The sequence below is a fragment of the Anomaloglossus baeobatrachus genome, chromosome 1 (assembly GCF_048569485.1).
Source record: "Anomaloglossus baeobatrachus isolate aAnoBae1 chromosome 1, aAnoBae1.hap1, whole genome shotgun sequence".
In the NCBI taxonomy this organism is placed as follows: Eukaryota; Metazoa; Chordata; class Amphibia; order Anura; family Aromobatidae; genus Anomaloglossus; species Anomaloglossus baeobatrachus.
In genome coordinates this window covers 507,012,639-508,005,964 of record NC_134353.1, presented here as the reverse complement: position 1 = coordinate 508,005,964, position 993,326 = coordinate 507,012,639, and the positions used below count along the sequence as shown (strand labels likewise).

Below are 993,326 nucleotides of genomic sequence, written 5' to 3'. Positions count from 1 at the left end.
CAGGCAACCCCTTTAAAGATAGATAGGACATTATAGGTATCGGACAACTCCGTTAAGTAATTACATGGTGATACCAGTACAAATTTCCTCTAACAATGCAGTCTTTATAATGTGACACTTATGAGGATATTTATTTATTATTTCAGAGCATTAATGTTTTATAACTCTACATGAAAAAAACATTTCATATTAATTAAAAAAAAAAATAACAGACAGCTATGAACTAGTGATGAGCAAGTGTGAAGCCCACCTGTAGCAGCCACCTCAGGGACAGCACAGGGTCTTCACTTGGTTATTTCTGGCAACAGGTATGGCGGTTTTATATATATATATATATATATATATATAGGAGTCGTGACGCCACTCACGGTTTGCGGTCAGGGTTATGGGTGACGCCACTGCAGGTTTAACGAGCATCTGGGGCTGATGGGGTCTGATGCAGTCGGATGGCCTCCCGAGAGTGAGGCTGGCCCCAGGGGCTCGGTTGTGTAGAACAACAGGTCCCAGAATAACTCAGTCTCAGTCCGGAAAGTCTTTCAACTTGTTTTTACTCACTTTTAGATGTTTTGTGAGGTACCCGGGCGATGCTGAGATAAACCAGGTGGAACCAGGAACTCCTTCAGGCCGTTCTGAGGGTAACCATTAACTTGCCTTCCTAGCACTTCTTGTTTTGGATAACCCTGACTTGAAATACCGTGGGGTCTATCCAGGGAAGTCGCTACTGCCATTTCTTCCCTTTTTGGCCTGTTTGCCGGCAGCGTGGACCAGGTGAGATGGCTTTTGGCTCTGTCTCCTTATGGGTCCCCCTGTTGCTGCTGAGGCTCGGACTCTAGATCGTTGGTGGGGTACCTCCAGTCCCCTCACCGACAGGTTTAGCAGATCAATAAATGAACGTCCACTCTAGGGACCTGTTACCCGTGTGTGCCTAGTCACCAGCAGTCCCTTACTCGACTGCCTCTCTTCAGGCGTCTTTCTGACTGACTTGCTGGTAACCGTTCTCCCCCGCTAATGGCTACTCCACGTGCAGGGTCTGACTAGCGTGTGCGCGCGCCTGCGTCTCCTAGCAACCACGCTCACTGTTCTCAGACTGGCTCGCTCCACCTCTTTCCTGACAGCCTATGCAGCTTAGCTTCCAGCCCCTCCACTACACCCCTTGACAAGAATTGAAGATTAGTCTCTTCCAGAGGCTACCCAAGGGTCCCATCTAATGGTGTGGGAGACCTAGTTGCTATGGGTTTGTGCGTACACACCTCATTCTGGCCTTTGGAATTACCTGGAAGCACTGTCCCAGCATGGGTGCAGTACTCAGTTGTGCCTGACCAGGTCAGGGGCGCCACATTCCCCCTTGGTTATCAACAGCACGTCCTCGGGCTGCAAAGACCAGAAAAATTAAATACAACTTTTCCCACACTGGGGAGTTATTTACATTTAAACATATGAGGTACCATTCCACCACCACCCATCACCCACAAGTCCTGGTCCCACCCAGAAGCTTCCAGGAGGCAGGTCACCGGACCCTTTGGTGACCAGGTCTGGGCCATCTGTATCCCGACCTTTCCTCCAATCTTCCTCTCTTGAGGAGGGTGGTGTAGGGTAGGCCCCATAAACAGGCGTACCAGCTTCCGTGTGTGGGAGAGCAGGCCCCATAAACAGGCGTGCGCCCTAGTGTTGGAGAGCAGGCCCCATAAACAGGCGTGCTCCCTGGTGTTGGAGAGCAGGCCCAATAAACAGGCGTGCTCCCTGGTGGTATAGAGCCATGCCCCATAAACAGGCACACTCTGGGATTGGTACCACTGAGGTAACTCTTTACAATGCAAGAGTTTGTGGCTATAGCCAGTTCATAGCCTGTGGTCCATTTTTAAAGTGCATGTAACCTGGTGCTAAATTAAAATAAATATTCAAAGAGTTCGCGCAAAAGTCTTTGCGGACACAATCTCTTGAACGTTACTTAACTTTCAGAAAAACATTTTTAAACATTTTAAACAAATACATTTACACCTAAACTAAACTTTCTCTATACCGTATTGGGAGCTGACCAAAGTTGCTGCAGGTTGACCTACGCGGTACTATGCTGTCACCTGTCTGAGGTCGTGCCCTCCCACCCGGTGTATGTGTCTCAATTTGAGTGATGGGTGTACTGGGTGCTAATACTTGTGTATGTTCTTCTGATTCAGCCACACCCGGCTCTGTAAGGCTCTGAACAGGTTCTTCTTGTCCTCTAATGTCTTCTCTGGGTTGAGGGAAGGTGATCACTGGAAATACAATGGCTCCATTTTATTGAGGCCAACTTGCAGGGAAATCTCCAAGCACAGTATGGATCATCTTCTCTCTTGGTTCTTCGACTGGCGAAGATTTGGGGACTTCCTAAAGGATTCTTAGCTGTTCAGGGCACCTCTTGAGGTGGTCTCTGGAAACCACAGCTGTCATCTTTCCTCCATCTTTGCTGATGAGGCATGTCTTCTCACGGCTAGGTGTTGATGGTAACACGGTGTAGGGTTCTGCTTCCCAGTGGTTGTCGAGTTTGTGATTTCTTCTCTTTCTCTTGAGGACCACTTCCCCAGGTATCAAAGGAGCAGCAGGTGCATTTTGATTGTAGCCTTTTTCTTGTCTCTCCTGCTGCTGAGTGAAGCTTCGCTCCACACACTATTGTACTCTCCTGTACTGGGCCTGGCGGGTGGAATCCCAGTCGACACCTTGTAGGTCTTCGTGGGTCTCAATTCCCATTTCCATATCCACTGGCAATCTTCCAGGTCTGGCCCTCATCAGAGATGCCGGTGTGCAGTTTGTGGAGCTCACAGGGATATTGTTATACATGTCCACCAGGTCAGGCAGCTTCTCTGGCCACCGGCATCTTTCTCCTAGTGGTAGAGTTTTCCGGAGGTCGAGAACAATGTGATTCATCTTCTCGCACATGCCATTGGTCTAAGGATGGTAAGGTGTGGTACGGATCTTCTTGCAGCCATAAAGGTTACAAAACTCTTTGAACACCTCAGCTTCAAAGGCTAAGTCTTGGTCAGTGAGCACTTGGTCTGGGTAGCCATGCGGTCTACAGAAGTGGGCTTGGAAAGCTCTGGCTGCAGTCTGACCTGTCATGTCCTTGACTGGTACTACCACCAGGAACCTGGAGTAATGATCAACCATGGTGAGAGCATAGGTGTAGCCTTGTCTGCTAGGCGCCAACTTTACATGGTCCAGGGCCACTAATTCCAAGGGTTGTTTGGTTTGGATCGGCTGGAGCGGTGCTCTCTGACTGTGATGGTCTTTTCTTCTGAGATTGCAGGGACCGCATTCTCTACACCACTTCTCCAGGGCAGCTCTCATGCCCACCCAATAGTATCTTTCTTTAAGTAGTGCCTCCAGTTTCTTCCAACCAAAGTGGCCTGCGCCATTGTGATAGGCTTCCAGCACCATCTGAGCATCCTTCTGTGGCACAATCACCTGCCACATCTTCTCATGCGTCTTTGGGTCAATGATGCTCCTGTAGAATTTGTCTTGGTGGATGATTAATCGACCCCTCTCTCTCCACAAGTGCTGTGCCTCAGGCGGGGCTTCTGAATCAAGGCTGGCGCCAGGTTGAGTGATCAACTTCTTCACCAAGCCAACCACTGGATCATTCTCCTGAGTCTCCTTTCTGTTTTGGTGAGGTAGCGGATTTAGGATCGCTTCTTGGTGGCTGGTGGGTGACTGCTGGCACTGGTTGGCTTCATGGCGATGGAACGCTGGCAGCTCAATCTCTTCAAGGTCATCTACGTCTTCACCCTCATCGGCTAAGTGAGGCATCCTTGACAGAGCATCTGCGTTGTCATTCTTGCGACCGGCTCGATACTTGACAGTAAAATCATAATTTGCTAGTCGGGCTACCCAACGTTGCTCCATGGCACTCAATTTAGCAGTATACAAGTGGGTTAGGGAGTTGTTGTCCATGAAGACAGTGAATTTGGTGGCTGCCAGGTAGTGTTTGAATCGCTCTGTGATAGCCCAGACCATGGCCAGGAACTCCAACTTAAATGAGCTATAATTTTCTGTGTTTCTTTCGGTAGGTCAGAGCTTCCTGCTGGCGTAAGCGATCACACGTTCCTTGCCTTTCTGTACCTGTGAAAGCACTGCTCCCAGCCCCTCATTACTGGCATCGGTATACAGTACAAATGGTAGACTGTAATCAGGGTAGGCCAGAATCTCTTCACCTGTCAGGGCCCCTTTCATTTGTCTGAAGGAGTGTTCTCCTGCTTCTCTCCAGTTAAACGGTTCCCTTCTTTGCTTGACCTACCAGGAGCTCTTGCAAAGGCACTGCCATATTCGTATAGCCCTTGATGAACCTTCGGTAGTAGCCCACCAGGCCAAGGAACTGACGTACCTCCCGGACGTTGGTGGGTGTGGGCCATTTCTGGATGACTGTGACCTTCTCTGGGTCCGGTGCTACTCCTTCCACACTGACCACATGATCTAGGTATTGGACCTTCGGCTTAAGTAAATGGCACTTGGATGGCTTTAGCTTCATCCCATATCAGGATAGGGCTTCAAAGACTTCAGCCAGGTGTTTCAGGTTGTCCTCATAGGTCTTGGAGTACACAATGACGTCATCCAGGTAGAGTAAGACGGTCTCAAAATTGAGGTATCCCAGGCAGCACTCCATCAACCTCTGGAAGGTCCTGGGGGCGTTGCAAAGTCCAGATGGCATGCTGTTGAACTCACAGAGGCCCATGGGGGTGGTGAAGGCTGTCTTCTCCCGATCTTCTTCTGCTACAGATACTTGCCAGTAGCCACTAGTGAGATCTAGGGTAGAAAAATAGTTAGAGGCCTTTAGGGCAGTGAGGGATTCCTCTATCCGTGGCAAGGGGTAGGCATCCTTGTGTGTTATCTGATTTATCCGTCTATAGTCTACACACATCCTCATTGTGCCATTCTTCTTTTTTACCAGGACCAGGGGAGCTGCCCAAGGGCTGCAACTGTCCCTAATGACTCCTGCCTCTTTCATGTTTTTCAGCATGTCTTTAGCGCACTGGTAATGGGCTGGTGGTATGGGCCTATGTCTTTCCTTAATGGGAGGATGACTGCCTGTAGGTATGTGATGTTGCACCCCTTTGATCCTACCAAAGTCTAGTGGGTTCTTACTAAAAACCTGCTCATATTCCTGCACGACCCAGTGAACCCCTTGTTTCTGGTAGGTGGGGGTGGAGTCAGTTCCCACATTCAGTTTTTGGCACCAGTCCTCTAACTGTTTTTGGCAGGTCTCGCTCTCTTTTGAGTCAGCTTGCGTCAGGGGACCTATAGGTTGTATAGCGTTGTTTGGTCAAGTAAACAGTTTGGCAATGGTAGCGTATCTTGGTAGTCTAGCTTCCTCCTCCCCACAGTTCAGCACTCGTACAGGTACCATCCCCTTGTGTACGTCAACTACCCCCCTGGCTGTCAAGACTGTGGGCCAGTGTTCTGAATGAGTGGGTTCTACTACAGCCTGGTAATCTCGTCCTCTGAGACCTACCGCTGCTCTACACCACATCATCATCTCACTCCGTGGGGGTATCACAATGGGGTTAGCATCTATTGCCCGTACATTACCAATTTCACCGCCAATCTGGTTTACCTGTTGCTTCCTCAGGATAACTCGGATCTCTTTTTGCAGGGCTCTCCGTTGCCCACCCTCAACACCTTCAGCAATCTGGTGAAGCAACAACAACACTTCCCATAGGCAATTCTCAATGACATTAGTGCCTAAAATCATTTGTGGATTCCTTTCCCTTGCATCATTATCTACAACAATCAGTCCTTGTCCCTTCATTTCCTGCCTTCCCACCTTTACGGTTACCTCTTTGACCCCAATCTGGTCTATAGGTTGTCCATTAGCGGCATAGATGGTAAGGTCAGGGTCCGGTCGTCGGAGATCTTCGTCCGACAAAAACCTGCGATAAAGGACATACGGGATTGTCGTTACCTGGGAGCCGGTGTCCAATAACGCTAAGGTTGGGATCCCGTCCAGGGTGATGGACAGGACCGGTCGTCCACCCACATACTGATCACAGCAGTCAGCTGGGCCAGGTGTTCCTATTCCTGGGGACTGGCCCTTGGCCCCAGGTTTGGCCCGTTTAAAGGACAGACCCTCGCATAGTGGCCTGCTTCCTAGAAATGGTGGTAGATGGGTTGTCCAGACGAGTCACAGTGATCACTGCTCCTCCCTCGGGATGAGGGACCTCTTCTCCCTCGCATCCAGGGGATGTCCTCTGGGCTGTCAGCTAGCAGGATTCTATGAGGGGTTTTGAGTTTTGGTGGAAATTGCATCGCTTTCAAGATCCGGGCGACGTCCTTGCTGAGCTGTTGTACCTGGGAGGATAAGGTATCTGTGATTTTGGCTGAGGTGATGAGTCCTTTTGTTGCTACCAGGGCCTACGAGGAGGATTCTGCTCCGACAACCATGCTGGTTGGATGGGAGCCGTTTCAATGGGGGGTTGAAGTGCTTTCACGGCCCTGTCTTTCAGAATGGCAAAGTCCACATCACTGTGTTCCAGGGACCACAGCCACATCTGTTTTCTATCCTCAGAGGAGTGCAGGCCCTGCAAGAACTGTTCTGTCATCATCCTGTTTCCCTCCTGATCAATGACAGGGTCCACAAGCTTGAGAGCCCGCAGTGCAGCTTGCAGCCTGAGGGCATAGTCTCTTATGCTATCTTGGGGCTTCTGGCGACAGTTATAGAAACCCATTCTCAGCTCTGCCTCTGTGCGGTTTTCAAAGGCAGGTTTCAATTGGGCAAAAATGGTTTCTACAGAGCCACGGTCATCACTGGTCCAGGCCTCAGCCTCTAATTCCGCTGCTCCAGTCAGTTGCCCCAGCACCATTGCGGCCCTCTGCTTGCCGGTCATTGCGTACATGTCCAGCAGGGTGCCGATCTTTTTTTTAAATGCAGTCAAGGTGTCTGCTTTGCCAGCGTATTGGGGCAGCCAGGTCGCCCCTGGGACGTACGGTAAGGAGATCGGCATAATCGGGGAGATTTCGGCCAGCGCAGTTGCGACCGCCACACCGGAACTAGGCGCCGCCGCGTCCACCATGCTGGGGCCAGGCATCGCTTGATCTGCGTCGCCCTGGCTGGGAGCATTAGTACTCATGGCGTCCATCTTCCCTCCGAGTTCCTTTTCAGGTCAGCGCCTCCTCTCGCGGGGTCAGAGCGCTCCGGGGAATCTGAGATGGCCACTCCTCTTCGTGGGCGGTTACCTTTTCTTCTGCACTGGCTGCAGCTGTCAAAATCGCGCGCCTTTAACAGCAACAAAACGGCGACTGTTCAAATTTTTCTATCGGACCGCTGAGGCGCACTGTCACCTGTCCAAACAGGTCTAGTCGTCGATCCTGTTCGTGACGCCAGATGCGAAGCCCACCTGTAGCAGCCACCTCAGGGACATCCCAGGGTCTTGACTTGGTTATTTCTGGCAACAGGTATGGCGGTTTTATATATATATATATATATATATATATATATATATAGGAGTCGTGACGCCACTCAGGGTTATGGGTGACCACCAGTGCAGGTTTAACGAGCGTCTGGGGCTGATGGAGTCTGTAGTCGGATGGTGTGGCCTCCCGTGAGTGAGGCTGGCCCCAGGGGCTCGGGTGTGTAGAACAACAGGTCCCAGAATAACTCAGTCTCAGTCCGGAAAGTCTTTCAACTTGTTTTTACTCACTTTTAGATGTTTTGTGAGGTAACCGGGCGATGCTGAGATAAACCAGGTGGAACCAGGAACTCCTTCAGGCCATTCTGAGGGTAACCATTAACTCGCCTTCATAGCACTTCTTTGTTTCGGATAACCCCTGACTTGAAGTACCGTGGGGTCTATCCAGGGAAGTCGCTACTGCCTTTTCTCCCCCTTTTGGCCCGTTTGCCGGCAGCGTGGACCAACTGAGATGGCTTTTGGCTCTGTCTCCTTATGGGTCCCCCTGTTGCTGCTGAGGCTCGGACTCTAGATCATTGGTGAGGTACCTCCAGTCCCCTCACCGACAGGTTTAGCAGATCAATAAATGGACGTCCACTCTAGGGACCTGTTCCTCGTGCGTGCCTAGTCACCAGCAGTCCCCGTACTCAACTGCCTCTCTTCAGGTGTCTTTCTGACTGACTTGCTGGTAACCGTTCTCCCCCGCTAATGGCTACTCCACCCCTTGACAAGAATTGAAGGTTAGTCTCTTCCAGAGGCTACCCAAGGGTCCCATCTAATGGTGTGGGAGACCTGGTTGCTATGTGTCTGTGCATATACACCTCATTCTGGCCTTTGGAATTACTTGGAAGCACTGTCCCAGCATGGGTGCAGTACTCAGTGATGCCTGACCAGGTCAGGGGCGCCACACAAGCACTACCATGCTTGGTTGTTTGGTACACGTTAAGACCAGTTGGATACTCAGCATCCAAGTATATTGGAAGTCAATGGGAGACTTGAGCATTTTTCCAGAAGATTTCACAGAAAAATGATCAAGTCTGCCATTGATTTTCATTATACTCAAGTGCTCGGGTCACACCCATCCGAGCATCCAACTGCTCTTAACGAGTACCGAACACCCAAGTGTGGTAGTGCTCGCTCATTACTACTATGATCTGCTGCCTCATTATGTCAACTACATTATCAAATGCAAAGCACCGAAAACTTGCATGTTTAAGATTTTCACAGCTGAGTTGCTTTTCCTAATTGAGTGAGATGAATATTTTGAATGAAGAATAATTTGTTCTATAATGTAATATTTTCACTTGAGATTATTCCTTGAAGTGTAGACTGCTTCAGTGAGAGTTGATTTCATGAGAAAGTCCACATTATTTGCTGTATATAGTTAACAAGATCTCAAAAAACGATATTCTCAGGTAATGAATAGTTTCTACTACTTATCATCAAAATATTTCATAAAATAATTTTATAGAGCACAAATGACAATTTCTTCTTTAGGCAAAAATATAGTAGCCCACTGACTGTCAGGCAAAATATTATTTTTTTCTGTGAAAACTTTTATGCACACAGAATCAGCTTTTATTAAACGGAACCTGTTATTATTTACTTACAGCCACAATGCTAATCTACAGGTACTATCATTCCTAAGAGATTTGGGTATTTAGCTGCAGCGAGAAAATGAAGTTATATCCTCCCTGCACTCACTGGGTTTGAGTCATTTGGGTGGTGCCAGAGAACAGTCATTGGTCTACATGGCAGCACAAAAGCTGTCATCATGCACAGTAATGTTATTCAAGGGTCAGTGGGTGTTTTTACACCACTTCCACTATGTGGAGTGGTGACACATGGCAGCACAAAAGCTGTCATCATGCACAGTAATGTTATTCAAGGGTCAGTGGGTGTTTTTACACCACTTCCACTATGTGGGATGGTGACTCTTGCTTTAACGCCAGATGACTGAAACTGAGTGACTGTAGAGGGAATATAAGCTCATTTTCTCCTGGAGGCTAAAAATCCCATCCCACACTTGATTATGTTACGATTGGCATTATTAAAATACTGTTTTTTTTTTCTTGATGGGTTCCCTTTAAGGGGAGAGGAATAGGTATACTTTAATGATCAAATAGGCAGGGCTGGACTGGGGCTGAAAAGCAGCGCTGGTACACAACCAAAGTACCACTAAAGTACATACAATGTTGCCTTTCCCCCTAAACAGTTTAAAAATAGAGGCATGAAATGCATGATTCTCCTGTTTTAGCTTTGCTTGCTGATACTTAATTTCCTGAAATACTATAAGTAAATCATCCCATCAACCCAAGAAGGAAAATAAAGTACAGGATAGAAATACCTAGTAAAAAAATCTGGAAAAAAGTCACACTTTTCACGTGAAGAAAAAGTGTATACTACCACTATACAAGCAGCAACATAGCCAATAATACCACCACAAAGTGGTCATACGGCTATCAATCTGCTGCAGACTATACAAGACATGTAATAGACCACCAGAGTTGTCACTCAAGAGCAGCGGGAAAAAGCTGCAGAGGTTCAGTCCTCATCTGCCAATTCTGTGATTGGATGCCAGGACTTTGTCTTAGGCCTCCTTCACACATCCATGTCTTTGGTACGTGTGACGTCCATTTTCAGACATACCGGAGACACGGACACACGCAGACCCATTAAAATCAAAGGGGTTGGTCACACATTCTTGTTTTCACATGGACCATGTGTCCATGTAGAGCACACAAGTGTCCATGACATGTCCATTTTCTGCCGGCAGCACGGGTATCACACGGACCGCACACATCTGTGTGACACACACCGTAGAGAACACAGATCACATGAAAATAAATAATTATTATACTTACCTGTCTCTGGCATTGCTGTCCCTGGAGCTGCTGTCGCTTCCAGGCGTGCTCATTAAGCTCATGTATATTCACTGCACTCACCGCGGACCCGGAAGTAACAGCAGCACCAAAGACAGCAGCATCAGGGACAGGTAAGTATACAAGTTCATGCTGTCCGTTTGCTATCCGGATGTCACACAGATAGCACAGGGACAGCATATGGAACACACACACGCATCTTCATCATGGATGGTGTAAAACGTCCCTGTTTTACACGGATGTGTGCAGGAGGCCTTATTCCGGAATCACGCTCAGTAAACCTTCTGTAATAAGTCTCACCATCATGCCTCCTAGATGTAGGTGGGCTCTATGTTGAGCCTGGCACAATGTGTAGCCACCATTGGAGAAAATCCCTGCACGATTAGTGATTAGGAAAAGATTGAATTACAAAATCACACTGCTTAACTCCTTCCAGTCAGCCAGACAATGCTGCAGCTAGAACAAGTCACAGATTCCTGTTAGCACACCCACTCAGCTGTGATTGACGTCTCTTCTGGCATGTGAAGCTATAAACATTCACTTATTAGAAACATACCAAACATGTCATTCACACAATGATCACCCACACATTAGATACTGTACATGTTGCACATTAGCCATATTATGCACACATCACTCACACAATAAACACATGACGTACACATCACTCACAATAGACACATAATGCACACATCACCTTTACATTAAATACATGGTTTGCAGATGTCTCATATTGGACATGTGGTGCACACACCACTCACGTATTAGACACATGAAACAAGCATGCTTATTTTAACACCATCACCACCTTGCGATTTTCTGCTTTTGCATTTTCGTTTTCTCCTCCCCTTCTTCCAAGAGCCATAACTTTTATTTTTCTGTCAATGTAGCCGTATGAGTGTTTACGTTTTGTGGGACGAGTTGTACTTTTGAATTATACCATTCACTTTACCATATAGTGAACTAAAAAGGTGTAAAACTGCAAAAAACTCCACATTTTTTTTTTTAATTTACCATGTTCATTACATGGTAAAACTGACCTGGCAATATGATTCTCCAGATCAGTACCAGGATGTAGACACCAAGCATGTATAGTTTTTTTTATTTAAATGGGGAAATAAAATTCTGAACTTTGTAAAAAAAAAAAAAAAAAAAAATCGCTTTTGGATCCATTTTCCGAGAACCACAACATTTTTATCTTTAGGAATCTGGTGCTAATTGATGGCTTATTTTTTTGGGCCCTGACCTGAGCTGACATTTTTACTGGTATCATTTTTGGGTAGATATGTTTTGATAGCCTCTTATTGTATTTTATTGCAGTGTTGCAGTGGCCCACAAAAAACATAATTCTGGCGGTTTTAATTTTTTTGCCATTATGCTGTTTGCTGATAAGATTAATTTATTTTATCTTTAGATAGTTCAGACATTTCTGAACCCAGCAATACCAAATATGTGTATTCTTTTTAATTGTTTTATTTTCAATGAGTCAAAAGGTGAGTGATTTGAAATTGTGGGGTTTTATTTAAAAAAAAATGAATCTTAATTTTTAAAACGTTTTTAAACTTTTTATTGCATTTACTAAGTCTTTTTATGGAACCTGAAAGTGCGATCGTCTGTACACTTCTGCTATACAGGGCATGCTGATGCACTGTTCAGTACAACAGAAATCGTGATCTCCAAGAATCCTGGCTCACAGTCTTCATTCACAGGAATGTACTTTTATTTTAATTTAGTTTTGCTTTTACACAAATACACTGCTCACAAGAAGTTAGGGATATTTGGTTATATGATCCTAAATCTTTTCAAGTGAACATATAATGACTTTCTCTAAACTTAGATGGCAAAATTCACAAAAAATGTTTGAACCATAAATCATCAAATACATTTCGGTTTGTGATAATGTGAATACAATTTAATACAAAATAAATACATAATTACACGTCAGTAGTACTCAGTTCTTAGGATGCAGATGAATATTCAATATATTAAAAGGTCAAGTACCAGATTATGTTCACAGTCATATCTTTGTTGTATAAACAATTGGATTTCTACAAAATAAAATCTCTTTTTCTGCACACTTATCGATTTGAGTGCCAAGTTGGTTTATGCATCATTAAGGAACGGCTGCTGGAGATTGGGGTACCTCCCATGGAGTGGCCTGCACTTTCTCCAGACCTGAATCCCATAGAAAACCTTTGGGATCAGCTGAGTCACCGTATTGAGGCTCATAACTCTGCACCTCAGAACCTTAATGACTTTAGTGCCGCCCCTCAAGAAGAGTGAGATGCCATGCCTCAATTTGTGAGCAGCATGAGATGTTGGTGTCAAGCTGTCATTGATGTTCAAGGCCACATGACAAGTTTTTGAGACTTTGAAATTTTTTGGGGGGTATACCCAACTCATGTAGAATGTGATTATACCTGTACGGGGAGGGGACCATAGGAGAAAACTGCTAAACGTGGAGGTGTTGTGGATATTTTCTCTGCACACCAATACTCCATATGGTCTAAACATCAAACAGGACTTCATACTGTATATCCCTACAATGAATATATTTATATTGACTGTAGTTTTTTATAAGCTACAGTTAGGTCCAGAAATATTTGGACAGTGACACAATTTTCGCGAGTTGGGCTCTGCATGCCACCACATTGGATTTGAAATGAAACCTCTACAACAGAATTCAAGTGCAGATTGTAACGTTTAATTTGAAGGTTTGAGCAAAAATATCTGATAGAAATTGTAGGAATTGTACACATTTCTTTACAAACACTCCACATTTTAGGAGGTCAAAAGTAATTGAACAAATAAACCAAACCCAAACAAAATATGTTTATTTTCAATATTTTGTTGCGAATCCTTTGGAGGCAATCACTGCCTTAAGTCTGGAATCCATGGACAAACCAAACATGGGTTTCCTTCTTCTTAATGCTTTGCCAGGCCTTTACAGCCGCAGCCTTCAGGTCTTGCTTGTTTGTGGGTCTTTCCATCTTAAGTCTGGATTTGAGCAAGTGAAATGCATGCTCAATTGGGTTAAGATCTGGTGGTTGACTTGGCCATTGCAGAATGTTCCACTTTTTTGCACTCATGAACTCCTGGGTAGCTTTGGCTGTATGCTTGGGGTCATTGTCCATCTGTACTATGAAGCGCCGTCCGATCACCTTTGTGGCATTTGGCTGAATCTGGGCTGAAAGTATATCCCGGTACACTTCAGAATTCATCCGGCTACTCTTGTCTGCTGTTATGTCATCAATAAACACAAGTGACCCAGTGCCATTGAAAGCCATGCATGCCCATGCCATCACGTTGCCTCCACCATGTTTTACAGAGGATGTGGTGTGCCTTGGATCATGTGCCGTTCCCTTTCTTCTCCAAACTTTTTTCTTCCCATCATTTTGGTACAGGTTGATCTTTGTCTCATCTGTCCATAGAATACTTTTCCAGAACTGAGCTGGCTTCATGAGGTGTTTTTCAGCAAATTTAACTCTGGCCTGTCTATTTTTGGAATTGATGAATGGTTTGCATCTAGATGTGAACCCTTTGTATTTACTTTCATGGAGTCTTCTCTTTACTGTTGACTTAGAGACAGATACACCTACTTCACTGAGAGTGTTCTGGACTTCAGTTGATGTTGTGAACGGGTTCTTCTTCACCAAAGAAAGTATGCGGCGATCATCCACCACTGTTGTCATCCGTGGACGCCCAGGCCTTTTTGAGTTCCCAAGCTCACCAGTCAATTCCTTTTTTCTCAGAATGTACCAGACTGTTGATTTTGCTACTCCAAGCATGTCTGCTATCTCTCTAATGGATTTTTCCTTTTTTTTCAGCCTCAGGATGTTCTGCTTCACCTCAATTGAGAGTTCCTTAGACCGCATGTTGTCTGGTCACAGCAACAGCTTCCAAATGCAAAACCACACACCTGTAATCAACCCCAGACCTTTTAACTACTTCATTGATTACAGGTTAACGAGGGATACGCCTTCAGAGTTAATGGCAGCCCTTAGAGTCCCTTGTCCAATTACTTTTGGTCCCTTGAAAAAGAGGAGGCTATGCATTACAGAGCTATGATTCCTAAACCCTTTCTCCGATTTGGATGTGAAAACTCTCATATTGCAGCTGGGAGTGTGCACTTTCAGCCCATATTATATATATAATTGTATTTCTGAACATGTTTTTGTAAACAGCTAAAATAACAAAACTTGTGTCACTGTCCAAATATTTCTGGCCCTGACTGTATTCATTAATAAATGAAGTTACTTTCTGTATTGTAACATTAAACCTTTAAGGTTCTGTCTCTCATTTTTGGAATTGGTGGATAAGATACACATGACATATGGTAAATGACATGAAACGCCACATACAGTACATGTGTTTTAGGCAGATACAGTTATTAAGGACTGTTGTCCGAAATGCGTTTTTAGCTTCAGAGCACTAGGTGATCAATGTATTCCATATATTTTTATATCATTTTTTACATTAATTTTTTAATTTTTAGAAGTTTGAACAAAAAACTTGGGATTTTTATGAAGAAACGGATGCCGGAATTTAGTTTGGTATTCCCATCACTGTTGTTGGCTTTTGTTTCAATAAATTGTTTGAGATGAGGAAATCCCCATTGCATGTTTCTAATACCCTACTTTCATGATAAAATATTACTGTAGCGAGAACTTTTTATGTTTTACATAAGTTTCACCTGAAGCCAAATATCCCTATCTTTTTGTGACACTACTGCCACTATTTGGCCCAGAGTCACCATGTAGTCTATTGGCACAATGCAATTGTGTTGTGCCAATCAGAGGAAAGAGATCGCTCCCTCTCTTTGTAAGTAGATCGATGCCGCTGTCCCTAGTTACAGTGGTATCAGAGGGGTTAAATGCTTATGATCGGAGCTAGCACAATGATTTCACCAGCTTTACTTTTGAGCCAGCATGATTGTAGCGCTCTACACGTATGGAGGTTTGCTGGATTGCACTTCCCACAGCACTATACATATTCAGCGGATGTCATGAAGGGAAGGGAATCTGTCAGCAGGTTTATGCTATTTAATCCCAGAGTAGCATAATATAGAGCACATGAGCCTGATTACAGATATTTGTCACTTATTAGGCTTTGTGGTGTAGTTTCAATATAATCGGTGTTTTCTTAGCAGGAGACTATCACTGCTTGACTACATCTTACACGCACAGCAGTCAGACTAATTTGTATAACCTCACCCCTACCACTGATTGGCAGCTTGCTGATAATTCACAGTGTACACAGGAAGCTGCCAGTCAGGGGTGTGGGTGGATTTATACACAGCCCATAAGTCTCAGCTCTGCTACATCTACATCAAACAAAACAGGTATTCCATGAAAACTGCACCAAGCAGCCCAGTAAGTTACACACTAATGGAATCAGACTTTCTTGACCAATGTTATTTTTCAAATACAGTAGATTAAATAGCAAAAAACTTGCTAACAGACCCTTTTAATGCATTCTGAAGTGCAAATAGGCCTCAACAGAGGTGCTACCATGCTACTATGCACACTGAAGTCTTGGTCCTGTACATTTTCCTTGTCTCTGTGTATATGGTTAATAAAGATATGATTCTTCTAATTTTGTGTTATCTTTTAGCTATTAAAAGCTTGCTTGTAACAAATGTGAAGGTGGAATATGGTGGGTTGTGTATCATTTTGTGTAGGTTCGTATAGGAGTAAGATTCCTCTGGGGTAGAAGTTGCAGCTACAGGCAGCACCCCAGAGAGCCGTTGATAAACCCCATTTTCTTTGAAAAGGACTGCTGGAGGATTGTGACTGATCCCCAGGACATTTATCCCATTACTGGACTATTTTACCCTCCATGTGGTGGATTATTTGTTGGACCTTCTGATTTGCTTGAAATAATTGTTCTTTGGATTGTTCAATCATCTCTCGCTCTGTTGATTGTGTGATATTGGAGAAGGACCCCATGACAACTGGTGGCAGCGGTGGGATCACAGCCCAATGGAGATCCACCCACAGAGTGAGAACAGAAACTAGACAGTATCCAGGCTATAGGAGAGAGACAGAGATCTGGGCCTGAGCTACCAGGAACTGACTAAAGAGGCCTTAATTGATCTACTGGACGGTGCGAGCCAGACCACCTCCTCCCAGATGTCTAACGGACAAGCACTGGAGACTGGCATCCCTGCCCCAAAAAGCCAATGGTTGGTATAGTTCGAAGATGAGATGGCAGTTCTGGGCCTAGGGGTATCTCAGGAGTATAATCAGAAGGCTACTCGCCAAGCACAGAAAAGACAAGAAGCAATGGGGTCCGACAGAGGGAGTAATATAAGTTGGAGTGTAAACCCAGCAATCTGGGAGCCTGTACGGATCACCCATGCGGACTTCAAGTCATTTGATGAGGCTTCTGGAGATGTGGAAGGGTTCTTCAAGAACTTTGAGCAGCAGTGTGCCGTGATGGCGGTGAGGTGAGTGAGTGAGGTGCCCCACTCTGGCTGAATGTGTTTGTTATTGGGACTCCTGAACGGAAGCCTGGCAGAGGGTTATCGCACCATTGACTCACAGCAGAACCGGGATTTCAACATTATAAAGTGGACTATCCTGGATTACCATGCTATCACCCCAGACTCACATAGGGCACAGTTCCAAGACCTCCTATGCAGCACAGGGAGATAGTTTAAGATGTATGCACATAAGATGTCCAAGGCATGTCGGAGATGGCTGGAAGCAGAAAATGCCTTCACTGTGGAAGATATTATATAGGTATTTCTTATAGAACATTTTCTTTGCAAGTGTCCCTCAGAAATACAGGAATGGGTCAGAGAGCGCACGCCGTGCACCTTGGATTGAGCTACAGCCCTGGCTGATGAGGCCCTTACTATTCGACCGCAATAGAGGGGGCTTCTGGATAATAAGCCACAGCCTGCTTCTGCACCCCGGCCCTCTCCAGTTATACTGTATCTGCCCCTCCACACAGCTGCAGGCCGATGACAACCACAGCTCACAATCCTGGGCCCCAACAATTCCGACCACGCCTGGTGGGAATGACAGAGAGGAGATGTTATGGGTGCGGGCAACCTGGGCACCTGCAATCCAGTTGTCGCGCAAGTATGACGCAGAGGAGATGTTATCGATGTGGGCAGCCTGGGCATTTGCAAAACACTTGCCCTGCTGGTCAACTGAGGAATGACCTTGCACCAAATCGACCTGTTCATTCTCTACAGCCAAATATAATGAGGGAAGAGTTCTCACCCCTTCAAGTTGACTTCCCTAATTGCTCAGACACTCATGGTCAACCACTAGGAGTTTATGGGGTGCGAGCCACAGCCCCAAGTTACTCTTACCATCAAAGTAAGCACTTACAGGAGGTTGTGCTGGATGGACAGATAGTCATTGGATTTTGTGACTCCGGAGCATTTCTCACAATAGCTGATCCCCGGATGGTTCGGCCAGAGGCGATACATACTGGACCAGAGATTGTTATTGAATTGGCTGGAGGACAAAAGAGGAATATCCCAAATGCGATTGTAGATCTGGACTTTTGACCTCGAGTCAAGCAATGTGTGGTTGGGGTGATGAGCGGCCTGCCTGCAGATATTCTCCTAGGAAATGATGTGGGAGATCTACAATGACGATTTGTGGATGCAGGAAACACAGTTTGAGTGAAGAAGGACACAAAGGGAAGATTGTCCTTCCAACCTTACCGCTGTACAAGGAACTATCCACAGCTGAGCCACATGGACTTAAGTGATGAGGCCAGAGGTCTGTGTAGACCTCATGGCGCACTCATTTATTAAGAAAGAGGGAGAGGTTGTGATGGTGGAATATGGTGGGTTGTGTATCATTTTGTGTAGGTTCGTATTTTAGGTGTGGTGCTCTGTCCATTCTGTGTATTATTTGTCCTTCTCTGCAGGGTTAAAATTCCCTGCAGTGCTTCTGTCTCTAGGTCTGGGGGAGAGGGCCTGGAATCCTCCCAAACTCTCTGTTTGTTTACCTGGGAGATTATTCTGGGGGTGAATCTGCGGCTACAGGCAGCACCCAAGAGAGCCGTTGATAAACCCCGATTTCCCTGGAAAAGGACTGCTGGAGCATTGTGACTGATCCCTGGGACATTTATCCCAGTACTGAACTATTATACCCTCCGTGTGGTGGATTATTTGTTGGACCTTCTGATTTGCTTGGAATAAATGTTCTTTGGATTGTTCAATCCAGTGGCGTAAGTACAGTCTGATGGGCCCCGATGCAGAGTTTGAGCCTGAACCCCCCATCCTGGGCCACTTCCTGATAAATACAGTTAGGTCCAGAAATATTTGGACAGTGACACAATTTTCGCGAGTTGGGCTCTGCATGCCACCACATTGGATTTGAAATGAAACCTCTACAACAGAATTCAAGTGCAGATTGTAACGTTTAATTTGAAGGTTTGAACAAAAATATCTGATAGAAATTGTAGGAATTGTACACATTTCTTTACAAACACTCCACATTTTAGGAGGTCAAAAGTAATTGGACAAATAAACCAAACCCAAACAAAATATTTTTATTTTCAATATTTTGTTGCGAATCCTTTGGAGGCAATCACTGCCTTAAGTCTGGAACCCATGGACATCACCAAACGCTGGGTTTCCTCCTTCTTAATGCTTTGCCAGGCCTTTACAGCCGCAGCCTTCAGGTCTTGCTTGTTTGTGGGTCTTTCCGTCTTAAGTCTGTATTTGAGCAAGTGAAATGCATGCTCAATTGGGTTAAGATCTGGTGATTGACTTGGCCATTGCAGAATGTTCCACTTTTTTGCACTCATGAACTCCTGGGTAGCTTTGGCTGTATGCTTGGGGTCATTGTCCATCTGTACTATGAAGCGCTGTCCGATCAACTTTGCGGCATTTGGCTGAATCTGGGCTGAAAGTATATCCCGGTACACTTCAGAATTCATCCGGCTACTCTTGTCTGCTGTTATGTCATCAATAAACACAAGTGACCCAGTGCCATTGAAAGCCATGCATGCCCATGCCATCACGTTGCCTCCACCATGTTTTACAGAGGATGTGGTGTGCCTTGGATCATGTGCCGTTCCCTTTCTTCTCCAAACTTTTTTCTTCCCATCATTCTGGTACAGGTTGATCTTTGTCTCATCTGTCCATAGAATACTTTTCCAGAACTGAGCTGGCTTCATGAGGTGTTTTTCAGCAAATGTAACTCTGGCCTGTCTATTTTTGGAATTGATGAATGGTTTGCATCTAGATGTGAACCCTTTGTATTTACTTTCATGGAGTCTTCTCTTTACAGTTGACTTAGAGACAGATACACCTACTTCACTGAGAGTGTTCTGGACTTCAGTTGATGTTGTGAACGGGTTCTTCTTCACCAAAGAAAGTATGCGGCGATCATCCACCACTGTTGTCATCCGTGGACGCCCAGGCCTTTTTGAGTTCCCAAGCTCACCAGTCAATTCCTTTTTTCTCAGAATGTACCCGACTGTTGATTTTGCTACTCCAAGCATGTCTGCTATCTCTCTGATGGATTTTTTCTTTTTCTTCAGCCTCAGGATGTTCTGCTTCACCTCAATTGAGAGTTCCTTAGACCGCATGTTGTCTGGTCACAGCAACAGCTTCCAAATGCAAAACCACACACCTGTAATCAACCCCAGACCTTTTAACTACTTCATTGATTACAGGTTAACGAGGGAGACGCCTTCAGAGTTAATTGCCGCCCTTAGAGTCCCTTGTCCAATTACTTTTGGTCACTTGAAAAAGAGGAGGCTATGCATTACAGAGCTATGATTCCTAAACCCTTTCTCCGATTTGGATGTGAAAACTCTCATATTGCAGCTGGGAGTGTGCACTTTCAGCCCATATTATATATATAATTGTATTTCTGAACATGTTTTTGTAAACAGCTAAAATAACAAAACTTGTGTCACTGTCCAAATATTTCTGGCCCTGACTGTATGTCCCTATCCTGGTAAATATGCCCACATCATGGCCCCATCCTGGTGTATAACCCCATTATGGTATATCTCCCCATCATGGACCCATCCTGGTGTATGACCCCCCATCATGCCTATATCCTGGTATATTTGGTCCCATCATGCCTACATCCTGTTTATATATGGTCCCATCCTGGTATATGACCCAGATCATGGATATAGCCTGGTATATATGGACCCACCCTGGTATATGTCCCTATCATTGCCCATCTTGGTATATATGGCCCCATCATGGCCCCATCCTGGTATATAGCACTCTATCCTGGTATATAGCCACTCATGCTAGTATATAGCCCTCCATTGTGGTATATAGCCCCCATCCTGGTATATAGCAACCTATCCTGGTATATAGCCCCCTCATCTTGGTATATAGTCCCCATCATGCTATATAGTCCACTAATCCTGGCATATAGCCTCCCACCGCGCCACACACAGTAGAAAAAGATAAAGAATTGTACTATGTGTTCACTTTCATAATCAGGTATATGGAATTTTGTATAGATAGATAGAATGAATGTATAGATAGATAGATGTACAGACAGACCATATACACAGACAGACCATATACACAGACAGACAGACCATATACACAGACAGACAGACAGTATTTACAGACAGATTGTGTATACACAGACAGACAGTATACAGACAGATAGATAGTATACACAGACAGCTAGTATACACAGACATCCAGTATACACAGACAGACAGTATTGACAGACAGACAGTATAGTCAGACATATAGTATAGACAAACAGACAGTATTGACAGACAGATTGTATAGACAGATAGTATAGACAGACAGACAGACAGTATTGACAGACAGATAGTATACACAGACAGATAGTATACACAGACAGTATACGCAGTATACACAAACAGACAGTATTGACAGACATAGCCAGTTAGTATAGACAGATAGTATACACACACAGTATACACAGACAGATAGTATACACAGACAGACAATATACACAGACAGACAGTATACACAGACAGACAAACAGTATACACAGACAGCTAGTATACACAGACAGCTAGTATACACAGACAGTATACACAGACAGACAGTATTGACAGACAGACAGTATTGACAGACAGATTGTATAGACAGATAGTACAGACAGACAGATAGTATACACAGACAGACAGTATACAGACAGACAGCTAGTATACACAGACAGCTAGTATACACAGACAGACAGTATTGACAGACAGACAGTATAGTCAGACATATAGTATAGACAAACAGACAGTATTGACAGACAGATTGTATAGACAGATAGTATAGACAGACAGACAGACAGTATTGACAGACAGACAGTATAGACAGACATATAGTATAGACAGACAGTATTGACAGACAGACAGTATTGACAGAAAGATTGTATAGACAGATAGTACAGACAGACAGACAGTATTGACAGACAGACAGTATTGACAGATAGTATACACAGAAAGATAGTACACAGACAGACAGTATACGCAGTATGCACAGTATACACAGACAGTATTGACAGACATAGTCAGTTAGTATAGACAGACAGTATACACAGACAGACCTACAGACAGTATACACACACAGTATACAAAGACAGACAGTATACACAGACAGACAGTATACACAGACATACAGAATACACAGACAAATAGTATACACAGATAGACACAAGTGAAGAAAACTCCAGCATCCAGTCCAGATAGTAAAATTTAGTTCTTTTCTTTATTAAATTTTCATTAAAAAAGCCATCAATATGGCGTGGTGCCAACCATACAGGAAAAGACGCGTTTCAGACGTCGCAGCGTCCTTGATCACATAACAATAGTTGGTGAACACACAGTTTAAAAAGGTATAAACTGGAACTGACATCATGGCAAAAAAAACCCTCCAAAAAAACATGTGGACTAATTAGCACAATGAAATCAACATGATAATACACCTGGAAAAACAGAAGGGGTTAATAAATGTTATTCAATTCATTCCTAAGGTTCAATCCAAATGGAACTCTAGTATTAAGAATAAAAATCCATTTGGCTTCTTTGATGTGAAGTATTTTATTCATATCCCCACCTCTTTTAGGAACAGAAATGTTCTCAATGCCATTTTTTTGGTTTTCCTGTATACATGGACAGACAAATAGACAGTATAAACAGACAGACAGATAGTACTACACAGACAGACAGCTACATATTGCACACTATACAGGACAAACATATCTTATACATAACACATACAGACAGCACATAACACATGATTCACATTATACTCACCTCCTTTCTCAGCCTCCTGGAGTTCAGGGGGTCTTTAGAAGCAGGTTCTACGGCCACAGCAGTGCAGGCGCTCCTCCACCCTCACTCTGTGGTGAAGACGGGAGCAGACAGAACACACAGGAGGGGAGGGCGCCCTGTGCTGGAGCCTGTGCACCGCAGGAGCAGCAAATAGCAGTGATCTGCTGCTCACCGTGGCGCCCCATCTGCTGTCTGCCGGAAGAGGCCCTGTGCAACTGGTGGCCATGGTACTCACCTACCCTGCGCTCCCCCGGCGTCCTCCTGCGACACTGGGAACTGACAAGCGTATAAGTGGCGCAGCGCATGACATCAGTGTCATGCACGGCCACTTACAGCATCGGCAGCTGTCAGCTTATTCTCTGCTCTGAATCAGGGGCTGGGGCCACCTGGCCCCCTGCACCCCTGGGCCCAGTCGCAGTGGCAACCTCTTCAACCGTAGTAGTTATGCCCCTGATTCAATCATCTCTAGCTCTGTTGATTGTGTGATATCGGAGAAGGACCCCGTGACAACAACCAAGGACTTGCAATTTGTAAAATGAAAAAACTATTTTTTCCTTTTTTTTTGCTGACCATACAAACGAACAAAACTACAATAAAAAAAGACTCAAGGAACATGTTTTTCTTACACAATTCAATACAAATCAGGTGTATATTATTCAAGTTGTAATTTAATAATATATAATAGCCTAAACTTTAATGACCCAAATTAACTAATTAATGTAACACGTACCTCAGAAATGAGAACAGAAAGCCATGACCTGTCTAACCACTTGTAGGGGTCACTCTTCCATGACATAAGGGTGTAGTCTAGAATCTGATGAATCAATGATCCTGTCTCATCTACTCCAGAAGAAATTAAAACCTAAGCAGAAAAACAGCTACAATATAATTATATTTATTTAATCCATTTAGTTTTAATGTTTTATTACATTGTATTGCATAAACATGAAGAACAAAAGTGAAATATGTGATATTTACCACTGAAATGAGCCTGCATATATTTTGTCTTTTGTAACCTGTTAAATTGTCCCTTAGACTAAAAATTTGGAGGTTGCACTGTCAATGTGTATTCTAAACAGCAGAAATTAAAATAATATGCATGTATTAAGGAAGCTATGTAGTCAGAAATACAGACCAAGATAAGAGGGAACATTTTTCATGGAAATTGTCATAAATATTTTCCACAATTTACTAAAATGTTCTTGTTACTTTGATTATGGATTTTTTTTTTTTTTTTTAAAAAGTCCAATGCAGTGAAGGAAATAAGTATTTGATCCCTTGCTAATTTTGTAAGTTTACCCACTGACAAAGACATGAACAGTCTATAATTTTAAGGGTAGGTTAATGTTAACAGTGAGAGATAGAATATCCAAAATAAAGTCCAGAAAGTCACATTGTAAAAATTGTATAAATTTATTTGCATTTTGCAGAGAGAAATAAGTATTTGATCCCTCTGGCAAACAAGATTTAATACTTTGTGGCAAAACCCTTGTTGGCATGCACAGCAGTCAGACGTTTTCTGTAGTTGATAATGAGGTTTGCACACATGTCAGGAGCAATTTTGGTCCACTCCTCTTTGCAGATCATCTCAAAAGCATTAGGATTTTGAGGCTGTCGCTTGGCAACTCAGAGCTAAATGCTAAAAGCTTCAGTTTAAGGTAAGAAGCTTATTTTTACAATCTTGCCTTACTTTTTCTATGAGCTTGGTCTATCTAAATTCAGGGTGAGTTATTTTGCATTAAATAGTCTTGTCCAAGAACTGGGAAAAGATACCTATGCCTTTGTGAACTCTGTGTACATGATGAGAAGTTCAGTTTGTAAGAGTGGATTTGGCATTTTACTGGTCATTAGTCCTTGGGATTGAATTGTAACATTAGTGGATTGTATTGATGTTGATGATTAACAGCAGCAGCATAAATATAGATGTTTCAAAAATAGTATAAAAAATAGCAGAAGACATAGCTGCGTAGTAAATACAGACACTCCCAACATCCACCCAGCTTAGGCTAGTTTCACACATCCGGCATTTCGCCAGATTGCAGAATCCGTCACACTCCAGTACAGTGCTAATACTGTACAATGGCATCGCGGCAAGCTCCGGTCACATGCTGTCATGTGACTGGAGCATGTGACCGGAGGTGCCGCGATGCCATTGTACAATATTACACTGTACAGGAGTGTGCCGGATCCAGCAATCCGGCGAAATGCCGGATGTGCGAAACCGGCCTTAGCCAAACCCCCTCAACAGCTCTTTGTTTCAAGGATGGAATCTCACCCCTTAAAACATTTTTGAGCAGGCTTGAAGATATTAACTCCTTCTTTACTTTAACAACTAAAACGATAAAAAATATGTTCCATTATTCAGACATCCAACAGATGCAAGTCAGATATAACTGTGCAAGTTGCAGACCTTGAGGAACTGGTAAACACAAAAGAGAAAGATTTGACTGCATATATTGATTGATAGATATGGGACTGATTATTTATAGACTTGAGAATCAGAGATCAGTAATTCAAAGTTCTGCAGCATTAGATTAGGCATAATAGTGGGAACAATCCAAAAATCTTAAATGACATACCTCAGAGAAAGATGAAATGATAGAAGATATTTTGCCATTTGTAAAAGAATTGAATAAATTTGAGAGTTATAAGTTGTGAACAGCCTTTGTGAAAGAAAACAAAGGAGCCCACTAGGGAGGGGTTGGATAACATGTGTTTTGAAGAGAGAAGATTAAAAAATAACTTTTGTAATTGACTGTTCAACTGCATGATCATAAGATATTGGCAAAACTGAATAGCAATTGTTTTTTCTATTATTTTTACTTATCCTAGCCCACTGATTCAATAAAATTTGGATAGAAGTTTAGATTTCTTATTAGATACTGGAGTAGGGAAGTCTGTTGTGAATGTGAATAATGATTTTCTTTGGGAAATCATCATAGCATTTTATGGTATTTACTTGGGAAATCAATTTTTATTCCATTACTCGGCTCCCAGATTACCAGTATTTATTTGTTTTGTTTTTTCCTTTCATGGACAATTTACAGCATACAGTGACAAGTAAAAGGGTAACAATGTGTTGAACTTTGACTTACAGACTCCATGTCTCACTATTCACTACATCTTTAAGTGTGAGACTACCTTCATTTTATAAACTATCATCTTGACAATCTCAAATATAAATTTGACTTGCAACTATTTAGCATATGATTAGTTATTCAGATTCTTGTCATGTCACTCCATTGTTACGGTTTTGCTCCTGGAATTTGAAAAATATTTTAATTTCTGTCTGTATACTAAAACTTACACTCAGTAGTCACATTCTGTAATAGCTCAGTGATTTATTAGGTTGATTCCCAAGTGAAAGTCATTGGTTCGAATCGAGGCGCAATCATGAAGAAGATTTCCCAAGAAAAGAGCATCATCCTGCTCGTTGATAGTAGTCTCTGGGCCAAAAAAATTACCAAATTGAATCATGTGAGTGCTGTGACAGTTGGAAGAATAAGAAAAGAAGTATGTCCATCCATTCAAAATCCAAGAGGTGGACATCCAAGCAAAATATCGGAGACTAAAAGTCAGCTCATCACAAGTTCTATCAGTTCTGGCGTGACAAAGACGGCAGTAGCTTGTATACTTCGGAATAGTGATATTACAGACATCCGTGCAATCACTGTATGATACATTACACAAGTCTGGAATGGTGGCTCGAAAAAAAGTTTGCAAAAAAGTACAAAAAGAGGAAAGTAAAAGATTGGAAACACATGAATTGGAGCGATGAGATAAAAGTCAGTAGACTATGATGGTCTGATGGGTCTAGAAGAAACAAGGGAAAAAATAGGCTATCAGATTGAGAATTTGAAGGAACTGTCAAGTTCAGTAGCGGAAACTTGACGATATGGGGTTGTTTCACAGCCAAAGGTGTTGGATACTTGACCAGGATCGATGGTAGTCTTACTGCAGAGCTATATGTGAGTATCTTACAAGACAAGTTACTTTGTACACTTGGTATGAAAAGGACAACGTAGTGTTCCAGCAGGACAACGACCATGCATATGTCAAGATTGGTGAAGATATGGTTCAAGGACAATGAAGTAGAGTTGCTGGATGGGCCCTCACAGTCCCCAGACCTCAAACAAATCAAACACTTGTGAGTAGAGTTGAAGAATAAGCTGTATACATACCCAAGTGAGTTGACCAGTATACACCAATATTGGGAACGTGTAGAAGAGACCTGAAATCAGATTTTGGTCAACACATGCTTGATTCTGATCCAGAGAATGCCCAGAAGGATTCAGGCAGAGTTGAAAGTGAAAGGTAGATTTACAAAATACTAACAAAATAATTAAAATTAAAATGTAGATTTTAAGAAGCAAAACAGTAACAATGCAGTGACATGACAAAAATCTGCATAGTTAATCATATGCTAAATATGCTTAATAGTTGCAAATCAAACTTATGTATGAGATAGTCAAGATTATGGTCTATAAAATGAAGGTAATAAAGAATATGGCGTGCACACGGTAAGGGTAATGGAGGTGCATACAAATCGGGGTCCTAAATCCCTTCAAATCCAGATCAATGTAAAATGTTGCACACTATCAGTTGAACATGCAATATCTTTATTACACACACAAATGCTAAGGACAGCAACACAAATAAGCGACTTAAGAGTTAAGTCACTGTTTTGTGTTGCTGTCCTTAGCATTTGTGGGTGTAATAAACAGATTGCATTTTCAGCTGAGAGTGTGCAGAATTTTACATTGATCTATAAAATGAAGGTAGTTCCCTCATGCTCAAAGCTGTAGTGGATGGTGGAATATGGAGCCTGAAAGTAAAATGTTGAAAACATTGTTACCCTTTTGCTTGTCATTGTACATGGACAGTGCTATCACAAGGTGCCCAAAATTCACCGACAATGTATATTGTTGCAATCACATCAATTCTCAAAAAAAGAAAAAATATATAAATTGACTCCTCCATATTCGGAGGTTGTGTTTCTTTAGTTTATATTATGTGGATAATTCATTGTTTGCTGTCCTGATCACAGCTTACACCAGGAATCATCTATTTTACTTTTGTATTTCCCAGCAGAGAAACTACAGTTCTGTCAGTAGAGGATAGTCTCATAGAGGAAAGGAAGATTACAGTACAGCAGCCTAAATTTCCTGAAAACATGGTTTACAACAGAGACCTGTGGCTTATTATTCAGCTAGACTGGACAAGGTCACCAGGGGTGTTGCGCTTGTATCAGAGACACTTCTGTAGTTCAAGCTATGGTTGAAATAGTTTTTGATTACATAATTACAATTAACACGATATATATGTTGCTCTACAATCTAGACACAATATGACTTCCTCATGCGACAAATGTGGAACTCAAGTGGTAGACAATTATGAATTCAGCTTTGCTTTGGATACTTGATGAAATAGGCGGAAAGATGTTAGCTCTTTTATTCTAGACCAGTGGAGGGCACAGGAGACATACTGTGATGCAGTCACTACTTACTGGCAGAATGGACAGAAGAGTAGTCAGGAAAGCCAGGGTCTGGTAATGGGAGGACACGTATGAACACAAGGAGTAAACGGAGGCGTAGTCAGGTGAATATCCAAGGGTCAGAAATCCAGGAGAGCACGTAATAGGTTCAGGGAGAAAACAGAGACATGGTCAGGTAATGGTTCAAGGTCAATAGTCAGGAGGTCCGACTGGAACAGGAACAGGCAGAGAAAAGTCAAATGACAATCCGGGGTCAGAACACAAAGATCAGAACACTAGCAGAAGCAACAGCACAACAGCAAAACCAAAAAATACAACTGGCAAAGTTCTAGGTGAGCATGCTCAGTTAGAAGCCTGAGCAATTACCAGTAATGAGGAACACCTGAATAATCAGCACCAACATGGAATCCTGTGCTGTCAAACAAGCTGCTAGCTCAGTAACTCAGGAAGGCACAGCAGAGTATCTCCAAAGGCAAGATGATCTGGAACAGTAATGGTCCTGAATGTAATTCAGGAAAATGCAGCAGAGCATCTTCTAGTCTGTAAGATACTCTGCACAGAGGAATCGTGACACATACATACTAGAGAGACCCTGAAACAAGCCTTTCCCCTGTAACAGTCATATTAACTGAATCAGTAAGAAACATGTCCGCTAAATGAGAAAGTGAAAAATAGGAAAATCTATGTTATTTATTTAGTTCAGCCATATCAAGTACACACGACCACTTACTGTATCATAGTCAGAGCTAAAATCATAGATTAATCTAACGCAGATTTTTATTATTATTTTTTTATAGCGGGAATAATATACTAAGATGCTGGTCGATTCTATACTGTATATGCTGCAGTTACACAACTTGAGTTAATAAAAGCCAAACCACTCCTATTCGTACAGGAGGTAGAGATAAAGACATTACACTGGCGCGTGTGGCATGGCAAAGGGTCAGATGGCCAAATGTGTATCTAGGCATCAGATCTTTCCTAATAATGTATATAAGCAGGAGGTCTTTCCTAATGTCACATGAAAAACCTATAAAGACCGCAAAGATCATACGATCCTGGTTGGAGGCTCGCTTGTTATCAAATAAGCCAAAGGAAATGCGCAGATGCAGCCGACAAGGAAGCAGCGAAGAGGCCCTTTAGTTGAGAGTGTTTTACCAATACAGACCTGCAGACCAGGACCTCAGTAGCACCTGTCACTCAAGATGTTATTAAATCCCTACAGAAACAGGTGGTACAACAAAAAAAAAAGAGTGCAAAACACAGGGAGCTCAAGTGACTGTGGAAGGTCTGTGGATAAAGGGCAGTAAGCTTTTTCTGCCACAAGCTCAATGATGGCCCAGGTAACCAATGGACTAACGTATGCATCAAAGACAGGTATATGTATGTGCTTTGGTGGACAAGGTATGGGTGGCACCAGGGTTCTTCGGGTAATGATCTGGATCTGGCCACCCCGGTAATAAAGAAAAAAATCAAAGAAAAAAGAAAGAAAATAAGAATAAACCAAGCGCTTTATACCTAATGGTCTCCGCGCGGCTGCACACTGCTTCCAGGGCTGCTCACTCTACTTCCGGGGAAATCCAATCAAAGAACCCCTGGTTGTAGAATACGGTCCCGAGACAAGAAGAGATCCATTAGTGTGATATAATTAAGGGAATCCAGCTAGGAAACTGAAAAAGCAGCTAGGAAAGTGCCGAGGACATGGATAGGGCGCTTCTGTATACCTCCTGATATACCCATAATTTTTCACAAAAGGGGGAATTGTCAGAGAACAGAATCCATTTTATTTTTATAGTATCCATATTGTCTTATAACTTTATGATGTCATGGGGTTCAGCTATTACTGATGAGTGATGAAGTTTCACATTTTTATCACACCCCTACTGTTCCTATTGGTGGATAGTTCAGAGGGACCTTGTTCTTTGTCTGTGACCCTATTTAAACTGGTCACGTCTCCAGTACACCATGGACCTTGTTTCTTTGTTATTAAGGATCCATTACATGTGATAAAAATAGTAAGTTAGTGATTTTACAAGTTAAAAACGGTTGTTTTTTTTCACTGATTCACATCAACCAACTTATTGTCAGTAGGATATAGTTTATAATTAAAAGGGATAAAATGTCAATATTCTTTCTTGAGCAGTTGTCCATAAAATTGTAATTTTAATAATAATAATAATAATAAAAAAATACGAATAAGAATTATATTTTCAGATATCTGTATTATTGTATTTTAATGACATTTATACCTTTATGTCCACATCTTGTGATTTTGAAGTAAAGGGGATTATAGCAGCATAAATTAAAGAAATATTATGAAGTATATCACCGGAAAGGCTGTACCTGAAATGATAAAATCATTACATAAGATGCTATCCAGTGATTTAGGAAAAGAGGAAAGTACGGTAAATGAATTCAAATTTTTGAGTGATGTACAATAAAAATTATATTGCGTAATCATGTTAATGAGGAAAATCGATTTAAATACTTTTATGCCCAAAAAAACACAAAAATATTCTAGGAGTGATACCTTTATTGGTAAAACTAAACAAAAACTACAAACGAGAACTAATCTAAACAGGCACACTAGGCAGGAATGACCTGGATACGCCCGTGGAAAACATTTCTCTGGACCTGGATGCAATATGACAGATTTAAATGTCCTAATACTGAAAGGTCATTTAAAGGGTGATAGAGAAAAATCTGAGAAGTTAATGTGTATGTTCCATTCTTTGACAATAGGACTCAATCTAACACCTGGGTTTAAGACTCACTACATGGGACACTTCACATCTCCTTGAGACGGACTGCAGATTGTATTTATTTTGCTCACTTACATTGAGATATTAATTCCACAGAGCTTTACAGATGTCATCATCACTGTACCCGTTGGGGCTTACAATCTAAATTCTCTATCATTATGTCTTTAGAGATCACCGAACTTCTATGCCATCACTAGTACCATCTCTCCATTTGTATGAAAAACCTTAATTTTGTAACCTTGGCTTATCTTTATAAGGCATCACTCCATCTTTCCCAAATGTCCTGTTGTAACATCGTCTAAATGTTATGGTCCTGTCTAGAGTTGAGCGCGGTTCGCAGTTCGCGGTTCGCCAGTTCGCGGTTTGAGTGATTTTGGGGGGTGTTCTAGATCGAACTAGAACTCGAGCTTTTTGCTAAAAGCTCAACAGTTCGAGTTACGTTCGAGAACGGTTCTATAAGCAAAAAGCAGGGCTTTTTACAGCTACAGTGTGCAGGAGCCATCGCTGGCAGCCTGCGGTAAGCTGGTAACCAAGATAAACATCGGGTATCCAAGGAAAGCGCTTTCCTTGGTTACCTGATATTTATCCTAGTTACGTGTGCAGGGAGCCGACACTTCCCCGCTCGGCTCTGCCCCCTCCTGCACTCGGCATGTACACACACACTCACACTCACCTGTCCTCAGCCACGCAGTCCCCGACACTGAAGTCCTCAGCGCCACATGGCCCTGCTAGGCTCCGCCCACCTGGCACTCTGCACACATGGCCCTGCTAGGCTCTGCCCACCTGGCACTTTGCACACATGGCCCCGCTAGGCTTCGCCCACCTGGCACTCTGCACACATTACTCCGCTAGGCTCCGCCCACCTGACACTCTGCACACATGGCCCTGCTAGGCTCCGCCCACCTGGCACTCTGCACACATGGCCCCGCTAGGCTCCGCCCACCTGGCACTCTGCGCATATTACCCCGCTAGGCTCCACCCACCTGGCACTCTGCACACATGGCCCCGCTAGGCTCCGCCCACCTGGCACTCTGCACACATGGCCCCGCTAGGCTCCGCCCACCTGGCACTCTGCACACATTACCCCGCTAGACTCCGCCCACCTGGAACTCTGCACACATGGCCCCGCTAGGCTCCGCCCACCTGGCACTCTGCACACATTACCCCGCTAGGCTCAGGTTGCTGGTGGGATCGCTGGAGCGTTGCTTAGTGTGACGGTACCTTAAGGGAACGGGGAAGCAGAGTGGGGAGTCGACCGTGTGCTAGAGCATGTCGCTGGCACACGGCGATACACAAACGTGCACCGTGTAACAGAGAGATGCAATGACAGGTCCTAGCATGACGCGTTATATATCATGTGACCAGTCTGTAGCCAATGAGATAATAGACACGTGACTGGTCACATGGCTATTTTGACGTCAGGATAGGTCCTGCATCACTGCTGGTGTTCCCGGAGGACGCAGCGATTACCAATGGAAAAGCTGTGGGAGACAGAGTGCAGGACGCATCCCGGGGACAGGTAAGTGTTATAGCAAAGTTTATTAACTGTATGTGTACATTTATAATGCGTTTTTATGTGTTTGTGATTGCCTCCCATTGCTTCCTATGTGGTTCGAGTGGTTCGCCGAACCGGTTCGCCGAACCGAACTCGAACCAGACCTCCGTTCGGTGAACCGAACTCGAGCCAAACCACGGCCGGTTTGCTCATCTCTAGTCCTGTCTCAGTAACTCATTTGTAAACCAACCTGAAGAAGGTGCCTCAAGTTTGGGTTTGAGTCCAGTTCGGATCCAGACTTGAACTTGAGCCTGGTTACCAAAGCCCATATAAGTCAATAGGGACCTAAACTTTAGTGCTATAAAATGGTGTTAGTGCTGGGGGCTGCAAAAGGAAGCAAAGCAGGATATTTATACTTACCAAGTTTCTGCGCGGCTGTCACACTGTTTCCGGGTCTGCTCATTAGCCCTCATGAACATTCCTTGCTTCCATTGCCCATCCTCTGTGACAGCGTTTGTGATTGGTTGAAGTCAGACTGCTGGCGTGCCAGCTTTTGTGATTGGTTGTGGAGTAGAGTAAAATAAATAAATAATTGGAAAATAATGGAGTAGGGTGCCCCATATTTTGATACCCAGTACAAACAAAGCAGATGGCTGCAGGGTTCAGCCCGCAGCTGTCCGTGTTATCCTTGCTGTACATTAAAATACTGGGGACCCCATGCGGCTTTTTAAAAATTATTTAAAAAATTTTAAAAAAAAAAACAGTGTGCAATCCCTCCCAATTTTGATACCCAGCCAAGATAAAGCAGACAGCTGGATGCTGGTATTTTCAGGCTGGGGAGGCTCATGGTTATTGGCCTCCCAGCCTAAAAATAACAGCCTCCAACCGCCCCAGAATTGTCACATCCATTAGATGTGCCAATTCCAGGCGCTTTACCCCGGCTCATTCCTATTGCCCTAGTGTGGTAGTAATTAAGCTAATATAAGAGGTTAATGACAGCTGTGATTTGTAAAAAAATAAATCACAGCTGCCAACAAGCCCGTGGTTAGTAATGGGTGAGAAAGGATTCATGGCCCATTACAAAATCTGAGGAGTCATTCCAGAGACTCACCAGACCTCTGATCCTACATGGATATTGGGACAATAAAACTCTCACACCACTAATCAAAGCTAATTTAGGATTCACTTTCTAAGCTCAGTGTTTGTTTATATAAATGTCTTTTATTATGCCATCCCTCTGCTCTGTTTGTGTATATATTTGTGTTTCTTCAGATATTTTGTCATACCATGCCTGATGAAGGGACCTGAGATGTCTCGAAAGCTTGCTTTGTAACGTCACTTTATTTTATTTTAGTTAGCCATTAAAAGGTATCACAAGATTATAATTTTGTTCCTCTCACTGAGAACATTCAATAATTCAAAAGAAATCAACACAGAGAAAAAGCCTTTATTTATAAAAAAAAACAAACCAAAAACAATAAACACCCTCTTTCTCCAATTTATTAACCCCCCAAACACCCTTGCAGGTCCAACGTAATCCACACCATGAAGTCCCACAACCATCTCGGTTCTGCTACATCTGAGGTCTGAGTACGCAGTCACATTAGAAAACGTGTCTAATCATTGCGATGTCAGGGACACACTGATGGAGTAGCAGCTGTGAGCTATCACATCAGTGAGTTCACCTGAGGTCATAGCCTGCGGTTCTCACGGTACCCCAGCTGTGATGTAAGGTGAACTGACCTGAGGTGAACTCATTGAACACAATAACTTCATCTTAGGGCTCCAACACACATCCGTGAAAACCACGTCCGTGTAAAACGGGTTGTTTTTCGGGTCCATTTTCCGTTTTTTAGGTCCGTTTTTATGGTATGTGTGGCCTGCGTGTGTATCCCGTATGCTAGCCGTATGTGCGTGTGGAATGTCCGTGTGTGCGTGAGTGAAATAACTGACATGTGTGTGTGTTGTCCGTGTGAAATGTACGTGTGTGATGCAAAATGTCGTTACTACATGTCGGAAGACAGAGTAGCGGGATTAGAATGAACTCGGGTGAACTTCACCCGACTTCATTGTCATGCCGCGGCTCTGTCTTTGTGAAGGATTCACCAGTGACCGCTAATCCCCCGAGTGACTGAAGTGTCCCCCCCTCTCTTATACTCACCGATCCCCGATCACCGGCGCTGCACGGCATTCACACTGCTCCGGCAGCTTTTTCTAATTTGAAAAAGCCGGCCGCTCATTAAACAATCTCGTATTCCCTGCTTTCTCCCCCCACCGGCGCCTGTGATTGGTTGCAGTGAGACACGCCCACCACGCTGAGTGACAGCTGTATCACTGCACCCAATCACAGCAGCCAGTGGGCGTGTCTATACTGTGCAGTAAAATAAATAAATAAATAATTAAAAAAACCGGCGTGCGGTCCCCCCCATTTTAATACCAGCCAGATAAAGCCGTACAGCTGAAGGCTGGTATTCTCAGGATGGGGAGCTCCACGTAAATTACAGTAAATAAACACACACACACACCTGAAAAAATAATTTATTAGAAATAAAAAACACAAACAAATTCCCTCATTACCAATTTATTAACCCCGACAAAGCCCTCCATGTCCGGCATAATTCACGGACCTCCAGCGTCGCTTCCAGCTCTGCTGCATGCAGGTGACAGGAGCAGCAGAATACACCGCCGCTCCTGTCAGCTCCACGCAGCTAATGAGATGAGTAGCGCGATCAGCTGCTGTCACTGAGGTTACCCGCGGCCACCGCTGGATCCAGCGGTGGCCGTGAGTTACCTGACTGACAGCAGCTGATCGCGCTACTAATCTCATTAGCTGCGTGGAGCTGACAGGAGCGGCGGTGTATTCTGCTGCTCCTGACAGCGCGCACAGGTGAGTTGTTTTCTAAGTGCAATCACGGGCCACGGAGAACGGAGCCCGGATTGCACTTAGACAACCCACGTGTGCCGTGAATCACGGCACACGCAGGGACATGTGCGTGTTTTACACGTCACTGTTTTTCACTGACGTGTGAAACGGGCCTTAGGTGAAGTCCTTGAACTCAATAAAGTGAAAAAGCAAAAAGCAAAGTCAGATCACCTGTATGCAGTGCATGATCAATAGACTCCAAGTTATGCCATTTTTCACCCTTTATTCAGTTATGTACTTTGTCCAGGAGTGCCTTATGTTTTTAAACTGGATTAAATAAAAAATATTTTTTTAACTATTTTATGGATTGTGCTAGTCTTAACCTTTTCCTTGAACTCAATGCTGGATTACCGGTTTAGGCAATATGTGCACTTTGAGTATTTGGTTGCATACATTTTTGCATCAAATCTGCATCTCCTGGCAGAAAAATGCACCAATACTGCATCAAAAACACATGCGGTTTTGGTGCATTTGTTTTTGCTAGAAGATGCAGATTTGGTGCAGAAATGTCTGCACACAAATACTCAACTAATCCGATAATCCAGCATTCATCTTTCAGATACAACAATCCCAGAATTTTACCAGATTCATCCTGATTGCCCTTGTGTGGTGGCAATCTGAGTAATAATGGGTTAATGACAGCCCACAGCTGACACTAAGCTCTAGATCAGTAATGGGAGACATCTGAGAATTCGTATTACTAAAGTGTAAGTAAAACGAAATAAACACAAATACTGAAAAAATCCTTTATTGGAGATAAAATACAAAAAAGCCCATCCTCTTTCACACCTTTATTAACCCCCAAAAACCCAGGTCAGATGTAATCCACACGAGATCCCATGATGATTCCAGTTCTGCTATATATGAAGTGAAAGGTGTTAGCAGACAAAGACTAGAAGCTTAAAACATAACATTTAATAGTGTGCTCATTAAAAAGTGACGACTCACTGCATAAAAACGTGAACTAAAAACTAACAAATGAACCACTAGGCCTCCAAGCTCAAATTGGGCCTATTTGGCACATAAGGCACATTAGACAAAAACATCCCATATTGAACACACTCAGAATAAAGTGGTTTAAAAGAACCCCAAAAATACCCACAAAGAAGGAACCGCCCTCATATATGTAGTATTTGGGTTTTAATGTAATGGGACTGTATACAAGGACAAACCAGACCTTTTCAATAACCAGAATACCACCCTTAACCGTCAAAGATGGATCCCGTTCAAAGAAAGGAATGGTCTTACCGTAAACCAAGATCATTCCTTTCTTTGAACGGAATCCATCTTTGACGGGTAAGGGTGGTATTCTGGTTATTTAAAAGGTCTGGTTTGTACTTGTATACAGTCCTATTACACCCATATACCACATATATGAGGGCGGTTCCTTCTTTGTGGGTATTTTTGGGGTTCTTTTAAACCACTTTATTCTGAGTGTGTTCAATATGGGATGTTTTGTCTAATGTGCCTTATGTGCCAAATAGGCCCAATTTGAGCTTGGAGGCCTAGTGGCTCATTTGTTAGTTTTTAGTTCACGTTTTTATGCAGTAAGCCATCACTTATTAAGCAGGCTTTACACACTGCGATCTCGCTAGCGAGATCGCAAGCGATTGTACCTGCCCCCGTCGGTTGTGCGACACGGGCAAATCGCTGCCCGTCGCGCATAACCTTGCTTATCCCCGTCACACGGACTTACCTGTCCTACGACGTTGCTATGGCCGGCGACCCGCCTCCTTTCTAAGGGGGCGGGTCGTGCGGCGTCACAGCGATGTCACACGGCAACCGTCCAATAGAAGCGGAGATCGTTTTAGGTCGCACATAACTGTTACACGCTACGATATCGTTAATGACGACTGATGTGCGTCACAAACAACGTGGCCCCGACGATAAATCATTAACGATATCGATATCGTAGTGTGTAAAGCCCGCTTTAATGAGCACACTATTAAAAATTATGTTTTAAGCTTCTGGTCTTTGTCTGCAAACACCCGTTTGCTATTTTGGATATTTACTCCTGTTTTGGGGTCGTATTAGGTATTATTTATTGCTAATTTTCATTTATATATGAAGTGACATTGCACGGGCATAGAATGTGACCATCCGCTGTGAGCTTCAGGCAGAGACTGAGCTGCAGCGATAAGCCGTGATGTCAGTCATGTTATTTGCAGTCACAGCTAGAGGTTCCCATGATCCTCCACCTTTGATCGCAGGTAACCTGACCTCAGGTGATCTCATGCAACTGAGTGACCTCATCTGAGGAATCATCATGTGACCGCATGTGGATTATGCTGGACCTGGGTGTTTTTGGGGTTAATTGTCTTATGGTGTTCTGCTACTCACTCACTAGTTGTCATGGTGATTTCAGACTCTGTTCACATTGCAGAGTCTGGCAGGCAACCTGATGCTTCTTAGTTGCTGAGCCAGAATTGGGCATTGACTGTTTTAATGCTCACTGGTCATTGGTATAGCAGGAATTAATTCCTGCTGACTGGTGATTTGCTGCTGGGGTCACAGACTGCTGATGTCCTATCACAGCCACCTCCACCGTATAAAAGATGGTGGAACTTAGCCTCACATGCTGATTATCGCTGTAGCTTTTGCTCCAGCAATTCTGGTCTTTCTATGTGGTGATCCAGTTTGGTGAACAGTTGTATGCTATAAGTTATGCATTGGAAATATCCTTATCGTTTGTTTATTTCCTCTCTGTATTTTGTTTCTTCCTGAATATTTATTGTCTTGTGCATGCAGCATGCAGTGAGTTTGAGCTTTGGTTTTCCCCTGTCTGTTGTTTTTTGTGGAGGTTAAGTTCTCCTGTCCCGATCCTCCCCTGGGGAGGGGAGAAGGAGTATTAGACCAGGGCTACACAGGAGTCAGGACTATGTTGATCCAGACCTTGAAACCATCAGGCGTTCTACTGGGAGGAGAGACAGTGTAGTATCTCTAGTCTGACGGCCAGTCTAGGCACCCCAACTTCTGTTTTTTGTCATACCCTGGACATTAATAAAGGGGTGAAAGAGGGTGGGTTTTTGTATTTTATTCCAAATAAAGGATTTTTTTGGTGTTTGTGTTTATTTCTTTTCACTTACAGATTAGTAGAGGGAGTCTTAGAGGTGCCTCCCCTTTCTAATCTAGGGTTTAGTGGCAGCTGTGAGCTGTCATTAAGCCCTTATTACCATGATTGCTATCGTACCAGGGCAATCTGGTAAAGTTCCGGGTAAAATAACCATGGGCCTCCCCAGTGTGAGAAAACCAGCTCCCAGCTGTCAGCTTTATAATGGCTGGAAATGAAAAAACAAGAGGACTTGAGTCTCAAGTGCATAAAGAATATATTGGATGCGACACACCAGTGATATTAATTAAAAAGTGGACAAAAAACAAAATGAACAAAACATGGATAGCAGCACATATCATATTGGCATGATGGAAATCATCAAATCATGGGTCATATTAAATATGGGGGTAGAGGTTAAGAAAAAATAATAGTGTGGGATTAGATCAATATATATATATGCCTAAAACAAGAGAAAGTGGCTAGTGCAATAAATAGTTTTAAATAACCAGGCAACCCACACAAATCCCCATATACTCCTATCGTATAGAAATCAGACCACATGAAAGTAAAGTGCCAGGTGCTAAATAAAGTGGCTAATGCATCAGTTCTGTTCACACATAGAGGGGAACTCCCCCATCACCCACCGATGTACGTTTCGCACTTTGGGGTACAGTACACCCAAACCAGCTTGTTCATGGAGGGAGAGGAATGACCACTCTGATGTGGTCTGATTTCTATACAATAGGGGTATATAGGGATTTGTGTGGGTTGTCTGGTTATTTAAAACTATTTATTGCACTAGGCACTTTCTCTTGTTTCAGGCATATATATATATATATATATATATATATATATATATATATATATATATATATATATATATATATATAGTGCCTACAAGTAGTCTTCAACCCCCTGCAGATTTAGGAGGTTTGATAAGATGCAAATAAGTTAGAGCCTGCAAACTTCAAACAAGAGCAGGATTTATTAACAGATGCATAAATCTTACAAACCAACAAGTTATGTTGCTCAGTTAAATTTTAATAAATTTTCAACATAAAAGTGTGGGTCAATTATTATTCAACCCCTAGGTTTAATATTTTGTGGAATAACCCTTGTTTGCAATTACAGCTAATAATAGTCTTTTATAAGACCTGATCAGGCCGGCACAGGTCTCTGGTGTTATCTTGGCCCACTCCTCCATGCAGATCTTCTCCAAGTTATCTAGGTTCTTTGGGTGTCTCATGTGGACTTTAATCTTGAGCTCCTTCCACAAGTTTTCAATTGGGTTAAGGTCAGGAGACTGACTAGGCCACTGCAACACCTTGATTTTTTCCCTCTTGAACCAGGCCTTGGTTTTCTTGGCTGTGTGCTTTGGGTTGTTGTCTTGTTGGAAGATGAAATGACGACCCATCTTAAGATCCTTGATGGAGGAGCGGAGGTTCTTGGCAAAAATCTCCAGGTAGGCTGTGCTATCCATCTTCCCATGGATGCGGACCAGATGGCCAGGCCCCTTGGCTGAGAAACAGCCCCACAGCATGATGCTGCCACCACCATGCTTGACTGTAGGGATGGTATTCTTGGGGTCGTATGCAGTGCCATCCAGTCTCCAAACGTCACGTGTGTGGTTGGCACCAAAGATCTCGATCTTGGTCTCATCAGACCAGAGAACCTTGAACCAGTCTGTCTCAGAGTCCTCCAAGTGATCATGAGCAAACTGTAGACGAGCCTTGACATGACGCTTTGAAAGTAAAGGTACCTTATGGGCTCGTCTGGAACGGAGACCATTGCGGTGGAGTACGTTACTTATGGTATTGACTGAAACCAATGTCCCCACTGCCATGAGATCTTCCCGGAGCTCCTTCCTTGTTGTCCTTGGGTTAGCCTTGACTCTTCGGACAAGCCTGGCCTCGGCACGGGTGGAAACGTTCAAAGGCTGTCCAGGCCATGGAAGGCTAACAGTAGTTCCATAAGCCTTCCACTTCTGGATGATGCTCCCAACAGTGGAGACAGGTAGGCCCAACTCCTTGGAAAGGGTTTTGTACCCCTTGCCAGCCTTGTGACCCACCACGATCTTGTCTCTGATGGCCTTGGAATGCTCCTTTGTCTTTCCCATGTTGACCAAGTATGAGTGCTGTTCACTCATACTTGGGGAGGGTCTTAATTAGTCAGAAAAGGCTGGAAAAAGAGATAATTAATCCAAACATGTGAAGCTCATTGTTCTTTGTGCCTGAAATACTTCTTAATACTTTAGGGGAACCAAACAGACTTCTGGTGGTTTGAGGGGTTGAATAATAAATGACCCTCTGAATAAACTTTTCACAATTTAAAAAAAAAAAAGAAATAACATTCTTTTTTGTTGCAGTGCATTTCACACTTCCAGGCTGATCTACAGTCCAAATGTCACAATGCCAAGTTAATTCCGAATGTGTAAACCTGCTAAATCTGTAGGGGGTTGAATACTACTTGTAGGCACTGTATATTGATCTAATCCCACACTATTATTTTTTCTTATCCTCTGCCCCCATATTTAATATGACCCATGATTTGATGATTTCCATCATGCCAATATGATATGAGCTACTATCCATGTTTTGTTCATTTGTTTTTTGTCCGCTTTTTAATTAATATCACTGGTGTGTCACATCCAATAAATTCTTTATGCCCTTGAGACTCTAGTCCTCTTGTTTTTTCATATTTATCCATGAGTCTGTGCTGCTGGTCAAGTGACCAATTCAGGTGAAGTTGCCTGTTATAATGCCACATACTGCTGTTTGGCGATTTTCTGTACTTAATTTATAATGGCTGGGTATCACAATTTGGGGGGACCGCACGCCTTTATTTTATCTATTTAAATATATTTTTTTTAAAAAAAGCCGCATTCATTTCCTCTGACTGTTACAGAGCCAAAATAAGCATACAGCTGGGGGCTGCAATTTTTAGCCGTATGCTTTATCTGTGCTGGGAATCATAATATGGGGGGACCCTACGCCAATTTTTTTATTTATCTTTACACTAATTTAGACGCAGACAGCGTGTGTGATTGAAAGCAGTCAGGCACACAGGGTGGGGATGCTGTGTGACAGCAACCAATCAAAGGCGCGGTGACTGCCAGTGGGTGAGGGAAGCATTGCACATGCATAAAGATAATGAGTGGCCACGGAAGTAGAGTAAGCAGCCCCGAAAGCATTGTACAGCCACTCGGAGACTGGTAAGTATGAAGCGCTTGCTTCAATCCCCCTATCCCTTCTACCATCATATTTAAGCACCTGATTCGGGTCCCAATAGACTTATATGAGGACCTGCGTCTGGCTAGATATCTGGGATCAATACTGGGCCTGAACCAGTTGTTTGTTGTTTTTTAAACCTGGTTGGACCCGCCGATCCAGGTTATCTGCGGGTCGGCCCATCACTACTAGAGAATACTACTGATGATGGGAAATGTACTTTAATGTTTTTCTACCCTTAAGAAATAGCTTAAAAAATAGGGATAATTTTTGAAAAGGCTTGGTGATAACAAGCCATAATTTCTTCACATTCACATTTTCTGTCTCCAGAAAAAAGGAAAAGTTTTTGGAATGGCTTGAAAAAAAGCCTTTGTAATTGCCTAATCATTTGGTGATTAGCAAACCAGTTGCAGACACCGCAAATTATTTTTTTTTACTTTTAGTTGATAGGTCATTACTTCTTTACATTCATAACAGTACAGTATACCTGTTTTATTTCCCTAATTGAAGGGATCATTTTTTGGACAGGTTAAGGAAAACTTTCGTTACTTCATTTCGCAAAGTGCAAACCTCTTTATTCTTCCCAATGTAGGGTAATTGCAGTTCCCAACCATGTGAAAATGCCACGGCTTCTTCTGTTTGCACCATCTGTCTAAACAACACCAGTGCATGCATCTGCTCCCTCAAAAGGAAGACTTTTTAGACACTTTATACCAGGGGTGAGATCCCTTTTTGCAGTCCTCAGAAAAATTACCGGGTACTGCAGTGCTCAGGACTGTGGCCCCATTTTGTTGGCTGATGGCCCTTTAATCCCCCGTTACACTTTAAGCACAAAATACTCACTACTGAATGCTACAGCGCATGTAATGAAGAATTACGTCCTGATTCTGTCCATTGTCAGTGTCAGGGTGTACTTTCTTGGTGCTTTGTGCTCCCGTCCCACCGATGAAGACACCAGCCTCAGCGTCTTTTATATATGTAATGTATATGCTGTAGCCCTAGCATCTCCTGTGTGATGTGTATACATCAGCCACAGTGTCTCCTATGTGATGTGATATATTGGCATTGAGGTCCTAAGAACAAAGAGGTCCTCTCTGAGATCTATTGCCTCGAGAACAGAGGAAGAAATTCTCCCCTGCTGTCTGAGGTAGTATTTCCCATAAATTGGTTATAACACTGCATGGAGGTTTGTTTTGTTCCATATGGGGATAGTAGATGTATATTTAATCAGGGTTTTCCCGTTTTAACAATGTATATTAACAAAGGTGTTTTTTAATAATTGGTCTGTGATATAGGAGATAATACACCTAGAACCAATACTCTATGAATTCTGTTTCCCAGTGCCCCACACTGCCTACTGACTTTCCCAATGCCCCCACACTGCCTACTGACAGTTTCCCAACGCCCCCACACTGCCTGCTGACTGTTTCCCAATGCCCTCACACTGCCTATTGACTGTTTCCCAATGCCCCCACACTGCTTTTAGATTGTTTCCCAATGCACCCACACTGCCTTCAAATTATTTCCCAATGCCCCCACACTACCTACTGACTGTTTCCCAATGCCCCATATGCCTATTGACTGTTTCCCAATGCACCCCACACTGCCTGCTGACTGTTTCCCAATACCCCCCACATTGCCGCCTGATGACTGTTTCCCAATGTTACCACACTGCCTGCTGACTGTTTCCCAATGCACCCACACTGCCTACTGACTGTTTCCCAATACCCCCACTCTGCCTACTGACTGTTTCCCAATACCCCCACACTGCCTGCTAACTGTTTCCCAATGCCCCACACAATGCCTGCTGACTGTTTCCCAATGCCCCCCACACTGCCTGCTGACTGTTTCCCATTGTTACCACACTGCCTGCTGACTGTTTCCCAATGCCCCCACACTGCCTACTGACTGTTTCCCAATGCCCCACACTACCTACTGACTGTTTCCCAATACCCCCACACTGCCTGCTAACCGTTTCCCAATGCCCCACACACTACCTGCTGACTGTTTCCCAATGCCCCCCACACTGCCTGCTGACTGTTTCCCATTGTTACCACACTGCCTGCTGACTGTTTCCCAATGCCCCCACACTGACTACTGACTGTTTCCCAATGCCCCCACACTGCCTACTGACTGTTTCCCAATGCCCCACACTGCCTATTGACTGTTTCCCAAAGACCCCCACACTGCCTGCTAACTGTTTTCCAATGCCCCCCACACTGCCTGCTGACTGATTCCCAATGCTCCCCACACTGCCTGCAGACTATTTCCCAATACCCACACACTGCCTACTGACTGTTTCCCAATGCCTCAAATTGCCTACTGACTGTTTCCCAATGCCTCGACACTGCCTACTGACTGTTTCCCAATGCCCCGCTGAACTTGCTGACTGTATCCCAATGCCGCATGCACTCACATCAGGTACGAGCAGCAGAGGCCCGAGGTGAGCACACGTGGGGAGGGGGGTCCGTAGCATAGTGCGGGTGAGGGGCGGTCGCGGCATAGTGCGGCAGAGGGGGGGGGTCACTGCATAGTGCAGGGGAGGGGGTGTCGCGGCATAGTGCGGGGGAGAGGGTGGTCGCGGCATAGTGCAGGTGAGGGAGGGTTGCGGCATAGTGCGGCGTGGGGGTGTCGCAGCATAGTGCGGGGGAGGGGGGTCACGGCATAGTGTGGGGGAGGGGGGTCGCAGCATAGTGCGGGGGAGAGGGTGGTCGCGGCATAGTGCAGGTGAGGGGGGTCACGGCATAGTGCGGTGGGGGGTGTCGCAGAATAGTGCGGGGGAGGGGGGTCACGGCATAGTGTGGGGGAGGGATGGTCGCGGCATAGTGCGGGGTGGTTGTTGTGAACACATTTGGACTGGGTTCCAGTTTTGGGCACCCTCTGGTGGCCAATGCTGGTAGTGGAGTTGGCTTGCTTGATAGAGGCCAGACTGCTGATGAGGATTGGAAGTCAGGCGGTTCTGACTGGCCTATATAACTGTGTAGTGTTCTCTTGTTCCTGGCCAGTGCTCAATGTTTCCTCCTGTGTTCTAGGACATCCTGAAGCCAGCCTAACCTTCTGTTTTTACTTGGACTAATTTCAGATAAGTTTGGTCTTTGTACCATGCTGGTTGCTTCCATTTACTTGTTGTTTGCTGTTTAGGTACTAAGGCTTATTTTCTGATTTTTTTTGTGTGGAGTCTGGGTGGAGTTGGATCATTCCCTGCTAGGAATGTCTGTGTACCTTGCTTCATTTTCTGCAGTATATTTTGTTTTGTCATGCTTGGTACTGATTTCAGTCCCTCCTCTATATTAGTGTTTTGCTTGGATCTCAGTAACACCAGAGTACTAATATAGTGGGAGCAGAGTCTGTTTTTCCAGGCGTGTTTGTATTTTCTAGGGTTTTTCACGGTTGCAGACAGTGCTCATTCCTATCCTTTCCTATAATGTTAGCTATAATGTTAGTTTGGGCCTCATCTTTGCTGAATCTGTTTTCTTCCTGTGTATTGTGTTTTCCTACATCACCGTAATCTTTATATGTGGGGGGGCTATCTATATCTTTGGGGGACTGCTCCGAGGCAGATTAGCTTTTCTTGTATTTCTCTCTGTAGGAATAATTAGTTCTCCGGCTGTGTCGAGGCGACCAGGTCATCGTAGGCATGTCCCACGGCTACTTCTAGTTGTGTGTCAGTGTGAGGTCTGCAGTCCGCTAAGATTCCAACCACTCTGGTGACACTCTAGGATTCCCAGTTTTTGTCCATTTTTCTGATCCTCCTCAGTCACTGAATCACAACAGGGGGGGTCGCGGCAGAGTGCGGAGGAGGGGGGGCGCGGCAGAGTGGGGAGAGCAGTGCGCCAGGATCAGTAATGGTGCAATCACCGTTGCTCGGTGCCAGTACTCACCCCATCCATCCCGGTGGGTGACAGGGGTAATGTGTAGCACACAGCATAGCTGTGAGCTCCACAAAGATGGCGCTGATCTCCTCCCTCTGCTGTGATCTGGACAGCTAACGGGGAGCATCCATTTCACAGCAGACGCCTTCTGTATGTAACTAGATGGGGTCGTATTCCCTAGGGGCTGCCATAAAGGAGGTGAGTAACTGTCATTACAAACACCAAATCCAAGATGGCAGCCCCCATTGCTTCAGTAAAACTAGAATTAAATAAAAACTAAATAAACAGTGAGTTTAATTTTGTATTAAAAATACTTCATTTCATAATCACTATTATTAATACAAAAATAAAAAACCATGACATCCTTCCTTTAAACTGGTCCCATTAAATGCTATCAGCATCACAATAAGCACCCTGGTATGAAAGTAAGGCTGGGTTGACATACTGTATATCTGTGACATCGGGATCCGTTTTTTTTAGTTTGCTGCAACTTAACGGATCACTACTGATGTCATGACTGATGCAAAACTAATGGAAAAATGCATCAGCTACCTTTTTCAAAGAAAGTACTTACTCAAATTGATTACTCTTCTTATCATATAAGAGGAGCCAGCAGCAGCTGTATTGCAGAGACAAGGCTACAAGTTTCAAGATCAGAGCCTCTGCTGACTTATCCGGCATTAGGTTTTCCAGATCCTTCAAACAAAAAAACAATAACCTGTCATATAAGTGATCTTTATCAGACTATCATATGAATACATTTTACTAAAAAAGTCATAATACACATGTAATTATAATGCTGAATTCATAGCAGACTAAAAGCTGCCACTCACACAAAAAAGGTGGCATCGCATATGGTTGGAAGAAAATATCATGAGAAGTATTTGTGTAGCAAGAGCATATGGCAATGTTTACATAATAACACTTGGTGCAATTTAAACAGTTTAAAAACTGAAGTTAGTATTGTGATTGCTTTATTTTTTCTAAAATAATAAACATATATATAGTACGATCAGGTTTCACAACGTTACACAGCATCCAAAACGCTGCGTTGTACAGTACAAGCACAGTGGATGGGATTTATAAAAATATCATGCCCACTGTGCTTTTTTTCCCGCAGCGTAAACTGACATGCGGTGTGGCTTCCTGTGCTACAGCCTCTCAATTTATTGCTGCGGAGCCAAGAGTGTTCTCCGCAGGGAGAACAGAAAGAAAGTCCGCAGTGGCTCAAACCCTGATCGTGGGCATGGGCAGCTGCGGTCTCCTGCAGAAGACACTCGTGGCCCTACAGAAGAGGACATGCTGCAACCAAGACGCAGCATGTCCAGATTGTGGGCACGTAGCCCAAGAGTGTAAGAAGTAGATTTGCTGCAGAAGTTTATGTCACTATCTTATTGATCTAAATGAAGGAAATTATGCTAGTGGAATTAATCCTTAATATCAAACAACTCTATATAGATGATATGTATTCACAGAAATGTTCACAACAAATCTACCATGTCAAAATTCCCTAAAAGCTATCAAGAATCATCTAGAAAAATGGCATGCTATAATACTAAGGCTATGTGCCCACAGGACAATATACCTGCGGATATATAAGCAGGTTTGTCCGCAGATTTCTCGTAGCAGCTCCCCAGAATCCGCAGCTATCCATAGCTGCGGGATTCCAGCGAAATATCTGCGGAAAACCTGTGGACATTCATGTGACTTACCTGTGGAAGTCCCGGCCTCAATCTCCATAGTATAGAGGTGGGAATTCCGCAGATATTTCCGCAGGAATAATTGACATGCAGTTATGTGCGGCTGCGGGACATTCGCAGCATGTTCCGCAGCCGCACATACCGCAGCATGGATACAGCACTCCTCATGTCCCATAGGAGAACATGGGGAGTGTCTGTACTTGCTAAGACCTGCGGATTTATCTAAAAAGTCCTGATAAATCTGCAGGTTTTCCGCGGCAAAATCTATGGGTACATAGTCCCGTGGGCACATCTAAAGGCCCCGTTACACGCAATGACATATCTAACAATATATCGCCGAGGTCACGGATTCCGTGACTCACATCCGGCATCGTTAGCGACGTCGTTGCGTGTGACACCAACGAACGGCCGTTAACGATCAAAAATACTCACCTTATCGTTGATCGCTGACACGTCGTTCAATTTCAAAAAATTGTTGATTGTTGCAGGACGGAGGTTGTTCGTCATTCCAGAGGCAGCACACATCGCTACGTGTGACACCTCAGGAGCGACGAACTACAGCTTACCTGCGGCCGCCGGCAATGCAGAAGGAAGGAGGTGGGCGGGATGTTACAGCCGCTTATCTCCGCCCCTCCACTTCTATTGGGCGGCTGCTTAGTGACGCCACTGTGACGCCGCAAGAACTGCCCCCCCTTAGAAAGGAGGCGGTTCACCGGCAACAGCGACGTCGCTAGCAGGTAAGTCTGTGTGACGGCTCTTAACGGTTTTGTGCGCCACGGGCAGTGATTTGCCCGTGACGCACAAACGACAGGGGCGGGTGCTTTCACCAGCGATATTGCTAGCGATATCACTGCGTGTAAAGCCCCCTTAAGGGTCTGATTCATTAATACTAGAGTTGTGCACCCCAGCCTTAATGGACGGCTTGCTGGAAAACAATGCTGCAAATTCATTAAGAGTCATACACCACTTAATGAATTTGGCGCGTCTTCTCTGTGGCATGCACCTAGCCAGGAATGTTACTCCATTCAGAGATTGGTGTAGCATTTGTGATGTAATAAACACTGGTATTTTTAATGAATTTGGAGAGCGAGGCCATATCCTGTCCCACACCAGATCCTCCCCAGATCTGCCTATTTTGGTGGAGCTACTTCAAATTGGTATGAAAAAGCCAAGAGAAGCAATATTTTTGCAGAACTCTGTATTGTACAAAGAAAATTGTGTTTTTTTTCTAAGCTTTTTCATTAGTTTTCTGGCATATAAGCTTTGATGAATTGCCCCTGATACATTTTTTAGGTTTTGGAAACCGATTTGAAATTCGCTATTCACAGACATTTCCAGGCACTATTCTGGTCCATAAATCATAGAATCATAGAATATTAGAGTTGGAATGGATCTCCTGGGTCATCTAGTCCAACCCCCTGCTCAAAGCAGGATTCACTAAATCATCCCAGACAGATGTCCGTCCAACCTCTTTTTAAAGACTTACATTGAAGGAGAACTCACAACCTCTCGTGGCAGCCTGTTCCACTCATTGATCACCCTCACTGTCAAAAAGTTTTTTCTAATATCTAATCTGTGTCTCTTCCCCATCAGTTTCATCCCATTGCTTCTAGTCTTTCCTTGTGAAAATGAGAATAAAACTGATCCCTTTACATTGTGACAGCCTTTAAGATATTTGTAGACAGCTATTAAGTCTCCTCTCAGTCTTCTCTTTTGCAAGCTAAACAATCCTAAATCCTGTAACCGTTCCTCATAGGACATGGTTTGCAGATCAGTCACCATTCTGGTCCCTCTTCTCTGAACTTGCTCCAGTTTGTTGATGTCTTTTTTAAAATGTGCTGCCCAGAACTGGACACAATATTCCAGATGAGGTCTGACCAAAGAGGAGTAAAGGGGGATAATGACTTCACGTGATCTAGACTGTATGCTTCTGTTAATACATGCTAGAATGGTGTTTGCCTTTTTTGCTGCTGCGTTACACTGTTGACTCATGTTAAGTCTGTGATCTATTAGTATACCTAAGTCTTTTTCACACATGCTTTTGGATAGCTCTATTCCTCCCATGCTGTATATGCTCTTTTCATAAAGGCCCAGTCACACACAACGATTTACCAGCGATCCCGAAAACGATGAGACCTGATAGGGATCGCAGGTAAGTTGCTGGGAGGTCGCAGGTGAGATGTCACACAGTCAGATCTTACCAGCGATCCAGGAACAATACAGGTCGCAGTAGCGACCTGTATAACGATCTCAGCAGTCACTGTGACCCTGTCACAGAGTGTCAAACACAGCGATGCGTCCTGCCCAGCAGGACATCGCCTTTGAAGAAAATGGCCTGAACCATTCTGCAATGACTAGAGATCTCACAGCAGGGGCCTGATCGCTGGTAGGTGTCACACATAACAAGATCGCTAATGGGATCGCTACTGCCTCACAGAAACCGTGACTTAGCTGCGATCTCGCTAGCAATCTCGTTATGTGTGAAGGTACCTTTACTCTTGCCAAGATGTATGACTTTGCATTTCTCCCTGTTATAAACCATTCTATTAGTTGCTGCCCATTGTTCCAGCTTGTTTAGATCTTGTTGAATCCTCTCTGTCTCTTCTCTAGTATTAGCTATTCCTCCTAGCTTTGTGTCATCAGCAAATTTAATCAGTTTACCCTTAATACCTTCATCTAAATCATTGATCAGGTAGTTCATGCTGCAATATTTTTTTCTCATGGGTGGTCAGACCAAGAGATCTGAATAGCCCTATTGAATAATACGGATAAATGCGCTGTTCTTCTTATTATCCAATCAAAAATTCAATAGCACACGTCCGATTTACACACTCGTCTGCATGAGCCCTTGAGCAAGTTCAGTCCCAATTATCTAAATACTCATATATATTTAATTGGATATCAGTCATCATTGTTTAATCCAATTAAGGTGTCACTTTCCTAGATAAAACCAACAAAGTAAAGGCAATGTTTACTAGGACAGATCACTTTACAGCCAGTTGACTGAAGCCATGTGCTTCGTTGCTTGCGGATTGATAATGGTTAAAGCCTCATTCGAATTCCATTTTAAAAGTAAAAATCTCAGACGTGGCTGATATTTGCTATAAATATTATAGTTGTGACACATACATTATCATTGTTAAATATACACTGAGAAAAAGATTGTTCATTATTTACATGCACACAATTCACTACATTCAATACTAAAGCATTATTAGAAACATTAGAATACATTCCCACAGCGATTTTAGCATTAATATTTGCCTCTGTAAAGGAGCTTTGCAGCTTGTGCATGAGATTTCTTTAAATCTCATGCACAATGCTGGTACTATAAAATACTATCTGCAAACTGGATAAAGAAAAAAAAATCACGTATTATGTTTCTAAAAAACAGACATGAAAATAACATTTACAGGTATGCTAGAGTGTTGGCACCCTTGAAATTGTTCCAGAAAATGAAGTATTTCTCCCTGAAAATGATTGCAATTATACATGTTTTGTTATACATGTTTATTTTGTTTGTGTGTATTGGAACAACACAAAAAAACCTGACAAAATAAGGACAATTGGACATAATTTCACACAGAATCCCAAAAATAGTCCAACAAAAATAGTTGACACCTTTCCAAAATTGTGGGTAAACAACTTTGTTTCAACTATGTGATACTCTTTCAAGCTCACCTGTGACAAGTAACGTGTGGGCAATATGAAATTCACACCGGAAACCAAACAAAAAGAAAGAAGTTGACTCAATCTGTGCATTGTATGTCTGTGCCACACTAAGCATGGAAAATATAAAAAGGATAAATAAGTTGTTTGAGGCCTTGAGAACCAAAATTATTGAAAAATATCAACAAAGTCAAGGTTACAAGTCCATTTCTAGAGATCTTGTTGTTCTTTTGTCCACAGTGTGCAACATAATCAAGATGTTTACAAGCCATGACACTGTAGCTATTCTCCTTGGACGTGGATGTCAGAGAAAAATTGATGAAACTTTGCAACACAGGATAGCCGGATGATGGACAGGCAGCCCCAATCAAGTTCCAAAGAAATTCCAGTTGTCTTGCAGGCTCAGGGTGCATCAGTGTCAGCACAAACTATCTATCCACATTTGAATTGAATAATTAATTGAATAATCAATCAGTATAAATAGGTATTAATCAATATCTACTTTTTTTACGTAGAAAAGACAAAACAAAATATATAATGCACTATAGTGTATTTATATATATATATATATATATATATATATATATATATATATATATATATATATATATATATATATATATATATATATATATATATATATATACAGTTAGGTCCAGAAATATTTGGACAGTGACACAAGTTTTGTTATTTTAGCTGTTTACAAAAACATGTTCAGAAATACAATTATATATATAATATGGGCTGAAAGTGCACACTCCCAGCTGCAATATGAGAGTTTTCACATCCAAATCGGAGAAAGGGTTTAGGAATCATAGTTCTGTAATGCATAGCCTCCTCTTTTTCAAGGGACCAAAAGTAATTGGACAAGGGACTCTAAGGGCTGCAATTAACTCTGAAGGCGTCTCCCTCGTTAACCTGTAATCAATGAAGTAGTTAAAAGGTCTGGGGTTGATTACAGGTGTGTGGTTTTGCATTTGGAAGCAGTTGCTGTGACCAGACAACATGCGGTCTAAGGAACTCTCAATTGAGGTGAAGCAGAACATCCTGAGGCTGAAAAAAAAAAATCCATCAGAGAGATAGCAGACATGCCTGGAGTAGCAAAATCAATAGTCGGGTACATTCTGAGAAAAAAGGAATTGACTGGTGAGCTTGGGAACTCAAAAAGGCCTGGGCGTACACGGATGACAACAGTGGTGGATGATCGCCGCATACTTTCTTTGGTGAAGAAGAACCCGTTCACAACATCAACTGAAGTCCAGAACACTCTCAGTGAAGTAGGTGTATCTGTCTCTAAGTCAACTGTAAAGAGAAGACTCCATGAAAGTAAATACAAAGGGTTCACATCTAGATGCAAACCATTCATCAATTCCAAAAATAGACAGGCCAGAGTTAAAATTGCTGAAAAACACCTCATGAAGCCAGCTCAGTTCTGGAAAAGTATTCTATGGACAGATGAGACAAAGATCAACCTGTACCAGAATGATGGGAAGAAAAAAGTTTGGAGAAGAAAGGGAACGGCACATGATCCAAGGCACACCACATCCTCTGTAAAACATGGTGGAGGCAACGTGATGGCATGGGCATGCATGGCTTTCAATGGCACTGGGTCACTTGTGTTTATTGATGACATAACAGCAGACAAGAGTAGCCGGATGAATTCTGAAGTGTACCGGGATATACTTTCAGCCCAGATTCAGCCAAATGCCGCAAAGTTGATCGGACGGCGCTTCATAGTACAGATGGACAATGACCTCAAGCATACAGCCAAAGCTACCCAGGAGTTCATGAGTGCAAAAAAGTGGAACATTCTGCAATGGCCAAGTCAATCACCAGATCTTAACCCAATTGAGCATGCATTTCACTTGCTCAAATCCAGACTTAAGACGGAAAGACCCACAAACAAGCAAGACCTGAAGGCTGTGGCTGTAAAGGCCTGGCAAAGCATTAAGAAGGAGGAAACCCAGCGTTTGGTGATGTTCATGGGTTCCAGACTTAAGGCAGTGATTGCCTCCAAAGGATTCGCAACAAAATATTGAAAATAAAAATATTTTGTTTGGGTTTGGTTTATTTGTTCAATTACTTTTGACCTCCTAAAATGTGGAGTGTTTGTAAAGAAATGTGTACAATTCCTACAATTTCTATCATATTTTTTTTCAAACCTTCAAATTAAACGTTACAATCTGCACTTGAATTCTGTTGTAGAGATTTCATTTCAAATCCAATGTGGTGGCATGCAGAGCCCAACTCGCGAGAATTGTGTCACTGTCCAAATATTTCTGGACCTAACTGTATATACATACATACACATATATATATATATATATATAAATATATATATATATATATATATATATATATATAGCACTATGGATGAAGGTATGAAAAAAATCACATTCCCGGATAAGCAATAAGATGCATAAACATACATGATATTTGTCATATGTATATGGCACTACAGTGATATTGGATATTGCACCGCACTGAAGACAGGAAGTTGTCTATTTATTACAAGCTGAAGTATAGATCCAACCTAAGTAAATAGTCCCATATACACATTACCTGAAGGGCAATCAACTAGTTTAAACAAAGTCTTCTAACTTAAAATATCCGCAACAGGACCATTTTGTTGTAATTAATAGTGGAACATTATTCATTAACTGACAAAATTATATACACAGAAATGATTTGCCCTTGCACTTGATATAAATTAACAATCATACGGTAATGGTAGAAATCAATCCAAGGAGCTCCTGCACAAGGCGTACCTTCACCCCGACGGCCATTTCACACCTAGCTTCTTCCAGGGGTCGTGTCAGGGAGGGGAAAGTGCTAATCTTATATAGTATGCTGTACCCTATCAATATATATCAATGTCACAGAAAAGCACTAAAAACCCAAGTTTTCATTTAACCCTTGTGGAGCAAGGGATCCTAAACAATAGATCCACTTGCTCCAAACCGGCAGATGCTTATTACACCAACGATGTACACTGATAGGGTACGGCATATTATATAAGGTTAGCACTTTCCCCTCCTTGACATGACCCCCTGGAAGAAGCTAGGTGCGAAACAGCCATCAGAGTAGAGGGACGCCTTGTGCAGGAGCTCCTTGCATTGATTACTACCATTACCATATGATTGTTACTTTATATTAATTGCAAGGGCAAATCATTTATGTGTATAGAATTTTGTCAGTTAATGAATAATGTTTCACTATTAATTACAACAAAATAGTCCTGCTGTGGATTATTTAATCTTAGAGGACTTTGTTTAAACTAGGTGATTGCCCTTCAGGTAATGTGTATAAGGGACTATTTACTTAGTTTGGATCTAGCCCTCAACTTGTAATAAATAGACAAAAACTTCCTGTCTTCAGTGCAGTGCAATATCCAATATCACTGTAGTGTCATATACATATGACAAATATCATGTAGATTTCTGCACCTTATTGCTTATCCAGGAATGTGAATGTTATATATATATATATATATATATATATATATACACACAGTGTGTATATATATATATATATATATATATATATATATACATATACATATATATATATATATATATATATATATATATATATATATATATATATATATATATATATATACAGTGCCTACAAGTAGTATTCAACCCCCTGCAGATTTAGCAGGTTTACACATTCGGAATTAACTTGGCATTGTGACATTTGGACTGTAGATCAGCCTGGAAGTGTGAAATGCACTGCAGCAAAAAAGAATGTTATTTCTTTTTTTATTTTTTTTTTAAAATTGTGAAAAGTTTATTCAGAGGGTAATTTATTATTCAACCCCTCAAACCACCAGAATTCTGTTTGGTTCCCCTAAAGTATTAAGAAGTATTTCAGGCACAAAGAGCAATGAGCTTCACATGTTTGGATTAATTATCTCTTTTTCCAGCCTTGTCTGACTAATTAAGACCCTCCCCAAACTTGTGAACAGCACTCATACTTGGTCAACATGGGAAAGACAAAGGAACATTCCAAGGCCATCAGAGACAAGATCGTGGCGGGTCACAAGGCTGGCAAGGGGTACAAAACCCTTTCCAAGGAGTTGGGCCTACCTGTCTCCACTGTTGGGAGCATCATCCGGAAGTGGAAGGCTTATGGAACTACTGTTAGCCTTCCACGGCCTGGACAGCCTTTGAACGTTTCCACCCGTGCCGAGGCCAGGCTTGTCCGAAGAGTCAAGGCTAACCCAAGGACAACAAGGAAGGAGCTCCGGGAAGATCTCATGGCAGTAGAGACATTGGTTTCAGTCAATACCATAAGTAACGTACTCCACCGCAATGGTCTCCGTTCCAGACGAGCCCGTAAGGTACCTTTACTTTCAAAGCATCATGTCAAGGCTCGTCTACAGTTTGCTCATGATCACTTGGAGGACTCTGAGACAGACTGGTTCAAGGTTCTCTGGTCTGATGAGACCAAGATCGAGATCTTTGGTGCCAACCACACACGTGACGTTTGGAGACTGGATGGCACTGCATACGACCCCAAGAATACCATCCCTACAGTCAAGCGTGGTGGTGGCAGCATCATGCTGTGGGGCTGTTTCTCAGCCAAGGGGCCTGGCCATCTGGTCCGCATCCATGGGAAGATGGATAGCACGGCCTACCTGGAGATTTTGGCCAAGAACCTCTGCTCCTCCATCAAGGATCTTAAGATGGGTCGTCATTTCATCTTCCAACAAGACAACGACCCAAAGCACACAGCCAAGAAAACCAAGGCCTGGTTCAAGAGGGAAAAAATCAAGGTGTTGCAGTGGCCTAGTCAGTCTCCTGACCTTAACCCAATTGAAAACTTGTGGAAGGAGCTCAAGATTAAAGTCCACATGAGACACCCAAAGAACCTAGATAACTTGGAGAAGATCTGCATGGAGGAGTGGGCCAAGATAACTCCAGAGACTTGTGCCGGCCTGATCAGGTCTTATAAAAGACGATTATTAGCTGTAATTGCAAACAAGGGTTATTCCACAAAATATTAAACCTAGGGGTTGAATAATAATTGACCCACACTTTTATGTTGAAAATTTATTAAAATTTAACTGAGCAACATAACTTGTTGGTTTGTAAGATTTATGCATCTTTTAATAAATCCTGCTCTTGTTTGAAGTTTGCAAGCTCTAACTTATTTGCATCTTATCAAACCTGCTAAATCTGCAGGGGGTTGAATACTACTTATAGGCACTGTATATATATATATATATATATATATATATATATAATATATATATATATATATATATATATTGTGACACTGTGACCGGGGTTATCTATGACGGCCGGTATGTCTCGCCCCGGTTGTGCTCACTCCATGATAATCCACTATAGGGTTAATGCTGTTTCCCTACAGGCTGAAGGGAGGGTTAAATAGATTCAGGAACAAGGGCAGATGTGCCGGGTGTGAGGGAGTGATCACATCTCCCTGAGTTCTCTGCCGGAAAGGCACATATGTACTATTGTGGACTTTTTCTTTGGAATAAACCGTGTGCTGTGAACCTTGGTGCCTGGATCCCGTGTCTTCTGCAGCGCAGCCGACGACGCTACCTCACATATGGTGGAGAATCGGCGGGCATGACAGCCGGTGAGGTGTAGCATCCATCCCTGGTGACCCAGCTGCGCATGTCCTGGATTCGAGCGGCTGTACTACAGCCCAAACCCGGCGACGCCATGGAGGACATAATAAAGCATTTGGCTCAGGCTAATGCACAGCAGCAACAGGCTAATGCACAGCAGCAACAAACCAATGCACACCTGCTCCAATCCTTGCAAGTGCAGGAAAAAAAATTCCAAGAACAGATGGATCAGGCCAATGCACGTCAGCAGCAAGCCTTGCAATTGCAGGAAAAAAGGCACCACGAACAGATGGTTCTCCTGGCCAAGTCGATCCGTGCCGGACCGGCAGCAACAACCCAGGGACCGGGTGACGACGGCAGCGTCCGGAAAGCGGTGAGACAAGCGTTGCAAAAGATGACCCCGGGTGATGATATGGAAGCGTTCCTGGCGGTGTTTGAACGGGTGGCCGAGCGGGAAAAGCTGCCGACCCCGCAGTGGGCTGAGGTATTGTCACCCTATCTGACGGGGGAACCCCAAAAAGCATACCTGGACCTCTGTACCGAGGACGCCATTGACTATGTGACCCTGAAAGCCGAAATTGTCAGGTTTCCAGGTTTTCCAGTTCTCTTTTGAATGAGCTTGCCCTCAGTTAACATGGAGTTTAAGGTTCTGTTGCCCTACTTCCTGTCCAGCTGCTTAAAAGGCCGCCTCTCAGCCCAGTCCAGTGCCTGAGTATACTGCTTGCTGTGTGCTCCTGCTTTGCTGTTTCTACTTCCTGATTGCCTTGGATTCTCCTGAAAATCTACCGACCGACTCTGGACCATACCCGGTTTGCGTCAAGCTGTGCCCGGACTCCGTCTGCCGTCTTGATCAGCACTCTGCCCGGTTCGTAACCACTCTGGACAATCCTCCCGTACGGACACTCCTGGACTATACCACTTGCCCCTTGTGTACCGGCTGCTGCGCATTTAGGCCTTCCGGGGTTGATTGCCGGACAGTCCCTGTCCAGGGGTTCGCTCTGGTGGTCTCCCTGGGGGAGTCCGGTGCGTGGCCCCGGGAATCCCCTTCGCTCCGTTGCGTAAAAGTGTTTTGTGTGTTTGTTTTACTGTGTTTATTCCCGTTGTGTATCTACCGTGTGTACATATTATATAACATCTTGTACCAAGAACTCGTCTGTTGTCATTGCCCTACGCTATCGAAATCCTCAGAACATACAGTAGTATTACATTATACTCAGGCCCTAAGAGGATTTCGCTGGGGCAATGACTGAGACACGAGTAGATCAGCTCTTTTCCATGATCAACTCCTTGCAGCAGGAGATGGAGGCGGTGCAAACTAAACTCAGAGATGTGGAGGCACAGCTGGGCCATGATCACCAGGTACTGGGTCCGGCTATTCAGGATTTGCAAGTCAGAGTGGAGGCTCAGGAAGCCGTCCCCACTACGTCCGTATCAGCTGCCGGTATGCCTAGGTTACCCCCATTCCGTTTCAATGGTGATCGTAGCCAGTTTCGTGGATTTGTGAACCAATGTATACTGTTTTTTGATGTACATGCTGATTATTACCGTTCTGACCGGTCCAAAGTGTTATGTATAATCATGTTATTAACCTCACGAGCACTGGCTTGGGCTAATCCTATGATAGAGAATCGGGACATCCGTTTAAATCACCTGGATGACTTTCTGAACGCAATGGCGCAAATGTTTGATGATCCGAATCGCCGTGCTACCGCTGAATCGGCTCTCCTTTCCTTACGTCAGGGAAAGCGTTCTGTCGTTGAATACGCCACTGAGTTCCAGAGGTTAGTGGTAGACACCGATTGGGGAAACAATGCATTATTGTCTGTTTTCAGAAAAGGTTTGTCCGGTACCATCAAGGACGAGTTAGCTCGTTCCGAATCTCCAGGGGATTTTGAACTGTTTCTCCAGCACTGTGTGCGTATTGATACCCGCTTGACGGAGCGTAGACAGGAAAAATGGGCAGCTGTAAACCGTGTAAACAACTTTGCGTTTCCTTCTAGAGAACCCGCTCTCAGGACACCACGGGAGGCCGAGGACGTTCCTATGCAAGTGGACTCTCTGCAAAAGCGAGAGACCAACGAACGTCGCGAACACCGGCTCCGTGAGCGTTTGTGTTTCTATTGCGGTCAATCGGATCATTTCTTGATCGACTGCCCGAAACGTCCAAATCGCCCAAATAAGGTATTGGCAGCCATGGCAGAGTGTGACAACACGGACGCAGAGTCCGATATCTCTGAGGCAAGTGGGCACTTGGATGCGGTATTTCCCTTGACTGTAATGTCAACCTCACCGAAGGACTCAGAAGGGAAATATACCCATTGCTCGCTCCCCATTCAGATCCAGTGGGAGGGGCATCTAATACCTACCTCTGCAATGATAGATTCTGGGGCAGGGGGAAATTTCATGGACTCCTCTTTTGCCAGGAAACACGGTATCCGGACTCAGCAAAGATCCTCACCGGTTACCATGGAGACGGTAGACGGATCTCCGTTAAGCTCTGGACCAGTGGATCGGGAAACAGTACCACTAGAATGCGTGATGAAGCCAGGTCAGCAGGAGACCCTTGTTTTCATGATAATTTCCTCTCCTCATTTTCCGATTATTTTAGGTATTCCGTGGCTACGGTCTACGAATCCGGTCATCGATTGGGAAACTAAGGAAATCTCATTCCCACCGCAGAGTGGTCCGACCATTAGTCCAACTATTCCGGTTCCAGTAACACCGAATGCGGAGGGCACTGTACAGGTACCTGTTCTACCCCCGGTTTATGATGACTTTGCTGACATATGCGACAAAAGAAAAGCCGATCGGCTTCCCCCGCATAGACCGTATGATTGCCCCATAGACTTACTCCCAGGGGCGGAGATTCCGTTCGGCCATGTCTACCCGTTGGCGGCACCTGAGCTAGAAGCACTAAAAGAATACATTGATGAGAGCCTAGCCAAGGGATTTATTCGCCCGTCTACCTCACCAGCAGGGGCACCCATCTTTTTCGTGAAAAAGAAAGAGGGGACTCTGAGACCCTGTATTGACTACCGGGAACTGAATAAAATAACCATCCGGAACCGGTATCCGTTACCGTTGATTCCTGAGCTATTGGAGAGGGTCCAACAGGCAAAAATATTCACTAAATTGGATCTCCGTGGGGCATATAATCTACTTCGCATACGTCCCGGAGACGAGTGGAAGACCGCGTTCCGATGTCGGTATGGACATTTTGAGTACCTAGTGATGCCTTTTGGACTTTGTAACGCTCCCGCGACTTTCCAACATCTAGTTAACGATATTTTTAGGGATATCATGGACCAATTCATGGTGATTTATCTGGACGATATCCTAATCTTTTCTGATTCCCTACAGGAACACCAGGAACACGTCAAGACCGTACTTACCCGGCTGAGGGAAAACCACCTGTACATCAAACTGGAGAAATGCGAGTTCCACTGCTCACAAATACAATTCTTAGGTTATGTCATCTCTCCTCAGGGACTGAACATGGAGTCTGGCAAGATACAAGCAATTCTAGACTGGCCGGAACCGGGGAACATCAAGGAGGTACAACGCTTTGTCGGTTTTGCCAACTTTTACCGACGTTTTATCCGTAATTTTTCAGAGATCGTTCGTCCCATCACTCTGTTAACCAAGAAAGGACAGAAGTTTGTGTGGTCCGCCCAGGCCCAGGAGGCTTTCCATCGTCTCAAGGTTTGTTTTACCTCAGCGCCTATATTGGTACATCCGAATCCCGCACTTCCCTTTATCGTGGAAGTCGACGCTTCCGACTACGCATTAGGGGCCATCCTTTCACAAAGGACTGGGGACAAGAGTCTCTTACATCCATGTGCTTTCTTTTCCCGCCGGTTGTCCCCTGCAGAAAGGAACTATGACATTGCGGACAAGGAATTGTTAGCGATTATTTCCGCTTTCAAGGAATGGAGACACCACTTACAGGGAGCCGCGCAGCAAGTGATAGTACTCACAGATCATCGTAATCTGGAATTTCTTAAGTCTGCCAGGTGCCTGTCTCCACGGCAAGCCCGTTGGAGCCTATTCCTTAACCAGTTCAATTTTGTCGTTACATACCGTCCAGGTTCACGTAATGGGAAAGCCGATGCCTTGTCCCGAATCCACGCCGTGGACTCCGTGCCTGGAACCCCGTCTCAGACCGTGTTATCGGATGCCAATTTCGTTGGAGTAATCCAGGACCAGGACTTGTGGAAGGACATCAAGCTGGCCTATGATGGTGACGTATTTCTTGCTGCCCCCCCGAATGATGTAACTCTTGTTCTTCGGAATGGTGTGTGGTTGAGAGAGCGACGCATTTATGTCCCGGAGGCCGTAAGACTTCGGGTTCTCAAGTTGGTCCATGACTCCGTGTTGGCTGGTCATAGGGGGGTACAGAAGACGCAGGAATTTCTGAACCGTTTTTTCTGGTGGCCTACCTGTTTAAAGGACGTAAAGGACTATGTCCACTCATGTGTGGTTTGTGCCCGGTGCAAGGTCCCTCGTGTGGCTCCCACAGGACTCCTCCAACCGTTACCCGTGCCATCTCGCCCTTGGGGGTCTATCTCAATGGATTTTATTGTGGAGTTGCCCGTCTCAGACGGTCACAATACCATTTTAGTGGTGGTGGATCGGTTGACTAAAGCTGCTCACTTTATTCCGTGTGCCGGTCTTCCCTCAGCCGCAGAGACAGTGGATTTGGTTATCCAGAACGTATTCCGATTGCATGGGGTACCAGACGAGATCATCTCTGACCGGGGTGTGCAGTTCACGTCTAGGTTCTGGAAGGGGTTTTGTACGGCACTCCAGATTGATGTCTGTTTGTCTTCTGCATACCATCCTCAGACAAATGGGCAAACCGAACGGACCAATCAAACACTGGAACAATACCTTCGCTGTTATGTCAGCCATCTGCAGGACGATTGGTTGAAGATGCTTCCGTTGGCGGAGTTCTCGTATAACAACACTCAGAGCAGCTCCACTAAGGTAACGCCCTTCTTTGCTAACTTGGGTTACCATCCGACTATTTTGCCTAGGTCACCGGTTGCGGTCTCAGTGCCTGCGGTGGAGGACAGATTAACAGAGCTACGACAAAATCTGGAGGTTCTGAAGGACACTGTGGCTACAGCTCAGGAGCGTTACAAGAGGTCGGCAGACGCTCACCGGAGACCGGCACCCATGTATAAGGTAGGGGACTCTGTATGGTTGTCCACCAAGAACCTGAGATTGGGTGTTCCTTCGCAGAAACTGGGACAAAAATTCATCGGTCCGTTCAAGATCACCGGGATCGTGAGCCCTGTGGCCTGTCGGCTGCGGTTACCGCACCATCTAAAGGTACACCCAGTCTTTCATGTTTCTCTCCTCAAATCCGTCTCTCCCAATACGTTTCATGGTCGTGTCGTGCCTCCTCCTCCGCCTGTGATGGTCGACGGCGAGGAGCAGTTCGTGGTTGAGGACATTATTGACTCCCGGCTTCATCGTCGTCGGCTTCAGTATCTGGTACGTTGGCAGGGGTACGCCCCCGAGGACGATTCCTGGGAACCGGTGGGTAACATTCGAGCACCACGGAAGATCGCTCAGTTTCATCGACGGTACCCGGACAAGCCGGGCCCTGACCCGTCCTGAGGCCGTTTCTGGGGGGGGGAGTAATGTCAGGTTTCCAGGTTTTCCAGTTCTCTTTTGAATGAGCTTGCCCTCAGTTAACATGGAGTTTAAGGTTCTGTTGCCCTACTTCCTGTCCAGCTGCTTAAAAGGCCGCCTCTCAGCCCAGTCCAGTGCCTGAGTATACTGCTTGCTGTGTGCTCCTGCTTTGCTGTTTCTACTTCCTGATTGCCTTGGATTCTCCTGAAAATCTACCGACCGACTCTGGACCATACCCGGTTTGCGTCAAGCTGTGCCCGGACTCCGTCTGCCGTCTTGATCAGCACTCTGCCCGGTTCGTAACCACTCTGGACAATCCTCCCGTACGGACACTCCTGGACTATACCACTTGCCCCTTGTGTACCGGCTGCTGCGCATTTAGGCCTTCCGGGGTTGATTGCCGGACAGTCCCTGTCCAGGGGTTCGCTCTGGTGGTCTCCCTGGGGGAGTCCGGTGCGTGGCCCCGGGAATCCCCTTCGCTCCGTTGCGTAAAAGTGTTTTGTGTGTTTGTTTTTACTGTGTTTATTCCCGTTGTGTATCTACCGTGTGTACATATTATATAACATCTTGTACCAAGAACTCGTCTGTTGTCATTGCCCTACGCTATCGAAATCCTCAGAACATACAGTAGTATTACAGAAATACTGGCTCGGTTGGGGGTGAATACCTATGTACGGGCTCAGCGGGTAAATCAGTGGTTCTTTGAGGAAGCCAAACCCGTACGCTCCCAGGCCTATGACTTGTTACATCTTGTAAAAAAGTGGTTGCAGCCTGACACTCTGAGCCCGGCGCAAATAGTGGAAAGGGTAGTAGTGGATCGTTTTGTGCGCACTTTACCCGTCACCGTTCAACGGTGGGTCGGACAGGGTGACCCGAGTACCCTGGACCAATTAGTGTCCCTGGTAGAGCGGCATGTGGCTACGCAGGACTTGATACGGGACACTGAGACTTTGCGTACCGCCCGTTGGTCCGGCCCCTCCAAGCCTAGGGCCAAGGACCCACCGCTGACACCGGTGCGGGAGTCCGCTACCGTCCCGTCTGAAGCCACACCCTCCGTCCCTGAGGTCCGGAAAACTATGTACCCTAAACGACAACTCGTCAAGGGGGTGTCCTTCCCTATTAGATGTTGGCGGTGCCAGCGGGTGGGACATATGGAAGCCCAGTGTCCACTCACCACGGAGCCCATGGATTGTGGGGTTACCCGGCGGGGTTCAATGTATGCTCAGGTGGTGTGTACCGCTGACCTGGTCTACCCAGAGACTGAGCCCCACTTGTGCCAAATTCAGGTGAATGGATGTCCGGTTACAGGCTTGTTGGATTCCGGAAGCTTAGTGACCCTTGTGCGATCAACCCTAAGGGCTAAAGTAAAGGCCACCGGACGTACCGTGGGGGTGGTTTGCATACATGGGGACCGCCGAGACTATCCCACGGGGATAGTCACCATCACAGCACCTTGCGGTCAGGTGCAACATGAGGTGGGACTTATTAATACTCTTCCCTGTGATGTGATCCTAGGAAGGGATCTGCCCTATTTTTGGACTTTATGGAAGGGACCTCCTAAGTCCCCTCAGATATTGGTCAGTCCGGGACCTGAGCCCTACAATCCTGAATCCGGGACGCCTGCCGTAGGGGTCCCCATGATAGGGACAGGATGTGAACCTGATAGGTCGCCCCTAGAGGTATTGGCAGGAGAGGCTGAGACGGTCGAGCCCATCCCGGAGTTGGAGGCGTCCCCGGATACGTTTGGGACAGCCCAACTCCAGGATCCTACATTAATACATGCCCGGAGTCGGGTGACAGTAGTTGACGGGGTGGCACAGCTGCCTGGTGCCCAGGTAAGATACCCCCATTTCGCTCTTAAGCAGGATTTACTCTACCGGGTAGATGAAATACGGGGCGTAGGGGTAGAGCAGTTGGTGGTGCCCCAGCCGTATCGCCGGCGGGTCCTCGACTTGGCTCATAAACACCTGATGAGTGGTCACCTAGGGGTCAAGAAAACGCAGGAGCGAATATTGCAAAGGTTCTATTGGCCCGGGGTCTTTGGGGAGGTAAAACGGTTCTGCGAAACCTGCTCGGAGTGTCAGCTTACCGCACCCCTGACCCACTTTCGCAGTCCGTTGGTACCGTTACCCATTATAGAAGTCCCCTTTGAACGGATAGGGATGGATCTGGTGGGGCCCCTCGTAAAGTCTGCTCGAGGGCACCAGCATATCCTAGTGATCGTTGACTATGCCACCCGGTATCCAGAGGCGATACCTCTCAGACATACTGCAGCCAAGCTTATAGCTCGGGAGTTGTTTGCTGTGTTCTGCCAGGTGGGGTTGCCCAAGGAGATCCTTACGGATCAGGGGACCCCATTCATGTCTAAAGTGACCAAAGAGCTATGCCGGCTACTCCAGATCAAGCAGTTGCGTACGTCTGTGTATCATCCTCAGACGGATGGTTTAGTGGAACGATTCAATAAAACCCTGAAAACCATGCTCAAAAGGGTGATTTCCAAAAACGGGAAAGACTGGGATATGATGCTTCCCTATTTGATGTTTGCCATACGAGAGGTGCCACAGGCATCCACGGGGTTTTCGCCTTTTGAATTGTTATACGGGCGACATCCCCGTGGATTGTTGGACCTGGCAAAAGAAACCTGGGAGCAGGAGCCCACCCCCCATAAAAGTGTGATTGAACACATTTTGGGTATGCAGAACCGCATAAGCGCGGTCATGCCAATTGTGAAGGAGCATTTACAGGAGGCTCAGGCCGCGCAAAGCGGCCGCTACAATAGACAAGCCACCGTGCGGACCTTTAATCCCGGGGATCGGGTGTTGGTATTGATTCCCACGGCAGAGAGTAAATTCCTGGCTCAGTGGCAAGGCCCCTACGAGATAAAGGAAAGAGTCGGGGTGGTTAACTTAAAGTATTGCAGCCCAGTAGGCGGAAACCTGAACAAATATACCATGTCAACCTATTAAAACCTTGGCAGGAACGGGAAAGCCTGATGGCTGTTTTTTCCCCACCTCCCTGCTCTTCTGGTCGTTCACATCCGGCTCCAGCGACCTCCGGAGAGGACGAACCGGAAGTAAGGATTGGAGAAGCCCTCACCAAGACACAGAGGCGAGAGGCCAGACGGTTGGTTCAGCAGAACCCCGATGTCTTCTCCGAGCTGCCCGGTAGGACCAGTCTGATACGACATGATATTGTCACCGAGCCCCACCTGAAGGTACGCCTGAAGTCATACCGAGTACCGGAGGCTCGACGACAAGCCATATCGGAGGAAGTAAAGACAATGTTACGCCTGGGGGTCATCGAAAAATCCCGGAGTGAATGGGCTAGTCCGATTGTCCTAATACCAAAACCCGATGGCTCCTTAAGGTTCTGCAATGACTTTAGGAGATTGAATGAAATATCCAAGTTTGATCTCTACCCCATGCCCCGGGTGGATGAGCTGATTGATAGGCTGGGACAGGCGCGATATTTTACCACGCTCGACCTGACCAAGGGGTACTGGCAGGTGCCACTAACGGAGTCCGCCAAGGAGAAAACCGCTTTTGTTACGCCGGAGGGTCTCTTCCACTATGTTGTCTTGCCTTTTGGGTTACATGGCGCTCCGGCCACGTTCCAGAGGTTAATGGACTTAGTGCTGGAACCCCACCAGGCGTATGCATCAGCGTACCTTGATGACATCATTATTTACAGCTCCGATTGGCAGACCCACTTGGAACAGGTACAAGCGGTGGTGGACGCGCTTCGAACAGCCGGATTGACAGCCAATCCCAAGAAATGTGCGTTGGGACTCACGGAAGCCCGCTACTTGGGCTACGTAATAGGCCAAGGAGTGATTAAGCCCCAAATTAACAAAGTTGAGGCGATCCAGAAGTGGCCTAGACCCCTGACCACGAAGCAGGTTAGGGCCTTCCTGGGTATCGTGGGGTACTACAGGAGGTTTGTAAAAGATTTTGCGGGACTATCAGCCCCCTTGACGGACCTTTTCAAAGGCAAGAAGTCCGTCATGGTGCACTGGACTCCGCAGGCCGAGGACTCCTTCCGGGCCCTGAAGGGGGTCCTGTGCGGACAGCCCGTTCTTGTAAACCCTGATTTCCGGAAAGAGTTCATAGTACAGACTGAGGCCTCGGAGGTCGGCCTGGGGGCAGTGCTGTCTCAGGTGGTTCAGGGGGTGGAACACCCCGTCACCTTCTTAAGTAGGAAGCTCACCCCTCCCGAGCGGAATTATAGCGTAGTGGAGAAGGAGTGCCTGGCGATCAAGTGGGCCTTGGAGTCCCTACGCTATTACCTGCTGGGACGTCAGTTTCGCTTGGTGACGGATCACTCTCCACTGGTCTGGATGAGGTCCGCCAAGGAACGGAATGCCCGGGTTACCCGGTGGTTCCTTTCTCTGCAGAACTTCCGGTTTACGGTTGAACACCGGGCCGGTAGGTTGCAGGGCAACGCCGATGCCTTGTCCCGCGGCCCGTGTTTGATGGCAGGAGTTCAACCCCGCACGCTTGAACTGAGGGGGGGGTATGTGAGACTGTGACCGGGGTTATCTATGACGGCCGGTATGTCTCGCCCCGGTTGTGCTCACTCCATGATAATCCACTATAGGGTTAATGCTGTTTCCCTACAGGCTGAAGGGAGGGTTAAATAGATTCAGGAACAAGGGCAGGTGTGCCGGGTGTGAGGGAGTGATCACATCTCCCTGAGTTCTCTGCTGGAAAGGCACATATGTACTATTGTGGACTTTTTCTTTGGAATAAACCGTGTGCTGTGAACCTTGGTGCCTGGATCCCGTGTCTTCTGCAGCGCAGCCGACGACGCTACCTCACAATATATACATATATATATATATATATATGTATATATATATATATACACACACTAACTTCATAGTGTGATATATATTTTGTTTTGTCTTTTTTACCTAAAATAAAGTATACATTGATTAATACCTATTTATACTGTTGTTATAGTTATTTATATATATTTTTATGGTGTTTCTGATATTATATCATCAATTTTGGGTCACTAGCATAATGCACTTTATGCATCAATAATAATTGGAATATTGTATATCAATTGTTTATACACCTTTTACCTGTTAATTAGGGTCTCTCACAGGAATTTCTGTGCTTTTTAATGTTTTTTTTTTTAAAAGAAGTACTCAAATTTTTTTTATAAATTTTAATCTTGCATGAATCTCTTTGTCCATTGCCTTAAGGGTGCTTTACACGCTACAATATATCTTACGATGTGTCGGCGGGGTCACGTCGTAAGTGACGCACATCCGGCATCGTAAGTATGATTGTAGCGTGTAAAACCTCCGTGCAATTGCGATTGAACGAAAATCCGTTCATCGCATGCACGTCGTTCATTTCTCAAAAATTGAACGTGCGGTTGTGCAATGTTCCCGAGGCAGCACACATCTCAGTGTGTGACACCCTGGGAACGATGAACTGCAGCTTACCTCCGTCCGCAGCTCCCGCCGACAATGCGGAAGGAAGGAGGTGGGTGGGATGTTTATGTCCCGCTCATCTCCGCCCCTCCGCTTCTATTGGCTGGCTGCCGCGTGACGTCGATGTGACGCCGAACGTCCTTCCCACTCCAGGAAGTGGACGTTTGCCGCCCACATCGAGGTCGTATGGACGGGTAAGTACGTGTGACGGGGGTTAATCGTTTGTGCGGCACATTCAACAAATTGAACGTGCCACACATACGATGGGGGCGGTTACGATCGCATACGATATCGTATGCAGAATCGTAACGTGTAAAGCAGGCTTTACTGGCCTGAATGGAGAAGTTGTTATGTCTATTTGGTGAAGTCAAGTGACATGCACCTTAAAAAAAAATAATAATTTTTGGTCTTGTTTGTAAAAAAGGAAATAAACATGTGTAATTGTACTCATTTTCTGGTAGAAATACTTCACTTTCTGGAACAATTTCAAGGGTGGCAACATTTTCAAGCATGGCTGTATTTGAATAGCCCTATTGGTTTACACTAGAACAATATTTGTATTCATATAAATCTGGTGAAATACTGATGACAAATATGCTCATGTAAAAAAGAAGCAGGAGCCTAAGTTCCCATGGTATTTGGTGCATTTATTGACATATTTATGCCGCAGTTTTCAAAACTAAAACTTGTCAATTTCACTTAGGAAATTTAAATATACGTTTAATTTGTGTATGTTATCCATAGACTTTAAATGAAATCCACAGGTTGAAAAATGCACAAATTTTGGGTGTGTTTTAGCAGCGAAAATGGACTAAAAATATGTCTAACTTGCACATAACCAAAATATGACAAAAACCAAAGCAAAATAAAGACGATAAATAGTCATATAAAAAAGTTTATGGGAAAATGCAAGTGTACCGCCCCCGTGTCAGCAGCCGAGCTGCTCGGATCCGGATCCATGGTGGCTCCAGTGGCGTCTGGATCCGGGGGATCTCGCGGCCACGCGAATGAAGGAGGGTATTTACAGAGGGTATGGTGTAATGAAAGTTCGTGACGCCACCCGTGGTGTGTGGTAAGATGGAGTACCACCGCTGCGGCTGGGAGTACCTGGTGGCGATTGAGTGGGCAACCAGGTGTTTAACCCCTCCACTGGTAGGGGGGATGCCCTGGGACTCGGTGGTGGTGACAGGGAGGTGCTGTTGGGGAGGTAAGGGTCACTTGCGTACTCACTCAGTCCAATAACGCTGACACCGACAACTGTAGTAAACCAAAGTTCTGGACACTGCTGCCGCTTAGGGGGAGCACGTTTGGGTCCCGTTTCTGTTGGTGTTGCCTGTTGATCTGTGACCTATTCTCGTGGCACCTTGTTACTTTCTGGTTGGTCCCTGTAGCCTGAAACTAGTCGGGTCCCGCTCCCCAGTATGGCCAATTGAGGGAGCTTGGGCTCATAGTTCACGCTTGGGATTTCTTGGACCGTATTTGTGGAAAGTCCTATCCCTCTCGTTGCGCTAGTACACCGATTTTGGAGCGGGTGGAGAGCGGATCTTGAAGGCTCCGTTCTCGTCGGGTGAATTGTCAGGTTGCCTGAAGCTACTCCCTGATCTAGGGTCCACGTACCCCGTCATGCCCTGGTCCCAGCCCGGTGATAGTACAAGGCCACCGGCTGTCCTCCACGACAAGGCCGTGCCCCTTGTCACGATCCCCTGCAACCGGGGGTCCAGCTCCTACCAGGCCCAGACCAATGTCTGCTACCTAGTAGTTCCAAGGAGCCCAGCTCCTGACCTCCTCTCACTTTCACTTCCAACACTACTCTGGCCTACTCCTGACACTCCTGACCTCCCCTTAACCAACCATGTGGGCGACCCTATTCCACTCAGGCTGTCCACTGGTGTGTCTGGTGGGTGTGGTGCAGAGTGTTTCTAGGATTTTGATTAGCTGGTTTTGGCAACACCAATTGTTAGGGACCCGTAATCAAGGAGGAGGTGGCTATTGCACAGAAGGGCAGATTGCACAATACCTTGTGACGACCTGATAGGCCAGGGCGTCACACAAGTAATCTAACTAATTGGTGCAAAAAATCTGCAGCATCAAAATCACTCTGGCCACATACACACATTGAGTATTTGGTGAGTTTTTACCTCAGTATTTGTAAGGTCACATGCACACATTGAGTATTTGGTGAGTTTTTACTGTGCACACGTGGCTCTGGCAAAGTGGATGGAATTAATAGAAATGCCATTTCTATAAATTCCATCCTCTTTGCTGGAACTGTAAGATGCTGCGCTTTTGATGCAGAGAAAACATGCAGTGTCAAATCCTCACCAAAAGTCCATGGTGCTAATGTAGTGTTACAGTTCCAGCAAAGTGAATGGGATTTAAAGAAATCACCTACCCACTCTGCTTTTTCTGTTCTCTGCGTAAAATGCCATGCAGTATTTCAAATCTGCAACATGTCAATTTCGCTTATGGATACATTGAGTTTTTTGCGCTGTTTTTTTCCCATAAACTTGCATTTAGATGCGGAAAAACAGCAGGTAAAAACGCATGTGCTTTAATTGCATTTCTGCAGCCGAACATCAAAAACTCACCAAAAGTTCATAGTGGAAATGTAGCCTTAGATGCTGTATTTTTTTGCATACCAAAAATACAGAGTCAAAAACTCACCAAAACCTGATTGCGGGAACTTAACAAAAAAAGCTGCCTTGCTGCCTTCGGCCTCTCTCCTACGTGTGTATAGAACATGTATGTAAAAAAAGAGGTACACTAGAGTTCAAAAGTTTGGGGTCACTTAGATATTTCTTTATTTTTTAAAGAAAAGCACATTTTTTTTTCAATGAAGCTAACATTAAATTAAACAGAAATACACTATACTGTTAATGTGGTAAATGACTATTCAAGCTTCAAACATCTGTTTTTTAATGCAATATCTACATAGGTGTATATAGGCCAATTTCCAACAATCACCACTCTAGTGTTCTAATGGTACATTGTGTTTGCCAGCTGTGGTAGAAGGCTAATGGATGTTTAGTAATCCCTTGAAAATTCTTTTGCAAGTATGTTAGCACAGCTGAAAACAGTTTTGCTGATTAGAGAATCTATAAAACTGACATTCCTTTAAGCTAGTTGAGAATCTGGAGCATTACATTTGTTGGTTCCATTAAACTCTCAAAATGGCCAGAAAAAGAGAACTTTCATGTGAAACTCGACAGTCTATTCTTGTTTTTAGAAATAAAGGACATTCCATGCGAGAAATTGCCAAGAAACTGAAGATTTCCTACAACGGTGTGTACTACTCCCTTCAGAGGAGAGCACAAACAGGCTCTAACCAGAGTAGAAAGAGAAGTAGGAGGCCCCTCTGCACAACAAGACAAGTACATTAGAGTCTCTAGTTTGAGAAATCGACGCCTCACAGGTCCTCAACTGGCAGCTTCATTAAATAGTACCCGAAAAATGGCAGTGTTAACGTCTACAGTGAAGAGGCGACTCCGGCATGTTGGCCTTCAGGGCAGAGTGGCAAAGAAAAAGCCATATCTGAGACTGGCTAATAAAAGGAAAAGATTAATATGGGCAAAAGAACACAGACATTGAACAGAGGAAGATTGGAAAAAAGTATTATGGACAGACGAATCGAAGTTTGAGGTGTTTGGATCACACAGAAGAACATTTGTGAGATGCAGAACAACTGAAAAGATGCTGGAAGAGTACCTGACGCCATCTGTCAAGCATGGTGGAGGTAATGTGATGGTCTGGGGTTGCTTTGGTGCTGGTAAAGTGTGAGATTTGTACAAAGCAAAAGGGATTTTGAATAAGGAAGGCTATCACTTCATTTTGCAATGCCATGCCATACCCTATGGACAGCGCTTGATTGGAGCCAATTTCATCCTGCAACAGGGCAGTGACCCAAAGCACACCTCCAAATTATGCATGAATTATTAGGGAAGAAGCAGGCAGCTGGTATTCTATCTATAATGGAGTGGCCAGACCAGTCACCAGATCTCAACAATATTGAGCTGTTGTGGGAGAAGCTTGACTATATGGTACGCAAAAGTGCCCATCAAGCCAATCCAACTTGTGGGAGGGTCTTCTGGAAGCATGGGGTGAAATATCTTCAGATTACCTCCTCAAATTAACAGCTAGAATGCCAAAGGTCTGCAAAGCTGGAATTGCTGCAAAGGGAGCATTCTGTGATGAAAGCACAGTTTGAAGGAGAAAATTATTATTTCAAGTAAAAATCATTATTTCTAACGTAGTCAATGTCTGGACTATATTTCATATTCATTATGCAACTCATTTGATAAATAAAAGTATAATTTTTCTTCGAAAAGACAAAATTGTCTGGGTGACCCCAAACTTTTGAACTGTAGTGTATGTGTGAAGAAAAAAGGGAAGGGAACAGAATTTCAGAAAAAGAATATCCCACCAACCATTAAGCATGAGGGTGAATCAATCATGTTTTGGGATTGTATTGCAGCCAATGGCACAGGGAATATTTCATGGAGAGAGGGAAGAATGGATTCAATTAAAATTTCAACAAATTCTTGATGCAAACATAACACCATCTCTAAAAAAGCTGAAGCTGAAAAGAGGATGGCTTGAACAAATGGATCATAAATGGACGTCAAAATCCACAATAGACTACCTCATAAGGTGCAAGCTGAAGGTTTTACAATGGCTCTCACAGTCCCCTGATCTGAACTTAAATGAAAATCTGTGGCTAGACCTCAAAAGAGCAGTGCATGCAAGATGAGCCAGGAATCTCACAGAACTGGAAGACTTTTCCAAGGAAGAATGGATGAAATCCCTCAAACAAGAATTGACAGACTTGGCTAGCTACAAAAAACATTTACAAGCTGTAATACTTGCCAAAGGGGGAGCTACTAGGTACTAACCATGAAGAGTGCCTACATTTTTGCATCTGCCCATTTTCCTTTTTTGTTAATTTTCAAATGCAAAAAAAAAAAATCTATGTTTTTTCTTTTTTTCCTACAATAGAAACAAAATATGTCATCTTTAACTTTATGACAGGCAGGGGGTACAGCATGTGTTTACAATAAATAATGCCAGCAGCGAAAACAAGTTTTCAAAGAAATGCTTGTTTTGGATTATACATCGACATAAACATTGTAGAAATAAAATTTCTTCTTAAGGGTCCATTTCATATACTGTATATGGAATTACACTCAAAATAAACATTCAACAACACAAGTTTGGGTAGTTAAACTCAAATAAGAATGAGGAAAAATTCCAATAATTAGAACAGTTTTCAATTTATTCAATCAATTAAAAACATAGAAAAATTTGCAAGATTTCTCCTTAAAATAGGACATGCAGTTTATCCAGGTTATATTATATTGGTTGCTGCAATTGTGGCGCCCCTGGGCTTCAGACACCATAGGGTATTACACCACTTTTAAGGGTAATATCCATCCCGGGTAAGGAGGTGGTTAACTGCTGGTGCCTTCACAATACACACACATTCAATAGCAAGGTGCTTTCCTACAGGGGTTTGGACTAGGGCAGACAGGATAGTTTGCCATCACGAAGCATGGGACTTCCCCAGTCACTAGGACAGCCACTGGGGGTGGGCACCACATGGGGTAAGAAGTAGGCGCAACCATCACACTAGAGCAGACTCTCCCAGGCACAGCTTGGGATAACATCTCGCACAGACAACAGTAGTCGAGTGTTTCTCTTTCTTCGTGCGGCCCGTGGCTTGGAGCTGGAGGTTCAGCCCGGGTTCCAGATAGTAAACAGGGGACACTTCACGAGAAAGACTTCCATGGGCACTGGCGGTGACCGCTGACTATCCGGGATCGGCTGGAGCCCATCGTGGCAGAGACCGGTACTCTGGGGCAACGCCTGAACTACCAGTGAGTAAAAGACCTGGAACCACAGCTCGTGTCTCTGCTTCTCCTTTACCGGCGCCATCGCCCTGCGCTGCGGCACCAATGGGGACTACAATCACCCCCGGCCATACTCCGTCATCCTCCCCGGCGTAACCCCACTCCGCCTGTGGGGAGGGACACCATCCTGGCTGTGACCTTCACCAACAGCCCTGGAGAGCAGCACCCGCAGCGGTGGCCCATCCTTGGCCGCGTACCACAAGTGGCGTTACAATCTAAAAAGACTTTGCTAACCGTCTCTACCACCCCCATCCTCCATCCTTCCTCCCTTTCACTGCCTTCCTTACTGTACGTCTCGGGGTCATGAAACCAGGCCAGGCCAGCCCGTGACGATGCAGAGGATCTGCACCCCAGGCCCAGCAATGTGTCGGGTGAATACCCCTCGACCCCGGGGTGTTACATTTGGCGTCACGAACAGGATATTCGTGCCTGCAATAACTGGGTACTGTGCGCCTATTGAACTTTCCATTTATGGACTGTGTGTGGCATATTAGCAAAATCATTAGACGCCATTGTTCACAAAGAGTGGGAAAAGAGGAGGCGTGTCTTCGTGGGCGGAGTCCAGACAAGTGCGCGAAAGTGTGCCCGCTGCCAGGAAAATTACCAGGAAACCCCGTGTCTCCATCCAAGAGTGGGAACTGTTTTCCAGGATGGACTGTGCAGCTTATTAGAACTGCCACTCCAGATTTTGGAACCAAGTAAAGGCATGGCTATTCTGATCAAGGTAATGCAGACCGAACAAGGGACCCAGCAACCAGTGACCATGAAACTGGCTTCCAGTGATGATGACCTTCTCTGGCGACGATGCGGCAAGGACCCATTGTCCCCATTCCTGATTGTCACCGTTGTGGTAAAGCGGGACATTTTGCAGGGAGCTGTCCCATGAGTGTCCAGAAACAAGGGGCCGGGACCGTTTCCCTGGTACAGCCATCTCCAGAAGCAGCAGTAAAGAAACAGTGATAGTAAATGTTTCCCATATATCAGTTAAAGTTAATGTTGATTTACAATGCTGCACTTTGAAAAATTGATATGACCTGTTGACTTGTTTGAAAAAGTTGAAATGTTTGAAATGCTTTATTTGCTGTGTCTCCCAAAAAGGGAAGAAATGTTGTTTGGCTAATTGCATAACAAAATGCGGTGATCCCTGTAAATTGTTGGAGCCCCGGAGTGCTGCCATTTGCAACCGGGGAATGTGGCGCCCCTGGGCTTCAGGTGCCACAGGGTATTACACCACTTTTACTCTGTCCATACTCCATTATCCTCCCCGGGGTAACCCCGCTCTGCCTGTGGGGAGCGACACCATCTCAGCTGCGACCTTCACCATCAGTCATGGAGAGCAGCACCCGCAGCGGCGGCCAATCTCTGGCCGCGGACCACAGGTGGCGTCACGATCTAAAAAGACTTTCCTCACTGTCACTACTACCCCTGTCCTCCATCCTTCCTTCCATCCACCGCCTACCCTCCCTCCTGTACACCTCGGGGTCATGAAACCCCTGGCCTGGCGATGAGTCGGGTGAAATCCCATCAACCCCAGAGTGTTACACAATAGTAATACCTATACTGTAGGAGTGAAAAATAAAATGGTTAATAAAATAATAATGCCTATGCTATAAACATGACCGTGTCAAAGTTTAGTACTTAAAATAGGATAACAATAGATAACAATAGAGTATATTACACTAGGAAAGCAACTGTAGTTGAATCCCACAGTCAGGTTCAAATGCAAATACTATTGATATATGCAGAGGTGCATAGTGCCATTAACAGGTTGCTGGTTCTACAATAACATAGTCAGGTGTGGTAGTATTCACATTAGCCATATATGGCCAAGCTGATTCTATGGTGATAAATTATTGCTACCCTCTGATGATGTTATTGTTAGAACCAGCTACTTGTTGATGGCACTATGTACCTTACAGGCTTTAGCAACTGGATTTAACACCATCACGACCTTGGATGTACCAGTATGTCCAAGGTCGTGTCTGACCCTTTAATGTGGCCTCACGTGGTGTTTCCTGCACATGTCGGCTGATATGATCAGCTGACATGTGCAGCTACAGGCGATCCACCTTGTAACACCCATATCAGCATCCATGTGCTGTCCTACCCTCCTACACCGGCAAGGATGCCACCACTCTCAACTTCCCAGCCATCCAGCGGTGGCTGCCCTGTCCCTTGTTCATGCTGCTGCCCCCCACGGCCTGTGCATGATGCACAGGTCTCCTGGGAATGCCCATAGGAAGCGCGTGCAGCCAAGCCCCTTTTCTTAAAGGGCCATTACACTCAGACCCTGAAGTGCCTCTCAGCTCAGCTGAGAGGCTTCAGATATTTATGTCACCTTCCCTTTAAGGGAGGTGCCTTGGCAATGAGTTACTAATGTTGCTAGTTTTCAGGTCCATTGTGCTGCTGCTGTCATTGTGCTGTATTCTGTTGCTGAATTGCATCTGTGTTTCAGTGCATTACAAGTCTGCTGCTGCTGCAACTATCCACACCAGCCGGCTTCCACAATATCCATTGCTGCTAATGCGAGCATCCACGCTACCTCACCTACCAAGATACCCGCTGCCGCACGTATCCACATCGGCAGCTGCTACCATATCCACCCATCCACCCTGGCCGAATCCACGACACCTGCCGCTGCTGTTGCTACAACCGTAGACTGTATTGTATCGGTTGTGCCAGCTGCCACTAATCCTGTAAGGCTGCCCTCTGCCGGCTGCTTACCAGCGTGTGATTGATTTAGCACTTGAATCACGTATACAGTTTAATATTATGTGTCGGTGTTTATTTTAGAGTTTAATATTAAAGGTTACGTTTTAATATTACATTTATTTATTTAGTGGAATACATTTGATTAAATGAGGAATTTGTTCAAAACCTTAATTGCCTATTTTGCTGTAAATGTGATTGCGGGGTGCCGTTCGGTTATCATGACAGCTGGGGGTCAGATGATGACCCCTGTCATGACATACTTCTTGTGAATGCCGACTGAGCACCAGCATTCACAGGAGATCAGTATTTTTGCTGTATAGAGTGGTGCTGAAGCATTGCTCTGTACAGTGGAAGCAATCGTACTATATCAGCTTCAAATCCCCCTAAGGCGACTAGTAAAAACAATAAAAAGTGCAAAAACTTTTTTTAAAAAAATGAAAAAATGAAAACAACCCCCACAAGTTCAAATCACCTCCCTTTTGCCCTATTGAAAATAAAACAATTAGAAAAACGAAAAAAAAAAACCCCATACTTGGTATTGTCGAGTTCAGAAATCACAATCTATCAAAATATAAAATAAATTAATCTGATTTGTAAGGGTGTATAGAGAAAAAAAAAATCAAAAATCAAAAGTTTAGTGGGCTTTACACGCTTGTGCGACACGGGCAAATTGCTGCCGGTCGCGCACAAAATTGTGCACCCCCGTCACACGGACTTACCTGTCCTGCGATGTCGCTCTGGCCAGCGATCCACCTCCTTTCTAAGGGGGCGGGTTGTGCGGCGTCACAGCGACATCACACGGCAGGCGTCCAATAGAAGCGTAGCTGCGGAGATGAGCGGGACGTAAACATCCCACCCACCTCCTTCCTTCCACATTGCCGGTGGAGGCAGGTAAGGAAATGTTCGTCGCTCCTGCGGTGTCACACACAGCGATGTGTGCTGCCGCAGGAACGAGGAACAACATCGCTAATGAGAGGTAAACAATTTTTTGTTTTAGGACGACCTCTCCGTGGCAAATGATTTTTGCCGCTTTTGCGATCATTTTAGGTCGCACATAACTGTTACACGCTACGATATCGTTAATCACGCCGGATGTGCGTCACATACAACGTGACCCCAACGATAAATCATTAACGATATCGTAGCGTGTAAAGCCCCCTTTACAGTTTTTTGGTCAACGCAATATTGCAGTAAAATGCATTGAGAGGAGATTGAAACATCACATCTACCCAAGAATGATATACAGTGGGTGCGGAAAGTATTCAGACCTGTTTAAATTTTTCACTCTTTGTTTCATTGCACCCATTTGGTAAATTCAAAAAAGTTCATTTTTTTCTCATTAATGTACACTCTGCACCCCATCTTGACAGAAAATAAAGAGAAATGTAGAAATTTTTGCAAATTTATTAAACAAGAAAAAATGAAATATCACATGGTCATAAGTATTCAGACCCTTTGCTCAGACACTCATATTTAAGTCACATGTTGCACATTTCCTTGTGATCCTCCTTGAGATGGTTCTTCTTCTTCATTGGAATCCAGATGTTTAATTAAACTGTTAGGACTTGATTTGGAAAGGCACACACCTGTCTATGTAAGACCTCAAAGTGCATGTCAGGCCAAATGGAAATCATGAGGTAAAATTAACTGCCCAGGTAGCTCAAAGACAGAATTGTAGCAAGGCACAGATCTGTCCAAGGTTACAAAAGAATTTCTGTACTACTCAAAATTCCTAAGAGCACAGTGGCCTCTATAATCCTTAAATGGAAGAAGTTTGGGACCACCAGAAATCTTCCTAGACCTGACCATCCAGCCAAACTGAGCAATCGTGGCAGAAGAACCTTGGTGAGAGAGGTAAAGAAGAACCCCAAGATCACTGTGGCTGAGCTCCAGAGATGCAGTAGGGAGATGGGAGAAAGTTCCACAAAGTCAACTATCTGTTAGGGCCAGGTGGACGGGCAGACCCAGAAGGTGGATCCACTGGGCTGAACACCTCACCGAAGGCAAGGTGCCCGGTAGCCGGAGCACTACGGGTAGCAGGACAGTCCGTTCAGAGGAGTGGAATGTAGAAGTCCCTGGGACCACGGAGTCACTGAAGGTAGTCCGGGTGATGGAGCTCAGGTTCGGAGGCCGAGATGACGTCAGGCAGAGTCCGGAACCGATGGAGCGAGAAGACGGGTCACCACAGGGATCGGAGATGGTATGAACTGACGGGATGGCAGACCGTCACCGTTCGGGTAATGTCAGGACCGGTTGGCGAGGCAGGAGCGGCTCTAGGAGAGAGATATGTAAGTATACCAGAAGACACAAGGAGACCTGACTCCTAGCTTAGCAAAACACGAAAAACAGGCCCTGCCCACTTGTTAAGGATCTCCCTATATACCCTGTACCTGATTCTTCAATATCCTGTTGGAGGACACTGGCCCTTTAAGAGAGGGTCAATGACCGCGTGCGCGCCCTAATGCGCATGCGCGAGGCCCGGGTGCCAGAAGCCAGAGCAGGGAGCGGTGAACAGGAGGCAGGAGAGCCGGGCTGGAGCAGAGTTGCCGACGGGCGCCGGGAGCGGGGACCGGGCTGCCTGGGGACCGCAGGTGATGGGGCATGGAGGCTGTGGAGCGGGGGACGCCTGGCAGAGGAGCCGGGGAGAGAGGCAGGGGAGCCGGGGAGCGTGGCAGGGGAGCCGGGGAGCGTGGCAGGGGAGCCGGAGAGCATGACAGTACCCCCTCCCCGCAACTGGGACAGGAAGGCACGTATCAGGGGAGTACCCACATTCTCCCGGGGTTCCCAGGACCTATCCTCAGAACCATACCCTGCCCAGTCCACCAGGAAGAACTGTCGGCCCCGTACGGTTTTCATGGCCACGATATCCCTTACCGCATAGATGTCATCATCAGCAATAGGAGGAGGAGCAGAACTGGCAGCAGCGGAGAAGGGACCAAGGACAACCGGCTTGAGCAGGGAGACGTGGAAGGAGTTGGGTATTCTCATCGTGGCCGGGAGCTGTAGCTTGTAGGAGACCTCATTTATTTTGCTGAGGACTTTAAACGGCCCGATGTAGCGAGGACCCAGCTTGTATGATGATAGCTTCAATCGGACGTACTTGGAAGCAAGCCAGACCAGATCTCCTGGAGAGAAACACGGAGGATCCAGACGCCTCTTGTCTGCGTGTCTCTTCATCCGCAGGGAAGCACGTCCAAGGGACGTCTTGACAGAGACCCAAATTGTTGTAAAGTCACGGACTACAGCATCAGCAGCAGGGACATCCGAGGAAGAGGATACAGGTAAAGGGACGGAAGGCTGAAGTCCGTAAATGACATGGAAGGGAGAGCTGGAGGAGGACTCACTGACGTGGTGGTTATGGGAGAATTCAGCCGAAGGAAGAAGCGTGGACCAGTCGTCGTGATGGGCGTTAACGTAGTGACGTAAGAAGGAGGTCAAGATCTGATTGACTCTTTCCACTTGGCCATTTGACTGAGGATGGTAGGCTGAAGAAAAGTCCAGAGTCACTCCCAGATGTTTGCAGAGAGCCCTCCAGAAGCGGGAGGTAAACTGAGTTCCTCTGTCGGACACAATGTGTGATGGAAAGCCATGCAACCGGAAGATGTGCTGTATGTAGGCGTCAGCGAGTTCCTGGGCAGAGGGCAGTCCAGCCATAGGGACGAAATGAGCCATTTTGGAGAACCGATCCACCACGACCCATATGACTGTGTGTCCGGAGGACAGGGGCAAGTCTGTAATAAAGTCCATTGCAATGTGTTGCCACGGAACGGAGGGTATAGGCAGAGGCAGAAGACGACCATATGGCAGGTGTTTGGGCGTCTTGTTCCTGGCACAAGAGGAGCAGGCTGAGACAAAAGAAGCGACGTCCGTGCGAAGGGATGGCCACCAGTAGTGACGTACAATTGTACTCCATGTTTTCTTCTGACCAGCATGGCCGGCTATTTTCGAGGCATGGCCCCAGTGCAACACTTTTTGCCTGTCAGTCTCAGAGACATAGGTCTTCCCGGGCGGTATCTGGGCCAGGGTGACAGGGGCCACCGGAATGATTTTACTTGGGCAGATGATGGGCTGGGATGTCTCCTCCTCCTGGTTCATGGGCATGAATGACCTGGACAAGGCATCTGCTCGCACATTCTTGTCCGCGGGTCGAAAATGGAGCTGAAAATCGAACCTGGCAAAGAACAAGGACCACCTGGCTTGCCGTGGGTTCAGTCGCTGAGCGGACCGCAGGTATTCCAGGTTCTTGTGGTCCGTGCAAATGATCACGGGGTACACTGCTCCCTCCAGAAGGTAGCGCCATTCCTCCAGAGCCAGTTTGACTGCTAATAGCTCTCGGTCACCGATGGTGTAGTTGCGTTCAGGCGCTGAGAAGCCCTTGGAGTAGAAACCGCAAGTAACTATCTTCCCGGAGGAGGACTTCTGCATGAGCACTGCTCCGGCTCCCGAGGAGGAGGCATCCACCTCCAAGGTGAACTGTCGGTTTAACTCAGGACGGTGGAGCACAGGGGAGGAAGCAAATGCCTGTTTCAGGGAGCCAAACGCGGCTTCGGCCGCAGGTGACCAGTCCTTTGGATTAGCCCCCTTCTTGGTCAAGGCGGAGAGAGGTGCAGTCAGGGCAGAGAAGTGAGGGATGAACTGACGGTAATAGTTTGCGAATCCAAGAAAGCGTTGGATTGCCTTCAGTCCGGAAGGAGGGGGCCAGTTGAGAATGGAAGAGACCTTCTCCGGGTCCATCTGCAGGCCGGTATCGGAGATTACGTAACCCAGGAAGGGAAGAGAAGACTGCTCGAAGACACACTTCTCGTACTTGGCGTACAGCCGATTCTCTGTCAGTCTTTGTAGTACCAGCTGCACGTTCTCTCTGTGGGTCTGGAGGTCCGGAGAGAAGACCAGGATATCATCAAGATACACCACCACACAGACGTAGAGTAGGTCCCGGAACACGTCGTTCACCAATTCCTGAAAGACTGCTGGTGCGTTACACAGGCCGAAGGGCATCACACAGTATTCATAGTGCCCATCGCGAGTATTGAATGCGGTCTTTCATTCGTCCCCAGAGCGGATGCGGACCAGGTTGTAGGCACCCCGAAGATCCAACTTGGTAAACACACGAGCTCCTCTAAGCCGATCAAACAATTCGGGGATGAGCGGCAGGGGGTATTTATTTTTCACGGTGATTTGATTCAATCCCCGGTAGTCAATGCATGGGCGTAGGTCGCCCTCTTTCTTCTTAACGAAGAAGAAGCCTGCTCCAGCAGGAGAGGAGGATCTCCGAATGAATCCCCTTGCCAGGTTCTCCGTGATGTAGGCAGACATGGCCCTTGTTTCAGCAGGAGACAGAGGATATATCCGTCCTCAAGGTAGTGTAGTTCCCGGGAGTAGGTCGATGGCACAGTCATAAGGACGATGTGGCGGCAGTACCTCTGATTCCTTTTTATCAAAGACGTCCGTGAAGGACCAATAGGCCGAGGGCAGTCCCGGTAGGGACTCCGGAACCGGAGGTCGTCGGATGGGCTGTATAGTCTTCAGACAGTTCTCATGGCAAGAGGAGCCCCATCGGGTGATTTCACCAGTACACCAGCTGACTGACGGTTCGTGTGTCCGTAACCAGGGGAGTCCCAGCAGGATTTGATGAGACATGTGTGGGAGGACGTAGAGAGCGATGTTCTCGGTGTGCAGGGCACCGATACGTAGTTCCACTGGTTTGGTGATCCACGAGATGGTGTCAGAGAGGGGTCTCCCATCCACAGAGGCAATCACGAGGGGTTTGTCGAGTGGAGTAACAGGCACCTGGTACTTGTCCACCGTGGCCTGCTGGATCAAATTGCCTGCTGCCCCGGAATCGAGGTACGCCTCGGCCGTGAACCGCGTCTCTCCCGTTGTTACTTGAACAGTCCACGTAACCGGGTCTGAGAGAGTCCCAGCACCTAGGGTGGCTTCTCCTACCAACCCTAGGCTTTGGAGTTTCCCGGCCTCTCTGGACAGGAACGTAGCAGGTGTGTGCCCTCTCCGCAGTAGAAGCAGAGGCCCTTGGCGAGCCGTTCTGCTCGGCGTTGTTCGGACTGCCGCAAACGGTCAATCTGCATGGGCTCGTGGACAGAGACACCAGACAACGCTGACTGAAGTACGGCGGGCTTCTGCGGAGGAGAGGAATGCCGTATCGGACGTCTCTCACGGGACACCTCTTTGGATCGTTTCTGGAATCTGAGGTCCACGCGGGTGGCTAGTGCGATCAGGGCATCTAGGGTGGAAGGAACATCGCGGCCTGCCAGCTCGTCCTTAATACGACTGGAGAGTCCTTCCCAGAAGGCGGCGGTGAGGGCTTCATTGTTCCACCCCAATTCTGAGGCCAAAGTGCGGAAGCGGATGGCATACTGCCCCACCGTCATGGTTCCCTGACGTAGCCTGAGGAGAGATGAGGCGGATGCGGCGGCACGTCCGGGTTCGTCAAAGGTGGTTCTAAACGCCTGCAGGAAGTCCTGGATGTTAGTGGTCACAGGGTCCTCCTTCTCCCACAAGGGGTTCATCCAGGCCAGTGCCTCACCCTCTAGATGGGACATCACAAACGCCACCTTGGCTTGGTCGGAGGCAAACAGGTGCGGAAGCAGCATGAAATGGAGGGAGCACTGGTTTAAGAATCCTCTGCAGGTCTTGGGATCTCCAGCATATTGGGGTGGAGAGGCCAAGCGGAGTTTAGAAGCTTCCGAGGTAGCCGCCACGGGAACCGTGGCCGTGGACTGTGCAGTAGTAGCCTGAGATGCCAGGGGCATGGCAGTCGCTTGCAGCGTGTTCAGGCGGGTATCCACCGAGGACATGAAGGCCAGCATGCGGGACTGGGTCTCGCGCTGTCGTACGAGTTCCTGCTGCAAGGTGCCCAGCTGGGTCGCTAGTGCTTCGGCGGGATCCATGGCCTGTTCTTACTATTAGGGCCAGGTGGACGGGCAGACCCAGAAGGTGGATCCACTGGGCTTAACACCTCACCGAAGGCAAGGTGCCCGGTAGCCGGAGCACTACGGGTAGCAGGACAGTCCGTTCAGAGGAGTGGAATGTAGAAGTCCCTGGGACCACGGAGTCACTGAAGGTAGTCCGGGTGACGGAGCTCAGGTTCGGAGGCCGAGATGACGTCAGGCAGAGTCCGGAACCGATGGAGTGAGAAGACGGGTCACCACAGGGATCGGAGATGGTATGAACTGACGGGATGGCAGACCGTCACCGTTCGGGTAACGTCAGGACCGGATGGCGAGGCAGGAGCGGCTCTAGGAGAGAGATAGGTAAGTATACCAGAAGACACAAGGAGACCTGACTCCTAGCTTAGCAAAACACGAAGAACAGGCCCCGCCCACTTGGAAAGGATCTCCCTATATACCCTGTACCTGATTCTTCAATATCCTGTTGGAGGACACTGGCCCTTTAAGAGAGGGTCAATGACCGCGCGCGCGCCCTAATGCGCATGCGCGAGGCCCGGGTGCCAGAAGCCAGAGCAGGGAGCGGTGAACAGGAGGCAGGAGAGCCGGGCTGGAGCAGAGTTGCCGACGGGCGCCGGGAGCGGGGACCGGGCTGCCTGGGGACCGCAGGTGATGGGGCATGGAGGCTGTGGAGCGGGGGACGCCTAGCAGAGGAGCCGGGGAGCGAGGCAGGGGAGCCGGGGAGCGTGGCAGGGGAGCCGGGGAGCGTGGCAGGGGAGCCGGGGAACGTGACACTATCACTGCAGCCCTAAACCAGTCAGCCTTTTATGGCAGAGTGGCCCGACGGAAGCCTCTTTTCAGTGCAAGACATATGAAAGCCTGCATAGAGTTTGCAAAAAAACACATGAAGGACTCCCAAACTATGTGAAAGAAATAGGATTCTCTGGTCTGATGAGACAAAGATAGAACTTGTTGGTGACAATTCTAAGCGGTGCAATCCCAACAGTGAAACATGGTGGTGGTAGCATCATGCCATGTGGGTGTTTTTCAGAAGCAGGGACAGGACATTTGATTACAACTGAAGGAAAGATGAATGTGGCCAAGTACAGAGATATCCTGGAAGAAAATATCTTCCAGAGTTCTATGGACCTCAGACTTGGCCAAAGGTTCCCCTTCCAACAAGACAATGACCCTAAGCACACAGCTAAAATAACAAAGGAGTGGCTTCAGAACAACTGTGTGACCATTCTTGACTGGCCCAGTCAGAGTCCTAACCTAAACCCAATTGAGCATCTCTGGAGAGACCTGAAAATGGCTGTCCACCAATGTTCACCATCCAACCTGATGGAACTGGAGAGTTTCTGCAAGGAAGAATGGCAGAGGATCCCCAAATCCAGGTTAGAAAAACTTGTTGCATCATTCCTAAGAAGATTCATGGCTGTACTAGCTCAAAAGGGCACTTCTACTCAATACTGAGCAAAGGGTCTGAATACTTATGACCATGTGATATTTCAGTTCTTCTTGTTTAATAAATTTGCAAAAAATTCTACATTTCAGTTTTTTTCTGTCAAGATGGGGTGCACAGTGTACATTAATGAGAAAAAAAATGATGTTTTTTATATTTACCAAATAGCTACAATGAAACAAAGAGGGAAAAGTTTAAATGGGTCTGAATACTTTCCGTACAAACTGTAATTAAAAACATCAGTTCAGACTGCAAAAAATAAGCCATCACTCAGCCCCAGATCCTGATAATTGAGAACGTTACGTGTCTTGGGGAAAAAAAGCTACAATTCTATTTTTATTTATTTATTTTTACAAATTTCTGATATTTCTTTTTACCACTTAAATGTAAAAAAAACTATACATGTTTGGTGACTACCAACTCGTATTGACATAATGAATCATATTGCCAGGTCAGTTTTGCAATAGAGTGAACATGGTAAAAAAAAACCCACTATGGAATTACATATTTTTTTTTTTGCAAATCCACAGCACAGAATTTTTTCCCGTTTTACAGTTCAATATGGGGCACAATAAATGGTGTCTAAAGTACAACTCATCATTAGTGATGAGCGAGCATGCTTGTAACTACTCGGTACTCGCACGAGTATCGCTGTACTCGGGCTGCTCGGCGGGGACCGAGTAATCTCGCGATACTCGTGCTGTACTCGTGGTCTTCATTTCTGCATGTTGGCGCTCTTTTGAGAGCCAGCCCTCATGCAGGGATTGGCTGGCAGACCACTGCAATGCCACAGCCCTGTTAGTTGTGGAATTGCAGTGATTGGCCGGCCTGCACAGCGTGACCGAGCCTTTATACCGGCCGGCGCGCTGTGCTCTGCTCACAGCTATCCAGACAGTGAGTGCAGGGAGAGTGTCGCTGATTCAGGGAAAGCTTTGCGGCCCTTTATAGCTTTTTCAGTTGCAGGGCTGCAAACAGTGTGACCAAAAGTCCTTCTCAGGACTATTCTAGTTGTATACAGGCAGGCAGGGTATAGCCAGGTCGGAGTACAGTAGCAGAGTCCTTCTCAGGACTATTGTTGCTATATACAGGCAGGGTATAGCCAGGTCTGAATACAGGCTAGTGACCAGAAGAGTCCTTGTCAGGACTATTGTACCAGTATACAGGCAGGCAGGCAGGCAGGGTATATATAGCCATTCCTAGTGGTGACCGTATACCAGCCTTCATCATATCTGGGGCTGGTGTACACAGTGTAAAACAGTCCAGATAGTGTCTGACTTGTCTGTAATTGTCGCTCCCCAAAAAAACCTGTTAGGTTCTTATTGCGTCCGTGCTTGGTTTTTAAAACCGCACGTGTGTGCCTGTCGGTGGCAGCGTACAGGTGCACTTGTGTGCAATTTCCACAAACTTTGATATAACGCACAAGTAGTGAATATACACGTCAGCAGTGCACAGCATTGCAAAATGCGCAAGGGCATTGGCAAGGAACAAGCAAGTGGACGTGATGGTGGTGCAGGCAGAGGCCGAGGTCGTGGGCAAGCTCTAATTTCGCCACAACAAAGGGCCACATCTAGTCGCTCGCACGTCCTGTCCCAAATTCTTGGGGACCGCAGCAGTACACCGCTCTTGAACCAAGACCAGTGTCAACAGGTTGTTAGTTGGATAGCAGATAATGCTTCCAGTCAGATTGGCACCACCACAAACACTCTGTCTTCCACACGGTCAAGTGTCAGTAGCCGTGATACTGCACCGCACATTTCTGAACCTGATCCTCCTTCCTACCACCAGGCTGAGTACACGTCCTCCTCGGACATTAATGATCCCACACTTGGACACTCGGAAGAGCTGTTCACGTTTCCATTCACACATTCTGGCCTCTCGCCAGCTCATATTGAAGTGGGTCATGAGGAGATCGTCTGTACAGATGGCCAAATATTTGAGCAGCCACGTTCTCACGAAGTTGGCAACGTGTCTCAACAAGGGGTGGACGATGATGAGACACAATTGTCAGGAAGTCAGGAGGAGGAGCAGGGTGCGGAAGAGGAAGACGACGTGGTGGATGATCCAGTAACTGACCCAACCTGGCAGGAGGATATGCAGAGCGAGGACAGCAGTGCACAGGGGGAGGGAGGCGTAGCATCACAACAGGCAGTAAGAAGCAGGGTGGTGGCCCCAGGGAGAAGTCAGGCAACCGTTCCCCGGAACAACACGACGACACAAGGTGCCTGTACAAATGTTAGGTCTTCCCGAGTCTGGCAGTTTTTTAAGTTGGATCCAGATGATTCAAAAAAGGCCATTTGCAACACCTGCCGTGCCAGCATCAGCAGGGGTACCAAAACTAGCAGCCTGACCACCACCAGCATGATCAGGCACATGTCAGCCAAGCACCCGACTTTGTGGGAAGTACAACAGAGTCGAGGAGCAGTGCTTGCTGATGTCACTGCTACGTCTTCGCTGGTTGTGCATGCGAGCCAATCCCCTGTCCATGCTGCCTGCGAACAAGCCTCCTCCACTCCTGCACCTACAGTTGCCTACGCAGAAAGAACACCATCATCAAGCACGTCCTTGTCCCAGCGCAGCGTTCAGTTATCCATTCAGCAAACCTTTGAACGCAGGCGCAAATACACTGCCAACACCCCACATGCCACAGTTCTAAATGCTAACATTTCGCGACTGCTTGCGCTGGAAATGTTGCCTTTTAGGCTGGTGGAGACAGAAGCATTCCGTGACCTGATGGCGGCAGCTGTCCCACGTTACTCGGTCCCCAGCCGCCACTATTTCTCCCGGTGTGCCGTCCCCGCGTTGCATAACCACGTGTAACAAAACATCACACGTGCCCTGAACAACGCTGTTTCACCCAAGGTCCACCTAACCACAGACACGTGGACAAGTGCTTGTGGGCAAGGCCGCTACATCTCGTTGACGGCACACTGGGTTAATATTGTGGAAGCTGGGACCCAGTCTGAGCGAGGGACGGAACACGTCCTTCCCACACCAAGGTTTGCAGGCCCTACCTCAGTCAGTGTTTCACCCACACTCTACAGCTCCGGAATGTCATTCTCTTCAGCCTTCTCCTCCTCCTGCGCATCCTCATCCACTGTACCCTCCACACCAGTCACAAGCTGGAAGCACTGCAGCACTGCCTCGGCGAAGCGGCAACAGGCTGTGCTGAAGCTAATCTGCATAGGTGACAAACCCCACAATGCAGAAGAGCTGTGGACAGCTCTGAAACAGCAGGCAGATCACTGGCCTCTGAACCTAAAGCCAGGAAAGGTCGTGTGTGACAATGGCCGGAACCTGGTGGCGGCTTTGAGGCGAGGCCAGCTGACACATGTTCCATGCGTGGCCCATGTGCTCAACCTCGTGGTTCAGCGGTTTCTAAAGTCATACCCAGAGCTGTCTGATCTGCTGGTAAAAGTTCGCCGCCTGTCTGCACATTTTCAAAAGTCACCTACTGCTTCAGCCGGCCTTGCCGGCTTTCAGCGCAGTTTGCATCTTCCGGCTCACAGACTGGTGTGTGATGTCCCCACGCGTTGGAATTCAACTCTGCACATGTTGGTCAGGACATGTGAGCAGAAGAGGGCAGTTGTTGAGTACCTGCATCACCTAAGCCGTCGGGAAATGGGTCAAACTCCACACATAACACATGAGGAGTGGAGATGGATGTCCGACCTATGTACCATCCTCCAAAACTTTGAGGACTCCACCAAGATGGTGAGTGGTGATGACGCCATTATTAGCGTCACCATACCGCTACTCTGCCTTCTAAAACGGTCTCTGCTGAAAAACAAACATGATGCATTGCAGGCGGAGCGCGATGAGTTGCAGCAAGAAACAGTAGTGGGTGTGGGTGATGATAACACACAGCCCAGCCTCATCTCATCACAACGTGCAGTGGAGGACTATGACGAGGAGGAGGATGAAGACATGGAGCAACTCTCCGGCCAAATTGAGGATATGACATGCACACCAGTCATATCCTCGGTTCAGCGTGGCTGGCCAGAGGACAGGGTAGATGAGGAGGAGGAGGAGGAGGAGGAGGAGGACAGCATGTTCAGTCATCTTGTTGGTCAGGCTACTGAAGTCCTGGCTGTTAAGAGTCTGGCGCACATGGCTGACTTTATGGTAAGCTGCCTGTCTCGTGACCCTCGCGTTAAGAACATCTTGGCCGACAATCATTACTGGTTGGTAACACTGTTAGACCCATGCTACAAGGAGAACTTTTTGTCTCTTATTCCCGTGGAGGAGAGGTCAACCAAAATGCAGCAGTTCCGGAAGGCCATAGTCACGGAAGTAGGCAAAGCATTCCCCTCACAAAACGCTAGCGGCATAGGTCAGGAATCAGTGGACAACCGAGGCGTACAGCCGAGAGAGGCACAAGTCCAATCCGCCAGAGGTAGGGGAACAGTCTTTAAGATGTGGGACAGTTTTCTCAGCCCCTCACGTACCACAGCCCCTGAGGTGCGGGGTAGTGCCACAAGAAATCCTAAGTTTGCCCAGATGCTGAAGGAGTACCTTGCAGATCGAACAACTGTACTCCGACATTCCTCTGTGCCTTACAATTATTGGGTATCCAAGCTGGACACGTGGCATGAATTGGCTCTCTACGCCTTGGAAGTCCTGGCCTGCCCTGCTGCTAGCGTTTTGTCAGAGCGTGTTTTTAGTGCCGCAGGTGGAATCATTACAGATAAACGCACCCGCCTGTCAACTGAAAATGCTGACAGGCTGACTCTGATCAAGATGAACAAGGGTTGGATTGGGCCAGACTTCACCACACCACCAGCAAATGAGAGCGGAATTTAAAGTTTGCCATGTACCTCCACTCACCCATGGGTACACACTTCTGGACTTTGGATAATCGCTGGACTGCTCCTCCTTCTCCTCATGCGCCACCATGATGATGACCGTTACAAATTGCAATACTTAGGCCTTTGTTTCAGGTATACCCCCAGTGGTAAATTTTTTCGCCCATTCTTTGCAGAATGGACATTACAACGACAGGAGACCCGCTCCTTTGCAATGGGAACAATGTTTTGAGGCCCTCATGCACGTCTCTATCCAGGGACAACGTGGAGCCTCCCAATTTTTGGCTGCCCTGCCTAAGGGCTATACTATAATACACCCACTTCCTGACAATGGACACTTAATGTTTTGAGGCCCTCATGCACGTCTCTACCCAGGGACAACGTGGAGCCTCCCAATTTTTGGCTGCCCTGCCTAAGGGCTATACTATAATACACCCACTTCCTGACAATGGACACTTCAGGTTTACAGGCCCTCATGCACGTCTCTACCCAGGGACAACGTGGAGCCTCCCAATTTTTGGCTGCCCTGCCAAAGGGCTATACTATAATACACCCACTTCCTTCCAATGGGCACTTCAGGTTTACAGGCCCTCATGCACGTCTCTACCCAGGGACAACGTGGAGCCTCCCAATTTTTGGCTGCCCTGCCAAAGGGCTATACTATAATACACCCACTTCCTTCCAATGGGCACTTCAGGTTTACAGGCCTCATGCACGTCTCTATGCAGGGGCATTGGTGAACCTCACAATTTTGGACTGCCCTGGCAAAGGAAAATACTACAAAGACTCACTTCCTCAAAATGGGCACATTAGACTCAAGAGGCCTTCATGTACGTCTCTTCTCAGGGACATCGGAGTGCCACACAATGTTTTCACGTAAAATCTTTCATGTATTAATCTCAAAAAGTAACATACACCAGCTCTATCTCACTATTGGGTATGTGCCCTTAACATTTCTGCCATGAAAAATCATTTTGGGGTCATTTTGGAAGGTTTTCTGGTGAGTCCGTAAAAATGGCGTGAAACGCGGACAAAATTGTTCACAGCTGTGACTTTTGAGTGATAAATGCTTCAAGGGGTCTTCCCCATGCTGTTGCCATGTCATTTGAGCACTCTTCTGAGACTTTTGTGACATTTTTAGGGTTTCTACATGCTGCCGGTGGTCATTTCACAAAAATACTCGGGTTTCCCATAGGATAACATTGGGCTCGTTGCTCGGGCCGAGTACACGAGTATCTTGGGAGGCTCGGCCCGAGCTTCGAGCACCCGAGCTTTTTAGTACTCGCTCATCACTACTCATCATAGCAAAAAAATGAAAATTGCCTGGTGGTGAAGGGGTTATTAAATTATACCCAGGAAGTAAGCACCTCTGCATATATCAATAGTATTTGTATTTGCTAAACTATGCGATTCAACCACAGTTGCTTTCCTAGCGTAATATACTCAATTGTTATCTATTGTTATCCTATTATAAGTACTACAATTTGACACGGTTGCGTTTGTAGCATAGGCATTATTATTTTAGAAACCAATTTATTTGTAACTTCTTCTGTATAGGTATTACTATTGCAGTAAGCAATATACTATAACCTGGATGAACTGCATGTCCTATTTTAAGGCGGAATCTTGCACATTTTTCTGTTTTTTATCAACTGAATGAAAATTTAATTGACATTTTTTTAAACTGGAATTTGGGTTTAACTACCAGAATTGTGTTATCTATGTAAACATGTCAGAAATTGCCTGACAAACAAACAAAAACGATAGTTTATTGGGTTTCATGAATTGTTTCTCTAATATATAAAGCTGTGTGTATGTGTATATGTATGTATGTGTGTATGTTTATATTTATATATAAAATATAAACATACACATATATATATATATAAATTTCTGAAGGTGATTCCATGTAAGAAAATGATGTACCTCTTGAACAATATGATTGCAAATCGAACTTTTCATCTTATTATGGGCGATTCAACCAGTTGTAAGAAATCTTTAAACAACGGACTGGCCCAGGGATCAGTGCTGGCACCTCTCCTGTTTGCCCTGTACCTAGCTGATATTCCTAAAACAGTGTCACGGAAATTTGGATATGCCGATGACTGGGCACTTGCTATGGTAAGCAAAACAATGGAGGAAGCAGAGGACGTTCTTACAAAAGATCTTAGTGTAATGGGAAAGTACTTCCGACAATGGAGATTAAAACCTAACCCATCAAAAACGGAAGTTTGTTGCTTTCATTTACACAATGCAAGTGCCAAGACTGAACTTAAAGTACAATTTGAAGGCCAATCTGTTAAACACAATTTCAATCCTAAGTACTTAGGTGTAACCCTTGATAGAAGTCTAACTTTTAAATCCCATCTGGATAAATTGGCACAGAAACTGAAAGCATGTAATAATATTATTCAGAAACTTTGTGGATCCTCATGGGGCTCGGCAACATCTGTTTTGAGAACATCTACTCTTGCCCTGGTGTACTCTGCTGCAGAATACTGTGCTCCAGCATGGTTAAATAGCTGTCATGTAAACTTAATTGACACTCAGCTGAACAACTCTTTGCGTATAATATCTGGTGCTATTAGACCTACACCTGTTCACTGGTTACCTGTGCTGAGTCATATCGCACCCGCAAATCTAAGAAGACAAAAGCTCCTACTTAAAGAGTACACTAAAGTAGTGAATAATGAAAAACTTCCAATACACCAAAATATCAGAGATGTTACAATACAACGATTGAAATCAAGACATCCACCCATCCGAACTGCAATCACCTTGCATGAACAAAACTTCAATTTAGAGGAGAAATGGCGAGAACTTTGGGTCAATGTAGTAGAAGGTGATCCCCAAATGTTCCCTAATTTACAAAACCCTCCACCAGGCTTCAATCTACCAAGGAAAACATGGGTTACTCTAAATCGTATCAGAACAAACTTTGGCATCTGTGCAGATTTTATGTATAAGTGGGGAAAATATGACTCTCCGACCTGTGACTGTGGAGCAGATCATCAAACTATCCAGCACATTGTTGAGGAGTGCCCCCTGAGATCCTACCATGGTGACAAGAAGGATTTCTATATTGTAAATGATAACGCTATTGCATATATAGAAAATCTTGATATTCAAATTTGATTTTTATCCTGTTGATATTTTTCAATCACTGTCTATTGTCTGGTGTTTATTTTTATATGATGGTAAGATATACGTTCATATGATTAAATGTGTGTATGTTTGCTAAAGGAATCCGCACTTACAATCACATAATTTTGCACAGACACCTCACTTGACTCAGGGAACGTCATAAACTATGTTTTGAGGGGAAAATTTAACCTAGTGCTTTACAATTATTCATCAAAAAAGCTGCTTACATTAAAGTCAATGGAGCTGGGAGCTACAGGTCATTAATGGGAGCTCTGATTGTTTGCTACAGGCAGCAAAGGACATTCTTAGTATCAGAAGCTTATGTGTGAGGTAATATGATATCGGTAAAGATAGACAGACACACACAGAGACAGACAAAAAGAGAGACAGACACACACACAGAGACACACAGACACACACAGAGACACACAGACTGATACAGAGAAACACAGAGACAGACACACACAGACAGACACAAAGACAGATAGAGACAGAGACACAGACACACACACACAGACACAGACACAGACAGACAAGCAGAGACACAGACAGACACGCCGCAGAGACAAAGACACACAGAGACACAAACATGCAGAGACAGAGACACAGAGACATAGAGACACAGAGACACACAGACACAAAAAGAGGGAGAACAGACACAGAGAGAGGGAGAGAGAGAGACAGACAGAGAGGGAGACAGACAGACCGAGAGGGAACGAGACAAACAGAGAGAGAGGGAGACAGACAGAGAGGGAGGGAGACAGACAGAGAGGGAGGGAAACAGACAGAGAACGAGAGAGGGCAAGTGAGAGTGGAAGACAGATAGAGAGAGAAGGAGAGTGAGAGTGGGAGAGACACTTAGTTACTATCGTGGGCAACGCCAGGTACTACAGCTAGGGCAGTATAAAAATCACTGTCAATGTCTGTGCATGGCCCTGTGTAAACAGGTGAAAAAATACAGTATATTGTTTATGGGGACAGAGTGATTGTATTAGTAATTGTTTGTCGGCTTAAGTGAACAGTTTAACAATTCACCAATGATCATCTTCAATGTTGTCAATCTGAGCTAATTTAATTGCCTTACATCGACTCATGTAAATGCACTCTGAATGCTTCCATGTGATGATACAGTACCTTAGCATTTGGGGCCCCACTTTAAAATTTACCCAGGACCACACTGTCGAAAACCAGTTTTGTCTTTAAGAAAGTATCCTCTATAATGTTTAACTTCTTTGTTATTTCCATAAAGTGTCTAGATAGTGCTTTCTTTAAAGAATTTATCTTGTACAGCATTTCTCTTTTTAATGTTTTATAGCTAATTGTTCTTAAAGTACTTGCCATTGAATTCCTAGTTGTATTCTCAGAGTCAATTTCCTTGTAATGCAAGGTAATTTTCTACAGGCAAATCTAAACAACTTCAACCTCTATTTATAAATGCTTTAAATGGACATTTTGAAATCATGGCACATTTTTCTACATTCATAGAAGCACGCTCAAAGCTCAGCAGCGTTTACAAAGAGCTATTGTACCTCCAGAAACAAATGAGAGAAGGGCTGGAGGGTCCATTCTCTTTCTTTCTTTGTGTGTTATGCATACATTTCTACGTTTTTACTTGTTTTAAGTAAATATTTGTTACTTCACATAATATTTTTTTCTTAACTTTTACAGATAATCTTCATAAAATTAAATGTAAAGACATGGAAATGCAAGAAATCAGCCATACAATGTCCTTTAATCAACTTATAAAATAGACAATTTCCCATTAACATCTAGGCACATTTATGATGATGACATAGTGATGGCTGACTAAAGGCCCCGTCACACTAAGCAACATCGCTAGCAACATCGCTGCTAACGAACAACTTTTGTGACGTTGCTAGCGATGTTGCTGTGTGTGACATCCAGCAACAACCTGGCCCCTGCTGTGAGGTCGTTGGTTGTTGCTGAATGTCCTGGGCCATTTTTTAGTTGTTGCTGTCCTGCTGTGAAGCACACATCGCTGTGTGTGACAGCGAGACAGCAACAACTAAATGTGCAGGCAGCAGGAGCCGGCTTCTGCAGAGGCTGGTAACCAATGTAAACATCGGGTAACCAAGAAGCCCTGTCCTTGGTTACCCGATATTTACCTTCGATACCAGCCTCCGCCGCTCTCACTGCCTGTGCTGCCAGCTCCTGCTCTGTGCACATGTAGCTAGCTGCAGGACACATCGGGTTAATTAACCTGATGTGTGCTGTAAGTAGGAGAGCAGGGAGCCAGCGCTCAGTGTGCGCTGCTCCCTGCTCTGTGCACATTTAGCTGCAGCATACATTGGGTAATTAACCCGATGTGTGCTGTAGCTAGGAGAGCAAGGAGCCAGCGCTCAGTGTGCGCTGCTCCCTGCTCTCTGCACGTGTAGCTCCGTGCGGTGGTAACCAAGGTAAATATCGGGTTGGTTAACGATATTTACCTTAGTTACCAAGCGCAGCATCTTCCACGCGGCGCTGGGGGCTGGTCACTGGTTGCTGGTGAGCTCACCAGCAACTCGTGTAGCCACGCTCCAGCGATCCCTGCCAGGTCAGGTTGCTGGTGGGATCGCTGGAGCGTCGCAGTGTGACAGCTCACCAGCAACCTCCTAGCAACTTACCAGCGATCCCTATCGTTGTTGGGATCGCTGGTAAGTTGCTTAGTGTGACGGTACCTTAACAGCTGCCAAATTCCTCATACAACCCTTTTTATAGTATTAAACAACCTTCCACCTTTTATTTTTCTTGCAAACATAATTCAGGAAAGGAGAGATGAATCCCAAAATCCATTAGCATGTTGGAAAATACCACCAAAAACGGGAATCTGGCAACAAATATTTAACTGTAACTAAAATTTCAGGTGACTTTTCAGAAAAAGCTTTCATGTGTGTAAATGATGAATACTGTATTTTTTGGACTATAAGGCTATGTGTCCACGGTAGAATGTACCTGCGGATTTTTCTGCATGAAAATCCGCGACTTTCGCAGCAAATCCGCACCTTATTTTTGCCGCGGATTTGCCGCGGATTTACCGCGGATTACCGCGAATTTGCCGCGGATTTTGATGCGGATTTTTTTTTTTTTCCCCATTCTATACCCAAAATCCGCACCAAAATCCGCAACAATAATTGACATGCTGCAGATTTTTCCGGATCAAAATCCGCGGCAAATCCGCCGCGGAAAAATCCGCAGCATGGACACAGCATTTCCAAAATGCCATTGAAATGGCTTGGAAGTGCCGCTGCTGCAGATTTCCGGAAAATCCGCGGTAAATCCGCGGTAAATCCGCGGCAAAATCCGCAGTAAATCCGCAGCGTGGGCACATAGCATTTTGGAAATGCTGTGTCCATGCTGCGGATTTTTCCGCGGCGGATTTGCCGCGGATTTTGATCCGGAAAAATCTGCAGCATGTCAATTATTGTTGCGGATTTTGGTGCGGATTTTGGGTATAGAATGGGGAAAAAAAAAAATCCGCATCAAAATCCGCAGCAAATTCGAGGTAAATCTGCAGCAAATCCGCGGCAAAAATAAGGTGCGGATTTGCCGCGAAAGTCGCGGATTTTCATGCAGAAAAATCCGCAGGTACATTCTACCGTGGACACATAGCCTAAATCCGCGGCAAATCCGCGGCAAAATCCGCGGTAAATCCGCAGCGTGGGCACACGCTACATTTTTGTGTTCACCACAAAACTGCACCATGTGGTCAGAAAAAAAGCAGCCTGTGATCACAAAAACGCATCCAAAAACACATGTATTTACCATGCGTTTTCCATGTGTTTTTGATGCGTTTTTGACAATGCATTTTTTATTTTATGGGTGAAAAATAGTGATAGGCAGACCTGGACATACCCCCGTAAGTTCAAAGGTACCCGATTGCTGGGCACTTGAGTAATAAAAAACCCAAAGTAAAAATAAAGAATAAAATGAGTGCACTATACTTGCAGAGTCACCAGCACAGCTGTAACTGCTTACCTTCATTGCATATGCACTGCTTCGCCTATAAACCGGCGTCTGTGATTCGTTGCAGTCAAACGTGCCCCCACGCTAAGTGACAGCGTGTCTGACGCTTCCAATCACAGACCTTGTCTGCGGGTCTATCGTACATTAAAAATATATAAAATTGACATAGGGTCAGCTCATACACCGTGTGCAGAATTATTAGGCAAGTTGTATTTTAGAGGATTTTTTTTATTATTGATCAACAACTATGTTTTCAATCAACCCAAAAGACTCATAAATATCAGAGCTTAATATTTTTGGAAGTTGGAGTGGGTTTTTTTTAGATTTGGCTATCTTAGGAGGATATCTGTTTGTGCAGATAACTATTACTGGGCAGAATTATTAGACAACTTAATAAGAAACAAATATATTCCCATCTCACTTGTTTATTTTCACCAGGTAAACCAATATAACTGCACAAAATTTAGAAATAAACATTTCTGACATGCAAAAACAAAACCCCCAAAAATTAGTGACCAATATAGCCACCTTTCTTTATGATGACACTCAACAGCCTACCATCCATAGATTCTGTCAGTTGCTTGATCTGTTTACGATCAACATTGCGTGCAGCAGCCACCACTGCCTCCCAGACACTGTTCCGAGAGGTGTACTGTTTTCCCTCCCTGTAGATCTGAGGGCCCACAGGTTCTCTATGAGGTTCAGATCAGGTGAACAAGGGGGCCATGTCATTATTTTTTCATCTTTTAGACCTTTACTGGTCAGCCACGCTGTGGAGTAGTTGGATGCATGTGATGGAGCAATGTCCTGCATGAAAATCATGTTTTTCTTGAACGATACCGACTTCTTCCTGTACCACTGCTTGAAGAAGTTGTCTTACATAAACTGGCAGTAGGTCTGGGAGTTATGCTTCACTCCATCCTCAACCCGAAAAGGTTCCACAAGTTCATCTTTGATGATACCAGCCCATAGCAGTACCCCACCTCCACCTTGCTGGCGTCTGAGTCAGAGTGGAGCTCTCTGCCCTTTACTGATCCAGCCTGTGGCGCATCCATCTGGCCCATCAAGAGTCACTCTCATTTCATCAGTTCATAAAACCTTTTAAAAATCAGTCTTAAGATATTTCTTGGTCCAGTCTTGACGTTTTATCTTATGTTTCTTGTTCAAAGGTGGTCGTTTTTCAGCATTCCTTACCTTGGCCATGTCTCTGAGTATGGTCCACCTTGTGCTTTTTGATACTCCAGTAACGTTGCAGCTCTGAAATATGGCCAAACTGGTGGCAAATGGCATCTTGGCAGCTTCACGCTTGATTTTCCTCAATTCTTGGGCAGTTATTTTGCACCTTTTTTGCCCAACATGCTCCTTGCGACCCTGTTGGCTATTTGCCATGAAATGCTTGATTGTTCGGTGATCACGCTTCAAAGGTTTAGCAATTTCAAGACTGCTGCATCCCTCTGCAAGACATCTCACAATTTTGGACTTTTCAGAGCCTGTCAAATCTCTCTTCTGACCCATTTTGCCAAAGGAAAGGAAGTTGCCTAATAATTAAGCACACCTTATATAGGGTGATGATGCATTACACCACACCCCTCCTCGTTACAGAGATGCACATCACCTGATTTACTTAACTAGTAGTTGGCTCTCAAGCCTATACAGCTTGGAGTAGGACAACATGTCTAAAAATTATCATGTGATCAAAATACTCATTTGCCTAATAATTCTGCACACAGTGTATTATGCTACACAGCACAGATAAAGCATACGGCTATAGGCAGCAGCCCCCAGTTGTGTGCTTACCTTATCTAGCTGTGTATCAAAATAAGAGGAACCGCATGCGGCAAAAAAGCAGGGTACGATCCCTCCCAATTTTGATACAGAGCCAAGCTGAAGCCTGACAGCTGGGGGTTGGTATTCTCAGGCTAAGGAGACCCGTGCTTGTTGGGCCATCCCAGCCTAAAAATAGCAGCCTGCAGCCACCCAGGATTGCCGCATCCATTACATGCGACAATCCCAGCATTGCCCTGGTGTGGTGGCAATCGAGGAAATAAGGGGTTAATGGTAGCCCACAGTTGCAACTAAGCCCTAGATTAGTATTGGGAGGCATATATGAGACACACCCCATTACTAATCTGTAAGTGTAAGTAAATAAACACAAACACCAAAAAAATCCTTTTTTTGAAATAAAAGACAAAAAGCACTTTCATTCACCACTTTATTAACCCTCTTTATTAATCCACACCAGGTCCCACGATGATTCTAGCTCTGCTACATCTAAAGTCACAATGAGCACCGTAGAACATGACTGCGTGCTGTGAGTTTCAGGCAGAGACTGAATAAGCCACGCGATTAGCGGTGATGTCACCCATGTTAGCCGCAGCCACAGATGGAGGTTCTCACGGTCTCAGGTTAAGGCCCCATGTACAGGCTGTGTTTTTTGCGGCATTTTTTGGCGCAGTTTGGATCATCAAACTGCATCCATTTCCTTCCCCAGCAAAGTCTATGAGATTTCAACTTTTTTTGGCTGCATCTTTGTGGTCACCACAAAGCCTGCAGCCACCCAGAATTGTTGAATCAATTTGATGTGAGAATCCTAGCACTTTACATGGCTTTTCCTGATTGCCCTGGTGCCATGGCAGTTGGAGTTGGGTGTTCATTGAGGTCCCCTGAGGTGAGATTAACTGCGGTCACAGGTAGAGGGCCGTGGAAACTTCCAGCTGTGACCCGCAATGTTTTTTTTTAAATATTTATTTAAATGATTAAAAAAAAAAGCCACATTTGGTTCCTTTTATTTTGATATACAGCCAAGATAAGCACATGGATGGGTGCCTCAGCTTCTAGCCATATGCTTTATCTGTGCTGGTGTCACGCTCCCCGGGTCCTCTGCTCCGCTCCCCGGCTCACCTGCCACGCTCCCCGCTCTCCAGCCTCCATTGCCCGCGCTTCCCAGGCCTCCTGGTCCCCGCTCCCGGCGCCCGTCGGCTTCCCAGCCCCAGCCCGGCTCTGCTGCTTCCTCCTCTCAGCTTCCTGTCCTGGCTTCTGGCACCCGGGCCGCGTGCATGCGCATTAGGGCGCGCGCGCGGTCACTGACCCTTTCTTAAAGGTCCAGTGTCCACTGACAGGAAATGAGGCACACAGGTACAGGGTATAAAGGGGTTTAATGTACAAGGGGGCGGGGCCTGTTCTTCGTGTTTCCCAAGCTAGGAGTCAGGTCTCCTTGTGTTCCTGTGAGATACTTACCTCTCTCTCTTCTAGAGCCGATCCTGCATTGCCATCCGGTCCTGCCGAATCCCGAACCCCGAACGCTGCCTATCTGCCATCCTGACAGTCCGTACCATCTCTGTTCCCTGCGGTGACCCGTCCTCTCGCTCCAACGGTTCCGGACCCCGCCTGACATTATCCCGGCTTCCGAACCTGAGCTCCGTCACCAGGACTACCATCAGTGACCCCGTGGTCCCAGGGACTTCTCCATGGTGCTCTTGTGCGCGGACTGTCCTGCTACCTATAGTGCTCCGGCTACCGGACTCCTTTCCCTCATCGGGGAGTTCGGCCCAGTGGATCCACCTCCCGGGTCTGCCCATCCACCTGGCCCTAACAGTAAGAACAGGCCATGGATCCCGCCGAAGCACTAGCGGCCTTGCATGAGGAACTCCAACGCCAGCGTGAAGTCCAGAACCGCATGCTGAACTTTATGACTTCCGTGGACGCCCGCTTGAACACGCTACAAGCATCGGTCACATCTTCAGCGCCTCGGGCCTCCACTAGTCAATCCACGGCTCCAGCTCCCGTGGCAGCCTCCTCGGATGCTTCCAGACTTCGTTTGGCCTCACCACCCCGGTACGCCGGAGATCCCAAGACCTGCAGGGGGTTTATAAACCAATGCTCCCTCCATTTCACGCAGCTGCCGCATTTGTTTGCCTCCGACCAAGCCAAGGTCGCCTTCATAATGTCTCACCTAGAGGGCGAGGCACTGGCGTGGATGAACCCCTTGTGGGAGAAGGAGGACCCTATGACCAAGAACCTCCAGGAGTTCCTGCAGGCCTTTCGCGGCACCTTTGACGAGCCCGGACGCGCCTCCGCGTCTGCTTCATCTCTTCTCCGGTTACGTCAGGGAACTCTGACGGTGGGTCAATACGCCATCCATTTCCGCACCTTGGCTTCGGAACTCGGGTGGAATAACGAGGCCCTAACCGCCGCCTTCTGGGAAGGACTCTCGGGTCGAATCAAAGATGAGCTGGCTGGTCGTGACGTACCATCCACCCTGGACGCCCTGATTACCCTAGCGACTCGAGTGGACATCCGCTTTCAGGAGCGGTCCAAAGAGGTATCCCGTGAGAGACGTCCGGTACGGCATTCCTCTCCTCCGCAGAAGCCCGCCGTACTCCAGTCAACGGCATCTGGTGTCTCCGTCCATGAGCCCATGCAGATCGACCGTGTGCGACAGTCTGAACAACGTCAAGCAGAGCGGCTCGCCAAGGGTCTCTGCTTCTACTGCGGAGAGGGCACACACCTGCTACGCTCCTGTCCAGAGAGGCTGGGAAACTCCAAAGCCTAGGGTTGGTAGGAGAGGCCACCCTAGGTGCTGGGACTCTCTCAGACCCGGTTACATGGACTGTGCAAGTGACAACGGGAGAGACGCGGTTCACGGCTGAGGCGTACCTCGATTCTGGGGCAGCAGGCAATTTCATCCAGCAGGCCACGGTGGACAAGTACCAGGTGCCTGTTACTCCACTCGCCAAACCCCTAGTGATTGCCTCTGTGGATGGGAGACCCCTCTTTGACACCATCTCCTGGATCACCAGGCCGGTTGAACTGCGTATCGGTGCTCTGCACACCGAGAACATCGCTCTCTACGTCCTCCCACACATGTCACATCAAATCCTGCTGGGTCTTCCTTGGTTACGGACACACGAACCTTCAGTCAGCTGGGGCACTGGTGAAATCACTCGATGGGGCTCTTCTTGCCATGAGAACTGTCTGAAGACCATACAACCCATCCGGCGACCTCCGGTTCCAGAGTCCCCACCGGGACTGCCCTCAGCCTATTGGTCCTTCGCGGACGTCTTTGATAAGAAGGAGTCAGAGGTGCTTCCGCCACATTGTCCTTACGACTGTGCCATTGACCTGCTCCCGGGAACTACACCACCTCGAGGACGGATATATCCACTGTCTCCAGCCGAAACAAGGGCCATGTCTACATACATCACAGAGAGCCTGGCTAAGGGATTCATTCGGAGATCCTCCTCTCCTGCTGGAGCAGGCTTCTTCTTCGTGAAGAAGAAAGAGGGCGACTTACGCCCATGCATAGACTACCGGGGATTGAACCAAATCACCGTAAAAAACAAGTACCCCCTGCCGCTCATCCCCGAATTGTTTGATCGGCTCAGAGGAGCTCGTGTGTTCACCAAGTTGGATCTTCGGGGTGCCTACAACCTGGTCTGTATCCGCTCGGGGGACGAATGGAAGACCGCGTTCAACACTCGCGATGGGCACTATGAATACTGCGTGATGCCCTTCGGCCTGTGTAACGCACCAGCAGTCTTCCAAGAATTAGTGAACGACGTGTTCCGGGACCTTCTCTACGTCTGTGTGGTGGTATATCTGGATGACATCCTTGTCTTCTCTCCGGACCTCCAGACCCACCGAGAGAACGTGCAACTGGTTCTACAAAGACTGAGAGAGAATCGTCTGTACGCCAAGTACGAGAAGTGTGTCTCCGAACAGTCTTCTCTCCCCTTCCTGGGTTACCTCATCACCGATACCGGACTGCAGATGGATCCAAAGAAGGTCTCTTCCATTCTCAACTGGCCTCCTCCTTCTGGACTGAAGGCAATCCAACGCTTTCTGGGATTCGCCAACTATTACCGCCAGTTCATCCCTCACTTCTCTGCTCTGACTGCTCCTCTCTCCGCCTTGACCAAGAAGGGGGCTAATCCAAAGGACTGGTCACCCGCGGCCGACGCCGCGTTTGGCTCTCTAAAGCGGGCCTTTGCCTCCTCTCCTGTACTCCACCGTCCGGAGTTAAACCGCCAGTTCACCTTGGAGGTGGATGCCTCCTCCTCGGGAGCCGGAGCAGTGCTCATGCAGAAGTCCTCCTCCGGGAAGATGGTGACTTGCGGTTTCTTCTCCAAGAGCTTCTCAGCGCCTGAACGCAATTACACCATCGGTGACCGAGAGCTATTGGCAGTTAAACTGGCTCTGGAGGAATGGCGCTATCTTCTGGAAGGAGCAGTGTACCCCGTGATCATTTACACGGACCACAAGAACCTGGAATACCTGCGGTCTGCTCAGCGACTGAACCCACGGCAAGCCAGGTGGTCCTTGTTCTTTGCCCGGTTCGATTTCCAGCTCCATTTCCGACCCGCGGACAAGAATGTACGCGCTGATGCCTTGTCTAGGTCTTTCATGCCATTGGAGCAGGAGGAGGAGACATCCCAACCCATCATCTGTCCAAGTAAGATTATTCCGGTGGCTCCTGTCACCCTGGCCCAGATACCGCCCGGGAAGACCTATGTCTCTGAGACTGACAGGCAAAAAGTGTTACACTGGGGCCATGCCTCGAAAACAGCCGGTCATGCTGGTCAGAAGAGAACTTGGAGTGCGATTGTACGTCATTACTGGTGGCCATCCCTTCGCACGGACGTCGCCTCTTTTGTCTCTGCCTGCTCCTCTTGTGCCAGGAACAAGACGCCCAAACACCTGCCATATGGCCGTCTTCTGCCTCTGCCTATACCCTCAGTTCCCTGGCAACACATTGCGATGGACTTTATTATGGACTTGCCATTGTCTTCCGGACACACAGTCATATGGGTCGTGGTGGATCGGTTCTCTAAAATGGCCCATTTCGTCCCTATGGCTGGACTGCCCTCTGCCCAGGAACTCGCGGACGCCTATATACATCACATCTTCCGCTTGCATGGCTTTCCATCACACATTGTGTCCGACAGAGGAACTCAGTTCACCTCCCGCTTCTGGAGGGCTCTCTGTAAACATCTGGGAGTAACTCTGGACTTTTCTTCTGCCTACCATCCTCAGTCGAACGGCCAAGTGGAACGGGTCAATCAGATATTGACCTCTTTCTTACGTCACTACGTCAACGCCCATCATGACGATTGGTCCACGCTTCTTCCTTGGGCTGAATTCTCCCATAATCACCACGTCAGTGAGTCCTCCTCCAGTTCTCCCTTCCATGTCGTCTACGGACTTCAGCCTTCTGTCCCATTGCCTGTATCCTCTTCCTCGGATATCCCTGCTGCTGATGCGGTAGTCCGTGACTTTACAACCATTTGGGACTCAGTTAAGGCATCCCTTGCACGTGCATCCCTGCGGATGAAGAGACACGCAGACAAGAGACGTCTGGATCCTCCGTGTTTCTCCCCCGGAGATCTCGTCTGGCTTGCTTCCAAGTACGTCCGATTGAAGTTACCATCCTGCAAGCTGGGACCTCGCTACATCGGACCGTTTAAAGTCCTCGGCAAGATCAATGAGGTCTCCTACAAACTGCAGCTCCCGGCCACGATGAGGATACCCAACTCCTTCCACGTCTCTCTGCTCAAGCCGGTTGTCCTTGGTCCCTTCTCCGCTGCTGCCAGTCCGGCTCCTCCTCCTATTGCTGATGACGACATCTATGCGGTAAGGGATATCGTGGCCATGAAGACCGTACGGGGTCGACAGTTCTTTCTGGTGGACTGGGCAGGCTATGGTCCTGAGGATAGGTCCTGGGAGCCCAGGGAGAATGTGGGTACTCCTCTGATCCGTGCCTTCCTGTCCCGGTTGCGGGGAGAGGGGCGTGGGGGGGGGGGTACTGTCACGCTCCCCGGGTCCTCTGCTCCGCTCCCCGGCTCACCTGCCACGCTCCCCGCTCTCAAGCCTCCATTGCCCGCGCTTCCCAGGCCTCCTGGTCCCCGCTCCCGGCGCCCGTCGGCTTCCCAGCCCCAGCCCGGCTCTGCTGCTTCCTCCTCTCAGCTTCCTGCCCTGGCTTCTGGCACCCGGGCCGCGCGCATGCGCATTAGGGCGAACGCGCGGTCACTGACCCTTTCTTAAAGGGCCAGTGTCCACTGACAGGAAATGAGGCACACAGGTACAGGGTATAAAGGGGTTTAATGTCCAAGGGGGCGGGGCCTGTTCTTCATGTTTCCCAAGCTAGGAGTCAGGTCTCCTTGTGTTCCTGTGAGATACTTACCTCTCTCTCTTCTAGAGCCGATCCTGCATTGCCATCCGGTTCTGCCGAATCCCGAACCCCGAACGCTGCCTATCTGCCATCCTGACAGTCCGTACCATCTCTGTTCCCTGCGGTGACCCGTCCTCTCGCTCCAACGGTTCCGGACCCCGCCTGACATCATCCCGGCTTCCGAACCTGAGCTCCGTCACCCGGACTACCATCAGTGACCCCGTGGTCCCAGGGACTTCTCCATGGTGCTCTTGTGCGCGGACTGTCCTGCTACCTATAGTGCTCCGGCTACCGGACTCCTTTCCCTCATCGGGGAGTTCGGCCCAGTGGATCCACCTCCCGGGTCTGCCCATCCACCTGGCCCTAACAGCTGGCTATCATAATATGGGGGGACACTAAGCCGATTTTTTTCAATTTTTTTATTTATTTCTATACCACTATAGATGCACTTAGCATTTGTGATTGGAAACAGTCAGACATGCTGGATGGGGGTGCGTCTGACTGCAACCAATCACAGATGCCGGTGGGTGGGGAAAGTAGAGCATATGCAATGAAGGCAATGATCGGCCCCAGAAGTGAATGAGCAGCCTGGAAACCGTGTACAGATTGCTCTGGAGCCTGGATAAGTATAGCCCGCTTGCTCCTATTCCCCTATTCCTTCTACCACCATTTTTAGTCACCAGATTCTGGTCCCAATAGACTTATATGGGGACTGGCGTTCGGCCAGATATCGAGGCCGGAATCATAATTTTTATTAACCCGATTTGACCCGCCGGTCTCGGTTATCTGTGACTCAGCCCATCACTGGTTGTTGAGTTATTTAGAGGGGATACGAAATTTACACTGTTCGGCCATATTTCTATAAAGCTGCTCGCAACTGTCCAGAAAGCGGCAGGCCCTGCTGATTTTCCTACTCAATTCTCATGCGAGTCACATGCAAGTTTATCTCTGGCCTTACTACTTTACATTATATGAAAGTGTCATATCTTCAGACATTTTTTTTTTTTTAAAGTGAGGGGTGTACTCATTTTCGTGATATACTGTACTTTTAATTTCTCAGTTTTGAAAAACTAGGAAGACATCAAATTGATTTTCATCGCTAAGCATGAATTTTACCTAGAAATGTATAGTATTTCTGCTTTTGAGAAAATGACAGTAATACCTGTATAATAATGACAGTGGACACATCAACCGTTATTATTGCACAATGGCTTTTCTTTCCAAATAGATTCAGAGATGAGTTGTTGCTCCTCTCAATAAACATAATATTATATCTGTAAGAGAGAAAATGTTATATAAACATACATTTTAATATTTAACATTGGCAGCATGATGATAAAAAAAAATAAATGGTAAAAAAAGTGGTTGTAACTGTAATATTGATTAAAGGGAATCTTTCATCAGGTTTTCACTACCACTTCTGAAAACAGCATAAAGGAACGGTAAGAGCCTTATTCCAGCGATGTATCACTTACTGGGCTGCTTGGTTCAATTTTAATAAAATCACTGTTTTGTCAGCTGCAGATCTACCAATTCTCAAAATGCTGATCTCTGTATAACCCTGCCCACACCACTGAATTACAGCTTGCTGTGTACACCGTGCATAGGCTGAAAGCTGGCAATCATTGGTGTGGGTATGGTTGGACAATATGGCAGCAGATTTGTTAGTCTTCTAGTGATAAACTCCTGCTGGTAAAGCAGTGATTTTACCAAGTAGACTTGTAAGTGACAGATGACTTTACGAGGGTCTTTGTCTTCATACAATGTTGCTCTCAGATTTGGTAGCAAAAACCTGGTGATTAAGGATGAGCGAACCCGAATTGTAAAGTTTGGGTTTTACACTGGACAGCTAATATTTGATACTCAAATCCAAACACAGACTGTGCATGGTGAAGTTCAGTGTATGATGCTGAATAACATTTGTTGAAAGGCTGCGGCACAGCAACTTAACAAGCTTTTCGGCTGTGGGCACTTCCACAGCCATCACAATCATGCTAAGTATTGACATGGCTGTGATTGGCCAGTGCACCACACCACAGATCATAGGTGGTGTGTGTCGCCATTGTGCTTTGAGTAGTGTAGGGACAGAGCACTGTTCGAGTGAGGGACAGTGTTAGGTTACTCCTCTTTGCATACTTATAAAACAGGCTCTGTGTGGGCACTCTGCCACAGGTTCTGTGGGGTACTCTTAAAAAGGCTCTGGCAACTGTTGGTATAGGGAGCGATCCTCCGAGAGATGTGTGGATGACTGGCATGATAATACTGTGAATGGTCCCTGTTTCTTCTCCTCTTCCTTCTGTGCCACTACCTCATCCATCATCACTCAAAGCGTTTTTTCAAGAAGACAGAAATGGGAACGTAATGCTGATGACGATGTCATCAGCGCTGGCCATGTTCGTAGAGTACATGAAGTAGTGCAACACAGCACACACGTCCTGCATGGAGGCCCACTTGTTGGTTGTGAAGTGGTGTTCTGCAGGGCAACTCACCTGTATGTGCTACAGCTGAAACTCCACTATTGCCTGCTGCTGGTCGCACAGTCTCTCCATACATCCAGATGGGGTAGTGATTAGGAAGGCAGAAGTGTCACTGCAGCACTGACAGGCAAGCAACAGGGTGTGAACACTGAAAACGCGCACAGCGGCCCGAACTTTCTGCAGCAGCTCGGACATCTCGTGGTAATTTTTTTAGAGTAGCCCCACAGAGCTTGTTTTCAAAGTACCCCCTCAGAGCTTTATCTAGAGTACCCTTACAGAGCCGTTTTCAGAGTACCCCCACATAGCCTGTTTTCAGAGTACCGCCACAGAACCTGTTTTCAGAGTACTCCCACAGAGCTTTTTTCAGAGTACTCCCACAGAGCCTGTTTGCAGAGTACCTCCACAGAGCCTTTTTGCAGAGTACCTTCATGTGCCATCTTTACTTCCATCACTGGAGTGTGATCGAAAAATGTGGGAATACAAATGCATGCTGGTAGACACACTACTGACAGTGGGGGTTCAGTGGAAGCACAAGGCAGAGGAGGAGGTAGTCACCAACGCAGCTGGGGCACTGGCACCACCTCAGAGGAAAAGGTAGCCTGGTTGAAATGTGGAAAAACTTCCTCAGCATGCCACAAAATCCAGCCCCATCATAGGATACGGTGCATATTAGCAGGAGGCAGTGTTTCAACAACATAGTTGAAGAGTACCTTTCCACACGTCTCCACTTACTGAGTGGAAGATCTGCTCCATTTGACTTCTGAATCTCGAAATTAAGCACAAGGCCTTAGCTTGCCCTTTACGCCTTGGAGGTGCTTGACGCCCTTGCGGCAAGTGTACTTGTGGTGCCCCTGAGGCTTCAGGCGCCACAGGGTACTGCGCCTGAGTAAAGGTGCAGTATTCATCCCGGGTTCGGAGGAGGTCAGTGCTGGTTCCACACCACTCATCCACACATACACACCATTGCCCTTTTCCAACTGGGGACCAGACTAGGGTTGGGTTACATGGATGGCCACCTAATGGTAAGGACCTTCCTAGCCACTAGTTGTGGGACACGGGAGGGGGAGGGGTGATGTCCGGGGGAACAGAGAGAATAGAGGAGTCAGTGATTAGTGAGCTGGAGAGGAGAGAGGAGCCAGCCTCTCCAGACAGGCTGGAGAGAGTGCAGTTCCACACAGAAGAACAGCAACACCGGTGGATCTGGTGGGACACAGGAGAACACGATCGCTGAGGGGATACAGAGTCAGTTCCCCCAGGACCAATGCAGACAGGGTGCAGAGCCCTAGATGAAGGGGAACTTCAAGTCCTTTTAATAATTCTGCTGGGTAAGGAGAATTCAAGTTTCCTTTGACCATCTGTGGCGCCCCTGAGGCTTCTGTCGCCACAGGTCATTGCACCCCATCCAGCGGTGTGATGCCCCATTCTGGGAGAGGAAGAGAGTGAACTCCGGTCCCCTGGTAAATCCACACTACACCCACAGGGCAATTGGGGAGGTGGGAGGAGCCATCTGAAAGCAGACACAGAGAGGAAGGTCAAGTTTAAGTAGTCTACCTCAGGGAGTGAGATAGTGAGGAGCCAGCATGTAGTGGAAGAAGGAGTCGAAGAGAGGGAGGGGAAGGAGAAGGAGGCCTGCTGGAGGCAGGCAAAGAGGAGAAGAGAAAGGAAAGAAAGCTCCAAGTCAGTCAGGAGCTGAAAAGGAAGAAAGAGACGCTTCCTGGTGAAGATCCTGGGACTCTGAGGGTCCAGGTGACACCACGCAGAGAACAGAAAGGGTCCCAGGGCCACGGGTAGTCTGTAGAGCTGTCCAGGGCAGTTTAGAGCTGCGGTGGCCTGTTCCACAAGAACATCGGTGGAGGGATCAAGCTGCAACAGGGGACGGTCCCTAGAGACTGGATGAGTGCAAAGATCATCTCCAAACAGTAAAAACCGAGGCCCAGGGAATGTTGTAAACTCCCCGGGCCAGAACCCATAGCACACCTTTCAGAAAAGGGGTAATCAGCCGACAGGTGACCCCCCAGCCTGGAGGCTGTAGTGGAGGCCAAGCCAGGTTTATCCTATCAAAGGCAAGGCTAAGGAAGACAGCAGAAGATAGAGACACTAAAGAGAAGGGTACCGGCTTTTACTCTCAGAATCACCCAGAAACGGCGGAGGTCCCTGACAGTGGTCCCAGCAGTCCAAGGCCCCTGGGCCCCGACAAGAATGGTGAGTAAAGAACTTGAACTGCACCCTTGAAGTTGCCTCTGTTATTTCATCTGCATAGACACTCCCAAGCACCAACAGTGCCCCGGGCATTGCTCCACCTGTGGGGAGCAGTACCACCATTGATGCTATAACATCCCCCGGAGGCCTCACACAGCAGCGGCGGCTTCATAGCCGCAGACCACAGGTGGCGTCACGAACACAAACTTTAACTCAAGCCACATATTCTACTGACACCCACCAGGGCCACGGAGCCGGGCCCAGCCACCACTGACTACCACCGGACTAGTCCGGCCCGGCACCGGGTGTCCCACAGCCCTGGGGTGGGCGAGTCATATGTCAAGTGCCCGGGGCACAGCAGCACATAGAGCCAGAGTTGAGACCACGATCCAGCCCCATTAAAGGACTCGCGCTGCCTGCTAGATGGGATGGGACTTAAAAACTACAGAGAAGGGACCCAGTGTAGCTACAGGCCATGGGGACCCATAACAAACCGCGCAAGGAGGAAGGGCTCACCATCCACAATACCGGCACTGGCTTCCGAATTATTCAGGATCGGCTGGAGCCCATCTTGGTGAAAACTGGTACTCCAAGGGCTATAATCTGACAGTGAGTAAAGAACTTGAACCGCAGACCTTGTGTAGTCCCTTCCATTGCCGGCTTTGTCGCCCCTGTGCTCTGGCGCTATAGACTACGACCCTCATCTTCATCCTTGGGGCGAGCTCTACCTGTAGAGAGCTGAAACACCTGAGCTGCATCACACCATCAGCCCCTGAGGTGAGCGACATCCCGCAGTGGCGGCTCTTCTCATATCCGCATATCACAGGTGGCGTCACGAAAGACAACTACTCCCAACATTCCCATCCCTAGCCATCATTTTATTGACACCTTTGGACCACGAAGCCTGGCGAGGCCGCTATGACATCCCAAACCACCACCGCCAGTCCGGTGACGAGTACAACCCCTGGCCCAGTGTGCGCGTGCACTTTGGCGTCATGAACAGGATTTTGTGCCCACAACAACGGGTACTGTTCGCCTTCAAGAACTGTGTAAATAACGTTAATTGAAAAATTACAGCTGTCATTAACTGTGCAGCGCGGGAAAAGAAGGGACATGCCATCGTGGGTGGAGCCCAGGAGGAGCGTGAAAAGAGAGCCCCGCTGCCAGGGACTGGCAAGAAAACCCTGTGCCTCCAAGCAAGGGCAGAAAAGCATGAATAAATGTGACTCCCCTGGACTATCAGTTCGTCACAGGGTACTGCACACTCTTTCTCTTTAGTGCAGTATTCAAATTACTCATGGTTCTGGGTCCCCATCTTACAGTGCTGCTTCCAACAGCAAATCAAATCCTAGAGACACCCTGCACCACACCCACCAGGCACACCAGTGGGTGGCTTGAGCGGAATAGGGTTGCCCACCTAGGAGTCAGAAAAAGGGGAGGTGAGGAGTGTAGAAGGGTAGCACTGAAGAGGAGTAGTGAAGTGGAGGAGGCTGGGAGTAGTGGTTCCCAGAAGAAGCTATCTAGGTTGCAGACGGTGGTCTGGACCTTTAGGAGTCGGACCCTCGGTCGCAGGGGATTGACACCTGGACCAGTTAAATAGAACGGTCAAGCAGCCTGGTCCTATCACCGGACCGGGAACGAAGGCATGGCGGGGTACACAGACCCTAGGTCGGGGAGAAGCTTCAGGCAACCCGGCAATTAATCTGCGGAGAACAGAGCCTTTATGGACTGTTCCCACTCACTCCAGAATCGGGGCACTAGCGCAATGAGGGGGATAGGGCCTTCCATACAAGCAGCCCACTAAAATCCCAAGCGTGAGCCCTGAGAGCAGGCTCCCACACTTAGCCACAGTGGGGAGCGGGGCCCGGCAAGTTTCAGACTACTGGGCCACTACGGTGAATTTAAACTTAGTGCCAGGAGGCAGGTCACGGATCACCAGGCAGCACTGCAGGGGACCCGGACGAGCTCCCCTTTGAGAGGCAGCGGAAATCAGAGACTTGGTTTACCCGGTTGTCAGCGTCTGCTTATTGGCTGAGTGAGTACCTGAGTGATTTCCCCTTCACGGCAGCCAGTAGCATCATCCAGAGTCTCAGGGCCTACCCCTACCCATGGAGGGCAATGACACCTTGCTGCCCCACTCCATCACCCTGTATACATCACAGATGACACTGGGGGCACATACATTGCACAAGGGGATGGGAACATGTAACTGCCCCCAGCCCCTCCTGTGATGTATATGTCCCAGCCCCTTCTGTGATGTATATTCCCCCAACATCTCCAATGTGATGTGTAAGTCACAGGAGACGTTGGGAGCATACACATCACAAGAGACACTGGTGGCATACACATCACAGGAGACGCAGGGGGCATACACATCACAGGAGACTTGTTGAGACAATTTTCATGGAAAATGGGAATATACATTTGTGTCCAATCATATTGATAAAAGTATTTTAACATATGATATCCCCATAATATTAGATTCACATCACAGGAGACGCAGGGGGCATACACATCACAAGGGGGGCTGGGGCATGGACACCACAAGAGGGGCTGGTGCACAAACACCACAAGAGGGGCTGGGGCACAGACACCACAAGAGGGGCTGGGGTACAGACACCACAAGAGGGGCTGGGGTACAGACACCACAAGAGGGGCTGGGGCACAGACACCACAAGAGGGGCTGGTGGGGCACAGACACCACAAGAGGGGCTGGGGCACAGACACCAAAAGATGAGCTTGGACTCAGACACCACAAGAGGAGCTGGGACACAGACACCACAAGAGGAACTGGGGCACAGACACCACAAGAGGAACTGGGGCACAGACACCACAAGAGGAACTGGAGGCAAACACATTGCAATAGGAGCTGGGGCACATACACATTGCAAGAGGGGCTGGGGCACATACACATTACAAGAGGGGCTGCGGCACATACACATTACAAGAGGGGCTGGGGCACAGACATCACTGGGGGGAGCATAGACATCACTGGGGGGAGCGCAGACATCACTGGGGGGAGCGCAGACATCACTGGGGGGAGCGCAGACATCACTGGGGGGAGCGCAGACATCACTGGGGAGTGCACAGACATCACTGGGGGAGCGCAGACATCACTGAGGGGAGCGCAGACATCACTGGGGGGAGCGCAGACATCACTGAGGGGAGCGCAGACATCAATAGACATCACTGGAGGGAGCACAGACATCACACTGGGGGGAGGCACAGGCATCTCGGGGGGGGGCTGCACACAGGAGTGGGGGGCTGCACACTGGACTGGGGAGGCTGCACACAGGACTGGGGGATGGGCTGCACACAGGACTGGGGGATGGGCTGCACACAGGATTGGGGGATGGGCTGCACACAGGACTGGGGGGATGGGCTGCACACAGGACTGGGGGATGGGCTGCACACAGGACTGGGGGATGGGCTGCACACAGCACTGGGGGATGGGCTGCACACAGCACTGGGGGATGGGCTGCACACAGCACTGGGGGATGGGCTGCACACACAACTGGGGGATGGGCTGTACACAGGACAGGGGAATGGGCTGCACACAGGACTGGGGGGGCCTTGATATCACTGACGGGGGGATGATGACGCAAACCTGGGGTGATACACAGCATGGGGGGGGGGCACACAGCACTGAGGGTTTCACACAACTCTGGGGGAGAGGGTATACAGAACTGGGGTGGAGGGGCACAAAGCACTGGTCTGGGCACACAGCAGCAGAGAGCGGGCGCTAGGCACACAGCAGCATCGGACTCACAGGACCGGATAGCAAGCGCCGGACACACAGCATCGGAGGGAGAAGGCGGGCACAGAGCTCCAGAGGGAAGAGGGGCGGGCACACAATGCTGGAAGCTGTGAGGCTTCCGTGGTACGGAAGCGTAGAGCGCTAAATTCGCCCACAAAGTAAGTCCTGATCATGTTGGCACTGGCCGGCAGGAGAACACATTGGTGAGCACAAGCGACGATATGTGGATTTAAAGGGCCGGCGGCCTGCAAGACCGTGGTGACGGCACAAGCACTGCCGCCCCCGGGAATCTGCCCGGGGGCCGCATAAAAGGTCATGGCGGGCTGCATGCCGTCCGCGGGCCGGAGGTTCCCCACCCCTGCCATAGGGTTTTAAAACCCCCTGGAGTTACGGTCCATGCAAAGGCTGTGGGCCATCATTTTAATTTGAAAAAGTGATCACATACTGACTGTGTCGTCTGCAGCAGTGCATCGAGCACATAATCCTGTTCTAAACATTGCTGTTCAACCATATGTGATGTTGTCCAGACGTAGTGCCAAAACTAGTTTTTTAGCCTGATTGCACTTGGCCTTCCCTAGCTACAGGTTTAATAGAGCCAGTCATTTATCCAACTCGCTCACCAAAGTACTGAGAGAGGAGCAGAGAGGATTTTCCTGATGACCTATTCATTCTATAGTAGATGTGGAAAGGGAGAAGAAGGCTATAGAAAAAGAACACCGGCAGTAACCTATCCACAACATTAATAGACCCATTTTCTAGTCTCTGCCTTTACAAACAACAGTCTAGTACCAGGAATTCCTTCCTCCCCATAGGGACTTGCTCCCTTCCCAAAGGACTTTCAAACAGCAAGGAGTTATGGTCCACCAAACACATAGGCTTTGGGACTTTTTTTGTATTTCATGGTTAAAAATCAAGATATGTATTAGAGGGCCTGTGGCAGGCCTGAACGCTGGCAGTAACCTCTCCACAACATTAGGAAACCCATTTTCTAGTCTCTGCCTTTAAAAACAACAGTCCAGTACCATCAATTGCCTCCTCCCCATAGGGAATTGCCCCCTCCCAAAGGACTTTCAAACAGCAGGGAGTTATGGTCCACCAAACACACAGGCTGTAGACCATTTTTTTTTATTAAAAAGCCAAGACATGTATTAGTGGTCCAGTGGCAGGTAATTTCTGTACTACACATTTTGGCTGTCCCATTATGGCAGCTAACAGAATCCCACCTGTTAAAGAATGTTGTGTCAAGCCTGTGAATATTAACTGGAAATATTGTTTAAGATGAATATGCAGTAAAGCCATTGAAGTTTTAACTGATTGTGGACTCATGTCTGATAAGGTCGTGTGTGTGTTGTGTGAACGGGCTCCCAAGAAGTCGACTTTAATCCGGAGTGTCCAGCTGAAATCAGGTACCACACACCTGCCCCTCGTGTCTGTAGCGTATTGGGGCAGGCTGAGGACTACAACCCTCGCTCATGACTTCTGCTCCTGGCTACATTACAGATATACTCAAGCGCTGCTTTAAAATTTTTCTAAAGGTAATTTAAATTGGCAAGATAGACCACAGGAGAATGCGGAGTTTTTAAAGGTGCAAATATATAAAAACAATTTTATTTATATAGAAAAGTTAAAAAACAAAGAATATCGTGTGCTGAAAAATATCTATTATTGAATGTTCTCAGTGAGAGGAACAAAATTATAATCTTGTGATACATAAATATATAAATAATCAATATACACATTACATGATTATATACTTACACAGCAACACCTGAGATGAGAACAATTACATAAATGACAACTTTCAAAGGTGCATCACACCTAGACCATTTAGACAGCATCATAGTAGTGACGCTAGGTCCCTGAGAGTACGTGGCATTGACTTAATACATGGGGGCTTCAGAGGGGGAAACATAAAGAAAGTGTTTGCCCAAAAGGGAAGCTAGCTGGATTATGGCACCGGATACCCTGAGTCCCAAGGGGTCTAAATGAAAATTTAAGTCTTTCTTCCTTTCTGTGATTTTTTGCCATCATCATTTTATATATATATATATATATATATATATATATATGGTTTTTCCTGTGTTTTTCTATATAAATAAAATTGTTTTTATATTTGCACCTTTATAAACTCTGCATTCTCCTGTGTTCTCTGTTGTAGATGGAGTTGGTTGCGGGCCCTAAGCTTTCACTTGATTGCATGGCTGTACCTACAATACATAAATTATGTGCCATAATTTTCTGTTTGTTTAAATTGGGAAGATGCATTACCAATTTTTTGAAGACCGCTAATAATACGTGGCTATAGGCAGCCGGTGCTTTTCAATTTTTCTAAAGGCAATAACAATTGGCAACATGCGGCACAGACTACACTAACAATTTTTTAAACACCACGTAAAATCGGTGGTTAGAACTAGGATGGTGTTTTAAAATTTTTCTAATGGCAATAACAATTGCCAACATTATCATTATTATTATAAGAGGTTGAGTGGAGCCAGCCAGTTACGAAACTCGCTTACCAAAGTACCGAGAGAGGAGCAACTGGATATTCCTGATGACATATTAATTCTATAATAGATGTGGAAAGGGAGGAGAAGACTATGGAAAAAGAACACTGGCAGTGACCTCTCCACAATATTTGGCGATACATGTTTTAGTCTCTGGCTTCCAAAACAGCAGTTTAATACCATCAATTGCTCCTCCCCATAGGGATTTAAATCACCAGCTAATTACAGTGCACACAACACAGGCTGTGGCCTAGCATTTAAATTTCAAAAATCAAGAAATGCCTGAGTGCCAGGTGTAGTCCTCCTCTTGCCCCTAGAAGACTGGCACTACAGACGAAAGCAAACTTGGAGACCCTACTTGGGGTCTCCACATTACCAAACATTAAGGTGAGGCTGCAGAAAAAGTGGCCACAATTGGCACACAATACCGATAGGCCAACAAAGCAACATGGCAGTGTGGGCCCGGCACTGGAACAAGGCTTGAAACAGTATTTTTTTGGGTCACCAGAGCAAGCAAGATAACAGACAGATGTAGGCCTTTTGCTCAAAGAAGCCTGGCACTACACCATCGCCTCATCTGCATAGTCTGGGTCTGGGGTGGCAAATCACTGGACATTCATGACTTGTTCATCGTTATGATCATTAGGCAATCTATGCTTTTAGGGGACAGGTGGCTGCACTTAGCCATCAATACACCGTCATCAGCGCTGAAAACACATTCTAAGAGAACGCTGGCTACTGGGCAGGCCAAAACGTCCAAGGCGTGAGTGGCAAGCTCAAGCCACACTTACATTTATGAAGACCAAAAGGAAAAAGGGTCCAACAGTTATTGCATCCATATTGAGCTCTAGATACAGCATCATCCAGCATCATCCATTCTAGTCCTTGACTATGTGTCAGACTTCTAGCCTGTTCTGCTGGTGCATAAAATGCTGTAAACAATGTGTTCCAACAAGCATACAAATTGGTTCTGGCACTTGAACTGCTGCTGCTGCTAACGTTTCTGCATTGAGGACGCGACGTTCCAGTGGTTGGAATACTAGAACTGCCATGCATGCTGTATGCCTCCCTGCTGGCTTGTGGAAAAGTACTGTTAAGATGGTCTACAAGCTAGTTTCAATACTCCAGCATCTGCGCGTCCCTTTCCAGAAGTGGAAGCATCTTGCTAAATTGACTCTTGTAACGTGGATCCAACAGAGTGGCAACCCAGTAGTCAGCACTATTTCTAATACTAATGATACGGACATCATGTTGCAAAAATCGCAGCAAGAAAATGCTCATGTGTCGGATGCTTCCATGAGGTCCAAGTCTATGCTGACTTGTTAGCGGATTAATGCTCAAGCTTGCTGCCTCCTCCTGTGTCTCCTCACACCAACCACAGTCAAAAGAGATGGGTCCAATATCTTCATCTCCAGAGTTTTGTGCCCCCATCACCTCTGCCTCCTCCATTTGATTCTCGGCTCCTGTACCTTCACTACCAGTTTCTCTGTTAACATGAGGCCGCCTCCATCTATTGCCTAAACGCTCTTGTGACACCTGCCAGTGCGACGACTGTCTGGACCTTCCAGGAAATGTTATCCCTTCCTCATCCTCCACTGCTTTCTCCTCTTCCTCTGGCAAAAAATCTTTAAGCCAGCAATTTTTCTATTTAATGAGCAAAATGTATACTGTCTGAAGAGTAGCTTATCACAAAAGCTTGCAAAGGAGTGGTATTTAAGTTAATAGTTTTCCGTAACACAGTTATTATTTATGTTTATTGTGACGTTAGTTGTTTTGCTTACTTTTATATTGGTTTATTAATCTTTTGAGCAATTCTAATATTTACAGATTATGTATTTATGTAAGATCTTTGATTGATATGTTGAAATGTGTACACAAACTTTTATGTTTTGTTTATTAAATGTATGTGCTTTTCTTTCCGTTATTTACTTATATCAAGAGGGTTAATGAAAAATTCTCAGCATTTACTAGTAATATAAAATATGTCCTGTGGAAACTGAGCATATAAAATTAAATAGCAATTGTAATAGAAATTGTTATTAGATGATTTGCAGGATATAACAAAAAAACAAATAGAACAAATATGAGCAGACACATTTGTTTGAAGTGTGGAAGGTTTCAGACAAATAGTTATTTGTAAATAGATGCTTTACCTTGACTCAAGGATGTAAAGTAATTCCGAGTTATTGATCAGCTCTACTGATGACAGCAAGACATATGGAACAAGCATGTAACATAGGTGCTTGTTATGCATTGGGGTATCTTTAAAACAAACAAACAAAATAGAGACAAAAAAATCAGTTTTGATGTGAACATCATATATTTCTTTATTTTATTCCAATGTTTGCTATGCAGCTGGATCTGTCTAGTTTCCGTACCTTTGGGCTCCTTTGGAGCTGCACAGGCAAAACTGCCTTTGCTAGCAGCATTACTGTTTGCTCAATTTGGGACAGCCCAAACTGCCAAATGTCATATGTTCTGCCCCTGGAAATGTAGGAAGCCAGGAGGCAGGGAAGTTTCTGAAGATTGAAAGGGAAACAACCCCTTTAAACTATTATATAAACTATTTTGGATATTCTATCTCTCACTGTTAACATTAATCTACCCTTAAAATTATAGATTGTTCATGTCTTTGTCAGTGGGCAAACTTACAAAATTAGCAAGGGATAAAATAATTATTTCCTTCACTGTATTGGACTTTGCAACAATGGCACAAAAGGAACTTACATGAAAAGAATGCTGAATTTGAAACCTTTAAAAAATGTATTAAGATTTTGAACAATCACTTTAAGGAGTATTCCAGTTAGAAGACATCATCACCTACTGTATCTACAGGATAGGTGAGAACTTTTAGATCAGTGAGAGTATTACCACAACACCAATGATAGCCAGAAAAGGGCACTTTTACACGTTGCGACATCGCTAGCAATTGCTAGCGATGTCCAGCGCGATAGCACCAGCCCCGTCGCACATGCGATATGTGGTGATTGCTGCCGTAGCGAACATTATCGCTACGGCAGCGTCACACGCACATACCTGTTTGGTGACGTCGCTGTGACTGGCGAACAATCCCTCCTTCAAGGGGGAGGTGCGTTCGGCGTCACAGCGACGTCACCGTGACGTCACTGATCGGCCAGCCAATAGAAGCGGAGGGGCGGAGATGAGCGGGACATAACATCCCGCCCACCTTCTCCCTTCCGCATAGCCGTTGGGACGCAGGTAAGGAGATGTTTGTCGCTTCTGCGGGTTTAGACACAGCGATGTGTGGTGCTACAGGAACGACAAACAACATCGTACCTGCGGTGGAACCGACATTATGGAAATGAACGACTTTACACAGATCAGTGATATTGTACGCTTCTGTGCTCGTTCATTTTCACACCTAGGATTTACACGTTGCGATGTCGTTACCGACGCCGGATGTGCGTCACTAACGACGTGACCCCGACGATATATCGGTAGCAATGTCGCAACGTGTAAAGCCCCCCTAAGACTGGGTTTATGTGCTTTGGCTGTGACGTGGCCAAGGTCACATCTCAGACAATTTGTATGACAGTATGATTTTGTCTGCACGACACTTGCAATGTACCAAATTTAATTGAAACTTGATTGATTTAACATCTGTTAGTTGGAAATCATGAGCCCAATTCATAAAGTTTCATATGCCAATCTCAACAATGGGTGTGCAACAGCTATTTATTGCGTCACACATTCCGTATTGAATTTGGTGTAATTTACGGCACTAAAGTGGCGTAACTTTTAAAGAAATTGTCAGATGGATTTCACCACGCCTCAACCAGCCTTGCTACACTCCCGTTGTAGGCTCTGGCCTGGATTAGTGTGAATACACTGTGATGTGGTTATGCACTCTGCTTGCCAGTGGGCAAACTCAAGGTAGCATCAGCAACACTTCTCATTTAAAAGTTTAATTGGTTTATTAAACAGCACATAAACCACACTCTTGGTACTATAGCACCAGCCTTCCCTCAACGTCACAGGACACATGCAGTCTGTTTAACATGTGGTACACCTGCACAGGTTCGGATACACCTTAGCAAGTATTCCAGTGGAGCAATCTCAGCCTCCACTTACTGACCCCGGCCAGTATACCCACCACTCTCCAGAGGTACCTTACGGAGGTTTCTCAAACCTGCATACACTGACCCCAGTCAGGTAAAGCGAATCCCCTATTCCTTCAGAGGATCCCTTTGAGAGACGTCACAACCTCTTCCATGGTCCCGGTCAGGATGAGTGAATTATCCCTTTTCTTAGAGAATTCCTTCCTGGAGACATCACAGTCTCCCCACACTGATCATGTGGCACACAAATAGTCTCCATCTTAATAGACGAGACACATCCATGGGCGGAGGTATGTGGTTAGCCAGACTCACCAGTCTCTCCAGCTATCCATAAAACCTGGCCCTGGTACTTCCTAACAAGTAAGTACCAGAACGAACATCCAGGTTTAAATCACTTCTATGAGACAGCTGTAAGGCTTGGCACCTTTCTTTACGACACCAGAGAGTCTTCTCTGGTGACTTTGAGCTTCCGCTCCTGAGACACAGTCTGTCACTGTTATTAAACCCTTTCTGGTAAGCGATTCACTCTGACTGAGTCATCACACCTATTGGGCAAGCACCTTTGTCAGCCCACCCTTACCATGACCATCTCTTAGGCCTGAAACACACTTCGGTTAAAAAACACGCACGTGCCGCGAGACATGTATTTACCCTGCGTGTTGCATGTGGCAAGTACGTGTCTCGGGTACGTGCGGTCCATGTGTGTTCTACGTGTGCTATCCGTGATAGCACACGTAGAACCGGTAATTTGCATACTCACGTGGTCTGCGCTGCTGTCCGTGGTGCTGATCTTCGGTCTCCAGCCCTGCCGTCTCCCCGCAGAGACAGGAGGGCTGGAGAAGGTGAGTAAATGTTTTTTTTTTTTTCACTGACACGTGTGTTTTCTCCAGCACGTGTCACACGGGACCGCACCCACGCTACATCTGTGTGGTATGGGTGCGGGCCGTGTGACACCCGTGCTGCCGGAGAAAACGTGGACATATCAGCATGTAGAAAAACGCACACACATACAAACGCACACGGACACACGTTCCGTACGGTTTTACGTGTGTGTGCCTGCTACCATAGGGTAGCATTGATGTACGTGTATCCGTGCCACCGGGACGTGCAAAAATGGACCAAACACGTACTGGCGGCACGGATGTGTGTCGGAGGCCTTATGGATAGTGTGGCAGTGAGATTTCCATACAGTTGAATTTACTGTTGGGTCTGATTCTTAGTTATCCTGTACCCTATAGGAGCTACTGTCTGGGCCCTTCAGCATCACGCTCAAAGGAGACGTGCCATTTCTAGATTCTCTGCATCCTTGCTGTGAAGATCTACATTGCTTCTTATTCAAGGGTATTTTCAGCTGTCTCTCTGTTAGCAAATTTTCCTATCACCATCCTTAGCTAGAGACTAGTCACTCAATCCATCCTTTCTGTGAAGATGTGCAAGGAGAAAAGGGTTAATCCGTGCTGCCAGAACGAAGAGTGATCACTGAAGATCAGTTAGAATAAAACATGCGATTTTTTATTGTTCTACGCGTTTCGGAGTCATTCAAAGACTCCTATCTCAGGAACAAAATCATTAATGTACATCAAAAACACATTTTTGAAGTACACTAATGATTTTTGTTCCTGACGAAGGAGTCTTTGAATGACTCAGAAATGCATAGAACAATTAAAATTGCGTGTTTTATTCTAACAGCTCTCCAGTGATGACTCCTTGTACTGGCAGCACGGATTAACCCTTTTCTTCTTGCACATCTTCATCGTTTATTCTGGGACCTGCAGCAGCCAGCCTCAATCACATGTTCTACAGTGGTTGTGTCTCACACAACCACATCAGTTAAGTGGATCTGTGAATTTCTTAACCTGTGATTATCAGGTAAGACACCATCTGCACCAGGGGTGGGCAATTAATTTTCCCATGGGGCCGCATGAGAAATTGGGATGGTTTTAGAGGGCCGGACTAATGTAATTAGCTCAGTTCTACCCAATACTGTATATAGTGTATATACTATCCCTTCATAAACAAACAGTAAGTTAAACAACAATAAGATTCAATGAAAATGTGGGGGGCATACACATTACTGGGATCAGTGGAGGGCATAGACATTACTTGGGTCAGTGGAGGGCATACACATTACTGGGGTCAGTGGGGGGGCATACACATTACTGAGGTCAATAGGGGGCATAGACATTACTGGAGTCAGTGGGGGGCATACACATTACTGAGGTCAGTAAGTGGCAGACATTACTGGGGTCAGTGGGGGGCATACACATTACTGGGGTCAGTAAGTGGCAGACATTACTGGGGTCAGTAAGTGGCAGACATTACTGGGGTCAGTAAGTGGCAGACATTACTGGGGTCAGTAAGTGGCATAAACATTACTGTCGACTGTGAAGCAGACATATTGACAGTGGTGGCCAGTGGGGCATGCATACTGACAGTGGTGGCCAGTGGGGCATGCATACTGACAGTGGTGGCCAGTGGGGCATGCATACTGACAGTGGTGGCCTGTGAGGCATGCATACTGACAGTGGTGGCCTGTGAGGCATGCATACCGACAGTGGTGGCCTGTGAGGCATGCATACCGACAGTGGTGGCTAGTGGGGCATGCATACTGACAGTGGTGGCTAGTGGGGCATGCATACTGACAGTGGTGGCTAGTGGGGCATGCATACTGACAGTGGTGGCTAGTGGGGCATGCATACTGACAGTGGTGGCCAGTGGGGCATGCATACTGGCCTTGGAGACGCTGAGGGCACAGGAAGGCAGCACAGAAGCAGCAGAGCCTGAGGCCTGTGGGGCATGCATACTGACAGTGGTGGCCTGTGGGGCATGCATACTGACAGTGGTGGCCTGTGGGGCATGCATACTGACAGTGGTGGCCTGTGGGGCATGCATACTGACAGTGGTGGCCTGTGGGGCATGCATACTGACAGTGGTGGCCTGTGGGGCATGCATATTGACAGTGGTGGCCTGTGGGGCATGCATACTGACAGTGGTGGCTAGTGGGGCATGCATACTGACAGTGGTGGCCAGTGGGGCATGCATACTGACAGTGGTGGCCAGTGGGGCATGCATACTGACAGTGGTGGCCAGTGGGGCATGCATACTGACAGTGGTGGCCAGTGGGGCATGCATACTGACAGTGGTGGCTAGTGGGGCATGCATACTGACAGTGGTGGCTAGTGGGGCATGCATACTGACAGTGGTGGCTAGTGGGGCATGCATATTGACAGTGGTGGCTAGTGGAGCATGCATACTGACAGTGGTGGCTAGTGGGGCATGCATACTGGCCTTGGACACGCTGAGGGCAGAGGCAGGCAGCACAGAAGCAGCAGAGCCTGAGGCCTGTGGTGCATGCATACTGACAGTGGTGGCCTGTGGGGCATGCATACTGACAGTGGTGGCCTGTGGGGTATGCATACTGACCGTGGTGGCCTGTGGGGCATGCATACTGACAGTGGTGGCCTGTGGGGCATGCATACTGACAGTGGTGGCCTGTGGGGCATGCATACTGACAGTGGTGGCCTGTGGGGCATGCATACTGACAGTGGTGGCTACTGGGGCATGCATACTGACAGTGGTGGCTACTGGGGCATGCATACTGACAGTGGTGGCCTGTGGGGCATGCATACTGACAGTGGTGGCTAGTGGGGCATGCACTCTCACAGTGGTGGCTAGTGGGGTATGCACACTGACAGTGGTGGCCAGTGGGGCATGCATACTCACAGTGGTGGCTAGTGGGGCATGCATACTCACAGTGGTGGCTAGTGGGGCATGCATACTGACAGTGGTGGCCAGTGGGGCATGCATACTGGCAGTGGTGGCTAGTGGGGCATGCATACTCACAGTGGTGGCTAGTGGGTCATGCATACTCACAGTGGTGGCTAGTGGGGCATGCATACTCACAGTGGTGGCTAGTGGGGCATGCATACTGACAGTGGTGGCCAGTGGGGCATGCATACTGGCAGTGGTGGCTAGTGGGGAATGCATACTCACAGTGGTGGCTAGTGGGGCATGCATACTCACAGTGGTGGCCAGTGGGGCATGCATACTCACAGTGGTGGCCAGTGGGGCATGCATACTCACAGTGGTGGCTAGTGGGGCATGCATACTCACAGTGGTGGCTAGTGGGGCATGCATACTCACAGTGGTGGCTAGTGGGGCATGCATACTCACAGTGGTGGCTAGTGGGGCATGCATACTCACAGTGGTGGCTAGTGGGGCATGCATACTGGCCTTGGGGACGCTGAGGGCACAGGCAGGCAGCACAGCAGCAGAGCCTGAGGGCTCCTCTGGCTGCTTTCTCTGAGTCCCCTGTGTGTCTGCTTCCTCTATTGCAGGCACAGGGGGACCTGAGAAGGCACAAGTGCAGCTCCCCTGCTCCCCCCTCCTGCAGCCACTTTGCCCTCTCACCGGTGCTACTTCTGCACAAGTGCACATTACCTCAGTTTGTAGACCAAACGTTTCTGAAGTGGCCGCTGTGGATATAAGTCGGTCATGTGAAGATCCCAGGGTAGAAGGGGCAGGCAAAGGGGGCGCGGCCAGCATCGACAGAGCAGGAGGAGGGGACAAGGGAGGCATCCGAGGAGTGTGATCAGCAACCAGAGGGGGCATGACAGGCAGAGTGGGGGCGTGGCAGCTGCTGCTTATCACTGCACTGCGGGAATCATAGCTCCCGGCAGTGAGAGCAAGGCTGAGGCATAGATCAGGCCACGCCTCCAACTCTTAGCAAGACGGGCGGGCCGGTCACAGACAGTAGGCGGGCCGCATCCGGCCCGCGGGCCGCCCCTTGCCCAGGTCTGATCTGCACTCTTGTCATTTCAGTTTTTATAGTGTACAATCCATCCTGTCAGATTCTGTTTCTGAGGGCTTGGACCATCTGTGACCTTGGCACCTTTCACTGTAAGACTTGCTTCCCCTGACATGAAGCAACATGTTTATCAGGTGGACCACACTTCTTCTCTGGGCCTAGGCCTGAAAGCGGTCGCCACGTCCTACCAACTTGATGAAGCTGTTCCTTGATTTGAAGACTTTCAAGCCTTGAGGCCCCGTTACACGCAACGATGTATCTAACGAAATATCGCCGGGGTCATGGATTCCGTGACGAACATCCGGCATCGGCGACGTTGTTACATGTGACACCAATGAACGGCCATTAATGAAGGAAAATACTCACCAAATCGTCCATCGTTGACACGTCGTTCATTTTCAAAAAATCGTTGATTGTTGAGGACGCAGGTTGTTCGTCGTTCCCGAGGCAGCACACATCGCTATGTATGACACCTCGGGGACGACGAACTACAGCTTACCTGCGGCCGCCGGCAATGAGGAAGGAAGAAGGTGGGCGGGATGTTACGGCCGCTCATCTCCGCCCCTCCGCTTCTCTTGGGCGGCCGCTTAGTGACGCCGCTGTGACGCTGCATAAACCGCCCCCCTCTTAGAAAGGAGGCAGTTCGCTGGCCAAAGCGACGTCGCTAGGCAGGTAAGTCCGTGTGACGGCTCCTAACAATATTGTGCTCCACGGGCAGCGATTTGCCCGTGACGCACAAACGACGGGGGCGGGTATGCTCACTAGTGATATCGCTAGCGATATGGCTGCATGTAAAACCCCGTTTTACTATTTTACTTCTTCTAGGTATGCAAGGCAATATTCTAGAAGAGCCCTTTCAATACTCTTCTTCGTTCCCATAACAACAAATGGAACGATACCAACTTCACTAGGTATTTTGACTTCATTATGGTCATCAACTCTCATTCTCATCACTTCAGACAATTTCCCGAATGGCCTTTCCATTTCTTCCAATAACTTTTACCACAAGATTTCTGGGCACCTCGATGAAAACTTCCACAAACGCCATCAAATTTTGAGCTCTCTTCTCTGTTTATGCAGTCTCTCTCTTCTCATTTTCGAATTTGATTGATGTGATATCCTGGATTTTTCTAGCTTGCTGAACGTTACTGCCAACTGTATGTACTGCGAACCTTATGAAATCTCTTCTCACCACCATCTTTTCCTGAAACACTGCGGTCGGCTGCTTTACACGCTTTAAGGGTTTAACAGTTTCTTCATTCTGTAGAGTGATCATCCGCTTCACAGGAACACATCATAGGTGAATGTCACTCAGGATAGCCACCCTTGCAGGATAGCTTCGCTTGCAGACAATACCACCAATTGATTAGCCCCTGGGGAAAAATACAGTTTACATGCTGCTGTAGCTTTCCTACATTTTTAATGCACTGTCTCACTGACACAGGTTTCTCTCAAGTCTTTAGGCACATCCATCATGCACTTAAAGACTGGATGCATTCCTTTACCTTCATTCATGGCCATTGGACCGTTCATTTGGTTTTTCAAACCTATGTTCGTATTCTTTTCTTACCAACTCCTCTTCTCAGGTTTAGCCACAGTAACAGAGCCTTTGGGTTGCTTGTCAACATTGACCTCTGGTTTCTCACAGTTCTGAGCTCAACCTCTATGTCTTCAGTCTTGTCCTTATCAGCATGTTCAGTTGAGCACTCAGCTCCTGATGAGACCTCTGGTCCAGACTTCACTTCTTCTGTGGTTCTTTCCAGTTCTGCAGCTTCAGCTTTCTCTTGGGTCAATGCCAAATTACCTTCAACTTCCTCTTGGGTCTCTGCATTGTCACCTTCAGTTTTCTCTTGGGTGTATGAAACACCACCTTCAACATTCACAGACATTTTATGCTTTTCTGCCAAGGTATCACCCTCCTCAACTCAGCTCTCTTTTCTTTCAAAGTTTCTACTTTCAACCACCCCAGAAGTGGGTGTATCACCGGTCTGCTTGTTTTGATCTTTGTGGATTTTCTCTCCACCAGTGCTCTCCAGGATTGCATCTCCTACAGCTCTCCTCAGGATTTCATCTCTTGCAACGCTATCAAGGATTTCATCTCCTACAGTGCCCTACAGGATTTCATCTTCTACAGCGCTGTCCAGGATTTTCTTGTGCTGTCCCTGCAGCAGTTGAACGGCTCGGATCCGGGGTTGCTGTGGCTCGGGGGTCTACCGACCCGGGGGCTTGCGGCCACTCGAATGTAAGGGGGTATTTACAGGGGATAAGTGTTCGTGACGCCACCTGTGGGTTGCGGTAAGGGGAGTAACGCCGCTGCCGAAGGGAGTACTGAGGCTGATGGTGTCAATCCCTCCGCAGGTAGGGAAGGCCCCGGACAGTGGGGGAGATTTAGTGAGTGGATTGCTTGGCCTTGTGAAAGCAGGGTGCAGGGGTCAAGTTACTCATTGCGCTAGTCTTGGTGCCAGATTAGGTGGAATAATCAGACACTCACACAGATGGTAAACCAAAGTCTCAAGGTACCGCAGTTTCGGCGGGGGGGAGCCCGTCCAGGTCCCGCTCCCACCAGTATCACTTGGTAAGTCCGGAGCCCTGCCTCCGTGCACAAATTGATTGACAATTGTGGCCCCTTGGCCTGAAGCTTTCGGGGCCCCGCTCAGTATGTGTAATGTAGCTGTGCTCTTGATGGCTGGCACTTGAAATTTTAGTGGGTTGTGTACTTTGGAGAACCCTATGCCCCGCATTGTGCTGATGCCTTCAATCTCTGAGCTCTTGGGGAAAGTTCATAAAGAGATTATCCTCCACAGGTTAATTATCAATGCGCCCGAAGCTCTTCCCTGATCTAGGGTCCTTGACCCGCCGTGCTCGTTACCGGTCAGTTCTCTTGGGGTCTTGATGCTGACAGTTCTCCTAGACTATGTCCGTCGCACCCTCTGCAATGTCACTGCCACCGGTCCCAGACTCCTGCGGTCCCGGACCACCGTCTGCGACCCAACCTTTCACCTCCCTGAGAGCTACAACAACCCAGCTCCTCACTCTTTGAGGGCTAACTCTCAACAACCCTGCCTCTTCTCCCACCAGTCTGCCTAACCCCTAGGTGGGTGGCCCTGCTCCAACTTGACCAACCCACTGGTGTGTCTGTACAGGTCATGGTGTGAGGTGTGGTTGGGATTTGTAGTGCGGATGTTAGTGACACCGTTGTTGGGAACTTGGAACCATGGGAGGTAGGCCCTGCACCCTGGAGGACAGGATGCAGTTCCCTGTAGCACCCTGATGCATTCAGGGGAGCTACATTCTCTCCTATAGTGCTTTTCAGGATTTCATTTTCTAGAGCTTTATGCTTAGAAATAGTAGAGGACACCACCATTGCTTCCTCAGTCAGCTCCTTTTTCGTGATTTCATTCAGCTGATTTCCGTTGTCACAATGTGTGAGTTCCAGCTCCGATTACTCTTGTAACACATCGTTGTCTACTAGAGATGAGCGAACCGGTCGCGGTTCGGCTCGAGGTCGGTTCGCCGAACGGAGGTCCCGTTCGAGTTCGGTTCGTCGAACGTTCGACGAACCGAACTCGAACTGCATAGGAAACAATGGCAGGCATTCACAAACACATAAAAACACCTAGAAAACACCCTCAAAGGTGTCCAAAAGGTGACAAACAACTCACAACACAACACAAACACATGGGAAAGTGACAAGGACAAATTCTCATGTGAAAACAAAACAGTGTTACGAGGAAAAAGAGGACGAGACACAGATATAGGCATGGCATGCCCTTCTAAAATCATGTAAAACACCGCAAGGTGACTCCAAGTGGAGTCTCCCTTTTTTCCAAAAATTGGGCCACACAGACACCTTATCAGTGGCAGCACTTGTGCCCTAGTTGCAAACAGGATGTTTTGATTTGCATCAAGCACATTCAAAAATACGCTATTCTTAACCGTCCCCAGGATGACACCTGGGTAGGTAGCAAAGTCTTTCCTGATCCCAGCTCTGTTCATCTTGGATCATTTTTAAAAAACACAGCAAGCAAGGGTTACTCCAAGCGGAGTCTCCCTTTTTTTTCCAAAAATTGTGCCCCACACACACCCACCCATTCAGTGGCAGCACTTGTGCCCTAGTTGTACACTTCACAGCTAGATTTGCATCAAGCACATTCAAAAATAAGCTATTCTTAACCGTCCCCAGGATGACACCGGGGTAGGTAGCAAAGTCTTTCCTGATCCCAGCTCTGTTCATCTTGGATCATTTTTAAAAAACACAGCAAGCAAGGGTTACTCCAAGCGGAGTCTCCCTTTTTTTTCCAAAAATTGTGCCCCACACACACCCACCCATTCAGTGGCAGCACTTGTGCCCTAGTTGTAAACTTCACAGCTAGATTTGCATCAAGCACATTCAAAAATACGCCATACTTAACCGTCCCCAGGATGACACCGGGGTAGGTAGCAAAGTCTTTCCTTATCCCAGCTCTGTTCATCTTGGATCATTTTTAAAAAACACAGCAAGCAAGGGTTACTCCAAGCGGAGTCTCCCTTTTTTCAAAAAATTGGGCCACACAGACACCTTATCAGTGGCAGCACTTGTGCCATAGTTGCAAACAGGATGTTTTGATTTGCATCAAGCACATTCCAAATCCACAAGCATTTACTCTCCCCAGGATGACACAGGGGTAGTAAATTCCTGGTGGATCCATGACTTGTTCATTTTGATGAACGTTAGTCTGTCCACATTGTCACTGGACAGACGCGTGCGTTTATCTGTCAGCACACACCCAGCAGCACTGAAGACACGTTCAGAGACAACGCTGGCAGCTGGACACGACAAAATCTCCAAGGCGTAACTGGAGAGCTCTGGCCATTTTTCTAGATTTGAAGCCCAAAAGGAGCAAGGCTCCATTTGCAAAGTCATGGCATCGATGTTCATTTGGAGATACTCCTGTATCATCCTCTCCAGCCGTTAACTATGTGTCAGACTTGTTGTCTCTGGTGGCCTTGCAAAGGAGGGTCTAAAAAAATTATGAAACGATTCCATAAAATTGCTGTTACCAGCACCAGATACAGTCCTACTGGTACGGGTAGACTGTTGAAGATGACGAGACCGTCCCATGTTTGTCAAGTTACAACTGGGAGAATCACTCCCTGCACCTGCACGGTTGTTTGGTGGAAAAGCCGAGCTAAGATCGAGTAACAGCTTCTGCTGATACTCCTGCATACGTGCGTCCCTTTCTATGGCTGGAATTATGTCACAAAATTTGGACTTGTACCGGGGATCTAATAGTGTGGCAATCCAGTAGTCATCATCACTCCTAATTTTGACAACACGAGGGTCATGTTGGAGGTAGTGCAACAAGAAGGCACTCATGTGTCTTGCGCAGCCATGCGGACCAAGTCCACGCTGTGTTTGTGGCATAGAGGTGCTACCCGTTCTTTCTTCCTCTGACATCTCCCCCCAACCTCTTTCAACTGAAATTTGACCAAGGTCTCCCTCATCTGCTGAGTCTTCCATGTCCATGGACAGTTCGTCCTCCATTTCTTCATGTTCTCCTGCACCTTCCTCAACATTTCGCCTGCTACTATGCGCCCTTGTTGATCCCTGTCCCCCATGGTCCCATGCCTGCTGCGTTGGTGATGATGAACGTCTGGACCTTGGTGATGTTGTTGTCCCTTGCGCATATGAATCCTCCTGTAGTTCCTCCCCTTCCTGTTGTCCCACCCCCTGACTCCGAATAGTGTTTAGCGTGTGCTCCAGCATGTAAATGACTGGAATTGTCATGCTGATAATGGCATTGTCAGCGCTAAACATATTCGTCGCCATGTCGAAACTGTGCAGAAGGGTGCATAGGTCCTTGATCTGAGACCACTCCATCAGGGTGATCTGCCCCACCTCTGCATCTCATTGGCCCAGGCTATACGTCATGACGTATTGCACCAGGGCTCGGCGGTGCTGCCACAGTCGCTGTAACATGTGGAGAGTCGAATTCCAGCGTGTCGCCACATCGCATTTCAGGCGATGAACCGGCAGGCCGAAAGACTTCTGGAGAGATGCAAGTCGCTCAGCTGCGGCGGTTGAACGGCGGAAGTGAGCAGACAGTTTTCGTTCCCTGGTCAGAAGGCCATCTAGGCCGGGATAGTGTGTTAAGAATTGCTGGACGACAAGGTTCAACACGTGAGCCATACAAGGCACGTGTGTCACCTTGCCCAGGCGAAGGGCCGCACCCAGGTTTGCAGCATTGTCGCACACGGCCTTACCAGGCTGCAGGTTGATTGGAGACAACCATTTATTAAACTCTGACCGCAGAGCTGACCACAACTCCTCAGCTGTGTGACTCCTATTCCCAAGACATGTCAAGCTAAAGACCGCCTGATGCCGTTGCGCTCTGCTGCCAGCATAGTAATGAGGGGTGCGTGATTCCTTCTGCGCAGTGAGAATGCTGGTGGCCTGACCAGGCAGACTTGGGGCGGAGGTGGAGGACCCAGATCAGGTGGAGGAGGCAGAAGCAGTGGCGGAACTTGGACAGACAGAGGATTGACACACAAGTCATGGGGACGGCAAGACTTGTGCAGCAGACCCTTCACCATCTATCACCATAGTTACCCAGTGCCCAGTCAGCGACATGTAACGTCCCTGTCCATGCTTACTGGTCCAAGTATCGGTGGTGAGATGCACCCGTTCACACACAGAGTTTCTCAAGGAAGCGGTGATGTTGTGTGCGACATGCTGGTGTAGCGCGGGCACACCTTTATTAGAGAAGTAGTGGCGACTAGGCATCTGGTACTGGGGCACAGCGACAGACATAAGGTCTCTAAAATCATGTGTGTCCACTAGGCGGAAAGGCAGCATTTCGGTAGCCAAGAGCTTACAGAGGGATAGAGTCAACCTCTTAGCTTTGTCATGGGTCACAGGAAATGGCCTTTTATTTGACCACATCTTAGGGACAGAGATCTGGCTGCTGTGTGTAGACGGTGTTGAGTAGGGTGTCCCTGTAAAAATGCAGGTTTGTGAGGAAAGTGCAGGCGGAGACATGATGTTGCCTTCATCCAACATTGGTGCTATCGATGTCTGAGAGAGCTGTACACACTCACTTGTTTCCCCTTCCAAACCAACTGACGACCTACCAAGCAAACTGCCTGTTGCGGTTACAGTGGTGGAAGTTGTGCGTGGAAAACCAGGTGTGACAGCTGTCCCCACAGTCCTAGAAGATGAAGAGCGCGCGGATGCACTGGAAGAGGCAGGCCGTGGATGGTTCGCTCCGCTAGGCCGCATTGCAGCACGGTGAGCTTCCCACCGGGACCTATGATATTTATTCATGTGACGATTCATGGAAGAAGTTGTCAAACTGCTGAGGTTTTGACCTCTACTAACAGAATCATGACAAATTTTACACATGACATAATTTGGGCGATCTTTTTCTATGTCAAAAAAGGACCAGGCTAGGCAAGGCTTAGAGGGCATGCGACCTGCTGAGCCCCCCGACTAGTGCTCAGAGGCAGAGTGGTGGCTGATGATGCAGTTGTAGACGTGCTACCAGTGCTCCGACTCTGTCCAGGAAGGCGCAAGGTAACTTCGTCGTCGGTTGCATCCTCCTCCACCGCCTCTGTTGACCTCCTCGAGTGCCTGACTGGGGGTTGAGAGTAGGTGGGATCTAGAACTTTATCATCAATAGTTGTGTTTGCACTCCCCTCCCCCTCAGACCGAGCCTCTTCTTGCCCTGACCGAATATTTAAGTTGTCATCCCAATCTGGTACCTGCGTCTCATCGTCATCAGTATGTTCCTCATTGTCTATAACCACAGGTGTTACAGTTTGTGACAAAGGGTCAACATTATGCTCAGAAACTTGGTCCTCACGGCCTGAATCAGAGTCACAAAGGTTCTGGGCATCACTGCAGACCATTTCCTGGTCTGTACTCACTGTAGCTTGGGAGCAGACCTCTGATTACCAGGCTATAGTGTGACTGAACAGCTCTGCAGACTCAGCCATCTCAGTTCCACCATACTGTGCAGGGCTGATGGAGACTTCAGAGCTGGAAGAAAGCAAGTTTGATTGGGATGACAACTCAGAGGACTGGTGTATTTTGGATGCGGTACTTGAAGTGGCTGAGAGGGCACTTGTTGGACCACTTGAGATCCATTCAAGCATTTTCCTTTTTTGGCCATCATCTACCTTTGTTCCTGTTGTTCGTGTCCGTAAAAAAGGGAGCACATCGGATTGTCCACGGTAAGTAGTAGACATCTTACTTTTGCTGGTAGATGGTCTATCTTCAGCAGATGATAATGGAGCTTTGCCACCTTCCCCACGGACAAACCCTTTTTTTTCCTTTTCCAGCACGCCTCTTCCCCTTTCCACCAGCATCTGTCATTTTGCCACTCATGTTGATTGCGACAAGATTGTGCACTGAAAATGTGGTAGTAAAAATTGAGAGGTGGTGTAGATTGCAGCGGTGGTCTAGCTTTATTAACAGCAGAATAATAAAGAATAAATATCCCTCACAATGCAACTACGGCCCTTAAACTGGCAGCATAAATTGCTAGTATAATGGCTTAGTTATAATGAGTTGGAGTGTGCAATGCAGGCAGACGTGCTGCAAATATCTTTGCACTAGTGGGACTATACAGAAGTCCAATAGCCACGATTAGGATGACATTAGGTATACTCAGTGTTTGCTAGTATAATGGCTTAGTTATAATGAGTTGGAGTGTGCAATGCAGGCAGACGTGCTGCAAATATCTTTGCACTAGTGGGACTATACAGAAGTCCAATAGCCACGTTTAGGATGACACTAGGTACACTCAGTGTTTGCTAGTATAATGGCTTAGTTATAATGAGTTGGAGTGTGCAATGCAGGCAGACGTGCTGCAAATATCTTTGCACTAGTGGGACTATACAGAAGTCCAATAGCCACGTTTAGGATGCCACTAGGTACACTCAGTGTTTGCTAGTATAATGGCTTAGTTATAATGAGTTGGAGTGTGCAATGCAGGCAGACGTGCTGCAAATATCTGTGCACTACTGGGACTATACAGAAATCCAACAGCCACGTTTAGGATGCCACTAGGTACACTCAGTGTTTGCTAGTATAATGGCTTAGTAACTATCAGTTTGAGTGTGCAATGCAGGCAGACGTGCTGCAAATATCTGTGCACTACTGGTACTATACAGAAGTCCAACAGCCATGTTTAGGATGCCACTAGGTACACTCAGTGTTTGCTAGTATAATGGCTTAGTAACTATCAGTTTGAGTGTGCAATGCAGGCAGACGTGCTGCAAATATCTGTGCACTACTGGGACTATACAGAAGTCCAATAGCCACGTTTAGGATGCCACTAGGTACACTCAGTGTTTGCTAGTATAATGGCTTAGTAACTATCAGTTTGAGTGTGCAATGCAGGCAGACGTGCTGCAAATATCTGTGCACTACTGGGACTATACAGAAGTCCAATAGCCACGTTTAGGATGCCACTAGGTACACTCAGTGTTTGCTAGTATAATGGCTTAGTTATAATGAGTTGGAGTGTGCAGAGGACAGGAGGGTACAGTGCCAGGATTGTGGGGCTCTGGGTAGAGGAATGGAAGCCTGCCTTTCTATTCCCTCCTAATGGGGAAATGCAGCGAGGAAATCCCTGACCTTAGCTACACAGACGCTGTCTCTGTTTTCAGGACCTGTCACCTATGGCTCTGACCCTGCCGGTATGAGCCCTTAAAAGGACTGATAGAAAGTGCTCTCCCTAAGCTGTCCAGCGCTGTGTATGGAGCGCATACAGCAGTATCGGCGATAGGACTCAGGACGGAGCTGCGCCAGTGATGTCTGACACCAAGGACGCAGAAGAGATAATGGCGTCCGGACGGGCTGATACTCGTTTTTATAATGCAGGGACTTGTGACATGGACATCCTATCACACATGCCGTTGCTTCTCTGGCTAAAAGTCCACTTAGCTGTGTGTGTGTCTGGGATTGGCTGACATAATGGCCCTCCCCACTACACGCGCGCGCTTAGGGAAGGAAGACAAGGAAAAAAAAAAAATGGCGATCGCCATTATCCATACAGCAGTGATCTGAAGGCGCTGTTCCCGCACACTATACACTGAAATTTCATAATAGTGTGAGTCACAGAGTGACTTACACTATTACAGCAGAAAGCCAGCTAGGAATTAGCTGTTTTTTTGCTGCTAGAACCGTTCTCGAATGTATCTAGAACTATCGAGCTTTTGCAAAAAAGCTCGAGTTCTAGTTCGATCTAGAACAGGCCCCAAAATCACTCGAGCCGCGAACTGGAGAACCACGAACCTAGAACCACGCTCAACTCTATTGTCTACCTCTAAACCAGCGGCTGTGACTGGTAATGTGGCTTCCTCAATAAGGTAATCAACCTTCTCTGTACACTCAGATGATGCACCTTGTTCCACATCTTGGCGCCTGTTCCGCCTCCTTTGTTGGGAGGAGGCTTTATCCTTCTTACTCGGCTCTCTTTCACTGCACTATCTTTAAGTTTATAAGAGTCACAGACTACATTGGAGTCATCGGCACTCCCCCTGATATCCTGGACCAACACGTCCTCACTAAACCAGGTGTCGGCCCCCTTTTCTGGAGCCACCCTGTTTTCAATGGTCACACTACTGTTTTTTGTTTTATATTATTGTCTGGTCCCTAAGTTGGGCAGACCCATAATTTCTTTTGGTCACCCCTAACTGTCAACCTTAGGAGGTACTAGCTACTCACCATTAGACAACACCATACCGAAAGGAAGCCCTTCAGAATCCCACTGTGATAGGGCTTCCTTAAGGGTGCTTTACACGAGACGATCTATCGTGCGATAGATCGTCGGGGTCACGGTTTTTGTGACGCATATCCGGCATCACTTGCGACGTCGGGCTGTGTGACACCTCCGAGAGACGAAGTATCGCTCACAAATCCTGAGTCGTGTACTCGTCGCTCGGTTTCCTAATCTTGTTTAATTAAAATGGCGCCGGTTCCTCATCGTTCCCGGGATAGCACACGCCGCTCCGTGTGACACCTAGGAACGATGAACAGCAGCTTCCCTCTGTCCCGCGGCACCCGCCGGCTATGCGGAAGGAAGGAGGTGGGCGGGATGTTTACGTCCCGCTCATCTCCGCCCCTCCGCTTCTATTGGCCGGCCGCTGTGTGACGTCACTGTGACGCCGAACGTACCTCCCCCTTCAGGAAGAGGATGTTTGCCGCCCACAGCGACGTCGCACAGCAGGTAAGTGCATGTGACGGGGGTTAACGACTTTGTGTGCCACGGGCATTTAATTGACCGTGACGCACAAACGACGGGGGCGGGTACGATCGATCATGAAATTGCACGATAGATCGTACCGTGTAAAGCAGGCTTTAGGGACATTCCAGCTCTTATCTGAGCAACTGGACACTTCCAACTGCAATGATGCAGGAACTCTGGGACTTTACCCATATCATGGTATATCATGCCCTTTGCTGTCTTAATGAACACTCCTGCCATCCGATATTCTTTAACATCCTATTACTGCAGCTGACTTTAATCTTCAGGTAGACATCGAGCATGGCCCTTACTAGGCTCGCCAAGCTCCCTGAGTCTAACAGTCCAGTCCCGTTCTCCATTCACTTCCATGGAACACACTTGTGTTTCCTCGTCGGAATGGTAGTCTATACATCAGGCTGGACTTGCATAGAACGAACATCGTCGTTACTGGCTACAATCCATCTGCTCACTAATCAAGGGACATTGGTCTTTTAAATGTTATTAACTCTCAAATTTCGTACAGATTATGTCCCGAAATGAGCCCATTGGCGCCACCGCCTCCGCTTCTTTGGACTTGGGACACTTCGCACCCATTTGGGCAACCATCCCTTATTGGGCATCCACCCCCTTTTGAGCCACCACCCCCTTTTTAGGCAGTCACCCCCTTTTTGGCAGCCCAGCATTGGAGGGTACGTTACGAGATGTCTTGTCTGCACTGAACCCACAAGGGACTGCATAAACTGGACCCTTGCTACCTCATCGAGACTAATTAACAGCTCCCGCTGTTGCTGCTGCAGCTCTGCGCAGCTGTTGCCATACCTCCTGTCACCTTTGGCTGCTGGATCGCTGCTGCTGCTGCTCCTGGTGCTCCAGGTGCTGTCGATGGACCTATTTGCACCTCTGGCCGACAGTATTCTGCTGCTGCTTCACACCAAACTGAACCAGGTACTTTAATAGCTCCTCCATGTCCTCCAAATGCTCTGGTCCACTCTAAAATTCTTCATGGACCTGCAGATTTACCGACAATAGCTACTTGTAGCTTGTGGAAAATGTTCATGGACCCAATGATCCATCGGCAACAGCTCCGTGTAGCATGTAGCAAATTTTTATTGAGCCACCGATCCACAGCAAACAGTACCTTACAGCTGCTATACATGCTTCCTGAAATGCTGCCAGCACTGTAGCACAATATCTGATGGATTTACTCACTCTGCTTGCTTTCCCAAGGTAACAAGAGGTACACTTTTCATTTAAAAGCCAATTGGTTTATTAAACAGCACAAAAACCACACTGTTGGTAATATAACACCAGCCTTCCTTCGCCTTCACAGGACACAAAACACAGTATACAGTCCATTTAACATGCGGTATGATCACACAGGTTTGGATACAAATTAACAAGTATCTCAGTGGAGCTTTGGCAGCCTCCACTCACTGACTGCGGTCACTAAACACACCCCTCTCCAGAGGTACCGTTCAGAGGTTTCACAAACCTCCATAAACTGACCATGGTCAGACAATGTGAATTTCCACTTCCTCCAGAGGATCCCTTTGAGAGGCCTCAGTCAGGACAATCCTCCCTTCTCTAGAGGATTCCTTCCTGGAGACATCACAGTTTCCACACCCTGACAATGTGGCAAACTAACAGCATCCATCTTAACAGATGAGACACACCCATGGGCGGAAGCATGTGGATAGCCAGACCTACCCATCTCTCCAGCTATCCATAAAACCTGGCCCTGGTATGCCCTAACAAGACTCATGACACTACAAGTACTAGAATGGCTATCCAGGCCTACATCGCTTCTGTGAAACATAGCAGCCACCATGTTACAACGCCTAAAGTCACAGCATTTTTGAACAGCTTTGAGTTATGCAAAAATGTTGCATTTTTCAAGGTATTTTATACCAGAAATCGGATGAAAACACTTTGATGAATTGGGGTCTATGTCTCTGTATTGCTGACAAGTCGGTTAATATTATATTATTCATCTACTTTTGACCTCACATATGTACAGACAAGGTACTCCAGCCTGCCTTCTATCGATCGATGCCGAGAAGGCATTCGATCGTCTCAACTGGACCTTTCTACGCTCCTCCCTGAGGCAGCTGGGAATCGGCCAAACTATGTTAGAGAGAATTTTTGCCCTGTATCATAAGCCCTCAGCACGAGTTCGAGCCAACAATACTCTATCTTCTCCCCTGCAAATATCTAATGGCGCTAGACAGGGGTGCCCCCTTTCACCCCTTCTATATGTAATAGCCATGGAGCATTTGGCTATATCCCTTCGAAACTCCCCCGATATAAAGGGCTTTGATGTAGGGCAGAAAGATTATAAACTTGCCTTATACGCTGATGACCTCCTTCTATATCTAACAAATCCGGAAATCGCCTTCCCAACTCTCATCCAGGAATTCCAACGTTTTGGCATAGTTTCTAACTTCAAAGTAAACTACTCAAAGACAGAGGCCCTTAATATTACTCTCCCTACCACACAAGTCAATAGACTGAAATCCGCCTTCCCATTTAAGTGGGAGATCCAATCTATCAAGTATCTTGGGATATCTGTTTCGGCTAATCCAGATGAGTTGTTTATGGCTAATTACTCCCCATTGCTTACTAGAACTCTTGCTGATCTAAATAGATATAATCGGGGACCACTTTCCTGGTTTGGCCGGATCAATGCCCTCAAGATGGACATACTCCTGAGGTTCCTTTACTTATTCCAAACAGTCCCGATCAAAGTTACTAAACAATATTTCAGACAACTCCAGAGGGCATGTAGCAGATTCGTCTGGGGGACGGGGAGACCTCGGATTCCATATGCCACACTGGTGAGACCCAAATCCAGGGGAGGCACTGGTTTACCTGATTTTGAAAAGTATTACCAGAGTGTCCTCCTCACGAGGGTCTTGGATTGGAGATTTAACGATCTCAATAAACAGTGGGTGGGCATTGAGTCCCATCTCTCCCCGTTTCCTCTGGCACGGCTTCTATGGGCCCCCCTTCAACAGAGACCGGCGGTTTCGGGATTTCAACCTCTGACTCAGGCGCTCATGCTTTTTTGGGACAGGCATCTGGAGACGTTAAACTTATCCCATAGACCAGGGAGAGATCTACCTTTTTATCTTGGGACTCAGCAGACGGAGTTACCCTGGGACAGGTTGTTAGGAAGCTATCTGGAATGGCGTCTTTTGAAGCTTTGCAGGAGTCATGCCCGGGGAGGAGACTATCCTGGCTGGAATATACTCAACTGACCACATTTATAAAAAGGAAATTCCCGGGAAATGCACTATTATCCAAATCTACACACTTTGAGACCCTAATTTCATTAAATGCCGCGCCGCAACATGCCATCGCATTGATCTACAATCTCTTGTGTACAGCCCAATATAAAGGTGCCCCAACGTATTTGGAGGCCTGGCAAAGAGAGCTCCAGATCACGTTGTCGGAAAAAGATCATCTCAAAATCTTTACACTCTCTCATAAAATGTCCATTTCCTGTAGTGCACAGGAGAAAAATTTTAAAATTCTTACACGCTGGTACAGATGCCCTGACGTATTGCATAAGATCTACCCCACAGTACCAGATACCTGCTGGAGATGCGGAGACGAAATTGGTACTATGAAACATATATGGTGGGATTGCTCCTTGATAAGGTCATTCTGGGATTCCATTTTTGAAATATACTTTCAACTGTCGGGTATTCGGGTAATTCCTACTCCTCAAATAGCTTTACTGTCCCTAATCCCTGGATCTGTCTCTGTGACCAAAAGAGGTGTCCTACGCTTTCTTCTCATTGCTGCTCGTATGATTATTCCAAGACATTGGAAGACAACTTCAACTCCCTCTGTAAGGGAATTTTTGGAGGAGAAGAATAGATTGGAGCGTATGGAGTCCCTGATGGCAGATGATGGGGACAAATGAGATAAACATGCTGGCACGTCGTCTTCCTGGCTCCTTTTCCGGGAGACTCTGAGATTTACGTCTTGGCTCAGATAATGGGCTTTACACGGGTCTTTCCTTCCTTGGGTTCCTTTAGTTGATATTTGCAAGCTCTAAGAGGATTCGTTTACCTGACGCCGGAATTCTTTGGACACCCAACCTTCTACCTATCTATCCATATATCCCCCCCTCCTCCTCTCATACCCTCCTCTCTTTCCTATACCTATCTTTTTCCTACTTCGTCTCTCTTTCTAACCTTCACTCAGTCTTTATAGTTAAAATAGTTTCCGTAATACTGCTTTGAGTTGACATACTATGATACGGTATAACCTGAATTGTCTTGTTTTAACTGCATTATCTGTTATGGTCTCTTATGTGACCATTCTTATCCTGATAAAAGTTCTCTTACAATACAGTGCTACATGCTTGATCCACATGTTTGGATCAACCTTGACTTTTGTTTGATTACATCTTATTCGTGTTATAAGCAATGCTTTGTTCACTGTTTCTTAAACCCAATAAAATTATTTACAGAAAAAAAAAAAAAATTATATTATTCATTATAACAGATCTGATTTTTGAGGAGATCAAATAAAGAAAACATGCTTACTCAATATAGGATTATTTGGCACACTTGTTTTCAGGGTCATGTGTGAGACTTTTATCATCTTACACAATTGTAGCCAATAATCGGTGCAATCATACTCTACAATAAGAGAGAAATGAGTCCATGGAAAGTTACTTCCTATGTATTGGTTTTTGGATATCACACACGAGTAACTTCTTAGGCTGTAAGGAAACAAAATAAATATTATGTTAGCATGTGCTATATATATATATATATATATATATAAAATGACATTGCAGCTTGTTTTTTACCTCTTGTTAATAAACACTAGAGTTGAACAAAAAGTTATGCATGATCCTGGTCCGGTAGCCAAATTGATAGTCCCCGAAACTAGAGCACTGTTTGGCCTTCATGGTGTCTCTTTTGATTATTAGGACTGGCCTGATGTCATTGTTGTAAAATGACTGACGCATGTGTAGGTGGGTGGTACGCCTTTGATATAACTGTGCTATGTCTCACGTATTTACCATCTACTGTTGAATATTATAAATGTATTTGTTGATGATTTTCTTCTAGAGAAGTATAGATTCCAGATGTAGCAGAGTTATGAGAGTCTAAGGGGTACTTTGCACGCTGCGACATCGCTACTGCGATATTGTCGGGGTCAAATCGAAAGTGACGCACATCCGGCACCAGTAACGACATCGCAACGTGTAAAGCCTAGATGCTCCGATAAACGATCGCAAAAACTATCGGTGATCTGTGTAGCGTCATTCATTTTCATAATGTCGCACCAATAGGAGATACGATGTTGTTCCTCGTTCCTGCGGCAGCACACATCGCTGTGTGTGAAGCCGCAGGAGCGAGGAACATCTCCTTACCTGCCTCCACTGGCTATGCGGAAGGAAGGGGGTGGGCGGGATGTTTACGTCCTGCTCATCTCCGCCCCTCCGCTTCTATTGGCCGCCTGCCGTGTGACGTCGCTGTGATGCCGCACGACCCGCCCCCCTTAGGAAGGAGGCGGGTCGCCGGCCAGAGCGACGTCGCAAGGCAGGTAAGTGCGTGTGAAGCTGCCGTAGCGATAATGTTCACTACGGCAGCTATCACAAGATATCGCATGTGCGCCGGGGCGGGTACTATCGCGCTCGGCATCGCTAGCCAATGCTAGCGATGTCGCAACGTACAAAGTACCCCTAACAGGTTACCAAATGCTGCCATATAGTGTTTTGATTAGCCGGCAGTGAAGCGAGTTTTAGAAAAGATGTTAGATAAGATAGGGTTAAAGCAGTAAAATGGAGGAGTGAGAGATGGCAGGGGGGGTCTGATTAGGAGAGGGAGCTCCAGAGGAGGGCAGTCGAAGAAGTGGGTTCAAACTGAAGAGGTGGCCTCAGTGCTAGCGCCAGTCAGGGAACCCCAAGGTAACCTCTGGAGGTCTGGAGCCTATGGCTCACCTAGGCGAGCTTAGAGAATTGTCCATCTAATGAATCTGTCGGGGCCCATAAGCAGAAGAATGTTTGCGGTATGAGGGGGAAGTAAGTGCAGACTCCAGAGTATTGAAAACTAGATCCGAAATAGTGGGGGACAGAACGAAGAGTAGTACACCATAGAAAAAGAGAGAAAGGTTATGTCTGCCATAACAGTGGGATTAATAAAAGTAAACAAGACAGGCTGGCGAAGTGAACTCTGGTGTTGCGTGTCCTACTACCCAACGGCATCGACGACTGACAGCACGGGTGATGAGGGCTGCCCCGAAGCTGCAAGTGAGTGTCATGCAGTCTGACCAAAGTCATGTCCGCACATGAAGGCTCCTTGGGGATGAAGGGTGGCTCTTTTGTTCACATGAATGACCTCATGCTGCGCCAACTAGTCAGAAGAGGCACCAGGCATGCTGCAGGTAGTAGCAGGTATGCAGTGATCGGGTCTAGAAAAAACTTTTTGGTCTAGTAAATGCAATAAAATTTCTAGAGGCTTTATTCATTAAATGATGCAAAGCCTCTGAAGTAGTTTTACAAGGCATCAAGTGAAATAATTGCATTTATATTGACAAAAATGACAACTTGAATCTGATTTGTTGTTATGATAACTGCACTAGATTTTACATACAAAGCAATATTATTATCATTAATCTCTCAATCCTGAGCTGCAGTCAATGTGGTTCTATGGCATTCTATGGAATTCTATGGTTCTGTGGCATTTCTATTCTCATGCGAATGCAGTGTTGAGTAAAGGGGGCTTTACACGCTACGACATCGCTAATGCAAACTCGTTGGGGTCACGGAATTGGTGATGCTCATCCGGCCGCATTAGCGATGCCATTGTGTGTGACACCTATGGCGATTTTGCATCATTGCAAAAACGTGCAAAATCGCTCATCGGTGACATGGGGGTCCATTCTCAAAAATCCTTACTGCAGCAGTAACGAGGTTGTTCCTTGTTCCTGCGGCAGCACACATCGCTCCGTGTGACGCCGCAGGAACGAGGAACCTCTCCTTACCTGCCTCCCGGCCGCTATGCGGAGGGAATGAGGTGGGCGGGATGTTCGTCCCGCTCATCTCCGCCCCTCTTTTCTATTGGGCGGCGGTTCAGTGACGCAGCTGTGACGTCGCTGTGACGCTGAACGAACCGCCCCCTTAGAAAGGAGGCGGTTCGCCGGTCACAGCGACGTCGCCGGGCAGGTAAGTATGTGTGACGAGTCTGGGCGATGTTGTGCGCCACGGGCAGCGATTTGCCCGTGTCGCACAACAGATGGGGCGGGTACCCACGCTAGCGATATCGGTACCGATATCGCAGCATGTAAAGTAGCCTTTATGTATCATTACAATCCGTTCTAGATCTCATCTCACAGCAGTCAGTGTGTGGGGGGAAGGCTGAGAGCTGACAGTACAGAGAGATGCGGTCTGGAGGTGTTTGTACTAATGCATAACTCAGCTCAGGTGTGTCGCACACTAGCTGCTTAGTTATGCGTCATTACAAACACTTTTAAATATTCTCTCGGTGCAGTCAGCCCTCACCCACCATCAAACATACAGAAATCAGAGATCAAGATGTATTTGTAATAATACATATCTCAGCTCTACCATTACACAGTAGCTGCATACAGGGCCGGGACGAGGGGTAGGTGGGGTAGGCATCAGCCTAGGGCAGTCATGGCGAACCTTTTACAGGCCAAGTGCCCAAACTGTAGCCCTAAACCCAATTTTTTTTCCGAAGTGCCAACCAATCCTATTATGTAAATAATTGATTGTAACCTTACCTTTGCAGTCTTCTCTTCAGCAGGGGGCATCATGCTCATGCCTGCTTACCACACAGGGAAGCTGAGCCCTTTCCAGCCCTTTCCAGACACAGCAGTTGGATTGATCTTTCTGGAAAAAATTGCAGCATATTAGACAGATTTTAGCCTGGAATGCAATCAGATTTCACCCTGTAATCCACATCTACATTTCAACGTCTGAACATCTAGAAATCCCATAAAGACGTACGAGTTGCTCCCCTCCCCTTTCATTGTGTATTTATGTCCCCTTCCTGGGCCACTTCTTGGTAAACATGACCCCCATCCTGATATATATATTTCCTGCATTCTAGTATATTTGTCTCCATCATGGCCACTTCCTGGTAAATATACCTCCTCCTGGTAAATGTCCTCCATCCTGGTAAATGTACCCTATTCTGGCATGTTCCCCCATGCTGGTAAACGTACCCCATCCTAACATATTGCCCATCCTTGTAAATGTTCCCCCTTCCCGGCATGTACCCCATTCCTGGTAAATGTCCTCCATCCTGGTAAATGTTCCCAATCCTGGTTAATGTACCCCCATCCAGCTAAATGTCCCCCTTCCTAGCATGTACCCCCATCCTGTTAAAAATGTCCACCTTCATGGCATGTTCCCCTTCCTGGTAAATGTTCCCCCATCTTAACATGTTCCCCATCCTGGTAAATGTTCCCCTTCCTGGTAAATGTACCCTATCATGGCATGTTTCCTCCATCCTGGCATGCATGTTTCCTCCATCCTGGCATGTGTGTTTTCCCCATCCTGGCATGCATGTTTTCCTCATCCTGGCATGCATGTTTTCCCCATCCTGGCATGTATGTTTCATCCATCTTGACATGTATGTTTTCCCCATCCTGGCATGTATATTTTCTCCATCCTGCAATGCATGTTTCCCCATCCTGCCATGCATGTTTCCCCATCCTGGCATGCATTGTTCCCCATCCTGGCATGTTTGTTTACCCATGCTGGCATGTATGCTTCCTCCATCCTGGCATGTACAGTTAGGTCCAGAAATATTTGGACAGTGACACAATTTTCGCGAGTTGGGCTCTGCATGCCACCACATTGGATTTGAAATGAAACCTCTACAACAGAATTCAAGTGCAGATTGTAACGTTTAATTTGAAGGTTTGAACAAAAATATCTGATAGAAATTGTAGGAATTGTACACATTTCTTTACAAACACTCCACATTTTAGGAGGTCAAAAGTAATTGGACAAATAAACCAAACCCAAACAAAATATTTTTATTTTCAATATTTTGTTGCGAATCCTTTGGATGCAATCACTGCCTTAAGTCTGGAACCCATGGACATCACCAAACGCTGGGTTTCCTCCTTCTTAATGCTTTGCCAGGCCTTTACAGCCGCAGCCTTCAGGTCTTGCTTGTTTGTGGGTCTTTCCGTCTTAAGTCTGGATTTGAGCAAGTGAAATGCATGCTCAATTGGGTTAAGATCTGGTGATTGACTTGGCCATTGCAGAATGTTCCACTTTTTTGCACTCATGAACTCCTGGGTAGCTTTGGCTGTATGCTTGGGGTCATTGTCCATCTGTACTATGAAGCGCCGTCCGATCAACTTGGCGGCATTTGGCTGAATCTGGGCTGAAAGTATATCCCGGTACACTTCAGAATTCATCCGGCTACTCTTGTCTGCTGTTATGTCATCAATAAACACAAGTGACCCAGTGCCATTGAAAGCCATGCATGCCCATGCCATCACGTTGCCTCCACCATGTTTTACAGAGGATGTGGTGTGCCTTGGATCATGTGCCGTTCCCTTTCTTCTCCAAACTTTTTTCTTCCCATCATTCTGGTACAGGTTGATCTTTGTCTCATCTGTCCATAGAATACTTCTCCAGAACTGAGCTGGCTTCATGAGGTGTTTTTCAGCAAATTTAACTCTGGCCTGTCTATTTTTGGAATTGATGAATGGTTTGCATCTAGATGTGAACCCTTTGTATTTACTTTCATGGAGTCTTCTCTTTACTGTTGACTTAGAGACAGATACACCTACTTCACTGAGAGTGTTCTGGACTTCAGTTGATGTTGTGAACGGGTTCTTCTTCACCAAAGAAAGTATGCGGCGATCATCCACCACTGTTGTCATCCGTGGACGCCCAGGCCTTTTTGAGTTCCCAAGCTCACCAGTCAATTCCTTTTTTCTCAGAATGTACCCGACTGTTGATTTTGCTACTCCAAGCACGTCTGCTATCTCTCTGATGGATTTTTTCTTTTTTTTCAGCCTCAGGATGTTCTGCTTCACCTCAATTGAGAGTTCCTTAGACCGCATGTTGTCTGGTCACAGCAACAGCTTCCAAATGCAAAACCACACACCTGTAATCAACCCCAGACCTTTTAACTACTTCATTGATTACAGGTTAACGAGGGAGACGCCTTCAGAGTTAATTGCAGCCCTTAGAGTCCCTTGTCCAATTACTTTTGGTCCCTTGAAAAAGAGGAGGCTATGCATTACAGAGCTATGATTCCTAAACGCTTTCTCCGATTTGGATGTGAAAACTCTCATATTGCAGCTGGGAGTGTGCACTTTCAGCCCATATTATATATATAATTGTATTTCTGAACATGTTTTTGTAAACAGCTAAAATAACAAAACTTGTGTCACTGTCCAAATATTTCTGGCCCTGACTGTATTTTTTCCCCATCCTGGCACGCATGTTTCCTCCATCCTGGCATCTATGTTTCCCCCATCCTGGCATGCATGTTTCCCCCCATCCTGGCATGCATGTTTTCCCCATCCTGGCATGTATGTTTTCCCCTCCCTGGCATGCATGTTTTCCCCATCCTGGCATGTATGTTTCCTCCATCCTGGCATGCATGTTTTCCCAATCCTGGCATGCATGTTCTCCCAATCCTGGCATGCATGTTCCCCCCCCTGCTGGCATGTATGTTTCCCCCCATGCTGGCATGTATGTTCTCCCCCCCATGCTGGCATGTATGTTCTCCCCCCCATGCTGGCATGTGTGTTCTCCACCCATACTGGCATGTGTGTTCTCCCCCCATTCTGGCATGTGTGTTCACCCCCCCATGCTGGCATGTGTGTTCTCCCCCCCATGCTGGCATGTGTGTTCTCCCCCCCATGCTGGCATGTGTGTGCTCCCCCCATGCTGGCATGTATGTTCTCCCCCCCATGCTGGCATGTATGCCCCCCCATGCTGGCATGTATGCGCCCCCATGCTGGCATGTATGTTCTCCCCCACATACTGGCATGTATGTTCTCCCCCCCATGCTGGCATGTATGTTCTCCCCCCATGCTGGCATATACTGTATGTTCTCCCCCCCATGCTGGCATGTATGATCTCCGCCCATGCTGGCATGTATGTTCTCCCCCACATGCTGGCATGTATGTTCTCCCCCCATGCTGGCATGTATGTTCTCCCCCACATGCTGGCATGTATGTTCTCCCCCCCATGCTGGCATGTATGTTCTCCCCCCATGCTGACATGTGTGTTCTCCCCCCATGCTGGCATGTGTGTTCTCCCCCCCATGCTGGCATGTGTGTTCTCCCCCCCATGCTAGCATGTATGTTCTCCCCCCATGCTGGCATATACTGTATGTTCCCCCCCCCCATGCTGGCATGCATGCCCCCCCCATGCTGGCAGGTATGTTCTCCCCCCATGCCTGCATGTATGTTCTCCAACCCATGCTGGCATGTATGTTCTCCCCCACATGCTGGCATGTATGTTCTCCCCCCCATGCTGGCATGTATGTTCTCCCCCCATGCTGGCATGTATGTTCTCCCCCACATGCTGGCATGTATGTTCTCCCCCCATGCTGGCATGTATGTTCTCCCCCCCATGCTGGCATGTATGTTCTCCCCCCATGCTGGCATGTACTGTATGTTCTCCCCCCCATGCTGGCATGTATGTTCTCCCCCCCATGCTGGCATGTATGTTCTCCCCCCCATGCTGGCATGTACTGTATGTTCTCCCCCCCCATGCTGGCATGTATGTTCTCCCCCCCATGCTGGCATGTATGTTCTCCCCCCCATGCTGGCATGTATGTCCCCCCCATGCTGGCATATATGTCCCCCCATGCTGGCATGTATGTTCTCCCCCATGCTGGCATGTATGTTCTCCCCCACATGCTGGCATGTATGTTCTCCCCCCATGCTGGCATGTATGTTTCCCCCCATGCTGGCATGTATGTTCTCCCCCCATGCTGGCATGTACTGTATGTTCTCCCCCCCATGCTGGCATGTATGTTCTCACCCCCATGCTGGCATGTATGTTTCCCCCCCATGCTGGCATGTATGTTCTCCCCCCATGCTGGTATGTATGTTCTCCCCCCATGCTGGCATGTATGTTTCCCCCATGCTGGCATGTATGTTCTCCCCCCATGCTGGCATGTACTGTATGTTCTCCCCCCATGCTGGCATGTATGTTCTCCCCCCCATGCTGGCATGTATGTTCTCCCCCCCATGCTGGCATGTATGTTGTCCCCCACATGTTGGCATGTATGTTCTCCCCCCCATGCTGGCATATACTGTATGTTCTCTCCCCATGCTGGCATGTATGTTCTCCACCCATGCTGGCATGTATGTTCTCCCCCCATGCTGGCATGTATGTTTCCCCCATGCTGGCATGTATGTTCTCCCCCCATGCTGGCATGTACTGTATGTTCTCCCCCCATGCTGGCATGTATGTTCTCCCCCCCATGCTGGCATGTATGTTCTCCCCCCCATGCTGGCATGTATGTTGTCTCCCACATGTTGGCATGTATGTTCTCCCCCCCCATACTGGCATGTATGTTCTCCCCCCCCATGCTGGCATATACTGTATGTTCTCCCCCCATGCTGGCATGTATGTTCTCCAACCATGCAGGCATGTATGTTCTCCCCCACATGCTGGCATGTATGTTCTACCCCACATGCTGGCATGTATGTTCTCCCCCCATGCTGGCATGTATGTTCTCCCCCCATGCTGGCATGTATGTTCTCCCCCACATGCTGGCATGTATGTTCTCCCCCCATGCTGGCATGTATGTTCTCCCCCCATGCTGGCATGTGTGTTCTCCCCCCATGCTGGCATGTGTGTTCTCCCCCCCATGCTGGCATGTGTGTTCTCCCCCCCATGCTGGCATGTGTGTTCTCCCCCCATTCTGGCATGTGTGTTCTCCCCCCATGCTGGCATGTATGTTCTACCCGCCCATGCTGGCATGTATGTTCTCCCCCCATGCTGGCATGTATGTTCTCCCCCCCATGCTGGCATGTATGTTCTCCCCCCCCATGCTGGCATGTATGTTCTCCCCCCATGCTGGCATGTATGTTCTCCCCCACATGTTGGCATGTATGTTCTCCCCCCATGCTGGCATGTATGTTCTCCCCCCCATGCTGGCATGTATGTTCTCCCCCCATGCTGGCATGTACTGTATGTTCTCCCCCCCATGCTGGCATGTATGTTCTCACCCCCATGCTGGCATGTATGTTCTCCCCCCCATGCTGGCATGTATGTCCCCCCCATGCTGGCATATATGTCCCCCCATGCTGGCATGTATGTTCTCCCCCCATGCTGGCATGAATGTTCTCACCCCCATGCTGGCATGTATGTTCTCCCCCACATACTGGCATGTATGTTCTCCCCCCATGCTGGCATGTATGTTCTCCCCCCATGCTGGCATGTACTGTATGTTTCCCCCCCATGCTGGCATGTATGTTCTCCCCCCCAATCTGGCTTGTATGTTCTCCCCCCCATGCTGGCATGTATGTTCTCTCCCACATGCTGGCATGTATGTTTCCCCCCATGCTGACACTGGCCCCCCATGCTGGCATGCATGTTTCCCCCCCATGCTGGCATGTATGTTCTCCCCCCATGCTGGCATGTGTGTTCTCCCCCCCCCCATGCTGGCACTGCCCCCCCATCCTGGCATGTATGTTCCCCCCATGCTGGCACTGGCCCCCCCCATCCCCACCTTGGCACAGCCGCACACAAGGTATAAAAAAAACCCCCACACAACTCACCTTCCAGCACCTGCTCCCCCGCTGCGCGCCATTGGGTCCTCAGTTCTCACGCGGCCAGAAGACTTCATTACGTTGGTGCCGCTTACTGAGGCTCCTCCGTTTGCTAGGCAACAGACCTGCAGCCTGGGAGAGGAGGAGTGTCTCAGAGCGAGGAGAAATGTCTCCAGCGCTCCAACACAGATTTGAACTGCCGGCGCCACCGCGCCAGCAGTTCAAAGTGGCAGGATGAGGACACAGCGCGCGTGCCAGCAGAATGGGCTCTGCATGCCATAGGTTCGCCATCACTGGCCTAGGGTGTTACCTCCAACCTCCCTGAAATAAAACCCCTTACTTTGCTGAATGTCTGCGACTGCCCATCACCCTCCTTCGGCCGAAGGCATTCAGCACACTGACAGTTGGGATGCAGGCACACAGATGAACAAAATGTCATTGAGTCACTAACAGTGCTTAACGGCTACACCCTGATTGGCATCACCTTCCCACACTCAATTGTATATGTGTCTTTAAGGCGTGAATAGAATTGATGGGAGTGCTGCCCAGGATGTCGTACGTGCGACATTTGGTGATCGCTGCCGTAGCGAACATTATCGCTACGGCAGCGTCACATGCACATACCTGTGCAGCGACGTCGCTGTGACCGCCGAACAATCCCTCCATCAAGGGATTCAGCGTCACAGCGACGTCACCACGACGTCACTAAGCGGCCGTCCAATAGAAGTGGAGGGGCGGAGATGAGCAGGACATAACATCCCGCCCACCTCTTTCCTTCCGCATTGCCGGTGGACGCAGGTAAGGAGATGTTTGTCATTCCTGCGGTGTCACACACAGCGATGTGTGCTGCCGCGGGAACGACAAACAACATCCTACCTGCAGCAGTAACGATATTAAGGAAAGGAGCGACGTGTCAATGATCATCGTTTTTGGACGATTTTGCGATCATTGATCGTCGCTCCTTGGTGTCACACGTTGCGATGTCACTACCGGCGCTGGATGTGCGTCACTAACAACGTGACCCTGACGATATATCAGTAGCGATGTAGCAGCGTGTAAAGCACCCTTTAGTTTTAAGGGCATTGTGTTGAGATGTGCTTTAGAAGACCAGAGAAGATGGAAGACTGCTGGGATGAGCTGTGGATGTAAAAAGTCATTATGGCATCTAGACAAGATGGAGATGAAAATAAAGAGACGGCTCATATCAGATCTAGTCTATAAGGTACCTGGATATACAGTAAATGATCATTTGTGATACTGACTACATCTCATCAGTGCTCTGGCTCCTGTATGGTTCACAGTCTAATAAATGGTTACAACATTACCATTGTTAAGGAGATACTGGGAGTTGTAGGTTCATGTCTTACAACTGCATATGGTAGGGGTGGGAACCTAATTTTCTGTCAAGGGCAATTTGGATATTTATACCATCAGTCAGGGGCCATACAAAATTATCACCTTGAAAGTTATCCTGCTCTATTTGGTCAAACATTTAATTAACTCACCCCTAATTTAATGGCTGAAGTTGCTTATTTTTAGTGAACTGTGATGTTAATGGATTGATGATGCAGCTACTTATAACTGTTTTTACAAGTTTGCATTGGTCTGGAGCTCAAGCAGCTCTTTGAGATGATAAGTTTTGTAAAGAACTTGCAGCAGTAAGTTCTAAACACAGACACTGCATGTCTCCTCACAGTGGGAAATGAATCACTGCTCACATTATATTCATAGAACTCAAGGAATGGGAGGTTTGCAGTATACATTACAATGGAGACACAGACTACTGTATATACAGTATCCCATAGCAGACATTGAGACTGCTGTATACATTATATAGGAAATTCTGAGACTGCTGTATACATCACATAGGAAACACAGAGACTACTGTATACACATCACATAGAAGACACAGAGACGGCCCTATATACGTCACATAATAGATGCCAGGACGGCTGTATGTACATCAAATAGGAGACGCCAAGACTCTGTTGTATACACACCACATTGTAGACACCAAGTCTACTGTATACATCACATAGGAGACACAAACTGCTGCATAAACATCACATAGGACACACTGAGACTGCTGCATATACTGTATATATCACATAGGAGACACCAAGACTGCTATATAGATCACATAGCAGATAGCAAGATTGTTGTATATACACATATGTATTTGGGGATGCAATATATACATCACAAGAGACATTGTGGCTGCAGTATATACATCACAGGAGATGCTGGGACTGCTGCAGTTTTTGCCTGATAGATGGGAGAACATTGCGTGTTAATTCCCCCTGAGTACACACCAGCGTCAGGACATAATCATTCATTGCATGTGCCTAAGTATTCAGTAGTGAACGCTGTGTGCGTGTGCTTGCAGAGCTAAATAAATTAAAGGTCCAATGACAGGCAAAACGCATCTGCTAGCCTTAGCACTGCAGTTCCCAGGAATCTGCCCATAAGCTGAAGAAAAGGTAATTAAGGGTCGTAAATGGCATGCAGGCAAGAGGTTCCCCACCCCTCGTATATGCCCCTGGTATATGAGACTTGGTATTGTATTTTTGTACTGATGGTGACTCTGGTAATGTAGTCATGTACTGATAGTGGCTTTGGTGACATTCATGTATTAATGGAGGTTTTGGTGATTGATGTATTCATGTACTGATTGTGACCTATTCATGGTAGCTGCAAAGATCAGTAAGAAAAGTAGGTTGTGTTCTTTTCTCACAAATGTGTGACTGGACATCCTCATGCAGAAGAAGAAGTATATACCCAGAGACAAAAAATGTTAAAACTCGGTTGAACCATAACCTTAATTTACAACATAAACTTTACAAGCTAATATCTCGACGATGCAGGCGAGAAATTAAAAAATAAAATGTATGTTGCAACCAGCTTTGTAGCCAATGATGTGGCCAGCTTACCATGCTCAACTTGGAGAAAGGTCTTCTTTACTTGAATTGTCTCAGTTAGAATATAAGTATTAACATGCTAGTAATCCCTGGGTAGTGGAGGGCATATGAATAGAATTAGAGAATTCAAGGTCTAAAGTAGGTGGAAGGCATGTGGGGTATGTGCCCCAAGTGCAGCCAACAGGGAAGCGACATTGGGCCACCTCATGGGTCTTTCAAATGCCTCCAAAGCAGTGGGATTTGGCCATTCTCTGAACCAAAGCCAACTGACAGATGGCTTTGGGAACATGTAAAAGGCTGGCTCCTGGCATTCAATTGTGCTCTTGTCTTTCAGCAACAGTATAGAGAGTGGGCAGTATGAGGAGACAATGTAAGTATGGAGAGAACAGTATGCATAAGGATGAAAGTATAAAAAGGGGACACAATGGAGAGACTGTACAGTATAAGGGAGACACAGTGTGAGGCAACAGTGTAAAGAGTGGGCCCAGTATGGAAAGGGGGCAGCGTGTGTGTGTGTGGGAGGGGAACACTTCAAGTTAGGACAGTGTAGCAGTTATAGCAATCAAGGCAGAGAGTGTTGCAGTTATAGCTAATCAGGGTGAACAGTGTGGGAGTAATAGCTAAAAAATGCACACAGCATGGTGGGTATAGCTAATAATGGTGGACAAGGGTGTTTGTTAAGGAAATAGGGGCGGACAGTGTGGCAATTATACAGTGGGAAAAAAAGTATTTAGTCAGCCACTAATTGTGCAAGTTCTCCCACTTAAAAAGATGAGAGAGGCCTGTAGTTGACATCATAGGTAGACCACAACTATGAGTGACAAAATGAGAAAACAAATCCAGAAAAAAATCACCTAGTCTGATTTTGCAAGATTTTATTTGCAAATTATGGTAGAAAATAAGTATTTACTCACCTAAAACCATGCAAAATTTCTGGCTCTCACAGAGATGTAACGTCTTCTTTAGGAGGCTCCTCTGTCCTCCACTCATTACCCGTAGTAATGGCACCTGTTTGAACTTGTTATCAGTATAAAAGACACTTGTCCACAACATTAAACAGTCAAACTCCAAACTTCACTATCATAAAGACCAAAGAGCTGTCGAAGGACACCAGAAACAAAATTGTGGCCCTGCACAGGCTGGGAAGACTGAATCTGCAATAGGCAAGCAGCTTGGTGTGATGAAATCAACTATGGGAACAATAATAAGAAAATGGAAGACATACAAGACCACTGATAATCTCCTATCTGGGGCTCCACGCGAGATCTCATCCTGTGAGGTCAAAATGATTACAAGAATGGTGAGTTAAAATCCCAGAACCACACAGGGGGACCTAATGAATGACCTGAATAGAGCTGGGACCACCGTAACAAAGGCTACAATCAGTAACACACTATGCCTCCAGGGACTCAGATCCTGCAGTGTCAGAGTATTGGGAGAATGTCATATGGTCTGATGAAACCAAAGTAGAACTGTTTGGTACAAACACAACTCGTTGTGTTTGGAGGAGGCAGAATGCTGAGTTGCATCCAAAGAACACCATATCTACTGTACAGCATGGGGGTGGAAACATCATGCTTTGGTGCTTTCTGCAAAGGGACTAGGACAACTGATCCGTGTACATGAAAGAATGAATGGGGCCATGTATCATGAGATTTTGAGTGCAAATCTTCCATCAGCAAGGGCATTGAAGATGAAACGTGGCTGGGTCTTTCAGCATGATAATGATCCCAAGCACACCTCCAGAGCAATGAGGGAGTGGCTTTGTAAGAAGCATATGAAGGTCCTGGAGTGGCTTAGCCAATCTCCAGATCTCAACTCCATAGAAAATCTTTGGAGGAAGTTTAAAGTCTGTGTTGCCCAGTGACAGGCCCAAAACATCATTGCTCTAGAGACGATCTGCATGGAGGAATTGCCCAACATACCACCAACAGTGTGTGCCAGCAGAAAAGGTTTGACCTCTGTCAATGCTAACAAAAGATATATAACAAAATAGTGAGTTGAACATTTGTTATTGACCAAATACTTATTTCTACCATAATTTGCTCGAAAGCTTACAATCTATGGGGAAAGAGGGGGACACAAAAGGTGAAGCACACTTGTAGTATCTGGTCCGGCCATCGTTATGCTAGTTTATTGGTTACATATAAAAATTAATGATATGGTCATTGGACAATAACCTTTTGGGTGCCCTTACATGCTATTTGTTGTATGTAGGATGTGAAGACAGAAATAGGAGAGAGAAGGTTATGAATAGCATTTAGAAGGTGGAACAGGGGAGAGTTAGGTTAGTAAAGGGGGCTTTACACACAGCGATATCGTTAGCGATATCGCTGGTGAAAGCACCCGCCCCCGTCGTTTGTGCGTCACAGGCAAATCGCTGCCCGTGGCACACAAAATCATTAGGAGCCGTCACACAGACTTATGTCGTTGTGGCCGGCGAACCGCCTCCTTTCTAAGGGGGCGGTTCTTGCGGCGTCACAGCGGCTGCCCCATAGAAGTGGAGGGGCGGAGATGAGCGGCCAAAACATCCCACCAACCTCCTTCCTTCCTCATTGCCGGCGGCGCCGGTAAGCTGTAGTTCATCGTTCCTGGGGTGTCACACGTAGCGATGTGTGCTGCCTCGGGAATGACGAACAACCTGCGTTCTCAACAATCAACGATTTTTTGAAAATGAACGACGTGTCAACGATCAATGGTAAGGTGAGCATTTTTGATCGTTAACGGCCGTTCGTTGCTGTCACACGCAACGACGTCGCTAACAAGGCCAGATGTGCGTCATGGAATCCGTGACCTCGAAGATATATCATTAGATACGTCGTTGCGTGTAACGGTGCCTTAAGTTATGATGATAAGCTTGTCTGAAGAGATGTGTTTTTAATGCACACTTAAAACCTTGGGGGCTGGATATTAGTCACATTCTTTGGGGTAGTCTATTCCAGAAAACTGCCGCGGCACGAGAAAAGTCTTGGAGACGGAGGTGTGAGGTTCGTATTATGGAGGATGTTAGTCTAAAATAATTTGCGGAAAGGAGGGGGCAGGTAGTATGATAGACAGAGATGAGGGATGAGATATATGGTGGTGCAGAGTTTTGGAGAGCTTTGTGGGTGAGGGATATGAGTTTGTATTGTAATCTGTAGCTGATAGGTAGCCGGTGTAGTGACTGGCACAAGGTGGAGGCATCAGTGAAGCGGCTGGACAGGAATATGACCCTGGCTGCTGCATTCAAGATGGATTGGAGAGGAGAAAGTTTGGTCCGAGGGAGACAAATCAGTAAAGAGTTGCAGTAATCCAGGTGGGAATGAATAAGAGCAACAGTAAGGGTTTTTGCAGTTTCGAAAGTGAGAAATGGTCAGATTCTGGAGATGTTTTTAAGATACAGGTGACATGTGCAAGTGAGTGATTGTATATGGGGAATGAAGGAGAGTTCTGAGTCAAATATGACCCCAATACAGCAAGCGTGCCACTTGGGTGTAATGATTAAATCATCAAAGGTAATTGAGATGTCGGGTGTAGGTTGGTTAGTAGAGGGAGGAAACACAAGACACTCAGTTTTGGAGAGATTCAGTGTCAGATAGAGGGAGGACATGCTATGAGAGACAGCAGACAGACAATCCCTGGTGTTTTGTAACAAACCAGGGGTGATGTCAGTAGAAGATGTGTACAGTTGGGTGTCATCAGCATAGAAATGGTATTGGAAACCGAATCTGCTGATGGTTTGTCCAATAGGGGCGGTGTATAGAGAGAAGAGGAGAGGGCCCAAGACTAAGCCTTGAGCAACCCCGAAGGTGAGGGGAGAGGGGTGCAGTAAGAGCCGGCAAAGGAAACAGTGAAGGAGCGGTCGGAGAGATAGGAGGAGAACCAGGCGACAGCGGTGTCCTTGAGGCCAATAGAGCAGAGAATGGTGAGGAGAAGTTGGTGATTCACAGTGTCAAAAGCAGCTGAGAGATCCAAGAGAAACAATAGGGAATAGTGGCCGTTAGATTTTGCTGTTAATAGATCATTGGAGAATTTGGTGAGGGCCATTTCGGTGGAGTGTAAAGAGCGGAAACCAGATTGAGAGGGATCAAGAAGTGAGTTTTCAGATAAATAGCGGATTAGCCAAGAGTGGACCAAGCGTTCCAGGAGCTTAGAGATAAAGGGTAGATTAGAGACTGGTCTGTAGTTAGCAGCACAGTTCCGATTGAGAGAAGGTTTTTTCAGTAGAGGCGTTATGATGGCATGTTTAAATGATGAAGGAAAGATACCTGTTGAAAGAGAGAGGTTAAACATTTTGGTTAGATAGGCAGTGACAGCTGGGGAGAGAGCCTGAAGGAGATGTGAGGGAATAGGGTCACTGGTGCAGGTTGTTGGGCTGGAAGAGGCGAGGAGACGGGTCACTTCTTCTTCTGTGACAGGCTCAAATATTGAAAGTGAGCTTGAGGTGCGGGAGAGGAGGGGATCCAGGCTCTGAGGGGATTTTTCAAAAATTTCTTGGCGGATGTCGTTGATCTTTTGTAAGAAGAAAGTGGTCAGATCATCAAAGCTGAGGTTGGGGACGGGGGTTTGTGCTTTATGGTTCAGGAGGGAGTGGAAGGTTTCAAAGAATCGTTTAGGATTGTTGGCTAGTGAAGTGATACTTTTTTCCCCACTGTAGCTAATAAGGGTGAACAGTATGGCAGTTACAGAAAATAAGAAACTACAATGTGGCAGTTATAGCTAACATTGTGTAAGTTAGAGTTCAGAAAGATGAACTATAGTGGTTGTAGTTCATAAGGGGATCAGTGTGCCAGGTATACTTCATAAAGGGAGATAGCATATAAGTAATATTTTATAGGGAAGGACAGTTTGTAGGCCTTGTACAGTAAGAGGGACAATATGAGAGTATAGCTATTTAAGGCACAGCATAGGTAAAATATATTTATTCGAGGAAAATTCAATGACAAGTCTTCTGCAGCTCATTCCAACAAGGTGATCTTAAAAATCTAATATATAAAGCTGAGTGTATGTGTATATGTGAGTGTGTGTGTATTGTAACGTTGCACTCCGCAGCCTGGGGGTTCCACTCGCTTGCAGCGGTGTGAGGTAGCTTCAGCAACATATGTACACAGTCTCTTTATAAAAATTCCGGCAGTTTATTTAAAAACACTCTCAGCATAAACTGCTCTTAACATAAACGATCCACGTACCGTGGGCATCCAGTCCATTATAAGTCCATAGTGGAAGTTTTAGCAACTTCCCCACTCTCTGGCTCCTGCCAGCGTACAGTTCTAGCCAAGGTTCCTTCCAGCACCCAGGGCCCTCTGCAGACCCCTGTCTGTCTCTCCTCCAGGAGAGATTCGGCCCTACAGCCCTGGCCTGGCTGCACTCACCTCAGTCTCAACTCAGACTCAATTTCAGAGCCCTGTGTTCAGCCTCCACACAGGCTGATACACCCAGAGCTCCCTGCTCTGCTCTCACTCGTCTCCAGCACACACACTGGAAGTCTAGAGCCAGTCTCTCTCTAGACTGCCCTAGACACATTCCACCCAGGTTCAGAGACAGGATTGCTTTAACCCCTGGAGTCACACCCACAGGTGGTAAGGAGTGTGTAATCAGCATCACACACCCTTCCATGGCTCTGCATGTAATGCAATCCTGTGGAACCACAGGTCCCAGCCAACTTCACATTGCAGAGCACCCACGCTTCTGCAAAACATACCGGCCCTTTGTAATACAGCCAGTTGATACCTCACAGTATGTATGTCCGCTAAAGGAACCGCACCGTCGCATTTAAAATTTTGCACAGACACCCCTTGTGACTCAGGGAACGTCATAGACTATGTTTTGACGGGAAAATTTAACCCTGCGCTTTACAGTTACTCTGCAAAAATCCTGCCTCCATTAAAGTCAATGGAGCTGGGAGCAACAGGTTACTAATAGCAGCTGTGATTGGTTGCCATAGGAACAAAATGAATTGTTAGTATAAGAAGCTTATGTGTGAGGTAATAAGATGTCAGTGGGGAGATGGATAGAGAGAGACAGAAAGAGACAGAGAGAAAGAGAGACAGTCAAAGAGACAGACAGAGGCAGAAAGAGAAAGAGGCAGACAGACAGACAGAAAGACAGACAGAGACAGACAGGGAAAGAGCCAGGTAGAGAGGGAAAGAGACAGGGAAAGAGACAGGGAAAGAGACAGAGACAAGTAAAGAGACAGGGAAAGAGACAGAGACAGACGGGGAAAGAGACAGACGGGGAAAGAGACAGACGGGGAAAGAGACAGATGGGGAAAGAGACAGATGGGGAAAGAGACAGATGGGGAAAGAGACAGATGGGGAAAGAGACAGATGGGGAAAGAGACAGATGGGGAACGTGACAGATGGGGAATGTGACAGATGAGGAATGTGACAGATGGGGAAAGTGACAGATGGGGAAAGAAACAGAGACAAGGAAAGAGACAAGTAAAGACAGGTAGAGAGACAGAGACAAAGAGACAGGAAAAGAGACAGAGACAAGTAAAGAGACAGGGAAAGAGAAACAGACAAATAAAGAGACAGGGAAGGAGACAGAGACAAGTAAAGAGACAGGGAAAGAGACAGACAAGTAAAGAGACAGGGAAAGAGACAGAGACAAGTAAAGAGATAGGGAAAGAGACAGACAAATAAAGAGACAGGAAAAGAGACAGACAGACAGGGAAAGATACAGACGGAGAAAGTGACAGAGAGGGAACGAGACAGATGGGGGAAAATGTGCGTAGATGGGTAGGTAGCTGGCTTAGTGGTAGAAAACAAAGAGTGGTTATTAATGGCGCATACTCAGATTGGGCCAGGGTTACTAGTGGGTTGCCACAGGGGTCTGTATTGGGCCCCTTACTATTTAATATATTTATTAATGATCTGGTAGATGGTTTAGAGAGTAAAATATCAGTATTTGCAGATGATACAAAACTATGTAAGGTAGTTAACACAAAGGAGGACAGTTTGCAACTACAGATCGATTTCAGTAAATTGGAGAATTGAGCTGAAAAATGGCAAATGAGGTTTAACACAGATAAGTGTAAGGTTATGCACATGGGAAGGAGAAACAGATGCTACGATTACTTACTAAATGGGAAACTGCTGGGGAAATCAGACATGGAAAAAGACTTAGGCATCTTAGTCAATAAGAAGCTAAATTGGAGTGCCCAGTGTCAGGCAGCAGCCACAAAAGCAAATAGGGTGATGGGATGCATTAGAAGAGGTCTGGGGGCACGAGATGAAAACATCATTCTCCCTCTGTACAAATCACTCGTCAGACCACACTTGGAGTATTGTGTGCAATTTTGGGCGCCGGTGCTCAAGAAAGACATTACTGAACTTGAAAAGGTTCAGAGGCGGGCTACTAAAATAATAAATGGAGTGGGTGCATTACATAACACGGAAAGGTTATCAAAATTAGGTCTATTTACTCTAGAAAAGAGAAGACTTAGGGGAGACCTAATAAACATGTACAAATATATCAGGGGGCCATATAGAGATCTCTCCCATGATCTGTTTGTACCAAGGACTATGACAAGAACAAGGGGGCATTCGCTTCGATTGGAGGAAAGAAAATTCCTACATCAGCATAGAAGAGTGTTCTTCACGGTAAGAGCAGTGAGGCTCTGGAACTCTCTTCCTGAGGAAGTGGTGATGGCCAAGTCACTGAATGAATTTAAGAGAGGAATGGATGCTTTTCTTGATAGCAAAAGTATAGAAGGTTATAAATAGCATAATCTTGCAGGTAGATAGAAGAGCGACCAAGATTATTAGAGGAATGGGTGGGCTGCAACACCAAGACAGGTTATTAAACTTGGGGTTATTTAGTTTGGAAAAACAAAGGCTTAGGGGGATCTAATCACAATGTATAAACATATGAGGGGACAGTACAGAGACCTTTCCAAAGATTTCTTTACACCTAGGCCTGCGACTGGAACACGGGGGCATCCGCTACGTCTTGAGGAAAGAAGGTTTAATCATAATCACAGACGAGGATTCTTTACTGTACGAGCAGTGAGACTATGGAACTCTCTGCCGCATGATGTTGTAATGAGTGATTCACTACTAACATTTAAGCAGAGCCTGGACGCCTTTCTTGAAAAATATAATATTACCAGTTATGTATATTAGATTTTATGGTGTTGATCCAGGGAACTAGTCTGATTGCCGTATGTGGAGTCAGGAAGGAATTTTTTTCCCATTGGAGCTTATTTGACACATTAGTTTTTTTTTGCCTTCCTCTGGATCAACATGTTAGGCTACGGGTTGAACTAGATGGACTTAGGCGGGCTTTGCACACTACGACATCGCAGGTGCGATGTCGGTGGGGTCAAATTGAAAGTGACGCACATCCGGCATCGCATGCGACATCGTACTGTGTAAAGCTTAGATGATACGATTAACGAGCGCAAAATCGTCGTAATCGTATCATCGGTGCAGCGTCAGCGTAATCCATAATTACGCTGACGCGACGGCCCGATGTTGTTCCTCGCTCCTGCGGCAGCACACATCGCTGTGTGTGAAGCCGCAGGAGCGAGTAACATCTCCTACCGGCCTCACTGCGGCTTCCGTAGGATATGCGGAAGGAAGGAGGTGGGCGGGATGTTTACATCTTGCCTATCTCCGCCCCTTCGCCGCTATTGGCCGCCTGCCGTGTGACGGCGCTATGACGCCGCACGACCCGCCCCCTTAGGAAGGAGGCGGGTCGCCGGCCACAGAGACGGTCGCAGGGCAGGTGAGTGCGTGTGAAGCTGGCGTAGCGATAATTTTCGCTACGCCAGCTATCACATGATATCGTACCTGCGACGGGGGCGGGGACTATCGCGTGTGACATCGCAGCATCGGCTTGCGATGTCGCAACGTGCAAAGCCCGCCTTAGAGTCTCCCTTCAACCTTAAAAACTATGAAACTATGAAAACTATGGGGAAAGAGTCAGACGGGGAACGAGACAGATGAAGAACGAGACAGATGGGGAAAGAGACAGACAGGGAAAGAGACAGACAGGGAAAGAGACAGAAAGGGAAAGAGACAGCCGGGGAAAGAGACAGCCGGGGAAAGAGACAGACGGGGAAAGAGACAGACGGGGAAAGAGACAGACGGGGAAAGATATAGACCTGGAATGAGACATAGACCTGGAATGAGACAGACCTGAAACGAGACAGACCTGGAACGAGACAGACCTGGAACGAGACAGACCTGGAACAAGACAGATGGGGAAAGAGACTGACAGACAGAGAGAGACAGACAGACACAGACAGACACAGAGATAAAGACAGACACAGAGATAGAGAGAGTCAGACACAGAGATAGAGAGAGACAAACAGAGAGACTGATACAGAGACAGACAGAGACACTGATATTGAGACAGAGAGACTGATACAGAGACAGACAGAGAGACTGATACAGACAAACAGAGACAGACAGAGACTGGGAGAGAGACAGAGAGACAGTTACTATCCCAGGCAATGCCCGGGTACTACAGCTAGTAAAAATAAAATAGAAGTCTGCAGTGAGGACTTGTGGAAGTGAAAGTCATCATGGCTTCTCTACAAGATAGAGAAGAAAAAAAAGAACAACTCATATCAGAGATGTCAACTATGAGCTAACTGGATGTAAATATCTATTTGTGTAATTGCTTGTGTTTCATTGGTACAATGTTTCCTTTATGGCCCTCAGTCTAATGATACCTGCTAACAACACCCAATACCTCCTTACCAGTGTTAAGGACACAGTGGGACTGTGATACCATTCTATATGGGCCTCACCTAACAATGAAATTGATTGCTGTAGTACACTTAGCAAAGTATTTATGTACTGATGAAGGTTAAAGTGCAGTATTCATGAACTTATGGTGGTTATGGTGCTGCATTTATGTACTGATGGTAGTTCTGGTAATTTATTCATGTACCAAGTTGCTTCTGATAATGTATTCATGATATGATGATGCTGCTGGCGACGTATTCATCTTCTTACGTTGGTTATCGTTTTGTATTCACATACGGTTACTGGTTCTGATCCTGTATATATGTAGCAATCAACAGGATACATGACAATTTTATTAAAGTACTGTATCATTTGACAAGTTAGGGATTACTGCAGCTGTATTTATGTTAGTAGCATTAATTATAAAATTAAGGTTGTAGCATGCGAAATCCTGATATTGTGTAATATACTCACTTTCAGGATTTGGCTCTGCTTGCTGATTCCAGCTGCCAACCCATGACGATTCATATGCGAGTTTCATACTTTTGGTCACATGCCAACAAACTTCTCTCCCTGCTTCTCTTAATGAAGTAGGGGCTGAAGTTTTTCTTAACCTAACATTAAGAGAAATAGGAAGAGTAGCTAGTCAGCACATGACTGTGAGTATGTAAATCATATATGAGTGTTCACATGACAACTACTCAAACTGCTTATACTGTGTATAGGAGGGGGCATTAAATAAAATTTTTGCCCCGGGTGCAGGATGGCCTCGATTCGCCTCTGAGGGATGTAACATACAGATGCACCTAGCTTAGCATCCGATCTATATCACTTTTCAAAGTCATTATATAGTATTCTTACTGACCTGTTTAGCACATCTTTGGTCTCCAGGAATGTATTTCTATCAGCTGGTGATAAGCCAACTGCCATTAAACCTGTCACAATTCAAGCAACAGTTTAGAGAAGAAACAACTCAATTAATTGAAACGTTTCAGCTATGACCTCAAAGTAACAAAGGGACTATTTTATACAACCTTTTGTTTCTATCTATCTATCTATCTATCTATCTATCTATCTATCTATCTATCTATCGATAGACTAGATCTCTAGCCTGTCTGTCTGTCTATCTACACTCAACAAAAATATAAAGGTAACACTTTTGTTTTTGCTCCCATTTTGAACCCAAAGATTTAAGACTTTTTCTATGTACACAAAAGGCATTTTTATCTCATATATTGTTCAGTGATTTGGCTAAATCTTTATTAGGCTGAGTGCACACAGTGGGTTTTTATCGTGTTTTTTTATGCGTTTTTGAGCGCAGTTTTGTCACAAAACTGCAAGCAAATTCTTATGGCAGCAAAGTCAATGAGAATTATGAAGTTTTGTGCACTTATTGCTCTTTTACCCTTGCAGATTTGCAGCAGAAAATAAACTGCAGCATGTTAATTCTTTCAGTGTTTTAGCGAGTGGTTTTCAACCCCAAATACATGTAAAAACACATGCATAAAAACGACTGAAAACGTGCCAAAAAAAATGATAAGCAAAACATGCTTTATTTCTGTCAGGAGATGCAGATTCAGTGCAGAAATTTATGCAACGAAATACTCAACGTGCACACATGCCTTAGTGAGCATTTCTACTTTACTGAAATAATCCATCCACCTCACAGGTGTGGCATATCAAGATGCTGAATAGACAGCATGATTATTGTACAGGTGTGCCTTAGGCTGGCAACAATAAAAGGCCACTCTAAAATGTGTGTGTGTGTGCAGTTTTACATTATTGGGTTTCCAGGATGGGGGAGGCGGAATACGGTAATAAAACAAGTCAGTGTATGTGACCACCATCATTGTAACATCAGTTCTTCACATTGAGTTGTTCAGGTTGTTATTTGCGGCCACTGGAATGTTAGTCCACTCCTCTTCAATGGCTGTATGAAGTTCAATGGCTGACTATTGGCAAGAACTTTTACACGCTGTCGTATACGCTGATCCAGAACATCCCAAACATGCTCAATGAGTGACATGTCTGGTGAGTATGCTGCCATGCAAGAACTGAGATGTTTTCAGCTTCCAGGAATTGTGTACATACCCTTGCAGCATGAGGCAGTACATTATCATACTGCAACATGATTGTGGATGAATGGCCCCACAATGGCCCATGCCAAAACCCCACTGCCACCATGGACCATTCAATTTTCAATATTGACATTAGCAAACCCCTCACCCGTACAATGCCATACACACAGTCTGCCATCTGCCCTGTACAGTGAAAACCGGGATTCATCTGTGAAGAGAACACTTCTCCTATGTTCCAGACGCTATTGAAGGTAACAATTTGCCCACTCAAGTTGGTTACGATGAACTGCAGTCAGGTGGAGACCCTGATGAGGACGAAAAGCATCAGATGAGCTTCACCGAGATGGTTTCTGACAGTTTGTGCAGAAATTCTTTGGCTATGGAAATCGATTGTTGCAGCAGCTGTCTGAGTGGCTGGTCTCAGATGATTTTGGAGGTAAAGATGCTGGATATTGAGGTCCTGGGCTGTTGTGGTTACACGTGTGGTTGTGAGGCCAGTTGGATTTACTGAAAAGAATCCTTTGACATGCCTTTGGAGACTGCTTAAGGTAGAGAAATGAATTCAATTCACAGGCAACAGCTCTGGTGGACATTCCTGCAGTCAGTATGCCAATTACATGCTCCCTCAATATTTGCAACATCTGTGGCATTGTGCTGTGTGATAAAACTGCACATTTTAGAGTGGCCTTTTTTTGTGGCCAGCCTAAGACACACCTGTGCAATATTCAAGCGGTCTAATCAGCATTTTGATATGCCACACCTGTGAGGTGGATGGATTATCTCCAAAAAAGCGAAGTGATCACTAACACAGATTTAGTCAAAATTTGTGAACAATATTTGAGAGAAAAAAAGTCACAAATTATCTAATTATATATATTTCCAAAGGCGCTATTGACATGAATATCTCACCAGATGTTGGTAACAACCCATCCAATCCACACAGGCAAAGAAATCAAACTTTAGATGTTAATACATTTAGTGATGTGTAATAATGAGAAATGACAAAGGGAAAAAGTGTTGAAGACACTTACTGAAATTTATTTAATACTTTGTGAAAAGCCTTTGTTTGTGATGACAGCTTCACAACACCTCCTGTATAGAGAAACTAGTAGTATGGAATACTCCGATGTGATTCTGACCCATTCTTCCACACACTGTTCAAATCATGGAGGTTGCATGGGCTCCTACTATGAACGCTGAGCTTTAGTTCCTTCAATAAATTTTGTATTGGATTCAGGTCAGGTGATTGGCTGGTCTATTCTGGCAGCTTTATTTTCTTTTTCTTATACCAATTGAGAGTTTTCTTTGGCTATGTGATTGAGATCATTTTCTTCCTGAAATGTCCACCCTCATTTCATCTTCATAATCCTGGTAGATGGCAGCAAATTTTTATCAAGCATGTCAGTATCATATGCTGAAAAACAGCCCCGCCACATGATATTCTCCCTCCAAACTTCACTAGTAGTGTTTTGGTATGATATGCAGTGCCTTTTGGCCGCCAAACATGATGCCTATTATGGCATCCAAAGAGTTCAATTTTGGTCCCATCTGACCAGATCGTATTGTCCCAGTATTTCACAGGATTGTCTAAATGTTTTGAGCAAACTTTAAATGCCCATGAACATGCTTTTTGTTCAGCAATAGAGTGTTACGTGCTGACCATGCATACAGTCCATTACTTATTGTGTTCTTTGAAACAACTGTAGCCGCTGTTTCCAGGTCTTTCTGTAGCTCTCCACAGGTGTTATTATATGTTTTCCACTTACAGATTATGACCTGAACAGTGCAAACTTAAAGCTTCGGTAGTTTAGAAATTCCTCTGTAAACAATGCAATGAGTATGTTTTGCAATGATAAGGTTCAGAAGGTCTTGAGACAGCTCACTGGTTTTACCAATCATGAGATCTTTTTTGTAATGCACCTTGGTAATTAGGAACATTTTTATAGGCCATAAGTTGAACCAGCTAATATTATTTTTCACTAAGTGGCAAGATTGCTATCTAATTACTGATAGATTTCAGCGGGTGTCATGACTTTCCAAAGCTTTGTGCACCTATCTTACTGCATTTGTTGAAAACTTTTTCCCTTTGTCATTTCTCATTATTAAACCTCACTAAATTTATTGACAACTATGGTTAGATTTGTTTTGCCTTTGTGGATTGGATGGGTTTTGACCGACATCTGGTGCGAAATTCATGTTAATAGCACTTTTAGAAATATGTTTACTTAGAAATACTTATTTCACCCAATTTAGGTAGACTATCTCTATATAATATAATACAAACTAATTAGTATTATTAGTAGAAGCTCTTTGCATATACGTTCAAGTGTGTTTTTAAAACATTCACAATTACAAACACAAGTGTGCAACTACATACACATGCTGTAGAGTTGCACACTTGTGTTTGTAAATGGGACTATATATATACATATATATATATATATATATATATATATATTATATATATATACATATATACATACATATATACACACATATATATATATATATATATATAAACAGATAAATTAGGAAGAGTGCAGTATATCACAAAAGTGAGTACACCCTCTCTGTAAATATTTTATTATTTTCTTGGGACACTACTGAAGAGTGACGCTTTCATACAATGTTAAGTAGTCAGTGTACAGGTTGTATAACAGTGCAAATTTGGTCATCTGTTTAAATAACGCATCACACAGCCATTAATGTCTAATCCGCCGGCAACAAAAGTCAGTACACCTCTAAGTGAAAATGGAGAAATTATGACAAATTAGCCATTTTTACTCCCTGGTGTAGGTGATTAAAGTTAAAAGGGCTCAGGTGTGAATGGGGAGCATGTATGTTAAATTTAGTGTTATTGCTCACACATTCTCTCAGACTGGTCACTGGAAGTTCAGCACGGCACCTCAAGGCAACAACGTCTCTGAGAGTCTGAAAAAAAAGAATTGTTGCTCTACATAAAGTTGGTCTAGGCTAGAAGAAAATTTCCAATATGTTGAAACTGAGCTGCAGCATGGTGGCCAATATCATACAGCAGTTTAATAAGATAGTTTCAGCTCAGAACAGAGCTCACCATGCTTGACCAAACAATTTGAGTGCACGTTCTCAGCATCATATCGAGATGTCTAACATAGATGTATGAGTGCTGCAGGCATTGCTGCAGAGGTTAAAGGGGTGTGGAGTTAGCCTGTCAGACCATACAACACACATTGCATCAAATTGGTCAACATGGTTGTCATCTGAGAAGAAAGCCTATTCTAAAGATGTTGCACAAGAAAGCCTGCAAACGGTTTGCTGAAGACAAACAGACTAAAGATATGGATTACTAAAACCATGTCCTGTGGTCTGATGAGACTAAGATAAATTTATTTGGTTCATATGGTGTCAAGTGTGTGTGGGGGCAACCAGGTGAGGAGTAAGTACAAAGACAAGTGTGTCTTGCCTACAGTCAAGTATGGTGATGGGAGTGTCATGGTTGGGGCTGCATGAGTGCTGCCGACTGTGGGAAGCTACAGTTCATTGAGGGACCATGAATGCCAACATGTACTGTGATATACTGAAACAGAGCATGATACTCTCCCTTAGGAAACTAAGCTGCAGGACAGTATTTCAACATGATAATGATCCCAAACATGCCTCCAAGATGACCACTGCCTTGCTAAAGAAGCTAAGGGTAAAGGAGCTGGACTGACCAAGAATGTCTCCAGAGCTTTAGCCTATTGAGCATCTCTGGAGCCTCCTCAAATGGAAGGTGGAGGAGTGCAAGGTCTCTAACATCCATCAGTTGCATGATGTCATCATAGAGGAGTGGAAAAGGATTCCAGTGTCTACTGTGATGATCTAGTGAACTCCATGCCCAAGAGAGTTAAGTCAGTGTTTGACATTAATGATGTCCACACAAAATATTCACATTTTGAAACTATTTGGCTATTTTCATTTAGAGGTGTACTCACTTTTGTTGCTAGTGGTTTCGACATTAACCCCTTCACGACCAAGGACGTACCGGTATGTCCTAAATCATGAAGGGGGAATCACCGCCAGCTGCTGCAGTGAGCCAATGGCGATCCCTGCACGTCAGCTGATATCAACAGCTGACGTGTGCCTCATGCCTGTTAACCCCTCAGATCGCTGTCAAAATGTGACCGCGAGATTTAAATGCCTGCATAGGGGAATGTGCCTTTCCCCGCTGCTATTGGAGCAGTTGACTCGTGTGCTATTATGACTCACTTCTTGTAACAGCCAGCAGAAAGCTGGTTATTAAAGAAGACAAACATTTCTGATGATCTGAGCTCTGCAGCTCTGATCTACAGAAATGAGTCAGCAATCAGATGACTTAGATTTACTAGTCTACTAGGGGGACTAGTAAAATAAAAAAGTAAGCAAAAAAAAGTTGTAACATTTTTTAAAAACATAAAGAAGCCTAATAGTTCAAATCACCCTCCATTTGCCCCATTGAAAATGAAAGGGTTAAAAAAAATAAAATATATACACATATTTGGTATTGCCACATTCAGAAATGCCAATCTATGAAAATATAAAATCAATTAACCTGATCGGTAAATGTCAAAAAATTGAAAACTACAAAATTTAATTTTTTGGTTGTCGCAAATTTTGCACAAAATGAAATAACAGGCGATCAAAATGTAGCATCTGTGCAAAAATGGTACCATTAAATATGCCGGCTTGAGACGCAAAAAATAAGCTGTCACTGAGCTCCATATCCTGAAAAATGTGAACACTACAGATCGCGGAAAATGTCGCAAAAAGTGCACCTTTTTTTGGACAAACTTCTGAATTTTTTAAAACCCCTTAGATAAAAGTAAACCTATACATGTTTGGTGTCGACGAACTCGTACCAACCTCAGACATCACACTGACAACTCAGTTTTACCATATAGTTAATACGGTGAATAAAATATCCCAAAAACCATCACGCCATCGTACTTTTTTTTGCAATTTTTCCACACTTGGAATTTTTGTTGTAGTTTTCCAGTACACTATATGGTAAAACTTATGTATTCCTTTAAAAGTATAAAACATTCTGCAAAAAGTAAGCCTTCATATGGCAAGATTACCGGAAAAATAAAAAAGTTACGGCTCTTGGAAGAAGGGGAGCAAAAAAAATAAATAAATGGAAAATCGCCCGTGGGTTAAGGGGCTAATGGATGTGTGCTGAGTTATTTAGAGGGCACACCAAATCTACATTGTTATACAAGCTGTACACTGACTACTTTACAATGTATCAAAGTGTCATATGTTCAGTGTTGTCCCATGAAAGATATAATAAAATATTTACACAAATACGAGGAGTGTACTCACTTTTAAGATATTATCTATCTATCTATCTATCCATATTAGTTTAGTAGGCTCTATCTACGGATTGATTACCAAACATGTTTTCTCCAAGACATCTGATTTATTTGCTTCAAACAATACAAACGTGATCTTTTTTGCAGTCTTGGGTTAAAAGCACAAATGTACAGTTTTTCTTTGGGCGTATGTATCAGATCATATAGGAGTATTACTGGGCAAACAAAACACTGAAGCACTTTGGGCTTTAGGTCAAGATATATTGTAATTTGTTTTCTGTATCACAGGTAAGTAACAGATCTCTGCAATCAGGAAGGAATTTAGATGGCCCCTCATGCTAAATATTTTTAGAATGTAAGCCTGCAAGGTCAGGGCCCTCTTCCCTCTGTACTAGTCTGTCTATTGTAACTTGTATATGTATTTTGTATGTAACCCCTTCTCATGTACAGCACAATGGAATCAATGGAGCTCTATAAATAAATAATAATAATAAATATAAAAATGTTTCGGAATGATACTATTGAATGTTTACGTACCTCCAGTTTTAACACTGATGTTATTTAGAGCTTCCGCTATGGTGTTTTCATCCATTTGTGTTAGCATGAGGACCTGTTAAGACAAAAAGGAAAAATGTATGCAGAATTATATTACAAAAACTTATGTTAGACAGTTGAAGGAAATATAAATAATCTAAATAGCTACATAGAGAATGAAAAACAATTGCTCTCCCTTAATATTACAATTTCACTAATTATTACATTGAAATACTCAAAATTTACGTGTACGCTCAATGAATACAAATGATAAAACAATATTTTTTAGAATATTTTCATCACAAAGCACTAGACTGCCCTCTACCTTCACAAAGCTGAGCTGCAGAGATTTGCCTCTGGTTACCGTAATGTATGTACACCCTTGGGTTTAGAAATTGTTTTGGATTCTTTATGTGTTTTATAAAATTAAAAATCTAGTATCTGAAATCACTGTACTGTGCACAATTCTGCTTTTATCACTGAGAAAAATACAGATTTTCACTATTGTTCTCTGATGCCGGCAAAATACTTCACACACTTCATGTTAAATTCTTGCATGACATTTGCCTATATCTGTCTTTTTTAAAACTACGTAAGTGTTAAACATTTTGCGTTAACTTTAAGTCATTGGCCAGGTCAATGATAACACATGCTGTGAAATATATAGGTTTTGTGCAAGTCTAAAGAAAGCTGAAAAAAATATCACTGTGTATAGTGTGATAATACAGCTACGTATTACTTGCTTGCTTTTTTTTCCTCTGGCTTATTGTTAACTTATTGTAAAGAGAACTGTGGAAAAATCAGGTTAGAAGATATTATTTTAGTATTAATATTTTCTTACTAATATACAGAAGGGAAATTGTGTATATTCATTTTATTTTTTTTTTAATTAATACAAGTGGATAGATAGACGAAGCCTAGCTGAAGGGAGAAGCAATGGGATATACAACAGTGTAAATATATCCTGAGTCAGGGAAAGACTCGCTTGTGAAAAGTTTTCTCTTCATTGTCTGTTGTTTAGGCACAAGTACAGTTAGGGTATATGCACACGCTGCATTTTGGGATTTGCAACAAAACAGCACCCTCTGGCAGACTTTGACAACTGTAAACACTGTGTTTGACAGGAAAAAAAAACAAACGAGGTAAAAACGCATACATTTTTGCTGCGTTTTTGGTAATGCGTTTTTTAAAGGAGAAACAAAAAATGATAGGATAGGATATTTGATATATAGCTAGAATAGATGGATAGAAAAAATAGATAGAAAGAAAGAACATATACAGTGCTGACCAAAAGTATTGGCACCCCTGCAATTCGGTCAGATAATACTCAGTTTCTTCTTGAAAATGATTGCAATCACAAATTCTTTGGTATTATTAACTTAATTTATTTTGCTTGCAATAAAATAACACAAAAGAGAATGAAACAAAAATCAAATTATTGATCATTTAACACAAAACTCCAAAAATGGGCCAGACAAAAGTATTGGCACCCTTAGCCTAATACTTGGTTGCACAACCTTTAGCCAAAATAACTGTGAACAACCGCTTCCGGTAACCATCAATGAGTTTCTTACAATGCTCTGCTGGAATTTTAGACCATTCTTCTTTGGCAAACTGCTCCAGGTCCCTGAGATTTGAAGGGTGCCTTCTCCAAACTGCCTTTTGAGATCTCTCCACAGGTGTTCTATGGGATTCAGGTCTGGACTCATTGCTGGCCACTTTAGTAGTCTCCAGTGCTTTCTCACAAACCATTTTCTAGTGCATTTTGAAGTGTGTTTTGGGTCATTGTCCTGCTGGAAGACCCATGACCTCTGAGGGAGACCCAGCTTTCTCACACTGGGCACTACCTTATGCTGCAAAATTTATTGGTAATCTTCAGAGTTCATAATGCCATGCACACGGTTAAGCAGTCCAGTTCCAGAGGCAGCAAAGCAACCCCAAAACATCAGGGAACCTCCGCCATGTTTGACTGTAGGGACCGTGTTCTTTTCTTGAATACCTCTTTTTTTTCCTGTAAACTCTATGTTGATGGCTTTTCCCAAAAAACTCTACTTTTGTCTCATCTGACCAGAGAACATTCTTCCAAAACGTTTTAGGCTTTCTCAGGTAAGTTTTGCCAAACTCCAGCCTGTCTTTTTTATGTCTCGGGGTAAGAAGTGGGGTCTTCCTGGGTATCCTACCATACAGTCCCTTTTCATTCAGACGCTGATGGATAGTACGGGTTGACACTGTTGTACTCTCGGACTGCAGGGCAGCTTGAACTTGTTTGGATGTTAGTCGAGGTTCTTTATCCACTATCCGCACAATCTTGCGCTGAAATCTCTCGTCAATTTTTCTTTTCCTTCCACATCTAGGGAGGTTAGCCACAGTGCCATGGGCTTTAAACTTCTTGATGACACTGCGCACCGTAGACACAGGAACTTTCAGGTCTTTGGAGATGGACTTGTAGCCTTGAGATTGCTCATGCTTCCTCACAATTTGGATTCTCAAGTCCTCAGACATTTCTTTGGTCTTCTTTCTTTCCTCCATGCTCAATGTGGTACACACAAGGACACAGGACAGAGGTTGAGTCAACTTTAATCCATATCAACTGGCTGCAAGTGTGATTTAGTTATTGCCAACACCTGTTAGGTGCCACAGGTAAGTTACAGGTGCTGTTAATTACACAAATTAGAGAAGCATCATATGATTTTTCAAACAGTGCCAATACTTTTGTCCACCCCCTTTTTTATGTTTGTTGTGGAATTATATCCAATTTGGCTTTATGACAATTAGTTTTATTTTTTTCATTGAAGACAAATTAAATGAAGATAATACCAAAGAATTTGTGACTGCAATCATTTTCAAGAAGAAACTGAGTATTATCTGACAGCATTGCAGGGGTGCCAATACTTTTGGCCAGCACTGTAGAATAGATAATAAGAAAGAACAGATAGGATAGAAAGAAATGACAGAATAGCTTGATAGAGGGATAGCTAGCTTGGCCAGCTGTTTTTTTTATTTTTTTTGTAAAAAAAAATGAAGTGAGGTCCTCCCTGTTTTTTATATCTAGCACAGTAATAGCAGCAGCTGCAATCTTTTTTTAAAATTATTTGATATTTATTTATTTATTTTTTTTAAAATGACGTCAGGTCCCCCCCATTTTTCTAAAACCAGCCAAGGTACAACAGACAACTGGGGGCTGATATTATTAGAGTGGGAAGGCCCATAGTTATTTGGCCCTTTGCAGCCTAACAATAGCAGCTCACAGTTGCCCCAGAAGTGGCGCATCCATAAGATGTGCCAATTCTGGCGCTGGGCTCGGCTCTTTCCGTTGCCCTGGTGTGGTGGCAATTGGGGTAATAAGGAGTTAATAACAGCCCACAGCTGCTACTAAGCCCTAGCTTAGTGATGGCAGGCATCTATGAGACACCCCCCATCACTAATCTGTAAGTGAAAGTAAATAAACACAAACCCCCAAAAAATCCTTTATTTCAAATGAAAGACAAAACAGCATCCTCTTTCACCACTTTATTAACCCTCAAACACTCCTCTAGGTTAGACGAAATCCCCATGAGGTCCCACTATGCTTTCAGCACTGCTACATCTGACGCTCACAGCGAGCGCCATAGAACATGACTTCCCGCTGTTTGCTCCCCGCAGCAACTGAAGTGAGTTGTGCTATCAGCGGTGACGGCACTCAGGTTGCCGCATCCACAGCTGGAGTTCTCTACCTGTGACAACAAATCGCCAGAGTGACTGAAGTGAACCGCGCGATCAGCGGTGCTTTCACTCAGTTGATTTCTGGTCAGCAGCTGGATTCCTCCACCTGTGACTGCAAATCAGGCCGCGACTGAAGTAAGCCGTGTGATCAGTGGTGACATCACTCAGGTGAGTCCACCTACGGCTCACTTCAGTGACAGAAGCCCTGACAGAAGCATTAGAGGCCTCCGGAGCAGTGTGGCAGCCACGCCGATAAGCGGGGAGTATGAAGTGGAGAGAGAGACAGAGATTTTCAGGGTGACCTGTGTTTTTAGTGACAAAACCGCAAGTACAACGCATGCAAAACACAAAAATTTGGTACCATTCGTTTTTCCATGCGTAAAAAGAAGTGACATGCTGCTTTTTTTGTCAAAGATTTTGACAAATATTTGACAAATAAAACGCAGACAAAAAACTGCAATGTGCACATGAAAATTCAGATAGACTTTGCTGGGGAAGCAAAAGTATGCAGTTTGTCCTTGACACAGTGCAGATTAAAAAGCGACAAAAACGCGAAAAAAAAGTTGCATGCCCAAGCAGCCTTAAAGCAATAGGCAGCAAAGATCTTAGCTATCTGGACTCACCCCATGTATGATAGGAATAAAGTTTTAGAGCTATTGTATTTGGGTGTACATAGAAACCATAGCAACATTCTGAATGCCCACCCCCCAAAAAAAAACCCAAAACTTAAATAATCAACAGGTGTTCTTAAATCCCGGCATGCATGTAGTAGTTGGAGGACAAACGTTGTCCAAGAAAGAGATTGCCCTGAAATATACTGGAGATCAAAATTAGAGAACAATACATAATTTCCTAAATATTAAGGTCATTGTGTAGTCCTATGTGATTATATCCTGACATAAGTAAACTAGCAGTATTTTAAGCTTATTTCATAAATAAATTGAATTTATTGTAAAGCACATAATAAAAATGTAAATGAGGTAAATGTAAAAGAACACTGATCAAAATTAGAGAACACTTTCAGAAACCTGCAAGTTATTGTTGTTAATCTGGCACCAGGTGCTAATTTCCCTAAGGGGTGATTCTATCAGCCATAGCAAGAGAAGTTGGTCGTTCCAAGTTTGTGATTTCAAGACTATTGCATCTTTACAGCATCACAAACTCTTTCAAGTCCCCCAAGAAGGCTGGTTTCCCTCGAAAAACAAATGCAAGAGAGGACAGGATAATGCAGAAAATCTCCAAGGGTAATCATTTCAACTCTGCAGCTGGAATTACTCACCAGTTCAGCATTGAACAGAGCAAGGATCTGTCTCGTCATAGAGTGTCACGACATTTAAGAGCATTTAGACTGAAAGCCCACTCTGCAGTGACCAAACCTGTCATTAGCAGAATGAATCAAAAGGAGCATGTTGTGTGGATAGAGGAGAAGTAGTCCACAGTTCATATTAGTGATGAAAGCTAGTTTAGTTTATTTGGGTCATATACTGTAGGAAACATTATGTTCGTTGACAAACTGGGAAAACCCTGAATCCAAAGTGTGTTAAGAAGTGATTGAAAGGTGTTGGAGAAAGTGTCATAGTTTGGGGAATGTTTTCTGCAGCAGTAGTTGGACCTCTCATACAGCTACATGGCAGAGTGAATACAAGTGTGTATGAAGACCTTCTTCAACAACATGTGGTTCCTTACTTGCCACTTGTCATTATACACCAAGCCATGATACATCCTGCCATGTGCCATAATACATTTTACCATGTGCCATAATACAAGGTTCAATGTGCCATAATAGATTGTGCCATAGCATATCGTGTCATGTGCCACTATACATCAAGCCATAATACACTGTGCCATACAATACACGGTGCCATGTGCAATAATTCATAGTGCCATGTGCCATAATACATTATGCCATGTGCCATAAAACATTTTGCCATGTAACATAATAAATCATGCCCCAATTCATGATGTCATAACAGATCATGCCATGTGCCATTACACATCAAGCCACAATACATTGTGCTGTTATACATCGTTCCATAATACATTTTGCCATGTGCTATAATACATGGTGCCATGTGCCATATTACACGGTGCTATATGCCATAATACATTGTACCATTTGTCATATACATAATGCCATAACACCTACATTGTGCTATAAAACAATGTTTCATGTGCTATAATACATGGTGCAGCTTGCCATGCCCCTCAGACAAAGTAGATAACTGGCTGTCCATCATTATTACTATGATTTATTTATAAAGGGCACTTGTTACCCAGTGGCATAACTAGAGTTCTATCGGCCCTGGTAGAAAGTTTGGTCCTGGCACCCCAGCATGTTGGTCAGATGTATGGACCATTGTAGCATTCTAAATCCTATTAAGACATACGAGTTGCCCTTCCTCCCCCTTGATTATGTAGAAATGTCCCCTATCATGTACTAATGTCCCCCATCCTGAGTTATTTCCTGGTAAATATGTCCCCCATCCTGATATATATGTACCCCATCCTGATATATATGAAGCCAACCCTGGTATATTTGTCCTTATCCTGGTATATGTCCACATCTTAGTGTTTGTCCATTTCATGGTATATGTCCACATCATGGCCCCATCCCGATATACAGTTAGGTCCAGAAATATTTGGACAGTGACACAATTTTCGCGAGTTGGGCTCTGCATGCCACCACATTGGATTTGAAATGAAACCTCTACAACATAATTCAAGTGCAGATTGTAACGTTTAATTTGAAGGTTTGAACAAAAATATCTGATAGAAATTGTAGGAATTGTACACATTTCTTTACAAACACTCCACATTTTAGGAGGTCAAAAGTAATTGGACAAATAAACCAAACCCAAACAAAATATTTTTATTTTCAATATTTTGTTGCAAATCCTTTGGAGGCAATCACTGCCTTAAGTCTGGAACCCATGGACATCACCAAACGCTGGGTTTCCTCCTTCTTAATGCTTTGTCAGGCCTTTACAGCCGCAGCCTTCAGGTCTTGCTTGTTTGTGGGTCTTTCTGTCTTAAGTCTGGATTTGAGCAAGTGAAATGCATGCTCAATTGGGTTAAGATCTGGTGATTGACTTGGCCATTGCAGAATGTTCCACTTTTTTGCACTCATGAACTCCTGGGTAGCTTTGGCTGTATGCTTGGGGTCATTGTCCATCTGTACTATGAAGCGCCGTCTGATCAACTTTGCGGCATTTGGCTGAATCTGGGCAGAAAGTATATCCCGGTACACTTCAGAATTCATCCGGCTACTCTTGTCTGCTGTTATGTCATCAATAAACACAAGTGACCCAGTGCCATTGAAAGCCATGCATGCCCATGCCATCACGTTGCCTCCACCATGTTTTACAGAGGATGTGGTGTGCCTTGGATCATGTGCCGTTCCCTTTCTTCTCCAAACTTTTTTCTTCCCATCATTCTGGTACAGGTTGATCTTTGTCTCATCTGTCCATAGAATACTTTTCCAGAACTGAGCTGGCTTCATGAGGTGTTTTTCAGCAAATTTAACTCTGGCCTGTCTATTTTTGGAATTGATGAATGGTTTGCATCTAGATGTGAACCCTTTGTATTTACTTTCATGGAGTCTTCTCTTTACTGTTGACTTAGAGACAGATACACCTACTTCACTGAGAGTGTTCTGGACTTCAGTTGATGTTGTGAACAGGTTCTTCTTCACCAAAGAAAGTATGCGGCGATCATCCACCACTGTTGTCATCCGTGGACACCCAGGCCTTTTTGAGTTCCCAAGCTCACCAGTCAATTCCTTTTTTCTCAGAATGTACCCGACTGTTGATTTTGCTACTCCAAGCATGTCTGCTATCTCTCTGATGGATTTTTTTTTTTTTTTAGCCTCAGGATGTTCTGCTTCACCTCAATTGAGAATTCCTTAGACCACATGTTGTCTGGTCACAGCAACAGCTTCCAAATGCAAAACCACACACCTGTAATCAACCACAGACCTTTTAACTACTTCATTGATTACAGGTTAACAAGGGAGACGCCTTCAGAGTTAATTGCAGCCCTTAGAGTCCCTTGTCCAATTACTTTTGGTCCCTTTAAAAAGAGGAGGCTATGCATTACAGAGCTATGATTCCTAAACCCTTTCTCCGATTTGGATGTGAAAACTCTCATATTGCAGCTGGGAGTGTGCACTTTCAGCCCATATTATATATATAATTGTATTTCTGAACATGTTTTTGTAAACAGCTAAAATAACAAAACTTGTGTCACTGTCCAAATATTTCTGGACCTAACTGTATGTCCCAATCATGGCCCCATCCTGGTATATGTCTCATTGTAAACACATTTGCAGTGACATCAGCTCTATTGTGCTGCCCCTCCTGCCCACAGCTGCCTTTAAGTGGTTTCCTTCTTAATCAATTTGCACCAATATTACTCCTTCAAGTCCTTCAATAAGGCTGTCATTTAAAACGTTTGTCTTAGGCTAGTTTCACACTTGCGTTGTGCGGCATCCGTCGCATTGCGTTGTGTGACGGATGTAACAGATGCGTTGCATATTGTGGCAAAACTGATGTGATGGATACTGCAAAACAACGGAATCCGTTGTAGCTTTTTTTTCAACAATTACTCAACTGAGCATGCGCAGTTGTGTAAAAATGGATGCGTCACAGGAATCCGTCAAATGCCGGATTCCGCCACCATAGGCTTACATTATAAAAATGACGGATGCCAACGGAATCCAGCACATTGCGTTTTTTTGATGCTCAGGGAAGCGCAGAAAAACGCTACATGCTGCGTTCATTCCACCCGGCGGATGCAACGCAGCGTCGGCCGGCGGATGCAGTGCAGGACCATCAGTCGCAATGCGTCGTCCATACAAGTCTATGGGAAGCAGTGGAATCCGTTGACGGATTCCGCTGTTTTCCAGAATGGCGGATTGCGACTGAAGGAAAAAAACGCAAGTGTAAAACTAGCCTTAAAGGCTTTGTTCAGTCTTCTTCTAAAAGTCTGCAATCACTCTGAGTGTAGATTTTTTAATCCTTGTAGTTTACGCACTTCTCTTATCGGTAATGCTGGAGACTTGGGACAATCGGTGATACATACTCTATAATGATTCAGAAATGTGAAGTCACAGAGTGACTGCAGACTTATCAGAAGACCTGAAACCCCTTTAATGAATCAGTAACCACATGTGAGCTGGAAGTCTCTTTACAATTTAAGCCTATGGAGCCTTGGTCCAATGCTTTCTAGCCTCACATTTTAAAAGCAACTTGCAAGTCAGACAAAAGATTATTAGGTAATAATTGATACACTTGCGCAGAATGTTATACGAAAAACAACAGTCGACAACCAACAATCAATTAACAAGGATTTTTAACAACCGGTTTTCAAACTATGTCATCTTGACTGCTTTTGTGGCCATGTCCCAGCCATCCAACTTTTGCTCCTTGAAACTGTAACCTGAACAGTGGGAATCCACACTCTCTAATAAATAATATAGAAGTACATCTCAATAAATTAGAATATCATCAAAAAGTTAAATTATTTCAGTAATTCAATACAAAAAGGAAACACATATATAATACTAGAAGGTGGCCCGATTCTACGCATCGGGTATTCTAGAATTTACGTATTGTGTAGTTCATGTATGATTTTTGTTATATATATATAATGTTGTTGTGTGTAGTTACCAAGTGTTTGTGTAGGGGCTGTACATGTTCTGGGTGTTGTCTGGATGTGACGGGGGGTGAGAGCGGTGTTGTATGTGTGTTGCGTGTGTTGCGTTGTTTGTGGAGCGCTGTGTGTCTGTAGCGTTGTGTGTGTGTTGCACGGTTTGTGTGTGTGTGGTGTGTTTTGGGGGGAGGTATGTTTAGTGCAATGTGTGTGTTGTGCGGTATGTGCATATATTTGTGTGTGCCGCGGTGTTTGTGTGTTGGGTGTTGTGTGTGTGCAGCGTTGTCTGTGTGTGTGGGTGTCTGTGTAGGGCAGTTGTTTGTGGTTCCCAGTGTGTGTGTGTGTGTGTGTGTGGTGTGTGGTGTGTTGTGCAGTGAGCGCGCGTGCGTGCGTGCGTGCGTTTGTGTGTGTGTGTGTTGGGGGGAGGTGCGCACTCTCAAACGTGCTCCATCCCCCATGCAGCGCACTCCCCATCGTGCTCCATCCCCCATGCAGCGCACTCCCCATCGTGCTCCATCCCCTATGCTGCGCACCCCCCATCGTGCTCCATCTCCCATGCTGCGCACTCCCAAACGTGCTCCATCCGCCATGCTGCGCACTCCCAAACGTGCTCCATCCGCCATGCTGCGCACTCCCAAACGTGCTCCATCCGCCATACTCCGCACTCCCCATCGTGCTCCATCCCCCATGCAGCGCACTCCCTATCGTGCTCCATCCCCTATGCTGCGCACCCCCCATCGTGCTCCATCTCCCATGCTGCGCACTCCCAAACGTGCTCCACCCGCCATGCTGCGCACTCCCAAACGTGCTCCATCCCCCATGCTGTGAACTCCCCATCGTGCACCATCCCCGATGCTGCGCACCCCCCCATCATGCTCCATCCCCGATGCTGCGCACCCCCCCATCGTGCTCCATCCCCCATGCTGCACCAGCATCAGCCTCTCTGCCCCCAGCATCAGCTTCTCTGCCCCCAGCATCAGCCTCTCTCCTCCCAGCATCAGCCTCTCTCCTCCCAGCATCAGCCTCTCTCATCCTAGCTTCAGCCTCTCTCATCCTAGCTTCAGCCTCTCTCCTCCCAGCATCAGCCTCTCTCTTCCCAGCCTTCCCCAGCATCAGCATCTCTCCTCCCAGCCTCCCTCCTCCCACCCTCCCCCAGCATCAGCCTCCCTCTACCAGCCTCCCCCAGCATCAGCCTCCCCCAGCATCAGCCTCTCTTCTCTCACCCTACCTCTCCCAGCCTCCCTCCTCCCAGCCTCCCTCAGCATCAGCCTCCCTCTCCCAGCCTCCCCAAGCATCAGCCTCCACCAGCATCAGACTCTCTCCTTCCAGCCTCCCCCAGCATCAGCCTCCGCCAGCATCAGCCTCTCTCCTTCCAGCCTCCTCCAGCATCAGCCTCCCTCTCCCAGCCTTCCCCAGGATCAGCCTCTCTCCTCCCAGCCTCCGTCCTCCCAGCCTTCCCCAGCATCAGCTTTCCCCTCCCAGCCTCCCTCAGCATCAGCCTTCCCCAGCATCAGCCTCTCTCCTCCCAGCCTCAGCCTCTCTCCTTCCAGCCTCCCCCAGCATCAGCCTCTCTCCTTCCAGCCTCCCTCAGCATCAGCCTCCCTTTCCCAGCCTTCCCCAGGATCAGCCTCTCTCCTCCCAGCCTCCTTCCTCCCAGCCTCCCCCTCCCAGCCTCCCTCAGCATCAGCCTTCCGCTCCCAGTCTGCCCCAGCATCAGCCTCCCCAAGCATCAGCCTCCACCAGCATCAGCCTCTCTCCTTCCAGCCTCCCCCATGATCAGCCTCTCTGCTCCCAGCCTTCTCCAGCACGCCGTGCTTCTCTGCCGACACTCACACACCCGATCGCATCTACTCACACACACTCAATCGCATACACTCACACACACCCGATCGCATACACTCACACACACAGACACTGACGATATCGCACATACGCGCTGACAGTCACAACATCCGGGAGATACCACATGCTTCTGGCCATGTGATCCTCCGGCAGGTCCTGGAAGCTCACAGCACAGTATCGAGGCCGAGAAGCAAGCGATATCGCCGGATGCTGTGAGTGTGTGGATGCGATGTGTGTGTGAGGTGTGTGTGAGGTGTTTGTGAGAGTGAGTGCGATCTGATGTGAGTGATGATCTGATGATGCGTGTGTGTGTGCTGTTATGTTTGTGCGTGTGGAAGTCCCGCGCTGCAGGACCTTGATTTACTGGTAACTATGCAAGCATGGTTACCAGCGCAACATGTCCCCCGCTCGCACGGGAGCCCACACCAGCATACGGCGGCGGCGTACGCTGATGTGGGCTCCCGTTGGTGAGGGGGGAAAGGGGGGGGGGGGAGTACAGTACTCACCTGGGATTCGTGGCTCCGTGACCGTGTCAGTTTGGGCAATGCGGGGGGGGGGGCGAGCGCTAACGTCTATTGCGTGAGGGGGGCGGGGCGTGGCGTGGCACCAGCATACGGCGGCGGCGTACGCTGATGTGGGCTCCCGTTGGTGAGGGGGGAAAGGGGGGGGAGTACAGTACTCACCTGGGATTCGCGGCTCCGTGACCGTGTCAGTTCGGGCAATGCGGGGGGGGGGGTTCCAGAGCTAACGTCTATTGCGTGAGGGGGCGGGGCGTGGCGTGGGCGAGTTGCCAATGCCTGCAGGGTGCCGGGGCGAGAGGCCAATCTGTGGGGGGGGCAGAGCCTGGGCGAGCGGCTGGCCAATCCGTGTGGGGGGGCGGGGCCATGGCGAACCCAGCGGCCAATCAGCTTTGTGTCACCGTAAGGACATGTCACGGTGACACAATGTCACCGTGACACAATTTTGGAGCATGACAGACAGACAGACAGAATAAGGCAATTATATATATAGATAGCGTCATTACAAACAGAGTGATCTATTTCAAGTGTTTATTTCTGTTAATGTTGATGATTATGGCTTACAGCCAATGAAAAACCAAAAGTCATTATCTCAGAAAATTAGAATAATTACCACAAAACACCTGCAAAGGATTTCTAAGCATTTAAAATGGTCCCTTAGTCTGGTTCTGTAGACTACACAATCATGGGGAAGACTGCTGACTTGACAGATGCCCAGAAAGCAGTCATTAACACACTACACAAGGAGGGTAAACCACAAAAGCTCATTGCTAAAGAAGCTGGCTGTTCATAGAGTGCTATATCCAAGCATATTAATGGAAAGTTGAGTAGAAGGAAAAAGTGTGGTAAAGAAAGGTGCACAAGCAACCGGGATAACCGCAGCCTTGATAGGATTGTTAAGAAAAGGCAATTCGAAAATTGGGGGAGATTCACAAGGAGTGGACTGCTGCTGGAGTCAGTGCTTCAGGAGCCACCATACACAGACTTATCCAGGACATGGGCTATAACTGTCGCATTCCTTGTGTCAAGCCATTCATGACCAATAGACAACGCCAGAAGTGTCTTACTTGGTCCAAGGAGAAAAATAACTGAACTATTGCTCAGTGGTCCAATGTGTTTTTTTTTTCAGATAAAAGTAAATTTTTCATTTCATTTGTAAATCAAGGTCCCATAGTATGGAGGAAGAGTAGAGAGGCCACAATCCAAGCTTCTTGAGGTCTAGTGTGAAGTTTCAACAATCAATGATGGTTTGGGAAGCCATGTCATCTGTTTTTGTAGGTCCACTGTGTTTTATCAAGACGAAAGTCAACGCAGCCATCTACCAGAAAAATTTTAGAGCGCTTCATGCTTCCCTCTGCTGACAAGCTTTTTGGAGATGGAAATGTCATTTTCCAGCAGAACTTGGCACCTGTTCACACTGCCAAAAGTACCAATACCTGGTTTAATAACCACAGTATCGCTGTGCTTGATTGGCCAGAAAACTCGCCTGACCTAAACCCCATAGAGAATCTATGGGGTATTGTCAAGAAGAAGATAAGAAACCCCACACCCAACAATGCAGACAAGCTGAAGGCTGCTATCAAAGCAACCTGGGCTTTCAAAACAACTCAGCAGTGCCACAGGCTGATCACCTCCATGCTACGCCACATTGATGCAGTAATGTATGCAAAAGGAGCCACAACCAAATATTTAGTGCATTTAATGTACATATTTTTCAGTAAGCTAATATTTCTGAGTTTTAAAATGTACAGCCCCGGGCTCGGCTGCAACCGAGCCGCTCGGATCCGGGCTCACTGGTGCGTGGCTCGAGCGTCAATGGACCCGGGGGCCCTGTGGTCACTCCGATCTGAAAGGGTCTGGCGTTTTGGGGGATGTAGGTTTACGGCCGGAGCCGTGGTTAAGTTCGTGACGCCATTCACGGGTTGTGGTGAAGGTGGACACCACCGCTGCGGTTACGGGGCACCCGGGGGAGATGTTGCGCAGCAAGATGTTAACCCCTCCGTGGGTAGGGATGGTGGCCCCGGGACCCGTTGGGGGGGTAGTTGTGCGGTGCAGGAAGTTGCGCGGCCGGAGGGCACTGGTGTACTCACGATTAGAAACACACACAAGTCTCTGGTAAACCAAGATGATAGTGGTCGGTGCCCGCAGCCGGCTGCAGTCTGGTCACCCACCCGGCTGGTGGTCTCTGCCTTTCTCCTGTACCATTTTAAGTGTTGATGGACTACCTGAACTTGCAATACAGGAGTCCGCTCCCCGGCTTGTGTATGTCGAAGGAGCCCTTTGCCCGCAGACGCTGGCCCGTGGGATCTTTCTGCCTGAGCGGTGGCTTTCTATCCCCCTCGTTGGGCTGTTGACTTCAGTCGGGACTTTGGGTGGGAAAGGACCTATAGACCTGGCCGCAATCAGTTAATTAACTCAGTCCAGTAGCTTCTGGACCTCGTTTCAGGGTCTGAGTACCCCCCTCGGTGCTCCGGTTTCCGAGTCGGTTCCCTGGGTCGGTACCAGCAGGCCACTACCCTGTCCCGGTACACCACGGTTCCACCGAGCCGTCTTCCCGGCTCCTGAAGGCAGAGGCCTCCGTATGCCTCCTAGCCAAAGGTGCCCGGGCTCCAACCCTGGCACCTGTCAGACTGCTGTAGACCAGACCTGGGCACAGGCCTGCTTCCACTTTCCTTCACCTCCTGAACTCACTCTCTAACAACTAACTGCCTGTTTTCCTCCTCGTGTGTGGGGCCAACCACCTGGCTCCGCCCCCTGGTGTGCCCATCAAGCCCTGAGGGGTTGACTAGGGTTTAAAGTGTTTGGCTGCTGACACCTTGTTGGGGACAGGTGTTGTGCTGGGCTCTAACTGTGACTACCTGGCTAGTCCAGGGTGTCACAAAAACATTTTATCAGTTGGTCTTATAAAATATTCTAATTTTCTGAGACAATGACTTTTGGGTATTTTTTGGCTGTAAGCCATAATCATCAACATTAACAAAAATAAACACTTGAAATAGATCAAGATACACTTGAACCTGCAAGATATTGCAACACACAAGCTGCAAAAATTTAGAGCCAGTTGGATTATTTTGTAACTTGATTGTTGCGGTATCTTGCATGTTGCACCCCAGTTATCTGCATTACATCGCAATGAAGTAGCAACATACGGCAATATTTGGTCACATGATTGTGTAACAGTCAGTGTTGCTGTGTAGCCCTAGTCTAGCTGGATAAAGAACAGCTGCATATGTGATGCCCCAGGGCTGTGGGGTAGTTGGTCTCTGGCGCGCGGTGCGCAGGGGGGATCAGTCGTGATTGCGGCCGATGCCCAGTCCCGTGACCCTGGGGGTCAGTCCGAATAAAAAGGGGTAAAATAAAAGGGAAAGGGAGAAATAAAAATAAAAAGTTTTTCGACTATGCCACTTGCAGTGTGCGGCCAGGTTATTGGGGCCACCGCTACAGGGTCCTGCTGGGGCTGATGGAGTAGTGCAGCTTAGGTGTTTTGGGCCCTCTGCAAGCAGGGACAGGCCCCAGCAGTGGATGGTGAAGGGGCAATGATAGGGGACAGTCAGTATATGTGCAGAGGCACAAAGGAAACAGTCCACACCGGCATTGCAGTTTCAACTTGCCTTTACTGACCTGGTACCTGGACCCACTAGTACCGGTTAGAGATGTTCCCGCTCCCCTTGTTCTCCGTGCCAGCTGTAACCTGGGTTGGCTGTCCTCCATGCACACTTGTTGTTGATGGGCTCCCGTGGCCTAGAGCTTTTTGGGAGTCCCCTCTTTTCAGTCTTGGTCCTATTGCAGGCAGCCTGGACAATTTAAGGGGTTCAGTCCCCGGTCCCCTCTTTGCTGCTGATGCTTCAAACTCTTTGAGTTGGTGAGGGATCCTGGAAATCCTGTCATCTGGCAGAATTAACAGTTGACCATAAAGTGTCCCACTGTCCTAGGGTCTGCACCCCACCTTGTGCTGACTCCTGTGAGCCTTGGTTCCTGACTTCCACAGGCGCCTCCCGCGGTTCCTGGAGTATTCCACTTCCACAAGTAACCCACAGTCCCTGGAGTCCTGGTCCGTATTCCACAGTCCCTCACTCCTATTACAGTACTCTGTTGTTACTTCAGGTCTTTCTGTACTTTCACTCTCAACTCCTCTCTCCTTCCTTTACTGTGCTCTTCTGCTCCTTCTCTGTTCCTTCTCTGCTCCTTCTCTGCGCCTACTTCCTCTCGCCAACTTCCCAACCGACCACTGGCTCCTCCCCTTTGCTGGGTCTCTCCTTAGAGATTGGGTGGCAACAGTGTCCATCCCTTTTACCTGTTGCTAGGCAGTCTCCCAGTCTGGTGTTGGGGTTGTGTATGTGGCCTGAGGGTGCTGGTGTGTTGACTGGCACGGATATTCCGGGGTTTGGGTTTCCACGTTCACATTTTGTGGCACCTGTTACCTCAGGGGTGCTACACATGCAATAGATTTCTCTCATGGTTGTGTTTCCAAATATTTACCTTTGAAAACAAAGGGATCTACTGTATTTTAATCAAAAACAATAGGTTCTATAGGTTCTTTTTAATTAGAAAACAATGGCATACATTCAGACAAAAGATTCCCTCAACTTTTATACAGCCAAAGACTTGAGGCCACGTCTCACTAAGCAACATCGCTAGCGACATCGCTGCTGAGTCATGGTTTTTGTGACGCAACAGCGATCTTGCTAGCGATGTCGCTGTGTGTGACATCCAGCAACGACCTGGCCCCTGCTGTGAGGTCACCGGTCGTTGCTGAATGTCCTGGACCATTTTTGGTCATTGCTCTCCCGCTGTGAAGCACACATCGCTGTGTTTGACAATGAGAGAGCAATGATCTGAATGTGCAGGGAGCAGGGAGCCGGCTTCTGCGGACGCTGGTAACCAAGGTACACATCGGGTAACCAAGCAAAGGCTTTGCTTGGTTACCCGATATTTACCTTGGTTACCAGCGTCTGCAGCTTCTAGAAGCCACCTCCCTGCTCCCTGCACATGTAGCCAAGGTCCAAGGTACACATCGGGTAACTATAAGCAAAGCACTTTGCTTAGTAACCCGATGTGTACTATGGTTACTAAGCACAGCGTCGTTACACAGGTCGCTGATGGCTGGTGGCTGATCTCTGATCGCTGTGGAGATCTGCCTGTTTGACCGCTCACCAGCGACCATGTAGCGACGCTCCAGTGAACCCTGCCAGGTCAGATCGCTAGTTGGATCGCTGGAGCGTCACTAAGTGTGACGGTACCTTAAGGTTTAAAAGGGATAATTTTTTTGTTATACCTCAATTTTGAAATACTTGAAAATGAGTCTAAACGTCTAGTTCACTTTCATAATCAGAATACCATCCTGTTATCCCTATTTTATTCCATTTTATTTAAAGGGCTTTAAAACAGAGGAGTAAAGCGGGCTTTACACGCTACAATATCGTTAATTAATTATCGTCGGGGTCATGTTGTTTGTGATGCACATCCAGCGTCATTAACGATATCGCAGTGTGTAAAACTTAAGAGCGATATGAAACGATCGCAAAAGAGAGCAAAATCGTTTGCCGCGGAGAGGTCTTCCTGAAATAAAAAATCGTTTTCTGCTTTTTAGCGATGTTATTTGTCGTTCCTGCAGCAGCACACATCGCTATGTGTGACACCGCAGGAGCGACAAACATCTCCTTACCTGCCTCCACCGGCAATGCTGAAGGAAAGAGGTGGGCGGGATGTTTACTTCCCGCTCATCTCCGCCTCTCCGCTTCTATTGGACGGCTGCCGTGTGACGTTGCTGTGACGCCGCACGACCCGCCCTCTTAGAAAGGAGGCGGTTCGCCGGCCAGAGCGACGTCGCAGAGCAGGTATGTGCGTGTGACGCTCCCGTAGCGATAATGTTCACTACGTCAGCGATCACCACATATCGGCCGTACGACGGGGGCAGGTGTTATCGCGCTCGACATCGATAGCAATTGCTAGTGATGTCGCAGCGTGTAAAGCACCCTTTAGAGTTAGTCAGAATCGATTTGCAGGACCTTGACCATTGGTTCTGTCAGTAATCTGTAGTAGAGATGAGTGATCCTGTTCTGATCGGATCGGTTCAGGATCGCCGAGCCTGCCTGAGATCGCTGCTTAGATCATTGATCCTAGCCGATTCGATCATCAATCCTAGCTGATCTGATCGTCGATCCTAGCCGAACCCATTAAATACAAAGGGAGGCAAAAGTGATGTGTCGATGTGTTGCAAAATAGTGTAAGGGGGTTGTAAAAGAAAGAAAATAAATAAGGGTTAAAGATGTACATACTTATGGAGTCCCTATGTCTGCAACCCTACTTCTGGGTCTGACAATTATTTCTAATGTATATTCACTGCTTTCCCCTTTCACCAGTGTCTCTGATTGGCTGCTGTTAGACCCCGCCCCCACTCTCTGAGACAGCGTCTGTGATTGTTCAGAATCACAAACGCTGTCTGTGTCTTTATAATGGTGATAAATAAATAAAACAATTGGGGTAGGGTTCCCCCCTGTATTGATACCAGCACATATAAAGCCATGGATACTGGCTGCAGCGCCTGTTGTGTGCTTATCTTGGCTGTGTATCAAAATAAAAGGAACCACATTCGGCTTTTTTTTAGAAAAAAAAAAAATAAGTAAATAATTTTAAAAAACAGCATGCGGTCCCCCCAATTTAGACACCCAGCCAAGATAAAGCCCTACAGCTGGGGGCTGGTTTTCCCAGGCTGGGGAGATCCATGGATATTGACCCCACCAGCCTAAAATAGCAGCCTGCAGCCACCCATGATTGCCACATTCATTAGATGTGACAATCCCAGCTCTTTACCTGGCTCTTCCTGATTGCCCTGACGCGATGGCAATCGAGGTAATAGGGGGTTAATCGCAGCTCACAGCTGCCACTAAGCCCTAGATTAGTAATGGGAGGCATCTATGAGAATCCACATTACTAATCTGTAACTAAAAAGAAATAAACACAAACACCCAAAAATCCTTTATTTAAAATAAAGGACAAAAACACACCTTCTTTCACCACTTTATTAACCCCCAAAACACCCCTGTAGGTCCGACGTAATCCACACGAGGTCCCACAACGATCCCTGCTCTGCTACATTACTGAAGGCACAGTGCGCGATCATGGAACATTACTGAATGCTGTAACTTCAGACAGAGCATGAGCCGCAGCGATGAGCGGTGATATCACTCAGCTTAGTTGCAGTCACACTGGAGGTTCCTAAATTCCTCCACCTGTGACTGCAGGTATCCTGACTTGCGATTAATCCCTTATTACCCCATTTACCATCACATCAGGGCAATCCGGAAGAGCTAGGTAAAGTGATGGGATTGTCACATCTAACAGATGCGGCAATCCTGGGTGGCTGCTATTTTTAGGCTGGGGGGCTCAATAACCATGGGTCTCTTCAGGTTGAGAATACCAGTCCCAAGCTGTCGGGCTTTACCATGGCTAGGTATCAAAATTAGGGGGACCGCATTCTGTTTTTTTCAAATTATTTATTTAAATATTTTTTTTTTTTAGAAAAGCCGCATGCAGCTCCTCTTCTTTTGATATACAGTCAAGATAAGTGCATGACTGGTGGCTGCAGCCTGAAGCCGTATGCTTTATCTGTGCTGGTATCAAAAGATGGGGAACCCTATGCCAATTGTTTTATTTATTTATTTTATACTACGATAGAGACCTGCTCACAGCGTCTGTGATTCCAACCAATCACAGACACTGTCTGGGGGTGGGGGTCTGACAGCAGCTAATCAGAGACACCAACTAATGGGGAAAGCAGTGAATATGCATTACGGAAAATTATCGGTCCCAGAAGTAGCGGTGCACCCGTGGCAGACTCAGTAACTATGTAGTGCTTTAACCATTTTGCTTCCTTTTTTTTTTACAGTGGCCAATCACAACCATGCCAATAGTTGACATGGCTGTAATGGGCAGGAAGAGGATGGTTTCTGCCATCAGGACATTTGCTGATCCTTGGCAAGATCGACGACTTTTGCGGTAAGTGATCGGATGTACGATCCAAAACTAATCCGGCCAAAGATTGTACCATTTTAACATTTTCTGATCTTTGCCAATGAGGATTACATAGTTACATAGTTACTTAGGTTGAAAAAAGACCTAGGTCCATCTAGTTCAACCTTCCTCCACCAGTTCTACATTTAGTCAACTTGCTCATATCTAATCTGTATTTGCTTGACAAGTGGACAAGACCTGTGAGCAACGCTTTTACCTTTTTGCATCTACAGCTCTTTTTTTGATTAGCCTGACAGAACGTCATTGTTGGGGCCTGATGCAAATGTGACATAGCGCCAAGCCAGCTAAGCAAAAGAAGACGTGGATATTATTAGGTAGAAGGATGGACCAAGTCCTGCAAATCAATCTGCACCATGTCTAGATAGAGTATTGCTAAGATATGACATGTCTTTATGGTAAGTGTTTTTTGCACCTCTGAAACACTTGTTGATCCTAGGAAAGAAGAGTGTGCATTTGTGTTCCTCTTGCACAGATGATGTGTCGCCCTGGGTAAGCCAGGGGACACAGGTCACACACCACCACACCCTACATCCCAGGTAGGCACATCTAAGCTGAACCAAAAATCCTTGTTGCCTTCCTCCAGAGGCTGATGATTCACACCAGGGGGTGGGCCAGGCGGTTGGCTCCGCCCACCAAGGAGATCACAGCTCTGGAGGCGGGAGAAACCAGGCAGAGGAGTGGAGAGTGGAGCCCAGGCAGGGCAAGAGTGAAGTCTAGCTGAGGGCTAGAAAAGAGAAAACAACTAAGTGAAAGTGAAGGAAAGAGAAGTAGTAAAGGAGGAAAGCAAGAGTGGTGACAGAGAGAGAGAGAAAAGCCTGAAGTGGTCCAGCCGTGTGCAGGACAGGTCAGCAAGGTCAGCAACGGCGGTGACTGTCTGGAGGGGGACCGTTTGGAAGTTCCTGGAAGGACCCCGTAGGCTGTGTGCCCGGTGGTCTGGAGCAGTGTTCCGAAGGACAGTCAGCACCAGGGCAGGGGCCTCTCGGACCCCGGCAAGGCTTGGAGTCGCCGTAAATTGCCGAATCCGTCAGTGAAGGGGACGTAGATCCCCCAACAACCAAGACCCGAGTGAAGGCAACAGCCCAACCTGTACAACAGAGACACCGCCACCGCCAGGGCACCAGTTTCTGAGGGCCAGCGCCTGCGGGCAAAGAGTAGAGCTCCTCCGGCCCAGCTTGAAGCCGGGGAGCGGGTTACCGGTGGGGACCCATCGCAACCAACAACTACACAAGGTGCAAGGAAGAGGGACATCACCGTCACCTACTGGGAGAGCAATTGCAGCCGTCCGTGGGACCGTCTTACCAGCCGTTTGGTTTACCGTACAAACTGTGTCAATGTCTCAGGCTGAGTGAGTACCACAGTGCCGCAAGGCACAGCGCTGCCCCCGCGTCCCTGCACCCACCAGGCCCTGCATCTCTCACCTCATCACCGGGCCCCGGGATCACCAACCCCTACTCACGGAGGGGCAACACAACACCTGGCTGCTCCGCATCACCATCCCCGGGAGCCCCATATTGAGCAGCGGTGGTGAAATCACCACAACCGTGGGTGGCGTCACGGACAAACAATCCCCGCACCCAACAACCCCCTTTCACTCCCGGGCGAGGAGCGCCGCTCGAGAACCCCCGGGATCCGGCCCACAGCTCGAGCCACCACTGAGCAGCAGTCGCCGGACCCGAGCAGAAGGGGTGAGCGTAGTGTGCTGACACCCTCCTCCCCGCCCGCGACAACTTGGCATCACGAACAGGATCTTACCGCTCTGCCGTCAGGTAGAGGTGCGCCTTGTTACCGCCGGAGGTATCCGGCAGGAAAATTTCAGAAGCTGCCATCTTTGGCGCGAAAAGTTCCCGCTCGAGCGTCTTCTCGAGCAGTAGAGGCGCGAAGGCCAAAACCCTGCCCCGAGAGAGGAGGGGCCGAAAAGAGCTAAGGGGGACGCGATGGCGGCTGGCCGCATGTAGCTGCGGCTATAAAAGCAGGGACGCCAGGACTCTGCAGACTGATTGGGTTCCTGGAAAAACCTCGTTACCAAGATGCAAGATCCAACTCGCAACGAGGAAGCCCCCGCGCCCGGCACGGCGACGTGGTTGAGGGACCGGACCGTCCCGCTGAGTAACCGTCTGCAGGCCCATATGCAACTCCTCCTGGAGGAGTGGGAGACTGACATGGCGGACGTGGTGGCTGCTATGTGGAGACGCGAGGCAGAAGAGGATTTGGAGGAGCGGGTAAGCAACCCACGCCCCTGTATTCCTGAAGGATCGGCCGTTGGGGCTGAGGGGCCCGGCCGGCTTCCGCTCACCCTGCCTCTCTCCCCGCTACCCGCGATAGTTGCTGCCGCCTCGCCATTAGGCCCGCTACCTGCCCAACCGGTAGCGATACCCTGCCCGGCTGCTCCGGCGGACCAGCTGGCTGCAGACGTCCAGGACGGCCCTGAAATGCACCAAGGGGAACCGCTAGAACCGCGGCCCCTTAATAGCGTGGTGCCAGAAGTCCCAGTAGAGACTGTGCCAGACCCTGAGCCCGGGACCGTGGCTTGGATGAAGGCCCGGGTGATACAATTCCACCAACGTCAGCAGGATCAGATCTTCCGGATGCTGGAGCAGTGGACCAACGAGGTGGAGGAGCTGATTACAACTGCCCCGATGTGCGAAAGGGGAATAGATGTAGCGGAACCGACTGGTGACCCACGTCCCTATGTCCTATCTGGACCGGCCGCTGCGGCTGAGGGGCCCGGCCTAGTTTCGGCCTATGCATCGCCCTTGCCGTCACTTATGGGGCGCCTCAGTATAAGCTCGCCTACTCTGCTGCTCCATGCTACCGCAGAAGGGGCTGAAGTGTTGGATGCTGGAGGCCGGGAGGCTGCGGCAGCTGGCGGCAACCCGCCTGACGCAGAAATAAGAGAGGATGACTCCTGCCCCAGCTCCGAGTCCACTGTTGCAGCTGAAGGAGCAAGTGAGCGTTCCCGCTATGTGGGGGACCCTGTGGTTTACCATACCCCGCGTACCGGTGGAAATGGGTACCGGGTAACCCTGTCACAGCAGGCATGTCAGTGCATGTTTGATGTGCTGGTGGCAGAGGATGGGTCCGCCTTAGCAGAGGAACCGGAGTAGGGCGGCGGATGCCCGCAATACCGTCCCCGTTGGGACCACCACTTTGTTTGTTTGTTTGAAAGAATGATAAGAAAGATGATTAACCGAAGTTTCACCTGATTTGCTTGTGATTGAACCGGCCGGAGCCGGCACCGCTGTCCCCGTGGGGACCGTTTAAAGTTATGTTGCATGGGAACTATCCATGGACAAGCCCGTGAACTTGCAGGGCAACCACAGACGTTAGTGGCTTGTAAATATGTTGTTTGCCGTTACCGTTTTCCGCATGCCGCCTCCGGAGAGGCAGGTTGGAGGGAGGGCCCTCAGCAGAGCAGGCTGGGGCCCAGCCACCAAAGGAACCGGTGGCTACCCTCTGGAGGGAAAGGACAGATCCCGCTCGGGTACCGTGTGCTGGACTGTGGGTCAAGGGGTGCTGCCTGGGCTTTAGGGGCAGCATCAGGGCCAGGTTGCTTGGGTGGGAGAGAGCGGAAACCGTAACCGTAAACCGTTATGCAACGTTAAAGTAAATGTGCCTCCCGTTTTGGGAAGAGTTATTGAAAATGTATTTTTGTTGATTTACCTTGTTATCCCTTTTTGCAGAAAAATAAAACCGGTGTAGGATGGCAGCCCGCGGACGGTCTGCATTTTGCTAAGGGGGAATGTGTCGCCCTGGGCAAGCCAGGGGACACAGGTCACACACCACCACACCCTACATCCCAGGTAGGCACATCTAAGCTGAACCAAAAATCCTTGTTGCCTTCCTCCAGAGGCTGATGATTCACACCAGGGGGTGGGCCAGGCGGTTGGCTCCGCCCACCAAGGAGATCACAGCTCTGGAGGCGGGAGAAACCAGGCAGAGGAGTGGAGAGTGGAGCCCAGGCAGGGCAAGAGTGAAGTCTAGCTGAGGGCTAGAAAAGAGAAAACAACTAAGTGAAAGTGAAGGAAAGAGAAGTAGTAAAGGAGGAAAGCAAGAGTGGTGACAGAGAGAGAGAGAAAAGCCTGAAGTGGTCCAGCCGTGTGCAGGACAGGTCAGCAAGGTCAGCAACGGCGGTGACTGTCTGGAGGGGGACCGTTTGGAAGTTCCTGGAAGGACCCCGTAGGCTGTGTGCCCGGTGGTCTGGAGCAGTGTTCCGAAGGACAGTCAGCACCAGGGCAGGGGCCTCTCGGACCCCGGCAAGGCTTGGAGTCGCCGTAAATTGCCGAATCCGTCAGTGAAGGGGACGTAGATCCCCCAACAACCAAGACCCGAGTGAAGGCAACAGCCCAACCTGTACAACAGAGACACCGCCACCGCCAGGGCACCAGTTTCTGAGGGCCAGCGCCTGCGGGCAAAGAGTAGAGCTCCTCCGGCCCAGCTTGAAGCCGGGGAGCGGGTTACCGGTGGGGACCCATCGCAACCAACAACTACACAAGGTGCAAGGAAGAGGGACATCACCGTCACCTACTGGGAGAGCAATTGCAGCCGTCCGTGGGACCGTCTTACCAGCCGTTTGGTTTACCGTACAAACTGTGTCAACGTCTCAGGCTGAGTGAGTACCACAGTGCCGCAAGGCACAGCGCTGCCCCCGCGTCTCTGTGCCCACCAGGCCCTGCACCTCCCAAACCGTCACCGGGCCCCGGGATCACCGACTCCTACCCACGGAGGGGCAACACAACACCTGGCTGCTCCGCATCACCATCCCCGGGACCCCCGTATTGAGCAGCGGTGGTGAAATCACCATAACCGTGGGTGGCGTCACGGACTATAAACAATCCCCACACCCAACCAACCCCTTTCACTCACGGGCGAGGAGTGCCGCTCGAGAAACCCCCGGGATCCGGCCTACAGCTCGAGCCACCACTGAGCCGCGGCCGCCGGACCCGAGCAGAAGGGGTGAGCGTAGTGTGCTGACACCCTCCTCCCCGCCCGCGACAATGACCTCCAGCCATCTGGTTGTGTAGAAAACTTGAATAAGATTCCTTGCATCCTGCACTGCTGGATCGACAGAAGTTCTGCTATACAGGGAAAATGATAAGGGAGCACAGTGCCACACTAGTGCTGTACCTCCTTATTCTAAGAATTAAAGGGAATCTGTCAGGTTTTTACTAGCTCATCTGAAAACACTTTAGGCCCGTTTCACACGTCAGTGAAAAACACAGACTTTTTCACTGGCGTGTAAAACACGCACATGTCCCTGCGTGTGCCGAAAATCACGGCACACGTGGGTTGTCTAAGTGCAATCCGGGCTCCGTTCTCCGTGGCCCGTGATTGCACTTAGAGATTCACTCACCTGCGCCCGCTCCCGCTGTCCGTGGTGCTGAATCCTCCCGCGACGCAGCATCCGGCCGGCGGTGACCCCTGCAGGAGCTGCTTCCGGGTCGGCTGTGTCGCGCATAATGAATATGTGCGACAGTAATCAGCCGGCACAGAAGGAGCAGGGAGAACGGGCGGCAGAGGACATCGCTGGACGCCGGGTGAGTTAAAATGTTTATTATTTTAAAAGCACGTTTTTTTCTGGCACGTGTTTCACGGACCACACCACTGCGTGGTCCGTGGAACATCAGTGATGCCATAAAAAAATGGACATGTCTCCGTGCAGCAATCACGGCCACACGTGTACGCCGCACGGAGACACGTGCAGTGAAAAATCACTGACGTGTGAGCAGACCCATTCATTATAATGGGTCTGCGTATGTCAGTGATTCTGGTACATTTAAAAAAAAAGCACAAACGTACCAGAATCACTGACGTGTGAAAGGGGCCTTATGTAGGGGCAGAGACGATGCTTCCAGCGATTTATCACTTACTTTACTGAGTATTGCAGTATTGGTTAAAAACTGTTTTTCTGCTGCAGATATACCAGTTCTCTGAATGCTGAGCTCTATATAACCCTCATTAGCAACTTTTTCTGTACACTGTGCATAGGCAGAAAGCTGCTAATCAGTGGTGTGGGAGTGGTTGGACTACCTGGCAGCAGGTTTACTAGTTCTCTAGTGATAATAAAACTGTGATTTTATCAAGAACTACATGAAGCAGCCCAGTAAGTGACACAATGGGGTATATGTCTCTACATCATGCTGCTCTCAACTTAGGTATCAAAAACCTGGTGAAAAACTTAATTAAAAATTTAAGTAGACGGCTCAGAGGTTGTACACATAGGGATCATAGATTGATGCTATATCCTAGCTTTATGTCATCACATTATGACGTATATAGAGTAAGGCCCCTTTCACATTGCGTTTCAGTGGCTCCGTCTGGGCTTACGTCCGAAATCCCGCCTCTTCCCCCACAAAACGTGTTTTGGACGTATGCGCCGACAGGGCCATTGAGTATAATGGAGCAGACAGAGCAAGCGTATACTCTACCTTGCACCATTTTAGGGTGTATACGCTTTCTACAGGCGGATGCCCAAACGTAGCAGACTACGTTCGGTTATCTGCCTTTAAAAAGCGTATACACCCGAAGATGGTGCAAGACAGAGCATATGCTTGCTCTGTCTGCTCCATTATACTCAATGGCCCTGTCGGCGCATACATCCGAAACACGTTTTGTGGGGGGAGGGGCGGGATTTTGGATGTATGCCCAGACGGAGCCACTGAAACGCAATGTGAAAGGAGCCTAATATTACTGTAGCTTAGGTGCATTGTTTTATATCAACAAAAAATGTATTCTAAGACAGGTTTATTTGCCAACGCTGAAAATTTATCATGGTTTTTCTGCAATGTTTTCTAAAGTATCCAAATGTAATAATGTGCTGATAATTTACTTTATAGTGTTCATATTCCAAATTAGTTTCCTCCATCCACTTTAAAAATGCTGAGATTTTTGGATTTGGCTCTCTTGATTCATCTCTGCCAAACTGAATGATCCTTAGCTTTCTCCACACGTCATGTAAATAGGGTCCAAGAACACTTTTATATTGCTGCTTTGCTTTACACATGAATTCTAGAAAGAAACAGAATTGTAATGGAATCTGTCCTTAAAAAGGTGAGATGATAGCCATACAGTGCTTAGGATGTTATAAACAGCAGTATATTGTGAAGAGGCCTATGGCGCCTGCTACGAATGTGTAATCAGCTCCATGAAGTCTTGTCGGATGGGTGACTTAAAAATAGAAACAGGCCTGAGGCTAGAGTGTAACTATCACAGTATAATCGCATTGCCATGTTACTAAACACCATAGATTTATTAGAGCTGTGTGTTCGTTCTCAGGATCTATCTTTAATGTAAATACAGAACACCAAAACATAGGCTAGCCTGAATACAGTCTCATGCTACAACAGAGAGCCTGACAGACGGCAGACATGGTGGGCTAGTGTTTATGGCCTACATTCTCTAAACATACCGCACATGACGTATGGTGCCGTGTGCTTTACATGACCATGCTATAGTGTTACCTTCAACTGACCTCATCAAAATGTCACTGCTGTTGCACTTACAGTATAATCTAAAAAACATGCAAATGTAAATTGTGTGCCTTTTATGCTATTTTCACTCTATAATGCTTACTACAACAAACCTGAGTGAAAAAAGCAGTAAAGAGTAAAAGAGTAAGGCAATAATACCACTAGATGGTGCATTTCTCTAACACACAATTCTTCAGCCAGTAGTTTAAAAACTTACATCAGCAAACATTTCATATATTGTTTCCCCAAATACATGCACTGAAAGGGAACCTGTCAGGTGCAATATGCACCCAGACCCAGGAGCAGTTCTGGGTGCATATTGCTAATCCCTGCATCTAGTAGAATAGATAAAGGGATCTTTAGAAAAAGTATTTCTAAAGATCTCTTATCTTATGCTAATGAGCACGAGGACTAATCCCAAGGGCGTTATTTCCCCAAACTAGTCCAACCTCTTAGCATGTTATTTCCCCCCCAGGGGCGTCACCAGCAGTGATGCGCATACCTCTGTCTGTGGTGACCGCTGTTCTGAATCCCCGGCACTTCCAGTCATGTGCAGTAGACCTGTCTGAAGACAGGACGCATACACCCGGCTTCATACTGCGCTTGACCGGAAATGCCGGGCATTCAGAAGCGTGGTCACAGCGAACACAAGTACGCGCATCACCGTTGGTGATGCTGAAATGAATAGCATATTAGTATTCCCTTGTGAGCGTACTTCCATGCTAAGAGGGGGGACTAGTCGGGGATATAACACCCTTGGGACTAGTCCCCGCATTCATTAGCATAAGATAAAAAATCTTTCGAAATACTTTTTCTGAAGATCCCTTTATCTAGGATACTGTATACAGGGACGGTTAGGCAGGAATTACTAATATGCACCATGGTTCTAGGTGCATATTGTACCTGACAGGTTCCCTTTAAATATATATAAAGTTCAAGTCAAATGTTCTGAAATTTGCAGTTTAAAGTGAATTTTAACATTTGAGATTTGTTTTTTGTTTTTTTTCCAGGAAAAAAAAATGTGTGGCATATTTTTCCACACTGTAGAAATATTAGAGAGCAGGTTACTATTGTTTTGCGTTGCTATGTGAGCCTACCCATAATTCCTTGCAGTTATAACATCTTGTGGCAAATCATACCTTGAGTAGTAGAGTTATAGATTTATAGAGTCAATACCTGGGCCATCAGAGTGTAAGCTCCTATGATCAGCAATATCTTCTCTTCTCTCTCTCCTGTAAAACGTAGGCTCTTATAATCAGCAAGATCCTCTCTTCATTCTCTCTTGTAGATCATAAGCTCCTATGATCAGCAGGATCCTCTCTTCTCTCTCTCTCTCTTGTAGATCATAAGCCCTTATGATCAACAGGATCCTCTCTTCTCTCTCTCTTGTAGATCATAAGCTCTTATGATCAGCAGGATCCTCTCTTCTCTCTCTCCTGTAGAGTGTAAGCTCTTATGATCAGAAGAATCCTCTCTTCTCTCTCTCCTGTAGAGTGTAAGATCCTATGGTTAGCAGGATCCTCTCTTCTCTATTTCCTATAGAGTGTAAGCTTTTATGATCAGAAGGATCCTCTCGTACCTCTCTCCTGTAGAGTTTAAGCTCTTATGATCAGTAGGATCCTCTCTTCTCTCTCTCCTGTAGACTGTAAGCTCTTATGATCAGAAGGATCCTCTCGTACCTCTCTCCTGTAGAATTTAAGTTCTTATGATCAGCAGAATCCTCTCTTCTCTCTCTCCTGTAGAGTGTAAGATCTTATGATCAGAAGGATCCTCTTTTCTCTCTCTCCTGTAGAGTATAAGCTCTTATGATCAGCAGGATCCTCTCTTCTCTCTCTCCTGGAGAGCGTAGGTTCTTATAATCAGCAAGATCCTCTCTTCTCTCTCTCTTGTAGATCATACACACTTATGATCAGCAGGATCCTCTCTTCTCTCTCTCTTGAATATCATAAGCTCTTATGATCAGCAGGATCCTCTCTTCTCTCTCTCCTATAGAGTGTAAGTTCTTATGATCAACAGTATCCTCTCTTCTTTCTCCTGTAGAGTGTAAGCTCTTATGATCAGCAGGATCCTCTCTTCTCTATTTCCTGTAGAGTGTAAACTCTTATGATCAGAAGGATCCTCTCGTACCTCTCTCCTGTAAAGTTTAAGTTCTTATGATCAGCAGGATCCTTTCTTCTCTCTCTCCTGTAGAGTGTAAGCTCTTATGATCATAAGAATCCTCTCTTCTCTCTCTCCTGTAGAATGTAAGCTCTTATGATTAGCAGGATCCTCTCTTCTCTATTTCCTGTAGAGTGTATGCTCTTATGATCAGAAAGATCCTCTCTTCTCTCTCTCCTGTAGAGTTTAAGTTCTCATGATCAGCAGGATCCTTTCTTCTCTCTCTCCTGTAGTGTGTAAGCTCTTATGATTAGCAGGATCCTCTCTTCTCTATTTCCTGTAGAGTGTAAGCTCTTATGATCAGCAGGATCCTCTCTTCTCTCTCTCTCCTGGAGAGCGTAGGCTCTTATAATCAGCAAGATCCTCTCTTCTCTCTCTCCTACAGAGTGTAAGTTCTTATGATCAACAGAATCCTCTCTTCTCTCTCCTGTAGAGTGTAAGCTCTTATGAAAAGCAGGATCCTCTCTTCTCTTTCTCCTGTAGAGTGTAAGTTCTTATGATCAGCAGGATCCTTTCTTCTCTCTCTCCTGTAGTGTGTAAGCTCTTATGATTAGCAGGATCCTCTCTTCTCTATTTCCTGTAGAGTGTAAGCTCTTATGATCAGAAGGATCCTCTCGTACCTCTCTCCTGTAGAGTTTAAGTTCTTATGATCAGCAGGATCCTCTCTTCTCTCTCTACTGTAGAGTGTAAGCTTTTATGATCAGAAGAATCCTCTCTTCTCTCTCTTGTAGAGTGTAAGATCTTATAATCAGAAGGATCCTCTCTTCTCTCTCTCCTGTAGAGTGTAAGATCTTATGATTAGCAGGATCCTCTCTTCTCTATATCCTTTAGAGTGTAAGCTCTTTTGATCAGAGGATCCTCTCGTACCTCTCTCCTGTAGAGTTTAAGTTCTTATGATCAGCATGATCCTCTCTTCTCTCTCTCCTGTAAAGTGTAAGATCTTATGATCAGAAGGATCCTCTCTTCTCTCTCTCCTGTAGCGTGTAAGCTCTTATGATCAGCAAGATCCTCTCTTCTCTCTCTCCTACAGAGTGTAAGTTCTTATGATCAACAGAATCCTCTCTTCTCTCTCCTGTAGAGTGTAAGCTCTTATGATCAGCAGGATCCCCTCTTCTCTTTCTCCTGTAGAGTGTAAGTTGTTATGATCAGCAGTATCCTTTCTTCTCTCTCCTGTAGAGTGTAAGCTCTTATGATTAGCAGGATCCTCTCTTCTCTATTTCCTGTAGAGTGTATGCTCTTATGATCAGAAGAATCCTCTCTTCTCTCTCTCCTGTAGAGTGTAAGTTCTTATGATCATTAGGATCCTCTCTTCTCTCTCTCTTGTAGATCATACGCACTTATGATCAGCAGGATCCTCTCTTCTCTCTCTCTCTTGTAGATCATAAGCTCTTATGATCAGCAGGATCCTCTCTTCTCTCTCTCCTACAGAGTGTAAGTTCTTATGATCAACAGAATCCTCTCTTCTCTCTCCTGTAGAGTGTAAGCTCTTATGATCAGCAGGATCCTTTCTTTTCTTTCTCCTGTAAAGTGTAAGTTGTTATGATCAGCAGGATCCTTTCTTCTCTCTCTCCTGTAGAGTTTAAGTTTTTATGATCATCAGGATCCTCTCTTCTCTCTCTCCTGTAGAGTGTAAGCTCTTATGATCAGAAGGATCCTCTCTTCTCTCTCTCCTGTAGAGTGTAAGAACTTATGATCAGAAGGATCCTTTCTTCTCTCTCTCCTGTAGTGTGTAAGCTCTTATGATTATCAGGATCCTCTCTTCTCTATATCCTGTAGAGTGTAAGCTCTTTTGATCAGAGGATCCTCTCGTACCTCTCTCCTGTAGAGTGTAAGCTTTTATGATCAGAAGAATCCTCTCTTCTCTCTCTCCTGTAGAGTGTAAGATCCTATGGTTAGCAGGATCCTCTCTTCTCTATTTCCTATAGAGTGTAAGCTCTTATGATCAGAAGGATCCTCTCTTCTCTCTCTCCTATAGAGTGTAAGTTCTTATGATCAACAGGATCCTCTCTTCTTTCTCCTGTAGAGTGTAAGCTCTTATGATCAGCAGGATCCTCTCTTCTCTATTTCCTGTAGAGTGTATACTCTTATGATTAGAAGAATCCTCTCGTACCTCTCTCCTGTAGAGTGTAAGCTCTTATGATCAGCAGGATCCTTTCTTCTCTCTCTCCTGTAGTGTGTAAGCTCTTATGATTAGCAGGATCCTCTCTTCTCTATTTCCTGTAGAGTGTAAGCTCTTATGATCAGCAGGATCCTCTCTTCTCTATTTCCTGTAGAGTGTAAGCTCTTATGATCAGCAGGATCCTCTCGTACCTCTCTCCTGTAGAGTGTAAGCTTTTATGATCAGAAGAATCTTCTCTTCTCTCTCTCTTGTAGAGTGTAAGATCTTATAATCAGAAGGATCCTCTCTTCTCTCTCTCCTGTAGAGTGTAAGATCTTATGATTAGCAGGATCCTCTCTTCTCTATATCCTTTAGAGTGTAAGCTCTTTTGATCAGAGGATCCTTTCGTACCTCTCTCCTGTAGAGTTTAAGTTCTTATGATCAGCATGATCCTCTATTCTCTCTCTCCTGTAGAGTGTAAGATCTTATGATCAGAAGGATCCTCTCTTCTTTCTCTCCTGTAGCGTGTAAGCTCTTATGATCAGCAGGATCCTCTCTTCTCTCTCTCTCCTGGAGAGCGTAGGCTCTTATAATCAGCAAGATCCTCTCTTCTCTCTCTCCTACAGAGTGTAAGTTCTTATGATCAACAGAATCCTCTCTTCTCTCTTCTGTAGAGTGTAAGCTCTTATGATAAGCAGGATCCTCTCTTCTCTTTCTCCTGTAGAGTGTAAGTTCTTATGATCAGCAGGATCCTTTCTTCTCTCTCTCCTGTAGAGTGTAAGCTCTTATGATCAGAAGGATCCTCTCGTACCTCTCTCCTGTAGAGTTTAAGTTCTTATGATCAGCAGGATCCTCTCTTCTCTCTCTCCTGTAGAGTGTAAGCTTTTATGATCAGAAGAATCCTCTCTTCTCTCTCTCTTGTAGATCATACGCACTTATGATCAGCAGGATCCTCTCTTCTCTCTCTCTCTTGTAGATCATAAGCTCTTATGATCAGCAGGATCCTCTCTTCTCTCTCTCCTACAGAGTGTAAGTTCTTATGATCAACAGAATCCTCTCTTCTCTCTCCTGTAGAGTGTAAGCTCTTATGATCAGCAGGATCCTTTCTTTTCTTTCTCCTGTAAAGTGTAAGTTGTTATGATCAGCAGGATCCTTTCTTCTCTCTCTCCTGTAGAGTTTAAGTTCTTATGATCATCAGGATCCTCTCTTCTCTCTCTCCTGTAGAGTGTAAGATCTTATGATCAGAAGGATCCTCTCTTCTCTCTCTCCTGTAGAGTGTAAGCTCTTATGATTATCAGGATCCTCTCTTCTCTATATCCTGTAGAGTGTAAGCTCTTTTGATCAGAGGATCCTCTCGTACCTCTCTCCTGTAGAGTTTAAGTTCTTATGATCAGCAGGATCCTCTCTTCTCTCTCTCCTGTAGAGTGTAAGATCTTATGATCAGAAGGATCCTCTCTTCTCTCTCTCCTGTAGAGTGAAAGCTCTTATGATCAGCAGGATCCTCTCTTCTCTCTCTCCTGGAGAGCGTAGGCTCTTATAATCAGCAAGATCCTCTCTTCTCTCTCTCTTGTAGATCATACGCACTTATGATCAGCAGGATCCTCTCTTCTCTCTCTCTTGTATTTCATAAGCTCTTATGATCAGCAGGATCCTCTCTTCTTTCTCTCCTATAGAGTGTAAGTTCTTATGATCAACAGGATCCTCTCTTCTCACTCCTGTAGAGTATAAGCTCTTATGATCGGCAGGATCCTTTCTTCTCTCTCCTGTAGAGTGTAAGCTCTTATGATTAGCAGGATCCTCTCTTCTCTATTTCCTGTAGAGTGTAAGCTCTTATGATCACAAGGATCCTCTCGTACCTCTCTCCTGTAGAGTTTAAATTCTTATGATCAGCAATATCCTCTCTTCTCTCTCTCCTGTAGAGTGTAAGTTCTTATGATCAACAGGATCCTCTCTTCTCACTCCTGTAGAGTATAAGCTCTTATGATCAGCAGGATCCTCTCTTGTCTCTCTCCTGTAGAGTGTAAATTCTTATGATCAGCAGGATCCTTTCTTCTCTCTCCTGTAGAGTGTAAGCTCTTATGATTAGCAGGATCCTCTCTTCTCTATTTCCTGTAGAGTGTAAGCTCTTATGATCACAAGGATCCTCTCGTACCTCTCTCCTGTAGAGTTTAAATTCTTATGATCAGCAATATCCTCTCTTCTCTCTCTCCTGTAGAGTGTAATTTCTTATCATCAGCAGGATCCTCTATTCTCTCTCTCCTGTAGAGTGTAAGCTCTTATGATCAGAAGGATCCTTTCTTCTCTCTCTCCTGTAGAGTGTAAGCTCTTATGATTAGCAGGATCCTCTCTTCTCTATTTCCTGTAGAGTGTAAGCTCTTATGATCAGAAGAATCCTCTCGTACCTCTCTCCTGTAGAGTTTAAGTTCTTATGGTCAGCAGGATCCTCTCTTCTCTCTCTCCTGTAGAGTGTAAGCTCTTATGATCAGAAGAATCCTCTCTTCTCTCTCTCCTGTAGAGTGTAAGATCTTATGATTAGCAGGATCCTCTCTTCTCTATATCCTGTAGAGAGTAAGCTCTTTTGATCAGAGGATCCTCTCGTACCTCTCTCCTGTAGAATTTAAGTTCTTATGATCAGAAGGATCCTCTCTTCTCTCTCTCCCGTAGATTGTAAGCTGTGTAAGTCCTTACTCATAGCTTAACAGTTAACATCATACAAATAAACATGTACCTATATATACTTGAAGGCTCTCACTTCACCTGAGCCTCTAAGTGTATATAGGTACATGTTTATTTGTATGATGTGACGCTATAAGTAAGGACTCTCTGGTCTGAAACGCGTAAGCATTCTTCACATTGCTGAACCATATGTATTTTATATATGTTACCTGATTTTAATGTTTTGGAATAAAAGTCTTTGATTTTATAATCCTCTGGTCGAGTTGCTGGAATATAAAAAAAAAAATTTGTGTCTCCAAGATTATCCGGAATCAAGTTCCCTGCACCTCCCAGGATTGATTGAATTCCTTCAGACGCTACATGTGCTATGTTTCGGTAAGCTGACATATTTTGTTTTTTCTGTAAGCTGTGTAAGCTCTTATGATCAGAAGGATCCTCTCTTCTCTCTCTCCTGTAGTGTGTAAGATCTCATGATCAGAAGGATCCTCTCTTCTCTCTCTCCTGTAGAGTGTAAGCTCTTATGATCAGAAGAATCCTCTCTTCTCTCTCTCCTGTAGAGTGTAAGATCTTATGGTCATAAGGATCCTCTCTTCTCTCTCTCCTGTAGAGTGTAAGCTTTTATGATCAGAAGAATCCTCTCTTCTCTCTCTCTTGTAGATCATACGCACTTATGATCAGCAGGATCCTCTCTTCTCTCTCTCTCTTGTAGATCATAAGCTCTTATGATCAGCAGGATCCTCTCTTCTCTCTCTCCTACAGAGTGTAAGTTCTTATGATCAACAGAATCCTCTCTTCTCTCTCCTGTAGAGTGTAAGCTCTTATGATCAGCAGGATCCTTTCTTTTCTTTCTCCTGTAAAGTGTAAGTTGTTATGATCAGCAGGATCCTTTCTTCTCTCTCTCCTGTAGAGTTTAAGTTCTTATGATCATCAGGATCCTCTCTTCTCTCTCTCCTGTAGAGTGTAAGATCTTATGATCAGAAGGATCCTCTCTTCTCTCTCTCCTGTAGAGTGTAAGCTCTTATGATTATCAGGATCCTCTCTTCTCTATATCCTGTAGAGTGTAAGCTCTTTTGATCAGAGGATCCTCTCGTACCTCTCTCCTGTAGAGTTTAAGTTCTTATGATCAGCAGGATCCTCTCTTCTCTCTCTCCTGTAGAGTGTAAGATCTTATGATCAGAAGGATCCTCTCTTCTCTCTCTCCTGTAGAGTGAAAGCTCTTATGATCAGCAGGATCCTCTCTTCTCTCTCTCCTGGAGAGCGTAGGCTCTTATAATCAGCAAGATCCTCTCTTCTCTCTCTCTTGTAGATCATACGCACTTATGATCAGCAGGATCCTCTCTTCTCTCTCTCTTGTATTTCATAAGCTCTTATGATCAGCAGGATCCTCTCTTCTTTCTCTCCTATAGAGTGTAAGTTCTTATGATCAACAGGATCCTCTCTTCTCACTCCTGTAGAGTATAAGCTCTTATGATCGGCAGGATCCTTTCTTCTCTCTCCTGTAGAGTGTAAGCTCTTATGATTAGCAGGATCCTCTCTTCTCTATTTCCTGTAGAGTGTAAGCTCTTATGATCACAAGGATCCTCTCGTACCTCTCTCCTGTAGAGTTTAAATTCTTATGATCAGCAATATCCTCTCTTCTCTCTCTCCTGTAGAGTGTAAGTTCTTATGATCAACAGGATCCTCTCTTCTCACTCCTGTAGAGTATAAGCTCTTATGATCAGCAGGATCCTCTCTTGTCTCTCTCCTGTAGAGTGTAAATTCTTATGATCAGCAGGATCCTTTCTTCTCTCTCCTGTAGAGTGTAAGCTCTTATGATTAGCAGGATCCTCTCTTCTCTATTTCCTGTAGAGTGTAAGCTCTTATGATCACAAGGATCCTCTCGTACCTCTCTCCTGTAGAGTTTAAATTCTTATGATCAGCAATATCCTCTCTTCTCTCTCTCCTGTAGAGTGTAATTTCTTATCATCAGCAGGATCCTCTATTCTCTCTCTCCTGTAGAGTGTAAGCTCTTATGATCAGAAGGATCCTTTCTTCTCTCTCTCCTGTAGAGTGTAAGCTCTTATGATTAGCAGGATCCTCTCTTCTCTATTTCCTGTAGAGTGTAAGCTCTTATGATCAGAAGAATCCTCTCGTACCTCTCTCCTGTAGAGTTTAAGTTCTTATGGTCAGCAGGATCCTCTCTTCTCTCTCTCCTGTAGAGTGTAAGCTCTTATGATCAGAAGAATCCTCTCTTCTCTCTCTCCTGTAGAGTGTAAGATCTTATGATTAGCAGGATCCTCTCTTCTCTATATCCTGTAGAGAGTAAGCTCTTTTGATCAGAGGATCCTCTCGTACCTCTCTCCTGTAGAATTTAAGTTCTTATGATCAGAAGGATCCTCTCTTCTCTCTCTCCCGTAGATTGTAAGCTGTGTAAGTCCTTACTCATAGCTTAACAGTTAACATCATACAAATAAACATGTACCTATATATACTTGAAGGCTCTCACTTCACCTGAGCCTCTAAGTGTATATAGGTACATGTTTATTTGTATGATGTGACGCTATAAGTAAGGACTCTCTGGTCTGAAACGCGTAAGCATTCTTCACATTGCTGAACCATATGTATTTTATATATGTTACCTGATTTTAATGTTTTGGAATAAAAGTCTTTGATTTTATAATCCTCTGGTCGAGTTGCTGGAATATAAAAAAAAAAATTTGTGTCTCCAAGATTATCCGGAATCAAGTTCCCTGCACCTCCCAGGATTGATTGAATTCCTTCAGACGCTACATGTGCTATGTTTCGGTAAGCTGACATATTTTGTTTTTTCTGTAAGCTGTGTAAGCTCTTATGATCAGAAGGATCCTCTCTTCTCTCTCTCCTGTAGTGTGTAAGATCTCATGATCAGAAGGATCCTCTCTTCTCTCTCTCCTGTAGAGTGTAAGCTCTTATGATCAGAAGAATCCTCTCTTCTCTCTCTCCTGTAGAGTGTAAGATCTTATGGTCATAAGGATCCTCTCTTCTCTCTCTCCTGTAGAGTGTATGCTTTTATGATTAGCAGGATCCTCTCTTCTCTATATCCTGTAGAGAGTAAAATCTTTTGATCAGAGGATCCTCTCGTATCTCTCTCCTGTAGAATTTAAGTTATGATCAGAAGGATCCTCTCTTCTCTCTCTCCCGTAGATTGTAAGCTGTGTAAGTCCTTACTCATAGCTTAACATCATACAAATAAACATGTTCCTATATACACTTGAAGGCTCTCACTTCACCTGAGCCTCTAAGTGTATATAGGTACATGTTTATTTGTATGATGTGAAGCTATAAGTAAGGACTCTCTGGTCTGAAATGCGTAAGCATTCTTCACATTGCTGAACCATATGTATTTTATACATGTTACCTGATTTTAATGTTTTGGAATAAAAGTCTTTGATTTTATAATCCTCTGGTCGAGTTGCTGGAATATAAAAAAAAAAAATTTGTGTCTCCAAGATTATCCGGAATCAAGTTCCCTGCACCTCCCAGGATTGATTGAATTCCTTCAGACGCTACATGTGCTATGCTTCGGTAAGCTGACATATTTTGTTTTTTCTGTAAGCTGTGTAAGCTCTTATGATCTGAAGGATCCTCTCTTCTCTCTCTCCTGTAGTGTGTAAGATCTCATGATCAGAAGGATCCTCTCTTCTCTCTCTCCTGTAGAGTGTAAGCTCTTATGATTAGCAGGATCCTCTCTTCTCTATTTCCTGTAGAGTTTAAGTTCTTATGATCAGAAGGATCCTCTCTTCTCTCTCTCCTGTAGAGTGTAAGCTCTTATGATTAGCAGGATCCTCTCTTCTCTCTCTCCTGTAGAGTGTAAGCTCTTATGATCAGCAGGATTCTCTCTTCTCTCTTTCCTGTAGAGTGTAAGCTCTTATAATCAGCAGGTCTTCTCTCTTTTTCCTGTAGAGTGTAAGCTCTTATGATCAGAAGAATCCTCTCTCTTCTCTCCTGTAGAGTGTAAGCTCTTATGATCAGCAGGATCCTGTCTCTCCTGTGTAGTGTAAGTTCTTATGATCAGCAGGATCCTCTCTTCTCTCTCTCCTGTAGAGTGTAAGCTCTTATGATCAGCAGGATCTTCTCTTCTCTCTCTCCTGTGTAGTGTAAGTTCTTATGGTCAGCAGGATCCTCTCTTCTCTCTCTCCTGTAGAGTATAAGCTCTTATGATCTGCAAGATCCTCTCTTATCTCCTGTAGAGTGTAAACTCTTATAATCAGCAGGTCTTCTCTTTTCTCTCTTTTCTGTAGAGTGTAAGCGCCTTCTTTTCTCTTTTGTTGTGTTTTTCCAATACACACAAAGTAAATAAATATGAATATAACAAAACATGTTTAATAGCAATAATTTTCTGAGAGAAATACTACATTTTCTGAAACACAATGTCAAGGTTGCCAACACTTTGAACATGACTGTGTACAATAAACCAGAATGGCTAAACCCAACTGCTCAGATATTTATGTAGGCGCTAGCCTATTTCTTTAAATTGAATATAAAGTCCTTTACATGGGGGACACATTACTGCATGTTTCATCAGATACTGCTAAATGCTACAAGCTGTAGGTGATAAGCAACAATACTGCATGAGGCAGTTCCAATGGCACCCATATTGGTTGCCCCCTAGCTTTCCAGAACCAGATAAAAATGACAAACAGATGCATTTAACAACTTGACAGAAGACAGAAACTCTAGTACTCAAGATATTTTTCACTGTAGCAGTGGGTGTTACTGTAGTTGAATAGTTCATGCTAATTGAATGTTAATATACTGTAAGAAGGTGACTGGCTACGTTGTTAATGGACAGTATGTACCACACAAGTGGTGTGAACCTAGACGTTTGTGCTGGAACTTGTAGCGTCACACGTTTGCTGTAGTTTTCTTAGGGCTAGGTTCCCGGGTTGCTGGAGAGATGGGTGGGACTTGCTATCCACATACCCCTGCCTATGGGTGTGTCTGACATGTGTCTTAATTAGATTGTTTGGCACATGGCACATCTGCAAGTGTGAGGAAGTGTATGTGAGAAGCACTGTATGAGAAGCAGCCTCTGAGACAGTGGAGAGGCTGCTAAACTCATAGAGGTTGTAGCCAAGCTGAGGTAAATGTGGGTTGGCTTCAACCGGCTGAAGGTGAGTGAGTAAAGGCCGTAGGGGCTAAACATCCAAAACTGAGCGAGAGTACTGCGACGAATACGGACCAGGAATCTGAGTATCTGAAGACCAGCCTCAGAGAGGAAAAAGTCTGCTGAACAACAGAACAACTCTGCTGTGCCAACAGAGGCACAGAAACCTCTTTGAGTATAATAGCCTGGTATCCATGTGTGTTATGTCTTTGGAGGAACGGTTTATGTGGTTTTCATAAACCATTTTGGACTTTTAATGTACTGTGTTTTCCTGTGCTTCCTCACATTGCAGCAAAGTGAATACCAACATTATACAGTGTGAACTGTGTGCAACATTACAATACTTATATCTCACAGACCTAGAGCAGCATCCAAGGAACACATCAAAATGAGGTCTCTTAGTGTCACCAGAATGTGCAGAAGAGCTGCATTCTTGAATATCATCATGTCCTTGTCATTTTTATTTCCTATTGAATAGAAGAAAAAAAAAATGTTATTCACAACAAGTTTCTACAAAACTGAAGAAGAGCCGTGCCTACAGTCTGCCACCTATCAGCCCTGTATAGTTAGTCTCATATATACTTCATTGTCTACTTTAGTACTTTCTGCTCCTTGCCTGTGTTCTGTCTCTCCTATACATCTTTAACACTGCTGCTTTGTGACTAGAGGACATTGCTTTTCTTTATCAAACTTTATGTGCAATGAAAGCCTCTGTTGTACATTTTCTCACCATCTCTATTATTCTAAATTTTTACATACCATCCAGTTACAGTATACTGGTGAATAATTACACCAAAAACACCATTATAAATTATACCGGCGGTCCCTTACTTGAGTGAACCAGCGGATATACAACAACTACACAAAATATAATACAGATGCATCTCAATATATTAGAATATCATCAAAAAGTTAATTTATTTCAGTAATTCAATACAAAAAGTATTATTATAAGTAAAATTATATAGAGTCTTGACAAACAGAGTGATCTATTTCAAGTGTTTATTTCTGTTAATGTTGATGAATATAGCTTACAGCCAATGAAAACCCAAAAGTCATTATCTCAGAAAATTAGAATAACCACAAAACACCTGCAAAGGCTTCCTAAGCAATTAACATGGTCCCTTAGTCTGGTTCAGTAGGCTATACAATTATGGGGAAGACTGCTGACCTGACAGATGTCCAGTAGGCAGTCATTGACACAGTCCACAAGGTGGGTAAGCCATGAAAGGTGATTGCTAAAGAAGCTGAATGTTCACAGAGTGCTGTATCCAAGCATATTAATGGCAAGTTGAGTGGAAGGAAAAACTGTGGTAAAAAAAGGTGCACAACCAACCGGCATTACCACAGCTTTGATAGGGTTGTCAAGAAAAGGCCATTCCAAAATTTGAGGGAGATTCACAAGGAGTGGACTGCTGCTGGAGTAAGTGCTTCAAGAGCCACCACAAATAGATGTATCCAGGACATGGGCTACAACTGTTGCATTCCTTGTGTCAAGCCTCTCATGACCAATAGACAATGCCAGATGCATCTTTCTTGGGCTAAGGAGAAAAAGAACTGGGCTGGTCCAAGGTGTTTTCAGATGAAAGTAAATTTTGCATTTCATTTGGAAATCAAGGTCCCAGAGTCAGGAGGAAGAATGGAGCAACCACAATCCAAACTGCAGAGGTCTAGTGTGCAGTTTCCACAATCACTGATGGTTTGGAGAGCCATGTCATCTGCTGGTGTAGGTCCACTGTGTTTTATTAAGAACAAAGTCAGCGCTGCCATCTACTAGGAAATTTTGGAGCACTTCATGCGTCCCTCTGCCGACAAGCTTTTTGGAGATAGAAATTTCATTTTTCAGCAGTACTTGGCTCCTGTCCATACTACCAAAAGTACCAATACCTGGTTTAATAACCACAGTATCACTGTGCTTACTTGGCCAGCAAACTCGCCTAACCTAAACCCCATAAAGAAATTATGGGGTGTTGTCAAAAGGAAAATGAGAGACACCAGACCCAACAATGCAGATGAGCTGAAGGTTAATATCAAAGCAACCTGGGCTTCCATAACACCTCAGCAGTGCCACAGGCTGATCGCCTCCATGCCACGCCACATTGATGCAGTAATTCATGCAACAGGAGCCCCGACCAAGTATTGAATGCATTTACTGCACATACTTTTCAGTAGGCCAACATTTCGGAGTTTAACATCATTTTTTCATTTGGTCTTATATAATATCTTAGTTTTCTGAGACAATGACTTTTGGGTTTTCATTGGCTGTAAGCCATAATCATCAACATTAACAGAAATAAACACATGAAATAGATCACTCTGTGTGTAATGACTCTACAGTGTGTCCACCCATATCCTGTCCACCGCCATTAACTTGAGAACGGCGGCAGCCATAGGAATAGAAGTGGTGTCTAGGTATAGTAAAATAGTCATGCCCTACGCAATGAAACCACCTTTAGTGCCACCTGGTGGAAAACAACGAAGTTAGCATTTTTATCTCGAAAATGGAACGAGATAGAGAAAAAAGTGAATTACAAAGTTGTAGAGCATCATCAATTCAATATGAATCGACACCTTGCATACAGAAATGCTATGATAAGAATGTGTAAAACTCACAAGGCTGCGGACGTGAAGCGATATCTCATGGAGACCTTCCTACAAGTCATTGGGTATGGTGACTGCATGGAGTGGCCTCCACGCTCACCTGACCTGACCCCATTGGACTTCTTTATGTGAGGTCGCATCAAACAGCAGGTGTATGCGATCCCTTTACCAACATTGCAGGATCTACGACGACATATCACAAATGCTTGTGAAAACGTGTAACCTACCATATTGCACAACGTGCAGCAAGATACAGTATGCTGTCTAGAGTCCACATGTGCATTGCAGCTGACGGTGGCCACTTTGAGCATCAAAGTTAAATGAGCGCCATATGCGTGACCAGCACTCAATATTTTGGGGGGGGTCATGGGTTTCATATCATAGCATTTCTGTATGCAAGATGTCGATTCGTATTGAATTGATGATGCCCTACAATTTTTTTATTCACTTTTATTCTCTAACTCGTTCCGTTTTCGAGATAAAAATGCTAACTCCGTTGTTATCCACCAGGTGGTGCCATAGGTGGTTTCATTGCATAGCGCATGGCTACTTTACTATACCTAGACACCACTTCTATTCCTATAGCTGCTGCTGTTCTCAAGTTAATGGCGGTGGACAGGATATGGGTGGACACACTGTATATAATATATGCGTTTCCCTTTTTGGATTGAATTACTGAAATAAATTACCTTTTTGATGATATTCTAATGTATTGCGATGCACCTGTAAATGCAAGAGGGTAAAGAGTATTATGCAAAAAGTGTACACATTATATTAAAAAATTGACAAAGTGTCTAGGCAAGATTTATTGTAGAAACAAGAAAAAGTACTCGTTCCAGATATATAATGTATCAGTGCTTACAATTGGTCAGTGGGATCATGAGGGATTAATATCAAACTAAGGAATTAAATATACTGAAGTGCATAAGTGCAGAAGATTTTTATAAATTAAATATACCCATAAAATGGCCCAATATTGAAGCATAGTAGTAGTAAGTTATCCCAGTATTAAAGGTTGGCTCTACATAATTTGTAAGGGTCTCAGAGTATGGCTGCAGTCCATGCAGATGAGAAGTTCATATGCATAATAGTAGATAAGGAACTAGCTCAAGACAGGTCACGCGTGCCCCAAGGTAGAAGTCATGCTCCAATGTACGTTTCACAAAGGATTTCTTGTTGCTTCATCAGGGAAAAGGAATTCTTAGTGCACCTCACGGTGTTGGGGGATTATATATGGGCTGGACACATCATATGATGTATCTGGCCTCATTAAGCTAGTGACCAAGATCAATGGGGCATATCAGAGGAGGCAATCTAATGAAATTGTTAGCACAGTGAGAAATTAAGAGGACTGCTACATCAGATACAGTGGTGCCCAGAGGGCTTAACAAAACACTAAAGGCCACTTTACACGCAGCAACATCGCTAACAAGATATCGCTGGGGTCACGGAATTCGTGACGTACATCCGGCCTCGTTAGCGACGTCGTTGCGTGTGACACCGTCGTGCGACCGCTAACGATCAAAAACACTCACCTAATCGTTGATTGTTGGACACGTCGTTCATTTTCAAAATATCGTTGCTGGTGCTGGTCGTAGGTTGTTTGTCGTTCCTGAGACAGCACACGCCGCTACGTGTGACAACCCGGGGACGACGAACAACAACGTACCTCCATCCTCCGGCAACGAGGTGAGTGTGTCGTTAATGCGTCTATTCTCCGCCCATCCGCTTCTATTGGCAGGACGCTGTGTGACGTCGCTGTGATGACGCACGAACCTCCCCCTTAAAAAAGAGGTTGTTCGCCGCCCACAGTGACGTCGCTAGGAAGGTAAGTCAGTTTTACGCGTCCTCGCGATATTGTTCGCCACGGTCAACGATTTGCCCGTGACACACAAACGACATGGGAGGGTGCTTTCGCTAGTGACATAGCTAGCGATGTTGCTGCGTGTAAAGCAGCCTTTAGTTTCGTTCCTTTTCTATAGTTGTCTTCATAGCTAGACTCTTTATTGTAATTTGTTAATTGTTTTCACTGCATTCTCTTTCTATGGATTGTGTGATGCTGGGCTTTATTTCACCCATGTGAGTAGGCCCAGAATTTACAAGGTCACCATTTATGGACCCAGCTGCTCCCTGTAAAAGTTAAAAAATGTGCAGAAAAATAAATATGAAGTATTGGTTTATATTTTGGCCAAAATACGCAAGCGCGCAACCCAGCGTCAAAGGTCCCCATGTCTTGTGAGTCCCTACACTACAGTAAAATAAAAAAAAATATAGCCAAGATAATTCAATTATAAACATAGCAAAAAGTCAATGGTAGTAACCAGCCAAAATCATAGGAACAAATGCACAAACAGGATGCAGCATAATGGAGCCACGTTCTGAGAACCTTCTCAGCACTAGGCTCCATAGGTCAGCGGCAGGTGCGGAATTTGTCATGCTCTTGAGAAATTCCGTACTTGCAATTGACCTTGTACTCAGAACAAAGCTCCATAGGAATAAATGGGCGTCGAGGGACATTACACCATTGGATTATGTCAGAATTTGCAGATTTCTTTTTAATTAGTAAATTGGTGAAGAAGGGAGTACGGTAGAGTCTTTATTCAAATAAACTATTTTTTTCCTGTATGTGTGTGTTTTTTAACTGTACACTTCCCAGGTTAGTAATGGGGGTGTCTGATAGACGCCTGTACATTACTAACCTCTGGGCTTAATACCCACTGTCATTTCACAGCTGACATCAACCCCAAAAGTATTACCACAATTGGCACAGCACCAGGGAAATTGTGAAGAGCCGGTCAAAGCACCAGAATTGGAGCATCTAATGGATGCGCCACTTCTGGGGCAGCTGCTGGCTGCTATTTTCAGCCTGGAAAGGGCCAAATAACCATGGGACTTTCCAGCACGATAATAAAAGCCCCCAGCTATCTTCTTTATTTTGCCTGGTCATCAAAAATAGGGCAGACCCCACACTTTTTATTTAGTTATTGAATTAATTTTAAAAAAAATGGCGAGGGATCCCCTCTATTTTTGATTATCAGCCAAGGTACAGCAGACAGCTGAGGGTCTCAGCCTGCAGTTGTCTGCTTTACCTGTGCTGGTTATCAAAAATAGGCTGTACCCCATATCATTTTTTTTATTTGTTCCCAATCCACAATTGTTTGCAAGGCAATTCTTCCATGTTGCGTTCTTTTGCAGTTCCCTAACCCTTACTATGACCATTTCACAACCATTTTAAAAGCACAGACATTCGGGTCCCCATTGACTTATATGGGGATTGGGATCGGGGAGTCAAGTTTGGATCAAGTTCAGGTCCCAAACCTGACCTTTTAACTAAAGTCCAGCTGAACCCGGCGAACCCGAACTTCCACGGGTCCACTCATCCCTATCGATTAGTAAACGTCACACTTTAAGAAACATCATTTCAGCACAATTAAACTACCTGCAATTCATGACATTGATTTTTTAAAAAATAAAAAAAAATAAGTCAATTTGAATTTCAAAATGCTGGATCATCTGTATTAGTCTCTCAAATATTGATTTGATTTAGATTTCTCCTTATGTTCAGTCACTTTGCATCTTGTTAATAATTTTAAGAAAAATAGACAATTAACAACACTTCTATTTCTTAAAGCATTGTTATTTTGCAACATATTTTCCACACCTGCCTAAAACATTTGCACAGTAGTATATTCTAGTAATAAACTGAATGGAGGCATTAAAAGGTTATGCTTTACCTACTCTACAATACACCAATAACAGGGTACTGCAGTGTGGCCAAAGACCATGCCCAAAGGTGTGGACAAATGAGCATACGATTTTCAAGGTATTTTCAAGGTGGGCATGGTTTGCGGCCACATGTGTGAGCTGTAACTCTGGTTTACATTAAAGTGAATGATCAGTCCAGGAGAAGAAAGAAGCAGATTACTCACATAATATATATTAGAAAGTTTCTTATCTTCATTTTTACTATTGATTTATGAGGAAGAAAAAATGAAAATGATGGTTACTCTTTAAATTTTCGGAGGTTCATATCTAGGAGACATACAAATCTGAAATCTGAAGTCTATCAATACCTTTATTACGGCTTGTTAAAAACATACCTAATTTGCAGCCATCATTGATTATTTTCTCTTGTTTCCGTAGTAAAAAACGAGTATGATCAAAGGGGACTGATCTGAAGTTCCACTCCATGCATGCGGACACTTCAAGGTGGACAAGTTTGCTCAGGACCAATTTAGCATCAGCTTGGAAGACCTCGTAAGCTTGACACTGGCTAGCTGTTGACAGAAAAAACACATAAGTAAACATTAAACACATAATTTACATACACTTAAAACAAGGATCCCCAGCTGAAAGCCTAATTATAGGCCTGTCACTTACACTGTGCAATAAAGACCAATATAATATGTATGAAGGTGCAGTTACATACATTAAGTATACTGTATCTTAAAGAGGTTTTCCGGTTTCTGAAAAGCTCTGTTCCCTGGCTGCAGTTTGTTTTAGAAAACAAACTGTCCTGTAATTACTCTCTCTGGGTCCACTACTGAGTCTCCACTGCTGCTCCTGGTGTCTTTTGTCATCTGCAGTGCTATAAACACATTGACAAAGGTGCAGCCAATTACTGAACTGAATGGCTCTGACAGAGTTGATGGCTTGATCTGTTCAGAGCCAGTGAACTCAATTATTGACTGTGTGACGCCCTGGCCTATCAGGTCGTCACAGGGTATTGTGCAACCTGCCCTTCTGCACAGTATCCACATCCTCCTTGGTTACGGATCCCTGTCCTTTGGTGTTGCTAAGATCAGAGACAGTCAAAACTCTAGGAACACTTTGCACCACACCCACCAGACACACCATTGGGGGGGCCTGAAGGGACTAGGGCCACCCACTTGGGAGGTTGGTAGGGGAAGTGAGAAGTGAGAAGAGAAAGTGAAAGAGGAGGAGTGTGAAGTGGTGGCTCTCGAAGTGAGAGGTCACCGTTGTGGAGCATGGCTCCTTGAGACTACTAGGTGGCAGACGTTGGTCTGGGCCTGGTAGGAGCTGGAACCATGGCCGCAGGGGATCGTGTGAAGGGGCATGGATCTGCCGAGGAGGGCAGCCGGCGGCCTTGAGCCATCTTCGGGCAGGGGCCAGGGCATTACGGGGTACGTGGACCCTAGGCCAGGAAGTAGCTTCAAGCATCCTGGTAATTTACCAGACGGGGTGAAGTCTTCAAGATTCATCCCTCACCCGCTCCAAAATCGGGGTACTGGCGCAACGAGGGGATAGGACTTTCCCAAAACACAGTCCAGAAAATTCCAAGCGTGAATCCAGAGAGCAAGCTCACTCCGTTAGCCATACGGGTGAGTGGAACCCGACTAGTTCCACACTACAGGGTCCAAATAGTGAAGAAGGTGCCACGGAAAAGGTCACAAGCTAACAAGCAACACCAAGGACACGGATCCAAGCGTGCTCCCTCCTTGCTGCAGTGGTGCTCAGAATTCTGGTTTACAAGCTGTCGGTCAGTATTCTTGGACTGAGTGAGTACGCATAAACCCTTTCCTCTCCCAACGGCACCCCTTCGCTACCATCACCGGGACCCGGGGCAAACCCCCTACCCACGGAGAGGTCAAACACCTTGCTGCCATACCACCGCTACCGGGCGCTCCAACAGCAGCAGTGGTACTCCATCTTACCGCGCACCGTGGGTGGCATCACAAACTCCTAAGCCCCCTGTACATATCCCCCCTTTTACATTCGGGTGTCCGCGTGACCAGCCGATCCCGGAGACCCCTCGAGCTGCCGCAGTCCCGGATCCGAGCGGCTCGGCCGCTGACACAGGGGCGGTACAACTGCAGCACTATCGACATGACATCAGCGCTGTAATGATAGACACTGGGAGCAGCAGGGGAGATGCTGCATTGGACCTGAGGAGGGTGAGCAGTGTACATTAAAAAAACCCCAAACAAACTGCAACCAAAGGGCGGTGGATTTCTAAAACTGGAAAACCCCTTTAAATGCAAATATCGTAGTTACCTGGAACTATTGGAACCTCACTGGTGTTTAGCACACAAATTTGTGTGGGATACAGGTGAAATGATTTATTTCTATATAATAATATATTTTTTCAAAATGTAGTGAGAGTTTATGTTAATTGTAGTTAATTCCACTCTTGAAGGGTGCAGAAGAATATGAATACTGCTGTATGGAAGGATTTAGAATAAGGACATAAAGTCCAAAACGCGTCCTCTGTTATTGCAATATGGATCGTTATTTTAAATTGGAGTGTTTTTAATAGGTTAAATAAAATTGGATTTTTTACTAAATCTCTGGACTTAGATGCTGGATACCTTTTCCTAGTGGATGTTTGTGGACTATTGGTCGAATTTTCTGTGTCCTTGCATCGTCTGGACTGGGTGAGCTGAACAGTTTATACTTTTTTGCAGTATGGACGTAGTAGTCCTAACTAGAGTTGAGCGCGGTTCGTGGTTCGTGGTTCTCCAGTTCTAGGCTCGAGTGATTTTGGGGCATGTTCTAGATCGAACTAGAACTCGAGCTTTTTGCAAAAGCTCGATAGTTCTAGAAACGTTCGAGAACGGTTCTAGCAGCCAAAAAACAGCTAAATCTTAGCTTGGTTTCTGCTGTAATAGTGTAAGTCACTCTGTGAATCAAACTATTATCACATTTCAGTGTATAGTGTGCGTGAACAGCGCCTTCAGATCACTGCTGTTTCTATAATGGCGATCGCCATTTTTTTTTTTTTTTTTCTTGTCTTCCTTCCCTAAGCGCGCGCGTCTTGTGGGGCTGGCCAGCATGTCAGCCATTCACAGACACACACACACCTAAGTGGACTTTGAGGCAGAGAAGCAACGGCATGTGTGATAGGATCTGCATGTCACATGTCCCTGCATTATAAAACCGGACATTTTCTTCACGATCGCCATTATCTGCCTTCTGCGTCTTTGGTGTCAGACATCACTGTCGCAGTTCCGTCCTTTGTCCTATCGCCGATACAGCTGTATGCGCTGCATACACAGCGTTAGACAGCTTAGGGAGAGCACATTCTAGCAGTCCTTTTAAGGGCTCGTACCGGCAGGGTCAGAGAGCCATAGGTGACAGGTCCTGCAAACAGCAACAGCGTCTGTGTAGCCCAGGTCAGGGATTTCCTCCCTGCATTTCACCATTAGGAGGGAATAGAAAGGCAGGCTTCCATTCCTCTACCCAGAGCACCACAATCCTGCCACTGTACCCTCTTGTCCTCTGCACACTCCAACTCATTCTAAGTAAGCCATTATACTAGCAAACACTCAGTGTACCTAGTGGCATCCTATCTGTGGCTATTGGACTTTGCTATAGTCCCACTAGTGCAAAGACATTTGCAGAGCACATCTGCCTGCATTGCACACTCCAAGTTTTTTAAACTAAGCAATTTTACTAGCAAACACTCAGTGTACCTAGTGGCATCCTATACGTGGCTATTGGACTTTGCTATAGTCCCACTAGTGCAAAGACATTAGCAGAGCACATCTGCCTGCATTGCACACTCCAACAAATTATAACGAAGCCATTATACTAGCAAACACTCAGTGTACCTAGTGGCATCCTATACGTGGCTATTGGACTTTGCTATAGTCCCACTAGTGCCAAGACATTTGCAGCACGTCTGCCTGCGTTGCACACTCCAACGAATTATAACTAAGCCATTATACTAGCACACACTCAGTGTACCTAGTGGCATCCTATACGTGGCTATTGGACTTTGCTATAGTCCCACTAGTGCAAAGACATTAGCAGAGCACATCTGCCTGCATTGCACACTCCAAGTTTTTTAAACTCAGCCATTATACTAGCAAACACTCAGTGTACCTAGTGGCATCCTATACGTGGCTATTGGACTTTGCTATAGTCCCACTAGTGCAAAGACATTAGCAGAGCACATCTGCCTGCATTGCACACTCCAAGTTTTTTAAACTCAGCCATTATACTAGCAAACACTCAGTGTACCTAGTGGCATCCTATACGTGGCTATTGGACTTTGCTATAGTCCCACTAGTGCCAAGACATTTGCAGAGCGCATCTGCCTGCGTTGCACACTCCAACTAATTATAACGAAGCCATTATACTAGCAAACACTCAGTGTACCTAGTGGCATCCTATACGTGGCTATTGGACTTTGCTATAGTCCCACTAGTGCAAAGACATTAGCAGAGCACATCTGCCTGCATTGCACACTCCAAGTTTTTTAAACTCAGCCATTATACTAGCAAACACTCAGTGTACCTAGTGGCATCCTATACGTGGCTATTGGACTTTGCTATAGTCCCACTAGTGCCAAGACATTTGCAGAGCGCATCTGCCTGCGTTGCACACTCCAACAAATTATAACGAAGCCATTATACTAGCAAACACTCAGTGTACCTAGTGGCATCCTATACGTGGCTATTGGACTTTGCTATAGTCCCACTAGTGCCAAGACATTTGCAGAGCGCATCTGCCTGCGTTGCACACTCCAACTAATTATAACGAAGCCATTATACTAGCAAACACTCAGTGTACCTAGTGGCATCCTATACGTGGCTATTGGACTTTGCTATAGTCCCACTAGTGCCAAGACATTTGCAGAGCGCATCTGCCTGCGTTGCACACTCCAACAAATTATAACGAAGCCATTATACTAGCAAACACTCAGTGTACCTAGTGGCATCCTATACGTGGCTATTGGACTTTGCTATAGTCCCACTAGTGCCAAGACATTTGCAGAGCGCATCTGCCTGCGTTGCACACTCCAACTCATTATAACTAAGCCATTATACTAGCAAACACTCAGTGTACCTAGTGGCATCCTATACGTGGCTATTGGACTTTGCTATAGTCCCACTAGTGCCAAGACATTTGCAGAGCGCATCTGCCTGCGTTGCACACTACGACTCATTATAACTAAGCCATTATACTAGCAAACACTCAGTGTACCTAGTGGCATCCTATACGTGGCTATTGGACTTTGCTATAGTCCCACTAGGGCCAAGACATTTGCAGAGCGCATCTGCCTGCGTTGCACACTCCAACTAATTATAACGAAGCCATTATACTAGCAAACACTCAGTGTACCTAGTGGCATCCTATACGTGGCTATTGGACTTTGCTATAGTCCCACTAGTGCCAAGATATTTGCAGAGCGCATCTGCCTGCGTTGCACACTCCAACTAATTATAACGAAGCCATTATACTAGCAAACACTCAGTGTACCTAGTGGCATCCTATACGTGGCTATTGGACTTTGCTATAGTCCCACTAGTGCCAAGACATTTGCAGAGCGCATCTGCCTGCGTTGCACACTCCAACAAATTATAACGAAGCCATTATACTAGCAAACACTCAGTGTACCTAGTGGCATCCTATACGTGGCTATTGGACTTTGCTATAGTCCCACTAGTGCCAAGACATTTGCAGAGCGCATCTGCCTGCGTTGCACACTCCAACTCATTATAACTAAGCCATTATACTAGCAAACACTCAGTGTACCTAGTGGCATCCTATACGTGGCTATTGGACTTTGCTATAGTCCCACTAGTGCCAAGACATTTGCAGAGCGCATCTGCCTGCGTTGCACACTCCAACTCATTATAACTAAGCCATTATACTAGCAAACACTCAGTGTACCTAGTGGCATCCTATACGTGGCTATTGGACTTTGCTATAGTCCCACTAGGGCCAAGACATTTGCAGAGCGCATCTGCCTGCGTTGCACACTCCAACAAATTATAACGAAGCCATTATACTAGCACACACTCAGTGTACCTAGTGGCATCCTATACGTGGCTATTGGACTTTGCTATAGTCCCACTAGTGCCAAGACATTTGCAGAGCACATCTGCCTGCATTGCACACTCCAAGTTTTTTAAACTCAGCCATTATACTAGCAAACAGTCAGTGTACCTAGTGGCATCCTAAACGTGGCTATTGTACTTTTGTCAATTCACAGTATTGGAACGTTATTTGCAGCACGTCTGCCTGCATTGCACACTCTAACTTTTTTAAACTCAGCCATTATACTAGCAAACAGTCAGTGTACCTAGTGGCATCCTAAACGTGGCTATTGTACTTTTGTCAATTCACAGTATTGGAACGTTATTTGCAGCACGTCTGCCTGCATTGCAGACTCTAACTTTTTTAAACTCAGCCATTATACTAGCAAACAGTCAGTGTACCTAGTGGCATCCTATACGTGGCTATTGTACTTTTGTCAATTCACAGTATTGGAACGTTATTTGCAGCACGTCTGCCTGCATTGCACACTCTAACTTTTTTAAACTCAGCCATTATACTACCAAACAGTCAGTGTACCTAGTGGCATCCTATACGTGGCTATTGGACTTTGCTATAGTCCCACTAGTGCCAAGACATTTGCAGAGCGCATCTGCCTGCGTTGCACACTCCAACTAATTATAACGAAGCCATTATACTAGCAAACACTCACTGTACCTAGTTGTATCCTAAACGTGGCTATTGTACTTTTGTCAATTCACAGTATTGGAACGTTATTTGCAGCACGTCTGCCTGCATTGCACACTCTATCTTTTTTAAACTCATCCATTATACTAGCAAACACACAGTGTACCTAGTGGCATCCTATACGTGGCTATTGGACTTTGCTATAGTCCCACTAGTGCCAAGACATTTGCAGAGCGCATCTGCCTGCGTTGCACACTCCAACAAATTATAACGAAGCCATTATACTAGCACACACTCAGTGTACCTAGTGGCATCCTATACGTGGCTATTGGACTTTGCTATAGTCCCACTAGTGCAAAGACATTTGTATAGCACGTCTGCCTGCATTGCACACTACAACTTTTTTAAACTAAGCAATTTTACTAGCAAACACTCACTGTACCTAGTTGTATCCTAAACGTGGCTATTGTACTTTTGTCAATTCACACTACTGCAAATCTATGTGCAGCACCTCTGCATGACAACCTCGTGCTCTGTTTTTAATAAGCTATAATGATAGCACAAAATACTGCCATTTTGTGGCATCATAGAACTGGCTGTTGTATTCCATTAGTGCCCCACTGGTGACAAGCTATTTCTAGCACCTCTACATCACACCCTCATGCACATTTTGCTACGCTAATGTTATAGCAAACTCATGGAATTCATTGCTGCATTTCATAATTCGGAGGGATAGAAAGTCAGGCTTCCTTTAGCTTTTCCTTCTGTTCATAGACAGCATCTCCAAGACAAATTTCCCCTCCACGTCTAAGTGTGGAGAGGCAGCTAGTGCGCATGCGTGTGCCGATGTACCCCAGCTGCAGCATATTACAGTGTTTCGCCTAGTGAGTATGCTCAGCCTGACTGTGCCATTCCTGACGCTAAGTTTTCATTTCGGGATACAGCGCATGCTCCCACACTAAGTGTGAAAAGCCTCTTTGCACAGGTGCTTGCATTCCGTGCCGGGTCTAAGTCCTGTTTTGGGCATAGACACCATGCTAAAGCTGATAGTCTTTTTTCAGAGACTGTATTTCATGCTACTGAGCATGCTCAGGCACTTCCTGCATCAGAGACTAGGTCCGGTAATGAACTCTTTGGCCCTGGCCCTGATGTGGGGGTCCCATATAGACCACAGGGCATCAGGTGTCCTCCCAAATGGCTTGCAGAGGCCCACACCTATGACTTGTCACCGCATTATTGATGCTCAGACGATGACTGGTGAGGTGTTTGGGTCATGGCAGCCATGAGGTCATCATTGAAGTTGCGTTTCCAAATAGGACGCTAGTTATGCCACTCATGACGTGTCACTCTACTTTTGTCTCCAGGAGGTGCATTGTGGTTCACCCTGGTTTGGGGCGGACCCAGGTTATAAAAGGGGCTGGAGCCAACAAGGAGGTGCGCAGTCTTCTATTATGCTCCGAAAGAGCACACCTCCATGTGTTGAACCCATTGCGGCTTTAGGCCAGAGGTAGGCAGGGATCGGGTGGTGGATGCAGGCCACCACCACAGTTGGTAACGCAGAACGGTTAAGACCAGCTCCTGTCCTAACAGTCCTGCTTGTGCAGCCCAGTGGCATTAACAGGCCTGCTGCTGCTGATGCGCCTGCTGTCCACAGGTGTGGCCCCTACGCACACGGTCAGCGTACTCAATGGCCCCTGTGTTGTTAACAGGGAGTTCCTGGGCTGGGTGGGCATGTGGACCCTGTGACGCTAACAGGGCTCACAGTCTCCAGATCCGAATGGCGTCTAACTCGGTTCAGGCTACTATTAGTTTCATAGCCACACAGCTCTGTATCCTCCACCAAACCTTCAAGTTGCCAACCTCTCCTTTTCCAACTGGGAGCACGGTGGACACTGACTGCTGATGGGGATATATACCTTTCTCTTTCTTTTCTTATTAATTTTCGTTATATAGCGGTCACAGATTATATACTGTCAGGGCCAGGTGTACGGGCAGGCCCAAGAGGTGGATCCACTGGACCGAACTCCTAGATGGTAGCAAAGAGTCCGGCAGCTGGAGCACTAGAAACAGCAGAGCAGTCCTTGCACACAGGTATAGCGGAGAAGTCCCTGGTACTACGGAGTTACGGGTGGTAGTCCGGGTGACGCAGCTCAGGTTCGGAAGCCGAGATGATGTCAGGCGGGGTCCGGAACCTTGGGAGCAAGAAGACGGGTCACCGCAGGGATCCGAGGTGGTGCGGACTGTCAGGATGGCAGATGGACAGCGTTCGGGTTTCAGGATACGGCAGACTGGATGGCGAAGCAGGCACGGCTCTACAAAGAGAGATAGGTGAGTACGAGCACAGTAACACCAGGAGACCTGACTCCTAGCTCAGGGAACACGAAGATCAGGCCCCGCCCCCTTGGACAAGAACCCCCTTTATACCCCGTACCTGTCTAACCTCATTTCCTGTTAATGGGCGCTGGCCCTTTAAGAAGGGTCAGTGACCGCGCGCGCGCCCTAATGCGCGTGCGCGCGGCCCGGGTGCCAGAAGCCAGGGAAGGAGGCTGAGAGGAGGACGCAGGGGAGCCGAGCAGGGCCTGGGAGGCCGTCGGGCGCCGGGATCGGCGGCCAGGAAGGCCAGGAAGGACGGGCACAAGGGACTGGGACGCGGGGAGCGTGGCAGGTGAGCCGGGGAGCGGGGCAGGGGACCCGGGAAGGGGAGCCGAGGACCCGGGGAGCGTGACAGTACCCCCCCCCCCCCCACGCCCCCCTCCCCACAACCGAGACATGAAGGCACGGATCAGAGGAGTGCCCACATTCTCCCTGGGTTCCCAGGATCTATCCTCAGGACCATACCCCTCCCAGTCCACCAGGAAGAACTGCCGGCCACGAACAGTCTTCATGGCCACGATATCTCTTACCGCGTAGATGTCGTCCTCAGCAATAGGAGGAGGAGCCGGGCTGGCAGCAGCGGAGAAGGGACCAAGGAACACCGGCTTGAGGAGAGAGACGTGGAAGGAGTTGGGAATTCTCATCGTGGCCGGAAGCTTCAGTTTGTAGGAGACCTCATTGATCTTGCTGAGGACCTTAAACGGCCCGATGTAGCGAGGACCCAGCTTGTAGGAAGGAATCTTCAGTCGGATGTACTGGGAAGCAAGCCAGACCAGGTCACCAGGAGAGAAACACGGAGGGTCTAGACGCCTTTTGTCAGCGTGTTTCTTCATCCGCTGGGAAGCGCGCCCAAGGGACGCCTTGACAGAGTCCCAAATGGTAGCGAAGTCACGGGCTACAGTATCAGCAGCAGGGACATCCGAAGAAGGGGATATAGGCAACGGGACGGAAGGCTGTAGTCCGTAAACGACATGGAAGGGAGATTTGGAGGACGACTCACTGACGTGGTGGTTATGGGAGAACTCAGCCCAAGGCAGAAGCGTGGACCAGTCGTCGTGATGGGCGTTGACATAGTGACGTAAGAAGGATGTCAAGATTTGATTGACCCTCTCCACTTGGCCATTAGACTGAGGATGGTAAGCGGAAGAAAAGTCCAGAGTCACTCCCAGATGTTTGCAGAGAGCCCTCCAGAAGCGGGAGGTGAACTGAGTTCCTCTGTCGGACACGATGTGGGAAGGAAAGCCATGTAAGCGAAAGATGTGTTGTATATAGGCTTCCGCGAGTTCCTGAGCAGAGGGCAGTCCGGGCATAGGGACGAAGTGAGCCATTTTGGAGAACCGATCCACCACGACCCATATGACTGTGTGTCCGGAGGATACTGGCAAGTCCGTAATAAAGTCCATCGCTATGTGTTGCCATGGAACTGAGGGTATCGGCAGAGGCAGAAGACGGCCATAGGGCAGGTGTTTGGGCGTCTTGTTCCTGGCACAAGAGGGGCAGGCAGAGACAAAGGCGGCAATGTCCGTGCGAAGGGATGGCCACCAGTAATGGCGTACAATCGCACCCCATGTTCTCTTCTGGCCTGCATGGCCGGCTGTTTTCGAGGCATGACCCCAGTGTAACACTTTTTCCCTGTCGGTCTCAGAGACATAGGTCTTCCCGGGTGGTATCTGGGCCAGAGTGACAGGAGCCACCGGAACAATCTTGTTAGGAGAGATGATAGGTTGGATAGTCTCTTCCTCCTGCTCCAGGGGCATGAGAGACCTAGACAAGGCATCAGCGCGTATATTCTTGTCCGCGGGTCGGAAATGAAGCTGGAAGTCAAACCTGGCAAAGAATAAGGACCACCTGGCTTGCCGTGGGTTCAGTCGCTGAGCGGACCGCAGGTATTCCAGGTTCTTGTGGTCCGTGTAGATAATCACGGGGTACACTGCTCCTTCCAGGAGGTAGCGCCATTCCTCCAGAGCCAGTTTGACCGCTAATAGCTCTCGGTCACCGATGGTGTAATTACGTTCAGGTGCTGAAAAGCTTTTAGAGAAGAAACCGCAAGTCACCATCTTCCCGGAGGAGGATTTTTGCATGAGCACTGCTCCGGCTCCTGAGGAGGAAGCATCCACCTCTAAGGTGAACTGGCGGTTTAACTCTGGTCGGTGGAGTACAGGAGAGGAGGCGAATGCTCGCTTCAGGGAGCAAAATGCGGCGTCGGCCGCAGGTGACCAGTCCTTTGGATTAGCCTCCTTTTTGGTCAGAGCGGAGAGAGGAGCAGTCAGGGCGGAGAAGTGAGGAATAAACTGGCGGTAGTAGTTGGCAAATCCCAGGAACCGTTGGATTGCCTTCAGTCCAGAAGGGGGAGGCCAGTTGAGAATGGCGGAGACCTTCTTGGGATCCATCTGCAGCCCAGTCCCCGAGATGATGTATCCCAGGAAAGGAAGAGAAGACTGCTCAAAGACGCACTTCTCATATTTGGCGTAGAGACGATTCTCTCTCAGTCTTTGTAGAACCAGCTTTACGTTCTCTCTGTGGGTCTGGAGGTCCGGAGAGAAAACAAGAATGTCATCCAGATAAACTACTACACATACGTAGAGGAGGTCCCGGAAAATGTCGTTCACCAGTTCTTGGAATACGGCAGGAGCGTTACACAGACCGAAGGGCATCACACAGTATTCATAGTGCCCATCGCGAGTATTAAACGCGGTCTTCCATTCGTCCCCAGAGCGGATACGAACTAGGTTGTAGGCACCCCGAAGATCCAGTTTGGTGAACACACGGGCTCCTCTGAGCCGATCGAACAGTTCGGGGATGAGCGGTAGGGGGTACTTGTTTTTTATAGTAATCTGATTCAAGCCCCGGTAGTCAATGCATGGGCGAAGGTCACCCTCTTTCTTCTTAACGAAGAAGAAGCCTGCTCCCGCAGGAGAGGAGGATCTCCGGATGAATCCCTTTGCCAGGCTTTCCATGATGTAGGTGGACATGGCCCTGGTTTCGGCTGGAGACAACGGATATATCCGTCCTCGAGGTGGTGTTGTTCCTGGGAGCAGGTCGATGGCGCAATCGTAGGGACGGTGTGGCGGAAGTACCTCAGACTCCTTCTTGTCAAAAACGTCCGTGAAGGACCAATAGGCCGAGGGCAGACCCGGTAGGTTCTCAGGAACCGGAGGTCGTCGGACTGGTTGTATAGACTTTAGACATCTCTCATGACAGGCAGAGCCCCAACGGGTGATTTCGCCAGTACCCCAGTTGACTGAGGGTTCGTGTGTTCGCAACCAAGGAAGTCCCAGCAGGACTTGGTGGGACATGTGTGGAAGGACGTAGAGAGCGATGTTCTCGGTGTGCAGAGCACCGATACGCAGTTCCACCGGCTTCGTGATCCAGGAGATGGTATCAGAGAGGGGTCTCCCATCCACCGAGGCAATCAGTAGGGGCTTCTCGAGTAGAGTAACAGGCAGCTGGTATTTGTCCACCGTGGCCTGCTGGATAAAATTGCCTGCTGCTCCGGAGTCGAGGTATGCCTCAGCCGTGAAGCGCGTCTCTCCTGTTGATACTTGTACCGTCCACATAACTGGGTCGGAGAGAGTCCCAGCACCTAGGGTGGCCTCTCCTACCAACCCTAGGCTTTGGAGTTTCCCGGCCTTTCCGGACAGGAGCGTAGGAGATGTGTGTCCCCTCCGCAGTAAAAGCAGAGGCCCTTGGCGAGCCGCTCTGCTCGACGTTGGTCAGACTGTCGTACTCGATCAACCTGCATGGGTTCGTGGACAGGAATCCCAGCTGTAGATGACTGTGGCACAGAGGACTTCTGTGGCGGAGAGGAGTGCCGTACCGCACGTCGCTCACGAACCAGCTCTTTGGAGCGCTCCTGAAAACGAATGTCCACTCGCGTGGCTAGGGCAATCAGGGCATCTAGGGTGGAGGGCATGTCACGACCCGCCAACTCATCTTTGATGCGACTTGACAGTCCTTCCCAGAAGGCGGCTGTCAGGGCCTCATTATTCCACCCGAGTTCAGAAGCCAAAGTGCGGAAACGGATGGCGTATTGGCCCACCGTCAGTGTTCCTTGACGTAGGCGGAGAAGTGATGAAGCAGACGCAGAGGCGCGTCCCGGCTCGTCAAAGGTACTGCGAAAGGCCTGCAGGAACTCTTGAAGATCCTTGGTCATGGGGTCCTCCTTCTCCCACAAGGGGTTCATCCACGCCAGTGCCTCGCCCTCCAGGTGAGACATTATAAAGGCGACCTTGGCTTGGTCGGAGGCGAACAGATGGGGCAGCTGCGTGAAGTGAAGGGAGCATTGGTTTATGAAGCCCCTGCAGGTCTTGGGATCTCCAGCATAACGAGGAGGTGACGCCAAACGGAGTCGGGAAGCATCCGACGCGGCTGCCACTGGTGCGGGAGCCGTGGATTGCCTAGTGGGAGACCTGGGTGCTGCAGGCGTCATTGATGCTTGTAATGTGTACAGGCGAGTGTCCACGGAGGTCATAAATTGCAGCATGCGGGTCTGGACTTCACGCTGGCGTTGGAGTTCCTCTTGCAGGGCCAATAGTGCTGCAGCGGGATCCATGGCCTGATCTTACTGTCAGGGCCAGGTGTACGGGCAAGGCCCAAGAGGTGGATCCACTGGACCGAACTCCTAGATGGTAGCAAAGAGTCCGGCAGCTGGAGCACTAGAAACAGCAGAGCAGTCCTTGCACACAGGTATAGCGGAGAAGTCCCTGGGACTACGGAGTTACGGGTGGTAGTCCGGGTGACGCAGCTCAGGTTCGGAAGCCGAGATGATGTCAGGCGGGGTCCGGAACCTTGGGAGCAAGAAGACGGGTCACCGCAGGGATCCGAGGTGGTGCGGACTGTCAGGATGGCAGATGGACAGCGTTCGGGTTTCAGGATACGGCAGACTGGATGGCGAAGCAGGCACGGCTCTACAAAGAGAGATAGGTGAGTACGAGCACAGTAACACCAGGAGACCTGACTCCTAGCTCAGGGAACACGAAGATCAGGCCCCGCCCCCTTGGACAAGAACCCCCTTTATACCCCGTACCTGTCTAACCTCATTTCCTGTTAATGGGCGCTGGCCCTTTAAGAAGGGTCAGTGACCGCGCGCGCGCCCTAATGCGCGTGCGCGCGGCCCGGGTGCCAGAAGCCAGGGAAGGAGGCTGAGAGGAGGACGCAGGGGAGCCGAGCAGGGCCTGGGAGGCCGTCGGGCGCCGGGATCGGCGGCCAGGAAGGCCAGGAAGGACGGGCACAAGGGACTGGGACGCGGGGAGCGTGGCAGGTGAGCCGGGGAGCGGGGCAGGGGACCCGGGAAGGGGAGCCGAGGACCCGGGGAGCGTGACATATACCACTTTATCCAAATCTGCCAGTCCCACTGTAACAGATGTTGTTTCTTCAGCAAATGTTACAGTTGCTTAACCACCAAATCCACGGACCAAAACTTTTTTCCCCTTTCCAACACACCTGTTCCCCTTTCCAACAGCATCTGTCCTTTTTCAACTCATTTTGGGATATGACCAAAAGTGCAACTGTGCAGGGACACCGTACTCAACGCCATCTCAGCACAGCAGCCATCCCTCGGTCCCTCCGATGTGGACAAGTAAAAGACCATTTCCTCCTATCCATGACAAAGCGTTGAGATTCACTCTGTGCAGCACTGGTGTTTAGTGGACAAGTAGATCTAAGATTGCGTACCACATTCTGCAGATACTCCTGTATACGTGCGTCTATTTCTATGGCAGGAATTAGTTCGCCAAATTTTGTCTTGTACCGGGGATCTAACAGTGTGGCAACCCAGTATTCAGGATTAGTTCAAATTCATACAATCCGAGGGTCATGTAGGTAGTGCAGCAAGAAGGCGCTCATGTGTCTTGTGCATCCAGGAGGACCAAGTCCTTGGTGTGTTGGTGGCAGAGAGGTGAGAATCGTGCATCCTTCCTCTGCCCTCTACCCACAACCTCGCACAACCGAAATGTGAGCAAGCTCTCACTCATCTGCTGAGTCTTCCATGCCCATCGCCAGTTCGTCCTCCATTTCTTCATGGGCTCCTGCACTTTCATCAACACTTTTTGCTGATACTATGCGCCCTTGTTAATCCCTCTCCCTCACCATGAATGCCGCATAGGTGCCGCTGACCATCTGGACCTCGTAGATCTTGTTATCCCTTCCGCATATGACTCCTCCTGTACTTCCTCCCCTTCCTCTTGTCCCAACACCTGACTCAGAATAATAATTACAGTGTGCTCCATCATGTAGATGACCAGAATTGTCACGCTGAGAATGACATTGCCAGTGCTAAACATCTTCGTCGACATTTCAAAACTGTGTAGCAGGGTGCATAGGTCCTTGATCTGACACCACTCCAGCAGCGTGATCTGCACCACCTCTGGATCAAGTTATCCCAGGCTATATGTCTTACCGTATTTCAGCAGGGCTCTGCGGTGCTGCCACACACGCTGCAACATGTGCAGATTCCAATTCCTGCGTGTCGAAACATCGCATTTACGGCGTTTAACTGCCAGACCCTAAGACTTCCGGAGTGATGAAAGTTGTTGAGCTGCTGTGTGCGCACGATGGAAGTGAGCACATAGCGAGCGTGCCCACTGCACAAGGCCATGTAGGCCGTGATGGTGTTTTAAAAATTGCTGGCGAATTCGGTTCAACACGTGAGCCCTAAAAGGCACGTGTGTCACATTGCCCTGAGGATGGCCCGCAGCCAGGTTTGCATCATTGCCGCACACGGCTGTTAAGTCACCAACGTAGTCCGCTCCGTCAATTTGTACTCCGGTTGCCAGGTGACAACGTGTTCCTTTCATGAATAGTGCTGATGATGTGAGAGTAGTCGATGCCAGCGGCGCAGGTGGACGCAGGTTATGCTCACCCACTGGGCTGCATTACCTTGACAGATGCAGAATCTCTGGCTGAATGTAGCTGGTGGGTATCTCACAGATGAAATACCATCATTCAGCTACAACCAATGGGAAGACACCACACCCTTTTTTATGCCCATCCTGTCTGCAGACCACTGCCAGACATAGCTATGAACCTCTGGTTAATTTTACCCCCAGTTCAGTTTTATGATTTTGTGTGCTTGTTACCTGACTACTTTTCCTGCTTGCTGTTTATGTACCTTGTTGGCCGATACGCATTTCAACTCTGCTTGTTTTCTGATTCTTTCCTGGCCGTCCCATTCTGTTCCTGTTCCTCAATTAATGTTTTGACCCTGCCTGACTACTATTCTCTGTAATAGCGGTGTGACTCACATTTCCCATACATTTCAAAGTAAAGCTTTGACCGCCTGATGGCATTGAGCTCTGCTGCCAGCATAGTAAGGAGGTGTGTGGTAGTCCTTGTGCGCAGTTGCAAGGAAGGGTGGCCTGACCACACAGGGTTTGCGCCAAGGTAGAGGACCCACACGAGGTTGAAGAGGCAGAAGCAGTGTATTAACTTCTTCATACAGAACAAGGATTGAAACAACTCGTGGGGACGGCAAGACTTGTACAGCAGACCCTTCTCCATCTCTCACCATAGTTTGCCAGTGCCCAGTCAGTGACATGTAATGACCCTGTCTATGCTTACTGGTCCAAGTATCTGTGTTGAAATGCACCCTGTCGCACACAGATTTTCTCAAGGAAGTGGTGATGTTGTGTGCGACATGCTGGTGTAGCGCGGGCATGCTTTTCTTGGAGAAGCAGTGGTGATTGGGCATGTGGTACTGGGGCACAGCGACAGACATAAGGTCTGTAAAATCCTGTGTGTCCACTACGCGTAAAGGCAGCATTTCGGTAGCCAACAGCTTACAGAGGGATAGAGTCAACCACTTAGCTTTGTCATGGGTCGCAGTAAGTGGCCTTTTATTTGACCACATCTGAGGGAAAGAGATCTGGCTGCTGTCTGTAGACGGTGTTGAGTAGGGTGTCCCTGGAAAAATGCAGGTTTGTGAGAAAAGTGCAGGCGGAGACATGATGTTGCCTTCATGTTGCCTTCAGATCTGTTCATCTTGTATCATTTTTAAAAAACACATCAAGCAAGGGTTACTCCAAGCGGAGTCTACCTTTTTTCCCAACATTGGGCACACAGACACCCCATCAGTGGCAGCACTTGTGCCCTAGTTGCAAACAGGATGTTTTGATTTGCATCAAGCACATTCCAAATCCACAAGCATTTACTCTCCCCAGGATGACACAGGGGTAGTAAATTCCTTCTGGATCCATGACTTGTTCATTTTGATGAACGTCAGTGTGTCCACATTGTCACTGGACAGACGCGTGCGCTTATCTGTCAGCACACACCCAGCAGCACTGAAGAAGACACGTTCAGAGACAACGCTGGCAGCTGCACACGACAAAATCTCCAAGGCGTAACTGGAGAGCTCTGTCAATTTTTCTAGATTTGAAGCCCAAAAGGAGCAAGGCTCCATTTGCAAAGTCATTGCATCGATGTTCATTTGGAGATACTCCTGTATCATCCTCTCCATCCGTTGACTATGTGTCAGACTTGTTGTCTCTGGTGGCCTTGCAAAGGAGGGTCTAAAAAAATTATGAAAATATTCCATAAAATTGCTGTTACCAGCACCAGATACGGTCCTACTGGTACGGGTAGACTGTTGAAGATGACGATGCCGTCCCATGTTTGTCAAGTTACAACTGGGAGAATCACTCCCTTCACCTGCACGGTTGTTTGGTGTAAAAGCCGAGCTAAGATCGAGTAACAGCTTATGCTGATACTCCAGCATACTGTCACGGCCGGGCGGTCGGGCCGACCCAGGAGGTGGATCCACTGGACCGAACTCTTAAGATGGTGGTAGGGAGTCCGGCAGCTGAAGCACTGATGGGCAGCAGAACAGTCCGTGCAAGTGAAGGCAGCGGAGGAGTCCCTGGGACCACGGTGTCACAGATGGTAGTCCTGGTGACGTAGCTCAGGTTCGGAAGCCGAGATGATATCAGGCGGGGTCCGGAACCTCAGGAGCGAGATGACGGGTCACCGCAGGGATCCGAGATGGTACGGACTGTCAGATGGCAGACGGACAGTGTGCGGGGTTCAGGATACGGCAGACGGGATGGCGAGGCAGGTACGGCTCTACAAAGAGAGATAGGTGAGTACAGGCACATAAACACCAGGAGACCTGACTCCTAGCTCAGGGAACACGAAGATCAGGCCCCGCCCCCTTGGACACTAACCCCCTTTATACCCAGTACCTGTTCAACCTCATTTCCTGTTAATGGACGCTGGCCCTTTAAGAAAGGGTCAGTGACCGCGCGCGCGCCCTAACGCGCATGCGCGCCGCCCGGGTGCCAGAAGCCAGGGAAGGAGGCTGAGGGGAGGACGCAGGGGAGCCGGCCAGGTCCTGGGAAGCCGTCGGGCGCCGGGATCGGGGACCAGGGGGCCTGGGACGGACGGAATCCGGGGGCTGAGGAGCGGGCAGCGTGGCAGGTGAGCCGGGGAGCGGGGGTGAGGACCCGGGGAGCGTGACAGTACCCCCCCCCCACGCCCCCCACCCCGCAACCGGGACATGAAGGCACGGATAAGAGGAGTGCCCACGTTCTCCCTGGGCTCCCAAGACCTATCCTCAGGACCATACCCCTCCCAGTCCACCAGGAAGAACTGCCGACCTCGTACGGTCTTCATGGCCACGATATCCCTTACCGCATAGATGTCGTCATCGGCAATAGGTGGAGGGGCCGGACTGGCAGCATTGGAGAAGGGACCAAGGACCACCGGCTTGAGCAGGGAGACGTGGAATGAGTTGGGTATCCTCATCGTGGCCGGGAGCTGTAGCTTGTAGGAAACCTCATTGATCTTGCTGAGGACTTTAAACGGCCCAATGTAGCGAGGACCCAGCTTGTATGACGGTATCTTCAGGCGGACGTACTGGGAAGCAAGCCAGACGAGGTCTCCAGGAGAGAAACACGGAGGGTCTAGACGCCTTTTGTCAGCGTGTTTCTTCATCCGCTGGGAAGCGCGTCCAAGGGACGCCTTGACAGAGTCCCAAATGGTAGCGAAGTCACGGGCTACAGTATCAGCCGCAGGGACATCCGAAGAAGGGGATATAGGCAATGGAACGGAGGGCTGAAGTCCGTAAACGACATGGAAGGGAGATTTGGAGGACGACTCACTGATGTGGTGGTTATGTGAGAACTCAGCCCAAGGCAGAAGCGTGGACCAGTCGTCGTGATGGGTGTTGACATAGTGACGTAAGAAGGATGTCAAGATTTGATTGACCCTCTCCACTTGGCCATTAGACTGAGGATGGTATGCGGAAGAAAAGTCCAGAGTTACTCCCAGGTGTTTGCAGAGCGCCCTCCAGAAGCGGGAGGTGAACTGAGTTCCTCTGTCGGACACGATGTGGGATGGAAAGCCATGCAAGCGGAAGATGTGATGGATATAGGCTTCCGCGAGTTCCTGAGCAGAGGGCAGTCCAGCCATGGGGATGAAGTGGGCCATTTTGGAGAACCGGTCCACCACGACCCATATGACTGTGTGTCCAGAGGATAATGGCAAGTCCGTAATAAAGTCCATCGCAATGTGTTGCCAGGGAACTGAGGGTATCGGTAGAGGCAGCAGACGGCCATAGGGCAGGTGTTTGGGCGTCTTGTTCCTGGCACAAGAGGAGCAGGCAGAGACAAAGGCGGCGACGTCAGTGCGAAGGGATGGCCACCAGTAATGGCGTACAATCGCACCCCATGTTCTCTTCTGGCCTGCATGGCCGGCTGTTTTTGAGGCATGACCCCAGTGTAACACTTTTTGCCTGTCGGTCTCCGAGACATAGGTCTTCCCGGGTGGTATCTGGGCCAGAGTGACGGGAGCCACCGGAACAATCTTGCTAGGAGGGATGATAGGTTGGGTAGTCTCTTCCTCCTGCTCCATGGACATGAGGGACCTAGACAAGGCATCGGCGCGTATATTCTTGTCCGCGGGTCGGAAGTGGAGCTGGAAGTCAAACCTGGCAAAGAATAAGGACCACCTGGCTTGCCGCGGGTTCAGTCGCTGAGCGGACCGCAGGTATTCCAGGTTCTTGTGGTCCGTGTAGATGGTCACGGGGTACACTGCTCCTTCCAGGAGGTAGCGCCACTCCTCCAGAGCTAGTTTGACCGCCAATAATTCTCGGTCACCGATGGTGTAATTCCGTTCTGGTGCTGAGAAGCTCTTAGAAAAGAAACCGCAAGTCACCATCTTCCCGGAGGAGGATTTTTGCATGAGCACTGCTCCGGCTCCTGAGGAGGAGGCATCCACCTCCAAGGTGAACTGGCGGTTTAACTCCGGTCGGTGGAGTACAGGAGAGGAGGCGAAAGCTCGCTTCAAAGAGCAAAACGCGGCGTCGGCCGCAGGTGACCAGTCCTTTGGTTTAGCCTCCTTTTTGGTCAAAGCGGAGAGAGGGGCAGTCAGGGCGGAGAAGTGCGGGATAAACTGGCGGTAGTAGTTGGCGAATCCCAGGAACCGTTGGATTGCCTTCAGTCCAGAAGGAGGAGGCCAGTTGAGTATGGAGGAGACCTTCTTTGGATCCATCTGCAACCCAGTACCCGAGATGATGTATCCCAGGAAAGGGAGAGAAGACTGCTCAAAGACGCACTTCTCATATTTGGCGTAGAGACGATTCTCTCTCAGTCTTTGTAGAACCAGCTTTACGTTCTCTCTGTGGGTCTGGAGGTCCGGAGAGAAGACAAGGATGTCATCCAGATAAACTACTACACAGAGGTAGAGGAGGTCCCGGAATATGTCGTTCACCAGTTCTTGGAATACGGCAGGAGCGTTACACAGACCGAAGGGCATCACGCAGTATTCGTAGTGCCCGTCGCGAGTATTAAATGCGGTCTTCCATTCGTCCCCAGAGCGGATACGAACTAGGTTGTAGGCACCCCGAAGATCCAATTTGGTGAACACACGGGCTCCTCTGAGCCGGTCGAACAATTCGGGGATGAGCGGTAGGGGGTACTTGTTTTTTATGGTGATCTGATTCAAGCCCCGGTAGTCAATGCATGGGCGTAGGTCACCCTCTTTCTTCTTAACGAAGAAGAAACCTGCTCCCGCAGGAGAGGAGGATCTCCGGATGAATCCCTTTGCCAGGCTTTCCGTGATGTATGTGGACATGGCCCTGGTTTCCGCTGGAGACAACGGATATATCCGTCCTCGAGGTGGTGTTGTTCCTGGGAGCAGGTCGATGGCGCAATCGTAGGGACGGTGTGGCGGAAGTACCTCAGACTCCTTCTTGTCAAAAACGTCCGCGAAGGACCAATAGGCCGAGGGCAGTTCCGGTAGGTTCTCTGGAGCCGGGGGACGTCGGATTGGTTGTAGGGACTTTAGACATCTCTCATGACAGGCAGAGCCCCAACGAGTGATTTCGCCAGTACCCCAGCTGACTGATGGTTCGTGTGTCCGCAACCAAGGAAGTCCCAGCAGGATTTGATGGGACATGTGTGGAAGGACGTAGAGAGCGATGTTCTCGGTGTGCAGAGCACCTATACGCAATTCCACCGGCTTGGTGATCCAGGAGATGGTATCAGAGAGGGGTCTCCCATCCACCGAGGCAATCATTAGGGGCTTATCGAGTGGAGTAACAGGCAGCTGGTACTTGTCCACCGTGGCCTGCTGGATAAAATTGCCTGCTGCTCCGGAGTCGAGGTATGCCTCAGCCGTGAAGCGCGTCTCTCCTGTTGACACTTGTACTGTCCACATAACTGGGTCTGAGAGAGTCCCAGCACCTAGGGTGGCCTCTCCTACCAACCCTAGGCTTTGGAGTTTCCCGGCCTTTCCGGACAGGAGCGTAAGAGATGTGTGCCCTCTCCGCAGTAAAAGCAGAGGCCTTTGGCGAGCCGCTCTGCTCTACGTTGGTCAGACTGTCGTACTCGGTCAACCTGCATGGGCTCGTGGACAGGAATCCCAGCTGTTGAAGAGTGAGGCACAGAGGACTTCTGTGGAGGAGGGGAGTGCCGTACTGCACGTCTCTCACGATACAGCTCTTTGGAGCGTTCCTGGAAACGAATGTCCACTCGAGTGGCTAGGGCAATCAGGGCATCTAGGGTGGAGGGCACGTCACGACCCGCCAACTCATCCTTGATGCGACTCGAGAGTCCTTCCCAGAAGGCGGCTGTCAGGGCCTCATTATTCCACCCGAGTTCAGAAGCCAAAGTACGGAAACGGATGGCATATTGACCCACCGTCAGTGTTCCTTGACGTAGGCGGAGGAGGGATGAAGCAGACGCAGAGGCGCGTCCCGGCTCGTCGAAGGTGCTGCGAAAGGCCTGCAGGAACTCTTGAAGGTTCTTGGTCATGGGGTCCTCCTTCTCCCACAAGGGGTTCATCCACGCCAGCGCCTCGCCCTCCAGATGAGACATTATAAAGGCGACCTTGGCTTGGTCAGAGGCGAACAGATGTGGCAGCTGCGTGAAATGAAGGGAACACTGGTTTATGAAGCCCCTGCAGGTCTTGGGATCTCCAGCATAACGAGGTGGTGACGCCAAACGGAGACGGGAAGCATCTGAAGAGGCTGCCACTGGTGCGGGAGCCATGGCTTGCATAGCTGGGGACCTGGGTGCCGCAGGCGTCATTGATGCTTGTAACGTGTACAGGCGGGTGTCCACGGAGGTCATAAATTGCAACATGCGGGTCTGGACTTCATGCTGACGTCGGAGTTCCTCTTGCAAGGCCGCTAGTGCTGCAGCGGGATCCATGGCCTGATCTTACTGTCACGGCCGGGCGGTCGGGCCGACCCAGGAGGTGGATCCACTGGACCGAACTCTTAAGATGGTGGTAGGGAGTCCGGCAGCTGAAGCACTGATGGGCAGCAGAACAGTCCGTGCAAGTGAAGGCAGCGGAGGAGTCCCTGGGACCACGGTGTCACAGATGGTAGTCCTGGTGACGTAGCTCAGGTTCGGAAGCCGAGATGATATCAGGCGGGGTCCGGAACCTCAGGAGCGAGATGACGGGTCACCGCAGGGATCCGAGATGGTACGGACTGTCAGATGGCAGACGGACAGTGTGCGGGGTTCAGGATACGGCAGACGGGATGGCGAGGCAGGTACGGCTCTACAAAGAGAGATAGGTGAGTACAGGCACATAAACACCAGGAGACCTGACTCCTAGCTCAGGGAACACGAAGATCAGGCCCCGCCCCCTTGGACACTAACCCCCTTTATACCCAGTACCTGTTCAACCTCATTTCCTGTTAATGGACGCTGGCCCTTTAAGAAAGGGTCAGTGACCGCGCGCGCGCCCTAACGCGCATGCGCGCCGCCCGGGTGCCAGAAGCCAGGGAAGGAGGCTGAGGGGAGGACGCAGGGGAGCCGGCCAGGTCCTGGGAAGCCGTCGGGCGCCGGGATCGGGGACCAGGGGGCCTGGGACGGACGGAATCCGGGGGCTGAGGAGCGGGCAGCGTGGCAGGTGAGCCGGGGAGCGGGGGTGAGGACCCGGGGAGCGTGACACATACGTGCGTCCCTTTCTATGGGTGGAATTATGTCACAAAATTTGGACTTGTCCCGGGGATCTAATAGTGTGGCAAGCCAGTAGTCATCATCACTTCTAATTTTGACAATCCGAGGGTCATGTTGGAGGTAGTGCAACAAGAAGGCACTCATGTGTCTTGCGCAGCCATGCGGACCAAGTCCACGCTGTGTTTGTGGCATAGAGGTGCTAACCGTTCTTTCTTCCTCTGACATCTCCCCCCAACCTCTTTCAACTGAATTTTGACCAAGGTCTCCCTCATCCGCTGAGTCTTCCATGTCCATGGACAGTTCGTCCTCCATATCTTCATGTCCTCCTGCACCTTCCTCAACATCTCGCCTGCTACCATGCGCCCTTGTTGATCCCTGTCCCCCATGGTCCCATGCCTGCCGCGTTGGTGATGATGAACGTCTGGACCTTGGTGATGTTGTTGTGTCTTGCGCATATGAATCCTCCTGTAGTTCCTCCCCTTCCTGTTGTCCCACCCCCTGACTCCGAATAGTGTTTAGCGTGTGCTCCAGCATGTAAATGACTGTAATCGTCATGCTGATAATGGCATTGTCAGCGCTAAACATATTCGTCGCCATGTCGAAACTGTGCAGAACGGTGCATAGGTGCTTGATCTGAGATCACTCCATCAGGGTGATCTGCCCCACTTCTGCATCTCGTTGGCCCAGGCTATACATCATGACGTATTGCACCAGGGCTCGCCGGTGCTGCCACAGTCGCTGTAACATGTGGAGAGTTGAATTCCAGCGTGTCGCCACATTGCATTTCAGGCGATGAACCGGCAGGCCGAAAGACTTCTGGAGCGATGCAAGTCGCTCAGCTGCGGCGGTTGAACGGCGGAAGTGAGCACTGCAGACAGTTTACGTGCCCTGGTCAGAAGGCCATCTAGGCCGGGATAGTGTGTTAAAAATTGCTGGACAACAAGGTTCAACACGTGAGCCATACAAGGCACGTGTGTCACCTTGCCCAGGCGAAGGGCCGCACCCAGGTTTGCAGCATTGTCGCACACGGCCTTACCAGGCTGCAGGTTGAGTGGAGACAACCATTTATTAAACTCGGACCGCAGAGCTGACCACAACTCCTCAGCTGTGTGACTCTTATTCCCAAGACATGTCAAGCTAAAGACCGCCTGATGCCGTTGCGCTCTGCTGCCAGCATAGTAATGAGGGGTGCGTGATTCCTTCTGCGCAGTGAGAACGCTGGTGGCCTGACCAGGCAGGCTTGGGGCGGAGGTGGAGGACCCAGATGAGGTGGAGGATGCAGAAGCAGTGGCGGAACTTGGACAGACAGAGGATTGACACACAAGTCGTGGGGACGGCAAGACTTGTGCAGCAGACCCTTCACCATCTATCAACATAGTTACCCAGTGCCCAGTCAGCGACATGTAACGTCCCTGTCCATGCTTACTGGTCCAAGTATCGGTGGTGAAATGCACCCGTTCACACACAGAGTTTCTCAAGGAAGCGGTGATGTTGTGTGCGACATGCTGGTGTAGCGCGGGCACACCTTTCTTAGAGAAGTAGTGGCGACTAGGCATCTGGTACTGGGGCACAGCGACAGACATAAGGTCTCTAAAATCCTGTGTGTCCACTAGGCGGAAAGGCAGCATTTCGGTAGCCAACAGCTTACAGAGGGATAGAGTCAACCTCTTAGCTTTGTCATGGGTCGGAGGAAGTGGCCTTTTATTTGACCACATCTGAGGGACAGAGATCTGGCTGCTGTGTGTAGACGGTGTTGAGTAGGGTGTCCCTGGAAAAATGCAGGTTTGTGAGGAAAGTGCAGGCGGAGACATGATGTTGCCTTCATCCAACGTAGGTGCTATCGATGTCTGAGAGAGCTGTACACACTCACTTGTTTCCCCTTCCAAACCAACTGACGACCTACCAAGCAAACTGCCTGTTGCGGTTACAGTGGTGGAAGTTTTGCGTGGAAAAACAGGTGTGACAGCTGTCCCCACAGTCCTAGAAGATGAAGAGCGCGCGGATGCACTGGAAGGGGCGGGCGGTGGATGGTTCGCTCCGCTAGGCCGCATTGCAGCACAGTGAGCTTCCCACCGGGACCTATGATATTTATTCATGTGACGATTCATGGAAGAAGTTGTCAAACTGCTGAGGTTTTGACCTCTACTAAGAGAATCATGACAAATTTTACATATCACATGATTTGGGCGATCTTTTTCTATGTCAAAAAAGGAACAGGCTAGGCAAGGCTTAGAGGCCATGCGACCTGTTGATGCACCCCGAATAATGCTCATAGGCAGAGTGGTGGCTGAGGATGCAGTTGTAGACGTGCTACCAGTGCTCCGACTCTGTCCAGGAAGGCGCAAGGTAATTTCGTCGTCGGTTGCATCCTCCTCCACCGCCTCTGTTGACCTCCTCGAGTGCCTGACTGGGGGTTGACAGTAGGTGGGATCTAGAACTTCATCATCAATTGTTGTGTTTGCACTCCCCTCCCCCTCAGACCGAGCCTCTTCTTGCCCTGACCGAATATTTAAGTTGTCATCCCAATCGGGTATCTGCGTCTCATCTTCATCAGTATGTTCCTCATTGCCTATAACCACAGTTGTTGGAAAGGCAGCATTTTGGTAGCCAACAGTTTGCATTTTATGAAAGTCAACCTCCAAGCCATGTCATGCCCTTCTAAAAGCATGTATAACACAGCGTGGGGACTCCAACCACAGTCTCCCTCGTTTCCACTCACTGGGCCACACACATCCCACTTGACTGGCATCGGTTGAGCTCCCTTTTGAAAAAGAAAAAGATGCTTTGCATGAAGCACTCTCAAAAATACGCGTGCCTTTCCCGTCCCCTGGCTGACCCAGGGGAAGAAAAGTCCTCTGAGAGCCATGACTTGTTCATCTTGGTTCTTTTAGAGACACAGCGAGGGGACTCCAACCACAGTCTCCCTCGTTGCCACTCACTGGGCCACACACACCCCACTTGACTGGCATCGGTTGAGCTCCCTTTTGAAAAAGAAAAAGATGCTTTGCATGAAGCACTCTCAAAAATACGCGTGCCTTTCCCGTCCCCTGGCTGACCCAGGGGAAGAAAAGTCCTCTGAGAGCCATGACCTGTTCATCTTGGTTCTTTTAGAGACACAGCGAGGGGACTCCAACCACAGTCTCCCTGGTTGCCACTCACTGGGCCACACACACCCCACTTGACTGGCATCGGTTGAGCTCCCTTTTGAAAAAGAAAAAGATGCTTTGCATGAAGCACTCTCAAAAATACGCGTGCCTTTCCCGTCCCCTGGCTGACCCAGGGGAAGAAAAGTCCTCTGAGAGCCATGACTTGTTCATCTTGGTTCTTTTAGAGACACAGCGAGGGGACTCCAACCACAGTCTCCCTCGTTTCCACTAACTGGGCCACACACACCCCACTTGACTGGCATCGGTTGAGCCCCCTTTTGAAAAAGAAAAAGATGCTTTGCATGAAGCACTCTCAAAAATACGCGTGCCTTTCCCGTCCCCTGGCTGACCCAGGGGAAGAAAAGTCCTCTGAGAGCCATGACTTGTTCATCTTGGTTCTTTTAGAGACACAGCGAGGGGACTCCAACCACAGTCTCCCTCGTTTCCACTAACTGGGCCACACACACCCCACTTGACTGGCATCGGTTGAGCCCCCTTTTGAAAAAGAAAAAGATGCTTTGCATGAAGCACTCTCAAAAATACGCGTGCCTTTCCCGTCCCCTGGCTGACCCAGGGGAAGAAAAGTCCTCTGAGAGCCATGATTTGTTCATTTTGGGTCTTTTAGAAACACAGCGAGGGGACTCCAACCACAGTCTCCTTCGTTGCCACTCACTGGGCCACACACACCCCACTTGACTGGCATCGGTTGAGCTCCCTTTTGAAAAAGAAAAAGATGCTTTGCATGAAGCACTCTCAAAAATACGCGTGCCTTTCCCGTCCCCTGGCTGACCCAGGGGAAGAAAAGTCCTCTGAGAGCCATGACTTGTTCATCTTGGTTCTTTTAGAGACACAGCGAGGGGACTCCAACCACAGTCTCCCTGGTTGCCACTCACTGGGCCACACACACCCCACTTGACTGGCATCGGTTGAGCTCCCTTTTGAAAAAGAAAAAGATGCTTTGCATGAAGCACTCTCAAAAATACGCGTGCCTTTCCCGTCCCCTGGCTGACCCAGGGGAAGAAAAGTCCTCTGAGAGCCATGACTTGTTCATCTTGGTTCTTTTAGAGACACAGCGAGGGGACTCCAACCACAGTCTCCCTCGTTGCCACTCACTGGGCCACACACACCCCACTTGACTGGCATCGGTTGAGCTCCCTTTTGAAAAAGAAAAAGATGCTTTGCATGAAGCACTCTCAAAAATACGCGTGCCTTTCCCGTCCCCTGGCTGACCCAGGGGAAGAAAAGTCCTCTGAGAGCCATGACCTGTTCATCTTGGTTCTTTTAGAGACACAGCGAGGGGACTCCAACCACAGTCTCCCTGGTTGCCACTCACTGGGCCACACACACCCCACTTGACTGGCATCGGTTGAGCTCCCTTTTGAAAAAGAAAAAGATGCTTTGCATGAAGCACTCTCAAAAATACGCGTGCCTTTCCCGTCCCCTGGCTGACCCAGGGGAAGAAAAGTCCTCTGAGAGCCATGACTTGTTCATCTTGGTTCTTTTAGAGACACAGCGAGGGGACTCCAACCACAGTCTCCCTCGTTTCCACTAACTGGGCCACACACACCCCACTTGACTGGCATCGGTTGAGCCCCCTTTTGAAAAAGAAAAAGATGCTTTGCATGAAGCACTCTCAAAAATACGCGTGCCTTTCCCGTCCCCTGGCTGACCCAGGGGAAGAAAAGTCCTCTGAGAGCCATGACTTGTTCATCTTGGTTCTTTTAGAGACACAGCGAGGGGACTCCAACCACAGTCTCCCTCGTTTCCACTAACTGGGCCACACACACCCCACTTGACTGGCATCGGTTGAGCCCCCTTTTGAAAAAGAAAAAGATGCTTTGCATGAAGCACTCTCAAAAATACGCGTGCCTTTCCCGTCCCCTGGCTGACCCAGGGGAAGAAAAGTCCTCTGAGAGCCATGATTTGTTCATTTTGGGTCTTTTAGAAACACAGCGAGGGGACTCCAACCACAGTCTCCTTCGTTGCCACTCACTGGGCCACACACACCCCACTTGACTGGCATCGGTTGAGCTCCCTTTTGAAAAAGAAAAAGATGCTTTGCATGAAGCACTCTCAAAAATACGCGTGCCTTTCCCGTCCCCTGGCTGACCCAGGGGAAGAAAAGTCCTCTGAGAGCCATGACTTGTTCATCTTGGTTCTTTTAGAGACACAGCGAGGGGACTCCAACCACAGTCTCCCTGGTTGCCACTCACTGGGCCACACACACCCCACTTGACTGGCATCGGTTGAGCTCCCTTTTGAAAAAGAAAAAGATGCTTTGCATGAAGCACTCTCAAAAATACGCGTGCCTTTCCCGTCCCCTGGCTGACCCAGGGGAAGAAAAGTCCTCTGAGAGCCATGACTTGTTCATCTTGGTTCTTTTAGAGACACAGCGAGGGGACTCCAACCACAGTCTCCCTCGTTGCCACTCACTGGGCCACACACACCCCACTTGACTGGCATCGGTTGAGCTCCCTTTTGAAAAAGAAAAAGATGCTTTGCATGAAGCACTCTCAAAAATACGCGTGCCTTTCCTGTCCCCTGGCTGACCCAGGGGAAGAAAAGTCCTCTGAGAGCCATGACTTGTTCATCTTGGTTCTTTTAGAGACACAGCGAGGGGACTCCAACCACAGTCTCCCTCGTTTCCACTCACTGGGCCACACACACCCCACTTGACTGGCATCGGTTGAGCTCCCTTTTGAAAAAGAAAAAGATGCTTTGCATGAAGCACTCTCAAAAATACGCGTGCCTTTCCCGTCCCCTGGCTGACCCAGGGGAAGAAAAGTCCTCTGAGAGCCATGACTTGTTCATCTTGGTTCTTTTAGAGACACAGCGAGGGGACTCCAACCACAGTCTCCCTCGTTTCCACTCACTGGGCCACACACACCCCACTTGACTGGCATCGGTTGAGCTCCCTTTTGAAAAAGAAAAAGATGCTTTGCATGAAGCACTCTCAAAAATACGCGTGCCTTTCCCGTCCCCTGGCTGACCCAGGGGAAGAAAAGTCCTCTGAGAGCCATGACTTGTTCATCTTGGTTCTTTTAGAGACACAGCGAGGGGACTCCAACCACAGTCTCCCTCGTTTCCACTAACTGGGCCACACACACCCCACTTGACTGGCATCGGTTGAGCCCCCTTTTGAAAAAGAAAAAGATGCTTTGCATGAAGCACTCTCAAAAATACGCGTGCCTTTCCCGTCCCCTGGCTGACCCAGGGGAAGAAAAGTCCTCTGAGAGCCATGATTTGTTCATTTTGGGTCTTTTAGAAACACAGCGAGGGGACTCCAACCACAGTCTCCTTCGTTGCCACTCACTGGGCCACACACACCCCACTTGACTGGCATCGGTTGAGCTCCCTTTTGAAAAAGAAAAAGATGCTTTGCATGAAGCACTCTCAAAAATACGCGTGCCTTTCCCGTCCCCTGGCTGACCCAGGGGAAGAAAAGTCCTCTGAGAGCCATGACTTGTTCATCTTGGTTCTTTTAGAGACACAGCGAGGGGACTCCAACCACAGTCTCCCTCGTTGCCACTCACTGGGCCACACACACCCCACTTGACTGGCATCGGTTGAGCTCCCTTTTGAAAAAGAAAAAGATGCTTTGCATGAAGCACTCTCAAAAATACGCGTGCCTTTCCCGTCCCCTGGCTGACCCAGGGGAAGAAAAGTCCTCTGAGAGCCATGACTTGTTCATCTTGGTTCTTTTAGAGACACAGCGAGGGGACTCCAACCACAGTCTCCCTCGTTTCCACTCACTGGGCCACACACACCCCACTTGACTGGCATCGGTTGAGCTCCCTTTTGAAAAAGAAAAAGATGCTTTGCATGAAGCACTCTCAAAAATACGCGTGCCTTTCCCGTCCCCTGGCTGACCCAGGGGAAGAAAAGTCCTCTGAGAGCCATGACTTGTTCATCTTGGTTCTTTTAGAGACACAGCGAGGGGACTCCAACCACAGTCTCCCTCGTTTCCACTCACTGGGCCACACACACCCCACTTGACTGGCATCGGTTGAGCTCCCTTTTGAAAAAGAAAAAGATGCTTTGCATGAAGCACTCTCAAAAATACGCGTGCCTTTCCCGTCCCCTGGCTGACCCAGGGGAAGAAAAGTCCTCTGAGAGCCATGACTTGTTCATCTTGGTTCTTTTAGAGACACAGCGAGGGGACTCCAACCACAGTCTCCCTGGTTGCCACTCACTGGGCCACACACACCCCACTTGACTGGCATCGGTTGAGCTCCCTTTTGAAAAAGAAAAAGATGCTTTGCATGAAGCACTCTCAAAAATACGCGTGCCTTTCCCGTCCCCTGGCTGACCCAGGGGAAGAAAAGTCCTCTGAGAGCCATGTCCACATTGTCAGTGGACAGACACGTGTGCTTATCTGCCAGCAGACCCACAGCAGCACTGAAGACAGGTTCCGAGAGAACGCTGGCTGCAGGACACGACAAGATCCCCAAGACGTACGTGGCGAGCTCAGGCAATTTATCAAGATTGGAAGCCAAGAATGAGCAGGGCTCAAGTTGCACATTAATGGAATCGATGTTTCCTTGCATATACTCATATATCTGTGTGTCCTCCTCTTTTTCCTTGTCCAGCTCTTTTGTTTTCGCATGAGTATATGTCCTTGTCACTTTCCCATGTGTTGTGAGTTGTTTGTGACCTTTTGGACACCTTTGAGGGTGTTTTCTAGGTGTTTTTCTGTGTTTGTGATTGCCTGCCATTGTTTCCTATGCAGTTCGAGTTCGGTTCGTCGAACGTTCGACGAACCGAACTCGAACGGGAGGTCCGTTCGGCGAACCAACCTCGAGCCGAACCGCGACCGGTTCGCTCATCTCTAGTCCTAACGTAACCCTTTCTTGTATTAGGATGTGAATTAACATCCTGGGAAGAGGTGATACTTGTGTATGTGGGGGCGCTCAGGAACTAAGCTCCCTCCATATGTGATAGATGCTATTTTACATAGCCGTGGCTGTTAACCATTTATATGCTGATGTCGATCTCTGACAGTGACATTTAAATGGAGCAGATGCCAGTGACCACACACATTGGCTCCCCCATGCTTCCCATTACTCGATTGCAGAGAATCAAAATACACTATAAGGCTATGTGTCCACGTTGCTTTTTACCTGCTTTTTACCTGCTTTTTTGCTGCTTTTTCAACTGCAGCGTTTAATGGCAAAATAGATGTGCTCTGCTTTTCAAGCAAAGTCTATGGGAATTTGGGTTTCTTGTGCCCACTATGCAGTTCAAACTGCAGCCTTTTTCTAGCAGAAATTTGGTCAAAAACTCTGCTTTGCAGTTCAAAACGCAAATGGCAAAAACAATTGACATGTCAATTGTTTTTGCCATTTGGGTTTTGCACTGCAAAGCTGAGTTTTTGTCCAAAGTTCTGCCACAAAAAGGCTGCAGTTTGAACTGCATAGTGGGCACAAGAAACCCAAATTCCCATAGACTTTGCTTGAAAAGCAGAGCACATCTATTTTGCCATTAAACGCTGCAGTTGAAAAAGCAGCAAAAAAGCAGGTAAAAAGCAGGTAAAAAGCAACGTGGACACATAGCCTGAAACATCCAGTCCCCTGTGTGAAATAGTTTCTTGACCAGGACTGTTGAAAAGACTGATTTTACTTAGTTGACTGACGCAGAAAAAACAAGCTGTTTTGTAATTGAACTTGGGTCCCAATTCATTTGTATTTTTTTGTCACTTTTCTTTTTGTTGTTTTTTTGCACCAAAGTTTTTGGCACACGTGAATCATGATATTTATGCAAGATAAAATACAAGCATTTTTATCTGTCTTTGACCCATTTTTCAACTTTTTAGTGTGAAAAGCCACACCTTTTACAAAATAGTAAAATTGTTTTGAGAAATATTAATTTCGCATTTAAGACATTTAGAAAAACCACATTGAGGTAAAAATTAGAAAACGAAACAACAAAAGACAACTTCTAAAAATGGCACAAATCTTTGAGTAATTTGTCGCAGATCAAATGATCACTATTTGAGAGCTATTCATGACCAAAAATTGGTAAAAATGCAATCATGAATATGGTCCTTAGACTCTAACTGGTCTGTCCCAATCATGAGAGTCGATAAAAAAGTAAATATACATTTATTGTTCTACACAATACACTGTATGCAGAATTATTAGGAAAATGAGTATTTTGATCACATGATACTTTTTATACATGTTGTCCTACTCCAAGCTGTATAGGCTTGAGAGCCAACTACCAGTTAAGTAAATCAGGTGATGTGCATCTCTGTAATGAGGAGGGGTGTGGTGTAATGACATCAACACCCTATATAAGGTGTGCTTAATTATTAGGAAACTTCCTTTCCTTTGGCAAAATGGGTCAGAAGAGAGATTTGACGGGCTCTGAAAAGTCCAAAATTGTGAGATGTCTTGCAGAGGGTTGCAGCAGTCTTGAAATTGCCAAAGTTTTGAAGCATGATCACTGAACAATCAAGCGTTTCATGGCAAATAGCCAACAGGGTCGCAAGAAGCATGTTGGGTAAAAAAGGTGCAAAATAACTGCCCATGAATTGAGGAAAATCAGGCGTGAAGCTGCCAAGATGCCATTTGCCACCAGTTTGGCCATATTTCAGAGCTGCAATGTTACTGGAATATTAAAAAGCATGAGGTGTGCCATACTCAAGGACTTGGCCAAGGTAAGGAAGGCTGAAAACTGACCACCTTTGAACAAGAAACATAAAATAAAACGTCAAGACTGGGCCAAGAAATATCTTAAGACTGATTTTTCAAAGGTTTTATGCACTGATGAAATGAGAGTGACTCTTGATGGGCCAGATGGATGGGCCAGAGGCTGGATCAGTAAAGGGCAGAGAGCTCCACTCCGACTCAGACGCCAGCAAGGTGGAGATGAGGTACTGGTATGGGCTGTTATCATCAAAGATGAACTTGTGAGACCTCTTCGGGTTGAGGATGGAGTGAAACTCAACTCCCAGACCTTCTGCCAGTTTCTGGAAGACAACTTCTTCAAGCAGTGGTACAGGAAGAAGTCGGTATCGTTCAAGAAAAACATGATTTTCATGCAGGACAATGCTCCATCACATGCATCCAACTACTCCACAGTGTGGCTTGCCAGTAAAGGTCTAAAAGATGAAAAAATAATGACATGGCTCCCTTGTTCACCTGATCTGAATCTCATAGAGAACCTGTGATCCCTCATAAAATGTGAGAGCTACAGGGAGGAAAAACAGTACACCTCTCGGAACAGTGTCTGGGAGGCTATGGTGGCTGCTGCACGCAATGTTGATCGTAAACAGATCAAACAACTGACAGAATCTATGGATGGTAGGCTGTTGAGTGTCATCAGAAAGAAAGGTGGCGATATTGGTCACTAATTTTTTTAAGTTTTGTTATTGCATCTCAGAAATGTTTATTTCTAAATTTTGTGCAGTTATATTAGTTTACCTGGTGAAAATAAACAAGTGAGATGGGAATATATTTTGTTTTTATTAAGTTACGTACAAACTAATAGTTACCTGCAAAAACAGATATCCTCCTAAGATAGCCAAATCTAAAAAAACCCCACTCCAACTTCCTAAAATATTAAGCTTTGATATTTATGAGTCTTTTGGGTTGATTGAGAACATAGTTGTTGATCAATAATAAAAAAAATCCTCTAAAATACAACTTGCCTAATAATTCTGCACACGGTGTATATGTATACATCTAGCAGAGTTGAATTTGTTATGTATCTTTCATGCAATTAACTGAACTAAAATAATACAAATGTGTCACCTGGAGCCATAGGCAAAAGCATAGGTATCAGACAAATGATCCATTAAAGGGAAACTGTCACTATGAAAATACCATCCAATCTGCAGGCATCATGTTATAGATCAGGGTGAGCTGAGCAGATTGCTATCTAGTTTTGTGAGAAAAGACTCAGTATAATCTGTATTTTAATCATTGCTCTTCCTGGAATTTTATTACTGTATAAGTGTGCATACACAGATAGCTGACAATCACTGATAGGACTGCCCACTGGACTATTCCATTGAGAATTCCTATCAGTGATTGATAGCCATTACTGTATGAGTGCATACAAACATGACTGTTAAGCACTGATAGGACAACCCACAAAGGAACAGGGGTTTAAATTAATTACAACAAAGATTACTACCAAATATTTCTCATAAAATATACAGTATATAAAACTTTTTCTGGCATATTGTCACGCTCCCCGGGTCCCGACGTCGTTTCTCACTCACCGCTCCTATCCCCGGGTCTCCTGCCTCCAGCCACACGTCCTCCTCGGCACCGCTCCCTGCTCTGGCCTCCGGCACCCGGGCGTCACGCATGTGCATTAGGGTGCGCGCGCGGTCACTGACTTCCTCTTAAAGGCCCTGCACTCCCTAAACAGGATATTACATCGGTCAGGTATATCAGGAGCTCCCTGCCTGGAGGGCGTCGCCTGTTCGTCAAGTTCTGCAAGCTAGGAGTCCAGGTCCCCATGTGCCTTGCCTGTGCTAACTCTGTCTCTTTCGTAGAGTCTGCTCTGCCCCCGTAACCGGCTCCTGAATCCGGGTTTGCCAAGAGGTCCTCCGGTGTCCGTCAGCGGGGAATCCCACCACCGTTACATCTGCCTGTGCCTGTCTGTGATCCCCGGCTTCACCCGGCTGCCTCCCCGTCACATCCAGCTAACCCGGATCCCGTCTGAGCTTCCTAACCAGCACCCGTACTGGACTCCCTTAATTGTCTCCAAGAACTCTGTGGCTCTAAAGACTCCGTTCTACCCGTTCCCTGAGGGACGCTATCCCGGTCCCGCTAGTACTCCGGCTACCGTGTACCTAGGCCCTCTGGTGGGGTGACCGGACAGTCCCTGTATAGGGGTTAGCTCCAGGTTGCCTCACTGGGGGAGTCTGGTGCACGGCCCAGAGGATCCACCATCACCCGGACCTAACAGAACGAACAGGCCATGGATCCCGCCGAAGCACTAGCATCCAAACTGGCCGGATTGCAGCAGGAGCTGGTACGTCATGAAGGTCAACATACGGGATTGGGTCTCTCGCTGACGTACCGCGTTCGATGAACCCGGACGTGCTTCTTCATCCGCCTCATCCCTCCTCAGGCTACGGCAAGGAACTTTGACAGTAGGTCAGTATGCCATCCGGTTACGCACGCTGGCATCTGAGTTGGGGTGGAACAATGAAGCCTTGACTGCCGCCTTCTGGGAGGGGCTTACCGGTCGTATCAAGGACGAGCTGGCCGGTCGAGACGTCCCCTCCACCTTGGACTCCCTGATCGCCCTCGCAACCCGGATAGACCTCCGCTTTCAAGAAAGTTCTAAGGAAATGTCCCGCGAGCGGCGCCCTGTAAGGCACTCCGCTTCTCCACAGAAGCCTATCCTCTCCTCATCCGGGCTCTCTGGCTCCTCCATCCATGAGCCCATGGAGTCCATGCAAGTGGACCGGCTACGGTCCTCCGAGCAGCGTCGAGCGGAACGAGCCGCCAAGGGTCTCTGCTTCTATTGTGGAGACGGCGCACACCAGGTGCGTGCCTGCCCAGCGAAACCGGGAAACTCCAAAGCCTAGGGTTGGTAGGAGAGGCCACCCTAGGTACTGGGAAGCTCTCTGACCCAGTGACATGGACTGTATAGGTGACAACAGGAGAAACCCGCTTCACGGCAGAGGCATATCTCGACTCCGGGGCAGCGGGTAACTTCATCCACCAGGCCACAGTTGACAAGTACCAGTTACCTGTCACCCCGCTGCAGACACCGCTTGTGATAGCCTCTGTGGATGGGAAACCCCTCTCTGATTCCGTCCTGTTCGTCACTAAACCTGTGAAACTGCGTATCGGTGCGCTACACACCGAAGAAATCGCCTTCTATGTTCTACCACGCATGTCTCATCCGCTTCTGCTGGGTTTACCCTGGTTACGGGTACATGAACCTACGGTCAGCTGGCGTACTGGAGAAATCATCCGCTGGGGCCCGTCTTGTCATTAGAACTGCCTCCAGTCAGTCCAGCCCGTCCGTCGTCCTCTGGCCCTGGACTCCTTACCTGGACTTCCTCCAGCCTATTGGTCCTTCGCAGATGTGTTCGATAAAAAGGAGTCGGAGGTATTGCCTCCACATCGACCCTACGACTGTGCCATTGACCTTCTGCCGGGAACCACACCCCCTCGGGGACGGATATACCCTTTGTCCCCTGCTGAGACCTGGGCCATGTCTGAATACATCACCGAGAACCTGGCACGGGGTTCATTCGCAGGTCCTCGTCCCCGGCTGGTGCGGGCTTCTTCTTCGTCAAGAAACAAGAAGGCGACCTACGGCCCTGTATCGATTACCGGGGACTAAACCAGATCACAGTGAAAAACAAATACCCCCTGTCTCTCATCCCTGAACTCTTCGATCGGCTCCGGGGAGCCCGTATATTCACCAAATTGGATCTCCGTGGGGCTTACAACCTGGTTCGCATACGCTCCGGGGACGAGTGGAAGACCGCCTTCAACACCCGGGACAGGCACTATGAATATTGCGTGATGCCCTTCGGCCTTTGCAATGCTCCGGCAGTCTTCCAGGAGCTGGTGAACGACGTGTTCAGGGACCTCCTCTATGTCTGTGTAGTCGTATACCTGGACGACATCTTAATCTACTCCCCAGACCTACGTACCCACAGAGAGCACGTGCAAATCGTGCTACAGAGGCTGAGGAAGAATCGCTTATATGCCAAACACGAGAAGTGTGTGTTCGAACAATCATCCCTCCCCTCTTTGGGCTATGTAATATCGGACACCGGACTGCAGATGGATCCCGGGAAGGTCTCTGCTATCCTCGACTGGCCTCCTCCTTCGGGACTAAAAGCCATCCAACGTTTCCTCGGTTTTGCTAACTACTATCGCCAGTTCGTCCCTCACTTCTCGACCCTAACTGCTCCGCTCTCCGCCCTGACCAAGAAGGGGGTCAATCCGAAGGCTTGGACACCCGAGGCCGAAGCCGCCTTCTGCTCTCTGAAACGGTCCTTTGCTTCTTCTCCCGTCCTTCACCGTCCTGAGTTGAACCGCCAATTCACCCTGGAGGTTGACGCCTCCTCCGCAGGGGCAGGAGCCGTACTTATGCAGAAATCCGCCAACGGGAAGATGGTCACCTGCGGCTTCTTTTCCAAGGTCTTCTCAGCCCCAGAACGCAATTATACCATTGGTGATCGAGAGCTCCTGGCCGTTAAGATGGCGTTGGAGGAATGGCGATATCTCCTGGAGGGAGCGGTTTACCCGGTGATCATCTATACTGACCACAAAAACCTGGAGTATATACGCTCCGCTCAAAGGCTGAATCCGCGCCAAGCACGTTGGTCTCTCTTCTTCGCCAGGTTTGATTTTCAGCTACACTATCGGCCTGCGGACAAGAACGTGCAGGCAGATGCCCTGTCTCGGTCCTTTGTTTCGGTAGACCAAGAGGAGGAGCCAAGCCAGCCCATCATCTGTCCTAGCAAGGTCATCCCGGTGGCTTCCGTCTCCCTGGCACAGATCCCTCCTGGGAAGACGTACGTCACGGAGACCGACCGACTCAAGGTCCTCCAATGGGGACACTCCTCGAAAATGGCCGGACACGCCGGCCAGAAGAAAACCTGGGGCGTCATCGCCCGTCACTATTGGTGGCCGTCTCTTCGTACGGATGTCACCGCCTTCGTCTCTGCATGTTCCTCCTGTGCCCGGAACAAGACGCCTAAGCACCTGCCCTTTGGTCCTCTTCTCTCTCTGCCGACTCCTTCCATTCCATGGCAACACATAGCCATGGACTTTGTCACGGACTTGCCCTTGTCCTCCGGTCATACGGTCATCTGGGTCGTGGTGGACCGATTCTCGAAAATGGCTCATTTTGTTCCTATGGCCGGATTGCCCTCTGCTCAAGAGCTTGCGGATGCCTTCATACAGCACATCTTCTGGCTGCATGGCTTTCCTGCCCATATCGTGTCCGACAGAGGAACCCAATTCACCTCACGCTTCTGGAGGGCTCTCTGTGAACACCTGGGGGTATCTCTGGACTTTTCCTCTGCCTACCACCCTCAGTCAAACGGACAAGTGGAACGAGTCAACCAGATCATGACCACCTTCCTTCGTCACTACGTCAATGTCCACCAGGACAACTGGTCCACGCTCCTTCCTTGGGCTGAATTCTCTCATAACCACCAGGTCAGCGAATCCTCCTCCAGTTCTCCCTTCCATGTTGTCTATGGTCTTCAGCCTTCTGTGCCGTTACCAGTCTCTCCAGCTTCCGATGTACCTGCAGCAGATGCCCTGGCCAGAGACTTCTCCGCTATATGGGCCTCAGTCAAGACCTCCCTGGGACATGCTGCTGCACGAATGAAGAAACATGCGGACAAGAGACGTCTTGATCATCCTTGCTTCTCTCCTGGGGACTTGGTCTGGCTTGCCTCCAAGTACGTCCGACTCAAGATTCCTTCGTACAAGCTGGGTCCGCGGTACATCGGTCCCTTCAAGGTCCTCAGGAAGATCAACGAGGTGTCCTACAAGTTGCAGCTACCGCCCTCCATGCGGATACCCAACTCCTTCCATGTGTCCTTGCTGAAACCTGTTGTCCTCGGTTCCTTCTCCTCTGATGCCTGTCCTCCTCCTCCCATAGCCGATGATGACATCTATGCGGTAAGAGATATCGTGGCCATGAAGACCGTCAGGGGACGGCAGTACTTCCTGGTCGATTGGGCAGGTTATGGTCCCGAGGATAGGTCCTGGGAACCCCGGAAGAATGTGGGTACTCCTCTGATTTGTGCCTTTCTGTCCCGGTTGCGGGGAGGGGGGCCTGGGGGGGGTACTGTCACGCTCCCCGGGTCCCGACGTCGTTTCTCACTCACCGCTCCTGTCCCCGGGTCTCCTGCCTCCAGCCACACGTCCTCCTCGGCACCGCTCCCTGCTCTGGCCTCCGGCACCCGGGCGTCACGCATGTGCATTAGGGCGCGCGCGCGGTCACTGACTTCCTCTTAAAGGCCCTGCACTCCCTAAACAGGATATTACATCAGTCAGGGTCAGGTATATCAGGAGCTCCCTGCCTGGAGGGCGTCGCCTGTTCGTCAAGTTCTGCAAGCTAGGAGTCCAGGTCCCCATGTGCCTTGCCTGTGCTAACTCTGTCTCTTTCGTAGAGTCTGCTCTGCCCCCGTAACCGGCTCCTGAATCCGGGTTTGCCAAGAGGTCCTCCGGTGTCCGTCAGCGGGGAATCCCACCACCGTTACATCTGCCTGTGCCTGTCTGTGATCCCCGGCTTCACCCGGCTGCCTCCCAGTCACATCCAGCTAACCCGGATCCCGTCTGAGCTTCCTAACCAGCACCCGTACCGGACTCCCTTAATTGTCTCCAAGAACTCTGTGGCTCTAAAGACTCCGTTCTACCCGTTCCCTGAGGGACGCTATCCCGGTCCCGCTAGTGCTCCGGCTACCGTGTACCTAGGCCCTCTGGTGGGGTGACCGGACAGTCCCTGTATAGGGGTTAGCTCCAGGTTGCCTCACTGGGGGAGTCTGGTGCACGGCCCAGAGGATCCACCATCACCCGGACCTAACACATATTATTCATCCCTATTGATAGTAATTGTGTACAGTGTCTTATATTATTGTGTGTGATCTGTTATATCAGTTGTTCCCCTTTTTCCATGTCTCTTTAATTGAGGGATATTCCCAAAAATATGTTTATTGTCCCCCTCTATCAATGTTAAGAGCTTCCTTTGTTCTATAAGATGATGCCGGTGTAACATCCATGCTGACAGACTCACTCGCTCTTGCTCCCCTCCCCCGGCAAGGACGTCGGTTTCCTCACCTGACCAGGCGTCCTACAGCTGTGGTCCAGTCCCCCTTCCATGCTGCTGCCTCCCAGAGCATCTGTATACCTTGCAGAATTCCACCCTCTGCCCGTAGGGCACATCCATGGTTACGCCCCCTTTCTTAAAGGGTCAGCGCCCTCCTAACCTGGAAGTACCTCCCAGGTAAGCTGGGAGGTCGCAGGTACTTAAGGTACCTCTGCCCTATCAGTGGTGCTGGGGCAACGAGTCTAATACGTTACTAGTTCTCAGGTCCCCTAGCACTGTGCTGCTGCTGTTAAATTGTGCTAGTTCTGTTGCTGATACCTGTTTGCATTCCAGTGTGCTATTGCCGTCACCCCTAACCTGCCACTGCTGCGAGCAGCTACACTGGCCACCTACCACGATATCCACTGCCACAAAGTATCGTCTCCTGCAGCCGATAAGTATCCACGTCGGACACTACTGCTCTATCATCCATCCATCTATCTATCTATCCCCGACGGAATCTCGACACCTGCTGCTGCCGCAACCTGTTGCCAGAGACTGTCGCTCCCGTACCCCTGGGGCCAGCCAATACAGCACCCGTCACCATTAGAGGCTCTAAAGAAGACCTGGTGTAGGTTCGTAGTCAAGCCCCTTTGGGTTTTCTGGTGGGCCAGTGGGTTCACTAACATCTCTGCTGGCCCCGCGAGCATAACAGCAGATTAGACTGTAATTTCATGGTGACAGTTTCCCTTTAAGCACTGCTGTATTTCTATATACTATATAAAGATGCAATTTCATACTTGAAGGTGTAACATGGAGGATCTGGAACTTGGCACACTCTCCAGGAATGGCTTTGGAAATGACTTTGTAAAACGCAACATTTTCCTTGCTTGCAGATTTGCTCTTTCTTTTATCACTGGCTTCAATTAAAGGAAAAAACAATAAGCATATGATGCAGTTATGCAATAAAAAAATAAATATTAATAATGCAAAAATCATGCTGTCTGATCAGCATCTTGACATGCCACACCTGTGAGGTGGATGGATTATCTTGGAAAGGAGAAGTGATCACTAACACAGATTCAGGCCCCTTTCACACGTCAGTGATTCTGGTACGTTTGTGCTTTTTTTTTAAACGTACCAGAATCAGGAGACACGGAGACAAGTCAGTTTTTTTCGGGCATCACTGATGACCCACGGACCACACTATGGTGTGATCCGTGTGTGATCAGTGAAACACGTACCATAAAATCACAGACATATAAATATTTTCAACTTACCTTGCCTGCGATTCGCTCTGGAGCCTCCGCTCTCGGCAGCTTCTGCCTGGCTCATGTATATTCATGTGGAGCAGGAAAACCCGACCAGGAAGTAGCTGCTGAGATCGGTGGGTGGACGCTGCAGAGCCAGAGACTTCAGCATCATGGACAGCACGAACGAAGGCAGGTGAGTAATGTCCATATGCAATCATGGATCACGGATTGCACATGGACAACCCACGTGTGCCGTGAATCACGGAACACGGAGGGACATGTGTGTGTTTTACACGTCAGTGAAGAACGTCTGTGTTTTTCACTGACGTGTGAAACGGGCCTTAGACAAATTTGTGAACAATATTTGAGGACAAAAGGCCTTTTGTGTACATAGAAAAAGTCTCAGATCTTTAAGTTCAGCTCATGGAAAATGGAACCAAAAAGAAAAGTATTGTGTTTATAGTTTATTGTGATACAGTATATCACAAAAGTAAGTACACCCCATCACATTTTTGTAAATATGTTATTATATCTTTTCTTTGGACAACACTGAAGATATGACACTTTGATACAATGTAAAGTAGTCAGTATACAGCTTGTATAAAGCCCGCTTTACACATTGCAATTTCGCATACGATTTCGTATGCGATTTGCAACGCCCCCATCATATGTGTAGCACGTTCAATTTGTTGAACGTGCCGCACATACGAGTAACCCCCGTCACACGTACTTACCCGTCCATACGACCTCGCTGTGGGCGGCGAACGTCCACTTCCTGGAGTGGGAGGGACGTTCGGCGTCACAGCGACGTCACACGGCAGCCGGCCAATAGAAGCGGAGGGGCGGAGATAAGTGGGACGTAAACATCCCGCCCACCTCCTTCCTTCCGCATTGTGGGCCGGGAGCCACAGGACGCTGGTAAGATCTGTTCATCGTTCCCGGGGTGTCACACACTGCAATGTGTGCTACCCCGGGTACGATGAACAATCTAACGTGCAATTCTAGAGACAGGTACGATGTGTATGCGATGAACGTTTTAACGTTCAATCGCAATCGCACGTACCTGTCACACACTGCAATGTACTTACAATGCCGGATGTGCGTCACTTACGACGTGACCCCGCCGACACATTGTAAGATACATTACAGCGTGTAAAGTGGGCTTAACAGTGTAAATATGGTGTGTTCTCTAAATAACTCAACCCACAGCCATTAATGTCCAAACCGCTAGCAACAAAAGTGAGTACACCCCTAAGGGAAAATGGCCAAAAGTGTCAATATGTTATGTGGCCACTAGTGATGAGCTGAATCTTTTGGAAAAATGCTTGAGTCCCCTATTAACTTCCATTATACTCGGGTGTTCGAGCATCCAGCTGCTCTTAACGAGGACCGAGCACCCAAGTATGGTAGTACTCGTTTATCACTTGTGACGACCATTATTTTTAACCACTGTCTTAACTCTCTTGGGCATGGCGTTCATTAGAGCTTCACAGGAGCCACTGGAATTCTCTTCCACTCCTCCATGACGACACCACAGAGCTGGTGAATGTTTTAGACCTTGCACTCCTCCACCTTCCATTTGAGGATGTCCCACAGATACTCAATAGGGTTTAAGTCTGGAGACATGCTTGGTCAGTCCAGCACCTTTACGCTCATTTTCTTTAGCAAGGCAGTGGTAGTTTTGGAAGTGTGTTTGGGGTCATTATCATGTTGGAATACTTTCCTGCAGCACAGTTTCCAAAGGGCAAAGGAAGGGAATGTTACAGTATATGTTAGCATTCATGGTTTCCTCAACGAACTGTAGCTCTCCACAGCTGGCAGCACTCATGCAACCACAAACCATGACAATCCCATCACTATGCTTGACTGTAGACAAGACATACTTGTCTTTGTACTCCTCACCTGGTTGCCTACATACACGCTTGACACCATCTGAATCATAGAAGTTTACGTTGTTTTAATCAGACTACAGTACATGGTTGCTGTAATCCATGTCCTTAGTCTGCTTTTCTTCAGCAAACTGTTTATGGGGTTCTTTGCGTAGTATCTTTAGTAGATACTTTCTTCTGGGACAGCAGCCATGCAGACCAATTTGATGCAGTGTGCGGCATATGGTCTGAGCACTGACAGGCTAATCCCTCACTCCTCTAACCTCTGCTGCAATGCTGGCAGCACTCATACGTCTATTTTGAAAAGACAACCGTTGGATATGACCCTGAACAGATACACTAAACGTCTTTGATCAACCATGGCAAGGTCTGTTCTGAGTGGAACCTGTCTTGTTAAACCACTAAATGGTCTTGGCCACTGTACTGCAGCTCAATATCAGGGTGTTTGCAATCTTCTTATAGCCTAGACCATCTTTATGGAGAGTGTGACGCCCTGGACTAGCCAGGTAGTCACAGACATAACACCATACACAACCCCCCCACCCTAGGCAGTTACAACAGTCAGACAAAAAACCCTTGTTGCCTCCCTCCAGGGTCTGATGTCCCCACCAGGTGGGGTGGAGCCAGGCGGTTGGCCCCACCCACCGAGGAGTTCACAGGCCTGGAGGCGGGAAAAGCAGTAGATCAGTTTAGGAGGTGAAAGTGAGAGGTCACAAACTGCAAGTGTCTGGGTTGGAGCCCAGCCACTGATAGCAAGGTTGGCAGACGATGGTGGCCATCTGCAGGAGTGACGGATCTCTGCGGAACCGTAGGACCGGGGTTGGGCGGTGGCCCACCAGTACCGAATCGGGGACTGGTGTGAAGTTAAGCACACAGGCAGGGCCATCGGACCCCAACCAGGCTTGGAGCCGCCGACAATAGTCAAATCCGAGTGTGACAGGAACCCCAGGGGTTTCCTAACAACCAAGTCCCGACAGAAGGCAACAGTCCACACCGTGAGGATATACAGCCACCGCCACAGGCTAGAGATCCAAGGGCCAGCGCCTGCGGGCAAAAGGGCTCCTACGGCACCTATATGCCGGGGAGCGGACTACCGTTGGGAAACCATTGGAGTCAACACAGTTTACACAGGTGCAGGGAAAGACAGCCACTATCAGCCATCCGGGGAGAGCACAACAACAGTGCAGCCGGCTGCGGGACCCGTCCATCCAGCCGTTTAGTTTACCAGAGACTCTGTCATTGACTGTCTGAGTAAGTACACTAGTGCCGCCTGGCACCGCGCCGCGCTGTCCCTGCAACCCTGCACCCCGGCCATCCAGCCTCCCCGTTACATCACCAGGCCCCGGGAGCACCGACCCCTACCCACGGAGGGGACAACATCCTAGCTGCTCCCTACCATCTCTCCCGGGATCCCCGTCACCAGCAGCGGTGGTGCCATCATCACCACGTCCCGTGGGTGGCGTCACGAACTCTCTCCCCAAACAAACCATCCCTTTTCACTCTCGGGTGAGGAGCGCTGCTAGAGTCCCCGGGTCCGGCCCACCACTCGAGCCACCGAGCAGCAGCAGCAGAATCCTCGGACCCGAGCGTGGCGAGCGCGTCCCCTCCGCCCGCGACAACTTGGCGTCTGCGAACAGGATAGAACCAGTCTACCTACTGGTAGAAGTGCGCCTTGCAGTCCCCGCCGGCGGCGTCCGGCTGAAAAATTTGAAGCGCCGCCATCTTTGGCGTGAAGATTTCCCGCTCGAGCGTCTTCCCCGAGCAGGGAAAGCGCGAAAGTGAAGCCCCGTCCCCAAAGAGGAAGTGCTAGAAAGAACCAAGGGGGGGCGGGTGAAGGCCTGCCTAATGTAGCCGACGGCATAAAAAGCAGGGACGCCAGGACTCTGCAACATGTCCGGTTCCTGGAAGCCTGCAAGCAGCATGTCCGTCCCGTTCGGTGATACCAAAATACCCGACCCCACGCCCGGAACAGCGGCGTGGGTGGAAGCCCGGACCGCACAAATGTGCTGCCGCCTGCAGAACCAGGTCCGGTTCTTAATGGAGCGCTGGGTGGCCGAGATGGAGGAAGTGGTGGCGGCCGTGCGGAAACGCGAGATGGAGGCAGTGTTGGAGGAGCGGGTAGGTGACCCATGCCCCTGTGTCCCTGAGGGACCGGCCGCTGCGGCTGCAGGGCCCGTTCTGCGTCCGCTCACCCTCCTGTCTCCCCCGCCATCCGAACCGGTTGCTGTTGCCCCTCCACTCGGTCCGCTACCCCCAACATCGGTAGTGGAATCTAACCCGTCCGTCCTAGAGGACCGGCCTGGGGGCATTGTCCGTGAACGGCCCGCATCCCTCCCGCTGCCATGGAAGTTCCGGCGGGAGGTGCCCGTCCGTGACAAGAAGCCGTCAGCCCCGGAAGTGGCTGCACTGACAGAGGACCTGGCCCCGGCAGTCTGCCCGGCCGCGGAAGAACCGGCCGCTGCGAGCCCGAAGGCCCAACCGGTGAGGCCATCTGTCCCTGAACTCCCTGCCTCGGCTGAGGCTGCGCCGGGTCGTTGCTGCAGGGCAGCACCTCAGGCCACGTCACCGCTGGACCCCCCAAAGAGCGTGCTGGTTGTAGCCGGCGTGGGGGCAATCCAGCGGGGCCCGACTCAAGCGCAGGGGTATGCCAATGCCCCGTACTGGGACAAACAGTCGAACCCGTTGGGCCAGGAGATAGCCGCCAGGGAGCGGGAGAGAGCCGACGTGGTGGCCCGTACCATACGGGAGAAAGACCACCTCCGGCACGCCACCTTCCGGGTGCGGGGCCCACTCTATGAAGGCCAAGTCAGGAAGTTTGACCCGCAAAGGGGGTTCGGCTTTATCTATTAACCGGGCCTGGAGGCCGAAGTGTTTGTGGCCCGCCGCGACGTGAACTCACATCTCCCAACGGGCCACCCAGGTCGCGATCTGTTGCCGGGCGACCTGGTGACCTACACCCGACATTGCGGGGAGAGGGGCTGGTATGCCCTGGACGTGAAAGAGGGAAAGCCGCGGTGTGCAGATGCGGCCCCAACACCCTCCCCCACCGTGCCATCCGGATGTCGAGTTGGAGGAGGTCCATGATGAGTGTGACCTCAAGTAAAGGCAGCGGTTTACCGTTGTCACCAAAGTTATCCCCGTTGGGACCCTGTGCAGCTTGTTGATTGTTCCAGTTGTGAATGAATGACCACTAATCAAACCGAAGTTTCACCTGATTGCCGTCCGTTTTAAGACAAGTTGTCCCCGGAGGGACACTATGTGTTTTTACCGTCCGCATGAGGAACTGCTCATGGACATGGCCCAGAACTAGCAGGCCATCCACGAACTTGTGGGTTTGGAAATAGTTTTGTGGGCCGTTTTCCGTGCCGTGCCGTCTCCGGAGAGGCAGATTGGAGGAAGGGCCCGCAGCAGAGTAGGCTGGGGCCCGGCCACCACCAGGACCGGTGGCCATCCTCCGGGGGTCAGGGGTCCCCCTGGACGTGGGGTCCCCTGAAGTGACAGCCGGGTGCGAGACACCGTACCCGTTCCCGCTCGGGTAACCTGGACCAGGACTGGGGAAGAGGGGTGCTGCCCGTTTCTTAGGGGCAGCACCAAGGTTTAGGTTGCTTGGGTGGGGGAGCGGATGACCATGAACCCGTCTGTTTTGAAATAAAAATGTTTACCATTTGCAACGTTAAAGTGCCATGCCTCCCGAAAGGGAAGAACTAAAGAATGCTTATGTTATATGTTGACATGTTAATTTATCTTTTACAAAAACAAAAATAAAACCGGTGATGGACAGGCAGCCCGCGGACGGTCTGTATTTCACCAAGGGGGAATGTGACGCCCTGGACTAGCCAGGTAGTCACAGACATAACTGTTATGATCCGAAACCATGGAAGACCACCACAAATCATTGGCAAAAGGTGACAAGAGCATTGGCAACTAATCTGGCCGCCATCCCCTTACTAACCATCACAACTAGAAGTAGCCGAGGGGTGAACTAACATCCTGTGCACCGCGAACCCAGCCGGAGAACTAACTATCCTAAAGGTAGGAAAGATGAATAACTCTCTGCCTCAGAAAATAGACAAGAATAGCTAGCCCCCCACATTCAAAGACTGCTGTGATATAGGAAAAACACAATACACAGGTAGATGACAGGATTAGTAAAAGGTGAGGCCCCCGCTGACTAAAATAGGAAAGGACAGGAAAGGGACTGATGGTGGCCAGAGAAAAACCCTGCAAAATTCCAACTTCCTGATAGTACAAAAAGGCCCTCAGATCGCATCTGAACTCCGTCCTATACCAGGTGCCCTTGTCATACCAATGAACAGAAAACAAGAATCATAACAAATTCAACAAGCCACAAACACATGGACCCAAAAGAGCAATACTCCACACAGAACTGCAGGGAGTTCCCCAACAAACCACTGAGGGGGAAAATCCCTGCAAGCAAATAAACTGAAAACAACCACAGCAAATGACAAACCCAGATAAGCAAAAGAACCAGACAATAAATAAAGAGCAAGCACTTATCTGGAGTAGATGTGGTGTAGAGCAAGATGAAGCAGGGTGGAGATACAAAGAACAACTGACATCCGGCAACAGCCTGCAATCAGACCAGGATTTAAATAAGCAGAGAGTTAGCAAAGGAAATGCCCATTGCACAACACACCTGGTCCAAGTCCAAACCATTCCTGGCCACCAGAGGGAGCCTCCCAGCAGCCAAAACATAACTAACATTCACAACAGTATCCCCCCCTTGAGGAGGGGTCACCGAACCCTCACCCACGCCACCGGGTCGCTCGGGATGAGCATGATGGAAGGCGTGAACCAACCTGTCCGCATGAATGTCAGAAGCCACAACCCAAGAGTTATCCTCCTGCCCATAACCCTTCCATTTCACAAGATACTGAAGCTGACGCCTACTGTGACGGGAATCCAGAATTTTTTCAACCTCATACTCCAGATCCCCTTGTATCAAAACAGGGTCAGGAGGCGCTGCTGCAGGAACTGCTGGCTCCACATGTTTCTTCAACAAGGACTTATGGAAGACATTGTGAATCTTAAATGACGTAGGCAGAGTCAAACGGAAAGATACAGGGTTAATAATCTCCGAAATCTTATAAGCTCCAATAAATCTGGGCTTAAATTTAGGAGATGGAACTATCATAGGAATATTTTTAGAGGACAACCACACCATGTCCCCTACTTTAAACCGGGGACCAACAGTCCGACTCCGGTTGGCAAACTTTTGGGCAGTTTCTTGGGACTGAAACAATTTATCCACTACCTGCCCCCAAATCTGCTGCATTCTGTTGACCACCGAATCCACCCCCGGACAGTCAGACGCCTCAAGCTGCCCTGAGAGGAACCTAGGGTGATACCCAAAATTGCAGAAAAAGGGGGACACCAATGTGGTACAGCTAGCTCTATTGTTCAGGGCAAATTCAGCCAAAGGCAAAAACGAAACCCAGTCATCCTGATCCGTAGAAACAAAACACCGTAAATAGGTCTCCAGGGTCTGGTTAGCCCTTTCAGTCTGACCGTTGGTCTGAGGATGAAACGCCGAGGAGAAAGACAGCTTAACACCCAATTTGGAGCAAAAAATCCTCCAAAACCTGGATACAAACTGCACCCCTCTGTCAGAAACAATGTTTTCGGGAATAACATGCAAACGAACAACATGTTGGAAAAACAAAGGCACCAACTCTGATGAAGACGGCAACTTAGATAGGGGAACCAAGTGGACAATCTTGGAGAATCGGTCACAGATCACCCAAATCACAGTCATTTTCTGAGAGATGGGAAGCTCTGAAATAAAATCCATAGAGATGTGCGTCCAAGGTTTCTTAGGTACAGGCAAAGGCAATAATAGCCCACTAGAACGTGAACAACAGGGCTTGGACCTAGAACAAACTCCACACGACTGCACAAAACGACAGACATCCCGGGACAGGGAAGGCCACCAAAAAGAGCATCTCACAAGATCCCGAGCACCAAAAATGCCAGGATGACCCGCCAAAACAGAGCAATGAACCTCAGAGACAACTCGGTCTCTCCATTGGTCTGGGACAAACAGTTTCCAAGTAGGACATCTCTCAGGTTTATCCCCCTGAAATTCCGCCAGTGCCAACTGCAGATCAGGTGAAATAGCCGAGAAAACTACACAACTATTCAGGATAGTAGACGGTTCGACAACCTCCAAAGAGTCAGCGCAGAAACTCCTGGAAAGGGCATCGGCCCTAACATTCTTGGTGCCCGGCAAAAAAGAGACTACAAAATTAAACCGGGTAAAAAACAAAGCCCACCTGGCCTGCCGAGGATTCAACCTCTTGGCCGATTCCAGATAGATGAGATTCTTGTGGTCCGTAAGCACCACAACTTGATGCCTAGCCCCCTCCAACCAATGCCTCCACTCTTCAAATGCCCACTTCATAGCCAATAATTCCCGGTTCCCCACATCATAATTCCGTTCAGAAGGAGCAAACTTCCGAGAGAAAAAGGCACAGGGCTTAAGTTTACCCGAAGTAGCGTCTCGTTGAGACAGAACAGCACCTGCTCCGATCTCTGAGGCATCGATCTCAACTTGAAATGGGCGAGACACATCAGGTTGCTGCAGAACTGGGGCAGAAGTGAATCGCCTTTTAAGCTCCTGGAAGGCCACAATTGCCTCAGGGGTCCAATGCTCAGCATCAGCTCCCTTCTTTGTCAAATCTGTCAGAGGTTTGACAATGGCAGAAAAATTGGCTATAAATTTACGGTAAAAATTAGCAAACCCCAAAAACCGCTGCAGGGATTTTAGAGAAGTCGGTTGCACCCAGTCGTAAATAGCCTGAACCTTAACTGGGTCCATTTCGATAGCGGAGGGAGACAGGATGAAGCCCAAAAAGGAAATCCTTTGCACCCCAAAGAGGCACTTTGACCCCTTAACGTACAGTGCATTATCCTTAAGTATCTGAAAAACATCCCGTACTTGCCCAACATGAGAGTCCCAATCATCAGAAAAAATCAAGATGTCATCCAAATACACAATCAAAAATTTACCAATAAGGTCCCGAAAAATATCATTCATGAAGGCCTGGAAGACGGAGGGTGCATTAGTGAGCCCAAAAGGCATCACTAGGTACTCAAAATGCCCCTCAGGAAAATTAAAAGCCGTCTTCCATTCATCACCCTCCTTAATACAGATGAGATTCTATGCACCCTTGAGATCCAGTTTCGTAAATCATTTGGCACTCTGCACTCTAGAGAACAGATCAGACATCAGAGGCAAAGGGTACTGATATTTGACCGTAATTTTATTAAGAAGACGGTAATCAATACAAGGCCTCAACGAACCATCTTTCTTAGCAACAAAGAAGAAGCCGGCACCCAAAGGAGAAGATGAGGGCCGAATGTGCCCCTTCTCCAATGATTCCCTGATGTATGACCGCATGGCACAACACACCTGGTCCAAATCCAAACCATTCCTGGCCACCAGAGGGAGCCTCCAGCAGCCAAAACATAACTAACATTCACAACAGTACCCCCCCCTTGAGGAGTGGTCACCGAACCCTCACCCACGCCACTGGGTCGCTCGGGATGAGCATGATGGAAGGCGTGAACCAACCTGTCCGCATGAATGTCAGAAGCCACAACCCAAGAGTTATCCTCCTGCCCATAACCCTTCCATTTCACAAGGTACTAACATTCACAACACATAACACCATACACAACCCCCCACCCTAGGCAGATACAACAGTCAGACAAAAAACCCTTGTTGCCTCCCTCCAGGGTCTGATGTCCCCACCAGGTGGGGCGGAGCCAGGCGGTTGGCCCCACCCACCGAGGAGTTCACAGGCCTGGAGACGGGAAAAGCAGTAGATCAGTTTAGGAGGTGAAAGTGAGAGGTCACAAACTGCAAGTATCTGGGTTGGAGCCCAGGCACTGACAGCAAGGTTGGCAGATGGTGGTGGCCGTCTGCAGGAGTGACGGATCTCTGCGGAACTGTAAGACCGGGGTTGGGCGGTGGCCCACTGGTACCGAATCGGGGACCGGAGTGAAGTTAAGCACACAGGCAGGGCCATTGGTCCCCGACCAGGCTTGGAGCCGCCAACAATAGTCAAATCCGAGTGTGACAGGAACCCAGGGGTTTCCTAACAACCAAGTCCCGACAGAAGGCAACAGTCCACACCGTGAGGATATACAGCCACCGCCACAGGCTAGAGATCCAAGGGCCAGCGCCTGCGGGCAAAAGGGCTCCTACGGCACCTATACGCTGGGGAGCGGACTATCATTGGGAAACCATTGGAGTCAACACAGTTTACACAGGTGCAGGGAAAGACAGCCACCATCAGCCATCCGGGGAGAGCACAACAACACTGCAGCCGGCTGCGGGACCCGTCCATCCGGCCATTTGGTTTACCAGAGACTCTGTCATTGACTGTCTGAGTGAGTACACTAGTGCCGCCTGGCACCGCGCCACGCTGTCCCTGCAACCCTGCACCCCGGCCATCCAGCCTCCCCGTTACATCACCGGGCCCCGGGAGCACCGACCCCTACCCACGGAGGGGACAACATCCTAGCTGCTCCCTACCATCTCTCCCGGGATCCCCGTCACCAGCAGTGGTAGTGCCATCATCACCACGTCCCGTGGGTGGCGTCACGAACTCTCTCCCCAAACAAACCATCCTTTTCACTCACGGGTGAGGAGCGCTGCTCGAGTCCCCGGGTCCGGCCCACCGCTCGAGCCACCGAGCAGCAGCAGCAGAAGCCCCGGACCCGAGCGTGGCGAGCGCGTCCCCTCCGCCCGCGACAAGAGCAACAATTCTTTTTTTTATAGATCCTCAGAAAATTCTTTGCCATGAGGTGCCATCTAGGTGTACTTCTAGTGACCAGTATGAGATTGTTTGAATGTTAACACCAAATTTAACACACCTGCTCCCCATTCACACCTGAGACCTTGTAACATGAATGAGCCACATGACATCAGGAAGAGAAAATGGCTAATTGGGCACAATTTGTCCATTTTCACTTAGGGGTGTGCTCACTTTTGTTGTCAGTGGTCTAGACATTAATGGCTGTGTGTTGAGTAATTTAGATGGCACACCAAATTTACACTGTTATACAAGCTGCACACTGTCATATCTTCATTGTTGTTCTATGGATAGATATAACAAAATATTTACAAAATTGTTATGGGTGTACTCACTTTTGGGATATAATGTAATATATATAAAATAACAAACAAAACGTGCAATTTTTTTTGTAGTAATACTTCCTTTTCTATAATAATTTCAAGGGTACCAACACTTTCGGCCATGCCTGTATATATATGCCCATTAAACCAGTAAAGGTAATCTGTCACCAGCGTATTTCGAGACAGAGACCCTGATTCTGTCACTGTCATTGGCTGCTTTCTGTATGTTTGATAAAATCACTATTTTATCAGCAGGAGATTAACATTAAGGGCTCCGTCACACCATTTTATAACACGAATGAGTGCTATCCTAGGTTTTATTGGATCACACGCTTTCCAATATTATACTATGTGGCAGTACTGATCAGTGCGGGAGGCAAAGTGCTGTGCTATAATCCACTGTATTGATAAAGCATTATGACTCGCCCACCCCAGGGCTATGGGACACCCGGTGCCGGGCCGGACTAGTCCGGTGGTAGTCAGTGGTGGCTGGGCCCGGCTCCGTGGCCCTGGTGGGTGTCAGTAGAATAAGTGGCTTAAGTTAAAGTTTGTGTTCCTGACGCCACCTGTGGTATGCGGCTATTAAGCCGCCGCTGCTGTGTAAGGCCTCCGGGGTGATGAAGTGGCAGCAATGGTGGTACTGCTCCCCACAGGTGGAGCGGTGCCCCGGGACACAGTTGGTGCTTGTGGAAGTCTATGGTGTTGTGTGACTAGCACGGTGCAGGGCCGACAAGCAATGAAAGAAACAGGCACAAACAGTAGTCTCTTTACCTTCTCCTCTTTTACTCGGCAGAAGTTTAGTCCAGGGAGACCGTCACAGATGGTAAAGATGGTCCGGCCGGCCTGGAAGTGCCTGGGGTGATCTTTGGCCAGTTGAGTATGAGGCCTACTCCTTAATCTTTCTTTGCTGTTTTAGGACTCTACACTTTGGGTTAGCAATTGCCCTCTTGCTGCTGGGACTGGTGGTTCGTCCCTTTTTCTGTGGGGTAGACTGCGCAGGCCCTCTCTGGTGCTTCTCTGCTGGAGTCCACACCAGGCCCTTGGGATGCAGCTGTACCTTCAGATTGCTTCTGGGCCAGGGGGCTTGCAGCTCTCCTGCCCTCTGGATTCAGCTACCAGGGATGGATTTTATGCCCTGGCAACTACAGACTCCGATGTCCGAGTCTCTGCTGTGCCTCTCTGCTCCCCTTGCTTCATTGGGCCAAGCTATCCCAGCTCTAGGCCCCAGTTTCACAAGGCAGCACTACTCTGCGTCTGAACTCTTTCACTCCTGTCTCCAGACTAACCACTACTTCCTCCCTTCAGCCAGACTTAAGGAATGCTCCCTCAAGTTCCAGGTTCAGAGCTCCCTCTGCTGGCCGGAGGGAGAACTGTGTTGGGTGTTAACTTACTGGCCAATAGATCTCCCAATTACCTCCAGGCTCAGCATTAACCCTTTGGGAGGGCAATGCTGTTGTGGCGACCAGGTCCTGGGGCGCCACACTCCCCCTTAGTTAAATTCAGTACTCCCGGACTGTAGAAACAAACAGGACATGTTAGAACATTTCATCCCATTATGGGAGGCGCATTACTTGAACGTTACAAACTTAAACATTACTATTAGAGTCCAGTGTGGCTCCCTGCCGGGTGTCCATTACACTGCTCCATGGGGGACCCGCCGCGATCAAACCCCCAACGTAGGCTCTGGGCGTGCGTCAGAGCATTGTTGACCCCACTCTATGCACGCCGGACGGGTTTTTCTTCAGGGGTGTTGAGCACACTGGTGCTAACTATGAACAATTTAGGTGTTGGCCACCCATAGTCCAGTGGCCCAATTGTCCATCTTCGCAATCAAAGAAAAAGAAAAACATTTTGTACACAACATTACAGACATTTCGCATAACTATTTACATTCTAATAAATACTCCTTCTTTTACCCTTATACAGTTGACTCTCTATACCTTGGAGGGGGTTGTCCCCGAGTGCTTCGTTGGGACCTGCGTAGCTCTGGTGTTTGCCCCTGACTACGTGGTGTGTCTTCTACCTCAGCACTACAGGTGGGCCTAACCCCGATAGGTAAGCGTGATGGTTGCCTATGTGGTCTAAGAGTCGCCAAGGGTATGACAGGTTCACCACTGACAGGGGGTTGATCCTCCTGTTCCACTGCTGGCGTGTCATCTCGTGTTGGAGCGGACGGTTCTTTAGGTGGATCCGGAACCTTTTCTGTTTCTGGCTCGACCAACTGCGGAAACGTCAAAACTGGTACCACTATGGCATTGTTTATTCGGGTCCAAGTTTTGGGGAATTTTCCAAGGATGGTTTGAAGCATCTCCCCTTCTTTCTCTTGACTTTGGGGACTTCCTTGTACTTCTTCCATTTCTCTTTGGATTCTGCACCGTTCAGGGCACGCTTTCAGGCGGTCTCGAGAAATTGCTTGATAGGTCTTGCCTTCATCCTTGCTTATGAGGCATACCTTACTATTGTCAAAGTTGGAGGGGATAATGGTGTAGGGCTCGTTTGCCCACTGATCATCCAATTTATGCGTCCTCCGCTTCTTCTTGAGGACTTGTTCTCCAGGTGCTAAGGGAGTTGCTGGGGCTGTTTGATTGTAATGCTGCTCTTGTCTCGTTCTTGCTTGAGACAGGCTCCTCCCTACGCACTCCTGGACCTTACGGTACCGCTGCTGCCGTTCTGTATCCCAATCCTCTATTTCTTGAACCGCCTCAGGCGACACAGTCCCCATCTCAAAGTCTACAGGCAACTTGCCAGGTCTGGCTCGCATCAGGTAAGCGGGGCTGCAGTTGGTCGAATTTACTGGGATATGGTTGTACAGGTCTACCAGATCTGGCAACTTCTCTGGCCATTGGTTCCTTTCTTCCAGCGGTAGGGTCTTCAGCATATCAATAACCACATGGTTCATTTTCTCGCACAGTCCATTGGTTTGGGGGTGGTACAGTGTGGTTCGGATTTTCTTACAGCCGTACATGTTACAGAACTCTTGGAACACTTCGGCCTCGAATGCAGGACCTTGATCAGTCAGTACCCTTTCCGGATAACCGTGAGGTCGACAAAAGGATGCCTGGAACGCTCTAGCTGCTGTTCTGGCTGTCTGGTCCTTCACAGGCACTACTACCAGGAAACGAGAGTAATGGTCCACAATGGTGAGGGCGTACACATAGCCTGACCGGCTTGGTGTTAACTTCACGTGGTCCAGGGCCACCAACTCCAGGGGCTGCTTCGTGACAATTGGCTGTAGGGGAGACCTTTGGCTGGCATCATCCTTCCGCCTCAGGTTACACGGGCCACAGTCTCGGCACCACTTCTCGATCATCTTTCTCATGTGCACCCAATAGAACCGATCACGGAGTAGGGCCTCCAACTTCTTCCACCCGAAGTGTCCTGCGTTATCATGATAAGCTGCTAGGACCATTGGAGCATCCCTCTGCGGAACCACTATCTGCCAGACGAGTTCATTTGTTCGCCAGTTGACATATCTCTTGCAGAGCTTGCCTTGGTAGGTGAACAGTCGTCCCCTCTCTTTCCACAACTGCTGGGCTTCTTCTGGAGCATCTGGGCCAAGATGAGTCTCAGCTTGTGCTAGCTTTTCTTTGACCAATCGCACAGCCGGGTCACCGTTCTGTGTCTCTTCCCAATTATGGTGGAGAAATGGGTTAACCGAGACCTCGTGTTGGCTCGAGCGCTTCACTCCCACAGCATGCTCACACTGGGAAACACCCTGATGATGGAAAGCCGGTAACTCTATCTCTTCGAGTTCATCCAGGTCTTCTCCAGATTCGGGTAAGTGAGGCATTCTGGACAGCGCATCAGCATTGTTATTCTTCTTGCCAGCCCGATACTTGATGGTAAAGTCAAAGTTAGACAGCCGGGCCATCCATCGCTGTTCCAACGCACCTAACTTGGCTGTTGCCAGGTGTGTCAACGGATTGTTGTCCGTGAAGATGGTGAACTTGGCCGACGCCAGATAGTGCTTGAAGCGTTCAGTCACTGCCCAAACAATAGCGAGGAACTCCAGCTTGAAGGAACTGTAGTTTTCTGGATTCCTTTCTGTGGGCCGAAGCTTCCTACTGGCGTACGCTATCACCCTCTCTCTGCCTCCCTGCACCTGGGACAGAACTGCTCCCAGTCCCACGTTGCTGGCATCTGTGTACAGTACAAACGGCTGGCTGTAGTCAGGGTAGGCCAGAATCTCTTCTCCCGTGAGAGCCCCTTTCAGCCGGACAAAGGATGTTTCTAGTTGGCTGCTCCATTCAAATGGAGGGCTCTGCTTCTTAGCCTGCTTTGGCTGGCCCACCAGGAGATCTTGAAGGGGCGCTGCTACCTTGGTGAAACCATCAATGAACCTTCGGTAGTAGCCCACCAGCCCAAGGAACTGCCGCACCTCCTTTACCGTGGTGGGTCTTGGCCAGTCCTTGATTACGGTGACTTTCTCCGGATCAGGTGCCACACCTTCTGCGCTGACCACATAACCCAGGTACTGTACCTTTGGCTTCAAGAGGTGACACTTGGACGGCTTTATCTTCAGGCCATATTTCGACAAGGACTCAAACACTTCTGCTAAGTGCCTCAGGTGGTCTTCATAAGTCTTGGAGTAGACTATGACGTCATCCAGGTACAATAGCACAGTTTCAAAGTTGTGGTGGCCCAAGCAGCACTCCATCAACCTTTGGAATGTCCCTGGGGCGTTGCAGAGCCCGAATGGCATACAGTTGAACTCACAGAGGCCCATTGGTGTCGTGAATGCAGTCTTCTCCTTGTCCGCCTCTGCCACGGGAACCTGCCAATACCCGCTGGTGAGATCCAAGGTGGAGAAACAGTTAGCTGACTTTAAGGCTGTTAGTGACTCCTCTATTCTGGGCAGTGAATAAGCATCTTTATGTGTAATGCGGTTAATTTGCCTGTAATCTACGCACATTCTCATTGTACCATCTTTTTTCTTTACGAGCACTAGGGGAGCTGCCCAGGGGCTACAACTATCTCTGATAACCCCAGCCTCCTTCATTTCCCGCAACATTTCTTTGGCACGCTGATACTGTGCGGGGGGCACAGGGCGGTATCTCTCTTTAATGGGATGATGATCACCCGTGGGGATTTGATGTTTAACCCCTTTCACTTGCCCAAAATCTAGGGGGTGTTTGCTGAAGACCCGCTCGTACTCCTGTACCACCCGGTAAACCCCATGCTTTTGGTGTGAGGGGGTGGAGTCGGTGCCCACATGTAATTTTTGGCACCAGTCTTCCAGCTGCCCCTTGGAGCCATTGTCTTCCGCCTGGTCGGACGGGATCAAGGGTTCCACTGCTTTGATGGTATTGTTACTGACAGTGTACAGTTTTGCTACAGTGGCGTACCGGGGCAATTTGGCTTCCTCCTCCCCACAATTCAGGACACGGACGGGCACTCTCCCCTTGCGGACGTCTGCTACCCCTCTGGCTACCAGGACTCCCGGCCTACTGTCTGAATACACCGGTTCTACCAAGGCATGGTAATCCTGACCCTTGAGGCCTATTGCTGCCCGACACCATATCAACATTTCACTTCTTGGGGGTATTGCAATGGGGAGGGGGTCACTTACCCTCACACTGCCAATTTCGCCTCCGGCCAGCTCTACCTGCTGCCTCCTCATCAGGGCTCTGATCTCCCTCTGTAAGGCACGCTGCTGCCCGGAGCTGGCGGTTTCAGACGCCTGTTGCAACAAAATTATCACTTCGGCAATACAATTTTCTATCACATTTGTACCAATGGTTAGCAGTGGGTCAGATTCTTTGCGATCAATATCTACAATTATCATCCCCTGACATGGCAATTCTACCCGCCCCACTTTAATGGTTACTTCTTTGTACCCAATTTGGGGTAAGGGCTGACCATTACTGGCCACAATTGTTAAATCATCATCTGGGCCATGGTCAATGTCTGAATCAGCCCAATATCTTTTGTACAGTTTGTAGGGGATGGTTGTTACCTGGGACCCCGTATCCAGGAGGGCATTCAAAGGGATCCCATCCAGCACAATAGGAAGGACCGGGCGTCCTCCCACATACTTGCTGCGGCTGGGGGTTGAGCCGGGATTCCTTACACCTGGGGGTCGGCTCCTGGCCCCAGGCTCGGCCCATTTAAAGGACAGCGTCGTGCAATGTGGCCCGCCTGGCTGCAGCGGCGGCAGATCGGTTGTCCCGTTGAATCATACCGGTCTGTATCTCTGCCTCGGGTCGGCGGAATCCTTCTCTGTCGCATCCAGGGGACGTCATCTGGGCTGGAGGCCAACTCGAGTCTTGCAGGCGATGGGGTCACTTGTAGAGACTGCACGGTCTTGGCCAGGGCAGCTACAGTCTTGGTCAGCTCCTGGACCTGCTGTCTGAGCTCTGCAGTGGGGTCCTTATCCAGGGACTGCGCCTCAGCCCCTGCAGCGGCTCGTGTTGCAGGCACCACCCCGGGGTACGTGATAGCAAGAGGCCGGAGGGATACTGGGTCATTCGGTGTAGATTCTCTCAGTACCCGGATGGCCTGGTCCTTAAACTTTGCAAAGTCCAGAGCAGGGTTCTGCAGGACCATGATACGCAGCTGGGTCCTGTGGGCATCTGACAGGAGCCCCTCTATGAACTGCTCAGTTAGGAGTTTGTGTTCCTCACGTACACTCTCTGGGTCCACCTGTTTAACTGCTTTCAGGGCCTCCTGCAAGTTTAAGGCATAGTCCCTTATGCTGTCTGTGGCCCGTTGCTTGCACCCAAAGAATCTCATCTTTATCTCTGCTGCGGTGCGGGTGTCAAAAGTACTCTTTAGCTTGGCCAATATCTGGGTTACTGTCCCTTTATCTGTATCAGGCCAGGACTTCACTTCACGCTGGGCCGCGCCGGCTAGCTGCCCCATTAATATGCCCACCTTCTGGCTCTCAGTCAGAGGATACACCCGGAACAAGCTGTGCAGGCTTTCCCTGAAGTCACTCAAGGTATGCGACTCCCCGGAGTACTGCGGCAGCCATTCTGCTCTCGGGATGTACGGCATTGTGATCGGCATTACCGGCGCTGCAGCGGGGGCTGGGGCGACGGCGACTGGGATTGCTTCTGCTGGTGCTGCGGCGTCTCGGGCTATGGCAGCCACCTGCTCTCCCTCTGAGTCGGACATCTTCTTCCCCCTTAGTGAACCTTACCAGGCTCCGTTCACTTTTCAAATTTCCTTCTGGGTCGCACGGGGTTAACAGCGCTCTGCTCTGATGGCGCGCTCCCTTCGCGCTCTTTGTCAGGCACGCCCCCCTTCTTCCTGCGCTCGGCGAGGCTAATGGCGGCGGCAGTTTGCAGACAGTACACAGTCTTTTAAGCACAATTCCTGCAGGCGCACAGTACCCGGTGGGACCGGGCACGAAATCCTGTTCGTGACGCCAAAAGTTGACTCGCCCACCCCAGGGCTATGGGACACCCGGTGCCGGGCCGGACTAGTCCGGTGGTAGTCAGTGGTGGCTGGGCCCGGCTCCGTGGCCCTGGTGGGTGTCAGTAGAATAAGTGGCTTAAGTTAAAGTTTGTGTTCCTGACGCCACCTGTGGTATGCGGCTATTAAGCCGCCGCTGCTGTGTAAGGCCTCCGGGGTGATGAAGTGGCAGCAATGGTGGTACTGCTCCCCACAGGTAGAGCGGTGCCCCGGGACACAGTTGGTGCTTGTGGAAGTCTATGGTGTTGTGTGACTAGCACAGTGCAGGGCCGACAAGCAATGAAAGAAACAGGCACAAACAGTAGTCTCTTTACCTTCTCCTCTTTTACTCGGCAGAAGTTTAGTCCAGGGAGACCGTCACAGATGGTAAAGATGGTCCGGCCGGCCTGGAAGTGCCTGGGGTGATCTTTGGCCAGTTGAGTATGAGGCCTACTCCTTAATCTTTCTTTGCTGTTTTAGGACTCTGCACTTTGGGTTAGCAATTGCCCTCTTGCTGCTGGGACTGGTGGTTCGTCCCTTTTTCTGTGGGGTAGACTGCGCAGGCCCTCTCTGGTGCTTCTCTGCTGGAGTCCACACCAGGCCCTTGGGATGCAGCTGTACCTTCAGATTGCTTCTGGGCCAGGGGGCTTGCAGCTCTCCTGCCCTCCGGATTCAGCTACCAGGGATGGATTTTATGCCCTGGCAACTACAGACTCCGATGTCCGAGTCTCTGCTGTGCCTCTCTGCTCCCCTTGCTTCACTGGGCCAAGCTATCCCAGCTCTAGGCCCCAGTTTCACAAGGCAGCACTGCTCTGCGTCTGCACCCTTTCACTCCTGTCTCCAGACTAACCACTACTTCCTCCCTTCAGCCAGACTTAAGGAATGCTCCCTCAAGTTCCAGGTTCAGAGCTCCCTCTGCTGGCCGGAGGGAGAACTGTGTTGGGTGTTAACTTACTGGCCAATAGATCTCCCAATTACCTCCAGGCTCAGCATTAACCCTTTGGGAGGGCAATGCTGTTGTGGCGACCAGGTCCTGGGGCGCCACAATTACAAGGGATTATAAAAACGCAGGAAATAAACACAGAAATAATTGACATGCTGATTCTTTTTTCAGTAACAAAACCAACAAGGAAAAAAGCAGCAGCGTGTGCACAGCAAGTCACGATTCACATAGACTTTGCTGGGATACTTTTTCCTTGCTTTTATTGATTAAAAGAAGCAAGGATAAATGCATGAAAAATTGCAAAAAACGCCACGTGGGTCTAAATAGTATAAGTATATTGTAGCTAAATGTTAGTCTTAGTGACAAGATCTGTCCACTAGATAGTGTTTAAGCACTTTGTATGTTGGTATTCAGGGCAATATTCTATGAAAAGTGCTCGAATCACAGCCATGACAATTAATTTTTTATAGAACTGTGGCTGCAGAGTTATTTTCCCCAAAATGTCTGTCATTCAATTCTTTTAAAAAAATATGGGCATAGATTCTGGATATAAACGTCAAGGTGAGAATGTAGGATCAGGTTAGACAGACTTAAAAGGAAAGGAGGAAGTCATTAAAATTTTTATATATATTCTTTTTGTAATTTTTTTTTAGAAAACTAATCATTTTTTTACACTTTTGACTGTACTGTATGTCTAAGTCCCCTCAGGGGGCATGAACTTGAAATCATCCTGCTTGTACTATATACTACAATTCCGCTGTACTGTAGTATATAGCCCAAATCACGGCTGGCCAAAGGCAGGCATTCACAGAAGTACTGTGATGAAAGACAAGGATTTTCAGCAGACCTCTGATCATCATGGCAACCCAAAGGCACCCCGCAATTGCATCATGGGACCGCCAAATAGTTAGAGCAACACGCGCACAAGGACAAAGGAAGCTTTGATGAATTTGTTGGCCCCTATGAGAATGTGAAAGGGTTTTCTTTTCAGCCCACTGTTTGCCACATGAGGTGGCTGTTTTTTGGTCACTACATTTGTTCCCAGCAGCTCGAATAAAGTAAAATTTCTTAATTTAACAGTACTTTATTAGAAAAGCTATGACTATTGAAAATATAATAATATTTTAGCCAACCATAGTGAACAACATGAAATAGAGTGGTAACACTACTGTTATGCACTTGTCCTGGTCGGCTAGATGGTGTTATGTTCCATGTCGGGCTTTTCAAATGGCCCAGCATGATCCAATGTGAACATCTGCCCTGGCCTTTATAAGACTCACCCAGACAGACCCTTGTGTCTTGGTATTAAAGGAACCTATCAGCAGATTTGGTGGCTATAAGCTGCGGCCACCACCACCGGGCTCTTATATACAGCATTCTAACATGCTGTGTATAAGAGCCCAGGCCGCTGTGAGAATATAAAAAACACTTTATAATACTTACCTAACGGTCGCGCGGTTAGCCATATGGGCGTCTCCGTTCGCCGGTGCCGGCGCCGCCTCTTTCGGTCATCTTCGTCCTCTTTCTGAAGCCTGTGTGCATGACTCGTCTACGCCATACGCCACACTCACCGGTCCTGCGCAGGTGCACTACAATACTCTGATCTGCCCTTATCAGGGCAGATCAAAATGTGCCTGTTCAGGACCTGAATGTCGACAAGTGTGTATGACGTCGGACGCATCATGCACCGCAGCTAGAGAAGGAGAACAAAGATGGCCAAAAGAGGCGGCGCCGGCACCGGACAACAGAGACGCCCATAAGGCCGACCGCGCGACCGTTAGGTAAGTATTATAAAGTGTTTTTTATGTTCTCACAGTGGCCTGGGCTCTTATATACAGCATGTTAGAATCCCTTTATGACTTCAGTATTAGGGTTCACTTACATCTGTGTATAAATGAAAATCGCTCTGAGTGTAATGCATATGTCCTGTGTATGTCATATGAGTGATTTGTGATGCCCAGGGTTATGGGGTACTCGGTCCTGGGCAGTGAATATCTAGGGAATGTCACTATTGTGGCCGTTGCCCGGTTCCGTGTCCTGCGCCCTTTTTGTAAAGGGGAATATTTACAGGGGATTAAAATAGTGTTCACACGTGATGCCACTTGCGGTGTTGCAGCTATGTAGATGGAGCCACTGCTGCACAATGCCCACTACTGGGGCTGGTGTTAATGGCAGCCTGGATGTTAGACCCTCCGCAAGCAGGGCCGGGCCCCAGAGGATAGGTGTAATGATGGGTGTCGGAAGAACGTAGTCCACACAAGGGGTTCAGTGCAACTAGTTCTTTACTCACTTTCTGGTGGTAACTGATCACCCAAGGCCAGCTAGTTTCATCTTCAGGTCCCCTTTGTCCCAGTGCCAGTGTAGCAATCTTGTGCCTTCTTCCCCTGCACCTGTCTCTGGTTAATGGGTCCCCGTGGCGTATGACGTAGAGCAACTGGGGGTCCCCGTCCGTTTTTTCACTGCTGTCCATACGACGGTAGCGTGAACCCTGTGGGGTTGGAATCTCTGGTCCTGTCCCCGGTTCTCCCTTAGCTACTGAGTCTCAGGTTTTTAAAGTCAGCGAGGTCCTTGATGGTCCCCTCGCTGTGCAGGTGTTATTAGGCCTGCTTGGAGCTTCTGCCTGACCTAGGGTCCTGTACCACGTTGGTGCGTAGTTCCGGGAGTACTCCACCGTACTCCACCAGCAACTACCCTCCTGGGCACCAGGTTACTGTTTACTCCAAGTCAGTGCATCTTCTCACGTCCACCTTCACTCTCTCACTCCTCTGACTACTCTGACTGTATGTCCACTGTCTCCCCACCTGGTCAACTAGTGGACTGGACTGGCTCCACCTCTAGGCAGCCATCCATTGGTCCGACCTTAGCCTTGTACCATTCTATGGGGGATTGTTGGGGGAAAACTGGGATTTTGTGAAGTGTTTGTGTGTGACCGGCACTGGTCTTCCTGGGCCCTAGGGGGTAGGCCCTTCATCCTGGTGAGGATGCAGAACCTTGTAGCTCCCTGATGGCTTCAGGGGCGCTACAGATATGCAAGTGTGTGTGTTTTTTTTCTCACCTAGCATTCTTATGCCATCCATATGCGATGTGTTTTTAACTTCATCTTTTATATCTTAGAATACTGTATATAAATTCTTGTTTGTTGTCAGAAATAATAAAGGAATCAAACATAAACAGATAGCTAGATAGATAGATTGATAGAAATACATAGATATCCTGTAGATAAAAAATGTCCGAAACCCCCTTACATATTATATACTTGCACCCTTTACTGCCTTTTATGTGGCACTGCAAGGTGTTTAGCCTGGATTAACCTAATAAATAATTTAAAAAACCGACTTGGGGTCCCCCCTATTTTTGATAACCAGAAAAGGTGAAGCAGACAACTGGGGGCCAGGTATATCAGGCTGGGAAGGTCCATGGTTATTTGGCCCTTCCCAGCCTAACAATACCAGCCATCAGCCGCCCCAAAAGTGGCGCATCACATAAGATGCGCCAATTCTGGCTTTTAGCCTTGGCTCTTCATGATCGCCTTGGTGCATTGGCAATCAGGGTTAAGGTAGTTTGGGTTGATGTCAGATAAGAATTGTTCAAAAACACTAGACTAAATTGGACCTGCAAACTTTGTCTACTATCTCAGATTCACTGGACTATGTCAGAATCCCCGGACTACGTTGGACCTGCATGGGTTGTTCTTTTTTCTAAGAATTGGTGAACCAGGGAAAGAGCTGGGGAGTGTTTTTTTTTAAATACATTTTTGTATGTGTTTTTACTTTTTACCTAATGGGTTAGTAATGGGGTGTCTGATAGATACTTCTCCATTATAAAAACCAAGGTTTGATGCCAGCTGGCACTATGCAGCTGACATCAACCCCAAAATCCATTACCCCAATTGCCACATGCACCAGGGCAATCAGGAAGTGCTGAGGTAAAGCACCAAAATAACTGCTTCTTATGTGATTCACCATTTCTGTGCAGCTGATGGGTCGTATTTTTATGCTGGGAAGGACCCGATATCCATGGACCTTCCCAGCCTGATAATATCAGCCTGCTGCTATTTACTTGACATTTGCTGGCAATCAAAAATAGGGAGGAACTCACACCGTTTTTTAAAATTCTTTATTTAGTAGGTTAAACCAGTGTAAACATCCTTAGTGCCACATCAAAGGCACTAAAGGGTGCAAGTGTAACGCTCATACAGGGGTGCTCACTCGCTCATGTTTCCCTCCCCCAGTGAGGACGAAGTTTCCCTCACCTTTTCAGGCGTCCTGCGGCGATGGTCCCATCCTTGTCCCATGCTGCAGCCTCACAGAGTGTCTGTACTCCTGACAGGCTCCAGTCCTCTTCCCGTAGGTCTCCCACAGCAATGCCCCCTTTCTTAAAAGGCCAGCATCCTCCTAACCTGGATGTGCCTCCCAGGTCAGCTGGAAGGCTGAAGATATTTAAGGCAACTCTACCCTTTGAGAGTTGCCTGGGCAATGAGGTAGACTTAAGGGGGCTTTACACGCAACGATATCTCTAACGATATGTCTTCGGGGTCAGGGAATTCGTGACGCACATCAGGCGTTGTTAGCGAAGTCGTTGCGTGTGACACCTATGAGCGAGTGTTAACGATCAAAAATACTCACCTAATCGTTGATCGTTGACACGTCGTTTATTTTCAAAAAATCGTTGCTGGTGCTGGAAGCAGGTTGTTCGCCATTCCTGAGGCAGCACAAATTGCTATGTGTGACACCCCGGGAATGACGAACAGCAGCGTTCCTGCATCCTCCAGCAACGAGGTGGGCGTGTCATTAATGTGGCTTCTATTGGCGGGCCGCTGTGTGACGTCGCTGTGATGGCGCACGAACCTCCCCCTTGAAAAAGAGGTTGTTCACCGCATACAGGGACGTCGCTAGGAAGGCAAGTACGTGTTACGCGTCCTAGCGATATTGTGCGCCACGAACAGCGATTTGCCTGTGACGCACAAACGACGGGGGCAGGTGCTTTCACGAGCAACATCGCTAGCGATGTCGCTACGTGTAAAGCAGCCTTAGACTCATTGCTGTAGTCAGGTTCACTAGCACAGTACTCCTGCCACTTATACATAGTGCTAGTTCAGATGCTGATATCTGTTAGCATCACAGTGTGCTGCTGCCGTATCCCTTCCTGCTGCTGCTACAAGCCGCCACACCGGCCACCTATCACGATAACTGCTACCTTGAAGTATCGTCACCAGTTGCTGACGTCCATCCAGCCATTTGTCCATTCATCTCGGACGGAATCTCTACACCAGTTGCTGCTGCAACCCAATACCAGAGACTGTCGCTCCGTACCCCTGGGGCCAACCAATGCAACACCAGTCTTCCCTAGTGGCACCCGGACCAATACCTGCAGCACAACACCTCCACCATCAGGAGCTCTGGAGAAGACCAGGCTCAGGTTCGTAGTCAAGCCCTCTGGGTTTTCTGTGTGTTGCGGCCCAGTGGGTTTACTAACATCTCAGCTCGCTCGGTGAGCATAACAGCAAGTTTATATAATGTAGCAGTGTTGTTACATTATATAGCTGCAGGATATCTATCTATTCTATCTATATAGAGTATATCACAAAAGTGAGTACACCCCTCACATTTTTGTAAATATTGTATTATCTTTTCAGATTATCAATTTGCAGATCTGCTCTTCCTCATTGACTAACATTGGTCAGTGTGCAATGTGAGATTTTGTCGCATTGCACTCACCTGTTTTAGATGCTAGTGTAAGCGTACCCTTACTAAGACTCTGACTTGCTCCAGACACCAGTCTCCCACCTGCCAGTGGGTCCAGCATCCCACCTGTTTATCTGTGATCTGCTGGAGATATCCCTCCTGCTTGCTGTGGTCTCCTGGATGTATCCTGCCTATTTGCCTTTGGTCTCCTGGGCAACACTCCTTTGCCAGTGCTTTCTAGTATCCCACCTGCTTGACTGAGATTTCCTGCATCCCGCCTACCTGAGGACTCCTGGATGTCTTCTGCCTATCTACAGTTTCCTGTCCCACAGCTATCTGTGTCCCACGTGTCTCCTATCTGTTGCACTGACGCCCGTGATGCATGTGCCCACCCGCACCTTAGGCTTGGGGGATCCACCTCACCCTGTGATTCTAAAACCACCTCACCTGGTGAGACTAATAGAGTACCAAGACCATGGGTCCCAAAGTTGTGCTTGTCCTTATGTCAGTTTTCTTCGGTTCCTCTGCATTCACTGGATAAGCATTTTTTGACTCTGAAGCAGCCACACGTTTCATAGACTTTTCTTTAGCAAAAAGATTGAAGATTCCTTTTATTCCTCTACAGATGCATCTAGAGCTAGTCTTTGCACATGTATCAGTGATTCCTGGTACAGTAGTTACATCCAATTCTGATGAAGAAGCTTACTATCCAGATTGGTGCACTACTCGTTGAAGACATTTCTTATTTAATTTTGCCATTCTCGGATGTACTGGTGCTTTTGGGACTTCTGCGGCTATGGCTTCATGCTTCGGTCATTGGTAGATTTTTCATTTTACTTAGTGTGGCCATGTTCTTTTAAAATTTCCTCAAAACATTGACTCAGCCCTTTCCTGTGAAACTCTGCTTAACATCTTTTGCATATAATTTGCTTGTTCACTATCAGGACTTCACTGATGTCTTCTCCAAACAGAGAGACGAGAAACTACTCTATGACTGCACCATTCCCCTTCTTCCAGGCATTGACCCTCCCAGGCTGAAGTAATGTAGGTATATATTAAAGAGAACCTGGAGAAGGGATTTATCTGAAAATCTTCATCCCCAGCCTTCTTCATTAAAAAGAAAGATGGCTCTCTGCACTATGTAAAGAATATCGTGTTCTGAAAAAAATCACTCCTAAAGAATGCTATCCGTTTTTAACGGGGCTAGGGGGGCGCCTCAGGGGGTGTAGTTGTGGTCTTCCTGCCCGAGGGCAGCAGGCTGACCCCCTGTCCGGCCGTCACTATTAAAACAGGGGTGTTGCTTGTGGGGCAGAGTGTGGGTGGCAGGCACACATGCATGTCGGTACCTTGGTACCCGGTTGCGCCTTTTTCTCTCAGCTCGCAGGCCTCTTCATCACTCCCACTAAAGAGCCACAGACAGGCAGTTGGTGAACTAAGGAACATTTTATTGAACACGGCTTCCATTCTTTATTACACCTTTCAGCAGACAGTCACTTCAGTTTACATGTTATGCTTCTTGCTGACGGCTTCCTCTTTCCCCGGTAACTTTCCCTCGCCTACAGGGGACATGCGTTAACCCCCTAGTAGCTGCACTCTGAACCCGGATTTACTGTAGGGCAGATCTAGCACAGACTACCGGCTCCAGATAAGTTCTCACCTCTCCACTTCTTTGCCGGGGAACTACTTCTCTTCCTTTCTACGGGCGTTCCCGTTTACCTCCACTTCTTTGTCTGGGAACTCACTCTGGCTACCTGCCACGTTTCACTCCCACACTCTGCCCCGTCACCTCAGACTTCTCTCTCCAGTCACATCTGACTGCACACTGCCCTGCATTCAGAGCCCTCCCTTCCTTCCCCACCTAGGCTGCCCTGCCCCTCCTTCCCTGTCACTGTTACCAGGGGAACCACTACTCTACACTGGCACCTAGTGGGGAAACCGTTTATTAGCTAAAACGACAAGTAACATTTTACCAGTAACATTTGCCACCACACCATGTGGCGTCTTCAAGGGGGGAAAACGTTCCTTCACTACCAGGGGTCCGACTACCCCTTACACATTGCCCCTCATCTCGGAGTTATTCTCAAGGATTAAAGATTTTACTATCTTCACTAAATTATACCTGGGTGGCTCTTATAACTTGATCCCCATCAAGGAGGCCATAAGTGGAGACAAGTTCAGCACCCATGATGGTCACTATGAATATCTAATGATGCCTTTCGGATTATGCCTTTCATATTATGCCATGCACCGGCTGTGTTCCAGCATTTTGTATAGGGGATCCTTTCTGATGTCTTGTATCAAATATGCCTTCATTTATATCTGATCTTCTCCAGACACTTGAACACTTATCACCTTCATGTCTATTCTGTTCTAAAGAGACTTAATCCCCTGCATGCCAAATTGGAGAAAGGTTTGTTTGAATGAACATAATTGCCATTCCTTGACTACCATAATCACTTCTGGTGGTTTTCATAGGGACACAGAAAAGGCGTCCGCTGTTTTCGATTAGCTACAGCCAGTCGGTCTAAAGGCTCTTCAAAGATTCCTTGGCTTTGCTAAATATTATCACCAGTTCATTAAAAACGACTCAAGTGGTTGCCACTGATAGTACTAACCTGTAAGGGTGCTAATTTCAGCGAATGGATGGAATCTCCTACTCAAGCCTTTCAGGAACTCGTTTTGTTCCTCTACTGCTCTTGTTTTGCACCATCCTGATGTGAATAGTCTGTTCTTCACTGAGGGGAATGTTCTGCTATTGTAGGAGCACTTCTCTCCCAAAATTTTGCTAAGGCAGCAAATAATACTTGTAGGATTCTTCTATCGGTACATGCTCCTCTGCGCTGCTGCTCTCGCAATCCATGCCACCCGTCCATGTTGGATCAGTCACCTCATCATCGACCAGGTCGTCTTCACATTCCTGAAGGTCAACATCTTTGGTAATGGAGGTTTCAGGCTGAGCTGAGGGCAACTGTGTCTCATCATCCTCAAACACTTCCACCTGTTTGCCCAGCATGTCACGGCCAACAACATGGCTTTCTTCTGGCCTTGGGTGCTCAAAGATCTGTGCATCACTGTACACCACGGCCTCACGTGCGTTGGTGGTGTTGCGTGGTGAGAGGCAAGAAAGGTCAAAGGGTCCCGTAAACAGTTCCTCAGAGTAACCTGCTTTGGGGTCATATGTTTCTTTAGAATACTGATGTTGTGAGGAAGGAGGACCAGGCTGAGGATTCGATGGCCCAGTGTCTGGGCTACTCATGTCTGTCTGTGTGGACCCTTGGGATTTGCTACTCAACAAGTAACTGGAGGCATTCTCTGCTAGCCAACTCGTTACCTGTTCGCACTGTTAACCCCTTCAGCCCCGGGGCACTTTCCGTTTTTGCGTTTTTGTTTTTTGCTCCCCTTCTTCCGAGAGCCATAACTTTTTTATTTTTCCGTCAATCTTGCCATAAGAGGGCTTGTTTTTTGCGGGACAAGTTGTACTTTTAAATGAAACCATAAGTTTTACCATATGGTGTACTGGAAAACAGCAAAAAAATTCCAAATGCGGAAAAATTGCAAAAAAAGTGTGATGGCACAATAGTTTTTGGGATGTTTTAGTCACGGTGTTCACTACATGGTAAAACTGATGTGTGAGTATGATGCCTGAGGTCGGTGCGAGTTTGTAGACACCAAACATGTATAGTTTACTTGTATCTAAGGGGTTAAAAAAATTCACAAGTTTGTCCAATAAAAGTGGTGCACGTTTTGTGCCATATTCCGAAACAGGTAGTGTTCTTATTTTTTGGGATCTATGGCTCAGTGATAGCTTATTTTTTGCACCTCGAGCTGACGTTTCTAATAGTACCATTTTTGCGCAGATGCTACGTTTTGATCGCCTGTTATTGCATTTTGCGTAAAACTTGCGGCGACCAAAAAACGTAATTTTGGCGTTTGGAATTTTTTTGCCACTACACCGTTTACCAATCAGATTAATTGATTTTATATTTTGATAGATCGGACATTTCTGAACGTGGCGATACCAAATATGTGTATATTTATTTATTTTTTAACCCTTTAATTTTCAATGGGGGGAAAGGGGGGTGATTTGAACTTTTAGGTTTTTGTTTTTTTTTAAAACTTTTTTTTTTTACTTTTTTTTTTTATTTTACTAGTCCCCCTAGGGGGCTATAGCGATCAGCAATCCGATCGCTGATCGCTATCTGCTGATCACAGCTATACAGCTGTAAACAGCAGAAATAGTCACTTTCTTTTTCCCTCTGCTCCCGGCCGAGGAAAAACGAAAGTGAAACTTCGTAGCTGCAGGCGTCATCACATGACCCTGTGCTATGATGGCAACCACTGATAGTCACGTGATAACGCACGTGACTTCCGGTGGGGGCGGCGGTAAGTAAAAAACATGGCCGTGCGCATTTAGATCTTGCTGCCAGACTTTGGCAGCAAGATTTAAGGGGTTAATGGCTGCGGGTGGAAGCGATTCCACCCGCGGCTAGCAGGCACACATGTCAGCTGTTGAAAACAGCTGATATGTGTGCTGACCGCCGCCTGCCCGCGGCAGGGGGCGGGGCTTAACGGGACACGCTCCATGACGGATATATCCGTCCATGGTCGTGAAGGGGTTAAGGGCGCAAGAGTGGTTTCCCACATTGAACAGAAAATTGGGATAGGAAGGCAGAAGTGGATAAAGCAGGAACCTTTTCCTTTGGTTTGGTCACACTGCTTGTGTGACCACCACTGTCACTACCACCTCGTCCATGGCCCTTACCGCCTGTTTTTCCCATTTTTTGGGTTTGATTATTTGAAGGTGAACTGTTGTGAATGTCGTCTGTGTGGATGCTGTTCTGAAGCTCCCTCTGGTAGCCAGGAATGGTAGTGTGAATCTGAGCCTGTGACTCAGACAGGTGTCGGCGTTAATTGGGATTGGGGAAGCCCTATTGCAGACAAGTCTGGTCCATATAGGAGAGCACTTTGTGCCCTGCGGGTGCCGGTTATAATTGTATTTTTATCTGTCTCTGTTCCTGACCTGGAGCTTTGTCCTTCCCTGTATCCCTGAGCAAGACATCTGCAGATAAGTTTTCAGTTTTTGCCTTGCTTCCTGGTTTACACCTTAGGGTGTTGTTTTTCCTTGTTTTGCTTTGCATCTGTTTTCTTGCAGGTGAGGTTCTGTTTCTCTTGTATTGTGAGCATGGGGGTTCCCCATGTGCTAGCTTTCCTGCAGGAAAAGGGATTTTATCCCTGTCTAATTAGATTTTTTGCTCTTCTGTATTCTTTTTTGGTATTTTGTTCTCCCATTATTTACAGGAGTACCGGATATAGGGGGAGTGAGGTCGTATGACCTCAAGGGCCATTTTTACTATCAGGAGTTTGGTATTTTTCTACAGGGATTTTGTACTGACCACAATCAGTTCCTTTCCTTTGCTTTTTTTTTGCTATTTTTCCTATCTGAGTATTGTGTTTTCCTATAGCACCGTAATCTTTGTATGTGGGGGGCTTTCTACTCCTTTGGGGACTACTCTAAGGTAAGGTAGATTTCCTCATTTCATTGTGTGAGCCGTAGCTAGTTTCTCAGGCTGTGACGTGGCGTCTAGGTTTTTAGGAACGCTCCACGGCTACTTCTAGTGTGGTCTGATAGTTAGGGGATTGCGGTCAGCCCAGGTTCCAACTACTCCTGTTTCTTGGTGTTTTTTCACCAATGGGAGTTTTTTGTAATATTCCACAGTTACCGTATCATAACTGAACACTGTAATTTGACCTTTTGTACAGGTAGTGGAACAACACTGATGCCGGGTTGGTAAACTTGTGTTAATAGTTTCCCACGATAGCTGTTTCTGTAAGTCTAAAAAACACAAGGTACATTTATTGGACAAAGTACCACTTGGAGGAGTCAACAAAGATGTTGTGAATGTCTTTCAGCCCTAAAAAAAACAGGGTTTGACACTACTTTTATTTTAGTATTGTTTTTTGGCACTCAGACTGTGTTTTAGTAGCAGCAGGCCACTATCTAGGTTCTGTAAGATATGAATGAAACACCAGGACGCTAGGTTGGTGGTATGACAGTATTTGGCTTTAGGCATAAGTAGAGCCACTGACACCGACTATAAATATAAATTCTGTGACACTGACACTGTGTTTTAGTAGCAGTAGGGCACTATCTAGGTTCTGTACGATATGAATGAAGCACCAAGATGCTAATTTGGTGCTATAACGGTATTTGGCTTCCGGCAGAACTACAGGTTGTGACAGCAATTTGTTTTTTACATTTACACTAGGTTTTTTTAGCAGTAGGGTACTATGGAGTTTATGTATGCTATGAAGCCAACACAAGGACGCAACTGTGCCGGTATGAATTGAAATGGTGGCTGACAGGCACTACACTACACCTAAACCCGTTGTTTTGGAAATTTTGGGACTTTTTTTTAGGAATTTGCAATACCTATCCCTAGTAGAAGAGACACAAGGGATGTAGCAGTGCTGGGATTGTTGATTAATTAGAAGCAGAAGTCAGGACAGCTTTAAATCTCTCCCTGCCTCTGAAAAAGCTCTCCCTATATCAGACACTGCACTAATATACCGTATGCAGCACTAATAAGAGGATTTTTTTTAAAAATTTTTTAAAGATTTTTTAAATAATAATAATAATAATAATAATAAAAAGATGAATCGCTCTCACCTAACAAAGCACGGCACTAACACTGGCCCTATAGCTGGGTCCGCATTCACTGTTTTGTTGCCTGGCGATTTATGGCGCTGCTAGCAGCTACTGACTACTGGCTTCAGCCCTTAGAAGGACTTTTTAGGAGTTTGCAGCACTAATGTTATCACTTACAAGGCACTGCACTGTCACTGGCCCTATAGCTGGGTCTGCATTCACAGATTTGTGGTCTGGTGATTTATGGAGCAGCTAGCTGCTACTGGACACTGTCTTCAGCCCTTAGGGGTACTTTGCACGCTGCGACATCTCTAGCCGATTGTAGCGATGCCGAGCGCGATAGTCCCCGCCCCCGTCGCAGATGCGATATCTTGTGATAGCTGCCGTAGCGAACATTATCGCTACGGCAGCTTCACACACACTTACCTGCCTGCGACGTCACTCTGGCCGGCGACCCGCCTCCTTCCTAAGGGAGCGGGTCGTGCAGCGTCACAGCGACATCACACGGCAGGCTGCCAATAGAAGCAGAGGGGCGGAGATGAGCGGGACGTCAACATCCCGCCCACCTCCTTCCTTCCTCATTGCAGGCGGGATGCAGGTAAGGAGATGTTCCTCACTCCTGCGGCTTCACACACGATGCGATGTGTGCTGCCGCAGGAACAAGGAACAACATCGTACCTGTCGCTGCAGCGAAATTATGGAAATGACCGACACTACACAGATCACCGATTTTCGACGCTTTTGCAATCGTTTATCGGTGCTTCTAGGCTTTACACGTTGCGACATCGTTATCGGCGCCGGATGTGCATCACTTTCGATTTGCCCCGACGAGATCGCAGTAGCGATGTCGCAACGTGCAAAGTACCCCTTAGAAGGACTATTTAGTAGTTGGATCTACGAACGCTCTCCCGCACACAATACAGTTTATCTACACCGCCAGCTCCCCAATGACTGCATGTTCACAAATGGCTACTGGCTTATATAGCCCTATGACGCTGTGCGGCCAAGCCAATCACAGTAACACCACAACAAAGATGGCTGCGGCGTTACTGTGAGGGCAAGCAACGTCAGATGTGTTCATTGGCTGGAAAACAGGTGCCAGGAAGTCAAAAATGAAACTGAAAGTATCGGAGCGGATGCTGTTTTATTCGTCGGCTATCGAATGGTGCGAATAGCCTGTTATCCGTCGGAAACCGAATAGTGGCGAATACATTCGCTCATCTCTAATAATAACCAATGTCAAGGCAGATGAACAATTACATCATCTAGACACATTAAAGGAACAGATGAAGTTGTGTACACATGACCACAAGAATTGTATTCACATGTGGCACAGACGTCTAGGACACAGACAACTTGAAAGTATAATGGAGCTACAAAAGAAAGAATTGATAAAGGATCTATTGATATCTGATTGCTCAATTACCGTAAGATGTGAATGTTGTATAAAATCTAAAGCTACAAGAATATCTATTATACCTAAAAAAAGTTAAATGAAAAGCACAAGACCACTTGATTTGGTGCATACTAACGTATGTGGACCCATGAAAGTGACTACATCAGGAGGCAAGAGATATATACTGACTTTTATAGATGACTACTCAAGATACACAGTCACATACTTGATCAAGAACAATAGTGAAGTTTTCAATAAATTAGTATCCTATGTGACAAAGTCGAATAACAAATTTCAGAGGATGCCAATTGTCATTAGAAGTGATAATGGAGGTGAATTTACAGGACACAAAATAGAAAACTACTTAAGACAAAATGGTAAAGAGCAGAGGTCTCAAACATGCGGCCTGCGGGCCGAATGCTGCTCCTAAGGCTTATTGTTGCAGCCCGCAGACCACCTGACGATCGCGGCCCTATGCTGGGGGTCAGCGTCGGCAGGACTCATTTGCGGTAATGCGCAGAGGAGTTGTCTGCACTATACCAATGGCTGCCGCCCGCCAATCAGATGCAAGGATGTGACGTCACTCTATGACGTCACCTCCTTGCATCTGATTGGTGGGCGGCAGCCCTTGGGACAGCGCAGACAGCTCCTCTGTGTGTTACCGCAAATGAGTCAACTGAGTCAACTGTAGTAAAGTCCTGCTGGCGTTGACCCCCAGCACAGGGCTATGATCGTCACGGGCCACAACAAGCAGGTAAGGTACGTGCCCACGATCAGGACCCACTGTGTCCTCACCTGCGGGGCTGCAAGTCTCCTCCGCAGGAGGCCGCAGCGGCCTGTGCCCGCAATCAGGGTTTGGGGCACTGCGGTCGTCTCGATTTGTTCTCCCTAGGGAGGATGCATGCGGCTCTGCAGCAAAGAACTGACATGCTGCGGCCTCTGGGCCGCACACGCACAGTGGGCATGGGACTTCTAGAAATACCATCCACTGTGCATGTACTGTACATCAGTCTTTGTCACAGCTGAAACACGCTTCGTCCAAAACGGAGGAAAGATGAGGATAATTTTTTTTTACGTAAAGGATGGGCAGAATACTACTGGGCACAAGGATGTGTACAATACTACAGGGCACAAGAATGGGCACAATACTACAGGGCACAGGATGGGCAGAATACCACTGAGCACAATACTACAAGGATGGGCACCATACTACAGGGCTCAAGGATGGGCACAATACTACAGGGCACAAGGATGGGCACAATATTACAGGGCACAAAGATGGGCACAATTCTACAGGGCACAAAGATGTGCACAATACTACAGAGCACAAGCACAAGGATGGGCACAATACTACTGAGCACAATACTACAAGGATGGGCACAATACTACAGTGCACAAGGATGGGCACAATACTACTGGGCACAAGCATGGGCACAATACTACTTGGCATAATACAAGGATGGACACAATACTACTAAGCACAATACTACAAGGATGGGCACAATACTACTGGGCATAAAGATGGGCACAATACTACTAGGCACAATACTACAAGGATGGGCACAATACTACTGGGCACAAAGATGGGCACAATACTACTAGGCACAATATTACAAGGATGATCACAATACTACAGGGCACAAGGATGGGCAAGATACTACAGGGCACAATAGTAACAGGATAAGCACGATATTACAGGGCACAATACTACTGGATTGGGCACAATACTACAAGGATGAGCATAATACTACAGCGCACAATACTATAAGGATGGGCACAATACTACAGGGCACAAGGATGGGCACAAAGCTACAAGGATGGGCACAATAATACAGGGCACAAGGATGGGCAGAATACTACAGGGCACAATGTAATGGCGGCAAATTTAAATGGGTTTTTAAAGTAAAATACCAAACAGATGGGACAGCTGGACGATACCGAGCAAGATTCGTAGCTAAAGGTTATTCTCAAAAATATGGAGAAGACTATGTTGAAATATTTGCTCCAGTTGTCAAATATACTACAATAAGAACTTTGTTTGCAGTAATGAAACAAATGGAGTTGAAGCACCTGGACGTAAAGACAGCATTTTTTAATGGAAATTTAACAGAAGATATTTACAATTGGACAACCTCCAGGATTCAAAGATAAAAGTAATCCTAACATGGTTTGTAAACTACAGAAAAGTATATGATCTAAAACAAGCTGCTAAAGCATGGAATGATAAAATCACAGAAGTGCTCACAAATGAAAAATTTCAAAGAAGCAAAGCTGATCCTTGCCTATACACAAAAAGACTGATGGACAGATGGATCTACAGTTAGGTCCAGAAATATTTGGACAGTGACACAATTTTCGCGAGTTGGGCTCTGCATGCCACCACATTGGATTTGAAATGAAACCTCTACAACAGAATTCAAGTGCAGATTGTAATGTTTAATTTGAAGGTTTGAACAAAAATATCTGATAGAAATTGTAGGAATTGTACACATTTCTTTACAAACACTCCACATTTTAGGAGGTCAAAAGTAATTGGACAAATAAACCAAACCCAAACAAAATATTTTTATTTTCAATATTTTGTTGCGAATCCTTTGGAGGCAATCACTGCCTTAAGTCTGGAACCCATGGACATCACCAAACGCTGGGTTTCCTCCTTCTTAATGCTTTGCCAGGCCTTTACAGCCGCAGCCTTCAGGTCTTGCTTGTTTGTGGGTCTTTCCGTCTTAAGTCTGGATTTGAGCAAGTGAAATGCATGCTCAATTGGGTTAAGATCTGGTGATTGACTTGGCCATTGCAGAATGTTCCACTTTTTTGCACTCATGAACTCCTGGGTAGCTTTGGCTGTATGCTTGGGGTCATTGTCCATCTGTACTATGAAGCGCCGTCCGATCAACTTTGCGGCATTTGGCTGAATCTGGGCTGAAAGTATATCCCGGTACACTTCAGAATTCATCCGGCTACTCTTGTCTGCTGTTATGTCATCAATAAACACAAGTGACCCAGTGCCATTGAAAGCCATGCATGCCCATGCCATCACGTTGCCTCCACCATGTTTTACAGAGGATGTGGTGTGCCTTGGATCATGTTCCGTTCCCATTCTTCTCCAAACTTTTTTCTTCCCATCATTCTGGTACAGGTTGATCTTTGTCTCATCTGTCCATAGAATACTTTTCCAGAACTGAGCTGGCTTCATGAGGTGTTTTTCAGCAAATTTAACTCTGGCCTGTCTATTTTTGGAATTGATGAATGGTTTGCATCTAGATGTGAACCCTTTGTATTTACTTTCATGGAGTCTTTTCTTTACTGTTGACTTAGAGACAGATACACCTACTTCACTGAGAGTGTTCTGGACTTCAGTTGATGTTGTGAACGGGTTCTTCTTCACCAAAGAAAGTATGCGGCGATCATCCACCACTGTTGTCATCCGTGGACACCCAGGCCTTTTTGAGTTCCCAAGCTCACCAGTCAATTCCTTTTTTCTCAGAATGTACCCGACTGTTGATTTTGCTACTCCAAGCATGTCTGCTATCTCTCTGATGGATTTTTTCTTTTATTTCAGCCTCAGGATGTTCTGCTTCACCTCAATTGAGAGTTCCTTAGACCGCATGTTGTCTGGTCACAGAAACAGCTTCCAAATGCAAAACCACACACCTGTAATCAACCCCAGACCTTTTAACTACTTCATTGATTACAGGTTAACGGGGGAGACGCCTTCAGAGTTAATTGCAGCCCTTAGAGTCCCTTGTCCAATTACTTTTGGTCCCTTGAAAAAGAGGAGGCTATGCATTACAGAGCTATGATTCCTAAACCCTTTCTCCGATTTGGATGTGAAAACTCTCATATTGCAGCTGGGAGTGTGCACTTTCAGCCCATATTATATATATAATTGTATTTCTGAACATGTTTTTGTAAACAGCTAAAATAACAAAACTTGTGTCACTGTCCAAATATTTCTGGACCTAACTGTATGTACTCATATACAGTATGTTGATATTTGAGTTTGTTTTGAAAAAGAAAGGGATAAAAGAGGACATACTAACTAAAAATTCTGAATCAACATTTTGAGATCAAAGACTTGGGAAATGTGAAATAGTACTTAGGAATACAAATAAAACAATCACTGATCTCGGGGAGACCAGCCAGAGAAAACACTGCCGGCAGCCAACGAGGGCGCTCAATACAGTGAAATCCTAGGTACATTGCCCCCTGGGAAATATTCAAATCAAAAAAGTCAGTGGAGCCTCTGTTAGGAGTCTCAACACAGAAAACTAGCCAGATATCCCTCCAGGAAAGACCTAGCCAAGGAGTGGCTCTTTTTAGGAGACCACCATAACCACCATATTAAGTGGCCCTTTTAGTCAATATCCAACTCTTTGACAAGTTTAAAGATATGACAAGGGAAATACCAAGGCCAGGTATCCATCCACAGACAGCTGTTTTGGGGTATTGCTCCTCATCAGTGTGGAGTAGGATTCTGGCCAGGTGGGAGCAATGCCTAGTAGACCAACAAGACAAAATAATCACTGATCTCGGGGAGATATCTGGCTAGTTTTCTGTGTTGAGACTCCTAACAGAGGCTCCATGGATGTTTTTTGATTAGGAATACAGATAGAAAGAGAAGAAGATGGAAGTTTCCTACTTAATCAAAATGAGATGATTGAAGACATAATAGAAACATTTGGATTGAAGAATGCAAACACAGTAAAGTCTCCAATGGAAACCAATTATCTTAAAGAGATGAATAGCGAGCAAAATGTGTTACCAAATAATGTAGAGTACAGAACGGCAATGGGAAAATTACTGTATCTTGCAACTGTTACAAGGCCAGCCATCGCAACAGCAGTAGGAATTTTGAGTACAAAACTGTCAAAGCCAAATAAAAGGGATTGGAATGCCGTGAAGAGAGTAATACATTATTTGAAAGGAAATAGCAACGTTATACTGAAACTACCTACAAATGATAAATGCACTTTAAGTGGATACATTGATGCAGATTCGGCTGGAGATCCAACTGACAGGAAATCTACCAGTGGCTATCTTTTCTTTCTCTCAGGCGGACCAATTAGTTGGACTACTAAAAAGCAATCTATACTAACGCTGTCGTCAACAGAAGCAGAATATGTTGCAGCAGGACATGCGAGTCAAGACGTGCTATGGTTAAGACAAGTGCTAACAGACCTAGGACAATCACAGTTGGAACCAACAAAAATAAATGAGGACAATCAAGGATGTCTTGTCCTTGCTCAGATGGAAAGAGTTAACCCAAGATCCAAGCATGTTGATGTGAAGTATCATTTCTTGAGGGATCACAAGGAACAAGGAATCCTGAAATTAGAATATTGTCCAACTGAAGATATGACAGTAGATATTTTCACAAAGGCATTGAATGCTGAAAGACATCAGAGACTAATGAAGAAATCAGGCTTAACTGAATAAGTCCTTACTGTTGAGAATGGGTGTTGGTATATGCAACAGTTGAGGAATTCTTTGTTTGTGTGAAGGAGGACTTTATTCTGATCTAACAGTAGATGGTGATGTTGTGTAAAGTTTCCTTACTCACTGTATTGTAAAAAAGTCTTTTGTACTTCCTGTTTATTTCTTTTCCTGGTACAGTGCTGAATGACTGTATATTTTCCTCATGTTCTGAGAAGTAAAAGCTTGTTATCCCATGTAATCTGCTCTGTGAAGTTTCTTCTACAACTGGGAAACTAGAAGCTGTGCAACACAAAGAACTTGCCATTCCCAACTGTATTGGTGTGTACAGCACCCCGACACAGTAAAACTCTATGGTAGAGCAGGGAGACATAGTTTCCCTGAACGACCACTTATTATTCAATAGCATCCTGCTACAGAACAGCAGGGTGATGCACTAGATGACTCCCAGGCAGCATGGAGCAATGGCACACTGACGTTCCGTGAGTGCCCCAGCATGATGTCATCACCAGGCTGTCAGTTCATGTTGCCGCTTGCCGCTGGGTTAGATAAGCATATGATGTTTATTTCTTATTTTCATAGTCAGTCTGGGGGTGCATTATACTGTGCATAGGAAGCTCTGATGAATCATACTGAGTATAGGTGAGATGTGGGACCATCATTCTGTCTATAGGGAAGCTGTGGGGGCCTTACACTGTGTACAGGAGAGCTATGGGGGTATTATACTGTGTATAGGGGAGGTCTACATGGGGGGAAATTATGAAGCATTATTACTTTATGTGGGGGGATTCACAGGATATTATTACTATACATGATGGGACTCATAAGACAATATTACTGTACGTGAGAGTAACTCAGGGGATATTACTGTAATTGAGGACTAAAGGGACATTATTAAATACTAATGTCGCGGGCGGGGAGGAGGGTGTCAGCACACCGCGCTCGCCCCCTTCTGCTCGGGTCCGGCGGCCGCTGCTCAGTGGTGGCTCGAGCCGTAGGCCGGATCCCAGGGGTTTCTCGAGCGACACTCCTCGCCCGTGAGTGAAAGGGGTTTGTTGGGTGTGGGGATTGTTATAGTTCGTGACGCCACCCACGGTTGTGGTGATTGCACCACCGCTGCTGTGGATGGGGATCCCGGGGATGGTGATGGGGAGCAGCCAGGTGTTGTGTTGCCCCTCCGTGGGTAGGGGTTGGTGATCCCGGGGCCCGGTGATGGTTTGTGAGGTGCAGGGCCTGGTGGGCGCAGGGACGCGGGGGCAGCGCTGTGCCTTGCGGCACTGTGGTACTCACTCAGCCTGAGACACGGACACAGTTTGTACGGTAAACCAAACGGCTGGTAGGACAGTCCCACAGACGGCTGCACCTGCACTCCCGGTAGTTGACGGTGATGTCCCTCTTCCTTGCACCTATGGTTGACTTGTGGTTGCGGTGGATTCCCTCCGGTTACCCGCTCCCCGACTACAATCTGGGCCGGAGGAGCTCTACACTTTGCCCGCAGGCGCTGGCCCTGAGAAACTGGTGCCTTGGCGGTGGCGGTGTCTCTCTGCTTCAGGTCGAGCTGTTGCCTTCAATCGGGACTTGGTTGCTGGGGGATCTACGTCCCCTTCACTGACGGATTCGGCAAATTTGGCGACTCCTAGCCTTGCCGGGGTCCGAGAGGCCCCTGCCCTGGTGCTGACTGTCCTTCGGAACACTGCTCCAGACCACCGGGCACACAGCCAATGGGGTCCTTCCAGGAACTTCCAAACGGTCCCCCTCCAGACAGTCACCGCCGTCGCTGACCTTGCTGATCTGGCCCTACACAAAGCTGGACCCTTCAGGCTTTCCTCCCTTCTTGTCACCTCACTTGCTTTCCTCCTTTTCCACTTTTACTTTCCTTACTTTCACTTGCTGTTTACTCTTGCCCTCCCCGGGCTACTCCTGTTCACTCGTTCATGTCCCTCACTGGACTGCCTGGTACTTCCTGCCTCCAGAGCTGTGATCTCCTTGGTGGGCGGAGCCAACCGCCTGGCCCACCCCCTGGTGTGAATCATCAGCCTCTGGAGGAAGGCAACAAGGATTTGTAGTTTAGCTGTGATGTGCCTACCTGGAGTGTGGGGTGTGGTGGTGTTGTGACCTGTGACCCCTGGCTTGCCCAGGGCGTCACATTCCCCCTTAGCAAAATGCAGACCGTCCGCGGGCTGCCGTCCTACACCGGTTTTATTTTTCTGAAAAAGATAACATTTGGAAAATCAACATATACATTTTTAATAACTCTTCCCAAGACGGGAGGCACATTTCTTAAACGTTGCAACGGTTTACGGTTACGGTTTCCGCTCTCTCCCACCCAAGTAACCTGGCCCTGATGCTGCCCCTAAAACCCAGGCAGCACCCCTTGACCCACAGTCCAGCACACGGTACCCGAGCGGGATCTGTCCTTCCCTCCAGAGGGTAGCCACCGGTTCCTTTGGTGGCTGGGCCCTAGCCTGCTCTGCTCAGGGCCCTCCCTCCAACCTGCCTCTCCGGAGGCAGCATTGCGGAAAACGGTAACCAACATATTTACAAGCCACTAACGTCTGTGGTTGCCCTGCAAGTTCACGGGCTTGTCCATGGATAGTTCCCATGCATTTTTAAACGGTCCCCACGGGGACAACGGTGCCGGCTCCAGCCGGTTCAATCACAAAGGCAAATCTGGTAACTGTTCGGTAATTATCATTTTTCTTATCATTTTCAAACTTTTAAACTTTTTCAAACAAACACTCAACTCATCTGCACATTCCCTGACCCCTTTTTATCATAGAACGGTCTCCCTGTACCTAAGTGGGGGTCTACCTAGGTTGGAACGGGTGGACCTTCGGGGCCCGGTGTCAGTGGTGCTGGGCAGTGGGGCAGGGGGAACAACTGGTTCCACCTCCCGGCTTTCGTGTGGGGCAGGTGGAGGCATAGGGGAGCTGGGCATAGGTTCATCCCTGGGCACTGGCATCGGTTCTGGCTCACGGTTGACCGCTTCCACTACTTCTTCATCCACAGGTTGTGGGAACAGTATCACTGGAAGAATCACCGCGCCGTTCTGCATAGGCCAGTTTGCGGGGAAGTCACCCATCACCGTGTGGATCACCTCTTTTTCCTTTTCCGCTGGGGGAGGAGCTGGCACCTCCGGCATTGTCCTCAAGGCTGGTGGGCACCTTTTCAAATGGTCCCGAGAAACCGTGGCCAAAGTGCCCCCTTGGTCGCGACTGATCTGGTAAGTCTTCCCATTTTCCCATCCGGTGGGCTGAATGACGTAGGGGGTTGGTTCCCACTGATCATCCAGCATGTGGGTTCTTCTCTTCCGCTTCAACACCACATCTCCAGGCTGGAAAGGCTCGGCAGCCGCTCTCTGATTGAAGTACCGCTCCTGTTTTCGACTCTGATCCAGGTTCTGCTCCACATACTCCTGAATCTGTCGGTACTGCACCCTCCGCCGGGCATCCCATTCAGCTGTTGCGGGGAGCGTGTCTGGGGCTTCCAATCCCATTTCCAAATCCACTGGCAGCCGGCCAGGCCGAGCTCTCATCAGATACGCTGGGGTGCACTTCGTTGAGCTGGACGGGATATTATTGTACATATCGACCAAATCAGGCAGCTTCTCCGGCCACAGGTTCCGTTCCTCTAGTGGCAACGTCTTGAGGAGACCCAGGACTAGATGGTTCATCTTCTCACACATACCGTTGGTCTGGGCATGGTAAGGAGTGGTCCGGATCTTCTTGCAACCATACAGCTGACAAAATTCATGGAATACCTCCGCTTCAAAGGCGGGACCTTGGTCGGTGAGCACCCTCTCAGGGTATCCATGGGGCCGACAGAAGTACGCCTGGAACGCTCTCGCAGCGGTACGGCCGGTTAAGTCCTTGACCGGGACAACCACCATGAACCGAGAATAATGGTCCACTATGGTCAGAGCGTAGGTATACCCACTTCGGCTGGGGGTGAGCTTCACATGATCCAAGGCGACCAGCTCCAACGGTTGGTGTGTAACGATGGGATGCAGGGGGGCCTTCTGGCTAGCTTCATCCTTCCTCCTCAACGTACAAGGACCACATTCTCGACACCAGGCTTCTACCGATTCCCGCATCCCACTCCAATAGAACCGCTCTCTTAACAGCATCTCCAGCTTCTTCCATCCGAAGTGGCCGGCTCCATCATGGTACGCCTGCAGAACGGTGGGCACATCAGCCTGGGGAATAACCAGCTGGCGGGTCTTCTCGTGGGTCTTCGGGTTAATCAGCTCCCGGTACAGCCTCCCCTGATGCAGGCACAGTCGGGCCCGTTCTTTCCACAAGCGTTGGGCCTCCGCTGGGGCGGCAGGATCCATCCCGGCGGCGCCTTGCTCTACCAGGTTCTTGACCAAGAGGACCGCAGGCGCCTGATTTTGAGCTTCTTGCCACTTCTGACTAGGTAGCGGATCCAGATTCACCCGTTGTTGATGGACATGGATCTTCTCACCTGATGGCCGGTGGAATGCAGGCAACTCGATCTCCTCGAGGTCATCATCTTTGCACTCACCCTCTGACAAGTGGGGCATTCGAGAGAGGGCATCAGCGTTGATGTTGACACAACCGGCCCTATATTTGATGGTGAAGTCGTAGTTGGCTAGTCTGGCTACCCACCGCTGTTCTAATGCACCCAGTTTGGCCGTGTCCAGGTGAGTCAACGGATTGTTATCCGTAAAAGCGGTGAACTTTGCGGCGGCCAGGTAGTGGCGGAACCGCTCGGTGATAGCCCACACCAGTGCCAGGAGCTCAAGCTTGAAAGAGCTATAGTTCTCAGGGTTCCTTTCGGTCGGCCGGAGTTTTCGACTAGCATAGGCAATCACTTTCTCTTTGCCTTCCTGGACCTGGGATAGGACTGCCCCTAAACCCACATTGCTGGCATCAGTGTGGAGAATGAATGGGCAGCCGTAGTCCGGATACGCCAGGACCTCTTCTCCGGTCAAAGCCTCCTTTAGCTGACGGAAGGACTCCTCATGCCTGTCCTCCCACACCAGTGGGGCTGGTCTTCCCCCTTTGGTCTGTCCCACGAGGAGGTCTTGCATGGAGGCAGCCATCTTCGTGTACCCCTTGATGAAGCGCCGGTAGTACCCCACCAGACCCAGGAACTGCCTTACTTCTCTTACTGTAGTTGGTCTCGGCCAGCTCTGGATGGCAGTGATCTTCTCAGGGTCGGGGGCGACACCATCCGCACTCACCACATGTCCGAGATACTGCACCCTGGGCTTCAGCAGGTGGCATTTAGAGGGCTTCAATTTCATCCCGTACTTGGCAAGGGACGCGAACACCTCGGCCAGGTGCTCCAGATGGGCTTCATACGTCTGGGAATAAACAATCACATCATCCAAGTACAACAGGACGGTCTCGAAGTTTAAATGTCCCAAACAGCACTCCATCAGCCGCTGGAAGGTCCCAGGGGCATTGCACAGCCCAAACGGCATGCTATTGAATTCGCAAAGCCCCATCGGGGTGGTGAAGGCGGTCTTCTCCCGGTCTTCTGGGGCCACGGCCACTTGCCAGTACCCACTGGTGAGATCCAGGGTAGAAAAATAATTTGCCGTCCGCAGCGCGGCCAACGATTCTTCAATACAGGGCAGCGGGTAGGCATCTTTGTGGGTTATCTGATTAATCTTCCGGTAGTCCACACACATCCGCATGGTACCATCCTTCTTCTTGACCAGTACCAACGGAGCGGCCCAGGGACTACAGCTATCCCGAATGACCCCTGCCTCCTTCAGATTCCTCAACATATCTTTGGCGCACTGGTAATGTGCAGGGGGAATAGGCCGGTACCTCTCTTTGATAGGGGGGTGTTCACCAGTGGGGATGTGATGTTGTACCCCTTTGATCTGTCCGAAGTCTAGTGGGTGCTTACTGAATACCTGTTCATACTCCTGCACCACCCTGTACACCCCCGCTTTGTGATGTGTAGGGGTATCGTCAGTGCCCACATGTAGCTGTTGGTGCCACTCTTTCACCTCCCCCTGCGGTGGGGAAGTGCTGGTAGCGGGTGGGGAGACTGAGGGACTGGTTTCATGGATGATGTGAGGATCTAGGGTGAGCAGTTTGGCGATGGTAGCATACCGGGGGAGCCTGACCTCTTCTTCCCCACAATTCAACACCCTCACGGGCACCCTCCCCTTTTTCACGTCCACCACCCCTCGGGCGGCTATTACGGTGGGCCAGTGCTCGGAGGGTATGGGCTCCATCATGGCAGGGTAGTCACGCCCCTGAGGTCCTACGGCTGCCCTACACCAAATCATCATCTCACTTCTGGGGGGCACAAGCAACGGGGCCGCATCCATCACTCTCACGCCACCAATCTCTCCTCCTGTTGAATTTACATGCTGGCGGTACATCAAGGCACGAATCTCACGCTGCACAGCTCTCTGTCGGCTCCCTGCCGCCGTGGCGGCCAGCTGTTGCAATAGGGCCAACACATCACTCATACAGTGCTCCATCACATTGGTTCCCAGCACTATCTTCGGGTTATGATCACTGGGCTCATTCATGATCACAATCATACCCTGGTGTTGCAGTTCAGCTTGCCCTACTGTCATGGCCACCTGCTTATACCCCACTTGGGTCAAAGGGAGTCCATTGGCGGCAATCAGCGTTATACTAGTATCTGGGGGTGCCAGCCCGTCCGTCCCCCAATACCGCTGGTACAATGTGTATGGTATAGTGGTTACCTGGGATCCAGTGTCCAAGAGAGCCATCACCGGTATACCGTCCACAACCACGGGAATGATGGGTCGAGCTCCGATATACCGATCCCGCCAGTCCGAGGGGCCACGGGGTTCTACTCCTGAGGATTGGCCCGGGGCCCCAGGGGTTGCTCGTTTAACGGGCACTCTCGATAGTAATGCCCCGGCTTACGGCACTTGTAGCAGATTGGCGGCCTACTTCGCGGGGGATTGGCACCTCTCCGCTGCATCCAGGGTACATCTTCAGGGCTGTCAGCAAGCTGTATCTGTGCTGAAGGCTGAGATCTGGTCAGAGGTTGTAGTGCAGCAAGGATTTTAGCAAGGTCTCCGTCCATACGACGGACCTGGGCTGCCAGTTCTTCCACCGTGCTGCTCGGGGCTGCAGGTATTGGAGAGGTTGGTTTGGCTGAGGCCGCCACAACGGGAGCCGTCTCAACGGGCCACGGGGCGGGTTCCAGAACTTCGGCAGCTGGGGGCTGTAGTGCTTTAATGGCCCGCTCCTTTAACACAGCAAAGTCCACATCAGGGTGTTCCAGGGCCCACAGCCGGAGTTGTTTACGATCCTCAGGGGACCTCATCCCCTGCGCAAATTGCTCCACTAACATCTTGTTGCTATCCGCCTCATTAATGGGGTTCACCCGCTTCAACGTGCGGAGGGCGGTCTGCAGACGTAGAGCATAGTCCCGAATGCTATCCCCAGCTCGTTGCCGGCACTGGTAAAACTGCATCCTCAGCTCAGCTTCAGTCCGGGTTTCGAAGGCAGTCTGTAGCTTCTCAAAGATGGTGGCTACAGAGAGCCGGTCCCCCTCGGCCCAGGTCTCCGCTTCCTGCTCCGCCGCACCGGTTAGCTGGCCTAGCACTATCGCTGCCCGTTGCTTATCAGTCAGGGGGTACAGCTCCAGCAATGGGTTAAGCTTTTTCCGGAAGGCCTGTAGGGCACCCGGTTTCCCGTCATACTGCGGTAGCCAGGCAGCTCCGGGCGCATAGGGCAAGGAGAACGGCATGACCTGAGCGAGCGCGGGGGCCGCGGCACCTCCCGCCGGTACGGCCGGGACCTGGGCAGGCCCATTCCCATCTGCGGGTGCCGCTGCGGCTGCGACCACCGCTCCTCCAGCGGCTCCGTCGGGCGCAGACATCTTGTTTCCGTCCCCCTTAGCTCTTTCCGGCCCCTCCTCTCTCGGGGCGGGGTCTTGGCCTTCGCGCCTCTACTGCTCGAGAAGACGCTCGAGCGGGAACTTTTCGCGCCAAAGATGGCGGCTTCTGGAATTTTTCTGCCGGATACCTCCGGCGGTAACAAGGCGCACCTCTACCAGACGGCAGAGCGGTAAGATCCTGTTCGTGACGCCAAGTTGTCGCGGGCGGGGAGGAGGGTGTCAGCACAGCGCGCTCGCCCCTTCTGCTCGGGTCCGGCGGCCGCTGCTCAGTGGTGGCTCGAGCCGTAGGCTGGATCCCGGGGGTTTCTCGAGCGACACTCCTCGCCCGTGAGTGAAAGGGGTTTGTTATAGTTCGTGACGCCACCCACGGTTGTGGTGATTGCACCACCGCTGCTCTGGATGGGGATCCCGGGGATGGTGATGGGGAGCAGCCAAGTGTTGTGTTGCCCCTCCGTGGGTAGGGGTTGGTGATCCCGGGGCCCGGTGATGGTTTGTGAGGTGCGGGGCCTGGTGGGCGCAGGGACGCGGGGGCAGCGCTGTGCCTTGCGGCACTGTGGTACTCACTCAGCCTGAGACACGGACACAGTTTGTATGGTAAACCAAACGGCTGGTAGGACGGTCCCACAGACGGCTGCACCTGCACTCCCGGTAGTTGACGGTGATGTCCCTCTTCCTTGCACCTATGGTTGACTTGTGGTAGCGGTGGATTCCCTCCGGTTACCCGCTCCCCGACTACAATCTGGGCCGGAGGAGCTCTACACTTTGCCCGCAGGCGCTGGCCCTGAGAAACTGGTGCCTTGGCGGTGGCGGTGTCTCTCTGCTTCAGGTCGAGCTGTTGCCTTCAATTGGGACTTTGTTGCTGGGGGATCTACGTCCCCTTCACTGACGGATTCGGCAAATTTGGCGACTCCTAGCCTTGCCGGGGTCCGAGAGGCCCCTGCCCTGGTGCTGACTGTCCTTCGGAACACTGCTCCAGACCACCGGGCACACAGCCAACGGGGTCCTTCCAGGAACTTCCAAACGGTCCCCCTCCAGACAGTCACCGCCGTCGCTGACCTTGCTGATCTGGCCCTACACAAAGCTGGACCCTTCAGGCTTTCCTCCCTTCTTGTCACCTCACTTGCTTTCCTCCTTTTCCACTTTTACTTTCCTTACTTTCACTTGCTGTTTACTCTTGCCCTCCCCGGGCTACTCCTGTTCACTCGTTCATGTCCCTCACTGGACTGCCTGGTACTTCCTGCCTCCAGAGCTGTGATCTCCTTGGTGGGCGGAGCCAACCGCCTGGCCCACCCCCTGGTGTGAATCATCAGCCTCTGGAGGAAGGCAACAAGGATTTGTAGTTTAGCTGTGATGTGCCTACCTGGAGTGTGGGGTGTGGTGGTGTTGTAACCTGTGACCCCTGGCTTGCCCAGGGCGTCACACTAAGAGGGCACTTAAAAAGCCTTATTGTTAGAGTGTCTATCAGGGTATTTTTATGATCGAAAAGGTTTGCAGGGGGAAGGCTTTATTACTTTCTATGAGCAAACTGTGGGGACTGTTTTCTAGGGCCCTTGCACATTGCATTCATATTTTTCTAGAAAGCAATATTACCATCTGGAGGGTACAAAGGAGGAATTTCGCTTTGTAAGGGGCAAAATGGTGATTATTATTATGTGGACCACTAAGAGAAGCACTGTTTTTATGCCACACAGATGGTCCAGTAACAGGAACAAATGCAGCATCAGAGGCTCAGCTTTAGGCCGGAGTTCCACTTGCATATGACACGTACAAGTCTCGAATCATATCACCCAGCACGGCCGCAAATTCTCCTGACGGGAGCGGGTCGGCTGTATGTATTTCTATGCAGCTGAGATACGTGTTCGGAGAGCAGCAGGCCGTGCCGGGTGATGCCGATGCGAGACTCATGCCAGTCATACGCAAGTGGAACTCTGACCTTAAGGTAATAGTAGGATGAGGACTTTGTGCAGGTTGGGAATAGATGGGAACAGGGATGGATATGTTAGAAGTCAAATGTGTTTTTGTAAATTTTGCAGACAAGAAAGAACATCAGCTGTAAGTTACTAACTGTAATTGTAATGTAATCTCTTCATATGTTCTGCAGGACTAGTATTTACGACTATATGATCATCATAATGAGGTAATATCAGTGTTGATCTTTGTATAGAGATTTATTGTCGGTAACAGCATGGTTATTTGCAAAGGTTCACCAATTAGGGTGCACCACTGTAGTTGTGAACATGGTTACGGGCCAATGATAATTCAAATGCCCCCCATGCTAAACCTCTAGCAATGCCTTTGATCTGTCATGATAAAAGGTTCGCTTTAACACTGAATATTTTTATATAGTTACTGAATATTGGTTGAAAAAAAAGACTTGGGTTCATTAAGTTCAACCTTTCTCCAACAGTTGTACATTCTTTATTGCTAAATTATTTATAATCCACAAAAGCATCTAGCCCTTTTTAAAAAGCTGCTCTAGTATCTGTCATTACTACCTAAACCCCAGTGTGTTCAGGCGAGTCAGAATTGAAGTCATATGAGTGAAAAGAGCCCAGGAATTATGCTGGAAACTGGGAAAGATGGTGATTGGTAAGTATGTTTTGCTACTACTACTACTACTGTTTTACACACTAAAAACAATTTTACCATGTTCCGAGAGCCTTAACTTTTCACTTTTCAGTCGATAGTGCTGTATAAGGGCATCTTTTATTTTATGTAATTAGGTATTTTTGCTATTTATTTTACCATTTTTTCCTTTTTAACTATTGTTTTACCATTTGTTGCAAATACCTTGTTTTTCAAAAAATAAGACACTATCTTATACTTTTTTTTGCTCCCAAAAAATCGCTAGGGCTTGTTTTTGGGTAGGTCTTACTTTTGGGGAAACATGGTTGAGAGTAAATTTACCCCACCAAAAAAGCAGACCCCCCCTTCCCAGGAGACTCGTACTTACCAGACCCCGGACGTCTGCGTGGCTCCCAGGTCCTCCTGTGATCTTCGGCGGACACTCACAGCAGGTATGCTCCCCATGGTCCTCCCCTCACATACAACAGATCAAACACACATACTCATACACACACACACAATCACACATAAGATCGCTTACACACACTCACTCACCACATCCGGCGATATGCATTGCTTCTGGCCAGCAGGGGAAGATGGGAAGCAGTGCAGTGGAACACATGGAGGACTCGGCGGTGGAACGCATCGATGTGTTCCACCACAGGTCATCTATGCGTTCTACCACACTGCATCCCAGGTTTGTCTGCTGGCCAGAAGCAATTAGTATTGCTGAATGTGGTGTGTGTGTGTGTGTGTGTGTGTGTGTGTGCGTGTGCGATCTAATGTGTGATTGTGTGAGCAATCTGATTGTAATTGTGTGTGATCTGACATGTGTGTGTGTGCGATCTGATGTTTGTGGGTGTGCAATCTGATGTGTTTGGGTGCATGATCTGATGTATGTGGGTGTGCATTCTACTGCAGGTCCCCCCGTTCAGCGTCTGGTCAGTATGATTGCAGAGTCTTCTGTCTTCTTTCTTCTCTCTTTTAGAGGTGTCTGCTTTCTATAAACAAGTGTCCTGAGGTGTTCTTTAACTTCATTAACTGCATGGACACTTCATTGTTGAACCGCGACTACGGCTTATGTTCGGGGTAGGGCATATATTTAAGCCTTGCTCCAAAAAGGACGAAAATTCCTGCTAGGGCTCATTTTTGGGGGAGGGCTTATTTTTGGAAAACACAGTATGTGCAAAAAACATTTGTTATCAGTCACTACAAAATCATATCCCATTTGTAGTTTTATTAATTGCTTCTATTATATATTTAATTACATGTGCATGCTGTAATTTACAGAATGTTGATTGAACCATTGAAAATTCACATAAGACATCAGATGCTGCCAAAAAATTAACATTTAAATGTTCGTCAGCTTCCAAGTATTTTTCAGAAACACACCACACATACAGTATATAGGCAGGTTTTATTAATAAATAGATTCTTGGGACTGCTACTTTAAACTATATGGCATATGTCACAGGCATGAATCTGTTATATATAGTTATTTTTACAGGCTATGGTTGATGAAAGTAATGGATACATTCATTACCCATGGGCTGTAATGATGACATCCATTTAATAGATGAAAATCTCATGAAGTATTTGTCCAAAGGATGTTATACATGAAAAAATGCCTACATTTCCCATACACATTTTTTACTACTATTCAATACCCTTTAAAATTGTTTTAACGTATACCAGATAGAGGCAATAAGGACATTATTTTGGCTTCTGTCTGATTATGGAGTACCATGACCATTTTTAGCGTGTAACGTGAGCTTTTTCAGGTGTACATACTGAGGCCTCATGCAGAAGTTCTTGAGTCATGCATGTGTTCTTCCTATGTTTTTGATGGATAGCACATGTGCCCACCATAATCTATATCGCTCATTCCTGCTTGGTTTTGTAGACCGAGAGGTCCACAAAAGATCACAAAAACATTTTTTATCTGAAACATAGATCAAAATTACCCATACAAGTCTGTGGGTTCTTGGAAATCATAGACAGCATATTGATGGCTTTAGTGTACAATCTGTGTGCTCCCTATGATTGAAAATGCCATGGATTGGCGAAGCTTTGTAATATATTTTTTCATCACTGTATGTCACTGATTAAAGGCTGATGGTAAAAACTGACAGAAGGACCAAACACTGATGAAACTCAGATAAAAAAAGACAAACAACATAACGTGGTTTTACATATGATAAAATCACAAACATCTGATGAGAGCTAAATGTAAACAAATATATACTATTGGCATGGAAGAAAATTGTGATTACTCTTTAAAGGGAACCTGTCACCAGATTTGGGGCCTAAAAGCTGCGGCCACCACCAGTGGGCTCTTATATACAGCATTCTAACATGCTGTATATAAGAGCCCAGGCCACTGTGTAGAACATAAAAATCACTTTATAATACTCACCTAAACGGTGCGGTGCGGTGCAGACTGGTCAGATGGGCGTCTTCGTTCTCTGGTGCCTCCTCTTTCGGCCATCTTTGTCGTCCTTCTTCTGATGCTGGGGTGCATGATGTGTCCTACATCATCCACACTCGCCGGCATTGAGGTCCTGCGCAGGCGCACTTTGTTCTGTCCTGAGCAGGGCAGATCAAAGTATTGTAGTGCGCCTGCGCGGGACCGGCAAGTGTGTATGACATAGAACGCGTCATATAGACAGGCTTCAGAAGCAGAACGAAGATGGCCGAAAGAGGAGGCACCAGAGAATGGAGACGCCCATATGGCCCAATTCCACCGCAGCGACCGTTTTAGGTAAGTATTATAAAGTGCATTTTACGTTCTACACAGCGACCTTTGCTCTTATATACAGCATGTTAGAATGCTGTATATAAGAGCCCACTGGTGGTGGTCGCAGCTTATAGGCCCCAAATTTGTTGACAGGTTCCCTTTAACTCCTTTACGTGACATGTAATCTATAAAAAAAAATAATAGAAATACTTACTACCTTGGGATAAAACATTCCCTTCACATTTTTGTTCACTGTGGCCTAATGGTCCTTTGGTTCTAAGAGCAATAAAACTGGAAAGCAGATCACAATCATCCTCTGCTTGGACATCATGTACGCTCAAACCTTTTTTTAGACTCTGGTCTAATTGGTAGGATTGCTCTTGACTTTTGCTAGCTTGGCTCACATAGTTAACTGATACTCCTTCTTTGGTTGGTGATAGATGTCGTTTTACATTCTTGAATGGAGGAAGAAGTATTTTGGGTTGATCAGTTTTCTCTTGATGTCTAAATACTTTTATATTTTCAGGATTCATATCTGTATTGTTAGGAGTATTTGAATCCTTAGAGATCACATTGCTCTGTGAAGCCACAGGTGCTACCATAGACAGAGAGGAATCATTACTAGAGGTCTGTGGTTTGCATTCATGAACGTTAGTCTTTGGATTTATTAGTGAGACCTTCTCTTCAACATTCCCTGAAACAAATGTAAGAGAATACATTAATGGTGATTTCTGAGTTAATTGTTAATGCACAGTGAGATTAATGAGCACATGAACTATATTATTGCTGTAAACGTTAAAAATATAAGGTACCTAGTAAGGTACTTTGATGACCTGCTCCTGAGATGGGGTGGACCTATGGAATTGGTACCTGCTTTTTTGTCATGCATTAACAATAATGATTTAAATCTAAACTTTACCCAAAATGTGAAGGAAAAACAGATTACGTTTTTTAGATATCACCCTTACACATGACAGTGATATTGGTGTTATCATTTCCCCTTTCAGAAAAGAAACAGCTACTAATTCGACACTGTATGCCACATCTTGCTATCCTGGGAAAGTTGTCAATAATATCCTTGTAGGACAGTTTTTTTAGATACAAACATAACTGTGCTGTACTGAAGATGCTCAGTACAAAATAGAACTTCAAATAGTAAAAAATAGACTACGAGCATGACGTTATCATCTTCAGTATAGCAGAAACTATAATTGGGAAAAATCGGGATGACCTGTTAAAAGAAAAAAAGTTGTTTTACATTAATGAGAACTCTATTAATAATTAGGTCACTTTTGTAGCCCATAATTTGGAGCCAATAGTAAAATTAACCCCTTCACCCCCGGGGCAATTTTCCGTTTTTTGCTCCCCTTCTTTCGAGAGCTGTAACTTTCTTATCTTTCCTTCAATATTGACATATGGGGGCTTATTTTGAGTTGGACTTTTGAATGAAACCATTAGTTTTACCAAATAACATATTGGAAAACGGGAATAAAATTCCAAATGTGGTGAAATTGCACAATTGTTTTTGGGATATATTATTCATCGTGTTCAATATATGGTAAAATTGATGAGTCGGTATGATGCTTTACGTCGGTACGAGTTCGTACATACCACACATGTATACTTTTACTTTTACCTAAGGGGTTAAAAAAAATCTGACATTTGTCCCAAAAAAGAATTACGCTTTTGGCGCCATTTTCTGAGACCCGTAGTATTCTCATTTTTCAAGACCTGGGGCTCATTGATGGCTTATTTTTTGCATCTTGAGCTGACATTTTTAATTATAACATTTTTGTACAGATGCTATATCTTGATTGCTTGTTATTGCATTTATAAAAAACTTTGCGGCAACCAAAATACGTAATTTTGTAGTTTAGAATTTTTTTTCTCGCCATGCCGTATTCCAATCAGCTAAATTGATTTTATATTTTGATAGATCAGGAATTTGTGAATGCGGCGATACCAAATATGTGTATAATTTTTTTAACTTTTATTTTCAATGGGGCGAATGGGGGTTAATTTAAACTTTTAGTTTTTTTATTTTTTTCATATTTTTAAAAACTTTTTTTTCTTACTGTAAATTTTTTTATTTATTTTACTAGTCCCCTAGGGAATTTTATGGCTCAGCAGTCTGATCGCTTGTTCATTTCTGTTGATCAGAACTCCACAGCTCTGATCAGCAGAAATGCACTGTTCCTGTGAGAGCTGGTGATCTATCATGACCCGTAACTACCATGGCAATGAAAGGCTCACCGTGATCATGTCATAGGGCTACCGATGGTGGCGGGGAATGGCACAATGATGCCATTTAAATCACGCGGTCATATTTTGACAGCGCAATCTAAGTGGCAAGCAGGCATAGGTGGATTGCAGATCCACCCGCGCCTGTTAGCCCCACATGTTTGTTGTTCAAATCAGCAAACATGTGCAGGGATCACCGCCGGCTCACCGCAGCAGCCGGCGGTGATTACCACGATATGACCAAGGACATACAATTACGTCCTTGGTCGTAAAGGAGTTAAAGAATATTTGCCCATGTTCTTTCAGGTAAAAATCTTAAATCTATTTTGTCTAAATGTTTGTGGCTAGGAAAGCACCTACTATTTGCAATATCCTTTCAGCTAGTTTATAAACCTTTAATTTCTGAAAAAATGTCTATTTAATAAGGGATCGTTTAAATGTGGACACAGTGTGCACTTTTAAGTATAAAAAAAACAACAAAACTGACCAGCACCTCCAAACAGAATAAAGCAAGTGTGAACAGGTGCAAGCTGCTATACTGCATAATATACAAATAAAAGAATATAGCAGCACTCTATAAGTGCAAGATATATATAAACATCGAATATTTCAATTTGAATTGCATTACTACTATAAGAGGTATAACTATATGAATTAAGGGCATAAATGATAATGGTTTGAAAATTGCAAATTTTTCAAAAAAGTTTGTCCCTTTCTATTTCATACGAACACTAACAAAGAAAAATGTGCCACAAAAAATAAATCAATGTCAGAATTACTTGGATATGTAGAAACATTCCAGAGGTATTTAACACATAAAATTACAGATTTGAAAAACTTAGCCTGGTCATACAGGCAAAAACTGGTTTTGGCAGAAAGGGGTTAAATGACACTTCTCTTCCCTATTGAACAATAGATTGAAAAAAACAAACATACATGATTTGGTATTGTCATGTCTGTAAAAGTCCCATCTATCAAACTATAAACTTATTTAAATTGTACATTTAAGAGGTTGTCAACTACTTGAACAACCCCTTCTCAATTTGTATGTTTCCGACTTGTAAAATAACACTTACTGTATACTCTCCTACGGTGCCAGTGCCGTTCCAGCAGTGTCAGCACTGTCTTTTCACTGTTATACCACACGATCCCTGTGGCCACTGAGTACTGGCTTGACTTCCCTTGCCTTTGGACATATCACATACACCTGGAGGAAGTGAGAGAACAGCTGCGCTCCCCTGGATGTACATGATTTGGCCGAAGGCCGGAAGAGGGAAGCGGCTCCTGATTGCCCACAGGGATCACAAGACATAACACTATTACATGATCCCAAGAGAGACTGTGCCGACACCTCTGGAACCAGAGGTAAGTATAAGTGATATTTTAAAAGGGGAAAATGTCGCGGGCAGGGAGCGCAAACCACGTCAGGGGGGGGCTACTCGAGGCGCTCGGATCTGGGATCGTGGCTGGGGCTTGAGTGGTGACAGGATCCGGGGCTCGTGCAGCGGCCCGTTGCCCACAATAATAATAAAAAGGAAAATATTTACAGGGTAGAGAGTTTGTCAGTGACGCCATCCGTGGGTTGTGGTGATGGTCAGTGACACCGCCGCTGCTGTGGTATGGGACGCCTGGGGCTGATGGAGCCGGGCAGCAGGATGCTGTTACGTTCAGTCCAGGAGTGGACCCATTGGGCCGTGCACCGGACTCCCCCAGGGAGGCCACCAGGAGCGAACCCCTATACAGGGACTGTCTGGCGACCACCCCAGAGGGCATAGATGCACAGTGGCCAGAACACAGGCGGGATACCGGGAGCGCCCTTGGAAAGTCTGGAGGGAATACTGAGGCCAGTCCCGTGATGACTTCGGACCGGAGGGAATCGGAACGGATGACCGGAGCCGGGTGAAGACAGCAGGTGGAGACCAGGACCAGTGACGAGTGCAGGCTGGAGACTTCAGATGTAATCCAGAGCCAGTGGCGATGTGAAGCAGAGGGACGATGGAGAGGTCCACTGTAAACGGACACCGGGGACCAGCTGTGGCACACACCGGGTGTCAGGTTCTGAGAACAGAGACAGGGTTAATCCAGGAACAAAACACAGAGGGCTTGAACACTATCACGAGATACTAAGCTGTGAGAACTTGTTGAACAATCACTGCCCGTATGTAACAGGAAGTCTTTTATACCCTGCACCTGCAATCAGCCATATCCTTTTCCAGGGATGCTGGCCCTTTAAGAAAAAGTGAATGAGTGTGCCCGCGCCCTAATGTGCATGCGCGAAGCCCGGGAGCCACAGGCAAGCACAGAAGGCCGGGGACAGGATGCAGAGGAGCCGGAGGCAGAGTCCAGAGTCGCTGCAAGCCGGGGAGACCGCACAGCCGGAAGCACGGGGGGCGCAGGGGCGCAGGGGAGCAGGAGCAGGAGCAGCGGCTGCGGTCGGTGAGCACGTGGACCGGATCAGTGGGTACGGAGCAGCACCGGGACCCCAGGACCGGATCAGTGGGTAAGGAGAGGCGCCGGGACACCAGGACCGGATCAGTGGGTAAGGAGCGGTGCCGGGACACCGGGAGCGTGACAGATGCTATGCCCTTCATGGGTAGGGAAGGTGTTGTCCCGGGACCCAGGTGTATGGGGAAGGATGCTGCAGAGCATATTCTGCAGGGCTGGACCGGGTGGTATTTGTGTTCTCACAGTTCTAGAGGAATTCACACAGAGTCCGAATGGTAAACCAAATTGCCAGTGACCGGTGACCTCCGGCGGGTGCATTCAGGACCCACACCCTGGTACAGAAAACAGGGGTCCTTTCCTCCTGCAGTTTATGTTTGTGTCCTTAGTTTGATTACTCCGCTTGGAACGGGGAAGTCCACTCCCAGTGATTCTGTGTGTTGGGAGTTGTGGCCTGTGAGAACTGACCCGTGGGATCTTAGCAGGCAATTGCGGAGCCCCAACCCCCTCGTTGGGCTTCCGTCTCGCTCTCTGGGCTTACTGGTGGGACAAGACATGGAATCTTGTCCCCTGCTGGCTAATTGACAAGGGACTTGAAGCTGTCCTCGTCCTAGGGTCCAGGCACCCCGACTGTGCACGGCCTCCGGACCGGATTTCTGCTGTCGGCACCGGCAGGCTACAACCCTGCCCCGGTCCACTTAAGGTTTCCCGTGACCGGATCTCCGTCGCCTGTGGCCCTGTCTGCCGACTGCCACCTTGTCAGTCCTCTGGTAGTCCAGGGGCTCTGACCCCTGACCACCCTGTCACTTCACTCCTCTCACTTCCTCCGTCAGCACTGAACTCCTGTGTTCCCTCCCCTGACACCTCAGAACCCCTAGGTGGGCGTCACCATCCACTTGGCCCCACCCACTGATGTGTCCCTATTGTCATGGGGGGTGACTAGGCTTTGCTGGCTGGTGTTGTGTACCTGGGTGTGGGTTTGTGTTGGTATGCCAAGGAGGATGGAGTCCTGCACCTGGAAGATTTGTGCAGTCTCTGTAACAACCTGGTTTTGCCAGGGCGTCACAAAAACATATGGAGTGAGAAGTGATTGTCTGCATTGTGAAGAAACCCTTTAAAATACAAAAAAAAATAATTTTGAAATGCCAAAACTGCTGTTTTTTGGTCACCCGATCTCCCTTAAAAACTGCAATAAAAATCCAATTAAAATGTATGTATCCCAAAATGATGTCACATAAAACTACAATTTAGCAACTTCACTAGATTACATGATAAAATGAAAGGTCTCATTCCAAGTTGTAACTTGTCCACAAAACACAAACCCTCATATGACTGTTGATGGAAAAAGAAAAAAGTTATGCCTCTTGAAAGACTGGGCAGAAAAAACAAAAGCATAAAAACAAAAAACTTTCTTGGTCCAGAAAATGCTAAAAGTATTTTTTTTATTGTACAGGGACTAAACTTAAACTAAACAAACCACTTTAAATGTAGGGTTATGTTGTACCATAGAACAATGGTATATTGTACATTACTGTACCATTTCTCAGTAACAGACATATGAACACAATGCACAAACAATCCCTAGTGTCCTCTGTTGTAAAAGATTTAGATTCAATGAATGCTTTACACATAATACTTGATTTTGCAAGTAATGGATTCCGCCTAAAACCTCCCTGGAAAATTGTTTAAAAAGAACAAAGAACAAATTAACATATACACTATGTCAATACAGTTTGCACGGGCATATACAGTCATATGAAAAAGTTTGGGCACCCCTATTAATGTTAACCTTTTTTCTTTATAACAATTTGGGTTTTTGCAACAGCTATTTCAGTTTCATATATCTAATAACTGATGGACTGAGTAATATTTCTGGATTGAAATGAGGTTTATTGTACTAACAGAAAATGTGCAATCTGCATTTAAACAAAATTTGACCAGTGCAAAAGTATGGGCACCCTTATCAATTTCTTGATTTGAACGCTCCTAACTACGTTTTACTGACTTACTAAAGCACTAAATTGGTTTTGTAACCTCATTGAGCTTTGAAGTTCATAGGCAGGTGTATCCAATCATGAGAAAAGGTATTTAAGGTGGCCACTTGCAAGTTGTTCACCTATTTGAATCTCCTATGAAGAGTGGCATCATGGGCTCCTCAAAACAACTCTCAAATGATCTGAAAACAAAGATTATTCAACATAGTTGTTCAGGGGAAAGATGCAAAAAGTTGTCTCAGAGATTTAAACTGTCAGTTTCCACTGTGAGGAACATAGTAAGGAAATGGAAGAACACAGGTACAGTTCTTGTTAAGCCTAGAAGTGGCAGGCCAAGAAAAATATCAGAAAGGCAGAGAAGAATGGTGAGAACAGTCAAGGACAATCCACAGACCACCTCCAAAGACCTGCAGCATCATCTTGCTGCAGATGGTGTTAATGTGCATCGGTCAACAATACAGCGCACTTTGTACAAGGAGAAGCTGTATGGGAGAGTGATGCAAAGGAAGCCGTTTCTGCAAGCATGCCAGAAACAGAGTCACCTGAGGTATGCAAAAGCACATTTGGACAAGCCAGTTCCACTTTGGAAGAAGGTCCTGTGGACTGATGAAACAAAGATTGAGTTGTTTGGTCATACAAAAAGGTATTATGCATGGAGGCAAAAAAACACGGCATTCCAAGAAAAGCACTTGCTACCCACAGTAAAATTTAGTGGAGGTTCCATCATGCTTTGGGGCTGTGTGGCCAATGCCGGCACCGGGAATCTTGTTAAAGTTGAGGGTCGCATGGATTCAACGCAGTATCAGCAGATTCTTGACAATAATGTGCAAGAATCAGTAACGAAATTGAAGTTACGCAGGGGATGGATATTTCAGCAAGACAATGATCCAAAACACCGCTCCAAATCTACTCAGGCATTCATGCAGAGGAACAATTACAATGTTCTGGTGTTCTGGAATGGCCATCCCAGTCCCCAGACCTGAATATCATTGGACATCTGTGGGATGATTTGAAGCGTGCGGTCCATGCTCAGCGACCATCAAACTTCCAGGATCCAGGAACTCATTAAAAGCTACAGCTAGCGACTAGAGGCTGTTATTTTTGCAAAAGGAGGATCTACAAAATATTAATGTCACTGTTATGTTAAGGTGCCCATACTTTTGCACCGGTCAAATTTTGCTTAACCCCTTCAGCCCCGGGGCACTTTCCGTTTTTGCGTTTTTGTTTTTTGCTCCCCTTCTTCCGAGAGCCGTAACTTTTTTATTTTTCCATCAATCTTGCCATATAAGGGCTTGTTTTTTGCGGGACAAGTTGTACTTTTAAATGAAACCATAAGTTTTACCACATGGTGTACTGGAAAATAGCAAAAAAATTCCAATTGTGGAAAAACTGCAAAAAAAGTGTGACAGCACAATAGTTTTTGGGATGTTTTATTCACGGTGTTCAATATATGGTAAAACCGATGTGTGGGTATGATGCCTGAGGTCGGTGCGAGTTTGTAGACACCAAACATGTATAGGTTTACTTGTATCTAAGGGGTTAAAAAAAATTCACAAGCTTGTCCAATAAACATGGCGTACGTTTTGCGCCATTTTCCGAAACCCGTAGAGTTCTCATTTTTTGGGATCTATGGCTCAGTGATGGCTTATTTTTTGCGTCTCGAGCTGACATTTTTAATGGTACCATTTTTGCGCAGATGGTACGTTTTGATCGCCTGTTATTGCATTTTGCGTAAAACTTGCGGCGACCAAAAAACGTAATTTTGGCGTTTGGAATTTTTTTGCCACTTTGCCGTTTACCAATCAGATTAATTGATTTTATATTTTGATATATCGGGCATTTCTGAATGCGGCGATACCAAATATGTGTATATTTATTTATTTTTTTAACCCTTTAATTTTCAATGGGGTGAAAGGGGGGTGATTTGAACTTTTAGTTTTTTTTTTTTTTAAGTTTTTAAAACTTTTTCTTTACTTTTTTTTTTTATTTTACTAGTCCCTCTAGGGGGCTATAGCGATCAGCAATCCGATCGCTCTGATCTACCTGCTGATCACAGCTATACAGCTGTAAACAGCAGATACGGTCACTTCCTGCTTCACTGGCCTCCGGGCCGGGTGAAAATGAAATTGACTCGTCATAGCTGCAGGCGTCATCACATGACCCTGAGCTACCATGGCAACCACCAGAATTTACATGATCACTCACGTGACTTCCGGTGGGGGCGGCGGTAAGTGAAAATCTTCACCACGCGTATGTACATCTCGCTGCCAGACTTTGGCAGCGAGATGTAAGGGGTTAATGTTACGGGTGGAATGCGATTCCAGTCGTAACATGAAGTCACACATGTCAGCTGTTTAAAACAGCTGATATGTGTGCCGATCAATGCCGCCTGCCTACGGCAGGGGGTGGGGCATAACGGGACACGCTCCATGACGGATATATCCGTCCATGGTCGTGAAGGGGTTAAATGCGGATTGCACATTTTCTGTTAGTACAATAAACCTCATTTCCATCCAGAAATATTACTGAGTCCATCAGTTATTAGATATATGAAACTGAAATAGCTGTTGCAAATACCCAAATTGTTATAAAGAAAAAAGGTTAACATTAATAGGGGTGCCCAAACTTTTCCATATGACTGTATTCAGTTTTTGTAACTTTTTTTAACCAGCCCAGACATCAAAAGCAGGTGAAGTGCCTAAAAGAAGTGACATGACAACCATTCTTCAGGCTGCCACTATTATATATTAAGAGTAAAAAGGAATTTAAAAAATATATATCTATCTATTAGTAATGAGAGTATGTATTTGTTATTATTCGCTATTTGCAGAATAGTATGGTATTCGGGCTATTCGTTATATAGCGAGTAATGGTGTATTCGCCTCGCTATATTTGGATGTCCTGCCAGCATGTTTAGCAGCTGATTTTTAGCCACTAGACATGCTGGGCTTCTTAACCAATCACTGTAAAGGCCCCGTCACACTAAGCAACATCGCTAGCAACATCGCTGCTAACGAACAACTTTTGTGACGTTGCTAGCGATGTTGCTGTGTGTGACATCCAGCAACAACCTGGCCCCTGCTGTGAGGTCGATGGTTGTTGCTGAATGTCCTGGGCCATTTTTTAGTTGTTGCTGTCCCGCTGTGCAGCACAGATCGCTGTGTGTGACAGCGAGACAGCAAAAACTAAATGTGCAGGCAGCAGGAGCCGGCTTCTGCGGAGGCTGGTAACCAATGTAAACATCGGGTAACCAAGAAGCCCTGTCCTTGGTTACCCGATATTTACCTTTGTTATCAGCCTCCTCCGCTCTCACTGTCAGTGCCGGCTCCTGCTCTGTGCACATGTAGCTGCAGCACACATCGGGTTAATTAACCCGATGTGTGCTGTAACTAGGAGAGCAAGGAGCCAGCGCTAAGCATTGTGCGCTGCTCCCTGCTCTGTGCACATTTAGCTGCAGCACACATCGGGTTAATTAACCCGATGTGTGCTGTAACTAGGAGAGCAAGGAGCCAGCGCTAAGCATTGTGCGCTGCTCCCTGCTCTGTGCACATTTAGCTGCAGCACACATCGGGTTAATTAACCCGATGTGTGCTGTAACTAGGAGAGCAAGGAGCCAGCGCTAAGCATTGTGCGCTGCTCCCTGCTCTGTGCACATTTAGCTGCAGCACACATCGGGTTAATTAACCCGATGTGTGCTGTAACTAGGAGAGCAAGGAGCCAGCGCTAAGCATTGTGCGCTGCTCCCTGCTCTGTGCACATTTAGCTGCAGCACACATCGGGTAATTAACCCGATGTGTGCTGTAACTAGGAGAGCAAGGAGCCAGCGCTCAGTGTGCGCTGCTCCCTGCTCTCTACACGTGTAGCTGCGTGCGGTGGTAACCAAGGTAAATATCGGGTTGGTTACCCGTTATTTACCTTAGTTACCAAGCGCAGCATCTTCCACGCGGCGCTGGGGGCTTGTCACTGGTTGCTGGTGAGCTCACCAGCAACTTGTGTAGCGACGCTCCAGCGATCCCTGCCAGGTCAGGTTGCTGGTGGGATCGCTGGAGCGTCGCAGTGTGACATCTCACCAGCAACCTCCTAGCAACTTACCAGCGATCCCTATCGTTGTTGGGATCGCTGGTAAGTTGCTTAGTGTGACTGGACCTTAATGCTGCAGCCATCTTGGCTGTGTGATTACTGTGATTGGCTGGCCGCTCAGCGCCATAGGGTTTATAAAAGATCTTCCTCCGCCATTTTGCACACATTGCGTCCAGAGCCAGAATTGTGTCAGCGTAGAGTGAGCAGCTGCTAGGGAGAGTGTAGGCCTCTTAACACAAAAAGCTCTTTTCAGTGCTAAAAAAAAGAATTTTAAATTTCAGCCTACCGTCATATCCATAGTACTCCTGAGTTCCTGATGCACGGAAACAACCAGGGCTTGGACTCCCGGAGGTAAGTAGCTTCAGACACCGTAAGACAATAATCCAGCTCCAGGGTAAAAAGGCTACATCATAAATTAAAATTATATTATTGGATCCCATATTAAAATCCATAGACAGATATATTAAAATTCTAGGAAACCTGAAATGTTTCAGATCTAACAAATTTGATCCTTACTTATAGGACCTATGAGTAAGGATCAAATTTGTTAGATCCGAAACATCTCAGGTTTCCTAGAATTTTAATATATCTGTTTATGGATTTTAATATGGGATCCAGTAAAAGTTAAATTTTAATTTATGATGAAGCCTTTTTTTCCTGGTGCTGGATTATTGTCTTTTCAGTGCTGCCTGCAGTGTAGGTCAGTGTAGCGTTCGGAGGGACAGATTTCCAAGCAGGGACAGTGTTTAAAGCAGTGTGTGTCACTACCTCCATAGTACTGTCCAGAAACCAGAATACAATAGCTCTTTTAAGAGCTGATAGCACTGAACAAAGTCACAGCAGGGAGGGAGAGATTGTGGATTAGGTAGGGAATCGGGACCTGTTTCCACAATATTTAGGGGTTCACAGCCTGCCTTGTGGCATCCAGACCACCCATATTAATATGTTGCTAGTGGCTTTTGCAAATACAAAGCAGTACTCTAGCAATCAGTGCTGCCTAATACAGTAAAGCACCATTTCTGTTTCCACAATATTTAGGGTTTCACAGCCCGACTTGTACCGTCGGTCCACATTAGCCACATCCATACATTCCGAGTGACTTTTGCAAATAGTTACACAGCGGGACTCTAGCTGGTGTCAGTGGTGGGTGACAAGGCACTGAGTCTGTGTCAGGTCAGAAGAAGCTTGATGCATCCACTATGTTCCTTGCCAAATTTCCCGTTCTGGAACGTAAACGTGTGTGGAAGCCAGAAGAGCGAGAGCAGATTCTGACTTGGATGGCAGACAAGGCCTCTTCGCATTTGTCAAACAGCAACCAATCTTCCACAACCACACAGTCTACTGTGGATACATAGAAGACTGGTCCATCCAAATTTCAACCTGGTCCTCCTTCCTTTCCCCTTCATCAGTGACAGGAGACATATGACCCCAAGCTTGGCCACTCTGAGGATCTGTTTTGTACGTATCCTTTGGTTGGCTCTGGCCTATCGTCGTGCAGCATTGAAGAGGGATGTGAGGAAGTGGCATACGTTGATATGCAAGAATTTCAGGACATACGGCCAGAAGAAAGCCAGTTTGAGGAACCTGATTTACTGTCTCCAGAGGTGGAGGCTGATGATGATGACACACAGTTGCCATCAGGTCAGCCTACAATCTGAAGTGGGAAGGACGATGAGATCGAAGACGAGGGGGTCGATGATGAGTCCACTTATCCGACATGGACCATTGACATGCATAGCCAGCACAGCAACACAGAGGAAGATGGATATGTAGCACCAACACAGGCACAAAGGGGTAGTGGTTTGCCCAGAGTGAGAACTGGGTCAACTGATCTGAAGAGCGCCCCCACTGTGGCCCACATCAAGACAAGGGTGCGTTCAGCCGCTATCTGGATTTTTTTTTCTGAAAGTCCTTCAGAGAAAAACATTGGAATCTGTAGCATCTGCCATACCAAGTTGAGCAAAGACCAGGGCAAAAGCAACCTGAGCACCGCCAGTATGCGGAGCCACATGGCAGCCAAGCACCTCAGTAGGTGAGCAGAACACCAGGGTACCAAATTTGTGTCTGTGGGTCAAACCACTGCCATGTTGCCTGTGCTATGTCCTTCATAATCTGCTGTCCAGGAAGCAGGCACTAATACATCCTGCCCAAAAGGTGCAATTGCACAGACACAGCAAACATCAACCAGATCCACTTTCTTGTCCCTGCAAAGCGTCCAGTCGTCCGTGCCTGAAATCTTGGAAAGGAAGCGTAAATACCCAGCCATGCACCCACAGGCACAAAACCTAAACTTGCTAGCCTTGGATACGTTGCTGTTTAGGCTTGTGGGAACACAGGTTTTCTGTGATCTTCTGGCTGTGGCTGCCCCACGATACAGTGTTACCAGCCGCCTCTATTTAGTGGATTGTGCCGTCCCCACGTTACACAAGCACGTGTTAAACAATCTAAACCGTGCTCTGATCAACGCCATAACAGGTACACCTAACAACAGACATGTGGACAATTTGTTGTGGACAGGGACGATATATATCTGTCATGGCACACTGGGTTAAACTGGTGGAGGCTGGGACAAACTCGTAAACTGTAACATCACACATCCTACCAACACCAAGAACAGCGGGCCCAACTTCAATCAGTGTTTCCGCCTCATCATATGCTACTTCCTATCTCCCCTCTTCCTGCTCCTCATCCCCTGCTGAATTACCCTCCCTATAACTGCCAAGCACAGAGCTGTGCAGCAGCACATCGGCAAAGCAGCAACACGCTCTGCTGAAGCTGATCTGTTTAGATCACAAACACACACACACTGCAGCAGAGCTGTGGCAAGGTTTTAAAGAGCAGATCGATCAGTGGCTCTCCACGCTGCACCTCCCACCCGGCCTGGTCGTTTGCGACAATGGGAGTAACCTGGTGGCAGCTTTAAAGGTCTGCAAGCTGGTACATGTGCCATGCATGGCTCACATACTGAACATGTTGGCGAGGATTACTGAGCAGCAGAGAGCAGTAGCTGAACCCCAGCTTCAACATGCACGTCAGACTGAGAGTCAGCCACCACACATAAGTGGGTGTGGATCGCTGACATTTGTGAGGTTCTTGAGAACTTTGAGTACTGCACCAAGCTCGTGAGCGGTGATCAGCTTAACCATGCTGCAGTGTCTGTTGAAACAATCACTTCATAATCTCAAAGAGGAAGCTTTGAGTGCCCAGCATGTGACTATGGAGCCAGATTTCCCAATGGGTGATACTACCCAGCCCAGCCAATATTCTGAGGCAACATTGATGATGAGGAGAATGAGGAGGAATAAGACTTGTTTTTCTGTGCTACCCAGGGGACTTCCAATGCTACACAGGGGACTCTCAACCCCAACTTCATGTCTGTCCACTATGGATGGCCTGGAGAGGAGGAGGTGGAAGATGAGGAGGCGAGTCAGCGTGAAGAGAGGTTAGGTATTGTTCCTCCTGGTGGGGATACAGGTCTTTTGCCTGTTTGCAGCTTGGCCCACATGGCACAGTTAATGTGTAAGTGTCTGTGGCAAGACCTTTGTGTGATACACATTTTATCCAACAACCTTAACTGGTTTGCCACCTTTCTGGATCCATGGTACAAGGAGAAATTTCCTTCTCTCCTTTTAAGGTCACCAAACGGTTGCACAATGGAATCCTTCAAGAGGGTCATTGTAGATCAGTTGATGAAAATATCACCCTCAGACAACGCTGGCGGCAGAGTTACCAGCTGTTTTCAACACCAAGGATTAATAGGGAGAGACACCAACACCAGGTCCAACAGAGATGGGGAGAAAATGTGTGAAAACTGTGCCATTTTCAATAAACCAGGACATCAGCAAGGGCTATCTGTGCCTGTAACAATGCAAAAGAGGGAGAAGTTGTGTCGCGGGCGGAGGAGGGGACGCTGCGCTCTCCCACTGCTCGGGTCCGGCTGCCGCTGCTGCTGCGGCCGCTGCTGCTCGGTGGCTCGAGCGATGGGCCGGATCCCGGGGACTCAAGCGGCGCTCCTCGCCCGTGAGTGAAAAGGGGAAGGGTTTTGGATTTGGGGATAGTGTCCGTGACGCCACCCACGGTTGTGGTGATTGTGTGGACACCACCGCTGCTCTGGACGGGGATCCCGGGAGCGGTGACAGGGATCAGCTTTGTTGTTATTTCTCCCCTCCGTGGGTAGGGGGTTGGTTGTCCCGGTGATGGGGTAGGGGTGGATGGCAGGCCGGGTGCGGGGCCTGGTGAGGTGCAGGGTCGCGGGGGCAGCGCTGTGCCGCACGGCACGGTGGTACTCACTCAGCCTGAGACGATGACACAATTCTCGGTAAAACACACGGCTGGAAAGACGGTTCCCACGGACGACTGCTGTTGCTTTTCCCCGGTAGTTAACGGTGACTGTCTCTTTCCCTGCACCTAGTACGTCTGTTGGTTCCAATGGGTTCCCACCGGTAACCCGCTCCCCGACTTGGATATAGGCCGGAGGAGCCCCTCTTTGCCCGCAGGCGCTGGCCCTGAGAAACTGGTACCTTGGCGGTGGCGGTGTCTCTCTCATACGGTTGGACTGTTGTCTTCAATCGGAACTTAGTTGTTTGGAAACCCGGAGGTCCCCTTCACTGACGGATTTGGCAAATTCACGGCGACTCCAAGCCTTGCCGGGATCCGAAAGGCCCCTGCCAATGGTGCTGGCTTCTCCTTGTGTACCGGTCCTGTACCGCCGGGCCACCGCCCATCCACGGTCCTTACGGCAACTCCGATAGGCCACTCCTGCAGACGGTCACCGCCGTCTGCTAACCTTGCTGTCTCTGTCCGGGGCACACACCCGGACGCTCTCAGATAGTTGCTCTTCTACCACTTTACTCCTCACACTCTCCCGTCCAAAACTAATCTGCTCTCTTTTCCCGCCTCCAGGACTGTGATCTCCTCGGTGGGTGGGGCCAACCGCCTGGCCCACCCCCTGGTGTGAACATCAGCCCCTGGAGGAAGGCAACAAGGATTTTTGGGTCTAGCTTTGATGTGCCTAACCGGGGTGTAGGGTGTGGTGATGTTGTTACCTGTGGCCCCTGGCTTGTCCAGGGTGACACATTCCCCCTTAGCAAAATGCACACTGTCCTCGGGCTGCCCGTCCATCACCAGTTTTAATTTTCTGCAAAAAGATAAGAAAAACACAATACAATTATACTAACTTGATCCCACAACGGGAGGCACTTTTCTTAAATGTTGCAAACGGTTAATGGTTACGGCTTCCGCTCTCACCCACCCAAGTAACCTGGCCCCGATGCTGCCCCTAAGAAAACAGGCAGCACCCCTTGACCCCAGTCCTGCACCAAGTTACCGGAGCGGGATCTGTCCTTTCCAGGGGACCCACGTCCATGGGGAGCTCCTGAAACCCCCAGAGGATTGCCACCGGTTCCTGTGGTGGCTGGGCCCCAGCCTGCTCCACTGCGGGCCCTTCCTCCAATCTGCCTCTCCGGAGGCGGCAATGGTGGAAGCTGCAACAACAACATTATTTACATCCCACAAGTTTGTGGTTGCCCTGCAAGTTCACGGGCTTGTCCATAAAGAGTTCTTTATGCAAACTTCAGACGGTCCCCATGGGGACAACGGTGCCGGCAACGGCCGGTTCAATCAGCAGTAGTAGACAATCAGGTTACTCTTCGGTAATCATTTGCTTATTATTCATTTTCAAAACTTTCAAAACTTTTAAACACACACAGGTGGTTCCCAACGGGGACGGTGCAACGGCATCCCGCTGCCCTTACTGTGCACTTTCGTCCTCCCCACCCGGCTCAGGGTGGAAGAACACGGGCACCAGCCCCTCCAGCGCATAGCAAGCGCGGCGAGGAAGGGCCGCCCGATACCCGTTGTTCCCACTCCGGGGAATGTAAGTGGCCTCCATGTCATGCAGAGCGACGACTCCTTCATCTTCTTCCGAAACGGGCTCGGTGTCAGGCCCGGAATCACTATCGTCCGTCCCTGCGCCAGGCGGGTTGCCGCCAGCTGCCGCAACTTCCAGGCTTGCCACTCTCTCAGCCACTGTTACAAAGGGGTGTACGCCCGACGGGCCAGGTGCAGCGCGGTGCACGGGCAAGGAGGTCGGAGGCGGCATGGGGGCCAGGGGTAGACCGGGTCCCTCAGCCGCAACAGCCGGTCCCTCGGGGACAAAGGGGCGTGGGTCACTCACCAGCTCCTCCATCATGGCCTCCATTCCATACACCTGTGCAACTGCAGCTACTTCCTCCACCTCCGCGGTCCACTGCTCCATCAGCCTACAGATCTGGCTCCGGTAGTGTCGGCAGATCCCTGCCGTTCGGGCCCTCAGCCATGCCGCTGTCCCGGGCACCGGCTCTGTAGCCTCCGCATAGCTTGGTGGAGCGGACATTCTTTGCAGGGGTCGGCGGATCATGGGGTCTCGGCGTCCCTATCTATAGCCGCGAGCTACACGCGACCAGTCGCCATTTCGTCCCCCTTAGCCTCTTTCCGGCTCCTCCTCTATCGGGGCAGGATTTTGGCCTTCGCGCCTCCACTACTCGAGGAGACGCTTGAGCGGGAACTTTTCGCGCCAAAGATGGCGGCTTCTGAAATTTTCCGGACGGACACCTCCGGCGGTAACAAGGCGCACCTCTACCCAACGACAGAGCGGTAAGATCCTGTTCGTGATGCCAAGTTGTCGCAGGCGGAGGAGTGGACGCTGCGCTCTCCCACTGCTCGGGTCTGGCTGCCACTGCTGCTGTGGCCGCTGCTGCTCGGTGGCTCGAGCGATGGGCCGGATCCCGGGGACTCGAGCGGCGCTCCTCGCCCGTGAGTGAAAAGGGGAAGGGTTTTGGTTTTGGGGATATTGTCCGTGACGCCACCCACGGTTGTGGTGATTGTGTGGACACCACCGCTGCTCTGGACGGGGATCCCGGGAGCGGTGACAGGGAGCAGCTTTGTTGTTATTTCTCCCCTCCGTGGGTAGGGGGTTGGTTGTCCCGGGGCCCGGTGATGGGGTAGGAGTGGATGGCAGGCCGGGTGCGGGGCCTGGTGAGGTGCAGGGTCGCGGGGGCAGCGCTGTGCCGCACGGCACGGTGGTACTCACTCAGCCTGAGACGATGACACAGTTCTCGGTAAAACACACGGCTGGAAAGACGGTTCCCACAGACGGCTGCTGTTGCTTTTCCCCGGTAGTTAACGGTGACTGTCTCTTTCCCTGCACCTAGTACTTCTGTTGGTTCCAATGGGTTCCCACCGGTAACCCACTCCCCGACTTGGATATAGGCCGGAGGAGCCCCTCTTTGCCCGCAGGCGCTAGCCCTGAGAAACTGGTGCCTTGGCGGTGGCGGTGTCTCTCTCATACGGTTGGACTGTTGCCTTCAATCGGGACTTAGTTGTTTGGAAACCCGGAGGTCCCCTTCACTGACGGATTTGGCAAATTCACGGTGACTCCAAGCCTTGCTGGGATCCGAAAGGCCCCTGCCAATGGTGCTGGCTTCTCCTTGTGTACCGGTCCGGTACCGCCGGGCCACCGCCCATCCACGGTCCTTACAGCAACTCCGATAGGCCACTCCTGCAGACGGTCACCGCCGTCTGCTAACCTTGCTGTCTCTGTCCGGGGCACACACCCGGACGCTCTCAGATAGTTGCTCTTCTACCACTTTACTCCTCACACTCTCCCGTCCAAAACTAATCTGCTCTCTTTTCCCGCCTCCAGGACTGTGATCTCCTCGGTGGGCGGGGCCAACCGCCTGGCCCACCCCCTGGTGTGAACATCAGCCCCTGGAGGAAGGCAACAAGGATTTTTGGGTCTAGCTTTGATGTGCCTAACCGGGGTGTAGGGTGTGGTGATGTTGTTACCTGTGGCCCCTGGCTTGTCCAGGGCGACACAGTTGCACAACATGGTCAAGGGGTACTTAAGTGACCAAACCTGCGTCCTTTCTGACGCTTCAGTTCCCTTTAATTATTGGGTATCCAAGCTGAACACTTGGCCCAACCTCTCCTTATACCCCTTGGAGGTGCTGGCCTGCCCGGCTGCTAGTGTGATGTCAAAGAGTGTTTTCTAGGCTGCTGGGGCAATCATCATTTATAGGCGCTCACGCCTCTCCACGGATAATTCAGACAGACTTACTCTGATTAAATTCAACAAGGACTGGATTTCTCCACAGTTTGCAATCCCTGCAGATGAGAGCAAGCCAAACTATATTCCCCAAAATGTTCACTTTGACTACTGCTGTTTCGTCCACCCCTTGCCATATCAAGCCGTTTCTTTCCTGCGTCAACCATGACTCAGGCCATAGGGTTAGTTTTTGTAAACACTATGCACATTGTGCAGTGGCGGACAAACCAGGACAGTACTCCTACTCCAGCCTAACTACTATTTGTCATTGGAGGCTCTTATAATGGGGACTTCCTGCGTCAATCATGACTCGGCCCATAGGGCTAATTTTTGTAAACACTATGCACACTGTGCAGTGGCTGACAAAACTAGGACAGTACTCTAGCCTAACTACTATTTGTCATTGGAGGACCTTGTGATGGTGACTACCTGCGTCAACCTTGACTCAGGCCATAGGGCTAATTTCTTTAAGCAATGCACATCTGTCTGAGAACCACATCCTTTCCGTTCTGTATAAGGTCCGTTTTTCATCAGTGTGCCTTCTGGGGTTTTTTTGCGGACCGCAAAAAAAACTGAAGAAGAGTTACATGCAGTCAAAAGCTAGAAAGATAGCTAGATAGAAAAACATATACTGTATAATGTCCCACTCCCCTGCATTTTGTAATCTTGTACCCTTTAGTGCCTTTTATGTCGCACTAAAGGGTGCTTAGCCCTATATTTAGCCAAAAAATAAATAATTAAAAAAACTGACGTGGGGCCCTCCTATTTTTTGTAGCCAGTTAGGCTAAAGTAGACGGCTGCAGCCTGCAGTCCACAGCTGGCAGATTCACCTTGGCTGGTAATCCAAAACAGAGGGCACCCTATCCTGTTATTTTAAATTAAATAAATAATTTAAAACAAAAAATGTGGGGTACCCCCCAAATTGGATCACTAGCCAAGGTAAAGCGGACAGGTATTGTATTGGTATTGTAAGACTAGGGAGGTCCATGGGTATTTGACCCTACCCAGCATAAAAATAGCAGGCCGCAGCCGCCCCAGCAGTGGCGCATCCATTAGATACACCAATCCTGGCACTTTACCCCAGCTCATCCTGTTGCCCTGGTGCGGTGGCAAATGGGGTAATACAGTCAGGGCCAGAAATATTTGGACAGTGACACAAGTTTTGTTATTTTAGCTGTTTACAAAAACATGTTCAGAAATACAATTATATATATAATATGGGCTGAAAGTGCACACTCCCAGCTGCAATATGAGAGTTTTCACATCCAAATCGGAGAAAGGGTTTAGGAATCATAGCTCTGTAATGCATAGCCTCCTCTTTTTCAAGGGACCAAAAGTAATTGGACAAGGGACTCTAAGGGCTGCAATTAACTCTGAAGGCATCTCCCTCGTTAACCTGTAATCAATGAAGTAGTTAAAAGGTCTGGGGTTGATTACAGGTGTGTGGTTTTGCATTTGGAAGCTGTTGCTGTGACCAGACAACATGCGGTCTAAGGAACTCTCAATTGAGGTGAAGCAGAACATCCTGAGGCTGAAAAAAAAAGAAAAAATCTATCAGAGAGATAGCAGACATGCTTGGAGTAGCAAAATCAACAGTTGGGTACATTCTGAGAAAAAAGGAATTGACTGGTGAGCTTGGTAACTCAAAAAGGCCTGGGCGTCCACGGATGACAACAGTGGTGGATGATCGCCGCATACTTTCTTTGGTGAAGAAGAACCCGTTCACAACATCAACTGAAGTCCAGAACACTCTCAGTGAAGTAGGTGTATCTGTCTCTAAAGGCCCCGTCACACACAGAGATAAATCTTTGGCAGATCTGTGGTTGCAGTGAAATTATGGACATATTGTTCCATTTGTACACAGCCACAAACCTGACACTGATTGTCCACAATTTCACTGCAACCACAGATCTGCTGCAGATTTATCTCTGTGTGTGACAGGGCCTTAAGTCAACAGTAAAGAGAAGACTCCATGAAAGTAAATACAAAGGGTTCACATCTAGATGCAAACCATTCATCAATTCCAAAAATAGACAGGCCAGAGTTAAATTTGCTGAAAAACACCTCATGAAGCCAGCTCAGTTCTGGAAAAGTATTCTATGGACAGATGAGACAAAAGATCAACCTGTACCAGAATGATGGGAAGAAAAAAGTTTGGAGAAGAAAGGGAATGGCACATGATCCAAGGCACACCACATCCTCTGTAAAACATGATGGAGGCAACGTGATGGCATGGGCATGCATGGCTTTCAATGGCACTGGGTCACTTGTGTTTATTGATGACATAACAGCAGACAAGAGTAGCCGGATGAATTCTGAAGTGTACCGGGATATACTTTCAGCCCAGATTCAGCCAAATGCCGCAAAGTTGATCGGACGGCGCTTCATAGTACAGATGGACAATGACCCCAAGCATACAGCCAAAGCTACCCAGGAGTTCATGAGTGCAAAAAAGTGGAACATTCTGCAATGGCCAAGTCAATCACCAGATCTTAACCCAATTGAGCATGCATTTCACTTGCTCAAATCCAGACTTAAGACGAAAAGACCCACAAACAAGCAAGACCTGAAGGCTGCGGCTGTAAAGGCCTGGCAAAGCATTAAGAAGGAGGAAACCCAGCGTTTGGTGATGTCCATGGGTTCCAGACTTAAGGCAGTGATTGCCTCCAAAGGATTCGCAACAAAATATTGAAAATAAAAATATTTTGTTTGGATTTGGTTTATTTGTCCAATTACTTTTGACCTCCTAAAATGTGGAGTGTTTGTAAAGAAATGTGTACAATTCCTACAATTTCTATCAGATATTTTTGTTCAAACCTTCAAATTAAACGTTACAATCTGCACTTGAATTCTATTGTAGAGGTTTCATTTCAAATCCAATGTGGTAGCATGCAGAGCCCAACTCGCGAAAATTGTGTCACTGTCCAAATATTTCTGGACCTAACTGTATATGGGGTTGATACCAGCTGTGTAATGTCACCTGGCATTAGTGATGTTGCGGCATCTATCAGATACCCGACATCACAAACCCAGTCAGTAATAAAAAAATAGGCAAAAAAAAAAGATTTTATTTGAAAAAATACTCCCCAAAACATTCCCCCTTTCACCAATTTATTGAAAAGAAAAAACAAATCCGGGTCCGGTGTAATCCAATAAGGGCGTCCCATGACGATCCATACCATACTCACTGTTTCAGTCAATGAAGAACAGAATGTTCCCCATTGGCTAGGAGAGCAGTGCAGTGACCTGAGCGAACATCATTAGGTCAGATCAGGTCACTGCAGGGCATAACGAACGCCGACATCATGAGGTTAGCTGAGTTCATTACCTGCAGTGATGAACTCCACTGAACTCGTGACGTCAGCTCTCATCACTGAGTTCCATGGCCTCCGCATTCTCATGCGAACTGTCCCATGAGCCCGTTGCGTCACCACTAGACAGTCTCGGACCACCTATGAGACTTGATGTGAGAACGCGGCATCATGGAAGTCAGTGACGAGCGCTGATGTCACAAATTCAGCGGAGATCATCACAGCAGGTAAAGATCTGAGCTAACCTCTTGATATCGGCACTCGTCATCCCGCAGCTGCACGAACACTGCTGTGTGAGTCACTGCAGGGCTGGCCGGGGCAGTGCGATATACACTACAGGGGCACCGATAGACTGAAGCCACATGGACGTTCTTCCGTGTGGCTTCAGGGGATCTCAGAAACCATATAAGACTCAGAAATGCATGCAGGCATATTGTAACCATTCACTTTCATCACTTTCCCATCCATTTCAGCCTTTTCCTCAGGGCCTCAGGCCCCCAGATCTCTTTGTCGAGTCCAGCAGAAAATGACTCGCATTTCCCATTGACTTGCATTGTACTCGCTATTCGGAATGAATATGTATTACAAAGTACTCGTTACGAGTATAGCGATTACGAATATTATGGTACTCTCTCATCTCTACTATGTATTTATCTATCTACACTATCTATCTACAGTACTGCATATTGTAGGGATTCATTCACTGTGGCAGCGTTTAACATAGGCACAGCACAAAGTTGCTAGGTGCAAAAGAGGAATATTTATTATGGTGCATAAAGCTTCAGCAAATAAAAAGAAAACAACGACCTTCTCTTAGCACAAAGGTAGAAAATAAACTATAGTCAATATAGCAGGCTCACCCTTGCAGTTAAATATCCAGTTCTCACTTCACGCTCACCAGTGTCAGGGTTCCTCTCAACTGTAGTTCAGGCTCCACACCAAGAGCCAGTAAACTGCACATCTTATGGTTTCTTCCCACCTTTAAGACTGCACAGACTTTGAACCAACTGTTCAACAATAAACTGACTTTTTCCTTTGGTCAACATCACACTGTTTATGCACCGAAGCTGACTCTTGCAGTCTCCATTCATATAGACTGTCTCAGCTGCCACATGCAGCTCCCTCAGAGACTAACGCTCCCTGAGACTTCAATCAGACAGACCCTCTGTCATCAGCTGCTACCTGCAGCTCCCAGCCAGGGAGAAATTGCTCTCTCTGAGCACACCCCTTACAAGTGAACACACGCTTGGCTCTATACAAAACATTTAAGACCCCCTTCACATATCTGTGTGCCTTGTACGTCTGAGGTCCGTTTTCACATGAACTGGAGACACAGACACACATAGACCCATTAAACTCAATGGTTCTGCACAGAAGTGCGTGTTTTCACATGGACCGTGTGGAGCATACGTGTGTCTGTGTGCTCCACGCGTAGACATGTCCCGTTTTTGTTCGCCAACACGGGTGTCACATGGACCGCATGGAGAGCACACTGATGTGATCCATGTGACATCAGTATGACACATACTGGAGAAAACCACTTGTTTGTGAAATAAAATTATTTTCTATACTCACCTGTCTCCAGTGCTGCTGTCTTCAGCCCTGCTCTCACTTGCTTCTGAACCCCGCTCATTATGCTCATCGCATATGCACTGCACAAAGGACTGGAAGCAGCAGCGCCGGACACAGCAGCAACATGGACAGGTAAATATAGAACTTAATGCTGTCTGTGTGCTATGTCACATGTATAGCACACTGACAGCACATGCTGAACACACACACGGACACATGCACACACATACGCACTTACACCACGGACCGTGCAAAACGTGTGTGTTTTGCACGGATGTGTGTAAGAGGCCTAAGGTGTATTTCCAATCAATACACGTAGAACAAGAATTTAACCCTCACCTTCCCAGGTATGCTACATAGCAGCAATGTTAGGTTTTATATCTTTCCACGCTGCCTTCACTACGTATCTACATAACAGTAAAGTTAGGATTTAATCCTTACCATTCCGGCTTCACTACAATATATATACAAAAAATGAGGCAACACAAGCTAAAACAAAAAAGTAGAAAATATGTGCCATATTGTAGGTTACAGCCCAGTAACCTAATGATATAAGTACAGAAAAACAGGCATCACACTATTGTAATAAGTAAACAAACTTTTAATTTGCCATGTGTGCAAGAAAAAGGCAACGTTTCAGCTCCAAAGAGGCTTTGTCAAGCAAAGGCTCCTTGAAGCTCTAATGTTGCTTTTTTTGCACAAATGGCAAATTAAAATTTGATCACCTTTGTTTAAATTTTCCTCTAGTGTGCAACCTGCTTTTATGTACACACACAACGTGATCGCGGACGAATAACCTCATAAAAGTCAAAGGAGATCCGAACTTCTTTGCTTTAAAATGGTCATAGCAAGTGTTAGGGGGCTACAAAAGAAAGCAAAATGGGGTAAGAGCAAGACAAATATACATACCGTGTTTCCAAGAAGATAACACAGCAGTCAGATTCTTTTACGGGCCCGCTCATTAAACTATATGAATATTCACTGCTTCCCCCAACCACCTTCTGAGCCAGTGTCTGTGACTGGTTGCAGGCAGACTGCTATACACGTGAATTTACCCTCTGTCGGTGTATGTGACTGATTGCAGACAATTTTGCTGTATAGTAGTGTAAAAATAAATAAATAATTTTTAAAAATTATGTGGGCTCCCGCCCTATTTTTGAGAACCAGCTCGGGTAAAACAGACAACTACAGGTTGCAACGCTCAGCTATCTGCTTTACATTGGCTGGGTATCAAAAATAGAGGGGATCTCAAGCCGATTTTTTAAGTATTTAAATAAATAATTTAAATAAACGGCTTGGACCAGCTAAGATAAAGTGGACAGCTGAGAGCTAGTATTATCAGAGTGTGTAGAGCCATGAATATTTGGCCCTTCTAAGCCTAAAAATAGCAGCCCACAGCTGCCGCAGAAATAGCACATCACATTAGATGTCCCAATTGTGATAATTTATTCAGCTCATCCCGACTGCCCTGGTGCGGTGGTAATCGGGTAATATACAGTGCCTACAAGTAGTATTCAACCCCCTGCAGATTTAGCAGGTTTGATAAGATGCAAATAAGTTAGAGCCTGCAAACTTCAAACAAGAGCAGGATTTATTAACAGATGCATAAATCTTACAAACCAACAAGTTATGTTGCTCAGTTAAATTTTAGTAAATTTTCAACATAAAAGTGTGAGTCAATTATTATTCAACCCCTAGGTTTAATATTTTGTGGAATAACCCTTGTTTGCAATTACAGCTAATAATCGTCTTTTATAAGACCTGATCAGGCCGGCACAGGTCTCTGGAGTTATCTTGGCCCACTCCTCCATGCAGATCTTCTCCAAGTTATCTAGGTTCTTTGGGTGTCTCATGTGGACTTTAATCTTGAGCTCCTTCCACAAGTTTTCAATTGGGTTAAGGTCAGGAGACTGACTAGGCCACTGCAACACCTTGATTTTTTCCCTCTTGAACCAGGTCTTGGTTTTCTTGGCTGTGTGCTTTGGGTCGTTGTCTTGTTGGAAGATGAAATGATGACCCATCTTAAGATCCTTGATGGAGGAGCGGAGGTTCTTGGCCAAAATCTCCAGGTAGGCCGTGCTATCCATCTTCCCATGGATGCGGACCAGATGGCCAGGCCCCTTGGCTGAGAAACAGCCCCACAGCATGATGCTGCCACCACCATGCTTGACTGTAGGGATGGTATTCTTGGGGTCGTATGCAGTGCCATCCAGTCTCCAAACGTCACGTGTGTGGTTGGCACCAAAGATCTCGATCTTGGTCTCATCAGACCAGAGAACCTTGAACCAGTCTGTCTCAGAGTCCTCCAAGTGATCATGAGCAAGCTGTAGACGAGCCTTGACATGACGCTTTGAAAGTAAAGGTATCTTACGGGCTTGTCTGGAACGGAGACCATTGCGGTGGAGTACGTTACTTATGGTATTGACTGAAACCAATGTCCCCACTGCCATGAGATCTTCCCGGAGCTCCTTCTTGTTGTCCTTGGGTTAGCCTTGAGTCTTCGGACAAGCCTGGCCTCGGCACGGGTGGAAACTTTCAAAGGCTGTCCAGGCCGTGGAAGGCTAACAGTAGTTCCATAAGCCTTCTGTGTCGCCCTGGGCAAGCCAGGGGACACGGGTAACAACACCACCACACCCCACACTCCAGGTAGGCACACCTGCTAACCCAAAAATCCTTGTTGCCTTTCTCCAAGAGTCTGTTGATGCACACCAGGGGGTGGGCCAGGCGGTTGGCTCCGCCCACCAAGGAGCTCACAACTCTGGAGGCAGGAAGTTACCAGGCAGATTAGCCCAGGCAGGGCTTGAGTAAACATCGAGATAGCCCCAGGCAGGGCAAGTGTGAGGAGCGAAGTAGAGTAAAAGTAAACAGCAGAGTGAAAGTAGAAAGGAGAAAGTAGAAAGTGACAGAAAAGCCTGAAGGTCCGTGACTGTGTGTCCGGACGGAACCAGCAAGGTTGGCAACGACGGTGAAGGTCTGGAGTGGGACGGTTCGGAAGTTCCTGGAAGGACCCCGTTGGCTGTGTGCCCGGTGGTCTGGAGCAGTGTTCCGAAGGACAGTCAGCACCAGGGCAGGGGCCTCTCGGACCCCGGCAAGGCTAGGAGTCGCCCAATTTGCCGAATCCGTCAGTGAAGGGGACGTAGATCCCCCAGCAACAAAGTCCCGATTGACGGCAACAGCCCGACCATTACCGGGGAGACACCGCCACCGCCAAGGCACCAGTTTCCCCAGGGCCAGCGCTTGCGGGCAAAGTGTAGAGCTCCCCCGGCCCAGATTGCAGCCGGGGAGCGGGTAACCGGAGGGAATCCACCGCTACCACCATCAGAACACAAGGTGCAGGGAAGCGTGACATCACCGTTAACTACCGGGGAAGCAAGTGCAGCCGTCTGTGGGACCGTCCTACCAGCCGTTGGTTTACCGTACAAACTGTGTCCGTGTCTCAGGCTGAGTGAGTACCACAGTGCCGCAAGGCACAGCACTGCCCCCGCGTCCCTGCGCCCTCCAGGCCCTACACTTTACATCTCTTCACCGGGCCCAGGGATCACCAACCCCTACCCACGGAGGGGCAACACAACACCTGGCTGCTCCCATCACCATCCCCGGGACCCCCACACTGAGCAGCGGTGGTGCCATCACCACAACCGTGGGTGGCGTCACGAACTATAACCCCAACAAACACCCCCCTTTCACTCACGGGCGAGGAGTGTCGCTCGAGACACCCCGGGATCCGGCCCGCAGCTCGAGCCACCAGGAGCAACTGCCGGACCCGAGCAGAAGGGGTGAGCGCGGTGTGCTGACACCCTCCTCCCCGCCCGCGACAACTTGGCGTCACGAACAGGATCTTACCGCTCTGCCGTCTGGTAGAGGTGCGCCTTGTTACCGCCGGAGGTATCCGGCAGAAAAATTTCAGAAGCCGCCATCTTTGGCGCGAAAAGTTCCCGCTCGAGCGTCTTCTCGAGCAGTAGAGGCGCGAAGGCCAAAACTCCGCCCCGAGAGAGGAGGGGCCGGAAAGAGCTAAGGGGGACGCGATGGCGGCTGGACGCATGTAGCCGCGGCTACAGAAGCAGGGATGCCAGGACTCTGCGGCCATTTACTGGTTCCTGGAAGAAGCCGCTGCTAAGGATGCTGAGTCCGACCAACAACACCGTGGTCCCCGCGCCTTGCATCTCGGCGCGGGTGGAAGTCCGGACCGTCCAGCTAAGCAGCCGTCTGCAGGTCCGCATGCAGCTCCTCCTGGAGGAGTGGGAGGCCGACATGGTGGAAGTGGTGGCGGCCATACGGAGACGCGAGGTGGAGGGAGTCTTGGAAGGGAGGGTAAGTGACCCACGCCCCTGTGCCCCTAGTGGGTCGGTCATCGCGGCTGAGGGACCCGGTCCATACCCGCTCGCCCTGCTACCTCCCCCGCCACCCGTGTTTGCTGCTGCTGCCCCGCCACTAGGCCCGCTACCACCACCACCGGTAGCGGTACCCTGCCAATCCGCCCCGGCGGACCGACCTGCAGCAGAAGCTCGTGACCATTCTGATACACTCCCCTGGGAGAAGCCGAAGGCTGAGGCCGTCAGCAAAGATGCACCGGAGGCACGGCGGGGATGCAGCTGCCAGGAGGCAGAGGAGGCCATGTCACAGCGGGGTCCCTCGTTACTGAAGGTGCCGGTCGTAGCCGACACGGAGGGACTCTGGCTGGGTCCGTCCCCCGCACACGCTGAACCGGAGCAAACAGAAAGTGCTCCCGGCTGGGAGCGGCGGCAACAGCAGCTGCGCAGGAAGATCGATGCCCGAGAGGGGTGTAGAGCGGATGTGCATGCCCGCATGTATATGAAAGAAGATCGCCTGCAGCGAGCTACCATTGGGGTCCAGAGCGGTGCACCATGTGAAGGTGGCACTAGAGCCCCACGAGTGAGAATGGACTGTTGAGCCGCAAAAGACAGCGGATGCCCGCTGCAGCAGTCACCGTTGGGACCACCTGTTGTTTGTTTGAGAAAAGTTGAAAGTTTTGAAAAATGGAAAAACACTGATTGAACCGAGTTTTCACCTGATTGTCTGCTGTGATTAGCAACCGGCTGGAGCCGGCACCGTTGTCCCCGTGGGGACCGTTTAAAGTTTATGCATGGGAACTAGCCATGGACAAGCCCGTGAACGCTGCAGGGCAACCACAAACGTTAGTGGCTTGTAAATATGTTGGGTACCGTTACCGTTTCCGCAATGCCGCCTCCGGAGAGGCAGGTTGGAGGGAGGGCCCTGAGCAGAGCAGGCCAGGGCCCAGCCACCAAAGGAACCGGTGGCTACCCTCTGGAGGGAAGGACAGATCCCGCTCGGGTGACTTGTGCTGGACTGTGGGTCAAGGGGTGCTGCCTGGGTTTTAGGGGCAGCATCAGGGCCAGGTTGCTTGGGTGGGAGAGAGCGGAAACCGTGACCGTACACCGTTGTAACGTTAAAAGAAAATGTGCCTCCCGTCTTGGGAAGAGTTTATTAAAAATGTTATGCATGTTTGTTTAACCCTGTTATCCCCTTTTTGCAGAAAAATAAAACCGGTGTAGGACGGCAGCCCGCGGACGGTCTGCATTTTGCTAAGGGGGAATGTGTCGCCCTGGGCAAGCCAGGGGACACGGGTAACAACACCACCACACCCCACACTCCAGGTAGGCACACCTGCTAACCCAAAAATCCTTGTTGCCTTTCTCCAAGAGTCTGTTGATGCACACCAGGGGGTGGGCCAGGCGGTTGGCTCCGCCCACCAAGGAGCTCACAACTCTGGAGGCAGGAAGTTACCAGGCAGATTAGCCCAGGCAGGGCTTGAGTAAACATCGAGATAGCCCCAGGCAGGGCAAGTGTGAGGAGCGAAGTAGAGTAAAAGTAAACAGCAGAGTGAAAGTAGAAAGGAGAAAGTAGAAAGTGACAGAAAAGCCTGAAGGTCCGTGACTGTGTGTCCGGACGGAACCAGCAAGGTTGGCAACGACGGTGAAGGTCTGGAGTGGGACGGTTCGGAAGTTCCTGGAAGGACCCCGTTGGCTGTGTGCCCGGTGGTCTGGAGCAGTGTTCCGAAGGACAGTCAGCACCAGGGCAGGGGCCTCTCGGACCCCGGCAAGGCTAGGAGTCGCCCAATTTGCCGAATCCGTCAGTGAAGGGGACGTAGATCCCCCAGCAACAAAGTCCCGATTGACGGCAACAGCCCGACCATTACCGGGGAGACACCGCCACCGCCAAGGCACCAGTTTCCCCAGGGCCAGCGCTTGCGGGCAAAGTGTAGAGCTCCCCCGGCCCAGATTGCAGCCGGGGAGCGGGTAACCGGAGGGAATCCACCGCTACCACCATCAGAACACAAGGTGCAGGGAAGAGTGACATCACCGTTAACTACCGGGGAAGCAAGTGCAGCCGTCTGTGGGACCGTCCTACCAGCCGTTGGTTTACCGTACAAACTGTGTCCGTGTCTCAGGCTGAGTGAGTACCACAGTGCCGCAAGGCACAGCACTGCCCCCGCGTCCCTGCGCCCTCCAGGCCCTACACTTTACATCTCTTCACCGGGCCCCGGGATCACCAACCCCTACCCACGGAGGGGCAACACAACACCTGGCTGCTCCCATCACCATCCCCGGGACCCCCACACTGAGCAGCGGTGGTGCCATCACCACAACCGTGAGTGGCGTCACGAACTATAACCCCAACAAACACCCCCCTTTCACTCACGGGCGAGGAGTGTCGCTCGAGACACCCCGGGATCCGGCCCGCAGCTCGAGCCACCAGGAGCAACTGCCGGACCCGAGCAGAAGGGGTGAGCGCGGTGTGCTGACACCCTCCTCCCCGCCCGCGACACTTCCACTTCCAGATGATGCTCCCAACAGTGGAGACAGGTAGGCCCAACTCCTTGGAAAGGGTTTTGTACCCCTTGCCAGCCTTGTGACCCTCCACGATCTTGTCTCTGATGGCCTTGGAATGCTCCTTTGTCTTTCCCATGTTGACCAAGTATGAGTGCTGTTCACAAGTTTGGGGAGGGTCTTAATTAGTCAGAAAAGGCTCGAAAAAGAGATAATTAATCCAAACCTGTGAAGCTCATTGTTCTTTGTGCCTGAAATACTTCTTAATACTTTAGGGGAACCAAACAGAATTCTGGTGGTTTGAGGGGTTGAATAATAAATGACCCTCTGAATAAACTTTTCACAATTTAAAAAAAAAAAAAAAAAAAAAAAAAGAAATAACATTCTTTTTTGCTGCAGTGCATTTCACACTTCCAGGCTGATCTACAGTCCAAATGTCACAATGCCAAGTTAATTCCGAATGTGTAAACCTGCTAAATCTGCAGGGGGTTGAATACTACTTGTAGGCACTGTATAAGGTTGATGATAGATATGATGTAAAAAAATCACAGCTGGCATCAAGTCCGGGTTAGTAATGGAGATGTGTCTATGAGACACCCCCAGTACTAACCCTGTAAGTGAAAAGAAATAAACACAAACAAAGAAATATCCTTTATTTTAAATAAAAAAACACCCATTTATTAGCCCCTAAAACTCCCCTGCAGGTGTGACATAATCCACAATGACGTCCCACGATGATCCTTAACTCTGCTACATCCAGAGGATGCAGTGACAGAAAACGTGAACCGTGACTGCAATCTCCGGAACACACTGAAGCCAGTGGGGGAGCCTCCGACTATGAGAAGAAGTGACGTCAGTAAGTTCACCAGAGTTCACAGCCAGGGCAAACCATGATATCCTCTATAACCGCAGGTAAACTCACTGCTGAACTGTCTGAATGTGTGACACAGCAGCAGAGCAGTCTGACAGGGAGTTCACCTGAGCTCACAGCTGGTGGTTACCATAGTACCTTCTGTGACCACAGGGAAATTCAATGCTGGATTTCCAGACTTCTTTGCCGCCATGCCATACAGTCCATCAGTCTGGCTGCAAGTTTACCTGAGGTCAGAACTGATGATTCTCACGGTATCCTCTGTGACTGTTAGTGAACTAGTTGCTGGACTGCTCTGCTGCCATGTTACGCAATCCAACACCTACATTCACAGTGAGGCTTCCATGGGAACCACCAATTATGACCTCAGGTGAACTTGCTGCAGAACTGCTGGACTGTTGGATTGCGTGACACTGTGGCAGACCAGTCTGGCAGTCCAGCATCGAGTTCACCTGAGGTGACTCCCACAAAATACTAGTTTGGTGTAATATATGCAGTTTAGAAGAATATCTAAACACTTCAATTTACCTACAGGGCCTATGGAGCAAAATTTTCCCCTTTTGGGAAGTAATTCCCTCTTTTAGATCCACATGTCAGCCTGGATTGGCACAATATTTTAATATCCTCATCAATTTGCTTCTAAAACATGATAAAGAACTTTTTTTGACTCTTAAATCCTATATTAAATCTTTGGAGAAACAGTTGTCCAAATTTGACTATGATAAACACGTCTTACCTTTTCAAGGAAAACTTAATGACCTTATCACCAAACTTGATAAAGAAATTAAGTATAAAAAAGGACCAAATTTTATAGAGAGAAGTAACTCTGTCTGGGGCATGACTTTTAAATGGAGACAGGAAAATAGATGCATACTATCTTTAGCAGCTATCATTGTTTTGTACCTCCTCCTAAGGCTGGTTTCACATTAGCGTTTTCCTGCCGCACTGCCGGTTCCAGCACAAGTGCAGTACAGTTCAATACAGTTCACTGGCAAGCTCCGGTCACATGCGGTCATGTGACCGGAGCATGTGACAGCATGTGACCAGGGCTTGCCGCAATGCCTGTGAACTGTATTGAACTGTACTGTATTTGTACTGGATCCGGCAGTGCGGCAGAAAAAAGCTGATGTGAAACCAGCGTAAGGCTACGTGCACATTGCAGGTTTGGTTGCATACAATTTGCAACCAAATGTGCATGTTCTGGCAAGAAAAATGCTGTGTCAAAAACGCATTTTTTTTTGCCTCGTTTTGCTTGCTTTTTTATGCGTTTTTAAAATTGCTTTGCATGGTACAAATGCAGGAGAAAAACATACAAAGAATTTACATGCTTCAGGTTTTTTTCTGCAACAAAGCCTGCAAGGAAAAAATCCTGAACGTGTGCACAGCACTTTAGAATTCTCACAGACTTTGCTGGCATAAGGATATCCTTGCAGATATGTGAAAATCTGCTAGAAAAAACAGCAAAAATGCACCGTGTGCACACAGCCTGACACTATCGCTATGGTGCTACATCATTCCCAATATGTTATTCTTTGGAGAGGAATGCACGGCTCTGCTAATGCCTCACCTTCTTCATTTTGCAGTCGTTATTGCCGTGTACCTGCCTTTGGCATAGTCACTTTGGTACTATACTACTTCAATGATCCACTATCTGAAGTGCAGTAAAACGCATGTGGAGCGCTATGTGAGTTACTTATCCCCCACACACATGTATATGTACCGCCCCACTCTCGGCAGCCGAGCTGCTCGGATCCGGTCCTTCTGTGGGTAGCTCGAGGGTCTCGCGGTCACTTCAAGTAAAATAGGTGATGGGATGGTGGATGTAAGACGTATATGTACGTGCTGGGCCGTACGGAGTTCGTGACGCCACCCACGGTATCTAGTGATATTGGACACCACCGCTGCAGTTACGGGGCACCCGGGGGAGATGTTGAGCAGCAAGTTGTTAACCCCTCCGTGGGCAGGGATGGTGGCCCCGGGACCCGTTGGGGTTTGGCGGTGCAGGGAGATGGGCGACTGCAGGGTGCTGGTGTACTCACTATTAGAAAACACACAAGTCTCTGGTAAACCAAGGTGATGGTGGTCGGTGCCCGCAGCCAGCTGCGTTCGGGTTCCCCCACGCAGCTGGTGGTCTCTGTCTTTCTCCTGCACCTGTTTTAGAATGGTGGACTGCCTGTGCTTGCAACTTCAGGAGTCTGCTCCCGGCTAAGTGTCGCCTAAGGAGCCCTTTGCCCACAGACGCTGGCCCGTGGGATCTCTGAGCCATGGCGGTGGCCTGTTATCCCTCTCGGTGGGCTGTTGCCTTCAATCAGGACTTTGGGTGGGACAGGACCTCTAGTCCTGGCCGCAGTCAGTTAATTAACCAGTTCCAGTTGCTTCTGGAGCTAGCTTCAGGGTCTGAGTACCCCCCTGTGTGCTTCGGGTTCCGAGTCGGTTCCCCGGGTCGATACCGGCGGGCTACAACCCTGTCCCGGTCCACCATGGTTCCACCGAGTGGTCTTCCCGGCTCCTGCAGACGGAGACTGCCGTCTGCCTCCTAGCCAAAGGCACCAGGGCTCCTACCCTGGTACTTGTCAGTTTGTCTCAGGCCCAGACACAGGCCTGACCTCCACTCTCCTTGAACTCTACCACTGATCTGACTTTTTCCCCGCCCCGGGCTGTCTAAAACTCCTTGGTGGGCATCTTCCAACCGCCTGGTTCCGCCCCCTGGTGTGTCTATCAAGCCCATAGGGGGGTGACTAGGGTTTTAAGGTTGGCTGTGTGTTACCTGTGAGGGAAGGGTGTAATGCGGACCCTATTTGTGACTACCTAGCCCGACCAGGGCGTCACATATATATTTAGGCTATGTGCTCACACTGAGTATTTGATGCAGAAATGTTCAGCACCAAATCTGCATCTTCTGATACAAAAGCGCATAAAAAATGTGGTACGCTTTTGCTGCCCTTTTGCCTTGTGTTTTTGACATGTTTTTCGTGAAGTCAATGGGTGTAAGGGCAGAAAAATGCTTGCAAAAACACACCAAGAATTGGCATGTTGAAGATTACTTTCTGCACCAAATCTGCAAGGAAAAATAAACAACATGAGCACAACACTTCAGAATTCTCATTGACTTTGCTGGTATAAGAAAAGGTATGCAGATTTGTGAGAAATCTGTATCCAAAAGCGCGCAAAAAAGCTCATAAAAAACGCAGTGTGTACATGGCCTTAATCTGTAGCTGTTGCCATTGCTGTTGCTGTTGTTTCTGGGCTAGTTAAGATTTTGTACTAGCACAGGTTAGTTTACCCCTGATGAAGCGGCATAAGTGGTGACACTAGTGGGAATTTGGGATTACTGGCATCAGGCACTGCTCAGTACCTTGGTAGAGTATTATACCTATACATTGTTGCTGTTTTTGCACATACTGTATATCTTCCTTTCTCAACTATATTTAGTAACCTATGGCTGTATTCATTCTCCTGTATGGAATTTACTTATAAAATCCCAGGGAATTTGTGCAATCACTTATTTATTGATGTACACATGTATTTGGTGTAGTAACGTCTGGTACATCATTATTGGTGTCTGATAGAGGGGTGAATATATTTAATGGATTATTTATTCCAGCCCTATTGCCTTACTCCTAAGTGTGTTAATCCTGTTTTTAATGATTTTATTCATATGCTTACCTGTGTTATTTTGTTTTATTTAAATGCTAATAAAATAATGTGTTAACTTCATTGGGTATGCATCATGTCATGTGTTTTCCTTGCATCTTACCACTTCTTTTCACCTGAGATCACAGCTGGGGGTTCTCACAGTACTCTCTGTGACTGCAAATGAACTCGCTGCCAGATTGATCTGCCACCATATCTCGCAATCCCACAGAACACATAGAGGGCAGCGGCTGTGAGAAGTGGTGATGTCAACGAGTTCACTAGAATTCACAGTCGGGGGCTCCCAAGGTACCAACTGTGATCGCTGGTAAACTTGCTACTGGACTGCTCTGTCCCCGGATTACGCCGTGCCAGATTGCGTGACAAGGTGGCAGAGCAGTCTGGCAATTCAGCAGCTAGTTCACCGGTGGTCACAGAGGGTACTGTGGGAGCCCCGGCTGTTAACGCTAGTGCACTTGCTGACTTCAGAACTTCTCACAGCCGCTGCCCTCTGGCTGCAGTGACTGGTCATGTTTTCTGTCACTGCCACCTCTGGATGAAGCAGATCTGAGAATCATCGTGTTTTCGGGTCTCATAAATGGGTGAAAAAGGGTGTCTGTTTTTATTTCAAATAAAGGATTTTTCTGTATATTTCTTTTCACTTACAGGGTGTAGCACCAGCGTTCCTGTCTCTGTACATGACGGCGTTCCGATGCATCCTAGCACCGATGTCCAAGCACTCTCCTCTCCCCCTAACCCAGCAGGGATACCACTGCTATTATCTCCCTGGCCGTCTGCTTATCCTTGTGGATGTGCATGTGTTGCGTGGTCCTGTGCTCTCCTGCATGGCCAACCATGTGCTGCTTTGTCCTCTGATCGACTGCATAGCCTAATGGGGTTTCCTGACCTCCAGCCCAGTGGGTGATAACTGTCCTTTTAAGGCCTCTTTCATACGTACGCGCCTCCGGTACGTGTTTGTCAATTTTCTCACGTACCGGAGACACGTACACACATAGACCTAGGTATTCCTATGGTTTTGGACACACGTAAGTATTTGTGCACGGAACGTGTGTCCGTTCCGTACTTACATGTGTCCGTGTGTTTCTCACGCCGACATGTCCTTTTTCTCTCCGGCATCACGGGTGTCACACGGAACGCAAACGTGTCACACATAATGCAAACGGACCACACGGATGTGTTCCGTGTGACATGCACCGGAGAGAAGACATGGGTCTGTGAGAAAAAAACCAAACCTTTACTCACCTTCTCCAGCCCTGCAGGCTCTGCCGCTGCTGTCACTTGCTTACGACCGCTGCTCATTATGCTCATTGAATATTCACTTCACTGCGGGCCGAAAGCAGCAGCAGCGGGGAGTCGGCAGGACCGGAGACCGAAGATCAGCACCACGAACAGCGACGCCAGGGACAGGTGAGCAGAAAGTTCCCGTTCTCCGTGTGTTATCACGGATAACACATGGAGAACACACGTGTGCCATACACACGGCACACAAAGGGCAATACGCACCTTTGACACGTCCGTGAAAAACGTGCTTGATTTTCACGGACGTGTAACAGAGGCCTAAGGGGAAGTCCATGCACCTTACAAAGGTATCACAAACTAAGGATGCTGCGATGTCTAAAAAGTGTAGAGGAATAATCTAATATTTTGGGCAATGCCGTATACCAGAGAATTTATCTAATAATGAGGTTCATAAGTCTCTGGAGCTGGACTCTCTAGTTTATACTTTTTATTTTTTACCTCTTTTGTGTCACCCCTACATCCTCATAGATTGTAAGCTTGTGAGAAGGGCCCTCACTCCTCTTGCTATGTATTGAATAATGTACTACTCTGCAATGTCTTGCTTTGTCTTGTCTTGCTTGTCTTGTTTTATTTGTACCTTTCCTCTGCATTGTAAAGTGCCGTAGAATATGCTGGTGCTATAGACACAAAAATGATTATTATTTCTCATACATGTAGCAATACATGAATTAGACACATGTCTAACTCCACAAGTTATACTCCAACAAAGTGCATGTACCCTTTTTGAAAACAGTAAGTTAGGATTCTTAGTAATTTCTTACATATGAAATGATAGTTTTTCAGAAAACAGGAGCGTTAAATATCAGAATAACTACTAAAGATTGTGAAACTCAGATAGATTTGACTCTTCTTCTAAATTATAGAGGGAGGCCTGAATCGAAAATCCTCTCTATGTTACTTACAGTATATGGACTACATGGATATCTTCAGGAGCTTTTATGATATTTCAATCTAAAACTCGAAGCATCAATATGGAATTGGCCAAGGTCCCCACAGTACAGATAAAACAGATTGAACTCTTCTGGGAAGACTTTGTAAAAGATTTTAGCGAGTATCTGAGAATTTTTGCCCATTCATCCAGAAGAGAATTTGGCAGCTCAGTTGATGTTTGAAGAGAGAGTTTGGCTCTAATCTCTATTCTAATTAATTTCAAAATATTTGATGGGTTTGAGGTCACACCAGATAAATGCTTCCACACCAAACTCCCTCAACCATGACTTTATTGATATTCTTTTGTGCACTGGAGCACAGTCATGGTGAAACAGAAATGAGGTTTCCCCAAATTGCTCCCTGATAAGTTGGAAGTATACAGTAGTCTAAACTGTTGTAGTATAATGAATCATTGAAGGATTTTTACCAAAATGATATAAAATGATATGCAATTTTATTCAATTGTTCCATATAAATAATGTTCAAATCTGTCTAGTTCTTGATATATTAACCTCCAAATGGTAACCCCCTTGTTCTATTTACCTTCCATTGTCATTGGAACCAAATATGCCAATTTCCCATTTATGTGGTCAAAAACTGCTGTTTCAGTCAATGGCAGAGCTTGAAAGGGAAGAAGTACTATTTGAGTTTTGGAGCATAATTTTGACTGAAATAGATTTGAGTCCATCTGGCCTTTGTTCTGGAGCGGTTTCATCATTTTAGGATTACACACAACTGTAGTTGGCCAGACTGTGTGCTAAAAAAAAATATAAAAAGTCAGAAACTGCTGCAATAGAACGCTGACGGAGACTAATGTGAACCAATCTGTTTTATTAGAGCGAATTGTTTTGCCTGTGGTTTCGTCTTAATCATGTGCTTTGGGGAAATACACTGAAACTGCCACATAAGTGCTCAGCAGAGAGCTCAGTATAAATGTGAACATAGCCTCAGGGTATGGGCACATAATGTCTTTAGGATGCAGGTGAAACCTGCAGAAATTTTCTATAGAAAGACTCTTCAGGAAATTGCTGGTTGTATTTTTCCTGAAACATCTTCTTGGGTGTCTTTTTGATTGTTTGTGTGGTGGCTTAATTGTTTTTAAAGTTATACAGTATATACAAACTAGGAAGCCGCCTCAACAATGAACTGGTCAGATCTTTTAACCACATCACTTCTTTGAGAACCTAAAGAAGATCCCTCCACAGAACAAAAGCATTCTATGATGACTCCAGGTCACAATCTGACTGTTAAATAACAAGGGATAGGGACCCTAAGGCTAGGGCCCCACTTTGCTTTTTACCTGCTTTTTCAACTGCAGCGTTTAATGCCAAAATGGATGTGTTCTGCTTTTCAAGCTTAGTCTATGGGAATTCGGGTTTCTAAACCCCAGTATGCAGTTCAAACTGCAGCCTTTTTGTGGCAGAAATTTGGGCAAAAACTCAGCTTTGCAGTGCAAAACCCAAATGGCAAAAACAATTGACATGTCCCTATCTCTCATGCTAGGGAGCCCTATGCTACCCCTTACTTCAGGGATACTCATACTCCTAATAGTGGGGATGCCTGAGTCCCGTTCTTGGCCATGCTCCTGACAAGACCTAAACTGATATCCCCCCCTCCCACCAGGGAAGGATGGAGGAGTGTTATGTTAACCACAGATAAAGACAGACAAGGGAAAACCAAAACTCTTACACACTGCACACACACACACACAATCACACACACACACACACACACACACACACACACACGATTAGACAGTAAGAGATCCAGGAGATCCACCAGATAGTCTAGAAAACCACACCTCACCAGACCAACTAAGATAAACTATAGCTGCCATAGGTGGAAGGATTCAGCTAACAAATAGGAGGAGAGCAGATCTGATTGGCTACCCTACAACATGTGATCAAAGGAGACTAAAGCGGGCTTTACACGTAGCGACATCGCTAACGAGATGTCGTTGGGGTCACGGAATTTGTGATGCACATCCAGCCTCGTTAGCGGCGTTGTTGTGTGTGAAACGCAGGTACGACCATTAAGGATCAAAATTACTCAGCTAATCGTTGATCGTTGACACGTCGTTCTAATGCCTGCTTTACACGCTTCAATAAATCTTTCAATCCGTCGTCGGGGTCAAGTTGTAAGTGACGCACATCCGGCATCGTTCGTGACGTATTTGCGTGTGACACCTACGTGCGATCAAGATTGAACGCAAATACGGTGATCGCATGCACGTCGTTTATTCCTCATACATTGGACGTTTTGTTGTACGAACCTAGTCAATTGAAACGTGTGACATCCCTCATATGATTTTGATGTCTGAGGCTATGTGCGCAGGTATGCGCTCTGCACCGCAGCTTAAAAAAGGTCCGCTTCAGAGCGCAGCTGAAAAGCTGTGTTCTCAGGCGCCTCACAATGTCTGTCATTCACTAATAGAAAAAATAAGCCTGGCTCACTATCTAGTTGGGTGCTCTGGAGAAAAATAGACCTCAGATAAATAGATATAGCTCCGGCACTCCTTAGAGAATAAAATGCACCACCCAAGACTTTTTTGCATGTCATTCACTAATGTCATGTCAGTCTATCCCTCTTACCCCCTCTCTCATACTCACCGATCACCGGCGCGGCGCTGCACGGCATTCACACTGCTCCGGCGGCTTTTACTATTTTGAAAAAGCCGGCCGCCCATTAAACAATCTCGTATTCCCTGCTTTCCCCGCCCATCGGCGCCTATGATTGGTTGCAGGGAGACACGCCCCCATGCTGAATGACAGGTGTCTCACTGCACCCAATCACAGCAGCCGGAGGGCGTGTCTATACTGTGCAGTGAAATAAATAATTAAATAATTAAAAAAAAACGGCATGCAGTCCCCCCCAATTTTAATACCAGCCAGATAAAGCCATATGGCTGAAGGCTGGTATTCTCAGGATGGGGAGCTCCACGTTATGGGGAGCCCCCCAGCCTAACAATATCAGCCAGCAGCCGCCCAGAATTGCCGCATACATTAGATGCGACAGTTCTGGGACTGTACCCGGCTCTTCCCGATTTGCCCTGGTGCGTTGGCAAATCAGGGTAATAAGGAGTTAATGGCAGCCCATAGCTGCCACTAAATCCTAGATTAATCATTGCAGGCGTCTCCCCGAGATTCCTTCCATGATTAATCTGTAAGTGACAGTAAATAAACACACACACTCGAAAAAATCCTTTATTAGAAATAAAAAACACAAACATATACCCTGGTTCACCACTTTAATAAGCCCGAAAAAGCCCTCCATGTCTGGCGTAATCCACGGACCTCCAGCGTCGCATCCAGCTCTGCTGCATGAAGGTGACAGGAGCTGCTGAAGACACCGCCGCTCCTGTCAGCTCCACGCAGCTAATGAAGGGAATAGCGCGATCAGCTGAGCTGTCACTGAGGTTACCCGCTGTCACTGGATACAGCGGTGGCCACGGGTAACCTCAGTGACAGCTTAGCTGATCGCGTGGCTGTCTTCAGTTGCTGCGTGGAGCTGACAGGAGCGGCTGTGTCTTCTGCAGCTCCGGTCACCTCCATGCAGCAGAGCTGGAAGCGACACTGGACCACCCTGGATTACGCCGGACATGGAGGGTTTTTTCGGGTGTGTGTGTTTATTTACTGTCACTTACAGATTAATCATGGAAGGTATCTCGGGGAGACGCCTGACATGATTAATCTAGGATTTAGTGGCAGCTATGGGCTGCCATTAACTCCTTATTACCCCGATTTGCCAACGCACCAGGGCAAATCGGGAAGAGCCAGGTACAGTCCCAGAACTGTCGCGTCTAATGTATGCGGCAATTCTGGGCGGCTGCTGGCTGATATTGTTAGGCTGGGGGGCTCCCCATAACGTGGAGCTCCCCATCCTGAGAATACCAGCCTTCAGCCGTATGGTTTTATCTGGCTGGTATTAAAATTGGGGGGGACCGCATGCCGTTTTTTAAAATTATTTAATTATTTATTTCACTGCACAGTATAGACACGCCCACCGGCTGCTGTGATTGGGTGCAGTGAGACACCTGTCACTCAGCGTGGGGGCGTGTCTCACTGCAACCAATCATAGGCGCCAGTGGGCGGGGAAAGCAGGGAATACGAGATTGTTTAATGAGCGGCCGGCTTTTTCAAAATAGTAAAAGCCGCCGGAGCAGTGTGAATGCCGTGCAGCGCCGCGCCGGTGATCGGGGATCGGTAAGCATATGAGAGAGGGCTGCTCAATTCAGTTACTCAGGAGTTTAGCAGTCACCAGTGAGTCCTTCACTGGTGACCGCTAATCAGGACCCGACACAGACAGAGCCGCAGCATGACAATGAAGTCGGGTGAAGTTAATCCGAGTTCATTCTGATCGTGCGGCTGTTTCTGTGTCTGCTGTCATCTGCCATTCAGCTCTGCTACATGGCTGTCTGTGTCTGCTGTTAGCGGCCATGTAGCAGAGCTGAATGGCAGATGACATAGTAGAAACGCATCCCTACACATTACACACGCTTGACAAGTCAATAAATAAAAAAAAAAAGGGTGCCCAATGCATACGTCACAGAACACATGATCTAAAGGATCGCACACAAAATTGATCAATTTAACATAGACTACTAACGCACGTGTGACAGCAAATGAACGACCTACGTACAATCTCATTAAATCGCATATGCGACCTGGGCGTGTCACATCGCATACGAGATCGTACACCTAATTGTAAGGTGTAAAGCTGGCTTTATCCCGATTATCATTGTTGTTGCAGGACGCAGGTTGTTTGTCATTCCTGAGGCAGCACACATCACTATGTGTGAAACCGCAGGAACGAGGAACATCACCATCCCTGCGGCCGCCCGCAATGAGGAAGGAACTAGGTGGGCGGGATGTTTGGCCAGCTTATCTCCGCCCCTCCGCTTATATTGGGCAGCCGCTTAGTGACACCGCTGTGACGCCGAATGAACCGCCCCCTTAGTAAGGAGGCGGTTCGCCAGCCACAGCGACGTCGCTAGGCAGGTAAGTCCGTGTGACAGGTATTAGCAATGTTGTGCGCCTCGGGCAGCTATTTGCCCATGATGCACAACCGACGGGGGCGGGTGCTTTCACCAGCGACATCGCTAGCAATGTCGCTGTGTGTAAAGCCCGCTTAACAAGAAATTCTTTACTGCTAACCTGCCTATGAATCAGCATACAGTAGGCTGACACCCGAGTCTGCCTGTGTTGATCCCAGACACCAGAAAATTACTCAGGTGGAGTGTCAGAACCTGTCATTTGAACAAAACCTGATGCAACCATAACAGTTGGCGAGGCTTGTGAAAATCTCTGTCACACTGCCACAGTGCCTTTCCACAAGTAATGACATAAAGAGAAAAAACACCTTGCCCCATTCCCCAATATGCGCTGCTCCAGTATGGACTAAAGGCCGCTTTACACGCTGCGATATCGATACCACTAGCGTGCGTACCCGCCCCCATCGGTTGTGCAACACGGGCAAATCGCTGCCCGTGGTGCACAACATCGCTCAGACTCGTCACACTACTTACTTGTCTAGCGACGTCGCTGTGACCGGCGAACCGCCTCCTTTCTAAGGGGGCGGCTCATTCGGCGTCATAGCGACGTCACTAAGCGGGCGCCCAATAGAAGCGAAGGGGCGGAGATGAGCGGGACGTAACATCCCGCCCACCTCCTTCCTTCTGAATTGCCAGCGGCTGCAGGTAAGGTGAGGTTCCTTGTTCCTGCGGTGTCACACATAGTGATGTGTGCTGCCGCAAGAACGACGAACTACATCTTACACGCAGCAGCAACGATAATTGGGAATAGGGGGGCAGGTCACCGATTAGCGATTTTGCACGTTTTTGCGACGATGCAAAATCGCTCATAGGTGTCACACGCAACGACATCGTTAAAGTGGCAGGATGTGGGTCACAAATTCCGTGACCCCAACGAGATCACTTGAGCGATGTCGTAGAGTGTAAAGCAGCCTTAAGGTTCCACAAAGCAATCACAATGTAGTGAAATCATCAGACCTGCTGCCCTGATATTCAGAGGAACAGCCTTAAGCCTCCGACACACTCACGTGAAAATCACGCACGTGCCGCGAGACACATTTTCCCTGTGTGTTGCGTGTAGGTAAGTACGTATCTCTGGTACGTGCGGGCCACGTGTGTTCTCCGTGTGCTATCCGTGATAACATACGGAGAACAGGTAATTTGCATACTCACGTGGTTCTTTCTGCTGTCTGTGGTGCTGATCTTCGGTCTCCAGCCCTGCCGACTCCCCGCTGCTGCTGCTTCTGGCTGTAGTGAAGTGAATATTAAATGAGAATAATGAGCGGCGGTTGGCAGAAAGTGACAGCAGCGGCAGAGACAGGAAGGCAGGAGAAGGTGAGTTAAGCTTTTTTGTTTTTCTCCGACGTGTTTTTACTCCGGCGCGTGTCACACGGGACCACATCCACACTACATCCGTGTGGTACGTGTGCGGCCCGTATGACACCCGTGATGCCGGAGAAAAACTGACATGTCAGCGTGTAGAAAAACGCACACACGTACAAACGGACACACGTTCCGTGTGGTTTTACGTGTGTGTGCCTGCTACAATAGGGTAGCATTGCTGTATGTATCTCCGTGCCGCTGGTACATGTAAAAAATGGCAAACACGTAGCGGCGGCACGTGAGTGTGACAGAGGACTTAATGGTTAAAGAGGAAGCCAACTGCTCTCTCCTCCACTATTATATTCATTGGTATCTGCATTCTTGGGATGCCAATACAGTTCAAATTCAGAAACCAGGGTGGGGAATCATGGTACCATTCAGGGTACTTTCACACTTGCGTTTATTTCCATCCGTTACAATCCGCCCTTTTGGAAAACAGCGGAATCAGTTAACGGATTCCGCTGTTTCCCATAGACTTGTATGGGTGATGGATTGTACCAAAAGGACCTGCGTTGCTTCCGCTGGGCGACGCTCTGTTGCTTCTGCCCAGCGGGAGGAACGTAGCATGTAATGTTATTTTGAGTAGCGGAATCCTCTGGATTCCACTGCGCATGCTCTTTTTTTTTTTTTTTTTTTTAAATCAAACTTTATTTTGGCTCGCGGTGGCCGAACGTTCAGCTGAGCGCCCGGCCGTCGGCAAGCGACAGCGCTCAGCTGAGCGACCGGCCACCGGCATGCCCGGCCGCCGGCAAGTCACAGCGCTCAGCTGAGCGCCCGCCCGCCGGCATGCCCGGGCGCCGGCAAGTGACAGCGCTCAGCTGAGCGCCCGCCCGCTGGCATGCCCGGCCGCCGGCATGCCCGGCCGCCGGCAAGTGACAGCGCTCAGCTGAGCGCCCGCCCGCCGGCATGCCCGGGCGCCGGCAAGTGACAGCGCTCAGCTGATCACCAGGCAGCCGGCTGCAGGGAGCGATCAGCTGATCACCCGGCGGCCGGCTGCAGGGAGCGATCAGCTGATCACCCGGCGGCCGGCTACTGGGAGCGATCAGCTGATCACCCGGCGGCCGGCTGCAGGGAGCGATCAGCTGATCACCCGGCGGCCGGCTACTTAGAGCGATCAGCTGATCACCCGGCGGCCGGCTACTGGGAGCGATCAGCTGATCGTTCACAATAGTCTGCCGCTGGTAAAACTGTAAAAAAAAAAAAAATCAAAACGAATTGCGTTGTTTTGCAGCATCCGTTGCATCCGTTGTGCCACTATATGCAACACATCCGTTGCATCCGTTACACATCGCAATGCAACGGATACCGTTCAACGCAAGTGTGAAAGTACCCTCAGCAACGGGCTCCCCCCACTCATAGGCACTACAATATTGTTTCCAACCCTTTGGCTTTCCTGCCCAGGTTTGATGTAGTTTATATGATAATTCTGCACATTTCTATTTGTCAGAGTATTACTTGTAGGTGATTATACTGTTCATAAATCATGTGTTGGAGCATACCACAATTTTTTTTCATATGAAAATAAGTAGAGGAACTCCCTGTGTGAACGTTGGAGGTGCCCAAATGCATACCAGCGTCTCATAGAGTATGGACAATGTTTTTGGGAACTGATAAACATGGACACCAAATACGTTTGTGTGCGTGAATTCTATATTTTATAAATTCATAACTGAAATATCAGTAGTGAGTAATATTATTTATATACAAAAAAGGTTACACATTTTAACATTATTATTAATAACATCATTATGTTATTTTTCTAGTGGTCTTTATCCATCTCTTTCAGGATTACCTTTTAATGTTAAACTGAGGATATTACTGGCAAAATATATATAATTGAATATGGTTTGGTTATCTGCCCAGTATGAACTTACTTTCCAGCTTGTCAGAAATAATTGTCTTGAATGACTCAATTTCAGTCGTATTAAGGTTTTCTGTAATGGGAATATCTATTTTCAATTGCTCTATGATGTTTTGGTCTTTTGCATTCAATCTCATTTTGCTCCATTCTTCTTCCAAAGTAAGACCAACAGAATTGTCTGGATTGACGGATATTCTTCTTTTCAGTTCCTTAATAGTAAGGTGCTCTGATTTATTGTTACTTAGTGGAACTACAAGATACAACACATACCAGTAGTTACTCCAATTGACAGTAAATTACAGCTGTCATACAATAAAACATAGCTATAATTGAGTGTATAAAGGGAATGTTTGTATCACATGCAGCATAATCCTACTTATCTACTAAAATCAGAGTGCAATGAGAGAGAAAAAGCAACATGTGCATGAAAATTTAGAAATTTCATGACTTTGGTATAGTCGAACTACGGTAACCCCCCCTCCAATACCTTTTACCTTAACACCTTAATAATTTAAGAAATAGACACCTACAACAAAGTTGGATGAAATGGCCACAACAGCCTTTATTAAACATATACACATAGGAAATGAACTTAAATATGGTGTGGTCTCGAATCTCACAAATCTGATGATTAACTGGTACCTTATTAACATTACCTTCCCCCTGAACCACACTTGCTCCCAGCCGTAACCACCAACTCAAGACCACCAATAGAAGGGGTGGAAGTGATAACTACCAATCCCGGGACCAAATCACCAGACTACCATCCAAACCGGCCAATGAAAGGGATCCATATTTCCATGAACCCCCTCAGTAATAATTTACACCAACTTCGATGACCCACCCTAACCGCCAACAGCCGCAATGACCCTGCAATAACTAAAATTAAGGAGGGAGGGCAGGACAATCCTAAAAGAAATTACTTGCTCCTGAAATTCAAAAATGCTGCAGTGCTCCAGGAGAAAAAAGCTGCGTATGTATGACATTTCTGAAATCTCATACCTTATGCTGAAACTGTAAGGCTATGTTCACACAGGGTTTTTTGGTAAGTTTTTGCTGTGTTTTTTAGCTGTGGATTTGCCTTGGTTTTATGCAAATCCATGCTAATAAAAAGCTGCTTTTTACAGTCCCAGCAAAGGTCTATGAGATTTCTGAAATCTCATACACACACACACACACACACACACACACACACACACACGCATCAGCTTATTTCCCTAACTGTTTTGTCAAATACCTGCGTTTTTGGTCAGGTTTTTAAAGAATGAGCATGTCAATTCTTTGCTGCAGATTTGCTGCGTTTTTTCATTGATACAACCCATTTATAGAAAAAAAAAGTAGCAAATCCGCACCAAATTTGCAGCAAAAACGCAGATGACTCAAAGAAGATTTCCTACCACAAGATCCGGTTTTGGTCGGGAAAAAAACTTACCAAAAAATCCCTGTGTGAACATAGCCTAAAGCAGCTTCTTTTGTTCAGAAATAACTGCATCAAAAAAATGCTAAATAAAACTGTAAGGCACAGTTTTTTGGCACAGCGAAAAAACGCAGAATCAAAAGCTCACCAAAAAACTCATTGTTGGAACTTAACCTTATAGTGCAGTACCATTAGTCTACTTTAAAACCTAATCTGATTAACTTATGATAACAATTAAATTACCCCATGCAGCCCCTACGTGTTTTTTTTTTATTACTTCTTGTGGGCTTTTACTTTCAGAATGAATTATGTTCTGAGCATTTAAAGGATTTATTATGGTGACTCTCAAGTCAATATGAGAGTGCTACTCCCTATTTATGGCAGCTAAATGTCCATTTACATGGGCATAAGCCAGTTGCAATTTGACTACACACAAATCATTCGGCACTCATGGTGGATAGGGGATACTACGTATGTTAGTACACTGTATGATCTGCTGGCAACAATAATGAGTTTCATATATGTGCCCAAAATTTACATTTTCAGCATTTGCTTGGAGTTTACCTACGGACATTCACATAGTTCATCAAATATGTTGCATTTTCCTCAAACTGCAATATCACATTGTTTGCTCATATCCACATTATTATAGACATAGTAAGTTTAACACAGGTAAGCTATTACACACTCGACTGCTTTAAATTTCCTATAGTAATATTACCTTTAAGTAACAGTGGTTCCCCAGCCATATCGCTCACCATACTTTCTAAAATATCTGTATCACCATCTGTAATGCGAAAACTTGAGCACAAAACATCATTAGCAAAAAGTTAAACTTTTTATTTTTTGTGAACAAAATCTGAGCAACAATGGCGGAAATGTGTTTTTTTTTCATTCGATCCCACAGTCATTTTTTTAAAGTTTTTTTAATACTTTTATATAGTAAATACATGGACAGCCCCTTGTCAATCACCATAACTGACATCTGAAGGAAGTCAGAGTGGCGGCAGCTCTCACTTTACAGTTACAGTGCCATCCTAAAAACTGAGAGCGAAACTTGAGAGTGAACAACAATGGCTCAGAAGACCCAGTGTCGGCACTGCTGGAATGGCACTGATAGTGAAGGTGAATCCAAGATGTTATTTTATGTAGCTATATGGTCTATAGGGAACCTCTCATGCAAAAGAACACTATTAACTTACAGATATGGGGTTAAAATGCAGGCTTATAGTGTTATGATGCCGGCCAGGCGCTGCACTGAGAACCCCGCTGCCGGATGGAAATTAACTTTATTCCTCCCTGCAGCCTCTATCTCTCAGTCATGCAAGAGCAACATCAGTCACTTTTCAGTACGTAACTGTAACCCCGCCCCAACACGGACTGACAGTTGGCTCAGCAGTGCATCAGTGGAAAACTGTCTGTCAGTCAGTGCCAGGATGTGGATTTTTACATGACAGATTTGCAGGACAGAAGAATGAAGACTATGGCAAGAATTTATCAAAACTAGTTTAGCTTCAGCCAATGTCTCAGTTAATGCCAGGCCATCCTATTGGTTTCTACATGCACAGTGGCTAAAATGAAGGAACATTTTGAGATTTTTCAAAACATTCATACTTTATAAATATGTGTAAATCCCGGCCAAGCAGGAAGCTTTGCTTTATTTTAACTCACTTTATAAAAGAAAGGTAAGCATATTTTGTCCCGAACAATATATTAGATAGGAGTCAATGAAACTCACGTTGTAGAAGCAGGTGATAATTCTTCTGGTGCAAGATTAACACAGTTCTTGGTTACTTTATCTTTAGGATTCAAACAAGGTGCAATGATGGGAACCTCTAACTCATAGTCACAGTATGCCTTGAGACAGACTTGGGGAAAAAACATAATAAAGGTTTCACCATCACACTAATAGCTGTAGAATTTATAATATTTTAAATCCCTATTATAAAAGTATAGTTGAGTACAAATGTCATTAGCCCCTTTATCGTGCAGCCATCTTTTGTTTTTGCAGTTTAATTTCCCTTCTCCTCTTCTTTCTTTCCATAATAATTTTATTTTTCCGTTCACATGTTGTAAGTTTGAATGGCATAATTCATTGTAAAATATAATATACTATAACAAGGAAAAGAAGAATCCAAGTGCAATAAAATGGTGAAGAAAAACGCAATTACGCTATTGTTTTTTGGGGTTTGTTTCACGACAATCATTGGGAGTTAAAATGACCTGGAGACAGAATTCTTTGGGTCAGTATTATTTCGGTGCTAGCAAACTTTTATATTTTATTATTTAAGTGGTGAATAAAAATCTAAAGTTTGAAAAGAACATTGGTAGTTGTCATGATTTTCTGAGATCTATAATCTATTTCTTTTTTTGTCAAAGGAGTTGAGTGAGAACTAGTGATGGGTGAATCTGGAATGTAAAAATCTGCGTGGGATACTCATTACACTGATACTGGGTCCGGAGTTTTCAGGGAACTCCGGGTAAGTAGCCAGATCCAGCAATCTGGGTAACTAAAAAAAATTAAAAGAAAAAGAAAGTATAGCAATATAAAAATAAAAATAGCAAAATAGCAATAAAGCAAGCAAGCGTGTTATACTTACAGAGTCTCCCGCTGGCTATAACACTACTTCAGGACCGCTCATTACCCTCATGCATATGTGGTGCTTCCTCCGCCCACTGTGAGTCCTGGCATCTCTGTTTAGAATCGTACAGGCTGTGTGCATTTCTACAGCCTAAAGATGTATATTGTGATATCTAGTACAGCACAGATAAAGCATATGGCTACAGACTGCAGCTCCCAGCCATGTGCCTATCTAGGCTGTGTATCAGAATAAGAGGGACCCCATGCAGCATTTTCTAATTATTTAAATAAATAATTTAAAAAACTGTCGTGTGGTCCCCCCAAGTTTGATACCCAGCCATGATAAAGCCGACAGCTGGAGGCTGGTATTAGCAGGCTGGAGAGGTCCATGGCTATTGAGCCCCCGCAGCCTAAAAATAGCAGTCATCCAAAATTGTCGCATCCATTAGGTGTGACAATCCTGGAACTTTATCCAGTTCATCATGGTATGGCGTTGTGCAGAGGCAATCGGTGTAATATAAGGGGTTAATGACAGCTCACAGCTGTCACTAAGCCCTAGATTAGTAATGGGAGGCATCTATGTAACCCACACATTGCTAATTTGTAAGTGAAAAAAAATAAACAAAATAGTGAAAAAAATCCTTTATTTGAAATAAAATACAAAACCCTCCCACTCTCTTTCACCCGTTTATTATCACCAAACACTTAGGTCCCACGACAATTCTGGCTCTTCTACATACATACTGAAATCACAGTGCACGGCCCAAGAACATGTCCACACGCTGTGGGCTTCAGGACAAAAGTGAATGAGCCGCAGTAATGAGTGGTGAAGTCACTTAATTTATCAGCGGTCATAGCTGGGGGTTCCCATGGTACCCCACCTGTGACTGCAAGTACACTGATCTCAAATGACCTCATTAAACTCAGGAACCTCACCTCAGGTGAGGTCACTAAATTCACAAACCTGCATCTCCTGGCAGAAAATCATATTTTTTTTTGCCAAGAGATGCAAATTTGGTGCTGAAATTCTTACACCGTATTCCTGCACCAAAGCTGCATCTTCTGGCAAAAAACCACATCAAATCAAGATGCGGTTTTGATGTTGTAGTTATATGATTTTTAACCAAGAAATGCAGATTTGGTGCAGAAAAACGGATTTTTGTGTACTCACCGTAAAATCGTTTTCTCTTAGCCATCATTGGGGGACACAGGACCATGGGTGTTATGCTGCCTATCCATAGGAGGACACTAAGTAGATGCAAAATCATAGCTCCTCCTCTGCAGTATACACCCCCTGGCCGGGCCAGGCAGTCTCAGTTTTAGTACACAAGCAGTAGGAGAAAAAAGCAGTAAAAAAACTTCTCAACAGAGGAACATGAGAAAAGAGTCAAAACCAAATAAGGTACTGAGAGAACCAAGGCCTCGCAGGGCAACGGGGTGGGTGCTGTGTGCCCCAATGATGGCTAAGAGAAAACGATTTTACGGTGAGTACACAAAAATCAGTTTTTCTCTGACGCCTCATTGGGGGACACAGGACCATGGGACGTCCTAAAAGCAGTCCATGGGTGGGAAACCTAAAAGAAGACAACACAACCCAAGGACTAGGAACCAGTCCCAGACAGCCTGGAGCGCCTACTGAGAGAGGTGCTCTACTGCCGTTTGCAGAATTTTCCTACTCAGATTTGCCTCTGTTGAAACCTGGGTATGGACTCTGTAATGCTTTGAAAAAGTATGTAGGCTAGACCAGGTCGCAGCCTTACACACCTGTTCCACTGCCTAATGCTGAATGGCCCACGAAGCGCCAACTGCTTGCGTGGAATGAGCCCACAGCCCACTAGGAATGGGCTTGAGTTGCAGGCGGTAGACTTCCTGGATCGCAGAGCGAATCAAGCGAGCCAGAGTCGCCTTTGAAGCTGCCTGTCCCTTCTTAGGCCCCTCAGGAATGACGAACAAAGAGTCAGTTTTCCTAAAGGGGGCTGTCCTGGATATGTAATATCTGAGAGCTCTGACGAGGTCTAACGAATGCAGAGACCTTTCCACCCTATGAACTGGGTGTGGACAAAATGAAGGCAGAACAATGTCCTCGTTCAAATGAAATGGGGTAAGAACCTTTGGAAGGAAATCCGGAAGGGGGCGCAGAACCACCTTGTCCTGGTGAAAGATCAGGAAAGGCTCGCGGCAAGAGAGTGCTGCTACCTCTGAAACCCATCTGATGGACGTAATTGCCACCAGGAATGTTACCTTCCAGGACAGAAGAGCAAGGGAGGATTCCTTAAGGGGTTCAAAGGGAGACCTCTGGAGACCGTCCAGAATGAGGTTGAGGTCCCATGGGTCCAGCGGCCGTTTATACGGGGGAACTAGATGGGAAACGCCCTGGAGGAAGGTCTTGACTTGCGGTTTTTGAGCCAGGCGGCATTGATAGAAGATTGAGAGCGCTGAGACCTACCCTTTAAGGGAACTGAGAGCCAACCCCGCTTGCAAGCCAGACTGTAGAAAGTCGAGAATTCTGGGGATGGCCAGAGGCATAGGCTGGACGTTAGTTTCTCTGCACCATGAAAGGAAGATTTTCCACGTACGGTGGTAAATGCGGGATGAAGCAGGCTTTCGGGCACTGATCATGGTGGAAATAACCGCGGGGGAGAACCCTGCTCTTGTTAATACCCAGGTCTCAATGGCCATGCCGTCAGGTTCAGGGCTCTGGAGTTCTGATGGGAAATGGGCCCTTGGGTCAGCAAGTCTGGGATGTCTGGAAGGCGCCTGTGAGCATTTGTACTAATTCGGCGTACCAGGCGAGCCTGGGCCAGTCCGGTGCTATCAGTATCACCGGGACTCCCTCTGCCTTGATCTTCCTGATCACCCGCGGCAACAGGGGTAGAGGTGGAAATATGTAAGGCAGGCGGAAGTGGTGCCAGGAACAGACTAGAGCATCCGCGCCGATGTACTGCGGGTCGCGTGACCTGGCTATGAACGCGGGTACCTTTGCATTCAACCTTGAGGCCATTAGGTCCCCGTCTGGTGTGCCCCAGCGAGTGCAGATGTGTAGAAACACATCTGGGTGGAGAGACCATTCTCCGGCGGTCAGGCCTTGGCGACTTAGAAAGTCTGCTGCCCAGTTCTCTACCCCCGGTATGTGTACTGCTGATATCACTGATCCCGTCGATTCGGCCTAGCTGAGGATCTTGTGGGCCTCAAGATAAGCCGCTTTGCTGCGGGTGCCCCCCTGCCGATTGATATAGGCTACAGCTGTCGCATTGTCCGATTGGACTCGAATCTGACGACCCGCTAGCAGAGGGCAGAACGCTCTGAGCGCGAGGAAGATCGTGCGGACTTCCAGGGTGTTTATGGGTAGGGAAGACTCCTGGGGCGTCCAACGTCCTTGAGCAGTGTGGTGCCGGTACACTGCTCCCCAACCTAGGAGGCTGGCGTCCGTGGTCAGGACCAGCCAGTTCACTGGGAGAAAGGATCTCCCCTTCGATAGGGATGAGGACCGAAGCCATCAGCGGAGTGCGTACCTGTCACGCTGTACTCTAAGATGTACAATAGCAGTACAGCGCAGTAATGTGGGACTGAGAGGATTCCTGAAACTATCTGAGAAGGTAGTTAGCTGGTAAACCACTAGGGGGCGTAAAAGTGGAGGAAACGTATGAGCAGGGAATTCCCTAGCAGAGGTAATACTAGTAAAGCCCACCAGATGGCAGTAGAATCGTCAGAAAGCCGTGTCACAACATGAGGTCTTGTAAGTACACAAGGGAAAAGTCTAAATGTAGTCAGAGGGAAGCAAATAGTCAGTAGCTGGGAAATCAGAGCCTAGAAGCGAGGGGGAGTGGGAAGACAAGACAGAATAAAGGAAACAGATAAGGAACGAACAGGGAGACAGCGGTAGAGACACTGATGGAAACAGACAACAGAGGAGGTTAACAGGTCAGGTGAACACGGAGGTCAGGAGGGGGCAGGGCAGACAACAGGTCACTCAAGAGCAGAACACAGCAGAGCCAGAAGTATCACTGGCGAAGTCCAAGAGAAACAGTGCCCTAATAAAGCAGCCTGACCTCCAGAACGAGGCAGAAAGGATTAACTCCTAACGTGACTTGAATCAGAAGTGAAACTAAAAAAAAGACTCAGCTCCAGCTGAGCCAGGAGTCAATCATGACAGTACCTGACTGAAGGCGTCAGGTGACGATTAGTGATGAGCGAGCATGCTTGTTACTACTCGGTACTCGCACGAGTATCAGTGTACTCGGTCTACTCGGCGGGGACCGAGTAATCTCGCGATACTCGTGCTGTACTCGTGGTCTTCATCCCTGCATGTTGGCGCTCTTTTGAGAGCCAGCCCTCATGCAGGGATTGGCTGGCAGACCACTGCAATGCCACAGCCCTGTTAGTTGTGGAATTGCAGTGATTGGCCGGCCTGCACAGCGTGACCGAGCCTTTATACCGGCGGGCGCGCTGTGCTCTGCTCACAGCTATCCAGACAGTCAGTGCAGGGAGAGTGTCGCTGCTTCAGGGAAAGTTTTGCGGCCCTTTATAGCTATTTCCGTATCAGGGCTGCAAACAGTGTGACCAAAAGTCCTTCTCAGGACTATTCTAGTTGTATACAGGCAGGCAGGGTATAGCCAGGTCGGAGTACAGTAGCAGAGTCCTTCTCAGGACTATTGTTGCTGTATACAGGCAGGGTATAGCCAGGTTGGAATACAGGCTAGTGACCAAAAGAGTCCTTGTCAGGACTATTGTAGCAGTATACAGGCAGGCAGGCAGGCAGGCAGGGTATATAGCCATTCCTAGTGGTGACCGTATACCAGCCTTCATCATATCTGGGGCTGGTGTACACAGTCTAAAACAGTCCTGATAGTGTCAGACTTCTCAGCAATTGTCGCTCCTAAAACCTGTTAGGTTCTTAGTGCGTCCGTGCTTGCATTTAAAAACCGCACGTGTGTGCCTGTCGGTGGCAGCGTACAGGTGCACTTGTGTGCGTTTTTACAAAAATATTATATAACGCACAAGTGTAGTGTATAATACACGTCAGTCAGCAGTGGCTGATAGTGTCAGAGTTCTTAATTTTTGCTCCTAAAACCTGTGTTAGGTTCTTAGTGCGTCCGTGCTTGCATTTAAAAACCGCACGTGTGTGCCTGTCGGTGGCAGCGTACAGGTGCACTTGTGTGCGTTTTTACAAAAATATTATATAACGCACAAGTGTAGTGTATAATACACGTCAGTCAGCAGTGGCTGATAGTGTCAGAGTTCTTAATTTTTGCTCCTAAAACCTGTGTTAGGTTCTTAGTGCGTCCGTGCTTGCATTTAAAAACCGCACGTGTGTGCCTGTCGGTGGCAGCGTACAGGTGCACTTGTGTGCGTTTTTACAAAAATATTATATAACGCACAAGTGTAGTGTATAATACACGTCAGTCAGCAGTGGCTGATAGTGTCAGAGTTCTTAATTTTTGCTCCTAAAACCTGTGTTAGGTTCTTAGTGCGTCCGTGCTTGCATTTAAAAACCGCACGTGTGTGCCTGTCGGTGGCAGCGTACAGGTGCACGATTTGCACAAACTTTGATATAACGCCCAAGTCTAGTGAATACACGTCAGCACAGCATTGCAAAATGCGCAAGGGCATTGGCAAGGAACAAGGAAGTGGACGTGATGGTGGTGCAGGCAGAGGCCGAGGTCGTGGGCAAGCTCTAATTTTGCCACAACAAAGGGCCACATCTAGTCGCTCGCACGTCCTGTCCCAAATTCTTGGGGACCGCAGCAGTACACCGCTCTTGAACCAAGACCAGTGTCAACAGGTTGTTAGTTGGATAGCGGATAATGCTTCCAGTCAGATTGGCACCACCACAAACACTCTGTCTTCCACACGGTCAAGTGTCAGTAGCCGTGATACTGCACCGCACATTTCAGAACCTGATCCTCCTTCCTACCACAAGGCTGAGTACACGTCCTCGGACATTAATGATCCCACACTTGGAAACTCGGAAGAGCTGTTCACGTTTCCATTCGCACATTCTGGCCTCTCGCCAGCTCATGTTGAAGTGGGTCATGAGGAGATCGTATGTACAGATGGCCAAATATTTGAGCAGCCACGTTCTCACGAAGTTGGCAACGTGTCTCAACAAGGGGTGGACGATGATGAGACACAATTGTCAGGAAGTCAGGAGGAGGAGCAGGGTGCGGAAGAGGAAGACGACGTGGTGGATGATCCAGTAACTGACCCAACCTGGCAGGAGGATATGCAGAGCGAGGACAGCAGTGCACAGGGGGAGGGAGGCGTAGCATCCCAACAGGCAGTAAGAAGCAGGGTGGTGGCTCCAGGCAGAAGTCAGGCAACCGTTCCCCGGAACAACAACACGACACAAGGTGCCTGTACAAATGTTAGGTCTTCCCGAGTCTGGCAGTTTTTTAAGTTGGATCCAGATGATTCTAAAAAGGCCATTTGCAACACCTGCCGTGCCAGCATCAGCAGGGGTACCAAAACTAGCAGCCTGACCACCACCAGCATGATCAGGCACATGTCAGCCAAGCACCCGACTTTGTGGGAAGTACAACAGAGTCGAGGAGCAGTGCTTGCTAATGTCACTGCTACGTCTTCGCTGGTTGTGCATGCGAGCCAATCCCCTGTCCATGCTGCCTGCGAACAAGCCTCCTCCGGTCCTGCACCTGCAGTTGCCTACGCAGAAATAACACCATCATCAAGCACGTCCTTGTCCCAGCGCAGCGTTCAGTTATCCATTCAGGAAACCTTTGAACGCAGGCGCAAATACACTGCCAACACCCCACATGCCACAGTTCTAAATGCTAACATTTTGCGACTGCTTGCGCTGGAAATGTTGCCTTTTAGGCTGGTGGAGACAGAAGCATTCCGCGACCTGATGGCGGCAGCTGTCCCACGTTACTCGGTCCCCAGCCGCCACTATTTCTCCCGGTGTGCCGTCCCCGCGTTGCATAACCACGTGTCACAAAACATCACACGTGCCCTGAACAACGCTGTTTCACCCAAAGTCCACCTAACCACAGACACGTGGACAAGTGCTTGTGGGCAAGGCCGCTACATCTCGTTGACGGCACACTGGGTTAATATTATGGAAGCTGGGACCCAGTCTGAGCGAGGGACGGAACACGTCCTTCCCACACCAAGGTTTGCAGGCCCTACCTCAGTCAGTGTTTCACCCACACTCTACAGCTCCGGAATGTCATGCTCTTCAGCCTCCTCCTCCTTCTGCGCATCCTCATCCACTGTACCCTCCACACCAGTCCCAAGCTGGAAGCACTGCAGCACTGCCTCGGCGAAGCGGCAACAGGCTGTGCTGAAGCTAATCTGCATAGGTGACAAACCCCACAATGCAGAAGAGCTGTGGACAGCTCTGAAACAGCAGGCAGATCACTGGCTCACACCTCTGAACCTAAAGCCAGGAAAGGTCGTGTGTGACAATGGCCGGAAGCTGGTGGCGGCTTTGAGGCGAGGCCAGCTGACACATGTTCTATGCGTGGCCCATGTGCTCAACCTCGTGGTTCAGCGGTTTCTAAAGTCATACCCAGAGCTGTCTGATCTGCTGGTAAAAGTTCGCCGCCTGTCTGCACATTTTAGAAAGTCACCTACTGCTTCAGCCGGCCTTGCCGGCTTTCAGCGCAGTTTGCATCTTCCGGCTCACAGACTGGTGTGTGATGTCCCCACGCGTTGGAATTCAACTCTGCACATGTTGGTCAGGACATGTGAGCAGAAGAGGGCAGTTGTTGAGTACCTGCATCACCTAAGCCGTCGGGAAATGGGTCAAACTCCACACATAACACATGAGGAGTGGAGATGGATGTCCGACCTATGTACCATCCTCCAAAACTTTGAGGACTCCACCAAGATGGTGAGTGGTGATGATGCCATTATTAGCGTCACCATACCGCTACTCTGCCTTCTAAAACGGTCTCTGCTCAAAACCAAACATGATGCATTGCAGGCGGAGCGCGATGAGTTGCAGCAAGAAACAGTAGTGGGTGTGGGTGATAACACACAGCCCAGCCTCGTCTCATCACAACGTGCAGTGGAGGACTATGACGAGGAGGAGGATGAAGACATGGAGCAAATCTCCGGCCAAATTGAGGATATGACATGCACACCAGTCATATCCTCGGTTCAGCATGGCTGGCCAGAGGACAGGGTAGATGAGGAGGAGGAGGAGGAGGAGGAGGACAGCATGTTCAGTCAACGTGTTGGTCAGGCTACTGAAGTCCTGGCTGTTAAGAGTCTGGCGCACATGGCTGACTTTATGGTAAGCTGCCTGTCTCATGACCCTCGCGTTAAGAACATCTTGGCCGACAATCATTACTGGTTGGTAACACTGTTAGACCCACGCTACAAGGAGAACTTTATGTCTCTTATTCCCGAGGCGGAGAGGTCAACCAAAATGCAGCAGTTCCGGAAGGCCATAGTCACGGAAGTAGGCAAAGCATTCCCCTCACAAAACGCTAGCGGCATAGGTCAGGAATCAGTGGACAACCAAGGCGTACAGCCGAGAGAGGCACAAGTCCAATCCGCCAGAGGTAGGGGAACAGTCTTTAAGATGTGGGACAGTTTTCTCAGCCCCTCACGTACCACAGCCCCTGAGGTGCGGGGTAGTGCCACAAGAAATCCTAAGTTTGCCCAGATGCTCAAGGAGTACCTTGCAGATCGAACAACTGTACTCCGACATTCCTCTGTGCCTTACAATTATTGGGTATCCAAGGTGGACACGTGGCATGAATTGGCTCTCTACGCCTTGGAAGTCCTGGCCTGCCCTGCCGCTAGCGTTTTGTCAGAGCGTGTTTTTAGTGCCGGAGGTGGAATCATTACAGATAAACGCACCCGCCTGTCAACTGAAAATGCTGACAGGCTGACTCTGATCAAGATGAACAAGGGTTGGATTGGGCCAGACTTCACCACACCACCAGCAAATGAGAGCGGAATTTAAAGTTTGTAACGGGAATTTGCCATGTACCTCCAGTCACCCATGGGTACACACTTCTGGACTTTGGATAATCGCTGGACTGCTCCTCCTTCTCCTCATGCGCCACCATGATGACCGTTACAAGAGTTAGGCCTTTGTTTCAGGTATACCCCCAGTGGTAAATTTTTTCGCCCATTCTTTGCAGAATGGACATTACAACGGCAGGAGACCCGCTCCTTTGCAATGGGAACAATGTTTTGAGGCCCTCATGCACGTCTCTATGCAGGGACAACGTGGAGCCTCCCAATTTTTGGCTGCCCTGCCAAAGGGCTATACTACAAAAGACCCACTTCCTTCCAATGGGCACTTCAGGTTTACAGGCCCTCATGCACGTCTCTATCCAGGGACAACGTGGAGCCTCCGAATTTTTGGCTGCCCTGCCAAAGGGCTATACTACAAAAGACCCACTTCCTTCCAATGGGCACTTCAGGTTTACAGGCCCTCATGCACGTCTCTATCCAGGGACAACGTGGAGCCTCCCAATTTTTGGCTGCCCTGCCTAAGGGCTATACTACAAAAGACCCACTTCCTTCCAATGGGCACTTCAGGTTTACAGGCCCTCATGCACGTCTCTATCCAGGGACAACGTGGAGCCTCCCAATTTTTGGCTGCCCTGCCTAAGGGCTATACTACAAAAGACCCACTTCCTTCCAATGGGCACTTCAGGTTTACAGGCCCTCATGCACGTCTCTATCCAGGGACAACGTGGAGCCTCCCAATTTTTGGCTGCCCTGCCTAAGGGCTATACTACAAAAGACCCACTTCCTTCCAATGGGCACTTCAGGTTTACAGGCCCTCATGCACGTCTCTATCCAGGGACAACGTGGAGCCTCCCAATTTTTGGCTGCCCTGCCAAAGGGCTATACTACAAAAGACCCACTTCCTTCCAATGGGCACTTCAGGTTTACAGGCCCTCATGCACGTCTCTATCCAGGGACAACGTGGAGCCTCCCAATTTTTGGCTGCCCTGCCTAAGGGCTATACTACAAAAGACCCACTTCCTTCCAATGGGCACTTCAGGTTTACAGGCCCTCATGCACGTCTGTATGCAGGGTCATTGGTAAACCTCAAAATTTTGGACTGCCCTGGCAAAGGAAAATACTACAAAGACTCAGTTCCTCAAAATGGGCACATTAGACTCAGAGGCCTTTATGTACGTCTCTTCTCAGGGACATCGGAGTGCCACACAATGTTTTACGTAAAATCTTTCATGTATTAATCTCAAAAAGTAACATACATTAGCTCTATCTCACTATTGGGTATGTGCCCTTAACATTTCCGCCATGAAAATTCATTTTGGTGTCATTTTGGAAGGTTTTCTGGTGAGTCCGTAAAAATGGCGTAAAACGCGGACAAAATTGTTCACAGCTGTGACTTTTGAGTGATAAATGCTTCAAGGGGTCTTCCCCATGCTGTTGCCATGTCATTTGAGCACTCTTCGGAGACTTTTGTGCCATTTTTAGGGTTTCTACATGCTGCCGGTGGTCATTTCACAAAAATACTCGGGTCTCCCATAGGATAACATTGGGCTCGTTGCTCGGGCCGAGTACACGAGTATCTTGGGAGGCTCGGCCCGAGCTTCGAGCACCCGAGCTTTTTAGTACTCGCTCATCACTAGTGACGATGTCTGTCCAGGGAGAAGGGGCTCTTGTCCCAGGCCGCTAGAAGGGCTAGCTGCAGTGGGCAGAGGTACAGTTGAGAAAAGGGTACTGCTTCCATAGCCGCCACCATCCTGCTGAGCACTTTCATGCTGAATCGAATGGAGCGAGGCGGAGGACGTAGAAGGAAACGTACCACTCGTTGAAGAGCGATCGCCTTGTCCTGAGGGAGAAGGATCAAGCCCCGACGGGTGTCCAGAGACATGCCCAGGAATGTGATGGATCGTGATGGGACCGGGGATGATTTGTCCAGATTCACTAGCCACCCTAAGCGGGATAGGGTGTCCACAGTGATCTGTACGCTGGTTGAGCAGTCGCGGAAGGAGGGGGCCTTGATGAGGAGGTCGTCCAAGTAAGGGAGAACGACCACTCCCCTGGCGTGAAGGACGCTCATGGCGGCCGCCATGACTTTGGTGAAGACCCTTGGTGCGGTGGCAAGGCCGAAGGGTAGAGCTACGAATTGAAAGTGGGAGTCCTGGATTGCAAAGCGGAGGAACTTTTGGTGATCTGGGGCGATGGGTATGTGCAGGTACGCGTCCTTGATGTCTATGGATGCGAGGAATTCCCCTTCGACCATGGATGCAATAATGGACCTTAGGGACTCCATTCTGAATCTCCGTACGTGCACATGCTTGTTTAGGTGTTTGAGGTCCAGGATGGGTCGAACTGACCCATCCTTTTTGTGGACCACAAAGAGGTTGGAATAAAAACCCCCGAACTTCTCGTCGTCTGAGACAGGTATTATCACTCCTGCCGTTAGAACCGACTCAGGGGTCGGGTCCGAAATTCTATGTGGTAACCGGAAAACACAAGGTCTCGCACCCATTTGTCATCTGAGGCGGCATCCCAGATGTGTTGAAAGAGCCGCAGTCGACCTCCTACAATGAGTGTGTCTTCCGGGGCGCTGAAGGAGTCATGACGGGGGAAAACGTCGTGGCCGAGTCTCCCTAGTCCTGGACTGTTTTGGTCTAGGCTGCCATGACGAAGTAGGTTTCGGGGAGAGCTGAGAAGGTCGGTCCCTGCGTAATCCTTTGCTTGTGGCGTGGACAGCACGGGGTGTCGACCAACCAAATGAGTTCCGAAAGGAGCGGAACGAGGACTGTGGACGTCTGGTGAAGGACGTCCTGGACTTCAGCTGGGGGAGGGAGGTACTCTTTCCTCCCGTTGCGTCAGAAATGAGCCTGTCCAGACGTTCAACAAACAATCGGTCTGGAAAAAAGGGGAGGCCCATGAGAGACTTCTTGGAGGCAGAGTCCGCTCGCCATTGTCGGAGCCAGAGAGCTCTACGGATGGCTATGGTATTTGAGGCGGCAAACGCTGCGCAGGTAGCAGCGTCCATGGAGGCCTTCATGAGGTACTCCGCCACAGCGGCAATTTGAGCTGTTACCTCTGTGAAGGTATGAGTGAACTGGGATTCCTCAAGCGAAGTGTTAAGGGATTCTGCCCAGACCGAGATCACCTTTGCGACCCACACAGAGGCAAAGGAGGGCGAGAGGGAGGAACCCGCAGCCTCAAAAGCAGAGCGGGTGAGGTGCTCCATCTGTCTGTCTGTCTGTCGGGTCCTTGATGGAGGAACCATCGGGTAAAGACAGGAGCGTCTTTGTGGTAAGGCGGGAGACCGGGGGGTCAACCGAGGGCAGATCGGCCCAGCCCCTAAGGTGAGGCAAAAGGGTACCGGGACTCCATGAGTCTCCCTTTGCTTTGTGAGTATATCCTGAAACTCAGGGTAATCAGCGAAAACCTTTTGGGGTTTCCTTGCCCTCTTAAAGGAGACCGCATGGTCAGTGGTAGTGGATGGGGGATCCTCCACATGCAGAGTTTGGTTGATTGCTGCTATAAGGGAGTCTATTGCAGTTTGATCATCTAAGGAGGCTGAAACCAAGGAATCCTCCTGGTACAAAGAGCATTCTCCCTCCTCCAGCTCTTCAGAAGCCGTGGAGCGTGTGGGAGAGCCTGCCCTGTGTGCTCCCGAGGGAGAGCCCGCTGGAGACACCCGGCCGTGTGCTCTTTTCTTGATCCCTGCAACCGGTGAAGCATGTGCCCGGATTACCTCAGAAGGATCCTCCATAGGGGTATCCTCAGGCTGCGTTCCGTCCAGGGACCCAGAAGGGTGTGGAGGACGACATTGCATAGCCAGTACCAGGTTCTGTGACAGTTTTTCCATGAATTGGGACAGAAACTGTGCCCATTCCAGTGGGCTGGGAGCCCTAGGCTCTGGGCTGACGGTTGCGGCGGTGGTGGCAGGGGGGTCTTGGAGGGCTATAGGGGCACAGGACTCACAGAGAGAAGAGGTCTGTTTACGTGGTAGCTCAACGTGGCAGGCAGTGCAGGCTGAATAATAGACTATGTGAGCTTTAGCCCTTTTAGTGCCTTTTGAATTCTGCATGTTCCTGATAGGAGTATGCCAAGAGGGGGAGCAATGCTCAGCAGAGCTACAGTGAGCAGCACCTTACCAGAATCAGCCGATGGCTGGAGATCTTCCTACGCTTTCCTGGGGGGCGGGGCTTATCGCGGCCGTGGGGGGCAGGGCTTAGCTCTAAAAGAGCGCGAAGAAGTAGTCAGTGTGCCCCCCCCCCGCTGTGGGTAGTAAAAAACGGCGGGAAAGGAGCTTCTGATAGTTTTCCTCCCTCTCCCTCTAGTCAGCACACAGCATGTCACTGGTGGTTATCAGCCAGCTTTTCTGCTAGATCAAATAAACAGAGCAGATAATAAACAGCGTGAGTCCCTGATCAATGTGATTCTCTAGCCACCCCCTCCCCCTGCCACCGGGAAATTATCTGTGCAGGGGTTTGCAAACAGGAGGGACTTCCCCCCTCCTCCAGCCAGCAAGCTAGGGAAAAGTTAACACTGTGTGTTCAGGATTCCTGGGGCTCTCTTCCTTGCATTAGCCAGGGACTTTCTCATAATAAATACTGTATATTAAGCCCTGGGAGCCTTTCCTCCCTTTGTCTGGGAAACCAGTCAGGGGGGATCTCACCTTAAACACTGCTTCAATCCAGGCAGTGACAATAGCAGAGTCAGCTTGCTGTATCCGGTCACAACGGTGCCATATTAAACTCAGAGCCTGCAAAGAGGGGCTGAGGAATTGATGCCATATTCAACTCAGAGCCTGCAAAGAGGGGCTGAGGAATTGTGCCTCTGCCCTGGGCTTTGGAAAATCGGTGTCTATGGAACCCGTCGTCCAGCCCAGGATCCAGCGTCGCGGGAGGGGGTACGTGTAGGCAACACTTCACGTTCCCGCCCGTTGATGGTAGTGGGAGATCGGTCCCAAAAGGAAACCGTTGCCCTCAAAAAATAACAAACCTTGAAAGGAAGTGCCTCCTATAGACACTAAGCTAAAACTGGGACTGCCTGGCCCGGCCAGGGGATGTGTCACGAACAGCCGGGGAAGTCACTCAGAAATCCGCAGCTGTTCACTGATTTGTTACACACGACTACTCTCTAGCGCCCCCCTTGTCTGCAGGCCACTTTTGGTACTGCAGGACAATGCATAAGATGAGGCTGCTGAGCTGATAATGCCAAATATTGGAGGTCTCACAGCAAGGGTAAATGTATATATCCCCGATTCCTGCTAATGGAATATTTATATACCTCGGTACCCTTAATGATAGCACTCCAATAATTCAATGCAATACAATTACGCTGCCACCACCCAGACTTTCTACAGGTAGCTGGGGACCCGTTTCAGATAGCATAAGGCCCTACGGGGTTTTGGATTCGTATATAAAGCATAAGGAAAGAAACTCTTAAATTTTTATGTATTTAATCCGAAAATAGGCAGTGTTTAAAGAATATACAAGAATTTACAAAAGGGAACAATACACATTACGGCATAACAGTTACATTAAAATAAAAGGTATAAAAGTGAGACTTACTAAGCTTGTGCCATAGAAGTGACATCTGCTTAGGGAGTAGGAGGGAACTCCAAGAGAAGAAGATGTTATAATCGGCCAGCATCACCCTTCATGATGCCCTCCAGTACTGACTGCCCCCCAGAACGAAGCTGTTCCTATTATACATTAGGTAGCCCCCCTTACTCTGTGACATCATTTTATGGTCTCTGGTGGGCTGTGCTCTGATGTTCACAAAGTTCCATAATTCTACGGTTTTTCATATCTTTGCTCCTGGGTCACACAGGTGAAAGATATTAGCGTCATATTTTATATCTCGATTTTACAGTTACATTGATACCAAACACAATGCCTCTAGTATAATTTTACTGGCCAATACTAATTTGTCGTGATTCCGTCGATCTCCTCGTCAGGTGAGACGGTGCGCTGGGTTCCGCACGACACAGGGATTCTGGCAATATGTTTTTCATTTTTCTAGCATTAAAGCAGCACTTAAAAACCTGTTTTGGAAGTTTTCCCGCCAATATAACAAATAATTGTCTTTCTCTGAATCTTTTGGCTTTAGTTCTACCATCACCCAAAGTCATAAATACCTTAAGCTTCCAGGCCGATGAGATAATCGTCATGATGCTCTCTGGCTGATGGTGGACAGGAGGGGGATGGAGACCCTTCAACAGTTTTACATGACACCTCCCCCTTTTTCAGGTAGCATGGGAGATTGATTTGCCAATCGTCTCCTAAGCCTACCTCGCTGGCGTCCCCCTGCCGGGACAGCCCATCAGCGTTGCCATGCTCAACACCCTTCCTGTGTTGAATGGTAAAGTCATACTGCTGTAGTGCCAAGCTCCACCGCAGTAGCTTACCATTGTCGCCGGCCACCCGATGTAGCCAGCTGAGAGGGTTGTGGTCTGTCACTATGGTGAAGTTGCGTCCATATAGGTAGGGCTGCAGTTTCCGCAGCGCCCACACTATAGAGAGGCACTCCTTCTCCACAGTGGCGTAAGCCACTTCCCGGGATAAGAGCTTGCGGCTGAGAAACATCACCGGATGCTCTTCTCCCTTCCCATTTACCTGGCTGAGTACTGCACCAAGGCCAAACGCACTGGCATCTGTCTGAACTATGAACCGTCGGGTGAAGTCCGGGGCTTGTAGGATTTGGGAACTGGCGAGGGCAGCTTTCAGTGCCCTGAAGGACCGTTCACAGTCATCTGTCCAGGTGACTACTTGCGGTAGCTTCTTTTTGGTGAGGTCCGTCAACGGCTTAGCAAGAGCACTATAGTTAGGAACGAACTTCCTATAGTACCCTGCCGTACCCAAGAAGGACATCACCTGCTTCTTTGACTTGGGGGTAGGCCAGGAGGTCATGGCATCAACCTTCCCTGGCTCTGGTTTCAGGGTCCCGCCACCCACTCTGTGTCCGAGGTACTGTACCTCCGTCATGCCGATCTGACACTTCCCTGGCTTTATAGTCAGACCAGCGCTTTGGATCCGCCTGAGCACCTGCTCCAGGTGCCCCAGGTGCTCCTCCCAAGTGGGACTAAAGATGGCAATGTCATCCAGGTAAGCTACTGCAAACCCTCCTAGTCCCTCGAGCAGCTGGTCGACCAATCGCTGGAAAGTGGCAGGAGCATTTCTCATGCCAAAGGGCATGACAAGGGATTCATACAGCCCGAATGGGGTGATGAAGGCGGACCTTTCCTGTGCTTCCTTGGACATAGGAATCTGCCAGTACCCTCGACTCAGGTCCATGATGGTCAGGTACCGTGCCCTGGCTAAGCAATCCAGTGACTCATCGATGCGTGGCATTGGGTACGCATCGGGTGCTGTGATTGCATTTAGCCTCCTGTAGTCCACACAAAACCGGGTTGTCCGGTCCTTTTTTGGAACCAAGACTACAGGCGAGGCCCATGCACTTTTGGACCTCTGGATCACTCCCAGGACTAGCATTTCATCGATCTCCCTTTTTATGTCCTTTTGTACCTCTAGGGAGACAAGGTATGGGGGTTGACGAACTGGGGAATGACTCCCTGTGTCCACCTGGTGGGTGGCTAGGGATGTCTTCCCTGGGACATTCGTGAAGGTCATCAGGTAGGGCCGGAATACCTCCCGCAGCTGGGACCTTTGGTCCAGGGATAGCAGTGGGTTGAATGCCGCCTCCTCGATAGACCCTCCATCCCGGGCCGAGGTGAGCAAGTCCACCAAGACTTCACTTTCGCCTTCCTCGGGAAGACTACACACAGGAAGGGCAAAGGCTTCCCTGTCATGATGAGCTTTCATCATGTTGACATGGAAGACCTTTTGCCTCTTCCTGGCATGGTCGATGGTGACCACGTAGTTTACGTCATTGAGGCGCTGATGCACCAGGTATGGACCCTCCCAGGCCGCCTGAAGCTTGTTCTGGGTCATTGGGACTAGGACCCACACCTTCTGACCCACTTCGTACACCCGCTCTCGAGCGTGTTGGTCGTACCATCGCTTCTGGCTGGCCTGGGCTTGCGCCATATTCTCATGAACCATCTGCGTCATTGACTGAATTTTGTCACGGAGCCGAATGACATACTCCACAATGGACACTTCTGGGGAGTTCAGTTCCTCTTCCCAGGATTCCCTTACCAGACCAAGAGTCCCCCGGACTCGTCTGCCATACAGGAGCTCGAAGGGGGAAAACCCCGTTGAGGCCTGTGGTACCTCTCTGTAGGCAAACAGCAGGTGTGAGAGATACCGCTCCCAGTCGCGTCCATGTAACTCAACCAGCATCTTAAGCATCTGCTTAAGGGTACCATTAAATCGCTCACACAAACCATTGGTCTGTGGGTGATAAGCGCTTGATATCAGATGCCGCACCTGCATTTTCTTACAGAGAGCCTCCATTAGACGAAACATGAACTGAGTCCCCTGGTCGGTAAGCATCTCCCTGGGAAATCCTACTCGGGAGAATATAGTCAAGAGGACATCTTCCACCTTATCGGCCCTAACTGAGGACAGAGCCACTGCCTCCGGATACCGGGTAGCATAATCTACCACAGTAAGGACGAACCGTTTTCCAGAACTGCTGGGGACGGCCAGAGGCCCGACGATGTCCACAGCGACCCTCTGGAAAGGCTCTTCTATCACTGGCAAAGAGATCAGGGGAGCTTTGGGAGCAGGCCCTGACTTTCCCACTCTTTGACATGTGATACAGGAGCGGCAGTAGTTGGCAACATCTGTCCCCATTTTGGGCCAATAGAAGTGGAGAGACAGCCGGGCCTTGGTTTTGCTGACCCCCAAGTGTCCAGCGAGTGGGATCTCATGGGCAATCCGCAGCAACTCACTCCTAAAGCGGTGAGGCACCACCAGCTGTCTTTCCTTCAGCCACTCTTGTTGGGGGTTACAGGGAACAGTCTCCCGGTACAACTTTCCATGGTCCCAGAATACCCTCTCCTTATCGGTCTCGGAGGAGGGCTTCTCTGCGAGGTCCCTTAATGTCTCTAGACTGGCATCAGTTCGTAGAGCCACCTGGAACTCTTGGCTAGAGGCAGCAAAAAGTGACGTTAAGGTTCCAACCTCACCGGGACCCTCTGGGACCTGCTCTGGGTCCGTACCCTGTTCCGTTATCCCTCTGGGTGAAGAGGTGTCAGAAGGCAAGGTTTCATTTGCGTTCTGGGCACTCTGACTGCGGGTGACAGCACCGATGAAGGCTGTCTCCCCGGGGAATAACCACTCTTCCCCATCAGCCTGACAGGTACTACTGGCTGTGTCACTGTCCGCTGTGACACTGCTCAGCTGCATTTGACCACTGTCCTCGTGGTTCTCATTTCTGCCTCCATCTCTGTCAGCACAGACACTTGCTACCTTGGGGTCGTCCTCAGCCACGTCACCCTGCCGCGTGGCATGGCTGAGTTCCCCTGTACAAACCTCCACTTTATTACCATGCACAACATTTGTAATTACGTTCTGGGTATCCGCATTCGTATCGTATGACTTATCAACAACATTTGCATCACATGATTTAACAACATTTGCATCACATGACTTAACAACATTTGTATCACATGACTTTTTGGATTCGGGAGGATCATCAGGGAGAAATTGTGCAACTAATCGCCCCAGATCAGTCCCCAATAAAACATTGGTTGGTAGATGTTCATCCACCCCCACTTCCCTCCACCCTCTCCCAGCACCCCAGTCGAGGGGAATCAGGGCCATTGGGAAGGATTGGTGGACACCCCCCGCCAAGGCGACAGTCAGGAGTTTTCCCGGGATAAAGTTTTCAGGGGGTACCAGTTCGGGGTGGACCAGTGTTCTGTCGGACCCAGTGTCCTTGAGCCCCACAGTGGGGGTTCCGCCTACGGTGATGGGGTGTAGGTTTTCGCAGGCCCTACCATCCGCCTTCCTTGCCAAAAGAACAGTTCCAGTAGGCCCTTGGGACTTGGATGTGGGGTTCCTCTTCTGCCTCTCTGGGCAAACGGAGCTGAGGTGTCCAGGCTGGTTGCAGGAAAAACACCTGCGAGTGTCAGAGGTGGGCCGGACACTGGTGGATGACACAGGACCTACGGGAGGTCAGCTGGTAGGGGCAGGGGTGGTTGTAGTTGTGGTGGACGGCATCCGCACCCCCGATGCACGGTTGGCCACATAGGCGTCGGCAATCTGGGCTGCTTTTGAGGCCTCCTTGGGCTCTCGGTCCATAACAAACTGTCGAACCTCCACAGGACAGACATGTAGGAGTTGGTCCTTCACCATGAGGTCCTTTAACTCCTCAAAGGTTGTAACGGACAGTCCTTGGATCCACTGGTCAAAGGTGGTCTGGAGCCCATCCTCCAAATCGCTGTAGGTGTCATGAGGTCCGAGCTGGAGGGTCCGGAATTTTTTTCGGTACACCTCTGGAGTCAGCTGATACTTCCGTACTAGGGCCTGCTTTATGGCCCCATAGTTTCCACTCTGCTCTTGAGGGAGACTGGCAAACACGTCCAGGGCCTTGCCTCGCAGCCCTGGGGTTAAGTATCGTGCCCATTGTGCATTGTGCTGAGGGCAACTGGTACTGCAAGCAAGTCTTTTCAAATCCCCTCAGAAAGGTGTCCAAATCCCTGTCCTTTTCCATCACAGGAAAGTGCTCCGGTCAGGGCTTAAAGCTGCTGGCATTATTGGACTCACCGTTTAGTGAGGAAGATGTCTGCTGCCGGGCTTTGAGGATATTCAATTCATGGTCTCTCTGGGCTTGGCGCTCTCGCTCGGCTCTCTCAGCCTCTCGCTCGGCTCTCTCAGCCTGAGCCTGGCGCTCAGCTCTCTCAGCCTCTCGATATTGCTGAATGAGGTCCAGCCGTCCCTGCCGGTCCTCAGCAGCGAACTGTTGTAGGGCCATCTGCAGGAAGGAGTCCATCTTGCCCTGTTTACTGCTCTGGCTCGCAGTTGATGGTGGGGTTCTGCAGCAGTCCCGTCCTGGGCTTGCCTTGCCTCCCCTTCTTCAGCACTGGGGGAACGGACATGCTCTGCGTCCCATTGTAAAAGTTCTTTAATGAGGTCCTGCCTCATTTTGCCATGGCCATCAATCAACTTGGATCTGCAGAGTGCAGCAAGAACCTCCTTCTTCTGCTGATTGTACCAGGCTTCTGACACAGCATCCATAATTGCCAAATAAAAGATAGGATAGAAAACAAGAGAGAAGGGAGGGGGTAACTGCTACATGTACAGTATTGTTCAGGTATATTTAAACACTGAGTTTAGTGCAAGTTTTTAGTGAAAGGGATGATTGCTCAAACCAGATCACTAATGCTTTATATATCCCACCGCTTGCCACCAATTTGTCACGAACAGCCGGGGAAGTCACTCAGAAATCCGCAGCTGTTCACTGATTTGTTACACACGACTACTCTCTAGCGCCCCCCTTGTCTGCAGGCCACTTTTGGTACTGCAGGACAATGCATAAGATGAGGCTGCTGAGCTGATAATGCCAAATATTGGAGGTCTCACAGCAAGGGTAAATGTATATATCCCCGATTCCTGCTAATGGAATATTTATATACCTCGGTACCCTTAATGATAGCACTCCAATAATTCAATGCAATACAATTACGCTGCCACCACCCAGACTTTCTACAGGTAGCTGGGGACCCGTTTCAGATAGCATAAGGCCCTACGGGGTTTTGGATTCGTATATAAAGCATAAGGAAAGAAACTCTTAAATTTTTATGTATTTAATCCGAAAATAGGCAGTGTTTAAAGAATATACAAGAATTTACAAAAGGGAACAATACACATTACGGCATAACAGTTACATTAAAATAAAAGGTATAAAAGTGAGACTTACTAAGCTTGTGCCATAGAAGTGACGTCTGCTTAGGGAGTAGGAGGGAACTCCAAGAGAAGAAGATGTTATAATCGGCCAGCATCACCCTTCATGATGCCCTCCAATACTGACTGCCCCCCAGAACGAAGCTGTTCCTATTATACATTAGGTAGCCCCCCTTTCTCTGTGACATCATTTTATGGTCTCTGGGGGGCTGTGCTCTGATGTTCACAAAGTTCCATAATTCTAGGGTTTTTCATATCTTTGCTCCTGGGTCACACAGGTGAAAGATATTAGCGTCATATTTTATATCTCGATTTTACAGTTACATTGATACCAAACACAACGCCTCTAGTACAATTTTACTGGCCAATACTAATTTGTCGTGATTCCGTCGATCTCCTCGTCAGGTGAGACTGTGCGCTGGGTTCCGCACGACACCAGGGATTCTGGCAATATGTTTTTCATTTTTCTAGCATTAAAGCAGCACTTAAAAACCTGTTTTGGAAGTTTTCCCGCCAATATAACAAATAATTGTCTTTCTCTGAATCTTTTGGCTTTAGTTCTACCATCACCCAAAGTCATAAATACCTTAAGCTTCCAGGCTGATCAGATAATCATCATGACGATCTCTGGCTGATGGTGGACAGGAGGGGGATGGAGACCCTTCAACAGTTTTACATGACAGGGTGTATACTGCAGAGGAGGAGCTATGCTTTTGCATCTACTTAGTGTCCTCCTATGGATAGGCAGCATAACACCCATGGTGCTGTGTACCCCAATGAGGCGTCAGAGAAATATGGTGTATTAATTTCAGCACCAAATCTGCATCTCTTGGCAAAAACACCCACACAAAAACGGTTTTGACACCTTTTCGGTGTAATTGTCTGTCAGAACATACACATTTTGTGCTGAAATGTCTGCACCAGATTTCTGCACCAAATTTACATCTCCTGGCAGAAAACCGCACCAAAATGATTTTAAATAATTAAAAAATCCGCATAGGGTTCCTCTTATTTTTGTACACAACCTAGATACGCTCACGGCAGGTGGCTACAGCCTGTAGCTGTATGCTTTATTTGTGCTGCATATCATAATATGGGCTAATTCTATGCCAATTTATGTATTTATTTTTTACGCCATAGAGATGCACACAACCTGTGCGATTCCAAGAGGTCAGACATCCTGTCACACAGAGTGGTAGCGCTGTCTGACTGCAACCAATCACATGCCGGGACTGATGGTGGGTGGGGAAGCAGTGCATATGCATGAGGGTAATAAATGGCCCTGGAAGTAGTGTTATCGCAGCTCAGGAGACTTGTAAGTATAACGCTCCTGCTCTAATCCCCCTAGCCATTTTAAAGCACATGATCCGGGTCGCCATAGACTTATATGGGGATCGGCATCTGGCCAGATATCCTTAATTAATTCCGGGTCCGAACCAGGTTTTTAAAAAAACTGGTTGGACCTGCCGATTCTGGATATCTGCAGATTCGATAACGTCTCTGTGCATTGTCTGTATTGCACTGAATAAATAACCGTGAGCACTCAGCTGGATTACTTTCTTCATTTATATCTGCGGATTCGTCCATCACTAGAGAGGACTTGTTTTTGCATTCCCATCTGACACTTCTAATGGTAACATATTTGAGTAAATAAGGCAATTTGATTGTTTTACTTTCATTTTTGAGGGAACTGTGGCAATCAAAATACAGCAATTTTGTCATTTCAACGTCTTTATTTATAGTATACTGTATGAGGTTAATAATATTAATAATATTTTTAATAGACTGATGGACTTTTATGGATGGGGTACTACTAAACATGCATAATTTTTATGACTTCCTTTTTAAATGAGCAAAATTCAAAAAAAAAAAAAATGTACATGCTTTAATTTCTTAGTGTTTAAAAAAAAAATAAAAAAAATTGTTGGATTTATTAGTTCTCAAGGGGGATAATTTGATTGCTTGTTCCATATACTGCAACACCAAAGTATTGCAGTATATTATGAAAACCAAGAATTTTGCGCTTTATAAGACGCACCTGTATAAGACGAATAAAAAATCTTTTTCTTTATTTCAAATGTATATTAAAAAATATTTTCAATAGCAGCATAATACATATACAGGCAGAGATGAAAAAATTACTGCTGTAGAGCGCACGGCAAGACGTGTTTCGGCTAAACCTTTATCATTGCCATGATACACATTGCTCTTTTACTGGGATATATGAAGGAAAAACTCCTAAGGTAGGTGGTGCTATCATTAATGAATCCGTAATTGATCATACTTGTGAGCTTCCACCTATAACATTGACTATTTAAAATCAAGTATTAACCCTAAAAAAGGCTGGTACGCTAGCAGTAATTCTTCTAACTAATTTACAATACATGATATAACAGATTATGTATACAGAAATTACTTTCATCATATTAACATATGCAAAGAGAAGAAAAAAACAAAAAAAACAAACAAAAAAAAACCAAACAATGGACCCTCAATATAATTTTAGCACAGGATTATATTTATGAACTTAGAACAGAGCGGGCTATAGTTATTAACATTAGGATCATTATATTTAGATTATTAATAAATTCTGATTAGATCTTGTCTATTATTTAAGCCTATTGGCATCCTGGTTTCCATAGTAAATATCCAAGCGGACTCTCTATTAAGTAGTTTATGTTTTCTATCGCCCCCTCTGGTAGATCGTGTTACTAATTCAATTGCTTTAAACCTGAAGCTGTCAAAATTGCCAGAATGGTATTGTGAGAAATGCCTGGAGACCGCTGATGGGTTGAAAGTGGAAGGGTCAATAGCATCAGAAATGTGCCTTCATATTCTTTTTCTCAATTTTCCCGTTGTACAACCTATGTACTGTTTGCAGCATGATGTACAGTCAATTAAATAAACAACGTAAGTGGAATTAATGTGAAAGTATTTTCTGTATACATAATCTGTTATATCATGTATTGTAAATTATTTAGAAAAATTACTGCTAGCGTATCAGCCTTTTTTAGGGTTAATACTTGATTTTAAATAGTCAATGTTATAGGTGGAAGCTCACAAGTGTGATCAATTACGAATTAATTAATTATAGCACCAGCTACCTTAGGAGTTTTTCCTTCTTATATCCCAGTAAAATAGCAATATGTATAATGGCAATGATAAAGGTTTAGCCGAAACACGTCTTGCCGTGCGCTCTACAGCAGTAATTTTTCATCTCTGCCTGTATTTGTATTATGCTGCTATTGAAAAGATTTTTTAATCTACATTTGAAATAAAGAAAAAGATTTTTTATTCATCACAAATTTGGCTCGCTGGATCTATCCTTCTTCTATATCAATTGTTGGCAAGAGCTCCTGCCATTTATCCGTTGCTGAGCATCTATATGGAATAGCAGGCTATTCATTGAATCTTTTTGGTAAGCTGGCATTTTTTCTTCTTTTTTCATTGAGTATAAGACGCACCCCCAAGTTTGGTGAAGGAAAAGAGAATTTTTTTTTAAATGTTAAATGGGGTCCGTCTTATAATGCCAGTGTCCATCTAACAAATCATATAGGGTATATGTCCCGCATAGCCCCCCATCCTAAAATTAGCCCCCTTAATCTGGATATGGCTCCCTTATATTGAATATAGCCCCCTTGTGCTGGCACACGTCCCCCAGTGATGCCACATGTCCCCCATTTATGGCACACATGCCCTATTGCTGGCACATGTTCCCTACAGCTGGCACATGTCTCCTATGGATGGCACAGGTCCCCCAGTGCTGCCCATGGTGCCCTATGGATGGCACACATCCCCCTGTGCTGCCCATGGCCCCCTATGGATGGTACACGTCCCCCTGTGTTGCCCATAGCCCCCTGTGGATGGCACACGCCCCCCTGTGCTGCCCATGGTTCCCTATGGATGGCACACATCCCCTGTGCTGCCCATGCTTCCCTATGGATGGCACACGTCCCCCTGTGCTGCCCATGGTCCCCTATAGATGGCACACGTCCCCCTGTGTTAGATAGGGCCCCCATGCTGCTGCCCATAGTAAAATAAAAAACTCTTTACTTACCTTCTCCAGAGCTGTCCTTCCTCATGTCTCCCTCCGTGCTGCTGAGCTCCTGCACTGCCTGGTTCTCGGTGCTGGTCATGTGATCGGCACAGCAGAGTGACATCATCTCTGCGTGCCTGATCACAGCGGCAGCAGGGAGACCGGGGAGACACACTGGAGGTGGTAAGTAAAGCTTTTTTATTTTACTCTGGGCAGCAGCATGGGGGCCATATCTAACACGGGGTTGGCATGTGCCATCAAAGGGGCGCTCCCCCAGTCCATCACCGCGGTGTGGTTTCAGCACCACGGTGATGGACAGCGGCAGTGCATATTATATGAGTGAGAGCAGGAGATCTCCCGTTGCCACCTGCAGCCTTCACCAGCCTCCACCAGCCTGCCTTAGCCTCCAGCACCACTCCAGAGCTGCCCCCACCTCCCCTGGGCCCTGCAGTATATAATCCATATATTCCGATTATAAGACGCACCCCCTACTTTCCCACAAAATTTGGGGGAACAAAAATGCATCTTATAAAGCGAAAAATATAGAATATTATGAGATTACAGCCATGGGGTTCTTTAGCAGGCCATGGGCTACCAAGGTACCCCATTGGCAATATTAAAGTGATTGCAGGGTGGCCGATAGGTGTCCGAATGTATGCCCCACCATGCTTGCATCATTTGCCACTGTGAGTTCATGAACTTGCAGCATATAATGACACCTGTTCTATAACCTAATAGTTTATGATAGGATGAGAAGGGGTTATATACTATAAGTATTCCAAATTATACAGTTAAAATGCATTACAAAATATTGGTGTAGTGACATGTAGTCTACATGTTGTCAAGGGAGTTAGCACTTACATGCGGTTTATGTCTGCCCACTGCACACAACACAATCACTTGGTATAATTTGCTATCAGTCACTTCTGAGACTATAATACAGGGGTCCCCAACTCCAGTCCTCAAGGGCCGCCAACAGTGCATGTTTTCAGGATTTCCTTAGAATTGCATGGGTGTTGGAATTGTCATCTGTGCAGGTGATTAAATTATCACCTGTACAATACTAAGGAGATCCTGAAAACATGCACTGTTGGTGGCCCTTGAGGACTGCAGTTCAGGACCCCTGCTATAATATATAGTTATAGTGCATGCTGTCTACATCAGCAAAGCTACATAGCCCAATGATTGGCTGCAGCAGTGACGTGTTGTATTCGCGACATCACCACTGCAGCTCGCCAACAAAGACAGCAGAAATGGAGAGGCAGCATTGCATCCAGGAAAGTTGAGTAAGATATCTACTTGTTATTTTATCAGTCTATTACCCTATGCAACTCAAACAAACGGCTTTAATATGTAGCTTGGTGCCAAGACTTGCTTAGAACTATACATGATGCATTTTGTTATTTAATGTACCATGCTTCTCCACATTTTCTTCTTTATGTGGATCTAAGTTTCTCTCAAATGTACTGTGTTCAATAAAATCATCTTCCTGACAGATTTTGGTAGACAAGCCTGAAAATAAATACAAGCAGTATCAAAACAAGCGTACGACATATGAATTGGATTGGGGATTAAAATGAGCATTTTATTGTTTTTTCAGTTGATATATGTGCAGCTGCTTTTAGGTATTTACTCTCATTCAACCCTGATGATTATTCTCCTAGTAAACATAGCGGCGAGGCAGACATCACTTTCCATCAAACTAAACACTCCTGTCAATCCTGAATGGTAACACATACGCTCTGCATTGCTGAGATAACAGTCGTGAAGATCCCAGAACAGCAGGAACATTGTAATGTGCATTGACAAATACAAAATCAAAGTTTAGAAGACATTTACAAGACAATGAAGAATAACTATAATGATATAAAACCTGCCAGATTGAATAGAACAAATATAGCCGTATTCTTCCACCCCAGATCTAGGTACAATTAGTAAAGCAAATTTTACACAATGCATCACATTTATTTCATTGCCACTGCTGAGCCAGCTTTTTCTTTTAACTATAGCCAACAGTGTATCTTAAAGGTGTATTTTCAACAACGTAAGAGGATAAATTTGCAAAGTTCTTGTGAAAACAAGCAATTTATCTCTTATTAAAAAGCCAGGATATATTATTTTATAGTTTATTGCTCATTACCTAGATTACTGGCCATTGCTGCAATCTATCTGAGTTGGACAGTCTCCTAGGCAAGAGAGAAGTGCTAACAAGCGCTCTACTATCAAGCTCATAAGCGCTGCTCTGAAGCTAGTCAGATTACTAGATGATCCAGACTTCAGGTTTCCTATGCTTCTCCGATGCCGCAGGGGCAAAGCTGTATTTACTTGCAGCATCAGATTAGTCTGTTCTCTGGCTGTGGTCCCTGGTGGGATCTCTAAAGTTTTAAAATGTACCTGGGTGCAATTGTTTAGCCAGGATCTGATTCAGCGCTGCCCACATATTGGCTGTTATAGAGCTTTAAGTTGGCTCTAGGTTCTAGAAGTGTGATGAAACACACTTTGCCCAGAAACCTTACACTGGCATTGTCAGTTTTGGGAAAAGTACCTTAAAGCACCACTACAGCGGGTGTGGGGGGTTGGGGGGAAGGGTATCATCACTGTAGTGGTGCTTTAAATGTGAGCCCTGCTGGCTCCTGTCTCATACTCAACTTCCGGAGTTTTCATATTCTGCTGACGATGCACCATCCTTGTAGCGCCTTTTTTGCCCGTAGCTTTTGACTTGCTTGAAGTCAGAAGCTACGTCATAGACACTATCTCTATGAGAACCAGAACAAGGCCAGAAGAAGGTTCCCATGGAGATACCTTGAAGAGTGACCTCTGACATGCTCCATGAAACACTGGAGCTGCTGGCTAGTCAAATTTCAGTGCAGATAAACCGGAGCACCACTGGAAAAGGATCAAGGTGGCGGAAGGTGACTATATGATAGAAGGCAGGGGAGCTTACATTTAAAGCACAACTACAGCGATGATAATGATGAGTCAGGGCTCCAGTGACTTCAATTGAAAGCACCACTATAGTGGTGCAATAAAAAAAATGCTCTAGTGGTGCCAGGGGCAGTAAACGTGGATTACCACACAAAAATGCAGCTAATACAAATCTTACTTTTGCTTTCATACATAGAAATGTATTTTTTTGTCTTTTGATTGATCTGAACAAAGTAGATATTATTTCTTACAACTGTAGCTTAATTGCAAAAGTTAGTATGCAGCTTCATTACCTGTTATGTCCGTCTTTCCAGGCTCCTCTGACATTTCTTCAGGAGCCAGCTGCAGAATGGTCATGAGTTCAGAAACTTGAGGTCTGCTTTGTGAACAATTCTTGTTCAGTTCCAGAGTACATGGTAGAGAGAGGCAATCCTAATTTCAAATGAAAAAGTGCAATGTACTTGAAGGATAAGTCCAACTGGAATAACCTTTGGGTAGGCCAGAGAGATTTTTGAATGGCCTATTGAACAATTCTTTGCTTTTACAGGGGAATAGCTGTTTTCTCAGCAAAACTACTCGGTCATGTAGTGATCACCACTTCTGGCCTCAACTTTAGTTATTGTAAGGATGGGGTCCACAAGAGTGTATAGCATCCGATGCAATAGATTCGGATGTGATATGCTAATGACCCTCGGCTTAGGTTCTACTGTGAGAGTGAGCTGAGTGACATTATACTGGGCTCCAATTGTTTCGCATGTGAGGATCTGAGCACGTGAGGAGACGGTGAGATTAATCTCTCCATCTTCTCCATTACCTGTCTCTGTGTATATGAGACTTTCCTTGAATGACATCATACAGTCCCATACACTTGTATGCAGGGTTGGTCTGGTCTACTGGGCTGCCGGGGGATCCACTGGTGTGCCTCAGGTCTGTGTGTGGCACAACGATAAGTCCTAGGCCGCAAGCCCGCTGTCTGGGGGTTATACTTGACACTGATCTCTCCTTCACCTCCCACATACAATCTCTTGCCCGCACCTGCCGCTTGCACCTCAAGAACATCTCTAGAATCCGCCCCTTTCTCACAATGGAAACGACAAAAACCCTCACCGTGGCCCTGATCCACTCTCGCTTGGACTACTGTAACTCTCTATTAATTGGTCTCCCCCTAACTAGACTCTCTCCTCTACAATCAATCCTTAATGCAGCAGCCAGGGTCACCTATCTGGCTAACCGCTACTCGGATGCCTCTGCTCTGTGCCAGTCATTGCACTGGCTGCCCATATATCATAGGATCCAATTCAAACTGCTTGTTCTCGCCCACAAAGCTCTCCACAGTGCAGCACCCCCCTACATCTCCACCCTCCTCTCTGTCTATCAGTCCACCCGTTCTCTACGCTCTGCAAGCGACTTTCGACTAACATCCACACTAATTCGAACCTCCCACTCCCGGATCCAAGACTTCTTCCGAGCTGCACCAACCCTCTGGAACGCTCTACCCCAAGAAGTTAGGACAAATCACAACTTACTCAGCTTCAGACGCACCCTAAAGACGCATCTTTTTAGGGCGGCCTATCACACTCCCTAATCAGATTCGATTCACATAGTCCCTCTACAACCTCTCACAACATAGCTCCACATCAAACTCCATGGCACCCAAAGGCATCTCAAGGCTCGGGCCCACTGGTCCAGGAAACCATTATCCAGCCCCATTTCCGTGAGATGGTTGGATTGTCATTGTAAATAAGCACTTGAACCTTGCCTCTCCCCCCATCTCATTGTAGATTGTAAGCTCTCACGAGCAGGGTTGTATTTTTTTCCCCTCTAAATATTGTATTTCTATAACTGTTACTTGTTTGTATATGATCCTCCTGAATTGTAAAGCGCTACGGAATATGTTGGCGCTATAGAAATAAAGATTATTATTATTATTATTATTATTAGTCGGTCCCCCCATGCTTCACATAGGGCCTCAGGCTGGTGACCGCGGGCTGGGTTAGGGCAGGGAGCTCTAGGCAGCCCCACCAGCGGCAGAGCCGTCGCCGCGGGCCTGCCTGTTTCTATGTCGACCGGGGCTGCACTGTGCCTTCAATTGCTTGAGTGCTGCTACGGCCGTGTCACAGTTAACAGACATGGCGGCCATGTCTACTAACTGTGACATCAGACAGCGCGCCCTGCACTGCTGCTTCACGTCAGAGAGAATCTTCAATGGAGCCTGCGGAACGGACGGTAGATAAGCCAGGGGAAGGTGAGAACTCCTCTAATGTGTGTATGCTTGTGTATATGAATACGACTGTTTATATGACTTTTTTTGTATAAATGAGTATAATCTGTGTACACGTGTGTGTACATGTATATATGTATGTACAATAGTGCATGTGCCTGTCTGTGTTCTTCTGCATGTCTATGCATGCATGTGTTTATGTACCTGTGCTTGTCTATGTATGCCTGAGTGTGTTCTGTATGCATGTATGGCAAAAAAACAAAATGGGATGCACAGCTGAAAATACTTAAGCCATAATAAAAGGGGTGCTTCATGCTTGTTAATGACCAAGTGGAGGGAAAGAAAAAAGCACTAGCATATGTATAGAGCACACCACTAATAAATGACAATGAAAAAACTTTATTAAACACCACACATGTTACAAGAATACAAATAAAAATTTAAAACCATGGGGTATGAAACGACAATTAGACCATCAGTCTCCCAGCCACAATACAAACAATGTGAAAAACTGGAACCACGGAAAAGTCAATATTGCTGCACAATAAACAATTGATAGGCAAATATAAAGGTGTACCGCCCCCGTGCCAGCGGCAGAGCCGCTCGGATATGGAGCCGCGGTGGCTCAAGGGGTCTCCGGAGATGGGGTGTCCGCGCGGACACTCGAATTAAAAGAAGGGGAGGGGGGAGTATGTACAAGGGGATTAGGAAGTTTGTGACGCCACCCAAAGTGCGTGGTAATGTGAGGGACCACCGCTGCTGTTGGGGAGCCCAGTGACGATGGTGTAGCAGGAGGATGTTTAACCCCTCCGTGGGTAGGGGGTTTATGTCCCAGGGCCCGTTGGATGGTTGGTGCTTGGGGTGTCGTTGGGGATAGGAAAAGGGTTTTTCAGTGTACTCACTCAGTCCAGGAATAACAACACCGACAGCTTGTAAACCAGAGTTCTCAGCACCACTGCAGCTTGTAGGGAGCACGCTTGGGCCCGTGCCCTTGGTGTTGCTGTTAGCTAGCCCTTTCCTTGGCACCTTTTTCTCCATTTGGTCCCTCAAGTATAAAACTCTTCGGATCCCGCTCACCCGTATGGCTAACGGAGTGAGCTTGCTCTCAGGGTTCACGCGTAGGATTTCTTTGGACTGTATTGGGAAAGTCCTATTTCATCGGTGCGCTAGTACCTCGATTTTGGAGCGGGTTGGGGATGAATCTTGAAATCTTCACCCCCGTCAGGTAAATTACTGGAATGCGTAAAGCTACTTCCGGCCTAGGGTCCACGTACCCAGTCGTGCCCTGGCCACTGCCCAGTGATAGCTCAAGGCCGCCAGCTGCCCTCCTTGGCAGTTCGTGCCCCTTGACACAATCCTCTGCGACCGGGGTTCCAGCTCCTATCAGGCCCAGACCAACGTCTGCTACCTAGTAAATATAGGAGCCCTGCTCCAGGCCGGTGACCTCTCCCTCTCAGAGAGTCACCTCTGCCGCCTTCTCCTTCCTCAGCTCCACTCTCACTTTCCCCTTCAAACCCTCCCAAGTGGGCAGCCCTATTCCTTTCAGGCCCCCCAATGGTGTGTCTGGTGGGTACAGTGTAAAGTGTTCCTAGGAGTTTGATTGGCTAAGCTGTTAGCAACACCAAAGGACCAGGACCCGTAACCAAGGAGGAGTGGATACTGTGCAGAAGGGCAGATTGCACAATACCCTGTGACGATCTGATAGGCCAGGGCATCACAAAGGCATCAATAGTGTGCAACGGACATACAATGAAATAAGCAGCCTTCATGCCTGTGTTTACGTATGTGAGAGTGTGTGTGCTTGTCTGCATTGTTATGCATATGTCTGTGTGTCTGTCTGAGTGTCTACATTTGTGTGTTTGTGTGCCTGTATGTGTGTTTACATGTGGGCATGTCAGTGCATCTGCATATATGTGCATGTGCTCATCTGTGTGTCACTGTGTGCCTGCCTGTGTGTGCCTGCCTGTGTGCCTACATCACATCTTTTAACATCACTGCTATACACCATGCTCTGACATCTGGGTATAGTATTAGATGGGTGGGGTGGACATTTGACCGCGCCGGATATGAAGCCACAAGAGGATTCCGGGTGAACACAGAAAGGTGAGAAGAAGCTTTTTGTTCCTCACTCTGTGAATGGACAGGATAGTGGATATTCGAGCCCAGTATGGGGCGGTTTAGGGGCCTGGAAAGGAGGAACATAGGGGCCTAAGATGGGAGACATTAATAAATATAAGGGTCCAGGAAGAGAGACATTATTAAATAAAGGGGGTCAGGATGGGAGACATAATTAAATAAAGGGGGCTAGGGAACATAATTACTATATGGGGCCAGAATGAGGAACATACATTATTGGTTTATGGTGGCAAATGGTGGACATACTTACTGTAGGGGCAAATTAGTAAACATTATTACTGCTGTAATATAATTTAATTTTGAGGATACTGTCTTCCATGGGCGGATCAAAAGTCTGATGTAATGTAGAAATTGAGGAAAAAGTGTGGAATGTGCTCTGGAAGTGATCAGCTATAGGTGACTTTGTATTTTCTGCAGAGTTGAGTCATTGCAGGAAGAAGTGATAGTGGTCACTGCCAGATAAAGAGGAAAATTAAGATTAATGACTTCGACTATAGAGGTCAATGGTAAGTCAGTGTATTACATGTACACACACTATACACTATATACAGAGCTCCTGTGTATAATGTCACAGGTGATCACTGTAGTACCTGTACACTGACAGCATATACAGAGCTCCTGTGTATAATGTCACAGATGATCACTGTATTACCTGTTCACTGACACTATATACAGAGCATCTGTGTATAATGGTACTGATGGTAATATTAGTGTTATTAGTATTGAGGTTTTTATTCATGATCATTATTGTAGTATTATTCAGTCACTATGTGGTCTGGTCATGGGGTATTGGTATTTGACCCTTGTATGTGGTTGTATTCAGTCACTATGTGGTGGTAATATATAGTTTGGTCATGGTGTGGTGGAATTTCTCTCTTGTACGTGGTATTATTTCGTCACTATGTGGTCTGGTCATAGTGTTGCAGTTTTTCTACCTTCTATGTGGTTGTATTCGGTCTTTATGTGGTCTGGTCACAATGTGACGGTATTTCTCGGTTGTGTGTGGTATTACTAGTCTTGGTATAGTGGATTCTGTTGTGTATGTGTAGTGCCCCATGGGGCAGGTGCTTTAACCTACTTGTCGCCGGGTCGGGGGGGGCATATCCTCTGCATCGTCACGGGGTGGCCTGTCCCGGTTCCGTTGCCCCGAAGCGTACAGGTAGAAGGATTGGAGGGTGGATGGGAGGCAGGAATGGAGGATGGGGGTGGTAGTGACGGCTAAGACTTTTAAGGTGATCGTCACACCACCTGTGGTACGCGGCCAGGTATCGGGCTGCGCTGCAGGGTCTCTCACCGGAGCAGATGTTAAATGCAGCTGGGATGGTGTCACTCTCCAAAGGTGGAGCGGGATCACCCCGGGGAGGATGATGGCGGGGGTGGTTGTAGTCCCCGTTGGCGCCGCAGTGCTGGGCGTCGGTACCGGTTAAAGGAAAGGCAAGTCTTTTTACTCACAGGTTGTTCAAGCACTGCCCCAGAGTGCCGTTCTCTGCCACGATGGGCTCTAGCCGATCCCGGATCCATCGGCGGTCACCGCCGGTGCCCGCGAAAGTCTCTTAGTGAAGTGTCCCTCGGTTGCTATCCGTAACCCAGGCCAAGACTCCTGCTCAAAGCCACGGGCCTATGAAGTGAGAGGAACACTAACTCCAGTTGTCAGTGCTAGGTGTTATCCCAAGCTGTGCCTAGGAAAGTTCTGCTGTAAGTGTGTTGGTTGCTCCTACTTCTACCCCATGTGGTGCCCACCCCCGGGTGGTTGTCCTAGCAACTGGGGAAGTCAAATGCTTTGTGATGGCTGGCTCCCCTGTCTGCTCTAGTTCAACTCCCTGTGAGTAAGGACCTGTGGCTGTTTGTGTGTGTTTTGTGAAGGCACCGGCAAATTAACCCCTCTTGACCCGGGATAGATATTACCTCTGAAAAGTGGTGTAATACCCTGTGGCGCCTGAAGCCCAAGGGTGCCACATATGGGGGGGGGGGAGTCACTTTTTATCTCTGATATCAATATGGGGAAGATTTTTTATTTCCAGTAGAGATGAAATACTTGAACATTTAACCCCTCCCTGTCCTGTGACTATTACACTGCAGCAAATATGTACTTGCAGAGGTTCTCTGCTAAAAACAAGTAATCACCTTTTCTAAGGCCACGTGCACAGGTTGAGTATTTGGTCAGTATCTTACATCAGTATTTGTAGCCAAATCCAGGAGTGGTAAAATCAGAGGAAATGTATAATAGAAAAACGGGCACCACTTCTGCATTTTTCACCCACCTCTGATTTTGGCTACAAATACTGATGTAATATACTGGACCAAATACCGAAAGTGTGAACATGACCTAAGGATGTGATAAGTTATTCATCAGTGGGGGTCTGACTGCTGGTTCCCTCACTAATTGCCAAAATGTGCAACTTTTATCCCCATTACACTGGAGCTCTTGTCCGACTCGACCCCTGATCCATTCATTCCCTCAGTTGCTGCTGCATGTTTTTCTTGGCTTTTTCTGACCGCCCCAAAAAGGATGAATAAAACTGCGGTCACACATCCCACCTGCTGCCTCTGTATTTTATAATGGGGATATAAATGCCCTGTCAGGGATAAAGGTCCCACATTCCTCTGATCGGTGCGGTTTCCGTAGGTCGGATTCCACCGATCAATAAATTATCACCTACCTAAACTGTGCATCGGTGATAACTTGTTTTCACCAAAGGTCCCCTTTACTGCAAACTACTGTAAGGGCTCGTGTGCACGTTGCGTAATTTCATGCGTTTACGCAGCGTTTAGAATTGCAGCGTAAGCGTATGCGTCCTGCGTCCTCAGCACAATCTATGAAGATTGTGCATAATCCGTGCGCACAATGTTTTTATGAAGGCAGCGATTTGAGTGTAAAAAATTTGATAAAATCACAGTGTTTAAAAATGCAGCATGTCAATTATTCAGTGCGCTTTGGATGCAGCTCCCACTCTGTCTATGGCTGGTTTCAGACGTCCGTGTTTTAGGTACGTGTGACGTCCGTTTTTAACACGGATGTCACACGTACCCATGTTACCCTATTGTGCACTCTCACACGGCCGTGTTTTCACACGGACCGTGTGGCCCCGCTATTTCACACGGAGACGTGCCCGGTTTTTCTCCAGCAGCACGGATGTCACACGGACCGCATACTGATGTGATCCGTGTGACATCAGTGTGACACGTACCAGAGAAAACACTGGTTTTTAAATAAAAAGATTTTCTATATTTACCTGTATCCAGCGATTCTGTCTCCGGCTCTGCTGCGTCCCGCTCCTGACCCCCTCTCATTATTTTCATTGATTATTCACCGCGTTGAGCAGCTGACAGCAGGGGCATCGCGGTGACAGCGCTGGAGACAGCATCGCCGAGGACAGCACCGCCGAGCACAGCATGGCTGGGGACATCGCTAGTGACAGGCGAGTATCCTGCCAGCAGTGTGTGTGTTCAGGGATGTCCAGGAGGTAATCGGATTTCCCAATGAACTCTGATGACCTCCTGATGACACCCCTGCGACAACTGCGCTACAGCGAGTGTCACGATGGTGACTTCCAGGGGTTCATGAGAGTTCATTGGGAACCCTGATGAGTCCCTGGATGTCACTGCACAAACTGCTCTATACTCACCTGTCACCGGCGATGGCCCCGGTGATGTCCCTGGCGGTGCTGTCCTCGGCTGTGCTGTACCAAGCCTGTCCCCGCGATGTTCCGGCTTCCAGATCCTCAGGCAGTGAATAATCAATGAAAATAATGAGCGGGGATCAGGAGCGGGACACAACAGAGCCGGAGACAACATCGCTGGATACAGGTAAATATAAAACATCTTTTCATTACAGAGACACGTGTTTTACCCAGTACGTGTCACATGTATACAAACACGGATGTCACACGGATGTCACACGCGTGACACACGTGTGACACACGTATGACCATAACCATGCGTGTGACTGGTACCTGATTAAACACGGACGTCTGAAACCAGCCTATGGGAGAGGCAGCAACTCGAGCGCATGAAATCAGCATTTTTTCTGCAGAAACACTGCAATCATTATGCAGTGTTTCTGCAGCGATTGGAATTGCACATGAGCTGTCAAATCACTGCAGAATTTTCAACAGTGACACGATGCAACGTGTGCACGAGCCCTTACTTTACGTCAGTTATGGTGCGCACATGACAGGAGATGTGCAGGAGCCGCCTGTATTTTTCAGTCAACACTCCACTATAGCAGGGTGGGGGATAATGGCTAACAGGTATTTGCATATATCTGTATGGTGGGCCCCTATTCCCCCTGTGGGCCCCAGACATCCGACAATGCTTGTATGGGTGCACGTAAATTTGCGGAGGCACACACAGCATGCTGCAATTGTTTTCTTATAACAAATCAGGCTGTGTTCAAATGATTTTTTTTTTGCTGTTTTTTTGTAATGCAAATTAAACGCTGCTTTTTATAATAGAAGCAAAAGCTATGACATTTCAAAAATCTCATGCCTAGTACTTTTTAACTCCTTCACCCCCTGGCGATTTTACGATTTCTTTTTTGTTTATTCCTCCCCTTCTTCCAAGAACAATAACCTTTTTTTTTCAAGTGCGGTGAAATTGCAAAAAAAAAGTGCAATTGCACGATTGTTTTTTTTTTTATTTACCATGTTCATTATATGGTAAAACTGACCTAGCATTATGATTCCCCAAGTCAGTACAGGTTTGTACATACCAAACATGTATAGTTTTACTTTTATCTAAGTGGTGAAAATAAATTCAGAACTTCGTAAAAAAAAGAATTGCTCTTTCTTTGCCATTTTCCGAGATCCATACTGTTCTCATTTTTTTGGATCTGGGGCTCCATGATGGCCTATTTTTCACATTTTGATTTGGTATTTTGAATCATACCATTTTTAGGTAGTTGCGATATCTTGATTGCCTGTTATTGTATTTTAATTTAATGTTTCAGTGACCAAAAAACATAATTCTGACATTTGGAATTTTTTTCTCACCATGCTGTTTATTGATCAGATTCATTGATTTTATATTTTGATAGATCTGGCATTTCTAAACGCGGCGATAACAAATGTGTTTTTTTTATTGTTTTATCCACAATGGGAAAAAAGGGGAGATGACTTAAATTTTCAGTTTTTTTTATTTTTTTTTACATTTTTTAAACTCTTTTTAACTCTGTGTTCCTGTGAGTGGTAGCGCTCTGCCGGCATTCACAGGAAACACGTCATGGCAGCGACAGGAGTCATCATCTGACCCTGCACTGCCATGCCAACCCATTGGTAACCCGTGATCATGCCACGGGGCCACCGATGGCGGTGGGGAACAGCGCTTTCCCCAAGGAAGCATGTTAGATCATATTGCCAGAGTTTGACAGCACAATTTAAGGGGTTAACAACAGACATGTAAGGGGGTGACAGCAGTAACTGAAGGGAGGCGACCTATCACGTATATATACGTTGTAGGTCATGAAGGGGTTAAACATAAATTAATCTGATATTTCTATATTGTAATTTTATGCACCTCTACTTGATGTAAGAGGCGTCATTCTATTTAAGACATCTTGCTTATTTTATACTTTACTAATTTTAATACATTTTGTGTTGTTTGTGCATCTGTATATCCATCATGGGTATTCAGTAGAATTATTAGAGTAATGGTGCTTCCTATCTATTTAGCACAATAGTCATCTAACAAAGACTATTAGCATACATTTTAGAACTGCAGCGTTTTAGAAATCTGAAGCATGCCAATTATTTCACCCCTAGAAAGCAGTAAAAAGGAAAAATGCTGCAAAAAAAAAAAAAACCCCAAACAAACCCCAGCAAAGTTTTCCCACTGTATTCTTGGTGAATGAAACTAACTTTATTAAACATTTAAACAATGTACTAATGTAATCCTCAGCAAAAAAAACCCCAAAACACTGCAAAAATGCAACATAAATGTGGTGAAAATGCCACAGAAACTCCCCAAAAGGGTTGTTTTGAACGCTAAGCTTTTACTACCCAGAGAAAAGGTCTGTCACCAGGATTTTGCTCCCCTGTCTGAGAGCAGTATAATGTAGAGACCGAGACCCTGATTCCAGCTACTTCTCACTTACTGAGGTCTATGCTGTCATTTTGATAAAATAAGTTTACTCGGCTGCAGATCTATCAGTTCTTTGAATGCTGAGTTCTGTATATTCCCACCCACACCATTGATTGGCAGCTTTCTGTGTACACTGTACATAGGCTAAAAGGTACCAATCAGTGGTGGGGGTAAGGTTCTACATATCTCATAAATTTAGAGGATTACATGGTGGCAGTGATTTTATCAAAACAGCAAGCAGTTCAGTAAGTGACACATTCCTGGAATCATTGCTTCTGTCTATATCTTGCTGCTCTCAGATTAGGTGGAAAAAACCTGGTGACAGATTTCCTTTAAGGATGTAAAATATAACAAATAATTTTTCAAAATCAACATGTTAAGTCTTTTATCTTTCATTGCTATCACAAGGCATGGAATAACGTTATTACTAATGTGGCCTATATTACTATGAGAAGGCACAGAGAGCATTATTACTACAAGTGGCTATATTAATATGAGTCTGAACAGGGAGCATGATTACTATAGGGGGCATTATTACTTGAAAAGACACAAGGGTCATTATTACTACTGTGAGAATACAAAATATTTTTCTTTATGCTTTTCTACTGTGAGAATATAATTTTTATCTATATTTCTATATGTTTTTTATATAACCACTATATATACCTTTCTATAACCAAGTTTTCTTTTGTATATGAGTTGCAAGATGGAGTTTTAAAGTCTGCAGCTGATGTCGGATATATATTTCAGTCTGTTTTCTGGTTACTGCAATTTATCAGGAAAGCAAGTATGTGTACTGTATACCAAGGTCATCAGCTGAAGACTGATACAAAGCAACGGAATGCAGATGTGATAAGAAAGACTGGCTATCTGCGCAAGTCCAAATTCAAGGCTGAGACATTACGTGCCAGAGACATTGCCAGAGAGGGAGTCGGAAAATAGGAGGCGCTGAGAGGAATTTCCAAAATAGATAAACATCACAGACTTTTTGCATATTTCTTAATATAGCCAATGGCATACATAGGAATTTTACTAAAAGATTAACCCATTCCTGTTCTCTATAAAAGGATTGTAAAAAAAATAAACCACTGCTGTTGTGCACCTACCCTCACTGAGAGAGGGTTTAAACTAGATATTTGTTTGGTCTAAATTCCTTTGCCGCCACTCAGTAACTATTAGGCTAGGTTCACACACTGCGTTTTTTTGACGCTGCGTTTTTGTGCGTTTTTTGCGGCAAAAACCGCACAAAAACGCACCAGCGTCAAAAAAACGCGGCAAAAACGCACGCGTCTTGCCGCGATTTGGTGCGGTTTTTTGCTGCGTTTTTGCTCACTGCGTCTTTATGCGTTTTTTATCAGTGAACAAAAAAAAAGGTCTGATGTCATTTCCTTCTTCAATGTATTCTTCATTCTCCACTAGTGTATGCAGAAGAGCAGACAGCTGCAGAACTACAAGGCTCAGCATACTCCATCCAATAGTCTATGCAGGAGAGCAGACAGCTGCAGAACTACAAGGCTCAGCATGCTCCATCCAGGACTGTATGCTTGAGGAAGAGTCAGGGGAGCAGACCTACAAGGCTCAGCATCCTCCATCCAATAGTGTATGCAGGAGAGCAGACAGCAGCTGTCGAACTACAAGGCTCAGCATCCTCCTTCCAGGACTGTATGCAAGATTTCTTTGCCCCCCCCCAAACAAAAAAAATGACGTGGGCTTCGCCATATTTTTGTATGCTAGCCGGGTACAGAAGGCAGGTACGGGCTGCCCCCAACCCCCAGCTGCCTATTTGTACCCGGCTGGGAACCAAAAATATAGGGAAGCCCTTTTTTTTAATTATTTCATGAATTTCATGAAATAATTTAAAAAAAAAAAATGACGAGAGCTTCGCCTAATTATTGAGTCCAGCCGGGTACAACTAGGCAGCTGGGGATTGGAATCCACAGTGCAGGGTGCCCATGCTTTCTGGGCACCCCTGCTGTGAATTGCAGTCCCGCAGCCACCCCAGAAAATGGCGCTTTCATAGAAGCGCCATCTTCTGGCGCTGTATCCAACTCTTCCAGCTGCCCTGATGCCGGGTGGCTCGCTGGGTAATAATGGGGTTAGGGCTAGCTGTATAGCTGGCCCTAAGCCCGAAATTCATGGTGTCACGCCAATATTAGACATGGCCACCATGAATTTCTAGTAAAGATAAAAAAAAACACAACACACAGAAAAATATTTTTATTAGAAATAAAACAACACAATTAGTGACTCCATCTTTATTGAAATAAAGAACCCCCCTCCGCAGTAATCCTGGGTCAGGGTCCCGCGCCGTCCAATCCGGATCCAATATAATCTGATGGATTTGCTGGAAGGCAAAGCGATCAGATGATGTGTCAGGTTCTAGGGGCTGAATCACATCACACATCAGCTGATTGTATAAAAGCCGATTATACAATCAGCTGATTAATCGGTGCAAAAAAAAAAATCTCACTTATGTGCTGATTACCGGCAGCTCCTGGAGCAATTGGAGGAGTCTGATCCTGTCCGATCGCTGCAGCAGCTGCCGGTAATCAGAGATGAAGTCTCCTGACGCATCCGCTGATAACCGGCTGGGCGCCGGCGTCAGCCCAAGACTTACGATCACCTGATGCGTCAGGTGACTGCATCAGGTGATCCATCGCCAGGTCCTGCATCCTGCAGGCATACGTACCCGGGAAGACTGCACACACCCGGAGCGGCGATACCGGTAGGAGGATCTGGGAGCGGGCATGGCACCGGGAGGCTGCAGACAGGTGAGTATAACTTTTTTTTTTTTTTTACTGTTCACTTTTGATTTTGTAGCCGCTTCCACCTCCCGCCCGTACATGGCGCCGCACGGCAGCATACATGCCCAGGACGGGAGGTGGAAGCAGCGGTGACGGTACTGGGAGGATTCACGCTTCTGTGTTTACTGACAGAAGGAATCCTCTTCCTGTACACGTCACTTTACTACCCACCTCCTGCGTTTATAGCTGCGTTTTTGGTCTTAGAAACGCACCAAAACGCAGCTATTTGCGTTTCTCATTGCGTCTTTCAACATCCCATTGCACTCAATGGATGAAAAGCGCAGTGAAAAACGCGGGAATAATTGACATGCTGCGTTTTTGTGGCACCACAAAAACGCAGCTGAAAAAAACCGCTGTGTGCAGACAGCAAAAATGAAAACTCATAGACTTTGCTGGGGAAGCAAAGTCATGCAGTTTTCTGAGCAAAAACGCACCCGAAAACTGCGCAAAAACGCCGCGAAAAACGCACTGTGTGAACTTACCCTTAATCAGAGATTTTAGTAGACATTCACTGTTAAGAAGGTGATTTCCGAAACCATGGAATTTCTTCTTGACAGTTGGTGCCAGTGACTCGGATCGCTCCAGGAAGGAATGGAGATTTATGATCAACTCCAACCAGACTGCGGTAAGAGTTTTGATTTATAATCATTCTCTTATTTGTGTCCTATGGCAGCTTTCATTAGCCTGGCGAAGTCTAATTGGTGCCATGAGTCTATCTCTACAACCGGATTCCCTTCCTCCTGAGCGACCTTAAAGAACCCGAAAAGGTTGTGTCTGTCTGCTGAAATAGTTCTCGGGGATAAGTCTAGCTAGTTGTGTTTTCTGACACGGGTTTTTTGTTTTTTGTTTTTTTTTTTTCTTTGTGTGAATTTTATTGTGTAGATCAGGTACGCTTGATTAGTAGTAGTGGCAGATTTAAATGTCATAAGGCCCATTCAAGGTATACGCCCCTGCTATAGACTTCAGGCTAGCTGGTGTCTTGGTAGTGGGAAAATGTCAATCAAGGTCATGGTTGGGTGTTGCCCTGAGTGGACATGGGTGCCCCCCTGAGTGGGCATGGGGTTAGGTTTATGGGTGTCCCCCTAAGTGGACACGGGTGCACCCCTGATTGGGCACACGGTTAGGTTTTTGTCTCAGAATTCACAGCTAGTCGGAAAATTCCCCCAAAAATGGACGCCTTTAAGTCCATTTTTATGTCCGATGGTGGCTTAACCCCCGGACACATGAAAGCAAACGTGACAAAAAGAAAAGTTGATGCTAATTTGCAGTATGTCAGAATGTGGTAGATTATAATATGAATAATGGAATAAGGCATTGAAAGAACAGAAGGGAACTTTGGAAAATGCAGGATTACTTGAGACAGCCCAAGCTTGGTATAGAGTAGACTGTGCAATTGTAAAAGAATGTAATATGTGAAGGAGGAAGTACATGATAAGAAAGACAATGTATTGTATTATGCTTACTACAAGTGTTTGTCACAACTACTGCCCTATAATGGCATCGATAGTCCACATTCTTGGACCTGCACACACTGTGCCCAGCAAAACCCTCCCATTTGTTTTGTTCTGTTTCTTCTGGGACAACCTGCCTCTCGTCCACACCACTTTGTATTCCACACCCTCCGCCACCTCTGATGTCAAGCTGCCTTCACTTACTGACCTAGTTACTCATGTGGAAACTCCTCCCCAAACGGCCATCTTGGTACACCCAATGTGCAGAGTACACCCAGTCCCAGCCATGTTTCCTTATATCCATTACTTGCAGCTGATGGAAGTTACTACATTCCTCCGGAACATGTAGCAGCCATGTGCCCACACTTACCCTCCCCCGGAAAGTTGTTTTTTTTATACTCATGCTTTTAAAAATATTTTCTGCAAAAGACCTAATGTTATTGAACTCAGTGAGACTGTCCCTGATCCTGGCCCATCAGCTGCCCCTCCCGAGGAAACAGGTCCCGATCCCCAGACCCTCAGTCGGCTGATACCTGTCGTAGTAACCTTCTCCACTCCTAACCGTTACTCATTAACTATAGATGAGGACATTCCTGATCAGAGGGACACCCTCTCAGTTTCAGAGGTGCCTGACATCTGGGATCTAATCATACATTCTGAAATATGGACCAATACCATCCTTACAGTAGACATAGGGCCCATAGAGACCTAAAGACTCTCTGCTATTATCAATTCAATCAACTCGTCCCTCCGTCATAGTGGGGGAATAGCCATAGCTATAGTACAAGCATGGGGCCAGAAATACAATCTAACTATCGCTCTATCATAAGGAAAGAGGGCAAAATCCAGCTCATGGACCTGGAAATCTCCCTTGTAATATGATCATACATGCAGTCGGACCAGTGTTTGACTCTGACAAACATCAGCGCTGTGTGGAGGATCTACAGTTGACCATATCCCATGTACTTGAACTGACCAGGAAGAAACTCATCTAACCCATTACCATTTCTGTAATCAGCTCCCAGTCAAACAATGCACACAGGCTATTGTGGATAGAATCATTAGTTACTGTCCCATATCCTCACTAGAAGAAATCCGTTTGGTCACTACAAGTCGTGACACCACACAGTACTTCAAAGAAGCAATTCGTCTTTCGGCTATGACCCCTAACTACCCCAGTCATTTACTACAGCCAGAATGTATTTCCACATCACCACCCCCAGGAGTATCGAATGAATTACTGCCCGGCCTACCAGCACCCACTGTTGTTATGCTCCCAGTAGCCCCAACGGGTGAAACCATTCCGGACCCTAAACCAGAAGAACCCAATTATGTCCTCTTTACCCCAGTCTAAGTGAATAACCTACTCACTCAGCTACCAGACCCAGAGAAGCAGCCTATGAATTTCTACAGAAGACTTGAAGAAATCTGTACAAACTATTCTGCAGTTTGGAAGGATCTATCCAACTTAGCCAGCATCAAACTCGGTACTGTTTTTTACCCAGTCATTCAATCTGCTCTTGACTAGAGCGCTCTGGATTCAACGGAGGATTTCAGATCTGGAGTCGAGTTCTGCCGCTAAGTCCAAGCATGAGGCAAAGATCACCTAGTGGACTCCTCCACCAATATTGTCACGCTCTCCGGGTCCCCTGCTCTGCTCCCCGGCTCACCTGCCACGCTCCCCGGCTTCCCTGCTTCTCTCCCCGGTCTCCAGCCTCCATTGCCTGCGGTCTCCAGGCGGCCCGGTCCCCGCTCCCGGCGCCCGTCGGCTACTCAGCCCCAGCCCGGCTCTCCTGCTTCCTGCTCACCGCTCCCTGCCCTGGCTTCTGGCACCCGGGCCTCGCGCATGCGCATTAGGGCGCGCGGTCATTGACCCTTTCTTAAAGGGCCAGCGTCCACTGACAGGAAATTGAACACACAGGTACAGGGTATAAAGGGGTTTAGTGTCCAAGTGGGCGGGGCCTGTTCTTCGTGTTTCCTAAGCTAGGAGTCAGGTCTCCTTGTGTCTCTGTGCCATACTTACCTATCTCTCTTCTAGAGCCGCTCCTGCCTCGCCATCCGGTCCTGCCGATTCCTGAACGCTGACTATCTGCCATCCCGTCAGTCCGTTCCATCTCTGATCCCTGTGGTGACCCGTCCTCTCGCTCCATCGGTTCCGGACTCTGCCTGACAACATCTCGGCCTCCGAACCTGAGCTCCGTCACCCGGACTACCATCAGTGACTCCGTGGTCCCAGGGACTTCTCCATTCCACTCTTGTGCACGGACTGTCCTGCTACCCGTAGTGCTCCGGCTACCGGACCCCTTGCCTTCATCAAGGAGTTCGGCCCAGTGGATCCACCTCCTGGGTCTGCCCGTCCACCTGGCCCTAACAAATATCACCAACGCATCCCAAGAAGACAATGAGTCAGCTTACAAATTCTATATGAGGGTATTCACTTCCTTGATCAAGGCTATCACATGTCTGTCCCGTTCCAACGTGTTCACTTCATAACTTCCTTTGTCAAAAGGACTTAAGGACGCTATCAGATCGAAAATTGAAGATACCATACCCGAAAACCCGGAGCCCCCCACTAAACAGGTTCTCCTCATTGCTAAGTCCATTCAGAAGAAATCTGCCTCCACCAATTCTACGTCTAATACTACGCCGCTTATGTATAATGCTCCAGTTAACCAAGACCAACAGACCCAACTCCAGATGTACCCTCCTCTTCAAGTATACTCACCTCAACAACCATATCCAGGCAGGCCCCAGCAACGCCACCCACCCAGGAATCTTAAAGATACTATGTGTTTCAGATGCGGCAACTATGGACAGGTCAGAAGAAACTGCAGGACTCGTATGCAGGAAGCACTCCCCACCGGAAACAGTGGTCACCCGCAGAACAACTACAGCAACCATTCACAACAAATATCCCGTCCATAGGAAATTGGCAAGCCTGTGTCAAATGCTTTTACAAATATTACTGTCACCAATACTCCCTCTAAATCAGGCCCCATATCGACAGTATCTCCTGATGTTAATGGGCAAACCTTGCCTTTCCTGGTCAACACAGGTGCAGCCAGATCAGTTACACGCCTCCAGAACTTAGACCTATCTTGCTCCTACAGAAACTTAGAGCTTCAATTGTAATGATATGATCCTAAGTCACCCTGTCACTATGCTTGTCCCACATGATCTCAAAGGTATTCTCGAACAAAGTCATCAGAAGAACATCTCCTCACAAATGCATACAAGACTCCAGTGAGCCTTGCTCAAGCCCTCCAACGTTACGCTGCAGCACTAAACTACTCTCAATCCACCGACTCTGCTTCCTCTTTCAAGGGGGGATTACTTTGGACATTGACTATGAAGACCAAGACACCCAGGAACATAATTGCTTTGAACTTATGCGATATGAGTGCTCCCATCTGCCCACAGCTACAGACACTATTGACAGATGCTGATCTGACTTTCTTTACGGACGACTCAGGCTACGCGGATGAGACAGGATGGTTTCACACAAGTTACTCTGTTGTGGCGCCTCCAGATATCATTATTGCGGAACCGTTGCCTCCACACAAGTCAGCACAAGAGGCCAAACTGACGGCTCTCTCTAAGGCCTGCAAACTGGCGGAAGGAAAAACGCCCAATATCTACACGGACTCCAGATATCTATGCAGACTCCAGATACCCGTCTCTGTGGGCACTACGAGGCTACAAAACAGCCAGTGGAGCACCCATAAAGAACGCTGAAGCTGTTGAAGCATTGATTACAGCTCTCAAACTACCAACGGCCACTGCAGTCATAAAAACTAAAGCACACTGGAAACTAAACTCAGAAGAAGCTAAAGGGAATCAACTAGCAGAACAAACAGCCAAACAAGCAGCCATTTGTGACATTCAAGAGGAAGCAGGAGTCTATGTCATGACAAGACAGCAAAAGAAAGATGAACAGAACAAAGAAGATGTCTGAGAAATACACCAATTCAAGATATTCCAAGACAAGGCTTTACCTGAAGAAAAAACTCAATGGAAAGAGAAAGGTGCTGAGCAAGACACAGACGAGATTTGGAGAAAAGGGAAAAAAGTCTGTTTACCAGGGAGCCTGTAACATGCAATATCACAGTGGGCTCATGGGATCACCCACAAGGAAGAAACCAAATATATCCAGGGATCTCTTTAATGATTAACCAACTTGTACAGGACTGTCAGATCTGTCAGACGTGTAATGCGGGAGGATCAGTGAAGACACTAGCTAAATATCTGGGCAAACCACTACACCCATTCCAAAGGATCCAAATTGATCATATACAGTTATTCAAGGCCGGGAAAAATTAGTATGTACTGGTGATAACAGATATGTTCTCAGCAGGGCCTGAGGCCTACCCCGTCTCCAACATGACAGCCAAAACGATTATCAAGAGATTGGTTACAGAAGTAGTCTGCCGCTTTGGAATCCCAGAGGTTATGGAGAGCGATCAAGGCCCTGCCTTTACAGAAGATGTGACCAGAGAGCTCTGGCCCCTAGTGGAAACAGACTTAGGTCTTCACACACCCTACCAACCCCAGAGGAGTGGCAAAGTTAAAAGACTCAATGGGACCCTGAAGAATAAAATCCGAAAAGCCAGTCAGGTACTGTCCCTTCCCTGGCCTGGGACATTGCCCATAGCCCTGCACCCTGTACTAGTCACCCCACACCAACCTACAGGGCTAACTCCCTATGAGATTCTGTTTGGGGGCCTCCAGGGCTAGGACTGTCTACTCTGGCCACGGTTATTATGCCAGTTCATATAGTCTCTGAGAGAGGAGGAACCTCACAATCTACGGATATATATATATATATATATATATATATATATATATATATATATATAAATATGTGTGTATATATGTATGTGTGTATATATACACACACATACATATATACACACATATATATATACATACATATAAACACATTATATATATATATATACACATACATATATACACATTATATATATATATATATACACATACATATATACACATTATATATATGTATGTGTGTATATATATATATATATATATATATATATATATATATATATATACACACATATACATATATACACATACATATATACACACATATTTATATATAAAAAAATATTATATATATATATATATATATTTTTTTTTTTATATATAAATATGTGTATATATGTATATATATACACACATACATATATACACACATATATATATATATATACATATAAACACATTATATATATATATATATATACACATACATATATACACATTATATATACATATATACACATTATATATATGTATGTGTATATATGTATGTGTATATATGTATGTGTATATATGTATATGTATATATATATGTATATATATATATATATATATATATATATATATATATGCATGTATATATATATATATATATATATATAATGTGTATATATGTGTATATATATATATAATGTGTATATATGTATGTATATATATATGTATATATATATATGTGTGTATATATGTATGTGTATATATATATATATAATATATATATATATATATATATATATATATATATATATATATATATATATATATATATATATATATACATACATATATACACATATATATATATACACACTGTGAGGTAGCGACCACCAATGTTGTGGATGGTCGCAGTGGAGAAGGATCCCCCTGTGATATTGAACTGAAGGTGTGACTGTGGGACTTGTAGTTCCACAGAACTTGGGTTGTAATTAAGGGTTAGGTTCCCTTTAAACTGTGACCAGTGTGATGGACAGAGCTGGAGAATCACATACCTCCACCTGTGGGTGTATCCGGTTGGGTTTTAAGAGACTGTTAGTTTTAGAAACAGGGGGAAGCCTGAGAGTGCTGCACATGGAGGATGTGTGCTGGAAATCTCAGTCTGTGTGAAGACTGAAGAGAGACTCCTGGAAATCAGTCCCGGTGATGACTGGGGAAAAATACTGCAGCCTGGCTGGAGAGGGCTGGAGGCTGCAGAAGCAACCACAGTGACTTGTGTTCGCTGGCTGGAGCCAGAGTGTGGAGAATCCACTGTGGACACTTAATTGGACTGGAAGCCCACGGTATGTGGATGTTATATTTTCCTTTAAGCCAGGAGAGGCTTCATTGTGTTTTGGAAGGGCAGTTTATGTTGGTTATTAATAAACTGCTGCATTTTTGAGAGAGACTGTGTTGCCTGTGTATGCCTAAGCTACCCTGCACCGCTGCAAGCGAGTAAAACCCCAGGGTTGCGGTAAGCAACGTTCACATATGGTGGAGAATGCGGGCAGCAATCCAGGCAGCACGTCTAGCAACTGCAGAGGTGTTGTTCCTGTGGATCAGCTGGGTCCACGAAGGATGTTTTTTTTTTTTTCCTGGTGTCTACACACTGCAAGGAAGTGTTGCCTGTGGATTGGCGGGTCCACGAAAACAATTTTCGAAGCTGTCTGCAGTGGATCGGCGGGTCCACGAAAATCGTGTTGGCGCACTCAAGCAGCTGGCGGTGGATCGGTGGGTCCACGAACAGGGACAGCGTACTCCAGCTGCTGGCGGTGAATCTGCGGGTCTGCGGGGTTCCGTGCTGCAGTGGCGAGAGACCAGTGACTGGAGGTTCCAGGCCAACCCAGAATTGCGGGGCCCTGTTTGGTGAGCAGTGATACACCACAGGCTGGAGATCCTGGTTGTACGGGCGGTACAACCTGGAAAGGTTAGTGGTTCTCTAACCCCCCCCTCTTTAGACCACCGGGTATTACCCATTGGAGCGCCCCTCCTGTTTGTTTTTTCTTGTTTCAGCATGGAGGGTGTGAAAATGGATGCTATGGAGGAGCTGTACCAGTTCCTTGTGCGTGGACAGCAGGAGCCGTCAGTGCGCACTGATGTGGCAGCAGTGGACCAGTTGATGAACTCCCTTCTGGGGCCAATACGAACACAGGGTGCCCAGCGAGATAAAGGGGAACTGTGTGAATTCGGGTCTAAAGACACTGCAAGGAAGCCACAGAAACCCCAAAAGGGGGCGGCGTCCCGGAAAGGGGCGGTTACCCAAACGGGGACAGAGGCCCGGAAAGGGGTGGTTACCCAAAAGGGGGCGGGGTCCCAGAAAACGGTGGTGACACAAAAAGGGGCGGAGCATCCCAAATCCGAAGGTGTAGTGGCACCAATGGACAGTAGGCAAGGACAATGGTGTTCATGCTATTCGTGTCCGGTCTGCGGTACAGACTGCCTGGCTGACGAGAAGTCACGTCTGTGTTCTGTGGAAGTTGATGGCAAATGTGTGACTGGGCTGGTAGACTCGGTGAGCTTAGTGTCCCTGGTGAGGGCCACGCTCGATACCTACCCGATTCTTGGAAGGATGGAAGCCCGCTGCAGACATGGGAACATTGGAGAGTATCCACGGTCCCAAGTGGTCGTTGAGACGGATGGGGTGTTTGGATCCGTTAATGTTGGGGTAGTGCCTGACTTACCGCATCCCATTATAATAGGCCGGGACTTTAATTTTTTTGAGGACTTGTGGTCGATGGCAGAAATGGCCAGCTGCTTGTGTAAAAGCCGGAAAGGCTCAAAGGAAGCCCTATCACAGCGGGAGGCTGAAAGTGTTCCTAGTAGTATGATATTGTGTAATAAGGGGAAGACCGTTAAAAATGGGAGAGCGCCAGACAGGGGGTTCAACACTTGGTTAAGTGGGGGCTTGTTAGTCCAGGACACCAGGGGGAGTGACACTGACTCTAGTAACCTGACGACTGAGTACAGTGAGGTACAGACAGTTGAGAAAGATAAAATCTCCTCTCGACGCCGAAGACGTAATAAGCGCCGAGGGGTAGTGCAATGTATATCGTCTGAGTGGGGAGAGAAGGTTGAGGAAGGCACGTTGACAGTAGCAACCGCTAATGTAGAGTCAGACAGTGAAATCCTGAAAAAGAAAGAGTCAGAAACTGAACAGACACACTGTAACGACAGAAATCAGCAGGGTGAAAGTGCAAAAAAGGAGCCGACCAAAACAGTATTGGTGATGTCCCCTATGATTTCCTGGTGTAAAGCTGATGGTCTGTTGAGTGAAAACACTATAGGAGAAGAAATCCTGGAGGCTGTTGGTGGAGGAAAAATCCACAAAGGTCATGGTGAGCAGACCAGTGATCCACCCAGTGCTGGGGTGAATAATAGTGCAAACGGCACAAAAGCTGTTGTAGACCCTAGAGAATCTGAGGTTGAAGGTATGGAGTGCAAGAAAGCCTCTGAAGTTGCAGAGAATCAAGAGGAAATTGAGGGAGATGCTGCAGAGTCCCAAGAGATGGCTGAAGCTGCAGAAATTGAGAGAACCCTTAAAGTAGGGAAATCTAGCCCAGAAGTCCCATCAGCAGCTGAGAGCTTAACTGAACTTACTGGTAAGACCAAGATGGAGGCCATAAAGATGGACATGGTACAGAAGATTGAGAATCTTGAGGCCAAAGATGAGGAAAAATTCAAAGGCTCTGAGGCTATGGAAAAACCTGAGGAGAATGCAACGCCAAAGGTGGAGCCTGTGATAAGAAAAGAGGATGGATATGGAAGACCCAAGGAACGGTCCGATGGCCTTACAGGTAAAGAAATTCGGCCAGTCTTTACGTGCATGGTAGAAGTGGTATATGTATGTGTGTATATATATATATATATATATATATATATATATAGTGTGTATATATGTATGTGTATATATATCTATGTGTGTATATATGTATGTGTGTGTGTATATATATATATATATATATATATATATATATATGTGTATATATGTATGTGTATATATATCTATATATATAATTGCCTTATTCTGTCTGTCTGTCTGTCTACCTATCTGTCTGTCTGTCTGTCTTTCTGTCTTGCTCCAAAATTGTGTCCTTACGGTGACACAAAGCAGATTGGCCGCTGGCCTCGCCATGACCCCGCCCCCCCGCACGGATTGGTCGCTCGCCCTGGCTCCCCCCCCACACGGATTGGCCGGCCGCTCGCACAGGCTCCGCCCCCCACACGGATTGGCCTCTCGCCCCGGCACCCTGCACGTATTGGCAACTCGGCCACGCCCCGCCCCCCTCACGCAATGCACGCTCGCTCTGACCCCGCCCCCCGCACGCATCCCCCGAACTGACAAGGAGACACGACTCCCAGGTGAGTACTGTACCCCCGGGAGCCCACACCAGCATACGCCGCCGACCCAGCCGACACAAACCCTCGCATTGCTGGGGTTTGCCGCCGTATGCTGGTGTGGGCTCCCGTGCGAGTGGGGGACGTGATGCGCTGGTAACCATGGTAGCATAGTTACCAGCGCATCAAGGTCCTGCAGCGGCGGAAAATACACACACGCACACACATAACAACAGACACACACACACACACACACATATACACACACACACATCAGATCACACTCACTCTCACACACACCTCACACACACACATCAGATCTCATCCACATACTCACAGCATCCGGAGATATCGCTTGCTTCTCGGCCGCGATACTGTGCTGTGAGCTTCCAGAACCTGCCGGAGGATCACATGGCCAGAAGCATGTGGTATCTCCGGATGTTGTGAGTGTGAGCGCGTATGTGCAATATTGTCAATGTGTGTGTGAGTGTATGCGATCGGGTGTGTGTGAGTGTATGCGATCGGGTGTGTGTGAGTGTATGCGATCGGGTGTGTGTGAGTGTATGCGATCGGGTGTGTGTAAGTGTATGCGATCGGGTGTGTGTGAGTGTATGCGATCGGGTGGGTGTGAGTGTATGCGATCGGGTGGGTGTGAGTGTATGCGATCGGGTGGGTGTGTGTGTGTGTGTGTGAGTGTATGCGATCGGATCTGTGAGTGTCGGCAGAGGAGCACGGCGTGCTGGAGGAGGCTGGGAGGAGAGAGGCTGATCCTGGGGAAGGCTGGAAGGGGGAGGCTGATGCTGGGGGAGGCTGATGTTGGGGGAGGCTGGGAGGGTGTAGGCTGATGCTGGGGGAAGCTGATGCTGGGGGAGGCTGGGAGGAGAGAGGCTGATGCTGGGGGAGGCTGATGCTGGGGGTGGCTGGGATGAGAGAGGCTGATGCTGGGGGAGGCTGATGTTGGGGGAGGCTGGGAGGGTGTAGGCTGATGCTGGGTGAGGCTGATGCTGGGGGAGGCTGGGAGGAGAGAGGCTGATGCTGGGGGAGGCTGATGCTGGGGGTGGCTGGGATGAGAGAGGCTGATGCTGGGGGAGGCTGATGCTGGGGGAGGCTGGAAGGAGAGAGGCTGATGCTGGGGGAGGCTGATGCTGGGGGAGGCTGGGAGGGGGAGGCTGATGCTGGGGGAGGCTGGGAGGAGAGAGGCTGATGCTGGGGGAGGCTGATGCTGGGGGAGGCTGGAAGGAGAGAGGCTGATGCTGGGGGAGGCTGGGAGGGGGAGGCTGATGCTGGAGGAGGCTGGGAGGAGAGAGGCTGATGCTGGGGGAGGCTGGGAGGAGAGAGGCTGATGCTGTGGGAGGCTTTTGAGGCAGAGGCTGATGCTGGGGGAGGCTGGGAGGCAGAGGCTGATGCTGGGGGAGGCTGGGAGGCGGAGGCTGATGCTGAGGGAGGCTGATGCTGGGGGAGGCTGGAAGGAGAGAGGCTGATGCTGGGGGAGGCTGATGCTGGGGGAGGCTGGGAGGGGGAGGCTGATGCTGGGGGAGGTTGGGAGGAGGGAGGCTGGGAGGAGAGAGGCTGATGCTGGGGGAGGCTGATGCTGGGGTAGGCTGGAAGGAGAGAGGCTGATGCTGGGGGAGGCTGATGCTGGGGGAGGCTGGAAGGAGAGAGGCTGATGCTGGGGGAGGCTGATGCTGAGGGAGGCTGGGAGGTGGAGGCTGATGCTGGGGAAGGCTGGGAAGAGGGAGGCTGGGAGGAGAGAGGCTGATCCTGGGGAAGGCTGGGAGGAGGGAGGCTGGGAGGAGAGAGGCTGATGCTGGGGGAGGCTGGAAGGAGAGAGGCTGATGCTGGGGGAGGCTGATGCTGGGGAGGCTGATGCTGGGGGAGGCTGGGAGGAGAGAGGCTGATGCTGGGGGAGGCTGGGAGGAGGGAGGCTGGGAGGGGGGAGGCTGAGAGAAGAGAGGCTGATGCTGGGGGAGGCTGAGGCTGGGAGGAAAGAGGCTGATGCTGGGGATAGAGAGGCTGATGCTGGGAGGAGAGAGGCTGATGCTGGGAGGAGAGAGGCTGATGCTGGGAGGAGAGAGGCTGATGCTGGGAGGAGAGAGGCTGATGCTTCGGGCAGAGAGGCTGATGCTGGGGGCAGAGAGGCTGATGCTGGTGCAGCATGGGGGATGGAGCACGATGGGGAGTGCGCAGCATGGGGGATGGAGCACGTTTGGGAGTGCGCAGCATGGCGGATGGACCACGTTTGGGAGTGCGCAGCAAGGCGGATGGAGCATGTTTGGGAGTGCGCAGCATGGCGGATGGAGCACGTTTGGGAGTGCGCAGCATGGCGGATGGAGCACGTTTGGGAGTGCGCAGCATGGCGGATGGAGCACGATGGGGGGTGCGCAGCATGGGGGATGGAGCACGATGGGAGGTGCATACCTCCCCCCAACACACACACACAACACACCACACACACACTGGGAACCACAAACACCGCCGTACACAGACACCCACACACACAGACAACGCTGCACAAACACACAACACCCAACACACAAACACCGCGGCATACATAAATATACGCACATACCACGCAACACACACACATTGCACAAAACATACCTCCCCCAAAACACACCACACCCACACAAACCGTGCAACACACACACACACAACGCTACAGACACACAGCGCTCCACAAACAACGCAACACACGCAACACACATACAACACCGCTCTCACCCCCCGCCACACCCAGACAACACCCAGAACATGTACAGCGCCCTACACAAACACTTGGTAACTACACACAACAACATCTATATATATAACAAAAATCATACATTAACCACACAATACGTAAATTCTAGAATACCCGATGCGTAGAGGCCACCTTCTAGTATATATATATATATATGTGTATATATGTATGTGTATATATATATATATATATATATATATATATATAATTGCCTTATTCTGTCTGTCTGTCTGTCATGCTCCGAAATTGTGTCCTTACGGTGACACAAAGCTGATTGGCCGCTGGGCTCGCCATGGCCCCGCCCCCCCACACGGATTGGCCTCTCGCCCCGGCTCTCTGCAGGCCCCGCCCCCTCACGCAATGCACGCTCGCTCTGGCCCAACTGACACGGAGCTCCGATTCCCAGGTGAGTACACACACACACATCAGATCACACTCACTCTCACACACACCTCACACATCACAACATCCTGGGATATCGCTTGCTTCTACACTGGCTCCGTCAGGATCCCAGCAGCGCCAGACATAACCTTGCGATGCTGGGATCTTGACGGAGGCCGTGAAAGCTGGTAACCATTATACACATCGGGTAACTAAGGTCCCTTAGTTACCCGATGTGTATCATAGTTACCAGTGTACACCGGCTCCCACTCACTCTCATACACACCTCACACACACATCACATCGCATCCACACATCAAGGTCCTGCAGCGGCGGAAAATACACACACGCACACACATAACAGCAAACACATACACACACACAAATCAGATCACACTCACTCTCACACACACATCACATCGCATCCACATACTCACAACATCCTGGGATATCGCTTGCTTCTCGGCGGCGATACTGTGCTGTGAGCTTCCAGGACCTGCCGGAGGATCACATGGCCAGAAGCATGTGGTATCTCCGGATGTTGTGAGTATGAGCGCGTATGTGCAATATCGTCAGTGTGTGTGTGTGAGTGTATGCGATCGGGTGTGTGTGAGTGTATGCGATCGGGTGTGTGTGAGTGTATGCGATCGGGTGTGTGTGGGTGTGTGTGAGTGTATGCGATCGGATCTGTGAGTGTCGGCAGAGGAGCATGGCGTGCTGGAGGAGGCTGGGAGGAGAGAGGCTGATGCTGGGGGAGGCTGATGCTGGGGAGGCTGATGCTGGGGGAGGCTGGGAGGAGAGAGGCTGATGCTGGGGGAGGCTGGGAGGAGGGAGGCTGGGAGGGGGGAGGCTGAGAGAAGAGAGGCTGATGCTGGGGGAGGCTGAGGCTGGGAGGAGAGAGGCTGATGCTGGGGACAGAGAGGCTGATGCTGGGAGGAGAGAGGCTGATGCTGGGAGGAGAGAGGCTGATGCTGGGAGGAGAGAGGCTGATGCTGGGAGGAGAGAGGCTGATGCTGCGGGCAGAGAGGCTGATGCTGGGGGCAGAGAGGCTGATGCTGGTGCAGCATGGGGGATGGAGCACGATGGGGGGTGCGCAGCATGGGGGATGGAGCACGATGGGGAGTGCGCAGCATGGGGGATGGAGCACGTTTGGGAGTGCGCAGCATGGCGGATGGAGCACGTTTGGGAGTGCGCAGCAAGGCGGATGGAGCATGTTTGGGAGTGCGCAGCATGGCGGATGGAGCACGTTTGGGAGTGCGCAGCATGGCGGATGGAGCACGTTTGGGAGTGCGCAGCATGGCGGATGGAGCACGATGGGGGGTGCGCAGCATGGGGGATGGAGCACGATGGGAGGTGCACACCTCCCCCCAACACACACACACAACACACCACACACACACTGGGAACCACAAACACCGCCGTACACAGACACCCATACACACAGACAACGCTGCACACACACACAACACCCAACACACAAACACCGCGGCATACATAAATATACGCACATACCACGCAACACACACACATTGCACAAAACATACCTCCCCCAAAACACACCACACCCACACAAACCGTGCAAGACACACACACACAACGCTACAGACACACAGCGCTCCACAAACAATGCAACACACGCAACACACATACAACACCGCTCTCACCCCCCGCCACACCCAGACAACACCCAGAACATGTACAGCGCCCTACACAAACACTTGGTAACTACACACAACAACATCTATATATATAACAAAAATCATACATTAACCACACAATACGTAAATTCTAGAATACCCGATGCGTAGAGGCCACCTTCTAGTATATATATATATATATATATATATGTGTATATATGTATGTATATATATATATATATATATATATATATATATATATATATATAATATTGCCTTATTCTGTCTGTCTGTCATGCTCCGAAATTGTGTCCTTACGGTGACACAAAGCTGATTGGCCGCTGGGCTCGCCATGGCCCCGCCCCCCCACACGGATTGGCCTCTCGCCCCGGCTCTCTGCAGGCCCCGCCCCCCTCGCGCAATGCACGCTCGCTCTGGCCCAACTGACACGGAGCTCCGATTCCCAGGTGAGTACACACACACACATCAGATCACACTCACTCTCACACACACCTCACACATCACAACATCCTGGGATATCGCTTGCTTCTACACCGGCTCCGTCAGGATCCCAGCAGCGCCAGACATAACCTTGCGATGCTGGGATCTTGACGGAGGCCGTGAAAGCTGGTAACCATTATACACATCGGGTAACTAAGGTCCCTTAGTTACCCGATGTGTATCATAGTTACCAGTGTACACCGGCTCCCACTCACTCTCATACACACCTCACACACACATCACATCGCATCCACACATCAAGGTCCTGCAGCGGCGGAAAATACACACACGCACACACATAACAGCAAACACATACACACACACAAATCAGATCACACTCACTCTCACACACACATCACATCGCATCCACATACTCACAACATCCTGGGATATCGCTTGCTTCTCGGCGGCGATACTGTGCTGTGAGCTTCCAGGACCTGCCGGAGGATCACATGGCCAGAAGCATGTGGTATCTCCGGATGTTGTGAGTATGAGCGCGTATGTGCAATATCGTCAGTGTGTGTGTGTGTGTGAGTGTATGCGATCGGGTGTGTGTGAGTGTATGCGATCGGGTGTGTGTGAGTGTATGCGATCGGGTGTGTGTGGGTGTGTGTGAGTGTATGCGATCGGATCTGTGAGTGTCGGCAGAGGAGCATGGCGTGCTGGAGGAGGCTGGGAGGAGAGAGGCTGATCCTGGGGAAGGCTGGGATGGGGAGGCTGATGCTGGAGACGGAGAGGCTGATGCTGGAGACAGAGAGGCTGATGCTGGAGACAGAGAGGCTGATGCTGGAGACAGAGAGGCTGATGCTGGGGACAGAGAGGCTGATGCTGGGGACAGAGAGGCTGATGCTGGGGACAGAGAGGCTGATGCTGCGGGTAGAGAGGCTGATGCTGGCGCAGCATGGCAGATGGAGCACGTTTGGGAGTGCGCAGCATGGCGGATGGAGCACATTTGGGAGTGCGCAGCATGGCGGATGGAGCACGTTTGGGAGTGCGCAGCATGGCGGATGGAGCACGTTTGGGACTGCGCAGCATGGCGGATGGAGCACGTTTGGGAGTGCGCAGCATGGCGGATGGAGCACGTTTGGGAATGCGCAGCATGGCGGATGGAGCACGTTTGGGAGGGCGCAGCATGGGGGATGCAGCACGATGGGGAGTGCGGAGTATGGCGGATGGAGCACGTTTGGGAGTGCGCAGCATGGCGGATGGACCACGTTTGGGAGTGTGCAGCATGGCGGATGGAGCACGTTTGGGAGTGCGCAGCATGGGAGATGGAGCACGATGGGGAGTGCGCAGGATGGGAGATGGAGCACGATGGGGAGTGCGCAGCATGGGGGATGGAGCACGATGGGGAGTGCGCAGCATGGCGGATGTAGCACGTTTGGGAGTGCGCAGCATGGCGAATGGGGCACGTTTGGGAGTGCGCAGCATGGCGAATGGAGCACGTTTGGGACTGCGCAGGATGGGAGATGGAGCACGATGGGGGGTGCGCAGCATAGGGGATGGAGCACGTTTGGGAGTGCGCAGCATGGCGGATGGAGCACGTTTGCAAATCCTTTGGAGGCAATCACTGCCTTAAGTCTGGAACCCATGGACATCACCAAACGCTGGGTTTCCTCCTTCTTAATGCTTTGCCAGGCCTTTACAGCCGCAGCCTTCAGGTCTTGCTTGTTTGTGGGTCTTTCCGTCTTAAGTCTGGATTTGAGCAAGTGAAATGCATGCTCAATTGGGTTAAGATCTGGTGATTGACTTGGCCATTGCAGAATGTTCCACTTTTTTGCACTCATGAACTCCTGGGTAGCTTTGGCTGTTTGCTTGGGGTCATTGTCCATCTGTACTATGAAGCGCCGTCCGATCAACTTTGCGGCATTTAGCTGAATCTGGGCTGAAAGTATATCCCGGTACACTTCAGAATTCATCCGGCTACTCTTGTCTGCTGTTATGTCATCAATAAACACAAGTGACCCAGTGCCATTGAAAGCCATGCATGCCTATGCCATCACGTTGCCTCCACCATGTTTTACAGAGGATGTGGTGTGCCTTGGATTATGTGCCGTTCCCTTTCTTCTCCAAACTTTTTTCTTCCCATCATTCTGGTACAGGTTGATCTTTGTCTCATCTGTCCATAGAATACTTTTCCAGAACTCAGCTGGCTTCATGAGGTGTTTTTCAGCAAATTTAACTCTGGCCTGTCTATTTTTGGAATTGATGAATGGTTTGCATCTAGATGTGAACCCTTTGTATTTACTTTCATGCAGTCTTCTCTTTACTGTTGACTTAGAGACAGATACACCTACTTCACTGAGAGTGTTCTGGACTTCAGTTGATGTTGTGAACGGGTTCTTCTTCACCAAAGAAAGTATGCGGCGATCATCCACCACTGTTGTCATCCGTGGACGCCCAGGCCTTTTTGAGTTCCCAAGCTCACCAGTCAATTCCTTTTTTCTCAGAATGTACCCGACTGTTGATTTTGCTACTCCAAGCATGTCTGCTATCTCTCTGATGGATTTTTTCTTTTTTTTTCAGCCTCAGGATGTTCTGCTTCACCTCAATTGAGAGTTCCTTAGACCGCATGTTGTCTGGTCACAGCAACAGCTTCCAAATGCAAAACCACACACCTGTAATCAACCCCAGACCTTTTAACTACTTCATTGATTACAGGTTAACGAGGGAGACACCTTCAGAGTTAATTGCAGCCCTTAGAGTCCCTTGTCAAATTACTTTTGGTCCCTTGAAAAAGAGGAGGCTATGCATTACAGAGCTATGATTCTATATATATATATATATATATATATATATATATATATATAAATAATGTGTATGTAAGCAGAAGGGAAGTTTAGACCCCATGTTAATATTGATTCTATAGGAAAATAATGACAGTACAGGGAATTAACAAGGATAGATTTAGGGAGTCACATAGAAAGGTATTTTAGGGGGGGACTATGAGAATACAAAATATTTCTCTATATGTTTTTCTACTGTGAGAGTAGAATATATATCTATATTTCTATATGTTTTTTTATCTAACCACTATATACCTTTCTTTAACCAAGTTTTCTTTTCTATATTAGGAGCAAGATGGAGTTTTAAAGTCTGTAGCTGATGTCGGATATATATTTCAGTCTGTTTTCTGGTTACTGCAATTTATCAGGAAAGCAAGTATGTGTACTGTATACCAAGGTCATCAGCTGAAGACTGATACAAAGCAACAGAATGCAGATGTGATAAGAAAGACTGGCTATCTGCGCAAGTCTAAATTCAAGGCTGAGACATGCGTGCCAAACACATTGCCAGAGAGGGAGTCAAAAAATAGGAGGCGCTGAGAGGAATTTCCAAAATAGATAAACGTCACAGACTTTTTGGATTTTTAATATAGCCAATGGCATACATAGGAATTTTACTAAAAGATTAACCCATTCCTGTTCTCTATAAAAAGATTGTAAAAAAAAAAAAAAAAAACCACTGCTGCTGTGCACCTACCCTCACTGAGAAAGGGTTAAACCAGATATTTGTTTGGTCTAAATTCCTTTGCCGGAACTCAGTAACTATTAATCACAGATTTTATCAAACATTCACTATTAATAAGAAGGTGATTTCCGAAACTATTGAATTTCTCCTTGACACTACAAGAGTCTATATTACTGTAAGGGGGCATGGGAATATTATTACTAAACACAGCGTAAATACTAGAGGGCTGTATTATTCTGAAAACGCATAGAGTATTACTGTAAGAAGGCAATGGGGGTATCATTACTATACCTTGGCACTAAAAGGGGAACTCACTATACAAATGCACATACAAGAGAACTATTAGTACAGAGTCACACTGGCGTATGACTCGCACGAGTGCAATGCGAGAAAATCTCGCATTGCACTCAGCCCCTTGTAAGACAATACATCAGCTCAGATCTTCAATTTTTTCCTCAGCCCTAATTGAACTAAGAAAAAATTGCAGCATGCTGCAATTGTCTTCGATTCTCTCATCATTCGCACCCATATAAGTCTATGAGTGCGAATGAAACATTGGACTGCACTTGGATGTCAAGCAAGTGCAGTGCGATATGCGCACAGGCTGACAATGGAGGAGATGGAGAGATGAATCCCTCCTGCTCTGCAGCTGTGATTCAATCTCTGGATCGGATCATAGTTGCATGACACTCGGCTCACGCTTGCAGCAGAGTGGGAGCCGAGGGTCATTAGGATATTGCATCTGATGCTCTCTTTTGGCATATGTTTAGTGCAAGAACTCCATTCCTATATATGAGTGTTAAGTTGCTAGGTTTGTGAGCTGTTAATAAAGATAGAAAAAAAAAAGGACAGGTCACAGGAAGAGCATGTGACTGTAATCTGTATTATAGTGATGGGCAGTTCGGCTCTTTTTGGTGATCCGATTCCCATGACTCCGCTCACCAAAAAGAGCCGGCTCATTCGGATCGTTCTCGGCTTCTTATTAAATATGTGTTCACTCCAGGTAAACACATATTTAAGATTATAGTGACGCTGCTGAAACCACGCCCACCCTCGGCTAAACCCCGCCCACTTACAAAGGGCCAATTAGATTGCGGAGTGGGCGGGGTTTAAGCAGCGAAAAGAGCCGTTTAGTGATTTTAGTGGCTCACTTTGGTGATCCGGCTCCTGTCAGTCACTGCAGGGAGCCGGATCTTTGTGTTGGATCGTTCACGACCGACACATCACTACTGTATTCTTCCTTCCTGTGTCCTATATGAGAGGATACTTGCTGCAGGAGATCCAGACAGAGACACATTGAAATTATTATTTGCTGATTTATTAAGCTTACTATATTTGTTCCTGAATGTTCCTGAACAAAACAATTGTTACCGTGTTGCAAGCTTGGAGAGTATCGTTGATAATCCGCTGCGAACACTCTCGAATCAGATACCATATGCTAGTGTGTCTGTGCCCGTACTATGTAAAGGCAAACAGGAGCACACTCTGTGGAGGTACAGAAGGGACTTAATTACTACATGTGGCACAAAAAAGGCCCATTTTTGAATAAAGACAAAGAGGGGTGCTATTACTGCATGGAGCACAAAAGATGGTACTATTACTGTGCAAGGCATAGTGAGGACATTATTACTGTCTAGGACACTATCGATTGTATTATGTGGATTTTGTAGAGATGGGGAAGTAAGGCTATGTGAGCATGTGTGCGATCTGCACTGCACACAAAAGGTCCGCTTCAGAGCGCAGCTGAAAAGCTCCGTTCTGAAGCGCCTGGTGCCTGCAGAATTTGTGCGCTCTGCATGTTGCCTCTCCCAATAGACAGCATGCAAAGCGCACGAAAGAAGTGACATGTCACTTCTTAGAATGCACGCTTCGGGTAGCAGCCGAATCGCTGCGTTCTAATACGCCACGTGCGCACGTCTCATGCACAATCTTCATAGATTGTGCTGGGGGCGCAGGACGCATGCAGTTACGCTGCGGTGCAGAACACAGCGTAACTGCATGCAATACGCACACGTGCGCACATAGCCTAAGGAAGGCACTGGAAAAGCAATGTACCAAATATGTCTGTGTATTACATTCTTCAGAGACGAGTCATAGATGGAAGAAGTGGTAATGGTAGTATGGATCAAATGGAAAAGGTAAAGTGAGCAACTATACCTAGAGAGATGTCACTGGTGAGTATATTATGCGCATATAATGTCTGGACAGTACTGGTGTTTATAACGTTTACCAGTCCTTGTATAGTGGTAGAATTAATTTTATTAAGCAGTGTGTGTTAAAGGGTTGTTTTAACCCTTTAGTGATGGAGCCAATTTCAACCTTAATGACCAGGCTAAATTTTAGAAATCTGACCACTGTCACTTTATGATGTAATAACTCTGGAGCGTTTCATGGTAGTGGTAAATTTAGGATGATATTTTTTGGCGCTTATTTGTGAAAAAAAATCAAATGTGGCAAAAATTTAGGAAATTTCGCAATTTTCAAACTTTGAATTTTTAAACAAGGGTTATGCCACACATGTCTACTTTACATCACCATCATTTTTTAAATATTTTTTTTTATAGAAAATAAGAAGATTAAACGTTTAATCAGCAAATTCTCAATTTTCCAAAACATTTAGAAAACCATTTTTTAGGAACCATATCACATTTGAAGAGCCTTTGAGAGGCCTAGGTGACAGAAAATACGCAAAAGTGACACCATTCTAAAAACTGCACCCCTCACCCTACTCAAAACCACATCCAAGAAGTTTATTAACACTTCAGGTGTTTCACAGGAACTAATGCAAAGAAGAGTGAAATTATTTACATTTTAGCTGAAAATGTTGCATTAGCCCCAATTTATTCACTTTTACAAGAACAGCAGAAACCCCCCATAAGTGACCCCATATTGGAAACTAGACCCCTGAAGGATTTGACCTAGGGGTATAGTGAGCATTTTGATTCCACAGGTAGGTCACATAATTTGATAACATTATTGGTATGTATCTGCTATTCCAGCAGGGAACACTTGTGTGAGTAAATCGTAATTTTTTAAGTCGCTTCCTCATGTTTTGACTAACAACGTTTATTAGGTAGCCCACAGATAGACTGTTCTGGTCATCACATAATCACACTTTGTAACATGAAGTTACCATCTTTTGAGCACTGGATGTTGCCAGTTAAGTATGTCTCCAACATTGTTATTTCATGGAAAATTCTTAAAACAAACATGTCAAGAAAACTGACAGATTTCTTGAATTTATTACTTTTTAACTGTTCTAATGGAGCCTTTAACTAAGAGTACACTCAGATGAGTGTATAACACAGCCAAGTGCAATCCGATGCTTTATCGGATAACACTTGCTCCAGTGTTATACTATGAGGCAGTGCATATCTGCAATTTTTTTCTCATACCGATTCAGTTTTCTGTCTTGGATGGTGTGCACCCATTCAAATCAATGGGTGTGTGCAAAACATAGGACTGCACTCGGACATCATCTAAGTGCAGTCTGATATATGCCGAGACCGAGTAGGGAGAAGATAGAGAGATTCATTTTTCTATCTTCTTCGCACCTGTGCTCCGATTTTCACATGCAAGGGAATCAGATCCCAGTAAACTGGCTTGCGTTCACAGCGGAGTTTGAGCCGAATCTCATTAGCAGATTGCATCTAATACTCTCACATGACAGAATCATCATATGCTAAATGCCAGTGTGGCGTTAGAATCGGGCCACCTTCTAGTTTTATTTATATATATATAGATAGATAGATAGATAGATAGATATAGTATGTTCAGTACTTTTGTGATAACCAGGAGTCAAGAACTGTCAAAGCATGTTCAAAGTAGGAATGGATAAGAAAGTGGCTGTACTGATGTTTATCTTGCATAAAACAGTTCATCTAATCATTTGTCATATCAGCTACAGTACATTACTCAAATTCAGTAGTTTTTACCTGTCACTGCTAAACTGTGATGCAATGTACGTACCTCTTTTATACTTGGAGGAATAACGTGGAATTCTTCCAGGAACATATTTGGCTTCAGGTTTTCCTTTATTGATGAGTCCATTCTGCAAAACAAATTGCAATGGCATGATAATACATACAAGTATAATGTTTCTTGTATACTAAATAGCTCTCATTCCCACTATATAATAAAGATATTGTGATTTTTAGGTGATTCTATTCCTCACAAGGGCTGCTATTATTATAGAAGATAAAAGGCATGTTTCCACTATTACCCAAAACCAGATAAACCAGTTCAATGACTTTAATCTTTTAGAGTGTTTAACATGTCACAGTTATACTCTAAAAACCCCTTTATACACTGCAACATCGCTAGCGATATCGCTGTAACGTCACCAGTTTTGTGACATAATAACGACCTCCACAGCGACATTGCAGTGTGTGACATGCATCACGACTTGGCCCCCACTGGGAGGTCACTGATCGCTACAAGTCGTTCCGGACCATTCTTTGGTCCTTTGTTTCATGCTGCGCAGCATGTATTGGTGTGTTTGACACCGTTACAATGACATCGTTAGCGACCCAGCCCATAGGCGTGCTAGCGTTCCCTTTCCAGCGAGGTCGTTCTGCAGGTCCAAATCGCTGCTGCATCGTTGGCCAGATCTGCCTGTTTGACAGCTCACCACCGACTGTTAGAGACTTTCCAGCAATCCAGGTCAGGTCGAGATCGCTGGTGGGATCGCTAGAAAGTCTCAGTGTGCAAAGGGGCCTTAAGTTTCACCACGGTGGCTCAGTTGTTAGAACTATAGCCTTACAGTGTTGGGGTTCTTGGTTCATATCTCACCAAGTACAACATCTACAAGGAGTGTGTATTTTTCCCCATGTCTGTGTGGGTTTCTTCTGGGTACTCCGGTTTCCTATAACACTCTAAAGACATACTGGTAGGGAATTTATATTGTGAGCCCCAATGGGAACAGTGATGATGATGTCTGTGTAATGAATGACGATATACAAAGAAGTAAAAGAAGTCAAATTTATACTTTAGGCCCCCTTCACACGTCAGTGATTCTGGTACGTATGTGCTTTTTTTTGTACGTACCAGAATCACTGACATACGCAGACCCATTATAATCAATGGGTCTGCTCACACATCAGTGATTTTTCACTGAACGTGTTTCCGTGCAGCGTACACCCGTGGCCATGTTTCTGCATGGAGACAAGTCAGTTTTTTCCTGGCATCACTGATGACCCACGGACAACACTATGGTGTGATCTGTGTGTGATCCGTGAAACACGTACCAGAAAATCACGGACATATTAAATATTAAATATTTTCAACTTACCTTGCCTGCGATTCACTCTGCAGCCTCCGCTCTAGGCAGCTCCTGCCTGACTCATGAATATTCATGAGAGCAGGAATAGCCGACCAGGAAGTAGCTGCTGAGAGCGGTGGGCGGACGCTGCAAAGCCGAGGAGTTCAGCACCTTGGACAGCAGTAGTGAAGGCAGGTGAGTAATGTCCATATGCAATCACGGATCACGGATTACACATGGACAACCCACGTGTGCCATGAATCACGGAACACGGAGGGACATGTGAGTGTTTTACACGTCAGTGAAGAACGTCAGTGTTTTTTACTGACATGTGAAACGGGCCTAAGGCTGTTCTCAATAATCTGTGAAACATGCACTGTACTTATGATACCTGGAGGAATTTGAACCGAGGGACCCGTAACTGCAAGGCTACAGTGCTAATCAACCATGCTGACCATGTTCGATTATAGGCTGAACTCATTGGACTGCTTTTATTAACCTCAAGAAGAAACTTTCACCAGTTATAGCTAATCACATCATGAAATAGCAACTGCAAAGAGTGGATAAAATGGTTTTATTTATTTAAATTTTTCACCTTCATTGTGCAGATATGAGCTAGTAAAGTTTATGGGTCCGATTCATCATTTGAAGTTTAAGTCACTTTTCCTTTCTTTAACTTGTGGTCTTTTTGTGTCAAATTCATCAAAATGGCATACAGTTCATAAACTTTGTGCAAAGTCAAAAATTATCTTTTTTTCAATCTTAAATCATGTTAGAGCAAAAAGTCGCAGGTTTTGAAATGTCACACAAATTGCACTAAAAATTCCTGGTCTACATAAGCTTGCCTGAGGGTGGAACTAGAGTACATTTGCAACAAATTTTGCTACGTATTGAAAAGTCGCAAATAATCGCATTTACTTTTTCCCTTGTGTGACATAGTCTAATCAAAAGCAGGAGGCATCATGCAAGGAAAAAAAAAGAAAGAAAAGTCCCCTAAAGAATGTGAGAACTGTGTTTTTCTGTGTGATAAGGAAAACACATGCAAATCCTTAAAGCTCTGCTCTACTCACTGATTTTACTGAAGAGTCGTACTATGATTACAAGCAGGAAAGGGGATAAGAACAGAGTTGTTTGTTATTACAAACATCTCTGCATTTGCAGCACTCATCTCACATCACTGAATTTATGGGAAGGGGAAGTAGAGAAGAACTGACAATGCTGTGAGATGAGAGCTGCAGATGAAGAGGAGTTGTAATGAGAAGTTAGATCTATGAGATGTGGGTAGGAGAACAGTGTTGCGTGTTGTTAGATGTTTTTCCATATCACACAAAGAAAGCCAGTTCTGAAATTTTCTGAGGAGCATTCCCCCCCCTCCTCAATAACGCCTCCTTCTTTAGATTGGTCAATGTCCCACATAATAATCTCTGCTAAACCCCCTTGGCTCAAGAGTAAAATACCATATACATTAAACTAATAAAATTAACTAACAGATATTTAAAAAAATTAAAAAAAATGTTTTATTGAGCTCTGCAGCCAGTATTCCAAGATGTGACTAGATAAGCATGATAAAACTGGTAAAGGGTCCTCTTGAAAATTACATAAGGGCAGAAAACTCTGCAGAGGCAAGTTGTATATGAAAGGGATCATTGTAAAGGTCAAGAGTAAATGGAAAATAAAAGAAAGAGAGCGAGTTCTGAGCAGACATCACCTCTAAGTTACTGATTGTAAATGTTAATTCTGCCTTTAGTCACTGTGGTGTCTTCATGGTTGTCCAGTCCACTGTTTTTTTATTTTTCTGGATAGCTTATAAAATGAATCACAGACAGCTAACGTTTTTTACGGCCACATTGTAAACTTATAATAAATCATTAAGATTTTTACTGCCCATAGCTCTGATATAGAGACGTTAGCTTCATTTACCATGAACTGTGAAATGAGAACAATTACAATCTTAATAATAATCGGTACAAGTTTCTCCAGTTTCGCAAAGATCATGGACACATCACATTTGTTTTGTAAGGAAAGGATAAAAAAGTGAGGCAGTTTCACGGACTGCTTGTGAAACAACAACTCTCACCATATTCTTAGCATTTTGGGGGTTAAACCGAGACTAGTATTTTCACATGGTCAAATATTATATGGCAGGTCTCTTATGTCACACACACACACACACACACACACACACACACTTTATCCATTGTCTCTTGTTGCATAGATTGTCCTCCCTTTATCTTTTATACAGTGCTGTCCCTTATAATAAATAATATTCTCCATTTGCTATATATGTTCTATATATTAATTTTGTGGTATAAAAAATAACTCCATATTCACTGTGAGTCAAATAAGGTAGGTTGGATGCTGCATAAGTGGAAAACATACAACCAAAGAACAGCACGTCATGAGCACCGTTTTTTCTTTGAGCTGGAAGCAGAGACCGATTTCCCTCATTTGCCTACAAAAATAATTTGTCCCCGATCTACTGATAAGATATATTACAAAGTTTATCATTTTCCCATGTACTATTGATTTATGACTAAAAATAAAAACAATAGCTACTGTTTAATTTTTCAAGTAAATAATATGAGGCCATAAAGCATAACTACTTAGTTGAAGGAGAAAAAGATATACCAATGTACAGCACAGTAGAATCAGATGGAGATATAATTCTAATATAGAAATATTAATTTAAAGTATACATCTGACTAAAATCCATAAACTATTTTGTTTTGTCTCCATTTTTGTCCATCAGCGATAAACATACCTAAAAAGCATTTCGTCTGGAGGAGGAATTCTTTGCCAGTCCACAAGTGGATCTTGTACGGGAAAAGTTTTTAGTCTGCTCAGTAGTGATCTTAGCCTAGGCACATGCTGTCCAAATTGTGCGAGATAGTCCAAGAATACAGTTTCATTGGGGAGAAGATAGTCTGAAAATGACAAATATTTCAAAGTGATAATAAATGGTGACTTATTTTGCCAGTAAACTGTATTGTTTCAGTTATATGCAATGTATCTGTCACAAGGGTAACTGTATTTTCAAGTAACTTTTCAGAACAAGTTGTCCTGTGTGTGTACATGTGGTATAACACTATATTTGGCCATGTATAACTTGATAATCCTACATTATCACTAGTTTTCCCAAATGCATGATCTACCTCTTAATTAGCTATCCACTGGAACTATGGAGGGAAGAGACTAGCTACTATGAGCTCTACCACACACAGCACATCAAACAAAACAGGGATTTTTGTTTTTTATTCATTTTTAACAGAGGCAATCAACAGTAACATAGAATAAATTATTCAGCATTACTGAGCTGTCTGGATGTGAATTAACTCTGGGGTGACATAAAAGACTTGTTAGAAAGCTCAGCAAAATTTGTCTGTCTTCTTTTGCCTGTTTTCTCTTTTTGAAATCTTAGCAGTAACTTGTCATTTGAAGACCGAAGGCAAGCAGAGGGGCTGGGGAATTACAGACAGGGAGGAGAAGACCCAATGTACAGTTTGGCCCCTATGCACCAAAATTTAATTAGCAGAAAACTTCAAATGGGGAATAAAGAAGAACAACAAGCAGATTTCTTCACCAAAGGTATCATTACAGCACCATTACAACTTTACTAATACAGTGGAACCTTGGATTAAGAGTAACTTGGTTTGAGAGCGTTTTGCAAGACAAGCAAAAGCTTTTTACAAATTTGTAACTTGGTTTAAGAGCAATGCTTTGCAAGAAGAGCAAATACTCACTGTGCACACTTCCGGTTCTGTCCTTTCACCATGGTCTGACTCGCTCTGGAGGTATCTTTCTGTACATATGTACAGTATACTGTAAACAATGTGCCATTGCACAGTACTGTATATACTATATAGCATGTCTATCAATTTGCATTTGTGGATACAGTATTGTACTCTGCTAACCAGTACAGCACATTGCTTATACTGTACCTCTCGCACACCAACAATTCCATTGTAAACTAAAGTGCAGTTTAATTTGCTTCATATGTTTTTTTACTGTACTGCACAGCATTCTGTATTATTGTACTGTAATAATTTTATATGAATACAGGACATTATTTTGTATTACTGTAATAAGTTTATATAAATACAGGGTTGTGGAACAAATTGTCTGCGTTTCAATTATTTCCTTAGGAAAAATTCGCTTGGTTTAAGAGCACACTCCCGGAACCAATTATGCTCGTAATCCAAAGTTCCACTGTACTTTATACTCCAACTGAGATGTCATTGGTCTGCATTTACAAAGAGTGCTGTCAACAGCAAATCTTTATGATTTGTGTGCCCAAGTGCATTCAGCATGACAGTACATTCCTCAGACAACCATTAACAACCTCATTAATAGCATACCAAGGCATGTAAGTATGTGTGTTTTTACATATGGCACTCATACTCAATACTAACTAAATTGAGATGTTTTAAAAACATTAACATTTTTCATAATTTGCATATCATTAACATGTTTACGAATCATTTGATCTCCATAATTATACAACTTTTCCTTTTGTGGTTGCAATGTTGAGGAGTGTGTATTGCAAGTTGTTTTGAAGAATTATTATTATTATTATTATTGTTGTTGTTATATATGAATCAACACAATTTAAAGGGAACCTGTCATCAGAAATTTAGCTATAAACCTAAAAGTTCCCCCTCTGCAGCTCCTGGGCTGCATTCTAGCAAGGTTCCTCTAGTTTTTCTGGCCCCTTTTATACTAAAATAAACACTTTATAAAGTTGTACCTTTTCGTATGTAAATTTCGTAAATCACCCATGGGGGCGGGCTGCCTGGTGTCCGTTACTGTCCTCCTGCCGATTTACGCCGCCCCTGAACGCTGAATTTCAAACCTCAGGACGCCGCGTCTGGGTGCCCGGGGTCCCGCGCATGCGCTGTGCGACTGTAGCGGGACTGTGCACTGCGTGCACATGTGACCGCTGGTGATATTTTGCGCAGGCACGAGGTTATGGGCGGTGCTGTGAGTGTCATCAGCAAGTGCCGCCCATAAACTCGTGACCACACTTTCTCCTCTTCCTCTCAGATGCTCGCCACGTCTCCCCGTTAGCTATGGTGTCCTGCTCCGTCCGCTCCTCCCATCTAGTTCCTGCTGCAGGGCAAGATGGGAAGGAGGTGACGTCGGTCATCTGGCCAGCGAGCGCTTGCGCAGAACGCTGGAGGAAGAAGGGAAAGTGCGGTCACGAGGTTATGGGCGGGACTTGCTGATGACACTCACAGCACCGCCCATAACCTCATGCCTGCGCAAAACGTCACCAGCGGTCACATGTGCATGCAGTGCACAGTCCCGCTACAGTCGCACAGCGCATGCGCGGGACCCCGGGTGCCCAGGGGCGGCGTCCTGGGGTTTGAAATTCAGCGTTCGGGGGCGGCGTAAATCGGCAGGAGGACAGTAACTGACACCAGTCAGCCCGCCCCCATGGACGATTTACGAAATTTACATACGAAAAGGTACAACTTTATAAAGTGTTTATTTTTGTATGAAAGGGGCCAGAAAAACTAGAGGAACCTTGCTAGATTGCAGCCCAGGAGCTGCAGAAGGGGGAACTTTTAGGTTTATAGCTAAATTTCTGATGACAGGTTCCCTTTTAAAACAACTTGCAATATTGACCTATAATAATGCCATGTTTGCAGCTACTAAGCTCTTCAATACACCCCATAATAGTACCATTGCTAGTTTATCGAGCTGTTTGCTTGACTGTATGTACTAAGTGTGCAATGAGTGATACTGACACTTGGATTGTGATAAAATTAAAGTGGTCCACAAACAGTATTTTTTCTCTATTAATTCTCAATGGTTCAGAATATTTCTACTTGCAGTCAATCAATGCAGTGATTCAATGGAGTCATTCATTGTTTTCTTACAGAAAAAGCATATCTGCTAACTCTACTGTACTTGTAATGAACTGAGAGCCTCTGTGCATTGAACATGATGACCATTGCAAATTTTTATTGAAAGGGTTATCGAAAATGACAGCATTATAAATCGGGTTGTTTGAGACACTGTGATATCAAATATGTGAACTTTTTTTATTTTTCTTTTACATAAATATGTGTTTATTAGTATAATTATTTTTATTTGTTGTTATTTTGAAAATCTTTTTAATATTTTTACAATGTTTAACTTTTTTAAAAAACTTTTTTACTGTATGGAACATTAACTTTTCTTAGTCTTATGGCTGGTGTAATGCATGAAAGGGCATGACTTAAGGCCGCTTTACACGCTGCGATATCGTTACCGATATCGCTAGCGTGCGTACCCGCCCCCATCGGTTGTGCGACATGGGCAAATCGCTGCCCGTGACGCACAACATCGCTCAGAACCGTCACACTACTTACCTGCCTAGCGACGTCGCTGTGACCGGCGAACCGCCTCCTTTCTAAGGCGACGTCACTATGCGGCGGCCCAATAGAAGCGGAGGGGCGGAGATGATCAGGACAAACATCCAGCCCACCTCCTTCCTTCCTCATTGCGGGCGGGACGCAGGTAAGGAGAGGTTCCTGCGGTGTCACACGTAGCGATGTGTGCTGCCGCAGGAACGACAAACTACATCGTTACTGCAGCAGCAACGATAATCGAGATTAGGGGGGCATGTCACCGATTAGCGATTTTGAACGTTTTTGCAACGATTCAAAATCGCTAATAGGTGTCACACGCAACGACATCGCTAATGCGGCCGGATGTGCGTCACAAATTCCGTGACCCCAACGAGATCGCTTTAGCGATGTTGTAGCGTGTAAAGCCACCTTAAGGCTATGTTCACACACTGCGTTTTTTACCTGCGTTTTGGGTCCGTTTTTGCTGCAGAAATTTCTTGAGAAATTCTTGTAACCTTTCTGCAGACATTCCCCAGCAAAACCTATGGCAAAAAAAATTAGCTGTGCACACACTGCGTTTTTTTCTTAAGAAAATTCTTTCAGTAGATTTTCTTAAGAAAAAGAATGAGCATGTCACTTCTTTTCTGCAGCTAACTGCGTTTTTTGCCATAGATAATTGGCACAATAACGCAGGGAGCAACCAGCGGTAAAAACGCACCAAAAACGGACCGAAAACGCACCAAAAACGCACCGAAAACGCGGCAAAAACGCAGGTGCGTTTTTGGTGCGTTTTTTAACACAGGTGCACTCTTAAGAAATTTCTTAAGAAATTTCTTAAGAAAAATCATTTTTCTAGTGTGAACATAGCCTAAGTCCTTGTCAGGTTTTCACTAGAGCCTCTGATGGTGAGGATCTGCTGGGCTGCCGGTAGACAACAGGAGCCACTCCAGAGCCAGGGCTGTGGAGTGTATGTGTTCTGTCCCGACTTAGAGGCGATTGAAGGCAGGTAGTTGGGTAGAGGTGTGAGGAGTCTTACCTCCATTTCCACTAGGTGAGGCAGACATGACCAGAGCGCTCCAGGGTGGATGGATTCAAATTTACACATGCTGAGGTGCAACAACTGTGGTTTATTTTTCCTCCATGAATTAAAACGTGCAGCAATACAGTGGTTCAAGTGGCTGTAACTGTGGTAGTCTTGTGATGGCTGTCCTAGAGCTGCTACTATGGTCAAAAACTTTTCCTTTCTGAAGCCCAAAGGACAGAGATGTGCTCCTCAAGATGCACTGACTAAAAGTGAAAGTAACTTGGAGTCAGGCTGTGAGGTCACATGTAGGGCTGAAAACACTCCCACAGGCTGGACTAAAAAGAACCAGGGGAACAGAATGGTCTGACCAGTAGATGGCAGCAAAGGACAAGCATGAATGTATTGAATAACATTAATTAAATAACAGTAGATATGTCATTAAAGGTTTTAAAGAAAACAGGTAGGAACAGCACACTCCCCGTCTGAAATTCACTTTTTGGAATTTCACTGTTGAGTCCATAATATAACCTGAAAGGAAAGGCATGTTAAATACTAAAACAAACATCAATTGAGTCCAAAACAAGAAGGATAACCCAAAGTTCAGGTCCGGTAGTGTTTATACATAGGAACACTCTCAACGGGCGACAGCCCAATGCTCTCTGTTTGCATGGTAGCAAGTTTTGCATGCAGACACCATCCATGTCCCAAAGATGTCTAGGCTAACGTAGGTGAAAGGTGGCTCTGTAGAAAGTCTGTCTGTAGGCAAGTCAGCCATTTGTTGATGTAGTTGTTTTCCCCTCAGTTTACGGCAGTGCACACAATCGTGCAGTATTTGTGCTACACATCTCTTCATTCCAATAATCCAGAAGCCTGCAGACCGTAAAGTGCTCTCAGTGATTTGCCTGCCTTGGTGTTCAGTCTTTTCATGGTGGTGTCGGATCAGCAACACTGTAACATGGTGTTTGTTGGGAATGATGAGAGGATTTTGTTCTGCAATTCTGACATGAGCTTGGTTTAAACGACCACCAACTCTCAGTAAGCCGGAAGTGTCCATAACTGGGTTTAAATTAGCGAGAGGGCTTTTTAATGGAATCTGCTGTTTGTTGTATAAACACTTCAATTCCGTGGCGAATTCACTCTGTTGGAAGTGGCATATTATGAGGAACTCACTATGAGAGATGTCCTCAGCAGAAAGGGGTTTGTGCCAGTGATGACAGTCTTTATTTCAAGGTCCTTACGATAGCATCTGGCAATATGCACTAACCTTGCGACAGTCCTGATGAGTCTCATCCAGCAGGAGAAATGTTCAAAACGTTGGCAACCGAGGTTGGAAGTTTTTTCTGCACTAGTGGCCAGGGTATTGACTTCAGCTCGGGCTTCTGGATCGTTGTCTGGATCTAGGATGCGGAAGGCTTCCTGGACACTTTCTTCTGACTGTCTCAGCAGGAACTCTGGACCTGTAAGGCAAGAAGAGTTAGCAAAAGAACTAATAGACATAGGTCTAGTGGCGTGATCCCCTGGATTCAGTTCAGATGGTACAGGTTCTGCGAGGTTGTTGCAGACTTCCTTGTCCATAAAGGTGACACTGTGTTCTCTCATTTCAGGCTTGCTGTTCATGGAACGCTGAAGAGAGTTGCACCTAGTCTGAGCTTGTTCTTGGTTGTTTGGGAGCCTTACCCAGATAGATTGGAAGGGTAATGGAGAGACCCAGTGGTTGGTTTCGTCCTTTGAAAACTCAGAGTCCATTAGTTTGACAAATTCTCTGTCCTCTACTGACAAGGCTACTTTATCGTTGTCCTTGGTTGTGTGAAAGACTGATCTTCCCAAGTTGTCGATATGCAGAGAAGAAGTGATGTCAGGTAGCTGTATGGAGTCTGGAGACTTCTCTTTCAATCCATAGTGATGAGGACATGGCTTTAAGTAGGTTGTGCGCCCATCTCCACGTATACAAGTTTTGAAGGAGTCGATTCCTGATCGATCAACGCACACATTTCCAATGACTACCCATTCCAAGTAATCAGAAACATCCAATGCATCATAAAGACTCATATAGGAAAAATCCCAACAGGCAAATAATCAAGAAGAATGGAGTCATATTCCAAATAGTAGTTTTAAAAGTACAGCTTCATTAGATACAATATATAATAAAAACCACACACAGTGTAAAAAAGGGGGGAGAGATAAAGTGAAAACAAGTAGGGCAGCAAAATTGCCGTGGATAGAGTGACTTGGGAGCACTAATAGTGTAATAGCATACTGTGGAGACACGGGGCTCAGTGGGTGCTCTCGTCCACTAAAACCCACCGCCTTTAGAAAGACAGCGTGGCTCAGGGCTCATCCCAACTGAATGCCGGCCTCCTTAACCGTGGGCGTAACACTACTCAGACAACACAGGGTGAGGGAACCACAATAATTAGACTTTATTGGATCCCCAAACAATTAACGGCACATAACACATAACCAGCAAAACACACAAATGTAACAGGCAACAGAGTCTCACCCTTCCGCTGGCTCACCAGGGATTTAGAATGTCCATGCCTCAGAGCTTCCAGGGCCGCTTACTCCAGTCCAGCAGCACCCCGCTTTTGGCGGGCACCCACCGAGAAAGGAATAATGCCAGATTCAGGTAGCTGTGTGAGGTCTGCAAAGTCTGTAACAGGTGACTGAACTGTCCCAAACTGAGTGTCCTCCTTAGGTAGTCCTGGTATGATGTTACAATCCTGGCAGCCGGAGTCGAACTCCCTAGGCTGTGGATATGGTCTCCAAAAGGAAACCGGAGCCCCTAGATTGAAGCCATAAGATATCCTGATCCTCTAGTCAGCTCCATAGAGCTTAGACTGGATCCATCAGCATCCATCAACCTTCATCAACCCTGGTGGCTTAAAGAAGTCCCTTTTATAGCCATAACCTTCCCTTAGGATACACTGCGTCCTCATCGATTGGTTGGACAAGATTGCTTCTCCCATTGGATGAATTTCAAGCTGCATGGATAATGTTCATTTAAATGATGTGCATAGAAAGACTCAGTATATCTACATGGAGTCGGCAAGTCACAGACTCAACAATGGCAATACACAACTACAATACAATGGTTACTGGAAAAGTCTGGAGAACAATACGTCTAGCTTTCAGTGGCCAACACAATTACATTGAGTCAACAAGAGTCTTGTAAAAACAATGAGGGACTTCTCCCCCATCTATAGACAATCTATCATGCTGTCTGGCTGGATTTTAAGAAACTTTAACCCATGAGAGCCCATGTCGTCACACATAAAATGCAGCGTGTGCCAGAGTTGCAGCTGACAAGCACACTGTGCTCCTTGAGTAAATTGTAAAGATCTTTGGTACTACCAATGCCTAGAATCAGCCACTAAGTCAATAGGGTAAATTAACCCCTAACAGGTGTGGGAATCCCCATCCGCGCACAGGACACCGATGACGTGCATGTAGTGCGTATCGAGATGCAATATGCATCCCCCATGTAACTGAAACTGCCTGTCAAGCTGTCCAATAACGCGGATAATGGGGGGGACCCACAACCACAATTACGTGAAATAAGTGTGGAGAGACTCAGGCATGGAGAGACCAGAATATGCAAGTAAAGGTGATTAGCCCCCGAGGAAGCCCAACGCGAAACGCAGCGTCGGGGCCCCCTTGACAGCATTGCCGTGGGTTGTTTAATATGGGTGAGCACTTTTGACTTTACATATTGATGTGACTTTTTGGCCACAGCTTGGCCCTGACTTGCAGCTGGCTAATCACCTTATCCGCGTTATTGGACAGCTTGACAGGCAGTTTCAGTTACATGGGGGATGCATATTGCATCTCGATACGCACTACATGCACGTCATCGGTGTCCTGTGTGCGGATGGGGATTCCCACACCTGTTAGGGGTTAATTTACCCTATTGACTTAGTGGCTGATTCTAGGCATTGGTAGTACCAAAGATCTTTACAATTTACTCAAGGAGCACAGTGTGCTTGTCAGCTGCAATTCTGGTACACGCTGCATTGTATGCCATTACACTATTAGTGCTCCCAAGTCACTCTATCCACGGCAATTTTGCTGCCCTACTTGTTTGCACTTTATCTCTCCCCCCTTTTTTACACTGTGTGTGTTTTTTATTATACAGTGCCTACAAGTAGTATTCAACCCCCTGCAGATTTAGCAGGTTTGATAAGATGCAAATAACTTAGAGCCTGCAAACTTCAAACAAGAGCAGGATTTATTAACAGATGCATAAATCTTACAAACCAACAAGTTATGTTGCTCAGTTAAATTTTAATAAATTTTCAACATAAAAGTGTCGGTCAATTATTATTCAACCCCTAGGTTTAATATTTTGTGGAATAACCCTTGTTTGCAATTACAGCTAATAATCGTCTTTTATAAGACCTGATCAGGCCGGCACAGGTCTCTGGAGTTATCTTGGCCCACTCCTCCATGCAGATCTTCTCCAAGTTATCTAGGTTCTTTGGGTGTCTCATGTGGACTTTAATCTTGAGCTCCTTCCACAAGTTTTCAATTGGGTTAAGGTCAGGAGACTGACTAGGCCACTGCAACACCTTGATTTTTTCTCTCTTGAACCAGGCCTTGGTTTTCTTGGCTGTGTGCTTTGGGTCGTTGTCTTGTTGGAAGATGAAATGACGACCCATCTTAAGATCCTTGATGGAGGAGTGGAGGTTCTTGGCCAAAATCTCCAGGTAGGCCATGCTATCCATCTTCCCATGGATGCGGACCAGATGGCCAGGCCCCTTGGCTGAGAAACAGCCCCACAGCATGATGCTGCCACCACCATGCTTGACTGTAGGGATGGTATTCTTGGGGTCGTATGCAGTGCCATCCAGTCTCCAAACGTCACGTGTGTGGTTGGCACCAAAGATCTCGATCTTGGTCTCATCAGACCAGAGAACCTTGAACCAGTCTGTCTCAGAGTCCTCCAAGTGATCATGAGCAAACTGTAGATGAGCCTTGACATGACGCTTTGAAAGTAAAGGTACCTTACGGGCTCGTCTGGAACGGAGACCATTGCGGTGGAGTACGTTACTTATGGTATTGACTGAAACCAATGTCCCCACTGCCATGAGATCTTCCCGGAGCTCCTTCCTTGTTGTCCTTGGGTTAGCCTTGACTCTTCGGACAAGCCTGGCCTCGGCACGGGTGGAAACTTTCAAAGGCTGTCCAGGCCGTGGAAGGCTAACAGTAGTTCCATAAGCCTTCCACTTCCGGATGATGGTCCCAACAGTGGAGAAAGGTAGGCCCAACTCCTTGGAAAGGGTTTTGTACCCCTTGCCAGCCTTGTGACCCTCCACGATCTTGTCTCTGATTGCCTTGGAATGCTCCTTTGTCTTTCCCATGTTGACCAAGTATGAGTGCTGTTCACAAGTTTGGGGAGGGTCTTAATTAGTCAGAAAAGGCTGGAAAAAGAGATAATTAATCCAAACATGTGAAGCTCATTGTTCTTTGTGCCTGAAATATTTCTTAATACTTTAGGGGAACCAAACAGAATTCTGGTGGTTTGAGGGGTTGAATAATAAATGACCCTCTGAATAAACTTTTCACAATTTAAAGAAAAAAATAAAAAAATAAATAACATTCTTTTTTGCTGCAGTGAATTTCACACTTCCAGGCTGATCTACAGTCCAAATGTCACAATGCCAAGTTAATTCCGGATGTGTAAACTTGCTAAATCTGCAGGGGGTTGAATACTACTTGTAGGCACTGTATATTGTATCTAATAAAGCTGTACTTTTAAAACTACTATTTGGAATATGACTCCATTCTTCTTGATTATTTGACTACCCATTCCAAGTTCAGTCTTTGGGCGTATGGTGCATAATCAGGTCCATTATATTGTTGTCGCACCTTGTGAACCCTTAGATTATCTCTGCAGAGCAGGAGTAGAATCTCAGCATTGTTGTCCATAGGTGGGATAACACTAGCCAAGTGCCTTAGGTGTGGTTGATGAAGTGCAGCTTCGGGGGTAGGAATCTTATCCCTGTGGTTAGGTATTTGGTCACATTCAACGACTGTTGGTAGAGGTATTTCGATCTTCCCATTGATAGGAAAAGCGATGAATCCCTGGGCTCTTCTGCTGCTAGTTTCTATGCGACCCGAGCAGGTGTTCAAGGTGTAGGGTTCTGACGGTCATTTAATTCCAAAGGCTTCAAACAATTTTGATCCTGCTAGGGACCGGTTGCTTTGGTCGTCACTGATGGCATACACCTTCATTGCTTTTTCTGGATGTCCCTCTGAATAACCCTTGATTAGGCATATTCAGGCACAACACTTCCATTTGGCCCTCTGCATGTACCTCTGAGCATGAGCAGGAGATGGCTGTGGTGGTATCAGTCGGATTCTCGGGCTCCCCGCCATGACTTGGAGTGGGAGCGGTGGTGACTGCAGCTGGTGTGTCTCTAGCTAGCTGGGTTGGGTGCATGGCTGAGGCGTGTTTTTCGCTGTGACACTCCTCACACTTTATGATGGATTTACAGTCATTGGCCATGTGCTCGAGTGATGGGCAGCATTTGAAACATACCCCAAGCTTGGTGAGGACTTTTTTGCGCTCCTGTAAGATTTTGGATCTAAACCCTCTACACTTGTTCATTGAGTGTGTTTTTTATGGATGGGACATTCTCGATTGAAAGACTTGTCTCCTGATGAGGTGGTGTACTGTTAATCGGAGGGTGTTGTAAGTGATGGTAACTCAGTCTTCCTAACACTCACAGTGTTCTTAATGTCTCTGCGTTCATGTACAGTATGACGCCTTCATACCTTGATGATAATGTAGTTGCATGTGGTCATTCCTCATCTGGGACTGCTCGTTGATAAACCTGCAGAAATAAACAAATGGGGGAAAGGTAACGTCATGCACTCTTTTATACCTTGAGACTGAGGTTGCCCACTTTTCTTGCAGACTGTATGGCAGCTTTACGACGAGTGGGTTCACTTCATGAGCTGTATCCAGATAGCATAGCCCGGACAGACGTTGATCTCTTTTGGCAAGCTCCAGCTCCATCAGCAGATCACTTAGGTCTTGAAGTTTGTGGATTTCTTTAAGGTTGATCTTTGGGACATTCTGCAGTCTCTTGAATAGGGCTTTCTCTATCGCTTCTGCGCTGCCAAAGGTACGTTCCAGTCTTTGTCAGGCAGCAGCGAGACCTGCTTCTGCTTGTCCTACATAGACGGTTCTGAGGCTCTTGATACGGCTTGTAGAGCCTGGGCCCAACCACTTGATCATGAGGTCGAGCTCTTATTCTGCAGTTAGGTTGAGATTGGCGATGGCTGCCTTGAAAGTTGCTTTCCAGGCCCTATAGCTCTCTGCACGATTATCAAATTTTGTGAGACTAGTGTTGATTAGCTCTCTGCTCACCATGTACCTGGCAAACTCAGACATATCTGATTTCTCACCGCTTGTTTCCACAATTACTCGTGGTGCCCCTGAGGCATATGTGCTGCCTGGCGTGAAAGGGTAAGATGCTCCCGGGTAGAATGATGTTGCTGCAGGATTGAGCTGTGATTTAGCCTCTGTATATTCTGATGACTGCTGCTTGAGCTGTGGAGGTGGGTCAGCAAACACTTGATTGCCATCTTGCTGTCGTGACTGTGTGCTTGAGAAGGCACTACTTGGTGACTGTTATTAACTGCTGTGCTGCGGACGGCACTGGCGCTTGTAGGGCTGATTTGGAGGTTTCAGTGTTGTCAGCTTGGACGGTACTAGAAACCAGGGTTGGTGTAGGTAACTGATTCAGCACATAGTCTCTGGTGCGATCAACTGGGTTGTCTGTTTCCAGTGGTGGCGAGTGAATTGGATCAGGACCTTGGCTCAATGCTTGCTCAAGTAGTCTTACTTTAGCTAGCGCAACATCTTCTTCCGTCTGTGACCGAAGAATCTTTATCTGAATCTCCGCTTCTGCCCTTTTGGCTTCTGCCTTCATTGCTTCTGCTCTAGCGAAGGCTTCTGCTTCTGCCATCTTGGCTTCTGCCCTCTTGGCTTCTGCTTCTGCCCTCTTGGCTTCTGCTTCTGCCTTCTTGGCCTCTGCTTCTACCTTCTTGGCCTCTGCTTCTCTTTCTGTGAAGGAACGTCTCACCTTGGATTCTTCTGCTCTTATGCGGGCCTCTAGTATTCTGTCACTCAAGGCTGAGCTTCTTGAGGATGATGACCCAGATGATCGAGAGGAACGTCTAGATGAGTCTGTGTGATCTGGTTTCTTGCTGGTGAGAGATGATGTGTTCCGCTTTATCTATGGCGTCTTGCACCTTGTTGTCTCTTTCCCTGTCCACTTCTTCTGCCTTGCTCAGGTCTGAAAGAGCTTCATAAATTTTGGAGTCTTTTAGAAAGGTAGTGTACCTTGTGGACAGTCTCTTGTATCTTTCTTGAGCTGTGTTCAGCGACTTGTAAGCATGTGGCATCACCTGATGAGGATTCAAGTCTTGACATGTAATAGGTAACTCGTTCCCACTGTTCTTCCAGGTGCTCACATAGCTCATCTTTCATAGTGTGATAGTTTTCAATGGCCTTTATCGTTGGTTTGGAAGAGCGTTTTGGTCGGACAACTTGGTCTGCTAGAAGCGTGGGATCTGCCTCCTGGGCTTCATAAAGGACAGTATCAGGTTGTATTTGCTCTGTTTCAGCAGTGGGGAACTGTCCGAGATCTTTTTCGGCCATTTTGATTTAAGGTGTACTGTCTCTTTAAGAAACTCGACTTTTGAATAGGGGTCCAAAAATTGCTGTGCAGCTCCGTAAGGACTCCCTGATGAGATTCCCAAGGTGTTTTTAGCGACTCTTGGGGTTTTGCAGTCCGGCAATCTGCAACGATGAGGTAAAATATACTGCAAGTCTATAGAAGGGGTATGGCTAGAGGGAAACAGCAGGTACATAAACTGTTCCTTTACAATGCAGGCAGAGGAGAGTCAGGACGTGGCAGATGGGAGAGCTTCCCCTTAGGCTTGTCCAAGCATGCACTGTTGCACCCAGATTACTGCACGAGGCCTGTTGCTAGGCAGATTACAGAGAGGGATGCAAGGTCCTTAGGGATCTGTAGCCAAGGTAGTGGGCTCATAATAAGTCTTCTGACTGATTTGACATCTAAGGAAGTTTTTGACTTTGGGCTATAAAGGAGTTTTTGATTTTGAGATGTAAAGAAGTTTTTGACTTTGGGCCCTTATGGAAGTTTTTTACTGTTCTGTCCCCACTTAGAGGCGATTGAATAATTAAAGCAAATTCAGCAAGGAACAAAAACTTCACCCAGATATCCTGATTAGATAAAACAAAACACCTCAAATATTGCTGTATCGTTTCATCCTCAAAGCGTGTCCATTAGTCTTGGGATGTTATCCTGAGGAAAATGACACCTTGATAAAAAATCTGGAGCAAAAAGTACACCAAAAGCTAGCCAAAAACTGAACCCCTCTATCGTAAATAATAAGCCTTTGGGTTACCAGTAACATGGAAGGAAACCCCCTATATTTCCATTGACAAATGATGGACCTGAGCGGAAATTGTTTTTTTTGTTTTTTTTTTAAATGAGTTGAAGCTGTTATTAGGAACATTTTACATGACAGTTTGGATCACATTTATCCTGCGCACTATGCTGAGCACTTACTTAGGGATTTACATCTAAATCTCAGAACAACGTCATTCAGAGGAAACCCCTGAGGGATTCATGCACTATATTGAGGCAGAAGAATTACTCTGGACTCTGACTGGCCTCTGTTGAGTGGTGTCTGTCTTTTCAGAAGTGCAAAAACCTTGTGGTCGACCACGCTTTTATGAACAATTAAAAAGCCGGACACTGCTGGATTATAGGCCAGAGACAGTCCACAGTGTCTCCCTCTGCCTCGTTATAGTGAATATTCGTCAGGGGTTCCAGTATGTCCAATGTCAGGAAGGGGTTAATGCCAAGTTAGAGAAAATTCACAACTAGTGTTTGGTTACTGCATTTAAATTACATGAATGTTCATAGTGAAAAACCCATACCATTTACCAGATGTCTCAGTGAAGCACAATGTTACATGATTTCCGTATTACCTTCCAAGGTAGTTGACAGATTAGTCTTCCAACATTCCTCATGAGTGTCCTTATCCTCAAGTACATAGAGTTCAGGCATGGAATACACTTCATCTAGGTCCATCTGAGAACAAGGATTTGAACTTGGAACAATATCAGTAGATATTTTCTTTCTTAGCAAAGGCTGCCTAATCATAAATAAGAAAATGACAAAATTTAAGTTGACTGTACGCAGTATTTAAGAGGATGACACATAATGACATGAGTTTTTCTAGACCATTTAGATAAGCTCATTTTTTTGTATGATCATAATTATGTACAGTATATGGCAATAATCTTTGCTCTTTCTTTTACATGGACAATTTTGGCCCTCCAATGCAGATAAAACTGAATGCCAGTAGAAATATACTCTGTGGTATTCAAATTACTATTTATCCTAATTAAACTAAAGCTTAAATGAGGGTTAATAAACTATATATAGACGCAGAGTAAATTAAAGATTTCTCTGCCAACAGTAACCTGTCAGTTCACAAATGTAGCAACCAAGAGTTGCCATGAATGTGAAACTCTCCGGCACACATACACACATCTCTAAAACAGAATGTATGAAATAATTTTTTACAAGAATTGAAGCCAGATTGTGAAACATATTCTTAATTGTAATCTGGTTTTACTTCTGATCCAAGTAGCCTGTTTTATATAACACTGAATGGCCACTTTATTATAAGCACCCATTTAGTAGAGTGTTGGACTTCCTATGGCCTTTCTTCAGAAAGCAGCAATTCGTCATGGCATTCCAGTAGTTGTTAAAATGTTTCTGCAGAAATAATGCAGACAAGATAGCTTCTTTGTCCCAAATTGGATAGAAACACTAATGCGTTCTTAGCAGCCCTTCTACTTAGTCTACTGTACACCAGCGATAAAAGGGGGTTTCCAATACTCAGACAGCCCTATATTAAATACTATGTTCCGCATTGTAAAACAATAACATTTATACACATATGCCATACCAGCACTGCTCAAGTGTTGTCAAAGCGAAGTCTTCCAAGGTTTGCGTGACATTGTTGTGCCACTTGAGACCTGCAGCCAATCAGCTGCCGATAATGGGCTGCAGCATTCACACTTACCCTGGACTACTGGGGATTGTCCGAAGAAAGGGAGAGGGGGTAGCTGCTCAATGGTGACCACTGATTGGCTGCACAGCTAATATGACATTACAATGTCATGTGAGCCTCAAATGACCTGGTGCCAACATCCCGCCGGTACTATTTTACTGTATTCCCCTTATTTTACAAGGGGGATATGGTACTTAAGAAGGAATTGTGGACAACCTCTTTAAGGCCTCCTTCACACGCATGTGAAAAAACGAACCATTTTTTCACGGACGTATTAAAGGAGTGGTTTGCTCCCCATGTGCCATGTTTGTGGCACATGCGTGTTCTCCGTGTGTTATACGTAATAACAAACAGAGAACGGAAAGTCCTGCCTTACCTGATTCTTCCGAAGCTGTCTGTTGTGCTGAATGAAAGTGTCCGGCACAGGCCACGCCCCGCTAACGCTGCTTCCGTCCCCCAGTGAAAAAGATGCGTTGTTCAAATCCACTGGGGGTCGGATGCAGGTGTCAGCCGCGGCAGAGACTGCAGGGCTCGTGGAGGTACAATTCCTACAATTTCTATCAAATATTTTTGTTCAAACCTTCAAATTAAACGTTACAATCTGCACTTGAATTCTGTTGTAGAGGTTTCATTTCAAATCCAATGTGGTGGCATGCAGAGCCCAACTCGCAAAAATTGTGTCACTGTCCAAATATTTCTGGACCTAACTGTATATGCTAGATTGGGAAAAAGATTTGGTAAGAGCTTTACGGATGAGGAATGGCAGAAAGCCATTTCACTAACCTATTCTTCAAATGCATGTGCCTCTCTCCATCAATCTCACTTCAAAATTCTCTCGCGTTGGTATCTCACTCCATGTAAACTTGCTAAATTTAATAGAGAGACGTCCCCTTTATGTTGGAGAGATTGTGACGAGAGAGGTACTCTACTTCACATTTTCTGGAGTTGTCCCAGATTGAAGAGTGTCTGGGAAAATATTTCTAGTCTGATTAATCAGATTACTAACTCCACAATTCAGGTAACTCCCCAAATGGCCCTTTCACTTAATTTGACAAAAATTTGACCCTATATATAAACCTATCCTAACTCATTTATTTCTAGTTACTAGAAATCTTATAGCTTCTAATTGGAAGAAACCTATGGTGCCCACTATCTCTGAGGTCGTAGAGACTACTTCTCTTCACAACAACTTCGAGAACTACTTTGCTACCATTAACAATGCCTTTGCCTCCTATTACAGAAGATGGGATCACTGGAATAGTTATATACAAGGTATTACATAAATAAATATTTATAACTATTTAAAAACCTTTTTTTATAACACGAATCCTTTTATTCAAACCTTCAGTCATGCTTTCTTGACAATATGCCTATATTCCTGGAATGGAAGCCTGTTAACATGGTTGAGATTTGTTTACGTTCATTGTTCTTCCTTTTACCCACTCCCTCTTCACCTTGTTTTTCCTTGCCTCCACCCTCCTCCCCTTTTTCATCCCCAATAAAGTAATTGTTTTACCTCCCCCTCCCCTCTCCTTTCTCTTTTCCTATACCTCCCCCCCCCAGATGAAAAGTTTTATTCATACAATAGATCCCCACATGTATTCAACTAATGGTATGCTACGCATGATAATATCTTGATTGTGTGGATTTGATATGTTATTTTGTTAACCTTATTTTAATAAAAATATATGAAAACAGACAGCAATCATGCTGACAGATATGGAGCAGCATGTACATCACTAATAAAATGGCCATAAAGTGTATATGGTGACATGTTTTGATGATAATAGAATGAGATTGGAAACAGCAAGTATGAACCTAGTGTGTTTGTTTTTTTCAAAGAACAATAATATGGAAAATTACATCAAAAAAATATTTAGAAATCAGTTTAACATAAAAGCTTGATTGGAACCAAAGGTCATTTTCTGATAACTCAATCTCTATCTGATATCAAGACAGCTGCTTTATGGAGCTAATGGTTCTTTCTTTGAACATATTAACTTATTGGCTTTACGTTTATACTTTCATCCTGAACAAAATATATTGCTTTAATTTTCATTTGTCTTTGTGTTCTATACCCTACTGGAAGCACAGTAAATAATAACACATAGTGAAATTCAGTGATTTATAGAAAAGACATTGCAAATGTAATATTGTTTAGTAGAACTTGCTTTAGACACAGTAGCTAACATACGCTACAATTAGATGCTTATGATATTTATGGATACTATGATCACAACAGATAGATTCGTGCCCATGGCGGTGTTGAATGTTTTGTTACAGTACTGTGCAAGAGTTTTATTTCTCAGCATTGCGGACACCATTAATCTTGACTAAATCCAATTCTTTTTGCTGAATTGCAACCCAAAACCTGCAAGGAACATTCCACCAGGCTTTATTGTTGTCTTCAGACGATCATTATTGTACGGCTCTACAGCCCTTGTGATACAGACTGACTTTTGATAAAGCCAAAATTTCACATTTTTTTTCATCAGTTAAGAGCACTTGTTGCTATTTTCTGCACTTCAATTCCTATGTTTTCATGGATAGTTGAGTAGTTTGGCCTTGTTTCCATGTCAAAAGTATGGTTTTGGATGTAATTTATCAATGACCACTTCTGCTGAGATTACTCCAAACAGTACAGTCATGGCCAAAAGTTTTGAGAATGCTACAAATATTAATTTTTACAAAGTCTACTGCTTAAGTTTTTCTAATGGCAATTTGCATATGTAAGGGGTAGTGAAGGAGCGGTTTTTCCCCCCTGAAAACGCCACAGTAGTATGGTGGCAAATTGTAAATGTTGATGGTAAAATGTTACCTGTCATAAACTGTTTCCCCACTAGGTGCCAGTGTAGAGCAGTGGTTCCCCTGGTAACAGTGGCAGGGAAGGAAGGGGCAGGGCAGCCTAGGTGGGGAAGGAAGGGTTCTGAATGCAGAGTCCAGTGTGCAGTGAGATGTGAGAGGCGAGCAAGCTCGGTCTGAGGTGACGGGGCAGAGTGTAGGAGTGAGATGAGGCAGTCAGCCTGAGTGAGTACTCTTGGCTAGAAAGCAGAGGAAACCCATGAGAAACGGTGGAAGAGTTGGGACTAGTCCGGAGCCGGTGGTGTGTACTAGAGTGGAGTGCAGCTATCAGGGGGATAACAAGTGGCCCCTGCAGGCGAAGGTTAGTGCCCTGACAAAGAAGTGGAGAGGTGAGAACTTATCCAGAGCCGGTAGTGTGTGCTGGATCTGCCCTACAGTAAATCCAGGTTAGAGCGCAGCTACTAGGGGGTTAACGTATGTCCCCTGCAGGCAAAGGAAAGTGCCCGTAGAGAAAAAGGAAACCGTTTTTGTAGAAAAGGACCTGTAACTTGTAACGTACTAAAGTAAACCTGCTGCAAACAAAAAGATGGAAGCTTTGTTTAATAAATCGGTGTTTGGTTTATCTGCTGCCTGCAATTGTCTCTTTCCTGAAAGTGAAGAAGGAGCTGGAGAGCACAGAAAGAACGCTGTCATGAATGGGCCCCATGCATCCACACTCTGCCCCAACAACACACCTGTTTTGCAAGTAACGGCCGGGCCGGGGTTCAGCCTGCGGCCCACAAGGCGAGGGGACCCGACTACACCCCCTGAGGCGCCCCCTGCCCTCGTTACACATATACTCCAGAATGTCATGAAGAGTGATCAGCTTAACAGCAATTACTTGCAAAGTCAATATTGGCTAAGAAAATGAACTTTAACCCCCAAAACACATTTCAACATCATTGCATTCCTGCCTTAAAAGGAGCAGCTAACATTGTTTTAGTGATTGTTCCATTAACACAGGTGTGGGTGTTGATGAGGACAGGGCTGGCGATCAATCAGTCATGATTAAGTAAGAATGACACCACTGGACACTTTAAAAGGAGGCTGGTGCTTGGTATCATTGTTTCTCTTCAGTTAACCATGGTTATCTCTAAAGAAACACATGCAGCCATCATTGCTCTGCACAAAAATGGCCTAACAGGGAAGAGTATTGCAGCTACAAAGATTGCACCTCAGTCAACAATCTATCGCATCATCAAGAACTTCAAGGAGAGAGCTTCCATTGTTGCCAAAAAGGCTCCTGGGCGCCCAAGAAAGACCAGCAACGCCAGGACCGAATCTTAAAACTCAGCTGCGGGATCGAACTACCAGCAGTGCCGAGCTAGCTCAGCAATGGCAGCAGGCTGGTGTGAGTGCTTCTGCACGCACTGTGAGGCGGAGACTCTTTGAGCAAGGCCTGGTTTCTCTCCAGAAAAAACATCAGGGACTGACTGATATTCTGCAAAAGGTACAGGGAGAGGTCTGCTGAGGACTGGGGTAAAGTCATTTTCTCAGATGAATCCCCTTTTCGATTGTTTGGGACATCTGGAAAACAGCTTATTAAGAGAAGAAGAGGTGAGCGCTACCACCAGTCTTGTCTCATGCCAACTGTTAAGCATCCTGAAACGATTCATTTGTGGGGTTGCTTCTCAGCCAAGGGAATTGGCTCACTCACAGTCTTGCCTAAAAACACAGCCATGAATAAGGAACGGTACCAGAATGTTCTGCAAGAGCAACTTCTCCCAACTGTCCAAGAGCAGTTTGGCGCCCAACAATGCCTTTTCCAGCATGATGGAGCACCTTGCCATAAAGCAAAGGTGATCACTAAATGGCTCATGGAACAAAACATAGAGATTTTGGGTCCATGGCCTGGAAACTCCCCAGATCTTAATCCCATTGAGAACTGGTGGGCAATCATCAAGAGACGGGTGGACAAACAAAAAACAACAAATTCTGGCAAAATTCAAGCATTGCTTATGCAAGAATGGACAGCTATCAGTTAGGATTTGGTCCAGAAGTTGATTGAGAGCATGCCAGGGAGAATTGCAGAGGTCCTGAAGAAGAAGGGTCAACACTGCAAATATTGACTTGCTGCATTAACTCATTCTAACTGTCAAATATAACCTTTTGGTACTCATAATATGATTGCAAATATATTTCTGTATGTGATGTAAACATCAGACAAACAATTAAAAACCAGAGGGCAACAGATCATGTGAAAATATAATTTTGGTGTCATTCTCAAACCTTTTGTCCATGACTGTAAATGGGTGTAGCTGGGTCAAATTTTTTGCTGCCAGTTCTAATGGGCTGGACAACTTCTAAATTTTGAAAGAATATAAGAATGATGTGACTATGTGACTATCATCTGCTGCACTAAAAATCCTTAGCCAATCACTAACTCTGTGAGCCAAATCATTGCTTGTTTCTTGGTGCTTCTTCAAAAAAACTTGAACCGCATATTTTGAAACTCCAGTCTGCTTTGAAATCTTTGCCTGGGAGGGATTTGCTGATGCCTTGTTACCTTTTGGGTTGTTACTGTGGTCAGTCTTGCCATAGTGTGTGACCTGTGACATGAAATTGTCTTCAACAACAGGGTCGGACTGGGACTAAAATTCAGCCTAGCATTTGGGGGTACACAGGTGTGACACCCTGGCCTATCAGGTTGTCACAGGGTATTGTGCAGTCTGCCCTTATGCACGGTATCCACCTCCTTGGTTACGGGTCCCTGACCTTTTGGTGTTACTATTAGCAAAGCCAATCAAAAATCCTAGAAACACCCTGCACCACACCCACTAGACACACCAATGGGTAGCCTGAAGGGAATAGGGCTGCCCAATTGGGAGGTTGGCTTGGGAGAGTCAGGAATGTAGGAGACAGTCAGTTGTGGAGTGACTCATGAGAGGAGAGGTCACAGGTTGGGAGCTGGGCTCTTCAGTACTAGGTGGCAGACGTTGGTTTGGGCCTGGTAGGAGCTGGAACTCCGGTCGCAGGGGATCGTGTCAAGGGGCACGGAACTGCCGAGGAGGGAAGCCGGTGGCCTTGAGCCATTTCCAGGCAGGGGCCAGGGCACGACGGGGTACATGGACCCTAGGCCGGTAAGTAGCTTCACGCGTCCTGGTAATTCACCCGACGAGGGCAAAGACTTCATGATTCATTCTCCACCCGCTCCAAAATCGGGGTACTAGCGCAACGAGGGGGATAGGACTTTCCCAATACACAGTCCAGAAAATCCCAAGCGTGAACCGTGAGAGCAAGCTCACTCCGTTAGCCATACGGGTGAGCGGGACCCGACTAGTTTCAAACTACAGGGCCAACAAGCAGAGACAGTGCCAAGAAAAAGGTCACTGGCTAACAAGCAACACCATCGGGTACGGACCCCAGCGTACTCCCTCCCTGCTACAGTGGTGCTAAGAATTCCTGTTTACAAGTTGTCGGTGTCAGCGTTATTGGACTGAGTGAGTATGCAACGGAACTCCCCTCTCTCCATCACCAAGCCCCTGGACTGAGAGAGTACGCAGTGACCCTTTCCTCCCCAACGGTACTCCCCTCTCCCCATCACCAAGCCCCGGGGCACTTCCCCCTACCCACGGAGGGGTTAAACACCTGGCTGCCATACCATCACCACCGGGAGCTTCCAACAGCAGCGGTGGTATCCCACATTACCACGCACCATGGGTGGTGTCATGAACTCTAACCACATAATCCCCTGTAAATACCCCCCTTTTTATTCCGGGTGTCCGCGCGACCCCTCTCGGATCCGGAGACCCCTCGAGCCACCGTGGATCCGGGTCCGAGCAGCAGCCTGGCTGCTGGCGCTGGTGCAGTACACCTCGGAAATTCTGGCGTCACGAACAGGATTTCGAGTAGGACCCACTTACCTGGGTGACCTTGAAGCCGAAAACCGTGAGTGAAGATTCTTCTCCCGCTGATTCCGCCATTTTCCGCTATCTTTTCGCGCTAAAATGCTGCCTTCCCCGAGAAAGTGCGCGAAGTCTAAGCCCCGCCCTTCGTCTTGCGTTTGAGGCCAGAACCGGAAGTTATCAGAGGGCCACAGCATGCGAAAGAGTGCGCAACAAAAACCGAGGGGGCATGCCGGAATGTAACCACAGCGGAAGTGAAGCATGGACACTAGGGCTCTGTGATAACGTTCCTGGACAGCAAAGAGGCAAGATGGCGGAACGGAGCTGGTCACCGGGACATGCTGTTCTCGGAACCGAGACATGGATTGAGAAGGAGACAGAACAGCTGTGCAGAAGAATGCGGACACAGTTCTTGTACATCCTAAGCCACTTGAGGGAAGAGATGAGGAGCCTGGCGGTGCAAGCCCGTGAGACAGAAGTCCCACGTGAAGAGAGGGTAAGCGGTTACCCAGTCCCTATAGATTGCCAAATCCGGCCACAGAGGCTGAGGGATCTGGACCGCCCCCGCTCTCGGTGAGCCCCATATCATCACCTACCCTGTCCTCGGCGGATCCCGAGCTGCCCACATCAATCCCGGCAGCGGAACCTTCAGTATCTACAGGAGAAGCTCCAGCTGCAGAAACCCTGGTGCTCTCCCTCGTTCCAGGCATGACAGCGGTCACCCGGACCCCGGCCAGACCAGACCCGGCCGCATCACCGGGCCCGTCCTTAGAGGCGGAGCACCTGGACTCTGCAACCTCGGCTGCGGAGCAGTCGGTCCTTCTGTCTGCAGATGCGGAAGCCGAACCTACAGGTCCACCAGTTCCGTTGCCACGCGGTATCGCGACGGCTGTTGGGGCCAAAGGAGGTTACTTACAACCAGTGTCGGAAGATGAAATGCAGCCTGATGCTGACCCCCACGATTGGGAGATGCAGGGGCGACGGCTGATGCGATTCCATACAAAAGTGCTAGCCAGAGAGTGACACCGGAGAAGAATCGCCGCTCGGGCGCTTATGAGTGAAAGTGCCGTCTGGGTCCGGGACCCACAGAACTGTGGCCCGATCCAGCGTTGTACCCTGGAAGGCCCGCTGGCGCAAGTAGACCCTGACTACCTGCTGCAGTGATGGCAGCGGTGCTGGGCCATTTCAAACCGTAAAAGTTAGAGTGAGGATCTGTGTTTTTGTTTGTTATTTTCCACAGTTTGTTGTTTTTCATGTAGAAATGTTAGCAAATGAATGCTTGAGTAACCAATTACAAATGAACGAGGAAGTTACCTGATTAACAACCAGATTCTTTTGCAGTGTACACCCGGTACATTGACTCCGTTAATTTTCACAGTCAGTAAAAATGGACCACGGTCACAGGACTGGCATGACCAACACATACTTGTGTATTATGTATAGTTGCACCTCATGTGCCAACCAGAGTCGTCTAATACCACACCCGGGACCTTAACCCGGTCACGGACCCACCATAGGTTTCCAGGGGGTCAGGTTGTTTGGGTAGCGGGTTACTGGGATCCAGGACATTGGGACTGGACTGTCGCAGGAAGGGGCTGCAACGGAGTAGGTTGAGCCTCCGTTACCAATAAAATTGGTAGCGTCCCACTGTTAGGAGATTAACTCCTTAAAGTTAAATAACGTTTAAGTGAAGTGCCTCCCCTGTGAGGGATGAGAATTGTCAATAAAAATTGCTGTTAACTTCTACAGTTTAAAAAAAAAATAATAACCCTCTGGTGTCCTGTAGCTCGGGGACGAGCTACGTTTAACCAAGGGGGAATGTGACATCCTGGCCTATCAGGTCGTCACAGGGTATTGTGCAGTCTGCCCTTATGGACGGTATCCACCTCCTTGGTTACGGGTTCCTGACCTTTTGGTGTTGCTAAGAGCCAAGCCAATCAAAAATCCTAGAAACACTCTGCACCACACCCACCAGACACACCAATGGGTAGCCTGAAGGGAATAGGGTTAACCACTTGGGGGGTTGGTTTGTGAGGGTCAGGAATGTAGGAGTTGTGGAGTGACTCTTGAGAGGAGAGGTCACAGGTTGGGAGCTGGGTTCCTCAGTACTAGGTGGCAGACGTTGGTCTGGGACTGGTAGGAGCTGGAACCCCGGTCGCAGGGATCGTGTCCAGGGGCACGGAACTGCTGAGGAGGGAAGCCGGCAGCCCTGAGCCATCTCCGGCCAGGGGCCAGGGCACGACAGAGTACATGGACCCTAGGCCGGGAAGTAGCTTCACGCGTCCTGGTAATTTACCCGCCGAGGGCGAAGACTTCATGATTCGTTCTCCACCCACTCCAAAATCGGGGTACTAGGTACCAATACACAGTCCAGGAAAATCCCAAGCGTGAACCCTGAGAGCAAGCTCACTCCGTTATCCATACGGATGAGCGGGACCTGACTAGTTTCAAACTACAGGGGCCAACAAGTAGAGACAGTGCCAAGGAAAAGGTCACAGGCTAAGAAGCAACACCATCGGGTACGGACCACAGCGTACTCCCTCCCTGCTACAGTGGTGCTAAGAATTTCGGTTTACAAGTTGTCGGTGTCACCGTTATTGGACTGAGAGAGTACGCAGTGACCCTTTCCTCCCCAACGGTACTCCCCTCTCCCCATCACCAAGCCCCGGGGCACTTCCCCCTACTATCACCTGGCTGCCATACTATCGCCAACAGGCGCTTCCAACAGCAGCAGTGGTATCCCACATTACCACGCACCGTGGGTGGCGTCACGAATTCTAATCACAAAATCCCCTGTAAATACCCCCCCTTTTATTCCGGGTGTCCACTCAACCCCTCTCGGATCCGGAGACCCCTCGAGCCACCGCGGATCCGGGTCAGAGCAGCAGCCCGGCTGCTGGCGCTGGGGCGGTACACAGGCCCACTTTTCACGTGTTGAATGTGTAATATCTTTGTGCACTTGGAGATTGTGTAACACGACCATATAACATGTAGTCATGGCTGCATCCAGTATTACAGCTCAGGCCTATTTATTGCTCTTATTAGCAGGACCTGGTGAAGCCGCTATTTTCCCTGCAGAGCTGGGTCTCATAGATAATGAAGAGGATGCTGCTCTCCATATAATGCTGCGGTCATATAGCTGATGGGCAGGGATACAAAATCAGATCCTCCTGAACTAATTTTGATGACCTATTCTACAGAGAGGTGATCAGGGAAGCTGTTGTTATCACTGGTGATAATTTTGGACACATACCACTTAGGGAATGTGTAATGACATTTTTGGGGGCAGATCACACCATGGAAACTACTATGAAAAATACTCGAATGACCATATGCATCTATTGCTGTGCCGAGGTTCAGGCTTTTCAGCATTTTTTACCCACTTTGGGTTTCTAAAACCTCCCAGTGGTGAAAAGACGTGACCGCTCCATTCTTTTGGTGCTTTCCACTTAGGAGACTGTCTGTGCTTTACAATGCAGATCAATGGGAAGGCTCGGAAGATGCCCAGACGTTTTTTGTTGTGTTTAACATCGATTTTTCTTAAAAGTGCAGTAAAAAATATGTGACAAAAACAATGAGAAAACACTAAAAGAAAAACCAAAGATGGTGAAAACCATAGATGCTAGGAAATGACTGTAAATCTACACAGAAGATGGGTCAGGGGAAAAAACGCAACAGTTTTCAACATCTTCTGCTTGAGAAACATGGCGGTCTTGCTTGAGTTTAAAATCCCTTGTGTGCACATAACCTTAAGTTTTCCGGTTTTGGAAACCCATTACCTGCATTGTTTGTTTATTTTATTCACTCTCCCCAGGTCTGCTATTGTCTGCAGCGCTGATGTCACATCACAATGACAGCGCTGCAACCAATCAAGGAGCTCAGCAGCTAACTGATTGGCTACAGCGCTAATGATGTGATGTCAGAGATGCAGACAATTATAGACCCCAGATGCAACAGCAGTTTTTACTTTTTATAACAAAAAGGATGCATCAGACATCAAGAGGATGTGAACAGTCAGCCTCATGTAAGGGGTACTTACATGAATATATCACTAGAACCAAAGATTTAAGAAGGATTTGGAGACATTCTGCTTAAAAAAATATATGCAAACATACACTAATTTACACTGTTTTTGGAGCAGAAACTGAGCAGAATCTTGCCAAATTCTCATAATCTCAAAACAAAGATTTTTTTTATTTTTAAGTTTTAACATAGCTATGAAACTTGTTTTGGATTGTCAAATGCAGAACCCCCATCACCACATGAATGTAGCTTCAGAACCACCATTAGCCCATGAATGTAGCATCAGAACCACCATCAGCACATGAATGTAGCATCAGACCCACCATCAGTACATCAATGAAGCTTCAGAACCACAATCAGTACATGAATGCTGCACCAGAACCACCATCAGCACATGAATGCAGCACCAGAATCACCATCAGCACATGAATGCAGCACCAAAACCATCATCAGCACATGAATGCAGCACCAGAACCACCATCAGCACATGAATGTAGCTTCAGAACCACCATCAGCACATGAATGCAGTGCCAGGGCAACAATCAGTATATGAATGTTGCACCAGAACCATCATCAGCACATGAATACAACACCGGAACCACCACCAGAACATGAATACAGCGCCAGAACCACAATCAACACATGATTGCAGCATCAGGACCATCATCAGCACATGAATGCAGCACCAAAGCCACAGTCAGCACATGACTGCAGCGTCAAAACTAACGTCAGTACATGAATCATGCTTTGCCCCATGTACAATTGGATCGTATGAACCTACAACTCTCAATTTGTCCTTAACAATGGTAAGGAGATGCTGAGAGTTGTTGTTATCAATTATCAGACTGAGGGGCATACAAGAACCACAGTACTGATAAGATGCAGGCAGCATCACAAATAAACATTTACATCCAGGTACCTTATAAGTGACATCATCTCTGATCAGAGTCGTTCCCATCCCTTATGTTTCCACGTAATACAGACACCATCATGAGATTTCATGCCCTCAACTCGTCTCTCCCTCCCTCTTTGTTTTTCAGCAACACTTCCTGTCACATTGCCTTTAAATATAAAAGTATCATTATTCTGATCCATTAATATGAATATTTCCCATGCTGCAACCTTTAATAAATAATTGCTGTACTTTCTTCACAAAATATCTCCACCCATATACACACTGCCCTTATCCAAAATATCCCCTCACACTACCCCTCTTCATAATATACCCACACACTGCCACTCTCCTTAATATACCCCCCACGCTGCCACCCTCCTTAATATACCCCCACATTGCCACTCTCCTTAATATACCCCCACACTGACACTCTCCCTAATATAACCCCACAGTGCCACTCTCCTTAATATACCACCACAGTGCTACTCTCCTTAATATACCCCACGCTGCCACTCTCATTAATATACCCCCCACGCCGCTCTCCTTAATATCCACCTAAGCTGCCACTCTCATTAATATACCCCCATGCTGCCAGTCTCATTAATATACCCCTCCCACACTGCCTCTGCAAAATATTTCCCCCCCACAGTGCCCTTTTGTAAAATATCCTCCCCTCACACACACAGACACACACACAAACACACTCACACACACACACACACACACACACATACACACTGCCCACTCTGAATAAAGTACTCACCCCACTACCTCTCAGAAAGCTGTGTCCCTTTCACGATTGTTCTCCCCTTCTCTAGTACAGTTCATCTTCCGCTCCTCCATGGAGCGCTCACCACTGCCCGACTCTGTGTCTCTGTGGCACCCGCAGCAGTGTGATGACATCAGCAAGGTGCTGATCTCATCACGCTGATGCCTGTTGGAGCCCAGATCCGAGCACCTCGCTACACTGTTCAAATGTATTCACGGCTGAGAGACGGAAATACATTTGATCAGGAAGGGGAGAGCTGCAGTCACCATAACTCTCCTCAGCAGTGTGTATGCCGGGCGCAGAATCGCACAGCAGGGCCAACACAGCACAGCGCACACTGCGGAGGGGAGCGGCGGTGACTGAAGATAGAGCGGCCACTACAGGCACCAGCCCACTACAGGCACCGGCCCTTCTGGCATTTGCCAGAATTGCCCTATGGCCAGTCTGGCCCTGCATGTGAGATAGCACACATGCTGATGTCAGCTGTTGGCCACTGCACACCTACTACAGAGTATACTGGGCGGTGAGGGAGGTGAGTAGAATGGGGATTTTTTGCTGGGTTTTTTTTATGAGCTAGAGACAGAACGGGGACTGTATATACCAGAAAATGGCTCAGGATAAGGACATATATACCAAGGTGGGCCTAAGAAAGGGTCCTTATACACCAGGATGTGGATCATTTATATCAGGATGGGCCCAGGATAAGAACATACAGTATATACCAAGATAGCCCCAAGAGAAGGCATAAATACCAGGATGGGCCCAGCATGAGGACATATATACCAGGATGAGTACATATGTGACGCCATGGCTATACCAGGTTGTTGCAGGGTTCTGCACTGCCTTTATCTTAAGTGCAGGGCACACCTTCCTTGGTTCTGGGAGCCTTGACCCGGAGCACTGAACACCAGCACACAAAATCCTAAGCCACCTAACACCACACCCTGCCAGTGTGCCGCCCCCAAGCCAGCAGTCAGGCTGTTCGGATCCGGATCCGGATCCGCGGTGGCTCGAGGGGTCTCTGGCCCAGGGGGTCATGCGGCCACTCAAATGAAGGGGGTATTTACAGGGGATTGTGTTAAAGCTCGTGACGCCACCCATAGTATGTGGTAATTTGGAGTACCACCGCTGCAGTTGGGAGTACCCGGGGTGATGGCATGGGGCAGCCAGGTGTTGTGACCCTCCACAGATAGGGGGGATGGGGAGTGCTGTTATGTGCGAAGGGGTCACTTGCATACTCACTCAGTCCTTAAAGCTGACACCAACAACAGGATAAACCAAAGTTCTGGATACAGCTGCCGCTTAGGGGAGCTCGTTTGGGTCCCGTCCCCAATGGTGCTGCCTGGTGATCCGAGACCTGCCTCCTGGCACTAAGTTTACTTCTCTGTTGGGCCCGGTGGTATAGAACTTGCCAAGTCCCACTCCCCACTATGGCGTGGGAGCTTGCTCTCAGGGTTCACGCTTGGGATTTCTAGGACCGTTTATGTGGAAAGTCCTATCCCCCTCGTTCCTCTAGTACCCCGATTTTGGAGCAGGTGGAGGGTGGATCTTGAAGGCTCTGTTCTCGTCGGGTCAATTGTCAGGTTGCCTGAAGCTGCTCCCTGACCTAGGGTCCATGTACCCAGTCATGCCCTGGTCCCAGCTCGGTGATGGTGCAAGGCCACCGGCTGTCCTCCTTGACAGTTCCGTGCCCCTTGCCACGATCCCCTGTGACCGGGGGTCCAGCTCCTCTAGGCCCAGACCACCGTCTGCCACCTATATCTACTTAGGAGCCCTGCTCCTGCCCTCCTCTCTCTTTCACTTCCAAACTACAACTTCCTTGTTCCTGACACTCCTGACCTCCCCTAACGAACCCCCCTAGTGGGCGACCCTATTCCACTCAGGCATTCCACTGGTGTGTCTGGTGGGTGTGGGGCAGAGTGTACCTAGGATTTTGATTAGCTGATGTTGGCAACACCATACAGTTGGGGACCCATAACCAAGAAGGAGGTGGATATTGCACGGGAGGGCAGATTGTGCAATACCCTGTGACGACCTGATAGGCCAGGGGCATCACACCAGCACACCAGTGGGTAGGACCAGTTGGGAATGGGCCTGCCCACCTATGGGGCTAGACAGGATGGTGGGAGGGATGTAGTAAACCGTTCAGGAAGTAGCAGGGAGTTAAGTGGTGACTCAAGAGGAGAGGTCACAGGGAGTTGGAGCTCCCAGGGAGGGGTTGTAGCCCCTAGAAGACAGCTAGGTTGCAGACAGGTGGTCCGGGCCCACAGGAGTCAGAGACCTGGTCGCGGTGGACTGCATTGGTGGTCCAGTAACTGGTCCAGGACTGAGCACGGCAGGGTACCTGGACCCTAGGTCGGGGTGAAGCTATATGCAACCCGGCAATTAGCCTGTAGCGAGTAGAGTCTTCATGTTCTACTCCCATGCGCCCAGAGATTGGCAGCGTCAGCACACCGAGGGGGATAGGCTTCCCAAATAACGGCCAGAAAATCCCACGTGCCTGCAGCCAAGGGCATTGCTCCACATAACTGGGGAGCGGGACCTGGATGGTTTCAAGCCTAAGGATCAACAATTAACAATTTGTGCACAGAGGAGGGCCTTCGGATCACCCAACAGGGCTATAGGAAAAGGCATACCCGGACGGGTTCTCCCAGGAGGCAGCGGCACCCAGGGACTTGGTTTAACATCTGTGCCTGTGAATTCTTCTCGCCTGCTTGCTACTACTATGGTGATCCGAGTGAGTACCCTGCAGCGCCGACCCTCCTGCCTGTCCTGTGACCCACACAGCGCTCCCAGCATCATCCTCCCAAGTCTCGGGACCTCCCTACCTGCGGAGGGAATCACCACCAGGCTGCCCCAACACCATCAGCCCCGGGTACTCCCAATGGCAGCGGCGGTACTCCCCGTTACCACGACCCGCAGGTGGCGTCACAAACTTTCCTCCTGAATATACCCCCTTTTTATTCTGGAGTGTCTACTAGCCCCCGGGTCCGGGTCCCTCAGGCCACGATCATCCCCGGATTCGAGCAGGCTGAGCACTCAGGGGCGGTACACATATATACTAGAATGGGCCCAGAGTGAGTACATATATACCAGGACGGGCCTAGGATAATGCATAAATATCAGAATATGCCCAGGATTAGGACATATATACCAGGATGGGTACATACACTACAGTTCAAAAGTTTGGGGTCACCCAGACAATTTTGTATTTTCCATGAAAAATCATACTTTTTTATCAAATGAGTTGCATAATGAATAGAAAATATAGTCCAGACATTGACAAAGTTACAAATAATGATTTTTACCTGAAATAATTTTCTCCTTCAAACTTTGCTTTCGTCAAAGAATGCTCCCTTTGCAGCAATTACAGCTTTGCAGCCCTTTGGCATTCTTTGGCATTCTAGCTGTTAATTTGCAGAGGTGATCTGGAGATATTTCACCCCATGATCCCTCCTCCCACAAGTTGAATTGGCTTGATGGACACTTTTTGCACACCATATGGTCAATCTGCTCCCACAACAGCTGAATAGGTTTGAGATCTGGTGACTGGGCTGGCCACTCCATTACAGATAGAATACCAGCTGCCTGCTTCTTCCCTATGTACCATAGTTCATGCATAATTTGGAGGTGTGCTTTGGGTCATTGTCCTGTTGTAGAATGAGATTGGCTCCAATCATCCGCTTTCCACAGGGTATGGTGTTGCAAAATAGAGTGAGAGCCTTCCTTATTCAAAATCCCTTTTACCTTGTACAAATCTCCTACTTTACCAGCACCAAAACAACCCCAGACCATCACATTACCTAGATCATGCTTAACAGTTGGCACTCTTCCAGCATCTTGTCAGTTGCTCTGCATCTCATAAATGTTCTTCTGTGTGATCCAAACACTTCAAACTTCGATTCGTCTGTCCATAACACTTTTTTCCAATCTTCCTCTAACCAATGTCTGTGTTCTTTTGCCCATATTAATCTTTTCCTTTTATTAGCCAGTTTCAGATATGGATTTTTCTTTGCCACTCTGCCCTGAAGGCCAGCATCCCGGAGTCGCCTCTTCACTGGCGTTTTGTGGGTACTATTTTATGAAGCTGCCAGTTAAGAATCTGTGAGGTATTGTGCTGCCCCTGTGACGCCCTGGACCCCAGGGGTCACAGAATAACATCACATACACACACATCCCCCTCCCCTGGTAAGGAACACCCATCAAACAAAACCCTTGTTACCTCCCACCAGAGTCTGATGTCCACACCAGGTGGGGCGGAGCCAGGCAGTTGGCCCCACCCACCGAGGAGTTCACAGGCCTGGAGGCGGGAAAAGTCAGTTAGTTGAGTTGAGGAGTTGAGTTGAGGAGTTGAGGAGAGGAGTTGAGGAGTGAAGTTGAGGAGTTGAAGTGGAGAGGTGGTAGAGAGAGAAGGAGAGACTGTGTGTGTCTGGGTTGGAGCCCAGGCGCCATCAGCTGTTGATGTTCATCAGACTATGTTCTCTGCCCTGTTTTACAATTTATAGATTTTCTATTATATATAGCAGTAATTGTACTCTACAATAGGTGCTCATTGTATGATCGTCAAATGTATTTATAATAATAACTATAACAGAAAAAGGAAAAAATTCTCTCTCTTTTTCCTATTTAATATACTGCATTCAGATTGGGGTCGAACTTGCTGATGCAGTTAATATCGAATATTAACATAGTATACAAGGTATCCACAAGGATGTGATTTTTTTTGTATGATGTTTGATTTATTTAATTATGCATCAGTCAGTTCTATAATCATATAACTATATATGTTATATTTTAATGACAACCGTGTTTTAAACCCACCATTTCCTTATCTAAATTTCCATTTCTCTCACTTTTTTCTTTTCTTTTTTCTATTCATATCCTCTCCATCTTTTGTTCTTCCATTTTTCTTTTTTCCCTCTCTATTTTATTTCTATTTCTTTCTCTTCCTTTTTTCTTTGGAAAACCGCAGTGCATGCACTTACTGAATGTGGTACTTCTTTGGGAAGGCTTCTTTAATAATAACACGTGCATGTAATCAAGGAGGGTGTGTGTTACACCTTATAGGATATCGACATCTTTTCCTCCCCAGAACATGATTAAGACTGAACGTCGAAACGCGTAGTTCTGTGGGGTCTGTACAATATCCCTGTAACATCCTGCTGACCGCTTGGTATTTTTCTATTTTTATGGATTTACTAAATAAATGTGATTTTTAACTGGATACATTGGACTGCGCTGGACTTTCCTCTTTCCTGCATAATTTGGAGGTGTGCTTTGGGTCATTGTCCTGTTGTAGAATGAAATTGGCTCCAATCATCCGCTTTCCACAGGGTATGGTGTTGCAAAATAGAGTGAGAGCCTTCCTTATTCAAAATCCCTTTTACCTTGTACAAATCTCCCACTTTACCAGCACCAAAACAACCCCAGACCATCACATTACCTACATCATGCTTAACAGTTGGCACTCTTCCAGCATCTTTTCAGTTGCTCTGCATCTCATAAATGTTCTTCTGTGTGATCCAAACACTTCAAACTTCGATTCGTCAGTCCATAACACTTTTTTCCAATCTTCCTCTAACCAATGTCTGTGTTCTTTTACCCATATTAATCTTTTCCTTTTATTAGCCAGTTTCAGATATGGATTTTTCTTTGCCACTCTGCCCTGAAGGCCAGCATCCCGGAGTCGCCTCTTCACTGGCGTTTTGTGGGTACTATTTTATGAAGCTGCCAGTTAAGGATCTGTGAGGTATTGTGCTGCCCCTGTGACGCCCTGGACCCCAGGGGTCACAGAATAACATCACATACACACACATCCCCCTCCCCTGGTAAGGAACACCCGTCAAACAAAACCCTTGTTACCTCCCACCAGAGTCTGATGGCCACACCAGGTGGGGCGGAGCCAGGCAGTTGGCCCCACCCACCGAGGAGTTCACAGGCCTGGAGGTGGGAAAAGTCAGTTAGTTGAGTTGAGGGGTTGAGTTGAGGAGTTGAGGAGAGGAGTTGAGGAGTGAAGTTGAGGAGTTGAAGTGGAGAGGTGGTAGAGAGAAGGAGAGACTGTGTGTGTTTGCGTTGGAGCCCAGGCGCCATCAGCAAGGTCGGCAGACGGTGGTGGCAGTCTGCAGGAGCTAGCGGAAGTCTGCGGATCCATAGGACCGGGGTTGGGCGGTGGCCCGCCAGTACCGAACCGGGGAGCGGACTAAAGCCAAGCACCAAAGCAGGGTACTCAGACCTCGACTAGGCTCGGAAGCCGCCGTAAAGGTCAAATTACCTGATTGAGGTCTGGACCTCAGGAGTTCATTCCCAACCAAGTCCCGTCAGAAGGCAACAGCCCAACCCGTCCGAATAAGTGCCACTGCCAACGGCCAGAGATCCAAGGGCCAGCGCCTGTGGGCAAAACGGGCTCTCCTGACACGTACAAGCCGGGGAGCGGACCACCCGTGGGAATCCATAGGGGTCAAACACTTACACACAGGTGCAGGGAAAGACAGCCACCATCAACCCGTCCAGGGAAAGTGAAGAAACCGCAGCCGACTACAGGCCCCGTCCATCCAGCCGTTTGGTTTACCAGAGACTCTGTCATTGACCACCTGAGTGAGTACACCAGTGCCATCTGGCACAGCGTTGCCCTGCATCCGCGCTGCTTCCCCGCACCGGCACCTGCACCTATCCCCTACTCGCTAACCCCCAACTGGGGCCCTGGGACCAACAGCCCCTACCCACGGAGGGGCCAACACCTCAGCTGCTCCCCGCCATCGCTCCCGGGAACCCCCATCACCAGCAGCGCTGGTGCCCACCATCACCACAACCCCGTGGGTAGCGTCACAACCGACATCCCACCACCAAACCTCCCCTTTTCACTCGTGGGCGAGGAGGCGCTGCTCGAGCCCCCAGGGTCCGGCCCCGTGCTCGAGCCACCGAGGAGCAGAAGCACCGGACCCGAGCACCAGTTCCCAGGCGAGCGGCGTTCCCAACCCACGACACCCCCTGCAGCGGTCGAACTGCTCGTATCCAGGGTCTACTGTGGCTCGAGGGTCTCCGGACCCAGGGGATTGCGGCCACTCAAATGTAAAGGGGGTATTTACAGGGGGTAAATGTTTGTGACGCCACCCGTGGTTCACGGTAATGGGAGTACTGCCGCTGTTGATTGGAGTACTCGGGGGAGATGGAGTGGGGGCAGCCAGATGACGTTTCCCTCCATGGGTAGGGGAGACCCCAGGATTCTGTATGGTGGTGTTGGGGAGCGGGGTGCGGATTGGAAGCAGGGGAGGACCATGTACTCACTCAGGCAGTGTTAGTGATGATGCGGCCGCAAAGCAGACTCTGACAACAAGGTGAACCAAGTCTCTGGGTGCCGCTGCCCTCTTGGGAGAGTCCGTCCGGGTATCCATCCTCTATAGTACTGCCGGGTGGTCCGGAGCCTGCCTCCGTGCACAAATTTGAAGTGTTCTGGTGGCCCGTTGGCATAAAGCTGTCCGGGCCCCGCTCCCTACTGTTTGTAGTGGAGCTGTGCTCTCAAGGGGTCACGCTTGGGATTTCAGTGAGCTGCTTTGGTTGGAAAGCCCTATCTCCCTCGTTGCGCTAGTGCCCCTGATCTCTGAGCTTCTTGGGGACAGTCCATAAAGTCATTATCCTCCGCAGTTCAAGTGCCGGGTTTGCTTGAAGCTACTCCCCGATCTAGGGTCCAGTACCCCCCAGTGCTTTTGGTCCCAGACCGGTTATTAGACTCATATGCCTCCTGTCCTCCAAGACCGGGTCCAGGCACCCAGCCTCAATATATAAACCTCAAAATATTCCATGAACATGATATAATGAATAATTAATAGTTTATTGATTACAAACTATACACACACATTTTTAAAAACAAGAGGTAGATTAGACAAATGAGGGGAAAGGCAAGAATGCATATAAAGGATGGCCAGTAGAAAAATACAATGGTCCTAATTCTCTTCAATTCAACAATATGGAATGCTATTTCATGATATTAACCACTCGTGTGCTGTATAAAGTTAACTGGCAAGCCAGAAATTGCACCAAAATTCCATAATAACAATTAAATATATATAGTGTATACAACAAAGTGCAAAGTGCCAAGAATAGCAGCATACATAGATCATAAAGTAGTGCATACAATAGCAGCACTTAGATGCAGAAACTGATTAAACTAATGATTATATTTAGCAATTAATAAGCTGTACACAGTTCCTTGTATCAGGAGTCAAAAAACGCACTGACACTTTCAAGATACAAATCTGTTATTAAGTACATAATAAAGTGCAGGGTGCAAGGACATAGCAGCATACACAGATCATGAGGTAGTAAAGAGATAGCAGCGGTTAGACCAGTATAGAGATGACCAAAAATTGCTCAAGCCATATCCTGAAAGTAGTAGCCAGCCCTCACCAACACTCCAACGACCGTTTCGCTACCGCTTCGTCAGGGAGTGAGGTGGGGAGGTTTGTGGGTGCTTTAAATACCTGTAGTGGCAGCTGTGTCTAATAAAAATCATGGAGACATCATGTTTATTGGGCGGCGCGGTTCGCGCATGCGCAAAGCCCCGCTTCCGCGCTCGGGAGTCCACCCGCGTACACCAAGGGCGACACTGTCACCGTTGATGACATAGGTAAGACAACCACACACGGGTCGCGGCTTTTTATAGAGCTTCTTACTCTTGGGTGGGTAGGTTTTGTGTTTTTTTCCAGTTTTGAGGTAATTATAGTTAGGTTCTCACATACATGATCTGGATTGGCTTCTTTGATCTGATCATGAGAGCGTTTCCGAGTGCCCCTTTTGCAATCTGATAAGCATCCGAGAAAATTTTGGAATGTGTGCATTCCAACTGTTTATTAATGTTACTAAAAACTTTATGTATCTATGTGACTATATGAGATATATGGATTGTCACTGTCTATGTATGTTTGTCTTTAATAATACTCAAAATATCCTAAAATTATATTTGTCATCGGATATATTGATTGACTTATGAATTGATACCCGTTTCCTTAATCCAGGTTTTATGCTTATACCTTGCATTGTCAAAAACATAGATTCACTTATGAACTTTTTTTTCATATTTATGCATACATTTTTACATCTTTATGCCTTTGATGGTCATTTCATATTATACAACATCACTCTAGAAAGATAAATGTACATATGCAATATATGCAAAAAAATATTTAGGATCATATATTCTGCTTATATCCTCTTTTCTTTGGATGCTTTTCTGCAATGATGCACGTTCTATACCTTTACAAAGATGGCGGTGGATGACACTGTGCGGCGCGGCACGCGTGCGCGAGCCGCGACCCATGTGTGGTTGTCTTACCTGCATCATCAACGGTGATAGTGTCGCCCTTGGTGTACGCGGGTGGACTCCCGGGCGCGGAAGCGGGGCTTTGCGCATGCGCGAACTGCGCTGCCCGATAAACATGGTGTCTCCATGATTTTTATTAGACACAGCTGCCACTACAGATATTTAAAGCACCCACAAACCTCCCCACCTCACTCCCTGACGAAGCGGTAGCGAAACGGTCGTTGGAGTGTTGGTGAGGGCTGGCTACTACTTTCTGGATATGGCTTGAGCAATTTTTGGTCATCTCTATACTGGTCTAACCGCTGCTATCTCTTTACTACCTCATGATCTGTGTATGCTGCCATGTCCTTGCACCCTGCACTTTATTATGTACTTAATAACGGATTTGTATCTTAAAAGTGTCAGTGCGTTTTTTGACTCCTGATACAAGGAACAGTGTACAGCTTATTAATTGCTAAATATAATCATTGGTTTAATCAGTTTCTGTATCTAAGTGCTGCTATTGTATGCACTACTTTATGATCTATGTATGCTGCTATTCTTGGCACTTTGCACTTTGTTGTATATACTATACAGTTAGGTCCAGAAATATTTGGACAGTGACACAATTTTCACGAGTTGGGCTCTGCATGCCACCACATTGGATTTGAAATGAAACCTCTACAACAGAATTCAAGTGCAGATTGTAACGTTTAATTTGAAGGTTTGAACAAAAATATCTGATAGAAATTGTAGGAATTGTACACATTTCTTTACAAACACTCCACATTTTAGGAGGTCAAAAGTAATTGGACAAATAAACCAAACCCAAACAAAATATTTGTATTTTCAATATTTTGTTGCAAATCCTTTGGAGGCAATCACTGCCTTAAGTCTGGAACCCATGGACATCACCAAACGCTGGGTTTCCTCCTTCTTAATGCTTTGCCAGGCCTTTACAGCCGCAGCCTTCAGGTCTTGCTTGTTTGTGGGTCTTTCCGTCTTAAGTCTGGATTTGAGCAAGTGAAATGCATGCTCAATTGGGTTAAGATCTGGTGATTGACTTGGCCATTGCAGAATGTTCCACTTTTTTGCACTCATGAACTCCTGGGTAGCTTTGGCTGTATGCTTGGGGTCATTGTCCATCTGTACTATGAAGCGCCGTCCGATCAACTTTGCGGCATTTGGCTGAATCTGGGCTGAAAGTATATCCCGGTACACTTCAGAATTCATCTGGCTACTCTTGTCTGCTGTTATGTCATCAATAAACACAAGTGACCCAGTGCCATTGAAAGCCATGGATGCCCATGCCATCACGTTGCCCCCACTATGTTTTACAGAGGATGTGGGGTGCCTTGCATCATGTGCCGTTCCCTTGTTTCTCCAAACTTTTTTCTTCCCATCATTCTGGTACAGGTTGATCTTTGTCTCATCTGTCCATAGAATACTTTTCCAGAACTGAGCTGGCTTCATGAGGTGTTTTTCAGCAAATTTAACTCTGGCCTGTCTATTTTTGGAATTGATGAATGGTTTGCATCTAGATGTGAACCCTTTGTATTTACTTTCATGGAGTCTTCTCTTTACAGTTGACTTAGAGACAGATACACCTACTTCACTGAGAGTGTTCTGGACTTCAGTTGATGTTGTGAACGGGTTCTTCTTCACCAAAGAAAGTATGCGGCGATCATCCACCACTGTTGTCATACTTGGACGCCCAGGCCTTTTTGAGTTCCCAAGCTCACCAGTCAATTCCTTTTTTCTCAGAATGTACCCGACTGTTGATTTTGCTACTCCAAGCATGTCTGCTATCTCTCTGATGGATTTTTTCTTTTTTTTCAGCCTCAGGATGTTCTGCTTCACCTCAATTGAGAGTTCCTTAGACCGCATGTTGTCTGGTCACAGCAACAGCTTCCAAATGCAAAACCACACACCTGTAATCAACCCCAGACCTTTTAACTACTTCATTGATTACAGGTTAACGAGGGAGACGCCTTCAGAGTTAATTGCAGCCCTTAGAGTCCCTTGTCCAATTACTTTTGGTCCCTTGAAAAAGAGGAGGCTATGCATTACAGAGCTATGATTCCTAAACCCTTTCTCCGATTTGGATGTGAAAACTCTCATATTGCAGCTGGGAGTGTGCACTTTCAGCCCATATTATATATATAATTGTATTTCTGAACATGTTTTTGTAAACAGCTAAAATAACAAAACTTGTGTCACTGTCCAAATATTTCTGGACCTAACTGTATATATCTAATTGTTATTATGGAATTTTGGTGCAATTTCTGGCTTGCCTAGTTAACTTTATACAGCACACGAGTGGTTAATATCATGAAATAGCATTCCATATTGGTGAATTGAAGAGAATTAGGACCATTGTATTTTTCTACTGGCCATCCTTTATATGCATTCTTGCCTTTCTCCTCATTTGTCTGATCTATGTCTTGTTTCTAAAAATGTGTGTATAGTTTTTAATCAATAAAATATTAATTATTCATTATATCATGTTCATGGAATATTTTGAGGTTTATGTTTGGTTGTGTTCCTGAGCTCAACCTTTGTATAAGCAAATTTTGGGATGAATATCCTCCTGATTATAGGTACCCGGCCTCAATACCCTGCGACCGGGTCTCCGACTCCTCCGGTCCCAGACCACCGTCTGCGACCCAACCTGTAACTCCCCGGGAGCCACACGCTCCCCTAGCTCCTCACCATTCGAGAGGTACACTCAACTCCTGCTTCCTCTTCCTTCTCTCCCCTGGAGCCGACTCCTCTCCTCTACTCCCTCCCACCAGTCAACCTGACACCTAGGTGGGCGGCCCTATTCCAGCTTAGCAGCCCACTGGTGTGTCTGGCAGGGTGTGGTGTGAGGTGTAGATGGGATTTGGATGCTGATAGAGGCAGTACCATAGGTTGGGAACGCAGAACCATGGGGGTTGAGTCCTGCACTAAGAGATAAATAGTGTGCAGTACCCTGTGATGCCCTGACTAGTCCAGGGGCGTCACATTCCCCCTTGGTTAAACGTAGCTCGTCCCCAAGCTATATATATATCTAATATATAAAGCTGAATGTGTGTGTGTGTGTATGTCTGGGATTGGCATCTGCACCGTCGCAGCTACAGCCACAAAATTTTGTACACTCACACGTCTGGACCCCGAGAGCGTCATAGGCTATGTTGTGAGGCAAAATTTTAACCCCGCGCGTTCCAATTTACCAATCAATTTTGTCCCTATCTACATAATGGGAAAAAAGGGAAACGAAAAGTGTATCTATACTGTCGCATTTACAATCACGAACGTTTGCACAGACACTTCATGTGACCCAGGGAACATCGTAGACTATGTTTTGACAGGAAAATTTAACCCCACGCTTTACAGTTACTCTCCAAAAAACATGCCTCCATTAAAGTAAATGGAGCCTGGAACTACAGGTTATTAGTAGGAGCTGTGATTGGTTGCTATAGGAACAAAAGACATTCATAGTATAAGAAGCTTATACAGTCATATGAAAAAGTTTGGGCACCCCTATTAATGTTAACCTTTTTTCTTTATAACAATTTGGGTTTTTGCAACAGCTATTTCAGTTTCATATATCTAATAACTGATGGACTGAGTAATATTTCTGGATTGAAATGAGGTTTTTTGTACTAACAGAAAATGTGCAATCGGCATTTAAACAAAATTTGACCGGTGCAAAAGTATGGGCACCTCAACATAAAAGTGACATTAATATTTTGTAGATCTTCCTTTTGCAAAAATAACAGCCTCTAGTCGCCTCCTGTAGCTTTTAATGAGTTCCTGGATCCAGGATGAAGGTATATTTGACCATTCCTGTTTACAAAACAATTCCAGTTCAGTTAAGTTTGATGGTCGCCGAGCATGGACAGCACGCTTCAAATCATCCCACAGATTTTCAATGATATTCAGGTCTGGGGACTGGGATGGCCATTCCAGAACATTGTAATTGTTCCTCTGCATGAATGCCTGAGTAGATTTGGAGCGGTGTTTTGGATCATTGTCTTGCTGAAATATCCATCCCCTGCGTAACTTCAACTTCGTCACTGATTCTTGCACATTATTGTCAAGAATCTGCTGATACTGAGTTGAATCCATGCGACCCTCAACTTTAACAAGATTCCCAGCTGCCGGCATTAGCCACACAGCCCCAAAGCATGATGGAACCTCCACCAAATTTTACTGTGGGTAGCAAGTGCTTTTCTTGGAATGCTGTGTTTTTTTTGCCTCCATGCATAGCGCCTTTTTGTATGACCAAACAACTCAATCTTTGTTTCATCAGTCCACAAGACCTTCTTCCAAAATGTAACTGGCTTGTCCAAATGTGCTTTTGCATACCTCAGGTGACTCTGTTTGTGGCATGCTTTCAGAAATGGCTTATTTCGCATCACTCTCCCATACAGCTTCTGCTTGTGCAACGTGCGCTGTATTGTTGACCGATGCACAGTAACACCATCTGCAGCAAGATGATGCTGCAGGTCTTTGGAGGTGTTCTGTGGATTGTCTTTGACTGTTCTCACCATTCTTCTCTGCCTTTCTGATATTTTTCTTGGCCTGCCACTTCTGGGCTTAACAAGAACTGTACCTGTGTTCTTCCAGTTCCTTACTATGTTCCTCACAGTGGAAACTGACAGTTTAAATCTCGGAGACAACTTTTTGTATCCTTCCCCTGAACAACTATGTTGAATAATCTTTGTTTTCAGATCATTTGAGAGTTGTTTTGAGGAGCCCATGATGCCACTCTTCATAGGAGATTCAAATAGGAGAACAACTTGCAAGTGGCCACCTTAAATACCTTTCCTCATGATTGGATACACCTGCCTATGAAGTTCAAAGCTCAATGAGGTTACAAAACCAATTTAGTGCTTTAGTAAGTCAGTAAAAAGTAGTTAGGAGTGTTCAAATCAAGAAATTGATAAGAGTGCCCATATCTTTGCACCGGTCAAATTTTGTTTAAATGCGGATTGCACATTTTCTGTTAGTACAATAAACCTTATTTCAATCCAGAAATATTACTCAGTCCATCAGTTATTAGATATATGAAACTGAAATAGCTGTTGCAAAAACCCAAATTGTTATAAAGAAAAAAGGTTAACATTAATAGGGGTGCCCAAACTTTTTATATGACTGTATGTGAGGTAATAAGATGTCGGTGGGGAGACAGATAGACAGAGACAGACAGAGAGACAGACAGAGACAGACAGAGAGACAGACAGGGAAAGAGACAGAGAGATAGAGACAGACAGGGAAAGAGACAGACAGAGACAGATGGTGAAAGAGACAGACAGAGAAAGACCTGGAAAGAGACAGACCTGGAAAGAGACAGACAGAGACAGACCTGGAAAGAGACTGACCTAGAAAGAGACAGACCTGGAAAGAGACAGACCTGGAAAGAGACAGACCTGGAAAGAGACAGACCTGGAAAGATACAGATGGGGAAAGAGACATATGAGGAAAGAGATAGATGGGGAAAGAGACAGACAGACATGCAAACAGGGACAGAGACAGGCAGACAGGGAAGGAGGAGACAGCCAGAGAGACAGACAAAGATAGATGGGGAAAGACAAAGACCTTGATAGAGACAGATGGGGAAAGAGACAGAGAAATAGAGACAGACAAGGAAAGAGACAGACAGAGACAGGCAAACAGGGAAAGAGACAGACAGGAAAAGACACAGACAAAGAGACGGGGAGACAGACGGGGAAAGAGACAGATAAAATTGACCAATATTGCCAGAACACAAGGGAAAAATGTATCAATATTTCAATTGATCCCAAACATGAGGAACTGAAGAGCAGGATAGCCCAGGCTACCTACACAACGTCAACTAGGATAACCAAAATGAAAAAGAGGTAGCCAATAAAATATAATAAATTTTATTGAGATGAATTAAAAGGTATTAAAACAAGGTGAACAACAAGTGGCTGATATGAACCAGCAAAAACAGCAGGAAGGAGGGTCGACAATAAAAGAGGTGGTTGTAATGAGTATCTGTTGCCCAACTCACATACTACCAGGGTTTAAATAGAGCTATTAAATATTCATTACAAGTGTGCAGAAGAAGCTCTAGTATAAGGGGAGTAGGGCAAAACAATACAATGTAATCACATTTTATGAAAGATAAACAAGCCAAATCTATTGTTTAACCTACCCAGTGGCATCTCCTCCTGCTGGCGCTGGCGTCCGTCCCTACACGTGTTTCAGCATAAGAAGCCTTCGTCAGGGGGAAAGAGACAGACCTGGGAAAGGGATAGACCTAGAAAGAGACAGCTGGGGAAAGAAACAGAGACATAGAGACAGGCAAAAAAAGAGACAGACAGAGACAGGCAGACGGGGAAAGAGACAGACCTGGAAAGAGACACACGGAGCACATTACTTGGCCAATTTAGTTAAATCTGTGTGGAATATCTGTGGTGCTGAAATATATGTTGTGAAATGCTTCTATTAGCTTAGTTTTTGCCTTTTAATAATTACATTTCTATCTATTTGTTTTGTGGTTTTTGTGTGCAGAATAAATATTTGTTAATACATTCTATTTTGTTAACAACAGTTATTAACCCGGGCGAGATATATATATATATATATATATATATATATATATATATATATATATCTCGCCCGGGTTAATAACTGTTGTTAACAAAATAGAATGTATTAACAAATATTTATTCTGCACACAAAAACCACAAAACAAATAGATAGAAATGTAATTATATATATATATATATATATATATATATATATATATATATATATAGATATATATAGATATATATATAGATATATATACATACACACACAAAGAAAATAGAAAATTATAAAATAGAAAATTATATATATATATATATATATATATATATATATATATATATATTTTATCCAGTGTGAGCAGATGCAGTATGCGCAGTGCCCGGAGTAATAATGGCAGTGTGCCGCCTTCTTCTCTCTTCTCTGTGGCGTTTATAGAATACGAAATTACTTAATCAATACTGCGCTCCTCCAGGTGACCATTGGCGAGACGTCCTTGAGACGCACGGGGCTCGTCACACTACTCAACACAGAACAGATCTGATGGATCCTATCCAAAATTTGAGACAGGAGCTCCAGATTCCATCCTGACATGTTTTCTGACCCTGGGAAAGCTGGGTGACTGCCCATATGACCGCAATTACAGGAACAGCCACTCCTTGTGCAGTAATTTATGCTAACACACATAATAATTATCATTATTTTTCACAAGTAAATATAATAATCCACGCCCAAACAACAGCTGCTGTTATCTACAATGAGACATATATCACACAAGGAAGTGTACACTTCAACCCTTTTTGAGAAGAAAAAAAAAGGCTATTTCACTTTTTTTCCTCCATTGTTTTTCTATAATATTTTAAATGTTTGAAGTACAAAAAAAAACATGTGAGGTTTTCATTTTATTTTCTTTGATTGTATTATGTTGTTGGCTTTGTTTTTTTTCTTTAAATCCAGTTGGATTCACTGTTCCCGGATATTTGTGGATGTGAGATTTTTTTTTAATTTTCGGTTTATTTATTTGTATTGCATTTTATTTTTTTTTGGGGTTTTGTTCTTTTTGGTTTTTTTTTTTAAACCTGGTTGGATTCACTGATCCCGGGTATTTTTGCATGTGATGTTTTTATTTATTTTACTATAATTTTCTATTCTCTTTGATTGTATTTTTTTTAAACCTGGTTGCATTCACTGATCTTGGATGTTTGTGTATGTGAGGTCTCTGGTTTTTTTATTTTTAATTCTGTTTTGTTTTTTTGGGGGGGGGGGGCGTTGTTTTTTTTTTTAAACCCAGTTGAATCCAATCATCCCAGATATACTGTGAGGTATTTATTTTTTTTTAATTTTGTTAATTTTTTTAAACCCAGTTGCATTCACTGATCCCAGATATTTTTGCATGTGATGATTTTATTATTTCTTTTAATTTTCTGTTTATTTTCTGTGATTGTATTTTGTTTATAAGGGTTTTTTTTTTTCTTTAAACCCGGTTGGATCCACTGATCTTGGCTATTTGTGCATGTGAGGTTTCTTTTTTTATTTTTAATTTTCCATGGTTTTTTTGTTGTTTTTTTTTTTAAACCCAGTTGGATCCACTCATCCCAGATATTTGTGCATGTGAGTGAGGTTTTTATTTTTTTAATTTTTTCTTTATTTTCTTCGATTGTGGTTTTTTTTTGTTTGTTTTTTGTAAACCCAGTTGCATTCACTGATCTCAGGTGATGTTTTTATTTTATTATTTTTTAATTTTCTGTTTATTTTCTTTGTTTGTATTTTGTTTTTTTAGGTTTAATTTCTTTTCTTTAAACCCGGGTTGCATTCAGTTATCCAGGATATTTGTGCATGTGAGGTTTTTGTTTTATTTTCTCTTTCTTCTCTTTAATTGTATTTTGTTTCTTGGGTTGTTTTATTTTTTTGTTTGTTTTTTTAAACCTGGTTGGATTCACTTATTTTTGAATGTGATGTTTTTATTATAATTCTTACTTCTTTAATTATTTGTTTTTTGTTGCTTGTTTTTTTTTCAAACCCTGTTGGATGCACTTATTCTGGGTGTTTGTGGTCCCACCCATCACTAATCATATATTTCCATCCAACTTTGTGGAGATTTTTTTTTTTTTTTTAATAAAAATTTTAACAATGGGGTTTTAATATTTGGCACTTTGTATTTACAGATATGAGCTGATTATAGACCCTGGACCGATAGGAGCCTGATGCCGGCCATATCCTCTGATGTGTGGTGTCCTGCAGCTGATCAGTGTGGTCTCTATGCAGGAACACATGCCTGCAAGAAGAACCCTGGCCCCTCTTTAAGATCCCACATGCCTGCAAGAAGAACCCCAACCTCCCTTTAAGATCCCACATGCCTGCAACAAGAACCCCGACCCCCCTTTAAGATCCCACATGTCTACAAGAAGAACCCTGGACCCCTGTAAGACCCCAGCTTAGATAAAGCACAAAAAGATTGAGGCGTTTTACTAAAAAAAACAAGCAGAACAGAAGAGTTTTTGCGCCTTAGGTTTATTAACAGATATCTCCAGCGGCATCCATTGTCTTTTGGACTCAGCACGGGTTTGGTGAAGCCTTCAGTAAGTGTTTTGGACTCATCACGGGTTTCGTAAAGCCTTCAAGCGATATTTTGGATTCACTACTGTTTTGGTGGAGTCTTCAGAAGTCTTTTGGATTCATCCAGGGTTTGCTGAAGTCTTGAGACGCGGCGTTGCTGTGTGGAGACCTCTTCATCGTCTATGATGGTGCCTTCTGCGTCTGCGAACTGAGACAAGAAGAAGCCATCATTACTACACATTCTGTCCACAGGCAAGCGTGTGCATAGATATTTACCTGTCGTACGGCCGGGGTGGCGCTTTATGGGGGTCCTCCTGGCTCTGCGTCGCCGCCGAAGTCCACTGCGTTTATTCTGCGTTCTAGATGGCATGGTGACAGGTGGAGCTTTGTTCTTCAGCGGTCCGGTCCAGGAGTATGAAGATGAATGATAGCCGCATGGCTTTTTATAGTCTCTGACTACTGTGACCTCATAATATGATGACATAGCAAGTGGCTGTGGCCCCTTTATTTAGTCAGCGAGCGAGGCTCCATTATTTACTTAGTGAGGCTCCATTATTTACTCAGCGAAGTTCTATTATTTACTTAGTGAGCTCTATTATTTACTTAGTGAGGCTCCATTATTTACTCAGCGAGCTCCATTATTTACTTAGTGAGGCTCCATTATTTACTTAGTGAGGCTCCATTATTTACTCAGCGAGGCTCCATTATTTACTCAGCGAGGCTCCATTATTTACTTAGTTTGGCTCCATTATTTACTTAGTGAGGCTCCATTATTACTCAGCGAGCTCCATTATTTACTTAGTGAGGCTACATTATTTACTCAGCGAGGCGCCATCATTTACTTAGCGAGGTTCCATTATTTACTTAGTGAGGCTCCATTATTTACTCAGCGAGCTTCATTATTTACTCAGCAAGCTCCATTATTTATTGCCCCTATTTACAAGAATATAACTGCTATAATACTGCCCCTATTTACAGGAATATAACGACTGTAATACAGCCCCTATGTACAAGAATATAACTACTATATTACTGCCCCTATGCACAAGAATATAACTACTATATGACTGCCCCTATGCACAAAAATATAACTACTATAATACTGCCCCTATGTATAAGAATATACAGTGGCATATAAAAGTTTGGACACCCCTGGTCAAACTTATTATTGAGAACAGGTAAACAAGTTGAAGATGAAATGATCTCTAAAAGGCACGCTACACTCCTCGTGGCGGCAGTTTTTGGATCGCATGCTGCACCTCCTCGCGGCGGCAGTTTTTGGATCGCACGCTGCACCTCCTCGCGGCGACAGTTTTGGGATCGCACGTTGCACCTCCTCGCGGCAGCAGTATTTGGTTCCACGCTGCACCTCCTCACAGCAGCAGTTTTTGGTTCCACGTTGCACCTCCTCGCAGCGGCAGTTTTGGGATCGCACATTGCACCCCCTCGCGGCAGCAGATTTTGGTTCCACGCTGCACCTCCTTAATATACCCCCCACCCAGCCACTCTCCTTAATATACCCCCCCTGCTGCCACTCTCCTTAATATACCCCCACGCTGTCACTCTCTTTAATATACCCCCACGCTGCCACTCTCCTTAATATACCCCCCACGCTGCCACTCTCCTTAATATACCCCTCACGCTGCCACTCTCCTTAATAAAACCCCCCATGCTGCTTCTCTCCTTAATATACCCACACTGCCAATGTCCTTAATATACCCCCATGCTGCCACTCTAATTAATATATCCTCATGATGCTGCTCTCCTTAATATACGCCCACACTGGTGCTCTCCTTAATATACCCCCACAGTGCTACTCTCCTTAATATACCTCCACACTGCCCCTGTGATGCCCTGGCAAAACCAGGTAGTTACAAATAGGCCCCCGCATTACACCGTACCCTCACTAGGAAACATACAGCCAATCAGAAACCCTAGTCACCCCCCCCTTAGGGAAAGATACACACACAAGTGGGCGTGACCAGGCAGTTGGACACGCCCACCCAGGGGTCCAGACAGCCCGGGGCGGGAAAACAGAAAGAAAGTGCTTAGAGTTCAGTTTGGAGAGGAGTGTGGGCTGGAGCTAAGTGTAGCTCCAGCAGTAAAGTTCAAGTTGAACGGTACCAGGGTAGGAGTCCTGGGGCCACTGGCTAGGAGGCAGATGGTGGTCTCCGTCAGCTGGAGATGTGAAGACGGCTCGGGAGAACCGAGGTGGACCAGGACAGGGTTGTAGCACGCCGGTACTGACACGAGGGTACCAACCCGGAAACCGTAGCACAAAGGGGGTATTCGGACCCTGAAGCCAGGACCAGAACCAAGCGGAAATGGTTAATTAACCTATTGAGGCCACGACTAGAGGTCCTGTCTAACCCAAAGTCAAGACAACAGCCCACCGATAGGGATAAGAGGTCACTGCCAGGGCCCATAGATCACACGGGCCAGCGTCTGCGGGCACGGCTCCTTAGGCCACATCCAGCCGGGAGCGGACTCCTGAGTTTCACACTAGGAAAGTCCACCTTACACAAGCAGTGCAGGAAAAGGATAGAGACCACCAGCCGGGTGGGGGACCCGAATGCAACCGGCCGTGGCACCGGCCACCATTACCTTGGTTTACCAGAGACTTGTGTGGTTTACTAACAGTGAGTACACCAACACTCTCTGCGGTCGCTATCCCCTGCACCGAGTCACCGGGTCCCGGGGCCACCATCCCTGCCCACAGAGGGGTTAACAACTTGCTGCACAACATCTCCCCCGGGTGCCCCATAACAGCAGCGGTGGTGTCCCACCTCACCACACACCGTGGGTGGCGTCACGAACTTACTACGGCCTAGCCTGTACATCTACATCTACGTCCCCCCATTTATTCGGCATGTCCGCGAGACCGCCGGGTCCGGAGACCCTCGAGCCACCACCCCTGAAGGTCCGGATTCGAGCAGCACCGGCTGCTGGCACGGGGGCGGCACACCCCTTAATATACCCCACGTTTCCACTCTCATTAATATATCCCCCACGCCACTCTCCTTAATATCCCCCCAAGCTGCCACTCTCATTAATATACCCCCATGCTGCAAGTCTCATTAATTTACCCCTCCCACACTGCCTCTGCAAAATATTTCCCCCCTACAGTGCCCTTTTGTAAAATATCCTTCACACAAAAACACACACACACACACACACACACACACACACACACACACTGCCCACTCTGAATAAAGTACTCACCCCATTACCTCTCAGAAAGCTGTGTCCCTTTCACGATTGTTCTCCCCTTCTCTAGTACAGTTCATCTTCCGCTCCTCCATGGAGCGCTGACCACTGCCCGACGTGCATCTCTGGCGCCCGCAGCAGTGTGATGACGTCAGCAAGGTGCTAATCTCAACACTAGAGATGAGCGAACCAGTCGCGGTTCGGCTCGAGCTTGGTTCGTCGAACGGAGGTCTAGTTCGTGTAAGGTTCGGCGAACCGGTTCGGCGAACCACTTGAACCCATAGGAAACAATGAGAGGCAATCACAAACACATAAAAACACCTAGAAAACACCCTCAAAAGGTGTCCAAAAGGTGACAAACAACTCACAACACAACACAACACAAACACATGGGAAAGTGACAAGGACATATACTCATGCGAAAACAAAAGAGCTGGACAAGGAAAAAGAGGAGGAGACACAGATATAGGCATGGCATGCCCTTCTAAAATGATGTAAAACACCGCAAGGTGACTCAAAGCGGAGTCTCCCTTTTTTCCAAAAATTGGGCCACACAGACAACCCTTCAGTGGCAGCACTTGTGCCCCAGTTGCACATTTCACAGGTAGATTTGCATCAAGCACATTCAAAAATACGCCATCCTTAACCGTCCCCAGGATTGCACCAGGGTAGGTAGCAAAGTCTTTGCTGATCCCAGATCTGTTCAACTTGGATCATTTTTAGAAACAAAGCAAGCAAGGGTTACTCCAAGCGGAGTCGCCCTCTTTTACAAAAATTGGGCCACACAGACACCCCATCAGTGGCAGCACTTGTGCCCTAGTTGTACACTTCACAGGTAGATTTGCATCAAGCACATTCAAAAATACGCCATCCTTAACTGTCCCCAGGATGACACCGGGGTAGGTAGCAAAGTCTTTGCTGAACCATGACTTGTTCATCTTGGCTCCTTTTTAAAAACACAGCAAGGGTAACTCCAAGCGGAGTCTCCCTTTCTTCCAAAAATTGGGCCACACAGACACCCCTTCAGTGGCAGCACTTGCGCCCCAGTTGTACACTTCACAGGTAGATTTGCATCAAGCACATTCCAAATACACAAGCATTTACTCTCCCAAGGATGACACCGGGGTAGGTAGCAAAGTCTTTGCTGAAACATGACTTGTTCATCTTGGCTCCTTTTTAAAAACACAGCAAGGGTTACTCTAAGCAGAGTCTCCCTCTTTTCCAAAAATTGGGCCACACAGACACCCCTTCAGTGGCAGCACTTGTGCCCAAGTTGTACACTTCACAGGTAGATTTGCATCAAGCACATTCCAAATACACAAGCATTTACTCTCCCCAGGATGACACCGGGGTAGGTAGCAAAGTCTTTGCTGATCCCAGATCTGTTCAACTTGGATCATTTTTAGAAACACAGCAAGCAATGGTTACTCCAAGCGGAGTCTCCCTTTTTTCCAAAAATTGGGCCACACAGACACCCCTTCAGTGGCAGCACTTGTGCCCCAGTTGTACACTTCACAGGTAGATTTGCATCAAGCACTTTCAAAATACACAAGCATTTACTCTCCCCAGGATGACACAGGGGTAGTAAATTCCTTGTGGATCCATGACTTGTTCATTTTGATGAACGTTAGTCTGTCCACATTGTCAGTGGACAGACACGTGCACTTATCTGTCAGCACACACCCAGCAGCACTGAAGACACGTTCTGAGACAACGCTGGCAGCTGGACACAACAAGATCTCCAAGGCGTAAGTGGAGAGCTCTGGCCATTTTTCAAGATTTGAAGCCCAAAATGAGCAAGGCTCCATTTGCTAAGTCATGGCATCAATGTTCATTTGGAGATACTCCTGTATCATCCTCTCGAGCCGTTGACTATGTGTCAGACTTGTTGTCTCTGGTGGCCTTGCAAAGGATGGTCTAAAAAAATTATGAAAAGATTCAATAAAATTGCTGTTACCAGCACCAGATACAGTGCTGCTGGTACGGTTAGACTGTTGATGATGACGAGACCGTCCCATGTTTGTCAAGTTACAACTGGGAGATTCACTCCGTGCACCACGGTTGTTTGGTGGAAAAGCCGAGCTAAGATCGAGTAACAGCTTTTGCTGATACTCCTGCATACGTGCGTCCCTTTCTATGGCTGGAATTATGTCACAAAATTTGGACTTGTACCGGGGATCTAATAGTGTGGCAAGCCAGTACTCATCATCACTTCGAATTTTGACAATACGAGGGTCATGTTGGAGGTAGTGCAGCAAGAAGACGCTCATGTGTCTTGCGCAGCCATGTGGACCAAGTCCACGCTGTGTTTGTGGCATAGAAGTGCTACCCGTTCTTTCTTCCTCTGACATCTCCCCCCAACCTCTTTCAACTGAAATTTGACCAAGGTCTCCCTCATCCGCTGAGTCTTCCATGTCCATGGACAGTTCTTCCTCCATTTCTTCATGTTCTCCTGCACCTTCCTCAACATTTTGCCTGCTACCATGCGCCCTTGTTGATCCCTGTCCCCCATGGTCCCATGCCTGCCGCCTTGGTGATGATGAACGTCTGGACCTTGGTGATGTTGTTGTCCCTTGCGCATATGAATCCTCCTGTAGTTCCTCCCCTTCCTGTTGTCCGAATGTGAGATGGTGAAACAGCTCCCATTGTTCATGGCCAGAAATATGTACCTGGTTAAAGATGTGCATGGCAAGCCCCTGTATCACCTCACAAGCATAGTTTAGACGTACAGTGCCTACAAGTAGTATTCAACCCCCTGCAGATTTAGCAGGTTTACACATTCGGAATTAACTTGGCATTGTGACATTTGGACTGTAGAAATTGTGAAAAGTTTATTCAGAGGGTCATTTATTATTCAACCCCTCAAACCACCAGAATTCTGTTTGGTTCCCCTAAAGTATTAAGAAGTATTTCAGGCACAAAGAACAATGAGCTTCACATGTTTGGATTAATTATCTCTTTTTCCAGCCTTTTCTGACTAATTAAGACCCTCCCCAAACTTGTGAACAGCACTCATACTTGGTCAACATGGGAAAGACAAAGGAGCATTCCAAGGCCATCAGAGACAAGATCATGGAGGGTCACAAGGCTGGCAAGGGGTACAAAACCCTTTCCAAGGAGTTGGGCCTACCTGTCTCCACTGTTGGGAGCATCATCCGGAAGTGGAAGGCTTATGGAACTACTGTTAGCCTTCCACGGCCTGGACAGCCTTTGAAAGTTTCCACCCGTGCCGAGGCCAGGCGTGTCCGAAGAGTCAAGGCTAACCCAAGGACAACAAGGAAGGAGCTCCGGGAAGATCTCATAGCAGTGGGGACATTGGTTTCAGTCAATACCATAAGTAACGTACTCCACCACAATGGTCTCCGTTCCAGACGAGCCCGTAAGGTACCTTTACTTTCAAAGCGTCATGTCAAGGCTTGTCTACAGTTTGCTCATGATCACTTGGAGGACTCTGAGACAGACTGGTTCTAGGTTCTCTGGTCTGACGAGACCAAGATCGAGATCTTTGGTGCCAACCACACACATGACGTTTGGAGACTGGATGGCACTGCATCAAGAATACCATCCCTACAGTCAAGCATGGTGGTGGCAGCATCATGCTGTGGGGCTGTTTCTCAGCCAAGGGGCCTGGCCATCTGGTCCGCATCCATGGGAAGATGGATAGCACGGCCTACCTGGAGATTTTGGCCAAGAACCTCCGCTCCTCCATCAAGGATCTTAAGATGGGTCGTCATTTCATCTTCCAACAAGACAACGACCCAAAGCACACAGCGAAGAAAACCAAGGCATGGTTCCAGAGGGAAAAAATCAAGGTGTTGCAGTGGCCTAGTCAGTTTCCTGACCTTAACCCAATTGAAAACTTGTGGAAGGAGCTCAAGATTAAAGTCCACATGAGACATCCAAAGAACCTAGATAACTTGGAGAAGATCTGCATGGAGGAGTGGGCCAAGATAACTCCAGAGACCTGTGCCGGCCTGATCAGGTCTTATAAAAGACGATTATTAGCTGTAATTGCAAAGAAGGGTTATTCCACAAAATATTAAACCTAGGGGTTGAATAATAATTGACTCACACTTTTATGTTGAAAATTTATTAAAATTTAACTGAGCAACATAACTTGTTGGTTTGTAAGATTTATGCATCTGTTAATAAATCCTGCTCTTGTTTGAAGTTTGCAGGCTCTAACTTATTTGCATCTTATCAAACCTGCTAAATCTGCAGGGGGTTGAATCCTACTTGTAGGCACTGTATATATTTGTGTCTCATAAATGTGAACAGTAATTATTGTATGTAACTTTGCCACCTGCAGCTGTCAGTAATGATGTGATAATACTTTATAAAGGGACAAAAATGTCATTATTCAACCATAAGAGGACGCTGTTTCTCAGCACAAATGAAAGACTGCAATAGCTAGCTCAGATGGGGGCGGAGCTACAGGCTGATGAAAAGAAGTACATCACAGGAAGTAGAGGAGCAGCCACCTTGGAAGCGGTAGGCAGTGAATGAGTACAGAGACAGAGGACGTGCAGAAGAGGGAAGAGATAATATTTGCGACTAGAAACCTATCATCTTGATCAGAGCTGTGACACTGTATCTGTATCCTTACCAGTTGGGAGAAGATTGCTGAAAGAACGCTTTTGCGCTTTTGTGAAGTTGATAGGACGTTGCCAAGGAGACAAGCCACAGTGACCAGCAGTACTGCTCAGCTGTTGGAGAGGTCTCTCATCTGACTTTGTACTTCAGACATATTGTCCAGAGCAGACCCGGGTCGGTAAGATAAGTAAGGCCCACTGCGCCATCGCAGTGGGTAACCGTGCACGCACCTCACATCAGTTTGGCGCCAGAATATTTGAGACTGAGGCAGGGCCTGTAGTTAGTTTAGTTAGGCATAGTAACACTGTCAGGCCACAGTTACTGCCACAATCACCATTTGGTACCATCGTTTCCAAGACTACATTATTTAGTTCTTTGCCATTGAGGTTTCTCTGTGGACCACAACTACTTCACACCCGGATGTTACTAAGACCCATCACAGACTTTAGGGCATAATCGAGCTCATCCAGGAGGGAACTTGTGTTGAACAAAATATCTGTTATTTATGTTTTTATGCTCTTTGCTAAGCAGTCATTGTATATAGTAAGTGGTTTGGTTATTCAAGGTGAATCTTGGGAAGGCTCCTCCATTAATGGGCACTATATTTATATTGGGGCAGGGGAATAGTCAATTGGGGGTTAGAGTAAATTTATTTTAAGTTTATAAACTGTTGTGCTATACTGCGGGCGGCTTGTATTTTACACCCATCCAATTTTTTTCATGTTTAAGGGTATTAATAGGTAGTTGGCAGTTGGAATATCCAGCCATGCCTGTAGGTACCATATAGTGTATATATTGTAGCAGTCTCATGTTGTAAGGCGCCACCCTGTATAGCACAAGGGTCTCAGCCTCTTCGCTGAGTGTTTGTGAATTTTCCCTGAGTGTCTTCCCCTGTTTTGATTGCATTCATATTCAAATTGTAGTAAAGCACTTTTGTTAGTTAATCTAGTTTTGAGGCCGTTTATTTCTCGTTCGTGACTTCGCTGTATCCTAAAGAGCCCACCCCAGTGCACGGCTTACACCACCCCCTGACTCCGAATAGTGTTGTAAATGACTGGAATTGTCATGCTGATAATGGCATTGTCAGCGCTAAACATATTCGTCACCATGTCGAAACTGTGCAGAAGGGTGCATAGGTCCTTGATCTGAGACCACTCCATCAGGGTGATCTTCCCCACCTCTGCATCTCAGCCCAGGCTATACGTCATGACGTATTGCACCAGGGCTCGGCGGTGCTGCCACAGTCGCTGTAACATGTGGAGAGTCGAATTCCAGCGTGTCGGCACATCGCATTTCAGGCGATGAACCGGCAAGCCGAAAGACTTCTGGAGCGATGCAAGTCGCTCAGCTGCGGTGGTTGAACGGCGGAAGTGAGCAGACAATTTTCGTGCCCTGTTCACAAGGCCATCTAGGCCGGGATAGTGTGTTAAAAATTGCTGGACAACAAGGTTCAACACGTGAGCCATACAAGGCACGTGTGTCACCTTGCCCAGGCAAAGGGCCGCACCCAGGTTTGAAGCATTGTCGCACACGGCCTTACCAGACTGCAGGATGAGTGGAGACAACCATTTACCAAACTCAGTCTCCAGAGCTGCCCACAACTCAGCTGCTGTGTGACTCTTATTTCCAAGACATTTCAAGATAAAGACCGCCTGATGCCGTTGATCTCTGCTGCCAGCATAGTAATGAGGGGTGCGTGATTCCTTCTGCGCAGTTACAACGCTGGTGGCCTGACCAGGCAGTCTTGGGGCGGAGGTGGAGGACACAGACGAGGTTGAGGAGGCAGAAGCTGTGGAGGAACTTGGACAGACAGAGGATTGACACACAAGTTGTGGTGATGGCAAGACTTGTGCAGCAGACCCTTCACCATCTATCACCATAGTTACCCAGTGCCCAGTCAGCGACATGTAACGTCCCTGTCCATGCTTTCTGGTCCAAGTATCGATGGTGAAATGCACCCGTTCACACACAGAGTTTCTCAAGGAAGCGGTGATGTTGTGCACGACATGCTTGTGTAGCGCAGGCACACCTTTCTTAGAGAAGTAGTGGCGACTGGGCATCTGGTACTGGGGCACAGCGACAGACATAAGGTCTCTAAAATACTGTGTGTCCACCAGGCGGAAAGGCAGCATTTCGGTAGCCAAGAGCTTACAGAGGGATAAAGTTAACCTCTTAGCTTTGTCATGGGTCGCAGGAAATGGCCTTTTATTTGTCCACATCTGAGGGACAGAGATCTGGCTGCTGTGTGTAGACGGGGGTGAGTAGGTTGTCCCTGGAAAAATGCAGGTTTGTGAGGAAAGTGCAGGCAAAGACATGATGTTGCCTTCATCCAACGTTGGTGCTATCGATGTCTGAGAGAGCTGTACACACGCACTTGTTTCCCCTTCCAAACCAACTGACGACCTACCAAGCAAACTGCCTGTTGCGGTTACAGTGGTGGAAGTTGTGCGTGGAAAACCAGGTGTGACAGCTGTCCCCACAGTCCTAGAAGATGAAGAGCGCGCGGATGCACTGGAAGGGGCAGGCGGTGGATGGTCCGCTCCGCTAGGCCCCATTGCAGCACGGTGAGCTTCCCACTGGGACATATGATATTTATTCATGTGACGATTCATGGAAGAAGTTGTCAAACTGCTGAGGTTTTTTCCTCTACTAACAGATTCCCGACAAATTTTACAGATCACATGATTTGGGCGATCCTTTGCAAGGTCAAAAAAGGACCAGGCTAGGCAAGGCTTAGAGGCCATGCGAGCTGCAGAGCCACCCCAACTTGTGCTCAGAGGCAGAGTGGTGGCTGAGGATGCAGTTGTAGACGTGCTACCAGTACTCCTCTGTCCAGGAAGGCGCAAGGTAACTTCGTCGTCAGTTGCATCCTCCTCCACCTCCTCTGTTGACCTCCTCGAGTGCCTGACTTTGGGTTGACAGTAGGTGGGATCTAGAACTTCCTCATCAAGCGTTGTGTTTGCACTCCCCTCACCCTCAGACCGAGCCTCTTCCTGCCCTGATCGAATATTTAAGTTGTCATCCCAATCTGGTATCTGTGTTTCATTGTCATCAGTATGTTCCTCATTGTCTCTACCAACAGGTGTTACAGTTTGTGAATAAGGGTCAACATTATGCTCAGAGACTTGGTCATCACGGCCTGAATCTCAGTCACAAAGGTTCTGGGCATCACTGCAGACCATTTCCTGGTCTGTACTCACTGTAGCTTGGGAGCAGACCTCTGATTCCCAGGCTATAGTGTGACTGAACAGCTCTGCAGACTCAACCATCTCTGTTCCACCATACTGTGCAGGGTGAATGGAGACTTGAGAGCTGGGAGAAAGCAAGTGTGATTGGGACGACAACTCAGAGGACTGTTTTTTTTTGGATGCGGTAGTTGAGGTGGAGGAGAGGGCACTTGTTGGACCACTTGAGATCCATTCAAGCATGTTCTTTTTTTGGGCATCATCTACCTTTGTTCCAGTTGTTCGTGTCCGTAAGAAAGGGAGTACATCTGATTGTCCACGGAAAGTAGTAGACAGCTTACTTTTGCTGGAAGATGGCCTATCTTCAGCAGATGTTAATGGAGCTTTGCCACCTTCCCCACGAACACAAACTTTTCCAAAACGCCTTTTCCCCTTCCCACTAGCATCTGTCATTTTGCCACTCATTTTGATTGCAAAAAGATTGCCCACTTAAAATGTGGTAGTAAAAATTGAGAGGTGGTGTAGATTGCAGAGGTGGTCTAGCTTTATTGGCAGCAGAAGAAACAACACAGACTATCCCTGACAATGCAACTATGGCCCTTAAACTGGCAGCACAGTTTGCAATTATAATGGCTTAGTAAAAATGAGCTTGAGGGTGCAATGCAGAGGTGCTGGAAATAGCTTGGCACCAGTAGGACACTAATGATGTCCAACAGCCACTTTTAGGATGCCACTAAGTTTTCTCAGTGTTTGCTATTATAATTGCTTAGTAAAAATGAGCTTGAGGGTGCAATGCAGAGGTGCTGGAAATAGCTTGGCACTAGTGGGACACTAATGATGTCCAACAGCCAATTTTAGGATGCCACTAAGTTTTCTCAGTGTTTACTATTATAATGGCTTAGTAAAAATGAGCTTGCGGGTGCAATGCAGAGGTGCTGGAAATAGCTTGGCACCAGTGGGACACTAATGATGTCCAATAGCCACTTTTAGGATGCCACTAAGTTTTCTCAGTGTTTGCTATTATAATGGCTTAGTAAAAATGAGCTTGAGGGTGCAATGCAGAGGTGCTGGAAATAGCTTGGCACCAGTGGGACACTAATGATGTCTAACAGCCACTTTTACGATGCCACTAAGTTTGCTAGTGTTTGCTATTATAATGGCTTAGGAAAAATGAGCTTGAGGGTGCAATGCAGAGGTGCTGGAAATAGCTTGGTACCAGTGGGACACTAATGATGTCCAACAGCCACTTTTAGGATGCCACTAAGTTTTCTCAATGTTTGCTTTTATAATGGCTTAGTAAAAATGAGCTTGAGGGTGCAATGCAGAGGTGCTGGAATTAGCTTGGCACCAGTGGGACACTACTGATGTCCAACATCCACTTTTAGGATGCCACTAACTGGCAGCACTCTGCAATTAAAATGGCTTTGCTAAAAAGGGAAGGAGGGTACAGTGGCCGGGTTGTGGGTCAGTGTAGAGGAAAGGAAGCCTCACTTTCTATCCCTCCTAATGGTGAAATGCAGCAAGGAAGTCCCTGAGCTACACAGACGCTGTTATCTGTAGCTGTTAAAAACGGTTTCCACGGACCTGACCGTCACCTATGGCTCTGAGCCAGCTGTAATTAGCCCCTAAAAGGGCTGAAAGAAACTTCTATCCCTATTCTGTATAGTGCTGTGTGTAGAGCGTACACAGCAGGATTGGCGGCAGGAGCTGCGTCAGCGGTGACTGACACCCAGACGCAGAAGGCAGATAATGCCATGCTGGAACACAATGTCCATTTTTTTAGTGCAAGGACATGTGACATGGACAGCCTATGACACATGCCCTTGCTTCTCTGGCAAAAAGTCCACTTAGCTGTGTGTGTGTCTGGGATTGGCTGACATGCTGGCCCGCCCCACTACACGCGCGCTTAGGGAAGGTAGAAAAGAAAAGAAAAATGGCGATCGCCATTATCCCAGCAGCAGTTATCTGAACGCGCAGTCCCCGCACACTATACGCTGAAATTTCATAATAGTGTGAGTCACAGAGTGACTTACACTATTACAGCAAAAAGCCAGCTAGTAATTAGCTTGGCTTTTTGCTGATAGCTCGAGTTACGTTCGAGAACGGTTCTAACGAACTTTTAGCAAAAAGCTCGAGTTCTAGTTCGATCTAGAACACCCCCTAAAATCACTCGAACCGCAAACTGGAGAACCACAAACCGCGCTCAACTCTACTCATCACACTGATGCACGTCGGAGCCCAGACCCGAGCGCCGCGCTACACTGTTCAAATGTATTTATGGCTGAGAGACGCAAATACATTTGATCAGGAAGGAGAGAGCTGTGGTCACCATCACTCTCCTCAGCAGTGTGTATGCGCAGAATCGCACAGCAGGGCCAACACAGCACAGCGCACACTGCGGAGGAGAGCGGCGGTGACTGAAGATTGAGCGGCCACTACAGGCACCAGCCCACTACAGGCACCGACCCTTCTGGCATTTGCCAGAATTGCCCTATGGCCAGTCCGGCCCTGTTCCACTACATTAAGTTTGTAGTACTGCTTGACTGTTCCTTACCAAGTTTTAAGCTTCCTACACAGCTGTTTCTGTTTGAATTACTGACAGTATATCACATGTTTGGTGTAATTGGTTATTAGTAGTGATGGGCAAATAGTAAAATATTCGGGTTCGGATTATTCGTCTCAAATATTTTGTGCTTATTTTTTTTTTAATTTTCGGTTTATTTATTTCTATTGCTTTTTATTTGTTTATTGGGGTTTTGTTCTTTTTGTTTTTTTTTTTTTTTAAACCTGGTTGGATCCACTGATCCCGGGTATTTTTGCATGTGATGTTTTTATTTATTTTATTATAATTTTCTATTCTCTGATTGTATTTTTTTTAAAACCTGGTTGCATTCACTGATCTTGGATGTTTGTGTATGTGAGGTCTCTTTTTTTATTTTTAATTGTGGTTTGTTTTTTTTTAGAGGGGGGGGTTGGTTTTTTTTTTAAACCCAGTTGAATCCAATCATCCCGGATATACTGTGAGGTTTTTATTTTTTTTTTTAATTTTACTAATTTTCTGGGGTTTTTTTGTTTGTTTTTTTTTTAAACCCAGTTGCATTCACTGATCCCAGGTATTTTTGCAGGTGATGATTTTATTATTTTTTAAATTTTCTGTTTATTTTCTGTGATTGTATTTTGTTTATAAGGGTTTTTTTTTTAATTTCTTTAAACCCGGTTGGATCCACTGATCTTGGCTATTTGTGCATGTGAGGTCTCTTTTTTTTATTTTTAATTTTCCATTTGTTCTTTTGTTGTTGGTTTTTTTTTAAACCCAGTTGGATCCACTCATCCCGGATATTTGTGCATGTGAGTGAGGTTTTTATTTTTTTTTTTTTTATTTTCTTCGATTGTGGTTTTTTTTGTTTGTTTTTTTTTTAAACCCAGTTGCATTCACTGATCCCAGGTGATGTTTTAATTTTATTATTTTTTAATTTTCTGTTTATTTTCTTTGTATTTTGCTTTTTTAGGTTTGATTTCTTTTCTTTAAACCTGGGTTGCATTCAGTTATCCTGGATATTTGTGCATGTGAGGTTTTTGTTTTATTTTCTGTTTATTCTCTTTAATTGTATTTTGTTTCTTGGGTTGTTTTATTTTTTTTGTTTGTTTGTTTTTTTAAACCTGGTTGAATTCACTTATTTTGAATGTGATATTTTTATTATAATTCTTACTTCTTTAATTATTTTGTTTTTTGTTTTTTTTTGTTTGTTTTTTTCAAACCCTGTTGGATGCACTGATTCCGGGTGTTTGTGGTCTCACCCATCACTAATCATATATTTCCATCCAACTTTGTGGAGATTTTTTTTTTTTTTATAAAAATTTTAACAATGGGGTTTTAATATTTGTCACTTTGTATTTACAGATATGAGCTGATTATAGACCGTGGACCGATAGGAGCCTGATGCCGGCCATATCCTCTGATGTGTGGTGTCCTGCAGCTGATCAGTGTGGTCTTTGTGCAGGAACACATGCCTGCAAGAAAAACCCCGGCCCCCCTTTAAGATCCCACATGCCTGCAAGAAGAACCCCAGCCTCCCTTTAAGATCCCACATGCCTGCAAGAAGAACCCAGACCCCCTTTAAGATCCCACATGCCTGCAAGAAGAACCCCCGGCCCCCTTTAAGATCCCACATGCCTGCAAGAAGAACGCTGGCCCCCCTTTAAGATCCCACATGTCTACAAGAAGAACTCTGGCCCCCTTTAAGACCCCAGCTTAGATAAAGCACAAAAAGATTGAGGCGTTTTACTAAAAAAAAACAACCAGAACAGAAGAGTTTTTGCGCCTTAGGTTTATTAACAGATATCTCCAGCGGCATCCAGTGTCTTTTGGACTCAGCACGGGTTTGGCGAAGCCTTCAGTAAGTATTTTGGACTCATCACGGGTTTCGTAAAGCCTTCAAGCGATATTTTGGATTCACTACGATTTTGGTGGAGTCTTCAGAAGTCTTTTGGATTCATCCAGGGTTTGCTGAAGTCTTGAGACGCGGCGTCGCTGTGTAGAGACCTCTTCACCGTCTGTGATGGTGCCTTCTGCGTCTGTGAACTGAGACAAGAAGCAGCCATCATTACTACACATTCTGTCCACAGGCAAGCGTTTGCATAGATATTTACCTGTCCTACGGCCGGGGTGGTGCTTTATGGGGGTCCTCCTGGCTCTGCGTCGCCGCCGAAGTCCACTGCGTTTATTCTGCGTTCTAGATGGCATGGTGACAGGTGGAGCTTTGATCTTCAGCGGTCCGGTCCAGGAGTATGAAGATGAATGATAGCCGCATGGCTTTTTATAGTCTCTGACTACTGTGACCTCATAATATGATGACATAGCAAGTGGCTGTGGCCCCTTTATTTAGTCAGCGAGCGAGGCTCCATTATTTACTTAGTGAGGCTCCATTATTTACTCAGCGAGCCCCATTATTTACTTAGTGAGGCTCCATTATTTACTCAGCGAAGTTCTATTATTTACTCAGCGAAGCTCTATTATTTACTTAGTGAGGTTCCATTATTTACTTAGTGAGGCTCCATTATTTACTCAGCGAGGCGCCATTATTTACTCAGCGAGGCGCCATTATTTACTCAGGAGCTCCATTATTTACTTAGTGAGGCTCCATTATTTACTCAGCAAGCTCCATTATTTACTTAGTGAGGCTCCATTATTTACTCAGCGAGGCTCAATTATTTACTTAGTGAGGCTCCATTATTTTCTCAGCAAGCTTCATTATTTACTCAGCGAGCTCCATTATTTACTGCCCCTATTTGCAAGAATATAACTGCTATAATACTGCCCCTATGTACAAGAATATAACCACTATAATACAGCCCCTATGTACAAGCATATAACTGCTATAATACTGCTCCTATGTACAAGAATATAACTACTATATTACTGCCCCTATGCACAAGAATATAATTACTATATTACTGCCCCTATGCACAAGAATATAACTACTATAATACTGCCCCTATATATAAGAATATACAGTGGCATATAAAAGTTTGGACACCCTGGTCAAAATTATTATTGAGAACAGGTAAACAAGTTGAAGATGAAATGATCTCTAAGAGGCACGCTACACTCCTCGTGGCGGCAGTTTTTGGATCGCATGCTGCACCTCCTCGCGGCGGCAGTTTTTGGATCGCACGCTGCACCTCCTCACGGCAACAGTTTTGGGATCGCACGTTGCACCTCTTCGCGGCAGCAGTTTTTGGTTCCACGCTGCACCTCCTCACGGCAGCAGTTTTTGGTTCCACGTTGCACCTCCTCGCAGCGGAAGTTTTGGGATCGCACGTTGCACCTCCTCGCGGCAGCAGTTTTTGGTTCCACACTGCACCTCCTTAATATACCCCCCACGCTGCCACTCTCCTTAATATATCCCCCACGCTGCCACTCTCCTTAATATACCCCCCACGCTGCTTCTCTCCTTAATATACCCACACTGCCAATGTCCTTAATATACCCCCATGCTGCCACTCTAATTAATATACCCTCATGCTGCCGCTCTCCTTAATATACCCCCACAGTGGTGCTCTCCTTAATATACCCCCACAGTGCTACTCTCCTTAATATACCCCCACACTGCCCCTGTGACGCCCTGGCAAAACCAAGTAGTCACAAATAGGCCCCCGCATTACACTGTACCCTCACTAAGAAACATACAGCCAATCAGAAACCCTAGTCACCCCCCTTAGGGATACACACACCAGTGGGCGTGACCAGGCGGTTGGATACGCCCACCTAGGGGTCCAGATAGTCCGGGGCGGGAAAACAGAAAGAAAGTGCTTAGAGTTCAGTTTGGAGAGGAGTGTGGGCTGGAGCTAAGTGTAGCTCCAGCAGTAAAGTTCAAGTTGAACGGTACCAGGGTAGGAGCCCTGGGGCCACTGGCTAGGAGGCAGACGGTGGTCTCCGTCAGCAGGAGACGGGAAGACGGCTCGGCAGAACCGAGGTGGACCGGGACAGGGCTGTAGCCCGCCGGTACTGACACGAGGGTACCGACCCGGAAACTGTAGCACAAAGGGGGGTACTCGGACCCTGAAGCCAGGACCAGAACCAAGCGGAAATGGTTAATTAACCTATTGAGGTCAGGACTAGAGGTTCTGTCTAACCCAAAGTCCCTCATAGAAGACAACAGCCCACCGATAGGGATAAGAGGTCGCCGCCAGGGCCCATAGATCTCACGGGCCAGCGTCTGCAGGCACGGCTCCTTAGGCCACATCCAGCCGGGAGCGGACTCCTGAGTTTTACACTAGGAAAGTCCACCTTACACAAGCAGTGCAGGAAAAGGATAGAGACCACCAGCCGGGTGGGGGACCCGAATGCAACCGGCCATGGCACCGGCCACCACCACCTTGGTTTACCAGAGACTTGTGTGGTTTACTAACAGTGAGTACACCAACACTCCCTGCAGTCGCTATCCCCTGCACCGAGTCACCGGGTCCCGGGGCCACCATCTCTGCCACAGAGGGGTTAACAACTTGCTGCACAACATCTCCCCCGGGTGCCCCATAACAGCAGCGGTGGTGTCCCACCTCACCACACACCGTGGGTGGCGTCACGAACTTACTATGGCCTAGCCTGTACATCTACGTCCCCCTATTTATTCGGCGTGTTCACGAGACCGCCGGGTCCGGAGACCCTCGAAGCACCACCCCTGAAGGCCCGGATCCGAGCAGCGCCGGCTGCTGGCACGGGGGCGGCACACCCCTCTCCTTAATATACCCCGACACTTCCACTCTCCTTAATATACCCACACAGTGCTACTCTCATTAACATATCCCCCACGCCGCTCTCCTTAATATCCCCCCAAGCTGCCACTCTCATTAATATACCCCTATGCTGCCAGTCTCATTAATATACCCCTCCCACACTGCCTCTGCAAAATATTTCCCCCCCACAGTGCCCTTTTGTAAAATATCCTCCCCACACACACACACACACACACACACACACACACACACACACACACACACACTGCCCACTCTGAATAAAGTACTCACCCCACTACCTCTCAGAAAGCTGTGTCTCTTTCACGATTTTTCTCCCCTTCTCCAGTACAGTTCATCTTCCATTCCTCCATGGAGCGCTGACCACTGCCCGACGTGTATCTGTGGCACCCGCAACAGTGTGACGACGTCAGCAAGGTGCTGATCTCATCACGCTGTTGCACGTCAGAGTCCAGACCCCAGCGCCGCGCTACACTATTCAAATGTATTTACGGCTGAGAGACGCAATAACATTTGATCAGGAAGGAGAGAGCTGTGGTCATCATCACTCTCCTCAGCAGTGTGTATGCCGGGCGCACAGCAGGGCCAACACAGCACAGCGCACACTGCGGAGGAGAGCGGCGGTGATTGAAGATTGAGCGGCCACTATAGGCACCAGCCCACTACAGGGACCGGCCCTTCTGGCATTTGCCAGAATTGCCCTATGGCCAGTCCGGCCCTGTTCCACAACATTAAGTTTGTAGTACTGCTTGGCTGTTCCTTACCAAGTTTTAAGCTTCCTACACAGCTGTTTCTGTTTGAATTACTGACAGTATATCACATGTTTGGTGTAATTGGTTATTAGTAGTGATGGGCAAATAGTAAAATATTCGTGTTCGTATTATTCGTCTCAAACATTTTGTGCTATTCACGTATTGGTCATGAATAACACATCTAATGCAAGTCAATGGGAAACTCTAATATGGCAAACCCTCCAGGGATGTCTGGCAAGGCTATAAATATGCAGAAATAGATTAAAAAGTTCTGAAATTGAATGGGAACAACATGGAGAAGATGTCTGGATGCATCTCTGAAACACAGGTCGCTTCTGGGAACAATATTTTCAGTGTATTACGCCACTTTGACGTGTGGGTCCCTGCCTATTTTTGTTAACCACTGCAGGCAAAGTAGACAGCGGTTTGTTGCAGCCTCCAGCTGTGTGCTTTATATTGCTTGGTTATCAATACTAGAGGCTCCCCCATGACATTTTTTTTCTTAAATTATTTACGAGTAAATAAATAATAAAAAAATTAAATGGGCTCCTGCCCATTTTTGATAGCCAGCACAAATAAAGCAGGCAGCTGGAGACTGGTATTCTCAGGGTGGGATATTCCTTTATTATTGGGCCCTTCCCAGCTTAAAAATAGTAGCACACAGTCACCTCACAATTGGCGCATCTATTATATGGGCCAATTGTGACACTTTACCCAGCTCATCCTGATTGCCCTGGTACGGTGGCAATTGGGGTTATATATGGGGTTGATGTCAGGTGTGATTTGACCAAAATCACAGCTGCCATCAAGCCCTGGGTTGGTAATGGAGAGTTGTCTATGAGACAAAAATAAAAAAACACAGGGCCCCAAATTCCTTTATTTTAAATAATAAAAAACAGACACCCGCCTTCAACAATTTATTAACCCCAAAAACACTCCCGCTGATCCGACGTAATCCACACGAGGTCCAACAGCGATCCAGGCTCTGGTACATCCAGAAGCTGTAGTGATGGAAAATGCAAATCCTCACTGCAGCTTCTGGGATACACTGAGTGCAGCAGGGGATCCAGCTGTGAGAGGCAGTGACGTCAGTCATGTTACCCTAGTTCACAGCCAGGTTCCCACAGTCCCAAGTGTGACCACCAATGAACCCGCTGCTGGATTGTCGGACTGCTGTATTGCTGGAAATGGCGGCACATGAGTCTGGCAATGCCGCAGTCAGGTCACCGGAGTTCACACTTAGGAGCTCCCCACTGCCCTCAGGTTGAACCACCTGCTGGATTGCCAGACTGCTGCATGGCCGTGTCCCACAATCCGACAGTCCAGCAATCTGGCAACGTCTTCAATGGAGTTAACTGAGAGCAGCGGGCATCACAGCTACCGGATTGTCGGACTTCTGTGCCTCCGTGTCTCGCAATCCGACAGTCGAGCAATCCAGCAGTCAGGTCACTGGAGTTCAGACTCGGGGGCTCCTCCACTGCTCTCAGTGAACTCAGTTTAACCTGCTAATGTGGCGCCCTTGCCTAGCCAGGTCGTCACAGATAACACACAAACACCCCCACCCCCATTAGACAGGGACACCAGCCAAACAAAAACCCTTGTTGCCTCCCTCCAGTGTCTGATGTCCACACCAGGTGGGACGGAGCTAAGCAGTTGGCCCCCCCCACCAAGGAGTTCACAGGCCTGGAGGCGGGAAAAGTGTCAGATAGAGTTTGGAGTTTGAAGTGAGAGGAGTGAGCACTTGGGTGTCTGGGTTTGTGGCCCAGGCACTGACAGCAAGGTTGGCAGACGATGGTGGCCGTCTGCAGGAGTGGTGGAGCAACGCAGAACCGTAGGACCGGGGTCGGGCGACGGCTCGCCGGTACCGACCGGGGAGCAAAGTGAAGCCAGCACACACAGGCAGGGCCATCGGACCGGACCAGGCTGGGAGCCGTCGTCAATAGTCAGATCCGAATGTGACTGGAACCCCAGGGGTTTCACAACAGCAAAAGTCCCGATTGAAGGCAACAGCCCACACCATGAGGGTATACAGCTACTGCCTAAGGCTAGAGACCCAAGGGCCAGCGCCTGCGGGCAAACCCATACCCATACACCGGGGAGCGGACTACCATTGGGAATCCATCAGAAGGAGAACATCAAGGTGCAGGGAAAGACAGCCGCCTTCACCTGTCCGGGGAGAGACACAGCAGCCGGCTGCAGAACCCGTCCATCCAGCCGTTTGGTTTACCGAGGACTTTGTACCTTTCTTGCTGAGTGAGTACACCCGTGCCATCCGGCACCACGACGCACTGTCCCTGCAACGCTGCACCTCACCGACCCTGCCTCCTCGTCACATCATCGGGCCCCGGGACCACCAACCCCTACCCACGGAGGGGGAAAATAACATCCTAGCTGCTCCCTACCATCGCTCCCGGGATCCCCGTCACCAGCAGTGGTGGTGCCCATCTTCACCACGACCCGTGGGTGGCATCACGGACTAAATTCCCCAAACCAACCACCCCTTTCACTCACGGGCGAGGAGCGTCGCTCGAGTCCCCGGATCCGGCCCACCGCTCGAGCCGCCGAGCAGCAGCAGCAGCCGCAGCAGCGTCGGACCCGAGCATTAGTGAGAGCGCAGCAGCGACGGCGTCCTCCCCGCCCGCTACAACTTGGCGTCACGAACAGGATTGAACCCCTCTACTTACCAGTAGAAGTGCGCCTTGTGATCTCCGCCGGCGGCGTCCGGCCGAAAATTTTGAAGCGCCGCCATCTTGGCGCGAAAATCTCCAGCTCAAGCGTTTTCTCCGAGCAGGGAAGGCGCAAAAGCGAAGCCCCGCCCCCAACAACCGGAAGTGCTGAAGAGTACCAAGGGGGGACGGGAAAAAGATGTATGCGCCCGACAGAGCTGTTGGAGGAGTGGCGGTTGCAGCTCCCGCCACGCCCGTAGATAGAAACGGGATAGCCCCTGCTCTGGTCGCAGGAGCGGGGGAGGCCGCGGGCCCAGCGGTCGCCCAGGTGATGCCGTTCTCCTTGCCCTATGTGCCCGCTGCTACCTGGCTACCGCAGTACGACGGGAAGCCTGATGCTTTGCAGGTGTTCCGGAAAAAGATCAGCCCGGTCCTCGATTTATATCCCTTGGCTGATAGACAGCGGGCAGCGGTAGTGCTAGGGCAGCTAGACCTGGCCGACGCGGACCGGGCCTCGGTGACTACCATTTTCGAAAAACTACAAATTGCTTTTGAGACCCGAAGCGGAGCTGTGGATGCAGTTTTATCAGTGCCGGCAACGGCCTGCGGACAATGTGAGAGACTATGCCCTGCGCCTGCAAACGGCCCTCCGTACGCTGAAGTGGGTGGACACTATCAATGATGTGGACAGTAATAAGATGTTAGTAGAGCAATTCCTGCAGGGGCTGGGGTCCGTGGAAGACCGCAAGCAACTGTGGCTGTGGGCCTTGGAAAACCCCAATCTGCACTTTGCAGTACTAAAAGAGCGGGCCATCAAGGCCCTGCAGGCCCCAGTGCCCGATGCTCCTGAGGTGGCCCCGTGGCCGGCTGAGACCACTCCTATCACGGTGGCGCCTCCACCTCCGGCTCTACCGGCTCCTGCAGCACCCATCGGGATGATGGAGGAACTAGCAGCCCAGGTCCGCCGCATGGATGGAGACCTAGCCAAGATCCTCGCCGCACTCCAGCTTCCGACGAGAGTCAAGCCCCCAGGAGGGATCCAGCTCGCCGACAGCCCGGAGGACGTCCCCTGGATGCAGCGAAGAAGGACCAATGACTCACGGTATGGGCCTCCTATCTGTTACAGGTGCAGCAAACCTGGCCACTACTCTAGGCGGAGCCCGTTAGACGAGCAACCCCTGGAGCCAAGAGCCAATCCTCAGGAGTAGACACCAATGGCCCCCCTGATTGGCAAGACCGGTACGTCGGAACTCGCCCCATCATCCCCCTGGCAGTGGACTGCGTCCCGCTCATGGCCCTCCTGGACACAGGATCACAGGTAACCACTATACCATATACACTGTACCAGCAGTATTGGGGTACTGACGAACATGCCCTCTCTGATAATAGCCTGACCCTGATTGCAGCCAATGGACTCCCGCTAACCCAGGTGGTCTACAAGCAAGTGACCCTGACTGTGGGACGTGCGGAGTTAAAGAATCAAGGGATGATTGTGGTAATGAATGAACCCAGTGATCACACCCCGAAAGTAATTTTAGGGACCAACGTAATGGAGCATTGTATGAGTGAGGTGCTGAATCTGTTGCAGCAGTTGGCCGCCACCGCAGGAGGAGGCCGACAGAGGGCTGTGCAGCGTGAGATCCGGGCCCTGCTGTATCGGCAACAAGTGAGCTCGACTGGTGGAGAGATTGGTGGAGTGAGGGTGATGGATGTGGCCCCCTTAGTAGTGCCACCCCGGAGTGAAATGATGATCTGGTGCAGGGCAGCAGTAGGCCCCCAGGGGCGCGACTACCCGGCGATGGTGGAACCCACGCCTTCTGAACACTGGCCCATGGTGATGGCGGCCAGAGGGGTGGTTGACATTAAAAAGGGGAGAGTGCCTGTAAGAGTGCTGAATTGTGGAGAGGAGGAAGGGCCCGCAGCAGAGCAGGCTGGGGCCCGGCCACCACCAGGACCGGTAGCCATCCTCCGGGGGTCAGGGGTCCCCCAAGGATGTGGGGTCCCCTGAAGTGACAGCCGGGTGCGAGTAACCGTACCCGTTCCCGCTCGGGCAGCCTGAACCTGGACTGGGGTCAAGGGGTGCTGCCCACTTCTTAGGGGCAGCATCAGGGCTAGGTTGCTTGGGTGGGAGAGCGGAAGACATCCGTCCGTCTGTTATTATTAAAAATGTTCTTGTTATATATGTGCAACGTTTAAGTGTCCTAACAAAAATACTTATGTTTGAAAATGTTTACATGTTATTTATACTTTTACAGTTTTTGAAAAAAAAATAAAAATAAATAAAACCGGTGATGGATGGGCAGCCCGTGGACGGCCTGCATTTCACCAAGGGGGAATGTGGCGCCCTGGCCTAGCCAGGTTGTCACAGATAACACACAAACACCCCCACCCCCATTAGACAGGGACACCAGCCAAACAAAAACCCTTGTTGCCTCCCTCCAGTGTCTGATGTCCACACCAGGTGGGGCGGAGCCAAGTGGTTGGCCCCACCCACCGAGGAGTTCACAGGCCTGGAGGCGGGAAAAGTGTCAGATAGAGTTTGGAGTTTGAAGTGAGAGGAGTGAGCACTTGGGTTTCACAAGGAGAGAGACACAGCAGGAGAGACACAGCAGCCGGCTGCAGGACCCGTCCATCCAGCCGTTTGGTTTACCGAGGACTTTGTACCTTTCTTGCTGAGTGAGTACACCTGTGCCATCCGGCACCGCGACGCACTGTCCCTGCAACCCTGCACCTCACCGACCCTGCCTCCCCGTCACATCATCGGGCCCCGGGACCACCAACCCCTACCCAGGGAGGGGGAAAACAACATCCCAGCTGCTCCCTACCATCGCTCCCGGGATCCCCATCACCAGCATCGGTGGTGCCCATCTTCACCACGACCCGTGGGTGGCGTCATGGACTAAATTCCCCAAACCAACCACCCCTTTCACTCACGGGCGAGGAGCGCCGCTCAAGTCCGCGGATCCGGCCCACCGCTCGAGCCACCGAGCAGCAGCCGCAGAGCCGGACCCGAGCGTTAGCGAGAGCGCAGCAGCGACGGCGTCCTCCCCGCCCGCGACACTACCAGATTATGGGAGTGTAGGATTCTGGGACACAGCTGCACACTAGTCCGGCAATCAGGAAGTGGGTTCAACTGAGTTCACTGAGAGCAACGGGGAAGCATTAAAGGCTCCCTTGAAGGCTCCCTTAATTTTACCAGATTGACAGCTGCCATGAGACTCGGTGCCTGTGAGCTCTGGTAACCTAAAAGGTTACCTGAGCTCACAACCACCGGGTCTCCCTGAAACTGTGAGGCCCGGAAACCTTAAAGGAACCTTTAAGGGAGCCTTTAACTTTCCTGGCATTTCCAGCTGTTGGGACACCTGGGGGCTATGAACTCTGGTAACAGTTCACAGCCTCCACATGTCCCAGCAGCTGGGAACTCCAGAAACCCTAAAGTCTCCCTTAAAGGCTCCTTTAAGGTTTCTGGGCCTCATAGCTACCGGACTATCAGACTGCTATGCTGCCGTGTCCTGCAATCAAACAGTCTGGCAAATCCGTTGAAGTCACTGCTGGATCGCTGAACTGTAGGATTGTGGGACACAGCTGTACAGCAGTCTGGTAATCAGGCAGCGTGTTAAACTGAGTTCACTGATGGCAGCGGGGAGCCCCCGAGTGTGAACACTGATGACCTGACTGCTGGATTACCGGACTACTGTGCCACTGTATCCCACAATCCGGCAGCGTGTTCATCTGTGGTCACACTTGGTACAGTGGGAACTCAGCTGTGAACTCCAGTGACTTAACTGACACCGATTCTCAGAGCCAGGTCCCCCGCTGCACTCAGTGTGTTCCAGGAGGTGCAGTGATTGTTCGTGTTTTTCATCACTACAGTTTCTGGATGTAGCAGAGTCGGGATCGTTGGGGGATGTTGTGTGAATTAGATTGGACCTGCAAGGGTGTTTTGGGTTTTAATAAATTGGTAAAAGAGCGTTTTTTTATTATTTGAAATAAAGAATTGTGTATTTGTTTTCTTTTTACTTACAGGGTTTGTAATGGGGCGGTCTCATAGACATTTCTCCATTACCACCAAGCGCTTCATAGCAGCTGTGAATTTTGTCAAATCCCAGCTGATATTAACCCTATATATTACCTTAACTGTACCGTACCAGGGCAATCGGAATGAGCTAGGCAAAGAACCGCAATTGGTGTATCTAATGGATGCGCTAATTGTGGGGCAGGTGCGGGCTCCTGTTTTTAGGCTGGGGAGGGATCACTAACAATGGACCTTCCCAGCCTGAGAATATCAGTCCCCAGCTGTCTCCTTTTCCTGTGCTAGTTATCACAAATAGATGGGATACCGCTTGTAATTTTTTTTTTTTTTACTGCGCCTGCCAATCACAATAATGCCAGTAGCAAAGATTACTACAGCACTACTGTGATTGGCAAGCAATCCCCGCATGTTTAGTGGCTGGAACTCGACGATTAACGAATATCCGGAATATCTTAATCTTCATATATTTAAAAAGCATTCTTACTTTGCAGAGTTTTGTCACACCTGCCTAAAGCTTTTGTACACGATTGTATATTGCAGTCTTACCAGCTTGCACCTGTTTACATTTGCTTCATTCTGTTAAGAGTTGTTGCATTGTTTGGTTGGGGTTTTTATTGTTTTTTTTTGTACTATACCTTTGGGGTGACTTCCTTCATGTTTTGGCTGAACACCCCTTTTATCAGTCCAACCTTGTTTTTAATAATGCTGTATCTTACTTGCCCTGCATGCATATTGGCATACAAAAGTTGCTGCTGCATATTTTTGAAGAGAAGATTAATTGATGATAGATAGATAGACAGGTAGATAGATAGATAATAATCAATCACATACTTTTCCAGAAAGTCTGTAAAGGAGGCAAATCTTTTCCATACTTCTGTTACTGAGTTTTCTTCATTTACTTTGCAGGTTGGCATTGCTATAGTTAAAATAAAAGCAAATATATCTATATACACTCCTAGCCACAGCATGAGTACCACTAACATATTTACAAATCCACCACAGATTGTATTGGTAACTAAATCAAAAAGTGTGCAGTAAAGGTTAAAGAGTAAAGGCCCATTTACACACAACGATATCGCTAACGAGATATCGTCGGGGTCACGGTGTTGGTGACGCACATCCGGCCTTGTTAGCGATGTCGTTGTGTGTGACACCTTTTTGCGATCAGTAACGATCGCAAAAAGGTGTCAAATCGTTCATCGTGTACACGTCGTTCATTTTTAAAAAATCGTTCCTCGTTTGGAACGCAGGTTGTTTGTCATTCCTGCGGCAGCAAACATCACTATGTGTGACACCGCAGGAACGAGGAACAACATCGTACCTGCGGCTGCTGGCAATGAGGAAGAAAGGAGGTGAGTGGGATGTTCCGGACGCTCATCTCCGCCTCTCCGCTTCTATTGGACGGCCGCTTAGTGACGCCGCTGTGAGCCGAAAGAACCTCCCCCTTAAAGGAGAGATTATTCGGCGGCCACAGCGATGTCAGTGAACAGGTAATTGCGTGTGATGCTGCTGTAGCGATATTGTTCGCTACGACAGCGATTACCCCGTGATGCGCCACCAACATGGGCTAGCGATGTCGCAGCATGTAAAGCCCGCTTTAGTCATTTAAATTTTTATTTAATAAACCAATTGTGCAAGATTGCAGTTGATACTAATGAGATACTATGATGCCGAGAGGAGGGAGGAACCAGAGGCAGAGGCAGGAGCTAGAGACAGAGGGAGGAGTTAGAGGCACAGCTCTCCCACTGCTATCTACATAGAATCTCATCAGTAACATTTCCCATCTCTTATCTCAGTAATGGGAAAGTCTTCACTGAATACAGATTTTATCTCATAATTGAGAATTTTGATAATTGATCAATTCTGACAGAGAAAGAAGCAAATTTGTCTGATAAGAAATATTATAATTTGATTATTCTCATGTGTACTATTGATTTATGAAATATAAATTAAATGGTTACATTTTAAGTACCGAAAGAGTAGCACGGATCAGTATTGTGCGTACATTGCTTCTTTTTTGCTTGCAGTTTTGGGTGTATAAAAAAGAAGCAGCATGTCACTTCTTTTCTGTGTTTTTCCACTGAATATAGTGAAAAGAAGGGAATTTTGTTTACTTACCGTAAATTCCTTTTCTTCTAGCTCCTATTGGGAGACCCAGACAATTGGGTGTAGAGCTTCTGCCTCCGGAGGCCACACAAAGTATTACACTTTAAAAGTGTAACCCCTCCCCTCTGCCTATACACCCTCCCGTGCATCACGGGCTCCTCAGTTTTGGTGCAAAAGCAGGAAGGAGGAAAACTTATAAATTGGTCTAAGGTAAATTCAATCCGAAGGATGTTCGGAGAACTGAAAACCATGAACCAAAAGAACAATTCAACATGAACAACATGTGTACACAAAAGAACAACCAGCCCGAAGGGCACAGGGGCGGGTGCTGGGTCTCCCAATAGGAGCTAGAAGAAAAGGAATTTACGGTAAGTAAACAAAATTCCCTTCTTCTTTGTCGCTCCATTGGGAGACCCAGCCAATTGGGACGTCCAAAAGCAGTCCCTGGGTGGGTAAAAGAATACCTCGAGAAAAAGAGCCGAAACGGCCCCCTCTTACAGGTGGGCAACCGCCGCCTGAAGGACTCGCCTACCTAGACTGGCGTCTGCCGAAGTATAGGTATGCACCTGATAGTGTTTCGTGAAAGTGTGCAGACTAGACCAGGTAGCTGCCTGACACACCTGCTGAGCCGTAGCCCGGTGCCGCAATGCCCAGGACACACCCACGGCTCTGGTAGAATGGGCTTTCAGCCCTGAAGGAAGCGGAAGCCCAGAAGAACGGTAGGCTTCAAGAATCGGTTCCTTGATCCACCGAGCCAAGGTTGACTTGGAAGCCTGCGAACCCCTACGCTGGCCAGCGACAAGGACAAAGAGCGCATCTGAACGGCGCAGGGGCGCCGTGCGAGACACGTAGAGCCGGAGCGCCGTCACTAGATCTAATGAGTGCAAATCCTTTTCGCATTGGTGAATTGGAGTAGGGCAAAATGAAGGTAATGAGATATCCTGATTGAGATGAAAAGGAGATACCACCTTAGGGAGAAATTCCGGGACAGGACGCAGAACCACCTTATCCTGGTGAAAAACCAGGAAGGGGGCTTTGCATGACAGCGCTGCAAGCTCCGACACTCTTCGGAGTGATGTAACTGCCACTAGAAATGCCACCTTCTGCGAAAGACGTGATAAAGAGACATCCCGCAGCGGCTCGAAAGGTGGTTTCTGAAGAGCCGTTAGCACCCTGTTAAGGTCCCAAGGTTCCAGCGGACGCTTGTAAGGTGGGACTATGTGGCAAACTCCCTGCAGGAACGTGCGGACCTGCGGAAACCTGGCCAGGCGCTTTTGGAAAAATACGGAGAGCGCCGATACTTGTCCCTTGAGAGAGCCGAGTGACAAACCCTTGTCCATTCCGCATTGAAGGAATGAAAGAAAAATGGGTAAGGCAAACGGCCAGGGAGAAAAACCATTATCAGAGCACCAGGATAAGAAGATCCGCCAAGATCTGTAATAGATCTTGGCGGACGTTGGTTTCCTGGCCTGTTTCATAGTGGCAATGACATCCTGAGATAATCCTGAAGACGCTAGGAGCCAGGACTCAATGGCCACACAGTCAGGTTGAGGGCCACAGAATTCAGATGGAAAAACGGCCCTTGTGACAGCAAGTCTGGGCGGTCTGGAAGCGCCCACGGTTGACCCACCGTGAGATGCCACAGATCCGGGTACCACGATCGCCTCGGCCAATCTGGAGCGACGAGAATGGCGCGACGACAGTCGGACCTGATCTTGCGTAACACTCTGGGCAGCATCGCCAGAGGAGGAAATACGTATGGCAGTCGAAACTGCGACCAATCCTGAACTAATGCGTCCGCCGCCAGAGCTCTGTGATCCTGAGACCGTGCCATGAAGGCCGGGACCTTGTTGTTGTGTCGTGACGCCATGAGATCGACGTCCGGCGTTCCCCAGCGGCGACAAATCTCTCGAAACACTTCTGGGTGAAGAGACCATTCCCCCGCATCCATGCCCTGACGACTGAGAAAATCTGCTTCCCAGTTTTCTACGCCCGGGATGTAAACTGCGGAGATCGTGGAGGCTGTGGCTTCCACCCACTGCAGAATCCGCCTGACTTCCTAGAAGGCCTAACGACTGCGCGTGCCGCCCTGATGGTTGATGTATGCGACGGCAGTGGTGTTGTCCGACTGTATACGGATCTGTCTGCCCTCCAGCCACCGATGGAAAGCCAATAAGGCTAGATACACTGCCCTTATCTCCAGAACATTGATCTGAAGGGAGGACTCTACCGGAGTCCAGGTTCCCTGAGCCCTGTGGTGGAGGAAAACCGCTTTCCACCCTGACAGGCTCGCGTCCGTGGTGACCACAGCCCAGGTTGGGGGTAGGAAGGATTTTCCTTGCGATAGAGAGTTGGGAAGGAGCCACCACTGAAGAGACGTCTTGGTTGCAAGGGACAGAGAGACGTTCCTGTCGAGGGAAGTCGACCTCCTGTCCCATTTGCGGAGAATGTCCCATTGGAGTGGCCACAGATGGAATTGCGCGAACGGCACTGCCTCCATCGCTGCCACCATCTTCCCCAGGAAGTGCATGAGGCGCCTCAAGGGGTATGACTGACCCCGAAGAAGAGATTGCACCCCTGCCTGCAGAGAAAGCTGTTTGTCCAGCGGTAGCTTGACTACCGCTGACTGTGTATGAAACTCCATCCCGAGGTAAGTCAGTGATTGGGTCGGTGTCAACTTGGATTTTGGGAAGTGGATTATCCACCCGAACTGCTGGAGAGTCGCCAGAGCGACTGTAAGGCTGTGTTGACACGCCACCCGAGAAGGTGCCCTGACTAGGAGATCGTCTAAGTAGGGAATCACCGAGTGGCCCTGAGAGTGTAGGACCGCCACAACGGATGCCATGACTTTGGTGAACACCCGTGGGGCTGTCGCCAGGCCGAAAGGCAATGCCACGAACTGAAGGTGTTCGTCCCCGATGGCGAAACGCATCCGTTGCTGAGGTCTCTTAGGTTTGGACTGGGGTAAGGAGGAGTCCTTTCCCTTGGATTCCTTAATAATCTCATCCAATCGTTCGCCAAACAATCGATCGCCAGAAAACGGCAAACCGGTTAAGAACCTCTTGGAGGCCGAGTCTGCCTTCCATTCGCGCAGCCACATGGCCCTGCGGACTGCCACAGAATTAGCGGATGCCACCGCTGTACGGCTAGCCGAGTCTAGGACTGCGTTCATGGCGTAGGAAGAAAAAGCTCACGCTTGAGAAGTCAGAGACGCAACCTGCGGAGCAGAATTACGTGTGACTGCATTAATCTCAGCCAGACAAGCTGAGATAGCTTGGAGTGCCCACACGGCTGCAAAGGCCGGGGCAAAAGACGCGCCCGTGGCTTCATAGATGGATTTCACCAGGAGCTCTATCTGCCTGTCAGTGGCATCTTTTAGCGATGAACCATCTGCCACCGATACCACAGATCTAGCCGCCAATCTAGAGACTGGAGGATCCACCTTGGGACACTGAGCCCAACCCTTAACTACGTCAGAGGGGAAGGGGTAACGTGTGTCAGCAAGGCGCTTAGTAAAGCGCTTGTCCGGAACCGCTCTGGGCTTCTGGACAGCATCTCTGAAGTTAGAGTGATCGAAAAACGCACTCCGTGTACGTTTGGGGAACCGAAACTGGTGTTTCTCCTGCTGAGAAGCCGACTCCTCTACAGGTGGAGGCGGGGGAGACAGATATAACACCTGGTTGATGGACGAGATAAGATCATTTACTAAGGCGTCCCCTTCAGGTGTATCAAGATTGAGGGCAACGTCAGGTTCAGAGCCCTGAGCTGCGACGTCTGCCTCGTCCTCCAGAGAGTCCTCAAGCTGGGAACCCGAGCAGCGTGAAGAAGTCGGGGAAGATTCCCAGCGGGCCCGCTTAGTCGGTCTGGGACTGTGGTCCGGGCAGGAGTCCTCCGCGTGGGACCTAGGGCCCAACCTGGGAGCGCGCTGCGGCGCGGACCGAGTGGGGCCTGGAGGCGACGAGCTAACAGGGGCCGGGGCCTGTGTAAGGACCGGTCTGGACTGCAAAGCTTCTAGCAGCTTGGCAGACCATTTGTCCATAGACTGAGCCATGGATTGTGAAAGTGACTCAGAGAGTTTCTCAGCAAACGCAGCAAACTCTGTCCCTGCCGCCTGGACAGGGGGAGCAGGGGGGTCTACCTGAGCGGAGGGGCCCACTAGTGACCGAGGCTCCGGCTGAGCAAAAGAAACAGGGGTCGAGCATTGCTCACAGTGAGGGTAGGTGGAACCCGCAGTTAACATAGCCCCACAAGAGGTACAGGTCGCAAAAAAACCCTGTGCCTTAGCACCTTTGCTCCTTGTGGACGACATGCTGTTGTCTCCTAGGAGAGTGATCACTGAGGGTATATGGGAAGGGGTATACAGCCCGACCGAACAGAAATATGTATATAAATACGTATCTAGTCCGGCACCCTAGGGGGGACCAGCAGCGGGTGACCGGTGTGGCTTACCGACCGCTAAAAAGCGGAGTGTGTGTCCTCCAGATTCCCTGCCTTAGGTCTCCCAGAGCTGCAGAGCTCTTCTCTGATAATCCTCCACCGGCAGAATGCCAAAAACATGGCTGCCGGAGCTCTCAGGGGAGGAGTGGAGCCGTGGGCGGTGCTAGAAAAAGTGCGGGAATCTGGGGTCCCCACAGTGATCAGTGAGGGGGGAGGAAACATACAGGATGCTCCGGCCCTCACATCCGACGTCAGGCCGGCCGTCCCACCCTTACCCCTGACAGGCAGGCCCGGGGGCGGGATTTTTGCTACTAGGCCGCGATGAAGCCGAGGACTAAATTTAAGACCGCGTCCGACAAGCAGGCGCGGAAGTCCACCGGTCTTCACAAATCAGCAGCTGCTGCAGCGTCCAGGAAGAAGGCGCTCCATGCACAGTCCCCATGGGGACACAGAGTACCTTATAGATGCAGGGCTTGGTCCCTGAGGATGAATAGACTCCTGTCCGGCAGATTCCCACAGGGGCTGCGGAGGGAGCCCGGTCCCAGTGAATGGATGACCGGTCAGGATCCCACTTCTCCCAGAGCCACTAAGGGATGGTGAAGGAAAACGGCATGAGGCTCCGGCCTTTGTACCCGCAATGGGTACCTCAACCTTAACAGCACCGCCGACATAGTGGGGTGAGAAGGGAGCATGCCGGGGGCCCCGTGGGGGTCCACTTTTCTTCCAACCGATATAACTAATCTGAGAATGCATGAGTGGATGTGTGCCTCCTTCCACACAAAGCATAAAACTGAGGAGCCCGTGATGCACGGGAGGGTGTATAGGCAGAGGGGAGGGGTTACACTTTTAAAGTGTAATACTTTGTGTGGCCTCCGGAGGCAGAAGCTATACACCCAATTGTCTGGGTCTCCCAATGGAGCGACAAAGAAAATGAATGGGAAAAAGTGCTGCGGCAAAAACCCACCAAAACGCAGCAAAAGTGCAGAAAAACCACATGCTTTTTTATGCGTTTTTTCGGCCAGTGCGTACGTTTTTGCTCAAGAAACAAAATTTCTCTGTGTGCACATACCCTAAAGCGTCTCCATGTGTTTAGTAAGGATTCTGCCATTGCTAAATTTCAAGAATTAAAATGTGATGCTAATCAGTAAAGAGTACAACTGGAAGGCTACCATTGCCCAGCGTGAGCTGAAGGCAATTCAAACTGGATAACTTAAGTTTGCAGGCGGAGAATCCAAGGTCCTCAAAAAAACCTTAAAAAAAACCCTTTATGTCATTTCTATCTCTATTCATGACCAAAATTTATAGTATGAAGTCAAGTAGCAAATACAAACACTGTTTTTGAGACTCATTTTAGATGAGTGAACCATTAATATTCTAACTATGTGATCAAAGTTGGGAGTGACAGAACAGCATCGGATTTATCTCTGTTAATGATTTTTCCAACCGCAAATCATTCCTGTAGCGATTGCGTCACTGCACTGCTCGCTGTCCTCCCTGCAGGGATGCCGACTCACTTTCCCAGCTCTGTTGGTGCCCCAGTGCCTGTGCGTCCTAGCCGTGTTAAGAGCATCAGCTGTCCTGGGGGTACCTGTTTACACTAGTGACTCTGCCTGTCCGTCCTGGTCATGCTATCAGCCTCAGTCATCCCGGTGGTCCCTGTCTACATTAGAGACTCTGCCTGTCTGCACCTGTATCCGTCCTTGCCCTGGGGTCAGCTGCAAAAGTCCCAGTTATTGTCTTGGAAGTGGAACCTGGTTTAAGCCTCGAACCAGGTGCTTAGTCCAGCCCCCCTCCCAGTAAAGGGCAAGTGGGTCTACTTCTGCTTGCCGCATTATCATCTCCAGCGGCGAGTGTTACAATTTCGAATAAATAGGTTTTCATGTATTTATCAAAATTATGTGGAATTTCATACCTCTTTCACTGCTCTTTTGTCATCTGGTTACTTGTCACTTAGGAAATACTTCTGACATATTACGGTATGTGATATGTTTTTTTCAATATTAAAACTAAATTTTAGGAACTTTTCATTAAACAGTAAAGTAACATACGTCTCTTCCATGGCGTTCTGTATAAGTCATTGAAAAATTTGTTGCTGTGAAAATATTCTTCTTCTTGCAGAATTTCTTTGGGAAATGGGATCAGCATCCATGATGTTGCAATATTTTGCTTAGTGTAATTCTAATTAAGTAAAAGAAAAAAAATATTGCGTATTGTTTCTCATGATATACATTTTCACTATTGATGAAAAAATATATAAGAAATACATTTAAACAAGAAATGGACAGTTGTATTATGTTATGAAAGTAGTGTTTTCTTTCTAAGGAATCCTCCATGAAAGGGGTTGTCCAGGCTTGGGGTTCAAGTCTGCAGTCACTACATGATTGCAGACTTGTGAATCTTCACAATGCACATACTGCTACTGTCAGGATTCTTTGGGGCTGTTGAAGTATTTGGTGGGAAATTAACCACAAGTATGTGATTTGTGTGCCGCCCCCACGTCAGCAGTCGGGCTTGCTGCTTGGATCCAGATCGGCAGTGGCTCGAGGGGTTTCCGGACCCGTGGGTCGTGCGGACACTCAAATAAAAGAAGGGACGTATATGTACGGGGATTGCTGTAGATATTTCGTGACGCCACCCACGGTGTGTGGTGATATGGTGTACCACCGCTGCTGTTGGGCAGCACCCGGGGACGATGGGATGGCAGCTGGATGTTAACCCCTCCGTGGGTAGGGGTGGATGCCCCGGGGCTTAGTGTCCAGGATACATGGAGCGATGGGGGCCGGAGGTGGCGCGCCGGGCCGGGGAATGTTGGTGTACTCACTGTTGAATAATTGCACACGAGTCTGTTGGTAAACCAAGGTGTCAGTGGCCGGCTGCCGCATTCGGGTGTATGTACTCAGGTCCCACACCTGGCTGGTGTACCGATATCCCTTCCTCAGGCAGTTTGTAATTTTTCTCACTTCTGGACAACTCCGTATGGAACGGGGAAGTCCGCTCCCGGTATCTTCTGGTTGGGAGATGTGGCCGCGAAAACTGACCCTTGGGATTTCAGTGGGTGTTTGTGGATACCCTATCCCCCGTGGTGGGCTGCCGTTTCGCTCTATCTGGGCTAACACTTCTGGAGTAAGGCCTGCAACCTTGCTCCCAGCCTGGTGAATTAGAGAAGGGGCTTGCAACCGACTTCTAACTAGGGTCCAGGTACCCCGCCTGTCACGGTTTTTGGACCGGATCTCCGCTGTCGGTACTGGCAGACTCCAACCCTGTCCCGGTCCACTTTGGATCTCCCGCGACCGGACTCCCGTCGCCTTTGGACACGGTCTACTGCTTGCTACCTAGCCAGTAGACCAGGGCCACTACCTTGTCTACCCTCCACTAGGGTCAGCTTTCCTTTTGACAGTCTGTCACTATCACTACTCTCCGCTCAACCTCCAACTTCAAACTCTTACTCCGACTAGAAACTGACTTGTTCCCGCCCCTGGATCCTCAAGACCCCTAGGTGGGCGATCCCAATCCACCTGGTCCTGCCCACTGGTGTGTCTTTCTTACCCTAACGGGGGGTGGCTAGGATTTTGTGGCTGATGGGACCTGGTGTGGGAAGGTGTTATGTAGGGTGTGGTCCACTTCTGTGACCACCTGGCAGCGCCAGGGCGTCACATTTGCATATATGCGGTGACATGGCACCTAGACGTGTAAAGCCTCATTCAGTACATTCAATACAAGTGAATCAAGAGAGGCTAGATACATCTAGTCAAAGTGTGTCTTGAAGAAAAATCGCATAATTGCCGTCACATGACTTGCTCCTGGCATCGGCACAAAAGAATCCTGACACACATTGTCCCAAAGCCCAGACAACTCCTTTAACATTATGCCATAACAGGTTCTTGTACACATATTGTACATTCATGCATGGTTTTTCTTTTCTACCGAAGGTTAAGAAGATTTTGAAACATTCAACCATGAAAAAACTTATGCATTGACTTTATACCTCTAACTTTATGCCTGTTTGTTGTTTTTTACACAACCTTAAATGCAGAAAAAGTAGGACATTAATTAGGATGTAAAGTAATGATAGTCGATTGTGCTTGCCACTGCTCAATACTCGATCGAGCATCGGGCTGCTCGGGCAGGGTCAGTACTTGTTCAAGTATCAGTGGTACTCGGGCGCAATGCTTGAGTCACCGCCCCATATGTTTTGCGGCTGTTGTACAGCCACTAAACATGAGGGGATTGCCTGCCATTCACGGCAATGCAGTAGTCATTTTGACTACTGGCACTAATGTGATTGGCTTGCCGCATCGCGTCATTGGGTCTATATAAGACCTGGTGAGCTGTTGGAGAAGGGATAGTGTATTACAGTGATTTTTGCCTTACATTTCTAGCTGTGCAATGAAAAAACTATATTTTATTCTCTAATAATACCACTGTTAGCTGCATTTAGTGTAGGGCTAGCTGCTGGAGAAGAGATAGTGTATTAGAAGCATCTAGGCAGGAATTATAGCCTTACAGACCCTGCTACCTAAAAAAATATATTCTGTTCTCTAATAATACTAATCTTAGTTTGCAATTAGTGTTGGATGAGATTCTAGAGTAGGGATCCTGTAACACAGGCCTGTAGCCCTTTTCAGGGCTAATTCTAATCTAATCTATTCTCTAATTTACCTGCTCTTAAGCTGGGTTCACACTAAGCGATAGCGACAACGACGTCGCTGTTACGTCACCATTTTCTGTGACGTAACAGCGACCTTGTAAGTCGCTGTTATGATCGCTGCTTAGCTGTCAAACACAGCGACGCAGCAGCGATCATAACGTCGCTGTGCTACATGTGTAGAGAGCAGGGAGCCGCGCTTAGCGCTGGCTGCTTGCTCTCCTAGGTACAGTACACATTGGGTTAATTAACCCGATGTGTACTGCAGCTACATGTCACAGTGCAGAGAGCAGGGAGCCGCGCACACTGCTTAGCGCTGGCTCCTTGCTCTCCTTGCTACAGTATACATCGGGTTAATTACCCGATGTGTACTGCAGCCACATGTGCACAGAGCAGGAGCCGGCGCTGGCAGCAAGGGCGGAGGCTGGTAACGAAGGTAAATATCGGGTAACCAGGGAAAGGTCTTCCCTTGGTTACCCGATGTTTACGCTGGTTACAGCTTACCGCAGCTGCCAGACGCCGGCTCCTGCTCCCTGCTCGCTTCATTTCGTCGCTCTCTCGCTGTCACACACAGCGATGTGTGTGTCACAGTGGGAGAGTGACGACCAAAAAATGAAGCTGGACATTCAGCAACGACCGGCGACCTCACAGCAGGGGCCAGGTCGTTGCTGGATGTCACACACAGCGACAGCGATGGGATGTCGCTGCAACATCACAGAAAATGGTGACGTAGCAGCGACGTCGTTGTCGTTGTCGCTGTGTGTGACACCAGCTTTAGCTGCATTTATTGTGGGACTAGCTGCTGTAATTGATATAGTACATTAAAGGCATCTAGGCAGGGATTAAAGCCTCACAGTCCTTGTTGCTGCAACGTAAAACCAAAAGTTCTTTTCAGGGCTGTCTAATCTATTCTATTCTCTAATAATAATCCTATTAGCTGCATATAATGTAGGGAGAACTGGTGGAGAAGTGATAGTGTATTACAGTCATTATTTCCTTACAGTCCTTGGTGCTGCGATATAAAAAAAATCTATTCTATTATCTAATACAGCTCTTAGCTGCAGTTAGTGTAAAAAGACTTGCTGTAGAGCGGTAGTTTAGCATTAGAGGCATCTAGGCAGGGGTTATTCCTTTACAGTTCTTGCTGCTGCAGCATAAAACCAAAAGTACTTTTCAGGCCTACATCTATTCTGTTCAGGATGCAGGTGTGGATGTCTCCTACCCTGCACCTGTTGTTGCACATTCACAAGCACTATCAGCCATCATGTCCGGTTCTTTGTCCCAGCGCAGCATTCAGCTGTCCCTACCCCAGGCCTTGGAATGCAAGTGGAAATACCCATCCATCCACCCTCAGGCCCAAACACGCTACAAGGAGGACTTTACAACTCTTTTTCCTGCAGTAGAGAGGGCTAATAAAATGGTGGATCCCACTAGTTGAACAATTAGTCCAAAAATGTCCATCTGACAATGTTGGCAGCAGAGGTCATAGCTCATTGGGCAACCAAGCAGTAGAGATGAGGGAGCCACACACTAGGTCCAACAGAGGCAGGGGAACACTATCAAAGGTATTGAACAGTTTAATTAGACCCTCCCAGCACCCAGGCCCTGATTCACGTAATACTCTGACAAGGAGGCAAACGTTAATGAAGATAGTGAAGGAGTACCTAGCCGACCTTACCAATGTCCTCCATGAGTTCTCTGTGCCATAAAGAGTATCAAAGCTGGACCCGTAGCATTAATTGTCCCTCTATACCTTGGAGGTGCTGGCCTGCCCTGCCACTAGAGTTTTGTTTGAGTTAATTTTTAGTGCAGTCATAATAACTGGTAGGTGCATCTGCTTGTCAACTGAAAATGCTGACATGCTGACTTATAAATATGAACAAAGCCTGGATTGGCCCAGACTTCACCCCAGCAGATGACAAAAGGGGAACATAAAGGCAATTAAAATTTTCTTTTTTTTCTGGGGAATTCTCATGCACCCTTTCCAACTCAATTAAGGGTGTACGAGTCATGAGGTCTTCTTCTTCGTTCCCTCCTCCCCTTCCACCTCCACCATATCAACAGGATGATCACGTGACCTTCTCTTTTAATTTTTCAAAGGTGTTTGATGCCCTCCTTCACAATTTTTCACAATTTTTAGAGGCCTACCATGAATATGTGTGTAGCACCCCTGCGGTACCAGGTACCACAAAAGTAACCTGTGGAAAACCCAAACCTTGGAATACCCGTGCCAGCAAACACACTAGCACCTTCAGGCCACACACAACCCCAACACCAGGCTGGGAGACTGCCTAGAAACAGGTAAGAAGGGAGGGCACTGATTGGATGGTAGCCACCCAATCTGAAGGAGAGACCCAGCGAGGGGGAGGGGCCAGTGGTCAGTTGGAAAGTTGGCGGGAGGAAGTGGTGTGCAGTCAGTCAGAGGAGAGAGAGAAGGGAGTAAAGGAGAGGAGGAGAGGAGTAGTAGTAGAAAGTGGAAAGTACTGAAACTGACCTAAAGAACCACCGGAGTGCTGTAATAGGAGTGAGTGACTGTGGAGTACGGAACCAGGACTCCAGGCATCATGGGTTACCTGTGGAAGCGTCAGACTCCAGGTACCACGGGAGGCCTGTGGAAGTCTGTAACCAAGGCACACAGTACTCAGCACAAGGTGGGGTGCAGACTCTAGGACAGTGGGACACTTTAAGGTCAGCTGTTAACTCTGCTGGGCGAGAAGATCTCCAGGGTCCATCGCCAACCCAAAAAAGTCTGAACCACAAGCAGCAAAGAGGAGACCAGGGACTGAACCCCCTTAAATAGTCCAGGCTGCCTGCAATAGGACCAAGACAGAAACGTAGGGGTTCCCAAGTAGCTATAGGCCACGGGAGCCCATCAACGAGTGTGCATGGAGGACAGCCAACCCAAGTCACAGCCGGCACAGAGAACAAAGGGAGGGGACATGTAGCGTGCCTGAGCCACTCAGGGCACTACAAGGGACTGTATCCTCTTGGGGATGCAGGACCTATCCCCTGGGACCTGGAGTACCAGTGGTGATACCACCAAAGCACAACCAAAATCCTAGTTCCTCACTCCACACCGGGTATGGAGGGTTAACTATGAAAGGAAGGGGATGGTCAGCTAGAGGTAGGAACGAGTCCCGGGATTAGCCAGCCTGGTGGGAGGGGACACACACACCGTCAGACAGAGTGGGTGGCACGCAGTGAGGTGTGCAGATGTGCCTGAGCTGGGTCTGTGCAACAGTTAACCAGGGGCATGGGAGAGAGGTCGCCAGGGCAGGTACGGACAGATACCGCTGGGACCGGAGCACGCACGGGGCACAGGGCCCTAGATCAGGCGCCAGTTTTACATGGCTTAATATTCACCTGCACGGTGAGGACACCTTCATGGACTTCACCGAACCAAATAATCTAGGGGCATCAGCCGTAAACTAGGATCAGGGTTCGGACACTTACCTTCTCACAGGGTCCGCACTGCCCGCCGTACGGAGAAGGAGACTATAATCCCCAAAAGGGACAGTCGGGCCCCAAACGCTCCATACTACAGGAACCAAACCAACAGAGAGTGCCGGGGACAGAGCAACTTGGGTCACTACATTGGCACTGATACTCCAAGGGACCTGAACCAGTAATCCAAGGGTCTGAGTGAGTAGAGACTGTTCAAGACAACCTGGTGCGGTCTCCGTTATTACCCCTCACATCTCCCAAGCATGGCCCTACCTGCGGAGGGCCTAACATCATTGCTGCTACCACCACCAGCTCTGGGAGTATCCACATTCAGCAGCGGCAGTTCTACACCTTGAACCGCAACCCGCATGCGGCGTCACGTATACTAACTGTCACCCCTACTGTAAATACCCCCTTTTTACAAAAGAAGCCCCAGAGCACGGGACCAGGCAACGGCCACCAGAGTGACATTCCTATTTGCAACTGCCCGAGACGGAGTACCCCCTTCTCTGGGCGCGACAGATACACCTGGGACCGGCACCCGTGGGTACAGGTACCACCACAGCAAAGTAAAGGCAAGAGGAAACTGCAATACTGGTGTGGACTGTGTTCTTGATCACACTGTGCACTCACAGACAGTTTCTCACTACAATCCCTGTCATCCACTGCTGGGGGCAAGCCCTGCTTGCGGAGGGCCCAAAACACCTAAGCTGCACAACTCCATCAGCCCCAGCAGAATCCCGCAGCGGCGGCTCCAGATAACCTGGCCGCACACCACAAGTGGCGTAGTCAACAAAAACTATTTTATTTAAGCCCCCTCTTATTTCGGACCGACCCCCGGGGTCACGGAACTGCGCATCGGCTGCGACCACGACTCCCCTGAGGGTCACACACGCCCGGGACAGAGTACCCCACAGCCATGTGGCGTCACATATGCATATTATATATATATATATATATATATATAATATAATATAATGTTTTTTAGCCCTTAGGGCATAGGCTTTCCCAGTCTAGGAGTCCCACTCCTTAACGATGGGGAAAAATAGTTTTCTGAGGCTCTCCTCTACGTGTCTTCCAGGGTGTAGTGTAGCACCTCCTTTTTTTATGGCAGGCTTGCATAGAGAGCATAGGCTTTACTGGTGTAGTTGTCCCACTCTTAATAATGGGAAAAAATGGTTTTCTGGGGCCCTCCTATACGTGTCTTCTAGGGTGTATTGGAGTACCCCCTTCTAATTTTTGCCAGCCTTGCATAAAGAGCATAAGCTTTACTGCTGTAGGAGTCTCACTCTTAATGATGGAATAAATTCATTTCTGAGGCTTTCCTCTACGTGTCTTCCAGGGTGTTTAGGAGTACCTACTTCTAATTTTTGTCAAGTCTTGCACTTATTAGATAGCCTTTAATTGTTCAGGAGTCCTGCTATGTCTAATAAAGGATGTAGTGGACTCCCTCATCCTTTTCATTTTTAGCAGTTCCCTTAGAGTCCCTCCTTCATGAATTAAACAGAATTTGTCTCACCATGTCACACACAGTACATGCTCAGATGAGGTAGTACATTTTGTGGGCCAATTTGGTAAATTTGAATTTTTAAAAGATCCATTGATCTCAAGTGAGAGATTTTAAACACATGGCATTTGTGCTAAAGATTATTTTTTAAGGCAAAGCTCAGTGCATTGAGAACAGTTACAGTACAGAATATTATCAATGGTGTTAAAACTGTAAAAAAGAACCTACCTCATGCTCATAGTCTAATGAAAGAAACTTAAATGCTGGAAACAGAACAGTGTTCATTTCTTATCAGCTGCAATGCAATGAGAATAATATAGTTTTACTTTTTGTATTCCTGCACAACATATTGTTTATGTCATGTGACCTATATCTTATAAGTTTTTAAGAGGTTTTCAAAGAAACAACTATATTTGTTCATTGGCTTGCTCAGGGTATAAATACCAAAATGAACAGTACTCAGTCATGGCAGGTTCATTTGAATCTTTGCTGCTGTCGATTTTTGTTGACAATTGATAAGAAATCAAGAAAAAACAACAACATCAATGCATGATGAATATCTGTATGGCTGTGTCGGCACTTTGCGCTTCCACTTGCGTTTCAGCTGCTTTTCCGCAGTGTGTTGAACTGCAGCGTTTTCATGCCAAAAGGCATGCGTTTTGATTTTCAAGCAAAGTCTATGTAAAATGGGGATTTCTTCTGCGCACTATGCAGTTCTAAATGCTGTGTTTAATTTGCATAATTTTGGGAAAAAACTCTGCATTCAAAGAAGCAGCATGTCAATTGTTTTTGCCATTTGGGCTGCGTCTTGCTAACATTGAAGTCAATGAGAAGCTGCAAAAAGCAAGCAACCTCAAAATTCCAGCGTTTAACATGCTTTTTAGCTGCAGAAAACATACGTTTTGGACTACCAAAACGCATGCGTTTATGACATCAAAATAATGGAATGATATGTCCCTTTACACACACACAGTCCGACAATTAAATTAATGAAAAATATTAATTTATTGATATTTTAGCCATATATAGTATAAAACCGCTATAATTATATTAAATATAACTTTTCGTTATGATTTAATAAATTATATTTGTTTTCATTTTTTTTCCCTTTTTTCATAGTGTTTGTATGTTAAAACTTTATTTAGTAGTGTCTTTGTAATCAAAACGCATCTGACTTTAACCAATGGAAAAGCATGTAAAAAGCGCTAAAAACGCGGCTAAAACGCCGTAAATACGCATGCATATTTATCGCGTTTTGATGGTCAAAGGAAACTTTGGCAAAAGCAATTTCTGCCAGAGGATGCGTTTAGAACTGCAACTACATCGACGCAAAGTGTGGACACAGCCTATGGGGTGATGGACTACTTAGACAATTTGGAAATGATCACAAACCAAAAGAAGAGACAACCGAATTAAATCCAAAGAAATATATGATTTTTTTCCTATCTTTACTAACAAAATTAGTTAATGTGGTGGTAAATTACAAATACATAAAGGGCATCGACACATACAAAATAAAAACCGACCATGTCACGGTATATATCGGACCAAAAGTCCTGTATGACTATGTATATAGTGATTAATGGAAAAAGAAGATATACAGTAGGTCTGTCATAGGTAATAACTGTACATGTAAAGACTAAATACTGAAGTACCAAATGCAGGCAATCTACAGTATATAGGATCCTATATCAAATGTATAAAATATGTAAAGAAATGCCTCTGGTATGTATATATGGTATTGGTAAAGTATCAATGCCAGCAATGCATGTGTAATAGGAAGAGTAAGGCTATGTTCACACAGTGCATCTTTTATTGCGGTTTTGGTGCGTTTTTGAGGTCACAAAGATGCACCTAAATGCATGCATTTCCTTCTCCCAGCAAAGCCTATGAGATTTCTATTTTGCTGTCTACACTGTGCATCTTTTTCTGTCTGCATCTTGGCTGCGTTTTTGAAGATGCAACATGTCAATTATTTTTGTGTTTTTCCAGCGCTTTTGAGCCCTTCCAGTCAATGGTTTTGACTTAAAAAAATGCATTGGACAAAATGCGGTAAAAATGCATCAATGCATTTTTTTTGCTGTGCATTTTTTGGGATAAAAAATGCTGCATCTTTGTGGTTAGAAAGGATGCACTGTGTGAACATAGCCTTAAGGCTACTTTACACACTGCGATATCGGTCCCGATATCGCTAGTGTGGGTACCCGCCCCCATCTGTTGCGCGACACGGGCAAATCGCTGCCCGTGCCGCACAACATCGCCCAGAGCCGTCACACATACTTACCTGTCCGGCGACGTCGCTGTGACCGGCGAACCGCCTCCTTTCTAAGGGGGCGGTTCGTTCAGCGTCACAGCAACGTCACTGAAGCGTCACTGAACCGCTGCCCAATAGCAGCGGAGGGGCGGAGATGAGCGGGACGTAACATCCCGCCCACCTCCTTCCTTCTGCATAGCGGCCGGGAGGCAGGTAAGGGGAGCTTCCTCTTTCCTTTCGTTTTCGCTGCGTCCAAAACACTGTTGTACAGTACAAGCATAGTGGACGAGATTTCTAGATATCTCGTATCCACTGTGCTTGTTTTTTTCCGCAGCAAACATTGACCTGCGGTGCGTCTTTCCAGAGCGCAGCATGTCAATTGTTTGCTGCGGATTCGCATGTGTCCTCCATAGGCAGAACACAGTAAGTCACCGCAGCGCACTGAACCCTGATCGTGGGTATGAGCAGATGCAGTCTCCTGCGGAGGAGACTCGTGGCCCCGAAGGTCAGGACCCACTGTCCAGGACGCAGTGAGTCCTGATCCTGGGCACATAGAGATTGCAAATCCGGCTCCAGAGTGCACTGTGTATGTGCAAAAAAACCCAGAAAAGATGTATAAATATTGTATACATAGCTCCCAACAAGTCTGGATTCAACAGGACTGCCCTGCTAATCATTGCTCTTGTCCCCGCTACTACTCTCAGTGCAGTGTTTGCATTAAATTCTCCTTTGGTTTTCTAGGATGAGAACCTATTTATTTTTGGTCTATAGGCGGCAGCTCTGCCAATAAGCCACTGCCTGGAGTATGCAGTATAGGAGGGACTGGTAATCATAACCTGTATTACAGGCAGGGAATCCAGAAGCAGAAAAAAAAAATATATATATATATATATATATATATATATATATATATATATATATATATATATATATATATATATATATATATATATATATATATATATATATATATATATGAAAAAGCTATATTTTTCTTCACCTACATACATAGGTTTACATGTAAATATATATATTTTTTTGTTCCTATAGAACTATTATAAAGTAATGAGAAGAAATTAATTACAAAAATATAATTATATAAATTTTTTTTTGTCATTTAATTTTCATTCCTCCCTGGGACTCAAACCAATAACTCTCACACAGCAGCAGCCCTAGCTGTTGAGAGATCCATTGTACAGAGCAGTGCATCTCTATATCCTGTATTCTAGAGAGAGAATAAAAGCGATTTTTTTTTTATTTCTAATAAAATGAGAAAAAAAATTGTAGAAGAAAAAAATAGATTAATGCAAATGTTAATGTTTTTTGATTTTTTAAATAATAAACATCACAAATCAGCAAATAATCTGTATTTGGTGTCCTTATAATCGTAACGGCCCACACATCACATCGATCAGATTATTTATGAGGATCGGTAAATGATGTAAAAACATGGCATGACTAATTATTTTTCTCTATTCAACTCATAAAAAATGTAATAGAAATGTAAATATGGGGCCGTGTTCACATGTAGCATTACATAGTTACATAGTTACTTAGGTTGAAAAAAGACCTAGGTCCATCTAATTCAACCTTCCTCCACCAGTTCTACATTTAAATAAAATAAATTAATAAAATAGGGCATTCCACAGTCTGACTGCTCTAACTGTAAAGAACCCATTCCTATTTAGCTGACGGAATCGCTTTTCTTTCACTCGCAGTGTATGCCCCCTGATCCTTAAGGGGGCTTTACTCGCTACGATATCGTTAATGTTTTGTCGTTGGGGTCAAGTTGTTAGTGACGCACATCCGGCGTCATTAACGATATCGCAGCGTGTGACACTGACCAGTGACCTTAAGCGACCTCAAGAATGGTGAAAATCGTTCACCATGGAGAGGTCGTCCCAAAACCAAAAATCGGTAAGGGTTGTTTATCCAGGTGGTTCATCGCTTATGCGGCAGCACACATCGCTATGTGTGACACCGCAGGAGCGAGGAACGTCTCCTTACCTGCCACCGGCCGCAATGCGGAAGGAAGGAGGTGGGCGGGATGTTACGTCCTGCTCATCTTCACCCCTCCGCTTTGATTGGCCACCCGCTTATTGACGTTGCGGTGACGTCGCTATGACGCCGAACGTCCCTCCCCTTTGAAGGAGGCATTGTTCGGCAGTCACAGCGACGACGATGACCAGGTAAGTATGTGTGACGCTGCCTTAGCAATAATGTTCGCTACGGCAGCGATCACAAACAATCGCATGCGCAACGGGGGCGGGTACTTACACGCTCGCTATTGCTACAAATTACTAGCGATATCGCTACCGTGTAAAGCCCCCTTTAGTGTTGTCTTTGGAAGGAATAAGTCATGTGCCAGTCCTTTATATTGACCACACATGTATTTATACATATAAATGAGATCTCCTCTGAGACGTCTTATTTCTAAGCTAAACATAGCTAACTTTTTCAACCTGTCATCATATGGGAGGCCTTCCATTCCTTGTAGTAGTCTAGTTAGCCGACTTTGAACTGACTAACTTCTGAATGTCTTTTTTAAAATGTGGAGCCAAAACTGGATCCCATATTCCAGATGTGGTCTTACAAGTGATTTATAGAGGGGTAACAATACGTTGTGATCACTGGATCTAATCTCTCTTTTTATACACCCTAGCATCTTCTTTGCTTTAGCAGCTGCTGCCTGACATTGAGTGCTGCTGCTCAGCTTATTTGTAATGAGAATACCCAAGTCCTTCTCCTGTTCTGTAGTCCCGAGTTTACTTCCATTTAATGTATATGCAGTGTAACATTGCACCTCGTAACCTGGGGGGGTTTTACTCGCTTGCAGCGATGCAGGGTAGCTTAGGCATACACAGGCAACACAGTCTTTCTCAAAATGCAGCAGTTTATTTGTAACCAACATAAACTGCCCTTCCAAAACACAATGAAGCCTCTCCTGGCTTAAAGGAAAAGGTAAACAAAACACCTTCACATACCGTGGGCTTCAAGTCCATTTAAATGTCCATAGTGAAGGTATGGCTGTCTCCCCAGGAGACATGGATTTCTGGTCAGTCTTTGTAGCGGACCGCCCGCTCAGGTTTGGACAGTATGAGTGTCAGAGTGGAGCTCCCTCAGCTTCCATACACTCAGTTCCAGAAGGTTGAAGGCAACCCACGCTTCTTTAGGCTACTTTCACACATCCGGTTTGAGCACTGCGGCTCAATCCGGCTGTGAAAACTATGCAACGGATGCGGCGAAAACACCGCATCCTTTGCATAAGTTTTTACATGCGGCCCGTCCGTTTTTTTCCGGTTGCGGCATGCTACTGAGCATGCGCAGTGGAAAAAAACGCATGCGGCAAGCGGATGCGTTTCTTTCCTTATCGTGCCGCATCCGGCCTCCATAGGTATGCATTGAAAAATGCGCCGCAACAGCCGGATGCGGCACGATGCGGTGTTTTTTGCCGGAGCAAAAAAACGTTGCAGGGAACGTTCGATCCGGCCGCGGCATCGGCTAAATCTGCCGCATGCGGCAAAAACCGGACCGAACGCAAGCCCCTGCGGCACAATACGGCACTAATGTAAGTCTTATGCAAAAAAAAAACGCAACCGGCGTTACAAAAGCCGGTTGCGGTTTTTCTGCAGAACGCCGTATTGTGCCGCAGAGCAAAAATCCGGATGTGTGAAAGTAGCCTAAGGCAGGTTCCTTCCAGAGGCTCCAACCTCTCTGAGAATAGCAGCCTCTTTTCTTGCCTGAGGCTGCTCCTCATGCAGTGATTCTAATACACTGCTCCAAAACACACACACTGACTCCATGTGCCAAACAAGCTAATTAAGACCTGTGTCAGACACACCCATAGGCATGGGTATGTGGATTCTCCAGACCTGCACAGCACACAGGCATTATTAGGCCGGTTTCACACATCCGGCTTTTCGCCGGTTTGCCGGATCCGGCGCTCTCACATACAGTGACTACAGTACAGTGACAGCGCAACAAGCGCCGGTCACATGCTGTCATGTGACCGGCGCATGTGACCCGGAAGTTACAGCGCTGTCACTGTACTGTATTGTCTGTACGGGAGCGCGCCGGATCCGGCAAACCGGCGAAAAGCCGGATGGGTGAAACCGGCCTTAAAAGGAACCTGACCCTTATATGCAGAAACAAGCCTTTGTGGAACTACAAGTCTCATAGCAACCTCTTCAGTTTAATATCGCAGCGACCTTCTCCACTGCGACATATAGCGACCATTTACCACATTGGTGGTCGCTACCTCACAGCAGTTATAGGATTACTCCGTCCTAGGTGCATTACTTTGCATTTATCAACATTAAATCTTATTTGCCAAGTATCTGCCCATTCTGATATATTATCCAGATCTTTTTGTAATATTGTACTAGCAAGGTCAGTTTTTAACATCCTACATAGTTTGGTGTCATCAGCAAAGACTGACACTTTACTATCAATCCCATCTACAAGGTCATTAATAAAGAGATTAAAAAGAATCGGTCCTAGCACAGATCCCTGCGGCACCCCACTGCTGACTATAGCCCATTTAGCGAATGTACCATTTATGACTACTCTTTGTTTCCTATCTTTTAGCCAATTTTTTTTCCCAGTTGCATATAGTTTCCCCTAGTCCTTGCTTCTGGAGCTTTAATATAAGGCTATTATGGGGTACAGTATCAAATGCCTTTGCAAAGTCCAAATAAATCCCATCAGCTGCATTACCAATAACAAAGTTTGCACTTACCCCCTCATAGAACCCCAATAGGTTGGTTAGACACAGTGCTTTTTTTGTGGTCGGAAAAATCGGCGCCAGTACGGTGTACCGGAAAATCTGGAGAGCACCTCTGGCTCTGTCCACATGGCTAATTTGTAAACTATACAAATTAGTCATGGTGGAGCAGAGGCACAAGCCAGAGGCGTATCTAGGGGGAGCTGGCGGGGCGCTGTCGGGCTGCCTGATCCTGCGGTGTGGAAGTCTGACGGGGTGGGAGCCGCTATTCTCTGAGCATGGCTGTCACGCTGACAGCCGTACTCATAGAAAATGCAGCGCGCGGCTCCCACTGCTCAATTGTCCTTGTATCTGTCAGACGCGAGGACAATTGAAGCGGTGATCCTTGGTGCTGACTTCCGGGTCAGCGCGACGGCTTTCATGTGATTAGGTCAGCTGATCACACTGCTGACCCGGAAGTCAGCGCCACAGCACGGAGGCGGCAGAGAAACGCTGATAAGTGCTCCACTGTGAAGCTGAAGACACGGAGGAGGAACATTATGGGGTGAGAGGGGAGTATTTATGAAACAGTATGGGGGAGAGATGATGGGGCAGGGAACTATCTGTGGACACACCATGGGGGGACAGAGGGTGGGGAATGGGAACCATCTGTGGACACACTTTAGGGGGACAGAGGGTGCGGAGGGGGCAATATCTATATACACAGTATGGGTGGGGGAGGCAACTATCTGTAGACAGAGTATGGTGGGAAGAGAGGATGGGAAGGGGGAAGTATCTTTGGACACAGTATGGGGGAGAGAGAGGATGAGGTTTCATGCATGGGGAGAGAGAGGATGAGGTTTCATACATGGGGACAGAGAGGATGAGGTTTCATGCATGGTGAGAGAGAGGATGAGGTTTTATGCATGGGGAGAGAGAGGATGAGGTTTCATGCATGGGCACAGAGAGGATGATGGGTGATGCATGGGGACAGAGGATGAGGGTGATACATAGGGACAGAGAGGATGAGGGGTGATGCATGGGGACAGATGATGAGTGGTGATGCATGGGGACAGAGACGATGTGGAGCAAACTGGAAAGAAATTTTGAGGACACAGAATAAAGAGTGACATGGTATGAGGAGCAAGTGGGCAGGATGGGGAGTGAGGTGGAAAAGTATATGGATACACAGGAGGTAGTGAGGAGACAGTAAGGGATGAGAAGAATGTGAGGGGCACAGAATAAAGACTGGGTAGTGGAGGGGGGTGGTATGGAGAGGGGGAAGAATGGGAGGACAGTGTGAGGTTTTAGCAAGGAGGGGGAGTGTGATGAAGGCACAGTATAAAGACTGGGCAGTATAAGGGGACACAGTGTAAAGGACACTGTAAACAGTAGGCTCAGTTTGGAAAGAGGGAATATGGAGGTCATGTACCATAAGAGGGACAGTGTGGGTCATATTTTGTGCAGAGAATACTGTGAGGGGCCATTATTTATTCTGGGGCACAGTGTAGGGCAGATATTTTTAAGTAGAAGTATTATAATCATTCTGCTACTTTTAGGGGCATCGTGTCGAGATGTGCTGCAGAAGACCAGAGAAGATGGAAATCTGCAGTGACGAGATGTGAATGTGAAATGTCATCATTGCGTCAGGACAAGATGAAGAATAGAAAGAAATGACTAGAGGCAACATCATCTATAAGGTACCTGAATGTAAATATTTATTTGTGATACTGACAATATCTTATCATTAGGCCTTGATCCCACTTGCGCATTGCTTCTGATGTGAGAGCAATGGGACTCCCACTGATCAGCTGTTCTTGGTGCAGGTGGCCGAAAATGCTTATTTCTGGATCTGCTCCATCCTCTGATGGTGTCCGCAGCTGGGTACTGCACATCCGCCTCATTGATTTTAATAGGAGACTGCTGCCACTATCAAAAGATGGAGCAGATCCAGAACTGAGAACTTCCGGTCACTTGCCACCACCGACACCTAGAGTAGGGAATTGGCGGGGTTGCCAGGTGCCGGACCCCGACCAGTCAGACATTGGTGAGCTATCCTAAGGAAAGGTCATTAACCCCTTAATGACCGCGAGCCGTAAAATCACGTCCTAGCGGTCATAACGTTACTGCCCGTGGTCTGCCGGCGGCAGAATGCCGCGATCGGCGCACATCTCAGCTGATTTTCACAGCTGAGATGTGTGCCTGCTAGGCACAAGCAGAATCGTTATCTGCTCGTGCTGTTTAACCCCTGTAATGGCGCTGTCAATATGTGACAGCGCCATTATAAACGCGATCGCGGTAAAGTTTTACTTACCGCCCGATACCGGAAGTCACGTGACATGATCACGTGACTTCCGATGGTTGTCATGGTAGCACAGGGTCATGTGATGACTCCTGTGCTAGACATGAACTGCTTTCACTTTCGCTTTCCACGGAGGCCAGGGAAGCAGAAAGTGCACGGATCTGCTGTTTACAGCGGTGTAGCTGTGATCAGCAGATAGTGCAGAGCGATCGGATTGCTGATCGCAATAGCCCCCTAGGAGGACTAGTAAAAAAAAAAAAAAAATTTTAAAAAAAAGTTTTAAAAAATTAAAAAAAAAACAAAAAAACATAAAAGTTGAAATCACCCCGATCAGTGCGTTTTTCGCGGCGTTTGTGCGCGTTTTTCGGGTGCGTTTTTGGCCTCAAAACTGCATGACTTTGCTTCCCCAGCAAAGTCTATGAGTTTTCATTTTTGCTGTCCGCACACAACTTTTTTTTAAGCTGCGTTTTTGAGCTTGAAAAAAAAAATGGACATGTCAATTCTTTCCTGTGTTTTTCTGCCTTTTCCGCACATGCAATGCATTGGAAAAATGCAGCAAAACGCAGAGATCAAAAACGCAGCAAAAACGCAGGCAAAAACGCACCAAATCGCGGTACAAACGCATGCGTTTCTTGACGCGTTTTTCCGACGCAAGTGCATTTTTAGCGGTCAAAAACGCAGCGTCAAAAAAACGCAGCGTGCGCACATAGCCGAAACCACAGAAAAACTCAGAGATCAAAAACGCAGAAAAACGCAGCCAAAAACGCATGCATGCGTTTTTGCCGCGTTTTTTTGACACGGGTGCGTTTTTGTGCGTTTTTAGCGGACAAAAACGCAGCGTCAAAAAAACGCACTGTGTCAACTTAGCCTATAAGTCATATGGTCGGGAATGACCTGAATGGGGCTGGGCGGGCATTAAAGTCATGTGGTCGTGAATGAGCTGAATCTGCTATGACAGCGTGGATGCAGCTCTGGATGAGAGAGAGTGAGGCTACTTGCACACATCCGGTTTGAGCAGTGCGGCTCAATCCGGCTGTGAAACCTATGCAACAGATGCGGCGAAAACACCGCATCCTTTGCATACGTTTTTACATGCGGCCCGTCCATTTTTTTCCGGTTGCGGCATGCTACTGAGCATGCGTAGTGGAAGAAACCGCATGCGGCGGCCAGATGCGGTTTTTGCCGCATCGCGCCGCATCCGGCGTCCATAGGCATGCATTGAAAAATGCGCCACAGCAGCTAGATGCGGCGCAATGCGTTTTTTTTGCCGGAGCAAAAAACGTGCCAGGGAACGTTCCATCCGGCCGCCGCATCTGCTAAATCTGCCGCATGTGGCAAAAAACGGACAGAACGCAAGCCCATGCGGCGCCAATGCAAGTCAATGCTGGAAAAAACAAAACCGGCGGCAAAAAAACCGGTTTCGTTTTTTCAGCAGAGCACCGGATTGTGCTGCACTGCTACAGCCGGATGTGTGAAAGTAGCTTGAGTGAGAGTGTGTGAGTGAGAGTGTGTGAGTGAGAGTGTGTGTGGGTGAGTGTGTGTGTGAGTGAGAGTGTGTGTGAGTGACAGTGTGTGAGAGTGTGAGCGTGATATTCAGGCCATGTTCTGTACAGCAAACAGGATCCTTCCTGCAGCATACAACCGCAACTGTTAAAACCGGATCTGGCGCCCATTGAAATACATTGCAGCTACTGCCGCAATGTACAATATCCGGTGACATGCAGTTTTTGGACGGAGGTGAAAAACACAACAAGTTGCGTTTTTGATAAAAGGTAAAAAACTGCAACTCACCGGATCCTGACACTACCGCACGCAAACACATGCAAACGCATGTTGCCGCAAGTCCATTGACAGTGCATTGAGCAGACAACGGATCTGGTAAGATGCGTAAACCAGCCTAAACAAGGCAGTGTCCACAAATAATAATAATGGTTTGGGGTGAGCTGGACCGCAGAGTGAAGGCAAAAGGGCCAACAAGTGCTAAGCATCTCTGGGAACTCCTTCAAGACTGTTGGAAGACCATTTCCGGTGACTACCTCTTGAAGCTCATGAAGAGAATACCAAGAGTGTGCAAAGCAGTAATCAAAGCAAAAGGTGGCTACTTTGAAGAATCCAGAATATAAGACATATTTTCAATTGTTTCACACTTTTTTGTTAAGTATTTCATTTCACATGTGTTAATTCACAGTTTTGATGCCTTCAATGTGAATCTACAGTTTTCAGAGACATGAAAATAAAGAAAACTCTTTGAATGAGAAGGTGTGTCCAAACTTTTGGTTTACTCACATTTAAAAAAAAAAAGCCCCACGGCTGAAGGCTGGTATTCTCAGGATGGAGAGCTCTACGTTATGGGGAGCCCCCCAGTCTAACCATATCAGCCAGCAGCCGCCCGAAATTGCCGCATCCATTAGATGCGATAGTCCCGGTACTCTACCCGGCTCTTCCCGAATTGCCCTGGTGCGGTGGCAATCGAGGTAATAAGGAGATAATGGCAGCAGCCCATAGCTGCCATTAAGTCCTAGGTTAATCATGGCAGGCGTCTCCCCGAGACTTTCCATGATTAACCTGTAAGTTAAAGAAAAAAAACACATACACCCGAAAAACTCCTTTATCTAATATATAAAGCTGAGTGTATGTGTGTATGTATGTGTGTGTGTGTCTGTGTATGTCCGCTAAAGGAATCCGCACCGTCGCATTTACAATCACGAAATTTTGCACAGACGCCTCATGTGACCCAGGGAGCGTCGTAGACTATGTTTTGACAGAAAAATGTAACCCCGTGCTTTACAGTTAGTCTCTAAAATCCTGCCGCCATTAAACTGAATGGAGGTGGGAGCTATAGGTTATTAATAGCAACTGTCAGTGGTTGCTAAAGGAACAAAATAAACTGTTAGTTGAAGCTTATGCGTGAGGTTATATGATGTCGGTGGAGAGATGGATAGAGAGACAGAAAAAGACAGACAGACAGAGACAGATGGGGAAAAAGACAGACAGACGGGGAAAGAGATAGCCCTGAAAAGAGACAGCCCTGGAAAGAGGTAACCGGGCAAAGAGACAGACGGGCAAAGAGACAGACGGGCAACGAGACAACCCTGGAAAGAGACAGACGGGGAAAGAGAGAGGTCTTCCTCCCATGCAGTGCTGTCTGATGTAGCAGAGCTGCATGGGGTGAAGGAGAAAGAAGACAGAAGACCAAGATTGTGGAGGGCTGAGAGGGAGTAATAAACATGGAGTCTCTAAGTGTGTCTCTGTATTTATTTCTATAAAAGTATTTTTTTCTCTGTGTGGTGTCTTTTTTTAACCCTTTATTGGAGATTCTTAATGGCCGGGTCAAACTTGCCTGACATTAGGAATCTCTGGTTTAATACTAGCTAGTAAAACAAAGCTAGTATTAACCCATTATTACCCAGCAAGCCACCTGGCTTCAGGGCTGCTGGAAGAGTTGGATACAGTGCCAGATGATGGCACTTCTATGAAAGCGCCATTTTTTGGGGCGGCTGCGGACTGCAATTCGCAGCAGAGGGGCCCAGAAAGCTCGGGCTAACCTGTGCTGCGCATTGCAATCCCCAGGTGCCTAGTTTAACCTGGCTGGACACAAAAATGGGGCGAAGACCATGTCGTTTTTTTTTTTAATTATTTCATGAAATTCATGAAATAATTCAAAAATGGGCTTCCCTATATTTTTAGTTCCCAGCTGGGTACAAATAGGCAGCAGGGGGTTGTGGGCAGCCGTACCTGCCTGCTGTACCTGGCTAGCATACAAAAATATGGCGAAACCCACGTCATTTTTTTGGTGGGCAAAAAACTCTTGCATATAGTCCTGGATGGAGTATGCTGAGCCTTTTAGTTCTGCAGCTGCTGTCTGCTCTCCTGCATACACTAGTGGATGAAGAATGCTGAGCCTTGCAAGTCTGCTCCCCCTGCCTCTCCCTCCAGCATACAGCCCTGGATGGAGGATGCTGAGCCTTGTTCTGGAGCTGCTGTCTGCTCTTCTCCATACAGACAGACAGCAGACAGCAGCTGCAGAACTACAAGGCTCAGCATACTCCATCCAGGACTGTATGCAGGAGTTTTTTGCCCCCCCAAAAAAATTACGTGGGCTTCGCCATGTTTTTATATGCTAGCCAGGTACAGCAGGCAGCTACGGCTGCCCCCCACCCCCGGCTTCCTATTTGTACCCGCTGGGAACCAAAAATATAGGGAAGCCCCCTTTTTTTTAATTATTTCACGAATTACATAAAATGATTAAAAAAACTGAAATGGGCTTTGCCCAATTTTTGTGTCCAGCCAGGTACAACTAACATTAGACATGGCCACCATGAATTTCTAGTACAGATTAAAAAAAACACAACACACAGAAAAATATTTTTATTAGAAATAAAACACAACACAATTAGTGACTCCATCTTTATTGAAATAAAGAACCCCCCTCCCTCCGCAGTAATCCTGGGTCAAGGGTCCCGCGCCGTCCAATCCGGATCCAATATCATCTGATCGGTTTGCTGGAAGGCAAAGCGATCAGATGATGTGTCAGGTTCAAGGGCCTGAATCACATGACACAGCAGCTGATTGTATAAACGGCTTTTATACAATCAGCTGATACATCAATGCAAAAAAAAAAACAACAAAAAAAAAACTACACACTTCTATGCAGACTCCTGTCCGACAGCATCAGCTGATAGTTTAGCCGGCCGGGCCGTAAAAAGCCGGCCTCATCGCTCGACTTATAGTGTCAGCTGATTCCGTCAGGTGACCGCATCAGCTGATCATCGTCAGGTCTGAGAGAGAGAGAAAGAGAGAAGAGAGAGAGAAGAGAGAGAGAAGAGAGAGAGAGAAAAGAGAGACAGGAGAGATAGAGAGAGAGAGAGAAGAGAGAGAGAGAAAGAGAAAAAAGAGAGAAAAGAGAGAGAAAAGTGAGAGAAAAGAGAAGAGAGAGAAAAGAGAAGAGAGAGAAGAGAGGAAGAGAGGAGAGAGATAAGGAGAGCGAGAGAAGAGAGAGAGGAGAGAGAGGAAAGAGAGAGAGAGCAAAGAGGGAGGGAGAGAGAGAGAAGAGAGAGAGGAGAGAGGAGAGAGCAAAGCAGCCTCATTCCGTGAACTATTCCTATTTTAGAGGTGTGTCCCGCAGCTCACAGCTGATGTCCAACTCCTTCCCTCAGTGCATAATTAAATTAAATTATAATTATAAATAAATAATAATTATAATTTAAATTCTTTACTGGGACGGCCGGGACTCAAACTATGCAGTAGCTTCATCCATTGAGCTACTGCCTCTAAGGCCTGAAACACACATCCGTGAAACACGTGCGTGTTTGGTCCGTTTCCATGTATACTGGAGACACGGCCAAACGTGCACCAATGTTACTCTATCTCAGCGGTTACAATTGCGTTTTTGGTTATGTCCGTGAGTCCGTCTCCGTGATGCGTTTTTTGGTCCGTGTCTCACGCCAGCATGTCCGTTTTCTGCACGCAACACGCAGCACGGACCCAATGAAAGTCAATGGGTCTGGGCGCACGTCCGAGTTACACGGACGCATCTCTGTTTGCTCCCTGTACGTTTTGTGCTTTTTTCATGTGATGTCGGTCTTTTTTCTTTTTCTGTTTCGTTCTCTCCCTCAGTCCGTCGGTCGGTCTCTATGTCTGTCGGTAGGTCTCTCTGTCTTATCTGTCCCTCTAGCTGTCTGTCGGTCAGTCCCCCCCCCTCTCTCATACTTACCGTTCCCCGATCTCCGACGCGGCGCTGCACGGCTGTTATAAAAACTCCGGCGGCTTTTACTATTTTGAAAAAGCCGGCCGCCCATTAATCAATCTCGTATTCCCTGCTTTACCCGCCCACCGGCGCCTGTGATTGGTTGCAGTCACACACGCCCACCACGCTGAGTGACAGCTGTCTAACTGTACCCAATCACAGCAGCCGGTGGGCGTGTCTATACTGTGCAGTGAAATAAATAAATAAATAATTAAAAAAAACGGCGTGCGGTCTCCCCCCATTTTAATGCCAGCCAGATAAAGCCATACGGCTGAAGGCTGGTATTCTCAGGATGGGGAGCTCCACGTTATGGGGAGCCCCCCAGCCTAACAATATCAGTCAGCAGCCGCCCAGAATTGCCGCATACATTAGATGCGACAGTTCTAGGGCTGTACCCGGCTCTTCCCGATTTACCCTGGTGCGTTGGCAAATCGGGGTAATAAGGAGTTATTGGCAGCCCATAGCTGCCAATAAGTCCTAGATTAATCATGTCAGGCGTCTCCCCGAGATACCTTCCATGATTAATCTGTAAGTGACAGTTAAAAAACACACACACCCGAAAAATCCTTTATTAGAAATAAAAGCCACAAACAAATTCCCTCATTACCAATTAATTTACCCCGACAAAGCCCTCCATGTCCGGCGTAATCCACGAACCTCCAGCGTCGCATCCAGCTCTGCTGCATGGAGGTGACAGGAGCAGCAGAATACAACGCCGCTCCGGTCACCTCCACGCAGCTAATGAGATGAGTAGTGCGATCAGCTGCTGTCAGTCAGGTTACCCGCGGCCACCGCTGGATCCAACGGTGGCCGCGGGTAACCTCAGTGACAGCAGCTGATCGCGCTACTCATCTCATTAGCTGCGTGGAGGTGACCGAAGCGGCGGTGTATTCTGCTGCTCCTGTCACCTCCATGCAGCAGAGCTGGAAGCGACGCTAGAGGTCCGTAGATTACGCCGGACATGGAGGGCTTTGTCGGGGTAAATAAATTGGTAATGAGGGAATTTGTTTGTGGTTTTTATTTCTAATAAAGGATTTTTCGGGTGTGTGTGTTTTTTAACTGTCACTTACAGATTAATCATGGAAGGTATCTCGGGGAGACGCCTGACATGATTAATCTAGGACTTATTGGCAGCTATGGGCTGCCAATAACTCCTTCTTACCCCGATTTGCCAACGCACCAGGGTAAATCGGGAAGAGCCGGGTACAGCCCCAGAACTGTCGCATCTAATGTATGCGGCAATTCTGGGCGGCTGCTGACTGATATTGTTAGGCTGGGGGGCTCCCCATAACGTGGAGCTCCCCATCCTGAGAATACCAGCCTTCAGCCGTATGGCTTTATCTGGCTGGTATTAAAATGGGGGGGACCGCACGCCAGTTTTTTTAATTATTTATTTATTTATTTCACTGCACAGTATAGACACGCCCACCGGCTGCTGTGATTGATATTGTGATTGATATTTTTCAAAATAGTAAAAGCCGCCGGAGCAGTGTGAATGCCGTGCAGCGCCGTTGATCGGGGATCGGTGAGTATGAGAGAGGGGGGGACACTTCAGTCACTCGGGGGATTAGCGGTCACCGGTGAATCCTTCACAGGTGACCGCTAATCAGTACACGGCACAAAGACAGAGCCGCGGCATGACTATGAAGTCGGGTGAAGTTCACCCGAGTTCATTCTCATCCCGCTACTCTGTCTTCCGACATGTAGTAACGACATTTTGCATCACACACGTATATTTCACACGGACAACGCATACACATGCCAGTTATTTCACTCACGCACACACGGACATTCCACACGCACATACGGCTAGCATACGGGATACACACGCAGGCCACACATACCATAAAAACGGACCTAAAAAACGGAAAACGGACCCGAAAAACGGCCCGTTTTACACGGACGTGGTTTTCACGGATGTGTGGCGGAGCCCTAATGGAAAGCATGGGAAGATTTGGTAATCTTGACCTCTATATTGCAGTAGAGAATCCAGAAGCAGATTGTTCAGCTGCAAGGATGGATGGCTGGATGGACGGATGGATGGGTGGATGGGCGGATGTATGGGCGGATGGGCGGATGGATGGGCACACACGCAGGCACTACAGCACTCATCATCCTCGCACACACGCAGGCACTACAACCCCTATCATCACCGCACACGCAGGCACTACAACCCCCAACATCACTTCACACGAAGACACTACAACCCCCATCATCCTCGCACACGCAGGCATTACCTCAGTGACGTCCACGCTGACAGCGCGGCTCACTTTATTGCTCCGTGGATCTGACACAGAACGCTCAAGTTCTACGGCGCTCTTGTCAGCTTCATGTAGCAGAGCTGGATGCGTCGCGGGACCTCTGTGGATTACGCCGGACCTGGAGGGGTATTTGGGGATTTTAATAAAATGGTGAAAGAGGGTGTTTTTTTGTCTTTTATTCCAAATAAAGGATTTTTCGTTGTGTGTGTTTATTTGCTTTCACTTACAGGTTAATCATGAAAGGTATCTCGGGGAGACGTCTGCCATGATTAACCCCGTTATTACCCCGATTGCCACCGCACCAGGGCAATTCGGGATGAGCGGGGTAGAGTCCCGGGACTGTCGCATCTAATGGATGCGGCAATTGCGGGCGGCTGCTGGGTGATATTGTTAGGGTGGTGGGCTCCCCATAATGTGGCGCTCTCCATCCTGACAATACCAGCCTCCAGCCGTGTGGCTTTATCCTGGCTGGTATCCAAATTGGGGGGAACCGCATTTTTTTTTTAAAATAATTTATTTATTTATTTTACTACACGATATAGATCCGCCCGCCGGCGGCTGTGATTGGTTGCAGTGAGACAGCTGTCACTCATCGTGGGGGCGTGTCTGATGGCAACCAATCATGGGCGCCGGTGGGCAGGGAAGGCAGGGAATACCTGATTGAATGGCCATTTTCAAAAGAGGAAAAGTCGCTGGAGCTTTGTGACAGCCGTGCAGCGTCACACCCATGATCAGTGAGTAGTAAAGAGAGAGGGATTGTGCTGGGGACGCATGATGCATGCAGATACGCAACGTGCGCACATAGCTTTACAGTGTAAAGCCACGCTTTTAGTGATCGAACCGTTATCGAACGGTAACTCAAACTGCCAAGCTTTAAACAAATCGTTCGAGTTCGTCGAACGTCTTGAACGCCGCCTAAAATCACTCGAATTTGAAATTGGCGAACCGTTCGACTCGAGCATCGCTCAACTCTACCGATGAATCCATTCACTAATGAGGCAGCAGAGTTAGGGCTCATGCGCACGTTGCCAAATTTCATGCATTTACGCTGCGTATTGCATCACAGAGTAAATGCATGCGACCTGCGTCTCCTGCACAATCTATGTAGATTGTGCATGAGACGTGCGCACGTTGCGTTTGAGAGCTCAGCGATTTGGATGCTAAAATTTTGTTCCAAATCATAACATGTCAGTTCTTTTGTGCGCTTTGGATGCAGCTCCTGCTCTGTCTATGGGAGAGGCTGCATCCAGAGCGCATGAAATCAGCTTTTTTCTGCAGAAACACTGCATTCATTATGCAGTGTTTCTGCAGCGATTTGACGTGCACATGTGCTGTCAAATCCCTGCAGATATTTCTGCAGGGACACGACGCAATGTGCGCATACAGCCTTAAGCGGGGTTTACACGCTACGATATCGTTAATGAATTATTGTCGGGGTCACGGTGTTTGTGACACACATCCAGCTTCATTAACGAGATTGCAGCGTGTGACACTTTTGAGCGACCTTAAACGATCGCAAAAGTGGTCAAAATCGTTTGCTGCGGAGAGGTCGTCCTGAAACAAAAAATCGTTTAATGCTTATTAGCGATGTTGTTCCTCGATCCTGCGGCAACACACATCGCTGTGTGTGACACCACAGGAGCGACGAACATCTCCACCTGTCTCCACTCCACTCCACTCCACATAAATAAATGAATGAATAAAGACATGAAAACACTTGTTGAACAAGTGTTTTCATGTCTTTATTCATTCATTTATTTATTTTTTATTTTTTCAGTACTCCCTTTGTTGGAATTATCCATGTTTCTTGGGATCATGCTGTTTCAGACACTTTTTTCTGTTATTCACGATCGTTCCATCTTCCCTTTCTTTTTTTTTTTTTTTTTTTTTCCTTCTTCTTCTTTACCATGTGGCTCTGAGTCATCAGCTCTGAGTCATACAGGCAGTCCTTAATGCATACATGGCTGTTTGCTCCTTATATATAGGTCCAAGCGGCCTTGCTGTAATATGATTTCTTTTCCTGAGGAAGGAGACGGATGTCTCTGAAACGCGTAGGAACTATCCAATAAAAAGGAAATCTTTTAATTTTCACGCATCAGTGGTTTTTAGCGCGGCATAAACCCGGTCTTTTCTTCTACCTGTATGGAACTACTAGGTGGCAGACGTTGGTAAATAAGTGCATAATCAATAAGGTTTTCAATGAAAGGAGAAGTTGCCTAATTTGCAACAAGATTCTTTACAGTGTGTACACCTGGTACATGGACTTTGTTGAACTTATACAGTGCTGGCCAAAAGTATTGGCAGCCCTGCAATTCTGTCAGATAATACTCAGTTTCTTCTTAAAAATGATTGCAATCACAAATTCTTTGGTATTATTATCTTCACTTAATTTGTCTTCAATGGAAAAAATAATTGTCATAAATCCAATTTGGATATAATTCCACACCAACATAAAAAAGGGGGTGGACAAAAGTATTGGCACTGTTTGAAAAATCATGTGATGCTTCTTTAACTTGTGTAATTAACAGCACCTGAAACTTACCTGTGGCATCTAAGAGGTGTTGGCAATAACTAAATCACACTTGCAGCCAGTTGACATGGATTAAAGTTGACTTAACCTCTGTCCTGTGTCCTTGTGTGTACCACATTGAGCATGGAGAAAAGAAAGAAGACCAAAGAACTGTCTGAGGACTTGAGAATCCAAATTGTGAGGAAGCATGAGCAATCTCAAGGCTACAAGTCCATCTCCAAAGACCTGAAAGTTCCTGTGTCTACGGTGCGCAGTGTCATCAAGAAGTTTAAAGCCCATGGCACTGTGGCTAACCCCCCTAGATATGGAAGGAAAAGAAAAATTGACGAGAGATTTCAACGCAAGATTGTGCGGATGGTGGATAAAGAACCTCGACTAACATCCAAACAAGTTCAAGCTGCCCTGCAGTCCGAGAGTACAACAGTGTCAACCCGTACTATCCGTCAGCGTCTGAATGAAAAGGGACTGTATGGTAGGATACCCAGGAACGACCCCACTTCTTACCCCGAGACATAAAAAAGCCAGGCTGAAGTTTGCCAAAACTTACCTGAGAAAGCCTAATACGTTTTGGAAGAATGTTCTCTGGTCAGATGAGACAAAAGTAGAGCTTTTTGGGAAAAGCCATCAACATAGAGTTTACAGGAAAAAAAAAAGAGGCATTCAAAGAAAAGAACACGGTTCCTACAGTCAAACATGGCGGAGGTTCAATGATGTTTTGGGGTTGCTTTGCTGCCTCTATCATTAAGGAATAACGTTTGGAACTCCATTCTATGTCTGAACTGGGTGCAAAAAATCTAAAAAACATCACTATGGGGAGATAAGGTATGCACACCAGTGACTATGGAAGGGGAATACATGGAATAGCAGAAACTGCTGTGTGAATACTGACATGAAAAATTCAATAGCTATTTGTAAGAATGAAATGTGAAAAATGGAACCTGCATTACTGCCATGAATATATGAATAAAGAGAAATTTAGCTACTGAATTGATCAATGCAGAAGAGCCCCAACACTACGCCAAAGTATTTCTCTACGTTGGGGTCCCTAGCTTGTGTGTGTCCTCTCATGCAGTTAAAAAACTTACCGTGTATGGGACGCTGAGACCCAGGCTATATATGCGTATAATGTGGATTGGCAATAGGTGTGAGTGGGGTGGGTTCTCAAACGAAAAACTACTAACATTAAGGAATAACGTTTGGAACTCCATTCTATGTCTGAACTGGGTGCAAAAAACCTAAAAAACATCACTATGGGGAGATAAGGTATGCACACCAGTGACTATGGAAGGGGAATACATGGAATAGCAGAAACTGCTGTGTGAATACTGACATGAAAAATTCAATAGCTATTTGTAAGAATGAAATGTGAAAAATGGAACCTGCATTACTGCCATGAATATATGAATAAAGAGAAATTTAGCTACTGAATTGATCAATGCAGAAGAGCCCCAACACTACGCCAAAGTATTTCTCTACGTTGGGGTCCCTAGCTTGTGTGTGTCCTCTCATGCAGTTAAAAAACTTACCGTGTATGGGACGCTGAGACCCAGGCTATATATGCGTATAATGTGGATTGGCAATAGGTGTGAGTGGGGTGGGTTCTCAAACGAAAAACTACTAACATTAAGGAATAACGTTTGGAACTCCATTCTATGTCTGAACTGGGTGCAAAAAACCTAAAAAACATCACTATGGGGAGATAAGGTATGCACACCAGTGACTATGGAAGGGGAATACATGGAATAGCAGAAACTGCTGTGTGAATACTGACATGAAAAATTCAATAGCTATTTGTAAGAATGAAATGTGAAAAATGGAACCTGCATTACTGCCATGAATATATGAATAAAGAGAAATTTAGCTACTGAATTGATCAATGCAGAAGAGCCCCAACACTACGCCAAAGTATTTCTCTACGTTGGGGTCCCTAGCTTGTGTGTGTCCTCTCATGCAGTTAAAAAACTTACCGTGTATGGGACGCTGAGACCCAGGCTATATATGCGTATAATGTGGATTGGCAATAGGTGTGAGTGGGGTGGGTTCTCAAACGAAAAACTACTAACATTAAGGAATAACGTTTGGAACTCCATTCTATGTCTGAACTGGGTGCAAAAAACCTAAAAAACATCACTATGGGGAGATAAGGTATGCACACCAGTGACTATGGAAGGGGAATACATGGAATAGCAGAAACTGCTGTGTGAATACTGACATGAAAAATTCAATAGCTATTTGTAAGAATGAAATGTGAAAAATGGAACCTGCATTACTGCCATGAATATATGAATAAAGAGAAATTTAGCTACTGAATTGATCAATGCAGAAGAGCCCCAACACTACGCCAAAGTATTTCTCTACGTTGGGGTCCCTAGCTTGTGTGTGTCCTCTCATGCAGTTAAAAAACTTACCGTGTATGGGACGCTGAGACCCAGGCTATATATGCGTATAATGTGGATTGGCAATAGGTGTGAGTGGGGTGGGTTCTCAAACGAAAAACTACTAACATTAAGGAATAACGTTTGGAACTCCATTCTATGTCTGAACTGGGTGCAAAAAACCTAAAAAACATCACTATGGGGAGATAAGGTATGCACACCAGTGACTATGGAAGGGGAATACATGGAATAGCAGAAACTGCTGTGTGAATACTGACATGAAAAATTCAATAGCTATTTGTAAGAATGAAATGTGAAAAATGGAACCTGCATTACTGCCATGAATATATGAATAAAGAGAAATTTAGCTACTGAATTGATCAATGCAGAAGAGCCCCAACACTACGCCAAAGTATTTCTCTACGTTGGGGTCCCTAGCTTGTGTGTGTCCTCTCATGCAGTTAAAAAAAGTCACTGGTGTGCATACCTTATCTCCCCATAGTGATGTTTTTTAGGTTTTTTGCACCCAGTTCAGACATAGAATGGAGTTCCAAACGTTATTCCTTAATGTTAGTAGTTTTTCGTTTGAGAACCCACCCCACTCACACCTATTGCCAATCCACATTATACGCATATATAGCCTGGGTCTCAGCGTCCCATACACGGTAAGTTTTTTAACTGCATGAGAGGACACACACAAGCTAGGGACCCCAACGTAGAGAAATACTTTGGCGTAGTGTTGGGGCTCTTCTGCATTGATCAATTCAGTAGCTAAATTTCTCTTTATTCATATATTCATGGCAGTAATGCAGGTTCCATTTTTCACATTTCATTCTTACAAATAGCTATTGAATTTTTCATGTCAGTATTCACACAGCAGTTTCTGCTATTCCATGTATTCCCCTTCCATAGTCACTGGTGTGCATACCTTATCTCCCCATAGCTTTGCTGCCTCTGGCACTGGACTGCTTGACCGTGTGCATGGTTATGAATTCTGAAGACTACCAACAAATTTTGCAGCATAATGTAGGGCCCAGTGTGAGAAAGCTGGGTCTTCCTCAGAGGTTATGGGTCTTCCAGCAGGACAATGACCCAAAACACACTTCAAAAAGCACTAGAAAATGGTTTGATAGAAAGCACTGGAGACTACTAAAGTGGCCAGCAATGAGTCAAGACCTGAATCCCATAGAACACCTGAGAAGAGATCTCAAAATGGCAGTTTGGAGAAGTCACCCTTCTAATCTCACGGAAATGGAGGTTTGCCAAAGAACAATGGTCTAAAATTCCAGCAGAGCATTGTAAGAAACTCATTGATGGTTACCGGAAGCGGTTGTTCGCAGTTATTTTGGCTAAAGGTTGTGCAACCAAGTATTAAGGGTACTTTACACGCTGCGACTAGTGATCTCATTAGCGATGTAACACGTTAGATCGCACATACGATTTGCCGAGATCGCACATGTGACCGTTGCTACAAAAAATGACCTATGTGCCATCTCGGCAAATTTTATCTGCGATCTGGCGTGTCACATCGCTAACGAGATCGCTAGTGATGTTGCAGCGTGTAAAGCACCCTTTAGGCTAAGGGTGCCAATACTTTTATCTGGCCCATTTTTGGAGTTTTGTGTAAAATGATCAATGATTTGATTTTTGTTTCATTCTCTTTTGTGTTTTTTCATTGCAAGCAAAATAAATGAAGATAATAATACCAAAGAATTTGTGATTGCAATCATTTTCAAGAAGAAACTGAGTATTATCTGACAGAATTGCAGGGGTGCCAATACTTTTGGCCAGCACTGTATAGTAAAAATGGACCATGGTCACAGGACTGGCGTGACCAACACGAACTTGTGTTATTGTACATAGTTGCACCTCCTGTGCCCACCAGAGTCGTCTAACATAACGCCTGGGACCTTAACCTGGTCCCAGACCCATCATAGGTATGGAGCGAGTTAGGTTGTTTGGGTGGCGGGTTAACGGGATCCGGGACATTGGGACTGGACTGCCGTGGGAAGAGGCTGCAACAGACCAGGTTGAGTCTCCGCTACCACTGAAACCGGTAGCGTCCCACTGTTGAGATGAACTCTTAAAAATGTTGGTAACGTTTAATTGACAAGCCTCCCTGATGTGGGATGTATGTGTGAATAAAAATGTAACTTTTTTTTTACCTTTTCCTACAGTTTGAAAAAAAATAAATAAATAAACCTCTGATGTCCTGTAGCTCGGGGACGAGCTACATTTAACCAAGGGGGAATGTGACGCCCTGGCCTATCAGGTCGTCACAGGGTATTGCACAATCTGCCCTCCCGTGCAATATCCACCTCCTTCTTGGTTATGGGTCCCCAACTGTATGGTGTTGCCAACATCAGCTAATCAAAATCCTAGGTACACTCTGCCCCACACCCACCAGACACAACAGTGGACGGCCTGAGTGCAATAGGGTTGCCCACTTGGGGGGTTGGTTAAGGGGAGGTCAGGAGTGTCAAGAGTAGGCTAGTGTAGTGTTGGAGGTGAAAGTGAGAGGAGGTCATGAGCTGGGCTCCTTGGAACTACTAGGTGGCAGACGTTGGTCTGGGCCTGGTAGGAGCTGGACCCCAGTTCCAGGGGATCGTGACACGGGGCCTTGCGCCATCACCGGGCAGGGGCCAGGGCACGACGGGGTACGTGGACCCTAGGTCAGGAAGTAGCTTCAGGCGTCCTGGCAATTTACCCGACGAGGACGGAGCCTTCAAGATCCATTCTCCACCCGCTCCAAAATTGGGGTACTAGCGCAACGAGGGGGATAGGACTTTCCACACATATGGTCCTGAAAATCCCAAGCGTGAACCCTGAGAGCAAGCTCACTAAGTTAGCCATACTGGGGAGCGGGACCCGATTAGTTTCACACTAAAAGGGACCAACTAGAAGACAAGGTGCCAAGGCAAAGGTCACAGACCAACAGGCAACACCAACGGGCACGGGATCCAGGTGTGCTCCCTCCCAGCGTCAGCGGTATCAAGAACTTTGGTTTACCACAGTTGTCGGTGTCAGCGTTATTGGACTGAGTGAGTACACAAATGACCTTTACCATTCCAACGGCACCACCTTGTCCTTATCACCGAGTCCCGGGGCATCCCCCTACCCGTGGAGGGGTTAAACACCTGGCTGCCCACACCATCGCCCCCGGGTCCTCCCAATTGCAGCGGTGGTACTCCATCTTACCACGCACCACGGGTGGCGTCACAAACTTTCCACACCATGTCCTGTAAATACACCCCCTTTATTCAAGTGGCCTCACAACCCCCGGGTCCTGAGACCCCTCGAGCCACCGCGGATCCGGATCCGAGCAGCCCGGCTGCTGGCACGGGGGCGGTACAATTGTTTTCTCTTCTGCTTTTGTGAAGCAGAATCGAAAAGAAACAGCAATAGAGGAATTGTTTGGGTTTTTTTTACGCCATTTACAGTGTCATAAAAAGTAGATTTTGGGTACTCACCGTAAAATCTCTTTCTTGGAGCCTTCATTGGGGGACACAGAGACCATGGGTTGTATGCTGCTGCCACTAGGAGGCGACACTAAGCAAAATAAGGAAAACTCCTCCTATGCAGTATACACCCACCAACTGGCAATCGTTCCTCAGTTAGTGAGAAAGCAATAGGAGACAACAGTAAAGAACGAATAATCTTACAGAAGTGAACATTAAACTCAACATTCAACATTAACATTGAACAGTAACATATGTCCAACACAAGGGCGGGTGCTGTGTCCCCCAATGAAGGCTCCAAGAAAGAGATTTTACGGTGAGTACCCAAAATCTACTTTTTTTTATCGCTTCATTGGGGGACACAGAGACCATGGGACGTCCAAAAGCAGTCCCACGGGTGGGTCTAATGTTACTCTCAGGGCTGACCTCGGTCCACTGCAGCCTGCAGAACTCGTCTACCGAGGCTCGCATCGGAGGATGTGAAAGTGTGGACCCTGTAGAACTTTGTGAAAGTGTGGAGCGAAGACCAGGTGGCCGCTTTGCAAAGCTGCGACGCTGGAGCGTGGTGACGGACCGCCCACGAGGCTCCCACCGCCCTGGTGGAATGGGCCGTAATCCTGAGTGGGCGCGTTCTACCTCTTACCCGGTAGGCTTCCAGTACGGCAGAGCGAATCCATCGCGCAATGGAGGACTTGGAGGCAGGTAGGCCTCTGCGCAGGTCGGACGGAAGCACAAAGAGGGAATCCGACCGTCTGAATTGGGACGTCCTGGAAATGTACAGGCGGAGAGCTCTGACCAAGTCCAGCTTGTGGAGAAGAACCTCACGAGGGTGCGAAGGGTTCGGACAAAAGGAGGGAAGAACAATGTCCTCGTTAAGATGGAAAGAGGAGACCACCTTGGGCAGAAAGGACGGTACCGGACGGAGGACTACCTTATCCTGGTGGAAGATAAGATATGGAGAGCGGCAGGAAAGCGCCGCTAGTTCAGATACCCGCCTGATTGACGTGATGGCAACTAAGAAGGCGACCTTCCAAGAGAGGAACGTTAGAGACACCTCCTGCATAGGCTCGAAGGGGGAATGCTGGAGAACAGACAGAACCAGGTTGAGGTCCCAGGGCTCCACCGGAGGCTGAACGGGGGGCACCGAATGAGCAGCCCCCTGAATGAATGTGCGAACCTGTGAGCGAGAGGCAATCCTCTTTTGAAAGAGAATGGAAAGAGCAGACACTTTTCCCTTGAGAGAGCTAAGTGCTAACCCAGCATCCAGACCAGACTGCAGGAAGGACAACAGAACTGGCAAGGAGAAGGTCATGGCTGTGACCTGGTTAGCTTCGCACCAGCGGAAATAGGCCTTCCACGTACGGTGGTAGATGCGGGAAGAGGAAAGCTTCCGTGCTTTGATCATTGTCTGGACGACCCTTTCTGAGAATCCCGAGGAAGTTAGTACTGTGGCTTCAACAGCCATGCCGTTAAATTGAGCGACTGTGAATTCTGGTGAAGAAAAAGTCCCTGAGTGAGAAGGTCCGGGACGTCTGGAAGTCTCCACAGAACGTCGGCGAGAAGGTGCACGAGCTCTGCGTACCGTGGGCGACGGGGCCAATCTGGGGCCACGAGAATCACCGGAACTCCTTCCGCTTTGATCTTCTTGACTAGCTTGGGGATAAGCGGAAGCGGAGGAAAGAGGTACGGCAGAGAGAACTGCGACCAGGGGATCGCTAGGGCGTCCGTTGCCAGCGCCAGTGGGTCTCTTGCTCCGGAGACAAACTGGGGCACCTTGTGATTCCACCTGGAGGCCAGGAGATCCACGTCGGGGGTCCCCCACCTGGAACAGATCTGCTGGAAGATTCTGGGATTGAGGGACCACTCTCCCGCGTCGAGTCCTTCTCGGCTGAGGAAGTCAGCGGCCCAATTGTCCATGCGGATGTGGACCCCCGAGATCGCTGGGATGTTCTGTTTGGCCCAGTCGAGGATTTGAGATAGCTCCCTCATCGCCGCTCGGCTGCGTGTTCCACCCTGATGGTTTATGTAGGCCACAGTGGTTGCATTGTCGGACTGTACCCGAACTGGGTGTCCGCGAAGCAGGGACTTCCAATGAAAGAGAGCTAGGCGAACTGACCTGAGTTCCAAGATGTTGATAGGAAGCTTGGTTTCCGGCTCGGTCCAGTGACCCTGAACTGTGAGGTCCTGGAATGTGGCTCCCCAGCCTAGCAGGCTGGTGTCTGTCGTGATGACCTTCCATCGAAGGGGAAGAAATGATCTCCCTTGGATGGTGAGGGGGGAGCGTTTCCACCATTCCAATGACTCTCTGACTCGAGGAAGGAGCACAATTGGCCGATCCAGGGAGTGAAGAGACTTGTCCCATGTTGCTAGAAGGAGACCTTGAAGAGGGCGAGTATGGAATTGACTGTAGGGCACCGCTTCCATTGACGCCACCATCTTCCCGAGAATGCTCATGCAGTACCGAAGAGAGCAACGGAGTGCGCGTTGGAGCTTCCAAATCCCCCTGAGGATAGCTGAGAGCTTGTCCTTGGGCAGAAGAACCCTTGCCTGCTTGTTATCGAAGATCATGCCGAGGAATGAGATGCGTTGAGTCGGGATCAGAGATGACTTTGGTCTGTTGATCAACCAGCCGAGACGGGTTAGAGTATCCAGAGTGATGTTGAGACTGTCGCGGCACTCCGACGCCGAGGGAGCCTTGATCAAAATGTCGTCCAGGTACGGGATGGCTAGAATTCCCCGGGTCCGAAGAATAGCCATGACAGTTGCCATCACCTTGGTGAAGACTCTGGGAGCTTGTCGAGAGCCCGAATGGGAGAGCTGTGAATTGAAAGTGTTGCTCTTGAACCACGAAGCGTAAGAATCTTTGATGAGCTGGAAAGATTGGGATGTGGAGATAGGCGTCCTGGATGTCCACCGAACAAAGGAACTCCCTGGGTTCCATGGATGCTATCACTGAGCGCAGAGACTCCATGCGGAAACGCCGGAGACGCACCCGCCTGTTGAGGCGCTTGAGGTCCAGAATGGGACGGACTGTGCCATTCTTCTTCGGGACAACGAAGAGGTTTGAATAAAAACCTCGGAATCTGTCTTGAGGGGGGACGGGGGTGATGACCCCAGAGTCTCGCATGGACTGGATGGCTGCGAAGAAGCCCTTGGTGAGGGTGGGATCCTTGGGGGGTTTGGACTTGACGAAGCGTGAGCATGGGAGAGAAGAAAACTCTATCTTGTAGCCGTGAGAGACGACGTCTCGGACCCAGGCGTCGTCTATCAAGGAAAGCCATGCGCTTCTGAACATGCGGAGACGACCGCCGACCCTGGATGAGGATCCGGGGACGGGAGCCCAGTCATGCGGAGGAGAATCTGTTGGATCTGGAGCTGGAGGGCTTGGACTGCTGGCCACGGGAACGCCAGGAATGCCAGTGGGGTGTTGCCTTAAAGGAGGGCTTCCGTCTCTCCTGACATGCTGGGGACCGCTCCCGACGTGTGTTGGTGTTGGTAGAAAAGTGACGAAATGGGCGAAAGGGAAAAGCCCGCCATTTTGGACGGGCACGGGGGATCCTCCGTTGGGGAAGGAAGGTACTCTTGCCCCCCGTAGCCTCAGAGATGATCTTGTCCAGCTTTTCTCCGAAGAGTCTGGCACCAAAAAAGGGAAGACTGGTGAGAGACTTTTTGGATGCTGAGTCCGCGTTCCACGCTTTAAGCCACAAGGCTCTGCGGATTGCAGTAATGTTGCCGGCTGCCAGGGCTGCGGAAGCAGCAGAGTCGAGGGACGCAGCGACTAGATACTTTCCGGCATGTGCGATCTGATCTCCCAGATCTGCCAGCTCGGGGCTGGGAGCATCAGCCAGGATACCACGCCGAAGGAGCTTTGCCCAGGCAGAGACAGCCTTGGAGACCCACGTGGATGCAAAGGCTGGAGTGATGGTGGAGCCGGAGGCTTCAAAGGCCGACCTGGCTAAGGATTCTATGGTCCTGTCCGAGGGATCCTTAAGGGAGGCGCCATCAGACAGCGGCAAGATGGTGCTGGACGAAAGTCGGGAGATCGGAGGATCTACTGAAGGGGCCACTGACCACTTCTGAAGAAGTTCCGGTGGAAAGGGATAAAGGACCTGTGCCCGCTTGCGCCTCTGGAAACGCTTGTCGGGATGTTCCCACTGTCTAGAGAAAACGTCCTCAAACTCCCTGTGGTTGCCAAAGCTTCTTGGCAGTTTCTTGGCCCTTTTGAAAGGGACCGATTGACTGGTAGGAGCCGGATCTACATCCTTCACCTCTAGGGTCTGATTGACAGCAATGACCAGACTGTCCATCATACTGGTCATCTTGGAGATATGTTCAGAGTCCAGATCGGAGTCAGAAACAGAGTCCTGGTCCGAATCTGGGGCTGCCGCAGATGAGGTAGGAGATAGAGAGCGTATTGTTCTGGAGGCCATAGAGGGGCTAGGGGAGCTGGAGGATGACCCCGAGAGGGACCGCTTCCTAGACCTCCTGTGTGTTCTGCCCTGCCGGGCTGGAGGCGCTGCGGGCTCAGACTCGCTCTGGGTCACCGGGGGGACTCCAGAGGTGGAGGCGGGCAGACGCTCTATGGCCGAGGCTAAGGTTTGAGACATCTTAGTTAGGTTGTCCACGGACTGAGAGAGAGCTGAGGCCCACCCAGGCATGGGGGCCGAGTCCTCGTTACGGGCGGTGGGGGGCTCCGTAGTAGTCATGCTAGGGGTGCTACAGGCTAGGCAGATGGGGGAGGACTGCCCTGAGGGAAACTTTTTTAGACAAGAGGTGCAGGCGAAGTGAAGTACTATGGCCTGAGGCTGAGAGCGGGTCGCTCTTGTGCTGGACATGGGACAGCAGGGAGAGAGAAAGGAGAGAGAAGGAACAGAGCAGAGGATGCCAGGAGGATGGGGACTGGGGAAGGAGCTGCCTCCCAGTGGCAGAGCTTACCCAGACTCTGGCGTCCTGTGTGTGCTGGTGCTGCTGTCTGAAGCTGGCACTGTGTCCTGAAGCTGCAGGCTGAGAGAGCAGAGGTGGGGGCTCCGGAGAGCTGCAGGTTACTATGTGGGAAGCTGCACCGGAACGCTGCCGCTGCCCAGAGGGATCTCAGGCTGTAATGGCGCTGCTGAGGGAGTCCGGGCTGGGGGAGGAGCAGGAAAGAAGCGCGAAAAAACGGCGCGCTGCCGGGAGCAGGGATTGGCTAAGTGTAAGGAGAGCCGTGAGTGGACAGAAGGAGCGCGCAGAGGCCTGCAGGGAATGGCTGCTAGAGCGGGCGGGCCTGCTGGGAAGGAAGGACCGGCGCGATAGGCCGGCCGGGAGGGGGCATGGCCGGACGGGAGCTAGGCCTGGAGAGAAGCCGGGGGCTAAATTTTGGAATGAGGCCGCAGGGGGAGCCGGAGAACGGCGCCGAGGGCGAAAGCGGGGGCAGAGCCTGTCTGAAAGGGGGCTGACCAGGGGTAAGTTGTGCTATGGATCTTAATTCCTTCTTTTCCCTTTTTTTTTATTTTAATTTAACGGAGCCCCCCATGACCCGGGACAAGGGATGGGTACCTATCCCGATGGCTGAAAGTCCTCCTGATCCTGTGCTTGATCCTGGCCTCCTGGGAAATACGTAGGGAGACGGGTATCTTCTGGTAATTTTTCGTCTCCCCTCCCTGATCAGGCCGGCTGTGGAGGGCGAGCATGCGGGGGGAGGGGGGCAAGGACCATCCGCCTGTCCCTCTGTGCGTATGCCCCCCAAACAGTCTTGAGAGTGTTAGGGGGGTAGGGTCCTGCCAGACAGACACGGAGGGCAACGGAAGTGGCGGACGGACCCCACTTCTGTGCGACCGGTCTCTAGGGGGGAGAGCAGGGTGAGCTATTACACCCTGTCGCCCGACGAGCTGTGTCTGAAACGAAAAAGGGGAAAAAATTAAAAATACAAACCTAAGGGGCTGGGAGCAGCCCCAAGTGTGTCCACCTCCTATGGACACTAAGCTTAAACTGGGGAACGATTGCCAGTTGGTGGGTGTATACTGCATAGGAGGAGTTTTCCTTATTTTGCTTAGTGTCGCCTCCTAGTGGCAGTAGCATACAACCCATGGTCTCTGTGTCCCCCAATGAAGCGATAAAGAAAATTATAAGACAGCTTTCTTTTCCGATCAGTACAATTACAACTAGCCTACATTTAAATAGTGTATTTATGTTTTGCCGTTTTACACTATAAAAACTATTTTATAGAAAAGAGAATAATTTTTACATTGCTGTATTTTGAGAGCTATAGCTTTTTTTGTTGCTGACAGAACTATATTGCAGCTTGTTTTTTGCGGGACAAGATGCCATTTTCAGCTGTACTATTTTTATTTATACATTACTTTTTGATCGCTTTTTATTCCACTTTTGTTGTTAGCTGTATGATCAAAAGACATAGCTTTTGCTTTGTTTTTCCATGTTCACTGATTGTGTTTAGTAGTGTGACTAGATGCGGATTGCTATCGATTCGGCGATAGTAAATATGTTCTTGCTCTGAATCCAGCTGCACTATACCGCATTGCTTGATCATTGCAGTACAGTGCAGCTGTCAGAGCTGCACTGGTAGAGGTATCTGTGATCATGCTCTTGGCATGATCACAGATGCTTTCCACAGTCTCCAGTGACCTGAAGATCATCATGATGACCTCGGGTAACCATGGCAACAATCGGACCTCTCAACTACATTGTGAGGGCACTGATAGGAGGGGAGAGGGGGCGCGATCTATTGCGCCATTTAGAGGGTAAAACAACCAGGAACGGGATGGGGACCATCCCTAGTTGTGAGAGATGGAGCTTGGCTGATATATAAACGCCTGTGCTTCCGCTATCGTCAGGTCGCACGGGATATGCCCAAGGTCGGGAGGCACCCAACAGCCAGGACGTACGTCGTATGTACAATGTCGGGAAGGGTTTAAAGGGGTATTCACATCTACAAAATACCATCTCAGTATGTAGTAGCTGTAAGAATAATAAAATAAGCAAATACCTCCAATTAGAAATGTAGCATAGTTCTCCTGATATGCCTGTTACCTCATGTACAGGACATTGAAATTTGGATATCCATGGTTACGTCCACTCACATAATGATAGTTAGTAGCTTGAGGTCGTAACCATGGACACCTAAGCTGCAATGCCCTGCACATGAAGTAAGAGACATGGCTATATCATGAGAACTATACTATATTTCTAATTGGAGGTATTAGCTAAAATTATTATGATGCCTACTACATAATGGAGATGGGAATATCCCTTCTGCTCAATATTAAGTTTTAAACAATTAATATTAATATTATTTATAATTAATAATCTAATATTAATATTGAGCAGACTTAATTTCCGCCTATTGGTTCAGCCGTCCCCAGCAGTCATGGGTTATTACACCCCTGCTCTATTATGTATAGTGCCATGTTATGTAGATAAGGGAAAAAAAATGGAATGGTAACTGAAGGTGTTTGCTAATATTATTATGCATACTAATTATTACTTTTAATCCTGTATCAATACAGCCAGGTAGATGCTCACTTATTTGACACTTATTTTGTTAGGTTTCATATTACAATTAAATTTATCATTATTATCAGTAATTATTAATATTAGTGGAAATAATTTATGCACATAAAATCTATAATATGACAAGAGTACAATATCTTGAAATGAAACCTGGAGCTGTGAAATCTTTCCTCATGGATTCAGGAGTCAGTGCTGTGCTGGAATATTACCTCAGGACACTGCAGGGGAGATGTGTCACATGACACTAAAGGCCTCATACATGTGAGGGGGAGCTGCTGCCCATAGCAACCAATCAGATTACTGCTTTCACTTTCCATCCTCATACTGTAGTTATTATGAAGATAACCAATCAGATTTTACCTTTTATTGTTTCAGAGTAGCATTACAAATGAAAGAAATGAGCCTATTGGTTTATAGCACACACTTTCCGTCTACAGACTGGCATTATAATCAAAAAATGGTCTGCACTCAGACTAAAAATGGTGGTGCAAGTGAAAAAATGGGTCAGCAACCTGGCTAAAACGCGGTAAAAACGCACGCGTATTTACTGTGCTTTTGTGGTTAAAAGCAACTTTGAGAAAAGCAATTTCTGCCAGAGGATGCGTTTAGAACTGCAACTACGACGACGCAAAGTGCGCACATAGCCTTAGGCTATGTTCGCACGTTGCGTTTTTTACCGCGTTTCTGCAGCGTTTTTAGCTGCAGCGTTTTTGTGCTAAAACGCATGCGTTTTTGATTTCCAGCAAAGTCTATGGGAAAAGCAGAAATCCTGTCTGCATTTTGCTTTTTGTTCAGCAGCGTTTAATTTGCATATTTGTGGTCAAAAACCATGCAGAAAAAGAAGCAGCATGTCTGTTGTTTTTGCCATTTCTGCAGCGTTTCCTTAACATTGGAGTCAATGAGAAATGGCAAAAAGCAACCAAAATCACAATTCCTGCGTTTTACATGCTTTTTACCTGCTTTTCAACTGCGTTTTTGGCTCCAAAAACGCATGCTTTTCTGGCCAAAAATTAATGGGTTCTAATGTTCCTTTACACACACACAATAACCGAAAATTTAAATGTAAAAAAATAATAAACTTTAGCTATTTTTCTGTTAAAATGTGCATAACCACTATTATTACATTAAAATTGATAATTTCCCATATAATTTTATTAAAAGTTAATTTTATACTTTTTTTCTCTTTTTTCATTCTTTTTGACTAATTCAACTTTATTTCTCAGTGTCTTGATCTCAAAAACGCATCTGCAGAAACGCAGGTGAAAACGCAGGTAAAAAGCGCTAAAAACGCACTAAAAACGCGGTAAAAACGCATGCAATTTTAGCGCTAAAAAATGGTCAAAAGCCATTTGGTCAAAAACCAAGGGAAGGAAAACGTGCAGAATAAACTGCAGGTACTCCGACGCAACGTGCGGACATAGCCTTAAACAACACCATCCATTCTGCAAATTGCAAAAAAAAAAAATTGCACGTTTGTTTTTTGAAATTTTTTGTTTAACATGTTCACTATATGGTAGAACTGACTTGGCATTATGACTCACCAGGTCAGTATGAGTTTGTACATGCCAAACATGTATACCTTTTATCTAAGTGGTCAAAACAAAATTCAGAATTTTGTAAATATAAAAAAATTGACTTCTGTCCTCATTTTCCTAGACCCGTAGTGTTCTCATTTTTTGGGATCTGAGGCTCCGTGACGGCTTATTTTTAGCGTCTTGAGCTGACGTTTTAAACAATACCCTTTTTGGGGTTCATGGGATGTTTTGATCGACCACAAAAAGTAATTCTGTTGTTTTGATTTTTTTCCCATAACAACTTTTACCAATCAGATTAATTTATTTTATATTTTGATAGATTGGGCATTGTGAGCATTTTTCACCTTCAGGTTGTATAACATTGGGCTGAGCAAATGAAAATTTCCCATTTTTTCCAATACAATGTTGCTTGGGCCCCAAGTTTTTAATTTTCAAAAGAGGTAATAAAGAAAAAACAAATGGTATAATTTGTTACACAATTTCTCCTAAGTTCTTCATTACCCCATATGTCATCAAAAACTACTTTTGAGGCACAGTGCAAAAGCTCAGTAGGAAAGGAGCGCCATACTACAGTGCAGAATTGTTTGCAGGTGCCATGTCAAATTGACAGTCGCAGAGTCCCAGAGATGCTAGAAAAGAAGAATGCCCTCTTAACTGTCCCCATTTAGAAAATATAACTTTCAATGAATTAATGTAGGGGTGCAATGATCATATTGACACCACAGGTGTGTCGCAGAATTTTATACCATTGGCCAGTGAAGAAAAAAATTATATTGTTTTTACAACAAAATTTTTGTTTTAGCCACAGATTTTATAGTTTCACACAGAGAAATGGGTGAAAATGGCACCAAAATGTGTCACACAATTTCCGCTGAGCATGGCAATACCCCATATGTGGCTGTACAGTACTGCTTAGTCACACAGCAAGAGAGGGAAGGAGTGCTATTTAACCCTTCAAGCACATCTTTTCTTAGAATAGTTTGCAGGCTCCATATATAGAGCTTCGAAATGCCAGAAGAGCAGAATCCCCCCTTTAATGTCCTCATTTTGGAAATGACACCTGTCTATGAATTTATCTATAGATATAGTGATTTTTTTGACTCATAAATGTTTTCTAGAAACAAGCAGCAATGGATGTTACTTAGTGAAAATAGCAAATCTGCCATTCTAGTGCTCATACATTGTACTGCCAATGGATTGTCCCAGCTTGTGCTTCTGCAGACACTAACCTGGAAATTAAGCAGGTTCGCTTCATTACAGAAATGCAAAACATGTGGACACTAGACGTGGATTAGGCACATTGTGGGACTCAGAAGTGAGGGGGGCATTTGGGTGTGCAGATTTTTCAGGATTTCTTTTTGGGGAAGCCATGGCGTTTTTCCAGAGCCTTCGTGTTACTAGTAGCTTGGAAGCCCCCTATACTTCCATTGACAGACGATGGACCTGAGTGGTGGCTTGTTTTTTGTTTTTTTGGTTTTTTTTTTGTGAAATGAGTTGAAGCTGTTATTGGGAACATTTTACATGACATTTTGGATCACATTTATCCTGTGCTCTAAGCTAAGTTCTTACTTTGAAGTTTACATCTAAATGTCAGAATGACGTGACTCAGATGACACCTCTGAGGGATTAATTTGGGTATGCAGATTTCTTTTTGGGTGAAGCCATGGCACTTTTCCAGAGCCTTCATGTTAGGCCTCCGACACACATCCGTGCCGCCGATACGTGTTTGCCATTTTTTGCACGTACTGGCAGCACGGAGACACGTTCAGCAATGCTACCCTATTGTAACAGGCACCTACACGTAAAACCACACGGAACGTGTGTCCGTGTGCGTTTGTACGTGTGTGCGTTTTTCTACACGCTGATATGTCCACGTTTTCTCCGGCAGCACGGGTGTCACACGGCCCGCACCCGTACCACACGAATGTAGTGTGGATGCGGTCCCGTGTGACACACGCTGGAGAAAACACACGTGTCAGTGAAAAAAACCCAAAACATTTACTCACCTTCTCCAGCCCTCCTGTCTCTGCCGCTGCTGCCACTTGCTGCCGACGCCGCTCATTATGCTCATTTAATATTCACTTCACTGCGGCCGGCAGTAGCAGGGAGACGGCAGGGCTGGAGACCGAAGATCAGCACCACGGACAGCAGCGCGGACCACGTGAGTATGCAAATTACCGGTTCTACGTGTGCTATCGCAGATAGCACACGTAGAACACACGTGGACCGCACGTACGTACCCGAGACACTTACCACACAAAACGCAGGGTAAATACGTGTCTCGCGGCACGTGCGTGTTTTTAATGGAAGTGTGTTTCAGGCCTTACTAGTAATGTGGAAGCCCTCTATGTTTCCAATGACAGATGATAGGCCTAAGTGGAGGCTTGGTTTTTTTTTTGTGGAATGAGTTTTAGATTTAATTGAGAACATTTTACATGACATTTTGGATCACATTTATCCTCTGCTCTAAGCTGAGTTGTTACTTTGAGGTTTACATCTAAATCTAAGAATGACATCACTCAGATGACACCTTCACCACATTCACTATAATGAGGCAGCACCATTACGCTAGACTTCATTTGGCCTCTGTTCAGTGGTGGCCATTGTTTCAGAAGTGTACTGTGGCTGCTTTATGAATGTTTAAAAAAGCCGGACACCATTTGTTTATAGGCTATAGATAGTCCATAGTGTCCCCATCTGTCTCATTATAATGAAAGGGGTTCCATGTGAATCACAGATTTTAGAGATTTACATGGGAACCCCAGTGTAAGCACTCAGCGTAGAGCTCAGGATAAATGTGAGTTGAGATCTTTGGGAGGCAGAATAAACAAATCAACAGCAGGTCAAGAATTTATTTTATTTGTTACGCCATTCACCTTGCGGTATAAGTGATAAGATGGTTTTATTCTGTGGGTCGGTGCAGTTACAGTGATACCAGACTTTATAGAAAATAAAATGATTTTGCATTGCTATATTTTGACAGCTGTATCTTGTTTAATTTTGCACTGACAGGGCTGTAGCTTGGCTCTTTTTTTTTGCATGACCATTTTAGGAGTACCATATTTATTTATATTTCACTTTTTGATTGCTTTTTTTCCCCCACTTTTTTATGTTGATTTGATGAAAAAGCCTACTTTTGGTGTTCACTGTCAACTAGCATGACAGTTTTATTGATTGGGTCCTTCTGGATGCGACGATAGCAAATATTTTTTTTTTTGTTTTTATATAAATATACGTGTTTATTGGTATATTTGTTTCATATTTTTGTAATTTATTTGGAGATTTTATTAAAATATTTTTACAGTTGTTTTTTTTTTACATTTTTTTACTTACCCTCCCTATGTGACATTAACTTTTATTAGTCTGATCACTGGAATAATACATTGCCTTGCACAAGCATGGCAATGAATTACACCTATCAGTCTGACACTGTAGCCAGGTAACCCAGAGGTCGTCACTTGACCTCGCGTTATCATGGCAATGATCACATTGTGGGGTTCCTGATAGGATGGGAGTGAAGCTCCCTCCCTCTCCCACCCTCCTAAATTCTATGATCGATATAAATTGCTGCATTCAGAGGGCTAAACAGCCAGGGGAGGTGCGCACACTGGACCTGGCTGTGACAGCTGGATCTTGGCTATAACCGTATTTTTCGGACTATAAGATGCACCCTGGTTTTAGAGGAGGAAAACAGGAAAATAAAATTTTAAGCAAAAAATGTGGTCATGACACACTGTTATGGGGCGAGGATCTGCTGCTGACAGTGTATGGGGGTAATGTCCCCAAATTCTCTACTAAGGTACCCCATCCTGGTAATGATCCTCCTGCCTTGTATAGATACCCCATCGTGGTATATGCCCTTATCCCTGCTATATACTGGCATTCTGCTATATACTCCCATCCTGCTATATACTCCCATCCTGCTATATACTGCCAACCTGCTATATGCCCCCATTCTGATATATACTGCCATCCTGCTATATATTCCCATCCTGCTATATACCGCCATCCATCCTGCTATATACCACCATCCATCCTGCTATATACCGCCATCCATCCTGCTATATACTCCCATCCATTGTGCTATATACCGCCATCGATCCTGCTATATACCCCCATCCATCCTGCTATATGGCATGTATCCTGTATCACACAAAAAAAAATAAACGCTTATACTCACCTTTCCTCGCTCCATGCAGCATTGCTCCTCCCCCTGTCTGTGCCGGTAACAGCGCCACTGATCTGTGTGGAGCTTTCACCGGTAACTTCCCTGCAGCATCGCTCATCCTCCTGTCTGCCTGCTGACCTGCGTGACTAGCGGTGCGCACAGCGATGACGTCATCGCTGTGCTCACCGCGCTCTACACCAGATCAGCTAACTGGCACAGACAGGAGGAGATCGCGAAGCTGCAGGGGAACGGTGAGTTATTCTGATTCACTGCACCCTGCGCTGATGATGATGCGCGGGGGGCAGTAAATACAGCCGCACATGATCACTCCAGGCTGTAGTTACCAGGGGTGATCACGGCCGGCTGTTAGTTATGCGCGCATCCCCGCCCATCATCCCGCCCACCTGTCAGTGCCGGTTTCAGCGCTGAGAGATGATGGGTGGGATGATGGGCATGCATATGTAATGAGCGGGCCCACGTGGTCACGGCAGGCGCTGCTGCAGCCTGCTCGCGCCCCCGATGACCCGCTCCACCGCAGCACCCTTATTCCCAGCCGTAGCCCTATATTCAGACCATTAGATGCACCCCCCACTTTCCCCCAACATTTGGCGGGAAAAAAGGCCATCTTATGGTCCGAAAAATACGGTACTTAAGCTGAGTTTCTGGCGGCGAATGCACATGCACAGCTCATGTGCCCTGCCAGGACGTACTGGTAAATCATTTGCAGGAACACACAGCAAAATACGACATACCGGTGCGTCCAATGTTGGGAAGGGGTTAATTTTATTTAGGAATTTATATTGACATTTTCTTTAGTTATTTATTTTAAGCAATAGATCTTGGAATAATATTAGTTTACACAATTTGATGTAATAAAAATATGTTCCTGTGCTGAGATAATCTTTTAAATGTACCCCTGCTGTGTACTGTGTAATGGCTGTGTCTGCTGTGCAGTAACATGGTCTAAACATTCCAAAGCTCTTGGGAAGGGGATGATGCAAAAAAAATATACAGATAATACAGCATGGGATCACATATTATTCTTTCTTTGAGATAAAACATTGGTTAAAAATAAGCAGCAGAATGTTTTACCTCACAAAAATAATCATCTGTGATCCCATTGTGATGCTATTCATTACTCATGGAAAAACAAGGGAAAAATTGTGAAAACATACCCTGCTGTAACTAAATAAAAGCATAGTGCATATAAACATAGGGTACTTAGTAAACACTGTTATTGATCAAAAAAAGCATAAAGCTATCCCACCAACGCCAAGGTGTACCCAGTTGGGATAGTACCTACACTCTCTAATATTAAAACCTTACCATGGGTCTAAAATAGGCCTCAATGTGGCTAAGGGCTGAGAGCGACCGGGTCCCAACAGGACACACACAGTCAGGGGGATTCACAGAATGAAATGTCCAGCTCACCAAGAGGGAGGGCCACACCCCATTTGTACTGAATACAAAAAAACTACATAAAAACAAAAAAATGAGCCGGAGTATGAGATGGTATACATGGAGCTTGTGAGCTCATGTTCACACTGGCCATTAGACAAAGAGAAACCAAGGGAAAAATTGTGAAAACATACCCTGCTGTAACTAAATAAAAGCATAGTGCATATAAACATAGGGTACTTAGTAAACACTGTTTTTGATCAAAAAAAGCATAAAGCTATCCCACCAACGCCAAGGTGTACCCAGTTGGGATAGTACCTACACTCTCTAATATTAAAACCTTACCATGGGTCTAAAATAGGCCTCAATGTGGCTAAGGGCTGAGAGCGACCGGGTCCCAACAGGACACACACAGTCAGGGGGATTCACAGAATTCACTCCGTCTCATTTTTTTGTTTTTATGTAGTTTTTTTGTATTCAGTACAAATGGGGTGTGGCCCTCCCTCTTGGTGAGCTGGACATTTCATTCTGTGAATCCCCCTGACTGTGTGTGTCCTGTTGGGACCCGGTCGCTCTCAGCCCTTAGCCACATTGAGGCCTATTTTAGACCCATGGTAAGGTTTTAATATTAGAGAGTGTAGGTACTATCCCAACTGGGTACACCTTGGCGTTGGTGGGATAGCTTTATGCTTTTTTTGATCAAAAACAGTGTTTACTAAGTACCCTATGTTTATATGCACTATGCTTTTATTTAGTTACAGCAGGGTATGTTTTCACAATTTTTCCCTTGGTTTCTCTTTGTCTAATGGCCAGTGTGAACATGAGCTCACAAGCTCCATGTATACCATCTCATACTCCGGCTCATTTTTTTGTTTTTGTTTTTATATTCATTACTCATGACCTAGTTGTGAGGCTGGGCAGTGAAGAATGTCCAGGGTCAGGTACTAAGAGGGCTTTTCATAAACAAAAAAGAGATAAGACAAAGATTACTGTCCAAGGTCAAAATTCCAGGAATGAAATGGATAGAAGCAGAGGTCCTAGGCAAACAGATCCTCAGAATCAAGGTCAAAGGTCCGGTAGCAATAGATCTGAGACTCAGCACAGGAACACAAGGCATGTAGACACCCCCGAGCTAAAGCTACAAGTGGCAGTAATTGGAAGCAGAGAGCCAGTTAAATAACCAAGCAAGGCTAGTTTCACACTTGCGTTGGACGGGAATCGTAGCATTGCGTTGTGTGATGCATGCAACGGATGCATTGCATATAGTGGCACAACGGATGCTACGGATCGTACAAAATAACGCAATCCGTTATAGGTTTTTTTTCCTTGACTTTACACATCTGAGCATGCGCAGTTGTGTAAAGACGGATGCGTTAACGGAATCCGTCAAATGACGGATTCTAACGGAATCCGCCACCATAGGCGTCCATTATAAAAACAACGGACGCCGACGGAATCCTGCAGGTTGCGTTTTTTTGACACTCCGCCAAGTGCAGAAAAACGCTACATGCAACGTTCCATCCGCCCGACGGTCACTGACGGTCAGCATCAAAACAACTGATGCGCCGCGTGGCGGATGCAATGCAAGACCATCCGTTGCTATCCGTAGCTAATAGAAGTCTATGAGGAATATAACGGTTTCCTGCAACGGTTACCGTAATTCCTCAAGGCTGCGGATAGCAAGTGTGAAAGTACCCTAATTACTTCAAACAGGAGACCAATGGAGGAGACGCCGCACAGACAGCACTTTTTTTGTAGCAGTCTTCAGTCAGCACTTTAAAAGGAACATGTCACTAGATTTGTGCGGCCTAAAGCAGCTTTGTTAAAATTAGGTTGTCAGAGCATGATGTGAAATTCCTTGGCTCCATCTGGGTATTTTCAGCAGTAAGCTCAGGAAAGGTAGAAAGGCTTGGCTTTTCTTGGTTAGAGAACAGGCTGGTGTTTTTATGGGTGTAGAAATGGGCACTATACTGGGTAGGTGGGGGAAGGCGCTTCCAACGCAGGGGAGGAAATGAAGCTAAGGGTACGGTTCCACTTGTGTTTTGCACGGACGAGTGCAATCTGATAAAACATAGGACTACACTCGCACCAGTGCAACACTATGGGGCAGTGTTCATCTGCGATTGATTTCTCATGCCATAGCAATGTGGCGCCCCTGAGGCTTCAGTCGCCACAGGGTATTGTATCTGACTTGAGATGCAATGCTCATCCTGGGTAAGAGGAGGTTAACCACTGGTTTTCACTTACACAAAACACTTAGGTGGTTTCCCGCCAGACTAAACTGCAGGTGGGCACCATAGCAACGGGTTTTTCCCCAGCACTGGTGAGTCATCAAAAAGATGGGGGCTGCCTAGGAAGTGAACAAACACACTTAGTTTCACACTTAGTTTAGAACAGCTTGACCTCTGAACAGTTTGGACGCAGGAGAAAGAACAGCTTGAGGAGAGAAGAGCAAGGCCTCTGGGGGGATGTTTAACGGCTCCCCCCAGAGGGGCTGACTGAGTACCAGGCAGACCGAGAGAGAAGCAGGACACTACCGTGTGGATCTGTGAGAAAGAGGAGTTCATACGGTAACCAGAGGGTGAGCCCCAACAGCCCCTTCGGGACTGGCACAGTCTGGATGCAGAGCTCTAAGGTAGAACATACTCCACGTTGGACTACCAGAATCTGCCATGGAAGGGGGATTGCACGTCCCATCATCCACCATAGAGATCCCGGGGCACAGCAGCATGTAAAGACAGGCTGGGTGCATAAAAAGTTTTGCGCTGCCTGCGTACGGGACAGCAACTAAAGCCAAGGACACTGGGTTTACTCAAGTAGCATCATGCCACGGGGATCCACACTACAGAGTGCAATGGAGGAAGGTCTCACATGCTTCACAACACCAGTGGTGACCTCTGATTCAGCCGGGATTGGCTGGGGCCCAGCACAGCGATGACCAGTACTCTGTGGGCGCAGAACATGAACTGTGGGTAAAACAGCTGGAACTGCAGCCCCTGTGTGAGACTCTGATTTGCCGGCGCTGTCGCCCTGCGTTTCAACACCAACGGCCCGTCCCCAGTCACCACCGTCCTCCCAGGGGCTCGTTCCACCTGTGGAAAGCTGGACTATCTGAGTAACATCAGCCCCAGAAGAAAGCAACATCTCGCAGCAGCAGCTAATCCCTGGCCCCGCACCAAGTGTGGTGCTGGAAAGCAAACCTCCATTACCCCCTTGGACTCTCTCTTTGCTTGTAGCCGACAGGTCCATAGAGCCAGGTCAGGCCATTCACAGCAACCCTACAAAACCACTGGCCCGGTAATGAGTAAGCCCTGCAGGTCCCATGGGGTGCTACAGCAGCATGTGGAATGAATCGCAGCATGCTGCGTTTGACAATGAGTCTCAGCTCGCGCACCCCCATACAAGTCTATGGGAGCGTGTGAAACATCGCACTGTACTCGCATGTCATCTAACCGGAGTGCGATGTACGCAGAGACATGCAGCGGAGAAGATGGGGAGAAAGTACTCCCTCTTCTCTGCAGCTGTGATACGATTGCATCACAGTCTTATGACCCTTGACTGACGCTCGCAGCAGAGGGTCATTAGCAGATCGCTGCCGTTCCACTCGCATTGGAAGATATGCGCAAGTGGATGTGTACCCAAAAGCTGGACTCACACGAACGTATGAAAAAACAGTCCCATTCTCATCCAGGAGATTAGGACTATTTTTTCTCACTTGTCATCAGTGTGATGTCAGTGTGCAATCCGTTTTATTTTCAGCAGCTATTATTCATTTATAGTCATTTACAGGACCATTTACAGTGTTCTGTGCTACATGATAGTAATGTATCCATAAAAACGGACGTCACTAGGATGGTCCGTGTGCAGTCCATGTGACGTCCATTTTTTTCTCACACCTATTGACTTGTATTAGCGAGACTCGAACATCTTCAGCAGCAAATCGTACCATATTGCAACTTTTCTCGCATCCAGAATCTGGATGAGAAAAAGCTGACCAACTGCTCTCCCTCATTGACTAACATTGGTCCGAATGCAATGAGAGATTTTCTCGCATTGCACTCATCCGGTCATATGCTCATGTGAGCGTACTGTTATGTTGAGACTGGTATTGGGTCCATTTTCTTGCCTTGTGGAATAACATTGAGCTCAGTAATGAGATTCCCATTAATTGAGTTGCAGTTCCATAGCTCATGACAAGTGTGTCCTCTGCCATGGACATACATAGACTTACTAGGGCACTTTTTCACTATGTACACTAAGTGAAAATTGAGCGTCACACATATTTTCCGATATTTCCCAAAACAAATATTGGCCATTTCTAAGCAATCGAGTGATCTTTTACTCATGCCAATGACCCATTAAGGTTAGGTTTATTGTTAGGCTGCAATGGAAAGAGGAAAAACTAGAATCATTTAGTTTTTACTGCATAGCAAAATGGAATGTGTAGTACTGAGCAGTAAATGACCTTGCTTTATTTAATGTAGGGCAAAATGAACTGATAAGTCATAATCATTGAAGACTCCCAATGTCCTTTTTTTCTTTAACATTAAAGGCAAAAGTACAATAGTTGGAGGTTACCGAGATAAGATTTCGTTTGTATAAACAATTCTTGTATGTGGAAATTCCATTAAGTGACATTAATTGCAAGGCTCAGTAACAAAGTAAAACCAATATTATGCCACAAAAGAGGGTGTAAGCAATAATGTTTAATGGTTATGTTATACCATTATATTCCCAAAAAGTTACATGGAAACGGCCATTAAACATACAATAGCAACCTATACACAAGAAATAGCCAAAAGATGAATATATCATAAAAATATATTTTATTAATTCATTCAATAAAATACATTTTATGAATTTATTAGCTTTTGGTCTGCAAAAGACTCATATATTCTTCTAATCTTATCCTCTTTTTGCTAAAAAAAAAAAACAAACAAAAAAAACCCCCAAGATACAATATGAGCCTATTTTAAAGGTAATTTGCAAGGGATCTTAATATTTTTAACAATTCAAATGGCAGTTTTTACCTAAAATAAGTCAGAAGAATACCAAACTTTCTACATTTTCCTGTTTCTAAACCTGAATATTTTTCAGAACCAACAAATGTGCCATGCCAATCTTCTATATATGGCAGATGCTTTGTTACCAATACATATGCACAGGGCTATTTTTTTTAATATGCAAACAGTATCTGACAAAAAGAGAAATACAATGACACCTGTAGGTGGCAGCATTGAGCTGCAATATCAAATCTATGTCCTCAGACATTTCTTCTATTAACTTTGCCTTGATAGTGTTTCACGAATAATGTACTAATAGGGTGCTATTGTTTATCTACGCTCATAAAGACACACACTTAATAAAGTATGAGTATACGATTAGCTTCAAACCATGTTGGCACAGTTTTCAGTTTGCATAATAATACTGGTTGTTTTTATAATTTTGCACTAGTGTTGCTTTCTTGTACTGTTCTATATAATATTAAGAAAACAGTTTTCTAATTAATTTTAATTTAATTTTCTTAGTTAATTTTCAGCATACTAGACTGTGTGTGAAATAATTGTGTTTAAAAAAAAAACAACAAAAAAAAACTGCACAAGTAAAACAAACAAACCCCTTCACACATCTGTGTGTCTGGTACGTGTGATGTCTGTTTTTACAAGTACCGGAGACACAAGCACATGTAGATCAATGTGTTTGCGCACACGTGCGTGTTTTCCCATGGACCGTGTGGATCATATGTGTGTCCGTGTGCTCCACACGTAGACATGTCCGTTTTTCTCCGGCAGCACGGGTGTCATACGGACCACACGGATGTGATCCATGTGACATCAGTATGACGTACCGGAGACGACGACATTTCTGTGAAATAAAGTGAATTTCTATACTTACCTTCTCCATCGCTGCTGTCTCTGCCGCTGCTGTCACTTGCTTCCGATCCCCACTCATTATGCTCATTGCATACTCACTGCACTGAGGACTGGAAGCAGCAGCGGGGAGTCAGCAGGGTCGGAGACCGCAGTGTGGAAGACATCATTACCACGGACAGCAGTGCCAGGGACAGGTGAGCATAAAGTTCCTGTCCGCTAAGTGTTATCATAGATAGCACACGGTGAACACTCATGTGACAAAATCACGGCACACAGAGGGCCGTACGCACCTTTTACACATCCATGCAAAACGTGCGTGTTTTTCACAGACGTGTGTAAAAGGCCTGAATGAGATGTTCGATATCTCGTTTATTTTGCTGTCACTGTAAAATTCTGAGAAAATAATGCAAAGGAAATATGCATCAACAGTGTTGTGTGAAGAAGCCCTAAAGACGTTTTCTAGGTTTGTGATATTAATAACTTATTCTTGGTATAGTTCATCAATACAATATCAAATCTGTGTGAATCAAGGCACCCATCATCGATCAGCTCTCAGCTGCTCCCAAGATGACCAGATGTGTATAGTATACATCAGGGGTGGGGAACCTTTTTACTGCCGGGGGCCATTTGGAATTTCCTACTAACCTTTGGGGGCCGCACAACATTATCAACCTGAAAAATAACCCTGCTATATTTGGTCAAACGATTAATTAACTCACCCCTATTGTGGTGGCCGGAGCTGCTTCTCTTTGGTACGATTGTGATGTTCGGTGATATTGATCATCTTGTTTCTCACAGCTGCTTTTCCAGGTTTGTCTCTGTCTGGAGATGCTGGGGGCATACACATCACAGGAGGGGCCGGGGCGCATAAATTACAGGAGACACTGGGAGTACACATCACAGGAGGGGCTGGGGCATATACATCACAGGAGGGGATGGGGCATATACATCACAGGAGGGGCTGGGGCATATACATCAGTAGGGGGCATGGACAGCCCTGGCGGTGGCACAGGCATTACTGGGGACACGCACAGCACTGGGTGGCAGCACGCACTGCACTGGGTGGCAGCACGGACTGCACTGGGTGGCAGCACGGACTGCACTGGGTGGCAGCACGGACTGCACTGGGTGGCAGCACGGACTGCACTGGGTGGCAGCACGAGGGAGACAGACAGGTCTGGGGGAACATAGACATCAACAGGAGAGCACGGACTGGGGAGCATAGAAAGCAGTGGGGGGGTACAGACAGCAGTAGCGAGTTAAGAGCACTGAGGGGTGGCACACAGCACTGGGGAGCATGGACAGCATAAGGGGGGCACAGACAGCACTCACCATGGCATGGACAGCACTGGTGGCAGCATGGACAGCATTAGGTGGTGCGGACAGCACTGGTGGGGGGGCATAGACATCACCCAGGGGGTACAGACAGCACTAGGGGGGGCACGGACAGCAGTGAGGGGTTACACCGCGCTGAGGGGGTACACAGCACTGTGGTGTACACAGCATTAGGGGGTACACACAGCACTAGGGGGTACACACAGCACCTGGGGGTACACACTGTACTAGGAGGTACACAGCACGAGGGGGTACACACAGCACGAGGGGGTACACACAGCACGAGGGGGTACACACAGCACGAGGGGGTACACACAGCACGAGGGGGTACACACAGCACGAGGGGGTACACACAGCACTAGGGGGTACACACAGCACTAGGGGGTACACAGCACGAGGGGGTACACAGCACGAGGGGGTACACAGCACGAGGGGGTACACACAGCATTAAGGGGTACACAGCACAAGGGAGTACACAGCACAAGGGAGTACACACGGCATTAAGGGGTACACACAGCATTAGGGGGTACACACAGCATTAGGGGGTACACACTGCACTAGGGGGTACACTGCACTAGGGGGTACACACTGCACTAGGGGGTACACACAGCATTGGGGGGTACACACTGCACTAGGGGGTACACACAGCATTGGGGGGTACACACAGCATTGGGGGGTACATACAGCACTAGGGGGTACACACTGTACTAGGAGGTACACAGCACGAGGGGGTATACACAGCACGAGGGGGTATACACAGCACGAGGGGGTACACACAGCATTAGGGAATACTCACTGTACTAGGGGGTACACACTGCACTAGGGGGTACACTGCACTAGGGGGTACACACTGCACTAGGGGGTACACACAGCATTGGGGGGTACACACAGCATTGGGGGGTACATACAGCACTAGGGGGTACACACTGTACTAGGAGGTACACAGCACGAGGGGGTACACACAGCACGAGGGGGTACACACAGCACGAGGGGGTACACACAGCACGAGGGGGTACACACAGCACGAGGGGGTACACACAGCACGAGGGGGTACACACAGCACGAGGGGGTACACACAGCACGAGGGGGTACACACAGCACGAGGGGGTACACACAGCACTAGGGGGTACACACAGCACTAGGGGGTACACACAGCACTAGGGGGTACACAGCACTAGGGGGTACACAGCACTAGGGGGTACACAGCACTAGGGGGTACACAGCACGAGGGGGTACACACAGCATTAAGGGGTACACAGCACAAGGGAGTACACAGCACAAGGGAGTACACACGGCATTAAGGGGTACACACAGCATTAGGGGGTACACACAGCATTAGGGGGTACACACAGCATTAGGGAATACTCACTGTACTAGGGGGTACACACTGCACTAGGGGGTACACACTGCACTAGGGGGTACACACTGCACTAGGGGGTACACACTGCACTAGGGGGTACACACTGCACTAGGGGGTACATACAGCACTAGGGGGTACACACAGCACTAGGGGGTACATACAGCACTGGGGGATACACACTGTACTAGGAGGTACACAGCACGAGGGGGTATACACAGCACGAGGGGGTATACACAGCATTAAGGGGTACACAGCACAAGGGAGTACACAGCACAAGGGAGTACACACGGCATTAAGGGGTACACACAGCATTAGGGGGTACACACAGCATTAGGGGGTACACACAGCATTAGGGAATACTCACTGTACTAGGGGGTACACACTGCACTAGGGGGTACACACTGCACTAGGGGGTACACACTGCACTAGGGGGTACACACAGCATTGGGGGGTACATACAGCACTAGGGGGTACACACAGCACTAGGGGGTACATACAGCACTGGGGGATACACACTGTACTAGGAGGTACACAGCACGAGGGGGTATACACAGCACGAGGGGGTATACACAGCACGAGGGGGTATACACAGCACGAGGGGGTACACACAGCACGAGGGGGTACACACAGCACGAGGGGGTACACAGCACGAGGGGGTACACAGCACGAGGGGGTACACACAGCACGAGGGGGTACACAGCACGAGGGGGTACACACAGCACGAGGGGGTACACACAGCACTAGGGGGTACACACAGCACTAGGGGGTACACACAGCACTAGGGGGTACACAGCACTAGGGGGTACACAGCACGAGGGGGTACACACAGCATTAAGGGGTACACAGCACAAGGGAGTACACAGCACAAGGGAGTACACACGGCATTAAGGGGTACACACAGCATTAGGGGGTACACACAGCATTAGGGGGTACACACAGCATTAGGGGGTACACACAGCATTAGGGAATACTCACTGTACTAGGGGGTACACACTGCACTAGGGGGTACACACTGCACTAGGGGGTACACACTGCACTAGGGGGTACACACTGCACTAGGGGGTACACACTGCACTAGGGGGTACATACAGCACTAGGGGGTACACACAGCACTGGGGGATACACACTGTACTAGGAGGTACACAGCACGAGGGGGTATACACAGCACGAGGGGGTATACACAGCATTAAGGGGTACACAGCACAAGGGAGTACACAGCACAAGGGAGTACACACGGCATTAAGGGGTACACACAGCATTAGGGGGTACACACAGCATTAGGGGGTACACACAGCATTAGGGAATACTCACTGTACTAGGGGGTACACACTGCACTAGGGGGTACACACTGCACTAGGGGGTACACACTGCACTAGGGGGTACACACTGCACTAGGGGGTACACACAGCATTGGGGGGTACATACAGCACTAGGGGGTACACACAGCACTAGGGGGTACATACAGCACTGGGGGATACACACTGTACTAGGAGGTACACAGCACGAGGGGGTATACACAGCACGAGGGGGTATACACAGCACGAGGGGGTATACACAGCACGAGGGGGTACACACAGCACGAGGGGGTACACACAGCACGAGGGGGTACACACAGCACGAGGGGGTACACACAGCATTAAGGGGTACACCGCATTAAGGGGTACACCGCATTAAGGGGTACACACAGCATTAAGGGGTACACACAGCATTAGGGGGTACTCACTGTACTAGGGGGTACACACTGCACTAGGGGGTACACACTGCACTAGGGGGTACACACTGCACTAGGGGGTACACACTGCACTAGGGCGTACATACAGCATTGGGGGGTACATACAGCACGAGGGGGTACACACAGCATTGGGGGGTACACACAGTACGAGGGGGTACACACCACTGAGCGGGGGGGGGCAGCGATGGGTTGAGTACTCGCAGTGAGGGGGAGGGAGAGTCACACACACACAGCAGGTTCGGGAGGCTGGTAAACCTGCTGCAGCTCTTCTGTGTGACTTTATCGCAGCGTGCTGCTTACCCGCCCACCAGAGCACACAGGCCGGGGATAAGCCTAGAATGTATGGGCTGCAGTCAGGTCCTGGAAGTCAGGATCTGGAGAGAGCCCATACATTCTAGCATCTACCCACAGGGCATCAGGCTGTGGGATTTAAAGGGCCGGCAGCCGGGAAAAGTGCGGCTGCCACCAAAGCACAATGGTCCCCGGGAATGTGCCCGGGGGCCGCATAAAATGTCGTCACGGGCCGTATACGGCCCGCGGGCCGGAGGTTCCCCACCCCTGGTATACATAATCAAAATAGCAGTGCTCCATTTAAAGGGGTTGTCCTTAGGAGAGGCCATCACTGTAAAAGTAGAAGACAACCCATTAGATGTGCAGTGTTTACTGTCTTGCACTGCACCTCAGCTCCTATTCACACGTTTGATATCTTTGACCCATTCAAGTAAACCGGGTTGAGGTGTAATACCAGACATAGCCTGTGACAAAGAGTGGCGCTGATTCTTTGGTTATGCTCAAATATCACTTATTTTAATGCAAATTAAAAGCTGCTTTTTACTGTACCAGCAACAGGTATGGGATTTCAGAAATCTCGTGCACACATTTGTTTTTTCATTTTCTTGCTTAACATATGTTGAATACATATGTGCCGTACTTTTTTCCCCTGAGACTTCCATTCTGTATGCAATGTCCCGGTGTTTAGTTCTTAGAAAAAGCAAGCAGGTGATTAGACTAGTGAAACTCTTAAACACGTTTTACTAGAAATAATCCAGTGTCATTGTTCAGCTGGAGAGTGGAAACCTGATCTACATAGCCCAGAACACACATACAGTCACAAGTGCACAGTTTCATGACATCACATGCACTTTCAGCACTACCTAATGGCAGCTGTACAAACCATCTGCATGATTCACCAGTCAGTTAGCTGACTTGTCCTATTAGCTCATTAATTCAGCTATGATTCTCTCAGGCAATAGAATGAGTCTCTCCATGCATGTTAAAGGGACGCTGTCATGTTCCCCAAAAGCTATAAATTATGTGGGGTTAATCTGCAGGTTAATAGCATTCTAAAGCTGTATGGTAACCACACTGAGAATAGGGTAAGAGCAAAAGAAGAACTTAGTGGACCCGTGGAAGCCCAATCAGTGGGCGAAACGTCCGTCGTCCGTCTTTGAGAAGCCAGCTCACAGTGCGTCTCCAGCCCTCCACCCTGCACGTGTTTTGAATAAACGACATCCAGCACAGCGGACAGAGTTCTTCTTTTGCTCTTACCCTATTATCCGTGGACTTCTCCTTGTGACGGGCACCCCCTCCTGGATTCATGGTCTTCCCCGGTTCTCCGTTTGGGCACAGGCGATACCGCAGGTAACTTGCGGTGGTGCAGGACCTAATCCTCCGCATTGCTATAACCACACTGAGAGCCTAGCTAAGGGGAGCAAATTAATTGCATTCCTCCCAACAGCTTCCAGTTAAAGATTACTGCTCAGTACATAGTGAGCTGCATCTATAACCCCGCCCCCAGCACTAACTGACAGCCAGCTCGGTACTGATGTACTGCATTTAATGCTCACTATTTTTATTTATTTTACTTACTTATATAGCACTATTAATTCCTCAGCACTTTACAGATGGGATCATCACTGTTCCTATAGGGGCTCACAATCTAAATTCCCTATCAGTATGTCTTTGAAATATGGGAGGAACCCAGAGAAAACCTATGCAAACACAGGGAGAACAAACAAACTTCTAACAGCTGTTGTCCTTAGTGGGATATGAGCCCTGGACCCCAGTGATGCAAACTGCAGTGCTAAACACTGAGCCACTGTGCCGCCCATGTGCTAAGCTGTGACTGAAGCCGTACCTTTTATGACTGAAAGCTTGAGGCTGCTGGGAGAAATAAAGTTAGTTTAAAATTTCATTACCCTTGCAAATTAAACCAACATCTGCAGGCTAAGGTCGGGGTCACACTAGCACGTGGATCAAATGCGATATGCTAATAACACTGGGCTTAGACTCTGCTGCAACCGTGACCAAGTGTCATTCACTGTGATCCAATTCTATCACATGTGAGAATCTGAGCACAGATGAGAAGGAGACATTAATCTCTCCATCTCTGGAGTATATTGGACTGTGTATATTGGAGTGCGTATATTGAACTGCACTGTGATGTCATCCAAGTGCAGTCCGGCATTTCGCATGCACCCATAGACTTGTATGGGTGCGCATGAGCTGAGATATGTTGTCAAACACATGCTGCAATTTTTTGCTCATGTCGTATAATTTTTGTACTTTTGTTTCCTCTCCCCTTCTTAGAAGAATACTAGCTATAAGAGGGATTATTTTTTTAAGCACTAGTTGTAGTGTTCAACAACATTATTCATATAATATACAGAAAAATAAGAAAAATATTAAATAGTGAAAAAAAATGCAATTCAGTCATTGTTTTTAAGGTTGTCTTTTTATGGTGTTCATTGCATCGTAAAAAAGACCTGGCAACAGGATTTTGATTTTCCAGGTCTATACGACTACAATACCACAGTTGTATAGTTTTTTCATTATTTTAGTGGTTAGAAAAAATTCAGAGCTTTCTGAGACCCATAGAGACCGAAAATATTTATTTTTTTTCCCTCAATAGAGTTGTATGAGGGCTTGTTTTCAAGCTGTAGCTTTTGTTGATACCATTTTAAGTTGTTTTTCTTTTTGAGGGTGGACATTTTGGCAATGGGAAAATTTCAATAATTACAAATTTTCTTGATTTCTTTTTAAACATTGATTCATTCTTATGGTATTTTCTTTAGTACCACTGATGGACTTGAACCTTCAATTGTAAGCTCGTTTGGACTATATACTACAAATACCGCAGTATATGGTGAAATTACTAGTTGTTTATGAAACCCAGCCAAACGGCTTCTGTAGGCCTATTCTGCCATGAGAACTGCTGTTGTTAGAGGTAGATACTCGTTATCTTTTTTCCTTTTTTTTTTTTTTTACATTTGTGTCCTGCACCTCCTATGTGTAGTGTAGTGCACTTGCTCAGCCTCATAACCAGAGGTTGTCTCAAAATAGACTTATGAGTGTTGCCAGCATTGCTGCAGAGATCAAAGAGGGTGGGGAGTCAGCCTGTCAGTGCACAGACCATACGCCACACACTACAGTAAATTGGTCTGCATGGCTATAGATGATGCAAAAGAAAGCCCGCAAACAGTTTGCTGAAGAAAAGCAGACTAAAGGCCACCTTACATGCTGCGATATCGGTACCGATATCGCTAGCGTGGGTACCCGCCCCCATCAGTTGTGCGACACGGGCAAATCGCTTCCCCTGGCGCACAACATCGCCCAGACCCGTCACACTACTTACCTACCCTGCGACGTCGCTGTGACTGGCGAACCGCCTCCTTTTTAAGGGGGGGTCCGTGCGGCGTCACAGCGACGTCACTAAGCGGCCGCCCAATCAATGCGTAGGGGCTGAGATGAGTGGGACGTAACATCCCGCCCACCTCCTTCCTTCCGCATTGAGGGCGGCGGCAGGTAAGGAGAGGTTCCTCGTTCCTGCGGCGTCACACGGAGCGATGTGTGCTGCCGCAGGAGCGACGAACTACATCTTATGCGCTGCAGCAGCGATATTCGAGAAGGGACCCCCATGTCACCAATGAGCGATTTTGAACGTTTTTGCGACGATTCAAAATCGCTCATAGGTGTCACACACAACGACATCGCTAATGCGGCCGGATGTGAGTCACAAATTCCGTGACCCCAACGACATCGCACTAGCGATGTCGTAGCGTGTAAAGCGGCCTTAAGGATATGGATTAATGGAACTATGTCCTGTGGTCTGATTGTTAAAGAAACTGAGGGTAAAGGTGTTGGACTGGCCAAGCATGTCCCCAGACCTAAAACCTATTGAGCATCTGTGGGGCATCCTCAAATGGAAGGTGGAGGAGTATAAAGTTTCTAACATCCACCAACTCCGTGATGTCGTCATGTCATGGAGGAGTAGAAGAGGATTCCATTGGCAGCTTGTGAAGCTCTAGTGAACTCAACGCTCAAGAGAGTTAAGACAGTGCTTGAAAATAATGGTGACCACCTAAAATATCAACACTTTGTGAAATATTCAGTTAGGGGTGTACTGTTTTTTTTTCTCCCAGAGTTTTTACAATAATGGCTGTGTGTTGAGTTGTTTACAGAGCACACCAAATTTACAATATTATACAAGCTGTACACTGACTACTTTACATTGTATCTCTCATATCTTCAGTAATGTCCCATAAAAAGATATAATCTAATATTTGCAAAAATGTAAAGGGTGTACTCACTTTTGTGAATATTCTGATTGTGCTTACCATGAAATATTACTTTCTATGCTTCTGCATTAACAATGCTGACGAGAAAGCTGTGGAGAGAAAGCGCATATAGGGTCTTACCCCAGTATGTAAGGGGTGGGAGGAGGGTGAAACTACTCACCAGATATCGTTGTGAGAGTCACAACAACTGTAATCGCATGTAGAATTTGATCAAAGGCTGCAGCCACCCAAAAACGGCAGATAACAGAGAGCATGAGAGAGGGGTGTTCAATACTGCACCAAAAGATCACTGGGACAGATGTTCAGATTAATGTATCTTTATTTTCATCCAGGTCTACGCGTTTCAGGAGCCACTGCCCCCTTCCTCAGGACCGTCACTGTCCCAGTGATCTTTTGGCGCAGTATTGAACACCCCTCTCTCATACTCTCTGTTATCTGCATTAACAATGCTATAAGATGTTAAGTAAGCCTAAACCCTTGTGATATTTGTCCTATTACTATTTGTTCTCACCGCTCCTCAAGGTGCCCTGTGATCAGTGACTCACTGGAATATGTATTGGTAGACTTGTTTTTCCTAGGTGGAGCAGTCACATTTTTCCTTTCTAGCTGACATGTTTAAAAGAGTCTACTATAGAGAAATAATTCTGAGTCTAAATCAGCAACCTGAAAATCTTAAAAATGCGCTTTTAAGTGTAAACATTTAATTCATGGTTCATTTTAAGTATATTTCAAGGAAAATTAAAATGTTATACCAACTCCTCTGAAACAGCTATAACGCAGCATGCCAAGTCTATGTTTCTTTGTGTACTACCATTAATTAGACGTCCTTATTCAGGAGTAGAATAGCTTTGCAATATGACTTCCAATGGAGTATACCACACCCTTAATATAAAACATTAATAAATTAATAGTTTACTCATCTGTTCTAAGAAGTTCATTGGTCTTTTTGTCCATGACCTCCCAGAAGATTGCTTCCCTCTGAATAGTGCTTAGCAGCTATAAGTTTCAAAAGATTGGGAGCTGTTGTGTAGTACTTGACAGCAACAGCATCGCATTGAGTGGAGCCGCACTTTGCAGGTACATTCAACGTATTGATATTTGGATTCCACTAAAACAAAAAACAACTTATCAGTGGGTGTCCCAGGTATCAGATCCCATCTTATCTGAGAGGGGGGACATAACATTGGTGCAACCTGTGCAAAAATAGAGGGGGGACCACCTGAACCTCCAAATCAGCTGGAATTGTGCAATAAGATGAGTAGAGACGAGTGATCCTACCAATGATCGGATTGGTTCAGGATCGCCATTCCCGCCTGAGATCCCCGATCGGATCGGTTATCCTAGCCAATCCAATCGTTGATCCTAGCCGAACCCATTAAATTCAATGGATGCAAAAGTGATGTGTTGTAAATGGTGTAGGGAGGACTGTAAAATAAAGAAAATAAAAACAGAGTTAAAGCAGTACATAATTACTGAGTCTCTCTGCGGCTGCAGGGCTACTTCTGGGTTCACTAATTATCCTTCATACATATTCACTGCTCTCCCCTTACACTGGCATCTCTGTTTGGCTGCCGTTGGATCACGCCCCCACCCTCTTGAGTCATAGGGTTTCCCCTTTTATTGATACCAGCACAGATAAAGTTACGGCTACAGGCTGCAGTTCCCAGCTGTGCACTTATCATGTCTGTATAAAAATAAGGAGGAACTGCATGCAGCTTTTTTTTTAAAATATGTAAATAATTTAAAAAACAGCGTGTGGTCCCCCTAATTTTGATACCTAACCAAGATAAAGCCTGACAGCTGGGGGCTGGTATCCTCACGCTGGGAAGACCCATACTTATTGCCTCCCCAGCCTATAAATAGCAGCACATAGTCGCACCAGAATTGCCACATCCATTAGATGCGACAATCCTGGAACTTTACCCGACTCTTCCTGAATGCCCTGTTGCAGTTGCATTTGAGGTAATAATGGGTTAATAACAGCCCACAGCTAGCACTAAGCCCTAGATTAATTATGGGAGGAGTCTATGAGATCCCCCTATTACTAATCTGTAAGTGGAAAGAAACAAACACAAACACCAAAAAAATCCTTTTATTTGAAATAAAATACAAAAATCCACCCTCTGTGACCGCAACTAACCTGAGTGATGTCACCGCTGATCACACACCTCATTCTCTGCCTGAAGTTACAGCATGTGGTCATGTTCTATAGCCTCACTCTGTTACTTCAGATGTAGTAGAGCTGGAATAGTTATGTGAACTCGTGTGGATTATGTCGGACCTGGGTCTTTTGGGTGTTAATAAAGTGGTGAAAAGATGTTTTTTTATTTTATTTTAAATAACGGATTTTTTCTGTGTTTGTGTTTATATCTTTTCACTTACAGATTATTAAGGTGGGGGGGTCTCATAGAACCTCCCCACTACTAATCTAGGACTTAGTTGCAGCTGTGGGCTGCCATTAACCCCTTATTACACCAATTGCCACTGCACCAGGGCAATCGGAAAGAGCTGGGTAAAGTTCTGGGATTGTCGCATCAAATGGATGCGATAATTCTGACCGGCCGCAGGCTGCTATTTTTAGGGTGGGGGGGGTACAATTAAAATCTGTATTCCCAGCCTGTTTATACCAGCTCCCAGCTGTTGGCTTTATCTTTGCTGGGTATCAAAATTGGAGAGGACCGCACACGTGTTTTTTGTTTGTTTTTTTTTTAAAAAAGCCGCATGCGGTTCCTTTTATTTTGACACACAGCCAAGATAAGCGCATGGCTGGAGGCTTGACACTGGAGCTGTATTATGCTTTATCTATGCTGGTATCATAATATATGGGAACTGCACGCCATTTTAAAAATGTTTATTTATTTTACATCAGCAGTATAACGCTGTCAGAAAGGGTGCGGGCACGGTCTGACTGCACTAGTGGGCGGGGAAACCAGTGAATATGTATGAGGCATAATTATCGGCCCAAGAAATCGGGCTGTAGCCGCCGGGAAACCCGGTACATATGTACAGCTCTAACCCCTCTGCTTCCTTTTTTTTTTTTACAGTGGTCAATCACAGCTATGCAAATACTTGACCTGCTGTGCTTGGCAGGGAGAGGATGATTTTTGTCATCCGAACATTTACCAATCCTTGGCAAGATCGCCGATTTTTGCTGTAAATGTTTGGATGTCTGATCCTGATTCGACCAAAGATCGTACGATTTTAACATTTTCCAATCTTTGCCAATCAGAATCGACATCTCTAATGATTAGCTATTGGAATGCTAAGGGTACATATACTGTTCATGCACGTTGGCTCTCTTCAGTCTGTGTCTGCTCCTGCTATCAGATATTGGTTACCTATTCTGTAGATAAGTCATCAGTATGTTGTGATAAAAAAATAGAAGCTTCTACTACTTTATAATTAGATGACTGCAGAGATGATTTTGGAAAGTGCATTTGTAATGCTGGTGTTCCTGAAGGAAGGAATTTCTTTCAGGCCTGGGGAAGAGGGGTGAAGAGGGGGCGTAAAGGGGGGTACTGTAAGACTGTTGTTCCTGCAGGGACACCGACATACTCACCGCCGCAGCCAAACTGCACCCTCCCCCGCCTCTCCTCTGCCGTCCATGTGCTCTCCTGCTGCCTCCTGCAGGCTGCACAGTGCCACTGGGAGTGCATTTAGGGCATGTGTGGTGCCCTGGGCAAGCCAGGACATCACAAGCACTATACCAACACACCCCACACTCCCGGTCAGGCACACCAAAGTCAGACAAAAACCCTTGTTGCCTTCCTCCAGGGGCTGATGTCCACACCAGGGGGTGGGCCAGGCAGTTGGTCCCGCCCACCGAGGAGTTCACAGTCCTGGAGGCGGGAAAAGCAGGCAGATTAGGTTTGGAAGTGAAAGTGGAAGGAGGGAAGTGGCAGTAGAGAAGCCTGAAGTTGGTCCGGGTGTGTGGCCCAGACGGATCAGCAAGGTTGGCAGACGGTGGTGATCGTCTGCAGGAGTGGCCTATTGGAGCTAACCGTAAGGACTGTGGACGGGCGGTGGCCCGGCGGTACCGGACCGGTACGCAAAGAGAAGCCAGCACCATCCGTCAGGGGCTTACGGACCCCAACAAGGCTAGGAGTTGCCGTGAATTTGTCAAATCCGTTAGCGAAGGGAACGTCCTGCGTTTCCCAGAGGCCAAGTCCCGACAGAAGGCAACAGTCCAACCGAGAGAGGGAAACACAGTCACCGCCAAGGCTAAAGTTCCCAGGGCCAGAGCCTGCGGGCAAAAGGGGCTCCTTCAGCACCCATCCAAGCTGGGGAGCGGGTTACCGGTGGGAACCCATTGGAACCGTACACACGACACAGGTGCAGGGAAAGGCAGTCACCATCAACCTGCCGGGAGGAGAAACACCGCAGCCGCCTGTGGGACCCGTCCATCCATCCGTTTGTTTTACCGGAGACTCTGTGTATATCATTGGCTGAGTGAGTACCACCGTGCCGTGCGGCACAGCGCTGCCCCCGCGACCCTGCACCTCGCCAGGCCCCGTAACCCGCCTGCCATCCATCCCTACCCCATCACCGGGCCCCGGGACAACCAGCCCCCTACCCACGGAGGGGAGAACTAACATCCAGGCTGCTCCCTGTCATCGCTCCCGGGATCCCCGTCCAGAGCAGCGGTGGTGTCACCAATCTCATCACAACCGTGGGTGGCGTCACGGACAATAACAAATCCCCACAATCAATCCCCACCCTTTTCACTCACGGGCGAGGAGCGCCGCTCGAGTCCCCGGGATCCGGCCCACCGCTCGAGCCACCACCGAGCAGCAGCCGCAGCAGCAGCAGCCGGACCCGAGCAGTGGGAGAGCGCAGCGTCCCCTCCTCCGCCCACGACAACTTGGCGTCACGAACAGGATCTTACCGCTCTGCCGTCTGGTAGAGGTGTGCCTTGTGACCACCGGAGGTGTCCGGTCGAAAATTTGGAGAAGCCGCCATCTTGGGCGCGAAAAAAATTCCCCCTCGAGCGTCTCCTCGAGCAGTGGAGGCGCGAAGGCCTAAACCCCGCCCCTGTAGAGGAGGAGCCGGAAAGAGACTAAGGGGGACTGATGGCGTCCGGCCGCATGTAGCCCGCGGCTATAAAAGCAGGGACGCCAGGACCCTGCGGCCATCTTGTTGCTGGTTCCTGGAAGAGGCCGCCAGAGCCATGTTCATGCCGTCCCGCAGCACCGTAGCACCCGCGCTTGGAACCGCGGCATGGGTGGAGATCCGGACCACTCAGCTCCAACAATGGCTGCAGGTCAAGATGCAGCTCCTCCTGGAGGAGTGGGAGGCCGACATGGCGGAGGTTGTGGCGACCGTGCGGAGACGCAAGGAAGAGGGAGCTTCAGAAGGGAGGGTGAGTGACCCACGCCCCTGTGCCCCTAGTGGGTCGGTCATCGCGGCCGAGGGACCCGGTCCACACCCGCTCACCCAGCTACTTCCCCCGCTACCCGTATTGGCCGCCGCGCCCCCGCCACTAGGCCCGCTACCACCGCAACCGGTAGCGGTACCCCGCACGTCCGCCCAGGTGGATCGGCCTGCAGCAGGAGCCCGCGACCGATCGGAACTGCTTCCATGGAAGGTGCCAAAGCCTGAACCTGAGGCATCTGCGGAGACTTCCCCCGAGCCAGAGCTGACAAGCCGCTCCGTGCAGGAGGCTCGGCGGAAGAGGACCCCTGCGCCCATCCCCCACACCTCGGCTGAGGTTGTGCCGGGTTGCTGCTGCAAGGCAGCACCCCAGGCCAAATCACCGCGGGACCTTCCACCCAGATTGCCAGTGGTGGGCAGTGTCCAGAAGGTCTCGCGGGGCCCGACCCGTGCGCCGGAGCTCGCAGCAGCCCCGTATTGGGACAGGGAGCCGACGCCGCTGGGCCCGGAGATCGCGGAAAGGGAGAGAAAGAAGGCAGAGTTGGTGGCCCGCACGATCCGGGAGAAAGAGAGCCTCCGGCAAGCGACCTTCCGTGTCCGGGGCTCCCTGTATGAAGGGCAGGTGAGGTTGTTTGATGTTCGCCGAGGCTATGGCTTTATTTATGAGCCGGGCCTGGAGGCCGAAGTCTTTATAGCCCGGCGGGATGTCAATGCCCACCTGCCGGAAGAGCACCCAGGCTGCAACCTGATGCCGGTAGACCTGGTGCAGTACACCCGGCACTGCGGGGAGAGGGGGTGGTTTGCGCTGGATGCAAAGCTGAGGGGCAGCCAAGAGGCCCGAGTGTTCACCGCGCCCCCTCCCCCGACAGACGCCGAAGAATCGGAGTGATGGCAGCGGAGTCCCGTTGCAAGTTCTCCCCGTTGGGACCACCAAAGTATCGTTTACAAGTTTTAAAAAATGATAAGAGTAATTACCGAAGAAGTTACCTGATTGAAACCTGATTGGAACCAGTCGTTGCCGGCAACTGGTCCCCGTTGGGACCCCTTACAAACCACTGCGTAGGAACTACTACGGACAAGCTCGAGAACTGGCAGGGCAACCACGAACTTGTGGCTTGTAAATAAAAAAATGTGTTTTATGGCTTTACCGTTACCGCCTCCGGAGAGGCTGATTTGGAGGATGGGCCTGGAGGGAAGTGATGGCCCAGGCCCGCCACTACCGCAACCGGTGGCGATCCTCCGGGGGTTTCAGGGGTTCCCCATGGACGTGGGTCCCCTGAAAAGGACAGAACCCGCTCGGGTAACTTGTGCTGGACTGGGGTCAAGGGGTGCTGCCCATTTGCTTAGGGGCAGCATCAGGGCCAGGTTACTTGGGTGGGAGAGAGCGGAAGCCGTTACCGTTTAGCAACGTTTAAGTAAACATGCCTCCCGATGTGGGAAGAAGTTATTATGCTTGTAATCTGTTGACCGTTTATCTTTTCCAGTTGTGAAAATAAAACCGGTGATGGACGGGCATCCCGCGGACGGTCTGCATTTTACTAAGGGGGAATGTGGCGCCCTGGGCAAGCCAGGACGTCACAAGCACTACACCAACACACCCCACACTCCCGGTCAGGCACACCAAAGTCAGACAAAAACCCTTGTTGCCTTCCTCCAGGGGCTGATGTCCACACCAGGGGGTGGGCCAGGCGGTTGGTCCCGCCCACCGAGGAGTTCACAGTCCTGGAGGCGGGTAAAGCAGGCAGATTAGGTTTGGAAGTGAAAGTGGAAGGAGGGAAGTGGCAGTAGAGAAGCCTGAAGTTGGTCCGGGTGTGTGGCCCGGACGGATCAGCAAGGTTGGCAGACGGTGGTGACCGTCTGCAGGAGTGGCCTATTGGAGCTAACCGTAAGGACCGTGGACGGGCGGTGGCCCGGCGGTACCAGACCGGTATGCAAAGAGAAGCCAGCACCATCCGGCAGGGGCTTACGGACCCCGACAAGGCTAGGAGTCGCTGTGAATTTGTCAAATCCGTTAGCGAAGGGAACCTCCTGGGTTTCCCGGCAGCCAAGTCCCGACAGAAGGCAACAGTCCAACCGAGAGAGGGAAACACAGTCACCGCCAAGGTTAAAGTTCCCAGGGCCAGAGCCTGCGGGCAAAAGGGGCTCCTTCAGCACCCATCCAAGCTGGGGAGCGGGTTACCGGTGGGAACCCATTGGAACCGTACACATGACACAGGTGCAGGGAAAGGCAGTCACCATCAACCTGCCGGGAGGAGAAACACCGCAGCCGCCTGTGGGACCCGTCCATCCATCAGTTTGTTTTACCGGAGACTCTGTGTACATCATTGGCTGAGTGAGTACCACTGTGCCGTGCGGCACAGCGCTGCCCCCGCGACCCTGCACCTCGCCAGGCCCCGTAACCCGCCTGCCATCCATCCCTACCCCATCACAGGGCCCCGGGACAACCAGCCCCCTACCCACGGAGGGGAGAACTAACATCCAGGCTGCTCCCTGTCATCGCTCCCGGGATCCCCGTCCAGAGCAGCGGTGGTGTCACCAATCTCATCACAACCGTGGGTGGCGTCACGGACAATAACAAATCCCCACAATCAATCCCCACCCTTTTCACTCACGGGCAAGGAGCGCCGCTCGAGTCCCTGGGATCCGGCCCACCGCTCGGCCCACCACCGAGCAGCAGCAGCCGCAGCAGCAGCGGCCGGACCCGAGCAGTGGGAGAGCGCAGAGTCCCCTCCTCTGCCCGCGACACATGCTCACCTTCCTTGCTCTTAAAGAGCCAGGGCACTATAAACCGGAAGTGGCTCCCAACCTATTGTCATGAAATATAAGGGGATTACCGGGGATCGGGGCTCCTAGACTGGCCCTCAGGCTAGGAGGCTTTAGCTGTCCCTTATCTCAGAGGTACTTCTAATATTGAAGACGTTTACACCACCAACCTATATCTGCTCCTGGCCAGTCCAGTTCTAATACCCCCTCTCCCCTATCCCAGGGGAGGGCCAGGACAGGAGTGGTTAAACCCACACAAATAGACAAAACAGGAAACCAAAACTAACTCACAGAAATCACACAGAGTGGTATTAGACAATATGTGATAAGGATGAAATAAAAAGCAGAGAGGGAACAATCAGAAGACAAGAGAATTCCCACAACACAGCAAACCGCACTCAGTAGTTCATCAGCAACTGGATCACAACAGCACATGAACTGGTATCGCTTAAAGCTATAATCGGCACAGGAAGTCAATTTAAACCATCTTAAAAAGGCAGGGAGAAGTTGTGATAGGTTTCTCATAACATGTGATCCTAGAGATAACCAGCAGGCTAGGAGAGATTAACCCCTGTCAGCCTGATCACTAATGAACACACAGCTGGTTGACGCTCATGCCTGCCTGTGCAACTCAGAAGCCCCAGAGAAATCACAGTGTGGAGTGTGAGAGTCTGAGGTGTATACAGTGCTAGATACCGCCATGACACTTGGCGAGTTTTGAGCCAAATTTCTTGTGATACCTATGCTTCCAAACCTGTCTTTCCCATTTCTCCTGGGTTTGCCTTGGCTCTGTACTCACAAGCTAGTTCTGGACTGGAAATCTGGTAAGGTGCTCTGTTGGGGGGCAGAATTGTCACAAAAGGTGTCTAGTCAGTTCTTATCCATCCAGGTCTTCTAAGGTTCCACCTTGCCATGCAATTCTGCTTCCTGCCTGTCGCTGTTGACTTCAACAAGAGGAAAGGAGAGAAGAGTCCCAATGTGTCCCTAAAGCTTCTGAGATGACTACTCTGGAGATAGGTCTTTTTTGCCTTTCAGGGTCCAGTATAAAGCCTCCCAAGCAGCAGCCTTCCGGTCCACCCCTTCCACCTTCCACTCCTACTCCTATCAACTAAGAGGACATCATTTTGGAAATAGAATTTTTATTAAGCCTGGTGAGGAGGGAGCTTGATACAGCCTACAGCTGAGAGGCACAAGGTATTTAAAGCATCCTTCTCCTTGGGAGGTATCTGAGCAGCGTGTTTAATTAGTCAGTTACCCGATTGCTAGCTAGTTGTCAGGTCCCATTTCTCTGTGTTCATTACCTGTACCCGTAATTGCCTTCACCTACCTGTCAGTGTCTGCCTTATCCTCCGTACCTGCCATGGTCTCCACATCAGCCATTCTGGATGCACCTATCTGCACCAGAGATTGTATCAGCGTGCACCCGAGTCCATTCCTGCATCCCCATACCACCAGGGTCATCTGTCACAGCCCCTGACACTACCCTAGAAGTGGCACCTAGTAGTCAAACCCATCCTCATCATCTAATGCTCTGACAAATACTTGGTAAGTGCTTAGTTAAACCGCTCCCACATCAGGGTAAGCGTGGGTCTCTTCTGCAGGTCCCTTCTTGCTCCCCCTTCCGGCGAGTGTAACAGCAATACTAATACTACAGGTATTACTACTTCTATTTTATTTAATGATTGTATAATATTGTGCTTTATTACTGTCTGTTATTACTGCCCATTAAGATATGGTAATCATTAATTGTGCATGTGTTGTACAAATAAAATCATTTCATTGTACTATGAAGGTGGGACAATCAGTGATGCTGTAAAGTTCAGAAGTTGCTCAGTCGATAAAGTATAGTCAAGGGAAGATACATGTTTACATACATTATAGATTAGCTAATTTGGAGCATTATATGCTCAGATATTGACATATGATGTCAAACGGTGTAGAAACCTATTTTTATCTGTAGCTGTTTTCACAAGTTTTTTGGTTGTGTAAGAGGGTGGTCATAAAAAAAGTCCTCCTTTTATTGCTCCACAGCACCTGTACACCAACATCGTCATCTGCCTGGAGCCAATCTGTAAGGAGTAAGTTTCCTGGAGGGAAGAGTGACAACTGTGGCAACATCACAAAATATAGAAGGCTAGGTCGGCATCAAGAAGGTGGAGTTGGAGCCAAAATTACCGGAGAAGATGTGTGTGCAGCAGGGTGGGCCTATGTCATCTGCAGTGGAACCATCTGGAAGTGTACTGAGCCCAGAGAAACCAAAAGACTGACTACTGTTTCCAGAGGAACTCAAAGACCAAATACTGTTGTCAGATGAGCCCGTGAAGTATTGCAAGATCAGTTGATTGTTGATTTGTTGGTTTGAGAGTTCCCTATCTAAGACAAGCTCTAAAACAATGCTTGCAGTACAACTCCATCATGAGCTTTCTAGAAGTCAGAGCTTATGCCAGGGTCCAAGAATGGAAAGCGTCAGTGTGATCCAGAGCCATGAAGTAGCCGCTTCCAAGCTGCCTAGCTTGGAGCCTGACAGGACTCGAGAGTTGCGGCAAGAGATCTGAGAAATCTGAGGCGAATTGCATAATGCTACAAGAATCTCTGCAAAACCAGCCAATCCAAACATCATGCTCCGATACAAAAAGAGAACAGATTGAAACTATCATTTAGAAATCAGCAGTACAGGCAGTGCCAGAGATCAGGGGAGCACGGGATTGAATGTTGGACTTGTGCAGGAAGTGGACACACCAAGCAATCCAGCATAGGATGTGGTCATAAAAATAACACGTCCCATGGTCAAGAAGCACACTTTGACATTTTTGAAGGGGGGATTCAGACTCAGAATGTATAGTTTCTGAGAGATTCGACGTGGGCCAAATGGATGGAGAATTTGGTGTTTCCAAGTGACCACCATGCCTGAATATTACTTCCGACGACATTTTCCTGGAGGTTGCCCAGTCCAGAAAAGAGTCGACTAATGGCTGCTAAACAATTAATGATCCCTGTTGTGGGGGTCGTATGGATGAAGATAAATGTCTGTGGACAGAATCTTGAACTAAAAGGGATCATGCTGGTAAAAGGCTCTGGTAGAGGTGGACCTACTATGAATCTGAGAATTAACATTTTGAGAGACATGGTACAGTTCCTCACAGATGGATGACAAGGTCATGGTCGGTCTTGATGTTACTTACTTCCAGCAGCTTATTCAAGTGAGCCAGATCCAAAACTTCCACACTATCTCCAACCCTCTAGGAAAATTAGTGGTGACCCCAATTCCACTTTGACGCTGCCCCTGGAGCAGGGAGTTGTCACCATGACAGTCCGGGCCTGGATACCGCTAGAAGGGGTGGAGGTGCAGGTTGAGCCTCCAGAAGGAGGGAAGAGATACCCAGACTCTTAGTTGCCCACTTTCTGACCACTGAGCATCCAGGACAATCCTTGGGAGGTGCCTGAATTTGAGTGGAACAACCTTGTAGCTGACTCCCCCAAAGATAAGTGGCCCGAGTTTACATAATGCCAGAAGATCTCACCAAGTTGGATGCCATACAACTGAGATCAGTGAAGAGAAATCTATGATCTCTGGCTTTATGTTTTAGGTAGAAACAGCAGGGGAGAGGTGAACGCTGTTTAGGGACATCCTAAAACAAATGGTAGCTAATCTGATGTAGTTCTCCCCTTAACAAATGGGAAGAGTTGAAGAGCTGCTGAAGCTTTATCAGGAAGTGTTTGCCCACCAAGATGACAACTTCGACTGCACCAAGGCCATTCAATACAAAATCCCAATAGGGAATACTAGTCCCATATGGTAGAGTTACCGGCAGATACTGCCTCAGATGTAACAAGAAGTGAAAGACCTATTGTCATATATATTGCGGAATGGGGGGATTCGAGAGAGCCACAGCCCATAGGCTTTGCCTATTGTGCTGGTTCGGAAGATGGACGGAACACTGACATTCTGTGTAGGCTGCTGCCAGCTGAATGCCTCTATGGTTCAAGATTCATATCCCCTGCCAAGTATCAAAGAGTCACTGTCTGCTCTGGGAAAAGTTAAATACAGTACTTATCATTTCTTGATCTGGCTAGTGGTTCCTGGCAGGTACCCATGGGTGAACAAAATCAGCCCAAGATGGCTTTTATACTCCCAATGGGGTTATGGGGTTATTCGAGTTCAACCGAATGCTGTTCAGGCTCACCAATGCCCCCTGGACATTCCAACTCCTAATGAAAGATGTCTGGGAGATTTGGACTGCGAGGCAGCTTTGATAAATCTCGATGGGAGAACCTCTGCAGACTTATGAACTACTGGAGTGGCTGAAAAGCACGGGCTGAAGATTAGTCCCCGAAAATGGAATCTGTTCCAGAAAGAAATTGAATACCAGGAGCATACCATCTCTGAAGAAGGAGTGTATCCCACGAAAGTCAAGGTCGCTGCTGTACGCGTGCACAGATGATGAAGAAGATCCAGTCTGTTACAAATTGTAGGTCTGGGCCTTGATTTTTATCTGAAACTGTATGATCATATCTCAAGTTTCTCTTGCAAATAAGCTGTTCTAAAATTAAAAAAAAAAAAAAAAAAAACATCTAGTGTAAGCACAAATTAAGCATCCAGAGAGTCACTATCAAGTCTACGGTATTGATAAATTCCAATCAATGTTTTACCACCCCAAGGTAATGGAGTCTGTGAGCGCTTTAATGGGATGCTGCTGCAGATGTTGAGAGCTCTGTAGGAAGACCAGAGATGTCTCAAATTCATCAAAGGACTGATATGGGTATATAAACACACCACTGCCAGATACACCTGTCGCGGGCGGGGAGGAGGGTGCCGGCACCGCGCTCACTCCTCTGCTCGGGTCCGGCTGCTGCTGCTGCTCAGTGGTGGCTCGAGCGGTGGGCCGGATCCCGGGGGTTCTCGAGCGGCACTCCTCGCCCGTGAGTGAAAAGGGGATTTTGTTGGGGAGATTGTCCGTGACGCCACCCACGGTTGTGGTGATTGGTAGCACCACCGCTGCTCAATATGGGGATCCCGGGAGTGGTGATGCGGAGCAGCCAGGTGTTGTGTTGCCCCTCCGTTGGTAGGGGTTGGTGATCCCGGGGCCTGGTGATGGTGTGGAAGGGTGCAGGGCCTGGTGGGCGCAGGGACGCGGGGGCAGCGCTGTGCCTTGCGGCACTGTGGTACTCACTCAGCCTGAGACGTTGACACAGTTTTACGGTAAACCACACGGCTGGAAAGACGGTTCCCACGGACGGCTGCACTTGCTCTCCCAGCAGGTAACGGTGATGTCCCTCTGACCTGCACCTGATGTTTCTAAGTTGGTAGCGATGGGTTCCCACCGGTAACCCGCTCCCCGGCTTGCATATGGGCCGGAGGAGCCCTACTTTGCCCTCAGACGCTGGCCCCGAGGAACTGGTGCCCTGGCGGTGGCGGTGTTCCTCAATAATGGTCGGACGGTTGTCTTCAATCGGGACTTGGTTGTTGGGGGATCGACGTCCCCTTCACTGACGGATTCGGCAAATTATGGCGACTCCTAGCCTTGCCGGGGTCCGAGAGGCCCCTGCCCTGGTGCTGACTGTCCTTCGTATACTGCTCCAGACCGCCGGCCACTACTTGACCGCGGTCCTTCCAGCAACCTCTGAGCAGTCCCCCTCCAGATGATCACCGCTGTTGCTGACCTTGCTGACCTGTCCTGCACTTAGCTGGACTCACTTCAGGCCTTTCTACGTACACTTTTGTTCCTTTTCTTCCTTGCTCCACTACTACTTCACTTTCACTTAGCTCCTCTACCACTTCCTTCCACTACTCCCTCCAAACTCTATCTGCCTGGTTTCTCCCGCCTCCAGGGCTGTGTACTCCTCGGTGGGCGGAGCCAACCGCCTGGCCCACCCCCTGGTGTGAACATCAGCCCCTGGAGGAAGGCAACAAGGATTTTGGTAGCTTTGGTGTTCCTAACTGGGATGTAGGGTGTGGTGGTGTGATGACCTGTGACCCCTGGCTTGCCCAGGGCGTCACATTCCCCCTTAGCAAAATGCAGACCGTCCGCGGGCTGCCCGGCCAACACCGGTTTTATTTTTCTGTAAAATGTAAAAAGGATAACATATAAATCATAACATCTTCCCACAACGGGAGGCACATTTCTTAAATGTTACTAAACGGTTTTACGGGTACGGTTTCCGCTCTCTCCCACCCAAGCAACCTGGCCCTGATGCTGCCCCTAAAGCCCAGGCAGCACCCCTTGACCCACTGTCCAGCACAAGTTACCCGAGCGGGATCTGTCCTTCCCCTCCAGAGGGTAGCCACCGGTTCCTTTGGTGGCTGGGCCCCAGCCTGCTCTGCTGAGGGCCCTCCCTCCAACCTGCCTCTCCGGAGGCGGCAGCTGCGGAAAACGGTACTGTAAAACAACATATTTACAAGCCACTTAACGTTTGTGGTTGCCCTGCAAGTTCACGGGCTTGTCCATGGATAGTTCCCATGCTAACTTTTTAAACGGTCCCCACGGGGACAACGGTGCCGGCTCCGGCCGGTTCAATCACTGTTAATCTGGTTATTTTTCAGTCTCATTTCACTTATCATTTTCAACTTTTTAAACTTTTAAACAACACTCACACAGACTTCCTGACCCCCCCTCTTTAAAGGACAGTCTCCCTGTACCTAAGTGGGGGTCTACCTAGATTGAGACGGGTGGACCTTCGGGGTCCGGTGTCAGTGGGGCTATGCAGTGGGGCAGAGGGAACAACTGGTTCCTCCTCCCTTCTATCATGTGGGGCAGGTGGAGGCATGGGGAAGCTGGGTACAGGTTCATCCCTGGGTACTGGCACTGGTTCTGGTTCACGGTTGACCGCTTCCACCACTTCTTCATCCACAGGTTGTGGGAACACTATCACTGGAAGAATCACCGCGCCATTCTGCGTAGGCCAGTTTGCTGGGAAGTCACCCATCACAGTGTGGATCACCTCTTCTGCCTTCTCCACTGGTGGAGGAACTGGTACTTCAGCCATCGCCCTCAATGCTGGTGGGCACCTTTTCAAATGGTCCCGGGAAACTGTGGCCAAAGTGCCTCCTTGGTCACGGCTAATTTGGTAGGCCTTCCCATCTTCCCATCCGGTGGGCTGTGTGACGTACGGGTTTTGCTCCCATTGGTCATCCAGCTTATGGGTTTTCCTCTTTCGCTTCAGGACAACATCCCCGGGCTGGAAAGGGCCAGCAGACGCCTTCTGATTAAAGCGCTGCTCCTGCAGTTCCCGACTCCGACTCAAGTTCTTCTCGACATACTCTTGAATCTGCCGGTATTGTGCCCTCCGCCGAGTTTCCCATTCAGCTGTGGAAGGAAGGGCTTCCGGGGCCTCCAACCCCATTTCCAGGTCCACCTGCAGGCGGCCGGGGCGAGCCCTCATCAGATATGCCGGGGTGCACTTTGTGGAACTGGACGGGATATTGTTGTACATGTCGACCAGGTCGGGTAGCTTTTCCAGCCACAGGTTCCACTCTTCCAGCGGTAGCGTCTTGAGGAGTCCCAGGACCAAGTGGTTCATCTTCTCACACATGCCGTTGGTCTGGGCATGGTAAGGGGTGGTCCGGATCTTCTTACAGCCGTACAACTGGCAAAACTCGTGGAACACCTCCGCTTCAAAAGCCGGGCCTTGGTCAGTCAGCACTTTTTCTGGATATCCATGTGGGTGGCAGAAATAGGCCTGGAACGCTCGAGCAGCAGTTCTGCCAGTTAGGTCTTTGACGGGGACAACCACCATGAATCTTGAATAGTGGTCTACGATGGTCAACGCATAGGCGTACCCACTTCGGCTGGGGGTGAGCTTGACATGGTCTAGGGCGACCAGTTCCAGCGGCTGATGTGTGATGATTGGGTGCAGGGGTGCCCTCTGGCTGGTCTCGTCCTTCCTCCTCAGTGTGCAAGGGCCACACTCCCGGCACCAGGCTTCCACCGACTCCCGCATCCCACTCCAGTAGAACCGCTCTCTCAACAGCATCTCCAGCTTTTTCCACCCGAAGTGCCCGGCACCATCATGGTATGCCCGCAAAACAGTAGGCACATCAGCTTGGGGAATAACCAACTGGCAGATTTTCTCATGAGTCTTCGGGTTGATGAGCTCACGGTACAGCTTCCCTTGGTGTAGATACAGCCGCTTCCGTTCTTTCCACAAGCGCTGGGCTTCAGCCGGGGTGGCAGGGTCTATCCCAACAGCACCTTGTTCCACCAGGGTCTTGACGAGGCAGACAGCCGGCGCCTGGTTCTGAGCTTCCTGCCACTCTTGACTGGGCCATGGGTCCAAGTCCACCCGTTGTTGGTGTACCTGTATCCTCTCGGTTGAGGGCCGGTGAAATGCAAGCAACTCGATCTCCTCGAGGTCATCATCCTCGCACCCTTCTTCTGACAAATGGGGCATTCGGGAGAGTGCATCAGCATTAACGTTGACACGACCAGCACGGTACTTGATGGTGAAGTCGTAGTTGGCTAGCCGGGCCACCCACCACTGCTCCAACGCGCCCAACTTGGCCGTATCCAGGTGAGTCAACGGATTGTTGTCCGTAAAAGCAGTGAATTTTGCTGCGGCCAAGTAGTGACGGAATCTCTCCGTGATAGCCCATACCACTGCCAGAAGCTCAAGCTTGAAGGAGCTGTAATTCTCCGGATTCCTTTCAGTTGGCCGAAGCTTCCGGCTAGCATAAGCAATCACTTTCTCTTTCCCATCCTGGACCTGAGACAGGACTGCTCCTAGCCCCACATTGCTGGCGTCTGTGTAGAGGATGAACGGGCAGCCATAGTCGGGATACGCCAGGACCTCTTCTCCGGTCAGGGCCGCTTTCAGCTGGCAGAAGGATTCCTCATGCTTGTCTTCCCAAACCAGTGGGGCTCCGATGGGTCCACCACCTTTGGTCTGTCCCACGAGGAGATCTTGCATGGGGGCAGCCATCTTCGTGTACCCTTTAACAAAGCGCCGGTAGTACCCCACCAGACCCAGAAACTGCCTTACTTCCCTCACGGTGGTTGGTCTTGGCCAGCCCTGGATGGCAGTGATCTTCTCAGGGTCAGGGGCAACACCTTCTGCACTCACCACGTGCCCCAGGTACTGCACTCTGGGTTTCAGCAGGTGGCACTTAGAGGGCTTCAACTTCATCCCGTATTTGGCAAGGGACGCAAACACTTCGGCCAGGTGCTCCAGATGGGCTTCATACGTCTGGGAGTAAACAATCACATCATCCAAGTACAATAGGACGGTCTCGAAGTTTAGCTGTCCCAGACAGCACTCCATCAGCCGTTGGAAGGTTCCTGGGGCATTGCACAGCCCGAACGGCATACTATTAAACTCACAGAGCCCCATCGGGGTGGTGAAGGCGGTTTTCTCCCGATCTTCCGGGGCCACGGCCACTTGCCAGTACCCACTGGTGAGGTCAAGGGTAGAGAAGTAATTTGCAGTTCTCAGCGCGGCCAAAGACTCTTCAATCCGGGGCAGTGGGTAGGCATCTTTATGGGTTATCTGATTAATCTTCCGGTAGTCCACACACATCCGCATGGTACCATCCTTCTTCTTGACCAGTACCAACGGAGCGGCCCAGGGACTACAGCTGTCCCGAATAACCCCTGCCTCCTTCATATTCCTCAACATATCTTTGGCACACTGATAATGTGCAGGGGGAATAGGCCTGTACCTCTCTTTGATAGGGGGATGTTCCCCGGTGGGGATATGGTGTTGAACCCCCTTGATCTGCCCGAAGTCTAGTGGGTGTTTGCTGAAAACCTGTTCGTACTCCCGCACCACCCTGTATACCCCTGCTTTGTTATGTGTAGGGGTATCATCAGTGCCCACGTGTAGCTGCTGGTGCCACTCACCTACCTCCCCTTGCAGCGGGGAAGTGCTGGTAGTAGGTGGGGAGACGGAGGGACTGGCTTCATGGATGGTGTGGGGATCTAGGGTGAGTAGCTTGGCAATGGTGGCATACCGGGGAAGCCTGACTTCCTCCTCCCCACAGTTCAACACCCTCACGGGCACTCTCCCCTTCTTCACGTCTACCACCCCTCGGGCGGCCATTACCGTGGGCCAGTGCTCAGAGGGTATGGGCTCCATCATGGCAGGGTAGTCACGCCCCTGAGGCCCTACCGCTGCTCTACACCAGATCATCATCTCACTCCTAGGGGGCACAAGCAACGGGGCCACATGCATCACTCTCACTCCACCAATCTCTCCTCCTGTTGAGTTTACATGCTGGCGGTACATCAAGGCTCGGATCTCTCGCTGCACAGCTCTCTGTCGGCTCCCCGCCGCCGTGGCGGCCAGCTGCTGCAGTAGGGCCAACACATCACCCATACAGTGCTCCATCACATTGGTTCCTAGCACTATCTTCGGGTTATGATCACTGGGTTCATTCATGATCACAATCATACCCTGGTGTTGCAGTTCAGCTTGCCCTACCGTCATAGCCACCTGTTTATACCCCACTTGGGTCAATGGGAGTCCATTGGCAGCAATTAGCGTTTACTAGTATCTGGGGGTGCCAGCTCGTCTATCCCCCAATACCGCTGGTACAACGTATATGGTATGGTAGTTACCTGGGATCCAGTGTCCAAGAGAGCCATCACCGGTATGCCGTCCACAACCACGGGAATGATGGGTCGGGCCCCAATATACCGGTCCCGCCAGTCCGAAGGGCCACGGGGTTCTACTCCTGAGGGTTGGCCCGGGGCCCCAGGGGTTGCTCGTTTAACGGGCACTCTCTGATGTAGTGCCCAGGCTTCCGGCACTTGTAGCAGATGGGAGGCCTGCTCCGCGAATTGTTATTACTTCTCCGCTGCATCCAGGGGACATCTTCAGGGCTGTCGGCAAGCTGTATCGGTGTTGAAGGCTGAGATCTGGTCAACGGTTGGAGTGCAGCAAGAATCTTGGTGAGGTCTCCGTCCATGCGACGGACCTGGGCAGCCAGTTCCTCCATAGTGCTGCTTGGGGCTGCAGGCATTGGAGAGGTTGGTAGAGCAGGGGCCACCACCACGGGAGCGGTCTCGATGGGCCACGGGGCTGGCTCCAGGGCTTCTGAGGCTGGGGGCTGTAGTGCTTTAATGGCCCGTTTCTTTAACACAGCAAAGTCCACATCAGGGTGTTCCAGGGCCCACAGCCGGAGTTGTTTACGATCCTCAGGGGACCTCATCCCCTGCGCAAATTGCTCTACTAACATCTTGTTGCCATCCGCCTCATTAATAGGATTCACCCGCTTCAGCGTGCGGAGGGCGGTTTGCAGACGTAAAGCATAGTCCCGAATGCTATCCACAGCCCGTTGCCGGCACTGGTAAAACTGCATCCTCAGCTCAGCTTCAGTCCGGTTCTCGAAGGCAGTCTGTAGCTTCTCAAAGATGGTGGCTACAGAGAGCCGGTCCCCCTCGGCCCAGGTCTCCGCTTCCTGCTCAGCTGCACCGGTTAACTGGCCTAGCACTATCGCTGCACGTTGCTTATCAGTCAGGGGGTACAGCTCTAGCAACGAGTTAAGCTTTTTCCGGAAGGCCTGTAAGGCATCCGGTTTCCCGTCATACTGCGGTAGCCAGGCCGCTCCGGGCGCATAGGGCAAGGAGAACGGCATGACCTGAGCGAGCGCGGGGGCCGCGGCACCTCCCGACAGTACGGCCGGGACCTGGACAGGTCCATTCCCATCCGCGGGTGCCACTGCGGCTGCGACCACCGCTCCTCCAGCGGCTCCGTCGGGCGCAGACATCTTGTTTCCGTCCCCCTTAGCTTCTTTCCGGCCACTCCTCTATTGGGGCGGAGTTTTGGCCTTTGCGCCTCTGCTACTCGAGAAGACGCTCGAGCGGGAACTTTTCGCGCCAAAGATGGCGACTTCTGGAAATTTTCAGCCGGATAGCTCCGGCGGTCACAAGGCGCACCTCTACCCAACGGCAGAGCGGTAAGATCCTGTTCGTGACGCCAAGTTGTCGCGGGCGGGGAGGAGGGTGGCGGCACCGCGCTCACCCCTCTGCTCGGGTCCGGCTGCTGCTGCTGCTCAGTGGTGGCTCGAGCGGTGGGCCGGATCCCGGGGGTTCTCGAGCGGCACTCCTCGCCTGTGAGTGAAAAGGGGATTTTGTTGGGGAGATTGTCCGTGACGCCACCCACGGTTGTGGTGATTGGTAGCACCACCGCTGCTCAATATGGGGATCCCGGGAGTGGTGATGCGGAGCAGCCAGGTGTTGTGTTGCCCCTCCGTGGGTAGGGGTTGGTGATCCTGGGGCCCGGTGATGGTGTGGAAGGGTGCAGGGCCTGGTGGGCGCAGGGACGCGGGGGCAGCGCTGTGCCTTGCGGCACTGTGGTACTCACTCAGCCTGAGACGTTGACACAGTTTTACGGTAAACCACACGGCTGGAAAGACGGTTCCCACGGACGGCTGCACTTGCTCTCCCAGCAGGTAACGGTGATGTCCCTCTGACCTGCACCTGATATTTCTAAGTTGGTAGCGATGGGTTCCCACCGGTAACCCGCTCCCCGGCTTGGATATGGGCTGGAGGAGCCCTACTTTGCCCGCAGACGCTGGCCCCGAGGAACTGGTGCCCTGGCGGTGGCGGTGTTCCTCAATAATGGTCGGACGGTTGTCTTCAATCGGGACTTGGTTGTTGGGGGATCGACGTCCCCTTCACTGACGGATTCGGCAAATTATGGCGACTCTTAGCCTTGCCGGGGTCCGAGAGGCCCCTGCCCTGGTGCTGACTGTCCTTCGTATACTGCTCCAGACCGCCGGCCACTACTCGACCGCGGTCCTTCCAGCAACCTCCGAGCAGTCCTCCTCCAGACGATCACTGCTGTTGCTGACCTTGCTGACCTGTCCTGCACTTAGCTGGACTCACTTCAGGCCTTTCTACGTACACTTTTGTTCCTTTTCTTCCTTGCTCCACTACTACTTCACTTCCAGTTAGCTCCTCTACCACTTCCTTCCACTACTCCCTCCAAACTCTATCTGCCTGGTTTCTCCCGCCTCCAGGGCTGTGTACTCCTCGGTGGGCGGAGCCAACCGCCTGGCCCACCCCCTGGTGTGAACATCAGCCCCTGGAGGAAGGCAACAAGGATTTTGGTAGCTTTGGTGTTCCTAACTGGGATGTAGGGTGTGGTGGTGTGATGACCTGTGACCCCTGGCTTGCCCAGGGCGTCACACACCCTCTGTGTGCTGTTGTTAGGACAGAATGGCCAGGAGATCATCAAGTTGGAGCTCAACCCTGATGAGGATTCCACGAGAGCCAACGTCAGTACCTGAATGCAAAAACACTGACTGCAAACATTGTGAAGGTTGGTGGAACAGACGTTGAGACGATGAGAAATGAACCATCCAGATACAACCCCAGTGCGAGAAATGCTCTTTCAACCAGGAGATTCGGTACTGATTCAGGCTAAGTGTCTCAAGAACAAGTTAGATTATTGATGGGAGGCAATCCTCACAGGGTGGGAAGGAGTGTTCAACCCAGTCTATGAAGTTCAACTGGAGGGACAGGAAAAAGTGCTGGGTCGGGTATTGCACTGTAATATGCTCCACCCCTGCGTATCTGAAGGAGAGAACCCTGAAGTGGAGCCTCCAAAGCAACAGCAGATACTGTATTCAGGGCCAGCTTCAGGTTTTTGTGGGCCCCGGGCGAAAGAGTCTCAGTGGGCCCCATCCAAACGCAGAAACGCATATACACAGATGCATACACATACAGGCATACATACATAAACATATTTAAAGAGAAATTCAGAAAAATACACATAAACAGACAAATATATACACAGTTATACATACTCACTGACATACATAGATATATACATCATACATGCACACACAGACACATTAGAGGTATTAATCTGGGGAAAGCGGCAACAGCCTCACTCACTTCCCCCACTTGTCTCCGTCCAGTTCCTCCTGGGCATGGGGCTGTGCTGCATGATGGCCATAATTAACAGACATGGCTGCGCACAGTGCACATTGACACTGCACTGCTGTATATGTGGCGCCCCTGAGGCTTCAGGCACCACAGGGTATTGCATCTCATTTAAGGTGCAATGCTTATCCCGGGTGATGGAGGAGTTAACCATTGGTGTCTTTTCACTTACTCAACATCCAGCCAGTGAGTCAGCCAGTTATACAACTTAGGAAGCCAGCCAGCCTGGGAAATTCTCGGTTGCTGGGACAACCACTAGTGAGTCATCAGGAAGGTGGGGGCCGCACTGAGGGAGTAAAGAACACACAGACATTTTCACTTTAGAATAGTCTGAGACTCTGAACAACACGGTCACAGGAGAGAGTGCTTGAGAGCTTCTACTGCTAGAACCGGGCAGACTGGAAAAAGAGCGAAAGGCAACGAGTGGAGCTAGTGAGACAGAGATGGTAGCTGGAGGTCGAGCCTAACCGTTCCCACAGTGCCAGTGCAGACAGGATGCAGAGCCCTGGGGTCGGACATATTCCTCGTTGGACCACTAGAATCTGCAGGGGATTCCAAGTCCCATCACCCACAACCCATTTTCATGGAGCACACTGACACAAAGGGTCCAGGGTCAAGACCACGGTCAAGCCCCATGGCAGATCCGCACCACCTGCATACAGGACGGAACAGTTAACAAGAACACCGGGGTCCCCAAGTTGCTTCAAGCCATGGGGATCAACAAGTAAGCACAGAGGAAGGAGGTCTCACACTACACAGACACCGTTGATTGCTTCTGATTTACACAGGACCGGCTGGAGACCATCATGGCGGAGAGCGGCACCACCGGGGCATCTTACGAACTATGAGTAACCAGAACTTTGAACCGCAGCCCAGGTGTCGTCTTTGTCATTGTCTGCGCCGTCACCCCGCTCTTCGGCGCCACTAGCCGTCCCTGACTCCCTCATCTCCCTGGGGCCCGCTCCACCTGTGAGGAGCAGAACCATCTTGGCTGAGGCATCACCATCCGCCCGAGAGGACATCACCCGCAGCGGCGACTAATTCCTGGCCGCATACCACAGGTGGCGTAGTCTCTTTCAACATACATCTCCTACCCTCCTTTATTGTGGACACCTTGGGACACGAAACCGGGCAGGCCACCGTGACTGCACGACCAGCATCGGCCCGGTGACGAGTAACGGGTATGAGACCAACCCCCCCTGCCACCTGGGTGCTACATTTTGGTGTAGTCGGCAGAATAACGTGCTCGGCCAAAACCCGGGTACTGTGTGCCTTGCAGGACTGTGTCAAATGTTTATGGAAAACAGGATTTTGTGCCTGAGGCCACGGGAACTGTGCACCTACCAGACTGTGACTGTACACTGGTGTCCATTTAAAAAAAAAGGACAGGCGTCATGTGTACCCAAAAGGACTGGGGCTGCCCGCAGTTCTTGGGTGGGATTGCAGCGTGGTGCGAAAAAACGTTCCCGCCCCCTACATGACACTTACCATAGAGCCAGGAGCCCCGCCTCCCCAGGAGGTAGGAAAATATGGTGTGGTGGCATGGACTGATTGGGTGCGAGCCTTGGTGAGCGATGACCGTAAAGTAACTCCGGCAATGCGGCCCGCATCGAGACCGGCTGCCATCGTTGTCACCAAACCTGGATGTCTGGAGGGCCCTGGAGCATCATAGAGAGGCTTGTAAATATTGGACTGAAGTGTATACAGTTATTGAGAGCATTCATGTTTTTTGTTTTTCCTTTCTCACACACAGTTCTGCTGCATACACACATACACACAGCTCTGCTGCATACACACAGCTCTGTAGCATACACACATAAACACAGCTTGCTGCACACATACATGCACACAGCTCTGCTGCATACACACATGCACAAAGCTCTGCTGCATACACACATACACACAGCTCTGCTGCATACACACATGCACACAGCTCTGGTGCATATACACATAAACACAGCTCTGCCGCATACACACATACACACAGCTCTGCTGCATACACACAGCTCTGCTGCACACACATGTGATGCCCTGGCCTATCAGGTCGTCACAGGGTATTGTGCAATCTGCCCTTCTGCACAGTATCCAACCCTCCTTGGTTACGGGTCCTGGTCCTTTGATGTTGCTAACAGCTTAGCCAGTCAAAATCCTAGGAACACTTTGCACCATACCCACGAGACACACCATGGGGGGCCTGAAGGGAATAGGGCCGCCCATATGGGGGGTTGGTAGGGGAAAGTGACAAGGTGAAAGAGGAGGAAAAGAGTTGTGTGGTGAGTCTCAAGAGGAGAGGTCACAGGATAGGAGGTGGGCTCCTTGAGTACTAAGTGGAAGACGTTGGTCTGGGCCTGGTAGGAGCTGGAACCCCGGTCGCAGGGTATTGTGTCAAGGGGCACGGATTGCCGAGGAGGGCAGCTGGCGGCCTTGAACCATCTCCGGGCAGGGGCCAGGACACGACAGGGTACGCGGACCCTAGGCCGGGAAATAGCTTCAAGCGTCCTGGTTATTTACCCAACGGGGGTGAAGCCTTCAAGATTCATCCCTCACCCGCTCCAAAATCGGGGTACTAGCACACCAATGGGATAGGACTTCCCCTGACACAGTCCACAGAAATCACGAGCGTGAACCCTGAGAGCAAGCTCACTCCGTTAGCCATACGGGTGAGCGGGACCCGACTAGTTCCACACTACAGGGTCCAAACAGTGAACAAGGTGCCACGGAAAAGGCCACAGGCTAACAAGCAACACCAAGGGCACGGACCCAGCGTGCTCCCTCCTGGCTGCAGCGGTGCTCAGAATTCTGGTTTACAAGCTGTCGGTGTCAGTATTCTTGGAATGAGTAAGTACGCAGAAAACCTTCCTTTTCCTAACGGCACCCCCACTCCTTCACCACCAACACCGAGCCCCGGGGCACAAACCCCCTACCCACGGAGGGGTTAAACACCTTGCTGTCGTACCATTGCCACCGGGCTCCCCCTCTCCCCAACCGCAGCGGTGGTATCTCACCTTACCATGAACCGTGGATGGTGTCACGAACTTCTAACTCCCCTGTATATACTCCCCTTTTCAAACTCGAATGTCCGCACGAACCCCCAGGTCCGAAGACCCCTCGAGCCACTGTGGCTCCGGATCCGAGCGGCTCGGCCGCTGGCACGGGGGCGGTACACACACACACACACACACACACACACAGCTCTGCTGCATACACACAGTTCTGCTGCACACACATACACAGCTCTGCTGCACACACATTTCTGCTGCACACATACATACACACAGCTCTGCTGCACACATACATACACACTGCTCTGCTGCACACATACACATACACACAGCTCTGCTGCACATCTACTGTTTTAGTTCTCGCCTTTTTATACAAGGTTGTTGCTTATAGTAGGAGCAGTAGGACATGTGCCCACACGACTCTGGGGTGCCACACAAATACACACAGCTCTGCTGCATACACATAGCTCTGCTGCATACATACATACATACACACAGCTCTACCTCACACATATATACACACAGCTCTGCTGCATACAGACAGGTCTGCTGCACACATACTGTTTTAGTTATCTCCTTTTATACAAGGGTTGTAGCTTATGGTGGGAGCAGCTCAGACATGTGCCCACATGGCTCTGGGGGGCCACACACAGCTCTGGGGGTCAGTACATATGGCTGTGGGGGCCAGCACATACAGCTTGGGGGGAGCCCATACAGCTCACTGGGGCCCATTAGATCTCGGGGGGAGGGCACATACAGCTCAGGAGGGAGGGGGGCATACAGATTGGTAGGAGGGTATATGTGGAACATACCACTCAGGTTATGGTGGAGAGGGGGCCCATACAATGCCAGATGGCAGCGCTGTGCTGGAGGTCGATGGCTGGCACTGCACTGCGGCTCCTCTTCATCTATTGGACAGGAACACATGCACTGTAGCTCCACCCACAGATGAACTTCAAACCAGGAGCACACAGTGAACGCTGTGGACTGCGTGCCAGTGTGGATTAAAGGGACAGCAACTGCACTTTCCTGACGAGCACTGCATTCCCCAAAACTCAGCCCGGGGGCCACAGAACTGACAGAGACGGGTGGGCCCTCCCCCGGGCCCTGACTGTATATAGAAGATCTAGAATGAGGAGGATGAGTTGTGTACAGTGGCTACTAGTGGTGAGCAAGCAATAAAATTGAGTCGAGCAGGTCGGACGCTCAGACAAGCTTTATTCTAGTAACAAGTATAATGGAAGTCAATGGGAAATGAGCATTTTTCCGGAAGAAGCCCCCAGGAGGGCTGAGGGGGGGGCAGGAAAATTGCTGAAATAATGGAAACAGTGCTCAAATTGAATAAGAACAGCATGCGCAAGATGCCTAGATGTATCTCTGACTCCCAGATCGCTGCTGGAAACAAAGTTGTCAGAGTATTAGGATTTGTGCACATGTTGCGTTTTTAGATCCGTTTTTATGTGCAGATTTGTTGCAAAACCTCAAGGGAATTCTGATGCCATCAAAGTGAATGAGAATCCTCAATGGTAATGCACACATTGCTTATTTGTGATTTATAAATTTGGTGCAAAAAATACTCCACTTTTACGGACTGAAAATAAAACATACAAAACCGAACATAAAATGGATTTTTACAGGTAAAAAATGTTAGGAAACATTCTTTCCAAAAATGCCCTTACTCATTAGCATACGGTAAAAGATCTTTAGAAATACTTTTTCTAAAGATCTCTTTACCTATGCTAGTGTATACAGGGACGGTTAGGCAGGGATTAGGAATATACACCCAGAACTGCTCGTGGTTCTGGGTGCATATTGGACCTGACAGGTTCCCTCTAAGGACATTAGGCAGCACACTTCATAGACTTTTCTGTATGACAAAGGGGCACAATCTTTGTGGTTACTGGTAAAGGCACAACACTTGTGAAGAGACTATTGACAGGGGAATTTAGACCTCTTCTCTTTGACACAGGGACCTACAAGTCTATATGTTTTGCTGAGTCCCCTGCACTAGAAACACAGTCAGTGATCCCCTACGAGGGCCGCTATTCGAGCTGCTTCCCTCTTCCTGTGTTCACAGCTGGGCAGTACCCTCACTTCACCGAGTCCCCCACTACTGGCCAACGCTGGACTCACTACGTTATTGGTTTCTTCCTCCTTAAAAGTCTCAGCCCACTTGCCAGCTGAACTGGATCGCTGTCGTCTAAAAGTTCCTTTATGGTTCTTGCACCTGTAATCCCAACTATACATCACACAACTTCACCAGGACTTGTTCTTCCTTCATTTCTGTCTTCCCTGATTTTTTCACCACATCTCTCCCAGAACAAGGAACTGCTATTTCCCTATTCTCTACCATTCCTTGCCGTGGCTGACCCTCTCTTCCCTGAACACTGGACCCTACAGTCCACAGGGGAATTACAACAGAGATGGAGAAAACAGTGACCTCTGTGACCGACGGTTAGCACCACTCCTTGCAATAAGTGGACTTGATGCAGGATTCTCATTTTCTTTCCTTGAGAACACAGTGCTACAAGCTTTCCACTCACTTCATCCTATCTCCAAATGAGCTAACTACCCTTCTGGACATACAGTGGCATGCAAAAGTGTGGGCACCTCTGGTCAAAATATTGTAAACAGTTAAGCAAGTTGAAGATGAAAAAAGGCATAAAGTTAACGACACATTTCCTTTGTATTTTAGGCAAAAAAAAGTAATCTTTTACATTTTAAAATGAATAAAAAAGGAAAATGGGCCGATGCAAAAGTTTGTACATCCTGCATGGTTAGTATGTAGTAGCACCCCCTTTGGTAAGCATCTCAGCTTCTAAAAGCTTTGTTGTAGCCAGCCAAGAGTCTTTCTGTTCATGTTTGGCGGATTTTCATCCATTCCTCTGGATGGAAAAGTCTTCCAGTTCTGGGAGCTTCCTGGGTCATCGTAGTTAACTTTATGCAGTTTAGAGATCATTTCATCCTCAACTTGCTTAATTGTTCACAATAACGGTAATTTTGACCGGGGGTGCCCAAACTTTTGCATGACACTGTACATACTATTGAAATACTGTCTTTCGACCCTGCTTGTCCAGTACAGGTGGTGAGACAAAAGATCGGCAGACGAGCACACCACAGGTGTTGCTATCATCCTAGTGCATTGCTTTAGATTTCAACAAAATCCTCTAAGAAACTATGGATTCTCCTGTTGTTTTTTTTTAGGACAAAACAATCAAGATGTCTAAAGCCTGCTTTACATGTTACGGTTCTGCATACGATATCGTATGCGATCGTAACCGCCCCCATCGTATGTGCGGCACGTTCAGTTTGTTGAATGTGCCACACAAACGATTAACCCCCGTCACACGTACTTACACGTCCATACGACCTCGATGTGGGCGGCGAACGTCCACTCCCTGGAGTGGGAGGGACGTTCGGCGTCACATCGACGTCATGCGGCAGCCGGCCAAAAGAAGCGGAGGGGCGGAGATGAGCGGGACGTAAACATCCCGCCCACCTCCTTCCTTCCGCATTGTCGGCCGGGAGCCGTGGGATGCAGGTAAGATCTGTTCATCGTTCCCGGGGTGTCACACACTGCGATTTGTGTTTCCCCGGGTACGATGATCAATCTGACGTTCAATTCATGACAAATGAACGACGTGCATGCGATGAACGTTTTAACGTTCAATCGCAATCGCACGTACCTGTCACACAGTACAATGTACCTTACAATGCCGGATGTGCGTCACTTACGACGTGACCCCGCCGACACATTGCAAGATGTATTGTAGTGTGTAAAGCCTGCTTGATAGATAGTGCTAGTTATCCTGGTAACCAACAGATGGTCTCCTCCAGCGCTAGTAGAGGCACACACTTGTTTATGCCACCACTTTAGTTCAAGGCCCTGTGTGCAAATCAGTAGGGAGGGAACTTGGTGGTCAAGTTGCCAAGTTCACATCTCATCCATGCATATACTCTTTCTCAGATCTTCCCCATATCTTCTGCCATGTCTTTTTAAAGAGGTTTAGTGGGACACACCCATAAAAGAAAGACAAAAAAATCTGCTAGTGATTTCTAGAATTTCTTGCATTCTTTATTCCTGTGACAACATGTAACCAGAAGCTTAGGTATGCAGCAAGACAAGCTATTCCATGCATCTACTCAATATAAATGACCAAATGGAGAGATAACTCTTGGGTATTCCTGTGAGACGCAAAGTTTGTAGGATTTCATACAATTAGGATATAATAGTATGCAGAACAGCAATATCAAACTTCTTTTGGAACCAGAAATAGATCAATAGATAGGTTCATCATAGTTTGTAAGTCCTTTTTTCTTAGCTTTTTATCAACATCTCATCACTGATTATTAATGTTTTTACTAATAACTGTAGAGTCTTGTACGATAGATATTACATTGGACAGGTTACATTTTTATTCACAGATTCTATTGTATTCCAAGAAAGGAAAGTAATAGGCTTGCTACATGATTAGCAACCATGTATTTTACCCAACTTCCAGGAAAAAAATAATAGTGAGTAATTAGTAAAAGAAGTGTGTTGTTGAGGTTTGGATAAAGGATCTTTTAGCCAATTATTTTATATCAATGCCAAGCTTTGGATTTCTGATGTTTCTTGTTGTGCAACCAAATATTGGAGTGTAGAACATCTGCAGGCTTATACTGGTAGGGATTATCTTTAGGAGACAGCAGATGGCACTGTATTCTAGACTATATTTCATTACTTCTCTGGTTTGTTTTGTGCTCCACGACATCTTTAAAGGGAACCTGTCAGGGGCAAAATGCATCCAGAACCACGAGCAGTTCTGGGTGCATATTTCTAATCCCTGCCTAACCATCCCTGCATACACTAGTATAGATAAAGGGATCTTTAGAAAAAGTATTTCTAAAGATCTTTAATATCATGTTAATGAGCGCAGGGACTAGTCCCAGGGGCATAATATCCCCCGACTAGGTCACCCTTTTAGCATGTTAGCACACCCACAGGGGGTACTAGCATGCTATTCAATAATAAATACTATGCTCCGTAACACCATAAGCTGGTGATAGTGGGTATGGGCACCACCAACTCCCCACTTATAGCACAAACTCAAAAGCATAATAAAGCAAGAGAATGAGAGTTTTTAAAGTGCAAAAAGTGACAGATTTCATTAAAGACATAAAGTGGACATCTTAAAAGCACTTAAAATACAATAAATCTGGACCGGACATTAGCAACAGCATATCCAATAATCCAGTGTCAATGGGCTATCACGTGCAAATCAATCTCAATCAAGTGATCGCATTATACTTAGACAGGAGCCCATGACACCAAGGATTTAGACATAGTACATACAAAATGAAGTATTAGTGCACAGCACCCGTATGAAGAGAGTAATATCCATGGCCGGTCACAGCAGGAAACCCCAGGAAAACGCCCTACGTACGTTTCGATATATTTCTTTGTGGTAGCCAAAATCTTCATCAGGGAAAGGATTCCTAAGTGCGTCCCCAGTGTACCAGGTTTAAATGCAAATGTGCCGTGCTCCAGGCCTATCGGGAGTCCCAGAAATGGCGCCCGCGATGACGCATCGGCCAAGGCCCGCGATACATCGGCCGTCACGTCATAGTCGCGCATGCGCGGGAGCGTGGACGCGTCACCATGGCTCCCGCGCATGCGCGAGATGTACAGACAGCGGCAGTCGCGCGAGGACAAGTACCGGAGTCAGCGCGCTCGCACTGAGACCGCCGGGCGGCACTGGAGAGTAAGTGGTACATACATAAATGTATATTACAGTATCCATGTCACATCATATTACAAAAATATCACATATATATAACGGAGGAGAAGAACTATTAGGCTAAAAATGCACTTTGCGTTTCGACCTGCATTTCAGGTGCTTTTTAGGTCCGTTTTTAGACGCACCTTTTTTCATGGCAAAATGCATGCGTTTTGATTTTCCAGCAAAGTCAGTGGAAAATGGTGATTTTCAGACCGCACTTTGCGTTTCTAAACGCTGCGTTTAATTTGCATATTTTGTGGCAAAAAACATGCATTCAAAGAAGCAGCATGTCAGTTGTTTTTGCCATTTTGGGTGCGTTTTGCTAACATTGAAGTCAATGAGAAATGGCAAAAAACAAGATTCCTTCAAATTCCGGCGTTTTACCTGCTTTTGCTGTGCAGAAAACATGCGTTTTGGACTTCCAAAGCGCATGCTTTTCTAACATTAAAATAATGATTTCATATGTCCCTTTACACACACACATAATCCGACAATTACATTTAAGAAAAATATGCATTTATTGCTATTTTAGTGATAAAATGTATATTACCGCTATTATTTCATGAAATATATCTATTTTCATTATTTTTCCCATTAATATAGATTTGATCCTTTTTTTCTTTTTATTCATTCTGTTTGGCTGTTTAAACTTTATTTAGCAGTGTCTTGATGTTCAAAACGCATCTGAACGCAGGTGAAAAAGCATGTAAAAAGCGCTGTAAACGCATCTAAAACGCGGTAAATACCCATGCGTTTTCAGCACTGAAGTTCTGAAAAAGGCAACTTTGGTCAAATCAATTAAGCCCAAAACGTGCGTTTAGAACTGCAAGTAGGTGAACGCAAAGTGCGTTCTTAGCCTAACTGTTTTATTTTTCTGTCAACATAGCCGCATGAGGGCTCATTTTTGTAGTTGAACTTTTGAATGAAAAAAATAATTTTACCATATAGTATACTGAAAAATTATGAAAAAAAAATCCAAGTGTGGTGAAATTGCAAAAAAAGAGCAATTCCACAATTGTGTTTTGAGATTTTCTTTTTACAATTTTCACTATATGGTAAAACAGACCTGGCAATATGATTCCTAAGGTCAGTACAAATTTATAGATAGCAAACATACATAGGTTTTTTTTTTATTTATTTAATTGGTGAAAAAAATCTGAAATTTAAAAAAAATAACTAAAAAAATTGGCACTTTCGTTGCCATTTTCCAAGAACAGTAATGCTACCATTTTTCAGGATCTGGGGCTGCATGATGTCTTATTTTTTGTGCCCTGAGCAGATGTTTTTACAAATACCATTTTTGAGTAGATGGAATGTTTTGATTGCCTGTTAATGTATTTTATTGCAATGTTGCGGTGGACAAAAGAAACGTAATTTTGACAGTTTTAATTTATTTTTATTTTGCTTTTTACCAATCAGATTAATTCCTTTTATATTTTGACAGATTGGACATTTCTGAACCCAATGTTTGGTCAGTTTTCGGGCTGGACATCAACCTTACAAAAAATTAATACTTCAGATTTGGAGGTTGGCTGACAACACGCACGAGCATCGCTGTTCTCGGGGACGCTCGGTGCTCAGTCCAGTGCGAGCCGCTTGCAGTGTTTGAACATCTCGCATTGAGGGTAACAGCAGCATGATCAGATGTAGTGTGCAACTCCCCTCAAAAAAGGTGGTAAAACCCCTCCCACCCTCTCCCAGAAGTGATCTCTTTATGGCTGGCTGTATGTAGGCAGAGACCTGAACTGCCAATCAGTGACTTCCATTGGGGTTCGGGTCAAGTTCAGACCCGAGGAGGTTCAGTTCAGCTGCACCTGACGAACCAAACTTCCACGGATTTGCTCATCTCCAGTACAGAGCAGTGTGTCAGTATCAGCATCAGCACTGCTCTGCTCAGCAGAAATTATGATTTTCTATGAATGCTTGTACACAGCCGGCATTCACAGGAAGTTCATCATGAAAAAGACAGTGGTCATCAGCTGACCCCGGCTGTCATGACAGCCCATTGGGGAATGATGCACTTTCCGCCAGCAATGGTTAAATCTCATCAGAGAGATTTAACTAGTTAATAGTGGTGGGTGGATCTTTGAAACGACCGCAGCTGTTAGAAGCACATGTTAGCTGGTAAGATCAGCCAACACGTGCAGGGAAAGATGCAGGCTCGGCATGCGAGCCCGCCTCAATGGGAGGAACATGACCTTAGATGTACCAGTACGTCCAAGGTTGTGAAGGGGAAATATGTAAGTCCCCTGTCCCTAGTCTTGTACTCACCTGTAGCTGTCTTTTTCTGTTATCTTATTTTTTTTCCACCCCTTAGATAAAAGTAAAACTATTCAAGTTTGGTAGCTACAAACTCGTACTGACCTGAGGAATCATAATGCCAGGTCAGTTTTACCATATAGTGAACATTGTAAATAAAAAATAAAAAATAAAAACAACTGTGCAATTGCACTTTTTTGCAATTTCACCGCACTTGGATTTTTTTTCTGTTTCCCAGTACAATATGGAGCAGAATGAATGGTGTCATTTAAAAGTACAACTTGTCCCTCTCAAAAACAAGCCCTCATAATAAAAAGTTGTAGCTCTTGGAAGAAGGGGAGGAAAATCGATGGAGGGGTGAAAGGATTAAATCCCCAGTCGAGGAGTAAAAAAAAAAACCAAACCGCTGGAGTGCTTTAATTGGGCCATCCCATAACAAGTATTACAAGATCAGCATGGTGCCCTTCTGTTTTAGTCACTGTGTACAGTGTGTAGTATTATATTTGCCCGCCTTGGACCAACCCAAAGCTCTTGATTGCTTCACAGGGCAGCTTCTTTTTATGAATGAGTTGTGACGAACCCCTACTAAGACTTGTAATGCCATGTGCTTAAAACAAAGGAGACTTATTATTATGCAACTTTACCACTGTTACACAACATCAGTGCTCAATGGCTAAAAATAAATAATTGCACAGCTACTTTATAATATGCGGCACAAACTGATCATTATATCGTTATGTGGCACTCCATTAATAAATAATCTGATTGATGTTATTGCAATATTAAAAATAAGGTTTGCCAAAATTATGTCAGAAAACTGACAATCACAGCTTCCCAGAACATGGTTAGAAAGTTATTTTAGCTAGGACAAGGTATAAAGGTATGTCTATGTTTTAAGGAGTTGTCCACTACAATGAAGTAGTCCCTTTGTAAAATAAAAAAAAACAAACATATTCTCACCTGCCACACTGGTGCCAATTCAGCAATGTCGGCACTGAATCTGCCATTGTTAGGCTATGTGCGCACGTTGCGTAAATTCATGCAGTTACGCTGCGCTTTGCAGCGCAGCGTAACTGCATGCGTCCTGCGTCCCCTGCACAGTCTATGGAGATTGTGCAGGGGCCGTGTGCACGTGGCGTCTCAGAGCGCAGCGCTTCGGCTACTGCCGAAGCGCTGCGCAAAAAGAAGTGACATGTCACTTCTTCCGTGCGCTTTGCCGGCAGCTCCTGCTCTGTCTATGGCAGGAGCTGCAGGCAGAGCGCACGTTCTCGCCGGCACCATGCGCTTCAGAACGGAGCTTTTCAGCTGCGCTCTGAAGCGCACCTTTTACGTTGCTGGGCTAGTACGCAACGTGCGCACATACCCTTATGCCACATGAACCCTACAGCTAATCAGTGGCTGCTATTGTATTTATGTGCTCTTACCACCCTTGGATAAATGCCAGACATGCAGAAGAAGTGGAATGCCTTTACGTATCTAAGTGGTTCTGAGATAATACTTTTTGTTGTAAGAAATTTAAGTTTATATGTTTTGAAGTCATTAAAAAAATTTTGAAATGTACAAAAAAAATTCTGAAAACTGTGCACAGGCATACACTACAGTTCAAAAGTTTAGGGTCACTTAGATATTTCCTTATTTTTGAAAGAAAAGCACATTTTTTTCAATGAAGCTAACATTAAATTAAACAGAAATACACTCTATACATTGTTAATGTGGTAAATGACTATTCTAGCTGCAAACGTCTGTTTTTAATGCAACATCTACATAGGTATATAGAGGCCCATTTCCAACGACCACCACTCCACTTCTAATGGTACATTGTGTTTCCTAACTGTGTTAGAAGGTAATGGATGTTTAGAAATCCCTTGAAAACCCTTGTGCAAGTATGATAGCACAGCTGAAAACAGTTTTGCTGATTAGAGAAGCTATAAAACTGACTTTCCTTTGAGCTAGTTGAGAATCTAGAGCATTACATTTGTTGGTTCCATTAAACTCTTAAAATGGCCAGAAAAAGAGAACTTTCATGTAAAACTTGACAGTCTATTCGTGTTCTTAGAAATCAAGGATATTTCATGCGAGAAATTACCAAGAAACTGAAGACATCAGTGTCAATGTCTACAGTGAAGAGGCGACTCCAGGATGCTGGTCTTCAGTGCAGAGTGGCAAAGAAAAATCCATATCTGAGAATGGCTAATAAAAGGAAAAGATTAATATGGGCAAAAGTACACAGACATTGGACAGAGGAAGATTGGAAAAAAGTGTTATGGACAGACAAATCGAAGTTTGAATTGTTTGGATCACACAGATCCAAAACCAGATGCAGTTGAGCAGGGTCTTTCGATGCAAGAAAGGTCCTTGTTTCATGGAAGTGTAAAATTGGCATAGAACAGATAGTCATACCATACAAAGTAGTTAATAATTAACATTTACCATATGTCTACTTCAGCTGGTCTTTTGAGATCCAGATTCGTCAGGTTGGCCAAATTTTCCTCCAAAATTTGCTTTGCTTTAACCCCTTCCGCCCCCGGGCACTTTCCGTTTTTGCGTTTTTGTTTTTTGCTCCTTTTCTTCCGAGAGCCGTAACTTTTTTATTATTCCGTCAATCTTGCCATATGAGGGCTTGTTTTTTGCGGGACGAGTTGTACTTTTAAATGAAACCATAGGTTTTACCATATATTGTACTGGAAAACAGCAAAAAAAATTCCAAGTGTGGAAAAACTGCAAAAAAAGTGTCATCGCACAATAGTTTTTGGGATGTTTTATTCACCGTGTTCACTATATGATCAAACTGATGTATCTATGTGATGCCTCAGGTCGGTGCAAGTTTGTAGACACCAAACATGTATAGGTTTACTTGTATCTAAGGGGTTAAAAAAAATGCACAAGTTTGTCCAATAAAAGTGGCACACGTTTTGCGCCATTTTCCGAAACACGTAGCGTTCTTATTTTTTGGGATCTATGGCTCAGTGATGGCTTATTTTTTGTGTCTCGAGCTGACGTTTATAATGGTACCATTTTTGCGCAGATGCTACGTTTTAATTGCCTGTTATTGCATTTTGCGTAAAACTTGCAGCGACCAAAAAACGTAATTTTGGCGTTTGGAATTTTTTTGCCACTACGCCGTTTACCAATCAGATTATTTGATTTTATATTTTGATAGATCGGGCATTTCTGAACGCGGCGATACCAAATATGTGTATATTTATTTATTTTTTAACCCTTTAATTTTCAATGGGGGGAAAGGGGGGTGATTTGAACTTTTAGGTTTTTTTTTTTTTATTATTTTTTAAGCCCTAGGGGGCTATAGCAATCAGCAATCCGATCGCTGATCGCTATCTGCTGATCACAGCAATACAGCTGTAATCAGCAGATTCAGTCACTTTGGTTTTCCCTCTGCTCTCGGCCGAGGGAAAATGAAAGTGAAACATTATAGCAGCAGGCGTCATCACATGACCCTGTGCTACGATGGCAACCACCGATAGTCACGTGATAACACACGTGACTTCCGGTGGGGGCGGCGGTAAGTAACAAACATGACCGCGTGCATTTAAATCTTGCTGCCAGACTTTCGCAGCAAGGTTTAAGGGGCTAGCAGGCACACATGTCAGCTGTTGAAAACAGCTGATATGTGTGCCGATTCACGTCGCCTGCCCGCGGCAGGGGGGCGGGGCTTAATGGGACACGATCCTGGATGGATAGATCCGTCCAAGGTCGTGAAGGGGTTAAATAATTTTACTACAAATCACAATACTGAAAAGCCACTAATTTTCCAAAGGAGAGCAGAGGGAATGCCAGGGTTGAGTAAAGCAGTTATCAGAATAAAAGGGGAATACTTTCAGGAATGTAAGATTTAATACATATTCTGGTTTAACATGCTTTTCTTTTTACTTCTTATTTCCATGATTCTTTACTCTTTCGAAGTTTTGCTGCCTTCAGTCTGAATCTACAATGTGAACATTCCTGAAAGAACAAGGAAAATAATTGACGGTGTATTAAAACCTGTGAACGCTGCGTATATGAACTCCTTAACACAGAAATTGCAACATCAAGAATAAAAAATTGGGGAATTATGAATAATTACTTGATCAATAGATATTAATGATATGCAATTACCAAATTGTCTGTCAATGTTTAGCTGTGTGTATGTGTTTGTGTGTATATATACTGTATATAAGGTCTTCTTAATAAGTTAGAATATTATCAAAAAGTTACTTTATTGCAGGTGTTTTGTGGTAATTATTCTAATTTTCTGAGATAATGACTTTTGGGTTTTCATTGGCTGTAAGCCGTAATCAGTAACATTAATAGAAATAAACACTTGAAATACATCACTCTGTGTGTAATGACTCTATATAATATATGTGTTTCCCTTTTTGCATTGAATTACTGAAGTAAATTAACTTTTTGATGATAATCAAATTCATTTAGAAGCACTTGTATATACACACACACACACACACACACAGAGTATTGTGCAAATGTTTTAGGCAGGTGTGCAAAAAATGCTGTAAAGTAAGAAAGCTTTCAAAAGTAGAAGTGTTAATAGTTTATTTATATCAATGACAATAATACAAAATATACAAAATAGGTGAACAACAGAAAAGTCTAGAAAAAATCAAGAATTGGTGTGACCCATTCACCCCTTCCCTTGCCTTCAATGTAGCCTTAAAGCATCAATCTGTCTAAATACACTTGCAAACAGTGTTTGATAAAACTTGCCAGGGAATCTGTTACAAACATCTTAGAGACCTAAAAACATATCTACTGTGGATGTAGGCTTGTGCAAGTCTTTTTGTCTCTTCTTGTAGTCCCACACAGTCTCAAACAGTAAGCTTGAGGATCAGGTTATGTTTGCATGTAGCTTTTGAGTGGCCCCGAGGATGAGTTTTACTGGTTGGTCCTTGGTAGTCCATTCCGATACTGGTCTTATAGATTGTGTTTCTTGATTAAAGGAGTTATCCGGGACTTGGGGATTTCTTTCCATTAAGCTAAGAACTTACTGGCAGGTAGTTGCTAACTACTTGCCTATTGTGCCCTGCTGCATCTCTCCTGACTCTGGCAGTGATTCTCCTGCTTACTTTGACCTCATGTAAACAGAGCAGGTCTTCCCCGTCAACTCTGCTCTATTTAGAGGGCCTCACATTAACATCACACTGATTTACAGATGGCTACTTGCAGTTGGGCAGCGTGGAGCTTGGTTTCGATTAACATGACATTAGGGCACTGACACTCAGTCGTCAGAGCAGAGTGGAAAAGAAGGATCTGCTCTATTGCCATGATAGCATAGAAAGCAGAAGAGTCGCTGGCAGAAGTAGTCCGACCGTGACCACTCTGAGCCAGAAGAGATCGTCGCAAGGCATAACAGGCAGACAGTTAGCAACTACCTGACAGTAAAGCGGGCTTTACACGCTACGACATCGCTAATGCGGAGTCGTTGGGGTCACGGAATTCGTGACGCACATCCGGCCGCATTAGCAATGCCGTTGCGTGTGACACCGATAAGCGATTTTGCATCGTTGCAAAAACGTGCAAAATCGCTAATCGGCGACACGGGGGTCCATTCTCAAATCTCGTTACTGCAGCAGTAACGAGGTTGTTCCTCGTTCCTGTGGCAGCACACATCGCTGCGTGTGACGCCGCAGGAACGAGGAAGCTCCCCTTACCTGCCTCCCGGCCGCTATGCGGAAGGAAGGAGGTGGGCGGGATGTTACGTCCCGCTCATCTCCGCCCCTCCGCTGCTATTGGGCGGCGGTTCAGTGACGTTTCAGTGACGTCGCTGTGACGCCGCACGGACCGCCCCCTTAGAAAGGAGGCGGTTCGCCGGTCACAGCGACGTCGCCGGACAGGTAAGTATGTGTGACGGCTGTGGGCGATCTTGTGCGGCACGGGCAGCGATATGCCCGTGTCGCGCAACAGATGGGGGCGGCTACCCACACTAGCGATATCGGGACCGATATCGCAGTGTGTAAAGTAGCCTTAAGTTCTTATTCCCAGAAGGAACTAACAAATGGGACATTGTGATTTGTGACTCACAGAATTATACTTGGAACACACAGTTATTACATGGGTTTTAATAACTGTGTGTTATTACAACCCCAAGGGTTAGGTCAAACGTCTGACGTCATTCCATGTTACTCCAGATTGTGGAATCATGAGGTTCTCACAATTTTCCAGTATTTGGGTGTGAGGGTTATTACTAAGATACAAAGCTCTGAATAGGAGATAACTCACTGAGTGCTGATCATCCAACCATTGGGACCCATCAGTTATACTGAGAATGGGACTTGGGAATCAGTGCCTTATCTTGAATGGAGCTGACCTGTGGATGCTCAGCCTCTGCTGCATTCATTGTCTGTGGAACTGCCTAATTTGGATAAGGTAAAATGTATTACCTTGGGAATAACCCTTTAACCATTTAGTGTTTTTCATTACAGAATGTTGTCACATAGTTATAGGCTAGATTTGTGTGCCATAAATAAACCAACAAGCTCTTCCTGGAGTGGAGCACTTATAATTGCAAAGTAGAAAGCTGTAGGAAGACAGTGTACACCCATACCTATGGCTGTTCCATGTGCCTAAGGGCTAAGAGGAGTAAACCTACACTGCTTCAGACAGTACTGCCCAATTACATAATCCTTCACAAACTATTATGTGTCTGATTTTCATGTTACCAAATATAGCATTAGTAGATAATATGAACTCTATTTTTACTTTAGAAACCTGCTGTAATTTATTCCATGGCAGGATATGCAGGACAGAAAATGAATCAAAAGATTGGTCATCACTGCAGCCAGTGATGGGGTGTAGAGGTTACATGTCTGACGCCATCAGAAGAAAAAGCACAGAAATTTAGTGGAAGTCCTAACAGTTTAGTATAAGAGCATGCATTATTTTCATGACATAAATAGTAAGCATGAGTGGACCCGTGAATGTTTGGGTTGGTTTGACCAGGCTTTAGTTAAAAGTTCGATTTTGCCCTCTAACTTGACCCCAAATCCTGAATGCCATAGAAGTCAATAGGGACCTGAACGTATCTGCTGTAAAATGGTCATAGTAAGGGCTAGGGGGCTGAAAAAGGAAGCAAAATGAGGGTAAGAGGAGAATTGCCTAGCAAACAAAGGTAGATAGGTATATTATTTAAAGGGGTTCTGCCCCCATAGCAATCATAATTAAATAGGAATTAAATTAATACAATAATAATTTTGAGTGGCCCACACAGAGCCTGTTTTCACAGTTGCCCCAAAATTTTAGCTCCAGTAACGTACACTACACCTGCTGAAGTTAAAAATCTCAAAGTTGGATTTAGGATTGAGCTCACGGTCTGCCGCAAGGCTTCCTACTGCTAATCGCAGCCTCTTTGCCTTGAGGTGTCTCCCAAATGCTGCTGACTGAGTGTCCCTGGGGCCCATACATTTATTTAGAAAAAAAATCTTCTTCAAAACAGGCAGCCACGCCTGAATACACCAAATAGAAAAATAGAATAGGACTCCGGTTCTAATTTGTTGTTTGTTGGAACTGGAGCCATAATTAAGAGGGGATGCCGTGGAAGACAAAGCAATGGAACTGGAGGCATTCTTAGCTAGAGATAAGCAACCTTTTCAAAGTTCAGTTTATCGAACCTTACCGAACAAACGCTATGTTTGTCGAACTGATCACCAAACCTTTTCAAACCTCATTGGCTTCAATGGGAGGCCAAACTTAAGGCAGAGAAAACACCTTTAGGGGGGCCAAAAGCTTCCAAAACAGCAAAACTATGTTTTACAGTGCAGCCCCACTGTTTGGGCATAGCCATTAGCTTTCTAGACTATTGACATAAGAAATATAGAGGTGGATGAGAGACAGGTATGGGGTTGGTGCTTCCACACTCCTGCCAGTACAGACAATACCCAACTTGGAGATTCATCTTGGAGCCTTGATATTTAAAAACAATTCAGGCAGACAGCAGGACAATGGAATCAATTGCTCCTCCCCTCATTTCCCTATAGTGACTTTGCACAGCAGTAAGGTATGGTCCATGCAATACACAGGATGTGACCCAAAACCAAGAGAGAAAGAATTCGATCAAACATCCTATGTAAGTAAAAGATTTTTATTGAAACACAGGTGCAAGGTATAGAGAAAAAGCATACAAGAGGGGTGCACAATCCGGTGATACCCACTAATACAAAATAATGGAGAGTGTCTGGAGATACCCAATCAACAAAATATCTTCACAATTGTACTGATATACCCAATAGTAAAGTATAGTCACTATATCATTACTTGAATAGGGATCAACAGAGACCCTCCGCGGTCAGGACAGCAGATCCAACAATAATGCCATTGGCACAATATATGCTGCTTACCAAAAGGACGCCTCACCGCACACACCGGATGCCCCCTACCCGACGACGTCAGTTTCAGCGGATGCCTGACGTGTATGGTCCTTATGTACCACACACCAGTTCTAATATTGCACTGTGCAAATAGCTTATTACTACCATGGTGGAGTGGGTGTTAAAAAGTATTTTTATTAATACACAATGCCTTCTACAGAAGCGCACCCAGGCCAGAACAGTGGCCTCTAAATTTCTGCGCCACCAGGTTGAGGATGTGAGCCACGCAATGCACATGTGTGATGTCACCCAGGCATAGTGCTGCCACCAGGTTTGCACAGTTATCACACAAGACCTTAGCTGACTCCAGGTTTAGTGTGGCCATTGATCAAACTCACTTCAAGTAAAGGAAAAGTCCTGCACCACCAGCCCTCAGGTTACCTTGTGGTTTTCACACACGTGCAGGAGATGGGGTTACAGCACTTGGTTAGCTCCGGAAGCAGCGTGCACATCAGGAGAGAAAGTCAATCTCAATAGTCCATATAAAGAAGAAGGAAACTTGACTGCATACAGCTGCTGTGCCGGAAAAATTTATTTAGGAATTTTCTCCATAAGTGCAGGTAAAATAAGCGGGAGGTAACCTGGATGCGAGTCCCTCCGGGAGGACGACGGCCTTTTCGCCTGCCAATCAGGCTTCTACGGGCGAAACGGCCATTGTCCTCCCGCAGGGACTCGCATCCAGGTTCCCTCCTGCTTATTTAACCTGCACTTATGGAGAAAATTCCTAAATAAATTTTTCCGGCACAGCAGCTGTATGCAGTCAAGTTTCCTTCTTCTTTATATGGACTATTGATCAAACTCAGCCTGGGATAGTGGTCCACAACTCTGCAGCTATGGGACTGCATTCTCCAATACATATTAATTTCATCACTACCTGATTGCGTTGAGTTAAACACAGGATGTGGCCCGGCATTTCAATTTTAAAAATAAAAAGTTGGATGAGTGACAGGATTAGTCCTCTTGTTCCCACACCTCTGCCAGTACAGACAAGACACAGCTTGGAGACCCATCTTGGAGTCTTGAGATTTAAAAACATTTCAGTAAAACAGCAGGACAGTGGCATCAATTTCCCCTCCCACCATTTCCCCATAGTGTCTTTGCACAGCATACAACATACAGGATGTGGCCTCAGTGTCTCACATGGGTTAAAAAAAACAGGCATGGTCACTTCCATGAGTGGAGGTTCTGCGGTTGGAAACCTGTGCGAGAGTAGTTTCGACAGTCATGCAGGAGCAGGAAGAAGTAGCAGACGTGGTTGATTTGTCGGAGTGTGATTGGGTAGGGCCGGTAGTTTGCATTTTAGAGCAGTAAGATTCCCAAAGTAATGCATGTTCATTGTACATGTGCCGGTTCATGCATGTAGTAGTCAAATTATTTGAAATTTAGCCTCTACTGAGTCGTTGTTCACAACGTTAGCAGATAACGAAAGTTGGGTCATTTTTTGTAGTCTCAAAAAAGGCGCAGGCTAGGCAACCCTTCATGCGAACTGCAGATGCGCAACCTCTGCTGGGTACAGCCAAAGTTGTGCCTGAGGATGCAGTGCTTCTCATGATTGCATAACTAGGTGTTTGTGTGGGAATAGCCAACATAACCTCTTTATTTTCTTCCTCATCTGCTGAGCTACTCAGTTGTGTGTTTATGGGTTCACACCAAGTGGGATCTACAACTTCATCATCAGGCTCTATGTTGTCCCACTCCTCTCTCTGACCTGACATCACAGAACAGTATGCGTGCGCCTCAGGTATCTGAGTCTCATCATCATCTCCTCCATCCTTGGGGGTTAATGTCATTTGACAAGGATCTCAGACCCTTCTTCGTCCGGGCCAAGATCCAACTGACAATGATTTTGGCCATTGCAGATGCTTTCCTCCTCTTGAGTCTGGGAATTTTGGAGCAGACCGCTGATGATTATGTATGATTTTGAGGTGCAGGAAGAGAAAGAAAGGCCACTTGAGGCGGCACTTGCCATCCACTCTAGCACATCCTGTTTATCACTCTCATTTCAAAGAAATGTGCATCAGACAAAGACATCTAGTGGAGTAGGCTGTCCAGTAACGGGACTTGTTCTCATTTCTCTTGGAATAGGAGGAGCTGGTGTTTGCTCACTAGAATTTTGACTCACATTAGATCGTTGAACAAGTAGAACTCGAACGCCCCGCCTATTTACCCTTCCGCCACAACCTCGTTGTGATTTACAACTCATGGTTGATGTTTTCCTGTCAAACAGATGTTTCGCAAGCCTACACCCACAGAAAAAGTTTGTTCCGGCACATACGGAGTATAAACTTCTTTTATTAGAAAAATATAGAAAAAAACACACACAGATGGTAGGTGAAAAAACAACAAACTGGCCCCAGAAACACCAGTTTACGCGGTTTGAGGCGTGCGCCCCTTAATCATAATAACCCTACACCCACACCTGTCAGACACCTGACACAAAAGATACATTTATTATTTCTTGCCTGAGATGGTAATATTGTGAAGACACTAAAAAGTACCAATACCTAGAAATGTGGTTCACTGCGTAATTTGGAGCAGACACTGAAAAATGCCAAGACCTATTTAGCTAGTTCACTAGCAAATTTACAGCAGGCGCTACTAACTAACAATACCTAGAAATGTGGTTCACTTGCTAATTTGGAGTAGGCTGTAATAAGTAGCAAAACCTAGAAATTTGGTTCACTGCATAATTTGGAGAAGGCACTGAAAACTGCCAAGACCTATTTAGTTAGTTCACTACCAAATTTACAGCAGGTACTACTAACTATCAATACCTAGAAATTTGGTTCTACCAAAGAGGAACACATAATATTTGGAGAGAGGATGGGGAGGGGAAGTATCTATGGACACAGTATGGGGAGAGCGGATGGGGATGCGAAAGTATCTATAGACATAGTATGGGGAGAGAGGGTGGGAAGGGGAAAATTTCTATGGACACAGTATGGTGAGAGAGGGTGATGATGGGTGATGTATGGATAGAGAGTGTGAGGGGTGCTGTATATAGATAACATGGAGAGTGAGGATCAGATGGGATGTATGCAGACATAGTAAGGGGAGCAAGGGTGAGGGGTGAATATATACGAACATAGTATGGGGAGCAAACAGGGGAAAGAAATTTTGAAGACACAGAATAAAGAGCAAGGGGGCAAATTTGAGGACACTGTATGAAGAGCAAGTGGACAGAATAAGGGCAGACCTTGTATGGGTAGCAAGGGGAAAATGTATACTGAGTGAGGGGGGCTGAGTACAGAGGTAGTGAGGAGACAGTATGTGATGAGAAAAATGTGAGGGAGCACAGAATAGAGACCTGGTGTTGGGGGGGCGGTATAGAGAGGTGGTAGCATGAGGGGACAGTGTGAGGCCATAGTGCAGAATGGGAGTGTGTTAGGAGGCACAGTATAATGACTGGGCAGTATAAGGTGAAACATTGTGAAACAGTGTGGGCTCACTATGGAAAGGAGAGGGCACTGTGGAGGGCATCTACCATAAGAGGGACAGTGTGTGTCATATTTTTTGGAAAGAACATAGTTAGGTGCAATTATTTATTATGGGTCACAGTGTAGGGCAGATATTTGTATACAGGAGTATGCTAATCGTTCCGCTATTTTTAAAGGTATCCTGCCAGAATGTGCTGCAGAAAACCAGAGAGTGTAGAAGTCTGCAGAGACAAGCTCTGAATGTAAAAAGTAATCATGGTGTCTGGACAAGATGAAGAAAAGAAAGAAACCACTCCGATCAGGGACACCATCTATAAAGTACCTGAAGGTAAATGTTTATTTGTGATGCTGACTTATTCTCATCATTAGGTCTCGGTTCCACTTGCGCATTGCTTCCGTTGCAAGAGCGTTGGATTCTATATGCTAATAACTCTCACGTCAACGTGAGCCGATGTGTCATGTGGCTAAGGATAGGCTATCGATGTTAAAGTAGTGGACAACCTTTTTAATAAAGTATTGTGCTGTCTGACAAGTTAAGGGTTTTTATTTATGTTAGGAGCAATAAAGGGGTTGTCCAAGTTTGTTGTGAGTCTGCAGTCACTCTTTGTGAGAGTGAGAAGTCACGAAACTGCAAATATGCGATTTACATACATGTGGTCACATATCAACTAGACATGCCAAGCCTCACTCAATGAAAATGAATTGAGTGAGGCTAAACACATCAACTCAAAATATGGCCAGAAATATACAAATCTCCTACTTGCCCTCACATGAGCGTCCACTCTCGTCATTGACACCGGAGAATCCTAAAAGTGTGCAGTACACGCTGTGAGAATTCACCTAGTCTCACTGCAGACTTTCATCTCAAACCTGGACATGCACTTTAATCATATATTAAATAAGTGAAGTATCCCCAGTTCTAACAGTGTGTTTTATACTCCCCTTCGGAATTTATGTCTGCTCGCAGTATCTATCATTCATCACATGGCCTCTACACTGATATGTTATTTTCATACTTGCATGTGAGAACTTGCTTTTCTTCCTACAGTCATGGCCAAAAGTTTTGAGAATGACACCAAAATTATATTTTCACATGATTTGTTGCCCTCTGGTTTTTAATTGTGGTTGTCTGATGTTTACATCACATACAGAAATATAATTGCAATCATATTATGAGTACCAAAAGGTTATATTGACAGTTAGAATGAGTTAATGCAGCAAGTCAATATTTGCAGTGTTGACCCTTCTTCTTCAGGACCTCTGCAATTCTCCCTGGCATGCTCTCAATCAACTTCTGGACCAAATCCTGACTGATAGCTGTCCATTCTTGCATAAGCAATGCTTGCATTTTGCCAGAATTTGTTGGTTTTTGTTTGTCCACTTGTCTCTTGATGATTGCCCAAAAGTTCTCAATGGGATTAAGATCTGGGGAGTTTCCAGGCCATGGACCCAAAATCTCTATGTTTTGTTCCATGAGCCATTTAGTGATCACCTTTGCTTTATGGCAAGGTGCTCCATCATGCTGGAAAAGGCATTGTTGGGTGCCAAACTGCTCTTGGACAGTTGGGAGAAGTTGCTCTTGGAGGACATTCTGGTACCATTCTTTATTCATGGCTGTGTTTTTAGGCAAGACTGTGAGTGAGCCGATTCCCTTGGCTGAGAAGCAACCCCACACATGAATCGTTTCAGGATGCTTAACAGTTGGCATGAGACAAGACTGGTGGTAGCGCTCACCTCTTCTTCTCCTAATAAGCTGTTTTCCAGATGTCCCAAACAATCGAAAAGGGGATTCATCTGAGAAAATGACTTTACCCCAGTCCTCAGCAGTCCACTCCCTGTACCTTTTGCAGAATATCAGTCGGTCCCTGATGTTTTTTTCTGGAGAGAAGTGGCTTTTTTGCTGCCCTCCTTGAAACCAGGCCTTGCTCAAGCAGTCTCCGCCTCACAGTGCGTGCAGAAGCTCTCACACCAGCCTGCTGCAATTGCTGAGCTAGCTCGGCACTGCTGGTAGTCCGATCCTGCAGCTGAAACAGTTTTAAGATACGGTCCTGGCGTTTGCTGGTCCTTCTTGGGCGCCCTGGAGCCTTTTTGGCAACAATGGAAGCTCTCTCCTTGAAGTTCTTGATGATGCGATAGATTGTTGACTGAGGTGCAATATTTGCAGCTGCGATACTCTTCCCTGTTAGGCCATTTTTGTGCAAAGCAATGATGGCTGCACGTGTTTCTTTAGAGATAACCATGGTTAACTGAAGAGAAACAATGATACCAAGCACCAGCCTCCTTTTAAAGTGTCCAGTGGTGTCATTCTTACTTAATCATGACTGATTGTTTGCCAGCCCTGTCCTCATCAACACCCACACCTGTGTTAATGGAACAATCACTAAAACAATGTTAGCTGCTCCTTTTAAGGCAGGAATGCAATGATGTTGAAATGTGTTTTGGGGTTGAAGTTTATTTTCATAGCCAATATTGACTTTGCAAGTAATTGCTGTTAAGCTGATCACTCTTTATGACATTCTGGAGTATATGCAAATTGCCATTAGAAAAACTTAAGCAGTAGACTTTGTAAAAATTAATATTTGTAGCATTCTCAAAACCTTTGACCATGACTGTACATTTCTCATTGAACATTGAGAGAATTATTAAGAGCAGCTTGTCATCATGTGACTGTAAGTGTGCAAATCACATATAAATGATAGGTCACATGAGGAATTCCCAAACCGCTTGGTGGAGGGGGTGGGCGCCAAACTGAATTTTTGCCCCGGGTGCCAGAAAGTCTAGATACACCTCTCCCTATTTAGCTAATTCACTAGCAAATTTACAGTAGGCACTACTAACTACCAATACCTAGTAATGTGGTTCACTGGGTAATTTGGAGCAGGCAGTAATAAGTAGCAATACCTATTTAGATCGTTTACTGGCAACTCCTAGAATGCCTATTTCTATCATGAAATGCTGATTTGTGGCACACACCTTTCCCTACGCTGCATGTCCTTATTCTACACTATTGCTCTCTTATCTATCTCAACCAGCGTCGGACTGGCTACCGGAGGAATCTCCAGTAATACCAGGCCTGGATTCGGGTATCTGTATTGCACTCCGGAGCTCTCACCTGAGCTCTGACGTGCAGCCTAGACTGAGCTGCGAGCGCCGAGTGCTTGCTTCCCCATCGATTGCGGTTCAGTTCATGACAGCTGCAGACAGGCCGGGGTGATCTCCGGTGACCTAACCTGAACTCCGGAGAGCAACGGAGATCACCCCGGCCTGTCTGCAGCTGTCATGAACTAAACCGCAATCGCCAGGGAATCAATCACTTGGCGCTCGCGGTACAGTCTAGGCTGCACGTCGGAGCTCAGGTGAGAGCTCCGGAGTGCAATGCAGATACCCGAATCCAGGCCTGGCATTACTGGAGATTCCTCCGATAGCCAGTCTGACGCTGATCTCAACTACCTATTATTAAACACTAGCTAAACTAATTGTCTAGCAGCATCAGCGGCAGCAGTGGTGCCAGCACCTTCCCTAATGTTTGACATCCACAAAATAGTGCCGACGCCATATGTCTCCATTTTATATGCAGTGGGATATGTGACTTAAGCTGCCAATGATACAAGCTCTTGTGTCAGAACCTTGTGGATGTTTGCTGCACTGTGATTGGCTGCAGAAGCAGCAAATAAAGTTAAGGAAAAAAAAGCTGTGAGACTCAGGCTTCTCTCGTGTCTCCACTCCCTACGCTCATTAAATGCATCTCTCCGTTCATCATACAGCACCACAATCGTATCCAAAAGCATAACATGTCATTAGAAAAACATTTTTGGAAAACACTATCAGTTATCGAACAAAACTGAACATTGCCGACTTTTAAGGAAAGTGCTCGTATTACCGAGCCCGAGACGAACAGACTAATGCAGGTGTCACACGGTACGATCTATCGTGCGATCGCACGAGCGATCGTACCCGCCCCGTCATTTGTGCGTCACGGGCAAATCGCTGCCCGTGTCGCACAAAGTCGTTAAACCACCGTCACACGTACTTACCTGCTGAGCGACCTCGCTGTGGACAGCGAACATCCTCTTCCTGAAGGGGGAGGGACGTTCGGCGTCACAGCGACGTCACACAACCGCCGGCCAATAGAAGCAGAGGGGCGGAGATGAGCGGGACGTAAACATCCCGAACCACTTCCTTCCTTCCGCATAAGCTGTGTTCATCATTCCCGGGGAGTCATACTGAGCAATGTGTGCTGCCCCGGGTACGATGAACAACCGGTGCCATGAAAAATAAACGATTTTTTAAAAATAAACGACGTGTACATGACTCACGATTTGTGACCGATTCAGCGTCGCTCGGAGGTGTCACACGAAACAACGTCGCAAACGATGCCGGATGTGCGTCACGAAAACCGTGACCCCGACAATGCATCACACGATAGATCGTATCGTGTGACGCCCGCATAAGGCTAGTACCGAATTTGAAATTGGCGAACCTTTATTGAACAGGTTTGCTCATCTCTAGTTATACCAAGCCTCTAACTGACATGACTAAGAAGGGAACAGAGTTTTCTTCTTGGTCAGCCAAGGTGGTAAAGGTTTTTTTTGGCTCTCAAGACAGCCTTTTCCAAAGCTGCTGTCCTCTGTCAACTTAAAGTCGATTTACTTTTCTTTCTCAACTTCTTTTCGGATGTTCTTTGAAAAAAAAGGCATCTACATCCTTGTGCTTTTTAACTCCCTGAAGTTCACTCAAGTGGAATCCAATTTTGATATAGGTGACTGAGAACTTCTGGCGGTCAAAAGAGCTTTTGAAGAATGGAGTAATTGGTTGGAGGGGGCAAGACATAAGATGACTGTTTTTACTGATCATAAGAACCTGTTGTATATTGACGCCGTTAAGTGCTTAAATACCAGACAGGCTCGGTGGTCCCTATATGCTTAGCTTGCTTTGACTTTGTCATTACTAATCTCCCAGGTTCTAAGAACGTCAAGGCTGACGCTTTGCCATGTAGCTTCTTACCGGAGTTGAAGGATGAAAATTCAGTCAAGATTCTTAGTGAAAGGGTTGTGTTCGTGCTCTAGACTTAGATCTTAGGCAGCATATTCAGGATGCTCAGGATAATTCGCCGAGAGGTTTACCTATAAACAAACTTTATGTTTCACCCTCTTTACGAGTGCATATGCTTAATGAAGTTCATGATTCCATTTTCGCTGGACATCTGGGTTCTTGGAAATCTCTTTCTAAATTATTTTGATGGCAGAACGCTTGTAGGGATTTTTGAAGAGTATGTTTGTAAATGCAGAGTCGGTGCCAGGGCTAAAGCCTCTCGCCAAGCTCCAGCAAGTTACCTTTTGCCTAACAAAATTACATCCAAGCCTTGGACAAATTTGTCCATGAACTTTGTCACTGAACTGACTAGCTGTGGTGGTAATACAATTGTTTGGGTAGTGGTGTACCGTTTTAGCAAAATGGTTTGTGCCGCCCCGTGCTTGGACCTTCAGTGGGTGGCTCGAGGGTCTCCGGACCTGGGGGTCCCACGGTCACTCCGATCTAAAAGGGGTTGGTGGTTTAGGGACATAGGTGTACAGCCGGAGCCGTGTTTAAGTTCGTGATGTCACCCACGGGATGTGGGGAAGGTGGACACCACCTCTGCAGTTACGGGGCACCCGGGGGAGATGTTGCGCAGCACGTTGTTAACCCCCCCATGGGTAGGGATGGTGGCCCCGGGACCCGTTGGGGTATGGATGGTGCAGGGAGATGGGCGGCCGGAGGGCACTGATGTGCTCACTATTAGTAAACACACACGAGTCTCTGGTAAACCAAGGTGACAGTGGTCGCTTCCTCCAAGAGCTGCGCGACGCAGGCTTCACTTGTTACGGTGCTGGCAGGCTCCAGCTCCCAGCTGATAAAGGACAACATGGGAATCTGCGTAGCTTTATCCTGGCATGGCACGACTGAGGCGACCCTCTGTTCACGGGCCCACACCACGGCAACCATCCTCTGGACTTCCGCCTTCCAGTCGAGCACCTGCTGCAGCGTTTATGCTCTTACCCGGACGCAGAATGGTGCCAGCTCCAGCCAGGCAGCGGTTCCCGTGGGTAGCTGGTTCGGGCTGCAGTCTTCCGCATCAAAAGCCACTCCGCCTCTGCCACTGCTGAGCCCTGCCACTCCAGTGGCGGGCGCCGCTCCGCCGACTTCATTTGGCATCCACATTTTTCCGCATCTCCCCCTTGGTCTTTTTGCGGCACTCCTCTCGCCGGCCGGTAAGTTTCGTTTCTCAACTTCCGGCCTTGCTTTACGGCCGTGTTCCCAGGGGGCGGGGCTTCAGTTTTCGCGGTCTTTTCGCGGGGAAGAATACTCTGGCGGGAATCTTCGTGCCAAAAGATGGCGGCAAGATGGCGGATTTTGAAAACTTTACAATGGATCACTGCTGACCGATCTAAAAGGGGTTGGCGGTTTGGGGATGTAGGTGTACGACCGGAGCCGTGTTTAAGTTTGTGACGCCACCCACGAGATGTGGTGAAGGTTGACACCACCTCTGCAGTTACGGGGCACCCGGGGGAGATGTTGCGCAGCAAGTTGTTAAGCCCTACATGGGTAGGGATGGTGGCCCCGGAACCCGTTGGGGTATGGACGGTGCAGGAAGATGGGTGGCCAGAGGGCACTGATGTACTCACTATTAGTAAACACACATGAGTCTCTGGTAAACCAAGGTGACGGTGGTCGGTGCCCGCAGCCAGCTGCAGTCTGGTCCCCCACCCGGTTGGTGGTCTCTGCCTTTCTCCTGCATCTGTTTGTGTGATGGTGGACTACCTGTGCTTGCAACTACAGGAGTCCGCTCCCCGGCTTGTGGTCACCTAAGGAGCCCTTTGCCCGCAGACACTGGCCCGTGGGATCTCTCTGCCGTGGCGGTGGCTTTCTATCCCCCTCGTTGGGCTGTTGTCTTCAGTCGGGACTTTGGGTGGGACAGAACCTATAGTCCTGGCCGCAATCAGTTAATTAGCTAGCCCCCAGTAGCTTCTTGACCTAGCTTCAGGGTCTGAGTACCCCCCTTTGTGCTCTGGTTTCCGAGTCGGTTCCCCGGGTCGGTACCGGCGGGCCACTACCCTGTCCCGGTTTACCGCGGTTCCACCGAGCCGTCTTCCCGGCTCCTGCAGGCAGAGGCCTCTTTCTGCCTCCTAGCTAAAGGCACCCGGGCTCCTACCCTGGCACCTGTCAGTTAGTTGCAGACCTGACACACAGGCCTGCCTCCATTTAACTTCACCTCACTCTCAGACTACAGACTAACAGACTGACTACTATTCCCACCTCAGGCCATCCGAACTCCTCGGTGGGCGTCTCCAACTGCCTGGCTCCGCCCCCTGGTGTGTCCATCAAGCACTGAGGGGGGTGACTTGGGTTTAATGTTTGGCTGCTGTCACCATGTTAGGGGACTGGTGTAATGCGGGGCCCTATCTGTGACTACCTGGCCCGGCCAGGGCGTCACAGGTTCATATGGTCCTGTGACACTCTGGCCTATCAGGTCATCACAGAGTATTGTGCAATCTGCCCTTCTGCACAGTATCCACTCCTCCTTGGTTACGGATCCTTGTCTTTTGGTGTTGCTAACAGCTTAGCCAGTCAAAATCCGAGGAACACTTTGCACCGAACCCACCAGACACACAATTGGGGGGCCTGAAGGGAATAGGGCCGCCCACATGGGGGTTGGTAGGGGAAAGTAAGAAAGTGACAAAAAAGTGAAACAAGAGTGAAAGGCATAGGAGGTGGAAGGTGACTCTCTGAGAGAGTCACTGGTCCATAGCAGAGCTCCTGAAGTTTACTACGTGGCAGACGTTAGTCTGGGCCTGGTAGGAGCTGGAACCTCGGTCACAGGGGATTGCGTTAAGGGGCACCAACTGCCGAGGAGGGCAGCCGGCGGCCTTGAGCCATCACCGGGTAGGGGCCAGGGCACGATGGGGTACATGGACCCTAGGCCGGGAAGTAGCTTCACGCGTCCCGGTAATTTACCCGACGGGGGTGAAGACTTCAAGATTCATCCTCAACCCGCTCCAAAATCGGGGTACTAGCGCACCGATGGGATAGGACTTTCCCAAATTACGGTCCAAAAAAATCCTACGCGTGAACCCTGAGAGCAAGCTCACTCTGTTAGCCATATGGGTGAGCAGTACCCAAAAAGTTTCAAGCTTGATGGTCCAACTAGTGAGAAGGTGCCATGGAAAAGGCCACAGGCTAACAGCAACACCAAGGGCACAGATCCACTCGTGCTCCCTCCATGCTGCAACGGTGCTCAGAATTCTGGATTACCAGCTGTCGGAGTTGTTATTCTTGGACTGAGTGAGTACACTGAAAAGCCCCTTTTCCTCTACCCAACGGCACCCCAGTCACCAACACCCAACGGGCCCCGGGGCACAAACCCCCTACCCACGGAGGGGTTAAACATCCTGCTGCTACACCATCGCCACCGGGCTCCCCAACAGCAGCGGTCATCTCCTACATTACCACGCACTGTGGGTGGTGTCACAAACTTACACATCCCCTGGACATACCTATCTGCTCTCTTTTGAATTCGAGTGTCCGCACGAACCCCCGGGTCCAGAGACCCCTCGAGCCACCGCATCTCCGGATCCGAGCGTTTTGGCCGCTGGCACGGGGCGGTACACCTCAAAAAACCTGGCGTCACGAACAGGATAGGAGCAGGACCCACTTACCTGGGTGACGTGTGCCTTGAAAGCTGAAGACTGTAGGTCCAGAGTCTTTTTCCCGCCAATTCCGCCATTGTCCGCCATCTTTTCGCGCCAAAACGCTGTCTTCATCGAGAAAGCGCGTGAAGCCTAAGCCCCGCCCTTCGTCTTCCTTGTGAGGCCGGAACCGGAAGTTCCCAGAGGGCCACGGTCAGCGAGAGAGTGCTGCGAAAAGACCGAGGGGGCTGGCCAGAATGTGTTACTAGCGGAAGTGGAGCAGGGACACCAGGACTCTGCGACAATGTTCCTGGAAGACGCAGTGTCAAGATGGCGGAGCGAGACTGGTCCCCAGAATGTGCTGTTCCTGGGATCGCGATATGGATAGAGGAGGAAACAGAGCAGCTGTGCAGGAGAATGCGGACGCAGTTCCTGTTCATTCTGAATCACTGGAGGGAAGAGATGAGGAGCCTGGCGGTGGCGGTGCGAGCCTGTGAGATTGAAATCCCACATGAAGAGAGGGTAAGTGGTTACTCAGTCTCTATTGATTTCCCAAATACGCCACAGCGGCTGAGGGATCTGGATCGTCCCCGCTCGCGGTGAGCACTCCGCCATCAACCACCCCATCCTCGGCGGACGCCGAGCTGCCCACACTAAAGAGGGCTTTACACGGTAGCGATATCGCTAGCAATTTCTAGCGATAGCGACCGTGTAAGTACCTGCCCCCGTCGCGCATGCGATTGTTTGTGATCGCTGCCGTAGCGAACATTATCGCTACGCAGCGTCACACATACTGACCTGGTCGTCGTCGTCGCTGTGACTGCCGAACAATCCCTCCTTCAAGGGGGAGGGACGTTCGGCATCACAGCGACGTCACCGCAACGTCACTAAGCGGCCGGCCAATCAAAGCAGAGGGGCGGAGATGAGCAGGACGTAACATCCCGCCCACCTCCTTCCTTCCTCATTGCGGCCGGCGGAAGGTAAGGAGACGTTCCTCGCTCATGCGGTGTCACACATAGCGATGTGTGCTGCCGCATGAGCGATGAACCACAACGCTAAACAACCCTTACCGATTTTTTACTTTGGGACGACCTCTCCATAGTGAACGATTTTCACCATTTTTGAGGTCGCCTAAGGTCGCTGGTAAGTATTACACGCTGCGATATCGTTAATGACGCCGGATGTGCGTCACTAACAACTTGACCCCGGCGACCAAACATTAACGATATCGTAGCGTGTAAAGCCCCCTTAACTCCGGCAGCGGAACCTTCAGTGCATGTACAAGAAGCTCCAGTTGCAGAGATTCAGACCACAACCATCATTCCAGTCACGGCAGCGGTAACCCAGACACCGGCTAGACCAGACCTGGCTGCATCACCGGGCCAGTCCTCAGAGGCGGAGCACCCGGACCCTGAAACCCCGTCTGCAGAGCAGTGGGTTCTTCAGTTTGCACCTGCGGGTGCGGAACCAAGATGTCCACCCGTTCCGCTACCGCGCGGCATCCCGACGGCTGTTGGAACCGCAGAAGTTTACTTACTACCAGTGCCAGAGGCTGATGTCCAGCCTAGCATCGACCCCCGTAATGGGGAAGTGCACGGGCGACGGCTATTGCGATTCAGTACAAGAGAGATAGCCTGAGAGCGACGCCGGAGAAGAATCGCCGCTCAGGAGCTTGTGAGCGGAAGTGCCACCTGGGTCCGGGATCCATGGAATGGCAGCCCGAGGCAGTGCTGTACCCTGGAGGGGTCGCTGGCACAAGTCGACCTTGATTGTCCGTTGCAGTGAGGTACAGAGAAGAATGTTGAAAAATGTTACTGTGGCGCCCCTGACCTGGTCAGGCACCACAGAGTATTGCACCCATGAGGGAGCAATGCTTCCAGGCAATCTCCAAAGGCCAGGATGAGGCGCACACACAAACATATAGTGATCAGGCCTCTCACATCACCAGAGGGGACCCTTGGGTAGCCAGAAGGGGTTAACTTTCAATTCCCAGCTAGGGGTGTGTTCAGGGGCTAGTTGCTAGGAAGCAGGGCAGAGAGAGAAAAAGAGGAGAGTCGACAGGAAGAAGTTGAAGTGTGTGGAAGGGAGCAGAGGAGCTCTCGTGTCAGACAGGTCCTGAGGAGTGCAGTAGCTGAAAGCGGGGGAGAAAGGAGTACCGTGGGTCGGCCTGAAAACCATCCAGAGAGAAGGGTGGCTGAGTACGGAGATCCCGGTATCCGAGCACACAAGGGGAACTAGATCCCCAGTACAGGCAGCAGATCATCCAGAGCTGCTTAACCTACAGGTGGGGGGGGTACTTCATGCCCTCACCACGACTACACAGAGCTTGAGCCAAGCAGCAATCACCAGGCCCATAAGGGGACAGGGCCAGAAGCCATCCCACCAAGGCCACGCTGCCGGCAGACGAGCCAGAGAAAGGGGAGCAGGGTGGTAACAGCTTCCCTGGAGGGGTCCTACCACGCTTCAAGCAAAGGATCCTCCTAAAACAGAAAGAGTGCAAGGAAGGCGAGTGGACAGCTACCCTCAGAACGGCCTCCTGGAATTCCTGGTTCAACCTGGTTATCACAGTGTCGCCCGGGCATCTCACCGTGACCTCCAAACAGTGAGTAAACACGTTGAAAGACTTCTTGGACTGTGTTTGAGTCATTCTGCGACCTGTGGTCCCACACACATACACCGGGGCCTGGGGCTTGCCTCACTCTCAGGGGGCTAATATACTGACTGCACCCACCATCAGCCCCAGGCATCCCTTAATCTGCAGTGGCGGTCCCCGCTGACCGCAATACTGAGAGTGGTGTCACGACAAATAGAAGATCTCCTACCTGTGACCAGATCCAGCTGCGTGGAGTCCCTGCAGGTAATGCACCGACACAGCGTTAGCGGGGCTCCACATCTGGCGTCACGAACAGGATAAGGACTAGACCTGTTCAGACAGGTGACCGTGTGCCTCAGAGGTCCGACCGCAAAAATTGAACCGCCGCCATATTGCCATCTTCAAAAGCGCGCGCTGCAGCCCGCGCGAGGGAGAAGAGCACCGCCCATGAAGAGGTGTGGCCGCCCCAGAATCCCCACAATTCAGAGAGCGTTCTGACCCAGGAAGTGGAAAGGGGGCGCGCAGATTTTTGAAGAAAAATGGACGCTGCAGGAGGTAATGCCCCTGGTCAGGGCGACGCAGCCCAAGCGATGCCAGCCCCCGTCGCGCTGGACGCAGCAGCGCCTGGTGCCGGTGCCGCGGTCGCAGCCGCGCCGGCTGAAATCTCCCCCATAATGCCAGTTTCCTTGCTGTATGTCCCAGGAGCGCAATGGCTGCCCCAATACGCCGGTAAAATAGACACGCTGACCGGGTTTAAGAAGAAGATCAACACCCTGCTAGACATGCACGCGATGACTGGTAAGCAGAGGGCCGCTGTGGTGCTGGGACAATTGACTGAAGCAGCAGAATTGGAAGCTGAGTCCTGGACCAATGATGACCGGAGCTCTGTTGAGACCATCTTTGCCAAACTAGCAGCTGCTTTTGAACACCGCACCGAGGGAGAGCTGAGGACGGACTTCTATAACTGCCGGCAGAAGCCCCAAGATAGCATAAGAGCCTATGCCCTCAGGCTGCAGGCTGCACTACGGGCTCTCAAGCTGGTGGACCCTGTCAGTGATCAGGAAGGAAACCGGATGATGAAGGAACAATTCTTGCGGGGCCTGCGCTCTCCTGAGGATGGGAAGCAGATGAAGCTGTGGTCCCTGGAACACCCTGACGTGGACTTTGCCATTCTGAAAGACAGGGCAGTGAAAGCACTCCAACCTCCTGTGGACACAGACCCCGTCGCACCAGCATGGCCTGCCAGTTCCACGGCTGCAGGAGCGGAATCCTCCTCGCAGACCCTAATAACTGCAAAAGGACTCAACGCGCCAGCAGAGACCATAAGTACGCTATCCTCCCAGGTGCAACAGCTCACTAAGGACGTCGCACAAATCCTGAAAGCAATGCAGTTGCCCTCAGAGACCAAAGTCCCTCATCGGATCCTGCTAGCTGACAACCCAGAGGACGTCCCTTGGATGCGGAGGAGAAGAGGTCCCCCAACCCGAGGCAGGAGCAGTGATCGCTATGACTCATCTGGACAACCCATCTGTCGTCGTTGCCAGGAGGCGGGACACTACGCAAGGGCCTGTCCTTTAAACGAGCCAAACCTGGGGCCGGGGGCCAGTCCTCAGGATTAAGAAGATCAGGCCCAGGTCGCTGCTGTGATCAGTACGTGGGTGGACGTCCTGTCCTGTCCATCGTCCTGGACGGGATCCCTACCCCGGCATTATTGGACACCGGCTCTCAGGTCACCACGATCCCGTATGTCCTTTATCGGAGGTTTTGGTCGGACGACGATCTCCGACCACCGGACCCCTCCCTCACCATCTATGCTGCCAACGGACAGCCTATAGACCAGATCGGGGTCAAAGAGGTAACCATAAAGGTGGGAAGGCAGGAAATGAAGGGACAAGGACTGATTGTTGTGGACACTGATATTAGAGAAAGGAACCCGCAAATGATTTTAGGCACTAATGTCATAGAAAATTGCTTAGGGGAAGTGTTGTTGTTGCTTCACCAGATTGTTGAGGGTGCTGAGGGCAGGTCGCAAAGAGCCTTGCAAAAGGAGATCCGAATCATTCTGAGGAAGCAACAGGTAAAACAGACTGGCGGTGAGATTGGTAGTGTACGGGTGATGGATGCTAACCCCATTGTGATACCCCCACGGAGTGAAATGATGATGTGGTGTAGAGCAGCGGTAGGTCTCAGAGGACAGGATTACCAGGCTGTACTAGAGCCCACTCATTCAGACCACTGGCCCACGATTCTGACAGCCAGGGGGGTAGTTGATGTACACAAGGGACGAGTGCCTGTACGAGTGTTGAACTGTGGGGAGGAGGAAGCCAGACTACCAAGGTACGCTACCATAGCCAAACTGTTTACATGCTCAGATGACGCCATAACACCTGTAGGTCCCCTGACACAAGCTGACTCAAAAGAGGGTGAGACCTCCCAAAAGCAGTTAGAAGATTGGTGCCAGAAACTACACGTGGGGACTGACTCTACACCCGACTACAAGAAACATGGGGTTTACAGGGTCGTGCAGGAATACGAGCAGGTCTTTAGTAAGAACCCACTAGACTTTGGTAGGATCAAAGGGGTGCAACATCACATACCCACAGGCAGTCATCCTCCCATTAAGGAAAGACATAGGCCTATTCCACCAGCCCATTACCAGCGCACAAAGGACATGCTGAAGGACATGAAGGAGGCAGGCGTCATAAGGGACAGTTGTAGCCCCTGGGCGGCTCCCCTGGTCCTGGTAAGAAAGAAGGATGGCACGATGAGGATGTGTGTGGATTACAGACGGATAAATCAGATAACACACAAGGATGCCTACCCTTTGCCAAGGATAGAGGAATCCCTCGCTGCCTTGAAAGCCTCTAACTACTTTTCTACCCTAGATCTTACTAGTGGCTACTGGCAAGTATCTGTAGCAGAAGAAGATCGGGAGAAGACGGCCTTCACCACCCCAATGGGCCTCTGTGAGTTCAACAGCATGCCATTTGGACTCTGCAATGCCCCCGGGACCTTCCAGAGGCTTATGGAATGCTGCCTAGGGCACCTCAACTTTGAAACCGTCCTGCTCTACCTGGATGATGTCATCGTGTACTCCAAGACCTACGAGGACCACCTGAAACACCTGGCTGAAGTCTTTGAAGCACTATCCCGATATGGAATGAAGCTGAAACCATCCAAGTGCCATCTACTGAAGCCAAAGGTCCAGTACCTAGGTCACGTGGTCAGTGCAGAAGGAGTAGCACCGGACCCAGAGAAGGTCACAGTCATCCAGGAATGGCCCACACCTACTACCGTCCGGGAGGTACGTCAGTTCCTTGGCTTGGTAGGCTACTACAGAAGGTTCATCAAGGGCTACACGAAAATGGCAGCGCCTTTGCAAGAGCTCCTGGTAGGCCACCCAAAGAAGAAAAGAAAGATCTCCGGCCCGCCATTTCACTGGGGAGAAGCAGAAGAACACTCCTTCAGACAAATGAAAGGGGCCTTGACGGGTGAAGAGATCCTAGCCTACCCTGACTACGGTCTGCCATTCGTACTGTACACCGATGCCAGTAATGTGGGACTGGGAGCAGTGCTTTCACAGGTGCAGGGAGGCAAAGAGCGTGTGATTGCTTACGCCAGCAGGAAGCTCAGGCCTACTGAAAGAAACCCAGAGAATTATAGCTCATTCAAGCTAGAGTTCCTGGCCATGGTATGGGCTATCACAGAGCGGTTCAAGCACTACCTGGCAGCCACCAAATTCACTGTCTTCACGGACAACAACCCCCTGACCCACTTGGATACTGCTAAATTGGGTGCCATGGAGCAGCGTTGGGTAGCCCGACTGGCGAATTATGACTTTACTGTCAAGTATCGAGCTGGCCGCAAGAACGGCAACGCAGATGCTCTGTCCAGGATGCCTCACCTAGCAGACGAGGGTGAAGATGAAGATGATCTTGAAGAGATTGAGCTGCCAGCGTTCCACCGCCATGGAGCAAAACAGTGTCGGCAGTCGCGTGCCAACCGCCAAGAGGTGACCCTGAACCCACTACCTCACTACAACTGGAAGGAGACCCAGGAAAATGATCCAGCGGTAGGCTTGGTAAAGAAACTGATCAGCCAGCCTGGCGCCAGCCTTGACAAAGGAGCCCCACCTGAGGCACAGTACCTATGGAAGGAGAGGGGTCGATTATTCATCTATCAAGACAAACTTTACAGGAGCATCATTGACCCGAGGACGCATGAGAAGGTGTGGCAAGTGATTGTACCACAGAAGGATACGAGGATGGTGCTAGAAGCCTATCACAATGGTGCAGGCCACTTTGGTTGGAAGAAACTGGAGGCCCTACTTAAAGTAAGATTCTACTGGGTGGGCATGAGATCTGCCCTAGAGAAGTGGTGTCGAAACTGCGGGCCCTGCAATCTTAGAAGAAAAGACCAGCACAGCCAGAGAGCACCACTCCAGCCAATCCAAACTAAACGGCCTCTGGAGATCGTGGCCCTGGACCATGTAAAGTTGGCACCCAGCAGACAAGGCTACAACTACGCTCTCACTATGGTTGACCACTACTCCAGATTCCTGGTGGTAGTACCAGTCAAGGACTTGACAGGTCAAACTGCAGCCAAAGCTTTCCAAACCCACTTCTGTCGACCACATGGCTATCCAGATCAAGTGCTCACTGACCAAGGACCAGCCTTTGAAGCTGAGGTGTTTAAGGAGTTTTGTAACCTATACGGCTGCCAGAAGATCCGTACTACGCCTTACCATCCCCAGACCAATGGCATGTGTGAGAAGATGAACCACATCATTCTCGACCTTCTGAAGACGCTCCCACTAGAAGAACGAAGTCAGTGGCCGGAAAAGCTGCCCGATCTAGTGGACATGTATAACAACATCCCTGTGAGTTCCACGAACTGCACACCGGCATACCTGATGAGGGCCAGACCAGGGAGATTGCCAGTAGATCTGGAAATGGGAGTTGAGACCCCTGAAGACCATCTACAAGGTGCTGATTGGGATTCCAACCGCCAAGCCCAATACAAGAAAGTACAAGAGTGTGTGGAGCGAAGCCTGACTCAGCAGCGTGAGAAACAAGAAAAGGCCTACAATCGAAAAGCACCTGCTGTTCCTTTGATGCCAGGAGATATAGTTCTCAAAAGAAAGAGAAGACGTCATAAACTTGACAATCACTGGGAAGAAGAACCCTATACTGTGTTACCATCGACGCTTAGCAATGAAAAGACATGCCTTATCAGCAAAGATGGAGGAAAAACAACAGCTGTCGTTTCTAGAGATCGCTTAAAGAAATGTCCTGAACAACTAAGAACCCTTGAAGAAATTCCCAACCCTTTGCCAGTTCAAGAACCAAAAGAAAAGATGATCCATACTGTACTTGGAGATTTTCCAGCAAGTTGGCCTCAATACAATGGAGCAGTAGTTATTCCGGTTATTACATTCCCTCAATCGGGAGAAGTAAGAGACCCAGAAGAACCTGTTCAGAACCTGGAAGAGCCAAATGTAGCTGAAGCAGAAGACCTGTACTGGCATCAATACCTAGCACACCAATTATTCACATTGAGACACATACATCGGGTGGGAGGGTACAACCTCAGACAGATGACAGTATAGTACTGCGTAGGTCAACCCGCAGCAACTTTGGTCAGCTCCCATTACGCTATAGAGAAAGTACAGTTTAGTTCAAAGTGACGGTATGAAATGTAATGTTTAACCTGTTTACAGTTAAGTAACGTTTAAGCGAAATGTGCCCACAAGGACTATTGTGAGACCTCCTTAAAATGTTAGACCACTGGTTATGAACTGGCTTTAACCACAAACTTTGCATTGTAAAAAGTTGCCTCCTTGGTATCAACCACAGAGTCTGCCTGTTGAGGGGCATGGCTCTGCACCAACAAGGGGGCACGCCTGTTTATGGGGCCTGCCCCCCAACACTCGGAAGCGGGTACGCCTGTTTATGGGGCCTACCTTACACCACTCTCCTCAGGAGAGGAAGATTGGAGGAAAGGTCTGGGGAATGTGATGGCCCAGCCCTGGTCACCAAAAGGACCGGCGACCTACCTCCTGGAGGTTTTTGGGTGGGGTTCGGACATATGGGTGGTTGGTGGTGGAATGGTACCTGGCATGTTTAAATGTAAATAATTGCCCCTGTGTGGGAAAAGTTTGTATTTACCTTTTTTCTTTCTCTTGTCTTTGCAGCCCGAGGACGTGCTGATGATAACTAAGGGGGAATGTGGCGCCCCTGACCTGGTCAGGCACCACAGAGTATTGCACCCATGAGGGAGCAATGCTTCCAGGCAATCTCCAAAGGCCAGGATGAGGCGCACACACAAACATATAGTGATCAGGCCTCTCACATCACCAGAGGGGACCCTTGGGTAGCCAGAAGGGGTTAACTTTCAATTCCCAGCTAGGGGTGTGTTCAGGGGCTAGTTGCTAGGAAGCAGGGCAGAGAGAGAAAAAGAGGAGAGTCGACAGGAAGAAGTTGAAGTGTGTGGAAGGGAGCAGAGGAGCTCTCGTGTCAGACAGGTCCTGAGGAGTGCAGTAGCTGAAAGCAGGGGAGAAAGGAGTACCGTGGGTCGGCCTGAAAACCATCCAGAGAGAAGGGTGGCTGAGTACGGAGATCCCGGTATCCGAGCACACAAGGGGAACTAGATCCCCAGTACAGGCAGCAGATCATCCAGAGCTGCTTAACGTACAGGTGGGGGGGGTACTTCATGCCCTCACCACGACTACACAGAGCTTGAGCCAAGCAGCAATCACCAGGCCCATAAGGGGACAGGGCCAGAAGCCATCCCACCAAGGCCACGCTGCCGGCAGACGAGCCAGAGAAAGGGGAGCAGGGTGGTAACAGCTTCCCTGGAGGGGTCCTACCACGCTTCAAGCAAAGGATCCTCCTAAAACAGAAAGAGTGCAAGGAAGGCGAGTGGACAGCTACCCTCAGAACGGCCTCCTGGAATTCCTGGTTCAACCTGGTTATCACAGTGTCGCCCGGGCATCTCACCGTGACCTCCAAACAGTGAGTAAACACGTTGAAAGACTTCTTGGACTGTGTTTGAGTCATTCTGCGACCTGTGGTCCCACACACATACACCGGGGCCTGGGGCTTGCCTCACTCTCAGGGGGCTAATATACTGACTGCACCCACCATCAGCCCCAGGCATCCCTTAATCTGCAGTGGCGGTCCCCGCTGACCGCAATACTGAGAGTGGCGTCACGACAAATAGAAGATCTCCTACCTGTGACCAGATCCAGCTGCGTGGAGTCCCTGCAGGTAATGCACCGACACAGCGTTAGCGGGGCTCCACATTACAATACCAGTAGTTGCGATGCCATAGAATTGTTAGGTATCGGTCCTTTCGTTTGTTATTTTTCATAGTTTGTTATTTTCCATATAGAAAATGTTAGTAAATAAGTGCCTAATCAACCAGTTTTAATGAAAAGAGTGAAAGTTGCCAGATTTGCAAATTGTTGAAAAGTGTACAACCGATACATGGACTTCGTTTAAGTTTTTATACCTAAGTAAATATGGACCATGATCACAGGACTGGTGTGACCAACACAAACTTGTGTTTTGTATAATAGTTGCACCTCCTGTGTCAACCAGAGTCGTCTAAAAGACAACACCCGAGACCTTAACCTGGTCACGGACCCGCGGATAGGTTTCCAGGGGGTCAGGTTGTTTGGGTGGCGGGTTATTGGGATCTGGGAAGGTTGGGACTGGACTGTCGCAGGAAGGGGCTGCAACAGAGTAGGTTGAGCCTCCGTTACCATAGAAACCGGTAGCGTCACACCGTTCAGTGACAAACTCTTAATAATTTTAGTAACGTTTAAGTGAAGTGCCTCCCCTGAGAGGGATGGAACCCGTTAATAAAAAGTGTGTTAACCTTTTGTATTTCTCTTTTGCAGTTAAAAAAATAAACCTCTGACTTGGGTGAACAGGTTGGCATGGAGAAACCCAGTAAACAAGCTTTGTCCAACAGAGTTTGGAAACCGTTAGCAGGAGCAGAACCCCAAGGGTTGAAGGCGACCATGGCTTTACTAAGTGGAACTATGGTGTCAGACAGTGACGGATAGGACAGTAGAACAACAGCGGTAGTACCAGGAACCATGGAGCAGTCTACAGTAGAAGTGTGTGTAGCACCCCTAAGGTCTCAGGTGCCACAAATAAATGTGAACTGTGGAAACCCAAACCCCAGAATATCTGTGCCAGTCAACACACCAGCACCCTCAGGCCACATACATAACAGCAATTCCAGACTGAGAGACTGCCTAGCAACAGGTAAAAGGGAATGGGCACTTATTGGCTAATTGCAACCCAATCTGTAGGCAGAGACCCAGCAATAGGAGAGGCGAGTGGTCAGTTGGGAAGTTGGTGGGAGGAAGTGAAGGAGTGGAGAGTTGGAAGGAGTGAGGAGAGTTAGGAGTGAGAGAGTGAGGAGTGAAGTAAAGAAGGAAAGGTGAAAAGACCTAAAGTAAGAATGGGACGCTGTAGTGGAGACAAGGACTCTGGAGTAAGGAACTGGGACTCCAGGAACCGTGAGTTACCTGTGAAAGTATAGAACTCCAGGAACTGCGGGGCGCCTGTGGAAGTAAGGAACGAAGGCTCACATGACTTAGCACAAGGCAAGGTGCAGACCCTAGGACAGCGGGACACTTTATGGTCAACTGTTAAATCTGGCAGGTGATGGGATCTCCAGGGTCCCTCACCAACCCAAGAGTCTGAAGCATCTACAGCAAAGTGGGGACCTGGGATCAGGGACAGAAGTCCACCCATTAAATAGTCCAGGCTGCCTGCAGTAGGACCAAGACTGAAACGGAGGAGCTTCTCCAGATGCTCTAAGCCACGGGAGCCCACTATCCACAAGTGTGCAAGGAGGACAGCTACCCTAGATCACAGCTGGCACGGAGAACAAGGGGAGCGGGAACACCTGAAACCGGCACCAGCGGGTCTAGGTACCAAGCCAAAGTAAAAAGGCAAGTTGAAACTGCAATACCGGTGTGGACTGTTTCCTTTTCACCTCCGTACATGTACACTGACTGTCCCTTACTACAGCCCCTTCATCATCCACTGCTGGGCTCTAGCCCTGCTTGCGGAGGGCCCAAAACACCTAAGCTGCATTACTCCACCAGCCCCAGCAGGACCCTGCAGCGGTGGCTTCAATAACTTTGCCGCACACTGCAAGTGGTGTAGTCGAAAACTCTTTCATTTTATTTTCTTTTATTTTTCCCATTTTTCACCCCTTTTATCAGAGCGACCTCCAAGGTCCCGGAAGAGGGCATCGGTCGCGACCCTGACTGATTTCCCCCCTGCGCACCAAACACCCGGGACCGAGTACTCCACAGCCCTGCTTTGTGCTTTGAAGTCAAATGTTTGGTACCTACAATGTTCAATTGTGCCCACAGTAATAATGTGAAAAAATACTGTACGTAACTATTACTAAAACACTGTTAAATAAGAACAATGGATCTATGTTCATTAATTCCTGGCAGGAGAATCCTTGTTTGAGCAAGGACCTTAGCAGAGGTATGGCTTGCACACACAACGTACACACACCACACAAGGAATCAAGCCAACAATAATCCCTCTTGCATTGCTCTGTAGAGGGGATAGTGGAGCGGGCCGAAGTGAGAGGCTAAGCCGAAACAGAGGTAGCCCCTCGCCTGCGACTACGATCGGGGTTCGGCCCGTGACCCTGGCCTCCCCTTTACATTTTAACCTATTTCCGTGCCTTCTAATTATATACCTATCCTTCTTGGATACATCCCACTATTATTAACCGGGTTAGTCGACTACCATTATAAACTATTTTAAGTTCTTATCCCTGAATATGGGTTAAATTGTGCACACCTGAGTGCCTCAAGGAGCTGTTTTGCATAATGTCTGTGACACCCCCATACTTTGCACTGACAAGGGGCAAGCACCCCGAAACACCGTGTCTGCAAATTGGGATTCTGATCTGGCTTATATATCCTGAGTCATATTGCAAAGGATTGTTGAAAATCCACTTGTGACTTTTAGGATCGCTACTTCCAATAGGTTGCGCTTTGCTAGAGTTTGTCTCCTTTACTGGAGAGACAATTTGTCCAAGGAACTAATTTTTAGACTTGCCAGATTTGATATAAAATTCTAAGGGCTCATTTGACATCAGTTTTTTTTGGACTACGAGAAAAACAGAGCAAGTTTAATCAGTGATTGACATCAGAGGTTCATCAGAGTTTGGTCAGTTATTTTAACTGTTGAGAAAAAAAAAAAGTTTCTCCTCCTTCTCCTAGTGCAATTTTTTTTCACGACGCTATAGACTTTCATTGTTAAGTTTGATCTGACACTTGGTACGCAAAAATCACCGACATATAAATAGCTCCATAGACTCTCATATCTGCGAGTGCAATCCGTGAAAAACACAGATAGCGCTCATATGTGAAAAACTGATGTGTGAATGAGCCCTAAGAAAGATATACAAGCTGGCCAAAATAAAACTTAAGTGATAAAATATAAAGGGAAAGTAAATGAAACAATCAACATGAACATTGCACCAATGTCTGGAAAGAGAAATCATTTCGGTAAGGTATGAATGGTAACAGAGTACATTGTTCTTGAAAAGTAAACCAAAAAAGACAATGATAAATGTGTTTACAGATGGCACCATCATATGTTTGGCTTCTCTGTTCCAATCTGTAAAAATATGTCAAACTTTATAAACTGTTTAGACAAACCTTCATCATCTTAATTGGACTGGCCGACCTCACATAAACTCATACCCTTCTACTGCCATTAACCCAGCGTCTTTTATAGCTGCCCATGATTTTATTGTCGCTATTTCAAAGATGTTGGCTAAGCTCTAAATTATTTTACGCACAATCCATCTAGTATGTTTGGAACTGGATTGCCTGATATTTCAGAATGGCCTTATTACATTTCAACGATGTTTTTACAGTGAGTTAGAGCACAAATGGGACAAATATTATACTTGGAAATGTTCTGCTTACAATTAAGACTGGACCGATTTTTTGGGGGAGTCATAGTTTCATCAGAATGTCATTAGAGTTTAGGTGGAGTGTCATCAATTTTCCGCGTACATGGAAAAAAAAACCAAACAAACACCTTTCTATTATTTTCCTATCTAGCAGTCCATGAAAATTGGTCCGCACTTGAATGGAATATGCACTATTTTTTTTTTCACCATATCCTCTTGGTCAGTGGAACATTCCGGACTTGTGAATGACCAGATTCACTGTTCTAAATATGAGTGCTATCCGTGAAAAAACACAGATAGTGCTCACACAAGTAATGGACATCTGAATGCGTCCTTAAGAACATCTGTTTATAGCATTATTGGCAGCACTGATTTGTGCATTTACCTTTATATGTAAGTTATAATCCCTTTTATAAAACAGTTCAATACATTTTAATATACTATATTTTTCGGATTAAAAGATGCACTTTTGTTCCCAAAAATTTGGGAGGAAAATAAGGGGTGAGTCTTAAAATCCAAATGTAGCTTACCAGGGGATGGTGGAGAGAGGTCACAGGAGGCTGGGGGAATGCTGTACGCTGTTGTGCAGCAGGCAGTGAGGTCTGTGCAGCAGGAAAAGAGCAGCATCCGCTGCCTAGGTACAGAGCAGCGCCGGCTGACCAAGGACAGCGCTGCACCCCCAGTGAATATCTGGGCCCCCCTCTGCACCGCCGCAGCATCAAAGTACTCCAGCACTGCCGCTGCCTCCTGTGACCCCCGCTCCAACACAGCTGCTGCCCCCCGGTAAGACACCACCAGATTATAAAACGGACCCCATATATTTGTTTACCTTTTTTTTCCTCTCAATTTGTGGTGCATCTTATAATCCGGTGCCTTTTATAAAATGAAAAATACGGTATTAAACTTTGTAATATATCCTATAACTTGGGTACAAATTTGCTCTCCTGCAGAAGGAAGAACACTTTATTACTGTTACTTAAAGCCAATGTCCCATTTTTTTAGTAGAATAGAACCCTAATACATGATAACATTTATCAAACAGACAGCCATCTATAGACTACATTGGCCATTTCCCTATAAAAATGTCTATATTATTAAATTAATCTTTTACACCTAATAACGCTGCAGTACTTGAAAATCTATATCTACCCAAACTATAGCTATATATCCAAACAACATCAAAGTATTATGTTACATCTAGTCATGCTTTCATATAAGTAAATATAAAACCACACAAAATAGAAAAGATCAAAGTCCACCAAGAATCACAAGCTTTCGCATGCACTTGACTCTAGTTTGAAAGTTTGACTTGTTTTCCGCCTTCAACTACTTCTTCCTATTCATAACCCATACATATATGTATCAAGAAAAACATCAGTAATGCATAGATGGGTGGGAAAACTCCCCCAAAAGGTCTTACAAAGCTTCCCACAAAAGATAGAAAATCCAAATAAAGGAAGCACTGTATCCTTAAACGTTAAAAAGTAAGGATCCTTCACACACCGACGACGCTAGCTAAAATGTAACTGATGTTGGTGAATCCAAAATCTTATGTTCTCCTTATTTTGGGAATGCTGACTACTTTTTTGGATTTTTATATATATATATATATATATATATATATATACATACATACACACACACACACACACACACACGCACACACAGTATGTTACAAATGTGACTACATTCCTCAGATTTTTATAAATATTTTATTATATCCTTTCGTGGGACAACAATAAAGATATGACACTTTGTAAAGTAGTCAGTGTACAGCTTGAATAACAGTTACTCTCAAAGCCACTGGCAATAAAAGTGAGTACACCCCTAGGTGAACATGGCCAAATTGTGCCCAAAGTGCCTTAACTCTCTTGGTCACAGAGTTAACTAGAGCTTCAACAGGAGCCACTAGATCCTCTTCCACTCCTCCATGATGACATCACAGAGCAGGTGGATGTTAGAGACCTTGCTCTCTTGCACCTTCTGTTTGAGGATGCCCCACTATGCCGCCCCTGTGACAGCAGCCGATGCTGCTCGGATCCGGATCTACGGTGTGGCTCGAGGGGTTCTCCGGACCGGGGGGTCGCACGGACACTTCAAATAAAAAAGGAGACGTAATTGTACGGGATTTGTTGTAAACTGTCTGAGATGTAGCACCACTGCTGCGGTTATGGGATACCCGGGGGAGATGTGTTGGCAGCTGGATGTTAACCCCTCCGTGGGTAGAGATGGATGCCCCAGGGCCCAGTGTTGTGCAGGGTTGCATGGATCAGCACACTTACAGTTCAGTTGTCCTGGTGCTGGACAAAGCTGCGCTGAGGTGTGGAGTCAGTAAACACACAGTTCTTTTGGTAAACCAAGGTGATGGTGGTCGGCCTCCGCAGACGGGTGTATCAGGTCCCACACCTGGGCTAATAGTCAATGCTTTTCTCCTCTGCACTTCGTGTTGCTCTAAGATAGACTTCCTGGTGTGAAACATGGGGAGTCCGCTCCCGGTCCTTTGGTTGGGAGCCGTGCCCGTCATATGCTGACTCGTGGGATCTACCGGGCCCTGGTGGATGCCCTATCCCTCTCTGTGGGTGGTTGTCTACTTTTCGGGACTTAGGTTGGGACAGGACCTGGAATCCTGCCCTCAATCGGTTAATTAGCTAGGCCGTCGGTGCCGGTCTTGGCTTCAGGGTCCGAGTACCCCCTCTGTGCACAGTTTCCGGGTTGGTTCTCCGTTATCAGCATCGGCGGGCTACAACCCTGTCCCGGTCCACCTCGGATCTCCGGCAGCCGTCTTCCCGTCTCCTGCCGGCACTGGCTACTGTCTGCCACCTAGCCAAGGTCTTAGGGCTCTGACCCTGGCACCTGTCAGCATTACCTTCACTCCACTCAACTTGACTCTAGACTTATCTAGACTTAACTACTGTTTTTCCCGCCCCGGGCTCTCCAGACCGCTAGGTGGGCATTCTCCATCTGCCTGGTCCCGCCCACTGGTGTGTCTGTCCTTCCCTGAGGGAGGTGACTAGGGTTTCAGGTTGCCTGTTTTAACCCTGTGTGGGAAAGGTGTTGTGCAGGGGCTAAACTGTGTGACTACCTGGTTTTGCCAGGGCATCACACCACAGATTCTCAAACGAATTTGGGTCTGGAGAGATGCATGACCAGTCCAGCATCTTTACCCTGTTTCTTTAGAAAGCCAGTGGTCATCTTGGAGGTCTGTTTGGGGTAGTTTTTATGTTAGACTACTGTTTTGTGGCCCAGTTTCCAAAGGGAGGGGATCATGCACTGATTTAGTATGTCACAGCACATGTTGGCATTCATGAACTGTAGCTCCTCATAGCTAGCGGCAGTCATGCAGCCCCAAACCATGACACTCCCACCACCATACTTGACTGTAGGCAAGACACACTTTTCTTTGTACTCTTCACTTGGTTGATACCATCTGAACCAAATAATTTTTTTCTTGGTCTCAGACCACAGGACATGGTTCCAGTAATCCATGTCCTTAGTCTGCTTGTATTCAGCAAATTGTTTGCTGACTTTCTTGTGTATCATCATTAGAATAGACTTCCTTCTAGGACAACAGCTATGCAGACCAATGTGATACAGTGTGTGGCGTATCGTCTGAGCACTGAAAGACTGACCCACCTCTCCTTTAACCTCTGCAGCAATACTGGCAGCACTCATACGTCTATTTTCAAAATGAAAAGACAACCAAAAGACAATATGATGCTGAGCATGTACACTCAACTGTTTTGGTTGACCATGGCGAAGCCTGTTCTGAATGGAACCTATCTTGTATGGTATTGGCCACCGTGCTACAGATCATTTTCAGTGTGTTGGCAATCTTCTTTTAGCCTAGCCCATCTTTATGTAGTGCAACAATTTTTTTTTCAGATCTTCAGAGAATTCTTTGCCATGTTGAACATCAAGGGACCAATATGAGAGAGTTTGTGAGCGATAACACAAAAGTTAACACACCTGCACCCCATTCGCACCTGAGGCCTTGTAACACTAATGAGTCACATGACACCGGGAGGAAAAATGGCTAATTGGGAACAATTTAGCCATTTTCACTTAGTTTTATACCCACTTTTGTTGGCAACAGCTTAGACATTATTGGCTGTGCGTTGAGTTATTTTGAGTGTACACCAAATGTACCTGATTATACAAGCGTACACTCACTACTTTACATTGTATCAAAGTGTCATATCTTCAGTGTTGCATAAAAAAATATAATAAAATATTTACAAAAATGTGGGGGGATACACACAAACACACTAATCAATCATAACATTAACATAACAATGGGTTATATTTTTACAGTGTTAATTGTACAGGTAAAATGACATGACAACATGATTCTACAGGTCAGTGTGATTTTTATTATTATTATTATTATTATTTTACTATTGTAATAGCTTAAAAAAATTCTAACCTTTGGGGAAATAAAAATTAGATTTGTGTCGCCATTTTCCAATATCCATAACTTAGTTATTTTTGGATCAATGAAGTTATGTGAGGGCTTGTTTTTTTGTGTGATGAGCTGCTGTTTTATTAATACCAGTTTGGGGGAAATATGAGAAATATGATGCTTTGATTTCTTCTCTTTCTCTTTCCATTTTTTGGAGTGTTGCGGTGACTGAAAAAGTACAGTTCTATGGTTTTTGATTTTTTTTGAGACTTATGGGTCTATTAGAAAATACAGGGCACATTATACTGTACCAAAATCTGGAATCTTAAATTTTAAAATTGCATAAACATTAAAGAAAATGTCAGCATTTCTGAAGGATAAACACTCACAAAATGCTCAAAAGTTGCCAGGGTGTCTTTCTATCATCTTTTTAGTCTTCAAATTTACTTCTATTGGAAAGTATGAAGCGGAAAATGCCTGAAGAATGAACATGTAAATGCTAGAGTTCAGCGAGTACCTAACTATTTGTACTCGCTATACTCATAACAAATACTGTCTAATACTCGTGAATTCGTTCCAAATAGCATGTGCAATACAAGTCAATGGGGAAAAACTCTCAAAGTAACGATTAACCCAAATTCCGCACTATTCGCTACTCACACGAATAGTACGGCATTCGAGTTACTTATTACTTTGCGAGTTTTTCCCCATTGACTTGTGAAAGGCCCATGGGGTCTGGGGTTACCCGTCACTGGGCTGCGGTTCTTCTCCTGGGGCAACGCGGTGATGGCTTTGCCCGGTTCCGTGACCCCGGCGGTGTCAATAAAGATGGGGTTTGGGACGATGGGGGTAGTTGTGCGTGACACCACCTGTCGTGTGTGGCTATAATGGGAGCCATTGCTGCAGAGGGTCTCTCTCTTCTGCGGCGGATGGTAATGCAGCTCGGGTGTTGCAGCTCTCCACAGGTAGAGCTTGGCCCCAACAAGGATGATAGGAGCAGTAGTCACCTATGACGCAGGGGCGCAATGTCGAGAGCGCTGGCAGTAACGGGACGACACAGAGGGTGCAGTTCAACTTTTTCACTGGAAGCACACTGCTGTTGGAGAACCAGGCTGCGCTGTGATGGACTTCAGCCGATCTGATAATTCGGAGGTCGAGGCCGGTGTTTCCTTCTGCGCATCTCCTTTCGACAGTTTCCCTCCACTTCAACTCCTGGGCCGTGGAATGGGTCACAGGTGCCTTCTTCACTCCCCGCGAACCCTGGGATCCACCTTCTTTCCTAAGAACGTGGGTCGAGCATCCAGCTCTAGACCACGGGCCCCGAACCGTCCGTGCCTTTGCTTATCTCCTCCTGAGTGCGACCTAGCGCTTACTGCGCCTGGAGCTGACTGACTACTTAGTGGGATGACCCCTAACTACCCCTGTTCGTGTTTTGCCTCCCGGGTTGCTGAACTAGTGGGCAAGGGTCCCATACCTCATGATGGCCACCCCCGCACCTACCCTAGCCCAATCCCAGTGGAAGAGCTCCAGTATTATGTGTTGGATGAGTGAATTTGGTGGTGATTACCGGTGACAACCTCCTCCGTATTCAAGATGAATACTGCACCTCGGGTGAGGTGCAGTACCCTGTGGCTCCTGAAGCACCAGGGGTGCCACACTTGCATTACACACACTATTTGGAATGAATACGCTAGTATAAGGCTATGACCGCACTTTGCGTCGTCCTACTTGCAGCTAAAAATGCACGTTTTGGCATTAATTGATTTAGCCAAAGTTGCCTTTTCCAGAAATTTAGCGCTAAAAACGCATGCGTATTTACCGCGTTTTTCATGAGTTTTCAGCGCTTTTATCATGCGTTTAGAACTCCATAAATCCATATGCGTTTTGGAACTAAACACAGAGCCAAATAAAGTTTAGCCATTCAAAAACAAAGATGTCTGTCCTTTGAAAAAAACACAGTAGAGATCTACTGATGTCATTTCCTCATAAGATGATAACATCAATGTCATTAACCCAAATTCAACAAATTTAATGCCTGAATGAAAATTCAATCATGGCAAGTTGCATAATGTGTCCAAAAGCTTTTTTAATGATTGTACATGTATAATTACAGTGTTTATAGATTTTCCAAAAAAAAAATAAATCATTTTTTCTCAAAAAACACAATGGCAAATATAATGTTAATAATGCACAAAATATTTATACCATTTAACTATGCAAATAAAATGAATATATATTAATGATCAGAATAAAGCTGTTCAGTGAAATAACCCTGACTTTGGTCATTTTGCCTCATATGAACATTTGCATTAGTGGCTAAATTTATTTGGGGTTGTTGGACATACTCATTTTGATTTGGTTTATTGTAATATTTTTGTTGGAAAGGGGGTATATATTGATTTTGAAAATCAGTATAGTGTGCAGGTCTTGTTATATTTTCACTTTTTCTTGGTTGTTCTTGAATTTCATTCTGTGGGGTTTTTTTTCCAGCAAATTTTAACTCTAAAAAATTTAATATTTCTCCACCAGATGGGAAAGGACCTTCCTCCTCATAGCAACTCATTAAGTCACAGATGGCAGTCATACATGTATTTTTTTTTTTTTTTGGAATCTGCAATTTTTCTGAGACGACCAGCTAAACTCATAGCAAAGTGGTCAAACTCATCATCCTCTGTAGCCTTTTTCAGAATATCTAAAGTTTGATTTGTTAATGTGTCTTCCTCAAGATTGTTTGATTTAATATTTTTTTCTTGTTTTTTTGGTTTATTGTAGGTAGGTCTCACAGAGGACTGAGGAGCTACTGAAGAAGCACTAGTTTCTCCAGTAACTGATGCCTCACCACCCTCCTCAATTTCTAATAACTGTTGTAGGCTGGTGTGTCTTTCTTCTTCTTTATCTTTAGCACTTTGAAATTCTGTTTCGTGACCTTCTGCAGGTGGTTCCACTTGTGGAGGTACATTTCCTGAACTTCTTTAGGGAAAAATTTTTTTTTTAATAAATTAAGTAACATCATGGTTAGTGCTCGGAGAATTATTAAGCCAACAAGTTAATAATTATAAAACGCAATTACACAGTTAATATGTTTAAATATATATATATAATAAATATCCATAAACTTACTGACGTAATTGACGGCTTGTACAAAGAAACCTCAGATCCTCATAATAAATAAAAATTGGCTTCTTAGGTGAGGAGCCACTTTTGGAACCCTCCGATCTAATTTTATGAAACTGATCTTTTACCGACCGCCATCGCTTTCTCACATCTTGTTCTTTAATAGTAGAAGTGTAAAATTTAATTCTTGTTTTATTATACAAATATTTGAAAACTAAAAAAAAAAAAAAATTACCAATTTTATGTTGCAAGGACTGATCAGCCTCATGCCATTGAGGAAATAATTCAGTACATATGGTGACTCAACAGTCCGCACGCTTCAATTTCTGCATGTAATCGGCCGACGTTGGGTCCCACAAACATGGCATAGTTTCCACCTATTAGAACATGATACATTAAATTAATGTAATGTTTTTTACTTTTTACGACAAATAAATATATCAATTTAGATTAAAAAATTAAAACATAAAATATATGTAATAATAAATTTAGAAATGAAAGATAAAATATCTTATTTTAGATTTTAAAATAATGATAAGAAAAATCCTAAACCAAAAAAAAAGAAAAAAGTTTTCCATTGACTACAAACAATAATATACCAAATAATTTTAATAAATTTTGTAGATTTTAAAATGTAAAAATTTAATAAACAAAAATAAAGTTAAATAATTGTGAATAATATATTAAAATTATATGATTATTTTATAAATTATATAATATATATATATATATTTTAAAGGTAGCAGAATCATTTAATATTATACATTTATTATGTTTTTACCAAAGATATTTTTCAAAAAAATTAAATATATTAGTTTATAATTAAACAAAATGTTAACACTTACCATACTTATCAATCATGAGACATCAATTTTCAGTCGCTTATAATAAGCCATTGAACAAAGCTTAGTTTTTCCACAATTTTAATAGTTTTTTATTAAGATTCTTGATGCAAAAAGTAGATTTTGGGTACTCACCGTAAAATCTCTTTCTCCAAGAATTCATTGGGGGACACAGAGACCATGGGTTGTATGCTGCTGCCACTAGGAGGCGACACTAAGCAAAACAAGGAAAACTCCTCCTATGCAGTATACACCCACCAACTGGCAATCATTCCTCAGTTAGTGAGAAAGCAATAGGAGACAACAAGTAAAGAACGAACAATCTTACAGAAGTGAACATTAAACTCAACATTCAACAGTAACATATGTCCAACACAAGGGCGGGTGCTGTGTCCCCCAATGAAGGCTCCAAGAAAGAGATTTTACGGTGAGTACCCAAAATCTACTTTTCTTTATCGCTTCATTGGGGGACACAGAGACCATGGGACATCCTAAAGCAGTCCCACGGGTGGGTCTAATGTTACTCTCAGGGCTGACCTCGGTCCACTCCATCCTGCAGAACTCGTCTACCGAGGCTCGCATCGGAGTAGAACTTTGTGAAAGTGTGGAGCGAAGACCAGGTGGCCGCTTTGCAAAGCTGCAACGCTGAAGCGTGGTGACGGACCGCCCACGAGGCTCCCACCGCCCTGGTGGAATGGGCCGTAATCCTGAGTGTGCGCGTTCTCCCTCTTACCCGGTAGGCTTCCAGCACGGCAGAGCGAATCCATCGCGCAATGGAGGACTTGGAGGCAGGTAGGCCTCTGCGCGGGCCGGACGGAAGCACAAAGAGGGAATCCGACCGTCTGAATTGAGACGTCCTGGAAATGTACAGGCGGAGAGCTCTGACCAAGTCCAGCTTGTGGAGAAGAACCTCACGAGGGTGCGAAGGGTTCGGGCAAAAGGAGGGAAGAACAATGTCCTCGTTAAGATGGAAAGAGGAGACCACCTTGGGCAGAAAGGATGGTACCGGACGGAGGACTACCTTATCCTGGTGGAAGACAAGATATGGAGAGCGGCAGGAAAGCGCCGTTAGTTCAGATACCCGCCTGATTGACGTGATGGCAACTAAGAAGGCGACCTTCCAAGAGATGAACGTTAGAGACACCTTCTGAATAGGTTCGAAGGGGGAATGCTGTAGAACAGACAGAACCAGGTTGAGGTCCCAGGGCTCCACCGGAGGCTGAACGGGGGGCACCGAATGAGCTGCCCCCTTAATAAATGTGTGAACCTCTTTTGAAAGAGAATGAAAAGAGCAGACACTTGCCCCTTGAGAGAGCTGAGTGCTAACCCAGCATCCAGACCAGACTGCAGGAAGGACAACAGAACTGGCAAAGAGAAGGTAATGGCTGTGACCTGGTTAGCTTTGCAGCAGCGGAAATAGGCCTTCCACGTACGGTGGTAGATGCGGGAAGAGGAGGGCTTCCGTGCTTTGATCATTGTCTGGACGACCCTTTCTGAGAATCCCGAGGAAGTTAGTACTGCAGCTTCAACAGCCAAGCCATGCCACTCGGCCTCGTCAGTTCTCCTGTCCCTTGGCCGGGGCCCACTCGCCTTTATAGTTCTGCTGCCCCCGGCCGAGTTCCGGGGACCACAGTCCTCGGCAGCAATCTGCGGCGCCGTCACTTTAAGGCGCGCAGACATCCTGTTTTGAATTTCATCTGTGGGCGGAGCTACCGCCTTCTCAGTCCCACAGATGAAGGAGGCGAGCTTCTGTCCGGCGCTGTGTGGGCCCCCTCTCCACCGTGACCTAATCGGGTAAATGCCCTCCCCGCCTCCCCATTATGGGCCCCGGTGAGCTGCTTCTAACCCCCCAGATGTATGCCCTGCCAATCCCCCCGCGCCGATTCCGCGGGTGCTGGCCTCACCGATTCCGCGGGTGCTGGCCCCGCCGATGCCGCGGGTGCTGTACCCGCCGAGCCGCGGGTGCAGGCCCCACAGAGCAGCAGAGTTGTGTGTATTTGTCTGTATGTAGCAGAGTTGTATGTGTTTGTCTGTATGTAGCAGAGTTGTATGTGTTTGTCTGTATGTAGCAGAGTTGTATGTGTTTGTCTGTATGTAGCAGAGTTGTGTGTGTTTGTCTGTATGTAGAAGAGTTGTGTGTGTTTGTCTGTATGTAGCAGAGTTGTGTGTGTTTGTATGTAGCAGAGTTGTGTGTGTTTGTCTGTATGTAGCAGAGTTGTGTGTGTTTGTATGTAGCAGAGTTGTGTGTGTTTGTCTGTATGTAGCAGAGTTGTGTGTTTGTCTGTATGTAGCAGAGTTGTGTGTGTTTGTCTGTTTGTAGCAGAGTTGTGTGTGTTTGTCTGATTGTAGCAGAGTTGTGTGTGTCTGTTTGTAGCAGAGTTGTGTGTGTTTGTCTGTATGTAGCAGAGTTGTGTGTGTTTGTCACTTAGTACACAAAGGAGTGTTCCTCTCTGCTGCACTAAGTCACCGCTGGACCTAAACAAACGCTCCCGACGTGTGTTGGTGTTGGTAGAAAATTGACGGAAGGGGCGAAAGGGAAAGGCCCGCCATTTGGGAGGGGCACGGGGGATCCTCCGTTGGGGAAGGAAGGTACTCTTGCCCCCCGTAGCCTCAGAGATGATCTTGTCCAGCTTTTCTCCGAAGAGTCTGGCACCAAAAAAGGGAAGACTGGTGAGAGACTTTTTGGATGCTGAGTCCACGTTCCACAAGGCTCTGCGGATTGCAGTAATGTTGCCGGCTGCCAGGGCTGCGGAAGCAGCAGAGTCGAGGGACGCAGCAACTAGATACTTTCCGGCATGTGCGATCTGATCTGCCAGATCTGCCAGCTCGGGGCTGGGAGCATCAGCCAGGATACCACGCTGAAGGAGCTTTGCCCAGGCAGAGACAGCCTTGGAGACCCAGGTGGATGCAAAGGCTGGAGTGATGGCGGAGCCGGAGGCTTCAAAGGCCGACCTGGCTAAGGATTCTATGGTCCTGTCCGAGGGATCCTTAAGGGAGGCGCCATCAGACAGCGGCAAGGTGGTGCTGGACGAAAGTCGGGAGATCGGAGGATCTACTGAAGGGGCCACTGACCACTTCTGAAGAAGTTCCGGTGGAAAGGGATAAAGGACCTGTGCCCGCTTGCGCCTCTGGAAACGCTTGTCGGGATGTTCCCACTGTCTAGAGAAAACGTCCTCAAACTCCCTGTGGTTGCCAAAGCTTCTTGGCAGTTTCTTGGCCCTTTTGAAAGGGACCGATTGACTGGTAGGAGCCGGATCTACATCCTTCACCTCTAGGGTCTGATTGACAGCAATGACCAGACTGTCAATCATACTGGTCAGCTTAGAGATATGTTCAGAGTCCAGATCGGAGTCAGAATCAGGGTCCTGGTCCGAATCTGGGGCTGCCGCAGATGAGGTAGGAGATAGAGAGCGTATTGCTCTGGAGGCCATAGAGGGGCTAGGGGAGCTGGAGGATGACCCCGAGAAGGACCGCTTCCTAGACCTCCTGTGTGTTCTGCCCTGCCGGGCTGGTGGCGCTGCCGGGCTCAGACTCGCTCTGGGTCACCGGGGGGACTCCAGAGGTGGAGGCGGGCAGACGCTCTATGGCCGAGGCTAAGGTTTGAGATACCTTAGTTAGGTTGTCCATGGATTGAGAGAGAGCTGAGGGCCACCCAGGCATGGGGGCCGAGTCCTCGTTACGGGCGGTGGGGGGCTCCGTAGTAGTCATGCTAGGGGTGCTACAGGCTAGGCAGATGGGGGAGGACTGCCCTGAGGGAAACATTTTTAGACAAGAGGTGCAGGCGAAGTGAAGTACTATGGCCTGTGGCTGAGAGCGGGTCGCTCTTGTGCTGGACATGGGACAGCAGGGAGAGAGAGAGAGAGAAGAAACAGAGCAGAGGATGCCAGGAGGATGGGGACTGGGGAAGGAGCTGCCTCCCAGTGGCAGAGCTTACCCAGACTCTGGCGTCCTGTGTGTGCTGGTGCTGCTGTCTGAAGCTGGCGCTGTGTCCTGTCTGAAGCTGCAGGCTGAGGGAGCAGAGGTGGGGGCTCCGGAGAGCTGCAGGTTACTATGTGGGAAGCTGCACCGGAACGCTGCCGTTGCCCAGAGGGATCGCAGGCTGTAATGGCGCTGCTAAGGGTGTCCGGGCTGGGGGAGGAGCAGGAAAGAAGCGCGAAAAAACGGCGCGCTGCAGGGAGCAGGGATTGGTTAAGTGTAAGAAGAGCCGTGAGTGGACAGAAAGAGCGCGCAGAGGCCTGCAGGGAATGGTTGCTAGAGCGGGCGGGCCTGCTGGGAAGGAAGGACCCACGCGATAGGCCGGCCGGGAGGGGGCGTGGCCGGACGGGAGCTAGGCCTGGAAAGAAGCCGGGGGCTAAATTTTGGAATGAGGCCGCAGGGGGAGCTGGAGAACGGCGCCGAGAACGAGAGCGGGGGCAGAGCCTGTCTGGTGGGGGTCTGACCAGGGGTAAGCTATGCTATGGATCCTAATCCCTTCTTCCCCCCCCCCCTTTTTTTTTTATTTTAATTAAACGGAGCCCCCCATGACCCGGGACAAGGGATGGGCACCTGTCCCGATGGCTGAAAGTCCTCCTAATCCTGGCTTGATCCTGGCCTCCTGGGAAATACGTAGGGATACGGGTATCTTCTGGTAATTTTCGTCTCCCCTCCCTGATCAGGCCGGCTGTGGAGGGCGAGCATGCAGGGGGAGGGGGGCAAGGACCATCCGCCTGTCCCTCTGTGCGGATGCCCCCCAAACAGTCTTGAGAGTGTTAGGGGGGTAGGGTCCTGCCAGACAGACATGGAGGACAACGGAAGTGGCGGACGGACCCCACTTCTGTGCGACCGGTCTCTAGGGGGGAGAGCAGGGTGAGCTATTACACCCTGTCGCCCGACGAGCTGTGTCTGAAACGAAAAAAGGGAAAATATTAAAAATACAAACCTGAGGAGCTGGGAGCAGCCCCAAGTGTGTCCACCTCCTATGGACACTAAGCTTAAACTGAGGAATGATTGCCAGTTGCTGGGTGTATACTGCATAGGAGGAGTTTTCCTTGTTTTGCTTAGTGTCTTCTCCTAGTGGCAGCAGCATACAACCCATGGTCTCTGTGTCCCCCAATGAAGCGATAAAGAAATAGTGTTGGACTTGTCTTCTTTTATTTCTAAACGGATGTGATGTAGGTGATGATATTTGTGATTTCAGACCCATCCTCCAAAACCTGCGTATTTGACCTTCAAAACGCAGATAAAAAGCAGGTAAAAAGCACTTGAAAAGCATATTTTGCAAAATAACATGCGTTTTGAAATTTCTCATAGGATCTAATGTTATCAAAACGCTGCAGAAATGGCAAAAACAATTGATATGCTGCTTCTTTGAACGCATGTTTTTTGCCACAAATTATGCAAATTAAATGCAGCGTTTTAAAACGCAAAGTGCGGTCTAGAAATCTACATTTTCCATAGACTATCATGGAAAACCAAAACGCATGCCTTTTGGCATGAAAACACTGTAGCTCAAAACGCTGCGGAAACGCAGGTAAAAACGCAAAGTGCGGTCATAGCCTTAGACAGTATTCGTTATGAGTATAGCGAGTACGAATAGTTAGGTACTCACTCAACTCTAGTAAGGGCATGTTTTGTGATTTGAGTGTGTTTCATTTTTAAAAAATGTCAGAAAACCAGACAAAAATTATAAAAAGAATGGTCCTACGACTCCTATTATTGTATAGGAAAATTACTTGTTCACATGTTCAGGCTTTTGAGCATCTTTTAAATGCTTCAGGCTTTCAAATGTGTCAAGATTTTAAAAGAAGTAACATGTCGATTATTCTGGTGTTTTCTGATAGGAAATGCTCATAGTTACCAACACAAGTCAATAGAAAGTCTAACAAGAGACCTTGAAGATGCCCAAGTGGTTTGTTAACATTTTTTGTTTTGGAAAATGCCAGCATTTTCTTAATTGTTTAATAAACTTAAAAAAGGGCTGAAAAACACCAGTAAAAAGACGCCCCAAAACACTGGAAAAAAAACTAAAAAAAATGCCTGAACAATAAAAAAAACACTTTGAAAAACCATTTCATGAAACAACAAAAACAAAAAATACAAAGAAAAAAAGACGCTTCAGGTTTACAAAACTCCAGAGAAATGAAGTGATATCTGAAGCGTTTTCAGCTCTAAGGGCTGCTTCTCACTTGCGAGCTTCTCGCAGTAGAGCAATGCGAGAAAAACTCGCATTGGAACTGGACACATGTTAGTCAATGATTCAGCTCGCATTTGCGATTTTTTTCTCAGTCCAAATCGGACTGAGAAAAAAAATCGCCGCATGCTGCTTTTTTGCGAGTCTCTACTGCGAGTCTCTCCAATGCAAGTCTATGGAAGCGTGTAAATAATCGGATGTCACGGGACGGCACTCACACCATCCTAGTGACATCCGATTTTCTAAATACATTTCTCGCATGTTTCCTAAAACACTGGAAACGAGTGATGTGTCACAATGTCTGTCAATCACTATTCTCTGTCAGTCGGTCTCTCCCTCTCGGTCGCTATTCTCTCTCTGTCGGTCCGTCACTATCTCTGTCCCTCTCTCACAGTCTGTCGGTCATTTTCCCACCCTCTCTCATACTCACCGATTCCCGATCCCCAGCGCCGCGCTGCACGGCATTCACACTGCTCCGGCAGCTTTTACTATTTTGAAAAAGCCGGCCGCTCATTAAACAATCTCGTATTCCCTGCTTTCCCCGCCCACAGGTGCCTATGATTGGTTGCAGTGAGACACGCCCCCACGCTGAGTGACAGGTGTCTCACTGCACCCAATCTATACTGTGCAGTGAAATAAATAATTTAATAATTATAAAAACCGGCGTGCGGTCCCCCCAATTTTAATACCAGCCAGATAAAGCCATACGGCTGAAGGCTGGTATTCTCAGGATAGGGAGCTCCACGTTATGGGGAGCCCCCCAGCCTAACAATATCAGTCAGCAGTCGCCCAGAATTGCAGCATACATTAGATGCGACAGTTCTGGAACTATACCCGGCTCTTCCCGATTTGCCCTGGTGCGTTGGCAAATCAGGGTAATAAGGAGTTATTGGCAGCCCATAGCTGCCACTAAATCCTAGATTAATCATGTCAGGCGTCTCCACGAGATACCTTCCATGATTAATCTGTTAAGTTACAGTAAATAAACACACACACACCTGAAAAATCCTTTATTAGAAATAAAAAACACTAACAAATTGCCTGGTTCACCAATTTAATAAGCCCCAAAAAGCCCTCAATGTCCGGTGTAATCCAGGATGTTCCAGCGTCGCTTCCAGCTCTGCTGCATGTAGGTGACCGGAGCTGCAGAAGACACCGCCGCTCCTGTTAGCTCCATGCAGCAACTGAGGTGAGTAGCGCGATCAGTTGAGCTGTCACTGAGGTTACTCGTGGCCACCGCTGTATCCAGTGACAGCGGGTAACCTCAGTGACAGCTCAGCTGATCGCGCTACTCACCTCAGTTACTGCGTGGAGCTGACAGGAGCGGCGGTGTCTTCTGCAGCTCCTGTCACCTTCATGCAGCAGAGCTGGAAGCGACGCTGGACCTTCCTGTGTTAAACCGGACATGGAGGGCTTTTTGGGGCTTATTAAATTGGTGAACCAGGCAATTTGTTAGTGTTTTTTATTTCTAATAAAAGATTTTTCAGGTGTGTGTGTGTGTTTATTTACTGTAACTTACAGATTAATCATGGAAGGTATCTCGTGGAGACGCCTGACATGATTAATCTAGGATTTAGTGGCAGCTATGGGCTGCCAATAACTCCTTATTACCCCGATTTGCCAACGCACCAGGGCAAATTGGGAAGAGCCGGGTACAGTTCCAGAACTGTCGCATCTAATGTATGCGGCAATTCTGGGCGGCTGCTGACTGATATTGTTAGGCTGGGGGGCTCCCCATAACGTGGAGCTTCCCATCCTGAGAATACCAGCCTTTAGCCATATGGCTTTATCTGGCTGGTATTAAAATTGGGGGGACCGCACGGCGTTTTTTTTTTAATTATTTAATTATTTATTTCACTGCACAGTATAGACACGCCCACCGGCTGCTGTGATTGGGTGCAGTGAGACACCTGTCACTCAGCATGGGGGTGTGTCTCACTGCAACCAATCATATGCGCCGGTGGGCGGGGAAAGCAGGGAATACGAGATTGTTTAATGAGTGGCCGGCTTTTTCAAAATAGTAAAAGCCACCGGAGTTTAGAGAACAGCCGTGCAGCGCCGCGCCGGGGATCGGTGAGTATGAGAGAGGGCTGCTAACTTCAGTCACTCAGGGGATTAGCGGTCACCGGTGAGCCCTTCACAGGTGACCGCTAATCAGGACGCGGCACAGACAGAGCCGCAGCATGACAATGAAGTCGGGTGAAGTTCACCCAAGTTCATTCTGATCGTGGGGCTCTGTCTGTGTATGCTGTCATCTGCCATTCAGCTCTGCTACATGGCTGTCTGTGTCTGCTGTCAGCGGCCATGTAGCAAAGCTGAATGGCAGATGACAGTAAAAAATACGCATTACACACGCTAGTAAAATCATTAATTTATTCAGAAAAGCATTGCACTTGCGTTGCACTCAGACCTAACGTGAACTAAAATCAGCTGAGTTTTTTTCAGCCCAGTCGGACCGATTTTACTCGCATAGATGTGTTTCCAGCCTAAAAATCAAAATTTTCTCTCCTGGAAAAAGACGCAGTGTGAACATACCCTGACTTCTTTTTTTTTCCACCCTGACTTCTTTTTAACGTTTGGTATCTCTGAGCACATAAAGTGTTTAAGGCCATGTGTGCACGCTGCGGATTTACTGCGGATTTTACCCGGATTTTCCACGGATTTGCTGCAGAAAATGTTTCTAACATTGCTATAGTCATTCCCCAGCAAAACCTATGGGTATAAAAAAATTCTGTGCGTACACTGCGTTTTTTTATACCTGCGGATTTACCCGCGGATTTTCCGCTGCGGAATTAATGTGCATGTCACTTCTTTTCTGCAGGTACCTGTAGGTTTTGCCACAGATATTGGTAAAAATCTGTTGGGACCAAGCTGCGGAAAAACGCGTCAAATCAGCCCCAAACCGCATGCGGATTTCGTTGCGGTTTTGGTGCGGGATTCTTTCAGAAGGTCCGGATTTTCCTTAAGAAAATGTCAATTTCTAGTGCGCACATGGCCTAAGGGGTACTTTGCATGTTGCGACATCGCCGGGGTCAAATCGAAAGTGACGCACATCCGGCGCCGGTAACGACGTCGCAACGTGTAAAGCCTAGATGCACCGATAAACGATCGCAAAAGGGTCGTAAATCGGTGATCTGTATAGTGTCGGTCATTTTCATAATTTCACTGCAGCGACAGGTACGAGGTTGTTCCTCGTTCCTGCGGCAGCACACATCACTGTGTATTAAGCCGTAGGAGCGAGGACTTCTCCTTACATGCCTCCACCGGCTATGCGGAAGGAAGGAGGTAGGCAGGATGTTTAATTCCCGCTCATCTACGCCCCTCCGCTTCTATTGGCCGCCTGCCGTGTGACATCGCTGTGACGCCGCACGACCCGCCCCCTTAGGAAGGAGGCGGGTCGCTGGCCAGAGCGACATCGCAGGGCAGGTAAGTGCGTGTGAAGCTGCCGTAGCGATAGTGTTCGCTATGGCAGCTATCACAAGATATCACATGTGCGACGGAGGCGGGTATTATCGCGCTCGGCATCGCTACCATCGGCTAGCGATGTCGCGGCGTACAAAGTACCCCTAAGGCATTCCAAAGCCTGATCACATGAAGAGCAAGTCATTTTCTTGTACAAATTAACAGAACTATTCATTTTTTTTTTGGAACTTTCATGTTTCTGAGCAGAAGCAAAAAATCAAGGGTTAAAGACAAAACGTGAATATAGTAATGTTGTATAAATAATACTTTTCCACCATACTACAAATACATAAATCTCAGATCATGATGTTGCCATAAAGTTATTAATTTTCTGCAGTAATATATTTATTCACACTAGGAAATAAATACCATATTCTTGCCCTTTGTAGTAAGCTTGTAATATATTGCATTTTCCAAGGGCACTCCCTTAGGTATTATATAGTTAAGGAGGATTACAAATCCAATTTGTATTAAAATAACAGATTGAGCTAATTGCAGTTTTCTTATCCTCATCCAGCTTTAATAACCAATGCTGCGTCCTATGGAGAGATTTGAATTTTTTTCCTTACCGGATTGTAAGTTTACAGACTGCGTGCAATCAGATTTATCAGCATAATCTTAATTTAATGAATAGGATCTGATCCTGGAGTGCATTTATAGGATGTAAATTTTCATTGTTTAAATAGGTGATGACATTCAGAGGTTTAAGTTATTCATTTAACAACTAAGAAGCATTATAGTGAACATTTATAAGCCGTGTAGTTTCAGAATCCTCATATAATAGTTAGGCGGGCTTTGCACACTACGACATCGCAGGTGCAATGTCGGTGGGGTCAAATTGAAAATGACGTACTTCCGGCATCGCATGCGACATCGTAGTGTGTAAAGGCTCGATGATACGATTAATGAGCGCAAAAGCGTCGTAATCGCATCATCGGTGCAGCGTCGGCGTAATCCATGATTACGCTGACGCGACGGTCCGATGTTGTTCCTCGTTCCTGCAGCAGCACACATCGCTGTGTGTGAAGCCGCAGGAGCGAGGAACATCTCCTACTGGCGTCACTGCGGCTTCCGTAGGATATGCGGAAGGAAGGAGGTGGGTGGGATGTTTACATCCCGCTCATCTCCGCCCCTCCACTCCTATTGGCCGCCTGCCGTGTGACGTCGCAGTGACGCCATACGACCCGCCCCCTTAATAAGGAGGCGGGTCGCCGGCCAGAGCGATGGTCGCAGGACAGGTGAGTCCATGTGAAGCTGCCGTAGCGATAATGTTTGCTACGGCAGCTATCACAAGGATATCGCAGTTGCGACGGGGGCGGGGACTATCGCGCTCGGCATCGCAGCATCGGCCTGCGATGTCGCAGTGTGCAAAGTGCCCCTTACTGTATCTCTAATGAAACCAACTCTACTGCCTTAGATTGTCTATGCATTTCTTCTACATGTTCACCCTACCTGGTGCCCTTCGTTTACCTGCCCAGGCTTCCTTGTGTTCTTTTCCGGTTTCCAAGATGGCTTCCACAGTGATCGGGGGAGCAGTGGTAAGTATAAATCCCCCCTGACTGAATGCAATAACAAGTCAATACCTAAAGTTATTTATTGGTGTATTATATACTTTATGTACCATAGAAATTTTCATGATGTATATAAGAAGAGCAAGAATTGTGGTGAAACGTGTGTCGCAGGGCTACTGACCTGATACATTTTCCCCTGCAGAAGAATTTATGAGGCAATTACTGACTTAAAACTTAGGCTTTTTTTCCTTCCTTCATACTAGCAGTTACCATATTTTTCCTTTTATAAGACGTACCATATTATAAGATGCACACTAAATTTATAGGAGGAAGATAGGAAAAAATAATTTTTAATGTTAAAATGAGGGTTCTTCTTATAATCCTAGTGTGTCTTAATCCTAATGCTCACCAGGGGGAATCGACAGTGGTGGAGAGGCTCAGGAAGGTCACAGGAGGCAGGGCGATGCTACGAGCTCAGAGAACGGATGTTGCGGCTCAGGAGAGTGGGCTCGGGGGTGTCGCGGCAGTGGCGGGTGCCATTGATCTGCTGGCAGGCTGCGGGGGTGTCATGGTGGCAGGCGTCATTGATCTGCCGGTGGACTGCGGGGGTGACACTGTATTGGAGCAACTAGTGGGTCACAGGACAGAGGGTCACACGACGGGTTGTCTCAGTGGCGGGTGCCATTTATCTGACTGCGGGCTCCATTGAATCACCCACAGTTGACAAGATGGACTTCAAGAAAATGGCCATGTAGATGGCGCATGCACAGATAGGACTCCGCTGCCGTTTTCTTGAAGTTCATTGCGTCAATCTTCACACGTCCTGCCTTAATGGCCATTTTCTTGAAGTCCATCGCGTAAACCACGGACAATTCAATGGAGTCTGCAGTTAGCTTAATGTACCGGCCACCGAGACACCCCATCCTGTGAGAGCACAGCCGCTCTTGCACGTTTTCAATCAACACCTCTAGTAGTCAGGGCCTAGACGGAATTATTACCTTCTCAAACATGAAAGGCTGATATAGTAATAATACTTTGAACCATGAGCATGGACACAAACAGGGTGAACCACTGCTCTCTTTGCCATACCGGGTTCTTCATTGGATGGAGTTTACCTGAGTGACCTTCTTGATCTTCAGCTGACTTAGAAGGACATATGTTATTGGTGTATACAGAGTCTTTGATTTGTTGACAACATGACAAGTATGGTTTGAAAAGCTGTTTAGGAAAAAGTTGGATTATTATGATTTCCATTTTACTGATCTTCTTTACAGTAAAACATTTTGATAGGCTGAAAACCACACCACAGCATGTCTATTTATATCAAAGCAAATAATCTCTAAATGTCAATTTATGAAAAGGACACTTAAAGAGAATGTACTGTAGGCAAATGCTTAAGTTAAGTATTTATGTCAATATCAACCCATTGACAACTTCCAACAAGAGTTTTTACACTGGATGTTAAAGGAGTTGCCTAGAATTACAAAACATGTACAATTAACTAAATGGTGCTGAGCTACAACAAACCTGTAGACAGGTGTGAAGCCGCTTTTGGAACAATGCCGTTGTAACGCCTATGCCGACGTTTTTGCATTCCACTGCTCTTACTCCCCAGCGGGGGCAATGCTTCCCTCACCTGTCTAGGCGTCCTACTGCTGTTATCCCTTCTCTGTCCCATGCTGCAGCTCCACGGAGCACCTGTATCCCTTCTCCATCCCATTCTGCAGCTCTACATAGCGTCTGTACCCCTAGCAGGTTTATTACTCCTGCCCGTAGGACAGGCCCATGGCCACACCCCCTTCTTAAAGGATCAGTGTCCTCATAACCTGTAGTACCTCCCAGGTCATAAGGCAACTCTGGCATTTGAGAAATTGCCCGGGCAATGAGTTAAACTAAAGGGGGCTTTACACGCAGCAACATCGCTAGCGATCTCGTTAACAATGTGACACTCCCAGATCGTTCCAACAATTTGCCGAGATCGCTAATAGGTCGTTTTTTAGCGGTCACACGTAACTATCTAAAAAACGACACAACATAGTTCAGCGATATATTGTTTTACCAAGGCGGTCGTGTGGACACTGTGACACAGCATTCATCCAAACGATTCCAGCAACGACAGAGGCGTATATTTGTCCATAGTATACACCTTGGCATGTTTTGGCCTTTCCCTCTACACGCCCCAACTTCAATACTGTTTAATTGTCCTCTGGTTTTCTGTGAAGTGATTGGTTGTCTGTGAAATAAAAGGACACATTTGCGGCTGCCTCTTGTGACGCAACCACCGGTGCCGCATGTGTGATCTATTGTGTGTCTCTTCCATAACGGTTTTCTGTGTTTTCTGAGGTATATTTTTTATTTTTTTTGGCTTCTAAATTAGAAATTGTTTTTTAAATTTGTTTGTTTTTTTTAAAATCTTTATTAAATTCTTTTCTTGACCATTGTATGCACCATCTATCATGCTTTCCTACCCTATTTTCCATTTTGTTGAATTTTAAGTGTATGATTACATTTTGAAATTATTTTTTTTAAAACAATTATGTTTCGTAATTACATTTTACAGATGTCTGGCCACCAGAATGAAGCATTTTTCAGGGAGTTCCTGGAAACTTACCAAAAACTACCTTGTCTGTGGTGAATAAAATCTGCAGATTGCAGCAACAAGTTGCTAAAAAAAAAAATGCATATTTGCAGCTGGTTGATGTATATAAAAAGCATTATCCTACTGATCCGGCGGATGAGTGTATTGTTAAAAAGAAATTACAAGCCCTCCGCACAGTATATACTGTAAGAAAGAAGTTAACAAGGTGGAAGAATTGAAGAGGTCGGGGGCAGGCACGGCGGAGGTCTATGTACCACGCCTATGGTACTTTGACCTTCTAATGTTTACCAGGGACCAGGAGTTTCCTCGTCCATGTACAAGTATGCTGCAGCCCCTGCAGGAGGAGGACATGTATTTGAATCCCCCTGAGACTATGGTTGAGGAAGTAAGGTTTTTTTTTACATTTTTTAACCCTAAACATTTAAAATATTGAATATAAAATGTGTTTGCATACTCCCCTTTTTGAAATGTAACCATGTTGTGTACATTTTTTATTTTGCATACTTAATTAATAATGCCATTCCAGCCTAGTTCCTTTGTCAAAAACAGTATTGTAGTTTTTTTTAAAAAATTTGCTGCTTACTTACATAACTGCTAATTTTTTTATGTTCAATCCAATCATATATGGTTTAACTGCACGGGTCTCCATGTTTTTTGTTAACATTTTATCTTTTGGCCCACACCAGGATGTATTTGCTCAATGTATGTTGAACCTGATTTTATCTTGTATTCAACATATCTAACCATTTATTTTATACCTACAGGAAACAAGTGTTGCTTCAATTTCTCAGCCTGGCCCCAGTGCGACACCTTCTATAACAACAGAAACCGGTGTTGAAGATTTAGAAACGGCTGGTCCATCAAAGTAACTATGCGCCTGCATTCTAGAAGACCAAGGAGAACATCCAACATCTCAAGGGCAAGTGACCTGGTTGGGCTATGCAAATCAATTTTAGAGAGGCATAATTGCCCACCAATATCTGGTTTTGCACACTACCTTGATGATAAGTTCCGGGAGATGGATGATGCGCAAAAAAATCATGCACAGCGTGTCATTTTTGAGGTGATACAGATGGCCAAAGCTGTCATCATCTTCATCATTATCAGTAGGGGAGCAGGCTGGGCCATCTTCTGAATCACAAGCAGAAACATCTCAATCTGCAACACCATTTCCTACTTGTCCAAAAGTTCCTACTACATTGAGGAAAGGCAGGATTTCATGCAAAAAGTAATAAAAAAGTCTATAATGCATGGCTCTTCAATAAAAAAAAATTGATGGGCCAAATTGCTTAATTTTATTTGATCATATTTTTTTGTGAAAAAATGATTTTGCATCCCAGCTGGGTTTATTTTATGTTTGTTTATTGAATTTGAAATATTTTGTACATGTGATTAAACATGGTAATTGAATTAAAAAAAAAAGTAATGAAATCTTCTGGTTTGTAGTAATGGTCAGATGTCTAAAAGGTATTTGTCACATTTCCAAAACACAAACACACAATGATGGTCCATATTTTCTCCTTGCATCTATTCATAAAGAAGGATTTTTGTGTACTCACCGTAAAATCTCTTTCTCTGAGACTTCATTGGGGGACACAGGACCATGGGTGTATGCTGCTGTGACTAGGAGGCTGACACTAAGTGAACATAAAAAGAGTTAGCTCCTCCCTGGCAGTGTACACCCCGAGCCGGAGGCTGATCTATGCCAGTTTTAGTGTACAAGCAGTAGTAGGAGAGACCTGAACAACCATAACTAAACAATGCAATAAAAAGAAAAAACAACGTGTGGTGAAACACAGTGCCTTATGGACACGTAGATACCGGGAACATCCGGCAAATGAAGACCTCACAATCTAAACAGGGTGGGTGCTGTGTCCCCCAATGAAGACTCAGAGAAAGAGATTTTACGGTGAGTACACAAAAATCCTTCTTTCTCTATCGCTTTCATTGGGGGACACAGGACCATGGGACGTCCAAAAGCAGTCCCTGGGTGGGTACATACAGTAAGCAGTCCTACAGATCCAAACAAAACACAAACATTCTGTAGGAAAGCTCTGTCCAATGGTTTACTACCTTTTTAGAGGTGAGCAACGGCCGTCTGCAACACCTTTCTCCCAAGGCAGGCATCTGCTGATGCCTGGGTGTGGACCTTGTAAAACCTGGTAAAGGTATGAAGACTGGACCACGTGGCGGCTTTGCAGACTTGCTCGGCTGAAGCCTGGTGTCTGATTGTCCAAGACGCCCCAACTGCCCGGGTGGAATGGGCTCTTACTCCCCTCGGAGGGGACTTGTCCCTGATTCGGTAGGACTCCGAAATGGCTGACCTGATCCATCTGGCAATGGTAGCCTTGGACGCCGGCATGCCCTTCTTGGAACCAAAAGGCAGGACAAACAAGTTGTCTGATTTGCGGAATGGCGCAGTTCTTGAGACGTAAGTCCTGAGCGCTCGCACTAAGTCCAGAGTGTGCAGTGACCTCTCCAGGGAGCGAGTGGGTGCCGGACAAAAAGATGGAAGCACGATCTCTTCATTCAGGTGAAAAGGAGACATCACCTTCGGCAGGAATGCAGGAGACGGGCGCAAGACGACCTTGTCCTGGTGAAAAACAAGAAAAGGAGAACGGCACGAAAGAGCTGCCAGTTCAGACGTTCTCCTGATTGAAGTGACCGCCACCAAAAAGACCACTTTCCAGGACAAGTGTGAGAATGAGGATTCTTTTAGTGGTTCAAATGGAGCCAGTTGGAGGGATCCTAAAACCAAATTAAGATCCCATGGTTCTAGCGGAGCCCGATAGGGCGGATTCAGATGGGCGACTCCTTGGATGAACGTCTTGACCTGTGGAAGTGATGCTAGATTTCTCTGGAAAAGAACAGACAGAGCGGAAACCTGCCCCTTGATAGTTGCCAGCGAGAGACCCGCTTGTAACCCTTCCTAAAGGAACGCCAGTAGCGTCGGGAGTGACAGAACCAACGGGGAGGGATTGCGGTTGACCTCACACCACTGAAAAAAGGCCTTCCAGGTGTGGTAGTAGATCTTTGACGATGAAGGCTTTCGAGCCCTGATCATAGTCTGTATCACTCCTGAAGCAATGCCTGACTGAGCTAATAGCCAGGATTCAAGAGCCATGCCGTCAGATTGAGAACCCCTGAATTTTGATGGAAGAGCGGACCCTGCGACAGCAGGTCTGGCCGCTCTGGAAGCCGCCGTGGTGTGTCTGCGACGAGCTGTGCGAGTTCTGCGAACCACGCTCGCCTGGGCCATTCTGGGGCGATGAGAATCACTGGAATGCCCTCTGCCTTGATTTTCTTGAGGACTCTTGGGATCAGTGGAAGTGGTGGGAAGATGAACGGAAGTCTGAACTGATTCCACGGAAGAATGAGAGCGTCGACTCCCAGCGCCTGCTGGTCGTGGTAACGGGAGATGAACAATGGGACTTGATTGTTGAACCGCGAGGCCATCAGGTCAACATCCGGAGTCCCCCATCTGTGGCAGATCTGTTCGAAAACCTCTCTGTTGAGAGACCATTCGCCTGACGCCAGACCCTGTCTGCTGAGATATTCGGCCGCCCAAATTTCCACGCCGGGAATATGTACCGCGGAGATCCTGGAGTGGTGAGACTCTGTCCACTGTATGATCTTCTTCACCTCTCTCATTGCCATGACGCTCCTCGTGCCGCCCTGGTGATTGATGTATGCCACCGCCATGGCGTTGTCCGACTGTATTCTGATTGGAGACCCCTGTATAAGGCGCTGAAAAGCTTGCAGGGCTCGTAAGACCGCTCTGATCTCCAAAACATTGATCGGGAGCCGGCTTTCCCGGGGGGACCACTGACCGTGAGCCATGTGATGATGGAACACCGCTCCCCCGCCCAGAAGGCTGGCATCGGTGGTGACTGTCCGCCAGTGTACCGGTAAGAATGACGTTCCTTTGGAGAGATTTTGTCTGTTGGTCCACCAGAGCAGTGAGCGGCGGACTTCCGGGGACAAATATATCTTGCGATCCAAGGTGAATAGAGACTTGTCCCATTTGTGCAGCAGATATAGCTGAAGGGGGCGAAGGTGGAAGCGAGCAAACGGAACCGCCTCTCATTGCTGCCACCATCCGACCGAGGGCCCTCATACCAAATCGTATGGACACCACTCTGGAGTGGTGGAGGGTCTGGATATCCTTCCGGAGGGAGACAATCTTTTCCTGTGGGAGGGACACGCGTCCTTGGATGGTATCGAACTCCATGCCTAGGAAGGTAATCCGGCGGGCCGGGGTCAGAGAGGACTTCTTCCGATTGATGATCCAACCGAGTCGGGACAGAGTATCGATGGTGACCTGAACGCTTAGGAGACAGTCGTTTAAAGAGGACCCTTTGATCAGCAAATCGTCCAGGTACGGAATCACCAAAACTCCTCTGGAGTGTAGGATCGACATGGAGCAGCCATGACCTTCGTGAACACTCGAGGCGCAGACGCAAGGCCGAAAGGTAGGGCAGTAAACTGATAATGATCGTCTGCCACGGCAAAGCGCAGGAATTTCTGGTGCTGATGTGCAATCGGGATGTGCAGATATGCATCCTGTATGTCCAGAGAGGCGAGGAATTCGCCGACCTCCATGGAGGCAATCACCGATCGGAGGGACTCCATGCGGAATTTTCGGGGTCTGACGTACCTGTTGAGGATCTTGAGGTCGAGAACAGAGCGCACAGTGCCATCCTTTTTGGGGACAACGAAGAGGTTTGAGTAGACTCCCCTGAACCGTTCCGAATTTGGAACCGGAATCACGACCCCTGAGCGGTGCAGAGATTCGATGGCGTGCAAGAAAATGCGAGCTCGCGCGTCTGACTCGGGAGGGTGGGAAAGGAAAAAACGACTTGGAGTAATTGACGAGAACTCTATCTTGTATCCCGAGACTAGGATTTCTCTGACCCAAACGTCCGTGATCAAAGGCAGCCAGACGTGTTGGAAAAGAGAAAGGCGCCCCCCCCACCTTGTCTGCGCTGGCGCGCGAAGACCACGAGTCATTTGGAGGAGTATCGCTGTGATCTAGATGCTGGTTTGGCTGGCTGGCATGGTCTAGAATACCAGGAGGGATTTGTCTTGAAGGACGGGTTCTTCCTGTTTCTCTGCGGGGATCTGTTCCTCCTAGGCTGTGTGGTGGAACTGAACCTGCGAAAAGGATGAAAACCTGAGGTCGGCTGGCGGCGCGGGATACGCCTTGGTCTCAGCTGGGGGAGGGAGGTGCTCTTTCCTCCCGTAGCCTCGTCGATAATCTGATCGAGCCTGTCCCCAAACAGGTGGCCTCCTGCAAATGGGAGGGCGGTAAGAGATTTCTTTGAAGCCGCGTCTGCATTCCAGGCTCTGAGCCAGACCGCCCGGCGGATTGCCACCGTGTTGCTGGCCGCTTGTGCTGCGCAATTGCCTGTAGACAGAGCCGCGTTAATGACATACTCACCGGCTAGAGCAATCTGTGCCGCCATGTTGATGAGCTCGGGATCCCGAGACTGTGAGCGAAGTCCTCTGCGGAGGGTGTCGGCCCATGTCACCATGGCCTTAGCTACCCAGACGGCGGCGAAAGCCGGCGACAGGGCCGCGCCTGCTGCCTCAAAAGCCGAACGGGCGAATCTCTCGATGTTCCGATCCGTGGCGTCTCGGAGCGATGTCCCCTGCGGCAGAGATAGAACTGTATGCGAGGCCAGGCGGGAGATCGGTGGGTCGACCACCGGTGAGCCTGCCCATTCTTTCCTGAGACTCTCGGGAAGGGGATAGTGTAAATCAATAGACTTACCATTGTTGATCGTCTTGTCCGGTTGCTGTCTGTGCTTGCGTAGGACCTCAGCGAATTCCGGATGATCGCAGAAATACCTGTGGACACATTTAACTCGTTTGAAAGATACCTGAGCTCTGGGTGGTGGCTGAGTCCGGCTGGAGCTTCAGCGTTGTATTCACCGCGTCGACCAGGCTGTCCACCATACGCCTGACATCGGCTGCCTGATCCGAGTCCATCAGTAAGGCTGCATCCGACTCTTCTCCTGACAAATCAGACGGTCCCGGAGACGAGTGGCACTCGGGCCTTGGAGGGGAGAGAGACCTCTGGGAGGAATTGGAAGACGAGACCGTGCGGGTCTGCTTCCCCGCTCCAGTAGCCGGGTCTGGATCAGACGGACCGTCGCCTTGCGACGGCTGGACCTGCGGGGCATGGCTGAGCGTAGGGAGCGACTGCAAAGCCTGCACGATGGTCAGAGACGCCCTTGACAGAGAATCCACCGACTGGGAGAGCGAAGTCAGCCACTCCGGGGGAGAGAGCGCATTGAGGCCCGGGGCGTCCTGTACTGCTGCAGTAGCAACGAGGATGGGGGGGGGCTGGCGGCGTCCGGGGGAATCTGTGTGGGCTGCGGGTCAGGGACGCAAGCTGAGCAGAGGGAGGTAGCCTGGCCTTGGGAGAATTTATCGTTGCAGGACGAGCACGCAAAATGCATGATAAAAGGGGGCCTGTTTGGATTGGGAAGACTTAGGCGGGCTTTGCATGTTGCGACATCGCAAGCCGATGCTGTGATGTCGCACACGATAGTCCCCGCCCCCGTCGCAGGTACGATATCGTGTGATAGCTGGCGTAGCGAAAATTATCGCTACGCCAGCTTCACATGCACTCACCTGCCCTGCGACCGTCGCTCTGGCCGGCGACCCGCCTCCTTCCTAAGGGGGGTGAGTCGTGCGGCGTCAGAGCGACGTAACACGGCAGGCGGCCAATAGCGGCGGAGGGGCGGAGATGAGCAGGATGTAAACATCCCGCCCACCTCCGTCCTTCCGCATAGCCGCCGGCGGCAGGTAAGGCGATGTTCCTCGCTCCTGCGGCTTCATACACAGTGATGTGTGCTGCCGCAGGAACGAGGAACAACATCGTACCTGTCGCGGCACCGGCATTATGGAAATGTCGGTGAATGCAACGATGATACGATAACGACGTTTTTGCGCTCGTTCATCGTATCATCTAGCATTTACACAGTACGATGTCGAAAGTGACGCCGGATGTGCGTCACTTTCGATTTGACCCCACCGACATCGCACGTGCGATGTCGCAACGTGCAAAGCCGCCCTTAGAGTTAGGCATGGCTGCTCAGGAGGCTCCTACTAGAGACACTAGGGAGGAGACAGGAGATAGGATGAAAGAAAAAAAGTGTAAAAAGTTCGCTGGTCCTAAACTGGAGCAGCACTCACCCAGGCCAGCAGGGGCTTCAGAGTAGCTGGAACCGCCGCAGGAAAAAATGCTGTTGCTGCTCACCGGCCTGCCTGTGCTGAAGTGAGCCGTTTACAGAAAGCGCGGGCTTTTGCCTTTTTTTTTTTTCTTTTCTCTGCGGGGGGCGTGCTGGGGTGGTGAGCTGGCTGTCGCTGGGCAGAAAAGGCGGGGGGCGGGCCAAGGGGGACGCGCGCGCGCAAACGGGGGGCGAAGCACTCCGGCCCGAGGTAGGCCCCAAGCCGGGGACTAAATTAGTGAGCGGCGGCCGCCGGGAGCGCAGCGCTGCGCGCGGAGCAGATCTTACCTGCGTCCATGCGCGTCGCTCAGGTCCATGGGTCCCATCCTCGACTGCTGCGGCCCCCGGTGAGTGAAGTCTGCTGCTGGAAGGCATCAGGGAGGGGGGGGGGGGAGGCTGGGAAGGGAGACTGCAGGGCGCTCCTGCGCTGCAGCGAACCGATCCTCTGCCTGGGCCCAGGGTACCAGGAAAAAACGCTGGGGGAGGCCTGGTGCTGTGAGCGCTCCTGCGCTGCCGACCTGCGATCCTGATGCAGATAATTCCTCGCCGCCTCCACCAGAAGCACCCCTTGGGACGGTACCATAGGGGTCGACGGGGAGTGTGTGCCCTTAAAAAAATAAAAATGCTCAACCCCAAGCAGCCCCTGGGGTGGTACCATGGGGCAGAAGGGAGATAGGGCCTGGGGTCGCCTCAAGCGACCCTGGGGACGGTACCCCGTAGAGACGGAGAAGGCGAGGGTTCTCTCTGATGCTGGGCCTTTAACCCTGCAGAAGAGACAAAAGCCTAGGAGAGATGAGAAGGCTGAGCGGCGCCGTAACGCATGGAAAAAATGGAATAGCCTAGGCTGAGGTTGGCCCACAGAGATATGGGCCCACTTCAGCCTCCTACGACACTAAGCAAAAAACTGGCATAGATCCGCCTCCGGCTCGGGGTGTACACTGCCAGGGAGGAGCTAACTCTTTTTATGTTCACTTAGTGTCAGCCTCCTAGTCACAGCAGCATACACCCATGGTCCTGTGTCCCTCAATGAAAGCGATAGAGAAAGGTATTTTTCAAGCTTGACGCACTTATTATGATGTCTTGCTATATGTTCCTATACATATCCATTTTTAGTTTTAAACCATCCCCTGTCCTGTGTCATTACTATTGGCCAATGACACACCATGATTTAAACTAAATCCACACGTGTATTGGTCCCCACATTTGTCCCTTTGATTATGCCGTTAGTTAAAAACCAAACCCATATGTATGGTGTGTGTGGCATGTGTCTTTACAGGTCACATTTTGACCTAATGGCTGTGTCTACACATGAAAATAAGAAAGCGTTTAAAAAACTCAACAGGTTAATTATTGTTATTTTTCAAAAACAAGGCTAACTTTAACTTTCATAAAACATTTAAACAACTAGAATCAGTTTTGTTTTGCCGCATCAAGGCCCCCCATGTATCGACGAATAATATCTTCATGTTCTAGTGCTGCAGCCCTCAGCCTCCTTGACGATGCCTACACATCGCGGAATCTTGGGTATCTTGTATATGGTATGTGATAGTTTAACCTTTTTAACTTTTTAAAAAAGAAACACCACACAATTATCCTGTTTAGGTTATACTTACGAATGTGGGGACGGTCATGGTCATGATCTGTTTCAGAGGCAGAACTCAGCTCCCATGCTGCAGCCGCAGCCCCAAAGACTAGGTGAACAGAAAAAACAGCCATATGTGAACACTGGTAAACAACCATAGCCAAACCATGTTGCAAGGTTGATTCCCAGTGGCAAAGTACTATGCCGTGAACTCACCTCGAGGAGAGCCTGCACCTATCTCCTGAATAGAGGTGTCGCGGGTGGAGGAGGGGACGCTGCGCTCTCCCACTGCTCGGGTCCGGCCGCTGCTGCTGCGGCTGCTCGGTGGTGGCTCGAGAGGTAGGCCGGATTCCGGGGACTCGAGCGGGATGGGGATTGGATGGTGGGGATTTGGTTATTGTCCGTGACGCCACCCACGGTTGTGGTGATATTGGTGACACCCCCGCTGCTCTAGACGGGGATCCCGGGAGCGGTGACAGGGAGCAGCTTTGATGTTATTTCTCCCCTCCGTGGGTAGGGGGTTGGTTGTCCCGGGGCCTGGTGATGGGGTAGGGATGGATAGCAGGCGGGTTATGGGGCCTGGCGAGGTGCAAGGTCGCGGGGGCAGCGCTGTGCCGCACGGCACGGTGGTACTCACTCAGCCTATAATGAGGACACAGTTCTCGGTAAAACACACGGCTGGATGGACGGGTCCCACAGACGGCTGCAGTGTTGTTTCTCCCGGCAGGTTGGTGGTGACTGCCTTTCCCTGCACCTATGTACTGTAAACGGTTCCAATGGGTTCCCACCGGTAACCCGCTCCCCAGCTTGGATATGGGCTGGAGGAGCCCCTTTTGCCCGCAGGCTCTGGCCCTGGGAACTTTAGCCTTGGCGGTGACTGTGTTTCCCTCTCTCGGTTGGACTGTTGCCTTCTGTCGGGACTTGGCTGCTGGGAAACCCAGGAGGTTCCCTTCGCTAACGAATTTGGCAAATTCACGGCGACTCCTAGCCTTGCTGGGGTCTGTAAGCCCCTGCCAGATGGTGCTGGCTTCTCTTTGCGTACCGGTCCGGTACCGCCGGGCCACCGCCCGTCCATGGTCTCTACGGTAGGCTCCAATAGGCCACTCCTGAAGACGGTCACCAGCGTCTGCCAACCTTGCTGATCCGTCCGGGCCACACACCCGGACCAACTTTAGTCTGCTCAGCTGCCACTTTCCTTCCTTCCACTTTCACTTCCCTAGCTGATCTGTCTGCTTTTCCCACCTCCAGGACTGTGAACTCCTCGGTGGGCGGGACCGCCTGGCCCACCCCCTGGTGTGAACATCAGCCCCTGGAGGAAGGCAACAAGGGTTTTAGTCTGACTTCGGTGTGCCTGTCGCGGGCGGAGGAGGGGACGCCGCGCTCTCCCACTGCTGCTCGGGTCCGGCTGCTGCGGCTGCTGCGGCCTGCTGCTGCTCGGTGGCTCGAGCGATGAGCCGGATCCCGGGGACTCTAGCGGCGCTCCTCGCCCGTGAGTGAAAGGGGGGTTGTTGGGTGTGGGGATGGTTTATTGTCCGTGACGCCACCCACGGTTGTGGTGATTTGGTTGACACCACCGCTGCTCTGTATGGGGATCCCGGGAAGGATGGTATGGAGCAGCCAGCTGTTGTGTTGCCCCTCCGTGGGTAGGGGTTGGTGATCCCGGGCCCCAGTGAGGAGGTGGGAGATGCAGGGCTTGGTGGGCGCAGGGACGCGGGGGCAGCGCTGTGCCTTGCGGCACTGTGGTACTCACTCAGCCTGAGACGTTGACACAGTTTTACGGTAAACCACACGGCTGGAAAGACGGTTCCCACGGACGGCTGCACTTGCTCTCCCAGTAGGTAACGGTGATGTCCCTTTGATCTGCACCTAGTGTTTCTATGTTGGTAGCGATGGGTTCCCACCGGTAACCCGCTCCCCGGCTTGGATATGGGCCGGAGGAGCCCTGCTTTGCCCGCAGACGCTGGCCCCGAGGAACTGGTGCCCTGGCGGTGGCGGTGTTCCTCCTTAATGGTTGGACTTTTGCCTTCAGTCGGGACTTGGTTGTTGGGGATCGACGTCCCCTTCACTGATGGATTTGGCAAATTATGGCGACTCCTAGCCTTGCCGGGGTCCGAGAGGCCCCTGCCCTGGTGCTGACTGTCCTTCGTATACTGCTCCAGACCGCCGGGCCACTACCCGTCCGCGGTCCTTCCAGCAACCTCCGAGCAGTCCCACTCCAGACAATCACCGCTGTTGCTGACCTTGCTGACTCTGTCCTGCACTTAGCCGGACCAACTTCAGGGCTTTCTACGCTCACTTTTACTCTTTTCTTCTTTCCTCCACTACTACTTCACTTTCACTTAGCTCCTCTACCACTTCCTTCTACTTCACTCCCCTAGCTTAACTCAACTCGTTCTTCCCGCCTCCAGAGCTGTGAACTCCTCAGTGGGCGGAGCCAACCGCCTGGCCCACCCCCTGGTGTGAACATCAGCCCCTGGAGGAAGGCAACAAGGATTTTAGTAGCTTTGGTGTTCCTAACTGGGATGTAGGGTGTCCTGGGCAACCTGGCCCTGAAGCTGCCCCTAAAACCCAGGCAGCACCCCTTGACCCACAGTCCAGCACAAGTTACCCGAGCGGGATCTGTCCTTCCCCTCCAGAGGGTAGCCACCGGTTCCTTTGGTGGCTTGGCCCCAGCCTGCTCTGCTGAGGGCCCTCCCTCCAACCTGCCTCTCCGGAGGCGGTAACTGTGGAAACGGTAACGGTAAAACAACTTATTTACAAGCCACTAACGTTTGTGGTTGCCCTGCAAGTTCACGGGCTTGTCCATGGATAGTTCCCATGCTAACTTTTTTAAACGGTCCCCACGGGGACAACGGTGTCGGCTCCGGCCGGTTCAATCACTGTTAATCAGGTGAAGTACACGGTAATCATTTTTCATCATTCTCAAAACTTTCAAACACTTTTAAACATGAACTCACACAGACTTCCTGACCCCCCTCTTTAAAGGACAGTCTCCCTGTACCTAAGTGGGGGTCTACCTAGGTTGGGACGGGTGGACCTTCGGGGTCCGGTATCAGTGGGGCTATGCAGTGGGGCAGAGGGAACAACTGGTTCCTCTTCCCTTCTATCGTGTGGGGCAGGCGGAGGCATAGGGGAGCTGGGTACAGGTTCATCCCTGGGCACTGGCACTGGTTCTGGCTCACGGTCGACCGCTTCCACCACTTCTTCATCCACAGGTTGTGGGAACAGTATCACTGGAAGAATCACCGCGCCGTTCTGTGTAGGCCAGTCTGCTGGGAAGTCACCCATCACAGTGTGGATCACCTCTTTCCTTCTCTGCTGGTGGAGGAACTGGTTCGTCTGCCGTTGCCCTCAATGCTGGTGGGCACCGTTTCAGATGGTCCCGGGAAACCGTGGCCAAAGTGCCCCCTTGGTCACGACTGATCTGGTAGGCCTTCCCATCTTCCCACCCTGTGGGTTGTATGACGTAGGGGATTGGTTCCCATTGATCATCCAGCTTGTGGGTCTTCCTCTTCCGCTTTAACACCACATCTCCTGGCTGGAAAGGGCCCACAGACGCTTTCTGGTTGAATCGCTGCTCTTGCTGTTCTCGACTTCGACTTAGGTTCTTCTCCACATATTCCTGAATCTGCCGGTATTGTGCTCTCCGCCGAGTTTCCCATTCAGCTGTCGAAGGGAGTGCTTCCGGGGACTCCAACCCTATTTCCAGGTCCACCGGCAGGCGGCCGGGACGAGCCCTCATTAGGTATGCTGGGGTGCACTTTGTCGAGCTGGACGGGATGTTTTTGTACATATCGACCAATTCAAGTAGCTTCTCCGGCCACAGGTTCCGCTCTTCCAGCGGTAACGTCTTGAGGAGTCCCAGGACCAAGTGGTTCATCTTCTCACACATGCCGTTGGTCTGGGCATGGTAAGGGGTGGTCTGGATCTTCTTACAGCCGTACAACTGGCAAAACCCGTGGAACACCTCCGCTTCAAAAGCCGGGCCTTGGTCAGTAAGCACTTTTTCTGGATATCCATGTGGGCGGCAGAAATAAGCCTGGAACGCTCGAGCAGCAGTTCTGCCAGTTAGGTCCTTGACGGGGACAACCACCATGAATCTTGAATAGTGGTCTACGATGGTCAACGCGTAGGCGTACCCACTTCGGCTGGGGGTGAGCTTGACATGGTCTAGGGCGACCAGTTCCAGCGGCTGATGTGTGATGATTGGGTGCAGGGGTGCCCTCTGGCTGGTCTCGTCCTTCCTCCTCAGCGTGCAAGGGCCACACTCCCGGCACCAGGCTTCTACTGACTCCCGCATCCCACTCCAGTAGAACCGCTCTCTCAACAGCATCTCCAGCTTTTTCCACCCGAAGTGCCCGGCACCATCATGGTATGCCCGCAAAACAGTAGCCACATCAGCTTGGGGAATAACCAACTGGCAGATTTTCTCATCAGTCTTCGGGTTGATCAGCTTACGGTACAGCTTCCCTTGATGTAGATACAGCCGCATCCGTTCTTTCCACAAGCGCTGGGCTTCAGCCGGGGCGGCAGGGTCTATCCCAACAGCACCTTGTTCCACCAGGGTCTTGACGAGGCGGACAGCCGGCGCCTGGTTTTGAGCTTCCTGCCACTCTTGACTGGGCCGTGGGTCCAAGTCCACCCGTTGTTGGTGTACCTGTATCCTCTCGGTTGAGGGCCGGTGAAATGCAGGCAACTCGATCTCCTCGAGGTCATCATCCTCGCACCCTTCTTCTGACAAATGGGGCATTCGGGAGAGTGCATCAGCATTAATGTTGACACGACCAGCACGGTACTTGATGGTGAAGTCATAGTTGGCTAGCCGGGCCACCCACCGCTGCTCCAACGCGCCCAACTTGGCCGTATCCAGGTGAGTCAACGGATTGTTGTCCGTGAAAGCGGTGAATTTTGCTGCGGCCAAGTAGTGACGGAACCTCTCCGTGATAGCCCATACCAATGCCAGAAGCTCGAGCTTGAAGGAGCTGTAATTCTCCGGATTCCTTTCAGTTGGCCGAAGCTTCCGGCTAGCATAAGCAATCACTTTCTCTTTCCCATCCTGGACCTGGGACAGGACTGCTCCTAGCCCCACATTGCTGGCGTCTGTGTAGAGGATGAACGGGCAGCCATAGTCGGGATACGCCAGGACCTCTTCTCCGGTCAAGGCCGCTTTCAGCTTGCAGAAGGATTCCTCATGCTTTTCTTCCCACACCAGTGGGGCTCCGATGGGTCTACCACCTTTGGTCTGTCCCACGAGGAGATCTTGCATGGGGGCAGCCATCTTCGTGTACCCTTTGATAAAGCGCCGGTAGTACCCCACCAGACCCAGAAACTGCCTTACTTCCCTCACGGTGGTTGGTCTTGGCCAGCCCTGGATGGCAGTGATCTTCTCAGGGTCAGGGGCAACACCTTCTGCACTCACCACGTGCCCCAGGTACTGCACTCTGGGTTTCAGCAGGTGGCACTTAGAGGGCTTCAACTTCATCCCGTATTTGGCAAGGGACGCAAACACTTCCGCCAGGTGTTCCAGATGGGCTTCATACGTCTGGGAGTAAACAATCACATCATCCAAGTACAATAGGACGGTCTCGAAGTTTAGGTGTCCCAGACAGCACTCCATCAGCCGTTGGAAGGTTCCTGGGGCATTGCACAGCCCGAACGGCATACTAATAAATTCACAGAGCCCCATCGGGGTGGTGAAGGCGGTTTTCTCCCGATCTTCCGGGGCTACGGCCACTTGCCAATACCCACTGGTGAGGTCAAGGGTAGAGAAGTAATTTGCAGTTCTCAGCGCGGCCAAAGACTCTTCAATCCGGGGCAGTGGGTAGGCATCTTTATGGGTTATCTGATTAATCTTCCGGTAGTCCACACACATCCGCATGGTACCATCCTTCTTCTTGACCAGTACCAACGGAGCGGCCCAGGGACTACAGTTGTCCCGAATAACCCCTGCCTCCTTCATATTCCTCAACATATCTTTGGCACACTGATAATGTGCAGGGGGAATAGGCCTGTACCTCTCTTTGATAGGGGGGTGTTCCCCGGTGCGGATATGGTGTTGAACCCCCTTGATCTGCCCGAAGTCTAGTGGGTGTTTGCTGAAAACCTGTTCATACTCCCGCACCACCCTGTATACCCCTGCTTTGTGATGTGTAGGGGTATCGTCAGTGCCCACGTGTAGCTGTTGGTGCCACTCATTTACCTCCCCTTGCAGCAGGGAAGTGCTGGTAGTAGGTGGGGAGACGGAGGGACTGGCTTCATGGATGGTGTGGGGATCTAGGGTGAGTAGCTTGGCAATGGTGGCATACCGGGGAAGCCTGACTTCTTCCTCCCCACAGTTCAACACCCTCACGGGCACTCTCCCCTTCTTCACGTCTACCACCCCTCGGGCGGCCATTACCGTGGGCCAGTGCTCAGAGGGTATGGGCTCCATCATGGCAGGGTAGTCACGCCCCTGAGGCCCTACCGCTGCTCTATACCAGATCATCATCTCACTCCTAGGGGGCACAAGCAACGGGGCCACATCCATCACTCTCACTCCACCAATCTCTCCTCCTGTTGAGTTTACATGCTGGTGGTATATCAAGGCTTGGATCTCTCGCTGCACAGCTCTCTGTCGGCTCCCCGCCGCCGTGGCGGCCAGCTGCTGCAGTAGGGCCAACACATCACCCATACAGTGCTCCATCACATTGGTTCCTAGCACTAACTTCGGGTTATGATCACTGGGTTCATTCATGATCACAATCATACCCTGGTGTTGCAGTTCAGCTTGCCCTACCGTCATAGCCACCTGTTTATACCCCACTTGGGTCAATGGGAGTCCATTGGCAGCAATTAGCGTTATACTAGTATCTGGGGGTGCCAGCTCGTCTATCCCCCAATACCGCTGGTACAACGTATAAGGTATGGTAGTTACCTGGGATCCAGTGTCCAAGAGAGCCATCACCGGTATGCCATCCACAACCACGGGAATGATGGGTCGGGCCCCGATATACCGGTCCCGCCAGTCCGGGGGGCCACGGGGTTCTACTCCTGAGGGTTGGCCCGGGGCCCCAGGGGTTGCTCGTAGCAGATGGGAGGCCTGCCCCGCGGGTTGATATTACTTCTCTGCTGCATCCAGGGGACATCTTCAGGGCTGTTGGCAAGCTGTATCGGTGCTGAAGGTTGAGATCTGGTCAACGGTTGGAGGGCAGCAAGAATCTTGGCGAGGTCTCCGTCCATGCGACGGACCTGGGCTGCCAGTTCCTCCATAGTGCTGCAGGTGTTGGAGAGGTTGGTAGGGCAGGGGCCACCACCACGGGAGCTGTCTCGATAGGCCACGAGGCTGGCTCCAGGGTTTCTGAGGCTGGGGGCTGTAGTGCTTTAATGGCCCGTTCCTTTAACACAGCAAAGTCCACATCAGGGTGTTCCAGGGCCCACAGCCGGAGTTGTTTACGATCTTCAGGGGACCTCATCCCCTGCGCAAATTGCTCTACTAACATCTTGTTGCTATCCGCCTCATTAATAGGGTTCACCCGCTTCAGCGTGCGGAGGGCGGTTTGCAGACGTAAAACATAGTCCCGAATGCTATCCACAGCCCGTTGCCGGCACTGGTAAAACTGCATCCTCAGCTCAGCTTCAGTCCGGGTCTCAAAGGCAGTCTGTAGCTTCTCAAAGATGGTGGCTACAGAGAGCTGGTCCCCCTCGGCCCACGTCTCCGCTTCCTGCTCAGCCGCACTGGTTAACTGGCCTAGCACTATCGCCGCACGTTGCTTATCAGTCAGGGGGTACAGTTCTAGCAACGGGTTAAGCTTTTTCCGGAAGGCCTGTAAGGCATCCGGTTTCCCGTCATACTGCGGTAGCCAGGCAGCTCCGGGCGCATAGGGCAAGGAGAACGGCATGACCTGAGCGATCGCGGGGGCCGCGGCACCTCCCGCCAGTGCGGCCGGGACCTGGGCAGGCCCATTACCATCCGCGGGTGCCACTGCGGCTGCGACCACCGCTCCTCCAGCGGCTCCGTCGGGCGCAGACATCTTGTTTCCGTCCCCCTTAGCTTCTTTCCGGCCCCTCCTTTATTGGGGCGGAGTTTTGGCCTTCGCGCCTCGGCTACTCGAGAAGACGCTCGAGCGGGAACTTTTCGCGCCAAAAATGGCGACTTCTGGAAATTTTCAGCCGGATACCTCCGGCGGTTACAAGGCGCACCTCTACCCAACGGCAGAGCGGTAAGATCCTGTTCGTGACGCCAAGTTGTTGTGGGCGGAGGAGGGGACGCCGCGCTCTCCCACTGCTGCTCGGGTCCGGCTGCCGCGGCTGCTGCGGCCTGCTGCTGCTCGGTGGCTCGAGCGATGAGCCGGATCCCGGGGACTCTAGCGGCGCTCTTCGCCCGTGAGTGAAAGGGGGGTTGTTGGGTGTGGGGATGGTTTATTGTCCGTGACGCCACCCACGGTTGTGGTGATTTGGTTGACACCACCGCTGCTCTGTATGGGGATCCCGGGAAGGATGGTATGGAGCAGCCAGCTGTTGTGTTGCCCCTCCGTGGGTAGGGATTGGTGATCCCGGGCCCCAGTGAGGAGGTGGGAGATGCAGGGCTTGGTGGGCGCAGGGACGCGGGGGCAGCGCTGTGCCTTGTGGCACTGTGGTACTCACTCAGCCTGAGACGTTGACACAGTTTTACGATAAACCACACGGCTGGAAAGACGGTTCCCATGGACGGCTGCACTTGCTCTCCCAGTAGGTAACGGTGATGTCCCTTTGACCTGCACCTAGTGTTTCTATGTTGGTAGCGATGGGTTCCCACCGGTAACCCGCTCCCCAGCTTGGATATGGGCCGGAGGAACCCTGCTTTGCCCGCAGACGCTGGCCCCGAGGAACTGGTGCCCTGGCGGTGGCGGTGTTCCTCCTTAATGGTTGGACTTTTGCCTTCAGTCGGGACTTGGTTGTTGGGGGATCGACGTCCCCTTCACTGACGGATTTGGCAAATTATGGCGACTCCTAGCCTTGCCAGGGTCCGAGAGGCCCCTGTCCTGGTGCTGACTGTCCTTCGTATACTGCTCCAGACCGATGGGCCATTACCCGTCCGCGGTCCTTCCAGCAACCTCCGAGCAGTCCCACTCCAGACAATCACCGCTGTTGCTGACCTTGCTGACTCTGTCCTGCACTTAGCCGGACCAACTTCAGGGCTTTCTACGCTCACTTTTACTCTTTTCTTCTTTCCTCCACTACTACTTCACTTTCACTTAGCTCCTCTACCACTTCCTTCTACTTCACTCCCCTAGCTTAACTCAACTCGTTCTTCCTGCCTCCAGAGCTGTGAACTCCTCGGTGGGCGGAGCCAACCGCCTGGCCCACCCCCTGGTGTGAACATCAGCCCCTGGAGGAAGGCAACAAGGATTTTAGTAGCTTTGGTGTTCCTAACTGGGATGTAGGGTGTGGTGGTGTGATGACCTGTGACCCCTGGCTTGCCCAGGGCGTCACATGCCCGACCGGGAGTGTGGGGTGTGTTTGTGTTGTTCTCTGTGGCCCCTGGCTTGTCCAGGGCGCCACAGAGGCAGGTGATGGTCTTGGTTTTGGTGAGGAATGGGGTGAGATGGATGCAGGTGGTGGGTTGCCAGATGACGAGCTTGCAGCCGGTGGTGATGGGCTTAAGGACACAGGTGGGGTTGCAGCAGGGGGTGGTGTGGCTGCATAGGAAGGGCTCTGGGAATAACTAGGTGTTTCAGTTAGGGATGTGGAGGCAGGAGGTGACGGGGTCCCATCAGGCAATTGTCTATGGGGTAATTCTTGTCCTATTGTATAAAAACAACAAAGAACAGCTATGAAGAGTCCATCCTAGTATTCAAAAATATAATCTTTAAAAATTTACTTTTGCATACCTAAAACCTTTATTTTGCACGGACACAATGTTGACATTCTGGAAAACTATAGATTCTGGTACAGTATATCAAAACACCCCATGAAGTGTCTTAAGCGGGCTTTACACGCTACGACATCGCTAATGCGGAGTCGTTGGGGTCACGGATTTTGTGACGCACATCCGGCCGCATTAGCGATGCCGTTGCGTGTGACATCGATTAGCGATTTTGCATCGTTGCAAAACAGTGAAAAATCGCTAATCGGCGACACGGGGGTCCATTCCCAATTATCGTTACTTCAGCAGTAACGAGGTTGTTCCTCGTTCCTGCGGCATCACACATCGCTGCGTGTGACGCCGCAGGAGCGAGGAACGTCTCCCTACCTGCCTCCCGGCCGCTATGCGGAAGGAAGGAGGTGGGCGGGATGTTACGTCCCGCTCATCTCCGCCCCTCCGCTGCGATTGGGCGGCGGTTCAGTGACGTCGCTGTGACGCCGCACGGACCGCCCCCTTAGAAAGGAGGCGGTTCGCCGGTCACAGCGACGTCGCCGGACAGGTAAGTATGTGTGATGGCTCTGGGCGATGTTGTGCGCCACGGGCAGCGATATGCCCGTGTCGCGCAACAGATGGGGGCGGGTACGCACACTAGCGATATCGGGACCGATATCGCAGTGTGTAAAGTAGCCTTTAGGCTCCTTTCACATTGCGTTTTGCTTTACGTTCACAGGTCCCTTCGGGGCATCCATCCGAACCGTCACTCCCCCTCCCCGCAAAGCGTGTTCCGGACGCATGCGCCGGCAGGGCCATTCACTGTAATTGAGCACACGATGTTAGCGTGTGCTCTGTTTTGTGCCATCTGCAGAAAACGTATATGTGCAAAAATGGCACAAAACAGAGCACATGCTAACGTAGTGTGCTCAATCACAGTGAGTGGCCCTGCCGGCGCATGCGTCCGGAACACGCTTTGTTGGGTGGGGGAGGGGCAGTTCGGACGGATGCCATGACGGGACCTGTGAACGTAAGGCAAAACGCAATGTGAAAGGAGCCTAATAAACCCTGCATATTTGTCCTACAGTACAGCCCAATGTGCATGTAAGAATAAAATTACCTTGCTGCGTCAAGTGTGGATGGAATGGCTAATCATCCTAGCACTACGCGTCACTTTTTCTACACATGAAATTTACATCTGCATGTGCGTCATGTAGAAGCCCACACAACAGTCAGGGCGTTATCAATTGAGTTTGTGAAGGCGTCATGCCGCTACGACGTCTAAATTCATATACACAAGACGCATGTAAAGGTATATGTATTTTAGTTGACTATGACATGTTTACACAATATTCACTCACCACGCTGCCTGCGTAAAGATGTGCGGATACTTTCAATCCTTGTTGCAGGTCGATAAAGCAGGTCCGCCCACTTTTTTCTGACCTGCCTGCTTGAGTGTACTACTCCAGAGTGTCTGGCATAGTTTTGTGGACGGGGGCCGGGCCGCTGCAGGGGCTGCTCGGATTCGAGTTCGTTACTGTGGCTTGGGTGGTAGCCGGACCCGGGCTCGTACAGCCGTCCGTCCTTACAAACGTAGGAAGGGGGTATTTACAGGGGAATAGTTTGTCAGTGATGCCACCCGTGGGTTGCGGTGAGAGTTGGTAGCACCGCCACTGGCTGGTGATGGGACGCCCGGGGCTGATGGAGCGGGGCAGCAGGATGGAATCCCCTCCACAGGTAAAGTAGGTGTAGTCCCAGGGCCCAAGTGAACGGGGGTGGTGGCTGCGGAGGGTGTCATGAAGGGTTGGACCGGGGATGGATAGTGTACTCACAGTTCCAAAGAATTGCACAGAGAGTCCAGTGTTAAACCAAATTGCCAGTGACCGGTTGCCTCCGGCGGGTGTACTCGGGTCCCACACCCTGGTGAAGCAAACAGGGGTCCCTTCCTCCTGCACTCAGTGTTTGTGTCTTCAATGGGACAACTCCGCTTGAAACGGGGAAGCTCACTCCTGGTACTTTGTATGTTGGGAGCTGTGGCCCGCGTAATCTGACCATTGGGATCTCTGTGGATTCCGGCGGACACCCTATCCCCAGCGTTGGGCTCTCTGGGCTTACTGTAGAACAAGAAAAAACAAAAAGCCAGCACCAAATGTGCACTCCAGCACTAAAAATTCCAAACTGTACTTATTATAAAAATTTTGAGATTTCAATCCCGTACCCATGACTGAGTCATGGCTGTGGGCGGGACAGGTCCAAGCAAATGCTGCATGAAGTAAATAGCCTGTGGACAAGGCCTGATGACTGAATGTGAACAGGCACCAACCGCCAAAATCTAGACAGGTGGAATACATCCCAAATTGGGGTGCATAGCCTGGTGGGGGTCAGCCACCGACCAATTCAATGAAGAAAAAACAAAAAGCCAGCACCAAATGTGCACTCCAGCACTAAAAATTCCAAACTGTACTTATTATAAATATTGAGATTTTTGGCAAAAAATTGCAATTTCTTGAGCTACCTCGCCACGTCATGGCAAATCTCATTTGAGGCAGTCCTACACTAAAACATTTTTATAAAATGTGCCATACGGCCTCACATATGTATAGTAGAACTGCTCTTAGCAGCACTCACCTGGTCTATTTCAATCCCGTACCCATGACTGAGTCATGGCTGTGGGCGGGACAGGTCCAAGCAAATGCTGCATGAATGCTGCATGAAGTCCCGCCCACAGCCATGACTCGGAAATTAACCTGCAGAGGATAGTGACTTTATGGACTGTCCCCACGAAGCTCAGAGATCAGGGGCACTAGCGCAACGAGGGGGATAGGGCTTTCCAACCCAAGAAGCCCACTGAAATCCCAAGCGTGAGCCCTTGAGAGTAAAGCCCCTCTACCAATAGTAGGGAGCGGGGCCCGGACAGCTTTATGCCTACGGGCCAACTGAACACTTCTAAATTTGTGCATGGAGGCAGGCTCCAGACCATCAGGCAGTACTGTAGGGGACGGATACTCGGACGGGCTCCCCTCAAGAGGGCAGCGGCACCAGGAGTCTTGGTTTACCTTGTTGTCAGAGTCTGCTTTTCATCAGCAACGCTGTCTGAGTGAGTACCGTACATGGTCATCCCTGCTACCACCTAGCCATGCGCTCCCCTGCACACCATCATCCAGAGTCCCGGGGTCTACCCTATCCATGGAGGGAAACGTCATCCTGCATCTCCCCTGAGTACTCCCAACACCAGCAGCGGAGTACTACCCTTACCACACACCACAGGTGGCGTCACGAACTGTTATCCCCTGTAAATAGCCCCCTTTACATTTGAGTTGTAAAATTCCAAACTGTACTTATTTTTATAATAAGTACAGTTTGGAATTTTTAGTGCTGAAGTGCACATTTAGTGCTGGCTTTTTGTTTATCTTCATTGAATTGGTCGGTGGCTGACCCCCACCATGCTATGCACCCCAATTTGGGATGTATTCCATCTGTCTAGATTTTGGCGGTTGGTGACTGTTCACATTGTCATCAGGCCTTGTCCACAGGCTATTTACTTCATGCAGCATTTGCTTGGACCTGTCCCGCCCACAGCCATGACTCAGTCATGGGTACGGGATTGAAATAGACCAGGTGAGTGCTGCTATGAGCAGTTCTACTATTCATATGTGAGGCCGTATGGCACATTTTTATAAAAATATTTTAGTGTAGGACTGCCTCAAATGAAATTTGCCGTGACGTGGCGAGGCAGCTCAAGAAATTGCAATTTTTTGCCAAAAATCTCAAAATTTTTATAATAAGTACAGTTTGGAATTTTTAGTGCTGAAGTGCACATTTAGTGCTGGCTTTTTGTTTTTCTTTACTGTAGAACAAGGCCTGAAACCTTGTCCTCGGCTGGTCAATTGACAAGGGTCTTGAAACCTTCCTCGCCCTAGGGTCCAGGCACCCCGACTGTGCACGGCCTCCGGACCGGATTCCAGCTGTCGGCACCGGCGGGCTACAACCCTTCCTTAGTCCACTTAAGGTCTCCCGTGACCGGATCTCCGTCGCCTGTGGTCCTGCTTGCCGTCTGCCACCTAGTCCAGTAGTCCAGGAGCCCCAAGCCCTGACTCCGCTGTCACTTCACACTCCTCCACTTCAACTGTCAGTACTGTTTTCTTGTCTGTCTCAGACTTCACTCTTGTGTTCCCACCACTGACACCTGAGGACCCCTAGGTGGGCGCTCCCATCCGCCTGGTCCCGCCCACTGGTGTGTCCATATTGTCATGGGAGGGTGACTAGGCTTTACTGGCTGGTGTTGTGCACCTGGGTGTGGGTTTTGTGTTGGTATGCCAAGGAGGATGGAGTCTTATACCTGAGAGATTTGTATAACCTTTGTGACTACCTGGTTTTGCCAGGGTGTCACACACTCGTTGGCCTTCCATCCTCAGTCACATGGTTAGACGGAGCTTATGAACAAAACCTAGAGCAGTACTTACTCTCTTTTGTATCTGATAAGCAGGAGGAGTGGTTGGACTTCCTTCCATGGACAGAATTCTCAATCAACAAATCACTGTAATGAGTTCTCTGGGGTATAATCCTTTTTTAGTGTGTATGGGCAACACTCTCAGTTTTTTACATTATGTAAAGGTCACTCTTCTGGGGTTCCAGAGGAGGATCAGGCAGGGTTGGCATTACCGTATACTTGACCTAAGGTTCAGCAGCAGTTGTGTGGCATGGGCTCTAGGTATAAACATGTGGCTGACAGTAGACGTGTGCCTGGTTCGGACCTTTGTGTGGGTGATTGGGTGTGGCTGCTCACAAAGAACATTAGGCTTAAGGTGCCATCCCTGAAGCTGGGACCTCGTTCAATTGGTCCTTTCAAGATCTCTGCAATAATCAATCCTCTGGCCTATCGTTTGGATTTACTAGTGGTATACAGACAGGGCCGGCCTTAGGCTAAATGGCGCCCTGTGCCAAATTACCCTTTGGTGCCCCCAAACCATGTCACAGGCGACCTGCAGCCAATCAGCAGCTGGTTAACTCTCTCATACTTTAGATAAAACTGACCTCCAGAGGAAGTCATAAAACAGCAGCAGCTCTCATTTCTTCTGGATTACAGTTTTGAAAGAGGGATAGTGAAGCAGCCGCTGATTGGCTGCAGATCACAAGACCCCGGTGCCCGGTTGTATTGCTTTTCTGCTGCGTTTGTTTTTTTCATGTACTGTAAAATGACAAAAAAGCCTCGCCCTAAGCATAATGCAATTTAGTTATTTAAAAAAAATCAAAATCATTTGCAAAAAACATCTTGAAAGTCTGTATGTATGCGCCGTTGTTACTGGCTTCATTTCTGGTGTCTATGCAATGGCTGTATTCTGTGTCCTTTAAGTATATAGAGCGAGGGGCTTCTTCCAATTTTAGACGCCCCACGAATGAGAAGGTTACTTCTTTTAGCCGTTTCATGGCTTTTGAAGCCTAAAGCAGCTAATATAGTTAACCAAAGACGGGACATGTGCACAGCAAAATCATTTTGAAATTGCTGTGCATCATGTCCCTTTGCTATGGTGTAATTGCAGCGCTTTTTTAGGCAGGTGCTCCCTGTTGCTCACATACTTTATCTGTTGCGCACAGAAACATGTCCGCTTTTTTACGGCATCACTGATGTCCCATAGACCACACTATGGTATGATCCATGAAACATGTACCAGAAAAACACGGACATTGAAAATAAAGTGATTTTTACATTCAACTTCTCCAGCTGTCTCCGGCCTCTGCTGGCTGCTGCTTCCTGCCCGGCTAATTACTGTCATGCATATTTATTTATGCATGGCACAGCCGACCTGGAAGTAGCTGCAGAGGGGAGACACAGCGGCGGCCAGATACAGCAGAGCCAGAGAGTTCAGCACCACGGACAACAGGAGCGGGGGCAGGTGAGTTTATCTCCATGTGCTATCATGTATCACAGATCACGGATTGCACATCGACAACCCACGTGTGCTGTGAATTACGGCACACAGAGGGACACATGCGCTTTTAACACGTCAGTGAAAAACGTCTGTTTTTCACTGACCTGCAAAACAGGCCTAAAATCTTAAATCTTAGAATATGTCAGAACTAGTGATGAGCGAGTACTAAAAAGCTCGGGTGCTCGAAGCTCGGGCCGAGCCTCCCAAGATACTCGTGTACTCGGGCCGAGCAACGAGCCCAATGTTATCCTATGGGAGACCCGAGTATTTTTGTGAAATGACCCCCCGGCAGCATGTAGAAACCCTAAAAATGTCACAAAAGTCTCAGAAGAGTGCTCAAATGACATGGCAACAGCATGGGGAAGACCCCTTGAAGCATTTATCACTCAAAAGTCACAGCTGTGAACAATTTTGTCCGCGTTTCACGCCATTTTTACGGACTCACCAGAAAACCTTCCAAAATGACCCCAAAATGATTTTTCATGGCAGAAATGTTAAGGGCACATACCCAATAGTGAGATAGAGCTGGTGTATGTTACTTTTTGAGATTAATACATGAAAGATTTTACGTGAAAACATTGTGTGGCACTCCGATGTCCCTGAGAAGAGACGTACATGAAGGCCTCTTGAGTCTAATGTGCCCATTTTGAGGAAGTGAGTCTTTGTAGTATTTTCCTTTGCCAGGGCAGTCCAAAATTGTGAGGTTCACCAATGCCCCTGCATACAGACGTGCATGAGGGCCTGTAAACCTGAAGTGCCCATTGTAAGGAAGTGGGTCTATTGTAGTATAGCCCTTAGGCAGGGCAGCCAAAAATTGGGAGCCTCCACATTGTCCCTGGATAGAGACGTGCATGATGGCCTGTAAACCTGAAGTGCCCATTGTCAGGAAGTGGGTGTATTATAGTATAGCCCTTAGGCAGGGCAGCCAAAAATTGGGAGGCTCCACGTTGTCCCTGGATAGAGACGTGCATGAGGGCCTGTAAACCTGAAGTGCCCATTGTCAGGAAGTGGGTGTATTATAGTATAGCCCTTAGGCAGGGCAGCCAAAAATTGGGAGGCTCCACATTGTCCCTGGATAGAGACGTGCATGATGGCCTGTAAACCTGAAGTGCCCATTGGAAGGAAGTGGGTCTATTGTAGTATAGCCCTTAGGCAGGGCAGCCAAAAATTGGGAGGCTCCACGTTGTCCCTGGATAGAGACGTGCATGAGGGCCTGTAAACCTGAAGTGCCCATTGTCAGGAAGTGGGTGTATTATAGTATAGCCCTTAGGCAGGGCAGCCAAAAATTGGGAGGCTCCACATTGTCCCTGGATAGAGACGTGCATGATGGCCTGTAAACCTGAAGTGCCCATTGTAAGGAAGTGGGTCTATTGTAGTATAGCCCTTAGGCAGGGCAGCCAAAAATTGGGAGGCTCCACGTTGTCCCTGGATAGAGACGTGCATGAGGGCCTGTAAACCTGAAGTGCCCATTGGAAGGAAGTGAGTCTATTGTAGTATAGCCCTTAGGCAGGGCAGCCAAAAATTGGGAGGCTCCACGTTGTCCCTGGATAGAGACGTGCATGAGGGCCTGTAAACCTGAAGTGCCCATTGGAAGGAAGTGGGTCTATTGTAGTATAGCCCTTAGGCAGGGCAGCCAAAAATTGGGAGGCTCCACATTGTCCCTGGATAGAGACGTGCATGAGGGCCTGTAAACCTGAAGTGCCCATTGTCAGGAAGTGGGTGTATTATAGTATAGCCCTTAGGCAGGGCAGCCAAAAATTGGGAGGCTCCACGTTGTCCCTGGATAGAGACGTGCATGAGGGCCTGTAAACCTGAAGTGCCCATTGGAAGGAAGTGGGTCTATTGTAGTATAGCCCTTAGGCAGGGCAGCCAAAAATTGGGAGGCTCCACGTTGTCCCTGGATAGAGACGTGCATGAGGGCCTGTAAACCTGAAGTGCCCATTGGAAGGAAGTGGGTCTATTGTAGTATAGCCCTTAGGCAGGGCAGCCAAAAATTGGGAGGCTCCACGTTGTCCCTGGATAGAGACGTGCATGAGGGCCTGTAAGACCTGAAGTGCCCATTGGAAGGAAGTGGGTCTATTGTAGTATAGCCCTTAGGCAGGGCAGCCAAAAATTGGGAGGCTCCACGTTGTCCCTGGATAGAGACGTGCATGAGGGCCTGTAAACCTGAAGTGCCCATTGGAAGGAAGTGGGTCTATTGTAGTATAGCCCTTAGGCAGGGCAGCCAAAAATTGGGAGGCTCCACATTGTCCCTGGATAGAGACGTGCATGAGGGCCTGTAAACCTGAAGTGCCCATTGTCAGGAAGTGGGTGTATTATAGTATAGCCCTTAGGCAGGGCAGCCAAAAATTGGGAGGCTCCACGTTGTCCCTGGATAGAGACGTGCATGAGGGCCTGTAAACCTGAAGTGCCCATTGGAAGGAAGTGGGTCTATTGTAGTATAGCCCTTAGGCAGGGCAGCCAAAAATTGGGAGGCTCCACATTGTCCCTGGATAGAGACGTGCATGATGGCCTGTAAACCTGAAGTGCCCATTGGAAGGAAGTGGGTCTATTGTAGTATAGCCCTTAGGCAGGGCAGCCAAAAATTGGGAGGCTCCACGTTGTCCCTGGATAGAGACCTGTTAGGTTCTTAGTGCCTCCGTGCTTGCATTTAAAAACCGCACGTGTGTGCCTGTTGGTGGCAGCTTTCCGCTGCATTTGTGGGAGTTTTGCAAAAACTTGGATATAACGCACAAGTCTAGTGAATACACATCAGCACAGCATTGCAAAATGCGCAAGGGCGTTGTCAACGAACAAGGAAGTGGACGTGATGGTGGTGCAGGCAGAGACCGAGGTTGTGTGCAAGCTCTAATTTCGCCACAACAAAGGGCCACATCTAGTCGCTCGCACGTCCTGTCCCAAATTCTTGGGGACCGCAGCAGTACACCGCTCTTGAACCAAGACCAGTGTCAACAGGTTGTTAGTTGGATAGCGGATAATGCTTCCAGTCAGATTGGCACCACCACAAACACTCTGTCTTCCACACGGTCAAGTGTCAGTAGCCGTGATACTGCACCGCACATTTCAGAACCTGATCCTCCTTCCTACCACCAGGCCGAGTACACGTCCACGGACATTACTGATCCCACACTTGGACACTCGGAAGAGCTGTTCGTTCACGTTTCCATTCACAAATTCTGGCCTCTCGCCAGCTCCTGTAGAAGTGGGCCATGACGAGATTGTATGTACAGATGCCCAAATATTTGAGCAGCCACGTTCTCACGAAGTTGGCAACGTGTCTCAACAAGGGGTGGACGATGATGACACACAATTGTCAGGAAGTCAGGAGGAGGAGCAGGGTGCGGAAGAGGAAGACGACGTGGTGGATGATCCAGTAACTGACCCAACCTGGCAGGAGGATATGCAGAGCGAGGACAGCAGTGCACAGGGGGAGGGAGGCATAGCATCCCAACAGGCAGTAAGAAGCAGAGTGGTGGCCCCAGGCAGACGTCAGGCAACTGTTCCCCGGAACAACACGACACAAGGTGCCTGTACAAATGTTAGGTCTTCCCGAGTCTGGCTGTAATACTATTGTATGTATTGAGGATTTCGATTGCGTTAGGGCAATGACAACCAGAGACGAGTTCTTGGTGCAAGACGTTTATAATATGCAACCAGCAAATATGTACATAAACGGAACAAAAACACAGTAGAACATAAATACAGGAAATACCTTCCAGGGACGGAGCGAAAGGGAATTCCCGGGACCGCGCACCGGACTCCCCCAGGGAGACCACCAAGAGCGAACCCCTATACAGGGACTGTCTGGCAATCAACCCAGAAGCCCTAAATGCGCAGCAGCCGGGACACAAAAGGGCAATAGGTAAGTCCAAAAATGTCCGTACGTGATGTGAGTCCAGAGTGGTATTAAACGGAAGGAACCGGGCAGAAGTGCCGACCAAAGACGGCAAACGGAGTCCGGGCACAGCTAGATGATACCAGATGAAGTCCAGAGTCGGTGTCGGTTGTTTTCCAAGAGGATCCGAATAACAATCAGGAACCAAAAGCAGCAGGGCAGGAGCACACAGGAAGCAGTATACTCAGGCACTGGACTAAGCTTTGGGGGCGGCTTTTAAACAGATGGACAGGAAGTAGGGCAACAGAACAGAAAACTCCATGTTAACAAAGGGCAAGCTCTTTCAAAAGAAAACTGGAAAACCCGGAACTCTGACACTGGCAGTTTTTTAAGTTGGCTCCAGATGATTCTAAAAAGGCCATTTGCAACACCTGCCATGCCAGCATCAGCAGGGGTACCAAAACTAGCAGCCTGACCACCACCAGCATGATCAGGCACATGTCAGCCAAGCACCCGACTTTGTGGGAAGTACAACAGAGTCGAGGAGCAGTGCTTGCTGATGTCACTGCTACGTCTTCGCTGGTTGTGCATGCGAGCCAATCCCCTGTCCATGCTGCCTGAGAACAAGCCTCCTCCACTCCTGCACCTGCAGTTGCCTACGCAGAAAGAACACCATCATCAAGCACGTCCTTGTCCCAGCGCAGCGTTCAGTTATCCATTCAGCAAACCTTTGAACGCAGGCGCAAATACACTGCCAACACCCCACATGCCACAGTTCTAAATGCTAACATTTCGCGACTGCTTGCGCTGGAAATGTTGCCTTTTAGGCTGGTTGAGACAGAAGCATTCCGCGACCTGATGGTGGCAGCTGTCCCACGTTACTCGGTCCACAGCCGCCACTATTTCTCCCGGTGTGCCGTCCCCGCATTGCATAACCACGTGTCACAAAACATCACACGTGCCCTGAACAACGCTGTTTCATCCAAAGTCCACCTAACCACAGACACGTGGACAAGTGCATGTGGGCAAGGCCGCTACATCTCGTTGACGTCACACTGGGTTAATATTGTGCAAGCTGGGACCCAGTCTGAACGAGGGACGGAACACGTCCTTCACACACCAAGTTTTGCAGGCCCTACCTCAGTCAGGGTTTCACACACACTCTACAGCTCCGGAATGTCATGCTCCTCAGCCTCCTCCTCCTCCTGCGCATCCTCATCCACTTTACCCTCCACACCAGTCCCAAGCTGGAAGTGTCGCGGGCGGAGGAGGGGACGGTGCGCTCTCCCACTGCTCGGGTCCGGCTGACGCTGCTCTACGGCTGCTGCTGCTCGTTGGCTCGAGCGATGGCCGGATCCCGGGGACTCGAGCGGCGCTACTCGCCCGTGAGTGAAAAGGGGTGGTTTGGGTTTTGGGGATATTGTCCGTGACGCCACCCACGGTTGTGGTGATTGTGTGGACACCACCGCTGCTCTGGACGGGGATCCCGGGAGCCTGTGACAGGGAGCAGCTTTGTTGTTATTTCTCCCCTCCGTGGGTAGGGGGGTTGGTTGTCCCGGGGCCTGGTGATGGGGTAGAGATGGATGACAGGCGGGTTGCGGGGCCTGATGAGGTGCAGGGTCGCAGGGGCAGCGCTGTGCCGCACGGCACGGAGGTACTCACTCAGCCCAATGATGATGACACAGTTCACGGTAAAACAAGTGGCTGGATGGACGGGTCACTCGGACGGCTGCGGTTGTTCCTCCCTGCAGGTTAGTGATGACTGTCTCTCCCTGCACCTAAGTTAAGTGTTGGTAGTGATGGTTTCCCAACGGTAACCCGCTCCCCGACCTGGATATGGGCCGGAGGAGCCCCTTTTGCCCACAGGCGCTGGCCCTGGGAGACGGTTGCCCTTGGCGGTGGCGGTGTCTCCCCTTCACGGTTGTACGGTTGCCTTCTATCTGGACTTGGCTGTTTGGAAACCCTGAGGTTCCCTTCACTAACGGATTTGGCAAATTCACGGCGACACCAAGCCTTGCCGGGATCCGAAAGTCCTCTGCCAATGGTGCTGGCTTCTCTTTGTATACCGGTCCGGTACGGCCGGGTCACCACCCGTCCACGGTCCTTACGGCAGACTCCAATCGGCCTCCACTGCAGACGGTCACCACATCCTGCTAACCTTGCTGTCCTGTCCGGGCCACACACCCGGACCAACTTCAGGCTCTTTGCTGTCACTTTTCTCCTCTCTACTACTTTCCTCCTTCCACTTCCTTAGCTTAACTCTCACTGCCTGTGTTTTCCCTCCTCCTCGGTGGGTGGAGACCAACCGCCTGGCTCCACACCCTGGTGTGGACAACAGCCCCTGGGGAAGGCAACAAGGATTTTGTGTTTTGACTATGATATGCCTGCAGGGAGTGTGGGGTGTTTAAGTGTTGTGCTCTGTGGCCCCTGGCTTGTCCAGGGCGACACAGAAGCACTGCAGCACTGCCTCGGCGAAGCGGCAACCGGCAGTGCTGAAGCTAATCTGCATAGGTGACAAACCCCACAATGCAGAAGAGGTGTGGACAGCTCTGAAACAGCAGGCAGATCACTGGCTCACAACTCTGAACCTAAAGCCAGGAAAGGTCGTGTGTGACAATGGCCGGAACCTGGTGGCGGCTTTGAGGCGAGGCCAGCTGACACATGTTCCATGCGTGGCCCATGTGCTCAACCTCGTGGTTCAGCGGTTTCTAAAGTCATACTCAGAGCTGTCTGATCTGCTGGTAAAAGTTCGCCGCCTGTCTGCACATTTTCGAAAGTCACCTACTGCTTCAGCCGGCCTTGCCGGCTTAAGACGCCGTTTGCATCTTCCGGCACACAGACTGGTGTGTGATGTCCCCACGCGTTGGAATTCAACTCTGCACAAGTTGGTCAGGATATGTGAGCAGAAGAGGGCAGTTGTTGAGTACCTGCATCACCTAAGCCGTCGGGAAATGGGTCAAACTCCACACATAACACCTGAGGAGTGGAGATGGATGTCCGACCTATGCACCATCCGCCAAAACTTTGAGGACTCCACCAAGATGGTGAGCGGCGATGACGACATTATTAGCGTCACCATACCGCTTCTCTGCCTTCTAAAATGGTCTCTGCTCAAAAAACAACCATGATGCATTGCAGGCGGAGCGCGATGAGTTTGAGCAAGAAACAGTAGTGGGTGTGGGTGATGATAACACACAGCCCAGCCTCGTCTCATCACAACGTGCAGTGGAGGACTATGACGAGGAGGAGGATGAAGACATGGAGCAACTCTCTGGCCAAATTGAGGATATGACATGCAGTCATATCCTCGGTTCAGCGTGGCTGGCCAGAGGACAGGGTAGATGATGAGGAGGAGGAGGAGGAGGACAGCATGTTCAGTCATCGTGTTGGTCAGGATACTGAAGTGATGGCTGTTAAGAGTCTGGCACACATGGCTGACTTTATGGTAAGCTGCCTGTCTCGTGACCCTCGCGTTAAGAACATCTTGGCCGACAATCATTACTGGTTGGTAACACTGTTAGACCCACGCTAAAAGGAGAACTTTATGTCTCTTATTCCCAAGGCGGAGAGGTCAGGCAAAATGCAGCAGTTCCAGAAGGCCATAGTCACGGAAGTAGGCAAAGCATTCCCCTCACAAAACGCTAGCGGCATAGGTCAGGAATCAGTGGACAACCAAGGCGTACAGCCGAGAGGGGCACAAGTCCAATCCGCCAGAGGTAGGGGAACAGTCTTTAAGATGTGGGACAGTTTTCTCAGCCCCTCACATACCACAGCCCCTGAGGTGAGGGGTAGTGCCACAAGAAATCCTAAGTTTGGCCAGATGCTCAAGGAGTACCTTGCAGATCAAACAACTGTACTCCGACATTCCTCTGTGCCTTACAATTAATGTGTATCCAAGCTGGACACGTGGCATGAATTGGCTCTCTACGCCTTGGAAGTCCTGGCCTGCCCTGCCGCTAGCGTTTTGTCAGAGCGTGTTTTTAGTGCCGCAGGTGGAATCATTACAGATAAACGCACCCGCCTGTCAACTGTAAATGCTGACAGGCTGACTCTGATCAAGATGAACAAGGGTTGGATTTGGCCAGACTTCACCACACACACCAACAGCAAATTACAGCGGAATTTAAAGTTTGTAACGGGAATTTGCCATGTACCTCCACTCACCCATGGTAACACACTTCTGGACTTTGGCTAATCGCTGGACTGCTCCTCCTTCTCCTCATGCGCCATCATGGTGACCGTTACAATAGTTAAGCCGTTGTTTCAGGTATACCCCCAGTGGTAAATTTTTTCGCCCATTCTTTCTGAATGGGCATTACAACGACAGGAGACCCGCTCCTTTGCAATGGGAACAATGTTTTGAGGCCCTCATGCACATCTCTATCCAGGGACAATGTGGAGCCTCCCAATTTTTGGCTGCCCTGCCTAAGGGCTATACTACAATAGACCCACTTCCTTACAATGGGCACTTCATGTTTACAGGCCATCATGCACGTCTCTATCCAGGGACAATGTGGAGCCTCCCAATTTTTGGCTGCCCTGCCTAAGGGCTATACTACAATAGACCCACTTCCTTACAATGGGCACTTCATGTTTACAGGCCATCATGCACGTCTCTATCCAGGGACAATATGGAGCCTGACGCTGCCACCGACTGCCACACACATGCTGTTTTTAAATGCAAGCACGGACGCAATAAGAACCTAACTGGTTTTTAGGAGCGACAATTACTGAGAAGTCTGACACTATCAGACACTGCTGACTGACGTGTATTATACACTAGACTTGTGCGTTATATAATAGTTTGTGCAAAACGCGCACCTGTACCCTGCCACCGACTGCCACACACGTGCTGTTTTTAAATGCAAGCACGGACGCAATAAGAACCTAACTGGTTTAGGAGCGACAATTACTGAGAAGTCTGACACTATCAGACACTGCTGACTGACGTGTATTATACACTAGACTTGTGCGTTATATAATAGTTTGTGCAAAACGCGCACCTGTACCCTGCCACCGACTGCCACACACGTGCTGTTTTTAAATGCAAGCACGGACGCAATAAGAACCTAACTGGTTTTTAGGAGCGACAATTACTGAGAAGTCTGACACTATCAGACACTGCTGACTGACGTGTATTATACACTAGACTTGTGCGTTATATAATAGTTTGTGCAAAACGCGCACCTGTACCCTGCCACCGACTGCCACACACGTGCTGTTTTTAAATGCAAGCACGGACGCAATAAGAACCTAACTGGTTTAGGAGCGACAATTACTGAGAAGTCTGACACTATCAGACACTGCTGACTGACGTGTATTATACACTAGACTTGTGCGTTATATAATAGTTTGTGCAAAACGCGCACCTGTACCCTGCCACCGACTGCCACACACGTGCTGTTTTTAAATGCAAGCACGGACGCAATAAGAACCTAACTGGTTTTTAGGAGCGACAATTACTGAGAAGTCTGACACTATCTGGACTGTTTTACACTGTGTACACCAGCCCCAGATATGATGAAGGCTGGTATACGGTCAGGGCTGTATTTTGCCTTCGTGCTGCCCTAGGCACTTTAAGTGGTCGCGCCCCTTAGTGACAACGTAAAACTGAGTTTTCGCACACGACATCTGTTTAAGGCAGATCTACTCTGTAGCACACTTTAAAAAGTATCAATAAGAAACGAACCCCCCCCCAATGGGAATCACCACAGGCACATCAAAACATAGCATGAGTATAAAATATTCCCACCACACCGTCCCCACTTATATACTGTGACTGTGACACTGCCCCTAATAAACACCACACTGCCCTCCCTTATAAACTACTGTATATCCACCACACCTTCCTCGATTATGAAATATGATCTGTACATTGTGAGGAGGGAGCAGCATGATGTGAGGACAATGTCCCATGCATGCTACTCCCTCCTCACAATGTCCCATGCATGCTGCTCCCTCGTCACAATGTCCCATGCATGCTGCTCCCTCCTCACAATGTCCCATGCTTGCTGCCCCCTCCTCACAATGTCCCATGCATGCTGCCCCCTCCTCACAATGTCCCATGAATGCTGCCCCCTCCTCACAATGTCCCTTGCATGCTGCCCCCTCCTCACAATGTCCCATGCATGCTGCCCCCTCCTCACAATGTCCCATGCATGCTGCTCCCTCCTCACAATGTCCCTTGCATGCTGCCCCCTCCTCACAATGTCCCTTGCATGCTGCCCCCTCCTCACAATGTCCCATGCATGCTGCCCCCTCCTCACAATGTCCCATGCATGCTGCCCCCTCCTCACAATGTCCCATGCATGCTGCCCCCTCCTCACAATGTCCCATGCATGCTGCTCTCTCCTCACAATGTCCCATGCATGCTGCCCCCTCTTCACAATGTCCCATGCATGCTGCTCCCTCCTCACAATGTCCCATGCATGCTGCCCCTCCTCACAATGTCCCATGCATGCTGCTCCTTCCTCACAATGTCTCATGCATGCTGCCCCCTCCTCACAATGTCTCATGTATGCTGCTCCCTCCTCACAATGTCCCATGAATGCTGCTCCCTCCTCACAATGTCTCATGCATGCTGCCCCCTCCTCACAATGTCTCATGTATGCTGCTCCCGCCTCCCAATGTCCCATGCATGCTGCTCCCTCCTCACAATGTCCCATGCATGCTGCTCCCTCCGCACAATGTCTCATGCTTGATGCTCCCTCCTCACAATGTCCCATGCATGCTGCTCCTTCCTCACAATGTCCCATGCATGCTGCTCCCTCCTCACAATGTCTCATGCATGCTGCCCCCTCCTCAGTGTCCCATGCATGCTGCCCCCTTCTCACAATGTCCCATGCATGCTGCCCCCTCCTCACAATGTCTCATGCATGCTGCCCCCTCCTCAGTGTCCCATGCATGCTGCCCCCTTCTCACAATGTCCCATGCATGCTGTCCCTCTCCATGAGCTCCTAATGCTGCCTTCCTCTTTTCCATAATGAGACCTTCATGTTGCCCCACTCATGCTAAGACCACCACACTAACGCTTATGCTGAGACCCCCCACACACACACTACCCCACTCTTGATATTGACTCCCCTACATTGCTTCACTCCATACTGATCCCACACATGCTGCCCCTTCTTCACAATGAGCTCCCAATGCTGCCCCCTCTTATTCTGAGTCCTTACACTCCCCCCACCCAATCGATTTTGTCATTGCACTATCCCTCATCCCTTGTCCTCTGTCTCTAGCATTAGCCCCTCTCTCCCACTCCCCCAGCATCAGCCTCTCTCCCCCAGCATCAGCCTCTATCTTCCCTCAGCATCAGCCTCTCTTCCCCAGTCTCAGCCTTTGCCTCCCCCCAGCCTCAGCCTGCCCCAGTCTCTGCCTCAGCCTCCCTCCAGCCTCCCTCCAGTCTCAGCCTCAGCCTCCCTCAAGTCTCAGCCTCAGCCTCCCTCCAGTCTCAGCCTCAGCCTCCCTCCAGCCTCCCCCCAGTCTCTGCCTCTGCCTCCCTCCAGCCTCCCCCCAGTCTCTGCCTCTGCCTCCCTCCAGCCTCCCCCCAGTCTCAGCCTCAGCCTCCCTCCAGTCTCAGCCTCAGCCTCCCTCCAGCCTCCCCCCAGTCTCAGCCTCCCTCCAGTCTCAGCCTCTGCCTCCCTCCAGCCTCCCCCAGTCTCTGCCTCTGCCTCCCTCCAGCCTCCCCCCAGTCTCTGACTCTGCCTCCCTCCAGCCTCCCCCCAGTCTCTGCCTCTGCCTCCCTCCAGCCTCACCCCCAGTCTCTGCCTCTGCCTCCCTCCAGCCTCCCCCCAGTCTCTGCCTCTGCCTCCCTCCAGCCTCCCCCCAGTCTCAGCCTCTGCCTCCCTCCAGCCTCCCCCCAGTCTCTGCCTCTGCCTCCCTCCAGCCTCCCCCCAGTCTCTGCCTCTGCCTCCCTCCAGCCTCCCCCAGTCTCAGCCTCTGCCTCCCTCCAGCCTCCCCACAGTCTCAGCCTCTGCCTCCCTCCAGTCTCAGCCTCTGCCTCCCTCCAACCTCCCCCCAGTCTCAGCCTCTGCCTCCCTCCAGCCTCCCCCCAGTCTCTGCCTCTGCCTCCCTCCAGCCTCCCCCCAGTCTCTGCCTCTGCCTCCCTCCAGCCTCCCCCCAGTCTCTGCCTCTGCCTCCCTCCAGCCTCCCCCCAGTCTCAGCCTCTGCCTCCCTCCAGCCTCTTCCCAGTCTCTGCCTCCCTCCAGCCTCCCCCCAGTCTCTGCCTCTGCCTCCCTCCAGCCTCCCCCAGTCTCAGCCTCTGCCTCCCTCCAGCCTCCCCACAGTCTCAGCCTCTGCCTCCCTCCAGTCTCAGCCTCTGCCTCCCTCCAACCTCCCCCCAGTCTCAGCCTCTGCCTCTCTCCAGTCTCAGCCTCTGCCTCCCTCCAGCCTCCCCCCAGTCTCAGCCTCTGCCTCTCTCCAGTCTCAGCCTCTGCCTCCCTCCAGCCTCCCCCCAGTCTCTGCCTCTGCCTCCCTCCAGCCTCCCCCCAGTCTCAGCCTCAGCCTCCCTCCAGTCTCAGCCTCAGCCTCCCTCCAGCCTCCCCCCAGTCTCAGCCTCAGTCTCCCTCCAGCCTCCCCCCAGTCTCAGCCTCCCTCCAGTCTCAGCCTCTGCCTCCCTCCAGCCTCCCCCAGTCTCTGCCTCTGCCTCCCTCCAGCCTCCCCCCAGTCTCAGCCTCTGCCTCCCTCCAGCCTCCCCCCAGTCTCTGCCTCTGCCTCCCTCCAGCCTCCCCCCCCCAGTCTCTGCCTCCCTCCAGCCTCCCCCCAGTCTCTGCCTCTGCCTCCCTCCAGCCTCCCCCCAGTCTCAGCCTCTGCCTCCCTCCAACCTCCCCCCAGTCTCAGCCTCTGCCTCTCTCCAGTCTCAGCCTCTGCCTCCCTCCAGCCTCCCCCCAGTCTCAGCCTCTGCCTCCCTCCAGTCTCAGCCTCTGCCTCCCTGCAGTCTCTGCCTCTGCCTCCCTCCAGCCTCCCCCCAGCCTCTGCCTCCCTCCAGCCTCCCCCCAGTCTCAGCCTCCCTCCAGTCTCTGCCTCTGCCTCCCTCCAGCCTCCCCCCAGTCTCTGCCTCTGCCTCCCTCCAGCCTCCCCACAGTCTCTCCCTCTGCCTCCCTCCAGTCTCCCCCCAGTCTCAGCCTCTGCCTCCCTCCAGCCTCCCCCCAGTCTGTGCCTCTGCCTCCCTCCAGCCTCCCCCCAGTCTCAGCCTCTGCCTCTCTCCAGCCTCCCCCAGTCTCAGCCTCTGCCTCCCTCCAGCCTCCCCCCAGTCTCTGCCTCTGCCTCCCTCCAGCCTCCCCCCCAGTCTCTGCCTCTGCCTCCCTCCAGCCTCCCCCAGTCTCAGCCTCTGCCCCCTCCAGCCTCCCCACAGTCTCAGCCTCTGCCTCCCTCCAGTCTCAGCCTCTGCCTCCCTCCAGCCTCCCCCCAGTCTCAGCCTCTGCCTCTCTCCAGTCTCAGCCTCTGCCTCCCTCCAGCCTCCCCCCAGTCTCAGCCACTGCCTCCCTCCAGTCTCAGCCTCTGCCTACCTCCAGCCTCCCCCCAGTCTCAGCCTCTGCCTTCCTCCAGCCTCCCCCCAGTCTCAGCCTCTGCCTCCCTCCAGCCTCCCCCAGTCTCAGCCTCTGCCTCCCTCCAGTATCTGCCTTTGCCGCCTCCCCCCCCCCGCATGCGCAGATCTCTGGTCTGCATTAGAGACACTCCCACGCTCCTTATGAATCCACTTACCTGCTCCAGTGCCCGCCGCCATCTTCCTGGCTCACGTGAGTATCCTCTTCTGACACCGGCTTCCATCACGGCGTCCTCCACGGCGTCCTGCTGTGAGCTCTGCATGTGACGTCCACACAGCAGTGGACGCAGCACAGAGGAAGGAGCTGATTGGCGCGCGCCTGTGACCCCGGAAGTGCAGGCGCCGGCAGTTCCGGGGTCAATCAGCTCCCTGTGCTCGGCGGCCACAAAAAAAAAAATTTAAAAAAAAAAAAAAAAAAAAAAATTTTTTTTTTTTTTTTTTTTTTTTGCTGCCAGAAGGTGCCGCCCCTCACAATCTGCCGCCCTAGGCACCGGACCACGGGTGCCTAATGGTAAATACGGCCCTGTATACGGTCACCACTACCCTGCCTGCCTGCCTGCCTGTATACTGCTACAATAGTCCTGACAAGGACTCTTCTGGTCAATAGCCTGTATTCCGACCTGGCTATACCCTGCCTGTATATAGCAACAATAGTCCTGAGAAGGACTCTGCTACTGTACTCCGACCTGGCTATACCCTGCCTGCCTGTATACAACTAGAATAGTCCTGAGAAGGACTTCTGGTCACACTGTTTGCAGCCCTGCTCCGGAACTAACTATAAAGGGCCGCAAAGCTTTCCCTGAATCAGCGACACTCTCCCTGCACTCACTGTCTGGATAGCTGTGAGCAGAGCACAGCGCGCCGGCCGATATAAAGGCTCGGTCACGCTGTACAGGCCGGCCAATCACTGCAATTCCACAACTAACAGGGCTGTGGCATTGCAGTGGTCTGCCAGCCAATCCCTGCATGAGGGCTGGCTCTCAAAAGAGCGCCAACATGCAGAAATGAAGACCACGAGTACAGCACGAGTATCGCGAGATTACTCGGTCCCCGACGAGCAGCCCGAGTACAGCGATACTCGTGCGAGTACCGAGTAGTTACAAGCATGCTCGCTCATCACTAGTCAGAACGGATGCAGTCAGTAATCTCTGGTGAGGTAGCAAAAGCCTGCTGACAGATTCTCTTTGTTGGTGCTGTTACATTGATACCAGATTTATATTGTTCAGCTTCTATCACACAGTGAAAATGCTTTTTTTATAAAAAAAAAAGTTTTTTCGTCGCCATATTGTGACTGTAACTTTTTTCTTTTTGGAGCGAACAGGGCTGTGTGGAAGCTTATTTTTTGTGCAATAAGCTGAAGGATTTTTGGTACTATTATGGGGTACATACCAGTTCTTGATTGCTATTTATTCAGATTTTTGAGGGAAAACCAGCAATTCGCTTATTCTTTTCAATTTTTTGCTCAGTTCGCCATGCGATAAAAGTGATGACTGATTTATTCTTCGGGTCAGAACGATTACAGTATACCAGATTTATAGAATTTTTTTATACTTTGCGATGTTTGCACACTAAAAACAATATTTTACAAAAATTAATTTCTTTTTGCATCGCCATATTCTGAGAGCTGTAACTTTAGTTTTTTTGTTCAAAAGAGCTTATTTCTTCACATATAACTTTTGTTGGCTTTTTATTCAATTTTTGTGTTTTCAGTAAGACTAAAAAACATTTTGGAATGATTTTTCCCAAAGTTTTTTTTTTTTAATTTACGGTGTTTGCGTAACAGCATTATAATTTCTTTATAATAACCTACACCTTAGGTTAGAAATTTACTAAAAGAACAGCCCCTTTAAAAGGGCTGTCCACTAAATTTGACAACCCCTATTCATTCCATTTGTTGAAGCATAACCACATACACCCTTTGTAATAAAATGATGCCCCACTTCAATCCATAAAAGGGATGTCAACAACCTCTTCTCATTCCCCTTGTTTGCCCCAGAAAAATAAATAAAGCTATACTCCCCTCCGGTACGGCTTCGGTTCCAGCGATGTCTAACGCTGCGTTCCATAAGGCCCCTTGACCAAACAGCGCCCAGTGTCTCTCTCTCCGCCTTCAGACATTTGAGCAGGATGTGAGCGCTACACTGAATTTCTGCCGAAATGTCCAAAGGTGGGCATAAGAAAGCCGGCGCTGATTGCTTTTGGGGCTCGTGTGTCATAACAATGTCACAGATGTCCCTGGAACGCAGTTTTAGACATCGCTGGAACCGAGGCTGCATTAAAGGGGTGTATAGCTTTCTTTATTTTTCTGTAGCAAACAAGGGGAATGAGAACGGGTTGTCCAAGTAGTGGACTTCCCTTTTATGGACTGGAGTGGGGCATCATTTTATTACAAAGGGTGTATGTGGTTATGCTTCAAGGAGGTGCCATTTTGCCATTTTACAGTAATGGTGCATATTAATATACTACTATGTAAGGACACACACACACACACACACACACACAAACAACACCCCTTGCATAAAAATGATGCCCACTCCAGGAACACAATCACATATCCTTGATGGTAACAAAAGCACATACCATATTTTTTGGTTTATAAAATGTGCCGGATTATAAGACGCACCCCAAATTTAGAGATAAAAAAAAGGTAAAAAATGGGGTCCGTCTTATACTCCATTGTTGTCTTACTGGAGAGGGAGCAGAGTCACAGGAGGCAGGCACGGCGGTGGGAACGGTGTGGCGGTGCTGGCAGCGGAAGCTGTGCTGGCAGCGGAAGCTGTGCTGTCTGTGTGGAGCAGGCTGGTGCGGCGGGTGTCCCAGATGCTCTGTCAGCGGTGCGGGCTTCAAAGAAATAGCCTCCGGAGCAGATTGAGCTCTCAGTTCAATGACAAGATCTTGAGCTAAAGGCTCCATCTGCACACGCGCAGCCCCGGACACCATCATTTGAACCCAGAGTATCTGGGACTTCAGCCACACCACCCTGCTTCACACAGCCACCGCTGCCCGCAAAGACAGATATCCAGCCGACCGGCCTCCAGCACAGAGAAGCAGGCAGCCGGCTGGCCGCCCGCAGAGAGAGGCAGCCGGTCGCCGCAGAGAGGGGCGGCCGGTCGCCCGCAGAGATAGGCGGCCGGTCGCCCTCACAGAGGCAGGCGGCTGCCCGCCCGCCCGCACAGATAAGCGGCCGGCGCCAGCACAGAATGGCTGGCGGCCGGCCGCCCACCCGCAAGGACAAGAGGCCGGCGCCCGCACAGAGAGGCAGGCGGCCGGCCGCCCGCACAGACAAACGGCCGGCGCCCGCACAGAGAGACAGGCGACCGGCCACCCGCACAGACAAGCAGCCGGCGCCCGCAAAGAGAGGCAGGCGGCCGGTCACCCGCACAGACAAGCAGCCGGCGCCCGCACAGAGGCAGGCACCCGGCCGCCTGCACAGAGAGGCAGGCGCCCAGCCGCCCGCACAGAGAGGCAGGCAGCCGTCCGCCCGCACAGAGAGGCAGGAAATTAACTTCTTACCTCTCTGTGGCGCCCCCCCCTGAAGCATGGCCGTCGGCGCCCTGTGCAGCCGCACAAGTTGCACATGCCTAAAGCCGGCCACGTATACAGAATCCATAACGTATTCCACAAGTCTCTTTTAACGAGATTTGTGGGCTCTGGAACTTCACCTTCCGCCCCACCACCCTTGGTCTTGGTTGACGGGTCTCTAGAGTTCGAGGTGTCTAAGGTGTTTGACTCTAGGGTGGTGCATCTCTCACTGCAGTATCCTTTACACTAGTAGGGTTACGGCCCGGACGAGAAGTGTGCGTTTTGCATGCGTTTACACAGCGCTTTGCACTGCAGCATAAACGCATGCGTTCTGCGTCCCCAGCAAGGTCTGTGTAACTTGTGCAAATTCCATGCGCACGTTACGTTTTAGAACGCAATGATTTGCATGCTGAAATTTGTGGCCGAATCGCTGCATTCTAAAAAGCAACATGTAACTTATTTTGTGCGTTTTGGATGCTTTTGCCACTCTGTCTATGGCAGAGCAAGCATCCAGAGCGTATGAATTCTGCATCCATTCTGCACTCAAAATACATCCAAAACCCAGCTTTTTGGCTGTGTTTTAAAACGTGCATGTGACACCCTTGCCTATCAGGTCGTCACAGGTTATTGTGCAATCTGCCCTCCTACACACAGTATCCACCCTCCTTGGTTAACGGATCCCAGTCCTCTGGTGTTGTTAACAGCTAGTCCAATAAAAATCCTAGGAACACTTCCCACTTGAACCTTCCAGACACACCATTGGGGGGCGTGAAGGGAATAGGGCCGCCCACATGGGGGGTTGGTGAGGAGAAAGTGAGGACAGTGACAGTTCAGAGTTGAGAGGCGAGAGTGAAGGAGAGAGGAGGTGAAGTGGCTCTCATGACGAGAGGCCACGGAGGAGAGCTCCTGTATACTAGGTGGCAGACGTTGGTCTGGGCCTGGTAGGAGCTGAAACCCGGTCGCAGGAGATAGTGTCAAGGGGCACGGACTGCTGAGGAGGGCAGCCGGCGGCCTTGAGCTATCACCGGGCAGGGGCCAAGGCACGACGGGGTACGTGGACCCCAGGCCAGAAAGTAGCTTCACGCGTTCCGGTAATTTACCCGACGGGGTTGAAGACTTCAAGTGTCATCCCCACCCGCTCCAAAATCAGGATACTAGCGCACTGATGGGATAGGACTTTCCCACTACAGTCCAAAGAAATCCTACGCGTGAACCCTGAGAGCAAGCTCACTCCGTTAGCCATACGGGTGAGCGGGACCTGGAGAGTTTCATACCAATGGGTCCAACTGAGACTAAAAGTGCCAGGGATAGGGCCACAGACCAACAACAACACCGAGGCCATGGATCCAGGCGTGCTCCCCGCAGACTATGGTGGTGCTCGGAATTTTGGTTTACATGCTGTCGGTGTGGTTATTCTGGAATTGAGTGAGTACATCGGAAAACCCCCTGCACCTATCCCCAATGGCATCCAAAACACCATCCAACACCAACGGGCTCCGAGACACCAACCCCCTACCCATGGAGGGGTTAAACATCAGGCTGCCACACCATAATCACCGGGCTCCCCAACGGCAGCGGTGGTCCTTCATATTACCACGCACCATGGGTGGCGTCACGAATTTTCCAAAATCCCACTGTACATATCTCCCACCCTCCTTTCAATCGAGTGGCTGTGCGACCCCCGGGTCTGGAGACCCCTCGAGCCACCGCGGATCTGGATCTGAGCGGCGGCAGCAGCCCAGCTGTTCGCACGGGGGCGGTACACACATGCAGTGACAAAACGCTGTAGAATATTTGTCGCAGCAGAACGCAACGTGCGCACATAGCCTTAAACTAACATTGCAGTTAAACAAAAACACACTTTGAGATAAGAGATGGCTGGCTGTGTATGTTAACTCTTACAGCATGCTGGCTTCAGACTACAGTTGAGCGATGTTCGAGGCTAGAGGTTCGCCAATTTCATGTTCGAGTGATTTTGGGGGGTGTTCGAGCTCGAACTCGAGCTTTTTGCTAAAAGCTCGACAGTTCGAGTTAGGTTCGAGAACGGTTCTATCAACAAAAAGCCTAGCTAGTTACTAGCTGGCTTTTCACTGTAATAGTGTGAGTCACTGTGAATCACGCTATTACCAAATTTCAGCGTATAGTGTACGGGGGGGACGGGTTTTAAATCTGTGCTGCTGCTGAGTGCTGAGATAATAATCTTAGATTGCCATTTTTTTTTCCCCCCTAACCGCGCGTGTAGTGGGGCGGGCCAGTATGTCAGCCAATCACAGACACACACACAGCTAAGTGGATTTTTGTCAGACAAGGGCATGTGTCAAAGGCTGTGCATGTCACATGTCCTTACCTTATAAGATATGGCCATTTTCCCCTTCGCCGTCATTATCTGTCTTCTGCGTGTGGGTGACAGTCACCGCTCCCGCTGCTGCTGCTCCTGCTCTGTGCGCTATAGAGATACTGTGCAATCTACATAGCGCTTTAGGGATTAGGGACTGCTGGTTATTTCCGCCCTTTTCAGGGCTGATTTACAGGCGTTCATAGCCATAGCTGCTAGGCAGGTCCGTGCAAACGCTGTGTAGGGCTTTAGATAACAGCGTCTGCCTACCTCAGCTCAGGAAATTCCTTGCTGCATTTTTTCATTAGCAGGGATAGAAAGTGAGGCTTCATTTGCTGTCCACTGACCCACAGCACCCGGGCATTGTACCCACCTGACCATTGTTGTCACGCTATTTTATTTGCCCAAAGAGCTGACACTTTTTGTGCCATCCTAAAAGTGTCTGGAATACTAAGTTAGTGTTCCTTTGCTGTCCACTGACCCAAAGCACCCGGGCAATGTACCCACCTACCCATTGTTGCCACGCTATTTTATTTGCCCAAAGAGCTGACACTTTTAGTGCCATCCTAAAAGTGTCTGGAATACTAAGTTAGTGTTCCTTTGCTGTCCACTGACCCACAGCACCCGTGCATTCTACCCACCTGCCCATTTTTGCCATGCTATTTTATTTGCCCAAAGAGCTGACACTTTTTGTGCCATCCTAAAAGTGTCTGGAATACTAAGTTAGTGTTCCTTTGCTGTCCACTGACCCACAGCACCCGGGCATTGTACCCACCTGCCCAGTTTTGCCACACTATTTTATTTGCCTAAAGAGCTGACACTTTTTGTGCCATCCTAAAAGTGTCTGGAATACTAAATTAGTGTTCCTTTGCTGTCCACTGACCCACAGCACCCGTGCATTCTACCCACATGCCCAGTTTTGCCACGCTATTCTAATTGCAAACTGTGCGGCCACTGTTAGGGGCATACTAAAATTGACTCGGATACTACCTTAGTGTTCCTTTGCTGCCAATCACGGTACAGCACCTGTGCATGGTACACACCTGTCCATTTTTGCTACGCAATTCTAATTGCAAACTGTGCTGCCACTGTTAGGGGCATACTAAAATTGACTGGGATACTCAGTGTTGGTTATTCAGCTGTCAATAAAGCTAGACCCCCTCTGCATGGTACACACCTGTCCATTTTTGCTACGCAATTCTAATTGCAAACTGTGCTGCCACTGTTAGGGGCATACTAAAATTGACTGGGATACTACCTTAGTGTTGCTTTGCTGGCAATCATGGTACAGCACCTCTGCATGGTGCACACCTGTCCATGTTTGCTACCCAATTCTAATTGCAAACTGTACTGCCACTGTTAGGGCATACTAAAATTGACTGGGATACTCAGTGTTGGTTCTTCAGCTGTCAATAAAGCTAGACCACGTCTGCATGGTACACACCTGTCCATTTTTGCTACGCAATTCTAATTGCAAAATGTGCTGCCACTATTAGGGCATACTAAAATTGACTGGGATACTCAGTGTTGGTTCTTCAGCTGTCAATAAAGCTAGACCACCTCTGCATTGTACATCACCTCTCCATTTTTGCTAACACATTTTAAGTGTCCAATCTTGTTGCTAACAAAATGAGTGGCAAAAGGACAGATGCCGGTGGGAAGGGGAACAGGCGTGTTGGAAAAGGAAAAAAAGTTTGTGTCCGTGGGGTAGGTGGGAAACACTACATTAATATCTGCTGAAGAAAGGCCATCTTCCAGCAAAAGTAAGATGTCTACTACTTTCCTTGGACAATCGTATGTGCTACCTTTTTTACGGAACCAAACAACTGTAACAAAGGTAGATAATACACAAAAAAAAAAGAACATGCTAGAATGGATCTCAAGTGCTCCAACAAGTGGCCTCTCTTCCACCTCAACTTCAACATCCAAAAAACAGTCCTCTGAGTTGTCACCCCAATCGCACTTGCTTTCTCCCAGCTCTCAAGCCTCCACCCGTCCTGCAGAGTATGGTGTAACAGAGATGGCTGAGTCTGCAGAGCTGTTTAGTCACACTATACCCTTGGAATCAGAGGTCTGCTCCCAAGCTACAGTGAGTACAGAGCAGGAAATTGTCTGCAGTGATGTCCAGAAGCTTTGTGACTCAGATTCAGGCCCTGATGACCAGGTTTCTGAGCATAATGTAGACCCTCATTCCCAAACTGTAACACCTGTTGGTGGAGACAATGAGGAACATACTGATGACGATGAGACGCAGATACCTGATTGGGATGACAACTTAACTATTCAGTCAGGGCAGGAAGAGGTTAGGTCTGAGGGCGAGGGGAGTGCAGACACAACGCTTGATGATGAAGTTCTAGATCCCACTTACTGTCAACCCACAGTCAGGCACTCGAGCAGGTCACCAGAGGCAGTGGAGGAGGATGCGACTGACGACGAAGTTACCTTGCGCCTTCCTGGACAGAGTCGGAATACTGGAGGCATGTCAACAACTGCATCCTCAGCCACAACTCTGCCTCTGAGCACAAGTCGGGGTGGCTCTGCAGGTCGCATGGGCTCTAAGTCTTGCCTAGCCTGGTCTGTAAGTTTTGTCTCCAATCTATAAGTAGAGGCCAAAACCTTACCAGTTTGACAACTTCTTCCATGAATCGTCACATGAATAACAAGCATAAGTCCCAGTGCGGGCTAGAGGAGCGGGCCAACCACTGTCTGCAGCTTCAAGTGCATCCGCGCACTCTTCATCCTCTATGACTGTGGGGACAGCTGTCACACATGTTTTTCCACGCAGACCTTCCACCTCTTTAACCGCAACAGGCAGTTTGCTTGGCAGGTCGTCAGTTGTTTTGGAAGGTGAAACAAGTGCTTGTGTACAGCTCTCTCAGACATCAAGAGCACCAACTTTGGATGAAGGCAACATCATATCTCCGCACAGACGTGCAGTTTTCCAGGGACACTCTACTCCACACTGTCTCCAAACACCAGCCAGGCCTCGGTTCCTCAGATTTGGACCAATAAAAGTCATTTCCTCCAAGCCATGACAAAGCTAAGAGGTTGACTTTCACTCTCTGTAAGCTCTTGGCTACCGAAATGCTGCCTTTCTGCCTGGTGGAGACAGAGGATTTTTGAGACCTTATGTCAGTCGCAGATGCCCAGTTGCCATTACTTCTCCAAGAAAGGTGTGCCTGTCTTACACCAGCATGTCGCACAGAACATCACAGCTTCCTTGAGAAACTCAGTGTGTGTCAGGGTGCATTTCACCACTGATACTTGGACCAGTAAGCATGGATAGGGGCCTTACATGTCGCTGACTGGGCGCTGGGTAACTATGGTGAGAGATAGAGAAGGGTCTGCTGAACAAGTCTTGCCGTCCCCACGACTTGTGCGTCAATCCTCTGTAAGTAGAAGTTCCTCCACTGCTTCTGCCTCCTCAACCTCGTCTGGGTCCTCCACCTACGCCTCAAGTCTGCCTGGTCAGGCCACCCACGTTGTAACTGCGCACAAGGAATCCCGCACACTTCCTTACTATGCTGGCAGCAGAGCTCAACGGCATCAGGCGGTCTTTACCTTGAAATGTCTTGGAAATAAGAGTCACACAGCTGAGGAGTTGGGGTCAGCTCTTGCGAGAGAGTTTAGTAAATGGTTGTCTCCACTCAACCTGCAGCCAGGCAAGGCCGTGTGCGACAATGCTGCAAACCTGGGTGCGGCCCTTCGCTGGGGCAAGGTGACACACGTGCCTTGTATGGCTCACGTGTTGAACCTTGTTGTCCAGCAATTTTTAACCCACTATCCCGGCCTAGATGGGCTTCTGCACAGAGCACGGTCACTCTCTGCTCACTTCCGCCGTTCAAACGCCGCAGCTGACTGACTTGCATCGCTCCAGAAGTCTTTCGGCCTGCCGGTTCATCGCCTGAAATGCGATGTACCGACACTCTGGAATTCGACTCTCCACATGTTGCAGCAACTGTGGCAGCACCATCGAGCCCTGGTGCAATACGTTATGACGTATAGCCTGGGCCAACGAGATGCAAAGGTGGGGCAGATCAAACTGCTGGAGTGGTCTCAGATCAAGGACCTATGCACCCTTCTGCACAGTTTCGACATGGCGACGAATATGTTTAGAGCTGAAAATGCCATTATCAGCATGACAATTCCAGTCATTTACATGCTGGAGTACATGCTAAACTGTATTCGGAGTCAGGTGGTGGGACAAGAGGAAGGGGAGGAAGTACAGGATTCATATGCACAAGGGATACCAACATCTACAAGGTCCAGACGTTCAGCATCACCTAGGTGGCAGGCATGGGACGGTGGGGGTGAGGGGTTAACAAGGGCGCATGGTAGCAGCCGAAATGTTGAGGAAGGTGCAGGAGCCCAGTAAGAAATGGAGGACGAACTCTTGATGTACATGGAAGACTCAGCAGATGAGGGAGACCTTGGTCAAATTTCGGTTGAATGAGGTTGGGGGGAGATGTCAGAGGAAGAAAGAACGGTTATCACCTCGCCGCCACAAACACAGCGAGGACTTGGTCCGCATGGATGCGCAAGACACATGAGCGCCTTCTTACTGCACTACCTACAACATGACCCTCGGATTGTCCGAATCAGAAGTAATGATGACTACTGTGATGATGACTACTGGGTTGCCACACTATAAGTCCCCGGTACAAGTTCAAATTTGGAGAAATAATTCCAGCCATAGAAAAGGACGCACGTATGCAGGAGTATCAGCAGAAGCTGTTACTCAATCTTAGCTCGGCTTTTCCACCAAACACCAGTGGTGCACGGAGTGAATCTCCCAGTTGTAACTTACCAAACATGGTACTGTCTCGTCATTATCAGTCAAACCGTACCAGCAACACCATATCTAGTGCTGGTAACAGCAATTTTATGGAATCATTTCATAATTTTTTTAGACCATCCAATGCAAGGCCACAAGAGACAAGAAGTCTGACACATAGTCAACGGCTGCAGAGGATGATACAGGAGTATCTCCAAATGAACATCGATGCCATGACTTTTCAACTGGAGCCTTGCTCATTTGGGCCTCCAATCTTGAAAAATGGCCTTGGAGATCTTGTCGTGTCCCGCAGCCAGCGTTGTCTCGGAACGTGTCTTCAGTGCTGCTGGGTGTGTGCTGACAGATAAGCGCACGCGTCTGTCCAGTGACAATGTGGACAGACTAACGTTCATCAAGATGAACAAGTCATGGATCCGCAAGGACTTTACTACCCCTGTGTCATCCTGGGGAGAGTAAAGGCTGCCGTATTTTGGAATGTGCTTGATGCAAATCTACCTGTCAAGTTTGCAACTGGGGCACAAGTGATGCCACTGAAGGGGTGTCTGTGTGGCCCAATTTTTGGAAAAAACGGAGACTCTGCTTGGAGTCCCCTTGCTGTGTTTTTAAAAACGAGCCAAGATGAACAAGTCATGGTTCAGCAAAGACTTTGCTACCTACCCCGGTATCATCCTGTGGACAGTTAAGGTTGGCGTATTTTGGAATGTGCTTGATGCAAATCTACCTGTCAAGTTTGCAACTGGGGCACAAGTGATGCCACTGAAGTGGTGTGCGTGGGGCTCATATTTTGGAAAAAAGGGAGACTCTTCTTGGAGTCCCCTTGCTGTGTTTTACATGATTTTAGAAGGGCATGACAAGCCTATATCTGTGTCTCCCCCTCTTTTTCCTCGTCCAGCTGTTTTGTTTTCGCATGAGTATATGTCCTTGTCACTTTCCCATGTGTTTGTGGTGTCTTGAGAGTTGTTTGTCACCTTTTGGACACCTTTGAAGGTTTACATACAGTAATTCAATCATTCCACTAAGTTATTATTTCTGATCCATTTGCACAGTAGATAAACCAATCAACAGAATATTTCTAATTATCATCTTTTGAAACCCACATACGTAGCACATGATGTAGACACGGATCAGCAACCCATCACATACATCAGATTATATATAGTCCACTGAGTGAAAACATTCAACTTGCTGACTTTCTAAATTTAAAGGCAATCTGTCAGCAGGTTTTCGCTATATAATCTGACAGCAGCATAATGTAGGGGCTGAGACCCTACTTACTTACTGGTCTGCTTACTGTCATTTTGATACAATCATTGTTTTTTCTGCTGCAGAATTCAGCAGAGCTCAGAAAGCTGAGCTCTGTATAACACCCACCCACACTACTGATTGGCAGCTTCCTGTATAGATGGTGCATTAACTGAAAGCTGCAAGCCGTGGTGATGGAGGTGGTGGTGAGGTTGCACAGAGCAGTTGGCACGAGGCACTAAAGCCTGCTTTACACACTTCAATAGATCTTTCAATCCGTCGTCGGGGCCAAGTTGTAAGTGACGCACATCCTGCATCGTTCGTGACGTATTTGCGTGTGAAACCTACATGCGATCGATATTGAACGAAAACACGGTGATCGCATACACGTCGTTTATTTCTCATACATTGGACGTTTAGTAGTACGAACCTAGTCAATTGTAACGTGTGACATCCCTCATACGATTTTGATGTCTGAGGCTATGTGCGCAGGTGTGCGCTCTGCACCGCAGCTTAAAAAAGGTCCGCTTCAGAGAGCAGCTGAAAAGCTGTGTTCTGAAGCGCCTCACAATGTCTGTCATTCACTAATCTCTGTCAGTCCGTCACTATCTCTGTCCCTCTCTCTCTGTCCATGTCAGTCTATCCCTCTTACCCCCTCTCTCATATACTCACCGATCCCCGATCCCCGGCGCTGCACGGCATTCACACTGCTCCGGCGGCTTTTACTGTTTTGAAAAAGCCGGCCGCCCATTAAACAATCTCGTATTCCCTGCTTACCCCGCCCACCGGTGCCTATGATTGGTTACAGTGAGACACGCCCCCCACGCTGAGTGACAGGTGTCACACTGCACCCAATCACAGCAGCCGGTGGGCGTGTCTATACTGTGTAGTGAAATAAATAATTAAATAATTAAAAAAAACGGCGTGCGGTCCCCCCCAATTTTAAAACCAGCCAGATAAAGCCATACGGCTGAAGGCTGGTATTCTCAGGATGGGGAGCTCCACGTTATGGGGAGCCCCCCAGCCTAACAATATCAGCCAACAGCCGCCCAGAAATGCCGCATACATTAGATGCGACAGTTCTGGGACAGTACCCGGCTCTTCCCGATTTTCCCTGGTGCGTTGGCAAATCGGGGTAATAAGGAGTTAATGACAGCCCATAGCTGCCAATAAGTCCTAGATTAATCATGTCAGGCGTCTATGAGACACCTTCCATGATTAATCTGTAAATTACAGTAAATAAACACACGCCCGAAAAAATCCTTTATTGGAAATAAAAAACACACACATATACCCTGGTTCACCACTTTAATCAGCCCCAAAAAGCCCTCCATGTCCGGCGTAATCCAGGATGCTCCAGCGTCGCATCCAGCGCTGCTGCATGGAGGTGACCGGAGCTGCAGAAGACACCGCCTCTCCGGTCACCTCCACGCAGCTAATGAAGACAGCCGTGCCATCAGCTGAGCTGTCACTGAGGTTACCCGCTGTCACTGGATCCAGCGGTGGATGCAGCGGTGGCCGCGGGTAACCTCAGTGACAGCTCAGCTGATCGCGCTACTCACCGCTGCTCCTCTCACCTCCACGCAGCAACTGAGGTGAGTAGCGCGATCAGCTGAGCTGTCACTGAGGTTACCCGCGGCCACCGCTGCATCCACCGCTGGATCCAGTGACAGCGGGTAACCTCAGTGACAGCTCAGCTGATGGCACGGCTGTCTTCATTAGCTTCGTGGAGGTGACCGGAGCGGCGGTGTCTTCTGCAGCTCCGGTCACCTCCATGCAGCAGCGCTGGAAGCGACGCTGGACCATCCTGGATTACGCCGGACATGGAGGGCTTTTTGGGGCTGATTAAAGTGGTGAACTAGGGAATGTGTGTGTGTTTTTTATTTCCAATAAAGGATTTTTTCGGGCGTGTGTGTTTATTTACTGTAATTTACAGATTAATCATGGAAGGTGTCTCATAGACGCCTGACAGGATTAATCTAGGACTTATTGGCAGCTATGGGCTGCCAATAACTCCTTATTACCCCGATTTGCCAACGCACCAGGGCAAATCGGGAAGAGCCGGGTACTGTCCCAGAACTGTCGCATATAATGTATGCGGCAATTCTGGGCGGCTGCTGGCTGATATTGTTAGGCTGGGGGGCTCCCCATAACGTGGAGCTCCCCATCCTGAGAATACCAGCCTTCAGCCGTATGGCTTTATCTGGCTGGCATTAAAATTGGGGGGGACCGCACACCGTTTTTTTTAATTATTTAATTATTTATTTCACTACACAGTATAGACCCGCCCACCGGCTGCTGTGATTGGGTGCAGTGTGACACCTGTCACTCAGCATGGGGGCGTGTCTCACTGTAACCAATCATAGGCGCCGGTGGGCGGGGAAAGCAGGGAATACGAGATTGTTTAATGGGCGGCCGGCTTTTTCAAAACAGTAAAAGCCGCCGGAGCAGTGTGAATGCCGTGCAGCGGCGGGGATCGGGGATCGGTGAGTATGAGAGAGGGCTGCTCAATTCAGTTACTCAGGAGATTAGCGGTCACCGGTGAGTCCTTCACTGGTGACCGCTAATCAGGACGCGACACAGACAGAGCCGCAGCATGACAATGAAGTCGGGTGAAGTTCACCCGAGTTCATTCTGACAGTGCGGCTCTTTCTGTGTCTGCTGTCATCTGCCATTCAGCTCTGCTACATGGCTGTCTGTGTCTGCTGTTAGCGGCCATGTAGCAGAGCTGAATGGCAGATGACATGGTAAAAACGCATCCCTACACATTACACACGCTTGGCAAGTCAATAAATAAAAAAAAAAAAAAAAAAAAAAAAAAAAAAAAAAAGGTGCCCAATGCATACGTCACAGAACACATGATCTAAAGGATCACACACAAAATTGATCAATTTAACATAGGCTACTAACGCACGTGTGACAGCAAATGAACGACCTACGTGCAATCTCATTCAATCGCATATGCGACCTGGGCGTGTCACATCGCATACGAGATCGCATACCTAATTGTAAGGTGTAAAGCTGGCTTTAGTCCTATACTAATAATCTCCTGTAGAAAAAAAAACACATTGTTTTTTTTTTCAAAGCACACAACCTAAATTACACATCTCCGGAATCAGGGTCTCAAAACCATGCTGCTTTCAGAATGCGTAGCAAACACCTGCTGACAGATTTCTTTTCATTTGCTTTTACATCACATATTTTGACTGGTTTTCCAAGATTTTTTATTTTGCCCTATGCCTGATCTGTCCTACACAATAACTATCTGTGATCTCTGATTACATGTACTAGTACAAACCAGGTTCAGTTGTATCAACTTGACTTTATCCGCATTTATACTCTAGGTCACAGATAAGAAAACATTTTGCCAGCATGTCACCACTTATCAGCCCAAACAAGGGCCTTGTTGAAGTGCTATAGAAAAGGCCAACTGTGTAGGACAATGTGTGGTGACATACTGTAAGCCCAATAAAAGCCTTTATTTATTCACTTCATGGATGCTGGCAATTTTTTTTTCTCTGACATTTTATAGTTTCATATTGGACTACAATGTTTTTTTGTTCTTGATCTGCTAGGAAATCTAAACTATGTATTTGTGTAATAAAAGTATGTTCTGACTAGAGATGAGTGAACCTGTTAAGGTTCGGTTCGTGTTTTCCTGATGTTCGCCGAACAGCTGGATGAACATATCCGAAATCAATTCAATGGGAGGCAAAGCTTAAATGTTAGTAAGGGCTAGGCAGGCTGGTGTTAGTAAGGGCTAGATGGCTGCAATAGAAAGAAAAAAAGGAATAAAGCAGGACAGTTATACTTACCGAGTCTCCTATATGGCTGTCACATTGCTTCTGGGTCCACTCATTAACCCTCATACATATTCACTGCTTCCCCTGCCTACCGGTAGTCCCGACATCTCTGATTGGTTGCAGTCAGACTGCGCCTCCAACCTGTGTGACAGCATCTGTGACTGGTTGGAATCACACACTCTGAGTACCCTAAAGGAGTGTAAAAATAAATATATAAATTAATTGGCATAGGGTCTCCCATATATTGATACCCATGTATGTTGATACCCAGCGCAAATAAAGCAGATGGCTACAGGCTGCAGTCCCCAGCCATGGCTTATCTTGGCTGTGTATCAAAATATGAGGGACTCCATCTGGCTTTTTTAAATTATTTAAATAAATAATTTTTAAAAAACGTTGTAGGGTCCCCCTAAATTTTGATACTCAGCCAAGATAAAGTCGACATCCCTGGCAGCAACCCAGAATTGTCACATCCATTAAATGCACCAATCCTGGCACTTTACCTGGCTTATCCCGATTGCCCTGGTGTGGTGGCAACCAGCGTAATATAATGGGTTAATGATAGCTCAAAGTTGCCCCTAAGCCCTCTGTTAGATATGGAGGCCTCTATGAGACCCCCCAATACTAATCTGTGAGTAAAAAGAAATGAAAACACACACTGAAAAAATCCTTTATTTGAAATAAAATACAAAAATACCCACACTCTTTCACCACTTTATTAACCCCCAAAGCATCCAGGTCAGACATAATCCACACGAAGTCTCATGATGATCCCATCTCTGCTATATCCTGCAGTCACAGCACGCGGGCACAGAACATGACTGCCTGTTGCAGCTGCAGGCAGAGGCTGACTAAGGCATAGCTGTGAGTGGTGATGTCACTGAGTTTATGTGCAATCACAGCTGGAGGTTCCCATGGTACTTCACCTGTGGCCATAGGAAAACTTATCTTACCAAATTTGCATCTCCTGGCAAAAAACTGCATCGAAGCGGCATCAAAACCGTTTTTGTGCGTTTTTTTGCAAAGAGATTCAGATTTGTTGCTAGAATTTTTACAACAAATCTGCATCTCATGGCCAAAAAACACATCAATATCGCACCACATTTAGATGTGTTTTTTTGCCAGAGAATGCAGATTTGGTGCAGGAATTTGATACATAAAGTTCAGCACCAAATCTTCATCTCTTGGCAAAAATCCTCCCGGTTTTCTGCCAGGAGATGCAGGTTTCATTGAATTGAATAAGTTAATCTGAGGTGAGGTCACTGCACTGAGTTTAGTAAGGTCATCTGAGGTCAGTTTACCTGCGGTCACAGGTGGGGTACTGTGGGAACCTCTAGCTGTGACCACAGATAAATGGAGTGATGTCATCGCTCACAGCTGCGGCTCTGACAGTCTGTGTCTGAAGCCATAGAGTGCGGTCATGTTCTTAGCCCGCCTGCCGTAACTTCAGTACATAGCACAGCTGGGATCGTCATGGAACGTTGTGTGGATTATGTCATAACTGGGTGTTTGGGATGAATAAATTGGAGAAAGAGGGTGTTTTTTGTATTTTATTTCAAATAAAGGATTTTTTCAGTGTTTGTGTTTATTTCTTTTCACTTACAGTATTAGAAATGGAGGAGTCTCATAGATACCTCCCATTACTAATATAGGGCTGTCATTAACCTCTTATATTACCCCGATTGCAACCGCACCTGGGCAATCTCAATGAGCAGGGTAAATTGCTGGGATTTTCGTATCCAATGAATGTGACAATTGTGGGCAGCTGCAAACTGCTATATTAAGGCTGGAGGGCGCCCAAAAACGATGGGCTTTCCCAACCTGAGAACAGCAGCCTACACCTGTTGGCTTTATCATGGCTTGGTATCAAAATTTGGGGGGACAGCACGCCGTTTTAAAAATTTATTTAAATATTTTTTTATTAAAAAACCGCTGTGGGCTGCAGCTTGTAGCTATCTGTTTTATCTGTCCTAGGTATCATAATATGGGGGGACCCACCTCCAATTTATTTATTTTTACACTATAGGTACGTGGACAGCGTGTGTGATTCATATCAATCACATACGCATGTCACACAGGGTGGGGGTGCTGTCTGATTGCAACCAATCACGGACGCCGGTACTGATGGTGGGGAGGGGAAGCAGTGAAGATGTATGAGGGTTAATGAGCGGACTCAGAAGTAGACTAGTAAGTATGTACTGCTTTAACCATTTTGTTTCCTCTTTTTTTGTTTTCAGTGATTGCCCTGGCCAATCACAGCCATGGCAAAACTTGACATGGCTGTGATGGGGCTGGAAGTGGATGGTTTCTGCAATAGTGTAAATGCGAATAGTTACCAAACAATGCAGAACCTTGTTGAATTTTGAGGAAAGTGTGCGTAAATCCGATCTCTACTCAAACGAGCCAAAGCTCGTGTCGAATTTGAGATTGGCGAACATTTTCGAACAAGTTTACTCATCTCTAGTTCTGACGTGAATTTCATGCCAATTATATCCAATGTTGCAAAGGGCAGTACAATTTAAGCAAGGCTGACAAATATACAGTGCTACTGTATCAGTGGTTTTTATCAAAATTCATGTAAAACAGGATTCTGATGCATAACCTGACAGAACCCTAACAGAGCCATTCACTATTATGTGGCGGACTGAATCATTTTGGACATTTGCCTCTGTCCTAGCAGAGCACAAAATCTTGGCAGTCCAGGAGTGTTTCAATCAGAATCCTGTTTTTTTAAAGATTCTGATAGAAAGTAATTTTAACGCAGTGCTCAGCAGAGAGAAGTTCACACATGTGATCCAAGCCCTATGTAGTTTTCACCATGTTACTTCCATAGAAGTGTTCAAAAGCTTGCTTTTAGCTGTATTATCCCTATTATTAATTTTCAGGTCCCTGCATCATAACTAGAGATGAGCGAACTGGCCATGGTTCGGCTCGAGTTCGGTTCGCCGAACGGAGGTCTCGTTCTAGTTCGGTTCGTCGAACGTTCGACGAACCAAACTCGAACCTATAGGATATAATGGGAGGCAATCACAAACACATAAAAATGCATGATAAATGTACACAAACAGTTAATAAACATTGCCATAACACTTACCGGCCCCCCGATGCCTCCTGCACTCTGTCTCCTGCCGCTATTCCATCCGATGATTGCTGAATCCTCCCGGTGACCAGCACTGCCAGCAGTGATGCAGGACCTATCGTGACGTCAAAATAGCCATGTGACCAGTCACGTGGCTATTATCTCATTGGCTACAGACTGGTCACATGACTATGACACGTCATGTAGGACCTGCGAGTGCATCTCTCCGGTACACGGTGCACATTTGTGTATCGCCGTGTACCGGCGACATGCTCTAGCACACGATCGACTCCCCATTCCGTTAGGGACCGGCTGACACAGCCGGTCATTAACGGAGATCACCGTTGCCATAGCAACGCAGTTAGCGGTGACGTCACCGCTAACCGTGGCTCTGGGAGCACTGTTGCTATGGTAATGCGTCTGTCAGCGTTACCGCTGACAGCCAGCAGCACTGATCACTCACGGAGTGAAGGCTGCATGCTGCTTCCCGTGCAGCCTTCACGGAGTGAAGGCTGCACGGGGAGCAGCAGCGTCTTCCCCCATGCAGCAGTGATGGAGCAGAGCTGCATTTGTTGAACGAGAAAGACAGAAGACCATGGATCGTGGAGGGCTGACAGGGGGTAATAAAGATGGAGTCTCTAATGTGTCTGTGTATTTATTTCTATTAAAGTATTTTTTCTCTGTGTGATGTCTTTTTTTTAACCCTTTATTGGAGATTCTTAATGCCCGAGTCAAACGTGCCTGACATTAAGAATCTCTGGCTTAATACTAGCTAGTAAAACAAAGCTAGTATTAACTCATTATTACCCAACAAGCCACCCAGCTTCAGGGCTGTTGGAAGAGTTGGATACAGCGCCAGATGATGGCGCTTCTATGAAAGCGCCATTTTATGGGGCGGCTGCGGACTGAAATTCGCAGCAGAGGCGCCCAGAAACCTCGAGCTAACCTGTGCTGCGGATTCCAATCCTCAGCTGCCTAGTCGTACCTGGCTGGACACAAAAATGGGGCGAAGCCCACGTCATTTGTTTTTTAATTATTTCATGAAATAAGTGAAATAATTAAAAAAAAGGGCTTCCCTATATTTTTGGTTCCCAGCCGGGTACAAATAGGCAACTGGGGGTTGGAGGCAACCCGTGGCTGCCTGCTGTACCTGGCTAGCATACAAAAATATGGCGAAGCCCACGTCATTTTTTTGGTGGGCAAAAAACGTCTGCATACAGTCCTGGATGGAGTATGCTGAGCCTTGTAGTTCTGCAGCTGCTGTCTGCTCTTCTCCATACAGACAGACAGCAGCTGCAGAACTACAAGGCTCAGCATACTCCATCCAGGACTGTATGCAGAAGTTTTTTGCCCCCTGAAAAAATTATGTGGGCTTCGCCATATTTTTGTATGCTAGCCAGGTACAGCAGGCAGTTACGGCTGCCCCCAACCCCCAGTTGCCTATTTGTACCCGGCTGGGAACCAAAAATAAAGGGAAGCCCTTTTTTTATTATTTCATGAATTTCATGAAGTAATTAGAAAACAAATGACGTAGGCTTCTCCCCATTTTTGTGTCCAGCCAGGTACAACTAGGCAGCTGGGGATTAGAATCCGCAGCACAGGTTGGCCTGAGCTTTCTGGGCCCCACTGCTGCGAATTGCAGTCTGCAGCCGCCTCAGAAAATGGCATTTTCATAGAAGCGCCATCTTCTGGCACTGTATCCAACTCTTCCAGCACCTGCCTGCTATACCTGGCTAGCATACAAAAATATGGCGAAGCTCACGTCCTTTTTTTGTAGTTTTTTGGCAAAAAAAATAAAAAATGCTTCCCTGGATTTTCCATTGCCAGTGAAGGTAACACCAAGCAGTGGGGGTTAGCAGCCAGTAGCTGCTTGGATTACCCTTAGCTAGCAATACAAAAAATGCAGCGGGAGCCCACATATATATTTTTTAATTATTTATTTAAATAACTAAAAACAAAATGGGCTTCCCTGTATTTTGATTGCTGGACATCACAGTGCTGTAAAAATAAATCTTTAAAAAAAATGACGTAGCGCTCCGCGGTATTTTTGATTCTCAGCGCAGATAAAGCAGACAGCTATGGGTTGCCACCCCCATCTGCCTGCCGTTACCTTGGTTGGCAATCAAAATACAGGGAAACCCATTAATTTTTTCTATTTAAAAAATAGTTAAAAAAAAATGACGTTGGGTCCCCCCATTTTTGATAGCCAGCTAGGGTAAAGCAGACGGCTGTAGCCTGAAAACCACAGCTGGCAGCTTTACCGTGGTTGGGGATCCAATGTGGAGGTCCCCCCAGGCTCTTTTTTTATAATTATTTTATAAATATTAATAATTACACAATAAAAGTAGGGTCCCCCCCAAATTGGATCACCAGCCAAGGTAAAGCGGACAGCTGTGGTCTGGTATTCTCAGGGTGGGAAGGTCCATAGTTATTGGGCCTTCACAGCCTAAAAATAGCAGGCCGCAGGCACCCCAGACGTGGCGCATCCACTAGATGCGCCAATCCTGGCGCTTCACCCCAGCTCATCCCGTGCCCTGGTGCAGTGGCAAACGGGGTAATAAATCGGGTTGATACTAGCTGTAAAGTCACCTGAGATCAAGCCCAGCAGTTTGTGATGTCATGGCGTCTATTAGATACCCAACATCATAAACTGTCAGTACTAACAAAAAAAAGAATAGACAAAAGAAATTTATTTGAAAAAAACAGTCCCCAAAACATTTCCTCTTTCACCAATTTATTGTAAGAAAAAAAATAAAGGGGTCCCACGACGACTCTGGACCATCTAGAATATGGGGGGAGACACTCAGGGAACGTATCCCCCATTTTCTAGGAGGGCGGACCCTTCATGTGAGGAGTGTGGGTGCAATGAATCTGCACTCACTCTCCCCGGGACCACAGCAGCAGAGTCCATGTCGTAATGGTTGCTACCAAAGCTGCAATGCCCTGCTCATGAGGTAAGGGCATGCCTAATCAGGAGAACTATTCTACATTTCCAAATATTGGTATTTGCTGATATTATTGCTATTCCACCTACTATATATTGGGGATAGGATCTTGGAGATGGAATACCCCTTTAAGTCCAGTTATCCAGCTGAATGAATACTTAACAACAGAGCTCGCTATTTAGATGTGTTTTCTTGTGGCGTATAACGGACTCTCATGTTTGGTAGTCGTTCAGCAGGGAAACTATAAAAGCAAATCCCTCCATTTGGAAATGTAGTAGATAGCTCTCCTGATCAATTATGTTCCTTACTTCATGAGCAGGGCATTGCAGTAATAATAATAATTTATTCATTTATATAGCGTTATTAATTCCATAGCGCTGTATGTCTTTGGAGTGTGGGAGGAAACCGGAATACCCAGAGGAAACCCACGCAAACTCCTTGCAGATGGTGTCCTTAGTGAGAATTGAACCCAGGACCTCTGCGCTGCAAGACTGCAGTGCTAACCACTGAGCCACCGTGCCGCCCATTTAGCTTACAGATGCATAACCACCACTCACTGTGTCTGAACACAGGAAGCTGAGCTGACAGCCGCTCTATGCATGTGGCAGCGTCTATTGTGAAGGAGAGGGCCGTGGGGGGGATCAACGCTGCACAGGTACCGTGGGACACCGGGGAACACCGGTGGGGTTATAGGGGGTGACCTGGCAGGGTCTGGGGAGGAGTTTTCTGTCGCATGTGTCATGGCACATGCGACAGAAATCAGAGGAGTAGGGTGAATGCGGCCGGCGCGCTGCTGTGCGCGCGGCCATCTTGGATTTCTGGGAGGGCATCAGGGGGGCACTTTGGCGACACCGGGGGACCGGAGGGGACCGGGGAGGAGATTTATCATGTTTGTTCATGCCAGATGGGAGATAAATAATTTTTTACCGGCGCTGTCATTTACTATAACGTGATCATCGGTGTACGGTGTATACCTGTGATCACGTGAGCGGGGACTGGAAAAACCGTCCTGAATCATGATCTCCAGGGTCTCAGCTAGCCCTGAAACCCCGGAGATTTTCTGACGCTGCGGGGCGTTATTCACTTATTTCTGCCTGCTGTTTATAAACGGCAGATCAGAATAAGGCTACATTAACACGACCGATCCATTTTTGCGGTCTGCAAAAAACAGTCAGTTTTTTTCACGGGTGCATCCGTGTGGCATCCGTTTCCATTCCGTAGACGGTCCGTATGTCATCTGTTTGTCATCCGTGTGCCTTCCGTTTTTTTTGTGTACTGCAAAAAAACTGAAGGAGGGTAAACGCATAAATTTACCCAGGATCCATAGCTTCATCCTACATGAGGCGGTCACATGTTCACTCCAGTGCCATTTTCTACTGGTTTTCACAGCGTAGAGCGCTCTGGTGATTTTCTTGTGCTTGTGCACATCAGTCTTTTCTGTCATTATAATGGCAGAAAGACACATAATGTCCCACTCTCCTGCATTTTGTAATTTTGCACCCTTTGGTGCCTTTCATGTGGCACTAAGGGGTGCTTAGCTTTGTATTTAGCCAAAAAAATGAAAAAAAAAATGACGTAGGGTTCCCCCTATTTTTGTAGCCAGCTAGGGTAAAGCAGACGGCTGCAGCCTGCAGACCACAGCTGGCAACCTCACCTTGGCTGGTAATCCAAAACTGAGGGCACCCCACTCTGTTATTTTAAATTAAATAAATAATTAAAAAAAAAAAACCACGTAGGGGTCCCCCCAAAATTGGATCACCAGCCAAGGTAAAGCAGACAGCTAGGGTCTGATATTCTCAGACTAGGGAGGTCCATGGTTATTGGACTCTCCCCAGCCTAAAAATAGCAGGCCGCAGCCGCCCCAGAAGTGGCGCATCCATTAGATGTGCCAATCCTGGTGCTTCGCCCTAGCTCATCCCGCGCCCTGGTGCGGTGACAAACGGGGTAATATATGGGGTTAATACCAGATGTGTAATGTCACCTGGCATCAAGCCCTGGGGTGGTGAGGTCAGGCATCTATCAGATACTCGACATCACCAACCCAGTCAGTAATAAAAAAAAATAGACGACAAACACAATTTTATTTGAAAAAATACTCCCCAATACATTCCCTCTTTAACCAATTTATTAGAAAGAAAAACAAATCCAGGTCTGGTGTAATCCAAGGGGTTGCCATGACGATCCACACTGTCCCAGTCAATGAAGAGCAGGATGTTCCCCATTGGCTGGGAGAGCAGTGCAGTGACCTGAGCTAACATCAATGGGTCAGCCCAGGTGACTGCAGGGCATGACAAGTGCTGCTGTCAGCGAGGTACATTACCTGCGCTGATCTCCTGCACTGCCGACAGCACCTGTCACTGAGTTCAATGACCGCCGCCTTCACAGCCAAGTATCGCGAGAGGCCCGTGACATCACCGCTAGTCAGTCTCGGGTCGGAAGCGAGAGAAGGTGATGTGACAAGTGGCGGCCATGGAGGACAGTGACAGCGCTGAGGTCGGGACTTCATCACCGCAGGTAAGCCGAGCGGGACCATGTGTGCAGAGTGCCAGGAGGACGTCAGTGTCGTGGACTGCATGACTGGGGACGTGTGTGTGTGTGTGTGTATGTATGTGTACAGGAGGGGGCGGAGCGAGCTGAGCGGGGAAGTGTGGGCTTCCTGCACGTAACTAGGATAATCATCGGGTTACTAACCAAAGCGCTTTGCTTGGATACCCGATGTTTATCTTGGTTACCAGCTTCTGGCAGGCTGCCAGCGATGGCTCCTGCACACTGTAGCTGTAAAAAGCCCTGCTTTTTGCTGCTAGAACCGTATCTAGAACGTATCTAGAACTATCGAGCTTTAGCAAAAAGCTCGAGTTGTAGTTCTATCTAGGACAGCCCCCAAAATCACTCGAGCCGCGAACTGGAGAACCTCGAACCGCGCTCAACTCTAATCATAACACAGTCTGCTGGCCAATGAGAGGCTGGCAGCTGACAGCGGCTTGCCAGCCATTTGTGTGACGTTATGCATCGCCATAGCAGGCAACCAGATGTCAGCTGCTGGCCTATGTACCAGCTAAAAAAAGAGGATGCTGCACGTTGTGAAAGCCACATATAAGGGACATATATACCAGGGTGGGGGAGGTATACTGTTTAGCAGGATGGACCCTGCATGGGGAAAATATACTATAATTCAGAGATATATACCAGGATGGGGGGGCCTATATACTGTACCAGGCAGGAGTCAAGGAGGGTGGACATATATCAGGAGGGGCCAAGGATGGGAGACATATGTGTTTCGCCCGGGGACCAGGGGGTACTCAGATCCGGGCCACAGAGTCACTTCTGTGGGTATCACGATGGCGTGACCCGGTCTGTGATCCCAGGCTCCACAGTAAAAGGGGATTTGGTAAGGGAGATTGTCCGTGACGCCACCCACGGTTGTGGTGAGGTTGTGACACCACCGCTGCTCTGGACGGGGATCCCGGGAACGATGACAGGGAGCAGCGTAGTTGTTATGTCCCCTCCGTGGGTAGGGGGTTGGTTGTCCCGGGGCCCGGTGATGGGGTAAGCAGGGGGCAGGGCGCAGTGCTGCAGTGCGGTGCCCGAGGGCACGGGTGTACTCACAAGAAAGTCACACGGAGTCACTGGTAAACTAGGAATTGCCGGTGTCCGCAGCCTTCGGTACGGGGGTGTTAGTGTCCCACACACGGTGCAGCAGCCCTTGTTGTTCTTTTCCTGCAGCCATGTGCCTTTCTCTCCACTCTCTTTCTCTTTCTCCTCAGCCGGGAACGGGGAATCCACTCCCCTGTAGTGATCCGGGTACCCAGGTACCGAGGGGCCACCGCCCGGCTCCGGCTACCTGTTCTGGCCCCTTCCTCACTACGGCCTGTCCCGGCCCTTTCAGAGCACGCTTCACTCCCAGCCTGGGAGCTAAACTCCAGACTTCTGTCCTGTCTGCTCTCCACACACTCTCTGCTCCAGCCCCTCCCCTCTCCTCTGCTTTTCTCTTACACTGGGGCTGTGGCTTGTCTGGCTGCACCGGTGTGAGATCAGATTACCAAGGAGGATTAACTCTTTCTGTGACAACCTGGCTGTGCCAGGGCGTCACATATGTACCAGGATATGCAGGGCATACAGTATATACCAGGAAGGATGGTGTACAAATGTACCAAGAAGGTGTATATATTTATGGAAGTTGTCCAGGATGGGGTAAATATATATCTTAAAACTGACCAAAATGGGGGACATATACAGTACAGACCAAAAGTTTGGACACACATTCTCATTCAAAGAGTTTTCTTTATTTTCATTACTCTAAAAATTGTAGATTCACATTGAAGGCATCAAAACTATGACTTAAAGCATGTGGAATTAAATACTTAAAAAAGTGTGAAGCAACTGAAAATATGTCTTATATTGTAGGTTCTTCAAAGTAGCCACCTTTTGCTTTGATTACTGCTTTGCACACTCTTGGCATTTTCTTGATGAGCTTCAAGAGGTAGTCACCGGAAATGGTCTTCCAACAGTCTTGAAGCAGTTCCCAGAGATGCTTAGCACTTGTTGGCACTTTTGCCTTCACTCTGCGGTCCAGCTCACCCCAAACCATCTCGATTGGGTTCAGGTCTGGTGACTGTGGAGGCCAGGTCATCTGGCGTAGCACCCCATCACTCTCCTTCTCAGTCAAATAGCCCTTACACAGCCTGGAAGTGTGTTTGGGGTCATTGTCCTGTTAAAAAATAAATGATTGTCCAACTAAACGCAAACTGGATGGATTAGCATGCTGCTGCAAGATGCTGTGGTAGCCATGCTGGTTAGTATGCCATCAATTTTGAATAAATCCCCAACAGTGTCACTAGCAAAGCACCCCCACACCATTACACCTCCTCCTCCATGCTTTACGGTGGGAACCAGGCATGTAGAGTCCATCCGTTCACCTTTTCTACAAAGACACGGTGGTTGGATTCAAAGATCTCAAATTTGGACTCATCAGACCAAAGCACAGATTTCCACTGGTCTAATGTCCATTCCTTGTGTTCTTTAGCCCAAATAAGTCTCTTCTGCTTGTTACTTGTTCTTAGCAATGGTTTTCTGGCAGCTATTTTACCATGAAGGCCTGCTGAACAAAGTCTCCTCTTTATAGTTGATCTAGAGATGAGAAGGTGTGTCCAAACTTTTGGTCTGTACTGTATATAGCTGGAAGGGTCCCATGATGGCAGGACATATATACCAGGAGAAGTAACATATATACTAGAAAGGGGCCCACGGTGGGGGACATTTATAACTAGATGGGGCCCAGAATGGGGGACATACATATCAGGATGGGGGACAGTACAAAATAATTATTGGGGGAGGGCAACAAGTAAGTCTTTATAGGATCCAGAATGTTACAATGGCCTATACTACTAACCAATGTGTGGGGGTCCAGGTTCAAATTTTGCACTGGGTCCCATCTGATTCTAGTTACACCACTGATGAGAATTCTACAATAAGGGGAGATTGGATTGTTACTACTATACTGAGCACTATACTGAGATTGATACTGAGCACCCCAATAAAATAAATAATAAATGAAAAAAAATCACAACTTCCTATATAAAAAATATCTTAAAAATGTGCAGAAAGCAGCACGTTAACATACCCTTATTCTGCTGGGTGAACTTTTCATAACACCTTTATATTGTTGTGGGTTTTTTTTGCTAGTAGTCATGTCTACAGTGTTGTATTTCCTACAGTACAGTATACACTTATCAGCAACAGCATCACTGAGCAACAAGTAAAACCAGATAACATTCTGGTTATGTCGTACACATTGTACTTCCTTACAGGGTTGGTCAGCCATACAGTAATGCTGACCATAAATGTTCGATAAATAGCATAACAACTATATTTCATGTCTGGTGACAGGGCAAACAAGATTTGGGTATGTTGAATTTCCTCTAGGAGAGAAGTAGTAACATAGTTGTCTTCTGGGAGGTTGTCGGAATAGTAAATATGTGCACCTGTACTTAAATCAAAGCTTCAACCTCTTTAGAAACTCTTGTCATATTGTAGCGTTCCATAATTTATGGCATAGATTTAGCACTACCATTAACCCTCTATCAAAATACCCTATGCCAGGCAAAGTAACTTGTTGGAGCCCCCTTAACACCTACCATCTAGGACATTTGCTCCACTAGCCACATTCCTGCGTAGATGTCTTGTAAACTAAACTAAGGCCAAGTAGCGTTTTCTTATAACGACAATCCCTGTACCCTAAAAAGTTAAAGGTAAAAAAAAAGGGTATCCATAATTTAGTTGGGTGGGCTGCTATAAAATACAGATGTAACTGAGAAGGACCTAATATATTAGAGATAAATGGGCATTGTATAAGGCACCATTTCAAGGTTTGCAAGTCATAAATCCATAATTGAAGGAAGAAAAAGGAGTTATTTTAAATTAAAATACCTCTTAAAAGTAGAGGCTCAGCTAAAACTTCTGGTAATACAGATACAGCTTGAGGAGAAATAGACAGATAACCAACCATGTAAGATATGAGACATGGTATACCGCAGGAGTTAAAATACAGAGGTAGCAACGTGAGAAGAAAAGCGGTAGAATCTGAGTTATTCAATAGAGGCAGTTGGTAGGGTCATTTTACTAACCTAACAGGTCACTGCCATTTTTGAAAAATTTTAAATAAACATATATCTATATATATATATACACACACATAATATATATATATATATATATATATATATATATATATATATATATATATATATATATATATATATATATATATATATATTAAATATAATATACTGTATCAACTAATGTGAATATAATACATTTTGTAACATATCTTATTTGTGAAATATGGCTCTTTTTCGCTTAAGTGCCTCTTCTGGTGTCCTGAAGTTAAAATTCATACTGAAAAACTCCTCCTTTGGTGGATACGCAGCTCCAGTCAAGTTTCCAAAAGAATCATTTTGTCCTTCAGGCTCAGGCTGCATCAGTGTCAATGCAAACAATCTGTTGACATTTCAATGAAATGAAGCACTATGGCAGGAGACCCCACTGCTGACACAGAGACATTTAAAGCTAGACTCAAGATTGCTGAAATGTATGTGAGTAGTCCAAAATGGCCAGATGAGACCAAAATAGAGCTTTTTGGAGAAGCATATCATTCTTCTGTTTACCGAAAATGCAATGAGGCCTGCAAAGAAAAGTGCAATGTACCTATAGTCAATAACGGTGGAGGTTCAAAGAAGTGATCATGCACGTGACTTCCGGTGGGGGCAGCGGGAAGTAAAAGTAATGGCCGCGAGCATATACATCTCGCTGCCAGATTTTGGCAGCGAGATGTAAGGGGTTAAAAGTTGCAGGTGGAAGCGATTCCACTTGTAACTTGCGGGCGCACATGTCAGCTGTTAAAAACAGCTGATATGTGCGCGGATCGCCGCGACCTGCCCATGGCAGGGGGCGGGGACTAACCTCACACGATCCATGACGGATATATCAGTCATGGGTCGTGAAGGGGTTAATGCTCTCCATGCTGCTGCAGCTTCTGCATATGTACTACATCACAGGAAAACAAAGAAACAACAAAGAGCCAGCACCAATGTGCACTAAGGCATCAAATATTCCAAACTGCATTATAAAAAAATTTTTTTGAGATTTTTGGCAAAAAATTGCAATTTCTTGAGCTGCTTCGCCACGTCACGGCAAATCTCATTTGAAGCAGTCCTACACTAAAATATTTTTATAAAATGTGCCATGCGGCCTCACACATGAATAACAGAACTGCTCTCAGCAGCACTCACCTGGTCTATTGCAGTCCCGTACCCATGACTGAGTCACGGTTGTGGGCGGGACAGGTCCAAGCAAATGCTGCATGAAGTATATATATAGCCTGTGGACAAAGCCTGATGACCCAATGTGAACAGTCACCAAACGCCAAAATCTATACAGATGGAATACATCCCAAATTGGGGTGCGTAGCAAGGTGGAGGTCAACCACCGACCAATTCAACAAAGAAACAACAAAGAGCCAGCACCAATGTGCACTAAGGCATCAAATATTCCAAACTGCATTATAAAAAAAATTTTTTGAGATTTTTGGCAAAAAATTGCAATTTCTTGAGCTGCTTCGCCACGTCACGGCAAATCTCATTTGAAGCAGTCCTACACTAAAATATTTTTATAAAATGTGCCATGCGGCCTCACACATGAATAACAGAACTGCTCTCAGCAGCACTCACCTGGTCTATTGCAGTCCCGTACCCATGACTGAGTCACGGTTGTGGGCGGGACAGGTCCAAGCAAATGCTGCATGAAGTATATATATAGCCTGTGGACAAAGCCTGATGACCCAATGTGAACAGTCACCAAACGCCAAAATCTATACAGATGGAATACATCCCAAATTGGGGTGCGTAGCAAGGTGGAGGTCAACCACCGACCAATTCAACAAAGAAACAACAAAGAGCCAGCACCAATGTGCACTAAGGCATCAAATATTCCAAACTGCATTATAAAAAAATTTTTTTGAGATTTTTGGCAAAAAATTGCAATTTCTTGAGCTGCTTCGCCACGTCACGGCAAATCTCATTTGAAGCAGTCCTACACTAAAATATTTTTATAAAATGTGCCATGCGGCCTCACACATGAATAACAGAACTGCTCTCAGCAGCACTCACCTGGTCTATTGCAGTCCCGTACCCATGACTGAGTCACGGTTGTGGGCGGGACAGGTCCAAGCAAATGCTGCATGAAGTATATATATAGCCTGTGGACAAAGCCTGATGACCCAATGTGAACAGTCACCAAACGCCAAAATCTATACAGATGGAATACATCCCAAATTGGGGTGCGTAGCAAGGTGGAGGTCAACCACCGACCAATTCAACAAAGAAACAACAAAGAGCCAGCACCAATGTGCACTAAGGCATCAAATATTCCAAACTGCATTATAAAAAAAAAATTTTTTTGAGATTTTTGGCAAAAAATTGCAATTTCTTGAGCTGCTTCGCCACGTCACGGCAAATCTCATTTGAAGCAGTCCTACACTAAAATATTTTTATAAAATGTGCCATGCGGCCTCACACATGAATAACAGAACTGCTCTCAGCAGCACTAACCTGGTCTATTGCAGTCCCGTACCCATGACTGAGTCACGGTTGTGGGCGGGACAGGTCCAAGCAAATGCTGCATGAAGTATATATATAGCCTGTGGACAAAGCCTGATGACCCAATGTGAACAGTCACCAAACGCCAAAATCTATACAGATGGAATACATCCCAAATTGGGGTGCGTAGCAAGGTGGAGGTCAACCACCGACCAATTCAACAAAGAAACAACAAAGAGCCAGCACCAATGTGCACTAAGGCATCAAATATTCCAAACTGCATTATAAAAAATTTTTTTTGAGATTTTTGGCAAAAAATTGCAATTTCTTGAGCTGCTTCGCCACGTCACGGCAAATCTCATTTGAAGCAGTCCTACACTAAAATATTTTTATAAAATGTGCCATGCGGCCTCACACATGAATAACAGAACTGCTCTCAGCAGCACTCACCTGGTCTATTGCAGTCCCGTACCCATGACTGAGTCACGGTTGTGGGCGGGACAGGTCCAAGCAAATGCTGCATGAAGTATATATATAGCCTGTGGACAAAGCCTGATGACCCAATGTGAACAGTCACCAAACGCCAAAATCTATACAGATGGAATACATCCCAAATTGGGGTGCGTAGCAAGGTGGAGGTCAACCACCGACCAATTCAACAAAGAAACAACAAAGAGCCAGCACCAATGTGCACTAAGGCATCAAATATTCCAAACTGCATTATAAAAAAATTTTTTTGAGATTTTTGGCAAAAAATTGCAATTTCTTGAGCTGCTTCGCCACGTCACGGCAAATCTCATTTGAAGCAGTCCTACACTAAAATATTTTTATAAAATGTGCCATGCGGCCTCACACATGAATAACAGAACTGCTCTCAGCAGCACTCACCTGGTCTATTGCAGTCCCGTACCCATGACTGAGTCACGGTTGTGGGCGGGACAGGTCCAAGCAAATGCTGCATGAAGTATATATATAGCCTGTGGACAAAGCCTGATGACCCAATGTGAACAGTCACCAAACGCCAAAATCTATACAGATGGAATACATCCCAAATTGGGGTGCGTAGCAAGGTGGAGGTCAACCACCGACCAATTCAACAAAGAAACAACAAAGAGCCAGCACCAATGTGCACTAAGGCATCAAATATTCCAAACTGCATTATAAAAATATTTTTTTGAGATTTTTGGCAAAAAATTGCAATTTCTTGAGCTGCTTCGCCACGTCACGGCAAATCTCATTTGAAGCAGTCCTACACTAAAATATTTTTATAAAATGTGCCATGCGGCCTCACACATGAATAACAGAACTGCTCTCAGCAGCACTCACCTGGTCTATTGCAGTCCCGTACCCATGACTGAGTCACGGTTGTGGGCGGGACAGGTCCAAGCAAATGCTGCATGAAGTATATATATAGCCTGTGGACAAAGCCTGATGACCCAATGTGAACAGTCACCAAACGCCAAAATCTATACAGATGGAATACATCCCAAATTGGGGTGCGTAGCAAGGTGGAGGTCAACCACCGACCAATTCAACAAAGAAACAACAAAGAGCCAGCACCAATGTGCACTAAGGCATCAAATATTCCAAACTGCATTATAAAAAAATTTTTTTGAGATTTTTGGCAAAAAATTGCAATTTCTTGAGCTGCTTCGCCACGTCACGGCAAATCTCATTTGAAGCAGTCCTACACTAAAATATTTTTATAAAATGTGCCATGCGGCCTCACACATGAATAACAGAACTGCTCTCAGCAGCACTCACCTGGTCTATTGCAGTCCCGTACCCATGACTGAGTCACGGTTGTGGGCGGGACAGGTCCAAGCAAATGCTGCATGAAGTATATATATAGCCTGTGGACAAAGCCTGATGACCCAATGTGAACAGTCACCAAACGCCAAAATCTATACAGATGGAATACATCCCAAATTGGGGTGCGTAGCAAGGTGGAGGTCAACCACCGACCAATTCAACAAAGAAACAACAAAGAGCCAGCACCAATGTGCACTAAGGCATCAAATATTCCAAACTGCATTATAAAAAATTTTTTTTGAGATTTTTGGCAAAAAATTGCAATTTCTTGAGCTGCTTCGCCACGTCACGGCAAATCTCATTTGAAGCAGTCCTACACTAAAATATTTTTATAAAATGTGCCATGCGGCCTCACACATGAATGACTGTTCACATTGGGTCATCAGGCTTTGTCCACAGGCTATATATATACTTCATGCAGCATTTGCTTGGACCTGTCCCGCCCACAACCGTGACTCAGTCATGGGTACGGGCAGGGCTGTATTTTGCCTTCGTGCTGCCCTAGGCACTTTAAGTGGTCGCGCCCCTTAGTGACAACGTAAAACTGAGTTTTCGCACACGACATCTGTTTAAGGCAGATCTACTCTGTAGCACACTTTAAAAAGTATCAATAAGAAACGAACCCCCCCCCAATGGGAATCACCACAGGCACATCAAAACATAGCATGAGTATAAAATATTCCCACCACACCGTCCCCACTTATATACTGTGACTGTGACACTGCCCCTAATAAACACCACACTGCCCTCCCTTATAAACTATTGTATATCCACCACACCTTCCTCGATTATGAAATATGATCTGTACATTGTGAGGAGGGAGCAGCATGATGTGAGGACAATGTCCCATGCATGCTGCCCCCTCCTCACAATGTCCCATGCATGCTGCCCCCTCCTCACAATGTCCCATGCATGCTGCCCCCTCCTCACAATGTCCCATGCATGCTGCCCCCTCCTCACAATGTCCCATGCATGCTGCCCCCTCCTCACAATGTCCCATGCATGCTGCTCCCTCGTCACAATGTCCCATGCTTGCTGCCCCCTCCTCACAATGTCCCATGAATGCTGCCCCCTCCTCACAATGTCCCTTGCATGCTGCCCCCTCCTCACAATGTCCCATGCATGCTGCCCCCTCCTCACAATGTCCCATGCATGCTGCTCCCTCCTCACAATGTCCCTTGCATGCTGCCCCCTCCCCACAATGTCCCTTGCATGCTGCCCCCTCCTCACAATGTCCCATGCATGCTGCCCCCTCCTCACAATGTCCCATGCATGCTGCCCCCTCCTCACAATGTCCCATGCATGCTGCCCCCTCCTCACAATGTCCCATGCATGCTGCCCCCTCCTCACAATGTCCCATGCATGCTGCTCTCTCCTCACAATGTCCCATGCATGCTGCCCCCTCTTCACAATGTCCCATGCATGCTGCTCCCTCCTCACAATGTCCCATGCATGCTGCCCCTCCTCACAATGTCCCATGCATGCTGCTCCCTCCTCACAATGTCTCATGCATGCTGCCCCCTCCTCACAATGTCCCATGAATGCTGCTCCCTCCTCACAATGTCTCATGCATGCTGCCCCCTCCTCACAATGTCTCATGTATGCTGCTCCCGCCTCACAATGTCCCATGCATGCTGCTCCCTCCTCACAATGTCCCATGCATGCTGCTCCCTCCGCACAATGTCTCATGCTTGATGCTCCCTCCTCACAATGTCCCATGCATGCTGCTCCTTCCTCACAATGTCCCATGCATGCTGCTCCCTCCTCACAATGTCTCATGCATGCTGCCCCCTCCTCAGTGTCCCATGCATGCTGCCCCCTTCTCACAATGTCCCATGCATGCTGCCCCCTCCTCACAATGTCTCATGCATGCTGCCCCCTCCTCAGTGTCCCATGCATGCTGCCCCCTTCTCACAATGTCCCATGCATGCTGTCCCTCTCCATGAGCTCCTAATGCTGCCTTCCTCTTTTCCATAATGAGACCTTCATGTTGCCCCACTCATGCTAAGACCACCACACTAACGCTTATGCTGAGACCCCCCACACACACACTACCCCACTCTTGATATTGACTCCCCTACATTGCTCCACTCCATACTGATCCCACACATGCTGCCCCTTCTTCACAATGAGCTCCCAATGCTGCCCCCTCTTATTCTGAGTCCTTACACTCCCCCCACCCAATCGATTTTGTCATTGCACTATCCCTCATCCCTTGTCCTCTGTCTCTAGCATTAGCCCGTCTCTCCCACTCCCCCAGCATCAGCCTCTCTCCCCCAGCATCAGCCTCTATCTTCCCTCAGCATCAGCCTCTCTTCCCCAGTCTCAGCCTTTGCCTCCCCCCAGCCTCAGCCTGCCCCAGTCTCCGCCTCAGCCTCCCTCCAGCCTCCCTCCAGTCTCAGCCTCAGCCTCCCTCAAGTCTCAGCCTCAGCCTCCCTCCAGTCTCAGCCTCAGCCTCCCTCCAGCCTCCCCCCAGTCTCTGCCTCTGCCTCCCTCCAGCCTCCCCCCAGTCTCTGCCTCTGCCTCCCTCCAGCCTCCCCCCAGTCTCTGCCTCAGCCTCCCTCCAGTCTCAGCCTCAGCCTCCCTCCAGCCTCCCCCCAGTCTCAGCCTCAGTCTCCCTCCAGCCTCTCCCCAGTCTCAGCCTCCCTCCAGTCTCAGCCTCTGCCTCCCTCAAGTCTCAGCCTCAGCCTCCCTCCAGTCTCAGCCTCAGCCTCCCTCCAGCCTCCCCCCAGTCTCTGCCTCTGCCTCCCTCCAGCCTCCCCCCAGTCTTTGCCTCTGCCTCCCTCCAGCCTCCCCCCAGTCTCTGACTCTGCCTCCCTCCAGCCTCCCCCCAGTCTCTGCCTCTGCCTCCCTCCAGCCTCCCCCCCAGTCTCTGCCTCTGCCTCCCTCCAGCCTCCCCCCAGTCTCTGCCTCTGCCTCCCTCCAGCCTCCCCCCAGTCTCAGCCTCTGCCTCTCTCCAGCCTCCCCCCAGTCTCAGCCTCTGCCTCCCTCCAGCCTCCCCCCAGTCTCTGCCTCTGCCTCCCTCCAGCCTCCCCCCAGTCTCTGCCTCTGCCTCCCTCCAGCCTCCCCCAGTCTCAGCCTCTGCCTCCCTCCAGCCTCCCCACAGTCTCAGCCTCTGCCTCCCTCCAGTCTCAGCCTCTGCCTCCCTCCAGCCTTCCCCCAGTCTCTGCCTCTGCCTCCCTCCAGCCTCCCCCCAGTCTCTGCCTCTGCCTCCCTCCAGCCTCCCCCCAGTCTCTGCCTCCCTCCAGCCTCCCCCCAGTCTCTGCCTCTGCCTCCCTCCAGCCTCCCCCCAGTCTCTGCCTCTGCCTCCCTCCAGCCTCCCCCCAGTCTCAGCCTCTGCCTCTCTCCAGCCTCCCCCAGTCTCAGCCTCTGCCTCCCTCCAGCCTCTTCCCAGTCTCTGCCTCTGCCTCCCTCCAGCCTCCCCCCAGTCTCTGCCTCTGCCTCCCTCCAGCCTCCCCCAGTCTCAGCCTCTGCCTCCCTCCAGCCTCCCCCCAGTCTCAGCCTCTGCCTCTCTCCAGTCTCAGCCTCTGCCTCCCTCCAGCCTCCCCACAGTCTCAGCCTCTGCCTCCCTCCAGTCTCAGCCTCTGCCTCCCTCCAACCTCCCCCCAGTCTCAGCCTCTGCCTCTCTCCAGTCTCAGCCTCTGCCTCCCTCCAGCCTCCCCCCAGTCTCAGCCTCTGCCTCCCTCCAGTCTCAGCCTCTGCCTCCCTCCAGTCTCAGCCTCTGCCTCCCTCCAGCCTCCCCCCAGTCTCTGCCTCTGCCTCCCTCCAGCCTCCCCCCAGTCTCAGCCTCTGCCTCCCTCCAGCCTCCCCCCAGTCTCTGCCTCTGCCTCCCTCCAGCCTCCCCCCAGTCTCTGCCTCTGCCTCCCTCCAGCCTCCCCCCAGTCTCAGCCTCTGCCTCCCTCCAGCCTCCCCCCAGACTCAGCCTCTGCCTCTCTCCAGCCTCCCCCCAGTCTCAGCCTCTGCCTCCCTCCAGCCTCCCCCCAGTCTCTGCCTCTGCCTCCCTCCAGCCTCCCCCCAGTCTCTGCCTCTGCCTCCCTCCAGCCTCCCCCAGTCTCAGCCTCTGCCTCCCTCCAGCCTCCCCACAGTCTCAGCCTCTGCCTCCCTCAGTCTCAGCCTCTGCCTCCCTCCAACCTCCCCCCAGTCTCAGCCTCTGCCTCCCTCCAGCCTCCCCCAGTCTCTGCCTCTGCCTCCCTCCAGCCTCCCCCCAGTCTCTGCCTCTGCCTCCCTCCAGCCTCCCCACAGTCTCAGCCTCTGCCTCCCTCCAGTCTCAGCCTCTGCCTCCCTCCAACCTCCCCCCAGTCTCAGCCTCTGCCTCTCTCCAGTCTCAGCCTCTGCCTCCCTCCAGCCTCCCCCCAGTCTCAGCCTCTGCCTCCCTCCAGTCTCAGCCTCTGCCTCCCTGCAGTCTCTGCCTCTGCCTCCCTCCAGCCTCCCCCCAGCCTCTGCCTCCCTCCAGCCTCCCCCCAGTCTCAGCCTCTGCCTCCCTCCAGCCTCTTCCCAGTCTCTGCCTCTGCCTCCCTCCAGCCTCCCCCCAGTCTCTGCCTCTGCCTCCCTCCAGCCTCCCCACAGTCTCTCCCTCTGCCTCCCTCCAGTCTCCCCCCAGTCTCAGCCTCTGCCTCCCTCCAGCCTCCCCCCAGTCTCTGCCTCTGCCTCCCTCCAGCCTCCCCCCAGTCTCTGCCTCTGCCTCCCTCCAGCCTCCCCCCAGTCTCAGCCTCTGCCTCTCTCCAGCCTCCCCCAGTCTCAGCCTCTGCCTCCCTCCAGCCTCCCCCCAGTCTCTACCTCTGCCTCCCTCCAGCCTCCCCCCCAGTCTCAGCCTCTGCCTCTCTCCAGTCTCAGCCTCTGCCTCCCTCCAGCCTCCCCCCAGTCTCAGCCACTGCCTCCCTCCAGTCTCAGCCTCTGCCTACCTCCAGCCTCCCCCCAGTCTCAGCCTCTGCCTTCCTCCAGCCTCCCCCCAGTCTCAGCCTCTGCCTCCCTCCAGCCTCCCCCCAGTCTCAGCCTCTGCCTCCCTCCAGTATCTGCCTTTGCCGCCTCCCCCCCCCGCATGCGCAGATCTCTGGTCTGCATTAGAGACACTCCCACGCTCCTTATGAATCCACTTACCTGCTCCAGTGCCCGCCGCCATCTTCCTGGCTCACGTGAGTATCCTCTTCTGACACCGGCTTCCATCACGGCGTCCTCCACGGCGTCCTGCTGTGAGCTCTGCATGTGACGTCCACACAGCAGTGGACGCAGCACAGAGGAAGGAGCTGATTGGCGCGCGCCTGTGACCCCGGAAGTGCAGGCGCCGGCAGTTCCGGGGTCAATCAGCTCCCTGTGCTCGGCGGCCACAAAAAAAAAAAATGTAAAAAAAAAAAAAAAATTTTTTTTTTTTTTGCTTCCAGAAGGTGCCGCCCCTCACAATCTGCCGCCCTAGGCACCGGACCACGGGTGCCTAATGGTAAATACGGCCCTGGGTACGGGACTGCAATAGACCAGGTGAGTGCTGCTGAGAGCAGTTCTGTTATTCATGTGTGAGGCCGCATGGCACATTTTATAAAAATATTTTAGTGTAGGACTGCTTCAAATGAGATTTGCCGTGACGTGGCGAAGCAGCTCAAGAAATTGCAATTTTTTGCCAAAAATCTCAAAAAAATTTTTTTATAATGCAGTTTGGAATATTTGATGCCTTAGTGCACATTGGTGCTGGCTCTTTGTTGTTTCTTTGTTGAATTGGTCGGTGGTTGACCTCCACCTTGCTACGCACCCCAATTTGGGATGTATTCCATCTGTATAGATTTTGGCGTTTGGTGACTGTTCACATTGGGTCATCAGGCTTTGTCCACAGGCTATATATATACTTCATGCAGCATTTGCTTGGACCTGTCCCGCCCACAACCGTGACTCAGTCATGGGTACGGGACTGCAATAGACCAGGTGAGTGCTGCTGAGAGCAGTTCTGTTATTCATGTGTGAGGCCGCATGGCACATTTTATAAAAATATTTTAGTGTAGGACTGCTTCAAATGAGATTTGCCGTGACGTGGCGAAGCAGCTCAAGAAATTGCAATTTTTTGCCAAAAATCTCAAAAAAAATTTTTTATAATGCAGTTTGGAATATTTGATGCCTTAGTGCACATTGGTGCTGGCTCTTTGTTGTTTGTTGAATTGGTCGGTGGTTGACCTCCACCTTGCTACGCACCCCAATTTGGGATGTATTCCATCTGTATAGATTTTGGCGTTTGGTGACTGTTCACATTGGGTCATCAGGCTTTGTCCACAGGCTATATATATACTTCATGCAGCATTTGCTTGGACCTGTCCCGCCCACAACCGTGACTCAGTCATGGGTACGGGACTGCAATAGACCAGGTGAGTGCTGCTGAGAGCAGTTCTGTTATTCATGTGTGAGGCCGCATGGCACATTTTATAAAAATATTTTAGTGTAGGACTGCTTCAAATGAGATTTGCCGTGACGTGGCGAAGCAGCTCAAGAAATTGCAATTTTTTGCCAAAAATCTCAAAAAATTTTTTTTATAATGCAGTTTGGAATATTTGATGCCTTAGTGCACATTGGTGCTGGCTCTTTGTTGTTTCTTTGTTGAATTGGTCGGTGGTTGACCTCCACCTTGCTACGCACCCCAATTTGGGATGTATTCCATCTGTATAGATTTTGGCGTTTGGTGACTGTTCACATTGGGTCATCAGGCTTTTTCCACAGGCTATATATATACTTCATGCAGCATTTGCTTGGACCTGTCCCGCCCACAACCGTGACTCAGTCATGGGTACGGGACTGCAATAGACCAGGTGAGTGCTGCTGAGAGCAGTTCTGTTATTCATGTGTGAGGCCGCATGGCACATTTTATAAAAATATTTTAGTGTAGGACTGCTTCAAATGAGATTTGCCGTGACGTGGCGAAGCAGCTCAAGAAATTGCAATTTTTTGCCAAAAATCTCAAAAAAAATTTTTTATAATGCAGTTTGGAATATTTGATGCCTTAGTGCACATTGGTGCTGGCTCTTTGTTGTTTCTTTGTTGAATTGGTCGGTGGTTGACCTCCACCTTGCTACGCACCCCAATTTGGGATGTATTCCATCTGTATAGATTTTGGCGTTTGGTGACTGTTCACATTGGGTCATCAGGCTTTGTCCACAGGCTATATATATACTTCATGCAGCATTTGCTTGGACCTGTCCCGCCCACAACCGTGACTCAGTCATGGGTACGGGACTGCAATAGACCAGGTGAGTGCTGCTGAGAGCAGTTCTGTTATTCATGTGTGAGGCCGCATGGCACATTTTATAAAAATATTTTAGTGTAGGACTGCTTCAAATGAGATTTGCCGTGACGTGGCGAAGCAGCTCAAGAAATTGCAATTTTTTGCCAAAAATCTCAAAAAAATTTTTTTATAATGCAGTTTGGAATATTTGATGCCTTAGTGCACATTGGTGCTGGCTCTTTGTTGTTTCTTTGTTGAATTGGTCGGTGGTTGACCTCCACCTTGCTACGCACCCCAATTTGGGATGTATTCCATCTGTATAGATTTTGGCGTTTGGTGACTGTTCACATTGGGTCATCAGGCTTTGTCCACAGGCTATATATATACTTCATGCAGCATTTGCTTGGACCTGTCCCGCCCACAACCGTGACTCAGTCATGGGTACGGGACTGCAATAGACCAGGTGAGTGCTGCTGAGAGCAGTTCTGTTATTCATGTGTGAGGCCGCATGGCACATTTTATAAAAATATTTTAGTGTAGGACTGCTTCAAATGAGATTTGCCGTGACGTGGCGAAGCAGCTCAAGAAATTGCAATTTTTTGCCAAAAATCTCAAAAAAAATTTTTTATAATGCAGTTTGGAATATTTGATGCCTTAGTGCACATTGGTGCTGGCTCTTTGTTGTTTCTTTGTTGAATTGGTCGGTGGTTGACCTCCACCTTGCTACGCACCCCAATTTGGGATGTATTCCATCTGTATAGATTTTGGCGTTTGGTGACTGTTCACATTGGGTCATCAGGCTTTGTCCACAGGCTATATATATACTTCATGCAGCATTTGCTTGGACCTGTCCCGCCCACAACCGTGACTCAGTCATGGGTACGGGACTGCAATAGACCAGGTGAGTGCTGCTGAGAGCAGTTCTGTTATTCATGTGTGAGGCCGCATGGCACATTTTATAAAAATATTTTAGTGTAGGACTGCTTCAAATGAGATTTGCCGTGACGTGGCGAAGCAGCTCAAGAAATTGCAATTTTTTGCCAAAAATCTCAAAAAAATTTTTTTATAATGCAGTTTTGGAATATTTGATGCCTTAGTGCACATTGGTGCTGGCTCTTTGTTGTTTCTTTGTTGAATTGGTCGGTGGTTGACCTCCACCTTGCTACGCACCCCAATTTGGGATGTATTCCATCTGTATAGATTTTGGCGTTTGGTGACTGTTCACATTGGGTCATCAGGCTTTGTCCACAGGCTATATATATACTTCATGCAGCATTTGCTTGGACCTGTCCCGCCCACAACCGTGACTCAGTCATGGGTACGGGACTGCAATAGACCAGGTGAGTGCTGCTGAGAGCAGTTCTGTTATTCATGTGTGAGGCCGCATGGCACATTTTATAAAAATATTTTAGTGTAGGACTGCTTCAAATGAGATTTGCCGTGACGTGGCGAAGCAGCTCAAGAAATTGCAATTTTTTGCCAAAAATCTCAAAAAAATTTTTTTATAATGCAGTTTGGAATATTTGATGCCTTAGTGCACATTGGTGCTGGCTCTTTGTTGTTTCTTTGTTGAATTGGTCGGTGGTTGACCTCCACCTTGCTACGCACCCCAATTTGGGATGTATTCCATCTGTATAGATTTTGGCGTTTGGTGACTGTTCACATTGGGTCATCAGGCTTTGTCCACAGGCTATATATATACTTCATGCAGCATTTGCTTGGACCTGTCCCGCCCACAACCGTGACTCAGTCATGGGTACGGGACTGCAACAGACCAGGTGAGTGCTGCTGAGAGCAGTTCTGTTATTCATGTGTGAGGCCGCATGGCACATTTTATAAAAATATTTTAGTGTAGGACTGCTTCAAATGAGATTTGCCGTGACGTGGCGAAGCAGCTCAAGAAATTGCAATTTTTTGCCAAAAATCTCAAAAAAAATTTTTTATAATGCAGTTTGGAATATTTGATGCCTTAGTGCACATTGGTGCTGGCTCTTTGTTGTTTCTTTGTTGAATTGGTCGGTGGTTGACCTCCACCTTGCTACGCACCCCAATTTGGGATGTATTCCATCTGTATAGATTTTGGCGTTTGGTGACTGTTCACATTGGGTCATCAGGCTTTGTCCACAGGCTATATATATACTTCATGCAGCATTTGCTTGGACCTGTCCCGCCCACAACCGTGACTCAGTCATGGGTACGGGACTGCAATAGACCAGGTGAGTGCTGCTGAGAGCAGTTCTGTTATTCATGTGTGAGGCCGCATGGCACATTTTATAAAAATATTTTAGTGTAGGACTGCTTCAAATGAGATTTGCCGTGACGTGGCGAAGCAGCTCAAGAAATTGCAATTTTTTGCCAAAAATCTCAAAAAATTTTTTTTATAATGCAGTTTGGAATATTTGATGCCTTAGTGCACATTGGTGCTGGCTCTTTGTTGTTTCTTTGTTGAATTGGTCGGTGGTTGACCTCCACCTTGCTACGCACCCCAATTTGGGATGTATTCCATCTGTATAGATTTTGGCGTTTGGTGACTGTTCACATTGGGTCATCAGGCTTTGTCCACAGGCTATATATATACTTCATGCAGCATTTGCTTGGACCTGTCCCGCCCACAACCGTGACTCAGTCATGGGTACGGGACTGCAATAGACCAGGTGAGTGCTGCTGAGAGCAGTTCTGTTATTCATGTGTGAGGCCGCATGGCACATTTTATAAAAATATTTTAGTGTAGGACTGCTTCAAATGAGATTTGCCGTGACGTGGCGAAGCAGCTCAAGAAATTGCAATTTTTTGCCAAAAATCTCAAAAAAATTTTTTTATAATGCAGTTTGGAATATTTGATGCCTTAGTGCACATTGGTGCTGGCTCTTTGTTGTTTCTTTGTTGAATTGGTCGGTGGTTGACCTCCACCTTGCTACGCACCCCAATTTGGGATGTATTCCATCTGTATAGATTTTGGCGTTTGGTGACTGTTCACATTGGGTCATCAGGCTTTGTCCACAGGCTATATATATACTTCATGCAGCATTTGCTTGGACCTGTCCCGCCCACAACCGTGACTCAGTCATGGGTACGGGACTGCAATAGACCAGGTGAGTGCTGCTGAGAGCAGTTCTGTTATTCATGTGTGAGGCCGCATGGCACATTTTATAAAAATATTTTAGTGTAGGACTGCTTCAAATGAGATTTGCCGTGACGTGGCGAAGCAGCTCAAGAAATTGCAATTTTTTGCCAAAAATCTCAAAAAAAATTTTTTATAATGCAGTTTGGAATATTTGATGCCTTAGTGCACATTGGTGCTGGCTCTTTGTTGTTTCTTTGTTGAATTGGTCGGTGGTTGACCTCCACCTTGCTACGCACCCCAATTTGGGATGTATTCCATCTGTATAGATTTTGGCGTTTGGTGACTGTTCACATTGGGTCATCAGGCTTTGTCCACAGGCTATATATATACTTCATGCAGCATTTGCTTGGACCTGTCCCGCCCACAACCGTGACTCAGTCATGGGTACGGGACTGCAATAGACCAGGTGAGTGCTGCTGAGAGCAGTTCTGTTATTCATGTGTGAGGCCGCATGGCACATTTTATAAAAATATTTTAGTGTAGGACTGCTTCAAATGAGATTTGCCGTGACGTGGCGAAGCAGCTCAAGAAATTGCAATTTTTTGCCAAAAATCTCAAAAAAATTTTTTTATAATGCAGTTTGGAATATTTGATGCCTTAGTGCACATTGGTGCTGGCTCTTTGTTGTTTCTTTGTTGAATTGGTCGGTGGTTGACCTCCACCTTGCTACGCACCCCAATTTGGGATGTATTCCATCTGTATAGATTTTGGCGTTTGGTGACTGTTCACATTGGGTCATCAGGCTTTGTCCACAGGCTATATATATACTTCATGCAGCATTTGCTTGGACCTGTCCCGCCCACAACCGTGACTCAGTCATGGGTACGGGACTGCAATAGACCAGGTGAGTGCTGCTGAGAGCAGTTCTGTTATTCATGTGTGAGGCCGCATGGCACATTTTATAAAAATATTTTAGTGTAGGACTGCTTCAAATGAGATTTGCCGTGACGTGGCGAAGCAGCTCAAGAAATTGCAATTTTTTGCCAAAAATCTCAAAAAAATTTTTTTATAATGCAGTTTGGAATATTTGATGCCTTAGTGCACATTGGTGCTGGCTCTTTGTTGTTTCATCACAGGAAAACAGTAATGCCTCATATATCTCGGTGTACTGTGTTTTGGAGACATTATAGCAGCAAGTCTCTACCCCACTATCTCAGAGATGACTGTAACTTAGACATAGAAAAAGCATAATTAAAAACTGAACAGAATACTGAAAGGGATTGGCCAAATGTTTACGAATTTTGAATCATATATACAATTCAAACCACAGCCATTAATGTCTAAACTCCTGGCAACAAAGGTGAATATATAACTAACTGAAAATGGGCAAATTGTACCCAATTAGCCATTTTCCCTCCCCGATGTCATATGACTCATTAAACGAGGTGCAAGTGTGTTAAATTTGTTGTTATTACACACTCTCTTATACTGGTCACTTTAAGGTCAACATGGCAGCTCATGGCAAATAATTCTCTAACGGTCTGAAAAGGAAAGAATTATTGCTCTACATATTAATAACCTAGGCTATAAGAAGATTGCTAACACCCTGAAACTCAGCTTCAGCATGGTGGCCAAGACCATACAGCAGTTTAACAAGAGAAGTTCCTTTTAAAATAAGCCTTGCAATGTTCAAGTAAAGAAGTTACGTTCACATGCTCAGCATCAAATCCAGAGGTTGTCTTTTCAAAATAGAAATGTGACTGCTGGCAGAATTGATGCAGATTTTAAAGGAGTGAGGATCAGCGTCTAAGTGCTCTGACCATTCGCAACACACTGCATCAAATTGGTCTGTATGGCTGTCCCAGAAGGAATCCTCTAAAGATGCTGCATAAGAAAGTCCATAGTTTACTGAAAACAAGCAGACTAAGGATATGAGTTAAGGCCACGTCTCACTAAGCAACATCGCTAGCAACATCGCTGCTGAGGCACGACTTTTGTGACACAACAGCGATGCTGCTAGCGATGTGTGACATCCAGCAACAACCTGGCCCCTGCTGTGAGGTCGCTGGTTGTTGCTGAATGTCCTGGTCCATTTTTTAGTTGTTGCTCTCCCGCTGTGAAGCACACATCGCTGAGTGTGACAGCGAGAGAGCAACAACTGAATGTGCAGTGAGCAGGGAGCTGGCTTCTGCGGATGCTGGTAACCATGGTAAACATCGGGTAACCAAGAAGCCCTTTCCTTGGTTACCCGATATTTACCTTCGTTACCAGCGTCCGCCGCTCTCACGCTGCCAGTGCCGGCTCACTGCTCCCTGCACACATAGCCAGACTACACATCGGGTAATTAACCCGATGTGTACTCTGGCTAGGAGTGCATGAAGCCAGCGCTAAGCGGTGTGCGCTGGCAACCAAGGTAAATATCGGGTTGGTTATCCGATATTTACCTTAGTTACCAAGAGCAGCATCGCTTCCACGCGTCGCTGCTGGCTGGGGGCTGGTCACTGGTTGCTGGTGAGATCTGCCTGTTTGACAGGTCACCAGCAACCCGTGTAGTGGCACTCCACCGATCCCTGCCAGGTCAGGTTGCTGGTGGGATCGCTGGAGCATTGCTTAGTGTGACGGTACCTTTACTGGAGCCATGTCCTGTGGTCTGATGAGATCCAGATAAACTTATTTGGTTCAGATAGTGTCTAGTGTGTGTGGCAGGAACCAGGTGAGGAGTGCAAAGACAAGTGTGTCTTGCCTACAGTCAAGCATGGTGGTGAGAATGTCATGGTTTGGGTCTGCATGTGTGACGCCCTGGGCAAGCCAGGGGTCACAGGTCACAACACCACCACACCCTACACCCCAGTTAGTAACACCAAGGCTTCCAAAATCCTTGTTGCCTTCCTCCAGGGGCTGATGTTCACACCAGGGGGTGGGCCAGGCGGTTGGCTCCGCCCACTGAGGAGTTCACAGCCCTGGAGGCGGGAGGAACCAGGCAGATCAGAGATAGAGTTTGGACAGGAAGGAGTTCAGTTAGGGAAGTGAAGGAGTAAACAGTAGAGTCAAGTGAGGAAAGTGAAGTAGAAGGAAGCAGTAGAGAAGCTAAAGAGAGAAGCTGAAGTGACAGTAGTAAAGCCTGAAGTTGGTCCGGCTGTGTGCCAGGACAGTGACAGCAAGGTCAGCAGACGGCGGTGATTGTCCGCAGGGGTGACTGCTCGGAGGTTGCTGGAAGGACCGCGGACGGGAAGTGGCCCGGCGGTCTGGAGCAGTATACGAAGAACAGTCAGCACCAGGGCAGGGGCCTCTCTGATCCCGGCAAGGCTAGGAGTCGCCATAATTTGCCAAATCCGTCAGTGAAGGGGACGTCTGTCTCCAAACAACCAAGTCCTGATTGAAGGCAACAGTCCAACCGTAACAGAGAGACACCGTCACCGCCAGGGCACCAGTTTCTCAGGGCCAGCGCCTGCGGGCAAAGAAGGGCTCCTCCGGCCCATAACCAAGCCGGGGAGCGGGTTACCAGTGGGAACCCATCGCTACCAACACAGAAACATTAGGTGCAGGAAAAGGGACATCACCGTCACCTACTGGGGAAAAGCAAGTGCAGCCGTCCGTGGGAACCGTCTTTCCAGCCGTGTGTTTTACCGAAAAACTGTGTCAACGTCTCAGGCTGAGTGAGTACCACAGTGCCGCAAGGCACAGCGCTGCCCCCGCGTCCCTGCGCCCACCAAGCCCTGCATCACCCACCTCATCACTGGGCCCCGGGAACACCAACCCCTACCCACGGAGGGGCAACACAACAACTGGCTGCTCCATACCATCCTTCCCCATACAGAGCAGCGGGGGTGTCAACAAATCACCACTACCGTGGGTGGCGTCACGGACAATAACCAATCCCTACACCCAAAATCCCTTTTCACTCACGGGCGAGGAGCGCCGCTAGAGTCCTTGGGATCCGGCCCATCGCTCGAGCCACCGAGCAGCAGCAGGCCGCAGCAGCCGCGGCAGCCGGACCCGAGCAGCAGTGGGAGAGCGCGGCGTCCCCTCCTCCGCCCGCGACAACTTGGCGTCACGAACAGGATCTTACCGCTCTGCTGTTGGGTGGAGGTGCGCCTTGTAACCGCCGGAGGTATCCGGCTGAAAAATTTCGGAAGTCGCCATCTTTGGCACGAAAAGTTCCCGCTCGAGCATCTTCTCGAGTAGCAGAGGCGCGAAGGCCAAAACTCCGCCCGATAGAGGAGGGGCCGGAAAGAAGCTAAGGGGGACGCGATGGCGGCTGGCTGCATGTGAGAGCAGCTATAAAAGCAGGGACGCCAGGACTCTGCAGACATCTTGTTCCTGGGGAAAGCCGCCAGCAGCATGTGGATGCCGTCCCGCAACACCGTAGCCCCCGCGCCTGGAACCGCGGCGTGGGTGGAGATCCGGACCACGCAGCTCTACCAACGGCTGCAGGTTAAGATGCAGCTCCTCATGGAGGAGTGGGAGACCGACATGGCGGACGTTATAGCAGCCGTGCGGAGACGCGAGGAGGAAGCGGAGAAAGGGAGGGTGAGTGACCCACGCCACGATGCCCTTGAAGGGTCGGTCATCGCGGCTGCGGGACCCGGTCCAAGCCCTCTCCCCCCGCTGCCTCCCTCGCCACCCGTCTCGGAGGCCGTGACCCCACCACTAGGCCTGCTACCACCGCAACCGGTAGCACTACCCAGCATGCCCGCCCAGGCGGGCCGATCTGCAGCCGGAGCCCGTAGTCGACCGGAGGTGCTGCCTTGGAAGGCTCCGAAAACCGCACCGGAGGTGTCTCCAGAGGAAATCCCCGAGCCGGAGCTGATGGACCGTTCCGAGCCGGAGGCCCAGCTGCGGAAAGCCCCTGTGCCCATCCCCCACACCTCGGCTGAGGTAGCGCCGGGTTGTCGCTGCAAGGTGGCGCCTAAAGCCAAGACGCCGCGGGACTTGCCGCCCAGATCTCTGACAGTGGGCAACGTCCAGAATGTCCCGCGGGGCCTGACCCGTGCGCCGGAGCTCGCAGCAGCGCCGTATTGGGACAGGGAGCCGGTACCGCTGGGCCTGGAGATCGGAGAGAGAGAGAGGAAGAAGGCGTAGCTGGTGGCCCGAGCAATTAGAGAAAGGAAAGCCTCCGTCAAGCAACATTCCGGGTACGGGGCCCGCTGTACGAAGGGCAGGTGAGGCGGTTTGATGTACGCCGGGGCTATGGGTTTATATACGAACCGGGCCTGGAGGCTGAAGTGTTTATAGCCCGGCGGGATGTCAATGCCCACTTGCCCGAGGAGCACCCCGGCCGTAATCTGATGCCGGGTGACATTGTGCAGTATACCCGGCACTGTGGAGAGAGGGGGTGGTTCGCCCTAGATGCCAAACTGAGGGGCAGCCAGGAGAGCCGAGTGAGTTCTGCACCCCCTCCCCCGGATGAAGCTGGATATCCGGAGAAAGGGCAGCGGAGCACCATTGTCCAGTCCCCGTTGGGACCACCACTGAGTTGTTTGTTTGAAAAGTTTGAAAAAGTTTGCAAATGAAATTGATCAACTGATGGAGCAATCTGATTGTCTAACTGTGATTGAGAAAACCGGCCGTTGCCGGCACCGTTGTCCCCGTGGGGACCGTTTAAAAAAAAAGTTGCATGAGGAACTGCTCATGGACAAGCCCGTGAACTTGCAGGGCAACCACAAACGTTAGTGGCTTGTAAATAAGTTGTTTTACCATTACCGTTTCCGCAGTTGCCGCCTCCGGAGAGGCAGGTTGGAGGGAGGGCCCTCAGCAGAGCAGGCTGGGGCCCAGCCACCACAGGAACCGGTGGCTACCCTCTGGAGGGGAAGGACAGATCCCAGTCGGGTAACTTGTGCTGGACTTGGGTCAAGGGGTGCTGCCTGGGTTTTAGGGGCAGCATCAGGGCCAGGTTGCTTGGGTGGGAGAGAGCGGAAACCGTAGCCGTAAACCGTTTTGCAACGTTTAAGAAATGTGCCTCCCGTTATGGGATGATGTTATGATTTATATGTTACCGTTTACCTTTTTATACTTTTACAGAAAATAAAACCGGTGTTGGACGGGCAGCCGCGGACGGTCTGCATTTTGCTAAGGGGGAATGTGACGCCCTGGGCAAGCCAGGGGTCACAGGTCACAACACCACCACACCCTACACCCCAGTTAGTAACACCAAGGCTACCAAAATCCTAGTTGCCTTCCTCCAGGGGCTGATGTTCACACCAGGGGTGGGGCAGGCGGTTGGCTCCGCCCACCGAGGAGTTCACAGCCCTGGAGGCGGGAGCAACCAGGCAGATCAGAGATAGAGTTTGGACAGGAAGGAGTTCAGTTAGGGAAGTGAAGGGGTAAACAGTAGAGTCAAGTGAGGAAAGTGAAGTGAAGTAGAAGGAAGCAGTAGTGAAGCTAAAGAGAGAAGCTGAAGTGACAGTAGTAAAGTCTGAAGTTGGTCCGGCTGTGTGCCAGGACAGTGACAGCAAGGTCAGCAGACGGCGGTGATTGTCCGCAGGGGTGACTGCTCGGAGGTTGCTGGAAGGACCGCGGACGGGAAGTGGCCCGGCGGTCTGGAGCAGTATACGAAGAACAGTCAGCACCAGGGCAGGGGCCTCTCGGATCCCGGCAAGGCTAGGAGTCGCCATAATTTGCCAAATCCGTCAGTGAGGGGGGCGTCTGTCTCCAAACAACCAAGTCCTGATTGAAGGCAACAGTCCAACCGTAACAGAGAGACACCGCCACCGCCAGGGCACCAGTTTCTCAGGGCCAGAGCCTGCGGGCAAAGTCGGGCTCCTCCGGCCCATAACCAAGCCGGGGAGCGGGTTACCGGTGGGAACCCATCGCTACCAACACAGAAACATTAGGTGCAGGAAAAGGGACATCACCGTCACCTACTGGGGAAAAGCAAGTGCAGCCGTCTGTGGGAACTGTCTTTCCAGCCGTGTGTTTTACCGAAAAACTGTGTCAACGTCTCAGGCTGAGTGAGTACCACAGTTCCGCAAGGCACAGCGCTGCCCCCGCGTCCCTGCGCCCACCAAGCCCTGCATCACCCACCTCATCACTGGGCCCCGGGAACACCAACCCCTACCCACGGAGGGGCAACACAACAACTGGCTGCTCCATACCATCCTTCCCGGGATCCCCATACAGAGCAGCGGTGGTGTCAACAAATCACCACAACCGTGGGTGGCGTCACGGACAATAACCAATCCCCACACCCAAAATCCCCTTTCACTCACGGGCGAGGAGCGCAGCTAGAGTCCTTGGGATCCAGCCCATCGCTCGAGCCACCGAGCAGAAGCAGGCCGCAGCAGCCGCGGCAGCCGGACCCGAGCAGCAGTGGGAGAGCACGGCGTCCCCTCCTCCGCCCGCGACACATGCGTGCTGGGGAGCTACGGTTCATTGAGAGAACCATGACTGCCTACATGTACTGTGACATACTGAAGCAGAGCATAATACCCTCCCATTGGAAATTGGGCCGTAAGGCAGTATTTTAACATGATAATGACACAAAACAAAACTGCAAGACGACCACTGCCTTGCTAAAAAATCTGAGGGTAAAGATGCTGGACTGGCCAAGCATGTCACCATATCTAAACCCTATTTAGCATCTGTGGGGCATCCTCAAACAAAAGGTGGAGGAGCGTGAGGTCTCTAACATTCGCCAATTCCGTGATATCTTCATGGAGGAGTGGAAAATGATTCCAGTGGCTCTTGTGATGCTCTTGTGGCGCCCCTGACCTGGTCAGGCACCACTGAGTACTACACTCATGCTGGGACAGTACTTCTAGGTAATCCTAAAGGCCAGAATGAGGTGTGTACGCACAGACACATAGCAACCAGTTCTCCCACACCATTAGATGGGACCCATGGGTAGTCTCCAGAGGGGGGCTAGCTTACAATTCTTATCAATGGTTGCAGCAAAGGAGCTGAGAGCTAAAGTGCAGAGGTTGTCAGGGAAACGAGGAGAGCCAGTCTGGTAGTGGAGTATGGCGGTTGCTAGGCAGATATGTGCGCTCACACTAGTCAGACCCTGCGCGGTATAGTGACAGTTGGCGGGGGAGAACGGTCACGGAGGAGTCAGAGAAAGAGGTGCTCCTGGTGACTAGGCACGTACGGGGACAGGTCCCTAGAGCAGACTCCAGTTTAGCTATCTGCTAAACCTGCCGGTGAGGTGAACTACAAGTACCTCACCAACCACACAGAGTCCGAGCCTAAGCAGCAACGCAGGGACCCATAAGGAGACAGAGCTAGAAGCCATCTCACGCGGTCCACGCTGCCGGCAAACAATCCAAAAAGGGGAGAAAAGGCAGTAGCGACTCCCTGGATAGACTCCTACTGTACTTCAGGTCAGGGGGTTATCCGAACACAGAGTGCTAGGAAGGCGAGCTAACTAGTCACCCTCAGACTGGCCCAAAGGAGCCCCTACTCCTACCTGGTTCATCACAGCAACGCCCAGGTTAGCTCACCATAACACCTGCGTGAGAAAAAATCGGTTAAATGACTTTTGGACTCTGCCTGAGTTATTCTGGGACCCGTTATTCTACACACCTGAGCCCCTGGGGCCTGCCTCACTCATGGGAGGCCACACCATCTGACTGCAGATCCCATCAGCCCCAGACTCTCTTAAAATCTGCAGTGGCGGTCATCCAAATCCCTGACTGCAAGCCGTGAGTGGCGTCACGAAACATACAAAATCTGACACACCTGTTTTCCATATTCAGAAGAAGACTCTGTGGCGTCCCTGAAGCTGGGTTGGTATCCCTTGGGCGACACACTCTAAGAGATCAGGTCCCAGCCACCAAGCTTTGTGAATCCCATCCCTCCCCATATCCCATCCAGCTCACTTTCCACATTTGACCCAGTCACAGAGGAGGAAGTCTCCAGGCTCCTCTCTTCTTCTCGTCCTACCACTTGCCCTACTGATCCCTTTCCCTCACACCTACTCCAGACACTCTCTCCGGTTGTCACCACTCACCTAACTAAAATCTTCAATCTCTCTCTCTCTTCTGGTATCTTCCCTTCCTCCCTCAAACACTCTATCATTACTCCATTATTAAAAAAACCTTCCCTTTATCCGTCCTGCACAAGCAACTACAGACCAGTCTCCAATCTCTCCTTCATCTCTAAACTCTTGGAGCGCATGGTCTACTCTTGTCTCACCCACTACCTTTCCACTCACTCTCTTCTAGATCCTTTACAGTCTGGCTTCCGCCCTTTACACTCAACAGAAACTGCCCTTGTCAAAGTGACCAATGACCTATTGACAGCAAAACGTAACGGTGACCACTCTCTGCTTATTCTTTTTGACCTTTCTGCCGCCTTTGACACTGTTGACCACCATCTCCTTCTCTCTATGCTCCAGTCTATCGGCCTAAAGGACACTGTTCTTTCCTGGTTCTCTTCCTATCTTTCTGGCCGCTCATTCAGCGTATCATTTGCTGGCTCCACATCTTCTCCTCTTCCTCTCACTGTTGGGGTCCCTCAAGGTTCAGTCCTTGGCCATCTTCTTTTCTCCTTGTACACTACCCCAATTGGAATGACCATCAGCAGATTTGGCTTTCAGTACCATCTTTATGCTGATGACACACAGCTATACAACTCATCCCCTGAGCTCACCCCCGCTGTACTACAGAACACAAGCGACTGCCTGACTGCAGTTTGCAACATCATGTCTGCTCTCTATCTGAAACTTAACCTTTCCAAAACTGAACTTCTGTTTTTCCCTCCATCTCCCAACCTTCCTAAACCTGACATCTCCCTCTCTGTGTGAGGCACAACGATAAGTCCTAGGCTGCAGGCCCGCTGTCTGGGTGTTCTACTTGACACCGATCTCTCCTTCACCTCCCACATACAATCTCTTGCCCGTACCTGCTGCTTGCACCTCAAGAACATCTCTAGAATCCGCCCCTTTCTCACAATGGAAACGACAAAAAACCCTCACCGTGGCCCTGATCCACTCTCGCCTTGACTACTGTAACACTCTATTAATTGGTCTCCCCCTAACTAGACTCTCCCCTCTACAGTCCATCCTTAATGTAGCAGCCAGGGTCACCTATCTGGCTAACCGCTACTCTGATGCCTCTGCTCTTTGCCAGTCTTTGCACTGGCTGCCCATATATCACAGGATCCAATTCACACTGCTTGTTCTTACCCACAAAGCTCTCCACAGTGCAGCACCCCCCTACATCTCCCCCCTCCTCTCTGTCTATCATCCCACCCGTTCTCTACGCTCTGCAAATGACTTTCGACTAACATCAACACTAATTCGAACCTCCCACTCCCGAATCCAAGACTTCTTCCAAGCTGCACCAAACCTCTGGAACGCTCTACCCCAAGAAGTTAGGACAAATCACAACTTACTCAGCTTCAGACGCTCCCTAAAAACGCATCTATCACACTCCCTAGCCAAACTAATTTCACCTAATCCCTCTACAACTTCTCAGAACATAAGCCCACGTCAAACTCCATGGCACCCAAATGCATCTCAAGGCTCTGGCCAACTGATCCAGGAAACCATTATCTATCCCCCATGAGATGGCTGGATTGCCATTATAAATAAGCACTTGTACCTTGCCCCTCCCCCCATCTCATTGTAGATTGTAAGCTCTCACGAGCAGGGTTGCCATTTTTCCCTTTAAATATTGTATCTTTTATAATTGTTACTTGTTTGTATATGTTTATGTATATGATATGTATATGTATATGAGCCTCCTGAATTGTAAAGCGCTGCGGAATATGTTGGCGCTATAGAAATAAAGATTATTATTATTATTATTAGTGAACTCCATGCACAAGAAAGTTAAGGCAGTGGTTGAAAATAATGGAGGCCATACAAAATATTTTCACGTATGAGTGTACTCAATTTTGTTGCCAGCTGTTTTTAATTTAATGACTGTGTTGAGTTATTTAGGGGGCGCACTAAATTTACACCATTATACAAGTTTTACACTTACTTTTTACTTTCTATTAAAGTGCCATATGTTCAGTGTTGTCCCATGAAAAGATATAATAAAATATTTACAAAAATGTGAGTGGTGTACTCCCTTTTGTGATATACTGTATATTATTTATGTGTGGAAATATTTGCCAATTATATCTCCATGTTATTTAAAAGGTCATATAAAGTTAATGCTAATGATAACTTGCTCTAGTACAGGAAGTATGAGTAAGGAAGTGGAGATACTGGTTTTTCAAACAATTGGTTAAAAAAATGCTATGATTGATATTCTGGGAAGTGAGGGAAGAGGAAGGTCAGGCACTTAAGAAATCAGGTTGGGGAGGTGCGCTTACATCAAAAGAACAGATATATAGATTGATATATACACTGGGAGTGGAAATTTCAGATAGAAGACATAAGTGTAGGGAGGCCCAGAAGTGGCCAACAAGAATCAGTGTGGAATAACAAATTAATTTCTTTGCAAGTGTTGTTTTTTTTGGGACCGAGAAAAAGCAAAAAAAGTTAAAGTTATTACAATACATTTGAATATAAAAAATATATATGCACAGACATATATTTTCACTTATTCATAGCCTGCCATTGCGCAAAATATGACAAATATGCATTATACACAGTGAAAATAATAAGGATTTGATCCCTTGCTGATTTTGTAAGTTTCCCACTGATAAAGACATGAAGAGTCTATAAATTTAATGGTAGGTTCATTGTAACAGTGAAAGATAGAATATCCAAACTAAAATCCAGAAAATCACATTGTATAAATTCTATAAATGTATTTGCATTTTGTAGAGAGAAATAAGTATTTCATCCCCTACCAACCATTAAGAGTTCTGGCTCTTACAGACCATTAAGAGTTCTGGCTCTTACAGACCATTAAGAGTTCTGGCTCCTACAGACCACTTAGACGCTCCTAATCAACTCATTACCTGCATTAAAAACAGCTGTCTTAAATTGTCACCTGTGTAAAAGACTCCTGTCCACAGACTCAATCAGTGAGACTCTAACCTCTACAACAGGGGCAAGACCAAAGCGCTTTCTACAGATGTCAGGGACAAGATCATAGTCCTGTACAAGGCTGGAATGGGCTACAAAACCATAAGTAAGACGCTGAGTGAGGAGACAACTGTTGGTGCAATAGTAAGAAAATGGAAGAAATACAAAATGAGTGTCTATTGACATCGGTCTGTCGCACCATGCAAAATCTCACCTAGTGGGGTATCCAGAATCACGAGGAAGGTGAGAGCTCAGCTTAAAATTACACAAGAGAAACTTGTTCATGATCTCAAGGCAGGCGGGACCACTGTCACCAAGAAAACCATTGGTAACACATTACGCCATAATGGATTAAAATCCTGCAGTGCCCGCAAAGTCCCACTGCTCAAGAAGGCACATGTTCAGGCCAGTCTGAAGTTTGCCAATGAACACCTGGATGATTCTGAGAGTGATTGGGAAAAGGTGCTGTGGTCAGATGAGACAAATGTTTAGATCTTTGGTCTTAACTCAACTCGCTGTGCTTGGAGGAAGAGAAATGCTGCCTATGACCCAAAAAACACCGTCCCCACTGTCAAGCATGGAGGTGGAAACACTATGTTTTGAGGGTGTTTCTCTGCTAAGGGCACATGACTACTTTGCCACATCAATGGGACAATGGATGGAGCCATGCACTTTAAAATCCTGAGTTACAACCGCCTTCCCTGCACCAGGACATTAAAAATGGGTCATGGCTGGCTCTTCCTGCATGATAATAAAACAAAACATACAGCCAAGACAGCAAAGGAGTGGCTCAAAACAAAGCACATTAAGGTTCTGGCGTGGCTTAGCCCATCTCCAGACCTTAATCCCATAGAAAACGTATGGAGGGAGCTGAAGATCCAAGTTGCCAAGCAACAGCCTCAAAATCTTAATGATTAAAGCGAGCTTTACACGCTGCGATATCAGTACCGATATCGCTAGCGTGGGTACCCGCCCCCATCTGTTGTGCGACACGGGCAAATCGCTGCCCGTGCCGCACAACATCGCCCAGACCCGTCAAACTACATACCTGTCCGGCGACGTCGCTGTGACCGGCGATCCGCCTCCTTTCTAAGGGGGGCGGTTCGTTCAGCGTCACAGCGACGTCACAGCTGCGTCACTGAACCGCCGCCCAATAGAAGTGGAGGGGTAGAGATGAGCGGGACGTAACATCCCGCCCACCTCCTTCCTTCTGCATAGCGGCCGGGAGGCAGGTAAGGAGAGGTTCCTCGTTCCTGCGGTGTCACACGGAGTGATGTGTGCTGCCGCAGGAACGAGGAACAACTTCGTTACTGCTGCAGTAATGATATTTCAGAATGGACCCTCATGTCACCGATGAGCGATTTTGCAGGTTGTTGCGACGATGCAAAATCGCTCATAGGTGTCACACGCAACGGCATTGCTAAAGCGACCGAATGTGCGTCACCAATTCCGTGACCCCAACGAGTTCGCATTAGCGATGTCGTAGCGTGTAAAGCCCCCTTAAGAGATGATCTGCAAAGAGGAGTGGACCAATATTCCTCCTGACATGTGCACAAACCTCATCATGAACTACAAAAACGCCTGACTGCCGTGCTTGCCAGCAAGGATTTTGCCACCAAGTATTAAGGCTTGTTTGACAAAGGGATCAAATACTTATTTCTCTCTGCAAAATGCAAATAAATGTATATAATTTATACAATGTGATTTTCTGGATTTTATTTTGGATATGTTATCTCTCACTGTTAAAATTAAGCTACCCTTAAAATTATAAATAGTACATAACCCCAGCACTCAATGAAGGCGAGAGAATATTTGTGATGCAAGTGAATTTATTGACACACTGCAAAAGTGAACCTAACCAGAGCAACACCGACGTTTCGGCGTAGAGCCTTTCTCAAGGTAGTTGCCTGCAAGGTGTGAAAAATAACAAAATAAGTGCATGTATGTACACGTGGGACATAGAATATGTACAGGATAAATACAGGAATATTTACAAAAATATACATGTAGGGAAAGAACATACATCAATGGTTACAGCTGGATGGCGCGGGTCTCATAGGACAACCGAAATGTATAAAGAGAGGCAAGGTTCTTTCACAATTGCAAAGTGTGCTCTAATAACATAAGGGAGAAAATAGTTAGTAAGCATGTTCCAAATAGAGAGGTACCATGGGAAAAATGGTTTGAGGGGCAACGGTACAAACCAAAGACAATATCCTGGGATAGAGAGGGCAGAGTAAGCGTAGCAGAGTCAGAATGTGAGAGTAATAGAAATGAGACATGGATAGAAGAAAGAAAGAGAGAGAGAGAAAGAGAGAGAGAGAGAAAGAGAGAGAAAGAGAGAGAGAGAAAGAGAGAGAGAGAGAGAAAGAAAGAGAGAGAGAGAAAGAGAGAGAGAGAGAGAAAGAAAGAGAGAGAGAAAAAGAGAGAAAGAGAAAGAAAGAGAGAGAGAGAGAAAGAGAGAGAGAGAGAAAGAGAGAGAGAGAAAAAGAGAGAGAAAGAAAGAGAAAGAAAGAGAGAGAGAAGAGAGAGAGAAAGAGAGAGAGAGAGAGAGAGAAAGAGAGAGAGAGAGAAAAAAAGGAGTGAGAGAGGAAGAGAGAGAGAGAGAAAGAGAAAGAGAGAGAAAAAGAGAGTGAGAGAGGAAGAGAGAAAAAGAGAGAGAGAGAAAGAAAAAGAGAGAGAGAGAGAGAGAGAAAAGTGAGAGAGAAAGAGGGAGAGGGAGAAAGAGAGAGAAAGAAAAAGAGAGAACGAAAAAGAAAAGGGAGAAAGGGAAAGGGAGAAAGAGAAAGAAGGAAAAGGAGAAAGAGGGAGAAAGAGAGAGCGGGAAAAAGAGAAAAAAGAGGGAGAAAGAAAGAGAAAGAGAAAGAGGGAGAAAGAAAAGGAGAGGGAGAGACAGAAGAAAAGAGGGGAAGGAGAGGGGGAGGGAAAGAGAAAGAGCATAAAAGAGAAAGAGAAAGAGAAAGAAGGAGGTAGAGGAAGAAAACAGCAGGAGAACAAAGCAACCATAAGGAGCAGGGAGCTACATACCATGTGTAGAGGAGTGACAGTGTCACTGTGGAGAATGGGTGAACGCCTGTAAAGAGAAAATCATGGCCTGGTGAGGTTGATAGCAGGGTGCAAAGCTGAAGCCTGGGAAGGCAAGAGGGAGCGTTACCTGCAGTAACGGCCTGTGGACAACAGCAGGGGCTGGGTGTGTGGCAGCAGCGGCGTGTGCCCCAGACGCTGTATGGCGCCATTATAAGGAGGAGGGGATGGCCGTGGAGGGTGGAAGGAAGCGCGTCAGAACCGGTGACGCGTCACATCCGGTGACACGCTGTGGAACGCTCGTGTGGAACGCATAGAGCGGCCCATGTTAGTGAAACATGCAGTCACATGGTGTATGGGCAGGCAAAGTCGTAATAGAGGGGGCGTTGCAATAGTGCAGGGCTGTGTGTGTTATGGAGAACTATAGGTGGGTGACGTTACCTGCTGCGGGGCGTGGAGGAGAGCGTGCCACTAGGGAGAGGTGCAGGAAAGCAAGGGATCAATTGTGGGAGATCTGAAAAGGAAATGGAGAAAAAAGGCATTAGTACATACGAGCTGAAAGAATCATATTAGAATGCAATAGGTCAGATCCTGTTGGGAAAACCGGTATTACAATATATAGGGAGAAAAATATATAAATAGTATAGGTATACAGTAGGCACAAAGGGATACAGAAGACCAAAACATGTCCATATAGAAATACATAAGAATTGGAATACAATAGGCCTATTAGAGTGCCATAGGTCAGATGCATAACACATTAAGTAAAAGTCACAAAGAAAAAGTCCTAATATTATGGGTCAAATGGCATAAAGAGGCCTAGTGAGCCAACTAGAATAATGCAAGGAAAAATTGAGAAGTAGGTTAAGTAGGGGCCTCATATATATTCCTGTATTTATCCTGTACATATTCTATGTCCCACGTGTATATACATGCACTTATTTTGTTATTTTTCACACCTTGCAGGCAACTACCTTGAGAAAGGCTCTACGCCGAAACGTCGGTGTTGCTCTGGTTAGGTTCACTTTTGCAGTGTGTCAATAAATTCACTTGCATCACAAATATTCTCTCGCCTTCATTGAGTGCTGGGGTTATGTACTATTCATGACTCTTTTTCCCCTAAGCACCTATACTAAGTGGTTGAGCCTGAAATTACCATTGCCTTACATTACTACTTATTTTTCAGTGCTCCCATTGTACCAATTATCTCCATGACGGCACCTGTTCTTTCGTTTAATGATGAACAAGCTGCCAGTATCCTGGCTAAGGTGACCACAAGAACTCAGTTCCTCACCATTACTTCAGATGAGATCCGCACCCGAGATTATCTGAGGGAGGTAAAGAGGAATACAGCTCTTGAACTACACGCAGCCACACTAGCTGAATACTATAAAACCCAGAGGATCCCGAGGGGACTCAGGATTTCCCTGAGGCCCACTCTGTTCTCTGAGAATTCAGAGTATTGCAAATCATTTGAGAACATTCTTAACAAATGTTCTTTTGATATTATTCTACTCACAATTGACTATCTGCAAAAGGAACTTGTCAGCATAGATGCCAGTATCAAGAACATTGAGACCCAACTCTCCCAGACCTTGAACGCCACAGCTCTAGAGGAACTCAAGAACAAGTGTGCCTCTACGATCTCTGAATACCGTGACACGCTGCAAACCCGCAAACGCGATAAATTCGTGCGGGATCAAGACGACTATTTGAAGAACCGCGTCTACAGATGGCACTCCTCTGCTCCTACGCGCAACTTCCGCCGTGGCGGGGGGTTTTCCTCTGGCTCCGACAGCGACCATCACTCTATGGACTCTCTATCTTTTTTAGGTCAGAAACGGCCCCAAAAAAACAGACGAGGAGGGGGAGGAAACACCGGGGGACGATCAGATCGCATCACGACCCGCTCCCAGGTAGGGACAATATTGTCTTCAACATATCCAATCAGACACTCTCCCCCCTGGAGACCCAAGTCCTACAAAAGGGCCTTTCATTCTGCCCGACCCCCTCTTTCAGTACCTTCAACCTAGAACATGACCTTAACAGGTTTTTTAGAAACCTTCGCCTTAAAGCACATTTTTCCAGCAAGAGTCCTGAAACCTACCCATTGGCCTCCACGGCCTCGTCGACCTCCCCCCGCTTCCACCGGGTTCACACTCACGGGACTCAATCTCAGAGTCCCAAGCAGCTATCAACCCCCCCGCTGCTACCACCCAATTGAGACCTTCATCAATCTAGTCTCCAGGGATGTCCAACTTACAACTTCGGACATCAGCAAGGGTTCCTTTCACCTTAAAAAATAATATGACCCCTGACGAGCGCAGGGCTTTGACTTCCCTCAAAAATTATAACAATATTGTCATTAAACCAGCGGACAAAGGCGGGGCGATAGTTGTTCTTGATAAAAAATACTACACCAACGAGATACGCCGGCAACTCGGAGACACTACCACCTACAGCCTACTACCGCGTGACCCCACATCTAACATCTCAGCCCTCATTTATGAGAAAGTGAGATATTACAAACAAGGAGGCGTTATTGACGATAAACTTGGTGAATTTCTCATTAACAGTCACCCCATCACCCCGGTCTTTTATACCCTCCCCAAGATTCACAAAAACTTATCTGCTCCACCCGGACGCCCGATAGTCGCATCCACCAATTCTCTTCTGTCCCCTATTTCCATCACTCTCGAGAAAATACTAACCCCCCATATTCCAAAAATTCCATCTTTCCTTAAAGACACTAACCATTTTCTATCCATACTGAGATCCATCCCGAGTGTTCCTGACAATTGTTTACTCGCCACTCTTGACGTGACCAGCCTGTACACCAGTATCGGCCACCAGGAAGGGATTCAGGCGGTTGACTCATTCCTACAGACCCATACTGACCTCTCATCCCCCAAAAAGGCGTTTTGCCTTGATATGCTGGAAATGGTCCTTACACACAACTTTTTCTTATTTGAAGATCAATTTTTTCTTCAGTGCAGGGGGACCGCGATGGGTTCAAACGTCGCGCCCCCCCACGCAAACATCTACATGGACCACTTCGAGCATCGCTTCGTTTATACCCACCCCCTATTTGCACAACGGGTACTACTATGGAAGCGTTTCATTGACGACATCTTCCTTATGTGGACTGGCGATGTGGCGTCCCTTAATTCCTTTTTTGGAGACATCAATGATGCTACGAATAACATCTCATTTACTCTCCAGCATAATGAACATTCCATCAATTTTTTGGACACCACAGTTATTATCAACCCTGATCGTTCTCTCTCTACAGACTTGTATACTAAACCAACTGACCGGAATAGCCTCCTCTTGCACTCCAGTTGTCATCCAAGACACATCAAGAAGTCTTTGCCCCACTCCCAACATTGCCGTGTGGACAGGATTGTCTCGGATCCTACCACCAGGGTTTCACGACACTGTGATATGGACAGTAAATTTTCTGCAAGGGGCTATCCACCATATGTAAACCCCCCCCCTTCCGGTACTACTTCTAATGTGGGACATGACAAAAGGATTCCGTTTGTGAGTACATACCATCCATTCACTCCCCTCATTAACGGTATTATCCTCAAACATTGGCCTCTCTTACACCAAGCCTATCCCTCGGTCTCTGAGTTTGACTCTCGACCCCTCATTTGCTATAAACGCCCCCAGAACCTGAAGGACACATTGGTCAGGGCTGACATTGGTCCCTCCAAACCCACGGTGAAACAAACGTTTTTCTCCAGCCAACGTAAGGGCACATTTCCCTGCTTGCATTGTTTACAGTGCTCACACATAACCAAGGGGGAATATTTCACCCACCCACGTACTGGCAAAAAGTTCCCAATTCCGGGGTACTTCACATGTGAGTCCAACTACGTTGTTTATCTCATCAAGTGTCCTTGCGGTCTCGGATATGTGGGTGAGACCACCCAACATATTCGGGACCGCATTAACAAACATAAATCCACTATTCGTTGCAAACAGACCACACTACCGATTCCTGCACACTTCATCACAGCTGGCCATACAATACCACAACTCAGATTCCAGGTTCTGGAACATGTTGATCAACCTCGCCGCGGGTGGTAATCGTATCAGAATACTTAGAGAACGTGAAGCCTACTGGATCCACACGTTACAAACTTTGGAGCCCCTAGGGCTCAATAGGGAATATGAGGCCCCTACTTAACCTACTTGTCAATTTTTCCTTGCATTATTCTAGTTGGCTCACTAGGCCTCTTTATGCCATTTGATCCATAATATTAGGACTTTTTCTTTGTGACTTTTACTTAATGTGTTATGCATCTGACCTATGGCACTCTAATAGGCCTATTGTATTCCAATTCTTATGTATTTCTATATGGACATGTTTTGGTCTTCTGTATCCCTTTGTGCCTACTGTATACCTATACTATTTATATATTTTTCTCCCTATATATTGTAATACCGGTTTTCCCAACAGGATCTGACCTATTGCATTCTAATATGATTCTTTCAGCTCGTATGTACTAATGCCTTTTTTCTCCATTTCCTTTTCAGATCTCCCACAATTGATCCCTTGCTTTCCTGCACCTCTCCCTAGTGGCACGCTCTCCTCCACGCCCCGCAGCAGGTAACGTCACCCACCTATAGTTCTCCATAACACACACAGCCCTGCACTATTGCAACGCCCCCTCTATTACGACTTTGCCTGCCCATACACCATGTGACTGCATGTGTCACTAACATGGGCCGCTCTATGCGTTCCACACGAGCGTTCCACAGCGCGTCACCAGATGTGACGCGTCACCGGTTCTGACGCGCTTCCTTCCACCCTCCACGGCCATCCCCCTCCTCCTTATAATGGCGCCATACAGCGTCTGGGGCACACGCCGCTGCTGCCACACACCCAGCCCCTGCTGTTGTCCACAGGCCGTTACTGCAGGTAACGCTCCCTCTTGCCTTCCCAGGCTTCAGCTTTGCACCCTGCTATCAACCTCACCAGGCCATGATTTTCTCTTTACAGGCGTTCACCCATTCTCCACAGTGACACTGTCACTCCTCTACACATGGTATGTAGCTCCCTGCTCCTTATGGTTGCTTTGTTCTCCTGCTGTTTTCTTCCTCTACCTCCTTCTTTCTCTTTCTCTTTCTCTTTTATGCTCTTTCTCTTTCCCTCCCCCTCTCCTTCCCCTCTTTTCTTCTGTCTCTCCCTCTCCTTTTCTTTCTCCCTCTTTCTCTTTCTCTTTCTTTCTCCCTCTTTTTTCTCTTTTTCCCGCTCTCTCTTTCTCCTTCTTTCTCCTTTTCCTTCTTTCTCTTTCTCCCTTTCCCTTTCTCCCTTTTTCTTTTTCGTTCTCTCTTTTTCTTTCTCTCTCTTTCTCCCTCTCCCTCTTTCTCTCTCACTTTTCTCTCTCTCTCTCTCTTTTTCTTTCTCTCTCTCTCTTTTTCTCTCTTCCTCTCTCACTCTCTTTTTCTCTCTCTTTCTCTTTCTCTCTCTCTCTCTCTTCCTCTCTCACTCCTTTTTTTCTCTCTCTCTCTCTTTCTCTCTCTTTCTCTCTCTCTATTTCTCTCTCTCTTTCTCTCGCTCTTTCTTTCTCTTTCTTTCTCTCTCTCTTTTTCTCTCTCTCTCTCTTTCTCTCTCTCTCTTTCTCTCTCTCTCTCTTTCTTTCTCTCTCTCTCTTTTTCTCTCTCTCTTTCTTTCTCTCTCTCTCTCTTTCTTTCTCTCTCTCTCTCTTTCTTTCTCTATCTCTCTCTCTTTCTCTCTCTCTCTCTTTCTCTCTCTCTCTTTCTCTCTCTCTCTTTCTCTCTCTTTCTCTCTCTCTTTTCTCTCTCTCTTTCTTTCTTCTATCCATGTCTCATTTCTATTACTCTCACATTCTGACTCTGCTACGCTTACTCTGCCCTCTCTATCCCAGGATATTGTCTTTGGTTTGTACCGTTGCCCCTCAAACCATTTTTCCCATGGTACCTCTCTATTTGGAACATGCTTACTAACTATTTTCTCCCTTATGTTATTAGAGCACACTTTGCAATTGTGAAAGAACCTTGCCTCTCTTTATACATTTCGGTTGTCCTATGAGACCCGCGCCATCCAGCTGTAACCATTGATGTATGTTCTTTCCCTACATGTATATTTTTGTAAATATTCCTGTATTTATCCTGTACATATTCTATGTCCCACGTGTACATACATGCACTTATTTTGTTATTTTTCACACCTTGCAGGCAACTACCTTGAGAAAGGCTCTACGCCGAAACGTCGGTGTTGCTCTGGTTAGGTTCACTTTTGCAGTGTGTCAATAAATTCACTTGCATCACAAATATTCTCTCGCCTTCATTGAGTGCTGGGGTTATGTACTATTCATGACTCTTTTTCCCCTAAGCACCTATACTAAGTGGTTGAGCCTGAAATTACCATTGCCTTACCCTTAAAATTATAGACTGTTCATGCCTTTGTCAGTGGGAAACTTACAAAATCAAGAAGGGATCAAATAATTATTTCCTTCACTGTATGTAATGCAAGTTTGATGTATAGGACAAGTGTAATATAAACACACCCTAGAATTGCTCATCCTATTTCTTTATTTATTAATTTCCTATTGCCACTTGATGTAATGCTGTCTATGGGTTTAATATTGTTGCTCCCCACCTCAGGGTCCAGCAATGTTTAATATGTCCTACATTTCTAGAGAGAAGCTGAATGTGATGGATGCCCGATAGAATCCAAGCCTACTGAACCGTCATTAAATGGTTGTCTAGGATAATCATAAAATAGCCAAAGGGAAAATAGCTTTAAGATAATAAAAGAAACCTTACCCCCCACTCTTTCAGCACTGCAGCTCTCGTGCTCCCCCATGGTCTTTCTTTTTTTCTGCCAAAGTGATGACATTACGTATACAATAAAGCCTGCTTTACACCTTACGATATCACATACGATATTGTATGCGATTGTACTCGCCCCCATCGTATGTGCGGCATGTTCAATTTGTTGACCGTGTCGCACAAACGATTATTTCCCGTCACACGTACTTACCCTTCCATACGACCTCGATGTGGGCGGCGAACATCCACTTCCTGGAGTGGGAAGGACATTCGGCATCACAGCAACGTCACGCGGCAGCCGGCCAATAGAAGCGGAGGGGCGGAGATGAGCAGGACGTAAACATCCCGCCCACATCCTTCCTTCCGCATTGCCGGCGGGAGCCGCGGGACGCAGGTAAGATCTGTTCATCGTTCCTGGGGTGTCACACACTGCGATGTGTGCTGCCTCGGGAACATTGAACAACCCAACGTGCAATTTTAAGGAAATGAACGATGTGTATGCGATGAACGGTTTTACGTTCAATCGCAATCGCATGTAGCTGTCACACGCTACAAGAGCACTAACGATACCGGATGTGCGTCACGACGTGACTCCGCCGACACATCGTTAGATTTGTTGTAGCGTGTAAAGCCCGCTTAACTTGCCCTAATTCTTAATTCCCAATTAATGCATTTCCATTCCTTGACCCGTTTTTTGTTGATCCTGGACATAAATACAAATATTAGTCATATGCAGAAATTAACAACAAAGTAGAGAAGCAGCTAAGAAAAAAAACAGTACATTTATTACAGTTGAAAGTTTACTGAATATTTTATTAATAAACAAAATTGTATAGCTATTGCCAAATATGGATAGTAAACATGTATTAATAAGAAAAAATATTAAATATATATTAACCGGCTTTTGTTCCTTAGGACAAAATACTGACATGTGAAAGGTTATAAATGGTACTGTGTGGGCAGCCATAGGAGGCAGGTAATAGAAAAAATTCCTAGACACGCACTGTAAGTATAATAGAACACAGCAGAATACCAAATGTGCGTAGGAGCAACTAGTCTTGTATTAGGAAAATGAACCGTACACTGAAATTCTGCTTCAGATAGCTGGGGTACACACAAACACAGCAGCAGATACATACTGACATATTGTAGTATGTAGAGAATATTAAATAATATAGCACGACTAAAATCTTTATAACACAAAGATCATATACATATTTAATAGTTATTATGACTACCTATTGATTTCCGTCAATATATTAAAGGGAACCTGTCATGTCCCAAAATGCTATTATCCTGCAGCTATGATATTAATCTGCAGGTTAATGATGTTCTAAAACTGCCCTGAAAGCTTGGCTGCCAAGAGGAAATTAACTTCATTCCTCCCTGCAGCTTCCAGCTTTCAGTCATATAACTGCGTCTGGAGCAGCTTCAGTCACCGATCAGGGCATAGTGAGTGGCTGTAGCCATGTCCCTGCACTGACTGACAGTTGGGTCTGCACAGATGCAAAGTTGAGCTAGCTGACAGTCAATATGATTAAGGATCTACTGTTTGATGCATTAAAGGGGTGATTTATCCATATTCATTATTGGCCACAACGATATTATGTTGAGAAACAAGGTTTCTCTCAAATAGCTTGTGTTGCTAATAGTGCCTGTGAGCCGCACTATTGCAGTCTGTTCTTTCCCATCGCCTGACCCCTGGGCTCCGTGACCTTGGGGATCTGGGATGTCACGTCAACTTCCTGCTCATCTGACTTCACCGCGGCCGGCCCTTCTCAATGAGTCACTGGGTTGTGAGCGGCATTTCACCGCTCATCACAGCCCAGCGTCACAGCAAAGCACATCCCTGCTTACTCCTCCTTCACTACAGAGCGTGCAAGCAAGAGAGATGCTTGGCTGTGATGAGCGAGGAAACTCTGTCCACAGCCCAGTGACTCAAAGAGACTGGGGCTGGTCGTGGTGATGTCAGGTAAGCAGGCAGTTGACAAGACATCACGGGATCCCCGAGGTCACGGAACCTGGAATCAGGAGATGGGGAGGAGCAGACGACAATAGCGCCGCTCACAGGCACTATTGGCAACACAAAGTATTTGAGAGAAACCTTGTTTCTCAACATAATAACATTGTAGCCAATAATAGAGACAACTCAAAGCATGTAAGACAAGAAATGGACTGTCCTCGAAATAGCTTATTTTGGTTACCTATAGTTCCAAGTCAAACGAGGGCACGGACTTCTTTTTGCAAATGGATATGCAATAGTTGAATGCATGTGATTGTAGTACGTGCCTAAAGCTTTTTCTACAGCACCAAAAGGCTAACAGGCTAAAAGGGAACAATAGTCTGCAGAATATCAGGCCGAGAGTGGCTGCAAACCATCAGGCCGAGAGCGAGTTCCAGCTGGCACGATTACAACAGGGAACTGTTTTCACAACTCCAGTCCCAGCATATAAATCCAAGAGAACCCATTTAGAACAATCTCCTGAGATGGAAAAAGATGGGGACTTGGACACTTATATATCTGTGATTAGATCAGTGGGTACACAATTTAACTCCACTGTTAAAAGGCACCCTAATTATGCTCTGTTGCATGCATGCATGTTGACAATCAAATTACTTATCTTAACTTTCTGGAAGAAAGAAGTCCTTGGGGATCAGTTTTCTGAAAGATAGTGAAAGTGAATTAAGTGCATGGAGAGCATCTATTTCCAACAATTCAATTAGAATTATGAATTTGGAGAGAAGTTCCTCCTATGGGAACATTTAATAACTAGTGATGTAAAGTTCAGGGTCTGTACCGGATACCCAGTTTCATGTACAGAGCTCAAACATAGAGTTCTCAGGGAACTCAGTGTTACTGTTTGCATTTGACCACCCGGATAATTAAAAAAAATAAAATAAAAGTAAAAATAAAATAAAATTAGGACTAAAGCATAACTGTTATACTTACCAAGTCTCTCATGCTGCTGTATCACTACTTGTGGGTCCGCTCATCAACCCTCATCAACTTGTATTACTTCCCCCCGCCCACTGTCAGTCCCAGCGTCTGTGATTGGTTGCAGTCACACTGCACCCCCACCTTGTGTGACACTGTCTGTGTCCCTATTGTGGTATAAAAATAAATACATGAAAAAAAAAAATGGCATAGAGCAACACCCATTAGATGTGACCATTCCAGCACATTACCCAACTCATCCCACTTGCCCTGGTGTGGTGGCAATCGGTATAATATCAAAGGTTAACGACAGCTCACAGCTGCCACTAAGCCCTAGATTAGTAATGGGAGGTGTCAATGATACCCCGATCATTACTAATACCATAAGTGAAAAGAAAATAAACACACACCGAAAAATATTTTATTTGAAATAAAATACAACCCCCCTCTTTCTGTAATTTATTAATCCCAAACACCCAGTTCTGATGTAATCCACACGAGGTCTCAAAATGATCCTGGCTCTGCTACATACTGAAATCGCAGCATGTGGGCACATTACAGAACATGACTACATGCTGTGGCTTCAGGTAGAGACTGACTGAGCTGCAACTGTGAGTGGTGATGCCACTCAGTTTATCTGCGGTCACAGCTGGAGGTACCCACGATACCCCAACTTTGACTGCAGGTAAACTGACTTCAGGTGACCTCATTAAACTCAGTGACCTCACCTCAGGTTAACTCATTCAGTTTAATGATACCTGCATCTCCTGACACACCAAATTCCAGCACCAATACTTCATCTCCTGGCAAAAACATGCATCAAAACATGATGCAGTTTTGATGTGATATTTTGCCAGAAGATGCAGATTTAGTGATGAAATTTATACACCAAATTCCTGCACCAAATCTGCATCTTCTGGCAAAAAACCATAATGCGGTTTTGATGCGATCTTGATGGGTTTTTGCCAGGAGATGCAGATTTGGTGCAGGAATTTGGTGTATAAATTTCAGCCCAAATCTGCATCTCTTGGCAAAAAAATGCACAAAATGGTTTTGACACTGTTTTGGTGTGGCTTTCTGTCAGGAGATGCAAATTTGGTGCAGAAATCTGGTGCAGCCATTTCAGCACCAAATTTGCATCTCCTGGCAGAAAACCGTACTGATATGGCGTCAAAACCATTTGTGTGCTTTCTTTGCCAAGAGATATAGGTTTGGTGCTGAAATACATACACCAAATTCATGCATCAAATCTGCATCTCCTGACAAAGAAACACATTAAAATATGAAGAGGTTTTGAGGCGATTTTTTTGCCATGAGATGGAGATTTGGTGCTGAAATGACGTTTTTTATTTTTTTTTATTTCTTAAAAAAATTGCAAGAGGAGGTATATATACCAGGATGGGCGCATAATGGGAGACATATATACCAGAACGGGGACCATATGTACCATGATGTGGGACATATATACCAGAATGGGGGCATATATACCCAACTGGGGGACATTTACACCAGGATGGGGAACACATATACCAGGATGAAGGACATACAGTATATACCAGGATGGACACAGAATAAGCATCATATATGCCAGGATGGGGGACATATATAGCATAATGGGCCCAGGATTGGGGACATAGAGTTTGGAAAATAAGTATTTGATACACTGTAAATTTTGCATGTTTTCCCATCTACAAAGAATGGAGAGTTCTTTAAAATGGTTATTGTAAGTACACTGTGACAGACAGAATCCCCCCCCCCCCAAAAAAAAAATCCATAAAATTACATAAATAGGATTTTCTGGATTTTGGGGGGATTCTATCACAGCTGAAATGTACTTACGATAAAAATTACAGAGCTCTCCATTCTTTGTAGGTGGAGTAACTTGCAACATCGGCAGTGTATGAATTACTTATTTTGCCCACTGTACATACCAGGAAAAGGGACATATATAAAAGAATGAGGAACATATATACCAGGACTGGGAACATATATCTACCAGGATGGGGAACATATCTACCAGGATGGGAAACATTTACACCAGGATAGGGGACATATATATCAGGATGGGTGCAGGATGGGAGTCATATATACTAGGATGGGCCACAAATATACCAGGATAAGCCACATATATACCAAGATGGGGACATTAGTGCAGAATTGAGGTACATTACCCAGAGGCATATCTAGCAAGGGCTGGCAGGGCATGTGCCTTGGGCGCAGCAGTCAGTGGGCGCTGTTGAGCTGCTTAATGCAGCACTCTTTAAGTCTCCCCAGAAGCTCTGTTTTGCCACCCACTGTAGTGGAAGTGGGCTATTCTCTCAGTCTGGCTGTCAAGCTGACAGCAAGACTCAGAGAGTGCAGCACAGGCTCCCTGTGATCAATTATACTTGTGTCTGTCAGAGGCAAGTACAATTGAGTCCTGTGACAGCCGGCACTTCCGGGTCAGCGCAACATCAGCCATGTGATCAGGTCAGCTGATGGGCAGAGATGGTGGGGAGGGTGAAGTACATATGGCCACACAGTATGGACAGAGATGCTGGGGAGGTGGAAGTATAAGTGGCTACACAGCATGGGCAGAGATGGTGGGGAGGAGGAAGTATATATGGCCATACAGTGTGGAAAGAGAGGAGGGAGAATGTATATATGGCTACACAATATGGGGAGAGAGGTTGGGGAAAGGGAATGCATATACGGAGATAGTATGGGGAGAAAGGGTGAAGGGGGAATGTATGCAGACATTAGTATGGGAAGAGAGGGGGGAATGCATACGAACACAGTATGAGGAGCAAACGGGGAACAATATTTTGAGGACACAGTATGGAGAATTTCAGGACTGTATGTAAGCAAGGGGAAAATTTTGAGTACCCAGTATGGGGAACAAGCAACTAAAATGGGGAGCGAGGAAGAAATGTTTGCGGATATAGCATAGATAGTGAAGGGGAATTAGTGCGAAGGTAGTGAGGAGACAATATGGGATGAAAAAAATGTGAGGGGACACAAAATAGACTGGGTAGGGCAATATGAAAGGGGGTAGCATGGGGGGAACAGTGTGAGGCCATAGTCAGAAGGAGTTTATGATGAAGGGGCACAGTATAGAGACTGGGCAGTATAGGGGGTACACATTGTAGAGGAGAGTGAGGGGGCTTAGTATAGAAAGGAGAGGGCAGTATGGAAGGCATGTACCATTCGAGGGACAATGTGTGAGTCATATTTTGTGCAGAGAACACAGTGAGCGGGCCATTATTTATTAGGGGGCACAGTTTAGGGCAGATATTTTTATATAGGAGTATTATAATCATTCTGCTATTTTTAAGGGTATCATGCCGAGATGTACTATAGAAGACTGGAAGTCTGCAGAGACAAGATGTGAATGTAATAAATCAACATGGCATCTGGCCAAGATGAGAAAAAGAAAGATGACTTGGAGCAGGGACAACTTCATCTCTACGGTACCTGAATGTAAATGTTTATTTGTGATACTGACTAATTCTCATCAGTACTGAGGTTTCTGTATGGTCTGCAGTCTGATGATGACTGGTAGCAACTCCCAGTATCTCTTTACCATTGTCAAGGATGTACTGAAAGTTGTAGCTTCATGCTATGCAAATGTATATGGATCTGACTTGATATTACAATTGATGTACCATATACTGATGGTGGTGTTGGTAATGTATTTCTGTACTGATGAGGGTTTTAATGCTGTGTTTATATACTGATGGGGTTATATGAATGTATTTCTGTACTGCTGGTGGCACTGGTGAGGAATCTTTGTACTGCTGGTGGTTCTGGTAAGGGATTTCTATACTGCTGGTGGTTCAGGTGAGGAATTTCTGTACTGCTGGTGGTTCTGGTGAGGAATTTCTGTACTGCTGGTGGTTCTGGTGAGGAATTTTTGTACTGCTGGTGATTGTGATGCTGTGTTTCTGTACTGATGGGGGTCTGGGGATTTATTTCTGTACTGCTGGTGGTTGCAATGCTGTTTTTCTGCTCTGATGGGGGTTCTAATTATGTACGCTACAGTTCAAAAGTTTAGGGTCACTTAGATATTTCCTTATTTTTTAAAGAAAAGCAAATTTTTTTTCAATGAAGCAAACATTAAATTAAACAGAAATACACTCTATACATTGTTAATGTGGTAAATGACTATTCTAGCTTCAAACATCCGGTTTTAATGCAATAGCTACATAGGTGTATAGAGACCCATTTCCAACAACCACCACTCCAGTGTTCTAATGCTACATTGTGTTTCCTAACTTGTGCAAGTATGTTAGCACAGCTGAAAACAGTTTTGCTGATTAGAGAAACTAAAAAGTGACCTTCCTTTGCGCTAGTTCAGAATCTGGAGCATTACATTTGTTGGTTTCATTAAACTCTCAAAATGGCCAGAAAAGGAAAACTTTCATGTGGAACTCGACAGTCTATTCTTGTTCTTAGAAATGAAAGATTTTCCATGCAAAAAATTGCCAAGAAACTAAAGATTTCCTAAAACGGTGTGTACTACTCCCTTCAGAGGAGAGCACAAACAGGCTCTAACCAGAGTAGAAAGAAAAGTGGGAGGCCCCGCAGCACAACTGAGCAACAAGACAAGTATATTAGAGTCTCTAGTTTGAGAAATCGACGCCTCACAGGTCCTCAACTGGCGGCTTCATTAAATAGTACCCGCAATACGCCAGTGTCAACGTCTACAGTGAAGAGGCGACTCCGGGATGCTGGCCTTCAGGGCAAAGTGGCAAAGAAAAAGCCATATCTGAGACTGGCTAATAAAAGGAAAAGATTAATATGGGCAAAAGAACACAGACATTGGACAGAGGAAGATTGAAAAAAGTACAAAAAGGAGCAATATCCAGCGGAAAGATTCAGGGCAATTTCTTATCTTTAAATAAAAACTCTATTTTTATTTTATCAATTCATTATAAATATTTCACAAGTAGGGCATAAAGTTGTGTACAGAGGGGCACTGGCGTTTTTTCAGGTGGCTGGCTTTTTCACATTTTTTTTTTTCTTGCACACTACATGTGATCATGCTGCGGTTACCCCCAGTGTGAGCTGATCAAACACTGCAAACGGCTCGCACAGGATTGCGCACCGAGCGTACCTGAGCACAGTGATGCTCGCGTGAGTGGAGTTCACACATAAAACATCCGAACTCCAAACCCCAACTCTGTTTTTTTTAAGTTGGTGTTCGGTTCGAAAACCAAACCTCGGGTTCGCTCATCTCTAGTTACAATTCAAGAATTGCTTGATCGGAAATGTTTCTCCAGCAACTCTTACAGCACATGCATTTTGAACTTATATAGCAGTAAACCCCTTTCAAATCCGGAAAGAAGGGCAACGAGGTTTCTTGCTTAACTCCTTATTGGTTTTAATACGACTTGGTGCAATGTAGTTTTTTAGGTCTATTTTTTCCTAAATATAATATTGGGGGGTTTTGGTCAAATTGTCCGCAAGTACTGGGCCATTATCCAAAATAAATCAACACTTTTTAAGCAGCCCCCTAGTTCAGCCATGGAAATGATTAAAGGTGATGATGAAACTACATTTGAGCTTAATATCGATCTCCGTGAATTTTGGGTATCTCTCATCTCCATTCTTGCTGATTAAAATCGTTAATCCTATTAAAAGCATCTCTAAGGATACCCTTGTGATAGCCTTTGTCTAAAAACCATTTTCTCAAAATGCTTGATTCTCTGAAGAAAATCTGTATTGTTTGTTCAATCTTTGCAGATCCTCCAATACTGTCCATATTCAGTGATATTAAGAATTCCAGTCTAAATCGAAAAGAAAACCTTTACACGTGAAACTCCCTTTATGTAAAGTTTTAGGATAAGTCCACACTATGGGTATTTGGTGAGTTTTTGATTTTGCAGATTTTGTGCATATACTGTATTAGGTAATTAAGGTTAGACTCACCTCAAATCAGCGGTATTTTGCCGTAAAACCAGATTTGTTACAAATGCGTTTTAGTTCAATTCATTTCTAATGGAATACACAACCACATGTGACCGCATCTTGCCGCGATTCCACTGTAAATGAATTGAACTGAAGCGCATTTGTAACGGACCTGGTTTTGCGGCAAAATACCGCTGATGTGAGGTGAGCCTTACTTTAGTTTTTATTATATTTTTGAGTTACTTGAGTTTTTGTTGCCTTTTTTGACGCCACAGTTTTAGGCTAGTGCCACACATCCGTGCCTCCGGTACGTGTTTGGCATTTTTTACACGTACCGGAGACACGTGCTTATGTTGACACAGTCATTTTAATCTAAATAGCCTCACGTCAGTGTTTTGGCACGGAGCGTGTGTCCGTTCCGTGCCTACGTTTGACCGTGCCGAAAAAGCGCTGACATGTCCGTTTTCCACCGGCATAACGTCCTCACGGATCCATTAAATCCTATGGGTCCGTGTTGACACGTACGTGATACGGATGGCCTCCGTATGCTATCCGTGTGGTCCGTGTTTTAAATTTGAAGATTGTTACAATTTCAAATACTTTCAGGTGGCGTAGCTAACATATTTGTTTTGCACAAAACTTACTTGGCATTTGCAGAAGGAGTGAGCAAGCAAGCAGTTGTATTTCTGTGTAGTGAAAGACCTATTTTGAGCACAATTTCTGCTTCAAAATATAATAATGGCTCCACGGGTGGACACGGAGAAACTGATAACAGCTGTCGAGACTCACCCACCATTATGGGATACACGTGTTGATGGTTACCATGACAGACTGACAGTTGACCGCCATTGGCTTCAAGTTGCTGAGGAAGTGTACCCCAATAATGCATGGGATAGATGTTCGCCTTCAAAGCGTGCTAAATATGGTAAGTTTTTATATTATTTTTATCTTTGTTTTTGTGTTTTTTTTGTTTTTTTAAATGATTTCAAACTGTGAATGTTTTGTTATTGTAATGTTGTTTTTACTTAAAATTAACTTTATGAAGAATTGTTATATGTATTAATCTATTTATTCAGTTAATGTTAAATTTTATAAAAGGTTACCTAACATTTCCAAAGTTCAATAATTCAAAGCAAACTTTAATTTGTAATATGATTATTAATTCTTCATGAAGTTAATTATTTAACAGATAAAACTGTCATGTGATTTTCAATTCCATGTGTTGTGATTCAATATTTTTTTTAAACCAATTTCTAATCTTTTTTTTTAAATTTTGTCAAAATTTTTGTAAAAAAACATTTCTATATCATGTCATAAAATAATAAAATAATATTTCTCTTTTTTTTCAATTAATTATATTGCAAATAAAAAAACATACCTTTTTAATATCTATATCACAATTACTTCAAAGTTTATTTCTGAGAAATATTATTTTATGTGTGAATATAGCAAAATGTTTTTAAGTGAACAATATATAAAACTTTTAATTTTCCTCTAATGTATTTGGCCACCTTTATTTTTTATAATTGTATATTACATTTAACAAACATTATTGTCATTAATGTGTGCACAATAATGCTGAATGTTGCAAGTGACATATTTTGTTATATTCAACAGTTGACTTGGTCAAAAGACGTTGGCGTTCAGCACGTGATCAGTACCGAAGGGAGTACAACCCTATACCATCCTCATCCAGCCAAGGCCGCAAACGCAGATATGTTTATTATGAACAAATAAGCTTCCTAGCACCCATCTTAGAAGTAACACAGTAAGTTTTTTTTTTAAAATGTTTATTTGGTTCAAAACAATATTTTTTAATATTAATCACTTTTTTTTCAGAAGTTATTTTTAAAAAGATAAATGTTAAGATTGTAATATGTTATCTATTTGATTATAGAACGGAGGATAATCTCGACGATTCAGATGATCAACCAACAGCTGGTCCCTCTGCTACAGCCACCTCAGCATCAGAACAAGAACCTGGCAGAGAAGACAGTGAAAATCAAGAGATTCAACAAGATGCAGCAGCAGCAACTGAATCACATGAGGGTGGGACAGAGAGTGCACAAACCAACACCCAAGGCTCATCCACACAACAAACAACAACACCAGCAACACAATCAACACAAACAAATGTACTTCCACGTTTTGCACCACAACCTCTCCGTGCAAGAAGAATCCGCAGACCTGAGGAAATGAGATCCTTACCGGAAATAATTGACACACGCATTATTCACATAATGAACACTTTAATTCCAGAAACAGATGCCGAGCGTTTTTGTCGGTCTTTATCTACTAGCTTAACCAAAATTCCATCCGATAGGCAGGAATGTGTACGTGCTGCTATGCTTACCCTACTGTCAGCTAGTCAGGCAGAACAGGAACCAGTGAGAGTTTATGAGGCCATAGAAAATTGGCGTACCATTATGCAACAACATACAGTCCCAAACACAACAGACAATCCAAATACCATTGCAACACAAACAACAATGGCAACAGTAGTTGTCACTAATCCAGTATTACAACAATCTGGTCAACCTTCTATTGCTTCAAGTACGGTATTCCCAACACCAATTAGGCAAGGGTATGTTGCAACCAATACTGGCGCCTTAAGCACTGTACAAAGTGCTACCTCACAGCAACCCATAAACTATATGAATTTACAACCCACTCCAAGTACTAGTTACTTTACTCAACCCACAAATATTGGTGGTTTACCTAACATGTTTCCTGGTTCAACATACCCACAATCATTCATGATGCCTCATTATCCAATCTCAACTATGTTACCTACACCACACTTACAAACAACAGTCAACTATCCTCAAGGTCAACAACATACACACACACAATACCCACTTACCCATGTAGACCCACAGATGTACTCAACAACAGGCAATGTGTTGGGACAAACCAGCATGCAACAGACTGTTCCACACACTACTGTAGTTAGTAATAGGAATGTTGTTCAGCAATCAACTGCTTCCATTCCTGAAAATACTATTTCTGAGGCCACCCAAAACAACATACTCAGCAACACTCAGGTTACTTCCCTAGAAGATCTTGTTGACTTATGATACACATTTTTGGTAATCTTTACATTCAACAAACAATGAATGTGACCAAAAAAAAAAAAGGATTGCCAAAAATGTTTAAAATCAGAGTCTTAAAAAAACAAAGGCATGTGTGATTATATTTGGTGCCGGATGACATATATGTTTTATGCCATGGATATGTTTATTTTTTTATGAACACAATTGTACCCAACTAATTTGATGGGTAGATGAGTTCATATCTTCTCAAAAACAAGTTTCAAATTATTATGTCTATGTCAATGTCCAACATGAGACAAACATAATTGGTTGACAATTTACCAACATTGCAAGCAATGTAAAAATTTTGACAAGTTTAATATTTTAAGTAAAGTGTCTTAAAATTTTGTAAAGAAAATAATTAAAATTTTTACCTTTGTAAAAGTTAAGAGAAGATGAGCACGATTTTCATTTGTTATTGGGAAAATAACAAAAAACCATCATTACTTTATGTAATAATAGGCATATTATTAATAAAAAAATATGTTTTCAAAATAAAGATTCTGTTTCTTTTTTATATTTATATATAATATTGCATTTTTTCCATAGACGATTAACATTATTATTTTTGTAAGTTTCAACAAACAACAAAACAGGATACTAACACAGAAATGTACAAACACATACATACAACATTCAGAAATCCATGTTGTTAAGAGAAATGTCAGTTGGTGATTAACGCCGTTTCACTTTAATACAAGTACGCTTTTAGCTCTTAGATTGTTTCAACTAATTAAACATTTTCATCTAAGTGCAAATAAGACATTTTAACAAAAAAAACACATAACAATGTTAACAAACATCAATATTATTATTAGCATCAAAATAATTAAAGTAAACAGTAAATAATTTTCTAATTTGCAAGCCAGATGTCACGGAATTATGAGACATAGGTTCACCTGTTGGAGTAACAACATGGTTTATCTGAAATTCATCATCAACATAAGTTCCTCCATCATGTATCCTACAGAAATTGTGAAGCACTATGGTAGCCTTGATGACAGATTTGACAGAGTTTGGCTGCAACTGAATAGTTGTCTGATAAATGCGCCATTTGTTAGCTAAAATACCAAATGCACACTCCACATAACGTCTTGCTTTAGTTAGCCGATAATTAAAGTACTGTTTCCTGTCATCAATTGATCTCCTTGGATATGGTCGCATAACATGTTTTGATAATGCAAATCCTGCATCTGCTACCATCACATATGGTGCCAACGGTCCAGATGTACCAGGTAGGGCAACTAGGGGTGGGATCAATAATGAATTTTCTTGCAGGCGTTGGGCTAATCTTGATGAACGGAAAATACGGGCATCTGAGGCACTACCATAGGCCCCAATGTCAGCATAAATAAAACGGTATTGTGTGTCAACCAATGCCAAAATAACAACCGAAAAAAACTTATGAAAATTGAAATAACGGGAACCAGAGTTTGGTGGTTTTTTAACTCTGAAATGCTTGCCATCCAAAGCTCCTATGCAGTTAGGAAAGTCCACAGAGTCCTTGAAGCCCTTAGAGATTTTCAACCAATCTTCTCTGTTTGGCTGAGGCATCATTTGGTCTTTTAAATGTTGCCATATCATGTCGCATGTGTGACGTACTATAACAGCAATGGTTGATCTCCCCAACAAAAAATCAAAATGTAAAGCACTAAAAGATTGACCAGTCGCCAAGAATCTATGAAAACAAGACAAACAATGATTTTCAATTAGCAATATGTTTTTTTAAAGAAAACCAAAAAAAACAAAACACAAACATTGATTAAAAACTGAGATGAGATCAAGAAATATCAATTACACATTTCAATGTGAAACCTAACACATTTGAAAAAGAATGAAAAAACAACAAATACCTCAGAGTCACCATAAATCTCTCCTCTGGGGAAATGGAAAGCCGCATCCAAGTGTCCTGATGTTGCAAATGAGGTCGTAAAATATTTAGTAAGTAATCAAAACTCTCAACTGACAAACGGCAGTATGAAAAAAACTTATCTGGGAAATTCCGCAACTTAATAAATAAAGTATGGAAATGACCATGCATAGGCCGCATCATGATTAGTGGATGCACCCACAATCTGTTTCTTCTTACATTATCATATTGCAACATGTGCCGTCTAACGCCAAAACGACGAGATATAATCCAACATAAAAACACTAAGGCCTCCGTGGATAATGGCATTGCCAAAAATTTGTCAAAACACATAGGTGCTCCAAGGCAGAATACAAGCAGGCAACAGTTTATAGGTAACTTATATTTATGTCCTAATCACATACACCTATGTGTCATTTAATTCCAACTGATCACCATTATCTCAATGTGTGAAACATGTGAAACACGCACAAAAAAACGGACTGCACACGGAACACACACTGACGTATGTCACGCACAGGAAAACGCACACACGTACACACGTATCACACACGATATGCATACGGACACTACACAGAGGTGAAAAACGGACAGAAAATACGGAACACGGACACAAAAAACGGACTACAGCACACGTACGTTTTTTACACGTGAGTGTGGCAGAGGCCTTAGTCTCTTTTCAGTGTGCCATATTATAAATGAAGCTGCTTTCTATTTGATACTTCTTTGTATTTGGCTTTGACAAAACTTTATTATATTGTCCTGTTTGGATCCCATGCATGTTTAGTGCATTTCCACTGCGAAAACACACTATAAAAATCATAAGGGGTTTTTTACCTGCAGATTTTCCACATTTAACGCAATTCTATGAGGAAAATCTGCACATAAAACTGTGTATCTACAAGACAAACCGCATAAGAAAAGAAGCACTATGGGCAGGAAAAGTCTATAAATCCCAACCACTGCTAGAACTGTAAGATGCTGCATTGTGTGCACAGGGCAAATACCCAGCGTCAAAAACTCATCCAATAAGACTCATTTTGAGTCTCCAGATATCTCTTGCAGTACAGTATGTGTTGCCATTTATGTTTCCTTCTTATCTGTGATTTCAGTGAGAAAATGCAACTCAGAAGTCTTCTCTGGTAAGGGTGCTTCCTGTTACTTAAGAAAACAAATATGTACGGTAAGTATATTTCACAGTTTTAGAAAGCATGAGATCCACTCAAAAAATACATTTTTAGACAGCACAATGCTACAAAAATTAATGCCTCGTGTGTCAGTTATTTCTTGTTGAATGGTTCATAGAGTTATATAAGAGGCAGATCTGGATAAACAAGAACTACCAACCAGATCGTAATAAAGAGAACTAAAAAGTATAGTCAATATACTAAGCAAACATGGAATATTTTACTGACCGTAACTTGACATTGGTGTAAATTAACTAAGTAATTAATGTAGCAAAACACTTCGAAATTTTTTTTTTCTTTCAAACTGACAAGATAAATACAAACCAGCAAATTTTAAGGGGTTTTCCACTACTAGGACAATAGCACACCTGTAGAAAAAGACATGAATCACACATCTCAAAAACATACTTTGATCTAATATCGCTAGACAAAAATTAGATACTAGAACATGAGGTGCTTGGTTTAACATTCTGATCAGACTGTATGAAGCCCACTGCCACGTCACGGTGAACCTCTGAGTGGGTCCCGAATCTATGCCTAAAAAGTGCAACGCTGTGTGCCAACCACCGCTCCGGTGACAATTCACCAGCAGGGCAGGCGACCTGGTACCTCACAGCACCCATGCTGCAAGGCAGAATACCCATGACTCCAGGTCACACCGCCCAACTGACACAAAACCACCACCACAGCGGCCACCACGCAGCACCAGCACTCTGTGAAAGGAGCTGTACACTTACGGTACCTTCCACAAGCTCCCAGCATGTGAACTGAGAGCAATAATGGCAGAACCCCTCTTGCAGTGGCAAATAGACCCGGGCCAGGGTGTTTCCGTGCATCAGGGGTGAGATCTGGGAGTGAAGAGGGGTGAGCTGAAAATCCTTATTTTCTGCAACCCCTCTTGCAGTCTCCTGCTAATTAAAAACACCTGTGCCAAATGGGAGCAGTGCTGATCCAAGTAAAAAACAACAGAGGGGGATTCTGATTCTACATGTTTCCCCGAGGTAAAATAATAAAGCCTTTATTCACTTCCCATATCGGTGTCGTTCCTCAGACCTGGCGGATCCTTATCTCCCCCAATATCATCTGTAGATATCAGTGGGTTCAGCCAATATTAGCCTTAATTTCTGATCAATGGGTGTGATGGATGTTGGATCCCTACCAATCATATATTGATAACCTAGCCTATGGATATGAAAAGAGACCAATGAAGGAATTTCCAGGGAGCACATTAAAATATAATCTAGTCTTTATTCCATAGAAAAAAAATAGTAAAAATTAGTCCACATACAGACAGTTAGTAAGGCAGAGAAAAATTATAATCTGCAGTAATGAAAATGAGCATTGGCCTCTTTTCATCTGGCTGGAAACTCCATCATTGGTCTCTTTTCATACCAAGTGCAGCTGGAGCTCCTGCTTTTTCTCCGGGCTGAGGTACTAATCAAGATATCGGCATACAATATGGGCATTCATTGGCAGTAACCAGCAGCGTCCTCTCTTACAAAGGTGGTGTCAGTGTAAACTTAAGGTGCATAAAAGCGTAATGTGTATATGTGTGACGCCCCTGGACTAGTCAGGTCGTCACAGGTTACTGCACGTTCTTTATTCTTAGTGCACAACTCAACCCCCCATGGTTCCGGGTTCCCAACCTATAGTACTGCCTCCATCAGTATTCAAAAATTCCAATCACACTTCACACTACACCCTGTCAGACACACCAGTGGGCTGCTGAGCTGGAATAGGGCTGCCCACCTAGGGGTAAGGCAAACTGGTGGGATGTGACAGAGTAGTCGGCTCTAGGGGAGCAAAGTGAGAGGAAGGGAAGTAGTAGCTCTCAAAGGGAAAGGAAACTGAGGGTTGGAGCTCTCAGGGAAGCTGAGTAAAAGGTTGGGTTGCAGACGGTGGTCTGGACCCGGAGGAGTCGGAGACCCTGTCGCGGGATATTGGGACTGGGTGCCGGGACCTAGTCTTGGAGGACGGTCAGAAGCTCGAGTTCAATAGCCGGTCTGGGACTGAAAGCACGGCAGGGTACTAGACCCTAGGTCGGGGAGTAACTTCAAGCAACCCGGCAATTAACCTGCAAAGGATAGTGACTTTATGGACTGTCCCAACGAAGCTCAGAGATCGGGGGCACTAGCACAACGAGGGGGATAGGGCTTTCCAACCCAAGCAGCCCACTGAAATCCCAAGTGTGAGCCCTTGAGAGTAAAGCTCCTCTACCAATAGTAGGGAGAGGGGCCCGGACAGCTTTATGCCTACGGGCCAACTGAACACTTCTAAAATTGTGCACGGAGGCAGGCTCCAGACCATCAGGCAGTACTGTAGGGGACGGATACCCGGACGGGCTCCCCTCAAGAGGGTAGCGGCACCAGGAGTCTTGGTTTACCTTGTTGTCAGAGCCTGCTTTTCATCACCAACGCTGTCTGAGTGAGTACATGGTCATCCCCTGCTACCACCTAGCCATGCGCTCCCCTGCACACCACCATCCAGAGTCCCGGGGTCTACCCTATCCGTAGAGGGAAATGTCATCTGGCTGCCCCACTGCATCTCCCCCGAGTACTCCCAACACCGGCAGTGGAGTACTGCCCTTACCACACACCATGGGTGGCGTCACAAACTATTATCCCCTGTAAATAGCCCCCTTTACATTTGAGTTGCCGCAAGCCCCCGAGCCTGGAAACCCTCGAGCCACAGCAATCCCGGATCCGCGCGGTTCGACTGCTGCAGGGGCGGCACATATGTACTGTGAATACCATATAAAATCTATAGTGGGGGTAGTGGTCCCTCATGCTTTGTTAGACCGGAGACATAGTAGAGGGTCAGGAGTGTTGTAGATATAAGGTTAAAGATAGGAAGTAGGGTGAAGTTGTAACTAGGGAAACAAGCAGAATAGGAAGTGGATGATAGGAGTAGTTAGATAGCTAATGTGGTTCAGCAGGAATGCAGGAAGTGTAGCAAGATGGTTGCCTGGGAAACCAAGACAGGAGGGAGGAGAGAATGCAGGGGGTTTCAGAGTGTGAATAGGAAAGACGTTAGTTGCATCAGGAGCTGAAGGTTACAGTCAGGACCCAGAGCTAGGGTCTGCCTGGATAGGGAGGAATCCTCCCGTGTACCGAGATCTCACCCAGCGGATCGGCAGTGGGGCAACTTGAAACCAGTGGGACGTCAGGGTACAGAGACCGCCGGCGTGACCCTGAACTGGTCGGGAGCAGCCACGCATCCGGGGCATGAGTGAGGTACGGCAACCTCCTGGAAAGGATACCGGGGAATCAAGGTCATATAGGACTTAGCTGCTGGAGGACAGTGCCAGGGCGAGTGCCAGGAACAAAGAAGATTCCCCCGAGGTAGAACGGACACAATACGATCGGTTCTAAGGCCCTGAAGTGTGAGAAGAAAAGTGATCTGCAATAAAGAAGTGCCTGGTTTGTTTGTCAGAGACTGACATGTGTTTACTCTCGTCCATCCCCTGCCTTCGGCAGGGACCCTGCAAGAAAGAATGGAGGTAACCCCAAGTGTAATGGTTGATGCCTGCGGCTCCAACAGGAATAACACACGCACACTAACAGTATCTGAAGCAGGTGAATGAATCGTAGCCCTTCACCTCACTCCCTCTCTTGATATGGATAGTCCATCAATACCATGTGACCAGAGAACCTCTTTAACTTTATACTAATAATCAGAGGTGCCATCAAGAAACAACATTTAATGAACATACAGTAAATGGTCAAGAAAGCCACTGATGTAAGGAATATTTCTCTCATAGTGCACTACCAGCTAAGAACGAAGCTTTATTTCTAATGAACTATTAAACAATGTATAAACTCGACTCTCTATAATAAATTAGATTAAATGTGTGGTTCAGCCAGCTGGCCTTTCCTCCTGTGTAAGGCTGCTTTCACACATCCGGTAGGTGCAGAGTCGGCCAGTCCGGCTCTAAAACCTATGCAACGGATGCGGCGAAAAAGCCGCATCCTTTGCATAAGTTCTTTAAATGCGACCCGTCCGATTTTTGCCGCTTGCGGCAGGCTACTGAGCATGCGCAGTGGCAAAAACCACATGCGACGGCCGGATGCAGTTTTTGCCGCATCGCGCCACATCTGGCATCCATATGCATGCATTGAAAAATGCGCCGCATTGGCCGGATGCGGCGCGATGCAAGTTTTTTTGCCGCACAAAAAACCGTGCCAGGCAACGTTCCATCCGGCCGCCGCATCGGCTAAATCTGCCGCATGCGGCAAAAAAACGGATGGAACGCAAGCCCATGCGGCACAATGCGGCACTAATTAAAGTCTATGCAGGAAAAACGCAACCGGCAGCAAAAAAAAACGGTTGCGTTTTTCCTGCAAAGTGCCGGATTGTGCCGCATAGGAAAAAACGGAGGTGTGAAAGCAGCCTAATGCTTTCACACATTCCATGGATCCAACTGAGTAAATCCTTGTTAAACCACATAATAGTTTCTAATTTATATCCCGTAGTAGAAACATACTGTACATAGAAAGCACAAGCCCTTAGCCTCTTGTAGCTTGTGAACTACTATTATTTGACTGTACTGTATGATAAAAGAACATTCTACCAAGCAAATGGAGATTTTAATAGCTCTTAACCTAGCGCTACCTGCACGTCATATAATATTGACCCCAGTGTACTTGCAGTTGCTATGGCTATTAAAGATAATGTGTCACTAGGTTTTTGCTACCCCATCTGATAGTAGTATGATATAGGGGTAGAGACCCTGATTCCTACAATGTACGAGTATCATTTATTGGGCTGCTTGCTGCAGATTTGATAAAATCTCAGTTTATTTTCTGCTGCAGATCTAACCGTTTGGCCGGAGTTACTCTTGAATGTGACTCACACATGACTCGCACGGGAATTGCGTCGCATCACCCAATACAGCCTGCCACTCTCCAGACATGTATTTCTATGCAGCTACACGCTCCTGACGGGAGAGGGCAGGCCATGCTGGGTGATGTGACTCGATTCTTGTGTACCGCTGCCGGGCTCCTCGGAACCCGGTCCGCAGTGGCTCGAGGGGTTTTCCAGACCCGGGGGTCGTGTGGCCACTCGAATAAAAAGGGGGGAAAGTATTTACATGGGACTGTTTGGTTAAAGTTCGTGACTCCACCCGAGGTGCGTGGTAAGATGGAGTACCACCGCTGCGATTGGGAGTACCCGGTGGTGATGGTGTGGGCAGCTAGGTGTTTTAACCCCTCCACGGGTAGGGGGAATGCCCCGGGACTCGGTGATGGTGACGGGCAGGTGCCATTGGGACTTTAAGGGTCACTTGTGTACTCATTCAGTTTAATAACGCTGACACTGACAACTGTGGTAAACCAAAGTCCTGGATACCGCTGCCGCTGGCAGGGAGCACGCCTGGGTCCCGTGCCCATTGGTGTTGCCTGTTAGTCTGTGACCTTTGCCTTGGCACCTAGTTTTTCTGGTTGGTCCCTTAAGTATAAAACTGATCGGGTCCCGCTCACCAGCATGGCTAACTGGGTGATCTTGCTCTCAGGGTTCACGCTTGGGATTTTCTGGACCGTGTAGTGGGAAAGTCCTATCCCAATCGTTGCACTAGTACCCCGATTTTGGAGCGGGTGGAGAACGGATCTTGAAGGCTCCGTCCTCGTCGGGTAAATTGTCAGGACGCCTGAAGCTTCTTCCTGACCTTGGGTTCATGTACCCCGTTGTGCCCTGGCCCCTGCCCGGTGAGGCACAAGGTCGCCGGCTGTCCTCCTGGACAGTCCATGCCCCTTATCACGATCCCCCTGCGACCGGGGTACAGCTCCTACCAGGCCCAGACCAACGTCTGCCACCTAGTAGTTCAAGGAGCCCAGCTCCTGACCTCTCCTCTCGAGAATAACTGCTCAACTGTCTCCTGACACTCCTGACTCCCCCTTTTACCAACCCCCCAAGTGGGCGACCCTATTCCACTCAGGCCGTCCACTGGTGTGTCTGGTGGGTGTGGTGCAGAGTGTTCCTAGGATTTTGATTAGCTTGTTCTTGGCAACACCAAAGGTCAGGGACCCATAACCAAGGAGGAGGTGGATATTGTACAGAAGGGCAGATTGCACAATACCCTATGACGACCTGATAGGCCAGGGTGTCAACCTTGCGCTAGTCACACGCAAGTGTGACTCCATCCTTCTCTGAATGCTGAGCTCTGTATAACCCCTCCTGCACCAGATTGACAGCTTTTTTTTGTACACTGTGCATAAGCTGCCAAGCAGTGCTTGGGGCAGGATTATATAGTACTCATGAATACAGAGGACTATATGACAGCAGATTTACTATCCCTCCATTGATAATCTCCTACTGATAAAACAGTGATTTAATCAAAATTACAGCTAACAGTTTACTAAATGACACATTGCTGGAATCAGGGTCTCTGTCTCAACATTTATACTGCTGTGAGATTAGTGAGAAACAAAAGATTCAAAAGATACATACATAATTTGTAAATGTGCATTGTTCGGCTAATGAAAACCCATATCAGCCACTCTAATTTTATATACATACACTACAGTTCAAAAGGTTAGGGTCACTTAGATATTTCCTTATTTTTGAAAGGAAAGCACATTTTTTTTTAATGAAGCTAACAATAAATTAAACAGAATCTATACGTACTATACTCTATACATTGTTAATGTGGTAAATGACTATTCTAGCTTCAAACGTCTGGTTTTTAATGCAATAGCTACATAGGTGTATAGAGGCCCATTTCCAATAACCACCACTCCAGAGTTCTAATGGTATGTTGTGTTTGTTAATTGTGTTAGAAGGCTAATGGATCTTTATAAATCCCTTGAAAACCCTTGTGCAAGTATGTTAGCACAGCTGATAACAGTTTTGCTGATTAGAGAAGCTATAAAAGTGACCTTCCTTTGAGCTAGTTGAGAATCTGGAGCATTATATTTGTTGGTTTCATTAAACTCTCAAAATGGCAAGAAAAAGAGAACTTTCATGTGAAACTCGACAGTCTATTCTTGTTTTTAGAAATGAAGGATATTCCATGCGGGAAATTGCCAAGAAACTGAAGATTTCCTATAACGGTGTATACTACTCCCTTAAGAGGTGAGCACAAACAGGCTCTAACCAGAGTAGAAAGAGAAGTGGGAGGCCCCGCTGCACCACTGAGCAACAAGACCAGTACATTAGAGTCTCTAGTTTGAGAAATCGACACCTCACAGGTCCTCAACTGGCAGCTTCATTAAATAGTACCCGCAAAACGCCAGTGTCAACATCTACAATGAAGAGGCGACTCCGGGTTGCGGGTCTTCAGGACAGAGTGGCAAAGAAAAAGCCATATCTGAGACTGGCTAATAAAAGGAAAATATTAATATGGGCAAAAGAACACAGACATTGGACAGAGGGAGATTGGAAAAAAGTGTTATGGACAGACGAATCGAAGTTTGAGGTGTTTGGATCACACAGAAGAACATTAGTGAGATGCAGAACAACTGAAAAGATGCTAGAAGAGTGCCTGACGCCATCTGTCAAGCATGGTGGAGGTAATGTGATGATCTGGGGTTGCTTTGGTGCTGGTAAAATGGGAGATTTGTACAATGTAAAAGGGATTTTCAATAAGGAAGGCTATCACTCCATTTTGTAACGCCATGCCATACCCTATGGACAGCGCTTGATTGGAGCCAATTTCATCCTACAACAGGACAATGACCCAAAGTGCACTTCCAAATTATGCATGAACTATTTAGGGAAGAAGCAGGCAGCTGGTATTCTATCTGTAATGGAGTGGTCAGCCCAGTCACCAGATCTCAATCCTGTTGTGCTGTTGTGGGAGCAGCTTGTCCGTATGGAGCTCAAAAAGTGCCCATCAAGCCAATCCAACTTGTAGGAGGGGCTTCTGGAAGCATGGGGAGAAATATCTCCAGATTACCTCAGCAAATTAACAGCTACAATGCCAAAGGTCTGCAAAGCTGGAAAGAGAGCATTGTTGACGAAAGCAAAGTTTGAAGGAAAAAAATATTATTTCAAGTAAAAATCATTATTTCTAACCTTGTCAATGTCTGGACTATATTTTCTATTCATCATGCAACTCATTTGATAAATAAAAGTAGATTTTTCATGACCACAAACTTTTGAACTGTAATATATATATATATAATATATATATATATATATATATATATATATATATATATATATCAAGAGAACAAAGATTGTCAACGGCTAAAATTTGAATAATTTTTTATTGAAAGCTTTAGTACCAGAAAGAAGTATGAGAAAACGTACACTGAAGTCTCGCTTATTATAAATGATCAAAAAAGATCAAGTATGGACAGGTACCTATCAAAAACACTGCAATCACCAGTTAAGGGTTCACTCACATCTGTGTGTAATATAGCTCAGTTGTTGCTCCTGAAACCATCTTTGAGTAACATGCGAGTGACATTCTGTATGTCATGCGAGTTCTATGGGAGTATGTTTTAACTCTTGGCTAACCTCCATACGACATGCGTGTGACATCCATGTGATGTCTGTTATACAAGTTGTAAAATGACTACTTACATTATTGGACTCAATTGGTTTGATGACTATGTATCATAGACTGACTGACAGACCTAGGACAACAGTGTCAGTGTCTGATTCTTGTAATATAACTGGTTTGAATGGCTTTGAGGGTGAATATCTGGTGGCGGTAACTTGTGATAACCTTGGATATTAAGACATAAGCATAAGTTAACCAGTACTGTGATATATAATTATTTTCATCCTGATATATCACTTCCAACCAGCTGGTTCCTTCACCATACCCCTCTCCTTTTTGGTTAGTGGGCGTTCTCTCCTTTTGTTACTTGGAGGTTTTTTTCATTGTTTATCTTTTAACTTTGTACTTTAAGGAACTATGTATTTTAGGAGTAAATTTCTTTTCGGTGATTAATTTTTTTTACTATCCCCAATATACATTTTGTTGTATCAAATTTAATAGTAAACCACATTCAACATTGCATAGATCTTCACTGTCTTATGATCAGTAAGACAGAAAGTTTATGTTCAAAGTCATCTTCATGAATGTCTTGTCATCCAGGACAGCTTTGTTTTCGCCTCCTGAGGTCTCAGCTTTCACCATCCTCCTGATCTGCACATGACTCCAGTGCAGTCTCCACGCTTGACTACTCTTAATCCTAGCAACCAGCACTTTTTGAGACAAAGATAGGCATTCCTATCAATTTGTCATGTATTTTTTATTATCTGTCTTGACACAGGCCATCTGCCAGGAATTTTTCAATGGTGCGAAGAATTCTCATAAATGCATTTTCTCACTAGCAGTAAACTGACCAAGGGAGGGAATTCTTTATGGCACACAGCGATTATTATTTGCAACTGATAAATTGAAGCTAATTTTAATAAGATGACATTGATATTAGTGCACCTCCTTAACTCAAATAAATGTTCACAGGGGAACTTTTGCATCTATAATCTTGCCCCTATGATGCAAGACTTTCATAGCGGATGATCTGGGGCAAAAGTCTCTTCAAATGGGATGTGGTGTATAAAAAAAATTGGTTTTGTTGGAAAAATTAAAAATTGCTGATAAATAGCGATGGGTGGACCCACACATACCCAGGATTGCCGGGTCTAACCCGGTTTAAAAAAAACAACCCAAAAACCCGGTTCCGGCCTGGCACTGATTCCGGGTATCTCCCTGGACGCTAGTCCCCATATATCTCTATGGGGACAAGAATCCAGTACTTGAAAATGGTGGTAGAAAGGATACAGTGATCGTAGCAGGCACGTTATACTTACCGAGTCTCCTGTGAGGCTGTAACACTTCTACTGGGGTTACTTACAATCACAGACTCTGTCTGTGGCTCTAGATTGATGTAAAAATAAAATAGAAAAATTGTATAGGGTCCCCCATATTATGATACCCAACACAGATAAAGCATATGGCTACAGGCATCTGCTTATCTTGCTGTGTATCAAACTAAAGCATGCGGCTTTCTAAAAAAATAAAATAAAAATGGGCATGCGGTCCCCCCCAATCTTGATACCCAGCCATAATAAAGCCCAATATCTAGGATCTGGAATTGTCGTGCGACCCTGTGTGGATTACATCAGACCTGGGTGTTTTGGGGGTTAATAAATGGGTCAAAAAGGCTGGCTTTTTTATTTTATTTAAAATGAAGGATTTTTTTCAGTGTTTGTATTTATTTCTTTCACTTAAAGATTAGTAACGGGGGGTCTCATAGACACCTCCCATTACAAATCTAGGGCCTAGTGGCAGCTGTGAGCTATTATTAACTCCTTATTAACCTGATTGTCACCGCAACAGGGCAAGTGGGATGAGCCGGGAAAAGTTCCAGGATTGTCGCATCTAATGGATGCAACAATCCAGGGTGGCTGCAAGCTGTTATTTTTAGGATGGGGGGCCCAATAAGCATGAGCCTCCCTATCCTGAGAATAACAGCCCACAGGTATTGGGTTTTATCATGGTTGGGTATCAAAATTGGGGGGACCGCACGCCATTTTTTAAAAATAAGTATTTAACCAATTTAAAAAAAAGCTGCATGTGGTTCCTCTTATTTTGATAGACAGCCAAGATAATGTATAAAGAGAAAACACAGGAGCAATTGCACATTTCAAAATTAAGAAACTTTCTTTTATTACAAAATAATGACAACAACGATAAAAAAGACATTCATAAACACATAAAATTGAAGTGTGACAGTGTAAAAAACACACATAGATGGGGAGGATTGAAACCGGCTGAGTTTCCGATGCTATAATGTTATTTTCTTATTGCAAGTAAAAAGTAAAGGAACCCACATTGGTTATATCCCTCTGCTATTACATAGCAACAGAGTGCAGAACTGTAGAGTATGAGCTAATTGGATGCAACCGCGTATATACGAAAAACACCCAGTATACTGTTTCATGTCTTGGCCATTAAAGGGTTAAGTTCATGAGGTGTGCTTATGCATCCAAACGACTATGCCCACAGACAGCATTACAGCATAGAATATACAATTAAAGTGCTTAGTGCATACAGCAGGTAAATTGATGCTATGTGATCCAGAGAATAGATAAATATATATAGCCACTATATCAGGTCAAATAACATGGTTATAGTAAAATACAATCATCATGGTATAAACCAGTATAGGTAAGTATACTATATTCCTGTAATAGATGTCATAGAATTGGCTCAACAAGAGGACCTGCGCATGTTAGTAATCTGTCATCAGATTTCATTCAGTGCAGGTTAACATGTGACCTAAATGGCTCAGGCAATCATGGCATCAAATTACCCATTGTAAATTGGTGGATCAGCACTGTTCAACCTCCACCCCAATGTACATTTCGCAATAGAATGCTTCCTCAGGGGGCTGCAGTTAATCGATATACCCTCACCTTTTATAGTGTGGTCACCCAAATGAGTCTCACCTGCGATCCCACTCCGGCGCATGTGCGTTGCCATCCACCGGTCCTCCCGGGAGCACCGCTCGTCAGCATCGCACGTGCATGCTCAGAAGCTCAGAATGCCAATGCTCACATGCGTCGCATATGACAGCGGCGCCACCAGGGGGACGGGTGGAGAGCAGAGAGCACGCGCACAGGAACGCACCTGGGACTGATCACATCCACCAGAATGCGGCACCACACACATCAGCACTCCGCATGTCACTCTATGTACACAAGGTATGTGACATGTTTGCCTCACAAAATATATACAGGGTGATTAATGTTCGTGATGACTTGATTCCCAGGTGGTGTGGGATATCACCAGGAGATAAATGCAGTTCCATTGGGATCAGTTTCACATACAAGGTGCTCCTCAGGATGGCAAGGGAGAAATTAACTGTCAACAAATTAAAATCGAATAAAATCAGTGTAGGAAAGCAATGGAAAAATGATAACAACTGCTTAAAGTACTAATAAGTATCATAGATGCTGCGCAAAAATCCAAACCCAGACCTAGAAGGCCAATTTTAAGATCTATTTTAGGACTAAGGTAGAACATGGGCTAATTTACAGAAAACATGCAAATGAGTTTAACCCTATAGGTGATTCAGTTTGCAGTAGGGTGATCCATTTACATTCCTGCTGCAGCAGTTTTTTATTTATGTTACCACCACGAATTCCTACTGACACTTGTTCAATGCCCCTCACATTAAGGGTGCGGGCATCACATCCATGTTTAAGTTTGAAATGTCGTGGGATTGTTTTCAAATCCTCCAAATTGGTAACAGTTCTTGCCGCAAGAATGTCACGGACATGTTCTCTCGTCCGGACTTGCAGTTGGCGAGATGTCAACCAGATATAAATCAGGTTGCATCTGCAAACCGCATAGTATATAACATGCGTAGTGGAGCAGGTGATATACTGTCGGATTGTGAATTCTTTATCACCCCCAGAAGACTTAAACGTTTTCGTTCTACTTATATTGGCACACGCCTTGCATCCACTACAGGGATAAAACCCCCTGATTGGTGGGCCCGTGCCAAATGTTTTGTTGGTAGTTGCCACATACAGTTAGGTCCAGAAATATTTGGACAGTGACACAAGTTTTGTTATTTTAGCTGTTTACAAAAACATGTTCAGAAATACAATTATATATATAATATGGGCTGAAAGTGCACAATCCCAGCTGCAATATGAGAGTTTTCACATCCAAATCGGAGAAAGGGTTTAGGAATCATAGCTCTGTAATGCATAGCTTCCTCTTTTTCAAGGGACCAAAAGTAATTGGACAAGGGACTCTAAGGGCTGCAATTAACTCTGAAGGCGTCTCCCTCGTTAACCTGTAATCAATGAAGTAGTTAAAAGGTCTGGGGTTGATTACAGGTGTGTGGTTTTGCATTTGGAAGCTGTTGCTGTGATCAGACAACATGCGGTCTAAGGAACTCTCAATTGAGGTGAAGCAGAACATCCTGAGGTTGAAAAAAAAGAAAAAATCCATCAGAGAGATAGCAGACATGCTTGGAGTAGCAAAATCAACAGTCGGGTACATTCTGAGAAAAAATGAATTGACTGGTGAGCTTGGGAACTCAAAAAGGCTCTGTAAAACATGGTGGAGGCAACGTGATGGCATGGGCATGCATGGCTTTCAATGGCACTGGGTCACTTGTGTTTATTGATGACATAACAGCAGACAAGAGTAGCCGGATGAATTCTGAAGTGTACAGGGATATACTTTCAGCCCAGATTCAGCCAAATGCCGCAAAGTTGATCGGACGGCGCTTCATAGTACAGATGGACAATGACCCCAAGCATACAGCCAAAGCTACCCAGGAGTTCATTAGTGCAAAAAAGTGGAACATTCTGCAATGGCCAAGTCAATCACCAGATCTTAACCCAATTGAGCATGCATTTCACTTGCTCAAATCCAGACTTAAGACGGAAAGACCCACAAACAAGCAAGACCTGAAGGCTGCGGCTGTAAAGGCCTGGCAAAGCATTAAGAAGGAGGAAACCCAGCGTTTGGTGATGTCCATGGGTTCCAGACTTAAGGCAGTGATTGCCTCCAAAGGATTCGCAACAAAATATTGAAAATAAAAATATTTTGTTTGGGTTTGGTTTATTTGTCCAATTACTTTTGACCTCCTAAAATGTGGAGTGTTTGTAAAGAAATGTGTACAATTCCTACAATTTCTATCAGATATTTTTGTTCAAACCTTCAAATTAAACGTTACAATCTGCACTTGAATTCTGTTGTAGAGGTTTCATTTCAAATCCAATGTGGTGGCATGCAGAGCCCAACTCGCGAAAATTGTGTCACTGTCCAAATATTTCTGGACCTAACTGTAGTGGCTTCTAACCAACAAATTTTTCAGGTTTTTGTTTCTTTTATAAGACATCTGGGGGCAATCCAATAGGTAGTTCTTCAAAGTTGGTTCAGTTTGGAGAACTGACCAGTGATGCTGTAAGATTTTCTTAATTTCTTCATTTTGTGAGTTGAAGGTCGTAATGAATCTAATGTGGTCATTATCCTTGGAAGTTCGTTTTGAAGACTGGAGTAGGCTTTCTCTGGTAAAGTTCTTTGCGCTGTTGTAGCCTTGTTTGATGGCTGTGTTGCTGTATCCTCATGAATGGAATCTCTCTCTCAATATCTCTGCCTGATGTTCGAATTTTTGTGGCGTGGAACAGATCCGCTTCGTTCTCATGAACTGACCAACTGGAATGGCTTTGGTGGTTGCGTAATGATGACTAGACCCAGCATGCAGCAGGAAGTTAACAGCAGTGCACTTCCTGAAAAGGTCCGTCTACAACTGTCGGTTGCTGTCGACCTCAATCTTAAGATCCAGGAAGTCCACCACATCCCTGCTGCATACATAGGTCAACTTGATGTTATAATCATTCACATTGAGTCGTCCCATGAACTACCGGAGTTCATCCTCACTACCTTGCCAAATAAACAAATGTCATCAATACATCTCAGCCAGAGGGGCACATGGTCTTCTGCCAGCGTGCCTTCGTCTCCCCACAAACCTCTCTCCCAAAATACAAGGAAAAGGTTTGCGAACGAAGGCACACAAGCCGCCCCTATGACGGTGCCCCTCCGCTGAAGATAATATTGTTCTTTAAATGAAAAATAATTGTGAGTAAGGAGGAACTGAAGCAGTGCTAGGATTAACTCACATGTGGGGCCATCCCAGTTGCTATTCACGAGAAAGAAGCGGACCGCATCCAACCCCTGTTGATGATCTATACACGTGTACAGAGATTCGATATCCGCAGTCACGAGGTACATATCCTCCTCCAGATTTATCCCATTAATTCTCTTCAATACGTCCGTGGTGTCACAGACGTATGAAGGAAGAGCTTCAGCGAGTTGCTTCAGGTAAAAGTCCACAAATTTTCACACCGAATCATTCAAACCTTCCACCCCAGACACAATCGGTCTGCCTGGGGGTTCGGTGGCATTTTTGTGGACCTTAGGGACAAAATAAATTGTAGGTGTCCTGGGGCATTTAATCATTAGACCTTCATAGATTTTCTTGGGAATGATATCCTGGATAAAAGCATCATGTAGTATCAGATCTAATTCCGCTGAAAATGCCACTATTGGGTTTGATGGTAATTTAATGTATGTGGTTCTATCCCTCAGTTGTTTTTGTGCTTCTTTTTCATACAATACTTTCGGCCATAGAACCACATTACCCCTTTTGTCGGCGGGCTTGATGACAATGTCATCAAGTGCCCGCAATTCTCTCAGGGCTGTGCGTTCAGCCCTAGTGAGGTTGTCAGGACGTCGTGCAGTGGAGATCCTGCCGAGGTCACGGGTGACCAATTCGGCAAAAATCTCCACCGAAGCACATGTCGACAAAGGGGGGTAAGTCATTGATGTGGGATGCAGGTATTCTGGGTATTTACCTTTGATTAGCCCATCCTATTCATCCAACAAGGAGTTCAAATTTCTCAGAACCTCTTCTTCTATCATGAAATCTGTCAATGTTGTATGATCCTCATGATTTTTATGATGGATCTTCTTGAGAAGAGGTTGACATTCTTAATTACTGAAAAGAGATCAAAATCATTAGTAGGCACAAAAGTAAACCCCCTCTCAAGTAACCAAGTAACCTCCTCTGATCAAATGACAATGCATGGTCTGATAAATGAATCACCTGGAGCTTGTCGGTGTTATTTTTCCTGTGGCCCTTCTTATATGCTCCTGAGGGAATACCCTTATTGGGATTATTCTGTCTCCTATCTGTCGATCTTAAAGTCATGCCACTACTTTATCCAAGCTCCTGGTTAGTTGACTTCTCATTGGACGTACAGGATGTAAATTATCCAGATCTGGATGCGGCATTTTTCCATTTGCCCCGCTGTTTTTTGTGCCATTTATAGGTGTTATTAAAGTTACGGTCCATGGTAGCTCTCTGGAATTTTTTAGTTTTAATATCACAGACCTCTTTTTCCCATTTAGTAGATTCCTCTTCAATCTCCGAATTTAGTCTAACCAGTGCATCACTAGATAGACCATCCTGCAACTTTTTCTGCAACTGTTCGATTTCAATGTCCATCTCACTAACAGTTTGTCTATTGAATTGAACTAGCAACTCCATAAACTCTCTGGAACAGGTGGTGGCCGCCTGTTCCCACCTACTCCTGAATGAGTCATCCGGGACCTCAAAGGCAGGGAACACCTGCACTCTGAGTCCTCTTGGTATGAGGTTTTTTTCAAGATATTTTTTTAAAAAAGCCCTATTCCACCAAAGTTTGGTTCTTTTGCGCAGCAGCTCCTTATATCTAAACATGCAGCTTTGCATCTCTCCATTGCTCTCCATAGAGTGGAGTTAGCATATAATATATTTATAATGAAAATCTGGATATATGTACTAATTACAGCCATGCTAAGCGCATAGCTGGGGGCTGCAGCCTGTAGCCATATGCTTTATCTGTGCTGGGTATCATAATATGGAGGGACTATGGCAATTTTTTTTTTTATTATTTATTTTTACATCAATCTACAGAGACTCGCAGACAGGGTGTGCAATTGCAAGCAGTCGGACACGCTGTCATTCAGTGTCTGGGCACTGTCTGACTGCAACCATTCACAGATGCCAGGACTGCCATTGGGCGGGGAAAGCCATGCACATGCATGGGGTTAAGGAGCATCCACAAAAGTAGAATGAGTGACCTGGAAACAGTGTTACAGACTCGGAAAGTATAGCGCGCTTGCTTTATTCTTTTTTTTTATTTTTCCTTTATTTGTCATTACCCGAGTTGCAGGACCCTTATTGTTATCCGGAGTTCCCTGAGAACTCCAAGCTTGGCTCCGGCACTTGGGTACTTTTGAACCCGCGCGGATCTGGGCTTTTACAGTCCGGGTCCACTAGTAGCATAGCTACCAGGGGAGCAGAGGGGCGGTTGCTCCGGGCCCCTAACCAGGAGGAGCTCACCCGTAGCTGCTGCTGAACTCGATGAATTTGCTGTATGTGTGCTGCAGGGGCAAAAGAGGAGTAATGAGCTCCTGCTCTGACGAAAGAGAATACCTGCTATTGGTAAAGGACCTCCGATGATGTCATGCACATGTGATCCAAACGAGAGGAGCCACAGAGTTTTGCTGGCCACTAAGTAAGCAGCAGAGGGTGAAGAAGAAACTGGAGGAGATATGGACATGTGTGGCAAGTAATGAGAGAACAGGGGGACATAAGTGGCGCAGGGTGAGTAACATATGAGTATGAGGTGTTATGAATTGGTAGCCGTGAACGATCACAAAAATCCCATTAATCAGGAAAAATCAAAACCAAAAGAGTAGTTGGAAACTAAGCTGACCGCAATCCCCTATCTATCAGACAACACTAGAAGTAGCAGTGGGATGTTCCTAACACACCTAGACACCTCATCACTGCCAGAGAAACTTGCTACACCTCAAAGATAGAAATGAGGAATCCTAACTTGCCTTGGAGCAGTCCCCAAAGAAATAGCAAGCCCCCAACATGCAACAACAGTAATGTAAGAAAGCACAATACACAGATAGAAAATATACATTAGCAAAGGTGAGGCCGACTTACTAGATACAATAGGACAGGACAGATAACTGATTGCGGCCAGCAAAAATCCCTGCAAAAATTCCAAACTCCTGATAGGAAAAAATTACTAAGACCGCACGGTCTCTCCCCCACTATATCAGGTACTCTTGTGCCAGACACTTTATACAGAACTACAGATATAATGGGAAGGAACAAAATCACAGAACAAACAATATTCTAAAGTGCAAATAATCCCAACATGAACAGGGAGCAAGCTCCCTTTCTTGCTGGAGGAACTGCCCTACTCACAGAAGCAGAGAGACAGATTCTCACATACAAAAAACCAAACACAGAACCAAATGGAATGAGCAGAAACAACCTTAAGTGCAATTTCAGAATTAAGCACAGAAACTAGCAAACTTATCTGGGGTAGATTCAGGCACAGAAGAAATGAGAGAAACTGAAGGCAAAACTCCCAGACATCTTCAGGAGCAGCAGGAACACATTATCACCAGCGGCCACCATGCAGAAAATGCTCTCCTAAATACCCTAGGCTGATTTGCAATAGGATTTCCTGGATTCCCAATTAACTCCAACACCTGTCTGACTCACAGATTCAGACTCAGCTTCATTACCATTACCATTCCTGGCCACCAGAGGGAGCTCCACTCTAGCACCCACTCGGATGACATTCACAACAATGACGGGTGTGACAGAGGGATGTTTGAGAGTGGTGTAAGGTAGGTGTAGGGTGTGAAGTATATGGGGGCAATGTGTGAGATGGGGGTGCAGGATGTATGGAATATGGGAGGCACAATGTGTGATATAGGGGGCAGGGTGTGGGGGTGCAGGCTATGTGGGGGATATGGGAGTGTAAGGTGTAAGGCATATGGAGGTGCGGGGTGTGTGTAGATATTGGGGTGCAGGGTTTGTGGGATATTGGGATGCATGCTGTGTGGGATATTGGTGTGCAGGCTGTGTGGGATATTGGTGTGCAAGGTCTGTAGGGGAAATTGGATTGTAAGGTTTGAGGGCTATGAGTGGTGCAGGGTGTGGGAGATATAGGGATGCAGTGTGTGTGAGATAGAGCACCAGATATGAGGTGATGATGAGGGGTAAGGTAAGTGCTCCACCCTGGAGCTGAAGATGCAAGGAACTTTTACAGTAAAGTGTGGGAGAGAGAATAGGGGTGTTCATTCAATATACAAAGTGATGGCACATTATGGGAGGCCGTAGGGACAGTGTGAGGAGAGCAGTGTACAAGTGACACCTTGAGGGCACATTATGACATTATAGAGGCTGTACAGGTGGCGGCAAAGGGGGCACACAGTATGGAGAGGGGGCAGTGTGGTGAGGGGCATGGACGATGTGGACAGGGTGGAGGCCATTGTTCATATCACAGGTACATTATGTTGTATGGACAGCATGTAGACCATGGTTCATAAGGGCGCATGGTTTGATGGATATTTTTCATAAGAAAAGACAGCGTGGGGGCCATAATTCATGGTGGAGGGATGGTGCAGTGGTCATAGTATATGAGTGGGACAATGTGGAGGCCGTATGTCATAAGGGGGGCAGTGTGTGTGTGGGGGGTTACTTGGTGAGCAGGGAGCATAGTGGGGAATTTTTTTCTTCAAGTGCACATTATACAGGTTATTTAGTGCACAACACGTGTGGATATTTTTTTATTTGGGTGTAATTATAATGACACAGTTGTTTTTTAGGGCATCACATTGGGATGTGCTGCAGAAAACCGGAGGAGTCTGCGGAAACGAGCTGTGGATGTGAAAAGTCATAATGGCGTCTGGACCAGAGGAAGAAAAATGGGGTGAGACAAAACCAATCAGAGAAGTCCCCAATAAGGTACCTAAATCTAAGGTGTATTTATACTGGACAATCACCGCCTTTAAATGACTATCAACAGGTTGGTTACATGACACCGATCATTAGTTGTTTAATGGCCTGTGACTGCAGACATGTAAATCTTTAGGGGGCGCACCACATGCTGTCAGGGTTTTCCAGTGACGGTGGTAAGAGCTGCTGTCATATAACCACATGTTTGCGATTTGAATACTTCTAGCCACGTTCCAACTAGACGTGCGTGGCCTCGCTCAGCACACTTGCAAACACATGATAAACCTGGACAATCCCTTTAATATCCTTGTATCCACATGTTATAACATTGTTTTCAGCAGTACATGTTTATGCAGGACTATCTGCTATCGGGAAGATTGATATTTAAGCAGCAATCTTATAACTTATTTCACTGAATGGACAATGTTTTGCTCATGTATTAGGTGTAAATGCACCATAAGTGTTTGATCATTCATTCAGTGGCTCCCGCAGGGTGTACGTCCGAACCCCAGAAAAACAGCATTTAGGCGTAGACGATGGTAGGGCCATTGACTGTAATGATGCAGATGGACTCACTTAACTTAAGGTCACTCCTCAACCTCCTTTAAAGTGCCAAAACACCACTTATATAATGTTTATACACAGAGACAACCGTGGCATAAATTTTGAATAAAAATAATCTTTATTATAATCATATTAAAATAGATACAGCAAGTGAGTCCTCAAAAGGGTTAGCTGGACTGCTGGAGTAGGTCAATAACAGTAATTGTGGATAGTTTACATCATAACTGCATACAAAATGGTCACAATTACTAACTGATAAGTATGTAATACAGTAGTTTGTACATAAGCTCATACTATACTTCCTATTAATACTATTTAGTGGTCATGTGCCCCAACTAACAGTTATTAATTGCGATCAGTTTTAAATATCATATATCTATGGTCATTGTGGTGTAACCAAAGCTTCGCCCATGCGGCAAGGAGCAGTAAGTAGTCAAAGCAGCATTGCCAAAACCTGTAAATTTGTCCCCAGCTACAGCGATACTACCAATATATCACAATAGGTCCAAACAACCACTTGTCCTGTGTTGGTGATACTATTCAATAATGATATACTCAAGCTCACAGTTACCAGTTGAAATCACAGTTTTATGTGTCAAAATCATACCGTGATTACAGTATAACCAACGCCTCGCCCATGTGGCTAAGCACAAAAATAGTCAAAACGACATGACCATAGCCTGTATTCTATCCACAGATATAGTAAATAAACACTACTGACCACATCACAGCAAGTCCAGGCAAACACCAGTCCCTACGCGCGTTTCACCTCTTCTTCAGGGGACGTGTGATGGACTGTGTGCAGGTTAGGTATATATAGTATGGTGTATTAGTCTTAATTGGGAAAGGAAGAACTTCCTGCAAATGGCTCAGCCAGAATCAAAGCTTGCCATTGGAGGAGTCAGGCGTCAATCAACAGCCCAATTGTATTCTGGCCTATACACAGCTGTAAGTGCTACATGTGATTCCCATTTAATCTAGCCACCGGTGATCGCGTGTTGTGCTACCGCCAATGAGACATGTCTCCTAGCAACAGAAAACGTCATATCCGATGACGCTAGCAAGAGCCCAGTCAGCCGCGTTGTAATGAGCCCACGTCACTGAGACACATTCCTTAGCAGCGAAACACGCCCCAACCGATGACGTTAGTAAGGGGGCGGAGTCAACCACGTCACAGAACGTGACGTTTGTTTATGGTAGAGTCCGCCCAACCCATACACGTCATCAGTTGGTTTGTGCAATAGTGTGGTGCCGCCCCATCATAGCAGACGCTTGTGAAGGGCAAAGTCAGACAGTCCGTCCACATCTCAACACGAGGCGTCTGATCCCAGCAAGGTCTGCCCCTCACCTGCACGTCATCAGATGGGACGTGTATCACCAGGGTAACCACAAACAACATTAGATAGCGACGTCCAATCAATGTTAGATCAGTCCGCCTGTCCAGCACCGCCATAATGGCAGAGGACATCTAACCAAGGGGCACTCGTCCTATGCAACCAGTTCAGCTCACACCATCCCGGCACATACTCAGGGTCAGTCAACGTAGCGGCAACACTCACAGCCAAACAGCCTCAATCGCAAATCCGTATGGATCCGACATCCATTCATAGACAAGCGTCATAACTCCTCCCTTAAAGCAGCAACTAGTATTGAAAGTAAATAAGGGATATATGCCCATAGGTGCCGGATCATCAACCCTGTGACCTATGCAACCGTACAGCCAATTTAACCAAATTCCAGTGACGACAACAACATTTGTACGAACTTAAGCACAGGGTGATTACTAAAAAACCTCACCCCTTTCCAAAATTGAATAAACCAATCACGGCACCATATGTCAGATTTCAGACCAATGCCTATATCCAATTCCACATGTCAAGATCATATTTATATCGCAACAAGAATGGCCCAGATTCGAGTTAAATCACATCTATCCAAAAGTGTCAATAACATTCCATTTAGTCATGGATAAAGTTCAACAATATGATTCTAAGCTTGTGCAGTGAAGGTGGTGCCGCCAAATAACATTGTTTTCAGCAGTACATGTTTATGCAGGACTATCTGCTATCGGGAAGATTGATATTTAAGCAGCAATCTTATAACTTATTTCACTGAATGGACAACGTTTTGCTCATGCATTAGGTGATTGATGGCCTTTTTTGTGTAAATGCACCATAAGTGTTTGATCAATCATTCAGTGGCTCCCTCAGGGTGTACGTCCGAACCCCAGAAAAACAGCATTTAGGCGTAGACGATGGTGGGGCCATTGACTGTAATGATGCAGATGGAGTCACTGTGTGCTGTGTCGGATATTATTTTCGTCAGTAAGACGATCAAAGAGGCATCTAACTAGCTCCAAATTTATTTTGCAGCAGGACAACGAGACCAAACATACCGCCAATGTCCTCAAAGGGGTTGTCCAGACTTGGAACAAGAGTCTGCATTCGCTCTATGTGACTGCCAAATCTTGACAGCTTGTGGTGCGCATGCTATCATGGTTTTCTGATGCAGGAAAGAGGTGTCCTCGTGCGTGCAATTTCCATACTTGTGATCACCTGCCGACTAAATGTGTTCAGCTTCTCTCAATGAATAGCAATTGATGAAAGCCAGCTGAATCTAGTAAGGCACGTGACCGTAAGTATGAAAATCATACGTATGAGGTCATGTGACTGCTGGCTCGCATGGGGAATCATGATAGTGTGCACACCACACGCTGTACAATGTGTCCGTCTGCAATAACATAAAGTCTCTGTCTTGCTGCCCACCTCAGCTATGGCTATATGGCTGAAAATGATATCTGACATCACACTGTGACCCTTTCTGCACCAGTATGCGAAGGAGCCTATCAGTACATCCCCTCGAATAACAAGTCCCAACAGAGCCACTAAGTGTAGACTCAAACACTATCTGAAAATAGCCTTATTAAACTCTTGGGAGATTTTTTTTTATTTCTTTTAGGCATTTTCATTCTGAGCAGATCAGGGGAAATCCAGGTCTTGAGACCCCTACAAATCTGCTCAGAATAACAAATCCTAAAACATATTTTAAAAAAATCCACCAAAATGTAATTTACATGTGCTATTTAAGTGTTTAACATCTCCATCTTTCTTTACCATTTATAAAGCGATACTGGGGATTGTAAGTTTATGCAAAACAAGTGTATGTCGGAGTAGAAGTGACCGGCCTCAGCAATTCACCACTGTACTAAGATTGTAGATCATTTTAGGGTCAGTATGCCGTCCATACTTCATGTGCAGGACAACACAAAGACTAAAAATACAGCCGTACGGTACAAAATGAACATGTCTTCGTGAATTTTGCATGTCCATATAGTCCATGAAAAAACATGAACTGCCCCATAGACTATAATTGGTACATGTTGTATCTGTGAATGGATATAACAAGTACCGTATGTGAAAAACAGACATCTGAGGCTTTAGTCTGACATACCAGTAGAGATAGTGATCAAGTTAAGTGCTTAGGGCAGCATGAACGCCAACTACGGCCCTGCCGCTACAATTGACTGTATTACTGCGCGCATTCATGAGAACATTTGATCAGAAGACAAGATCCAACACCTACGCTGCCTCATGGGATAACATTGCTCCGCGTACGATCCAATGTTTGGTCAAATCCCACTCAGAACGAAAATATGGTCGTCTGCACATGCTCTTAGGGTGCGACACTATAGTTGAAAATATAGTTACCTGGTTAGGGGCCCACTCAGAAGTTTACCCCCATCCTTTGAGCCCAACCCCTAGCTACGCCTCTGGGATCCACCCATCATTACTTTTAACCTCTCTAATTTCTTTAAAAAAAAATTATGTTGAAAAAATTATGCTGTATTAGACTTGAAGTAAATGTTATTTATTAACTATTTTGTGTGACAACTCTCTGGTATAAAGGCATACAAATTAAAAGCTTGAAAATTGCAAAATTTTCAAACTTTTAGCCAAAATATTCCAATATTTTCACAAATAAACACAAAACATATCATTCTAAGTTTATAACTTAGATAACGTTCAAAATGTCACAAAAAAAAACAATCTTAGGCTACATGCGCACGCTGCTTCTTTTTCGTGTTCACAAACTGCAGCCAAAACTGCAGCCAAAACTGCACCTTGTCAGAGAGAGCCTGGAAATGTCACAAAAAATGTAGGTGCTTTTTTGGTGCATTTTTGCTGCTTTTTTGGTGCGTTTTTGGCTGCAGTTTTGTCAACAATTGTTTCATGTATTTTTCAGTTCAAACAAGCCCATAAAGCTTGTTGAATTGAAAAAAAAAATTTAGAAATAAATAAATAATTTTAAAAAAATGGCGTGCGGTCCCCCCCAATTTTAATGCCAGCCAGATAAAGCCATACGGCTGAAGGCTGGTATTCTCAGGATGGGGAGCCCCAAGTTATGGGGAGCCCCCCAGCCTAACAATATCAGTCAGCAGCCGCCCAGAATGGCCGCATCCATTAGATGCGACAGTTCTGGGACTGTACCCGGCTCTTCCCGATTTGCCCTGGTGCGTTGGCAAATCGGGGTAATCAGGAGTTATTGGCAGCCCATAGCTGCCAATAAGTCCTAGATTAATCATGTCAGGCGTCTATGAGACACCCTCCATGATTAATCTGTAAATTACAGTAAATAAACACACACACACGAAAAATCCTTTAATAGAAATAAAAAACACAAACACATTCACTCATTACCAATTTATTAACCCCGACAAAGCCCTCCATGTCCGTCGTAATCCAGCATGCTCCAGCGTCGCATCCAGCTCTGCTGCATGCAGGTGACCGGAGAAGCAGCAGACACCGCCGCTCCGGTCACCTCCATGCAGCTAATGAAGACAGCCGCGCGATCAGCTGAGCTGTCACCGAGGTTACCCGCGGTCACTGAATCCAGCGGTGGCCGCGAGTAACCTCGGTGACAGCTCAGCTGATCGCGCTACTGCGTGGAGCTGACGACAGGAGCGTGGAGCTGACAACAGGAGCGTGGAGCTGACGACAGGAGCGTGGAGGACGGGACTTTCAGCGGCGGCGGCGGTGGCAGTGAGAGGGGTCCATCATCTCCCCTGTGCGTGCATGCTGGGGACAGCGGTACTTCGGGGAACACATAGAGGACGGGACTATCAGCGGCGGCAGCGAGAGGGGGATGGACGTTGGCAGCTGAAAACATTGATTTTTCCCTCTCGCTGCCGCCGCTGCTGATAGTCCCGTGCTCCACATCATCTCCCCTGTGCGTGCACGCTGGGGACAGTGGTACTTCGGGGAACACGTGGAGGACGGGACTATCAGCGGCGGCAGCAGCGAGAGGGAAAAATCAATGTTTTCAGCTGACAATGTCCATCCCTCTTTCTGCCGCCGCTGATAGTCCCGTCCTCCACATCATCTCCCCTGGGGACAGCGGTACTTCGGGGAACACGTGGAGGATGGGACGGGACCACTTGCCTGACCTCACTTCCTGACAAATCACCTGCGTTTTTGGTAACAAAAACGCATGTAAAAGGCAGGTAAAATGCACCACTTTTGATTAGCATGCATTTTTCCTGCGCTTTTGATGCCCACTTTGTTTTCAATGGGTGACAAATGTTGACAAAAACGCAGGAAGAATGAACATGCTGCATTTTTTTTGTCACAAACTTTTGACAAAAAAACGCTGACAAATAAACTGCAATGTGCGCATGACAAATCTGACTTCTCATAGACTTTGCTGGGAAGTCAGATGTCAGAAAGTTCTGCTGACAAAACTGCAGCCAAAAAAGCAGCAAAAAAGCAGGAAAAAAAGCAGGAAAAAAAGCAGCGTGTGCATGTAGCCTAAAGCGGGCTTTACACGCTACGACATCGCTAATGCGGAGTCGTTGGGGTCACGGAATTCGTGACGCACATCCGGCCGCATTAGCGATGCCGTTGCGTGTGACATCGATTAGCGATTTTGCATCGTTGCAAAACAGTGAAAAATCGCTAATCGGCGACACGGGGGTCCATTCCCAATTATCGTTACTTCAGCAGTAACGAGGTTGTTCCTCGTTCCTGCGGCATCACACATCGCTGCGTGTGACGCCGCAGGAGCGAGGAACGTCTCCCTACCTGCCTCCCGGCCGCTATGCGGAAGGAAGGAGGTGGGCGGGATGTTACGTCCCGCTCATCTCCGCCCCTCCGCTGCGATTGGGCGGCGGTTCAGTGACGTCGCTGTGACGCCGCACGGACCGCCCCCTTAGAAAGGAGGCGGTTCGCCGGTCACAGCGACGTCGCCGGACAGGTAAGTATGTGTGACGGCTCTGGGCGATGTTGTGCGGCACGGGCAGCGATATGCCCGTGTCGCGCAACAGATGGGGGCGGGTACGCACACTAGCGATATCGGGACCGATCTCGCAGTGTGTAAAGTAGCCTTTAGAATCACTGAGATCTGTTAAAGTGTTCCAGAGTTATTATCACATAAAGTGACAGTGGTCAGAATTAAAAAATTGGGCTGGTTAGGAAGGTGAAAACAGTCTTAGACCTCTTTCAGACATTCATGAAAAACACGCACGTTTTGCACGGATGTGTAAAAGGTGCGTATGGCCTTCCGTGTGCCGTGGTTTTGGCACACGTGTGTTCTCTGTGTGCTCTCCGTCATAACACACGGAGAGCAGAATCTTTATGCTCACCTATCCATGGTTGCTGCTGTCCGTGGTGCTCATCTACAGCCTCCTGCCCTGCTGACTCCCCGCTGCTGCTGCTTCCAGCCCCCTGTGCTGTGCATATGCGATGAGCATAATGAGCGGGGGTCGGAATTAAGTGACAGCAGTGGCGGAAACAGTAGGGCTGGAGAAGGTGAATATTTTTATTATTTTTATTTCACAGACACGTGTGTTTTGTTCGGTATGTGTCACACTGATGTCAGATGGATCACATCCGTGTGGTCCATGTGAAACACATACTGCCGGAGAAAAACAGATATGTCACGGACACATGTATGCTACACACAGACACACGGTCCATGTGAAAACACGCACATGTGTGCAAACCCATTGATTTTAATGGGTCTACGTGTGCCCGTGTCTCCGGTACCTGTGAAAACGAATGTCACACGTACCGGAGACACGAATGTGTAAAGGAGGCCTTAGGGGCGAAGGGGTTAGAGGAAGTCTCTATATATATATATATGTATATGCCAAAACTGTTGGCCCCCACAGAAAATTATTGCAATTAAACACTTTTGTTATACAAATGTTTACTTGCTTTGTGTGTACTGACACAAAAAAAGGCAAATTGGACATAATTTCACTCAAAACTCCCAAAAAGGGGCCTGACAATATCGTTAGCACCATCAACTTAATATTTGGATGTACACCCTCTGGAATAAATAGCTGCAATCAATTGCTTCATATAACTGTCAACAAGCTTCTTTCACCTCCTCCCCTGGAATTTTGGACCACTCTCCTTTTGGAAACTGCTCATGGTCTCATATTTGAAGGGTGCCTTCTCCCAACAGCAATTTTAAGATCTCTCCACAGGTGTTCAATAGGATTTAAATCTGGACTCTTTGCTGCCACTTCAGAACTCTCCAGCACTTTGCTTCCATTCATTTCTGGGTACTTCCTGAGGTATTTGTGGCATTATTGTCCTGCTCAAAGACACAAACCCAGCTTTGTGACACTGGACACTACATTGCAACCCAAAATCCTTTGGAAATCTTCAGATTTCATAATGCCTTGCATACAGTCAAGGCAGCAAAGCAACCCCAAAACATCTTTTAACTTCCAACATATTTGGCTGTAGGTACTGTGTTCTTTTTTGTGTAGGCCTCAGTCTGTTTTCGGTAAACAGTAGAATGATGTGCTTTACCAAAAAGCTCTATCTTAGTCTCATTTGTCCACAAAATTCCTTTCCAGAAAGATTTTGGCTTACGCACGTACATTTTTGCAAACTGCGCTAGAGTTTTTTTTATATCTCTGTGTCAGCAGTGGGGTCCTCCTGTGCCTCCTGCCAAAGGATTTAATTTCATTCAAATGTTGACATATAATTCCTACTCACACTGATGCACCCTGAACCTGCAGGATAGCTTGACTTTCCTTGGAGCTTATCATGCGTTGCAACCTTCCAGCACTTTTTTTCTGCCATCCACGTCCAAAAAGATTAAGTAGAGGGCTGTGAGTTGCAAAATTCTTGATTGTGTTGTGCACCGTGTACAAAGGAACATCAAAATCTCTGGTAATGGACTTGTAACCTTGAGATTGTTGATACTTTTCAAGAATTTTGGTTGCCAAATCCTTGGACAGTTCTTTATCTTCTCCTCTTTCCGTTATCTATGCTTAGTGTGGCACACACAGACACAAAATGCAAGACTGAGTCAACTTCTCCCCTTTTTATCTGGTTTTAGGTGTGATTTTCATATTGCCCACACCTGTTACTTGCCACAGGTGAGTTTGAAAAAGCATCACATGCTTGAAACAAAGTTGCTTACATGCAATTTTGGAAAGGTGTCAACTAGTGATGAGCGAGCATGCTTGTTACTACTCGGTACTCGCACGAGTATCACTGTACTCGGTCTACTCGGCGGGGACCGAGTAATCTCGCGATACTCGTGCTGTACTCGTGGTCTTCATCCCTGCATGTTGGCGCTCTTTTGAGAGCCAGCCCTCATGCAGGGATTGGCTGGCAGACCACTGCAATGCCACAGCCCTGTTAGTTGTGGAATTGCAGTGATTGGCCGGCCTGCACAGCGTGACCGAGCCTTTATAAAACGGCGGGCGCGCTGTGCTCTGCTCACAGCTATCCAGACAGTCAGTGCAGGGAGAGTGTCGCTGCTTCAGGGAAAGTTTTGCGGCCCTTTATAGCTATTTCCGTATCAGGGCTGCAAACAGTGTGACCAAAAGTCCTTCTCAGGACTATTCTAGTTGTATACAGGCAGGCAGGGTATAGCCAGGTCGGAGTACAGTAGCAGAGTCCTTCTCAGGACTATTGTTGCTGTATACAGGCAGGGTATAGCCAGGTTGGAATACAGGCTAGTGACCAAAAGAGTCCTTGTCAGGACTATTGTAGCAGTATACAGGCAGGCAGGCAGGCAGGGTATATAGCCATTCCTAGTGGTGACCGTATACCAGCCTTCATCATATCTGGGGCTGGTGTACACAGTCTAAAACAGTCCTGATAGTGTCAGACTTCTCAGCAATTGTCGCTCCTAAAACCTGTGTTAGGTTCTTAGTGCGTCCGTGCTTGCATTTAAAAAACGCACGTGTGTGCCTGTCGGTGGCAGCGTACAGGTGCACTTGTGTGCGTTTTTACCAAACTATTATATAACGCACAAGTGTAGTGTATAATACACGTCAGTCAGCAGTGGCTGATAGTGTCAGAGTTCTTAATTTTTGCTCCTAAAACCTGTGTTCGGTTCTTAGTGCGTCCGTGCTTGCATTTAAAAACCGCACGTGTGTGCCTGTCGGTGGCAGCGTACAGGTGCACTTGTGTGCGTTTTTACAAAAATATTATATAACGCACAAGTGTAGTGTATAATACACGTCAGTCAGCAGTGGCTGATAGTGTCAGAGTTCTTAATTTTTGCTCCTAAAACCTGTGTTAGGTTCTTAGTGCGTCCGTGCTTGCATTTAAAAACCGCACGTGTGTGCCTGTCGGTGGCAGCGTACAGGTGCACTTGTGTGCGTTTTTACAAAAATATTATATAACGCACAAGTGTAGTGTATAATACACGTCAGTCAGCAGTGGCTGATAGTGTCAGAGTTCTTAATTTTTGCTCCTAAAACCTGTGTTAGGTTCTTAGTGCGTCCGTGCTTGCATTTAAAAACCGCACGTGTGTGCCTGTCGGTGGCAGCGTACAGATGCACGATTTGCACAAACTTTGATATAACGCCCAAGTCTAGTGAATACACGTCAGCACAGCATTGCAAAATGCGCAAGGGCGTTGGCAAGGAACAAGGAAGTGGACGTGATGGTGGTGCAGGCAGAGGCCGAGGTCGTGGGCAAGCTCTAATTTTGCCACAACAAAGGGCCACATCTAGTCGCTCGCACGTCCTGTCCCAAATTCTTGGGGACCGCAGCAGTACACCGCTCTTGAACCAAGACCAGTGTCAACAGGTTGTTAGTTGGATAGCGGATAATGCTTCCAGTCAGATTGGCACCACCACAAACACTCTGTCTTCCACACGGTCAAGTGTCAGTAGCCGTGATACTGCACCACACATTTCAGAACCTGATCCTCCTTCCTACCACAAGGCTGAGTACACGTCCTCGGACATTAATGATCCCACACTTGGACACTCGGAAGAGCTGTTCACGTTTCCATTCGCACATTCTGGCCTCTCGCCAGCTCATGTTGAAGTGGGTCATGAGGAGATCGTATGTACAGATGGCCAAATATTTGAGCAGCCACGTTCTCACGAAGTTGGCAACGTGTCTCAACAAGGGGTGGACGATGATGAGACACAATTGTCAGGAAGTCAGGAGGAGGAGCAGGGTGCGGAAGAGGAAGACGACGTGGTGGATGATCCAGTAACTGACCCAACCTGGCAGGAGGATATGCAGAGCGAGGACAGCAGTGCACAGGGGGAGGGAGGTGTAGCATCCCAACAGGCAGTAAGAAGCAGGGTGGTGGCTCCAGGCAGAAGTCAGGCAACCGTTCCCCGGAACAACAACACGACACAAGGTGCCTGTACAAATGTTAGGTCTTCCCGAGTCTGGCAGTTTTTTAAGTTGGATCCAGATGATTCTAAAAAGGCCATTTGCAACACCTGCCGTGCCAGCATCAGCAGGGGTACCAAAACTAGCAGCCTGACCACCACCAGCATGATCAGGCACATGTCAGCCAAGCACCCGACTTTGTGGGAAGTACAACAGAGTCGAGGAGCAGTGCTTGCTAATGTCACTGCTACGTCTTCGCTGGTTGTGCATGCGAGCCAATCCCCTGTCCATGCTGCCTGCGAACAAGCCTCCTCCGGTCCTGCACCTGCAGTTGCCTACGCAGAAATAACACCATCATCAAGCACGTCCTTGTCCCAGCGCAGCGTTCAGTTATCCATTCAGCAAACCTTTGAACGCAGGCGCAAATACACTGCCAACACCCCACATGCCACAGTTCTAAATGCTAACATTTCGCGACTGCTTGCGCTGGAAATGTTGCCTTTTAGGCTGGTGGAGACAGAAGCATTCCGCGACCTGATGGCGGCAGCTGTCCCACGTTACTCGGTCCCCAGCCGCCACTATTTCTCCCGGTGTGCCGTCCCCGCGTTGCATAACCACGTGTCACAAAACATCACACGTGCCCTGAACAACGCTGTTTCACCCAAAGTCCACCTAACCACAGACACGTGGACAAGTGCTTGTGGGCAAGGCCGCTACATCTCGTTGATGGCACACTGGGTTAATATTGTGGAAGCTGGGACCCAGTCTGAGCGAGGGACGGAACACGTCCTTCCCACACCAAGGTTTGCAGGCCCTACCTCAGTCAGTGTTTCACCCACACTCTACAGCTCCGGAATGTCATGCTCTTCAGCCTCCTCCTCCTGCGCATCCTCATCCACTGTACCCTCCACACCAGTCCCAAGCTGGAAGCACTGCAGCACTGCCTCGGCGAAGCGGCAACAGGCTGTGCTGAAGCTAATCTGCATAGGTGACAAACCACACAATGCAGAAGAGCTGTGGACAGCTCTGAAACAGCAGGCAGATCACTGGCTCACACCTCTGAACCTAAAGCCAGGAAAGGTCGTGTGTGACAATGGCCGGAACCTGGTGGCGGCTTTGAGGCGAGGCCAGCTGACACATGTTCCATGCGTGGCCCATGTGCTCAACCTCGTGGTTCAGCGGTTTCTAAAGTCATACCCAGAGCTGTCTGATCTGCTGGTAAAAGTTCGCCGCCTGTCTGCACATTTTAGAAAGTCACCTACTGCTTCAGCCGGCCTTGCCGGCTTTCAGCGCAGTTTGCATCTTCCGGCTCACAGACTGGTGTGTGATGTCCCCACGCGTTGGAATTCAACTCTGCACATGTTGGTCAGGATATGTGAGCAGAAGAGGGCAGTTGTTGAGTACCTGCATCACCTAAGCCGTCGGGAAATGGGTCAAACTCCACACAACACCTGAGGAGTGGAGATGGATGTCCGACCTATGCACCATCCTCCAAAACTTTGAGGACTCCACCAAGATGGTGAGTGGTGATGACGCCATTATTAGCGTCACCATACCGCTACTCTGCCTTCTAAAACGGTCTCTGCTCAAAACCAAACATGATGCATTGCAGGCGGAGCCCGATGAGTTGCAGCAAGAAACAGTAGTGGGTGTGGGTGATAACACACAGCCCAGCCTCGTCTCATCACAACGTGCAGTGGAGGACTATGACGAGGAGGAGGATGAAGACATGGAGCAAATCTCCGGCCAAATTGAGGATATGACATGCACACCAGTCATATCCTCGGTTCAGCGTGGCTGGCCAGAGGACAGGGTAGATGAGGAGGAGGAGGAGAAGGAGGAGGAGGAGGAGGACAGCATGTTCAGTCAACGTGTTGGTCAGGCTACTGAAGTCCTGGCTGTTAAGAGTCTGGCGCACATGGCTGACTTTATGGTAAGCTGCCTGTCTCGTGACCCTCGCGTTAAGAACATCTTGGCCGACAATCATTACTGGTTGGTAACACTGTTAGACCCACGCTACAAGGAGAACTTTATGTCTCTTATTCCCGAGGCGGAGAGGTCAACCAAAATGCAGCAGTTCCGGAAGGCCATAGTCACGGAAGTAGGCAAAGCATTCCCCTCACAAAACGCTAGCGGCATAGGTCAGGAATCAGTGGACAACCAAGGCGTACAGCCGAGAGAGGCACAAGTCCAATCCGCCAGAGGTAGGGGAACAGTCTTTAAGATGTGGGACAGTTTTCTCAGCCCCTCACGTACCACAGGCCCTGAGGTGCGGGGTAGTGCCACAAGAAATCCTAAGTTTGCCCAGATGCTCAAGGAGTACCTTGCAGATCGAACAACTGTACTCCAACATTCCTCTGTGCCTTACAATTATTGGGTATCCAAGGTGGACACGTGGCATGAATTGGCTCTCTACGCCTTGGAAGTCCTGGCCTGCCCTGCCGCTAGCGTTTTGTCAGAGCGTGTTTTTAGTGCCGCAGGTGGAATCATTACAGATAAACGCACCCGCCTGTCAACTGAAAATGCTGACAGGCTGACTCTGATCAAGATGAACAAGGGTTGGATTGGGCCAGACTTCACCACACCACCAGCAAATGAGAGCGGAATTTAAAGTTTGTAACGGGAATTTGCCATGTACCTCCAGTCACCCATGGGTACACACTTCTGGACTTTGGATAATCGCTGGACTGCTCCTCCTTCTCCTCATGCGCCACCATGATGACCGTTACAAGAGTTAGGCCTTTGTTTCAGGTATACCCCCAGTGGTAAATTTTTTCGCCCATTCTTTGCAGAATGGACATTAAAACGACAGGAGACCCGCTCCTTTGCAATGGGAACAATGTTTTGAGGCCCTCATGCACGTCTCTATGCAGGGACAACGTGGAGCCTCCCAATTTTTGGCTGCCCTGCCTAAGGGCTATACTACAAAAGACCCACTTCCTTCCAATGGGCACTTCAGGTTTACAGGCCCTCATGCACGTCTCTATCCAGGGACAACGTGGAGCCTCCCAATTTTTGGCTGCCCTGCGTAAGGGCTATACTACAAAAGACCCACTTCCTTCCAATGGGCACTTCAGGTTTACAGGCCCTCATGCACGTCTCTATCCAGGGACAACGTGGAGCCTCCCAATTTTTGGCTGCCCTGCCTAAGGGCTATACTACAAAAGACCCACTTCCTTCCAATGGGCACTTCAGGTTTACAGGCCCTCATGCACGTCTCTATCCAGGGACAACGTGGAGCCTCCCAATTTTTGGCTGCCCTGCCTAAGGGCTATACTACAAAAGACCCACTTCCTTCCAATGGGCACTTCAGGTTTACAGGCCCTCATGCACGTCTGTATGCAGGGTCATTGGTGAACCTCAAAATTTTGGACTGCCCTGGCAAAGGAAAATACTACAAAGACTCAGTTCCTCAAAATGGGCACATTAGACTCAGAGGCCTTTATGTACGTCTCTTCTTAGGGACATCGGAGTGCCACACAATGTTTTACGTAAAATCTTTCATGTATTGATCTCAAAAAGTAACATACATTAGCTCTATCTCACTATTGGGTATGTGCCCTTAACATTTCCGCCATGAAAATTCATTTTGGTGTCATTTTGGAAGGTTTTCTGGTGAGTCCATACAAATGGCGTAAAACGCGGACAAAATTGTTCACAGCTGTGACTTTTGAGTGATAAATGCTTCAAGGGGTCTTCCCCATGCTGTTGCCATGTCATTTGAGCACTCTTCTGAGACTTTTGTGCCATTTGTAGGGTTTCTACATGCTGCCGGTGGTCATTTCACAAAAATACTCGGGTCTCCCATAGGATAACATTGGGCTCGTTGCTCGGGCCGAGTACACGAGTATCTTGGGAGGCTCGGCCCGAGCTTCGAGCACCCGAGCTTTTTAGTACTCGCTCATCACTAGTGTCAACAATTATGTCTGGCCCATTTTGGGGGTTTTATGTGAAATTGTGTCCAGTTTGCCTTTTACTATTTTTTTTTTTGTGCTATGCCAATACACACAAAAGGAAATAAACATGTTGTAATGTTTGGCTTGCTCGGTTGCAGGTTGGAGGTATACACAAAAACTATTTTCATTTGAGTCGAAAAAGGTTTATTATTTATTATAAACCGCTCTAGTAGAAAAGAAAATAAAACAGCCTTTTTCAACACAAAAACAGAAAATAACAAGCCGACATATAGATAGATAGATAGATAGATAGATACTGTAGATAGATAGATAGATAGATAGATAGATATATAGATAGATAGATAGATAGATAGATAGATAGATAGATATCTGCAAGGTTCACCCGCACTGCATCTCTCATAAAGGTCCCACAGCAGGTGTTCAAATGTGAGAGAAAAATAGTCTCCATTGTAACATGTGTACCACACCCATGGGTGGGGGTACGTGAGCAGCCAGACACGCCTATCTCTCTGGCTGCTTGTAAAACCTGGCCCTGATGCACCCAAAGAAGTCTCTTAGTGCTAAGTGCGCTAGAGCTTGCAGTTGGGCTTATATCACAGAGGACAATTACCTCTGCGATACATACTTCCCATCGCGTACATATCTGGAAGCCATCTTACATACCTCCCCCTCTGCCTAACGCCGTGCAGCTTGGAACCTTTTACTACCATACAGGGGAGTCTCGAAACAATATTGGCATTAACATGCAGTGTCCTGGCTTTCTGTTCCACCTGGAAGCTAATATCCTTTAGCTCTAGAAACCAGTGGGTAACTAGAGCATTCTTCTACATTTTCTTCCTCATCCATCTGAGTGGGACATAGTCTGATACTAATCTAAACCTTCAGCCTAAAAGGTATTATCACAACATGTCCACTGCCCACTTTATAGCCAAGTACTCATTTTCTACAATAGAATATTTCCTTTTACAGGCTGATAGCTTCCTAGTCAGGTAGAGAATGGGCTGTTCTTCTCCGTTTAGCTCCTGAGGCAGAACCACTTGTAATCCAACTTCTGAGATGTCCGTCTGGACCACAAATTCTTTATTGAAGTCGGGTCCTACCAGGATTGGCTGTTTATAGAGATCTATCTTCAAGTCTTGAAACGCTGTAGCTCTCCACAGGTTGTCCTTGGCACTTGGACAACTCTTCTGATAATGATTTTCATTCCTCTGTCTGAAATCTTGTGGGGAACACGTAGTCATAGCCGGTTTATGGTGAATTGATGTTCTTCCCCTTCTGGATTATGACCCCAACAGTGTTCACTGGAACATTTAGTAGTTTACAAATTGTTCTGTAACCAATGCCATTAGTATGTTTTGCAACAATAAGGTTACAAGAGTCTTAAGACAGCCCACTGCTTTTCCTCATTGTCAGATGTTTCTTGTCTGGTAATGAGACACCTTTATATAGGCCATCAATTGAACCAGCTGATATTATTTTTCTCTAAGTGGCAGGATTGTGTTCTAATTATTTGTAGATTTCAGCTGGTGTCATGGCTTTCCATGGTTTTTTGTGTGCCTCTCTTTCTTTATGCATTCAATACTTTTTCCATTTGTTATTTCTTGTCATTGCACATCACTAAATTTATGGAAAGCTATGGTTTGATCTCTTTTGCTGCGTTGATTGAATACGTTTTTACCGACATCTGGTGAGAAATTCATGTCAATGGCACCTTTAGAAATATATTTACTCAAAAAATTGGTGACGTGTTCAATACTTATTTCACGCGCTGCATATATTGAACTAATCTTAGTACTTTACATGTTCATGTTTTATTTAGTATGCAACATGGATAAGACAATAATTGAAAATTTGCTGTTTGTTTTTCAACAATATGTAACTTTTCAACCATACGGAGGTATTTTTGATACAAATAAGTCCCTAGCAACTTAAACTACTGAAAAATATATGTGTATTCTTTGCATACATTGTTTTATCTTTGGTCATTATTGCTTCATAAGAGAAAATCCATTTTCAAGATGCAAGCGGGAACAATATTCAGTTTACTCAACACTATGTAGCAGGATATGATATAACTCATATTTTGCTCAAAGTCGTATCTACCTTGTACGTACCTTTCTTCATATAGTTTCCAAAGAACTGTAGTGGTTTTTGTCTGTGTAAATAGTCATTTTTTTGAATATGTACTAAGTGATTATTTCTGATTTCATGCTGTGGTTTAACCTGAATGTAAAGAAAATGCCCTTTATTGCGTCAACCATTACATAATTTTATATCCTGCTCACAAACAATTTTCAACATTACAAAACGGCTTTGCTATAAAAAATATGACATGTGAATGAGTCACTAGTGAGATGTAATAGAGGTGTGATTTAAAATAAAGGTACAAAAAGAAAGTACATTGTGCACAATGCTACCTACTGCTAGGAATTGTGATAGAAGGAAGGATGAAACACCTTAGTCATCAGTCTCAAACAGGCAGAGGTGATAGAGTTATTTTGAGGTCAGCCATGTACTGACAGTATCAATGACAATATGAATGCTATGACTACATACTATGCTAACAAACATTAGAAGTGCATTATCGCCTATTGCAACATTTACCAATTAAATTAAATTTTCTGTGTCTATCTCTCATATTTGCCTTCCCTAATGTATGACTCATTTGTATTAACATTAATTGTAAGATGTCACTTGTGCTTTGAGGGACAATTATTTATTTATTTCTTTTTAATGGTCTTCAACTCAACCTCAAGCCTTGGCAACTTTGTAGGAAGATCGATCTTGTGCAAGCCTAAATAGGTCCACCAGGGTCTTGTCTAGCATTTTGTTGATTGTATCAAGCCATCGGGTTGCTCGTCTTCCTCTTTACCTTGCACCTTCTATTCTTCCAACCATGATGTCCTTCTCCAGTGATTGCTCTCTTCGTATGATGTGTCCAAAATAGGCAGGTTATAGATTGGTGATCCTTGCTTCATGTGACATGATTGGCTTGATTTGTTCCAAAATTGATTTGTTTGTTCTTCTTGCCATGCATAGTATTGATAACATCCTTCTGCAGCAACACATTTCAAAGGTGTTGATTTTTCTTCTATCTTTTTTCTTTATCTGAAAGGTTTTGCATCCTTATGTTACTACAGAAAAGACCACACTATGTGCGAGTCATGAAATCGTCATCAGTAAAATGTTCCTCAATTTGAGGACCTTGTCCAGTGACAACATTGTTGATTTGCCCATACAGTAGCTATTCTCCTATTGACCTCTGGTGCTGTTGCTGCATCTTGCGTGATTATTGATCTGAGTATATTGAAGTCCTTTACAACTTCCAGTTCATCCCTGTCCATCTCAAATGTGTCCTGGTTCTACCTGGCACTAGTCAATATCTTTGTCTTCTTTGTACTGCGTAGGAGTCCCATGTTTGAGCTTCCATCTTGACACTCCATAAGTCCTTCTTTCAATCTATGCTAGCTGCTATCAATGTTTTATCGTCTGCATATTTAAAATTGTTGATGATTCGTTCAGCAATTTTTATTCCTTCTTTTTTGGGAAGTCCAGCCTTCCAGAAAATAGCTTCTCTATATATATATTTATAAATGGGAGAGAAATAGTGACAGGATGCTACCTTGTCTGACACCTTGTTCTACTTTGAACCATTCTGTATCTCTGTGTTCCATTCGAACTATTGCTTCTTGGTTGACATAAAGGTTATTGATGAGGCTGATCAGATGGTTTGGTCCTATCCTCTCCTCCTGGCGGCAGCGCTGGTACACTGACCCTCACGACTGATCAGCAGTGGTGCCTGACTCCATCCCTGCTGCACATATCTTCTAGGAGTGCACTTAGGGTGCGCTCACACCTGTTCTTAAAGGGCCAGCATGCCCTAACTTGAAAGTGCCTCTAAGCCTATGGCTGAGAGGCACTAGGTATTTAAGGCATCCTCCTCCTATGGGGGGTGCCTGGGCAACATAATCTAATCCTAAAAATGTGTTGCTAGTAATCAGGTCATTTTCCTGTCTGCTGTATATTAAGCTGTGTTTGCTAACATGTATCTGTGTCCTAGAACCCACTGTACCAGCTGCACCTATCTGTACCCACCGTCCCCGCTGTACCTGCTGTACACTCTGTACCTATTGCACCTATCTGTACCATCTGTTCACACTGTACCTGCTGTACCTGCTGTACTGTCCTTGCCTGCTGTGCCTGTAGTACCTGCTGCACTTGCCATATCAGCCATACCCTCCATACCAACCTGAACCAGCCATCCAGTCTGCATAAGCCATCCCAGCTGCATCTGTCTGCACCAGAGACTGTTCCTGCCTGCATCTGGGCTTGTGCCAGCATTTCCAAACTGGTGTCAGCTATTGTAGTATCGTTCGATTGTCGTGACACCAAATCTTTCAACTTGCTCAAAGGGAAGGTGCCATGTAAAAAAAAATGTAAAGTATTCATGTTTTAATGTTTTGTTTAAATATTATAATTTGTTTTTAACTATGCAAAATATAAAAAAGAATTTAAAAAGTTTGATATTTTCCACTCTTAAACACTAGGGGAGAGAAGCTGCTGAAAACCTATTGTACAACTAACCTGGATTACAGCTGCAGTAAAACTGAGCAGAATCTACTCTCTTGTGTCTGATGTCACTCGCCCCTCACCTTGTCTGGGTGTTTGCAAAAGGATAAGGGGGGGTTAAATTTAGGATCACAGTGTGGAGCCATTTTGTTGGTGACTGCAAAGTGATCCTGAACTAAGGAAAGTGTAACATAGGACAGCTGGCATAGTGCCCCACTGTATACTGTGCCCCATATATTCTGCCACCATATTACTATGCCCCATATATTCTGCCACCATATTACTTTGCCTGCATATTACTGTGCACCATATTACTGTGCCCCCATATCACTGTGCTCCCATATTACTGCATCCCCAGTGCTCTCTGTGCCCCCAGTGTCCCCCAGTGCTCTTTGTGCCCCAAATACTCTCTGTGCCCCCAGTATCCCTTAGGTCTGGCTATTCCCCCAATGCTCTGTGTGCCCAGTGTCCCCCAGTGCTCTATGTGCCTTTTCAGCATCTCCCAGTGCTCTCTGTGCCCCTCCAGCATCCCCAGTGCTCTCTGTGCTCCTTCAGTGTCCCTCAAGTCTGGCTTTGTGCCCAGTATCCCCCAGAGCTCTGTGGGCCCCTCCAGCGTCTCCCAGTGCTCTCTGTGCTCCTTCAGCATCCCCCAAGTCTGGTTGTGTCCCAGTATCCGCCAGTGCTCTCTGTGCCCCTCCAGAATCCGCCAGTGCTCTCTGTGCTCCTTCAGCATCCCCCAAGTATGGCTATGCGCCCAGCATCTCCCAGTGCTCTCTGTGCCCATCCAGCATCTCCCAGTGCTCTGTGCGCCTCCAGCATTCCTCAGTACTCTCTGTGCCCCTCCAGTGTCCCCCAGCGCTCTCTGGGCTCCTCCAGTGTCCCACAGTGCACATTGTGCAACCAGCATCCCCTAGTGCTCTCTGTGCCTTCCAGTGTCCCCCAGTGCTCTAAGTGCCCTCAATGTCCCCCAGTGTTCTGTGCCCCCCTGTGTTCCCCAGGGCTCTCTGTGCCCCCTGTGCTGAGCACAGATCACTGAAAGGAGGAACTGCCAGGAGTGATCTACACTATAGATGTCAGGCTGTGATCACTGCTTGCCACAGCATGTACTCACCTCAGACCTCCACTCCCAGCAGCTATTTCTGTCAGCCTGGTGTCTCTCGGCAGCTCCTCCTGTCAGCTCACAGAGGGGAGTGGAGGTCTGAGGTGAGTACATGGTGCAGCGAGCGGTGATTACACCTGCCATCTATAGTGCAAATCAGCGATCTGTGCTCAGCATAGGGTGCACAGGGAGCACTGGGGAATGCTTGGGGCACAGAGAGCACTGGGGGATGTTGGAGGGGCACAGAGAGCATTGGGGGATGCTGGGTACATAGACAGACCTGGGAAATGCTGTGATCAGGGAGAAAGTGGAGTGCACAGTATACGCTGTAGGCTCCACATAAGTGGCACCGATCTCCTCCCTCTGTTTTTGATAGGACAGCCCAGGAAGCAGCCACAATGCAGGAGATAGGGGCAGAGGCTGACTATTAGCTCTAATGCACGCGGGCTGCCGTATTTGCGGTGTGTAAGGCTATGTGCCCACGTTGCATATTTGCATGCAGTTACGCTGCGTATTGCACTCTAGCGTAACTGCATGCGTTCTGTGTCCCCAGCACAATCTATCAAGATTGTGCATAATCCATGCGCACATTGCGTTTTAGAACGTAGCGTTTCGGCTGCTGCCAAGATGCTGCGTTCTAAAAAGCAACATGTCACTTCTTTTGTGCGTTTTGGTTGCAATATCGGTCTCTCTCTCTCTCTGTCGGTCGGTCTCTCTGTCTCCTCATCAGTCTCTCTCTCTCTCTGTCGGTCTATCCCTCCCCTCCTCTTTCATACTCACCGATCACTGACCGAACACCGGCGCGACGCTACATGGCGTTCACACTGTGGCGGCTTCTCTAGCTTTTGAAAATGCCGGCCGCTCATTACTCAATCTGGTATTCCCTGCTTTCCCCGCCCACCGGCGCCTATGATTGGTTGCAGTCAGACATGCCCCATGCTGAGTGACAGCTGTCTCACTGCAACCAATCACAGCCGCCGGTGGGTGGGTCTATGTAGTGCAGTAAAATAAATAAATAAATAATTTTAAAAAATGGCATGCGGTCCCCCCCAATTTTGATACCAGCCAACATAGTCACACGGCTGAAGGCTGGTATTCTCAGGATGGGGAGCCCCACATTATGGGGAGCCCCCCAGCCTAAAAATATCAGCCAGCAGCCTTCCGGGATTGCCGCATTGATTTGATGTGACAGTCCCGGGACTCTACCTGGCTCATCCAGAATTGCCCTGGTGCGGTGGCAATCTGGGTAATAAGGAGTTAATGGCAGCAGCCCATAGCTGCCACTAAGTCCTACGTTAATCATTGCAGGCATCTATGAGACACCCCCAATGATTAACCTGTAAGTGAAAGTCAATAAACACATACACCCAAAAAAATCCTTTATTTGAAATAAAAGACAAAAAATACCCTCTTTCACCACTTTATTAAAATCCCCAAATACCCCTCCAGGTCCGGCGTAATCCTCACGAGGTCCTGCGATGCATCCAGCTCTGCTACATGAAGCTGACAGGAGTGGCCGTAGAACACCGCCACTCCTGTCAGCTCCACGCAGCAACTGAAGTGAGTCACACTGTCAGCGGAGACGTCATTCAGGTTACCCGCGGCCACAGGTCTCGGGTGGAGGACTGCAGCTGGCCGCGGGTAACCTAAGTGACGGCACTGCTGATCGCGCGGTGAGTCCTTCACCTGTGATCGCAAATCAAGCCACGGCACACGCACAGAGCCGCGCGATCACAATGAAGTCGGGTGAAGTTCATCCGAGTTCATTCTGATTGCGCGGCTATGTCTCGCAGCCTCCCATGCTCTTTTGACAGTGCGGTCCCACTCGGCTCTGCTGCAAGTCTACGGGGATTCAGCAGAGCCGAGTGGGATCGCACTGACAAAAATGTGCGTTCTGGATGCTTTTCCCATGGCAGAGCAAGCATCCAGAACGCATGAATTCTGCAGGAATTCTGCTGTTACAATGCGTCTCAGAACTCAGTTTTTCGGCTGCGTTCTGAGACGCACATGCAGTGACTTGCACGCTGCGCAATAGAACGCAACGTGGGCACATAGCCTAACTGTTGTTACACACTGCAAATCCAAGATGGCAGCACCCAGTGTTTGAGTAAAAATATAATTAAATAAAAACTAAAATAATTAATTTAACTTTCTATAAAAAAAAATTAATTCCATAATCAGTAATTATTAATACAAAATATTAATAGCGGCTCTTTCCCTTTAAAAATTATTGCTTGATGGCATAAAATTTCACCTCGTAATAAGTCACCTTAAGCTATAACTCATGGTTTTATGAACAACTAACGACTATCCATCAACTGCTTCAGCAATCTTTAGAGCTAATATTAGCTTTACCAATAATGAGCTTGCATGTACGATAGTGATGCAATAAGTGTTCGCTAGTCAATTGCTATCATTAAAAAATCATACACCTTTACTCTTGTAAGAAAGAGATATCGGTAATCTTAGTAGCAATTTATCTTGGGGTTAAGGAGGCTTGTGCTCAGGTGGGATGGAGCTTACTTGTATTGGGAGAGGGAGTGTAGATCTTATACTAAGTATTTTTAAAGGAGGAATTTGCACCTGCAAAGACTAATTAATTAATTAATTTGCAAATTTGGTGCATTAACCTGGGGCAGACATTTTTGCACCAAATCTGCATCTCTTGGCAAAAAAATGCATTAATATCACCTCACAACCACATCGTGTTTAGATGCATCTTCTTGTCAGAAGATGTAGATTTGGTACAGGAATTTGGTGTATAAATTTCAGTAGTAAATCTGCATCTCCTGGCAAAAAAATGCAGTTTAGGTGCAGTTTTCTGCCAAGAGATGCAGATTTGATGCAGAAATGTCTACCCTAGATCTCTGCACCAAATTTGCATCTCCTGGCAGAAAACTGCACTAAAACAGCATCAAAACCGCATTTTTTGTGCAATTTTTTTTCCAGGAGATGCTGATTTGGTGCTGTAATTAATACACTAATTTTCTGCACCATATCTGCATCTCCTGGCAAAAAAAGCACATCAATGTCACATCAAAACTGCATCGTGTTTAGATGCCATTTTTTACCAGAGGATGTAGATTTGGTGCAGGACTTTCGTGTATAAATTCCCGCACCAATCTGCATCTCTTGGCAAAAAACCCACAGTTTTCTGCCAGAAGATGCAGGTCTAATTGAACTTAATGAGTTCACCTGAAGTGAGTTTACCTGGTGGGATGGGGTGCTGTGGGAACCTCCAGCTGCGATAGCGGGTAAACTCAATGACGTCAAGTGAAGTCTATGCCTGAAGCCACAGCGGACGGTCATGTTCTCTCATGTGCCCACGCACTGCAACTTCAGTATGTAGCAGAGCAGGAAACATTGTGGGACTTTATATGGATTACATTGGATCAGCAAGGGTATTTTGGGAGTTAAAAAAGGGGTGAAAGAGGGTGTGTGTATTTTATTTCAATAAAGGATTTTTTCGTGTTTTGTATTTTATATCTTTTCAATTACAGGATTAGGAGGGTCTCATAGATGCCTCCCCATAACTAATCCAGGGCTTGATGACAGCTGACAAATCATAGCTGTCATTAACCCCTTATATTTCTCAGATTTACACCGCAGCAGGGCAATCTGGATCAACCGGGTAAAGCGCCGGCATTGTTGCATCTAATGGATGCGACAATTCTCAGTGTCCGGGGAGGGCTCAATAACCATAGGCCTCCTTAGGCTGAGAATACCAGCCTCCAGCTGTCGGCTTTCTCTTGGATGGGTATCAATATTTTAGGGAGACCACACACAATTTTTTAAAATTATTTAAATAATTAAAAAAAGCCACATTGGGTCCTTCTTATTTTGATACACTGCCAAGATATTGCATACAGCTGGGGGCTGTAGCCTGTAGCCGTCTGCCTTATCAGCGCTTGGAATCTATATGCATTGCAGGTCATTATTAATTTATTATTAAATTAAAAAAATGTATTTATTTTTACCCTTTACTCACACAGACAGACAGATGTTTGGTACAGACACCAAACTTTACAGTTCGGGATTGTTCATCCCTAACACTAATGTCTCTTCAGTCCTGCTTTTGTCCACAAGCAAACTACAGTGCTGGCCAAAAGTATTGGCAACCCTGCAATTCTGTCAGATAATACTCAGTTTCTTCTTGAAAATGATTGCAATCACAAATTCTTTGTTATTATTATCTTCATTTATTTTGCTTGCAGTGAAAAAACACAAAAGAGAATGAAACAAAAATCAAATCATTGATCATTTCACACAAAACTCCAAAAATGGGCCAAACAAAAGTATTGGCACCCTTAGCCTAATACTTGGTTGCACAACCTTTAGCCAAAATAACTGCGAACAACAGCTTCCGGTAACCATCAATGAGTTTCTTACAATGCTCTGCTGGAATTTTAGACCATTCTTCTTTGGCAAACTGCTCCAGGTCCCTGAGATTTGAAGGGTGCCTTCTCCAAACTGCCATTTTGAGATCTCTCCACAGGTGTTCTATGGGATTCAGGTCTGGACTCATTGCTGGCCACTTTAGTAGTCTCCAGTGCTTTCTATCAAACCATTTTCTAGTGCTTTTTGAAGTGTGTTTTGAGTCATTGTCCTGCTGGAAGACCCATGACCTCTGAGGAAGACCCAGCTTTTTCACACTGGGCCCTTCATTATGCTGCAAAATTTGTTGGTAGTCTTCAGACTTCATAATGCCATGTACATGGTCAAGTAGTCCAGTGCCAGAGGCAGCAAAGCAACTCCAAAACATCAGGGAACCTCCGCCATGTTTGACTGTAGGGACCATGTTCTTTTCTTTGAATGCCTCTTTTTTTTCCCCTGCAAACTCTGTTGATGGCTTTTCCCAAAAAGCTCTACTTTTGTCTCATCTGACCAGAGAGCATTCTTCCAAAACGTTTTAGGCTTTCTCAGGTAAGTTTTGGCAAACTCCAGCCTGGCTTTTATATGTCTCGGGGTAAGAACTGGGGTCTTCCTGGGTATCCTACCATACAGTCCCTTTTCATTCAGACGCTGACAGATAGTACGGGTTGACACTGTTGTACCCTTGGACTGCAGGACAGCTTGAACTTGTTTGGATGTTAGTCGAGGTTCTTTATCCACCATCCGCACAATCTTGCGTTGAAATCTCTCGTCAATTTTTCTTTTCTTTCCACATCTAGGGAGGTTAGCCACAGTGCCATGGGCTTTAAACTTCTTGGTGACACTGCGCACCGTAGACACAGGAACTTTTAGGTCTTTGGAGATGGACTTGTAGCCTTGAGATTGCTCATGCTTCCTCACAATTTGGATTTTCAAGTCCTCAGAAAGTTCCCATCGTGCTCCATCCCCCATGCTGCGAATCCCTCAGAGAGGAGTATAATAGGAGGATTATAATAGGAGTATAATGGGAGGAGTAGTCCTGGGGAAAGAGGAGTATAATGGGAGGAGTTGCCCTGGGGGGAGGTGTACAGGTGCCCAACGTGTGCGGGGAGTGTGGCCGAGCGGGCATAGTGTGAAGGGGCGTGGCCTAGCGGGCATAGTGTGAGGGGGCATGGCCTAGCGGGCATAGTGTGAGGGGGCGTGGCCTAGTGGGCATAGTGTGAGGGGGCGTGGCCTAGCAGGCATAGTGGGAGGGGTGTGGCCTAGCGGGCATAGTGTAAGGGGCCGTGGCCTAGTGGGCATAGTGTGTGGGAGCGTGGCCTAGCGGGCATAGTGTGAGGGGGCGTGGCCTATCAGGCATCACGTGCGGAGGGCGTGGCCTAGGGGCATTGCGTGCGGGGGGCGTGGCCTTGCGGGCATCGCATGCGGGGGCGTGGCCTTGCGGGCATCGCGTGCAGGGGGCGTGGCCTTGCAGGCATTGCATGTAAGGGCGTGGCCTTGTGGGCATCGCGTGCGGGGGCGTGGCCTAGCGGGCATCACGTGCAGGGGGCGTGGCCTTGCGAGCATCGCATGCGGGGCGTGGCCTTGTGGGCATCGCGTGCGGGGGCGTGGCCTAGTGGACATCGCGTGCGGGGGGCGTGGAATAGCGGGCATCGCGTGTGGGGGGCGTGGCCTAGCGGGCATCGCGTGCGGGGGGCGGGCCTGGCCAAATGGTTAATCCATGCAGGGGGCGGGGCCAGCGGGCATCGCGTGCGGGGGCGTGGCTTAGTGGGCATCACGTGCGGGGGGCGGGCCTGGCCAAACGGTTAATCCATGCGGGGGCGGGGCCGAGCCAAGCGGCCAATCCGTGTGGATGGGCGGGGCCAGGCCGAGCCCAGCGGCCAATCCGACGGTTGTCACTGTAAGGACACAATTTTGGAGCAAGACAGACAGACAGACAGAATAAGGCAGTTATATATATATATATATATATATATATAGATAACATGGATATTCCAGAAATAGCTAAGTTAGAAATAACATATTTTGTAAACTATAACTGCTATGTCTAATATACCTAGAATGATGGGTTCTGGTAGAGAGTTACATAGTTACATAGTTACATAGTTACTAAGGTTGAAAAAAGACCTAGGTCCATCTAGTTCAACCTTCCTCCACCAATTCTACATTTGGTCACCAAATCATTTATAACCAACAATGTTATGTGTACTGAGGAAATCATCCAGCCCTTTTTTAAAAGCTGTTATAGTATCTGCCATTACTACCTCTTGTGGTAGGGCATTCCACAGTCTGACTGCTCTAAATGTAAAGAACCCTTTCCTATTTAGCTGTCGGAATCGCTTTTCTTCCACTCGCAGTGTATGTCCCCCTGGTCCTTAGTATGGTCTTCGGAAGAAATAAGTCATGTGCCAGTCCTTTATATTGACCACACATGTATTTATACATATAAATGAGATCTCCTCTGAGATGTCTTTTTTCTAAGCTAAACATATCTAACTTTTTCAATCTGTCATTATATGGGAGGCCTTCTATTCCTTGTAGTTGTCTAGTTGCCCGCCTTTGAACTGACTCTAACTTTTGAATGTCCTTTTTAAAATGTGGAGCTCAAAACTGGATCCCATATTCCAGATGTGGCCTTACAAGTGATTTAAAGAGGGGTAACAATACGTTGGGATCACAAGATCTAATCTCTCTTTTTATACACCCTAGAATCTTGTTTGCTTTTGCAGCTGCTGCTTGACATTGAGTGCTGCTGCTCAGCTTATTTGTAATGAGAATACCCAAGTCCTTCTCCTGTTCTGTAGTCCTGAGTTTACTTCCATTTAATGTATACGCAGTTATAGGATTACTCCATCCTAGGTGCATTACTTTACATTTATCAACATTAAATCTCATTTGCCAAGTATCTACCCATTCTGACATCTTATCCAGATCTTTTTGTAATATTGTACTATCAAGGTCAGTTTTTAATATCCTACATAGTTTGGTGTCATCAGCAAAGACTGACACTTTACTATCAATCCCATCCACAAGGTCATTAATAAAGAGATTAAAAAGAATTGGTCCTAGCAGAGATCCCTGCGGCACCCCACTGCTGACTATAGACCATTTAGACTACTCTTTGTTTCCTATCTTTTAGCCAATTCCTTACCCAGTTGCATATAGTTTCCCCTAGTCCTTGCTTCTGGAGCTTTAGTATAAGGCTATTATGTGGTACAGTATCAAATGCCTTTGCAAAGTCCAAATAAATCACATCAGCTGCATTACCAATATCCAGGCTTGCACTTACCCCCTCATAGAACTCCAACAGGTTGGTTAGACATGACTTATCTTTCATGAATCCATGCTGTCTGTCACTTATTATATTATTTTCTGCAACATATTTTTGCATGTCATCCCTTAAAATGCCCTCAAAAACTTTGCATACTACTGATGTCAGGCTTACTGGATGGTAGGTGTCTGGATCTACCCTCTTACCTTTCTTAAATATCGGTACCACATCAGCAATCCTCCAATCCTGAGGCACCAACCCTGTTACAAGCGAGTCTAAAAAGATGAGATACAGCGGTCTGTCAATTACGGAGCTCAATTCTCTTAATATTCGTGGATGAATGCCATCTGGCCCTGGGGATTTGTCAATGTTTAATTTACTCAGACGTAGGCGTACTTCTTCTTGTGTTAAATTAATTATATCGGGTGGTGAACTTTGATTTTTCACTTATTGAATGATCCCTGGTACAGTCAGTTCCTTGGTGAACAGTGAACACAGATGAGAAATGCCTATTTAATATCTCAGTCTTTTGTTTGTCCTCAATAACTAACTTGTTATTATATTTTAAGGGGCCAATACTATCCTTTGTTTTCCTTTTGGCATTAATGTATTTATAAAAGATTTTGGGATTTATTTTAATGTCATTGGCGATTTTTGTTTCAGTAGCTAGTTTTGCTTGTTTGATTTCTTTTTTGCATTTCCTATTGATATCTTTATACTCCTGAAATGCTATTTCTGTATTCTCAGCCTTCAAGATTTTAAACACCCTTTGTTTTTGTTTTATTATACTTTGTACAGTCTTATTTATCCATAGTGGTTTCTTTTTATTCCGGGACATTTTATTACCAGAGGGTATACGTTTTTTACAGGACTCTAGCAGTATATCCTTAAACGTTCCCCATTTATGTTCACTATCCCCAGTTACCATGACTTTGTCCCAATCTACACATTTAAGCTCTTCCCTTAATTTGTTGAAATCAGCTTTCCTAAAATTCCAGGTTTTAGCATTTCCCCTTTGAAATGTACTATTGAATATTACGTTGAAGCTTACCATATTATGACCGCTGGTGCCCAAGTGCTCCCGGACCTGTAGATCTAAAATTGTATCCGGTCTATTTGACAGGACCAGATCTAGCAAATTATGTCCCCTCGTCGGTTCATCTACCATCTGAGAGAGGAAATGGTCTTGAATGGTAGATAAGAATTTACAGCTTTTAGCACAACCAGAAGATTCTATGTCCCACTATATGTCTGGATAGTTGAAATCCCCCATAATAAGAACCCGATTATTATTATTATTATTATTATTAGCTGGCTTTTCAATTTGTTCCAGCATTTCACCCTCTATTTGTTCAGGTATGTTAGGAGGCTTATAGCAAACTCCAATTAACATTTTTCCATTATTCCCCTCCCCATGTACATTTACCCATACTGACTCTACATTGTTGCAGTTCCCCCCAATGTCATCATTCAACACAGGTTTTAGATTAGATTTGATAAATATACACACCCCACCACCTTTTTTGTCTTTCCTGTTCCTCCTAAATGTACTATAACCCTGTATGTTTGTCACCCACTCATGGCTTTCATCCAGCTAGGTTTCCGTAATGCCCACCACATCATAATCCATGGTTGACATAAGAGTCTCCAATTCATTCATTTTGTTTTCAAGACGTCTTGCATTTGCCAGTAGACATTTAATACTATTAACACCTTTATTACTCCTAGCCTCCCTACCTTCCTTGCATGTCCCATCCCCCCCTAATCCTTCATTGACCCCTACCGTCTCACTGTCTCTATCTGCTCTATCTATTCCCTTTTTTGCTCCACTACCCTCCCTCCCCCCAGATCCTAGTTTAAAAGCTCCTCCATCTGTCTGACCATTTTCTCCCCCAGCACAGCTGCACCTTCCCCATTGAGGTGCAGCCCGTCCCTACTGTAGAGCCTGTAGCCGTCTGAGAAGTCAGCCCAGTTCTCCATGAACCCGAACCCTTCCTTCCTGCACCAATTTCTAAGCCATGTATTTATCTCCCTAAGCTCCCGCTGTCTTCTAGTGACGCTCGTGGCACCGGTAGAATTTCTGAAAACACCACCTTGGAGGTCCTGGACTTCAGCTTCTCTCCTAGTTCCCTGTAATCATTTTTAATGACCTTCCACCTGCCTCTAACTTTGTCATTAGTACTAGAGATGAGCGAACCGGTCGCGGTTCGGCTCGAGGTCGGTTCGCCGAACGGGGGTCCCGTTCGAGTTCGGTTCGTCGAACGTTCGACGAACCAAACTCGAACCTATAGGCTATAATGGGAGGCAATCACAAACACATAAAAATGCATTATAAATGTACACAAAAAGTTAATAAACATTGCCATAACACTTACCGGTCCTCGCAATCCCTTCTGCACTCTGTCTCCTGCCGCTATTCCATCCGATGATCGCTGAATCCTCCCGGTGACGGCACTGCCAGCAGAGATACAGGACCTATCGTGACGTCAAAGTAGCCATGTGACCAGTCACGTGGCTATTATCTCATTGGCTACAGACTGGTCACATGACTATGATGCGACATGTAGGACCTGCGAGTGCATCTCTCCAGTACACGGTGCACATATGTGTATCGCCGTGTACCGGCGACATGCTCTAGCACACGGTCGACTCCCCGTTCCGTTAGGGACCGGCTGACACAGCCGGTCATTAACGGAGATCACCGTTGCCATAGCAACGCAGTTAGCGGTGACATCACCGCTAACCGCGGCTCCGAGAGCACCGTTGCTATGGTAACGCGTCTGTCAGTGTTACCGCTGTTACCGCTGACAGCCAGCACTGATCACTCACGGAGTGAAGGCTGCACGCTGCTTCCCGATTGTAGTGAGGATTGTAGTGAGGATGAAGTTCCCCAGCCCCAAGTGATGAGCTGGTGAACCTCATCCTCACTACAATCGTCATTACTACTACACTAGTGAGGATTGTAGTGAGGATGAGGCTCCCCAGCCCCAAGTGATGAGCTGGTGAACCTCATCCTCACTACAATCGTCACTACTACTACACTAGTGAGTATTGTAGTGAGGATGAGGTTCCCCAGCCCCAAGTGATGAGCTGGGGAACCTCGTCCTCACTACAATCGTCACTACTACTACACTAGAAAGAAGACGGAAGAGCACGATCGTGGAGGGCTGACAGGGGGTAATAAAGATGGAGTCTCTAATGAGTCTGTGTATTTATTTCTATTAAAGTATTTTTTCTCTGTGTGGTGTTTTTTTTTAACTTTTTATTGGAGATTCTTAATGGCCGGGTCAAACGTGCCTGACATTAAGAATCTCTGGCTTAATACTGGCTAGTAAAACAAAGCCAGTATTAACTCATGATTACCCAACAAGCCACCCGGCTCCAGGGCTGTTGGAAGAGTTGGATACAGCGCCAGATGATGGCGCTTCTATGAGAGCGCCATTTTCTGGGACGGCTGCGGACTGAAATCCGCAGCAGAGGCGCCCAGAAACCTCGGGCTAACCTGTGCTGCGGATTCCAATCCCCAGCTGCCTAGTTGTACCCGGCTGGACACAAAAATGGGGCGAAGCCCACGTCATTTGTTTTTTAATTATTTCATGAAATAAGTGAAATAATTAAAAAAAACGGGCTTCCCTATATTTTTGGTTCCCAGCCGGGTACAAATAGGCAACTGGGGGTTGGAGGCAGCCCGTGGCTGCCTGCTGTACCTGGCTAGCATACAAAAATATGGCGAAGCCCACGTCATTTTTTTGGTGGGCAAAAAAATTCTGCATACAGTCCTGGATGGAGTATGCTGAGCCTTGTAGTTCTGCAGCTGCTGTCTGCTCTTCTCCATACAGACAGACAGCAGCTGCAGAACTACAAGGCTCAGCATACTCCATCCAGGACTGTATTCAGAAGATTTTTGCCCCCTGAAAAAATTATGTGGGCTTCGCCATATTTTTGTATGCTAGCCAGGTACAGCAGGCAGGTACGGCTGCCCCCAACCCCCAGTTGCCTATTTGTACCCGGCTGGGAACCAAAAATAAAGGGAAGCCCTTTTTTTATTATTTCATGAATTTCATGAAATAATTAGAAAACAAATGACGTAGGCTTCGCCCCATTTTTGTGTCCAGCCAGGTACAATTAGGCAGCTGGGGATTGGAATCCGCAGCACAGGTTGGCCTGAGCTTTCTGGGCCCCACTGCTGCGAATTGCAGTCTGCAGCCGCCTCAGAAAATGGCATTTTCATAGAAGCGCCATCTTCTGGCGCTGTATCCAACTCTTCCACCACCTGCCTGCTATACCTGGCTAGCATACAAAAATATGGCGAAGCTCACGTCCTTTTTTGTAGTTTTTTGGCAAAAAAAATAAAAAATGCTTCCCTGGATTTTCCATTGCCAGTGAAGGTAACACCAAGCAGTGGGGGTTAGCAGCCAGTAGCTGCTTGGATTACCCTTAGCTAGCAATACAAAAAATGCAGCGGGAGCCCATATATATTTTTTTTAATTATTTATTTAAATAACTAAAAATAAAATGGGCTTCCCTGTATTTTGATTGCTGGACATCACAGTGCTGTAAAAATAAATCTTTAAAAAAATGACGTAGCGCTCCGCGGTATTTTTGATTCTCAGCGCAGATAAAGCAGACAGCTATGGGTTGCCACCCCCATCTGCCTGCCGTTACCTTGGTTGGCAATCAAAATGCAGGGAAGCCCATTAATTTTTTCTATTTAAAAAATAGTTAAAAAAAAAAATGACGTTGGGTCCCCCCATTTTTGATAGCCAGCTAGGGTAAAGCAGACGGCTGTAGCCTGAAAACCACAGCTGGCAGCTTTACCGTGGTTGGGGATCCAATGTGGAGGTCCCCTCAGGCTCTTTTTTATAATTATTTTATAAATATTAATAATTACACAATAAAAGTAGGGTCCCCCCCAAATTGGATCACCAGCCAAGGTAAAGCGGACAGCTGTGGTCTGGTATTCTCAGGGTGGGAAGGTCCATAGTTATTGGGCCTTCACAGCCTAAAAATAGCAGGCCGCAGGCACCCCAGACGTGGCGCATCCACTGGATGCGCCAATCCTGGCGCTTCACCCCAGCTCATCCCGTGCCCTGGTGCAGTGGCAAACGGGGTAATAAATCGGGTTGATACTAGCTGTAAAGTCACCTGAGATCAAGCCCAGCAGTTTGTGATGTCATGGCGTCTATTAGATACCCAACATCATAAACTGTCAGTACTAACAAAAAAAAAAATCGACAAAAGAAATTTATTTGAAAAAACAGTCCCCAAAACATTTCCTCTTTCACCAATTTATTGTAAGAAAAAAAATAAAGGGGTCCCACGACGACTCTGGACCGTCTAGAATATGGGGGGGAGACACTCAGGGAACGTATCCCCCATTTTCTAGGAGTGCGGACCCTTCATGTGAGGAGTGTGGGTGCAATGAATCTGCACTCACTCTTCTCGGGTCCACAGCAGCAGAGTCCATGTCGTAATGGTTGCTACCAAAGCTGCAATGCCCTGCTCATGAGGTAAGGGCATGCCTAATCAGGAGAACTACTGTAGAGGAAGCTCTGCTCACTGGTATATAGGTGCTCAGAGGTAATAATAGATAAAATTAGTGAGTAACCTCGGCACTCTAAATCTCCCAGACTAAGTCAGTAAGTCACAACGGATAGTAATGCAAAATCACTCTTTATTGGTCCGTATTAAGAAAAATTTTTTTTTCATAAGCATATATGTTTTTGTCCAAAACAAGTTACAAATGATGTTTCGGCCTGAGCCTTCGTCAGATTGGACTTATCTACATGTAATCATGAAAAATGACAATAATCAGTATCACATAAGAGTGAGAGAACAATAACATAAACTCGAACAATGTAAATGTAAAGGTACAATTGGGATGCAGCAAAAAAATTGCAACACAGCAAGAAATGAAACACATGATACAAATGTCATAATACAGTAAAAGGACAATATAGACAAATATGGGGTCAGAGTAGGCTTAGACAGCTCTGGTACGAAAGAGATGTCAATCATAAAGTAACATGTGCAGTAGGTGTAGAGCTACAGTATGCATGGCAGAGCTAATGAATAGACCGACCATAGAAAAAGAACGGAGAAAAAGTGGAGAAAAAATAGAGAAAAAGTGGAGAAAAAGTGGAGAAAAAAATGGAGAAAAAGTGGAGAAAAAGTGGAGAAAAAGTGGAGAAAAAAGTGGAGAAAAAGTAGAGAAAAAGTGGAGAAAAAAATGGAGAAAAAGTGGAGAAAAAGTGGAGAAAAAGTGGAGAAAAAAATGGAGAAAAAGTGGAGAAAAAGTGGAGAAAAAAATGGAGAAAAAGTGGAGAAAAAGTGGAGAAAAAGTGGAGAATAAAATGGAGAAAAAGTGGAGAAAAAGTGGAGAAAAAAATTGAGAAAAAGTGGAGAAAAAGTGGAGAAAAAGTGGAGAAAAAAGTGGAGAAAAAGTGGAGAAAAAGTGGAGAAAAAGTGGAGAAAAAGTGGAGAAAAAAATGGAGAAAAAGTGGAGAAAAAGTGGATAAAAAGTGGAGAAAAAAATGGAGAAAAAGTGGAGAAAAAGTGGAGAAAAAGTGGAGAAAAAGTGGAGAAAAAGTGGAGAAAAAAATGGAGAAAAAGTGGAGAAAAAGTGGAGAAAAAGTGGAGAAAAAAATGGAGAAAAAGTGGAGAAAAAATGGAGAAAAAAATGTAGAAAAAGTGGAGAAAAAATGGAGAAAAAGTGGAGAAAAAATGGAGAAAAAGTGGAGAAAAAGTGGAGCACCCTTTGGTGCCTTTCATGTGGCACTAAGGGGTGCTTAGCTTTGTATTTAGCCAAAAAAATGAAAAAAAAAATGACGTAGGGTTCCCCCTAGTTTTGTAGCCAGCTAGGGTAAAGCAGACGGCTGCAGCCTGCAGACCACAGCTGGCAACCTCACCTTGGCTGGTAATCCAAAACTGAGGGCACCCCACGCTGTTATTTTAAATTAAATAAATAATTAAAAAAAAAAACACGTAGGGGTCCCCCAAAATTGGATCACCAGCTAAGGTAAAGCAGACAGCTGGGGCCTGATATTCTCAGACTAGGAAGGTCCATGGTTATTGGACTCTCCCCAGCCTAAAAATAGCAGGCCGCAGCCGCCCCAGAAGTGGCGCATCCATTAGATGCGCCAATCCTGGTGCTTCGCCCCAGCTCATCCCGCGCCCTGGTGCGGTGGCAAACGGGGTAATATATGGGGTTAATACCAGATGTGTAATGTCACCTGGCATCAAGCCCTGGGGTTGGTGAGGTCAGGCGTCTATCAGATACCCGACATCACCAACCCAGTCAGTAATAAAAAAAAATAGACGACAAACACATTTTTATTTGAAAAAACACTCCCCAAAACATTCCCTCGTTAACCAATTTATTAGAATGAAAAACAAATCCAGGTCTGGTGTAATCCAAGGGGTTGCCATGACGATCCACACTGTCCCAGTCAATGAAGAGCAGAATGTTCCCCATTGGCTGGGAGAGCAATGCAGTGACCTGAGCTAACATCAATAGGTCAGCCCAGGTCACTGCAGGGGATGACAAGTGCTGCTGTCAGCGAGGTACATTACCTTCGCTGATCTCCAGCACACTGACAGCCCCTGTCACTGAGTTCAATGACCGGCGCCTTCACACCAAGTATCGCGAGAGGCCCGTGACGTCACCGCTAGTCAGTCTCGGGTCGGAAGCGAGAGAAGGTGATGTGACAAGCGGCGGCCATGGAGGACAGTGACAGCGCTGAGGTCGGGATGGCGGGACTTCATCACCGCAGGTAAGCCGAGCGGGACCATGTGTGTGTGTGTGTGTGTGTCTGTGTGTGTGTGTGTGTGTGTACGTGTGTACAATACATGCCGCAGGCAGGAGGGGGCGGAGCGAGCTGAGCGGGGAAGTGTCGGCTTCCTGCACGTAACTAGGATAAACATCGGGTTACTAACCAAAGCGCTTTGGTTGGATACCCGATGTTTATCTTGGTTACCAGCTTCTGGCAAGCTGCCAGCGATGGCTCCTGCACACTGTAGCTGTAAAAAGCCCTGCTTTTTGCTGCTAGAACCGTTCTTGAACGTATCTAGAACTATCGAGCTTTTGCAAAAAGCTCGAGTTCTAGTTCGATCTCGAACAGCCCCCAAAATCACTCGAGCCTAGAACTGGAGAACCGCGAACCGCGAACCGCGCTCAACTCTAATTAGTACCAATGTGCACCATGACCGCTGGGTTTTCCCAGCCCCACCCAGCAATCTGTCTATCCGATCCGCAATATGCCGAACCCGAGCACCTGGCAGACAACACACTGTTCGGCATTCACGGTCTCGGCGACAGATTACCCTGTCTCTCCGCCTAATTATAGAGTCCCCTACCACCAACATCTGTCTGGGCTTTGCTGCACTCCTATTTCCCTCCTTCCTACAGCAGTTGTTTTCCTGGTTGCTAGGAGAAACGTCCTGCTGTAGTGACCCTAGTCCTGGCCCTTCATTCCTAATATCAGCCAAACAGGCATATATCAGCCAAACAGGCATATATCAGCCAAACAGGCAGATGGAAATCTACTTCATCCGTTGACTATATTATAATGCAGAATAAATACTCATGGGGCAAAGGAACCATATTGAAAAATGTCCAAAAACCCACCTCTTAGACTCAAATTAATGTATATTCTGTGTACATTGATTGTGTCTTTTTAGATTTGCACCACCCCCTAGAAAATGAGTTCAATTAGTACAGTATATACTTGTCACACTGCACTAAGACGTGGCCCGGAGTAGTACCGTGGAGTCATCACAAGGCGGCAGTAGAGTAGTCAGAGAGCCAAGTCAGCAACAAGAAGTCAAAACAATGTACAAAGGGTGAACAAACTCAGTCAGAAGCAAGCAAAGGAGTCAGGAGCCAAATGATAACAGAGAAAGTTGAAGGGAGAGACAGAGCTAAGTCAGGGATGGGAGTGTAAGTGAAGTACTGGGAAGTCCAAACTACAAACAAAGCTATGACAAGCGGGACAGGGCCAGGGGAGGACATACACAGGTTAGGCGAGAGAGGGTGCATGGAAGGACAGATCGGGTACCTCAGTAGAGCCAGCTACACACACTATGAGACACAGACTATCACTGGCACTGAACGAGCGGTGCAGCACCCAGATATAGCATCCTGAAAACCAGAATGAGGCAGGGAGAAATTAACCCCTGACATGACCTGGCCGGAGCTGGGAGATACCACAGCAGCAGATACCGTCCTGGATTATGACAATACCACAGTATAAACCCATGGCAAATGCTTTTTTTTTGTGTGTAGTCTCCTTTGCAACAGTCAGTTTAATTTGCAAATAAAATCATATTAGGGGGAAATATTACAGGTTTAAAAAGGGACGCTGATGACACTTTAGTTGAGCCTTGGAACAAAGGGAAAAGACGTCTGGCCAAAAAAACTCCATGGAAATAAAACTTCACATTATAAACAGTTAAAAAGCTACTTCCCGTATGGTCGTCACGCAAAAAAGGAAGATAATAGAGCTGTGTTTTAGCATGTACTCATGGTACAATGGGTTGTTCACGTAGATGATCCACCCTGTCACCCATATTACACAACTGCAGTACACCAGAAGAATTACCATGTAGAAATCTCAAACTTGTTTCAACAATGAGTACAAATTTCAGCCCTGCTATTCCTTTAAGGAAAAGTCTTTTGTGATACCAGTTCAGATGACATACTGTTTATAGAAACAAGTAATTTGAATTCCATTAACAGACAGAAAATGGAGACCAAGGTGGGAGGAGTCCACAATTGGTCAACAGCAGCTCATATTAAAAATGTTACTCAAGAAGAAACATGAGCAAAATTGCTGAAAAAATACATAAAGTTTATTTTTATATTTTTCACAAAGTGCACAGTGCATAAGATAAATAATTGAAAATATATCACACGCAAGTCATGATAAAAAGAGGATGGAGAATGGATAATAAAATTAATATATAAATTAGCGGAAGAACAGGACTACAATTTCAATGCTGGACAACCTCAGTAATAAAGAGAGTAATGCAAATTTTCAAGAGATTGTAGTGAGTGTGCCATTCAAAAAAGTGTAAATATGGGACAGGGCAGATGGTATACCCAGAAGTAAGATAGATGGCAATCGGAAAACAAAAGGATAATGTATGAATGGCTACTTGCATGTCATATGAGAGATATAACATGGATAGAACAACAATGGGAAATATAGTGCTGGATAACATAAAGCATATATCCTTTCCTATGAGGTATAACCCCAGACAAAATTATATACACCTAGTGGTAGGAAAGGGAAAGTATCCAGACTAAAAATACAATCTAGAACATATCTATGAATATATCAAATGGCGTGAAAAAAGAAATGGCAATTGGTGGGCACAGAAATTATTGCTGGACAAAAAGCTAACAAACCATCTTTTTTCATATAGTATTGCTAACAGAGGTAGTCACATGCAATGTATAGATGCCAAATGACAGGAAAAAAGCGGTTCCCAAACAGAGTATGGAAAAAACATCAGGTACATTCACAGGTGAATCATATAGAATGAATAGAGGTTGAGAAGCATAAGAAAAAACATTTTAGATAAACATTACTGTGTCAGAGGGGTAGAAACAACCCCTGACGTACATTTCGCGGCCTCGGGCATAAAGCCAGCCGCTTCATGAAAGGGGAAGGTAAGAAGCGATACACACTTCCTGCAGCGGAACATATTCGGATGCCTGGGTATCTACGGCGCATGTATGAGCACGTCAGTCGCCACCAGTGACGCCGCCACTGCAGTCAAAGTGCGCGGGCACATGCGCGGACACCAAGATGCGTTGTCAGGGCATCCACGCATGCGCAGACACAGTGTAAGACGTTCATGGCTGGGGAGAATAGTTACTCTTAAAATGATGATCCTACCCAAAATACTCTACTTATTTAGATCCATCCCTCTCCATATCCCTATCAAGATCATAAACAAGCTACAAAAAACAATAAACGACTTCATTCGGGGTGGTAAGAGGGCAAGGGTCTCCAAAACTATTCTAACCAAACATAAGGTGAGGGGTGGGATTGGTGTTCCAAGTTTATTGGGATATTACAATGCTAATTTAATCAAACAAAGCCAACGTTGGGTGGGAGACTCTTACACATTTCCCTGGGTGGATTTGGAATTATTTTTTAACAACTATCGTCCCCTTAAACATCTTATTTTATCCCATCTTTTCAACCCATCTCTCCCTTCACCTGATCCCCCCACATTGAGAGCCTCTATATAGGCATGGAAACACCTTGCTAACAAAACTCTTAAAATAAACAAATATAACCAAATTAGAAACTTTAGTCTCAACTTCCTAGCTATTATCGCAAACCAGAAGAGACCGACCTCATGGCACAACTCAAAACTAAACAAAATTAGCGACATTCATGATGGTTTGGATTTTATCTCTTTTCTGGATATTAAAATTAAGCATAAAATACCCGACTCAGATTTCAAAACTCTTATTTCCATCAGAGAATCCCTGCGTAAAATCCTTAATAATAACAATCCCCTCCCAGAGATAATTGATACATTATTCTGCAACCCAAATAGTGTGCCTATTTGGAAAAACCAAAAAATATATCAACATTTAATAGAAGATCTAAATTTCGAGAAACTGAAATACATGCTGGATTGGGAGAAGGACCTAAAACAATCCTTTTCTGAAGAGAATTGGCAGATCGGTTTAAAAGCAACAAATTCCTCAACTATTTGCTCTTCTCTTTTAGAATCCCACTACAAACTTCTCACCTGATGGTATTTTACTCCACTCAGGCTCCACCAAATTAATAAAAACAACTCATCCTCATGCTGGAGGAACTGTAACGGCACCGGTAGCCTACTGCACATTTTCTGGGATTGCCCAATATTAAAAAACCTCTGGATAGAAATATCCAAACTAATTAATCAAATCACCCATTCCAACATAGTTATTACCCCCCAATTAGCTCTCCTCTCTCTAGACCTTGACCAGATTGATCCATCCTTCAAATTTGTTATTATCCACATCTTCCTCACCACCAGATCCCTTATTGCAGCCAACTGGGAAAATCCCCTCCCTCCATCTATTACACAACTTATTGAAGCATTCGCCCAACACAACAATTTTGAGAAACATTATGCCACTATTAACAATAATTTCCCTAAATATTTCCGGCAGTGGAATCCATGGAATCAATACCGCCAAGGCGTTACATGAGATCAGATGATCCTACTAATTGAATTCTAACATGTGGCTGTCTTTGTGTTCATCTTATTATTTAGCCTTCAGCTCGGGTTTTCTTATAATATTGAAATCCTCTAGACGTTGACAAATGTGATATATTTCATAGCTCTCAATTATAACTGTTGTATATGTTTAATCCTCATATTCTCTCTCATATTGCAACCAACTTATTAGATGTTCTCCCTTTCCCAGTTTCCCTCCCTTTTTCCTTCCCCCTCTTGCCAGTTTCCCCAATAAAAATTTCACTTCTCTCCTCAACCCCATACTCCTCTTCCTATCCTTACTCCCTTTCCCATTTTTATAGTACTTAAATGGTAAGATTATAGAACATAAGAATGATTAATGCAATGACAATACAACTCCTTCAAATTTGTACTTCCTCACAAATTTTCAAAATAAAAAAATATTTTAAACACAGTGTAAGACGTCGCAGACACAGAGACGGGGGACGAGCACACGCAGGCGCACAGCTGTAAGGCTATGTGCGCACACTGCGTTTTTTTGACGCTGCGTTTTTGTGCGTTTTTGGCCTCTAAAAACGCACAAAAACGCACCTGCGTCGAAAAAACGTGGCAAAAAACGCACGCGTTTTGCCGCGATTTGGTGCGGTTTTTTTGCTGCGTTTTGCTGCGTTTTTGCTCACTGCGTCCTTATGCGTTTTTTATCAGTGAACGAAAAAAAAAAGGTCTGATGTCATTTCCTTCTTCAATGTGTTCTTCATTCTCCACTAGTGTATGCAGAAGAGCAGACAGCTGCAGAACTACAAGGCTCAGCATCCTCCATCCAATAGTGTATGCAGGAGAGCAGACAGCAGCTGTCGAACTACAAGACTCAGCATCCTCCTTCCAGGACTGTATGCAGGATTTCTTTGCCCCCCAAACAAAAAAAATGACGTGGGCTTCGCCATATTTTTGTATGCTAGCCGGGTACAGCAGGCAGGTACGGGCTGCCCCCAACCCCCAGCTGCCTATTTGTACCCGGCTGGGAACCAAAAATATAGGGAAGCCCTTTTTTTTTAAATTATTTCATGAATTTCATGAAATAATTTTAAAAAAAAATGACGTGAGCTTCGCCCAATTTTTGAGTCCAGCCGGGTACAACTAGGCAGCTGGGGATTGGAATCCACAGTGCAGGGTGCCCAAGCTTTCTGGCCACCCCCGCTGTGAATTGCAGTCCCGCAGCCACCCCAGAAAATGGCGCTTTCATAGAAGCGCCATCTTCTGGCGCTGTATCCAACTCTTCCAGCTGCCCTGATGCCGGGTGGCTCGCCGGGTAATAATGAGGTTAGGGCTAGCTGTATAGCTGGCCCTAAGCCCGAAACTCATGGTGTCACGCCAATATTAGACATGGCCACCATGAATTTCTAGTAAAGATAAAAAAAAAAACACAACACACAGAAAAATATTTTTATTAGAAATAAAACACAACACAATTAGTGACTCCATCTTTATTGAAATAAAGAACCCCCCCTCCGCAGTAATCCTGGGTCAGGGTCCCGCGCCGTCCATCCGGATCCAATATCATCTGATCGGTTTGCTGGAAGGCAAAGCGATCAGATGATGTGTCAGGATCAAGTGCCTGAATCCCATCACACATCAGCTGATTGTATAAAAGCCGTTTATACAATCAGCAGATGCATCGGTGCAAAAAAAAAAAAAATACTCACTTATGTGCTGATTACCGGCAGCTCCTGCAGCGATGGGGAGGGAGTCTGATCCCGTCCGATCGCTGCAGCAGCTGCCGGTAATCAGGGATGAAGTCTCCTGACGCATCCGCTGATACCGGCCGGGCGCCCGCGTCACCGCGATACTTACGATCACCTGATGCGTCAGGTGACTGTATCAGCTGATCCATCGCCAGGTCCTGCATCCATCGGAGCTTTCCCAGCCGTCTGCACACAGCCGGAGCGGGGGTGGCGATACCGTGAGAGGAGATGGGAGCGGGCATAGCACCGGGAGGCTGCAGACAGGTGAGTACAACTTTTTTTTTTTTTTCTACTGTTAACTTTTGTTTTCGCAGCCGCTTCCACCTCCCGCCCAGACATGGCGCCGCACGGCAGCATACATGCACAGGACGGGAGATGGAAGCGACGGTGATGGTACCGGGAGGATTCACGCTTCTGTATATACTGACAGAAGGAATCCTCTTCCTGTACACGTCACTTTACTACCCACCTCCTGCGTTTATAGCTGCGTTTTTGGTCTTAGAAACGCACCAAAACGCAGCTATTTGCGTTTCTCATTGCGTCTTTCAACATCCCATTGAACTCAATGGATGAAAAGCGCAGTGAAAAACGCGGGAATAATTGACATGCTGCGCTTTTGTGGTCACCACAAAAATGCAGCTGAAAAAAAACGCTGTGTGGGGACAGCAAAAATGAAAACTCATAGACTTTGCTGGGGAAGCAAAGTCATGCAGTTTTGAGGCCAAAAACGCACCCGAAAAACGCGCAAAAACGCCGAGAAAAACGCACTGTGTGCACAGAGCCTTTGACAGCAGAATAATAGTCACAAAGATAAAGGGGACCACAGACCACAAATTTATATACATCAATTATAAATAGGGGAGCGAATTTAACAGAGAATACAGAAAGAATTTTTTTGAGAGTACATTGCGACTTAAAAGAAAAGTATAGTTGAATAGTTGATCTTCTTCGTAAAGGACTGTGGTGTTAACAGTGCTTCCAAAAATCTTGAATACAGATTGTCTAGACGGGGATTCAAATAAAAGTTCAATATGAGATATAGGGCAATAGGAATACGTGCAGAAGTAAAAGAGTGAACTGCAAAAATATAACAGATAAAACAATTAATAATAAAAACAAAAAAACCCACAGTAAATATATGAATTCCAGTTATGTAATATGGATAACAATGCACTTAAATGTCAAATATTATTAGTTCGAGGCCATACCCATAACGCTAAAAGTAATATCAAAAAGAAGACCAAAAAAGCAACAAATAAATAATTAAGCTGAAAAAAACGGAAGACTGAACCTAAAGAAAAGAGGCAAAGCTAAAAGTCTCATTTAGACCCCGGGGAGTGACAGTTTCCCCAGCCACAATCTACTTTGTCTCTCTTTGTGCTAGCAATTTCTTGACATTACCGCCCCGGATCCCACAGTAGACAACATCAATCCCATGTACTTTCAGACATTTGGGATCACAGCTATGATATCTCTTATAAACAGTTAAAAAGCTACTTCCCGTATGGTCAAGTCACACAAAAAAGGAAGATAATAGAGCTACGTGTTTCAGCGTGTACTCATGGTACAATGGGTTGTTCACGTAGATGATCCACGCTGTCACCCATATTACACAACTGCAGTACACCGGAAGAATTACCGTGTAGAAATCTCAAACTTGTTTCAACAATGAGTACAAATTTCAGCACGGCTATTTAGTTTAAGGAAAAGTCTTGACATGTGATTCCAGTTCAGATGACCTACTGTTTATAGAAACATTTTATTCAAATCCTGTGTTCTTGCCCTTGGTATCACATGAGCAACATCACTAAATTTCCCCTTATTCAGCCTGAGCACTTGATGTAAGAAAACAATGACTCACACAACATTCGGCAACCGGATATTATCTATCTATCTATATATATAATTGCCTTATTCTGTCTGTCTGTCTGTCTGTCTGTCTGTCTATCTGTCTGTCTGTCTGTCATGCTCCGAAATTGTGTCCTTACGGTGACACAAAGCTGATTGGCCGCTGGGCTCGCCATGGCCCCGCCCCCCCACACGGATTGGCCTCTCGCCCCGGCTCTCTGCAGGCCCCGCCCCCTCACGCAATGCACGCTCGCTGTGGCCCAACTGACACGGGGCTCCGATTCCCAGGTGAGTACACACACATCAGATCACACTCACTCTCACACTCACTCTCACACATCACATCCACACACTCACAACATGCTGGGATATCGCTTGCTTCTACACCGGCTCCGTCAGGATCCCGGCAGCGCCAGACATAACCTTGCGATGCTGGGATCTTAACGGAGGCCGTGAAAGCTGGTAACCATTATACACATCGGGTAACTAAGGTCCCTTAGTTACCCGATGTGTATCATAGTTACCAGTGTACACCGGCTCCCACTCACTCTCACACACACCTCACACACACATCACATCGCATCCACACATCAAGGTCCTGCAGCTGCGGAACATACATAACATAACAGCACACACACACACATACACACACAAATCAGATCACACTCACTCACATACACACATCACATCGCATCCACATACTCACAACATCCTGGGATATCGCTTGCTTCTCGGCGGCGGTACTGTGCTGTGAGCTTCCAGGACCTGACGGAGGATCACATGGCCAGAAGCATGTGATATCCCCGGATGTTGTGAGTATCAGCGCGTATGTGCAATATCGTCAGTGTCTGTGTGTGTGAGTGTATGCGATCGGGTGTGTGTGAGTGTATGCGATCGGGTGTGTGTGTGAGTGTATGCGATCGGGTGTGTGTGAGTGTATGCGATCGGGTGTGTGTGTGAGTGGATGCGATCGGGTGTGTGTGTGAGTGTATGCGATCGGGTGTGTGTGTGAGTGGATGCGATCGGTTGTGTGTGTGAGTGGATGCGATCGGTTGTGTGTGTGAGTGGATGCGATCGGTTGTGTGGGTGAGTGGATGCGATCGGTTGTGTGGGTGAGTGGATGCGATCGGGTGTGGGTGAGTGTCGGCAGAGGAGCACGGCGTGCTGGAGGAGGCTGGGAGCAGAGAGGCTGATCTTGGGGAAGGCTGGGAGGGGGGGGCTGATGCTGAGGGAGGCTGGAAGGAGAGAGGCTGAGCAAACGTGCTCCATCCGCCATACTGCGCACTCCCCATCGTGCTGCATCCCCCATGCTGCGCACTCCCAAACGTGGTCCATCCGCCATGCTGCGCACTCCCAAACGTGGTCCATCCGCCATGCTGCGCACTCCCAAACGTGGTCCATCCGCCATGCTGCGCACTCCCAAACGTGCTCCATCCGCCATGCTGCGCACTCCCAAACGTGCTCCATCCGCCATACTGCGCACTCCCCATCGTGCACCATCCGGCATGCTGCGCACTCCTAAGCGGATGGAGCATGATGGGGGGTGCGCAGCATGGCGGATGGAGCACGTTTGGGAGTGCGCAGCATGGCGGATGGAGCACGTTTCGGAGTGCGCAGCATGACGGATGGAGCACGTTTGGGAGTGCGCAGCATGACGGATGGAGCATGTTTGGGAGTGCGCAGCATGCCGGATGGTGCACGATGGGGAGTGCGCAGTATGGCGGATGGAGCACGTTTGGGAGTGCGCAGTATGGCGGTTGGAGCACGTTTCGGAGTGCGCAGCATGGCGGATGGAGCACGTTTGGGAGTGCGCAGCATGGCGGATGGACCACGTTTGGGAGCGCGCAGCATGGCGGATGGAGCACGTTTGGGAGTGCGCAGCATGGCGGATGGAGCACGTTTGGAAGTGCGCAGCATGGCGGATGGAGCACGTTTGGGAGTGCGCAGCATGGCGGATGGAGCACGTTTGGGAGTGCGCAGCATGCCGGATGGTGCACGATGGGGAGTGCGCAGTATGGCGGATGGAGCACGTTTGGGAGTGCGCAGCATGGCGGATGGAGCACGTTTGGGAGTGCGCAGCATGGCGGATGGACCACGTTTGGGAGTGCGCAGCATGGCGGATGGAGCACGTTTGGGAGTGCGCAGCATGGCGGATGGAGCACGTTTGGGAGTGCGCAGCATGGCGGGTGGAGCACGTTTGGGAGTGCGCAGCATGGCGGATGGAGCATGATAGGGGGTGCGCAGCATGGCGGATGGAGCACGTTTGGGAGTGCGCAGCATGGCGGATGGAGCACGTTTGGGAGTGTGCAGCATGGCGGATAGAGCACGATGGGGAGTGCACAGTATGGCGGATGGAGCACGTTTGGGAGTGCGCAGTATGGCGGATGGAGCACGTTTCGGAGTGCGCAGCATGGCGGATGGAGCACGTTTGGGAGTGCGCAGCATGGCGGATGGACCACGTTTGGGAGCGCGCAGCATGGCGGATGGAGCACGTTTGGGAGTGCGCAGCATGGCGGATGGAGCACGTTTGGAAGTGCGCAGCATGGCGGATGGAGCACGTTTGAGAGTGCGCAGCATGGCGGATGGAGCACGTTTGGGAGTGCGCAGCATGCCGGATGGTGCACGATGGGGAGTGCGCAGTATGGCGGATGGAGCACGTTTGGGAGTGCGCAGCATGGCGGATGGAGCACGTTTGGGAGTGCGCAGCATGGCGGATGGACCACGTTTGGGAGTGCGCAGCATGGCGGATGGAGCACGTTTGGGAGTGCGCAGCATGGCGGATGGAGCACGTTTGGGAGTGCGCAGCATGGCGGGTGGAGCACGTTTGGGAGTGCGCAGCATGGCGGATGGAGCATGATAGGGGGTGCGCAGCATGGCGGATGGAGCACGTTTGGGAGTGCGCAGCATGGCGGATGGAGCACGTTTGGGAGTGTGCAGCATGGCGGATAGAGCACGATGGGGAGTGCGCAGCATGGGGGATGGAGCACGATGGGAGGTGCACACCTCCCCCCAACACACACACACACGCGCACTGCACAACACACACACACTAGGAATCACAAACAACGCCCTACACAGACACCCACACACACAGACAACGCTGCACACACAAATATACGCACATACTGCACAACACACACATTGCTCAAAACATACCTCCCCCCAAAACACACCACACCCACACAAACCGCACAACACACACACACAACGCTACAGACACACAGCGCTCCACAAACAACGCAACACACGCAACACACATACAACACCGCTCTCACCCCCCGCGACACTCAGAACATGTACAGCGCCCTACACAAACACTTCGTAACTACACACAACAACATCTATATATATAACAAAAATCATACATGAACTACACAATACGTAAATTCTAGAATACCCGATGCGTAGAATCGGGCCACCTTCTAGTAAATCCTCATAATGACCCTTTATACCTTGTGAGGAAAGAAACATTGTTAGAGAGACAGAGAAAAATTCCCTGAACTGTGTGACGTCACTGATCTGCTGACTAACTCTCAAGTAAGCTACTCTCATGACTGAGCTTTCATCACTGGAGGGTTCACAAATGCTGCCACTTATTACTGAGAATCTATTGTTAAGACTTCAGTGTCGACTAGTTCTCACATGATTTCCACCATGATAGTTATATTGTGTATACTGTGTTCCTGACAATTAGCCACAATCTCTATCTCAACGTTCTTTATGCATAGGTCTCATTTTTATTACACATGTCCAAATTTCAGTTAGTGTTCTAAGTCTGTGTGTATTATGCATTAATGTTTGGATTTCAGTAAAGTGACCTGCTAGACTCTTTTCTGTACTCAATGAGGAGTGACTGCTCCCTTCTATAAAGTGGAAATGGGTATGAATATCTGCATATTATAATTTAAATAGAATGATATACATAGACCAATAAAGATCATATATGAAACGCAGAAGGACTAAATACATGAACCAAATCGCTAAGGGAAAAACCAAAACAAAAGCAAGATCGCCTCTCTTGCTTTTGTTTTGCTTCTATAAAGTGGCAGTGGAGGGGATCTCCTCTAACTAAAGTCAGTGCATACCATGGACACCTCTGCACAGTTTTATCATAGGTATAAATGATATCCATTTGCACAGTCTTATAGATCAACACACAGAAACCATGAGTCCATTTTACTAGGGACATTGGTTGGGAGATGGGAAACCTCCATATTCTAGCCTGCAATCATTTTTAGGAGAATACCTATAATATGTCATGAAATGTTGCATGCTACAATCATTTTTTTATTTTCACTATCCCCGAGTAAAAATAATCAATGTAAAATCATAGGTAAACGTATTGGCTTGTTTAACAAAGTAGGCAAATACGGCTGCATGGAATTTAATCTAGGAACACATGACCACGTTGGGTTGTAAGAGATTTGGCTTTGGGCTAAACGGAGGATTCTCTGGTATTCCGAGGTTTTTACCATGCCCTCCCTTTACAGTGAGCTGAACTTCCCTGCACCGAATTTCCCAGTCACTATCCTCAGAGATACCTCCCCTAACAGCAGATGATGAAAAAAAAGATTCCAATGCATGATAACCAGATGACGTGCGGTGTAGTCAGGGCAGGGCAGGTGGAGTTTACTTACAACAGACAGGCAGAAGATCAGGTCAGGCAGCAGCAATTGTGTCCAAGAGACCTTTGTCTTCTGTTATAACTACTGAGGTTTGTGCTGGCTGTGACAACGTGATAATTGAGCAGTGTAAACATGAGCCAACCTGGGAAGTACTCCAAGTAGCTCATGATAGCTCTCCTCTAATGTTATAATAATAATCTTTATTTCTATAGCGCTAACATATTCCGCAGCGCTTTACAATTCAGAGGTTCATATACAGTCATAAGTAACAGTTGTAGAAGATACAATAATTAAAACAAAAATAAAGACAACCCTTACAGTCTACAATGGGGTAAGGTGGGGGTGACATGAGGTTCAAGTGCTTATTTACTATGATAGTCAAGCCATCTCAAAGAAATAGGGAATAACTAAAGACTGCATGAGCCAGTCACCATCCAAATTTGTAATGCTTTTGGGTGTGGTGGAGCTTGAGGGAAAATTATGTTCTGAGAAATAGTGGAGGGGATATATAACAATTGACTTTGATTAGGGAGGGTAATAAGGCACCCTAAAAAGATGTGTTTTTAAGAAAGCTGAGTAAGTTGTGAATCATCCTAGTTTCTTGGGGTAGAGCATTCCAGAGATTTGATGCAGCTCGGGAGAAGTCTTGGAGTCGGGAGTGGGAGGTTCGGATTAGTGTGGATGTTAGTTGAAAGTCGTTTGCAGAGTATAGAGAAGGTGATAGACAGAGATGAGGGGAGAGATGCAGGGGGGTGCCACATTGTGGAGATCTTTGTTCCTGAGAAAAAGCAATTTCAATTGGATCCTATAATGTATGGGCAGCCAATGCAATGACTGGCACAGAGTGGAAGCAAACCTTTCATTAGCAGAGGACAGCAAATGATCTTCAGAACACTCCCACTTCCAATTTTGGAGGACCATAATACTGATCTTCCACTTTTTGTCTGATGATACAGAAATTGGGGTGCTAGAAAGGAAATAATTATTTGATCCCTATAGATTAGATTATAGACATGAACAGTCTATAATTTTAATGGTAGCATAATTTTAACAATGAGAGATAGAATATCAAAAATAAAATGCAGACAGTCACATTATATAAATTATATACATTTAAATGCATTTTGCAGAGAGAAATAAGTGAATGTTTCCCTACCAACCAATATGAGTTCTGGCTCCTACAGATCAGTTAGACGTTCCTAAACAACTTGTTACCTACATTGAAGACAGCTGTCTTAAATTGTCACCTGTATAAATGTCTTCTCTCCACAGACTCAATTAATTAGTCAAACTCTAACCTCTACAACATGTGGGGCACCCCTACGGCTTCAGTTGCTACAGAGTACTGCACCTATTTAAGGTGCGGTATTCGCCTCAGGTAAGAAGGGGGTTAACCACCGATGTTCCACATTCACAATTTACATACAGCTTAAGAGCCTTCTCACTGGGGAGCTGGACTAGTGTAGGCAGGGGGGTTGGCCAACATGAAGCTTGGGACTTCCCGGTCACTAGGACGACCACCTAGGGGGCGGGTTCCACTTGGGGTAGAAATAGGAGCAACTTCACACAATAGTCAGTTACTCTGCCCAGGACTCCAGTTCTGGTGACAAGACGCCACCACCACCTTCTTCCTTTTTCTTCTTTCACAGGGCCTGTGGCTTGGAGCCGGGTGCTTCCCGGGTTTTTCACCACTATAGGAGCAACTCTTAGAAAGAACATTTTCCAAACACCGGTGGCTTCTTCCAACTTATCCGAGGTTGACGGCGCCCATCACAGCGGGTGACCGGTACTACCCGGGCGAGCAGCATAAACTGTGAGTAAAACCACTTGGACCGCAGCAGCCGACTCGGACTCTTATTACCGGCGTGGGTGCCTCGTGCCTCGGCGCCCACCATTACTACTCCCCTCATCATCCTCCCCAGGGCCCGTGAAGAGCAGAAACACCTTGGCTGCTATTACCATCCGCCCAGGAGGACAACGACAGCAGCAGCGGCTACTTTCCTGGCTGCATACCGCAGGTGGCGTCACAAAATCAACCTCCACCATCACCCTTATCCACCCATCTCCTTCCGTGTACACCTCGGGGTCACGAAACTGGGTATGGCCACCCGTGACATCCCCTGATCTTCACCGGCCTGGTAACGAGTATTTTCCTCTGACCCCCTGGGGTGCTACACATGGGCAAGACCAAAGAGCTTGCTAAGGATGTCATGGATAAGACCATAGACCTGCAAAGGGTGGAATGGGCTACAAAACCATAAGTAAGATGCTGGGTGAGAAGGAGACAACTGTTGGTGTAATAGTAAGAAAATGGAAGAAATACAAAATGATTGTCAATCGACATCGATCTGGGGCACCATGCAAAATCTCACCTCGTGGGATATCCAGAATCATGAGGAAGGTGAGAGATCAGCCATAAATGACACAGGGGGGATTCGTTAATGATCTCAAGGCAACTGGGACCACTGTCACCAAGAAAACCATTGGTAACACATTACACTATAATGGATTAAAATCCTGCAGTGCTCACAAAATCCCACTGCTCAAGAAGGCACATGTGCTGGCCTGTCTGAAGGTTGCCAATGAACACCTGGATGATTCTCAGAGTGCTTGGGAGAAGGTGCTGTGGTCAGATGAGACAAAAGTTGAGCTCTTTGGCATTAACTCAACTCGCTGTGTTTGGAGGAAGAGAAATGCTGCCTATGACCCAAAGAACACTCTCCCACTGTCAAGCATGGAGGTGGAAACATTATGTTTTGGGAGTGTTTGTCTGGTAAGTGCAGAGGACTACATCACCGCATTAATGGGACAATGAATGGAGCCATGTATCATAAAATCCTGAGTGACAACCTCTTTCCCTCCGCCAGGACATTAAAAATGGGTTATGGCTGGGTCTTTCAACATGACAATGACCTAAAACATACAGCCAAGGCAACAAAGGAGTGGCTTAAAATGAAACACATTAAGGTCATGGAGTGGCCTAGCCAGTCTTCAGACCTTAATCCCATGGAAGGTACTGAAGCTCCGAGTTGCCAAGTGACAGCCTCAAAATCTTAATGATTTAGAGATGATCTGCAAAGAGCAGTGGACCAAAATTCCTCCTGACATGTGCACAAACCTCATCATCAACTACAAAAACCATCTGACTGCTGTGCTGCCAACAAGGGTTTTGCTACCACGTATTAAAGGGGGCTTTACACGGTAGCGATATCGCTAGCAATTTCTAGCTTTAGCGACCGTGTAAGTACCCGCCCCCGTCGCGCATGCGATTGTTTGTGATCGCTGCCGTAGCGAACATTATCGCTACGCAGCATCACACATACTTACCTGGTCGGCGGCGTCGCTGTGACTGCCGAACAATCCCTCCTTCAAGCGGGAGGGACGTTCGGCATCACAGCGACGTCACCGCAACGTCACTAAGCGGCCGGCCAATCAAAGCACAGGGGCGGAGATGAGCAGGACGTAACATCCCGCCCACCTCCTTCCTTCCTCATTGGGGCCGGCGGCAGGTAAGGAGACGTTCCTCGCTCATGCGGTGTCACACATAGCGATGTGTGCTGCCGCATGAGCGATGAACCACAACGCTAAACAACCCTTACCGATTTTTGACTTTGGGACGACCTCTCTATGGTGAACGATTTTCACCATTTTTGAGGTCGCCTAAGGTCGCTGGTAAGTATTACACGCTGCAATATTGTTAATGACGCCGGATGTGCGTCACTAACAACTTGACCCCGGCGACCAAACATTAACGATATCGTAGCGTGTAAAGCCCCCTTTTGTCTTGTTTGCCAGAGGGATCAAATACTTATTTCTCTTTGCAAAATGCAAATAAATTTATATAATTTATACAATGGAATTTTCTGGATTTAATTTTTGGATATTGTATCTCTCACTGTTAAAATTAATCTACCCTTAAAATTATAGACTCTTCATGCCTTTGTCAGTGGGAAACTTACAAAATCAGGAAGGGATCAAATAATTATTTCCTTCACTGTATGTTACTATTAAATAAAACTATTACTATAAAAACATGTTTTATGTTCCACTTTAGGAATGACAAGGTACTGTTCTTCATTATAACAGCTTTATTTTAATACAAACTTTTATAGCACATGATACTGGACTAGGATAGACTGGCTCAGCAATAAACATTCTTTGACTATTGCTTTATAGTAAACATTGATTCTGTGGTTCCTGGAACGTTTATACACAGAGCATCCACCCCTAGATAAAGAAGACTTTGTATTATAGTTTCCATTTATATGTATTATTATCACTGGTGATGAGTGAGTGTGCTCGGTACTGCTTATTACTTCATCGTGCATTGGCGTGCTCTGTACTCAATTGAGTATCCTTGTGCTCGGGAGCTATGCTCAAATCCCTGTCCTGCATGTTTTTGCCACTGTTTTCCAGCCAATAAACAAGCAGGGATGGCTTGCCAATCACGGTAATGCCGTAGACATGTTGGCTACTGGCTTTACTGTGATTGGCCGGTCGTATTGCATCAGTTGGTCTTTATAAGGAACACTGTACCCCGGAAATAGTGTAGGGAAAGCTTTTGCTGGAGAAGGGATAGTGTATTAGAGTGATTCTAGCCTTACAGTCCTTGCAGCTACAATGTGGAAAAATGTATTTTATTCTCTAATAAAGCAATGAGCACACAATGTGTTTTTGATGCTTTTTTGGGTGCAATTTTGTCACAAAACTGCATGCCTATCCTTGTGCCAGCAAAGGCAATGAGAATTCTGAAGTGTAGTGCACATGTTGCTTATTTTTTCCTTGCAGATTTGGTGCAGAAAATAAACTGCAGCATGTCAATTCTCTCAGCGTTTTTGCCAGCGTTTTTCCACCTCAAATGAATGAAAAAACATGGGGAAAAATGTATTAAAAAATGCAGCAAAAATGCTTATTTTTCTAAAAGGAGATACAGATTTGGTGCAGAACTTTTTGCAACCAAATACTCACAGTGCGCACATAGCCTAATACTGTTGTTAGCTGCCAATTAGTGTCGGGAGAGCTGCTGTAGAAGGAATAGTGTATTGGAGACATGTAGGCAGGCATTCTAGCCTTATATGCCTTGCTGCTGCTACGTAAAAAAATCTACTCTATTCTCTAAAAACACTACACTATGTAACAAAAAAAATAAAAATTCTGTTCCTGGGTTAAAAGTGTTATTTCCAGTTTAAATGTGCATTACTTATTTTGGAAAAAGTTGATGTAACCCCGAAACATCGCTTTTGTGGCTGCCACAATGATTTTAGTATGCCTATGGAGTCCATTAGTAAACTCACTATATGTGAATTTCATTGTTCATGTGAACTACACATCACATTACTGTCGTTGTATTAGTCTGATAAGATTTGTTTCCTCCTTTTATGGTATCTAAAGTATGAAAGATGTTTAGGACTTCTGGATTCCAGACTTTACATTATTCAAAGCTATTGATACATATAAGTATTACTCCATAATGGTAACCAGTATCCTTCTCTTCCCCTTGCCCATTCGGCAAAGCCTAAAAAAGACTATGAAAATGTGAAGAGATTGATAAATGCGATGAAATATGAGGAATATAGTTGGGAGTAATTGGAGATTTCAAAATGGTTGCATTCTTGATGGGTCTTCAAGGAGGCTATACTATGCTTCCATGCTTTGTTTGCCTTTGGGATAGCAGGGACGCTACTATAGACAATATTGGCCTGAATGTACTGAGTTTCTGTAGGGAACAACAACATTAAATGGGAGCCACTTGTAGACCCTCAAAAGGTACTAATGCCACCTTTCCACATCAAACTAGGCTGCATGAATCAATTTGTCACAGCTTTGGACAAGGAATCAAGTATCTACAAGATCTCTTCCCAAAGATTTCAGAAGCAAAAGTTAAAGCTGGCGTTTTATGTTGGCCATCCAATCAAGAAGGTTTGGAGCATCAAGAGTTTACCAAACTCCTCAAAAGAAAAAAGAAAGAAGCATGGATCAGTTTTGTTAATGTAGTTTCAGGCTTCATTTGGAAATTAAAAAGCTGAAAACTACAGTATGTTGCATTGATTGAGACTGGTGAAGCAAAAGGGGCTGCGCAAGGTCACAAAGTCCATATCCTTGATGCCCATCTTGATAGACTCAAAGAGAAGATGGATTCCGAGGAGCAAGAAGAGCGCTTTCATCAAGATAGCAAATTTCAGCATATAGGATGCCATGGAAACTACAAGGAAAACCTGATGGGGGACTACATTTGGGGATTAATGCGTGTAAGTGGTATGACATACCCTCACAAAAGTAAACATTTCTATCATCCTTTTAATCAATTTGTAGTATTTTGATTACAACATTCTAATGATTTGAAATATATTGTATTTCGTATCCTTATGAACTTCAACCCAAACATTTGTAATTTTCCTTAAGGCTCTGTGCGCACTGGGAAGTGGAATTTTCTTGAGAAAATTCCGCATGCCCTCAAAGATTACCGCACCCGCGGTAAAAAACCGCGGGAAACCGCACCCGAAAACCGCATGCGGTTTACCGTGGTTTGCTGCGGTTTTACCGCGGTATTATTCGCGGTATTGCCGCGGTTTTGCCGCGTGCGGGTTGGGATGTGCTTTATTGCATTCAATGCAATAAAGCACATTGAAGAAAAAAAAAAAAAAAAGTCATTTAATTCTGAGAGTAGATAGACAGAAGAATAGATAGAGGGATAGATAGATAGACAGAGGGATAGATAGATAGAGAGACAGATGACAGATCGCTGCATTTCCCACGGTCGGCAGTGAGTTCACATTACCGGCCGTGGGAAATGACCGGTAATTACCTCTGCTGCTTTCATTCAGCGCTGTGTCTGTGACAGTCGCGGCTGGATGGAAGCAGCGCTGGACGTCGGACCTGGATTACGCCGGAGCTTTGTTTGGGAGGGGTTAATAAAATGGTGAACGAGGCTTGTTTGTTTTATTTAAAATAAAGGATTTTTCGGTGTCTGTGTTTTTTTTCACTTTACTTACGGGTTGATCATGTCAGCTGTCACATAGACGCTGCCATGATCAAGCCTGGGGTTAATGGCGGTGATCCCCCATCACCATTAACCCCTTGTATTACCTTGCCACCACTGCTACACGGTGGCAAGAAGAGCCGAGGACACGCCGGTATTGTCGCATATTGCATGCGACAGTGCCGGGGCAGCTGCGGCTGATATTCTCGGCTGCCGGAGGGGGAGTGAGGCGGGGGACATTATCCCTGCCCCTCTCCCTCCCCAGCCTGAGAATACCGGGCCGCCGCTGTGTGCTTACCTCGGCTGGAAGGTAAATATGCAGCGGAGCCCACGTGCTTTGTTTTCTATATTTCCGTTTTCTTTCTATGTGTGTTCTATGTGTCTGTGTCTATGTGTTCTGTGTCTGTGATGTGTGTGTGTTTACTCTCTGCACGGCTTCCTCTTCCTGTAATGACATCACTTCCCTGCAAAACCGCAAGCAATTGATGCACATTACCGGAGGTAAACCGCAAAATACCGCAGGGAATAACGCAGGAAAACGCAGTGAACCGCACAGAATTTGCTGCCTGCGTTATTCCCTGCGGGATTTCTTGATTAACATTGAGTCAATGGAGTGAAATCCCGCAGCGCTGTGCGGAAAAGAAGTGACATGCACTTGTTTTTGCTGCGGGATTCCCGCAGCAAAACATGCAGCTGTCAAATTCCGCCCAGTGCGCACAGGATTTTTTTTCTCCATAGGATTTGCTGGTGATTCACTGCAGAGATGTTATGAACATTTTCTGCAGCGAAACATGCAGCAAATCCGCGGCAAAATCCGCGAAAAATCCGGTAAGTGCGCACATAGCCTAAGACGGTTTTCCAATTTTAACTTTTAAGTAATCTGACCGCAAAATCAAAGTTTTTGCAGGCTAATACATTTTTTCCATGCTTTTATAATATAGCCAATTAAGAAATTACATTTATTCCCAGGGAACAAAAATCATGTTACATAGTGTAATAAAGCTCTTATCTGCATTTCATGTAGGGCAAGCTGATGGAGAAAGGATAGTGTATTAGAGGCATGTAGGAAAGATTCTAGTCTTACAGACTTTACTGCTGCCACATTAACCAAACATTCCTTTTCAAGCTAATACAAATCTGTTCTAATGTCTAATAATACCAGTCTTATCTGCAATTAGTGTAAAGGTGGTGTCACACATAGCGACGATGACAGCGACGTCGCTGCTAAGTCACCATTTTCTGTGACGTAGCAGCGATGTCCCGTCGCTGTCACTGTGTGTGACATCCAGCAACAACCTGGCCCCTGCTGTGAGGTCGCTTGCTGAATGTCCTGCTTCATTTTTTGGACGTTGCTCTCCCGCTGTGAAGCACACATCGCTGTGTGTGACAACGAGAGAGCGACGAACTGAAGTGAGCAGGGAGCCAGCCTCTGGCAGCCTGCGGTAAGCTGTAACCACGGTAAACCAAGAAGCCCTTTCCTTGGTTACCAGATATTTACCTTAGTTACTAGCGTCCACCGCTCTCACGCTGCCAGTGCCGGCTCCCTACACACGTAGATGAAGTACACATCGGGTAATTAACCCGATGTGTACTCTGGCTAGGAGTGCAGGGATTAGGGAACCGGCACTGGCAGCGTGAGAGTGGCGGATGCTAGTAACTAAGGTAAATATCGGGTAACCAAGAGAAGTGCTATCCTTGGTTACCCGATATTTACCTTAGTTACACTTCCACGTGTCGCTGCTAGCTGGGGGCTGGTCACTGGTCGCTGGTGAGATCTGCCTGTTTGACAGCGCACCAGCGACCATGTAACGACGCAGCAGCGATCCTGATAAGGTCAGATCGCTGGTCGTGATCGCTGCTGCATCGCTATGTGTGACACCACCTTAAGGAGAGCTGGTGGATAAGGGATAGTGTAATAGAGGCATCTAGACAGTGATCATTACCTTACATTTCTTACTGCTGTTATGAGGCACAGAGGCAACTCATGTAAATTGATCCCTGCCACTGGATCACATGCCTTCTCTTATAACTCAGACCTGTCGAGTGACAGTGATTTTCTTTTAGAGACAGAAGGCAGTGACGCAGAAGCCATACCAGGCAACAAGAAGAATTCCCAGAAGCCAGGGGGTCGGACCCATAAACCCGGATATGGTGAACTCGAGAGGAACAGGTAGATCACGCTATTCTCACTGCCGCTGAATCAGGATACCTAAAACATCAGTACATCTGGAGCACTATTCGGTTTGGCTCAGGTACATTACAAGTGATGTAGGTGAAAAAAGTTCTGATTCAATACCAACTCTCTGTTTTGGAACATGGTCTCACGTTTTCCCTGATGCATCAATTGGATAAGTTCACAATGATGAAAGACCTTTACATGTTCTGTGGCAAATTAATTTTTCGCTCTATTTATAGAAAGCAAGAATCATGGACCCAGCATCTGGTGTGGACCAATGGATTTTGCAAGATCTAATGGAATTGAATGAAGTAGGACCCGATTCAGGTAGGCCTGTATTTCCTCTGAGAAATAAATATACAGCTGCACCACCCTTATCATTGATGCATTCTGTCCAACTATTCTTTTAGATCGCTAAGAGGGACATCCTTCAATTGCCCAACCATCATGGCTGAGGTCAGTATCTTTCCAGCCAAGAAAGGAAGGCCCTCATCCAACCGAGAAGCAACCAGTCTGGTTATTAAGGAGGCTGACAAAGGGGGTAATGTGGTGCTATGGCCGGTGGACATGTATCAGGAGGATGCCAGAAGGCAATTGACTGATATCTGGTTATATCCTAAATTGCCTTCGGATCCCACCTTGATATTCTATAAGAAATTTTCTGATCTTCTGGACTCAACCTCCGGATATGGCATTATCACAAAAAAAAAAGATTTACTATAGGTGGACACACCTGTCAAACCCACTTTCTACCTCCTATCGAAGGTCCACAAGAATATCCACAAACCGCCTGGCCGACCAATTGTTTCCTGTTTAGGCGGCATTTGTGAAAAAGCTGTTTTTTACATAGACCACTATTTACAGTCTATGGTGCGCAGTTTGACATCATACACCAGGGACATGACACACTTCATACAGAGCACCTGGAACAAAGAATTACCTAAGGACATGATCATGGTCACTTGTGACGTGGAGTCATTGTATTCCAACATTGCTCATAAGGATGGAATGTGGGGTATTACATACTACATGGATCTTATAGGGGAATCTGACAGGATGCACAACGCATTCCTTATAGACCTCTATTACTTCACATTGAAAAATAACTACTTCGTGTTTGACCACACCTTTTATTATAAGGTGTCCAACGTGGCTATGGGTGCATGTAGTGTACCCTCATTCTCCAGCCTATTTTTAGGTTGGTGGGAGACCACTGATGTTTATCCATCATACTGGTTTAGACAATTTGTCATCAGCTTGCACAGGTTCATTGACGACATAGTCTTCTTTTGGTGTGGTTCAGAAACGGATTGCAAAAATTTCATTACATGTCTAAATGACAATCCGTTAAACTTTTTTCACCTATTCCATGTCATCAACACAGGCAATTTTTCTGGACCTGAGGCTTACCATTACCGGTGTACGTTTAACCACCAACTTGTACCTGAAACCTACAGCTACAAACAGCTTGTTGCGTTTCTTGAGTTTCCATCCATTTTATTTGAGGGAAGGTATTCTGTTAGGTTAATTCTCCCAAATTCAGCACAATTACACTGCCCAAGAAGATTTCTGGATACAGGGACGGGGGTTAACCAAATGTTTATCCAGGAGACTACCCCAATAAGGTAATATCATGGGCCTAGAAAAAGGTGAAGCAACATTCTCAGGATTCCCTGTCACAACATCAGACACGTCAGAAGGATCAAAAACTAAGGATCACCACATACTTCAACAACCAATGGAAAGAGGTGGGTAATATACTCATGGATAACTGTAGAGCAGTACTTGTCGATCCCAGGGTTTGTCCCTTTATAAGAGATCGTCCTTTATTAAGAGCCAAAAGAGCCCTGAATCTTGGGGACTGATTGATTAGGAGTCTGTCACACAGAGTTTTGCATGAACTTCCCAGACTGTCATGGTGGCGCCAGGTTCTTTTCACACAGTAACTTATCAGACTCCACCCAATGACTTCTCTGGTGTCTCTGATCAACACAGGCAGACTCAGTCATCAACCTGCTGTGTGCTCAGTCATAGTCAGGCTAGCAAGAGTTAACCTCTGCTAGCCTGCTTTTTAAGCTTGTTAGATAACATGTTGTGAGGAACTCAAACACATCTGCTCTTCTCATATTTAAACTGGAAGAATACTTCTACCCATGCCAGCTATAGGTTATGCTGTGTTGGTCTTTGTGTTTTGGTGTCCCAGACTATCTGGAAAGAGTTGTTTTTACCTGGAGTGTTTGTGGAGTTTACCTATCGTCTTGTTGTCTCCTCCCTGCTCTAGTTTTCTTTCTTTATCTTTTATTGTTTTAAACCTATGACAGTGCGTGCTTTGTGACAGAGTTTTGGTTTCCCTTGCCTGTCTATTTTTGTTGGTTTAATCTCACTCCTGCGCGGTCCCCCTGGGTAATGGGAGGGGGTATCAAATCAGGGTTGCTTAGGAGCAGGGTCAGGAAGGAAACTTTATGGGTATCCCTTAGACTAAGGATAGCATAGGACCCCCTAGCCTGAGGGTCTGCTTAGGTGCCCCTGTTTCCTGCTATCCCCATAGTCATCATGACAGTCATTTCTCCAAACCCATAACATGAGTTGGTCGTGGTTCTCCTCTTATCAACTCTTTCCCTTCTAGGAATTGTAATAATTGCCAGTACATGCAGCCAGTCTGGGATTTTATGATCAATCTAAATGGTCATAAGAGGCACAAATTGAATCAACTGCAGGACCATGTGTCATCTTTGCCATTGTTTGCCCTTTAAACAAGTTTTATGAGGGTGAAACCACACAAGAATTGAATAAAGGGATACAGAAATATATTTCCACCATTAATCTGGCCATCACAGATCAATTTAAGGCTAAGCACCTCACCTCTGTTGCCTATCATTTTCTGAGCCCTCATCAAGGCAGACCAATCGTGATTCAAATTATTGGTCTTGATAAATTGAATATTAACATCAGAGGCGGTGATGAGTGGAAATTTTTACTCTGCATTGAATCTAGATGGATATTCCTTCTTAATTCAGTTGCCCCCTCTAGTCTCAATGAGGAGCTTTTATTCACTGGCTTTTTGGGCTAGGCATTAATTTTTGTTTTTTATTTTTTTCCTTCCTCCCTCATGGATTCTGTTTATTATTTAGTTCCGGCACATTGGGTCTTTTATACTCTTGTGGTAGTGATCCTCCTTCATGGCCATCTCTGCTGCAGTGTTGAATTTGAGATCTGGTAAAGTCTTGCAGACTCCATCCTTCCCCAGCAACTTTCCATATTACACCAACAAGGATTCTCCAACTCTTCCACTGGAAAACAATCCAGAATTTATGCCGATGTTAATGACGTTTGCCCGTTCCCATGGATGTGTCCATTTTTCCAACTCCAAGGATATAGTGTGACCATAACAGCAAGGGTCTATGGAACATTAGTGCATAATATGCATGTATGTCCTTTTGCTTTTGTCTTCTTCAAGGTATTCCCTCTACTATTTATTACCGCAGCCTTGATCCTTCACGTGTTCCCTATGGTGCCAGGAGCTACTTGCTGACTGACTTCACAACATTTTTTGTAAATCCCAGTTCTCTCATGCGTACTTTGTTCACATTACATGGTAAGTTATTTAAGTATATCTGGTTCTGTGGGGATACACATTCTGCCCAAAGCCAAGTATTGGAATATATTGATTACCATGATCTATCAACCCCTTTTGGTGGGTTAGTGGATTAATAAATTAAACCTCTTTAAATATGTGATATTTTCTTATTTTTAATATTGTTTGAGTCATAATTTTCTACTGCTGGCTGTGCTTAACTTGTGTCAGGATGGTCAATTGGAGAGTGTAGGGCATTGGTTTTCCTGGGATCTTCATATTAGCCAATATAGGTACACACATTTATTTATTTTTCATTTCATTTTTTTGTCATCGACTGATTAGGCATTATATATTTATTTGGGCCACATACTTTTCTCACCCAAATATTTTGTTGGTACTGGTCTGCCCAATTATTTAACATATGTATGTGGGTTTGCACTTTTGTATACATGTCTGCTGACAACAAGTTCATTTTGCATGGCTCTTCTTCATATTGTTTGGACAAACACAGTCTGACATTAGGCAAGAAACCGTGTTCCATTTTGACTGGCATTTAGTTGCCAGGATATGACCGAATAGGGTGCACCCTTGTATTTTAGCTAGCGCAAGCGCTGTATTTGTCATTGTTGCAGCACTAGATCAGTACGGAGTTCCGTACTTGATTCGTGCAGGGACGCATGTCCACTTGCCTGCGCCTCCACTTTGACTCATCACTTACGGATATGTATGGAATCATTCTGGCGCTATGGGGATCACATGGAGAGCTTGCTTCAACCAATACACCAGTATGTCATTACTGCAATTACCTTAATATATATGACCCTTCTGGATCCTCTTAAAAATATGCCTCTCCCTGACAAAGCAGCTTGAGACCGGCGATATGCGTGGGAGCCTGCCTCACCATTACCCTTATGCCTAGCTCTTTATTAATTTGGCAGCACTGACTGGGCACACATCTGACTGGAGACCCTATGGACTATGTATTACCTGACTTCCTTGATGCCCAGGACACTCATTCAAGTGAAAATTTTGGGGGACCATAATACTGATATTCCAGTTTTTGCCTGATGTTACAGAAATTGGGGCGCTAGTTGCCAAGAGATACAGTGCCTACAAGTAGTATTCAACCCCCTGCAGATTTAGCAGGTTTACACATTCGGAATTAACTTGGCATTGTGACATATGGACTGTAGATCAGCCTGGAAGTGTGAAATGCACTGTAGCAAAAAAGAATGTTATTTCTTTTTTTATTTTTTTTTTAAATTGTGAAAAGTTTATTCAGAGGGTCATTTATTATTCAACCCCTCAAACCACAAGAATTCTGTTTGGTTCCCCTAAAGTATTAAGAAGTATTTCAGGCACAAAGAACAATGAGCTTCACATGTTTGGATTAATTATCTCTTTTTCCAGCCTTTTCTGACTAATTAAGACCCTCCCCAAACTTGTGAACAGCACTCATACTTGGTCAACATGGGAAAGACAAAGGAGCATTCCAAGGCCATCAGAGACAAGATCGTGGAGGGTCACAAGGCTGGCAAGGGGTACAAAACTCTTTCCAAGGAGTTGGTCCTACCTGTCTTCACTGTTGGGAGCATCATCCGGAAGTGGAAGGCTTATGGAACTACTGTTAGCCTTCCACGGCCTGGACAGCCTTTGAAAGTTTCCACCCGTGCCGAGGCCAGGCTTGTCCGAAGAGTCAAGGCTAACCCAAGGACAACAAGGAAGGAGCTCCGGGAAGATCTCATGGCAGTGGGGACATTGGTTTCAGTCAATACCATAAGTAACGTACTCCACCGCAATGGTCTCCGTTCCAGACGAGCCCGTAAGGTACCTTTACTTTCAAAGGGTCATGTCAAGGCTCGTCTACAGTTTGCTCATGATCACTTGGAGGACTCTGAGACAGACTGGTTCAAGGTTCTCTAGTCTGATGAGACCAAGATCGAGATCTTTGGTGCCAACCACACACGTGACGTTTGGAGACTGGATGGCACTGAATACGACCCCAAGAATACCATCCCTACAGTCAAGCATGGTGGTGGCAGCATCATGCTGTGGGGCTGTTTCTCAGCCAAGGGGCCTGGCCATCTGGTCCGCATCCATGGGAAGATGGATAGCACGGCCTACCTGGAGATTTTGGCCAAGAACCTCTGCTCCTCCATCAAGGATCTTAAGATGGGTCGTCATTTCATCTTCCAACAAGACAATGACCCAAAGCACACAGCCAAGAAAACCAAGGCCTGGTTCAAGAGGGAAAAAATCAAGGTGTTGCAGTGGCCTAGTCAGTCTCCTGACCTTAACCCAATTGAAAACTTGTGTAAGGAGCTCAAGATTAAAGTCCACATGAGACACCCAAAGAACCTAGATAACTTGGAGAAGATCTGCATAGAGGAGTGGGCCAAGATAACTCCAGAGACCTGTGCCGGCCTGATCAGGTCTTATAATAGACGATAATTAGCTGTAATTGCAAACAAGGGTTATTCCACAAAATATTAAACCTAGGGGTTGAATAATAATTGACCCACACTTTTATGTTGAAAATTTATTAAAATTTAACTGAGCAACATAACTTGTTGGTTTGTAAGATTTATGCATCTGTTAATAAATCCTGCTCTTGTTTGAAGTTTGCAGGCTCTAACTTATTTGCATCTTATCAAACCTGCTAAATCTGCAGGGGGTTGAAGACTACTTGTAGGCACTGTATAACGTAAGTATGTTACTAGCAAATAAAACTTACACTATATACCGCGCAAAAACGCCACGAAAAACGCACTGTGCGCACATAGCCTAAAAATGTACTTTATGTTCCACTTTAGGACTAAGCAGGTACTGTGCTTCATTATGACAGCTTATTTTTTTTTAATACAGATTTTTATAGCACCTGATACTGGACTTGACTATTACTTTACAATAAACATTGATTCTGTGGTTCCTGCAAAGTCTATACAAAGACGATCCACCCCTAGATAAAGGAGACTTTGTATTACAGTTTCCATTTAAATGTAATATTATCATTAGGCTATGTGCGCACTGTGCGTTTTTTTTTTGCGTTTCCGCAGCGTTTTCAACAGCAGCGTTTAAATACAAAAATGCATGCGTTTTGATTTTCAAGCAAAGTCTATGGGAATTTGGGTTTTTGTGTGCGCACTTTGCTTTTCTAAACGCAGCGTTTTTGTTGCGGGAAATTTGTCAAAATCTCTGCGTTTAAAGAAGCAACATGTCAATTGTTTTGCCATTTTGGCAGCGTTTTGCTAACATTAGAGTCAATGAGAAATTTCAAAACGCATCCTAAATTAAAATTCCAGCGTTTTACATGCTTTTTTGATGCAGAATACATGCTTTTTTGGCAAAATAAATGCATGCGTTTTTTACTTTATAATAAGGGAATAATATGTGCCTTTACACACACACATAGTCCGACAATTAAATTAATGAAAATCCATAATTTATCATTTTGTATGCATGAATATTAAAATATAGTTATAATATTAATAAAAATAGTTATTTTGTGTATGATTTTCATCATGATATTTGTTATAATTTTTTTCCGTTTTTTTAAAGTATTTGAATGTTTAAACTTTATTTAATAGTGTATTTGTATTCAAAACGCATCTGACTTTATGCAATGAAAATGCATGCAAATCGCGGCTAAAACGCGGTAAAAACAGAAGCGTATTTATAGCGTTCTTGTGGTCAAAACCAAATTTGACAAAGACAATTTCTGCCAGAGAATACGTTTAGAACTGCAACTACCTCGATGCAAAGTGCGCACATAGCCTTAGTGATGAGTGCTGCTTGGTATTCGATCGTTCATTGGGGTGTTCGGCACGCTCAGTACTCAATTAAGTATCCTTGTACTCGGGCGCCATGCTTGAGTCCCTACCCTGGATGTTTTGTAACTGTTTTTCAGCCACTTAACCAGCGAGGATTAGGGTATGCTGTAGCCATTACTGGCATTACTGTTATTGACTGCCCGCATCTCATCATCAGGGCTATATAAGACCTGGTGAGGTGACGCCATGCTTGGCGCATTGTACCCAGGAAATAGTGTAGGGAGAGCTTCTTCTGGAAAAGGGTATTAGAATAATTCCAGCCTTACAGTCCTTCCGGCTAAAACATAAAAAATCCATTATATCCTCTAATAAGCCTATATGCACACACTGCGTCTTTGGATGCAGTTTTGTCACAAAAAATGCATGCCAATCCTTATCCCAGCGAAGTCTATGAGAATTCTGAAGTTTTGTGCACCATTTGTTTTTTTTTTCCCTTGCAGATTTGATGCAGAAAATGACCTGCAGCATGTCAATTCTTTCAGCATTTTGCCAGCGTTTTTTTCACCCTAAGGCTATGTGCGCACGTTGCGGTTTTTCATGCGTTTCCGCAGCGTTTTGAACTTCAGCATTTCAATGCCAAAAAGCTTTCGTTTTGTTTTCTAAGCAAAGTCTATGGGAATTTAGCAAAATTTGTCCGCATGATGCTTTTTTAAATGCAGCGTTTTGAGCGACAAAATTTTGTCAAAATCTCAGCGTTTATAAAAGCAGCATGTCAATTCTTTTTTGCGTTTTGGCAGCGTTTATCTAACATTGAAGTCAATGACAGTTTTGAAAACGCATCCAAAATCAAAATCCTAGCGTTTTACATGCATTTTTCATACTAAACGCGTGCTTTTTTGTCAAAATTAAAGCATGCGTTTCTGGCATTATAGTGAGGTCAAGAAGTTTCCTTTTGCCCTCACATCCAGCCCGACTAAAAATAAAGAGTCAAGCAATAAGTTAATTTTATTTTTAACAAATATTAACTCTCAATAATCATTTTAGGAAAATTATCATTTTAGTGTATGATTTAAAGCATGACATTTATTTAATTTATTTTCACTATTTTCCTAGTGTTGAATGTTCAAACTTTATTTAGTAGTGTCTTTGTATTGAAAATACATCTCATTTTAAGCACTGAAAATGCATGTAAAACGCGGTAAAAACGCGGTAAAAACGCAGCAAAAAAAAGCAAGAAAAACGCATGCGTATTTCCTGTGTTTATGTGGTCAAAACCAAATTTGACAATGACAAATTCTGCCAGAGGATGCGTTCATTTCTGCAAGTTACAGAACGTGCGCACATAGCCTTAATGTATGATTACCAACTGCAAAAAACGCAGCAAACATGCACCACAAAAACGCTTGTTTTTAAAAAAGAGATGAAGATTTGGTGCAGCTAAATACTCAGCATGCGCACATAGCCTAAGGCTATGTGCACACTTTGCGTCGAGGTAGTTGCAGTTCTAACTGCATCCTCTGGCAGAAATTGTCTTTGCCAAATTTGGTTTTGACCACAAAAACGCTATAAATACGCTAGCGTTTTTACCGCGTTTAGCCGCGTTTTACCGCGATTTACCTGCTTTTTCAGTGCTTAAAGTCAGAGGCGTTTTGACTATAAATACACTACTAAATAAAGTTTAAACATTCAAACACTTTGATAAAAATGGAAAAAAATGATAAAAAATATAATGATTAAAATCATACAAAAAATGAATTATTTTATTAAAATGAAAACTGTGTGCTAATATTTATGCATACAATTACATTTATTTATTGAGTTTCAAACATTTAATTGTCGGACTATGTGTGTGTGTAAAGGGACATATCATGCCATTAATATTTTGTCAAAAACGCATGAATTAGCGATTGCTAGCGATGTCGAGCACGATAGCTCCCGCCCCCATCGTTCGTGCGACATTTGGTACTCGCTGCCGTAGTGAACATTATCGCTATAGCAGCGTCACACGCACATACCTCGTCAGCGACGTCGCTGTGAGCGCCGAACAATCCCTCCTTCAAGGGTAAGGTGTCATAGCGACGTCACTTCAGAGTCACTAAGTGGCCGGCCAATAGAAGCGGAGGGGCGGAGATGAGCGAGACGTAACATCCCGTCCACCTCCTTCCTTCCTCATTGCCGGTGGGCGCAGGTAACGAGATGTTCGTCTTTCCTGTGGTGTCACACATAGCGACATCGTACCCGTGGCAGCAGCGATATTAAGGAAAGGAGCGACGTGTCAACGATCACCGTTTTTGAACGATTTTGCGATCGTTGATTGTCGTTCCTTGGTGTCACATGCTGCGATGTCACTACCGGTGCCGGATGTGCGTCACTAACGACGTGACCCCGACGATATATCGTTAGCGATGTCACAGCGTGTAAAGCACCCTATAGTGTCACGGGTGTCTCTCGCTTGACAGACAGTCCTGTAGTTTCCGGATGTAGAAAATCGCAGTGTTTGGCTACACAAGGTGCTCTCTGACTTTCCCTTTTCTCAACTTGGGGTTTAATTCTCTCTTTTTAGTACCCTGTGGATTCCCCCCCTTTTCAGCTGTTAATCTTCAACACTCCCCTTTGTGTCTTAAATACCCTCATTCCCCCGTACTCTGTTCTGGTGATAAGTCTAAGGGTATGTGCGCATGTTGCTTTTTACCTGCTTTTTACCTGCTTTTTTGCTGCTTTTTCTTCTGCGCTGTTTAATGCCAAAATGGATGTGTTCTTCTATTCAAGCAAAGTCTATGGGAATTTGGGTTTCTTGTTCACACTATGTTGTTCAAAATGCTGCCTTTTTGTGGCAGAACTTTGGTCAAAAACTCAGCTTTGCAGTGCAAAACCCAAATGGCAAAAACAATTGACATGTTGCTTCTTTGAAAAGCTGAGTTTTTGACCAAAGTTCTGCCACAAAAAGGCAGCATTTTGAACAACATAGTGTGAACAGGAAACCCAAATTCCCATAGACTTTGCTTGAATAGAAGAACACATCCATTTTGGCATTAAACAGCGCAGAAGAAAAAGCAGCAAAAAAGCAGGTAAAAAGCAGGTAAAAAGCAACGTGCGCACATACCCTAAAGGGTGCTTTACACGCGATAGCACATGCCCTCGTCGTACGTGCGATATGTGGTGATCGCTGCCGTAGTGAACATTATCGCTACGGCAGCATCAGACGCACATACCTTGTCAGCGACGTCGCTGTGACCGCCGAACAATCACTCCTTTAAGGGACGTCACTGCGGCGTCACTAAGCGGCCGGCCAATAAAAGCAGAGGGGCGTAGATGAGCGGGCCGAACATCCCGCCCACCTCCTTCCTTCCTCATTGCCAGCGAGACGGAGGTAAGGAGATGTTCGTCGCTCCTGCGGTGTCACACATAGAGATGTGTGATGCCGCAGGAACGAGGAACAACATCGCTACTTACCTGACAATGATTTTTTTAAATTGAACGACCTCTCCAAAACAAACGATTTTTGTCTTTTTTGCGATCGTTTTAGGTCGCTCCAGCCTGTCACACGCTGCGACGTCGCTAACGACGCTGGATGTGCGTCACAAACACCGTGACCCCGAGGATATATCGTTAGCGATGTTGCAGCGTGTAAAGCCCCCTTAATACCCTTAACAAGTCTTCAGTGCAAGCAGTTGGCTTATATTCATCTGGAGAAACTTTGTTGCTACAGTTCCTCTCCCTAAGTTATTTGAAGATGGGACACCCATGTTTATTGAGTTCCCCAGCCTAAAAATAGTAGCCTGCAGCTGCCCAGGATTGTTGCATCCGTTAGATGCGACAATCCCAGTACTTTACCCCACTCGATTTAATTGCCCTGGTGCGGTGGCCATTGGGGTAATAAGGGGTTAATGACTTCTCACAGCGGCCACTAAGCCCTAAAGTAGTAATGGGAGGTGTCAGACACAAAAAAATGCTTAATTTGAAGTAAAATACAAAAAACCCATCCTCTTTCACCTTATCATTTACACCCCAAAATACCAGGCTGCTATTTTTAGGTTGTGGATCCCAATAACCATGGGCCATCCTGTAGCCTTAAAATACCAGCTGCCAGTTGTCAGCTTTATTATGGTTGGGTATCAAATTTGAAAATTATTTATTTAAATATTTTTTTTTAAAAAGCTGCATACAATTCCTCTTATTTTGATACACAGCCAAGATAAGCAGACAGCTGGGGGCTGCAGCCTGTAGTATATACTTTATCTGTGCTGGGTATCAGAGTATGGGAGACCCTATTATTTTTTATTTATTTAGTTTTACATCAATCTTGAGCCACAGACAGGGTCTGTGATCACAAGCAGTCAGACACGCTGTCACACAGGGTGGGTGTGCGTCTGACTGCAACCAGAGACACAAGGACTGCCGGTGGGTAGGGAAAGCAGTGCATATGGATGAGCGATAATAAATGACCCTGGAAGTAGAATGAGCGGCCCGGAAGGAGTTACAGTCGCGCCAGAGAGTGAAAAGTATAACGTTCTTGCTCCCCCTATCCCTTCTACCAACATTTTTAAGCACCGGATTCTGGCGCCAATAGACTTTTATGGGGACCGACATCCGGCTAGATATCCGGGATCAATTTGAGGCCTATATGGTGCCATAATCTGTGGTTTCCATTGTGCAGGGGATCAAAGTATACCATGACATCCATGATTCAAAGTATTACTAAATATGCCTGAAAATTATAGATAATTTCTCTAATAACATGGTTAACATATAATAAACATTTTCAGTAAATTTTAAAAGTCTACCCCTATACTGGTCTCTATTTTGTCTTTCTGGGTTTCTTTTTTTCATAAAAAATACAGTACTATTTATTTACTGTCAATACTCCAACATATGAGCAATAATTGTAAAACTGTCATCAGAGTATCGAAATGTGAAAAATTGAAACTCCTGCTTTTATATTATGGACTTGTATGTCATGACACCAAAAAAAGTATGAGAAATCTCATCAGATAAGATGATTACTATTTATATAGTACTTTGGTAATAAATCAGTAATTAGTATCCGTAAATACGTCACTGGATGTCAGTAATGATGTACCGTAGTGTACTGTGATTATTATTATACACCTGTCGTCAAATACCATAAACTTCACTGCGCCATGCAATACTTTCCTAAGCTGTAATATCTATAGCGTGTTGCTGCTTATTTCTTAAAGTGAACCTGTCATCAGAAATTTAGCTATAAAGCTAAAAGTTCCCCCCTCTGCAGCTCCTGGGCTGCATTCTAGGAAGCTTCCTATAGCTTTTGTGGCCCCTTTTATTCCAAAATAAATACTTTACAAACTTGTACCTTTTCGTATGCAAATTTCTTAAATCTTCCATGGGGGCGGGCTGCCTGATGTACGTTGCTGTCCTCCTGCCGATTTACCCCGCCCCCGAACGCTGAATTTCAAACCTCAGGACGCCGCCCCTGGGCGCCCATGGTCCCGCGCATGCACTGTGCTACTGTAGCGGTGCCGTGCACTGCGTGCACTTGTGACCGCTGGTGACGCTTTTGCGCGGGCACCGACTGCTCCGTCCACTCCTCCCATCTATTTCCTGCTGCTGAGCAGGATGGGAAGGAGGTGACGTCCGGTCATCTGGCCAGCGAGCGTTTGCGCAGAACGCTGGATGAAGAGGGGAAAGTGCGGTCACGAGGTTATGGGCGGCACTTGCTGATGACACTCACAGCGCCGCCCATAACCTCGTGCCCGCGCAAAGTGTCACTAGCGGTCACACGTGCACACAGTAGCACAGCGCATGCGCGGGACCACGGGCGCCCAGGGGCGGCGTCCTGAGGTTTCAAATTCAGCGTTCGGGGGCAGCGTAAATCAGCAGGAGGACAGCAACGGAAGTCCCGTTCGAGTTCGGCTCGTCGAACGTTCGACGAACCGAACTCGAACTGCATAGGAAACTATGGCAGGCAATCACAAACACATAAAAACACCTAGAAAACACCCTCAAAGGTATCCAAAAGGTGACAAACAACTCAAACACATGGGAAAGTGACAAGGACATATACTCATGCGAAAACAAAACAGCTGGACAAGGAAAAAGAGGAGGACACACAGATATATGAGTATATGCAAGGAAACATCGATTCCATTATTGTGCAACTTGAGCCCTGCTCATTTTAGGCTTCCAATCTGGATAAATTGCCTGAGCTCGCCACGTACGCCTTGGGGATCTTGTCGTGTCCTGCAGCCAGTGTTCTCTCGGAACCTGTCTTCAGTGCTGCTGGGGGTCTGCTGGCAGATAAGCACACGTGTCTGTCCACTGACAATGTGGACATGGCTCTCAGAGGACTTTTCTTCCCCTGGCTCAGCTAGGGGAGGCGAAAGCACGCGTATTTTTGAGAGTGCTTCATGCAAAGCATCTTTTTCTTTTTCAAAAGTTGGGTCAAGTGATGCCAGTCAAGTGGGGTGTGTGTGGCCCAATTAGTGGCAACGAGGGAGACTGTGGTTGGAGTCCCCTCGCTGTGTTTCTAAAAGAACCAAGATGAACAAGTCATGGCTCTCAGAGGACTTTTCTTCCCCTGGGTCAGCCAGGGGACGGGAAAGGAACGCGTATTTTTGAGAGTGCTTCATGCAAAGCATCTGTTTCTTATTCAAAAGGGGGCTCAACCGATGCCAGTCAAGTGGGGTGTGTGTGGCCCAGTTAGTGGCAACGAGGGAGACTGTGGTTGGAGTCCCCTCGCTGTGTTTCTAAAAGAACCAAAATGAACAAATCATGGCTCTCAGAGGACTTTTCTTCCCCTGGGTCAGCCAGGGGACGGGAAAGGCACGCGTATTTTTGAGAGTGCTTCATGCAAAGCATCTTTTTCTTTTTCAAAAGGGGGCTCAACCGATGCCAGTCAAGTGGGGTGTGTGTGGCCCAGTTAGTGGCAACGAGGGAGACTGTGGTTGGAGTCCCCTCGCTGTGTTTCTAAAAGAACCAAAATGAACAAATCATGGCTCTCAGAGGACTTTTCTTCTCCTGGGTCAGCCAGGGGACGGGAAAGGCACGCGTATTTTTGAGAGTGCTTCATGCAAAGCATCTTTTTCTTTTTCAAAAGGGGGCTCAACCGATGCCAGTCAAGTGGGGTGTGTGTGGCCCAGTTAGTGGCAACGAGGGAGACTGTGGTTGGAGTCCCCTCGCTGTGTTTCTAAAAGAACCAAAATGAACAAATCATGGCTCTCAGAGGACTTTTCTTCCCCTGGGTCAGCCAGGGGACGGGAAAGGCACGCGTATTTTTGAGAGTGCTTCATGCAAAGCATCTTTTTCTTTTTCAAAAGGGGGCTCAACCGATGCCAGTCAAGTGGGGTGTGTGTGGCCCAGTTAGTGGCAACGAGGGAGACTGTGGTTGGAGTCCCCTCGCTGTGTTTCTAAAAGAACCAAGATGAACAAGTCATGGCTCTCAGAGGACTTTTCTTCCCCTGGGTCAGCCAGGGGACGGGAAAGGCACGCGTATTTTTGAGAGTGCTTCATGCAAAGCATCTTTTTCTTTTTCAAAAGGGGGCTCAACCGATGCCAGTCAAGTGGGGTGTGTGTGGCCCAGTTAGTGGCAACGAGGGAGACTGTGGTTGTAGTCCCCTCGCTGTGTTTCTAAAAGAACCAAGATGAACAAGTCATGGCTCTCAGAGGACTTTTCTTCCCCTGGGTCAGCCAGGGGACGGGAAAGGCACGCGTATTTTTGAGAGTGCTTCATGCAAAGCATCTTTTTCTTTTTCAAAAGGGGGCTCAACCGATGCCAGTCAAGTGGGGGGTGTGTGGCCCAGTTAGTGGCAACGAGGGAGACTGTGGTTGGAGTCCCCTCGCTGTGTTTCTAAAAGAACCAAGATGAACAAGTCATGGCTCTCAGAGGACTTTTCTTCCCCTGGGTCAGCCAGGGGACGGGAAAGGCACGCGTATTTTTGAGAGTGCTTCATGCAAAGCATCTTTTTCTTTTTCAAAAGGGGGCTCAACCGATGCCAGTCAAGTGGGGTGTGTGTGGCCCAGTTAGTGGCAACGAGGGAGACTGTGGTTGGAGTCCCCTCGCTGTGTTTCTAAAAGAACCAAGATGAACAAGTCATGGCTCTCAGAGGACTTTTCTTCCCCTGGGTCAGCCAGGGGACGGGAAAGGCACGCGTATTTTTGAGAGTGCTTCATGCAAAGCATCTTTTTCTTTTTCAAAAGGGGGCTCAACCGATGCCAGTCAAGTGGGGTGTGTGTGGCCCAGTTAGTGGCAACGAGGGAGACTGTGGTTGGAGTCCCCTTACTGTGTTTTACATGCTTTTAGAAGAGCATGACATGGCTTAGAGGTTGACTTTCAGCATCTGGAAACTGTTGGCTACCAAAATGCTGCCTTTCCAACCTTTTTAACCGAGGATTTACGAGACCTTATGCCCATCGCAGTGCCCCAAGAGCCGATGCCCAGGCGCCACTCCTTCTCCAACAAAGGCGTGCACGCGCTACACCAGCATGTCGCACTAAACATCACTGATTCCTTGAGAAACTCTGTGTGACAGGGTGCATTTCACCACAGATAATTGGCCCAGTAAGCATGGACAGGGGCGTTACATGTCGCTGACTGGGCAATGGGTTACTGTGGGGAGAGATGGAGAAGGGTCTGCTGTACAAGTCTTGCCGTCCCCACGAGTTGTTTCAATCCTTCTTCTGTATGTAGAAGTTAATACACTGCTTCTGCCTCTTCAACCTCGTGTGGGTCCTCCACCTTGGCGCAAACCCTGTGTGGTCAGGCCACCCTTCCTTGTAACTGCGCACAAGGAATACCACACACCTCCTTACTATGCTGGCAGCAGAGCTCAATGCCATCAGGCGGTCAAAGGTTTACTTTGAAATGTATGGGAAATGTGAGTCACACCGCTGAGAAGTTGTGGATGGTTAGCTCTGGAGACCGAGTTTCATCAATGGTTGTCTCCACTCAACCAGCAGCCAGGGAAGGCCGGGTGCGACAATGATGCAAACATGGGTGCGGCCCTTCGCTGTGACAATGTGACACACGTGCCTTGTGTGGTTCACGTGTTGAACCTGGTTGTCCAGCAATTTTTAAAGCACTATCCTGGCCCACATGGCCTTCTGCAAAGAGCACGGTGTAACGCCTTCCTTGATCCACACACTCAGATGGGCTGTAAATGATAGGCTAGAGGGAAGCCATTCACCAAGCAGGACCCCTAGAACCCTGAAACCCTTTAACCCCTATACAGGGATTAGGAATTACACAGGGCCCAAGGTGATTAATACCTGTGGAAGGCTGCAGTTCCAGAGAATAGTAGTCAGGCAGGGTCAAAACATTAATTGAGGAACAGGAACAGAATGGGACGGCCAGGACTTAATCAGAAAACAAGCAGAGGTGAAATGCGGATCGGCCAACAAGGTACATAAACAGCAAGCAGGAAAAGTAGTCAGGTAACAAGCACACAAAATCATAAAACTGAACTGGGGGTAAAAGCAGAGCTATGTCTGGCAATGGTCTGCAGACAGGATGGGCATAAAAAAGGGTGTGGTGTCTTCCCATTGGTTGTAGCTGAATGATGGTATTTCATCTGTGAGATACCCACCAGCTACATTCAGCCAGAGATTCTGCATCTGTCAAGGTAATACAGCCCAGTGGGTGAGCATAACCTGCGTCCACCTGCGCCGCTGGCATCGACTCCTCTCCCATCATCTGCACTATGCATGAAAGGAACACGTTGTCACCTGGCGACCGGAGTACAAATTGACGGAGCGTACTCCGTTGGTGACTTAACAGCCGTGTGCGGCAATGATGCAAACCTGGCTGCGGGCCATCGTCAGGGCAATGTGACACACGTGCCTTGTATGGCTCACGTGTTGAACCTAATTCTCCAGCAATTTTTAAAACACCATCACGGCCTACATGGCCTTGTGCAGCGGGCACGCTCGCTATGTGCTCACTTCCATCGTGCGCACACAGCAGCTCAACAACTTTCGTCGCTACAGAAGTCTTTAGGTCTGGCGGTTAAACGCCTGAAATGCGATGTGCCCACACGCAGGAATTTGAATCTGCACATGTTGCAGCGTTTGTGGCAGCACCGCCGAACCCTGCTGCAATACGTTATGACATATAGCCTGGGATAACTTGATCCAGAGGTGGTGCAGATCACGCTGCTGGAGTGGTGTCAGATCAAGGACCTATGCACCCTGCTACACAGTTTACAAATGTCGACGAAGATGTTTAGCACTGGCAATGTCATTCTCAGCGTGACAATTCTGGTCATCTACATGATGGAGCACACTGTAATTATTATTCGGAGTCAGGTGTTGGGACAAGAGGAAGGGGAGGAAGTACAGGAGGAGTCATATGCGGAAGGGATAACAAGATCTACGAGGTCCAGATGGTCAGCGGCACCTATGCGGCAGTCATGGTGAGGGAGAGGGATTAACAAGGGCGCATAGTATCAGCAAAAAGTGTTGAGGAAGGTGCAGGAGCCCATGAAGAAATGGAGGACGAACTGGCGATGGGCATGGAAGACTCAGCAGATGAGTGAGAGCTTGCTCACATTTCGGTTGTGCGAGGTTGTGGGGAGAGGGCAGAGGAAGGAGGCACGATTATCACCTCTCTGCCACCAACACACCAAGGACTTGGTCCTCCTGGATACACAAGACACTTGAGCGCCTTCTTGCTGCACTACCTACAACATGACCCTCGGATTGTACGAATTCAAAGTAATCCTGACTACTGGGTTGCCACACTGTTAGATCCCCGGTACAAGACAAAATTTGGCGAAATAATTCCTGCCATAGAAAGGGACGCACGTATACAGGAGTATCTGCAGAATGTGGTACGCAATCTTAGATCTGCTTTTCCACTAAACACCAGTGCTGCACAGAGTGAATCTCAATGGTTTGTCATGGATAGGAGGAAATGGTCTTTTACTTGTCCACATCTGAGGGACCGAGGGGTGGCTGTTGTGCTGAGATGCCATTGAGTACGGTGTCCCTGCAGAGTTGCACTTTTGGTCATATACAAAATGAGTTGAAAAAGGACAGATGCGGGTGAAAAGGGGAACAGGTGTGTTGGAAAGGGGAAAAAAGTTTTGGTCCGTGGGTTTGGTGGTTAAGCAAAAGTAACATTTGATGAAGAAACACCATCTGTTACGGTGGGACTGGCAGATTTGGATAAGGTGGTATATACTATGTTACCGCTATATAACGAAAATTAATAAGAAAAGAAAGATAAAGGTATATATCCCCATCAGCAGTCAGTGTCCACCGTGCTCCCAGATGGAAAAGGAGAGGTTGGCAACTGGAAGGTTCGGTGGAGGATACAGAGCTGTGTGGCTATGAAACTAATAGTAGCCTGAACCAAGTTAGACGCCACTCGGATCTTGAGACTGGGAGCCCTGTTAGCGTCACAGGGTCCACACGCCCAACCAGCCCAGGAACTCCCTGTTAACATCACAGGGGCCATTCAGTACGCTGACCGTGTGCATTGGGGCCACACCTGTGAACAGCAGGCGCATCAGCAGCAGCAGGCCTGTTAATGCCACTGGGCTGCACAAGCAGGACTTGTAGGACAGGAGCTGGTCTTAACCGTTCTGCGTTACCAACTGTGGTGGCGGCCTGCATCAACGCCCTATCCCTGCCTACCTCTGGCCTAAAGCCACAATGGGTTCAACACATGGAGGTGTGCTCTTTCGGAGCAAAATAGAAGACTGCGCACCTCCTTGTTGTCTCCAGCACCTTCTATAACCTGGGTCCGCCCCAAACCAGGGTGGACCACAATGCACCTCCTGGAGACAAAAGCAGAGTGACACATCTTGAGTGGCATAACTAGCGTCCTATTTGGAACCGCAACTTCAATGATGACCTCATGGCTGTCATGACCCAAACACCTCACCAGTCATCGTCTGACCATCAATAATGAGGTGACAAGTCATAGGGTCGCGCCTCTGCAAGCCATTTGGGAGTGGCCTGGCCACATCGTCAGGACACCTGATGCCCTGTGGTCTATATGGGCCCCCCACATCAGGGGCAGGGCCAAAGAGTTCATTACCGGACCTAGTCTCTGATGCAGTAAGTGCCTGAGCATGGTCAGTTGCATGAAATAGAGTCTCTGAAAAAAGACTATCAGCTTTAGCATGGTGTCTAGGCACAAAACAGGAATTAGACCCGGCACGGAATGCAAGTACCTGTGCAAAGAGGGTTTTCACACTAAGTGTGGGAGCATGCGCTGTATCCCGAAATGAAGACTTAGCCTCAGGAATGGCACAGTCAGGCTGAGCATACTCACTAGGCGAAACACTGTAGTTAGGCTGCAGCTGGGGTAAATCGGCACACGCATGCGCACTAGCTGCCTCTCCACACTTAAACGTGGAGGAGAAATTGCTCTTCGGGTGTGGACTTGGAGATGCTGTCTATGAACAGAAGGAAAAGCTAAAGAAAGCCTCACTTTATATCCCTCCGAATTATCAAATGCAGCAATGAATTCCCTGAGTTTGCTATAAAATTAGTGTGGCGCCCCTGACCTGGTCAGGCACCACTGAGTACTGCACCCATGCTGGGGACAGTACAATACAGGTAATCCAGAAGGCTGACCGAGGTGTGACTACACAGGCGCATAGTGATCAGGTCTCACACATGTACCTTTGAGAGGACCCCTGGGGATCCCAGGAGGGGGAAAAGCCTTCACCTCCACTGGAATAGTGGAGGGGGCCAAAAGCCTCCATCTCCTCTCAAGGGGTGTGGTAAGAGAGCCTGGTTGCTAGGTGGCGTAGGCAAGAACAGGAGAGGAGGAGCAGTGAGCCGGTTCAGTGCAGAGTCCAGGGAGCTCCGAGGAGAGCAGACCCCTACCCCTGGGGCTGTTGCAGTCTGACAGCGTCCGCGCAGTGGCTACCGACGGGGGAGAATGGTCACCTAGGAGTGCCTCCCGAAACCCATCTTCAGCTAGAGAGAGAGCACGGAGTGGGAAGTAAGGGGACTGCTAGGGAGTACCAGGCCCAAACGGGCGGCAGATCCCGGAGCGGGGATAGATCCACCTTTCCCTGCTAAACCTGCCGGTGTGGGGCCCTCAAAGCCCACACCACAACACCTAAAAGCCGCAGCCACGTAGCCACAGTTAGGGCCCATAGTTCACAGGAGGCAAGCAGCTGGAGTGATCTGGCCCAGGCAACAAGCAAACGGCAATCGAAGGGGAGAGAGGCTTCAGCAACTTCCCTGGGTGACCCCCATAGGGACTAAAAGTCGGGGTTACCCCAAACCACCAAGGGCTAAGGAAGGCGAGTTGGTAGTCACCATCAGAAGTCAGCCTGAAGGATACCTGGTTCCAGCCTGGTTCATCCCAGCTACGCCCGGGTTACTCACCCTGCCATCTGAAGTGAGTAAAACCCCTGAAAGACATTCTGCGTGTGTGGAGTTATTCTGCGCCTTGTGGTACTACGCACCTACACAGGGCCCTGGGGCTTGCCTCACTCTCAGGAGGCTATTCCAACTAACTGCACTCACCATCAGCCCCAGGCGTCCCTCAACCTGCAATGGCGGTCCCCACTGACCGCAATACTGAGAGTGGCGTCACGACAAATAGAAGATCTCCTACCGGTGACAAGATCCAGCCGAGTGGAGTCCCTGAAGGTAATGCACCGGCACAGCGTTCTCGGGGCTTCACATCTGGCGTCACGAACAGGATAAGGACTAGACCTGTTCAGACAGGTGACCATGTGCCTGGGCGGTCCGCTTGAAAAGTTGGAAGCGCCGCCATATTGCCACCATGAAAAGCGCGCTGAAAAACAACAGCAGCCCGCGCTGGGAGAAGTTACCGCCCACGAAGAGGTGTGGCTACCCAGAGATCCCCTGCAGAGTTCTGACCTCGCTTGTAGAGAGAGCGGAAGCGTCCAGAGACGGCGGAACGGAAAAGAAGCCAGCAGCTTGTTGTTAGAGAAAATGGCGTCTGAATGCAGAGACCCAGAGCCAGGCTCCGCTGCCTGGTGGTGTCGGGAGCTCGCCGAGTTCTGCGATCAACTGGAGGCCAGGGTCGGAAGGCTGATCAGAGAGGGACGTGCGGAGTTCCTGGGAATGACCGCGGCGGTTCAGGCCTATGAAGAGAGAGCCGCGCGCCGAGTGCCAGACCGGGCGGTGACGACTCAGACCCCGATGCTGCCACCGATGGGTGAGTCCAGTGATGCCCCTGCCAGCGCGAGTGCCCCGACCCCTGCTGCCACGCCCGCGGTCCCTGAAGAGGCGCCCGGCGCGGCGACGCTGAGCCAGGCCGCAGCCACGCCAGGTGCGGCCCGCCAAGCCCAGGCCGCCGCAGCGATGCCCTGCTCGGCCCACCAAGACCCGGTCCCTGCAGTAACGCCAAGTCCGGCCCGCAAAGAACCGGCTGCCACCGCGACCCTCATCCGCGCCGCAGGTGTGACGCTGACCCAGGCCGCCGCCATGCTAGGCCCGGCCCGCCGAGACCCCACCGCAGCAGCAACGCTCGTCCGCGCCGCAAGTGAGGTGCTGAACCAGGCCGCAGCCACGCCAGGTGCGGCCCGCCAAGCTCCGATCGCTGCAGCGACGCCCAGCCCAGCCTGCACCGATCCCATCGCGACAGCGACGCCGATCCAGGCCGCCGCCATGCCAGGCGCGGCCCGCCAAGACCAGGCCGCCGCCATGCCAGGCGCGGCCCGCCAAGACCAGGCCGCCGCCATGTCAGGCGCGGCCCGCCAAGATAAGATTGTATCACCGTTTACCCCGGCCTGCAAGGCCAGAGCAGACATCGCTCCCCAGTCCAAGGAAGTCCCTGCTAGGAAGTCCCTGATAGGAGAGGACCCCGCATACTGGGAGCTGAAGGCTAACCTAGAGTCCCAGTTCCCACAGGAGATGGTGGACCGGTATCTGCTCCCTCCACATACCCCCAGGAGGATTCCGGCAACTCTTGCAGCAACTACGCCAAAGAGTCCCCCGCCTGGGCCTGCTGAAGAACATCCATCCCCAGCACTGCCACGACAGGAGTGCTCAGAAGAACTAAGGGGGCGGGGAGGCCAGGAAGTTGAGGAGCTGACCCCGGAGCCATCAGCAGTGGATCCATGCCCAGAGCCAGAGATGTTGCCATATTCCCGCTGGGATGAAGAAGACCCGATACCCTCTGCTGAGGAAGATGTACCTCGCAGAATCCAGTCCGCAAGACACGGCGCCGTAGCAGAACCCAGTCTTTCCCTGCACCGCAGTCTCCAGAGCAGAGAGATGAAATAACGGCCAGAGACCTACAGGAGAAACGGTTCCTGAGAAGAGCCAAAGCCCAGGTCAGAGGACCCCTATGTCGAGGTGTAGTAGAAGATTTCAGCCTAAAATCAGGATACGGCTTTATAGTTGCACCTGGTATGAAAGAAGGCATTTTTGTCAACAGAAGAGACGTTAGAGCTCATTTGCCCAGAGGACATCCTGGAAGAAACCTAAGAATGGGAGACACAGTGCAATTTACAATGCATCAAGGAGAAAGAGGCTGGTATGCACTCGATGTAACACCATGTCCTAAAGAAAAAGAAACAGACACGGAAGAAGAAAGGAAAGACAGAGATAGAGAAAGAACAGACAAAGAACCCACTGATGAGACTACCACAGATGAAGAAAGAGGTCAAGGAAGCAACAGGTGCCGCAGCCCTACAGGCCAAAGCCCTGGTAAGGAGGAGTCTGCATAAAGTAAAGTACACCAAGTTACTGTTTGACCAGTTTGAAGTTTTGCAACGTTTTCAAGTTTAAGCAATGTGCCCACATAAACTAATGTGAGAAATGAACCTTAAGGCTATGAACTGGCTATAGCCACAAACTCTCGCAGTGTAAATAGTTACACCAGAGGGCACCACCACCACCAGAGCCAGCCTGTTTAGGGGCTTGGCTCGTCTGCAACCAGGGAGCACGTCCGTATATAGGGCCTTGGCTCACCTGCAACCAGAGAGCATGCCTGTTTATGGGGCCTGGCTCTCCACCACAAAGAGGGTACCTGGTCAGCACCAACTGTGGAGGCCGCCTCTACATCCTGCCAGAAGAGGCTGAAGGCGCGGATCCACCAGGCCAGGTATACCCTGAAGACCACCAGACCATGAAAGCCGCCTCTACATCCTGCCAGAAGTGGCTGAAGGCGCGGCCAACGTGAGAGGGTTTTGGGTGGGTTAACGGACTTGTGGGTGGAGGGTGGTGATGTATGGTACCTGGTGGTTTTAAAAGTTTTACAATGTTTTAATGTTTTATGCATTTTAAAATGTTGTCTTGCAGCCCGAGGACGTGCTGGAGATAACTAAGGGGGAATGTGGCGCCCCTGACCTGGTCAGGCACCACTGAGTACTGCACCCATGCTGGGGACAGTACAATACAGGTAATCCAGAAGGCTGACCGAGGTGTGACTACACAGGCGCATAGTGATCAGGTCTCACACATGTACCTTTGAGAGGACCCCTGGGGATCCCAGGACGGGGAAAAGCCTTCACCTCCACTGGAATAGTGGAGGGGGCCAAAAGCCTCCATCTCCTCTCAAGGGGTGTGGTAAGAGAGCCTGGTTGCTAGGTGGCGTAGGCAAGAACAGGAGAGGAGGAGCAGTGAGCCGGTTCAGTGCAGAGTCCAGGGAGCTCCGAGGAGAGCAGACCCCTACCCCTGGGGCTGTTGCAGTCTGACAGCGTCCGCGCAGTGGCTACCGACGGGGGAGAACGGTCACCTAGGAGTGCCTCCCGAAACCCATCTTCAGCTAGAGAGAGAGCACGGAGTGGGAAGTAAGGGGACTGCTAGGGAGTACCAGGCCCAAACGGGCGGCAGATCCCGGAGCGGGGATAGATCCACCTTTCCCTGCTAAACCTGCCGGTGTGGGGCCCTCAAAGCCCACACCACAACACCTAAAAGCCGCAGCCACGTAGCCACAGTTAGGGCCCATAGTTCACAGGAGGCAAGCAGCTGGAGTGATCTGGCCCAGGCAACAAGCAAACGGCAATCGAAGGGGAGAGAGGCTTCAGCAACTTCCCTGGGTGACCCCCATAGGGACTAAAAGTCGGGGTTACCCCAAACCACCAAGGGCTAAGGAAGGCGAGTTGGTAGTCACCATCAGAAGTCAGCCTGAAGGATACCTGGTTCCAGCCTGGTTCATCCCAGCTACGCCCGGGTTACTCACCCTGCCATCTGAAGTGAGTAAAACCCCTGAAAGACATTCTGCGTGTGTGGAGTTATTCTGCGCCTTGTGGTACTACGCACCTACACAGGGCCCTGGGGCTTGCCTCACTCTCAGGAGGCTATTCCAACTAACTGCACTCACCATCAGCCCCAGGCGTCCCTCAACCTGCAGTGGCGGTCCCCACTGACCGCAATACTGAGAGTGGCGTCACGACAAATAGAAGATCTCCTACCGGTGACAAGATCCAGCCGAGTGGAGTCCCTGAAGGTAATGCACCGGCACAGCGTTCTCGGGGCTTCACATTAGCGTAGCAAAATCTGCATGAGGGTGTCCTGCACAGGTGCTAGAAATAGCTTGGCACCAGTGGGACAATAATGAAATACAACAGACAGTTCTATGATGCCACTAAATGGCAGTATTTTTTGCTATCATTATAGCTTATTAAAAACAGAGCATGAGGGTGTCCTGCACAGGTGCTAGAAATAGCTTGGCACCAGTGGGACAATAATGAAATACAACATCCAGTTCTATGATGCCACTAAATGGCAGTATTTTTTGCTATCATTATAGCTTATTAAAAACAGAGCAGGAGGGTGTCATGCAGAGGTGCTGCACATAGATTTGCACCAGTGGGGCATTAATGGAGTACAACAGCCACTTCTTGTATGACACTAAGTTTACTCAATTTCTGGTATTATAATGTATTAGTAACAATGAGTTGGAGTGTGCAATGCAGGCAGACGTGCTGCAAATATCTTTGCACTAGTGTGACTACACAAAAGTCCAATAGCCACATTTAGGATGCCACTAGGTACACTGACTGTTTGCTAGTATAATGGCTTAGTTAAAAAGAGTTTGAGTGTGCAATGCAGGCAGACGTGCTGCAAATATCTTTGCACTAGTGTGACTAGACAAAAGTACAATAGCCACGTTTAGGATGCCACTAGGTACACTGACTGTTTGCTAGTATAATGGCTTAGTTATAATGAGTTGGAGTGTGCAATGCAGGCAGAGGTGCTGCAAATGTCTTTGCACTAGTGGGACTATAGCAAAGTCCAATAGCCACGTTTAGGATGCCACTAGGTACACTGAGTGTTTGCTAGTATAATGGCTTAGTTATAATGAGTTGGAGTGTGCAGAGGACAGGAGGGTACAGTGCCAGGATTGTGGGGCTCTGGGTAGAGGAATGGAAGCCTGCCTTTCTATTCCCTCCTAATGGGGAAATGCAGCGACGAAATCCCTGACCTACTCTGTTTTCAGGACCTGTCACCTATGGCTCTGACCCTGCCCGTACGAGCCCTTAAAAGGACTTATAGAAAGTGCTCTCCCTAAGCTGTCCAGCGCTGTGTATGGAGCACATACAGCAGTATCGGCGATAGGACTCAGTCGGGACGGAGCTGCGCCAGTGATGTCTGACACCAAGGACGCAGAAGAGATAATGGCGTGCTGGAGGAAAATGTCCGGTTTTATAATGCAGGGACATGTGACATGGACATCCTATCACACATGCCGTTGCTTCTCTGGCTAAAAGTCCACTTAGCTGTGTATGTGTCTGGGATTGGCTGACATGCTGGCCCGCCCCACAAGACGCGCGCGCTTAGGGAAGGAAGACAAGGAAAAAAAAAAAAAATGGCGATCGCCATTATACAAACAGGAGTGATCTGAAGGCGCTGTTCACGCACACTATACACTGAAATGTCATAATAGTGTGATTCACAGAGTGACTTACACTATTACAGCGGAAAGCCAGCTAGGAATTAGCTGGTTTTTTGCTGCTAGAACCGTTCTTGAACGTTTCTAGAACTATCGAGCTTTTGCAAAAAGCTCGAGTTCTAGTTCGATCTAGAACAGGCCCCAAAATCACTCGAGCCTAGAACTGGAGAACCACGAACCACGAACCGCGCTCAACTCTACTTAAGACGCACTTTTCCTCCCAAACATTTGGGAAGAAAATGAGGGGTGCATCTTAAAATCCGAATATAGCTTTATCTGGGGGTCCTGTCTGGGCGGCGATCGAGCGGCCGGGTGCCTGTGGCTGCGTGCAAGTGGCCTGGAACCTGTGCTTGCGTGCGGGTGGTAACCGGGTACCTGTGGCTGCGTGTGGGCGACAGCCGGGTGCCTGTGTGTGGGAGGCAGCTGGCTCCGACAGGCACCCGACTGTCGCCCCCACCCAGCCACAGGTACCCGGCTGCCACCTGCACGTAAGCACAGGTACCCGGCCTCTTGCACGCAGGGTGGGCGGGCAGCCTGCTGGCTGCCAATCTGTGCGTGTGGGTGGCTGTGCAGCAGGTTTGAAGCAGACACCCGTACTGGATACACATCGCTACCCAGGTGGTACCAACTGACCAGGCATTGCGGAGGTGTTGTGCTTCTTCCAGGATCAGGATTTTCCTGAGACTTCAGCTGCATATATGACTGTGCTTGGACCTCGGGATTGCCCTCAGATATGGTGAGGGATATACATATACCCTCGGTCCTATCTAAAACAGATAATTTATCCTGGTCTTATTCCTGGAGGAGGTTTTTTACTGACAGTAAAATTCTTTGGTATTGATCCACTACTACTGGTTGTAGCTGTGCTATAAATGTCAAGGATCTATGCTGCCATACCCCTGATGAGCCCTATTGACTTAAAGGGCGAAACGCGTAGGGTGCATACTGGACAAATGCAACAATAGTTTTTATGATCCTTTGTTTTTCCTCCTGACCAATAGTCGACTGAGTCAGAACCTCCCCCATACATAAATTTATGACATCTATTGACAGAAAGTTATTGTTGACTGAAATTGAATGTCACATACTGTCCATATGGGTCTGTTCTTGGGTGCTTCACCTTACCCACTTCTAAATTAGGGCACACGGTGTTCTCTTAGTGTGAGTGGAGGGCCTGTATAGGGCTCAAGCCGACGAGGAACGGGGGCGTCAGTAAACTTTAGGACGCCGACCCCTGTATGACAGGAAGGGTGAGGAGTAGAGTGTATTGATTCTCACCTTTCTTCTCATCACTTATTTTAATATGTGTACCTTGTTTGTGGCATATATGTAATAATAATTGTTTTTAGGTAATTTTGAGTATTTTGGTTTCTGGTTTAATATAATTACCTTGATATCGTTTTCGGTGTTTGGTCTGTGCAGCAGGTTACCCAGTTTGTCTGTCGTCCCAGTTTCAAATGATGGCCCCGGGAGCGTGCGCAGATGGAGCTCTTGGATGAGAGCTCCATCTGCGCACGCGCTGCTCTGGGAGTCAGCGCGTGCGCAGATGGAGCCCTTGGATCAGAGCTCCATCTGTGCATGCACCGCTCCAGGCGCCATTATTTGAACTGGGACCGCGGACACTGGGACACTCACCGCACCGGCCTGCTGCACTACTCACCCGTCGCCGCTGCTGCCACCACCACGGACGCCATCGCGCCTGCCACCATGGACGCCGCCGCCCCTGCCACCATGGACGCCGCCGCCCCTGCCACCATGGACCCCGCCGCCTCTGCCACTACGGACCCCGCTGCCCCTGCCACCATGGACCCCGCCGCCCCTGCCACCACGGATCCTGCCACACCTGCCACCACAGACCCCGCCATCACGGACCCCGCCGCCCCTGCCACCACGGATGCCGCCGCACCTGCCACCATGGACCCCGCCGCCCCTGCCACCACGGACCCCGTCGCGCCTGCCACCACGGACCCCGCTGCCACTGACCCGCCGCGCCTGCCAGCACAACCTCTGCCTCCTGTGACCCCGCTTCACCACCACTGCTGCCCCTCTTCGGTAAGAAAACACCGGAGTATAAGACGGATCCCATTTTTATTTTTTTACCTTTTTTATGTCTAAATTTGGGGTGCGTCTTATAATCCGGTGCATCTTATAAAGCGAAAAGTACAGTATGTTCTCAATCAACCCAAAGGACTCATAAATATCAAAGCTTAATATTTTTGGAAGTTGGAGTGGTTTTTTTTTAGATTTGGATATCTTAGGAGGATATCTGTTTTTGCAGGTAACTATTACTGTGCAGAATTATTAGGCAACTTAATAAAAACCAAATATATTCTCATCTCACTTGTTTATTTTTACTAGGTAAACCAATATAACTGCACAAAATTTAGTAATAAACATTTATGACATGCAAAAGCAAAACCCCAAAAAATTAGTGACCAATATTCGAACCTTTTTTATGATGACACTCAACAGCCTACCATCCATAGATTATGTCAGTTGCTTGATCTGTTTACGATCAACATTTCGTGCAGCAGCCACCACAGCCTCCCAGACACTGTTCCGAGAGGTGTACTGTTTTCACTCCCTGTAGATCTTACATTTTATGAGGGATCACAGGTTCTCTATGGGGTTGAGATCAGGTGAACAAGGGGGTCATGTCATTATTTCTTCATCTTTTAGACCTTTACTGGCCAGCCACACTAAGGAATCGTTGGATGAATGTTATGGAGCATTGTCCTGCATGAAAATCATGTTTTTCTTGAACGATACCGACTTCTTCCTGTACCACTGCTTGAAGAAGTTGTCTTCCAGAAACTGGCAGTAGGTCTGGGAGTTGAGCTTCACTCCATCCTCAACCCGAAAAGGTTCCCACAAGTTCATCTTCGATAATACCAGCCCATACCAGTACCCCACCTCCACCTTGCTGGCGTCTGAGTTGGAGCGGAGCTCTCTGCCCTTTACTGATCCAGTCTCTGGCCCATCCATCTGGCCCATCAAGAGTCACTCTCATTTCATCAGTCCATAAAACTTTTGAAAAATCAGTCTTAAGATATTTCTTGGCCCAGTCTTGACGTTTTGTCTTATGTTTCTTGCTCAAAGGTGGTTGTTTTTCAGCCTTCCTTACCTTGGCCATGTCCCTGAGTATGGCACACCTTGTGCTTTTTGATACTCCAGTAACGTTGCAGCTCTGAAATATGGTCAAACTGGTGGCAAATGGCATCTTGGCAGCTTCACGCTTAATTTTCCTCAATTCATGGGCAGTTATTTTGCGCCTTTTTTGCCCAACACGCTTCTTGCGACCCTGTTGGCTATTTACCATGAAACGCTTGATGGTTCCATGATCACGCTTCAAAAGTTTGGCAATTTCAATACTCATTTGCCACAGCAGCTGAGAGATTCATTGGGAGGCGAATATCTCTTAATTAATTTGACATATCTTCCTTCAGGGAACTGTTCATCAAGACCAGCGTCCAAAATAATCCATATTGCCCAACGACTCCAGTTCAAAACACTAACCATGACCTACAAAGCCATCCACAACCTGTCTCCTCCATACCTCCATACATTTGTGACCTAGTCTCCCGGGACTTACTGTAACCGCACGTAACCTTCGATACTCACAATATCTCCTTCTTTACTCCTCTCTCATCTCCTCTTCCCACCATCGCATCCAAGATTTCTCCCACGCCTCCCACATACTCTGGAATGCTCTGCCACAACATATCAGATGCTCGCCTATCTTGACAAGCTTCAAGAAGAACCTTGCGATCCACCTCTTCCGACAAGTAAATGCGGCACCCTGAGGTAACAGGTGCCGCAGACGACTGCATTACCCCGGGTTCCTGGAAGACCAATGCTGGTAACCGCACTAGATACATTTAAATTGCCTGCTTCCCAGGCTGAGCAACAGGCTAGCAACGGGTTTAGAGGGGTAGCTGCCCATTGGCTGGGATCTGTCTAATCCGGTAGCCAGAAGCACAGAGAGGGGAATGGTCAGTTAGTCAATTGGCAGAGAGAGTTTGAGGGAATCGTGAGTGAGAGAGGGTGTGTGTGGGCCGGAGAAGGCCTCGGTAAATAAAAGAGGAGCCTGAAGGGGAACAGAGCCAGTACCCTAAGGGACCGAGCATGATGGGGCACAATACCCTAGTCTGGGCGGAAGTTTCAAGCCCACCCAGTAATCCTGCATGTGATCGGGGACTATCAGGGTCCGTCACCACTGAAGCTACAGGACACAGTACCAAAGAGGGAACCCGGGCACTGAGACAGAAAGAAAGGTCTAACCCAAGGGAGGTTCAAGTTACCTGTTATACATACCCAGAAGGACAAGAGGGAGAACAGGGAGGGACCCCAAGTTGCTCCAGGCCACGGGAACCCTAATTCCAAAAAGTGAAACGAGGAGGTGTTACCGCGTCACCACACCAGCCCTGGGACAAAGGGAATCCGGGACCCCGAAACCAGCAAGAAGCGGGCTGCGGCTACCAGATCTCAGTGAGTAAAACCCAGTTAAACCGCAGAAACCATGTTGTCTGAATTATTGCTATACCTTACTCAGCACCAACTGCTATCTCTAACATTGATCCCCTGGGGCCTAACCCTACTTGCGGAGGGTTCAACATCTATGCTGCACCACACCAACAGCCCCAGCAGAGGACATTAAGCAGCAGCGGCTTTCCCCTAAATAGCTGCGCACCACAAGTGGCATCACAGACATTTTGTACATACTCCCTTGTAAATATCCCTTGTTTTTCAAGCTACCCCCGAGGTCACGGAATCGAGCACCGGCCACCTGAGTGACATTGTCCCCCTGTATCCAACGCCTGGAACCGAGTACCCTAGGCCCTGGGGTGCGTCACCTACATCCTGCAGTAACCCTCAGTCTGATATAGTGCCGCACGACCATCTCCACCCTCACCTACTGTGTCCTCACCTATCCCTTGTAGACTGTGAACCCTCGGGGGCAGGCTTCTTTCTCCTCCTGTACCGATCTGTGTCTTGTTTTGTTTATGATTATTGTACTTATCCCTACTACGTGTACCCCTTTTCACATGGAAAGTGCCATGGAATAAATGGCGCTATAATAAATAATAATAATAATAATAATATAGGTTTGAATTCTTCACTCCTTAGTAGACATTCATGTCACACATAGACAGGGGTATGCTAGCAGTCATAATGAAAATAGGCAATGATTTTGAGGAGAAAACATTTATTTTAAGTACAGTATGTAGCAACAGAGTGTAATTTTTGCTGATTCTTCTCCTTTTGCCAGTGTACTGAACAAAAAGCACAAGGCCCCAATTTATCAAGAGCAACAAATTTCAAAAGGCCCCAAAATGACATATAATGTTGAAGGAATGCATGTTGTATGGAATTGTTGATTCATACACATGGGTAGTTCCAGCAGTCTTAGCATTATGACCTGTAGCAGATATTGATATATTGAATGAGATTCTGTATAAGAAGATCTGTACTAGTGAACAGAACTCTACTCTATATGTATTATTTCATGCCCACTAGTGTCTGATAAGGGCATGTGCCTTCATGCACCTCGTCACAAATTTTACTCCAATCAGGAACTGGAATTTTTGTATAAGAAACTCAACCAGGATTGATGGCGGTCTCAATGCTGAGCTATATGCGAGTATCCCACAAGATGAGGTAATTTGTACAATGGAGTACTATGGATATGAAAAGGATGACATAGTGTTCCAGCAGGAAAATGACCTAAAGCATACATCAAGATTAGCAAGATTAGCAAAGAAATGGTTCAATGACAATGTAGGGAGGTGCTAGATTGACCCTTGCAGTCCCCAGACCTCAACCCAATCTAACACTTGTGAGTAGAGTTGAAGAAAAAGCTGTATGCATACACAAGTCAGGAGGATAGTATGCACCAACATTGGGAATGTGTAGAAGAAACCTGGGATCAGATTACAGGTTTGCTTTAATCTGATCAAGAGCATCCCCATAAGGATTCAAGTAGTGTTGAATCCAATGGTGGATTTACAAAATACTAACAAAATAATAAAAATTAAAATTTTGATTTTAAGGAGCAAAATAGTAACAATGCAGTAAACATGACAAAAATCTGCATAATTAATCATATGCTAAATAGTTACAAGTCAAATTTATGCATGAAAAAGCCAAGATGATTGTCTATAAAATGAAGGTATTCCCACATTCGAAGCTGTAGTGGTTGGTGAGACATGGAGCCTGAAAGTCAAAAGTTCAAAACATTGTTACCTTTTTGATCATCCTTGTACTAACCACACAGGCACTAAGTTCACAGGTACAAGGGTAGCAGGAGTCAATATTTCTTGGGAGGGACCCTCGTAAATGTTTAAGGAGGTGGTAACCATTATAACAAATGTTATTTTTTCTATTTCTGGGTGAGCATAAAAGTTATCATTTTTGCCGAATGCTAGACTGCATGATGCTCATTACTGATTGACAGCCACATATTATTTCTTAGCAGTCGTTTCACATTTGGTTCAAATTTTTTAATTTTTTGGTATAAAATTGCTCAGGGCGTCTTTCATGAAAATATGCTGTCCTTAGTAGGACACTTTATTCTGATGACATATCCAGTTTACAACATATTTATACTTTTGAGTAGTTGTCTCAGAATATTCTCTCTTATTGAGAAGGGAAGCCTACATTCATGTGTAAACAAGTTTCACTATGTGATTACCAATACGTTCACAGATGTAGAGAGAAGATATAGAGGACTGCAGTATCATTACTCCAGCAAAGACCTGCAAGACAAAAATAAACATACTCTAACCGATGAACAAAATACCTCTGGAGCCAGTTAAAATTAGTATTCATTATGAAACAAGTATTGAACACGTCACCAATTTTCTAAATAAATATATTTCTAAAGATGCTATTGACGTGAATTTCTCACCAGATGTCGGTAACAACCCATCCAATCCACACAGGCAAAGAAATCAAATCATAGATGTCCATAAATTAAGTTACAGTTAGGTCCAGAAATATTTGGACAGTGACACAATTTTCGCGAGTTGGGCTCTGCATGCCACCACATTAGATTTGAAATGAAACCTCTACAACAGAATTCAAGTGCAGATTGTAACGTTTAATTTGAAGGTTTGAACAAAAATATCTGATAGAAATTGTAGGAATTGTACACATTTCTTTACAAACACTCCACATTTTAGGAGGTCAAAAGTAATTGGACAAATAAACCAAACCCAAACAAAATATTTTTATTTTCAATATTTTGTTGCGAATCCTTTGGAGGCAATCACTGCCTTAAGTCTGGAACCCATGGACATCACCAAACGCTGGGTTTCCTCCTTCTTAATGCTTTGCTAGGCCTTTACAGCCGCAGCCTTCAGGTCTTGCTTGTTTGTGGGTCTTTCCGTCTTAAGTCTGGATTTGAGCAAGTGAAATGCATGCTCAATTGTGTTAAGATCTGGTGATTGACTTGGCCATTGCAGAATGTTCCACTTTTTTGCACTCATGAACTCCTGGGTAGCTTTGGCTGTATGCTTGGGGTCATTGTCCATCTGTACTATGAAGCGCCGTCCGATCAACTTTGCGGCATTTGGCTGAATCTGGGCTGAAAGTATGGCCTGTCTATTTTTGGAATTGATGAATGGTTTGCATCTAGATGTGAACCCTTTGTATTTACTTTCATGGAGTCTTCTCTTTACTGTTGACTTAGAGACAGATACACCTACTTCACTGAGAGTGTTCTGGACTTCAGTTGATGTTGTGAATGGGTTCTTCTTCACGAAAGAAAGTATGCGGCGATCATCCACCATTGTTGTCATCCGTGGACGCCCAGGCCTTTTTGAGTTCCCAAGCTCACCAGTCAATTCCTTTTTTCTCAGAATGTACCCGACTGTTGATTTTGCTACTCCAAGCATGTCTTCTATCTCTCTGATGGATTTTTCTTTTTTTTCAGCCTCAGGATGTTCTGCTTCACCTCAATTGAGAGTTCCTTAGACCGCATGTTGTCTGGTCCCAGCAACAGCTTCCAAATGCAAAACCACACACCTGTAATCAACCCCAGACCTTTTAACTACTTCATTGATTACAGGTTAACGAGGGAGATGCCTTCAGAGTTAATTGCAGCCCTTAGAGTCCCTTGACAAATTACTTTTGGTCCCTTGAAAAAGAGGAGGCTATGTATTACAGAGCTATGATTCCTAAACCCTTTCTCCGATTTGGATGTGAAAACTCTCATATTGCAGCTGGGAGTGTGCACTTTCAGCCCATATTATATATATAATTGTATTTCTGAACATGTTTTTGTAAACAGCTAAAATAACAAAACTTGTGTCACTGTCCAAATATTTCTGTCCCTGACTGTATGTGTAATAATGAGAAGTGACATATTAAAATAATGTGTTACACCATTCCTGTTAGTCCACCAGTATATTGGGCATGTTCAGTACAGAAAACAGGATCCTGTCTATCAGGAACCGGCGACTTCCGGGAATGCAGGATCTAGCATCCATTGAACTACATTGCAGGTACCGCCGCAATCAAACGGATCCATTGACTCGAGCATTGCCCGAGGACAAAAACGCAACAAGTAGTGTTTTTGAAACGCGGTAAAACACCGCAAAACAACGGATCCAGTGTATGCCGCACGCAACTGCATGTAACCGCATCTTGCGACGATTCCATTGCAAATGCATTGAAATGACAACGCATTTATAAAGGAACCTGTCAGATGCGGTCTGTGTTTTTCTGCCGACCGGCAAAAAAACGCTGATGTGAAAGTACCCTAATCATACAGCGAAAGCTTCCGATAGGGCATGATGATGAAACAGTGAAAAGCTTGACAGCTTGGGTGGGGGACCAAGCAATTGAACAGACCATTAAAAATGTTTTAAAAAATATGAAGCATTGGTCTGAACAACACATATGATCGGACTTTATCAGCTTCAAGTCCCCTATCAAGACTACTAAAAACAATAAAAAGTGTAACAAAAGTTTTAAAAATTTGAAACAAGTTAAAATCACCCACCCTTTTGCCTTATTAAAAAATAAAACAATAAAAAAATTAAAAAAAGACATATTTGGTATCACAGTGTTCAGAAATGCCCGATCTATCAAAATATAAAATATATTTATCTGATCGGTAAAGGGAGTAGCAAGAAAAAAATCAAAATGATAGAATTATTTTTTTTGGTTATGCAAAAGTGCAATAAAATGCAATAACAGGCGATCAAAACATCACATCTACATCAAAATGGTATAATTAAAAACGTCAGCTCAGAATGCAAAAACAAGCCATCACTGAGCCCCAGATCCTGAAATATGAGAACTCTACAGGTCACGGAAAATGGCGACAAAAGCACAATTCTTTTTTCGCCAAATTTTTGATTTTTTTTTTTTTGTCACCACTTAAATAAAATAAAATTATACATGTTTGGTATCTACAAACTGGAATTGAACTGGCCAGGTCAGTTTTACCATATAATGAACATGTGAAGAAGGTAAATAAAGAAAAAACAAAAAACAATTGTCGAATTGCACTTTTTGCAATTTTACCACACTCAGAATTTTTTTTTCCCGTTTTCCAGTACAGTATATGCGGCAGAATGAATGGTTTCATTGAAAAGTACAATTCGTCCTGCAAAAAAATATGCCCTTTTATGACTTTAATGATGGAAAACTAAAAGTTATGGCTTTTGGAAGAATGGGAGGGAAAAAACAAAAAAGAAATACGGATAATTGCCGGGTGGTGAAGGGGTTAAAATGTTCATATAAAAAAATGGATGCCATAAGGATGTACAAAAGGGGCATACAGATGGCACACAGATTTACAAAGCAAAAATATGGATGGGGAACATTTACAATGTGGACATGGATGGAACATGGATTTACAAAACAGACATATGGTTGGCGCACAAATTGAATACAGATGACAATACGAATGGAGAATAATCCGTTTTTTCTAGATGTAAAACAAACGATTTTGCATATCTTTGTTTAGGCTGGGTTCACACAATCATGTAAAATCATCCGTTTTACATTCCAAAAAAGCCTGACATTTTTGTATTTGTACTATGTTTCATTTGTCCGTTTTTTATATCTATATTGCATCCATATATCTGTTTTTCACCTTTGTGTATAAACCGTATGTCAGTTTTGTACATGTATACAGCATACAGTTTTTACTTTAACAATTTACTAAATAATGAAGGTCAAATAAACTTTCTTTTCTAAATTTAATGGATTCGTGAAACACCTATGATATTCGGATAATCGCCATTATGTGATCTGTTTCATGTGCACCTATTAACTTATAATGGACGAGTCTGAATACGGATTCAATTTGTGTATATCACAATTTATTACACCCAGATCATTGGTTTGTGTGGAATAACATTCAGGTGAACTATCACATAGCCTTGCATTGGTTCTTGTGTTGTTTGCATACAACCCACTTTGTATACTGCGAGTACACGGAAGTTTAATACATACGTCTGAACAGGTTCTAATAGAGCAGTACTGTGTGTAATAAAAAAATGTCTTCCATGCTCTTTTTTACTTATCTGCACCATGTTACAATTTCACACAATAGATAGAAAGTGTGACTATTCAATGAGTAAGCATGAAAATGACATCTAAGCTTGAAGGAATGCATGGTGTGTGGAATGTTGATTCCTACAGATGGGTAGGTTTAGTGATGTAACTTATGACAGCAGTTCTAGTACTTTGCCCTGTAACATATATCTCTTATATCTATCACGGGTGTGTCACGGGTGACAGGCAGTCATGTGGTTTCTGGCTATAGAAGGTCACAGCGTTTGGCTGCGCAAAATGCTCCCTGACTTTCCATTGTTCCTGCTGTCAGTATTCATTGAAGTAGGTAGCTTTCCTGCTGGATTTTCATCTCTCCCCTTTTAGATCCAACAGGAGCTCGCTTCCACCGAGCTGCTGATCATCAGTATTCTCTTGGTGCTTAAATACTCCCTTCTTCCTTGGACTGGTGCTGGTGATATTATTCAGTTCATACTATCTCTGGTTGCAAGAAGGTGGCTTCTCATCTGTAGTATCATTACTGAAGCTAGTTGAACTCCTACCTGTTTCATCTGTGGATAAGTAGTTCATGCTTTTTCCGCCATGTATCCTCCATGTGTCTTCCTTTAGCGTTTAGTGAGGTTGTCGAAGAGCTCCTCCCACCCATTCCCTATTTAGGGTCCAGCACTAGAGACACCTAGGGTCAGGTATCCAGCTCAGTGCATGGGTGTGGAACTTATCTAAGGTGATGAGGGACCCCAGGGACCAGCTGTAGGTTTGATCAGGGGTCACCATCTTCCCCTTTTCTAGACGCAGGGGTCCCCTTCAGTGCTCACTTGGTACTTCTCCGTATCTAGCGTGACAATATCCAACAAGAGTAAGTATAAAGAGATTCTCTATTCTTGAACAGAAATCACTATCTACTATTAGTGATAGACGAGCATGCTCTCTACTGCTTGATACTCCATTAAACATCAGGGTGCTGCTTGATCACACCCGAAATTTGATCGAGAATCACTGGTGCTCGAGTGTCCTGCTCGAGTCCCCACCTCACATTTTTAAACTGTTTTTCAGCCACTAAACATGTTTGGATTGAATGTCAATCATGGCCATGTTGGCTCTGGCATTACTGTGATTGGCCTGCCACATCAGGTCAGCAGTCAATATAAGACCCAGTGACGCGCCGCTTGGCTCATTCTTTCCTGAAAACAGTGTAGGGAGAGCTGCTGGAGAAGGGATAGTGTATTAAAGCTATTATTGCCTTACAGTTCTCCCTGCTGCAACATAGAAAATCTATTTTATTCTCTAATAACACTGATCTTAGCTGCATTTAGTGGAGGGCTAGCTGCTGAAGAAGGGATAGTGTATTACAGACATCTAGGCAGGGATTATTGCCTTACAGTTCTTGTTGATCCAGCTTAAAATATAAATCTATTCTATTCTCTAAGAAAACCACTTTTAGGTCATTCTACTGTAGGGTTAGCTAACGGAGAAGGTCTAGTTTAGCATTAGAGGAATCTAGGCAAGAGTTATTGCCTTACAGTCCTTGTTGCTGCAACATAAATCCAAAATTACTTTTCAGGATTACATCTATTCTATTCTAGTTTTTATTAACTCCGTCATGACTGGCTGATTTTGCGCTTTTCGTTGTTTTTTTGCATTTTTCTGAGAGACGTAACTTATTTATTTTCTAGTCAATATGGTCATGTGAGGGCTTGTTTTTTGCAGAAAGAGTTGTACTTTTTAATGAAACCATGAGTTTTACCATATAGTGTTATGGAAACCGGTAAGAAAAATCCAAATGTGGAAAAGTTGCAAAAAAAAGTGCGATTGCATGATTGTTTTTGAGATATTTTATTTACTGTGTTCATTATATGGTAAAACCGATGTGTCAGTGTGATGCCTGAGGTCGGTGCGAGTTCGTAGACACTAAACATGAATAGGTTTACTTTTATCTAAGGGGTTAAAAAAAAATCTGAAATTTGTCCAAAAAAAGTGGTGCACGTTTTGCGCCATTTTACGCGACGTAGCGTTCTCATTTTTTGGGATCTATGGCTCAGTGACGGCTTATTTTTTGCATCTTGAGGTTCTTTAACGGAACCATTTTTGCTCAGATGCTACGTTTTGATCGCCTGTTATTGCATTTTGTACAAAATTTGTAGCGACCAAAAAATGTAATTTTGGCGTTTATAATTTTTTTGCTGATCAGATTATTTGATTTTATATTTTGATAGATCGGGCATTTCTGAACGCGGCAATACCAAATGTGTGTATATTTTTTATTTTTTTTAAGCATTTAATTTTCAATGGGGCGAAAGGGGTGATTTCAACTTTTAGGTTTTTTTTATTTTTTTTAATTTTTCAAAACTGTTTTTAAACTTTTTTTTTATTTTACTAGTACCCCTAGGGGGCTATAGGGATCAGCTGTCTGATCGCTCATTCATTTCTCCTGATCAGAGCAGCATCGTTCAGCCTGGGAGAAATGATCATCTCTTGTATCATCCAGCCAGTGTTTCCTCCATTTTGGCCTTGAAGAGTTGTACCAATTCAGCCATATCAAATTTGCCCAATTTTGTCTCCAATGTTTTGATATCCTTTTTACTATCAATAAAGACCTCCCTATCATGTTTAAGCAACATGTTTATGATAATCTGGGAGCAGCTTGCTAAGCCTCTTTCCCAGGTCTCTCGAAAGGTGCCTGAAGGTTCCCAAGACGGAAACATTTGAACCCTCAATCCCCAAGGACTAATGTTGGCGCCTAAATACTCTTCAAGGCTGCATATATTCCAATGAAGGTGATTGCCTGTTTTATGTGCCATCAAAAGTTCTCTAGAGAGTTTAGTAAAATCATTATTAGAAAAAACTTCAGTAGTAATAGAGAAAGGGATAATCCCAGCCTGCGCCTGCCAAGTAGCCTCACGGGCATCCCAATCCATGGCCCACAACAACCAGGGGATCGTAACAATCAAAATAAAAAAAGATACTGTAATTAGTGGCGTGCTGCTCTCAGAATCCCTGGAAACAGGGAAGAAGAAATGGTATGTATAAGAAAATGAGCACACAGCTAATCCAATAGTCAATCAAAAAAACAGGTACAACATCGTGTATGAAAGGGGGTAATAGATAAACGGAAGAAAAGCTCATATACATATGACGTGCACAGCAGACTGGCTCTTGGTCCTCCTTGCTGTATGATTTTGCAGCTATATTACATCCAGTCAGGCCCCAGATGTTTACTGACGGGCCCTTCACTGTTCCTTGGAGACATTGATTGGAGTTTTTTATTATTATTCCCATCCAGGTGATTATACTGTCTCCTTCCTTGTTTCTAGTTTATTAGGGCTGGCTAAAGTTGTTCTACAACAATGGTATTTTGAGCCTGGTCTAATTTTTCTGCCGAGAACTTATGTGCATCATCATCATACTGCGGTGATTTGGGGTCATGGGATGTTTCTAGCACTATATATAGGGATATTTTATACTTTATACTCTATTCTGGAATATAACTTTAGATATCTAACTGTGCATTAAGAATAGTGTGGAATGGCTTTACCTTGTCATTATTGACTTTAATATATCATTGCTGTGGGGCAGCTATCTCATTATCTATTGTATTTTAAATGTTTTAGTTTTGTGATGTGTGTCTTTCAATAAAGGTATATTGTTTTTCCATATTTTTATTGTCGTTGGTGTGCATGTCATATGTGTATGAGCTTTTCTTCTGTTTAGCTGTACAAATCAGCTGACATGTGCGCAGATCGGGGATTAACACTATGACCGCTAGGACATAACTTATGGGATGGGGCGGGGGAGGGGGCTGTAAAATAAAGAATATAGTTAATAATAAACATTGTCATTATACTTACAGGTCCCATGACGCGTCCTGTAGACTCTGTCTCCCAACCATTTCTGCTTCCGGGTCCGATCATTGCTGTGCCCCCAGGTAACCACCACTGACCTTCCATGACGTCATAACCATGTGAGCAGTCTAGTGTGAATGTTGTACAGACATTGGGTTACAGACTGGTCACATGGCTATGACGTTACGGAAGGTCCTGTAACCCAAGAGGTAACAATATTCACACCATACTGGTCACATGGCTATGACATCATGGAAGGTCCTGTAAGTCAGATGTAGCAGAGCTGAAGATGCTCGTCCGCCTTTGGACTGCGGTTGAGGGGGGGTTTGAGTAATAAAGATGTAGTCCTAAATGTCTTCTGTTTTATTTCTAATCAAATATTTTTTCTCTGTGTTGTTGTTTTATTTTACTGTTAAAATAACAGACAATCACAGATGCTGTAATACAGTGAGCGTCTGTGATTGGATGCTGGAGTAACCTGAAACCAGCCCATACATTCTAGCATCTAGAATGTATGGGCAAATTCCAGGTTACTCCAACAGCCAATCACAGACGCCTATTCTGCGTGACAACGTCTGTGATTGGCTGCTGAGTCCTTCACACATATAGCAGTGACAAAATAATTTAAAAAAAATGACATAGTGCTTCTCAGTATTTTTGATTCTCAGTGCAGATAAAGTGGATGGCTACGGGCTGCCAACCCCATCTGCCTGGCTTTACCTTGGCTGGCAATTAAAATAGAGGAAGCCCATTAATTTTTTTTAATGATTTAAAAAAAAAATTAAAAAAAAATATGCGTGAGCTCCCGCTGTATTTTGATCGCCAGTCAGGTAAAGCCAGGCAACTGGAGGCTGGGATTCTCAGCGTGGTAATGCCCAAGCGTTCTGGGCCCCCCTCACACTAAAACCAAAGCCCACAGTCACTCCTGGAAATGGTGCATTGTTTCTTAGTGCCATTTCCAGGTGCTTTACCTGGCTCGTCCAGCAGCCCTGATGGAGGTGGCACGCTGGGTAATCAAGGGGTTAATACCAGCTTTGTATTCTCAGCTGGTACTAAGCCCGAAATTCATGGTGTCATACTAAGACATGGCCACCATGAATTTCTAGTAAACAGTAAAAAAACCCACAACACATAGACATTTTTTTTATTAGAAATAAGACAAAAAAAACATTTAGAGACTCCATCTTTATTATAAAAAAATCCTTAGTCCAACGTAGTCCACAGGTGGAGCAATGTCAGCCTGCTTCATTGCTCTGTAAAGACAAGTGTCTTTACAGAGCGAGAAGCAGGTAGAGCAATGTCAGCTCTTCTTCATCACTCTGTACAGACAAGTGTCTCTACAGAGCGAGAAGCAGGGAGAGTCATGTCAGCTCTGCTTCATTGCTCTGTAAAGACAAGTGTCTCTACAGAGTGAGAAGCAGGCTGACACTGAGGGCATGATTCCACTTGCGTATGACTCATTACGTTGGATCACCCCGCACGGCCTGACACTCCTGACAGGAGTGCCTCAGCTGCATGGCAATACATGCAGCTGACCCGCTCCTGTCGGGAGAGTGTACTCCATGACGGGTGATGCTATGCGAGACTCACAGTGACAGTCAAAGTTCAATCGAGTCCATGAGCCATGGACTTGGGTGAACTCTGACATCACCGCAAACACGGCCAAAAACAGCCGAAGACTGCCGAGTGATGAGCAGTGCAATGAATATCTCCGGAAGGTAACAGTCCCAGGAGACAAGTGATCTGTAACGCCTGCCTGGAACTACAGACTCAGACTGGCTGTCACAGACAGGCTAGAGGAAAGCTGCTCACAAAGTAGGACCCTGGGAACCCCAAAACCCTTTAACCCCTATACAGGGATTTGGAATTACTGCAGGGCCCCGGAGATTGCTACCTGTGGAAGGCTGCAGTCCAGAGGAAGGTAGTAGTCAGAAAGGGTCAAACTAGGAGATGCAGGACAGGGCCAAAATCGTCAGACAAGGACGAAGCCAGGAAACGAGGCCGAGGTCAAATCCGGATCTGGCAGTGAGGTACAAAAACGACAGTTAGAAGGATATTCAGAGAACAGGCAAAAGACAAAACACAGGAATCAATATACAGAGCAGGGAGAACAAGAAAGCAGGAATAAAAAACTATCTCTGGCAGTGACTTCTCATTGGCTGCAGCTGAATGGTGGTAACTTCAGCTGGAAGACACACACTACCTACAGTCAGCCAGTGGTACTGCAGGTACAAGGAAAATCCAGCTTAGTAGATGAGTGGAGCCTGCGCCCACCAGATTCACTGGCATCGACTCCTCTCATATCACCAGCACAGTCCGCGGCGGGAACACGGTGTCGCCTGGTGATCGAAGCAAAAGTCGAAGGAACGAACTCTGGCGGGGACGTGACATGATCCCATACTTAGACACTTTGAGGAGCACTTTACATTTACATGTATTGATTATGGCATCTCACCCTGCACGTTTTAAGAGGGACATAACGTGATCCTGTGCAGTGATGCCCAAATATTTGAGCAGAAACGGTCAGAAAAAGACGATGGTGGGGACAATTACTGTCTCAAGAGGTCGATGATAATTAGACACAGTTGCCAACAAGTCATGTTGTTTAGTCAACAAGTCAAGTGTGGAGGAGGAAGACAAGGTGGTGGATGATGTAGTCATTGTCCCAACTTGGGAAGGTGGCATGCAGAGAGAGGAGAGAAGTGCAGAGGGTGAGGGATGCACAGCACTGTAATAGGTAGGAAGAGGCAGTGGGGTGGCCAGAGGGAGTAGGCATTATACTGTTCCAATTAGCACACACGCAGCAATTTTCCAGGCCAAGGGTTAAGTGATCCCAGTCTAGCAGTTTTTTACAAAAAAAGTGCGGATGATAAAAAAAATGGTCATTTGCAAACTTTTCCAGATCAGCAGGGGCCTCACTACAACTAGTCTGACCACAACCAGGATGCTCAGGCAGATGTCATCAGAACACCCCACTAGTCATCTTAACACCTGGGCCCACAATCAGTATCCACAGGTGAAATGAATGCCTCTTCACCTGTGCTACATGCTTGACAATCTCCTGTCCAAGATGAAGGCGCGGATCCTCCAGCCCTACAGCTGTGCTTGCACATTCGGAAACACCATCAGCAACCATGTCCAGTTCTTTGTCCCAGCATAGCGTGAAGCATTTCCTACCCCAGGCTTGGGAACACAAACTGAAATATGCAGCCACCCACAAGCCCAAATACCAAATACTAGTGCTTAGTGCAGATGCTTTACCAGTGTAGAAGGCCCACTCTTTTTAAAATTGTAACACCCTGTCTTCCAGGTGTATTGCACCACTTAGTTCTCAATTTTGCCTTGTGACATCTGCTCCATGCAGGAAAAAGCACTGTTTATCATCAAATTACTTCTGAATCATTGGGAGAAGCTGAATTGTGAAAAGTTTATTCAAAGTGTCATTTATTATTCAACCCCTCAATCCACCAGAATTCTGTTTGGTTCCCCTAAAGTATTGAGAAGTATTTCAGGCACAAAGAACAATGAGCTTCACATGTTTGGATTAATTATCTCTTTTTCCAGCCTTTTCTGACTAATTAAGACCCTCCCCAAACTTGTGAACAGCACTCATACTTGGTCAACATGGGAAAGACAAAGGAGCATTCCAAGGCCATCAGAGACAATATCGTGGAGGGTCACAAGGCTGGCAAGGGGTACAAAACCCTTTCCAAGGAGTTGGGCCTACCTGTCTTCACTGTTGGGAGCATCATCTGGAAGTGGAAGGCTTATGGAACTACTGTTAGCCTTCGACGGCCTGGACAGCCTTTGAAAGTTTCCACCCGTGCCGAGGCCAGGCTTGTCCGAAGAGTCAAGGCTAACCCAAGGACAACAAGGAAGGAGCTCCGGGAAGATCTCATGGCAGTGGGGACATTGGTTTCAGTCAATACCATAAGTAACATACTCCACCGCAATGGTCTCCGTTCCAGACGAGCCCGTAAGGTACCTTTACTTTCAAAGCGTCATGTCAAGGCTCATCTACAGTTTGCTCATGATCACTTGGAGGACTCTGAGACAGACTGGTTCAAGGTTCTCTGGTCTGATGAGACCAAGATCGAGATCTTTGGTGCAAACCACACACGTGACGTTTGGAGCCTGGATGGCACTGTATACGACCCCAAGAATACCATCCCTACAGTCAAGCATGGTGGTGGCAGCATCACGCTGTGGGGCTGTTTCTCAGCCAAGGAGCCTGGCCATCTGGTCCGCATCCATGGGAAGATGGATAGCACGGCCTACCTGGAGATTTTGGCCAAAAACCTCCGCTCCTCCATCAAGGATCTTAAGATGAGTCGTCATTTCATCTTCCAACAAGACAACGACCCAAAGCACACAGCCAAGAAAACCAAGGCCTGGTTCAAGAGGGAAAAAATCAAGGTGTTGCAGTGGCCTAGTCAGTCTCCTGACCTTAACCCAATTGAAAACTTGTGGAAGGAGCTCAAGATTAAAGTCCACATGAGACACCCAAAGAACCTAGATAACTTGGAGAAGATCTGCATGGAGGAGTGAGCCAAGATAACTCCAGAGACCTGTGCCGGCCTGATCAGGTCTTATAAAAGACGATTATTAGCTGTAATTGCAAACAAGGGTCATTCCACAAAATATTAAACCTAGGGGTTGAATAATAATTGACCCACACTTTTATGTTGAAAATTTATTAAAATTTAACTGAGCAACATAACTTGTTGGTTTGTAAGATTTATGCATCTGTTAATAAATCCTGCTCTTGTTTGAAGTTTGAAGGCTTTAACTTATTTGCATCTTATCAAACCTGCTAAATCTGCAGGGGGTTGAAGACTACTTGTAGGCACTGTATATCATTCTTTTTTCATGGCAGTGTTCTTAGACAAAATTGTCAATATGCCCCTGCCATGGAAAAAAAAGTAACCCCACACATGAATCATCCCAGGATATTTTACTGTTGGCATGACAAAGCACTTATAGTAGCACTCACGTTTTCCGGACCTCCTTTCTTCCAGACGTCCCAAAAGTTCTGAAAGGGGATTTATCAGAAAAAATAACTTTACCCCAGTCATTTGCTTTCCAAGCACTAACCATACAGCAAAATTACATATTGTGGTAGTAAAACTTCAACTCACCAGGCAAAAAACAAGTCCTCACACAGCTTGACCTGAAAATGGTGACACAAGAGACTTTTTTTCACCATTTAAAAATAACAAAAACTATGCATGTTTGGTACTGCTGGAACAATACTGCCCTGGAGAATCATATTGCCAGGTAATTTTTACTGCATAGCAAACGCCATATAAATAAAACCCTAAAAACAATTGCGGATTTTCATTTCTTTTGCAATTTCACAGCATTTGGAATTCTTTTTCCGGTTTTCTAGTACAGTGCATAGTAAAATAAATGGTGTCAGTCAAGAACGCAACTCAGTCTGCAAAAAACAATCCCTGGGATGGCTTTATGGCTGGAAAAAAATAAAAAGTCAGGGGTCATGGACAAAGTGAAATAACAGAATATCTTCATATCTGAAAGGAGGTAATCTGGAGTGAAGACAATTTTTTAACTTCTCGTGTTTTATTTTTTTTCAAATATACTTTTATTGACATTGTGAATAACTTAATCAGGTAATCTGCCATTGGCTTCAATGACCTCACCTGAGGTGAGGTCACTGAGTTCAATAAGTTCACTTCAGGTCAGTTCACCTGAGGTCACAGTTGGGGTACCTTGGGAACTACCAGCTGTGACTTTAGGTAAACTCAGTGATGTCACTGCTCACACTTGTGGCTCTGTCAGTTTGTCCCTGATGCTGCAGTGATCAGTCACATTTTCTAATGTGACTGCACACTGTGACCTCAGATGTAGCAGAGACGGAATCATCGTGGGACATTGTGGTGTGGATTACATTGGACAAGGGTGTTTTGGAGGGTTAATAAATTGGAGAAAGAAGGTTTTTATTTTTTAAATAAAGGATTTTTCTTTGTGTTTTGTGTTTATTTCTTTTGACTTACAGGGTTAGTAATAGGGGGTCTTATAGACCCCCTCCCCACTGAAAACCTCAGGCTTGATGATAGCTGTGATTTTTGAGAAGTCAGAGCTGTCAATAACCCCTTATTTTACCCCAATTAACACCGCATCAGGGCAATCGGGATGAGCTGGGTAAAGCATCGGAAATGGCAAAGCTAATGGATGTGACAATTCTGGGTTCACTGCAGGCTGCTATTTTTAGTCTGAGGAGGCCAATACCCATGGGCCACCCCAGCCTGATAATACCAGCCCCCAGTTGTCCGATTTATCTTGGCTGAATATCAAAATTGATGAGGACTGTAAGCTGATTTTTTTAATTATTTATTTGGGATTTAGCATATTTTGATACACAGCCAAGACAATGTGAACAGGTTATTGCTGAATCCTGTAGCTGTCTGCTTTATCTTAGCTGGATATCAAAATATGGGGGACCCTACGCCATTTTTTGCAGTTATTTATTTTTACACTCCACAACCAATCACAGATGCCGGCAGTCTGACAGCCTGACTGCAACCAATGACAGACACTGTCACAGAGGGTGGGCAGGGGAAGCAGTGCATATTCATGAAAGTTAATGACAGGACCCAGAAGCAGTGTAACAGCCGCGCAGGAGACTCAATAAGTATAACTGTTCTGCTCTACATCCAGGTGGCTGAACCCGAACAGTAACCCAAACGTTCATAAGAAGTACATGAACGGACAGCAGGTGTCCGGTACGGACCCAAAAGTTTGCTGTTTGGGTTTGCCCACCACTAGTTTTGGGTTTACTGGAGATTGTGTGTGGCTAGATATTGGGGGATGAGTTCAGAGATAGATATATGGAGGCGATGGCCTTGTAGGTCAATGTTAGTAGTTTGAGCTGGATATGTTGGGAAATTAGGAACCAATGAAGGTATCAGCAGAAAAAGAGAGAAGCAGAGGAGTAGCAAGGAGAGAAGTGGATTAGTTAGGTAGCAGAGTTATAGATGGGTTTTGATACATGTTTTGCTAGGATATGCAGAATTGGTACAGGAATATGGTGTATAAATTTCATCACCAAATCTGCATCTCTTGGCCAAAAATGGACAAAAACAGTTTTGATGCCGTTTCGGTGCAGTTTTCTGCCAGGAGGTGTAACTTTGATGCTGAAATCTGGTGCAGGCATTTTAGCACCAAATGAGGTCACTGAGTTTAGTAAGGTCACTTTACCTGCAGTCACAGGTGGAGGACCGTGGGAACCTCTAGCTATGACCGCAAATAAACTGAGTGACATCACCGCTCATCACTGCCGCTCAGTCTCTGGCTGAAGCTCACAGCATGCGGTCATGTTTTGTGCTTGCACGCTGTGACTTCAGTATGTTATATAGCAGAGCTGGAATCGTCATGGGACCTCGTGTGAATTACGTCGGAACTGGGTGTTGTTGGAGTTAATAAAGGGGAGATAGAGGGGGTTTTTCGTATTTTATTTCAAATAAAGGATTTTTTTGTGTTTTATTTCTTTTCACTTACAGATTAGTAATGGGGGGTTTCATAGAAACCTCCCATTATTAATCTAGTGCTTAGTGGTAGCTGTGAGCTGTCATTAAGCCCTCATTACCCCGATTGCTACCACATCAGAGTCATCGGGATGAGCTGGGTAGAGTTCCGGGATTGTCGCATCCAATGGATGCAACAATCCTGGGCGGCTGCAGGCTGCTTTTTTAGGCTGTTTTTGCAGTATAGATATGCACTCAGCGTCTGAGATTGGTTGCAGTCAGACACGCTGTCTTACAGGGTGGAGGTGCGGCTGACTGCAACCAATCAGAGACACCAGGACTACCGGTGGGTGGGGGAAGCAGTGAATATGTATGAAGGATAATGAGCGGCCCCGGCAGTAGCGTCACTACTACTAACCCCCTATCCCTTCTATCATCATTTTAAAGAGCTGGATTCTGGTCCCCATTGACTTATATGGGGACCGTCATCTGGGCAGATATCCGGGATGGAATTAGGTTTTTTTTTAAACCCAGTTGCATCCGCCGATCTCGGGAATCTGTATTATGAATCCTTGTTGTATAGACATGTAATAGAAATGTGTTACAGAAGACAACACAGTTAAACTAAGTAACTATATCTCTGCCATACATACTAGGTGCACAAAATTTTGACATTTTTCTAAGTGCATGAGGTTGTACTTAGCATTTGATATTTATGGCTTTATTTCAAGTTTACTGTAATAGTTAAAGGGATTTTCAGGTATTTGAAGAAAATTTTCAACAGGAGAGAATTTATATACCATATTTTTAGCTTTAAAAGACGCACCTGATTATAAGACGCACCCCCAAATTTGGTGAAGGAAAAGAGAATTTTTTTTTAATGTTAAATGGGGTCCATCTTATAATGCCAGTGTCCATCTAACATATCATATAGGGTATATGTCCCTCATAGCCCCATATCATACAATTAGCCCCCCTTAATCTGGATATGGCCCCCTTATATTGAATATAGCCCCCTTGTGCTGGGACACGTCCCCCTGTGCTGCCCATGGCCCCTATAGATGGCACACTTCCCCTGTGTTTGATATGGCCCCCATACTGCTGCCCATGGCCACTATAGATGGCAGATCTCCCCTGTGTTTGATATGGCCCCCATACTGCTGCCCATGGCCACTATAGATGGCACATCTCCCCTGTGTTTGATATGGCCCCCATACTGCTGCCCATGGCCACTATAGATGGCACATCTCCCCTGTGTTTGATATGGCCCCCATACTGCTGCCCATGGCCACTATAGATGGCACATCTCCCCTGTGTTTGATATGGCCCCCATACTGCTGCCCATGGCCACTATAGATGGCACATCCCTGTGTTAGATATGCCCCCATACTACTGCCCATAATGAAATAAAACACTCTTTCCTTACCTTCTCAGCGCTGTAATCCCTGTGTCTCCCTCCGTGGGGTTGAGCTCCGGCCTCCTCCACTTCCTGGTTCTTACTGCCGGTCATGTGATCGGCATGGCAGAGTGATATCATCTCTGCGTGCCTTATCACAGACAGCAGCAGCAGGAGACCGGGAGGTCAGCACTGGAGGTAAGTAAAGCTTTTTTTATTTTACTATGGGCAGCAGTATGGGGGCCATATCTAACACAGGGGGGATCATGTGCGATCAAAGGGAGCACAGGCACATATAATATGCCCCGCTGCCCCAGCCCATCAGCGCAATGCGGTTTCAGCACCAAGCTGATGGACAGCGGCTGTGCATATTATATGAATGGGAGCAGGAGATCTAACCCTGCCGCAAAATTTGGGGGAACAAAAGTGCGTCTTATAAAGCGAAAAATACGGTAAATAGTCATCTATAACTATTTAATTTCCCTCTGGCTCAGGATTGACTACTCCTGTGACAATCTCTGTTTATCTCCTGCAATGATGACCTGCCGATCATACACAAATGACCACTAAAGCAAATTACTTGGCTTCAGATTTTACACGCCCTGGCTGCCATCACAACTGATATAAAGGCTCTTGTTACATTGAAATTACATTATGTTTGACTCATCTGCATTTAGATAATGCATCATAATATGATTTTATCTATTCTTCATTGATTTAATTACAGAAACATATATTTGTGATTATGCATATTTTATCATGACCTTCTTTATTATGTTTTCATAGGATCTACATTCAACAATAAAGTGTATATTAGAAGCTTGTGAAATGTTTATTTTAAATGTTTTTCCATTTATAATAAGATATTGTATAGGTGCAGAGTAAATAACTTAGATATGGGATTAATAATTCCAGAACTCAATAGGTTCCAGATATCTAGCAATAAGATTAGTAGTCAACAATTTACTTTGTATTTTAAATGTACTATGCACTATGCTTTCTAAAAAGCCTAATGATAAAGTCCAACTGAATTGGTAGGCAATGGTAAAGATGTCCAAAGATCATTTCCAGCATATTAGAAAGATTGAGGTTCAGGTGAACAAGCCTTTTATTTTTAACATGGTGTATTAATAACTTTAATGTTGGTAATTTTCAACAGGCTAGTGCACGGTTCGGGAACCTTTTTGGCTGAGAAAGTGTTACGTCCCCACCGGAGTCCACTCCATCGACTTCTGCTTCGATCACCAGGCGACGTCGTGTTCCTGCCGTGGATAGTGCTGGTGGTGGGAGAGGAGTCGATGCCAGCAGTGCTGGTTGGCGCAGGCTCCGCTCATCCACTGGGTTTGGGCTAGGGTTCCATGGGATCTGCAGTACCACTGGCTGATTGTAGGTGACGTGTGCCTTCCAGCAGAAGTTGCCATCATTCAGCTACAACCAATTGGAAGACACCACACCTTTCTTATTCCCCCTCCTGCCTGCTGGCCTCCGCCAGAGATAGTTCTGTATTCCTGGTTACTGTTATGTTTGTATAGTAATTCCCGTGTGCTTACCTCTGCTTGTTTTCTGACTGCCCTGCTGTCTGTCGTTTTTGTACCTTGCTGCCAGTCCCGGATTTGACCTCTGCTTTGTTTCCTCATTACGCCATTGCCTGCCAATTCTGTTCCTGTATTGCATCTTCTGGTTTTTGACCCTGCCTGATTACCACGGACTACAGCCTACCACAGGTGGTGATCTCTGGGGCTCTGTGTAATTCCAAATCCCTGTATAGGGGTTAAAGGGTTGCAGAGTTCTCGGGGTCCTGCTTCGTAAGCGGCTTTCCTCTAGCCTCCCTTTACAGCCAGTCTAAGTCTGTGGCTCCAGGCAGGCTTTACAGAGAGCCATGAATGCTACATCTTTTAAAATGTAATTCCATGAGAGCCATACTCACCAGGAGCAGCGGCAGTGGTGGAGCGGCTCAGAAGATCCCAGGAGGTAGGGTAGGCAATGCTGTGGGCACAGAGAAGGGGGTGTCATGTCTCAAGAGGGTCAGTGTGCGGAGGGTCGGTGTTACTGCTGCAGGCTCGTGGGGTGTGACAGCAGTGGGCGCCATTGATCTGCCGGCCGGGCTGCTTTGAATTTCCCACAGTTGACGAGATCAACTTCAAGAAACTGTCCACGGCGCTTGCGCAGATTGACAGCAGATTCACAGCAGCCCAAAGTCTGCCGGCAGATCAATTGTGCTCGCCGCTGTGCTATCCCACAAGCCCACAGTATTGCCGTTCCTACGCCACCACTTCTGCCCTGGTAAGCCATATGCTGTTTGTAAGATGCACCCCCATTTTTGGGGGGAAAAAAGTGCGTCTTTCAAACCGGATATGTTTTTTTTTTATTAAAGATTTGTCTGCGAGCCAGATGCACCCATCAAAAGATGATATGGAAAAGAAAGGTTTTCAGCTTATCTATAGTGGGTGCCCCAGGACTTCAGAGATGGTGCACGGAAAGCCTCCAGTCCGACTTGGTCTGGTGTAGCGGTTAAACAGGAAAGGAAAAAAGGATCCAGCACCATAGATTAAGTAAAAAATAGAAAAAAAATTATTGAAACATTAAAAAAATGGCATCTCAAGATGTAACGGCATCAGGCATACAGGACACCTTACGTGTTTCGGACAACACACACTAAAAAAAATCCTTAGTCCCTATGACTAAGGACGTTTTTTAATGTGTGTTGTCCGAAACGCGTAAGGTGTCCTGTATGCCTGATGCCGTTACATCTTGAGATGCCATTTTTTAATGTTTCAATAAACAACATTTTTCTATTTTTATAATTAATCTCCGGTGCTGGATCCATTTTTTCCTTTCCTGTTTATCCATCAAAAAAGCCACATCTGGCTCCTGAGCCATAGGTTCCCGACCGCTGGTCTAGTGTAACTGTCATGCTACAGAAAAGTTGCATATTTCTCATAGAAGGCTTCGTAGAGATCAGTAATTCCTGATTTCTGTTTAACTCCCAAAAACGTTAATAGACCAGGGTGCATGCATGCTCAGATAAGGCTCTTCAATTTCTTATCTGTTAAATAGATTCTCCAGGATGGAACTATTAATGACCTTTCCCTAGGAAAGGTCATCAATAAACTATCATAGAGGTGCAACGCATGTTGCCCTCACTGAACAGCTGTGAAGTGCTCCGACATGGGCCGGAACGAAACAACGTACAGGGCCCGCAGACTACAGCAGTAACATACATTGCTTAATGGCTGCTGCAGAGAAATGTACTTTATATCATATTCAAGTGTAGGGATGACCAAACCTCTGAAGATTTGTTTTGCCGATTCCACCCGAACAAACGGTATGTTCCCTGAACCGTTCGTCGAACCGAATCCGAACCGTTATCAAACCTTACCAAACCCCATTGGATTCAATGGGAGGCCAAACGTAAAGCAGAAAAAACACTTTAGGGGTGCCAAAACCTTCCTAAACAGCAAAACTACGTTTTACAGTTCAGTACCATTGTTTTGGCATAGCCATTAGCTTCCTAGACTATTGACACAAGAAATATAGAGGTGGATGAGAGTCAGGTATAGGGCTGGAGCTCTCATACCCCTGCCAGTACAGACTAGAAACAACTTTGAGACCCATCTTGGAGTCTCGATATTTAAAAACCTTTCAGACAGACAGCAGTACAGAAGCATCAACTGTCCCCCTCCCCATAATGTCTTTTCACAGCAGGGAGGTACAGACCATGCAACTCACACACTGTGGCCCGGTATTTCAATTTTAAAAAGTGAGCACACAGCAACCGTGCCTACTGCAGCAGCACATACAGGACATAAGAGAGACCTAGAAATTTCTGTACAACCAGGTTGATCCAAGCAGTGAATATGTTATGTGACCCAGGTGTATTGTCACCACTAGGTTTGTACCCTAATACCACATGGCCTTCCCTGGCTTCAGGTTCAGTGGAGACAGCTATTTATCAAACTCGGCCTGGACAGTGTTTTACAACTCTGCAGCTGTGTCACTGCGTTTTCTGATGCATATTCATTTAAGCACTGTCTAATTGTGTTGACTTACACACAGGATGTGGCCTGGCATTTAAATTTTAAAATTGAACAGATACATGAGTGACATACGTAGGCCTCTTGCTCCCAGAAGACTGCCACTAGAGACAAAAAACAACTTGAAGACCCTACTTGGACTCTTGACATTTCCAAAAATTAAGGTCAGGCAACAGGAAAAGTGGCAACAATTGGCACGCGCTACATATAGTCCAACAAAGCAACATGGTTGTGTGGGACCAGCCCTAGAACAAGGCCTAAACAAGCATTTCTACCTTGACCAGAGACAGAAAGATGACAAACAGGCGTAAGCCTCTTGCTCCCAGACCACTGAAACTGCAGTCAAAAGAGAATGTTGAAATCCGACGGAATGTTGATATTTAAAAACATTTCAGGCAGACAGCAGGACAGTGACATCAATTGTCCCCCCATTTCCCCATATTGCCTTTGCACAGCAGGGAGGCATGGTCCATGCAATGCACAGGATGTGGCTTGGCATTTAAATGTTAAAAATGTAAAGATGCTTGACAGACAGGCATAGGCCTCTTGCTAACATGAACCTGGCACTACACCATCGCCTAGTTTGCCCAATCTGCGACTTGGGTGACAAAGTCCCTGGACATCAACGACTTGTTAATTGTTATGCTTGCCAAGTGAGCAGTGATATTAGTGAACCCACTGGGCCGCAGCACACAGAAAACCCAGAGGTACTTGACTACAGACCTGAGTCTGGTCTTCTCCAGAGCCCCTGATGGTGGAGGTGTTACGCTGCAGGTATTGGTCCGGGTGCCACTCAGGAAGACTGGTGTTACGTCGGCTGGCCCCACAGTCCCCGATATAAGGCTGCGGCAGAAGCTGCTGTTGGGATTCCATCTGGGATGGATGGATGGATAGCAGCAGCTGGTGACAATACTTTGTGACAGCAGGTATTGTGGAAGGCAGCCGGGGTAGCGGCTTACAGCAGCAGGTATGGATACGGTATGGATACGGCAGCAGCACACTGTAATGCAAACAGGTGTCAGAAAGCAGAACTAGCACAATGAATAAACAACAGCAGCCAAGTGCTAGGGAACCTGACTATAGCAATGAGTCTGAGTTTAACTCATTGCCCAGGCAACTCTCAAAGGGCAAAGTTGCTTTAAATGCCTGCAGCCTCCCAGCTGACCTGGGGGGCACTTCCAGGTTAGGAAGATGCTGGTCCCTTAGGAAAGGAGCTGTGGCCTTGGGCGTGCCCTACGGGCAGAGGCCTGCAGCCTGTCAGAAGTACAGACGCGTCATGAGGCTGCAGCATGGAACGAGGATGGGGCTACCACCGCAGGATGCCTGGACAGGTGAGGGAAGTGACTGGGGGAGGGGGACAAGAGAGTGCGAGGATGCCGGCATGGGCGTTATATTAATCTTTATGAACGTTATACGGTCTACGCTTCCAAGGGACAGCTAGATGCACTTATCCGTCAATACAGCAGCAGCAGCGCTGAAGACACATTCCAAGGCATGACTGGCGAGCTCAGGCCACTCTTCCATTTTTGAACATCAAAATGCAAAAGTGTCCCCCTTATGGCATCAATATTGATACTCCTGCACTATCCAATCCAGTCATTCACTATGTGTTCTTCTGTGACTTCTGCTCTGTTCTGCTAGTGAATTCTACAACTGTGATGCACGCTGTGTGCCTCACTGGTGTCTTGTGGAAAACTAATGTTAATATAGTCTATAACCTTGTTTCAATACTCCAGCACCCGTGCGTCACTTTCCAGGCGTGGAAGCATCTTGCTAAATTGACTCTTGTATCGTGGATCTAACAGAGTGGCAACACTATTCTAATACTAATGATACATACATCATATTGCAGATAGTGCAGCAAGAAGGTGCTCATGTATTGGACCCTTCCATGCGATCCAAATCCATGTTATGTTGGTGGCGGGGTAACACTTAAGTTTGCCTCCTCCTTCCCCTCCCACCAACCACAGACAAAAGAGACGGGATCAATATCTTGTTCAACTCCGGAGTTTTCTGCGCCTATCACCTCTTCCTACCCACCTCTATTTGTTCTTTGGCTCCTGCACCTTCACTACCAGTTTGTCTGTTACCTTGAGCTTGCCTCCATCGAAGGACTACACCCTCCCATGACACCCGCCAGTGTGAGGACTGTCCAGACCTTACAGGAAATGGTATCTCTTCCCCATCCTCCTTTTCCTCTGGGACCCCCACCTCCTCCCGAAGACTATTCAAAGTGTGCTCCAACATATAGATGAGCGGAATAGTGATGCTGATGACAGCAACGTTAGCGCTTATCATCTTTGTAGCCATTTCAAAACTGTGCAGGAGAGTGCAGAGGTCCTTCATCTGTGCCACTACGCAATCGGGACTTACCCCCCAGCTGTACTGCGTTGTCCAAGGTTATGCATCATGGCATAGTGCACCAGGGCTTGCTGCTGCTGCCACAGTCGCTGAAACATGTGCAGAGTGGAATTCCAACATGTCAGCACATTGCATATCAACCGGTTAACCGGTAGGCTGAAAGTCCTTTGTAGTGTTGCAAGTTGATTAGCCATGGGCTGCGAACGGTGGAAGTGAGCAGACACCGACCGTGCCTTCTGCAGCAGAGCATCTAGCCCGGGGTAGTGGGCTGCAAATTTCTGTACAACCGGGTTCAGGACGTGAGCCATGCAAGGCACATATGTGATGTCGCACAGGCGTAGGGCCGCTAACAGGTTTGCACCATTGTTGCACATGGCCTTCCCTGGCTCCATGTTCAGTGAAGACAGCCATTGATCAAACTCAGCCAGGATAGCGGTCCACAACTCTGCAGCTGTATCACTCCATTCTCCGATGCATATTAATTTCAGCACTGCCTGATTGCGTTGAACCCTGGCTGAGCTGTACAGAGGTGGGGGGATGCTCTCTGCACTATTGGAATGTGTGTTACATTAAGGGACAGGTTGAGGGTGCAGGTGGAGGCCCTGGAGGAGGCGGAGAAAGCAGAAGAGGAAGCAGTAGATCCAGAGGTTTGTCCCGCAAACCTTGGGGATTTCAATACTTGGCAAGCAGCCCCTTCGCCACCTGCCCTGGCAGCCACCAGAGTAACCCAGTGCCCAGTCAGAGACATGGCCATACTTGCTCGTCCAGGTGTCAGTGGTGAAATTCACCCACGGAGACACAGAGTTTTTCAAGACAAAATGCAATCTTGGCTGTGACATAATGGTCTAGCGTAGGCACAGCTTTATTAGAGAAGTAAAGGCGACTGGGCAACTGGTATTGGAAACTGCAACAGTCATCAGGTTTCGGAAACCATCTGTATGCACCAAGCGGAAAGGCAGCATTTCTGTGGCCAACAGTTACAATATGGTGAACTTCAAGCACTTCGCATTAACATGTGTTGGAGGAAATGGTCTTTTACGTGACTAACACTGCGGAACCGAGGGCAGCCAACTATACTAAGAGAGGGTGGAGTATGGTGTACATGACCAACAGGTAGACTGTGAATGAGGTGTAGGGAGAGATGTAATTATGGATTGAGAAACATGTGTTGTGCTCAGTGTCTCATATGGATCAAAAACACCAGGTATGGTAACTTCTATAACAGCTGAAAGGCCCTCACTCACCCCAACAGTAACAGATAAAAAGAGGAGGTTCCGCAGTTGGAGACCTGTGTTAAAATAGTTTCCATGGTGACACAGGAAGAGGAAGAAGCAGCAGACAATGTTGATTTGGTAACTGATGGTTGGGTGGGCCCGTTAGTGTGCATTTTAGCGGAGTGAGATTCCCACAGTAATGCATGTTAGTTATGCATGTGCGTGTTAATGCATGTGTAGCACCCCTGAAACCATCAGGGTGCTACAGGGTTTGGCATCCCCACAATAATGCAGGGCCAACCCCCTTAGGGACCCAGAACACCAGTGCCGGTACCAAGAAAAACCCATGTAATCCCAGTTTTCCCCAACAATCCCCCATACAATGATACTTAGCTAATGTGGGATCAATGGATGGCCGCCTAGAGGTGGAGCCACTCTAGCCCACTAGTTGACCAGGTGGGAGGGGCAGACTGTGGAGAGTAGTCAGTGTGTGAGTTGTCAGTAAAATGTAAAGGTGTGACTGAGCAACGTCCTGACTCGAGTTGACGGTGACCTGGTACCCAGGAGAAGTGGTTGCCGGTGGAGTACGGTGAAGTACTCCGGAACTACGCACTGACGGGGTACAGGATCCTAGGACAGGAAAGAGCTTCAAGCTGACCTGCTAACACCTGCACAGCAAAGGGGACCATCAAGGACCTTGCTGACCCTAAAGAATCCAAAGACTCAGTAACAAAGGGAGAATCGGGGATAGGACCAAAGACTCCAACACCACAGGGTTCATGCTACCGTCAGGTGGACAAAAGTGGACAAACCACAGAATGGGGACTGCCAGTGTTCTATACCACAGGGACCCATTAACCAGAGACAGGTGCAGGGAAGGAAGCTACCAGAGAACCAGACTGGCACTGGGAGGAAGGGGACCTGGAGGTGAAACCAGCCGGCCTTGGGCAACCAGTTAACATCTCAAGTGAGTAAACTAGTTGCACTGAATACCTGTCTGGACTCCCTTCTTCTGACACTCACTGCACCATACACCCGCTTGGGCAATCCCCTACTTGCGGAGGGACTACCATACTAGCTGCAATACCACCAGCCCCAGTAGAGACATTCAGCAGCGGCGTCTCCCTATACTTAACCACAACACTGCAAGTGGCGTCACGAATAAATTTTATTCACCAATCCCCTGTAAATATCCCCATTACAAAAAGGGCCCAGGGCATGGAACCGGGTAACGGCCATCATCGTGACATTCCCAGGAGAGATACTGATCGGAACCAAGTACACCATATCCCTGGGTGCTACAACCCTTTTTCCTGGCGTCATGAACAGGATTGAACTGGACCCAGTCAAACAGGTGATGTGTGCCTTAAAAAATTGTGTTATATGGACTGAATTTTATTGTTTGAAAAACCGCTGCGATTTTGCTGTGAAAAATAACTGCGCCACAGCAGACCAAAAGGCGCGAAAAAAGACCCCTGCCCCATGGGAGTATTCGGAATGTGAAACGAAACCATAAGCAGGGAGCCCGGAGCCCCTGCACTAGAATACCTCCAGGACTGCGACAAACAACATGTCTGCACCAGGGGATCATGCTAGTGTCCCAGTTCAAGCAAGGACCTGGACCGCGGAGAGGCTAGAGGCGGAGGTCCAGCTGCTGTGCTGGACTCTGCGAGTGGAACACCTGCAGCGAGTCGAGGAGTGGAAGGTGGAGATGATGGAGGTGGTGGTAGCCATGCGGGCTAAAGAGAGGGGAGCGCCACTTGACCAGGATGCACCGATCCACTTACTGAGATCCATCCTCGACCAGGCCATGTCACCGCCAGAGCCAGAGAGATTGGAAGCGGTCGCATCACCTTCTCCACTGGAGAAGGGCACAGTGGTACCAGCTTCCCCTGCCAGACCAGAATCGGCCGCATCACCTTCTCCACTGAAGAAGCAGCAAGCTTTGTCCTCTGATCGAGTGACAGCAGCCCAGACGATGACATCATCAGAAGCCGAGAAGGAGGCCGCCACCAGTACTGACGAATATCCCCAGGTACTGTACCCAGTCGCTGTTGGGGCTCCGGCAGCGAGCTACCCTGAACCAGGTAGTGGGAAGTCAGCAGTCATCCCAAGGGAGCAGGCACGAGTTGAGGACACACGTGGAGGCTGCCAGGCCATCATCACCCAGTTGGCATGGGAGCGGGAGCAGCGGGAGGCGCGGTGGGCGCAGGCCAGAGACCTCCAGGAGAAGTAGCACCTGCGGCTCGCCACCTACCGCGCCCGGGGCCTGATGTACCAGGGTGTTGTTGAACGGTCAGCATCAAAAGGGGATGGGGGTTCATTGCAGAGCCCGGCCTGAAGGAAGGAGTGTTCATCTCCCGTCGGGATGTGAGACCCCATCTAACCCAGAAGACACCTTGATCGGGACTTACATGTGGGTGAAAGGGTTACCTACACCCGGCACTATGGAGAGGGCTGGTATGCCCTTGTTGTAGAGGTCCTTGCTGAAAAGCCAGCCCCCGCTCCCATTTCAGCAGCCACTTCAGCACAGGTCCCTCAGCTGCCACCAGGAGCCAGTGCAGGTGCACGGGACCAGTGTATACAGACTCTAATGCCGGCGTTACACGGTACGATATAGCGGGTGATATGTCGGCGGGGTCACGTCGTAAGTGACGCACATGCGGCATCGCTTGATATATCGTAGCGTGTGATAGCTACGAGCGTCGGTGAATGAGCAAAAATACTCACCTTATTGTTGCTCGTTGACACGTCGCTCATTTTCAAAAAGTCGTTTCTTCTTCTGTGCTCCGGTTGTTCATCGTTCCTGGTGCAGCACACATTGCTCCATGTGACACCCTGGGAACGATGAACTGCAGCTTACCTGCGTCCCGCCGGCAATGCGGAAGGAATAAGGTGGTCGGGATGTTTACGTCCCGCTCATCTCCGCCCCTCCGCTTCTATTGGCCGGCCGCTGTGTTACGTCGCTGTAACGCCGAACGTCCCTCCCCCTTCAGGAAGAGGATGTTCACACTGCGATGTGTGCTACCACGGGTACGATGAACAATCTGACGTTCAATTCTAGAGAAATGAACGATGTGCGTGCGATGAATGTTTTACCGTTCAAGCGCAATCGCACGTACCTGTCACACACTGCAATGTACCTTACGATGTCGGATGTGCGTCACTTACGACGTGACCCCGCCGACACATTGTAAGATACATTGCAGCATGTAAAGCGGGCTTAAGGATAAAGAATTTACACATTATTCCCTGGTCCATAATTCTTATAGTAGGATCGACATGAAATAAGTCGATTTGTGGCACACACTCACCTTTCCCTACACTGCATGTCCCAATGCTATACTATCACTCGCCTATCTATCTCAACTTCCCCATATTAAACCCCATGCTAAGCTCACTGTTTAGCAGCACTGTCGGGAGCACCTGGTGCAGCACATTCCCAATGTTTCACATTCATAACATGGCATTGACGCAACATGTCAGCAATTTATATGCATATGGACATGTGAATTAAGCAGACAATCACATAAGCCCTTGTTTCTGACCCTTGTAGATGTTTGCTGTGCCGTGATTGGCTGCAGGAACATCCGTAAATAAAGCGAAGAAAAAAAAATGGCACTGTGCACCAAAAACCCGTCTCCCGTGTCCCCATCCGCTCCACTGTTTTTACACATCCCCCCATTCAGCAGACAGCACCACATTCCTATACAAAAGCAGAAAATGTTTTTACAAAAGCACTTTTGGAAACGTGGACAGTGATCAGGGGCAAAAATGAACAAAACAGAAGATTACCGACTTGTGGTGAAAGTTAGTGCTTAGGGTTACCGAGCCCGAACGAACATGCTAAGGCTTGTTCTAAATTTGAAATTGGCGAACTTTTATTGAACAGGTTCGCTCATCTCCATTCATGTGAATGAGAGATTATTATTATTATTATTATTTATTATTATAGCGCCATCAATTGCATGGCGCTTTACATGTGAAAGGGGTGTACATAATAGGGACAAGTACAATAATCATAAACAATACAAGACACAAACAGGTACAGGAGGAGAGAGGTCCCTGCCCGCGAGGGCTCACAGTCTACAAGGGATAGGTGAGGATACAGTAGGTGAGGGTATAGCTGATAGTGCGGCGCTGTATCAGACTGAGGGTTATGGCAGGTTGTAGGCTTGTCGGAAGAGGTGGGTCTTCAAGTTCCTTTTGAAGTTTGCCAAGGTAGGCGAGAGTCTGATGTGTTATGGCAGAGCATTCCAGAGTATGGGGGAGGCACGGGAGAAATCTTGGATGTGATGGTGGGAAGAGGAGATGAGAGGGGAGTAGAGAAGGAGATCTTGTGAGGATCAAAGGTTACGTGCAGGTAAGTACCGGGAGACTAGGTCACAGATGTAGGGAGGAGACAGGTTGTGGATGGCTTTGTATGTCATGGTTAGTGTTTTGAACTGGAGTCGTTGGGCAATGGGAAGCCAGTGAAGGGATTGGCAGAGAGGAGAGGTCGGGGAGTAGCGGGTGAACAGGTGTATTAGCCAGGCAGCATAGTTTAGAATAGATTGTAGGGGTGCGAGACTGTTAGAAGGGAGGCCACAGAGCAGGAGGTTGCAATAATCCAGACAGGAGATAATAAGGGCATGTACTAGGGTTTTTGCAGCTTTTTGGGAAAGGAATGTACGGATCTGGGAAATATTTTTGAGTTGGAGGCGACAGGAGGTGAAAAAGTCTTGAATTTGTGGCTTGAAAGAGAGATCAGAGTCTAGGGTTACTCCCAGGCGAGAGCGTGGCACTGGGGAAAGTGAGCAGCCATTGACATTGATGGATATGTCAGGTGGGGGGGTTGAGTGAGGAGGAGGAAAGACAATGAATTCTGTTTTGTCCATGTTCAGTTTTAGGAATCAAGCAGAGAAAAAGGATGAAGTAGCAGACAGACATTGTGGGATTCTGGTTAGTAGGGAGGTGATGTCAGGTCCAGAGAGGTAGATCTGCGTATCATCAGCATAGAGATGTTACTGAAAGCCATGGGACTCTGTACTGTACAGTGCAATTATTTATTAATTATGCTTTGCTTATATCGCGCCATCATATTTTGCAGCACTTTACAGAGACTATCATCACTATCTCCACTGGTGCTTACAATCTAAATTTCCTATCAGTATGTTTTTGGAGCATGGGAGGAAACTGGAGAAGTTGCAGGGGAGAACATATAAACCCCTTGAATATATTGTCCTTAGTGGGATATAAACCTCGGACTCCAGTGCTGCATTGCTATACTTGATAGCGGCCACTACATCCATGGGAATTAAAATACAGTACTTGGTAGTGGCCATTAAGCAATGTACAAAGATTGGTGTGTTCACCCTGGTGGAATGGTAATGTAGATTTGTAACGGGGTGCCAGGGGTGCCTCGAGGATTGTAGTCGTGGCCCCTTCTGCTAGGCTTACCCCTGGTGCCGCCGTCACTTTGGGGACAGGAGATGACTTGGTGGGGCAGAGTGTGGTGGTGCAGACGCCGTCGTCAGTTGTACAGAGACTCTGCAGACATGGATCAATTGAACCAGCAGCCATTTTTATTACGCGCTTTTCTTCACAGAGGCACAACACTTCAGATGACTTCACACTTTTTTGGCTGAGGGGAAAAACCTGCTCCTGACGTCTCCTCCAGTGGGGATGTGCCCGGCTAATCCTCTTCACCTGGCTCCCACTACGGCTACCCACAGACCGGACCCACACCAGTACTGCTTCACACTTGAGGTTCCACCTTCTCCTCTTCTCTCCGGCTTTCCTATTCACCCAGCTCCCACACTCTGCCCCTTCTCTGCTTCTTCTCTCCCGTCCCGGACTCAACTGACTGCTGGTTCTAGTTTTTTTTCTTAACAACTCTCCTCCCTCGCCTTTCTGCTGCCGGCTCCTCCTTTCCTCTGCCCTGTTTCTGTGGAGACAGCCGTCCCACCCGGCCACCAGGGGATCCCACTAAAACAGTGTATAAAACAATAAAACATTTTTATTAAATCACATCAACATTCCGGGGAAACTGTACCTCATTGTAAGGGGTCTGCCCACCCCTTACATACCTCCCCTCTTTAAGCCTAAGTCTCCCGGCAAGGCACAACCTAAAAACACATTCATGTAATAAAGTCATTGTAATAAAACTATAAAAATGTCCACCTTAGGGCACACGCAAGGGGCGCACCAGTCTGGCGCCCGGAGTCCCTCCTGGGAGCTCCCGGTCTTAGGAGAAAGCGTGCCCGGAGGCCTTCAGTAAGCACTCCCGGTCTTTGCAGGTCTTCCGCCCAGAGGCTTTTGCAGCACTCCCGGTCTTAGACGGCAGGAACACAAAATAGCAAAGTTTCCTTTAACCACACGGATGGAGCCCCTGGCTCAGTCCAGCGTCAGGCTCCCTCCGGGCTCAGTGGCTTGAACAAATTGCAAACAACAGAACTTCTCCGGCTCTGAACAATGCCGGTATCTAACATAAACAGGTTCATTAGCTCCCGGTCATGGTAGTTCACTCAGGGTGATAAGCCCGTTGCCATTCAGCCCGTTGAGCCTTCAGGTAGTCAGACAAGGACTGACCAGGCAACCGGCGCAGCCTCCGGAAGGGTTCATAGTTGACGGTAGGCTCCGGTGTCTCAATCTCCGGTCTTGTGTCCTCAACCCCCGACGGGGGTGATGGGGTCGCTGCACGGGACGGCTGGGGGCTGCCCATGATGATTACCGGGTGAGTAACCAGGCTCTGTTGTATAGCCAGCACCGCCGGGGTCCCCTTCTCTGGGTCAGCGCTTGGTCCGGTCATGATTTCAGGTGCCACTGCCAGTGTGCTTTTCGGGTGGGAAATCTCAGCTAGTACCGGTCTTTGCTGTGCACGCCGCCGGTATTGGCATTCCTCCCACTCGATTTCTTGCTGCCATTGGGCAGCCTCTTGTGTAGTGGGCATCCGGGTCACTCCTACCGCAAATAGGCCCCGGCATCCCACCTCTCTCATGAACCGCACCTTCTCTCCCGGGTATAAAGTATGAAGGCGTTGTGGTAGGCCTTCAGTGTTCAGGTTCACCCGGTTGTAAAAGTAATGATCACCGGTCTCTTCATCCTCGATGAAACCATAGCCCTCTTTCTGGTTGAACTTTACCACAGTTCCGACGGTACATTGTCGTTCGAATTCTTCACTCCGGGGACCGGCCATCATTTCACGGGCTACGGTCTCGGCCAGTAGTCTCTCCTGTACCGGGTCGGGTTCTGGTGATGGGGACTTCCGCCGAGTCTGGGACGACGGCTGCACTGGATCCCAGAAGAACCCCCACTCGTCCTTTTCTAGCTCCCGGGCGTGTGATTCTTCCGGGGCCGGAACTGTTGCATGGGTTGAAGATCCCACCGCGACCGGCGGGGGTACCTCCGGGCACCGATAGGGAGTTCCCAGAAGTCTGTTTCCTGACGGCAGCTGTGCCGTGTAAGTAGCTCGGACCTCGGTCGTGGTCTCTCCGGTCGCGGCGTCCCAGGTGGTAACCCAGGTAACCTTCGTGGGCCGCTCCGATCCTCCGGGCACAGCCGGTAAGTTAGAGGTGAGTCCTTCCGCCGCCGCAGCCGCAGTCGGCTTCGGGTGTCCTCTGCCCAGGCCAGTCGCGACCAACGCAGCCATCGCAGCTTGCTGTCTTTCGGAGTTCTCCATCTTGCTTGCAGTCAGCGTTTCTGGTAAGGGCGTCAGGGTCAGTGGAGATGCTGGAGGAAGTGGAGGCGGGCCTACTTTTCCCGTTCTTGGGTATACTCCACCCCCAGTCTCGCACATCAGATCGACCCCTCCGCGGCGGTTCTTCTTTTTTCCTGGAACACCGCCCACTTCACATGTCTTCTTCAGCATCCTGGGGCCAGCACCTCCCCTCTTTGAGCGGCGCACTCCGCACTTCTTTTTCTTCACCGGCCAGCCCCAGGCTCTTCTTTTGGCGCCAAATCTTCGCGCTCTCACTGTGTCCATAAAGACGACGGCCATCTTGCCGCCATCTTGTGCCCGGTCCAACGCCTTAGGCACCACTTCTTCTTCCCACCATGGGATCGGGACCCTTTGCATATAATCCGGATCCTGTGCCCTAGGCACCACTTGGTCTCCATCTTCTTGAATCGGGACCCCTTGCATATAATCCGGATCCTGCCGACTACGCCGCATGTAACGGGGTGCCAGGGGTGCCTCGAGGATTGTAGTCGTGGCCCCTTCTGCTAGGCTTACCCCTGGTGCCGCCGTCACTTTGGGGACAGGAGATGACTTGGTGGGGCAGAGTGTGGTGGTGCAGACGCCGTCGTCAGTTGTACAGAGACTCTGCAGACATGGATCAATTGAACCAGCAGCCATTTTTATTACGCGCTTTTCTTCACAGAGGCACAACACTTCAGATGACTTCACACTTTTTTGGCTGAGGGGAAAAACCTGCTCCTGACGTCTCCTCCAGTGGGGATGTGCCCGGCTAATCCTCTTCACCTGGCTCCCACTACGGCTACCCACAGACCGGACCCACACCAGTACTGCTTCACACTTGAGGTTCCGCCTTCTCCTCTTCTCTCCGGCTTTCCTATTCACCCAGCTCCCACACTCTGCCCCTTCTCTGCTTCTTCTCTCCCGTCCCGGACTCAACTGACTGCTGGTTCTAGTTTTTTTTCTTAACAACTCTCCTCCCTCGCCTTTCTGCTGCCGGCTCCTCCTTTCCTCTGCCCTGTTTCTGTGGAGACAGCCGTCCCACCCGGCCACCAGGGGATCCCACTAAAACAGTGTATAAAACAATAAAACATTTTTATTAAATCACATCAACATTCCGGGGAAACTGTACCTCATTGTAAGGGGTCTGCCCACCCCTTACAGATTTTTTATGGATTTTTTGTGACCGGTCAAAACATTTTTAAATAAATGACTGAAGACATTTTAGCATACATTTGTTGATCCTGATTATTCTCTCTTTGTATTCACAAGGTGCGTGAGAAAAACGATAAGGTTTTGAGTCCTGAGCGTCTATGGTGAACTTGCTATTTTTCCCCTTTACTAATCATGTTCCACTTTGCACATCTTAGTCAAGGTCACTGTCAGAGGCAATTTTCTGCTGATAGGTGGGAATGTCAGTCAGCGGACCTCCTGTCACATTAGGTGTGGTGAAGTTCCTCACATACAGCGACAGGTAAGGGAAAAGGAAACTCTGTGCCTAGCGAAGGGGGAGATGGTTACCCCTGACCAAACCTTCCACTGGCCTCTAGATAGGTTTCGCATCTATGTGTCAAGCTGGATAGCTTGCCCTGACTAAATCTGTGCTGGATGGGCTAAGCAGTTAGTCAACTCCACTAAGTTCTAAAAAACACATAGCGAGCACACAGAGCGAAAGTATAAGAACAACTTATCACCAGGATGACTCTGGGAGAGGAACAGCAACAAATAACCATGTTATTTCACAGGCATAAAAGCAGACTACTTGGATAAGAGGTTTGTGTAGGAAAATAATGCTATCACTAGCAAACACCAGGAGTAAATGTATTTAAGTACACTAGGAGAAGTGATCATGATAAACAATGGAGGTGAGGATATCCGCAGGGTCCTAAAAGGAAAGGGATTGTCAAAGGATTATCTTTATACCTTGACACACCCATGACACCTCCACAGCTCCAATTTATGACTTATTTTCCAAAGAGACCATTTTCTGTAGTGCAACATGGTTTAAGGTATGCCCATTATTCAAACAGGTATGAGTCCAATGAGTGCAACCCCACCTATTATACTTTTATGCCATGTGTCTTAGGGCTCTTTTACATGTCCGTGCAATTCAGCCCAATATCAGCTCACAATGCACGGACATCCCATGGCTCTCCTGACCATAACCTGACAGCCTCATAGACTTATATGTATCTGTCACTCTCGGATCGGGACAGCCACAGCCAATCCATGCATTGTGATCAGACATTGGACGGAATTACACAGAAGTGTGAAAGAGTCCTTATTGTCAGGTGTTGGATACTCCTATAAATTGCACAAATTATATCACTCAATATTTTATTTACAAAATTGAATTTCAAGACAATACAGTAGTGCCCCTGTAGCTCCAACCTGTTGATTTTCCCAGTACATGAGCTTCTTTCCCCCACCCCATGCTCTGAAGCTCATCTTTTCAGAAAATGTTCAGTTTTATTTATCTAACAACTTAGTATATTTAATAGCTTTTACTCAAGCTATACATTCTAAGTTTTCTTAAAATATATGAGTGAGTGTTAAAATTGGAAAAATGGTAAGAACTTCATCAGTGTTTTGGATGTGATTTTCATCAGAGATTGGTCAATGTTTTGGCTTTCACTTTCAGTAATCTTCGTATGAAAAATAAACAAATTGCAAAGCTTCTCCTATACATTATAATGTAAATTATGGATTACACATAGATACCCTCAGTGTGTTCTCACAGATCTTTCACTCACCCATAGACTTGCATTGCTGCGTTTGATCCTTGACTTGGATCAAAAACGGACACAGACATGTACAGCCATAGACTACAATAGGAACATGGATAGAACATTTACAAGAAAAAATAGTCTGAATGAGAGATTTTAGTATTTTACACAAGTTGAGTATTTGCAGCAGATTTTTCTGCAGCAAAACAGAGGTATTGGCAGGAAAAAACTGCGTAAATATGGGCCTTTTTAATGAGCTTGTTAGTGCGCTTTTACTTGTGTTTTTAGTCCAATTATCTAAAATGGGTGAAAAATGCTGCAAAAACGAAAGAATTGACATGATGCAGATTTGGAAAAAACGCTTTTCAAATCTGTAAGGAAAAAAATAAGTAAAATGTCTATGAAATGTCAGAAAGTTCATTCACTTTGCTGGTAGTATAAAACATGGTGCTTTATTTCTGTGAAAAAAATCACAGGAAAAAAACCTGCGACAATAATGCAGGCTTTTAGGCAGAATTCCCACACGGTTTTGTTGAAGAACTGTGAGTGAAATTCAGTTTAATTCATGTGTTTGAGCTTGTTTCAGATGAGTGGGACAGTTGCAAAGTGGGACTTTTCAGAGAAGAGAATCTGAAGCAAATTTTACGCATTTAATGCAAGTCTATGGGGAAAATCTGCACCAAAAACTCTGTGTACCTGCAAGAGAAGTTGACATGTTGCGGATTTGAAAAACGCACCGCAGTTCAGTTTACACTGAGTAAAATGAAACAATGCGCATGAGATTTCTATAAATCCCATCCACTTTGCTGGAACTATATGACGTTGCATTTTTTAAATAATAAAAATATGCAGCATCAAAAACTGAAACTCATCCTGGGATGCAGCCTTCATGTCCTGTATTGAGGACGGTTCATGGTCAATAGCCAAGTCGGCAGAAAATGTATTCTTTTTGACCAGACACTGCTATTTTACTGAATCCACGAGGAACCAATTTACAAAAAACTTGTTTTACGTGGCCAGTTTCCTTCCTGCTGAGCCCCAAGCTGCTCAGTCAGTCAAAATGCTGTTGGTCTTTCACTTTTGCTTCTTTTTGGTTTGTGGTTATCAAGTGTTTTCACTTGCTCACTTTCTCTGTCCTATTTCATACTGGGTGGGGCTATTAATACTCTCTTCCCTCCTAGCTATATTCCTATGTTGATTCTGCTAAGAAGTTCAAGCCCCGCTACTATGGATTTTTGCCTGTGATAGAGACCAAAGTGATCTTTACTTTGTGCTTCTTCTTTTATCTAACCTACACCTTTCTCTTGATTGTTATAAGGTTGAAGTAGGCTTGCATTTGCTAGTTCACCTTTTCCATTTATGCACGTTTTATGTTTCCTTACCTTAGGTCCCTCCCTATCTCTGCATATTTTTCCTATCTTGGTTAATAGTATGTGGCATTGTTCTCCCTAGTTCCTCAGGAGGTACGAGGGAACAACTCGACAGCCTTTTAGGCCGACAGGCCAGAGTTGCGGGTTTCTAGTGTTGCGGCTAGGGATATTCCAGCATATGAGAAGAAAATACAAGTCCAGCTTCATTAACTGCAGGCTTCTTTATGATTAAAATTACAAAATTTCAGCACACGCCATATCCCCTTTGATGCCCCTAGGCTGAAATAACCCTAAAGGCCCTGTCACACACAGAGATAAATCTGCGGCAGATCTGTGGTTGCAGTGAAATTGTGGACAATCAGTGCCAGGTTTGTGGCTGTGTACAAATGGAACAATATGTCCATGATTTCACTGCAACCACAGATCTGCCAAAGATTTATCCCTGTGTTTGACGGGGCCTTTAGAGGAGTTGCGGTGTACCCAACTGATGCGTGACCAGGTTGAGAAGCTAACTCTCTGGTAGGGAATTATGAAAAGCGCAGGGCCTTTCCTGTTGAGTTTTGAAAACCAGAAGCGTTTTACAGAAATGAGGTGGTTAACTAAGAAAGGGGTGGCAGTGGCAACTGTTCCCAGAAGAGATGTGTTATCAGAGAGCAGCAGAAAATGGAGTGTATATGCCCGCGTTCCACCCGGGAAGGTGGATCCTGAAGCTACACAGAAAGACGCCCCCAGCCGAGATGTCAACGTCCCCAGTATGTCACTTTCATTAACCACCACTTCGGAGATGTTGGAGAGCGGTAGTGATGATGATAACGATGTTGGGGGGAAGTTGTGATGGCTAAAGCGGGCTTTACACGCTGCGATATCGGTACCGATATCGCTAGCGTGGGTACCTGCCCCAATCTGATGTGCGACACGGGCAAATCGCTGCCCGTGACGCACAACATCACCCAGACCCGTCACACTACTTACCTGTCCGGCAACATCGCTGTGACCGGCGAACTGCCTCCTTTCTAAGGGGGCGGTTCGTTCAGCGTCACAGCGACGTCACAGCTGCGTCACTGAACCGCCGCCCAATAGAAGCGGAGGGGCGGAGATGAGCGGGACGACCATCCCGCCCACCTCCTTCCTTCCGCATTATGGCCAGGAGGCAGGTAAGGAGAGCTTCCTCGTTCCTGCGGTGTCACACGGAGCGATGTGTGCTGCCGCAGGAACGAGGAACAACTTCGTTATTGCTGCAGTAACGATATTTGAGAATGGACCCCCATGTCACCGATGAGCGATTTCGCACGTTTTTGCGATGATGCAAAATCGCTCATAGGTGTCACACGCAACGGCATCGCTAATGTAGCCGGATGTGCATCACCAATTCCGTGACCCCAACGACTTCACATTAGCGATGTCGTAGCGTGTAAAGCCCCCTTTAGATCCAGGAGGAGAAGTTCCTCCAGACCTGATCAATTTTTTGTTTTGAGGAAGAAAAACTAGAAGACGACTATGGTAAAAGGAAGAAGTCAGCAAAGAAGAAGACGCAGGATGTGGTAAGTTACTCATAAATATGAGGGGCTGCTGATAAGTCTTTGGCTTTAACCAGAAAGAAACGAGATAGTATGATGAAACTTTACATTTATTCCACATACTCTCCACTGATGTCAAAACACTTCTTACATCACTATTCCAAATTCTAAAAGCCTAGCAAAAAGAAGGATTTCGGTTGTGCCTCAAACCATGCATCCATAGTAGCCATGGCATTAGAAATGGTGTGAAATTTGGTACCCTTGAGGTGTTTCTTCAGGTTTGGAAACAGATGATAGTCAGAGGGAGCTAGATCTGATGAATAAGGTGGGTGGTCACCCAGTTAGAAGCCCAGCTCTGCCAGTTTTGCCATGGTTACTTGTGCAGTGTGAGCGGAGGCATTGTCTTGCAGGAACAAGATTCCATTGGACAGCTTGTCGCACCTTTTGAACTTCAGAGCTGCTTTCAATTGGTACAAAAGTTCAATGTAAGGGTAAGTTCACACAGTGCGTTTTTCGGGTGCGTTTTTGGCCTCAAAACTGCATGACATTGCTTCCTCAGAAAAGTCTATGAGTTTTCATTTTTGCTGTCCGCAAACAACTTATTTTTTAAGCTGCGTTTTTGAGCTTAAAAAAAAAAATGGACATGTCAATTCTTTCCTGCGTTTTTCTGCATTTTCCCCCCATGCAATGCACTGGAAAAACACAGAAATCAAAAACGCAGCAAAACGCAGCCAAAAACGCACCAAATCAAGGTAAAAACGCATGCGTTTTCTGCTGCGTTTTTTTGCCGCGGGTGCGTTTTTGTGCGTTTTTAGAAACCAAAAACGCACAAAAACGCATCAAAAAAACGCAGCGTGTGCACATAGCCTAATACCTTGCATTGTTGGTGGAACCCTTTTGAAGGTAGTCCACTACTAGCATGCCCTCCTTATCCCAGAACACAGACACCATCACCTTATTGGCTGATTTTGCACCCTGAACTTCATTGGACGAGGAGAACCACTGTGCCTCCACGCTTTGACTGCTCCTTGCTTTCAGGGTCATACAAATAAACCCAGGTCTTATCCATAGTGACCAGTTGATCCAGGAAGTTCTCATCAGTCCGGAAACGCTGACAAATGGACTGGGAAGTTTACATGCTTCTCCGCCCCTCCGCTTCTATTGGCCGCCTGCCGTGAGACGTCGCTGTGATGCCGCACGACCCACCCCCTTAGGAAGGAGGCGGTTCGCCGGCCAGAGCGATGTCGCAGGGCAGGTAAGTGCATGTGAAGCTGCCGTAGCGATAATGTTTGCTACGGCAGCTATCACAAGATATCACAGCTGCAACGGGGACTATCGCGCTCGGCATCGCTACCATCGGCTTGCGATGTCGTAGTGTGCAAAGTACCCCTTAGGATCAGTGGGGAGTTAATGAAATGTAGCAATGCTTGAAAAAGTTGCTGTCCCTGTGATTCCCTGCAGGGAAGGCGCAGTCACATTACCATCGACAGTGCCGAACATTGACAGTGAGGAGGAGTTTCCATTCATGCCACCTGTGGCTAAACCGGCGATTGCCAAGGCTGAGGGAAAAGGATGAAATGATGTGCTGTTGCGGCAAGGAGGCATCCTGTCGCTCTGTGAGAGGGCATGGCTGTGGGTACTGGAGTTGCAGGTTGCGCTGTTGTGATAGGGGGACAGTATGTCCCAGTGTCCAGGGGCATTACAGTATGGGTTGATGGGTCAGGACATGCTAGTGTGGCAAGGGGGCAGCAGGTAATGTTTTCAGAGTGTGCGGCTGAGTGTAAAGGCCGCTTTACATGCTACGATTTATCTGACGATCTCATTAGCGATGTGACACGCCCAGATCGTAGTTCCGATTTGCCGAGATCGCTCATAGGTCGTTTATTAGCGGTCACACGTAACGATCGCACAAGCGACGCAAAATCGTTCAGCGATATATTGTTTGACCAAGGCGGCTGTGTGGATGTTGTTCGTCATTTGCAGCGTGTCAAACGTACCAATATGTCTGCTGGGTTCCAAACGATGAACAATATTTTGAAAGTGAACGACGTGTCAATGATCAACGATTTTCAACCTACTATATTTGCGACCGTTCGGAGTCGCACGTAGGTGTCACACGCAACGACGTCGCTAACGATGCCGGATGTGCGTCACGGAATCTGTGACCCCGACGACATATCGTCAGATAAATCGTAACGTGTAACGCCGCCTTAAGAGTGTAAGTGCAGGACACGCTGCTGCAGTAAGGGGTCAGCGTGCTTTGGTGTCAGGGGGCGTAGCCACGGTAACTGAAAAACCAGGATGCGCTGCAGCAGTGGTGGGCCATACAGGGTGCACAGGGAAAGCTGAGTGCCAATTCCCCTGGGAAAGCTAGGTTCATGATTCCAGTAGGGGAGCTGTGTGTTCCAACAGGGTACACTGTTGCAGTAGAAAGGCAGTTTGAACAAAGAAAAATACCTGTGGCTGTGGAAAGAAAAAAGAAGGAATGGTTCAAATAAAAGTGCATAAAGAACTGAATAAAGAAGTAAATAAATAATGAAATTAATAAAGAGATAAAGGCATACTTTTTACATCCATTTTTGTCATGATTAGGAGCACACTGTTGCTTGAAACGCATTGATGTTAGTTATGTCTTGAGATTGCATGAAGTTTTAATTTAATATTTTTCATTAAAGTATTTTTTTTTTAATGTACTGTGGATGCTGGACTATTTGCTCTAATCTTTCCTGTTGTTCACCTGGGAGCCGGACCAGGTCATCTGAGCACTTCATCTTACACCCTCCGGTGGGCAGTGTTTCTAATCCATTTGTTCTTGCATATAGCACAGGGTACACTGTTTCAGTACAAAGGCAGTTTGAACAAAGAAAAATACCTGTTGCAAGAAAAAAGAAGGAATGGTTGAAATAAAAGTGATGTTCTTGACTATGTGTCTGCTTGTAGTATTTGTGAACGTTCCAAGGTAACGCATATTCTTCCGTCGGAATCTCTCCTGCCTTTTGATATCCCTAATAGACCATGGACGCATTTATCCATGGATTTCATGGAAAGACTGTGGTTTTAGTTGGTGTGGATAAGATCAGTAAGATGGCACAGTTCATCGTGTTACCAGTAGAGATGAGCGATGTTCGAGGCTCGAGGTTCGCCAATTTCATGTTCGAGTGATTTTGGGGGGTGTTTGAGACGTTCGACGAACTCGAGCTTTTTGCTAAAAGCTCGACAGTTGGAGTTACGTTCGAGAACGGTTCGAGCACCAAAAAGTAACATGGCTTTTCACAGTAAGGCTATGTGCACACGTTGCTGTCTGCATGCGTCCTGCGTCCCCACCACAATTCCTCTCTCTTTCCTACTCACCGATCACGGGCGCCTCGCTGCACGGCTGTCACAAATCTGCAGTGTCTTTTCCTCTTTTGAAAATGGCTGTCGCTTCATTATTCAATCAGTTATTCCGTGCTTTCCCTGCACACCGGCGCCCATGATTGGTCGCAGTCAAACACGCCCCCACGATGAGTGACAGCTGTTTCACTGCAACCAATCACAGCCGCCGGCGGGCGGGTCTTTATCGTGCAGTAAAATAAATAAATAATAATAATAAAAAAAAAAAATTCTCGCATTGCACTTGGACACATGTTATTCAATGATTCAGCTCTCATCTGCTATTTTTTTCTCAAAATCGCAGCATGCTGTGATTTGGAGAGCTTCTCGTGCGAGTCTCTTCAATGATTCTCTATGGGAGCGGGTAAATAATTGGATGTCACAAGGATGGCACTCACACCATCCTAGTGACATTCAATTTTCTAAATATATTTATCGCATGTGTCGCAGGCGGAGGGGACGCGCTCGCCACGCTCGGGTCTGGGGCTTCTGCTGCTGCTGCTCGGTGGCTTGAGCGGTGGGCCGGACCCGCGGACTCGAGCAGCGCTCCTCACCCATGAGTGAAAAGGGATAGTTTGGGTGGGGGAGATTGTTCGTGACGCCACCCACGGGACGTGGTGATGATGGCACCACCGCTGCTGGTGACGGGGATCCCGAGAGATGGTAGGGAGCAGCTAGGATGTTGTCCCCTCCGTGGGTAGGGGGTTGGTGATGCCAGGGCCCAGTGGTGTAACGGGGAGGCTGGATGGCTGGGGTGCAGGGTTGCAGGGACAGCACGGCGCGGTGCCGGATGGCACTGGTGTACTCACTCAGACAATCACTGACAGAGTCTATGGTAAACCAAAACAGCCGGATGGACGGGTCCCGCAGCCGGCTGCAGTGTGGTTGTGCTCTCCCTGGACGGCTGATGGTGGCTGTCTTTCCCTGCACCTGTTAGAAGTGTTCTGACTCCTGTGGTTGCCCACCGGTAGTCCGCTCCCCAGCGTATAGGTGCCGTAGGAGCCCGTTTTGCCCGCAGGCGCTGGCCCTTGGATCTCTAGCCTTTGGCAGTGGCTGTATATCCTCACGGTGTGGACTGTTGCCTTCTGTCGGGGCTTGGTTGTTGGGGAACCCCTGGGGTTCCTGTCACACTCGGATTTGACTATTGACGGCGGCTCCAAGCCTGGTCGGGGTCCGATGGCCCTGCCTGTGTGTGCTTAGCTTCACTCCGCTCCCCGGTTCGGTACCGGTGGGCCACCGCCCAGCCCCGGTCCTTACGGCTTTGCAGAGTTCCACCAACTCCTGCAGACGGCCACCACCGTCTGCCAACCTTGCTGTCAGTGCCTGGGCTCCTACCCAGGCACACGCAGACGTTTTACTCCTCCCACTTTCACCTCCAAAACTGATCTGTCCCCTTTTCCCGCCTCCAGGCCTGTGAACTCCTCGGTTGGTCGAGTGTGGACATCAGACCCTGGAGGGAGGCAACAAGGGTTTTTGTCTGACTGTTGTTACTGTCTAGGGTGGGGGGGTGTATGTTGGTATGTCTGTGACTACCTGGCTAGTCCAGGGCATCACACGTTTCACAAAACACTGGAAATGAGTGAGGTCTCACAATGTCGGTCAATCTCTACCTCAGTCGGTCTCTCCCTCTCGGTATCTATTTTCTCTCTCTGTCGGTCGGTCTCTCTCTCTGTCGGTCTCTCTCTCTCTCTGTCCATGTCAGTCTATTCCTTTACCCCCCTCTCTTATACTCACCGATCCCCGATCACCAGTGCGGCACTGCACAGCGTTCACACTGCTCCGGCGGCTTCTCCACTTTTGAAAATGCTGGCCGCTCATTATTCAATCTCGTATTCCCTGCTTTACCCGCCCACTGGCGCCTATGATAGGTTGCAGTCAGACACGCCCCCACGATGAGTGACAGATGTCTCACTGCAACCAATCACAAAATAAATAATTAAAAAAAAACAGCGTGCGGTTCCCCCAATTTTAATACCAGCCAGATTAAAGCCACATGGCTGAAGGCTGGTATTCTCAGGATGGGGAGCCCCACGTTAAGGGGAGCCCCCCAGCCTAACAATATCAGCCAGCAGCCGTCCAGAATTGTCACATCCATTAGTTGCGACAGTTCTGTGACTTTACCCGGTTCTTCCTGATTTGCCCTGGTGCCTTGGCAATCGGGGTAATAAGGAAATAATGGCAGCAGCCCATAGCTGCCACTAAGTCCTAGATTAATCATTGCCGGCATCTATGAGACACACCCAATGATTAACCTGTAATTTAAAGTTAATAAACACACACAGTGAAAAAATCCTTTATTTGCAATAATAAACAGTATCAAATACCCTCATTCACCAATTTATTAAGCCCCAAAAACCCATCCATGTCCGGCGTAATCCACGGAGGTCCCGCGTCGCTTCCAGCTCTGCTACATGAAGGTGACAGGAGCAGAACACCGCCGCTCCTGTCAGCTCCACGCAACAACTGAGGTAAGTAGCGCGATCAGCGATGATGTCACTCAGGTAACTCGCGGCCACCGCTGGATCCTCCAACTGTGACAGCAAGTCGATCGAGTGACAGTGATGAAGTCACAGGTGAGTTGCGGTCTCGGGTGGAGGATCCAGCTAGCCGCGGGTAGCCTGAGTGACGGCAGCGCTAATCGCGCTGCTCACTTCAGTCACTCAGGGGATTAGCGGTCACCGGTGAGTCCTTCACCAGTGACATAAAATCAGGCCATGCCACACAGACAGAGCCGCGGGATGACAATGAAGTCAGGTGAAGTTCATCCGACTTCATTCTGATCGTGCGGCTCTATCTGTGTCTGCTGTCAGCGACTATTCAGCTCTGCTGAATGGCAGATGACATAGTAAAAAGTGATCCCAGACGCATCAAACACGCATTGCACACGCTCTGCTAGTCATTAAATAATTAAAAAAAAGCATCGCACTTGCATTGCACACTGACCTAACATGAACTAAAATCAACCGAGTTTTTTTCAGGCAAGTCGGACCGATTTTACACGCATAAATGTGTTTCCAGCCTAAGAAGCATAACTTCACGAGTTAAAGTCCCGGCTGTGTCGGTAAAGATTTTTTTTATTTTAAATTAATTAATTATTATTCTGTATTCATAATTCATTATAAAATATTATTATTTTAATTATGCACAGAGGGGAGTAGCCGGACATCATCTATGAGCCGCTTAACGGAATGAGGCTGCATTCTCTCTCTCTCTCTCTTTCTTCTCTCTATCTCTCTTTCTTCTCTCCCTCTCTTCTCTTTCTTCTCTATCTCTTTCTTCTCTCTCTCTTTCTTCTCTCTCTTCTCTCTCTCCTTCTCTCTCTCTTTCCTCTCTCTTCTCTCTCTTTCTTCCCTTTCTCTTTCTTCTCTCTTCTTCTTCTCTCTCTCTTTCTTCTGTTTCTTCTCTCTCTCTTTCTTCTTTTTCTTCTCTCCTCTTTCGTCTCTTTCTTCTCTCTCTCTCTTTCTTCTCTCTCTCTCTCTCAGACCTGGCGATAATCAGCTGATGCGGTCACCTGACAGCATGAGCTGACACGATAAGTCGAGTGGTAAGGCCAGCTTTTTACCGCCCAGCCGGCTAAACTATCAGCTGATGCTGTCGGACAGGAGTCTGCACAGAAGTATGTAGTTTTTTTGGGTTTTTTTGCACTGATGCATCAGCTGATTGTATAAAAGCTGTTTATACAATCAGCTGCTGTGTCATGTCAGGCCCTTGAACCTAACACATCATCTGATCGCCGGTTTCCTCTCACACTCCAAAAACATAGTCAAAGGGAATTTAGATTGTGAGCCCCAACGGGGACATTGTTGCCATTGTATGTAAAGCGCTGTGGAATTATTAGCGCTATATAAATGCATAAATATAATTATTATTATTACTGTGGGACCTCTAGGACCTGGAGTCCCACTATTATTGGGGGACCTCTTGGACATGCCATCCCACTGTTACTGTGGGACCACTAGGACGTGCAGTCCCACTATTACTGGGAGACCTTAAGGACGTGGATTTCCACTATTAGGCCTGTTTCACACGTCAGTGATTCTGGTACGTTTGTGCTTTTTTTAAACGTACCAGAATCACTGACATACGCAGACCCATTATAATGAATGGGTCTGCTCACACATCAGTGATTTTTCACTGACCATGTCTCCGTGCAGCATTCACGCGTGTCCGTGATTGCCGCACGGAGACATGTCCATTTTTTTCTGGCATCACTGATGTCCCACGGACCACGCGGTGGTGTGATCCGTGAAACACGTGCCAGAAAAAAACGTGATTTAAAAATAAAAATCATTTTTACTCACCCGGCTCCAGCGATGTCCTCTGCAGCCCGTCCTCCCTGCTGCTTCTGAGCCGGCTCATTACTGTCGCGCATATTCATGATGCACGACACAGCCGACCCGGAAGCAGCTGCTGCGGGGGTCAGCGCCGGCCGGATGCTGCACCGAGGGAGCGATCAGCACCATGGAGAGCGGGAGCGCGCACAGGTGAGTTAATCTCTAAGTGCAATCACGGGCCACGGAGAACGGAGCCCGGATTGCACTTAGACAACCCACGTGTACATGGCACACGGAGGGACATGTGCGTGTTTTACACGCCAGTGAAAAACGTCAGTGTTTTTCACTGACGTGTGAAACGGGCCTTACTGGTAGACTTCTAGGATGTGCAATCCCACTATTACTGGGGGACCTCTAGAACTTGCAGTCCCACTAGTAAGATACGTACGCATGTTGAGTTTTTGTACATCAAAAAAATGCACATTGTGGTACAAAAAGCACCAAAAAATGCATGCGTTTTTTGATGCATTTTTGCATCATGAGTTTTTTTTGTGAAATGAATGGATGGAAGGGCTAAAAATGCAGGAAAAAGAACGCACCAAGAATTGACATGTTGAGGATAATTTCTTTAACCAACACTGCAAGGAAAAAATAAGTACAGCACTTCAGAATTCTCATTGACTTTTCTGGCATAAGGATATACATGCATATTTGGGCCACAAACTGCACCAAAAAAACGCATCAAAAACTGCAAGGCCACACTGGGAGGACTGTAAAGGGGGCTTTACACGCAACGACATCGCTAACGAGATGTTATTGGGGTCATGAAATTCGTGACGCACATCCGGCCTCGTTAGCGACATTGTTGTGTGTGACACATATGAGCAACCGCTAACGATGCAAAATACTCACCAAATCGCTGATTGTTGACACGTCCATTTCCCAAAAATCGTTGCTGATTTTGGATGCAGGTTGTTCGTCATTCCTGAGGCAGCACACATCGCTACGTGTGACACCTAAGGAATGACGAACAGCACCGTACCTGCGTCCTCCGGCAACGAGGTGGGAATGACTTTCATGCGGCTGATCTCTGCCCCTCTGCTTCTATTGGACGCATGCCGTGTGACGTCGCTGTGACTCCGCACGAACCGCCCCCTTACCAAAGAGGCTGTTTGCCGGCCACAGCGACGTCGTTAGGAAAGTATGTGTGACGGGTACTAGCGATTTTGTGTGCCACTACGGGGGCGGGTGCTTTCTTGAGCGACATCGCTAGCGATGTTGCTGCGTGTAAAGCAGCCTTAGATGTGCATTCCCACTATTACTGCGGAACCTCTAGGACGTGCATTCCCACTATTACTGGGAAACATCTAGGACATGCAGTCCCACTATTACTGGACCTCTAGGACGTGCAGTCCCACTATTACTGGAGGACCTCTAGGACGTGCATTCCCACTATTACTTGGGGACCTCTAGAACGTATATTCCCACTATTACTGGGAAACCTCTAGAACATGCAGTCCCACTATCACTGGACCTCTAGGACGTCCAGTCCCACTATTACTGGGGGACCTCTAGGACGTGCATTCCCACTATTACTGGGAACCTCTAGGACATTAATTCCCTGTATTACTGGGGAACCTCTAGGATGTGCATTCCCACTATTACTGGGGGACCTCTAGGACGTGCATTCCCACTATTACTGGGGACCTCTAGGACATGAATTCCCTGTATTACTGGGGAACCTCTAGGATGTGCATTCCCACTATTACTGGGGGGACCTCTAGGATGTGCATTCCCACTATTACTGGGGGGACCTCTAGGACGTGTATTCCCACTATTACTGGGGGAACCTCTAGGACGTGCAGTCCCACTATTACTGGGGGACCTCTGGGACGTGCATTTCCACAATTACTGGGGGACCGCGAGGACGTGCATTCCTACTATTACTGAGAGAGCTCAAAGACGTGGATTTTCACTATTACTGGACTTCTAGACTATTACTAGACTTCTAGGACAAGCAGTCCCACAATTACTGGGGACCTTTAGGACGTTCAGTCCCACTATTACCAGGGGAACACTAGGACGTGCATTCCCAGTATTACCGGGGGACCTCTAGGACATGGATTTCCACTATTACTGGTAGACTTTTAGGACGTGTAGTCCCACTATTACTGGGGGATCTCTAGAACCTGCAGTCCCACTGCAGTCCCACAATGTGTGCACACTGAGTTTTTGGTGCACAAAAAACCTTGTCACAGAAAAACGCACTAAAAAACGCATGTATTTTTTGATGCATTTTTGTACCATGTGTTGGCTGGAAGGGCTAAAAAAATTCAGGAAAAACACACAAAGAATTGACATGCTGAGGATTTTTTCTGCAACCAACACTGCAAGGAATAATTAAGTAATGTGAGCACAGCACTTCAGAATTCTTATTGACTTTAATGGCATAAGGATAGACATGCAGAATTGGGCCAAAAACTGCACCAAAAAAACACATCAAAAACTGCAAGGCCATACTGGGAGAACTCTAAGACGTGCATTCCCACCATTACTGGGAAATCTCTGGGACGTGTATTCCCACTATTATTGGGGGACCTCTAGGACATGCAGCGCCACTATTACTGGGGAATCTCTGGGACTTTAATTCCCACTAATACTGGGGACCTCGAAGACGTGCATTCCTTGTATTACTGGGGACCTCTAAGACGTGCATTCCTTGTATTACTGGGGACCTCAAAGACGTGCGTTCCTTCTATTACTGGGGACCTCTAAGACGTGCATTCCTTGTATTACTGGGGGACCTCTAGGACCTGCATTCCCACTACTACTGGGGGACCTCTAGGACCTGCATTCCCACTATTACTTGGGACCTCTTGGATGTGCAGTGCCAGTATTACTGGGGGACCTCTAGGACGTGCATTCCCTGTATTACTGGGGACCTCTAGGATGTGTATTCCCACTATTACTTGGGGATCTCTAGGACCTGCATTCCCACTATTACTGGGGACCTCTAGGACGTGCAGACCCACAAACAATAGGGAAATCTAGGACATGCATTCCCACTATTACTGGGGGACCTGTAGGACCTGCATTCCCACTATTACAGGGGACCTCTAAGATGTATAGACCCACTATCACTAGGGAAATCTAGGACGTGCATTCCCGCTTTTACTGGGGGACCTTTAGGACCTGCAATCCCACTATTACTGGGGGACTTCTAGGACGTGCATTCCCTGTATTACTGGGGACCTCTAGGACGTTCAGTCTCACTATTACTGGGGAACCTCTAGTAAGTGCATTCCCACTATTACTAGGGACCTCTAGGACGTGCATTCCCCTTATTGCTGGGGAACCCCTAGGACGTGCATTCCCTGTATTACTGGGGTGCTCTAGGACGTGCATTCCCTGCATTACTGGGGAACCTCTAGGACGTAGAGTCCCACTATTACTGGGGAACCTCTAGGACATGCATTCCCACTATTACTGGGGACCTCTAGGACGTGTATTCCGTATATTCCTGGGGATCCTCTGGGGACGTTCAGTCCCACTATTAATGGGGGAACTTCTAGTAAGTGCATTCCCACTATTACTAGGGACCTCTAGGACGTGCATTCCCCCTATTGCTGGGGAACCTCTAGGACGTGCATTCCCTGTATTACTGGGGTCCTCTAGGACGTGCATTCCCTGTATTACTGGGGAACCTCTAGGACATTCAGTCCCACTATTAATGGGGAACCTCTAGGACGTGCATTCCCACTATTACTGGGGACCTCTAGGACATGCATTCCCACTATTACTGGGGAACCTCTAGGACGTGCAGTGCCACTATTAATGTGGAACCTCTAGGACGTGCATTCCCACTATTACTGGGGACATCTAGGACGTGTAGTGCCACTATTACTGGGGGCCGTCTAGGACGTGCAGTGCCACTATTACTGGACTATTATTGGGGCACCTCTAGGACGTGCATTCCTTATATTACTGGGAAACCTCTAGGATGTGCAGTCCCACTAGTACTGGAGACATCTAGGACGTGTATTCCCACTATTACTGGGGAACCTGTAGGACGTGGAGTGCCACTATTACTGGACTATTACTGGAGAACCTCTAGGACGTGCATTCCCTGTATTACTAGGAAACCTCTAGGAAGTGCAGTCCCACTATTCCTGGGGACATCTAGGACGCGTATTCCCACTATTACTGGGGAACCTCTAGGCCGTGGAGTGCCACTATTACTGGGTGACCTCTAGGACTTGCAGTGCCACTATTACTGGGGGACCTCTAGGACATGCATTCCCTGTATTCCTGGGGAACCTCTAGCACGTGTATTCCCACTATTACTGAAGAACCTCTAGGACATGCAGTCCCACTATTACTGGGGGACCTCTAGGACGTGCAGTGCCAATATTACCGCGGGAACTCTAGGATGTGCATTCCCACTATTACTGGGAACCTCTAGGGAGTGCATTCCCTGTATTTCTGGGGAACCTCTAGGACGTGCAGTGCCACTTTTACTGGGAACCTCTAGGACGTGCAGTGCCACTATTACTGGGGGACCTCTGGGACGTGCATTCCCACTATTACTGGGGGACCTCTAGGACGTGTATTCCCACTATTACTGGGGGACCTCTAGGACGTGTATTCCCATTATTACTGGGGGACGTCTAGGACGTGTATTCCCACTATTACTGGGGGACCTCTAGGATGTGTATTCCCACTATTACTGGGGGACCTCTAGGACGTGTATTCCCACTATTACTGGGGGACCTCTAGGACGTGTATTCCCAAAATTACTGGGGAACCTCTAGGACGTGTATTCCCACTATTACTGGGAACCTCTAGGACGTGTATTCCCACTATTACTGGGGAACCTCTAGGACGTGTATTCCCACTATTACTGGGGACCTCTAGGACGTGTATTCTCACTGTTACTGGGGAACCTCTAGGACGTGTATTCCCACTATTACTGGGGGACCTCTAAGACGTGTATTCCCACTATTACTGGGGGACCTCTAGGACGTGTATTCTCACTATTACTGGGGGACCTCTAGGACGTGTATATCCACAATTACTGGGGGACCTCTAGGACGTGTATTCCCACTATTACTGGGGGACCTCTAGGACGTGTATTCCCACTATTACTGGGGAACCTCTAGGACGTGTATTCCCACTATTACTGGGAACCTCTAGGACGTGTATTTCCACTATTACAGGGGAACCTCTAGGACGTGTATTCCCACTATTACTGGGGACCTCTAGGATGTGCATTCCCACTATTACTGGGGACCTCTAGGACGTGTATTCCCACTATTACTGGGGAACCTCTAGGACGTGTATTCCCACTATTACTGGGAACCTCTAGGACGTGTATTCCCACTATTCCTGGGGGACCTCTAGGACGTGTATTCTCACTATTACTGGGGGACCTCTAAGACGTGTATTCCCACTATTACTGGGGGACCTCTAGGACGTGTATTCTCACTATTACTGGGGGACCTCTAGGACGTGTATTCCCACTATTACTGGGGGACCTCTGGGACGTGTATTCTCACTATTACTGGGGGACCTCTAGGACGTGTATTCCCACTATTACTGGGGTACCTCTAGGACGTGTATTCCCACTATTACTGGGGGACCTCTAGGACGTGTATTCCCACTATTACTGGGGGACCTCTAGGACGTGTATTCCCACTATTACTGGGAACCTCTAGGACGTGTATTCCCACTATTACTGGGGGACCTCTAGGACGTGTATTCCCACTATCACTGGGGGACCTCTAGGACGTGTATTCCCACTATTACTGGGGGACCTCTAGGACGTGTATTCTCACTATTACTGGGGAACCTCTAGGACGTGCAATCCCACTATTACTGGGGGACCTCTAGGACGTGCAATTCCACTATTACTGGGGGACCTTTAAGACGTGAAATCCCACTATTACTGGGGACCTCTAGGACGTGCAATTCCACTATTACTGGGGGACCTCTAGGAAGTGCAGTTCCACTATTACTGGGGGACCTCTAGGACGTGCAATCCCACTATTACTGGCGGACCTCTAGGACGTGCAATCCCACTATTACTGGGGGACCTCTAAGACGTGTATTCCCACTATTACTGGGGGACCTTTAGGATGTGCAGACCCACTATTACCGGGGGACCTCTAGGACGTGTATTCCCACTATTACTGGGGACCTCTAGGACGTGTATTCCCACTATTACTGGGGGACCTCTAGGACGTGTATTCCCACTATTACTGGGGGACCTCTAGGACGTGTATTCCCACTATTACTGGGGGACCTCTAGGACGTGTATTCCCACTATTACTGGGGGACCTCTAGGACGTGTATTCCCACTATTACTGGGAACCTCTAGGACGTGTATTGCCACTATTACTGGGGAACCTGTAGGACGTGTATTCCCACTATTACTGGGAATCTCTAGGACGTGTATTCCCACTATTACTGGGAACCTCTAGGACGTGTATTCCCACTATTACTGGGGACCTCTAGCACGTGTATTCCCACTATTACTGGGAACCTCTAGGACGTGTATTCCCACTATTACTTGGGACCTCTAGGACGTGTATTCCCACTATTACTGGGGACCTCTAGGACGTGTATTCCCACTATTACTGGGAACCTCTAGGACGTGTATTCACACTATTACTGGGAACCTCTAGGACGTGTATTCCCACTATTACTGGGGACCTCTAAGACGTGTATTGCCACTATTATTGGGAACCTCTAGGACGTGTATTCCCACTATTACTGGGGAACCTCTAGGACGTGTATTCCCACTATTACTGGGAACCTCTAGGACGTGTATTCCCACTATTACTGGGAACCTCTAGGACGTGTATTCCCACTATTACTGGGGACCTCTAGGACGTGTATTCCCACTATTACTGGGGAACCTCTAGGACGTGTATTCCCACTATTCCTGGGGAACCTCTAGGACGTGTATTCCCACTATTACTGGGGACCTCTAGGACGTGTATTCCCACTATTACTGGGGAACCTCTAGGACGTGTATTCCCACTATTACTGGGGGACCTCTAGGACGTGTATTCCCACTATTACTGGGGAACCTCTAGGACGTGTATTCCCACTATTACTGGGGAACCTCTAGGACGTGTATTCCCACTATTACTGGGGGACCTCTAGGACATGTATTCCCACTATTACTGGGGGACCTCTAGGACGTGCAATCCCACTATTACTGGGGACCTCTAGGACGTGTATTCCCACTATTACTGGGGACCTCTAGGACGTGCAATTCCACTATTACTGGGAACCTCTAGGACGTGCAATCCCAATATTACTGGGGGACCTCTAGGTTGTGCAATCCCACTATTACTGGGGGACCTCTAGAACGTGCAATCCCACTATTACTGGGGGACCTCTAGGACGTGCAATCCCACTATTACTGGGGGACCTCTAGGACGTGCAATCCCACTATTACTGGGGGACCTCTAGGACGTGCAACTCCACTATTACTGGGGGACCTCTAGGACGTGTATTCCCACTAATACTGGGGGACCTCTAGGAAGTGCAGTTCCACTATTACTGGGGGACCTCTAGGACGTGCAATCCCACTATTACTGGGGGACCTCTAGGACGTGCAATCCCACTATTACTGGGGGACCTCTAAGACGTGTATTCCCACTATTACTGGGGGACCTCTAGGACGTGCAGTGCCAATATTACTGGGGGACCTTTAGGATGTGCAGACCCACTATTACCGGGGGACCTCTAGGACGTGTATTCCCACTATTACTGGGGACCTCTAGGACGTGTATTCCCACTATTACTGGGGGACCTCTAGGACGTGTATTCCCACTATTACTGGGGGACCTCTAGGACGTGTATTCTCACTATTACTGGGGAACCTCTAGGACGTGCAATCCCACTATTACTGGGGGACCTCTAGGACGTGTATTCCCACTATTACTGGGGGACCTCTAGGACGTGCAATCCCACTATTACTGGGGGACCTCTAGGACGTGCAACTCCTTTATTACTGGGGGACCTCTAGGACGTGTATTCCCACTATTACTGGGGGACCTCTAGGAAGTGCAGTTCCACTATTACTGGGGGACCTCTAGGACGTGCAATCCCACTATTACTGGGGGACCTTTAGGACGTGCAATCCCACTATTACTGGGGGACCTCTAAGACGTGTATTCCCACTATTACTGGGGGACCTCTAGGACGTGTATTCCCACTATTACTGGGGGACCTCTAGGACGTGTATTCCCACTATTACTGGGGGACCTCTAGGACGAGTATTCCCACTATTACTGGGGGACCTCTAGGACGTGTATTCCCACTATTACTGGGAACCTCTAGGACGTGTATTGCCACTATTACTGGGGAACCTCTAGGACGTGTATTCCCACTATTACTGGGAACCTCTAGGACGTGTATTCCCACTATTACTGGGAACCTCTAGGACGTGTATTCCCACTATTACTGGGGACCTCTAGCACGTGTATTCCCACTATTACTGGGAACCTCTAGGACGTGTATTCCCACTATTACTTGGGACCTCTAGGACGTGTATTCCCACTATTACTGGGGACCTCTAGGACGTGTATTCCCACTATTACTGGGAACCTCTAGGACGTGTATTCACACTATTACTGGGAACCTCTAGGACGTGTATTCCCACTATTACTGGGGACCTCTAAGACGTGTATTGCCACTATTACTGGGAACCTCTAGGACGTGTATTCCCACTATTACTGGGGAACCTCTAGGACGTGTATTCCCACTATTACTGGGAACCTCTAGGACGTGTATTCCCACTATTACTGGGAACCTCTAGGACGTGTATTCCCACTATTACTGGGGACCTCTAGGACGTGTATTCCCACTATTACTGGGGAACCTCTAGGACGTGTATTCCCACTATTCCTGGGGAACCTCTAGGACGTGTATTCCCACTATTACTGGGGGACCTCTAGGACGTGTATTCCCACTATTACTGGGGGACCTCTAGGACGTGTATTCCCACTATTACTGGGGGACCTCTAGGACGTGCATTCCCACTATCACTGGGAACCTCTAGGACGTGTATTCCCACTATTACTGGGGGACCTCTAGGACGTGTATTCCCACTATTACTGGGGACCTCTAGGACGTGTATTCCCACTATTACTGGGGACCTCTAGGACGTGTATTCCCACTATTACTGGGGACCTCTAGGATGTGCATTCCCACTATTACTGGGGACCTCTAGGACGTGTATTCCCACTATTACTGGGGAACCTCTAGGACGTGTATTCCCACTATTACTGGGAACCTCTAGGACGTGTATTCCCACTATTCCTGGGGGACCTCTAGGACGTGTATTCTCACTATTACTGGGGGACCTCTAAGACGTGTATTCCCACTATTACTGGGGGACCTCTAGGACGTGTATTCTCACTATTACTGGGGGACCTCTAGGACGTGTATTCCCACTATTACTGGGGGACCTCTGGGACGTGTATTCTCACTATTACTGGGGGACCTCTAGGACGTGTATTCCCACTATTACTGGGGTACCTCTAGGACGTGTATTCCCACTATTACTGGGGGACCTCTAGGACGTGTATTCCCACTATTACTGGGGGACCTCTAGGACGTGTATTCCCACTATTACTGGGAACCTCTAGGACGTGTATTCCCACTATTACTGGGGGACCTCTAGGACGTGTATTCCCACTATCACTGGGGGACCTCTAGGACGTGTATTCCCACTATTACTGGGGGACCTCTAGGACGTGTATTCTCACTATTACTGGGGAACCTCTAGGACGTGCAATCCCACTATTACTGGGGGACCTCTAGGACGTGCAATTCCACTATTACTGGGGGACCTTTAAGACGTGAAATCCCACTATTACTGGGGACCTCTAGGACGTGCAATTCCACTATTACTGGGGGACCTCTAGGAAGTGCAGTTCCACTATTACTGGGGGACCTCTAGGACGTGCAATCCCACTATTACTGGCGGACCTCTAGGACGTGCAATCCCACTATTACTGGGGGACCTCTAAGACGTGTATTCCCACTATTACTGGGGGACCTTTAGGATGTGCAGACCCACTATTACCGGGGGACCTCTAGGACGTGTATTCCCACTATTACTGGGGACCTCTAGGACGTGTATTCCCACTATTACTGGGGGACCTCTAGGACGTGTATTCCCACTATTACTGGGGGACCTCTAGGACGTGTATTCCCACTATTACTGGGGGACCTCTAGGACGTGTATTCCCACTATTACTGGGGGACCTCTAGGACGTGTATTCCCACTATTACTGGGAACCTCTAGGACGTGTATTGCCACTATTACTGGGGAACCTGTAGGACGTGTATTCCCACTATTACTGGGAATCTCTAGGACGTGTATTCCCACTATTACTGGGAACCTCTAGGACGTGTATTCCCACTATTACTGGGGACCTCTAGCACGTGTATTCCCACTATTACTGGGAACCTCTAGGACGTGTATTCCCACTATTACTTGGGACCTCTAGGACGTGTATTCCCACTATTACTGGGGACCTCTAGGACGTGTATTCCCACTATTACTGGGAACCTCTAGGACGTGTATTCACACTATTACTGGGAACCTCTAGGACGTGTATTCCCACTATTACTGGGGACCTCTAAGACGTGTATTGCCACTATTATTGGGAACCTCTAGGACGTGTATTCCCACTATTACTGGGGAACCTCTAGGACGTGTATTCCCACTATTACTGGGAACCTCTAGGACGTGTATTCCCACTATTACTGGGAACCTCTAGGACGTGTATTCCCACTATTACTGGGGACCTCTAGGACGTGTATTCCCACTATTACTGGGGAACCTCTAGGACGTGTATTCCCACTATTCCTGGGGAACCTCTAGGACGTGTATTCCCACTATTACTGGGGACCTCTAGGACGTGTATTCCCACTATTACTGGGGAACCTCTAGGACGTGTATTCCCACTATTACTGGGGGACCTCTAGGACGTGTATTCCCACTATTACTGGGGAACCTCTAGGACGTGTATTCCCACTATTACTGGGGAACCTCTAGGACGTGTATTCCCACTATTACTGGGGGACCTCTAGGACATGTATTCCCACTATTACTGGGGGACCTCTAGGACGTGCAATCCCACTATTACTGGGGACCTCTAGGACGTGTATTCCCACTATTACTGGGGACCTCTAGGACGTGCAATTCCACTATTACTGGGAACCTCTAGGACGTGCAATCCCAATATTACTGGGGGACCTCTAGGTTGTGCAATCCCACTATTACTGGGGGACCTCTAGAACGTGCAATCCCACTATTACTGGGGGACCTCTAGGACGTGCAATCCCACTATTACTGGGGGACCTCTAGGACGTGCAATCCCACTATTACTGGGGGACCTCTAGGACGTGCAACTCCACTATTACTGGGGGACCTCTAGGACGTGTATTCCCACTAATACTGGGGGACCTCTAGGAAGTGCAGTTCCACTATTACTGGGGGACCTCTAGGACGTGCAATCCCACTATTACTGGGGGACCTCTAGGACGTGCAATCCCACTATTACTGGGGGACCTCTAAGACGTGTATTCCCACTATTACTGGGGGACCTCTAGGACGTGCAGTGCCAATATTACTGGGGGACCTTTAGGATGTGCAGACCCACTATTACCGGGGGACCTCTAGGACGTGTATTCCCACTATTACTGGGGACCTCTAGGACGTGTATTCCCACTATTACTGGGGGACCTCTAGGACGTGTATTCCCACTATTACTGGGGGACCTCTAGGACGTGTATTCTCACTATTACTGGGGAACCTCTAGGACGTGCAATCCCACTATTACTGGGGGACCTCTAGGACGTGTATTCCCACTATTACTGGGGGACCTCTAGGACGTGCAATCCCACTATTACTGGGGGACCTCTAGGACGTGCAACTCCACTATTACTGGGGGACCTCTAGGACGTGTATTCCCACTATTACTGGGGGACCTCTAGGAAGTGCAGTTCCACTATTACTGGGGGACCTCTAGGACGTGCAATCCCACTATTACTGGGGGACCTTTAGGACGTGCAATCCCACTATTACTGGGGGACCTCTAAGACGTGTATTCCCACTATTACTGGGGGACCTCTAGGACGTGTATTCCCACTATTACTGGGGGACCTCTAGGACGTGTATTCCCACTATTACTGGGGGACCTCTAGGACGAGTATTCCCACTATTACTGGGGGACCTCTAGGACGTGTATTCCCACTATTACTGGGAACCTCTAGGACGTGTATTGCCACTATTACTGGGGAACCTCTAGGACGTGTATTCCCACTATTACTGGGAACCTCTAGGACGTGTATTCCCACTATTACTGGGAACCTCTAGGACGTGTATTCCCACTATTACTGGGGACCTCTAGCACGTGTATTCCCACTATTACTGGGAACCTCTAGGACGTGTATTCCCACTATTACTTGGGACCTCTAGGACGTGTATTCCCACTATTACTGGGGACCTCTAGGACGTGTATTCCCACTATTACTGGGAACCTCTAGGACGTGTATTCACACTATTACTGGGAACCTCTAGGACGTGTATTCCCACTATTACTGGGGACCTCTAAGACGTGTATTGCCACTATTACTGGGAACCTCTAGGACGTGTATTCCCACTATTACTGGGGAACCTCTAGGACGTGTATTCCCACTATTACTGGGAACCTCTAGGACGTGTATTCCCACTATTACTGGGAACCTCTAGGACGTGTATTCCCACTATTACTGGGGACCTCTAGGACGTGTATTCCCACTATTACTGGGGAACCTCTAGGACGTGTATTCCCACTATTCCTGGGGAACCTCTAGGACGTGTATTCCCACTATTACTGGGGGACCTCTAGGACGTGTATTCCCACTATTACTGGGGGACCTCTAGGACGTGTATTCCCACTATTACTGGGGGACCTCTAGGACGTGCATTCCCACTATCACTGGGAACCTCTAGGACGTGTATTCCCACTATTACTGGGGGACCTCTAGGACGTGTATTCCCACTATTACTGGGGACCTCTAGGACGTGTATTCCCACTATTACTGGGGACCTCTAGGACGTGTATTCCCACTATTACTGGGGGACCTCTAGGACGTGTATTCCCACTATTACTGGGGGACCTCTAGGATGTGTATTCCCACTATTACTGGGGGACCTCTAGGACGTGTATTCCCACTATTACTGGGGGACCTCTAGGATGTGTATTCCCACTATTACTGGGGGACCTCTAGGACGTGTATTCCCACTATTACTGGGGGACCTCTAGGACGTGTATTCCCACTATTACTGGGGACCTCTAGCACGTGTATTCCCACTATTACTGGGAACCTCTAGGACGTGTATTCCCACTATTACTTGGGACCTCTAGGACGTGTATTCCCACTATTACTGGGGACCTCTAGGACGTGTATTCCCACTATTACTGGGAACCTCTAGGACGTGTATTCACACTATTACTGGGAACCTCTAGGACGTGTATTCCCACTATTACTGGGGACCTCTAAGACGTGTATTGCCACTATTACTGGGAACCTCTAGGACGTGTATTCCCACTATTACTGGGGAACCTCTAGGACGTGTATTCCCACTATTACTGGGAACCTCTAGGACGTGTATTCCCACTATTACTGGGAACCTCTAGGACGTGTATTCCCACTATTACTGGGGACCTCTAGGACGTGTATTCCCACTATTACTGGGGAACCTCTAGGACGTGTATTCCCACTATTCCTGGGGAACCTCTAGGACGTGTATTCCCACTATTACTGGGGACCTCTAGGACGTGTATTCCCACTATTACTGGGGAACCTCTAGGACGTGTATTCCCACTATTACTGGGGGACCTCTAGGACGTGTATTCCCACTATTACTGGGGAACCTCTAGGACGTGTATTCCCACTATTACTGGGGAACCTCTAGGACGTGTATTCCCACTATTACTGGGGGACCTCTAGGACATGTATTCCCACTATTACTGGGGACCTCTAAGACGTGCATTCCTTGTATTACTGGGGGACCTCTAGGACCTGCATTCCCACTACTACTGGGGGACCTCTAGGACCTGCATTCCCACTATTACTTGGGACCTCTTGGATGTGCAGTGCCAGTATTACTGGGGGACCTCTAGGACGTGCATTCCCTGTATTACTGGGGACCTCTAGGATGTGTATTCCCACTATTACTTGGGGATCTCTAGGACCTGCATTCCCACTATTACTGGGGACCTCTAGGACGTGCAGACCCACAAACAATAGGGAAATCTAGGACATGCATTCCCACTATTACTGGGGGACCTGTAGGACCTGCATTCCCACTATTACAGGGGACCTCTAAGATGTATAGACCCACTATCACTAGGGAAATCTAGGACGTGCATTCCCGCTTTTACTGGGGGACCTTTAGGACCTGCAATCCCACTATTACTGGGGGACTTCTAGGACGTGCATTCCCTGTATTACTGGGGACCTCTAGGACGTTCAGTCTCACTATTACTGGGGAACCTCTAGTAAGTGCATTCCCACTATTACTAGGGACCTCTAGGACGTGCATTCCCCTTATTGCTGGGGAACCCCTAGGACGTGCATTCCCTGTATTACTGGGGTGCTCTAGGACGTGCATTCCCTGCATTACTGGGGAACCTCTAGGACGTAGAGTCCCACTATTACTGGGGAACCTCTAGGACATGCATTCCCACTATTACTGGGGACCTCTAGGACGTGTATTCCGTATATTCCTGGGGATCCTCTAGGACGTTCAGTCCCACTATTAATGGGGGAACTTCTAGTAAGTGCATTCCCACTATTACTAGGGACCTCTAGGACGTGCATTCCCCCTATTGCTGGGGAACCTCTAGGACGTGCATTCCCTGTATTACTGGGGTCCTCTAGGACGTGCATTCCCTGTATTACTGGGGAACCTCTAGGACATTCAGTCCCACTATTAATGGGGAACCTCTAGGACGTGCATTCCCACTATTACTGGGGACCTCTAGGACATGCATTCCCACTATTACTGGGGAACCTCTAGGACGTGCAGTGCCACTATTAATGTGGAACCTCTAGGACGTGCATTCCCACTATTACTGGGGACATCTAGGACGTGCAGTGCCACTATTACTGGGGGCCGTCTAGGACGTGCAGTGCCACTATTACTAGACTATTATTGGGGCACCTCTAGGACGTGCATTCCTTATATTACTGGGAAACCTCTAGGATGTGCAGTCCCACTAGTACTGGAGACATCTAGGACGTGTATTCCCACTATTACTGGGGAACCTGTAGGACGTGGAGTGCCACTATTACTGGACTATTACTGGAGAACCTCTAGGACGTGCATTCCCTGTATTACTAGGAAACCTCTAGGAAGTGCAGTCCCACTATTCCTGGGGACATCTAGGACGCGTATTCCCACTATTACTGGGGAACCTCTAGGCCGTGGAGTGCCACTATTACTGGGTGACCTCTAGGACTTGCAGTGCCACTATTACTGGGGGACCTCTAGGACATGCATTCCCTGTATTCCTGGGGAACCTCTAGCACGTGTATTCCCACTATTACTGAAGAACCTCTAGGACATGCAGTCCCACTATTACTGGGGGACCTCTAGGACGTGCAGTGCCAATATTACCGCGGGAACTCTAGGATGTGCATTCCCACTATTACTGGGAACCTCTAGGGAGTGCATTCCCTGTATTTCTGGGGAACCTCTAGGACGTGCAGTGCCACTTTTACTGGGAACCTCTAGGACGTGCAGTGCCACTATTACTGGGGGACCTCTGGGACGTGCATTCCCACTATTACTGGGGGACCTCTAGGACGTGTATTCCCACTATTACTGGGGGACCTCTAGGACGTGTATTCCCATTATTACTGGGGGACGTCTAGGACGTGTATTCCCACTATTACTGGGGGACCTCTAGGATGTGTATTCCCACTATTACTGGGGGACCTCTAGGACGTGTATTCCCACTATTACTGGGGGACCTCTAGGACGTGTATTCCCAAAATTACTGGGGAACCTCTAGGACGTGTATTCCCACTATTACTGGGAACCTCTAGGACGTGTATTCCCACTATTACTGGGGAACCTCTAGGACGTGTATTCCCACTATTACTGGGGACCTCTAGGACGTGTATTCTCACTGTTACTGGGGAACCTCTAGGACGTGTATTCCCACTATTACTGGGGGACCTCTAAGACGTGTATTCCCACTATTACTGGGGGACCTCTAGGACGTGTATTCTCACTATTACTGGGGGACCTCTAGGACGTGTATATCCACAATTACTGGGGGACCTCTAGGACGTGTATTCCCACTATTACTGGGGGACCTCTAGGACGTGTATTCCCACTATTACTGGGGAACCTCTAGGACGTGTATTCCCACTATTACTGGGAACCTCTAGGACGTGTATTTCCACTATTACAGGGGAACCTCTAGGACGTGTATTCCCACTATTACTGGGGACCTCTAGGATGTGCATTCCCACTATTACTGGGGACCTCTAGGACGTGTATTCCCACTATTACTGGGGAACCTCTAGGACGTGTATTCCCACTATTACTGGGAACCTCTAGGACGTGTATTCCCACTATTCCTGGGGGACCTCTAGGACGTGTATTCTCACTATTACTGGGGGACCTCTAAGACGTGTATTCCCACTATTACTGGGGGACCTCTAGGACGTGTATTCTCACTATTACTGGGGGACCTCTAGGACGTGTATTCCCACTATTACTGGGGGACCTCTGGGACGTGTATTCTCACTATTACTGGGGGACCTCTAGGACGTGTATTCCCACTATTACTGGGGTACCTCTAGGACGTGTATTCCCACTATTACTGGGGGACCTCTAGGACGTGTATTCCCACTATTACTGGGGGACCTCTAGGACGTGTATTCCCACTATTACTGGGAACCTCTAGGACGTGTATTCCCACTATTACTGGGGGACCTCTAGGACGAGTATTCCCACTATTACTGGGGGACCTCTAGGACGTGTATTCCCACTATTACTGGGAACCTCTAGGACGTGTATTGCCACTATTACTGGGGAACCTCTAGGACGTGTATTCCCACTATTACTGGGAACCTCTAGGACGTGTATTCCCACTATTACTGGGAACCTCTAGGACGTGTATTCCCACTATTACTGGGGACCTCTAGCACGTGTATTCCCACTATTACTGGGAACCTCTAGGACGTGTATTCCCACTATTACTTGGGACCTCTAGGACGTGTATTCCCACTATTACTGGGGACCTCTAGGACGTGTATTCCCACTATTACTGGGAACCTCTAGGACGTGTATTCACACTATTACTGGGAACCTCTAGGACGTGTATTCCCACTATTACTGGGGACCTCTAAGACGTGTATTGCCACTATTACTGGGAACCTCTAGGACGTGTATTCCCACTATTACTGGGGAACCTCTAGGACGTGTATTCCCACTATTACTGGGAACCTCTAGGACGTGTATTCCCACTATTACTGGGAACCTCTAGGACGTGTATTCCCACTATTACTGGGGACCTCTAGGACGTGTATTCCCACTATTACTGGGGAACCTCTAGGACGTGTATTCCCACTATTCCTGGGGAACCTCTAGGACGTGTATTCCCACTATTACTGGGGGACCTCTAGGACGTGTATTCCCACTATTACTGGGGGACCTCTAGGACGTGTATTCCCACTATTACTGGGGGACCTCTAGGACGTGCATTCCCACTATCACTGGGAACCTCTAGGACGTGTATTCCCACTATTACTGGGGGACCTCTAGGACGTGTATTCCCACTATTACTGGGGACCTCTAGGACGTGTATTCCCACTATTACTGGGGACCTCTAGGACGTGTATTCCCACTATTACTGGGGGACCTCTAGGACGTGTATTCCCACTATTACTGGGGGACCTCTAGGATGTGTATTCCCACTATTACTGGGGGACCTCTAGGACGTGTATTCCCACTATTACTGGGGGACCTCTAGGATGTGTATTCCCACTATTACTGGGGGACCTCTAGGACGTGTATTCCCACTATTACTGGGGGACCTCTAGGACGTGTATTCCCACTATTACTGGGGACCTCTAGCACGTGTATTCCCACTATTACTGGGAACCTCTAGGACGTGTATTCCCACTATTACTTGGGACCTCTAGGACGTGTATTCCCACTATTACTGGGGACCTCTAGGACGTGTATTCCCACTATTACTGGGAACCTCTAGGACGTGTATTCACACTATTACTGGGAACCTCTAGGACGTGTATTCCCACTATTACTGGGGACCTCTAAGACGTGTATTGCCACTATTACTGGGAACCTCTAGGACGTGTATTCCCACTATTACTGGGGAACCTCTAGGACGTGTATTCCCACTATTACTGGGAACCTCTAGGACGTGTATTCCCACTATTACTGGGAACCTCTAGGACGTGTATTCCCACTATTACTGGGGACCTCTAGGACGTGTATTCCCACTATTACTGGGGAACCTCTAGGACGTGTATTCCCACTATTCCTGGGGAACCTCTAGGACGTGTATTCCCACTATTACTGGGGACCTCTAGGACGTGTATTCCCACTATTACTGGGGAACCTCTAGGACGTGTATTCCCACTATTACTGGGGGACCTCTAGGACGTGTATTCCCACTATTACTGGGGAACCTCTAGGACGTGTATTCCCACTATTACTGGGGAACCTCTAGGACGTGTATTCCCACTATTACTGGGGGACCTCTAGGACATGTATTCCCACTATTACTGGGGACCTCTAAGACGTGCATTCCTTGTATTACTGGGGGACCTCTAGGACCTGCATTCCCACTACTACTGGGGGACCTCTAGGACCTGCATTCCCACTATTACTTGGGACCTCTTGGATGTGCAGTGCCAGTATTACTGGGGGACCTCTAGGACGTGCATTCCCTGTATTACTGGGGACCTCTAGGATGTGTATTCCCACTATTACTTGGGGATCTCTAGGACCTGCATTCCCACTATTACTGGGGACCTCTAGGACGTGCAGACCCACAAACAATAGGGAAATCTAGGACATGCATTCCCACTATTACTGGGGGACCTGTAGGACCTGCATTCCCACTATTACAGGGGACCTCTAAGATGTATAGACCCACTATCACTAGGGAAATCTAGGACGTGCATTCCCGCTTTTACTGGGGGACCTTTAGGACCTGCAATCCCACTATTACTGGGGGACTTCTAGGACGTGCATTCCCTGTATTACTGGGGACCTCTAGGACGTTCAGTCTCACTATTACTGGGGAACCTCTAGTAAGTGCATTCCCACTATTACTAGGGACCTCTAGGACGTGCATTCCCCTTATTGCTGGGGAACCCCTAGGACGTGCATTCCCTGTATTACTGGGGTGCTCTAGGACGTGCATTCCCTGCATTACTGGGGAACCTCTAGGACGTAGAGTCCCACTATTACTGGGGAACCTCTAGGACATGCATTCCCACTATTACTGGGGACCTCTAGGACGTGTATTCCGTATATTCCTGGGGATCCTCTAGGACGTTCAGTCCCACTATTAATGGGGGAACTTCTAGTAAGTGCATTCCCACTATTACTAGGGACCTCTAGGACGTGCATTCCCCCTATTGCTGGGGAACCTCTAGGACGTGCATTCCCTGTATTACTGGGGTCCTCTAGGACGTGCATTCCCTGTATTACTGGGGAACCTCTAGGACATTCAGTCCCACTATTAATGGGGAACCTCTAGGACGTGCATTCCCACTATTACTGGGGACCTCTAGGACATGCATTCCCACTATTACTGGGGAACCTCTAGGACGTGCAGTGCCACTATTAATGTGGAACCTCTAGGACGTGCATTCCCACTATTACTGGGGACATCTAGGACGTGCAGTGCCACTATTACTGGGGGCCGTCTAGGACGTGCAGTGCCACTATTACTAGACTATTATTGGGGCACCTCTAGGACGTGCATTCCTTATATTACTGGGAAACCTCTAGGATGTGCAGTCCCACTAGTACTGGAGACATCTAGGACGTGTATTCCCACTATTACTGGGGAACCTGTAGGACGTGGAGTGCCACTATTACTGGACTATTACTGGAGAACCTCTAGGACGTGCATTCCCTGTATTACTAGGAAACCTCTAGGAAGTGCAGTCCCACTATTCCTGGGGACATCTAGGACGCGTATTCCCACTATTACTGGGGAACCTCTAGGCCGTGGAGTGCCACTATTACTGGGTGACCTCTAGGACTTGCAGTGCCACTATTACTGGGGGACCTCTAGGACATGCATTCCCTGTATTCCTGGGGAACCTCTAGCACGTGTATTCCCACTATTACTGAAGAACCTCTAGGACATGCAGTCCCACTATTACTGGGGGACCTCTAGGACGTGCAGTGCCAATATTACCGCGGGAACTCTAGGATGTGCATTCCCACTATTACTGGGAACCTCTAGGGAGTGCATTCCCTGTATTTCTGGGGAACCTCTAGGACGTGCAGTGCCACTTTTACTGGGAACCTCTAGGACGTGCAGTGCCACTATTACTGGGGGACCTCTGGGACGTGCATTCCCACTATTACTGGGGGACCTCTAGGACGTGTATTCCCACTATTACTGGGGGACCTCTAGGACGTGTATTCCCATTATTACTGGGGGACGTCTAGGACGTGTATTCCCACTATTACTGGGGGACCTCTAGGATGTGTATTCCCACTATTACTGGGGGACCTCTAGGACGTGTATTCCCACTATTACTGGGGGACCTCTAGGACGTGTATTCCCAAAATTACTGGGGAACCTCTAGGACGTGTATTCCCACTATTACTGGGAACCTCTAGGACGTGTATTCCCACTATTACTGGGGAACCTCTAGGACGTGTATTCCCACTATTACTGGGGACCTCTAGGACGTGTATTCTCACTGTTACTGGGGAACCTCTAGGACGTGTATTCCCACTATTACTGGGGGACCTCTAAGACGTGTATTCCCACTATTACTGGGGGACCTCTAGGACGTGTATTCTCACTATTACTGGGGGACCTCTAGGACGTGTATATCCACAATTACTGGGGGACCTCTAGGACGTGTATTCCCACTATTACTGGGGGACCTCTAGGACGTGTATTCCCACTATTACTGGGGAACCTCTAGGACGTGTATTCCCACTATTACTGGGAACCTCTAGGACGTGTATTTCCACTATTACAGGGGAACCTCTAGGACGTGTATTCCCACTATTACTGGGGACCTCTAGGATGTGCATTCCCACTATTACTGGGGACCTCTAGGACGTGTATTCCCACTATTACTGGGGAACCTCTAGGACGTGTATTCCCACTATTACTGGGAACCTCTAGGACGTGTATTCCCACTATTCCTGGGGGACCTCTAGGACGTGTATTCTCACTATTACTGGGGGACCTCTAAGACGTGTATTCCCACTATTACTGGGGGACCTCTAGGACGTGTATTCTCACTATTACTGGGGGACCTCTAGGACGTGTATTCCCACTATTACTGGGGGACCTCTGGGACGTGTATTCTCACTATTACTGGGGGACCTCTAGGACGTGTATTCCCACTATTACTGGGGTACCTCTAGGACGTGTATTCCCACTATTACTGGGGGACCTCTAGGACGTGTATTCCCACTATTACTGGGGGACCTCTAGGACGTGTATTCCCACTATTACTGGGAACCTCTAGGACGTGTATTCCCACTATTACTGGGGGACCTCTAGGACGTGTATTCCCACTATCACTGGGGGACCTCTAGGACGTGTATTCCCACTATTACTGGGGGACCTCTAGGACGTGTATTCTCACTATTACTGGGGAACCTCTAGGACGTGCAATCCCACTATTACTGGGGGACCTCTAGGACGTGCAATTCCACTATTACTGGGGGACCTTTAAGACGTGAAATCCCACTATTACTGGGGACCTCTAGGACGTGCAATTCCACTATTACTGGGGGACCTCTAGGAAGTGCAGTTCCACTATTACTGGGGGACCTCTAGGACGTGCAATCCCACTATTACTGGCGGACCTCTAGGACGTGCAATCCCACTATTACTGGGGGACCTCTAAGACGTGTATTCCCACTATTACTGGGGGACCTTTAGGATGTGCAGACCCACTATTACCGGGGGACCTCTAGGACGTGTATTCCCACTATTACTGGGGACCTCTAGGACGTGTATTCCCACTATTACTGGGGGACCTCTAGGACGTGTATTCCCACTATTACTGGGGGACCTCTAGGACGTGTATTCCCACTATTACTGGGGGACCTCTAGGACGTGTATTCCCACTATTACTGGGGGACCTCTAGGACGTGTATTCCCACTATTACTGGGAACCTCTAGGACGTGTATTGCCACTATTACTGGGGAACCTGTAGGACGTGTATTCCCACTATTACTGGGAATCTCTAGGACGTGTATTCCCACTATTACTGGGAACCTCTAGGACGTGTATTCCCACTATTACTGGGGACCTCTAGCACGTGTATTCCCACTATTACTGGGAACCTCTAGGACGTGTATTCCCACTATTACTTGGGACCTCTAGGACGTGTATTCCCACTATTACTGGGGACCTCTAGGACGTGTATTCCCACTATTACTGGGAACCTCTAGGACGTGTATTCACACTATTACTGGGAACCTCTAGGACGTGTATTCCCACTATTACTGGGGACCTCTAAGACGTGTATTGCCACTATTATTGGGAACCTCTAGGACGTGTATTCCCACTATTACTGGGGAACCTCTAGGACGTGTATTCCCACTATTACTGGGAACCTCTAGGACGTGTATTCCCACTATTACTGGGAACCTCTAGGACGTGTATTCCCACTATTACTGGGGACCTCTAGGACGTGTATTCCCACTATTACTGGGGAACCTCTAGGACGTGTATTCCCACTATTCCTGGGGAACCTCTAGGACGTGTATTCCCACTATTACTGGGGACCTCTAGGACGTGTATTCCCACTATTACTGGGGAACCTCTAGGACGTGTATTCCCACTATTACTGGGGGACCTCTAGGACGTGTATTCCCACTATTACTGGGGAACCTCTAGGACGTGTATTCCCACTATTACTGGGGAACCTCTAGGACGTGTATTCCCACTATTACTGGGGGACCTCTAGGACATGTATTCCCACTATTACTGGGGGACCTCTAGGACGTGCAATCCCACTATTACTGGGGACCTCTAGGACGTGTATTCCCACTATTACTGGGGACCTCTAGGACGTGCAATTCCACTATTACTGGGAACCTCTAGGACGTGCAATCCCAATATTACTGGGGGACCTCTAGGTTGTGCAATCCCACTATTACTGGGGGACCTCTAGAACGTGCAATCCCACTATTACTGGGGGACCTCTAGGACGTGCAATCCCACTATTACTGGGGGACCTCTAGGACGTGCAATCCCACTATTACTGGGGGACCTCTAGGACGTGCAACTCCACTATTACTGGGGGACCTCTAGGACGTGTATTCCCACTAATACTGGGGGACCTCTAGGAAGTGCAGTTCCACTATTACTGGGGGACCTCTAGGACGTGCAATCCCACTATTACTGGGGGACCTCTAGGACGTGCAATCCCACTATTACTGGGGGACCTCTAGGACGTGTATTCCCACTATTACTGGGGGACCTCTAGGACGTGTATTCCCACTATTACTGGGAACCTCTAGGACGTGTATTGCCACTATTACTGGGGAACCTGTAGGACGTGTATTCCCACTATTACTGGGAATCTCTAGGACGTGTATTCCCACTATTACTGGGAACCTCTAGGACGTGTATTCCCACTATTACTGGGGACCTCTAGCACGTGTATTCCCACTATTACTGGGAACCTCTAGGACGTGTATTCCCACTATTACTTGGGACCTCTAGGACGTGTATTCCCACTATTACTGGGGACCTCTAGGACGTGTATTCCCACTATTACTGGGAACCTCTAGGACGTGTATTCACACTATTACTGGGAACCTCTAGGACGTGTATTCCCACTATTACTGGGGACCTCTAAGACGTGTATTGCCACTATTATTGGGAACCTCTAGGACGTGTATTCCCACTATTACTGGGGAACCTCTAGGACGTGTATTCCCACTATTACTGGGAACCTCTAGGACGTGTATTCCCACTATTACTGGGAACCTCTAGGACGTGTATTCCCACTATTACTGGGGACCTCTAGGACGTGTATTCCCACTATTACTGGGGAACCTCTAGGACGTGTATTCCCACTATTCCTGGGGAACCTCTAGGACGTGTATTCCCACTATTACTGGGGACCTCTAGGACGTGTATTCCCACTATTACTGGGGAACCTCTAGGACGTGTATTCCCACTATTACTGGGGGACCTCTAGGACGTGTATTCCCACTATTACTGGGGAACCTCTAGGACGTGTATTCCCACTATTACTGGGGAACCTCTAGGACGTGTATTCCCACTATTACTGGGGGACCTCTAGGACATGTATTCCCACTATTACTGGGGGACCTCTAGGACGTGCAATCCCACTATTACTGGGGACCTCTAGGACGTGTATTCCCACTATTACTGGGGACCTCTAGGACGTGCAATTCCACTATTACTGGGAACCTCTAGGACGTGCAATCCCAATATTACTGGGGGACCTCTAGGTTGTGCAATCCCACTATTACTGGGGGACCTCTAGAACGTGCAATCCCACTATTACTGGGGGACCTCTAGGACGTGCAATCCCACTATTACTGGGGGACCTCTAGGACGTGCAATCCCACTATTACTGGGGGACCTCTAGGACGTGCAACTCCACTATTACTGGGGGACCTCTAGGACGTGTATTCCCACTAATACTGGGGGACCTCTAGGAAGTGCAGTTCCACTATTACTGGGGGACCTCTAGGACGTGCAATCCCACTATTACTGGGGGACCTCTAGGACGTGCAATCCCACTATTACTGGGGGACCTCTAAGACGTGTATTCCCACTATTACTGGGGGACCTCTAGGACGTGCAGTGCCAATATTACTGGGGGACCTTTAAGATGTGCAGACCCACTATTACCGGGGGACCTCTAGGACGTGTATTCCCACTATTACTGGGGACCTCTAGGACGTGTATTCCCACTATTACTGGGGGACCTCTAGGACGTGTATTCCCACTATTACTGGGGGACCTCTAGGACGTGTATTCTCACTATTACTGGGGAACCTCTAGGACGTGCAATCCCACTATTACTGGGGGACCTCTAGGACGTGTATTCCCACTATTACTGGGGGACCTCTAGGACGTGCAATCCCACTATTACTGGGGGACCTCTAGGACGTGCAACTCCACTATTACTGGGGGACCTCTAGGACGTGTATTCCCACTATTACTGGGGGACCTCTAGGAAGTGCAGTTCCACTATTACTGGGGGACCTCTAGGACGTGCAATCCCACTATTACTGGGGGACCTCTAGGACGTGCAATCCCACTATTACTGGGGGACCTCTAAGACGTGTATTCCCACTATTACTGGGGGACCTCTAGGACGTGTATTCCCACTATTACTGGGGGACCTCTAGGACGTGTATTCCCACTATTACTGGGGGACCTCTAGGACGAGTATTCCCACTATTACTGGGGGACCTCTAGGACGTGTATTCCCACTATTACTGGGAACCTCTAGGACGTGTATTGCCACTATTACTGGGGAACCTCTAGGACGTGTATTCCCACTATTACTGGGAACCTCTAGGACGTGTATTCCCACTATTACTGGGAACCTCTAGGACGTGTATTCCCACTATTACTGGGGACCTCTAGCACGTGTATTCCCACTATTACTGGGAACCTCTAGGACGTGTATTCCCACTATTACTTGGGACCTCTAGGACGTGTATTCCCACTATTACTGGGGACCTCTAGGACGTGTATTCCCACTATTACTGGGAACCTCTAGGACGTGTATTCCCACTATTACTGGGGACGTCTAGCACGTGTATTCCTACTATTACTGGGAACCTCTAGGACGTGTATTCACACTATTACTGGGAACCTCTAGGACGTGTATTCCCACTATTACTGGGGACCTCTAAGACGTGTATTGCCACTATTACTGGGAACCTCTAGGACGTGTATTCCCACTATTACTGGGGAACCTCTAGGACGTGTATTCCCACTATTACTGGGAACCTCTAGGACGTGTATTCCCACTATTACTGGGAACCTCTAGGACGTGTATTCCCACTATTACTGGGGACCTCTAGGACGTGTATTCCCACTATTACTGGGGAACCTCTAGGACGTGTATTCCCACTATTCCTGGGGAACCTCTAGGACGTGTATTCCCACTATTACTGGGGGACCTCTAGGACGTGTATTCCCACTATTACTGGGGGACCTCTAGGACGTGTATTCCCACTATTACTGGGGGACCTCTAGGACGTGCATTCCCACTATCACTGGGAACCTCTAGGACGTGTATTCCCACTATTACTGGGGGACCTCTAGGACGTGTATTCCCACTATTACTGGGGACCTCTAGGACGTGTATTCCCACTATTACTGGGGACCTCTAGGACGTGTATTCCCACTATTACTGGGGGACCTCTAGGACGTGTATTCCCACTATTACTGGGGGACCTCTAGGATGTGTATTCCCACTATTACTGGGGGACCTCTAGGACGTGTATTCCCACTATTACTGGGGGACCTCTAGGATGTGTATTCCCACTATTACTGGGGGACCTCTAGGACGTGTATTCCCACTATTACTGGGGGACCTCTAGGACGTGTATTCCCACTATTACTGGGGACCTCTAGCACGTGTATTCCCACTATTACTGGGAACCTCTAGGACGTGTATTCCCACTATTACTTGGGACCTCTAGGACGTGTATTCCCACTATTACTGGGGACCTCTAGGACGTGTATTCCCACTATTACTGGGAACCTCTAGGACGTGTATTCACACTATTACTGGGAACCTCTAGGACGTGTATTCCCACTATTACTGGGGACCTCTAAGACGTGTATTGCCACTATTACTGGGAACCTCTAGGACGTGTATTCCCACTATTACTGGGGAACCTCTAGGACGTGTATTCCCACTATTACTGGGAACCTCTAGGACGTGTATTCCCACTATTACTGGGAACCTCTAGGACGTGTATTCCCACTATTACTGGGGACCTCTAGGACGTGTATTCCCACTATTACTGGGGAACCTCTAGGACGTGTATTCCCACTATTCCTGGGGAACCTCTAGGACGTGTATTCCCACTATTACTGGGGACCTCTAGGACGTGTATTCCCACTATTACTGGGGAACCTCTAGGACGTGTATTCCCACTATTACTGGGGGACCTCTAGGACGTGTATTCCCACTATTACTGGGGAACCTCTAGGACGTGTATTCCCACTATTACTGGGGAACCTCTAGGACGTGTATTCCCACTATTACTGGGGGACCTCTAGGACATGTATTCCCACTATTACTGGGGGACCTCTAGGACGTGCAATCCCACTATTACTGGGGACCTCTAGGACGTGTATTCCCACTATTACTGGGGACCTCTAGGACGTGCAATTCCACTATTACTGGGAACCTCTAGGACGTGCAATCCCAATATTACTGGGGGACCTCTAGGACGTGCAGTGCCAATATTACTGGGGGACCTTTAGGATGTGCAGACCCACTATTACGGGGGGACCTCTAGGACGTGTATTCCCACTATTACTGGGGACCTCTAGGACGTGTATTCCCACTATTACTGGGGGACCTCTAGGATGTGTATTCCCACGATTACTGGGGGACCTCTAGGACGTGTATTCTCACTATTACTGGGGAACCTCTAGGACGTGCAATCCCACTATTACTGGGGGACCTCTAGGACGTGTATTCCCACTATTACTGTGGGACCTCTAGGACGTGCAATCCCACTATTACTGGGGGACCTCTAGGACGTGCAACTCCACTATTACTGGGGGACCTCTAGGACGTGTATTCCCACTATTACTGGGGGACCTCAAGGAAGTGCAGTTCCACTATTACTGGGGGACCTCTAGGACGTGCAATCCCACTATTACTGGGGGACCTCTAGGACGTGCAATCCCACTATTACTGGGGGACCTCTAAGACGTGTATTCCCACTATTACTGGGGGACCTCTAGGACGTGTATTCCCACTATTACTGGGGGACCTCTAGGACGTGTATTCCCACTATTACTGGGGGACCTCTAGGACGAGTATTCCCACTATTACTGGGGGACCTCTAGGACGTGTATTCCCACTATTACTGGGAACCTCTAGGACGTGTATTGCCACTATTACTGGGGAACCTCTAGGACGTGTATTCCCACTATTACTGGGAACCTCTAGGACGTGTATTCCCACTATTACTGGGAACCTCTAGGACGTGTATTCCCACTATTACTGGGGACCTCTAGCACGTGTATTCCCACTATTACTGGGAACCTCTAGGACGTGTATTCCCACTATTACTTGGGACCTCTAGGACGTGTATTCCCACTATTACTGGGGACCTCTAGGACGTGTATTCCCACTATTACTGGGAACCTCTAGGACGTGTATTCACACTATTACTGGGAACCTCTAGGACGTGTATTCCCACTATTACTGGGGACCTCTAAGACGTGTATTGCCACTATTACTGGGAACCTCTAGGACGTGTATTCCCACTATTACTGGGGAACCTCTAGGACGTGTATTCCCACTATTACTGGGAACCTCTAGGACGTGTATTCCCACTATTACTGGGAACCTCTAGGACGTGTATTCCCACTATTACTGGGGACCTCTAGGACGTGTATTCCCACTATTACTGGGGAACCTCTAGGACGTGTATTCCCACTATTCCTGGGGAACCTCTAGGACGTGTATTCCCACTATTACTGGGGGACCTCTAGGACGTGTATTCCCACTATTACTGGGGGACCTCTAGGACGTGTATTCCCACTATTACTGGGGGACCTCTAGGACGTGTATTCCCACTATTACTGGGGGACCTCTAGGACGTGTATTCCCACTATTACTGGGGGACCTCTAGGACGTGTATTTTCACTATTCCTGGGGAACCTCTAGGACGTGTATGCCCACTATTACTGGGGGACCTCTAGGACGTGTATTCCCACTATTACTGGGGGACCTCTAGGACGTGTATTCCCACTATTACTGGGGGACCTCTAGGACGTGCATTCCCACTATCACTGGGAACCTCTAGGACGTGTATTCCCACTATTACTGGGGACCTCTAGGACGTGTATTCCCACTATTACTGGGGGACCTCTAGGACGTGTATTCCCACTATTACTGGGGGACCTCTAGGATGTGTATTCCCACTATTACTGGGGGACCTCTAGGACGTGTATTCCCACTATTACTGGGGGACCTCTAGGACGTGTATTCCCACTATTACTGGGGGACCTCTAGGACGTGTATTCCCACTATTACTGGGGACCTCTAGGACGTGTATTCCCACTATTACTGGGGGACCTCTAGGACGTGCAGTCCCATGATTATTAGGGGACCTCTAGGACGTGTATTCCCACTATTACTGGGGACCTCTAGGACGTGTATTCCCACTATTACTGGGGGACCTCTAGGATGTGTATTCCCACTATTACTGGGGGACCTCTAGGACGTGTATTCCCACTATTACTGGGGAACCTCTAGGACGTGTATTCCCACTATTACTGGGGGACCTCTAGGACATGTATTCCCACTATTACTGGGGGACCTTTAGGATGTGCAGACCCACTATTACGGGGGGACCTCTAGGACGTGTATTCCCACTATTACTGGGGACCTCTAGGACGTGTATTCCCACTATTACTGGGGGACCTCTAGGACGTGTATTCCCACTATTACTGGGGGACCTCTAGGACGTGTATTCTCACTATTACTGGGGAACCTCTAGGACGTGCAATCCCACTATTACTGGGGAACCTCTAGGACGTGTATTCCCACTATTACTGGGGGACCTCTAGGACGTGCAATCCCACTATTACTGGGGGACCTCTAGGACGTGCAACTCCACTATTACTGGGGGACCTCTAGGACGTGTATTCCCACTATTACTGGGGGACCTCTAGGACGTGCAACTCCACTATTACTGGGGGACCTCTAGGACGTGTATTCCCACTATTACTGGGGGACCTCTAGGAAGTGCAGTTCCACTATTACTGGGGGACCTCTAGGACGTGCAATCCCACTATTACTGGGGGACCTCTAGGACGTGCAATCCCACTATTACTGGGGGACCTCTAAGACGTGTATTCCCACTATTACTGGGGGACCTCTAGGACGTGTATTCCCACTATTACTGGAGGACCTCTAGGACGAGTATTCCCACTATTACTGGGGGACCTCTAGGACGTGTATTCCCACTATTACTGGGGACCTCTAGGACGTGTATTCCCACTATTACTGGGGGACCTCTAGGACGTGTATTCCCACTATTACTGGGGGACCTCTAGGACGTGTATTCTCACTATTACTGGGGAACCTCTAGGACGTGCAATCCCACTATTACTGGGGGACCTCTAGGACGTGTATTCCCACTATTACTGGGGGACCTCTAGGACGTGCAATCCCACTATTACTGGGGGACCTCTAGGACGTGCAACTCCACTATTACTGGGGGACCTCTAGGACGTGTATTCCCACTATTACTGGGGGACCTCTAGGAAGTGCAGTTCCACTATTACTGGGGGACCTCTAGGACGTGCAATCCCACTATTACTGGGGGACCTCTAGGACGTGCAATCCCACTATTACTGGGGGACCTCTAAGACGTGTATTCCCACTATTACTGGGGGACCTCTAGGACGTGTATTCCCACTATTACTGGGGGACCTCTAGGACGTGTATTCCCACTATTACTGGGGGACCTCTAGGACGAGTATTCCCACTATTACTGGGGGACCTCTAGGACGTGTATTCCCACTATTACTGGGAACCTCTAGGACGTGTATTGCCACTATTACTGGGGAACCTCTAGGACGTGTATTCCCACTATTACTGGGAACCTCTAGGACGTGTATTCCCACTATTACTGGGAACCTCTAGGACGTGTATTCCCACTATTACTGGGGACCTCTAGCACGTGTATTCCCACTATTACTGGGAACCTCTAGGACGTGTATTCCCACTATTACTTGGGACCTCTAGGACGTGTATTCCCACTATTACTGGGGACCTCTAGGACGTGTATTCCCACTATTACTGGGAACCTCTAGGACGTGTATTCACACTATTACTGGGAACCTCTAGGACGTGTATTCCCACTATTACTGGGGACCTCTAAGACGTGTATTGCCACTATTACTGGGAACCTCTAGGACGTGTATTCCCACTATTACTGGGAAACCTCTAGGACGTGTATTCCCACTATTACTGGGAACCTCTAGGACGTGTATTCCCACTATTACTGGGAACCTCTAGGACGTGTATTCCCACTATTACTGGGGACCTCTAGGACGTGTATTCCCACTATTACTGGGGAACCTCTAGGACGTGTATTCCCACTATTCCTGGGGAACCTCTAGGACGTGTATTCCCACTATTACTGGGGGACCTCTAGGACGTGTATTCCCACTATTACTGGGGGACCTCTAGGACGTGTATTCCCACTATTACTGGGGGACCTCTAGGACGTGTATTCCCACTATTACTGGGGGACCTCTAGGACGTGTATTCCCACTATTACTGGGGGACCTCTAGGACGTGTATTTTCACTATTCCTGGGGAACCTCTAGGACGTGTATTCCCACTATTACTGGGGGACCTCTAGGACGTGTATTCCCACTATTACTGGGGGACCTCTAGGACGTGTATTCCCACTATTACTGGTGGACCTCTAGGACGTGTATTCCCACTATTACTGGGGACCTCTAGGACGTGTATTCCCACTATTACTGGGGGACCTCTAGGACGTGTATTCCCACTATTACTGGGGGACCTCTAGGATGTGTATTCCCACTATTACTGGGGGACCTCTAGGACGTGTATTCCCACTATTACTGGGGGACCACTAGGACGTGTATTCCCACTATTACTGGGGGACCTCTAGGACGTGTATTCCCACTATTACTGGGGACCTCTAGGACGTGTATTCCCACTATTACTGGGGGACCTCTAGGACGTGCAGTCCCATGATTATTAGGGGACCTCTAGGACGTGTATTCCCACTATTACTGGGGACCTCTAGGACGTGTATTCCCACTATTACTGGGGGACCTCTAGGATGTGTATTCCCACTATTACTGGGGGACCTCTAGGACGTGTATTCCCACTATTACTGGGGGACCTCTAGGACGTGTATTCCCACTATTACTGGGGGACCTCTAGGACGTGTATTCCCACTATTACTGGGGGACCTCTAGGATGTGCAGTCCCATGATTATTAGGGGACCTCTAGGACGTGTATTCCCACTATTACTGGGAACCTCTAGGACGTGTATTCACACTATTACTGGGAACCTCTAGGACGTGTATTCCCACTATTACTGGGGACCTCTAAGACGTGTATTGCCACTATTACTGGGAACCTCTAGGACGTGTATTCCCACTATTACTGGGGAACCTCTAGGACGTGTATTCCCACTATTACTGGGAACCTCTAGGACGTGTATTCCCACTATTACTGGGAACCTCTAGGACGTGTATTCCCACTATTACTGGGGACCTCTAGGACGTGTATTCCCACTATTACTGGGGAACCTCTAGGACGTGTATTCCCACTATTCCTGGGGAACCTCTAGGACGTGTATTCCCACTATTACTGGGGGACCTCTAGGACGTGTATTCCCACTATTACTGGGGGACCTCTAGGACGTGTATTCCCACTATTACTGGGGGACCTCTAGGACGTGTATTCCCACTATTACTGGGGGACCTCTAGGACGTGTATTCCCACTATTACTGGGGGACCTCTAGGACGTGTATTTTCACTATTCCTGGGGAACCTCTAGGACGTGTATTCCCACTATTACTGGGGGACCTCTAGGACGTGTATTCCCACTATTACTGGGGGACCTCTAGGACGTGTATTCCCACTATTACTGGTGGACCTCTAGGACGTGCATTCCCACTATCACTGGGAACCTCTAGGACGTGTATTCCCACTATTACTGGGGACCTCTAGGACGTGTATTCCCACTATTACTGGGGGACCTCTAGGACGTGTATTCCCACTATTACTGGGGGACCTCTAGGATGTGTATTCCCACTATTACTGGGGGACCTCTAGGACGTGTATTCCCACTATTACTGGGGGACCTCTAGGACGTGTATTCCCACTATTACTGGGGGACCTCTAGGACGTGTATTCCCACTATTACTGGGGGACCTCTAGGACGTGTATTCCCACTATTACTGGGGGACCTCTAGGACGTGTATTCCCACTATTACTGGGGGACCTCTAGGACGTGTATTTTCACTATTCCTGGGGAACCTCTAGGACGTGTATTCCCACTATTACTGGGGGACCTCTAGGACGTGTATTCCCACTATTACTGGGGGACCTCTAGGACGTGTATTCCCACTATTACTGGTGGACCTCTAGGACGTGCATTCCCACTATCACTGGGGACCTCTAGGACGTGTATTCCCACTATTACTGGGGGACCTCTAGGACGTGTATTCCCACTATTACTGGGGGACCTCTAGGATGTGTATTCCCACTATTACTGGGGGACCTCTAGGACGTGTATTCCCACTATTACTGGGGGACCTCTAGGACGTGTATTCCCACTATTACTGGGGGACCTCTAGGACGTGTATTCCCACTATTACTGGGGGACCTCTAGGACGTGTATTTTCACTATTCCTGGGGAACCTCTAGGACGTGTATTCCCACTATTACTGGGGGACCTCTAGGACGTGTATTCCCACTATTACTGGGGGACCTCTAGGACGTGTATTCCCACTATTACTGGTGGACCTCTAGGACGTGCATTCCCACTATCACTGGGAACCTCTAGGACGTGTATTCCCACTATTACTGGGGACCTCTAGGACGTGTATTCCCACTATTACTGGGGGACCTCTAGGACGTGTATTCCCACTATTACTGGGGGACCTCTAGGATGTGTATTCCCACTATTACTGGGGGACCTCTAGGACGTGTATTCCCACTATTACTGGGGGACCTCTAGGACGTGTATTCCCACTATTACTGGGGGACCTCTAGGACGTGTATTCCCACTATTACTGGGGGACCTCTAGGACGTGTATTCCCACTATTACTGGGGGACGTGTATTCCCACTATTACTGGGGGACCTCTAGGACGTGTATTTTCACTATTCCTGGGGAACCTCTAGGACGTGTATTCCCACTATTACTGGGGGACCTCTAGGACGTGTATTCCCACTATTACTGGGGGACCTCTAGGACGTGTATTCCCACTATTACTGGTGGACCTCTAGGACGTGCATTCCCACTATCACTGGGGACCTCTAGGACGTGTATTCCCACTATTACTGGGGGACCTCTAGGACGTGTATTCCCACTATTACTGGGGGACCTCTAGGATGTGTATTCCCACTATTACTGGGGGACCTCTAGGACGTGTATTCCCACTATTACTGGGGGACCTCTAGGACGTGTATTCCCACTATTACTGGGGGACCTCTAGGATGTGCAGTCCCATGATTATTAGGGGACCTCTAGGACGTGTATTCCCACTATTACTGGGAACCTCTAGGACGTGTATTCACACTATTACTGGGAACCTCTAGGACGTGTATTCCCACTATTACTGGGGACCTCTAAGACGTGTATTGCCACTATTACTGGGAACCTCTAGGACGTGTATTCCCACTATTACTGGGGAACCTCTAGGACGTGTATTCCCACTATTACTGGGAACCTCTAGGACGTGTATTCCCACTATTACTGGGAACCTCTAGGACGTGTATTCCCACTATTACTGGGGACCTCTAGGACGTGTATTCCCACTATTACTGGGGAACCTCTAGGACGTGTATTCCCACTATTCCTGGGGAACCTCTAGGACGTGTATTCCCACTATTACTGGGGGACCTCTAGGACGTGTATTCCCACTATTACTGGGGGACCTCTAGGACGTGTATTCCCACTATTACTGGGGGACCTCTAGGACGTGTATTCCCACTATTACTGGGGGACCTCTAGGACGTGTATTCCCACTATTACTGGGGGACCTCTAGGACGTGTATTTTCACTATTCCTGGGGAACCTCTAGGACGTGTATTCCCACTATTACTGGGGGACCTCTAGGACGTGTATTCCCACTATTACTGGGGGACCTCTAGGACGTGTATTCCCACTATTACTGGTGGACCTCTAGGACGTGCATTCCCACTATCACTGGGAACCTCTAGGACGTGTATTCCCACTATTACTGGGGACCTCTAGGACGTGTATTCCCACTATTACTGGGGGACCTCTAGGACGTGTATTCCCACTATTACTGGGGGACCTCTAGGATGTGTATTCCCACTATTACTGGGGGACCTCTAGGACGTGTATTCCCACTATTACTGGGGGACCTCTAGGACGTGTATTCCCACTATTACTGGGGGACCTCTAGGACGTGTATTCCCACTATTACTGGGGGACCTCTAGGACGTGTATTCCCACTATTACTGGGGGACCTCTAGGACGTGTATTCCCACTATTACTGGGGGACCTCTAGGACGTGTATTTTCACTATTCCTGGGGAACCTCTAGGACGTGTATTCCCACTATTACTGGGGGACCTCTAGGACGTGTATTCCCACTATTACTGGGGGACCTCTAGGACGTGTATTCCCACTATTACTGGTGGACCTCTAGGACGTGCATTCCCACTATCACTGGGGACCTCTAGGACGTGTATTCACACTATTACTGGGGGACCTCTAGGACGTGTATTCCCACTATTACTGGGGGACCTCTAGGATGTGTATTCCCACTATTACTGGGGGACCTCTAGGACGTGTATTCCCACTATTACTGGGGGACCTCTAGGACGTGCAGTCCCATGATTATTAGGGGACCTCTAGGACGAGTATTCCCACTATTACTGGGGACCTCTAGGACGTGTATTCCCACTATTACTGGGAACCTCTAGGACGTGTATTCCCACTATTACTGGGGGACCTCTAGGATGTGTATTCCCACTATTACTGGGGGACCTCTAGGACGTGTATTCCCACTATTACTGGGGGACCTCTAGGACGTGTATTCCCACTATTACTGGGGGACCTCTAGGACGTGTATTCCCACTATTACTGGGGGACCTCTAGGATGTGCAGTCCCATGATTATTAGGGGACCTCTAGGACGTGTATTCCCACTATTACTGGGGAACCTCTAGGACGTGTATTCCCACTATTACTGGGGGACCTCTAGGACGTGTATTCCCACTATTACTGGGGGACCTCTAGGATGTGCAGTCCCATGATTATTAGGGGACCTCTAGGATGTGTATTCCCACTATTACTGGGGGACCTCTAGGACGTGTATTCCCACTATTACTGGGGACCTCTAGGACGTGTATTCCCACTATTACTGGGAACCTCTAGGACGTGTATTCCCACTATTACTGGGGGACCTCTAGGATGTGTATTCCCACTATTACTGGGGGACCTCTAGGACGTGTATTCCCACTATTACTGGGGGACCTCTAGGACGTGTATTCCCACTATTACTGGGGGACCTCTAGGACGTGTATTCCCACTATTACTGGGGGACCTCTAGGATGTGCAGTCCCATGATTATTAGGGGACCTCTAGGACGTGTATTCCCACTATTACTGGGGAACCTCTAGGACGTGTATTCCCACTATTACTGGGGGACCTCTAGGACGTGTATTCCCACTATTACTGGGGACCTCTAGGACGTGTATTCCCACTATTACTGGGGACCTCTAGGACGTGTATTCCCACTATTACTGGGGACCTCTAGGATGTGTATTCCCACTATTACTGGGGGACCTCTAGGACGTGTATTCCCACTATTACTGGGGGACCTCTAGGACGTGTATTCCCACTATTACTGGGGGACCTCTAGGATGTGCAGTCCCATGATTATTAGGGGACCTCTAGGACGTGTATTCCCACTATTACTGGGGGACCTCTAGGACGTGTATTCCCACTATTACTGGGGACCTCTAGGACGTGTATTCCCACTATTACTGGGGGACCTCTAGGATGTGCAGTCCCATGATTATTAGGGGACCTCTAGGACGTGTATTCCCACTATTACTGGGGAACCTCTAGGACGTGTATTCCCACTATTACTGGGGGACCTCTAGGACGTGTATTCCCACTATTACTGGGGACCTCTAGGACGTGTATTCCCACTATTACTGGGGACCTCTAGGACGTGTATTCCCACTATTACTGGGGACCTCTAGGATGTGTATTCCCACTATTACTGGGGGACCTCTAGGACGTGTATTCCCACTATTACTGGGGGACCTCTAGGACGTGTATTCCCACTATTACTGGGGGACCTCTAGGACGTGTATTCCCACTATTACTGGGGGACCTCTAGGATGTGCAGTCCCATGATTATTAGGGGACCTCTAGGACGTGTATTCCCACTATTACTGGGGAACCTCTAGGACGTGTATTCCCACTATTACTGGGGGACCTCTAGGACGTGTATTCCCACTATTACTGGGGACCTCTAGGACGTGTATTCCCACTATTACTGGGGACCTCTAGGACGTGTATTCCCACTATTACTGGGGACCTCTAGGATGTGTATTCCCACTATTACTGGGGGACCTCTAGGACGTGTATTCCCACTATTACTGGGGGACCTCTAGGACGTGTATTCCCACTATTACTGGGGGACCTCTAGGATGTGCAGTCCCACTATTACTGGGGGACCTCTAGGATGTGCAGTCCCATGATTATTAGGGGACCTCTAGGACGTGTATTCCCACTATTACTGGGGGACCTCTAGGACGTGTATTCCCACTATTACTGGGGACCTCTAGGACGTGTATTCCCACTATTACTGGGGGACCTCTAGGATGTGCAGTCCCACTATTACTGGGGGACCTCTAGGATGTGCAGTCCCATGATTATTAGGGGACCTCTAGGACGTGTATTCCCACTCTCACTGAGGAATGTCTGGGACGTGTATTCCCACTATTCCTGGTGGATCTGTAGTATCTATTCCCAGTACGTGCATAGCCATTCGGCACTACCCCTCCTCGCACTAGATAGACAAAGCTCTATTCTTTGAACTAGACTTTCCTGTACTGTGATAGTGCACAGCAATCATCAGCATGTGATGACGACACCGTCCCCATACACGTTCCACACTTTCCGGCACCGCCTCTATCGCTCGCTCACTGTCTCATGACGTCACTGCTCCCGGCAGATAGTTTCAGCAAGGTTTGTAGTTCCGCCCCGCCTACCTGCTACCTCAAATAGATGCTCCTCTGGAGGGGCGTGGTCACAGTGCCGCGCGGGGGGCGTGTCCGCGATGCAGGACACTAGGGAGTGTTTCGTGCGACGGTGGCGTTGAGTGAGCGAACGAGCCGGACATGGGTGGGCGTGACCGAAGAGGGGGCGCGGCTACGTGTTTGCGTGAGAAGGTGGTGGAGCCGGAGTGCTGCTGTGGCTCCGGTGTCAGTTATCTTTGTGGGTCGTCACATTGAGCTGCGGGTGTGTGGGAGCCGTGGACAGATCGGAGGACACTCAATGAGCTGAGGCTGCCGCCCCTCTCATCCGGACACTGTGACTGCCGCGTCCATGTCGTGCGGGGTGACACATTACTGACACTTGCGCTGACCACCCTGCCCTGACCGCCCCACACCCGTTATACAGAGGAGGATATAGCTGGCTGCTTCCCTGGTTATGGCCGTCCTGGATCTGGCCCTACAGGGTCTCGCCATCTTCGGCGTCGTCCTTTTCTTCGTTCTATGGTTCATGCATTTCTTAGCCATCATCTACACGTAAGTGCCATATATGTGTGTGCCGGGATCTCCCCAAGACACTGTTCACACACGTACTCAGGCTGGGCATGCAAATCTGCGATCTGGCCTTCTCCAGAGAGGGGCTCCAGGTAGAGGGTATGCCGGCTGCCCATCCTTCCTGTGCCCCTGATGTGTGCAGGCATTGTATGAATGGAGTGGGCACAGGTGGGCAGAGCAATGGTGGTGCGCAAGAATGTATGTCACTGCCTGCATATGTGTGTGCTACCAGAGATTGTATGTCACTGCATATGTGTGTGCGCTACCGGAGATTGTATGTCACTGCGTGCTGCATACGTGTGCGCTACCGGAGATTGTATGTCACTGCATATGTGTGTGCGCTACCGGAGATTGTATGTCACTGCATATGTGTGTGCGCTACCGGAGATTGTATGTCACTGCCTGCATATGTGTGTGCGCTACCGGAGATTGTATGTCACTGCGTGCTGCATACGTGTGCGCTACCGGAGATTGTATGTCACTGCGTGCTGCATACGTGTGCGCTACCGGAGATTGTATGTCACTGCGTGCTGCATACGTGTGCGCTACCGGAGATTGTATGTCACTGCGTGCTGCATACGTGTGCGCTACCGGAGATTGTATGTCACTGCGTGCTGCATACGTGTGCGCTACCGGAGATTGTATGTCACTGCGTGCTGCATACGTGTGCGCTACCGGAGATTGTATGTCACTGCGTGCTGCATACGTGTGCGCTACCGGAGATTGTATGTCACTGCGTGCTGCATACGTGTGCGCTACCGGAGATTGTATGTCACTGCGTGCTGCATACGTGTGCGCTACCGGAGATTGTATGTCACTGCGTGCTGCATACGTGTGCGCTACCGGAGATTGTATGTCACTGCGTGCTGCATACGTGTGCGCTACCGGAGATTGTATGTCACTGCGTGCTGCATACGTGTGCGCTACCGGAGATTGTATGTCACTGCGTGCTGCATACGTGTGCGCTACCGGAGATTGTATGTCACTGCGTGCTGCATACGTGTGCGCTACCGGAGATTGTATGTCACTGCGTGCTGCATACGTGTGCGCTACCGGAGATTGTATGTCACTGCGTGCTGCATACGTGTGCGCTACCGGAGATTGTATGTCACTGCGTGCTGCATACGTGTGCGCTACCGGAGATTGTATGTCACTGCGTGCTGCATACGTGTGCGCTACCGGAGATTGTATGTCACTGCGTGCTGCATACGTGTGCGCTACCGGAGATTGTATGTCACTGCGTGCTGCATACGTGTGCGCTACCGGAGATTGTATGTCACTGCGTGCTGCATACGTGTGCGCTACCGGAGATTGTATGTCACTGCGTGCTGCATACGTGTGCGCTACCGGAGATTGTATGTCACTGCGTGCTGCATACGTGTGCGCTACCGGAGATTGTATGTCACTGCGTGCTGCATACGTGTGCGCTACCGGAGATTGTATGTCACTGCGTGCTGCATACGTGTGCGCTACCGGAGATTGTATGTCACTGCGTGCTGCATACGTGTGCGCTACCGGAGATTGTATGTCACTGCGTGCTGCATACGTGTGCGCTACCGGAGATTGTATGTCACTGCGTGCTGCATACGTGTGCGCTACCGGAGATTGTATGTCACTGCGTGCTGCATACGTGTGCGCTACCGGAGATTGTATGTCACTGCGTGCTGCATACGTGTGCGCTACCGGAGATTGTATGTCACTGCGTGCTGCATACGTGTGCGCTACCGGAGATTGTATGTCACTGCGTGCTGCATACGTGTGCGCTACCGGAGATTGTATGTCACTGCGTGCTGCATACGTGTGCGCTACCGGAGATTGTATGTCACTGCGTGCTGCATACGTGTGCGCTACCGGAGATTGTATGTCACTGCGTGCTGCATACGTGTGCGCTACCGGAGATTGTATGTCACTGCGTGCTGCATACGTGTGCGCTACCGGAGATTGTATGTCACTGCGTGCTGCATACGTGTGCGCTACCGGAGATTGTATGTCACTGCGTGCTGCATACGTGTGCGCTACCGGAGATTGTATGTCACTGCGTGCTGCATACGTGTGCGCTACCGGAGATTGTATGTCACTGCGTGCTGCATACGTGTGCGCTACCGGAGATTGTATGTCACTGCGTGCTGCATACGTGTGCGCTACCGGAGATTGTATGTCACTGCGTGCTGCATACGTGTGCGCTACCGGAGATTGTATGTCACTGTCTGCATACGTGTGTGCTACCAGAGATTGTATGTCACTGCGTGCGGCATACGTGTGTGCTACCAGAGATTGTATGTCACTGCGTGCTGCATACGTGTGTGCTACCAGAGATTGTATGTCACTGTCTGCATACGTGTGTGCACTACCAGAGATTGCATGTCACTGCGTGCGGCATACGTGTGTGCTACCAGAGATTGTATGTCACTGTCTGCATACGTGTGTGCGCTACCAGAGATTGCATGTCACTGCGTGCGGCATACGTGTGTGCTACCGGAGGTTGTATGTCACTGTCTGTATATGTGTACGTGCTACCAGAGATTGTATGTCACTGTCTGCATACATGTGCGCTACCGGAGATTGTCGCTGTCTGAGTGCTGCATATGTGTGCGGTACCGGAGATTGTATGTCACTGTCTGCGGGCTGCATACATATGCGATATATGTGAGACTGCATTACCTTAGTTTGTATACACAGCCCGCGAAGTGTGTATACAATTTCTGATAGAGCACACGCCCATATATCGCACATGTATGCAGCCTGAGGTGTGTAACAGAGAACACGGACATATACACCGCAGTGTGTGACACATATATGTGCGTGTGTTCCACCAGGGATTGTATGTCACCCTGTACGGGCTGCACATATGTGTGGTATGTGCACTACTGGGGATGTCACACTCAGCGGGCTGTGCATGTGTGCAATATATGTGTGCTGTAGGCTGCATATGTGTGCACAGGCTTATATACAGTATGTGCTAACTGCTTCTGCAGGCTGCATGTATGTGCGTGCTATGGGCCATTCGCGCGTGTATGTTAGAAGGTGGGCTCCTCTGCATGGTATGGATTATTTTAGCATGGCAGGAGGGAGACGCGGCTTCCAGGAAGGGGGAGGGGGCGTCTTGCTGTCATGCTGCTGCTATTGACTTTTCGAGTGTCTGCTGAAGCCGTTTACAAGCCGTACATCCAGGCCTGTTATTTTCTCGCAGCTTTGTACTTCCATTTCTAGCCATATATACCCTCTAAGAGGGGCTGTTGTCACCCCCAGACTTGTCACTTATGCCATTTTTCTGATATTACACCTACTCACTTAGTAGGCACTAGATCCCTGCCCTCCTTTCAGGGCTGATCCTACACGCCCAATACTTAGTATACCTGTCTGACTAGGATGTGCAGGTGCCATTGGCGTTCCCCTCCTTAATTTATGACACAGCTCTGAATAGCGTGTTCCATCCCCGGTGCTGTGCATATGCTGTCCTCATGTACTGTGCGTAGATTTGGTGCAGTATAATTGAAGCCCCTCAGTGGTGAATCTCAGATGGGATGCCGTGTAAACTGCTGACTACTCCAGTTTTGCTCATTATTGTCTTGTGAGATAATGCACCATTAACTTCTGGCCTTTGTGCTCGGAGGCTGTGATTGTTGCTACAATAGGATCATTAAACTTTGTGCTGCATCCACAGATCATGTGATGTGGGTTGGCAGAGGCTGGTACTGACATGGTACACGTAGCAATCTCTGACCCAGGTAATGGTCTGGTGGCCTCTGCAGACCTCTTCTGCCTTTGTGGTCAGTTTGGTAGTCGGGGTGGTCTCCTCGCTGTGACCTTGTCATACTTTTGCCAGGTATTCCCTGTTTGGTTACCTTCTGGGCGATTGCCATTCACATGATGCAACTATAAACCTGTCTAAGGCCTTGGTATTGGCCAAAACAAGAATGGTCTCCAAAGCACAGAACAGGGGGTCAGTTTGTCAATGATAGTTTTTCTCTACGTTCCAGACTGATGCAAATAGTGAAGTGTGAATGAGCCCTCATAGCACATATGTAAAACTCTGGGCACAGGCTGATTGTATTTGGCTCGCGATGCCAGTTGCCCGTTATTCTGTACGGAGGGCTGTGTGGGGCCCGTTATTCTGTACGGAGGGCTGTGTGGGGCCCGTTATTCTGTACGGAGGGCTGTGTGGGGCCCGTTATTCTGTACGGAGGGCTGCGTGGGGCCCGTTATTCTGTACGGAGGGCTGCGTGGGGCCCGTTATTCTGTACGGAGGGCTGCGTGGGGCCCGTTATTCTGTACGGAGGGCTGCGTGGGGCCCGTTATTCTGTACGGAGGGCTGCGTGGGGCCCGTTATTCTGTACGGAGGGCTGCGTGGGGCCCGTTATTCTGTACGGAGGGCTGGGTGGGGCCCGTTATTCTGTACGGAGGGCTGGGTGGGGCCCGTTATTCTGTACGGAGGGCTGGGTGGGGCCCGTTATTCTGTACGGAGGGCTGGGTGGGGCCCGTTATTCTGTACGGAGGGCTGGGTGGGGCCCGTTATTCTGTACGGAGGGCTGGGTGGGGCCCGTTATTCTGTACGGAGGGCTGGGTGGGGCCCGTTATTCTGTACGGAGGGCTGGGTGGGGCCCGTTATTCTGTACGAAGGGCTGGGTGGGGCCCGTTACTAGGTTGGCCCACGACTCTGTCCAAATTAACTTTGGCCTTCTGTATATTGGAGTTTGACATCCCTGCATGTATAGTAAGAAGTTTACTTAGAAAGTGGAACTTGCAGAAAACAATTGCACATTTGGGTTATAGGCCCCCTTCACACGTACATGAAAAACCACGAACGTTTTTCACGCTCGTGTCAGAGGTCCGTTTTGCCCTCCGTGACGTGTTTATGGGCTATGTGTGTTATCCGTGATAACACACGTAGAACAGGAACTTTCAGCTCACCTGTCCCTGGCGTCGCTGTCCGTGGTGCTGATCTTCGGTCTCCGGTCCTGACGACTCCTCGTTGCTGTTGCTTCCGGCCGCAGTGAAGTGAATATTCAATGAGCATAATGAGCGGCGGTCAGAAGCAAGTGACAGCAGCGGCAGAGTCTGCAGGGTTGGAAAAGGTGAGTAAAGTTTTGGGGTTTTTTTCCACGAAGACACATGTCTTTTCTCCGGTGCGTGTCACACGGAACACATCCATGTGGTCAGTTTGCGTTAGATGTGACACGTTTGTGTTCCGTGTGACACCCGTGATGCCAGAGAGAAAACTGACATGTCGGCGTGTGGAACACAAGGTCACACATAAGTATGGGACGGACACACGTTCCGTGCCAAAATACTTGTGTGTCCGAAACCATAGCAATACCTTGGTCTATGTGAGTACGTGTCTCCGGTACGCAAGAAAAACTGTCAAACACGTACCGGAGGCACGTGTGTGTGAAGGGGGCCATAAAAACAGAACCACTGACACCCTATAGTATTGAAAAGTGCCAGGAGTACTGGCATCACCACGATCCCGCGAGAGATATATAATGTGCATTAACCTTTTAAAATTAAACCATCACAAGTGAATAGATGGTTTACCAATAACTTCATAGATATTACTAGTTATGGAACAATATGAGGTCGGGGATGTACAAGGGACTACTTAGATGGGGCATTCAGGAGTATAGAAACTTGGGTGGAAAGTCTTTGTGGCAAATGACCACTAGCTATCCAACGACAAGCTAAGAAATGAGAGAGAATAGCTTAGCAGCTATGGATTTGATCAGTTTTTTTTGCATGGATTTTAAAGCAGAATGAAGAAATTCCCTATATTTCCTCCTTGCTGAGCTCTGACATCCACTACAGTGGATCGTGTAGTGAAAGTGGCCTTCTATAGCTTCGTGACCTACAGTGATTATGTTCAGTACTGTGGGCACAATAGGTCTCTGGTGTATTGTCATGGCACAGAATTGGGGCAGGGCCTGGTTACCAAGGATCCATCTACCTAATGGAGTTAAGAAGGGTGGCTCTTATAGCAAGGGAGTGCATAAGCCACAGCTGTTCAGGTCACCCATGACTTGTTGGCATCTCAAGGGATCAGCGGCACAGTTAATGGGATTATCCATGTCACTTTGCTATTTTGGCTGAGACGGGTTATTATGAAAACTATTGCTTCATTCTTATTCATATGGTCGCTGCATCATTTCCCTGAAATGCTGTTCTTATTACCGTCAGCTTTGTAGATGGGTTTCCTCTGCCCGTCTGCAGAGGTGTAGGACATGAGTGCGGATTAAGCATTGGCTTTCAGCTGCAGTCCAGAATTCGGAAACAGTCCAGACAGTAGAAGACATTTGCCCTCTGCTCTTAAACTTATATGCTGCTTCCACCGTGTCCCTAAAAAGTGCTGTGTTCCAGCTCATTGGCTTTCCCTCGGTATCAGTTGTCTGATTAATCAGCATCTTGCATGCACCAATACACATGAGTTTTGTAGTGTGTACATAGCGGTGCCCACTGTCCGTGAAAGCTCCTTTGTAAGCATGGGAATATTTTTTACCACACTGTTTTTCTCCCCCTCGTTCTGATTAAGATCTTGGCTATATTGTAGGTACCGGTAAATGATACTCGCTTTCCCTTCAGGAGCTTTATATTTTGTATTTTTTTTTTATTTTGTATTAAAGGGAAGCCGTCACTATGGAATGCAGTCCTGGCCCCATGTTATAGAGCAGGGGGAGTGGAGGAGAAAGATGTATAGCTTTATAAGGGAAAAAAAAAATCACTTTAACATGTGTTTTAATGATTGTAACTTCTGCACTATCTTGCATTTTTGATCTAGTGGGCGATCCTGTCAGTGATAAGGGCTTGCTCAGGCAAGAATATTATACCTATGTCTTCTGTCTGTGTGCACCACAACTGCAGACGGAGCCCAAATCTGCCCGTTATAGCCAATGTGCCACCGCTATACGGAAGAGCACACAGAGCCAGCCACCTCCACAATTTACCTGAACCGGGCCTTAGCGTCTGACTGACAGACTGAACCGGGCCTTAGCGTCTGACTGACTGACTGAACCGGGCCTTAGCGTCTGACTGACTGACTGAACCGGGCCTTAGCGTCTGACTGACTGAACCGGGCTTTAGCGACTGACTGACTGACTGAACCGGGCCTTAGCGTCTGACTGACTGACTGACTGAACCGGGCCTTAGCGTCTGACTGACTGACTGACTGAACCGGGCCTTAGCGTCTGACTGACTGACTGAACCGGGCCTTAGCGTCTGACTGACTGACTGACTGAACCGGGCCTTAGCGTCTGACTGACTGACTGACAGACTGAACCGGGCCTTAGCGTCTGACTGACTGACTGAACCGGGCCTTAGCGTCTGACTGACTGACTGACTGACTGAACCGGGCCTTGGCGTCTGACTGACTGACTGAACCGGGCCTTGGCGTCTGACTGAACCGGGCCTTGGCGTCTGACTGACTGACTGAACCGGGCCTTGGCGTCTGACTGACTGACTGAACCGGGCCTTGGCGTCTGACTGACTGACTGAACCGGGCCTTGGCGTCTGACTGACTGACTGAACCGGGCCTTAGCGTCTGACTGACTGACTGAACCGGGCCTTAGTATGCATACAGATAGGTCTCAAGTACCAGGAAGAGCAGAGGATGAAATGACTTTTACACAGGTTATTCTAAATCTTTTCTGACAAATCTACATATCATTCTGCTCGGCTCCCCCTGCTCTACAATATGGTGCCTGCAGGTTGGACTGCACTTTTATGGGCTATAAGACGCTAACAACATGAACTTGGAAGAAATATAAACCGGATTGTCCAAATATACTAGTAAATGTAATTAAACTATCAAGTTACTTATTCCATATACAGTATACACAGCTTTTTCCTCTTAACTAAAATATAGACCTTCTGGGCCTTATTGATTAAAAGTGTTTACCAGAGCAACCAATTAGAGGGCAGCTTTTCACTTCACCAGAGCAGTTTACAGAATGAAAACTGATCTGTGATTGGCTGTTTTGAGGATCAAGCTTACTTTCTTCATAGGCAGCACTGTTTCTTTCAAACATCTGTCAATACAAGTGGTTGGGATCTATTGGACTGTGCCAGGGGTCTTCATACAACATGTCTGCCTGTTTAAAACAGAGCAATAACTCAGGTGTATTCTAAAAGCAAGGTAAAAACATATTAAAACATGACCTTTGTGAATAAAGCCAAACGCATTAATCATCAAAACATCTTTAACTTCAGCAGGATGAACCTACAGTCTGATCAGGTAGTGTCGCCCGATGGGAGATAATGGGGCATAAAGGCTGATACATACTGAGAATTAACAAGTACGGTTCACCTGGTCCTCGCCCAAGGATAATCAGTCACATTGGTTTTCAAGGTGCTCAATCCTTAGTTTCCATAGTAGATAAGCTTCCTCACTTCCTATGGAAATAAACCCTGCTTAGGTGCAGCCGAACTATATATTTGTGTCATCGTAAGTTTTGTCTTTTTGTATGATATTGGGTCCTTGTGTGTTTGTAGTGACGAGCGAGCACTACCATACTTGGGTACTCACAACTCGTAACGAGCAGTTGGGGCTCGGACGGGCTTGACTCCAGTACCGAGTATAATGGAAGTCAATGGGGAACTCGAACATTTTTCAGGAAAATACTAGAGTTCCCCATTGACTTCTATGCTTCTTGGGTACTTGAGGTGCACCCATCCGAGCGTCCGACTGCTAGTTGCGAGTACCCGAGCATGGTAGTGCTCGTTCGTTACTAGTAGTGACCTGACTTACTAAGTGGCTCAAGTTTTTCAACTTGTTCACATCCAACCACTGGGATGCACTTCGTAATAAGGGCTTGTTCTCCTCGACAAGTAGACATTCTTCTACAGGTCGAAACAGATTTACTTTTGCGTGCTGGAAAAAACAATGCATGCCTGTTAATAGGTGGGAACATACTAAGTGACAAAAATATCAGGTCAGTTTGCACCTGTTATAGACCTGGACTCCTTCTATGATCCGTTAGGAAAAGTTTTAGAAAGCCCCCGTTACCCAAGCAAAGTGATAGCAGGGTGTCAAGGGGTTGTTATACCCCCAACAAAGCGATAGCAGGGTGTCAAGGGATTGTTATACCCCAACAAAGCGATAGCAGGGTGTCAAGGGATTGTTATACCCCAACAAAGCGATAGCAGGGTGTCGAGGGGTTGTTATACCCCAACAAAGCGATAGCAGGGTGTCGAGGGGTTGTTATACCCCAACAAAGTGATAGCAGGGTGACGATGGGTTGTTATACCCCAACAAAGCGATAGCAGGGTGTCGAGGGGTTGTTATACCCCAACAAAGCGATAGCAGGGTGTCGAGGGGTTGTTATACCCCAACAAAGTGATAGCAGGGTGACGATGGGTTGTTATACCCCAACAAAGCGATAGCAGGGTGTCGAGGGGTTGTTATACCCCAACAAAGCGATAGCAGGGTGTCGAGGGGTTGTTATACCCCAACAAAGCGATAGCAGGGTGTCGAGGGGTTGTTATACCCCAACAAAGTGATTGCAGGGTGACGATGGGTTGTTATACCCCAACAAAGCGATAGCGGGGTGTCGAGGGGTTGTTATACCCCAACAAAGTGATAGCAGGGTGACGATGGGTTGTTATACCCCAACAAAGCGATTGCAGGGTGTCAAGGGGTTGTTATACCCCAACAAAGCGATAGCGGGGTGTCGATGGGTTGTTATACCCCAACAAAGCGATTGCAGGGTGTCAAGGGGTTGTTATACCCCAACAAAGCGATAGCGGGGTGTCGATGGGTTGTTATACCCCAATGAAGTGATAGCAGGGTGTCGAGGGGTTGTTATACCCTAACAAAGCTATATGAGAGTGTCAATGGGTCGTTATGGCAGCTGGGGAACACTGTTATGCACTGGCGGACTCAGACAAGAGGGCCGTGAACAATACCAATACCTCATCATAATCCACAATTCCACCTGCTTTGAGTTGGTAAGGAGCCATGCCTGCTCCTATGTTGTGCAACTTGTTAGCCACGTTGCCTAACAAAAAGACATGCCGTAATAAGAGATTAAAAAAAAAAAAGTATGTACCCCAAAATGCTACCAATAAAAATTACTGTTCACCCACTCTATCATCCAAAAATCTCCCCCCCCCCAACACACACACTCACACACACACTCACACACACACACACACACACACACTCACACACACACTCACACACACACTCACACACACACACACTCACACACACACACTCACACACACACTCACACACACACACACTCACACACACACTCACACACACACTCACACACACACTCACACACACACTCACACACACACACACTCACACACACACTCTCACACACACTCTCACACACACTCTCACACACACTCTCACACACACTCTCACACACACTCTCACACACACTCACACACACACTCACACACACACTCACACACACACTCACACACACACTCACACACTCACACACACACACACTCACACACACACACACTCACACACACACACTCACACACACACTCTCACACACACACTCTCACACACACACTCTCACACACACACTCTCACACACACTCTCACACACACACTCACACACACACTCACACACACACTCACACACACACTCACACACACACTCACACACACACTCGCACACACACTCGCACACACACTCGCACACACACTCGCACACACACTCGCACACACACTCGCACACACACTCACGCACACACACACACACACTCACACACACGCACACACCCTGAATCATTACATTGATAATGAATAGGAGTGAAGTCTAATGGAACACATCCTGTAAGACCAGAATTCACATGCTGGAGATTGGTTCCAGATAGGTCAGTATATAACAAGTCCTTTTATTTTCCGTCCTTGTGATTTATTATCTCTAGAAGTTTTGTGTAACAAATTGGGCGCACGAAGAAAAGCTCCTTACATAGATTCCTAGCAGAATTGTGACAAACTGGAAGGCATGTATGAAGGAATGTAGAAATTCTTGGGATGAACATTGTTATGGGTAGAATCACCCAGTGGTTGTGTTTTTTTGTTTTTGTTTTTTTTTTTCTTTCTTTTAAACTGTTTTTTAATGCATTTTGCCTTCTGATTGGTTGATTCTGTAGTCAGATTTGGAGCGGAGCTACAGCTCAGTAACTACAAGAGAATTGACATGTTGTCGATTTTTATCAAGAGGACCCATGGAACACAGCACCTAGTGCACTACAGGCTTATTTTTTTTTCTCTGTGACTCCTCACTTTTTTTTTTTTTTTTGTGTGGTTTTTGATACATTTTTAATTTACATGTAGCTTTTTTTTTTTTTTCTCCACACTTCCACTAAAAATACATGAAAAAAAAAAAGATCAAAAACTGCAATATAAAGGGGAGCAAAATATGTAAAAGAATTGATATGTTGCTTCTTCTACCATGCATTAGTAGCTTGTGGAATAAAACCAGATGAAAATTTTCATCCTATGTGCCCATGATCAGGATTCTCTGCGTCCTGGACGCAGCGCGTCCCCTCCGCAGGAGAATGGAGGATAACGCATCTGCTTGTATAATAATTAAAATTTTATATCTATATACATATATAGCTCTATAAACTATATACACACATGGTATAAACTATGCGTGTGTGTGTGTGTGTGTGTGTGTGTGTGTGTGTGTGTGTGTGTGTGTACGTATATGTGTGTGTATGAGTGTGTGTGTTTGCATCTACAGTATTTACTGTAAGTAGAGAAGTAAAAACTCTGGTGTCACTATATTTTCGTTGGTCACCTTTTATACCCTGGAAGTGTAGTTTTAGCATAGAACATGTGGTATGCATATTTCCATTGTATCCCTGCATTGCCTGAAGTCACTGTTCACTTGCATACTTTGTAGCTGAGTTTTAGTACAGAACTCACACCCAAAATCTGCAAAAAAAAAACTTTCTCGTGACCTTGGGGAACATTCACATACTATATTCAGAAGACCGTTTATATATGGCGTTGTCACCCGCCGGCTGTATTCTTTCTTGCTTTCAACTTCACTGCTTGCCCCTATAAGATTCCAGCGCAGTATTATCGGTGCACTGAGGCAGAAGCTTGGAGGGGCTCATAGTAGGTCCTCCAAGCTTCTGCCTCAGGTAGTGCACCGATAATACTGCGCTGGAATCTTATAGGGGCAAGCACTGAAGCCATATGGAATATCATATGGAATAGGGAAGGTGATAACTAAGTCTACCGTGCTTTTTGAAAAATAAGACTGTTTAATACTTTTTTTTTTTGCCGTGAAAAAAGTGCATGGGCTTCGTTTTGGGTAGGTCTTATTTTTGGGAAGAGATGGCTGGGGGTGAGTTTACTCCACCAAAAAAAGCAGACCCTCCCTCAAGAGATTCATATATACCAGATCCCGGCCATCTGCTTGGCTCTTTGGTCTTCTTGTGATTTTCAGCGGCGCTCCCAGCAGGTATGCTCCACGCCGTCCTCCCCTGCTTCTGGCTGACACACTCAGAATCATCAGATCGCACATTCATGCACACGCACACATCAGGTCGCACACAGACACTCACCACATCCGGCAATACCGATTACTTTCGGCCAGCAGGGGCACATGGGACGCATTATAGAGGAGCTGGAGGACCTGTGGTAGAACACATGGAGGACTCTGCATTCCACCGCAGGTCCTCTTTGCATTCCACTGCATCGTGTCCTAGGTTCCAATTGCCGGATGTGGTGTGATTGTATATGCGCTCTGATGTGAGTATGCAATCTGATGAGTGTGAGTGTGCGTTCCACTACAGGTCCTCCCATTCAGCGTCTGGTGAGTATGATTGTGGGGTCTTCTGTCTTCCCTCCTTTGGGGCTGTCTGCTGTCTATAATGAAGTGTCCTGCAGTATCTGTAACTTAGTCATCTGCATGAACACTTCATTATTGATCCGCGACTAGGGCTTATTTTCCGTGGAGGTCTTATATTTAAGCCTTACACCGAGAATGCTTAAAATTCCTGCTAGGGCATATTTTGGGGGGAGGTCTTATTTTTGGAAAAATAAATGTCTGGGTGAATGCTATTAGATTGATTTCTGTATGATAGTTACCGTCTTGCCAGTCAGTGCTGTATGTTAATGACCCGTGCATTTGGTACAGAATATCCAATATTAATGACCCCTGCACTTACAATAATGCATTTCCGTTTTTGTGTTTAACATCCGATTATGTTTCACGTTCACTTTTCCTGAAGCCGCTCACATGGGGTTCACTTTCTGCTGAGTTTTGCTTGCACAGCACCGTGCGCTCATATACAATGATGGAATATAGGTCCCCAGTGATAATACATCAGATTGCTTAGTTCAGAGCTGTTGGGTTACGGAACATTGATTGAGTATGAACACCTTGTGATTGCCCTATCATCTTACAGAAGGGAGTAACGATATCTTCTTGACCAGTCGCCAGTGAGACGCTTTCCTCCTTTAACTTTTAAGACTGTAATCTCTCGTGTTGTCGCTCTCTCATCAATTTAAAGCGTTTCAGTGTTAAATACGTCCCCTGCTTCCGGTCTTATACTCACTTGCCGCCTTCTTCGTCTCTTTTCAGCGTTGCTTCCTTTGTGACCTGCTGGCAGCTCCATTGTTTTGTGGAAAGCGCCAGAGGTAACAAATCAATGCAACTCTATGAGAACCTCGTTCTGGCTTTCATAGAGTTGCATTGAGCGCTTGTGACATAACGTCTGATTTACAACCAGTCAGAAGTTATGGGCACGAGACAGTAAAGGATGAAAGGAAGAAGCCGCCGGAGCTTGAGTATAAAAGCGTAAAGCACCACCCCAGTCGTGAAAGTAAAAAAATGCCCGATGTGGTGCTTTTAGGAAATTTTCCAGGAGTATATTAAATTAATGAAGTCTCGTAATTATAAAAAAAATCCTAAATGCTCACACTCCTTTTTGTTTAGAAAGGTAATCACTATAGTAAATTAAAAATTACCCTAATTTTCTTTCACTAACAGAAACCTGTCCTATAATGTCAATAAGCGAGGGGGCCTGTGCGCATCTGCAGTCAACAGTTCTGCTGTGAAACCTGTAGAAAGTTTGACCATATGTGGATTAGGTTCCTTCCAGGTCTTCGCACTGAGAACAGCAGTGTGAGCAACCTCTTGTTTCCTCAGCACCCATGTTCTCTTCAGTAGCAGATTAGAAAGACAGGGTGGGCAGTAATGTGAGCATCATCTTCTTACCTCAGAACTCCTGGTATCTCCAGTATTAGACCGGAAAGACAGGGTGGATAACTGTGTGAGCAGCCTTTTCTTACCTCAGCAATCCTGGTTTCTCCAGGATTAGATCAGAAAGACATGGTGGACAGCAGTGTAAGCAGTTTCTTCTTACCTCGGCCCCTCTGGTATCTCCAATATTAGATTAGAACAGGATGGGCAGTAATGTGAGCGGCCTCTTCTTACCTCAGCACTCCTGGTATCTCTAGTATTAGATGAGAAAGACAGGGTGGACAGCAGTGTGTGCAACCTCTTCTTACCTGTGCACCCCTGTTCTCTCTAGTATTAGATGAGAACAGGATGGGCAGTAATATGAGCATGATCTTCTTAGCTATGCACCCCTGGTATCTCCAGTATTAGATCAGAAAGACATGGTAGACAGCAGTGTGATCAGTTTCTTCTTACCTCGGCACCTCTGGTCTCTCCAATATTAGATCAGAACAACAGGATGGGCAGTAATGTGAGCGGCCTCTTCTTAACTCAGCACTCCTTCTACAGTATTGCTAGTATTAGATGAGAAAGACAGGAAGGACAGCAGTGTGAGCAGCCTCTTCTTACCTCATCACTGGTATCTCCAATATTAGGTCAGAAAGGCAGGGTGGAACGCAGTGTGAGCTGACATTTTCTTGAGCTATGGTGATTATCTAAGAAGGTAAAGTGATGGGAACAATGGAACATAATCTATTTCTTCTTGTTTTTTACTTTTTGTACTGCGTGACAACTTTTAATGAAGGAACAAATAAATGTGAAGTTTTCTTCTGCTGCCTCTCCTTTCCAAACATGGCGTGGTTCTTTGCATCGCTGGACGTTTCCGTTCCTTTTTCCTCTATAAAATAGCTGTGTGTGTGAATTTCTGACAGTATGTGTCCATATAGGACAGATTTACTTAGGATGTTGTAGGCTGACAATCTGCAGAGTATCGCACACCCAGGTTTGGGGTTCAGTTGTCAATTTTCATCCAAACAATACAGGAAAAAATGTCTATGGAAATTGATCTGTGGGGCAAATTGTCTATCCACAGGTATGGTTACAGATCAGAGTGCTTATCCTCTGGTGCGGACATGACGCCTGTGCTTTGGGATGTGAATGGGTGCAGCTGGATCATGCCCATAAATAATGCATATCCAATTTTTATTTCAGGAGGCTACACCTCAACAAGAAGGCATCGGACAAGCAGCCGTACAGCAAGCTTCCTGGCGTTTCCCTTCTTAAGCCACTAAAGGGTGTTGATGCCAATCTCATCAACAACCTAGAAACGTTCTTTGAATTGGACTATCCAAAGGTAAGAATGCAGTCATTTCCTAATAGGCTTTATGTTGTTATTTTTAATGTGCGTTTCCTTTCCTTTTATCCTCATACTTTCACCATTTAAAATTGTAACCTTTTTTTGCCTTTTTAGCTTTATCATTAGAAGCAAGAAGTGCTCTTATGTTTAAATGTCCAAAAACTGCGGTAACACTGGTTTACCAACATTTCCTGTAGAGACCCAGATTCCTGCATAGGACACTTCTGGATTCTTTCTGTAGATTCATCTCCAGCAGTTTTGTTGCCTTCTCGGTGATGATACTCCTGTCATTTACTCCCCAGTAGAGATCAGTGGAACCATTTGGGAGACTCCAGTCCAGCGTCCAGATCAGTGGTACCGGGTGGCTAAATGGATCTTTCTTTATCCTCTACCTTCCGGCATGACTTTTGATTGGCACTGCTTGTGCAACATGATGCACAGATGACATCGCACCAGCCCTGGCTAATCTGCCGCCACGCCGGAAGGTAGGAGGTAAAGAAAAGATCCATCTAGCCACGAGGTACAACTGATCTGGACCGGAGTCCCACAAATCATTCCACTCATCTCTAGTCCCCCAATGTTTATCAGCTCTGAATAGCCTGTCCCTTCCACCACTGATTGTCCACACTATGCATAGGCAGAAAGGGAATATCCTGGCCCTCCCAACACTGTCAATACTGTGCATAGACGGAAAGTGAATATCGTGGCCATCCCAACACAGTCTACACTGTGCAGAGGTGGAAAGTGAACATCCTGGCCCTACAAACACTGTTCTATACTTTGCAGAGGCGGAAAGTGAATATACTGGCCCTTCAAACACTGGTCTATACTGTGCAGAGGTGGAAAGTGAATATCCTGGCCCTTCAAACACTGGTCTATACTGTGCAGAGGCGGAAAGGGGATATCCTGGCCCTACAAACACTGGTCTATACTGTGCAGAGGCGGAAAGTGAATATCCTGGCCCTACAAACACTGGTATACTGTGCAAAGGCGGAAAGGGAATATCCTGGCCCTACAAACACTGGTCTATACTATACAGAGGCGGAAAGGGGATATCCTGGCCCTACAAACACTGGTCTATATTGTGCAGAGGTGGAAAGTGAATATCCTGGCCCTACAAACACTGGTCTATACTATGCAGAGGCGGAAAGGGGATATCCTGGCCCTACAAACACTGGTCTATACTGTGCAGAGGCGGAAAGGGAATATCCTGGCCCTACAAACACTGGTCTATATTGTGCAGAGGTGGAAAGTGAATATCCTGGCCCTACAAACACTGCTCTACACTGTGTGCAGAGGTGGAAAGTGAATATCCTGGCCCTACAAACACTGGTCTATACTATGCAGAGGCGGAAAGGGGATATCCTGGCCCTACAAACACTGGTCTATACTGTGCAGAGGCGGAAAGGGAATATCCTGGCCCTACAAACACTGGTCTATACTGTGCAGAGGCGGAAAGGGAATATCCTGGCCCTACAAACACTGGTCTATACTGTGCAGAGGTGGAAAGGGGATATCCTGGCCCTACAAACACTGGTTTACACGGTGCAGAGGCGGAAAGTGGATATCCTGCCCCTCCCAACACTTGTCTACACTGTGCATGGTAGATGCTAGAATGTACAGGCTCCTGACAGGTATAACGGGTTGTGTTCAAAATGCAGCCTGATGTTTCCAGCCCAACATTTCCAGAGGGAATAAACATTCTTTCTCTAAGTCCACGTGGGCATAGAAGTGATTATAATAGAAGCGGGGATCTGGGGGTAATCCCCCCATAAGGGTAGGTGCGGGGGGGGGGGGGAGTATAGTGGACAGGAAGAAACATCGCCACGCCCCCAACCAAGCCGGTCACGCCCATGACGTGACTGCAGCCCATACATTCTAGGCTCAACCCACTGTGCATAGGCAGAAAGTGGATATCCTGCCTCTCCTACCGCTGATTGACAACTTTCTGCCTATGCACAGTGTAGCCAATGCACAGCGTAGACAGAAAGCTATCACTCAATGGCGTGGGTCAAACAGAGTTCTTCTTTAAGAAGCCTAGTAGATAAAGCAGTGATATTATCAAAACTACAGCAAGAAACCTACTAAGTGCCCACGAGTGGAATTAGAATCTGTGCCCTTGTTGTATGGTTTCCTCAGACTGCCAAGCACAAACCTGGTGACTTGATTCCCTTTGAGCTACCAAGCAGGTAAATATTGTAACCGCACCTTAGTCTAACAATACTGCCTCTGTATCAGGATGCCAATGTACTTTCAGCGAGATCTGGTATTCTGTTCTGCCCAAAAAAACCACAATCTGCAATCAACACATTTGCTATTAACTATTTTAACTGTAAAATATTGCACTAGCTTCTGTTCCGCCAGCTGAAATCAATACGGCAGCTAATGTCCCATTTCTTTATCCTCTGCAGAGGTTACGGGACCTAGAATTGATCAGCACCGAACCATACAGTGATACAATCGGCCTCTGCGTTCTGTTCTTCTATAGTCGTTAGTTGGTTACTATAAAGAACAGGGTTGTTTTTCTGTTACATGTTTTTGATAATTGAGGTGAAACATTTGCATTACTATGTTTTACACGATTTACTAGCAAACCTATGGGAAGAGCAGACGCTAAGCCTTGCACGTAAGATCTGGTGGAGCGGCTGCCCACAGAACCAGCCGGAAAGCACCGTCCTTTTTTTTTTTTTTTTTTTCAGCGTGTTACGAAATTGGGGATGTGGTCTGGGGGTGTCGTGGGCAGTCATCCTAGTTTCTAGTCATCCTAGTGAATTAGCTTTTTTCATTGTGTGGTCCTATGTGCTTATCGGTTTTCTCCAAAAATAAGCCAATATCACGTCTGACCTTTTCTGATCTGTTATACCATCTATGCAGGAAATGGTCACATGTGAAGAACTGTTCTAGATCTAACAAGTGCCGTTCTCTCTCCCTGGCATCTTTTGGGTCATTTGCCCATCACTCTGCACTTCATGCTCCTTCATGCGCCAGGATTACTGCACTTGGTTCCTAAGAAGTATTGCTTTACTGAGATGGCATGTCTTGTCCATGTCTGCCGAATAATGAAAATAAAAGGTGCTCGCTGTACAAAGTATATGGTATATAGGGCAGGTAAGCGAGGAACTGCAAGGAAGAAATCTATTTCTGCATCAGCGGGACTTGTGCATACTGCAGTGAAGGTTAAAATAAGTAGGTAAAGAAAAACTAAAATCCCAGCATGAGTAATCTAATATCGTCAGCTAAACAATCTCCGAGTGTATAACCCGGGGCTATGTTTCTTTTAGGGAACAGATTTGTTCCAGAAGAAACTAACTGTTTGGAGGAAAGAAACAGCCTTTACTATTCCATGGATGCCACCTAAGGAGAGCCTGTAGACTGACGGCTGACATAATACCGTGTTTTTCAAAAAAATAAGACACTGTCATATACTTTTTTTGCCCCCCCCCCACCCCCCAAAAAGCACTAGGGCTTATTTTTTGGAGGAGGTCTTATTTTTGGAGAAACACCACACTTCCCAGGAGACTACAACTTACCGGATCCGGACATCTGCGTGGCCCCCAGGTCCTCCTGTGATCTCTGGTGGGTGCTGCACGCCGTCCTCCCCTGCTTCTTACACACACACACTCACACTCTCATTACATCCAGCATTACAGAATACTTCTGGCCACAGGGAATGATGGGAGGAAGTTACGTGTCTGGCCCGCAAGTCCTGTAAGCAAGCACTGCGGCAGGTCCTTGCGCTCCACTGCACAGCCTTCCAGGATTTTGCCAGCCAGAGGAAATCTGTGTAGCTGGATGTGGTGAACGTGTGTGTGTGATCCGATGTTTATCTGTGAGATCGGTGTGTGTGTGTGTGTGTGTGTGTGTGTGTGTGTGTGTGATCTGATTGTGGGTGTGAGATCACTACAGGTCCTGCCGCTCGGAGTCTGGTGAGTGTAATTGCAGGGTGCCCACTTATAGTGAAGTGTTCTGCAGTATCTTTTAACTTTTTTAGCTGCACGGATATTTCATTATTGAACAATGTCTAGGGCTTATTTTTGGGGGAGGGCTTATATTTAAGCCTTGCTCCAAAAATGATGAACATCCCTGCTAGGGCTTATTTTTGGGGGAGGTCTTATTTTAATAAAAACACGGTACCAGACGCTCTTTCTCAATGACTGCCGAGGGTTCTGTCATAAATGGAAACCACAATCCAGTGCTGGATCTGTTGCACTGACTGACCCATCTGATATATAATTAAGTCTGTCAGGTTTTGCTTCGGGGGCCCATCTTTTTTTCATAAGTAGAGTAGCTCTGCATGCTGCAATATTCATCCTGTTAAGGCCAGGCGCACACAACAATATAAAATATTGTCTGTTTTATCCAGAAAACAAGGATTATCTTTAACGGACAGAACTCTGAACGAAAATATGGTTGTATGAATTTGGCTTTAATATGGAGCCACAACTTGGATATGACCATAGTTTAAAGCACACCAATCACCAGGATTTTCCTAGATAACCTAAAGCCAGTGCTATACTGGCACTATCAGGCTGATTCTATACATACCTTTAGTTGTCAGCTAGGATATATTGGTTTTGAAACACAAGCAAGTAAAGTTTGTAAAATGAACAGTTGTTTTGAGTGGCAGCAGCTGCCGAGCAGCTTGATAGCTGGAGTGGGGTTAGATAGTGATTCCTGCCCTCTGCCTGTCCATCCTCCTACTATTTATTATTTATGCTAATTCCTTTATAGAAGGTTGTGCCTATATATCATAATGGCTAGAAGGACCTGTGCTGACGTCATACCCATGTGACCAGAAAGGGCGGGGCCTCAGCCAACAGAATAAAAAAATATTGCTTCCTGGTATCAGCTATGTTGGCTGAGGCCCCGCCCCTTCTTGTGACATGGGTATGACGTCAGCAAGTTCCTTCTAGCCACCATGATTTAGCCACAACCAGTAGTAAAACACTTCTATAATGGAATTAGCATAAATAATAGATAAAGGGAGGAACAACAGGCAGGGGATGGGAATCACTATCAAGCTCCATTCCAGCTATTAGCTGCTGCCAATAAAAAAAACTGTTCATTTTACAAGCTCTACTTGCTTGTGATTCAAAAACTATACATCCGAGCTGACACCTAAAGTTATGTATAGAATCAGCCTGAGTATAGCACTGGTTTAGGTTATATAGGAAAATCCTGGTGATTGGTGCACTTTAAAGGGTTATTCCCATCTCCAATATCCTACCTAATATACAGTATGTAGTAGGTGTAATAATAATATTAGCAAATACTTCCATCTATTTCTCCTAATTCACTAGATCTCTTGCCTCATGTTCAGGGCATTGCAGGACCTTAAGTATCTATGGTTATAACCATGCATATAGCTACAGTTAATTACAGTAGTTAGTTGCTTGTGGTCGTAACCATGGATAACTAAGGTTCTGCAATGCCCTGAACAGGAGGTAAATTACATAGTGAATCTGAATCAGAAGAACTACGGTATATTACATTTTTAACTGGAGGGATTTGTTGTTGTTGTTATTATTATTATTATTATTATTATTATTATTATTATTCCTACTACATATTAGGGTAGGGTCTTGGAGATGGGAATACCCCTTTTTTAAGTATTTATTCTCAGATGTTTTATACACCGAGCTATCATAGATCAAACCTATTATATTTCTGTTTATAGATGTCAGCCGTACGATATAATCTCGTCTGATTGTACTTCCTTTGCAGCTGCTATTCTGTGTGGCCATCCATGTGTTCATTCATTGAAAGATTACCTGATTTTCTGGTTTCACACCTCCTGGCTGGCATTAGTGCTTGTTGCCATGCTCTGCTGCTAAGCAGCTAGCAATTCTGCTAACCCATAATCATGGGCAGAGAACAAAGCTTTAGATGCCCACAGTGATAGGAAGGACACGTACTGTCGGTCTGTAGAATCACACTGATAGTATTTTTAAGCATCTAGGTTGTGCTATTACAAAAAAAAAAATATATAGAATCTGGGGCAAAGGGATAGGAGCAAGACCTAAATACTCACCGACACGGCTGTCACACTGCTCCCGCAGCAGCTCTTTGGTCTTGCCGAGCCAACCGCTCATTAAGCTCATACATATTCACTCCCCCCCCCCCCCCCATCTGTGATTGGTTACAATCAGTCGCGCCCCCACGCCGAGTGACAGCTGTCTGACTGCAACCTATCACAGCAGCCGGTGGGTGGGTTTATATCGTACAGTAAAAAAAATAATAAAAAAAAAAAAGCAGTGTGCGGTCCCCTTCAATTTTGATACCAGCCAAGATAAAGCCTTACAGCTGCTGGCTGGTATTCTCAGGCTGGGGAGAGCCATGTCATTGGGAGCCCCACCAGCCTAAAAATATCAGCCAGCAGTCGGCCGGAATTTCCGCATCCATTAGATGCGCCAGTCCCGGGACTTTACCCGGCTCATCCCGTTGCCCTGGTGCGGTGGTAAACTGGGTAATATATGGGGTTGATACTAGCTGTGTAATAACACCTGGCATCAAGTCCAGAGGTTGTGATGTAGACAAAAAAAATAGACAACAAACAAATTTTTATTTGGAAAAACACTCCCCAAAACCTTCCCTATTTCACCAATTTATGGGAAAGAAAAAACAAATCTGGGTCCAGCATGATCCAATAAGGGGGTCCTATGACAATCCATACTCACTGTCCCAGTCAATGAAGAATAGAATGTTCCCCATTGACTGGGAGAGCAGTGCAGTGACCTGAGCTAACCTCAATAGGTCAGCCCAGG

At 47.3% G+C, this 993,326-nt stretch overlaps 2 protein-coding genes and 2 long non-coding RNA genes across 4 annotated transcripts in view; 1 reads left to right on the top strand and 3 right to left on the bottom strand.

The window, feature by feature from the left end:
- Positions 1–23,090: 23,090 nt before the first annotated feature.
- Positions 23,091–548,270, bottom strand: SHOC1 (shortage in chiasmata 1). The gene is made up of 26 exons (XM_075348066.1): positions 548,212–548,270; positions 515,156–515,222; positions 507,380–507,509; positions 499,620–499,704; positions 441,238–441,404; positions 426,613–426,775; positions 422,561–422,642; positions 386,315–386,453; positions 384,510–384,608; positions 357,474–357,603; positions 356,457–356,536; positions 354,332–354,568; positions 308,974–309,453; positions 256,584–256,703; positions 215,777–215,953; positions 209,435–209,542; positions 196,380–196,558; positions 169,812–169,884; positions 162,753–162,822; positions 140,097–140,275; positions 117,577–117,685; positions 105,649–105,760; positions 45,946–46,067; positions 30,290–30,383; positions 23,277–23,408; positions 23,091–23,111 (listed from the first exon to the last, which is right to left on the bottom strand). Exons 2-26 carry the CDS (start codon positions 515,210–515,212, stop codon positions 23,091–23,093), a joined length of 3,345 nt encoding a protein of 1,114 aa, XP_075204181.1. The 5' UTR covers positions 515,213–515,222; positions 548,212–548,270.
- LOC142295698 (uncharacterized) lies at positions 473,037–473,557 on the bottom strand. The gene is made up of 2 exons (XR_012751525.1): positions 473,375–473,557; positions 473,037–473,306 (listed from the first exon to the last, which is right to left on the bottom strand). It is a non-coding gene; the product is annotated as an uncharacterized LOC142295698 (long non-coding RNA).
- Positions 488,396–488,953, bottom strand: LOC142295692 (uncharacterized). The gene is made up of 2 exons (XR_012751521.1): positions 488,734–488,953; positions 488,396–488,665 (listed from the first exon to the last, which is right to left on the bottom strand). It is a non-coding gene; the product is annotated as an uncharacterized LOC142295692 (long non-coding RNA).
- Positions 548,271–970,601: 422,331 nt separating the features above from the next.
- The window catches only part of UGCG (UDP-glucose ceramide glucosyltransferase), a 48,684-nt gene continuing 25,959 nt past the window's right edge, over positions 970,602–993,326 (top strand). Inside the window, exons 1-2 of the mRNA XM_075316023.1 lie at positions 970,602–971,031; positions 986,418–986,559. Of these exons, the coding sequence (XP_075172138.1) occupies positions 970,934–971,031; positions 986,418–986,559 (240 nt within the window). The 5' untranslated portion in view covers positions 970,602–970,933. The remainder of the gene's footprint in view (positions 971,032–986,417; positions 986,560–993,326) is intronic.

What these genes read in the sequence shown, in the direction of transcription:
- SHOC1 (XM_075348066.1), bottom strand. Translation starts at nt 515,212, where the DNA reads ATGAACACTGTTCTGTTTCCAGCATTTAAGTTTCTTTCATTAGACTAT. An exon ending in TTCCTCCAAGTATAAAAGAG is followed by an intron (nt 386,454 to 422,560) that starts GTACGTACATTG and finishes ATTTGAAATTAG; the next exon opens with GATTGCCTCTCTCTACCATG. An exon ending in ACCAAAGATGTGCTAAACAG is followed by an intron (nt 140,276 to 162,752) that starts GTCAGTAAGAAT and finishes GTTTCCTTACAG; the next exon opens with CCTAAGAAGTTACTCGTGTG.